Source organism: Callorhinchus milii, unplaced genomic scaffold (assembly GCF_018977255.1).
Source record: "Callorhinchus milii isolate IMCB2004 unplaced genomic scaffold, IMCB_Cmil_1.0 Scaffold4, whole genome shotgun sequence".
Taxonomy (NCBI): domain Eukaryota; kingdom Metazoa; phylum Chordata; class Chondrichthyes; order Chimaeriformes; family Callorhinchidae; genus Callorhinchus; species Callorhinchus milii.
In genome coordinates, this window is record NW_024704745.1 from 46204499 (window position 1) to 47357931 (window position 1153433).

General features: G+C 40.0%; 12 protein-coding genes and 5 non-coding genes across 25 annotated transcripts; 10 read left to right on the plus strand and 7 right to left on the minus strand.

Annotated features, from left to right (window-relative positions):
* The first annotated feature begins 66257 nt into the window (after window positions 1-66257).
* Window positions 66258-66329, plus strand: trnap-ugg. The gene has a single exon. It is a non-coding gene; the product is annotated as a tRNA-Pro (tRNA).
* Window positions 66330-123032: 56703 nt separating this feature from the next.
* On the plus strand, window positions 123033-129146 carry LOC103184827 (zinc finger and BTB domain-containing protein 20). The gene is made up of 3 exons (XM_007903036.2): window positions 123033-123086; window positions 123924-125540; window positions 128709-129146. The coding sequence occupies exons 1-3, from the start codon at window positions 123062-123064 to the stop codon at window positions 129065-129067; spliced, it is 2001 nt and encodes a 666-aa protein (XP_007901227.2). The 5' UTR covers window positions 123033-123061; the 3' UTR covers window positions 129068-129146.
* Window positions 129147-160903: 31757 nt separating this feature from the next.
* On the minus strand, window positions 160904-174615 carry LOC103184826. Its single transcript, XM_007903035.2, has 4 exons — window positions 174481-174615; window positions 165728-166066; window positions 163790-163899; window positions 160904-161365 (listed from the first exon to the last, which is right to left on the minus strand). The coding sequence occupies exons 1-4, from the start codon at window positions 174545-174547 to the stop codon at window positions 161204-161206; spliced, it is 678 nt and encodes a 225-aa protein (XP_007901226.1). The 5' UTR covers window positions 174548-174615; the 3' UTR covers window positions 160904-161203.
* Window positions 174616-188380: 13765 nt separating this feature from the next.
* Window positions 188381-201491, minus strand: LOC103184848. Its single transcript, XM_042334403.1, has 6 exons — window positions 201436-201491; window positions 198133-198471; window positions 193160-193216; window positions 191665-191742; window positions 191154-191218; window positions 188381-188739 (listed from the first exon to the last, which is right to left on the minus strand). Exons 1-6 carry the CDS (start codon window positions 201488-201490, stop codon window positions 188542-188544), a joined length of 792 nt encoding a protein of 263 aa, XP_042190337.1. The 5' UTR covers window position 201491; the 3' UTR covers window positions 188381-188541.
* Window positions 201492-260237: 58746 nt separating this feature from the next.
* On the plus strand, window positions 260238-271947 carry LOC103184825 (cell surface glycoprotein CD200 receptor 2). The gene is made up of 6 exons (XM_007903034.2): window positions 260238-260411; window positions 267146-267499; window positions 268090-268359; window positions 269296-269410; window positions 270465-270492; window positions 271792-271947. Exons 1-6 carry the CDS (start codon window positions 260339-260341, stop codon window positions 271888-271890), a joined length of 939 nt encoding a protein of 312 aa, XP_007901225.1. The 5' UTR covers window positions 260238-260338; the 3' UTR covers window positions 271891-271947.
* A 32526-nt stretch (window positions 271948-304473) lies between these two features.
* On the minus strand, window positions 304474-304545 carry trnam-cau. The gene has a single exon. It is a non-coding gene; the product is annotated as a tRNA-Met (tRNA).
* An 11411-nt stretch (window positions 304546-315956) lies between these two features.
* Window positions 315957-321964, plus strand: LOC103184824. Its single transcript, XM_042334628.1, has 5 exons — window positions 315957-316029; window positions 316142-316483; window positions 316839-316919; window positions 317239-317364; window positions 321825-321964. The coding sequence occupies exons 1-5, from the start codon at window positions 315984-315986 to the stop codon at window positions 321908-321910; spliced, it is 681 nt and encodes a 226-aa protein (XP_042190562.1). The 5' UTR covers window positions 315957-315983; the 3' UTR covers window positions 321911-321964.
* Window positions 321965-323372: 1408 nt separating this feature from the next.
* On the minus strand, window positions 323373-336369 carry cd200 (CD200 molecule). 2 transcript variants are annotated; one of them, NM_001292771.1, is given in 5 exon segments: window positions 323373-324199; window positions 325782-325887; window positions 327729-328034; window positions 328519-328857; window positions 331903-331987. In NM_001292771.1, coding segments are annotated over 5 exon segments (1242 nt in total). In that variant the 5' UTR covers window positions 331958-331987; the 3' UTR covers window positions 323373-323763.
* A 2675-nt stretch (window positions 336370-339044) lies between these two features.
* On the plus strand, window positions 339045-366236 carry arl13b (ADP-ribosylation factor-like 13b). Of its 7 annotated transcripts, none has more exons than XM_007887021.2 (12): window positions 339045-339104; window positions 340549-340627; window positions 341233-341355; window positions 342746-342816; window positions 343635-343884; window positions 359286-359391; window positions 360552-360754; window positions 361162-361273; window positions 362936-363101; window positions 363271-363387; window positions 364222-364290; window positions 366106-366236. In XM_007887021.2, exons 2-12 carry the CDS (start codon window positions 340617-340619, stop codon window positions 366135-366137), a joined length of 1260 nt encoding a protein of 419 aa, XP_007885212.2. In that variant the 5' UTR covers window positions 339045-339104; window positions 340549-340616; the 3' UTR covers window positions 366138-366236. The 7 variants fall into 7 exon arrangements, with proteins under 7 accessions (XP_007885212.2, XP_007885211.2, XP_007885214.2 ...); XM_007887020.2 differs by having other exon boundaries at window positions 339067-339139; XM_007887023.2 differs by having other exon boundaries at window positions 339067-339139; window positions 363274-363387.
* Window positions 349575-355030, minus strand: stx19 (syntaxin 19). The gene is made up of 2 exons (XM_007887019.2): window positions 354902-355030; window positions 349575-350968 (listed from the first exon to the last, which is right to left on the minus strand). The coding sequence occupies exon 2, from the start codon at window positions 350860-350862 to the stop codon at window positions 349975-349977; it is 888 nt and encodes a 295-aa protein (XP_007885210.2). The 5' UTR covers window positions 350863-350968; window positions 354902-355030; the 3' UTR covers window positions 349575-349974.
* An 8898-nt stretch (window positions 366237-375134) lies between the features above and the next one.
* On the plus strand, window positions 375135-381005 carry nsun3 (NOP2/Sun RNA methyltransferase 3). Its single transcript, XM_007887029.2, has 6 exons — window positions 375135-375269; window positions 376697-376800; window positions 377538-377881; window positions 378140-378297; window positions 379295-379416; window positions 380594-381005. The coding sequence occupies exons 1-6, from the start codon at window positions 375138-375140 to the stop codon at window positions 380853-380855; spliced, it is 1122 nt and encodes a 373-aa protein (XP_007885220.2). The 5' UTR covers window positions 375135-375137; the 3' UTR covers window positions 380856-381005.
* Window positions 381006-404694: 23689 nt separating this feature from the next.
* On the plus strand, window positions 404695-747353 carry fgf14 (fibroblast growth factor 14). Of its 2 annotated transcripts, none has more exons than XM_007887030.2 (5): window positions 404695-404938; window positions 652521-652631; window positions 665308-665411; window positions 743195-743393; window positions 746650-747353. In XM_007887030.2, the coding sequence occupies exons 1-5, from the start codon at window positions 404737-404739 to the stop codon at window positions 746784-746786; spliced, it is 753 nt and encodes a 250-aa protein (XP_007885221.1). In that variant the 5' UTR covers window positions 404695-404736; the 3' UTR covers window positions 746787-747353. The 2 variants fall into 2 exon arrangements, with proteins under 2 accessions (XP_007885221.1, XP_007885222.1); XM_007887031.2 differs by lacking the exon at window positions 404695-404938 and adding an exon at window positions 621367-621665.
* On the plus strand, window positions 425436-425507 carry trnag-ccc. Its single transcript has one exon. It is a non-coding gene; the product is annotated as a tRNA-Gly (tRNA).
* A 6405-nt stretch (window positions 747354-753758) lies between the features above and the next one.
* Window positions 753759-901948, minus strand: itgbl1 (integrin, beta-like 1). The gene is made up of 11 exons (XM_007887032.2): window positions 901788-901948; window positions 899247-899449; window positions 828710-828856; window positions 826551-826673; window positions 824786-824926; window positions 821034-821174; window positions 818876-819022; window positions 780819-780935; window positions 771189-771335; window positions 770541-770657; window positions 753759-754120 (listed from the first exon to the last, which is right to left on the minus strand). The coding sequence occupies exons 1-11, from the start codon at window positions 901877-901879 to the stop codon at window positions 754029-754031; spliced, it is 1467 nt and encodes a 488-aa protein (XP_007885223.1). The 5' UTR covers window positions 901880-901948; the 3' UTR covers window positions 753759-754028.
* A 15911-nt stretch (window positions 901949-917859) lies between these two features.
* Window positions 917860-1129118, plus strand: nalcn (sodium leak channel, non-selective). Its single transcript, XM_007887033.2, has 45 exons — window positions 917860-917943; window positions 929125-929262; window positions 938016-938198; window positions 956540-956623; window positions 957498-957637; window positions 957728-957856; window positions 970338-970489; window positions 998371-998513; window positions 999876-999980; window positions 1005332-1005418; window positions 1021724-1021855; window positions 1026809-1026976; window positions 1031793-1031984; window positions 1035888-1036025; window positions 1043012-1043086; window positions 1069936-1070072; window positions 1070479-1070617; window positions 1073455-1073528; window positions 1076592-1076693; window positions 1079933-1080002; window positions 1082477-1082568; window positions 1082663-1082785; window positions 1083727-1083783; window positions 1084316-1084436; window positions 1088201-1088332; window positions 1089871-1090038; window positions 1092252-1092356; window positions 1094949-1095055; window positions 1099511-1099631; window positions 1099715-1099813; window positions 1102239-1102338; window positions 1102702-1102808; window positions 1103715-1103789; window positions 1105901-1106020; window positions 1108728-1108796; window positions 1109562-1109710; window positions 1111375-1111468; window positions 1113510-1113642; window positions 1114338-1114453; window positions 1116412-1116569; window positions 1117424-1117574; window positions 1121886-1122035; window positions 1125380-1125497; window positions 1125747-1125942; window positions 1128536-1129118. Exons 2-44 carry the CDS (start codon window positions 929155-929157, stop codon window positions 1125938-1125940), a joined length of 5217 nt encoding a protein of 1738 aa, XP_007885224.1. The 5' UTR covers window positions 917860-917943; window positions 929125-929154; the 3' UTR covers window positions 1125941-1125942; window positions 1128536-1129118.
* On the minus strand, window positions 980236-980307 carry trnap-ugg. The gene has a single exon. It is a non-coding gene; the product is annotated as a tRNA-Pro (tRNA).
* On the plus strand, window positions 1102861-1102933 carry trnag-ccc. Its single transcript has one exon. It is a non-coding gene; the product is annotated as a tRNA-Gly (tRNA).
* Window positions 1129119-1153433: the final 24315 nt, after the last annotated feature.

Here is a 1153433-nt window from a genome sequence, read left to right on the forward strand (position 1 = left end):
GTAGATTTCCCAGCTTACATTATCAATTAAAAGTACTGATTTCCTTTTTCAAGAGTGTGTTTGACAATGGCTGTCTTTGACTTAGCAAGAAATTCAACAAAATGTCCATATTGCTGAAATTCAAATTGTGCCCCTGTGCAAATTTTATTTTAAAAATGCTCTTTGTATTTTTAAAGAAAATTAGCTGTAGTGATTGGTTCCTTCAGGAATTGCAGTGCATCTCATACATTAGATGTTTTATATTAAAAAAATGGATTTTCTCTATTGGAACAGAGCTCTTTGAAATTGCGGAGGTTTCATGAGAATGTATCAAATATAACATTTGATACATCTATAGCTTACAAGGTATTACTTTCACAGGACTTCTTTTTCTTTTGGACCATATATTTAATATGATTTATGGAAAGTATGAGTTATGTGTAACTTGCATAAGTTGTATCATGTATATATGGTTTGTGTGAAGTTATGCACAAGTTGCATTTTATATGATTTACACATTACAAATACTGATCTAGCTATTGGCATTAAGGCAAGGTTGCTGTACCAAGTTTAATCCATGCATATTAAAGCTATGGTAGCCCATTCTTTCCACATACAGTATCACACAATAGTGGCATGATACATTTTTTGCTTGTTCTTGAGGTACTCATTCAAAGTTTTCAAATCAAATTTGGAGGCAATGACCTTTCTAATTTCAGGATTTTTGCCTCACAAATTGTAGAATCTAATACTTCTCCTGATAGTTCCATGTCACTAATATGTGTTTAGTTGGGCTATGTGCAAATGTCTAATGCCATGATGGCTGGTCATAACCTCGTCTTCCGTACCTGTTCACTGTTCTGTACTGCGCGTGCGGTCCTTCAGCATTGCAGCCGGTAAGTCCACGTGACTCATTGAGACTTGGGTTCCCCCAATTGTCTCACATGAAGCATTATGTATGCTGCTTCAAAACCGGTATGCTGCATGCTGTGAAGGGTCCCCTTCGCTCTCCAAGTGATCAGGCATTCCTCGCCCCCTCACTCACCACTTGATTAGATAATGCTTTTTCCTCTCTCAGTCCACCCCTCTCCCCGCCTGCTGCGGTGGGCAATGACGTTGATATCATACCCCTGGGAGGGAGGGCATGTAGAGCGCTGTATATGTATGGTGTTCTGTGCAGTAGTAAAACAGGTTGCCAGAAAGGGTGTTTGAGGCCAAGATACTGGATTCTTTTAGCTGTTGCTGTGGTGGGAGATTAGGGTGGGTATCCCTGGAGGGATGAGATCACATGGACTGAGGGACCTTCTTCATCCAAACTAATCTTGATTTGTTAGGGATTGGGCTTAAAGTTGTGGTGGTCAACCTGTGGCAAGCAGGGCCATGAAGTACGAGGCTCCCTTAACATTAGCATGAGTCTAGGCAAGTCTGTGTTGGATCTTTAGTATGTTTTCTGTTTTTTCTTGATTGAACATTTCTTGATTTGTGCCATAAATCAAAAAAAATTAAATCATGAAAATTGATTTGTTTGGCTGACTGTAAAGGTTAACTACCATTGGCTTATAGGGTTAACAACAACAGAGTGGGAAGAATCCCAGCATGCAGTGACTTGTCTGCGTCTCCCTCCGACAGTGAGCTAGGCTTAGGCTGGCTGGTCCTTTAACAATGCCTTGGAATACTATGGACCTGTCTGACACTTGTAGTATATTACTGAGACCACCACAAAGAATTGACTTGGTTTCAACCTTACATTGCCTGGCACATCCCTAAGTTGGAGACGTATAAGCTCAAACAGGTCATGCTTACTTTTCCTACTCCCCCCATGCATTTCTTAGACATAGACATACAAAAAACTTTAAAGGTGAGAGAGCAAGTTGAAAAAGCTATTAATAAAGCTAATGGAATCCTAGGTTTTATAAATAGAGGCAGAAAATACAGAAGTAAGAGTTAATTTTGAACATGTGTAAAACATTGGTTAGGTTGCACTTGAAGTGTTGTTTAATTATATGCACCCTACTTAAAGAAAAATGTCAATTCCTTGGAGAGACATAAGGATGATACTGGAGGTGAGAGGTTTTAGTTATGAAGAGAGACTAAAGAACTTGGGGCTGTTTTCATTGTAGAAAAGATTGCGAGGAGACTTGGAAAAGGTATTTTCAGAGAAGCTACATTTTACAATTAATTTTTTAAAAAAATCTGAGAGGTACCATAATAGCTTTTAAAGAGAATGGATAAATCTTTTAAAAAGATAAATATTAAGCGACATTAGAAAGGGAAGTGGGACTAAAGAGGTAACTATTTCAAGCAGCTGATGTGGATATGTGGACTGAATGACCCCCTTCTTTGCTGTAAATTCTAGATAACACAAATGCTCAATTCCTCACTGGGTTCAGGAAAGGCTGTGGAACAAAGGTATTAATAAAACATTCCTAGAGTCTTGTATATTTGTTTTATCCGATTAGAAATATTGTAATAACTTATTTAGGCTTTATTTCTGAGAATAATGGGACCCTTCATAATTAATGTAATCTTTGATTTATGTTTAGACAAATCAACTTTATAAAACCATTCCTCACAGTGGTAATACTGTTGAACTAAAATCAAAGCTTAATTATTTCAACAAGAAATTGATATTCATTGAACTTTTTATTTATAACTAGTGTACTAGAATCAAATTCAGCACATCTTGCTGAAATTGGGTAGATGTTTAATGTACATTATTTAGCATAAATTGCAGTTCAGCAGAAGCTCAGGGTTCTAGTTCAGGAAACAATTGTAACAATTCCTGGATTGTTTGCTGAAACCAGAAAAATTTCAAAGGTACATAGGCAATAGAATGTAAAACAGTAAATTATACCCCAAATCTGCTATAATGGGTTCAATAAAGTTAGATATAGGATTTTGGGTGTGGAGTTCTCGAGGGTAAACTCTTCCCCATCAACTTTATCAGTAATTTGAATCAACAGTCTTGCTAATTACAATTACTTCTCTTAATCAGCAGTGCAAAAGATCATTATTTTCTTACGCTGCTGAAAAATTAATTAATTAAAAAAACAATAGTTTATTGTGAGATTTTGATGTATGTTTGTGTGTATATATAAGAGAAAGAGTGTGAAGGGGTCATAAAAATCCATGAATATCTCATCTAATGTGTGAGATTCAACAGTTTTGAAGGGTTGGCTAGGAATTATGAGAATTTGATAAAAAGTAAGCGATTTTTAACTGTTGTGTAGCAATCCCCATTACAGACAAGACTCTATGTTTGCATTTTTTTGAAAAGGAAATTTTTTGACTATCTCTCCATGCTGTTTCCGCCAGTTCTGTTCATTAACAACTTGTGTTCAAGAAGCTTCAAATGAATGGGAGAAGCAGTCTGTATTTGGACATAGAAGTAAAACACTGAAGTGCAAATGGAGTAGGATTTCTTTGTTTATAGAATATCAACATTTTTGTTCCTTCTGCCACACATGTATAGATATCAGTATTTTTCAGCCTTATAACTGGTCAATTTACTTGTCAGAATCTGTTATGGTGCTTCTCATAAGTTGTACATTTTAGATCAAAACAAATGCTCTGGATAAGACCTTTTGGCTGGCTTAAGTGACTTTTGCTGAGAAGTAGTCTTGCTTATTTCATGGTCGTGTATGCTAAGCCACCTGGCTGTACTTTGTGTTCTTGGCCACTTGTTCTTGTACAAATGTTGGCAATTGGATTACAAATTACTTCCCATAGTTTGGCTTCAGGATATGCATGCATTATAGCTTAGAAATAATTTTTTGTGTAATAAAAAAAGAAACCCCAGATCGATGCGTTGGCTTCAGTGCCTTTTTAAGAATCTGTGACTTCCCCTTCCCATGTCCTTTATAGGAGCTTGGGTGATTTTTTGCGTTACTTCCCCCACTCCAAAGCACATACTTTGGGTACACAAAAGTTTCATAGGCCTCACGTCAGTGTTTTAGATCAAGACCTGCAAAAAGTATGCACACAAAATACATTGTACCCATGGAATAAATCGCAATGCTGCAGTTTGTACTACATGATATATTAGGACGATTTGAAAAGCTCATTAACGACGTCTAATGATAATATTTTGCCTGACAATGTGAACATTTTGTTGCATGATTCCCAGTATCCTTTACACACTGCTATGTTGTTACCACCAGGAATTAAAAAGATTGGGACATTGGGATATCTACTATGCTCTACCCAGAACCAATGGAGATTGAAAGAAAAGTGTTTTTTTCTTGATGGAATATTTCTTGATTTATGCCATTACTCAAGTAATATTCAATCAAGAACATTTATTTTGTTGGCTGCCCATAAAGGTTGGTCACCACTGCTTTAGAGGTATATTGGTAAGGCTGCACTTAAAATTCTGGTTCCACTTGTGATCAAAAGGTGGTTGTCCAGATTCTAGAAACTATGCAGATGTGGGCAACAGAATTGATCCTCAATGTTAGTTAAGGTATGAGGAACAACTAGATAAAAGTATCTAGGAATATGGAAATAATAAGTAGGTTACTTAGCTTAAATAACTAATTAGTGGAATCCTGTAGCTTAGTACTAGAGCACTCGCCTTGCAAGCGAGAGACCTGGGTTTGATTCCCGGCAGGGCGAAACGTCAAGCAAATTTCCTTACTCCACAACCTCTATTTACCTTGCAATAAGTTGGTACCTGGTTGTTAGTCGATTGGTGGATCGCTTTGCCGAGGATAATAATGCCTTCAAAAAATAATAATTTGGTCACTCAATCCACAGCTGTTTATGGACACTGCTGTGCGCAATTGGTTGCCAGGTTTCGCCCACAAAATATATAGTCAATTCACTTCACAGTATATTCTGTGAAGCGCTTTGAGATGTCTTGAAGAAGGCACAGAATTGTGATTCCCCAAATACTTCTTGGACTCAGACACTTTACACTTGAGCTCAAGCTTCCCGCATTTGTGGGCATCCCTGGCACATCAACAACAACAACTTGCATTATTGGGGTTGCGTCCCGTGTTCAACAAAATATGGATACCACCTGTTCATCTACAGGAAATTAATTCCTTTTTAAAGTACATAGATGCAACAGCTAAGTGACTTACCAGATAGTTAGCCCCAAATCACACCCTGAATTGTACTTTAACCAAATCTCTTTACTTTTGCTTCAGGCCTCTTAAACACTCTGACCTCATATACTCTCATTATGCCTGGGGGTGGTCGGGGGGGAGAGAGTTTCTTCTTGATTTTAACGAGTCAATGCCCAGACCATAGGGACGAAAAGTGATCCACTTGGTAACAGTGTCCATAGCTCAGTTATATTGAATCTTGACTTGGGGAAATAAAGCTGGCATGCAACTAAATGCCTTAACATGTGGCACAGGATGTCATTCAGCTGTGTGAAGCAACTAATTACACTTTTAGATGGCTAAATTTTGAGACTGTGGCCTAAGCTTAGCAATTATTTTAGCTTCCCTATGTCAGACAGTGCTTCATTTTCTGCATTCCCTGGCATGAATGCAGAAAGATGAAACGCTGTCTGGTGTGATGAAGCTCAAATAATAAACTTCCAGGTTATCTGCTCACCGCTGACATCACATCCTGCACACCACACGTATGCAGTGTACAACAAAAACAAGACTTTAGAGGTCCTCCTGGCGTAAAAGGCGGTCTATCAAATGCAATGATTATTATTATTTTATCTTGTCTGTGCTGTCGCTTGCCTCTCCTTTGGAGCTATCGCCTCAAAACCCATTTGAAATACTTTAACTTGAATTCTCTTTCATTCTTGATATCCTGGCCAGTATTCTCCCAGATAAAATTGGATAATCACTCAATGGCAGTTTTGGGCCATTGTTGTGTGCAACTTGGCTGCCGTGTTTACCTACAAAATACACAGTTACAATACATTACCGTAAATTCTTTGAGAATTTTACATTACTGTAAAGTACTTTGAGATGTTTTCTCAATATGAAAGGTGCTATATCAAATGAAAGGGATTATTGTTAATATTATTACTGTTGTATTAGGGCTGCAGCAGTACTGAAGTGAGTAGTTGTCTCAGAGAATGTTTTATCCCTGCACGTTAAATCAGAAATCTGCTGGATATTGTCTGATATTGGGTTTCATAAAATTGAATTCAAAGTGGCAACATTTCCACAGGTTTTGCAGGCTGTATGCCCAAGAGAACGGCTGGCCATTGTAGCTTAATGAGTATATACTTCACATAGTTTATTCAACCATGCCATAGGAAGTAATTAAGGTAAATTCCAGCATGTAGTTGCAGGTTCAAAGTCTTGGTGTCTAAACTTTTGAGCGTTCACAAAATGCATAACCCTCACAGTAGTTTATATGTGACTTAACCATCTCTATCTATATTGTTTATTGCCACATTTCTGTTGAGCAAGTCCTCTACAAATTATTTCGCAAAATAGCTGTAGTGGAAATACAAATCAGAATGTAATGTGGGGTGGGAGCGATTGAAGCACAGGATGCCTGACATAATTTCGCTTGCTTATTTCGCTTATTCATTTTTATGAATGAGGAAGACCTCAGTAAAGTAGATAAAAATAATAATAAAATATTTTGATGAAGTATTTATTGTTTTAATGAAGAGGTCAGATTTTAGTAGTATCTGGCAAGAAGTGAAAATTTAGTGAAAACATGAATACCAGCATTGACTGTAATGTATCCTGTAATGTATTTTTTATGTATCATTCAGATTCTGATAATAATGCAACTTAGTTGGGTGTTAGTAGAAGCCTATATGTATATATTGCCTATTAGCTTAAAAATAGCTACTAATGCCAAATTAATTTTACACACTTGGCATAAGAGAAGGTCACAGTGTTCTTGGTTGATTTGTATCTACAGTACATAAAGTACATAAAAATAAGCTACAATGATGCTGAATGTTGGGGTCAATATACCCCTTAACAACTTAACCTGACAACAAATTTGTAAAGCTCTGGCCATTTGAATTGAAGGTCTAGATTTGCATATCCAATAAAATGATCAGAACAACACCCAGTTATCTGATTGAATTTGAAAAGGAGTTTTCTGCTGCCAAGTTAATGTTACAGGATACATTTTAAATTATGTACAATAACTGCACATTTTGTAATGAAATTATTATTCTACTGTAGTTTAAAATTTGCACGTAATTGAATCTTTATCCAGAATTATGAAAAATTGTTAGGAATCAAATCAAAGCTTTTTGAAGCCAAATGTTATGAACTATTGAGTTGATGATAATATTGGAATTACTGTAATTGTGGTTGGTTAGTATTTAATGCTGCAATCAAAAGCACATTTGGAGGATTAGTAACTAAATATCTGTTAACTTGTGCTTCAAAAATCTTAGATATCATTGTTTCTCCCCACAAGTGTTGAGGTGCAGCTCTATACCACTGCTTCTATTTTTTTCTCAAGTTTTTTTAGAGAATATTTTCTACCTTCTGCTATTTCTATATTTTCTACCTTCTATTATCTACCTTTTAGCATTCTTTTCTGTGGAAGCAGGTGAGCTGCTCCCAGGGCTTTATCAGTGATGATGTCATAAGCTTTCTTTTGAAAATATATTTATTTGGAAAATATAATATTTGGTGCCTTCAGCTCCCCTCTCGACTCTACTTCTTCCTCGCTCCCTCCCTTCCCTCCCCTTGACCATTTCCCCCCTGCTCGGGTCCCGACCCAACTGTCCAGCGCCTTGGGACATCCTCTCGACGTGAAAGGCGCTCTATAAATGCAATCTTGTTGTTGTTGTTGTTGGTCCAACACAACAAAGACAATGACGGTGTGCACATATTTGTGGGACGCTTCTTTTACACAGAGGGAGACGCCTCTTTGTTCACTACTTGACATGCACGTGCTTCACATACCACTGTCTGGGCTCTCTTGCTGGCCATTGCTCCACACGCACTCAGGGTGCTGCCTTTAACTAACATCTTAGGCTTTAAGTTTTACCACAGGATTTCCCCCTTTGTGCCGCACCCCAGTCGGGGCATCGGTGGGGTCAGGGATCTGGCTCGACGACTACCACAGGCTTGTTTCAGTGCCCTGTGGCCTTGAGCCTCTATTCCGTCTCTTGTTCTCCCCTCCTTTTGATGGCTTTCGCTCCTCGTTTCACTTCTGAATTCTGATGCCATTGTTTTTTTGGGACCCGCTGCCACTGTCCGTGCCTGCTAGTGCTCGCCTGCTGCTCACTGGGTTAGGGTGGGGTTCACGTTTTCGTTCCCAGATCCCTGGTTGCTGGAGTCCGGGTCGTCCTCTTCCGGGGAGGAGGAGTTGGATGTGTCGGGGGTGCTGTCTTCCCCCTCCTCGTCTGAGGTTACCGACAATCAGTTTCCATCTCTTGATGTTATCAGCAGCTGTATGATTCCAGCTAATCATTTTCTTACTTTCCCTTCTCTCTCTCTCTCTTACCCTCTTCTCATGAAGAAGGAACTAGTGTCTGATAACACCTGGTACCTTGGGACATCTTCCCGCTGTGAAAGTGCAGTATAAATGCAAATTGTTGTTGTCTAATGCCTCTCCAAGGTCACAACCCAGTTTGGAACTCACTGCTTAGTTTGGGAAATCAAAAGAAGAAAACTTTAATCTATTTTTCCAAAGCACAGGATGTTGGAACAGTAACAAGCTAATCAATACTAATGTAGTAACTACACCTTTCACAAAATTGACAATTACAGAGAAATATGACTGAAGTAAAATGCCAGTTATCTGTGTCAATTGTCCACGTCAGTTTATCCACATTGAGTTTCGATCCTGAAATGAACTCTGGTATGCGAGATCCCAGCACAAACAGCACTGTGCACAAGGTTGCTAGGGATATAATTCAATTGCTCTTATTGGCGAAATTGAAACTTTGCACATGTACACAACAGTTTTTTTTTACTGGCATTGAAGGTAATAAATTGTTATATTAACCTTGCAAGTCTTTACGCCGAAGGTGTAGGGTTAAGAGTTAGAAAGATGATAAATTAAGAGAGATAAAATGTTTTAAAAAAGACCCAGAGAAGAAGATAGAGTGAGAGTGAAGAACATAGTGGCAGAAAGAAGGGCTGTTATGTTGTACTATATAACAACAACAAAATTACATTTGTATAGCCCCTTTCACGTCGGGAGGACGTCATCCTGTGCCTCTTGCTGGTAGACATATAGTCAACTAGTCCCTCTCCTCAGGCTGCATCCCTCTCCCTCTCAAAACCACTCCTTGACGTCCTCCCTATATAATTCATGATGGAACAATTTTTAGGAAGCTTAGTAGACAATTAATATTTGTAAGTGATCCAATTATCTGCACTTTTGCTTATCTACAATGGGGCTGTTTCTATTCTGTAATATTTTATGATTCCAGGTGGATGTTAAAGATTTCATTTTGAGAAAGATTAATGAGATTTTTTTCCCTGGTGCTCTTTAGCCATTGTTCATCCTTCATCCAAGTTCACTAATATACAGATTAATTAGTACAGCATAGCCCCATCATACTGAAGTCACTAGTAACGCAAATTGAATCGCACTGTGAGTCCCGTTTTCATCCTGAATGGCTGACTTGTTAGTTTGCTGATGACATCATAGCCTCTTCCCTGTGCCTGTAAAAGCAGGAAGTGACGTTGGATGATCAAATGACCCAAATGTCAGCCACTTTAACTTCCTGCATATAAAAGGCTGACTTCTGGATGATCAAGTTGCTGCAATGCCTCGTGCTGCCTTGACCTCCTCGTAACCAAACTGCTGGTCACTCAAGTCCTCCTCCTGTGCCTCTTGCTGGTAGACATAGTCAACTAGTCCCGCTCTTCAGGCTGCATCCCGCTCCCTCTCAAAACCACTCCCTTCAAAAGAAAGATCCTCTATCAATCTAACCTTTCAAACTACCAGCCTGTTTCTAACTTTCCTTACCTTGCTAAAAAATAAAGTTTCCCCAGCAGTTAGGTCGGTAAACGGGGGATAAAGATTTAAGATAATTGGCAAAAGAACCAGAGAGGAGATGAGGAAATTTTTTTTTACAGAGATGTTACAGTCTGCAATGCACTGCCTGAAAGGGTGGTGGAAACCGATTCAATAACACCTTTCAAAACTGAATTGGATAGCTACTGGAAAACAAAACATTTGCAACAATGTGGGGAAAATGGGGGAGTGGGACTGATTGGGAAGCTCTCCCAAAGAGCCGGCACAGGCACGATGGGCCAAATGGCCTCCTTCAATGTTGTAATATTCTGTGATTCTATTCTATAAATCAACTTCGCTCACACCTCTCCTATTCACTGCTCGAACTCCTTCAATCCGGTTTTGCCCCTGCCCACAGTACATAGACGGCTGATCTCTCTCTTACCAGGCACCATCTGGCTCCTTGTCCACAGTTGGTTTTGTGTCTCTGCCTTCTCCCTCATCCACCTCATTGGCACCACACTCGCCTAGTTCGAGTCCTATTAACCGACTGCCATCACTTCATCTCCACAAAAGTTTTTTTCCACTGGTCACCTGAGGTGTGCCCAAAGTCTCCATCCTCGGCCCCCTTTTTCTTATTTACATGCTCCCTCGTGGAGATGTCATCTGCAGACACACAGTCAATTTCCATATATATATTTTCCATCTCCTTTGCCTAAGACTTGCCGAAGCTGTACGTAACCTTGGCATCAGGTTCGATCCCCAGCTGTCCTTCCTACCCCATATCCCATACCTGACCAGGACTGATTTCCTCCATCCCCCATCACATTGCCGCCCTCCTACTGTATCCCACACACCCAATGCAGCCAAAACCCTTATCCATGCTTTTATCACCCCGGCTCGACTATTCTCATGCCTTTCTCGCCGGTCTCCCCAGCTCCACTATCCACAAAATCCAAGTAATTCAACCACTACAACAACAACAACAAGATTCCATTTATAAAGCGCCTTTCACGTCAGGAGGACGTCCCAAGGCGCTGCACAGTTGGGTCATGACCCGAGCAGGGGGGAAATGGTCAAGGTGAGGGGAGGGAAGGGAGGAAGCGAGGAGGGGGGAAATGGTCAGGGTGAGGGGAGGGAAGGGAGGGAGCGAGGAGGGGGGAAATGGTCAGGGTGAGGGGAGGGAAGGGAGGGAGCGAGGAGGGGGAAGAGAGTCGAGAGGGGAGCTGAAGGCTCGGTCAAAGAGAAGTATTCCACAAGTCACACAAGTCCTCGCCAGGTTCCACTGGCTACCTATCCCAGAAGGATCAACTTCAAGATCTTCAGAATCGTCTACAATCTCTTTGTGCCCTGGCACCTCACTACCTCTCTGACCTGCTTACTCCCCACGCAATCACCCACTGCCTCCACTCGGCTTGTTCCTGCCTCCTGCTTGTTCCTCTTCTCCGCTTTACCATTGGCTGCTGTGCTTTCAGCCACTATGTCCCAAAACGCTGGAACTCTCTCCCTTAATCCCCTCCATCTTTCCCCTCTTTGCCCATTTTCAGATCACACCTGAAGACCTTACTCTTCGACCATGCTTATGGTCACCTTCCCCATGGTCAATGTTAAGCGCTCCGAGATGCTCCTCTTAGTGAAAAGCGCTGTGTAAATACAAGATGGTGTTGTTTACCGTGAATCAGTTGGCTGCGTGCACGTACAGTCAAAGCTGCTATTGTATCTTGCTATAGCTATGAGGATAGTTGGCATTTTATGGATCTCAAACATGGGGTTCCTTGGTAATTCATCTCATTCCTGTTTGTGGAATGTAGCTGTTTTTAGATTAACTGCCACACTTGAAGCATACAGCCGTCACTACAAACCAAAGTAACTTTGTTGAAAAATGCTTTCAGGCATCTCAATGCTAAGGTATTATGTTCTTAAATTATTTCTCTATTTAAAAAAACATGTTTACAAAGCCTAAATATGACGCTGGAGACTGAATGCAGAGACCATTGCAAGTGTTTAGAAACATGAGTAATCTTATATTACATCATGTTTAAAACAAAATACCTATTCTGATCATGCAAAATAATAGAAATGGATGGACCTCAAAAGGAGCTGATTTCAACAAGTTAAGTACTTGAAAGGGTAATTTGGTAGATGATTAAGCATTGTACTATTGTTACGGTACTTATTTTAACTTGCACTTTCAGTTATCTATACTAATAAAGACAAAATGTCTGTCTATCTGCCAAGAACGCAATAACTGATTGATGTAACGATATGATATATACCTCATCGGAAAGGTCTTGCAAGAGGGAGTGTCATGGCCTTTTTTTTGGGGGGGTGGATTTGTTTGAGGTAATCAGTGACAGCGTACTGCAGCAGGTGCTCTGTTAGATTTTCTATTTAAACAGTCCATCTAAACTGATCAGGAATTTAAAATAAGTAAATATTTAAATTCCTATACACAAATACTATATCAAAGCCTAATATTTATCCAGAATAAAACAAGTCAATAGACATATACATTTTGGAACTTTGAGAAGAGATTGATGGTATGTTTGTTTATATTTTTAAAGGTTGCAATAATCTTTCTGCTTGTACGCAGAAGATACTACTTATATTCTTTTAGCACCTTTCATGTAGGACAACGTTTCAAAGTGCACCACTGTGATGGAATACAATTCCAAACCAGGATGGGAGATTGGAGGGTGCAGGAAGGAGGAGGCTTAAGGCACCGTCAAAAAGAGAGATTTTAAATGGGTTTGGAAAGTAGAGAAGAAAAGTTTGAAGCAGAGAGATTTAGGAAAGGTGTTCCAGAGTGATGGCAAAGTGGCCGAGAGCCCTCTGCAAAGGGTGGGGCTAGAGACTGGGATGTCTGGTTAAATGAAAACAATGCAGAAATCAAGCCCATAAGTGAATAAAGTGAGAATGAGGGTTTTGGCTGGATTGGGAATGAGGTTGCGATAGATGAAGGTGCTCTTGAGGAGATGGAGGAAAGTGGACTTGGTCAAGGACCAGATGAAAGTTATAAAGGAGAATTCACATCAGTTTGTTTGTGCAGTTGGGGAGGTTCATGAAATCTGAGGGTGAGGAGGCATTGGTGGAAACTGAGCAGAATTGCTTTGGTTTAGTTGGGTTTCAGTTGGGGGAAGTTTGACAGCCAATTAGGCTTTAGCACATATTAGCTTGGAGTCGAGAGTAGATGCAGAAAGATAGTTGTGTGTCATCCGCTTACATGTGGAAGTGAACTTCATGCTTGCTGATGATGTTACCAAAGGCGAACATCTAAACAAGTTAAAGAACTGAGGATTATGACTTGTTAAGAAATAACTATGACATTAAATTAAATAACTTTTTTGCCCATCTTTTAACATTTTAAAACCATGGTCAGATTCTCTTTAACTTCCACAGCATAAACAAGATGAGATCTGAGCCTCTCCTTATAACCTTGCGATTTAAGTCCTTGTTTTCTTCTCCAAGCATTCAATGCATCAGTAGAATTATTGTTTTATGTTTGTTGTCTTACCTTATGTTGGTGTAAACAGTCACATTGATCCCTTCCTGAAAACTAAAAAGTTCCACTGCAGGTTACTGCCTTTTTTTATTCTTGAAGCAGAGATACCGTGACATTGTAAATTTTAGGCCCAAGAGTAGCTTTTAAATAATTTTGTTTGCTTGTTTGTTTAATATCTTTCAACATTGATTTGTCAGAGGGGTAAAATCCAGCAACTCTGCTCAATACATTTTAGCGTGTGGGCCGATAGTCCTCAGCCCTTAGCCTGTACAATTCAACTGGGAATTTTAAAAGGGAAATAGACAGATGCTTAAAAGCAAGGGTATTAAGGGGTATGGAGAAAAGGTGGGGAAATGAGATTAAGAGATTAGCCATGAGTTACGTTGTGAGCTATACATATGACATCAAGTCAAATAAATTTATTCTGAGATTCGATGGTCATCTCTTCTGGGTTGTGCTTTTCAATACTTGAGTATTTACATCCTTTTATACTGATTTAAAACCAAACTTCAATTGAATTCATCTTTTGTGGATATGAGTCTTCCATGACCCCTCACAGTTTGCAAATTGCAGGTCAGCACTATTTGGCATCTGGCTTTATGAAAACAATCTGGAAACTCAATCTGCATCAACTGGCATTTGAACTCAGTACCCAAAACACCTATGTACCTACGTTTCAATTTTTGGTTTAAAATTATTATAGTAAGTTTTAGTTTTGGTAGAGTAATTTATATTTTTGTTGCAGAGTACTAGTTAATAAGTATTATAGAATATATTGGTCTTCTATATTGTGCAGTGAAATAAAGGCCAGTATTACTACTTTTTAAATGTGTTGGTGCAATAAGACTAATTAAAATCACTTGGTTTTGTCACATGGCCTGCTGTCTCACTGTACTCACTTGCAAAAATAAAGTTTCTCCTTACCAGTTCGCATTGCAAGAGTGGCAAAAAGGGTGGTTCAGGGACATAATGTTTCTTGAGATAGAAATAATATTTATGATTTTGTCTAAAGCCCCCATTGTAAGCTTTTGTGTTATTTATGTTGTATGCTGAAATCATAACAACAAGAAGATTACATTTGTAAAGCACCTTTCACATCGGGAGGACGTCCCAATGCGCTGAAAAGTCGCGGATCAGGACCTGAGCATGGGTGGGGGACAAGGTTGGGATGAGGGAGGGCGGCTGAAAAGGAGGGTCTTGAAATTGAGGACGGGGATTTTGAATTCTATCCTGAGGGATGGGGAGCCAGTGGAGTCGGGTAGGGGTGATGGGGTCATGGAGCCTGGTGAGGGAGAGGACACGAGCTGCAGAGTTCTGGATGATCAGCAGCTTGTGGAGGGAATAGTTGGGGAGGCCGATAAGGAGGGAGTTTCCATAGTCGAGCTTTGAGGTGATGAATGCATGTATGAGGGTTTCGGTGGCCTGAGGGTGAGGCAGTAGCAGAGTCGGGCAATGTTACGGAGGTGGGGGAAGGCAGAGCAGGTCATGGCACAGATATGGGGGAGAAAGGACAGTTGTGGGTCGAACAAGGCTTGATGAGGTGGAGTGTGTATCCATAGTTGCTGATGCTGCCAGTGCCTGCGGTGCGGAGGCACTGGTGCAAGCCAATCAGGAGGGCATTGGGTTTACAAGAGCATTCAAAAATCCAAATAAAAATTAAGCAAAGTTCCAAAAGAAATCCATGATTTTAATGATAATTTACAATTTTAGTGATGTGGTATAATAATCCTGATACAACAACTTGCATTTGTATAGCACCCCTCATGCAGGGTAGCATCCCAGAGTGATTGACAGTGTTGCAGCACGATGCCTAGCCGGGGGGAGGTGGAGGTGACCGGAGGCACAGTCGAATAGGCAGGTCTTCAGGCACGACCTGAAAATGGGGAAGAAAAGGACAAAGCGTAGGGTTAGAGGAAGAGTGTTCCAGAGTTTTGGGGCATAGTGATTGAAAGCACGCCCACCAGTGGTGGAACGGAGGGCACGAGGGACATGAAGAAAGCCGGAGCCATTCCAGTGGAGGCAATTAGAACCCAATATACTGTAACCTGGAACAAATTGAATGAGTATTTAAATACTAAATTGGTATCAGTTCTCTTGATGCTCACCTAGAAGTTCCTCATGCTTGCTATCCACCTAATGAAGGCTCAAGCCTTGTCAAAGTTGAATGACCCAATAGTGTCTGTCCTCCTTTTTGGGTGGGAAGGTGGTCTATGGGGTATCATTGGAGTTGATCTGACTGCAAGGTGTTCACATCACTCTTGACAAAATTACATGTATTGACCTGGAGGTTTCTCAAGGGAAACGTATATATATATATATATATATATGGTTTATTTTCTGAGTTTGAAACAATTTTTTAATTGTAAGTGATAATCACACCTCCTTTTTCAAAGTCTAATTACCTTGGTCTGGCCTCCTCTTGCTGGTGTGCAATTCCAAGAGCACTGATAGTCCTGTACTTCACCCAGGTACCCTTTGTTCATGTGTGAACCTTGAGTGTTGGCAGGCTGCTTGACTATGGAGGGTGTTGCAGCAGAACCTGATCTCTCCTCACCTGGCTCCAGCTCATACATAATCAATAGAGAGACCACGAGCTGGAACCTGAGCTGGTTTTCCCCTCCCTATCTCTTGGAAGACTATGGCCAATTTAGCGTTCCTGTGCAGCTCTAGTTGAGACTTTCAAACTGAGAACTGACTAGGATTTGAATCATGAGCTCCTGGTCTGTAAACTGTAGCTCTATCCATTGCACTATTGAGGCTGCTCCAATAATCTCTCTTGTGAAAGATAGACATTGATTCATGAAGGCCAAATTGTGCTTGACAAATCTTAAAAAAAGTCAGAAATTTACAGAGCATAGATGAGGGAAATGGGGTGGATGTTCTATTTATGGACTTCCTTTCATAAGGTATCACATTAGACTTACTGTTAAAGATAACATAAGTATTGGATGGAGAGAGTGCAGTATGGGAATCAATAGAGGTTTCTCAAATGGGCAGGATGTAGCTAGCAGGGTCTGTCCCGGGACCGCTGCTTTTTAAATATACATTAATGACTTGAACATAAGCATCCTAGATTGTTGATGATACTAAATTTCCAATTTGTGAAAATAAATGTATAAGACTTCAAGAGTAAATTGATAGATGAGAGAAATCTTTGAACAAATGGCTGGATCAATAGAATCATTCAATAAAAAGCTGGATATATACCTGAGGAGCAGAAACATTAAAGCATATGTAGGATGAGTTAAACAAAAATACAATAAAAATAAAAGGCAACTTTAAAAAGAACAGTGGAACAGATTTGAATAAATAATAATAATAATAATCCTTGCATTTGATATAACGCTTTTCACGTCAGGAGGACGTCCCAAAGTGCTTCACAGAACACACTGTAAAGTGAATTGACTGTATATTTGTGGGCGAACGCGGCAGCCAATTGCGCACAGCAATGTCCCACAAACAGTCGTAGATTGAAAATGACCAATTTATTGTTGTTTTTGGTTTTGGAGGGATTATTATTAGGCGTATGGAGTAAGGAAACTTGCCCAAGGTTTCACCCTGCCTGGAATTGAACTCAGGTCTCTCACTTGCAAAGCGAGTGCTCTAACCACTGAGCTACAGGACTCCACAAATGGTCTTGTTCTGTGCTGAAAATATTTATGTGCATAGCATGTTGACCTGTTGTATGAAGCATACAAGACACCACTGGCTCAATATTTGCTCTTAATAGATTAATAATTAAAGGTAAACTATTATTAAACAACAATTTACTAACTGGTTAATAGAATGCATTCACTGCATCTCCTTTCTGGCAGGAAATTCCTTGGTAATGTCAAAGAATATTTCACCTGTTCCATGGTGTCATAAGCTTCCTTGCACTCAAGTTTCTGTAGATGAAATTTGTGAAGTCTTGATTTGGGCTAGCTCTTATTATCTTCAATTGTTGCTTGAATCGTACAGCTGTGGTGACAGATGAGATCCATCCTGTCTTCTGCAACATCAATTCCCCATAAGACTTCCTGTTCTAGCACTCGGTTAATCTCCAGTCTTTCAAAGGATAGAGAATGAAGAAAACAGATTACCTAATTTGTATGGTCTTCTTCATTCTTTGAGATAAGCTTCTTCCACTTGACAATTCCTTCTGGCATTGCATGGAGTAGTATATACAGCGTAATGTGATCTGCTCGATCAGAAACAAATTGCTGGTCTGATTTGTGTTCAAGATTTATGTTTAATGAGTGGAGAACAAATATATGCTATATAAATATATTGATATTTTTAGCATAGAAAATAATTCAAAATTAGTCGTGGACTTTCCCCAGAGTGTTAGAGAGACCCGGCTAATCTTAAAACGATGAAAAGGATAGAGAAGATGAGGTAAACTAGGTATTTTTTTAAATTAGTTTTTTTCATGCTGCTTAAATTTGTTTGATTAGTTGATAGAAAAGTTGCACATTTACACACAGGTTTATAAATAGAATTTTAAATATTTACATTGTTATAGTTATGAATGCTAAATTGTGACCGTCTTAAATTACATTCCTGAGATTAAATATTAATATATCAATTAAATTATAAGCATTGTATAATATTACTTTTTCCTTAGAGACTAAAAGCATGAATGATTTATTACTGTTTTTATTAATAACTTTTGGATTTTTTGTACATCATAGAGACAAATTTACAAACACATCAAAGATTTTAAATTAATTTTTTACAGCTTTTGATAAGCGTCAGTTCACATTCCTAAGAATACAGCAAACCCCCTGTCTTACCATACTGGACCAGAAATGGAATTTTAAAAAAATGAGGGCAGACTTTTCCTAAAAGGATGGATTGTAAGGTTGAGTCTGATGTTGGACTGAGGTTATTTGACTTTCTAAGTGTTTTTAGGGGAACCTCCCAACTTGAAAGATGCAATATAAATGCAAATTGTATTGTATTTAGGGTTTTTCTGTGAATGATGTGATTTAGAGTGTTGTTGGATTTGTTCTTTTGGTGAGCAGATGATGAAGTTTTTGATTTTTCTACATGACTTCTCACGTTCAGCATGAGTCCTGCCTTATCATTGTTCATCAGTTTCAGAAGCACATAAACCGAATATTGTCTAAGGGTGTGAATTGGACACATTATCCTTTGTTTCATTTCAGTGACAGATGTTTCTCGACTGGGTTGAGGACCCACTTAAATAAATGTTTATGAGGGTTCTGCAATAGAATAGTAACAAACTAGAATGAAGAACCCTATACTAGATGATTCCAGCATCTACAGTATTTTGTGTTTAGTGCTATATTAGTGTTCATTCACTTTCAAGGCTTGGTTTTTGACCAGAAAACTATGAAGGTCTGAGTCATAAACAAGCAGGAAGTGACTCATTCTTAGATTTTCTGCATAGATTTTCTTCTCAGAGATGAATTACAACTCCATATGTGGATTTACAGCCATATTCCCAACTTACACCAAGAAATAACGATTTACAAAGAATGTACAGCCTGGAAATGAGCCAGTTGGCCCAAATAGTCCATGCTGATATTTATACTCCACATGAGTCAAATAAGGTCAGTTTTCATTTAGTTAAACAAAGAAGACACAGTTGGGGAAGGGGTGGCAATCTGAGGACAGGAGCAATGCAATGAATCAAGATAAAGCTTTAATCAGCAACATTGGTGCTAATTAAGAAATTAGGAAGACATTTTCTGGTATTCCTTAACCTATTCTTTGTGCTAATTAATACAAGGAATGAACAGGTTAAGGAATACCAAAAATTATCCTTATTTTATTCGGTCTAATCAATATTTCAAATTAAGTTTCCCTATTATCTCCACAAAGTAGTAGTTCCCTCCTATCCACCAATGGAAATTTACTTCTATTATCTGGTTGAATGGAAATTATTGGACTTCTGTATTTACTTGAGTAATCCTCATTGACTATTTCAGCAGCTCTTTTGTATTGAGTTTAAACTTTGGGGAAAGCCATTCTCTAACAGCCATTCCCTAAGACAAGTGGATGATAAATTGTCATCTTGTGTTACTCTCTTGCATGTTATTTTTCTTAAACCAAATTAATAAACTGTGATCTACGTATTATCTGTTTGAAATCTTCAATGTCACTGTTGCACCATATAGACTTGAATGTTTTGTGCTTAGCAGGAATTTGTGGACTCAAAGGCTTTTTTTTCGTCTCCATACCATGCTTAATAGGTAGCAAAAGAGAAAGGGGTATTTTGTTTTTCATTACATGATATTTTCTTTGTAGTAAAATTTACAGCAACCACTGATCCTGGAGCTTGTTATTAGCAGAATGAGTCATTTGATTATACCGTGAGTCATTTGTGTCTGTTGAAAGAAATACTTTTTTCCTGAGGTTGAAAGTGCTTAAAGGTGAACCTCTTGACCGATATCATAACTACTCTTACAGCTTTGAACAATCTTCTATGAAAATATGGAGTATGTTCTCAATTCAAGCAGTTCATCAGCTTCTTGAGCACTGGATCTTTTCCTTTATGAAATAATCTTACTATATTTCTTCAGTTCCTTAGATCTTCAAAATTACCATATATTGTTGCACAACTGTTTGATTCCAACAGTTATCAGATTCACCCTATGTTCTTAGACTATTAATTACATCTTGAGGTTTTGAGGTGTCATTTTATTGTTCCACAATTAAATTCACAGATATATTTTGTGTTTTGAACTGAAAAATATAGTATAGCGCTCTAGATGTTTCTTGTTGGTGATGTGATTTCTTTGACCCTTGTTTTCTATCAAATTGTGCAGGACCTGATAACATAGATGCAGTAGTACTGGAGAATGTATCAGCCTATGAGAAATCGTTGACTTGCCTATTTGTATACAACCGTTATTCTGCTTCCAGCAAGTCCAACCATTGTGCAATGGTCTCGGATTACATCTGATCCTGTGAAACACGTTTTTTGATCAAGTGGTACAAAAAAATTATCTTTTTGAGTCTAAAATGCTTTCCAGTGATCTCATGTTATCAAAAGATTTGTCGTGGACAAACTGTTCATCTAAGGGAATGATATGAACCAAGTACAGAACATGCAAGAACTTTGGCAATAGGATTGTTTAGTCAACTGTCAGGTTTATATTTTCAATAACACATATGAATGAAAGGAAGTATGGTTCACTGATTCTTGTTCTTAATCTCTTAACACAATGCATGTTTCTAATGTGTCAGTTTGCCAGCATGGCTCAGTTGGTAGCACTCCTGACTCTGAAGGTCAGAAGATTGTAGGTTCAAGCCCCACACCAGTCTGGGCTCTGCACTGAGCGATTCATTTTTTGAGTTGCTGTTCCTCGAATGAAACTAAACCAAGGTCCTATCTGCATGGTCAGGTGGAAGTTAAAAGTTTGATGACACTGTTCAAAAAAAAAAGGGAGTTTCTTATGGGTGTCCTCGCCCAACAATACTCCAGATAAATTGGTTGTTCAAGGCTGATTGTGGGACATTTCGGTGCACAAATTGGCTTCTACATTCACTTTCAGATACGATGGAGGCCACTTAAGTCGGACACGTCGGTTGGACCACCCTGAACTACTGCATGTTTCCTTACAGGCTGCATTGAATTACGCTTGTGAAGTGTGGATTATTGATTACATCGGTTTTATACAACTTGTACACATTGCCTGCAACTCAGACTTCACGTTAATCAGGTTAAATGTTATGGCCCGACTGATGTGACATATGTGAACTTTACTCTATTTGTAATAAATATGGGCACTATGCAAGGAAATGAATTAGTCAAGAACTGAGAGAAGCTATGATAGAACACGAGAGTTCACAGGGGAGAAGAATGGCAGGCAGAAAGGAATATAAAAGGACAAACAAATCACAGGATACCACAAGTAAGATGAACGTAAGGAGTAATAAATGGGAGGACAACTCGGGTATGAATCCAGCAGTAGTGAAAAGGAAGATGATTACATTATTGATGCAATGGTGCTTAGAAAGAGAGGGAGTACAGAAGATGATGATGAAGAATCTGGGTCTGTGAAGAAACCTTCCAGAAGCAGGAAGCCAGTGACTGAGAAGAAGTCTCGAGGGTAGAGACCACAGCCTGAGATGTTACCTCCTATCTCTAGGAATATGGGCGGCGACAGCAACGGAGAAAACAAGATCAGTGACCAGGAATGGAAGAGAGAACTGAAGGAGTGGAAGAGGAAACAGCAGAAGGAAGAGCTGAGAGAAAAAACAGAGGATGATGAAAAGAAAAGGCGTATTGAAAAGCTGGAAATGGAAATAGGATTTGAACAAAATATCCAGGAAAGGGAGGGGGGTTGGATGAAGTCAACAAGTGCCCTAAAGTTGTGAATTCCGAGTATGAAAAGTTGATGAAGGAGCTGAGAATAGGAAAAGGAATTGAACCTTATTTTGTATAAAATCGCACTAACTCAAAAATTGCAACAACATACCCTGATCTTAATGAAAAGTTGCTTCATTCTACTACTACCATTCCTTACAGTGGTGAGCAGAAAAATATTATCATCAAGCTTGTCACGTCTTATATGTAATTTAAAATTGATAACACCATACAACTTATTTGTATGTTTGAGAAATTAAAATATGTTAATTTAATTGTCAATTGTGCCAGATATTGATTTTATATTGTCAATACTCCAAATCTGCTGCACATGTGCATTTAAGTTGTTCATTCACTAGCCTTGTTTACAGTGTGACAAATGTTGGCAGCTGCACCTGGAGGATTCAGTCATAGCCATACTCATGTTCTGTCAGTTTGATAGGACATTGTCATCTGCTGTGTTGTGAGTATTGAACCTGGTCTAGCTTTTGTATCCAACTTGGCTCAGTCAGCAATAAGTGTATAGGATTCGGAAAGTTCAGCTGATTTTTTTTTTGCAATTTTATGTGGCATTGAAAAAGAATTGATACCTTACAGCTTGATCATTTGAAAAGCTCTTGTTATAGATGAAAACTATTCAAAGGATCAGATTTTAAGGCATAAAATTGGAATAGTATAATGAAATATATTGAAATTGTAAACTTTTTTAAAGAAATTTATACAATACAAAATTACATTTGTAAAGCACCTTTCACATTGGGAGGACATTCCAAGGCGTTGAACAGTCAGGCATTAGTACCCGAGTTAGGAGTGGTGGCGTTGGGATCAGGGAGGGCATGATGGAAGATGAAGGTCTTGAGGCGTGCCTTGAAGGAGGCAAGGGAGGGAGCAAGGCGAATGTGGGATGGAGTTCCAGAGGGTGGGGGCAGAGAGGCTGAAGGCCCGATGCTGATGGTGGGGCCGGCTGTGCAGGCAACAAGGAGCAGGCTGGAGCCTGCTGAGCAGAGGGAGCAGACAGGTTGATAAGTAGTTAGCAGGTCAGAGAGATAGGAGGGGTTAAGGCCATGGAGCCTTGAAGGTGAGGACGAGAATTTTGAACTCGATCCTCTGAGGGATGGGGATCCAGTGGAGCCCGGTGAGGATGGGTATGATGGCGTCACAGAGCCTGGTGTGGGAGAGCACACAAGCTGGATGATCTGCAGCTTTCGAAGCGAAGAGTTGGGAAGGCCGACAAGCAAGGCAGTGGCATAGTCGAGCCTAGTTGTAATGAACGCATGTATGAGGGTTTCGGCGGCCTGAAGGGTGAGGCAGTGGCGGAGTCAGGCAATGTTGCGCAGGTGAGGGAAGGCAGAGCTGGTCATGGCATGGATGTGGGAGAGAAAGGACAGTTGAAGGTCGAACAAGATGCCTAGGTTCTTGACTGGCTTGGTGAGGTGGAGTGTGCATCCTTGGATGCTGATGCTGCCAGTGCCTGAAATGCGGAGGCGCTGGTGTGAGCCAATCAGGAGAACCTTCGTCTTGCTGACATTCAACTGTAGAAAGTTGGCTCCCATCCAGGACTTGATGTCTGACAGGCAGTTTGTCAGGATGTCATGATCCTGGGGTCGAGGGTGGAAGCAGAGAGATAGTTGGGTGTCATCCTCGTACATATGGAAATTGACCCCATATCTGCGGATAATGACACCAAGAGGGAGCATGTACAGGTTGAAGAGGAGAGGACTGAAGACAGAGCCCTGAGAAACACCGTGTGGGGGCTGGAGGAGAAGCCATTTATGGAGACAAAGTAGAGAGGTGTGAGAGAGAGGATCTGAACCATTCCACAAATTCTAATACAGTACTGAGTATCTGCACTACTTAGAGACTCATTACCTGAACTATTTTCATATCCATAATTGATGTTCCTAAGTGTGTGTGATAATATCAGGTGCATGCATGAAAATTGTTTTGCAAACATCACAGCCCAACTTATGAATCAGAGTCTCAATGTAGTTATGTGGGTGATAGTGTTTGAATATACTCTGATAGTTGTTTGTATTATTTAGTTCACTGAATAAAACATACAGCAAAAACTTTTCATAATAAACTAATCCTTACATTTGGTATAGTGCCTTTCACGTAAAGATGACATCCCAAAGCGCTTCACAGGATGTGCAATAACTATTTTATGGGGGAACACAGCAGCCAATTTGCACACAGCAAATGCAGTTAACAGTTTAAAAAAATTATGTAAGCAGTTATTACTACTACAACAACAAAATTACATTCGTATAGCGCTTTTCACATTGCAGGACATCCCAAGGCGCTGGAAGGTCACTGTTTCAGACCCAAGCTGGGATCGGGGAGGGTGGAGGGCAACAACAACAAGATTTCGTTTATAGAGCGCCTTTCACGTCAGGAGGACATCCCAAGGCGCTGGACAGTTGGGTCGGGACCCGAGCAGGGGCGAAATGGTCAGGGTGAGGGGAAGGAAGGGAGGAAGGGGTAGAGAGTCAAGGGGAGAGCTGAAGACACGGTCGAAGAGAACGGTCTTGAGACCGGCCTTGAAGGAGGAAAGGGAGTAAGCAAGGCGAAGGCACTGGGGAATGGAGTTCCAGAGCCTGGGGGAAGGAGGGTGTTTGAAGGTACTGTCAAAGGAGGGCCTTGCGATGGGTCTTGAAGGAGGCAAGGGAGTGGGCAAGGTGGAGGAACTGCAGGATGGAGTTCCAGAGGGTTGGGGCAGAGAGGCCGAAGGCTCGCCTGCCAATGGTGGGGCGGGGGACATGAAGCAGGCCGGAGCCTGCTGCGCAGAGGGAGCGAGGAGGTTGGTAGGGGGTTAGGAGGTCACGGAGGTAGGGGGGAGCAAGGTCATGGAGGGCTTTGAAGATGAGGACCAGGATCTTGAACTGTATCCTCTGTGTGAAGCCAGTGGAGTCGGGTGAGGATGGGTGAGATAGTCACAGAGCCTGTTGTGAGAGAGCATACGAGCTGCAGAATTTTGGATGATCTGCAGCCTATGGAGGGAGGAGATGGGGAGGTCGACAAGCAGGGTGTTTGTATAGTCAATTCTGGATGTTATGAATGCATGTATGAGGGTTTTGGCGGCCTGCTGTATGAGACAGTGGTAGAGCCGAGCGATGTTGTGGAGGTGGGGGAAGGAAGAGCGGATCTATGGCACGGATGTGGGGTACAAAGGATAGTTGAGGGTTAAACAAGACACCAAGTGTTACTGGCTTAGTAAGGTGGAGTGTGCAACCTTCTGTGGTGATGCTGTCAGTGCCAGAGAAGCCAATCAGGAAGGCCTCAGTCCTGTTGATGTCCAACTGAAGATAGGTAGCCCTCATCCAGGACTTGATGTCTGACAGACATTCTGACGGGATGGAAGTGGACGTAGAATCAAGGATGGAGGCAGAGAGATAGAGTTGGGTGTCATCTGCATATATATGGAAGTTGACCCCATGTCTGTGGATGATGTCGCCAATTGGGAGCACATAGATATTGAAGAGTAGGGGACCAAGGACAGAGCCCTGAGGTATGCCGCACGAGATGGTATGGAGAAACGATTTGTGGAGATGATGTGAGAGTTAGGATCTGAACCATTCAGGGACAGAACCATGAAGCTTGAGGTGAGAGGAGAGGTGGTGGAAGCAGATAAAGCAGTCTTTCAAATTTTCAAGATTTGGTTCATTAGGTATTAGGATTCCGTTTGGATTTATTCAGTTTTAATAGTTTTGATAGTTTTCATTATTTGAGGTTGTAACTTAAAGATGCACTTTCAGTTTAAAATCATTTTGGATTCTCAAATAATGAATCTTCAGAAGTCGTTAACTGAGAAGTGTAAGAACGCCAGACGTTCAATAAAATATAAATAGTGTAGGAACTAAAGCTCAGCAAACTTTCGTTGGAGCTATCTTTGGGAACCTTACAAAACCCATGTTATTGTATTTTATAGTAAACTAGCTGTACCCGTTGCAGCTATGCTTGCAACCAAATGATCCAATATGGAATTCAGTGATACCACTGACAAACCATTTAACGTGCTATAAACACTGTGTACACCTTAAGCAAAACTGCCATACATGTGTGGTGAGCTTGTTCGGGTCATAGCTCGTGAAATATAGAAGATCATATTTATTGCTCATGAACGACAGAAAATCTTATGAAAGCTATGCTAACCAAAGGGGTTTAGCATGATCCGGCAGGTCCTCGAGTTATTGGAATGCAGCTGTGCTGTTCTTTGTTCTTCAGTTTCACTTAATTGTCCTTTTGTCTGGCATTTTTATTTGTACTTGAAAGACTTGATGTTCACTTAGGCATCTTTATCGTGTTCCCGCCGCTTGGCTTTGTCTGAATGCATGCATGCTGCGTGCATGCGTACCCACGTGCATGCTCTGTGACGCACGATACAACATCACCACTCGGTGTCCGCGCACGTCACCAAGTGTAACTGCAGCGCAAAGCCAAAAATCAACGATAAAAAGTATATGCCCATGACACTCCCAAATGCAAGGCCTTTCCAATGAGGTATCAATCATGTATAAATTATTGAGATCTTGGCTGACACACAGGCAGATATTGTTTTATTAGTAGAAGACAGAAGATGTAAAATCTTGTCTCCCAGGCTCCTCCTTACACAAGCTGCAGACCCTCTAGTACCCTGCAGCCCATTTTCTCTTCCCCCACCAAGCTCTGCGAGCCTATCCACCCCCAATCGCTTGGCTCCACTGGCTCCTCATCATCCAGCAAATCAAATTGAAGATCCTTGTCCCGCATTCCATATCCTCCACAGTTTTGCACTACCCAACTTCTGTGATCTTGCAAACTACTGACTCCTCTGCTCAATGAACATTTGCCTGCTCCATGTCCCCTACTTGATGCGTTCCACATTTGGTGGGCAATATTTCAGCCATTGTGTCCCCACCCTTGGAATTCCATCCTGAAGATCCTCCGATTTGCCCTCTCCCTCCCTACTTTTAAAGCTTGCCTTAAGACCTGTCTTTTGATTGTGCTTTAGGTCCTTCCGCCAACTCAGCTCAGATGTTCAGCAAGCTCTGAAATATTTTGAGATGTCTTCCCAATATAAATGTAAATTGTATATTTTCTCATTTGTGTTGAGCTGCCTTCGGGTTTTTTTTGGGGGGGTCAGTCAGGTGTCTGACACATGCGGAAACCCATTCACCAAGCTTAAGATTATCCAAACCAAACTGAGAATTCCATGCATCCCACCTACACATGGAAATTCCAGAGATCGATTGTTGGAATGGAATATGCACTCTCTCCTTGGAGGGACATATCCTGCTTACCAGAAAACACTAGATGCAGTTTGGCAAGAGCCAAGACTTGAGGATCCCAGTGTGTGTTGGTGTGCTGCTGGAGGCGAATCAGCTAAAACTGCATAACTTGCCGTTGATAGCACTGTCTGTCAAGCATTCCCACTGCTTGTCCAACTAGAACCACCCTATCCAAAGGGCTTTGGATTTATGGGTTAACAGGAACTGAGTGGGAGGATTCCCTGCCCCCAGTGACTGGTCTGCCTGTCCAAGTTCTGCTGATGAGCCTGTGCTGTAATCAGCGTTGCCCTGCAGTACAGGGGACCTGCCTGGGTACCGAGACTGGGGGGTCTGCAGCTTCCAACATTCCGTTACCAAACATGTCACCTTGGAGTCAGTTCACTTCCAAGGAGACCCCGCTTACCACCCCCCAAGAAAGATGGATAGTCAATAGTTTGTTCAACATCCGACAAGTGCGAGTTTGAGCCCTCATTAGGTGGATGGTAGATACCAGGAATTCCCTGGTGAGCTTTCTGATGGGCAACATAGCTCAACATTAATTTATTGTATTTTACATAACAGATGAATTACAAAAAAGAAATTGCAAAATACTGCAGATGCAAATTTGTGAAGCGTTCCATATTTTGTAGTGGTTGTCCTACTGGTGGCACATGGTCCTCAACCCCTTCCCCGGTGAATCATCCACTCGTGGCCTGTTTTTATGCCGGCAAATAAGAAATGGTGTTCTTAAGGAAATTTTATCAAACGAACCACTAACTAGTTTGAAATAATTGATTCTTTTACAGACGATGCAAAGTCACCCTTAAATTTGATGTGAAACACTGCTGAGGAGAAAGTCAGGTTCTGAAAGACTCTTTGTACAGTAAGTATATATTTCAAAAGAAATTGCACAAATGTTAAATTGAGCAGCCAAACATTATTATATTGTTTAGCCTGAATATGTTGTTTACTGATTTTTGGCTTCAACCAGCTTTTAATGCAACCTGAACATTTTTATTATTAAGGAATGACAGATGTATGCATAATTGCTAGACTGCACAGTTAAGAAAAAGTTAAGCCGTGGAATTAATTAGTTGTGGAATTTCACGATGAAAATATCTTTGATAGGTGCACAAAATGTTGTTGTTCACCATATTGCATCCTACACATGCTCCATAGGGGGAGCCAAGGCCACTTGAATAATGTCATTACATGAACATTGTCACCTGTTGTGACCTGTTTTTATGCTGGCAAAAGCCAATAGTGGCTCACGCATTCTTTCAGTTCAGGTGTCGGAGAGGATTTTGACTTTCCTCTCAAAAAAATGTACTTCAGGTGTACTTAACACAGCAATCAAGCTTTCAAATTTCCTTAAATGTAGTATAAAGTTAGTACAAAGTATCAGAATTGTGGCGCTGTTGATTTTAAATTTAAAATGGCTACTTTTTTGTGTCAGTGAGCATCAAAATAGTCTCCTGTGTCTTGGTGTTCATATCAGTTAATGTCATATTGTTGATCAAGTTTTTTTAAAAAAAAGCTAAATTTAAAAGGTAGGATTTATGTGTTTGGAAGTGGAATTTAAATGTAAATATTATTTTTGTGTCCTTTGCCATTTAGTTATTGAAAGAGTTATATTTGAAGTTAGTTTAGGTGCAAATTTGCTTTTGTTAGGTTTCTTACATGAATCAACAAATCTCTGTTCTTAAAAAGAGATATAAACCTTTAAATTAAAAGTATTTGCTTGCTTCTGTATTGTGCTTTTGCACGAGTTGGTATTAATCACTCTATCCACAATATCAATTAATACTACTGAAGGCTTCACCACTGTAGAGAGTGTACCAGGGCTATTTCTATTTTAAATGTTTCTGACTGATTTTCATGCTCCCTATCCACCAAGTGCAAGGATCATTAAATGTGATAATTTAAGTTTTTTTTCCTTCACTTGTAATAAGGAGACACTAAAAAGTTGGGAAGGACGACAAACAAGGCATTGGCATAGTTGAGCCTGGTTGTAATGAAGGCATGTATAAGGGTTTCGGCGACACTAAAGCACACAAAACAAAAGTTAAGCCATATAATTAATTACTTGTGGAATTTCAGGATGAAAATATTTTGAGTAGGTGCACAAAATGTTGTTCTTCAGCATGTTGCATCCTCCACACATGCTCCACAGGGGGAAATGGAAAGAATGCTGTAACAAAAAGATTGAAAGTAAGCAAAAACATACTTCTAAAATCTGTTTGACACTAGTTGGCTGCTGGGAGGATTTTGGCCTTTGCTAGAGTTGACTGACCAGTCCTGTCCAAAGACGGGACTAAATGGATAGCTCTTTCAGAGATGCAACACAGACATACAAGGCTGAATGGTCTTCTTCAATGCTGTACATTTCAATGGTCTAAGTAGGTACTGGCCAACACTATCTTCTATATTTTTCTGTTTATGTTGAAATGGTTTAAATGAGGATAAATTGGCTGTATAACTGTTCTCAATCTGAGGTATTGAAATATTCTGACATTGAGCTTGCAGGAAGTGATATTGACAGTGACCAGATGATGCAGAAGTTTGCCTTTTTTTTTAACATGGGATATAACATTATGTTTGGCATGCGAGAAAGAAACCATTCAGTTGTATGCAAGCTTTGTGAATTCAGAAGTGCTGACTAGTGGATGCAACTTAGTATGCTGAAAATTCCTCTGTTAAGCAAACACAGTTAACAGCACAGTATACGTACTGATCCTTGTGGGCAATAACTTGGGCCAATAGAAAGTGTGGACATATTTGCCAAAAATTGAGGGACATTTGATAAATTTTGTAGAGGGTTGATTGGTGCTGTTGAGAGATGCATTTTGTGAAACAAACTGGATTAAAACTAGTGGCATATATTTTTCAAACATGTAGTTATATTTAAAATACTAAAAATTTTAATTTGAATATTACAGCACTTACCAAGAATTGGTCACAGGAGCTCACTTTAGGCTGCCAGTGCCTGGCAAAGACGATTTCATGATGTTGGGATCATGGAAGCACAGCTTCCATGATCCCAACACTCCCCACACACGCGTGACTGGAGCTGCTCGAGCAAATAGAGCGACAAGCTTGGGGCTTAGCACACTGTGTGTACAGGTTTGTAGTGGAGTGGATATTTATAACGGAGAAGGGCGTTTGTAGAGGATTCCAAGGAAAAACTGCGGCCACAATTTTATATTATAATAATAATAATAATCCTTGCATTTGATATAGCGCTTTTCACATCGGGAGGACGTCCCAAAGCGCTTCACAGAACACACTGTAAAGTGAATTGACTATATATTTGTGGGCGAACGTTGTAGCCAATTGCGCACAGCAATGTCCCACAAACAGTCGTAGATTGAAAATGACCAATTATTGTTTTTGGTTTTGGAGGGATTATTATTAGGCGTGTGGAGTAAGGAAACTTGCCCAAGGTTTCGCCCTGCCTGGAATTGAACTCAGGTCTCTCACTTGCAAAGCGAGTGCTCTAACCACTGAGCTACAGGATTCCAATCTTCTGTTATCATTACAATCATCACCCCAGGTACTCTTTAATCTTTAAATTAATCTTTAATACAGGGGTAATAAATTTATTCTAATGTTATGAATGCCATCAAGACAATACAAATTACATTTATATAGCGCCTTTCATGTTGGGAGAATGTCCCAAGGCGCTGGACAGTCAGGATTTTGGACCTAATTTGGAGTTTTCAGACGCGCCATCAAGGAGGCAAGGGAGGGAGCGAGGTGAAGGGAATGTTGGATGGAGTTCCATAGGGTGGGTGCAGAAAGGCTGAAGGTCTGACCGTCGGCTAGGCGGGGGACGTGGAGCAGGCCAGAGCCTGCTGAACAGAGGGAACGGACAGGTTGATATGGGGTCAGTAGGTTGCAGAGGTAGGGAGGGGCAAGGCTGTGGAGGGCCTCGAAGGCAAGAACGAGGATTTTGAACTCTATCCTCTGGGGGATGGGGAGCCAGTGGAGCCGGGTGAGAGTGGGGATGCGGGAGAGGACACGAGCTGAAGAGTTCTGGATGATCTTAAAAAAGCATATGGGATATTAGGTTTTATAAATAGGGGCATAGAATTCAAAAGTCAGGAGGTTATGTTGAACATTTATAAAATGCTGGTTTGGCCTCAGTTGTAGCCGTTTCCCGTATTTGTCACAAATCCACCTCACTGCTTGATCCTAAACGTAAGCCTCTGCTGTGCAGTATAAACACTGGCATGGACTAGTTGGGCTGAATGGCCTGTTTCTATGTTGTATCACTCTTTTTATTTCAAACTTTAATTTTACTTTCTCTGTTGTAATGAAGCCTATTTTGTTTTGGACAGACAGGTGTATGTTACATGTGAAAACCCATCGCCATGCTTAAGAGTATCCAAACCAACCAGAGTTCCATGTATCTCACCTATATATGGACATTCCAGTGATATTTATTGGAATGGAATACAGCTTTCTCCTTCCCAGTTGTGCTGATGAGCCAGGCTAGCTGTGCTGTCATCAGGGGTGCCTTGGATCACCTGGCTCAGGAACTGGACTACTGAGAACACCACAGAGGGTGGACTTGATTCTGACATTCCATTGCCAAACATGTCACCTTGGAGCCAGTTCAGCTCCAAGGAGACCCTGCTTGCCTCCTGCCTCCTGCCCCCCCCCCCCCACCCCCACCCCTCCACGCACACACACACACGCGCACGAACATACTCACCAGTTGTCAATAATAGCAGGCTCAACTTCACCCTTTTCACCAGACATAATTGGAAACCCAAAGTTGTGTCTGCCAAAACCCTCATACATGCTTTCATTACATCAAGGCTCGACTATACAAACTCATTGCTTGTCGGCCTCCCCAACCCCTCCCTCCATAGGCTGCAGATCATCCAGAACTCTGCAGCCCATGTCCTCTCCCGCACTAAGCTCGGCAAACCTCTCACCCCTATCCTCGCCCAACTCCACTGGCTTCCTGTCACACAGAGCATACAGTTCAAGATCCTGGTCCTCACCTTCAAAGCCCTCCATGGTCTTGCTCCCCCCTATCTCTGCAACCTCCTTAATCCCTACCATCCTACACACATTTTCCGGCCTGCTTCATGTTCACCGCCTCGTCACCCCACTATTGGTGGGTGAGCTTTCTGCCACTCTGCCCCCCACCCTCTGGAACTCCATCCCGCAGTCCCTTCGCCTCGGCCCACCCCCACCTTGCGACATTCAAGACCCATCTCAAGAACCTCCTCTTCGACCGTGCATTCGATCTTCCTGCTTCTCCCCCACCCACCCTCTTCCCTCCCCGACCCCAACCCCCAGCTTGGGTCCCTAAGTCTGACTGTCCAGCGCCTTGGGACGTCCTCCAGACGTGAAAGGGGCTGTACAATTGTAATTTTGTTCTTGTTTTGGTGTCTGGAGTCGAACTAGCCAAGCCAGCCATTTGATGCCTTGAAGCCAGTCTGACCAAGTGAAGCTGCAAAGCTGAGTGATTTCTCCTGTATCAAAGGGCCAAACGCAGGCCTGTTGAGCCCACGGGCACCCTTGAATAACTCCCATGTCAGATTATCAATGTCCTTATACTGAGAGTTCAAACACACACATTTTCTATCAGGCTGTTGATTTTCTTCAAAAGCTGTCATGTTTCCTTTTGAGAATGCATCCAACTTGTGTTCTGCCAATACTAACTGTCTATGACTTTTGCCCTCACTGTTTTTGATTAAGTTCCCTCTCTCTCATGTAAGGACAACTCCTTCTGTGGCGGCATGTTTACCGCGCTTACCAAAAATTGGCTGCAGGAGCTCAGGTTAGGCCGCGGGCAAAGTCGATTTTCTGCTTGCTCCGCTTTTGTGATCCCAATATTTCCCATGCCGTGGATTTGCGACTGGAACCCATTCTGCCCACAGTGGCAGCATCAAGCAAACAGTGCGAGAAGCCCAAGGTCGAGCACACTGTTTACAGGTTAGTAGTGGAGGGGATGTTTGTACCGCGTTTGTAGGGGAGGAGGGCGCTTGTAACGGCCGCACTTTCTATTGGCCCAGGCTCCAATCAATGACCATTATCCTCAATATTGAGGTGCCCGATTTACTGAAGCAGACAGCCTGTCTTTTAACATAGACTATGAAAATGTGCCCGCAATTGTGAGGTGGCGGGATTACCGAGGTAACCACAAAATGGATTTCTACTGTGTGTATATATAATATATAATACATAATATATGATATATTTTATAATATACAGTATATATTGTGTATTATATATTATATAATGTCATTTGTATTATATATGATATAATATAAATGAGGACTGTTTACACACAGGTCTTATATGCCGCAAGCTTGACTTACATTAGAATCTTGCTTCCTTGAAGAGAGATGAGCACATCCAGAGTACCTTTGGCCTTTTCTGTGCGGTCCTTCAGACAGTGTCCAGGCAAGCGTTGGGGTCCACCATCGGGATTGATGCTCCTTGTATATTCCAATCAGCACACTCTGTCTTTCGAGCTGTGCAGAACCATGATTCCATATCTGTGGAAAATCATGATTTTTTTCAAGTTTTAAATTATTGTATTGACTAGCTTCCTTTGACTTCACTGAGCATAGCATGATATTTGCAATAAAAGGATAGAAGGGCAGCTGCAGGATGCCTTGTCTCATCTTTGGCGCCAGTATTATGATCATACACAGACAAGATAACTCATTCACAGTAAAGTAGGGGTTAAGCAGTGTTTGACCAAATGTTCTTTTATAACTTACTGTACCCATTAGTTGGGTGTCTATTCACTGGCATAGATGTTTGCTCTCATAGATTAAATGCTGTTTCTCAAAAAAAATGTGCAGTGTACATAAAGAGTAGTTAATATAATCTTATATTAATGGATTTCAGTGTTCCTTGTTTACTGGCTCTCTGGAATGATACTATTTGCATTTTGTCTGAATTTGCATGCCAACCTGAAAGGCAGAAATAGGACTTTTTCGATAGGTGTGTGTATAGGGAGTTTCAGAACAAATAGGAGAAGGACTTTTTCGATAGGTGTGTATAGGGAGTTTCAGAACAAATAACTTTCTTTTTTGTACATGATAATTTTATGTTATTGCTGAATTAAATAATGCACTTCCACATCACTGCCATAATGATTATAGTAATGAATTGAAATCTCATTGCAAGACAAAGCATATTACTTCAATGTTATTTGTTTCATTGATGAGGTGTTTGATTTAACTGCTAAAATGTGCAGTATTTTAATGAGAAATTGCACTCTGGTTCTTCCTGTTACTGTATATTTCAGAAACCTGCTATATAAATGTTTTTTATTGAATACAGAGTGTAGTAAATACCAAATAGTTTTGAATTTGATTTTTGCATTCTTTGTTATGTTTTAATATAGCAGAAACATGAACTTTCCAATTTGAATAATATAATAATAATGGGAGCAGAACTGTTGTGACACAACAGACAATAACAATAATAACATTCTATCTGTGACCAACACAGCCTTTCATTTTCAGTTGTGCTGCCCTGCTTCCACTGGAAAATGTTCATGCTGTGTAAATTTGCACACTGTTGGCTTAATGCTAATGAAAATAGGTTATTTGCATCTTATTTAAAACACAGAACAATTGTTATACAGTAACAACAAATTGCATTTATATAGTGCCTTTCACGTCAGGAGAACTTTCCAAAACGAAATGTGAGGGTTTGCACTTGAGCTTGGGGTGGAGCCGCTGTCAAGGTCCGTCTTAAGAACTTCATCTTTGACCATACCCTCAGCCATCTTCCCAACCTTCAACCTCCCATTGTGTATACTTCACTATATTTACTGCTAAACTGTATGAAAAACACAGTTCATTGAGAGGCATACATCAGTGCTTAAGATAATCTCGTTTCCGGAGTCTTTTATAGATATCTTTTGAAATCTGCAACAAAATACGCATATATTAATAATAATAATCCTTGCATTTGATATAGCGCTTTTAAGGTCTTCTAGACGTCCCAAAGCGCTTCACAGAATATACTGTAAAGTGAATTGACTGTATATTTGTGGGGGAAACGCGGCAGCCAATTGCGCACAACAATGTCCCACAAACAGTCATGGATTGAAAATGACCAATTTATTATTTTTTTCTTTTTTTTTGGAGGGATTATTATTAGGCTCTGTGTGGAGTAAGGAAACTTGCCCAATGTTTCGCCCTGCCGGGAATTGAACTCAGCTCTCTCACTTGCAAAGCGAGTGCTCTAACCACTGAGCTACAGGATATTGACTTCGGTTTCAATTTTTATAATTATTTAGCTCTACTATTTCTCTTTCAAGTTAATTTAAGTTTATTCCAGCAATCTACGTAGTGTAGAGTGGAAGCCTATTAAACTGGATATTATCCATGTTGTCATTTCCCTTCATTATTTTAAACATCTAAATCAATCAGCCCTTAACCTCTTCAGTCCTAATCAATACAACCCAAGACAACCCAATCCCTCATTCATAGCAAAATCTTTTTATCCCAAATATGAATTTAGTCAATCGTCATTTGATCACTTCAAAATCTGGTATATCCTTCTTAAAGTTGGCTACCCAAAACTGAACACAGTACATTAAATGAGATCTGACCAATACACTATATAACTGGGGGCGTTTTCTTCTGTTGACTTCACAATTTATAACATTGCTCAGTTTAGTGTGTGTCCTCTGTAAATTCAGAAAGAATGTTCTTATTTCTCGACCTTAAACTATTGTAAATCACCAATGTTGCTAAAAGATAACTACCTCATTTGTTATATTACTGATAATGAATCATAAATAAACGCAAGGTAAACATGACATGTATCTGAGTTAATCCTTTGCTATCACTTAAAAAAAAGAGTAGTTGTTATTGAGGAAATAACATTGTGAAGAGCGACTTCTATCCATTTATCCTGCTTCTATTTGTCTATCGTTATGTTTTAAGTTTTAACCCTTCCCCATGTATATTATTGTTTCACTGTTGGTTTTCTTCTTTTCACTTTTTTGAAAGTTAGTGGAAGTTAAGGGATTATTTGATTTAGATGTATAAAATAATGAAGGGAAATGACAACACTGGATTTAGAAATTGCTGATATGGTTCAAGGGCAACTTCTCACATTTAGAAAATTATGAAACTTGCAATATCTGTGACAGTGGTGAAATTATTCTATGTACACTGTACAGATTTATCTCTGGAATTAAGAAATTGTCTCTGCCTGCATCTTTTACTATTCTAGATGTGATCAATACCATTTACAGTATACCAGCCTCATTCCAGCCTTAACAGAAATAAGTATTGACAGAAGAAATGGGAACATCAATAATTTCTGATGAGAAATTCATGATTATGACTCCAGGATTTATGGTTGAAATAATGGAGAAGAGTACATCTATTTAACCCATCAAGTTTTCTCCATAATTTTATTAGTTGATGGCTGTTTATCCTTCTATGCCATGTTCCACCTTTTTCCATTTTACCCTTAGAAATACCCTAAGTCCAAAAACACTTATTGTTTTGTATCTTGCACCCATTACACTGATTCTCTCCAGGTTCACGGTATCCCAGCAAATTGACTTTAAGATACATAACTGGAAAACCTTCAATCCCATTACAACAACAATTTGCATTTATATATAATATACAATATAATTTACATTTATGTTGCACCCTGGACTTGAAAAATTACGTCACCAACAGGGTTGGCTGAGCACCCGGGGATGGAAGCTGGAAGAGGGGGAAAGAGAAAGTTGACCGATTGCGTGTAATTTTTTCTGAGATTGAGTTTGAATAGAGGGAGGGAGTCAGGAGGTTGGGAGAGTAGGGCATAATGCCCGTCTGCAACTTTGTTCCCTGAGCAAATAGGGCCCTTCGTGCAGGATTGAGGTCTTGCTGCACACACCCATCAAAGGGATTATATGGGGGCCGATTTGTCATGTCAGACTCAAATCATTTGATATCTGAGCCAGAGAGATCTGTATTTGGAGGTAGAATTGATGATTGACCAGCCAGTCTGGCCATCAGTGGAACTTGGACTTGGAACATGTTATTGCAGGCTGTGAGTCTTCCCACTTGGCTTCTAATAAGCCTGCAGGTCAACACCCTAAAGGATAGCTTACGAGCACTTTATCTAACTGCAGGAGTGGGTTTGGGTAATTTGATTCTAAGAGTACTTCTGATGTGTACTTTGGGATCCCTGAAGCTTTGTAATTTGCCCACCTAAACCCTGTGTTTCTTGCCACAGGCGATCTGTACTGCCAAGGTCAGCAAATCTATTAATTACTCATCAGCAGAGAGAAACAAAGTATCAACTGAACCCTACAGTGTGATTTGTTATGAATTATACAAATGGCCTCTGGCACAGTTCTTGGTGACCATTTGGATCAGGATTTGGAGTCTTTCAGTGCCACTTCGAGGGGATCCCCACTGCCACTCAAGATACATACTACCACTGCCATTTGCTATTCATAACAAATAACTACATTTATCCTATTGAGTGGCACCTTGCACTCCACTTGCAGGGAAAACGCTCTGGAGTTCTGTAGCTCAGTGGTGAGAGTTCTTGCTCAGCAAGCAAGAGACCTGGGTTCTATTGCCTACAGGGCAAAATATTGGGCAAGTTTCCTTAATCCACATGCCTCTGTTTACGTAGCAGTAAGTAGGAACCTGGTTGTTAGTCGATTAGCGGATCACTTTTCCCGAGATACTAATTCTTAAAAAAAAAAAAAAAATTTGGTCATTCAATCCACGACTATTTGTGGGATACATCTGTGCGCAATTGGCTGCTGCGTTTCGCCCACAAATATACAGTCAATTCACTTCACAGTATATTTTGTGAAATGCTTTGAGGCATCCAGAAGACATGAAAAGCTCTATATCAAATGCAAGGATTATTATTAAACGTGGCAGGAATTTAGAATAATGGCTGAAGTATTATTCATTTGTTTTTGGGTGTTACTATTATTCAGAGTGGATTGGGATTATTGCCAACCATATTTTAACACATTTCTTTCATCAGGAACAAAATATATATTCAGCAATACCACAATTTTGACTTACATTTTTTGTGAACTGAAAGTCCAGGTTTAGATGCTCCAAGACGCTACCCAGCTTCGTGAAGGCCATTGTTGTTGAAAATGATTTTGAAGTCAGATTCTAGAGAATGAATTATTCTATGCTTAGTTATGTTCGTATTCTATCAGTACTCAATTAAAAAATTTTTTGTATTAAATCTACTTTAGGCATTGATACCCCTGATTTGCATTTAGCACTGCGTGTTAATGGTAGGCATTGAAAATTGCCACCCAAGCAGATAATCAGTAATTAAACAAATCATTACGGAGTGAAAATGAAGTGTAAAAAAAAGCTAAGTTGTTATCTTGCATCACTTTTTGGAGTGCTAAATATTTGTACAATTAATGCCCTTTGGAGTACAGTCTTAATACTTCCTCTGGTAAAACATCTTGACACAACAAAAACTTGCATTAATATAGCGCCCCTCACGCAGGGTAGCATCCCAGTGCGCTTGGGGGTTTGATACAACTTGTGATGGCTATTGCTGCATATGAAAGTACTGGAATTGTTATTATAGAACGTTTGGAATTCACTAAGGTTCTGGACTATTCTGAAGTCTAGAGGAATTTTGAGATTTGTATCCTTTTTTATTGTGTGAATTACATTCCATAATTCATATTCAATTAAAATATGTTTCTAAGGATACTCAAACAACAATAAGTTGCATTTATATAGCACCCTTAATGCAGATAGCGCCTTGGAGAGCTTAACGATGGGTGGTTTAATGCCAACCCGGAGAGGTCGGGAAGGTGAATGAAGGCACAGCTGAAGAGGAAGGTCTGCAGATATGATTTAAAGAGGAGGCAAGATGGAAGGATTGAGGCAAGGAGTTCTGGAGATTTGGGGCAAATGACTGAAACCAAGGCCACCTGTTGTGGAGCAGAGTGGATGAGGGACGTGCAAAAGACGTTTACCAGGTGATCGAAGGTGGTGATAGAGAAGTGGAGTGTGGTCAGATTGGAGAGGTAGGGATGTGCCAGGACATGAAGAGATTTAAAAGTGAGAGCGAGGATCCTGAAATTGATTGGTTTTGCATCAGGGAGTAAGTGGAGCCCGACAAGAACTGGGTGAAGGGGGTGCAGAACCTGGTATGGGTGAGGACACTGGCGGCAGAATTTAGACTTTAATATGGATCTGGGGGACTGGCGAGGACTGCTTTGGAAAAATTGAGGTGGTAGGTGATGAAAAGGGGAGTAGGGGCGAAAATGAGCAATGTGGATTCTGGTCCTCACCTTCAAAGCCCTCCATTGTCTTGCTCTCTCCGCCCTCCTAACCCCCTACCACCCTGTTCGCTCCCTCCATTCAACGGGCTTCAGCCTGCTTCACGTTCCATCCCGCAGTCCCTCCGTCTTGCCCCTTCGCCACCTTCAAGACCCACCTCAAGACCCTCTTCTTCAACCGTGCTTTCCATCTCCCTGCTTCCCCCCACCACGCGCCCCGACCTACCCTCTCCCCTACTTCGACCCTCAGCTCGGGTCCGTAACTCTGTCTGTCCAGTGTCTTGGGACATCCTCCTGACTTGAAAGGCGCTATGCAAATGTACTTTTGTTGTATGATCTCATGTTGATTTTCTTCAATTATTCACCAACATTTTAATTTCTGTTGTGTGAGCTCATGGGAATTTGAACCTATGATTGCTTATTTACATTTTAAAATTGTTTAATAAAAGAAGAAGGCGCTGAGAGAGAAAAGAGAGAGGAAAGAGAAAAACTTTGGGCTACCCGCTCCCTCTCCCCGTCGAACATTTCCTTTCAGAGGCAGTGGCAGGAGCCGACTGTTGGGAGGATCCTCTCTCTATTTCTCAATCCGGTGAGCATAGGGAGAGAAAGATTGAGGGGGAGGGGGAGATAGAGAAACAGAGAGAGTGAGACAGGGGGAGAGAGAGAAACCAAGAGAGAGGGGGATGAGAGAAAGAAACCGAGAGAGAAGGGGGAGAGAGAAAGAGAAACCCAGATGGGAAGTGAGGGCAGCATTTCATGGTTCTCGAATAGGCCTCCGGCCCTCAGCAGACAAAAGGTTGGACCACCCTGCTCCATTTGAAGCAATCTTTGCAAGAGTTTAGATTCTAATAAAATAATTCTGTTTTGAAACTGGTTTGGTTGTTCCATTCATTGTACAGTACATACTTTCTGCACATGAGGGGACAGTACTGTGCAGTACTGTATATGGTAACAATGGATCACGATAGCTTTAATTTGCACGGGTTAACTTTGCATGCTACAGAAACTTTGTCTTAATATTACCAGCCAGTACAGTATTTATGTACTGTATGTATTATGTATTTGTCACATAAAATCCGACTTGTACATAACTACATAAGTCATATATGATGCACGTTTCACATAACTCATACTTTGCATAAGTCATACTAAATATATGATGTCCCAACTGATATGACTTATGTGAGGTTTACTGTATGAATTAAAACTCATCCAATTGACAAAAAAATAGTGCAGCCCATTATAATATGCTTCTTTATAGTCTGAATTTAGTTGTAATATATTTGCAGTGTGGACCCCAAGCATGTGCAAACCAATGTCGGCAGCGACCTGAAGACCCGGAGGTCAGCCATTTTAGCTTTCTGTACTAAAAGAATGGCTGATTTATGGTTCATTGTCACCGATAACATCACTTCCTGCTTTTCTTATGCACAGCAAATATCAGTGGTGACCTGATGACCTGGAAATTGGTTAATTTTAGCATGGGAACCGCAGGGAGCGAGTTGACCAGCCTGTGCAGTGAAAATGGCTATTACATCTTATTTGAACCCAACCATTGTGTTATAATGAGACTCCACTGTTTTACAGTTAAATAATGTAGGATTTTTAAATAAACAAAATAATGGGTGTGCTGGAAGAAGCTTAGCTGGAGAAGGGTGATCCACTTTCTGGTAGTTAGTGAAAGTTACTTATTTCACACAAATAATGTTTTAAAACTGCATTAGAACATTATCCTCATCGCTACTATCCATGTACTTGTTTATTGGCATTGATAGTCATTTGGAAACAAAATTGGAGCTGCAAGATATTGGCAAATTGCAACACAATACAATTTACATTTATATAGTGCCTTTCAAGTCAGGAGGATGTCTCAAAGCACAAAATAATCCAGTTGTGCATGTGCATGAAATTGCGCACAAGATTTATAAGGCTGATATATTCCTAGTAGCCCACGGGACGAGTAACTTCACATACATGAGTGATTGGCAAAATTAGGCATTTACACTTTTGTACAGGCTGTGGTCGAAGTCTGAGACATAGATCGATATGGGTATAAAGAATAAGAGAATAATAGAAAATGAGAGATACTCAGAGAATGAGATAGGCTCAGTATGGAACCTCAGTGATAATCTCACTCCTGATGGTAATTTTTTTTGTTAGCATTGAAGTCGTTTTGTATTTTGCATGATGTCCATTTCGAACCATTTGCTTACTCACAATGTAGTCCTGTCTCACTTAGTATAGATAATTGATTCTCCACCACAAATTTAACCCTTTTTTTTCCTCAAAGGGTACTTAATGACTGGAACAGTTTGCCAGGAATGGTGGTTGAGGCTAGGACACTGGACTCATTTAAAAAGCAGCTTGATCCTGTGATAGGGGGATGGGGTGGTAGGTATTCTGGAGGGGTGAGATCAGATGGGTCTTCTTCAACCACAATGACTTTGTGACTTTTTGGACCAGGGTCTGAAGCTGCATCCCCCAAACCCCCCCCTCCCCCCCCCCCAAACTCCCAGCTGCTCTTCTTCAAACTCAAATTGAGTTCAAGCACAGTACGTAATACTTCCCACATGTGTAGTCATACGTGACACCACACAGAATGCAGGAATCTCCATATCAAGCAGGTTCTACACAATGTGGGCATCAGCAGTTCCTCCACTAATCGTTTACAAAATGATTTGAGAGGTCTGATGTGTGATGAAGGTATGGAGTATTATAGTCATTAGTATATAATTATAAACCTGGCGTTTGATATAATGCCTTTTACATAAGGGGAATGTCTCCGAGCCCATCCCAGGAGTTTACTGTAAAGATTTGACACTGTTTTGAAGGTGTTTAGTGTTTGGGGGGAAGGTGGGTCTCTACCCAACACATGCAAGGAGCAGCCAATAAGTATACTTAAACTGGTAGATTTTTAAAAACTTTTTTTTTTAGCACCATAGGTTTTATAGTTTTCATCCATGGTAACAAGTGAAAGCTCTTTGAAATTGTAGGGGAATCTACCTCCCCTTTACATTAACATAACATGTAGGAGCAGGAGTAGGCCATTCGTCCCTTCGAGCCTGCCCCGCCATTCAATCATGGCTGATCTTCTAATCTAACTCCAGCTAATAACCTGACCCTGCCTTATCCCCATATCCTTTAATCCATTTTGCAATAAGAAATCTATCTATCTCAGTCTTGAATATGTTCAAGGACTGAGCGTCAACAGCCCTTTGGGGTAGTGAGTTCCATATATTCACCGCCCTTTGAGTGAAGAAGTTCTTCCTCAACTCAGTGCAAAAGGGCTGGCCTCTGATTTTAAGGTTGTGACCCCTGGTTTTAGTTTCTCCAACCAGGGAAACAATCTCCCACTATCTACTCTATCATGCCCTTTGATGATCTTATAGGTTTCTATAAGATCCCCTCTAATTCTATATTCTAGAGAATATAGGCCCAAATTGGTCAGCCTATCCTCGTAACTCATCCCCTTCATCCCTGGTACTAACATAGTAAATCTATCCTACACCCCCTCCAAGGCAAGTACATCCTTCCTTAAATAAGGAGACCAAAACTGGACACAGTATTCCAGGTGTGGTCTCACCAGGGCCCTATACAGTTGCAGCAAGACTTCCCTACTCTTATACTCTAATCCTTTCATAATGAATGCTAACATACCGTTCACCTTCCTAATTGTTTGCTGCACCTGCAGACTAACTTTCTGTGATTGGTGTACAAGGACACCCGAGTCCCTCTGGACGCTAACACATTCCAATCTCTCCCTTCTTAAAAAAAACCCGCTCTACTGTTTTTGCTACCAAGGTGGATGACTTCGCACTTCCCTACATTATACTTCATCTGCCACCTATCTGCCCAATCACCTAACCTATCTATGTCGCGCTGCATGTTTTTAATGTCGTCCTCTGTGTTGACACTTCCTCCTAGTTTTGTGTCATCCGCGAATTTAGATATATTAACTTCGATGTCCTCATCTAGATCGTTGATGTAGATGGTAAATAGCTGAGGCCCAAGGACTGATCCTTGTGGCACTCCACTAGTCACATCCCACCAATCTGAAAAGGACCCATTTATCCCTACTCTTTGTTTCCTACCCATTAACCATTCCCCAATCCACGTTAATATGCTCCCCCAATTCCATGGGCCCTTATCTTTTGGACTAACCTTTTATGCGGCACCTTATCGAATGCCTTCTGGAAGTCCAAATAGACCACATCCACTGATTCACCCTTATCTAGTTTACTGGAAATATCCTCAAAAAACTCTATGAGATTTGTCAAACATGACTTCCCTTTTGTAAAGCCATGTTGACTTGGCCTAATTATATTGTGCTCCTCTAAATACCGCACTACCACATCCTTAATCAATGATTCTAAAATTTTTCCTATCACTGATGTGAGACTAACTGGCCTATAGTTCCCCATCTTTTCCTTTCCACCTTTTTTAAATAGTGGTGTAATATTTGCGATCTTCCAATTCATGGGGACTGTTCCAAAATCCAAGGAATTTTGGAAGATCAGACATAAGGCCTCCACTATCTCATTAAGGCAAGTAACATGATATTGATGCTTTAACAAATGCAGGAATGTAAAATATTAACTTCGGAAGTTATGAGCTACTCTGTATTGTTTGCAATAATTTATTGAGTAACTAATTTACAGTTTACAATGTAACAAAGTAGAACATAATTGATACATGGGGTACAAGGCAATAAACAAACAAATGGGAAACTTTTTTATAGTATTGTGCTGGATCCAATTTCCCAAGCCTTGTATTATCAGCAAGTTACTGCTGACATCACTATTTGCGCATTATACATGAGCACTCTGTGGAGGAGGCATCACTGCTGACAATTCCTTTGTCTGTACCATCAGGACATCTCAAACCACTTTATAGGTAATTGCTGTCCAGTGAAGTAACTACAGTTCAGTGCTTGTAGTAAAAACTTACCATTGAAAGCACTGTCTAGCAAGCTATTCCCTGCTAGCCTACTTCAGGAGCTGAGTGGGAAGCATGTCTGCTCCTCCAAATGTTGCCAATGATCCAGTCTGGTAGGTTGCTCATAAGGAATATTAAAAATTAGCAAACCTTGGAAGTGCATTATTTTTAAAACTAGAATGTTGTCTCTCCACTGTCTATGCATGAAATTCCTTCCTCGCCTTCAAAACCCTTTTTAAAATGTACATGTTTGACCATATGTTTTGTCAACATCTTGCAATTCTTCTCCTTTTGCATATATCTCAAATGTTTATATGAAAGCTGCTTCTAGACAGTCATCCTATATGAAAGCCTTAAAAAAGGGTTAAATTCTCCCATAGGAGGATATAATGTGCTTGAATTACATCTTATTGATATCTGTGATTAATGATTAAAAAAACTCCACAGAGTAGTGACTTTTAACTAAAACTAAAGGGAATGAAGATGACACAAAGCACATGTACTTGACCTTGGATTTTGTTCTTTTGTGTTCATAATGAAGAATCTAGTAAATCTAATGGTGTTTAGGTGTCTGTACAATACATCACCTCTGTCCAGGGGTTGCACAACAATAAAAATCCAAGTGTTATGTTAAAGCAGTTGCATAATTTGTTTTTTTCATAGCTAAGTAATGCACTTGGAAAATTAGAATTTGTACTCCCTGCCAACAAAATGGAAATGCATGGGGAAAAGAGTGTAATTGTGAATCTTAGTGCTTACTGAATGTCACAGCTTTGTTTATCGACACATTTATTCCTGTAAGTTTTTTTTTGCTGCTGTTTTTATTAAAATTGGCACAAAATGATTTGGTATAATCTAGAAGCAAACTCAGAGTTGCAGTATACAAGAGAAGTGCTGTTTGAAAATTACTACACGTATAGTGAAACTAATAAGTTAAGCAAAATGTAAGCTTTTCATGAAATCGAAGAATTATAAACTTTGAATAAGTGAAACTTTCAATAAGTACTAAATATTTGATTTTACTTGATTCAGTCAATTTTAGTTGATTGATTTTAGAATGAGGGAATGGAAGGATTGGATTATGAGGAGCAACTAAGTAAATTGGGCATGTTCACACTGGAAAAAGATTGAGAGGCAACATGATTGCTGTCTTTAAGATTCTAAAGGGGCAAGACAATATAGACCATGACAGGCTGTTTCAATTTGTCCAGAATAGTAAAACCAGAGGACATGGCCTGTGATTGAAGGGGGTAAATTCAGAATGAATCTACACAAACACTATTTCAGTGAGTGAATTGTGAACCTGTGGAACAGGCTCCCTAGGAAGACGATTGAAGAAGAAAGTGTTGATTCTTTCAAACACAGATTAGATAGTTTTCCTTTAGGAAATAATATTCTGGGATATAGTACATAGGATGTTTGGGACATATGTACATGTGACCACCAGGAAGGTGCAAGGGGAACTAGATGGACCTTGGTCTTTTTTCGTCTAGCATTTCTTATGTTGTCCGATTGTTAGTTCATAATTCATGTACAGCAAATGCTGCATATCTGCACAAAATGGTTCACATTTCTGCTTCGGGTTAAAATGTGGAGGTGCTATGATAGACAAAACTTACACACATAGATTCTCATGCAACTTTGCCAAGCAGAGTAAGGTGAGTCGTTAAGCAGTTTTGTACAGATAAAGTGTGGAATTATAGACAAGGAAGAGAGAGAAATGGAGTTAAAAACAGAGAGAAATTTAGAGTTAGAAACAGACTCAAAAAGGTCAAATAGTGTAACAGAAAGAAGGAGCAGAGAGTGTGAGGAAAGGGCAGTAGTATAGTGACAGTATAACTCCTGATGAAAATTTGATTGGTACTGCAGCCAATTTCTGTTTTGCGTGATTCTCTATTATCTGTGCTATTTTCATATCTCTGATGGGGCCAGTCCCAATTAGTGTGGATAATGGCTTGCTGTGTTTAATCTGTTGTTCATCCTGTATCACTAGATTTAATATACGGTGCTCTATCTTAAGTAGGCATATAGGCATAACCTAAATAAATACTTAATCTAGTTATTCTATTAAATTTGTCAAGCAAGACATGCCTTTTACAAATCCATGCTGGCTGTTGTTAATCATCTCATGCCTCCAAGTGATTATTAACATTATCCAGTATATTGTTTCTAAATGTTTACCTACTGTGAGGCTACTTGGTCTATATAGTTACTTGGCTCATCTCATTCTCCCTTCTTGAGCAGAGGTGTTGTTTTGACAACCTTCAATATTTTGGTACAACTATATTCAAGGATGTTTGAAATATTACACTCGGATATACTGCTATTTCCTCCCTCAACGTTCTCGGACACATGCTACAGATCCTGGAGACTTGTCCACTTTGAGTTTTGTCAACTTCTTCATACAGTTTTCTTTTTATGTTTAGTTTACACCCTATCCATCGTATATTTGAAAGTTTCCCATTGTTAGTCTATTGTTTTGCCTGTCAGTTTTTCTAAGTAAAATTGTCATTCACTTTATGGCTGTTTGTGGATATAGATGTGTGCAAATCGTCTGCTGTGTTCATCTATTGTACAAACTACTGTCACTTCACCTTACAGTAAATCCTGTGAAACTCTTTGAGTTGTCCTGACATGAAAGCTCTATATCAAATGCAAGAATTATTTATTACTTAGTGTGACTTTTGCAATCATCTGCATCTCGACATGAGAAGTAACATTAATAATAATAATCCTTGCATTTGATATAGCGCCTTATCATGCCTTTGAGATGTCTCAAAGCTCTTCCTCGGAAAAGCGATCCGCCAATCGACTAACAACCAGTTTCCTACTTACTGCTAGGTAAACAGGCGTGTGGAGTAAGGAAACATGCCCAACATTTTGCCCTGCCGGGAATAGAACCCAAGTCTCTCGTTTGCGAGCCGAATGCTCTAACCACTGAGCTACAGGACTCCACTATGGTGAGTTAGAGACACAAATTGCTATTGAGCGATATAACAGCATTGTCGGAGACCTGACTTTAGCTTCAAATAAGGTGATTTCAAGCAATCTTTATCTTAGGGAAATATGCCAAGAAAAATGACACTTTGGTTATCAGATCTATGTGAAATCAATATCATGATTTTGATTGATTTTTATTCAGTGTATTGTGAATCCCTCTGGCATGCAGTAATCACTCGAGAGTGTCTAGTTTAAAATCTTGATTCATGTTTTCCCCATATCTGTGCATAAATACTCGACCAACTGTTTGAGTTGTGTAGCCATGATGCTAAATGTGACCCCATTCCTCTTAGTCACAGACTCAGTGAATGGATTATGGAATCTAATTGCAATTTTTAAGTCATGCAGTTTTTTGTTTCTGCTTTTGTGAAGCATGGCATCAGTTTTAGCATTTAACTACAACAACAACTTGCACTTATATAGTGCCCTCCATGCAGGCTAGCGTTTCAGAGTGTTTAACTGTGGCGTAGCCTCTGAGCTGGGGGGGGTGGGGGGAGGTGGAGGTGACTGTAAGCACGTCAAAAAAGGTTTTCATATGGGACTTAAAAAAGGGTGGTTGAATGCGCGACTTTCAATGGTGGAGCAGAGGGTGCGAGGGACAAGCAGGAGGACTGTGCCAGTCCAGCGGAGGCCCCGGGTGGTGGATTACAACAACAACCAAAATTGTTGACAGAACCACGAAGGTTGAGGTGAGAGGAGAGGCAGTGGATGAGGATAGAGGGGTATCGAAGGAAACAGAGAGGTCAAGGAGGCAGAGGGAGCCCTGGTCGCAGATGGACAGAATGTCATTTGTCACTTTGACCAGAGGTGTTTCTGTGCTGTGGGCGGCACGGAAACCAGATTGGAGGGTTTCGTGAAGAGAGTGGGGGGCGAGGAAGGAGTGAAGCTGAGAAGCAATGACTCGTTCCAGGAAAGGAAAGGGAGCTTGCAGGTAGAGCGGTAATTTGAAAGCAGGAATGGGTTTTTTAAGGATAGGAATGTTGACGGCCGTGGGAAAGTGGTGAGAACGGTACCAGTGGACAGGGAGAGGTTTGTGATGTCTTTGAGTAGAGGGGCAAGGAGGTGGACTGGGAGGTAAAGAGAGGGGTAGGGATGGGATAGACGAAGCTGGTGGTCGGTTTCAACAGCTATCTGACTGTTTCTCTCGTAGTGGTGTTGAGAGCGGAATGAGATACAGGTTTGAAGGTGTGGAGGGAGTCGATTAGGGAGTACCGAGAGGTAGAGAGGTGCCAGGGAGTGAAGGGATTTGAAAACTAGTGTGAGGATATTGAAGTTGATCTGTTCTATGATGTGGAGCCTGGCTAGAACTGGTGAGATGGGGGTACGGAGTTTGGTCTGGGTCAGTATGGGTGCAGCATTTTTCTGAATGAGCTGGATTTTTTGAATAGTGGAGCTGGGGAGCCCGGCTAGGAGTGCATTTGAGTAATCCAGGCAGGAGGTGACAAACGCACGCATGAGAGTTTCGGCTGCATTTGGAGTGAGGTATGGTCGGAGCCAGGCGATGAGGTGGAGAAAGGCGGTCCTGGTCAAAGACCGTATGTGTGGAAGGAAGGATAGCTGGGGTTCGAACCTGTCGCCTAGATTGCGCACTGGTTCAGTGAGTCTGAGGGAGAGGCTGGGAGGTTTAGGAGGTCAGATCTGCAGGAATGAAGACATTGGCGGGAGCTGAAGAATATGGCTTCCGTTTTGTCCACATTCAGCTACAGGAAATTTGCACTCATCCAGGCCCTGATGTATGCCAGACAAGCTGAGAGAACATCTGGAGGAGGCAAAGTAGATTTGTGTGTCATCTTCGTACATGCCTGCGGATGACATCGCCAAGAGGAAGCGTATAGATGAGGAAAAGAAGGGGGCCAAGGATGGAGCCCTGAGTGACCAGGTGGGAGAGGGAGGAGAAACCATTTGCCAAGATGAAGTGGAGGTGGTTGGTTAAGTAGGACTCGAAAAAAAATCACTGGAATAGTTAAAACTTTAATTGGTCCATGCCTTCTTATTAATTTTTACTTTAATGGATTGTTTGATACAAGCTATAGAGGAGAAATCTATTGTAAAAATTGCGCTGTATGGAAACTTCAAAAGTTCTAGATGAAGGTGTACTAACTCTTGAAGTTTCCATTGAGATAGAACTTGACAAAATATGTAGTCCTCCCAGACCTCTGAACATTTTCTAACCAGAAGTTTTTCAACTCAGTAACTTGTAAAACTTTCACTGCATTTATGAAGAATATATAGGTGCATCATGAGTTTCTCTCATTGTTTTCTTTTAAAAATCAGACATAAAAAATTAAATAGTCTTATTCTGTACACTCGACAGAATTGTCTCCTCTTCATGGATTATGAATCAGAGTAAATTTGCTGATAATTTTAAAATATTATACAGATTGAAAGTTTACAAGGGGATAATGTGTCTTGCTATTGTGTGAATTTGATACAAATGTCATCTATCGGACCCGCACTTTGGGCACATGTTAGTGACAACTATTTTGCAGGAAATATATGGGTATGGTCAATTACCAGTGATCTTATTTACCTGAAAATATCAAGAGAATTAATGTGTTGCTTGATTGTAATATGATTAGTCATAGTAAGTGACTAGTCACAATGAATAAATATAATTACTTTAACCATGGTGGTGTAGATTCAGTAAGAGGTCTGTGATCAGTAGTTGTGCATTTCACTTAAGCATTGCTTGATATGTGGCATGTCCTTTGGAGTCCTGTAGCTCAGTGGTTAGAGCACTCGCTTTGCAAGCGAGAGACCTGAGTTCAATTCCAGACAGGGCGAAACCTTGGGCAAGTTTCCTTACTCCACACAGAGCCTAATAATAATCCCTCCAAAACAAAAACAATAATAAATTGGTCATTTTCAATCTACGACTGTTTGTGGGACATTGCTGTGCGCAATTGGCTGCCGCGTTCGCTCACAAATATACAGTCAATTCACTTTACAGTGTGTTCTGTGAAGCGCTGTGGGACGTCCTCCCGACGTGAAAAGCGCTATATCAAATGCAAGGATTATTATTATAACATCTTGACACGTTTGAGAGCAGCCAGTGAGAAAACAGTCAGCTCTTCAGGGTCGTTATAGAATTTCATAAACAAAAAAAAACATTCTCTTTCACAAGTCTTAAGCCAGGATAGACATTGAATGGTCTGTTAACACCAAATCTGTACAATTGATTCTTGCTTTTGAAATGCAAGCTCTAAGATTATCAGTGTCTTGCACACATTGAATGCTGTGAAATTCTGGAATTAGGTCTCATTCCAAGGTTAGACATTTTGTGATGAACAAAAGTTTGGAACATGTCATAGAAGAACATAAGAAATAGGAGCAGGAGTAGTCCATTCGGCCACTCAAGCGTACCCCGCCATTTAATAAGATCATGGCTGATCTTCTAACCTAATTCCATTTACTCGCCCTATCCCGATATCTCTTAATTCCTTTAGTTTTTTAAAATCTGTCGATCTCAGTCTTGAATATGGCTGTTTTTCTCGCCTTTTGTCAGTCTCTCTTGCGCGCGTGTACTTTTTCTTTCTAATTCCATATTTGTTTCTGATATCCACTCCACACTGTTCCAAAATGGGGAAAGGCATAGCTGATAATCTTGCACACATGTGCACAACTAAAACTTTTTGTGGCTTGACTTTACGTCCTCATTAGATCCCCAGTAATATTAACAATTCTTGCTTTTGATATAGCGCCTTATCACATCTTTGAGACGTCTCAAAGCGCTTCACAGAATATACTGTAAAGTGAATTGATTGTATATTTTGTGGACGAAACACGACAGCCAATGGCGCACAGATGTATCCCACAAACAGTCGTGGATTGAAGTGACCAATTTATTATTTTTTTGAAGGAATTGTTAACCCCGGAAAAGCGATCTGCTAATCGACTAACAACCCAGTTCCTACTTACTGCTGGATAAACAGAGGCATGTGGAGTGAGGAAACTTGCCTCAAATTTTGCCCTGCCGGGAATTGAACCCAGGACTCTCGCTTGCGAGGCGAGTGGAGAAATGCAAAGTGATGCATTTTGGGAGGAAGAATGAGGAGAGGAAATATAAGCTGATGGTACAATCTTAAAGGGGGTGAAGGAACAGAGAGACCTGGGGGTTCATATAAGTAAATCTTTGAAGGTGGCAGGACAGCTAGATAAAGCTGTTAAAAAAGCGTACGGAACAGACTTCAGAAATAGGGGATTGAATACAAAAGTCAAGAAGTTATGATGAACCTTTATAAGCCACTGGTGAGGCCTCAGCTGGAGTACTGTGTTCAGTTCTGGGCCCCACACTTTAGGAAGGATGTCAAGGCATTGTAGAAGGTGCAAAGGAGTTTTACCAGTATGGTACTGGGAATGAGGGACTTCAGTTATTAGGAGAGGCTAGAAAAGCTAGGATTATTTTCCTTGGAGCACAGAAGTTTAGAGGAGACTTAATAGAAGTTTTCAAAATTGTGAGCGGATTCGATAGTGTGAACAAGGAGAAAGTATTTCCACTGGTGGGTGAGTCGGAAACCCGAGGCCACTGATTTAAAATATTGTTAAACGAAACAGAGGGTAGGTGCGGAGAAATTTTTTCACACAGCGAGTTATTCGGATCTGGAATGCATTAACTAAAAGGGTGGTGGAAGCCGATTTGATAATAGCTTTTAAGAGAGAAGTAGATAATTATTTGGGGAGGACAAGTTTGCAGGGCTATGGGGAAAGAGCGGGGGAGTGGGATTGAATTGGATAGTTCTTTTCAAAGAGCTGGCAGAGACATGTTGGGCTGAATGGCCTCCTTCTGTGCTGTATAATTCTATGATTCTATGATTACCAGAATGAACAGCATGTGAAATATCCCATTATTAATACCTTAAACATATGTGATAGCATACTGGGATTGCAGTTTAATTCAGCCACAAAAATACTTGTTAGAAATATTTTTTCAATCTCTTCATGAACGTTATATGAATCTCGCCACTCCCTTTACGAACCCTTCCAATCAGGTTTCTGTGCTGTTCACAGCACAGAAACAGCCTTGGTCAAAGTGACAAATGGCTTGACATTCTGTCCATTTGTGACCAGGTCTCCCTCTGTCTTCTTATCCTCCTTGATCTCTCCGCTGCCTGTTGATCACTCTATCCTCGTCCACCACCTCTCCTCTCACCTAAACCTTATGGTCCTGCCCTTGATTGGTTCAGATCAGACCCCTCACACCGTCTCCACTTTGTCTCCTCTAGCCCCCGCTCCGTCACGTGTGGCATTCCTCAGGGCTTGGTCCTCTCCTCTTCAACATGTGCATTCTCCTTCTTGGTTACATCATCCACAGATATGGGGTCAACTTCCACATGTATGCGGATGACACCCAACTCTATCTCTGCGTCCACCCTCAACTCCAAGACTACTGCTGTCCTGACAGAATGTCTGTCAGACATCAAATCCTAGAAGAGAGCTAACTTTCTCTGGTTGAACCTCAACAAGACCGAGGCCCTCCTAAGTGCCTCCACACCTCAGGTCATCCATGGTTGCAGACTCCACTTCACTGATCCAGTCCGGAACCTTGGTGTCTTGTTTGACTCTCAGCTGTCCTTTCTACCTCACATCGGTGCCATGACCCGCTTTGCCTTCCCCCAGCTCCGCAATATTGCCTGACTCCGCCACTGCCTCACCTCTCAGGTTAAAACCCTCATCCTCGCATTTATTATACCTAGGCTCGACTTTGCCAACTCAGTGTTGACCTTGCTAACTCTTCCCTCCACAAGCTGCAGATCATCCAGAACTCTGCAGCTCATGACCTCTCCTGCACCAGGATCTGTGACCCTATCACCCCCACACTCGCCTAGCTCCACTGGAACCCCATCTCCAAAGGATAGAGTTCAAAGTCCTTGATTTCAAATCCCTCCACGGCCTTGCTCCTTCCTACCTCTGTGACCTGCTAATACCACATCAACATGTCCGCTCCCTCCGCTCAGCAGGCTCCAGCCTGCTCCATGTCCCTCGCCCCACCTCTCCGACTCCACAGTTTGGAACTCCCATCACACAGTCCCTTCGCCTTGTTCTCTCCCTTGACTTCTACAAGGTACATCTCAAGACACTCTTCTTTGACCGCTCCTTCGGCCACCCTCCTACTCCTATCCTCCCTGCCCTCCACCCCTACTGATCCAATCCCCTGCTTGGGTCCAAATCTCTGCCTATTCAGCGTCTTGGGACGTCCTCTCGATGTGAAAGGCACTATACAAATGTAATTTGTTGTGCTGTTATTAAATGTTTTAAATATCACAAGTATAATCACTTCCAACTATATTTTGTTTGCACTATATTTGCATTTGTTTAATTTGCACTTTTTGTGCACTCTTTGGATTTTTTTTTAAATTGGGCTCAGCCAAAAAAATGATGGGTGAATGGTAGAGTGGATTTTGTAGACGGATGGTCAACTGGGTATCTGACACAAATGCGGAAACACATTACCATGTTTAAGAGCATCCAAACCAAACTGAGAATTTCATGGATTCCACCTACACATGGAAATTCCAGATATAGGTTTTTGGAATGGAATGCGCTCTCTCTCCCTGGAGGAATTATGCTTACTTAATTCTGGAAAGTATTAGGTTCAGGTTGGCAAGACAACAACAACAACAACAAGATTCCATTTATAAAGCGCCTTTCACGTCAGGAGGACGTCCCAAGGCGCAGCACAGTTGGGTCATGACCCGAGCAGGGGGGAAATGGTCAGGGTGAGGGGAGGGAGGGAGGAGCGAGGAGGGGGAAATGGTCAGGGTGAGGGGAGGGAAGGGAGGGAGCGAGCGAGGAGGGGGGAAATGGTCAGGGTGAGGGGAGGGAAGGGAGGGAGCGAGGAGGGGGGAAATGGTCAGGGTGAGGGGAGGGAAGGGAGGGAGCGAGCGAGGAGGGGGAAATGGTCAGGGGAGGGAGGGAGGGAGCGAGGAGGAGGGAAATGGTCAGGGTGAGGGGAGGGAGGGAGGGAGCGAGGAGGGGGAAGAGAGTCGAGAGGGGAGCTGAAGGCACGGTCAAAGAGAAAGGTTTTGAGACCGGCCTTGAAGGAGGAAAGGGAGGAGGCGGCGAAGGCACTGGGGGATAGAGTTCCAGAGCCTGGGGCAGAGAGGCTGAAAGCCCGACCACCGATGGTAGGGCGATTGGGGCGGGGGACGTGGAGCAGACCGGAGCCGGAGGAACGGAGGGTACGGGCAGGTAGGTAGGGGGATAGTAGGTCGGAGAGGTAGGAGGGAGCGAGGCCGTGAATGGCCTTGTAGGTGAGGATGAGGATCTTGAAATCAATCCTCTGGGGGATGGGGAGCCAGTGGAGGCGAGCGAGGGTGGGAGTGATGTGGTCCCGAAGCCTGGTGCGGGACAGTACACGAGCTGCAGAGTTCTGAATGACCTGCAGCTTGTGGAGGGAGGTGGCGGGAAGGCCGGCGAGGAGAGAGTTCCCATAGTCCAGCCTTGAGGTGACAAAGGCGTGAACCAGGGTTTCAGCAGCGTGAGGGGTGAGGTAATGGCGTAGTCTGGCGATGTTCCGGAGGTGATGGAAGGCGGTGCCAGTTGTGGTGCGGATGTGAGGGAGAAAGGACAGCTCAGGGTCGAACAAAACGCCGAGGTTCCTGACTGGCTTTGAGAGGTGGAGAGTGCAGCCTTGGATGCTGATGGTGTCAGCGCCTGAGGTGCGGAGGCGCTGACGTGAGCCAATCAGGAGGGCCTCGGTTTTTCGCACGTTGAGCTGAAGAAAGTTGTCTCTCGTCCAGGACTCGATGTCGGACAGGCAGGCTGTCAGGACATCGGTGGTCGTGGAGTTGAGAGTAGAGGAGGAAAGGTAGAGTTGGGTGTCATCCGCATACATGTGGAAGTTAACTCCATGTCTGCGGATGATGTCACCAAGGGGGAGCATATAGAGGGTGAAGAGGAGGGGACCGAGGACAGAGCCCTGAGGGACACCACATGAGACAGTGCGGGGGGTGGAGGAGAAGCCATTCGTCGAGACAAAGTGAAGACGGTGAGAAAGGTACGACCTAAACCACTCAAGGACAGTGCCTTGAAGGTTGAGGTGGGAGGACAAGCGGTGGAGTAGGATAGCGTGGTCGACCGTATCGAATGCTGCCGATAGGTCGAGGAGGCAGAGGGAGCCCTGGTCACAGATGGTCAGGATATCATTGGTGACCTTGACCAGGGCAGTTTCTGTGCTATGGGCAGCACGGAAACCTGACTGAAGGGGTTCGAAAAGTGAATGGGTGGAAAGGAAAGAGCGCAGTTGGGAGGCGACAACTCTTTCCAGGACCTTGGAGAGAAAGGGGAGGTTGGAGATGGGCCGGTAGCTTGATAGCTGCGACGCATCAAGGGAGGGTTTTTTCAGGGTGGGCGTGATGGTGGCAGTTTTTAAGGGAATGGGGACAGAGCCAGAGGAGAGGGACAGGTTGATGATGTCGGTGATATGTGGGGCAAGAAAGTGGAGCTGGGAGATAAGGAGTGGAGTGGGGATGGGGTCAAGGGAGCAGGTGGTTGGTTTTAGGGATAGGATGAGTTTGGTGACAGAGGGTGGGGAAACGGGTACAAAAGTGAGTAGGGGAGGATGGGTAGCAGTCGGAGTGTGGGAGTGAGGGGGTGGGGGGTTGGTGGATGTTGGAGGGGAAGTGACCGCGGAGCGAATTCCCTTGATCTTGGATTCAAGGAAATCCAGCATCTCCTCGCAGTGAAGGTTGGAGGAGATGACCTGCACGGGGTGGCGGGGGGGACGGAGGAGTCGGGTTGTGGTGGAAAACAGTAGCCTGGGGTTGTTCTTCGCCTCCAGGATTATCCTGGAGTAGAAGGACGACTTGGCCGAGGCTAGAGCCAAGCCTTGGGTGTGAGTGGGGTATTGCTGGAGTCTAACCAACTGAAACTGCATAGCCTGCTATTGATAGCACTGTCTGGCAAGCTGTTCCATTGCTTGTTGGGCTAGGATCACCCTACCATTCGGGCTTTGGCTTGCAGGGTTTAAAAGGAGCTGAGTGGGAGCATTCTCTGCCCAAGTGACTGATCCGCCCAACCAAATCCTGCTGATGAGCCAGGCTGGCTGTGCTGTCATCAACAGAGCCCTGGAATACTGCGGACCCACCTGACTCAGGACCGGACTACTGAGACTGCCGCAGAGAACTGGCTCAATTCCGACATTAATAATAATAATCCTTGCATTTGATATAACGCCTTATCACGTCTTCGAGATGCCTCAAAGCGCTTCACAGAATATACTGTAAAGTAATTAACTGTATATTTGTGGGAAAAATGTGGCAGCGAATTGCGCACAGCCATGTCCCACAAACAATCGTGGATTGAGTAACCAATTTATTATTGTTATTTTGTTTATGAAGGAATTATTATCCCCGCAAAAGTAATCTGCCAATTGACTAACAACCGGTTACCTACCTACTGCTAGATAAATGGAGGTGTGTGCTGAAAGAAAAGTTGTCCAACGTTTTGCCCTTCCGGGAATCCAACCAAGGTCTCTCACTTGCGAGTGCTCTAACCACTGAGTTACAGGACTGCATTTCGTTGCCAGGCGTGTCACCTTGTAGCCAGTTCAGCTCCAAGGAGACGCTGCTCACCCCTTTTTAAAATAAGAAATTGTTTTTGCAAACATTTTTGGATTTTGCCTGGATCTTGATGATAATTTGTTACATTTTGAAAAATTGTGCTGAAAAAAAATAACTACTATATCCAGTACTTGAGTAGAATGTCTTGATATTACAGGAACTTAAATATTAAAGGTCACAAGATCACAAGATTTGTTCGGATGAAGAAGACCCTAAAGTGTATCTGATCTCATTCTTTTTTAAATGAGTCCTATCTCCTGGCCTCAATCATACTTCCTGGCAATCGGGTCCAGTTATTAATTACGCTCTGGATAAAGATGAACTTTCTGATAGTTGTCCTGAAATACCCATTTGTAACTCTAAACCCATATGCTCTTAGTCTGATGACTTGGTATTATTCTGAAATGAAGCTGCATTGGAATTAACTGCTTCCTTCAAGTATTAAAATTTGAAACCAAATGGTCCTATTGGTTAAAGCTAGAGGGAATTTCAGGTCTATGGAGCTTTATTACATTTAGGGTGATGGGCCAATTCAGTCAAATTAATTTCCGATTTAAGATTAGAATGATGCCTGTTGTAGCCAACTGTATTGATTTTGTGTCAGATTCATAGCATAGAGCAGAATATATTGTATTTGTACACTGATGAATTAGTAATTTTTAAAATAAATCATTTAATTAAGTTAATTCTGTAACTGCTCCCTTCCAACCAAATGATGAGAAGTGTTGCTCTAACTAAATTGAACTGAATTCAATCTCTGATTATTGATGAGGTTCCCAAAACATGAACAGTTTGCCTTAATTTGTATTTAAAAAGAATACATTTATAATTTGCATCATGATTTAAAATGCTGATCCGAAACTAACTAGAATGTGAGTAAGATTCTAGACAGTAATGCAGAATGTAATGGAAAATATAGTTCTTTAGATAGGAATAAAACGGGAATCCAAATGATTTAGTCAGTGAATTGAGAAATATTCTTTCAGTGTACATTAAATTGTATAATTCATGTTTTCGCATGATTTTTGTAAGCATTATTATAAATTTACACAATATATATTGTGTTGTAATTTTAACAATCATTGGTGGTAAAGAAATTGGGAGATTCTTTGTGGAAGATACTGTATGCAATTGCAGTGCTGTCTATAATTATTAAATGCGTGATGCATCTCTGCAAATCATGTTCAAAACCTAGAGCCATTTCAAATCATAATTCATATATCTTGTCGACAACAGCATGTGCACAGTATGATGTGCAATGAAATAAAGTATAATTGGCCTTTATACTGTGCAGTGTATGAACTAGAGCAATTCTCCATTTTTTGTATGACTTTCATTACCTACCAAGATCCTATTTGATTTACAATTTTGATTATACCCTCTTCTGTTGATGAGCAGTGCTTAGGATCTGCATTTTGTCCAGAGTTGGCCAAGTAGATATATTGTCTTTAACTCAGTTTGAATCCAGCAAACAGATTCTGCTTGCGGGATTCAAACAATTACAATGTCAGTAACGTCAAGAGGAAACTCGCACAATAGTAATGATAATCCTTGCATTTGATATAGCGCTTTTCACGTCGGGAGGATGTCCCAAAACGCTTCACAGAACACACTGTAAAGTGAATTGACTGTATATTTGTGGGCGAACGCGGCAGCCAATTGCGCACAGCAATGTCCCACAAACAGTCATAGATTGAAAATGACCAATTTATTATTGTTTTGTTTTTGCAATGCCAATACCGGCAAGAGGAACTAGACCGGCATGTTTCGGCACAAAAAAAGCCAGTAATTACACTTAACTGGACGTTTCGGCTTGCCCGACCAGATCTCCCCGCCCCCATCCCCAATTGGGGTTCTGGAATAAAGTATAAAAGAATAATTGGCCTCTATACCTTGCAGTGCATGAACCAGAGCAATTCTTTTGACAATTTGACAACTTCAGCCAGTTGGGTTTTAGTTTAAATGGTATCCGAATACACTACACAGGAGATGGCTCTGAGTATTGAGGTAATCACTTTGTTTTCCTTGACCCCCATCTCCCCCACTCACGCCCGACTCCATTGGCTCCCTATCCTTCAGAGGATCCAGTTCCAGATCCTGGTCCTCACATCCAAAGCCCTCCATGGCCTCGCCCCACCCTACCTCTGCGACTTCCTAACCTCCTACCAGCTCGCCCGTTCCCTCTGCTTAGCCGTCTCTGGCCTGCTCCACGTCCCCCGACCCACCATTGGCCTTCAGCCACTCTGCCCCCAACCTCTGGAATTCCATCCTCCAGTCACTCCGCCTCGCCCCCTCCTTAGCCTCCTTCAAGTCCCGCCTCAAGACCCTCCTCTTCGACCATGTCATCAGCCACCCCCCTTCCCCTCCTCTCTCTTACTCCCCCAACCCCAGCTCGGGTCTGAAATGCTGCAGTCTGTCCAGCGCCTTGGGATGTAAGCTTGTTGTTGTTGTTTGTATCAGACATTGGATCAGTTTGCTCCACCCTCAAAACACTCACTCCAGGTATTGGGCAATGTTATCGTATCACAAGCACTAGAAGTCATGCAGGAACCTTGTGCCCTTATCTAAGTATGCACATTAGCAAAACAAGTTTGACAAAGAACGTTTGGACGTAACCCAGTGTTTCGCTAGCAGTTCTTCGCTTAAAAGAACATGCACCAATTGTGTATTCTGTTAAAAGCAATATGTTCAATCCATCTTAGAAATACTTTTAGTAATTTAGTCCTTTATGGACCAGCTGTAAAAATACACTTTAGCGCAGACAAAAGGGAGTAAATTTCCAGAGTGAATTAATGTCAAGACAGAAATAATTCGTTAAATTATGTTTAAGATTTTGATGGCATTATGCATTTTTGCACCTGAGAAAATATTTCACTATATCAACAATAACAACAACAAAATTACATTTGTATGGCGCCTTTCACGTCGGGAGGACGTCCCAGGCTGCTGGACAGACATAGTTTTGCACCCAAGCTGGGGATCAGGGTTGGGGAGGGTGGAGGGCAGGGGGAAGCAGGGAGATAGAAAGCACTGTCGAAGAGGAGGGTCTTGAGATGGGTCTTGAAGATGGCAAGCGAGGGGGCGAAGCGGAGGGACTTTCAGGATGGAGGTCCAGAAGGTGTGGGCAGAGTGGCAGAAGGCCCGCCCGACAATAGTGGGGCAAGCGAGGTGGGGGATGGATGTGGGGTAGAAAGGATGGTTGAGGGTCAAGTAAGACCCCAAGGTTACGCCCACTGAGCAGAGGGAGCGAATAGGATGGTAGTGGGTTAGGAGGTCGTAGAGGTAGGGGGAGCAAGACCATGGAGGGGTTTGAAGTTGAGGACCAGGATCTTGAACTGTATCCTCTGTGTGACGGGAAGCCAGTGGAGTTGGGTGACGATGGGGGTGATAGATGGAGCCTAGTGCAGGAGAGGACATGGGCTGCAGAGTTCTGGATTATCTGCAGCCTATGGAGGGAGGAGTTGGGGAGGCCGACAAGCAATGAGTTTGCATAGTTGAGTTTCATTGTAATGAAAGCATGTATGAGTGTTTTGGCGGCCTGCGGTGTGAGACAGTGGTGGAGCCGGGCGGTGTTGCGGAGGTGGGGAAGGCAGAGCGGGTCCTGGCACGGATGTAGGGTAGAAAGGATAGTTGAGGGTCAAGTAAGACCCCAAGGTTACAGACTGGCTTAGCAAGGTGGAGTGTGCAACTATGGATGGTGATGCTCTCAGCGCCTGAGGTGAAGAGGCACTGACGGGAGCCAATCAGGAGCGCCTCGGTCTTGTTGATGTTCAACTGAAGAAAGTTAGCTCTCATCCAGGACTTGATGTTTGACAGACATTCTGTCAGGATAGCAGTGGTCCTGAAGTTAAGGGTGGAGGCAGAGAAGTAGACTTGGGTGTCATCCGCATACATGTGGAAGTTGACCCCATGTCTGCAGATGATGTCACCAAGAGGGAGCATATAGATAATGAGGAGGAGGGGACCAAGGACAGACACCTGAGAAATGCCACATGAGACGGTGCTAGAGGAGAAGCCGTTTATGGAGATGAAGTGGAGGCGGTGTGAAAGGTTCGATCTGAACCAGTCAAGGACAGAGCCGAGAAGTTTGAGGTGAGATAGAAGGTGGATGAAGATAGAATGGTCGACGGTGTCGAAGACAGCAGAGGGGTCAAGGAGATGAAGAGGCAGAGGTCGCAGATGGACAGACCAGTGGTCGCAGATGGACAGAATGTCATTTGTCACTTTGACCAGGACTGTTTCTGTGCTGTGGTTGGCACGGAAACCCGATCGGAGGGGGTCGAGAAGGGAGGGGCGGGAGAGGAAGGAGTGAAGATGAGAAGCAACAACTCATTCCAGGATCTTGGAGAGGAAAAGGAGGTTGGAGATGGGGCGGTAGTTTGTGAGTAGAAATGGGTCCAGGGAGGGTTTTTTAAGGATAGGAGTGATGACGGTGGTTTTTAATGGAGTTGGAACAGTACCAGAGGACAGGGAGAAGTTTATGTCAGTGAGTAGAGGGGCAAGGAGATGGAGCTGGGAGGTGTGGAGCAGGTGGTCGTTTTCATGCGGGTCATTGTGGTGATGAGAGATAAGGGGGAGACAGGTGCAAAGGTGTGGAGGGAGGGATCGGTAGGGGCCAGGTGAGATTGGGAGATGGGGAGGGTGTAGCAGATGCAATGCAGAGGCAGCTAAGCGAATTCCCTCAACTTTGGATTCAAGGAAGTGCAGCATTGCCTGGCAGTTGGCATTTGAGGTGAGGATGGGTGAGGTGTGAGAGGGTGGGCGGAGGAGTCGGTTCATTATGGATAAGAGGAGCCTGGGGTTGTCCTATGTATCAAATGTAATGTCAAAAAGTTACACACGTCATTTTCAAATTCTCTTCATTATACTTCTATTGTTCGAAAGGAATTTTGAGTCCAAAGACTCTACACATATAGGGTTCTTGATATTACATAAGAGACTGATGGTGAAAGTCAAGACACATTGGAATTGGTATAACCTAAGTGGTAACATTTTCAATAGGATGGAGGATTACAGGACCTAAGGACACAAATACATAGATTGTTAAAAGTGGGATTATAGGTAGATACTATTAAAAGGACAATCGATATTCTGGGTTTGAAATGCAAAACCATTGAATTTGAAAGTAAGGAAATAATAATGAATTGTTGGACAGTGTGATTAGGCTGCATCTGAAGTATTGTGTGTGTTTTTTGGATAGAAAGAATTCTCAAATGCAAGGATTATTATTACTAGAGCTATGAAGAGGGTGAAGTATAGATTCACAGTGATGACAAAGGAATGGAAATAATTTAGCTCCGAGAAGAAGCTACAGAAGATAGGTATATTTCTGTCTGAGCAGAGAAGGTTGATGGGTGATGAGTGTGTCAGCTTGGCTCAATGGTAGCACTCTCACCTCTGAGTCAGAAGGTTGTGGGCTTAAACTCCACATCGGGACTTGGAATCACACACTCTGACGACACTCCTATGAGGTGGTGGGGCTGCGCGGCATTATCAGAGGTACCGTCCTTCGGATGAAATGGTAAAACCAGGTTCCATCTGCCTGTTCTGGTGGACGTTAAAGATCAGATGGCACTATTCGAAGAGACAAGAGAGTTTCTCTTGGTGACCTGGCTAACAGTCCCCCCAAATAAAATTGGTTACTCATTCCATGGCTGCTTGTGAGATAGATATTGATGTGCACAACTGGCTGCCGCGTTTCGCCCACAAAATACACTTAATATCAGGCCATCCATGGGCTGGTGTTAAGTGAATGCTTAAGTCAAAATCATTGTCATTAGAACACTCAGCAGGTCAAGCAGCATCTATGGAGAAAGGAAAGTGAGTCAACATTTTGGATTGCAATAAAACAGGCAGACCAGAAAAAGAAAAGGTGTGTCTGGGTCCCAGATGATGTGGGAATGGTCACAGAAGAGGGGAAGGGGAAGGTGAGCTGTTATGGTCTGAAATTATTGAAATCAATATTGAGGCCAGAGGGTTGTAAGGTCCCTAGCAGATGAATGAGGTGCTGTTCCTCGAGTTTGTGCTGTGGTTCATTGGAACAAAGTAGGAGACCATGGATGGAGAGATCAGAGTGCGAGTTGGAGGGAGAGTTGAAGTGGCAAGAAACCGGAAGCTCAGGGTTGTACTTGCAGACAGGTTCATAGGACACCCACTTTTTGTGAACCGTGTTACACTGAAGTGGATTATAATCAGGGCCAATAGAAAATTGCAGAAATATTTGCCGATGACAAATTTTGCAGTGAATTGCGGGGAGTTTGATTGGTGCTCTTGAGATATAAATGTTACAGTAAAATTGGGAAACCAGGGATTTCATGAAGATTTCATTTTCAGTAAAATTGTGAAACCATGGAATCACTGAAATTAGGGGCCAGGAATTTCGTGGAAAAGTGATGGTTTCAGAATTTTACTGAAAATTACAGGGATTTCCCGCTCGTGCTGCAGAGCGCATACACATCCTGAGCCGTTCTGCCCACAGTATCGTCAGATAAATAGCCTGCAGGGGCCCATGGAGACCGAGCACACAGCATTTGAAGTAGATTCAGTTGAAACTGACAACCCAACAACTAATTTTTATTGAAATTGTAGATGGTAAAGAAAGAATACACTTGTATTTTCATATTGCCTGATAGTGGAGAGGCCAGAAGCGGAGGGAGGTGTTTAATAATAAATAAATAATAATAAATAAATAATAATAATAAATAAATAAAAATAAATAAAAATAAAAAAAAAAAAATAAATAAATAAATACATAAATAAATACATAAATAAATAAAAAAATAAATAAAAAATAAATAAAAATAAAATAATAATAAAATAAATAATAATCCTGCATGTTTGTAGCGGAGAGAGGTGTTTGTAGCAGAGGGAGGTGCTTGTTGCGGAGGGGTATCCTGTAGCTTAGTGGTTAGAACAATCGCCTTGCAAGCGAGAGGACTTGGTTTGATACCCCGGGCAGGACAAAACATTAGCAAATTTCCTAACTCCACCCTCCTCTGTTTATCTATCAGTAAGTAGGTATCCAGTTTTTAGTTGATTGGCGAATCGCTTTTCCGGGTGTGCTAATCCCTTCAAAAATAAATAAAATAAATAATAATAATAATTTGGTCACTCAATCCACAACTGTTTGTGGGACACTACTCTGCGCAATTGGCTGCCGTGTTTCGCCCATAAACTATAGAGTCAATTCACTTTACAATATATTCTGTGAAGCGCTTTGAGACATCTCGGAGACGTGATAAGGATCTGTAGCAAATGCAAGGATTATTATTATTATTATTACTTTAACATTTTTCTCTGCAGTTTCCTTAACTTTTTTTAAACTAGCATTTTGTTAAATAATATTGTCTTTGGCAATGGTGGTTACATCACAAGAGGAGATTATGTTGGAATGAGAGGCAGTAATGTTGAAATAAATTAGATATAGTTACAGTATTAGTTAACAAAGGCCTTTATTCGCTATTGTTTTATTTAGTAGCTGAAGTAGTAAGGATCAGAGTAAAGAAAGGAAAGAAGAAAAATAGAGGCAAAGGAGGAAAAAAGAGTGGTTGATATCAAAATGGGAGCCATGGAAAGCAGAAGGATTAAAAATAGCCCCAAAATAAGTGCAGATTTGAAAATGATAGGTATTGGTGTCAGCAGTAAATAATTGATAGATTTTCAGTCAATGATACAAAAGAGGCCTTAGTCATTATAAAAGCATTCCAGTTATATACATGCATAGTTAGAAACTGTATTTGAGGTGCTAATTGAAATTAATCTGCATTGCAATAAGAAAGATATTTCTAAATTCATAAATGCATGAACATTAAATTATTCTATGTATGATATGATAATCTGATATTTTGTATTGTGAATTGTTAAACCATAAGCAGATTGCAGTATAGTATTATAAATTCAGGCTACTGCATACGATTTGTAAGTTGAATATTCAATACCTTATCATCATCATCAGGTACAATATTCTTTTCCAACTACTATGTCTTTATAATAATGCTTCCCCCACCCCCACACAGTTTTTCATCAGTCAGTCTCTGGATTTTAATAAGAGAATGACTGTATTGCCTGGCATAATTGCAAGAACATGATATTATAGTGTGGATTTACTGTAATGTATTCATCTAGACACTGATTCTGAGGGAAGGAACCTGGACATATTGATATATATAATATATAACAAAGCCTTCGACGTCAATTACTTCACTGTTGATGGAACCATTGATATCCTGGTCCTCACAGAAACTTGGATGACCCCAGGTGACACCTTCTCCCTGACTGAGGCCACACCACATGGCTATACCTTCCACCATACCCCACAACCTAACCGCTGTGGTGGTGATGTGGCCCTCATCTCCTAAGTCCTCACTTGGCCTATCCCCTTACTCTTTCCGTTCCCATCAGCAGATCTCGCTAGACCACTCCAGTGTTGCTTCCGCTAAATTGTTCTTCTAGATAATCTTGGAGGCCAAAAATGACAACAACAAAATTACATTGTATAGCGCCTTTCACGTCGAGAGGATGTCACCAACCGGCTCCTCCGCCCACCTTCTCACGCCTCGCCCATCCTCTTCGCCAACTCCGACTGAGAGGAAATGCTGGACATCCTCGAGATCAAAGTCAAGCCTCTGCCCTTCCAACTGCTAGCCCCTCCCATCTCTCATTCACACTCCGGTCCCTACCCATCCCTCCCTTCACACCTTCAAACCTGTGTCCCCTTCTCTCACCACCATTATGACCCATATGAAACCCACCACCTGCTCCCTTGACCCCATCCTTAGCCCTCTCCTTACCTCCCAGCTCCACCTCATTTCTCCTCTACTCGCAGAAATCATCAAGCTCTCCCTGTCCACTGGCACTCCCTGTCCACTTACCGCCTCCTTAAAAACAGCCATCATCACCTCTACCCTCAAAAATCCTTCCCTGGACCCATCCCTGCCCTCAAATTTCTGCACCGTCGCCAACCTCCCTTTCCTTTTCATGGTCCTTGAATAAGTCGTTGCTTCCCAGCTTCGCTCCTTCCTCTCCCGCCACTCCCTCTACGCATCCTTTCAGTCAGGGTTCCATGCTGCCCACAGCACAGAAACAGCCTTGGTCAAAATGACATATGACATTCTGCCCATCAGTAACTAGGGCTCCCTCTGTCTCCTTGTCCTCATTGACTTCTCTGCTGCCTTTGATACAGTTGAGCATTCTATCCTCCTCTCACCTCAACCTTCATGGTTCTGTCTTTGACTGATTCAAATCCTACCTCTCCCACTGTCTCCTCCAGCCCCCGCACCTTCTCGAGCGCCATTGCTCAGGGCTCTGTCCTTGGTCCCCTCCTCTTCAAATTGTACATGGGCCCTCTTGGTGCCATCATCTGCAGACAAGGGGTCAACTTCCACATGTATGCAGATGACACCCAACTCTATCTCTCTGCCTCCAACCACTGTCAGACACCAAGTCCTGGATGAGAGCTAACTTTTTACAGTTGAACATCAACAAGACTGAGGCTCTCCTGATTGGCTCCCGTCAGCGCCTCCACACCTCAGGCACTGACAGTATCACCTCCACACTCCACCTTTTGAGGAGTCCTGTAGCTCAGTGGTTAGAGCACTCGCTTTGGAAGCGAGAGACCTGAGTTCAATTCCAGGCAGGGCGAAACCTTGGGCAAGTTTCCTTACTCCACACGCCTAATAATAATCCCTCCAAAAAAACAAATAATAAATTGGTCATTTTCAATCTACGGCTGTTTGTGGGACATTGCTGTGCGCAATTGGCTGCCACGTTCGCCCACAAATATGCAGTCAATTCACTTTACAGCATATTCTGTGAAGTGCTTTGGGACGTCTAGAAGACGTGAAAAGCGCTATATCAAATGCAAGGATTATTATTATTATTATTACTAAGCCAGTCCGGAACCTTGGCATCTTGTTTGACCCTAAACTATCCTTTCTTCCCCACATCCGTGCCATGACCCGCTCTGCCTTCCCCCACCTGCCCAACATCGGACGGCTATGCCACTGCCTCACTCCTCAGGCCGCCGAAAACCTCATTCACGCGTTCATCACATCTAGGCTTGACTAAGCCAACTCCCTACTTGTCAGCCTTCTCAATTCTTCCCTCCACAAGCTGCAGACACTCCGCTTTGACCGCACTTTTGGCCACCCTCCTACCCTTTCTACCCTCTGCCCTCCCTGATCCCAAGCCCAGTCTAGCGATTTAGGACATCCTCCCAAAGTGAAATGTGCTGTACAATAGTAAGTTTGTAATAGATACTAATGTCTTGATGTGAAGTATTTCACAAGATGCCAGCACGGTTACAATATTTCCCATTCTACATTTTAAACGGAAACTACTTACTGTATTAGAATTTTTCTGCTAATTTGTAAACAACAACAACAAAATTAAGATATGGCGGGGAGGTAATATCGCACGTGATGTCACCAGTGATGATTATCGGTCAAAAGCAGTCAATAGTTCTTACTGGCCTGAGGATGTGTGTGTGTGTGGTGGAGGGGGAGGGTTGAATTTGAACTTGGTAACTAACTTTTGACTGCTGTTGACTGTATATTTGGTTAGTGTGATATCACAGGCCAGATTAGTTGTATTTGAACCACATGTGGGGTTCACAGAAGTCCTAATTTGGAAGCAGGTTTTGAACTCTGAAAAAGTTTTCAGCTTCTAAATTATGACAGAATTTTAGGAATTTTCCAATGTTCTGCATAGTTTAAAAGATAGTGGGTTTAAGGGTCACACGACTAGTATTTTTTTCACCTTGCTTTCGGTCACCTTCCCCCTCTCCCGGCTCGACGTCAGGCTCCACCACTGTCAAGAGCTCTGGGACGCTACCCTTCGTGAGGGGCGTTATATGAATGAAAGCTGCTGCTGGTGTTATTCAGGTCTCAGATGAGTTGCTCATTTTCATTGTCCGGTAGGGTGAAATGTTGGGCACGTTTCCTTACTTCATATACCTCTGTTTACCTAGCAGTAAGTAGGAACCTGGTTGTTAGTCAATTGGCAGATCGTTTTTCCGGGGTAATAATTCTTTCAAAAAAATGAATAAATTGGTCACTCAATCCAACAACAACAAGATTTCATTTATAGAGCGCCTTTCGCGTCGGGAGGACGTCCCAAGGCGCTGGACAGTTGGGTCAGGACCCGAGCAGGGGGGAATTGGTCAGGGTGAGGGGAGGGAAGGGAGGGAGCGAGCGAGGAGGGGGGGAAATGCTCAGGGTGAGGGAAGGGAGGGAGCGAGGAGGGGGTAGAGAGTCGGGAGGGGAGCTGAAGGCTCGGTCAAAGAGAAAGGTCTTGAGACTGGCCTTGAAGGAGGAAAGGGAGGAGGCGGCGAAGGCACTGGGGGATGGAGTTCCAGAGCCTAGGGGCTGTTTTTATAGGAAAACACAATAGCTGTTTGTGGGACACTGCTGTACGCAATTGGCTGCTGTGTTTTGCCCAAAAAATATACAATCAGTTCACTTTACAGTTATTCTGAGAAGCGCTTTGAGACATCTCGAAGATGTGATAGGTGCTATATCAAATGCAAGGATTATTATTATTATTATTGTGCTCTTATTTTTCAGTATTTTCATGTCTTGAATTGCATCTGACTTTATTCAAGTCTGCCTCATTTTTCTATACTTACATTTTTAAATATCTTAACGTAACTTTTTGTCTTCCTTTTCCTGCTGCAGTAATTTAAACAGAACTCTCCAGTAGAAATTGTGGACCAGTATAGTAAATTCCCAGCTTACTAGACTCAGGGTATCTGGAATTCAGACCTTCGGATCAGGCCCGAAATGGAATTTGACTCCTGCCAGCTTAATCTCCCAGCAAACAGCCCTGCCTCATTGTCCTTGCTGACTTTCAGCGGCCAGGCGACTCAGTTTGAACCCTGTGAATAGAAGATAGCTTATTCTCAATCTTCTGCTAACAGGATTCAAACAATTATAACAAAGGTACTGGCATTTACTGACATGTTTTAAAAAGCTGGTAAATGCCGGTACCAGGATTGTAATTGAACTCAGCTGGAAATTCTGACTAGCTGGACCAGATCCCTCTCCCATTGATCCGGCTATCCAGGGTTTAAGTATAATTAGGGGAAATAAAAAGTAGCACTTTATATTGAAATATCTCAAAGTGTATAGCGACTGTTTTTGTAGGAAAACACAATAGCTGTTTGAGGTAGCAAGGTCCGGCATACAATCATCAGAAGCTCTTTGGTAATGCTTTTTTATTGTTTTGTGTATTTTTTGGGCTCCAGTGTGGAGCAGGAGGTATAAATATAAGCATGCTCTACATTACTATATTGTTGGAACAGTTACTTAATTCCTGGCAGTATAAACATAACTTAGATTTGCTGGAGAAAGTTATTTGTAGCTGTTTATTTCTTCTGTGAAAGAACATTATATGTAATAGGAGACTTGTGCCAATTGAAAAGTTTTGGAGAGTTTATAACATGGAGTGTGTTACAAGGCAGTTCACATCAAGAGGATGAGATGATGTAAGAAACACTCAAGTTAAACTTGAGAAGTTTATTAATGTCATGTTAACCTCAACTGTCTTGGAACACATTCTGGACTGAGTTAGTTATTCTTGATAATATAGAGAATTAGCTATTTTTACCTTTTTAGGGCTTTGAAGCTTAGTAATATTTAAGTGATGTTTGAAACAATCAGCAAGATCTTGTGTTTATGCAACAGCGATGGGATATCTTAGTTTCTATAAATTGTCACACAATGTTAGAAGTTTATGTGCTACACCTAAATATTTTTTGTTTGTAATTATTTAGAAACAGTCTTATTTTAGTAACATCAAATCAGTAGTTAAACAAGTAGATGGATAGTGGACAAAAAGAGGTGGGAAAAAAGCTGACCACAAAACAGAATTTTGGATGAAAAGAACTCATGTGATCTGAGCTCATCCACCCAGAATAGCAAATTCTACAATCTTTCTATTCTTACAGAATTCACAATTTCTTAAATGAGTCCAGTACCTGATGACAACCACAAATAATAGGTTGTATCTGTACAAATATACAGTCAATACACTTAACAGTATATTCTGTGAAGCGCTTTGAGATGTCTAGAAGACGCAAAAAGCGCAATATCAAATGCAAGGATTATAAGTGTTATCTATTTATCCACAATTACTATTAGGCAATAACTCGGAATTATTTGATCTGTCACTGAACTTCAAAGGGACGTTTCAACAGACTCTGGTTCCATGCACCTAGTACTTGGTTTCATAAATGGTATTTATGAATTTTGATGTTATAAGGAAAATTTTAAGATAGCATGTGTGGGCTTGAATTTATGTGCTAATGGGAATAATCTTAGGGTCTAATTTAAAACATAAAGATGCCTGGCAATGTGGACATCAACCATTTTTTAGTGCAGGAAGCTGTTTAATCAGCACTGGAAGCCAGGTGTACCACTCATCTAGTTAATATGGATCTATGATAGATCTGTGCTCCAAGCAAATGGTGGCGGGGGGTACATTATGATAAGGTTGCCATGTACAAATACTATAGCTGGTTCATGTATCCAACAATAACAACAACAACTTGGATTTATATAGCGTCCTCCACGCCAGATGGTGTCTCAGAGCGCTTTACAGTAACGGATCCCGGGACCGAGCCAGGGGGGAGGGGGAGGAAGGTGACCAAAGGCGCAGTCGAAAAGAAAGGTCTTCATCAGAGATCTGAAAATGGGAAGGGAGGGAGCGAGACGAAGGCAGTGAGGAAGGCAGTTCCAGAGCCTCGGGGCATAGTGACTGAAGGCACGGCCACCGAGGGTGGAGCGGAGGACTCGGGGGACGAGGAGCATGGCTGTTGGTGTGTCCATGGATGCAATCCTGCAATGTGAGTTTGAATTCATACCAAAGATCTGACAGGATGGGATGGCCTTGCTTTGATTGAAGTGCTTTTATCAGTAAGTAAGTCTTATGAATTATTGCATGTCTGCTTTAATATCTTGTACAAACAAAGCTGATTTGGGACGTCCTCCCGACGTGAAAGGCGCTCTATAATGTAATTTTGTTGTTGTTGTTGCTCTGCAAGCACACATCTTTCTGCACCTGCATTGTGGGAACAATAACTCCTTCAATTTTAATCTCAATTAAAACAGCCACAGCAATGACCAAGTGTCCTTTGGCTCTGTACAACTTACAGCAAGTCCCTGGCCTTTCGAGAAAATCTTTGAAGCTGGATATTTGCCAACTAACTTCCAGAGAACAACATGTATCAGATGTGTTTTGATCATGGACAAAAGCAGGAGGAACTGTTACAACTGCTAGAACCATTACTCCATATGCTTGCAAATATGGAATGTTGTCCATGCACCTTCCTGAATGTAATGGATTCCAGGAAACTGATAAATGCTTATCTTCTGAGTAACTCATGTTACCAAGTATGGGACTCGAGTTGACGGGGGACCTTAAAATGGCACCTCTGGATGTGACCCTTGAAGGGAACTTTAAGTTGGAGGCTGCTGGTGCCGGATGGTGGGCATGCAGAGTATCCACAAGTGACTTTGCATTTGACTGCATTAGCAAAGGAAAGAGGGGAAGCTGGCTGTCCATTGATGAAAGACCACCAATGAGTTTGAAGAGAAAATAGTACAACTTCTGAGAATCTGCAATATGCCACTGCATTGGCCAATACTTTGGTACGATAGAGCAAGTTGCTACAAGAAGGAGTTCTTTGCATTAAGAAGGAGGCAGACAAATGATTACTGCAACATCAGTAATACCAGCTGCAAGACAACTGGCAAACCTCTCTACTTATTTTAAGAATGCTGTTGGTTTAGAATTTGCTAGTCAATGAGGATGTTGAAGATAGGCATAGCAGCTGAAATGGAGTTTCTTGAAGACTGCTTTTTAATGAAAGCATGGAGTTTATGTTGCGTAATGTCAAAACAATGTAACATTTTCCCCAATACAGTAAATTAGATAGTCTCTGATGTATTGCTACAGAAAATAGGGTGTATTACATACAATTTAGAGCATGGCAGTTTACCTTTATGGTTGACAGGTAACCCTGCCTCCGTTGTTACTTGTAACCTGGGCCAATAGAAAAGTGTGGCTGAGTATTTTTCTGCAGGATCTGCTAGTTTCTGACGCCCGGGCCCTGGGCGTTTACCCGACGCAAGTGGTAAATGTGCTTCGCTCCACTCAGAGGCCTCGCTGTTGAGATTATCTGTGTGTGTGTGTGTGTCTCTCTCTCTCTCTCTATGTGTTTGTGAGTGTGTCTCTCTCCTCTGTATGTGTCTGTGAGTGTGCCTGTGTGTCTATTTCTGTGTGTGTGTCTATGTGAGTGTATCTCCTCTGTATGTGTGTCTGTTTATAATTATCAATAAATGTAATTTTGTTGTTGTCTTTGTAAGTGTGTCCTTCCTCTGTATGTATATGTTTGTGAGTGTGTCTGTGTATGTCTCTTCTGTGTGTGTGTGTGTTTATGAGTATATTCTCTGTAAATGTGTACGTGTGTCTCTCTCCTCTGTGTGTGTATGTGTGTGTGTATGTCTCGTTGTGTCCATGAGTGTCTCTTTGTGAGAATTTGTGTCTCTGTGTCTGTAAGTATGTGTCTCTAACTGTGTCTCTGAGTGTGTGTTTCTCTCTCTGTATCTCTGAGTGTGTGTGTGGTTGGCAGTAATATGTACCTCATTAGAACCAATCAACCCCTGGCAATGCTCGCAAATTTACCCGCATTTTGAGGCAAATATTTCCGCACTTTTCTATTGGGCCATTTTATAATCCTTGCATTTGATACCGCCAAGATGTCTCACAGCACTTCACAGGATAAAAAATAATATATTTATGTACTGCCCTGCACAAGCTCACCTGCCTACAAGGTTTGTAGCTTTACTCTGGCACTTTGTGGTTGATTCTGAACATCCAGTTTTGACTACAAGTGCAAAAGATGTGTACAAATAGATAAAAAATAATAATTCTTACTTGAGTGGACGCCTGAAAGTGCTTCATAGGATGCACTGTAAAATGAAATGATTGTGTATTTTGTAGGTGAATGCAGTAGTCAATTTGTGTACAGCAGGGTTCCGCAAGCAGCCATTGAGTGAATGACTAATTTTATTAGCGATTGTTAGCGAGGACACCGGGAGAAACTCCCTTGTTTTCGAATAGTGTCATGGAATCTTTAATGTCCAACTGAATAAGCAGACTGGACTTCGGTTGAACATCCTGTCCAAAGTACAGCTCTCCAACAATGCAGCACAACCCAAAACTGCCGACCATGAGCAGTCTTCAAATTGCAACCATATTATCAGTAAATTTATGATACGATAAAGCACATTATAATGGGGCTACATTATACCCAAGTCCAGATCATTTATCTAAATGGAGAAAAGTAATTGCCCTATCATCAGCCACTGGGCGCATCACTGTTTACCTCGCTCCCATCTGAAAAAATTCACTTCATAGAATCATAGAATTATACAGCACAGAAGGAGGCCATTCAGCCCATTATGTCTGTGCCGGCTCTTTCAAAAGAGCTATCCAATTCAATCCCACTCCCCTGCTCTCTCCCCATAGCCCTGCAAATTTGTCCTCCCCAAATAATTATCTACTTTATATACTTCTCTCTTAAAAGCTATTATTGAATTGGCTTCCACCACCCTTTCAGGAAATGCATTCCAGATCTGAACAACTCGCTATGTAAAAAAATGTCTTCACCTCCGCTCTGTTTCTTTTAACAACTATTTTAAATCGGTGTCCTTGGGTTACCAACTCACCCACCAGTGGAAATACTTTCTCCTTGTTCACCCTATCGAATCTCCTCATAATTTCTCCGGAACATCGCCAGACTACGGCATTACCTCACCCCTCACACTGCTGAAACCCTGGTCCACGCCTTTGTCACCTCAAGGCTGGACTATGGGAACTCTCTCCTCGCCGGCCTTCCTGGCACCTCCCTCCACAAGCTGCAGGTCATTCAGAACTCTGCAGCTCGTGTACTGTCCCGCACCAGGCTTCGGGACGACATCACTCCCACCCTCGCTCGCCTCCACTGGCTCCCCATCCCCCAGAGGATCGAATTCAAGATCCTCATCCTCACCTACAAGGCCATTCACGGCCTCGCTCCCTCCTACCTCTCCAACCTACTATCCCCCTACCTACCTGCCCGTACCCCCCGTTCCTCTGGCTCCGGTCTGCTCCACGTCCCCCGCCCCAACCGCCCTACCATCGGTGCCCGGGCCTTCAGCCTCTCAGCCCCCAGGCTCTGGAACTCCATCCCCCGGTGCCTTCGCCGCCTCCTCCCTTTCCTCCTTCAAGGCCGGTCTCAAAACCTTTCTCTTTGACCGAGCCTTCAGCTCCCCTCTCGACTCTCTTCCCCCTCCTCGCTCCCTCCCTTCCCTCCCTCACCCTGACCATTTCCCCCCTCCTCGCTCCCTCCCTTCCCTCCCCCTGACCATTTTCCCCCTGTTCGGGTCATGACCCAACTGTGCAGCGCCTTGGGACGTCCTCCTGATGTGAAAGGCGCTTTATAAATGGAATCTTGTTGTTGTTGTTGTTGTAATTTAGAAATTTTCTATTAAGTCCCCTCAAGGAGAATAATCCTAGCTTCTTTAGCCTCTCCTGATAACTGAAGTCCCTCATTCCTGGTGCCATCCTGGTAAATCTCCTTTGCACCCTCTCCAATGCCTTGACATCCTTCCTAAAGTATGGGGCCCAGAACTGAACACAGTATTCCAGCTGAGGCCTCACCAGTGGCTTATAAAGGTTCGTCATAACTTCCTGATGTTTGTATTCTATGCCCCTATTTATAAAGCCTAGTATTCCGTGTGCTTTTTTAACAGCTGTATCTACCTGTCCTGCCACCTTCAAAGATTTACTTATATGAACCCCAGGTCTCTCTGTTCCTTCACCCCCTTTAAGATTGTACCATCAGCTTATATTGTCTCGTCTCATTCTTCCTCTCAAAATGCATCACTTTGGATTTCTCCACATTAAACTTCATCTGCCATGTGTCTGCCCATTTTACCAGTCTGTCTATGTCCGCTTGCAGTTTGCTACTATCCTCCTCACTGTTTACTACTTTTCCTAGCTTAGTATCATCTGCAAACTTGGAAATTGTACTACCTATAGTCCAGGACATTTACATAGATCAAAAAGATGAGTGGGCCCAATACCGACCCCTGGGGGACACCACTGCACACTTCCCTCCAGTCAGAAAAACAATCGTTCACACTACTCTCTGCTTTCTGTCTCCCAGCCAGTTCTGTATCCACGCTGCCACTGTCCCTTTAATACCGTGGGCTTCTATTTTGCTTACAAGTCTCTTATATGGCACTTTATCAAAAGCCCTTTTGAAAATCCATTTTAACTACATCAACTGCACTACCTTCATCCACCCTCTCCGTTACTTCATCAAAAATCTCTAGCAGGTTTGTTAGACATGATTTGTCTTTAACAAATCCGTGTTAGCTGTCCTTTATTAACTATTTTTTCTAAGTGAGAAGTTATTTTGTCCCGGATTATAGTCTCTAGAAGTTTCCCCACTACTGACATTAGGCTGACTGGCCTGTAGTTTCCGGGTTTATCCTTCCTTCCCTTTTTGTACAGGGGAGTAACATTTGCAACCTTCCAGTCTCTGGCACCACCCCGATTTCTAAGGAGGATTCAAAGTTCGTGGCCAGAGCCTCAGTTATTTCCACCCTTACTTCCCTCAGTAACTTAGGATGCATCCCATCTGGACCAGGTGACTTATCTACCTTGAGCACCGACAATCTTTTTAGTGCTTTCTCTTGGTTTATTCTTATCTTATCCAATTTATCACTACTCTATTGGTTTTGCATCTTTCTGAAATCTGCTTCCACTTAACACTATCGTTTTCTGTCTCTCAGCCAACTTTCTATCCATGCTGCCAGATTTCCATTAATGTCATGGGCCTTAATTGTTTTCTACCTGGTTGCATGTAGGAATTGAATAGCAGCCAAATATACCAGGCTGTCAAATTCTTTGAATATCGGAAACCATAAATTATGCATACTATAGATTTCCTTCTTTTAGGATCTTTCTTATTTCTCTTTTTTGCGAAGGCAAAACAACACATTTTTCATAAGGAAGTCTTACCGTAGCAAAAAATAACTACTCTATTCATAAAGCTAAAGAAATAGCCCACATTTAGCTTATTGAACTATAATCTGAAGATGATACTACTAATAATAAATCTTGCATTCAATATGGTTTATCGAGACGTCTCAAAGTGCTTCACAGAATATATCAGTGTACCAATTACACACAAACAGTTGTGGATTGTGGATTGAGTGACCAATTTTTTTAAAGTAATTATTACCGCTGGAAAAGCGATCCGCCAGTCGACTAACAACTGGGTTCCTACTCCTACTTACTGCTAAGTAAACACAGACGTGGAGTAAGGAAACTTTCCCAATGTTTTGCCATGCTGGAATTCAAACCCAGGTCTCTCGCTTGCAAGACAAGTGCACTAATCACTGAGCTACAAGATGCCACATTGATAGAAAAATTATATCTGAATATTTTAAAGCGCTTGCCACAAATATATGACTTTACCTCACTTTAACAAAACCAAATCTGCTGGGTTCTGTTTGTGGGTATCTATGATGACACAGTTCTGAGATGCCAAATTCTATAGGCTATATCTTATTCCAGAAAATTCCCATTTAAAAAAAGTATGGTGACAGAATTACCAGTAGAGCCATAAAAAATTATGGCTGGCGCAGAAAGCCATTTGGCCCATTGTATCCGTGCTGACTCAGATAATTTTCCTTGTATTTGAAGAAAGTTCCCATATTGCAGTGACTGGCATTTTTTGGAAAGGTAATTCAGTGACACGTTTTTGTTTTCACTTTCTGTGTGCAATAATATGTTTGACATTTTATAACATTCTCTTGTCACAAAATCTATTACCCTGTTCTATAGTAGAAAAATGGAACTCATTAGACTGATCAATGGCACAGCAGTTCAGTTTGCAATTTAATGTGCATTCTAAAAATCAATGGAAATGTCACTCTTTGTACAATCTCAAATAGGACTATAGAAATGTACGACACAGTAAGGAGGCCATCCATCCTAGTTCCAATTCTGTGTCATTTCTCCATGCTTCTAATACCCTTCCTCTGCATGTACGATTCTTTGTTAAATGCATCAATCAACTCTGTAAAAACCACGCCTAGTAAACCATTCTTTACCAAACAACCCACTGGGAGAAGAAGTTCTTCTGATCCTCTCTTCTCTTGTCACAATCTTGAATTAATGTTCTTGTCTACGGATCCCCTAACTGCGGAAAGATTATATCTCTTAAACCCTTTCATTATCCTAAACACATCTATCATATCCTCTTTACTCCAACACAAAGTTCTAACCTTGTAACCCTCTACTCATAGTTGTCTTCTTTCATCTCCGGTATCTTCCTTGTTGTGAATCTTCATGGCACCTTCTCCATAGATTTAATATCCTTCCTATACTGTGGTGCCCAAAATTGAACATCTGTTGGCCTAACTGAAGTGTTATACAGATTTATCATCATCTCTTTACTTTTGTATTCATTGCCTCTCTGCAAAACAGATTCTGTTTGCCCTTTTGATTGCAGACTTTCTCTGTCTGCAATCAAACTTTTTTCAATTCAATTTACATTTAAATAGTGCTTTTCAGGTTGAGAAGACATCTTAAAGCAATTCACATTATTGGCTGGGCACCAAGCCAGAGGAAGGGGCTGGGAGCTGAAGAGGGTGGGGAGTAGTTGGGGGTGACCAATAGCAAAGTCAAATAGGTTTGAGAACCTGTGGTTCCAGCTCAACGTTACAGCATTAACTAGCTTACCTATGATTCATTGAGATTATTGGTTAAATTTTTAGGTAGCTTAACCTATTGGTTTCATAAATCTTGGGACATTTAAATTAATAAGCCAATAGAGAGCATGAGGTAAGCTGAGGTGTTAGTGGGGACCTAGCCTAACCGCAGCCACGATGGGTTGAATGATCTCTTGTACTTTAAATGTTCTGTTTTTAATAAGAATGCCTTTTTTTTAAACTTGATTCAATTTTTAGCGTGTAGCCAATGGTGATGCCCCACTTCAACATTAGCTGAAATGGTTATCAAAGCTAATGGAGGAACCTTTATTCTCTTCATAGCTCTCTAATTAGAAGTTCGAAACTAACAAACCACTGACAAACTATGCATTTCTAAGGAATGTTGCCCCAAATTTAATTTTTACATTGCAATATTACATTGATACCTGTTCTGTCTCTTAATGGTTAAAAGGTTGTTTAACAATTTTATATAGCACCTTTCACATGTGGTGGTGGGACATAATAATTATTACTTTTGGTACCAATTCAGGAGGACACTCAGAGCACTTCAAAGGATTTAAAGTGCAGTGACTTTTCTTTAACAGGCAAAGATGGCAGCTAATTTGTGCACAGCAGTATCTCAGAAATTGGCGTGAATTGAATGACTAATTTTATCTGGAGGATTGTTGGCCAGGATATTGGGATAAACTTCTTTCTCTTTTCAAATTGTACCATGGGATCTTTAATGTCCACCTGAACAAATGAGGGCGCCTCTAACAATTTACCACACTCAGTGGAGTGAAACTTAAACCATATGAGGGGTAGGTGGCTGAAGGTACAGTCAAAAAAAAAAATGGGTTTTGAAGGCTGAGAAAGGTACTCCGGGATGGACTTCCAGAGAATAGGAGCAGAATGGCTGAAAGCTCACACAAAGATGACGAGCTTTCAGATGAGGTGGATTGAGCAAGAGACATGGAAACAGGCCAGTATTGTTGACCGTAGGGTATGGCCCAGGCAACAACAACAACTTGTATTTATATATCTTCATGCAGGGTGGTATCCCAGTTCACAGGAGGTTGCAGAGGTAAGGTAAAGTGAGAATGAGGATCTTGAATTCAATTCACTGGGGCATGCTAGTGGAACCAAACAAGGATGAAGAGTGATTTGTGGGAGAGGACATTGGGGTTTTACTTCAATTATACAGATTAATCTAATAATGAAACAAGTAGCAAGATCAGAACAGATGTTCTGTTTGTGGTGCAAATATTGCGGTTGGTTGGTAAGAAATTTGATTGTTTTTTCAATCTTGTATGTTATGTGTTTTTCTGCATACAAATGTCAACCAAAGGCATTAGAGACAAACAATTCAATTGGAAGACTGGTGAGAAGAAAGAAATGTAAGTTTTTGGGATAGAAATTCTTGGAAAGTCAATAATGGTACACCTATATGTTAGGAATTATATGGTTTGCTTTGTTCTTGTGGAAGTACTATGGTGCAAGGTAGTTAAAATCGTAATGGTTAAATCTGGAGTGGTTTCCTACAGAAAGGCTGTGGGATTAGACACATCTTCTTTTGCAAAATTATGCTGAAATCAGTCATTGGAACCAGGTAATTGCAACATGATAATTACTACTCTATGAAAAGCATTTAGCATCTGATGTTTTGTTTGAATTAGATTGACCATTTATTTCTAATAAAAAGTAACTATTAAAAGAAAATGTCTGCAGCAAAACATGAAAGCATAATTGAGATATTTAGTTGCGACCACTTTGAAGGTTCTTGATTTGTCAACTTTCGTTTAAAAAGCAATTTAGCTCAAGGTAGGCTCGATTCATCTATCTTTGCACAAATTACACAAATGAAATAAAACCAAACTTGGTTGTCTTGGCACCCATCATTTTGGACAGTTATTATTTTTTTAAATTTATTTTACTTAACTGTAATATTAAAAATGATTATTTAATCCAATGACACAATTTGTACAGTTACATTTCCCATAGTTCTACAGCATGAAAACAGTATGGGGCCATTAACAACAGCTGAATGATCCTGTGGCAATTTATCATTTGGTATTAATAGTCAAAATTGTAGCTCCTAGACTTACTAACTACATATGGTATTTCAACTAGAATTATAAGTATAGATAGTAACTGAATTAGTTCAGGGACAAACTGAAGTACAATAATAACATCTGTGAATGCTATGATGAAACAAGGTAATAACTGCAGCACATCTTTATTTTAAAATGCTTATACGAGATAGTAAAAAAAAATTTTCTCGGCCTGCAACATTGTTAACTCAGCTGAGCACAAAGTGCAAATGTAGAGGCATCCTTTGGTGAGATGCATAAATGACTAAATATCTTTTCAAAATTGTAATAAAGATTTATTCCCACATAGTTATTTGAGTGTAAATTCTACCCCAAGTAGCCTCCATTTTATATGGATAACTAAGATTCTTTTAATTTTTTTGCAATTGAATTATTTATTTTTGGATTTGTTTCTCAATCATATGGGTGTAACGAAATCACAGTCTGTTGGCAACCGGTGGTTGAGTTCCTCCCATGCGGTTAGAGGCAGTTTTCAAGAAAAACAAATATGACTATGTTTACATTAAGGAGGAAGTTGTGCTGACTACTCTTTTTAAAAAAAAATCAAATATTTTGTCTTGCACACAGATGATAATAATAATCCTTGTACTTGATAAAGCTCATTTCTTATCAATAGGGGGTCTCAGAGTGCTTCACAGGATGTACTGCTTACTGAAATTATGGTTTGTACTGTTCTTAAAACTAGACAATTTGTGCACAACAGTGTCCCACAAACAGCCATGAAGTTAATAAATAATTTTATCTGGGGGATTATTGACCAGGACACTGAGAGAAACTCCCTTCTCTTTTCAAATAGTGCCATGGGAGCTTTGACGTCCACCTGAACAGACAGAAGGGACCTCAGTTTAGCATCTCATCCAAAGGTCAGTATCTTGACAATGCAGCTTTCCCCCCAGTACTGCACTGGAGTCAGTCTAGACTGGTGAGTTCAAATTTTGATGTGGAAGCTTGAACCGTGGACTGGAAGTGAGAGTGCTACCAACTAATCCGGGCTGACATCTCATATCGGATATTAATGCTAAACATTCAATATAATTAGTGCTAGCCAATGCAAACATACTTTTTCTGACATTAACAGTTGATTTTTAAATAAATTCATGCCAATCTTATTTGGATTATTTTAAGTACCGAAATCTGTATTACAGTTGATGTATAAACTAATGTAACACAATACAGGTCACATTGTTTGCAGAATTTCACTATCTAATTACCATGATTTCACTTGGCAGTAGTTGTTGCTTTGCCTCCACTAATGGCTTCTCCTCCAGCCCCGGCACCGTCACGTGTGGTGTTCCTCAGGGCTCTGTCCTTGGCTCTCTCCTTTTCAATATCTATATGCTCCCCCTCAGTGACATCATCAGCAGACACGGGGTCAACTTCCACATGTATGTGGATGACACCCAACTGTGTCCCTCTGCCTTCACCCTCAATTCCAGGACCACTGCTGTCCTCGCAGATGCCTGTTGGACATCAAGTCCTGGATGAGAGATAACTTCCTGCAGTTGAATGTCAACAAGACCGAGGCCTCCTGCTTGGCTCCCGTCAGTGTCTCCATACCTCGGGCGCTGACAGCATCTCCTTCCATGGATACACCCTACATCTCACGGAGTCAATATGGAACCTCGGTGTCCTGTTCAAATCTCAACTGTCCTTCATACCCCACATCGGTGTCATGACCCGCTCTGCCTATCCCCATCTATCATCCCCATCCTCACCTGACTCCACTGGCTTCCCATCACACAGAGGATACAGTTCAAGATTCTGGTCCTCACCTTCAAAGTCCTCCATGGCTTTGTTCCCCACTACCTTTGCAACCTCCTAACCCCCTACCAATCTCCCCGCTCCCTCCACTGAACAGGCTCCGGCCTGCTTCACCTCGCCCGTCTCGTCCACCAGACCATTGGTGGACGGGCTTTCAGCGACTCTGCACCCACCCTCTGGAACTCCATCCTGCAGTCCCTCCGCCTTGCCTACTCCCTTGCCACCTTCAAGTCCCATCTCAAGATCCACCTCTTCAACCGTGCCTTCAGTCACCATCCTCCCGGTCCTGCCACCCTCCCCAATTCCGACCCGCAACTCAAGTCCGAAACGCTGTTGTCCAGCGCCTTGGGACATCCTCCCGACATGAAAGGCGCTATACAACTGTAATTTTGTTGTTGTTGTTCCCTATTAAGGTTACAATTCGAGCTCCAAAAAATGAAACTCAAGTGTAAAAAGCATTGAGAACTGTACTCTTTCAATCTTATTACCATTTCTAAAGGCAGAAACATCGGAGTCAAAATTATATCGATTTGGGGTCTGGCAAAGTTTTACATTTTAGGATATGAATATGTGAGTAGTTTAAATTTACTCAGTAAACAAAAGTTAGGAAGTTATCTCTAACATCCACTAGTAATTGGTACCTCAACAAGCTTGTTGATTAATTCAGTGTAATTAAATATTTCAATTTGCATTTTGAAAGGGGCTGTTTGTTGCCACGCAAAATTATGCTTAGCGAAAGCATCATTACATAGTTTACCTCTTTCAGATCACTAGGACGCTGACCCCTGATAATACTTTGGAAAGCCTTCACTATTCGGTGTGCAATGGGAGAACTCCCTTCTTTATCGTGACATATTGGAAGTGATGCAGCTGTCTTTCTTTTGATTCTGGCTTTGTAATAGAGTAATAGAGAAACCAAAAAATATAATGAGAACTTCTTCACCTTATCTGTTTGCAAGAGCAAAGCTGCCTTCTTCAAATTCCAGATTCTGTAATTAGGTGCGATACACTGCCCTTGACAGTATTCAAAATACCTCCACAAGATAGATAGAAAAGCTACAGGCAAAATCAAATACTTAATTGACAGATTCAGGAGTTATTTACCACATCGTCAGACAAAATTAAAGATTTTTGGATCAAGAGCAATAATCCATTGTCCAGAGGCAGATATGAAACGGCCTTCACTGTCTCAAAAATTAACATTAGGGAGCCAATGTTACCTTTATATGCAGCATTTTGGAAGTATAGAAAACAGACAGCTACCAGTTATGGCTGAAGACAACTGCAAAAGCGAAGAAGATGCCATGCCATAAATTTAAAGGCCTGATTGGACATCTAATCCAAATATTCTATGAGCACTGATACACAACAATTTTGTTGTGCGTCTGGAAGTAGTGCATGGACCATGATAAATACATTTGGTAACATATAGCATCAGCTGCTTGAGGTGTCACAGGATAAACGTGCATTAGCTCATTTGGACTCCTGGGTGTTGTACAGGGTTAGGGTCAGTCCTTACTGAAATTATTTGTACCCTTTTTAAAACTGGACAAATTTTCTTTGGCTGATTCCAGAAATAGTAATTTAAGTAACAAATTCCCTCCTCCCCATAAAAAGTTAAATCTATAACTGCATTGCTATTTTAGGGTTTTTCCCCCTAGTTATCTGGGTTTATAAAGCTGTACCGGTTGCAGCTTCGCTTGCAACTAAAGATTCCAATATGAAATGTAGATTGACACACAGACAGACATTTCATCTTTATCTACACTCTTCTGGGTGGACTCCTGCAGCAGGACTCCTTTTAGTAGGATACAGTGGGAGGACTCGGCACTTTAAAAATGTAATTTTGTTGTTGTTGCCACGGCTTAGTTTCATCTGAGTTCTTTATTTTGTTCCCACCGGCACTTGGCTACCTGCATGCTCTGTGATGCAGGTCGCCATAGTCAGCCGGCACAGCCACCAGATGTAACTGCAGTGTGCGCATACATACATAGGTGCTGTATGATGCACGATGCCACTGCGCCACTTTGACTCGGCGGCCACCAGATGTAATTGCAGTGAAAAACGCAAAACTGAAAATAACTCATGAACGATAGGAGATACTCGAAAACAAATATGCCCATGTCACTCCTAGATGCAAGACCTTTCCAATGAGGTATAAATCATGTCTCTACATCAGTCAGTTATTGAGATCCTTCTTGAAGTGCAGACAGACAGACATTGTCGTTTTATTAGTATAATGTAAATATATATATAATATAAGATACAAAGTCCAGACAGCCACACTCTTTTTTCATCAGATGCACCCCGCCCCAACTTTTTGTACAGATTTGAACACAGCAAAACATTACTGGAAATCAGCTACATGATTTTCTTTGTTTTATTCAAGCTAGTTCACTCGAGAGGATTGCTGCAGACTCATTTCATTTTGTTAATTTAAATTTATGCTATCCGAATATTTTCCGATTCTTTTCACTTCTGTTGATAGCATGATGTTAAAAATTGAAGGGAAGAGTCCTCCACTAGACTCATAACCTTGATTCTGAAAAGAAGACAGTGTTCACTAGTTGATGCACATTGGTTTTCAAATTGAGAAGTTCAGGAAAAATGATGGCAATATTGTTGTATTTTGTTTGGCAATTAGTGGTATCACAAGCACAAAATAGTTTGATTATAGAATGATGAGAGCTGGCAAGATTGTCATTTTTAAATTACGCTGCATCATTCTGTCCTGGTTTCATGAAAAAAAATAATTAACCATTTTCTCAGGTACATTACTTTAAAAAAAATTCTTTATACTGGATAGACCTGCCTCAAACAGAAATATAATTCTTCAATTCAATCTTGATTTGGAAGCTGGGCTTGTTTTACAATCTGCGGTGAGCCCGGCTGAATGCAGCGATGCTGTGATAGAGACCCAGATAGAGGTATCCGTTCGTAAACAATTTGCACTCATATAGTGCCTTTCACAGAGTATACTGTGACAAAGTGCTTTACAAATTCTGAATAGAAGCTTAAGTTGAGGGTGGCCCAAGGTGCAGTTGAAAATGTAGGTTTCAAGAGAAAGGGGTGTTGTGGATGAATTTCGTAAGAGAGTTTCAGAGAGTGGGGCTTAGTGACTAAAAGCTAACGTTGAGTTAGGATTAGGGTTAGGGGGCTGAGAGGGCAGAGGACATGCATGAGGCCAGATTTGGCGAATAGGAGGGATGGGCAGAGGAATAGGATCATAAAAGAACCCAGAGTTGGGCGAGACAAGGCTGTGAAAGCATTTGAAAGTTAAGGTTCAGTATCTTAAATTCAATCTGCTGGGGACAGGGAGTCAGTGGAACTAGAGGAGAATGGGGCCTATGGACTCGAGGATCTTGGTGCTGGTGAGAAAGCACACGGATTTTAAATGATCCGAATCCTGTAGAGGGTAGAGCAGAGTAGGAAGGCAAGTCTGGAGGTGACAAAGGCCTGGATGAGTGTTTTTGCTGCATTTGTGGGAGGTATTCATGGAGGAGGGCAAAGTTGCGTAGATGAAGGAAGGCTGATCTAGTCAGCGACCTGATGAAATGAAGGAGAGTTGAGGATTGAACAAACAGGATCCATACTGGTTTTGTGAGCTAGAGCTTAACTGGTTCCAAAACGACATGTTTAGCAATGGAATGTCGGAATCGAGCAACCCTCTGTGGCGGTCCAGGTAGTCCATTTTCTGAGCACTGCTGATGACAGCACGGCCAGGCTGGCTCATTGGCAGGACTTGGAAAGGCATACCAGTCCAGTCACTGGGGGCAGGAAGTCTTTGCACTCAGTTAACTCTGTAACAACAACAATAACAACAACAACTTGGATTTATATAGCGCCCTCCACTCCGGACGGCGTCTCAGAGCGCTTTACAGTTTAGGATTCTGGGAACGAGCCAGGGGGAGGGGTGGGAAGATGACCAAAGGCACAGTCGAAAAGACCTGAAAATGGGAAGGGAGTGAGGAAAGCAGTTCCAGAGCCTCGGGGCACAGTGGCTGAAGGCACGGCCGCCGAGGATGGAGGGGAGGGCTCGGGGGACAAGGAGGAGGCCAGACCCGGAAGAACGAAGGCAACGGATACTGTGCTGAGGAGAGAGGAGGTCAGAAAGGTAGGGGGGTGCAGAGGAGTGCAGGGACTTGAATACGAGGGTGAGGATCTTGAAATCGACCCTTTGGGATAGGCAGCCAGTGCAATCTGGCAAGGACTGGGGTGATCGGGGAACGGAGTTTCGTGCGGGTAAAAAAGCGGGCAGCAGAGTTCTGAATGAGTTGGATTTTATGGATGGTAGTGGATGGGAGACCGGAGAGGAAGGCATTTGAATAATCCAGCTGAGAGGTGACAAAGGCGTGGACCAGAGTTTCAGTGGCTTTTGGGGAGAGGTATTTGTGGAGACGGGCGATGCGTCGGAGGTGGAAGAATGCGGTGTTGGTGAGGGACCGGATGTGGGGGAGGAAGGATAATTGGGGGTTGAACCTGACGCCTGCAAACCAAAGCCATAATGGATAGAGTGGTCCTAGCTGGACAGGCAGTGACAGAAAGCTTGCAAGGCAATGCCCACAATGGCAAGCTATGCGGTTTTAGCTGATTGGACTCTAGCAGTACCCCAAAGCCCACCCTAGTGTCCCCAAGCCTTGGCTCTTGCCAACCTACGCCTAATTGTGTAGGTGCTTTCCAGAATTAGATAAGGAGGATGCATCCTTACATGGAGAGAGTGTACATTCCATCAAATATCTGGAATTTCCATTTATAGGTGGGATGTGTGGAACTCTTATTTGGTTTGGATACTTTTTAAGTATGGCGATGGGTATCCGCACGTGTCAGGCACTCGGCTCACCAAAAAAAGCTTTTGTTTCATTAACTGCCATTGTGTCAAGAGATTTGCTTACAAATATGGGAATGCTGTGCCTTAATAGGCACCATATTTGAGGGGCAAATTCTGCTTGCTATATGTTTATTAGTTCCATTTTGAATTATTCCATTGATCTAGTCACTTGTGGCAATGAATTTCAAAACTGAACAACCCCCGTGAATGAAGAAATTCTTTCTAAACTCTCCCTTAATATTTCTGCTAACAATCATGAGATTATGCCACCTTATCATTGATTCCCCCAACTAAAAGAAATAGTTTTTCACTTGCTTCATCATGTCTTTCGAATGTTTAATGATCAATGAGTGATTCTCCTCCTTAGGGGAAATTAAGTGGGGTCTCTTTGGAAACAAATAGAATATAGGAATTGCAGAAGAGGTTTGAAAAAGGAAATAAGAGGGGCAAAAAGATTATACGAAAAAAGGTTAGCAGGTAACATTAAGGGGAATTCTAAAATATTTTACAAGCATATCAAGAAAAAGAGGCTAGTCAAAGGTAGGGTGGGGCCAATTAACCACTGCGCTGAAGGTAGATAAGTCGCCCGGTTCGGACATGATGCAACCAAGGTTACTATGGGAGGCACGGGTACAAATAGCAGAGGCTTTGGCTACAATTTTTCAATCTTTGTTGGACACAGGAGTGGTGCCAGAGGACTGGAGAGTGGCCAATGTGACTCCCCTGTACAAAAAGGGACAGAAGGATAAACCTGGGAACCACAGGCCAGTCAGCCTAACATCAGGAGCAGGGAAACTCCTATAATTCGGGACAGAATAAATCTTCACTTAGAAGAATATGGATTAATTAGGGACAGCCAACATGGATTTGTTAAAGGCAAATCTTGTCTAACAAATCTAATAGAATTTTTTGATGAGGTAACAGAGAGGGTGAATAAAAGTAGTGCAGTTGATGTAGTTTATATGGACTTTCAAAAGGCATTTGACAAAGTGCCACATGAAAGACTTGTAAGAAAGATAGAAGCCCATGGTATAAAAGGGACAGTGGCAGCATGGATCCAGAACTGGCTGGGAGACAGAAAGCAGAGAGTTGTGGTGAACGGCTGCTTTTCTGACTGGAGGGAATTGTACAGTGGCGTCCCACAGGGATTGGTATTAGGACCACTGCTCTTCTTAATGTACATAAATGATCTGGACTTGGGTATAGATTCATAGAATGTTACGGCACAGAAGGAGGCCATTCGGCCCATCAGGTCAGAGCCGACTCTTTGACAGAGCAAGTCACTTCCACTAACCCCAATCGCACGCTTTCTCCCCATAACTCTGCAAACCCGTCTTCCCCAGATACCTCTCCAGTTCTCTCTTAAAAGCTGTTATCGAATCGGACTTCACTACCCTATCAGGCAGATCATTCCAAATTCGAACAACTCGCTGAGTGAAAACATTTCTTCTAACCTCCCCTCTGCTTCTTTTGGTAGATTTCTTAAGACTGTGACCATGGGTTACAGACACACCTACCAGCGGAAACAGCTTTTCCTTATCTAGCCTGTCGAAACCTTTCATGATCTTGAAGACCTCTATCAGGTCCCCGCGTATCCTTCCATGCTCTAATGGGAAAAGTCCTAATTCTCCAGCCTCATAGCTAAGGTTCCCCATTTCCAAGTTTGCGGACGACACAAAGTTAGGTAGGGTAGTAAACAGTGAGAAGGACAGGAGCCAACTGCAGGAAGACATAGACAGAATGGTAAAATGGGCAGACACTTGGCAGATGAGTTTCAATGTGGAGAAATGCGAGGTAATGCATTTTGGTAGAAAGAATGAGGGGAGGCAATACAGGCTGGTAATACAATCTTAAGGGGGGTAAAAGAACAGAGAGACCTGGGAGTGCAGATAAATAAATCCTTGAGGGTGGCAGGACAGGTAGATAAAGCTGTTAAAAGGGCATATGGGATATTAGGTTTTATAAAAAGGGCATAGAATACAAGAGTCAGGAGGTTATGATTAACCTAAATAAATCACTGGTTAGGCCTCAGTTAGAATACTGTGCCAGGTTCTGGACACCACACTATAGGAAGGATGTTAAGGCATTGGAAAGGGTGCAGAGGAGATTTACAAGGATGGTACCAGGAATGAGGGACCTTGATTATGAGGAAAGGCTAGAGAGGCTTGGATTATTCTCATTGGAGCAGAGAAGGTTACGAGGAGACCTAATAGAGGTCTTCAAAATCATGAGGGGATTTGATAGGTTAGAAAGGGAAAAACTGTTTCCACTGGTGGGTGTGTCGGTGACTCGAGGTCACAGATTCAAAATAGTCTCTAAAAGAAGCAGAGGGGAGGTGAGAAGAAATGTTTTCACGCAGCGAGTTGTTTGAATCTGGAACACATTGCCTGAAAGGGTGGTCGAGGCCGATTCAATAACTACTTTTAAAAACGTGGTGGACCGGTATTTGAAGAGGACGGGTTTGCAGAGTTATGGGGAAAGGGCTAAGGAATGGGATTGACATTAATTGCTCTATTCAAAGAGCCGGCACAAACTCGATGGGCCGAATGGCCTCTTTTTGTGTTCTACGATTCTATGATTCTATTCTAAACTGGCTTCAAGGTAAGTCTTGAAGAGGTATAGCGATAAGGTGCGGTGGCGTCTTGAAGTGATATCCTTGCTCTTTGTCAGTATAGGCTTGATGGGCAAAATGGACTTCTTCTGCGATGTAGATTTCTATGTTTCTAAGGTGACATTCCTAGCAATGGAATATTGGAATTGAGCCCATCCTCTATAGTGGCTTTAGTATTCTGGTTCCTGAGCCAGACAACTCTGCAGTACTAGGGATTCTTACCATTTGACATGTGTTCACCTTGCAACACCTTCACCAAAGCCCAAATGGGTGGTCCTCAGTAAATAAGCAGGGGGAAGCTTGCCAGTTAATGTTATCAATGGCAAGCTGCACGATTTTAGCTGGTTAAACTCCAGCAGTATCCCCAATGCATACTCCGGCATCCGTAAACCTATTTGATGTGCCTCATGCTTTCTGGGATTAAATGAACGGGATGCATCCACTCTGGAGAGAGAGTTCTCCCTCCACAACAGAAGAATGGAAATTTCCGTGCAAGTGAGGAATTCTTGGTGGTATGATGTAGATATTCTTAAGTATCCTGATGGGTTTCCATGACTCCCAACTAACCCAAAAAAATTTTTTTGAGAAACTTAAAGCCTCTGTCTATACCCACATTTAATCTTGTCTGCTCCAGTGAAAAAGCCACATTTAGTCAGCCTCTATTCATGCTTATATTTTTTACACACACACTCAGTACCATCTCAGTGAATTTGCACTGTATCTTTCCATCCCTATGATGTCCTATCGAAAATGGAGCCCATTAAAATAATGTTTACTTCACGTTGTAAAAATATGGTGTTTGAGCCCAATGCATGTGGCTTCCTTGGCCCATCTCCTTACATTATGGCTGACCTGTTGTAATTGAAAGTTCCAAAAAAATGGAATTCAAAATACGAAACATAGACAATTTCTAATTTCTTATTTCTTAATAGAAGCAATTAGACTGTTATGTGGAGAAATTAGACTTCTTGTACTTCAGTAAAAACATTCTTAAATATTCTCTTCCATTTTGTGGTGTCTATAATTCTTTTGCATTGAATGTCCCCCTATACTTTAAAATTGGGCCATAATTGTGTGTCCACCTTAAAAAAGCTATAACATAATCAGTCCAAAAGGTAAACTTTGGCAAAAATAACTTGTGTTGCATTTTTTGTACTGTCAAGTCTCTTATCTGATGCTGTATTATTGACATTATATAAACTTAGCTTATTATTTTAATTCCTTTCTTAAGTCTCCGCAGATCTAAGTAAAAGATATAGAGATCTATTGCACAATCAGTATTTAAAATATATATTTTATTTGGAATTGCTGGGCAGATATTGCTGTTACTGCAGTCTTCCTTAACAGCTTAACACGAGCAGAGTTTAATTTTTTACTTGGAGGGTCACTGAAAAATCCTTCAAATTTGATTGTTTCTCAGCTACACAGCTAATTAAACTGGGGATGATTAACCTGACTTGCGGTGTCGCTCTTGATTCAGTATTACGTGGACTGTGTGTAGATTGCAGCATGGTACACTGATGTGCATTGTGTCTGGTTTTCAAACTGCAGACTGACCCAATACCTCTTGGGAGTATTGATAGAGTAGAGCAGCACATGGAAAAAANGAGAAGGGGGATGGGGATCAATACCAGTCCCAAGGAGCACTGAAGCCATTTTTCAGGAATACTGTATCAGAAGAAGCGAGAGGAAAATTTCAACAAAAGATCTACAACTGGATCTGATGAAACTGAGGGTAATGGTCCTTGTCTCGGAAATCAACACTTGGCTTATTAAAATGCACAGCAGGTAGACGCCAGCTAAACATGTGGTATGTCGCAACTAAAATTGAAATGGCTGTGGGAAGTGGTGTGTAATGTCTTTGTGATCAGACTTAGAGTTCACCTGAATGTGTCTAGCAGGTGGCTTTGCTAAGAATAAGATTACTTGCTTTAGTTAAAAAATACATACTATATATGAACAGATGTTTATTTTTTGTAGCCTAGTACCGGATAATCTGTGGATTTGTGCCAAGCTAGAAAGACACAGATATTTAACACTTGTTCCAGTGATCAGTGCAAAGCAGTGTATGGATCTGCTGCACAGCCATGATGTAAGCTGATAGCTGGCTGTATTGAATTCTTTCTGTGGTGACCTGCGTACAACGTACACACATAAAAAGCTCTTTGACCAAGAGTACACTGGGTCTTTCATCTTCAGCTAAACTAGTTGGCTCTTGGCTCAGCATTCTGCAGTATTGAATGTCAGATGACTTTTTAACTTGGACTTGTTTATACAAAGTATTACATTTTTTTGAAGGATTTTGTAAAAGGAAATTAATATGTTGTGCCTTCAGTTTATATATAAAAAAAACACAGCACAGAGCATGTCCAGAAAATATTTTGTAAGCAGATTATTTAAAATATATTTTTAAAAATCTTTAAATTAATAATTTTAGTGAGGACAGTGTTGTATTTCCCCTGATATCTTTGTGCGTATGTTTTTAAGTATCTCTGATGGACATTAATGATGGCCTTGATATCTCATTCACTCCTGTGGGTAAAATTAAAACTAATAAATGAATTTGACTTGGAAACAGGGTCTGTGTTTAAAATAAAGTCCATCCTTGTTTTAGCAACAAGGTTTAATTGTTAAAAAACATTACCTTTCTAGTCTTCTTGGTATTCCATAGACCGATAGTAGATCAACTTAATTTTTTTCAACATTTTTTAAAACTCTTTTCAAAGAATTTTACAGTGTATTTTTAACATTACGCAAAACAATCCACAAGCTTTATGTGAATGCACTGAATAATGCAATAACTTCTCTGCTTGTGTAAAGCTAAAACATACTTTTTTTCTTTGTTTTCTATTTTGTATATGGCTTTTTCCATTAAGTACAGTTTCAGTAACTCCAAATATTGCATTTTGTAATTAATGTAGCATTAGAAATTAATATGGAAAGTATGTGTTTTAGATAGCCCAGAGTTGTGCATGAGGAAATGGTTGCTTGTACTATTCTCTAGGATTTCTGAGCAGCAAATTCTCATTTCCGTTAAATGGAGTCAAAAATGTCAAAATTAATGTTTAAAGAAAGCATTATTAACAGGTCTCTGCATAATTTAAATATTTTGTTTTACTTCAACATGTTATAGTTGACATAACCTTACTAAACAAAATGTCAATGGTAGTATCTTTAGAATAAAACTTTTTGAAGTGATTATAGTCTGTTCTGTTTGTTTTATGTTGATCCATCTTTACTTTATTAGAAATAATAATATAATCTGGGTGACTAGTTCTCTATTTTAATAGCACAGAAACTGCCCTGGTCAAGGTCAGCAATGATATCCTGACCATCTGTGACCAGGGCTCCCTCTGTCTCCTCGTCCTCCTCGACCTATCGGCAGCATTCGATACGGTCGACCACGCTATCCTACTCCACCGCTTGTCCTCCCACCTCAACCTTCAAGGCACTGTCCTTGAATGGTTTAGGTCGTACCTTTCTCACCGTCTTCACTTTGTCTCGACGAATGGCTTCTCCTCCACCCCCCGTACTGTCTCATGTGGTGTCCCTCAGGGCTCTGTCCTCGGTCCCCTCCTCTTCACCCTCTATATGCTCCCCCTCGGTGACATCATCCGCAGACATGGAGTTAACTTCCACATGTATGCGGATGACACCCAACTCTACCTTTCCTCCTCTACTCTCAACTCCACGACCACCGATGTCCTGACAGCCTGCCTGTCCGACATCGAGTCCTGGACGAGAGACAACTTTCTTCAGCTCAACGTGCGAAAAACCGAGGCCCTCCTGATTGGCTCACGTCAGCGCCTCCGCACCTCAGGCGCCGACACCATCAGCATCCAAGGCTGCACTCTCCACCTCTCAAAGCCAGTCAGGAACCTCGGCGTTTTGTTCGACCCTGAGCTGTCCTTTCTCCCTCACATCCGCACCACAACTGGCACCGCCTTCCATCACCTCCGGAACATCGCCAGACTACGGCACTACCTCACCCCTCACGCTGCTGAAACCCTGGTCCACGCCTTTGTCACCTCAAGGCTGGACTATGGGAACTCTCTCCTCGCCGGCCTTCCCGCCACCTCCCTCCACAAGCTGCAGGTCATTCAGAACTCTGCAGCTCGTGTACTGTCCCGCACCAGGCTTCGGGACCACATCACTCCCACCCTCGCTCGCCTCCACTGGCTCCCCATCCCCCAGAGGATTGATTTCAAGATCCTCATCCTCACCTACAAGGCCATTCACGGCCTTGCTCCCTCCTACCTCTCCAACCTACTATCCCCCTACCTACCTGCCCGTACCCTCCGTTCCTCTGGCTCTGGTCTGCTCCACGTCCCCCGCCCCAACCGCCCTACCATCGGTGGTCGGGCCTTCAGCCTCTCAGCCCCGAGGCTCTGGAACTCCATCCCCCAGTGCCTTCGCCGCCTCCTCCCTTTCCTCCTTCAAGGCCGGTCTCAAAACCTTTCTCTTTGACCGTGCCTTCAGCTCCCCTCTCGACTCTCTTCCTCCTCCTCGCTCCCTCCCTTCCCTCCCCTCACCCTGACCATTTCCCCCCTCCTCGCTCCCTCCCTTCCTCCCCTCACCCTGACCATTTCCCCCCTCCTCGCTCCCTCCCTTCCCTCCCTCACCCTGACCATTTCCCCCCTCCTCGCCCCCTCCCCTCCCCTGACCATTTCCCCCCTGCTCGGGTCATGACCCAACTGTGCAGCGCTTTGGGACGTCCTCCTGACGTGAAAGGCGCTTTATAAATGGAATCTTGTTGTTGTTGTTATTGTTTAAAAATTAATGATTGATTTTAGAGAAAGTTATTCAGGAATCATTGGCCATATACACACATAAGTGTTATTTAATTCAGTGAAGTTGGATCTAAAATGAAAGTCTTATCTGATAGTCTAATGTGACCCAAATTAGATGTATACCTTAGATTATGAGTAGAATTTAGTCGGCATTAATAATGACAGAACATGTATTAATTTCAGACTATAATTTTATTTCAGAATTTGCAAACATTGATTACTACAGAGAAGCTGATACCCATGCTAATTGGGACTGGCCCTTTAGTGGCTATGGAAACAGTATGAATATAGGTCATCAAATGAAATAAGAATCCCATTGTAATATGCTGCTTCAGGTCCACAAATCCAAACAAAGACACAAAGCGAAAATGGCCAGCATGCAGGAAATGCAACCAAAGTCATTTCCTGAAAAATGACCATCGCTGACATCATTGTCTATGTGCTGTGCATGCGCACCAGCTTTTCACACTAAAAATCACTGAATTCTAGGTCATCTGATTGATATCGATGTTGCTTGCTGCTCGCAAGCGCTTCCTACAAATATCACACATGCGTAGCACATAGAAAGTGACATTTAGCAACAACCTGGAAGATGGCCACTTTTAGCACCGAGGAAGTTGGCCAGTTTGCAGAGCACAAACCCGCCTTATAAGGGGCATCTTATAATGGGTCCTATTATACAATGTACAATGCTAATTAAATATTTCTTGCACCAGGAGCTATGCTCCTAAATGCCATCCCTTCTTTCTCCCCAAAACGTGAGCCGTCTCTTCCAGCACTCAATGTCAGCTCTTTGCTGTCTCTCACAGAGCACTAGTCCTCTTTTCTTCACATATAGCCTGCTGTTCTATCTTGCCCCACAGTGATAACCTTTCTCTATCACCACCACACAGTATCAGCCCTTTTATTTCCATCACACACAGTGCTATCCGTTTTCTACTTCCCATACACAAGGGTTCCAGCCCTTTTCTATCCGTGTTAAACCTTATGCTGTATCTGTATCAAATAATATTTTCCACCTTGCCTGGGTTTCCAGTCCATCTCTGTAAGGTGTGTTGCCTTACATAAAAGGCACTGCGTAAGTTCAATTTATTATTCCAACAGAAGTAACAATAATCCTTGCATTTGATATAGAATTTTTCATGTTGGGAGGACATCCCAAAATGTTTCACTGGATATATACAGTAGAGTGAGTGTTTTGTGGGCAAATGCGGCAAGCCAAGTTGCACAGAGCAATGTCCCATGAACAGCCATGAAGGGAATGACCAATTTTGGGGGGAGATTGTTGGCCATTCTCTTTCCAAATAGTGCTATGGAATCTTTAACGTCCACATGAATAAATAGCCAGGGCCTTGGTTTAATATCTCATCCGAAGGACAATACTAGTAGCAATAATAATAATCCTTGCATTTATTGCAGTGTCTGCAATGCAAAATACCTCAAAGAGCTTCTCAGGGAAGACCTGTTGAGTGTAGTGACTTTTATTTGTAGGCAAACATGGCAGCCAATTTGCACAGAATAATATCGCAAAATCAGCCTTCTCTTTTCAAATAGTTAATCAAATCTTTAACATCTACCTGAACAGGTTGCAGGAACCATAGTTTAATATCTCATCCAAAGGAAGCACTTCCAATAATCCAGTTGTTCCTCCAGCACTATACTAAAATATCAGTCTAGACTGAGTTCAAAATTCCAACATGGGGTTTGAATTCACAATGTCGTCACCCAAAGACTAGAAAGCTTCTAACTGAGCTAAGCTGACAGGTAGCTGTGAATGTGTAACTGAAAAAATCTTGGTGCCACCTTAAATTCACATATGCAAAAACTCTTTCCGTTGGTTGAAGTGTGCATGCAAAGTAAAGATTCTTGGTGTACCAACTTTCTTTTGAAGTTTCAGCTGTATTGCAGTTGAGCAGACATGAGAATATCTGTTGAGGGGAAATGGAGTAGTCACTTGTATTTGCATGTCATTTCCCACTTAATTCAACTATCAATGTGATAGTGTAGACATTTAATAATTCAAATAATAATAATAATCCTTGCATTTGATATAGCGCTTTTCATGGCTTCTCGACGTCTCAAAGCGCTTCACAGAATATGCTGTTAATAATAATAATAATAATCCTTGCATTTGATATAGCGCTTTTCACGTCGGGAGGACGTCCCAAAGCGCTTCACAGAACACACTGTAAAGTGAATTGACTGTACATTTGTGGGCGAACGCAGCAGCCAATTGCGCTCAACAGTGTCCCACAAACAGTCGTAGATTGAAAATGACCAATTTATTATTGTTTTTTTTTTTTGGAGGGATTATTATTAGGCGTGTGGAGTAAGGAAACTTGCCCAAGGTTTCACCCTGCCTGGAATTGAACTCAGGTCTCTCACTTGCAAAGCGAGTGCTCTAATCACTGAGCTATAGGACTCCAAGAATGGTGCAAGAATGATGCAAGAATTCATAACTACCCATAAAGAAATGAAGAGTATATCTTTTCATACCTGAAACACTTTTGAAGATCTACTGAAATGAACCCGAGGGAATGTGGTCTAAAAAAGGACAGTTGTCTCAAGCTAAATGCACAAGTTACAAATTAAAATACTTTGGATCTATAAAATCAGATTTCATATTATAACACATAATGGTATAATAATGGCCGCAAAATAAACTGTCAATCCACTTTACAGTATATCCTGTGAAGTGCTTTGAGATGTCTCAACGACGTGATAAGGCGCTATATCAAATGCAAGGTTTATTATTATTATCAGATCGCCACTGAAGTCACAAAAATGCAAGAAACTGGCTGGTCAATGATGACTGGTTCATTCACGAGTGTTTGCAGAGGTTGCTAGGATCCTGCTGACACCAGGAGGTCTTCTATGACTGCCAGCCACTCATCGCCTGGGCCAAAACCCCTCCCTGCTACAAACCCGTAGAAACACAGTTTGCTAGGCCCCGGGCCTTGACGCAATGTTTGTTTGCCGCTGCTATTGTGGGCGGAGCAGCTCCGGTCGCGTGTGCGTAGCGTGGGAAGTGTTGGGATCACGAAAGCAGCGCAGCTTTGCACTCTAGAGAGTGAACCACAATAGAAATAGCAGCTGCGTGACACTACTGCTGTCTATATGCTCGAGTCCCGGCCTAAACTGAGCTTCTGCAACAAATTCTTGGTAAGTGCTGTACTATTCAAATTAACATTTCAAATTAACAAAATTAATATTTTAAACATAACTAAATTTTCAGGAAGTATATGCCTATAGTTTTAATCCGGGTTGTTTCTGAAATGCATCTCAATAGCACCAATCAACCCTCCGAAATTTTCCCCAAAGTTTGCCAAATGCCCCGCAATGCTTTGCAAATATTTCCGCAATTTTCTATTGGCCCAGCCCATTGCTAAAAGTTGGCCAGTCATCACTGGAAAATAGAAATTTTCCGTTTCAAGTATATTGCAGGTCTATAAAGCATTTTCATTGTGTATAGACCCACATATATTGATGCACAGTAAAATAGGATCTGACTGTAACAGGAACCATCTCTGTTGTTGAAATGGAAACAATGTAATAATAATAATCTTGCATTTGATATAGCGCTTTTCACGTCTTCTCGACGTCTCAAAGCGCTTCACAGAATATGCTGTAAAGTGAATTGACTGTATATTTGTGGGCGAAACGTGGCAGCCAATTGCGCACAGCAATGTCCCACAAACATTCGTGGATTGAAAATGATCAATTTATTATTGTTTTGTTTTGGAGGGATTATTATTAGGCGTGTGGAGTAAGGAAACTTGCCCAAGGTTTCGCCCTGCCTGGAATTGAACCCAGGTGTCTCGCTTAATATAATATATTATAATAGTGTAGATAATATATTATGTTATTATCTGACTGATTTTCACTAACAATAATTCTCACTCTGACTTTCTATCTTATCTTTCTCTCTAGGTTTCTCTGACTCTTACTTTCTCCCTGTTTCTAGCTTTACACAGTACCTAAAACAAGCTGCTAAATAAATAAACTAATCTTTCAAACACAGATTAGATGGTTTTCTTTTAGGAAATAACAATATAAGATATAGTACATAGATAGTTTGGGACATATGTGCATGCGACCGCCAGGAAGGTGGAATGAGAACTAGGTGGACCATGGTCTTTTTTCTTCTAGCATTTCTTATGTGCTTATCTCATGCTGGCAGTTCACCATCGTACTACTTAGTTAAAATTGTGTATCTGATAGTGTACACACACAACTAAAAATATTTTTCCAACACCTGCAGCTCAACTACTTTATATATTTGCTGAACTGATGCAAATACAGATAGTCAGCATACAAATATTTTAGATTCTGTTGTATTGGAAGTTACCCAGAGATTTCTACCTTTCAGGACCTGCTCATTTTAATGAAAATCTGCTTTTATGAGTTCTCAATCATTGGAAATGTGGACCATTGACCACAGCAAGAATTTCTGAATAAGACAGACGCCAAACTGATGTCTGCATTATGCAGAAACAAAAAATGATTAAACAACAAATTGTAAGGTGCTAATTATACTACCCGATACTCGGAGACTTTTGACGAGTTAGTGGCTAATGTTGTATCAAGCGATGCTACCCCATGTGAAGGATGCTATATAAATGCAAGTTGCTGTTGAAAAACTGTTTCCACTGGTGAGTGTGTCCGTGACTCAAGGTCACAGATTCAAAATAGTCTCTAAAAAAAGCAGAGGGGAGGTGAGAAGAAATGTTTTCACGCAACGAGTTGTTCGACTCTGGAACGCATTGCCTGAAAGGGTGGTCGAGGCCGATTCGATAACTACTTTTAAAAACGCGTTGGACGGGTATTTGAGGAGGACGGGTTTGCAGGGTTATGGGGAAAGGGCTGGGGAGTGGGATTGACATTAATTGCTCTATTCGAAGATCCGGCACAAACTCAAAGGGTCGAATGGCCTCTTTTTGTGCTGTACGATTCTATGATTCTATGATTGTTGTATCCTTTTGCTATATAAAATGTTGTGCTTAATTTGTTGATCAATAGAAATTCAGCAAAGATCAGTTGTGCTTAGGTTCCTTTTAGAAATAGAGCAAATGTAGTATTTTTAGACTGGTCAGCACTTTTTAGAAGTAACAACAACAACTTGATTTATTTAGTGCCCTCCATGCTGGATGGCATCTCAGAGCGTTCAGAGTACAATCTATTGTAAAATTAGTTAATCTTTAATATTGCTTAACAGCTTCAAAAATGGGTAATTATGCCTAGTAGCTATGTTGGTATTTATTGCTTTGTTTTCAAATTGACTATTGCAAATTCCAATACCAGATATAAACTATTGGATTTATAAGAGTAACTGTTACTTTCTAACAAATGCTAATTAATAACTTTTTTTAAAATCATTGTCCCATTCAGAAAATACATTTTTATCTTCCAATGAGCTAAATAGGTGCTTGCAACAAATTTTCAAACTCATTTGATGAGGTCAGAAAAGTTCTCCTGCACACTGATCTATGTAAAATTGCAGGACTACTAAATGGAATGCATCATAACTGCAGGAGCTGAATGGTGTAGTGATATAATTTTGTCTGAATTGATTTTAAGTAACATTAAGAACAAAAGAACATCAAGATTTTTGAACCAGATCTTTAATTGCTAACAGTGCTATTACAACACACCATATGCTGCTTTTACCATTTTCAGCTAATAATTTACAATGTAACTGAATATTTGAATTTTTCACTGCCTCATGTATTCCACTCTACCCTTCTCTTTTTTCTCATCATTTTTAATGATGGAGGTCCAGGATGGAGTTCCAGAGAGCATGGGCAGAAAGCCCGTCTACTTTATGTACTCTGTAAATGGGATCCTGTCAGGAGAGGTTAAGAAAGATAACTCATTGCTCATTAATGATCCCCTGGCACTATTCAAAAACAGAAGGGAGTTTCTCCTATTGTCATGGCCTGCAATCCCCCAGATAAAATTGATCATTCACCTCATGGCTCTTTGTGTGACATTTCTGTGCGTAAATTGATTGCTACCTTCACTTACAACAGGGAGGTCCAAAGTTTTGTATGCCCTATTGAGGTTATCAGAAGGCCACATAAGCAATATTTTTGTGTTTCCTTTCCAGAAACATAACAGTTACACAATGCCTTTTTCACGTAGGACATCTTTAAGCATTCGCAACTGCCACCTGAGAACCCGAGCTGGGGATGGGAGCTGAGAGCAGTGGGAAGGGACAAAGATAACCGAAAGTGTGGTCAAAGAGTTATGTCTTGATGTGCCTTGAAAGATGGGAGGGAGGGAGTGAGTCAAAGGAACTCGAGGAATGGAGCTCCAGAAAGCGGGGGCAAAATGGCAATGCTGGGGAAGATGGAGTGGGGGAACATGAAGCAATCGTGTGTGTTATCTTGAAGGTCACCTTCAAGGCCCTCCACGGCCTTGCCCCGTTTTACCTCTGTGACCTGCTAACCCCACATCAACCTGTCCGCTCCTTCCCTCCGCTCAGCAGGCACCAGCCTGCTCCACAACCTCAGCCTGGCCCACCCCACCATAAGCAGTCGAATCTTCAGCCCCTGCCCCCACCCTTTGGAACTCCATCACACATTCCCTTTGCCTCGCTTTCTAACTTGCCTCCTTCAAGGCATGTCTCAAGGGCCTCCTCTTCGACCGCGCCTGTGGCCACACTCCTACCCTCCCTGCACTCCATCCTCCCTGATCCCAACCCCCTCCCTGCTCGGGTCCATGTCCCTGACTGTACAGCACCTTGGGACGTCCTCCCGGGGTGAAAGGCGCTATACAAATGTAATTTTGTACTGTATTGATAGGTTTCCGCATGTGTCAGACACCCGGCTGATCAAAATAAAGTGTTGACAGGTCAGGACACCAATTCTGGTGATTTAATATAGCCGATAAGTGTGGCAGTAATGGAGGGTAGGGGAGCGTCGTTACGAGTTAGGAGATGATTAGTACATGTAGTTCAAATAAATGTAAGTGGTTTTGATAGGAAAGTTGTTGTTGTTGTAGTCTGCAAATTATCATAGACTCTGAATCATCTCTATTCCAATGGGCATAACCACATTTGATTTTTAAAATTATTCCTATAGAATATATTTTGTTCTTGGCAGAAAAAGGGTCAGGCATATTCCAAAGCTTTGTATGCTCTTAGATGTTGTTTAAATCGGATTTTGTTTTGATTTCTTCCTGTGGAAAGCAATCTGTTGGTTTTGATTGTGCCCGTCAAACAGAGATTTAATTTTCAACTCAGAACTTATGTTTTGGTAGATTGCGTCAGTTTACAGCACCAACATTTTGCATTAGAATCTGACCTTGTCAGCACCTCAGTAAATCAAGATAACTCTTTCTGTGGGCCACTTTTTTTACTGCTTTATTTTCTTTTAAAACAATTTATAACAGAAAATCCAAGCTCACTTATAAGGACAAAATATTGATAGGAATATATTACAAGGCAATTCACTATTTGAATTTTCTTCTATTAAGCCTAACTTTGACAATTTTACATTCAGTTTGTTTTACATATGCTTTTCAATTCTGAAACTCCAGTTCAATGTTAGTATTGTATGAGTGAAGAGTTAGAATACATTGTAAAGAAAGTACTGTAATGGACTCAGTTGACTTAACATTTCTGATAATGCAAAAAAGTTAACCAAGTACAAGGAGTACAAAGAATTTCAGTCTTAAATTTGCTAGATTTTAGATTAAATCCAGGTGTGTATTTTAAATTATCTGATTTGTTTTTCTTCTGTTCTTTATCACACTGTTCACTAAGGTTAGTACAACAGTGAGCAATATCAATCACAGCTAAAACTTTATAAGGAGAAAAAAAGACAACTATAGTGGAAGTAGAGCATGAATGGAAGGAGGAAATTACTAAAACAGAACAATAATGCTAGAATAAACAAGCCCAATCTTTGTAAAGGAATGTTGGATGATAAGAGATGTCCTTATCTAACCCACTATACAACATCCCTTTCAAAGCTGGATCAGCTGCCTTGAACTTAAAAATAGTTCAAATTATCTAATGTTAGTACTGTATGTGTGAATAGTTAGAATAAATTGTAAAGAAAGTACTGGAATGGACTCAATTGACTCAACATTTCTAATTCCATTTGCTATATGTTTAAAAGTAGCCACTTTTTTTTGAGTAATGTAATTCAACCCAGATGAAAAAGTCTAACCCCAAGATTTGCTTACACAATAGAAGTGTTTATAAAGCCTGTGTAAATGATAAATACATCATGGCCATGATCTGTAAGCTCATTCACTTAAAAACATTCTGCTGTTTGCATACTTAGCATAAAATGTTCATGGAAAAGTGCAAATTTACGATAATCACAAGAGGAATTAAAAGAAATGTTTATATCATTCACTGTTGAGGCAGAGTCCATAGATTATTTTAAAAGGGAATAAGGGCTGGAAAAATAGGGATCCTGGTCAGTTGTATGAAGTGCTTTGAGATATCCTCCCAACATGAAAAAGTTATATAAGTATAAGTTGCCATTGTTATAGCACAGAAATAGACCCTTTGGTCCATTCAGTCTGACTTTTTTTTCCCACATGAGCCAATTAATCTACACATTTCCAATACCCTTCAGTATTCCATTGGTAGGCTGATCAGAAACTAATGGGCAATATTTAGGATAATTGCAAAAGTAGTTAAAGGAGAGGTTAATAAAAAAATCAACCTAGAATGGTGAGAATATTATTATTATTATAATGTGGAATTAAAATTCCAGATTATTTATATTGCAGAAAATTGCGGGGAGTTGATTGGTGCTATTGAGGTACATTTTACTGCCAGCCTACATTTTTTCACTTAATATTAATGAAAACTAAACATAAGGAAAACACATATTAGATTGTTGCAAAAACAAATATTAGTTACTTCTTTGACATAAACTGGGTGGCCATTTTATTTTGATGTGGGGGGGCGGTCACCAGCGAGGCTACAGGAGCTCACCACCTCCTGGCACTCAGGGCGGGCACCGCACAAACCCAGAGAGAGAGAGACAGATAGACACAGAGATAGATACACCCACACGGACAGAGGAGAGACACGCGTACACATTCACACACAGACACTCAGAAACACACACACATATAGAAGAGACACCCAGACACACTCACAAACATACATACAGAGGAGAGAGATACACAGAGACACTCACAAACAGACACACATACAGAGGAGAGAGACACACATAGACACTCACAAAGAGAGTGAGACACACAGGTATTCATAAACACAAAGAGACTCACACGGACACTCACAAACACAGAGACACACAGAGAAACACAGATACGCACAAACACAGAGACACTCACGCCATGACACTCACAGACACTCACAAAGACTGAGACGCTCACACACACACAGCGACACGCATCAACACTCACAAACACACAGCGACACTCACAGACATGCAGCGACACAGACAATCACAACAGCGGAGCCTCCCGAGTGAAGCTCGTTTACCGATAGCGCCGCGCTGCGCGTCTGGAGCCGCTCCGCCCACAGTGACGTCAGTCAAACAGCGAGCAGCTCACAAGCCAGAAACTTCATTTCTAGCGGGTTTGTTGCGGAGGAGGGTGTTTATAGCGGATTCCGTGAGAAAATTACACCCGCGGTATTCTATTGGCCCAGGTTATAAGGCAAGTTAGTTTATAAGGAGGGTGCCTTCTGGACCAGCTAGCTTCTCAACAATTCCAGAGCATCAGTTTGTCTTTGACTTCTCTTCTTGTGCAACATGTGCAGCATTCAGGAAGTAGCAGCCTGATGACCCAGAGGTCAGAATTTTTTTTAAGCCCTGGAAGCCAAGCATCTTTCTGCAAGCACGTGCAGTGAGATTAGGTCACTGCTCATGTGATCAGTGATAACAACCAGTCACTCCTAATTGTACTCTGTTGTAATACAGGTTTGAGATTTTTGCATCTCCCAACTACTACCTTAGTTTAAAACCTCTACTATAGCTCGACTTAACTTTCCCCAACTTAAATAAGTTTGCTGTAAACATTTTTTCATCTAACATAAATGACGTTTTTTAGTACTTACTTGGTAAGTAATTACTGTTAAAAAAAGTTAATATTGAGTCCTGTCAAAGTTAATCTAATGCACCTGTTTAATCCAAATTAAAACCTCCACTTTCATACCCAAAAGGTCAGCTCAAATGCATTTCTGTATAGTTTCTGACAAATAAAAAGAACATTCTGAGACAGACTTGTTGAACGCTGTACAATGCTGTAGAATCTTGAGACATATGTGCATGTAACTGATTTACCAAGATTTGTTTATGTTTGGAACAGGATTATGCAAGCTTTTATTATGCAACTATTTGCATTTCTAAGGCTCAATGTAAGTTTTGCCATTCAGCTTAATCACTTGTATTGTAACTTAAGATACATCGAGAGAGTTTATTTTACACACTCAGCAGAGGTATGCCATTTCACCCATTTTTAGACTTTAAGACCATTTTGTTTTAAAATTTACAATCACATAGAATTTTGCGAAATTCTTAGATTCAGTATTCTGCATTTTTTAAGACGACTTGGCTTTTAAATTAAGACTGACTATTATGGCAGTATACAGAAAGTGATTGAGGAGGCAATGAGGGAACCATTGTTTTCACTTCTTCCATTGAGTCTCTAATATTCTGTCATGAATTTATGTTGTAGGTTCTTTTGATCCGTCTTGCGAGGAGTCAGGAAAGAATATGATGCTGAATATGTATGTGTTCATCTTTGCTTCATTTCCATGGTCACAAAAAGCTTCCTGCTTAAGAGATCAGTGTCACAATAATTTTTTCAAAATTGTACGAGGCCTGCTGATGATCTACCCAATAAAGAGGAAGCTTGATGGAAGAGATAACCAGTGGAACTGTATTTTCATGTGTGTTGGGGGAGGGGTGTACTACCTCCATTTGAAGAAGACTGTCCATGGTTAACTGCAATGTGCCATCAATTGTCCAAAGCTGTTATTGTCAACCATTAGGGGAACTGGACATTTCATTCCACCCTCAGGACACAAGAGGCAGAAAAAGTTTAGAGGAAAAGAAAACAAATAAAAACTTGCACTTTCATGTAGTATAATGTCTTGAAGTGCTTCACAGAGAATGAGTAGGAATCAAAGCGAGGGGGAGATAGAGGGTGTGGGGATGGGGGTGGTGGTGCGGGTAGGAGGTAGACGACACAATCAGAGGTCGTTTTTTATAGTGCAATGAAATGGCGAATTTCAAGGTCATCAGGTTGCCACCAGTGTCGTGTTCTGCTTTCTGAATACCTATGTTAACAAAATAGAATTGCATAATTATTTAGCTACTTTCAATTTAATACAACTCTTTTTACTAACTATGTGACTTAACCTATTATAGCATGAGACTTTAACAATTATGCAAACAATTATATTTGTTATTCTGAGGGAAGCCATAGAGGAAGGGCTTCTATATGCTTTTATAATCTTGGCTTATCTAGGTTCACCTTTTGAGTGATGCCTCAAAATCTTATTATGGCCTTCCTGTGCTCATTCAGGCTAAGTTTATTTATGGAGACTCTTCACTATCTTGCAGCACTGATGTTTGCAGTCTTGAGCTGATAAGTATATGGAAATCGATAAACTTCAGATATAAAATGAAGCAGCAATGTTTTGGAAATGTGCTGCATACATTAGTTCAACTAAGAAAAGCTACTATCTAGACATATTCTTGTTCGACTTTTAAGTTATCTTAAATTACTTGATTATTTAAGCTAACTTAAATAGGTTTTTGGATTTGATACTTTTCACAATGAGGATCTTGTCTGGGTTAAATCCATCATCTTGACAAGATCCTGCATCTCCTTCCCAATCCTTGATCGGAAAATTACTTTTTCCTGAAGAACATTGTTTACCATGCGAACTTCATGTTGATGTGTATCAGCCTGGCTCAGTTGGTAGTAATCTCTTCTCGAGTCACAAGGTCATGGGTTCAAGCTCCATGCCAGGACTTGGAAATCATATAGTCTAAGCTAACACTCCAGAGCAGTGCTGGGGGAGAGCTGCTTTGTGGGAGGTGCCAAAGTTCGGATGAGACAGTAAACTGAGGCCCTGTTCAGGTTAATGTTAAAATCAGATGGCACTTTATGAAAAGAGGGGATTTTCTCCTAGTGTTTTGGCCAACAATCCCCCCAAAACATTTTATAGTTGTTTGTGGGACATTTGATGTGCGCAAATTGGCTGCCATGTTCACCATAAAACACTGTCACTGCACTTTAGAGTATATCGTATGAAGCACTTTCGGATGTCCTCCCGATGTGATAAGTGCTACCCCAATTGTAAGGATTATTATTTTATTATTATGTGTGCTGTTGGAAGGTTATTCAATACATGTTCTTGGTTGCCACAATGGCTCAAACTACCCTGCTGGAGAGCTGTTTGCTTGTGATGGCTTGTTAGAAGTTCATGTAGTTGCATCCTATGTAAGACATTATTAATTATGCATCACTCAACTCTCCGCGACAGAGCGCATTTCTTCGTCTTTGAGGAAGCAATGTATTTTTTTCCACAAGATAATTTTAGATACTTTTACCTTTTATTATTAATTTTTGATCATCTGGCAGATAATACAATTTCATACAGAAGCTTGTGTCAGTGCAAAGGAAGTAATGAATGTATGTGGTGACATTGGGTGGTCTGCGGACTGCAGGGGTATGACAGCAACTCGTCTGTAGCTGTTCTTGTCATGGGGCAGAGCCTAAACCAATTTGCATGTATTCCCTGACATATTGATGATTATATTACTTTTAATGCCATTACTTCATAGTATACAAGTTTATGCATTACTATCCCATAGTAAAGAGCTTTATGTCGGCCTATTGAGGAGATTATTCATTTAATTTCTTGAATCCCTGAGAACTGGATATAGTGCTGTTGATGAAAATAATCAACTTTGAAGTTTTAAAAGTTTTTTTTTGGAATTAATGTTACCTTTTGAAATAGTGATTAAATGTACGTATACCAGGGAACAGCATTACAGTGGCCTTCAATATCGCACAGGGTAGCAAAGGAAACGCCATTAGTGACAATTTCTGTTCATAGTGCTCATGAGTGCAACACATACAAAGTGCTGACAGCAGCAACCTGACATTCCATAAGTCGGCCATTTTTCTGTGCCTCACTTATACTGTGGTTGGTGAGACATTGCACCCAGTCAGCTGTGTAATAACGAGGTTTCCTGTATTTTGGCTTGGTGTATTTAAAAAGGAATGTTGCAGATATGTTACGCGGCATTGAGCTGTGCGTGGAATTCCAGCTCCAGGTTGTCTTTTTAGGAAAGCAATGTCAGTTGGAATTAGTGTGACACTGTAATTTTGGTTGTAAATATGTCGTATGTTCAGTAAATGTACTAAATATGCTTCTTTTTCTTGTCAGAATCAGATTTAGTACTTATTTTTAGGTCCACTGCATTTTTTATTGACTAAGTATGCAAAACCCTTGTTTAATTCATCTTTTTAAGTACAACAGTCACAAATTGCATTTATATAACAAAGTTCACACAGGAAGACTCCCAAGTAGCTGGCCAGTTGAGGGTTTGCACCTGAGCTAGGGGTTAGAATCAGGAGGTGTGGGGGCCAAGGAGAATGGAGGTGTGAAGATGACTGAAACCAGTTTCAATGAGAAGTGTCTTAAGACAGACCTCAAAGAAGGCAAGGAAAGGCGCGAGGTGAAGGGATTGCGGAATGGAGTTCCAGAGAGTGGAGGCAGAAAGGCTGAAGGCCTGATTGACGATGGTAGAGCAAGCAGAGCCGGAGATATGAAGCAGGCCAAGCCGAGAGAGTGGGTGACTGGCAGCGTGAGTTTGAGCCTAGTGCAGGAGAGCACACAAACTGCAGAGCTCCGAATGGTCTACAGCTTGTGGAGGGAAGAGTTGGAAAGTTCAGCGAGCAGAGTTGGAATAGTGAAGCGTGCAAGTGATAAAAGTATGGATTCGGGTCTTGGCTGTCTGAGGAGAGAGATATTGGCAGATAAAGGAAGTGCAATGGAGGTGGGGAAAACTGAATGGGTCAAGGTATGGTGCGGGGTTTAAAGTACAGTTGAGAATCAGACAGGACACCAAGGTTCCCCACTGGCTTCATGAGTTAAGAGTATGCATCCATGTAGATCGATGCAGTCAGTGCCTGAGGTGAGAAGCCACTGGCTGGAATCAATCAGGGGAGCCTCTGTCCTGTCGACATTCAACTGGATAACTTTCCTTGTATCTATTTTACCTTCCCTAACTGATTGAGATGGGAAACTCGCTGTGAAAAATTAAAAAGGCAAAACATATTCTGGCATTCTATGGTGGATTACACAAGCACACAGCTATGCCATATAAATAGACTAAATTCACATCAAAGATTTTGTATAACAAATCTATTATCTATACCAAAGTGGTCCAACCTTTTTGCTGTTGAGGGCGGAAGACCTGATTTGAGAAATATCTCTGGCCCGCACAAGCAATATTTCCCTTCCAGAAACATCACCCGTAATAGTCATAGATATCCTATGTTTTAAGTTGTGTAACTATTACTTCATTTCACTATTTTATTTACAATTTTATTGGAATAAGCAATGTGAAAATCATACAAATTTAAAAACAATAATACACTTATCAATAGAGTACATATTCAAGAATAATCATTAAATCCAGAGTAAACAATAAAAGTGAAAAATAATAAAATGGATTAAAATGCACATAATTTAATAGCCCTAACAATGAACAAAAGAATGATAATCTCAAATGGAAATAATATATGCATCACGTTTTTATGTATTAAAATCACAACACAACTCAGATATCAACTGAGATATCAATATGGAGGCCCCAATGGAGAATGCTTAACAAAACCAAAACAGATTAATCCATAATTGCAAAACTAACAAAGGGACAAAGTAAAGATACATTGAATATATAATAAATCAAAACAATACCAAGAAAAAACAAAACAGATTTAGAGTTGCATGAGAACATTCCATATTTTCTCCCAAAATAATGAAGTCCAGCCCCCCCCCCCCCCCCGTGACCATCTCCATTGGCAGGCAGAGACTGAGCCTCCGGCAACATCTCCGGATTGGCTCAGGGCCTCGTGTCGCCTACATTTGTTTGTCAAGACAGTGAAGTTGGAAATGGTTCTCGGGCCGAATGTGGCGTGCAGGCCTCCAGCTGAACCCGATTATACAATGCATAGTTTGACCTAGTACATTTAAATAGATTATTGCCTATGTATTTAAGCATTTAGAATGAAAAATCAGGATCCTACATTATGGATTATGGGCTAATACCGTCTTGGTCTGTACTAAAATTAAATGTATCAACTTCCATTGGTTTATTTCAAGTTTTTTTTCTTTCAGTGTGCAGCAGTGGAAGTGCTCAGTATTCACAGTGCCAATGATGACTTTGATTAACATATATGAAGAGTAAAGTGCAACAACTGTATCATTCACTGTAAGTCATATTCACAATTTTCTTGAAATACATTAAGTAACCTGAGAAGGCAAATTGTTACAAATCCAGTTTGGGGTAAATATGAAACTATTTAACGTAAGAAAGCATGAAATAAGGAAATACCATTTGGCTTTCAAAGTCATCTCAGACCAGCTTGATTGTATCCTGTGGGGAATTTATTGCACACTCCTGTGAAAAAGTTTGCAGATCACTCCCACATATTCACTAATCTGTGTGTGTGTGTGGGGTGGGGGGGAGGTGTGGTGATCTTCTAAACTCTAGTTTCACTTAAAAATAATAATTTAAAACCTGTGCCTAGTTCTGCAAAATCAGTATTCTGGAAGTAAGTTAACACTTAGGCTCAAACAATCATTGTATTTGATATTATATTAAGAGCTCTAAGGCCAAAAATAACAATACATGACTTCAGAGGAAACTTTGGAGCTATGAAAAGATTTCTAGTGAGGATTAAGTGGAAACGGCGCCAAAACATAAAACAACAGAATTGATATTTTTTAATGACCATTTTAAGGAATGTGAAATGAAGTATATCATGAGAAAAATACCATAGTAGGGCTTAAACTACAATACTTGAAAATAAATTAAAACCAGCCTATAGGCTAAACAGAAAAAACAAGGAATCAACATGTAATGAGGACTGGATTTAAGATTCACTTGATGATAAATACAAGGAATGTTAGAGATGTTGAGAGGTCAGCTCCTGAGACCTGAATCTGGGCTCGGCCTCAAATTCCACCATTAGTAAGTGCTCCGAGACACTACCCAATGTGAAGAGCCCAATATCAATGCAAGTTGTTGTTGTTAGTACAAACTTTATTTAGAGTCCCATTCTAAACTGTTTCATTATAATGTGGTTCGATTTTAGCATGTTTGGTTTGAGACCTTTAGCTACCCCAAAAAATCTAAAATGGGTGTACCAGTTCATCTGGCATTTCAGAAAGCTGGTCAGCACAAGGAAACCAAATACTCTCTGCTTCCTTCCCTTTAGCCAGCTGCTAATCCAGATCCATGTCTTACCCTTGATATCCAGTGGCAAATTTGCAAAGAAACCTTTCATGTGATAATTCAGCAAAGACCTTGGAAATCTACGTACATCATGTTATATAGCTTCACAAATCAGATTGGATTATTACCTCCTCAAAAAAAGTCTACAACATAATTCGAGACGAGATCTACCCCTTCTGAAGTTGTGCGAGCTGTCATTTATTAGATTGTTTTCTTACAGCAAAATCTTCTATTTTCCTTTTTAAAAAATATTCCATTAATTTTCCAAGTATCCTGGAGTACATTTTCCTTTCATGTCCCTTTGTATCTCTCTCTCAGATATCATGAAGTAGTTACCCTTTTCTGTAGTCTTTTGTGCCTTGCCCACTGACCACCTGAGTGCCACCAAAAGATTTCTACATCTTCCTTTTCTTCTGATTCAAGGTCCCCTCTCAAACGAGGGGAGTTAAAGAAACAAAATGCAGACTGAAACAGAAGAATATGAGGCCATAATGACGTATGTGCAAATACCAAGGCCACTGAAGTTAACTGGCAACCTGAGGCATAATAATAATATAATAATAATCCTTGCATTTGATATAGCGCTTTTCACGTCGGGAGGACGTCCCAAAGTGCTTCACAGAACACACTAAAGTGAATTGACTGTATATTTGTGGGCGAACGCGGCAGCCAATTGCGCACAGCAATGTCCCACAAACAGTCGTAGATTGAAAATGACCAATTTAATTATTGTTTTTGGTTTTTGGAGGGATTATTATTAGGCTCTGTGTGGAGTAAGGAAACTTGCCCAAGGTTTCGCCCTGCCTGGAATTGAACTCAGGTCTCTCACTTGCAAAGCGAGTGCTCTAACCACTGAGCTACAGGACTCCATAATCAGATCCAGTTTGAACAGGAATATTTGCCTTAGTATTTGACTTAGCCACCAATGCTGCAGCTGTCAAGAAAACAGCAAGCTGCTATTTGTTCTAAATGTAGCAGGGGAAGATGCCAGAGAATACTTTGAGACCCTAGAAAGGGATATGGACATGGCTTTAGATAATATCGTAAATATTATGAGAGAAAGGTGTTATGGAAATAAGAATGTAACCGTTGACAGATATAAGTTTGGTACAAGAAAACATTAGCCTGCGAAACCATAAGCTTAATATTTTGCTGTGTTAAAGTCACTCAGCAAAACATGCAACTATGGAGCCCCAAGAAGAGAAATGATTAAAGATCAAATTGTGATAGGGATTAAAGACCACAGAATAAGGAGCAAGTTTCTAAAGCAGGAAGACCTGAATTTATAGAAAACAATACAAATAATAAATATAGAAGAAATGTCCGAAGCACATATGAAAGAGTTTGAGCAAAATGGAGAACTAGAGGTGGAAATTGATGAACTGTCTAGGAGAAGGAGTTGGAATAACACAGATGAAGGGCATGGAGTATAGCAAGTATACAGATCTAGATGAAAGATGTATAACAAGGAGACATGTGAGCAATGTGGACTAGAACATCCTTTCAGACGATTCCAGGAGATGGGAAAGTGTGTTATATTTGTAACAAAAATGGGCATTATGCCAGAAAGTGCAGAAATAAACAGCAAAGGCCGGTGAGGAACAAGGGACTGAGAACAACAGAGATCACATGGGAGTAGAATGACAGGAAGAAGAGAATACAGGAGGGTGATTGACTATCAGAGAACTAGGATTGCACAAGTGCAATCAAGACATGGTGCAATGTTGAGCAGCTCAGAGTTGGAATCCAATAGTAGTGAGGAGGAAGAAGAATCTAATATTGATACAATGAAAATTGCAGGAAAAAAAACAAATACAATGCAAATTGGACACAGGGCGATAAGCTGGGGAGATGCCATTAGAGGAGTATGTAAGCTGGGAGAACCACGGAGGGAAATGATGGAAATAGGAAAAGGAAGGTTAGTGGCATATGACAAATTGAAACAGTAGGAAGAGTAGAAATAGAAACAAGGTATAAAAATAAAGTATATAAGATACTATTTTACATAGTGAAAGTATAGGCAGACACATTGTTTGGTCTGCAGGACATAATTAAAATGAAACAAAAATAGAAGTTGCTGGGAACACTCAGCAGGTCAGGCAACATCTATGGAGGAAGAACACAAAGGGTTCTGATAAAGTTCTGACAAAGGGTCGTGGACCCAAAACATTAACTAATTTTCCTTTCCCCATAGATGCTGCATGATCTGCTGAGTTTTCCCAGCGACTTCTATTTTTATTTCAGATTTCCAGCATCTGCAGTATTTCGAGTTTTGTTTATAATTAAAATGAGACTGTTGAAAAGAATACAAAATGTGAAGAAAGAAGAAAATAAAAGACTAGAAACAGAGGAAATAATAGGAAAATAATAGGGGAAGAGCATGATGAACGTTTAGAAAAAATATTATGGAACTGCTTAGAGGAGAATGTAAAGTTAAATAGAGTAAAGTACAAAATAAGATGACAGAGGTCAAATATCTAGGACATATAATAACACAGAAAGAGTTAAAAATTGATTCAAAGAAGGTTGAAGCAATAACAAGGATACCAGCACCTCAGTATAAGAGAGTGGTTAAAAGACTAACAGGAATGGTAAACTGGGTAGCCCAGCCCAGTTTATCTCAAATGTAATGGAAATCATGGGACCAATAAGAGAATTGGTAAAGGCAGATGGGAATTTACATGGGGGGGAAAGAACAGCGGAAGGCATTTAGAAAAATAAAAGAAGCTATTACAAAAAACCCTGTTTTCAAATTTTCTGAAATAAACAATACAGTAAAGATGTCAGTAGATGCAAGCAAAACAGGATTAGGGGCGGTCGTAATACAAAAAGAGAATGTAGTTGTTTATGTATTGCGGGCATTGTCGAAAACAGAACAAAATCTGTGCACAAATAGAAAAAAAAGGTACTGTTTGGGTGTGAGAGATTCAAACAAATGTGTGGAAAACTAAAATAGTAGAGAATGATCACAAGCCATTAGAAGCAAATTTTTAGAAAAGGTTTAACAAAGCGATTCTGAGATTACACAGAATGCGTATACGGCTGCAGAAATATGAACTAGAATTGAAGTATAAACTAGGAAAAACCTTGTATGTAGCAAATATACAGAGCAGTGAGTCAAAAAGAGAAAGAAGAAGATAAAAGACTAGAAAAGGAAATGGAGTATAATGTCTGGGAAGCAAAAGCAACAAACACGAAAAAGACATAAAAGAAGCCACGAGTAGAGATGTAGTAAGTGCTGCCATCAAGAGCATGTTACAAACTGGATGGCCCGAATACAAGAAGGATGCTCCAGAGGAAGTTAGACCATATTGGGAATACAAACATGAATTATATCAACAAAAAGGAATAATATATTGAGGGGAAAGAATAGCATTACCAAAGAAATTAAGAGAGACATTTATGAAGAAGATACATGAGGGACACTGGGAATGGAAAGAGCCAAGTGAAGAGCTAGAGAAATAGTATTCTGGCCTGGGATAAATAAACAAATAGAAGATGACATTGGTAATTGAGACACGTGTGCCAGATATCAAAAACGGAGAGGCATGAGTCAATCATGTGGTATGAGAAACTGCAGCAAGCTTGGAAAAAAAGTAGGAACACACTTGTTTTACCACAAAGAAAAATAAATAAAACAGTAGAGAATGATCACAAGCCATTAGAAGCAATTTTTTAAAACTATTTCATAGTCGTGGATTATACGTCCTGTTATTTTGAGTATGCTGAAATACCGGACATGAAGGCAGAAATGGTAATACACAAAACAGGAGATTTTTGCAAGGTATGGAATACCAGAAATAGTGACAAGTGACAATCGACCACAATTTGTGAATGAAGAATATAGGCAATTTACAAAGGGTTGGGGAATCGAGCACAGAACAGCATCCCCGGGATACCACAGAGCAATGGGGTAGTGGAGAGAACAGCGCAATCAAGAAAATGTTGCAGAAAGCAGAAAACACAAAAGAAAATTAACATTTAGCAATTTTAATGTAGGGAAACACCAATAGAGACAAATAAAAGATAACCGGCACAAATGTTAATGTCAAGACAATTAAAGGACAGAATAATATGCGGAGAAAACAGAATAAAACTGTAACTGCAAAGAAAGAATAGAAATGCAAAAAAAGGGAGAAAGAAAAGAGAAAAGCTTTGAAATAAAAGATCTAATTTTCTGAGTGTATTTGCACTAACTTTTGCATATTTACAACCCAAATTAGAATCTTTACTTGTTAAATGACATTTTTACTCCATAATTCCTTCTACTGGATCTTTTGCAGGTTTTCATCTGTTTATTTTGTGTAGACATGGTTTGTGCAGTTTCCTCTAATTGTCCAGTCAAACTTTATCCAGTTTAGGTGGAGTTCACTCACATCAGATTTCTCCCTTTAAGCAGACATTATCTGATGTAAATTTCTATAATCAAACCTTGTAAGTATATCTACTGTAGTTTTATTTGCCTTAAACTGTAAAAGCAATATTTTTATCATCCATAACTCTTGTCTCTGAGATAGGATGTTGTGGGTTCAAGCTCATCCGTCGTGGCTCAGGCTAGACTGACACTCCAGTGCAGTGATGGGTGAGTGGAGCACTGCATTGTCAGAGATGCCTTCCTTCGGATGAGAAGTTAAACCGAGGTCTCGTCTGCCTGTTCAGGTGGATGTTAAAGATCCCATGGGCACTATTTAAAAAGAAAAGGGAGTTTATCCTGGTGTCCTAGCCAACAATCCCTCAAATAAAATTGGTCATTCACTTTGTGGCTGTTTGTGGGACATTGCTGCCGCGTTTACCTACAAAATGCAGGATCACTTCCCTTCACGGTAAATCCTGTGAAGTGCTTTGGAGAATCCTCCTGACATGAAATACCAAATGCAAGGATTATTATTATGATGATCTCCTTGGAGGCTGAGCTGCCTCCAAGATGATCTATGCAAATGGGGAACCCTCAGTCTGGTTTGAATTCTCTTTAGCATGAGGTGATTGGTTTTGCATGTGTGAGACACCCAGCTAGATCTTAATTAAAATTCAGTTTAAGATATTTGAACATACATATAAGCCAGTGGAGATTTATAAAGCTACATCTGGGTTTCCAAAAATAGATCTCCAGACAAACAGGCTTTTCAATAACACTTTTATGTTTACATAGCATCTTTCACACATCAGGAGGACATCCCAAAACTTTTGACTTTGCTTTGACTTAGAGAAATGACAATTTATGCCTAGTTTTTATTGCACCTTTGTCAAAGTTACATCAGATCATGGTGTGGGATCACGGTGGAAAAATATGTGCATATAGAGCATAGCTGACAATGCAGTATTAGCTTGAGAAGGTCGTAATTCCAGTCATTGCTTGTAATAAATACTTATGCTGAAAAGTTACAGACATTGTGTTTTAGAATGGTAAACCTTGGGTAATTCAGTTAAGTACAGCTGTTGGTGAAACCATCCACTTGTGAATCATTCCTCACATTATTACATTATACCAGTGGTTCTACATTTATGCAATGTTGATTCGTGGTGATATTCATATTGGTTATAAATTAGTATAGCACCATCTAGTGGACAATAGTTATAATATAATAATCCTTGCATTTGGTTTAGCTCTTTTCACATTTTCTAGACGTCTCAAAGTGCTTCTCAGAATATACTGTAAAGTGAATTGACTGTATATTTTGTGGCCGAAACCAGCAGCCAATTGCGCACAGCAGTGTCCCACAAACAGTCATTTGTTGAGTGCCCAAATTATTATTATTTTTCTTGAAGATTATTATCAGGCGTGTGGAGTAAGGAAATTTACCCAAGGTTTCACCCTGCCGAATAAACACTTTATTGTTTGTATTCCTTGCTGTCCCTTATGATGTCATTGAGATGGCTCAAAACATCTCAAGTGCAATTTGGCTGCTGCAATCAGCAACAAATTACATGGAGATCTACAGTCACAAGCACACACATTAGAATTCAAATAATAATCCTTACAATTGATGAACTACTTTTAAATCAGGAGACATCTCAAAGAGCTTCACGGGATTTGCTGTAAAGTGTCGTCACTTACACTGTAATGTTATTTTGGAACACATGGCAAGCCAGCCAATTTGCTCACAGCAGTGTCGCACAATAGATGTGAAGCAAATGACCAATTTTAACTGGGGAATTGTTGGTCAGGACAAATGAAGATTGGGACCCTTTAAGGAAAGCGGCAGAGTAAATTTGGGAAGCGGGCATTCTCCATCTTGAGTTGTATGGCCAGTGATCAATTTAGCACTGGATCTTATTCCTATAAAGCTGTATAGCACAATTTTATATTCATTCACATCCAGTGAAATTGATTCTTATTGACATTGTGTAATGTATTGTAAACCACAAGCTGTCTGTGCCCTATAATTAAACTACAAATCTCCATTAATTATACAAAAATATTGCAATCGTTAGGGAAATAAGTTTCAATCATTTCAGTACATGCTGTAGTACGCTAAAGAGCCAGCTTGATGAAAAATATGTTACTTATTTACAGAATATTGACTTATTAGAAAGCAGTAATGCAACAATTTAGAGTGCTACAATAGCAGCCATGAACATTATTGCAATAAAAAGACATTTATTGGTGGTTAATTGTTTGCATTTTGTAATGCAAGCAGCTTTTGCTGCTTCTGAAGAAATTGAATCTCCTGATTTGAAAGTATGGAATCTATTACTTAGTGTCCATTTGTTTTCTTGTTTTAGCAAACCGAAAGGACAGCTGAATAATGAAGGAATTGCAGTAACTGTGGTCCTTGAAGAATGAGACTCACGCAAACGGACACTGCTCCAAGCCTGGTCTTTCCTGACAGAAGCCTATAAGACAGTAGCCTTGCAGGTGAAAGTTCAGATACAGATACTTTACTCCACCTTCTCTTCTGACTGTACATATATTCAAATGTTGTTGTGAATTTCTAGACTACCTGTAAGACAAAGAGGGACAATGGCAGCCTGGAAGGTTTGGTGGATATAGCTGCAGCCTTGGGCCAAGAGCTTGTTGATTCAAATCCCAGTCCAACCAAGTTTGTTGGTATCAGCTGGGCTAGATTGGCCCTAGCCTATTCAGGGCTGGGGTAGATAAAACCATCCAGAATTACTGATTACTGACCTTTCTTCAGCACCTTCTAGTGCCAGTGGCAAACCCATGGCTCACTGGCCGGAAGTGGCCCTCCAAACATTTGCACTTCTAAGTAAGTCCTTGTTTGATCGGTAGTGTGTTTCCAGGTTTTTCTTGATTGAATATTACTTGATTTATGGCATAAATCAAGAAATAATCAATCAAGAAAATGTATTTTGTTGGCTGTCCAAAAAGGTTGGCCACCATTGCTCTGGTTAAATGCACATGTATGGCATCCAGGTGGAGAGGTAGACTCGGCTGTAATGCTCCTTACACTCAGGTGGCATGCGGACACTCATTGCCAAAACACGTGAACAATAGCCACTTGGGTGGGGTAGCGGAAAGTAACCAGAGTTTGTGGGACTGCACCCTGTACTGGGAACTAGGAGCAGCGACATTACCTGCAGGGAGGAAATTAGAAAAATAACTGGACATTGTTTCTGTAAAAAAAATAGTGTGGGAACAGAAATCAATGGTGTAGTGTACTTGGAATATTTTGTTAAATACATCTTGGCCTATTATAGTTTTTTTTTAATGTTAGCAATCAGACTTATAATAATAATCCTTGCATTTGATGTAGCGCTTTTCACGTCGGGAGGACGTCCCAAAGCGCTTCACAGAACACACTGTAAAGTGAATTGACTGTATATTTGTGGGCGAACGCGGCAGCCAATTGCGCACAGCAATGTCCCACAAACAGTCGTAGATTGAAAATGACCAATTTATTATTGTTTTTGGTTTTTTTGGAGGGATTATTATTAGGCGTTATATACAGTAGGCTGAGGTAATGATTCAAAAATACTTCAAAGCAATTCACAAATTCCAAGAACATCCTCTTATAACACACTGTATCAGGTTCATAATGCTAAAGATTGCATAAAAACAGGGCAGAAAGTCAAAATGTCCATGTCTAATGTCACTTCTTATGCGTTAATTCCTATGCACTGAGTGCACAAAAATGTTATCAACCACTTTCACAGGTCCAATGTACAACTAAACTCACACAATAATGAGGAATGTTATAATGGGATTATCCTTCATTACTCTATAGCCTGACAACATTTTCAGAAATACTTGTCAAAATATACATACAGAGGACCCATTTATAAAGAGCACAATTTAATTGTTTTTTGTACTCAGGCCCAAGGTTTCGTGTTTAAGATGCTAATCAAGACAACATAATTTCTGGGCTATGAAAGTGCAGATTTGGCCTCTCTTTGGCATATCAACCCTGCATAACAAATATTCAAAAATAAGTAAGCAATAATAAATAAACAATAATTAGCAGACGGAGCAGGGTAGCTTCTCTTGCAGCTCTAAGCAAAGCTTAGTGTCAGTACAACAAGGGATCTCAAATAAATTTAGAAACAAGGTCATCAAACCCCCAACAGTCCTCTAAAGGATTAGGATTTATGATAAAATTCACTTTGCCTCAATGGTGCAATCCAGGTCCACTTCCTGGGAAGGGAGTGCTTTATTGCCTAAGTTACATCCCAAGAAGAAATTCAATGTGCATTTTTTGTCGTGCACTCTGTTCACATAAGGTTTCTTTCTAGTCTTCATTTCTCTCTCCTTGGCTTCCTCAGGATGTACATTGGAACCTGCCCTTGTTCCTTGCCTTTTCATCTTTGTCTCAACCATCTTGAAAAATTGTACATGCTCATCCTATCCATAAGGAAGGTGATCTTTCCAAGCCCTTTAAACTGCCTTCCTGCTTTACATTTATATCCATACTTTGGATGAAGAAGACCCTTCACTCAATTTAATCTCATCCTTCTCACAAATATCTACTTTACTGTCTTCCGATTACAGGACCAAACTGATTGTTAAATGAGTTCAGTATTCTGACCTCAGCCATCCTTCCTGGTAACCTGAGCCAGTTGAAGATTACCATCTGATTTTGAATAATTTGATGATTCATTTCTCACTTAGACAATTTATCATGACCGGTGCACTTCTAAATAAAGCATCAACTAGATACATAACTATCTAGTTTCCTTTCAAAATGCTCTCCAGTTAATGTCAATGGATGAACCAGTTAATGGTTCATCCATTGACTCTTTCCAAGAATTGGGATAATTTTGTATCCCACTTTGCTCTCCACATCATTGACTTCTGCTCAACATACAACTCTCTCCGCTTTTTTTACTGATAATGTTACTCTAGATTCATCAACTTCTTTCAGATTGCTCACCATTGGTATGCATAACTGTTTTTCGATGTAATGGTTGAATCCTTGACCTTCATTCCATTCAATGAGGCAATACAAATCTTATTTCTTTAAACTCTTTGAAGGAAGTTGTTTTTTTCATTCAATCAACAGCTGCACTCTTGATTTTGGTGGCTAGCCTCTTAATCTTTCTTATTCTTTTGACACTCTTGACTTTACAGTGTCCTCAAATTGCAAATGGAATCCTCACCTTCATCCTAAAGGTGCCCCCGAGAAGTTTAATTAACTCTTCTATATTTTTATTATTACAGCAATTTTTGCCTAACCCTTTATGTACCTGAAGTCTGTTTTGACCATTATGTATATTTAAGTAAATGTTCTTCTGCTTTTCTTGCACCATTGGACAGAAAACAAGATGATCCTTATTTCATCTCCAGTCTACTCTCTTTTATATCATAATCTTTTTCATCTTCCTCTCTCTTGTCTACAGAACTATTTTCCCACCTCTTTTCCTCCAATCTCCAAAAATATGCCCTACACATTCTTTGTCCTCCCTGTATTTTCATTGTGTTGACATGTCGTGGAGTCCTGTAACTCAGTGGTTAGAGCACTCGCTTTGCAAGTGAAAGACCTGAGTTCAATTCCAGGCAGGGCGAAACCGTGGGCAAGTTTCCTTACTCCACACGCCTAATAATAATCCCTCCAAAAACCAAAAAACAATAATAAATTGGTCATTTTCAATCTACGACTGTTTGTGGGACATTGCTGTGCGCAATTGGCTGCCGCGTTCGCCCACAAATATATAGTCAATTCACTTTACAGTGTGTTCTGTGAAGCGCTTTGGGACGTCCTCCCGACGTGAAAAGCGCTATATCAAATGCAAGGATTATTATTATTATTATGTCATTAAAAATGGGTAATCTTTAACGTAATAACCCCCAAATCATTGATTGTAAACTAATGGAGGCAACATGCTGACAGCCCATCACTAAAGGATCCCATCAGTACCCTGAGACACAATTGGAAAAGCTATGCTGGAACTCTAATTAAAGTGTTAAGGTATTATCATAAAATCATAGAAATTATAGTATATGAGAAGGAAGTTAATCCTAACCTAATGCTGACTAGGATTAAGGCCAAAAATCCTTGTATTTTTATCTAAGTATCTAAGTACTCTAATCCCAATCCCATGTTCTTTCATTGTACCCTTTCATTTTATTTCTCTTTAAATGTTTATCCAATTTTCTTTTCAATGTTGTTTTGGCTCCAGCTTCAGTAACTGCTTATGTCAAAGCATTTCAAGTTCCAATAACCTTTTGTGTGAAGAAGTTCATTTGAACTTGTTCTTCAACTCTTCTAATCCTGATTTCATGCACTTTTGTTACCAATTTTCCAAGTAGCAGAAATTATCTTCATTTATCCTCGCAAAAGCTTTTAGAATTTTGAAAACTTCTATTGGATCCCCTTTTAACTGTCTCTATTCCAGTAAAAACAGACACAGTTTTTTAAGCCAGCTTCATACTATAATCCCTCAACCATGGTTTCATTTTTGTGAACCTACACTGGACTCTTTCAATAATTACCTTTCGGTAATAGGATTCCCATAACTGCCCTGTTAAAGGCCATTCGCCCACAAATATACAGTCAATTCACTTTACAGTGTGTTCTGTGAAGCGCTTTAGGACGTCCTCGCGACGTGAAAAGCGCTATATCAAATGTAAGGATTATTATTATTATTATGAGGGAGATTTGTCAAAAATTAGTCAAGGGAGATAGTAATACCACTGATATCCAGGAACAAGTTATCAAATATTTTGAAGACTATTTTACAGCTGGAACAATGCCAGACATTAAAATAATAATACAAAATCCTTGCATTTGATGTAGTGCCTTATCACATCATTGAGATCCGCCAATCAACTAACAATCAATAATCAACTAATAAACCAACTACTCACTGCTCGGTAAACAGATATGTGTGGAATAAGAAAACCTAAAGTTTCGCCCCACCCAGTAATCGAACCCGAGTCCTCTCACTTGCGACGTGAGTACACTAACCTCAATCCCACTCCAAATAAGATTACAGCTTTAACAAGGAAACTGCCCCCCACAGCACACATTACTAATGTTGCTTCACTCAGTGATATGAGGCAGTTTAAGGCAACAAGGCTCTTACTCACTTCCTCATACTCAGGTCATTCTAGGAATACACAAATCACTACACTTGATAACAGTGACCAGTTTTTGGAGATATCTAGATATTATAGGCATTATATCAAATGCAAGGATTATTATTCTTACATTTGCTTTCCAGGATATCAGATCTATATGGAAAGTCTTACCTTCATCAATTTCCCATTCCCTTTTTTCTATTAACCTTTTGAAACCTGTTGCTGGTGACTTCTTGGTTATATCATATTTCTTGCCTACACTTTTTGGCCTTAATCCACTACAGAGCCTAGACTTTCATCTAAATGGCTCAATTAAAGTTTTTGGAAAGGACACTATTGCCACAGAGATGTATTTGATAAGCCTTTTTATTATTTGGGACGAAGAGACAGAAAATAGTTTAATTACAACATTGCAGGAAATTATGTAATGATGAATTTGGAACAATTTACATCATTCTTTACGTGTGGAAATATGAAAAAAACTAACTTTTTCATGAAGACAGTGTCTTTCTAGTGTACTCTATCATTTAATTACAGTATTCAGTGCTTAATCTTTTAGATCTTATACTAACAAATTTAAACGTTAGTCATTTTCCCCCAATCATTTGTTTTAAATCTGACATAGTTCATCTCAATGGAATGAATCAAAAAATAAACTGATGCAGATTTTCTGGAGTGTTCTGTGATTGAGCTGCTTATAATTTTAAATGTTTTAGTGTTAATGTTCACTGTAATATTAAAAGAAAGGTTTAGTAAATGATTCAGAAATTATTTGTGTGTAGAAATTCAGTTTTTTAAGTTTAGGACATTCTTAATGAATGTTAATATTCTCTTATCATACTGAATGTTGTATCCCTAGTTTCACAAAAAAGTGCTATATATTCTGTTTATTAGATTTTGTGTAAAGTAGCAGCATAAAATGTTGTCCTACACACATTAAAATATATATATATTATTTGCCATGGTATTAACTTCTGTCAGGGCTCTCATACCTGTCCCCCATCCTAGCTTTTGGCCACCATCTTTACCATCTGCATAGTGATGTTGGTGAATGTAATTCATGGGCTGTTGCAGCCTAATATAGAATATATCCAGTCACCGAGCTATGGTGGTTTTCTCTCAAGCATGATATTGTTTTTTGATTGAAAGCAAAAGGGTGATTCTCTCAATTTTATATAAAAATATTAGAGATAATTCTCTGATCTTGGGTAAATGTATCAATATTGGCAGGCAACTTTGTCCACTGAATTGGACAAACCAATGCTGAGATGAGCTACCCTACCATAAATAGTAGATCTACACTTGAGGAATCATCTTATTGTTTCTAAATGTAGAATATTGACAAAACAGAGTTCTCGACTAATGTACAAAACTTGCTGGACAAATGTATTTTAAATTTGGAAATTGTCTGGAATTCCCATTGTTATAGCTTGTTTTCTTTTGTCTTTATATTCAGTCATGCTTCTTAGCTCTGTGACTCATTGCAGTAATATGTTCAGTTATATGAAACAAGATGGCCCATGAATTCCTTTCTTCACACAAGGAGATTTTCAAGATGGTGGCAACTTACATCTGCGGTGGTGAGAGACTTCTGCCATTGTAATAGTTTTTATTTAAATCTATACTGGAATGTTGTTTGCCACAATAAGTTGCAAATTAAATTCTGGTAATATTGAAGTGATTGTATAGTAATTTTAATTATTGACTTTTATGGTCCAAATCAGAAATAATTATTAACTGACTTCAGTCAAAGTTAGGCTGGTATCCTGTGAAGTGGCACTGAAATGCTACACTCCCAGGCAGCCCAGACAGCAACAACCAGTCGATAATCAATGACTGATTTAAACCACAAATTTTAAATCCTCTGTGGTAGGCTCAGTAGTCCAGTTCCTGAGCTAGGCAAGTCCTCAGTACTCAGTAAGGCGCATCTCAAAACCCTCCTCTTCAACCTAGCCTTTGGTCACCCTCCTACCCTCCCTGCCCTTCCACCCTCCCGATCCCGACCCCCAGCTCGAGTCCAAATCCCTGACTGTCCAGCGCCTTGGGACGCCCTCCCAACAGAAAGGCTTTATACACATGTAATTTTGTATTGTATTGTGCAGTCGGCATCTCACCAATGTTGTCCATTTCTTCCCACCTTCTCACTATGACGTTCAATCGTTTTTCAGTTATTTATCTAATTGCTTCTTAAACCTCTTAACATTTATAGTATCTGGTGTAATGGCCTTCTCTGGTAACTTATTCCATAACACTATAAGAAAATAAATCATTAGTATTTCAATATTTTGAGTGTGGTAGCGCCATTTTTGCTTTCAGTGAATGCAATTATGTGATGATTTGTAACTCAAAAATAATATATTATCTATTTGGTTAATCAGATAGCATTTATAAAAAATATTTTTTTATTTCAAAACTAGGTAACATCAGTGGGAAAGGAATGACAGAGCGCATTCACAGCATCAACCTTCACAACTTCAGTAACTCAGTGCTCGAGACACTAAATGAGCAACGAAACCGTGGACACTTCTGTGATGTGACTGTCAGAATTCACGGGAGCATGCTCAGGGCTCACCGCTGTGTGTTGGCTGCTGGCAGCCCCTTCTTCCAGGACAAACTGCTCTTGGGCTACAGTGACATTGAGATTCCATCTGTAGTTTCAGTGCAGTCTGTTCAGAAGTTGATTGACTTCATGTATAGTGGGGTACTAAGGGTGTCCCAAAGTGAAGCTTTACAGATCCTCACAGCAGCCAGCATATTGCAGATTAAAACAGTCATCGATGAATGCACCCGCATTGTTTCACAGACAGTAGTGAGCAGTGGTTATCCAACAACAAGGAACTCAAGTCAAGTGACACCACGTGGAACACCAGAATCTGGTTCATCAGGACAGAGCAGTGATACAGAATCTGGCTATGTACAAGCCCATTCCCAACGTAGTGTTGAAAGAATCTATTCATCCCTTTATGCCTGTTCTGGAATGTCGCTACAAAATGGCACTGGAGAGCGATCACTTTATAGTGGACCAGTGGTCAGCCATCATGGCGGTCCACTGGTTTTACAGAGAAGCGAGAATGTGGAGGATCCGGCCTGGATAACTAGAATTCATGAACGCACACAGCAGATGGAGAGATACCTATCTACGCCAGAAACCACACACTGCCGCAAGCAGCCACGACCGGTTCGCATTCAAACCATAGCAGGCAATGTTCACGTCAAGCAAGAAGCAGAAGATGATTATGATTACTACGGACAGCAAAAAGGACAAACATCAGAACAAAATGAGTCAGAAGAATGCAATGAAGACACTGACCAAGCTGAAGGTACTGAAAGTGAGCCAAAAGGAGAGAGCTTTGACTCTGGTGTCAGCTCTTCTAATGGGACTGAACCTGATCCTATAGACCAACAGTTCATTGCCGGTTTGAGCAGAGGGGGGCAATCAGATGTCAGACAAGCTGAGCAGAATGAGATTTCTGCTGAAGACAGTCAGCAGCTCAGCAAAATGAATCCTTCTCCAGAGAGGACTTATGAAACTGAAATGGGCACCACAGGGCCTCAAAGCAGTGAATTAAACATTGCAAATGAAAAAGAATTGCAGCAAGCTCCAGTGAACACTGTGATTTCCGTGGCACACAACACCCAGCCACTGGCAACTACTCAGCTTTACCTAAGGCAGTCAGATACACTCACCACCAACTTGAGAATGCCACTGACCTTGACCAGCACTACTCCAGTCATTGGTACGGCTGGAAACACTTACGTACCAACGCTTTTCACCACTCAGAGCACTACCAGTGGTAAACTGTTTCAGTTCACTTTGCCACAACCACTGACAGGCCAACAGACGCAATTTGTAACCGTTCCTCAATCGACCCTTGCAAACTTTGCTGCGCAGTTGCACCCTCAGCAACCTCAGCAATCTCAGATAGTACAGAATGCAAGTGGACAGACTGAAAAGAAACCCTATGAATGCACGCTTTGTAATAAAACCTTCACTGCAAAGCAAAACTATGTAAAACACATGTTTGTCCATACAGGTAAGTGACCTGAAAGTTATATGAATGAGATTTAGTGCAGTTTGAGCTGAACCTTTATCTTCTGATGGCCAAGTAACTAAATATACATTGTTAAAATAGAGGTATTTTCATTCATGGTCTTATTTTTTATATTCTAACAATTTTTTAAAAAACAATTTTGGGTTCATAATATATTTTATACTAAAACAATTTTAGAAATTATTCAAATTAAGCCACCCGTGCAATGTTTGTGGAGTCCTGTAGCTCAGTGGTTCGATCACTCGCCTTGCAAGCAAGAGATCTGGGTTTGATTCCTGGCAGGGTGAAACCTTGTACAAGTTTCCTTACTCCACACGCCTGATAATAATCCCTCAAGAAAAAAAAACAATAATAAATCGGTTACTTCAATCCACGACGTTTTGTGGGACACTGCAGTGTGCAATTGACTGCCAGGTTTCGTCCACAAAATATACAGTCAATTCACTTTACAATATATTCTGTGAAGTGCTTTGAAATGTCTAGAAGACTTGAAAAGCGCTATATCAAATGCAAGGATTATTATTATTATTTATTATTACTGCAGCAATTTTTGTTCATCAAAAGGGTTTATCTTTTAGAGTTTCCTGCAACTGAAAACTATACAACTTCAAAGTTCTTCCTCATTCTTTTACCCTCCAAATATCTTAAGAAAGATCCATTGAGCATTGGAGGAGAATTACTAGGACATTGTCCCTTTGAAATCTTTTGAAGATCATGTCAGTTTTTCTCCTATTATTGGCTGCAACTGCCACGTTTGCTCTCCTAATGGTATGTTTCCCCATGCTGAGGCCTAATGTGTGCTGATCTACCATGCTTGCAAACGTTCATTTCTTCACTTATGGAAATGGAAAATTCACTAGGATTTGAGGACGGCACATATTACACCTTGTTATGTTCATAATCGCATTTTAGAGTGGAATGGCACAATCCTACAGCGAATTGTGCTAGAATTCAGGTGCTGAGGTCACCATGTGAATGGTTTCAAGAGGACATCAATTCACACCACGAGAGATCTGCAAATCAATTCTGGCTGTACTCTGCAATGCTTCTTTAAAAGTTTCTAAGTAGTTTGTTGATGTAGTTCCATCAGTATAAATAGTACTTAAGAAATCATTTTGATTTCTGGTTTGGAATTGATCAGTTCCAATTCAGCAGCATCCTCAGTTCAAACTTAGTCAAAGAGCTTTACTAGACGTGTTTTACTATTTTTCCTTAAAACAATAGAGTTTTCCTTCCCTACTGAACTTCACAGTTATGAGATTTTATTTCTGACAGCAGTTAGCATTTATACTATATATGATGCATTCCGTTTGGCACAGAGCCTTGCAAAAAGGTAAAGCATGCACCCTTTTTTCAATACAGTTATTTGGGAGTAGCTGAAGTGATTTTAAGATGTTACCTTGAAACACGATAGTTTCTCCTGATAAGCTTGCAACCTTCAGAATTGGGTCTACAACCAGATCTAAAAAGCCCTCCAAATTAGATTCTTCCAGCAAAGGAGGACATTAGCAGATCATGAGACCGATTCATTTCAAGAGCAACAATCAAGACAGACTCCTTATCGTCTCATATGACCAAGGAGAAAACATCCAGTTATTCTTTCATGGCTTTTGTTCTAAAACTATTCTATTATCAGGTGCTGAAGTCATCGCATTTTTTATAGTGCTGCCACAATTATTTCAGAATGTTTTGGGGCAACAATGTATGTGTACACATCCCAAGTAACTGCTTGGTTGGAAGATTGCCAATCAAGAAGGAACCTCTGGCCTCAAAACTGTGGTTGCCCCAACAGTACTCATGATTCCAAAACGACTCTTAGGATTTCCCCTGCTCTTGTTGACACATATCCATGTAGCTCTGCTAGAGGCTGTTGATGTTGTTTTGAATCCTCTGGTGAATGGAGGAGATCCCAGCTGAAATCCCTGTCCAAAGTTGAAGTTTCAGAAGAGGCAGAACACAAGTTAGTGCTGGGAAATCCTCTGGTGAAGGCAGATCCCTGTTGAATCATTTGTCATATTATGGTACAGTGTGGTGAGAAAGAAGTTTGATTTCCCTTTCTCTGAAGTTTCCACTTTCAGCTTCATCACTGTACAAATATACCAAGTACTTCTTTACAAGAATGAAGAGAAAACAAAAGGGATAGTTGTCGTTTAGACCACGTTTGTGTGCCTTAGAAGATAGTTTAAGGGAGTATTTGTGGAGAATTCATTCTAAAAAAACAGTAAATATTTTCCCAAATACTACTTAAAAGTCCTTAAACTAATCTAAAAAATGTTTATTATTGGTACAAATGAAAATAAGTAGTAAAGTAGACTAAAACATTGTACAAATAACTTTTTCAGGGTAATAGTGTCGACATTACTGTGCAACAAATTGGCTATTTTCAAATTCCATTATTTTACTAATAACTAAGGAACCTGGAACGTTGACATGTTTGAGGAACTGGTTGTGCTAAACTAGCAAACCTGCTGTTGCAAGAAAGCTGAATTATATCTATTAACTCACCTTTTTACAATTAATGTTTTAAGCACTGTATGTTTGGATTTGATCAAGTCAAATAATGTAACTCTTTCAACTCAGTTCTGATGATGATGAGTTCAAACAAATGTAGTGCACTAAAAACAACCAAAAAGGTTGTTAAAAGGAATTGATTACTTTATTAGCATTTTTTTACACTCAAGTAGGTCTTTGAGAAATTATTGATGTAATTCCCTATGCAACATACTGAATGTGCCATTATATTGATCAGTCCTGGGAAGGAATGCCCTGTAAATGTGGTGATCATTCCTCACAATATTTTCTAGGTTTAGTTTTATATACACATAATATTTTGGATTACTGTTACAATTAGTCTATTTTTCATGGTGATCAGTATAATAGTGTATTGCAATTAATCAAACCATTGGAACCATCATAGAATCTTGCCACTGCAATGGGAGAGAGTATTTTAGAAGATCTCAGTTTTATTCACGATACAGCTAAAATAAATTTGAACAATTGTGCATGATTTAAATACAAGTAAACATCATAAAATACATAAAATAATTCTGGTGCAGTTCACACTGTCACAAATCAAAATGTTATTGCCATGCCAACTGAAACTTTTAAAAAGAATTAACTATTTTACTTTTGTTATTCACATTCCTACAGGGGAGAAGCCACATCAATGCAGTATTTGTTGGCGATCTTTTTCACTGAAGGATTATCTGATTAAACACATGGTGACACATACTGGCGTGAGAGCCTATCAGTGCAGTATCTGCAACAAGCGTTTCACCCAAAAGAGCTCCCTCAACGTCCATATGCGGCTTCACCGTGGTGAGAAGTCCTACGAGTGCTACATCTGCAAAAAGAAGTTCTCCCATAAGACCTTACTGGAGAGGCATGTGGCACTCCATGGCACTGGCTGCTCTGAAGTGACCACATATGTCTGCTCTGTCTGCCCAGCCAAGTTCGACCAAATCGAACAGTTCAACGACCACATGAGAATGCACGTCTCTGATGGTTAAGGAGCTACTTTTAAGAACAAATTTGGAATTAATTTAAAGTAACATTTTTAAAATTAAAAAGAACGCTGGCGTATTATTAACAGCAGCAAGATGCTTAAGAATTCTTCAGGATGGTGGCCTTAATGCCTGTTAGTGTATGTGGTCCACTGGCTGGATGACCACTACAGGCCTCAAGATTTTTTCCTCTCATTCAGCTCTCATTTATCGCTAGCGTGTTGAACACTACAAAGGCCTACTATCTCTACAGTTCTAATCCAGTGTTGCATTATCTAAGGTGGAAATTTTCTTTGAGAACATTACACAGGATGAAGTCCGGTAAACTGTGGTATGCAACATCTTTTGAAGTACAATGCTTGGTATGTACTAATGTTTCTGTGTTATGATGGTCACGAAATTTGCCTTTTACCGAAGATGACATTGTATGTATAGTGGTTGTAATGACACTGGCAGATATTTATTATTTACCTGCTGTAGACAGGTCACTTGCACAGAGGGGTTTAATTTTGAAAATTAAAAGGTTTAATATATAATGCAGCATCTGTGCAACTGCAGTTAGGTACAAGAATTTATTTCTCAAATGTGCAAACAACTCCATATTACTTAAATGTGAGGGAAAGCGCAGTGAGGTTTTTTTTCTAATTGCAGATGGTCCTGGTAAAGTTTACTACATGGATGTGCATTTTTTTTACAACAGTATTTGAGCAGAGCTGAGGCTACTTTGGAACTTTTGCGTACACTGCCACTAATATTCCGAAGACTGTTAAGGTTGTAAAATCTCTTCCAGACAGATGAGCTGAACTGAAGGAAGATATTTTTTTAATCCACAATGTGTGGTTGATAACATTCAAAACTAGCATGGTCTGACATACTGTCATTTTGATTGCTGCTCCTTTATTTTTGTCTTTTATTTTACTTTCAGATTGTTAATAACTATTATTCCAATCAATATTTCTATATTTTGATCAGCTTTCTAAATGCCACAAAAATATTCAGTAGTGTTTCATAATTCACCTATTGTAGTGCCCTCAGTCAGTCAGTCAGTCAGTCAATCAATTTAATGAATTTATAAGAATAACTTCAGTTTTGCACTAAAAAAAATTTGAAGGAGAAGATCTTGATCACAGTTGAATGACTTCTTTCTCAGATATTTTACCCTTACTTTAACAAAATATAAAACTGTTGCAGAAATGGCACAGCAAAACTTTTTTTTAATGTATCCTAACAGAAAAAAGTGTTTCAAATGCTTGAAACTCATTTTCATATGTTTATAATTATATCTGCAACTATACATTTATACTACATTTATTTACTTTAAATCATTGTACGGGTGACCTTTTATAAGTCCTGGCAACTACTGGCAAGTCAGTTGCAACATAAGAATGAATGCTAAGCTTTTCTCATTTGTTGTTATTTGATAGAAAACCTTATAAATGTGTCACTCATGAAATACTTACCTTTTTTTGTTTCAGTAACCCATTGAATGTTTTAGTCAGATACTTAGGAGAGTTAATAAATTCTTAACTCATCTAACTGCAAATTCATTACATTTTCTATATTATAGCATTTCTTTTTTAACAAATACACATGTACATCCTGCAATGTCTGTAAAACATATACAGTTTGATGCCAAAGTGTTTGCTTTGCTTTATATGTACACCTATAGAGTGAGATATACTTATATACTCAGTTTACTATAATCCTCGTACCCTTGATCTTGAAAATATCAAGCCATTTCCAATTTATTTCTGAATAATTTATCCAGTTGTTTTCTATATCATTTATCCAATTTGAAGTTCTGCAATACAGCTTCTTTAATGTTATAGCTTCTTGGTTTTTTCAGCCGTAAATAACTACATTTAATGTACACACACCTAATTTTTCATACATACACATCTTTAAATATTCTTCTGTTTATCCTTTAGGTAGATTAATGCATGTTTGTGTCTAATTCTAACTTTCTAGTTTTTAAATTTACAATGTATTCCTAGAGTAAATGATTTCTTGTAATATATTCCTTATTTTTCCACTTTATTTTATCATATTATCTGTCTAACTTTCTGATTGCATCTCTTTGTTGCTTAGCTTCCACTTGTAGCAAATATTTTCTTTTCATTCACTAAGAAGCGTTTTATCATTGCTACTGCTTTTAAAATTCAGTTGAAAATAGTTTAAAATGTTTATTATTCATGTTAGTTGATAGTTTTAAATATATTGAGAACTGAGAATCTTATTAGAAGAATTGGCTTGAGAAAGTAGTAAAGTTAATGAGCCTGACAATATAAGTAAACTGAATTAACACATACTTTTGTAATTATTACTGGTGATAGTTCAGCTTCCCTGAAATTAAAGTATTTTAATAAATCCATAGCCTGCCACAGCTAATGATAAAAAACAGCACTCAAGACAATATGCCATCTTTTGTGTTCCAGCTTAGCAGGCTGAAAATAAGACTGCTTTATTGCTTGTGTATATAGAAAAAGTGCCCAGTTCTTTTTGTTGCTTTTGTGTGAATGGCAATGTATTGTTTTCTTCACAAAACTAATTGCTATTTTAAGCATTTGAAATATTCTCTGCTACGTGATACAGTAAGCATTCAGTTAAATAATATAAATGTTTAATTTCAATCTGTGTAAATTGTGAACATATTTCTTATAATTATGCATATTCTATTGTTAGATGGTTACAATATTTCACTAAACTCTATATGGTGTTCTGTACTTTTTAAATAATGGAGTTTTGACATCTGACACAGGCAGTTAGAATCTGAGAAAAAGAAAAAAAAGACGTTTGTCAGCATCCAGTTTTTATTGAAAACCTTTTATGTAGAATTAATCTCTGTTTCTGTGTTCTGACTGACTGATTGATTGATTGTTGGGAGTTTCAAAAATGTGGTGAGAGTTTTAGTATTTTCTTGGCAGATTGATCTTATCAAAATCCCTGTTGGTTTTGCATTGTGGAGTGCAGGTTTAGATCTGGAAATTGTTTTTAAGTGTAGATGTAAATGAAGGGCTAAATGTGGCTTAAACATAGACCTTAGTCATAAAAAGGGGAAGTCTTTGATGTTTAAGACTGATTTTCTGGAATTGTGTCCTGGAAGGAAGAAGTATTTAACCAAGCTTAACTCTCAGTATTTGTTTATACAGTAGTACACATTTACATTTTATTAGTAAATAGAGCTGCCTTGCAATATTTAATGCAATCACTTTGAATCACTTGCGTATCACCTGCCTGTTGCGTTGGGTTCTTCAGTATTTGACTGTTTTATGAGACATAGGAGATTATATGAACAAGACAGTATTAGGTTACTGAAATTACACAATTTAGAAATTTTCAGAAATCATAGATATTAGGCTTCTGTGTACACCACCCACTGTGTATACACACTCCAAAATATCTGCGTGGCTATTTTATTTGACATTTTTGGAGACTTAAAATTCGTAATCTTAGAGGCAATGAATAGTGGTGAAAAAAATTGACATTTGTGTTAATTGTGACCAATCAGTTGTTGTCAACTAATCATTGATATTGTTTGTTTTATTGACACATTTTGTTTTAATGACACATTTTAAAATATAGAGATGATGCAGTTTTGCATTTCTCTATTGTATAGTTTTGGGTTTTACATGCAACTCTACACTGTCTGCTCTTGAAACTAAATTGAGAATAATTTGGCAAGGTTTGAATATTACCCATTGGTCCATCTTTTATCTTTGTGGCCCTGAGTAAGATTCTTCCACAAAGAACTACTGAGGGAATCTTTGATTGTTTGTCACACAATAAGCAATCTTTTGAATAATGTGGATTTAGCCCTGTAAATTGTTTATTTCAGGAGTACTGAAGCCAAACTGAATTGAATGTATAAAAGATCCTACATTTTGTAGAAAGCAGTAGACATGGGGGTGGAGTCCATTTCCTTCTAAAGGCTGACACATTGTTGAGTGAAGGCTAGTGAGACGATGTATCAGTGTAGTAACTTGGTGTGTGTGTTGGAGATCAAATTTCCACCTGCAGTTCCCACCTATTGATTTTACATAATGTGTTTTTTTTGGCGGGGGAGGGGCAAGAGAGAGACAAGTATTGAGAGCCACTTCAAATAGAAGCGCCTGAAAGCTTTTAGGCACTAATTTGCACGTCTGTAGTTGTTTTCCAAGTCTACAGATTTCATCTTTACTTTCTGGCTATGAAGACTCATGCATGAAAACAGCATCTTGTGGACTACCATTAAGCTGAGAGGTCAATCTGCGAATGGCCATAAAATATTGACAGCATGTCTATAGAAGCAGAATGTACTATTTATCTTGACGTATCCCCCTTTGATGCTTCCACAAGCAGAAAGGAAATTCCACTTCTGGACACTTTAACCAATGGCTCTGGATGCTGCACTATCATTATTTACATTGCAGGACTATCAAAGGCACGTTTGTTGTAAGTGATAGCACTGCAAGGTAACATAGCATTATTCTCCAATGGAGCCTCTCAGAAGTTATCAACTGGAAGTTAAAAACATTTACAAAGAAATACAAAGTGGATAGTTACTGTAACTGATATTATGCTGTTACATGTTACAGCTAGTTGCAGAATGACATTAGCAGGACATTGGGATCAACTTTCACATTCTTGGTTAGCTCTATGATTTTCATGGGAAAGAAAACACTTGTCATTTTTTTAAAAAAGCAAGATCTATTGGCATTTTAAAATGTACCCATTGCAGCAGGTAGAATTTATTTATATGATAGAGTAATGCTCCAAAGTTGCTAACAACATAATAGGTTACTACAGTCTCAGCTGAAAGAACAATCTTAAAAAAAGTATATATTTAATAACTCTAATTGCTTATCTGCCTTAAACAGTTTGATGGAAATCTAACCATTGCAAAAAAAAACACTATTTTGGTTCAACAAAGAAAACACCTACTTGAACTATAGTCAACAACATCTTTTAAGTATTACACAGATATTTCTTATCAAGTTTTCATTGCTTACTCAGCTTTAGTGCATTTCACTGGATACAAATGCCTCGATTTCCTCAAAACATGTTGGTAAGGTAATAGTACATAATAGCCTTCCAATATTTCTAGGTTTAGTTCCTTGGATAAGATGAATCCATAATTGTTAATACACCAATGTCAAACGCATTCTCTCTGCTGTGTTGGAAAACTACAAATTAAAAGTAATTATTTAAAGATGTTTTGATATTGCAATAAACAATAATTTAGCATAAATAATGTGACTTGGTCAAATAATATATTAAATTGTTAATTTGGCCCCATATATTGCTGCTCTGTTACAGTTAAATTTATAATTTTCATTATTTGCATTTTATTGTAACAGTTCTAATTTTTAGTAAATTGATGGCAATCTCAGATGACCATACCAAAATTAATTATTGACTAAAACTAATTTGTCACTATTTTTGTCACTATTTCCTTAAAATTATTAGCTTCAGTTCCTAAAAAATTGTTTTCAACTTCACATTACACTATCTTCAGGTTTTTCATTTCTGAATTTATTCAGTGCATAGTTTCAAGCTTTTTAAATGATCATCTGGGAATATTAAAATATAATTTTACTTTTTTTAAAGAAGTCACTGCGTTTGTTGGACTCTCTATGTAACTCCTTCCATTTTCCAAGTTGAAGATTAATATTGCAATATACATAGCGATGCACAATGCTTAGAAACCTTATCTTGTTTCAAATGGTACAGGGGAAGGAATTTTTTTACATTTGTTAGAAGCTCAAGTTAAATAGGGTTTTCAGAGAAATATACAGAATTTTTAAAATCTGTCTTATGATTTCTGGTGTATACAGCCATTGGTTGCCATTTACTATAATGAAGGTTTACTAAAGTTTCAGCTTTCACTTCATATTTTAAACTTCGTATTTTTTTAGGTATTGATCACAACTGGGGAAAGTATATATTCTTTGAAAGTTATCACAGTTGCATTAGAGAATCATGGATTAAATGTCACACACAACTCCACAAAAAAATTTCAGTACTGCTTATGAAATGTTATGCATACATAATATATTACCAGTGTTAAAATTGTAAATGTAATCATGCATACCTTATGCCACACTTATAGAACCAAAGACATGAAACCTTTAAAACCTTAGAATTTGCAGGATAAACTGCAAGCTCTCCAAATGAATTTAGAAATAATTTAGAAACAATATCAGTCAACTCTCAGATCTAAAAATAGCTTAATATCCTATAATTTATTACGTCACAGTTATGAGCTCATTGCTAGTTTTAGATATTGAATATTTACCAGAATTTAAACTTAAAATGTGTTATTTTATTTGGATACCTATATAAAAATATAAATTTGAGATTGAAATTTAAAATTTCCAGTTAAATACAAGTAAAAGTGCCCTGCACTAGTGATAGATAAGACCATACATTTGTAGTATACTATAGGCATATTTTTCATAGCTAGTGCATCATGCTGAGAAATGATAAACTCCTGCTGACACAAGAATACTATTATTACAGTCACGTGCGATGATTATGGAGAATAAAACTCCTGGCCAATTTTNCTAATTAAAAATGCCTTGTTCCTGCTTGTGACACTTGTTTTTTTTAATAATCCTGTTTGTAACAGAAGATCACTTTCTGATCATGGGCCTTATTATGCCTGTACCATAGTTGTACAATAGCTTATTTTCGTCCTGAAAACTAAATTACAAACTATTTTAGTACAGATTGAATTTGAAGAAGAAACATTTTATCTATAATTATGGCAGTGCATGATTTATTTTTATGATCTGTGGTAATACACCTTCAGCAGATGTTTTGAAGGGTTTTTGTCTCTTAAGATTCTCCCAACCATTTTCACATCACCAATTGAGACCAGTAAACATTGGTAGTTCACATTGTACACTGATTGTGAATGCAGGAGAAATTCTTTTAAGTAGGTGTGAGTGAGACACTACCAACTGTAAAATGCCACTTCATGGTATCGATTTAACATTGAATTTCTATGTCAAACATTAACAAAGTTGCACAAGTATTCTGCCATTGTGTTGCTCATTCACTAAATATAACAAGTGCTTATGTTCATGTTAGTTTAATCAAACTACATAGCACACACATTGCACCTTACAATAATGTTATTGTTGCGTATTGTTGTCATACAATCAAAAACAATGTTCATAAAAAAATGTAGCTTGATAAAGCTGTAAAGGCCTTTATTTACTCCTGTAAGGATTTTTTTTAGTATTTCAATAGTAATTTAGGGAACTATGTCATATAATTTGTTAAATAATTCAGTTTCAAAAACTATCATTAGTCAAAATTGGTAAATGCATGCGGCAAGTTTGAGAACAGCAACCTTTCAGAAAGTTATGATTATTCTTTGACCTAATATCAAACACAAAATCAGTGAACTGTGATCTAACAAACAACAACATTCAAAACGTAGAAAGATGTTTTGCTGATTGTGAATGTTTTTTTCATTGGAACAGACAAGATTGATAGAGGATATTATGGAGGGGCTAAAATTTTGAAGGGACACACCATGGTAAATAGAGGGCAGTCGCAGGATTATTAGCATAAGAACCAGGGTGAAATTCAAAGGAATTTCTTCACTATGGTTATTAGGTTGAGGAATTCTTTACCACAAATGAATGTTGAGGTTGGAACAATAGATTCATTCAAAGGGAAAAAAGTAAAAAAACATTCAGGAAATGTGCTGCAAAGCGGGAATAATATAAAAGGCAATTTTAAAAAACATAGCAATAGCACAGACATGATTGGCTGAATGGCCTCCTTCAATGCAAAAAATGTTATGTTTCATTGTAATGAGTTGTGCAGAGTAGGGATAGCACTCTGAAAGCTGTGTGCAGTTTAAGAGTGAAATAAATTACTGCTTATTTTACACAAACAATTGAAATGGAATGTCTAATGATGAACTTACAGTGAATGGAAATGGCATTACTACAAGTTGTCTGATGGCTTAAAGGGTTTGTAACAACCCTAAAGATAAATTTTGAATGAATTTACCATTAATTAACTCAACTGTGAAATCCCTTTAAAATTTTAATCTATCGTACACTCACTTGATCAATACCTTTTGAATAACAAAGTTTTTTTAAATAATTTTAAATATAGAACTCGTGAGTACTTTTTGATGAGCAACACAAGCAGTATTTAGTAAGTAAACTAACAGTAAAATGAAATCTGTTCTACATAAAGTCCTGAAAACGATAGGCAAGAATTATTTTCTCTCTGGAAACAAAAGATGACATTTAAACGCAGAATCTTTGCGATAGTTAAAGTTCATTTAACTAGCAACTTTCTAGGAGTGTACGTGGCAATAAACAACTTATGTAATAATTAAATGCAGACGGTAGTGGTCAAGGCATTTAAACATAGTGTGGTCATTTATTTTCCAAGGAAGCAAGTTATGATTATTTTAATTAATTTGGGAATTAGACTTACCTTTAAAATGCTTGAATATTAAGCAAATGTAAAATCTCTCAGCCTTGATGATGCCATAATGCTATGTGATATGTGACACTATTTGCACAATATGATTCTGTAATGCTTAACTGCTCTAAATCACTGCATAACTTATCAGTCGCTTCACTCAATGCCTTTATTTTGATTTGCCTGTGATTACATCTTATAGTACAATTAGGATTACATATAAAGCAATATCTTTAAAATTACAGGAAAAACAGCCTGTACAGTGTTAATTTTGTTTATGCTCAGCAACATAAGTGTGTACGGAAGAAGCAAGATAAAGGTGTGCAATATGGCTTCTGTCAGTGGAATAGTTCATTGATTACTGAATTTAGTCAGCTAGCTACCTGTTTATTTTAACCTGTAAATAGAAAGTATGAGTTAGTATAAATCAACTTTTATGTGACACAGATCCTGTATTTTATGGGGGGAGGCGTTTTAATCTATGCACAAATGTGGTTGTGCATACTTTCTCATCTTTTAAATCATGTTCCATTTTGATTATCTGCTTTTTGGAAATTTATAGTATAATTTTGTAGGGTACACTTCTGTTCCATGGAATAGAATCATTACTTTTTCAACTTCGTCATTATTTTATTTAAACATGTAAGTTGAAGAACTGAAATGTAGAAATTTTAGTTTCTTCATCAGACCTGATGCACATTGAATGAATTTCAGATTGGATTATAGAGACTCATGCCCAGTAAAGTCCTATGTTTGTATAATCTCAATATTAGTTCATAACATCAGTATGTCTTCAGAAAGTGTTATTATTGAGTACCACCCTGTTGTCAGTAGTTTTACAACTTTTGTGGGAAGGAGGTGCTGTAAATCTCTTCAACCTTTAAGATTTATACTGTACAGAAGGGTGAATAAAGCCCAGTTAGTACGCACAGTGGTACACTCCTGTTATATTTCATAATTTTTGTTGCAAAATTGATAATGACCCTACCTTATTGATGCCAATTTAAAATGTTATGTGTCCAAGTAATAATACTAAAATTTCAGTACTCAAATACTCTTTTTGCTGTCATGAAGTCGGCACACCCCTAGTGTGCAAGTTAATGGTGTTACGCACTGTGATGACTGTACTGCATGTAAGGTTAAAGTTTCCACTAGACTAGCATTCACACTCAAATTGTGCACACATAAGGGCTACAAATTAACCTTTAATTTTTCGGGGGAGGAATTTATTGTATGTGAACAGAACCAAACCACTGTTCAGTGTCACATTCAGCCATGGTTTGAAGTAGTCAATGAATTACAAGCTGATAACACATTAAACATGACACTAATGCAGCACTTTGCTTGCCCTGTAAATGAATACTCAAAAATTTAAGGTCAGTAAACATTTGTGACAAATCTACTGAATTTATTATGGCTTGACATTTGCATTCTTGGTTTTATTGATGCATACTGAAAATTAATTGGCTTAAAAAAACGACAATTAGTTGAATTGTTCTCTGACATGAAATCAATTATATTTTTGTAATTCAAACATTTCAAAGTAAGTTTCCAATCTTTTTCTCACTTTCACACTGTGAACTTTCAACCAAAAGAATGGACAGAACTATTTTATGAATGGGCCTTTAAAAACATATTGCTGTCCAATTATGCAGTTGCAGATTAATCAGATGTTTTAATTGGATTTCACTTTACTGTAAATACAATAGCCAGTGGTTTCCACCATCATTAAACTTGGGGCCTTATTTGACTGCCCTCTTTCAGTTTGGGCTTCCTGATCCAGACTCTCCAATCAGCTAAGTTTAATGGCTGTTCTCGTATTATTTGTTGTGTTAACGTTGTGGGACTCTTGTTTAATTATAGAGTAATAGTTTAATAGAGAGTTGATAGTTTTGGAAATAAAATCCTTACAAAATTTAGTCTGTGACTTCCAAAAGTAGAAGTTCGTTGAATTTGATATTTTTGATTTCTAACATTTCCCTAAATGTCAGCACTGCTTCATCTGAGCCTCCTTTAAACCACAGAATCATTTTATAAATAATCAGAGGAATGAACTTGTGCAACAACAAATATATTTTTTTTACCAATCAGTTGTTGAAAGAAATGTCACGTTCAATTTAAAAACAGAAAGTAAACAATTCTGGCAAAAGTAACTGAAAATGCAGATGTTGAATTCCAGCCTTTGCCAAATTTGATTAGTTTCAAAAACAGAATCTGATTGCCTTAAAGACACTTAAGTAACAACCAGCCATTGTGTTAGAAGAACAGGCATTTGTGCAGCTTTGCGTAATTACAGAGTATCTGCTTCATACATTTTATGGTCCTGCACCTTTTTTTTACTACTATATTCCCTATTAGCCCAACACTGTCTTGATGGTCATATTTTGTATTTGTTTTAATGTGACTACTGTAGACCAAAAACTTTTAATTTCGCAATATTTACCCATCCATATTCCAGTTGCATTTAATTTATTTTAAAACTTGATGAGAAAAGCATATAGTAACTTTAAGTGATGTCTTGAGAACATCGTAAATGAAGTAAAAATGTTGAGACTGCAGTTGCAAAAATATGAAGAAAGATTAGGCTTGGTTACTCGCAGATCATTGTAGATTTGTGGATAAAACCATCTCTTGACTTTAATCTGACATTCTCGCGTACTTTTTGTTGCAGCTACTGTTTCTTTTTTATAGTCTGCTTTTTTTTATTTTTGTAAGCATTTATCTTCATTTAAGGTGAAAATTTATCACACATTGTGTACAGATTTTTTTGTTATGGAAAGCACTGGACGAGTTTGCACATCTCCTATAATAACAGGTGATGTGCAATATTTTTGATTGCTTGCTGAATGTTTTTTTTTATTCCTAATTATAAAACACTAGGATGGTTTTGCATCTTCCATATTTTATGCAAAAACATGTATGTGCCCTATACTTAAAAAAAAGCTCTAGTTGGCATTTTTCTATGGTTTGTGGAGAATTATCCTTTTGAATGGTAGGAAAATATTTTTTGTTGTATACTATTTTATATTTTTAAAATGATACATTTATTGGTATAAGACTGTTTTGGTGAAGGAATTAAATGAAAACGATGTCTGCCCTTAAGAATGCTGCAGTAACCTGTTTTGAAACTAATTATTGATGTGTGTTTAATTGGTTTTGTCTGTTTATTGTTACAACAGTTTGTATTTACTGCTGTTCCTCTGATGACTAATTAGGGGTTTCTAAGGGCGTTTTTGATTGTCAAACACACTGGATTGTGAGTCTTTTGTAATGTGTAGGACTATTTTTGTGATACAAAAAGCAGCACTGCTATGAACTTTTTCACTGCCATTGCCTTGAATCTAAATTAATATGGTTGAAACCTCTGGCAGAACAGTGAAAAGGAAACACTGGAGATATTTAACACAGGTTGCATACCTTTATGGGAGACTGAAGCTTCTTCTTAGTAGCACAATTGTCAATTTTGCTCCTTCAAGTTTTATCTCAGTATTAATATTCTGAGAAGTTTGGTCATTTTCTTGTTTGGGCTAGATCAAATTTTCAGATACACAGAGAATTCATAAATGCAATTGTGCACCCAATCAATCATACTTAAATTTGAGTGTGTAGTCTGATGATAGAACAGAAATGTCACCTAAAATATGTACGTGTAATAAAATACTGACATTGAATAGAATACCCCTTTCTACTTGACCTTAATTATCTGTGATATAACACAGGTGCCTATTGTGTAGGAACTCTGGTACAAGATTATTGTTCTTCCCTGAGTAGTACATGTTGCACACATGCCTTTCCTATTAGATGTTGCACATTTGCCTTTCCACTTATATAACATACACATTAAGTCTATGTGCCTTCTGTTTTTAGTTCTATTGTTGATATTTGAATGGTGAAAATCTCCTTGGAAAGAATAAGAGTTTTTAAACCATTCCAAATAAAGGTTTGTCTTGTTCTAGAGCCCAGCCTTCTTCCAACAAACATCATTCAAGCCTGTGAGAATATTGTCACAGTATAGCACTAAATTATAGATTTTTGTTGCATTTGCAACATTACAAAAAGTCTATATAAATTTGATTCCACTGTGATTTTAATGTCCAAAGTTATAATAGTTCTTTATACTTTTTCACATATTAGGAAAACACTTTTTAATATATATTATCTTGTTTGATAGTGTGATAAACAGGCTGAACCTGTTTATGTTGACAAAAAATTATTGAATGAATTAAAGTGCATTTTACTTCTGAATTTATATGGTAGAACATCCATGTTGCCTTTGGTAAACACCTGCTGCTACTCCAGATTGCTGAACACTAACAAAAAAATACAATTGTACTAGTATAGTGGACAGATTGATATTTGGAACCATCTAGATGTACAGATTCCTAAACATATTGGCATCACACTAAAAATGTATTACTACATCTACTGTTTCTAACATTTGGTAATGGCTCACTCATTTTTATATTTCTCTTCCAAACAAACACAAGTGATAAATTATTTTTATTCAGTGTAGCAAGGAGGAGTTATAATGCCATCTTCTAATTCTAACCACATATTATTAAAGTTGCACAATTAATGACAAGAATATTTCTCATTTATCCTTTATTCTAATAATAAAATCATTATTATTATGTCTATGGGAGTTAATTAGCACATAATTCCATAGATATGTACATTATGCACTTGCAAATCAATTTGCATTTCCACATTTCAAAATCAATAGAAAATAATTAATTCACATTCTTGGCATACATTACTGGTTAATTTTTTAACTATTTGACCTAAACAGGTTGACCATAACTGGTTAATAACCTGCAATACATATTGTTTTGTTTTCTTGAATCATTGTGCTCACATTTAAAGGTGCACAGCTTTAGCTCAGCTTCCCAGCTATGTAAAGGTTCACAAGTATAATTTTTAAAATAAAAGGAAGAAAATTCAACTAAAAGTATATATCCTCTTAAAGTTAAATACTTTAACAATAAGAGAAGTTCAGAAGTTAATCAGTATATATATATATATATACATATATATACAAGGATGTAATTTGATACATCATGATAATCCAATATCATGCGTCAGAGCAATTCTCATCTGAGATTAAATAGAAACGATTCAATTTGGGCACCGTATATTGTAGGAATATTGATGCTTTTTTTTAATCCAAAAGTAAACTATTTTGAAGTAAGAAGCATAAACATTCCTATCATCTATTCAATACCTTAAACTTGGAATCTTATTTGGTAACTGCTCTAGTCAGTAGGGGAATGAACTTGGTGAAGGCATAAATGGGCCCATTCTGTGAGCACATAGTGCTGACGTCAATCAAAAATGGCCCATTTGCCTAGGACTGTCCAGACTGTACTTTTAATAAATCATAATAAATAGAATCAGAGATATGGTGTACATGCTATGTTCTGCAGAGTAGATATATTTACCTTTGCCAAAGTCTCCTAGGAGGGTGCACATTAAATATATCCAGTATCGGTGCTGCTACTATGTATTAGAAATGATTTCAGTACACATTTGCAGTGGTCTGTGCTGAAGGAGATTAGTTAACCATTGCAGTGTTCATATCAATGTTCACTTGCCATGGTTGAGCCATCTTGGTACAACAGGTGAAAACTAGCATTTTTTGGGTTTTTCAAACAGTTAAATAAACTTGTCTTGGTGTAAGGGATCACTTTAGAAGTGTTGGCTTGTTATATTTCCAAAAACTTAGATGCGAAGCACCTTATGCTTGCTGACCAATTTATGTAGAGGTCAGCAGGTCAGCAGTTTACTATTTCTGTTCTGCACCTTACCTGTGGTACGGAACCCGTACCCATTTTCCCTTTTATAGAATCCTGCCTTTTTTGCCTTGTGTATAAACCCTTTTTTAATATTAAGGGATTTGATAATATTAGGGGGTCAAACCAGAATTTCTCAGAACTATCCCAGATGTAGTGCTGATACAGATTTGATTGCTCATAATGCCCTTCAAATGTAAGTTTGTATGCCAAAACATGAAGGGACTTTATGTTGGAATTGGAAATGCATAAAGAAATCATATCTAGTTTAAACTGCAATAAAAAAGAACATAACTTTCTCAAAAAAATTACAATGTTTAAAAATTCTGACCAATTGTTTTAAAATTTCTGATGGTTTAAACTATCTTGACAGTGGAAAATCTTGTCTTGAAATTAAGCCACAATTTATGAAAAGGATTCAGAATACCTAACAATGAACTGAAGCACTATATACTGTATACGGGGTAGTTTGCTGGCCTTTTCAGATGACCCCCTTAAGCAACAGGCTAGCATTTTGTAGGTGATCTCCAATTTTTTTCTCCCATTTACTATAGTACAGTATGTTGGTTATAAATTCAAGTACAACTTTCAAGTGCTTTAAATCCTGCCAGATTTATTAAAGCAACAGTATCCTAACTTGCCATTTATTAGACTGTATTTCTCATGTATTACCTGTGACATGTGTATTGTTAACTAGTTGTATGCTTCATTATGTTATTGTGACATTTGAATACTGTGAAGTTTTATCTGCATACTTACTTTATACTGAAGTATTAAGCCTTAAATTTGTTTGTGTGAAAAAAATAATTGACATTCTGGGGATGAAGATTTCTTTTTTTAATGTTACCAGCACTTTTTTGTAAGTTTCACTTTCCAAGTTATTGTAAAGTTCACGCTGTAGTGAAGTTTGAACATGAAGGAATAAAAACTCTAGTACTTTCCTGTAATTACTGAAAAAACATATTTATTATTTTCTGAACTTTGGTCATCATACTATACTGTAAATAACAGTACAACAAAATGAGTTCTTTTTTCATTACATCTAGGACCTATTCCGTTTTGAGACTGCTCAATTTTGGGTTCATTTCCCTTTGTTTAGATGTCATCTTGGCTCTAAACATACTTTAGATGCAGTAGCTGAAAATCCAACAAGCACAGTTTTATATCTTCTACTGAAGAGTTGGAATTCACTCTTATTCTTTATATTTCCTCCCTAATGTTTAGAAGTTATTTCTATCTCATACTAATTTAGTTTTATTACATAACGATTTATAACAGTTGCATCACCCAAAGCATAATTACTTATAGTTGTCATACTAGCTTGTTTATTCTGAATACTAACTCCTTGCTTGTAAGAACAAGAAGTTGCTTCCATTCAAGAGTATTTTATGACAACAACATAAACAAATTACGCTTTCTCTGCCTCCTTGTCCTCCTCGACTTCTCTGCTGCTTTCAACACTTCGTCCATTTTATCCTCCTACACCGCCTCTCCTCTCAGCTCAATCTTCGCAGTCCTGCCCTTGCCTCATTCGAATCCTGCCTTTCCCACCATCTCCACTTTGTCTCCACTAATGACTTTTCTTCCAGCTCCGGCACCATCACATGTGGCGTCCCTCAGGCTCTGTCTTTGGCCCTCTCCTTTTCAATATCTATCAGACATCAAGTCCTGGATGAGAGATAACTTCCTGCAGTTGAAGGTCAACAAGACCGAGGCCTCCTACTTGGCTCCCGTCAGTATCTCCATACTTCGGGCACTGACAGCATCTCCCTCCATGGATACACCCTACTTCTCAATGGAGTCAATATGCAACCTCGGTGTCCTGTTCGAATCTCAACTGTCCTTCATACCTCACATCAGTGTCATGACCCGCTCTGCCTATCCCCACCTTCACAACGTCGCTCGGCTCTACCACTGTCTCACAGCCGCAGGTCACCGAAACCCTCATTCACGCATTCATAAACATCCAAGCTCGACTATGCAAACTTCCTGCTTGTCGGCTCCACGACACTTCCCTCCATAGGCTGCAGATCATCCAGAACTCTGCAGCCCGTGTCCTCTCTGGCACCAGGTTCTGCAACCCTATCACCCCCATCTTCGCCCGACTCCACTGGCTTCCCATCACACAGAGGATGCAATTCAAGATCCTGATCCTCACCTTCAAAGCCCTCCATGGCCTTGCTCCCCTCTACCTTTGTAACCTCCTATCCCCTTACCAAGCTGCCTGCTCCCTCCTCAGCAGGCTCTTCACGTCCCCCGCCTTGCTCGCCCCACCATTTGTAGGCGGGCCTTCAGCCACTCTGCCCCTACCCTCTGGAACTCTATCCCGCAGTCCCTCCGCCTCGCCCCCTCCCTCGCCACCTTCAAGACCCATCTCAAGACCCTCCACTTCCACCATTAAGTCACTCTTCTTCCCCCCCTGCTCCCCACCCTCTCCGATCCCGACCCCCAGCTCAGGTCCGAAACACTGATTGTCCAGCGCCTTGGGACATCCGACGTGAAAGCAGCTATACAAATGTAATTATCTTGTTGTATAGTGACATTCATGTTGGAAAGACGTCCCAGGGCACTGGGACAGCTGCCTTTGAGCTCTGCGTGTTTTTCTCCAAAGAGAACCATTTGGCAAACCTATTTTATTTGCATTGAGAGGGAGAAGTGTTCATGCACCAGGTTTTGATATATTTTGGACCTTTTTGGAGGTACTGTTTTTCTTCCAACAGTCTCCCCCAGATTATCCTCAAGCCGTCTTGCATCCCCTGTGATCTGGACTGCAGTTGCGTACCTGTGCCCTCTGATTACATGGACCCAAGCAAACAATAAAACCTTTTCATTATAGAAAGATTTACTATTCCAATAAAAACATACACTGAAAACATTGTTTTAATCATTGGCAGTTTGCTGAAAGCTACAAAAAATAAGTATTCTGGAAAAATAAATCTCTCCAGCTACTCGAGTCTTCAGATGATGTTATTGCAGGTAGTGAGTGTTTGTTTACATTGCTCAAAAGGATCTCGTATTCCAACTTGGACAAAACAGCAGCCTCCTTTGGCTCCTTCCAAAATGGACAATTATATCTATTATATAGTGAGAGAAACCTAGCATCTCCCTAGTGGCCCCTTTATCCACGTATTCGCCCACAAAACAATCACGGCATTTTACAGTGTGTCCTGTGAAGGGCTTTGAGACATCTTCCAAATGTAAAAGGTGTGATACCAAGTCTAAGGATCATTATTATACTATTTGTCCAAATACTGTTCTTTCTGTATTAACTCTGGCTTTAGCACTATGAACATACCCTATATTTTGCCAACCACATATTACGTATTCATTCACTATGATGTGATATGTATATTGCTCCACATCCATCTCACCTGGCTTGGGCACACCTATGACATACTTTGCTGACATCTCTGATATGGTATTGCCACCCTGAGTTGCATGTTATAGATGTTACCAGCAATACTGTAAAGTTGTAATTTCAGCATTTGAAATTTTTTGTCCTTTTCTCATTTCTCAACTTCATTTTGTAGCTTTAAATTTCATATCTTTAGTTGTACACTGACTGGCACATTGCTGCATTAGCTTTCGTTCATCCAAAGCCTCCTTGTTCTCCACCAACATAAACCCTGTTCAAAGTTTCTCAATGCTATTCTGATTCTGTTGGTTTCCTCCCTCCACAGGCTACAGACCATCCAGAACTCTGCAGCCCGTGTCCTCTTCCGCATCAGGTGCCATCCTCACCTGACTCCACTGGTTCCCCATCACTCATACAGTTCAAAATCTCACATTTTCGCCCACAAAATATACAGTCAATTCATTTTACAGTATATTCTGTGAAGCACTTTGAGACATCTAGAAGACATGAAAAGCACTATGTCAAATGCAAGGATTATACTATTGTAATCTTCGTCCTCACCTTCAAAACCCTCCATAGCCTTGTCCCTCCCTACCTCTGTCATCTCGTAACCCCCTATCAACCTGTCCATTATCGCCACTCTGTGGGCTCCAGCCTGCTTCACATCCACTGCCTTGTCCGCCCTACCATTGGTGGGTGGGCCTTCAGCCTCTGCCCCCACTCTCCGGAACTCCATCCCACAGTCCCTCCACTTCGCCTCCTCCATTGCCTTCTTCAAGACCTACCTCAAGACCCTCCTCTTTGACCATGATTTAAGTCACAACTACCCTCCCCGCCCTTCACTCCTGATTCCAACCACCAGCTCAGGTGCGGATCCCTGACTGTCCAGCGCCTTAGGACGTCCTCCTGACGTGAAAGGCGCTATACAAATGTAATTTGTTTTTGGGGGTTTAGTTGGTTACGCTTCACCTGTCTACGTGACCATTTGCTGACTGTTTGCTCTCTTCCAATTTTTTGTAACTTAGTTGTAATGTTAGAATTTCAATACTCTGACAATCCCAAGTTTATTCAATATAGACAATCAATTTCAATCAATAATTACAGAGTCAAACGAAACAGAATCACACTACTCGTTCTTAATAATAATCAAGACCATATTACCCAGTTTTCTGACCCTGGACAGTAGAGGACATAGCAAGGCAAGTCTCATCATCTTACTCTTAATCCCATGCTACTGCCCCATTTTCAGCATAAGCAATCCTAATTATAGATGTTCGTCTCCTAATCTTGCATTACAGATGTCTTGAGAACATCCTTAATCATTAACTATATCCTGCACTCCCTTTGTCTGCCCAAGGTTTTGCACAACTGGTTTATACCAGTTTAAGCAGACCTAATCCTTATTTGGAGTTGTTTTACACAAACTGCAAACCATTATGTTTTTCCGTCTTCACCCAACCAGACAGAGTCAGTACAGGATGGCCTGTCAGCATGTTACTTACAGCAAACCCTCCAAATAAGGTCATCCCTTATGGTCAACTTAAACAAAGGCTGCAAACAAACCTACCATTATTTTACCTAAATGATACAGTTAAAGTTCTTAAAAGTTCCTCTATATACTTAATTGATTACATGTAAAAACCTATAGTTTTTAACTAATACCGTTTGCTTTATGCCACCCTTTCAATGTACATTCTAGGAAGTCATCACTGCAGGCTCTTTTTACATTATCCATCAGCTCCTCCATGGAAACAGGACATCAAATAAAAATGGGTATTTTTATAAATTTTGAGAAATTGTCACAGACATAGTGAATATAAGGTTAAATCAAAACATTAAGAGACATTGGGAAGGAGCTAGAAAGTGAGATAATAAAAAAAGACACTTAAAAAAATAGCGGTAGCTCAGACACAATTGGCTGAATACTTCCTGTGCTGGAAATGCTTTTTTCTAGGTAAGTTGTGGAATCAGAGGAGGCAACCAAGATGGTATGAAGAGAGATTGACAGGGTATACGCCTGGGATCATGACTGACAAATGAAATTTAACACAAATAATAAAAATGCTGCATATAAGAAAGGAGGCACATGTATTCTATGGACATGGATATATTTGACCAGGAATGCTGAAAGAGACCTGGGGTTGTCAGTTGATTTGTTGTTCACCAGGTCAAAACAGTGCAAGACAGCAATAAACAAAGGAATCAGTTGAATTAGATTCCCAGATGTTATGCTCAAGCTGTAGAATCCTCTGGTCAGAATATACTTGGGCGTATTGTGAACAGGTCAATGTGACATGAGAGAATTGTCCAGGCTGCAGGGCAGGGCAGATCCAGAGAATAAGGATAATGCTTAAAAAGGTTGAGTTACAAGGAATAATTAGACATTCTAGAGGTTTTGAGCCTTGAAATAATACATCTCAGAGGTGATACTACAAAGGATTCAAAGTATAACATTCGAAAGTAAACCCTGGGAGACACTTCTGTTTACATCCAACCAATATATAAAAAAATCAATTTACCCTACTATCCATTTTCTGTCCTGTAGCCAACTTTCCAATAAGCTTTGGGATGATTTGTAGAGTACAAACAGTTGGGGTGGCAGTACATTGTGACAGAAATGTAGGACCGTAAGAAAGAACCTGCACTTTTTATAGCACATTATCCTGTCAAAATGTCTCATGGTGATTATACATGAATTCTGTCAATCTAAGTGATAACATTTGTAGGCAAACGTGGCAGCCATTTTAAATCAGCAAGGTACCTCAAACAGTTAACCAATCCAGAGCATTGTATTGTTAGCCAGGACAATGGGTGAATTTACAATTTTTGGGGGTATAGTATAATCCAATTTTTAATGTCTTTCTGAAGAACAGATAGATGGGACCTTATTTTAACATTCCATCCAAAAGACATCTCTGACAATGCAGGACTCACTAGCATCAGCCCTCTGGGTAGAGAAAGCAGATAAATGAGCAGCTAACATGAACATCAGGTAAGAGAAGGCACTGAGGTAAGAAAAACCTTGCATTTGACATAGCACCTTATCAAGTGAAAATGACTCAAAGCACTTCAGGATTTTTATGTTACTTTTCGCCACTATTATTTGAAGGCAAGCATCAGAGCCAATTTGCACACAGGCGTGTCACAACACCAAGAGGTGATGACCAATGTAACTGAAAGACAATTGACCAGAACACTGAGAGAAACCGTTCTCTTTTCACATTGTGTCATGAGTTTTTTAATGTCCATCTGAACAGGCAGACGGGCTCTGAATCAGTCTAACACTTTGTCTACACATAGTAGAGCTCCCCTAGTGTTACACTTCAGTGATCATGAGCTCAATGTCCTGTGTGCAGAACCTGGACATTTAGCCTTCTGACACAGAGACAAGAGTGTTACCAACTAAACCAGGTTGGCATCCAAATTCTCACTGTTACACAGATATTTATTGATAATAATAAACCTTGTACTTAAGGTATGCAACAGCAGTGTGTTAACAAATGTTCTTTTAATTTTCATTTTCACATTTTTCTTACTCCCCATTGTTGAACAATGGTTTGACATTCATGACTCCCAGTCTAAAGCCTCCTGTTTTTTGGACTCCTGAAAAGTTAGCACCCTCACTATATAGTCTGCACTATTTGATCAACCTCAATAATCTTGAGTTGAAATCCATTAAGCCTGCACAATTGTCCACTTTAAGTGCCATGATTTTTTCGATGATCTAAAAACCCATAGAATCGTTTTCATTTGTAGGAATGTGGTCCTATTTGAAGCCCTTTATAAGGAGTACAATTCAATTTAGTCCAGGTTAACTCTTATTAATGTAAAATTTTAGAACATTCAGAATTTGGCAAATTGTTGAATCCAGTTTTAAATTTGAAGTTGGTTTTCTGTAGTTCTTAAAGGAACTTACTGAAAATAGCTTGAAAATTAAGGTTGTAGTAAAATGCCAAATTCTGGATGCTCTGAAATACTCTGCTAATAAGGTAAATCTAGTCCTAGATGGAATTTTAACCCCCATAGTTCCTTTGATCTGCACTATTTGATAGTTTCATGGAATCATAGAATTGTACGGCACAAAAATAGGTCATTCGGCCCATCGAGTCTGTGCTGGCTCTTTGAAAAGAGCAATGTAATGTCAGTCCCTCTCCCCAATCCTTTCCCCATAACCCTGCAAACACGTCCTCAAATACCCATCCACCGCGTTTTTAAAAGTTGTCATCGAATCAGCCTCGACCACCCTTTCAGGCAATGTATTCCAGATTCGAACAACTTGCTGCATGAAAACATTTCTTCTCACCTCCCCTCTGCTTCTTTTGGAGACTATTTTAAATCTGTGACCTCGAGTCACCGATACACCCACCAGTGGAAACAGTTTTTCCCTTTCTAACCTATCAAATCCCCTCATGATTTTGAAGACCTCTATTAGGTCTCCTCGTAACCTTCTCTGCTCCAGTGAGAATAATCCAAGCCTCTCTAGCCTTTCCCATAATCAAGGTCCCTCATTCCTGGTACCATCCTCGTAAATTTCCTCTGCACCCTTTTCAATGCCTTAACATCCTTCCTATAGTGTGGTGCCCAGAACTGGGCACAGTATTCGAATCGAGGCCTAACCAGTGTTTTATATAGGTTAATCATAACCTCCTGACTCTTGTACTCTATGCCCCTATTTATAAAGCCTAGTCTCCCATATGCCCTTTTTACAGGTTTATCTACCTGTCCTGCCACCTTCAAGGATTCATTTACCTGAACCCCCACGTCTCTCTGTTCTTTCACCCCCCTTAAGATTGTATTACCAACCTATATTGCCTCCCCTCATTTTTTCCAAAATGCAATTCCTCGCATTTCTCCACATTGAAATTCATCTGCCATGTGTCTGCCCATTTTACCATTCTGTCTATGTCTTCCTGCAGTTGGCTACTATCCTTCTCACTGTTTACCACCCTACCTAACTTGGTGTCGTCCGCAAACCCAAGTCCAGATCATTTATGTATATTAAGAAGAGCAATGGTCCTAATACCGATCCACTGTACACTTCCCTCCAGTCAAAAAAGCAGCCGTTCACTACAACGTTCTGCTTTCTGTCTCCCAGCCAGTCCTGGATCCATGCTGCCACTATCCCTTTTATACCATGGGCTTCTATGGTATATGCAGGTTGAAGAGGAGAGGACCGAGGAAGGAACCATGCAGAACACCGCACAAGATGGTGTGGGGACTGGAGGAGAAGCTGTTTGTGGAGACAAAGAGGAGCCCATTTGAGAAATGGGATCTGAACCATTCAAGGACAGAAGCTTGAAGGTTGAGGTGAGAGGAGAGGCGAAGGATAGAGTGGTCCACAGTGTTGAGGGCAGCAAAGAGGTCGAGGAGGATGAGGAGACAGAGGGAGCCATGGTCACAGGTGGACAGAATGTCATTTGTCACCTTGACCAGAGCTGTTTCCGTGTTGTGGGAGGGGTTTGTAAAGGAAATGGCAGAAGAGGCAGGAGCGAAGCTGGGAAGTTATATTCGTGGTAAGAGAGGAGGGGGAGACAGGTTCGAGGTGCGGAGAGAGGGATGGGTAGGGGCCAGAGTGTAAGGGAGAGATGGGGAGGGAGTTGGTGGTTGGGAGTGTGGAATAGGCTGAATTTTGGTCCCTCGATTTTGGTCTCAAGAAAATCCAACATTGCCTCGGAGTTGGAGTTGGAGAAGAGGATGGACGAGGCATGAGAGGGTGGACGGTTGGTGGTGGAGAAGAGAGCCTGTGGTTGTACGGGAGGTGAGGGGGGCAATGGCAACGCAAATAGTGGAGAGGGAGTTGGGGAGGAGAGTGACTAAAATGGAAGTGGATTGGGTGGCGGTTGGGAGAGGGATTATCTCCCACCACCCCTCCCCCCCCGGGTTCCTCCTCTCCTCGCCATGTGTTTGACCTACACACTGCCTGTTCCTGCTCGTTCACCCATGGCTCCAGCCCTCGCTTCTCACATTCAAAATCCTTGTCCTTGCCAGAGGTGCCAACAGTACTTGAGCAGCCCCCTTATGACATGGTGGCCAGAACTGTACATGGTACCCCAGGTGTGGTCTGACCAGCACACTGCAATGTGAGCATAACTTCCGGGGTTCTGAACTCAATTGGTTTGGCAATGTAGCCCAGCTTTACTGTTGCCTTGTTCATGGCCACTGACACTGTTTGTGAGATGGTGAATGAAGAACAACCCACACCCCTTCGTCCCTTTCAACGTCTCCTTCGCAAGTTCTATCCTATCCACGTAGTATGCATGCCTTGTATTTTTAGTTTCTTTGTTCAATGTTTTTTATTCATCTGTACCGAACTTCATTTGCCAATCAAGCCGAGGCGCATACCTTTTCAAGCTCTCTTGATTGTAAGACCTTTCCTGTCTCTTCTGATCCAACAGTTATACCCATCCCCCAACTTGGTGTTGTGCATTCCTTTACTAACTTAGCCCCTGGAGGAGCCCAAATACAATATTTATTTTGATGTTTTGGGTCGGTATTCTGAATTTCCACAATTTGGATTTGGGTTCTCTGCTTCTCTGTATTTACATATAGTTTTGGTTTCAACTATGATGTGCAGTGTGTTCAGCTTGTATTGGTTCACTCAGTTTATCCAGCTAATGTCAGGGGAATTCTGCAGCTCTCTAGACCAGATGCAGTGTTTGCTTATGAGGAGTGTTAATTAGGGTTATGCTGTACACTTGAACTAACATCTAGTGAAAATAGATCTTGTTCTGTTTTTCAACAGATGTTGTTCAATGGGTCCCCTGGCTGTAGACATATAGGAAATAAATTAACTCACGCATATGGTGGTCTCATTTACTGACTGTTAAAATGCTCAAAACAAAAATTAGAATATAAATTTGATTTTAAAAGTTTTTCATTTAAGGCAGCCCAGAAGCACAGCTCGTGGAACAACTGCTTCCCAACCAGATGGTCAAGTCTTAAATGTGAGGATTGCTTATTCCTTAATTTCCACTCTTCCCCCACCCCTCCACAACACACATTTTTGGGTGTAAACAAAAGCAGATTTTGATCAGCTACGCTATGCCTTTTTGTAGCGCTCACAGAATTCCATCAGACAGAGAGGAGCTAATGGTGGGAAGATAAAATATCTGAGGTGCCCAATCTGCTGAATGTAGACTAACAAAGGAATGCACAGGACACTTTCATACTGCACCCAGATTGTCAGTGGAGTGAACAAATGCCCTTCCATCCTGCAGTTCGGCTTTTTAAACCTGTATAATCTGACATGGGTCTATAGTGATTACAGGAGTTTTAACTTTCCTCCTTGTATTGTTTTTTTCTCTCTTGTGACTTCTTTGAGTATGTAGTGAGTTCTTTGAATACTGAAGGTAGCATGATTTTTCATGATAAAGAAGTATGAACAAGGGTTTTTGCACTGCATTAGAAAGTAGCTATTGTTAGTGCACAGCTACATGATACTATCTTTCATTGCCATTGTCTTGACTGATCATATTTCATATGCTCTACTTCAAATGCTTTCCAAACAAGTGTTGACTTGAAATAATAGGTTAGCTGCCTTATCTGAAAATGGTAATTGTCTTGTGTGTTGGGGAACTACGTACGTAAGAAATCCTGTAATTACTCACAACAACAACAAGATTTCATTTATAGTGCCTTTCACGTTGGGAGGACAGTTGAGTCAGAACCCGAGCAGGGGGGAAATGGTCAGGGTGAGGGAAGGAAGGGAGCGAGGAGGGGGTAGAGAGTCGAGAGGGGAGCCGAAGGCACTGTTGAAGAGAAAGGTCTTGAGACCGGCCTTGAAGGAGGAAAGGGAGGAGGCGGCGAAGGCACTGGGGGATGGAGTTCCAGAGCCTCGGGGCTGAGAGGCTGAAGGCCCGGCCACCAATGGTAGGGCGGTTAGGGCGGGGGCTGTGGAGCAGACGGGAGCCAGAGGAACGGAGGGTACGGGCAGGTACGTGGGGGGATAGTAGGTCGGAGAGGTAGGAGGGAGCAAGGCTGTGAATGGCCTTGTAGGTGAGGATGAAGATCTTGAATTCAATCCTCTGGGAGATGGGGAGCCAGTGGAGGCGAGCGAGGGTGGGAGTGATGTGGTCCCGAAGCCTGGTGCGGGACAGTACACGAGCTGCAGAGTTCTGAATGACCTGCAGCTTGTGGAGGGAGGTGCCGGGAAGGCCGGCGAGGAGAGAGTTCCCATAGTCCAGCCTTGAGGTGATAAAGGTGTGGACTAGTGTTTCAGCAGCGTGAGGGGTGAGGTAGTGCCGTAGTCTGGCAATATTCCAGAGGTGGTGGAAGGCGGTGCCAGTTGTGGCGCGGATGTGGGAAGAAAGAACAGCTCAGGGTCAAACAGAACACCGAGGTTCCTGACCGGCTTTGAGAGGTGGAGAGTGCAGCCTTGGGTGCTGATGCTGTCAGCTCCTGAGAGCGCCATCTGGCTAAAGTTTTTTAAACTTTCCTTTTTGGGCACAGATAAACATGGGTGGGAGAGGTTTAATGGTGGAGGACAAAGACTAAGGAAGGAGGGTGAGAGCTGTAGGAGAATGCACATGCACATTCCCTAATAAAATCCAGAAAGGAGGAAGATTAATGTTCCTGTAATTAGTATAGACATATGTGAGATTTTAGAACTTTTAAAAGTCCAATGACTTGGGTAAGGCATAACTACAGGGATGAAGGGACATTTGTCTATCCCCTAATAAAATCCAGATTCCATTGACACATCCAGTTCCAGACTCAATCCCGGAGCATTGTGATTACACTGTGATACATCTTGAGTGATTAATTACAAGTTGAAACAAGTTATTCTAAATGTATTTTATCTTCAAAAGATGGATTATAGTGCATTTAGAGGAGAGCAATGAGGATCCCATGACATTGGCTCCAAATTGCAAGGGGAGGCTTGCAAACCCTAAGCTTAGTTTTCAGACGAGAAGATTGAGGTGGATCATGATTCACACATCTTTGAAGTCCTGCGAGTTAAAACTGCTTCTAAATGTAAAACATTATTCAACAATTAGTAAATACAAAGCTGGAGTACACAAATTTAAAAAGAACAAACCGCCAATGAAATGGGAAGAATTGCTTTCCTCCGCAACAACAACAACAAGATTCCATTTATAGAGCGCCTTTCACGTCAGGAGGACGTCCCAAGGCGCTGCACAGTTGGGTCATGACCCGAGCAGGGGGGAAATGGTCAGGGTGAGGGGAGGGAAGGGAGGGAGAGAGGAGGGGGGAAATGGTCAGGGTGAGGGGAGGGAAAGGAGGGAGCGAGGAGGAGGAAGAGAGTCGAGAGGGGAGCTGAAGGCACGGTCAAAGAGAAAGGTTTTGAGACCGGCCTTGAAGGAGGAAAGGGAGGAGGCGGCGAAGGCACTGGGGGATGGAGTTCCAGAGCCTCGGGGCTGAGAGGCTGAAGGCCCGACCACCGATAGTAGGGCGGTTGGGGCGGGGGACGTGGAGCAGACCGGAGCCAGAGGAACGGAGGGTACGGGCAGGTAGGTAGGGGGATAGTAGGTTGGAGAGGTAGGAGGGAGCAAGGCCGTGAATGGCCTTGTAGGTGAGGATGAGGATCTAGTACTCCGCAGAGTACTAGATATATGGAAAAGACTCCTAGAAAAAGAGATTAATACTGAGGTCTAAAATATTGTATTTTCTTAAGGAAGTCTGAACATTTTACTGTAGAGCTTGTTGTAAAGAATGACTGAAATAGAACTTGTTTTTTTTCTCAGTACAAATCCTTTTTATGGGGAATATTGCCAGAACTTTCTCATTCATTAAAATATGTCAGAGTGGTCAATGTCAGTTTCCAGGATACTGGTTTAACTGCAAATGAAGCAGAGTTAGGGTGGATTCCCAAGGCAGTTTTCGGCCCAACCATTGAGATAAAATCAAGGGGGTGGGGGAATTGGCTATAGAAGCGAGCACTCCCACCCTCTGTTCAATGGTGCAGTCAAATCCAGTCTTTAAATATTTTCGATTCAATCTTAGCAGTCAATCTAATCTTAACTGGCATGATTTTTGTCTTGACTTCTGAAGCTAGTGTTTTGTTGCCTTTCCACAGGACAAAGCATTCCAGCACTGAACAAAATTAAGTCTTTATCTTATTTTTAGTGACTAAAATGCCGCTTTCCATGATTGTGAGGAAGAACAGAGAGTGCAATCTTAGGCTTGACCATTGTGCCAAAACTGAGATTGCATCCCTTCCTCCAACTTCACCAATGTGCAGGCCAAAGATTTTATCACTCCATTCTGGCTGCGGGTTATTGCAAATAGTTGGGCTGTTGTATGCTGGTAATGAAGACTTGCAGGCTGTGGATGGTACATGTTAAAACATGGTAATTCACTCTGACTGTTACATTTTTTATAGGCTAAAAATTAAGAATTCATATTCAGTTATTTAAAGTACAGAATCAAAGAAAATGCATCTTGGCTGACTGATGTTACTTATGTGAATCTTTAATATTTTATAAGTGCTGCATAGACTTTGCCAGTTACATGCAAATGAGCATAACTAGAAATATAGTCCGAAATTATCTCCCCAAATAATATCATATAATACCTATTTTAGTTTTTTTGCAATTTGCTTTATAAAAGGGATGTATATTCAGAGTTTTATTTTAATCATACTTCAAAGCAAACTATACAGTAAAGCTTTCACTCAATTACACCTATTATTTGTTGCCTTCAAGACAATAATAGCCTTAATTACAATGATTGCATTTATTGGCTGAAGTAGAATATCACGTACAGTATTTTACCTTTGCTGTCTGTGGTCAGCTACCTAATCTAATCCAGGCACATAAACAACACAGGTTATTCCAATTACAGAAGAGCTACAAATATATCTGGAGAGGTTTCTGGTTGAGGGTTAGATGTTTTACATGTTTCCCCAATTAACTACTTCACTTTGGTTTGGCCAGCTCACAACATAAGTGTTAAAACTTCAATACTGTAAATATGGTCCCTATTTAAATTAAATATGATGCTAATTGTAGAATTCAAATATTAATAGCAGAGCATCAATAGGCATGGAAATGTACTATGTCTAAGAATAACGTGATATTTTAGACTACCTGAGCTTAAAGATTGTGTGCCTTTTTAAAACTTTAAACAGGATTAAAAAAAAAGATCAATACTTTAGGGTGCAACAAGACAGTAGTAGAAGAGGATATAGGGTTAGAGTTGTAAAGGGCAATTTCACAACATATATCAGCATGTTTTTCATTACTCAGAGAGGAATTAACAACTGGAACAGGTTGGCAGGAAAGGTGATTTATGCCATTTAAAAATGAATCCAGAACGGGAATGGTAGGGTGGGTGTTCTGGATGGAATCAGATGGGCCAAACAGATCTTGTGATCAGTAACCAAATTTCACATTCTATGTGGTGTTAACTGTTGTAATGTTGGAACAAGAACAAGATTTCTTGCAGATTGCAAAATTTTTATTTGTTGCTCTTTACATTCCTGAAACAATTTCAGCTTGAGTATTATTTTGGTTATGCAATTTTTCTTGGCTGGAGTACATTGAGATATGAATATTCTGGGTGTCTAAATAATAGAAAATGTAATGGTTTATTGGAATATTTCACTGTTGAAAACATTGCAACTCAGTTATTGTTTTCAAACCAAAAGTTACAGGCCCTCTTTAAGGGAGTGATACACAGGATTTTGAGGTTTGGCCTTGATGATCTAATAGGGTCAAAATTGAATTATTCCTGTTGAATTGAATTGAATTCTGTTCTGTATTTAAGGAATGATATTAATATTTGCTTTGAAATCCCCCCACCTGATTTCTGAATAGTAACAGCAGTGTTCCTCAGGGCTCTATCTTCGATCCCCTCCTCTTCAACCTCTACATGCTCCTCCTTGGTGACATCATCCGTAGACATGGGTCAACTTCCACATGTACTCATTAATTTACCCATTCATGCAATAGTGGATGTTGCTAAAGTTGTTGTATTCAAACGGATGAATACAAAGCAAATGACACCCAACGGTATCTCTCTGCCTCCACCCTCGATTCCAGGACAACTGCCGATCTGACTCTCTGTCTGACATCAAGTCCTGGATGAGAGCCAACTTTCTACAGCTGAATGGCAGCAAGACCGAGGCCCTCCTGATTGGCTCACACCAGCACCTTAGCACCTCAGGCACTGGCAGCATCAGCATCCACGATTGCATACTCCACTTCTCCAGACCAGTTAGGAACCTGGGCGTCTCGTTTGACCCTCAACTGTCTTTTCTCCCTCGTATCCGTGCCATGACCCGCTCTGCCTTCCCGCACCTTCGCAACATTGCCCATCTCCATCACTGCCCGAAACTCTAATACATGCATTCATCACCTCAAGGCTCGACTACGGAAACTCCCTCCTTGTTGGCCTGCCCAACTCTTCCCTCCACAAACTGCAGATCATCCAGATCTCCGCAGCTCGTGTCCTCTCTTGCACCAGGCTCTGGGACCCCATCACCCTCACCCGGCTCCACAGGCTCCCCATCCCTCAGAAGATAGAATTCAAAATCCTCGTCCTCACTTTCAAGGCCCTCCATGGTCTTGCCTCCTCCTACATCTCTGACCTGCTGACCCCCTATCAACCTGCCCGCTCCCGCCGTTCAGCAGGCTCCAGCCTGCTCCAGGTCTCCCGCCCAACCATTGGCGGCCGGGCTTTCAGGCCTCTCTGCCCCAGCCATTTGGAACTCCATCTCACAATCCCTTCACCTTGCTCCCTCCCTTGCCTCCTTCAACACAACTCAAGACTCTCCTTTTCGACTATACCTGAGCCGCCCTCCAACCTCTCTGCACTCCCTCATTCCAAACCTGCCCCCCATGCTCGGGTCCTGATCCCCGACAGTTCAGTGCCTTGGGACTTCTTCCCAATGTGAAAGGTGCTTTACAAATGTAATTTTGTGTTGTTGTTGTTTCCAGATTCTTTATACTGATGATAGTCATGAAATAGTTATAATTCAAATCCATTATAGGTATTATACAGAGAATCCAAGTGCGTTCAAAACAATCTAAAACATTATTGAAGGTTAACCTGGTTCATCAATCTGGTTCATCCGTGAGAATTGGAGAGAAAATGCAAATTGTCAGTCATACAAGTCAAACCTTTAATAGGTTTATTGCTGCACTAGCTGAACAAGTGCAATGAATCTTACTAATTCACCTTTTTTGATAGAATACTGCATGGAATGCCTATACACTTTCTAGGAATATCACGAATATACAATAGTTTGCCTCATCTTTATCAAACGCTCTCTCAGTAGCCCCTTTTTTACTGAGTATAAATTTCAGCTGCACTCAGCTATGCTTCTTCCGAGCTTACCATGACCCGCTCCGCCTTTCCCCACCTCCGCAACATTGCCCGAATCAGCTACTGTCTCTCATCCCAGGCCACCGAGACCCTTATGCTCGCATTCATCACAACCGAGCTCGACTACGCAAACTCCCTGCCTCCCCAACTCCTCCTGCCAGATCACCCAGAACGCTGCAGCCTGTGTCCTCTCCTGCACGAGCCTCCACGACTCTATCACCACCATTTCGCCTGACTCCACTGACTTTGCATCACACAGAGGATACAGTTCAAGATCTTGGTCCTCACCTTCAAATCCCTCCACTGCCTTGTTCCTCCCTACCTCTGTGATCTCCTAACCCCCTACCAACCTGTCCGGTATCCCCGCTAGGTGGGCTCCAGCCTGCTTCATATCCACCGCCTTGCTCGCCCTACCATTTTTGGCTGGTGGGCCTTCAGCCTTCCTACTCCCACTCTCCGGAACTCCATCCCACAATCCCTCCACTTCACCTCCTCCATTGCCTTCTTCAAGACCTGCATCAAGACCCTCCTCTTCGACCATGCCTTAGGTCACCCTCATCCCACTACCCTCCCCGCCCTCCACTCCTCCTGATCCCAACCACCAGCTCAGGTGTGGATCCCTGACTGTCCAGTGCCTTGGTATGTCCTCCTGACATGAAGGGCGCTATACAAATGTAATTTGTTGTTGTTATTCTGATTAGGTAGATGAAAACAATCAAGCTTAAAGTAACCCAGGCTGATAATAAATCGTTCATCAGCCACCACAAAATAAGGATAACAATATATGAAGAAACACACCAGCTTCTTTTCCAATTAAAGAATAAGCTTTTAATTCTGAATTCTAAACAAATAGAATATACATACAGCCTTTAAAGCTAGCAAGTAAAAGATTTAAACGAATTGAAATGTTTTGCTTAGCAAAACAATACGTTTCTTCACAGAACAGGAACAAACAATGAGGCAAACAATAAAGCAGTGAGGAAAATCCTCTCGCTCGCCCTTGATATTATTCTCCAGACCTGCTTCGGAACTGTTGAAAGGCCAATTTAGATGAAAGTTTTTGCCAGCTTCTCACACTAGGCAAAACTCTTTGGTATCTCTATCTTCTCTATCGGGAATGCTTGAAAGTACTGATTCAATCAAAGTGAACATGGTCCTTGTCTTTGGGACAATGACCATGGAACATTTTAAACTTTAGCAGATTTACAGGAGGGTGTGAGAAATTTGAAAAATATTGTAAATATTGTCACCAGGAACATAAACTGCCACTTTGTATGTTCATCCATGAGACATAATCAAATAGTCTTCATAGGTGTCTTCAGAATGTTCATTGCTGGTTGTTCTGTCGTTGTTTCCTGATGTCCACTTGTTTTCTGAGTATTGGCTGTTTTTCACGATTATATTGACCTGTTTTGGGATATATACTCTATCTTTCCTCTGCTGCAAAAACAAAAACAATTGCTATCAGAAAGCAAACAAAATGAGAATTAAGGCACCTTTTAAAAAAAGTCCTAGTGGACATTTATTGAATACAGTATTTTGAGATGTGAGAAGTCACCTTTCTAAATATGAACTATATCTAGATATAGCAAAAGGTCAAATATATTTGACAAATGTACCCTGCAAACATATTTACAATGCAGAGTACAATTTTATATTTATATGGCACCTTTTAGTTTGGGAGGACGAACCAAGGCGCTTAAATTCAGACCATTATTTAGACCAGATGTTCCCTAACTATGGGGTAACCTCCCAGGGGAAGCGTGGATATGTGCCAGAGGAGGCGCAGATGTGTGCCAGGGAAGGTACCAGTTGCATCAGCCCCGGGCTTCGTGGGACTGACCCCACATCCCAACAAAGCCGCTCCGCTGACAGTAAAATCCTGCAACAACGCTTTCTGTGCAACAATATCCATGACAACGGTGAACTGATACAATCTATAATTGTTTGCTGTAATGATTTCCTAAAATGTTTCTGCAGTTTTATTTTAGCTATTGCAATTTGTACATTTTTTAACAGAACCGTGAGATAACATGAAAGGTGTTTTATGAAATAAAATTAGTATTTTTGACTTATTATACTATATTGATCAAAGCCTTTCTAGTTTATTATTCACATTCTTGCAAAGTATAGGATTTTATTTCTTTGTGTTGTCTTAGTGGTAGGGAGACACAATTGTTCTTTTCCTCAGCTATGACAAAGCTTGAGAACCTCTGATTTAGACCATTAATCAAATATCCTTTCAATATTTACAGATTTGCTTGCCCACAATCAATTTCCAAAGTTGTTGCGAAGATTTTTTTTGCATCTACTTCTCTGTTTTGAGCCACAATATATTCCTGACAGTATAATAGAAGTAAAAGTCTAATGTCAATCACAATTCGCAGAAACTTTAAGGTCTTCTAATTTCCCAAATGACAACACATCTTTGCAACAAAACTTGCACTTATATATAGCCCCCTCCACGCAGAGTAGCATCTCAGAGTGGCAGAACAGTGGCAGAACCTGACTCCGAGCCGGGAGGGGGTGGACTGGGATGTTGAGTGACCGTAAGCACGGTTGAAAAAGAAGATTTTCAGGCGGGACTTGAAAAAGGGGAGAGTGTGGGCAAGGCAGAGGGATTGAAGGAGAGTATTCCAGAGTTTTGCGGCATAGTGGCTGATTGAGCGACCTCCAACGGTGGAGCGGGGGGTACGAGGGACAAAAAGGAGTCCGGTACCAGTCGAATGGAGGTGCCTGGTGGTGGATTGCGGACTGAGGAGGTTGGAGATGTAGGGAGATGCCATGGAGTGAATGGATTTGAATACGAGGATGAAGATCTTTAAGTTGATCCGTTCAGGGAGCCAGCGGAGCCAGGCCAGAACTGGTGAGATGTGGGTACAGAGTTTGGTTCAGGTATGCTTTACTCCTTGGATGCTTGCTAGAGAGGATCATGGGGGAGGGGGAGGAAGAAGGACTGTTATTTGTGGGGCAGTGGGCCAGGTTAAACAGTACAGATGTGGAAATAGATGAATATTCTGAAATTTGGTTTATTATATTTGAGCAGCAGTGGATACAGTAAAACTCACATAAGTCTTGTCTTTATCAATCATTTAATTGCCTAAGTCGCACTTCCACCCAAGTTCCATTCAGTTTCCTAACAAAACCTCTTAGATTTCTTTGCACAACTCATATTTTTCACCTCCTAAAGCATAACACCACTCCCCTATCCTCCGCTACTCCCGCACTTACCGGCTGCATTGAATCTTGGGAAATTATGTCCTGACCCGTCGACCCACGCTCATTTACAGGCGGCTGCATTGAATCACGGGAAACATAGTCTTAATCCAACGCCACATATGTAGAAGAACTTCATTTGGGTTCAATGCGATTCCTATACTTGCCGGTAAGTGTGTATGTGGCGACGGGTCAAGACTCATTGAATGGTGGGAAAGGTAGTCTTGACCCGTCACCGGATGCACACTTACCAGCTGGATTGAATTACACATGCGCTTTGTAGATTATTGATTAAATCGGATTTTATATGACTTCTACAGTTTTGCGTGCAACTCAAATTTTGCGTAAGTCATTTTAATTTTTATGGTCCCGACTGATAAGACTTATGTGAGTTTTACTGTATTTAAGCAAACTATTCCCTCAGAGAATTAAATTGGTGGGTTAGAGCTTCTGATGGGGCAAGGCACATTTGAACTTCGCAAGGTTCCAGCTACTTGCCCTCAACTGGGGCACAGTGAAAATCCAGGCAATGAGGTTGCCATTTTAAAAGCTGAAAGATAAATTGTTGCACCGCACTTAAAATGCAAATTTCATATATCCTTATTCTTGGTGAGAGCAGCATTTTAATATAATATTAATATCACTTACATGTGCACAGAATAGGAACATAAAAACTGCTCCAATGAGCACGAGTGCTGCAAACACACCAATGCCAATGATTACACCTCGGCGGGAGGATGGTGAATTGGGCAAATAATCTGGAAAGATACGAAGTATTAGATTATAAGAATGCATAAAATAAATGAGCATCATTATGTTTATGTATTGTAACACATTATGGCTCACTTGGAGAATAACACACATCAATTTCAGTTCAATGACCCTCTTGTTCTAAAATCACATCAAACATGGCATTGTTTTCACTTTTACAGCACCAAGTCTTGTGAGTCAGAATTTCTACAATGTAACAAAATGTAATGTTAATAACAAAACCAATGTAATAGATTACAATGCCTGTCCTATGTCAGTACTGTTTGGATACCATATGGTCTCAACCAAATACCAGCAAACAGCCAACTGACTGGGAGGGCAGAGACCAGAACAGTGAAAAGGTGAAACTAATTGGGGAAATAGGAAATATTTTCAGGTATTGTTAACACAAAGAACAGGCTAAGGAATATCTCAAATGTTATCCTTAATCTCTAATCACTAGAGATGACCACAATTTTGTTTAATATTTGTTTTCCAGGTTTGATGACTAAAAATGATGAAATTCAGCTCTTCCCCACCACCACCAAAACCTGAAATCCAGTTTAAGCAATTGTGAAGCTTTGTATGTAAATAATTTCTGAAATCTGTAAGGAGGTCAGCACAGCAGTTTTTGCATGCTGACCTGACCTTTCAGATTGTTTAAATGCACAGTTTGCTTTCTATACAGGTCCTTACAGAGGATGTGACTCGCAATTATAAAACTCAGCATTGGAACAAAGAAGCTTGTCAATGAGTAAATAAAGAATCAGTCATTAATTCAGAGATCATTTTTTCCACATGAACCTTTTCAGTTCTATTTTTGCTTTAGTATTATGAAAACCTCTCAGACAAACTGGGTTGAATTGCATCTGTTGATGGTGTATTCATAATAATAATAATAATCCTTGCATTTCATATAGCGTTTTTCACGTCTTCTAGACTTCTCAAAGCGCTTCACAGAATATACTGTAAAGTGAATTGATTGTATATGTGTGGGCAAAAGGCGGCAACCAATTGCACACAGGAGTGTCCCACAAACAGTTGTGGATTGAGTGATCAAATAATTATTTTATTCTTTTTTGAAGGATTATTATCCCTGGAAAAGCGATCCGTCAATTGACTAACAACCGGGTTCCTACTTATGCTAGGTAAACAGAGGTGTGTGGAGTAAGGAAACTTGCCCAACATTTCACCATGCCGGAAATCGAACCTAGGTTTTTCGTTTACGAGGCAAGTGCTTTAACCACTGAGCTACAGGACTATTGATAGCGGGAAGTGGTAACAGTACTGTGTGACATTGGGACAAGCTTGATAAGATCACTTTTTTAAGTCACAATTGCACTCTGTGCTGAAGAATGGAGGCAAACCTTAAATAGGTGTTTCTGTTTGGAGAGCAGACTTTTTGCATTTCCCCAAATTTCCCAAAATTTGAAATCCAAATATTATAAATTACCTACATAGACTTTTCGATTATATGTGTAATTTCATTTTTCCTACCATAGATTCTTGTATACTATCAATGTATAATTACTGTTTCATGAATTATTTTTTCTGTGTTCAAGATACATGACATGAGCATGTTCTGGAGGAAACTCAAATGTTCAGTGTATCTTGCCTATGTAACCTAAGAATATTCATTACACCTCACTTGATCTAGCAGGTTAGTATAACAATGGGGGATTGAGAAAGCCTTAAATGTTCTGCTTAAATATGCCTTTTATAATAATTGTATTTACTAAAAGAAATAACCTGAAATGCAAATGGATATATTTAAAGGCAATGCTGAATTTACAAGCACATGAATGAACATTCCAAAAATTCAATCTTTGTCTTTACCTTTTATATGCAAATAGATCTTCTGCACTACCTTTCCTCCTGGAAAAGTGTGAATTTGGCAGGAATACCAGCCTTTGTCAGATTCCTGAGCTTCTTTAATAATAATGGTGACACTTTTCTCAGTGACTTCCAATGTTGCTCTTGGTTTGTATGAAGAATTAAGTATTTTGTTCACTGGTGGATTGTAGATTGCAATCATTGTGTTGTTATCCTCCTTATTCACCTGAAATTGTACTGGTTTGTTGGAACCTTTACCAGGAGCTTCACATTGCAAGATAGCTTCATAGCCTTTCACTGCCGTTACATTAATAACACCTTCAATCTGCTGTGTTTGGACACCTAGAAAAAAGGGAATTAAAGTTGCATTCACTCTATTAAGGTTGATTACAATATATGCCAAACTTACAAAATACTGTACAAAAACAAGTCCTTGTATTATGAGGAAATATAGGCAGAGGACTGCATCGGAGATTGTTAAATACAATGTTTATTTTGACAACGAAGAACACACGTTGGCTCATTCTTGCCTCAGAAGGTTGTGGATTCAAGCCCCACGTCAGGACTTGGAATCACATAGTCTAAGGTCACATTCACAGTAGTGCCGGCAGTGCGTTGTATTGTCAGAGATGCAGTTCTTCGGATGAGACGTTAAACTGAGCTTCCGGTTGCCTATTCAGGTAAATGTTATAGATCCTATGGCACTATTCGAAAACAGGAGGGGTATCCTAACCAACAATCAACCAAATAAAATCAGTCATTCACTTCACTATGAGCAAACTGGCTGCCACATTTCATCCACAAAACACACCACACTCCACTTTACAGTAGTATATCCTGTGAAGCGCTTTGCGATTGTCAACAATTTTTGATGATAAGGCGCTTTACCAAATGCAAGGATTATTATTACATAAATTACCAACATGTTATACACTGCATCTTCGTTAACAAACAGTATTCAGCTGCTTTGAATGCTATAATTGATTTATATGGCACAATTTCATCTCAGTGAAAAATAAACATCTATTATCAACAAAATGATGGTCTGGAATGGGTCTTCTTGGTTTCTTGTGCAGAATGGATTACAAAGATTTATTTTCCTGACCTCTACAATGATGGGAAGGGTTGATGAGAAAAGACAAACCAGCGAGAGAGATCTTTACTATTCCATGAGCTGTGCTGCTCGACTAGGCTTTATTTCTGGCATTGAATGCCACATAAGACTCACTGGTGGTTATTCGATGGATGTTGTTATGGTTACTGCTGGCACTTGCTGTCGCTGAGCGCCAGTGCACTACTGTTGATATTTTTCCCCAGCTACCAGTTGCTCATAGCAAAGCTCTTTATGTTCAGGTCAGTATTTCAGATGTGTGGAATAAATTGTGCATCCACATATACTGAAATAGCAACTATTTACCTTAACAGTATTCCTAGTTGCATATATTTATTCAAAAATAATTAAACAATTGAAACAACTCAAAAAGTATTTTAATATGTATATCAAAACATTTACAAAATGTTCATATATTCAAAACTGTTTTTTGTTGTTGATCTTGTCTAATTTTGTCAACAAAGGCTATCCTTGCGGGGGGTGGGCGGGAGATAATCAACACCTTCTGCTTCCACCATCTCTCTAGGGAGATACATCTACTATTCGCTCACTGAAGTAGTGTTTCTGCACATTTGTTCCGAATTTACCTCATTTCAATCTCAAGCCATTCCTCTGGTTCACTGTTCAGTACAAGATAAAACAGTTTATCGTGCTTTATATTTTCTAGTCCCTTTCTAGTCTTAAAGACAGTAATCATATCACCCCTCAACTTTCTCTTCTCCAGCATGAACATGTCCAGTTTACCTAATCACTCCTCGTAGTCTAGTCCCTCCATCCCCTTAATTATTTTTATTTGGGACATCCTCCTGACATGAAAGGTGTTATACAAATGTAATTTGTTGTTGTAGGTCTCCTCTGTATCTTCCGAATTGCTGCATTACCCTTTTTCTATTGTATTGTGGTGACCAGAACTGCACAAAATATTCCAAGTGCAGTCACACCAATTATTTATAAAGTGGCAGATTTACCCCACTATTTCGACTCGATAATGACCTTTTAATGAAACCCAGGATCTGGTTTGCTTCACTCACTGACACCGAGCACTGTTGTGAAATAGATACATTCAACTATAAAATAGACACCCACCTTCCAGCAACAGACAGATACAGAAATACATAAAGTATAGATAGACATGCACATACCCAAGCTTCCATAACAAGCAAAAATAGATGCACAGATTCAAAGCAGGCTGATGCATTCATGACAAATTAGCATTTCATACAGCACTTATAACATCTAAAAGCACTTCACAAGGTTTGGAAATTGTAGCGACTGTGTATCTGTAGGCAGACGCATCAGCTTGTTTGCACACAGCAATATCCGACAAAGAGCCATGAAGTGAAATACCAATTCTATCTTGAAGGTGGCAGGACAGGTAGATAAAGCTGTAAAAAGGGCATATGGGATACTAGGCTTTATAAATAGGGGCATAGAGTACAAGAGTCAGGAGGTTATGATTAACCTAAATAAAACACTGGTTAGGCCGCAGTTGGAATACTGCGCCCAGTTCTGGGTATCACACTATAGGAAGGATGTTAAGGCATTGGAAAGGGTGCAGAGGAGATTTACAAGGATGGTACCAGGAATGAGGGACCTTGATTATGAGGAAAGGCTAGAGAGGCTTGGATTATTCTCATTGGAGCAGAGAAGGTTACGAGGAGACCTAACAGAGGTCTTCAAAATCATGAGGGGATTTAATAGGTTAGAAAGGAAAAAACTGTTTCCACTGATGGGTGTGTCGGTGACTCGAGGTCGCAGATTCAAAATAGTCCCCAAAAGAAGCAGAGGGGAGGTGAGAAGAAATGTTTTCACGTAGCGAGTTGTTCGAATCTGGAAAGCATTGCCTGAAAGGGTGGTCGATAACTACTTTTAAAAACGCGGTGGACGGGTATTTGAGGAGGACGAGTTTGCAGGGTTATGGGGAAAAGGCTGGGGAGTGGGATTGACGTTACATTACATCAAAGAGCCAGCATAAACTCGATGGGCCGAATGGCCTCTTTTTGTGCTGTACAATTCTATGATTCTATGATAGACACCAGGAGAAAGTCTTTTCTCTTTTCAAATAGTGCTACGTGATCTTCGATGCCTATCTAAGCAGGCAGACAGGACCTTGATTTAACATTTCATTCGAATAATGGCACCTCCAGCAATATAACACTCTTTATCCTGACCTTTTGATCTTAGCACATTGGATGGCTGTGAAACAGGCTTGTGACACCCAGTGGAACTTGCCAACTATGGTACATGGCATTAGGATACCAGTAAGGGGATATCTGCTTTTATCAGACAGTATCCTATATGCTTTTGCTGCATTTTATGATGCTGAGTCCTTCCTTATTCCTTTGATTTATTCTTCCAAGCTCTTAAGTTATTTGATACAGAATCACTTCTTCAGTCACTTCTAGAATGAGGATAAGAGGCTGTAAGATGGTATGTCAGTGTAGGATATCACAAAACAGGAAATACCTGCAATCATAAATTACTATAGCACAAAAGGACAACTTCAAAATAGAGATAAACTGGGGAACAACAGGCCAGTTAGTGTAATACTGATTGTGGTAAAATGTTGGAGGGAGTGCACTTCTATCCTGATTCTCGCCTCCTTTTCTTACATTTTGGTTCTTACAGATCTAATTAGTCTGGTTTAAATCTTCTTTCATTTATTTAATTCACTCACTGCTTATTTAGCAACATCAAATGTTGGCATTGCCTGCATTTTTACTCAACAATATTTTGATCACGCCATCCTCCTCCACTGCCTTTCCTCTGTCATCCACCTCAGTGGGACCGCACTTGCCTGGTACGAGTCCTATCTCAGGAACCGCCAGCAGTACATCTCCACAAACGGCTTTTCCTCCCGCTCTCACCCGGTTACCTGCGAGGTACCCCAAGGATCCATCCTTGGCCCCCTCCTCTTCCTAATCTACATGCTCCCTCTTGGGGATGTCATCCGCAGACATGGGGTACATTCTCACATGTACGCGAATGACACCCAACTCGATTTTTCCACCTCACTCTGCGACCCCCAGTCCCTTGATGTTTTGTCAGGCTGCCTGTCAGACCTCAGGGGCTGGATGAGCACAAATTTCCGTCAGCTAAATATTGACAAGACGGAAGCCATACTCTTTGGCTCTCGTCAATGTCTTAAATCGCATGGTTCTCACCTCCACCACCTATCCGACCTCCCCTTAAAACTCTCCGAACCTGTATGCAACCTCGGTGTCAGGTTCGACCCCCAAATATATTCCTCCCCCACATATGGTCCTTCACCAGCACCACTTACTTCCAACTCCGACGCATCGCCCATCTCTGTCAATATCTCACCCCAAAAGTCGCCGAAACCCTGGTCCATGCCTTTGTCACCTCTCGGCTGGATGATTCAAATGCCCTCCTCGCCGGTCTCCCCTCCACTACCATTCATAAAATCCAGATCTTCCAGAATTCTGCCGCCCGCATTCATTCATTCTGCCGCACCAAACTCCTCTCCCCGATTACCCCAGTCCTTGCCAGACTGCACTGGCTGCCTGTCCCAGAGAGGATCGACTTCAAGATCCTCACTCTTGTCTTCAAATCCCTCCACTCCACTGCACCCCCCTACCTCTCTGACCTCCTCTCTCCTTCGCTCCACCGGGTCTGGCCTCCTCCTTGTCCCACGAATCCTCCGCTCCACCATCGGCAGTCGTGCCTTCAGCCACTATGCCCCGAAGTTCTGGAACTCTCTTTGCTTTGCCCCTTCTCTTCCTATTTTCAGATCTCAGCTAAAGACCTTTCTTTTCGTCCGCGCCTTCTTCCCCCTCCCCCTGGCTCGACCCCGGGATCTGTTACTGTGAAGCGCTCTGAGACGCCGTCTGGCGTGGAGGGCGCCATATAAATCCAAGTTGTTGTTGTTGATGATTGACATGCAATCCCATTTCTGTTTGATTTTACTTGTTTGCTTTAAATACAATTCTTGTCTCTTTCTAGGGACGTCCTCCCAACTTGAAAGCCGCTATACAAATGTAATTTTGTGGTTGTTTCTCACCAAGAATAGAAAAGTAAAAAAGCGAACCCAGTAAATATGTTCATTTTTAGCTACTGTATATACAAAATATACTTTCATGTAATATAAATACACTGTCTCAAACTCAAACTACAAAGTTGACTGAATATTGACCTTCTCCAACCACGCTGTCCTAGGCACGCCTTTCACTCAGCCTGCTTCATGTCCTCTGCTCCTGCTCTCTGGAACACTGACCTGGAGTCCCTCCAACTCACTTGCTTCAAGGCACATCTCAAAACGTACCTATTCAAACACATTTTAGGTCTTCTTTCCCCTCTGCACCCCCTCGGCTCCCATCCCCATCTGGGGCACTGAAAAGGGCTTTGAGATGTGAAAGTTTCTATATATAAGTATATATTAATTATTTTGTATTGTATTTCATCAAACACAGCAGCTAATACATGCCAGTGACTTTCAAAATACAGCAATTACATGAGTAGTAAATTACTATGAATTTAAGGGTAAATTTTGATCAGAGCAGAATATGAACCTGGATAACTATGATTCTATAATTCTTTGAAATTGCAAAACAGTGAGTTGGCATACATTGACCCATACTTGATCAAATGTACAGAATATACAGCTATCAACTGCAAAAATAAATGTCAAATATTTGCCTTTCTTTTAAATATTCATTCTAAACTTTCTTCCTATAATATACAAAATATGAATAGGCATGGGAAATGGGTAGGTGAGGGAGCTGTGCACTAAAACATTACGTTGTCATCAACATTTTCATTCTCACTATAGACATTTGTCATAGATGCAAAGATGTTATAACGGCAGAATCCTCTTGTTCTAGCATTTATTCTTTTGGCACAATTCAAAGGAACTCAGTGCTTCAAAGCACTTAAATCTGATGGAACAATAGGTAATAGAAATGACACTGTGCTCCTTAAAGTAATCCTGGACTCATACATTTAAAAGTGAGGAAAAATAACATCAGAAACGTCATCATTTTAAAATAATGAATTAAAAGAGGAATAAGACAAAATTGCTATAGTTGTTTGTTTGATAAATCTACCTGAATTACAAAGTCATAAAATAAATGGAAATTGATTTTGGCCAACAACTGTCCTACTCCATGATTCAAACTTTATTAAAGCATGAATTAATATCATGGATTTAGGGAGTTTCTCTCAGTGTCTTGGCCAACGATCCCCCAAATAAAATTGGTCATTCACCTCATGGCTGCTTGTGAGCCAATGCTGTGCACAAATTGGCTGCTGAGTTAGCCTACAAATCACACAATCACTGCACTTTACAGTATATCCTCCTGTCATGTAAGGCACTACACTAAATGTAAGGATTATTATTACTAAGTTCGGCAATATCACAAAATTGCCCCAGTTAAGAGCAACTGTTCATTTTGTGAATTAATGGTACAATCCAATTTCAAACTCAACTTTTTAAAGTTGAAAATCAATGTCTAATATTACTGTATAAACCAACTGAATTAAGTTTCTCTACTGCAGCGACAATCTGCCTTTGGGAAGGCAGATTTGAGCAATTCCAATTCTGTTTTGTACAAAATTAGATCCCAATAGAGAATGCTGCTTAAATCTCTCATAATAACTGTCAAGTACTAACCAGAATGTAAACAAAATAAATAATTTACTGTAATAGTCCTTGCATTGTTATGGCACCTAATCATCTCAAAATGCTTTTCAAGTAATTGTTTTCAAGTGTAGTGACTATCAATCTGTAGGCAACCAATTTGCACACAAGATACCACAATCAGTCATGAAGAAAATGATTAATTTATCTAGAGGATTGTTGGCCAAGATACCAGGAAAATTCCTTTTTTTGAATAATGTTTTGAGAACTTTAACGTCCACCTGAAAAGGCAGACTGAACCTTGGTTTAATGTTTCATTTGAAGAATGGCACAATACAGGGCTCCCTCAGCACTTCATTGGAGTGTCAGCCTGGTCTGTGAGCTCAAAGTACCGATGACATCAGGCTATCACATCAGGCTATTGGGAAGCAGGAGTGCTACAAACTAAGCAAATCTAACGCTATCTGTGAGCTTGATCATGGAATTTCTTTCCACAAAAAATAATCTTTGTAAAGCTAACATAGATTTTTGACTTTCAAGAAATTCCAAGAACTCACATAATAATAATAATAATAATAATAATAATCCTTGCATTTGATATAGTGCTTTTCACGTCGGGAGGACGTCCCAAAGCGCTTCACAGAACACACTGTAAAGTGAATTGACTGTATATTTGTGGGCGAACGCGGCAGCCAATTGCGCACAGCAATGTCCCACAAACAGTCGTAGATTGAAAATGACCAATTTAATTATTGTTTTTAGTTTTGGAGGGATTATTATTAGGCGTGTGGAGTAAGGAAACTTGCCCAAGGTTTCGCCCTGCCGGGAATTGAACTCAGGTCTCTCACTTGCAAAGCGAGTGCTCTACAACAACAACAACAACAAGATTCCATTTATAGAGCGCCTTTCACGTCAGGAGGACGTCCCAAGGCGCTGCACAGTTGGGTCATGACCCGAGCAGGGGGGAAATGGTCAGGGTGAGGGGAGGGAAGGGAGGGAGAGAGGAGGGGGAAATGGTCAGGGTGAGGGAGGGAAGGGAGGGAGCGAGGAGGAGGAAGAGAGTCGAGAGGGGAGCTGAAGGCTCGGTCAAAGAGAAAGGTTTTGAGACCGGCCTTGAAGGAGGAAAGGGAGGAAGCAAGGCGAAGGCACTGGGGGATGGAGTTCCAGAGCCTCGGGGCTGAGAGGCTGAAGGCCCGACCACCGATAGTAGGGCGGTTGGGGCGGGGGACGTGGAGCAGACCGGAGCCAGAGGAACGGAGGGTACGGGCAGGTAGGTAGGGGGATAGTAGGTTGGAGAGGTAGGAGGGAGCAAGGCCGTGAATGGCCTTGTAGGTGAGGATGAGGATCTTGAAATCAATCCTCTGGGGGATGGGGAGCCAGTGGAGGCGAGCGAGGGTAGGAGTGATGTGGTCCCGAAGCCTGGTGCGGGACAGTACACGAGCTGCAGAGTTCTGAATGACCTGCAGCTTGTGGAGGGAGGTGGCGGGAAGGCCGGCGAGGAGAGAGTTCCCATAGTCCAGCCTTGAGGTGACAAAGGCGTGAACCAGGGTTTCAGCAGCGTGAGGGTGAGGTAGTGCCGTAATCTGGCGATATTCCGGAGGTGATGGAAGGCGGTGCCAGTTGTGGTGCGGATGTGAGGGAGAAAGGACAGCTCAGGGTCAAACAAAACGCCGAGGTTCCTGACTGGCTTTGAGAGGCTCTAACCACTGAGCTACAGGACATCTATTTAGAGATACCATATAAAGTGTAATTTGTACCTGACTTCAAAAGAACACATTTATGAATCAGTTAGGGGATAACCAAAAATTTATTCCACATTTAAAATTATATTTAGAGTTCAGTTACTTCATATTTTGGCTTAATAGGCATGAAATAATGAAATAAAGTCCTGATCCGTTCTACTGAACTATTCAGGTTGTATAATCCCCAAACAATCTATACAAATATGCTTCCTTTGATTCGCTCACATTTTTTGCATTTGGTTTTGGTTTGATTGATTCCACTGGCATTTTCAATGTTGTGTTCTATGAAACAAAATAGCAGACTTACCAGTCACAAACAGGAAGCAAATAGCAACTGTTTTCACCATGTTCATGAAAAGTCGCTTCCTAATCATCCAGATATCAAATCAGCTCGAAGTAACACAGGCTTGATTTGTCTCTTAAACAAAAACAATAGCACTTGTGGAAAGTCTCGTAAAAACGAAACTGCTAGTAGGAGCCACTTATTTACATATGTGAAAAAAACAGGTCTTCATCTTGGGGTGGAGTCTGGGGAGGTTAAAAGGCAAATACGATTACCATTTCTTGAAAAGAACGAAGTTGAGGATAAATGGCATTGTCCACCATTCATGATTTGATAATCTTGATATTTCTTATTGATCTGAAGCTGTGACCTCCTAGAGTTCACTTCTCTGATGTACATGCTAAACAAAGTTATTGCTCATTAACACTAATGTGACATTTTTACAGAGGCAGTGGTAGGTGGAAATTCGACAGCTACAATTGGCCTTAGGACCCATCCATACAGAATTGGGAAAGTGTTTCATCAGGCCATAGAAAGCTTTTTTTTTGACAGACACTGGTCTCAAAATAATTTTAGAAGTAAAAATTAAAGTAGAAAGCTGATCAAGCTGTTTTGAGTGAACAAATTGCCTCTCACTAAATTAAAAAACAGATGTTATTATCTCCATTCTGAAAGTCTGGAGGGAAAAAGCATTCTTGCAAAGTCAGGGGTGTTCCATTCCAATCTCTTCATTGAGGACAGGTTTTAAAACTAAAACTCTCTGAACCCATACACAACCTAGGCGTCAGGTTCAACCCACAATTATCCTTCCTCCCCCATATCCAGTCCCTCACCAGCATCGCCTTCTTCCACCTCCAACGCATCACCCGTCTCCGCCAATACCTCTTTCCAAAAGGCGCTGAAACCCTAGTCCATGCCTTTGTCACCTCTCGGCTGGACTATTCCAATGCGCTCCTCGCCAGTCTCCCATCCACTACCATCCATAAAACCCAGATCATTCAAAACTCTGCCGACCGCATTCTCACCCGCACCAAACTCCGCTCTCCGATCACCCCAGTCTTTGCCAGACTGCACTGGCTGCCTATCCCAGAGAGGATCGACTTCAAGATCCTCACCCTTGTATTCAAATCCCTCCACTCTTCTGCAACCCCCTACCTCTCTGACCTCTTCTCTTCTCAAAACAGTACCCATTGCCTTTGTTCCTCCGGGTCTGGCGTCCTCCTCGTCCCCCAAGTACTCCGCTCCACCCTCGGTGGCCGTGCCTTCAGCCACTACGCCCCGAGGCTCTGGAACTCTCTTCCTCCCTCCCTTCACCTCGTTCCCTCGCTTCCTATTTTCAGGTCCCTGCTGAAATTGATCCCAGGTCTCTCGCTTACGAGGCGAGTGCTCTAACCACTGAGCTACAGGACTCCATGATACAATTCTAAGAATGTAAAATTTTGATTGATCAGAATATAATGGATGTCACATTATCCTTCCTTAGTCTTCCGGAGATGTATAAAATTGCATTCAATTGCCTTTCATGTCAGGAGGACATATGACATGACTTCCCTCCTTCCCTAATAATGTGGTCACTCAATCCATGACTTTTTGTGGGATGCTGCTGTGCGTGATTGGCTGTGGGTTTCACCCACAAAATACACAGTCACTCCACTTTACAGTATATTCTATGAAGTGCTTTGAGACGTCTCGAAGACTTGAAAAGGGGCTATATCAATGTAAGGATGATTATTATAATTAGTATCTGAAAATGCTTCACAGGATATACTGTAAAGTGGGTGACTATATTGTATGTGAGAAAAAAATGCTACCTCCGCTCAGCTGGCTCCGGCCTCCTGTTTATCCCTCGTCCCCTCCGCTTCACCATTGGTGGCCGTGTCTTCAGCCACTACACCCCAAAATCCTGGAACTCTCTCTCTCAATCCCTCTGCCTTGCCCACTTCTTCCCCACTTTCAAATGCCACCCTTCCCACTCCCTCTCCCCCTGGCTCGGTGTCAACCGCTACTGTCAATGCTCCAGGACGCTACCCCATGTGAAGGGCGCTATATAAATACAAGTTGTTGCTGTTGTAAATAATTCACAGTTGTTTAGTTATTATACAGTTTACATGTAGAATGGAGGTCTGGATGCAAAAAAATATATAAAACTAATAGATTTTATTGGACACAATGATTTGTCACTTATGATTATGACCTAGATCTTCTCATTGTTTAATGTTCAGTCACACTGGGCCAATTTCAGTGTCCTTATTTCTCGTCTCAGATTGATTCACTATGTTAGAATTTTGATGTGTTTTCTCCTTGGAAGGATTGATAAAGTAGTTCTTAAAAGAGCTTACAGTCTGTTCCAACCATTTGTGAAGAAAGAGATTCTAAAGTACAGTCCTTTAATTTTTCTTACTGGAAATAATATTGCTGGAACTGATGATTATTTTCAGAAGAGTGATTTTCTAATCTGCAACCTGATTATTTTTACCACACTGCTGAATTTAATATCTTTCATGGTCATCGAATTACTGCCAATTGACAACTGCAAAATGAATCTGAGCTCTTATAAATAATTAATCTGTCAAAGCATCTAATTTTTACAGTTTGTTATTTGATTTTTTAAATGTGAAGTGGAAACATACAGCACAGATAAGGTAAGATAAACGTTTAGAAAATGTATCATTATATTGACATATTTTCCTTTTACTGCTTGGTGATTTCCTGTAGCCCAATAGTCTTTGTGTTATCAGTAGAGATCAAACTTGCATAGCTCAAGATACAGAGCACAGTTTCCTGCCTTGCTTAGTGAACCACATTTGTCTGTAAGCTTCACTCCAGTGACCACTTCTATTTGGGCCATTTAGATTGACCTTTACAGATAAACACATTTAAAGGAGCACTATCTTCATGGGAGACATAAAAGTGTTCAGCAGAACATTTTTTTCTTTGAACTGATGAACACTGCGTTATTTCAGTAACGGTAATACCACAGACAAATGGCACATATGCATTGGAACACAAATCATGAGTGTTTGTACATAGATGATTTTAAAAATTGCACTAAATACTTGTTCATGAAGTTTGTGGGCGTTTAAAATAATTGAATTCTCAAAAGCTCATACAAATGATTCAGCTTTGCTACTGTATAATATTTTTTCTTGGCAGCAACACGATTGACTAATTTGGTGTTATTGCCATTCTGAATTAATGTATTTAAAAATGTCAAGGTTAAAAGATGTATTGATCAAGAGTGATTTCTGAATGTGATCAAACCCATTCCCTGCAGAATAATGTGATGGATTGCGTAAAAAGGGAGGATACATGATGAAAATTAGACATGTGTGTAGCAAAAATGGGTCTTTTTTTCAAGTTCTTGATTAATTTTTATTGATTAATTTTAGTCTATTGAATCACCAAAACATTTTAATTTCTGTGCCTATTCCCGAAGTGATTCATGAAGGGAAATGCAGAAGAGTGGAGGAAGAAATAAACAGGCTAGTAGAATCAGCAGACAGACGGCAAATTAAGTTTAATATGGGAAAGTGAGGAGGTGCTGTTGAATTTATACAAAACCTTGGTTAGACCACATTTGTGTCCAATTCTGGTCTCCACACAATAAGAAGGATTTAGCAGCAATGGAAAGAACACAACATAAATTTACGAAGATGATACCAGGGCTGGCAGATCATTGCTAGCAGGATATGGGATAAGTTAAGCCTTTTTTGCAAGAGAAGAACCATTTGAAGGGGGACTTAATAAAAGTGTTTAAAATTACAAAAGGGTTCAGTGAGGTTAACGTAGATAGGCTGTTTCCACTGGTTGAGGAGTCTGTAACCAAGGGATACAAATATAAAAAGAATTTAGGGGGAACTAGAGAGTAGTAAGATTGTGGTACTCGCTGGCTGAAGTAATAGTTGAATTAGATAGTGTAGATGCGTTCAAGAGGAAGCTCAACCTTCACATGAGGGAGAGGGGAATTAAAGGTTATTGGAGAGAGTAAAGGAATGGGTGGAGTTTCATGTGGAATGTAAACACAGGCATGCTCTGGTTGAGCCAAATTTCCTGTTTTGTGCTGTACATACTTTGTAAACCTTATTTGCAAGTCTCAGCAGTCAGGTTCACAAGGTCACAAGCTTTATTTGGATGAAAAAGGCCCTTCCATTCTCATCTTCCAGAACGTCCACCTTAAACAGCATCAAGCTGCTTTTTTAAATGAGTTTGGTGTCCTGGTATCAACCACCATTCCTGGCAACCTGCTCTCGTCATTGATTACCCTCTGGGTAAAGAAAAAACATCTTCTTGGAATTTGCTGTTAATTGCATTGATCATTTTACGCTTATGTTTTTCTGCAGTAAATCCTGTGATAATAATTTGTGTAAAACACATTGTAACTAGATGCAGCAAGCTAATAGAGTTGTTTTAAATACCATTTTTATACTGAATACCACAAATCAAAATTATTGCGCAGTTCAAGTTTTGGATGTCAGTTTATTTTCTCACACCAGAATTACTCCTCCCAACTTTAGACTTGTCCTGCTGGGCTCCCTTTTGTTTTCCCTAGCAACGCTTTCAACTGTTTTTTAATAATAATAATCCTTGCATTTGATATAGCGCATTATCACATCGTCAAGATATCTCAAAGCACTTCACAAGATATACTGTGAAATGGATTGACTGTGTATTTTGTGGGCAAGACCTAAGGACTAAGAAAACTAAAGTTTCAATACTCCCGAAGCTGAATTTGCAATACAAACATTATCCATATTTGTCCAAATCACATATTTAGTTAAAATTTATCCAAATCCAATTTTAACCAAATCACACATTGCAATTTTATAGATATTTATTTAGATAAGACTTATACAACTGCACATGGTTTGAGTTGAGGAGAATTACAGGTTCCATGATACAAGGAACTGGGCCAATACTTCCTGATGTTTTTCCATCTCCACAATCAATTGCACATTGTTCCCTCAGATTGGGAAACAATAATAATAATCCTTGCATTTGATTTAGCGCCTTATCACATCTTCTAGAAGTCTCAAAACGCTTAACAGAATATAATGTAAAGTGAATTGACTGTATGTTTTGTGGGAGAAACGTGGCAGTCAATTGGAACAGCAGAAATGATCCACATCTGTTTTGGTCTGCATGGGTGTGTGTGGGGTGGGTGGTTGGGTGTCAGGTGGAGGCAGGGAGTTGTATCAAAGGGGATGTATTTTCATCAATGTATGTACCATCAAAGGGGATGTATTTTCACAGCTGGAAGCGAGAAATTGGGCCAGTTTCTGATTGAGAATTCGCTTGTCCTGTCTACCTCTCTTATGGGTAACGAATTTGACAGCATCTGGCTGAATGCATTCAATTTTGTTGTTGTTTTGAGTTCACTATTATTTACATTAAAGCTAATTAAAACTGTGCCAGAAGAGCATTTCTGTTGTACTGTTTTGCTGGATCACCGCACAGAAGAGCTGTGGTGCTGCTGCAAATTTCACAATCTGGAAGACATCTGCTAGTGTATATCTGTTTCCATAGCAATTGGAGAGGCACAGTGTTCCACTGAGCATATTAACTGTTTTCACTTTATGTTTTTCATTTTAATATATTTTCATGTTTGAGTTCTTCCCTGATAATTGTACCTAAGGCCTATCCCCATTCCAATGACAATTCACCATGAAACTTGATAGAGTAACATAATACTATTTCTCAGGCAAAATGTTCCACAGAGCATCTCAAAGCTCACGTCCAAAAAATCTATTCTAAAAGGCAGCCCAGCAGGGTAGAGCAAACATGTGTTGTCCCATTGACTGAGAGATTAAATCGAATAATTGACTTTTGCTGGCATTTCTTGATCTAACTGCTGAATTGCTGATCGTAGCTACAGTGTAAATACAAAAGGCCACTTTCTATCAATCTGGCTAAAGAAAAATCTGTTCTGTGGCAACAGCCATGATTTAACATTTGGATAAAATTAGTCTTTGGATTTGAATTCAGCAGCAGAGCTTTAGAAATTTAGCTCCACCAAAATCATATCCAAAAAATACTAAATAATATAATAATAATCATTATAATATGTGATAAGGCACTATATCAAATGCAATGATTATTATTACTAGTAGTATAACATGATAATTTTCCGGTGACTGTAAGTACATCACTCAGGTACAATCCACTTCTGGAACTCTTCACTCTTTCTATCCTGACAATGTATCCAGCATATTATGTGATTTTAACTATAGAGAGCAAAAGAGACTTCAAAGGTGAAACTACGCCCATGCTGCAGCAATAAATAAAACTCTGACAATTTATTATATTTATTATAATGAATAATCTGTACAGTTTGTCCAGAATAAAATTGCTATAGTCTTTTACTTTTCATTATTCGGAAAAACTCTTATTGAAAGAAAGTTTATCTCCTTGTCAATCGTGCACGAGGGACATGCAGAAGGCCAGAACCAGTCGAGCAGAGGCAGCGAATTTTGGGTTGGGGGGTAAGCAGGTCGAAGAAGGAGGTGCCAGGGGATGAAGGGATTTGAAAACAAGTGTGAGGATCTTGAAATCGATCTGTTTAGCGATAGGGAGCCAGTGGAGCCTGGCTAGAACTGGTATGAGTAAGGAGTTCAGTGCAGGTGAGTATACAGGCAGCAGAGTTTTGGATGAGCTGGATCCTGTACATGGTAGAAACCCACAAAGAGGGCAGTTGAGAAATCAAGTTGCGAGGTGATGAACTCATGGACGAGTCTTTCGGCTGAGTCCAGGGTAAGGTACGGTCAGAGGTGAGTAACATGGCGGTGGTGGAGGAAGGCGACCCAGGTCAGGGGAAGCAAGTACGGACGTGGGGAAGCAAGGACGGACAGCTGTGGGTCGAACCTGATACCTGGTTTGCGCACTGGTTCGGTGAGTCTGAGGGATATTCCGGGGAGGTAGAGCCACAGGACAGAAGATGTTGATGGGAGCCAAGGAGTATGGCTTCAGTCTTGTCAACAATTAGTTGTAAGAATGTTTCACTCATCCAGGCCCTGATGTCCGCCAGACAAGCTGACAGAACATCAGGGGGCCTGGAGTTGCAGCTGGAGGAGGAGTAGATCTGTGTGTCATCCATGTACATGTGGAAGTTTACCACGCATCTACGGATGACATCGGCAAGGATGGAGCCCTAGGCTACACCACAGATGACCGGGTGTGGGGTGGGGGGAAGGAAACTGTTTGAAGAGACAAAGTAAAGGTGATTTGTTAGGTAGGAACATCGCCAGACTACGGCATTACCTCACCCCTCACGCTGCTGAAACTCTGGTTCACGCCTTTGTCACCTCAAGGCTGGACTATGGGAACTCTCTCCTCGCCGGCCTTCCCGCCACCTCCCTCCACAAGCTGCAGGTCATTCAGAACTCTGCAGCTCGTGTACTGTCCCGCACCAGACTTCGCGACCACATCACTCCCACCCTCGCTCACCTCCACTGGCTTCCCATCCCCCAGAGGATTGATTTCAAGATCCTCATCCTCACCTACAAGGCCATTCACGGCCTCGCTCCCTCCTACCTCTCCGACCTACTATCTCCCTACCTACCTGCCCGTACCCTCCGTTCCTCCGGCTCCGGTCTGCTCCACGTCCCCCGCCCCAACCGCCCTACCATCGGTGGTCGGGCCTTCAGCCTCTCAGCCCCCAGGCTCTGGAACTCCATCCCCCAGTGCCTTCGCCGCCTCCTCCCTTTCCTCCTTCAAGGCCGGTCTCAAAACCTTTCTCTTTGACCGAGCCTTCAGCTCCCCTCTCGACTCTCTTCCCCCTCCTCGCTCCCTCCCTTCCCTCCCCTCACCCTGACCATTTCCCCCCTCCTCGCTCCCTCCCTTCCCTCCCCTCACCCTGACCATTTCCCCCCTGCTCGGGTCATGACCCAACTGTGCAGCGCCTTGGGACGTCCTCCTGACGTGAAAGGCGCTTTATAAATGGAATCTTGTTGTTGTTGTTGTAGGATTCAAACTAGTATAGTGCGCTCCCACTGAGGTGGATGAGGGAAGAGAAGCAGTGAAGGAGGATGGCGTGGTCGACTTTGTCAAACGCGGCAGGAAGGACGAGGAGGCAGAAGGATCCCTGTTCACAGAGAGAGGACATTATTTGTGATCTTGACAAGTCTCTGTGCTGTGGGTGTGGCAGAAACCAGACTGGAGGTGGTCGAGGAGGGAGTGGAGGGAGAGGTGTATGCAAAACTGGTTAGCAATAACACATTCCAGAGGTTTGGCAAGGAAGGGCAGATTGGAAATGAGATGATAATTTGTGAGGTTGTAGGGGTCAAAGGTGGGGTTTTGGGGAGTGGTGTGATGACAGCAGATTTAAGGGGGAGAGGAACAGAACCTGAAGAGAGCGACTGGTTGAATGTCAGCCAGCAACGGGGGGAAGAAGGGAAGTTGGGTGACCAGCAACTGAGTGGGGAGGAGGTCTATGTAACATGTGGTGGGCTTCATCTGGGAGATGGAGGTTGAGAGGGAGGGGGGAGCAATCAAGGCAAAGGAGTGCAGGGATTGGTAGGGGCCATGGTGAAAGGAGGGTGGGTGGGGGGAGGGGGTAGACAGTCTGGGGGCTCAGAATGGAACGTAGGGGAGGAGGATGCAGCCAAGCAGATATTTTAAATCTTTGACGCAAAGAAGTCTAGGACCTCTTCACAATTGCCGTTTGAAGTGAGGATGGAGGCAGCTTAGGGGGTGTGTGGAGGTGGTGCTGGGTGGTGGAAAACAGTGCGTTTGGGTTAGTTGTGGAGCAAAAGGCCTGCGAGAGGGAGAGGCAATAGTTGCAGAGCTCCTTGAACCACAACTGCTGATGGATTGTGAGGCTGGATTTCTGCCATCTGGGCTTAAGTGTCCAGGTGTTCATTTTGAGGGAGTGGAGGTGACTGTTATACTAGGGGGAGTGGGTAGATTTGGATACATACCTGGATTTCAGGGGGGCAAGGGAGTTGAGGGTTGTAGGGAGGTGATTGTTTAGCAGCTTGATGGCTGCATCAGGATCCCTGCAGGTGAAAGTCAGAGGGAGAAGAGATCTAAGGAAAGAGGATATTTGTGAGGGACTTAGGTGGAAGCTTTTTCCAAGGTTAGAAAAAGAAGATGGAGGGCTTGGAAGAGAGGAGGTGGATGTGAGAGGAAAGGAAGATGAGGAAATAGTTTGTGATGGATAGATCGGAGATGTCAAGGCCATGAGTGATAACGAGGTCGAGGGGTGGCTACAGCTGTGGATCGGGGAGTTTATATTGAGGATGAGGTTTAGTGTGGAGGGCAGTGTAGTCAGAGGAATTGGTACAAGAGGAGTTCAGGTGGGGGCTGAAATCGCCCATTATTTTCACAGGTTCAGGGCAGAGGCAGAGGGATGAGAGGAGGGAGGGGATGTTATGGATGAAGCAACCATACCAACTAAAACAGTTTGAGGTTTGAAAAGCTGGTTTGCTCTTACGTTCAAGCCATATGAAAAATGTTGAGATGTACAATGTCAGACACTCTTCAAAATAAATACTGATAAGTTTCAAGCCTCCACATTGTAAATAATTGAACTCTGAATCAAGAGAATAACTTTAATAAATGGTAACAATAATGTTTGGGCAGATATGCTGTTTTTTTTCCATAAGCTGCTTGTTGACTACAGTACTATATTTACAATCCAATTTACATTTTTATAGCATCTTTTGCATTAGGAGGACATTGTGCTTGGACTAGTATTAGTAATACAACTGTAGGATGACTCAGAAGACAGAGAGGGTGGTCATTGAGGGGACCCACAACCAACTTGCTTCCCTGCTGGATCTGCCGAAGGAGCTAGTAGGAACCCTTGAGCAATAACTTGCTGGTTGCAGCTTGGAGCAGAGGAAAGTGGTAGAGAATGGGTCAGACTGGGACTTTCACACAGTCACTCCCCAAGAATCCCAATGTGACCATAATTGGTCAAGTGTCACCTTATCTTACTGCTCTCCAAGGGTCAGGAGTCATTCCCTCTCTTTGTCATGACATTGTGAGGACTCCTGGGAGGGTAGCCAATGGGGGCCAAGAAAAATCTCCTGGCTGCAAGTTGGCAGCAGAAGCTCTATGGTATCAATACTGAAACTAGATCAAGTACCAATGTGCCAGAAGGTTGTGAGTTCAAGCATATGTTGGGACTTTGAATTCACAGTTTGGGCTGACATTCCAAATCTGTGCTGGGGTCTGCTGTCTTGTTATATTAAGAAAAGTTAATAGCAACAGCAATAAAATATTTCCCATCTTTACATTCCTCTTATTGGCTTGACACACAAGCCTACTATGGCTGAAGAATAAAGAACACTGGTGTTCCAAGAGGTAAAGAGCTCAATAAATAATGTGAAATGAGGATGGAAGGACAAAAAGAGTATACAAGTTTGATTATGGAGCAGAAATTCTGACAGTATAGAATGAATATTACACTAGTCTGAAAATACTGTCCATAATACTCTACAATACTAAATTTGCACCATATTATCAGGAATCTGATAGAAGACATCACCAACATCACCATTGATTAACAGGTATTTTTCTATGAAAACAAAGAGAAACAGTAAAACAATTTGCATTTACTATATAAATCATGAATTTACATTCAGTGTAAATGAACAATTGAATTACATTTGTTACTGTAATTACAATATATTGTAATATATTGCATAGATTATTATTAGATTAAATGTTCTCAGCAACTATGGAAATTCTTCCCTTTAATTTGGGACATCAATATAACCATAAGGCCTCAGTAGATTTACAGTATGGCATTGTGATGTGACTGCAATAATGAATTAACAACCATTGTTTTTCTTGTTCTAATATTTTTCAATGAGTTGTACCCAAAATTAGGGCAACAGCTACTATGATTCTGGAATAGGAATATAAGTACTAAAAAGTGATGTTAAGTTTTGTCAAACTCCAACTCTGAAAACTTCTGCTGGTGAATTAAGGACTCCTGCCCAGTTAGCATAGCCATACAGATCAAGCATTTGAAGATCTCAAACATAGAAGGGACTTGTTGTGTTGCTGTAATGATAGTGTTGACATAATGCAGTACAAATATAATGCTAAGCTTTTGAAGATACAATGGGGCAGAGTTCAAAATAACATAAGAGGTTCAGATGAAGTAAAGCCATTTCCCCGTATGATATCATCCTTCCAGAATACTGACCCTGTTGTTGCCCTTTTTTTAGCATCAAACTATTTCTCAAACAAGTCTAGCATTCTAGCATTGATCAGCTTCCCTGGGAACCCATTGAACAATTAATTCCCCTCTGTGTAAAGAAATATTTCCTGGTGTCTGGTCCTGAAATTACCTTTCGCACTTATGAATCTGTGCCCTTTTGACCTGTTGCTCTACTTACTCAATTCTGTCTTTTATATCTCTATTAAGGGATACAGTTTCTGAACTACATAGAGTCATAGAATTATACAGCACAGAAGGAGGCCATTTGGCCTATTTGGCCATTTGCCGGCTCTTTGAAAAAAGCTATCCAATTCAATCCCACTCCCCTGCTCTTTCCCCATAGCCCTGCAAACTTGTCCTCCCCAAATAATTGTCTACTTCTCTCTTAAAAGTTGTTATTGAATCGGCTTCCACCGCCCTTTCAGGCAATGTATTCCAGATCCGAACAACTCGCTGTGTGAAAAAATTTCTCCTCACCTCCCCTCTGTTTCTTTTAACAACTATTTTAAATTGGTGGCCTCAGGTTACCAACCCACCCGCCAGTGGTAATAGGTTGTCCTTGTTCATCCTATCAAATCCCCTCATAATTTTGAAAACTTCTATTAAGTCTCCTCTTAACCTTCTCTGCTCCAAGGAGAATAATCCTAGCTTCTCTAGCCTCTCCTGATAACTGTAGTCCCTCATTCCTGGTACCATCCTGGTAAATCTCCTTTGCACCCTCTCCAATGCCTTGACATCCTTCCTAAAGTGTGGTGCCCAGAACTGAACACAGTACTCTAGCTGAGGCCTAACCAGTGTTTTATAAAGGGATTATCATGACATCATAACTTCTAAGATAGCCAAACATTCCTTGCTCCCACCCATCGCTTTAAAAAGAAGAATTACTACAAGAGAACCTCAGGACTAATTTCTCTGACAGGGCAAAAGTGGAGAACTCCATGACGCTGGAAAACATGTACCTCACAGTTGGGATCAAAAAGAACATGTTGCTTTATCTGACAAAGTTTGCAAATGTTTCAGATCACAGTTCCCAAAATAAACTCTTTGATTCAGGGACTGCTAAATATTTTAATAGTAAGTGCCTAAGCATGGCATCAGTAACAATATACCAGTTCTATCCTGCACAATGTTCAATTTATTAAATTATAATGATGCATTTTTGCCTTTAAATAACTGATTTATTTTCTTTCACAGAAGCAGGGCATAAACTGTCTAATTATACTCATCTGTATTACTTAGCTGGCGTGTCCCTGAAATACATTGCCTGCCAGTCAGTTTCATGACCTGTATGCTGTGTAGACCAATCCATTGTAACTGTTTTCTTATTATGTTAAAACCTTTTTACCCTATGTCAATACTATGCCTGTGCTTCCGCTTCTTCAATTATAATTGGTATATTTTTCTTGAAATATAGCTAACCTCAATGCAATAGAGATTTTTACTCCACATAAAAGTGGATCTGTTATTTAGGAAGGCATAGTCACCCATGCATTTGATATTGGGTTTTATGATGCCAAAGCATCTTAAAGAGTTTTCCATAAAATGTAATGACTGTGCATTTCTAGGCAAAGCATGGCAGCAGATTTGCATAGAGCGATATTCCAAATATACCGATGAAGTGAATAATAAGGCTAATTTTTTTAATCTCAGGGATTGTTAGCCAAGTCTCTGGGAGAAACTCCCTTCTCTTTTTGATTAATGCCATGGAATCTTTATCATCCACTTAACAGGCAGAGGAGACTTCAATGTAATTCGAAGGGCAGCACCTCTGGTAATACAATACTCCACCAGCACTGCATTGAAGTGCCAGGCTAGACTATGAGCTCAAAGACCCAACATTGAGCTTTAATCCACAACCTTTTGACACTGAGGAGAGTGTGCTTCCAACTAAAAGTTAGGGGTGATGTAGGCCGTCAAATAATTAAATTAAATTTGCCCACAAAATACACAGTCAGTCCATTTTACAATATATTCTGTAAAGTGCTTTAAGACGTCTCAACAATGTGATAAGACGCTATATCAAATGCAAGGATTATTATTATTAAATATTAATTTTAATTTGAGGGATTTCAATAAATTATATAGTACATTTAAATGTCACTACCTATTATTAACTGCTCACAGAAGGATGGATTGGATTTATTGTAAATTACTTGATTATAATGGAACATAGGAATGGGAGAGGTCATTCAGCCCATCAAACTTGTTCCACTAGTTTGTTAGAGCGTGCCAGATCTCTTAATCCCATTTCCTATCTTTTCTCCATTCCCTTTATTATTTTTACTTTCCATATATCTTTCTGTCTCTTTTTAAAACATTCCCAATTGATTCTGCCTCTGTGACCTTCTGGTGCCCTTCTGTGTGAATAATTGTTTTCTGACCTCACTTCAAAACATTTTAGATCTTAATTTTATCAGAGGAATGAGTTGTCCACTGTTCAGGTGATCAATTCCCTTCATGAGTTCAAATAATTCAATCACAATTTCCCTTAACTTCCTCAAATCTAAGGAATATAGCCCAAGTCTACTCATCCAAATCCTAACCAATCCCATCATCCCTGGTAGCAATAGAATCAAATGTTACTGAATGATGTCCAAGGCTAATGTATCCTCTTTAAGATTGGATGCTCACAACTGGAGCAACATTCTCTTTTATATTTTATATTCCTTGTTTTAATGCCTTGTTTAATTTTAATAGTTTAAAGACTTGGACTCCTAGATCAAATGCTCCATCATTTAATGCATATTCCTACCTGTTATTCTTGCTAGTAATCTCATACAAGGCATTTTAAGGCCTTCTGAAAATTCATATAATGATATTCATCAATCCTCTTTTATTTCGTACATCTGTGGGTCTGGCAAAAAACTCTGTGGTTCGGTCAAATATATCTATTAGGTTTGCCAGGCGTGATCTACATTTTACAAACCATGCTGATTCTCCCTTCTTTGTGCAAATTTATCCAGATGCTCAGTTAGTATGTCCCTGATGATCGGTTCCAGTAATTTGCCACCTATTATACTCACAGGTCTGTAGATAGTAGATTTGTCCCTTCTTTCTTTCGTGGCATCACATTTGCTGTTTTCCAATTTTCTGGTATAATTCCCATATCTAGCAATCTTTGGGAATCATAAATAAAGTACAATTTATTCACTTACTTTAATATCCTGGGGTTCAAATCATCTGGGCCTGGAGATTTGCCTGACTTCATTCCCATTAGTTTACCCATTACAATTTTTCTGTTTCTATAAAGGCCTATAATATAACCTCTTCCTGGTACCTCTGGTATCAAATTCTACTTCTTCAATTTGAAGACTGAACCAAAATATTTATTTAACTGTACTGCACTTGTGCTACATATACAGTATTTATATTCATATATTATATATAAAGTATGTATCAAAGTCTATTTCACTTTAGAAGGACATTCAACTTGAAAGATTCTTACAAAGATATTGTCAGCTAATTAAAAGTAGACTGAATAATGCCATTAATATAATTGTACCTCAAATGTTTAAGTCTGTTACAAAGCAAAGTGGGCAGACACAAATGCACAGGGATATAAACATGCTTCCCAAAATGATCACAAACATTTCAAGAATGTTAACAATAGCAGTAACCTTACAACAATCTATTACCATAAGTTGTATACAATGTTCTGTAAATCTGCATCAGTTCTCATGATCAGAAAGGTGACATTTCATTTTCATGAATGACTGAGCGGTGATCTTTTAGGTGTAATCTTTGCAATCTTTACACCTTCAGAAAGCAATGTCTCTGAAGCTTTTGGACTGTGAAAGCAGTTGTAACTCAAATTGAAGAGACATTAGCCATGAAGAGGAGGGTCACTTGAGGTAGTATATATTCCTGGTAAACATCAAGTTGCAAAGGTGGAGAAGGGTCCCTCTACCAAGAAGGCAGTGATGTTTGCTAAAGCTATCTCCAAGCTGGTTGGATTTGCTTGCTGCCCCCTGCCTCTTTCTGTGGAAGTTTGCCCATTTAGAATGCCATTGTTGAAAGTGTCTGCTCTACCCCTGGTTGTAGGGAAAGTGCCATTGCTTTGAACACTAGGCATTGCCACAGGAATAGTTGAGGGGCAGGAAACAGTGTGAATCATCAGGGATGAACAACAACAACAAAATTACATTTGTAAACACCTTTCAGGTCAGGAGGAAGTCTCAAGGCGCTGAATGGTCGGGGATCAGGTCTCGAGTGTGGGGGGGGGCAGGGTTGGGATGAGGTGGGCAGAGAGCTAGGAGGGCGGCTGAAGGCATGTTTGAAAAGGAGGGTCTTGAGTCGTGCCTTGAAGGAGGGAGGAAGCAAGAGGAAGGGATTGTGGGATGGAGTTCCAAAGAACTGGGGCAGAGAGGCTGAGAGCTCAGATGCCGATGGTAGGGCGGATCGGGCGGGAGACCTGGATCAGGCTGGAGCTGCTGAACGGAGGGAGAGGATAGGTTAACAGGGGGTCAGCAGGTCAGAGATGTAGGAGGGGGTAAGGCCGTGGAGGGCCTTGAAAGTGAGGATGAGGATTTTGAATTCTATCCTGAGGGATGGGAAGCCAGTGGAGCCGGGCGAGGTTGAGGGTGATGGGGTCCCAGAACCCGATGCGGGAGAGGACACGAGCTGCAGAGTTCTGGATGATCTGCAACTTGCAGAGGGAAGTGTTGCGGAGGCTGACAAGGAGGGAGTTTCCATAGTCGAGCCTTGAAACAAACAAAAAAGCATTCTTTTGTAAATCTTTTAGAGGTTTTATGTTTAGGCAATTTGAAGAGCTGCTTTATGTTGAACAGTGTCTGCTGTTTTTTCCTGATGGTTTCTCAATGCAGCTATTTTTCATAATGGCTTCTTTCAGACGTTGAGTGTTTGAAGAGTCACCACATCCCCAGCCTGCCCTCTCCCCGAGTAGAATATCTAGTAAATGTGAACTGGTATGCTGTATATGTCCTAAATGTTAAAATTATTGTGTAGAGAAACTCTTTCTATAGCAGCATGGCGAAGGAAGTGGGACTTCTTCATGGCAAAGCATTCTGAAGATCAGCAAAGCAAATGGAGGAGCAGACCTCCCATGGTGCTAATGGATGAGGAACTATTTTGCCTAAGAGCCATTTATTTATGATTAAAGGCAACAATAGAACTATAAAACATGTGAGGATATCTAATAGCTAAAAATAAAGTTTCCCTTAAAGGACAAGTTACCCTACCTACCTGCTGTGCAATTCACCGTGATTGTCCCTTCTATAGTGAACTGCAGCATGTTTACAGACACATATAGCAGACGTAAATCAGCACAAGTCGTAAAGCAATCTTAAATTGTGGACTTTACAGAATAAACTAACAGTGGTATGAACCTCAACTCTTAACGAGGGTCAATAAAGTTTTTAGGTTGATAATATAGAAATGTTTATACCAGAAAATATGGTTCACAGAATTTCTCTTGGATCTTCAGACAAACTTGTGATATTTTACCCACCAAACTCTGTCATTAATGTTAATGTTTGGAAGGCAATTTGTGCTTGTTATCCATAATACTCACTTTATGTGGTGTGTAATCACAATTTGCATAGATTGGGTCATCATTGTATGGTATTTGCTTATTTTCTGTTAAGAAAAACAAAATACAGTACTCATAAATCAATTTGTGAAAACATCTTCCTTGCACTTGATATAATGTCTTGCAATAATCCTTCCATTTATTATAGCACCTTATCATATTGCCGAAACATCTCAATCTTCAAAGTCTATGTGCACATTCCCTTGACATCCAATTTTCCATTCATACAGAATTTTATGATGCAGGGTAACTCCTGGTTCTAATTCTCCATGGTACAGACATGACTTTGGATCCTGTTACTCCATTTTGTATTGCATTGTTACAGAATGCAAAATATCTTTGTGGCTATATTATAATAATAATCTTTGCATTTGCTAGAGTTATCATGTCGTTGAGACACCTCAAATCGCTTTTTCTTATTACATTTTAAGTGCTTAAAGAGACCTGGAAGCAAATTAATGTGAGGAGACAAAGCAATAATGAATGTACTTACTTGGCAATGTTTTTTTCTTGACTTTCCATATCACCATAGCAAGTATCACAGCTACAGCTACAGCTCCAGCAATTGATACTGTTTTGAATTGTATAGATTAATACATCTTACATGAAGACAGTATAGAGTAATAGATGATACAGTATATAGGAGCAGGATAGTGTAACACATAATGTATAGGGATAGAATAGAGTAATATGTAATGTACAGAGCCGCGATAGAGTAATAGATGATGCAAAGAGGCAATAGATAATGCATAGAGGCACTATACTGTAATAATTAATGATTGTAAATTGCAAGTACTGTTTTTATTATTTACTGAATATGGGTGAGGGGACTGGAGGCTGTATTAGCAGTGATAATTAACGAAATGCAGTTAAAACATACCTTTGCAACCTACTTTTAACATCAAGTTTGGACTGAACACCACATCCCCCACTTCTAGGGAATGTTTTCAGAATCTTAAAGTGCTTCTGTTATAATATTGTAATACACAGTTTTTCTTTCCATTTTGTTACCAACAAAAAGGAGGTATTTGTGTCAGGCATCAGAGTAATACATTTTAATTTTATTTTCAATCTCATTTCTAAGACAATTTTTTGAGTAATTTAACAGTGTTTCATAGCCTTTCAATGTATTACAGTAATTATCAAAACATGCCAATTATGGTCAATGAAAATTATCACAGATCGAGTCTGCAATCATTTGTGTTCAAGGATAAGTGACGACTTTGGGCAGAACAGCTCTCCTTCCAATTCCAGAAAATAGTTTTTCCCATCAGCTTTTCATCTGCTCATTTGCTTTTAAATTTCAAATGTAACAGCAAGATTTAAATTTTAAACTCTTTAATTGTTAAGGTTTTATAGTTTGAGAAATAAATGCCATGGAAAGGAGCTTAAGTTAACAGTTTAGTTGTTCAGTGTATATTTAATATCATTCCTTAACATTGGGGTAACATTTGCAGGGTTCCTTATTCAATGTTGATGTAAACTATCAGGGGGCAGGACTCAGTTCAAACTAAGCAGTTTCTTCCTTTTCAGAATCTAGTTTTAATTTTATTTTGTTAGATTATTTTCCAGATTATTTGATTTGCCGAGGATGTCTGAAATCCGATAAAATTAACCTTTAGTGTTCCAATGGGCTGGGCTCGAAACCTCTACGCCCTTTGTTAACAGTTTTTGGCTGAGGAGAGTGTGAATTTCAGCTTGTTGAAAAATAAATATCTCACAAAAACATTAACTTAGAACACAATGCTCTTTTCTTGTACCCTAGAAAAAGCATTCACCATGGATTAAAAAGAAATAAGGCTTGAAAAACAGGCATTCACTTGTCTGAAGGGTTGGGGTGTTACCTCGCAGGTGCCACAAATTTTACCCTTCTTATTCATAAGGTGTGGACATTAAGATGCATGGTATCAATACACCAGAGTTCGTATGAGTGACTTAGTGGACATTTAAATAAGTAAAAATTTAAATTGTATTTAAAATATTATCACCTGAGAGGTAGGTTATTAAAGATGTCATATGAAGATGATTCCATATATCTTTATCATCTAGTGATTAAAAGGAAAGTTAACAACAAACAATTTTTAAGGTAATTTTTAAAGCTCTCTGGGATACTATCCCGCTCAAAGGGCTCTATACAAATGCAAGATGTTGTTCTAGTTGTTTAGATTTCTTATTTTGGATGAATAATTTAGTGAACATTTAAATTAAATTCAAATTGCATTTAAAATATTACCACCTGAGAGGTAAGCTATTAAAGATGTCATATGAAGATCATTCAACTTATTTTTGTCATCATCTATTGACTAAAAAGAAAGTTAACCATAAAAATTTTCAAGGCTGAGTAGATTCTTATGCAATTAACAACAATAAACAACAACAACTTGCACTTATATAGCGCCCTCCACACAATGTAGAGTCTCAGAGCACTTAAAGCTGGGGGGAGGGGAGAGTTGGCAGCAGGCATAGTCGAAGAGGAAAGTTTCAGGTGGGATTTGAAAAAGGGGAGAAAGGACAAGGTGGAGGGATTGGGGGAGAGTGTTCCAGAGTTTCGGAGCATAGTGACTGAAAGCGCGACCTCCAATGGTGGGGCGGAGGGTGCGAGGGATGAGCAGGAGGCACTAGGTGGTGGATTGGGGTTTGAGGAGGTTGGAGATATAATAATAATAATAATAATCTTTGCATTTGATATAGCGCTTTTCACATCTTCTAGACGTCCCAAAGCGCTTCACAGAATATACTGTAAAGTGAATTGACTGTATATTTGTGGGCGAACGCGGCAGCCAATTGCGCTCAGCAATGTCCCACAAACAGTCATGGATTGAAAATGACCAATTTATTATTGTTTTTTTTGGAGGGATTATTATTAGGCGTGTGGAGTAAGGAAACTTGCCCAAGGTTTCGCCCTGCCTGGAATTGAACTCAGGTCTCTCACTTGCAAAGCGAGTGCTCTAACCACTGAGCTACAGGTAGGGAGTGAATGGATTTGAACACAAGAATGAGGATCTTGAAGTCAATCCATTTGGTGATGGAGAGCCAGTAGAGCCTGGCCAGAACTGGTGAAATGTGGGTATGGAGTTTGGTCCAAGTCAGCATGCAGGCAGCAGAGTTTTGAATTCACCTTGTGAATGTGGAGCTAGTGAGACCGGTGAGGAGTGTGTTGGATTATTCCAGGTGGGAGGTGACAAATGCATACACAACGATTTCGGCTGCAAGGTACAGTTGGAGGCGAGCAATGGGTGGAGGTGGAAGAAAGTGGTACTGGTCAGGACTGGATGTGGGGGAGGAAGGACAGTTGAGGGTCGAACCGGACGTCTAGGTTGCGCACTGGTTAGTGAGTCTGAGGGAGAGCTCAGGGAAGTTGAGGAGTTTAAATCCGTAGGAATGAAGACGTTGATGGCTTCCGTCTTGTCAATATTCAGCTGCAGGAAGTTTGTACTCATCCAAGCCTTGATGTCTACCAGACAAGCTGATAGAACATCGGCAGACCTGGAGTTGGTACTGGACGAGGCAAAGTAGATTTGTGTGTCGTCCGCATACATGGGGAAGTTTATCCCATGTCTGCGGATGACATCACCCAGTGGAAGCATATAAATAAGGAAAAGAAGAGGGGCAAGGATGGAGCCCTGGGGTAACCTGTAGCTCACTGGGCGGGGCAGAAGGAGAAACCATTTGCTGAGATGAAATGGAGGCAGTTGGTTAAGTAGGATTCAAACCATGTGAGTGTGGTCCCACTAAAGCAGATGAGGGAGGAGAAGCCGTGGAAGAGGATGACGTGGTCGACAGTGTCGAATGCGGCAGAGAGATCCAGGAGGACGAGGAGGCAGAGGGAGCCCTGGTCACAGATATAGACAATGTCATTTGTGACTTTGACAAGCGCTGTCTCTGTGCTGTGGAAAACCAGACTGCAGGGAATCGAGGAAGAGGTGGAGGGAGAGGTGCGATTGAAGTTGACCTGCAACAATGCGTTCCAGGACTTTGGCAAGGAAGGGTAGGTTGGAGATGGGACAGTAGTGTGAGAGATTGGAGGGGTTGAGGGTGTGTTCTTTGAAGAGGGGTGTGATGGCATTGGCTTTCAGGGGCAGTGGAACGGAGCCTGAGGAGAAAGACTGGTTGACTGTGCTGGCCAGCAGGGGGAGAGAAGGGGTAGTTGATGAACCTCATCCGGGTGATTGCGATTGAGAGGAAGAAGGAAGAAATGAGGGCAAAGGAGTGTAAGGAGAGGGGAGTGGCAGAAGCCGTGATAGAGGGAGAAGGCTGTGTGGATGGTCTGGGTGGGATGGAAGGGGACATGGTGGGGGTGGAGGACAATGCAGCCAAGCGGATATTTTCAATTTTTGAGGGAAAGAAGTCTAGGACCTCTTTGCACTTGGTGTTTGACGTGAGAATAGAGGGGGCTTGAGGGGGTGCACAGAGGAGGTGATGGATGGTGGAAAACAGTCTTTGGATTGTTGTTTGTCTCCAGGATGACTTTGGAGTAAAAGTCAGTTTTGGCCTGTGAAAGGGAGAGGGTGTAGAAGTGCTCGAACCACAACTGGCAGTGAATCGTGAGTCCAGAATTTCTGCCATGTGCGCTCAAGCATCCGGCTTTGTGTTTTGAGTGAGCGGAGATGAATGTTGTACCAGGCGGAGCAGGTAAGTTTGGAATAGACCCTAGATTTCAGGGGAGCCAGGGAATTTAAGGTTGTGGAGAGACGGTCATTCAGCAGCTTGACAGCTGCATTAGGATGGCTGCGGGTGGAGGGCCAGAGGGAGAGGAGGTCCGAGGACTCAGGCAGAAGCTTTTTCCAGAGGCGGAAAAAAATGGTGGTGGGCTTGGAAGAGGAGAGGAGGATGTGGGAGAGAGGGAGATGGTCCGCGATACCCTGTCCGTGACTGACAGGTCGGAAATGTCAAGGCCATGCGAGATGACAAGGTCGAGGGAATGGCCATGGTTGTGGGTCAGCAAGTTGATGTGGAGAGTGAGGTTTAAGGAGGAGAGGAGGGCAGTGAAATCCGAGGAGGTGGTGCAAGGGGAGTTTAGGTGGAGGTTGAAATCACCCATTATTAGCAGGTGTTCAGTGCAGAGGGACAGGGATGAGAGGAGAGAGGAAATATCAGTGAGGAAGGAGCCAGGAGCTTTGGGGGTGGGGGGGTGCTAAACTAAGAGGATTTTAAGGGAGAGAGTGGAGGGATAGTCGAAGGTGAGGTGTTCAAAGGAGGAGAAATAGCCAGAGGAATAAGGGGATAGAACAAGGGAAGTTCGGGAGATGAGGGCCACTTTGCTGCCATGTTGGTTGGGGCATGGGGTGTGGTGAAAAGTGTAACCAGGAGGGGAGGCTTTGACGAGGGGGACGGGGTCACCAGGGGAAAGCCAGGTTTCTGTAAGCCCAAGAATATCAATGTGCTCATCCAGGATGAGGTTGTGTATAGTAAGGGCTTTGTTGGAGAGCGGATATTTTGGAAGGAAATGCTGATAGGTTTGCTGGTTGTGAGGTGGTGATGAGGAAGGTGGTATAGAGAGGATTTGGGGTGGTGGGGAAGAAGTGACCATGGAATTTGAGGAGCAGGGAGAGTTGAGGAGGGTACAGATGAGGGAGGGGAAAGGGGTGTTTGCCTTTCAAAGGCGGTTGCTGCAGAGAGAGTGAATGATGGGACAGTTGAGGTGGCTGATCTGGGACAACCAACGCCGAGAGCATCAATGGGCCTGGTGGAGGATGCCCAGATTGGAACAGAGGGAGGTAATGGTGGGGTCCACGAGGGAGAGAAGGCAAGGAGGGCGGTGGGAGACAAGGACAGAGTACGAGTAGTGGAATGTGGGGGATGGGAGCAGGAACATTTTCAGGGAGAGTGGCTCGGATCAGAGCGCAGCCAAAATGGGCACGAGCGATCAGTGGGGCAGCATCGGCCTGCGGGCTATGGGAGACAGGTGCAATGGGAGTTGAGGGGACCTGGTGGAGCAATGGAGAGGGGATGGCAGTCATAGCTTAGATGCTAGAAACCAGGAGGGAAGGGAGGACCAGGTAGCAGAAGGGTAGTAGAATATACACTATACTTACCCTAGCCTGGCAGATTTGAAAAAAAAACTAACAAGTGTCAACCTGGCACAATCACTAGCACTGTTACATCTGGCTCAGAAGGTCGTGGGTAAATGTTAGTATTTGAGTTTATAGACCAGGCTGACAGTACAGTGCTGGGGAAAAGCTGCATTGTTGAAGTGCGCCCTTTACATTCGTCAAACTGAATTCCAGTCTACCTGCTGGAGATCCAATGACACTATTTTTCTTCTTGTATACAGGCTCACAATTCACCAAAATAAAAATCATTCATTCCTGGATTGTTAGTGGACCTTGCAGTTTGTAAAATTGGCTGCTTTAGTTGCCTGCTAAAACATAGTACTTAAACAGGAATTACTGTTCCATAGAACCACAGAAATCTACAACACAGTAGGAGGGATTCAACAGTGTATTAATATTAGTTCCTTCGATAAAGTCATCTGTCCTAGTCCCAATGTTCTGCTCTTGTACCCTCGAATAACGTTCCACTTCATCTGTTTATTTACTTACTGTAGAAATCCAAAGAATTCTGCTCCAACACATACCACTGATAAATCATTCCAGACTGATAGTGCTACACTTTATTAGGTGCAAAGTGATGACCTATAATATGGAATATGAAACTTACACATTTTGAAAAATATTTGTGGCCGATTAAAAAAATGTAGCTACATATGCATACACATCGGGACCCTATAGTCGAGTTTGAATACGCTTAAGCGTGGTTTAGGGTTTTGCATGTGTCAAACACTCGGGTGACCCCAAAAATACAAAAATTATCCCCAGAAAGTTTATAAAAAAGTGCAAATATTCATTTATTTTGTTAAAGGGACAACTCTGCCATGAACTTCAATATGTAAATTTACACTGCTCAAATTAGTTTAGAATACATTTGAAATATTTTTGCAAGTGATTATATATTTTTTTACCTTTTATATCCAAATAGATTTTCTGCACTACTTTTCCTCCTGGAAAACTGTGAACTTGGCAGGAATACCAGCCTTTGTCAGATTCCTGAGCTTCTTTAATAATAATGGTGACACTGTTTTCGGTGACTTCCAATGTTGCTCTCAGTTTGTATGAAGAATTAAGTATTTTGTTCACTGGTGGATTGTAGATTGCAATCATTGTGTTGTTATCCTCCTTATTCACCTGAAATTGTACTGGTTTGTTGGAACTTTTACCAGGAGCTTCACATTGCAGGATAGCTTCATAGCCTTTCACTGCCGTTACATTCATAACACCTTCAATCTGCTGTGTTTCAAAGCCTATTTTGAAAAGAGAGAAAATGCAATTACCACGACGAACCATATAAATTCTTCTCTAGTAACCCTGGCACAATTTGTAATGCACATCTATGGGACTATTTGAAAAGGGAAGGACGTTCCTCATTTTGTCTGGCCAATAATCTCCCAAATAAAGTTTATCACTCACTCCATCACTGTTTGTGGGACAAATAGGCTGTCGTGTTTGCCTACAAAATACACACAGTCACACCAATTTACATTTACTATGAAGTGCTTTGAGATGTCTTGATGACATGATAAGGTGTTATATCAAATGCAAGAATTATTATACTATTATTATAAGATTGATTTGAATGAAGGCTCTTCAGCCCATTTGATATCTGCTGTCCTTCCATCACAATATTAAGTTACTTTTAAAATGAGTCCTGACCTCAATCACCTGTCCTGGCAACCTATTCCAGTTATTAATTACCCATGCATAAAGAAAAACTTCCTGGTATCAATCCTGAAATTGTCTTTTGCAACTCTAAACCTATGTCCTATTTTTCTTCTGTCTTGGTACATCCCAAAGTATTGTCTTGGGTTCACTTTTTCAATCCCATTTAATATTTTATACATATCTATGAGTCATTTTCTTTCAAGGCTGAGGAACCCTAGTTGTCTAATATTGATCATACCTCATTCTTCTAACACTGGAAATTATCCTAGTAGCTCTTGTCTGCACTGCCTCTCAGGCCTGGCAGCCCCTTTATATCATGGTGACCAGAAGTTATGCAGTATTCAAAGTGAGGTCTGACCTGAGGCCTGAATATGATGTCTGGGGAGCTAAACTTACTTAGCAATATAGCCCAACATCATCTTTGCCTTGTTTAGATTAGATTTCAGGTTCGACCCATAGCTGTCTTTCCTACCCCACATCTGGTTCCTGACCAGGATTTCTTTTCTTCATATTGCCCGCCTGTTTGACCCAGCCACACCCAAAACATTCGGCCATGTGTTTGTCACCTCTCATATCGATTATTCAAATGCCCTCCTCGCCGGTCTCCCCAGCTCCACCATTCTCAATTCCAGCTGATCCAAAACTTTGCCACCTGCATACATGCCTGCACTAAACTCCATACCCCCATCACACCAGTTCTAGCAAGGCTTCCTATCACCAAACAGATTGACTTCAAGATCCTCACACACGTTTTCAAATCCCTTTATGCCCTGGCACCTCCCTACCCTTCGACTTGCTACCTTTCCAACCCACAACCCGTTGCCTCCACTCGACTGGCTCTGGCCTTCCACATATCCCTCGTGCCCTCCGTTCCATCAGTGGCCACGCTTTCAGCCACTACGACTGTAACACTCTTCCTTTATCCCTCCGCCTTGCCCCTCCTTCCCATTTTCAGGTAGCACCTGAAGACCTTCCTCTTCGACCTTGCCTATGGTCACCTTCCCTCTCCTACTAGCTTGTGTTTGTGCTCCGTCATCGTTAAACGGTCTGGGATGTGACCCTGAGTGATGGGCGCTATATAAATACAGGTTGTTGTTGTTCCTGTTTATTGCTGCCTCCCACAATTTTGACTTATTAAGTGACGATCTCTTGGTCCCTCTTGGTAAGTTCTATCCTATCCATAGAGTAGTTATGTTTCCTTAAAAAAGTCTATGATATAGGTCAGACAAGACCTTCCCTTTCCGAACCCATGTTATCTATCATAGGGTCTTCCTAAAATAAAGAACTTGTAATAGTGTTTCTAAACCAGCTCTGTTATGTACAAAGTCAAATATTCTATCTCTGTGCCACTGTTAAAGATGTTTGTGTTACACCCTTGTACTTGCAGCAAGCAAGTCAGCATCTAAGACATTGGAGTTATTGCTGGTCCAAAAGAGAGTTTCTTTGCATTTTACAAATGTACATAAACTTTTTTGTTACAGTAACCAATTTAGCAATGAATGTTATACAAGACTTAACCGTCCATTCAATCTACATACAGATTTGTTACATATTTTCCATCTGCACCTTTCAATAAACATCAGCTTTCAAAAGATATGTGAAATGATACTTTTCAGAAAAAAAACTTTAAAGACTTAGCTGCTGTAACTTTAGAGACTAGAAGCAAGGAGGGTCTGTGTTATAGATGTTAGCAAAACAATCCTTTGACTTGCGTTGAACCTTCAACAAATGTACGAATACCACAAGAAAGGGGCAGATGCATATCTAAATTGTTTCTGCACATCAGTTGGCATTATCAAGTGTCTTTTTGCAGTACTATAACATAGCAGTTAGAAATGCTGCTGTTACTCATTTCAAGAACTGTACTAATTAAATTATCAAAACTGCATTTATTTTGCTCATCCATGTATCTGACACATGGGGCAGTCCATCATGATGATTAATAGTCTCCAAACAAAACTACTGACAATTCCACATATGTACGGTTTCCATTTGACTGGCACATATTGCGTAATTTCTCGTTCTTGCTTCTTTTGAAAATAATCTGTCTACACGTAATCCACAATATCTTTCAATAGTTAAATAAATTAGCTTTGGGTCAATTGTTGAATTCAGTCCAAACTTTGAAGTGGTTTTCTCAAGAATTTATAGAAAACTGGACTCAGAGTAGACTGTATTTAAGTACTGTAGTTGACAAATTCTGAACTCTCTGAATGGTACATTAATCTACTTAAAAATCTAGACCCTAGGTGGAATTTTCCCCCTGAAATAGCAAATAAAAATCCATGGAATTTTAAAAAACAATAACATTAAGGGAAAACTTCTACACTCTTTACAAAATATACATGGTATAAGTCCAAAGTATGTTACAGCAGTTAAGTGAAGTTCAAGAGTTTGTAGATATGAAAAAAATGTGTACATCTGTATTTCAGAATAAAATGTTGAAAACAAAATAGTATTAATCTTACATCTTATTATTTTATTCTGCAAAATGCTATTTGGATTTAAATGGTTTTCTTGTAGAGTAATAGGAATCGCATACTTACTAAGTCCAAAAAGCACATAGATACCAATGATCTTTAACATCTTGAGCATAGACATCATCCAAAATCTTCTATTAAAGCTGTTTTAATGAAAATGTGGGCTCCAACGATCAGCTTAGTTGAGCAATATAAGTAACAGGAACTTGCTAGTCAAACCAAAACCATCATTTGACCAAATTAGGGAAGTGGATAATGTTGTGTACAATGCTGTCACTTCGCTCCTAGTTAGAAATGAATGTCTTTTGCCTGGGATAACCAGATTCTAGCCCAAGATTACTTTGTACTTTGAATGAGACATTAAACCAAGACCCTGTCTACCTGTTCAGATGGACATTAAAGATCACATGACACTATTCAACAACAACAACAACTTGCACTTATATAGCGCCCTCCAGAGCGCTTAACAGTGGCGGAGCCTGATTCTGAGCCGGGGGTGGGGATTGGCCGTAAGCCACCTATTCGCAAAGAAAAGAAAGTTTTTCCAGGTGTCCTGGACATTCTTGTCAGTGCTGTTCTTTCCACAGATTACCTAAACCCCACCCTGCCCCAAACTATGTACTTAATGATATTTACGGTACCTTCACTGTGAAATTGCATTCTTAGTTTAACTGAACCCTCCAACTAAAAAGTTATGTGCTATCACCTGAGCCAAGCTGATAACGAGATATATGACAATTTTAGTGACCCCAGATAGAATAAATGATGTGTCAATGTCACTATTAAAGATTAACAACTGTGATACAAAATTGACAAGTGATAATATGAAGATCATTATCAGGAAACAAGTGCCTGGATATTTTATTACTCTCAACTGCCTGTTAGTTCTCATCTGCCCAGCAGTGATCTATAGTGATCGCAGTATGCTAGGTAGAAGATACAATATTTTCTTAACCACAGTTTCCTGTTTTCTGAGGTAGTGTATTCAACTTTTATCTTGTAAACTTCATAATTCAGTGCTCAGAGAAGTTGCAGAGAAATAAAGGGCGCAACTTAAATGCCAGTTGTTTTATTGAAATTGTCACCCTGATTTTGGCTATTATTTCAGAAATATCAGTAAAAAAATCGAATAAGTCAATACAATCTGTCTTGATAAGGCAAGGTATGAGAATGACAAATTTATATGTAGAGGAGAAGTGTTGACAATGTTGCAAGCTAAAATATATTGTACAGCAAATTTTAAACTGGAGCAAGTCATGTCCAATGTTTTTAGAACACTTGGTTTAGTATTTTTAAAGAAAATGGAGAAAAAATAGGTTACGTGAAGTCATTATGGGCATAAAATGTGTTTAAAACATGTCTTTAAACCCATCCTTAATGGCAAGTTTGAGAGTGGACTATTCCTAACCACCAGAGAATAGTTCCGTCATTGGAAGATTAGCTCCATATTTTGTTTCTGTAAGCAAGCAACAAGTATAAATTAAGCCGATATCTGTTGTAACATGTTTGAGAATAATGGTAGCCCCACTTAGATCAAAGTAACAAACAGGCAAGTGCAAACAAGGAGAAAATAAATATAAAGTAAGATATCATCCATATTATTAATTGAATCAATATTGTATTTCATTCACAACGCTTGTTCATTATGAACATTTTAACATTTTAAAAATTGTTAATGTAAGCAATTAGAGCTTCATATCAAAATTATACTGAGCTGATTTAATGCTACTGTTTTTTGAAGTACTGTCTGAATAAAGACTTGGAAATAGAACAAAGGGCTGTTGAATCTCTGCTGAAACACAGAATGATTCCTGACTGACACTTAAGTGGCACTTGTGTGTTCAGCAAATAAATTCACTTTTTGGTTGCTAGTGGAGCTTTAGAAAATGGATGTAAATAGATTCTGACAAGCAACAGGAAGCAATTTGACATCATAACACTGAGGCTTGCAGTCACAGACACCGGACGTTCACTCAAACTGATTCTGACGGTCAGTCAGACTTTGCTGCCTTGAAATGTGGCATTTGCAGCAACAGATATCAGGATAAAATTTGCAATCCGATGTGCAAAAAACAGAAATCGCATTTAATGTAACAAATCCAGTTTACACATTTTGAATTTTCAACCTTTTGCAGGTGTACTGGATTAAAATACAGGAACCCTAATTTTTTTCTGTCCATATTCAGCCACTACACCCTGAAACTCTGGGACACTCTTCCTCTATCCCTCTCCCTTGCCCCCATCTTCCCCATCTTCAGGTCACGCCTGGATGGTATCCTGTCACTATATAAATGCAAGTTGTTGTTATTCTTGAAGACCTTCCTCTTCGCCTGTGCCTCCCACTGGGAGACATGGAGTATTGTTCTTGCCTTACTTCTGTTCGGTTACTTAATAAATCATTCTCACTCTCAAATCATCATGAGACTGAACGATATTACGTCTAAAAGATTTATCAAAGACTCGATAGGCTTACATACAGGAGAAACTTCATACAATCAGTTAAACTGCATTAGATAGTAATACAGAACAAAAAACACAATACATGCCTGTCCTGGAAGCTGGCGGAGACTGTCTCTCGATTGTCTGCAGCTCAACTCAAGAACAAACTCTTTATCCTTTATTACATTACGCGCTACACTTGCAAGCAGTTTCATTTAATCGGCCTTCTCTCTTTCGTCTGGCATTTTTATTTGTCCTTGAAAGGCTTGATCTTCACTTCTTAGGTATCTTTATCCCTTAAGATTAAGAAAATGTGCTATTGTTAGTATCCCTTGTTCACATATTTGTACACATATCCTTTTAGTAGGACTCCTGTGGTGAGGACTCAGTGGGAGGGCTCAGTGGGAGGATTCCTGTTGGGAGGACTCCTGGTTGGAGAACTCCTGCACGGAGGATTCCTTGTTAGTCCATACATGTGTGATGAACTTGTTTAGGTCACGATAGGAGATCCCCCCTAAAATATGTTCATGACATTCCCTATACAAGACCTTTCCGATCATGTCTCTACATCAATCGGCTTTTGCGTTCTTCGCGGACGGACGGACATATTGTCTTTATCAGTATAGATAGATGACTCTTAAGTATGTAGCCTTTATGCCACATATGCATTGAAGTATTTTGTCAAGATGTGTCAAATGTCTTGTGTCTCTTTTGTTTTGCCCAAATCTTAGAAAATAAGTCAATCTTATTGTTCCTTCATTGCTCTTTACGTCTAAAATCTCTCATTCTGATAGTTACTACTTAGTTCTGCATTTTTGGACTTTGTCCACTGAGTCAATCCCATCATGCATTAAAATGGCCAATGGCAATATCATGAAGGATTCTGGATCTTTTGCAGTCCAAACTGAGTACATTATGCATGTTATTAAGACACGTGGATGACAACGGACAGAACTATTACTACAATCCTGACAGAGGGAGATCCGAATGGGAACTTCCCCAAGTAACACCCACAGTGAATGACTGCCGTGACCACATACCATATACCTGTAGCTCAATGATTAGAGCACTCGTCTCGCAAGGAGAGGACCTCGGTTCAATTCCCGAGCAGGCAAAATCTTAGGCAAGTTTCCTTACTCCACACGCCTCTGTTTACCTAGCTGTAAGTAGGAACCCAGTTGTTAATCGATTGACGGGTCGCTTTTCCGTAGGTAATAATGCTTTCAAAAAAATATATAATAGTAATTTGGTCACTCAATCCATAACTGTTTGTGGGACACTGTTTGTGTGCAATTGGCTGCCGTGTTTCGCCCACAAAATATACAGCCAATTCACTTTGCAGTATATTTTGTGAAGCACTTTGAGATGTTTCGACGATGTGATAAGGCGCTATAATAAAAGCAAGAATTATTATTAGTATTCCTGTATGTTTCCTATATTCCAACAGTTAAATTCATCTTTAAAAGTAAACACTTATCATTCTCCCAACTCACAGTAATTTTACAAACAAGGAGAGAATCATACATACTCGCCTCGCAAGTGAGAGGACCTAGAGTGCTACTTAGAGTGCCTGGTGTCACCAAACTTAGGAAAGGTTTTAGAATTATGAAAAATGTATGATGTATTATTGGTAATGAAACTATGGTGATAGCACGTTCATTTATTAAATGAAACTTCCAAAATACTGGTTCCTATTTATCGAAAGTTCCCATTATTGCCAGAGATCCCATCGATATAATCTGACATTGTAGTTTTTACATCATTCCCAGTGTGGTGCGTGTGTCTTTGCCCAATATCCCTTTTGTCCTTTCATTACGAACATTTTAAAGTTTCCTACCATGCTGGAGATATATTATTCTGAAATCGCTATCTGTGAGGTTAATACAGAAAATAGTTAGTCAATATTTCATTTTGGCTTTGCTTTACGTCTGTATTATGCTTGTGTACACATTGGTTTGGGGATTATACATGTGATATATATTACTAACCGCACACACATTGAGATGAAATGTGCGACATTTCATAACTTTCATAATTGTCACATTGAATTATTTATTAAACATCATATATTTCATCCAACAACGATGGTATTTGAAAATGTGCTACTGAACTCATTAGCATCTACTTGTTCACATATTTCCACACATATCCATTTGGGAAGCTCCTGTGTGAGGACTCAGTGGGAAGTGGGAAAACATTTTGGTATATTTCACAACTTTTTTTATACTTAACCAACCAAAGAAACAGAGAGATTTCACCATAGAAGGAGACCATTCAATCCACCGTATCTGTGCCAAAACTGCTAATGAGCATTGATTAATGTTGCCTCATGTGCACTGATTGAACACAAATGGGGATTTAGATTATTTGACTGAGATTACAACAACAACAACAAATTACATTTGTAAAGCATCTTTCATGTTGGCAGGACATCCCAAGCGCTGGCCAGTCAGGAATTGGACCCGAACAGGGGATTGGAACCATGGAGGGTAGGGGTAGGAGGTTGGCCGAATACGCGATCAAAGAGGAGGGTCTTGAGATGTGCTTCAAGGAGCCAATGGAGGGAGCAAGACAAAGGGACTGGGGATGGAGTTTCAAAAGGTGGGGGTAGAGAGGCTGAATGCTGGACCGCCAATGGTGGGGCGGGCCGGGTGGGGAAATGGAGCAGGCCAGAGCCTACTGAGCACAGAGGTTGATATGGGGTTAGAAGGTCACATAGGTAGAAAGAAGCAAGGCCACGGATGGAGGGCCTTGAAGGATTTTGAACTCTATCCTCTGGGGGATGGGGAACCATGGAGCCGGGTGGGGGTGATAGGGTTACGGTGCCTGATATAGGAGAGGACATGAGCTGCAGAGTTCTGGATGATCACAGCTTGTGAAGGGAAGCGTTAGAAGGCTGACAAGCAGGGAAAATTGGTGTAGTCGAGCCTAGAAGTAATAATGCATGAATGAGGGTTTCAGTGGCCTGAGGGGTGAGGCAGTGGCATAGCTGGACAATGTTGCGCAGGTGGTGGAAGCACTGATATGGGGATAGAAAGGACAGTTGAGGGTCAAACAAGATGCCAAGGTTCCAGACTGCCTCAGTGAGGTGGAGTGTGCATCCTTGCAATGAGGTGTGAAGGTGCTGACAGGAGCCAATCACGAGGGCCTCGATTTTGTTGATATTCAACTGGAGAAAGATTGCTCTCATACAGGACTTGATGTCTGACAGACATTGTGTCGGGACAGCAATGTTCTTGGAGTCGGGGGTGGAGGCAGAGAGAAAGAGTTGGGTGTCATACAAATGCATGTGAAAGTTTACTCCATATCTGTGGATGAAGTCATCAAGAAGGAGCATATAGATATTGAAGAGGAGCGGACCAAGGACAGAGCCCCGAGGAAAGTTGCAAGAGATGGTGCGGAGGCTGGAAGAGAAGCCGTTTGTGGAGATAAAATGGAGACAGTGTGAAAGGTAGAATCTGAACCACTCAAGGACAGAACCATGAAGGCTGAGGTGAGAGAAGAGAACTGTGGAGGAGGATAGAGCTGTCAGTGGTGTCAAAAGCAGTAGAGAGGTCAAGGAGGATGAGAGGGAGCCCTGGTTACAGATGGACAAGATGTCATTTGTCACTTTGACCAAGGCTGTTTTTGTGCTTTGGATAGCACGGAACCCGATTGGAGGGGTTCTCAGAGGGAGATTACCGAGAGGATTACCTAGATTACTACATGTAAATGCAGAATTTATGTTTTGTTTAGTAATAGCAATAAAAGGAATGATATAATAAGAGGCACCCAGTAAATTCCTTTGTTTAATTCCAAAAATCTCTTTAGATATAGTGATGGCGTGAGTCAGGCTTATGTTAGATCACAGCTGTTGGCGAAGTAAATTCTTCTGAGAGCCTCTCTGCTGCATCTCAGGAGCTCAGATCCATAAATAAGGACTGTATGCCACAATAGTGACCTGCATTGGGACCTTGCTGTCCTTGAAGAGGGATGAGCATTACCAGAGTGCCCTTCACCCTTTTCAGTGACATACTTCAGGACAGTATCCTGGCTGAAGTTGGTAACCACCACAACTCCAAGGTCCCAATAAGAATCAACAATTAAGAGGAAGGAGCGATGGTTATGTAGTTATTTAGTCTAATTGAAAATGAAGCCAGAATCACAAATCTCAAAATGCATGGATCTCAAACTAAATATATTAACTTAATTGTTTAAACTGCGGTAAATATCATTCCTTCCACTTGTTTTTAACGAGCACATGCAAGAGACACATAGGGGCGATCGAGCAGTCAGTTGGAGACTCCTGCTGTAAACGGATCACATCCTTACAGACATTTTTATATCAGGTTTTTCCTTGATAGAAAAACAATGATCTCACTGTTATCTGTATCTCAGTAATGTCACAACTAACGATTTTATTGAAGGTCAGCAGTTAACCGCAAAAGCTTTAATGACAATCAATTACTAATCTGTTCTCAAGTTGCGTACTCGCACAGAGACTACAGATATGCTGGCAGTCTCCTAACTTTTTCAAAAATGTCCAAAATGCACAATCCAATAATTGGCTACAAATAAGTTGATTCTCCACATGGGCCATGTTATCAAATCTCACTCTCCTACTTGCTTCTCATAACCTCTGGTATTCCTCTATTTCAAGAATCAAATTATTTTTTAAAAGAATCTATGGACATTGCATCAACTATGGTTTGTGGCAGAGAATTCCACATTCTTTTTACTCAAAGTATAATAATTCTTTTTACTCAATCAAAGTATAATAAAGAAATAGTTCTGAATCTTCCCTTTGATTCTTTTTCTGAATATTTTAGATTGTGTCCTCTTATTACTGATGTGCCAACCAGTGAAAATGATCTATTGCTACCTACTTAATTATAACCCTTCACAAATTTGGAAGCCTCTTTCAGGGCACCCTTTAAATTTCTCAGCTCCAGTGAAAAACATCTATTTTTGTAAATCTCTACCCATAACTAAAACCCTATCAACCTGAAAAAGATGATCTGACACCATTTATTTTTGTGTCACCTGCAAAATTCAGTTGGGTTATTGAACTGGCTTTATGTTTCTAACTTTATGATGAGAATAAAGCTGACTATTCAATAATCCCCTATGAAATGCCATCTGTAGTTGGAAGTCACAAAGCATGTATGCATATGCTTAAATATGCATTTATGAAGCTTGGCTTGCCATGAATGATGCAAGTGGGCTGTATAACATCAGGCTAAACTAAAAATGGCAATAGTGGAGTGGATCTAAATTGTGAGATTCACAAAATATATTGGAAATAGCAAAGTCCGTGTATACATTGAAACCCCTCTTGAACCCCTCTCAATTTCAATACCTGGATTATGGCTTCAGTGCAGATTGATATTTGCATCAGCATAGATTCACTATTTGGAAATTGTTTTGTGAATCTTTGCAGTGTAGGCCCCATTATCAATAGTTCAACTGAGACATAAAGTATCCCTCATCTTTATACCAGAGTAAAGACTGGAGGGACTGGGCCAATTTTCACTGGACTAGTGAAGTTTGAGACAACTTGATAGACGTCTTTGAAATTAGGATAGGCACTCCTATCAACTGAAATTTCATTCAGTAGATAGGAAGGAATTATTTCCTTTGGTCGATGAATAGAGGACATTTGTTTTCAAGAGGGAACCAAATAGATACAGTGAGGTATCCCAGAAGGAGACTTGGCTGACAAGAAAAAGTTAGGTTTGCAATAAACCAAGACGTTGTTGATGGTTCATAACTTGGCTCGTCAATGCAATTCAGAAGTGTAGATATGGGCATGTTCTCAACCTTGTAAGCCAAGTAGTATGTAGAATCCAAACTCACCTTCAAGGCCCTCCACGGTCTTGCTCCCCCCTATTTCTCCAACCTCATAACCCCATGTCAGTCTGTCCGCTCCCTCCGCTCATAGGAACATAGGAACAGGAGTAGGCCATTCAGCCCATCGAGTCTGTTCCGCCATTTAATTAGATCATGGCTGATCTATATCTTTACTGGAATTTCAAATCCAATTTCCTGCTGTCTCCCTGTATCCCTTAACACCCCGACCTATCAAAAATCTGTCAATTTCTTTCTTGAAGGTGTGAATGGAACCAGCATCCACAACATTTTTGGGGAGAGAGTTCCAGATTCCTACCACCCTTTGAGTGAAAAAAATGCTTCCTAACTTCACTCTTAAATGGTCTGGTTCTAATTTTAAGACTATGCCCGCTTGTTTTTCATTCCCCCAACATAGGAAATAGCTTTTCTGCATTTACCCTATCAAATCCCTTTATCATCCTAAAAAACCTCTATCAAATCACCCCTCATTCTTCTAAACTCGAGGGAATACAATCCAAGTTTACGCAGCCTTTCTTCGTAACTTAACCCTTTTTGGCCTGGTAACATTCTGGTGAACCTGCGCTGCACCCCCTCCAGAGCCAATATATCATTCCTGTGGTGCCCAAAACTGAACGCAGTACTCCAGGTTGGTCTGACTGACGCTCTGTACAGCTGAAGCATCATTTCTTCCCCTTTGTATTCCAGACCTCTCGAGACAAAGGCCAACATACCATTTGCCTTTTTGATTATGTTTTGCACCTGGGAACTAGTTTTTAGTGATTTGTGGATACAGACACCCAAATCTTTTTGCTCTTCCATAACTCTTAATTTCTCTCCATTTAGAAAGTATTCTGCCCTATCTTTTTTTGGTCCATAGTGGATGACTTCGCACTTCCCGACATTGAACTCCATCTGCACAGCTTTGCCCAATCTGTTTAAGTGCCTCTGTAACTTCCTACTCCCATCTTCACTACTTGCTGAGCCTCCTATCTTAGTGTCATCCGCAAACTTGTATATAAAACTTTTTATTTTTTCATCCAAATCATTTATGTATATGGCAAAAAGCTAAAGTCCCAGTACAGACCCTTGGGGGACTATCATGTCCGCCCAATCAGAGAACATTCCCTTAATCCCTACCCTCTGTTTTCTGCCTCCCAAACAATTGCGAAGCCACGTCACAAGGTTACCTCCGATTCCGTGCGCTTCTATTTTTGCTAATAAACTTTTGTGTGGAACCTTACACCGGCCTGCTTCAGGTCCCCCGCACTTCCCACTCTACCATTGGTGATCGGGCATTCATCACCTCTGCCCTCACACTCTGGAAATCAATCCTGCAATCCCTCCGCCTCACCTCCTCTCTTGCCTCCTTCGAGTCCCGTCTAAAGACCTTCCTCTTCGATTGTACCTTGGGCCACCCTTCCAACCCCACCCTCCTCCCCTTCTGACCCCAACTCTCAGCTTGGGTCCAAACCCCACTGACTGTCCAGCACCCTGGGACATCTTTCCGATGTGAAGGGAGCTATACAAGTGTAATTTGTTGGTGTTGTTGTAGGTAATACTGTGCTGAATAGTCGCCATAATAATTTTTTATGGATCAGATGATTTTTAGACCCCAGCCCAGGGTGTTATGTCTAATCAAGTTTACCTGGGTTCTCCAGAGGGCTCTTTATTTATGAAGCAAACTATTTTGTAATTGATACCAGGTTGGTAGAAACATAGCTAAAATGAGGCTGTGTTTGGAAAATTTTTGAGACACAATCTTAATCTATAGACACTAGTTCCTTAAGACTGCAACAAATATTACAATATTTGTTATAAACCATTTTTTAAAAGGTAAAAGTGCCTCCATTTAGAGTGAGATTTTTGTAGTACAGTTCCAAATGTAATCTATTAAATATTTATTTACAGAGAGGATCCACTACAATGTGCATGCATTAAACTCTAAATCATTTATTACTGCATGACTCATTAATTATTTCTACAGTTGGATCCCTAAATAGAGGGCTCCAGCCAGGGTACGGTTAATCTCTTTAGTCCAAGGAAAACAACATTTTTTTTACAAATATGTTGCTTTCTGTACCATTAGTTGACAACATTTTATTTTCCTCTATTGTGTATAACCTGACAAGCATTACAGCATTGGTGAAGAATCAATTAATGGTTCCTGCTCCTGAGTCCTTACAATCCTCAGAAACATTTGCGATATTGATTCCGCACAGTCACAGTCCTCTCACTATTATTAACTATTGCACTGCTCATCAAGTAGATGAACAGCATAGGAATGCAGAAGCACAATTTGTGATAGTGAAAAAATTACTTCCAAGGCTCATGTAATCAAATAGTCTTTAGTAAAATTAATCTAATGCACCTGAAGGTCAGCATCATATCTCATACCTCACATCGAAAAGAGTTGAAAGAAACGAACAAACCTTTCTTTGCAGCTTGACCCCAGCTGACAAAGACAACAGACAACTTTTGAATAATAATAATAATCTTTATATTTTATATAGTGCCATTCACATCAGAGCGCTCAAAGCACTTCACATTATTTACTGTAAAGTGCAGTGATTGTGTATTTTGGAAGTAAATGCCAATTTGCATACAACAATATTCCACAAACATTCACTTCTGCAATTAAGTGAATGATTAATTTTATCTGAAGGATTATTGGCCAGGACACTGGGATAAACTCACTTCTCTAGCATCAAAAATCGTCAAGCAATTATACTTACCTACATGTATAAAATAAATCTCAGCCATGCTGCATGGGGAAGCACTGAGCAGAGGCTTGGCATTTCTCTACAGTACAGTAGTGACCAACCTGTGGTCCGCGGGGCCGTGAACAGTCCATGTTCAATCATTAATTTGTTTTCAGTTTTTTTCTTGATTGAATATTTCTTGAATTATGCCATAAATCAAGAAATATTCAATAATGAAGATGTATTCTGTTGGCCTACCATAAACAGGAATGGAAAATACTATGGGGTAGCTCGTCAGCTGTTCTCATACATCTCCTGACACGAGCCAACAGCATCATTATCAGAGGTCTGGGAACAGACTGTCCTCATTCTCTCAACTGTAGAAAGTATTTAGTGGAAGACGAAAGGGAAAACGGTCTGCTAAGATGAGAAATGGAGCTCCATAGCAATACATACTCTTCAAAAAAGATAGTGGTATTACTGTCACTATACCTTCACTATAATGATCCTATTAATGCAGTCAGGACATAACCTGTGCATCACCAGTTTTTATGTTGAATAGTGCTGTGCCCTTAAGGTACCACATAAATATCTATTGTTTGTAATAGAGAACATAAGATTGAGGCAAGAATGTGATCCAGGTCTTTAAAAACCTAAGAGGCATTAATAATATTGGTGTTACCTACCTACCCCCTACCTACCTGCCCGTACCCTCCGTTCCTCTGGCTCCGGTCTGCTCCACGTCCCCCGCCCCAACCGCCCTACCATCGGTGGTCGGGCCTTCAGCCTCTCAGCCCCCAGGCTCTGGAACTGCATACCCCAGTGCCTTCGCCGCTTCCTCCCTTTCCTCCTTCAAGGCCGGTCTCAAAACCTTTCTCTTTGACCGTGCCTTCAGCTCCCCTCTCGACTCTCTTCCCCCTCCTCGCTCCCTCCCTTCCCTCCCCTCACCCTGACCATTTCCCCCCTCCTTGCTCCCTCCCTTCCCTCACCCTGACCATTTCCCCCCTGCTCGGGTCATGACCCAACTGTGCAGCGCCTTGGGACGTCCTCCTGACGTGAAAGGCGCTTTATAAATGGAATCTTGTTGTTGTTGTTGTTGTTGTAAGCTATTGCAGTTAAACTGCAACACAGGAACTGAGCACTACGTGCTGAGCACTGGGAGTGTATCGCATTGTCAGAGGTGCTGTCCTTCGGATGAGCCATTAAACCCAGGTCCTTTCTGCTTGTTAAGGTGGATGTTAAAAACCCAATCACATTCTTCGAAAAGAGAAGGGAGTTTATCCAGTTGTCCAGGCCAACAATCCCCCAAATAAAAAAATGTCATTTACTTTGTGCTCTTCGTGGGACATTGTTCTGTGCAAATTGGCTGCTGCGTTCATCTTTAAATATACAGTCACAGGCTACAGTAAAATCCTGTGAAGTGGTTTGAGACGTCTTGACAATGTGGAAAAGAAAGAATGGATTTAAAGAAGCAAGAATGCCAAATAGTCTGAGATGTAAATGAGCTGTTGTGTATGAGGATGCACAAAGTGCACTGAGTAAAAGTGGGAGCTCGAGGCACTAATCTCTCAGATGGTTGCCACAAGCGCAATGGCCAAGTGGCCTTCTTCTGTGCTGTATAATTCTGTAATTTTACAATCATTGTAATTTCTGCAATTTCATCAAATTCATGACTAGCATTAGAGTGCCTCTGTTGGTAGTACTTCTGTCTCTGGGTTAGAAGGTTATGGGTTCTGACCCAATATGTGGCTTTGAGTTTACTGTCTAGGCTGAAAATCCAAAGCTGTGCCTGAGGATTCCTGTGTTGCTTGAGGTGCCGTCCTTTGGATGAAAAGTAAACTGAGATCCCATCTGCTTGTTCAGCTAAACCCTAAAGATCCCATCCACTATGAAAACAGTTTTTTCCCCCAGTGTCATGGTCAACAATCCTCCAGATAAATTGATTATTCTCTTAGTTGTTGTTCGTGGGTCCGTTGTGTGTATGAGGATGCACAAAGTGGACTGTCTCAAGATCCTTCTCTTCGATCGTGACTTTGTCACCCTCCCAACTCCCTGCCTTCCCTCATCCCTACATCCCTCCTCCCTCATGCTCGGGACCCAATGCCTGACTGTTCAGCACTTTGGGACGTCCTCCCAACTTGAAGGGCGCTCCTTAAATGAAATTTTGTTGTTGTTGTTGCAACTTAACTGCTGCCAGTACAGTCACTACATTTGCCAGAACTAACCTGTTAAAATATGTTAGTTACTTATGAAATAAATTATTGTTATTAATTATTGTATTCGTTATTCATCAAAATATAATTTCTTTACATCAGTAACTATTTTGGAAAATAAAATTTTAGCTGATGTTTGGATAGTGGCATCTCAGTGACTTATGCTTCATTATTACAAGTTATCAACAGAGCGGACAGTTCTTCATATATCAGGATATTGTCATCACATCTGGTCTCCCTGAGAGAATATACTCTGGGAGCAGTATTTGAGTGCTGCTTTGCAAGATACCAGGTGAATTAAGTCAATTTCCTGTTTCTAACTGTCTCAGTATTCAGGAAGAGTTTCAAAGTGGTACATACCGAGGCCACTGCACACGAGGGCTGAGGACTCATGGTGCAGGATAGCATGATCAAAATGAGTACCAGAGAAACAAGAGAAGTCATGAAGAAATTATGGTAATATCAAGTTTGGAGTTTAAAGTTTGTTTGCGGTAAAGGTTTGCAGTCTTAAGATCCTAGTAAAAAAACAAAGTGGATTAGAACAGTCTTGCAAGTGCTGATGGCAGCCCACACTAGTAGATTTACATTGTCCCTTTGGCACCTGGGCAATATATAGCATTATCACTGTTGCAATAATATAGCTGTCAAGTATAAACCAGACAAATCCTCACATTATGAGTAATGTACTTTCTTTTTTTAAACAGGCAGCCCATAACATTACAGATTAAAATGTGCCAACTGTATTTGTAGTCAGCAAATGGATTATATTAATTTTGTGAAAAGTTTAATCGTAACTTTACCTACTACTGACAAAGGCAAGTAGGCTTGGAATAATCCCTTTAGAGGTACAATTTCACATGTATAATTTCTTTCATCAGTCAACTCTGCAGTCTGTATCTCGAGTCATGCTCCAAAATTTTGAGAGAACAATTTGGAATTATCTTCTTATTCAAGACTCTTGTTACTGCGTTTACATGTAGGTCATCTGTTTTGTTTCTTAGAAAAGCAAACCAGATGTTAGACATGCAAAAGGTGATATAGCTGTAAATATCTGAATAAAGAAATTCATAGATTCAAGCTATTTGCTTAATACTGCAACAGAAGGATAAATAATTACCTTGGATAGTTGAGATGTTTACAATAAATTATTTTATCAATAACCAAAGTATAGTTGCTTTATTTTTTAACACCTATCCAGAAATATATGTAAAGAAATTAATATTCTATTTTTATAAATTACTCACAAAGTCAGCAACTCTTCATACGTCAGGATCGGGTCGGGATTGTGTAACTCTATCTTGTCTATTAGAACAGACTTAATGATCAAATGTTTTTAGTTTTGTTCCATAAGTTTTGTTTCACTTCATGGCTGTTTGGACATTGCTGTGCATAAATTGGCTACTGAGTTTGCCTACGAATACGCGTTTACAGAAAGCGTAAAGTGCTTTGAGACATCTCAATGAACTGATAAGTAATTATATACAATACAAATTTACATTCATATAGCGCTTTTCACAGGATATTGTACAGTCCAGGATTGGCAGCCTAGCAAATTCAAGGACTATTAATGCTATTATTTATATAATATGTTCTTTTAACTGAACAATAGAAGTGGAGTCCCATAGCTCAGTGGTTAAAGCACTCCCCTCGCAAGTGAGAGACCTGGGTTCAATTACCAGCAGGCCGACACATTGGGCAAGTTTCGTTACTCCACACCCCTGATGATAATCCCTCAAGAAATAAAAAAAATAAAGTTGGTCACGCAGTCCACGACTGTTTGTGGGACACTGCTGTGCGCAATTAACTGCTACGTTTTGCCCACAAATATACAGTCAATTCTCTTTACAGTATATTCTGTGAAGCCTTTTTGAGACGTCTCAAAGATATGAAAAGCACTATATCAAATGCAATGATTATTATTATTAATAATAAATGTTCAATACCTAAAGGGAAGCCACCTCAATCCTTGAAGGATAGTACTTGATTGAAGGATAGCTTCAAAAATTAAAATTCAAGTTAAAGTAAAAGGCATTCAGAAGCCAATGTAAGCTCAAGCTGTGATCTCATAGTTTACTTCATCACCTGATTCCTTTGATTACTGTAAATTATGCTTAAATATTAGTTAAAGCCATTACCATCCATTATCAAATGCACAGTCTTACAACTATCAGTGATTCATGGGTTTTATCTAACAAAATACAAACAAAAACATCTGCATTCACTGCCCATCTAGCAGATCATGTAACATACATCTAGCAGCTGAGTATGCAGTCATCATTGTAGATAACATTAGAGTGATATATCCCAACCTAATTAAGAATCTGTTTGTGAAAATAAAATTATAGCCCAAATGTAAAAGGAGATAAAGAAACACGATTGATATAATTTTTTTATAAAGCTGGAAATCCGTTGCAGAATCTGATAACAAATTATGGGTCACATAGAGTTACATGACTGACACAGAATAGAAACAGGCCATTCGGCTCAAACAGTCCATACCAGTAAGTGGTTTGCCTTGGGCCCTTCATCAGTAAGGGTAGTCTGGGGGATATCCATATATATCCTTATATTATCTAGAAGATGGAAGGTACAAGGAACGCCCTGGGAGCTTGCCCACCGGGAAACTTGCAGGGAATTCCTTGTATCTACCATCTACCTAGTGAGGCTCACACCCACACTTGTCAGATGTCGAACGACCAACTGGCTCATCATCAAGACCTGGAAAGGCAGACCAGTCACTGGGGGCAGGGAATCATCCTACCAAGCTTCTGTTAACTGTGCAAGCCAAAACCCTAACGGGTAGAGTGGTCCTAGCTGGACAACAGTGGGAAAGCTTGCCGGACAGCAATAGCATTGGCAAGCTATGGGGTTTTAGCTGGTGAGACTCCAACAGTACCCCAACGCACACTTTGGGGTCACGAAACCTTGGCTCTTGCCAACCTGTGCCTAATACTTTCTGGAATTAGATAAGCAGGATGCATCCCTCCAGGGAGAGAGTGTGCATTCCATTCCAACAATCTATCTCTGGGATTTCCATGTGCAGGTGGGATGCACAGAAATCTCAGTTTGGTTTGGATAGTCTTATGTATGGTGATGGGTTTCTGCATCTGGCTGACCAAAAAAAAGAAGGCCAGCCAAGAAGATGAAGACATTAGGAAGAAAAATGATTACATGACAAAACAGCTGAAAGCTGTTAACAGTTTGTGAAATGCTATTATTGGGAGGATTAGGAATAAAAAAAATCAAATAAATCAGCAGTAAGGAGATGTGAAATTCAGGTACAATATAGGAAACAAAAGGATATGCATGGAAATTTCTGTTTGTGTGGAAAGGAGGGACGCACCCTGTTTACCAAATCTTGGAAAATCTAGGCAACCCTGCAAGTCAAAGGCCTAATTTAGGCAACAGCCAAGGCTTGAGGATATCATATGAATAGAAAAAAATCATAGAATTTTACAGCATAGAAGCCATTCAATCCATCATCCAAAATACCTTTCAGAGACAGAACCACTTTAAATGAGATCAGGGCTGCTGTTAAATGAAGCCGGATGGAATCACAATAAACAAAGAACATCCAATAGATTGAGACTCTCCGAGACACTATCCCATGTGAAGGGCGCTATATAAATGTAAGTTGCTGTTGAATGAGTCTCTTGGAGATACATCTTCTGTGTCCTGTGCAGGCTCTCTTTATGTTTGAGCATTTCCATTCCAGCTCTGAACTTCAAAGTGCTTCATTTCCCGTTTTGAGTTTTTGTTTGCATATTTGTCTGAATGCCAAATTATGCAGTTTGCACAGTAACAATGATTTAAACACATAACCACACAGCTTCATTTCTCTCTGGCTTCTGTCGTGTTTTATAAACGGTGAAATATTTTAAATTAAGCTGAAAAATTGAAAGTATGGCAGTAAAAATGCAATAATATGCATCTTTTTTACTGGTCTATCAAAAGCAAATTTAATCCCCAGCACCTCTTTAAATTCAGTCTTGTGCATTCAGAATTAATATTGAAGTTTTATAGGGCCTTAGAGCTATTAATTTGAAAAGTAGTGTACTTTTTTTATTATATTTATTCAGGGTACATTCCACTTGAGATAAACAGTTGCGTTCTACAAGTCCTCAAAGGCTAATTTGTAGCAGGGCACTATGTCGTACACACAAAACTTCTTGAAATGATTTCTCCCCTTAATGTATGTTCCCTTCAGTTTGTTTTGCGTGGACATTGAACTATTCTTCCTATCTTTGCCTGATTTATCTTTTTAGGTTAATCCATTTTTATATTTCTGTGTATACATTCTGTATTTATATTCAGACTATGGAAACTCTTTTCCTTGGGCCAAGTGGTTCTGTACATTTTTAGCTCCTATCTATGATACTGAAAAGGTGCTACTTTTACAACAATTGCTCAAACATTAGAACAATGTTATTACTATAATATCCTATAATATCAATATTGACTTTACATCACTAGAATAAGTCTTCGTTTTACAATTTTGGGTGTCCGATTATTTTTCTATTTCTTCCCTTTGGCATATGTCTCTGTACCTAATTGTCAGTTAGCCTCCTCGTGCTGGGTGCAGTTCCATGGGCACTGGCTCGCCTCAGATACATAGGCACTGATTACCCTCAGATACCCCACTCCATGGCAGTGAGCGTTACAGCTGAGCCGGACTCTTCTCACTCAGCCGTCACATGCACACAAGTAGAGGATGCTGAAGATGGTCCAGGACCCTGGCCAGCTTTTCTCTGTCTAGCACTGAGAAGACTGACATGAATTTAACCTCTTAATGCAGCCCAAATTGAGACCCACATTGAATTCAGCACAATATTTGAACCAGTGAGATCCCAGACCATAAATCTGTCCACAACTCCATTGGGGCTACCCCAGAAGCATCACTTTGACTAAAATTAAACAAGTAAAGTAAAACGTGAGGACTTTGCTTCTATTTTTTTCTGAACGGTGATTATTTCTGTTTTCTGAGCAGTAATTATTTTAACTCTTTTACTATTTATGTTACCTCTTATATAGCTCATTTTCTAATTACTGTAGATTTTTTCTTTGTTTTTTAATTATTTCTAGTATCCACTTTGCATAAGGTGAGTGAAGAGTCTCTTTAGAATTGAGCTACCCCCAAGGTTACATGCCTGGCAATAGAAAAGCAAAATTAACTCAAACTTCAGTGGCGGTCTCAGTAATCCAGTTTCTGAGCCAGGTAGGTTTACAGTATTCAACAACAACAACTTGTATTTATATAGCACCCTCCACGCCGGGCGGCATCTCAGTGGAGTACAAGGCTGAGCCAGGGGAATGAGGAGGGGGAAGGTGACGGTAGGCACGGTCGAAGAGGAAGGTCTTCAGGCGCGACCTGAAGATGGGGAAGGAGGGGGCAAGGTGAAGGGGTTGAGGGAGAGAGTTCCAAAGTTCAGCGTGTAGTGGCTGAAGGCGCAGCTGCCGATGGTGGAGCAGAGGATTTGGGGGAAACGGAGGAGGCCGGACCCAGTAGAGCGGAGGCATCGGGCACTGCTGTGCGGAGAGAGGAGGTTAGAGAGACAGGGGGATGCCAAGGAGAGGAGGGATTCCATTCCAAGCACACTATTCCAAGCACTGTCGACCACAGACCATCCATACAACCTTCTTAGTGGCACTTGAAAGAGCAGAACAGTCACTGGAAACTAGGATTCTTCCCACTTGCTTGTTAACCCTGCAAGTCAAAGCCCTAACAGGTAGAGTGATCCTACTTGGACAAGCTAAGAAAGAAGCTTGCCAGTATTTGCAGTGGTAGGCTGTATGGTTTTAGCTAGTAAAACTCCAGCAGTATCATACTATATATTCTGAGGTCACCAAATCTTGGCTCTTGTCAACTTGCACCTTAATTCTCTGGTTTTAGGTACACAAGGTGCATTGTATCTATGGAGAGAGGGTGCACTCCATATCAAGCAAATCGTCATCAAACATTTGAAATTCTACAATCATACAAACTCTTAGTAATTTGGTCTGGAGATTTGTTTTGTTTGGATATTGCAATAGTTTCAAAGGAATACTAGGTTGTCTTTTTATTCGTAAAAGTAATGTATGATAATAAACTATAAGGATTTGCTGGAGATGTATGCTTCCTCTAACACACAAGCTTTTGTAATTATTTATATATATCATCCAAAATACCTTTAAGAGACAGAACCATTCTAAATGAGATCAGGGTTGCTGTTAGTCGAGCCGGATGGAATCACAACACACAAAGAAACATCCAATACCTCAAGATGCTCTGAGACACTACCCCATGTGAAGGGTGTTATATAAATGTAAATTGTTGTTGTTAAATGATCACAAGAAAAGCGAAAGGACAACGTATGAGAATTTATTTCAACAATGGCAAGGAATTGCATTTACATATCACCATTACCTCGGGAGGATCTCCGAAGGCGCTGGAGGGTCAAGGGCTTGCACAAGATCTGGGGTTGAATTCGGGAGGAGTAGGGGGTCAATGAGGTGGGGTGAGAAGGTGACGGAAGGCATGGTCAAAGAGGAAGGTCTCGAGGCAGACCTTGAAGGAAGCAAGAAAAGCGGTGAGACGAAGGGATTCCGGGGTGTAATTCCACTGAGTGGAATGTGGATGATAGGTAGGTATGTGAAGCAGGCCAATGCCCGCTGAGCAGGGGGAGCAAGCGGGTTGGTAGGGTTTTAGAAGGTTACAGGGGTAGGGTGAGGCAAGACCGTGGAGGGATTTAAAAGTGAGGATGAGGATCTGGAACTTGATTTTCTGGGTGATGGGGAGCCAGTGGAGTTGTGCAAAGATCGAAATGGAGGCAGAGACCATGGTGGGTTTCAGGTATATGAAAGATAAAGACTGAAAGGAGTATAAGGATAGGGCAGCGTAGTGGAATTGATCGCCTTGTTCTGAGAGCTAGTACAGACACAATGGACCAAATGGCCTCCTACTGGGCTTTAAATGTCTATAATTCTATGATTTGGAACATACTCATCTCTTGGCCAGGACTCAGAAAAGCTCTTTCTCCAACAAGCTATTTAGCTATCACATTGCAATAGAAAATAGAATTGTATTTGCCATTAAACATCCAACATTGAATCTGGCGGAGGGCGTGGGGAGTTACAGAACCTAAATGAAAATTCTAAAGCCATCATAGTTTGCTCACAAAAACTTGCACATGTAGCAGAATGGTTTTCCAATGTAAACTTGATGAAGTCAAAACATCTTTACATGACTTCTTGGGAGTTGAATTCTCTCCTGTTTACCTTAGAAGGAGAGTGGGAGCAGAATATACCCCATCCCCTATCTCCTGATAATATGGAAACTGTACTTGAGTTCAGTGGTTTCATATCTTTATTCAGCAGGTCCCTGAATTTTGGAACAGGACTTGGACCCAGCACATACTTAAGAGACTTTCTCGAGGGCCATGATTTCCCAAAGAACACTTGATAATGTGGCAAATGTTGAAGTACTATTCATATTTTAGTAGCACATGACAGCAGTGAACAACACAAATCCATATGTTCAGTTCAGGTGGGGGTTCTTAATTTATTCTTTGGGCATCACTAACAGGCAGGGCTCGCTGTGATGTTTAGCTTAGTGATTATGTATATTGATGAGAGATTCTTCAAAAAGAATGTGTGTTTTTGAGACAAGCCCAAAATACCCATAGGCATTTCCATCTCATTAGGTTCAATTATAAACATCATCAATATTGATTAAATATGTCATCTATCTATTGATGACATATTTATCACCTTGGGACTTCCTCCCAATGTGAAAGGCGCTATACAAATGTAATTTTGTTGTTGTTGTTGATGAGCAGGTAGATGTTCACATTCAAAAGTGAAGTTGAGATTCAGAAATGCACAGGCTTGTGGTGCCGTATGTATTCATATCACTTCTTCTAGCGTCTCAAACCTCTTCACAGAATATACTGTAATATGAATCTACTGTATTTGTTGTGGGTGAAATGCAGTAGCCAATTGCGCCCAGCAGTATTCCACAAACAGTCATGGATTAAGTGACCAAATTATTGTTAAAAAAATGTTTTTTTTTATGATAAATGATTATTAGTAATAAATGATTATTACTCCCGGAAAAGCGATCCACCAATCGACTAACAAACAGGTTCCTACTTACTGCTAGGTAAACAGAGGCATGTGGAGTAAGGAAACTTGTCTAACGTTTCACCCTGCCCAAGAATCAAACCCAGATCTTCTCACTTGCGAGAATTTTCTAACCACTAAGCTATAGGACTCCACAAATGTCTCAGAGCACTTCACATTATTTTACTTTAAAGTGTAGTTACTGTGTATTCATAGGGGAATAATAGGGGTATTGCACCATCATTAGAAGGACTGCACCCAGGATTTGACTCATGGACCAAAATATTTTATAGGCTTCCCTTAACTCTGTTTCAAAGCAAAGGTACTTCTTATTGTACAAATCAATGAACAAATGTAAGTGTAAATACGTTTGACTGTGAAATAGAGAAAGGCTCTCTACACTGAGGATTCTGTTAACATTTTATTATAATTTCTAAAAAGAAGTGTCTACAGCAATGCATAAGTAACATTATGAGGCAGTTTGCATTTCTAAAATCTTCCTGACATTGAAATATCTGTGAGGAACCTGAGAGATTCTTGCATCCTGTTCTCTCCAAAAGCCTGACACACAGGCTAGAGTAAAGTTAATTAATGATGAAGAATTTGATGCAGATACTTACACACAGCATTGGTTGATAATAGAAATTTAGTGAGTGAGAAGATAAACAAAGGTCCACCACAGATTTACTTAAAATTGAACAAGGAATGTACTTAATGCAGGAAGAGTTATTCTCTATATATTGTCATTGAGTCTACATCTTGTTCTAATGGAATTTCCTACACAATGAAGGAGGGAATGTGACCAGGATCATTTTGAGTGCAGCAAAGGTGAGCGCGCTCGAGTTAGCATCACAAGAACAACAAAATGGATGGAATCAGGAAGTGGTTATAGAAGATCTCTCAATGATATTAACATGGGTCTATGAAGTTTGTGAGAAGATATTAAATGGAACAGAATATTGGACTTTGCTTCCTTGGACCAATCTGTCCTCCTTTAACAATCACACCTATGGTAGGCCATCTTGGACAGTTGCATTTTTCAAATAAATAATAATAAGACATGCCTCTTTGACTGGACTTTAGTTCGTCTTCCTATCCCCACACAATTCAGCGTCCATCCCGAGCTCGGGTGCCCAGTGTTAAACACTTTCGTACGTCTTCCCGATATGAAAGTGTCATTTAAAAGTAAATTGTATTACATAATAATGATCCTTAGATTTAATGCAGTCCTTTCACAACAAGAGGACATTTGAAAGTGCTGCATAGGACATGCTGTAAAGTATAATGACTGTATATTTTGGTAGGCGAATGTGGCAACCAGTAAATGTGGCAACCAATTTGGGTACTGCAAATTTATTTATTTTGGGAGTTATTGGCTAGGACACTGGGAGAAACTACTTTCTCTCTTTGAGTAGTACCATGGGATATTTAACATCCAGCTGAACAGGCAGACAGAATCTCAGTTAACATCTCATAATAACAACATTAATAATAATCCTTGCATTTGATATAGCACCTTATCACATCTTCGAGACCTCTCAAAGCACTTCATAGAATATACTGTACAGTGACTGTACATTTTGTGGGAGAAACGTGGCAATGATGCAACTGTTCGGTCATAACCCTAATCATGAGTCAGATCGGTGTATGCACCTTTGTTCTCAAACCTAATAAAAATTATCTTGTAGAACATAATGATAATAATCCTTTATTATCTCAACAATATTCTGGAGAAATCTCCCTTGTGATCTCTTGTGTGGTTTAACCTTATTCTGTACAATGCTCTTGCAATGCATATTTATAGTTAGTAAAAGCTAGTGATACAGAAGGGTCTACAAACAGAATAGCATCCTTTTGATGTATAAATTATGAGCAAGAAGCAGTGAATCAACTTTAAATAGAATGCACTCTTACCAACTTACTCAATCTAACTTACTATACACATCCTATGATGCCGGTTACAGAGCCAACATGAATGTGAAAGACAATAAAAAATATTTTATTGGCAGCAGCAAGTGGGATCTAAAGATTTATTTTAGATGTATTGTATTGTTTTCGATGTATTGGCAGTTGATGGCATGATAAAGACCAACAATATTAAATGGAACATCAGGAAATGGAAGATGTTTTGAAGCAATTTTCCACATAATTTGTCACGAATGAAGGCGATAGTCGCGGTCAAACCTGTCCCCTTCCTCCCACCTTCAAAACCCACCTTAAGATACTGTATATCTTTTTGACCACACTTTTGGACACCTTTCCCCACCCCTGTGTGCTCCCTCCTCAGATATATAAATTGTTGCTATTGTTTGATATCCACTTGTTTTGACTCAGGTTATAGCAGTAGCTGGAGCATCAGTTATGAAGAAACTGAAAGACATTTCGGGTACAATTTCCTCAGATTTCTCATGTTAGCAACAAATGGTTTAATTTGTGCTTGTATAAAAATCCATTTGTACATGAGGCGTTACAAGCCTCTTTAATTATGTTAATTATATCATTATTATATCTGTATGGGAAAGTATGGAAGTTTGTGAGTTTAGATTTTTGGTAGTATGGGTGGATTGAATGACTAATTGACTATGTGACTGCCTGGGCAATTGTGTGTAATATCAAGAGTGAGACAAAGAGACGTCTATGGTTACATACAAGTATGGTTAGATGTACTTGTTAACTTATTAACTGCATCTTACACTTAGAACCATAAAGTCCCAAATTGACTATTTAGAATATATATAGTGTATAATCAGTATACAGTTGAATTAATTGTGTACATTTACTTTAATGTGCACTGATACATTTACCAAAAGGGTTAGCTACAAGACTAGTATAAGATTCATGGCTAAACATCAGATTAAATACATTATAAAAAATAATCCAAACAAATATGCACCTAGCATACTTAATAAAAAGCAGTATAGTTAAAAATGCTATGTACCTATGATTACATTTACTTTTGTCAACTTAATATCTTCTTTTTCTATTTTTTTTCAGAAATAGAAAACCACTTTTGCTCCAATTTTCTGAAGGCAATTGTCTTGGGGAATGGTTCCTTGCTGCTGGGAGCCCTCTTCCACTCAATTGAAGCGTTTCTTATTGGCTTCCCTGAACCAACCAGAGTCACCACTGTGAAATTATAGTACAGTAAAGAGCTGATTATCCACACTACTAAAGATATAAAGAGAAATCCAGAACAATCATATTAAAATAGTACACCCACCCCGGCCCCCACTCCGAAAAATTAATTAATTAATGATACGAGAGCAGACTAGGAGCATTGGTGAAAGCATTCATTTCACATCTGTGCTTCAGAATTTGAACCTAGAAATAGATTGTGTTACTCACAAGTGTCTATGACTTCGGTTAGATTCCAAAATATACTGCTTAGTTGAAACAAACTATTTTACTTTTAAAAAATCTTAGGTTTGTTTAGTGTAGCTGTAAATTCTAATACTGTAGATGAACATGCAATCTGTGACACTATTAGTAAGAGTTTCTCTCATTGTTTTGGCCCATAATCTTCCAGGTAAATTGGTCATTCACTTGCTAGTTGACCATTACTGCCTTGTTTGCTTACAAATACACAGTCACCACACTTGATGGTAATTACCTGTAAAGCACTCTGAGATGTTTCAACATCGTAGATGCTATATTAAATGCCAGGATGATTATTATTTATTATTTATCGATAGTCCATATTTACAACCCTCTAACTAACTAATGCCTTAACCTGTATCTTAAACCACTAAATACAATTTAAAAGCACAAACCGAACAACTTTATATGTAAATCAAACTGGCAGAGAAATGTGTTCCCTGCAACATTCAATTAGAGCAAAGGGATCATTTTTTATGAAATGCAAATAGAAAGAAGGTGAATAATTTTAAATATGAAATGAGTGCACAGCCACTGCTGTGGATCCACTTAGAATATCCATTGTTATGAAATTAGTTGCTTAGTAATAATTAATAAACAAATCAAATCCAATGGTGAGGTCATACAAATGGCATATCGGACCATCGGTGGAATATACATTTTATTTGTAGTGGGGAAAGTGAGGAAGAAAACTAGGTAAGGCTCTAAAATATGTATAAACTTTAGTTATTCATGAAGCTGAAACAAGGAAACAGATACTCCAGGATGACACACATCAAGGAACACAAAATATCACTACAAAATACATTTGCTGCAACACCATATGGACGCATATGCACTGGTAAATTTCTTTTTGAATCATTGACCAGAAGAAAATGTGAATGCATAACCACCTCTAGCATAGGTTTCTCTAATGTACCAGCCCAGGAACAGTGTCAGAATGCATCTGGAATTGAGCCACATTGACTTTATCTATGCTGCAGTGCGATGAAACAAAACACTGTCATTTAATTCCAAATTTGCTTCCAAATTGAGCTGCTAATCTTATATGTATACTATACTTTTCAATGTGACTTACTATGAAAACCACTGTAAAAACACACCATAAGAATTGAGCATCATGTTAAAACAGCTGATGTTTTCAGTGTGTTTCAATTCATTGCCTTATAAAATTAAAGCACAAGCAATAAGCTTCTTTAATGTGTCAGACAAGAAATACTTGCAAGTTTTATAACTAAGACGGACAAAATATTTCATTCAATAGTAATTTTAGGTTCAGCATTTTTCTGTCCACGTAGATCATTGTTAAGGTGCTATGATAGCTGGCAGGATGAGACACAAAAAAGTTATTTGTGGAGCCCTGTAGCTCAGTGGTTAGAGCACTCACTTTGCAAGCGAGAGACCTGAGTTCAATTCCAGGCAGGGCAAAACCTTGGGCAAGTTTCCTTACTCCACACGCCTAATAATAATCCCTCCAAAAAACAAAAACAATAATAAATTTGGGCGTTTTCAATCTACGACTGTTTGTGGGACATTGTTGTGCGTAATTGGCTGCCGAGTTCGCCCACAAATATACGGTCAATTCACTTTACAGTGTGTTCTGTGAAGCGCTTTGGGACATCCTCCCAACATGAAAAGCGCTATATCAAATGCAAGGATTATTATTATTGTATTTTTTGCTGAACTAATAGTACCCAATATTACTCAGTCAATTGTATGGATTCGTGAAGTCCATGCCAATTTTGAAAAGAATACGCTTATCTGATATACAAATTGATTCATATTTATTTTAACCTCAGGGCTGTGTTATTAATTAACAAAAGGGTGCTTAGCTACAATATCACAGGAGACAAAAATTGCTTTCCCCATGGAAACAACTTATTGCAGAATAATATATTGAAGTGTTTAACATTTCTGTTATTGAGATAAATTCTAATTAGTCAAACCTTTATTATTTGACCTAATATTCTTCCCATTCCTGGTGTTATTCTCTACGTTCTGACTTTTCATACTTAGGCAGAACAAAGATTTTAATAATAACAATAATGCATTTGATATGGCACCTTATCACGTCATCTAGAATGTCTTAAAATGTTTCACAGGGTATCATAGAATCATAGAATTACACAGAACAGAGGGAGGCCATTTGGCCCATCTTGTCTGTGCCATATTTAAATATTTAATTTAAAGTGGTATGACTATGTATTTTATTTTACTGTGTCAGACAGTTGAACACAGCAAAATCCCATTAACAGCCATGGAGGGAGTAACCTCCTCTTTTGGTATCATGGGATCTTTAACATCCACCTGAACAGCAGACAGGACCTCGATTTAACATCTGATCCGAAGGATGGCACCTTCCACAATGCAACATCCCGAAGCACTTGCTTTGGAGAGTCAGTTTATTCAGGGTGGTCCAACTTTTTTGCTGCTGAGGGCTGGATGCCGTATTTGAGAAACGTCTGTCGGACGCATATGCAATATTTTTGTGTTTCCCTTTCAGAAACATAACATAACATTTACGGGTTATGGAGGGAGAGGGTGGGCCAGAGGAAATGGAAGGTGAGGTGTGGGGGGGAATTAATTTGGTCTGCGCACTGCACCCATGATTCCAAGTCCCAACATGGAGCTTGAACCCACAACTTTCTGTCTCAGAGGTAAGAGTGCAACCGCTAAGCTAGGCTGACACACTTTAACATGTAACATTGATAATGTTGATTTTACAGTTAACTAATGAACTAAAGTCAGTAACTGAACTGTCTCAGTATTGGATTGGAATTGTACTGTACTGAAAACCTATTTTTACCCAAAGCTAAACGAGTATGTTTAGAGCCTTTCAATATTCTCATCGGTAATATTAGTTTGAGTTTGATACATGGTTCGAGTCCGACTTAACCAACTGCCAGCACTTCAGCTCGGCCAATGGTTTTTCCTCTCGCCCCCACCCGGTCACCTGTGTTATATAAATGCAAGTTGTTTTTGCAGTTAAATTCACACTTGAAATGCACGATTAGGCTGAGATAAATATAAGAAGACCTACAATGATTTATCGGTTAAAGTTGAATTTTGCTTTGCCTAAAAATGCTCTTTGCAAATGCTATCAACTTCTGGATGGAAATTCTAGGTATTCCTGGAAGATGCTCCTCAGACCTTGATTTGAGAGAAGTCAACATCAGAGAAATAGTAGGAATAACATTTGATGATTAACAGATACTCTCTATCTCAAATCCATTTATTCATTTATAATAAGCAAATTGTACTATTCCTAAAGGCATTTCTATTGCTAAATTGGACATAATAAAAAAGTGCGGAAAATGAATGGTTTTAAAAGTGAAATATAGTCTGAGTACAGATTCACTAGGATATTGGGTAATTAGACAAAATATGTTTAAGGACAGGTTAGTTAAACTGGGTTCTCAGCAACTTCTGTTTTTGTTTCAGATTTCCAGCATCTGCAGCATTTTGCATTTAGCTAAACTGTGGCTTTTTCCACTGGAGCAGAGATTTAGGGAGATGTGATACAGGCCTTTAACATTCTGACAAGTAATAACAAGATAAACAAGGAAATAAATATTTCCTTTATCTGGAGAATCGATGACAATTGGGACAGTCAGAATTGTTTGCAAAAGGAACAGGGAAGAAGTTAGAAGGAATTTCTCCACATAAAGGTTTGATAGAGTGTGGAATTCATTAGTACGGATGGCAATTGAAGCTGGATTAATGGAATCATTCAACAACAACAACAACTTGCATTTATATAGTGCCCCTCACACAGGGTAGCATCCCAGAGTGCTTGCAGTGGAATCATTCAGAAGGGAACTGGATTATCACCCAAGTAATAAAAACATTAAGTGATATGGGGTAAGAGCAGGAAAGCGGGATGAATATTAAGGAACAACTCAGAATAAAAAACAGCACAATAAGCTTCATGGCTTTCTTCTGTGCAAAGAAATATGTTTTGGTATCCTGAAATCTTGTCCCTACTCCATTCAATGGTCAAAATGCTACAGAGAAAAGTAGAATTCTTCTGTTTCAAAGTCAATGATCATTCCACAAAATATATATTTTTGCTTCTGTCTAAGTAACTAAGTAGTCACTCCAGTGTAGTGGAGGAAATGCTGCCTTTTTAGAAATTTATCTGTCAGAGACATTAAACCAAATTCCTGTGTGGCAGTTCAGTTGGACACTAAAGATCCCTTGTCACTTGGTTAAAGAAGAGCAGGGAGTTCTCCCTACATACAAGCCAATATTCCATCCTCATTCAAAGTAAAAAAAGATTCACTTGTCATTCATCTCATTGCTTTTGTTGAAAAGTTGCTGGTCCTGATTAACTGCTGTGTTTGGTGTAACAACAGTAACTACACTTCCAAAAATAACTCTTACATTTGATGTAACATCTTATCCCATCAAGACATTTCAGAATTATTTTGTTATAAGTGTGTTCAAAATCTTCATAGTTTAATTCTATTAGAGCCCATTTCTCTCTCTTGGGACAATATTATGATTAGGTATTCTCCAGTTGAAGGATGGCATTTTCGACAATCCAGCAGCTCCCTATCACTGCACTGGAGTGTCAGCCTAGACTGCATGAGTTCAAAGTCCCAAAGTGGAACTTGGACATGCAACCTCCTGCCTCAGTGGCAAGAGTGTTTCCAACTGAGCAACTCTGACAAATTCGAAAATTTGGCTAGACAACATTTTCTATTTTAGAAACGAATATCACAGTCAAATGCAATTATATGTTTCTTGGAATTCTCATGCAGCAGAAATGAGAAAGCCTCGATAAATGTTCTTATTAATTTTGTTGCTGGACAAATTTATAATGTCTTGGAAACGTATGTGTATGAAACTTAGTTCTGATGTAACAGGTGAAATAAATCCCTATGTTTGACAGAATACAAAATAAATGTGATATAACTGGAAATTTTCTAACATCCTTGTTGAGGTTGTGTTAGGAATTTTTAAACAATATGTAATGGCTACTTGCCTGCTCTTTTAGGTTTGTATACATGCCATTCCTATGGAAGCTCTTTTGCCTCTGAGACAGCAGGTTGTAGGTTCAAGACCTACTCAAATAGTCTCGGCTGATACTCCAGTGCATTGCTGGAGGTTTGCTGCATTGTTGAAGGTGCCATCCTTCAGATGAGACAATAAACCAAGGTTCTATTTTCCTGTTCAGGTGGACTTCAAAGATCCCATGGCGCTATTTGGAAAGAGAAGAGAGTTTCTCTTGGTGTCTTGGCCACAATCCTCCAGGTAAAACTGATCATGCACTTGATGGCTGTTTGTGGAACATTGTTGTTTGCATATTGGCTGCCGCATTCACCTACAGTCACTAACTACACTTTATAGTAAAAGTTATTGTGAAATGCTTTGAGGAGTTTCAACAACATGGAAAGGCACTATACAAATGCAAGGGTTATTTTTATACAGAGGAATAAGTTGAAGGTTTATGTGAGAAGTCCAGTAATTTCCTATCTTGCATGCTGAAGGCATATGAGTTGACATTAACATTTATATCTGGAATATATTATCCACTATAGTTAACTTTCAGAATGGTGACGGAAATTGATTCAGTCTCATTTAAGAATGGTCCACAAAAACAAAATGATGCCAGCACTAGTTAACATATTTCTACACACATCTTCTTGCACATCCACAGCCACAGAAATCATCTCAGCTCTGCTGGAGTAGTAAGTGGAAATAAAACTTCCCATTTCAAATCATTCTGTTGTTGGAAGCAATAACAAATTGCTACCAACAATATAAAGTGGGCATGGGTCACTAAGTTAAACTTGAACATAAGACCATTTTAAATAATGCTTTTTATGATCGTGTCCTCGTCATTGTTCCCTTCTTGAATTTCTTTGTTCAACCTATTCTTCATCACCATTCTGGGTCCCAATTTAATATCTGATTCAAAAACTTTTTATTTCATTCTATTAATGGAGCTTTAATCTTCTCTACTTAATAGCACCGTATTTCACTGATTGTTCTACTTGTGTTTTTTATTTGTTATACGGTCTTGTTGTTTCTTTTTCTATGTGTGGGTTCAGTTCAAGGTAACTTCTTTTTCTGTTTTAGAAAGATCAGAAATATAAAATAGTCTGGAAACAGCATTGTTAAAATGAGCAATTTTTGTTTTGACATTTATTTAACTTGATTTTTGAAGTTTCATTGAGAAGTTAATGTCTGTAATGCTTTATATTCTCATCACTTTTATGTCAGTTTAACTTACTTAGATGGACATTACCTTTAATACATTAATAAGATAATACAGTCTTAATATAGACTTTTCAGTTTCTATAATCTGCAGACCATCCAGAACTCTTCAGTCCTATCCCAATCAGCCCTGGAGCCTATCAATTCCACCCCCGGATGAATTCTTGTTCTCACTTTCAATTCCCTCCACAGATTTGCCGCAACTTATTTCTGTAATGTTTTGCAACCCTACTGACACTCAGTGAACAATGGCTTGCTTCACAGCCCCCCCCCCCCCCCCACTACAATCCACCCGCCATCAGTGGGCTGGCTTTAAGCCATTCAGCCCTCACTCTTTGGAAATCCCTCTGCTTCACCTCTTTCCTCCCAACCTTCAAATCACTCTTATTTTTATAAAGTATTTTCTTTTTAGAAAGTATTATTTTCTACTAAAATTTGGCTACCATAATAATAATAATCCTTGCATTTGATACAGCACCTTAGTATGTTGTCATGATGTCTCATAGTGCTTCACAGGATATACTGTAAATCGTGTTTTGTGGGCGAAACCTGTTTTCATCAAATTTATCTGGCACTGGATTTATGTTACAGTTATTCCTTCCTATTTTCACCCCTTTTTGACAAAAACATGGGCTTTTATTTTGTGGATAAGAATGGCTTTAATGGTCCTTAAACCCTGAGCACTAAGAGGTTATGACACCAACCCGCACTCATGACATTATCACAAGGATGTGTAGCTTTAATACCAAATAAAATGTTCAGTGAACAAGCCCATCTATAAGCCATTTCAAATGGGGTGTTAAGCATGCCTGACCAGAATCCTCTAAAATGCAGCCAAAGTTATAGAAGATGGCATCTGGATCTCGAATGTGTGTTCCAGGAACCATCCTCTTTGAGCTTGGCTGCCTTTTGGGGTTTTCTGGTCAGTTGGGTGCTTGACACATTCAGAACACTATTACTATACTATGTTTAAGAGAATCCAAACCAGACCCAGTGCTCCATGCATCCCACCTAAATATTTCTAAATATAGAAATTTCCATGTCTGGAATAAAATACTCACTCACTCCCAGAGGGACAGTGCTGCCTGTTGCAATCCTCAAGTGAATGATCGACTTTATATGAGTGGATATGATTTCAGGGCACAACCAGAGGAATTTCAGCCTCTCCTTATATGAAAAATAAATACCATTAGTTTTCATTTGTTCCCTAATCGTGTCGTCCCACTTCAATTATAATAATTATTGTATTTGATATACTGCCAATAATATTGGGAAAAAAGCATAGCTAATTATAGCCAATGCTAATTTAAGAGGCATTTTGTGGGCAAATACAGTAGACAAGTGTGCCAACAAGATCATACAGTCATGAAGTGAATGATCAATTTATTCGGAAGTTTGTTTACCACGTAAACATTTCACAAAACATGTGACTGTTCAACTGCTAACTAAAGTGCTCATTTATCTCACCGAGATCATGGAAGGGATTAGAGATAAGCGCAGGGAATTTTGTTTTGTCAACTGTGTAATAGTTTTCTTTATGCTACGTAACAAGTATGAGCTGTGGCCTGATCTTTCACTTTCAGTGTGTGTTGGGTGTTCATTTGGTATAAAAACTCTCAAGATAATTTGTTTTTTAATTAGGTGTTACGACTATAATCATTTACCTGTGGAGTGCTGAGTACAAGTGTAGTTCAGGGTTAAGTTCTAAACATTACCATTTACTAAAGGCTGCTGTAAAGGTCCCATGTGAAATAAATTCTGAATGTTTAGTTCTGAGTGGATAGGAACTGACAGCACAACACTGCTGTTAATTAAGAATGGTCCACTTCAGGAGAGCTTAGACTCAGCCTATGTAAGCATGAATCATAATTAAGTTTGAGTAGGAAAATGTTTTTCTATAGTTTAAACTTCCACAATAATATACGAGGAAAACAAAAGACTTCCTATAGCACATGATTTAGAAGGACTTAATGCAGCTTTTAATTCACAAAGTAAAATAGTAGTGGATGCTACTAGGTTAGTTAAAATTAATCACTGTTTGTTATCATAAAGCTAATCTGGTCCAATGTGAATACGTTTTGCATTCATTAATTTTATTTCTGAGAGAATATTGTCTATTTTCTCAAACACACAATGGGGTTGAAGGTTTGATTTTCTACAGCTTGGACTCAGAGTCAAAAACATTGACTCCTGACAGTAACCAGAAATGTGTCATGCTGAATGCAACCCACAGATTCTGGGCAGAATCTTTGGGTTTTGCTCAAACTCTCTTTTAAATCTTTTACTGAGGTATGACTAAGTTTGCTTCCCCTCATCACTTTAACATTGCCTGGTTCTGCAATCACCTCAACCTGCCCCCTGCCTCCTCCATGCAACTAAAGCGTCTTCCACATCTTTGCCACCTCCATTCTCAACTGTCTCAATGCTCTGTTCCCCACCTCAACTCGCCAGCACCAACAGACCATCTCAAACTCTACAGCCCACATCCTCTCTTGCACTAGGCTCATCTGTTTCCTCTGACTGCCTATGCTCCAGAGGAGTGTTAACCAAACTTTTTGGTCGGCCAACAAAAATAAATTTTCTTGACTGAATATTTCTTGATTTATGCCACAAATCAAGGAATATTCAATCAAGAAAAAATTGGGAACAAGACATTGATTTAAAACAGACTCACATTGACTAGTGCGAATGTTCAGGGGGAGCACATCTTGATGGCCCCACGGGCAATTTCCGGTCCACGGGCCATGGACTGGCCACCGTTGCCCCAGGGGATCCTTACCTTACCATGTTGATCCCATTATTTTGTCTTGGGGAACCATGGATTAATGCGACTCAATGCAAATTCTCTAGGAACAGAATGGATAACTGCACTACATTAACATTACACATTTCTCCATCACTTTTATTTTTACCTTCCTGCTTCCACCCTCAATTCCAGGACCACCATTGTTCTGACAGATTCCCCTAGATATTTAGCTTGTCTCTTAGAGAATTGCACAATCACAATGGATTTGTATAGAGTACGTCTCTTCTGATCGGTAAATTTATTGAACTGAGGCAGCAAATAAATCTTATTCTTCATTGATTGTAACCTGACATTGCTGTGTGCAAATTGGCTGGTGCACTCACCTACATATACAGTCACTACACTTTACAGCACTTTGTGATGTCCTCCTGACACAAAAGGCACTATACAATACAATTCAAAATTATATTAGTATAGTGCCTTTGACATCGGGAGGATGTCCCAAGGCTTTGGACAGTCAGGGATTTGGACCCAAACGGGGGATGGGGGGATTAAAAAAANGGGAGGGTGGGGAGGGTAAGAGTGTAGCCAAAGACACGGTCAGAGAGGAGGGTCTTGATGGTGGACAGGAGGGAGCAAGGCGAAGGGAATGTGGGATGGAGTTCCAAAGGGTGGGGCCAGTGAGGCTGAAGGCCCGACCGTCAATGAGTGGAGGGAGGGAACAAGTCGATAAGGGGTTAGCAGATCACAGAGGTAGGAAGGGCCAAAGCCGATGAGGGCCTTGAAGGTGAAGACTAGGATTTTGAACTCTATCCTCTGAGGGATGGGGAGCCAGTGGAGCTGGGCATATATTCATACCAAAATATGTAAGGATTAACCTTCTGCTTGGAACTCAAATGGGAAAATCCCCTTAGAAATACACTTACAAAGTTTTCTTGATTGGGCATTTATGTCGGAATCAACATAAACCTGCCTTTTGAAAATAAAATCATTATTATTTCTCGTAAGGCTATGAAATATTGTACAATAATTTGATTTGAATGTTTTTTTCTTTGCATTTAAAGTTGAAATAAAAGTCTGTAGAAAAGCACTAAGATAACCCTTGCACCACTACCACCCTCACCACATACATACATTCACACACAAAAAATAAGGGAAAGAAAACTGCAAGAAGCAAGGAAACAGATCAAATATCAGAAGCTAGAGCACAATTGGACTGAATAGGATTATTTTCCACTTTTGATATTTTCAGTCAAAAACAACTGAATACTTTGATTTATTATAAATTATTCTTATATATTGTAATGCAGACATTTCCAATGCAGGACCAAGATGTATCTACTCAACATACATAAGGAGACAAATGGTAATTGCATCCAATTGTTATCTGGCTGCTCTTTGTCTACACCTGATTTCATTATTTGTTATATTTTTNGTGCAAAACACCATACAAATAAATTGAGAATTTCCAGTTTCTATCTCTATCTCAATTATTTTGACTAAACAGTCACTTATGTTCTGCATTAGTAAAGTATACCAATTTGGAGCATTGTACACAGTAAAATACCAGGAAATATCATTTCCAGTAACTCGCACTCCAAGTATGCCCCAGTGGAATTACAGCTGTTTGTGTCTAGGATGTTTCTATGACAACATAAAGTGATTAATAGTCAGAAATGGAAAAATATCAGGAGATTTGAATAGCTAAAAGCTATTAGAATAGCAAATACGATGACAAATGTTCATATATTCTAGCCCACATCAAAAGATCAAAACCACAGGACTAAACATTACTTGTGTATTAAAACTAGTGAAGGGTTGTTATCTAATTGGTAAAATTTCTCTCACCTCTCGCTTTTCTCTCTATGTCAAAACAATTTCTCACTTTCCCTATTTTCATTTGATACCACTGCAGTCATTATTCCTCTGAATCTATCTCCCGGGGCCCTCCAAACTTCAAATACATCAGCTTACATGTTGCTTCCTCCATGAGTCCTAACCATGTTTAAACCAAGACATCACTCTATTTCTTATTAAAATTCATTGAGGTAAATTTGAGGTATTCCTTAAAGTATTCCTTAAATTATTTAATGAATGCTTTTAGGAACACAACCATATTTATATAGAATTTTACAGCACGGAATCAGGATATATGGACAATCCAGTTCATACTCGGGAAGCTCCAGGCAAGTGATTTGTTCCTCTTAAGGTCCTTCTGTCTCCATTTTGTGACTAACTTGAGAGTGATTTTATTTTTTGGATGTTAACCCCTACATTGGGCTCTAGCCTACTGATTACTCCCAACTATAAACTTTCAAATCGAGTTTTCCCTCAAACTCTACCATTGTACTGAGGCTATGGCCTTTTACAAAAGAAAATTAAATCCATGTTAATTCAGCAGTGCTGACTGATGCCTCTCAATGCAGAATGAAACTTTAGTGCATAAGCATCCTGGGTTGCGCTCAATTCAATGTTGCAATCCCACAGCAAATGGTGTACATTCTGACCACAAAGTTCACAGCATATTACCTCAATTGCAAATTTCTATTTCTGAAACAGCAAAGGCAGTGGAACTATTCAGTCATATTTCACAGTTACCGTCACCACTTGATACTGCGGTTACCTGAGCCAAGGAGGCATAAGATTTGTCTTTAGAATGGTAAGAATAATAATAAGAATAATACTACTACTAATAATAATAACAGTGAAGCGATTATCATCCTTTTGACAGTTGTTACTGATCAAATAAAGTGAGTTTGGACAACTCTATTAGAGACTACATTCAGCTACAGGGCTTGAGTTTGCTTTGACTTGGAATGATGTCTCACTCTCTCTGATGGTCATATGTGATGAGCACTCCGCTCAGCTCTTAGTACGCCCACATCACACCATCTCCGTCAACTTGGCACAAATTATCATTAAATTATTCATTTCACTCAGAAATATTAGTGCGAGAAATGGAACAAAGTCACATTAATCCAGAAAGGGGTGTTTTTCTGAAGTCATCTTCAAACACATTGTTGAGGCAGAGTGAAGGGAGCCCAACTCCATGTTATACACTGGAAGTGTTTAATACTAACATCCTGGACTGCGAAAAGTACAAAAATATGAAAGTAAGCATGTGCTTTGCCCAGGTACCATAATACCACAGCACCTTTAACAGGATACTTAATTGCACTATAAACCCTTAGATGATCACATCTACAAGGCTGCAGCTATAAATGAAGTGTTGCATATTTTATTCCTGAAGTTAAAATCTCAAATTAAATGTCATATCCTATTAGGCTTCAGGACAGGAACATGGGCTCAGCCACTACTGAGAGCTGAGTGTTCCATTTTGATGGTCCTTGATTTGTACTTGATGCTTTAGTGGAGAGTATAGCATCTGACTTCAGCAGTTTTTGCCGGGGGGGACAATCTGCCAATATTGCCTGGTGCCTGGTACCTCTAGTGGCAATATGTGCTGGGTGGGTGATGCTGGAGGAAAGGTCTCAGCCTCACTTTCACAAATGTTGGAATTTAGGTCAACAACAACAACAAGAAGCAACAAAATTATATTTGTGTAGCGCCTTTCAGGTCAGGAGGATGTCCCAGGCGCTATCTCGCAGAATTCTCAAAAAAAACAATGTTTATACACTGTAAAGTATGCAACACTGGTTTTATTTTTTTTCTGTGCATGCTCCTTTCATGTACTGATTTAATTTGTCTGCAGTGATGTAACAGACGTTGGTAGACAAAAGCACTTTGGCAAAATAGCATCCAAGAGATTGGTTTAGAAACTGGTGTAATTCAGTAATAAAGGTAAGAGATAGACAGATTAGTAACTAGCTAAAGGAAATAAAGCAAAGGGATTTGATGGGGGAGCTGGGTCAAAATTGGAGGAGTTATTAAATGTGTGGTGCCTCAAGGGTTAATGGCATTCCTTGTATACTTTAAAGACCTTGATTCACATACTCGGTATAGGGCAGTTAGTTAATTTTGTAGATGACAACAAGTTAGGTATAACAGTGGATTCTGAGGAAGCCAACAAGATCTTACAGAAATGGTTCGCATGTAGGCTGATCACAATAAATGAATTGCAATGCAGATAAATGCAAGGTACTACATTTGGGAAGTAAATATAGGAGATGTATGTGCTCATTTGACATAATAGAGCAAACAGAAGGAGAAACTGAAAGAGACCTAATGGTGTTCATTTGTGGTAGTGACACTATATTTGATCCCAAAACCTCTGCAGGGCAATGAACCTGCTGAGGTTCCAAGTGATTTACAACCAGCTCTACATCTCTCTTCCAACCTTGATTCAACAACTAATGTTATTCTGACTGACAGATGTTCAGTCAAGTAACCTCCTACAATTCTTTGTAAATATTTAATAGAGGGAGTAAGGAATGGATGGAGACTCATATGGAGTACAAACTCCACATGACTAGTTGGGGTGAGTGGCCTGTTTCCGTGCTGTATATTTCTTGTAAGTGCTGGATGTGTCTTAAGTCCTTTAGGTAACATCAACAAAACTGAAACCATCTTGTTCAGCTCTCATCAATGCTTTCTTGCCTCTTTCTCTGACTTCTTCAACTTCCCTTGCTGCTTACTCTGTCTAACAGAGCCAGTGCATAATCTTGGTATTGTATTTTGCTGGACCTCAAGCACTGGCTTAAATCCTACATCCATCCAATTCTTGAAATACAATCTTCTCCCATCTTCAAACATTGCCCACTTTTCTCTTATCTCACTCCCTTCACAGCTGACACCCTTACATATTAAGTCAGGTCTAGGACATCATCATCCAAAAGCTCCAATTCAACCTAAACTCAGCAGCACACACTCTTCTCCTGCACCAGGCTGTGCACATCCATTATTCCCAACCTTTCCACCTGCTCTCAGTATCCAAAGGGATCTACTTTAATATCATCATTGTTGCCTTTAAATCCCTTTGAGGGCTTGAACTTCACTACATGTTTCTGCCTGTGCCCTCTGCTCTTCTGACTCTGGTCCACTGCTCATTCTCACTCCTCTCAGCTCTCTGTCCTACCACTGATGATGGGACCTTCAGTCACAATGTCCTGTTCTCTGGAACATTGCTCCCTAAATTGCTCTCTCTTCCTGTCTCTTAAAACATACCTTTAAACATGCTTTTGTCAGCCCCTTAAAATTCTGCTTTCCTCCTAATCTGCTCAGTGTTCCTTTTGAACTCTGTGAAGCATTTTGAGATGTTTCAACTACAATGATAGATGCTATATAAGTACAAGCTACTTTTGATGGCTATGTTTTTGATAGCTTAAATGAACAATTATCATATTAATCCCTCAATGTATCAGTGCCACAACAAAGCAACAAAGAGAGCGCAAAATCAGCAGAAGTAGCATTACTCCAATAACATAAAAAAAAGAACAGGGACTATGTGACGAGGACACAACATAAACAGATAAACACATTTTCACTGAAGATGTTTTAAAAAGTAGAGGATGGAAAAATATTTTAAAGCTATTTTGCAAAGTACTTGGAAAAGGCATTACAATAGCTATATTGCCACCAAGAGGATTTTATAAAAATTAACACACCCATTAAATAGACAATATATACAAATTATGTATTAGTACATACAGAACAAATGTTTAGTTTTAACTTCAAAGTAATAAAAACAGCTATATTGCCCTCTAGAGGAAAATGGTGAGAATGACAGCAACTAAAACCTGAATAATAATCATAATAAATAAACCTTCTCACATTATTCTTCACATCTGTTTCTTTAAATTTAAAGTAGTTTGGTACAAAGGGTTGACTCTGAGGAACAGCGAGCATAAAAATATTGAAAAATATTCTTTACTTGCAGCTTTGGTGATCATTCAGTATTGCATTCATACAGTTCTTATCCCTTTACCCCTTTAAGTTTCTATCCTTCATGTACCTATCTCCTTCCCTCTTGGAACGCACAATGGAGTCTGCCTCCACCACCTTTTTTGGCAGAGTATTTCACATCCCTACAACTCTCTGAGTGAAAAAACTTCAAACACTTTCCTTTAAAAAGTTGGCACATTTTCTCAGAGATTAAGAGATTACCGAGTTTTCACAAATTAATAATGTGCTTTTCGGATATTGATTCTTGAGAATTTGTTGTGTTATGGGTGGTGGGGGGAGTGGTGTAAATTTCTCTATGCAAACATAGCTGCTATAAAGAGGTCAGCAGCTCCACTTGTTTGCATCCCTCTTTTGGAATGCAACAAGCCTGCTTCTGCATAATTTTATAAGTAATCATGCATTCAAGTAGCTGCAGAGTTATTGATTTTATACTTGCCCGGTCACAGTTTCAGGTTCTGCAGGGTTTCAGTAGCTAATTTTTCTTTATTCATTTCACGATGAGGGAGACACTGGCACAGCCAACATTTATTGCCTACCCCTTACCTTCCCAGTTTGGGAAATGTTCAGAACTGTTCACCTGTTCTTCGTAGAATTCTTACTGGGGCTTGAGATAAGTTGGCCTTCCATCCATCTCACTACAAGAAGAAAAGAATCATAGCAGCAGCAATGGAAACCACACAGGCAGTCCTAACTTGAGAATGATCAGATTCAAACAAGATAGTTTTTCTTGACATGTAGAGGCACCAATGTCATGATCAACTTCCTTCAGTGGTTGAGATACCTGATGACAGTAACATTTCGAAAATATTTCCAGAATCGATGCTTTAGAAATGTTATTGCTAAAAGACTAACTCATGTTCTTAAGACTGATAATAAAAGAGACGGTATTTTTATATCACCTTATACATCAAAACACCTCAAAGTGCTTTACAATAAACGCTGTTGAATCTTTGAATGTTTTTGCAGACACAACAGTTATTTTTAGCACAGTACCATCCCACAAATAACAATGTTTATCTGGACATTGTTGACTAGGACAATGAAAGAAGCTCTGTTCTTTTATTGAACAATGTCATGAGATGTTCACCTGAAGAACAGGCAGAAAAATGTTACCTTCATCAATGTATCACAAGAACAACAACAACAAAATTACATTTGTATAGTGCCTTTCACGTCGGGAGCATGTCCCAAGCCGCTGGACAGAGTTATGGAACCGAGCTGTCGGTTGGGGTGGGGGAGGGCAGGGGAGGAAGCAGGGAGATCGAAAGCATAGTCGAAGAGGAGGGTCTTGAGGTGGGTCTTGAAGGTGGCAAGGGAGGGGGCGAGACGGAGGGACTGTGGGGTGGAGTTCTAGAGGGTGGGTGCAGAGTGGTGGAAGGCCTGCCTGCCAATAGTGGGGCGAGCAAGATGGGGGATGTGAAGCAGGCCAGAGCCCGCTGAGTGGAAGGAGTGAACAGGGTGGTAGGGGATTAGGAGGTCGGAGAGGTAGGGAGGAGCAAGACCATGGAGGGCTTTGAAGGTGAGGATCAGGATCTTGAACTGTATCCTCTGTGTGATGGGAAGCCAGTGGAGTTGGGCGAGGATGGGGGTGATAGGGTCACGGAGCCTAGTGCGGGAGAGGACACGGGCTGCAGAGTTCTGGATAATCTGAAGCCTGTGGAGGGAGGAGTTGGGGAGGCAGACAAGCAGTCAGTTTGCATAGTCAAGCCTCGATGTAATGAAGGCATGTATGAGGATTTCGGCGACCTGCAATCATTCCTCCAATGCAGCACTTGGATGGTAAACACCGACCTGAACACACAACTTTCTGATCCAGAGGTAGGTGTTACCAACTGCACCAAGCTGACATCTGGTAAAAGCATGAAACATGCAGATTATATATTAGTACATAAAGAATAACTTCAGTGATGAGCATCACTTTTAATGTAAGGTGCAAATGTATTTTTATATTGCTACAGTGGCCATTAACGTCCCAAGGCACTGTGGCATGGTTGCAACGATTATATACATAGTTCTGGATGTTTTGGAGCAAATATATGTCGGTGGTTCAAATACCAACATCAGCCATGAGGGCATTGTTTCTGAATAGGTATTGTTAAACCCTAAAAGTTAAATCATAGCCTTATACTCATTGTCTTCCAATATTATTGTTAATGATGTTAAAAATAAAATTACATTATGGAGGACCGTGAGAGGGTAATGTGAAACAGAACAATAATGTTATGTGATTCACAGGAGGTACAATGGGATAAAGTTTTAAGTCTTGTGCTGTGCTCATTTAGGTAGGCTTAAATGACCGGTGACATAAATGGTTCTAATGTACCTTTCCTGGTCAGTGGAAAATTCCTCTTCAGACCAGATCACTGCTATCCTTAATACTCCTAAAGTGGATATTAGTACAATTATAAATTGTAGGCCTAGAGTGATGTGAAGTGCTTTGAGATGCTCTCCCAATGTGAAAAGCACTACATAAATTGTTGTACACACTATTGAAATGGTGTGAATTCAGACATTTCCAAAGCACTTACTATTAGGTCCATTCATTTGAATGCCAGATTTCCTATCTGTTGCTTGCTGTGAAGCTTTGGGTGTATTTTACTGTGTCATTAAACTGAATTCATGGAAGTATTGGTAAAGTTATTCCTTTCAATAATCATTCATTGTTTAAATAAACCAAGGTACATTCAAACTGACACTTTGGTTCTGACAAAAGAAGAAATGTGGTGGTGGTGGGTGGAATTTGAAGACAACATCCATTCAAATGAACATATCTCAGTCTGTATAATGTAGAACTGGGAGGATGTTTTCTCCAGCAATCAAATTGCTGATAGATTCATTGATGCATGAAAAAAGTAAACCTGTATTCAACATAACAGTAATAATTAAATGAGGTTCGTAGTGCACTGATAATGCATGATTTTCTAGTAAGCATTTGTCCACACAATAAATGTCCATCAATTAGAACAACTTTGAATTCAATTGGTACATAACTGAGGATGCAGAGAGGAAGAGTTATAATAATATATAATAATAATCCTTGGATTTGATATGGCGCCTTATCACGTCTTCAAGATGTCTCAAAGTGCTTCACAGAATATACTGTAAAGTGTATATTTTGTGGGCGAAAAGCAGCAGCCAATTATGCACGGCAGTGTCCCACAAACAGTTATGGATTGGTGAATTCTGGACCTCAATCAATCAATGTCACACAAGGAAGCATCCAGGAGGTAGAACTTGAAAAGCATAATGACAATGGACTTTGGAACATATTTGTGGTACCCTCATGAATTGAATTATGCAATAAAAAAAATGCAATGCTTCAAGAGTATCTTCTGAATGGCCTTTAACAGCACTATGATGAGACAAATTGATTTTCTTCATCCTTTTCACTAAAGCGTTTAACTCTAGTAGAAATGCTGAGGGGAGTGCTAATTAGGAATCTTTGGTGAGATCTCCTAACATTCTGTCCTTGTTTACTCACATTTACATTTTCACTAAAATTAGCTAGCACAGAAAACAAGTCAAGGTGACAACGCAGACATGAGAATGAAATTGAAGCGTGCAATATATTGTGGTTTAAGTAGGGTACAGGGTGTCAGACACACCTTGACCAAAATGAGGCATTTGTGTAAGAATTAACCGCTACTTCCCAGCTCTACTCTTTCCTCTCCCAGCACTCTCTGCTCTTCTCACAGCACAGAGACTGCCTGAGTCAAAGTCACAAATGACATTCTGTCCATCTGTGACCATGGCTCTCTCTGATTCCTCATCCTTCTTGATCTCTCTGCCGCCTGCGACATTGTTGACCAAGCTACTCTTCTTCATCATCTCTCCACTCAGCTTCGCTGTCATGGTTTGGTCCTTGACTGGCTTCACTATCATCTTTCCCATCGTCTTCACTTTGTATCTGCCAATAACTTCTTCTCCAGCCCCCACACCTCCACATGCCCGCTCCTCAGGCCTCTATTCTTGGTCCACCCCTCTAAGTGCTCCGGGATGCTATGCTGCATGAAGGCCACTATATAAATGCAAGTTGTTGCTGTTAATATTTATATGTTCCCACTCAGTAATGCCGTCCGCAGGCATTGGGTCAACTTCCACATGTATGCAGATGACACTAAACGCTTTCTCTCTGACTCCACCTTCGATTCCAGGTGCACTGCTCTCTTAACAGATTGCCTGTCAGACATCAAGTCCTGAATAAGAGCTATCTTTCTCCAGTTGAATATTGACAAGACGGAGGCTCTCCTGCTTGGCTCCTATCAGCAACTTCTGACTTCAGGCGCTCACAGCATCACTATAAATGGATGCACTCTCCACCTCACCGAGCCAGAATGGAACCTTGGTATCTTCTTCAACTCTCAAGTGTTCTTTAAACCCTACATTTATGCCTTGACCACTTTCCCCAATCTCAGCAACATTGCCTGTCTCCACCACTATTTCTTCGCTCAAGCACAGAGATCCTCAGCCATGTTTTTATCACGTCCAGGCTTGCCTATGCTAACTCTCTGCAATGCTCCCTTCCACAAGCTACAGACTATTCAGAACTCTGCAGCTCATGTCTTCTCCTACACCTGGCTCCGCCCGCCTATCACCCCCATCCTTGCCTGGCTCCACTGGCTTCCTATTCCCCAGAAGATTGAGTTTAAGATCCCCATTCTCACTTTTCACAGTGTTAGTCTGCCTCAGTGGTAAGTACTCTTGCCTCTGAGTCAGAAGATTGTGCATTAAGCCCCATATTGGGTCTTGGAATCACATAGGCCAATCTGACACTCAATGCAGTATGTTGCATTCCCGTGGATTTGTCCTTCAGATGAATATTAACCCGATATGCCGTCTGTCTTTTCAGGTGGTTAAACATTTTCTGGCATTATTCAAAAACAGAAGGGAGTTTCTCCTGGTGTCCTGGCCAACAAATCCCCTAATTAAAATTGGACACTCACTCCATGCATGTTTGTGGTATATGACTGTGCGCAAATGGGCTATCTCATTTTGCCCACAAGAAAAGTTATCAGTTCACTTTGCAGTATATCCTGTTAAGTGCTTTAAGACAGCTTGACAACGTGATAAGGCGAGGGTTATTATTATTATCTCTGTGACCTTCTTAAACCTTACCAACCCGCCCACTCCCTCCTCTGGGCAGGAACTGACCTGCTTCCCGTGCCCTCGCCTTCCGCCCCACCCCCAGCAGCCCCATCGGCAGTCTTTCTCCCTCCACTCTCTGGAATTGCATCCAAAATTCCCTTCACCTCACCTCCTTTGACTCTGCCTTTGATCATCTTCCCACCCGCACCACCTTGGCCCCCACCCCTCTTGAAACCATTCCGTCAACTGTCCAGTACTTTGGGACATCCTCCCGATGTGAAAGGTGCTATGTAAATGCAATTTGTAATTTGTTGTTATTGTATTCAATATTCAAACAGCAGGTTTTAATATTGAACTCATCACTTGTCAGAATTTGAAAATACCTGTTTAAAATGTGTAAACTTTATGCAGCACACATTCTTCAAAAGGGTACAAATTTTAGGATAGTTTTATTTTTTACACTAGCATAATTGGGGAATGAATGCACAAATCAAGCTAATCCTATCTCCCTGCATATCAATTATACTAGTCAGCATATTGCATTCATCCCTGTATAAACTGTTACCCAGGAAACCGGTCAGGCCACAGACCAGCAGGGATGCATTACTGCAGTCTGTCTAACCTGCTCACCTACAAGAACAATAGCCTAACAGTACATAATTGAAGTAGAAATAATGGGATGAAATTTTCAACATTACCACAAAAATGATAATTGCTCCGAGGAATACTTTATGAAACAATGCATTTTGAATAATTATGCCCTGCTCCACTCACACGCTATCTTTCCCATCAGATCCCCACTCCATATTGATTCCAGTTGCCATGAGTGCTATCTTGATTTTGGGTCCATCGAGGCTTAGTCCCATCTGCCATCCTGCAGGCAGATTTTGAGTCAAGGAGAAGAGGGAACTATCTTAATAGCAATTGGCCTCCTGTTCTGTTCTACTTAAAAATTGAAGGTTTGTTCAGCATGGATTCCCTCAAGCTTGAAATTTCACTTCAAAATTTTTAAAATTGCTTTAACACAATGTATTGATCACCTCTAAAAAGTAAAGAATTAATAATTTAATGTGGCTTTGAAGTTCTGTTTGATCTTAAGCACAGTTGGCTGCTTTACATTTTATAATGAAGTGGACGCCACACATATTTGTATAAGCATACGTGTGCTTGTGCATTCTTTCTATTTTCGCCCCATATTGCTTTGACATTCTTGTACTGAGATGAGTATACACCCCTGTTTACATAAGATAGTTTTACTTTAACATCTTATTCTATTTTTACTTACTTAATCATTTTAATATGTTCTCTTAATGGTGTCAATCATAATATTGTCAATTGTATATAAAACACACACTTACCACTCACGTTAAGTATGAAAAGAACAGATGTATGAAAAGAACAGATGTATGCTGAATTAATTGACAACACCTACAGAATGTATTTTAGTTTGTATGGGTGGGGGGTGTATGTGGTATATATATATATATATTCCAGTAACACAAAAGAATGATTCTGCAGACAAATGTATTACAAAATATTATATCCTCCTGTTCTCACTACATCTGCTGACGCCTACACACTCACCCACGCTCTCACCCTAATTTACACCTCTTAGGTGGAACTTTCTTCAAGTTTGAAGTACAACTGTTCAGAAATGTTAGCATTTTAGGTTTTCATTCTTTTCATATAATCTTAAATTGTTAATACATTGAAATTGTATTTCAAAAGTGGCTTATATTGAAGATACAATCTGAAGGCATATATTTGAAAAATTTTAAGGGGTTAATTCAATCTTCAAAATGGTTGAACTAGATATAACTTGACTGAGACGAGAAATAGATTTGATAGTAATCTTTAGTTATACCAAATGCAAGGATTATTATTATTATTATTAGTTGTTCAGTTTTTTTTTCCTCTTTCAAATTTTGCTGAATATGACTTAGAATATGACTATATTGTGAATAAACCTTTGCAGTGCTATCATGAGATCAATACATCTGTGCAGAAGAAGAAATTCTGCAGGATATCTTTGGATCAGGAGAATATTAATCTGAAAAATGATATAGAGCTAGAGTCACAAGCACAGTGGCGAAATTTGCAGATGAAGGTGGTAGACTGCAAAGATGAACAGGATAGGTTACAGGAGGACTTGAACATTCTTGGGAATTGGGCAGATCAATGGAGATGAAATTTAATGTAGAGAAATGCAAAGTGCTTCACATGGTGACACAAAATCCAGGAAGAGACTAATAATTAAATGGTAAGAAAATAATCTGTATGGAAAATGAAAAGGATCCAGAGATCCTGATTGATAATAAATTGAAGCTTTTGCAACAGTGCTCGGTAGCAGTGAATAAGGCAAACCAGATGCTGGGCAATATTGAGCCAAAATAGTGGGGTAGTTCTGCATAAATCACTGGTCCAACCACACTTGGAATATTGTGTGCAATTCTGGTCACTGCAATATAAATAGGATACAGTCCTGCAGCTTAATGGTGAGAGCACTCACCTCACAAACGAGACGACCTGATTCCGGGCAGGACAAAATGTTGGGCAAGTTTCCTTACTCCACACGCCTAGCAATAAGCAGGAACCCAGTTGTTAGGCGACTGGCAGATTGCTTTTTCGGGGGCAGTAATCCCTTCAATAAAAATATATCATTTTTTAAAAATAATAATAACAATTATTATAAAAAACACTCAATCTTTGACTGTTTGTGGGACACAGCTGTGCGCAATTGGCTGCCGCATTTCGGCCACAAAATACGCAGTCAATTCATTCCACAATTTATATTTATAACGCTTTATATTCTGTAAAGCGTTTTGAGATGTTTCAAAGATGTGATAAGGCGCAATTTCAAAATGCAAGGATTATTATTATTATACAGAGGTGAGCAACCAAAATAATTGAGGGGATGGAGCGTGTGGACAATGTGGAGCAGTTAGATAATGTTCACACAGGAGAAAAGAAGGTTGAGGGGTGTTATGATTATGGTCTTTAAGATTCTGAAGGGAATAGATAATGTAAATCCTAATAAGCTGTTTTATCTTGTACTGAACAGTAGAATCAGAGGACACGGCCTGCGATTGAATGGGGGTAAATTGAGAACAAATCTGCAGAAATACTACTTCAGTGAGCGAGTAGTAAACTTCTGAAATAGGCTCCTTAGGAAGACAGTGGAAGCAGAAAATCTTGTTTGTTTCAAGAACAAATTAGATAGATGTCTGCTAGAAAATAATATCTCAGGATACAGTATATAGTTTGGGCCACGGTGTGTCAAGCAACTGCAACAATGGTGGTAGGCGAACTAGATGGACCTTGGTATTCGTTCACCTGGCAAATTCTTATTTGCTTATGTTCTTATATGGCATTGCAAGAGTTTAGATTAAATTCCAGCCACAGAGCAAACCACTTTTTCCTACTTTACCTTTGCCAACTACCAAGCCAGTTACTTAGCAACTGCCAGCTATGTAATGAAAGGTCATACACTGTTGCATTGACAAGAAAGTGAGGAAGTCGCTAAGCCGTCATTATGTAATTATTTAACATCAACTGGAGGCCTTGCTGGAGCAACAATGTCTACACCACGAACAAACAAAACCCTCCTACATTTTACATTTGATTAAAAGCCAGCTCCTTTAAAGCCAATGAAATTAAACTTCCGATAACATTTATTTTTCAACAGTTCCACCACTTGCAGGCCAAGAGGCACCCAGCACTGCAAGCTGATCCATCTTTTTTGACATCCTTCACTCAAATTGCCCATGACTGCATGCAATTCAAAATGTTGGAATTGTCGCATTGCTTTGGAATGTTTGTAGGAATGTCCGCTTTGTGGAGGACAGTTAGTTGAACATTTTAATTTCAAGTTTAGCAGGCTCTCTCACTCAAAAAATAAGCTCTCAGAGCCACAACTTTTTTATGCTCCTTTTCATGAAGTACGGTTCACACGGAACTCAGCTCCACGTAGAACACACCACGCAAAGATAATCTGCAGGCTGCACTCAGTGCTAAATATAACTGTACCATAATTTTGAACCACTGATCAGAAAGCTTCTTAAGGTCCCCCCTCTCCCCCCCCCACACACATACCCCCATCATACCCCACATCAGGAACACTTTTTGCTTATTGTATGCATATGCTTATTTCTTTGCTTTTTTTAAGTGCTCAAGAAGCCTTTCTAATAAATATATAGCTTTTTGGGAGCTATGGGATGTGCTCTTACTCCAATGGACATTCTCACCACTTGGTAAGATTGCATACTATCAAACTGATGAAGATCACATATGATTAACATGGATATCTTGGTAGTTCTGAAGCAAAAGTTCCAAGCCTGGTTCACTTGGGAGGAGCATTCCAGTATTACACCTATAAACTCTAAGGTTTTTATTGTTTACCACATTTCACTCAACATGATAATATTTGTGGTATTCCTTTCTTAATCAACACAAGGAATGATCTGGTTAAGAAATTCTGCAACTTTCTGTTTCTTAATTAGTCCCACCCTTGCTATTGTGTATATATGAAAGAACATAATTTACATTACAATGCTGTGTATCCACATGCTTACTCTGCATGACAACTTATCCACATCGGAATGCAAAATTAGAGGGAGTGAAAGAAGGGCTGACACAATATGGTACAGTTCTATAGTGACAGCATAGCTGATGGAATGATGTTTTAGTGAGCTATGACAATTGTTTTTGTGCTATGACCAATAATCGGCACTGTTTCCACATCTTCAATGGGCCCAATTAGTCCATATAGCCAGATCTCCACTGCAAGTGACAAATTGTTTCTGACAAATTATTTCCTGAGGTGTAACTCCAAATACTCTCCTCTTTTGCTCATCACCGGTTACCAAAGTCATTTTCTGCAATGCACAACTGGAGCACCATTTTCATGTGCTGTTTTCAAATTAACAGCTTGCTTAAGCAATTTGAAGCACCACTATTTTTTTTATTACTATTACTCCCCCATTGGCTCAAATTTCAGTGTTAGGTTTAACACTTACAAAGTTCCAATTAACACTGAGTGAAATAACAGACATAACATGGTTGGCGCTATGAAAAGCACAAGTTATACATACAATACACTTAGTACAAGCATTTGATGTGCAGCAAAATCTCACCCTGAGATCTATCTATTACAACTCAAGCACACCCTTCAAAAAAACCTGCGTTGTCTTCAAATTTGTGAAATTGGTTTCAAGCGTTTGTCAGAAATCATACCAAGGATATTATTAAGACATTTTATTAGCAAATTAAAACAACACAAGCATAAGCATCACATTACACCCAACGCATTATCATTACTTGTCGTTCTTAAATGACTACTAAAGCACTATCTTAACAAGATACACTCAATGCTAAAATTCTAAACATATATTTAAAAAATGATGTGATATATGAAATGTGCCTAAATAATCTCTAACTGTTTTGTATGTATGTTGGGTGTGTGTTTTAGTAAGTAGGAGAGATACTACAAGCAGGCAGGAATCATGACGAAGTTCTAAGGCTGGCACAAAAGTTAAACACTGTCTCTGGCTTGCTGCTGACTGCAAACATCTCTGGCTTGCTTCTAGCTGCATACGTCTCTTGGTGGTCCACTCTGGCAAGGGCTGAACTTGTCCTCTTTGCGGTCCACTCCAGCGAGAGCTGGGCTTGTCCTCTTTCCCTCAAAGGTACTCTTCTTCCTCACTGTAGAGGTTCGTTCCCTTCCTCTCCTCAGAGGCTCCGCAGAGGCTCCTCAGAAGCTCTTCTGGGGCTCCTCCCAAAGCTCTTCTACAAACTAGTTTTGGCTATCGATTTTTATACCCCTTTTCACCAGCCATCTGTATTCTAACTCTTTTCCCCAAGACTTCTTTCTCACTCTCTGCACTTTCCCAGGCATTTTTTCCCTATCTTCAAGTTGTTTCTCCTTGTACCAGCTAGTAGTATCTTCTGCAAAAGAACAATACTCCTCTTATTTCATCTCATCTCGCCTGACCAAACCACCTGACTCTATGTCCCTGAAGTTTCAGTCCTTCTTTCTAACTCTGTCCATATGACCTGCTCACTTTAAGTTTTTTCTCAGTTTTAGTTACTAGTTTGTATCCCATCCATTCTCCTGGTCCAATTATCCCGGGTTCCTATCTCTCCTGCCCATAGGTCGCATGCGCAGATGGCCATCCTCTAGATCCAGCTGTCCTTATCTTCCCTGGCCATGGGTCACATTCCAGTGTACTCCTCCTAGCTCGGTGCCTCTTTACTAGGACTGTGTATGTGTGTGTCACATGGCAGTTTTTATTTCTTTAATTCATTCTGCTTAATTCATCTGTTCACTGCATGATCAATACTAATGATTCTTATACTATAATCCCAGCTGTTTGCATAATGGCATGTGACTGAAGCTGACAAATTTAACCCAAAGATGACTGGCTACTCAAAGCAATTCCAGCTCTGAGCAAGCCAGATGTTTTATAAAAGAAAGCTTATAGATTGCAAATCAGAAAACTGAAAGAAATCCTACTCTCAAGCTCCAAGTCAGGACACTGAGCTCAAAATCTAAGCTGACATTCTGATCAGTGCTGGGGGAGCATTGCATTGTTGGATGTGCTGTCCTTTGGAATGAGACATCAAACCGAGATGCAGTCTCCCTGTTCATTTGGATGTTCAAGATGCCATATTCAAAAAGAGAAAAGTTTCTCCTGGTGTCCTCGCCAACAATCATTCAGATATAAATAGCTATTAACTTTATGTTGTGGGGCACTGGTACGTGTAAATAGGCTACCATATTACCTTGAAAATACACAGCTACCATGCCATGCAATAAATCCTGTGAAAGTCACTGGAACATTCTGATGATGTGATAAAAGCTATGGCAAGAATTAAAGATACTCAGACTTCAAGAACATCATTATTATTGTTAATATTGGGAGTAAATTTGTACATTCATAAGTGTTTTTTGCAGTAATTATTGCCATATGCTAAGCATCAGTCCATCAGATGAGACCAAGGTCCCAGGGCACTCTTTGAAAAGAGAAAAGAGTTTCTCCTGGTGCCCTGGACACACTTCCCAATAAAATTGGTCATTCACTTCATGGCCGTTTGTGATGTTTGCCGAAAAATACATAATCACTGCTCTTCACAGTAAAATCCTGTGAAGGTCTTTGAGACATTTTGATGATCTGACAGGGACCTGTATCAAATGGAAATGGACACTTATTTGATGGTGGCTGCTGATTGTCCATAAGGACAGGATTTGCAATTGGTTTGATGTTTAACACTAAATAACCACTAGGTGGTAGCAAACCTATCTCAAAGAGTGGTTCAGCCCACCAGCTTCTTTCTCAGATGATCAGCCGACATTTTGAGAATATTTAGATTAAAGTCTATTGCAATATTTTGTTTGATATATATTTGATGAAGAAAGGCAAATTTTCTAGAAGTTAAATATTAGACAAAAGAATTAAACTGTACAGGACTGGAGTCCTGTAGCTCAGTGGTTAGAGCACTCACTTTGCAAGCGAGAGACCTGAGTTCAATTCCAGGCAGAGGGCGAAACCTTGGGCAAGTTTCCTTACTCCACACAGAGCCTAATAATAATCCCTCCAAAACAAAAAACAATAATAAATTGGTCATTTTCAATCTACGACTGTTTGTGGGACATTGCTGTGCGCAATTGGCTGCCGCGTTCGCACACAAATATACAGTCAATTCACTTTACAGTGTGTTCTGTGAAGCGCTTTGGGACGTCCTCCCGACGTGAAAAGCGCTATATCAAATGCAAGGATTATTATTATTATTATTATTAAACTAAACCATGCTCCAGTGGCTAAAATATAATCTAAAAAAATGACTACTTATTGTTAGATAAGCAGAGGCATGTGGAGTAAGGAAACTTGCTTAATGTTTTGCCTTGCCGGGAATAGAACCCAGGGCCTCTTATTTGTGAGGCGAGTGCTCTAACCAACATGCTACAGATCTCCACCATAATATATATAATGCTGTACACTTAAAATGTCAAAAATTTCATCCCATTATTCCTAGACTATACAAATAAACATATAAAAATTATAGGTAAATGATACAAAAGCAATACTACCTACTGATGGGAAAGGAACAACAGCCATTTGAGTTACAGAATAATAATAATAATAATCCTTGCATTTGATAATAGCGCCTTTCACGTCATTGAGGCATCTCAAGGCACTTCCAGAAGATCCTCTAAAGTGAATTGACTGTATAATTTGTGGCCAAAAGATTAAACAAAACTTGTAGCAAACAAAATTTAAACTGTTTCGCTCACCTCAGGATTGAGCAATGAGTCTATCATACATGCTATCACAAGATCACAAGATTGGTTTGGCTAGGAAAGACCTTTGGGCCGTTGATCTCATCCTTTCAGATTATTTCTCCTACAGTCCCGCCTTCACAGAATGAAGTTATTTTTAAAATGAGTCCAGTGTCCTGGCATCAACCATTCTGGCAACCTGTTTCAATCGTCAATTACCTTCCTAATCTTCCTGGTACAGTGTCTACAAGGATTATAGTATCTGTCCTGAAAACGTCCTTTGCAATTCTAAACCTATATCCTTTTGCGTTACACCCTTGGTGCATTTTAAGATATTCAATTCTATTAAGAATTTTATGCACTTTTATGAGATTCCTTCTGAAGCGACTTCTCTCAAGATTGGAGAGCCCTAGTTTGTCTAATCCAACACGAGGGATCATACTAATTGTTCTCCTCTGCACTTACTCTAGGGCCCGGGTGGTGGCCTCATGGCACCTTGACCAGAATTGTACACCTTCAACTGTCCTGACAATTTGCATATTACAAGGTTGAAAGTTAGAGCCATGTAAATATCGAAAATGTTGATTGTATTCAAAACAATCGACAAAAAACTGACATTAAATATAATCTACTCAATGGGAATCAACTCGGATATGGAGGGAGGGGAGAGGAGAGAGTAGAGCACAGATACTTTCAATCAACTATCGTAAGGTGTTGACTGAACTCTTTTGACTTAATTGTAAACAGTGTATAACAGTTTGTAACTAGACAGAAATTCTAATTGTTTCCTGACAGCTGAAGGTTTTGGTAACAAGCTCACTCTATCCAAAATGGTACCTGGTTTCACAAACAGTATCCGAAGCTTAGCCTATTAACAAAACATCAAAGGAGCAGTTTCAAGCAATGCAGACCAATCCGTCTAGTTACAAACAGTCTTCGTTTCACTAAAAATAAGAATTCAGTCTATATCTTAACATTCTTGAGTAAAGATATCCGAGGCAGTGGCTGGTTACTAATGAGAAGACTGCATTTGCATATGACTCTTTGTCAATTGCTTTAAATACAGTCAACATTTGTTTATATGTACAAGTTCTGGCTTACAATATCCAAATTGCCAGATCAATTGAAGCTAGATCTGATGGTCTAGTTTACATTTATTTTATATTCCAGAAACCGAAGGTTGAGTTTGTTATCAATTGGCAACATTGTGAGTTTCCATGCTGCCTGACGGTCTCTGACAGTTTGGGAATAAGCCCACTCTATTCCAAATTACCTCTGGTTTCACAAATACATTATCTGAAACCTCATTCCTACTTCAGCAACAACTTACATTTATATTTTGCCCTTCATACAGAATAGCACCTCAGAGCACTGCAGTTACTGTTGTGTAGTTAAAAGGAATGATATTTCAAACAATGCAATGAAAACATAAATAGAATTTCTGTCTATCTGAAAACAGTCACGTGCTGTTTACTCTTTACTTAAAACAGCTATGTAAAACATTTCTATTTACTTCAGCCTTCTTTGTCCCAAGTATTCCCTTTTAGCACAAGAGCAAAAGATGAATATTTGATGTGGTTAGAAGCTGAACAAATTAAAATCAAAGGAATTGATGATGAGAACAAATTGGTTATATTTCTGAAATCTACATCCTGTGGTATTATAGTGTCAGCCCTTCACTAAAAGGCAGTACATGTTTACACAAACTGTAGCCTAGCCCCGAATGTAATGGATAAACCTAAAATATCAATCCAATTGCATTTAAAGTTTGCTGAATAAGAAACTGTAGGCTGCTGGTTCAAACCCGGCCAATTTATAGTTGAATTCAGGTCTAACTTTGAAGCTTGTTTACTGCAATTCTTGAAAGAAATAGCCAACTTCAAAACCAGCTTCAAAATTTAAGACTGCATTTAAAATTCTGACAAATTCTGTATGCCCTGAAATACTTTGCTAATGGAGTAAATCTGGTCCCAGGATCTAGAATTTCTACCCACAGGTTTTCAACCAATTTTTATTGTTGGGAATACTGTATATAATTTACATTTTATTTTAACATCAGCAGCCTTCAGACGTACAACATTGGAGAACTCTGCATTGAATTCATTAAATGCTACAAACTTGTGTAGGTCGTGTTCTTGTAAATGTAAAGGTCACATATCTAGAACTTCCTCCCCACACTACCAATATGTAACTTAACCAAAGCCATTCTATTCTGAGTGCAGGACACTAGAAATAGTTTGCAACTATTATCTCATAAGAATTTTTCTTTTTCATGTGACCACTGCTTCACCATTACAGTTGATGATTTACAATCCTGATGACGTTTATGTCATTAGACTTTCTTATTGTAACATTCCTAGTGTGCAGGACATTGCAACACTACAAATGATTTCTGATTATTTGTTTAGCTTCTCAGGGAGATTCTCAAGCCAGTCTCAGATGGTAATACTCTTGCCTCTCAGTCTCTGGTTTTAGCTCAAGCCCATATTGTGACTCCAGTGCAGTTCTTTTGGAGGAGGTGCGGAGCTGCACTGTCGGAGGTGCCATTCTTTAGATGAGCCATCTTACTGAGATCCCATCTGCCTGTGCAGATGGACATTAAAGAATCCATGGCACTATTTGAAAAGAGAAGGAAGTCTTTTCCTCTGTCCTAGTCAACAACACCCGATAAACTTCTTCATTCACTTCACAACGGTGGGACATTCCTTCGCGCAAATTGGCTGTCATATTCACCTGCAAAATACACAGCCACCACACTTTTCAGTAAATCAAGTGGAGTGCTTTGTGATGTCCTCTCAAAAAAAAAGGTGCTATATCAAATTCTGGGAATAATAATCCCTCCAAAAAAATGTAATGCATGACTGTTTATGGGACACTGCTGTGCGCAATTGGCTGCCACGTTTTGTTCACAAAACATGCAGTCAATCCATTTACAGTACATCCTGTAAAGTGCTTTGAGATATATCAAATATATCAAATGCAACGATTATTATTATTATTGTTCAAAAAAAGTATATCGTTCACATTCATCACAAAAGTTATTAACAATTATTGACCACAGATTTAGTATAGATAACTGTATTTACTGTATTAAAACAGTTTTTAAAAAAATGTAATGCAACTGATGGAAAAAATATTCAGGCTAATTAAATCAACCGTATCATATCATGAAATTTATTGACTAGAAAGTGACTGTAACATGGCTCTTCATTTACACAACTGTCTTAGTGTTGCTTAATCAATTATAGTAACAGCTGGCCCTTTAAGACTGTACAAGTGAAGCTTTTTATTTCTCAGAGTGACCCTGATACATAATCTTCAATCAGTTTTGTGGCAATTAGAGCAAAGACAAGATGAAGGCATTATTGTTGGTGACTTGCTGCTGCTGCTATTGCTGTATATTTCACAAGTCATTTAGGCTAGTGAGGAAATCCAGGAAAACAAAAGCATATGAAGATATGAATCTAGACAAATAAAAACTGATACTAAAGTAAAAATGCACAAGGTCAGAATATTGTCAGATTACCGACCAGACAACCAAAGATTTTGGAAGAAAGTGAATCATTTCATCAAACTTTCACATCGGGAGGACATCCAAAGTGTTTCATAGAATATACTGTAAAGTGCAGTGACTGTGTGTTTTGTGTGTAAATACAGCAGCCAGTTTGTGCACAGCAACATCCCACAAACATGCTTGAAATGAATCATCAATGTTATTTGGAGAATTGTTGGCCAGGACACTGAGAGAAACTCCCCTCTGCCCTTGGCTCCCATCAGCACCTTCTGATCTCAGGCGCTGACAGCATCAGTATAAATGGATGATCTCTCCACCTCACCGAGCCAGTACATAGCCTTAGTGTTTTGTTCGACTTCCAACTGTCCTTTAAACCCCATGTCTGTTCCTCATTCCCCAGAGAATCGGGTTCAAGATCCTCATTCTCACTATTAAAGCCCTCCCTACATCTGCGACCTGACAAAATCTTACCAACCTTTCACTCCCTCCGCTCGGCCGGTGTTGGCCTGCTTCCAGTCCCCCGCCTTGCCCACCCAGTCAGGTTTTCAGCCTTTCTGCTCACCCTCTGGAACTCCATTCCTGCAGAGTCCCTTTGCCTCACCTCTTCCCTGGCCCCCTGCAAAGTCCATCTCAAGACCTTCCTCTTTGACATTGCCTTCGACCATCCCCTTCTCCTCCACCTCTCTTGAATCCAACCCCCAGCTCAGATGCAAACCTTCAACTGTCCAGTGCATAGGGTCGTCCATCCGATGTGAAAGGTGTAACATAATTGTGATTCGGTGTTGCATTCTATATGTAATACCTTGCTCTGATAACTGGCAAATGAAGTTTCATACAGATAAGGCGTTGACAACATAGGCGCTGACAGCATCAGCATCCAAGGCTGTACTCTCCACCTATCAAAGCCAATCAGGAACCTCAGTGTTCTGTTTGACCCTGAGCTGTCCTTTCTTCCCCACATCCGCGCCACAGCTGGCAATGCCTTCCACCACCTCCGGAACATTGCCAGACTACGGCACTACCTCACCCCTCACGCTGCTGAAACTCTGGTCCACGCCTTTATCACTTCAAGGCTGGACTATGGGAACTCTCTCCTCGTCGGCCTTCCCGGCACCTCCCTCCACAAGCTGCAGGTCATTCAGAACTCTGCAGCTCGTGTACTGTCCCGCACCAGGCTTCGCGACCACATCACTCCCACCCTCGCTCGCCTCCACTGGCTCCCCATCCCCCAGAGGATCGAATTCAAGATCCTCATCCTCACCTACAAGGCCATTCACGGCCTCGCTCCCTCCTACCTCTCCGAACTACTATCCCCCCACGTACCTGCCCGTACCCTCCATTTCTCTGGCTCCGGTCTGCTCCACATCCCCCGCCCTAACCACCCTACCATCGGTGGCCGGGCCTTCAGCCTCTCAGCCCCCAGGCTCTGGAACTCCATCCCCCAGTGCCTTCGCCGCTCCTCCCTTTCCTCCTTCAAGGTGGGTCTCAAGACCTTTTTCTTCAACCGTGCCTTCAGCTCCCCTCTCGACTCTCTACCCCCTCATCGCTCCCTCCTTTCACTCCCCTCACCCTAACCATTTCCCCCCTGCTCGGGTCCCGACCTAACTGTCCAGTGCCTTGGGACGTCCTTCCGACATGAAAGGCGCTCTATAAATGCAATCTTGTTGTTGTTGTTGTTGCATTTATCTATATGAAACTTCATTTGCCAGTTATCAGCCAATGATATATACCCTATCATAGACCACAGGCTTCCTTTGTCCTCCCCTTTGCTACCCAAAATAGCAGGACTTGCTCGCTTGTTGCAGTCCAGAGAAGACATAGGGGCCTGTGAGTTTTCTCACTATGTTTATGTGTGAAACCCTACAGTGTCCCACATTAGCAGCTTCCGCACTGCCAGTAACCAAAATTAGTTACAATATATAATAATAATAATAATAATAATCCTTGCATTTGATATAGCGCTTTTCACGTCAGGAGGATGTCCCAAAGCGCTTCACAGAACACACTGTAAAGTGAATTGACTGTATATTTGTGGGCGAAAGCGGCAGCCAATTGCGCACAGCAATGTCCCACAAACAGTCGTAGATTGAAAATGACCAATTTATTATTGTTTTTGCTTTGGAGGGATTATTATTAGGCGTGTGGAGTAAGGAAACTTGCCCAAGGTTTCGCCCTGCATGGAATTGAACTCAGGTCTCTCGCTTGCAAAGCGAGTGCTCTAAGTAGTTTAGTTTGGAGATTCAGCATGGTGATGGGTTTTCATGTGTGTCAGAAACTTGGCTTTCCCCCAAATAATGAATCCATTCTCTCATTCAATCTGAAGCATGATGCAACTTCCCCTAATGTGTTGAGAAGGTTTCTCTCATGTGGGACAGGAAATCTACATCAGATATGAGGATTGAGATACTTATATACTTCAGAAGGCACCTCTGATTGAGCACAGTTCTCCTCAGCTTGAGTGGTATCTATTAATGAGAATTTTAAAAGAGAGATACAACAACAACCTGCACTTACATAGCGCCCTCCATGCAGGGTAGGATCTCAGAGCGCTTAGAGATCCAACAAAATTCCTCAAAATAAGGTTTTCAGTCAAGTAAAGCAGTGAATGTTGAAATGGAGTCTTTGAAGGAAAGACTGTGGACAACTTTGCTCTTAACAACCATTCGCATTACTCTTCTACTCCCAGGTAAGTCATGCTTACTTTATTTTTAAGTGTCTCATATTTTAAGGAATCAGCAGGGAGTTTCTTTATTTTTTCTTCATTCCATTCCTGGTGTGCAAAATACCAAAGCTGCTTCTTTACGTATGTCCTTCAAATTCTTTACTTAAAAAACAGCTGGTAATTTGGTGCTAGATGGAGCCGAGTTCACGTTTATGTTTTTAGAAGCTTTGGATTACATAACTGTCCTATGTAGCAACAGTCAAATAATGCATTCAGTGTATGTGTGTGTTTTGGTGTGTGTGTAGTGCAGGATGATTAAGTTCAATGTTTGCAAAAACAAAGTGATGTGTTGTAAAGATATGTATTTACATAAAATTAGTCATGTTTATTTTCACAGTCAACTTTTTATTAAGTTGGTGACGCTGAATAGTTTGTAAATGTCGAATGAAAAAGTTGCGCTTGAGCTTTAAAAATAATTGTACTGAAGCCATTTACGCTTCTGGTTGACCTCAGGCTGTTTTTTCTAGCTCAGGTTGTTCTTCTCAATCTCTTAAAATGTGTGGGTTTGAGTTCCACATTGGGGCTTCAGTTTACAATCTCGGCTGTTACTCCAGTGCAGTGCAAGGGCATTGCTAGATAAGATGTTAAACCAAAGTCCCATCAGGTTGGCCAATAAAGATCCCAAGTGCAAGAAGATAAGGGTGCTTCTCCTGATGTCCTGGCTAACATTTGGCCAATAAAATTGGTCATTCACTTCATGGATGTCTATTGGACATTGAAGTATGCAAAATCAGCTGCTGCATTCATCTACAAAAAAATACAGTCACTAAACTTCACAGTAAAATCATGTGAAGTGGTCTGAGATGTCTTTCTGAATTCAAAACTCTAAATCAAATGCAGCAATTATTTTTATTATTAAAATGCCTATGTTTAGTTGAGGTCTCATTTATGATCTCATTTATTTCTTAATATATTCATCAGTAAGAAATATGTAATTCTCAAATTTCTCAGATATTGAATTTATTGGAAAATGCATTTAATCATATTTTACATATGATAATCCTTCATTTAGTATAATGACTTGGTGGGGAAATTAAAAAATACAATAAAGAGAGAAATTAATATGAAATTAATAATGTCAACATTTTGCTTAGGTATTAATTTAAAAATATATAAATAATTATTTTAGATCATATTTCAATTGATAACACCTTATCATTTGATACAATGCCTGAGGATAAAAAATGTCCAAAAAATCTTTATTTTATCTTTTTAAATAAATAAATTTGATCTTTTTAAATTAATTTACACTCAGAACCTCTTGTTATCTATATGCCAGATTCCTAGTTATTTTTATTGAGCTTTATTACTATTTATACACAATAAGCACATACAAATACAAAAGAGAAGCAAATACAGAAGGAAATGGAGTCTTGCTACATTTAAAAAAATATTGTAATACTGCTAAAAGTAGGTTTTTCTCAACAAAAGCTTGTATATATGATCCTGTATATTTAATTATTTCTTACCCGAAAAATTCCAATTTATAATGTTTCAATGGCTTTAGGTTTCTATGCATTTTATCTCAATAAAGTCATAAATGTATTGCTTGGAGATCTTATATTTGGCTCATTCCAGTAAGCGTTTTTGGAGCTGCACATCTTTCTGGTATCTTGAGTTGATACCAGAAAGAAATATGTAATTCATACATGTGAGTTTGGATGCAAACTGAGGCAGAATGGCAGAAAATAAGAAATCTATTTGGGAGCAAAACCTGGGAGAGAGGTCATAGGTTGCTGGTGTAACCCCTTGATGGATTAAGTAGGAGTATTAAGCGATGAAGACTAGGAAACCCTATCAAGGGCAGACAAGAGATGGGAACAAATGACATGATGTTAATTTCCTGCAGTTTCATTGTTTGCAGGAAATATTCCCAGATCTTATGGAATGTCTTCTGTTGAAGGTCTATCTCCTCTCATCTGTCATTTTGCTGATATTACTTATGATGGAATCCAAAAACACATATAATCTTGAGGCACAAACAAAGCACGGGCCCTCTACTTCACATTCTCTCCAATACCAGTCATCCCGTCATCCAGAATGTGGAAAATCTTTATTTTATCTTTTAAAATAAATTTGTTTTCAGCACCTTTGGTTATCTTTTTGGCCAAATTACTAGTTACTTTTACTGAGCTTTATTATTATTGTGTATAAACACATAGAAAATAAGTGCACACAAAAACAAGAAAGATCTAAATTCTAGGTGTTAAACCGGCACACTTAGTAGAGCTCTCTGAATTAGAAGGTTTTGGTGCAAGTCCCACATCACTACTTTGAACTCACGGTCTTGACTGACAGTCTAATGCAATATTGGAATAATCTCTCCAAAAAAACAATAATAAATTGGTCATTTTCAATCCAAGACTGTTTGTGGGACACTGCTGTGCGCAATTGGCTGCTGCATTTCGCCCACAAATATACAGTCAATTCACTTCACAGTCTATTCTGTGCAGAGCTTTGAGATGTCGAGAAGATGTGAAAAGCGCTAAATCAAATGCAAGGATTATTATTATTATAAGATTTATATTGAACTATTGTGAAGTACTATATTGTGAAGTTAACTAGACTATAAAATACTTTGAAGTGCTATGAGATATCTCAATGAGATGATGAGGAGCTTTGAAGCCTCCTCCTGACGTGAAAGGCATTTATAAATTTAAATTGTATTATTTTTACTATTTAACTCTGGATAGATTAATTTAAATCTATCAGGGGTTCACGTAAAACATTTTCCAGCTTTACAGTAATTGCAGCAATTGTTTGTGTCTATTTTTATTTGATGATCAAAGGGTAGTTTTCTAAAAAGGCTTTGAAAAAGATTAATGAACTTTACAGAGAGAATACCAAAAANTGAGACCACAAAAAGACAAAAANGTCAATGAAAAGCTATGTAACATTGCCATAGGGGTTGCTATGGGGAAGTGTGACTTTAGTAATACAGAAGCTCAGCAAAATAAAAGGTTAGTTATGTTTCGTGATCATTTTGCTTCTATGCAATTTCTTCCCGCTCTCCCTCCCCCAACTCAAGTTCACAGTCAACTGCTTTGTTGTTCTTCCAACGTGAAAGGCATTACAGTACATCAATATAAAAATTGAATTGTATTAATTGACTCGTTTTGCTGATAATAGGAGATTATTCTTCCTTGAATCATTGTATTTGTTTTAATATACAGTAAAAAGAAATACACTCATTATAAGAAGCAAAGAACAATACAATCCATGTTTTCACCACTCCTATAAAATTATGGGTTAGTTCCTCAATTTGTAGGATTCGATTTACTAGTTTTATTTCATCAGCAAAATTGATACAGGTAAAGTGCCTTTAGAAGAAATAACAAAACATTGAAATAAATAATTAGAAAGTGTAATTTTAACGATGGTCACTACTTTCGTTGGCAACTATTGACAAATAACATTTTTTAAAAATTATGTTTTTGTACAATTTAAAACATGTACACATTCAATACAAAGAAAGGGTCATTTATCAAAAAAAAACCTGCAGTTGGTAAAGTGTATGATGTGGTCAAAACATTTCAAAGCGATTCACAGGATTTACTCTGAAGTGTAAAAACTGTATACAGTATTTGGAGGTGACATCTCATTGAAGCAAATTTCACAGGCTTAACTATTTGATCTGAAAACCATTATGGCTAATACTCCGATCTAATGTGTAGATCAATTATAAAAATACTATTCCTAGCCTCAGCCACACCACACCACACCTTGCCACTGTGAAGTGCTCCAAAGGCATTATATAAATGCGAGTCGTTGTTGTAAATCCAAATGAAGGCCTGTATGAACCTTACCAAGTTTAAATATTTTATCTTTGCAACTCCAGATCACTGAAACGTTTGCTTGAAATTCTACATGCATTCCATGTTGCAAAGACACTCATTATATTGAAAGTGACCCCATTTAAAATGTTCTCAAATAGAGATGTAATTTTTTCTTCTGCTTAGAAGTTAAGTTCTTCTGCTTTGTGGAGTCCTGTAGCTCAGTGGTTAGAGCACTCGCTTTGCAAGCGAGAGACGTGAGTTCAATTCCAGGAAGAGCGAAACCTTGGGCAAGTTTCCTTACTCCACACGCCTTATAATAATCCCTCCAAAAAACAAAACAATAATAAATTGGTCATTTTCAATCCACGACTGTTTGTGGAACATTGCTGTGCGCTATTGGCTGCCGCGTTCTCCCACAAATATACAGTCAATTCACTTTACAGTGTGTTCTGTGAAGCGCTTTGGGACGTCCTCCGACGTAAAAAGCGCTATATCAAAATGCAAGGATTATTATTATTATTATTAAACTAAATTGTGAAGTTTTATTCTGATGGTTTGTGCTACTTTTTCATATAAAAAGGAGTGGTCTATAAGTGAGCCGAATATCAGTGCCAGCCTGGCATAAGTTGGTAAAACTCCTATATCTGAATCAGAAGGTTGTGAATTCAAGCCCCATATCTGGATCTTAAGCTTGTAGTCTATACTGACACGGAATGCTGTCTGTATCCATCGAACCATAGAATTTTGCAGCACTTAAGGAGCCATTCGGCCCATTATGCCTGTGTTGATTCTTTGAAAGAGTTACCAGCTGGTCCCACTCCCCCGATCTTATCACATAGCCCTGCAAATTTTTCTTTTTGTCCAGGATTAGCAGTGTGTATTCCTCTGGGAAGAAAGTGCCCACTCCATTCCATTCTGGGAAAATGTCCATGCTTACGTGAAACTCTCATGTTGGTTAGGATGCTCTTAAGTATGGTAATGCGGTTCCTGGTTGACCAAAAAAAAGAATTTAATGATAGCACAAGTAGCTCTGAACCATTTTACATATAAATTTGATTCAGGTTTAATCAGATTAATCCTCCAATTAGTTCACTTTCAAAAACATAGCTCACCGATTACATCTCCTGTAGCATCTAACATTTCTCTATAGACAACAGATTGAATGATTCCCTTATCTGATCAAAAGAAAACTGACAAAGAAATTGTCTATGCCATGATGTTTAACCCTTGACCTGTCAAAGAAGCATCAAGTACTAAACAAGACACATTGCAATGTACTAAGCTACATTATGTTATTCATTACAAGAACAACTTGCATTTATATAGTACCCCTCACGCCGGGTAGCGTTCCAGGGAGCTTAAAATTACATGTTTTATTAGAAATATATAATTAAGAGACAATTGTACAATCACAGATATTGTATGACAACATATAGCTGGGCTCAGTTGTAGGCCAGAAGATTCAAGGAATTTTAGTAGCAGAGTTGAATTCTCAAAATAAAGAAATAAAAGTTTTGTTCTCAGCCTTTTACAAATCCACCTTTGTGGGTCTGTGTATTAAGTCAGAGGGTAAGAGAGCAATGCAATGTAATCCTTGTTAATTAATCTGCAGCATTTAAATTCCAAGCTGTTCATTGATGCAGTTTTGTAATTCTTTTGCTCCCTACTTCTTCATTGAAGTCTTTTCTTTAGGTCCTCTGGGTTAGCCCTTTCTACAATGTTACTGTTCCTTAGCAGTTGATACGTAGCTCAAATTTGAGGCTTGCATAGAGGCTTGTCTTATTAAAGTCGGCTGATCAGAAAAGTCTATCACTTTAAGAGCCTTTCTTTCTTCTGTTCCTTCTTTCTCTAAAGCAGAACTATTGAGGTTCTGTTCTGTGACCGCATAATTTTCAGTATCTTTCTTGAACTTACTCTGACTTTTCTTCACCTCACTTGGTTCTCACTTCTCACTTTCTCTTCTCTGATTTCTCAATGTTCTTTGTTACTTGATTTCTCATTATACCTCATTATACCCCCTACCTCTCAGACCTCCTAACCCCCTACCACCCTGTTCGCTCCCTCGCTCAGGGGGCTCCGGCTTGCTCCACGTTCCCCGCTAGCTCGCCCCACTATCGGCAGGTGGGCCTTCCGCCACTCTGCACCCACCCTCTGGAACTCCATCCCCCAGTCCCTCCGTCTCACCCCCTACTTTGCCTCCTGCTTCTCCCCCTGCCCTCCCCTCTCCCCCACCCCAACCCTCAGCTCGGGTCCATAACTCTGTCTGTCCAGCACTTTGGGACTTCGTCCCGACGTGAAAGGTGCTATACAAATGTAATTTTGTTGTTGTTGTTGTTATTGTTGCTGTTGTTATACACCATTATAGAAGGGCTGGAGTTAGGAATAATAAAAAAAACTTAATATTCTCAATGTGGGAAGTATAGGGGAAGGAGTATCATTTTCCCCATTCCTGTTATGGAATGGGGGAGCGGTGGGGGGTGCTTAAAAAAGCAGTTTAATGTAGAATTATGACAAAGCTGGTGAGGGTTGAGAAGGGCTGGGAGTGAGGGTGATTTGATAGTTGACGTTGGAATGCTGAAGGTTTTTCACCAATGGCAGATTGAACAAGGGTGCTGTACTGTGCTAAGCTGAGCTGAGCTGCTGACCACAAGGGTGAGAATCCAGACACAGTCAACATCACTCCACAAAATTCAGTGATTGAAGAGTTTGTCTAATCATTCCTCACAGCTCATTCCTCTAACACTTTTGTTGCTTGTTGCTCCCCTCTGCACAATCTTTGGGGCCTGGAATGCCCCCTTATGTCATGGTGAGGAGAACTGTATTCTGTACTCTAAACTTGGTCTGACCAGAGCATTTGGCCTGAGTGTGAGTATGAATTTAAGTAATTTAAGATAATTAATACATTTTCTATTTTTTTTCTAGGTGTTCTAGCTACGGAAAATGGAAATTCTACTGAATATATACAAACACTGGGTGGCAAAGTCACCTTGAATTGTTCAGAATCTTACCTAAGTGCAACTTTTATTCATTGGGAGCAAACAGATACAATTGGAGTGAAAGAATACAAGTCTATAATAAGTCATGATTGCTTATCAAATAGAATCCAAACATATAATAATACCAGAGTAACAACTCCAAATACAACTTGTAATGCACCAAGTAAAGATTTTTATCTTCAGATTGAGTCTGTAGACGTGACTGATGAAGGGGAATACAAATGTGACATTGCAACTCGAAAGGGAAATTTTCAAAAAATCTTTTCATTAACAGTCATAGGTAAGACTACTTGTACTTGAATCTTCTCGTTACCCAGAGAGTTTGATCTGTTGTGGGGTAGACACACTGATATTGTAGTTTAAATAATTTATAGTAAGTATATGAAACCTGGGGTTGGGGGGATTTGAGATGTATAGACATGACATTGCTATATTTTGCAACGGACTGGTGTAAATGCATATCAGATTGTGGGATATTTATCAGGGCTGGATATTCACTAGGCTGGAGTGGACTGGATAGATGTGTCCAAGGTGAGGATTATCAATTATCGAACCTAAAATAAAATGGTGGAATGTTAGTTAATAATTATTGACTTGTTTCGGACATCGCTCTGGATGACACAATGGTTTGCTGTGTCTGGGGTATTGCATTTTCTGGGCTACATATTTATCGGATCAGAGGCAGCACCCGAATGCTGATTTACAGGATACAGGCTAAATGGATCGTGTTTTTAATGATAAATCAGCCATTCTCCACAATCAGAAGAAGTTAGATTTTTGGATAACCGGCTTCGGCTTTAATAATTATTAATTCTTAATAGTTTAAGAAAACTCATGTTTTGGTATGAATGTTTTTCTGTTATTTTTTAGTACCACCCAATATCTCAATAAGTTGTGAAAACAATTCAAATGGAACGAAAACAGCAGTGTGCACCGCGTCAAATGGGAAACCAAAGGGAAACATCACATGGCAGCCAACCAATGAGGAAAATATCATCAGTACTGTAGAGAACAGTAATAGTACTGTGACTGTACAAAGTAAGTACATCATAACGGATACCAGCAACTACAAGGGACACCTGACCTGCATCGTGACACATCCAGCACTGAAGGAGAGACTAAACTATGTATTTCCACTCTGTAAGTATATCTACAATAAATATTACATTACTGATGTATGTTGCTGATGCTTTTATTGAATCACGACACAACAAAATCAAAACTGGTGAGGTTTTCAGAAATTATTGAGTTTGTTGATCTTTTGTTTTTGATCTGCTTTTAGGAATAGGGCAGAGCTGAATGCAAATACAATTTGTAACATATTAGATAAAATAAACCCTGGAGACTCCACACACTGCAAAAACACCAGTGTTTATGGCTTGCAATCCAGTGAGGAAGATCGTAGCCTCTAAATTTATATTGCAGGCTCCAACAGCCAAGCACTGTGACCAATTCTAAGTGATTAGTGGTGCATGTTATAACAGCTATTTGTGGAAAATAATTGTACAATAATACAAAATTATAGTACATTGCTCACCCTGACTCAGCACCTCTGGCTCTCCATCACCAGTGGATAGACTTCAAGATCCTTGGCCTCACATTCACCTCCTACCACAGTCTTGCCCCACTCCATCTCTGTGGTCTCCTGCAAGAGAGGAGGATGTCATTACTAATATTAGCTAATTAAATCTACACTTTTCACCTTCTACTCAAAGTGAGTTTATGCCCCCATGTTTTAGCTTTTGTGACAATGCAGAAGATATCAATAGGGTTAAGTTTAGGGAACACTTGTGTAAATCCAATATTATCTGCTTTAGTTTACAATGGTATTTCTGTTTCATTAAAATTTCCTTTATTACTTTTGATAAAGAAATGAGTACATTTCACTTTTGTATTTTTATACACTTTATATTTCACTTTTACTGTTAAAAGTACAGATTATGGTGAGCATAAACAAAAGCAGCAGTGATGCATAGAAACATAGCTGTAGTTATTTCAATAATAAAAGCATGTCTATATCTTTATAAAGAAATCTCTCATGCAATAAAATATCTGATTGGTGCCCGTCTTTTATAGATTGCAGTCCATCTCCAGGCAGTTCATCACCAAATATTACTATTGCCCTGTGTAGCGTGTGTCTTCTCTGCTTTGCACTAACACTAGCCAAGTGCTTCTTCCACAAACAACTCAGGTGAGATTAACAAATTAGAAATAAAAATTGTGTTCTGTAATGCTGTAGCATTGCTATTACCAAACCATTTAAAATTCCACCCTGTTGATAATTAAAGACATCGAGTGGCCCATGGATGTGATCCCACTGACTTTGAAATTCAGATATTTCAGGGATATTAAGTTACAATGTGTGGTGTAATTTAACCAGCTAGCCCTGGCATGAAATCTCCTGATTTGCTTCACTAAAGAGTGTGTTGTTCCCACATAAAGGTTGCATACAAAGGTTGGGAGTAGAGCTGAAGTTATCTTGGGAGATTGCACTGATTAGGATGCTAGAGTGATGGACAGAAGTATTACTACAGACAGCAGAATTGCAGGAACATTGAACAGTAATGTAATAATATGATATAATAATAATCCTTGGATTTGGTGTAGCGTATTTTATGTCGGGAGGACATCCCAAGATCTTCACATGATATATTGTGATATTGTACCGTAATATACAAAATGTGTTTTGTGAGCAATGTTTTGCCCTGTCTAATGATTAGGAAGAATGAGCGATAAGTGGGAGTCACATGTGTTACCCCAGTTACACATGATAAGACCATCCCATTCATCTTATTTATGATGCCCAAACAGATCAGGGTACAAGGCTGACTTCAGTTTACAGGAAGGCATTTTGTAAAATGTAAATATGAGACAGTAATCAGAAGAGGGGAGAAAACAGATATGATTAGAGGTTAGGATTAGAGGTGAATAAAAAGTTTAGAAGATTCATTAAATTATAAAAATAAGGCTTTAGATCAATCAGTTTTTAAAAATGCTCATGTTTTTCCCTGATGCCTGATAAATACTGTAAATATATGGCTAATAGTATCAACTTTCATGTAAAGTTTACTGTTTGCATTTCAGATTTAAAATTTGTGGTTTGTGTAATGCTTTCACACATTATATAAATATCTACCACAAGGGATGTGAGTTTCTTGGTCTTTGGGGGAAAGGAAATAAAACATAGTTAGAGATCAAAAAACAAACATCTTCCTCTTTAATTTGCATTTTTATTTTGCTTACAGAAACAATAATTCCTCATGTTCCTGTCAGGTACGTCATCTATAAAATATTTGAGTTGTTGTAGTCTGCCTTTCTCAGCTGCTTGACCTTATGGTTTATACTCATATGGGGAGAAATTCTATCTTGGTCTAGGTTTTTATCGAACAATTCAAAACATCTATAATTTGGTGAATTGTTGACTTTAGTCTTAACTTTGAGCCTTTTTCTGTACTTCCCCAAGCCTGAAACCTCACCCATTCCGCAATTTGACTACCAAGACTACCAAGACTGAAAGTCAGGTCTGAAGATGAAATGGCTAAAATAATTTAATGAATTGTTTTTCAATTTTTTTTGATCTATCCTTAACGATTTTCCTTCAGTCACAATTTTTTTTGATCTATCCTTAACGATTTTCCTTCAGTCACAATTAACCATGATCACATGAAAAATTATGGAACCTGGAAAACTCACTAATATAATTAATCAGCAAAGAATGTGCGTATTTATGTTATAACATAGGCAGATGAAATCTCTGAGTTTTTGGTATTCAAATACAATTTGGACGATTTTAAGAAATAAGCCAAGAACAACAGCAACAAGATTACATTTGTATAGGGCCTTTCACATCGGGAGGAATAGAAAGAAGGAATAGAAAGAGGCCATTAGGCCACTGAAGTCTGTCCTACAACTTTATAAGATATGGCAGTTCTTTTAATGGTCTTTGGTTGCCTAACTTGATGTAATCTGAAAATTTAAAAATCTTCCAATGTGTCTGCAAATCCAGATCAATAATGTATACATGGAACAGAAGATCTCCCAGTACAGATCTCTGAGACACCACTCTTAATAACGTAACCACAATTTGACTGAACTGGTCTAATGACTTCCCTTCACTTCCTTCAGCCAATTTTGAATCCATGTCCATACCTCACCCTTGAAACCCAGTGACATTGGTTTGTATAAGATTCTCAGATACTTGTCAAACATCTTTTGTAAGTCTAGGTATACTATGTATATGGATTCCCACATCAAAACAAATCTATGTGGTTGATTAGACAAGATCTTATGAAGCCGCGCTGGCTCTTATTTATTAGGTTATCATTATAATTCATTCCATTAGCTTTACAATCATTGAGGTCAGGCTAATGGCTCTGTGGTTGTCAGGTATGGCTCTGTCACCGTTCTTAAGGGTAGCACATTTTCTCGATGGGGATAAAGCAATAGTTATAGCAAAAGCAATGCTCTGAGACATCCTCCCAACAGTGAAAGGTGCTATATATTGAAAATGTAAACTCTTTTTGCATTGCTTGGACTTCAAAATGAACCCCCTGATCTATGTTTATCTTACAGAAAGAGACCAAATCGGATGAATCCGTCACATATCTAGAGAACATCGTCTATGATTCACTGCAACTGTACAAGCCAAACTGTACAAGAAGAGAACTCTGAATGGTTACTGGAGAAGTAGTGTTCTGTTAAATTATGGCTAATGAAGTGTTAATTATCACCTGGAGTACTTATCATATTGGCAATAAATTTAGCCAATGTGATCAGTTGGTGTTTGGGGTCTGTCTGGACCACTCTCCCTCCTCCTCCTACCACCACCACCCCCCCACCCCCCCCCCCCCCCCCCCACCCCACTTACAATGAGCAGTGGACTGTCAGTTCACAAAATACTGCCGTAACTTTGATTTTTGTTGTTGGGATAAGGCAGTATCCTGCAGACCTGCACTCAGTCCAGTGGCCTCCAATTACACGTTTGGACAGAGTCGGAGTCACAGCCATAGGAAATCCTTCAACTCGGTATTGACTAATTGCCTTTATCAATGATACGATAATAATTAGCACCAAAGTTAATTAACACATCACTAGGCACAATTGTCTATTCTGCTGTAAAGTGTTTGACTGGCAAGTTGCTGTGTGCTTCAACAGGAATTTTTTACTAGACAATTCATCCATAGAAAAGCTGTTGGAGTGGAAGACAAGCAGACATTGCTTGTGAGAGCATGTGTGTGGGTTGGAGTGGGGTGGTGAGTGGTTGTTAGGAATAGGAATAACTCGGGGGCTTCAGGGAAATAGAAGATTATGGGTTGTCAGAGAGACAAGCTGACACAAGCTGACGTTAGCTCACCCTCCAGATTACTTTCACTCCATATAAGTTTATAACGTCATCACTAATATAGCGGAGATCAGATCACTGTGATCGCTGCTAAGTAAGGGGAACTGCAGAAGCAAACACATATTCTACTCTTCTTTGTCACTTTACATTTGATTACTAATACATTGCATCAATACACTGGCTCTTTTCAATTGATACCTGGTCAAGTATCAATCACTCAGCTTTTCATTCACTGTATAAGACAAGTCATACGTGCCTCAGAGGCAGTACTTCATTTTATATATACTGGAGAAGAGAAATAGAAGAGCTACACAGAATTGAATAAGAGGTTTTGTAAGATTGCAACAATGAAAAGTAGTTAAATTTAATTCAAAAGTACAACTCAAATTATAAAAGCATGTTAACTCTGACAAATTATTATATTTGATTGATGTAAATCGACCTGTTCATTATAAAATACGCATAATGCAATGCTTAATGATTGTTAGCGGGCTTGTGTAAGTTGAAGGAGGGCTGAAAATATAAACTGATTTGAAAGATTTATTTGCTTGCACCAAAAGAGAGAAAATGCATTTGAATGTATAGCAGCTAAATTAAGAAGAAACTTTATTTTGCTCTGCCTACAACTTATTAATGATAATAATTTTATAAAGATATACGTACAGGGATAGTTTAACAGCTGTTTTTTGTTTTTCTGTATCCATTCAGTACAAGAAGTGTTGATTTCCCTCTTATACAGGTTTATACAGAATAAAAAATTGTGTTTCATGGGATAATTATCACCAGTTATATGTATTTATCGTAAGAATGGACAATCAGTTGTTTTGTTTCCGCAACAATCTGTCCTTAAAGATGAGCTTGGGACTGCCTCCCCATCTCCCCCCACAACATCTCCAGAAATGATTTGCTGCCACCCTGGATTTTAATATAGTGATGGAATCCTCTCTTTGATTCCTAGTCTCTATGCCTGTTTTTAACTTAATTGTTTTACTTTTGAAATTACTTTAGATCATCATTACAAAGTGAGAACTTCACATTCTCTGGGACTCAATGCAAGATCTTCCAATCAGTGTTATATAAAGTATAAGTTGGCACCAAAGACAAAAGCATTCTCCCTCCAGACATTTAGAGAGGAGTGTGGGGGGCATTAATCAGACCCATGAAATAGCCAATTTTAATAACCAAACTGGAAAAAAATCTTTTTTCTCAGCATCAATATTTTTAGCACCTAAGATTGTTTGATGCAATGGTCACTGAAAATTTGGTGCTGATAGCACATGTTTTCTCACGTTATTTCCACTGAATGTCATGTACATTTGTTTCTGAGCCAGCCCTTTGCAGTGTGGGTTTATTATCGCACAGAGGCGATTCACACCCTAAAGTGCTTAAGTCAGTATAAATTATTTTCATGATCAGCTAGGATAATATATGGTTAAGTAGCAGAAACCAGACATCCACTACAGTACCGGAAACCACATTTGACATTTTGCCTTCACTGTGTGGCACAATACACTGGACAAAGGTGTCAGTTGTTAACCAGCTGCCCACTCTTTCCCCGAAGCAAAGATTATGCCAGTCAGCCTCAGACCTAGCCCACCTGATAGATAAAAAGGTTGGGGAGAATGTGAATGTAGTAACAAAGCTAAGGGTCACCCTTAGAAACAAAGGCCCCTTGTGTTAATATTGATCGTATAATATGGAGGCGATATGCTAAGGGAATAGTAAAGTTTGTGGTATTTGATAATTAACACTGATGTAAATTAATGGCAGAGTTAACGATCACCACACTTGTGATGACCGCACCACATGACACTCCGGGACGCTATCCTGCGTGAGGGGCGCTACATAAATGCAAGTTGTTGTTGTGATGTTTAGTGAGAAAGTAAATGCTGAACTGTATTCACATTCAGTATTTCATCAAGTGACCACCAGGTGACAGCACCTTCTTTTATTTTGATGTACATTTTTGCTTTTAAATTCTAGCCCTAGAATGTCTTCTTTTGTTTAATAGTTAAACACCTTGTTAAACAATTAAACATGTTAAGAAGTTGTTAAACAACCATCTGGATCCGCTAAAGAGGGTGAAACTGGACTCTCTCCAGCCCAGGGTTTTCTTCCTGATATGGACTGAAGCCTTGTGTCCCACCTGAAGCCTGAGATCATGATCAGGGAATTAAACACTGGGCAGGGAAGAGCACCCATTTCTCCCTTCTTCAACATATCCCACCCAGAAAACACCTAATAAACAAGATTAACAAGAACATACTATAATTTGAATATAAACCATTCAAACAAAGATGGCCCATGACAAAACTAGCCATCACTACCACCTGGTGGTGATGTGGTGTTTATACCATGTTCAATGTCAATATTGTGATGTTTGGTCTTAAACAAATATTACAAACTGCAGCAATATTTAAAGCTGGTGTTTATTCTCACTAATGTTAGATATTATCCTGAGATTTCCAAATTATCTGGTCTGCTCTGGTACAAGATGACTTGCCTGCCTGAAACAGTATTAAATAACAGAGAAAAATAAAATTACATTAATAAATAATGCTTATTTATTGTAGAATTGGATATATAAAACAAAGATGAAGACTGCTTTCATGTATCAAACAGTATCAATAGTGGCAGTAGTATAACAGTGTATAATCAATAACCAGTGTATCAATTTAACAAAGACACAAATGTATTGGATGCTTGGAAAATAAGCTTCACGGACAAGGAGTCTGATCTGAAGAGGGGATGTCCCTCATGCTTACACTAATAAGACTGTTCCTTAATCACTATCATAAAGAGAAAACATTCAAAACGATAGAAGGTGCCAGGAAACGTGTAGTATAAAATAAACTATAGCTTCAAGGAGAGGTTCTTATCTTATCTTATCAGAGGACAAGTTAATGAACAATGAGAGACATTGATTTAAATGTTATTAATTCACTGCAATTGAAATGGAGATTTGGAGTACACCTCATAATTTCAAGGAGAGAAATTATAGGTTTCATTTGAATTTGGCAATTTTTGACGTAAAAAGGAAGAATTGTAAGTTGGTTTGCTAAGTAAAGTTTAGGTTGTATGTGAGTAAAATAGAAAATATTTCCCAAATCATGATATTGCAAATGGTCCTGGTGTCAGAGAAGTAGCCTAGTTCCATGAAATAAAATTTCCAACTATGAATCTCCACTCAGATCTAAAGTCCATCTGAATGTACTTCTCATCTTGCTAGTCTCCCATTTAGTTTCATACAGTGATACCTACAATATAAACTATTAATAGGATTGTTTAATAAGGAAACAAGAAGTACATTATGCTGACTTGCAGAGACAAACTACTTTCAAAGTAGACTTCCTGGAATTCTGTGTGATATGTGTGACATGCCTAATCTTACCAGAAGAACTCCCTACTGTATTCCCTTATTAAGGAATCTTTGAAATTGCTGCATATTAGACCCCATTGTTCAGGAGCAGGTTCAAATACCGCAGATTTGATAGTGGATTATCCCAAAATTATATATTATTATATTATAATATATTTTTAAAGCAAAAGTCTTGAAGATAAAACTGTCTGCACATTTTTAATGCTGTTATAAAACAATTTATGACTTAATTTAAAAGCTTCACTTAAAATTACATTTGTAATTTATAAAAATAGACCATTTTCGCTAACAAACAAGATCACTATCAATCTTTGGATGTCCATCATAAAAGTTAAAAAAATAGGATTGGAAGTTGGCAAACATTGTGGCCTTAGCATAGCATATACCACATATTACATACAACAACAACTGGCATTTATAAAGTGTCCTTCACACAAGTAGACATACTGCATACTATAAGCTAAATATCTATTCAGCAAGGTACATAACTGTTTCTATTCAACTATCACAAACCACTGTAATATGTCCCTTCCATTCTTTATTGCAAGTAACAGGGATTTTTTTTATCAAAACATGGCGTCACTCCAGTTGTGTATGTGAATTAAGAAGCAGATGAATATGTTTCAAATCTAGACAAATTCAAATATATATTTTTATCTTGTATTTCATTTGATTAAATAATCCATTTGCTAATAAAAATTAAATAATACAGTACTGAATTATTTGCTCTGGATTATATTTGGATTTAATATCAGGTTGAGATGGATGTGATATGTTCTGCACAATACATGTTATGCTTTCTCGAAAAGTGTAGTTTTTCAATAGGTATTGTAATAGCATCATTGTAGGTAGTGGGTAGAAAACACAGTGATTAATATCACCTAACATACCACAATTTTCCGCTGGGGATTACGTGGGCTTGATTTGAGTGCACAGACTTTATTCAATTTAAATCACAGGAAATCACTGAGGTTGAAGCACACATTAAAAGGTATAAACTAGAAATATACATTGTGAAAAATTATCTGATTGAAATAGTACACATTTGATTTCTGTCAAAGGTTTTCTTGTTCGCTCTGTCCTGCTCTCTCTCCACCCTCCCCATCTCCTATCTCTGCTTGACCCCTCCACTTCCCTCCTCTGCTCCAACCTGGGAATCCTCCGCCTGGCTCATCGTGGCACTTGGCGCTGGCTGTCCAGCAGCAGACACACCGACTACCCTGACCCCGGGGGCTAACCTCATAACTTAACATGCATGAGTAGGTCATTCGGCCCTTCAAGCCTGCCCCGCCATTCAATCATGGCTGATCTTCTAATCTAATCTCTCCTCCCTCATCTGCAACACTACCCTCCCTCCCAACCAATCCACTACCTCCTCCCATTCCACACATACCCCTGCCAACTGTCCACTCCACATTGGACTTCAAAATGTCCGCTCCATCTCCAACAAGACCCTGGCCGTCAATGATCTCATCCTCGATGAGAAAATCGACATCATGGAAGAAGATCTCCCCACAATCCCTCTCCTGTGCCCTGGAGTCCTCTGAACTCCTCCCACTCTGGCCCACCTCTCACAACGATCCACTCACTGCACTCACTCTTCTCCACAGCAACCTCTCCACCGCACTCGATGTCCTTGCTCCCTCACCTTCCAAACTACCTCCTACTCCCGATCCTCAACCTGGTTCACCAGCCACCTCCACTTGCTTAAGGGTCAGGTGAACCCGCTTGGCTCAAATCCGGCCTAACTGTCCACCGCCACATCTGGCTGGACCTCATCAAGAACTATTGATCCGCTCTCGCCTCAGCCAAATCCTCCTTCTATTCCAGATTAATCCTGGAGGCGAAAGGCAATCCCAGACTCCTGTTCTCCAACACTAACCGGCTCCTCCGCCCTCCCCATCACACCTCGCAAATACTTTCCTCTGATTCTCACTGCGAGAAAATCCTGAATTTCCTCGAGTCCAAAATCAAGGGAATCCACTCAGCTGCCACTGCCCTCCCAACTTCCACCCCCTCCCTACCCCCACCCCAAACAAGTACCCATCTGACAGCTACTCATCCCTCCTTCCACACCTTTGAACTTGTCACCCCCTCCTCTGTCTTCAACACGGTAACCTCCATGAAGTCCACCAGCTGCTCCCTCGACCCCATCCCCACTTCTCTCCTTAAATCCTAGCTCCCCCTCCTTGCCCCACTACTCGCCGACATCATTAACCTCTCCATGTCATCTGGTACTGTTCCTTCCCTCCTCAAAACAGCCACTGTCAACCCCACCTTGACAAAACCTTCCCTCAACCCATCACAGCTATCCAGCTACTGGCCCATCTCAAATCTCTCCTTCCTATCCAAGGTCCTTGAGAGAGCCGTAGCCTCCCAGCTTCGCTCTTTCCTTTCCTCTTACTCCCTCCATGAACCCCTCCTATCGGGTTTCGGTGCTGCCCACAGCACGGAAACTGCTCTGGTCAAGGTCACAAATGACATCCTGACCATGTGTGACCAGGGCTCCCTCTGCCTCCTCATCCTCCTCGACCTCTCCGCCACCTTTAACACCATGGACCATTCAATTTTCCTCAACCTCCTCTCCTCCCACCTCAAACTCCAAGGTTCTGTCCTTGGTTGGTTTAGGTCCTACCTTTCACACCACCTCCACTTCGTCACGTCAAACAGTTTCTCCTCCAGCCCCCGCACAGTCTCATACGCTCCCCCTTGGTGATGTCATCCGCAGACATGGGGTAAATTTCCACATGTATGCGGATGACACTACCTCTCTGCCTCCACCCTGAACTCCAGGACTACTGGCGTCCTGACCGACTGCCTGTCCGATATCAAGTCCTGGACGAGGGCCAACTTTCTCCAACTCAACGTCAGCAAGACCGAGGCCCTCCTGATTGGCTCGCGCCAGCACCTCCGCACCTCAGGCACTGGCAGCATCAGCCTCCATGGCTGCACACTCAACCTCACTAAGCCAGTCAGGAACCTGGGTGTCTTGTTTAACCCTGAACTGTCCTTTCTCCCCCACATCCGCGCCATGACCGGCAGTGTCTACCACCACCTCCGCAACATTGCCAGACTTGGTCTGCTGACTCCCTACCAACCGGCCTGCTCCCTCCGCTCATCAGGCTCTGCTGCTCCATGTCTCCCGCCCAATCCGCCCTAACATCGGTGGCCGGGCTTTCAGCCTTGCCACCCCCACACTCTGGAATTCCATCCCACGGTCCCTTCACCTCGCTTCCTCTCTTGCATCCTTCAAGGCCGGTCTCAAGACCCTTCTCTTCGACCGTGCCTTTGGTCTCCCTCCCACCTCTCTGCCTTCCCTCACCCCTACACTACCCCTCCGCCATGCTCGGGCCCCGACATCTGACTGTTCAGCGCTTTGGGATGTCCTCCCGACGTGAAAGACGCTCTATAAATGTAATTTTGTTGTTGTTGTTCTGCTCTTTTTGTTCAAATCATTGGCAGGGACGATAATCTATGCATTTCAATGCCGCAGATCAGCAATCCAACTGAATAAGGTCAGTCTCCTATACTTTGTTTTTAACCAAAGAACATGAAGGCAATATCAAGACGGTGTGCACATCTGGTGGTACTGATGAGTTGCAGCAATTGCCAGTGAGTGTGCGAGGCGATAATTATCAAACAAAAAGAAATTAGAGAACCAGTGCCTTTGCCTTAAATCTTTCAATTCCCTGCTGGGATAACTCACTATGAAATAACACAAATTGCACCTCATGGTATCTTTCCTCCAACATATACTTTGAAGAGAAGTTGCATGAAAGCAAACTTCTGGACCAGATGCTGCTGTTCTTAAAAGTACTGTACGTTCTATGTCCACACTCTGGAACTCCATCCCACGGTCCCTTCACCTTGCTTCCTCCTTTACATCCTTCAAGGCCGGTCTCAAGACTCTTCTCTTCGACCGTGCCTTTGGTCTCCCTCCCACTTCTCTGCCTTCCCTCACCCCTATACCACCCCTCCCACATGCTCGGGCCCCGACATCTGACTGTTCAGTGCTTTAGGACGTCCTCCCGATGTGAAAGGCGCTCTATACATGTAATTTTGTTGTTGTTGTTCTGCTCTTTCTGTTCAATGTAATAAAATCATTGGCAGGCACGATAATCTATGTTTAAATTCACTATGCTTAATTTGCTTTGTACACAGAAATAATTATAACCAAAGTCACTAATGATATCAAGTTGTGCATGGCAACTTTAGGGTAGATACCAAGATGTGATTCTTAACATTCAGGGTAATCAGCTGATAAGATTACCAAGAAAGGTGGTTGAGGCCAAGATTCATTTAAAGAATAACTTGATCCTGAAATGGGGAAACAGTAGGATTGTGATCCTTGAAGGATGAGAACAAATAAGTGTCAGCTTGGCTTAATCGCACTCTTACCTCTGTGTCAGAAGGTTAGGGTTAGGGATAATTATCAAACAGAAAGCAAATAGAGAACCAGTGTCTTTGCCTTAAATCTTTCAATTCCCTGCTGGGATAGTTATTACAAGGAACTCACTATGAAATAACACAATTTGCATCTTTCCTCCAACATATACTTTGAAAGGAAGTTGCATGAAAGCAAACTTCCGGACCAGATGCTGCTGTTCTTAAAAGTACTGTACGTTCTATGTAAAGGTGCTTCCTTTTTTATATTGTTAGATTGCTGACCATGTTTGTCTCTCACTCACACATCAAGGTCATGAACTTTATGGTTTCAGCAGAATCTACTGGTTATTTCAAGGATTGAAAGCTTGACATAACTAGTAGATTAAGGATTGTAGCAATTGATGCTTGTACGATTCTGTCAAGTACGTCACGCTCTAAATTACACACATAATAAATGCTTTATCCACACTTCTACTAAACAATACAAATTAACTCATGGTTTAAATAATATTTATGCATCATGGGCTTTGTGTGCCGAACAGCAGGCAGAATTGGGAGTTACTAAAACTCTAAATACACTTCCTCAGAACCAGCATACGTTACTGGGGATATAAAAGAGGTGTTCAATGAAGATTTACAATCAAATTAGATTTACATCAAACACAGGTTTTAAAATATGAGCCTCGGGAAAGACACTCACGGCATTAGCACCCGATAGCACCTACATTCTCGTTCACCTATTCTCTATTATGCTTGACACCGTGCCCTTTGCTTGGAGCAGGGAGCAGTGTAGCCCCTACAATTGGAAATCAGCAAACTCTCAGCATCACTTTTCATTTCCACAACTCTTCAGTTTGTGAATAATCCAATTCCACAAATGAGTGGCAAGGACAGGATAAGGATCAGACATGATCCCCAACCCTCACCCCACCCACCCCAGGTTGAATAGCTTGCTAATACTCTCTGTCAAGCCTCACATATGATTAACATTCCCTTGGCAAGGTCCATTGACCTGACCACCCCACGTAACATTTCATATAATTCTTTAAAATTTACAGTGGAACAAATATTTGCAAATAAAATTTTCAATTACAATTCCCTGAGCCAGGGGTTCCCAAATTTTCTGGGCTCAAGGCCCCCCCCAACATATGAGGCATCCTGACTGAGATGCCCCGCACAATAAATCCATAGAAATTGAGTGAGAACCTTACTTTTATTGCAAACAATGAAGAAATAAATAAACAATAAAGAAAATAAATAAAAACTAATGCTTACAATGTTAGTGTAATCACACAAACTCTGAAGGCTGCATGCCGAATGAGTAAGGCCTTCCCTGCCATTGGCACCATCTGCACGAATTGGTCAGATTTCAGCGATTAACAGAGAGCTCCCAGAGCTGTGTGGGCTGTGAATGGATGAGCAAAAGCTCGAGCCTTTGGTGACGGTTTGTTCCAGTTGCCACCTCATGCACCTTGGATCCTGTGCCTCATGTACTGCAGATCCTTTGCCTTGTGCACCCAGCCCCAACTCACACCTGCCCCACACTTTGAAAAACAATGCCCCAAGTGCCGTATTAACATTTGCTTCATATAAACTATAAATAGGTTCAACATTCTTTGGGGGTTTTTGACCAGCGATAACAAGGAACAGCAAATATTTTCCGAAATCTTGTGTGTTTTATAGTGATGTATACTGTCTGATACTACCACATATAAAAGATAATAATAATAATCCTTGCATTTGATATAACACCTTATAACATCTTCGAGGCATCTCAAAGCACTTCACAGAATATACTGTAAAGTGAATTGACTGTATATTTTATATTTTACAAGCTCAGCTTGATAGACAATGATATTTATGTTCACTCCATATTTCATGGTAAACCACATCCTTGAAAGGCTTATTTCAATACTCAACTGAAGCATGCATTTTGGTAGATTTTAAGCAGGTTTTATTTCTATCAATTTACTTTCAGCCAAAGTTTTATTTACTACCATCTTTCTCTTCGTAGATCATGCATTTTCTTTAATACCATTTTTTTCAAAATAGCTCCAACTAATTCAACTTTCTTAATCCATTTTCATGCTATGTATAAGCCCCTTGCCCTCCAAACTGCCTGACAGCACTGTAAACCAGTAATTTAATCCTCAATTTAAAAAAAACTTATTAGGTTAATATTTCAGGATAAAATAAACAGGTATATTGGAGAAAAATCAACATAAACAGCTGTTCTCTTACGTTTCAATTGTTAAAACCACTGGCTAGTGTGAATCTAATCAATACGGACCCAATCCTAGATATGATCATGATCTGTGTAGTTCACTGCAGTAGCAATGATACAGTTGGCCTCACTAAGCCCAGGCTTGGGAGAAGGAATATGATCACTATCTAATATCCTGTATTGGAATGTGCACATGTTTGGATAATAATCCTTGCAGTTGATATAGCATTTGAGAAACATCTCATTGGCTTCACAGGCTTTTTACTATAATGTGTAATGAGTGTATATTTGTAGGTAAACACAACAGCCCAATTTGCACACAGTAATGTCCAACAAACAACCGTGAAGTGAATGACCAATTTTATCCTGGGGATTGTTGGTCATGATACCAGCAGAAACTCCTTTCTCTTTTCAAGTAGTATCATGGGATCTTTGGCATTGAACTGAACAGACAAGCAGCACCTCAGTTCAATGTCTCATTCAAAGGATAGCTCTTCTGACAGTGTAGTGCTCCCCCAGCTTTGCACTGGAATATCAGCCTAGACTATAAGCTGAAAATCCAAACTTGGAGCTTGAACCCACAACCATCTGACTCAAAAGTGAGAATGCTGCCAACTGAGACGGGCTGACAACTGGATGTCAGAGATAAAGGTGACATTGGATCCAGTCCTGATGACCCCATACAGTTGAATAGTCAACCATCACTCAAGATCTAGGCTCATGAAAAATGTTGATTAGGCCAGTGTACTAAAGTGGGTCACACCTACCGAAGACACTTTTTTTTTAGGCTTGCTGTAAAGATGCACAAAATAACAGGAAATTACTTATGCCTGATTTCTATACATTTGTTCAATCGGGCATTTTTTTTAAAAAAATGCTCACTCAGGAAAGTAACCTACAAAGAGAGGCAATATACATACTGCTACAGGGTGATTCTCCACATTTTTAGCAGTCGGAGTTGAGACTCTGGAGTGTGACCAGTCAATGGCACTTTATAGGAGAATGCCTTAACTCAATTATCCTGTTAAAACATCTGAAAGGTCAGTCTGGCTTCAAAAACAGCCGCCTCCCACATCCAAATTGGCAGTTCACTACATTCCTAGCTGTCTTGGCCTGCTATCATTATTTGCTAATTGGGAGAGGGTGGTTAACTTCTATTTTGACATATTTTCTTATTTAAGGAGCCTAGTTAATGAACCTTTCAGAACTTGTTTCTTTTTAATAAGCTACTTTCCTTAAACCAGGGTTTTTCACAATAAGCCTACGTGATATTCATGTTATTTTGTGAATTCTGGAGCAGGGAGATTATTTGCTAATAATAATAATTATAATAATCAGAGGTAATAACACGACAGACACAGAGAGAGACACTCACAGACAAAGACACTCACAGACACAGAGAGACACACACACCCAGAAGCACAGAGAGAGATGCACATTCTGAGAGAAATGCATACTCACATAGAGACACTCACAAACACATACAGACACAAGCACAAACACACAGAGGAGAGGGAGACACAGACATAATCACACAGACATTCACAGAGAGATCGAGACAGACACAGACAATCATACACACTCTCACACAGAGACACAGACAATCATACACACTCACAGAGTGACACAGACAATCATACTCACACACAGACAACAATACTCACACAGAGACACACTGTCATACAAACTCACGCACAAAGACATACAGACAATTTTACACACACACACACAGATACACAATCATAACACATGTGCACACACAGACTCACAAACAATCACACACAGAGACACAGACTCTGGGGTTTGTACCTGGGGGGTGAGTTCTGTAGCAGAGGGGTGGGTTCTGTAGCAGAGGGGTGGGGTTTGTAGGCAGAGGGGTGGGGTTTGTAGCGGGGGGGGGGGGGGGGGGGGGGGGGGGGGGGGGGGGGGGGGGGGGGGGGGGGGGGGGGGGGGGGGGGTTGTAGCTGAGGGGTGGGGTTTGTAGTGGAGGGGTGGTGTTTGTAGTGGGGGGTAGGGGTTTAGCAGGGGGTGGGGTTTGTAGCAGGTTCCGCAGAAAAGGTGTGTGTTTTTTTTCTATTGACCCATCTTATAACTAGTTTGGGTCTGGTTTGTTCATATGTTGGTAATGAGACCTGCTCTTTTACATAACTATATTTAACTATATAATATATAACTATACGGGATGACATCCAACTCTACCTCTCTGCCTCTACCCTGAACTCCAGGACTGCTGAGATCCTGACCAACTGCCTGTCCGACATCAACTCCTGGACGAGAGCCAACTTCCTCTAACTCAACGTCAGCAAGATTGGCTCGCGCCAGCGCCTCCGCACCTCAGTCACTGGCAGCATCAGCCTCCACGGCTGCACACTCAACCTCACTAAGCCAGTCAGGAACCTGGGTGTCTTGTTTGACCCTGAACTGTCCTTTCTCCCCCACATCCGTGCCATGACCGGCACTGTCTATCACCACCTCCGCAACATTGCCAGACTCCGCCACTGCCTCACCCCTCAGGCTGCCAAAACCCTCACCCACGCATTCGTCACATCAAGGCTCGATTACGGGAACTCCCTCCTCATCGGCCTTCCCAACTCTTCCCTTCACAAGCTGCAGATCATCCAAAACTCTGCAGCTCATGTACTCTCACACACCAGGCTCCGTGACCCCATCACTCCTACCCTCGCCCGACTCCACTGGCTCCCCATCCCCCAGAGGATCGAGTTCAAGATCCTTGTCCTCACCTTTAAGGCCATCCATGGCCTTGCCCCCTCCTACCTCTCTGACCTGCTGACTCTCTACCAACCTGCTCCCTCTGCTCATCGGGCTCCGGGCTGCTCCATGTCTCCCGTCCGACCCGCCCTACCATCGGTGGCCGGGCTTTCAGCCTCTCTGTCCCCACACTCTGGAACTCCATCCCACAGTCCCTTCGCCTCACTTCCTCCCTTGCCTCCTTCAAGGCCGGTCTCAAGACCCTTCTCTTTGACCGTGCCTTTGGTCGCCATCCCACCTCTCTGCCTTCCCTCACCCCTACACCACCCCTCCCCCATGCTCGAGCCCTGACATCTGATTGTTCAGCGCTTTGGGACGTCCTCCCAACATGAAAGGTGCTCTACAAATGTAATTTTGTTGTTGTTGTTGCCTGCATTCAAGACCTGCACTGATCTTTGTTTGCGTTACTATTCCTCTCCCAAGCTATTCAGCTAAGTTAAAATCCCCCATTACCACCAGTTTCATTTTCTAACAAGCTTCTTTGATCTGCCTGTATGTATATTTCCCCATACATCATTATGGCCAGGTCTATGTGGTTTCATTCTACCCACAATTATTTAATTTGCTAGTCACATTCTTATCTACACCTCTTTTAACTCTTATTTAATAATCAGCAATCAAACATTTCCCACATGTACATAGCAACTATTTCTGTGCACCTGTGGCCTACAAGTCATTTTGAAGTTATTCAAGGTTATCAATGATGAATTTCAGTTCTGCACATTGTGCACATCCAGAACGATTGACTCTGTGAAAACAAACCCAGAAGTAATGTCATTGCACAGCTTGAGGTGAACTTTCACAGCCATTGATTTTCTGAGGGATATTCTCTTTTCAGAGGTACATTTGCTTCCTCCTATAGCCCACAATTGAGGCAAGGTTTATAATGAGCAATTATGGGATTCTTTGGTTTGAATTCAGCTCTGGGGAAGTGTAATTTTCGGTCTCTTATAACCAGTTGGCACCCTCACCTATGGGTAAAAGCATTATAGATACAGCCCCAAGTTGGGGCTTCAGATCGGAGCCCTGTGTCTTAGTGGTTACGATCTCCAAAGCCAGAGGACCTGGGTTCGATTCTCGGGCAGGACAAAACGTTACGCAGATTTCCTTATTTCACACACCGCTGTTTACCTAGCAGTAAGTAGGAACCCAGTTGTTAGTCGATTGGTGGATCGCTTTTCCAGGGGTAATAAACCCTCAAAAAAAAATTGGGTCATTCAATCCACAACAGTTTGTGGGGCACTGCTGTGCGCAATTAGCTGCCACATTTCACCCATAAATTTGCATCAATTCACTTTACAGTATATCCTGTGAAGTGCTTTGAGACGTCTTGAAGATGTGATAAGGCATTGCATCAAATGCAAGGAATATTTTTATGATTTTGAACTCATAGTCTAGGCTGGCCAACAGTCTACCAGATAAAATTGGTCATTCATTTCTGGGCTGTTTGTGGGACATTGCTGTGCGCAAATTGGCTGCCGCACTTCCCCACAAAACACACAGTACATCATGTGAAACACTTTGAGACATTCCTAACATTAAAGGCACTATACCAAATGTAAGTATTATTATTAATTATTGTAGGCTGATACTCTAGCACAGTCCTAGTGAATTGTTGCACGGTCAGAGGTGCTGTACTTTGAATGAGACGGTAAACCGAGGGCTCTATGGTCCTGTTCGAACACCATTAAAGATGATATGACACTATTCACTGACTGTCCAGCGCCTTGGGATGTCCTCCCATATTGGTGTTTCCCAACAAATATTATTATTATTATTAAATATACAGTTACTGCTCTTGCTAGCAATGCCCTGTGAAGTACTTTGAGATGTTCTGATGTTACACAGTTGCTATATCAAATGCAGGATTATTATTATATCATTCGAGAGAAGATAAAACATTTCTATATAAGCTTAAAATGCAATTTTTATTTCAATTGTCAAAACAAATAAAACTGTGATACTTGGAAAAACGTACAAAATATATACATATCTGCATTTTATTGTTTAATCAATCTGTACAATAACATCTTTTCAAAGAAATGTTAAAATGTTTTTTAATTAACAACACAATTTCAAATTTCTACTTGCCCTCTTTTGAATGAGGGGCGATAACAGTACTTTATCTTTTAATTAAATAAAATTGGTTCATGATGAATTCATAATTTCTTTGCCATAGAATGTTATTCTTAAATCAGGAGTTTTATAATGTTCAAATAACATCATAGCCCATAAACAAACTCATAGGAAAATTTTCTTTTATACTAAATCTAATAGATTCTACACTTTGCTGGCTTCTCCAATGACCCCCTGAGAGTGCTGGCCAAAGAACTGCCAAAGTCCTGTTTCCTATGCATTCATAGGAAGGAATTGTCATTTCTGCCTTCAGAGAACTGCAACTGAGAAGCACTGTTTTTCTGAGAACTCTCCAGAGACCGCAGCAGCTACTGCTTCTTCTGACCATAGACAGGTTAAGTTGTTCAGCCAACTGAAACAAGAAATTGTACTTCTCACAATTGCTGAGCTGTACAGAATGTTCCCAGAGACTGAAGTGATTAGAAATTCAAGCTACAGTATTGAATATTCCAAACAAACTGTGTTGAATGGAATCTGAATGCACCAGAGGCAGCAGTGTCTTAAAGTGCAGTATAAAATAGAGGCAGCTGTGAAATATAGTATTAGATTCACTACAGTCAATGCACTGAACATAAAAAGCAGACAATTTAGAGAAGTACAGTGTTCTGGCCAGGCATGTTGTATACTGTTCTGGTAGCTGCAACATAAGCAGGCAGCCTTGGTTTGAGATGCAGTGTAGAGGAGAGTAATGAGGATAATCCCCACTGTTAAATGCGTGAGCTATAATACGTAATGGTTAGATAAATTAGGCTCTTCACTCGTAAAAAAATCTTATAGAAGAATAGAAGGTGGCTTAATGGAATTGAGGCAGTAAATCTTTCAGAAGACAAAAGGGTAGATTCAGGATTGTGAAGCAAAATTTCAGGACAGATATAAGGAAGCATTTTGTTACAAAAAGGATAATTAATATCTAGAAAGGGTTACCAAGAAGGGTAGTAGAGACGAGAATGCTAGACTGAATTAAGAAACAGTTGATGCTGTGATGGGAAGATGGATATTGCTGAAGAATGAGTCGAAGAACTTTCTTCATTCCAGTCATCTTGTAACATTTTGAGTTAGAAATTCTTCTCGATTCTAAACAATAATAATGATGTACTCTTAGAATGGTAAAATTCCCTGTAAGATCCTACCATCAAAGTCACTACATTAAGTAGTTAAAGGAATTTCACTCCCTTATGACTGAAAATGAAAGTTTGTAAAACATAAATGAATAAGAAGTGATGAACTAAATTTCTAATCCTTGCATAGGTACACATTTAATCAATTGTTGATGTTGATGTTGATTTATAGATAAATCTTATTTTGGTCTTCATTAGTTGGTTATCACTTCTTCATATTCCTGACGGTCTTCTTCTGGAATGGTGTCTTGCTTGTCATTGTATGAAATGACTGCATATTCACATGCCATATCATTGTTTGGCTTTACTTCTTCAGAACCACCCATATTGGTGTGGTCTATCGTGGCATAGAAAATTTCTTCATTATTCTGTAAGTAGAAATTAAGATAATGAGAAATGAATACTGAATTTAATAGAGTTTCACCATAGCATGACATCAGTAGATAAACTGAATGTGCATTTCAGGAATCAGTCATCACTGTTATTTGATTTCCACTGAACATGATTTTTCTACAATTAAGGCAATCTCATTGATACTGACTCTCACAATCCATTGCAAATACAACATTGTTTGCTAACATTTTCTACTACGTAGCCAACAGATAATACTGATCCCCACTAGACTTAGTGTTAAGCACACACATAACCTTGCCCAAGGTTTTATTCAAACACCTTATATGTCTTTATCTCTCAATACCTGAAATAGATTTTACTGTGAGGCAAATCATTTTAATTCTTTTTATTTACCTCTAGATCTTATTATTTCCCACAATACATCGCTTTTTGTGTCACTTTGCAAAATAGGTTGGGGTGAGTGGCTCAAGAAAGAACCCAAGTGCCATGAAAGTGATTCTATTTCTTTAAAGGTGGCAGCAGATGCTGCAGATTTCTTCACTCCTCTATGTACTGCTACACATTTAATAACAACAAGAAGAACAAAATTACATTTGTATAGCGCCTTTCATATCAGGTGGGTGTCCCAATGCGCTGGACATAAGAACATAATATTTAGGAGCAGGAGTAGGTCATTCAGCCCCTCGAGTCTGCATGCCAGTCGATAAGATCATGACTGATCTATTATAACTCCACCTACTCGCCTTATCCCCATATCCCTTAATCCCTTTATCCACAAGTCAGAGTTTCTGACCCAAGCTAGGTATCGGGATCGGGGAGGGTGGAGGGCAGGGCGGGGGAGCAGGGAGATCGAAAGCACGGTCAAAGTGGAAGGTCTTGGATGGGTCTTGAAGGAGTCAAGGGAGGGGGCGAGGTGGAGGGACTGCGGGATGGAGTTCCCTAGGGTGGGGGTAGAGTGGCAGAAGGCCCACCCACCAATGGTGGGGCGAGCGAGGCGGCAGATGTGAAGCAGGCTAGAGCCCACTGAATGGAGGGAGCGGGCAAGATGGTAGGGGTTTAGGAGATCGCAGAGGTAGGGGAGGAGCAAGACCATGGACGCCTTTGAAGGTGAGGACCGGATCTTGAATCCTCTGTGTGAAGGGAAGCCAGTGGAGTCGGGCAAGGATGGGGGTGATATAGTCAATAAAATATAGTTGAGAGCCTGTAATCCCCTCTATTGGGACTAATCCTATTTGGATATGAAAACACTGCAGATATGAAGTCCTCATTAGGTTACAGTGCAAAGTTCGAATGAAAACCTTCTTCCATGAGATGTTACATTGCCAATATAGAACATGTCACATCAGCTCTTTCCCATCTTTCTCTCTCTATTTATCTCTCACAGATCTCCTTGATTCTTTCTCTTTCACTCTCTCTCTCATTCTCTTTCTCTCTCTTTCTCTCACTGACTCAGTCTCTCACTTCTAAGTTTCTTACTTTGATTCTCTCTTTGACTATTACTGACTCTATTTCTCTCACACTCTCCCTCTCTCTGTCTGACTGATTATTTGTCTTGGACAGTCTCTGTGTGACTTTCTGGTCTCTCGATCTCTCTCTCTTTCTGAAATAACCGGATGAGGTAATTTTCTGCAGCTCTGCCCCTCTCCCCCACCCACAGATTTTTGCTAATTAAGGGGTACTCTCTTCAAAGGAAATCAATTCATAAAAAAATATTTTTTGGTGGAAAGGAAGAATGAATCTTTCACATGAACCATGAGATGAGATGTTACATGTTTCAAGGCATTCATTTCATTGCATCATGTGGTTGAGAGTGAGTGGATAAAGGTATGTCACGCAGTTTTTGATAAAGATAGTCCTCCTTTAATCATTTCATTACACCACCACAAAGATGCATGTGAAAGAATACACATTGCAAATACCATTGAAGTGAAAATTGTAGATTGTGACATGATAATTATCTGTATGACTACCACATTGTTGAATAATGCAGTCAACAAGGAGAATTAATAACAAGACTGAGCACAGGTCTGAATCCTCACCCCCATCTATGTTACAATGCCTCCCATTTGGAGTTGAGTTTGCAGAAGAACACTGAACTCTGATTTTTCTTTTGAAGATTATCGACCGTCCATTAACCACAGTGGCTGACTTGAGGCCAAACATTGTGACAGAGTCGAGGAAGAAATCATACCCATGATTTACGTTGCTATCAACTATTCTCATTCATAGCACATATCAACAACATGGATGCCATAAGCTGAATAGCCTCATACCATGTAGAGAATTTCTATGTGATAATTACCATAATTCCACTTCACAATTGTCACTTTCAAGCAATATAGAAAAGTTCTTATGAAAATATACGTTACCTCTGGCTTGTTTTCCTCTTGTTCACCTGAAATTGACAATAAGTCTAGTTAAACTGTTGAATATTTAATTGTTTTTAAAAAAAAACACGAGCAAGGAGAAAAAAGCCAACAAATATGAAAGTCAAAGGCAAAATAAAGTAATAGTACACAATGGAAATGCAGAGGCAGAAAGTGATTTTTGAAAACTACAGAGGTATAAGGATCAGATGTCACCAAACAAGGCAAATGTTCAATGTAAATGGGGCGTAAGCAGATTTGAAAGGTAAGCAAGTATCAGGGCTCAGTCAATGTGGCTGAGAGTGAACCACCTCCTCCCTCCAAAATTTTCACAATGGCTGGGATCAGAGCTGGCCAGGGCCATCAATGACCTTATTGTACTATAAATAGAAGCATTTCAGTGCCAGTTCCCAAGAGGATAACATGTTCAACTTTTAAAGCTGAAGTAAACTGGTAGCCCCAGAAACAGCATTGAAATGACAGCAAGTTCAATGATGGCAAAAGGCCATCTTCAGTCCTAACAATTGTGATAAAGTTGGTAGGGAGGGGGTGTGGGTAGGAGAGTAGCACTGAAAGGCAAATTTCCACAGAAATGTCAACAGTAAAGGAACATTTGAAAATATGATAATATCAATGGTCAGAAATATTGACCAACAATTGGTCGTACACTGCATAGTTGTTTATGGGACTTTGCCATGTACAAATTGACTGCCGAATTTGCCGTCAAATCCACAGTCAATGTGCAGTGTTTTGAGCCATTTCAATGTTGTGATAAGGCACTTTACCAAATGCAACAACAAAACAACACAATTACATTTATAGAGCACCTTTCACGTCGGGAGGTTGTCTCAAAGCGATGGACGTCCCAAAGCCCAAAATGCAAGGGTTATAGGACAACTATTATTGTATTCCTGCATTATGACCTACCCTGGCCCTTTGTATACATGGTCTGCCAGCCTCTACTACATCTATTCCTGCTGTCTGTACATTGCAAATAACAAATTCCTACCTGGCCAGTCAGCTTTGGGCAGCGCCTGATTGTATCTTTATTACAAAAGGAGTCCTGTAGCTCATTGAGTAGAGCACTCGCCTTGCAAGCGAGACACCTGGGTTCAATTCCAGGCAGGGCAAAATCTTGGGCAAGTTTCCTTACTCCACACGCCTAATAATAATCGCTCCAAAACAAAGCAATAATAAATTGGTCATTTTCAATCCACGACTGTTTGTGGGACACTGCTGTGCGCAATTGGCTGCCGCGTTTCGCCCACAAATATACGGTCAATTTACTTTACAGTCTATTCTGTGAAGCACTTTGAGACTTTGAGAAGATGTGGAAAGTGCTACATCAAATGCAAGGATTACTGTTATATTATTACAAGACACTTTATAAGTCCAATTAAGCTGCTATGCCCAAATGCCACTCACTCTCTACCATTTCCTCATCCCCACCATACTCTGCCATCAGCAGCAGCCTCCTCCTTCTTCCTCTTCCACCCACACATATAATTTGCCACCTTAACACTTAAAACTAAAAAGATTGGGGAGGGTGGAGGGCAGGATGGGAAGCAGGGTGGTCAACAATACGGTCGAAGGGAAGGGTCTTGAGATGTGATAAAGTTGTTCGGGATAGGGGGAAGGAGTATAGCACTGAAAGCCAAATTTCCACAGAAATGTCAACAGGAAAGGTACATTTGAAGGAAGCAAGGGAGGGGACAAGGCAGAGGGACTGCGGGATGGAGTTCCAGATGGTGGTGACAGAGTGGCAGAAAGCGCGTCCGCCAATGGTGGGGCAGGCGAGGGATGTGAAGCAGGCTGGAGCCCGCTGAGAGGAGGGAGCGGGCAGGATGGTAGGAAGTTAGGAGTTAGGTAGGGGTGTGCAAGACCATGGAGTGCTTTGAAGGTGAGGACCAGGATCTTGAACTGTATCCTCTGTGTGATGAGAAGCCAGTGGAGTTGGACGAGGATGGGGGTGATGGTTGTGGAGCCTGGTGTGGGAGAGGACACAGGCTGGAGAGTTCTGAATAATCTGCAGCCTGTGGAGGGAGGAGTTGGGGAGACCAACAACAATGAGTTTGCATAGTCGAGCCTCGATGTAATGAATGTGCTTGCGAGGATTTCAGTGGCCTGCAGTGTGAGACAGTGGTGGAGCTGGGTGATGCTGCAGAGGTGGGGAAGGCAGAGCGGGTCATGGCACAGATGTGGGGTAGAAAGGATAGTTGAGGGTCAACTATCAAGACGCCAAGGTTCCAGACTGGCTTAGTAAAGTGGAGTGTGTATCCATGGATGGTGATGCTGTCAGTGCCTGAGGTGTGGCGCCGCTGATGGGAGCCAATTAGGAGGGCCTCGGTTTTGTTGACGTTCAACTGAAGGAAGTTAGCTCTGATGCAGGACTTGTTTGACCGACATTCTGTCAGGACAGCAGTGGTCCTGGAGTCAAGGGTGGAGACAGAGAGGTACAGTTGGGTGTCATCTGCATACTTGTGGAAGTTGACCCCATGTCTGAAGATAATGTCACCAAGAGGGAGCATATAGATGTTGAAGAGGAGGGGACCAAGGACAGAGCCCTGAGGAACGCCACACAAGATGGTACGGGGGCTAGAGGAGAAACCGTTTGTGGAGATGAAGTGGAGGAGATGTGAGCAGTACGATCTGAACCAGTCAAGGACAGAGCCGTGAAGGTTGAGGTGAGATGAGGATAGAGTGGTCAATGGTGTCAAAGGCAGCAGAAAGGTCAAGGAGGATGAGGAGGCAGAGGGAATCCTGGTCGCAGATGGACAGGATGTCATTTGTCATTTTGACCAGGAGATGGGGCGGTAGTTTTAGAGCAGTGATGGATCCAGGGAGGGTTTTTTTAAGGATAGGAGTGATGATGGTCGTTTTAAAGGGATGAGAACAGTACCAGTGGACAGGGAGATGTTTATGATGTCTGTAAGTAAAGGGACAAGGAGGTGGAGCTGGGAGGTAAGGAGAGGGGTAGGGATGGGGTTGAGGGAGCAAGTGGTGGATTTCAGTGGTAGTGAGAGAGGAGGGGGCGACAGGTTCAAAGGTGTCCATAGAGGGATGGGTAGGGGCTGGGATGAAATGGGGGATTGGGAGGGGGAAGCATATGGATGGGCAGAGGCAGTTGGGTGGATCCCCTCAACTTTAGATTCGAGGAAGTCCAGCATTGCCTCACAGTTTGCATTGGAGATGAGGATGGGTGAGGTGTGAGAGGGTGGGTGGAGGAGCCCGTTGGTAATGGAGAAGAGGAGCCTGGGGTTGTCCTTGGCCTCCAAGATTGTCTTGGAGTAGAATGCCGATTTAGCAGTGGCGAGGGCAGAATGGTAGGATTTGATAAGGTCCAGTCAGATCTGCCGATGGACCATTAAGTTCGATTTAAGCCAGGTGCGTTCAGCAGCACACATCTGTACTTTAAGGGAGTGGAGGTGACTGGTGTACCATGGTGACTTACGTGAGTAGGAGACTGTTCTGGAAGTGAGGGGATTAAGGGAATTGAGAGTGGAGGAGAGAGAGGTGTGGAGAAGAGTGACCGAGAAGGATAGGTCATTGCAGGAGGAAGCCTAGAGAGGAAGGAGTTCAGATGATTCTAAAGCAGCCGAGAAGGAGCCGGGGGGGGAAATTGTTTTCCAGGGGCGGTTGGAGATGGAGGTGTGTGGGACTCTCACATACTGCCCTCGGTAAGTATAGAATTGGACTTAGCAGTGATGCCCTCATGGCCGAATAACCTATTGACATTCGCTCTCTTTGCTCATACATGCAAATTGGCGAATACTGAAGAGCAATTGGTACTGGGGCCCTGCACCCAACCTTCAGTAGATAAATACAAACATTTGCGAGCGGGGTGGGAGAGGGGGAATAAAATAAATTAGCAGCTGAATACTGATGTGATAGATCTCACACCAGAATTCTGTTGGTGTGAAATCTAACACAGAACTGAGAGATCTCACACCAGCACTGATGTGTTTTTAGCCTTGTCACTAGCTTAATGTGTTAAGTGGCAAAACTAAACACACACAATTTTAGTACAAGATACTTTACCCTATCTTTTTACAACAACAAAATTACATTTGTATAGCGCCTTTCATGTCGGGAGGATGTCCAAAGGCGCTGAATCTGGTTATTGTTATACAATTATTGAATCATATAGTATAAAAAGTCTGACAAGTACAAGAGAACATTCTGTGTTTGTTTTTTTGTTGTGCTTGTGTACTACTAATAACAATAAAAATAATAATATTTTTAATATAAAAACTACAGCAAATCCTTTATCCCAATTATTGAATCTTATATACCTTTTGTGTTTATTGGGCATGGCAGATCATCTGAGAGATACAATATGCACAATCATAGCAAGTCTTCGAAGGACATGTAAGTAAAAATAACCACTTTTGAAAATTGTTAATGCTGAAAGATTATTGTTCATTATGAAGTGTTATTGCATAGAAGAGCAATGTAAGAGGGAGCAGCAGAGAAGTGAAATTTCAGAACTTTAAATGGACATTCTAGCCTGGAAAGTTAAATCTAGCAGTGTTTTGATACAATATCTGGTGAAATAAATAAAATTATTTCAAGTCCATATCTAAGAGAAGCCATTTTAAAAGAAAATTGGCAACTACAAAAGAACATTCAGCGTTCAGTTTTTTTGTTGTGCTTGTGTAATAATAATAATAAATATAGCAATAATAATCCATGCTTTCGCATTCAGAGGAGATCTCAAAGCGTTTGACAGAATACATTGTAAAGTGTAGTGACTGCGTATTTGAAGGCTAATCTGGCAGCCCATTTGTGCACACCCAATGTCCCACAAATAGCCGTGACGTGAATACCCTTCTTATGTTTAACACAGTAGTGACTTAGTGGGTGCAGTCTTTCTACATTACTGTACAGAAACAAACTTACGCGATTTTTCCTTCACACTCTTTCTGAAAAACAGGGATAAAAAGAATGAATGTAGCTCAGATTATGTAAAACAAACTAAATACAATAAATGCTTTTCTTGTTCATATAATCATCAATGTTATCTAATTCAAAAGATAGCTCATGTCAGAGAAACAATAATCTAGAGTTTTTGATATGCTGAACAGCAAGTTCAAAAATTTAAACAAGTCAAACATAATAATAAGCCAACTGAAAGTTGAAACAAACACTCTGAACTCTATTCCCATACTTTTTTTCTTTTCAGGGCTAGATCTATTAATAATAATCATCCTTGAATTTGATATAGCACCATTCATGTTTGGAGGATGTCCCAAAATGATTCCCAGGATATAACTGTGAAGTGGATTGACTGTGTTTTGTGGGTGATAGCGGCAGCAATTTTTCACACAGAATTGTTTCATAAACCATGAAATAAATGATCAATTTTATTTGGAAGACTGTTGGTCAAGACACCGTGAGAAACTCTCTTCTCTTGTTGAATAGTGCCATGGGTTCTTTAATGTCCACCTGAACAAACAAACATGACCTCGGTTTAACATCTGACGACACCTCCAACAATGCAGTGCTCCCCAGCAGTGCTCCCCAGTGTTGGATGACACTCAGTGTCATCATAGACATTATAACAAAAATCCATGCTCTCCCAGCCCATAATGTGCTATTTCCTGATCCTGATCAGGATCAAGAATTCCAGCTATGGCCAAGGCTACAATTTCAAATCACAAATGTACTACATCAACAGTAAAAAAAAAGTGGTCAGAAAATGGTCAGAAAATGTAATTAAACAGGCATATGAAAGAGAGGGGCTTGAAAGGGTATGGGGTTAAGGCAGGGCAGTGGGATTGAAGCCATATCCTTGCTCTGTGAGCCAGCACAGCTTGATAGGCCAAATGACCTCCTTCTGCACTATAGAATTCTATGTTTCTAACTGTGTTTAGTTTTGTACGAAAAGTCTCAAAATGCTGTGATAATACACTTTACTATATGCCAGTGCTTCTAAAGGAATACCGCAAATTTCACCCCTATGAGTCCTATGGTTGAAAGGGCTGTATCATAAGTAGAGCTGGGGATCTGATACACAAATCGGCAAACCAAGATGTGGGAAACTCAAATCGCAAGATTGGTTTGGATGAAGACAGCCCATAAAATCTATAAACTCACCAATGTTCCCCCAAAAAGGAATTGTGTCTGGACAAGTCTACATGGTCTAAATGGTAAAAGTCAACCAGTAGCACTTTGGTTCAAAGAGATTTGTATCATTAGAGATTTGAGATGTCTCAAGATGAAAGGTGCTATATAAATGTAAATTTTCATTGTTGTTCATGGTTGTCAGCTTGAGTGCATCAGATAGATAGCAGATGAATGTATATAGTTAATATTCTGCATATTTAGAAATTAAAATTTACTTTTCCAAGTCAACGAGCCAAAAGGGTAAAGCTACTAAAAACGGAGCTGAGCAGTCAACTGCAATAAAGCAGCTGTGATGGCAGAAGTGAAAACAAGATTTCAGGAGGCCAAAATTACTTGGTGGTCATGCAAATCGGGGAAAGCAGTGTGTGTGATTTAATGAAAATATTTGATGAGTGGGTTTTCCAGGGTAATTTCAAAAATGTTAGTGTTTATTTTTGACAGGTATATTAATTAAAGTACAAAAATAATACCATTGCATCAAACACAACTGGCTGATAACTAGTTTCACTGCATGTCTGAAATGTATCTAAATGGAATTGGATGAGAGATAATTGTCATGGCTGCAAGAGGCCAATTCAAATAAAAGGCCAGAATCAGCGAACGGCACTGGAGTAAGGTGTCCTGGATCTACAAGTGTCTCTCTTCCATCGTTCTGGATGGGCTTTAAGGGAATCCAATGATAAAGAGTACATGATTATTTTCCCTGGTAAATAGTAGAATGTGAGCAGGATTTGACAATGATAACCAATAGTATTAGAGAAGCTGCCGTGGCAATTTTTGGTGTACTTGCTTCTTAGAACTAAAAGGAAAACATCCTATGTATCAAATATATTTCTTTGATTGGGATATCTCAAAACGTTTTGTTCATAGGGCTCCTTCTGCCTCCTTATCCTCCTGGACCTCTCCGCCGCGTTCGACAGTCAACCACGCAATCCTCCTCCACCGCCTCTCCTCCCTTATCCACCTTAATGGGACTGCTAGCCTGGTACAAGTCCTACCTTACAAACCGCCATCACTTTGTCTCTTCCAACGGTTTTTCTTCCCGCCCTCACCCAGTCACCTGTGGTGTACCCCAAGGCTCCATCCTTGGCCTCCTCCTTTTCCTCATCTGTATGCTCCCTCTTGGTATGTCATCCACAGACATGGGGTAAACTTCTACATGTATGTGAATGACACACAAATCTACTTCTCTTCCCCAAGTTGCGACTCCAGGTCCGCCAATATTCTCTCAGCTTGTCTGGCAGACATCAGGACTGGAGGAACAAAAACTTCCTATAACTCAATGCTGACAAAACAGAAGCCATACTCATTGGCTCCGGTCAACATCTTCTATCCTGCGGCTCTGACCTCCTCAACCTCCCCAGCCTATCCGTCAGACTTCCCGAACCAGTGCGCAACCTTGGTGTCAGGTTCGACCCTCAGCTGTCCTTCCTTTCCCACATCCGGTCCCTGACCAGGACCACCTTCCTCCATCTCCACCACATTGCCTGCCTCCGACCATACCTTACCCCAGACACAGATGAAACACTCGTTGATGTGTTTGCCACCTCCCTACTGGACTTCTCAAATGCCCTCTTTGCCGATCTCCCCAGCTCCACCATGGGAAGATCCAGCTTATCCAAAACTCTGCCGCTCGCATGCTTACCCGTACTGAACTCCGTACCCCCATCACACCAGTTCTCGTCAAGCTCCACTGCCTCCCCATCACCAAACAGGTTGATTTCAAGATCCTCACACTTGTTTTCAAATCCCTTCATGCCCTGGCACCTCCATACTGCATATCCCCCATGCCCTCTGTTCCTCCATTGGTGGCCGCACCTTCAGCCACTAGGCCCAAAAACTCTGGAACACTCTTCCTCTATCCCTCCACCTTGCCCCTTTCTTCTCCATTTTCAGGTTGCGCCTGAAGACCCTCCTATTCGACTATGCCTATGCTCACCGCCCCCTGGCTCAGAGTTGTGCTCCGCCAATGTCAACTCTTGGGCAGTGTGAGTGGAGCTATGTAAATGCAAGTTGTTGTTGATAGTGAAAGGCAAATGGTCTTTTTTTTAAAAAACGATGCCATCCTGCATTTACATAGCACACTTTATCTAGGCTTTGGTGCTAAACAGTAATGTTAAACACTTTGGGACATCCTCCCAATGAGAAAGGCGCTTTATGAATGTAAATGGTGTTCTGCAACATTTCGGAGCATTTCACAGTAGCGAGGTCAGAAGCGCAGCAAAAGAGAAGTGCAAAAGTAAATTGAAGTTTCATCCACATACATGGAAAGTTATTCACATGATTGTGAATGATGTACCACGTAGAAGCATGTGGACAAGGAAAAGGTGGGGGCTGAGGATAGAGCTTTCAGGCAGGCCACACATTATTTGTGAATAATTACAGTTATAATTATTTTTCTCTTTGTTGCTTCATTCTTTACAACTGAAACTATATGTAGGGGTTGGTTATTTATTCTGGAAAATCTAAGACTGATGATTGGAAAATTTAAAATTCTAAGATTGATGATTATGCTCTAAGAGATTATTGATATTCCAAACTTCTAAAGAAGACTGTGAGTTCAAACCCTGGTTTTCAACTAGGATTACATTTTCACTCGAACCCTGGTTTTCAACTGTCCAATCTGCGTCCTGAACTGCCATTTGAACCTTTGGGAACTCAATGCACACTGTACCAGCTCCAAAAATAGCCAACTTTGGATGCAGCTGGAGGGAGTTGCCTGCTCAAAATGCAATGTGGCTACTGTAGATTTCAGTAAACTGAATCGAGACAACTGGGGACAAGTATTGCAATCTACTCCAGAGTAATTCTGGAAAACATTTCAGCACCTTGGGATGTCCTCCGACGTAAAAGGGGCTAAACAAATATAATGTGTTGTTGTTGTCATTCATACTGTTTGTGGATATTGCTGTCTGCATCTTGGCTGCCACGTATACACACTTTATATAACTTTGTAGTAAATTCAAGGAAGTGCTTTTGAATGATTCCAAAGATGTGAGAAGGCACTGTATGAAGTGCAAGTATTATTATTCTCTTCACAGTTAACATTTGTATCAAACTGAGTACGATAGATGAGCCAGAGGAAAGTCTAAAGTAAAAATGAATAGTGTAACCAGAAATGGTACAATAATAATAATCTTTACATTTTGTATAGCGCCATTCACGTCCGGAGGATATACTGTAAAGTGTCGTGACTGTATTTGTAGAGGAACACAGCAGCCAATTTGAGCACACCAATCACCCACAAACAGCGATGAATGTAAATTTTATTGGCAACATTTCAGAGCACTTCATAGTGGCGAGGTTGGATGTGGAGCAAGGGAGAAGTGCAAAAGTAAATTTGCCATGAGGTGAATGACCAATTTTTATTAGGCAATAGTTAGACAGGACCCCGGGGGAATTTCCTTCACTTTTCAAATAGCCCTAACAATGAACAAAATAAAAATAATCTCAAATTGAAATAATATATGCATCCAGTTGATTTTTATGTATTAAAATAAAAACACAATATATCAACTCAGCATATGGAGGCCCCTATGGAGAATGCTCAACAAAACCAAAATAGATTAATTCATAATTGCAAAACTAACAATGGGACAAAGGGTTTTTCATCACTTTCAATAAACAAGTAATCTATTTCCCAAGTTCATTGAAATCTTTTTTCCACATCTACCTTGCGTTTTTTACTGAAACTCATAGTTCTATAGTTTTAGAATTGCAATATATGCAACATCTTTATAAAATACTCCTCTCTTCCCATCGCTTTCCCCGCTGTCATTCACGAGATTGTACGAGGCACAAGGCAGCACAGAGAATGACAAGAAGAGGGGCAGAGCGGGAGGTATGAGTCAAACCCACCACTCATCCCCTCTTCCCGTCACTTTGAAAGTGCAGAGACCATGCTGCCAGGAGGTAAAACAATGATGTTGGATCATGGGCAGGATAAAATCATTTCCAGGCCAGATGCAGCCCATGGACTGCCAGTTGGATCACCCTGGCCTAGAGTATATCAATTCCAGGTGCCGTCATGGGTTTGAATTCACAGCCTTGTGACTCAGAGGTGAGAGTGCTCACACCTGAGCCAGATTGACACACAAATAGCTGAAGAAAGCAGCTGTAACATCACACTGCCAAAGATGCTCACAAGTAAAGCATAACAAAGCAAGATGATGTTGAGGGAACAACAAACATCTGGACATTGAGTCAGTGTGAAACAATTTGGGCTTGTGTAAGTGAATGACTATATTTGGAAGAAGGCCCTTCAGCCCATTGTTCTGCAGTGGTCAGAAAGCAGCAATTCAGAACCCAAAGAGGTTCTGAACCAGCTCCCCTATCTTTAGCACAATGACAGGGCCTGGATTATGTACAAGACAAGAGTGCTAATATTACAGAGGGGCATTGTTTATGGAAAGCTGCTGTGCTCTGAAGAAATTGGATAAAACATGATGGTTATATATTTTGGGTGTGTTTTCTTCAAGAAACATTTCAAATTATCTGCACAGATAGCAGTGATAGCCCATACAGCACACAGTTACAGGATGTACGATACTTTATGCCTAAACAGTCAAAAACCACTTCAGCATGATGTGCTTGCTCTTGAAGTGTAGGAAGTTCCGTAGCTCTTAACCACACCAGCAACAGACAAAGAGACATTGCTATGTACCATGCAGAGGGACCGAAAAACGTTCAAAATGTTCCACCTCAAAACACAGTGCAAGGTGCAATCCAACCGTCCCAAAGCCCATCTGAAATAATCCACGATTTGACCGCCCACTCAATCCAGATTCAGAATTCATACATATGAACCCAGATGTTACAATGTTCCATCCGTCCCGGAGTCACACTGTCTCACCTCCCTCCTCACCTTTAAAGCCTGTGTTAAGACATATCTATCTTTCACAGCTTTAGGAATAGCTGGAATAATGTGATGTTTTATTCACCAATTATCAAATCCATTATGAAACATTGCATGTTTTACCCCATTGTCTCTTTCACACTCTTAATTAAAATCCTTATATAATAATCCTTGCATTTGATATAGCTCCTTAACGCTTCTTCAAGACATCTCAAAGCGCTTCACAGAATGTAATGTAAACTAGATTGGCTGTGTTTTTGTGGGTGATACGCGGCAGCCAATTCTGCACAGCAGTGTCCCACAAACAGTTGATTCCCAAACAGGGTTCGATTCCCGACAGGGTGAAACGTTAGGCAAGTTTCCTTACTCCACATGTCTCTGTTTACCTAGGAGTAAGTAGGAACCTGGTTGTTAGTCGATTAGCAGATCACATTTCCGGGGATAATAATCCTTTAAAAACATTACAATAATTTGGTCACTCAGTTCCACGACTGTTGACATTTCATGACATCTGAGATGTACAGCTGGCATCTGCGCAGTCGATAGAATGTAACAGAAGTAAAACAGATTATGCCAGTTAATGCTAAATGAAGACAATATAATTTGTACCCATAATAGTCTTTTCTTACTGCACAGTACTACTTTGACAATTTTTCCTTAGTTTATTATTTTACCTAGTTCCTGACATATATTCATTGTAAAATAGCATATTGAAAGTAAACGCCATGGAAATGCTTTATGCAAAAAGGTGCTCTGTGTAATCTGATACCCAGTGTCTCACAGAAGTGCAATAAATGAGTAACCTGAAGGTATGAGGCAGAGAAACATATGGCAAACAGCCAAATTTTCATGCAGAAGTTGACTATTGGCCCACTTATTCCACCTAAACAATTTCCCAACGCATTCCCTGAATCTATTTCTAAACTGAATAACCCAACAATAATAATAATCCAAACATTTGATATTGCACCTTTCATGTTCGGAGGACATTTTAAAACACTTCACAGGAAATATCGCAAAGTGACTGTATTTTTCAGACAAACACTGAATCATTTTCGTTTTCAGGAACTAATGTAGTTCGTTTCAGAAACATATTGTGGTTTCTTTTTCCACCATGTGTGCCAATAGTGTGTCTTCCTCTAAATAAATTCCTATTGCATTTCCTGATCTCTTGTCATCTCTTGTGGAGTCCTGTAGCTCAGTGGTTAGAGCACTCGCTTTGCAAGTGAGAGACCTGAGTTCAATTCCAGGCAGGGAAACCTTGGGCAAGTTTCCTTACTCCACACGCCTAATAATAATCCCTCCAAAACAAAACAATAATAAATTGTTCATTTTCAATCTACGACTGTTTGTGGGACATTGCTGTGCGCAATTGGCTGCCGCGTTCGCCCACAAATATACAGTCAATTCATTTTACAGTATATTCTGTGAAGCGCTTTGGGACGTCCTCCCGACGTGAAAAGCGCTATATCAAATGCAAGGATTATTATTATTATCCTTATTTTATATGATCTTTTACTCTTGAGTTTTGTACAAAAATAGCAGAAAAAAAGAAGCAAAGGCAGAATTAAATAGGTGAACAATGTGACAGTATAGCATGATAGATTACAGTAAAACTCACATAAGTCGTATCAGTTGGGACCATATCATTTAAAATGACTTACGCAAAGTCCGAGTTACAGGCAAATTTGCATAAATCAGATAAAATCCAATTTAATCAACAATCTACACTGCACATTTTAATTCAATGCAGCCTTTAAGTGGACATGCGATGATGGGTCAATACTACGTTTTGTGCAATTCAATGCATCTTGATCCATTGCCACATGCGTGCTTACTGGCAAGCATTGGAATCATATTGAATCGCAGGAAATTAAGTTCTTCTGCACACGTGGAGATAATAATAATAATAATCCTTGCATTTGATATAGTGCTTATCACGTCTTCTAGATGTCTCAAAGCGCTTCACAGAATATGCTATAAAGTGAATTGACTATATTTGTGGGAGAAACAGAGCAGCCAATTGCGCACAGCAGTGCCCCACAAATGTCATGGATTGAGTGACCAAGTTATTATTGTTTTTTTTATTTGAGGGGATTATTATCCCCGGAAAAGCAATCCATCAATCGACTAACAACTGGGTTCCTACTTATTACTAAGTAAACAGAGATGTGTGGAGTAAGGAAACTTGCCCAACATTTTACCCTGCTGGGAATCGAACCCAGGTCTCTCGCTTATGAGGCGAGTGCTCTAATCACTGAGCTACAGGACTCCAGATGGGACAAGACTACTTTTCCTGCGATTGGCATGTGCATCCGTCGACTGGTCAGCACGTCATTCAATTCAGCAGGTAAATGCAGGAGTAAAGCAGGATAGGGAAGTGGTGTTATGAGCTAGGAAATGATGAACATGACAAGTGTAAAGAAATCTAAATGGTTTTGATAGGAAACTCACTGGGATTCAGGTGCATGAATGACAGACGAATATATGATTTATAAAGATAAGATTTTGCAAGGTTTACCTTATGAATGAAATAATCCAACACTGGATTAAAATATTTTGAAACTGGAGTTCTGTACTTTTCACAGTATACACACAGTGTGTACAAATGAAGAATAATATAAATGAAAAAGTTGGCTTATTTTTAAGTACTGAAACCTAATACAGATGAACCTTGTTTGATTATACCCCCTTACCAATGGTTTAAAGGCCTAAATACCCTTTTCAAATTTTGGCAGCAGACAATTTTTTTTCAGTAATAATAACAGAAATATTTTTTGCTTTAATGATTTTGTATAATAATGAATATAATACACAGCAATGAATTGATGACGAATTTTATCTGGGGGATTGTTGGCCAATAAAATTGGATGGAACCATGAAATTGAAATTGATCAAAATTGTATTTTTTCTTGGTCTACAATGAGGGGGATTGAAAATAGTTTAAAGCCTCAGTATTTCTTTGAAAAGTTACACTTACAATTACATTTTCTCTCATCATGACTATCCTCGAGATTGCATGTCTGCACATGTAGGGAAGTGTCAAGTTAGTAAAAAAAAATGCTTAATAAAATTCACAGAATTTCCGTCTTCTGTGGAGTTGCTGACACAGGCTACATAAATTTAAACTGAAACTGTCTTAGAAACATTGCCAGAACCATCGCCAAAGAAAATGGGGATATCTGAGATACAACAACAAAACTGAGGAGGTTTGCAAGGATGGCATTTTCTTTACTTTTTTTAAAAAAAGGACTCACTTAAAAGTTATTTCTGTGTATAAATGCAAGCAACTTTTGGGGTGTTTTAATAATAATAATAAATAATCCTTGCATTTGATATAGCGCCTTATCTCACCTTCCAGACGTCTCAAATCACTAAAGTAAATTGACTATATATTTTGTGGGCGAAACGCGGGAGCCAAATGCGCACAGCAGTGTCCCATAAACAGTCAGGGATTAAGTGACCAAATTATTATTATTATTATTTCTTTGAAGGTATTATTATCCCTGGAACAGCAATCCGCCAATTGACTAACAACTATATTCCTACTTACTGCTTGGTAAACAGGCGTGTGGAGTAAGGAAACGTTTCGCCCTGGCCAGGTATCAAATCCAAGTCCTCTCACTTGCGAGGTGAGTGTTATAACCAATAAGCTACAGGACTCCACATTTTGTGCCACGTTTTGTACATATTTTAAGAATTATTTACCATCCAAAGAAACAGTGAAGATTTAAACTTAATAAATAATAAATAGGCTGATTCTTGCCTTGTAAAACAGTAACATTTTCCAAGTTAAGTAAAAATATAGCCTGAAGTGACTAAGAAATTAAGCATATAATCAAGCTTTTCATTTTAAATGACCACAATCCATTAATAATTCCGACACAACTTACTTGCTTATTTTCTTGAAAGAATTTCCCATAGTGCAAGTCAGTTAGTCAGCCGTGGCACCTGCAGAGTGAAACTCTGCCTCACACAATCCACAAGTGCTACAGTGGCTCATCAAGCGGAAGGAGAAAAAACCCACTATGTGTTTAATCAAGATAATATTGGCATTTCCTATTTACTGCTAATTTGGTTAGCTCCAACCAATGTTGCCAGATTGGGCGGGTTCATGCCCAATTGGATGAATTTTTATTGCACATAGTGTGAATAAAGGAGCTTTACGAAGGACAGGACATTGGATGCTGAGCAAAGGGGAAGAGACAGGAAGCTATTAGCACATTGGAAGAGATGGGTTTCAGAGGTTAGTGGCCTAGGATCTGAAAGCTCAGCCACGAATGATGGTGTCAAGAGGATGGAGGACATATAAGCCTGAAATTAGCCAAGCTGATGGGATGGGTGTAGGTGTAGGGTAGAAACAATATTTTCAGATGGACCAAGACGTCCCATCTTGTTAAACCAAAGTCCCAACTGTCTGTTCAAATGAATGTTAAAGATCCCATGGCGCTATTCAAAAAGAGAAAGGAGTTTCTCATGGTGTCCTGGCCAATAATCTGCCAAATAAAAAAAAATTGTCACTCATTCCATGGCTGTTTGTGGGATATTACTGTGTTGTATTTGCCTACAGAATACGCAGTCACTCCATTTCACAGTAAATCCTGTGAAGCCCTTTGAGACATCCTTCCAACGTGATAAGGCGCTATACCAAATGCAATGGAAAAAAGAGACAATAGACCAAGAGAACATAGGTTTAGATTTGCAAAGGGCAATTTCAGACAGACACCAGGAAGTATTTATTTACCTAGAGAGTAATTAATGACTGGAACAGATTACCAGAAAGGATGGGTGAAGCCAGAACACTGGACCCATTTAAAAAAAATAGCTTGTTGCTGTGATGGGATGATGGTAGAGAGGGTACTTTGAAGGGATGAGATCAAATGGGCTGAAGGGCCTTCTTTATCCGAATCAATCTTATGAACTAAACAGATCTTGCATGCTATATAAAATCAAAGAAACCTAACGTATCCTGTTCTCTCTGTACTGTAGATTTGTTGAAGTGGCATTCAAGTTCCCTGGAAAAGTTGACAGCCTCAGACATATTTAGTCCCTGGTCATAGTGTCTTTATTGTACTAATGTTTAAATGTGTTATAAACCCCGGAAAGTTATATTTCACATGCACCAATGTAAGATTCTGTAATAAATGTGTTAAATAATATCTCAAATTATATTTGTGATTTTGTATCGACATATGATCAATCTCAAACAGATAGAAAAACATGAATATGTGTGCCATCGTGTGGCTATGATGTGGTACTGCATGCACAGCCATTTTGTGCCCATTTTTTAATTAAAAAAATCCCAGCTTTTAAGTTTCAGTTTCTCTCATGAATAATTGAGCCATGCATACCCGGAAGTCCCTGGTATTGATCTACAATTATTTAGGATTCACCAAGATAGTAGGTTAAGAGGGCAAAGATTTAAAGTTGCAAAGGGCAATTTTAGGAGAGAAGTTTTTGTTTACCTAGAGGGTAATTAATGACTGGACAGGTTTCCAGGACGGATGGTTGTTGCCAGGACGCTTGAATCATTTAAAAAGAAACAGCTTAATGCTGTGATGATAGGGAGTGTATTCTCAAAGGATGAGATCAGATGAGCTGAAGAGCCTTCTTCATCCAAATTGATCTTGTGCAATGAATTTGCTTATATCAGCCATAGTGGTAGTTGGTGTAAAAATTGGGAAAAACATTTCACAAGACAAATAAGCATAATAGGGTAGATAGGATAAAACAATGTTGCTTAGTTGGGAGAGGTTCATTTGATCCCATGCAATCCTTCAATTACACCACAAAGCTATTTCTTAAATGAGTTTAGCCTCCTGGCCTCAACAACCTGAAATTGGCATTCACAACCTTGAACTGGTACTGTCTCATTCTGATGTCTTCTGGGTTTACTTTCTGATGGAATTTCAGGGGTAACTGACTCCCTCATAATGTCAGACAGTACTGCATAAATCTTGAACTATATAAATTTAAATGTGTCATCTCATTGCCAAGTAGCTTTTTGAGACACGGTCCCTTGATGTTCAGTGGTTAGTGTGCAATTTCACTGAATATCTAATGCAGTAATTAACTTCACACTTAACATGACATGGCCCTAATCAAAATCTTTTTTTAAAAAATCACACACATAGTTCATGATCTCCTTTTTTAATTTTAATGGTTCCTCAAAAAGAAGGTAGAGATGTTTTGACTGCTCTCAAATATGGACCCAAGTTAGAAAACATGAAAGAAAAGCGTGATTTTGATCACACATATTATTGTTTTTTTCCACCTACTCTTGCCACTGACAATACCACTACTTTATTTCTACGAAGTATATTTTACCCAAATATCTACATAAGAGTTTTTTTTTAAAAAATGTAAGAAAGTATTAAATGAGAAAAGGCAATTACATCCATCAAGGCTATTCCTTTCACAGTCACACAGAACCAACTTCATTCCACCCACTCTTTCACCTGGTGGAAAGTATTGTACAGATGAGCACTTAACATCTTTCCTAAGGATAAATTTTACAATATTCATCTATTCCCACATCTCAACTATGCATTCAGGGCCTCCCTTCTTGAAATACAACAAAAACAACAAAATTACATTTATAGAGCGCCTTTCACTTTGGGAGGACATCCCAAAGCGCTGAAATGATAGATAATCAAATGAAAACCAGACACATCAACATTGCACATCTTCATGTAGGTCAAGAGGATTTTTTACATAAGATATATATTAATAATAAGAGTTTTAAGGAGGTGGAGGGAGTGTTCACAATTTTCCTTTCCACAGAATTTTGGAAAATTATACGCTGTTGTATCTTTCACAGGTAGATCTTTCACCCTTCTGTCAACCGCTCCCTCCACATTGGACTACAAAACGTCCGCTCCCTCTGTAATAAGGCTTTGGTCATCAACGATCTCATCCTTGATGAGAGGTTGACATCATGGCCTTAACTAAAACCTGGCTCACCCCAAGCGACACCTTCCCTCTCACGGAGGCCACACCACCACCCGGCTACACCTCCCACCACCTCCCTCGCCCCAACCGCCGTGGCAGTCGTGTAGCCCTTATCTCAAGGACACCACTTGCCCTATCCCCCTACTCCTCTGGCTTTTTCCCCTCTTTTGAGAACCTCACCTTCTCCCACCCCTCCCATCTCTCACTCAAAATCCTCCTTCTCTACCAGTCCCCTTAAATCTCCCCCACCTTCATCTCCGACATCTCTACCCTCCTAACATCTCTCTGCCTCTGCTCTGATCATCTCATCATCCTGGGCAACTTCAACCTGCACTTCACCCCCTCCTGCTCCACCTCCTCGGACTTCTCCTCCCTCCTCTCCTCGCTCAATCTCTCCCTCCACATCAACTCCACCACTCACATTCACGGCCACCCACTCGATTTGGTGATCACCCGGGGCCTCAGTGTCTCGGATATCACTATTACCGACAAGGCCGTCTCCGATCACCACTTCATCTCCTTCACCACCTCCACCCCCCTCCCTACCTCCACCAGACCTACCACCATCTTCTACTGCCCCTGGAAGAAGTTACCCCCACAATCCCTAACCGCTGCCTTGGAGTCCTCTGAACTCCTTTCCCTCTGGCCTTCAACCCTCACGGACCCCTCTTCTGCTCTCACCCTCCTCCACAATACCCTCTCCTCCACACTCGACACTCTTGCCCCCATTACCTCCCATACTGTCTCTTACTCTCACTCCTCCCCCGATTCACCACCCACCTCCGCTCACTGAAGAGCCAGGTGCGGGCCGCTGAACACACCTGCCTCAAATCTGGCCTAACGGTCCACCGGCAAATCTGGCTGGACCTCCTCAAAATCTATCGCTCTACTCTAGCCTCGGCCAAGTCGTTCTTCTACTCCAGGATAATCCTGGAGGTGAAGAACAACCCCAGGCTACTGTTCTCTACCACATCCCGACTCCTCTGTCCCCCCCGCCACCCCGCGCAGGTCATCTCCTCCAACCTTCACTGCGAGGAGATGCTGGATTTCCTTGAATCCAAAATCAAGGGAATCCGCTCCGCGGTCACTGCCCCTCCAACTTCCACCCACCCCCCACCCCTTCCCTCCCACACTCCGACTTCTACCATCCTCCCCTACTCTCCTTTGAACCCGTTTCCCCACCCTCTGTCACCTACCTTATCCTGTCCTTGAAACCCACCACCTGCTCCCTGGACCCCATCCCCACTCCACTCCTTATCTCCCAGCTTCACCTCCTTGCCCCACTTCTCACATACACCATTAACCTGTCCCTCTCCTCTGGCTCTGTTTCCATTCCCCTCAAAACTGCCACCATCACTCCCACACTGAAAAAACCCTCCCTTGATGCGTCGCAGCTATCAAGCTACCGGCCCATCTCCAACCTCCCCTTCCTGTCCAAGGTCCTTGAAAGAGTTGTCGCCTCCCAGCTGCGCTCTTTCCTCTCCACCCATTCACTATTTGAACCTCTCCAGTCGGGTTTCCGTGCTGCCCATAGCACGGAAACCGCCCTGGTCAAGGTCACTAATGACATCTTGACCATCTGTGACCAGGGCTCCCTCTGCCTCCTCGTCCTCCTCAACCTATCGACCGCATTCGATACAGTCGACCACTTAATCGTCCTCCACCGCTTGTCCTCCCACCTCAACCTTCAAGGCCCTGTCCTTGAGTGGTTTAGGTCCTACCTCTCCCACTGTCTTCATTTTGTCTCCACTAATGGCTTTTCCACCACCCTCCGCACTGTCTCGTGCGGCGTCCCTCAGGGCTCTGTCCTCGGTCCCCTCCTCTTCACCCTCTATATGCTCCCCCTTGGTGACATCATCCGCAGACACGGGGTTAACTTCCACATGTATGCGAATGACACCCAACTCTACCTTTCCTCCTCTACCCTCAACTCGACGACCACCGATGTCCTGACAGCCTGCCTGTCCGACATCGAGTCCTGGACAAGAGACAACTTTCTTCAGCTCAACGTGCGTAAAACTGAGGCCCTCCTGATTGGCTCACGTCAGCGCCTCCGCACCTCAGGCGCTGACAGCATCAGCATCCAAGGCTGCACTCTCCACCTCTCAAAGCCAGTCAGGAACCTCGGGGTTCTGTTCGACCCTGAGCTGTCCTTTCTTCCCCACATCCGCGCCACAACTGGCACCGCCTTCCATCACCTCCAGAATATCGCCTGACTACGGCACTACCTCACCCCTCACGCTGCTGAAACACTGGTCCACGCCTTTATCACCTCAAGGCTGGACTATGGGAACTCTCTCCTCGCCGGCCTTCCCGGCACCTCCCTCCACAAGCTGCAGGTCATTCAGAACTCTGCAGCTCGTGTACTGTCCCGCACCAGGCTTCGGGACCACATCACTCCCACCCTCGCTCGCCTCCACTGGCTCCCCATCCCCCAGAGGATCGAATTCAAGATCCTCATCCTCACCTACAAGGCCATTCACGGCCTTGCTCCCTCCTACCTCTCCGACCTACTGTCCCGCTACTTACCTGCCCGTACCCTCCATTCCTCTGGCTCCAGTCTGCTCCACACCCCCCGCCCTACCATCGGTGGCCGGGCCTTCAGCCTCTCAGCCCCGAGGCTCTGGAACTCCATCCCCCAGTCCCTTTGCCTTGCCTCCTCCCTTTCCTCCTTCAAGGCCGGTCTCAAGACCTTTCTCTTCAACCGTGCCTTCAGCTCCCCTCTCGACTCTCTACCCCCTCCTCGCTCCCTCCCTTCCCTCACCCTGACCATTTCCCCCCTGCTCGGGACCCGACCCAACTGTCCAGTGCCTTGGGACGTCCTCCCGACGTGAAAGGCGCTCTATAAATGCAATCTTGTTGTTGTTGTTGTAGAGATCACAACTTCTGTTTCTTATCACCTTTGATAGAGTTCCAGTGCCTCAAAGCTGTGAAATATTTTCTTCCAATATCCTGGCCAACAATCTTCCAGATTAATTTTCTGGAATATTTGGTCATTCACTTCATGGCTGTTTGTGGGAACTTGCTGTGATTTATGTATCACAAAAATGTGAATAGAATGTGTTCAGAAATAAACCATGTGACCTATGGGTTAGCTCTTACAAACATCTGTAGAACTGTAACAGTGTTATACTAATGGGATGACATAAACTAATATAAGCATTTGAATGTAGCAAAAGAGGATATTGGCTAAATATTTCCATTCTTCATGTGAACGGTCCAGCCGTGTTCAATCCCAAATCCATCATTAAATCCAGTTTCAAACACATTTCGACTCTTTGGGGGGAAAAGGACAGGCGAAACTTTTAGACTGGAAGGAAAGAAAAAAGAAACAATTCTATGTATGTTTGTTTGTACACCCAAATATATATTGTGATGTTAAACAAGTAAGAATAAACATTTTTAAATCAATTTCTTCAAGATTCCCATCCTTTTTGATACTAACAGCTGTGTAATATTGTATAATTGATGGCTTTTTCCCTCTTAAAGCCTAATATTTTATCACAACCAGTCTGTGAAGTGGTTTCTTACCATACATTTCAACTGTATGGTATTTGTGTCATCAGCACATCAATTTTGAACTCTTAACACTCATAACATAAAACATCAACTCAGTTCTACCTTTTTTCATTTAATATTAAATATATGGTTAGTTCAGAAACTCCAGATATATTTTGATTAAGTTTTTTTTTAACTTTTTTTCATTTTCTAAATATCATACATAAAAAATTAAAAACACCACATATGGGTAGGAAAGACTCAGTTTTGATACTGGGGTTCTATGCACTCAGTGGTAAGTAGCTGCTAATCATACCAAAAGTGAATCAATATATAAAAGCAAGCAACAACAAAAATGTTTCCTGCTCTTTTATTTGTTTTCTCTTTTTTACAGTTTTACCCTTGTTTGTAATTAACTTTCCTTTTGAACTGCTTTTGTGTTTTTTCTCTTTATAGTACTCATCATACTTTTATGCTATATTAGAGTTATATATATACAATATATATATACACAATATATATAATATATAATATATATGTGTGTGTGTATCAGTTGGTATCCTGTGAAGCAACGCTCAAATGCTGCCTCTAGAATTTAAAAAATAAACTTGTTCAGGCTTTTTCCTATGACATTTATTTTCAATAAGATCAATCTATTCTGCAGAAGTCAGGGGTGTTTAGTTCTTGCAGCAATCCTAGGAATAGATAGAAATAAATGTTTCAGAACAGATTCCCTCTTTGGTATTTTTCGTGAATCCACACTGTAGATAGTCTCCATAATTCATATCCCTTCTATAGTTCAACACCCAAAAACACAAATAATTTTCAAGGTGTACCCTAGGCAATATCTTATAAAAATATCTTACTCAAAACTTCTTTACTTTTGAATTCAATAATTCAATATAAAAATCAGAATCCTGTTGCCCTTTAACTGCCTTTTCTACCTTTTAATGATCCTCTGTACTACACATCCATCTGTTCCTCCATTACATTCAGAATTGTACCACTTTGAGTTTATTTCCATTTTCTAATCTTCCTTCCCAAATGTACAGCTTCACATTTTTCTGTATTTACTATATACACAAGTTCTATGCAGTTAGAGAATGTGTTAACAACTATCAACATGTTCAGGCAGAGGATACTGTATGTATACCAAATTGGTCCTGGAATATCAAATATGTGAAGTATTAAATTTGACGTGAAAAGCAAATTATAATAATAAAAATAATAATCCTTGCATTTGATATAATTATGTATTCGAGACATCTCAATGTGCTTCACAGAATACACCGTAAAGTGAATTGACTGTGTATTTTGTGGGCAAATTGCGGCAGCAAATTGCGCACAGCAGTGATCCACAAAAAACATTTGTGGATTGAGTAACCAAATAATTATTATTTTTAAAGAATTGACTGTATATTTTGTGGGCAAATTGCAGCAGCCAATTGCACACAGCAATGACCCACAAAAAAAATCGTGGATTGAGTAACCAAATAATTATTAGTTTTGAAGAGATTATTACCCCCGGAAAAATGATCCGCCAATCGATTAACAACCGGGTTCCTACTTATTGCCAAGTAAACAGAGGCTGGTGAAGTAAAGAAACTTTCCCAGTGTTTCGCCCTGCCCGGGAATCAAACCCGGGTCCTCTAGCTTTCAAGTATGCTAACCACTAAGCTAAATTATTTACCAATATGTGGGCCCAGGTTTCTGATCAAATCCATTTAGAGTAGAAAACTACCTGAGGTAGGGAAGGTGCTGAAAATTCCAGCTCAGAACAAAGCCACTGTTTAACCACACAAGAAGGAATGAGTAAAGGTAGACTGACTATATTGCTATCGCTTTTGTTTTATGCTCTGATCATGATATCAACATCAATTTCTGCAAAATAAAGATGTGCTCTAAACCACAATTTGTCTGCTGATTTGTGCAAAGACAAGAGACTTCTTAATCATGCATGATAAATAGTCTAAAATAGTGTGCAAGTCGATCTAGATTAGTGACAAGAGATAATGACAATTGAAATTAAACATTTGAATTTATTTTGCACTTCACTTCTTTTAACAACACTATCAATCATTGCAACTTTGCAACTGTTTTCAGGATTTACCAGCAGAGTTGCATTTCGCTGGCAGAGATGTTAAATTTTACAGAAGAAAATAAGGGTCACCATTCTTTTATCCCTAAGCCCTAATAAACAAAACTAGAATCAGTTTTTTTTCAATTATGATTCCCCAGCTACTCAGCCCCTATGTTGGTTGCAATCAGGTCAGATACACTCAAACAGTCCCAAAATATACAATGTCACACTTCACACTTCTCTGCATTGATATGCACAATAGTTCTTAGTAGTTAGAGGATGTGTTAACTGTCAGAAGTATCAACATGTTAACACTTTAGTAGAGTCCTGTAGCATAGTGGTTAGAACACTCACCCTGCAAAAGAGATGACCTGGGTTCAACTTCCGAGCAGGACAAAACCTTGGGCAAGTTTTCTTTTTCCACACTCTTCTGTTTACTTAGCAGTAAGTAGGAATCCAGTTGTTAGACAATTGGCAGATTGTTTTCTGGAGGTAATAATCCCTTTAAAAATAATAATAATAATTTGGGTATCACACAATCCAAGACTATTTGTGGGACAATGTTGTGTGCAATTGGCTGCAGCGTTTTGCCCACAAAATATAGTCAATTCACTTTACAGTGTATACAGTATATTCTGTGAAGTGCTTTGGGATGTTTCGATGACTTGATAATGTGCTGTATCAAATATAAGAATTATTATTATTTAGTAAAGTGGTCCTGGAGATTAAAAACTTGAAGGTTCCAGGATGCTCACAAAAGTATTTTTTTTTAGTTATTTTAAATTTTAGCGACAAGTATGCCTTACTGGTTGACTTTGTGTATTTTATCAAGGTGCAGTTGAAATAAGTATATGGTAAAGACACACAGCACAGAATTTGAAAGGGTTATTATTGCTTGTTTGAAACAACCAACCATGGGTATTATTGCACCAGCAACACGAAATACAACTGCGGGAAGTTGCCAGTCACCCCGATTTGAACGAGGCTTCTCATTATCTCACACTAATTTATCATTTCCATTCTTATTTCCACAGCCCGGTTCGGCATTTCCTCTCTTTCCTTCCGCTCACCGTGTCATAGTTAAGCAGAGGTGAGACCCAGTTACGCCACAGATGTTTATGCAACGATCCGTGTTTCCTCCCAAAAGCAGCAGCGAGTGTGTGTGTGTGCATCGACTCCGAATGACCTGGTCCCTGTTGGCTGTGGTGTGCACCTATGGGTTGTCAGGTACAGAAATCCACAAGGCTCTGGAGGCACATGGATTCCCTTGTTGGTGACTTTTTCATTCAGCAAAGTAAGTTAAAAATAACCTCTGGCTGATCTCCCCCCCCCCCTCCAGGTGTGTTGGCGGCAGCTCAAGTCAACCCCAAACTGGTCATCAACGTTACTGTCGGTGAGAACCTCTTCCTCCCAATCCCATCCGCAGCCGAAGCTGAGACCACACAGACTGTGGAGTGGAACCACAGCCGCTCCTCTGGGCTGCGATCGATTGCAAAGGTATACCCCCGCGGGAATAATCCCACCAAACGCTTTGGCGATTACTTGAGCCGCGTTGACCTGCAACCCGATGGCTCTCTCCGGCTGCTCAGCGCCAGGCTGAGTGATGCGGGAGAGTATTCCTGTGTCACCACCGATCAGAGCGGCCAAGAGCTCACCCGGAGCTTCACAGTCTACGTGTCTGGTAAGTGCGAGTGCAGCCGCAATCCCCCCCCCCCCCCCCGTCACCGGAACATAACCCGCAGTGGAATAATAATAATAATAATAATAATAATAATAATAATAATAATAATCAGAACTATCTCCCTCAACGAGAAACGCAGCTTCGAAAACTTTTTTTTTTAACCCCCCCCCCTCCCTCCAAAAAAAAACACAAGAGCACAAAGTTATCCAATCTGCCAGTAATTTGCAAAACATTTGTGAAATGCTCTCACCTGCGATTATAACCGCACTGCGCTGCGCTGCGCTGCAGAGGTGTAACATTGTAGGGTTATTAATTATTATGAATTACACTTTTAAGTTGTTTTCCACACACACAGTGACGGGGTTTGCCGGGTGGCCGGTGACTGATGCTGGAGGCTCTGACCTTTCTGTCCTCGTCCCCCCAAGTGAGACAAATGGTAAGAATGACTGACCTCCTGCAACATGTTTCCAGTCTGACGTTTGCATTGCTAGTGTGTGGGAGAAGAGAAGAGCGGAGGGTTCAACTCTTTCCAAGCACACACCGGTTGAAGCAATGTATGTTTGAGGGCTCTGTCTTACATTGCAATGAATTGATGCGCCCTTTTCACATTCTAAAGGAACATTAACCCGGTCCGTTAATTTCAGGTGATGTTGCATTTTGACATGTTGCTGTACTGGTAACTTGCCAAACAGACTTTGCTTATTTGATAAACACGACGGGACATTTATTCTCAGCGGAAATCTTTCATTTTCCAGGTTGTCCCGTGGTAACTCGAGTTGATGTCGCTGCATTCAGTGCAGCCGCTGCAGCGCTGCTTGTGATGTTCGCCATCATCGTTTGGGTCGTTGTGAGATGCCGCAGGAGCAGATCAACCGGTGGAGGTGAGTGGAGACTGAGAAAACTTACTAAAATATAGAACAGAAGACATTTAGATTCCATAGGAAAGGGACCTGGAAAACTTGTCACTGGAAAGGGAGTCCTGTGGCTCAGTGGTTAGAGCACTCGCCTCGCAAGCGAGAGACCTGGGTTCAGTTCCTGGCAGGGGGTGAGCTGTTGAGCAAGTTTCCTTATCCCACACACCTATGTTTACCTGAGCAGTAAGTAGGAACCCAATTGTCAACACACCACTGTTTGTGGGACACTGATGTGTGCAATTGGCTGCCCCATTTCATCCACAAAATACAGTCAATTGACTTTACAGTATATTCAGTGAAGTGCTTTAAGACGTCTCAAATATGTGATAAGGCGCTATATCAAATGCAAGGATTATTATTAGTATAATTCCACCCAGTCAGACTAGAAAGATCTTGTTAAAAAAATTAAGACAATATATTTTATTTGTGTATTTTGTTTCAATTCAGTCTCAATTTTAAAGCTGTTTCTTTGCAAGAAGTGAGGAAAACCAGCTTGCAAATTGTTACTTAAGAAATTATTAAGAATTTTAAATTATTAAGAATTTTCTTAATATTTCATTACAAGTGTGTGGGAGAAGAGTGAAGGGTTCAACTCTTTTTAAGCACAAGACAGTTGAAGCAATGTATATTTGAGGGCTCTCTCTTACATTGCAATGAATTCATGTGCCTTTTTCACATTCTAAAAGAACATTAACCCGGTCAGTTAATTTCAGGTAATATTGCAAAATTCTTAATAAAATTCTTAATTAATTAATTTAATAAATTATTATTAATAATAATTAATAAATAATAATAATACATTATTATTAAATTATTAAGAATTTTCCACAAATCTGAGGCATCTTACATTTTATGACATGCTCTAACAGAATAAGACTAGATGAGATTTCACCTAACCTTATCCCATTTATTATTTTTGTTTTGTAGAACGTGTGAATTATGTATTGTTGAAAACATTTTACCAGCTGCGAATTCTAATTTTGCAGGATGAGTAGGATTTGTTTCTAGAGAAGATACTTCTGAAACATCTGTAAATGACTTGTAAAGTAACCTATTGAGCAAGGCAGGCAACATAACTCAAATATTACAAGCGCAAGAAACTAAGATGACTATAACTCAAATTATTTATTTCCTATAAAAGGTTGGTTCTCACCAGGGGCAGACTGACTACTGCCCAAAAGGGCTTGGGATTGTCAGGAAAATGGGGTTGCTTATTCGTTGGGCGGGGGGGGGGGGGGGGGGAATGCTGATTCAAGTGGGGTACCAAAAAGCATAAACCATTTGCACGTTTAAAAATTTTGTCAGGCTGAAATGGAACTTCCGAACTAGGCTGCACAGGATGGTTAGCATCGGGAGCCAATCACGGGGACACTCAGGAAATTTTCTGATTTTCCATATGCCCAGTCCGTCCCTTGTTCACAGTGGTAAAACCATAATAATAATACTTCCATTTGATATAGTGCCTTATCAAGTCGTTAAGACAGCTCAAAGTGCTTCACGGTGACTGTATTTTGTAGGCAAAATGCGGCACGCAATTGTGCACAGCAGTGTCCCACAAACAGTTGTGGATTGAGTAACTTTTTTAAACAATAACCTAAATAAAATAGCACATAGATTTGCCAGATATGGACAACTGAACACCTTTCTCAAATGCTGATGTGGACATTCAACTTCCAGTCAACAGAAACACAGCTTCTTGTTCAACAAATTACTTAGCAAAAAGTCTCGATTGTCAGCTGAATGTGCTATCTGGCTTATGGCTGTCGGCATTGAGAATGGTGTTAGGAGTCTGCCTCCGGCATATCAGGTTAATTCTTCTTGGGCACCTTATGAATTTCTAAATGGTAACCACACGTTAGACCTGCAATAACAAGGCAAACAAACCCTAGCTTACTGCTCCTTGATGTAATGCTTACCACAGATATAGTTGACTCATAGATGATGAATACAAAATCACTTTACATTACCTGCAATGCAGTGGGTTTGATTGCGTGCAAAACAATCCAACCAAGGAGCTAACTCATACTGAGAGCACAAAATAACAGCACCTCTTTACTTCCTTACAAAATTGACAGTAATCAGGTTAGTGTAACGGTATCGAGGAACAACTCGATAAAGCAGGCAAACGCAGATCCTTTAACGAGAAGCACAAACCAAACTACACAGGTCTGTACAATAGGACTGGCAAGGTGGGATAGTGATCTCGACATTGGCCATGACCCATGTTTTTATTTATTCAACCACACTCACATCAACAGTGGTGAGTTTTGCCTTTCGCTCTCTAATCTGCCTTAAACTGATTGCGGACTCAGCAAGTACTTCTTTTAAGTCAGGACGCATATTCTGTACTTATCTTCCCCCCACCCACCACCATCCCTACTTGGAGCAGGCTGTTGGACGCAATGAATTTTGTGTGGATCAGTAGCTTCTAGGGTCAGGAATCATCTCTGCTTATTGTAGTGAGTCACCAAATTCCCCTTGAAGGAAACCGGATTCTCATGATACTATAGCTGATATTGGATACTTGGAAGCGATCTACTCCAGTTGGCAGCAAAAAGTGAACAGTAAGAAATTGGAGGAAGGAATAGCTGAGGCTTTCATATTATGTGGAGTCCTGTAGTTCAGTGGTTAGAGCACTCGCCTCACAAGCGAGAGACCTGTTCAATTCCCAACAGGGGGAAAAGTTGGGCAAGTTTCCTTACTCCACACACCTCTGTTTACCCAGCAGTAAGTAGGAACCCAGTTGTTAGTGGATTGGCAGATCACTTTTCCAGGGTAATAATTCCTTAAAAAAACTTGGTCACTTCAATCCACGACCGTTTGTGGAACACTGCTGTGTGCAATTGGCTGCCATGTTTCGCTCACAAAAAATATACAGTCAATTCAATTTACAGTATATTCTGTGAAGCGCTTTGAGACTTCTTGAAGATGTGATAAGGCACTATATCAAATGCAATGATTATTATTACCCTAGGCCCCTTCACTTCACCTGGCTTCACCTTAAGCAGAGCTATGATACATTCCTGATTGGCGAGCATATCTCTTTGTCTGACCCAAAGTGCATGGCATGGGTAGGGCTTTTGGACCAGCAGCCTGTTTAGGTCAAGTGCAACTTCCTTTTTTGCATTCAATTTGTCTGTGGTGTTTTCAGGATCTGCACTTTTCACATCTTCGGGACATCCCAAAGTGCTTCACAGAATATACTGTAAAGTGAATTGACTGTATGTTTGTGGGTGAAACGTGGCAGCCAATTGCGCACAGCAGTATCCCACAAACAATCGTGGATTGAGTGACCAAATTATTATTATTCATTTTATATTTTTCTTGAGGGATTATTATCAGGTGTGTGGAGTAACAAAACTTGGCTAAGGTTTTGCCTTGCCGGGAATCAAACCCAGGTCTCTCGCTTGCGAGGCGAGTGCTCTAACCACTGAGCTACAGGACTCCACAGGTTCTGAGATACAGCTCTGCCTGTCTCAGATAGCCGGGGCAAACTCTAAAGTCAGACCATTGTTTATTCGATGGAAAAAGTAAGATGTTTATGTCCAGCTGCCTCCATTTGCTCAGAAAATGTCCATTTGCCTCCATTTGCTGTTGGAGTCAGGGGCCACAAAGTTATCAACCAATTCCTAATAGTGATGACCTCAACTTCATCACAGTGACTTTCTAGTCTCTGCTGGCCCAGTCAGTGCTTCTTGGCAACTTTGCGCTCCAATTGCCCATCACAGTCTGTCCCTTTGGGAATTCACCAATTGTGGTGAGGCCAAGGGATGCAATATAATCACAATGGTACAGTCTGAGGGAATCCCTTCATTAACCCCTTTCCCCCACCATTCTTACCCCCACCATCGTTCCCTATTTTGAATGTATTCCTGCCTACAATTCTTATAACTGTGGTTCCACCCACTCAATTAATTTGTTCTAAGTTGAAATATTTGAAAAGGCTTTGGTGTTGCATTGCTTTGATGTTCTAAAATGTTGTGTCACAGAAAGGAAGGACTCAGGTATTTGTCCACAAATCACCAGTTTGTAAGTTCCCAATTGCAGCCCTCAGTAGGAGAAATCACGTAGGGACCATTTGTTTCATTCTAGATGTGTATTTCATAAATGTTGGGACAAATGCAATAATCCCAAACATGGGCCGCGTGCTACTTGGTATATTAACTACACAACTTTTTGTGAAGATAATATCTTATAAACTATGTGTAAACTATGTTTGTCTTGCTCAAGGGCCACTCTCCAGAATGATCTGTCACACATCAGCACAATATCATAGAATAATAGAATTATACAGCACAGAAAGAGGCCAGTCAACCCATCGTATCAGTGCCGGCACTTTGAAGTTACAGATAAACAACAACAATAAAATGACCAATCATGTCGGGAGGATGTACAAAGACGAATTGTAATTTTTTTTGTCTTTACAGATATAAGAAAAAATAGTTACGAGTTGCATGAAAAGGAAACAATTCAGAATGATGACACCTATGAAAGTATGGGGAGAGTGCCATAACTCACAACCAATGCAAACAAAACCCTCTTCCATGCCATCATCACTTCCCAGCTGGACTATAGGAGTCCTGTAGCTCAGTGATTAGAGCACTCGCTTTGAAAGCGAGAGACCTGAGTTCAATTCCAGGCAGGGCGAAACCTTGGGCAAGTTTCCTTACTCCACACGCCTAATAATAATCCCTCCAAAACCAAAAACAATAATAAATTGGTCATTTTCAATCTACGCCTGTTTGTGGGACATTGCTGTGCGCAATTGGCTGCCGCATTCGCCCACAAATATATAGTCAATTCACTTTACAGTGTGTTCTGTGAAGCGCTTTGGGACGTCCTCCCGACGTGAAAAACCCTATATCAAATGCAAGGATTTCCAGCGCCTTGGAACGTCCTCCCGACGTGAAAGGCGCTCTATAAATGGAATCTTGTTGTTGTTGTTGTATTCCAATGCCATCCTTGCTGGTCTCCGCAGCTCCACATTGCATTAAATTCAATGTATGTAAAACTCAATGGCTATGCTTTCAGCTACTATGCCTCGAATCTCTGGAACTCTTCCTCAACTCCTCCGCCTTTCCTGCTCTATCCCAACCTCCTAATCACGCCTGAGGATTTTCCTTTTTGATCGTGCTTACAGTCACCTTCCCACTCGGCATCAGACTCCGCTACTGTAAAGCACTCCGGGATGCTACCCCGCGTGAAGAGCACTATATAAATGCAAGATGTCGTTATTGGATATATGAACATGTGGTTAAGGGCCTATGTAGTTCCAGCCACACTTGATGTTCTAGAGATCCAAGTCTAATGCCATGTATCTGGTTTATTTAATGCCAAATGCTCAACCCAAATGTTCATGTGAGGGTCTTGACAAAGAGATGATTGCCGTAAATTGGAGTTGAGGTACAGATCAGCCATGATCTAGTAGAACCGCAGAACAGGCTTGATGGATTGAATGACCTATGCCTGTTCCTATGTAAAACCAATTCTATCTCCAGTGGACTGAGTGATAAATCAAAGTCGTTTGGAACCCTGACTCCTTGTAAACGGTTACCATTTTAACCACAACTCCATCGCTTTTCATGTTCCTAGAGATTGTAATGGGTATTAAAGATCCCATGGCACTATTGAAACAAAAGGAAATTGATTCTAGTGTCCCGCAATCCCCCAGATAAATTAATCACTCCATTCATTGCTGTTTGTGGGACATTGCTGTGTGCAAATTGGCTGCCGTGTTCACCTAAAAATACAATAAATATTGTGTAGGGTCTTGAAACTTTTGATTAATGTGATAAAATGCTAAATCAAATGGGAGGATGCAAGGATTATTATTATGATTGCACACTGTGCTGAAAGCATTCCATACTTCAATTATACTGTACTGTGGGTGCACCTGCAGTGACTAGCAGCATTTGATTGTATTCATATTAATATACTGTATGGTGTGTGAATCAAAAGAATCACATTTGATATTTGAAGATTTGATCATTTTTATTTGTGAATTGACAGAACAAGTTAAAGAAAATAGAGTAACTATTCTAATGTTCGACAACTTATTTACAAAACAAAGCTTTTTATGACCACAAGTAAAGCTTTTCAGCATTGATACAGACAGACATTAAAAATTTTAAACACATCATCAATTGAAATTGAATAGTAAAATATGAAGGAAAGAGATTTAACAGGTTGGATCAGTTGTATTATATGAGTATTTGTTACAAGGGCGTGTGACATTTACCTAGCACTTTGTTTTAAAGAAAGTTATGAGCTTTTTTGTTGGATATTGGTGAATGAAAAGAAGAAAAATAATGAAGATTCAAACAACAAAAGTGAAAGATATTTTATATGAAAGAAAATTTAGTTTGACTACTCTATTTGAACCATAAGATTTTTCAGCAATGATCGTTTACAGTTCTTTTCGTTTGTGGCACATGGTACCTCATATTGTTCACATTGTGCACTTTCACCTAAGTACGAACTGGGCGTTGAAGGATAGTTTATATTCACATTTACGTGTTCGGATGATACACCCAATATTTTGTATGGTGAGCTATTTTGACTGTGACAAGTCAAATTTCTAAGACGTGCAGGAGATCGCCATTTCAATTTTTCCTTTTCAGGAGTATAATTTTGCCCTTTTGAAGGAGAGAATCTTTGTTTGATTTTCTGGTTAAGTATAGATATAATGTTTTCTTCAGGCGGATCATTTGGGTTATTTAATAGCTCCAAAATGCGACCCTCTGTTATTATTGTTGTTGTCCTGGTATTTGGCGGAATTCCTGGTTCCTGCTTCTGAATCAAACTAATCAACGAAAAAAGAGGAAAAGTCAACATATCAACCAAATGTATAATATAAACTGAATCCAAACTCTGACGAACTGCCTCATTCTCAGCGTATCTAGCAAATATATACCACAGAATTAGACCAACATCCAATGTGTAGCCTTCCCTTTAAGAGTCTTTTTTCTGAAGTCTAGCAACAGTCATTTGATCTCCCTGATATTTAATCTGCAATGATTTGTAATAGGAGTTGCTAATTTTGTCTGCTTCTTATCATCTCTCATCTTCTGTCACTTTTCACTTGTGTGGTGAGACTGCAAATATTTAACCTGTTGCAATGTATTCCTCAATTTAGATTTGTGCACATGTCTGACACGTGTGGAAACCCATCAACATGCTTAATAATACCCAAACCAAGCTGAAACTTCCAAGAATACCACCTACACCTGGAAATCCCAGAGATAGATTTTTGGTATGAAATGTGCACTCTCCCCCTGGAGGGACACATCCTGCTTGCTTAATTCTGGAAATTATTAGGTGCAGGTTGTCAGGAGTCAAGGCTTGGAGACTCCAGTGAGTACCAGCTGAAACCACATAGCTTGCCATTGATTGCAAGCTTTCCCACTGCTTGTTCAGCTAGGACCACTCTATCCAATAGAGCTTTGGTTTGCATGGTTAATAGGAGCTGAGTGGAATGACTCTGCCTCCAGTGACTTGTCTGCCCTTCCAGGTCTTCCTGCTGGTGGTTGGGATTAGGAGGCATGGAGGGCAGGGATAGGAGGGTGACTGAAGGCACATTCAATGAGGTGGGACTGTGGGATGGAGTTCCAGAGGGTGGGGGCAGAGAGGCTGAAAGCACACCTGCTAATGGTGGGGCGGGCAAGGTGAGGGATGTGAGTGACAATGGGCAGCCTTGCCTTACCCACCTATCCAGTGGGATGGGCTCAGTAAATCCACTGTCAACCTGTCAACCTGGATCTTGGAGCTGGAATAAAATATAAAATCCAAGGTTCGGCCACATACTCTCATGGCTTCCAGTTTCATAATGAGGGTCTCATGAGGCACGAGGTCGAAAGTCTTCTGAAAATCACTGAACGCAATGTAGATGGGTTTCCCCTCAACTTTACGACATTCTGTGATCTATACAGAGCCACAACCTGTTCCACACATTCCTCACGAGAACACAAGGCAACCTGCTCCTTGCTGATCGAACCGCGAGACACATCAATAATTGGTAAATTTGGGATCACATTAGAACTTAATTTGCTTCTAACAGCTAATCACATTGTGGCACAACAATTACGCAAGCTCCTTTTACTTATTTGCCAGAATATTAATCAGATGCTGATTATTCAATAATAGGACTTCCGTAAAATAGTCACAATACTTATTGACTTTTTTCTGCAAGGTCACAGGTTCAATCCTTATTCTCCACTAAATTAACTGACCTCAAATGGAGAGATACTAGGCTTGCTTCAGTTGGTCTCAATGATAAGGATTTGTTCTCAATTTGTCCACAGACATATTTAAAGAAAGCAAGACATTTTGTACAAAGCAACACAAGGAAATATAATCAGAAATTACCTGCCCTGAGGTAAACCTACCTTTTCAATTTATTTCTCCAATTCCAGATTGCCAGACATACCACCACTATAATAATTGCTGCACATGCAATCAAAATAGGTGATTTGTTTTTCACTTGATCCGAAGCTGCAAGTAAAATGCGGGAAAACATTATGAAATAAACCTGGAAATGTGACATTATTTACCTGCATCAATAACTGGTTGACAAAAGGTAACAACAACAACTTGGATTTATATAGCGCCCTCCACGCCGGACGGCGTCTTTCTTTAATCAACAATCAACAGGAAAAGCTCACTCAGTAGGAGGAGCAATGATGGTTGAATTTCCATGCAGTTTTGTAATATGTCACCAAGTTGTTTCCAGAACAATGACCAACCAAATTGATAGACCAAGAAATAGACTGATTTTAATGGAGCTAAAAATTGGGTATATTGAAACAAAATATTTACAGGATGAAATAATGTCCATTGGCAGATAGGAAGCTAAATTTCTGCAGATTAGGGAAACTGGTGAAAAGGATGTTCTTTGGGAGAATTAGTAATATCCATATGAATCTTTCCTCTCAGAGATTTGAGGCTGTAGAGTACAACAACAACTTGCATTTATATAGTCCCCCAAATGCCGGGCGGCGTCTCAGAGTGCTTAATAATGGTGGAGCCCAAGGCCGAGCCATGGGGAGGGGGAAGGTGACCATAAGCACGATCGAAAAGGAAGGTCTTCAGGTGTAATCTGAAGATGGGGAAGGAGGGAGCTAGACAGAGGGGTTGAGGGAGGGAGTTCCAAAGTTTCGGGGCGTAGAGACTGAAGGCACCGCCACCTATGGTGGAGCCGAGAATTTGGGAGACGTGGTGTAAGCCGGATCCAGCAGAGCGGAGGAAGCGGATACTTCTGTGGGGAGAGAGAAGGTTAGAGATATAGGGGCATGCCAGGGAATGAAGGGATTTAAACCCTAGAATGAGGATCTTGAAGTCGATCTGCTCTGTGACAGGGAGCCAGTGGAGTTTGGCAAGGACTGGAGTAATCGGGGTACGAAATTTGGTGCTGGTGAGAATGCTGGCGGGGAGACCAGCGAGAAAGTTGTTAGAGTATTCCAGCCGAGAGATGACAAAGGCATTGACAAGGGTTTCGGCAACTTTTCCACAGTACATGACAGAATAAGCTTTGGGTCGTCTGCACTTGGAACTGATTTGATGGAAAAATAGTGTTTAGTGTTCCATGTTTCATATTTTTAAAATGTTAACCATTGATATCATACAGAAGCGACATGTGTCCAACAGTAATCCTCAGGAGCACAGATGGAATATTATATATACCTTTACATAATTAAAGAAAGACATAAAATATCCCTAATATAAAAGCCATAGAAATTATATAATCATAGAATGATATAAGCACAGAAGGAGGCCATTTGGCCCATCGTGTGTGTGCCGGCTCTTTGAAAAGAGCTATCCAAATCGATCCCACTACCCTGCTCTCTCCCCATAGCCCTGCAAACTTATAGAAATCCTTTAGCATAGATTCAGTAGGATATTTTGTACTGTTCAATGTTAGAAGTAAAGGTGTTTTTCGCTAGAGCTGAGGCTCAGAAGGGACCAAATAGAGATCTTTGGTAGGGTGAGGTGATATGAAAGAGCACTCATCCTGTTGGGCCTCACTGTAGTTCAAGCAGGGTCCATAAATATTTTAAAAAGTAATTTGATACATGGTTAAAGTGGAGTAATAATAATCCTCGCATTTGATATAGCGCCTTATCACGTCTTCGAGACGTCTCAAATCGTTTCACAGATTATACTATAAAGTGAATTGACTGTATATTTTGTGGGTGAATATTAAGGGTTTTTCGGAGCAATCAAAGTTTGATAAGGTGGTTCAGGTAGAGAAATCACCAGGGTAGATTTGATGGCTGAAAGTTTTTCTGCTGTAATATTCTACAATTGTGTGATGAATTCTGAACAGGAATACATACATGTTGTTTGAAGAAAATCCTCTAAAGTGATTGCCCTTTTCAGTGCTGGATGATTCACCACACAGATCACTTTACAATCAGCAGCACCAGCTTTAGCCACTGTCAGATTGCTTGTGATCTTTACTCTTCCATCTAGGACCATTGTTGAGGATTGGGTGGACAGTACAGTCACACTGCTCGTTGTTTCCCATGTGATTACTGGAGCTGGTCGTCCTGTGGCTGAACAAGTTGCCACAAAATCAGAAGAGCCATTACTGTTTGTAGCAGCATCAGTGGCACTGGACTGTAGTGTTGCTTCAGGCATTACTTGAAAAGGAAGAAAAGGACAAATGGCATAAAATATAATAGAAAAGCTGGAAAGGAACAAATAACATTTTATACTTAACTGAGATATTTAAGCAATACAGGAAGTCCAAAGCCCTTTCACAATGTGAAGAACAAAATATTCAATAGCTGTAAAGCTCTGTGATATAACAGATATTCCTCTTTGATATAAACATTGTGGTAATAGTTAACATTTGACATGGCAAGACATAACCACAAGCTTAACTTCAACAATTTAGACATGTAATAGACACCCAACAACAAATACCAACTCTTAGCTATAACAGAGGTGGGTCACGTCAACCTCAGCCCCAAAATAATCCCCATTTGCTTATTGAAGTTCCTGTAGATTGGTTATGGCACTTCTGGTTACCATCAATCAATATTAGCAACTCTAATTTCAAAATAGATACTAACCACAATTATTCATATGTGTTCAAATATATAAAAAATAATTACCACCTACCATGCACCGAAAGGCAGGTCTTCCCAACTTTAGCTCCATCTAGGAATGTATTGAAGAGACATTGATAACATCCTTCATCTTCAAACCTCACTCCAGAAAGATTAATTATGGACACTGTTACTTCTGATGGGATGAAAGTTGCTCTACCTTCAAATGACCCAAATATATTTGATCCATATTTTTTACTAAATGTAGCCGTGTTTTTCTCAGAATGACCATTTAGCTTTTGCCAGGTGACTTGTAGAACATCGTCTGAACCCATTAATGCACATTTGAAGGTAACATTACCCCCTAACACCACTTCATGATTCATAGATGTTTTCACTTTCTGTGCTGAACCTGCAACACATAGAGAATATTAAACATACATTTTTCAGATTAAAACTATGTGAAATCTGCTAATTTTATACAGTATCGTGCACTTGAAGAGAATAACGTTTGCTAGACCCAGGTGTGGACTGGAAACAAAAGGGTAGGAAACAAATTTATTTTCTGTGGGTAGTGTAATCATAAAAATCCTTGCATTGTTATTGTACCTATAATGTCAAGAACATCTCAAATTGCTTCACAATACGCACAGTAACTGTCTCCAAAGTGAACGAATTATTCTAATCTAATCCTGGTCTTCTGTTCGATCCCCATATCTCTTAGTATTTATCCTCTTCAAATATCACATTACCCGCCTTCCCCCACATTGCCCGACTTCACTACTCTCTTCCTTCCCTTGCATATTTTCGAGGCTGAAGAGCTCTAACTTACAGTATTTTGTACTCCTTATTTAATTTTCTGAATACTGGAAATCAGCCTTGTCGCTGTTCTGTGCAAATGGTTGCCCTTTGGTTCAAATATTTTATTAAAAAAAACTTTTTTTACTATTATTAAGCAAATATACAGCATTGTATTAAATTCATGGATTTTTTAGTTATTTTCAAAAAGTGAATGATAGTTAACAAATCGCATTGATTTCATGGTTTGTATTTGCTGCCCCTTTATCAATGTTATCCTATATTTTGTGTTTTTTCTGCTTAACACCCTGCTACTCAGGGAAAGCTTAGGGAACCTAGAAGCCTGTTTGATGAAATTCTACTCCATGCACCTGAGGTACAATTATCCCTTGCATCTCTGTGGCATGCTTGCTTTGCATTGTATGTTAAAAAATCATTGTTAATGCCGCCACCTTCCTAGTGTGTGAAGTTTTTATGTTGATGTGTATCATTTATAATTCATTTTGAACTTTAATGGTGTAAATGCTAAGTTTTAGCTGCAGGACAGACTGAATTTAATCTAAGTCGATGTATGTATATTTAAGTGAATATCTCTAGAAGGTATTAACTCATTATTAAGCACCGTGCTCAAGCCAAAATTCACTTAATTCTCCTGAGGACCTGCGGTTACTGAAAGTGCAGTCCCCTTTGGTATTCAGTGCTTCCTATACCTCAGAAGTGGCGTCAGCGTTTTTTTTTGCAGATCCATTTACAATGTAGTGTCATTTTTTTACTCCATAGCACTGCATGATAATTAAGTCATCATGTATAACCTGTGTGTTCAGTTAAAGATCACCAATGTCTGAATTTAAATGGGTTTTGCATTTTAAAATAAATCAAATTATAAAGTTAAATTTTGTATGAAAATGGAAAGCTTTATAGTAAGTCTGATGGGCTTGATTGTATTGCAAACCAATCAAATGCATCATTGATGATTGATGCATTTACTGTATAGTAAAGCGAGAGACCTGGGTTCGATTTGCGGCAGGGTGAAACCTTGGGCAAGTTTCCTTACAACAACAACAACAACAAGATTCCATTTATTGAGCGCCTTTCACGTCGGGAGGACATCCCAAGGCACAATACAATTGGGTCAGGACCCGAGCAGGGGGGAAATGGTCAGGGGGAGGGAAGGGAGGGAGCGAGGAGGGAGTAGAGAGTTGAGAGGGGAGCTGAAGGCTCGGTCAAAGAGAAAGGTCTTGAGACCGGCCTTGAAGGAGGAAAGGGAGGAGGCGGCGAAGGCACTGGGGGATAGAGTTCCAGAGCCTAGGGGCTGAGAGGCTGAAGGCCCGACCACCGATAGTAGGGCGGTTGGGGCGGGGGATGTGGAGCAGACCGGAGCCAGAGGAACGGAGGGTACGGGCGGGTAGGTAGGGGGATAGTAGGTTGGAGATGTAGGAGGGAGCAAGGCCGTGAATGGCCTTGTAGGTGAGGATGAGGATCTTGAATTCGATCCTCTGGGGGATGGGGAGCCAGTGGAGGTGAGCGAGGGTGGGAGTGATGTGGTCGCGAAGCCTGGTGCGGGACAGTACACGAGCTGCAGAGTTCTGAATGACCTGCAGCTTGTGGAGGGAGGTGCCGGGTAGGCCGGCGAGGAGAGAGTTCCCATAGTCCAGCCTTGAGGTGGTAAAGGCGTGGACCAGAGTTACTCCACACTCCTGATAATAATCCCTCAAAAAATATAATAAATTGGTCATTTCAATCCACGACTGTCTGTGGGACACTGCTGTGCGCAATTGGCTGCCGCATTTCGCCCACAAATATACGGTCAATTCACATTACAGTGTGTTCTGTGAAGAGCTTTGGGACGTCCTCCCGACGTGAAAAGCGCTATATCAAATGCAAGGATTATTATTATTCTGTGAAGTACTTTGAGATGTCTAGAAAACGTGAAAAGCGCTATATCAAATGCAAGGATTATTATTATTATCTATATAATTCCTTTCAAAATAATTCATGAATTACATAATCCTGTTTCCACTTTCTGTGCTGAACCTGTAACACAGAAAGTATAATTAAACATGCATTTTTTCAGAATAAGACAGTGTATAAGATCTTTGCTAATTTTATACAGTATATATCTCTTAGTATTTATCCTCTTCAAATGCCCATATCGTTATTTTCTACATATGAATTATAATTCATGAACTACTTCATTCTATTTCCATTTGCTGTCACACATTCTCACCCCTTTCTCTCTCTCTCTCCTCTCTTTTCCCCCCACCCCCTACCCCCCTTTCTCTCTTCCCCCACTCTCCTCAGAGGGATGCACCCTGCTTATCTACTCCTGGAAAATGTTAGGGGCATTTTGCTAAGAGCTAAGGTTTGGGGGATCCAAGAGTATACACATTTAAAAACAGCCGAAAAAGGAAAATTGACGTTTCAAATTAAGAAAGATTTGCAAAACTTCAATTCCATCACTCTCTTATAACCATATAACCACAAAATCATTTGCATCTTTTACGAGCATTGCACTACCAGAGCAATCAATCGCAAAGTCATATTTCCGAATGAAACTTTACAAAGTCAATAAAATAATGCAGCCCCAATGCTGTCAAACATTTGAAATATCTCCTAATGTGTTCCCCTAAAATCTATACAAAACACAGTGAGGACTTACACAAGTGTCCAGTGAAGAGTTGCAAGAATATCAGTTTGATGCCCAGTATGTTCATCTTCCCTGGAATACCTGACAGTGAAACTGTGGAGAAGATCTTTAACTTCCTCACGTTTTATGTGGGTTTTAAATCAGAATTACGGGAACAGACCAATGAGAGTCATACTTTCAGTATATTAACTCATTTATTGCATTAACTGTATTTTTTAAATCCAAACATTACGTCCTACAGTGCAGTAACCAATAGCTACTGAAAGTCATACTTTCAGTATGACTTTCAGTATGACTTTCAGTAGCTATTGGTTACTGCACTGTAGGACGTAATGTTTGGATTTAAAAAATACAGTTAATGCAATAAATGAGTTAATATCTGATTGCTGGGGAGGAGGGGCAGGACCTGGACACAATAGAGCTTACTGCTCACTTAGGATAGTTACATTACTGCAGTAGATCAGATATTAACAGCTAAACTCTGGAGTTTACAGAAAAAAGTTCAGGAAGTGGAGTCAGTTGCCAATGTTGTTGACCTAACCCTATACGCCCCGACTTGGCAACGACATCTAAAGCGTTCATTGATTCACAACAAGGAAGTCGCTGGTTAGCAAATCAAATGATGCACTTTTTTGAAAGACGCTCCTGCAAACCACCGGTAATGCAGAGAGGTTTTTACTGGCCAAACCTTGTTACATTAACTGACAAATGTAAGCCAAGAAGATGAGACCAGCAGAAGATTTTGCTTCGCAGCACTTTAATCTTTACAGGTTTGGAGCATTCATTGAAAAGAATGGACGCTGCTGGGACAGTTGCCTTTTTACAATACATTTAACTGTGGACATGGTTTTCATAAAATACCATCCATGCAAAATATATTTTTTAAAAAGTTTGTCAAATTACACCAAAATCTAAACCTTGAAAGGTTCTTTCCAGGTGGTGTGAATTCCCAAACTCCAAAGCTTGGTTTGGAATGTCAGGACAGGTTTGGGATCTCATAGGAAAAATACTCCTCCCCTCCAGAAATTAAAACATGACACCAATGAACCTGGGAATTTATTAGATTTATTTTATTAAGGTCTAATTTGTGGTGTTTCAGCTCCTTGTGAATATTAGCCCAAGGAAATGCAGCAAATTCTCCCCCAAATCACTTGAAAGTGTACATGTATTATTACTATTACTAGGTGCCCTCTATACAAAGACCCACAACAAGTAACCACAGTCTTTATGGCTGGTAAAAATATAATATGGTATTTCTGAAGATTTGTTTTGCAATTTATTGTGACATATTACAGTTGAAAATGGAACGTTCTCAAGTCAGAAATCAGTCACAGTCGGAGTATTCCTTTTGTTAAAAAATAGTCCCAATTTTTTTAATTCTATAATAATAATCCTTATGTAAGTTATAATGTTTATAAAAATATTGTTTATTTTTCCTCCCCATTACTCCTTTGCTCCTGGTATGGCCTCTTCTTGCTGCAGTGTGGTTCCATGTGCTTTGATTGTCTTTTGTTTTTCTTTTCCCCTACCACCACCCAAATGGCCATTGCGTTTGCAGGTGACAAGAGTTGGAGGGTATCACAGCTGAGTCTGACCTCTCTCCACATGTCAGCCACACACATCCACAACCTGTAGACCTATCATGCAATCCATACATCATCCGCTCAGCGGACACTCGCTTGTTCCACGTCCCCTGCCCTGCTGCTTCAGCAGCAGCAGTCGAGCTTCAGCCTTTCTGCCCTTTCCCCATCCCTCATCCACCTTGCCCTCCACCTTTCCTGATTCCATCCTCTAGCTTGGGTACACATCCTTCACTATCTTCACAGTCCTCCCGACGTGAAAGGTGCTATATAAATGCAATTTGTTGTTGTTGTAGAGAGTGCTGTAGATAGATAAGGAGCAGGAACCCTGACTATGTTTGCGCTTCCTAATTGCCGAGGACCAATTTAGCATCCTGGCTGATTCCAGCAATCTCAGCATGGAATGGGAATTGAATCAATGAGCTCTTGATCCACAAGCTCATCTCTACCCAATACATCATTTGGAGCTGCTTCTTGGCTGGAGAAAAGGCAAGAAGAGCTTTGCTTCCTCCCTTTCCTCCTTCAAGGCCGGTCTCAAAACCTTTCTCTTTGACCGTGCCTTCAGCTCCCCTCTCGACTCTCTTCCCCCTCCTCGCTCCCTCCCTTGTTGTTGTAAAGGTTGGAAAGCAAACTACTTGCCTCAAATCAACCATTGTCTTGGGAAATGCAATTTTGAAAAAAATTGTAGAAAATTGCACAATTCCAGGCACAACCCAAAGGTTCAATTAGCACAGAAATACTCCACATCATGTTTTGGTTTCTCTGAGATTTCACACCTGGGTGGAGACTGAGTGGCTAACAACAGAAGTGCAGTAAGAATGTTGGGTGGGAAGTATCCCATAATGGTGGACGTGATGAGTTTCTGAGCCTTTTTCCATTCTTTCCTTTTGTATATCTGTGTATGGATCGCTTGTATTTTAAAGAGGTTGTGCTGATTTCTCAGATGAAGTTCAGAAATAAGCTACCTTCAGGAGTTACTGCTGATGCTGCAGAAATGACCTTCAGAAATACCCAATCACCTAGCATTACAAGTCATCAACAACTCAGTGACAAAAATGACACTTTAAATGTATTTTTGTAATGTCTGTACCAAATAATGCCAGGAGAAGCCAGAGCAGCAGAGCAACAGAGCAGAAAACTTTGCTCACTTTGCTCAGTGCTTTTCTTCATTCCATTAATCAATATAGGATACAACAACAACAAGATTCCATTTATAGAGCGCCTTTCACGTTGGGAGAACGTCCCAAGGCGCTGTACAGTTGGGTCAGGACCAGGGGGGAAATGGTCAGGGTGAGGGGAGGGAAGGGAAGGGAGGAAGCGAGGAGGGGGTAGAGAGTCGAGAGGGGAGCTGAAGGCACGGTCAAAGAGAAAGGTTTTGAGACCAGCCTTGAAGGAGGAAAGGGAGGAGGCAAGGCGAAGGCACTGGGGGATAGAGTTCCAGAGCCTAGGGGCTGAGAGGCTGAAGGCCCGACCACCGATGGTAGGGCGGTTGGGTAGGGGGATGTGGAGGAGACCGGAGCCAGAGGAACGGAGGGTACGGGCAGGTAGGTAGGGGGATAGTAGGTCGGAGAGGTAGGAGGGAGCAAGGCCGTGAATGGCCTTGTAGGTGAGGATGAGGATCTTGAATTTAATCCTCTGGGGGGTGGGGAGCCAGTGGAGGCGAGCGAGGGTGGGAGTCATGTGGTCCCGAAGCCTGGTGCGGGACAGTACACGAGCTGCAGAGTTCTGAATGACCTGCAGCTTGTGGAGGGAGGTGGCGGGAAGGCCGGCGAGGAGAGAGTTCCCATAGTCCAGCCTTGAGGTGATAAAGGCGTGGACCAGGGTTTCAGCCGCGTGAGGGGTGAGGTAGTGCCGTAGTCTGGTGACATTCCAGAGGTGATGGAAGGCGGTGCCAGTTGTGGTGCGGATGTGAGGGAGAAAGGACAGCTCAGGGTCGAACAAAACGCCGAGGTTCCTGACCGGCTTTGAGAGGTGGAGAGTGCAGCCTTGGATGCTGATGGTGTCAGCACCTGAGGTGCGGAGGCGCTGACGTGAGCCAATCAGGAGGGCCTCAGTTTTACGCACGTTGAGCTGAAGAAAGTTGTCTCTCGTCCAGGACTCAATGTCAGACAGGCAGGCTGTCAGGACATCGGTGGTCATGGAGTTGAGGGTAGAGGAGGAAAGGTAGAGTTGGGTGTCCACATACATGTGGAAGTTAACTCCATGTCTGCGGATGATGTCACCAAGGGGGAGCATATAGAGGGTGAAGAGGAGGGGACCGAGGACAGAGCCCTGAGGGACACCGCACGAGACAGTGCGGGAGCCGGAGGAAAAACCATAGTGGTAATAGCAAAAAAATGCTTATTGGTATATTATCTTCATAACATTTTGTTACTATTTTGGCAACCACTCTTACGAATGGGTTGATACCTTCATGAACCCTGACTCCAACAGCATTCTGAACAAATTGAGGCAGCTGGACATAAACATCTTAGTTTCCTTATATTGGCACCAGCCTCCTGCCCGTCCCTTGCACCCTCCCCCCACCATCAGAGGTCATGCTTTCAGCCACTACACCCCAAAACTCTCTAACAATCTGCCTCAGTCCAGTCCCTCCGCCTTGTCCCCTCTCTCTCCTCTTTCAAGTCCCGCCTGATGACTTTCCTTTTCGACCATGCTTACGACCATCTCCCCGGCACACCCGAGCTCGGAATCAAGCTCCGCCATTGTTAAGCGCTCTGAGATGCTACCCTGCGTGGAGGGTGCTATATATGTGCAAGTTGTTGTTGTTACTACCATTTTGTCCTAATATTACATTTTGCAAAATCAGTATTCAACTTACGCATTTTTGATGGGAGGGACAGGAGAGCTGTTTGGATCACTCTGGCATAATTGAGCCAATTATACTTTTCTGTTATCTCTAACATGGTACTCTCCCCATACTTTCATAGCTGTCATCATTCTGAGTCCTTCCCTTTTTATGTGACTTGTTACCATTTTTTCTTTTATCTGTAAAGACAAAAACATATTACAATTTGCCTTTGCACATCCTCCCAACATGGAAGGTGCAATTTAAATGCAATTTGTTGCTGTTGTTTTTTATCTGTAAGTTCATTTAGAATCACACATAAAGTTCTATCGAAGAATGAACCTAGACAAATTGTAAGGTCCAGTATGAGGTTTTCTTTGTCTACATTAGAGCATTTGTTATTGTGCTGATGTGTGACAAATCATTTTGGAGAGTAGCCCTTGAGCAAGGCACACATAGTTTACATGTGGCACACATGTGGCCCATGTTTGGGATTATTGCATTTAACCCAAAATTTATGAAAAATACTTCTGGAATGAAACGAATGGCCTCTACTTGATCTCTCCTACTGAAGACTGCAATTGTGAACTTACAAACTGGTGACTTGTGGCCAAAGCTGAGTCCTTCCTTTCTGTGATACATCATTTTAAAAAATCAAAACAATGCAACACCAAAGCTTTTTCAAATATTTCAACTTAGAACAAATTAATTGAGTGGCTGGAACCATAGTAATAAGTAATACTAGTAATAAGTAATACATAGTAATAGTAATAAGATACATTCAAAATAGGGAACAATGGAGATGGTAGTGGGGAGAGAGGAAGGGGTTAACAAAGAAATTCCCTCAGACTGTACCATTGCGATTATATTGCATCCCTTGGCTTCAACACAATTGGTGAATTCCCAAAGGGACAGATTGTGATGGGCAATTGGAGCGCAAAGGTGTGAAAGAAGCACTGTGAAAGTTCATTGGGGCAGCAGAGCGAAGAAAGACACTGCAGTGAAGTTGGGGTAATCACTATTATCAATGGTTAATACCTTCATGAGGCCATGGAAAGTTTTAAAAGTGAGCACAAAGATTTTTAACTATCTTCTGGGGGATGGGTAACCAGTGGAACCGGGCAAGGATGGAGCTGATACATTTACGGAGCTTGGTGTGGGCGGACGGCCACCTCACATTCACCGAACCAGTGCACAATCTAGGCGTCTGCTTCGACCCCCACGTGTCCTTCCTCCCCCACATCTGGTCCAAGACCAGGACCACCTTCTTCCACCTCCGCACATTGCCCATCTCTGACTGTACCTTACCCCAAATGCAGCCGAAACTCTTGTGCATGCGCATGTCACCTCCCGCCTAGATTACTCAAATACACTTCACGCCAATCTCCCCAGCTCCACTATTCAAAAGATCCAGCTCATTCAAAACTCTACCGCCCACATACTGACCTGGACCAAACTCCGTATCCACATCTCACCAGTTCTGATCAGGCTCCACTGGCTCCCCATCACCGAACAGATGGACTTCAAGATTGTGGGAAAGGACACAAGCTGCGGAGTTCTGAATAATCTGCAGACTGTGGAGGGAAGAATTGGGAGGACCGACAAGTAAGGAGTTAGCATAAACTCCACACGCCTAATAATAATCCCTCCAAAAACCAAAAACAATAATTAAATTGGTCATTTTCAATCTACGACTGTTTGTGGGACATTGCTGTGCGCAATTGGCTGCCGCGTTCGCCCACAAATATACAGTCAATTCACTTTACACTGTGTTCTGTGAAGCGCTTTGGGACGTCCTCCCGACGTGAAAAGCGCTATATCAAATGCAAGGATTATTTATTTTATTAATCGAACCTGGATGTGATGAATGCATGGATGAGGGATTCAGCGGCTTGAGGGGAGAGGCAGTGGTGGAGCCGGGCGATGTTGCAGACATGGGGGAATATAGAATGGGTAATAGCATGAATGTAGGGTTTAAAGGACAATTGAGGGTTAAATAAGATGCCAAGACTCAATGAGGTGTAGAGGGTTTCAAAGACTGGTAATGCTGTCAGCACCCAAAGTATGGAGGCTCTGACGGTGGCAAGAAGGAATATAGGAACATAGGAATTAGGAACAGGAGTAGGTCATTCGGCCCCTCGAGTCTGCCCCGCCATTCAATAAGATCATGGCTGATCTTCTAACCTAACTCCATCTGCCCGCCTTATCCCCATATCCCTTAATCCCTCTATCCTTTAGAAACCTATCAATCTCAATATTGAATATATGTTCAAGGACTGAGCATCCACATCCTTCTGGGAGAGAGAATTTCATAAATTCACTACCCTAAGGAAACTTCTGTTAACCCTGCAAGCCAAAGCCCTAACAGATAGGATGGTCCTCGCTTGCCAGACAGCGACATCAAGGGCAAGCTCTGCCGCTTTAGCTCCAGCAGTACCCCAACGCGCACTCTGCCAAACTGCGTCTAATACTTTCCGAAAGTAGGGAAGCCGGACGTGTCCCTCGGGAGTGTGCATTCCATTCCAACAGCCATCCCTGGGATTCCCATGTTTGGTGGGTGTACGGCGATCTCAGTTTGGTTTGGATACTCATAAGCAATGATGATGGGTTTCCTGATGTGTCAGACACCCACAGAGCTGCCCCCAAACAGCCACCAGATGAGCAGCTGCTCCTCCTCATCATCATCATCATCAACAGCAGCAGCTTCGCTCATTGTTACACGAACAAAGGGCTCCGACACCGTGACGTGTGACGTGACGTGCACGCCGTGACGTATGACGTGAGCACGCCATTCGTGGCGACGGCGTCGTCAGGGCGACCGGCGTCACCGGAGCGACCGGCACCGGGTAAGGAGGCGGCGGCGGCGGCGCGGACACCTCAGGTACCTGCAGACCGCGGGGTGGGGTGGGGCGGCGGCCCCTCCACAAGCCGCTTCTCTCGGCACTTGTGAAGCCAGTTGGCGGAGGCGGCGGTTCCCGGGAGCGGCCCCCCCCCCCCCCCCCCTCCCCCGGTGCCGGGCGCGGGGTCAGGTCGCGGCCTCGCTGTCGTGTCTCGGCCCCGGGATCGGGGGGTGTCGGCTCCGGCCAGCGGTCTGGCCTTTGCCTCTTGGCCTGGCGCCGGGCGGCCTGAGCCTCGGCTGCCGTGTGAGCTGAGCCCGGGCCCTGGTGAGAAGCCCAGGTCGACGGTGTGTGCGGCTGAACGACCTGTGTCCCACATACACAGACACCCACACGGGTTACCATCGCAGCAACTCGCCAGGGGAGGGAACCGTGACCAGTGCAGCTTTTCAGCGGAGTTGGAGAAGGAAGGAAGGGAAGAAAGTACCTCCGTGGCCACTCATGGCATTGCTGTACTTGATAAAAGTTATCTCTCGTGTCGGGGAGAGTTTACAGGGTGTTTGCTGCACATCGGTTTGCCACTGCAACTGCATCCTCTTTTGTAAATAAAGACGGTTTGGCCAACACGGTGCCTGTTCTGGTCTGAGATGCACGTGCTTGATTTTTTAACCCTAGTCTGTTACCTTGAGTGCACTTTAATTTGCTTCGCTGCATCTCTGTGAATGTCAGGGACCTGAGCTTGGGTTTGGCATCAAGAGGCGTGGAGGGCAGGGAGGGTCAGGGCAGGGGGGGGGGTGACCAAAATGAAACAATAATTCAAATAATAATAATAATCCTTGCATTTGATATAGCGCTTTTCACGTCGGGAGGTCGTCCCAAAGCGCTTCACAGAATATACTGTTAAGTGAATTGACTGTATATTTGTGGGCGAACGCGGCAGCCAATTGCGCACAGCAATGTCCCACAAACAGTCGTAGATTGAATATGACCAATTTATTATTGTTTTGTTTTGGAGGGATTATTATTAGGCTCTGTGTGGAGTAAGGAAACTTGCCCAAGGTTTCGCCCTGTCTGGAATTGAACTCAGGTCTCTCGCTTGCAAAGCGAGTGCTCTAACCACTGAGCTACAGGACTCCACAAATGTAAATAAATAATGTAAATAAAATGTAAAGCCAGTAACAGCTAATTGTCAAGTTCTGCTTTGTTTGGAGATTTAGTCCTTTTTTTGTTACATTTCGCTTTTATTCTAGTAGTGCTTGTGAGGCTTGGCATAAGTGCTTTGTTTTCTATAAAGCACATGTCTTTGACATGTATTCAGTCCGTGTGATATATGAATAGTATTAAGCATTAATATTAGCTCTGCCTACTATTTGAGCTGTGAAGTACAGAAATTACGATTGATTCTATGTACAAAGTTGTATATGTTTTTTACTCCCATTTTTCTTTACTCCAGAAGCTGCTTGACACGGATCTTGGCAAATGTAGCTGTGCGACAGAATATAGCAGAAAGATGGGATCTGCATGATAGTGGGGTTTGTGCACCATATTATTTTTTTACCCAAGAGTGTTTTCTAACATTGTCAACGTGCCGTTGCCTCATCATTTCTTATACAATATCCTATTTTCTCTTTCTAGTGATGTAGTTTAAAAACATAAAATAAATAACAACAATTTTTATTTATTTACTTTTGAGTAAGCGATTAGTTTGTTTACTTATGGAAGATTGTAATAACTTGCACTTATACTGTACCTTTCATGGGAAATAAATACATTTTATTTTTTACAAATAGAATTCAACTATTAATGGAGATCAAGTAAAAGTCCATGTGCCTTTGATATAACAAAAATAACTAATCTTAAAATTCATTTGTGGTTAGGATGTATGCATGGAAACAGGAGGTAAAGTATTTTTTTTCTGGAGAGCCTTGAATGATAATATGCTGGATATATTTTTGGAATGAAATATTGTGTGTGCTAAATAATAAAGTAGAGGATGCCTCTTTTTCCCCAAGTCTGCAGATTGGAATAAATTCATGGTATACTAATGTCCCATATATGAGGAGTTATTACTCTGTACAGAAGGAATTCAATATCTGAAGTTGTTTTAAATCTTATGTTGATTTTCCTCTCGTTCCAGATGTTTAATTCTCAATGGTTGTATGCTCATCCTAAATTCTCTACTCACAGAATTCGTAAAAGATATGTTTAGCCTCATGGCTAACTGCTGCACTTGGGTAAGACTATGGCGAGAACCTGTCAGGTATGATTTCAAATAATTCTGCTCCAATAGTGTCTCAGAAAGCTTAACACTGTAGCCTGACACCGAGCTGGGGAAGGTTACCTTTAGGCACAGTTGAAGAGGAGGTTAAAGAGGGGGCAAGGTGAAGGGATTGAGGCAGAGAGTTCCATAGTTTTGGGGCCAGAAGGCTGTGGGCTCAACTATATTGGGGCTCACATAGTCTGGAACTCTCCAATGCAGGGTCGACGGTATACCTTATTGTTGGAAATGTCAACTTTGGATGATATGTTAAACCGATGCCCCTGTCTGCCTGTTCAGGTGGATGTTAAATATCCCATGGCACTATTCAAAATGAGAAAGGACCTGGTCAATTATCCTCCCACTAAAATTGGTCATTCACATCTTGGCGTTGTGTGGGTTCCAGGCAGGGCAAAACCTTGGGCAAGTTTCCTTACTCCACACGCCTGATAATAATCCCTCCAAAACAAAAAACAATAATAAATTGGTCATTTTCAATCCACGATTATTTGTGGGACACTGCTGTGTGCAATTGGCTGCCGCGTTTTGCCCACAAATATACGGTCAATTCACTTTACAGCATATTCTGTGAAGCGCTTTGAGATGTCTAGAAGACATGAAAAGCGCTATATCAAATGCAATGATTATTAAATTGGCAGCCACATTTGCTTAAAAATACACAATTCACTTTATAGTAAATGTCATGAAGCCTTTTGAGATGTCTCAACGATGTGATAATATGTTCTTATCGGCAAGGAAAATATAATGACTAATGGGTATTGAGGCTGGATGTAAAGAATAAAAACATATAAATTTTCTGCACAGGAAGAGGCTATGTGACGCATCATGTCTAAAATACTACCTGATTTTCTAAATCACTTTTTATATAAATCCCATTTTCCTGGTCTCTTTCAATATCGTTTAATGTTTTACAGTTCAAGTGCTTATCCTGTTCTTTTGAATGATTCTGTTGATTACAGCCTCAGAAAGCCCTTGTAATGAATTCCCAGATGTGATGATACATTCTGTACAATTGGAATAGCAATTTGTACTTGTATAGTTCCTTTAATGTAAACAAACATCTTGAAGATCTGTGTGGAAACTCAAGCAAGATGGGGAAATATGGGAGTAAGAGGAATGTGCCAAAGAGGGAGTTTTGAAGTGTTTTGAAGGCATGGGGGGAGGACGTGAGATTGTAAGAATTCCGTAAAACAAATGTGTAGTACTGTAAGTACTAAACTTGCATCACTGAACCAACATTGCAGCTGAAGAACTTCAGAGAATTTATTGCAATCTGTAGGTTAATCTATTTCTTTTTTACAGTGTAGCACATACAAAAAGTATCTTTTGTAAATGAGTATAGTAAATTGGAAATTCCGTGCATTTTTTTTAGGAAGGTAACAATAGTATTGGTGGGATTGGATAATGCTGGGAAAACTGCTACTGTAAAAGGAATTCAAGGAGGTAAGAAATTAAGTGTTTTTGTAAATTGATTTTGATGGTTATGTTGACATATGGCTGAAACACAATAATAAACACTGATAGAAAGTAATAACCCTTGTAACCCCTAATTTGTAAAGCTCAGTTTGGGCTTCCATTCAAATTCAGACATACAGATACTCATTGTACTGGCCTACCTCTGAGAATCTTAGGCATTTAGAGTAGTTCATACTGAACATACTGCTTAATACTAGGCTTCTATGCTTGCATCTTAAGAAATTTTAGAGTGGGCCTTTTTTCATATGAATAAAGAGAAGTGTGTTAAGCATTGTGTAAAACAAATCCAATGATTCAGTTCTTTACCAGAAAAAAATGCATTCGTAATACAGCAACAACCCTAACAAATTGCATTCATATAGCGCTTTTCACGTTGGGAGGATGTCCCAAGGCTCTGGAAAAACAGGGTAACTGTAATAACACTGCTTTTTAATGTGAAAGCCCAGTACACCCAGCATCTGTACTGACTAGCTATTTCATTTCCTAAACGTTGCCTAAGTTCTCAAAGAAAGTGGCATCAGAGATTTTTCTGACTTGTGTGTAGAACACAGGATGTTATGTGAATAATGCACAGCAATGCACAGTGACCACATGGTGATCTGGAAGGTGGCTATTTATTTATTTGTGTCTCACGAATAACGTGCCGCTAAGACATTGGATCCAGCTATCTGCGCTTATAAAAATTACCTACAGGAAATCTTATTGGTAATGATCAAACCATCTATTAGTTCTTAGCCTCGTCTCTTCGAGTAAGTGCACAAATTTACTGCTATTTTGTTTCACAGACCCTCAAGAAGATATAGCTCCTACTGTGGGATTTTCCAAAATTGACATAAAACGGGACAGATTTGAAGTAACCATCTTTGACCTGGGAGGAGGGAAACGAATTCGAGGAATTTGGAAGAATTATTATGCTGAATGTTATGGAATTATTTTTGTTGTTGACTCAAGTGATGTTGACAGACTGGAAGAAACCAAAAATACTGTGACTGAAGTTCTAAGGCATCCCAGGATATCAGGGAAACCTGTACTAGTGTAAGTGTCCCTGCTGAACATATAATAAAGTATTTTGCAGGTTTTTCTATTAATTATCTTGTGCAAAGCTAATATGCATTTTTTTAAAAAGCTAAATATACTAATGATTTATCACACATGTTCAAATCCTATATCCTATTTCTTATGCCAATCACTTATAACTAGGTTTGACAGTTATGTGGATTATGTGGTTTGAATGAGTTTATAAAGAAAAATAAACTTCATGGAAAACAACAACTTGCACTTATAAAGCGCCCTCCTCTCAGGGTAGTGTCTCAGAGCGATTAACAGTGGCACAGCTTGACACTAAGCCCCGGGGGAGGTGGCTGCAAGCACAGTTTAACAGGAAAGTTTTCAAGCGGGATTTGAAAGAGGGGACAAGGTGGAGGGATTGATTGAGAGTGTTCCAGAGTTTTGGGGTGTAGTGGCTGAAAACACGACCTCCAATGGTAGGGCAGAGGGTCCCAAGGGACAAGTAAGAGGTCAGTGCCAGTCGAGCGGAGACATTGGAGTGGGGAGTGAGGAGGTTGGAAAGGTAGGGAGGTGCCAGTGAATCGATTTGAACACGAGAGTGAGGACCTTGAGGTCAATCTGTTTGGTCAAGTGAAGCCTGGCCAGAACTGATGAGATGTGTACGCAGAGTTTGGTCAGTACGCAGAGGGCAGAATTTTGAATGAGCTGGATCTTGTGAATGTGGGCCTGGGGAGACCGGAGAGAAGTGCGTTGGAGTAATCCAAGCAGGAGGTGACAAACGCACGCACGAGGGTTTCGGCTGCATTTGGGATAAGGTACAGTCGGAGGTGGCAATATGGTGAAGGTGGAAGAAAGTGTTCCTGGTCAGGGACTGGATGTGGGGGATGAAGGACAATTGGGGGTCGAACCGGATGTCTAGGTTGCGCACTAGTTCGGTGAGTCTGAGGGAAAGCCCAGGGAGGTTGAGGAGATTAGATCTGCAGGAATGAAGACATTGACGGGAGCCAAGGTATATGGCTTCCATCTTGCCATATTCAGCTGCAGAAAGTTTACATTCATCCAGGCCTTGATGTCTGCCAGACAAGCTGATAGAGCATCGGTAGAGTTACTACTGCAGGAGGCAAAGTAGATTTGTGTGTCATCCGCGTACATGTGGAAGTTTACCCCTGTCTGGATGACATCGCCCAGTGGGAGCATATAGATAAAGAAGAGGGCCAAGGATGGAGCCCTGGGGTACCCCGCAGATGACTGGGCAGTGGCGGGAGGAGAAACCATTTGCTTAGATGAAATGGAGGCGGTTGGTTAAGTAGGATTTGAACCATGCGAGTGCGGTCCCGCTAAGGTAGATGAGGGAGGAGAGCCGATGGAGGAGGATGGCGTGGTCGACTGTATCGAACGTGGCAGAGATCCAGGGAGCCCTGGTCACAGATAGAGACAATGTCATTTGTAACTTTGACAAGCGCTGTCTCTGTGCGTTCCAGGTCTTTAACAAGGAAGGGTAGGTTGGAGAGGGGACAGTAGTGTGTGAGATTAGAGTGATTGAGGGTGTGCACTTTGAGGAGGGATGTGATCACAGCGGTTTTCAGGGGGAATGGAACAGAGCCTGAGGAGAGAGACTGGTTGACCGTGACGGCCAGCAGGGGAAGAGAAGGGGGAGTTGAGTGACCAGCAGCTGGGTGGGGACGGGGGTCAAGGTAGCAGGTGGTGAACTTCATCTGGGTGATTATGATTGAGAGGGAGGAGGAAGAAATGGGGACAAAGTTGTATATGGAGGGGGAAGTGGCAGGAGCCGTGGCAGAGGGAGAAGGCGGTGTGGATGGTCTGGATGGGGTGGAAGGGGACATGTAGGGGACGATGCAGCCAAACGGATGTTTTCAATTTTTAAGGCAAAGAAGTCTAGGACCACTTCGCACTTGGCGTTTGACTTGTGGATAGAGGGGGCTTGAGGGGGTGCACGGAGGAGGTGATGACAGTGCAAAACAGCATCTTTGGATTGTTGTTTGCCTCCAGAATGACTGGAGAAAAAGTCAGTTTTGGCCTGTGAAAGGGAGAGAGGTTAGGTGCAGAGGTGCTCGAACCACAACTGGCGGTGAATCTTGGGGCTGGATTTCTGCCATCTGCGCTGGGGCATCCAGGTTTGTGCCTTGAGTGAGTGGAGGTGACTTTTGTACCAGGTGATAGAAAGCATATTTACTTATGGAATTGTATTGTTTATGATTTACATTGGTGTTTGTGTGTAGAGTGCTGGTAATTTGTGTAACGCTTCTTAATTGAATTTTGTCCCAATAAAATTAATGAAGATGATAAAATAAATGCTTTTTTTTGATGTAGATGAAACAGTCAGCGAGGTAGGCAAGAGATAATTCCACAAAATATTTACAAAATCATAAGAGGTACTGATAAAGACTATTTAGCCAAAGATAAGAATGAAGAATTTAGGAAAACACATCTTATGTTTGAGATTTCAGACATGCTGGATTACAGGCTGATCTGCTTTGTCCTATTTGAAACAAACAGAAGTCGCTGGGAATACTCAGCAGGTCAGGCGGCATCTATGGAGAAAGGAAAGTGAGTCAACATTTCGGGTCCACAACCCTTCGTCAGACCCTTCGTGCGTTCTGATGAAGGGTTGTGGACCCGAAACGTTGACTCACTTTCCTTTCTCCATAGATGCTGCCTGACCTGCTGAGTGTTCCCAGCGACTTCTGTTTTTGTTTCAGATTTCCAGCATCTGCAGTATTTTGTGTTTTGTCCAATTTGAAGCCTGGGATAGTTTAGTTATGATTTTGTAGCCAATATTTTGTACAAGGAAGTGGGATAATGAGCTTGCAAATTTATATGCATTTTATAATGCAGACTGAATGCTATATTTTTACTATACTTTCAAAACATAGTGTTACTACAGTATCATTCATGGGATGCTGTATATCGTGAGATCTGATGACACTTTCCATTGTTGCATTTTTACCTCGGCCCATCAGCTCCTAAATGATGTTTTAACTTTGTGTTCCTTTGTGGCTTCATAATATTTCTTGTATACTTTTCTTGCATGCTGCCAAGCTAAATGTAGTCAAAAAAATTATAACATTGCGTTCTTGTATTATTAAACAGTAAGTAAATACTGGTGGTTACATATTCCACAAAGTGATTTAATATTTAGTATTTAGCTTGGGTTACAAAATAACCATATGAAAACAAAGTGCAGGAAAACTACAAAAATCATAAAACTTTGAAATACATATTTCAAATTGTATTATAATATAAGATGAATAATAACTAAATATGAATGTTTACCAGACAGAAAATTATTCTATAGCATAGTAATGCAATTACTATATATTGTTTCTTTATAGACTATGATTCCAAAGCCTAGTTGTTAGTTCTCACCTTTTAACCTTCAGAGAGCAGTAGATGGGTAACACAAAAAATAAACTTTTTAAATGTTACCTCTGTGGTAGTGAATATAGAATATGTCTTAATTATTTTTATATGTAAAATAATAGAGCTGTCTCCTATTTTTTTNCCTATAGCAGCTTATGTGACTTGATGTTCTGTGACATACTCACTGTTTTGTCCAGGCCTCTCACTACAAATGATAATTGAAAATACCAATGGCCAACCAATGTGTGCATGTGTAAGGAATCAATTTCAAATGTAATGTTTCACAATTGATTTTATATGAAATGTCAAACATTACACTTTCCCTAAATATGTTTTTAAATATTAAAATCCTTTTGTAAAAAGAGTAAAGTTTTATAATTTAACATTAGAAATTGTTTCAAATTATTTTAACCTTAAAAAATAGCAATAGAACTGCAATGCGGAGGTTAGCAACTGCAATTTTTCTATGTAGAAAATCAGTATAGTTGTGCTATATCAAATGCAAGGATTATTATTATTCCTGCTGCATTCCATTCATTTTTTTAAGATAACATAATATTTTCCTGCTGCTAGACAAGTACTTCTGTTGGTTATATCAATGGATAGGGATGGTTTCCAAGTTGATGGCAATGTTGTTGTGCATTTTATGCCAGACAAGAGGGTCATAAGGAGATCCTAGTACTTACTATGCACTTAGTTAGGGCTGCCTCAAAACTGTTTAATAACCAACTATCCTCAGGGGGCAGAAGTGGTAAGCAGAGTGTTCCTGGGGCTGAACTGGCTTCATGATGATGTGCCTGGGAATCGAATATTGAAATGGAGTCAATCCTTTGTGGCAGTCTCAGTAGTTTAGTTGCTGAATCAGGCAGGTCCACAGTACTCATTGTTAACGACAGATCAGCCAACCTGACTTATTGGCAGGACTTAGAAGGGTAGATCAGTCATTGGGGCAGTGATTCTTCAGGTATAATTCCTGTTAAGCTTGCAAGTCAATGTGTAGGAGCTCCCCTCCTTTCTCTCTCGCCATTCCCTCTTTGAACCCCTCTAATCCGGCTTCCGCGCTACCCACAGCACGGAAACAGCCCCGGTCAAAGTCACTAATTACATTCTGAACATCTGTGATCAGGGCTCCCTCTGACTCCTTGTCCTCCTCGACCTCTGCCGCCTTCGACACTGTCGACTACTCCATCCTCATACACCGCCTCTCCGCTTTACTCAATCTTCACAGATCTGCCCTTGCCTGGTTTGATGCCAATCTCTCTCACTGTCTCCACTTCGTTGCCTCTAACGGTTTCTTCTCCAACCCCCGCACTGTCACATCTGGTGTCACCCAGGGTTCTGTCCTTGGCCCTCTCCTCTTTAATATCTATATGCTCCCCCTTGGTGACAGCATCCACAGACATGGGGTCAACTTCCACATGTATGCGGATGACACCCAACTCTATCTTCCTGCCTCCACCCTCAACTCCAGGACCACTGCTGTCCTGACAGACTGTCTGTCGGATATCAAGTCCTGGATTAGGGCAAATTTCCTACAGTTGAATGTGAACAAGACTGAGGCCCTCCTGATTGGCTCGCGCCAGCGCCTCAGCAACTCAGGCTCTGGCAGCATCAACCTCCATGGTTGCACACTACAGCTCACCAAGCCAGTCAGGAACCGAGGTGTCTTGTTTGACCCTCAACTGTCTTATCTCCCCCACGTTCAAGCCATGACCCGCTCTGCCTTCCCTCACCTCCGTAACATCGCCCGACTCCGCCACTACCTCACCCTTCAGGCCTCTGAAACTCTTGTTCATGCCTTCATCACCTCCAGGCTTGAGTATGCAAATGCCCTGCTTGTCGGCCTTCCCAACTCCTCCCTTCACAGGCTGCAGATAATATTGAACTCTGCAGCCCGTGTCCTCTCCCGCACCAAACTCTGTGACCCCATCTCCCCCACTCTCTCCCGACTCTATTGGCTCCCTATCCTTCAGAGGATCCAGTTCAAGATCCTGGTCCTCACATACAAAGCCCTCCATGGCCTCACCCTACCTCTGCGACCTCCTAATCTTGTTGTTAAATGCTGCTTTAGCCAGTTAAACTTCAGCAGTACTCCTATGTACACTATGGGGTCTCCAAACCTTGGCTCTTCGCAACCTGTGCTTTATATTCTCTGGAATAAGGCAAACATGGTGCACCTCTCTGGGGAGTGTGTACTCCATACCAGACAAATGAGAAACATCCATTTATAATTTATATATACACATGTGGAACTCTGTCTGATTTGGATACTACTCAGCTTCATAATGTGTGAGTCTGATACCCAACTCACCAAACAAGCAAATTGTTGTACCAAAGCAAGTTTCTCACCAAATCAAAGCACAATTGAGTTTGCATAATGTAAGTTATCTATTGTTATTAGCCGCATAATACTATTATTGGTGGCTGGTCCAGGATGTGCTTGGTATGTTTTGTAAGTGTTTGAGTCATTCTCAATCTTCTTTAACATTGGGGATCAGACTCTTTACTTTTAGCATTGGCTTTTGGGCCTGGATAGTGCGATTATGTTGCAGTGGCCACAATTATGTGTCAAACTTCAGGTGTGGGCCTAAGCCAGAGATGGAATTGACTTCTGAGGATTTGAACTTGACTGCTTTGGCAATATAGCTCCCAGCACTGAATCTTGTATTGTTCAATCACTAGTATCTAAGTAGCTGTGGTGGAGTATACTCTCAAATTGTGTATAATGTGCAGGTACTATCTAATATTAAAACAAGGAAAACACCAGCAGCACAAAGTTCGACATGGATTTTTCTTTCTATACTTTGCTGCTAATTTAATTTCCTCCGTGGCCCTTTCTGTATATTCCTTGGTGTTCATCACTGTCTTTTCAATATTATCAATGTAGTCTCCTTGTGTCTGCACCAAAATTGAGGTCTGCAGGAAGAGGTCTTGCAATTCCTTCAGCTGATTCTCAAGACATCTTAGTTCTTTGTGGCGCTGCTCAATTTCAGACAGTTGTGATTTAGTAATTTTGATGTCATGCAGAAAATTTTCATTGAAAACATACCATCTATTATATTCTACCATATTATTCAACTCTTCTTCAGATATATCTTTTCCAACAACTTCAAGCTGACGCTGTATAAATGCTTTACAGTTTTCTTTCTTTTTAATTAAAACATTGTTAAATTCCAATATGGTTACTTCATACTGTTTAAGCAGCAATGTGTGTTGGTTCTTCTTCATTCTTGTAATGACTGCGTCTGCTCCAAAATCTACTACCGACTGTTTCACATCTTTTGATAAAGCATCTAAGTGCTTGTGAATGGATTCAGCTTGGATTTTGAGGTCCTTAATGAGGCTGACATTGTCCTTTTTTATGACGCTGAAACGGCGCATAGAGGCCATGATAGTAGAGCTTTGGTATCTCAGTTTCTTTATGTTGTTGTTCAGCTCATTGATTTCTTCTTGCATTCGCTGTGCATCCATCAAGAAATGCTCCAGAACTGGCTCCTTTTCAAAAATAATGGCTTGTTGTTTCAAGACTACATCTTCTTCTATTTTTGTGTTTGCCTCATTGTCTTTCTTTGTGTGATCTATTTCCTTTATACTTTGTTTAAACTCTTGAAGTCGGTCCTTCATATTGAGTACTTGTGATCAATTCATTTGTTTTTTTTCTACCATTACCTAAACTTCCTTTGCAGATTGGTTGCTTTGTTTGGAGCTTTTTACAATTTTCTTTCAATTTCTGTGAAAATAAAATATTTTCAGTATGTTGAAGATACAGAAAATGTTAGCAGACTCTTCATGTTTATGGTATTTTCACTACTCAACTAGAAAACCTAGTTTTTGAAGGGAGTGATTACCTTTTATTATTTGGGAGATTGTTGGCCAGAACACCAAGAGAAACTATCTTCTGTTTTTAAATAGTGCCATTGGATCTTTGATGTCCACCTGAACAGGTAGATTGGAGCTTGGTTTAATATCTCATCCAAAGGATGACATCTCTAGCAATGCAGTGCACGCACCAGAATAGCATTGAGTGGTGGTTGTGATTATGAGTTCAAAGTCCCAAAGTGGGGCTTGAAACCACAATTTTCTGACTCATAGTTGAGAGTGCTGCTAACTGAGCCTTTCAGCAAGACCAAAATATGGTATTCTCATTGTTCAACTACAAAACCTAGGCTTGATATAATACCTTATGGTGTTGAGACATTTGAAAGACCTTTACAGGATTTTCCTGTGAAGTTTAATGTCAGTGTATTTGTATGTAAATGCAGCAGCCAATATGCACACAGGAATGTCTGACAAACAAAATTACATTTGTAAAGCTCCTTTCACGTCAGGAGGACATCCCAAGGCGCTGGTTTGAAGTGAATATCATTCACAATTATTGGAAGTTTTATATGTAGAATTAGTGCAGTAATAAACTAAGCTATCGATGTGTAACATTCCCATTTCCTCTCATATCAATTTTGATTGATCAGGCTGAAAGAAAATCTATACAAGTCCTTCATGAGTAAATACACGGTATGGTATAATATACCATGATTGTTGCCAGGTTTGATCCTGCTTTGAGTTAGATGATCTCAGCTGGAGTCCTTGGGTTACCTTCTTAGGGAAAGGAAAAAAATTGACCAGAGTTTGTGTTACTAATTGCTGTGCAAAGGACGTGTGTGGCTGTTGAGTAAGGATATATTGACTTCTTCTGTAATTTCCTATCTTTCTGCACCTCCCCATGGAAGAATAGACCACTATTTAGGCTTGTTGGGGGGGGAGTTTAAGTAGGTAGAATTTGAAGGCAAATATATGGCAGCCAGTTAGACCACAAATAGCCATGACATTAGGTTGCAGTGACATCACTTCCTGCATATGGCACATTAAACCAAGGAAGTTCTGCTGACATTACTTAACGAAGGAAGGATGATGGTGTACAATGTGCAAGAAGTGATCAGTGGCAATTTTACAATCTGGGAGAACTGTAGCCTTTTTTTAAAAGAAGGGACTCCACTTATAGTGGGACTTTTGAGCCCGAGGGACAGTTTAAAATGAGGTTCCCTGTACAAGGAGATCACAGTTGGTTTATTGTGTGCGCATTTCAGTAATCAAATTAGAAAAATGGAAAAGATCCAGGATCACAACATGAACTTTGAAATTAGAAATTAGTTGCAAAGCGATAAATTGTTATCCTACTACTGTATTACACATGTTGGATTTATATTTAAGACTTACATTTCTGAATTTTTGCTTGACAAAATCCAGTAGGCATGTAACTAACTATGTTTGTGAAGGTGGAGCCATGACTCACAGAAGAAAATTGCACAAAAAGTTCTGAGAACAAAACCAGAGTGGAGATGTAAAAGTGCACACAGTTGTATCACTCTGCTCTTTCTACCTTACTTTTGGTTGATTTTACCTTTTTCTTCCTATCACCTGTTTTTTTCTGAGCTGAGAAATGGCTCTGTGGGTGATATCTGTGTTCTAAAACCAGAGGCTGATCAGATACCTTCAGAATTAAATTAGCATTTCATTTATAAGGTGGGTATTTTTGCCCCTCAACAGAATACTGCTTGTTTCCATGTGTCACTTGCAGCATAGTAGCACACTGAAGAGTTAGACAGATATGGGAATGATTTTATTGATAACCACACAAAACTTCTTGTGTAATAAATGTTATCCCATCCACTCTGTCATATTATGAAAGACTACAGTTGGCTAGGGGAATGGGCACTTATTTTGTCCAGCTGTTATAAACAATCGTTTATACTCTATGGCATCCATACACACTACTGCCTCACAGGAAAGACGTTTTTGTTTGTGACTGAAAGCTGTAGCCTTCTTGGAAGAGAAGGGGTTTCAAAAGGCATTTGATAAGATTGTATGTCACATAATTGAGGACATAAGCTATAGAATTTTGAAATGTCAGTCAATAGTTTCTCCCTTTTGAGACTTTAACCTAAAACTATACAATTATGAAATGGTTTGCATCAAACAAGAACTGTAAAACGTCATAAAAAGGACATAAGTAATCTAAGTTTTAAGTATGTCATAGGGCATGACCAATCAAAATTGGAATATGAACTTATTACTTTACTATTAAAGAATTTCCTTGGGAGCAAGCCCCTTGGGAAGCAAAACTGCAATAAGTGGTGATTCAATGTGAAAGCAGTGAACGTGTAAAAGAGATAAAATAGTCTTGTTGGGAAAGACCTCAAGATTCTAGTCAACTTTGCATTGTTGAGGGCTAGAGAGAGAAAAATGTATGGGAATGAGAGAGAGTTAAGAGATTGTTGCTGGTGGAAATTTTATTATGCCAGAGTTCTAGTTTGTTTATTGCAGTAAGATGAGCAATGCCTGATTTAAAAAAACTGAAAATATGTGATGTGAAAATATGAAAGCAGCCATTTAAAAAAANCTGAACTCTCTTGAAGACACCTGAATGACAAAAATCTAATTCCAGGTGTTCCAACTCACTTATTAGCAAGCAACAAGCCCTGTTAATTTCTTAATTAGCATGGTAAATCTATTTAGTAATGGTTGCATTCGAAAACTATTAAATTACTGTAGAACTGACTCAGCTACTGTTGAAATTGCTATGGAGCTCAGGTTTGCTTTAAATTATTGCCAAATTCATGGTCAGCTGTGGAAATGTAAAACCATTAATAACATTTTGCTGAGTGCTTTCAAGTACTAACTTTGTTGCTCAAGATATGATAAGCCATCCAAACAATTTATTTAGTCAACTAGCTGGTTAAGGAATTTAATGTTATGTTAATACTTCAGTGGTGTCATTTTATACATTCAATGAATTCAGCACCAGAAATTCTCTATTGTAGGAACAGAAGGGGGCCATTCAGCCCTTTTGAGCCCACTCAGCAGTTTATAATATCATGGCAGATCTTTTAATCCCATTTCCCAGTTTTTCTCCACATCTCATAATACCTTTTTAAAAGAACCAAGTAATTCTGTTTCTATGGCATTCTGGACAGTGTGTTCCATATTTTCACGGCACCCTGTGTAAAGAAGTATTTTCTGAACTTGCTTCCAGCTAATTTACCTCTAATTTTAAGATTATGTTTCCTTGTTTTGGATCCCTCGACCAGAGTTTTCAGGTGCAGTTTTTTGACTGGAGAAGTCAAGGTAAACAAAATGAATGCATTTTTTTTTACAACGTAACTACAAACTGCTTTTTCACTCAAATAAGAGAAATATAGGGCCAAGAAACACACAGGGTGCCAACGCTGTCAATAAATATATATATATATATATATATATAATCCAAGATCATTTATGCACCAATGCATGGTTCAGAGGTCATCTGTAAGAACATGATTTGTTTGGCAGTTAGCAGACCTGTGGTTGCTGCAAAAAGGATTAAAAGGATTTCAGAAAAATATAATTTTTAATTATCAACTTTCATCAAAACAGGTATTTTTGATAAAAATCAGTTAAAGACTGATTTTAAAACTTCCTAACAATACTTACAAACAACTAACAATACTTATTTAAAAAAGACTCTTTGAAGAGAAAGCTATGCACACTAGTTGCAAGCATTGCCAATATTTAGCTTTTTATTTTACAAATGTTATAAAAAATAAAACTATTAAACTCTTCCTTCCGTTCTGGGACTCTTTAAGAACTATGAATAAAATTAAAAATATTGGTAACAACTGTACATTACCTTATGCAGTCTTCATAGTTTCAATAACATTCTCACATAGGAGTCCTAGATTCCTGGTTTCTCTAATGCTTTAGCTGTCTCCAAGAGCAGAATTTATTCCAGCGTTTTTCCTTTTTAATAGTTCTCAATCTTGTTAGTGAAAAAGCAGCTTCCTGCATGTAATGAGTTCTCAGATTACGTAATTGGGCACTTTGCCAAGAGAAATGTGATCAAACAGTTTGGATGTCCTAATGACGTCAAGAACATGTGTTTCTGGGAATCTGGTTCAGCTTGTTAAAATGTCTGCTGTCTTCCTCAGTGAAACACAATTCCTCATCAACTGTCCAGTAGTGACCAAATATCGCTGGTTTAAGTTGTCTAGAAAATAAAATCACCATGATAGTGGCTTTTTGATTTAAACTATTACTGTGAACCACCCATAACATTAAATTATTTAATGTAGAAAGCAGGAAACAAATATGTTGTGCTGGGTGGGTTAAATACGAGTAAGTACTAGAGCTAATTTGGGAGACATCCTAGTCAGTTTTCCCAAAGTTATTGAGTTGGTCCCACCCTTAAATATTTGGCAAAGAACCATTATGATTTGCAATGTGGCGATGATTTACTATTATGTGAGAACAAAAAACAACTAAACTCACAGTGTAGATTAAATATAAATGTTTAAAGTATTTTTCAGTAACTCCCATTATCATCAGTTTTGTTTGGATTGAAATGTTACATAAACAACATTCCATTGTATGTTACAACCACCAAACTTCAATATTATGCTGAAATCAACTACAGCAACAATATTTTTAATTAAGCATGTTATTGTGGAGTCCTGTAGCTCAGTGGTTAGAGCACTCGCTTTGCAAGTGAGAGACCTGAGTTCAATTCCAGGCAGGGCGAAACCTTGGGCAAGTTTCCTTACTCCACACGCCTAATAATAATCCCTCCAAAACTAAAAACAATAATTAAATTGGTCATCTTCAATCTACGACTGTTTGTGGGACATAATTAAGCGCTATATCAAATGCAAGGATTATTATTATTATTTTCCTCAAATTTAAACTGTTGGAATAATTTTATTATTTGAATGATTCAGAAGTTCTCATTGAGAGTTTTTAACACTTATTTTTGAAGGTATTAACCCACAAGTTCCAACTATCCTATACTCTTGAAGACAATTTAATATGAGCTACTCTTGTGCATGTCCGAACTACAATTAATCTATTTCGGATAAGTGCTTGTACCATTTCATCACAAAAGATCAGGATACAGAAATTTTCCAGAGAGATATTTACTGTGCTTTGAATATTTTTGAATAACAAACAATTGTTAATAACTTTTGTCTAATAGTTTAACTGTGCTTTAAATGTGCTTTGAATATCTCTCTGGACAATATCTGTGTCCTGACAATATCTGTATTCCTGACATTTAGATCATGTCAGTTCAACTCTGAACGTTTGTGCAGCAAAAAGAACAACAAGCACAAGCAAGAAGTTTTGGTTTTTCTCAAGTTAAGTATTGCTGTATTTCAGCCTCTTATTAAGTCTCACTATTATTTTTGTTTCAAATATCTTTGAGAGCAGGGCACTCTGCTCATTCACCACAGTTTCTTTTAAAGAGGACATGATAATGGTGCAGTACGCTTTTTACTTTGTATTTTATTTTTGTCTAAGTTCCAGATGTCAGGACAGAAGCTAAACTCTAAACCAATACAGTACTTCATTATTGTAGAACGAACCTAGACTCCATTGTTTGCTGCTTACATTATTGATCCTTCATTGTTGGTTTCCAGTTTCTGTACAACTATTGAAAACCGTAATATTACAATTGCATATTTTTGAATAACACAAACAATTGTCAATAACTTTCGTTTAATAGTTTAATTGTTAATAAACTAATATGATCCAGCATCAGCCATCAATAGCTCGGTCTCTTAGTGATGGAATGAAGAAAACAGTTGAACCAGAAATAAATCATTTTATTCTCTCTTTTAAATGAATCTAGCAAGCAAATAACATACAACACACAATTTCAACAGTTGATTAATACCAATTGACTTTGAAATAACCTTAAACAAATGTCCATATGACGTATTAGAGCTGGTATTGCATGCTCCCAGGAGTGATTTGCCTTCAACCGAGTTTGTAACCCACTGAGAAATGACTCTTTAAAATTTGAATGTACCTTTAGGAATTTTACTATGATTTGACCAGATGGAGAATCAGTAATTTTAGGAATTCCAATGTGACTTTTGGTCAGTTACGCGTAAAACCTTTGAAGTAGAATTTCCCAAACCTCTCAGATTCTGAGATCCATTGACACTCAATTCTTGACGTTGTGACAAGGAGATGCATTTATTTCATTATAATCATGGAGTTTACTGCAAGATAACAAGTTAATAAGTAACAGTAATAATCCTTGCATTTGATAACAATCTTTTTGATATATTGCCTTATATTGGCCTTGTATAGTGCCTTATGTTAGTGCTTCTCTATGCACTTCTCAGGATTTACTGTAAAGTGTAGTAACTGTGTATTTGTAATTGACATGAATTGGGGGTGTATTATCATCATAAGAAATTTGAACTGTTGCCAGTGGCATTTTATATAACATGTACAGTAAAGCTTGAAGGTGTTTTTGACATGAGTTTCGAGGTGATTATGGTGCCTGCAACAGGAATTATCACACAACATGACAGAAGGCTCTCATGGTTGAATCATGATTTGAAATTGAGTTATATTGGAACTATTTGAATTTATGCAACAGAAACCACTGCTCATTTTCTTCACCAGATTGTGCTTTGTAAAAACACGAGTCCTCCGCTCCACCCTCGGCGGCCGTGCCTTCAGCCACTATGTCCCGAGGCTCCGGAACTCCCTTCCTCACTCCCTTTGCCTCGCTCCCTCCCTCCCTATTTTCAGGTCTCTGCTGAAGACCTTTCTTTTCGATCGGGCCTTTGGTCACCTTCCTCCCCCTGGCTCGGCCCCGGGATCCGTTACTGTAAAGCGTTCTGAGATGCCGTCAGGCATGGAGGGCGCTATATAAAGCCAAGTTGTTGTTGTGATTCTGTGTTATACTTGTGTGTATAATTAAAGTTCAGACTCTCAAGAGAGAACTAATTAGATGTTTAAGAGAAATAATTTGGAGGGATATGGGGAAAATACAGGTAAATGGGTCTGAATGTTTTTACATAGAGGCTTTCATGTGGGGGAAATGTCTCAAAGCACTTTTGTCTTTCAAAAAACCAACACGGGCCCAAAGGACTGATTGATCTTGTTATGTGCTGAAAATGTCTATGGTTCTAAGAGATTGGGAGGTGCAATGAGTTTGTACAATAATAGTACTCATTACTTGCTTCTCTGTGACTTGGGCTTTAATCTAAACCAGATTTGATAATATGTGAATCACTTTTCTAAAGGCTGCAAAATTTCTGTAGTAAGCATTTCTCAGTGAGAAATCAGTACCACAAAAATGTTTAAAATTGGCATTTCACTCAATAAGGTGGTAATTCTAAGCTAATAGGGAAGTGTAAATGTCACATGATATGTAAACATCACCAAAGGTCTTAAAATTCATTTATATAATCGACTATTCTAGTTAACCATGTATAATATTTATTGAATACTGAATGATGCTTTCATAACATCTGACTTCATTCTTCTTGAACCTCACCCACTCTTGGTAATTTGCTGCTTAGCTCATGCAATTTGCTCCATTCTATATGGAGTTTCCAGTGCAACAACTCTTCAAAGACTTCTTTTTCTCCAAAGCAGCTCAAGCCAAAGCCCTGTAATAATAATAATAATAATAATAATCCTTGCATATGATATAGCGCTTTTCACGTCAGGAGGACGTCCCAAAGCGCTTTACAGAACACACTGTAAAGTGAATTGACTGTATATTTGTGGGCGAACGCGGCAGCCAATTGCGCACAGCAATGTCCCACAAACAGTCGTAGATTGAAAATGACCAATTTATTATTGTTTTTGGTTTTGGAGAGATTATTATTAGGCGTGTGGAGTAAGGGAACTTGCCCAAGGTTTCGCCCTGTGCCTGGAATTGAACTCAGGTCTCTCACTTGCAAAGCGAGTGCTCTAACCACTGAGCTACAGGACTCCACTGTACTATAGCTACAAGAAACGGGAATATGTATGAACATTGCTTGTCCTGACTGAAATATCTTAAATAACCAGTTGCCTAAATAAATTAAATACTTTTTTGGACTTTTCCAAATTAACTAAAGTGATTTGCTGCTTGTTTAACTTGCACACCCCACAATTATTACTTAAGTCCTTCCAGTGAGATGCAAGTCATCATGAATTTGCATCGCAAATTGTTACTTGTAAATTAATTGTACAATAACTAAAACCATTAATGCTCTATTTGTTTATTTTAGATTGGCAAACAAACAGGATTGCGATGGGGCATTAGGTGAAGCTGATATCATAGAATTTCTTTCGCTGGAGAAGCTGGTCAATGAGAATAAATGTGTATGCCAAATTGTAAGTAAGAAGCAAAATTTACTATTTAATGTTTAAGGTTTTTCTTAACAAAAATAATCCTTGCATTCACATCAAAACATCACAAAGAGTTTCTGAAATTGCTATTATATTTTGTAGGCAAATATGGCAGCCATTTTTTTACACAGCAGTATTCCACAAATAGCAATGAGGTGAATAACTAATTAATCTTGAAGATTGTTAGCTGGGAAAAACTACCTTCTCGTTTTGAATAATGTTATAGGATCTTTCATGTCCGCTTGAAAAGACAGCTGCTTTAACATTTTATCTGAAAGAGGGTATGACACAAAGATTGATTGTTAATCACTGACAGGTGTCAGCTCGGCTGGGTTGGTAATACTTAGCTTCTGTGCCAGAAGATTGCGGGTTCAAACCCCACGTCTGGACTTTGAACTCACATATTCGTCTGACACTGCAATACGTGCTGGGGGAGTACTGCATTGTCAGTTGGATGAGATGTTAATCTGAGGTACACAGCTGGACATTCAAGATCCCAAAGCACTATTTGAAAGAGAGGAAGTTTCTCCTAATGCCCTGGTTTAAAATAAAATCCTCCAAATAATAAAATTATTATTGGCCACTCACTTCATTGCTGTTTGTCAGACATTGCTGTGTGCAAACTGGCTGCCGCATTCACCTAAAATACACAGTCACTGCAGCTAAGGTGCTATATCAAAATGCAAGTATTATTATAACTATATACAAGTGGAATCTGCTTTAATTGGATTGTTGATTGTCTTAAACTGAAGAGTCACTATATCAATAGAAAAGTAATACAATGGATAGAGTCCATGGAAATCAATGGATATTTTTCAGACTGGCAGAATGTAACACACAGCATGCCTCAGAGCAGGGGCAACTGGGAATTGCCACGTTTTACAATGAACATTAATATCTTGGGCGTAGATACAAGAGGGAAGTACAAGTTTGCAGTAATATGTTCTTCTTTAACAACACCAATCAAGGTAAAAATATCAAATTTTTTACTCTCAAAATAATGGGAAATAATTCACTTTAACCAACCCATATGGTACAGCATTGCAATAATATACACTGGACAAAACCTTCATGTTGCACATTTTACAGTGTGTAAATATTTTACTGAATAGACTATCTAAAATAATTCATTTTAATACCAATAGGAGCCATGTTCTGCTACAAAAGGGTTTGGAAAAAGGCTGGACAAAGCCATTAGAAAAGGCCTTGGTTGGCTTTTGAGCACCATAGCAAAAGATTTTGATGTTTTAGAAGAACGAATACAGAAAGACACAGCAGAGCAGAAAGCACAAGAAGAACAAGAGAAACGTGAGAGAGCAGAAAGAGTACGGAAGATACGAGAGGCAAGGTAAAGGTGTAACATCTCAACCGAAGGACAGTACCTCCAACATTGCAGCACTTCCCTGCACTGCGTTGGAATGCCAGCTTAGACTATGTGATTTTGAAGTTCTGACGTGGGGCTTGAACCCATAACCTTTTGACTGAGGCGAGAGTGCTAACAACCGAGCCAGGCTGCCACACAACTCAAACATTCAAATCAAACTCACACTAAGTCTTAATTATTTTGATGTAAATGGAGTGAGTATAAGCAATCCCAATATAGTTCCTAATGGAATTGAGTTCACAGCACAAAGTTGTCCAAGAATGTATAGAATAAGTAATGCATGATAAACCTTGCTGGCCATACAATAACAAAAATGAAGGTACATTTGAATATTATAGTTCTTTTTTAAAAGATTCTATTTATTTTAACAGAGAACAGCAAGAAAGAGAAGAAACTGAGCGAGAGGGCTTACCACAAAATCAGGAAGAAGAACCTGAGCTACATTCAAATCCTTTTAAACCCATTTCTAAATTAATTGCAGAGGTAGGCATTGAAGTATGCAGTTACAAATACTTTCTCTATTGAAGACATTGCACATATATATTTATGCAGGTGAACTCTCATTATTAGTCTCATAATTGCCTAAGTCAGGCCGGATTTGAGAGACGTCCACGGGCTGCATAAGCATATTTTTGTGTTTCTCTTGCATGACAACATTTATACAGCGCCTTTTTCATGTCAGAAGAATGTTTCAAAGCGCTTAACACTGATGGCTGGGCACCTGACTGGGTGTGGAAGCCAAGGGACGTGGGGAAAGGGGTAAAGATGACCGAAAGTGGGCTCAAGGATTTAGATTTTCACATGCCTTGTTGCATGCAAGTGAATTGGAGGGACATGAAGCAAGTATTTCCTGAACAGCTGGGTCTGGAGATCGCAGAGATAAGGTGGGGAGGATGAAGGCCATAGAGAAGTTGGGGAAAAAGGAGCATGCTGTGAGGAAATGGCAATGGCACGTCGCTCGGTGTCAGTCTTCGGTCCCCCCCTGCAGCGGCTGAGACACGTTCCGATCTTCTATCCTGACAATGAACCACAAAACACTGTCGTCGCTTCCCTTCTCTGTCTCTTCCCCTCTCCATCACGCGCTCTCTCTCTCTCTCAATCACTCTTCCCCTCTGTCAATGAATCACTCTCTCCCTACCCGTGGAGTCCTGTAGCTCAGTGGTTAGAGCACTCGCTTTGCAAGTGAGAGACCCGAGTTCAATTCCAGGCAGGGTGAAACCTTGGGCAAGTTTCCTTACTCCACACGCCTAATAATAATCCCTCCAAAACAAAAAAACAATAATAAATTGGTCATTTTCAATCTACGACTGTTTGTGGGACATTGCTGTGCACAATTGGCTGCCACGTTCGCCCACAAATATACAGTCAATTCACTTTACAGTGTGTTCTGTGAAAGCGCTTTGGGACGTCCTCCCGATGTGAAAAGCGCTATATCAAATGCAAGGATTATTATTACCCCCCCTCGCTCTTTTTGTCTCTCCCTTCTCACACACTGTCCCTTACTCTCTCCACGCACAGTCTCTCAATTACTCTCTCTCCACCCCCCCTACCCATCTCTCTCTTAATCACTCTCGGTCTCCCCCTTTTTCTCTTAATCATCCCTGTGGCTCACTGTCTGGCAGCGGGAATGAAAGCTCTCCTGGGCCTGGCAGGGTTGGAGCCAGCGGTTGGGAGGACACGTTCGTTAAGGAACCCGGTTGCCTTCCCCTCAGCTCAAGCGGGATTTCCTGACAGACTGCAAGCAGCGAGTGACATTATTTCCAATTGCTTTGCATTGAGCTGCTGTGATGAGAGGACGGTTCACTAGTAATAAGAAATTGGTCTTTAAAAAGAAACTTTTTTAAAAACATACTCACATACCTTATTGATGATTCTCATATGCTGTTTAAAAGATTCCCTGCCCCGTCCCACTTAACACTATTTAATATAAGTGAGAAGGGAAGGTCTAATGGTTTTAAGGCCTAAGAAGGATGGCAATGGATCAACAAGGGATTACACTTATCCTAATTTCTAGTGTGAACATGAGAACCACAGTTCATAGGATTGTTTTTGTACCAGAAAGAAGATAAAACCCCAAAACAGAAAGAGAAAATCGGACCAAACATGCAATTGTCTGAAATGCCTAACAGAGAGATTCCATTCCAGAACTTAAAAAAGGAGGGTCTCTCTGAAATACAAGCAAAGTTCAACAAAGGAAGTCAAGAAAATGTTGTAAAAGTGAAGACAGAGACTTCTGCAGCAGCATCAACTGAAGAAATACCCCAAGAGGATATTGAAAATAAAAGACAAACACCAGATAGCACAGACTCCGGTAATTGCAGAAATAAAGTTGCTTAGATAGTATATGATTAACTGGTTTTCATAAAATTCTAAAGCAAAAATTATATTGATAGCTACTAGCATACTTGCATAATATTTGTTGTGAGACATGGTGAGAATGCTGTAGGTATTTTACAACTATTTTAAAAACATATTTTAAGCAGAACCTGGAAAAAAGAAAGCCAAAAAGATGATGCTAAAGAGAAAGAACAAAGTAGAGCCAAGCAGTACAGAAGATGATGTTCCTGGAAGTATAAATCTACCACCACCACCACCCAGTGAGTAGAAAGATCTTTTGTGTTTGGCACAAACCTAAAAAGAGAACTATGTGGTTTGGAGAAATTGATACTACGATAGAGGATCCAAATGCTTCTTAAGAGTCTTGGGTCACAAGTTAAGCCTCTTCAGGCTTATTTTAATAAGAATATTTCAGGTGTATTTAATCAGTTTTCTGGTATGTTAGACAATTTGTTTATTAGGTTATTATACATTTGTAAATTCCAACTCTTCACATAGTTATGTTCTCTAATAAAGATGTCATGTTCTTGACTTTCACAAATGTCCTGGATGTGGAATAGGTTAGTGAGCAGAGTTGATTGGGAACATTTAAAAGGGAATTAGCTAAACACAAACAGAAGATGGGTGTCAGGGGTATGAGGAAACGTTTTTAAAAAAAAAGGCAAGTTGGATTAGGAGAGATGGTTCATTAGTGGAGTAAACACTAATTGAATTAGATGGCTTCTGTGTTAGATTTATATGGTTCTAAATTATACACTGAAAATATTTATAACTTAAATATTTCCAATCAGAGAATAGTTGAGTAATTCTCCAAATACCAGTAAGTAATGAAATGATTAATGGTTGTACCATTTTTAGTCCCTTCTGACATCAAATTCATTCTAGACATTTTGTACACCTAAATATTTTAATAGCTTCATTTTTTATTTTCTACATTTTTTCTGAAGCATTACATAAGTTCTTTGTCGGAAAATGTTATTTTATCTTTATTTTTTCAAACATTCTATTGTCTTGTTCAGCGTCACTATCAAAATGGGATTACCTTCAAACCAGCCTTTTATGTTTAATGGCTATTTTTGTCTGTCTTCCTTTAGTCGGCTGGGGTACTCCCAAAGTTACCAGACTTCCAAAACTTGAACCTCTTGGTGAAACAGAACGTAATGGTAATTTTTCAAAAAACATTCAGTGTTGCTCAGCATGCTTATTTTGAGACCCATTTATTTTCTTAACTAACCATTTTACTGCTGCCTGCATTTAGACACAATTGCTAAAAGCTAAAGATTTTTTAAACTGAAAATCATCTCATGACCGACTGTCTTAATCAGGTTGTATCTTATCTTGCAGAAGAAATAATTTTAGATAACTGTTTCATTTAATGAAGCAAATATCTAGTATAATTTATTGGGACTGTTCCTGGCCTGTCTCCGTTACATGTATAGTGAAAGCTGCTGGAGGAAATTGCACTGCAGTCAGGAATCATACTGCGTATAAAGTAGCACACCAAATAAATAGATTTAAATACAATGTGTAGTTTTTCCAAGTGTTCTGGTGAGTAAAAGCCTAAGTGAGTAAAGGCAATGTAGGTCTGGATTATACAGATTTGAAACCTGGTCTGATCTAAGATGAAGCAGGAAGGGGAGTCCTGTAATTGGTCTTATGCCCCCAAGTTAGGGAGGGGAAAATCAGACTGGAATATTTCCCTTGATCATTATCCCAATGACTACTACTGTAATGGGTTGACAACTGCATGGTAACAAGAACAATCTTAAGGGATTCTAATTTAGGGTTATCAGGAGACTACAAACAACACCAAGTTTTATTGCACAGAAAAGATTGTGAGAAGATCTGCAAAGATGTGCAAAGTTATGAGGGGCTTTGATAAGATAAATGGGAGAAATAATTGACATTGGTTGGTGCATTAGCAGGTAAGGAGCATAAATTAAGATCATTAACGAGATAAGAAAGGGAGAGTTTAGGAGATGGAATTTCCTATCAAAGACATAGTTGAAACTGAATGTGTAATACTTTTTAAATGGGATTGGGCAAATATTTGAAAAAGAAAAATATAAAAATGGTATGGAGAAAGGGCAGGGGAGTCAGAACTAGCTGTATGGTGCCAATACAGGCATGGTGGGTAGAATGGCCTTCTTCTGTGTTAAATTCTTCATTTTATATGAAGATATTTCTTACCAGTAATTTATCCCCATATGCAGGATTCAACACAGAATGGCAACAGTGAAATGTGTCATAGGTACTTGTGTTGAGAATCTGAGACTTGCATACCTGCCACCATGTATGGTTTGGGAATATAATTTTTTTTCACTATCCTCTCCCTTTCTGCTGTGGTTGGGTCAAATTATGGTTTAAATTTACAAGATAATGCACAATTTCAAGACTCCGAGAAGACTAGGTCCACTTGGAGCTCTGAAATGACACACAATCTTTGATTCCTTTTTGGATGCGTTAGCCAATCCATGGCTATTGGCACATCAGTTTTGTTCATCCCGTGAGGTGTGCAAGGTTAATTTGCCCACAAAGAATCCCATTGCAGTCCCACTGACTCTGGGAAGAGGTAAGAAGTGTGAAATTCAATATAATTTTCAGAATTCCCCACATTTCTCTGGATCATGACTGGTGGATGGGTAGGAAATATGCTTTTCCGCCTTAATGTTGGCAGGCAAGTACTGATTGTAAATAAATCACAATTTTCATTCTTTGTTTACAGTTTCCATAGTTCTATTTAGGGAATACCAATATTTCTAGTATTAACATAATACTTTCATTCTTTTTAACCTGTTTCACACTTTTTCATAGTAAGCCATTGCCATCAGTAAGCCAAACTATGCAGATTCTTAATGGGAATGCCCATGATGTCATTCATCTGGATTATGGATGACTTGCTACTTATTTAAAAACACAAATATAATTCTTTAAAATTAATAATAAAACAAAACGTTTTTTTTTCCAAATTTATCAAGCTCAAATGGATCAGTCATCAAAGAAGAAATGACTCTACCCATAGTTGCTTCCTAGAACAATATGGGAATTTGCTTTCGGTTGCATTCAAGAACACTGCACTGAACCTGCACGGATATCATTAGTATTGCAGCAAAAAAAAGAGTATTGCGGACAAGAGAACCTATCACTTTGACCAGATTGTTGAACAGGTCCATTTTCTCCAGTTTTTCTAAACCTAGAAGAAACCTGCAGTGAGAAAAATGAAAACACTAAAGAACTGGTATTTCCTACTGCTGTTCCTAAGCAAATAGTACTTTGTATCAAGTGAAAAGCTTCCTGATAGCTGCTGAAACTCTGCAGGATGGAACAGATTTTATTTTGATTTCTTTTATATTTACATAAGATTTGATATTTTATAGATCATTTTAATGTCTTTGCTTAATGTATGTTAAGCATTAGCAATGTTTTTTTTTAGAAACTACAACATGTGTAAGAACTGAACTACAATGTGCGTAAGAAGAAGAACTATTTTAGGTTTTGTTAATCCTTTTCAGTTATGTAACTGGTGTTCAAATTGAACTGTTTTGGACAATTGCAAAAACTGATGCAGGGATGCTTAATTCAGTTGTATAATACTTCGAGCTTTTTTAAAAAAGAAATCCATTGCATCTAGTAATATTGCACTGGACAAATAAACATTTACCGCCCACGTGTGGCATGGTTAATCAAAGAGAAAATTCTGTAAATGCACTGGAGATTAATCTGTATTGGAAAAAAAAGGTTAGTGTCTTGAATATGAACCTTCACCACTAGTTCTGATAAAGGGTCACATCCAAAACATTAAACTTTCTTTCGTTCAGGTACTCATCGACATGTTATGCATTTCCAGCATTTTCTGTTTTAATTTTAGATTTTCAGTAATCCGAGATTACCTTTTTATTTCTGACATATTTTATAGTCTTGTCCCTCTTCAAGAAATGTCCTAGTTTTTAATTCTACATCTTCAAAAGCTCTTGTTCTTCTGGAGTTTTTGGAAAATAGATCATGGTTATATAGATTAGTTCATGTAGAAGTAATTTCCTAAGTATCTATTTTCTACTGTCTTGATATGTAGATAAATATGTTCTTTTAGGGAACAATTAACAGTGTGGAGCAATGTATCACAGGTCATTAAATAATAACATTGCTTAAGTCATATGCACATTTAGTTTGTCTTCATAATTAAACAAACTGTATTTTAGCAATGCTTATTCCTATTCTAAGATATTCCAGCTACAGTATACTGTTTACAAAGTTTATTTGGTTGTAATATTACGTAATTGTACCTGAAACTATTTTGTGATTTTTTTCAAGCTTTTGTACATCTTTCAGGAAAACATCTTGGAGTTTCAAAAAGTATTAAGAAACTGTGAGAAAGCTACAGTGAATCACTCTGGTGCTATTAATATACAATCACAAAAGTACAAGTAAAACTAAGCCTGATATTAGTAAATACATTTTAGTTAGAATAATATTACTTGCACTACATGAAGTTTCAATTAATTCTGTATAATATGTTTTGTTTATTTGAATGTGGGTATGATACTATCTTGCCTGATAGGCATGTAGGAGTACACTATTTTACTGCAAATTTATTCACAAATTGCCGTAAAACAAAAATAATAGAGCCAATATTGGTTGACTTTGTCATCCTATTGTGTACTTATTTGCCAGATATATTTTGACATGAATTCGGCTCAGTTTTTGTGGTATTTCATTTTCTATGTTTCCCATTTGAATTTACTATTTATAAAACAAGTGTACTTTTTTATAATGTACTATTTAAGCATCCCAAAATATTAAAAAGTGTATAGCATAATGTACAACAGATCTATATTTATTAAAATGCGGCCAAAGTTCTTATATCTGAGCCTTACACAGCAAAGGTATTATTTTGAAAAATATTTTCATATTTTAAATACTAGGACAATATGCAGCACATAAAATGAATGAAATAGTAAGGAATGTTTCTCTGGGCAAGCACAAATGAAAATATTTAGACCATGAATTTCATAATTGAATTGCAACCTGGAAAGTTAAGAAGCAGAAATACAACAAATCACGCTTAGTGTTCCTGTTGGCATATTTTAGTAAATTACTTTGGATTTCAGCTTGTTTTACATACATTTCAGGAAGATTCATCAAGATATCCAGATATTGATGGTCCTTCAGATGTATTAGGTCATTGCATGCTATAATTTTGTTCCTTCAGTCGTACTTGATGTTCCTATATAAGAATTCAGTCTTTGGTCAATGGCACTTTCTAGAAGTTTAAAAAAATTTCTACCTTCCATAATGTTCATCAATGTAACAATTCAGCACAGAGACACGACAGCAACATAAGAGCAACCTTGCACTTTTATGGTTCTGTACAGCTTTTACATTCACTCAACACCAGTTTTTTCGTAACAAAAGAGCCCAGTCATCAGTGATGGGAGCCACTTCTGGCTGTATAGTTGTGTCAGCCTGTTCACTCGGTAACACTCTTGCCTCTGAGTCAGACGATTGTGGGTTCGCGCCCCACATTGGGACTTGAACTCACATAGTCTAAAGTGACACTCCAATTCACTGCTGGGTGTGTGTGGCAAAAATATCAGAGATGCGGTCCAGGATTACAGCAGTATTACAAGTAATACTACAAGTTCTATAGTTACTGTAAGTTAACTACTGTACTTGCACTTTGGAGACAGTCCTTCTGATGGCATGGGAAACTGAGGTTCCATCTGCCTGTTCAAGTGAACATTAAAGATCCCATGGCTCTAATTGAAAAGAGATGAGTGTCTCCCAATGATCTGGCCACTTAAGCCCCCAGATAAAATTGGTCATTCCCTTCATAGGTTTGTGAGACATTGCTGTCCATAAATTGGCTGCATGTTTGCCTACAAATATACAATCCTTACACTTCACATTATAGTCTTGTGAAGCACTTTGAGGTGTTTTGATATCATAAGGTGCTATATTAAATCAAAGTTCATTATAAATTAATTGTTAAATTCTTGGCTGTTTGTAATGTAACTTTTTGTGTTCAGAGGTTCTTAAAAGGTCTTGAGTATATTGAGATGGTCTTGACTTTATAGGTGCTGTGCCAAATTCAAGCAATATATTTAATCTTCGTATCACACTCTGGATAGATTTAATTAAACTAGGTCTGTATAAAAATCATCATCAACACTGAACTGGTTGTAATGGAAGTATACATATAGATAGCTACTTTTTATTAGTTGCAGGGCAAAGTCCACCAATGGATTTAAGAAAATGAGTTAATTCTGTGAAGGTGGAAGAAATTTGGGAAACCTGCCAGTTGTTTGGGTTTACCTTTTAGAATAACCTTTGCCCAACAGATGGCAGTTGTGGAGAAAAACATTAGTTTAAATGGAACTACAGGCAATTGTATTCATGCTTCTATATCTTTCATTGGTAAACTGCTGACAGACTGACCAGCTGGCTTATCAGGAGGATGTGCAGATCTCAATTAGCTCCTGTTAACAACGACAACAACAACTTGCACTTATATAGCGCCCTCCACGCAGGGTAGCGTCGCAAAGAGCTTAACAGTTGCGGAGCCTGACTCTGAGTCGGGGGGATTTGGCCGTAAGCATGATTGAAGAGGAAAGTTTTCAGGTTGGATGTGACGGGATAGGGGGGGCAAGGCGGAGTAATTGAGGGAGAGTGTTACGGAGTTTCAGGGTGTAGTGGCTGAAAGCGCGAACTCCAATGGTGGGCCGGAGGGTGTGAGGGACGAGCAGAGATGCGGGGTGGTGGATTGGGGAATGAGGTTGGAGAGGTAGGGAAGTGCCAAGAAGCGATGGATTTGAACACGAGTGTGAAGATCTTGAAGTCGATCCATTCGGCGATGGGGAGCCAGTGGAGCCTGGCCAGAACTGGTGAGATGTCGGTACAGAGTTTGGTCTGGGGTAGTATGTGGGTGGCAGAGTTTTGAATGAGCTGGATCTTGAATGGTGGAGCTGGGAGACTGGTGAGGAGTGTGTTGGAGTAATCCAAGCGGGAGATGACAAACGCATGCACAAGGGTTTCAGCTGCAGTTGGGGTAAGGTACGGTCGGAGGCGGGCAATGTAGTGGAGGTGGAAGAAGGCGGTCCTGGTCAGGGACTGGCTGTGGGGGAGGAAGGACAGCTGGGGGATGAACCAGATGCCTAGTTTGCGCATTGGTTTGGTGAGTCTGGTGGAGATTCCACGGAGGTTGAGGAGTTTAGATCCGCAGGAGTGAGGATGTTGACGGGAACCAATGAGTATGGCTTCCTTCTTGTCCATATTCAGCTGCAGGAAGTTTAGACTCATCCAGGTTAACCCTGTAAATGCTAACCCTAATGGGTAGGTTGGTCCGAGCTGAACAAACAGTGTGAAGCTTTCAATGGCAACTTATTTAGCTGGTTAAACTCCAGAAGTTCCCCAATGCACACTCTAGGGTCCCCAAGCCTTGACACTGGCCAAGCTTTGCCTAATACTTTCCAGAATTAGGTGTCCCTTCTGGGAACGAGTGCACATTCCAAACATGGAAATTTTCATGTGTGGGTAGCATGCATGGATCTATGTTTGGTTTGGATACTCTTATGTATGGTGATGTGATTTTGACCAAAGCAGACATTCTCCGCCACCCCAAAGAATGGTTTTATGTGGTCTGCAATTTGCAGAGTACACTAATTAGAACCAAGAACCTCTCCCCAGTTTTGCATTTTGTTAAACAAGAGAATAAAAGCTCGATGACCACAAAAAGGTAAAATGAATGTATTCCTGACATCATTGAGAGGAGAGAAAGTAAAACTTTTGAATTGCCAAATCAAGCCTTGAAGCTTTACCCTGTCATGCCTCTTATTTGTCAGCTTAATGTGGTGGGACTGTTAAATGTAATCCTGCCACCTACAGGCAGCCAACAACATCTCATGTACTGTTTTGCCACAATCTGCAATCAAATAGGAGCAATCAGAAAATAAATGAGATGTAGGGTTTTAATGGGACGGATAATAACTCAAATGTTGACATAACATGTCCAAATTGATATTTCATTTTATTAAAATTGTCAAATAATATCACAACTTTAAAACAGTATCTACCGGATGAAGCACAACTAAGAAGAGAATTAGGTATTTGATCAGTTACCTTTTCTCTGGGGGAGTTTCAGCAGTCCTAATAAGACACTCTTGCTATCTAGTGTCAGCAGCTCATATCAATCAGTTCTTTCCCACAGAATTATGAATTCTGTGAGGCAAGTCAATTAATTTTTCCCACAGAATTATTTTAACACCTTACAGAGGCGAACAAATTTTATTCAACAGCTAAACAAACTAAACTTTGTTACACAGAAAACTAATTCTACTGTTTGGATTGGAGATTTCAAACCTACTTTGGGATGAATTGTTTCCACCTGGTTCACATTCTGCTCAATTCCAGTAGTTCCTTCTCCAACCTGTGGAACTATGCTTTCTTGATCTGTTATTGACATCATTGCTAATTTGCATTTGGAGGTATTGTTGTGGGTTTACTTTATCCTATTTACCATTTATATATATCTTACTGCTGGGAATGGGAACACTACATTGCAATGGTTCCATGACTATATCACCTTTCCTGTACATTGAACTCTCTAAAATGAGTTTGCTGGGTCTTGTACGTAATGAGGTGGCAGTATATATAAACTTCAGTATTGGGGCTCAAATTAATTTCTAGAGTTAAAGGAAGAGTGTTTTATGACTCCGTTTATAAAGGAGCAAACAAGAGGAAATAAATTTTGGACTTGGTTATGAGTAATAGGGATGATCAAATCTCCAACACAAAAGTGGGTGAGGGATTAAGCAACTGATCATAATGTTATCATATTTGATATTACAAGGATTGGTGAGGTTATAAAAACAAAAATAAAATTGCCAAAGGAGTTTGATAGGGGTAAGGCAGTGGATGTTGTATATCAGGAATCCAGTAAGGCCTTTGATACACTTCCTCATGAAAGGCTGAAACTGAAAATAAAGAAAGCAGGAATCAGAGGAAGTATCTTGCAAAGGATACGTAAATGGCTGACCGATAGAATCCAGAAGCTGGTGGTACAGGAAATGTCATCAGACTGGGTGAATATTACCAATGCAGTTCCACAGGGGTCTGTTATGGGACTTCTTTTATTTAACATCTTCATAAACAACCTGGAGCTAGGAGTCACAAGCACAGTGGCTAAATTTGCAGATGACACAAAGCTATTGAAGGTGGTACACTGCAAAGATGAACAGGGTAGGTTACAGGAGGACTTGAACATTCTGGGAATTGGGCAGATTGATGGCAGATGAAATTGAATGTAGCGAAATGCAAAGTGCTGCACATAGTGATAAAAAATCCAGGAAGGACTTTTTTTATATATATTATATATATATATATAGTCCTCGGTAACTGAGTAAGACAAACCAGATGCTGGGCTGAATTAAAAGGGCAATATTGAGCTGAAATAGTGGGGTAATCCTGCCACTTTATAAATCACTGGTTTGACCACACTTGGAATACTGTGTGCAGTTCTGGTCACCGAAATATAAAAAGGATATTGTAGCAATTGAGACGATACAGAGGAGGGCAACCAAAATGATTGAGGGGATGGAGGGACTAGACTACGAGGAGCGATTAGATAAACTGGGCATGTTCACACTGTAGAAGAGAAGGTTGAGGGGCGATATTGATTATGGTCTTTAAAATTCTGAAGGAACTGGATAAGGTAGACCCTGATAAGCTGTTTTATCTTGCACTGAACAGTATAACCAGAGCACATGGCTTGCAATTGAAGGGATAAACTCAGAACAAATCTGCAGAAACACTACTTCAGTGAGTGAGTAGTCAAATTATCGAACAGGCTCCCTAGGGAGACAGTGGAAGCAGAAAATGTTGTTTGTTTCAAGAACAAATTAGATAGATTTCTGCTGGAAAATAATATCACGGGATGTATACTTTATGACATGACATGTCAAGTGACTGGAAGGATAATGGAAGGCAAACAAGATGGACCTTGGTCTTTCGCCTAGCAAATTCTTATGTTCTTATGTTATAATTATCCTCACAATAAGGCCCACTACAGGATGGGTGTTTTATTTGGAGAAAAATGTACTGTTTTAAAGCTCTAGATTTGGGTCTGAAGAGGCCTCGGTTTTAAGGATTTGATGTGGTAGAGAATTGAGCTGTTTCAGTTAATCTTAAAATACTGACATGGACTTGAACCCAAGATCTTTTGACTCTGAGGTGAGTGTGCTCGCACCTGAGCCAGGCCAACACTTTTGGGTAGAAATGTAAATGACTTTGGTAAGCAATGGAGTTTTGGTACAATGGATGTTCATTCAGGTTACCTATTACTGTCTCACTTTGGGAGGTGCTCCTGATTAAATATCTGGTACTAAAATGGGAAGGTAGTTCAAATCATTTGGAGCAAGAAATGGTGCCAACTCAAAACACGAGCCCAGAGAAGGAAATGGATGTTCATCCCAGTGCCAACATAACAGGATGTAAAGTGGGTCAGGTCTGTTTAACTGCCACTTGCCTAGTTTTAAGACTTTCATGAAACTTTTTCCAATTACAGATGAACTATTTTGGAACAAAATGGTTGCTATGTGGACTTGTATGAAGCTGATAACTTTTGATGGTGCTTTTCCTCAAATGATAAATGTTTTGAGTTGACCAGGTAAATATTGTTTTAATCTATGGCCTCCAGTTCCATACAGTATTGTTCTGAAGGCCTTCCTCATGATCGAAATAATGTTATTGTTCTGGACAAACTTGTAAAATCTGTACAAATGAGATATGCTTAAAGCAGATCCTTATTTTGGTCACGGGTAACTTGTTGCTGTATTTACAACCTTGACCATAAATGTTTCACCCTCGTTGAATTAATCATTGTCCTAAATGGTTGAGATTCTTAAGGTTATAATATAAAGAATCCCAGTGGCAGCACTATCCTGAGTTCTCTATGTAATTTCAGTTTATTTTCCAGCCACCGAGAAATAACCTGAATTGGTCTAACTCCAGAGGTGATGACTTTTCAAAAAATTCAGCAGAGTGAAACACTCAACTCTCAGCTGTGGGGTGGAGGTAATCTGCAGCATTATAAATAAAATGGTATTAATTTAATGACTGTTTATGGAATATTGCTGTGTGCAGATTGGCTGCCATATTTGCCTTTAAATACAGACTCCACACTTCACAGTAAATTTTGTGAAGCACTTTAAGACATTCAACAATGTGGTCAGGTCAAAAGCATATCAAAATCAAGAATTATGACCGTGATTATTATGCCGATAAATAACCAGCTGCTGCTGAAGCTCTGAATTTCCAACTCGTGGAACCATTACTCAGTTGTGTCCGGACTGTGGGCGGGGGAAAGGCGGCAATGCTCTCACACATTTCAAGTTGTCCTGCTTAGCAAGGAGCCCTAGTATCTGCGACCTCAATAGTGGCTATTTTCCTTAGGTGTGTGTGCGCGGGGGAGGGCAGGGGAAGGGGTAAAGGAGGTAAGTTCTCCTCAGGCTGAGTTGACTTAAAGGTGAAATACCATGCAATAAATTATCAACATGTAAGTGGTCCTCTGTGGCGGTCTTGGTTGTCCAGTGTTTGAGCCAGGCAGGTCTGCGGTACTCCGGGCGAGGGCACCGCTGATCACAGCCGGACTCATCGGGAGGACTTGGAAGGGCAGACCAGGCAAAGGGGGGGCAGGGACTCTTCCCAGTCAGTTCCCATCAACCCTACAAAGCCAAAGCCCCAACAGGTCCTGGCAGGACCAGCAATGAAATGGTTTGCCAGACGGTGCTCTCTGGGTGGTTTTTGCTGGTTAGACTGCCCCGGAGTGACTCTATTCCCGACACAAATACACACCGAGTGTTGGTGGCAATATATGAAGCTCTGTACTTGTGAAATGCTTAACAGCTGATGGTTACAGAGCAAAGCTCTGGGGCTCTGCAGGAGCTCCCGGGACCTGCTGCCAGAACGGAACTGAGGTGCGGGGCCGGGCGGGCGGGGGAAGGTGGACAGTGGCACCATGGCCACGCTGCGGGTCCCCTGCGTTCTGTCCCGCCGCCTGGCAGTCGCTGCCGATGTGCAGCTCGGGCTGACGGGCCGAGGCCTGTGCGCGGAGCCGAGAATCCAGCCCGGCCCGAGGCCATCACAGCAGGTCAGGCTCCCGGGGACTGACCAGGGACTGGGGTCAGGGACTGGGGAGAGGGTCAGGGACTGGGGAGAGGGACTGGGGTGAGGGTCAGGGACTGGGGTGAGGGTCAGGGACTGGGGTGAGGGTCAGGGACTGGGGTGAGGGTCAGAGACTGGGGAGAGGGACTGGGGAGAGGGTCAGGGACTGGGGAGAGGGTCAGGGACTGGGGAGAGGGACTGGGGAGAGGGTCAGGGACTGGGGAGAGGGTCAGGGACTGGAGTGAGGGTCAGGGACTGGGGAGAGGGACTGGGGAGAGGGTCAGGGACTGGGGAGAGGGTCAGGGACTGGAGTGAGGGTCAGGGACTGGGGTGAGGGTCAGGGACTGGGGAGAGGGACTGGGGAGAGGGTCAGGGACTGGGGAGAGGGTCAGGGACTGGGGTGAGGGTCAGGGACTGGGGAGAGGGTCAGGGACTGGGGAGAGGGTCAGGGACTGGGGAGAGGGTCAGGGACTGGGGAGAGGGTCAGGGACTGGGGAGAGGGTCAGGGACTGGGGAGAGGGTCAGGGACTGGGGAGAGGGTCAGGGACTGGGGAGAGGGAGGAGGGTCAGGGACTGGGGGAGGGTCAGGGACTGGGGAGAGGGACTGGGGGAGGGTCAGGGACTGGGGGAGGGTCAGGGACTGGGGAGAGGGTCAGGGACTGGGGAGGGAGGGGAGGGTCAGGGACTGGGGAGAGGGTCAGGGACTGGGAGAGGGTCAGGGACTGGGGGAGGGACTGGGGGAGGGTCAGGGACTGGGGAGAGGGTCAGGGACTGGGGAGAGGGTCAGGGACTGGGGAGAGGGACTGGGGTGAGGGTCAGGGACTGGGGAGAGGGTCAGGGACTGGGGAGAGGGACTGGGGTGAGGGTCAGGGACTGGGGTGAGGGTCAGGGACTGGGAGAGGGTCAGGGACTGGGAGAGGGTCAGGGACTGGGGAGAGGGTCAGGGACTGGGGAGAGGGTCAGGGACTGGGGAGAGGGTCAGGGACTGGGATCAGGGACTGGGATCAGGGACTGGGGAGAGGGTCAGGGACTGGGATCAGGGACTGGGATCAGGGACTGGGGAGAGGGTCAGGGACTGGGATCAGGGACTGGGATCAGGGACTGGGGTGAGGGACTGGGATCAGGGACTGGGGTGAGGGACTGGGGTGAGGGTGAGGGACTGGGGTCAGGGACAGACTTAATTGTTTTAAAAACTATCCATTTGCCACACAAACTGTTTAAAGTTTAAAAGGAATGACATACTGAACATGCCTGGCAGTGATCGGATTGTTGGTTTGTGGAAGTGTAAACGAGTTTCTATATAATGCTGATTAATACCAAACCTTTAGAGAGAAGGATAAATATATTAAAGGGGAGATGCATAATAAGCAGTTGATGAAACCTTTTAACATTTGTTTCCATTGATCGATAAAGTCTCAAATAAAACAGAATCGACAGAAACAAATCTGCCTACCAGCTTTGAAACATTTTGATGAGAAGTATCATCAAGGACTTGGAGAATTATGGGACAAAGCCAGGTAAGGAAGGTTAGGTTCAAGTTACACTGGTTATTTCTGAAATTGGGGCAGAAATATTGTGATATTTAAATTTTCAAGCAAATTCACAGAATACATTTTGCAGACATGAATCCATTTAAGCTTCATTAGTTCTGTTTCTCTAGTTGGAAGTATTGCAGCAAAAAAATTACACGGTAACCTAAATCAAAAGTTACGGTCCATTAAAGTTTGCTCTTTGTGACAAATGATTGTAGGAATTGGAACAGGAGCACACTCATAATAAAGGGACCCAATATAACAACTTGCATTTGTATTGCAATAAGTGCAATGTACATGTAGGAAAATGTCTCGAAAAGCATTCACACGGATGGAGTAGAAACCTAAGCAAGAATACAACAGCAACTTGCGTTTGTATAGCGCCCTCTATGCGGGTAGCATCCCGGAGCGCTTAAGAATACAGCACTTAAGAATACAGGGTTATAGGAGCAGGAAATAGGGTGAACACTCTGTAGAGTCTAAACCCCAACATAGGCTTGTTGAGCCAAACGGCCTGTTTCCATGCAGTATCACTCATTCAGTGGAATTCTATGAAACCTGCTGCTGAAAAATATTGGAGCAAAATATTCTGTTGATTCTTTCTGGTTAGAGTAATCCATCAAAATTAAGGCAAACGTCTCCAATCTCCATTTCCCTCAAAATACTTGTTCAGTAGTTTTGATTTTGTTAACTGTTTTTCCTGTGTTTTGCTCGTCTTTCAGAGAAGTGCTCCTGAATCCTTCCAGCTGGCAGTACGCTGTTCTTCTAAATCGGTTCTGTCCCTCAGAATTACTGGAGAAGCATCTTCAATCACAGAAATATTACAACTTCCTGCAAATTGCTTTGCCCTTTCTCCAGCATTCTTTACGATGTTACATTAGTAGGACTCAATGCCGGTACCCCAAACAGCGACACCAGAATGAAAGGCTGAAGCAGTATTACCTCCTAAACGCAGCCTCCTTACTGCCAGTCCTTGCATTAGGAATACAAGATGGAGAATGTGTTCTCGATATGTGTGCCGCTCCTGGAGGGAAATCTGTGGCTATATTACAGTGTAGTACTCCAGGTAATTGTAGTCTGATATATTACACTGTATCGCTGGTGTTTTTACTTTTAAGACCAAACACTTAACATCCTTGATTGTCCTATACTATAATCTGCCTTTCTTGCTTACACAATTTCTCATCCTCCATTCTTTGCATCCATTTAACACACTGCTCACAATAGCACTGTTATATATCCATGCAGCTTAATGTAGATAACACTATTCTAAGATTAGAGGAAGTAAGCAAGTGAGCAAAACAGCTTTGATTTTATTTTTAAGGGCATCTTCTTTGCAACGAACCTGACAATTTGAGATACAAATGGCTGCAGCAAACTCTTGATTCTTTTGTACCTGAAGATGTAAAAAGAAGCATAATTTCTGTGACCCAGCGGGATGGGAGATACTTTGGCTCACATCTACCAGAAATGTATGACAAGGTGAGGTTGAATTTTGATCTGTTGCCACTCTTTTTTAATGAGCACAACGATGCTCAGTGTTATAAAGATCATGTCTAGAGTACACTAATCATATTAGTTGAATTGTTACAGAGGCCAGAGGGTTGAAATTCCTCCAGTCTCATGCAAACAAGTGGATTTTGTTTTTGCCTAAATGAACATCCATGTTGGCTTTCTATTCAGTTCGTGCAAATTTCGAGCAAAAACAACTAAAAAAACAAACAAACGGCTTCTTTAGCCATAGAAACTGTTGTGAGGACATCCTAAGTGCTGCCTTGGTATATATTGGTATATGGCCCAATATCTATCAGTAGCATTTCCGATTCTTTAATCTTGAACTAAGTTTCTAAAAAGAAAAAAATCTGTAGCAAAGGCTAACTATTCCTCCAATTATTGAACCCTCCACACTACTGCTTGCCTACACTTACCATCACTTTCTAGTCTTTGAAAATCTGGAGCTGCACGTTGTTGTTCAATATTCTCCTTTCCTGAGTAGTCATCAACATCATAAGTACCTAATACTGAACACGACTTATCAGCTCCACACTCACATGGCTCTGTACATGCCAAACTGTGGTGGACAGCCACCACTTTGCTATTTGTGCCTCACTCTTTGTTAAGTTACTACATTTGACCCGAAGGTTGCTCTACCTGTTTCTTCACGTGATAGTTTTGGTTTTCTCAGCTAAGTGCATTCTGTGTTGGTTATAATGTTCACTTTGACAGTTCTCCAGGCAATTGTTCTATCCATGTGACTATTTAAAGTAGACTACAGGATTGCAGATTAATGATCTCAGAAATAAGTACCTTGTTGATCTCACTGATGCTTTTCTTTTTAGTGTCTATACTTGTAACTATTTTTTCCTCTGGGTAGTTATTCTTTTTTATAAAACGTTTGAAATCCACAATAAAAAATGAAAGAAAAGTTCATTTTGCTTTAGTTCAGCTTTTTCCTAATAAGGTTGTGTTGCTCCCATAGGTGCTAGTTGATGCCCCATGTTCAAATGACCGAAGCTGGCTGTTCTCCTCTGACCTCTTTCAGACTTGCACGAGGATTGCACACAGGCCTAAGCTACCAACTCTGCAGAGACAATTACTCAGGTATAGCAGGAAAGGTTTGACATCTTTATTTTAGCTTTGGCAACTTTAAATAGAAATACTGTCAAACAATTAAACCAGGAGGCGATTAACGTAAACTTACCTATAACCTGTCACAACGGTATCATTCCTATAATCCTGGGGATGCACTATATTGTCATCCTTCTGATGACCAGCCAAGATCCCATCTGTCTGCTCAGATGGACATTAAAAATACTGTTGCAATGCTTGGATAGAGAAGGTCGTGGTCAACAATCCTCCAGATAAAATTGGTCATTCACATAATGGTTGTTTGGGGAGCATTGCTATGCACAAATTGGCTGCTGCAAAGTGGAGTCCTGTAGCTCAAAGGTTAGATCACTCACCTCACAAGCAAGAGACCTGGGTTTGATTCCCAGCAGGGTGAAATGTTGCGCAAGATTCCTTAATCCACATGTCTCTGGTCACCTAGCATTAAGCAGGAACCCAGTTGTTAGTCAATTGGTGGATTATTTTTCTGGCGGTAATAATTCCTTCAAAAATGATAATAATAATAAATTTGTCACTTCAATCCACGACTATTTGTGGGACACTGCTGTGTGCAATTGGCTGCCGCTTTTCACCCACAAAACATACAGTCAGTTCACTTTGCAGTGTATTCTCTGAAGCACTTTGAGACTTCTCGAAGACGTGATATGGTGCTATATCAATGCAAGGATTATTATTATTACATTTACCTACAAATGTAGCCACTATACTTGATAGTACACTGAAGTGCTTTGAGTGTGATGAGGCATATCAAAAGCAAGGATTTACCTCTGTGCCTGATAGAAGTGACATCTGTTTTCGCTATAATGTTAACTTTGACATTCTCCCACCAATTTTTCCATTCCTGTGACTACTTAAAGTAGACAGAAATAACAACTAAAACAAAAACAGAAGTTGCTGGGAACACTCAGCAGGTCAGGCAGTAGCTATGGAGAAAGGAAAGTGAGTCAATGTTTCGGGTTCACGACCCTGCGTTAGAACTCTTGACGTGGACCCGAAATGTTGACTCACTTTCCTTTCTCCATAGATGCTGCCTGACCCGCTGAGGGTTCCCAGCGACTTCTGTTTTTGTGTCAGATTTCCAGCATCTGCAGTATTTTGCGTTTTGAACAATGACAAACGTCTCCTTTGTCTCTTTACTGGTCACTTGCAGGTCAGGTGTTAATGCATTACGTCCTGGAGGATCACTAGTTTATTCCACGTGTACGTTATCTCACGCAGAAAATGATGACGTTGTGAGTTCTCTCCTGAATTCCTGTGACAACATTCAAGCTGTGGATTTAACAGAATTGTCATGTGCCCTCTCCCACGACTTCACATTTGCTAAGGGTATACAGCATGGATTGTTAATAGTGCCCGAAAGGAGTAAGACATGGGGCCCTCTGTATGTCAGCAAGTTGTGCAAGCTGCATTGATTTATCACACATCTAATTGTTTACAACGTCTAATCAGGTCAGCATACTCTGTAAATACAATAATTCATTTATTTAAATTTGGGTACATTTTACAGTTCAGAATTATTAAAGGTTTTCTAAAATTAAGTAAATGTTTTTAAGCTTACTTCCTGATCAGATGTCATCATTGTTTCGCCCACAAAATATACAGGCAACTCATTTAATAGTATATTCTGTGAAGCGTTTTGAGATGTCTTGAGATGTGATAAAGCGCTATATCAAATGCAAGGATTATTATTATCAGCCAGATATTACATTGTGAAGCAAAATTAGTCTGACAGACGGTAATGTTTTCCAATTATAATTTAAATCTACAAACTAAATTTCTAAAAATACTACATGCAGATCAGAATGTTAAAATGCAAATTAAAGATAGAAAATAAAAAATAAATTATACAAGACAGAGTTTAGCAGCTTAAAAATCACCATTCAGGCTTCTTTTAAACAGTCTGTGAAAAGTTAGTATACTCAGGGAATGGTTATCCTGTGCTTTGAAGCTCACAGGGTTGATGTTTTTAGGATGTGGCTGAGTTATTTATACTTGTTGGCCTGAATTGAGGGTTTGTACAGCACCACTGGAGGATTCACTGGGTAATTTGCAACAGAAGCAACAAGGGTGTGGTGTTCATTGTCTGCTGCAAGCAATGAAGACAAAAGACGCTGTGCAGCTTTGTAGAAACAACGACTTCCACTGCAGGGTTGAAATCTACGGTCTTGAAGAACAATATTACTTTTTCTACAAAAACATCACAGTGGTTAGAGCACTCGCCTCACAAGCGAGAGACCTCGGTTTGATTCCCGAGAGGGTGAAACTTTGGGCAAATTTCCTTACTCCACACGCCTTATCCCTCGAAAAAAAACAATTGGTCATCTCAATCCACGACTGTTTGTGGGACACTGCTGTGCGCAATAGGCTGCCGCATTTTGCCCACAATTTATACAGTCAATTCACTTTACAGTATGTTCTGTAAAGCGCATTGAGACGTCTAGAAGACGTGAAAAGCCCTATATCAAAGTGCAAGGTTTATTATTATTTATTATCAAATCGGATTGCCTAGGAAACTTTCTGCCAGAAATCAGGGTACCAGTTTCGAATAGACTAAATAAAACACTTTTCCAAAGTACCAGTCAATCGCATTCGGCAGTGAATATGTTTGTATGGGGCTTGGCTTAGAGATCAACTAGAGTCTGGTGAAACTAAGTGAGTGCTGTCCGACTCAAGTTTGTGACAGTTTATCTCTATTGCGATGTTTGCAAACTTCTCAATTGCACACTTGCTTTATTCATTGTAGCAATAGTTGGTTGAATCCCGGCTCTAGCTTATCTGTCTGCTTTCAAGCTCTTGCAGTAAAGCCATCTGCACCAGATGTTTTCACACCATGCAGTACATACAGTATTATTGGACTTCTCTGAAACATTTTGAAAACAGGAATTTTGTAAACCTCTGAGGGATTTGGTCTTTTATAATAATCAGCATAAACAAAATGCCTTAATTACCTTTTGCTCAAACAACATTTTCAGAAATCTCCAGTTGAAGATGTGTATCGGATCATCTTATCTTCCCCTTTTAGTTTTAAGAAATAAATGACAAAAAGAAAATGGTCAAACCCTGCAATCTAGACCTACCTCCTCACTGAAATACTGTACTCTGATATAACTTCAGTGTAAAATTCTGATACCTCCCACACCCCTGTCTCATATAGCTGAACAGACATTCCTGCAAACCCCTTCTCCCTCTTCCTCTAGTTATTGTTCATCCTATAGAGGCCTGATAAATATAGTGTCAGCTTGGCATTTAGTAGTACATCTTTTGGAAGCCTGGATTCAGCATTTTGAACCATAGGCTGACACACCACAAGATCACATCATTGGTTTGAATGAAGAAAGCTTCCAGAACACCCCCCGCCGATCACTGCATCAAGCCGCTTTTTTACACAAGTCTTGTGACCTGGCCTTCACCACACCTTGCAACCTGTTTCATTGTTAGGCTCCATTTGTTTGTTCATCTGCACATCATAATAATGAAAAATAGAACGGAGTTTCTCCTAGTTTCCTGTCCAACAATCTTTCAGGTAAATTGATCATTCACTCCATTTGGCTATTTGTGGGACCTTGCTGTATGCAAATTGGCTGCGGTGATTTTCTACAATTCTGTCATTAAAATTGACAGCAATTAATTGTGAAGTGTTTTGAGACAACTTTGAATTGATGGGCTCTGTATTAAATGCACAATTATAAATTTAGCAGGTTTGGATGGAGCATTGCTGCCATCAAATGGCTGAACAGCCATATTGCAGCACACTGCAAGTCCTTTGGTCCTGAGCCACACTAGAGGTTCCTGGCTACTGTTTCTCCGCAATTCAAATTCACCTCCAAATTTAAATTAATGTAACTCCTGACCTTATTGTGTGTGAGGCATTGCTTTATAAAAGCATTCAATATTAAATACAAGTTTATTTCCAGATCATAAGAACATAAGAATTAGGAGCAAGAGTAGGCCATTCGGCCCCTTTAGCCTGCCCCGCCATTCATTATCATGGCTGACCTATTCTAACTCCACCTTACCCGCCTTATCCCCATATCCCTTAATCCCTTTATCCACAAGAAATCTATCAATCTCAGTCTTGAATATGTTCAGGGACTGAGCATCTACAGCCCTTTGGGGTAGAGAACTCCATAAATTCACTACCCTCTGAGTGAAGAAGTCTTTCCTCAATTCAGTGCGAAAGGCTTACCCCTAATTTTAAGACTGTGATCCTTGGTTATAGTTTCTCCAACCAGGGAAAAAGTCTCCCACTGTCTATTCTGCCGTGCTCCTTTATAATCTTATAGGTTTCTATAAGATCACCTCTCATTCTTCTATATTCTAAAGAATATAGGCCTAAATTGCTCAACCTATCCTCATAAGTCATCCCCCTCATCCCAGGTACCAATCTAGTGAATCTACTTTGTACCCCCTCCAAGGCAAGTACGTCCTTTCTTAAATAAAGAGACCAAAACTGCACACAATACTCTAGGTGCGGTCTCACTGGGGCCCCTATACAGTTGCAGCAAGACTTCCCTACTCTTATATTCTAACCCTTTTGTAACAAATGCCAACATACCGTTAGCCTTCCTAATCACTTGCTGTACCAGCAAACTAACTTTTTGTGACTGGTGTACAAGGACACCCAAGTCCCTCTGAACGCTAACACTATCTAGTCTCTCCCCTTCTAAAAAATAATCTGCTCTACTGTTTTTGCCACCTAGATGGATAACTTCACACTTCCCTACATTATACTTCATCTGCCACCTATTTGCCCACTCACCTGGCCTATTTATATCTCATTGCAATTTTTTAATGTCATCCTCGGTGTTTACTCTCCCTCTTAGTTTAGTGTCATCCGTGAATTTGGATATATTAAGTTTGATGTACTCATCTAGATCATTGATATAGATTGTAAGTAGTTGAGGCCCAAGTATTGATCCTTGTAACACCACTAGTCACATCCCGCCAATCTGAAAAGGACCCGTTTATACCTACTCTTTGTTTTCTTCCCGTTAGCCATTCTTCAATCCATGCTAATATATTCCCCTTAATTCCATGGGCCCTAATCTTGTGGATCAACCTTTTATGCGGCACCTTATCGAATGCCTTTTGGAAATCTAAACACACTACATCGACTGATTCCCCCCTATTTAATCTACTTGATATGTCCTCAGAAAAATCTAAAAGATTTGTTAAGCATGACTTCCCTTTTGTAAAGCCATGTTGACTCTGTCTAATCATATTGTGATCCTCTGAGTATCCCACTACGACTTCCTTAATTAAGAATTCTAGAATTTTCCCTACCACCGATGTCAGACTAACTGGTCTATAGTTCCCCATCTTTTCTCTCCCACCCTTCTTAAATAGTGGTGTGACGTTTGCAATCTTCCAATCAATGGGAACCATTCCAGAATCCAAAGAATTTTGGAAGATCAGACACAAGGCCTCCACTATCTCATGAGCTACCTCTTTTAAAACCCTAGGATGCAAACCATCAGGTCCAGGGGACTTGTCACTGTTTAATGCCAACAATTTCCCTAGCATCAATTCTTTGCTAATGTAAATTAGCCCCTTGGTTCATCTCTATTTCTGGTAAACTTCTTGTGTCTTCTAACGTGAAGACAGAAGCAAAGTATTTATTTAGGGACTCTGCCATATCCTTATCCCCCATTATAATTCCTCCTGTCTCTGCCTGTAGTGGACCCACATTTACTTTTGCTAGCCTATTCCTCTTAATGTATTTATAAAAACTCTTACAATCTGTCTTAATGTTCCTAGCCAGCTTGCCCTCATCATCCATTTTCTCACTCTTAATGAGCTTTTTGGTTTTCCTTTGTTGGTCCCTAAAATATCCCAGTCCTCAGGTTTGCTACTCTTTGGCAGTTTTATAGGCCTTTTCTTTTAGTTTTATACTTTAACTGCTCTAGTTAGCCACAGATGAACTGCTTTCCCTGTGGTACTCTTATTCCTCAAGGGAATATGTGACTGCTGAGAATTATGCACTACATCTTTAAACGTTTGCCATTATTGGTCTATTGTCATATCCATTAATCTAATTCCCCAGTCGATTTTAGCTAATTCTTCCCTCATACCTGCAAATTTAGCTTTATTTAAATTTGACTACATCGCTCTCTAACTTAATACTAAATTCTATCATGTTATGATCATCTGTTTGCCTTCAAAATAGTCACTTCACTTTATAGTAAAAATCCTGTCAAGCACTTTGAGATGTCCTCCTGCTGTGTAACAACAACAAAAAGATTTCATTTATAGAGCGCCTTTCACGTCGGGAGGACGTCCCAAGGCGCTGAATAGGTTAAGGTTAGAAATCAGATGTAAGGATTATTTATGATTCTTTTGATTACTTACATCCTGTCTCTTATGATTCAGCTGGATATAAAGGGATCACCTTTTAAGGCCATTGTGTTTTACATTAAATGCACTGTAAAAATGCAAGTTCTGACATACTTTAAGATGTTTCTTTTATATGAAACACATTGTATTGAACATTGAACAAAACACATTTTGTTCATTTGTTTCTGTCTCGCTTTTAGTCTGTCTCATTTGTCTCATTTGCTATGGCACTTTCCCTAGCTAGTTATTTTCATATTTTTTGTTAATTATTTTATATTATACATTATAGCTGAGCTGCCCTGGGAGAATGAGCGCAGTACTCCAGCCCGAAAGGAGGAGCCAGCTAAATTGGCTCTTTAGTCTTTATTGTATGTATGCAAGTGAGGTGGATTGGTTGTTTTGAATCAAGTGTCCAGGTGGACCAAACCTGTGTTCGGTTTGAGAAGGTTTTGCCACCCGAGTGCAAAATTATTCATCTCGAAAACCAACTGACCATGCTCCACAACATTCACGAAAGGGACAGTTTTCTGGAACAAATGTTTCAGCCCACAGATATCAGCAGCAAGGTAGAGGCAGGGAAATGGGTGATTGTGAGGAAGAGACAGCCAGTTCAAGAGACCAATTATAATTTGCTTCTACATTATAAATTACTTAAAATTACTACAATCCAGAGTATATCAATGCAAAACCCAAGTTAAATGTGTATTCAGATGACTGTTTACTATTATCAAACCTTTAGTTTTATTGCAAAAAATGTGTATTGTCACAATGTAGTTATGTAATTACATTTATATTCCTATTTAGGTATAATTAAATTTCTATGATTATTTAGTTGTATAATTATAACTCCATGTAGAGAGGTGAATTGCTATGATGAATTGCATAATTATAGGTATACAATTTCTATGAGTATTCAGTTATATAATTATATGTGCAGAGGTGTTGAGATAGTTCACATTTCTAGCTTCTTGCCAGTATCTGCAAGCTCACTTCCACTTATTTCAGCCAGTTCTGAACTTAGTTGCCATTTATTTAATTTAACTTATTTATTTATATTTCTTAATAATGAGATAATGGTATTGGCACAGATTACGTTTATAAATTAATATCATCTGTTTGAGTTTCTGAGAATTTCTGTCAATAGCAAAGCCACTTCATGTAATTTAAATAACGTGTACCTTTTTATAACTATTTTACATATTTGGTTATTAATGTTCATTTTATATCTGTTTATAAGATGCAATCACTTCCAGCAGTTTCTACCTTAAATTTATATGATTAAACTTTCATTTATTTATTTTGTAATTTTTAATTTGCATAGATTGATGTTTCTAATTACATTCATTTTATTTGTGAATCTCTGAGGTCACTTTCATCAGTAACTGAAAGCACTTATATTTACAGAATACCTATTAAAGCAACCACCTGTTGTCAGCCACCACACTGCAACAATCCCAATGCATTTTCCACAATAAACAACCTATATTTAGCAACCACCTGTCGAATGCAGCCGGAGGCCACTCGTATTTAGCATAGTGACAAGTTCTAAGTGAATGTAAGTTTACTGGCAAAATACATTATCTTTCTCATTTGTACCATTTCAATATGTAATGCATTACCAATTTCCACAGGCCCCTCTAGACTCCTTACGCATTCACCTGCTTCACCAATGAGGTGGCGTTGGTAAATGCGTTAAGCCTAGCGGGAGTCTACACTCATGCTAAAATTTTGGCTTGCAGAATTTTAAAAAAATCGGGCAGTGTCAATGAACCAGAGACCATCCTTACCTAAAGACCACCTTGGTCCAGTCTCCTGAGTGGTTGCTGAAAACAGGTTTGACTATATATCAATATTTATTGATATAATGGAATGTTTTTAGAATTTATGTACTTTTTGTTTGATACAGGTTCTGAGATTCCATCAATTGTCAGGTAAGGGAGTTGATGTTGTGGGACATTGCTGTGCCCAAACTGGTTGATGCATTTTTCCCACAAATGACACAGTCAATCCATTTTACAGTATATTCTGTGAAGTGCTTTGAGATGTCTCGGCAGCATGATAAGGCACTCTATCAATGCATTGCCTTGTGGAGTCCTGTAGCTTAGTGGTTAGAGCACTCGCCCCACAAGCAAGAGACCTGGGTTAAATTCCTGGCAGGGCAAAACCTTGGACATGTTTCCTTACTCCACATGCCTGACGATAATCACTCAAGAAAAAAACCAATAATAATTTGGTCACTTCAATCCACGACTGTTTGTGGGACACTGCTGTGGGCAACTGGCTGCCACGTTTCACCCACAAAAAATGCAGTCAATTCGCTTTACGTCTAGAAGACTTGAAAAGCGCTATATCAAATTCAAGGATTATTATTAAATGCAAGAATTATTATTAGTAGTAAAAACGCAAGGATTGCAAATGTTGAAGGTCGCTAAAATCTTTGTTATTTCCCGGAAAACAACACCAGAATCATGGACAAATCTCTCCTTCCTCCATCTGCCAATCAGCATTGCTGGAAAGGCTATTCCATGTGACTGAGCATCATTCAGCGATAACATCTTCAATTTCCACATCTCCGTGGCTACTATCAAACTGGGAGCAGTTTTCTCAAATGGCCAGAAGCTCTTAAAACAGTTGAGGAAGCTAGTTCATTACCACCTGCAGTGACACTCATTGATTTTCCAATGGTGTTCTATTTGCTAGGTCTCAGGAGATGGCTTCCAAACACAGCATTACAGATTTGAACATTTTGAGGGCATTGTATTTCCATAGTAGTACATTTTAAATTCCTTTCTGTTCAGTTACATGAGCAAGAAGCGAGGGGCAGTTTGCAACAAAAGAACACTTTTGATTGCAGTAGCCCTATCCCAGCAAATGTTATTTGAACACACAGCTGGAGTGCTGTCTATTGAAGATAAGACTTTGGCTAGGTCAGAGAGGTGACAGGACATATTAAAAACAAAACTCAATTATATATTCACAAAAATTAGGCCAGCAATGGCAGGGTTGCTAGGAGTTCCATTGCTTCATCATGGATTGCAGTACAGTATTCTGCCAGATGGAAATATGTGTAATGTTGTAGCTTTTATCATCAAGTAGAAAGAAAGTTAATTTATAGAATCATAGAATTTTACAGAAAGGAAAGAGGCCATTCGGCCCATCGTGCCTGTTCCAGCTCTTTGAAAGAGTTACCAACATGTCCCACTTCTCCACGCTTACCCCATAGGCCTGCAATGTTTTCGTTTTGAAAATTATTATCGAATCTGGTTCCACCAACTTTTCAAGCAGTGCATTCCAGACCATAACAACTCTGTAAAATAAATAAATAATTTCCAAATACGTGCAACGAAGAGCCCTTAAATCTACGTATAACTCAATGGCAATCAACATCTGTTGGAAAAAAAACAGTTGTTAACTCCATTGGTGTCTTAGTAGGTTTATAACATGAATAGTTGAAACCTGTTTTCGGCTCAGTTGGTAGCACTCTTGCCTCTGGTTCAGCAAATTATAGCTTCAAACCCCCGGTCAGGAACTTTGAGCTCACAGTCTTAGCTGCCACTCCAATCCAGTGTTGGGAGAGTGTGGCATTATTGGAGGAGCTATTCTTTGGATGAGTCACTAAATTTCTTTGGCTGATAATCTTCGCTAATAAGACCATTTTGTCTTAAAAATGTGACTGCACAGAATTGTACAAAATTGTGTCAAATTCTTGTTTTTTTATAAAGTTAGTGTATCCAATTCATGTTCTGATTTTCTCCTCATTGGCATATACCTCTGTGCACCTTTTGCTGGTGTCCTGTTGCACAGCTCCTGGGTGACCTCTGGTACCCCACCAAACCCAGGTGGTCAAAGATCATGTGTCAGGTAGTGGGTGTCAGCAGGCCACATGACTAGAGAGGGCACCATAAACGAGCCTGATCTCTCCTCACCTACTGCCACACACATCCATAACCAGCAAATGATGCTGAAAGGGACCAAAAGCAGGAACCTTGGCTGGTTTTCTTCTTTTTAATCCTAGGAGGGCCAAGGCAAATTTAACCTCCCTATCCATCATGATCAGCATGAACCAAGCAGGCCCCCAGTTTGTAAGCTGTAACTACACACTTCACCTTTGGGGCTGCCCCTCCTTTAAATTCAGCCTTAATTTGGAAACCAATTATTTTTAATAACTGGCTTCCAAATTAAGAATTTCCCCTAGCCATGAAATATGTCACAGCCTTCTTGGTTTGAATGGAATAGAACCAACTTGACAAGTCTCAGCACAGGAACAAATAAAAGGTTAGAATTGTGGCTACACTTTTTACGATAGGTGTAGACAAATACATGTATGGTTATACATAGAACAGAAGACTTCAGTTGAAAAAATATATTTGCATTTGTATTTATTTTCCAAGACAACTTTAGAATCTTAAAGACAGCAAGCATGTCGCCTTTTCCAGCATGAACATGCCCAATTTACTCTCACTCTTCAGAGACAGTCCTTCTATTACCTCAATCATTTTGATTGCCCTCCTCTGTATCTTCTCGATTTCTCCAATATCCTTCTTTACGTTCAGAGCCAGCCTCTCAAGAGGAACTGTATTAAAGGCCTTACTGAAATCCAGATATACAACATCCACATCCTTACCCTTATCAAGCTCCCTTGTCACACCGTAAAAGAAAACCAGTAAATTAGATTAGCTAGATCTTCCCTTCGTGAACAACAACAACTTGGAGAGCGTCCTCCACGCTGGATAGCATCTCAGATCGCTTCACAATAATGGATCCTAGGGCTGAGCCAGGGGGAGGGGGAAGAAGGTGACCAAAGGCGCAGTTGAAAAGAAAGGTCTTTAGCCGGGACCTGAAAGTAGGGAGGGAGGGGCTGAGGCGAAGGGAGTGAGGAAGGGAGTTCCAGAGCCTCGGGGCATAGTGGCTGAAGGCACCGCCGCCGATGGTGGAGCAGAGGACTCGGGGGACAAGGAGGAGGCCAGACCCGGTGGAGCGAAGGCAATGGGCACTGTTGTGAGGAGAGAAGTCAGAGTGGTAGGGGCTGCAGAGGAGTGGAAGAATTTGAATACAAGAGTGAGTATCTTGAAATCGATCCTCTCAGGAACAGGCAGCCAGTGCAGTCTGGCAAGGACTGGGGTAATCGGGGAGCAGAGTTTGGTACGGGTAAGGATGCGGGCGACAGAATACTGGATGAACTGAATTTTACGAATGGTAGTGGAGGGGAGACCGGCAAGGAGGGTATTTGAATAGTCCAGCTGAGAGGTGACAAAGGCATGGACCCGGGTTTCGGCGGCTTTTGAGGTGGGATACTGGCGGAGACGGGCGATGCGTCGGAGGTGGAAGAAAGCAGTGCTGGTGAGGGACCGGATGTGGGGGAGGAAGGATAATTGGAGGTTGAACCTGATGCCTAGGTTGCGTATGGGTTCAGAGAGTTTTAGGGGCAGGTCGGGTAGGTGGAGGAGGTGAGAACCGTGCAATTCAAGACGTTGACGAGAGCCAAAGAGTATGGCTTCCGTCTTGTCAACATTTAGCTGAAGGAAATTTGTGCTCATCCAACTCCTGATATCTGACAGGCAGGCCGACAGAACATCAGGGGACTGGGGGTCGCAAAGAGAGATGGAAAAATAGAGTTGGGTGTCGTCCGCATACATGTGGAAGTGTACCCCATGTCTGCGGATGACATCCCCAAGAGGGAGCATATAGATTAGGAAGAGGAGGGGGCCAAGGATGGATCCTTGGGGTACCCCGCAGGTAACCGGGTGAGAGCAGGAGGAGAAGCCTTTTGTGGAGATGTACTGCTGGCGGTTTGTGAGGTAGGACTCGAACCAGGCGAGTGCGGTCCCACTGATGTGGGTGACGGAGGAAAGGCCATATGAACCATATTGGCTATCATTATGATTTTATTTCTGTTCAGATACATGATTTTATCCTTAATAAGTCTCCATAATTTTACCCACAATGGACATCAAACTTACTGGTCTGTAATTTCCTGGATCACTTTTGTTACCTTTCTTAAAATAGGAGTAACATCTGCCTTTCTCCAGTCCCCCAGCACTCTCCATTATTCAGTGATTTTTGAGAGTAAAGTGATGAGCTGTTATCGGTTTAATATGGTTCAATTAAAAGATTTACAAAGGCACAATTTCTCCCCTTAAAAATAAGGCTGAGGAATTTTTGCATGAATATTTCAGGCTGCTTTATTTAGTTTACTCACCAATTTATGCCACTCATCTATTTAACATCAGTAATATGCTGCATGGAAATTTGACCCCTGTATATGAGTCATAAGCAACCCACAGAATGTTCTCATGCTGTTATGATCTCTGAGCTAAGCTCCATACATGATTATTCAATGGCATATCCCTATTTATAACACGTTTAAGTGAGGTTGTCAGCTGAAAAAGACAATTATGGTTTACTCATTAATGATGTACTTTTTATAACTGGACGGAATCAGTAGAGAGTTTTATGATGTCACCTGTAATTGTGATATCAATACCAATACATAGATATTATTCATGCTACAAATTTCTAATGCAAAATCAACTTTTATTCACATAATAATAATCATTGCATTTGATATAGCACCTTGCCACGTCTTCGAGATGTCCCAAAGCGCCTCACAGAATAGACTGTAAAGTGAATTGACCGTATATTTTGCAGCTGAATAAGTTGAGTTTGCATTAGAAACACATTTGCACATATACAGTTTCTTTCACATAGCAACATGTGTCAAAGTGCTTCAAAAAGACAGACTGGGAGCCCAAAGAGGTGATAGATGCTGGAGGAAGGTGACAGAAGGTGCAGTCAATGACGTAAGTTTCAGAAGGATTTTGAAAGCAGAGAAGGGAGGGTGCGAGGTGGAGATATTTAAGGTACTACTTCAAAAAATCAAAAGAGGATCGGATGAGAAATGTCCTTTGACCCATTTGATCTCATCCTTCAAGAATACCCCCCTTACTAACTCTTCCTTCACACTGTTCTTAAATTATTCCAGCATCCTGGCCAAACATACCTTCCCGCTAACACATTCTAGTCATTAGTTACCATCTCAGTAAAGGAATACTTCCTAATGTCTATTCTGAAACTGCTTTTTGCTACCCTAAACCTATGTTCTCTAGTTCTGTTGCTTTTGCATGTCAGAAAGTATTGTTTTGGGTTTACTTTCTCAATCCCATTTAAAATCTTATATACACCTCTATAAGGTCAGGCATCTCTTTTAAAGGCAGAAGAGTTCTGGCCTGTCTAATTGGTACCTCTAACACTGAACATCATCCTCACTGCTTTGTTCTAGGGCCTGTGCAGCTCCTTTATACCATGGTGACCAAAACTGTATGCAGTACTCCAAGTGCAGCCAAATTGAAGTACTATGCAACTTGAGCATGACTTCTGGTGATTTGAACTTAACTGATTTGGCAAATCTAGCCCAGCAGATTGTTTGCTTATTTATTGCTGTCTCATACTGTTTGGCACCCTGAACAATGAATCAACTAACACCCCTAGATCTTATTCTATCTCCCCACAGAGTAGATCCTATTCTTACTTCATATATGTAGCACCTTGCATTTATCTGCATTGAATTTCATTCCCCAATCATGTTTATATCCTATCAAGCTCTCTTTGTAAGACCCTAAAGTGTAGTGACCATGTGTTTTGTAGATGAACGTGTCAACCAATTGACACAATATTCCACAACCAAGAAGTGAATGACCATTTTTTATCCATGGGATTTTTAGTTGGGACCCCGAATTAATCAGATGTATGAATCTTGAATATATTTATAGAAAAACTGAGGCAAGTAGCTTAGCCCAAAGCAATGACATCATTTTATAGCTTTTTTGTTTTTTTATGTGTGGGTTTGAATAATTGATTACATTATTGTGCCTTGTAACAACTTTTATGGTACCAACATAACGATTGATAACAGTGACATATTAGCTATGATCAACAGATAGGTATCCCTTATATATTACATTTATTTTCAATTGTTAACAATATTTGATCCTAACCTGAGATGGGAATGGCTCACTACTTTAATTCCCATTGCATTAGCCACTATTGTATGATTGTGGAGCATGATTGTTAGTCACAGAAATGTCCAACTGATAATGCACTCTCCATCTCACAAAGCCAGTCAGGAACCTCGGGGTTCTGTTCGACCCTGAGCTGTCCTTTCTCCCTCATATCCGCACCACAACTGGCACCGCCTTCCACCACCTCCGGAACATCGCCAGACTACGGCATTACCTCACCCCTCACGCTGCTGAAACTCTGGTCCACACCTTTATCACCTCAAGGCTGGACTATGGGAACTCTCTCCTCGCCGGCCTTCCCGGCACCTCCCTCCACAAGCTGCAGGTCATTCAGAACTCTGTAGCTCGTGTACTGTCCCGCACCAGGCTTCGGGACCACATCACTCCCACCCTCGCTCACCTCCACTGGCTCCCCATCCCCCAGAGGATCGAATTCAAGATCCTCATCCTCACCTACAAGGCCATTCACGGCCTCGCTCCCTCCTACCTCTCCAACCTACTATCCCCCTACTTACCTGCCCGTACCCTCCGTTCCTCTGGCTCTGGTCTGCTCCACATCCCCCGCCCCAACCGCCCTACCATCGGTGGTCAGGCCTTCAGCCCCCAGGCTCTGGAACTCTATCCCCCAGTGCCTTTGCCGCCTCCTCCCTTTCCTCCTTCAAGGCTGGTCTCAAGACCTTTCTCTTTGACCGAGCCTTCAGCTCCCCTCCCGACTCTCTACCCGCTCCTCGCTCCTTCCCTCCCCTCACCCTGACCATTTCCCCCCTGCTCGGGTCCTGACCTAACTGGACAGCGCCTTGGGACGTCCTCCCGACGTGAAAGGCGCTCAATAAATGGAATCTTGTTGTTGTTGTTGAATAAAATTCAATCAAGTGTTACATTAATAGACATAACAAATGATGTTGAATTTCAGATGACTATAATTTTTAGTAATGGTCAAAATTCAATAGCAAATTTATACATTTACATTGATTTTACTGCATAATAAATCAGTCAACAAACATGCTCAAAGATGATAATGAATATGATACCCTTTCCTCTGCGGCAGGACTTTGTATCCAGTTGTGATATAAAACAGTAATATTAAAAGTTAGTGATATCATTGATTATCTGTTTGTTCAAGTTAAAGATCCCACGATATTATTCAAAAAGTAAAAGAAGTTTCTCACAGGGTCCTGGCTAACAATCCCTGAGATGAAATTAGACATTCACTTCATGGCTGCTTGTCGGAACCTACAAATACACAATCACTTATACAGTAAATCCTTTGAAATGCTTTGAGGCATCTTCTAGTGAAATGCTCTACAACAACAACAAAATTACATTTGTACAGCACCGTTCACATTGGGAGGACGTCCCAAGGTGCTGGGACATACATCTTGTATACCAAATACATCTTCAATTACCTTTAGAATACAAAAACATCTTTTGATGAGGGTGTAGGGAATTAAAGTTAAGATGTTAGAGGTCAGAAATCCTTATCTTAAAATTTGAGATCATGAAAATTCTAAGAAAGAAGTGTAGAAACCCGGCTTCCAAATTAAGATTGAATTTAAGAATTTTCCAAAATATTCACTATCTGAAAATTTAAAACAATGAGAAATTTGAGAAATTTTCAGAACACTAAAAAGATTATTGTAAACTGATTTCTCCTAATACTGTTGTGTGTTTAGGCAGTTTTTAGCTTTTGTGCAAGTTACAATTTAGAAAAGATGCTTGACTTTACAAAAGGTAAAATTTGTCCACATTTCCAAGCAGAAGCTGTTGCATAAAAGGCAAGAGCCATCCACAATCATTACACGATATTGCACAAAAAGGTTAAAATGAGAACATATTAATTTTCTCAGCATGCTTTAAATTAATATTGTAATTCCTCTATTATCTTATGAAAAAAATATTAAACACACAAAAACCGTTTTTTTTCTCATAACAAATATTCTGGAGGAATTTATTATCCAAAGGTCATTCTGAAACTGGAACAATCCTAGATACTATCATTTTGAGCAGAAACATAATCTAAACTGTATTATGTAAATCCCATGGCCAACTATAGATCATCACATAAACCAAGTTGTAAATATAGCTGGCTACATAGTGAAGGAAATTAAGTAACAAAATGTTTCTGTTTTGACTTTACAGTTGTAGGTTGTGAAAATATAAATCTGCTACTAAGCTGCAAGTATTAATTTGGATCATCAAAACAGGAACTTTTTAAAATGACTGTTTGCAACATGTAAAATTGAGATTCAGAGCTAAAGAACTAAAGGAATATTCATGGCTGCACTTTCCCTCATGCTCTATATACTGTACTTCAACAAATTTAAATAATGTATAAATATTAGAAGTACAGTTTTTTGAAGATGTATGAAACTATATTACAATTACATATATTATAATTACATCACTGTACTTGTTAGATTTTGTTGGTTATCAGGATGGGACTTTGCTACTTATTGCAGGTATTATCTAACTATAATTAGCAAGAAACATGTCTGGTAGTAACTAAACTATAAAAATTGTTTACATACGCAAGCATTTTCACATGCTAAAGAGTGATTTTCAAAGACGACACGGAAATTGCTACAACAATAACTTGCATTTATATAGCGCCCTGCATGTGGGGTAACGTCCCAGAGCGTTTGACAGTGGTGGAGTCTGACACCGAATCAGGGGGAGTGGGAGGGGGGAGGTGACTGTAAACACAACCAAAACGAAAGTCTTTAAGCAGGATTTGAAAGTGCAGAGGGAGGGGGCAAGATAGAGGGCTTGAGGGAGAATTCCAGAGTTTCAGGGCTTAGTGGCTGAAGGCACGGCCACCGATAGTGGAGCAGAGCGGACAAGGGACAAACAGGAGGCCAGAGCCAGCCAAGCAGAGCAGGGGGTGGTGGAGTGGGAGTAAGCAAATTGGATGGGCAGGGAGGTGCGAGGGCATGAAGGGATTTGAAAATGAGTGAGTGGATCTCGAAATCGATCAGTTTGGTACTTGGGAGTCAGTGGAGCCTGACAAGGACTGGTGTGATGGGGGCACGGAATTTTGTGCAAGTGAGTATCCGGTGGTGTAATTGAATTTGTTGAATTTTGTGTATGGTGGATCTGGGGAGACCAGTGAGGAGGTCATTGGAATAGTCCAGCCGGGAAATGATGGAGACAAGGGTTTTGGCTGCTTTGGTTGTGAGTTCCGGAAGGAGGTGGGTGATGTGACGGTTGTGGGAAAAAAGCGATCAGGGAATGGATGTGAGGTAGAAAAGAAAGTTGGGGATTGAACCTGACGCCTAAATCGTGCATGGATTATAATAATAATTCTTGTATTAACGTAGAGCCTTACTATGTCTTCAACATGTCTCAAACAATATACTGTAAAGCGAATTGACTATATTTTCTGGGTGAAACACGGCAGGCAATTTCACCCAGCAGCGTCCTGGTTTTGTGTCATCTGCATTCGAGCAACTGGGTTTGGGATTTGAGGGAGTGGAGGTGATTGTTGTACTAAGGGAAACGGGTAAACTTGGAGACAGACCTGATTTTCAGGGGGACGAAGGAATTGAAAGTTGAGGAGAGGTGATCATTTAGCAGCTTAACTGCTGAGTCTGGATCACTGCGGGTGGAAGGCCAGAAGGAGAGAATGTCCGAGGATGAGAAGGCGTTTGTGAGAGAAGCTTTTTCCATGGGTGGAAAAAGATGGTGGTTTGGAGGAAAGAAGGGTGAAATGAGGAGAGGGAACTGAAGAAATGGTCTGAGATGGCTTTATCTGTGATGGGCAGATCAGTGATGTCTAGGCCATGGATGATGATGAGGTTGAGGGGGTAGCCACGGTTGAGGGTCTGGGAGATTACGTAGTGGGTTAGGTTTAGGGTGGAGATGAGGGCGGCTAAGTCAGAGTAGATGGGGCAGAGGGAATTGAGATGAAGGTTGAAATCGCCCATTATGACCAGACGCTTTGTGCAGAGGGACAGGGATGAGAGGAGAAAGCAGTTACTACTGACAGTACCACTATACTGACGAGAAACTACCACAACTACTTACCACGTCAAGCTTTAAATAATAATCTTTGCATTTGATATAGTGCCTTTTCACATCTTTGAGACACCTTAAAGCACTTCACAGAATATACTGTAAAGTGCTTTGATGCAGTGAATACTGCAAAAGCCCATCATTTTATTCCTCATATTGTCACCAGGGAAACTGATAATAATGTGCAGGATGATGACTCCATAACTTAAGACAATGTGTGAAAGAAACATAACAAAATAGGGTAAAAGGAAGTCAGCAGTTTTATAAGCTTTTTGAAAGCATCTTCAGAAGCTGCCTCAATGGCTTACTGTGTAAATGTACTAATGTGGTTTACTCCTGAGCCATACAACCTAAAAAATCTCAAAACACAAAATACTGCAGATGCTGGAAATCTGAAACAAAAACAGAAGTCTCTGGGAACACTCAGCAGGTCAGGCAGCATTCTGTGGAGAAAGCAAAGTGAGTCAACTTTTTGGGTCCACGAGCCTTCGTCAGAACTGGAGCATGTTGGAAGGGAGAGGCTTTTAAGGGCTAACAAAGAAGGGGGAGGCAGGGCAAGGAAGACAAAGGAGGTAGAGGACAGGGCGTGATGGGTCAAAGAGGTGTTAATAATGCAAAACAAGGGGATGGAAATTGGTCTGCCATTTTGCTGCAATCCTTCCCCCCCACTATGTTCTGCAGTATTAACACCTCTATTCCCCTGCTTTGTTGCAACACCCCCTCCACTTCTAGAAGATCTCAAGTGAGGTTGTGGGGTGATGAGGGCTGTGGGATGAAAGCAGAGTATGGAGGGATTTCCAGATATTAACTGGATGAGACTCTCAGTAATACTCAATGGCTGGTTCTTCTGGTAATCTAGATTTCTTGTTTTCCTTTTGTGCTTATTTGTCACAGGTTCAATTTATGATCTCTGATTGTTTTGCCCTGAGGCGGGTCTAAATAATAAAGGAACATAAACATATTTAGGAACACGATAAGGCCATTAATCTCCCTGAAAAGCATTCTGCTATCAAATAACAAGATATAGATCAACAGACAATAATACTTATTGTCAGGTTGAAAATAATACTGCAGTCAGCAGTGTTACATTTGCCCTATTTAGATATGAGTGAAGCCTTAAGGATCCAAGGTCAATATTTGAGTGAAAGCTAATATAGTTAAATTATAAAGTCTAACCCAAGAGGGTAATAATATATAAGGCATAAAACTAATCAATAAATGGTTCGAAACAAAATGGCCCAGTGAATTTGCATGATACTATTGATTAGTACCAACATCTTACACTGATGAATTTTGCTGTTATATTTTCTAGGTTTCCATTTGGTGAAACATTATTTAAAAGCACAATATCTGACCATAATTCTTAATTTATAATTAAATGTTTGCGGGATGAACTTGGATTATTGTGGACTGTGAGAAATAAAGTAATTCACTTTTGGCATGTTTAAAACTAATGTTCAACTAGTCTTTGGTTTCAAAAAAACAAAACGAGTGAATTCTTTAAACCAGGAAATTGGCCATTAAGTGCATTTGGACTGTTACCATTCTGCTGAGAGCACTGTTGCATTTCCGTACGTCATATAAATACAGTACATTCGTTATCTTGTTCTACTTTGTTGACATTTGATCTCTGGATTGCCGGATGCAGATATATATATATATATATATACCATGTTATGTATCCAAGTAAAAGTAGAATCAGAACAATTAGTACTGAATAATTGTTAACCCCTCAGGCATCCACTCAGCCAAGCGGATCAGTGTAAGTGCAGCTTTCTAGATTACAGAGCATATGGAGTTTGCTTGCAGTGAGTGTTGCTAGGCTATTACAAGAGATAACTACCCTCCTCCCCACCCCCACCCGCCATACACACACAAAATGCAATTTATCTGACACATGGTACATGACCTCTAAGAGAAATAGTAAATTCCCAAAGAAAGAGAAATGGGTGGTGATGTGATAGATATCTTTCTCATAGGAGCTGACTAGTTTGAACAGCACATAAATACTGACATTTTGAATGCTTTGGTCACAAGTTTTGTGTGAGTGTGTGTGTGTGTGTGTGAGAGAGAGACAGGAGTCTGCCATTTTAAAATACATTATGCCCATGCATACTCATTTTGTTGAAGTATCCAATGGAGTCCAATGGTCCATTGTTATGAATAATCAATCCCTGAGAGCCTAATCAACTGTATAGAGGACCACATTTATTGTATTATCAGCTTTTTATACTAGTTTAATGCTGACAGTGTGTGTTGGATTAAATAATATTAAAAAGACCTGGTAACATCAGAAACTGGTGTACTGTAACATCCTATTAAAAGTATGTTAAAATACAGCATAACCATGCAATACAAATACTATTCACCCACTTCCAGGGAATAACATTGCAGTTGAAACTACATTCCCCTTACCTTTTCTCCAGCCATATTAAATGTTTCCCTTATGGGTAATTAGGTTAACTAGTTATGTTATTCAAGACCAATTCTAACAGCTGCTTTCATTTATTCTGGATCTACTTTAGCCTTTCAGTTCCATGTTTGAAATGGATTCTCTGTATTGCAGAAATATTGTTTAAACTGAGTCCCTATGTAAATGTCAACATGTCCAATATTCAGTTCTGAATGATATTCCTTATAAAACCCACTATATTATTCTAATAATTCTGGATCTCACTGCAATTCAATCCAATGAGGACCCACTGCCTAACATAGAATGCACTACAAGGATACAATAGAACCCAATGTAGAATCCACTATAGCGCCCACTGTTATCCATCTGGGAGGGACTATAATGTATTCCAATGTAAAACTGATTATTCAATGATGTTATTAGAATATTTAAGAAGCTCCATGTCTGACTATAAAATGGTACATTTTAGGGGTATAAAAGACCATTCATTTTAACTTACATATCTGAGCAGTGGATGTCTATTGTGGTGGAACAATATCTTTCAAGGGAATGAACGTTGCTTCATGTTATTCTGATGACTTTTCAAGAACCTTTAATAGGCTATTAAAATTCAGTCACAAACAGCAAATGTACTTTTCATTAACTCAACATCATGTTTTCTGACACAAGAGAAAAAAAATTTCAAAATTCACTCCTGACTTAATCAATTGTGCTTATTTAGGTCAGCGGAAATCCATCACCATGCTTAAGAGTATTCAAACCAAACAGTTCCATGCATCCCACCGATACAGGGACATTCCAGAGGGGTAATTGGAAATGGAATGCACACTCTCTCCCTGACTCTCATTCACATTTTATGTTGCAGGATGACTAATAATAGTCCTTGTATTTGATATAGTACCACATCACATTGTCAAGTTGTCTCAAAGCACTTCACAGGATTTACTATAAAATGAAGTAACTTTGTATTTTATAGGCAAATGCAGTAGCCAATTTACACACAGAGTGCCCCACAAACAAACATGAAGTGAATGACCAATTTCATCTGAAAGATTGTTGGCTAGGATATTCAGAAAAACTCCCTTCTCTTTACAAGTAGTGCCATAGGATCTTTAATGAACAGGCAAGTGGGACTATGGTTAACCATTTCATCCCAAGGACCACAACTCCAACAATTCAGTACTCCCCCAAGCGCTGGATTCAAAGTCCTGACGTGGGTTTGAAACTATAACCTTCTTACTCAGAAGCTAGAGAGCTGCAAACTAATCCAGCTTAACACCTTATTGTGTTAAAAATATGGGGGCGAAATGTTGGGCAAGTTTCCTTACTCCACATGCCTGTGGTTTTCCTATCAGTAAGTCGGAACCTGAATATTAGTTGATTGGTGTATCGCTTTTGGCAGTAATAATCGCTTCAAATAATAATAATAATAATTTGGTCACTCAATCCATGACTGTTGATGGGACAATTGGCTGCTGCATTTCGCTCACAAAATACTATCTCAACGAAGTGATAAGGTGCTATATCAAATGCTATATTATGTATAAAAAAAATTCAACCTAAGAAATTACAAACTATTTTACTTGACAATATACAAGCCGTTGTCCATTATGATTAATATTCATCTGTCATACAATGTATTCATTATTGATATTCAGTAGTTACTGCAAAAATGCTTTGAGATGCTTCCACTCGATAAGGAGCTAAAAATAACGTTCTTTCTGGCCAGATTAAAGCTTTGCTGGTGCATTTGTCCAACAGTGCAACATTCACACTAAACTCCAGAGGTCACTCTTTGGTCTGGACCTCTCTGGAAATTTACAATCTCTATATACAGTAGTTTTGATTTGCATAGAATGCCTGTAAGTTATCAGACGGAAGCATAAACTCTCACTTTGCCTGGTGGGATGATTAATATTTAGCAATGACTTTAAATCCTGCAAAATTGCAAACCAGTTGGCCGGCGAGCAATATAAGACGTTGCCCATAAAATAATCCTCAATAAGGGCTGATTGACAATAATACGCATGATAATATGGTATCTACGGTAACAATGAGGTAACAAATTACAGTACAGTAGAGAATAATGAAATCAATTGACAAATCATAAATAAGGAAGGGATATGGTTTCAAATTTCAGTAGAAATCAGTTATATAGACATCCATACATGAATTCTCTCTCCACTAATCTGTAATGCTTTCGATGCTTTTTTCTCTGATGCAAAAATCTGTACTTGTAAATAATAATGTAATATAATCTTGATAAATATGGTATGCATTACTGAAACTGGGAAGAGGAACAGAAATGTTGGTACTTTGGGGATGGAGTGATGAGTGGGATGGCATCAGAATGGGAGTTGCGCTGGGATGAGGAAGAACTGTGAATGTGCTCATTTCAAAACTTTGCAAATCTAGTTTAGGAGAACGCTGGATACTGTCGTCTGGTAAATCTCTTACACAGAAAGCTATAGATATGAAGAGTTCAATTATTCACAGTTATCCACTTCCATTCCTTTTGGATTCCGCATGCGATTCAGCCATTCGTAATTTTAACGCACAGGTTTTGATGGTTCAGGTACAAATTAATAGTGATAGAAGTACATGAGGCCAAATGCCATTTCAATTCCAAAATCCAATTCAATTGAAGAAATGCTCACGTATTAAACTGGTTTACCAATGTCATACCCACCTTTTAAATGGAGGTGGGGAAGACCGGGTTAATGTGAACCTGTTGTAACCAGCAATCGGCATCCGACTGCAATCCTCGACTTATATAATTAATAGCAAATTTCCAAATAATTGACGTTGTGCGTTATAACCACCGGAAAGGTAAGCACCAAAACACAATGACGACTGTTACCCTGTAGCTTCCCGTGTGATTGCAATCTCTCTAAATCGTTTGCACCCGCTTGAAATACGTAAACATTGGACACGATCCCCGGAAATGGTCCAGTGATAGTCGGAATGATCCTTTTGTTGAGGATCGGGAGGGGAGAGTTGCATCTCTGGCTGAACACCCATTATGCGATATATATTTGCAGATGTAAAGAGCTTGCAATTGAGTCTGGGGTATTTATTAAATGGTAGAGTAGCAACACGTAGCAAGAGCGAATAGACGGCTAATTCATACAAGAGGCCAGAGTTCGCTGCTCCCTTATTCCGGCACACTCTCCACTATTCGTTCTCAGTATTAACAAGGCAATCACTTCAGGAAAAAAAGTCCTATTTAAATATGGGTCTGTTGTGTTCAGGTTAATTTTCGGATGTACTTTGGCCGCTTGACTTGCAAATGGTGTTTTGTTTTAGTTCGGGGAATGGCAAACAGCCAATCTGAGGTTTCACTTCATCGCGTACAATAGTGATGAACTTTGATCAGTGGCGATGGACTGTGAGCTGCACGGAATGGCTCACTTCACTCTGCACAAGACTGCTGTGTCCAGTTTGTGTATAATGTATCTAACATCTAAACATATATATGCACCCGCGTGCATTCCACACACATCATGGCAAAGCACAGTGGCTCTCTATGGATATCTATCTATCTATATAACCGCACTTCTGAGTATATCTCAACTCGTGGGGGGGGGGAGGGGGGATGCGCAATACTCGTTTGGTTTAAACGGAGACATTCTGCAGATGTTGAAAGTTCAGTGTGAATCAAACCTATGTACCAATGCACGATTTGCGAGAGGCAGTGCTCTCGTCAAATGGACGAAACGAAGCCACCAGTTTGCATCCTCTGCAGGACTGCAAACACCTGATGAGATGCGGCTCGGCGACAGGGGTGGGGGCCGGAGCCACGTGTGCCCCCCCCACCCCACCCCAATGCAAAAGGCAATCGTTCCCCGTAAAAGCTCCTTTCCCATCGTGTTTGAACCCCTCAGGCGGTGCACGCAAACGAGTACCGACCCTCATCAGTTTGGGAGCGAGGCCACTGGGACAGATTGGTGGGTGGAGCGGTCTGTCCGGGGCTGCTCAGGGCTGCCCCGTGCGGGCTGACCGAGAACTGCAGAGCGAGTGCACGGCGCGGCACGGACCGGGAAACACCGCTGCGGACCGTCAGAGAGCCCTCCGAACCGGGACAGAATAGCCATCGCGACCCGACCGCCTGGTGTGGGGGGAGGGGGGGGGGTGAGAGGGGCGGCAAAGCCGAAGCAGCTGTGGAGGATGAGCCCCCGCGGGGCTGCGGGTCCCGCAGACGCTGAGCACAGCGCCCGTCTCTGATGGACGATGCTCTTCTCTCGGCGGATCATTTGTCTTTTACTATTCTCACGTTAGTTCTGGTGATCCTTCGGGAGGGGTTTCTTTTTTTACACACACACCGCACACACACACACCCCCCACCCCACGGCTCCTTTTGCTTCCCAGGACACCTTGCGCTGCACACGGCCCCCCTCCCGCCGGCTTTGTGCTGTGGTCCAATATTGGCCGTTAACGACCGTCAATTGCCTTCATTGAGAGAAGTCCTGAGAAATCGTCACGTGAGACGCGGAGTGGGCGCTCGGGATATCATTTTCTATGCGAATTCCGGTGCCAGCGACCAGACCAACCGATCTCGGTGTATTATGCAACCGGAAGGATCTCTTTCTCAGGGTGTCTAAGCCTCTGGATTGTTTTCCGCCCAAATCAATGTGGTTTCTTTGGAACATTTTCAGCAAAGGAACGCATATGCTGCAGTGTCTTTGTGGCAAGAGTCTTAAGAAAAGCAAGAGCCAAAGTGGTAAGGTTATAGCTGTTTGGATCACCATTGGGGTGCCTTTCACTGATTGTATGTATCCATGGATCTATATGTTATGGTGGCAGTTGTTGTGTGTGATGTGTGTGTGACTCTCCCTCTTTTATTTCTGGTTTAGCAAAAAGCCATATCTAGAGAAAGAGAGGGCTGAAAAGCATAAGCTTTGCTTCTGACGTTGACACTGCAGTGTAGTAGATCATACCTTTCTTTGCATTCTGACACTCTGGGATCAACGAGGGGCAGAATTATTGTTGTCACTTCATAAAAAGAGGATTTTTGTTCAATCTGTGGACTCACTGGTAAGAAGTCCTGCAGTCCTGTGCTGCATTTGCAACAAAGTGTGTAATATACCGGCTCGAACCCCTTGGTATTTTTCGATGCATAGCGCATCAAAGTTACGTGATGCTTCTTAAATACGAAATCGTAAGGGGACTCCACATTACAGAAAAGCTTTGCAATCAAAATAACATCGTTTATCGTTCAAAGGTTATCGCCTGGTGCTGTTATGGTCATGAGTAGCGCGATTTCCACCCTTTGCATTTGATGGTTTTAGTCAAGCGGTCTGAGATGTTTGGGTAGAGGTAGTTTTAAAGACCATCAGTTTTGGGTACCATTACTTGGACAATTGCATTGTATTGCGGTTTTTTTTGCGCGATCAAAGGAGCACGTTCACCGTCACACTAAACTTCTGTAACTCTTTATAGGATGATGCTATTTTGGTGGTAACTGTGGTCATATTGTCCAGTCTCCGTTATTCGCATGATGAAGGTGTACGTGGTTTTGATATTGTTTAAACAATAACGGTGACTAAAATACATAGTACTGTACTATAAATGTATGATGTGAGTTATGCTATTTGGCTTTTATACAAAGTATACGAAACCTGTTTATGTTATTGGGGGAAAAAAAAGAGATCTCCCCACAGATTTTGACCAAGGAGACAGAGAAAAAAACATGTTGATATTTTAAGTGGAATTTGACAGTAATAAAAAAAAGTGTGCATTTCCATGGCAGTTCTTGGGTTAATATCACTCCATCAAAATTGAGGTCAGCAAAAGGTCTGTTGGTAGGCATCCCCCACCTGGCTGTGCACCTGAGTTGGCTGCAAAGTGGTAAGTAAAACTGTGCACATTTGAGCAACATTTCTTCCACTAACCTGTTACAACCTTCAGCAAAAGTTCTGGGTTCAGCAATCATCCCGAAAGAACTTATCATCGAACTGCAATGATCTGCAAAAAAAAAAAAAAACGGGACGAGTCTTAACATTGCCCACGCTTTCTTTGATCCCGTCGTATTAAAGACATTAAACTTCGCAGCAAACCTGAGGGAAGTTACCTTAAAGGTGTGTTGGTAAGGGAGCCCTGGACAGGCCTGGGATATGGATACTGCCTCTTATTTCTTGCTGGATATTGTTACCTCTGCGGTTTCTGCATTCGAGGAGGAGCCTCGTGTAGAGCTCCTTAAACTGCCTGTGAGACATTACATTATAAACACCGGTTTTCCTGCGCAGAAGTGCTTTCTCTGTCCCTTAATTAGTTTTTTTTTTGCCTTTTCTCATTGCTGCGAAAGGATAGATTCTATGTTATTCAATTAAAACGGATTGGCTTCAGGGGGCAGTGTTTATTACCGAGTGTATTTTAAATCCCTCGACAACTGCCACGAAAATCATCCCCCCCCCCCCAAAAAAAAAGGAGGATGGCCTTAAAACAGCATTTATTATTAAAACTTCATTAACTCCCGTAAATGAGAGACATGAGACTGAAGTCCGACACGGGGCAAATCTTACACAACAGCTCGGAGCTTTCTGCGGAATGACAGATCCCTCGAGTCATTTGCTGTAACTTAAGAAAAAATGAGCTCGTAGGTTATTCAGAGACCGATGAGTATCCACGTGTCAAACAAATTAACGTTTGAACTCATACTTTTCTTTTGTTATAAAAAACACACAGCTTTCTGGAGGAGGGGGTGAGTGAGGCTATTGACAGTCTTGAGATCCGAGTGTTTGATTCATTTATTTATTGCATTGAGTCATTTCAAAGGCTCGGTCATGGTGCCTATCAACATATAATGGACCAGTTCGGAGTTTATTATACAGACCTGTTTTTGTCCTGAGTTTCTTATTTACATCCTCGCCGTATCCACTTTCAGATTGGCTCTGCATTACGCACAACTTCAACGTGTTTGCTTACGCAGCGCTCTTTTGATTTATGCTAAACCCCGGTCTTTTATCACCAATGCACCTTTTAAGGTTTTGCACAGCGAATAAAGGTGACGGACGAGTCGTGGTAACGTTTCATGAAACACGATGCGTTTCTCTTGCGAGGACTGTGTGCTCGTCCGGGACACGGGTGGTCGATACCGTACACCGTACCGTGTTTGCTGGTCAATAATGCAGTGGAGTGTATACAGCAATGCACTCGCCCGATAGAGCTGTTCTCCTTAGTTTTCCGGCGAGAAAAAGTAAATGGATTCGCAAACCAGTCGAAAACGCCGGGCTTACTTTACCAGATAATGCACCAAAGCCCCGCGGGTTGGCATTTCGCTTCATACTGCATTACATTGATTTACCTGATCTCTGCAAACAGCTCACTGTACACAGAGGGACGCAGACCGTCATACAACATCAGGTCTGCACGTACATCCAGATACCCCTTCGTGTTCAGACACTGACTCGTACAAGTGTTTATTTCTAACTCTGGTTGTCTGTTACACAGTGATTAGACAGCGATATGCCCTGGATACTGGAGATAAAAATGTCGGCAGTGCACCTACATACATACATGGATGGTTGTGTGGCCAAGAACATATGTGAATGTAGATACACATCCTGAATATTTGAACTGAGTGGGACCAGGATCTTTAGTGAAGGCTAGACACTATTTAGGTTAATGTTCTTCGTGCGACTGCTTTTGCAATGCTTTTATCTGTTGCATTGTGTGTCTGTTTCTCACAGACTCTGCAGTTTTTGCAGGTGATTACAAGTGTTCTGTGCCTATAAGCGTATGTGCACATATTTGCTCTGGGTCTTGGCTATTTGCGTACAGTCTAATGCAGCACAGTAAACCAGTGAGTGCGGCATGCTGTACTGCTATCCTGTGCTGGTGTGTGGTGGCACGATGCTCAGTTTGCTGAGCTCCACTCCTGCAGCCCTGCTCCCTCTTCCAGCTCACACTGTCTGCGTCAAAACCTCCGTGTTATCTAACGCACTGGGCTTTAGAAACAGAGCTGGGATGAAATGGGAGAATTTGGATTTCAATGACTGTTGTTGCAATGCTGTGTACGTCTCAGCATAGACTTGCGTTGCATTAAAAGGCAAACATAGGTGGGAATGAAGTGTCGTAAAAAGATGTGCTAAAACACATCTGTGCTCAAATATAGCCCCACAGGCGGTCCACAATAGCCGATTCACACTGTAAATGACTGATCCTTGTCAATTCAGCCAGACTGACAGCACATTTCGATCCTCTGTTTTTCATTTCCAGGAATTTCATGTCTGATAGTACCGATGGCGTCCAACTCTGAAGTTTCCTCAAAGCAAATCTAATGATTGCAGAATAATATAAGAACACATCGTTCATAATTTAATCTTTATTTGTATGAAAACAACTTCTTGGACCTCAGAGGCTGGGTTGCATCTTTGTTATAGCTGGGATGTTCCCCAGGGAGATTGTGTTGAGCAACTCTCTTTGCTTTCATCAGTAAAACCCTACTGGCCACATTGTGTTCACTGCAGTATAAATCGGTGTACTATTTATTTATATTCGTTAATAGATACCACTTATGAACATCATATCCTTACACAATGGGGCGCAGAGGTCAATTGTACATAATTTCCATCATAAAGAAACGGGGCACAATGTAATAGGTTGTTTCTTACTACAAACATAACTTTGAAAAACCTGTCAAGTTGAGTCATTGCATTTACATACAATTTCAGGTCCTTACTTTTTAATACTAAGCACACTTTGGTTAGTGCAGGACAATCTAGGTTTAAATATCTCAGATTCAGAGCAACTTTCTAACAGAACAATGTAAAACTCAGTAAGAACCTTCCAAAGGTCCACAAACCTCTCCATCTCTTAAGGATTGATAGAAACAATAATTATTTTGCAATATTAATACTTTATTTGCAAGTGAAGAGAAGCGGGATAAACTCCAACCATTCTCAAGTATTCTACATCTGCACTAACAGCAGTGACTAGCTTTCTAAAATAATATCATAATCACTTCTTAGTGGAAGTTGGAAGGAGGATTGCAAGATGAGTGGGTACTCATGGGAAGACTAATTGGGCCAAATGAACTGTTTGCCTGCCTTACCATTCCATCTCAGAGTTTGTCCCCAAAAGTCAGCTCGAAATACTTGTCTAAATTAGCCTGGATATTAGGCTGTTAATAATAATAATAACCCTTGCATTTGATATAGTGCCTTATCACATCATTGAGATGTCTCAAAATGCCCCAAAGGATATGCTGTAAATGTGTATTTTGGGCAAAACATGGCAACCAGTTTGTTCCACAAGCAGTCATGGAGTGAATGACTGGACACCGGGAGAAACTCCCTTCTCTTTTTGAATAGTGCCATGGGATCTTTAACAACCACCTAAACAGGCAAATGGGACCTTGGTTTAATGTTTTATTCAAAGGACGTCACCTCCCCAGTGAAGTGCAACATATCCCCAGCACTGCATTAGAGTGTCAGTTTAGACTATGTAATTCCAAGTCCTAATGTCTGACTCGGAGGTGAGAGTCACTGAGCCAGACTGACACATATTATTAGGCCATATTAGGTTAAGTGAGCCAGGATGTTGGATACTTGACTAATTTAGTTCAGGATATTTGGCTGTTAGTTTAGGATACGTGGCTAAGAGCCCAGGATATTAAAATAAATTAACCCATAATACCCTATGTTAGTTTTCAATACTGGGCTAAATTAGTCCAGGATGTATGGCTAGGTTAACCTTGGGTAAAGTAGCTAATTACTGATTTTATTAATGATGTTCAATGACTATAATAATAATAATCCTTGCATTTGATAGAGCGCTTTTCACGTTTTCTAGACATCTCAAAGTGCTTCACAGTATATACTGTGAAATAAATTGACTGTATATTTGCAGGTGAGTCTTGGCAGCCAATTGTACACAGCAGTGTCCCACAAACAGTTGTGACCAAATTAAGTGACCAAATTATTTTTTTTGTTGAGGAATTATTATCCCCGAAAAGCGATCCGCCAATCGATTAACAGCTGGGTTCCTGCTTACTGCTAAGTAAACAGAGATGTGTGGAGTAAGGAAACTTGCCAAACATTTTGCCCTGCCTGGAATAGAACCCAGGTCTCTCGCTTACGAGGTGATTGCTCTAACTACTGAGCTACATCTGTAAGTACTAAATAACCCCACTGTATACAAAATATTGAATAATACAATTTCATGAGTGAACTGAATTAAATTCAAATTGGGGAGGAAGTGGCAAAAGAGATATCTTCAACTCACTAAGGTGATATCTGTCATATCCCAAATTTAGTAATCAATTATTGAGTTTATACCACATGTTTGAAAATATTAATTAAAAGATTATTTTTAGTGAGGTCCATGATGAGCATCTCATTCATGTGAACGCCTGTTATCTGCCTGCAGAGATAATTGGATGCCATCTTGAAAATCACCTGCACAAGAGATTAAGCACTGCATCTACAACTTGATCCAACAGTGAGCACAGGAGCCAGGGTGAATCAACTCACCCAAATAAAAAAAAGATTATAGTGACATTTGCCAAAAGTGACCACCCATGGCTCCCAAATAGCAACAATAACTCGCATTTATATAGTGTTTTTCATGCAGGATAGCATTTCTGAGCACTGCAAACAATACTTATTCACAGGCTACAGCTTTACATTAAAATTACATCTGAAAGAAGCCAATCCTTATTTATTTTATTTCCAACATAATACCAATAAAGCATAAATATTACATTTTCATTTTTTTTACTTTGATTACATTTTCCAACATTTGGAGAGTTATTGCCTGCAGCTCCATGAAACGTGCACCAGTGAGATGTTTAGAATGCAGCCGCTGCAACTGACAACTCACATGGGTAATCTCTGCAGACATGTTCTGAGCGATAGGTAAACAAATGGTGGCTGTAAGAAAGTGGGCACAGTTGCTTTTCACAGGTTTGTCATAGGGTTTGCTGCAGTGTGAATCAAACTTGTTGGTTCTGAGGCATTTTGTTGCTAGTGACTATTTATGATGTAACTTTACTATAGCTCTTTAAATCATTGAAAACAATTGCATTTCGGATTAAAATAGCCCTTCACCATCTGTTCTTCCACAGGAAGGTGTATGAGAAGGGGATAACTATTAGTTGGAGGTCCTGTTACTGAGTAACTACTGTGAATTTTGGTTTGTGAAAATATGACTTATTTTATAATAATTAATAATCCTTGCACCTTTTGTAACAGGAGGATGTTCCAAAGTTCTTCACATGGTTTACTGTGAAGTGGAGTGACTGTGTATGTTGTGGGCGAATGTTTTCAGAGTTCAAGAAGTGTTTAGCATAGCTGTGGTCCATCACTTAGGTGTCTCAAAAACAAACACATTATCCCCCATTTTAAAATAAGCATCCTTAAATTTTCTCCATATTTTTAACTCTAGGCCTTGCAGATCATGGGGCACAAGTAGAATTGGGTTGTGTTGTCTTTGACCAACTATTTAAGGAAAACCAAAGTGAGGGTACTCCCAGTCAATGTTCACTTGACTACAGGGAAATGTTGCAGTCTTTATCTGACTCTTCATTATACAGCTAAGTTCACGTTGAAAACTGAGCTATATGGTGGAGCATTTGAACTTAATTGCGTTTCTACCATGTTACTCCACTTTGTTGTTCCAGTGCATTATTCTACTGCACTGTCTGCACATAAAGAGTTAGTTGATGGTTAGTTGTTAGTTGATTGGCAGATTGCTTTTCCAGGAGTAATAATCCCTTAAAAAATAACAATTATAATTTGGTCCCTTAATCCATGACTGTTTGTGGGACACTGCTGCACACGATTGGCTGCCGCGTTTCTCCCACAAAATATACAGTCAATTCACTTTATAGTATATTCTGTGAAGCGCTTTGTGATAAGGTGCTATACCAAATGCATGTATTATTATTATTATATTCATCCATCACAATCAAAGTGGGCCAATTGGACCAGGTATGTATACATGGACAAGAGTGATCTAAGAATCCTAAACATATTGAGTGAGTATTACCTGTTCCAAACCTTGTTACGCTGCTACTCCCTGTGCACTGACTCTATAAACACAGATTAATAGACGTAGGAGTCGGGGAATTTCTTATCCAATGATCCTCAAGCCATTTCAACAGAAAACAAGACCTCAGATTAAAAGGATGTTGATAATGTCTTCAAGCTGTGTGCATGGATGCATTGGCTCCCAACTCAAGGTCATATGTCATTTTCTGCTTATTTCTTGGTTTATTGGCATTGCATTTCAGAGATCCAGCAAACTAAACATTAAACAACTATAAATACTAATAATATGTGTTCCTGTTTGGAAGGTTTATCTGCCTCTGTTGAGTTTTTCTAGCACTTTGACATTTGTTCTTTGTAGGAATCATTTGGTCCAGTTATTTAGAGAATTTGTTTCTTATTTATTCTTGAGGGGTGCTTCGCTTCACATTGCCTCCTCTAAATCAATCTTGTTCATTTTTGGGGTTATTGTTCTTAACAAATTATAGTTCACATCAATGTGCATCAGTTAATAGCATTTGGATCATAAGGATGATAGGGTTAAAGTCCCACATCAGAATTTGAGCTCCTAGTCTCGTGCTGACATTTTAATGCAATACTGAATGTTGGAGCTGTCATTCTTCAGAATGAGACATCAAACCAATGTCTGCTTATTATTTGAGTTAGATATAAAAAATTCTGTGACATAATTCAAAAAGAGGGAGTTTTGCCCAGTGCCCTAACCAATAATCATCCAGATAAATTGGTCATTCACCTCATGGTTGCGTTTGGACCAGCAACAAATGGTTATCTCCAAAAACAGTCATTACACTTGACAGGAATTACTTATAAAGCACTTTGAGAAAGTTTGAGTTGATAAGGCACTAAAAAATACTACTACTTTCTTTCTAGAGCAAGTGATTATTTTTGTTGATGTCAAACAGCTCTTGCAATGTCTTATATTTCAGTTGGGCATCTAAATAGTGGATAAGAAATTAACATAACTTTGGAGTATATATTACACATGCACTTGATCAATAATGTTACTGAGAAATGCCAAGTAAATTTATTTTTTGTTGCGACATTATGGGAGGGGAGGGACAAAATGTTCTTTAGGAAGGTACATAACTTGTTATCTATAATTTGTGTTGCTGCCAATTTCCTTTCCGGAAAGCAGTACCTCTCAAAAATCATAACTATTGTAAATAGTATTGATGTTAGTCTAATAGGCTTGAAAACTCTTTGGAGGAAGCGTGGAAATTAGGTCCATTTTGGCACTACTTATGCAGCTAAAGTTATTTTATTAATATTGTGCTATTATTAGGGCTTTTAGTGGTGTTGCCCAGAAATATTCAGCTGAATGAAACTTACATGCGCCAAGGATAGAATTATAGGTTTATTAAAGTAAACAAACGGTGCCAATTACCATTATAGCTTTTATATAGAAAAAATATATTTATAGGACTTTATAGTTATAATATATTATAATATTCCTTGCACCAGTTCCAGGATTTCACAGTCACTTACTTAATTGAAGAATTTTGATTTTTTTCATATAAAGATCCTAATGCACTTATTTTTAATGACTGCCATTTCATCTGCACAGTACTCAGAAAGTTCTTGTAGATTATAGATTATAAGGTTGTTCTTTTTCTATTTATTGATCTGATCATGGGTTATATTTTTGCTGTGGATGAATATAATTGGTGTTAAAAGTATATTCCAGCAATTGAAAGAAATTGTTAATGGGTTGTATCAGTTGTGTGATAATATCCATGCATCCTGAAGATGTTTTAAGGGCATCTTAAGCTGCAACAATTTCTAAAGTAATAAACCATATTATAAATGATCATTTAAATACATCTATTGCTTATTAAATAGGACATGAACATAATTAATGTTGGTCAAAGCATTTTGCAGAATTACTGTCTGATCCATTTAGTAAATCACTGTACTACAAGGTAAAATTATTTTGCACCCAAGCACCTGTGTTATAACACCAGCTATCCCTCCTTTATCATCCGACACCTGTGGTGAATCTGCTGTTCAGCTGAGACAGGTGTTTAATAATGTATTATTATATGGATTTCTTTATTTGTAGATTGTATAGTGACCAATGCCCAATCTGAAAATATTTTTGAGCAATTGCTGTAGCTAAATATCTAAAAATCAGAAAAGGTGCCAGTTGTAATAAAGCAGCTGTATAATATATTCATGGGCCTGTTGGGATGAGTCATTTAAACTTCTTATTTGTGATGTCTTTTCAATCTTGTCTGCTCAGATCACACTTAAAAATCGTCCTCTCCCGTCTTGGCGTCAGGCTCCTCCACTGTTAAGCACTCTGAGATGTTACCTCACATGTAGGGCAATATATAAATATAAAAAGTTGTTGCTCACCAGTGACATTATCGAGAGTATTATTTAAAAATATTTGTTGAAAATGAAGTGTCATAGCCAAACAAAACTGGGTAAGGAAACATTGTGTTTTGCAAGTAATATTCTCTCAGACATGCATGTTAGAATATTGATGTTTAATGATGGAATACTAACCAAATGTTAATGGGAATAATAATTGTTCCGACTCCCAATTGATTACTTTTCCTAAATGAATAGCTTTGAAAGTAAATACCTACAGCTCAATTTTCAGGGATGTTTATTTATTGCATCTGGAATGAATATTTTTGTCAAGCCGTTTAGTGACACTGAGTATTCAGAAAACTTAAATGTATTCTTTCTCACCAGCAGAAAGTCATCCTGGCCTCAGTGTACACAAATCAAAACACTCCTTGCTTCAGGGCTGTTTTTCTTATAATGTTGATGTCCTGTGCCCCTTTACTAACCAGAAATGCAGCACAGCCAATTTGTGGCATTGACCAATTAAAAAAAAGGCCAATGTCTGGGTCATCAAGTCATTTCTGATATCATTTCCTGTCCCTTGGGCACATGCAGAGGAATTCTCACTGATGTCACTTACTGCACACGCAGCTATACACAGGTGCACACTAAGTGCAGGATGTCCCATGAATGTCAATTCCTGCACACTATAAATGCAGTTATGCACAATACCTGTTGTTAGTGGAGCTATTTATGCATAAATACCAGCAGTGTAAAGAAAAGAAAGTGATACAACAACTTGCATATGTCCCTGATGCCATTAGTAATTTGACAACTTAGAAGTCGCCCTTTGTTTCACACTTTGTAACATTGCCTCTGAACTATTGGTCCAAGAGGCCCAAATTATAATGAAATTCCCCCTGTATATGTTCCCTTAATCTGAGTCTTGCGTATTACTTTTTTGAATTATTATCAAAACCACATTAACACTATAGATGGTCTATTGCTCAAGCCTGAAGGCTGAGTAATTCAATGGTTCTCTGGGGTTTATCACACTATAAAATTAAATACCACCTGTAACGTGGCAAAATGGAATGGACACAGACCTGTTTAGTATTCCATTTGTCAGGGTTTGCTTAAGCAATATATATATGTTTGTTTAGAGGGTAAGTGAAAGTTGACCATGAAACAGAATACTTGCACGTCAGGTTCATGGATCCTAGTGTTGACTACTAGCTAGGGACATAATTTGTTTGTTCACTGATCCCATTAACTGTCAGTCAAAGAACATCTGAGCTGAGATCTGAAAGAAGGAAATCCAACCTCTGTGCCCGGCCCCATGGACTTTGCCATTGAGAATGGCATGGGGCTTCCATCTATAATAATAATAGTAATTATCCTCGGATTTTTCATGTTGTTAAGACATCTCAAAGCGCTTCACAGAATATACTGTAAAGTGGAGTGTTTGTATATATTGTGGGCGAAACGCAGCAGTCAATTGCGCACAGCAGTGTCCCACAAACAGTTGAGGATTGATTGACTGGATTTTTTTAAGGGATTATTACCCCCTGAAAATGATCCGCCAATTGATGAACAACCATGTTCCTACTTACTACTAGGTAAACAGAGGCATGTGGAGTAAGGAAACTTGCTTAAGGCACATCTGATATTCCGTATGAAAAATATCACATATAGTGTCAATATCCCCCTATTATTTCATAATGTGACCATGATAGATGATGAAATGTGTTGATCTCTTTCAGAGAGCTGTAACAGTAACAGCTAGCACTAAATCTCTTGCTTTCATTCTCTCACATGATAAATAAAATAATTACCATTTCTACTTGGTTTAGATTACTAAAGGAAGCGGTAAAATCCAATAAATCATTATTTGCAATTCTATGTGTACTTCAGAGTCTTTGCTACACTTAGACACATTTCTTAAATCATTGCCTATTACCTGCACAACCTTCAGTTTATCAACTATGGATATATTCAGTGTAGTGTGTGGTATATGGTGATCGAGCAAGCCTATGATAATTCACGGCATTACCTTCATATTGAGATAGGCAAGGCCGAAAATACCAAGTGCCAAGTGTGAAACAGTTTATGATTTTTTTGTACATCAGTTCAGCAGTGCTCAGATATTGGGGGAGAAGTGTACATCTTTCCGAGAAACTTTTTTGAATGACAATTGCATGGAATTTAGACCCTGATATTTATCTCTTCCAGGATGACTAGAGATCAAGAAAATGAATAAGAAAGTTGTAAAAATGAACTAAACCCAAATGCAAAAATCCTCTCAGCTTATTTGATCTCAGCTTTCTGGAATACCCGCCTTAATGTTCTCTCATTGCAGAATCAAGATTTTTTAAGAAAAAAGAAACCAGTGTCCTGGCCTCAACCACTCTTCATAGTAAACTGTTCTTAATTATCCTCTGAGTGAAATATTTCTTGGTGCCTGCCCTAAAATTGTCATTTACAACCCTGAACCCTGTACTATCTAAGGGGCATATAAAAGCTGTTTGAGGTTTCCTTTGTTAATCCCAATTAAATTCTTGTATACCTCAACAAGTTCCCCTCTAAAACATCTCCTTTCAAGATTGAAGAACCCTAGCCTGTTCATCATTGATCCTGAGATCATTCCTTTAACCAGGTATGGTTCTGTCACCTTTCTTGAATATGGGAACCATATTTAGCCTGGCTCAATTGATAGCTCTCTCGCCTCTGAATTAGAAGGTTGTGGGTTCAAGCCCTATGTTGGGACTTGAGCTCACATGGTCTAAACTGACACTCCAGCACAGTGCTGGATGGATGGGGGGGTGTTGCATTGTCGAAGGTGCCATCATTCAGATGAAGCATTAAAACCAAAGTCCTCTCTGCCTATTCAGATGTATTTTAAAGATCCCATTTCATTGCCTGAAAAGTGAAGGCAGTGTCCCAGTGTCCTGGTCAATAATCCCCCAAATAAATTTAGTAATTTGTTTCATATCTGTTTGTGGTACATCACTGTGCACTATTGGGCTACCATATTCACCTGCAAGTACACCTTCACTTCACAGTAAATCATGTGAAGTGCTTTGGGATGCCCTCCTGACATGATAGGTGCTATCTCAAATGCAGAGATTATTATTTACTTAATTTCAGTCTGTCGGAATCTAAGCAAAGGTATTCGACTCCTTCATAATATTAGTCAGTGCTTCACAAATTTCCTGCCTTGTCTCTCTAAATACCCTGGGGTACAGTTTCACTATCCTGGGAGATTTGTTGGTTTTTAGCCTCAACCTCACTTCTGTCAAACTCCTGAAGCTTAACAATGTTTGATGTGAGTACAAGATTTTTAGCGTTGTGCCTGGCAAAAACCTGTAGGAAGTTCAGTAGTTTAATAAGTTTACTATTTCTTGATATTTTCTTTTTCAACCCCTTCTAGAACCCCTTCTTCACTTCTCTTGGCATCCCTAATCCCTTTTTTTAAACCTTCTTCTATATTTGTATTCATCCCAATGTTCTCCTTATACATTCACTGAACAAGCTTTATAAATCCAAATAGTTATCCAATTTGAAATATTTTTGTTTAATTGGGTATGTGCTGCTGCATGTTCTAGATAATGTTTCTGAAAGATGCTCATTTATCCTCCATTTATTTTCCATTGAATCTGCCCCCAGTCACTTACCCTTGATGTTTGCTGGTCCAAAGCTATACACTGGAATGTTTGGGTGCTTGTGCTATTTTCCAAGTTAACTTAATATTTGACTTTAGGCTTAATAAAGACTAGAGATGTTTTGTGGGATATTCCAGGAAGGGGAGAATCTCATCATGTTGTTGAAGTAAAGTAAAGGATTCTATACTTTGCCCCTTGGTGACTTATGGTTCACTTGAAGTGGTAAGTAATGATACTGAGTGCTATGAGAAGTCAACAATTTATAAAGTATTTATAAAGTAGAAAGAGCAGTGGTGGCAGTAACAGATGGTTGTTGCTCAAGAGTGTGTGTGCATCTACATTGGTGTGCACTGTAAATAGGGAAATTTTCACTGGCCATTTATGCTCAATGTTGCGTTGCAGGACGAGGTCACTTCAAATTTAAATTTTATTTGATAATTTACCGATTTACAATAAGACTATTTCTAGTCATTGTGCCAATCCCCCTTCTGGTTTCCTATGTGCTGTTATAATTCCCTACATGGTTCCTGTATTTTGAAGCTAAAATGAATGGTACAGTATTCAGGAAGGTTAAAACAGCAATTCCCATTCTGAGATATATATTTTAGCAACAATAACTTATATTTATATAGCGCCCTTCACGTGGGGTAGCATCTCGAAGCACTTAACAGTAATGGAGCTTGATGCTGAACTGGGGAGGTGATGGGAGGTGACCTTAGGCAAGGTCGAAGAGGAACTCTTTAGGTATGATCTGAAGATAGGGAAGGAGACAAGGCAGAGGGATTGAAGAAGAGAGTTCCAAAGTGTCTGGGAGTAGTGGCTGAAAGCATGGCCGCTGAAGGAGGAGGGAGGGATGTGCAGGACGTCAGAGCCCAGCTAAGCAGAGGAAGCAGGTGGTGGAGTGGGATGTAAGCAAGTCAGAGAGGTACGCAGGTGCTAGGGCATGAAGAGATTTATAATCGAGTGTGAGGATCTTGAAATTGATCCATTCTGTGATCGGGTGCCAGTGGAGTCTGGTAAGGACTGCAGTGATAATGGTATGGAGTTTAGTGTGGGTGAGGGTAAAGGTGTTTGAGTTTTGAATTAATTGGGTTTGTGAATGGTGGAGGAGACCTTCAAGGAGAGCATTGGAATAATTGAGGCAGGAGGTAAAGAATGCGTAAATGAGGGTTTCAGCAGTGTTGGGCGTGAGTTGAGGTTGGAGGTGGGCAATGTGCTGGAAGTGGAGGAAAGTGATCATGGTTAGGGAATAGATGTGGGGTAAGAAGGACACCTGGGGATCAAACCTGACTCCTAGGTTACGCACAGCTTTGGTAAGATAGAGGGATAGGCTGTGGAGGTTGAGGATGTCAGAGTGCAGGTGAAGATGTTGACATGAGCCAAGGGATATGGCTTCCATCTTGTCAACATTGAGGAACATCAGCAGACTTGGAGTCGCAGTTGGGAGAGAAGTAGATTTGGGTGTCATCCACATACATGTGGAAGTTGACCTTGTGTCTGCAGATGACATCACTGATAATAATAATAATAATAATTCTTGCATTTGATATAGCGCTTTTTACGTCTTCTAGACATCCCGAAGCACTTCACAGAATATACTGTAAAGTGAATTGACTGTATATTTGTGGGCGAAACGCAGCAGCCAATTGCACACAGCAATGTCCCACAAACAGTCGTGGATTGAAAATGACCAATTTTGTATTATTGTTTTGTTTTTCGAGGGATTATTATTAGGCGTGTGGAGTAAGGAAACTTGCCCAAGGTTTCGCCCTGCCTGGAATTGAACCCAGGTGTCTCGCTTGCAAGACGAGTGCTCTAACCACTGAGCTACAGGACTCCACAGCATGTAAATAGGGAAAAGAAGGGGACCAAGCATGGAATTTTTGGCTATGATGCAGGTGACTGAGCAGAGGTGGAAGAAAAAAACTTTAGCAGAGACAAAGTTAAGGTGGTTGGTGAAGTAGGATTTGAACCAGGAGTGTGCAGTACTAACTAAAGTCTATGAGGGAGGAGAGGCGGTGGAGGAGGCTGGCATGATCCGAAGGGTAATCAAGACCATTACCCTTGTGGAAGAGCTATGGAAGATATTAATCTCTATATGTTATCCCTAGTCATTTACATTTTTTTCTAAATTAATCCTATTGTTATGTTGTCTTAATTACTGTTAATTAACTTATTGACAAAAACTATTTTTATATTGGTCTCACCCTTCCTTGTGAAAATTAAACTGGCTTCATTGGCTCCCCATTCCCCAGTGATTAGAGTTCAAAATCCTTGTCCTCGCCTTCAAGGCCCTCCATGGCCTTGCTCCTCCTTATCTTTGTGACCTGTTAACCCCATTTCAACCTGTCCGCTCCTTCTGCTCAGCAGGCTCCAGCCTGCTCCATGTCCCCCACCCAGCCTGCTCCACCATCGGCGGTCGGGCCTTCAGCTTCTCTGCCCCCACCCTATGGAACTCCATCCCCCAGTCCCTTCATCTTGCTCCCTCCCTTGCCTCCTTCAAAGCACATCTCAAGACCCTCCTCTTCGACAACGTATTCGGCCACTCTCCTATCCCTACCCTCCCTGCCCTTCACCTTCCCTGATCCCAACCCTTTCCTCGGGTCCATATCCTTGACTGTCCAGCGTATTGGGACGTCCTCTCGAAGTGAAAGGCGTTTTACAAATGTAATTTGTTGTTGTTGTAGAAACAAGGCCTGAATGATAATCCATATTCCCTTCCCAGTTTGTCAAAGTGAGAGACAAGTTGTGATTTAATCTGGGCACTTTTATTAAAACCAAGCAACAGGCATACAGCTGCTCCACATGAAGTTAGACTTTATTATATTTAGATGCTGGAACAGTTAGAGGCTATGAAAGTGATAGCTCATACAATCCAAGTAATATTGGAAAGCAATAGTGGATACGATAAAATAAAAGTGATACAATACGGTCACCTGCAGAATAGCTCAGGGTTCTATCCTCAGTCCTTTCTTTTCCTCATCTATATGCTTCCTCTTGGTAACATCATCCAGAGACTGGGATTTAATGCAAATGCTCATGAGTAGTAATTTCAAAAGTGGCAGCTGAAGGCTTTGGGCCCTTCCTTTCTCCTAAAGATATGAGGTGAGTACTTGTTCCATACCTCAGCCAGTTGATTGATTTGGACTGCAACTTTCAACAGTGATCACATTACATGTTGCATTTTATCCCCATAGAATAGCCAACAAAACCAGAATCCTAGCATGAATTGCCCCAGTATATGTGGTAATCTGGGCTTAGTTGAGCTATGTAAATATTCTGTTCTATTGGAGGGTGCGCTGTGGCCTTCCAATCCCATCGTGTGATAAGATAGGGTGGGAGCCTATGGAATGGTCCCCCAATAGACCAGAGGCTTTTTTGTGATGGATCTGAGCTTCAACCTCCGTCAAGCCCCCACATCAGTCACAGTGGCCCTGGAGGACCTGTGCCTAACTCCACCACTCAAGATAACTTGTTGTTGAGCTCTTTTCTCTTGGAGTGATGTTATCAGGGATTTACTGTATATCATTTTCACTGATTCTTCTGAAGTACTATTCGGATTTATTTGTGTGTACTTACGTATGTTTATATAACAAAAAAAATTAGTTGTGGACCTAGAAATTAGAGATAAATAAAATAATGCTCTTCAGCAGCGGAGGCCACCACCATTATCTAAGGGATTGTTAATGTTTCACAATTATCGTCTCACCCTTGAATTGTAATAGTGCTTTGCATTCCTACTCTACTGTATGTGTACAAGTACTGACATTCATGAAGGGTTCTTACACACTACGTGAGGTTATTATACAATGGCTTTGTAAGTGGCAGACCTAATCTCTAGAAAGCTTCCAATAAGATGAGGCTGAAATGTCAAATTTGAAGCAATTTCTCAACTGAATAAGTGATTCTTTAATTGATAAATTCAAAGAACTAATGCTGATCCCTGTGTAGCAATATTATATACAACCAAACATGGTTTATACTTGAGTTGTTCCTGATGTGCTCCCTATACTGAGCATTCTAAGTGTCTGTGATGTAAGTAAATGGGGAACTCTCTTATGAGCAATGGCAATGGACAAGGCACATGGAACGATCAAGGTTGGAAGAGATTATCAGAAAAAAATTGATTATACGATTGCTTCAAGACTATCACGAGGTACAGTTTTGTTTCTGATGTCTTTTCAGATTTATTACCGTTTAATGTTGTGGTCTCAGATCAAGTGGTCTCTGATGAAGACTGGCATTTATCTGAGTTAAAAATTAGATTGTATTTACTAAATTCATGCAAGTTCAGAACCACAGTAGTCTATATCTTCATGCCATTTTCTAGGGTGCAAATTCTTCTATTAAATATTTATATAGTCCCGGAAAGATGCTTCCAATATTAAGCATTGTTGCACAGATCCTTTATATAGTCTAGAAAAAATGCTGCCCAATATTAAGCTTATAGTTACAGTTATCTCAAATACACAAACATCCCCTCAACAATTATATCCATGAGACTTAATTGGCCACCTGGAGTAACAGAAGTCAAGGCTATAATTAACTGGGACATTTTGTAGCTTACATTTTTGCTCACCACTTCTTAGCACCATGACTATTAATATTACTCACAACCCAGAATTTGTTACGATATTACACGTCTGACAGTTCGAAATGGCAGTTGTCTCACTGTGATTTACAATCCTTTAACAACATGTCATGACAGAAACATTCTTGCATTTTTGTTTTCTAATGGAAAATACAATCCCTCAGATGTACTAAGAATGAACTCCCCCAACATACGGTCTGGAATGTACATGAATACAAAATGTCACAATTGGATAATATGGAAACTTAAATGTTTCAACTTGCAGTAAATACAATAGGAACTGAGTTTTTGGCAGTATTTGTTTGGTTCTCTACCAGCAAGTCCTAGTGGAGTAATGAAGAAACATCTGTAAGATAATGTTTTCTTATTTTTGAGACACTGATGGTGCTACACAGACTCTGGTTTCCTTCATGTGTTTATTATGTGAATCCAGCCAAGCAAGATCCTGCCCAAACCCAACATACACACATACAACATCAACTTGCACTTATATAGCGCACTCCACACAGGGTAGTGCCTCAGAGCCCTTAACACTGGCAGAGCTTGACTCCGAGACAGGGAGTGGGGGGACGTGACTGTAAGCATGGTCGAAAAGGAAACTTTCAGGCAGGACTTGAAAAAGGGGAGAGGAGCAAGGCGGAGGGATCGAGGGAGAGAGTTTTGAAGCGTAGTGGCTGAATGCGCGACCTCCAATGGTGGAGCGGAGGGCGCGAGGGACAAGCAGGAAACCAGTGCCAGTCGAGCGAGGTGCCAGGTGGTGGACTGGGGAGTGAGGAGGTCGGAGAGGTAGGGAGGTTCGCACTTTCCAGCTCAGGAGATGGGTTAGATGAGCAATAAGCTAACAATTAGCATTCAAGAAGCTAATTAATTCCTGTGAATTATTTGAGACATTTCAATGACGTGATAAGATGCTATATAAATGCAAGGATTATAAATAACACAAACGCATCTCCCAAAGTTCTTTTCTTGCCAGAGGAATTTGTGGAAGGGGTAAGAGCAGCAAAAGCTGGTGTAATCCTCGCTACAGTGATCATGAATAGGACTGAAGGTTTACAGGGATAACTGTAGACATGAATGGTCACATACAGAAACCTATACTCTACAGATCTCTAAGGCTGTTTCGACCATGAAATATCAGCTTGGGATACATCCCACCTATTGGCAGATCGCATTTCTGGGGGTAATTCCTTAAAAACAATCCTAAATTGGTCATTCAATCCACAACTGTTTGTGGAACACTACTGTATGCAATTGGTTGCTGTGTTTCACCCACAGAATATACAGTGAATTCACTTCACAGTATATTCGGTGACGTCTCGAAGATGTGAAAAGGCGTGATGTCAAATGCAAGGATTATTATTTAGTTTTCCTCCAAGCTGAAGAATGGAAGTAGATTATTGCTCCATTACCTTTATGGATCAAGGAACATTTTATGGTGTCTTATCTTCTTGGAAGTTCACCTGCAGTTTTTAAGAGATGAAGAAAAGAGAGTCCATGATGGTGCATGTGCTTAAGGAACCAAGGAAGGAAGTCGCAGAAACGCTGGCACAAATCTTTCAAAAATCACTGAATACCTAGAAGTGCCGGAGGAATGGAGGAAGGCAGATGTTACTCCTATTTTTAAGAAACGTAACAAAAATGACCCAGGAAACTATAGACCAGTAAGTTTGATGTCCATTGTGGGTAAAATTATGGAGACTCTTATTAAGGATAGAATCATGGTGAATTTGGACAGAAATAAAATCATAATGATAGCCAATATGAGTTCATGAAAGAAAGATTTTGCCAATCTAATTTACTGGTTTTCTTTTATGGTGTGACAAGGGAGCTTGATAAGGATGAGGCTGTGGATGTTGTACATCTGGATTTCAGTAAGGCCTTTCAAACAGTTCCTTTTGAGAGGCTGGCTCTGAAAATTAAGAAAGCGGGAATCAATTGAGGTATATTACAATGGATATGCAATTGGTTGACCGGAAGAACCCAGAGTATGGTGGTACAAGAAATGTTATCAGACTGAGAAAATGTTACCAGTGGAGTTCCACAATGGTCTTTTTTGGGACCTCTTTTGTTTAATATTTTTATAAATGATCTGGAACTTGGAGTCGCAAGCACAGTGGCTAAGTTTGCAGATGACACCAAGCTAATGAAGGTGGTAGATTGCAAAGCTGAACAAGATAGATTACAAGAGGATTTGAACATATTTGGGAATTGGGCAGAAGAAATTCAATGTGGAGAAATGTAAAGTACTTCACATGGGGACAAAAAATCCTGAAAGGGACTATTATTTGAACGGAATCAAAATAATATGTGTGGAAAATGAAAAGGACCTAGGAGTCATGTTGACAATAAATTGAAGCTCTTCCAACAATGCTCTGTGGCAGAGAGTAACGCTAACCAGATGTTGGGTATATCAAAAGATCAATAACAAGCTAAAATAGTGGGCTAATCCTGCTGTATAAATCATTGGTGATACCATATTCAGAGTACTCTACAGTTCTGGTCACCGCAGTACAAAAAGGATAATGGAGAAATTGAGAAGATACAGAGGAGGGCAACCAAAATGATTGAGGTAATGGAAGGACTAGACTAGGCCTAACAAGGCCTGCGATTGAAGGGGGTCTTTTTTCACGTAGTATTTCTTATAATCTTATGTTCTATGTGTAGCGTCCTGTAGCTCAGTAGTTAGAGCACTCGCCTCCCAAGCAAGAGACCTGGGTTCGATTCCTGGCAGGGCGAAACCTGGGGCAAGTTTACTTATTCCACACACCTCATAATAATCCCTCAAGATAAAAAAATAAATTAAATTGGCCACTTCAATCCACAACTGTTTGTAGGACACTGCAGAAAGCAATTGGCTGCCGTGTTTCGCCCACAAATTTACAGTCATTTCACTTAAGAGTATATTGTGTGAAGCGCTTTGAGACGTCTGGAAGATGTGAAACATGCTAAATCAAATGCAGGGATTATTATTTTTATTACTATTTAGACACCCATTTATGTGATTAGAACTCGGTTGGGGAAAGATCTGTAAATGCATTCCACTTGGTTAGTAAGCTGAGAATTTTAAAATTCAATATAAAAATCAACAACATGGACTACCTTAATATATTAGTTTTTAGCTCCTTATAATTTGGAGTTTCCCTATGTGGGACGCTCCCTGATTTCACAGTTCTAAGGTAGTACAGGCTAGAAATTTACACAGATCAATTATAATGCTTACAAATAATAAAAAGCCAACTGTTCTAATTCCATAACATTTCATGGCAATAGACTTTAAACAAAGCCTTTGGCAGCTCTGAAACAATGAGAGATATAGTGAGACTGTTACAGTGTGAAGAGTCTAAAATTTTCCATTTGTATTCCATTCCAATTATAGTAGCCTTCTACCACACAAATCCATTCCCCCTGAATAAACACTGAATTAGCACTAATCAAAGATTGAATCTAATACCTTATGGATCAGTAAGGCAGAGTTTTGCACAAAACTTTACCAAGTAAGTCATTGTGACAGCTAGGTGGCATATTTAACCAATGGCTGACTGATAAAATAAAACATTGGGAAATTAGTAACTGACATCAAGAAGTAGATAGAAATTTGGCAAATTAATTCACATAAATGCTGACCAGTTTATATTGTGTACATCAGTGTACAACCAATACTCTACAAACACAAAACCAGAGGGCTAAGGTTTGTAGCTGTTTTTACATTGTGTGCCTCATTATTTTTTGAGTCACAATTGTATGTCTTTGGTAGAAACACTTTTGGGTTACTCCCAACACGATGTAACACAGAATGATGGATTAGATCTATTCCGATTGCTCACAATGAGCTTTCTGATTTCAATAAAAGTGGACAATTGGCAAGTTGAGGTCAAGGACTTCCCCACAATTAGACGGGAAAATCTACAATACCACCAGCTATATCAAATTATAGGTCCTGTCATTTTACTGCAGCACTTTTATTTTCTCTAAGGTGCTTGAATGAGACTACCTTTATTTTTCTCTCTGGACAGCAAGTGAACAGCATTGAATTCCAGTTGTGGCAACATGCTATAGACCATAAATAGGCTCAGAAACATAGAGTAAATCTACCAAGGGTACCAGAGCAAGGGAAGATGGGCCATTCATGATGTATTAATGTGCCTGTTCCAGGTTGATCCTGAGACTTTAATTAGGAAATGTGAAAAATCATACCCAGTTTATACCAAGTCTCCAGTGTAAATTGTGTTCATTTTGAAGAATATAATAAGGGTGGATTGTTGAATTATTGTAACATTTCTGGCAACTGAATGTTTTTTTAAATGAAATCTTTGTGAGTTGTTTTCTCAAAAGCTATCTTTGATGTACTCCAAAACACAAGTGTCATGTTTATTAACAATCCTATATATGCATATAATTGACAGAGTGTCTGGCAGCACCAGCAGGGAGCAGAGCTACTTTTGGAAACAATTACGTTTAACCAGTTTGAAACGTCTGCTGATAGGGAAAAGATTTGCCGTGGTTATTTCCTGTGCAGCTTGTGGCAATATTTATTTCTAACCCTGCTTAGAATTACATGCGTGGTTTTCAGGTGTCTCGTTATCCCATCACGTCATTATCACTCAACTTCACCTTGAAATGTGTTGTTCTGAAGCACCAATAAAATTAAGATATTTTCAGCTAAATTGTTGTCATGGAATAAATTCAGATGAATTTTTTTTGAAATAGTAAACAGATTTTTTTTAATGCTGAGTGCCTCACAAATAATTTTTCAAGTTTTAAAGATCAGTAAATGCACAAATCAAGACAATCAAATCCATTATTGTGCAGAAATATTATTATAATAAGAAAAATACACCCAACTCTATCTCTCTTGCTCTACCTTGACTCCAGGATCACTGCTGTCCTGACATCAAGTCCTGGATGAGAGCTAACTTTCTACAGTTGAATACCAACAAGTCCAAGGCTCTCCTGATTGGTTCCCATCAGCGCCTCCACACCTCAGACGCCGACAGCATCACCATCCATGGTTGCACACTCCACCTCACTAAGCCAGTCCGGAATCCTGGTGTCTTGTTTGACCCTCAACTATCCTTTCTATCCCACATCCCATGCCATGTCCTGCTCTGCCTTCCCCCACCTTTGCAACATCGCCCGGCTCTGTCACTGTCTCTCACCACAGGCCGCCAAGACCCACATACACGCATTCATAACATCCTAGCTCGACTACGCAAACTCCCTACTTATCAGCTCCCCAACTCCTTTCTCCATAGGCTGCAGATCATCCAGAACTCTGCAGCCCGTGTCCTCTCCTGCACCAGGCTCCGTGACCCTATCACCCCCATCCTTGCCCGACTCCACTGGCTTCCCATCACACAGAGTGTACAGCTCAAGATTCTGGTCCTCACCTTCAAAGCCCTCCATGGCCTTGCTTCCCCATATCCATCCTAACCTCCTAACAACATGCCAGGTCCCTCCACTGTGGGCCTGCTTCACTTCTCCTGCCTCGAGGACGGGATCTCAGTTCAATGTTTAATCCAAAGAACGCAGCATATCTCCCAGTATTGCCTCTTGAGTGTCAGCCTAGACCATATAAGTTCAAAGCCCGACTTGACCCTCGGACCACAACCTTTGACATAGAGGCGAGAGTGAGCTAGGCTGACATTCACTGAATGATCTTCCCTCTTCATTGTAGGCATCTACCAGTCACAGAGGGCACCGTTAAATATGAATTCAGAAAAATTCAGCTGATCTAGTTACAGAAGACAGGGAGGTGGGCCATTCATTCAGCTTGTTCTGGCACGCCATTAATCCATCTCCGAAACAGTTATTTTGAATTTTGATTTGTGGAAGTAACACCCTTTTAGTACACTATTCACTTATACTGTATTATCACATTTTTATACAGTGTTCAGTTTTGGTCACCACAGACCACAATTATATTCTTCCATTAGGAAAGGTAAAGAAAAAAATCACAAGACAAGTGTAAAAGGAGAAAATGTTAGAACAGCTTTCTGATCTAGAAAGAAGACATTGAAAGGATGTAAAATGTGTTTGAAGGCATGATCAAAGAGGAAGGTCTTGAGATGTGCCTTGAAGGAGGCGAGTGAGGGGGCGAGGCTTACAGATTCAGGGATGGAGTTCCAGAGGGTAGGGGCAGAAAAGCTGAAGGTCCGCCTGTCAATAGTGTGTCGGCAGGCCAGTGCCTGCTGAATGGAGAGAGCGGATCTAGGCAACAGAATATACCTAATGTGTCTCTGACTGTATTTTACTCAGTTCATGAAGCTTGGATAATTTCTTTGCTTTTTGGTTATTTACTCTGTGATTCATACGACTTCTTTCAGGTTTATTTGATCTCCTTGGTCTTGCCGGATGTCCCCTGCTGATCATTTTCCTTTGCTAATCATTTGCTGAAATTTAATGCTACTCATCTCATGCTCATTCCATAGTTTATTGCCAGCAGCCCCCATGCTCTCTCAAATGTATATGTCATCTGTAGGGGATTACATCTGAGAGCAGCCATGTTCTATGGTTTCTTTGCTTACATTTTCATATGAATCCTCTGCTCATTCAGTGTCTTATTATTCACATTAAACTCTTGGTATCTTACAGATAATTCCACACTGATCATCCTCCCCTTTGAGTTGATTTATCAGCAATTCTTGCTTCACACTTGCTCTACAATTTATTTCCACTGTGTTTCTGCAGAACCACTCCGATCTATCTGGCAAAATTGTGTTTGAGAGAGTGAAATTGTGATGTCTTAATGAGAACTGGGGTGAAATGTCTCTTGATGCTCAACCTATCAATATTGACAATGTGTGCTTTTAATTGGGAAAATCACATTCTAAGTGCATATACTCAATGGTACTACATTTGGTTACAAGAGGGATTTTGCATCCCAAGTATCTAGTTTCAGTGTTGACCACACGTTATGCCCACACATTCCTTATCTTTGATAAGCTTAGAGCTCAGGCAAGTAATCCAAATGCTGCTAGACAGCTAATGCCAGTACTGTTTCAGCAAATACACTAATGATTGTATGAGAATGCAATTCTAAGAGAATATAAAATAGTTCCAACTTAGACAGTGAAGGGAGGAGATTCTACCTGTGTCTAGATTTCAGAGAATCCATAATTTGGCAATTTCATAAACCAACTTAATTTTGAAGCTGGTTTCTGTATGTTCTTTTAAGAATTCCAAAATGACTTCAGAGCTAAAACTGAATTCAATAATTCTAAATTCTTGGCTCTCTGAAATTCTAAGAAAGTGAAGTAAATCTAGGCATAGGTGAAATTGTTCTCCCAAAGAGATGGAGATGATAAGAATATACAGTAAATACAATGCTTTACACCCAAGACAATTTTTCCTTGCTTCTATCAGCTCCCAAAGTTAATCCATGTGCATTGTGATCGCTGAAATCAGGTCTGGCAGTAAAACATGCAAGGGTGGCAGAATCACATTGATAACAGCCCACACACAGCCTAATAATAATCCCTCCAAAAACAATAATAAATTGGTCATTTTCAATCCACGACTGTGGGACATTGCTGTGCGCAATTGGCTGCCACGTTCGCCCACAAATATACAGTCAATTCACTTTACAGTGTGTTCTGTGAAGCGCTTTAGGACGTCCTCCCGACGTGAAAAGCGCTATATCAAATGCAAGGATTATTATTATTATAATGTTTTTATGCCTCATGCCGAGACAGCGTGACACAAAAATGGAAACTGCTTTTAAACATCTTAATACAGCATCCTTAAACTAAGTTGATACATGTAGTTTCAAGTATGTTGTTCTTTTGACATCTAATGAAATATAGAGATTTTGCAACTAAGAAATTATTATACACACACACCAGTTGCATATGTTCAATAATTATATATGTGCATGAACTGGTAGGATAATGCCATTGGTTTAAGTTTCAAAATATATTGTGTAAAGTAGATGCATTTAATTATATTTAACCAATTGAATTTAACTTGACCTTTTATATGGATCGCAGATCACCCAGCTGAACACTGAGCAATATCTTTCTGAATTTAAAATATAAATTCTTCCTTGTTTTGCTATTTACATACTCATTTCCACTGTTCCTAACAGTTGAAACATATTGTTATATTTTTAACTTCAATTTACTCTGTGACATAGTTATAGTCCTTGCCAACCCGTAAATATTTTGTAATAGGTTGCGGATAATAGATTAATTTGCACGTATACTGTTCCAAGATACAGATCCTGCCCTTTCATCTGTATTGGTAAATTAATCTTTGTTGTACACAACATTGTTTAAGGTTAGCTGTATGAAGAGACTTAAACTGTCATATTATCTGATTCATATTCAGGCTACTCTTTTACAGGACACAATTTATTAGTGATTGAAAAAATTGAGGTGGAGGCCAGACACATCTTCCTGTCCTTCATAAACTCAATGATATCCCCCCACCACACCCACAACACATAACCCACCACACACCACATTTTAAGTAAGGCTCTTTTTCATTTTAATGGGGAAGAGAAGGAAGAAGGAGAAATTAAGTAATCATGTACGAGTTAAAATTCCATTAGACATCATTCCTGTTTTTCAATTTTATTTAGCAGATTTCCGATTAACAGGAGTTTAGACTATAGAGTCAAGCTTCACTGCATGTAAGATATGCCCATGTCAGCTGTTGTACTTGTATCTTGAAAGATGTAAGTTAATGCATTATCTCATTCAACTGAAGAACGCAAAGTCAAGGCGGGCCTTAGTTGATGGTGTGACTGAAAAGAGAACAGAAAAACGCTGTTCATGTATCCCTAATCTCCTCTCTATAAAGCAGGCTTCAGAGACCAGAATTTGTAAATTACACCTTTTATTTAAATTTGTTTTTAGCAACATATAGGTGGCAACTCAATTGCAGTCTACTGGGCCTTTGGCCTATGCCAACTCATGTATCATGATTACCCCTTTTTTCCGTGAGTGCTACCCTTTGCTCACCAGTCTTCAATTCTGGTGTTTTTCAGAATATTAATATTTCCTTCCGACAGTGAACTTGTTTGTGATAATGAAATATCTCAGATGGTCAGTCATTGCTCAGGTTTGTCCTGCTTCTGCAGTGCCAGGCATTTGCCAATGTGTTCTCCTTGTTATGTGAAGAGAGTCAGTACATTGGAGGTATATATATCCTTTTAGGTACTGAATTGCATTGTTATACTGTCTGGACACAACCATAGCATTCTCATTATGTGTATTATGGTACACTTATTCACATCTGTGAGCAGGTACGTTCTTGAAACATATTTCGCCCACAAGTACAGTCAATCCACTTTACAATATATTTTGTGAAGCGCTTTGAGGCGTCTCAATGACTTGATAATCCAATGCAAGGATTATTATATTATTATCTGACAACTAATAATATGATACCTACTACTAATGTTTTTTCTCCTCCAAGGCTATTTCTTCCAAACTTTATACATTGATTGAACAAATCTACTATTGCTTTTTCATTTGATGTGAATTATTTCATGTGAGGTCAGTGCATTTCCACTGTGTGTTCAGTTTGCTTTTGAACATAGGAGCAGTGTTTGAGATGCTGTGAACTGGTCTGTGGAAATTCCTTGCTTACTCTCTTACACCAATTCTTCTGTCATGTTATGTTAATTTATGTTAACTGCTATTTTTACATTTGTTAATTAACTTTCTGCATTATTCCTATAACATTTCTGTCGTGGAAGACATAGCCTTAAAACCAGAATCAAGACATTAAGTGAAATTAGGAAACAAGCCATATTTCACTGTGTGGAATGCTGTGCTCCAAGAAAGCTGCAGAGGTGGAATCAGGGGGGATGCAAAATAAGATGGACAGATACTTGAATAGGAGAGGTGTTAAGAGGTATGGTAAAGGGATTGAGTATTGGGATCACAAAATTGTCCAAGATCTAGCAAACTGGTGGATAGGCTCAAATGGGCTGAACAGCCTCCTCTTGGTCATGTTTTCCTACGTTCCTAGAGCTTTTTTGAAGCTCTCTCTCATATATAACAACAATATTCCCTTCAAAATCTTTTTAAAAAACTGGTCACTCAATCCACAAGTGTTTGTGGGACACTGCGCGCAATTGGCTGCCATATTTCACTGTGTGCAATTGGCTGCCATATTTCACTGTGTGCAATTGGCTGCCATATTTCACTGTGCGCAATTGGCTGCCATATTTCACTGTGTGCAATTGGCTGCCATATTTCACTCACAAAATACTGTCAATTCACTTCACAGTATATTCTGTGAAGCGTTATGAGACGTCTCAAAGATGTGATAAGGTACTATATCAAATGCAAGGATTGTTATTATTAACAATGTTCCTCCCTTTGTTCTAGGTTTTGCAGTTTCTTCCACATTCCTGCCATATCCTCAAACTGGCACAAATAACACTGGCCTGGCCTATCATTTCCTGCCATTAACTATGTTAGGTGAGGCTGCTCTCTAAAAACCACAAATATCAATGCCCCATTACTGTGTCAACTAAGATTTCCAAGGCTTTATCTGAAAATCAGACTGCAAATTTACCACTTAGCCAATTCCCCTTTGAATCTTGCCCTCCATTTTGAACAACTCAGCTGGCTCATTAGCTGCTTCAGAAGCATGAATTACTTATTATTTCAGATGCGTCATCATTTGTTACTGCAATTTTGTTATCAGTAACAAAATGACATTTCTTGCTAACAGCATTTGGAATGCTTGGCATTCACTCAGATAATTTTATGATCATTTTGTTAAAAGCATCTGTTATACATACTTCACTTACACTTTCTATGATGAAAGGCAGTGTAAGGTCTTAAATATTCCCATTTACCAGTACTGAAATTCTTCTCTCAGCCCGTTTATATGAAAATAGTGAAAAACAGAAATGCCTTTCAAAAGAACTTGTCTCAGGGCAAGAAATTGCTGTGAATTTACCATTACATGTCCTTGTCACCCAAGCTTAGTGGGAAGAAGAATTTAAATGCTGTTTTTGTTTTGAACAATTATCCTCACACTCTCACTTAACCTCTCAAAATTTCTGTCTTTGTCTAAACAAATCCAGCTTGTTTACCAAAATGTTTCCATTAATTATCAGCTGTCCATTTATATTTCACAGTCTTTTTCTCGCCATACTTGATCATAAATATCAGATAATGAATGAGTAATACAGAGCATGATACATCAGCATGAATTCTACAGCTACAAGCTTTATAAATTCATTAATGGGAATTGGGTGTATTCTGCAGGGAGAAGACAATAGAAAATCAATTTGAGCAATTTTAGACTCAACTGGTACAATGTTAAGGTACAACGCTCAGGTCTCATTGTCTGACACTGATTTAATGATGCCACTGTCCTATGAAGTGTAATTGAGATTGCTCGGGGTCTAATTTGCTGCTATTTCTGAACCAACAATCTCAAGAAACATGTATTTGTTGAATTCCTTTCCTGAAATGTAGTATTCATTCTTAAACATTAATTCTCAAGCACATTCAAAATAAATAATCGCACAATTCCTGCTAAGAAAAAAATACTGCAAATTAGACCTCATTAAAAGTAGTCATTAGTCATACCTTTCAGTATAGTTGCACTTAATTTTATTCAGCACATCATCTACAAGTTAATTTACTATTGAAATGATATTAGATTTAATAGGGTCACAATTGCATTATCGTTAAACTCATTGCTGGCTATAATTAAGGAACAGTAAAGAAATTGTGGTTAAAAACATGTCCTTTTAAACAGAATTGGACTCTCCTGTTCACTGTCCAGGCTTACCAATGCAAAATGGCTGCATGTACTGGGGAGAAGCTGATTCCAATAAAAACATTAAAAGATATGGAGAAATTTGGCCACAAAAGGCAATTTAACAAAACAGGTAGCACTAGCACAGACATGATGGGCCAAATATTCTTCTTCTGCGCAGAACATTTCTGTCTCTAATGGCTCCTGACTTTGGGAGAATGATTTCTTCTATAGGCTTCTCAGAATGGAGGTAGATGCTAGAATTCTATTGGTGAAAGCCTGAGATTTTGATTCTCAGCTGCAAGAATAGCTTTTTAACTTTAACATTTTATATTTATAGAAGTTTATATTTAGGTCAGTATCTGGTAAAGAAGCACAACATGAGTGGTCTCGCTGGGACAATTAATCATTTTGTGATTGTGCGTTCATTCAATTTTCGATCTTACTGGGAGAAACCAGGCTAGTGTGAGATGGCAAGTGTAAGAAATGGAAAAATCACATTCGTTCTTGTGGACATCCATTATTTGTACAGTCTTCTAGAAACGTAGAACAGATGTTTGTAGGGAATTGGTTCCTCCGGACTTTCTTTACCCTTTACAATGTGGAGAGCGTTTTCAATTTAATGGCATAAAATCTGAGTGCAGTACTCAGGATAGTACAGGAGTACAGAATATAGAATTATTGAAATAATCAAATATAACGTGAATCCTGAGGTCATTTAATAACACTGACAAATGAAGGGAACTGCGGATTTTATTTTTCTCCAACTGATCATTTCCCACCACTTTTTTGAAAGTGTTTTTGTTTTACTCATTTCCTTCTACTGTTACATTTTTTCCACTCTTGGTAATCACTATCCACCAAAGTGGCCATTAATTATTTCTGAATCTTGACAATTAAGGTGGCAGGCTATTTGGGCAAAGAGGGGCATCACTTATGTTATTTTTTTTGCTGTCACACAAGTTGGTTACCGTACCGATACTGATTATTTTCCTTCTTTTTGAATTTGTTTGTGGGATATCTTTTCAGTGTATTGGCCTTTCAGTTATCTTGAAAACTTTCAGAAATATTCCATTAAGATCACAGTGTAATTTTCAGGCGAGGTGCAATTGTTGGTTTCAGCCTACATCAGATTTGAGAAGTAAACTCATCTGAAAATAGAAATTTGATGTTCACAGATGGTTAATACACCAGTCAATGTAGCAATTTCTGCAAGTTTATCCGTAAGTCATTGTCATTGACTGTGGAAAATTTGATGTGCAGTGTAGCTTGATGCTGTGTATTGTACTCATCTCTTACAATATCAGAGCTTATCCCATTTCAAATGCTAAGTCCTATAATTACAGGAAAGCTTTTTTTCCTGTAGTGAAGTTATTCATGTTCAGTGAGGAAAAGGGACTTGATTCAATTTACAGTATTAAGCAGCTGCTCCTGCTATTTGGACAAAAAGACAGTGAATTCTAGTTTAAAAATAGGTTAAATCTGGTGAATTAAAGTTATAACAGTGTGGGAAGTGATAGAGTATTGCAGGTTTACTCGAGGAATGATCTGAGCTTGTAATTTATAAGTAACAAAATCAGGATAATCAGTATGAATATTCCACTAGTGAGCAGTTCCACTTATACCACAGTAAACACAAACAACAAATGCACAAATTAATCATTTCTAATTGTGTGGAAAGATGCAGTTAAATCTTCCCAGTGATATAGAGTCAGAACCATTATAATGTCCATTGACTGCAGAATTTCTCGGCAATCAACTGAAATTTTTTTTGATAAAACATGCAGTATTCACATCACAGCATTAGGCTTTAGGGTTGACCACTGTCATGCATCAAATGGAATGCATTGGCAGTCGGCCTCTGAGCTGGGGGCTGGTGCCAGCTCAAAGCAGAAATTGAATAAATTCACCTCATAAAATGTTACAGTATATACCACAATAATTAAGTGGTACCTCACTGCAGCTTTTAAGACTGTAATCTAATATTGGGTTTCACATCAGGACAGTAAGAAAGCCCTCAAATTTCACTCTTGTGGCATGATGGTCATCCAAGCCCTTCAATAATTTATTGGCTTTGACCTCACATAAGATGTTCAGTGAGATTTTCTCCAGGGTTGATAGTAATAGATTTACCTTCAGTGAAGCCAGTCAAAAATGTACTGCTGGCCAAAATCTGTATCTTTTCCCCTTGCGGAAGGAAAGTCACAACTGAATCAGTTGAATGTTGGCTATTTTGTTTGGCAGCTGTTGCCAGTGAACAGGGGTAGTCACTTTACCTATGTGGTAACTGAATGAAAGGTTCAAATTCTACAATGCCAAAGAAAGGATCTTCTGTCAATTCATGGTTGGCTGTCACATCTTAGACCCAGAATTTCTTGTGGTCTTAGCCTTAGAAACATCGGCTTAAAATTTAACATCAGGCAAGATTTTTGAAAATTCTTAAATTCGTCTTAATTGGAAGTTATTTTTCTGCTGATCTGTTTAAGAACTGCAGAACACTAGCTTTGAAGTGGAAAGTGGAAAATAGGTTCAAGATATTGAGAGAGGAGAGAGAAGGAAATGAATGGGGGAATGTACTGAAGAAATGGGTAAATTATGTTAAAAATCCCCAAAATAATGGATTTATTGGCTTTTAACCATAATTTTTGAGATCTAAATGTCTTCATGCTCTAAATAATAATACAAATGACTAGGTAATAACAATAGACAATCCCTCGATAATCGAGTAAGATTGTTGCTCAACTTTTATATCAAAAAAAGGAGGAGATTCGAGTTTTAAAATTGGCCTTGTCTTTAGTGGGCATTTGGGTAGCTTTGTAGACCAATACTGGAGAGACAGATTCTACCACAAATGTGACAAATGAGAGCTGACCCAGTTGATGGTGTGGTCACAGCAGATGGAGCTCCTTCCTCTGTCTACGTTTCTTTTCTTCCTTGGCAATCATGGAGTGTTCAAAATTGTTAACTCCCTGCCTACAGCTTTGCACAGTTTGAGGTCTTTGGAGGATTCCTTCCATGTATTGGTGTCAATACCGCATTTCTGCAAATTGGATTTCAAAGAATCTTTATAGCTTCTTTTCTGGCCACCAAAACTTCTTCGGCCAGACCTCAGTTCAGAATACAGTAGTTGTTTTGGAAGTCTGGAGTCATCCATTTGGCATTGGTGACCAGTCCAGCAAGTTTCGGCTTTACCACAACAACAAATTTATAAAGCGCTTTTCATGTCGGGAGGACATCCCAAGGTGCTGCTGGGGTGCTTTAATAATCATAGCTTGAATACTGGTACAACCGGATTTTGAGAGAATAAACACATTGATTTCATGAAATAAAAACAGAAGTCGCTGGGAACACTCAGCAGATCAGACACAGTGGATGGGAATCCTCGGTTGAGGAAAAAGGAAGACATTTCAGCTGCTCTGGTGTGAAAGGTGGCATCGTCAGAGCAGATGCGGCGGAGGCGGAGGAACTGGAAAAAGGGAATGGAGTCTTTACAGGAGTTGGGGTGGGAGGAGGTGTATTCCAGGTAATTGTGGGAGTTGGTGGGCTTGTAAAAGATATCTGTTGATCATCTATGCCCCAAGATGGAAACGGTGAAGTCGAGGAAGGGAAGAGTTGGAGATGAACCATGTGAATGTTATGGAGGGGTGGAAGGTGGAAGCGAAATTGATGAATTCTTCCAGCTCACTGAGAGAGCTTGAAAAAGCCCCAACGCAGTCGTAGATGTATCTGAGGAACAGTCAGTGAGAGGACCTGAGTAGGCCCAGAACAAAAAGTGTTCCAGGTGGCCAACAAACAGGCAAGTTCCCATGCAGGTTCCCATAGCGACACCTTTTACTTGGAGGAAGTGGTTGGAGTTGAAGGTGAAGTTGTTCAATGTCTGAACAAGTTCAGCCAGGCAGGGGAAGGTGGTGGTGGATGGAGACTGGTTAGGCTACTGCTCAAGGTGGAAGTGGAGGGCCTGCAGGCCGTCCTTGTGGGGTATGGAGGTTTAGAGGGACTGATCGTCCATTGTGAATAGGAGACGGTCAGGGCCTGGGAACTGGAAATTGTTGAAGTGGCAGAGGGCATCAGAAGAGTCATGGATGTAGGTTGGTAGGGCATGGACATTGGTTTTATGATCATCCCAGTGAATTTGAAAGATTTTATATACGGAATGCTCATGGAAAATTGGTTCTAAAGAATCTCAAAATGCCTTCTGTAAATAACCCAGGACTCAGAGATTGAAAGAACAAGAGACTTTTAAATAAGAATATAAAATACACAAAATGACTATCTCCCACCTTTGACAAACCACTAGTTCATTGGGCTTTATCTGAAGCTGTAACAGCTCAAAAGAAAAGGAACTTGAACCTATTCCTTTGGAGACCGTTTTCTTCTTTCTCAGAAGTTGTACCACCTGTCCATTCTCCCTGATGGTATTTTACTGACACTGCGCAGTGCACAGGATGTACAGCATCAGCAGCGACCCCCATGACACTTAGAATGCAGTGGTGAGATATTGAGCTCAGCCAACTGCACTCTAGCAAGGTTTTGCTATATACATTTATATTAGATATTCATATGAACACAATGGTACATTTGCTACACTTAACACACAGAGCAAAATAGCGCTGAATTTTCAACTAATTCAGCGTAAAGCACTCCGACAATATCTATGTGAAGGATCTATGTGAATAAATGGAAGTTGTTATTGTTGAATGCAGCAGACGAACTTAATGTTATGCAATTTCATACAAATTTGGTACGTTAAGATGATAATAATAATAATCCTTGATTTGATATAGTGCCTTATCACATCATCAAGTTGATTCAAAACACTTCACAGGATATACTGTAAAGTGGTTTGACTATATTTTGTGAGTGAAATATGGCAGCCAATTTGCACAAAGCAGTGTCCCACAGATAACCATGGAGTAAGTAACCAATTTTATTTGGGAGATTGTTGGCCAGGGCACCAGAAGGAATAGTGTCATGGGATCTTTAATGTCCACCTGAGCAAATTCTTAAATTCAGTATTGATTTAGAAGCCTGTTTCTATTTATGAACTGTGGAAAAACAGCTTCCAAATTATGACCAAATTGAGGAATTTTCCAGAATTCTGCACAGTTGTAAATGTTAAGAAAAATATTATCCTATAATACAATTTACATTTATATAACACCCTTCATGGCTGGAGGATATCTGAAAGCACTTTTCCTCACAACCAAACTGGATGCTGAGTCACGCTGGGACTATTTAAGACTAGATACAATTTGCGGCCTTATATACATTTCAATTCTTATAAATGTTTTTGTTTTCTTAAGGGCGTTCTTTCGTCACCAAGATCCTTTTTACATTTCCATTCCCTCATTGTTCCAGAGTGTAATTTTAGATAAGGTGTGATTCCAATCATATTTATGGATAATTAAATTATGCAGAAAGTGTTCGGTCTTATGTGATGGGAGAGTTGATTTACCAGTAGCAGCCAAATCTCATGGTTGTTAAAATTTTATATTTTGTCAAGCAGTCTTTCATCTCAAATTGTCAACTTTTGAAATCAAGAGATTCACAGAAGTGGGACTCACAGAGCTGAAGAGGGAGATCAAGAAGTACAACTAGTTTGCATTTTTGCTGTGAATGTCAGACATTGACAATGGTTGTATAAATAACCATTCATAAAACCATTAAACACAAACTGAAGGACTGTGTTAGACATGAGCAAGATGAAAGAGGCAGAAGCTCATCAGCCAATCATGTGTATTGTCCGTTTTGTTAAATAGTAAATAATCTCTATGACTCGTGACAAGAGTGAATAGTCTTTAGCAAGTGACATCAGAATACAGCAGAAAGGATCTTTTGGAATCTGAAATAATTTACAACCAAATCACCCTTTGTTTCTTGAAACAGAATTTAATGCATAGAAAGAGCCATTTGTCCCCTCATATCTGTGCAAATGCTACCGTTCTTTCTAAATCGCTTTTATTTTTTTATTGGTAATAATCCTTGCAATGAATCCCACTTTCCAGCTCTCTTACCGATATCTATGAATATTTTTACTGCTTCTAATGTCACTTGAAACTATTACTGTAACTGGGAGACTGGTATGTGACATTATCCAAATGGGTGCGAAAAATTCATACTGGTAACCAATATGCCATGTGTTACAAAGCATTTGCTAACTTTAGATTTTAATATTGCTTTACATCTCTCAAGTACAATCAACATTTGTCTATTTTATCTTGTATGTTGTGAAAATAATAATTCTTGCATTCGATGGATACTAGATCGCAAGGTTACAAATATTTTTCTACAATTGAGACTGATCTCTGATAAGTTCTAAGTATGGAAATTCCAAATGACTAGACATTCACTAATATTGGACCTTTTACTCCTTTTCACACATAGATTGTAAAATGTATTCATCCTTTGCCACTCACTTTATTATGTACTGATACTTCTTTTAAAATGGTTCTGCTAATCAAATTCTTTATCAAAACATTATAATATATATCCACCCTGTCATTTTATTGTTATATATAAAAAACTAATAAATTAGTAAATAAAAATAATATTAAATAATCTTTACAATTGGTGTAGTGCCTTTCCTGTTGTGAAAATGCATTAAAACACTTTACAGGATTTGCTGCAAAGTGGACTGACTGTGTTCTGTCAGCAAACACAGCACTCAAAATCTATAATACAGTATATAATTTCAACATCCTCAAGTTTCAAATTTTGCCCTCTTGTGTTGAAGCATTTATCAAAAGTAGGTTCAAAATTTCTGAATAATAACAATAATATTCCTTGCATTTTATGTAGCGCCTCATCACATCTTCAAGATGTGTCAAAGCACTTCACAGAATATACTGTACAATAAATTGACTCTATATTTTGTGGGCGAAACACAGCAGCCAATTCCACACAGCAGTGTTCCACAAACCGTCGTGGATCGATTGACCAATTTAGCTTTTTTTTAAGGAATTATTACCCCTGGAAAAGTGATCTAGCAACTGATTAACAACTTGGTATATACTTACTGCTAGATAAACAGAGGCGTGCGGAGTAAGGAAACTTGCCCAATGTTAGTAATTTCTTACATATCTAGATGTTTTATACATAATTTCTAGATGTTGTATACATAATAGATGCCACATCCCCACGTTGATTTTTCCCTCTACCATTGACAATGTAGGATTAAAAAATATGGTGCGCAACCATAGCCTATTTTTTAATGTCCTAGACAATAGACAATTTTGTAAGGATTTAAATTCATTTGAAAAGTCGATCATGGAAATATCTTGAGAATTCCCAATATGTCAATGTGATAGCCTTCTGATCAATCTGATTGTCTAACATAATATTGTGAAGAGCAAACCTGAGTCCTAAAGACACCCATGATTCATTTCCACTGTGACCATTAAACACGAGAGGTAAGAGTCAGAGTGATTGAGACAAAGTGTGAGACATAATTACAAAGAGAGTAGATTGAATAATAGTCAGAGAGAGAATTAAAAACAATTCCTGCCACTACATTTTGCATTCATTCTGCCATCTTCTCAAAATTAATTTGATAAATTTAAATTAACCAATGCACATCCATAGTCATGAATTACTCCAGGCTTCTTACCTGAACTGATGACCATGAACTTTTGGAAGGAATCAATAATTTGAGACCTTGAACCTGTGATCCTCCCTGAGTCAGTCATTTCTCTCCTCTTCCCACCCCCCCCCACCAACCTGTTCACCCATTGGTCCTCAAAGACATGTTTCATTTCACACCAGTGGTTTCCTTGAGCATCCCTTCCATTCCTGAGGCACCTCCAATTTGATTGGTCATTACTATTCTGGCTCTATTTTAGCTATAAATCCTGTCTATCACCATCTCTTTTCTCCCCCTACCCACTACCGCAGTCAATAGGAGATGATCTCCCAATTCGTAAGGTGGGGTGAGAGAGTAATAGGTAGCATTGCTTCTTCACTGTATTCTTACACTGGTACGATGCTGTGCACTATTGTGCTGCCATGTTTACCCACAAATGCACAGTCAATCTATTTCACAATAAACCATCTGAAGCACTTTGAGATGTCCTCACAATGTGAAAGATGATATACCAAATGCAAGCATTATTACAATTATTTGACCAAAATACATTTGGTTTTATTTGGATAATTGACTAAACAAAGATTGGCTAAGGCTTTTAGATTACTAGTTTTAGGAACGTAGGGACATGATTGTGACAGCTATGAACAGGACAAAATGTTTTATGATGTGATCATTGTCACCAATGATAATTAACACATCACATGTTGCAATTTTCACTCCTATGTGAAGTACAGTATTTAATTTGATTCTTCTAAATAGAAATATACAAGGTGGCCTATATCTGTTTAATTTTTCCACAGATTTATGTATTCATCTGTAATTTATACTAATTATGTATGTTATTTGCAGACTGGCTTTATACCTAATACACTGCAGATATTTCAGAAAAACTACTTTTCATTAAAAAATGGCTTTGAATGCAGAGTCATGCTTATTAGTTATGTAAGGTGTTCAGTATTCAGGAGAACTAGTTCGTCATCACATTGCTTGAAGTGAGACATAGAAAAAAGGTCACTCTGCATCGAAAACATACTGAGGTATGTTTCATTTATCAGTATGTAAAATTCACTGCAAGGAAGCAGCATAATTGTGGGTTAAACCTGCAGCATCCCTCCACTGATCTGTTACATTAATGTAAATAAATAACAAGCTAAAGTGATAGAAACCATATGATCCTGCTTAAATATTTATTGTGAATGAAACTGAAACCTTGATCGTGCAGAGAATGCTTTTCTTGTGTCGGACACATGCAGAAACCTATCACCAGGTTAAGAATGTCCAAACCAAACAGTTATACATGCATCCCACCTGTACGGGGAATGGAATGCGAACTCTCTCCCTGGAGGGACGCATCCTGCTTAGCTATTTCCAGAAAGTATTAGGCACAGGTTGGCAGAGCCAAGGCTTGGTAACCCCTGAATTGGAGTAATGCTGAAGTCTGACCACCTAAAACCGCAAAGTTTGCCATGGAGGGCATTGCCTGGCAAGCTTCCCCGCTGCTTGCCCACCTTGGGCCACCCTCCCCATTAGGGCTTTGGCTTGCTGGTTAATGGAAGCTGAATAGGAAGATTCCCTGCCCCCAGTGACTGGTCTGTCCTTTCAAGTCCTGCTGATGAGCCAGCTTGGCTGTGTTGTCACCAAACGTGCCCTGAAGTGCAAGAATGTGTTTCATGCAATATGTGTTCTGATTAAAAGAAAAAAAACTGTCGACTCTGGAAATCTGCAGTTTAAAAAAATACAGAAATCCATATCGGGTCATTTTGTGTCTGAAAGAGTTAGATAAGTTATTGTTTCATGCAAGAACGTTCATCAGAGCTGAAAGTTATGGGCTGCAGAAGCCTTTATGCAGACTCAAAGGGATAAGGAAAGCAAAGTTAAAAGAACAATTGCATCTTCTAAATAAGACGTTAAATCAAGGTCCATCTGGCTGTTCAGGTGGACGTTAAAGATCCCATGACACTATATGAAAAGCGAAGAGAGTTTCTCTCAGTGTATTGCAGCAACAGCAACAAAATTACATTTGTATACTGCCTTTCACATCGGGAGGATGTCCCAAGGTGCTGGACAATCAGAGTTTTGGACCCACCTACTGGCCAATAATCCTCCAGATAAATTGATAATTCACTTCATGGTGGTGTGTTGAACATTGCTTCGTGCAACCTGGCTGCCACTTTCACCAGGTGTACGATCATGACCGAAGCATCTTGAAGTGGTTTTCCAAACTTTTTTGACATTATAGGTGCTACATACATTGTTATTTATTATGAGTCTTCCCCATCAATGGTTTACCCAGAGAAATGCCTCTTTCCCAATGAGTGTTCTTTGTGTCTCAAGTTTCTCTTTAAAGCTTGGAAGTTGAAAGAGACTAAATTGCTTACATGTGTGATTTTTGAAAAGTGTGCAATATATCTACATATCTATTTATTAAGAGAAGGATATTGAGATATTTTACAAACTGAAATATGAAACACGTTTATTTTTGATAAATTTTGTTGAACAGATTAGAAAATTCAAAAAGGTATGAAATGGAATATAGACAAATGAAATGACAATTTATGGAGAATTTAACCACTAAGTAAACAGTAAGTTTATTTCTGAGCATAGCACTCCTAGCCATTTCTTCCTTAGTGAAGCAGTAGCACTTTTACCAATTCAACTTCACACCAGCCAGACTTGTTTAACACTTTAAGGACTGTGGTGGGATTTGGCCTATAAAAATAAAAACAGCAAATATTTCAATTTTTTCCCAACTCATACTGTTGCTAAACCCTTGAATGATTCTACATTTTCTCTTTTTCTGTTTCTAGTGTACAATATTATCATTGAACAATTCAGCATAAATGTTTTGTAACTACAGGTTTATCTTGAAAGTTCCGAGGTATTTGATACTTGAATAATGAATAAAATGATTCAGCACTTGAAATTATGTATAATATTCCATTTGGTATTTTCCATTCTTCATACAGCACTCTGGTCTTGCAGAATACGTTCATCTTTGGAATATAATCAGGATTGTCAACAATAGTTAATGCACAACAATGTACAGCTTTATGTATTTATCAATTACATCTGTTATGAGACAAGAGTCATTTTTTTGAGTAATACCTGGGTTACCATTTATCAGTCTCCCACCAAACAATATATTTTGTGAAGCGCTTCGAGATGTCCTATGGGCAAGAAAGGCATTATATCAAATGAAAGAATGTTTATTTATTACAAAGTGTATCTGTTTCTGAGACAGGTTTCATAAACCTGTTACTTGTCCCTGAGGGATTTTGCCAGTTGTAGATTTAACTGAAAGGATTTTCAATGCATTGACACTCAGCAGATCAAACTCCTGTCTGCATTTCAATCCATAAGCAGGTCAACTCTGTACTACAATCATTCAAATTATTGTAGTATATTATCTTTAGTTGAATAATTGGGTCCACCATATGGCTGTGCCATTGCCAGAGTAATGCAATTAATGCCTGTTTTCAAGGTAAGGCGATTTAGTTGTTTTGTTCCTTCTAAGGATACACAGATGTTGCCTCTGTATCTGTGCAGCACTGCAAGCAAAATTACAGTGTTGAATGGAATTCTAGAGAGTTTTCCAAAAGACCTGCTACTCATTGTTGATTAATGGGATCAGCTTCCTGTAAGAAGTTGGCTGGTTTTCATACCACAAATGTAATGCATAGCTTTTATCTCTCTTTGATTGCAATTTGGCACTCTGAGATGTTCAATAATGGTAGTTATTGAAAGGAAATGCATGAACCACAGTGAATATGTGCCAAAAAACAGCACACTTGCTATCCATTGCAAGTGAGTTAAAACAGCATTTTGTTGCTGTTATACAGAAAATAAGACTTTATGGTTCTTGTTAGACTAAGTAGTTTAATTGCAAAACGTAAATTGAGTCAGTGCTCCAGGACGCTATTCTGCATGAAGGGTATAATATAAATGCAAGTTGTTGCTGTTTGTTACACCCTAAACTGTAGTGATCATCAGAATATGTATCTGCCAGTAAAAGATTTCATTAGCCCATGACAGACATGTATCCAATCGCATTGCTTGACAGTGGTGCAGCAATACACAGGAGTATCGATGAACCAGGTCAATGCGAGACCTTGTATTGGTTTTGTTGTACATGGATTATTAATCCCAAATGGCAGACATTGTTCTTAACAAATACATTTGTCAAATACAAATACATGTCATTTTTCTTTTTACAAATGCTAAAATATAAGGGGTACAGCTTTATTACCTGTCATCACTGAATTCCTATCTTTCATCAGAGTGTTTTATAAATTACCTAAATATGTTATTGATTGTCTTGAAACATTAAAAATCAAATATTCAACACTTTCTTACAAATTATCTACTCGTAATGAATTGGTTTCTGTCTACTATCGGGAGCCCTTATTGTAAGTAAGGTGCTTCTATCCCATTTGGCAAGATATTAATTTACAGTGGATATAGCTCAGATAACCTGAGTAACTGATGATGGGACTATATGCAATACTCTCCTGAAGGTATTTTAATTTCCCCTCTTTAACAGGGGTATGATTTCACAGGTGCTGGCAACTTCTGCTACCTCATCCAAGTGGCTGTCATTCATGTGTTAGCTTTGCTCGGGAGTGTTGGCAGACTATCAATTGTAGGAACATCACAGCCAAGCACAATCTTGTCCTCATTTGACATCCACTCACAAGCACCTTTCAGCAGAAGTCTTTGGATAGTGATCAAGGTCAAGAACCCTCAATACTCCAGGAATTTTGGGTCATTTGCAGCATTGCAAACGTTATCTGTTGACTGACCGAGGGGTGGTTGCTGACTGACTGATTGTCTGTTGACTGACTCCCACTTTGAAGGCAAGTTAAAGTCAGGCTATTAACTAATTGTTACACTGATACTATGGGTGACTGAAAGACTTTATTATAAATAACCAACTTCTTACTCCCTCATTCACACCTTGATGCTGATTCAATATCACAAACTCCATTCAAGGATAAAAGTAACTTTATTAAAATAATAATAATCCTTGCATTTGATATAGTGCTTTTCACATCTTCTAGATCTCAAAGCGCTTCACAGAATACACGGTAAAATGAATTGACTGTATATTTGTGGGTGAAATGCGGCAACCAATTGCACCAGAAACAGTCTTGGATTGAGTGACCAAATTATTATTGTTTTTTTCTGGAAAAATTAGCGATCCATCAATCGACTAGCAAACCGGGTTCCTACTCACTGCTAGGTAAACAAAAGCATGTGGAGTAAGGAAACTTGCCCAACATTTTGCCCAGATAGAATAGAACCCAGGTCTCTCGCTTGCGAGGTGACTGCTCTAACCTCTGAGCAACAGGACTCCCATAAGTTGTGGTTCTGAGATTGACCATATAATAATAATAATAATAAACCTTGCATTTGATATAGCGCTTTTTACGTCGGGAGGACATCCCAAAGCGCTTCACAGAACACACTGTAAAGTGAATTGACTGTATATTTGTGGGCGAACGCGGCAGCCAATTGCGCACAGCAATGTCCCACAAACAGTCGTAGATTGAAAATGGCCAATTTATTATTGTTCTTGGTTTTGGAGGGATTATTATTAGGCGTGTGGATTAAGGAAACTTGCCCAAGGTTTCGCCCTCTGCCTGGAATTGAACTCAGGTCTCTCGCTTGTAAAGCGAGTGCTCTAACCACTGAGCTACAGGACTCCACTACAGCTGAAGGGGAAATAGCACCGTCCACACAGAAAGCCGACCTAACGAGCACGAGTGCAGCCGAAGCCCCTTCAGATAAACCTCCTCTGCTGTCGTTCACAGCAAGAAATCTCCAGCTCCTACACATTGTACAAGCTGCTCAGCCTGATCAGAGGGAGGGGGGGGCACAAAGCACAACTTCCCCCTCCCCATCACTAAACAGAGGCCTGCCTCCACTTCCCAACAACCCAGGTAGGCTGCAAGGTCTCTTGTTTAGCGGGCGAGAGAGGTTGGGGGAAGGAAGGGGCAAGGAGACCATTCAAGGTTTTACACTCAATTTGGGATCAGTTTCCGGTTTGTAACAGAACCAGATCAAACTCCCAGAAATTCCCAGGCTTTGAGGCATCACTTCCGATCGCATTAACAATGGCGAGGGGTTTAATATAATAACGGACGCTTACACCCGGCCTGCAGTGTGGAGTTACCTTGGGAAAGTACTGAACGAGCTTGTAAAATTCGGCAGCTGAAATTGGCCTGGAGGGGGCAATTGGGATAAAAACGGTTGGAGGCGGGCAATGTGGCAGAGGTGGAAGAAGGTGATCCTGGTCAGGGACCAGATGTGGGGGAGGAAGGACAGCTGGAGGTTGAACCAGACGCCTAGATTGCGCATTGGTTCAGTGAGACTGAGGGAGAGCCCAGGGAGGTTGAGTTCAGATCCGCAGGAGTGAAGACGTTGACAGAAGCCAAAGAGTATGGCTTCTGTCTTGTCCACGTTCAACTCCAGGAAGTTTGCACTCATCCAGGCCCTGATGTTTGATAAACAAGCTGATAGAACATCGGCGGACCTGGAGTCAATGCTGGAAGAGGTTTGTGTGTCTGCGGATGTGTGTCTGCGGATGACATCACGAAGAGGGGACATTGCAATTTCTCACTGTAAATAAGATTGTCACTACCATCATTTCAAAGTCAATCCATTTCTCATCCATATACAGAATTTCAGTGTGCCAGCCACTATCTACCTAATGGAATTCTGTATTTGAGCCATATATTTAAATACAAAATCTTTAAACAAATATAAAGTGTCCCTTGCATCCACTGCCAACTTTCAAGTGGAGATTAGGGTCAGCATGTGATTTTACTGGAAAATATGTGGATGTGTAAATATTTCCTGTAGTTCCTTTTAATAGAATCGTGGAAGTTGAGGAGATGCTATTTTTTATTTCTTCAAGTTAGTGTCTGCCACATTAGCATTTTTTAAAAAAAAATCACATATCCCTATCCTCCATAATGCATTCTATTTTTATGGTCTTATGGTCTCATAATTAAATGGTTTTGGTATTTAAATATTGGTTAGTTAGCTTTAATGAAGGGTATTATAGGTGCATAGGACACCTTAATGTTTGAAATTAAATTATACAGGCTCACATCTCTCTACAAAATTAATCCAGCACCACTTTGAGAATTCTCCAAATGGCAACAAAGCATTAAATCCACAGAACATACCCATCTCAGCCTCTAATATTGTATCTTTTGCTGGTAGGTCATTGAGGCAGGATGGATTTGCCTTTCAATCCTTCAATGGAAACAGCTCAGATGAAACATCTGCTCTCAAATGTGTTATCAACTGCATTGATTCCGTACAACAAGGCTGTGCGTGATAGCAGCACCTTGGAGAGCGTGAAAGCAGACAGAGCAGCATCCTCAAGTTCAGTGACTGGTTACTAACCTTGTGATAAAATAATGCTGGAGATGTTTGCAGTGGAGTTGAGATTTTTTCATTCAGAGGTACCAAATCAGTATTATTGGATAGTAATGCATTATCACGAACAATATAAATGAGTTCTGGTATAAAGGATATTATTTATGGAAAACATGATCTATAACCTTTGACCTAATCTAGGAGGCCTCTATTTAATTCATTCTAGAGCATTTTGCCACCTGTAGAAAAAAGCCAGATGTTTATTTCAGCTGCAGTATATTATAGTCAAGCCACAAAGGCCCAGATTGAAATATTTTAATTTACTGCTTGAAAGAATATACTGTGTGGCACAATACAAATAGAAAGACATCAGTTCAGTGCTATGGTATTTGCATCTACAATAGTTATTTTTTTTAAAAAAAGGCTAAATTGCAAACTTTGACTGCTCAACACCACTTCACATACTCAGTTGCTGTTGTCTGACTGAAATGTTAACTGGTCTGTCTGTTGAAGTCAAGAATCCAGGCATTAACATATTGCTATTTACTCTTTACACAGAGGGTAATTAGTGACAAGAAAGGGTTACCAGGAAGGACGGCTCAGACTAGGACTCAGACAAGAAACAGTTAGAATATCTGATGGAAGGAGAGGAGGATTGATATTGTGGAAGTATGAGATCAAATGGGCCAAAGGGTCCTCTTCATCTGAACCTCTCTTGTGATCTTGTCTTTATAGAATCCTGATTTGAATGGATTCATCTCACACCTTACTAACCTGGTGAAAGTAAAGCAAGTTCCTGCTAATCTTCAGTCTTGCTTGAGGCTTTTGGAGGTAGTGCACATAGATTTCCATGGAAAGTTGCAATTGTAGCCTCAGCAATAATCTATACAAGGTTAGAATGACTTTGTTTGGTTTAGTAAGTGTTCTCGAGCTGTAGCCAAAGATTTGATAGCTTTCCTGATAGTTGCTGAAGCATTGACTGGAAGTTTTCAGTGAAAGATCAGTGATCAAACACAAATCCTTTTACTTCAGCCTTGAAAAGAGATTTGGCTATAATATGGTTTCCAAGTACTGTCAAACGCATAGCCAGTTCCTTTGGTTAATTAGGTCACCATCAATGTCATTTCCTGTGAATTGTACATAAACAACATACAGGAAATGTGGATAAAGATTTGACGAACCAGAAGTCAGCCATTTTCACTTCCGCTTTCTCACACTGGGAAGGTGCATAGGTCAGGCTGACACTCCAGTGCAGAGGGAGAGCTGCATTGATGGAGGTGCCATCCTTCAGATGAGATGTTATTGATCATTCATCACATCCAGGCTCGATTATGCTAACTCCCTGCTTGTCAGTCTTCCCAACTCTTCCCTCCACAAGCTGCAGATTATTCAGAAGTCTGAAGCTCTTGCCCTCTCACGCACCAGGCTCCATGACCCTATCACTCCCAACCTCGCTCAGCTTCACTGACTCCTCATCCTCCAGAGGATAGAGTTTGAAATCTTAGTCCTCGCTTTCAAAGCACTGCACAGCTTTGCTCCTTCCTACCTCTGTGACATGCTAATCCCATAGCGACATATCCACTCCCTCTGCTCAGCAGACTCTGGCCTGCTCCATGTTCTGGCCTGCCTGCCCCACCATTAGCGGTTGGATCTTCAACCCTTAATAATAATCCTTGCATTTGATAGAGCGCCTTGTCACATCTTAAAACACTTCATATGCCCCCACTCCTTGGAACTCCATCCCACAGTGCCTTTGCCTTGCCTCTTCCCTTGCCTCCTTCAAGGCCTGTTTCAAACTTTTCTCTTCGACAGTGCCTTTGGTCACCCTCGCTGCCCTCCACCCCTCCTGATCCTAACCCATAGCTCGGGTTCAAATCCTTGACTGTGCAGCGCCTTGAGACGTCCCTCCGAAGTGAAAGGCACTATACAAATGTAATTTATTATTGTTGTTACACCAAGGTCCTATCTGTCAGTTCAGGTGGATGTTAAAGATCCCATGGCACTTTTCAGAAGAAGGGAGTTTCTTCCGATGTCCTGACCAAACATGGCCTAGATAAAACTGGTTATTCATTTCAGTTTGTAGTGTGTTGCTGTGCCTGAATTGGCTGCTGTGTTTGCCTGCAAAATACACAGACACTACACTTTCTAGTAAATTGCATGAAGCCCTTTGAGACATTCTCAAAGTGAGATGCTATATCAAATGGCAGGATTATTATTAACTTCCTAAAGGTCGATTCCAACTCTAGTGCAAAGAAAAGCTACTAGTTCTGTAGACAATACTGTATTTATGTGCCTAAATATTTGTGTTTCCTTTTTCCCCAATTTATTTCCAAATCAAAACTATGTATGTAGAGTCCTGTAGCTTAGTGGTTAGAAAGCCTGCCTTGCAAGCGAGAGGACCTGGCTTTGATTCCTGGGCAATTGCAAAATGTTGGCAAGTTTCCTTACTCCACTCCTCTGTTTGCCTAGCAATAAGTAGGAACCCAATTGTCAGTTGATTGGCAGATCGCTTTTCCGGGGGCAATAATCCTTTAAAAAATATATAATAATTTAGTCACTCAATCTAAGACTGTTTGTTGGATACAGCAGTATGCAATTGGCTGCCATGTTTTGCCCACAAAATATACAATCAATTCACTTTACAGTATATTCTGTGCGCAATATCAAATGCAAGGATTATTATTGTATTCATATCAGAACATATCTCACCACTGCCTTCTGGTCATTGGTACAATGGCTTGTCTTCCCATCTGAAAAAGGAACGTTTTTAAAATATGTTTCAATGAAGACAAGTTCAATAAAATATCAACTCAGAGAAAGCATTGATTGTCTAGCAGGCATTAAACACTGATAATATAGGTTTTATTCCTGCCATCGTGACAGCAGATCAGAATATTTACATAATTGCAGCATGCTATTAAGGAATAAAATCCACTTCCAACTGCTATCCCTGGCCCAGTGTTTCCTGATTTTTCACTGATGCTGCTGAAGGTGCTGCTGGCTGTCGCAATAAATCACTGCGGTGTTTGGTGACTTCTATCTTCCTAATGATGGGGGTGCAGGCAATCTTTGTTCAGAAGAGGTGCAGGAATCAAAGTAAATCCTGATGGGATAGATGACTCAGATTATATGAATAGGTTCTAGCTGATACACGTCAACTCTCAGCAGTATTTCACTGTTGCTTGGGTACAGATCATGTGACTAATAGCATTGACAAACCACCTCCTGGCAGCAGTGCTTGGACTGAGACTGCAGGTTCTCTTCATCCTCCTTTTGTCCGTTCCTAAGTAGAAAGCAGATTGCAGTGTTTTTTTTTTACATACCATTACCCTTTTGGTTCCAGAAAAAAAGACAAAGGATGTGAACAGCGCACTATTGATATAATGCCATCCTACAAAATGATAAAATACCTACTGGCTGTATTGAAAAACATATCAGTTATCGTATGCACCTTGTCTTTGCAAACATTCTAATTTACTGCAATTAACCATCTGTCAAACCTTGTTTGAACCAAAATTGAAATCTTGACATTCTGTGTTTTTCTAGTTTCTACTGCTATTCAATGCCGTATGCAGATGTGAAGCTTTTCCTCAGAAAATGTCTAGTAGACCTAGGAATTGGGGTTCAGCGGAAATCTTACAGAAATGCTCAACATCTGATAAGATAAAGATAAAGTAGACCCCAATAATATTTTCTGTGGAATTATATAGAATGATATGGCATAAAACAGTTCAAATTTAATTACTTTCGACTGAATGTGGTGAACATGTGGAATAGGTTATCCAGGGTTGCAGCTAAGGCAGATTGTACATCAACAACTTGCACTTATATGGTGTCCTCCACGCAGGATAGCGTCTCAGAGCGCTTTGTATCAAAAAATTTAAGCTGGATTTACATAATTATTTGGCAGATACTTTGATTGAGGGATCTGGGTGGTACTGTAATAGTTATTGCATACAAAAGTGATGTGTGGCACCTTTTAACTTGATTTATGTCACCATGTCAAATGTTTAAAAACAATTGAAAAATGCTTTTTGGAGAACTTTTTTTATGAAGGCAATGCATCTTTAAATAATTGGTCCACTTTATTATTACAAATATAGACAAAACCTCTTGAAGAGAAAGAAACAAAGTGTTTCTATATTTACACCATTATTATGACCTACAATCAAATGGTAGATGTCACTAACAAGTCAAGATGCTCATCATTGATTGCAGGTAGACTTTTCCAGTCTGTGGTAATAAGACCAGGGGCACTTGCACTCTCTTTGAAGTGGAAAGGTTAATGCTGTCTGTGGCAAAGCAGCCCGCTACATTCAGTCATCAGCAGCACAGATGTCTCTTCATATAATTAAATGACCAAATAAATTCATCATAGGTTTCTTGAAGCTGAATCATAAAATATGAAAAGCTATCCTTATCTGGCAAGCATTCATTTTGTTGTGAGCCTCTGCAACCCAGATCCATTATTTAGTATATTTTTCACACACTCCTGAAACCATGCAGTGTTGCTAATCATACTTCCGTATTCTGTTATGTATCTTTTTGTCTCCCTTGCTGATTTTGGATGGAGGAGAGTGTGTGTGAAAGAGAGAGAATAAAGAGAAACTCGTACCTCTTTGGCATCACCTTTTTTAAAAGTTTATACAATCGGATTTACCTCCCACCCCAGCATGCACGCAGAGTTATTTGCCTAAAGCAAAATAATAAACCTAGCCTTGTAAATTATAATTGCGTTAAGCATACAGATTCAGATTCCAGCGTTTGGTGGAAATAAATTTAAAGAAGATATTTATCAATGACTGTGCATATCCCATGTCCTAGGCTTATTTGAACCGTAGATACAAGTTGAAAGTTATTCATCAACATCATTGCCAGGATCCCTTGTGGCTTTTGCATAGAACCTACTTTTATGCTTCCTTGTATCTTTAGTTCAGTGTCTTAAACCTCTAGTGAGATATGCGTTATCATTTAGTCTTGCATGTTTACTCACTCCTTTGATTGAATTGGCAGCAGTCTTCCTGCTTTGGCACTTTTTATTCCAGTTTGAATATGAATTTGGTTCAAGCACTGCAGTATATTTTGAGAATTGGTGCAGTGCAGCTAGCTCGGTTCCGACCAGTATAATCGCTGATTTTCTGTTTGATTCTTAGTCTTTGCATCATTTAGAGGCAAAGGTGGTGGAAGGCATCCAGTCACTTTTATTAAAATTACATTAGCCTCTAAATTTAAGATCCATTCATCATTGTTGGCAACCTCACTGCTTTCTAGAGTTCCAGTTTTGTTGGCATTGAAGGTGAATATGCTTTAACAATTTATTGTTGCCAATCAGAAACATCTACCATTTCTGCTACCTGGTACACTCCTTTTCGAGCCTTTAATATTTGAGTATATTTTTGTGTTCTCATTTGCAAACCAGGCTTTTCACCAATGCTATTGTTCTCACTGTACATTCGGCAGTCAGTTGTTCATTTGCCACTTTGAGGTTCATTAAATAATTTGTATTTAATTCATGGTTTCGCCATAAGTTTTTTTTAAAAAATCAAATACAAGCTTTATTCTTTTCCAGCATGAATCAACTACTGTGAGATGTCTTCTGTATTGGAAAGCATTGGCTTATTTCTGCAGCTTGTGCTGGCTTCCTGCCTGACTGTCTTTCTGTAAAATTGGGACACTTTTTTTACAGCTTGAAAATTGATTCAAAGTAGGTTACAAAATGAGATTTTAAAAAAAATGAATAGGAAAGAGAAACAGATATTCTTAACCCAACATTCAAAACATCTTGTATCAGTGTAAATACAAGCAATGCAAATGTGCTGAATCTTTACTGGCCAATGTTGGCTCCTGCTGCAGATCAATATGTCTGCTTCCTTTGGTCGAAGCTTTACCTCTGATGTCTGTGTTTCTAGTTTGCCAAGCACTGCACTTGATTCTGCCATTGCAGATCGCTGCAATCTACTCTTGTTTGTGTTACACATCCAGCTGGGTTTATCTTGAGTTTGCATTTCCTTCTTATTCTTATTAGAAAGACAGAGCTGGAATTTTTATTGTGCCTTACCCCTTTGAAACCTCAGTACAGCACTTCACAAGTAATTGTTCTTAAATATAATCTAAGTATTTGTAGGCAGACAATTTGCACACAGCAGGTACCACAAACAGCTATGAGGCCAATGACCAATTTATCTGGACGTTTGTTGGCTGGGATACTGGGAGAAGTTCCTCTTTATGAATAGTATCATAATAATAATAATCCTTGCATTTGATATTTCGTCTTATCATGTCATTGAAATACCTTAAACCATTTCACAGTACTAACTGAAGAGCATAATGAGTATATACGGGGATCATTAATGTCTTGAACAGGCAGACCAGGCACTCATGGGAGGGCACCTCCAACAGTGCTTCCCAGCATTGCACTTGAGTGTCAGCTTTCTCTATGAGCTCAAAGTCCCAACATGGTAATTGAACCACAGCTCGAGGCAAGAGTCTACCAAATGAGACAAACAAGCTACCAACTAAGTCAACAACAACTTGGATTTATATAGCGCCCTCCACGCCAGACAGCGTCTCAGAGCACTTCACAGTAACGGATCCCGGGGCCAAGCCAGGGGGAGGGGGAAGAAGGTGACCAAAGGCGCGGTCGAAAAGAAAGGTCTTAAGCCGGGACCTGAAAATAGGAAGAGAGGGGGCAAGGCGAAGGGAGTGAGGAAGGGAATTCCAGAGCCTTGGGGTGTAGTGGCTGAAGGTACGGCCACTGAGGGTGGAGCGGAGAACGGGGGATGAGAAGGAGGCCAGAACCGGTGGAACAAAGGCAATGGGCACTGTTTGGGGGATAGAGAAGGTCAGAGAGGTAGGGGGGTGCAGAGGAGTGGAGGGATTTGAAGACAAGGGTGAGGATCTTGAAGTCGATCCTCTCTGGGACAGGCAGCCAGTGCAGTCTGGCAAGGACTGGGGTAATCGGGGAGCGGAGTTTGGTACAGGTGAGAACGTGGGCGGCAGAGTTTTGTATAATCTGGATTTTATGGATGGTACTGAATGGGAGACCGGCGAGGAGGGTGTTTGAGTAGTCCAGCCCGAGAGGGACAAAGGGGCATGGACCAGGGCTTCAGTGGCTTTCGGCGAGAGGTATTGGCGGAGATGGGCGATACGTCGGAGGTGGAAGAAGCGGTGCTAGTGAGGGACCGGATGTGGGGAAGGAAGGATAATTGGGGGTCGAACCTGATGCCAAGTTTGCGTACTGGTTCGGAGAGTTTTAGGGGAAGGTCGGGTAGGTGGAGGAGGTGAGAACCGTGAGACTTTAGATGTTGATGAAAACCAAAGAGTATGGCTTCCGTCTTGTCAATGTTCAGCTGAAGGAAATTTGCGGTCATCCAGCCCCTGAGATCTGACAGGCAGGCTGACAGAACATCAGGGGACTGGGGGTCGTAAAGAGAGGTGGATAAATAGAGTTGGGTGTCGTCCGTGTACATGTGGAAGTGTACCCCATGTCTACGGATGACATCCCCAAGAGGGAGCATGTAGATCAGAAAGAGGAGGGGGCCAAGGATGGATCCTTGGGGTACCCCGCAAGTGACCGGGTGAGAGCGGGAGGAAAAGTCGTTTGTGCAGATGTACTGCTGGCGGTTTGTGAGGTAGGACTCGAACCAGGCAAGTGCGGTCCCACTGAGGTGGATGACGGAGGAAAGGCGATGGAGGAGGATGGTGTGATCGACTGTGTCGAACGCGGTGGAGAGGTCCAGGAGTACAAGGAGGCAGAGGGAGTCCTGGTCACAGATAGAGAGGATGTCGTTTGTGATTTTCACAAGTGCAGTCTCTGTACTGTGGGCAGGGCGGAAACCGGACTGGAGGGGTTCGAAGAGGGAGTGGGAGGAGAGGTGTGCGTGGAGTTGATTTGCAACAATGCGTTCCAGGATCTTTGTGAGGAAGGGCAGGTTAGTGATAGGGTGGTAGTGGCTGGGGTTGACGGATCTAGGGATGGTTTCTTGAGAAGGGGGTGATGACAGCAGTTTTGAGGGGGACAGGGACTGATCCGGAGGAGAGGGACTGGTTGATGGCATCAGCCAGTAGTGGGCAGAGGAGGGGGAGCTGGGTTACCAGCAATTTGGTGGGGAGGGGGTCGAGGCAGCAGTTGGTGGGTTTCATAGAGGTGATAGTGCGTGAGAGGGAGGCGGGAGAGATGGGGAAGAAGGAATGTAGGATGGGGATCGTGGTAGGAGCTGATAATGGGGAGGGTGAGGGGGATGGAGAGAGCGTGGTGGTGGGTGACAAGAGGCAGGTGGATGAGGCTGCCTGGCGGCTGTTGTGAATTTTAGATGAAAAGAAGTCCATGACCTCCTCGCACTTGGTATTGGATATGAAGATTGAGGAGGCCTGAGGGGGGGCACAGAGGAGGGTGGGTGATGGAAAAATGGATTTTAGGATTGTGTTTAGCCTCCAAGATGATGTTGGAGTAGAAGGCCGTTTTTGCGCGTGTCAAAGAATGGCGGTAGCTGTGGAGATGCTGAATCCATAGTGGACGATAAATTGTGTGGCCAGTTTTCTGCCATCTGCGCTCGAGCAGCCGGGTTTGGGTTTTTAGGCGGCGGAGATGGTTGTTGTACCAGTGGGATCGGGTGGGTTTGGAGATGGTCCTGGATTTTAGGGGGATGAGGGAGTTGAAGATGCACGAGAGGCGATCATGGAGCAGCTGGACGGCTGCTTCAGGATCTCTGCGGGTGGAAAGCCAGAGGGATAGGATATTTGATGAATGTGAGGGTCTTTGTGAGGGTCTCAGGGGTAGAGAATGGTTGAGGGCTTGGTGGAGGAGAGAAGGATGTGAGAGGAGAAGGAGATGAGGAAGAGGTCCGAGATGGCCTTGTCCACTATGCTAAGGTCGGAAATGTCAAGGCCGTGGGTGATAACGAGATCAAGGGCTTGACCACGGTTGTGGGTCGGTGAATTTATGTGAAGGGCGAGGTTTAGGGAGGAGTGAAATCGGCAGAAGTGGCGCAAGGGGAGTTTAGGTGGAGGTTGAAATCGCCCATTATGAGCAGGCTTTCAGAGCAGAGGGACAGGGAAGAGAGGAGTGTAGAGATGTCTGTGTGGAAGGAGCCGGGGGGCTTAGGGGGGCGGTAAACCAGGAGTATTTTCAGTGGGAGAGAGGGATGGAAGAGGGTGAGGTGCTCGAAGGAGGGGAAACAGCCAGAAGAGTAAGGGGTAAGACCAAGGGAGGCTTTGGAGATGAGGGCCACCCCGCCGCCACATTGGTTTGGACGGGTGTTGTGATGGAAGGTGTAGCCTGGAGGAAAGGCTTCAACTAGGGGGATGCGGTCATTGGGGGAGAGCCAGGTTTCGGTGAGCCCAAGAGTGTCAAGGTGCTCGTCCAGGATAAGGTCATGGATGGTGAGAGCTTTGTTTGAGAGGGAATGGACATTTTGGAGAGAAATGCGGGTGGGTTTGCTGGAGGGAGGAGAGAGAGAGGAGAGAGTTATGTGGAGAGGATTTTGGGTTGTACAGGAGAGATGGTTGTGGAGAGTGATGTGAGTGGAGAGCTGGGGAGGGTACATATGAGGGAGGGGGAAGTTGGGTTTGCCTTAAAGAGGCGGTTTGAGCGTAGGGAGTGAATGATTGGACACTTGGGGTTGCTGCTCTGGGACAGCCAGTGCCTGGAGCCACGATGGGCCCGGCGGAGGATGCCCAGACTGGAGCAGATGGAAGTGGTGATGGGGTTGAGGAGAGAGAGAAGGCGGGAGGGCAGTGGGAGAGAAGGACAGAGGGGGAGTAGCGGATAGAACATAAGAACATAAGAATTAGGAGCAGGAGTAGGCCATTCGGCTCCTCGAGCCTGCCCCGCCATTCGATAAGATCATGGCTGATCTTCAGACCTAACTCTAATTACCTGCGCTATCCCCATATCCCCTAATCCCTCTGTTTTTAAAAAATCTATCAGTCTCAGCCTTGAAGGCTCAGGTCGGGCTAACTACTTGATTGGGTAGCAGATCTGACTAACACTTGCATATTTGATCTCATGAAATAAAATGCTGTAATCTCTATATGTGTTAACCTTGATGAATTTCTTAAAAGCAGTGATATGCATCGGATTCATTAACAAGTTAGAATTGATAGTTAGGAATCCTGCTAGCCAACTCACACGTCTCTCCCTTCCCTTCTCCACAGTTACTTTGGGTTGACTGTAATGTCCTGACTAGCTATTGGCAAGATTTCTTGTTAGTGATTAGTAATTCTCATTGCAAACACCTGCTGTTGAATAATGCCTTATATGCAATGAAACGTATTTGCTTCAAATTATTAGTCTATTTACTCTAAATGGATACATTAGAAATAGATATGAATGCATCATTTAGATGTAGGAAATAATGTCTTTGTTGCATCTGGCAGAAGTCTAGCCACCCTGCACATGGATATTTGAGGATAGAGGAACCCACAGGATAAAAGAGGACCACATGTGGATGAATGGGTGAAGCTTCTAATTTACATGGGAAATGGTTTGAGGTTTGCACAGAGTTCAAAAAGATACTGGAAGCTGGAGCAAGGGAAATTATAATTTATTTAGTTTGAAACCAGAATACTTCAACTGAGTGATTATGTATTTCTGCATAATCATCTGAACCACAACCACAAGCAATTTTTTGTAACTACTTCCACTCCAGTCAATCTAAGGTGTACGTAGACTTCTGGCAAAACACAATTGTAATTGGGAAATCGCATTAGCGGCCATCATTGTCACAGGCACTGTGTATAATGCCAACTGAAATTTCAACCAAATACTGTTAAACAGCATTTGCACTTTTGGTGAAAGTGATTTTTGAAAAAAAACAGATAGTTAACCAAAGATTTGTGAAGTTCAAAATTTGTTTGTTTCTATTAAACGTTACTAATCAGACTTGCAAATAACACTTGCAGCTTTCATCTTCCTCAGTGAGGCCGTGTTAGGCTGTGGGCACTGCATCAGTTCAAGTTAACAAACAAACTCTGCAGCACTCAAAATATTGAATCCTGCTGGCCACTCTAATGTAACTTGTTGAAGGTCGGGTTGTAGCAGAGTTCCTGCGAGTCATCACAAAGCACGTCTCTTCATTGGCAGAATTCAATCATTTATAAATCCATTTACATCCCTGTTGTGAATACTCAATTTTCAATCAAAATAGGTCTGTATAATGGTGTATTAACTAATGTAGCTGTAATGGTGTATTTCCAATGGTACAGTATCTCTAAAATGATAACAGCTGCAATAGTCTGAAGCCAGGAATAATGTTCAATTTCACACCATTGAAAAATATTGATGGTTTTATTACTGGGACATTACTTGGGATTTCTCTGACCTCTCGAGGTAAAGACAAGCTTTGGTGGTGGTGCACTTTAAAATATGATGTATTTTAGTGTGTGTAATTAGTATTAGCACCTCTCCAGTAATAATGCATTATCCTCTTTGCTTCTCTATTTGTGCGCTGTGTGGTCAATTGGTCTGTAATGGCCAGGCACAACCTATATCTATTGCTTGTTTGCCATATCTTATTTGCATCCTGCTATATTGAGTAAATTAGAAACAATTTGCTTCAAATCAAAATGACCTTCATTATGTGGAATACTGTTTTGAAAAGCTTTTGCTGCATGGCTTGATTTTTATCTTACCAGTGAGATAAATTAGATACTGTACATCACTTCACAATGTTATCTCAAACACCTCATGCTCTTCTTTTAAGCACTGCTCACAAAGAGCATGTGTGGGGCGAGAGAGTTGGGGTGTCATAAATCAAGTCACAATTTTCTTCAGTAAAATAACAATAATAATCCTCACATTTGTTATAGTGCTTTTTACATCAGGAGCATGTCTCAAAGAGCATCATGGGATATACTATAAAGTTAACGTGCAGTGACTGTATATTTTGTAGGTGAAACTAATAAATGACAAAGATGAAGCTGTGTGCATTAGATGAAAACAACAATAATGACTGCTCAATAGTTACGGTCCAAAACAATCTAAGTAATCCAATACATTAGGCTATTCCCATTGGAGTTTAAAGGGGGAGCTGTGTATTTTGTGGGAGTTCCTACAATATATCCTGTGAAGCACTTTGAGACGTCTCGACGAAGTGATAAGTCAAAACAACAACTTGCATTTATATAGCACCCCTCATGCAAAGTAGCATCCCAAGCGCTATATCAAATACAAGGATTATTATTATTGTTAAAACTACTTTTCTGCTGATAAAGTGCTTGCTAAGAAATTAAAATATAACAACCAAAGTCTTCACCCCTACTATTCCCCAATCCACATGGGATGAAATTGTGTGTGTTAGGGGTGTAAATTTACAATGATAGTGCAATTTCAGAAGTAAAACCGCAAATGCAACATATAAACTCATATATACTCAATTCCTGGGATATAAGCAGTCAGAAGATTGTGGGTACAATCATCACATCAAGATTTGGACCTCATTTAGTTTATGCTGACACTGTAATACAGTATGGGGGGGAGAGGGATTGCTACATTGTCAGAGATGCCATCCTTCGGGTGAGACATTAAACTGCGATCACATCTGGCTGTTCAGGCGTACTTTAAGATCCTGTGACACTTTTTGAAAAGAGAAGGGAAGTTCTTTCATTGTCCTGGCCAACAATCCCCTGAATAAAATTGTTCACGTACTCCATGGCTGTTTGTGGGACATTGCTGTGTGCAAATTGGCTGCCGCATTTGCCTATTAAATGCACAGTCACTCAACTTTTCTGTGAAGAGCTTTGAGACATCCTCCTAATGTGAAACCAAATGCATTATTAATAATAAGTAGGGTTGGTGGAAATACAATTTTTATTTTTGCCAAATAATTGACAATTTTTTTGATTTTGACTTTTTTTCCATTTTAAAAATAGATTTACTTAGAAGTCATATTCTCACTTATAAGAGAGAATAAAAGAGGTATGCACATTAGTTTAACAGACTTGATTTTTATTGTACATTTTTTCATTTTATTTGCTTTCTACAATATTTGCAATCATTTCAGTGTGCTGTTTGTATGTGTTTCTACCACCCAATTGTGAGCTCCTTCTCAGTAATTATTCATTAATCTCTCTGCCTCCGTCTATGTCAACAACATTTAAATACACTGGATAGAAAACTACATTATCCAAGACCTTCTTGAATTTCTCCAAGAATGTCCTTTGGGTGATCCTGACTGCTTTTGCTGGCTGTTATTATCTGGAAGTCTTGGTACTTATCAGGTAAAACTGGCAGGAATGGGGCTTGTTTCCCTATAACAGAGAAGATTGAGAGACCTGAGGGAGATTTTTAAAATGTTGGTGATTTTGATAACACAAATGGGAGATTTGTTTTCAACTGGATGGTGAGTCACCAACTGAAGAACATTGATTTAACGCAATTACAAAAGAACAAAGGAGAGGCGAGGAGAATTTGTTTCATACAGAGGATTGATGTACTCCACACACACACACATACACACACTGAAAGCAATGAACACCTGGCTCTGCTTGTTGAAACATTAGTTGATAGTGATTGTGAAACTGCCTTTTGATAGGTTATGTTAGAAAGTCATAACTCTAAACCTGCCAGAAACAAAGTCACATTAAATATATTGCAAAAAGCTTTCCTTTCTACCTCACATCTGTTCACTTTTTTTCTACCTCCGCCACATTGGTCCCCTTCATCCATACCTCACAACCAACGCAGCTGAAACCCTTGCCAATGCCTTCGTCATTTTCAGCCTGCACTATTCCAATGCACTCCTTGCTGGTCTTCCCAGCTCCACCATACATAAAATCCAATTAATTAAAAACTCCGCTGCACGGATACTCACCCGCACAAAACTCTATACCCCATCACACCAGTCCTTGCCAGGCTCCACGGGCTCCCAATCACGGAACGGATTGATTTCAAGATCCTCTCACTCATTTTCAAATCACTTAATTCCCTTACATCTCCCTACCGATCCGACCTGCTTACCAGCGCTTTGGGACGTCCTCCCAACGTGAAAGGTGCTATATAAATATAATTTTGTTGTTGTTGTTACCTCTCACTTCACCATCTGCTCCCTCCGCTCGGCTGGCTCCGGCCTCCTGTATGTCTCTCATGCCCTTCATTCCACCATCCGTGGCCGTGCCTTCAGCCACTATGCCCTGAAACTCAGGAACTCTCTCCCTCAATCCCTCTGCCTTTACCCCTCCCTCCCCACTTTCAAATCCTGCCTAAAGACCTTCCTTTTTGATCGTGTTTACCGTCTCCTCCCCTCTCCCCTGGTTCATTGTCAGACTCAGCTACTGTGAAGCACTCCGGGACTCTCCTCTGTGTGAAGAGCACCATATAAATGCAAGTTGTATTTTTTGTGTGCGCTCATGAACATATTATAAAATAACAGCAGACAGACCTAAATGGAGTTTTGCCCATAGTGGAGTGTGTAAATCTTTGCTTCCTTGCAAGCAAGAAATCTCACCAATTTAAATTTTGCAACGCAAACCAATATAAACTAAAATCACTAACAAAGTACATTTTATTTAGATATTTTTTGTTTATTTAGACGAATCAATAATCATATTTACAGTGATCTTTTTCGAAACAAAGCACATGTCTGTGTTTCTGTTTTTTTTTGCCTCTGCAATGTTTGTGCCAAAGCTATTTCACATGCTAGCCTTAACAGCTGCTGGGATTGGGTATTTTTTTTGTAGTCACAAAGCATGTACGCAGCTTTTTACACCACAAAGTCCCGCCAACCCCCTCTCTCTTTCTCTCTCGTGCTTCAGTGGGAAATATAAAGATAACAATTAAATTATTGCACAGTGGTTTGTGTAGTCTGTGCTCGACAGATGAAACAATTACTGCATTGCAGTTGACAATTCTGTCACACAATATTGCAAAGTTCATCTTATTCAGATATGAGTCTGGCTGAGAAGATGATTGTCATGGCTTTCTGCATAAATCAGTTCCTATTACCCCTGGGGAATCCATTCCCAGAAGGGATAAGTGGAACCTGATGGCACACGTCAGTTAACCAAGCACAATTTTGTACAGCATTGGGAAATGGTTTCTCAGCAATGTAGAAATGGGTATTGTATAAGTGGGCTGGTGCAGAGAATAAGAGGTAAAACTAGCACTATTTCTCTTGTTTTTTTTTACTGTCTTGTTTGACAAAGCTCAGAATTCCTCAGCTGGCAACTGTTGTAGAGATTTCTATGGGCCTGTGCTGTTTGGCTGGTTGATGCAATTTAGAGGCGAACAACCAAATGAACAATAATAATCCTTACATTTAGTTTGGGCCTTTCATGTCAGGTGGATCCCAAATGCTTCAATAGATATGACTATAAACTGTAGTAACCGCGTATTTTGTGTGAAACTTTCAAAATACAAGAAGTAACTGATTTAAATTGATTTAGTAAAGCATTAAACATGTATTAAATGCTAAACTTCAATTTTTAGTTATATCTTGTAGTAATTTCTATCAGTGGTATATGTCAATATATTTTTTCTTAAAATAAAACACTGATTCTCAACACTGATTGCTGTATGCAATTAAACTTCACCTTCTGGACATCTTGGTAATAAAGGCAATCCAACAACAACTTGCATTTATATAGCGCCTTTCACATCAGAAGGCATTTTGGAGCACTTAACTTTGGCGGAGCACAATGCCGAGGGGGAAGGTGACCATAGGCACGGTCGAAGAAGAAGGTCTTCAAGCGTGACCTGAAAATGGGGAGCGAGGGGGCAAGGTGAAGGGATTGAGGGAGAGTTCCACACCTTTGGCTGGAAGCACGGCAGCCGATGATCAGGCGGAGAGTCCGGGGAACAAGGAGGAGCCTGGAGCCAGTCGAGCGGAGGCAGCGGGTAGTGGTATAGGGAGAGAGCAGTTTGGAGAGATAGATGGGGTGTCAGGGTATCAAGTGAGGATCTTGAAATTGATCTGCTTTTGAAATTGATCTGTCAATGGAGTTTGACAAGGACTGGGTAATTGAGGCATGGAGTTTACCGTGGGTGAGAATGTTAGTGGCGGAGTTTTGAATTTGTTGAATTTGTGAATAGTGGAGCTGAGGAGACCGGCGAGGAGGGTGTTTGAATAGTCGAGGCAGGAGTTTGACGAATGCATGGACGAGGGTTTTGGCAGCTTTTGGTGTGAGGCCACTATTCAGGCCACTTTTTATTTGCTTGTTTTTCTATTTAAAATGGATGGTTACCAAAATCCCAAACTCGCATGTGGACATCTCACGAAAAAAGGATTTGTACAGAGAATCACTAAAAAAGGACAAAATAATTCTAGGAAATGGCTTTAATAGCAAGTTTCACAGAAGCTAATGGAGATAAAGATATTATATTTGGAATGCTCCTGCCATAAAACATGTCCAGTGTTTAGCGTTCCGAAACACTAAATGCAAGTTGTTTTGTTGTACCTTACTTATAAATGCAGCAATTTATAAATTAAATTTGTTGTATTTCTTTAATTTGAATCCTTCAATTTCATTCCTACATTCTTTATTTGTGTGTTGATTAATGATATTGTTTTATGCTAAATGCTGTTTGTTCCTGAATAGGTTGCCAGAACAGGTAGTAGAAGCCAGGAAAGGTCGCAGTTTGGTTAGACCTCTAGTCACTCTAAAGCTATATTGTCTTGTTCTAGGCTCGTCACATCAAGGCTCGATTACGGGAACTCCCTCCTCATCGGCTTTTCCAACTCTTTCTTAACAAGCTGCAGATCATTCAAAACTCTGTAGCTCATGTACTCTCACGCACCAGGGTCCGTGACCTCTTCACCCCACCCTCGCCCAACTCCACGGGCTCCCCATCCCCCAGAGAATTGAGTTCAAGATCCTCGTCCTCACCTTTAAGGCTATCTATGGCCTTACATTATTTCATTAGGTATGTGGACCATGACTAATTTCCCTTTTGATCCTGACTTAAACCTCAATTAATCTCCAAAAACAATATACTGTATTAAATAATTGTTCAAAGTGCTGGTCTCACTTTCTATCTCCATGATTCATTGGCACTGTAAGTAGAAATATATTTGTAAAATGGGTTTGGGAAAAGATGGTTGTGTCCATTGTAGTTTCTGCATGTTAATATTGATACCAATGGATTTGTTGATTTGTTTCTGATTTTGAGAATTGGAAAGTCAGGAAGTTAAAGTCTTAAACTTTCTCAAGTATTAAATTACTGCATTCAATTAATCGCCTTTGCCCATAATCCCTGCAAATGAGTCTATGAGATAACTCCCTGATCATCTAGTATAAACTAGATGTAGAGTAAAACTTTCTTCACTCTGACCTGCTAAAGTGTATTTACCCCTATCATATAGGAGTTCCCCCTACTGCATAGATTAAATGTTTCCATATTTTATACTAAAAATTACTAATTTATGGCAAATCATGAGCAGTTTGGATGGACCTATGATCACTCAATATTGGGTTGAGATTGACTAAAATTTCCATAACACCCTTACAACCAGCCAAGAGAAGAATTGCTTTCCTTAAATATGGGCTGCATTCAAACTATGTCCTAGTGGTGAAAGTAATGAGCAATACACTCTCTTGTTAACTCCAAAGAAGCAAAACAAACATTCAAATAGCCTTATTTTATTTTGGTGTGTAGAGTATGTAAGAAAAACATCAAGGCAATTGGCAATGACAAATGGGGAAGCCAAACTTAACTGATAACATGAACAAACATGGTAGGGACAAGAGCACAAATTGTTGGCTTTCTGCTACATGAGAAAGGACTGGGAGAAGATTATGCAATTATGTTAATGCTGTGTTCATCACTTGTGATATATATAGGGTGCCATAGAGAGAAGTAGTACTTCCTTTTTTTCCCTCAACAGAGATTATCTTCGATCATCGGGAGGGAGGGAACTGCCAAGATCTATATCACACATCCAAATTTACCAAAGAGTACTGTTTCATTACAAATAATTCATAAGAATGTTCTACTCTGGGGATTAAACAATCATGGAACTGTGAGTGATGCCAGGATCAGATTTCAGAAGAATGTTATTGAAAGTAAAATGCAAATTAGCCTTCATATTCCTGGCATTAGCTTGAACAAGGGAACGCATAGGATTGGAAATAACTCTTGCAGTCCATCGGTTTTGCTCAAAGTTCAAAGACTACCATATAATAGCCTAGTTTTGTTATATCCTGAATCGATTCTCTAGATCTTCTTTGTTCATCTGTGTCATATGCAATAATGTAAGATGAACTTTTCTAACTGTATCCCTGCTGTTTATGATCCTGGATTCTTTGTCTGATTAATACATCAGTCTATTCCCATTGATGCTGCTCATTGATGGGGTGTGCCTCCTTGCACCTAATTTCCTTTGAAATCTGAATTTTTTTGATAAGGATCAGTAACCAATATTACAGTTCATATGCATTATCCCTCATGAGCCATCCTTAGAGTCTTTCATCTCTCTTGAGGGTGGTGGTAAAACGTGACTTGTTAGAATGAAAGAGTTGCATGTTGACCCAGTGTATTGAACATTGAGCTGCATGATCCTTTGCCATACATCCCAAACCAATGACACTCAGATGGAGTGAAACATTCCATCATGTAATTTACTTTTGCAGCCCTCAGTCTCATATGTGCACAATTCCCAGCACCCATGGAAAGCCCATAAAGACATCAAGCTGGTTGTGGGACAACATTATTGGTGTTCCCGAGCATCCTGTCCATCTGTGATTAGGTCTCTCTCTGCCTCCTCGTCCTCCTTAACTTCTTTGCTGCCTTTGATACAGTGGACCATTCCATCCTCCTCCACAGGCTCTCCTCTCACCTCAACCTTCAAGGTTCTGTCCTTGAATAGTTCAGGTCTTATCTCTCACACCATCTCCAATTTGCCTCTGCCAATGGTTTCTCTTCCAGCCCCCACACAGTCTTGTGTGGTGTTCCTCAGGACTCTGTCCGCGGTCCCTCCTCTTCAACCTCTACATGCCCCCCCTTGGTGACATCATCCACAGACATGGGGTCAACTTCCACATGAACACGGATAACACCCAACACCATCTCTCTGCCTCCACCCTAAATTACAGGACAACTGATGTCCTGACAGACGGCCTGTCAGACATCAAGTCCTGAATAAGAGCCCTCTTGATTGGCTCATGCCAGGACCTCTGGACTTCAGGCACTGGCAGCATCAGCATCCAAGGATGCACACTCCACTTCATCAAGCCAGTCAGGAACTGGGCGTCTTATTCAACCATCAACTGTCCTTTCTCCCCCATATCCATGCCATGATCCGCTCTGACTTCCCCCACCTCTGCAACATTGCTCGACTCCGACCACTGCCTCACCCCTCAGGCTGCCGAAATTTTCATGCATTTGTCACCTCTGCAGCTTGTGTCCTCTCCTGCACCAGGCTCCATGACCCCATCACCCCACCCTTGCCCGGCTCCACTGGCTCCCCATCCCTCAGAGAAAAGAAATCAAAATCCTCGCCTTCACTTTCAAGGCCGTCCAAGGTCTTGCCCCCTCCGACTGTTCAGCGCCTTGGAACATCCTCCCGACGTGAAAGGCGCTTTGCAAATGTAATTTTGTTGTTGTTGTCATCTCTCATGTTGATGTTGGCATTAATTATTTGGTATGAATAAGATGAACAGGAATCATTACAAAGAAGTTCAGTGACTTCACTTCACAGGGACAGTAGTCTGGGTCATTAAGTATGTGGCATGGTTATACCACTGTCTCACATGACAATCATAATCTCGCACCAAGACTGCATATCCTGTTCACTGATACAGTGTTGTGCAGTCTTCCACTTGCTGCCCTTGGCTACCTTTATTCCTTCTCCTCCTCAGATAATACAATGGCAGCTACAATTAGAACATAAGTCACTGCCTCACACAAACCTCTCTGTCCACACGACTGAAGCTGCAGCACTCCACATGTGGCTAGCAGACTTTACCCTTTCTCATGATTTAATACTCCCATGCTCTCTGAGCCTCAGAGGCAGAGGGGACGAGCTGATTCCTGTATTAATTGGCTTCTTCTATCAATTAAATGCCTTAACTAATAATTTCCATGATGCTTTTCTTAGGTGCTTTCCCCACTTGCAGTGCTATATTGAAACTTGCAACTCCTATTTTTGGTGGACATTTTTCATTCAGCCAAATTATCTGTTGCTAATTATGTATTGATTTTAACGACAGAAGGAAAATAGCCCCCAGTGCTCTAACCCAGATCTCCACCCAGTCATCTACATGATTAACTCCTTCTGTTTATTCAGTCACCTTCATTCATTGCATAAACACTGTATTTAACACCCGGGATTGTAGTCTTCATATTAGTGTTACAGTCCTGGGAGTGGGAACCGTATGAACAAACAAATAAACAGACAAAGATTTTTCAGTGTGGTTGAGAGTGCCAAAATTTAGAAGGATAAACTCAAAGAATTCAAGAATCTTTTGGGATGAAATGTTAAATCAAGGTCCTGTCTGTGGATTCTAAAAGCTCTTCAACACCATTTGGAAAAATAAACCAGCTTCTCCCAGTGTAGTGCTGTAAATGCCTACAAAAAGTTATTACACTTGACAGTATTTATAGTACTAATGAAGTACTTTGAAACATTTCAACATGACCAGGTGTTAAAAATGTAATTGAAGTTCTCTTTATTACTTTATACATTCTTTAAGTTTTTTGAAAAAAAAGCTATACATGTAAAATAGAATCATAGAATTATACAGCACAGAAAAGGGCCATTCGGCCAGTCTGTGCCAGCTCTTTTAAAAGAGCTATCCAAATCAATCCCACTCCCCTGCTCTCTCCCCATAGCCCTGCAAACTTGTTCTCTCCAAATATTATCTACTTCTTTCTTAAAAGTTGTTATTGAATCGGCTTCCTCTATACTTTCAGGCAATGCATTCCAGATCCAAACAACTCGCTGTGTGTAAACAATTCTTCTCACCTCCTTGTTTCTTTTAACAACTATTTTAAATCAATGTCCTCGGGTTACCATCCCACCTGTCAGTGGAAATACTCAATCTAGAATTTAAAAAATGGTTCTGACAACAAAAACCATAATATATTTAGGCAAAAAATCTGAGCTAATGCTACCAAATATAGCTGAATGGAATAGGAGGATAACTATAAAAAATACTGAATACTGTGTGCTAAGCTGTTGATTGAGTTCCTAACAGATTTTGCTTAATTTGTTAACAGAACATCCCCAGAACAAAGATTTGATTTCTCATTAAAAAAGAGTGTTTTTCATTCCTTTTGAGATATGTAGGACAAATAATGCTTTTGGATTTTTGTTAGTAATTGTAGTCAATGGGGAATCACTATGAAAGGAAATTTGGTACACTAGAGAAATGGATTGATTTTAGACTCAAAAGTGTGCAATAGATAGTCTACCAGTGATGACTATTGCAATAGCATACAATCTTACTTCTTTTAGTTTTAGGCAACTGAAGATCCCATGGACAACAGCCATAAATGATATTTCGGAATCTTTCTGTTATTAGAAGATGCCACCAACAATTATATGTGAAGTTATTTTGTGGGGTCTGTGACAATTCTGACTAATATTCAAAATTTCTACTTTTATATTGAGGTATTAGTTCCATTTTCAGGTCCGCTGACTTTAAAACATTTACCCCAGGACTCTCAGCATACGTTAACTAATAGCAAAGTTACCTCTCAAAGACCTGTGCTTTTGTTAAAATGTAGGTACATTAGGCACTGTATCACAAATTCGGAGTTCACTACATGTAGCTATAGAATCAATCCTAGAATCATAGAATTATACAGCACAGGAGGCCATTCAGCCCATCATGTCTGAGCCAGCTCTTTGGAAAGAGCTGTCCAAATCAATCCCACTCCCCCGCGCTAAACATAGCCCTGTAAACTTGTCTTCCCCAAATAATTATCTACTTCTCTCTTAAAACCTGTTATCGAATTGGCGTCCACCACCCTTTCAGGTAATGCATTCCAGACTCGAACAACTCGCTGTGTGAAAAAAATTCTCTCACCTCCCCTCTGTTTCTTTTAAAACCTATTTTAAATAGGTGTCCTCGGGTTACCGACCCACCTGCCAGTGGAAATAGTTTCTTCTTGTTCACCTATCGAATCCCCTCATAATTTTAAAACTGCTATTAAGCTTCCTCTTAACCTTCTCTGCTCCGAGGAGAATAATCCTAGCTTCTCTAGCCTCTCCTGATAACTGAAGTCCCTCATTCCTGGTACCATTCTGGTAATTCTCCTTTGCACCCTCTCCAATGCCTTGACATCCTTCCTAAAGTCTGGTGCCCAGAACTGAACGCAGTACTCTAGCTGAGATCTAACCAGATTTGTGTAGCTAACAAACATTATTAACCCCAATGTGGCAACACTGCTTTTCTTAATCAAAATAATTTGTTCCATTTTCTACAGATGTATCAATTCTTTGTTTTATTTTGAAAAACAACATTGCAATAATTATTTTGGGTTGAATTTCTTCAGTGAGCTTCATTTCAGTTAGACTGAGAAGAGAAGCACTCTCCCACACTTTGTATCCATGTCAAATTTCACCTCCCTCCCCACCCTCCCCTAAATTGAGTCAGATTCCAGCTCAAGTAGTTAATGAGTACTAGAAGAACTCACAAATGGAATTGGAACCTCTTAAAGTAAAAAAAAATAGTTATAATAAATGTGGTGTCTTGAATGCAAAGTTGCTGAGATTGTGAGTGATGGCTAGAAATGGGGTTGTGATAACATTCAGGAAAATATTTAAGAGCTGGATTTCATAGCAATGCAGCAGAATAATGTTGTCAGCTCATTCACAGGAGGGTGCACTGAGGCTGTGTTATGATTGTGACTTATGAAATAATTAAACCACCCACCACCTAAATGCTAACGTCAGGACTTTTATCATGTGAGATAATTTGTACTTTTTTAGTTGATAGGCCTGCCAGCTCCTTCTTTGAGTGCTCCTTATACTCTCTTTGACCTCGCACTTGGTTATCTTTCCCCTCCCTAACATCTTCAGCTGCTAGCCTAAACTCAGTTGCCCAGTCAGCAATGTTAAATGCTTTGAGACATCCTCCCGATGAGAAAGACTCTCTCTCTCTCTCTCTCTATATATATATATATTGCATTATTTTCAAGGATTCCACATGGGATTCAACTGCCCTTTTTCACTAATGCATAAAGTTAATGTGAAAGGGCAGATGTATACTGTGTTTACATTACCTCCAAAGGTAGCAAGTGTGGTGCTGAAGTAGAGCGACTCACAACTGCCTTGTTTACACTACTATAGCATTATATCACTAAGACCACAGGATGCACAAACAGTAGCTGAAACAGAGCAGAGTTCCATGGTACTGGATTTGAAGGAATTGATTTTTACCATGTGTACACTGTATATAGTTGGAATTTCTTATATATAGACATTGATACAAACCAAAAATTAATACATTTGACATTATCATGCTTTATAATGTTCAATGTTTCAAATCGATAATACAATGAGTTAATTTTGAAGTGTTGTGACTATCAGAGCTGACCATAGCAGCTAAAACCCAAAAGCGCTGTCACACAGTAATGAGATTGAATGACCGACTAATGTGAATTTTATTTTGGTAAAATTGGATGAGGAAGGAATATTGGGCAGAATACTGGAAGATCTCCCTGTTATTTTTTGAATATACTTTCATTGGACCATTAATGTGATGTACTCTATAGAACAAGTATATGGGAGCTTGGTTTAACATTTCATCTGGGAGGATGGCATTCCCAATAATGAAGTTCAACTCTGGAGAATCAGTTTACAACACTGCGTAGACAATTTGCGCCTGTTTGCAGAATACTGTGTTTCCGCACCATCCCAAAGCACTATGAAGATGTAACAAAAGAGATGAGCTGCAACCATGTAAGATTGTAAGACCAGTTGGTAAATGAAACTGAGGTGATTTTAATTTGGGGATGAAGTATTAGTTACTCCCAATAAGTTCTCATCAAAATAATTTACAATTCCCTTTAGGTGTTTTTTGCTTCTCCAATTTATGTAATGTTGACTATTGTTGTGAATGGATGGATAGCTGCTTATGTTTTACTGACTCAAAACAAAAGTTATTCAGTGTTATATGTGGAGTATAAATGATTGCTAGACTTACCTTATTGGAGATTTCAAACATCTTTCACCTTGAATTGCAGCAGTGATCCTAAACTGATAATTCACAAGTCATTCATCCCATCAAGCCAGCTCCTTTCTATTAGGGAATTGTAGAACATTTATTTATTCTCCTGAGAGAGATTCCCGCAACATTTCTCCATAATTTACAAAGCAAAATGTTACAGTACTTATGCATGCTATAAAATTTACATGTGCTTTCAATTGAAAACATTCTTCTGTTCCATAGAAATGTTAATTAGTTTGGTATATATTTGTCCCTATTGCCTTCAATGTCATCTCCTCCAAGATATATATCTTACTGAGGGAAAGCAGATAATATGAATATGCCAACATCAGACTAATTTAGATGGACAGTCATGTGATCAGTGACAGCTTGAGGCGGAAGCATGGAGCGGCAATCGCGCCTCATTATAAAGTGGCTTATACCAGTTTATGAAGCAGTTCTACTGGAGTGAAGTTTTTAAGAGATCTTTTAGAAAATATTTTCCATGTGGAGTGTTCTGTTTATATCTGTAGACTTATAAAGTGAAGAACAAACTACTTCAGAAACATCAATTGCTTTCAGTATCCAAATGGATAATTTCTCCCCAAAATATATAGAATAGCTATTGCACTATTATTTTATGATGCTTTATAGATTATAAATAGCTCTACAGATACAAGAGGTACAGCTTGTTAATGCACTCTGAAGCAGCTGCTTTTTTTTAATCCTTTGAGGATATCTGAAAAGTTTTGCTGAATTTCCTCGTATGGACTAAGCTTTGGGAATTCATTGGCATTCTATGTGTACTGATGAGGAAACACACAGTTCATTGTTTTGTTATCGTATTGCCACATTGTGATCAAGGCAAATACCAAATAGGAAGGAATAATATGAACAACTACAATGTGACAATTACCAGGTTGTACAAAAGCATTATTATTTCAGTGTACTTCTTGATTTGTCATTCCTTTTTTACAGCTTGTTTTTATAATTATGTCTGACAGCTGTAGTAAAAGCATCTTCTAAATTGGTATCTAATAGTGGACGGGTGGATGACATCTAATAGTTACAATATTGAAGGAGTAACACTGGGGCAAATTCCGACACACTCCTTGTCTTATTCGCTCACCGAATACTTTGAGAAATATATACAAATTTGACCCAATATGTGCTCCAACAATTGGTAATACTATTTTATAGTGATAATGAGTATCCACACTGAAGGCAATGCTATATATATGTATAATATATATATATATATATCTATCTTACCCTAAATAAAAAGCTGCAATCATGGTATCATTTTGAGTAAACCATACTTGTCCTGCAGACCATGGTATCAATGACAGTACTGGGGACCAGGATATCAATTTATGGTAATATTCAATGACTACACTGTAGACTATGGTATCATTTACAGTAATACTGTAATAAATAATTGTACTGGAGTATATAATTATTTTAGGGTACATTTATTTAGAAATACCTCATTTAGAAATGCTGACAATAACATTGTCTGCTGTGAGTCAGGTTTCTATTATAATAATAATACTTGCATTTGATATCATGCCGTTGAGCCATCTCAAAGTGCTTCACAGAATATATTGTAAAGTGGATTGACTGTGTATTTTGTGGACGTAATGCAGCAGCCAATTGTGCACAGCAGTTTCACAAACAGGCGTGGATTGAATGACCACATTTTTATTTTTTGAGGGATTATTATCCCCAAAAAGCAATCTGCCAATTGACCAACGACCGAATTTCTACTTACTGCAGATAAACAGAAGGGTGTGGAGTAAGGAAACTTGCATAAGGTTTCACTCTGCCCACCAATCGAACTTGTGTCTTCTCACTTGAGAAGCGAGCTCGCTAACCACTACGCTACAGGACTCCACAATTATGATAATTTTGAATCAACATTCTTGCTACAAAATACAGTATATCTTAAGGGTTATTCAAAAATTCATTTAAAAATACACATGTGCTAGGCAGAATTTTTCAGGATAAAAAAGGAAAAAATAAGTGTTTATTCATTCAATTTAATATATTTAATCATTCCTAGGAAGTTTTTTTTAAATATATTTTTGTAAGACAGTGCATTACAAAGCTCTAATGAGAATTTTTTGCCATCTTTAATATGGCTGTTAAAGCTCATTTGTGAAATGCACTACTTTTAAACACCGTTTGGATGGATTGAGTTGATTACCCCATCCTCGCCCACCTGCATTGGTTCCCCATCTCTCAGAAGATTAAGTTTAAAAGCCCTTTCCTCACTTTTAAAGGCCTCTATGGTTGTGCTTCTACCTAACTCGGACCTATAAACACCATACCAACCTGTCCTTAGCGGTCACTGAGCTGCTCCATGTCCCCTGCTTTGCCTGCCTACCATTTGCAGTTGGACCTTCATCTTTTTTGCCCCATTCTCTGGAACTCCTTCCCTGAAGCTCAAGTGCAAACTCTTGACTGCCCAGCGCCTTGGGACGTCCTTGTAATTTGTTGTTGTTGTTGCTGGAAATGTCCTGCAGGTCTCTTTGCAGCAACCAGCTACTGTGAACAACTTGTTAGAGAGTGCAGCAGTATAATTCTGAGGATGCATTTTGATACTGCTAGTTCAGGATCCTTGCAAATAATGTCACAGTGATTTCAACCAAAAGTATTCGATAGAGGTAACATGTCTTCCCCCCCCCCCCCCCCCCTCTTCACCTTTTCCTTCTTGGGACATGTGTGTCAGCCTGGCTCACTCTTGATTCCAGCCTGGTACCATTCTCGCCTCTGACACTCCACAGTAGTGCTGGGGGTAAAAAAAATACATCCTCAGCATTGCTCTGCAGCATAACCAGTTGATCACAGTAGTTGGTTGCAACAAAGAGGTCTGTAGGGTTTTTTTTATTCGTCAAAACAGTGTTTACAATTTATGAGCTGCATTGTTGGAGGTGTCGTCCTTCAGATGAGGTGTTAAACTGAGCTCCTGTCTGTCTGTTCAAGTGGACATGAAGGATCCCAAGGCACTATTTGAAAAGAGAAGGGAGTCTCTCCTGGTGTTCTGGTGAACAATCCCCCACTTCATGGCTGTTTGTGGAAATCACTGTGTGCAAATTGGCTGCTGTGTTCACCCACAAATACACAGTTATGGAATGTTGGTATAGTATATCCTGTGAAGTGCTTTGGGACTTCCTCCCAATGTGAAAGATATTATAAGAAGTTTAAGGATTATTGTTATGATTCCACACGTGGCAAATGCCCTTCAGTATCTCGCCAAGTGGACATTTTTTTATGTGTGAGTTTTGACAGAGAGTTTTAGTGGACGAGTTGATTGCACGACGAAGCAACACTGAGCTACCCCATTACATGTCACACACGCACACTGTACAACAGGCGAATGCTAGGCAGTTTTCCCTCTCCTAACCCTGAACATTGAAGCCCTATTTCTGTTCTGGCTGAGATCAGCTAACCCAGCACAGACCTGCAACTTCCAATCTGTGTGGCTCTACACAATACCCACTTGACAAACTTGCTGAGCCATCAGAATACATTAACTTTGCTTTTTTTATATAAATGGTGGCTGTGTTGCAGACGCTGCATTGAAGAGGGCATGCCAGCTACAAACCCACAACTGGCCAATGCAGTGAAAGTTGTGCTGCTGTTCTCAACCATTACAGGAAAACATTTTCCACAAATTACAATTGCCACAAAACATGTTTCCTGTTGAAAAATTAGTGACTTCACAAATGTCAAGATGTCTTATAAAGGAAGCCTATTGCATTATACCATTGTATACCATTTTACAGTAGTCTAGGACCTGACAGGTTGCAGAAGGCCTCACTGCACTCTGTCCTAAATGCCATATGGTGATTTCCCTAACCTACTGCTAGACAATAATGACAATTTATTTTAGGTTGGATTATCGGCCACTTATTTATTTTTTCAAATTTATCCACACTCGGATAAGAATAATCCTTGCATTTGATATAGTGCCTTATCACGTCTTCAAGACATCTCAAAGTGCTTCACAGAATATACTGTAAAGTGAATTGACTGTATATTTGTGAGCGAAATGCGACAGCCAATTGCGCACAGCAGTGTCCCACAACCAGTCGTGGATTGAAGTGACCAATTTATTATTATTTTTTTGAAGGAATTATTACCCCTGGAAAAGCGATCCCCCAATCAACTAGCAACCGGGTTCCTACTTACTGCTAGGTAAACAGAGGCATGTGGAGCAAGGAAATTTGCCCAGTGTTTTGTCCTGCCGGGACTCGAACCATGGTCTCTCGCTTGCGAGGCGAGTGCTCTAACCACTGAACTACATGACTCCCGATGGGAAAATGTTCCTAAAATATTCCAACATTAAAATCCAATGTCTTTTTAGGAATGGACTGAAATTATTTTGACTGGTAGCGATGTTTTCCGATAAATCCATTTGGGTTACTTCTATTAATAATTACGGAGATCACTCAGTGGATTCGGTGTTCTCTGGTTTAAAAAACAAAGTTACAGTTCAATGCCTAAATTAATAAATTAGTTCAGCTGCAAAATAAACATGCATTCAATTGGAACAAATATCATAGATATGCCATCCAACTGATTCTTTCACAAAATCTAAGCTAAAGTTCAGATACTAATACTGGAGTTAAAATCTTTCCAGAAAATGAAAAGTATAAAGGAATAAAAGCAGCAGAGTATAGGCAACATTGATGTGACTGGACTTCCATGGTTATTTGCTCCAATCGTCTCCATTCATAGCTTCTACATTTTTGTTGTTGTATTAATCATTTGACCTTTTTTTAAAAAAAGTGATTCAATCTGGCTTGTTATTTTCCAATGCTCTCAGAAGCGACTTTGCATTCAAAGAATAATGGTGAGTTTAAAGTGGAGGTAAAGAGTACACCACTGACCACCCAGAGCCAAATACATGAGGATTCAAGGGAAGGTTCACAATGAATGTAATTATTTTCAGAAGTCTCTCCTTGGTCATCTCTGACCAAGAGGATAGTTTACATTTTAGTCCCCATGTGGCCATCATGAATATCAAGGTGTTGATAACAATTCACTTATAATCCAAACACAATGATGCTCACAAGCAGGATAACTAAATAATTCTGTGCTCTCCTTTCATTTTACATCTGCTTGGGGGATGGTATACAATAAAATTATAGTTTCAATTAACATTTGGGTTGTCATTAATGATCGGAAAGTGGCAGTATTACAAGTTAATTCAAAATAGAGTGCTAGAATTGAATATAGGATGAGTATAATGAGCAACATAATCTTTATAAAATGTAATTAGGAAAAAATACCATAGTAAAATGTACCACACCATTTTAGTAGTTCATATCCTTTGTTCTTTGGAATATTTGTTCAGATGACTAAATATATGGTAGCAAAATTGTACTGTAACAATTGGTAAAGACCACTTTCCAAAGAATGCTATTTCATTTATTTTTAAAAACACTTTTTAAGAATAACAAATGCAGAGGTTACAACAGTTCAGACTGCACTGGGCTGGGAAAAACAGCATCTTCTCTCATCTCTCAAAGGAGAGCAGCTTTTGCTGCTGAGATCTCATTGTATGCTGTTTCACTGCACAGTGATTTCCTTCCTCAAGTTAATTGAATAATCTCAAGGGTCCCATTAACTATTTGTTAACTGCTTTTTGCAAATAAAATTGCAAAGTGACATTTTCTGAAGTTTTTCAGGATGGGCTTAAAATAAACAGTGCATAAGGGAAATCCCTGCGATCTGTTCTCTGAGTTTCATTGCTCTATTCTCCAATTGAAAAAACATTTCAGGTTTGACCTGATTCGACCTTCCTATTCTGTGGAATAATGTTAATATCTGGGAGGAGTGTCAAAATAGGAAAAATGGCAACTCTTAATATTCCTTTTTAAACATGCAGATTTAATTAAACGATAGATAAAAGTGGAGTCCTGTAGCTCAGTGGTTAGAGCACTCGCTTTGCAAGCGAGAGACCTGAGTTCATTTCCAGGCAGGTCAGGGCGAAACCTTGGGCAAGTTTCCTTACTCCACACGCCTAATAATAATCCCTCCAAAAACCCAAAACAATAATAAATTGGTCATTTTCAATCTACGACTGTTTGTGGGACATTGCTGTGCGCAATTGGCTGCCGCGTTCGCCCACAAATATACAGTCAATTCACTTTGCAGTATGTTCTGTGAAGCGCTTTGGGACGTCCTCCCGACGTGAAAAGCGCTATATCAAATGCAAGGATTATTATTATTATTATTATTATTGCAATATATATAATCCTTCTCTTGAGAATTCTATATGGTTTAAACTCTAATAGTAAATCACATAAGATTTTCAGATGGGTAGATGGGAACAATAGTTCAGCTAACCCTTTTCTTTTGTTCTTGACTTGAAAGCATTCAAAATCCATGTCTCCAAGCATATCTACCATTTATTCAAGACTGCTGCTAATATTTATGTTTCACCTATTTCTATGCATGTTGTATACACAACAACAAATTACATTTGTATGGCGCCTTTCATGTCGCAAGGACGTCCCAAGGCGTTATAGTGTTATATAACGCCACTATAAACTGAATGTCAGCATTTCTACATCTAAGGAGAATTCTTCTGAATAGATAGATTTAAATGCCCTGTGACTTTGTGATGTTCTGTGATTGTCTCTTATAAGTTGCAACCACTGGCTGAGGTACTACAGGAACATTTTGCAATTGTAAATGTTGTCAATATTATACACAAGCATCAGATGAGCCTGCTGAAATTGTTAAATGTGGTTTGTATCATTAATGAGCCCCTGCCTTATTTTTGCTTGAGTTGCTTTTAATTAATTTGGTCCAATGGTTCACACGTGAACTTTCCATTTCATGTAAAAAAAACTCTTTAACGAGCACCCAGGGACCTTCAATTAGTCTTAGAGAAATAGAATACCTCCATTGACGTCAATTGCTCACATGTTATTTAGGAAAATTGTTTTTTTAAAATCATTGTTCCTTTTATAAATGATATGTAGATCTTGGAAGACAAGGTTAAGCCTAAACAACAACCTGTTTGATCCTTACTTCCAAGAACGATCAGCCATTGTTTTACTCTGTGTTATTTCACAGTCACCCTCTGATGCAATTCAAAAGTGGCATTTTACAACATGAGTGTTCATAAGACCGTTTGTGCTGCATACATGGGTAGAAAGCCCACCTGCGGCTAGATTTATTCTATTGTAATATTTCAGTGAGTTCAGAATTAAATGTTGCCTTTAATTTTGCAGTAGGTTTTCTAAAAAAATCTTTAAGACCTAAAGAAAACGGGATTCCAAGTTAGAAATTAATTCACCAATTTGCCAAGTTGTGAACACCTTAAAATGTTATATGAATAGAATATTTTTACTGCAAAAATTCACTGTCACTTTCCAAACTTCTTTTTTGGTTAAACAGATGGAGAGGTTGGCATTGTTAAAGCAGGGGTTGTCTTGTTGGCTTCCACTGCTGATCCAGTCACCCAGACATTCCATCAAGGGAATTATTTTGTCAGCAACTCACCTTTGCTCAGCTTCTTTGAAGGTTGAGTGAAAGGTTTCATTTCAGCTCTTTTTATAGATCATCTCAAAACATCTAGATAAACTACAATTTTATGGCCATATTGGGAAGGTCCAAATCCAAGGCAATATTTGAATAAATAAGGGAGTTTCTCCTGGTGTCCAGGCTAACAATCCCCCAAATAAAACTGATCATTCACTTTATGGCTGTTTGTGGGACATTGCTGCGATTGGCTTGCAGATGGGTAAGCAGATGTTGCTTAAGCTTTCACCTCAACTGCCACAACTGGCACTCAATGGGAAGGGATATGTGTCCGAGCTGCAAATAGGAAGATGGTGGCAATACTCTCACACATTTCATCCTGAGCTGTGTTGCCCACCAGGAAGCTCGCAGGGAGTTCTTGGTATCCACCATCCACCCAGTGAGACTCACATTTGTCGGATGTCAAATTACCATATAGTGTCTATCCTCCTGGGAGGAGGGGGAGAGGTAAGTGGGCTCCCCTTGGAGCTGAACTAGGTGACATGTTTGGAAACGGAATATTGGAATCGAGCCAGCCTTCTGTGGTGGTCTCTGAAGTCCTTTGAGTTTTCCTCCCAATGTGAAAAGCACGATATTAAAAGCAAGGATTATTATCATTATTGACTTCTCTGCATGGCTCGACATTGGGGTAGAACTGTGCACTCAACATTGTTAAGCACCAGAAGTGAAGCTATACAGTACAGCTTGGTTAAGGATATTCCCTTTGGGCATATTACATTAATGTTGGTCTAAGTAGTTTTGGCCAAGATAACGCTAAAGACCTGTTTGTGGATATTGAGGGAAATTGTTGATGGTATCCTGTTACTCCATTATATACAGAAGATATGTCTTTGATATGTAGTGTTAGTATCTTCCTGTGAAATAAGTCAATTGACACTGATCAATTGAAACATGATGTACTTTAGTTTGTGAACCTATTGCAGTCACATGCATAAAGGAAAAATATACAAACATTTATTTCCTTGAATCAATATTTAGAGGTGCATTTAGTGAAATCATAGGATGAAAATGTCATGTTTTACAATTAATTCAATATAATATGTGAAATATTGCATTTTTCATTTCCTATAATTGATACAACTCATTAAGTGCCTTTTCAAACTTTTTTAGCAAAGAGAGTATATTTGTTGAAAGATATTGAGATTTCAGAGCTCAAAACTAACAATGGCCAATATTGGCACCTTGGCAAGGCATTTGATTATTTTGTTAAAATAAACACTGCAATAAGAGTATATTAAATTCCAAAGACATATTCTGCAATATCTTTAAAAATGGTAGAGAGGAAGTGCCAATTGCGACTTGCGTCTGTGCTGTTTAATTTGCAGTATTTCCCAATCAGCAAATTGTGATGTCCCCAAACTGCCACAGTACGAATAAAGGCTATGAAGCAAAACGCCATGTCCCCATGATGCTTTCATTTGCTCTCTTTGGCTTTGTTTGCACCACTTGCTGGTTCTCGCATTTTTTTCTGCACATTTTTCTAACAGCACTTCTCAGCCCTTCTGAGAATATTGAAAATTAGGCCCCAATGTTCATGTCCGTTACTACTAGTGACACTATTTTGTACAGTATTATGTTACACACATTGTAATTAGTTTCTACATTCTCTACATGACTTCATTATACTGTATATGTTCCAAGCCACATGTGGTGTGCCAATTACGATGGAGAACATTTGTCTGTACTAAGAGATTAAACATCACATTTGTAAATCAGTGGATGAGTCTACATGGCATATTAAGAGTGTCCATGCAGCACAGTGGATACAAGCCTTTAGCCTGGTAAGAGCAAGTTATGGTTTATGAAAATGGTACAGGTGAATCCCATTAAAATGCTCCCTACATTCACTTAGGTTATTGGAAGTTCCTTTAACTATGCTACAGTTAGATCTGCTGTGGACCCTCACTAACTGGAGGTACAGTACACCCAGTTTCCAGCAGTGACTAACCAGCTTCCTGTATTAAATAAAGTAACCAACATCTAGATTGTCAGGTTGACACTGATGTGATTTCTTGCATGTGCAGGAAGCATTGCTGATGCAAAGCAAGTGTCATCTGTAGTGACTTAGGACAATAGGAAGGAATTCAGCCATTTGCTCACATTCCACATCCAGACGTGTCCCGTAATTGACTAAGTATCATGAGAATATCATAAATTTGCAGAATAGATGGAATTTTAACCCAATATTATTTAACTAGTCACATTCCATTTCTTATTCATTGCCCATCATGATTGCAATGATACTATTATTAATAATACAATAATTGTATTATAATTAATACTATATAAAAAAAGTTAATAATAATCACCCTGATTGATAATAATTGTATTTGATATAGTGCAGTGTACATTCAGATGACATCTCAAAGAACTTCACCGGTTTTATCATATTGTATGGTGACTGCTTAACTTGTTTGTGAGGATAATTAAGGAATGGGACCAAGTTCTGGTTTAAAAATGTGTCCTTTTAAACCTGTTTTAATGACTAGTTTAGAATTGAACACATCGCTTGTCTGTCCCTCAGGCTTCTCACAGCCAATTTGGTTGCATTTGTTTTAAATAAATAATAACAACAATAATAATCCTAGCATTTCTATATTGTGTATTATCAAGTCGTTGAGACGGCTCAAGACGCTTTACTGAATATACTGTAAAGTGGATTGACTCTATTTACACTTCAGCATGACCTGATTCTTCTTTAATCCTAGATGCAGCTGGTCTCTTTAGCTTTAAATTTTTGTTTCCAAAATTGTATTTAGGCTAGAACCTAGGAAAGAAGTGTAAATTTCCTGCTCATTTCCTGTGGCCCAATTTCTCTTGAGATTGAGAAGATGTTTAACAATGTGCTACTGCTATCGCCAGGCTTACAAACAAAAGATAGAAGGTTTGATTTCTGTCTTGTGCTGAATTAGCTGACCTCAGCCAGAATAGTGAATGAGAGCAGAGGCTGTAATTGAGCAGAACCTTCATATTAAGGAGGAAAAAGTTTCACTAGATCAGTTTGGATGTTGAAGGCTCTTCAGCCTTTCTATTTCCTCCCTCTACAACAACCACCCTACTGTCCTCCTACAATAAACATCAAGCTGGGTTTTAAATGGTTTCAGAATCCATCCTGGCAACCTGTTCCAGTCACTAATAACCCTCTGCCTAAAGAAAACTTCCTGTTTCTCTCCTGAAATTGCCTTTTGCGACTCTAAGAACTAATGCCTTTTTGTGCTATTGTCTGGGTGCATCCTAAAGTATTAATTTGGATTTACTGTTTCAATCCCATTTAAAATTTTGTCCACCCATTAAGTCCCCTTCAAGATATTTTCTCTAAAGACTAAAAAGCCCTAGCTTAATAATAATATAATAATAAGCTTGTCTAAACATTGCTCATAGCTCATTCCTCTAGGATAGGGTATCATCCTCATTGCTCTCCTCTGCACTGCTTCAAGGGCCTGGGCAGCCTCCATGTGACATGGTGACCAGAACTGTATGCAGTACTCTAGATCTGGCATGATCAACAACAACAAAATCACATTTATGGAGCACCTTAATAATAATAATAATAATAATAATAATCCTTGCATTTGATATAGCGCTTTTCACGTCGGGAGGACGTCCCAAAGCGCTTCACAGAACACACTGTAAAGTGAATTGACTGTATATTTGTGGGCGAACACGGCAGCCAATTGCGCAGAGCAATGTCCCACAAACAGTCGTAGATTGAAAATGACCAATTTATTATTGTTTTTTGTTTTGGAGGGATTATTATTAGGCGTGTGGAGTAAGGAAACTTGCCCAAGGTTTCGCCCTGCCTGGAATTGAACTCAGGTCTCTCGCTTGCAAAGCAAGTGCTCTAACCACTGAGCTACAGGACTCCAACAAAACACCTTTCACGTGGGGACGATGTCCCAAGGTGCTGGACAGTCAGGGGTCAGAACCCAAGCCTGGGGGAGGGGTGGGGTAGGGGTGAGGGAAGGCAGAGAGGTGGGAGGGCAACTGAAGGCACGATCGAAGAGGAGGGTCTTGAGACCGGCCTTGAAAGAGGCAAGGAAGGAAGTGAGTCGAAGGGACTGTGGATTGGAGTTCCAGAGTGTGGGGGGCAGAGAGGCTGAAAGCCCGGCCACTGGTAGGGCAGGTCGGGCGGGAGACATGGAGCAGGCCAGAGCCCGCTGAACGGAGGGAGCGGGCAGGTTGGTACAAACTCAGCAGGTTAGAGAGGTAGGAGGGGGCAAGACCATGAATGGCCTTGAAAGTGAGGATGAAGATCTTGAATTCGATCCTCTGAGGGATGGCGAGCCAGTGGAGTCAGGCGAGGGTGGGAGTGATGGGGTCATGGAGCCTGGTCCACGAGCTGCAGAGTTTTGGATGATCTGCAGCTTGTGAAGGGAAGATTTGGGAAGGCTGATGAGGAGGGAGTTCAGTAAGCTCCCTGCTCCTGAGTGCTAATCAGTGGCCTTCATATGTACTTAAATGCTGGGTGGGCGCAGGCTCAGATTGAGCTCTGATGCCACCCACAGTTAATTAACCTTCCAACATTCAATTGGCTCATGCATGAAAAGTAGCCTATTGAGAGACGTAGTGAAGCATATGGAACCTTACCTCACCATGAGTCAGTACGTTCAGATGGAAGAAAAATTGAAAAATAGTGATTTTCTTGGAGAAGAAAGATTGCTCAAGTTGCGTTGGCAGTTGTTATAACTATTTAAAGGTCAGACTAACTCATGAATATATTAGGCAAAAGATGTGGAGGATTCCGGTTTGGGTTTTTTATGTTGAAGGAGAGAAAAGCAAAATGATTTTGCAATCTCTTGATGCATCACCATCGGCAGTCGGGCCTTCAGCCTCTCTGCCCCACCCTTTGGAACTCCATCCCATATTCCCTTTGCCTCGCTCCCTCCCTTGCTTCCTTCAAGGCACATCTCTTCGACCACCCTCCTATCCTCCCTGCCCTCCACCCTCGAAGATCCCCAAACTTGCCCCCCACCCCCACCACTTGGGTCCAAATCTGACTGTCCAGCACCTTGTGATGTCCTCCCAACATGAAAGGTGCTGTACAAATGTAATTTTGTATTGTATCAAACAAAGGCACCTAGGACTAAATAGAGTACATGCATAAGAGTGACTGAATATAGGCCACAAAAGTAAAAATATGTAATTTGATGAATTGGAAAAAAGCTTGATTCAAAATGTTGCTCATTTTTCAGTCAGGACAGTAAATATGAATGATGGTGTCTTGGGTAAGGCTAAGAATGTGGAAGGTCTTAAATCAGATCATTTATTTTTATACCGACAGAAGGGAAACTTCACGTCCATGCACAGGGAACTCAATGGATCAGATTATCAGATTAAGGTGTCGCCATGGCTCAGTTGGCAGTATTCTTGCCTCTGAGGCAGAATGTTGTCAGTTCAAACTCACGCAAGTCTTTGAACTTATACAGTTTAGGCTGACACTCCAATGCAGAACTGGGGGTTTGCTGCATTGTTGGAGGTGCTGTCCTTGAGATGAGACAATAAACTGAAGGCTTGTGGCTATTTTTGTGACAAGTTGGCAAATGCATTTACTATGTAATACTGTGAAGCACTTAGAGACATATTCCTGATGACAGGTGCTGAATCAAATGCAAGCTTTATTATTATTATTGTGCTAAGACATCACCGTGGACCTGCAATTTTCAGGTCAAGAATACAACAAAAATGCAAAATTACATTTGTATAGCACCTTTCACATCGGGAAGGTATCCCAAGGCTCTGTTACCAACAGCATGTTACCAAGAGCCAAACTGATATTATATAGTACTTACCATTATCAGATAAGTATAACTGGTAACAAAATATCAGTTGGGAAAGAGAAAGACAAATAGAGAGGGAGCTTTATTTATAAATGGAGAAACTCACTGAACTATTTTGCACCTTATTATTGGGGTATTCTCATTAATGAGTTTGGGATTTTAGTCAACAGAACAACTAGTAAGTTGCCCTGATTATTGAGGCCCTCACAAGTTTAACTCTGATGCTTGTTTTGTCTCTGAAATTACGCACTGAATTACTTGGATTAAAAAGATAGGATGGCATAAAGGTCACATAATCACTGAGTTTTCTGCACAAAAGCTTTCTGTCACACTGACTCATGAGAATTCTGCTCCAACTTGAATTCCCCTTTGAACTGATGTCTCAGTCATGAGTCAGCATGATCAGAGGGCTCATGTACAGAGCGCTCCCTGGATAAAATGCGGTTTACATTTGTAAACATGAGTAATAATAATAATAATCCTTGCGTTTGATATAGCACCTTATCACATCTTCGAAGTGTCTCAAAGTGCTTCACAGAACATATTGTAGAGTGTAAACTTTATATTTTGTGGGCAAAACGCAGCAACCAATTTCGCACAGCCGCGTCCCACAAACAGCCATGAATTGAAATGCAATGTTTGCACATAACAATGCCATCATTATTTCATGAAAATATGATAAAATCACTTGCTTGTAAGTAAAATTTGTCTCGGTTCAAGCAAATATTTCTACAACGGCAATTGGCAGATGCCTGTGGGATGGGTTGAATAGTCTATTCAACAGTAGTAGTTATCATATACAATGACTAATATCCCTAATGATTGAGATAATTTTCATTACAATAGAGAAAGGATTTAGGCTAAAACTTACTTGGATTGAGCAAGCAATCACATGGGGTCATCGATCCCATTTATGGACACATTTCATGCCTCGGTCGTCACTAGTTGGCAAATGAATTTCTCCTGGCTTGATGCTAATGATTACTAGCAGAGAGCATCTGACGACTTTACTTAGACACAAGTTTAGGGTCTGATGGAGATGGAATAATAACTCAGTGTCTGTGCTCTAACTACTCTGAGGAATAAAAGTACCTCCAGGCTCTGAGCTAAGAGTTGCCAGCGTAGCCAATAAAGGATTAAATAAGGGCTCAGAGTAATTGGATCAATTTCAGGTCACTAGCCAGTGCTGCTGACTATTGCAAATACAAAAATGCTTCCGTCAGACACAAATTCAAATCAGCATTTGAGGTAACTCTTTAAATAAAAACAACTGCAGTAAACTCTATTGTAAGGCAACGGTTAGGATCAATAAAATCCCAAGCAGTCTGATAACAGGGTGTGATTGCCAGTCAGTGCTACTATATCATGATGTCACCATTCACATGACTGGTGACATCATTCTCAGTGACGTCGGCATTGATCTAATAATCTGGAAGTTGACTATTCTTTTAGCTGGGACGTCCTCCCAATCTGAAAGGCAATTTACAAATGTTATTTGTTGTTGTTGTAGCTCGTGGGAAGCCAGCTGGCCCATGCATTCAAGCAAACCAATTCTCGGTCTGAAGCAGTACTGTCAAACCCATATTGACAAGTGGTTATAGGTGTGCTCACAGAAATGTCCACTCTATAATAAAAAAAGGACTTGGGATAGATACAATACATACAGGACCTCGAACATAGGAACAAATGCTGTTTTGGACATTCTGTGCATTACATATGCTCTTTTAGCACATGCAAATTAGCAGCAATAAGTGTTTCTATGTAACAATACATTTTCAGCAACAAAATTTTACTTCCATCAACCAATTGAAAGGCTAATACCGGTAATACGTCTGTATACAAAATGGCACACAGTATAAACCGAAACTCAAATTATACCGCAGCAAAGGGCGCAGGATGTTACTTCCTAACATAGTTAGCAGGGTGAAACGTGCCACTCGTTGTCTTTGAGCAGCAATCTGACTGGACTACGAAAACAGCTACTGCCTGACAGATCTTTGATACCAGCAACTGACAGCCAACACATAAGGGAAAGAAACCGTTATGTCTCAGATGTTGATCCAGCCAATCAGGATCAATCATAGACAAGCAGAGTATGTGCTGCTAATATGACGTAAGCACGATATGACAATAAAGCTAGACTGTAACATATACAGAAAACATATGAGTCAGATCACATGAAGCGAGTTATTTTGTAGTCTATATTCTATTTCTTATGTGAAATGCAAGTTGATCCATCAATTTGGAAGTGGCCACATCTGAAAAGCACTGGTCAAATGGCTACCCACATTACAAGCATGTTGATCTATGGATCTTGCCTTGGCATTTGTCCTCAGCTACTCAAATGCCTTTCTCACTTGAGCGATAATAATAATAATCCTTGCATTTGATATAGTGCTTTTCACGTCTTCACGACATCTCAAAGCGCTTCACATAATAGACTATATTGTGAATTGATGTATATTTGTGGGCGATTTCGGTTGGCATTGGCACACTGACCTGGTGAGTGACCACCATCCAGCTTTAATGACAGGTCCCTGAATAGGCTCACTTGAAACTCCAGAATTGCCACAATCAGATACCCCAGGACAAATACTTCTGTGCATTCTCCTCTGTCCGCCTTGTGCTGTTTGGTGCAATGTCTTTGCAGTGCCTTCATGTGAGGTGAGGGAAGGGCGAGGCGAACTGTGGGACGGAATTCCAGACAGTGGGGGCAGATGGACTGAAACCCGACTGCCGATTGTGGTGTAGAAAGGGTGGGGAACGTGAAGCAAGGCAGTGCCTGCTGAGTGGAAAAAATGAGTGAGGTTGATAGGGTTTAAGGAGGTTGCAGAAGTAGAGTGGGACAAGACCGTGGAGGGATTTAAAAGTGCGGATAAGGATCTTGGAACTTGGTCCTCTGGGTGATGGAGAATTAGCAGATCTAGGTGAAGGTGGGGGTGATAGGCTCATGGAACCTAGAGTAGGAGAGGACATGAACTATGGAGTTCTGGATGGTCTGCAGCTTGTGGAGGGAAGAGTTAGGAAGTTTGGCAAGCAAAGAGTTGGTGAAGTCCAGCCTATAAATGGTGAAAGCATAGATAGGGAACTTGGTGGCCCATGGGGATAGAATAGCAGTGGTGGTAGGGAATGTTGTGAAGGTGGGGAAAAGCTGAATGGACTTGGTGCCTCATGAATCATACCATTCAAGTGCTGTTTGTGGAATATCACCTTATCTATTAAAAAAAAAGTTAAGCCAGGTTCTTCCTATATTATTGCGTATAGCAATTTTTATCCCCACACCCAGATTTAAAAGAATGTTGTTCTTAATTCTTTCATAGTTAATTCACACTGTCCGTATCTCAGCAAGTTCTCCATCCCCTTGGGTAAGTTGGAGGGACAGTTGCAATCATGTTCCTGTTTTATCAAAATGACCACAAATCAAATACATATGTCAGCAAACTCCAAGCTTATCAATTGACTTTTCTGCCTCTTGCCTCAATTTCCTCTGTTTCATTGAGAAATGTCTTAGGCAGGTATGAGCAGGATCAGCTTGTGGGATGCCGGGAATTTGTTCTTCACAGAAGCAGCTATACAAGAACTGATTAGGTAATCAAAAATACCATTCTGAATATCCTCTTAAATTCCACTTAAATTCTTTAATTAAAGAGATAATGATTTGTCTGGCAGTGTTCTTGACCTATTTCTGTGGGCATTATTTCAGATAAGTTTAGATTGGCAAAGTTGTTATAACCAGTTGAACATTTTTTGTCACTGGCATTCAAAAAAACTTTCCTGTTTGAAAATGTTCCCTAGACCAGAATTCTCTAAAGGCTTGATTCAACTGATGGAGAAAAACATATTTTTTATTGCATCTCATTAATATTGGCAAAGTATGTACTGCAATATCTATAATTATCCCATTCATAGAATATTTTCAAATTGCTCGCAATAGTAAAGTGATAAGAAGCAGGAAATAATAATAATAATCCTTGTATTTGATATAGAATTGCTGGTGGGGGCTTCAAAGAGAGAACTCTGCTAGCTCAATTCAGCACATACTCATAGCTTCCTACCTGCACCAATGCTACTTACTTTGTAATGTTGGAAAGGATCCAGGAGTGTTTGACTACATTAAGACAGTCAAGAGAGGTGGAACACATTGCCCAGAAACTTTGAAAAAGGCACTTTTGACTAGAGACCAAATGAATTCTCACTGCATTTTTATTACAATCCTGCTAAAAATGAAGTGCTGCTGATTTTTACGATGATGCCTTCTATTTTAAAAACATTTGGTGATGTTTGTGATAGCTAAGTTAACTTTCAATTAACAGACTGGAATTTAGGGGCAAACCTGACCTCCTCCTCACACCACCATGAGTTCTCGTTTAAGTAGCAGTATAAGTGTTGCATAGATGCTATGTTGTATTTCAAATCATTGTTTTGGTATAATAATAATAGTAACTAATAATAATCCTGACATTTGATATGGTGGCTATAGCGCCAGCAATTCCCCAAAAACCTCACAGGGAATTGCTGTCAAACATAGTGATTGCTTATTTGTAGGGACATGTGACAACTATGAAATTAATGACCAATGTATATTTCACCTGGGAGATTGTTGGCTTAGGACCCTGGGAAAAGCCCACTTCTCTTTTTGAAGAAAGGCATAGGAACTTTAACATCTACTTGAACATGTAGCTGGGACCTTGGTTTAATCCAGAGGTGGACACCTCTGACAATACAGCACTACTCCAGAATTAGAATGTCAGCCTGGTCCTCAAGTGCAAATTCCAAGATACTGGGTGTGTGGGGAATGTTTGGCCATCTGATTGCCAGTAAATTTACCAACCTGTCAGGTCATTTTGTCTTTTTTATTGTCCATTAATAAATGGGAGAATCACCTGCAAAGTCCATTATGTGTTTGTTTCACAACTGCCAGATTTTTACTTGTAGAGCAATATATTGCTCCTCCTGCATGATACTTAATTGTTTTTGTACTGTTATAAACTGACAGCACACCAATCCTCCAATGGCTTAGCGAGTAAATGCCCTGCTGCTTTGATACTGAGCGCACAGAGCAGGAGAATCCCAAGTTCAGTCCCTGATTTGTACTGATTTGGTGGTTCCCAGCCGGTGTAGTAAATAACGTTTAATTAGTTAGGGGCCTTGGTGCTTCAGCTTAATCTGTCAGTTCTCTGGCTTCTGTTTCTGAAGCAATAATTTCTGTACGACAATGCGTGGAATTTAGGTGGGAACAGGATTAGTTTTGGTCGTTACACTTTCTCTTGGTGAAACAAGGTGTTATAAGGCTGGTTCATATCCTGCTCACACTACAATTGTTCCAGAGTGCTGTCTTGTCAGTGGTGCTACCCTTCAGATGAGACATTAAACCAAGATCCTGTCTGCCTGGTCAGGTGGATGTTAATGGCACTGATTGAAAAGAGAAGAGAGTTTCTCCCAGGATCTTCCATTTTTTGATTCTCACCAGGACTTAACAATTAACAAAGAGAAACGGGAGCTGGTTATATATCTAATGATCCCTCCCTCACACCTTTTATCTGCTTACAGTTTTACAGGTAATTCCATTTAGAGGGATTATACAGGGATTTCCATTTCCATCAAATGCAAGCATTATTATCATTGCCTATGTCCATGTAGACTTGTTTACCAAAGTCCACATGGATGATTGTGCCTGGGTGCATTTGTGCTTGTACTTAAGACCGCTTTCAGCCAATGTCTCTAGATAAACACAGAAAAAAAATGTAGTTCAAATTTCAGAGAATTCTGACATTGGGAATTGCAAAATGAAACATTTAACAAGTTAACATTCACCTAAGGCTACTTTTCCACTTAAGGTAAGGTTGCTGAAGCATAAGGTCATACAAAGTGCAATCAGGCAGCCGTTTATGAACTGCAGCATCTTAGCAACAGGGAGCACATATTATGACATCAACCTCACAGAAGATTGGCACTTGAGATTATTTTGATACAGCCACTTAATTTGTGTCTGCAATTATGATAATTATTCGTTTTTTCCATTTCAAAATTGCCCTGGTAGGCGTTACTGAACTGATTCATCATGAACAGTCCTTTTGGACCTTTCAAATCATTCTCTCCACACTCCTTTTCAAGTGCCCTGGTACTTCACAATTGAAAACAGTTCTCTTCGGTGATGAGGAGAATATGCAACAGCGTCTGCTTTATATCACTTATTTATAATGAAGCTCTCACAAGGTTCCTAGTTTTGTTTATCATTCCTGACGTTCAAGGTATATAAATGCTGACTGACCTCTGTTGTCAAGTAGGTATCAGCATCACCATTTATCATTAGCTGGGCTTTTCATTGTGTTATGTTACTGAATAAGCAGTGACTCAGGCTTCAGTCTTCTGCTGATTCATGTTTGATGTGCTCGGGTCTCTCTGCACACAGACAAGGGGAAGTGAAGTGCTCTGTGACAGCATGGCCACATCGGCAAATATACATTAAAGAATTAACAATTCAGAGTGGAGCATGTTGCTGATATCGCCCTGGAGAACAAAACTCAAACAGAGGATCAATACAGCTTCAAAAGGTTTTGTTTAAAGCACAAATAACAAAACGTTAACTTAAATACACGAATATGTAATCCTAAAGAAAATATAAATTGATTTTACTCTTCTGAAGCTACAAATACAATGTTGCAAAGATTAAAGGGATGTGACATTGCCATTAGAACTGTCAGCATCAAGTCTGTCAATTCTTTTAAAATGTGTCATTTGTACCATGGACACAAGTCATTTTACAGGCCTGAGATAAATCATTGGCTATGCTTTTGATACATTAGTTCACATTTTTACTCAGTTAAAGCATTACATTGCTTTTACCCCAAAATTAACAAGGAAAATGAGATTTATCCACAAAAGTGGATATGTGGAGAGAATTTGACCTACGATAGATTTACTTTATCTATGTAGAATTTTAGAGTGTTGAGTATTTGGCAAATTCTTAAATACAACCTTAATCTTCTGCTTTCTATAAATTCTTTTAAGAACTGCAAAAATCCATCTTTAAAGTTAATACTGAATTCAATCATTTACCAAATGGATGTTTAATTTAGGGTCATTGTTAGCACCTTTAAAAAATATTAAATGGACAAAGATTAAAGGGATTAGCAGTGAATTTAACTTGTAATCCCATGCCTATTTTGCAGGGATTTGAGAATCAAAGTTTTTATTTACCAGTAGACACAGTAGACATCATCAATAGAACTTGCTGAAATGACACTGAAATGGGTTCTAGTAGAAGAGAATATAATAATAATCCTTGCATTTGATATAGCGCTTTTCACGTCGGGAGGACATCCCAAAGCGCTTCACAGAACACACTGTAAAGTGAATTGACTATATTTGTGGGCGAACGCGGCAGCCAATTGCGCACAGCAATGTAGATGTTTAATATATGTTTAATATACTCATTGGAAATGTCTCAAAGGAGAAGCAACTCAGAAAAAAAGGAAATCAGAGCTGCCAACGTTTTGCGGGAAGTTTAGAAGAAACTTTTCCACACATCGGATTATTAGTGGCTATTCAAACTGAGAAAAGGAAATTGGATGAACATTTGAAGAGCAACAATATTAGCTTATACAGGAACAAAGCACAGAATCACAATTAAAATAGTGGATGAGATGGATTTGATGTGTCGAGTGGCCACTTCCTAAACTGTAATTGCTATGATTCCATGATATATAGTTTTACTCAATGCAGTTTGAAAACATGAACTACTTCATTGCTTCCTGAAAAAGAATCCCAGCTCTACACTTCTAAATGGTATTGTAATGCATCTGTTTTTGATCATAAAACTTGCCCTGAAAATTCCATTGATGTTGATAGCTCTGAGCATGTTGGCTCCTCTTGCAATGTCACATGTAGTAGCCACTCCAAAGAATTTCTAATGGGATTGACAAAAGTAGTTTCAGACATCAATGGAAACTGATGGGAGGAAAAAATACATTGGAGTTAATGAGAACACTTTCTTAATTGTACCAGTGGTGAAACGTTCACTTTAAAAAATGCGCTCAGGGGTTATTTTAATGGGATTCCTCTTGTCTTACACAGGGAAAGCCAGGACTTTATATTGGTTACAAAATAAGCTAATTTAGAAGATGAAGTGCAAATGCACCGAAAGATCAGAAATGATCCTTCAGCACAAACACTGCTTTGTCAGATATCCAATATAGTGTTAGGAATGAGGCACTTTTCCATGTGGCCTAACAGACATGAGCAGTCAACCCCTGAGTACGTAAGTTTATATTTTAAATTTTGTTTTCAATGTTGTAATTTTAATATTTAGTGAGATAAATGCATTAACTATACTTGTCATTTAACTTTAAGCATTGGAATTATTGAGGTTTCATAGAATGACCTTTTCATTAGAGTGAAGACCAATAAAAGGGCACATTATAAATAGACTAAATCTTAGTTTGAAATATGTTGGCACATCTAAGAGGTGGCAGCACATGCCTCAGTTATGGTAATTAGTAGAAGATATTCAAGAAAAAAGATCAACGAAGCATTGGATAAATAATTATGAGATTGTCTTGAATACTAGAGTACAAATCTTTGTTTTAATATATGGAACTTGTTTGTTGTCCTTTCTCCTCTGCAGATGGATGCTGCTCTGTAAGGAGAGGGCTATTTATTAACAAGGCTCCAGCTTTATTTTGCTCGAAATTCTTTCAATAGCCATCAAATTTAAACTGGGAATACAGTAGAAAACCTGATATCTGCACAGATTGGAACTGGTTCTGTCCTGGATATAAAAACAGTGCAAATACCAGACCATCATGGGAAATGCAATGCACTGGGCTATGCACTAGGTTGGACTGCTCCATCAAGTTCTGGGTGCCCCATTTATAGAAATACCACTAAAGCATGAAAAAGATTTTATCATGAAGATAAAACCTAGGATGAGATTTCATGGTTAACAGGATTAGCTCAAAAAATTGCTTCTGTTTTCCCAGGAATAACAATAATTTTAATAGAAGATCTAGTGAAAGTCTTCAACATTCTGAAAGATTCGTTGGTAAAGCAGTAACTAAAAGGCATAAAATCAGGATTGGTACCGGAACAGTAGAAGTGTAAGGTTAGGAGAAACATGCTTATGCAAGAGTTGTTAGAACATGGAACGTTTTATCAGAAATGATTGCGGAGACTAATTCCGAAATCACAATTAAAGGGGAATTGGATCAAAATTTGAAAAAGAATAACATAAAAGGGTATGGCCATTGAGTACAGAATTAGGATTAGAGTCGTTAGCATCAGTGGAAAACCTCGTACCAGGTGAGGTTTTGAGAGCTAAAAAGACCTGGGGAGGATTTTCTCTGATCCCATTGAGCTGGTGAAAGATGTGTTAGCTCAGACATGATTACAGCATTACATTTGCTGGTTACTTTACTGTCTTTTCCAATGTCGGTTTCTGGAGGATTTCAGTTTTATTTCCACCCATTAGTTCGATATAAATCACACTCAGTAAATGTGCTGTTTGCCTTCAACAAAGTCTGACAGATTGAATGAGAAATTGATGTCCAAATCACAAGCTGGCCAAATCCCAAAAAAGGCCAGATAGAAAATCTTGTTACAAAATCTTTTGAGAGACTCTTTATATGGATGAAATTTTCGGGAGAAGCTTCTGTGCTGTGTGCCTGGAAGCCTGCTTCTTTTGATACAACATTGATGTTGCTGATCACTCAAGAGTCAAAAGTCATGTAGAGCAAGGAGTGAGTTCAGGACCTGAGTAAGGAACAAGCAGATCCAGCAGCCCTTTCATTAAACATTTATAAACACCAAAATGTTGCAGGAAAGGTTTGAAAGCTGAATGTGCATTAGTTTGACACAACACCTGGGAATAGATGAATAATTCCTCCACAACTGAGGAAATATAATGAATATTTTTACCTAATATTGTGTATTGAATATTTGAGCCCGAACAATCGAAGACTGCACTAGCACTGAAGTGTGTGTGATAATGTGGTGATACTGACTACCACTAACATACATATTGCATGGGGTGGGGTGAGGGGAAGATCAGCTAGGATTCTTTTTCTGATCACTGTCCAGAAAGATAATTAGAATAGTGAAAGTAAACCAATAAACAATACTTTAGTTATAACAAGACAGAAGGACAAGAGGGTAGCAGGAGCTTATTGTTGTGAAGAGCAATATTTGTGAAAAATATGTCTTTAAACAAAACAAGATAATCAACAGGTGGAATGGGTCAACTGAAATGGTGATAGGAGTGAGGGTGTTGGACTCATTTATATAACAGCTTACTAATATAATGGGAAGCTTGTAGGTATTCTAGGAGAATAAAATCAGATTGACTGAAGGATATCCTACATGTAACACTCCTTGTAATCTTGTGAACATTTGCCAGGAAGCGGAAGGGTATGCAGACCTTGGCTGAGAATGGAATCATGTTCAGCTGTGAAGCTGGTGCCTTCAAATATTCACTGTCTAAGCTCAAACTTAAATTAAGAATGACCATTTGAGTGAGGTAGTGGAGGTTAGCCTGCTACCCTGGAACGGTACCTAGCATGAACCAGTATCACGGGGAAATGAGAGCGAAATGTATTGAACAGTAAAAATATTTATGGTGTGCTTCGAAGGAAATCTCAAACATTGCCAAGAGCATTTCATTGTAAATGTGTTTTCACGTTGAGTCTGACAAGGTCTGTGAGTTCTTTTGTAGACCTTATTAACCGAAACTGACATGTACATTTTACAGACCTTACCACTGAGAGGGTAATGGGAGTGGAGAGTGGATTCCTAGTAATTACTTTTATAATTGGATTCTACACAAACTTTGTTAAACTAATGTGATCAGGGGAAAAGACGATACCACAGTGAAACTGCCCTGATTTCCCTTGCTTTAGTTGCCACCTGTTGTGTAGCCACCTTTTTTATATATTAAAAAATCAGAAATTCTCTCTATTAAAGGGGACACTGTTTTTATTAATAAATAACTTTATTAATTTATTATTGTTAATTTAGCCCACAAAATATAGTCAACTCACTTTACAGTATATTCTGTGAAGCTCATTGAGATGTCTCGAATACGTGATAAGACGTTATATCAAATGCAAAGATTATTATTAAAACAAACTTTGGAAAACTTTGTTTGGAAAGTAAAGTTGGGCGATAAAGGCATCCTAATGAATGTCACAGAATGTGGAATAATTTGTCACAAGTGCTTATTGAAGCTAAGATCGTAACACAAAGTTAAAGGGATGTGCAGTTGAAGAGAAATAGTATAAAACATTATGAAGAAAGAGCAGGAAATTGTATTGTGGAGTGGATATAACCAACCAGCACCAGAGTAAGCTCAGCAGGATAACAAGCTGAGACCTATTTTGTAATTTCAATACAAATGATTTGGATATGGTTTACATGACTGTGGTACATTAATAAACAGAAAAGATTTGTCAAACAGTTTTTTACTGAGAACACTGTATCTTTAATAACAATTCCAGTTAATAATTCTGTCAAGTTGTAACTTAAATTGGAAGGTGGCAATGTTTTTTCCTGATTAACTTTTTAGAAGAATCACAAATCATTTTTAATATTTGTTTAATCCTAGTTTAGGAGATGTACTGGCTGTTGGATCTCTCTGTTTCGGAGAACTGTGAAAATCTGGTAAATGATGTGTATTATAGAAAAATCCTTCATTCTTGGATCACCTTTTACATTGGTAACTTTGTGCTCTGTGCAATTGATACTCAACTCCAGGTACTGTATATACTGTAATTGGTTCAACTCACATTCTTTGGTATTTTGTTAGGCGAGTATTGTCTCTTTAATTCAAGTAAGGGAATCAGGATTAAGTGCCTTTGTTTCCTAATTTCTTACAACAAAGGGAGGAGATGAGAATTAATTTAAAAAATAATGATAATAATAATCCTTGCATTTGGTATAGCGCTTTTCACGTCTTATCGACATCTCAAAGCGCTTCACAGAATAGACAGTAAAGTGAATTGACTGTATATTTGTGGGTGCAACACAGCAGACAATTGTGCACAGCAATGTCCCACAAACAGTCGTAGATTGAAAATGACCAATTTATTATTGTTTTTGTTTTTTGGAGGGATTATTATCAGGCGTGTGGAGTAAGGAAACTTGCCCAAGGTTTCGCCCTGCCTGGAATTGAACTCAGGTGTCTCGCTTGCCAAGCAATTGCTCTAACCACTGAGCTACAGGACTCCACACAAATACACTACTGATTACACTAATGTAGGCTAATAGAACAACAACAACAAATTGCATTTGTATAGCGCCCTTCACATCAGAAAGACATCCCAGGTGCTGGACAGTCAGGGGTTTTGGGGAAGTGGGAAAGCAAAGAGGAAACAAATGCGACCAACAAGTGTGCTAAGTACAAACCAAGAGCTTTGCTCAAATGTAAATCTCTAGGTACAACAGAGAATGGAGAGGAGTTTAACACATGGGCTGGAATTCTGGTCAGTAGTGCATTTGGTAATGTCAGCCACTAATATGATTTGCCTTATTGAAACTGCACTTTCCAAAGGTACTAAGAGTAACGATGACCAGAATCTCAGCCCAAATTCAGCTGATTGAACCTGAGAGACTAGGCAAGAGCTGAAATATAAACTATGATTTAAGTTGCAAGGAGTATAAAACATAATGGGATCTAAATTGCAGGAATTGCAAAAGGAATTATGATCAACGAATCCAGGATGTGTCATGGCTGAACCTCTGCAATTCCATGTGGAGCCATATTCATAGCAACCAGACAGTTAAGGAATTAGTAGGAGTCCAGGAATTATTCCAAAGGGGTATGATAATGAAACATCAAGGTATGGCAGTCTTCGTAAATTATTTGTGTCCCTTTCCTTGGAGGAAAACACAATTGTCTTTGCAAAATAGAGTGAACACAGATATTACGAACAAGGAAGTGACTGACAAGGTAAAGGACCCACATCGAGTGCCCACAAGTAAAGTGATAATAAAATTAATCACACAGGGTAGCATCTCAGAGCCTGACACCAAGTTTGGGTTAGGGGGTGGTGACGGTCAAAGAGGAAGGATTTCATGTGTGACCTGAAGATTGGGAAGGAGGGAGCAAGACAGAGGGCTTGAGGAAGAGTGTTCCAGAGTTTCAGGACATAGTGGCTGAAAGTGCGGTCTTCGATGATAAAGGGCATGAGGAACAAGAAGGAGGTTGGAACCAGTCGAGCGGAGGCAACAGGTAGTGGTTTGGGGGTTAAGTAGGTCAGAGAGGTAGAGAGGTGCCAGGGAATGAAGGGATTTGAAGACGAGTATGAAGATCTTGAAAACGATCCATTCCTTGATGAGGAGTCAGTGGAGCCTGGCAAGAACTGGTGTGATTGAGGTACGAAGTTTAGTGCAGGTGATGATGTGGGAAACGGAGCAGATACTAAGCAGTTCCTTTTATTCTTGCTTTCTCACCCATACCCCTCAGAAGTTATGGTAACATACATTTTTCAGTAGCTTTGTATTCGAGTCATAATGGTAATCCTTACCCTTGATAAATAGTATCATATTATATCTCACTGTACTTCAGAATTTTACTGTGAAGTGTAGTAACTATGTATTTATAGGTACTTTACATCTTAAGCACAGATTGAGAATTGTGGATTAAGTACAATGCAGGTCACATCTGAACGATTGATAGAATACAACTTGACATTTTGATTTTGCTTCATTCTTAAATATAAGTTTTCTTTCTCTCCTTTTCCTGAAGGTTTTGATTTCATTATCTATTGACTGGTGTGCAGCACCATGGTTGCTAATATTCCTTTAGTACCTTGCCTAGGTGGCTGTTATTTGGAGGCTATTATAGCTCCTGTAGCTTAGTGGTTAGAGCACTCGCCTTGCAAGCGAGACACCTGGGTTCAATTCCAGGCAGGGCGAAACCTTGGGCAAGTTTCCTTACTCCACACGCCTAATAATAATCCCTCCAAAACCAAAAACAATAATAAATTGGTCATTTTCAATCCACGACTGTTTGTGGGACACTGCTGTGCGCAATTGGCTGCCGAGTTTCGCCCACAAATATACGGTCAATTCACTTTACAGTCTATTCTGTGAAGCGCTTTGAGACGTCGAGAAGATGTGAAAAGTGCTATATCAAATGCAAGGATTATTATTATTATTTATCTCAATCTTACAAGCTGTGCAACTATAATATGACAGCTGAGCCTAATCCGGCTTCGACCAAATGTTCACCCACGTGCACTTTCAGCAGGGAGTTTCTGAATAGTGATCAGAAGCAGCAACCCTGTCTTATTTTCTTGATGCAGGGAACATAGAAACATAGGAGATTCAAGCAATTGTATGGAACCTGAACTGCTGAGCTTTGCAAACTCACAACAGACTGTGATTTGAACCTGGAACTTGCCCATCTGTGCAGCAGTGGCTTTGACACTAGGCTATCCACAGGGGTGGTGGAGGTGGAGTATAAATGTGTGTGCCTCAATTTTGTTTGTGCTGCTGGTCCTATTCAATTGCACAACAGCTGAGTGACCTACAGACATTCTTTCCCGCTATTTATCATTCAGCACTTCATCAGCTGTGGCTGACCTTTTTCCGTATAAAGAACATACATCTTTGGAAGCGCAAGGTCTGCTTGCTGTGAAGTATCTGCATTCTGTGAAGTTAATTCCTCCTTGAATGTTTACACTGCTGAATTTATTTGGGGAAATCATTTTTTTCATGGATGGGAGAGGGAAGTATTTCTTATACATTACATATATTGTATATATTCTTATGTCCTTATGAGTGGTTTATGTAGCAAAATCATTTCCACCAGCGGACTAATCATGTTTTGTTTGTTTCAATATTATTTGATATTTCTGCACATTTGGAAGACATTGGATCATGAGAAGTGCTGTTTAAGGAATTATTCCAGCATAAAAGACTTTCAATGTTCTGTTCATGCTGTATATTATTATCACCTTTAAACTTCAGTTTTATTGAAGCTCCCGCTCCCTTAAAGCATAGGTGTGTGCTGCTGAGCGCACCTGGCTTATATCAAACTTAACGGTCCATCGGCAGATCTGGCTGGACCTTATCAAATCCTACCGCTCTGCCCTCACCTCCACTAAATCGTCATTCTACTCCAAGACAATCTTGGAGGCTAAAGACAACCACAGGCATCTCTTCTTGATCATGAACCGGTTTCTTCACCCACCCTCTCACACCTCACCCATCTTCACCTCAAATGCCAACCTCGCTCTCCCCTTCATTGGCGGACGGGCCTTCTGCCACTCTGCCCCCACCTTCTGGAACTCCATCCCGCAGTCCCTCCACCTTGCCCCCTCCCTTGCCTCCTTCAAGACCCATCTCAAGATCCTCCTCTTCGACTGTGCTTTCGATCTTCCCGCTTCCCCCTCTGCTCTCCACACTCCCTGACCCCGACCCCCAGTTCGGATCCGAAACTCTGTCTGTCCAGTGCCTTGGGACATCCTCCCGACGTGAAAGGCGTTATACAAATGTAATTTTGTTGTTGGCGGTGTTGTTGTTATTGCCTATAGGCCTGAAACTCAAACAGTCAGTTCAGTTGCTCTAAAACCTTTTTATGATTATATCCCATTCTTATCCTGGCTAATGGTAGCTCAACTATGAACGTTTTTTAGTGTGGATTGTCTTCATTTCATTCTGTCACTAGTGGAAGAACGTGGCCCCTAACACAAAAGATAATAATCCTTGATGTAGAACCTATAACATCGAAGTAGTTCAAAGTGCTTAATAAGCAAGTCTGTCACGTGTTGTAAGTACTGCACATTTGCAGACAAATGCAGCAGCCAATTTGCACAAGACAAATTGCCATGAAATTAATACCGAATTTATTTGGAGGATTTTTGCTATTTCATGGGACCAGGATAAGCTCCCTTCTATTTTCAAATGGATCAAGGTGACCTTTAACATCCACTTAAACAAGCATATGGGATTTAATTTAATATCTCTCTCCAAAGGTAGCACTACATATGTAGTTACAGCCACTCCCTCTTTAAGATAAAGCTAGATTGTGATGTGTTTAAAGAACATGACACAATAATCAAAGAGTGACTCCAGTTGTAAACCATACGCTTACTGCAGTGTGTCCTACATAAGTGGACAAATATGTCGAAACCACTTTGGTTATGTTATGTCATTGTGTCCCACTGAAGAAACGTCACTAAGAAGTTAAAACATACACTTGAGTACATTGTTCATGTACAACAACAACTTGCACTTATAGAGCAGCCTCCACGCAGGGTAATGTCTCCGGGTGCTTACATTGTTCATATCAGCTACCAATGAGCAATGTCATCCCCGAATACCAGTGTTCAGTGTAAATCATGCATTAAATTTATCTATGACTTTGTAAATGATTTCAATGTTGCTGTATATTATAAAGCATTTGAGTATGCAGTTCTGTCAGCTGTTTGGTACTCCCTAGTTCTATCCATCTAAGGTACTGTTGCATGATTCACTAACAATTACTTTTCACACCATACCGCACAACACTTATCCATAACCATACATACTGTGGTAAACCTTAGACAGCCTTGGGACATCCACCCAATATGAAGAGTGCTATAGTATATAATGTAAATTTGCATTGTTTTGATTCAGGAACTTCTCAAAGAGACAATCAGGAGTCAATGGGCGGGTAGGTTTTAATAATAATACTTGCATTTGATGTAGCACATATAATGATGGGAATGTCAACAAGAACCACAATAAATTGCATTTATATGGCACTTTTCACATTGGGAGGATGTCCCAAGGCACTGGACAGTCAAGGACTTGCAACCAAGCTGGTGGTTGGAAAGTGTTTCACAAAGATTCTATGAATTGTAGTGGTTGAATATGTTTTGTAGGCAAATGCAGCATTGAATTTGCACACAGCAATGACCATGAAGTGAATGACCAATTTTATCTTGGGAATTGTTGGCTAGGATACCCGGAGAAATTCCTTTCCCTTTATAACAGTATTAACATCCAGCTGAACAGCAGACAGGATCTAAGTATAACATCTCATTTGAAGAACAGGATCTCTGACACTACTGTGCTTTTTCTATCTCTGTATTGGAGTATGAGCTACAAGTCTTAACATGAGGCTTCAACCCACAACTGACTACTCAGAGGTGAGAATGCTAGTTACTGAATCTGATTGGTACCTGCCTTTATAATTAGGGTGTTTATCTTATAAAACTGCCATCTTAAATCTATAGACTCCCCACAACACTCTGGTATTCTATGCCCTACATGTCACACTAGGTAGGATTATTGACTAATCAATATTTAGTTGCACTTTTAATCACTAAGATATTACTTACAATCATGCCATTTTACAATAAATCCACTGAAGTGCTTTGAGGCACCACAACAACTTGATAAGGTGCTATATCACATGCAAGGATTATTATTTTCATAATTCAGACTTGAAATTATCAAACCTATGGGATTAAATGAACTGGAATATTTTTAAATATGCCTAATAATAATCCCTCCAAAACAAAACAATAATAAATTGGTCATTTTCAATCCACGACTGTTTGTGGGACACTGCTGTGCGCCATTCCCTGCCATGTTTCGCCCACAAATTATACGGTCAATTTACTTTACAGCATATTCTGTGAAGCGCTTTGAGACATCTAGAAGACATGAAAAGCGCTATATCAAATGCAAGGATTATTATTATTAGAAGTATGAAGTTTTGATTGAGCCAATTAAACTCCTCCTCCTTCCACAAATTATAGTCAGTAAAGAGAGGAAAGTTTCATCCTAAACTCTGTGTTGGTGTTAAACTGAGATTTTCCCAAGCCAGTACCTCTCTTACTCCAGTCAAGATTTTGTTCCTTCCTGGAAGAAAATCCCATCCAGGGAATCCTCAGTATCAGTGGCTGATTAAAGCTCAGGTCTCCCAGTGAAGACATCTAGTTTACCTGTCATTTGGAGTTTACTGAAGTGTGACTGGAGGCAAAATGAGTACAGTAACTGCAGAGTGATAATTACATAATAAGCAGTGAGAGCACATTTCCTGCATCCAAGCCAGTTACAGGATACTGAACAGTGCCCAAAAGGGAAAACAACATTGAAATTTTGGTAGATTACTTCCTAGTTTAAAAGATGTTGAAATGCAGTTATCTGTTTAATTTATATTAAATCTATCAAAATGTTTTAAAAAAAACTTTGCACTTTGTAGTTTACCAATTGTCCTCTCCTGCATCGGGCTCCGCGACCTTATCACTCCCATGCTCACCTGACTTCACTGGCTTCGCATCACACAGAGGATATAGTTCAATATCCTGGGCCTCATCTTCAAAGCCCTCCGTGGCTTTGCTCCCCCCTACCTCTGCAACCTTTCAACCCCCTACCAACCTTCCCGGCCCCACCGTTCAGCGGGTTGTGGCCTGCTTCACATCCCCCACCTCACTCGCACCCTCTGAAGCTTCATTCCACAGTGCCTCTGCCTCACCTCCTCCCTTGCCTCCTTCAAGACCCATCTCAAGACTCTCCTCTTTCACCGTGCCTTCGATCACCCTCCTTTCCCCCCTGCTCTCCAACCTCCCCGATCCCAACCTCCAGCTCAGGTCTGAAACACTGAGTGTCCAGCACCTTGGGACATGAAAGGCACTGTACAAATGTAATTTTGTTGTTGTTGCTACAGTGGAAGAACTCGGTTCTATTCCAAAGGTGCCGTCAGTTGTAATTAAACTAAAGGAATCAATGGTGACTTTTTCTCACATGGTTGTACTCCTGTGGTTCACTGCGATGGTCAGCTCTTTCCCTTAGCGTAATGTCATTTGTTCACTTTAAGCTGGTGCAATATGTTTCAATAAGCCTATTTATTAATTTATTGAACAGAAAAACAATACTGCCTCATTGGGGTTTAAAAGCCAATAGCTGCTACAGGATGCCTCAGATAACAACTTGTGTTATTTACAAAACATCCTCAAACCAGGTGTCTGTCACGCTGGGCTGTGGGAACTCCAGTCCGACAGAATCTACTTATGGGTGCGTCAGCGAGCAGCCCTTAAGAATTGGCGTATCCACATGTGGTTACTGGCAGGTATCGCTGTTTGTGAATTGTTCTTTCGAATTCCTTTTAACCCTCATTGATGCAATTGTGGAATGCAAATCACATTCTACAAACATTTCTTTTTCACGTGGGAATTTGTAACTTGCTTAATTGTTAAATTTGGGCAGTGTTAGCTTACTTAAAATCTTTGTTGAAATGCCAACAATGTTGTTACTTAGCTTTCCCTCTCTTCTTTACCCCGTAACTGTACTTGAATCTTTTTACAAAAGGAAAATGCTGGCAGGAGATTTAAAGTTGCTGGAGATGCCATTTAAAAGTAGTTTCCAAATACAATTCAGTCAGGTTTTTACATAAGAATGTAGAAATGTAAATACCTTTACAGTACTCAGACATTTTCCTGTGTGAAGGGTGCTATATAAATGCAAGTTGTTGTTTTTGACTTGGAATGGACTATTAGCCCACATGGCTGGTGTCATTACCAAGTATTATTTCTCCCCACCCATCAGCCCCCTAACTTTGGCTCTGTCTAATCTTGTTTCTCTTAGCTGGTAACACATCAGACTGTACTGGATGTAAGTGGGAGGGGGATTTGCAGTAAAACGAGGAGTGAAAAGGCTGCAGAGAGGGTAAGCCAGCCCATAAATGTCATTCTGTACTCCAGAGTGGGAGTCTATTTCACAGCGTAATATCTATTTACCAAAGTCAAAGGAAGAGCCAGAAAGCAAAATTGTTTTGTTTGGTTGTCTTTGCTGGTTTGCAATTTGATGGTTACCAATTTTGTAATCCAATATCCACAGAGGAATCAATGGAACCAATCCACAAACTGGAAGCTGCAGTTAACAGAATCGATCTGCTTTGTGAATATCGCATTTTAAGATCCCCAAATTCTCACAATTTTACCAGGATTATTTTGGAATTTAATTGGCATTGAAGATACACAGTTTAGGAATGCCATTTTGTGCTCTTGTTACAACTCTGAGATATTCCCAGTGGCCCTGCTTCTACCTAAGGTAATATAGCATTGGAATAATTGCCCATGGTATGTGGAGGATTAATAAAGAATAAGGATACTTCCCAATGGTGTAGTAGTCCTCATTCTTTTAATAAACTTCTCCACAGACCAACTTCCCCATTCACCTTTCCCTGTGGAGCATGAGCTAGATTAACGAAAGCATCTTTGTGCGTAGGAGTTTTCTGGTTATGCAAATGCTGTGTTAAAAATAGGACAATACTGAGATGGAATCTCAAGCAACGTGAAAAAAAAGGAAGTTGACCTGTACATCAGACACAATTCTGTCATACTTATCTTGCATCAAGGATGTAATTAATGGCTGTGAGGAAATATACATTGCCTGGATCTTTCCGCCAGAATTATAATAAATAAGTATGTTGTGTTTGAGCGGGAAGAAAAACTCCTTTCTTGTTTTTATAAGTTATTAATATTCTTTCCTTCGATGCACAAACGGATATCAGTTTGGTTGAGTTGGTTGCACTCTCATTTCTAAGACAGCAAATTGTTGATTCAACCCCAACAATAGAACTTGAGCTCATTATCAGGAATGCTGATAATGTCCCATCTAAGAACCTAATTCTTTGACTGCGCTTTTGTACACCTCCCTCTTACTCTCATTTCCCACTCTACTTAGCTTCTCACTTCATCTCTGTGAAACACTTTGAGATGTTTTCCTACATAATAAGTGCCATAGTCAAAGTTGTTGCTACCTGTTGCAATGAATCATATTCTTCAAAATTAAATAAATAAATGTAAACAAGTGCAGAGACATTTTCTTCAAAAATGTACTCTTTGAAAACTTGGAATACTCTATATAATTTTGGTCACCACCATATAGGGAGTTTCCCCAGCCTAGAGGCAATGAGGAGGAGAGCAATGTGGATGATATACCTTAGAAGAATGAGGTTACAAAGAATGGGCCACTCAACTGGAAATATTTTTATTTTCTTGCATAAGTAATAATTTCAAAGTGATGATGTGTGCTTTGACATTAATGATTAACTGATCTGGGAGAATTCCCTGCTCTTAGGTTTTTTTTCCTGCAAATTTTCTTCCACCTAATCTCCCAATGCGATTTTTAATCCTTTTTAGCACCTTGCTCAATTGACTATTGTTCATATGTAAATACAAAATTACAACACAAAATTACAGTTGTAAAGCTTTCATGTCAGGAGGACATCCTGACTGTTTTGACGTAAACCTTGACTGTTTGTCTGAGAATTCACCGTTTAGCTGCAGTGGTATAGAATATGAACATGAATATGAATATCCTGTGGCCATACCACATCCGCACATGTTAAAACTTTCATCAGTGTAATGCAGCGATTAATTTATGCCAGCAATATTTCTCAACAGCAATGAGATGAATGAGGGAATTAGGAAAGGGAATCTTGGCTGATTCTCCACTCTCTAACCCAACACTAGTAACCCTCCCCTATTATAAATCCTGATGTGTGAGGGAAGCATTCAGGAGCTGGTTTTTTTAACATCCATGGATTAAAAGAAGTAACACACATATGAAGCTGTGGTGCCATCTCTTTGTTTGATATGATTGAAAATCCCCTTTAGAGAATCAGGTTTTCTCAGCCTCTGGGTCAGATGTTTGTGCCATTGAGGCTAACTGATGCCCTGGCTGAGTGTAGATAGTGCAACACATTTGAACCAGTGACTTTCTGGTCTGTATTGTCTAGTGGTGCAGTTACCCTCTAGGCCATTTGTGTATGCACAATTGCCTTCTCAAATAATTACTGAGGATAGCTTTTGTTTCTCCTATTGTATCTCAAGGTAAAAAAACATCTCCCTTTTCATATTTTGTGGACGAAGGATGTATAACCACATTACAGGCTGCTCACCCTGCCAAATCTCTCCCAAGAGTACAGCTGGTTTTTAAAAAAATCAGTGGAACTGTTAATCTAGTAGGAAGATATAAATTACATCAATATGGGTCACCCTGTGTGGATTCATTGTGTCAAAAATGTCACATGGTTCTTCTCTCTCCAAGAAAACCACAATGGTTTACCAAGTACTTTCATGAAGGCAGTGCCTCCTTAACAACAACAAACTTGCAATTATATAGAGCCTTTCACGTAGGATAAACATCTCAAAGTGGTTCGCGGAAAAAATAAGTGTGCTGAGCAGGTAGGAAGTTAAGAGAGTCGGGAGAAGTTTAGTATGCTGACCAAAGGTGCAGTCACTTGCCCGTATTATCTATTGCTGACATACGCTGCAATTTGCAATTGTTTTCGGAGATTGTGTTGTTAAAGTACCCGCATGGGAGATAGGAAAATAAAGATTTCGAGAAGTTAAAATTGAGTAACAGACAACAGAGAAAACAAACCAGCACCTTTTGTTGGAGACACAAAACAAGTTCAGGTCGTATTCTGCAATGAAATATAATTACCATACGTCATCTTCATTTTCTCTCTTTAAATGTTCTCCTGCAGACATTAGGGAACGCATATAAAATCTATGTGATAAAGTGTTGCTTGACTGTAGACATGATGGATGGGTGCACTAATAAAATATGTGTATGATGGCTATGTGCATGGGTTATTGATTTACAAAGTAAAGGGCTAGCTGTTGAGACAAAATGAATAATGTTCGACAGATATGGAAAGTAGAATGAAATACAAGAAGCAACATTTAACAATGAGGGGGCAGGTGTGTTGGCCCAGCTCCAAGTACTGTTAAGGCACCCAGTAACATAATTCAAAGTATGAAAGTGAAAATGCAGAAAGGGGGATTAGTCTCGTCTGTGGCATTAGCACTGATTGCCATTATAACATTGACCTGAATCTCTTTCACACATTGTTACCTGCAAATACATTGTTCTGGACTTCTGTAGAGAGTTAAGAAAAACTTGTAACCTGACAGATGATCTGTGATTACCCTTTGTCTCCTGTCAGACCATTCTTATCTTTCTTTATTTGATTAATAGTATTACAGTCACTTCTCTCAGAACTGTACTTTCATATTCCTCCAAGATGTGTCAACCTACACACTTGCCCTCCGTGCTCTGTTGAAACCAAAAACTGTCACAATCCTACTCTTAACTCATTTTTTTTAAACGAAGTGTGGAACGCCTTAACACCTTGGGTCTTCCTTTCTGTTCTCTATTTGCAGATGACATGCTCATTCAGAAATAATTCAGTAAAAGAGTTTATTTTGCAATGTTCATCTGATGGTAATTAAGTTTTTAATTTTTTTATTGGTGAGTGAGGTTAGACCTGCTCACCCCGATTAACCGGTTTAGACCAAAATGTTCCACTTAGGGAAAGAGGGTTGTCCCCGCAGACAAGCCCTTATTCTCCCCAAACTTTTCTAGGCCCAAGATTGTCAAAAGACAATGCAGACCTGAACCATGTCTTCATGATCACCCAAATACGTCAGGTGACCGGATCACCTCTCCGGCAGGGCAAGCCCGCATGAGCCTGGTAACCAAGTGCTCAAGGTAGCTCCAAGTTCAAGTACGCTCTGCTTCCTCTTTGTGAGAGGAGATCAAACTCCTTAGATTGGAAGTACTGCAATACCAATTCCAATTAACAGAGAGCTGAGTTTCAGATGAAGAAGGCTTTTCTACTCATCACATCCTTCTGGCTATGTGCATGTGCATACCAATCCAGACTGTCTAATCTTTACAGCATCAAGCTTATGCTTAAATGAGCACAGTGTCTGGGCTTCTACCAATTCCTCCTCCCACCACCACCTGTTCCTGCTGTTGATTATTCCCTGTGGAAATACCTTCCATTATCTGACTTAACATTACTCTTCGAAACCCTGAACCTCTTGTTCTGCTGTCTTTGTGTATCAGAGTGTTTTTTTTAAGTGTCCTTCCTGTTTTTTTAGATGATCAATAAAAGAATAATATTTTGATTGTTTTGGCTAGAAAAAAGTCAGTTCTAGAGCAAAGGTTATGGAGTGGACTCAATACTTCCTCTTTACACTATGCACAGCTAGCACTATTTCCTATTACTGTACTCTGCTGCCACACAAAAAATCATGGGCATCAGTTATGTAAATGCAAACTGAAGTACTGTGCCATATTCGAAAATGGTAGCACAATAGACATTTGCTGTGTGATATAACAACACATTACATTTGTGAGAGCCTTTCACATTGGGAGGATGTTCCAAGGCACTGGAAAGTCAGGGATTTAGACCTGAGTGGGGATTGGGATCAGAATGCGTGCAGGATAGGGAGGGTAGAGATAGGACGGTGACCAAAGGCACAGTCGAAGAGTAGGGTCTTGAGATGTGCCTTGAAGAAGGCAAGGAACGGATCCAGGTCGTATGGACTGTGCGATAGAGTTCAAAGTGGTGAGGGCAGAGAGGTTGAAGGCCCAACCACCAATGGTGGGGCATTTCTGTGCGCAGAACATGAATCAGCCCGGAGCCTGCTGAGCGGAGGGATCAGACAGGTTGATATAAGCTACAGATCCTAATTGTTTGTCCTTTGTTCCTTCAGTTTGTTAAATCCATTTTGTTCAATGGTAACAATAGTGACTGAGGGCACTGCACCTCAGGAAGGATATAGTGGCTCTGGAGGGCTGCAGTGCAGATTCAGCAAAATTATACCATGGCTTAAAGGGTTAAATTATGAGCTAGGTTGCATAAACTTGGTCTGTGTTCCCTTGAGTTTAGAAGGTTGAGGCTGATCTAATTGAGGTTTCCAAAATAATAAAGGGATTTGGTTGGGTAGCTACAGTGAAACTATTTCCTCTGGAACAAGGGGCCATAATCTTAAAATTGTTAGGCCATTTAGGACTGAAATCAGGAGGCAGTTTTTCACCTGAAGGGTAGTGGAAATCTGAAACCCTCTCCCCCAAAAGGCTGTTCATGCTGGATCCATTCCAATTTTCAGACTGATGTGGATAGATATCTGTTAGGTCAGGGTATCAAGGGATATGGGGTAAGGGCAGGCAATTGGAGTTGAGGTACAGATCAGCTATGCTTGTATAGAATGGTGGAACAGGCTCAAGGGGCTGAATGGTGTACTCCTGTTCCCATGTTCGCATGTTCCTATGTTCGTATAACCACCAGGCGAACATTGCAAAAAACCACAGGAGCCAACCTATATTTTGGAAGGTCTATACTGAAGTAGATTTTAATTTGCAAAATTTGCCTTTTTATTTTTAAAATAAACAATTATACATTTCTGGTAAACTTGGGAGCCTCACTTAGTGACTGAAGTCAGCTACATTTTACAGGATTAGGTTTAAAACTGTGCACAGCATAAAGTATTTAAAACAATTCCACATCAGCCTCACAGAGACCCCTGGTGTCCTTGTTTTAAAATAAATCGAAACCAGAATTACCAGAGCAGCACAATTTATTTCAAGTACTTTAATTTGTTTTTCAAACATCCAGACCTGCAGTGTTTATTTTTATACAATTTAGAGCTGTCTCTGATGAAGTCATGAAACATGTTATATTTGCAAGTAAATATTTTCGGAAATTATTATGAGCATTTTATCTCTATCCTCTGCATCAATTTACCTCTTTATTAATGCTAGACCTGATTTATGTGTTAAAATCCCTCTAGGAGCCATTTTGAGAACTGAATGAACTTTCCAATGTAAACATATCCACCAGTGAGTACATATCATATCATGGATATATCATATCACAGTCTCCCTCGGACCTGACTGAGAATTGGATTCATCATCACAATGGTGAACAATCCCTCTCTTCATAGTATGATTGGCCCAACTACCAAGTGAAATTTGTTTGAGAAACCCTCCAAATGATGGTATGTTTCCTTAAGTGAGGCATGCCAAGAGTTGACTATCCAATAGACCAGCTTGAGAAAACCGCATTATAACATAAGTTTCCTCCAATATGCTATGCTGTGTTGCTAAGTTGTGCTTTACCTTCGGCCCTTCTCAGAGCTGAAGGAATGTTCCCAATGAAAGAAGGTCTGTCGATGTGGTCCTAACATTGACAGGCAATGCTCTATCTGGATGAGCACTGGACTCATCACAACAACAACAACAACAACAAGATTCCATTTATAAATCACAATGATTCACCCCCACCCCCCGCTCCCCATCATGCTATGCTGCAGTGGCAAATGTATGGTTACAAACGTTTCCACCAATATAACTTGTTTTGCTACTAAGTCATGCTTTACCTATGTCATTTAGAGACCTGGAGGAACACTCTCAATACGATAGGCAAGCCTGAGGTGTCATACTCAAACTATGAAGGCTCTGGGCAAGAAATACCTAGAGTTCTGATCACGACGACATAAGGAGGCTGCCCAAACCCGAGAGGCAGTGCAGAGGAGAGCAAAAAGGATGATCTCCAGTTAGAGGAGTGAGCTATGAGCAACAATTATTCAAGCCAGGACTCTTCAGAATTGAGGGAAGTTGATCCAGAGGGGACATTATAGAGCATATAACATTTTAAATGGGATTGTGAAAAAAATAAAATGGAACAATACACTAGAATGCACCAAGAGATGCAAAGGGCAAATTCAGGACAGATACCAGGAAGTATTTCTTTACCTACAGGATAATTAATGAGTGGAACAGGTTGCCAGGATGGGTTGCATTCAAAAAAGAACTTGATGCTGTGATGGGAGGATATTCTCAGTGTGCTGTAGCTCAGTGGTAAGAGCACTCAACTCGCAAGTGAGAGACCTGGGTTTGATTCCTGGCAGGGCAAAATGTTGGGCAAGTTTCCTTACTCCACACGCCTCTGTCCACCTAGCAGTAAGTAGGAACCCGGTTGTTAGTTGATTGGCGGAATGTTTTTCCGGGGGTAATAATTTCTTCAAAAAAAATAATAATAAATTGATCACTTCAATTCACAACTGTTCGTGGGACATTGCTGTGCACAATTGGCTGCTGCATTTCGCCCAACAAGATATAGTCAATTTACTTTACAGTATATTCTGTGAAGCGTTTTGAGACGTCTCGAAAATGTGATAAGGCGCCATATCAAATGCAATGATTATTATATATATTATTCTGAAATGGTGAGATCAGATGGTGCAAAGGGCTTCTTAATGAAGACTAATCTTGTGATCTTGTATATATGAAACATGGATTTGAAAGCCTAAGATGCCTTCCTGGAGCTACTTTTTCAAACTTGTAGGAAGTCTTTCTACTGGTCCATCAGCAAAATAATCACTTGCGATACTTTTGTTTAAATCGGCTGCATCATTAAACACATTTGAGACAAACAAAAGATAAAGAATTAATTTCATATGAGTTATAAAGCAATACTTTTGTAAGTACTAAGATCCACCAAAAAACTGAACTGTACTTTGTTGATGAGTCAAATGGATACAAAGCTGATTTGGAGTTATTTCTATAATATCAGATTAATAACAAATAACAAACTGTTGGAAATTCCTGGCCTATTTTCATTCTTTACACTTTTTATAGCTTGAAAGATGAAAATGCATTATTATGGTTCAACAGGCTGCATTTCTGTTTGGAGTCCTGTGGTTAGAGCACTCACCTCAAAAGCGAGAGACCTGGATTTGATTCCGGCAGGGTGAAACTTTGGGCAAGTTTCCTTACTCCACATGCCTGATGATAATTCCTCAAGAATAAAAAACATGATAATTTGGTCACTTCAATCCACGACTGTTTGTGGGACACTGCTGTGCGCAATTGGCTGCCGCGTTTCGCCCACAAAATATACAGTCAATTCACTTTACAGTGTGTTCTGTGAAGCGCTTTGGGACGTCCTCCCGACGTGAAAAGCGCTATATCGAATGCAAGGATTATTATCATTATTATCCCCATTGCTCATTAGCTATTTTACCTACCAATCTTTCTTTCCAGTCCACTTTGACAAGGTCCCTTTTTAACTCACCGAAATTAGCCCTCTTCCAGTTAAGTATCAAATGCAAGGATTATTATTATTATTATTCTGTGAAGCGCTTTGAGATGTCTAAAAGATGTGAAAAGCTCTATATCAAATGCAAGGATCACTCTTGTACTCTCACACACCTGGCTCCATGACCCTATCACTCCCACCCTCGCCCGATTCCACGGGGTCCCCATCCCCAGAGGATTGAGTTCAAGATCCTCATCCTCACCTTTAAGGCCATCCATGGCCTTGCCCCCTCTTACCTCTCTGACCTGCTGACGCCCTCCAGGCCTGCCCACTCCCTCCGTTCAGCGGCTCCGGCCTGCTCCATGTTCCCGCCTGACCCGCCCTACCATCGGTGTCCGGGCTTTCAGCCTCTCTGCCCCCACACTCTGGAACTCCATCCCACAGTCCCTTCGCCTCACTTCCTCCATTGCCTCCTTCAAGGCCGGTCTCAAAACCCTTCTCTTCGATCATGCCTTTGGTCTCCCTCCCACCTCTCTGCCTTCCCTCACCCCTACACCACTCCCCTTTGCCCGAGCCCCGATATCTGACTGTTCAGCGCTTTGGGTCGTCCTCCCGACGTGAAAGGCGCTCTACAAATGTAATTTTGTTGTTATTATTTCAAATACAGTGGCTATAGCACATCTAAGTATGCTAGATGCTGTCACTTGGCCAAGTGGAGGTTAGAAATGTACTTACTTTTGATTTGAGATTTGCTGCACTGTATTATAACATATACAGTACACTGAATTCCATGGTAAAATCCAGTACAATTCTTTTGAAAGTGCTTTTCAGTTATGCAGGATGATTGCACTTTCCAGTAAGACCATCTGTTCCTACATCACATTGTGGAAGCACAAAGTCGCTGTAATACAATCAGTAGAAAAAATACAAGCAACTGCTAAGAATTGCAGTGTGCAATTCTTCAACAACAAATCTTGAACAGGAGCAATGATTATAAAATTGAAGATAGCTTGAAGAATTAGCACACAATTGAAAATGAATGATTGGACTCTCCCTGTGGCCTATTAGGCCTATTATTAAAGCACTATGTTATGCAGAAGAGAAGGCCCAATGCTTGACTCATAAAATACCAAAACATTACAGTATAGAAATGGTTCATTTGGCCCATCAAGTCTGCGTTTGTGCAACTATCCTCTATAATCTATTCTTCTACTCGCTCCCCATACTTTTCAATATTTAACATGGACAAACATTTATCTAATTCACTATTAAAGAAAACTATGAACTCTTCCTCAATGTTTGTGGCTGAGATTCCGCATTCCAAACAGCGTCCCATAACCAGATCCCTCTTGAACACTCTATACAGGAGTCCTGTAGCTCAGTGGTTAGAGCACTCGCTTTGCAAGTGAGAGACCTGAGTTCAATTCCAGGCAGGGCGAAACCTTGGGCAAGTTTCCTTACTCCACACGCCTAATAATAATCCCTCCAAAACCAAAAACAATAATAAAATTGGTCATTTTCAATCTACGACTGTTTGTGGGACATTGCTGTGCGCAATTGGCTGGCGCGTTCGCCCACAAATATACAGTCCATTCACTTTACAGTCTATTCTGTGAAGCGCTTTGGGACGTCCTCCCGACGTGAAAAGCGCTATATCAAATGCAAGGATTATTATTATTATTATTATTATACTGGTTGTGCGCTTGTGTGTCAATGAGGTAGAGAGCAGTCAGCCTCAGATGTGCTGCCCTCCATAGTTCAGTGACCTGTCAACACTCTGTTGGTCATCCACACTGGCTCTCAAAATTGCTTGATCTTTCCGATTTCTCTTACAACTCTATCTTACCTTTCTCATATGTTGTATATTTCTGTCTATTCCTTGTGTGCAACACACTCTCTCTTCTATTTTAGTTGTCTCTTACCTCCTACTCTCAAACTCTCTAACAGTTGTTTTCCCTACCATATCCTCTACTTTCTTTCTCTCACTCAAACTTGCCCTCTCTATTCTCTAACTCACTCAATAATTGTACCTCCTCTGCTCCTCGCTCTCGTCTTGTTAAAAAAAAATAATGTTTTTAGACAGGCAAGGTTGTTTTTTCAATAAATATAATGTCACTCTTGGTCTGTAAGGATTAGAATGGTTTAAAAGCTTGGGGGATGGAGACTGTACAATTCTTCATTTTTTGCAAGTGGATGTTTCCCTCTGATATTCAGACTTCTATGAATGGTCACAGTGGACATGTATAAATGGATATATTTTGACACTCAGTGAAAGTATGGAATTGGATAGAAAGGTTTCCCATGACATTTTCGATTGACAGCAGTTATTTAGGGATTTTTCTCAATTTCTGGGATAATTTTTTTAATAAATCAGGTCTAGTCTAAGACATTACATAATAGGCTATGGTTGCGCAATATATACGTTTTAATTCTACATTTGTCAATGGTAGAGGGAAAAATCAACGTGGGGATGTGACATCTACAGAAATTATATATGTAATATATAGATATATGAGAAATTACTAACGTTGGTCAAGTTTCCTTACTCCACATGCCTCTGTTTACCTGGCAGTAAGTAGGAACCCGGTTGTTAATTGATTGGCGTATCTCTTTTCCAGGGGTAATAATTTCTTCAAAAAAATAAATAAATTGGTCAATCGATCCAAGACGGTTTGTGGAACACTGCTGTGTGCAATTGGCTGCCGCATTTCGCCCACAAAATATACAGTCAATTCGCTCTAGAACAACAACAAAAATTACATTTATAGAGCGCCTTTCACGTCATGTCCCAAAGCGCTGAACAGTCAGGTATCAGGATCTGAGCATGGGGGAGGGGTGGGTGGTGTAGGGGTGAGGGAAGGCAGAGAAGTGGGAGGGCAACCAAAGGCACGATCGAAGAGATGGGTCTTCAGACCAGCCTTGTAGGAGGCAAGGGAGGAAGTGAGGCGAAGGGACCGTGGGATGGAGTTCCAGAGTGTGCGGTCAGAGAGGCTGAAAGGCTGGCCACCGATGGTAGGGCGGATTGGGCGGGAGATATGGAGCAGGCCAAAGCCCGCAGAACAGAGTGAGCGGGTAGGTTGGTAGGGAGTCAGCAGGTCAGAGAGGTAGGAGGGGGCAAGGCCATGGATGGCCTTAAAAGTGAGAACAGTGAGAACAGAAGAGTATATTCTGTAAAGCGCTTTGAGACGTCTCGGAGACATGATAAGGCGCTATATGAAATGCAAGGAGTATTATTATTATTATGCATTGCACCAGGCTTCGTGAACCTATAACCCCCACCCACGTCCAGTTCCACTGGCTCCCCATCCCACAGAGGATAGATTTCAAAATCCTCATCCTCACCTTTGACTTTCTGCTTCCTACCTGTATGAACTGCTAACCCCATATCAACCTGTCTGCTCCCTCCACTCAGCATGCTCCGGACTGATCCATGTCCCCCGCCAGGCCTACCCCACCATCGGCGGTCGGGCCTTCAGCTTCTCTGCCCCCACCTTTTGGAACTCCATCCCCCAATCCCTTTGTCTTGCTCCCTCTCTTGCCTCCTTCAAAGTATGTCTCAAGACCCTCCTCTTCAACTGCGCATTCGGCCAACCTCCTACCACTACCCTCACTGCCCTCTACCCCCCAATCTCCAGCTCGGGTCCAAATCTCTGACTATCCAGCGCCTTGGGACGTCCTCCCAATGTGAAAGGTGCTTTACAAATGTAATGTGTTGTTGTTCTTGGCTCACTTTTCAAAGGATGTCATTAAAATGCTCTTTCATTAAATTATTAATTCATTTATGACTAATAAACCTCCCTCTATGGACCTAAGGTTTGGATGTTATTACAGGGAGGATAATGAAGTCATTTCGTTTTACTCAAGGTGGGTAATGAATAGTAACTGAGGGAAATATCCCTTGTTCGGCATTTATCCAGATTTTGTTGCAATTAATCTCATTATATCGCAATATTCTCTCTTATATAGAAGATACCCTGGAACACTGCAGCAGATGATTAATTTGTGGCAATTTATTCTCTCACAAAATCCTATCATAGTTTATTGATTGTGCCACATGGTGAAGCATTGAATTTAATATTAAAAGGCAGGTGATGTATTATCTGAGAAGCTTCATGACAGAAATATATATTCAGATTTATATTGAAAAATTACTACTTTGTATGCTACACTTCGTTAAGATGTAACACACCATGCCTAAGCAGTGCAATGTGGAGAGTGTTCACAAAGTCTTGTTACCCCCATGTCTTTTTTTTCTACAGTACACTGACCAACAACTGAAACATGTGGAAGAATGATAATAATTCTATTCAGAAGTACTTAATTGTATTCAGTGCAAGTACTTGTATATAGACATCCAGAGGTTTGTTGTGAGCGCCATCATTTTCATGGCAGATAATGATCTGTTGCATGTTCGGTGCGACAACTTCCATAACATGGATGGAGTGAGGAGGAAGTTACTGGTATCAGACATTGTTGCGCTTGACTCATCTGCAACAGAAAATAAAAATTCATTGTAAGAGAAAAAAGAAATGGGGATAACAGGACTTTGTGAACACTCTCTCCATTACTGTGTGTAAGCAGTGCAGCATTACCTTAAAGCGGTTGCTCTTGAGGGACTTGCTCTTGTTAGGTGTTAGTGCAGTACTTCCTGCCAGAGAGCGATCCAGTCACCTGACTTGGTCGGATGGTCGTGGAGTGGCTGTGGAGATAGATGTTCGCAATGTCCCTTAACAATTTGGGGCCTAGAAGAGTTTGGGGGAGTTGGGGCTTGTCAGCAGAGACAACCCTCATTCTCTAAGTTGAATGCATTCGACTAATGGGATTGAGGAAAATGGAAAAAAAAAGTTTAACTTCGCTCACCAACATATATATATAATTTAAAAAAGATGCTGCTGAAACCCACCTTAAAGTAGGGCAGATGCTGACATGTAGTTCTCTGTAGCATTAAGTTAAATCTCTTGTAATATCCGTAGTCTTGTATCACAGACTACATCTTCATCACTCCACTCACCCATCTGAGAATGTTAATAAATGAATAGGGACAGCTAAAATTATATGGGAGTGAGTGAATTAAAGACTGCAATTTAATCTCTAGGTTCAGAAGGTAATCCAGCAATAAATAATATTCTTTATCACATCAAAACAACTCAAAGCACTTCACAGTTTTGTTTAAAGTTTAGTGACTATGCTTTTGTAGATAGATATTGCATCCAATTTGCATGCAGCAATATTCCACAAACAACTATATAGTGAAAGACCAATCATTTTATCTGAGGTATTGTCGACCAGGATATCTCTTTTCAAATAATGACATGAGGTTTCTAATATTCACCTGAACAGGCAGTTGGCACCTCGGTTTATCATATCATTTGGAGGACAGCATCTCTGAAAACCCAACACTATTCAAGTACTGCATTAGGAGTGTCAGCCTAGATTTATGAGTTCAAGATCAATAATGTGTGGCTTGAACTCACAGTCATTTCACTTAGAGGTGAAAATGCTACCAGCTGAGACAGGGCCATGAAACGTTGTTGGTTATATAAGAAAGGAAGAGTGAGGGAAGCAAAGATTTTCAGTCCAGGAAAGAAATGGGGTAGAGTGGGAAGCAATGCCTTCATTACATCAAGGCTTGGCTACGCCAATTCCCTGCTTGTCGGCCTTCCCAACTCTTTCCTCCACAAGCTGCAAATCATCCAGAACTCTGCAGCTCATGTCCTCTCCTGCACCAGGCTCCGTGATCCCATCTCACCCATCCTCGCCCAGCTCCACTGACTCTCCATCCCTCAGAGGACCAAGTTAAAAATCCTCATCCTCACTTCAAGACCCTTCACGGCCTTGTCCCCTCCTATATCTCTGACCTGCTGACCCCTTGTTAACCTGTCCGCTCCCTCCGGCCTGTTCCATGTCCCCCGCCAGGCCCACCCCAACATCGGCAGTCGAGCCATCAGCCTCTCTCACCCCTCCCTCTGGATTGCCAATCCCACATTCCCTTCTCCTCGTTCCCTCCCTTGCCTTCTTCAAGGCACGCCTCAAGACCCTCCTCTTTGACTGTACCTTCAGCCATCCTCCTACCCTCTCTGCCCTCCACCCTCCCTGATAAATTATAAAGTGAGCCATCAGCATGGTGCACACAAATACAATGACTTATTCCCATACCATAGCCTTACCTCAATAATTTGTTATCATAAATTCTGCTGAAGTCCTCAAGGTGTGACTTGATTTATGAGTCATGCAGACCTAAGGAAAAGATTGAGAACATTCGAATCTGCAGGCATTATTTCACCCTTTTGAAATCAAAAACAATGTGCATTTTACTTAGCTTGGTCTTGTGCTTCTTATGTCATTTAAGAAAAATATATGTTAAATGTCTGTTAAAAATGCACATGTGAAATAATGTTTCCACTTCCTCTCAGAAAACTGGGTTAGAACTAAACCGTAATATATAATTTTGCAGTTGACTTTTATTTGTAACTAGAATTTTTTGGTATAGCATATCAAACTGGAACTTGCAAGTATTTCTTATATCATTTACATTATATCAGAATTCAAACTATTATTTAACTTTCCACCATTTCATTGTGTAAACCTAAAGTACTGGAGGAAATTCAGGAGAACAGGAAACGTAGCCAAATGATACATTAAACAGCACACATTGCTCAAAAATGGAAGGAGGAAGTGTCAACACAGAGGATGACATTAAAAAAATGCAGCGAGGTATAGATAGGTTAGGTGATTGGGCAGGTAGGTGGCAGATGAAGTATAATATAGGAAAGTGCAAAGTCATCCACCTTGGTAGTAAAAACAGTAGAACAGGTTATTTTTTAGAAGGGGAGAGATTGGAATGTGTTGGCGACCAGAGGGACTTGGGTGTCCTTGTACACCAATCACAGAAAGTTAGTCTGCAGGTGCAGCAAACAATTAGGAAGGCGAACGGTATGTTAGCATTCATTATGAAAGGATTAGAGTATAAGAGGGAAGTCTTGCTGCAACTGTATAGGGCCCTGGTGAGACCACACCTGGAATACTGTGTGCAGTTTTGGTCTCCTCATTTAAGGAAGGCTGTACTTGCCTTGGAGGGGGTGCAGCGTAGATTTACTAGGTTAGTACCAGGGATGAAGGGGTTGAGTTACGAGGATAGGCTGACCAATTTGGGCCTATATTCTCTAGAATATAGAAGAATTACAGGGGATCTTATAGAAAGCTATAAGATCATCAAAGGGCATGATAGAGTAGATAGTGGGAGATTGTTTCCCCTGGTTGGAGAAACTAAAACCAGGGGTCACAACCTTAAAATCAGAGGCCAGCCCTTTTGCACTGAGTTGAGGAAGAACTTCTTCACTCAAAGGGTGGTGAATATATGGAGCTCATTACCCCAAAGGGCTGTTGATGCTCAGTCCTTGAACATATTTAAGACTGAGATAGATAGATTTCTTATTGCAAAGGGGATTAAGGGATATGGGGATAAGGCAGGGTTAGGTTAGATTAGGTTAGGGCTGGAGTTAGATTAGAAGATCAGCCATGATTGAATGGTGTGGCAGGCTCGAAGGGCCGAATATTATGTTATATTATGTTAAAAAAACTCTAAGATTTGCATCCTACATAGAAGATATAGTACAAGTTGTTTACATACACAACCTGACTGCTTGTTGGCTACATATGAACCTCGAAAGTTAGTCGAAATATTGCTCCAAACTTGATACAGCTCTTCCTTTCTGAGATAAGAACTGTGGATCATGGATTTTCTGCGCAGAATTTTACCTCAGTGGATGGAATATGCTGGGTGAAATCCAAGATGGTTAGCTTGCTTTTGTGTCTTCTATGGAAGGAACAGGCTTGATACATCGAATAACCTACAAAATACATATGCACTGACACAGAACAGGAAATCCTGTGAAGTACTTTGAGATGCCTCAATGATGTGATAAGGTGCAATAACAAATGCAAGGATTATTATAATTTTTTTGCTACGGTTCCATCAGTCTTATTTGCCATAATTTGGGCTACAAGTCTCCACTGACTATTGAAAATTGGTATAACCTCTCAGTTCCGGGATCATCCTGGAATTTATAATAATAATAATTCTTGCATTTGATATAGCGCTTTTCACGTCTTTTAGACGTCTCAAAGCGCTTCACAGAATATACTGTAAAGTGAATTGACTGTATATTTGTGGGCGAACGCGGCAGCCAATTGCGCACCGCAGTCTCCCACAAACAGTCGTGGATTGAAAATGACCAATTCATTATTGTTTTTTTGTTTTTGGAGGGATTATTATCAGGCGTGTGGAGTAAGGAAACTTGCCCAAGGTTTCGCCCTGCCTGGAATTGAACTCAGGTCTCTCGCTTGCAAAGCGAGTGCTCTAACCACTGAGCCACAGGACTCCACTGGGAGATTGAAACATCAGGACCCGAAGGGAGTGTTGTGCTTATATAATTCATGCAATGTTAGTAACTAATGAAGTGGAGGAAAATTAGTAGTTTGTTATACTGTTCGGTAATGTTAGATTGCACCAAAAGCACTATACTACAGTATAGCAGTGCAATATTAGAACTATCGTTTTTTAAAACCGCATGAAACCTGCTAAATCCCTATATTTTATTTGAGGTTTAGGAACAACTGCAACGTTGAAGGAGAAAATTGTCTTCAATTAAAAAAAATGAAAGGAGAGAGAGGGTAAAATTACACCTCTTGTTATGGGCACAACAGTTTCCGTAAGTGAATATTTTCTAGGTAAACATTACAAAATGTTTGCAAAACATCTATTTATGAAGGTTATTCTGATAAATGGAATATTTTTGTAAGTAGATTTAATAATAATAATAATCCTTGCATTTACAAAGTGCCTTATTAGGGTGTTGAGACATCTCAAAGCGCTTCACGGGATATACTGTAAGATGGAGTGACACTGGGAAAAACTCCCTTCTCTATTTTAATAATCGGCACCCTGACAATGCAACCCCCCCGCCCCTCCCCCCATTGCAAAAGAGTGTCAGCTTAGACTATGTAATTCCAAGACTTGAAGTGGCATTTGAATTCACAACCTTCTGACTCAGAGGGGAGAGTGCTACCACTGAGCCAGGTTGATAAACTGAAACGTGACTTCAACGTACTGTACTAATGAATCTGGAATTCCCAATACTCCACCACTCCACCCTTGGTTGTCAGCTCAGCAATAAGCAGTGTAAGTGACTTAGTCCACCTGTTTGAACAGCATGCTGCCTAACAATCTATTCATTGATCAGGACGTATGAGCATGCATCAAAATGCATCCTTTGGGTTGTCAGTATGAACACATGTGAGGTCAAAATTGCATCACCTTGAAGATTAAGGTTAAGATTTACAATGTAGTAGTGTTGATAACTTCACATGGGTCAATCTTGTAATTGCTAATTATACATTGATTGGAAGATGAGGAAAGGTCTAATGTGCAGCAATTTCTAACAGTATTCATTAATAAGGAAACCAAGCTCCTTCTGGTATCTGAAAGTATGTCATATAGATTTGCTGGAGCTCCACTCTGAAAGTGGATTATGCCAGAGTGGACTTTCTGCGAGTTGGCATGACATACTTTTAGTTGCCTTATTAAGGAATCTCATTAGAAATTGCTTTAAAGTTGAATATCAGAAATGCATAGAGCCTAACAGAAACAGCATCAAAGTGATGCTCAGCAAGATGCAGCTTTGTCGGGCAAGCCAGGTTGTTTGGAAGCAGTGAGCTGATTTAGGCACAAACAGTAACACAGACAGTTTGACAAACAACCACAAGGCATGTAATGTACCCATTGATGACTTAAAGGACATAATCGGATGGGCTATGATGGCATGTTGCCATTTGGCTGATGTCTTTTACTTGGAGAAGAAATGCCTGTGTGAGTTGGACTGCGCAGAAAGAAAGATAAACAAAGCCACCCAGAAGCAGCAGCATTTTGCCTGAAATTCTGCACGCCACAGCAGAATTATTGTCCGTTTCCCATTTAGAGGTTTAAATTGGTCATTAATATATTTTAAAGGTGTGTAATTACTGATAAGATGCAGTGTTTTCCTTAATGCTATCAACACCACAATATAAAATTCTTATATTCAGCAATCAGTAATCCTGTGTTTCTTTTCGAAACTTCTAAAAAGAGGTGTATTTTTCTCCTTCTGGTTTGTTTTGACAAATGTGTCAGATTTATTTTCTCCTTATGCAAGTGACATAATAAACATTGTGCAGTGATATGTATAGCACAGCATTAAAAACAATGTTTAGTCATGAAATGTGTACGGTTCATTAAATGATATTGAAGAAGGAAATGCTACTGCAGTATAATTAGTATCTAAATGAATGGATCAGCATACTAATGGCACATCTCTTTTCTAACATATTTGAGAAGATTCTACTGTTTCACTGATACAGTAAACCTCATGTAAGTTGTATCAGTCAGGACCATGAATTTAATGACTTATGCAAAGTGTGAGTTTTAAGCGCTCTGAGAGGCTACCCTGGGTGGAGGGCGCTATATAGGTGCAAGTTGTTGTAGTATGTGAAACTTGCATAAGTCGTACCATAAGACTTATGTAAAGTTATAAATAAGTTGGATTTTATACAACTTACACATAACAAATGCACAGGTACTGAACTGGTTGGTGACATTAAGGCAACGTTTGTGTACCATATTTAATCCATGGACATTAAAGCTATGGTACTCTTTCCTATACAGTACTGCATATTAGTGACATGATAAATTTTCTTCTTGTTCTTGAGGTAATCATTCAAAATCTGTAACTTCAAATCAAATTTGATGGCAGTGTCCTTTTTCATTTCAGGATTTGCCTCGCAAAATTGGAGAATCTGGTACTTCTGATAGTTCCTTGTCATAAATTTGTGTTTCGTTGAGCTATCTGCATTGCATGATGCCATGATGGCTGGTCAGAACCTTGTCTTCCGTACCTGTTCACTGTGCTGTACTACATGCGGTCCTTCAGCATTGCAGCCAGTAAGGGCACATGACGGGTTAGGACTCAGGTCCCTGTGATTGTCTCACATGGATCACTGCATATACTGCTTCAAGGCAGGTACATGCGCATACAGTGAAGAGTCCTCTTTGCTTTCAACATGATCACAAATTTCTTGCCCCCATGCTCACCACGATTCGGTGATGCTATTTCCTCTCAGCCCCCCTCGCCCTGCTGCCGTGCGTGATGACGTTGATGTTTTGCCCCTGGGAGGGAGGGTTTGGAGAGTGTCCGGGTGCATATGTGTGGTGTTCTCTTTGAAGTAGATGCAGGAAACAAAGTTTTGACCTGGCATCCGATAAGTTCAGTAGCAACAAGTGCTAGTGGTAAGTCCGGTAGCGGCGTTATGAGTTGCACGATTGTTAATACAACTCGTGCCGATAACTTTAAGTGGATTGAATAAGAATTTCAATGAACTTGGGCAGATGAATGACTTAGACATAACACAAAATACACAGATCAGGCTTATGCAAGTTTTTATGTAGTGACAGAGAGCATAGTACTATAAATACAGAAGTTTTTAAAGCTTTCTATGAAGGTAAAAGATCAGATAGGAACATTTCAGTCCTGCTGGCCAGTTCAAAAACTAAACTCTCTTGCATACCTCGCAATCAATTTCTTTGCTAAATAGTGATTGGATTAGCCCTTGAATTTTCTTCACTCAATCTGCCTTCAACAACTCCCTGGGCAATCCTTTCCACATATTCGTCATTCTTTGGGAGAGAAATTCCACTTGGGTTTTAGAGCACCCAAATTTTGGCAAGTTGTTGAATTCAGTTTTCTGTAGTCCTTAACAGAACTTTCACAAACCTGACTTTTCAAAATTAAGACGCTAAGAATTTGCCAAATTCTAAATCCTCTGAAACGGTACAAAACTTGAATAAATCTAGACCTTGGTAGAAATTTAATCTCGAGATAAGGAAATAAAATTAAAAGTTGGAGTCCTTGACCTCTTGAAGAGTTTGAGACTTTGCTTAACATATAAGGGTTCAAAAACATTAAGTTTGTATTCCCACTGTTTCTATTTTTTTTTGCTAATCTCATCACTTTATCCTTTATCCACATTAAATGTTTAAAATATCTTACTGACATAGTGATGTTGTGCAAAATTACACTCCTGGTTGGAATTGATGAAGAGTTACATCTTATTCATGTTGTGGTTTTACAGCATTTCCTGTCTTCATTTCAGATCTCCACTCTTTGAGTTTTCTTTTTATCACATAACTCTGAATTAGCTAAACGTGATGTGATTCATAAGGTGTACAACAATACATGGCAGGTAGTTAATAACCCAATGTCATGTAATACAAAATAACCTTGTAATATCCTTGTACTAATCATGCTTATGTCACAAAGGCTTGTAAATGTGCACTCCATGATGTCAATCTTCTTCAGGGAAAATCATAAAGCTATGAGGAATCCAGATTCCACAAAATAAAGATCTTAGTTGCATACATGCTAACTGGGAACTGTAGGAAATCAACACAGTCAAGTTCAAAAGTTTATATTTGTAATATGAGTGAAGTGTTAAATTTGGAAGCTGACTCTAAGGGCCACTTTTAAAAATCAATTACTTTGATATCCCTTTTTAATTTTTAAAATTTTTATAAATAGTGATCAATGATGACATAATGGGGGAAACGGGTTAAAGGAGACTGTGAAGCCAGTAGTATGAGGAAATAAGTTAATGAGGGAATTAATGCTGATTTATCTCCCTGTCACCATTAAAATTTAAATATTTTAAACAAGAAGTCTGGTTATGTAAATCGGGACTCATTAATTTAAGTCAGTAGCAGTTCGAAGACATGGGCAAAGGGATGTCCAAGCTCATAACTTTGTATTGGATTGATTTATTTAAAAAAATTCTAGGGTTTGATGAGTGGTAAATATTCTGAGGTATTTGTTCACAATGACTGTTGGGGATATTAAACCATGCTCTTGTGCATGCGAGTAGTGGCTTGGCTCTCTCCTGGAACTTACTTGATTGCTTTTCGGTTTTGGCAAGGAATTTTTCAACCTTTTTCCTCACATCTACCAACACTAGAAAATGACCAAATGATGTGATGCCTTGTATGGAGGTTGAAAGGGTTGGGGGTGGGAGGGGGGCATTATCCTTGGAGCAGACTGGATAGGCCACTGGATCTTTTTTTGCCCTCCCCACTCCCCTCTCCATTTTAAAACTCAACCTCAGAAACCTCCTGACATTGTACTGGTGTGACATTTATGAGTGTAGCCATGTTGACCAAGACCTCTTCTCATGGGATTAATCAGTAATTATTGAATGGTGTTGTTCTTCAGACCCACCCACTTAGAATTGCATTGATACAGCACTACTACTAAAATCATTTCATTGAAGACCTCAGTCCTCTTAAGAAAATATAAAATCATATTTCTAACACATCAAAAGTTTTGAAGAATACGTACAAGAATATTTAGAAATTCAAGGGTGATTCTTCAGCACATTCAATATTTTCACTATGTTTTCTAGAAATATGATCTTACTTGAAATATAACCAGCCTGGTGATCTACTGATGCTATCTTTGATTTTCATGCTCCGGCCAAGCTCATGATAAGGTGTCAATGAATGGGAGAATGATCAAGTTCTGTAATTCCAGGGTATATAGTTGAAAAAGTTCAAAATTAGAAGCTTAATATTGACATATCTGCAAGAGATCATTTTGCTAAGCTCTTACTTTGATTCTAGAGAATTTTAAGGTAACGTAGCAGTGAATTTGAGTTAAACTACAATAAATGATTAGGCAATGGTGCGGGTGGAATGTCAAATGCTGGATTGCATTTAAAGTTGACCAAAACAATGAGTCAGTGATTTTTAATGAGAATTGTGTAAATGACATGCACGCCAGTGGTCTGAAGCAACTCAGGTATTAATCAACTGACTTGTGGTGATTAAGTGCTTTCCTAACCTACTATTTATAAACTATTTTATTTTCCACTGTTGCAGCTTTCATTTCTCGCAAGACTTTTGGTTTGACTTATTAAGGGCAAAATTATTCCCTAAATGTGAGATTGTCTGCTTTTGCATGATTTAGCTTCTTAGTAGAGCAGTTTTTACAACTGGTTCTCTTACATGGACTGACTGGGTCTCTTGAACCTTTTAGCTATTCTAGTTTATTGATGATCTGGTTCTTGGCAGCAGGAGATTTGTTGAAGCATGGAATGCTTTGCCAAATGTGATCATTGAAACAAAGACCATAGCAACACTCGACATGTTTTTAAAGAAAACCTAAAAGGGAACTAAGAAAGAGCAGGGAATTGGGATTATGTACCTTAGTGGAGGAACAATCACCTGCATAAAGCTCAATGGACTAAGTGGCCTCCTTGTGTAATTCTATGATTTTACGATCCTGCAGTGCACAAGGACGTCCAATGATTGTGCAGGTCATGAAACAACAAATTCAAAAAGAAGAAAAGTGAACATTTTCACAACATGCGTAGAATGTGTACTTGATCGACTGTATGTTGAAGAATTATTGAAGTATAATAATTCTGGGAACATGAATAATTCACTGATATGCCTATATATATATATAGAAGTGAATGGTAGCTAGGGTTATGCAAGGCATTGGGGAGCATATGGGAAAACTAAGCTTTTAGTTTTAATTGCAACACATTTAATTAATTGTTTGAAACCAATTCTTCAGTATACTATAGTCTGAATGACTCACTATTTTCATATGTCCTTCATGTTAAAACATTTGTAAGAAAATCCTAAAAATGATTCCTATGTGAAGAATAAAAGTTGGTGTATGGGACAGTGGGGGAAGAATGCGCCTGAAATGTCAAAGCACCAGTGAATTGACATTGGTTGACTCTGGTTGATATATATATTTTTAAAAATGCCTGTGCTCAGTGTCCCATCTGTCATTCCAACAAAATTCAGCCAACTGAGGAAATGAGTTCAGGCAAGTGGCAGGTTTTGGACTTGAACTCATAACTTTCTAACTGGAACAAGTTTACTACTTCATAGATCAGATTGCTGCATAATTCTTAAAGCATTTCCCAATGTTGTTTGTTTGAATTATATTTTGCAGAAAGAGCAATGCGATGTAAATGTTCTGATGTTCTTCCTCATTAAAAATTAAAAAATTACATTTAAAAATATTCGACAAATTTGTGTTTCCAAAGCTGCCTTCATAGTGAACACAGAGTGATTGTACGACCTTAATGGTTGTAATACAAACAAACTTACTGGGTTTATCAGAATATAAAACTAGTTTCTATACCAACAAGCTTATTCTAAAAATTTTTGGTCAGTCTGGTATCTGACACATGCAGAAATGCATCAATGCATTTCAGAGTATCCAAACTAGACTAAGAGTTTCATGTCTGCCATCTACCACATAGAAATTCCTGTTTCTAGAATGAAATGCATGCTCTCACCCTGGAAATTAGCACCCTGCTTACCTAATCCAGGAAAGTATTAGGCATAGGTTGGCCAAAGCCAAGGTTTAGGAACCTAGAGCATACGTTTGGGTACTGCTGGAGTTTAATCAGCTGAAACCCCATTGCCATCGAGGGCACTGCCTGGCAAACATCCTGCTGTTTGTCCAGCTAAGACCATTCTACCTGTTAGGGCTTTGGCTTCCCGAGTTGACAGGAGCTGAGTTGGTAAAATCTGTACCCCCAGGGATCAATCTGACTGGTTTTGAAGCAGGCTGGCTGGTTTGCTGTCAGCAATGCCCTGAAGTACTGTCCTGCTCCGGAACTAGACTACTGAGACCAGCTGAGAGCGTTGACTCGTTTCAAACATTCCTTTGCCAAAAATCTGTTTTTCCTAATGGCTGTTTTTTATCATTGTTTTTAACAGTTACATTCGATATCTCTAATCCATTGGATATCTCTGGTTCTACGAGAGAGATGAAACATAGTCTATGTAGCTCGTAACCCCCTTTGAAATCCTAGAACTGATCAAATAGCTGGGAGAGGTGAAATGTTTATGGTAGTTCAGTGGATAAATGCACCTGAATGTGCAGGACATACAGGACGACATAGACTACATATATGTGTATCAGGCTCAGTCGGAGCACACTTGTCTCTGAGTCAGAAGATTGTGGGTTCAATCTCCATGTTGGGACTTGAAGTCGCATAGTCCAATGCAATGCTGGGGTGCATTACATTGTCGGAGGTGCCATCCTTCAAATGAGACATTAAACTGAGGTCCTATCTGGGTGATCAGATGATGTTAATGATGTCACTATTCAAAAAGAGAAGCAAGTTTCTCTTAGTGTCCTGGCCAACAATCCCCCCGAATAAAATTGGTTATTCGTTTCAGTTCTGTTTCTGGGACATTGCTATATGCAACTACACTGTCCGTTTGCCTAAAATACGAATTCATTCTACTTTACAGTATATCCTTTCAAGCATTTTGAGATGTCTCAACAACATGATAAGGTTCTATACCAAAAGCAAGGATTATTAATCATTGCTGTGTGTTGAATTAGACCAGTCTCACTCAATCTACAGTTAGAATAAACTCCTTAGGGAAGAAAAACAGCTAATATTTCCATTGGCCAGTAATTGCTGCTGGATGTGTGAGTATATGGACTTGGGATTTCGCCCAAGTTTTGTCTGTGCTGGGCTACATGATCAAATGTCTTACCAAAAGTCACAGTATCGGCTCACATATGAAAAACGTGTGCCTGAGTGAGATACTGCCAATGAAACTGTATCGCAGTATGAGTAGCTGTGCTCAGGAAACCAAGACAGATAATTGGAAAAGAGAAAAATAATTGCTTGGAGAATGTTGGCTCAGTGAGTGATTACATGGAAATGATCTGGTTGAGAAGTGCAGGAGGCATCATTATCCACAAAAGCAAAGTTCAAGCACCACAGGGTAACTCCTACTCACAAATGGGGAGTGGGCTTCCAATAACGAGAAGTAAAACAGTGAAAGGCAGCAATAAACAAGTCAAGCAGAATGCTGGGCTATATTGCCAAATCGGTAGAGTGCAGATCCCAGATGTCATACTCAAAGCTTTACAGAGCTCCGGTCATTCTGTATCAAGAGTACTACATACATAAGGTGTCTGCCGATGCCCAAGAGGCTGTGCAGGCAATGAGCTGGATCTCCAGTGTTAGAGGAATGAGCTAAAAGCAATGATAGACTACGGCGCTTCAGTCTTGACAGAAGTATATCTTAAAGAGAAATTGAAAAAGTAAACCCAGACAGTACACCATGATGCACTGAAACTGTAGAACAAAAGGGCATAGGTTCAGAGGACAATTTCAGGATAGATACCAGGAAGTATTTCTTTACCCAGAGGGTCTAATGTATGAGACAGGTTACAAAGAAGGATGATTGAGGCCAGGACACTGGACTTGTTTGGAAACACAGCTTGATACTGTGATGCAAAACAGTAGAATGGATATTTGGGAAAGACAAGCTCAAATGGGCTGAAGGGCCTTCTTCATCCAAACCAATCTTGTGATGTCAAGCTGGACAGCAGGAACTTGTTTCCAACATAAACTATTGAGTGTGAAGTTCACATGGGCTTTCATAAGATATATTTCTGGTTAAGCAGTTCTCATTTATAGGACTTGGAGTCTTTCTTAAGGCATGTGATTAAGTAAATCCATAGTTTAGACACCAATGGCAATTTAAAATTATGCTGATTATCACCGGTTCTTTACTTTCATATCCTGGGGCTTCGTTTAAATTTGAAAAAAGCGGAAATTGCAATGTAAGCTGGCAGGCCTAACTAACTGTGGATCTGTTCAGTTTATTTCACCCACTTTGCTTTATATGTGGCCTCAATTAATTGAGGCTAAACATAATGGGAAGATGCCAGAACCTTGGGGCTTTTATGTATTCAGCCAGAGTCGGATATAACCGGAACAGAGTGGCTGAAATAATCATATTATTCACCCCAAGTGATTCCAATTTCTGGAGTGGGACTTGAACCCACAACCTTCTGACTCAGAGGCGAGAATGCTACCACTAATGGCCAAATGGATAAAGGTAGCACCAGGCATAGTCCATAGAAAAGTAACGTTTATATCGCTTTCATTACTCATCCCTGTGTTAATTTACACTAGAAACACACTATGATACACCATAAACCTTTCTTAGTCATGCTGCCTAGAAGTTTACAAGTTCAAATCCGAGTTTGTACTGAATTAGCTCATCACAAGCATGCTAGCCGTTGGGGAGCAGTACTTGGCCGCAGAGCTCTTGGGCTATGAGGAAGCGGGATGGAAACACAGTCTTGGGTGACTCTACTGATCATTAACTAGAAACAGGCTGGCAGTGCAGTACCACTCCATGTTTCAAGAGGGTGCTGACTCTCATTGTCTCTGCTTCTTCAATCGTGAAGCCAGTTTGATGAGCCATCACTGCTGTCCATTAAATTGAACTTCAGCAAGAATCAGCACATTCAGGAAGCGAGGCAGAGAGAAAGACTAAATCTCCCACAACTTTCATTATGCAATATTTTTTGTCCGATGTAGGGAGTGAGTACTATATTATGAATGGCAGCAAGGTTCCTCATGCATGTATGTTCTAGGTGGTTATTTGACTTATTTTTAAAGAATTAATTTTCACAATATTCACATTTTTAATCTCTTATGTGACATCCTCCATTTTTTAACATAAGGAGGGAGTAGTATTAATATCTGTGCCATCATTCTGTTTTTCCCACCTCAATCTCCGCTTTGGTTTAATGATAGTTTTGATATCATAATTTGTACTTGGGCTTTTATATTTGCTCTCCAGGGTAAGATAAACGGGAATATACGCACTCCAGACATAGGGAAATTAACAGGAAGGAACCTATTCTGGTCTGGATACTTTTAAGCACGGTGAGAGTATCCACATTTGCTGACAAAAAAAAGCAGTAAAAAAAGCTAGAACATTGACTAAAAGGCCACAACCTTTAAAAGTGCTGACCAGATCACAAACTGCAAATTCAGCAGTTTATCTATTTGTCTATTTGCCTGAGTGCTCAGATTATGCTACAGTGTGGAACTCATCTGTTGCTTATACACTATAACTTTGGTGAAGTTTTTACCATTTGACTTTTTAATACTGCTTTTGATGTCCAAGAAATTCAAATTCTCACCACTGAGATGCATGCCAGATCCTAGCATTTTAGTCACAAGTGCTTGATTTGATGCAAATTAAGTTAAATATGGATAGAAGTGGAAAATAGGAGACTTTCCATGAATTGGATAGAACTTCTCAAGGGAAGTTGAAAGAGACCCAGGGGTATTAGTTGACTTGTTACTATATCCAAAGGTGTGAAGCAGCAGTAAACAAGGCAAACAGGATTCTGGGCTACATTGCCGAATTAGTGAGTTCAAATCACCAGAAGTGTTGCCATAGCTTTACAGTGCTCTGGTCAGGCTGCATGTGGAGCATTCATTGAAGTTCTAGACACTATGAAATCAGGAGTTTTTCAGGCAGTGCAGAGATGAGCAATGAAGTGGATCCCCATTGTTAAGAGAGATGAGCTGTTAGGAATGAATGGCTAAATTGGGCCTTTTCAGCTATGAAAAAGATTTCTCACAGGGGCTAAATAAAATAGCATATTATTCCAGAGATGTATATCAGAAACGTGTTGTCATGTGAGGAGTATATAATTCTCGAGGACAACTATGATTAAAACTACTATTTTAGTAAGATTCAACAGAAGCATCCTGGAGTCCTGTAGCTCAGTGGTTAGAGCACTCGCCTTGCAAGCAAAACACCTGGGTTCAATTCCAGGCAGGGTGAAACCTTGGGCAAGTTTCCTTACTCCACACGCCTGATAATAATCCCTCCAAAACAATTATAAATTGGTCATTTTCAATCCATGACTGTTTGTAGGACACTGCTGTGCGCAATTGGCTGCCGGGTATCTCCCACAAATATACAACAACAACAACAAGTTTTCATTTATAGAGCGCTTTTCACATTGAGAGGACGTCCCAAGGCTCTGGACAGTTGGGTCAGGACCCGAATTCACTTTACAGTCAATTCTCTTTACAGCACATTCTGTGAAGTGCTTTGAGATGTCTAGAAGACGTGAAAAGCGCCATATCAAAATGCAAGGATTATTAATATTATTATGTCAAAATGTCAAAATGAATTTAACCTCAGGTCTAAGATCTTGGATGAAAGACAAGAACTCCTATATTGCCATTGATTTTAATGAATGAAGTATGCAAGATCTGAAAGATGAGAGAATGGTAACTCCCCGAGGTTTGCCTCAGGGTTTGTGTATCAGTCACTCTTTAGAACTAAAAAGCGGTCAATCTGAATTTTTAAGCAGTCAGTGTCTTCTTTTATAAATAGATGCATTGACCTGATTTGTTGTACAACTTGTAAATGTGCAGTAAAAAAACTAATTTATTGAAGATTTGTGAGTTGGATGAATTTGCAATACAATATTCCTTAATAAGCAATCTGAATTGCAGAAATGGGGACACCTTCAGGTAACTGGAAGGACTTCACAGGTACTCAATGTGATCTACTTCTGGAGTTAAGACATGCAAATTCTAAAGGAATTAAGGATTTAGACACATTTAAAAAATGGATCTTTAAAAGCTCTTCCAAAAAATTCAGTCTTGATGTTTTTCAGTATTTCTCTGTTTATTCATTACTAGCTGGACATGTTGCAGCTCTGCTTGCAACCAAAGGATCCAATATGGAATGTAGATTTCAGTGATACCACTCACAAACCACTTAACATGCCATAAACACTGTATGTACACCTTGCATGCCTTTCTGTTGAAGTCCAGCCCTGCAGTTGTTTGAGCGAGCAATTAATTTTGCCGTGTTTTTGCATGCCTTTCTGCATTCAAGTCCTGCTGGACTGTTCTTGGAGCGGGCAATTCATTTTGCCATGTTCTTGTAGTACTTTCAGCTTTGAAGTCCAGCCATGATGTTCTTTATTATTTTGTTTCATTTAATCAGCCTTCTTTTGCCTGGAATTTTTATTTGTCCATGAAAGTCTTCATTTTTGCTTAGAAAATATCATATTGGGAAGACTACTGTGGGAGGACTGAGTGGAAAGACTCAGTGGGAGGACTCCTGTTGGTAGGATTTCTATGGGAGGACTGCTGTTAGCTCCCATGACAACCTGAAAAAAACTTCCATACATTTGTTGCAGAATATATTCCTATAATTGTATCTCTTTAGCAGGGTGTGTGCTTTCCTCTGTGGCTACTTTGTTGCAGAATACCATGCATACCTCATATTTTGGAGCTTAATTAAAGCATTTTTTAAATATAGCTCATCAATGATAGGAGAAAAAAATGCTCATGAAACTCCTACATGCAAGACCTTTCTGATGACATATAAATGATGTCTCTACGTCAATTGGTTATTGCTTTATTGGTGAAGACACAAAACACACAGAAACTTTGTCTTTATTCATATAGATAAAACTGCAAAGCTCTGTTTTGAGTCATAATGGCATAAACCACACTCTGAACAGTTATGTACTACGACCATTCTATTGCCTTTGAGATGAAAAACTGCTATTTTCTGATCCTTTTATCTGAGTTTACCACTTGCATCGAGGAAGTACATTAATAGCACATTGATTGAAATCATTCAGATTTACACTTTTGCAACTAAAAACAAGCCATTTGTGAAGTCTACAAAAAGCTTGTACTATAGTAATTTTGCAGTAATAGGGAAAACAATAAAGGATTAATTGATTTGCTGGTTGTCCATTAATATTTCAGATATATAAGCAAAGAATACCTCTCCGACCTGCTTCATGTACCCCGCCTTGCTCGCCCCACTATTGGCGGGCAGGCCTACCGCCACTCTGCACCCACTCTCTGGAACTCCATCCCGTAGTCCTTCCATCTCGCCCCCTCCCTCGCCACCTTCAAGACCACTTCAAGATCCTCCTATTCGACTGGGCTTATGATCTCCCTGCTTCCCCCTCCTGCCCTCCACCCTCCCCCACTCCGACCCCCAGCTTGGGTCCGTAGCTCTGTCCAGAACCTTGGGACATCCTCCTGATGTGAAAGGCGCTTTACACATGTAATTTTGTTGTTGTGTTGTTGTTGTTGTAAGGAAACAATCTAGTGGATTGTCATCAATTTACCTTCCAGAGTACAGCTCTTAGAATTTGTACAATAATTTGTCACATTGGGAAAGTATAAAGTCTCTTGGCACATACAAGTTAAAATCATAAAGTTTCTCCATTTAATTTTAGTAATCGGAATTTTTTCGTTTGTGTCCTTTCAAAAATGTGCAATTCATTAATGTAATATGAATATGTTTGATGCAACCTTTGACCTATACAGCTTCAGTGCTTCATGATAAATCATAAAGTCATAAATTTCCAACTATCCACTTTATAGTAGTCCTTGTCTTTAGTTGTTAAAAATGAAAACAATAAAGACACCTATGAAAATAATAAAGACACCCTGTTTACAATGTGTTGGCATATAGTTAACACAATCCATAAATTAGACCCCAAATTCATTTACTCTTTTTTTCTTTGCAGAGTGGGTCTTTTTTTCCATGTATATTTATCTTTAGATATCATCAGCAAATCGCATTTTTGGAAAATACCTCTCTGAATAACAAGTGCAACTGAAATGAATTTGCATTCAAATTTCTCACTTTGTGCTGCACTATTTCTGATGGTGGGTGCATTGGGAGGAATTTTATGGGGTAGATTGAAAGTAAATTATTTGTATTAAATTTGCAGACAAACTTTCTTCAAATTTGTTTTTAGTAGTTTATTTCTATTGTGATAGGGAATTCCATTTGATGTGCTTATGAAGTAGAAATCTGTTAATCCACCAGCATGATATTTATATCACACAGTAAAGAGTATTTTACAGATATTATAATAAGTTCCATTTTACAGCCTGTTCATATGACAGAAGACAATATTACAAAAGGAATATTCTCAAGGGTTATCAAAACAATATGGGACCTAGTTTTGGCTGTATCTCTGATGTAAATAAAGCATATTGAAGGGAGTAGCCACTTCTTGCTCATCTTTGTAAATGAAGAATGTAGCTGTTTTTTGCACAAAATTCTTAAGATCATTGTTGCTTTCTGGGGGTAATAATCCATTAAAAAATAATTGGTCACTCAATCCATGACTGTTTGTGGGGCCTTGCTGTGCGCAATTGGCTGTTGTTTCGTCTCCAAAATACAGTCAAACCACTTTACAATATATCTTGTGAAGCGCTTTGAGACGTCTGAATGATGTGATAAACAACAACAAGAAGATTCCATTTATAGAGCGCCTTTCACGTCGGGAGGACGTCCCAAGGTGCTGTACAGTTGGGTCAGGACCTGAGCAGGGGGGAAATGGTCAGGGTGAGGGGAGGGAGCGAGGAGGGGGTAGAGAGTCGAGAGGGCAGCTGAAGGCACTGTCAAAGAGAAAGGTCTTGAGACCGGCCTTGAAGGAGGAAAGGGAGGAAGCAAGGCAAAGGCACTGGGGGAAAGAGTTCCAGAGCCTCGGGGCTGAGAGGCTGAAGGCCCGGCCACCAATGGTAGGGCGGTTGGGGCGGGGGATGTGGAGCAGACCGGAGCCAGAGGAACGGAGGGTACGGGCAGGTAGGTAGGAGATAGTAGGTCGGAGAGGTAGGAGGGAGCAAGGCCGTGAATGGGCTTGTAGGTGAGGATGAGGATCTTGAATTCGAAAGTGCTATATCAAATGCAAGGATTATTATTATTTGTGCCATTGGCTTTAACTCGTCTTTGCTGATCTGGGCAAGAAACGCAGGTAGCTCTGCTGGGGTTTATAAACATGCTATTTTGCCTTCTTTATAAGGAGCTCTGCGCAAGAGGTTTCTTGGTTGCCTTTGAGGCTTCCTAGTGCCAGGGTAATCAAATGCAGTTCTTGATCATTAAGCTGGTGCTATTATTTTTAAAAAAGCAGAAACAAATTGACATTGGTTATCCTCTCACTGATACATCCTGCTTTTGAGACCCTCAAAACATTCCCTATCCCAATTCTACATACCAAGATCCTCAAGTGACGCATCCATTTTCTACACAACTGCATAAGACAAAAACAAGACATTAGCTAAAGGAAAAACAGACATCATTTGTTTCTAGCAAGGTTAAAAAAGTATTCAGCAGAATTTCACTTGAACGCAGAGTAGTAGAAATGTTAAGTAACTTCCATTATAGGCAAAATTGCAAAGTAATACAATAGCATAATAGTCAACTTAAGAGTTTCATGGTCTACAATGTTAGTTTACAAATATATGTTTCATGCTGGCAAAGCTTAGCAATAATAAATATATTCTCATGATGCCTTATCCTTATGCCAAGAAGAACTCACCCATGATGTTTCAATAATTTATGAATTAAAATAAGGGGAACAAAAACAAGTATTTTTAACAGTTATTCTGTTCCCACATCTGGTAATCATTGCAATGCGATTTCATAGAAGGCAGGACATGACCAATATGATAGTGATACCCTTAAATAATGAAGCCCTTCCCCAGCATCACTCTTGGAAACTCCATGTGTGTGATAGACTTTGATATTTTGGTGTTTTCCAAACAACACATTAGTATAATGCTCTCTGCAGTTGCAGTGGGAGCATTAGATGACTGTCTAAAATATTGGTCAAAGAGTTATCATGGACTCGCTGGCAGCTGTCCCAGGCTTTTCTGCGTGCACTTATAATGGGGCTTCCCAAAATAACAAGACCATTCGTACAAAAAAAAATTTTCTGTGAGACTTGTGTTATGTTATTACTTGATTTCCAAGAGGCAACATTTACATTTGCACAATAAAAAAATCAGTTTGGTATGATGTGTAATTTCTATTAATCTGTAAGCAATTTAAATTTTATGATTGAAATAGAAATGAAAATGTAGTTATTACAAATCGTTATTGCAAATTGTGCCTCAAAAATTGAAATATTTGTACAACCATTCCTATTATTAGTTTTCTTGCATCTTCTCACAGTGTTGCTGCTGCTGTTGTTGTATATTAGCTGTGTTTGTTTGATCAGCCTTTGAGCCAAATCCCAGATGACTCTAAATAAACCACATTGTGCATTTGCGGCACAGTGTAAAACGTGTTCAATATTGCAACAGGATTCTAATGCCATGGTTGTGAGGCAGAGCAGGATCAGAGTAGATTAAAGAAAAGTGAGAACAATTAAAATGGGAATTCTTTGTTTATTGTCAACAGTCCCATTTCAATAGCAAGAGCAAAGAGGTCCTAGACTTCTTCCTCTCAAAGATAGAGAACATCTGGTCGGCTACCTCCTCTTTCCACCCTAGTAACACCCACCCCCCTACACCACCCCACCAGCCATGCCTTCTACAGTTCTACAATACTGACTTCTTCCGCCACAGCTTCTAACACTGCCCCCACTCTACACACCTTTGCCCTATTTCTCCTTTCTCTCAACCATCATCACCCATATGAAGCCCACCTGCTGCTTCGACCCCCCTCCCTACCCAGCTGCTAATCACTTAACAACCAACCTCTGCCCCCTGCTGGGGGTACAACATTTTGTGCAGGTGAGAATCCAGGGGTTGGAGTTTCTCATTAATTGGATTTTGTGTATGGTGGAGCTGGGGAGACCAGCGAGGAGGGCATTAGAATAGTCCAGCCCGGAAGTGACAAAGACATGGGTGAGGGTGTCGGCTGCCTTGGGTGGTGAGGAACTGTTGGAGTCGGGCAATGTGGTGGAGGTGGAGGAAATCAATCCTGGTCAGGGATGGGATGTGGGGTAGAAAGGAAAGCAAGGGATCGAAATTTTGAAAGATGTACTGAAGCATACGTAACTGAGGTGTCGAGTTTGATCCCCAGCTATCCTTCCTACTCCATATGCCATCCCTGACCAGGACTGATTTCCTCCACCTCCATCACATTGCTCAACTCCAACCATACCCTCATACCAAGGCATGCTTTTGTCACCTCCTGCCTCAATTATTCCAATGCCTCCTCGCTAGTCTCCCCAGCTCCACAATCCATAAAATCCCAATTAATTAAAAACTCCAATTGCCCATATACTCATGCTCTCTAAACTCCATATCCCTATCATGCCAGTCCTCGCCAGACTTCACTGGCTCCTATCACAGAATTAATCGACTTCAAGACTGTCACACTCGTATAAAATTCCTTAATCTCTTTTGATGATGTGCCATTTCATTTTGTAGAGGGAAGTAATATGATGTGTGTGTAAACTTCGAAAGGGCCTTTGAAAACATACCACTCCAGAGATTACCTTACAAACTAATTCTAATTTAAAACTCCACTGCCTGTACACTCACCTGCTCTAAACTCAGTACTCTCAATACACCAGGCCTAACCAGGCTCCGCTGGCTTCCTATCACAGAACGGATGGACTTCATGACCCTCATACTCCTCTACAAATCTCTTCATGGTATCTCCCTACCTCTCTGACTTGCTTACTGCCCACTCCACTACCCGCCACCTCAGTTCTGCTGGCTCTGGCCTCCTGCTTGTGCCTCATTTCCTCTGATCTACCATCGGTGGCTGTGCTTTCAGCCATTATGCCCCAAAACTTTGGAACTCTTTCCCTTAATCCCTCCACTTTGCCTCCTTGGATAACACAGTGCTTAAGAGTACAGAGGAAAATGATGAGGAAAACCTCCAGTGTCCAGAGGAATAAGCAATAAGGAACAACGAGGACTTAGAGGGACCTCGCAGAGGTACAATACAATTTACATTTATATAGCACCTTTCATGGGAGGAGGATATCTCAAAGTATTTGACAAAGCTGGGTGGAAACTTATGGTAAAGGTGGGAGCTGAAAGGGTTAAGATGACCGAAAACGTAACCAAAGAGGTTCATTTTGAGATGTGCCTTTAATGACTGAAGGGAGGATACCAGCAAGTTGGACGAATTGGGGCAGATATTGTGGGAGACATGACACAGGCCAGTGAATGCTGAACGGAAGTCGCAAAAGTAGGGTGGGGCGAAACCGTGGAGGATCTGTGAGATGTGAGAATGAAGATCTTGAACTTGGGGCATAGAGGGCCAATGGAATCAAACAAATAAAATGTTGAATAGGATCGAGAAAGTAAACCTAAAACAATGCTTTCAGATACATAAAGGAAGCAGGACCAGGTTCAAGACTCTGAAGGACAATTTCAGGAGAGACACCAGGAAGCATTTCTTTACAGAGACAATAATCAGCAGCTGAAACCAGGACCCGGGAAAGGTGGTTGAAGCCAGGACCATTAAACTGGATCCATTTAAGAAACAGTTTGATCTTGTAATGTGACTGTGGAAAAATTTGTATCCTAGAAGTAACTCACCTGTAATCTTGTGAATTATACCTAAAACAGTAATTGCACTTGACAATAATTACCTTTGAAGTACTTAACAATGCTTTGACACAATATGAAGCTATAACCAGTTCATTCTTATGCTTCCTTATCTAGGATGCTCTCTCAGATTCCTTTGTTCCCTGGTCCAGAAACTCTCTGTCTCTCAAAGCCCTCTGTTCCCTGGTTCATCTCCCCCACAAAATCATGTGTGTGATTTTGATTGTCTTGTTTTTCCCACACCAAATTATCTCCATTTTCCTTTCAGGTTTGCTATTATATATCCAACTTGAACGTTTCTTCCAATATTTTATAGCCTCACATTTTAAAATTGTTATAAATATTAATTGTATCCCATATCAGTGCTTCTCAATGTTTTTGTTACCGGGTTATCCGTTTCTTCTTAAAATATGGTACACAATTGGTAAATGAACCTGTCATATCATTCAGTCTAAAGAGATTTCCAGAAAAGACTGGCCTTGAGATTAAGGTAATGCACCAGGTGTTGAGAAACACAGAGCTTGATAGACAGAACTGGTCATCACAAAATTAGTTCAGATGAAGAGACTCGTAGGCTCATCCTTCCAGAAAGCTCACTCTACCATTCTCCGATCACAGTATCAAGCTTTTTTCTAATGTCTAGGTTGCTGGCCTCATCACAGTTATATTATACAGAGCTGGGAGAAAGGGGGCAGTATTCCATTTAGCTTATAATATCTTTGTGATGATTTCAGTATTAGGGAACTCTTAAAATGTATTTTGTATGTAAATATCAACCTATGAACCAGAGTTACATATTATATTTAAAAGGTTCTTTATTCCACCTTTATTCCATTTACATATTTGTGATTACGTCTTGCTACTTATTTCTCATGCATTCACCCTTGACCTCATGTTATATCCATTAATTTAACGGTGGTCTCAGACCTAGTTCAGAAAAGAAAGTGGTCTTTGAGGCATGAAATCAGCTATCAGGCTTACTAACCATCAATGATTTGTGTTACCAGTTTTCAAGGTGACATTTTGTTTTTGCTTCTTTAATATTCCTTCCTTCCTTCCTTCCTTGCATTTGATATAGCGCTTTTCACGTCAGGAGGACGTCCCAAAGCGCTTCACAGAACACACAGTAAAGTGAATTGACTGTATATTTGTGGGCGAACGCGGCAGCCAATTGCGCACAGCAATGTCCCACAAACAGTCGTAGATTGAAAATGACCAATTTATTATTGTTTTGGAGGGATTATTATTAGGCGTGTGGAGTAAGGAAACTTGCCCAAGGTTTCGCCCTGCCTGGAATTGAACTCAGGTCTCTCGCTTGCAAAGCGAGTGCTCTAACCACTGAGCTACAGGACTCCAAATGTAGACTCCATATTGTAGAATGGGTCTAATTGCTGCTTTTTGCACAAGGCACTTCTGAACAGTTTTGTACATTATTGTTTCTGCATGGTTCCCTCTGCTGATCACACTCTTTACACTGAGATGGTGTTGCAATATTTAACAGGTGTTTCATGCTACACTGCAAATGCACAGTATTGTTATTGTAATGAGATGACTCAAAAGCTGGTCAAACAAACTCAGCTAATATACAATAACAATACTATTAGTAAATATAAGAACCAATAATAACAGGAAGGTTTGTACAAACACTTCTATACTTTTTTGCAGAATTTGTAAAAAGCTTATGGGTTTTCATGTGTCTTAATTAGAATATACAATGACAATTGTGTGTAGAAGAATGAATGAAAACTACTTTTGAAACCTAGGCATTCACATAGTTTGGTAACAAGAGATAATAAGAGACCCAGTCTTCTTAAGTTTCAGACCAGATTTCCCCCCCCCAGAAACAGCAGTTTGTCTTTCTGTTTACCAAGTGCAGAACCTCTGAGGGTGGGTATCACAGGTACTGTATACAAGTGCAAGGAAGAGCTCCCTCAGTGGTTCAATGGCTAAATTTACCATGTGGTTTGGTACTAAGCAATTCAGATCAGCAATGACCCAGATTTGTTCCCGGTTCACCAGATGAGTTCACCGTTCTCAGCTGGGGTGGTAGGAGGGTACTACCAGGACCCCAGGTGAGGAAAGGTGAAAACTCACTGTCCTGGTTAATACAATAAAAAGTGGGCACCAGGGCCAGGTACTGGAATGCAGCAAGTGTCAGTGGAACCATAGCGTCTCTTGAAGAGAGTAAGGGAGGGAATTAAAGAACAATTAGGTAATTTCTCTCTTAACAACAAAAAAGGAAATATTGCAGATCTGCATTAAAATAACTATAAATAGAAATAAAACAAATAACAAAAAATAAAAATGACCAGAAAGAATGCTTTATATATCTCTCTTTCAGGCAGCCTGTCATAAAGGGCTATGTAGGCTAAGCTACCGTCCATTATGTTTCTATAGGTGAATTTAATGGAATCACACCTCATTTTAAGCTTGCCTCAAAAGCAATTGTGAGAATAGACAGCGTTTTGGCAACACTTGAACGGTACCCCAAAGCACTTCTGGTAGATCAGCCAGCCTGGCTCACCAGCAGACTTGGAGGGGCAGTCGAGTATTCTTCCCGCTCAGCTCTAGTTACCACTACATGCCAACAAAATAACAAGATTACATTTGTATAGTGCCTTTCATGTTGGGAGGACATCCCAAGGCGCTGGACAGAGTACAGCATTTCAGACCCGAGCTGCGGTTGGGGGGCTAAGGGAGAGGAGGGGAAGGGGGGTGGTCGATGGCATGGTCGAAGAGGAGGGTCTTGAGGCGGGACTTGAAGGAGGCTAAGGAGGGGGTGAGGCAGAGTGACTGGGGGATGGAATTCCAGAGGTTGGGGGCAGAGTGGCTGAAGGCTCTCCCATCAATGGTGGGGTGGGTGGGTTGGGGGACGTAGAGCAGGCCAGAGCCGGCTGAGCGGAGGGAACTGGTGGGTTGGTAGGGGGTTAGGAGATCGGAGAGGTAGGGTGGGGCGAGGCCATGGAGGGCTTTGTATGTGAGGACCAAGATCTTGAGCTGGATCCTCTGAAGGATAGGGAGCCAATGGAGTCGGGCAAGTGGGGGAGATGGGGTCACGGAGTTTGGTGCGGGAGAGGACACGGTCTGCAGAGTTCTGGATTATCTGAGGCCTGTGGAGGGAGGAGTTGGGAAGGCCAACAAGCAGGGCATTTGCATAGTTGAGCCCGGAGGTGATGAAGGATGAACAAGCGTTTCAGCGGCCCGAGGGTTGAGGTAGTGGGGGAGTCGGGCAATGTTACGGAGGTGAGGGAAGGCAGAGCGGGTCATGGCTTGAATATGGGGGAGAAAAGACAGTTGAGGGTCGAACAAGACACCTTGGTCACTGACTGGCTTGGTGAGCTGTAGTGTGCAACCATGGAGGTTGATGCTGCCAGAGCCTGAGGTGCTGAGGCACTGGCGTGAGCCAATCAGGAGGCCCTCAGTCTTGTTCACATTCAACTGTAGGAAATTTGCCCTCATCCAGGACTTGATGTCCGACAGGCAGTCTGTCAGGACAGCAGTCGTCCTGGAGTCGAGGGTGGAGGCAGGAAGATAGAGTTGAGTGTCATCCACATACATGTGGAAGTTGACCCCATGTCTGTGGATGATGTCACCAAGGGGTATATTAAAGAGGAGAGGGCCAAGGACAGTGCCCTGGGGGACCCAGATGTGACAGTGTGGGGGCTGGAGGAGAAACCCTTAGAGGCAAAAAGACCTAATGTGCATGGATGATGGATTTCCACATGTATCAGATACCTAGCTAACCAAAATAAAGATGAATCATCTGTTGCAAAACCAGATATTGTTATTTCCTACACTGAAAAAGCCACCTAGGTCATAGCTGCAGAATGAAGTTATTAAAGCATGTAAGAAGTGAAGGGGAAATCATTTTAGTAAAAGGGTCAGCAACACACTACGAGCACAGGTGATGGAACAAAGAACTATAAAGGATTTGAAAGAGAATCTACATCTTAAAAGGTTTCAGGGTTATTAGATGGATGAGCCAGATGTATCAAATAAATCTTTTGAGGAGTTAGATGGTTGCATGATATATTCATGTATTATATTAGTTACTAGAAGCGTGTTTGTGCAAATCACCTCAAAACTATCACAACGTTCTGTGAGATGTGAGCAAAAAGTGCTGTGAATGCATTACATCTGGGAAATCCATTTTCAGGCAGAGTTGTTCTGTTTAGCTATTGAGGTTAATTTCCTCATTGATGTCCTCTTCTGACAGTATTGTTGTGCGCTTTTAGTTTTTGCAGTTCAGTTACTACCGCTTCAATACTATCATACTATTTTCTTCAATTTCACCATTCCAAATTGCAAAAACTAGATGTTGAATAATGATATACAGTGTATCATAACACATAGGCCACTATATGGTTATTTTATGGGGGTGTTTACTTTGGCAGTATGTTGTATTGCACGTTTGTAAGGAGTGGCCTCTACAATTTGGAGTCCTGTAGCTCAGTGGTTAGAGCACTCGCCTTGAAAGCGAGACACCTGGGTTCAATTCCAGGCAGAGCGAAACCTTGGGCAAGTTTCCTTACTCCACATGCCTAATAATAATCCCTTCAAAAAACAAAACAATAATAAATTGGTCATTTTCAATCCACGACTGTTTGTGGGACACTGCTGTGCGCTGCCGCGTTTCGCCCACAAATATACAGTCAATTCACTTTACAGCATATTCTGTGAAGCGCTTTGAAACGTCTAGAAGACGTGAAAAGCACTGTATCAAATGTAAGGATTATTATTATTATTAACTTAGCCCAAATAATATATTTTTAGTTCAAACTGAAGTTTTTTTTTGCAAAAGCATCCTCCTTTTGAATGGTAAAAAAAAGTGATGTTACAGAAATGTATAAAGTACCATTTGAATGGTAAAAGACCAAATGTTGGCCAAATTGTTGAATGATCATTATAACTGTTGCTAATGTATTTGTTGCTATGAATGCTGCATCCTTCTAGGCAAATGGAATAATGCATGGAAGGGATTGTATAGTTACTATTTTGTGTACTGTACTGGCATAATGTCAAGAGCATCTTGGTGCAACAAAAGCAGTGCTTCAATTTATTACTAATTGAACACTTGATTTGCATGTTTGCAGCAGCATTTGTACTGATAGATTGCTGAAGTGTAATGGTTAAATGAGTCATGGCACATTTATTAATCTGATCTGAAAGTGATCTGCTCTAAGGTCACTCGATTATATTCTCTGAGTCTGGAGTGCAAACCCATGCAGACTGATGGAGGTCGGGTTTTGTCTGAATGAATTCTGTTCAGGTCATAAGTGATTCCAGATTGGCAATTGCGGCCCTAATTTCAAGGGAAGCAAACTCATAACAACCCTGACTACTCAGTCCTGAATGCTTAATTTCTGTCTTCTTATCAAAAATAAATAGAACTTAAAGGAAGAAAGCCCTCACAGTCAATTGAGAGCTGTATCAGGATTTGCAATGGTGGTGTGTACATAATACCAAGTATCATCATTCAACATTTTGTTATTCATAAAATGGAAATATTTCTGTTCACTACATCTGAGCATAACCATATTTTACTTAAAAAGTCAGCTTCTGCACTGCGACTAGTGTTAAAGACATAAACTGAGTGCAACAAGAATAGGAAAACAAGCTCTAAGTATTCATATTTCATTGAGCCTCTGTAGGAGGATTGCAGTGCTGTTACAACACGGATCAAAGAAAATCCTAGAAACACTTCACTGACAGCAGTTTGATGCTGATTGTCCAAAGGCAATGTGTTCTGCAAAACAATCTTATGGAACAACCTTCTGCCTCACAGCATACTTACTTAGCATCAGAATGGCTGTATGGAGACCTCAGGGGTGCTGTAATGAAAACACAGCAGCCTCAGCAAACCAAATTGTACAATGGAACTTCAGTCTATGCTTTAAGTGAATTGAAGAACATAAGAGTCAGTGAAGACACAAAAGTTGGCCAAAAGGGAATTGCTCAAAAACAATAGGGGAAAAATTATGGTATTCTCTGGTGCCAATTATCACATGCCATACTTCGAATTTTATAATAAGTTAAGAGAACAGTCATTTTACATGAAAGGTCTATTCATTTGGTTTAAAGACTCCTACAGAAATGCAGAGGAAAAGGGCCTAAAGAAGGAAAGAAGTATCATAAATTCTCCAACTTCTGAGCCTATCATAGTTAAACATGATTTCTTAGGGAGCCAAGTAAGCTGTATAGTGATTAAGTACTGGTCTTGGTGAAATCTAGCCAGAGGCCACTTAAGCTCATCTACAATGTTCTTTACCATTCATGGAGACTGCACGATATGAGAATAAGATCCTAAGCCTCTGGAGACTTCAAGGAGGAGATAGTTCGGGGACAGAACAAATACATTCCCATAAAGGGGAAATGTAGAGCATCCAAACCTCCCTGGATAAGTAAGGAAATTGGGATTAAAATAAAACAGAAAAAGGCTTATGATAAATGTCAGGTCCAAAATACAGAAGATAATCAAATAGAATATAGAAAGTACAGAGGAGAACTGAAAAAGGAAATAAGAGAGGCAAAGAGATTTTATGAGAAATGATTAGCAGGTAATATAAAAGGGAACCCTAATGTATTTTATAAGCATATAAAGAATAAAAGGTTAGTCAAAGGTAGGGTGGGTCCAGTTGCACTACTACCACCACCAACAAAATTACATTTGTAGAGAGAGGACGTCCCAAAACACTGGACCAAAGAAGAAATCTTATTGTGGAGCAGATGTACTTCTTGTGTCTGACGTACTGAATGAATACTTTCCATCTGCCTTCACAAAGAGGATGCAGCCAATGCCACAGTATCAGAGGAGAGGGTAGAGAAATTGGATAAGAATAAACCGAGAGGAGGTTCTAAAAAGATTGTCGGTGCTCAAGGTAGATAAGTCAACCAGTCCGGATGGGATGCATCCTAGGTTACTGAGGGAAGTAAGGGTGGAAATAACTGAGGCTCTGGCCATAATCTTTCAATCCTCCTTGGACACCGGGGTGGCACCAGAGGACTGGAGGGTTGCAAATGTTACTCCCCTGTACAAAAAGGGGCAGAAGGATAAACCCGGGAACTACAGGCCAGTCAGCCTAACGTCAGTAGTGGGAAACGTCTACAGACTATAATCCGCAACCAAATAAATTTTCACTTTCAAAAATATTGGTTAATAAAGGATAGCCAACACGGATTTGTTAAAGATAAATCGTGTCTAACAACAACAACAACAAGATTCCATTTATAAAGCGCCTTTCACGTCAGGAGGACGTCCCAAGGCGCTGCACAGTTGGGTCATGACCCGAGCAGGGGGGAAATGGTCAAGGGTGAGGGGAGGGGAGGGAGCGAGGAGGGGGGAAATGGTGAGGGGAGGGATGGGAGGGAGCGAGAAGGGGGAAGAGAGTCGAGAGGGGAGCTGAAGGCACGGTCAAAGAGAAAGGTTTTGAGACCGGCCTTGAAGGAGGAAAGGGAGGAGGCGGCGAAGGCACTGGGGGATAGAGTTCCAGAGCCTCGGGGCTGAGAGGTTGAAGGCCCGACCACCGATGGTAGGGCGATTGGGGCGGGGGACGTGGAGCAGACCGGAGCCGGAGGACCGGAGGGTACGGGCAGGTAGGTAGGGGGATAGTAGGTTGGAGAGGTAGGAGGGAGCAAGGCCGTGAATGGCCTTGTAGGTGAGGATGAGGATCTTGAAATCAATCCTCTGGGGGATGGGGAGCCAGTGGAGGCGAGCGAGGGTGGGAGTGATGTGGTCCCAAAGCCTGGTGCGGGACAAACAAACCTGATAGAGTTTTTTGATGAAGTAATGGAGAGGGTGGATGAAGGTAGTGTAGTTCATGTAGTTTATATGGATTTTCAAAAGGTGTTTGATAAAGTGCCATATAAGAGACTTGTAAGCAAAATGGAAGCCCACTGTATTAAAGGGACAAAAGCAGAGAGTGGTGGTGAACAATTGTTTTTCTGACTGGAGGGAAGTGTGCAGTGGTGTCCCCCAGGGGTCGGTATTGGGACCACTGCTCTTTTTGATCTATATAAATGTCCTGGACTAGAATATAGGGAATACAGTTTCCAAGTTTGGAGATATACTAAGCTAGGAAAAGTAGTAAACAGTGAGGAGGACAATAGCAAACTGCAAACGGACATAGACAGACTGGTAAAATGGGCAGACACGTGACAGATGAAGTTTAATGTGGAAAAATGTAAAGTGATGCATTTTGGGAGAAAGAATGAGGAGAGGCAATATAAGCTGATGGTGCAATCTTAGAGGGGGTGTAGAACAGAGAGACCTGGGGTTCATATAAGTAAATCTTTGAAGGTGGCAGGACAGCTAGATAAAGCTGTTGAAAAAGCATATGGGTTACTAGATTTTATAAATAGGAGCATTGAATACAAAAGTCAGGAAGTTATGATGAACCTTTATAAACCACTGGTGAGGCCTCAGCTGGAGTACTGTGTTCGGCTCTGGGCCCCACACTTTAGGAAGAATGGCAAGGCATTGGAGAGTGCAAAGGAGATTTACCAGTATGGCACCAGGAATGAGGGACTTCAGTTATCAGGAGAGGCTAGAGAAGCTAGGATTATTCTCCTTGGAGCAGAGAAGGTTAAAAAGAGACTTAATAGAAATTTTCAAAATTATGAGGGGATTCGATAAGGTGAACAAGGAGAAACTATTTCCACTGGCTGGTGTGTTGGTAACCCAAGGCCACTGATTTAAAATAGTTGTTAAAAGAAACAGGGGGTAGGTGAGGAGAAATTTTTTTACACCGCAAGTTGTTCGGATCTAGAATGCATTGCCTGAAAGGGTGGTGGAAGCCGATTCAATAACAACTTTTAAGAGAGGAATAGATAATTATTTGTGGAAGACAAGTTTGCAGGGCTATGGGGAGAGAGCGAGGGAGTGGGAATGATTTGGATAGCTCTTTCCAAAGAGCCGGCACAGACATGATGGGCCAAATGGCCTGCTTCTGTGCTGTAAAATTCTGTGATTTTATGATTCCCCTCCCAACCCCCCATACACACAAATACACACAATCATCATCCAATTAATTTAGTACAAATTGATACATAAATAATAATCTAATAATCCTTGCAATTGATATAGCACCTCATCACATTGTTGAGACATCTCTAAGAGCTTCATAGAATATATGTGAGTTCTGTCAAAAGGTCATTGACCTTAAACGTTAACTAATTTTCCTCTTTCCATGGATGCTGCCTGATCTGCTGCATGTTCCCAGCGACTTCTGTATTTATCATACAATATATTGTAATGTGGAGTGATCTATTCATTTTGAGAGAAGAGGCTGTTCTGTATCAGATATAAATTGCATGAAACCGTGTAGATTAAAATGGACCTGAAAGATACAAGCTATTCCAATTGAACACAATCCTGATTAAGGCTGGATTCACTTAGGAGCATGTTTGCTGATGTAGACATCTCCTGCTTGTTTTAAAAATATTGGATCATGTTTAATTCCGTCACAGTAACCATTTTGATAGCAAGCCATTTTTGCTGATTTTCTGAGTGAGATGTTTGCAAACTACCACGTGGATTGTAGCTGTTTCAAATTGTTATGCAGAGCTTTGTAGGTTTCTCTACTTAAATCCAATTTGCCCTTGGGATCAGTTCTGTGAATGGAATTGCTTAGCAACAGCTAGAGGGGAGAATTCCCTCTTGACGGAAAGTATTCCCAGTACAATTTAGCATGTTATTCTTGACGATGCGTTCAGGTCTAAGAAAGAATGACTGAGTGTTGAGAAAAATCTGAAAATAGTATCCCCATATCTCCGATATAAATCTTTCAATGAGCCCACCAACATTCAGAGTCACAGAAAGTTTATGTGCAGGCCTTTGTAAATATGGTTTTGGAATTTATTGGCAAATTGTGTGCTTATGTGGATTTAATAGAACAGGTAGATAGCTACTTAAGATTGGATTTGATTCAAAAACATATTCAAAAAGTATGGGGATTTGAATGTACAAATCCATATTTTGTCCAGAGAGAAAATTAACTAACAAGATATCTGCTGGTATAATTTTCATTACTTCTCTGCTAAAAGATAAATTAAGTGATGCTTTATCTAATATAGGAGCTGAAGTTATCTGGCATCACATGATTTACTTTCAACTCCTCATCATCTTTATTACCCTTTCATTTATATCACCACTAATGCTTAGACAGCCTGCATGTCATGGTGAAGCATCTAAAAGATGAACTTTTACTTTTAAAAGAAAATTAAACCATAGATGATATAATTTGAAGAATAGTAAATGTCTGGCTGTGAACCCAAGAAGCAATTCAATCTGCAGACATTCATGAACTGCTTGAACTTTGTTCTTATGGTTTATGAGATGCTTGAAGCTGCTCAGTTGGATTACTGCTGATCTTGTATACTGTACTCCTATATACACAGCACTGTTCCACAGTGTTCATTCTTCTGTCCATGTATGTGTGCCAAGGGATAACCTATTCATGGCATTTGCCATCACTACAGAAGTTGAAGTACAATCTGTCAAAAAGGCTAATTTAGACATCATTTGAGTGTGATTTGTCTCTGCCTCTAAGTGGTACTAAAGTTTGTTCGTACATCTATGAAGCAAATCTCTCCTGCGTTTCACAATAGATTTCTCAGTGGTAATGACCAGAATTACATTTGCAATAAAGCTGTCACCGGACATCCAAATCCTTGACTACTTAAGGAGGTTAGTGTAAGTCAATTGATATTGCAGAATTCATTGTTCATTCATATACTCACAGAATCAGTTTGGAATTTGTGAAAAGTGATCAGAACATGCTTCAGTCTATATTTTTTATAATGGATCCAATAATTTATTGTGTTTCCAAAGGAGGAATCAAAACATTAACTTTAGTTGCTATTTGGAAAGGTTTTAATATTATTTGTATTATGTGTAGAATTAATTTGACCATTATAGCAATTATAGTTCCTGCTAAGTCGATTAAAAATCAATTCAGTTTCTGTCCTTAGAAGACATAATGGAACTCAGTTATTTTTAGCATCTTTCTCACTGATATATCACACGGATCAATTCTAATCAATCGGTGTTTTTGTGGTTAACCTGTCCATTAGCAAGAAGAGCAATATTCAATGCCCTGATCTACAAGGGCTTAAGGCACATCAGATAAGCTGCAAACAGCATTCTTTTAGGACATTCAGCAATGTCTGAAGACAGTGAGGCCGAAAAATGCTCACTCAAGGGAAGCGGTGGCAATCCTGGAATTTTGTCAGCAGAAAAAGCACCTTACAACATAAACTAGTGCATTTTGTCATTAATTTTCCTAGCTCTCGTTTGCAGAGTCCACAACACTTTAGGACTGAGATTCCATCAAGTCATAACCTGTAAGATCATTTTTGACTTAAAATCTAAGATTGCAATTGCGGAAACTCGTTAAAGAAAAAGGTCTTCATTTGGAAGTGTTGTAAGAAATGTAAAAATAAAGTTCCAAATTAAGACTGAATTTGAGGTTTTGGGAGTTTAAATCACAAATCATTTATTCTGGCAGTGAGGCACCATCAAAGTGTGTGCTTTCCTGAGGAGTGCTGATTCAACATACATTTGCATTGACTCCAATGAAACTCCTTAAGGAAAACTAAATTCTATCAAATCTTAACCTGGAAGACTAATTTGTCTTAAAATTTAAATCTGTGCAGAACTGTGAAAAATTCATACATTCAGTCTTAATTTGGAACTAGGTTTCCTACATTTCTTGAATTAAAATAGTTTTTTTTACAAAAAAAGTCCACAAATCTGCATAGTCTTAAATTTTAAGAGAAAAGGGAATTGAAGGATAAAACTGGGTGAAATTTAGCCCTAAAGAATAGTGGGCTCTGTAATAAATGACAAAACTGTTTGGGTGATAGAAAGCAGAGAGTGATGGTGAATGGTTGTTTTTCTGACTGGAGGGAAGCGTGCAGTGGTGTCCCCCAGGGGTCGGTATTGGGACCTTTCTCTTTTTGATGTATTTAAATGACCTGGACTTGGGTATAGGGAATACAATTTCCAAGTTTGCAGATGATACTAAGCTAGGAAGACTAGTAAACTGTGAGGAGGATAGTCGCAAACTGCAAACGGACATAGACAGACTGGTAAAATGGGCAGACACGTGGCAGATGAAGTTTAATGTGGAGAAATGCAAAGTGATGCATTTTGGGAGGAAGAATGAGGAGAGGCAATATAAGCTGATGGTACAATCTTAAAGGGGGTGAAGGAACAGAGAGACCTGGGGGTTCATATAAGTAAATCTTTGAAGGTGACAGGACAGGTAGATACAGCTGTTAAAAAAGCATACGGGATACTAGGCTTTATAAATAGGGGCATAGAATACAAAAGTCAGGAAGTTATGATGAATGTTTGAAAAACACTGGTGAGGCCTCAGCTAGAGTACTGTATTCAGTTCTGGGCCCCACACTTTAGGAAGGATGGCAAGGCATTGGAGAGTGCAAAGGAGATTTACCAGTATGGCACCAGGAATGAGGGACTTCAGTTATCAGGAGAGGCTAGAGAAGCTAGGATTATTCTCCTTGGAGCAGAGAAGGTTAAAAAGAGACTTAATAGAAGTTTTCAAAATTATGAATGGATTTGATATGGTGAACAAGGGAAACTATTTCCACTGTCAGGTGGGTCGGTAACCCGATGTGAGGAGAAATCTTTTCACACTGCGAGTGTTCGGATCTGGAATGCATTACCTGAAAGGGTGGTGGAAGCTGATTTAACAACTTTTAAGAGAGAAATAGATGATTATTTGGGGGGGAAAAGTTTGCAGGGATATGGGGAGAGAGCGGGGAGTGGGATTGATTTGGATAGCTCTTTTCAAAGAGCCAGCACAGACACGATGGGTCAAATCGCCTCCATCTGTGCTGTATAACTCTATGATTCTATGAAAAGAAAATGTGCTGTTACATTCAATGTTAATGAATTACAGTAACAAGGAAGCACTGTACTGACAGCTACTGGATGAGAACCTCAATGACAACTGACTGTGTTACTGATAGCGAGAAATCTTAAAATGCAGAATGTCGCGCTTGGGGCGGGTCCTCAGCACAATTAGTTGAGTTTGGTTGAGTCAAAAGATTTCAGCACAACTTTACTGTTTCAGTATCTCTTCACTTAATTTAATTCAGGCAGAGGTAGGCTGGCTTACTACGAAGCAGCACTTAACTGCTGTTCTCTGCATTTGAGAACAAACAACAGTGGCAACCAACAGCTTTGACCACCTTGGGGGGAGGGTGGGGAGGTTGATAATATTAACTGACATTACAATCGCAGGGCTATGGAGAAATAAAGAGCAGGTATATGGGATTGAAAGGATTGCTCTTTAAAATAGCCAGCACAGATACAATAGGCCAAATGACCTTCTTCTGTACTGTGAATTTCTATGGTTCTATTATACCTTCAACTAGTACATCTTCAAATGTATTAAAAGGTACATAGTTAATGAAGATCCAAACTAATTGATGAGTTCCCACCATACACAGAAAATGTGGGCCTCGCAACACTACAGATCCTTTATTCTGAGAAAGGATAGTTCCAATAACACTGAAAACGCAGGAGAGGTGAGCCTATAAATCAGTGGTGGCCAACCTTTATGGTCTGCCAAAAAAAAAAATTTTCTTGATTGAATATTTCTTGATTGATGCCATAAAGAAAAGATTTATGTTGCAAGAAAAAAACTTAAAAACAAACTACTGATGATGCGACTAAAAACAGACTACCGATCAAACACGGACTTACGTAAACTTGTGCGACTGTATCAGGGGAACTGCTTCTTGACAGCCTCACAGGCCACAAGTTGGCCATCACTGCATCATCTGCCACTGATTGTCCACAAGCTGATAAAATGTAAGCAGAGTTCAGAGGAATGGAGCATCTTTCACACAAGTCAAGCTCACATAAAACTTAAAACTGTGATCTTTGATTTGGGATGTTAATTAATGCTGGTGTAAAATGAACAAAACCACAAATGTTACACCGTAAAGTGCACCTGATCAATGCCTCATTTTGCTGTGGATTTATTGAAACCAGTTGATTCTGAGTGAAGTTATTATTCCACACCTCTTTGCATGGAAATAGTGGAGTCTATCATATTCTGATCACTTTGAGACTGTAATTTTACATCTTTCTGTTTTGGATATCTCATTTTAAAGATATAAAGAAATTATACCTATTTTTGGGGAACAATGTGTGATAGACCCTAATGTATTTTATCATTTCTAATATAAATCGCTGGTAAATATAACTGAAGAAAATTTAGTTCAATTCCCATACTGAGCAAGGGAGCCTCTCCTGCTGGCCAGCATATGCAATCACAGCTGCTGCAGTTGTAGAAGAGAGATCCTTCCATCGAGCTTGCTTCTATTGCTGCCTGCCGGACTAAAACGGCAAAAGTAAGAGGATTATAGAATATAAGTCATGGGATGTAACTGGTGAAATAAAGCACAAAGGTTATTGACTTGCAGCATGATAAAGCCATATCACACATGCCAGCGCATGTATCTACCACTGCTTCGCTGGTTTATGTCACATATGAAAGTTCCCCATGGCAAAGATTGTAATAATATAATCCATGGGGACTTGTCTTTCTTGTAAAAAAAATCTTTTGAAATGAAAGAGACCCTGAGTTTAAAAAAAGAAAGTACAGGTGAGTAATTGGAATAATTTACCAGTCTTGGGCTTCAGCCTTCTGTATATAATCTTTGGTTGATTGTATCCACTGGAAGGTTATTTAGAAGAGTGTGTAAACACACAGGACAGTTTCCTCTCTGTGCTTAAGTCATGGTTCAGCTGGAGTACAGTGCACCAAGCATGGTCAGGGAGTTGAAACACGCAGCAGCTGTTACTATCTGTTCACTGCTGCTTCATTATGACTTACCAGGCTCTGTCTGCTCCTCAGAGACCTCTTTTGACAGAAGGACGTTTTCCTTTGAGTAAACTGGCATGGTTTAATTTGGGCAGAGTGATTTACACCTATGATTCATTTTAGTACCAGTGAGCAATTGTACATTTAAAAACTAATAGAAAGAACCTAATATTCTTCTGACTTGCAGTTTATTCAGGCCAAGAGCATGAGATTGTCAACTGTACAGAAATTGGAATGTTTCTAAAATGTTCGCATCTGCTAGTGCTTGAAAATGAATGAGGCTGTATACTTTCTGTCACCTTATAAACTAAACTGCATCTCATTAAACATTAAATAATTGTGAGATTACAAAATCATACATCGAATGCCAGCTGTGCACGCTCGGGTATAGCCAACTCCCAGCTTGAATCACAGATAGATCAGCAGCCACTGAAATTTCTTACTCAACCCAAGAACAAGCGATGGCTTTCTTAAATGACTAATTTGATTTTTTTCCTTCATCCTTCTCTCCTGAAGGAATTTGACTGTTTTCTCTCTCCCTACCCTTTTACTGATATACAATTCCACAGAAGCCAGACACTGTCTTGTACCTCACCCACGTGCTCGAGCGCAAGAGCCCAGACACAATGTCAGCAAGTCATTAAACTCTGGGAACATTGCAGCCGAACCAATAACTGTAAAAGTCACACTTGTCTTTTTCCAAGTGCTGCAAGTAGTGATGAATTGTGAGGTGCTCTGCAGATGTGTGAGACCCAATGGCATCTGCATTCAGACCCTCAAAATGAATCATTGCATTTGATATAGGGCCTTATCACAACATCTCAAAGTGCTACGCTGGAGTTACTGGGAAACATAGGGACGTAGGTGAACGCAGTAGTCTATTTATCACAGCAATGCCCCACAAAGCCATGAAGTGAATCAATTTCATTTGGGGGATTATTGGCCATAACATCAGAAGAAATTCCCTTCTGTTTTGGAATATTGCCATGAGATCTTTAATGTCCACCTGAACAGACAGACAGGGTGGGGGCATGGTTTAACATCTCATCTGAATGACAGGACCCATAGCACTGCACTGGAGAGTCAGCGAATCCACATGACTGCACTGGGTGTGGGAGAGGATACAAGCTGCAGAGTTCTGGATGGTCTGTAGCTTATGTAGGGAGGAGCTGAGGACTTTGGCGAAATGTCCTTCTGATCTGAAAGTGACTATTCCAAATGCAAGAATATACAGTAATTTGCATAATTGAGTCATTGCATTTCAATATAGCTGGGTGTAATATCTAACAAATGATTGATCCCTACACACAACAGAATATTTTTTTCAGACTCTTGGCATCCTACAATGCCAGTGCTTCTCGGGGATTCCCTGGAGTGCAAACCACTGTGTGCTTAGCCCAGTTCTGGTAGCTCATACCACTGTTTATAATATTGGGATGAATGTGCATGTGGGAGCAAGATTCAATTCATTAGAATTAACTCACCAGGGAATTTCTTTAATAGCCACTTTATTACTCCTGGAAAACTAGTAAAAATCATAACAAAGGAGCACTGGGATGTTCCTTTGTAACAGTGAACAGAAGTACTCAGGCAGAAGCCATTTAAAAACTAGATGCTGTGCATTGATCTGGTCATTTACTGAAAAATCTAAGGACAGTGATTCAACCTAATCTTAGTCAATTTGTCATATAATTTAATAATGCATGGTATTGTGGAATTCTGTTTAAAAATCAGTTTTAATTTGGATGTTGGATCTGTTGAGAACTGAGGACTCTGTGTTAACCTATGAGAATCTTTTGTATTCAAATTTAAGAAACTGGGCTATCTTAAACTTTAAAACAAAACTGTACAGGCTAAAGCTAGGTGGAATTTCGAGTCACTGGTACATGTCACTGTAATACACTGTAATTGTTTTATCCTTTAGCTATAGAGGAATGAATTACATTCTCGTAAGTTTTTCATTCCCCTTCAGAGTGCAGAATAGGCCAGTTACTTACGCACCGGAAGTTACAATAATGTCAAAAATGTAACATTTATGCACTGCATCAAGTGGTGGTGTGTTGGGAGTCTTTGTAAGAGAGCTGTGAGTGGGCAGGTGCAATTATATTGCATGCTTGCACTGTTCTTGAGTGGGAGAAAGCAGAACTGTGGTGTGCGTACTTAAAATGTGTGCACGAAGCTGCACTCATCAGCCTCCGCCTGCAAAGTGACAGTTCTAACAATAGAAAAGAGATGACAGGAGTCAATTGTTTTCTACCATTAGAAATATAAAGGCGGTAAAGTGGGCTTTAAGTTTAAAACTTCTGCTTCACAATTGTATTCCAACCCTGTGTAAGACCACCCTACTGAAGTCAGTCTGCAATCCGACTGCAGTGATACAGCAGCCAGTGCTGGTCAGCTCTTTGCAAATTGCCAATTTCTGTAAAGTCACCAGCAATATACTGTATGTATTAAAGTACTGTGCAGTGCCAATGTCAATCTGATGGCTATATCAGTTTCAACAATCCCCATGGTTTGATTTATACTCAGCTTCACTACTCGTGTGGTAAACCTCCCAACATCCATACTTACTGATTCAATATTAGCTAATGTTTCATCCCATTAGACAAGGATGGATTCAGACCACTGTTTCATTGTTGTAACCCACTGAACCGCACAATCCCTCAAACACTACAGTTATTTAATCAGAAGACCACAGATAAATAGAAGGCTCTACACAAGGCATTGAGATATGACTTTTATTCCCACTTGTGCTGCACATTATGCTTCACTTTGGGAAATAAAATTGCTGTTTCCACTATCCCTAAACATCATATTAATTACTAATGAAACATTTTCAGACATTTTGACCTAATGAGCTTTTTTTCTTTCTCCTTTGTTTATTTTATGTCAGGCTCGGAGTCAGGCTCCGCCACTGTTAAGCGCTCTGAGATGCTGCACTATGTGAAGGGCGCTATATAAGTGCAAGTTGTTGTTTATGTCAGCCTGGTGCAGTGATAGACTCTCGCCTCTGAGTCAGAAAGTTGTGGGTTCAAGCCCCACATCAGGACCTGGAATCATATAGTTGTAAATCTTCGGATTCGGTCAGCAAATCAGAAACACTGACCTCAGGGGTATTAATAATTTCTTTATTTAACAAGAACTACAAAAGGTAAACATAAAGAAACCTACTCCAGTTAGCAGAATTAATATGCATATGATTACATTGATCTCATTGCAAGTTAGAACATGGAAATCACATTAGCAGCTGAAGCATCTATGTTACATTAAAACAGCTAAACTAAGATATATAAACTTGTATGTATATATATATATAGGTCAGGAGCAGAATAAGATCTACATAATCTCACAAATACAAAGCTAAATAATCATCAATATTATTGGAACACAAAACTAAATAATTATCAATATTATTGGAATACAAAACTAATCATCAATATTATTGGAATACAAAACTAATCATCAATATTATTGGAATACAGAACTAAATAATCATCAATATTATTGCATCATATAATTAAAATAATGTGTGGTGAATGTGGTGTAACTGTAACTCCACCACCCGGCCCCATCAATGGTGTCATGCTAGGTGAGGTGTTATATTACCCGGTCTGATATAATGTGGTGTGAAAAGAAGTTCAGTCTCTCGGCCTCCTTGCTCTCTCTCTCTCTCTCTCTCTCTCTCTGTCCGGTCTACAGCCTGTACTGCCCCAAGGTCAACTCTCGGCTCTTTTCCTCACAACTGGTCCCGACTTCAGCTCCTTGTCTCTGGGTAGTGTTAGTGGGTGCTGGACGTTAAACTGGAATTGCTGAATTCAAATTGCCGGGTGATCTATGCTGTTTCCTTTTCTATGGCTCTTGATTCCATTCCTCTGCCCTTTGTCCGCTTTCTCCTCTTTTCTCTGGCTCTCGATTCTGTTCCTCTGCCCTCTGTCCCATTTCTCCTGCTCCAGTATCGTAAGATATTGTCTCTTGAACTGATCAGCGGATCGGCTCATGACGCAAGCAGGATGGTTCCTCTCGAAGCCTCTGCAGCTCAACCTGCTAAGGAGTGTCGTCTTGTTCCAGAGAGACTGCAGAGCTCTTCCCCTGCCTACCTCCACTGAGTCTCCTGCTCCTGAGTATTTTACTCCTATACTTATGCCTCTCTAGCAACATCTGGACAATAACCAGATCTTTCCTAGTCAGTGTCCTGCACCTCCTAACTCTTGACCTGTGCCCCTTTAACATGATTGGGAATATTTTTAGCTCATTATTCCTGTGTAGTGTTGTTTTACCTTAGCTCGTTTCTCTGATTTAATTAAACAAAAACAGTGTTGTCCGTCGTAACTACCCCAACCCTTGTCTTCCCTCATCTCTCTCCTGTAGCTGCCATTAATTGGCCTGTACCCATTGGAGACGGTATCCCTCGCATTCTAGCATTCTTCCCTGTTCTCGTAACCATCTTCCCCCGGTCTCCCTAATCTCTATACATCAACCTCCCTTTCTTTCCCAGACCTTGAGACTACTTGCTTCTCACAATGATGGACTGTTCCTAGCAGGGTTATCTGAGACCGGACTGTGTTATCTGAGGCCAGCAGCTCTTTGAGCCTTCTAACTTGCTCTAGGCAAACAACAACAACAACTTGGATTTATATAGCACTCTCCACACTGGATGGCGTCTCAGAGCACTTTACAGTTTAAGACTACTTGGTTCAGTACACCATTATGTGTCATGCTTCAGTGTTTGATTTCATCTATACCTAAATTCATTAAAGTCTAACATCACGATATTTGCTCCTGATATTACCATATTTTGACATAGTCTAAACTGACACTCCAATTCAGCGCTAGGGGCGTGCTGCATTGTTGGAAGTGCCGTCCTTCGGATGATACATTAAAAACTGAGGTCTTATCTGCCTGTTCAGGTAGATGTTAAAGATCCCATGGCGCTATTCAAGAAGAGAATGGAATTTCTCCCGGTGTCCTGGCCAACAATGCCCCAAAATAAAACAAAATGGTGACTCACTTCATGGCTGTTTGTGGGACGTTGCTGTGCGCAACTGGTTGCCACATTTCTAATTTTCTATTAGATCCCCCCTTTTTCTATAGTGAAAAAAGGCCTAACCTATCCAGTGTACCTGAGAGCAGTAACCTGCCAGACCTAGTATCATCCTGATGAGCCTTTTTCCATCACTGCTATATCCTTCTTAGAGTATGGAGAGCAGAGATGGACACATAATTGGTTTTAATAGTCTTATTGATTGTCACAGGAAGAGAAGACAGAGGAAAATGAAGAGTTCCACAGTCTTTGAGGTTCTGTTAAAAATGAGTTGTTATAATAATAATGCTTGCATTTGATAGAGTACCTCATCATATCTAAACATCTCAAAGTGCTTCATTGGGTTTTACTATGTATTTGTAGGTGAATGTGGCAGCCAGTTTGCACACAGCAGTGTCTCAAGTCATGAAGTGACTTTTAATAAATCTTTTTTATTTGGGGAATTGTTGGCTAAGACATCAGGAGAAACTCCTTTTTTCTTTTTGAATAGTGCAATGGGAACTTTCAAGTTTATCTAAACAGGGAGATAGGACATTGGAGCAAGGGGTGTAAATTGCATGATAAGTCTGATTAAGAGTAAGGATTCTAATTTGGGTTGTTAATATGAGTCAGAGTGGTGCAAATATACTCGGGAAATATACTTTGAATGAAAAGGAAGGGTGGTGGAGGCCACAAAGCTATATTGAATTTAAAAAACTCTATGCTATAATGGGAGAGTAAGCTGGATAATGAAATCAAATGGACTGAAGAGCCTTCTTCATCTGAACCTTCGTCCAACCTTTCTTGTGAAAATAAGAAAATGTTGCTAGTGTCCACTACCTTGAAGAGTATCTCAACACGTTTATTAATTGTTTCTGCATAGGTGAACCTCTGCATTGTATATTGAATGGGGTTATTTATCACTCCTCAAAAGTAAAAGAAAAGCACAGTATATTTACTGAAACAATAGATTATCCTCTTCGTGTGCCAGAATTTAAATGATACTGTGCAAAGTCTACACATTTCATCATCAAGAGGGAACTACCTCCTTTACATTGACAGATCTGAAATAATACATCTGCGTTTCATTTGGTTCACTGACTACAACGTAAATTAGAAACATGGAAAATAGTAAGTAATTCTTCACGTTACTTTTATATGAAAAAGACAAGCAGCTCCCTTGTTAACATTCCAACAGCTGCACAAAGGTACCCCATATTTGCCTTTGCGGTAGCTTTACTATACCTCCCCAGGATAGACAAACAAATGTGAAGACAAAACAGATTCAGCAGTTGGCTACCTCCTTTCTAGAATGAATTAAGAAAGTAGATTGAACTGATAGCAATAATTGGTTTATTGCAAATTGTAAGTTAAGCAATTATCTTCACCATCTCAAAGAATTAGGTAGGAAAGTTTATCTATATATGTAACATTTTGTAATTGTTTAAAACAGCTACTGTGAAATTTAAGATGAAAGGGGAAAGACAATGTTGTACCATGAATGCAGCGGAGACCAGATAAGGCACTTAGTCAAGCCTCTGTGAATTTGTGAGGCATGAGAATCTCAAGGTTTGTCTGGACTAACTGATCGCTAATCTAGGGAATATGTTAAACACCTGGTAGCTTGCCAGTACTTCTTTCCTTCTTAATGCCTGAGGAGGCAGAGAATAGTATGCTTATCCTCAATAAGTGGTAGCTCCCTGGCATCATCATGCTTTGGATTCTGGCAGTTATGATATAGGAACGCCAAACCACCTGGCTTTTGAGTCGCTCAGAAATTCTGATTCTGATTCTGTGGAAGGACCTCCAAGAACATCCCAGCAACAGTGGGGGGAATACCAGCCAGTGAGATAACTCTGAAACTGAAAGCATCTATGTCATCTCGGTTGAAATGAATAGTTTCTCTCCCTATTCTATAGCAGCAGCAGATGTGCAGCTTCAAGGCACCAACCCTTTGCTCAGGCTCAAAAGCTGGTTGAGTGGTTCAATTAACAGACCATCTGCACTCCTACATTGGTTGGCTCTCAGAGTCACCATTTTCTGTGCACTCTGTTCCATAAATTAAGGTTAGCTCACATAGAAGTTGATCCTGCATAGCATCCAGTGTTCAAAAAATGTCTACACTGATGTTCTCATAATGGCACTGTAATTTCAACTCCAATGGATATGAATACTTAGATTTGTGCAAGTTCAAAAATATTTTTGTGACAACATTTCACAACATTAATGATCCATTTATAAATTTCTTATGGCCTTTTACGCTACACTTTTTGCATTGAATCATTGCACTTACACTTTTGTATTGAAATACCACTACAAGTGTTATATGAATCTAGTTCTGGGATTTGATTTGATCCAGAACCCTATTCCTGACGCTGTCCCCTGGAGCTGTTTTTGGAATTAAATTGATGTTATCACCTGCAGAATAAATCTATTTTTACTGCAACTGATTACAACAAACTTTCAGACGATAAAAAATTAAAGTTTAGTTCTTGATGGACCACACTTAGGATTGTTAATGTTACCAGAGTTACCTGGTTATTACATGATGTTAATATTTGGGTCCTGATCCCTGGCTGTTCAGTGCCTTGGTATGCCCTCCCTCCGTGAAAGGTGCTTTACAAATGTAATTTTGTTGTTGTTAAAATATTAAGACTCTACATGTTGTTAGTTGTGCTTTGACAACATTAATTGCCAGTGGGAATGAGTTGGAGAGGGAAATATAAAGTTGGTTTCCTGCTGTACATCATTCTACCATTTGAAGCAACATCACAATGTAGAAAAGTGGGACTAAATGAATAATTTTTTCAAAGAGCTGGCATAGGCCCGATGATGAGTTTTTAGTGTATTCAGAGCACAGGATGCAAATCAAAAGCAAGAACTTTAAAAGATACAAATTCACTTATCTTTGGGACGGTAATATCCCAGAACAAAACTGCATTGTTTAATCTAGTACCCCAAAGTATTTGAATTTGTTTTATTCCTACCTGTTTTCCTAACAGTATTAAATGATGTCACCCTTGGGAAGGTGATGAGAAATGTCCATATCTGAAGTACTCGAATATTTATTTATTTAAATAATTATACACTTTACCATGTTCTGTAGAAAACTATAAGGAAGCTTTAAAGTGTGTCAAAATAGCATTATTATTACTTTGTCAAACCTTATTTTAGATGTGTCACCATAGCTAGAATCCAGTCAGTTCATTTCAACATATTGTGTCATCATTGTATTTTCGAATGCTGTGTTATTGAAATAACACAGGGCTTCCTTGACCATCAGAGTCAAAAAAGGGTAAAGAAAGAACTACCTAAACAATTTAAGGACTGCATTATGGTATACTTTATGGAGGATGTCACATTCACCCAATGTATCTCTTCAATTGAAAAGTACTTTTCTGAGATTTTGCTTAGATAGAATAATGAATGTCAAAGTTCTGATTCAGTTTAAAAAGAATTGTAAATCCTCATTGTTTTAACCAACCAGGTAATTTCTAAGGTACTGACTGCATTTCTATTGAGCAAAAAAGCAGTGCTTTGAAGGTATCATTATCTGGCTATAATTATTGCAGATAGATATTGCAGACAAGTCATTCATGAAACAGTGGTAAGGACATTTACTATCATATTACATGTGTTATCAACAACAACAAATTACAATTGTATGGGGCCTTTCATGTCAGGAAGAAGTTTTATAAATGTTACAAAGACTGGACAAGTATGGTACAGAAGTTTGAAGCCTCTGTGGTTTCTTCAAATTTGTATATCAAATGCAAGGATTATTATTAGTATTATTATTATATAGCACTACTGTATAGAAAAACCGGGAGAAGGGAAAGTCATCCGCTGTCCTGTCCAACAATCCTCCAGGTAAAATTGGTCATTTACTTCTCGGCTGTTTGTGGGACATTGTTGTGCACAAATTCGCCACAGTGTTTGCCTACAGTGTAAAACAAAGGCCTGCAAAGGTGACTGGTGGAGCCTTTTTATTAAAGAAAGGATAGCCCTTTTAAGGAACTGTTGGCTGCTGAACAGACACAGGTGTAAGAAATGCATCAGGCTTGGGGACAAAAGCCAGCAGGAAACTTTAGAGTCAGAAGAGAAACAGGAGATTACCACAAGGACTGGGCCAAAATGAGTGAGTTGTTGAGGCTGTGGATTTTGTGATTGTTTTGCTCATTTAATTTATGCACAATTAGGGAGTGGTTGAACTTTAAATCTGTCAACAGGTAGCAGATGAATTTGTTTTTTCAGTCTATGAATAACCTGAATGTGGTTTTCATTGTTAAAAATGTATTTTGATGCCTCTGGCGAATTTTCTCTATCCCTGAGATATATTCATTACACCTTGCAGAAAACTCTGAAGTGCTTTTGAGATGTTTTGGTGTGATCAGATGTCCACCTTGTAAATTAAGAATGAATTTAAGAATTTCCACATTTCTGTGTAAACTTGAATTCTAAGACAAAATGAGTTTCGAGTTGAGTATATAGTTGAATATATTAATATATTGTATACACATTTACAGTATTTATAACCTTTAGTACTCTATGGTGAGGTTAGTCTTATTTTGTCCATGAGCACTGGTTAGTTTTCTGCTGCTTGTTGCACTAGAGTCATCCTATCTATTGGGGTTTTGGCTTGCAGGGTTAATGGGTGCTTCGTGGGAAGAATCTTAGCCCCAACTTCTCCAACCAACCTCCAATTTCCACTAACAAGCTAGGCTGGCTGATCCTCCTGCCAGACACAAACACTAACATTGAGTAATTTGGCAGCATATGTGCTCTCGCAGAACTAAATGTACGATTCTCGTGGACAGACTACTGGGTGCTTTGATCACACAGATAGTTTCACCTCTGATCTGCCTCAGAAGAGGATGGATTACAAGACAAGGCAATCACTCACTTTTTGGACTAAAAGAATGATGGATTGCAGACCAGACTGTTACTCACCTTTTGGATTATTAAAAGCTCTGGATTGCTGCCAAAGAATGGAATCTTTAGATTGCTGATAATTTTAAATATGTTTAATAACACATTGCAGATATATGACTTTGAGCCTGAGAGCTAATATTAATAGTTTATCCGATCTGCATTAAAAGTAAATCATGTACTGCCATAACCTTCTATTAATACCTGTTTAACCTAAACTCTGGTTTGTTCTTTGCAAATGGAAAAAAAAATATTGCATGTATGGATTGGGTTAGGTACTGACTTCTGTAATCTGTAACTGGTTTGTAGCTTAATTATGCTAAAGCCCTGCTCACTCAACTCCCCAGCTCTTCCCTCGACCATCCAGAACTCTGCAGCCCATGTTCTTTCCCACACTAGGCTTCGCAAGCCGGTCACACCACATCCTTACTCAGCTCCACTGGCTTCCTATTCCCCAGTGGATCGAAATCAACATCCTCATTCTCACCTTTAAATCCCTCGACAACTTCACCCCTACCTCTGCCAACCTCCTACACTGTACCTATCTGCCTCTATCATCTTCAGGTGAGCTTTTATCCATTCTTCCCCTACTCTCTGGTATTTCATCCTGGAGCCCCTCCAACATGCTCCTTTTCACCTTGTGTTCAATGTCCACCTCAAGGCATAATTCTTTGATCTTGCCTTTGGTCATCTTTCCCTTCCCCAGCTCCCAGCCCCAACTTGAGTGCCCAGCATAACTCGCGGTGTCAAGCACCTTGAGACATCTTCCTGTTATGAAAGGTACTATAAAAATGTTAATTGTATTGTATTAAAATTAAAATAGAGCTTCATACAAACAGAGTTAAATACATTTTCCCAAGGGAGGCTGCTACTTAATATACAAGTTGTTCTGTTAGTAGGAGGATTAGCATCTGTTCAATATGAAGCACATTTTCTTTCCAGCAAAATTAAAAGTATCACTGGGAAAACTTTACACACATGTGGACTGTGTTTGTCCTAGAAGATGGTAAGCGTGGGGTAGCAGGGCTGGCTCATGCAGTACTGCAGCAACAATGACAATAACGTGATTTTTTAAAAAGTGTCTATCAATACGAAGTGAAAATTGAAGAGACTTCTAAGTTAAGTAGAATTCTGTAGAGCTTTTTTNCTATTTCATTTCTAATTGTTGTGCTGAGAATTATTATCTACCATCTTTCCTCAGCCAAAAACGTAAGGCCATATCCTAGGCCTCTGCTACACACTACTATATAACCGACTGGACTGTCAGATAGTACAGGAGGGTGGCTTTTGGGTGCAAGGCCTTTGATCTTTCCTTCATTACTTCCTAATTGTTACTTATAAGAAGATAGATAAAAGGGGTAATTTAGCCCATGTGAAACTTGGGGGCAAAAATGTGATGTAATAATGATTCTGGGAAAAATAGTCAATAATTATCAACTGGCCATTCGTAATGACATATCCCAGTGATAATTATTACATTAATTACAGAACCTAGGAACATAATAATAGGAGTGGGCCATTCAGCACCTGGAGCCTGTTCCGCCATTCTATTAGAACATGGCTGATCTGTACCTCAACTCCAATTACCCCCTTGATATCCTTACCTAACAAAAATTTATCAACCTCAGTCTTGAAAATTTAAATTGATCCAACATCCACATCCCTTTAGGGGAAAGAGTTTCAGATTTCTACTATCCATTGTGTGAAAAAGTGGTTCCTGATTTTACTCCTAAATGGCCTAGCTCTAATTTTAAGATTATACCCCCTTGTTCTGGATCCCCTTACCAAAGGGAAATAGTTTCTCTGTATCTACCCTGTCAAATCCCTTTATCATTTCTAACATCTCAATTAGATCACCCCTCGACCTTCTAAACTTGAGAGAATACAAGCCAAGTTTATGCAACTTGGCTTCATAATTGAACCCTTTAAGCCCTGGTATTATTCTGGTGAATCTGCGCTGCAACCCCTCCAGGAGCCATATTTATATTTCCTGAGGTGCAGTGCCCAGAACTGAACACAGTACTCCAAATGGGGTCTGACAAGGCTCTGTACAGCTGAAGCTTTATTTCCTCATCTTTTGTATTCCAAACCCCTGAGATAAAGGCTAACTTTTCATTGGCCTTTTTGACTACTTTTTGTACCTGTGAACCAATATGTGGTTCATCCAGTATTCAAATCCCTTGCTCCCCAGACTATTCTAGCCTCATGTCATTTTTGGTTCAGTTGAAAAATACACTAAAAGCCCAGCCAGCCAGACTAATGAGGGGCAGACCAGGTCAAGCGAGCCGGAATTTCTGGTGAAGTGTAATTACTATGCTAATAGCGGCATTGTAATTGTTTGAATAGTGGGAGCAGAAGATAGTGAATTAGCTACCTTCTGCTTGCAGGATTCAATAATCCTTGCATTTGCATTTGATATAATAATATAATAATCCTTGCATTTGATATAGTGCCTTAACACATCATTGAGACAGCTCAAAATGCTTCACAAGGTATACTATAAAGTGGAGCAACTGTATTTTGTGGATGAAATGCAGCAGCCAGTTGAGCACAGCAATGTCCCACAAACCGCCATGGAGTGAGTGACTAATTTTATTTGGGGAATTGTTTGCCAGGACACTGGGAGAAACTCCCTTTTTTCAAATCGTGCCATGGGATCTTTAACGTCCACCTGAACAGGCAAATGGGACCTTGCAGTCAAAGTTAATATCCCAGCCACTCTGAAAGCCAGCACGAACAGTGAGGCTGCTCAGTGTGGTGTTGAGGGTTGGGAATCGGGATTTGGTTTAAAATGTTTTTAGTTTCAGGTCCAGTCCAGTTTGGTTGGAATTCCAGATACCCAGAGTCTGGTAAGTTGGGGTTGACTGTATGACTGTACCCACAAAATAATACATGGGCTTCAGTTTGAAGTAATAATATGTATAATAATAATCCTTGCATTTGATATAGCGATTTTCATGTTTTCTAGACGTCTCAAAGCGCTTCACAGAATATACTGTAAAGAGAATTGACTGTATATTTGAGGGTGAAACACAGCAGCCAATTGCGCACAGCAGTGTCCCACAAAGAATCGTGGATTGAGTGACCAAATTATTATTTTATTTATATTTTTTCTTAGGGATTATTATCAGGCGTGTGGAGTAAGGAAACTTGCCCAAGGTTTGGCCCTGCTGGTAATCAAACCCAGATCTCTCGCTTGCGAGGCGAGTGCTCTAATCACAAAGCTGCAGGGCTCCACAGTAACCTGCCATGTGCATTTCTGAGTTGGCATTGCAGCTGGTGGGGGAGAAATAAAATGGCAGCAGCAAAAATAAATGCCTTTTTTCTGACATTCCAGCCAGGATTGCTGAACATAGGCTGATTTAATGCTGACTGGAGAAGGGCATCAAACATCTGCGACTTGTGTCTGTGCACAGACGTTTTCGATGCTCTTTTGATCAGTTTTGTTTTGTGAAAAGTAACAGCTTTCAGGAAGCGTTTTGTCACTGAAATTTTTTATTTACCAAGCAGTGAAACCCTTTCAGATTCACTGGAAAACTTCAGCAAGTCCAATTTACTATAATTGATGATATTTCAGCAAAAGGAAGTCTTGCTTACTGTGATGGAACAAATTATCCAGAATGCGATCGTCTCTAGAAGAGACAAAGTTTCTTGAATTAAATCAATAAATTCTAGCTTAATATGAATATTTTAGGGAAAAGGCTGAATAAGGTGCAAGTATGCAGACACAAAGGCATGTTTACTATTATCACAGTTAAAGACTGTATTTCTGTTGTTTACGCAGAAAGGAAATTGGCAGTAAAACTAAAGAATGCTATATTCATAAAAAAGGCTTGCTTTTTGCAAACCTATTAAATCCAACCAGAGGTTATGTGATGTTTGTAATTGAATTTCTGTTATAAACTGGAAAATTGACAGGAAATAATTTGAATAATCTTTCTTTGTGGTGGGCTGAAGTAGCAATGTTCCATCATTTGTTGAGGTAAGAAATAAAAGTGAATCACTTGCTTGCAAGTCACATCACTGGGTAAATGTACACTTTGCAGTAAGAATATTATCTCCATGTAATCTCAAAGGACGAGTTGTTCCCTAAGATGACTTGTAGATTTTGTTTTTACCAAAATGATCATTTTAAAAGTACCGTATAGACCAGTGAAACTTGCATATTAGGATTTTATGTTAATTTCTTTTGTCTGAAAAAAGAACTTGCATTTCTATACCACTTTATCATATCAAAGTGTTTTACGGCTAATTTCTAGAAAATGTTGAGATTTTTTTGTTGTAGGCAAATGTGGCAGACATGTGTGGCAGCAAAGTCCCCCCAAAGTCCCTTCTGTTTTGAATAGTGTTATGGAATCTTTAATGTCTACTTGTGGTCAGTCTTTTGGTATCTCAATTTAACTTCTTATCTAAATATGGAATCTCTGACAATGAAATAATAATTAGATGGCTATCTTTCTTTGTGGTGGGCTGAAGTGAGCAATGTTCCATCATTTGTTGAGGTAAGAAATAAAAGTGAATTGCTTGTTTGCAAGTCACATCACTAGTTTCTCCCAGTCCAGCACTAGTCAGTCAGTGTACCCTTTTAGCTCAATTAAACATGGGGCTTGACAAAACAAACATCTGGATTGCTCTCTATTGAAGACTGTCAACAAACAGTGGAAGATAATAAATCCATGGCATACTCTGTGGCATAATAGTCTTTGTACAGTACAAAAACAACACCATTGCATATGCAATTTGTACCAGGTATGAATCTACCTACCCAACTTTTAGCCTAGCCTATGAAAGTGGGGATTTCAACCCTCTTGGCAAACAAAGGGGAAAAACAGGCTTATGTTGGGTATAACATTTACAAAACAAAATGGCTCTCTTCAGGTTCCAAGAAAATGGCATTGCTTGAATTTGAGTGGATCAAATTACTTACCTCCATCTTCTGGTGTTCTTAAATGCACTCATTAAAAGTTGAGGAATATGTTTGCAAATGAATTTGTAATTTATTTTAAAAACTGCAGAAAAACAGCTTCAAAATTAAGTCTGAGTTCAACAATTTGCTAAATTCTGCATGCTTTGAAATGTTAAAGTAAATAATAATAATCTTTGCATTTGATATAGCACCTTTTCACGACTTCTAGATGTCTCAAAGTGCTTCACAGAATGTACTGTAAAGTGAATTGACTATATGATTTGTGGGCAAAATGCGCAGTCAATTGTGCACAGCAGTGTCCCACAAACAGTAGTGGATTGAGTACCCAATTTATTATTATTATAAATCTAGGCCCAGGTGGAATTTCTCCTCCTGAGGAGTAAAAAGTTCATTGAACATTATGTTGCTGCACATTATAATGGCAAACCCCATTAGTGGTCAACATCTCAAGTGTGTGCAAGACTTGAATTTTTACCCATATTAATCAAATTCTTACCCATATTTTCCGATTTGTAGTTTTATTCCTACATGAGTCTGACTGCTGGCTGGATGCTTCTTCACTTTTTTTTAAAATCTGATCTACAGAGTACTATTGGAAAGGTAATATGGATATGTATTGATTTAATCTTTAAATATGCCAAGTAATTGTCTTTGGCTATTGTAACCAGATGTGTGGTTCTATATTTTGCATGGGGCAACAGTACAAGCTATCACTTCTAGATGTCAGATATGATATGTATGATTTCTAAAGCATTTGTTTTGTCTGTCCTTCCAGCTTGCATTATTAAAGTAATTGTACATAGTATTTTGCATGTCAAGTCTAATTAAAATTGTTGTCTGGCCTTGAGCCGTCTCACTTAATCAAAATGAATGGCCAATATATTCTGCTTTATATTGTACGGATATTAAAATGCATTTATGCATATCATGCCTGTGGAAAGATGAACAAACAGATCACAGCCTAAACTCTATCACACAAAATGTCATTCTGCACTCGTCACTAAATGTAGAGAATGCTGACATTAAGTGCAATGTTGGCAACCCAATGTTAAGTGACAACTAATGTCAGAGCAATAGTTTTAACCTAATGTGACACCAGCCAATTTTTCATAAAGGCAGCATGTACAATTGGTTTCTGGTGCAAATGCATATTGCCATGTGCCAATTTACTGTAGCTGATTCTGCACTGACAGCCCTTCCTGGTACTATCCAATTGAAGAGAATTTAGCAAAATGTTATTTTGGTTGGAATTGATACATTATAGTTTAGTACTACTTTTTATAGCCACAGTGTCTTAAATGATTGATGATGCATTTCAATGAGACCAGTCTTTGTGAAGTTACCCTGCTGTACAACTTAACATTTGTGATGAGTGCTTTTATTAAAATTATGTAGGATTTTATTGATTTAATAAGTTTTACTTAAACGCTCAAGTAGCTATATATTAAATGGGTGCTGTAAATATTGTGTCATCATCAAGCTTTTACCTCTGAAAATTTAGACTTTAAACATTTTAGTATTAGACCAACATTAATTAAATTTCAACCTTTGTTTTTCACCTTTATGAGATTTTCATGCAGCCAGCGCTCCCACTAGTTAAAGGAGATGGACTGAGGTTACTGCTCAAAACCCTACCCCCAGCCCTACTCCCAATCTCAATCATAAATGCTGAAGCGTAATGTTACAGTGAGATTTGTGAAATACCATGAAGTAAGGGAACTATTTAACCATGGATGATGGCAAGGCTGAGTCCAAACAATGAATGGGCAGTTTCTAAAAGGATTGCAATCCTATCTATGATTTGTCAAGTCCCCAACCAGTCTTCACCAGTATTTATATTCTACAGAGGTCCCTATCTATCAGTCAGACTCCACCACTGTCAAACGCTTTGGGACACTACCCTGCGTGAAGGGTGCTATATATATGCAAGTTGTTGTTCCCCTCTCCTATATCCATGCATTCTCATTCCCCCTCATGTATGCATAGTTTCCACTTGCTTACATTGATGTTTTTTTGGTTCTATCTGTGTCTGGGCTTGGTAAATTTTGTCAGTACCGTATTCAAAAATAATGCAGAATTTCTAATTTTTTAAATCGGTCTTAATTTTGAAGCCAGCTTACTCTAGGTTCTTTTAACATGTTAAAATTGATTTTAAGAATGAACAAAATTCTGCATGCTTTGTGTTGATAAGAGGATAATGTGCATGTAGATCCTGGTGGAATTTCCCCCTTCAACCTTCCACACAATGCCATTTAACCAACAATGAGGCCTGCTGTACTCTGTGCTTCATGTAGTGATTTTGTTGCTGTTTGTATTGAGTGCTATTCTGCTCCATGTGAGTAATGTTGATCTTCAAGAGGGAACTAGACTAAAAAGAGTCAGCTATAGGGATATGGGGAACATAAGAATTACTAGATGAAAGAAGACCAAGGTTCATCCGATTCACCTTCCACCATCCTGGAAGTCGCATGCACATCATGTATCGCAAACTATATCCTGTATCTCAAGATATTAATAAGAAAACAGTAGGTAAGTAGGCCAGAAGCGACTGCTCTTGAGGGGGCCGGCACAGACATGATGGGCTGAATGGTCTTTTCCTCGGTCGTAAATTTTTATGGTTCTAAGTTAGCAGATGTATCCCCCTGAGCATATAAATAACTATTTTTATTGAAAGTAGTAAGGCTTTTGTACTTTCTCAAATCTTGTTATTTTACAGAATGCAAGTCAAGTGACCTGTTACATATTTATGCCCATTGGCAGGGCTGTAGATATTTAGCAAGTGATCCAGGTTGGCCCTGTGAGTTGGTTCTATGGGATGGGTGGGGGTGGGTGGGGGAGAAGGGCCCACTTAACCTGGTACATTACTTGTTCTGAATAAAATGTCAAAAGGTGCTTCTTCCTGCAGCTCAGTGGTTAGAGCACTCGCTTTGCAAGTGAGAGACCTGAGTTCAATTCCAGTCAGGGCGAAACCTTGGGCAAGTTTCATACTCCACACAGAGCCTAATAATAATCCCTCCAAAACAAAAAACAATAATAAATTGGTCATTTTCAATCTACGACTGTTTATGGGATATTGCTGTGCGCAATTGGCTGCCGCGTTCACCCACAAATATACAGTCAATTCACTTTACAGTATATTCTGTGAAGCGCTTTGGGACGTCTAGAAGATGTGAAAAGCGATATATCAAATGCAAGGATTATTATTATCATTATTATTATTATTGGGCAAGTTTCCTTACTCTACACGCCTCTGTTTACCTAACGGTATGTAGGAACCCAGTTGTTAGACAATTGACGGAATGCTTTTCCGGGGGTAATAATTCCTTCAAACAAAATAATAAATCGGTCACTCAACCCATGACTGTTTGCGGGACACTGCTGTGTGCAATTGGCTGCCGAATTTTGCCCACAAAATATACAGTCAATTCACTTTACAGTGCTCTTGTCACACAAGCCCAGCACTTGTTGATCTAATACAGCATGAATAATTTCTGAACTGGACCTTATTGTACTTCAGGTGAAGTTCATAGTGGCTAAACACAGTCTTCTGTACTGGGTGGCCCAGGTCTCAATCTCGAGTATAGTAGAGGCCTTCTAAAGAGAATGGTATTGAGTACAGGGAGGGCATTTGCGCATTCTGTGTTTCAATCATAAGGTTTGTTTAATTGAAACCTTTAGAGAAGTGCTGAACCTATACTGTAAGAGTAGCGGTGAAACAAGGCAAGTCAAAAAGTGTTTGTTTGACTGAAATAAAAAAGCTTTTCTAAAAATGTAAAAGATAGAGGAAGGTAAAACTGAGGGAAGTAAGGAGGTTTGTAAAAGTAACATAGTAGCAGGGCGAAGCCATTTGACCTACTGAGCCTTCTCGGACATATTATAACTTTCTGGCAGCTATTTATATTTTCCATTCCACTTCTTGAGGTCCTTGGAAATAATGAGTTTGAATAGGAATGCAGAAGTTGGATCAGTTTCGATTACACACTGAGGGATCAGGGAGGAGGAAGAATGTATGAATGCATGTGGACTGCTGTGGATTTGTGGTCAATTTGGAGGACTGAGGCCTGAAGTTAAAATTGATACCTGAGATAGCAGCAGTCTCATTGGGCAATGTAAAATCAGTTGCATCTTATGGAGCAGCATGCCTGCTTCAGAGATAGGATGTCTTGTGTCTTTAAATTTTAAATAATAATTTTGCATAAATTGCATTGAATTCTAAGTGCATGAAAACAAATTTGCTATGTATTTGTAATTTTTCGTTGTTCACCAATGCCTGGTTCTCGGTGACCTGCACCTATTACCTGCAGTGCACAATTGGCTGCCACGTTTCGCCCACAAAATATGGTCAATTCACTTTACAGTATATTCTGTGAAGCACTTTGTGATGTCGCAAAGACGTGATAAGGTGCTATATCAAAGGCAAGAATTATTATTATTCTTACTTTATGGAATTGGGTATGCAGGGTGCTTCCCTCTGGGGAGAGAGTGACATTTCTTTCCAAACACAAGAAAATTTACATGTATAGGTAGCATGCATCTGTCAAATTTTGTTCGGTTTAGATACTTAAGCACAGTGATAGATTTCTGCATGTATCATATACTCAGCTGACCAAAATAAAATATTGAATGAAACAGAACAGAATTAAACTCACATCAATGAATTTGAAGTACACATAGCAGAATAACCTCCCAATAGCCATGATTTTCAGATTGTAACTTTACTAATGTTGGCAGCAATTATATCTAATTCTCCATTCATTGGTACCCTGTAGAAAATCTGTCACACTCAACTACCAAGGTTGGTAAATTTACCACAATTGCAGAATTACCCCAATGGGTTTTTATAGAATCATAGAATCGTACAACACAAAAAGAGGCCATTCAGCCCATCAAGTTTGTGCCCGCTCTTTGAAAAGAGCAATGTAATGTCAATCCCACTCCCCAGCCCTTTCCCCATAACCCTGCAAATCCGTCCTCCTCAAATACCCGTCCACCGTGTTTTTAAAAGTTGTTATCAAATCGGCCTCCACCATCCTTTCAGGCAATGCGTTCCAGATTCGAACAACTCGCTGCGTGAAGAAATTTCTTCTCACCTCCTCTCTGCTTCTTTTAGAGACTATTTTAAATCTGTGACTTTGAGTCACCGACACAACCACCAGTGAAAACAGTTTTTCCCTTTCTAACCTATCAAATCCCCTCATGATTTTGAAGACCTCTATTAGGTCTCCTCGTAACCTTCTCTGCTCCAATGAGAATAATCCAAGCCTCTCTACCCTTTCCCATAATCAAGGTCCCTCATTCCTGGTACCATCCTTGTAAATCTCCTCTGCACCCTTTCCAATGCCTTAACATCCTATAGTGTGGTGTCCAGAACTGGGCGCAGTGTTCTAACTGAGGCCTAACCAGTGTTTTATATAGGTTAATCATAACCTCCTGACTCTTGTACTCTCATATGCCCTTTTAACAGCTTTATCTACCCATCCTGTCACCTTCAAGGATTCATTTACCTGCACCACTATGTCTCTCTGTTCCTTCACCCCCCTTAAGATTGTATTACCAGCCTATATTGCCTCCCCTCATTTTCTTTACCAAAATGCATTACCTTGCATTTCTCCACATTGAAATTCATCTGCCATGTATCTGCCCATTTTATCATTCTGTCTATGTCTTCCTGCAGTTGGCTACTATCCTTCTCAGTGTTTACTACCCTACCTAACTTTGTGTCATCCGCAAACTTGGAAATGGTACTTGCTATACCCAAGTCCAGATCATTTATGTATAATGTACACTGGCTATAAAATCTTCTCATAATATACTGTAATTTATTTCTAAATGAACTTATGGGGATTAAAATGTAGTCATTAATCCTCCAATGGACATTATAACACAAGAAATTTACATAGGGCACCAACAGTGACTGGCTGCATTGAAAGTTACAAAAGGACCTCAAACTACATTCATTCACACTATTGCTTATATGATATTAGCTACCTGTAATGTTTTCACAGCTGCAAACTCATCTTGAGGTTCACATGAGAATAATAAGTGAATGGATAACTGTTAATAATCACCCTTAGGTATCGTTATTCTGTAAGTAAATTTGTGTTAAAACAATTGAACTATGAAACCTCTTTAATCTGTGGTGGAAGGCCAGTTCATTTTCCAATCTCTTTAATTCAGAGCTTTGCTTAATGTTATTGGAAATAAATGACCATGGCTGAGAAATACTGTATTCCAAAGCAGTTGCTCCATTTCTAATAAAAACAGGGGGGAAAAACACTTAAGTAGCACTCTTACTTCTGAGTCAGAAAGCTGTGGATTCATGTACCAGATCTGGACTTTGAATTCATATAGTCCAGGCTGACACTCCATTGCAGGTGAACATTAAGGATTCCATAGCACAATTTGAAAGGAGAAGGGAGTTTCTCCTGGTGTCCTGGCCAAGAATCCCCGAAATAAAATTAATCATTTCATGGCTGATTGTGGGCCAGTGCTGTATGCGAATTAGCTGCAACATTTGCCTGCAAAATAGTCATACACTTTACAGTGTATCCTGTAAAGTACTTTGACGTGTCCTCCCAACCTAAAGGATGCTATTTCAAATGCAAGGATTATTTATTATTTACTGACATCTGGCATTATTTGTGACCTTGTATACTCAGCAGCATTATACTGATAGCTGCATTCAAAAAAAACATAGTTTGAAAAGGGTCTGTGATAGGGGATTTCATATTTTCATTTCTTCTGTTTTTGAATATAGCAGCTACATAAAAACATGTTGACTGTGCAAATAAGGTATGGATCCATATAAATCCAGCATGTATCCTGTACATGGTTTGTTTCTGTATGTGTGTTTACACTCACCCCCTCCACACACACACACACACACCTCCACCAGCTATTCCTGCTGATCGATTTTTGACAATATTTGTTTTGACATTGACTGCTGATATCAGTAGGAAGACTGGCTTGAAGGATTGCTGAGCTGGACAGTTCCGTTCCCCAGATTAACAATCGCAGTTCAAAAGGTAACATTGTCAAAGGGCTGTTGGCTTAATGCCTTCATCTTCAGCAGATGTTTGCTTTTTGGTTGCACTATGCTGTCTTGTGCTGCTGACACTACTTCAAGAAACCTGCCTCATTGAGCTCAGATATTCAAATGATTGACAAAAAGAAACTGAAGGTATTGCAATTCATGATTCTTTGTCATTGATGTTGCGACAAATTCATTTCAGTAAAAATAAACCAGTGAACCAATAAATCACTGAGTGAAAATAGTGGGGTCTAACTTGCTGGATTTCTTACCCCGATTCCTCCATAAGAAATCCCATTAGATTCCTGTAGACATGAAAGAATTCAGCTCTGGAAATAGATTGTGTTGCAGTTGTGTTCCTACAAAACGGTATGGCATGGTAAATTCTGCAAGAGAAACCATAATGCAGTGTTTCCCAATGGAATTCCTTAATAAGGAATCAGAGTTGAGAAAATGAGCACTACCTCCAGATGAAAATACTTAGGTCCTTATGAAGAAAAATAAGTAGCACAGTAAAATGTTTCAGTACAGGCTCCCTCAATGATTCAATGGATAAAGGCACCTGCTAGGAAACATTGAATTGTACAAACTAGATTTTGGTTTGATTGCTGGCTTGCTCTGAGGTAGCTGGTGCTGTGGCAGCACTTGGGATGCGATAATTGTCCTCAGTCCTTCTGAGCTGGGGGGGCGGTGGGAGGAGATAACCAGGGCATTCACTCGTGATTGCTTTTCAGCATACCCACTGCTGGAAAGCATCAGGATGTCTACTGGGAACAGAATAGGATTCTGTCACACCCTTCACAGCCTGCTGTTGCTTTTTGCCTGGGCTAACACACCTGCAGCAGCCAGCACTTGTAGACTAATATCCTTATGAGAGTTGGTTCCTTCAGAAGAGAAAAGGAGAAAAGGAGCAAAATATATATCAAGAATAAGTCCCAGGAGGTAATAAACCTCAGAAATTTAGATAACAAAAATTGGATTGACTTTAATTGGCAATCCTGATCAAATATGTAGCTACTGCATTGAGCTGATACTGGCATTCTGAACATCCCAAGTGTTTATTTTGAGCCGAAACTGAATTAAGAATGTGTCCAGAGTGAATTCAGTTTGTTCAAACTAATGCAGTTCCAGTCTGTTGGTTTCAAGCGGTGTTTCCTGTCTATTCTTAATTATAACTTCATTGAGACAAATCCTTCATTCTTTCCTCCACATGACAAATGACTGATGAATCAGCTGAAATGATCTGTCAAGTACAATGCTTATGTTTTTCTGGCAGTTGAATAATTGTTGCAATATAATGTTGGGCAGTAAAAGCAGAAAGCACTGCATGAGCTTGCAGTCATTTAAAGGTGTCTGTTTAATGTGGTGAGGGAATTGCCACCATGGCTACTCAAATGTCCTGAGGCATAAGATCTTAGGATTAAGACCATTGACTCAAGATTTAATACTGTGTAGAATTTTGGAAAATTCTTAATATAGAAGCAGATTTTGTGCAGTTCTTCTTAGAACTATGATGATCCATTTTGCAAGTTAAGACTGAATTTAAGACCCTTTTTCCAAACTGCTGCAAAGCCTTAAACTTAAAAAGCAAAGTAACATGAGGTGTTTTTATAATAATAAATAATAATAATCCTTGCATTTCATACAGCACTTTTCATGTCTTCTAGATGTCTCAAAGCGCTTCACAAAATATACAGTAAAGTGAGTTGACTGTATATTTGTGGGTGAAACACAGTAGCCAATTACGCACAGCAGTGTCTCACAAACAGTTGAGGATTGAAGTGACCAATTTTATTATTGTTATTTTTCTTGAAGGATTATTATCAGATGTGTGGAGTAAGGAAACTTGCCCAAGGTTTAGCGCTGCTGGGAATCAAACCCAGGTCTCTTGCTTGTGAGGCGATTGCTCTAACCACTGAGCTACAGGACTCCTTCTGGTTTTTAGACGTCTTGGGAGGAGAGAATGAAGCTTTAACTTCTCTACCCCAATCCCTACTCCCCCCAACCATGATGAATAGTCACTTGGGAGACCCTTGGCACCTGTGGAAATCATATACAGGCAGCATTTGTTCCATTCAAGAGAGGAAAGAGCTTGAGAAAATTGGAAGGAAAAGCATTTTGTTTTCTTTGCTTCAGTCTCTGTCTGTCCCATGATTTTACAGTTTTACAGGTATTAGCTTCCCTCTGGTATCTCAGCCAAGTGTTCATTCTTCTTGGCTGAATATGGACAATAAGTATATTTGAGTATTCTGACTGTGAGCCATAACTGCTGAGCTTGGTCCTACTTTGCCCATCTTCCACATATAGATTATTGCTTGTATTTGATATAGTGTCAGGAGGATATCGCAAAATGCTTTACAGGTTCATTGGAAAGTGTAGTGACTTATTTTTGTTAGTGAATGTGGCACGCATAAACTGGCAATCAGTTTTATTTGGGGGATTTTTGGCCAAGCCATTGGGAGAAACTCAATTTTCGTTTACACGGGCTCTTTAATATTCACCTGAACAGAGAGAAAATATTCATTGAAGGCACTTGAGAGTTTCTCTGCTATTGTCCCAATTTTCCTCGCCCCTCCCCCCCCCACACACACACACACATACCTGAGGGGAATTATTAGAGCTGTGAGGAAGTTTTAATATTTACTTAAGCAGAACAGTAATTTAGAGGTGAATTTAAAGCCTTTATAGTAGGTGCACATTTTAAGGTTTTCTCTCAGGCTATTGCGAGATTTATAAACTGCTCAATTGGGTTATTTCAGTTGCTGGACTGAGTTATGAGCTGTTCATAATCTTGGAGGCTGACAACTTGAATAAAGAGTTCAAGCTATATTCTTGTAGTTTACAACCCCTTTTGAACCTCTCAATTTGTTGTTGCCTTGTACAATCCCCAAATTCTCTGTTCTATTCTGTGTAAAACACAGTAGGTTTTCAGATGGGAATAAAACCCATCTTTAATTAGTATTTTACTTTCTCGGCCAAGAAAATGCCAGAAAACCACTGGGCAATATTAATTTATCAAGGGGTTGTCACTAGCAGTCAAAATATGATTTCCACTGATAATTCTTCGCAACAGTATGATTTTTTTTGGAAGCTGAGTGACACATGCAAAGAAACCTATCACCATCCTTAAGTGTATCCAAACCAAGCTGAGATTTCCATGCATCCCACCTAAACAACAACAACAGATTACATCGGGAGGACGTCCCAATGCGCTGGACAGTCAGGGATTTGGACCCGATTAGGGTGGGGGTTGGGTTCAGGGAGGATGGAGGGCAGGGAGGTAGGTTGGCCAATGGCACGGTTGAAGAGGAGGGTCTTGAAACGTGCCTTGAAGAAGGTGAAGGAGGGAGCGAGCCGAAGGGAATGTGGGATGGAGTTTGTAAACGTCATGACATGGATGTGAGGTAGAGCTGCCAAGGTTCCAGACTGGCTTAGTAAGGTGGAGTGTGCAACCATGGATGGTGATGCTGTCAGTGCCTGAGGTGAGGAGGCGCTGACGGGAGCCGATCAGGAGAGCCTCGGTCTTGTTGACATTCAACTGTCGAAAGTTAGCTCTCATCCAGGACTTGATGTCTGACAGACATTCTGTCAGCACAGCAGTGGTCCTGGAGTCAAGGATGGAGGCAGAGAGGTAGAGTTGCGAGCCATCTGCATACATGTGGAAGTTGACCTGGTGTCTCCAGATAATGTCACCAGGAGAGAGCATGTACATGTTGAAGAGGAGTGGACCAAGGACAGGGCCCTGGGGAATGCCGCACAACGGTGTGGAGGCTGGAGGAGAAGCCGTTGTGGAGACAAAGTAGACACTGTGAGAGAGGTAGGATCTGAACCAGTCAAGGACAGAACCATCAAGGTTTAAGTGAGAGTAGAGGCAGTAGAGGAGGATAGAGCGGTCAGTCGTGTCAAAGGCAGAAGAGAGGTCAAGGAGGACGTGGAGACAGAGGGAGCCCTGATCATAGATTAACAAAAGTCATTTGTCACTTTGACCTAGGCTGTTTCTGTGCAGTGGGTTTCAGTGATGTAATATTTTTCTCCCCCCTGCATCCCTTTCCTATCCCAGAAGAATTCTATTGAAGTTCTTTGAAGAAATAACAGAAATGCAAACAAGCGGAATTTGGTAGATATTTAGATCTTAGCAAACACTTTGTTACACTGACATACAGTAGAAAGGTCCACAGGTGAATGCTGGCAGGAGAACTGCAGGGGATCAGAAATTGGCAGGTCATAAGATGTAGTGAAAAGTTCTGGTCGCTGCAACATAAAGGGGCTGCCCAGGCCTTAGAAGCAGTGTGCAGGAGAGGAATGAAGATGATCATTGGGGAAGAAGCTAAGAGCAAATGATTAGCCAAGCTTGTGTTGAAAAGGCCTCTTTTCGACGTATATAAGATTTTAAGTTAGAATTTAATGAAATTTATATTAAAAATGAAATGTAAATTACTCTTGAATATATTTTGAGCCAGGAAGTATTTCTTACTGAGAAGTTAATTAATGCTTACATATTTCATGCTGAGCTGTACTGCTCACCAGGACATTTGCAGGGAGTTCCTGGAGATGATCCTCACATTTGTAATTGATATCACATCATTGAAATTTCTGTATTTCACTGCAGAATTTACTGTTTGCCTATTTTTAGGCGAATGCAGCTCTGAGAAGCTACCCTGCGTGTAGGGCACTATATAAATGAAAGTTGTTGTTGTTGCTGTTGCCAACTCGCACAGAGCAATATCCAACAAACTCCTATGAAATGAGTGACCCATTTTATCAAGGGAACCCTGGGAGAAACTCCACCTCAGAGACTTCTCTTATTGAATAGTGCCATGGGATAACATCCACCTGAACAAGCAGATAGGACCTTGTTGTACCATCTCATCTGAAGAATTGCACCTTTGATAGTGCCTTTTATGTCTGGAAGATGTCAAAGAAACTTCATAGGATTTAAACTGTCAAGTGTAGTTACTATGTATCTTGTACTCAGTAAAATCCTACAAACAGCCAACATTATATCCTTGGTAACATCAATCCCCAACCATGAAAAAAGCTACATTATTTCAACTCTAAACAGCTCTGCACCTCATACATTTACTGTCAAATAGGCAATATATCAGCATTTGTAATGATTCCACCCTTTCAAAACATTTTGTTACTGCATTAATGAAGTTTAAAATATTTGAGACCAAGACCCAGTCAGCCGCCAAGATAAGTGGTTTCTGTCTATCTAATGCAGCCAGGCTCACAGGATATTCACTCTTATTTATGACTGCTGTTTGATGCATAGATTGAATTTCAAGTTCTATCAGAAGTCACAGGCACTTGGGTGAACCATGCGCTAACACACAACTTACTGGAAAATTATGATCATAGAATTGACTGGGGTTAGTGCTTTCAGGAAGATTACTCGGAAGACATTTATTGAGATGGAGTATTTAGAGTTGATAATGAGGTTTTTAAACTCCTGTAAGATTGAAATCCAGTTCAGTAGTTTATTTTTAGTAGTTCAGCAATTTTGCCAAGTTATTAAAAAAACCTTTCTATATGTGTGTGTAGAGAGATAGAGCATATGGTATTCTATTTTACACCTCACTTCTGCTGACTGTGTTGCTTTGTTTCTGGGGAGTACAGTGAAGATGTAAGTGCCTTGTATTCATCCATGACGAGCAGTACTCACTTGAATAAACACCACATCAGAAATGATACATTTATGTCTTTTGCTGAAGACAACCTATTGTAATTGCAAGAAGCAATGGGTAATTGTGAGTTGTGTTTGATCAGCCAAATGACCATGCTACATTTTGCAGATTATTTTCAAAAATAGTTTTTTAAATTAAAAAAAAATCTTTATACTCTTCAGCTGTTTTGTTAAATCAATATATCCTAGGTTGATGGTACTCAAAGTTTGAGCCTTGATTCTAATATTGCCTTTTTCTCTGTTCACCAAACCTATTCTTTTAGTTGTGAATTTGTTCCGTTTGATGTACCATTCAAAGCAGAGATTCTTAAATAGAACAAGAATTTTTTTCTCCAGGAGAGGAATTAATTTTTTTCATAAAATAATCTTGCATTTGATGGAAATCTTCATGTTGTTGAGACATCTCATGGCACTTCACTGGATCTGCTGTAAAGTTTACTGATTCTGTATTTAGCCAAATGTCAATTTGTGTACAGCAATATCCCACTAACAGCCATGAAGTGAATGATAAATTTTATTCAGGAAATTTTTGACGAGGACAACAGGAGAAGCTCACTTCACCTTTGGCTGTAGGATCTTTAAAGTCCACCTGAACAGGCAGACGGGGCTTCAGTTTAACATCCCATCTGAAAGACAGCACCTCCAATAATGCAGCACACCCCCACCCACTAGTGTCAGCCGAGAGAATGGTCCAATCTTTTGTCTGCTGAGAGCCGGATGCTGTATTTGAGAAACATCTGTGGGCAGCATAAGCAATATTTTTGCATTTCCCTTCCAGACCACGTATTCTCAGCATGATGCTCTGGAATCCTGCTCTCAGGTTGATCTTGTGATCCTGGCTTTGAGAAATGGTGGGAATGAATTTATAATTCCATAAAATTTATTTTTGCTGGAAACCTTTTGGTGCGAGGAGGGGGAAACCAAATAAATTTAGGATTAAACTATATGGGTTTATAGTATTAAATCATGGGCTTGCAATTCTACCTAGTTGTAGCCTTTGAAACTATTTCCATTAAATCTTTAATATGCCACAGAATTTTGGAAAATTCTGAAATTCATTCATAGTTTTGAAGTCAGTTTTGGAGGTCGGAAGATTGAAATGTCAGAAACCGATTTCCAAATAACACTGTGTCTGAGCTGTGGACAAAAAGATGGTGTCAATGCTCTGATGCATTTCTTGCTGAGCTGTTCTGCTCATTACCAAGAAGCTTGCTGGGAGTTCTTTGTATCTGCCATCCACCAAGTGTGGGCTCAAACCCGCGCTTGTCGGATATCAAATGACCAACTAGTCACTATCCTCCAGGGGGCGCGGTGGGGAGGTAAGCAGGCTCTTCTTGGAGCTGAACTGGTTCCATGGTGACGTGTTTGGCAACGGAATGTCAGAATCAAGGCAGCCCTCTGTGGTTGTTTCAGTTGTCCAATTCCTGAGCCCGGCAAGTCCACAGGACACTGCTGATGACCACACAGCCAGGCTGGCTCATCAGCAGGCCTTAGAAGGCCTCCTCCCACTCAGCTTCTAATATCAATGGCAAGCTATGCGGTTATAGCTGGTTAGACTCCAGCAGTTACCCCAACACATACTCTGGGGCCCCCAAGCCTTGGCTCTTGCTAACCTACACCTAATACATTTTGCAATTATGTAAGCAGGATGCTCTAGAGAGAGAGAGTGTGCATACCATTACAATGAACTTCTCTGGAATTTCCATGTATAGGTGGGATGCATGAAACTCTTCAGCATGGGTCAGACACCCGGCTGACCAGGAAAAAGACTGGAATCGAGAACTATCCACAATTCTGCTTAATCTTAAATTTTAAGGCCAAACTTAACCCAAATAGGTTAAGACTAGGTGACAATCTGCACCTTGATTTGCTTGCCTTTGTGTATGTTTTAGTCCCCTTTCTTTCCCCCTGCCATCAGTCATGGTGTTTTGGTACAAGTGTATGTATCTGGAGGATACATTTGGCTAGACCTCAATAAAGCAGCTGTTGAGTAACGTGTTTCTTAATCTATTTTCGTAGCAATCTATTGAAGTCATGTGAATGTTGCTTGCGTTCAGTTTGCAGTACTCAAGGAGCCATTGTGAAAATTGTTCAAGTTAGCAATAAAGACAGGAAAATAATGCTCCCTTGAAAGCATTATGATTCCTGATGCAGGGTCAGCTTTAATCCACAGAACTCCCCTGTGTAATGCTTGGTTGGTTCGCTCCATTGAGCTGTAGTATGTTATACACTATTCAGCCCATTCCAGCATGTAACAGATATTTGATAGCACATCCAAGGAAACATCTATGAAGCAGACGTTTGAGAGTAGTTATAAGAAAAATATGTGAAATCTTCCATAGGCAACATTGTCTCCCCTGAGGTAAACAGTAGAACCAGTCAATTCAACCTGCAGTAACTTGATAGCATTGGACCTGTTTTAGGCACTTGCATGCACTTCTATCTAATGCACTGATACAGATTTTTATTTGTTGCAATTGGTTATGTGCCATGGCACCTCTCGTTTTTTAAAAAAGAGTTATAATACACATTTTAAATGTGTTTGTGCTTTCAGCCCTAAACTGCATATTATTGCAAAGAAAGGATAAATATATGTAATCTACCAGAGTAAAGATCACCATCGAAAATTGTTTCTGTAACTGAATTTATGACTCTAATATAACCTGCCTGGTAATCTATTCTATAGTGGAGTCCTGTAGCGTATTAGTTAGAGCACTCGCTTTGTAAGTGAGAGAACCTGGGTTTGATTCTTGAGCAGAGCGAAACGTTATGCAAGTTTCCTTACTCCACACTTCTCTTGTTTACCTAGCAGTAAGTAGAAATATGGTTGTTAGTCTTTTGGCAGATCGCTTTTACAATAATAATCCTTGCATTTGATACAGCGCTTTTCACATCTTCTAGACGTCTCAAAGCGCTCCACAGAATATGCAGAAGTGAATTGACTGTGTATTTGTGGGCGAAATGCAGCAGCCAATTGCGCACAGCAGTGTCCCACAAACAGTAGTGGATTGAAAATGACCAATTTATTATTGTTTTGCTTTTTGGAGGGATTATTATTAAGCGTGTGGAGTAAGGAAACTTGCCCAAGGTTTCGCCCTGCCTGGAATTGAACCCAGGTGTCTCGTCTTGCTAACCACTGAGCTACAGGACCTGTTATAATTACAAGTAATAAACCCCCACCCCCCCAGAAAATTAAATAATTTGGTCACTCATCCACGACTTTTTACAGGACACTGCAATGCACAATTTGCTGCCCCATTTCTTCCACAAAATATACAGTCAACTCACCTAACATTATATTCTGTGAAGCACTTTGCGATGTCTCGAAGATGTGATAAGGTGCTATATCAAGGATTATAATTCTACCTAGGTTTCTCTATATGTTCTCCAGATTGTTTAAAATACTCTTCCTGGAAGGAGATCATATCCCTCCTGCCTGTAAGAGTTCGGTTTTACCTGTCACAAGGATATCAAAAGGACAGTAAATGTGCTTCAAACATTTCAAAGTGCTTCACAGGATTTACTGTGAAGTGTAGTAACTGTGCATATGGAGGCAAATATTAGCTGCTGCCTTAAACCCCCTCCTCACAGCAAAACACAAAAACAAAATCTTTTTCTCCATGACCACTCCCTCCTCTACACCCCCTCTCAAGTACCCCCGATCCTCACTTCAGACGCCAAGTGCAAATAGGACGTGGACTTTTTTTATATAAAATCACCAAAATTAACAACATCTACCTGTCTGCCTCCTCCTTCATGTCACCTACCAACCCACCCATGCCTCCCTCACCACCCTCTCCTGCCACAGCACACACTCTACTCTCATTTTCCCCCATTTCTCCAGCTTCCCTTTCGCACACCATCACCAAAATAATGCCCACCACATGCTGCTTGAACCCCTCCTCACCCAGCTTCTGGTCACACAACTCCGCCTTCTCTGCCCACTACTGGCTAATAAAATCAACCAGTCCCTCTCCTCAGGCTCTGGCCCACTCCCCCTCAAAACCGCTATCATCAGCCCTCTCCTTAAAAACCCATACTTGATCCTTCCAACATCAAACTTGAGACCAATCTCAAACCTGCCTTTCCTGGTCAAAGTTTCGGAATGTGCGGTTGTCAATCAACTTTGCTCACATCCTTCCCTACTCAAACCCCTCTAGTCTGGTTCACGCCTTTGTCACCTCAAGGCTGGACTATGGGAACTCTCTCCTCGCCGGCTTTCCCGCCACCTCCCTCCACAAGCTGCAGGTCATTCAGAACTCTGCAGCTCGTGTACTGTCCCGCACCAGGCTTCGCGACCACATCACTCCCACCCTCGCTCACCTCCACTGGCTCCCCATCCCCCAGAGGATTGATTTCAAGATCCTCATCCTCACCTACAAGGCCATTCACGGCCTCGCTCCCTCCTACCTCTCGACCTACTATCCCCCTACCTACCTGCCCGTACCCTCCGTTCCTCTGGCTCCGGTCTGCTCCACGTCCCCCGCCCCAACCGCCTACCATCGGTGGTCGGGCCTTCAGCCTCTCAGCCCCCAGGCTCTGGAACTCCATCCCCTGTTCTGCAGGTTTTCTTTGACGTGCCTTCAGCCCCTCCGACATCTGTTACCACCAGCATGATGGCGCTTGGTCCAAAGGCGCTAACAAATGATGGCCCTCATCCTCCTTGTGACCAAGGGCTTCTCCTGCCACTCTCCTCCTCGACCTTTCCGCCGCATTCGACACAGTCGTTCACGCCTCCTCCACCTCCTCTCCTCCCTCATCCACCTTAGTGGGACCACACTCGTATGGTTCGAGTCCAACTTGATTAAGCGCCAACAATTTATCTTGGGAAATGGACTCCCCACCCGATCACCTCGCCCCGCATCCCCCCCCCTCTCCCCCCTCCCCCCCCCCCCCCCCCCCCCTCCTTCCACTGTCTCCTCCCCCCCTCCCGTCACTCCCTGCCACTTACCTCCAGGATGACCCGCATGGCCTATGCTTGATTTTCATTTTATTTATATTATTTTTTGTATTATTTTTTTTTTTTATTTAGTTATTAAGTGTTATTACCTATGCCGTTACACACGATAGCCTAATGTACAGCTGATACCTTGAATTACTCAATAATACATTGTACAAATTTTTTATTTTTTATTTATTTCATCATATAAATTACAAGAATGAGTAAATAAAGTTCTTGAAATCTGTGTGCAGATTTTGAATGTGTTTTTCTAATTCTGCAAAAAATAATCTAGAAAATGAACTGATTGTGAATCCCAAGATTATTATGATAGTTTAAGAATACCCATCACAACACCAATCATTATCCTTATACCTCTGTTTTCATGCATGATATATATATATTACAAAAGTAAGGATATAATTTGTCTTGTGAAAACAAATGTACCGCATCAGTCATCAAGACAATTAAATTAATATTAAATGATAGAATGACAAATTTCACAGCTATTCATCATTACTTGCATTATTAGTGTCTGGCGGAGTGTTTTCTTATTTCATAAACCAAACATTCCTGCCCCCAGTTCAATTGTTAAGCTCAGTGGTGGTATAATATCCCTCCTGTACCATTTCTTCTATTTTGTAGATTCCTCTGTGACCATATCTGCGTTTTGTTGATAAATTGCCTGATCTGTCCCTCTCTCATCCCTCTTCTCTCCTGCCAACAACGTAACACAGAACAGCATCAAATAGATTGCCTCTCTCCAGGAGTGATCATTTCTGTTCACAATGTGCGGAGGTTTCCTCACCCCTGGGCCTGCAAATTATGCATGGCTTGGTATCTCCTGTTTCTCCCATTATTAAATTGGTTATTTAACTCCAATGACCCGGCACTACATGTGAATGAATCTGCTCTATTTACTGCCATCAATGTAATCTTTATCAGTATTTCTCTGCTGCTGAGGGAAGCAATGAGCTTCTCCAGTGTTCGCTTGCTGTGTCAGATATTTTGCACAATCTCTTGATTTTAATAAAACTCTAAGTTTAGGAGCCACTGAATTGAATCAGACTGGCTAGCTCAATGTGATGGTTCAGCGAAATCTCATTGGACAAGGATTTTCTGTAAAGTAGACGCATTAAATCCAATAAGTGTCTGAATTCGGATTAAGGGTTATATCTTAGTCCGTACTTATAGTTATGGGATATATTGAATGTTATCAGTTTCAAGACAAAAAAAGGGTGAAAAGGACCTTCTGAGTTCTACCAACTGAGCTAGGTAGATGGAACTTTGAGGAGCAAAATCCCCTTTTCTTACTTCATGTTTTCTTGTGCTCTTAAAGAATTGCGGTTCATTTCATGTACTTTTGTTTGACCTGTTTTAAATCGTTTTGTCTAAACATTGAGCCTGATGACATAATTGGCAGGGAACTTACTTGAAGGAATTAATGAGATTAATAATATAAATAATAATCCTTGCATTTGATATATCGCCTTATCATGTCTTCGAGACATCTCAGAGCGCTTCACAGAATATACTGTAAAGTGAATTGACGTATATTTTGTGGGCAAAACGCACAAGTGTGAGGGAATTGAACAAATTTCAGCAGAGCTCTGGTAATTAGTCCAGTTAGCTTCAGCCAACAACAACAAATTGCATTGATATAGTGCCCCTCACACAAGGTAGCGTCCCAAAGCGCAGTCAGATCCAGCTGTGCAAGTTCATTTAGTTCCCTCAATTGAGCTATGAGCAGCTGAAATTGAGACACCATGAGTTAATGACTGTAGCTCTACTGATGTTAATTAAGCTCTTCATACTCTCTCATGTAATAATAATTCTTCCAGCCAGACCCTAATAGAATCCATCTAAAAGCTAATTTCTTTCCTCTAACTCATTCTTTGCCAATACCCCAAAATATTTATGAATTAGAGTGGCTAGCTCAATGTGATGGTTCAGTGAAATCTCATTGGACAAGGATTTTTGTAAAGTAGATGCATTAAATAAGTGTCTCAATTTGGATTCTGAATTTGGATACCTTATTTGGGGATCTGGGATTTGATCCCAGATATTCTGGGATTTGCAAAGTGTACTAACCAGCCTAACTTTGACTGCAAATCTAGGCCAGACAATTTTACCTGTGCAGGTAAAATTGTTCCCTTTCCTGTGACCTCATTTTTATGTCTGGTAATTTTTGCTCATGTTACTAGTTTGCTTGCAGTTTATGTATCCCTGTAGTTAATCTATACCACTCAGTTACTTATGTTTGTGTATGGGCTGCTGTAAATGCCTTAAAGACTTGTGAGCATTTTGAATAAAAAAAAGAAAATTTAGGAACGTCTTGCCCATAGCAATTTGAGTACTTTTGAGATACTGTATTTCGGATAACTATTCAACTCTGATAAGTAGTCATTTGAGCTATTTCCCTTGGGATGATGAGTTATCAGTTTCAGTGTATTTTCAGATGAACATGGAATAAGAGGAGGCCATTCAACCCATCGAGCCTGTTACACCAGTTTAGTAGATTTATACTGCCACATATGTCCATATTCAATTTGTATAAATCAATATATTTCCTGATCTTTTCTAGTTCCTCATTTCTTGCTTTGTAATCATTTGGGATAACCACATCAATAATAATAATAATAATAATAATAACTACTAAATCATCATCATCCTTACATTTAGTATAGTGCTTTTCATGTCATCAAGATGTCTCAAAGCACTTCACGGGTTATCTGTGAAATGTAAGGATTGTATTTGTCGGCTAACGTCACAGCCAATTTGGACAGATCAATGTCCCACAAAAAGACATTAAGTGAGTCAACAATTTTATTTGAGGGATTTTTGGCCCGGACCTAACCATTGTGGCAAAATCATGGTGGTGGGGGAGGAGGAAGGCCTGTCCATTATTATTTAACCACAATTTTAGCTTATATAATAATTTGCACCATTTCAGATTATATCATGTTGCATTTTTCACCTTTGACTTGAAGTCAGATTTGCGAATGAAATCTTAATGATTATTTGAAATACTATATGTCGAGTTTCCCCATTCATCGTACAATATACATATGTATCTACATTTATATTTTAAAAAAAGCTACACTGAAGTTCTGATATGCTATGTCTTGAACAAACCTTACAGTGAGTTTTTTTAAAATGTAAATCTTAACTGGACAGACTTTGTTGGAATATTGAAGAAAATAATATAGTTTCTGTAACTTCAGCTGTGGACAGCTTTAATCAGTGACTTCTTCCTATCATCAACACCACAAGAAAGGTTCTGATGAAGATCCTTCAAATTATTTGAATTCATCCTTCTGGAAGAATTGTAGGAAACGCAGAGTTGTGGAGATGTGGAATTCACTGCCTCCAAAAGATTGTAGAGGTTAGGTCAATTGAAACATTTAAGAGGTGGTAGATACATATTCAGTAAGCAGAAGTATAAAGGAATGCGATGAAAGGGAAAGGAAATGTTATTAAGTTGCATATCAGTCATGATCTCATAAAATGGTGCCACAGGCACAACATTAGATATTAGATAAACAAGCTGATTCTTAAATTGATTAATAACAACAACAAGATTACATTTGTATAGTGCCTTTCACATCGGGAGGACGTCCCAAGGCGCTGGACAGTGTACAGCATTTCAGACCCGAGCTGGGGTCAGGAGGGGGAGAAGGGAGGGGAGGGGAAGGGGGGTGGCCGATGGCATGGTCGAAGAGGAGGGTCTTGAGGCGGGATTGAAGGAGGCTAAGGAGGGGGCGAGGCGGAGTGACTGGGTGATGGAATTCCAGTGGTTGGGGGCAGAGTAGCTGAAGGCTCTCCGCCCAGTGGTGGGACAGGTGGGTCGGGGGACGTGGAGCAGGCCAGAGCCAGCTGAGCGGAGGGAACGAGCAGGTTGGTAGGGGGTTAGGAGGTCACAGAGGTAGGATGGGGTGAGGCTGTGGAGGGCTTTGTATGTGAGGACTAGGATCTTGAACTGGATCCTCTGAAGGATAGGGAGCCAATGGAGTCGGTCAAGAGTGGGGGAGATGGGGTCAGGAGTTTGGTGCTGGAGAGAACATGGGCTGCAGAGTTCTGGATTATCTGCAGCCTGTGGAGGGAGGAGTTGGGAAGGCCGACATTCAATGTGCTGACCTGAACCACCTCCTTTGGAACCCGTTCCAGCTGTTGATTATACTCTGTGTGGAAAAGATACTTCCTGGTGTCTGACCTAATTCTTAATCTGCACCTTTTGTTGTCCATCTTGCATGTGATAGCATTGTTCCAAGTTGACTTTATCTCACTAAACATTCAAAACGAGTGTCAGGTGCAGTCTTATTTATTAAAATGCAGTTAATTAAGACACACAAAAAACAATATTACATTTGTATAGTGCCTTTCACTTTCAGTTGGAGGAATGCAGCTGAACCAGTTTTGGCACTGGACAAAACCATTGCCTTCAAAGAGTAAAAGGGCACATCTATTGGGAAATTCTGAAGAAGTTACATGCATGTTATCACTGTTCATTAAGCAGTACCTTCCAAGAGCACTTCCTCTCTATTCTGAGGTCACTTTGTTACCCCCGGCGGTCAATGTGGAGTCCTGTAGCTCAGTGGTTAGAGCACTCGCTTTGCAAGCGAGAGACCTGAGTTCAATTCCAGGCAGAGGGCGAAACCTTGGGCAAGTTTCCTTACTCCACACGCCTAATAATAATCCCTCCAAAACCAAAACAATAATAAATTGGTCATTTTCAATCTATGACTGCTTGTGGGACATTGCGGTGTGCAATTGGCTGCCACGTTTGCCCACAAATATACAGTCAATTCACTTTACAGTGTGTTCTGTGAAGCGCTTTGGGACGTCCTCCCGACATGAAAAACGCTATATCAAATGCAAGGATTATTATTATTATTATAATGAATCTCTCTCAGCCAGTCAGATTCGTACCTCAGGAGCTCTCATTGATAAATATAACTCTCACAGACTTCATCAATTAAGAATTCATTAATGGTTATCAGACAATAGTCAAGATATCAAGGCTTGAATATTACTCTTCAGGTTTAAACATATTTCATCAATAAGTAAACTCTATATAAGAATCCTATTATGTTCACATGATTCTGTAAGCCTCATTTATTAGACTCACTGTCAGTGCAAGACAGGAGTGTTTGCTTCACGTAACAAGCTCAGGCAATCTCTTCCCTTAAGGCAGACTCTTGATCAGCAGGTGTTCAGCACTCAGCATGTAGCGAGCAGAGCTACCGTGACGTGTTGAACCTCAATTGCTTTAGGCAGGTAGTTTCAATAGCGCGCCAGATCACGGATTGGCTTAATTCACTTCTGCAACATTTCCCGCGGGTAAGTGAGTAGCTATAATTGCTCCAGCTGTGCAGGATGCTTTATCAAGTGCTCTGGTTTTCTCTGCACTTGGGGCAGCAAAGTACGTCTAGCCTGCTTTAGGAAACCCCTGAACTGTCCTAACATTTCATTCTGCTCCGGGTCAGACTCACTGCTGGTACCATATTCCCAATCAGGACTATCCTCATTAGGATTTCCTGGCTCAAGGAGTAAGGTAAGTTCCACAGACCAGTTGAATGCTTACTAGGCATTTATATACACATGACAGTATCGGATAGCTCCTAATCAACTCTGCACATCAAGGCAAGCTCTTCATCGGTAATACCATAGGGCAGACCCTGATGATGTTGATCTCACACAAATGTATAGAAACCTGGCAGTTACATTACCTGCTCAGCCCTCTATTTAAGTAATGGTAGCCAGAAAAATGACGAGTGAAAACTTTGATATTCAGGTGCAGCTGTCACAACCTCCACTAAAACACAGGTGAATCTGGTAAACGTGTGTACCACAATGACACGATTGGTTCTGTGCATGTAAGAAACTAATCCTGGGATTTGTAAATTCAAAGTGTACAGCGAGCAACACTAACTTGACAGTCACAGGCTCGACCTGAGCATTGGGAAGCAGGAAGCACAGCCTTAGTTTTACAGCAGTCTTGTTGCCATGGGGATGCAGATAGTCATTCCCAAGAGCAGAGCAATAAACCAATCTGAGATGGCCCAGTGCCCAGATTTGCTGGCTTGCTCCATTTCCTGCTTTTAACTCTGAAGCTTGTTTTGCCCCTGTTTTCTCACCATGTGCTAATGGGGCCATTAACAGTCTCTTCAGGAAAGCCATTATTTTCCTTCTCACAGAGGGTGAAGAAGTGTGAACACTTTCCAGTTTCAAAATTGCTGAAATATTCCCTTTCTTGTGTTCCTAACATTTGCAGTCTCCCCTACCCCGCCATGAGGGTAACTAAGCAATGTTGTAGTAGGGTAGTGTGTAGCTAAACTGTTGTGCCTGGGTAGTTATATTGACAATCCACTGTGAATGATTGACCACAGGGAGAGCCCTCGGCCATTTTGTTTGGAACCTTTTTTTAAAAAAAGTCATGCATTTAATGTTATACCTATTCTTACAATCATAAGCATTTTGATCTTTGCAGGGGTGTTTTTAAATATTTATAAATTATCCCCATCCCTTTTACAGTGATGTGTGATAATGGTTTATGGGTTATAATCTTCCAGATTTCACCTTCCTGGTTTTAGACATATCACCATTGTCTGTCCTAACCTAGGGATAAATAGACCTACTGCAGTATCTTTATTGCTGGCCTGGTTAAGATCACCAAATTCAACAAAGATTGGAGATAGAGCTTTGTGTCTTCCTGGCTTAGTTTCACACTAGATTAGAAACCAGCAAAATAAAACTAAAAAACTCATTAAGAGCAAGAAAAAGGAGTATGAGGGTAAGCTAGCTAGGAACATTAAATCTGACTGTAAAAGTTTTTACAAATATATTAAGAGGAATAGGCAAGTGAGGGTAAATGTAGGTCCACTTCAGTCAGAGACGGGAGAAGTTGTAATGGGGGATAAGGACATGGCAGAGTCCCTAAATGGGTACTTTGCATCTGTCTTCACCCTAGGAGACACAACAAGTCTGCTGACAATAGAGATGCATCAAGGGGATAAGGACAGGGAGCAACTTAGGGAAATTTTCATTAGTAGAGAATTGGTGCTAGGGAAACCGTTTGACAAATCTTATAGAGTTTTTTGAGGATATCTCCAGTAAACTAGATAAGGGTGAATCAGTGGATGTGGTCTATTTGGACTTCCAGAAGGCATTTGATAAGGTGCCGCATAAAAGGTTAGACCAAAAGATAAGGGCCCATGGAATTGGGGGGAGCATATTAACGTGGATTGGGGAATGGTTAATGGGTAGGAAACAAAGAGTAGGGATAAACGGGTCCTTTTCAGATTGGCGGGATGTGACTAGTGGAGTGCCACAAGGATCAGTCCTTGGGCCTCAGCTATTTACAATCTACATCAACGATCTAGATGAGGACATCGAAATTAATATATCTAAATTCGTGGATGACACAAAACTAGGAGGAAGTGTCAACACAGACGACGACATTAAAAAAAATGCAGCGAGGCATAGATAGGTTAGGTGATTGGGCAGGTAGGTGGCAGATGAAGTATAATGCAGGGAAGTGCGAAGTCATCCACCTTGGTAGCAAAAACAGTAGAGCGGATTATTTTTTAGAAGGGGAGAGATTGGAATGTGTTAGCGTCCAGAGGGACTTGGGTGTCCTTGTACACCAATCACAGAAAGTTAGTCTGCAGGTGCAGCAAACAATTAGGAAGGCGAACGGTATGTTAGCATTCATTATGAAAGGATTAGAGTATAAGAGTAGGGAAGTCTTGCTGCAACTGTATAGGACCCTGGAATACTGTGCAGTTTTGGTTTCCTTATTTAAGGAAGGATGTACTTGCCTTGGAGGGGTTGCAGCGTAGATTTACTAGGTTAGTACCAGGGATGAAGGGGATGAGTTACGAGGATAGGCTGACCAATTTGAGCCTATGTTCTCTAGAATATAGAAGAATTAGAGGGGATCGTATAGAAAGCTATAAGATCATCAAAGGGCATGATAGAGTAGATAGTGGGAGATTGTTTCCCCTGGTTGGAGAAACTAAAATCAATGGTCACAACCTTAAAATCAGAGGCCAGCCCTTCTGCACTGAGTTGAGGAAGAACTTCTTCACTCAAAGGGTGGTGAATATATGGAACTCACTACCCCAAAGGGCTGTTGACGCTCAGTCCTTGAACATATTCAAGACTGGGATAGATAGATTTCTTATTGCAAAAGGATTAAGGGATATGGGGATTAGACAGGGTTATGTTATTAACTGGAGTTAGATTGGAAGATCAACCATGATTGAATGGCGGGGCAGGCTCGAAGGGCCGAATGGCCTACTCCTGCTCCTATATGTTATGATGGCTGTACCAGCTGAGCCATCAGAGAAGCTTATACCCTGGAAATATAACTCGGGTAACTTAACTGTTACTAATCAGCCCACAAATACAGTCACTGCACTGTACATAAAATCCTGAGAAGTGCTTTGAGACATTGCAAGGCCATAAAGCACTATACCAAGTGCAGACATCTTTATGATTGTGATTAATTAAAAGGAAATTGATCTTGAAATATTTTTGTTCCTCAGGTATGTGGGGGGTGGGTGCAGGGTGTAATTCACTTTCTTTTTCAAAAGAAAGGATAAAGGTCTGTTTCTGAGAAGACTGAGCTGTATTGGCACAACCACAATATTGTAAAAATAAATTAGTTTCCAAAACAATACATTGTTTGCTTTTGTGAGAATTTACAATTTAAAGCCATGTAAATAGCATGCAGGATTTGTTTGTACGTTTGTGTTGAATTCAGTGGAATTAATTATTTTGGCAGGTTTTCAGTTCTCATTACGACCTGCAAATCCAGAGTTTAATATAATTTATGATAGTCATTTTGGTTTAGCATAATTTATAATGGACACTTTCATGGTTTGAAAACTTTGTGTTGCATCTATTATCTCTTGCAACCTAAAGTTAACATTAAAGATCTCTTGGTAGCCAAATGAGGTAGTGGCAATAGTTATATAATATGTCTATGATTGGAGGGGAGGGGGCGATTTGATGAGTCAGTGGGTAAATGCATTGCCTGCTGTGCTGACCTACACGTGAAGGTCGCAGGTTTGATTGACGGCCTGTTCTAAATTAGATGATTTTAACTGGGGCAGCAACCGTTGACCCAAGCTGGAGAGGGAAATAAACAACCAGGAATCTGCTCAAGTTTGGTATTCAGTAATATCTGGTAAGTGCAACCATTGATGTCAGATGATAGAATTAGATTCAACTGCCATGTGCCCCTACTGCAAAGATTCACACATAAGAACATAATAAAATTAGATGCATTTTCTGGAGAGCAGGGGAGAAAGGCAGAAAGTATTATTTTCAATGGTTCAAACATGTCATAAGCTGTGCATCTTGTGTCAAACCTATAAATCGCTTTTTTTTATATGAAAAGATTACTTTTTACTTAAAAGAGGGCAAAAGTTTAGGTGAGAGCAGAGATGCGTCTGATGTTCTTGAAATCAAATAACCTCTTATTGTTAAGCCGAGCAATAAGAAGTAATTGGATTGTGTGTACTGAAGCAGTCCATCTTATTCCTCAGTCCTACTTTCACTGAAAACAGTTTGACTCTTGCCTTGAATTTCTGCTAATGCCAATGCTAATTGAACCAAAGTTGCTCTGCAAAGAACGCCAACTGAATTGTGGAATGATTTATTTAGGATCTGAAAAATATGCCAGTTTATGCCCATGAGCTCAGACCAGGCTGGATGTTTCTGCCTAAATTGCACTGAATGTTACTGATGCTCCTTGAGGGAGAGCAGTTTTGTTGGATAATTCTTGTCCTTGCATTTTATTTCAACACTTTACATTCTGTGCTATAAATCACCTTTCTTAAGTTATCAGGAACAAATTTCCCTGAAGTGCCTCATTTGTGGATTAATGAGAAAAATAATGTAGTTTGATCAATATTCTTTATGCACTTCACATTATTGAGATGTTCCGTCATTAGCACTGATGCATTGAGAAGTTCATGAATAGGACACCAGGGGTTATATTGAGGATCATCTCTCAAAAACCGATTCATGCAGCTTTATAAATTTTGAAATGTTGAAAAAGATCAGATTTTTTCATTATTAGTTGTTCAAATTGATTCTGAAATAAAACACATTTCATGAATCGTTTTAAATTATAATGTCTGCACTACTCATATATTTTCTCACTTTCACTATATTGAGAATTCATTTTCCTTTACTTATTTTGATATTCCATTTTATTATAGTCACTGCACTTTATAGTACGGTATATCCAGTGAAACATTTTAAGATGCCCTTCTGACATGAACGATGCTATACAAATATAAGGATTCTTCTTTATACTATTTATCCCTCCATTCCTTTTGCCCCAGTTTCTGATTTTTCATCTGTTACCCCCATTTCCAAGTTATTTTTTTCAATACTGCATGCTTTAAGATGCCAACTGTGGTTTATATTTAGTGGCCTAAATTTCCTGCTAAAATGATTGAGACCTAGTTTAACAAGCTAGTGATGTGCTTTTACAGTACATTTTGCCTGACAAAAGATGAGTTACAGTTCATCACGGGGAATGATCCAATCTAAAATGCATGGATGGTGTACTGGACTGTGAGAGTGAATCTCCAGTGATTTATCAGTCATCCAAACTCTGAGATTGGATTTCTGCTGTAATCCTCTACAAGGGGTTAGCCTTTTTTTACATTATATGGGTTTTGCATCCATGATAGCTGCTCTTCTGGGATTGTAGCTGTCATTAAAGTATATTTGAATAACTAGATCTTTAAATGATTTGGAGCTGTGATCTGAAATCTTGCAGGATCCCATGCGACTTTGTGATTGTGGAGAGTCTTTTGCTTTTGGGTCATTTGCTGACTGTAAAGGGTCAAATGTCTGACAAAAGGTCAGAAATCTTAAAAATTGGCCATAAAATGCATACCTTTGGGACTCGATTGTTTCACAAATATTTAGCTAATCTGCTGGTGATTCTTGTAGTTTCAGCACCTATCAAAAGTGCCAGTCAGCACAGTGACTGCTAGTTTGCAAGGGGTTTCAAGGGTTGAGGAAATTTAATTGTGGGGAAAGATTGGAGAAACTGGATCTGTCTTCCATCAATCAGAGAAGACTGGTGTTTTTTTAAATTAAATTATGAGGATTTTTAATAAATAAAACCTGAAGAAACAATGTCACTAGTTGTCAGGCTGTAACTGAAGGACATAGATTTAGGGTACTTACCAAAAGAACAAATGGTCAAATTTTACAAGATGTTTTCGACAGAGGGTAGTTAGAACGTGAAATGATTTTCCTGAAAGAATAGAGAATTCATATTAGCTTTTAGAATGGAATTAAATACATATATGAAATATAAAATTGTGCCAGAAAATTGGACTAAATGGAGAGTACCTTCAGGGAGACAACACAGTTCCGATGGGTTGAAGAGTTTCCTTCTGTGCTGTAAATTTCTAGGATTCTAAAATAGTACATAATTTTGGATAAAGGTACATTGAGTGTGGAAGAAGAGTGCTCAAATGACTGTACATGGGAGGGTTGGTGTGGTTGGTAGGAAATGTGCAGTTTTCTGGACTGAGTCAATCTCTGTTGTGTGACTTGGGAAGCCAGTGACCTGCTCTCCATTCAACAAACTCCCACCTAATTCTGAACAGTGAGTCTGTGCTGACACTTGAACATGTTGACGCACTGAAACTGCTTTCACCACTGACCAATTTCTGGCAATTTAATCAGACCACTCAGAGGAAAGGCAGAGGCTAAATGAAACTACAAAGACCTGTACGGAAATGTGCAGTCACTTGTCAAAATAAATGCTATAGCCACATTGACTTAAAACACGATCAGGTTTGTTTGTTTTTTTCAGAGGGAGGAGGTGTCCTCTCAATGTGAAAAGCGCTACATAAATATCAATTGTAATTCACTAAGTGAGTTCAATTGCAGTGTTATCAAGTTGAATGATATTTCCACCTACATTTTTACCTTACCCCGAATCCAACCAAACCCCTTATCCACCACTTTGACACTCCCCAGACATGATTTCTCTAATCCCCACTGGCTTTCCTAGCTCAACGCTCCACAAGCTCCAGTGGGATTTCCCATTATAAACCAGAAAACAAAAAGACAGCGCATGATAGACACTCCAGGCTAATACAGCTGTTGTATTTGGATATCAACTTTGTTCCTAAAAGAGCTTCATCTTTTCTCTTTAATCTTCTGAATAATGTCCGTCGCATCTCAGCGACTCCACGTAATGAAAAGATGATTTGTGCTGACATCTCCACGTTGTGTAGATTATAGCAGGGTAACGGACTTTACTCGCCAGTGTTAGTGTGATTAAACCTGCACTCTGTTGCTGTTAAATGCACTTGACATTCCCATTGCTGCCAAGGGCTCTGGGTACACAGCTGTTCTGCTTTTCAGGATCGGTTCCATTTCCATGCTTGAGTGGATATGTTACATTTTGTAATTTCAGTGAGCTCATCTTGATGACAAGGGATAGGCTTCATTCAGCAGAGAGCACTGACATTATTCCAAATCTTAGAATAAGTACAAAATATGCAGTGGGCTTGTAACCTTGGCAATACCCACTTAAAATGGGCAACGGTGCTATTGCAGAGTGTCTATGTTTCTCAGTGATTGTGCATACGCAACATGGATAACTCTGTCCACTTCATGATGTCACCATTCCCATCTACACCAAAAATAAATGCCTTTTGTTTAAAACTTAACACTGTCCTGCACAGAGCTTGTTGAAGACATTCACTCTGCAGCACCTGTTTTCTCTGAAGCTGAATTTAGTTCTGACTTATCATTTGGCCATACTAGTCTTGTCCTGTATTCATACACTACACGAGCCTCTATCCATTCCAATTCCCTGTTCCGCTCCCCCCAACCCACCTCTACCCCCTCTTCACTCCTCAGTGATCTGCCAAATAAAAAAATGTATTCTTTTAAATAATGCAGAACTCCTGCGTTTTAACAGGACTGCACCATTAAACGTGAGTTTACTAAGTGTGGAAAGTACAGCAACATGCTCTGCCCACCCACAGGCTGCCTTACTGCTGGGACACGTGTGGTAGAGACCTCTCCTGGGGACCTGAGCATATTTCTTGCTGGAGTAGCAAAAGCAAAGGCATCAACTGGTGATGAGGACATGGGATGAACTGTTTGTCTCACAACTTTGGGAGGGAGGGGAATAGTAAGAGAGACTGAATGGATTTGCTATCTTGGAGAGAGAATGGCTGAATTGCTGTATACTTGAAATATTATTAATAATAATCTTGCATAAAATTGCACTTTATCGGGAGGATTAAACTACCTGCCTAAAGCATGAAGTGAATGACCAATTGTATGATCATATATGATTGAAGAACCTGTGTTAATGGCTATATACAGTGTGTGTATGTGTGTTTTTTTATATATAAAATGTATAGATTTTTAAATGAAAATCACAAAGGGTTTGGATGAGAATACTTTTATCGTACGTTTGCATTTTTCATGACAAAACACAGTGTAAACTGATGTTGCTGCAATATAATCCCAAAGCAAATTGTGCTGGAGTATGGCTGCCGACATCTCCGTGCGGAACTGGTTGCAGCAGCTCAATGACCCGCACTGTTCCAAATGCAGGGGTTGTGAATTAATTTGTGATACACTCACTAATGATCCCTTTATAGTTTGCGACTGTCAAATGAAGAGTTTGTATTGTGAAAATAAAATAAAACACACATGGAAGATTTTGCTTGGATGAGTCTTTTATATTTGTTTTAGCTTGTATCATAATTTTGGAATGGTGGAATGGAATCAATAATGATTTAGGAGCTATTGTAATTGTTTGCTTTGATCTGGTAAATGCCTATCTTTAAGCACTATACATTGACTGTTACTACGATTATGCGAAGGAAGGTACCTTTTTGTGTCCGCCATTATTTGGCTATTGCTATCAGTTTTTGACTTCGTTCTAGGATGGCTATGCTACCTATGATGTAAATAGAATCAGGCATTTTAGCATTAAACCCTCTGGGATTACAGGTATCCTCAGGGAATCACTTTGAGCAGTAGTAAGTGGCTGACACAATGGCCCTATGGCCTCAGACAATGGTTCCTGCTAGTGAAACTTGCCTTCAGTACAGCAATTGTCCAAATAATCGAATATCAGTAAATTAATTCCAAATATTTATTTGGCCTTGCTCATACCAGCAGCAAGAATAATTACAAGAGGCACAAGAATGATAAGTGCACAATTTAATGCACAGATGCTGCTTTAAGGTAGGGAAAAGCTTCCAATATTAATCATGCTGCACATCAATCTCCATTGCAAGTAACCCACAGAGGAATTAGAGTTAGGTGTCTGACATATGAGAGGATTAGTCCATAATAATCCTCCCAGAGTTGCAGTATCTAGAATACTCTCCTTCAATCCATCCGCCTTGCCCCCTTTCTCCCCTCTTTCAAGTCTCGCCTGAAGACCATGCTTATGGCTGCCTGCCTCCTCCCTGGCTCCAAGTCAGGCTCCGCCACTGTTAAGCGCTCTGAGACTCTACTCTGTGTGGAGGACTCTATATAAGTGCAAGTTGTGGAGTCCTGTAGCTCAGTGGTTAGAGCACTCGCTTTGCAAGTGAGAGACCTGACCTGAGTTCAATTCCAGGCAGGGCGAAACCTTGGGCAAGTTTCCTTACTCCACACGCCTAATAATAATCCCTCCAAAACCAAAACCAATAATAAAAAATTGGTCATTTTCAATCTACGACTGTTTGTGGGACATTGCTGTGCGCAATTGGCTGCCACGTTCGCCCACAAATATACAGTCAATTCACTTTACAGTGTGTTCTGTGAAGCGCTTTGGGACGTCCTCCCGACGTGAAAAGCGCTATATCAAATGCAAGGATTATTATTATTATTAAGTTGTTATTGTTGTAATAAGAAGTATACATTGGCTCCCTTAGGTAAGATCTAATTCATTTGAACAGATCAGTCATTGTGCGGAACTTCAGCCTAAACACTCCCATCGACATATATCATATGGTTTTCCAGTTCTTAGTTTGAGATGAATTGAAACTTTTCTGTTAACAGTTTAAACATTCAAACTGATACTTGATGATTTTCTTTTAAATGTATATTTAACATATATGTGCATATGCTAAATTATGTGTGTAAGGGTGTGTGCACATATATCATATATATATATAGAGAGAGAGAGTTTTGAGAAAGCATCAATAATCCAGCCCCACACACAGTGCAAAATCATCTATGTGAATCAATATTATTCTTTGAAAAATATCACACAGAAACAAATATTAAATAAACCTTGTTTGGGTGGCTGTTTTGCCTTTCAAATGCCAAACACATGACTGATGATGCAATTCATCAATTATTGGTAATTAAGGACAGTATTATAATAACTTTATAATAGGAAATTCAATTATAAATGGTAATAAATTACTACTTTTATGATGGAGCCAATTTTTAACAAAAGCACAAACACGTACAAGGCACGCACAAAGAATCTCTCAAATAAAACATTCACACCCAGACGTATACAATACACCAGCATGCACGTACGCATAGACTGAGATAAATACACCCGCACACAAATCAGACACGCACAGTCAGACACACATGTAGTTTCTCTCTCTGTCTTTCTCACTTGTGTGCACGCGCACACAAAACATCTGCTTTACTCATGAGGATCTATGGATCATTTCACTCATTTCAACATTAGTCAATCAAATTTTAGGATAGAACAGAAGCTCATTTTGACATTGCAAACATCAAAGACCAAGTGACCTCTTTAGACCACAGATCTATTTAATCGGAAAAGCTAATCGGCCTGTCTAATATATATATATATAAAGGAATGTTTTTTAGACAAACAGTTTGGTCCTCAGAAATAAATTGCATTTACATTTTTACTCATGTCATGTTCACCAAGATGTGTTGTAGGTCTCATTTACTAACCCACTGTATTGTACATTATTTCATAAATGGGTAACTAACAATACAGAGTATTTCTCAATACATTATTATTTTCCTCTCAGTTGATTCCATCATACTCGTAGTTTGGCATCATACTGTTGTATCCCTCCCCTTTCGGATTATAAAAGGTGCAAACTTCCAAAAAGTTATAAAAATGTAGCCAATATGAAAGTGTCTGTAAGAGCAGAAAAAATTCAGTAAGGTCGTTTGTAAGATGGCTGCAGGATGGAGATAAGATGAAAGGTACTTGAGCTTTGTACTTCCAACGTATCATGTTAGTCCTGTGTATTGTGTCTGCAGTCCTTCAATGAGTTGAAGCTTTGCAACATGCTCCAGTTTACTTAATAATTAGTGAGCATTGTGCAGGAAATACAAGCCTAGAATGCAATGACTACCAGAGGTTTGAGACATTTTATTTTATGTGAGAGATGCTATAAAAATGGAAGTTGTTGAATCGCACAGGTAGTGGTGTAGGAGTAAAAAAATTGTGCAAAAAATGTTTTCTCAAATGTAATAAGTAGTTTATTGCATAGGTATTGTTGTATGTCTGTCATGCAATAAGTAGAACATATCACGTAGTTACATTTGGAATGTAATAAGTGAAATGTATTACACAGGTTTAAAAATCCTTGCATTTGATATAGCACTTTTCACGTTGGGATGATGACTCAAAGTTCTTCACTGGATTTTACTGTAAAGTGTAGTGGCTGTATAATTTGCACACTGGAATGATCCACAAACAGCCATGCAGCCACACGCATAATTTTGCAGTCACAAGTTCGTTTGCATCATCACTCTTAACTGCTATGCTGATTACAACAGTGAATGACCAATTTTATCTGGGGGATTGCTGATCAGAACACCGGCAGAAACTCTCTTCTCTTTTCAAGTAGTGCCATGGGATCTTTAATGTACACAACAGATCAAGAGACCTTGATTTAATGTCTTCTCTGGAGGACTGCACTTCTGACAATGCAGGGCTCCCTCAGCGCTGTATTGGAATTTCAGCCTAAATCAGCGTTTCTCAAATGCAGCGATATGCATAATTTTGTAGTCGCAAGTTTGTTCACGTAATCACTTTTACCCACTAACCTGATTACAACTGTACCGACAATTCTGGTCTCTTATTCACACAAACTGCAACAATCCTCTCAAATGCTGCAAGTTTGATTGAAAGCTTAAGGTTGTGGCAAAACAATGCTATTGGTGTCTATGTGTGTGCAGCGCTGATGGTAAGGAACGGTTTAGCAAAGGGTTGAAGCCTATATTGGTGGTTTCACTAGTCTTCGTTACGCAGATTTTGTCAGCCAGCTTCTTAGATCTCTTTGTATGTTGAAAAAGGGTATATAGATGTTGTACACTATAGACAAGGCATCTGTTCAAAGACGGGCAGTTCAAGATGCAGTTGTTAATTTTGGAACTATCCCTGTATTTACCAGCATACTCACTGTTTCTTACCCCAATTCTTAAATTGTTTTTCATTTATTATGCTGTTTAATTTTGCTACTGTCCAAGCAAGATTTTGTGCAAAATTTGTTTTCTCAAATGTGGTTTGTCAAATGTACAGAAATAAATGAAAACTATTTGAGATATGCATAAGTTTATATTTACTGTATTTTTCATATGATTGAGAATTTTTCAGAAAAACTAGTACTGTGACCACACAAACTCACGCCACCCAAAAATATGTTTGAGAGCCACTGGCCTAAGCTGAATTCAAAGTCCTGATAAATTGTAGCTTCATTGATATCCTTCTGGCTCAGAGATCAGAGTTCTACCAACTGAACCAGGTTGACACAGGATAGGGTAAATGTTTAGTATGTAATAATAAAGCATGTTATGCAGGTGGCATGTAACTGGAATGCCAATGAGTAGCCCAGATTGTATAAGTAGCAATTTATTGCTGGAATACAATAAGAAGGTATCAAATGGGTAATGGTATACTGTTGTTACATTACACACCGTTATGTTTGCATGTCTGTGTCGGCGGAATCCAAAGATGCCGACAGTTAGAAAAATATGAAAATGTAAAAATCTATTGTGCAATAGAATGGGTTAGATCAATATGGCCTCCTGCAGTAGGCCCTTAGAAAGTAGCAAGAAAATAACAAGTACACTGATTATTTGCACACTTCAAAGTAAATGAAAGGGCTTGTTTACAGTGTTTGCAAAATAATAAGCCTGTAAGTTAAAGCAAAGCTATTCTTTAACAAAATGAAGCTGTAATTTAAGCATATCAAAACAGATGCCTGACATTGGTTAAGCGTTTTCATTTTATCTCCTGCTGTATCACAGCATTGTAAGATTCATTAAGTATCTTCCTCGACAAGAGAATAACAAATCTAAGTAAATTATTTCATTTGCAGAATTGTTAACTTAAAGTGCAGACCTATGTCTTTGGCTGAAGTGACTCCAAATTATTCTTTACAATTTGGAATGACAAATACATTTGGGGATCTGGTGTGACTTTCTTTTTCCTTTATGTCAAGCCTAACTGGTGATTAAGGTCATGACTGAATTTTATGATAATATATAATGGATATGGGGTCCGTGGTGATCAACTGCAGATTATAGGTAACAGCAATGCAAGTCACTGTCAGTGAAGATGTCCCTCTCTTTAATTCCCGGTCATTACTGGAATGAAATCTCACCTGAAACTAAATATCTGTATTCAGAACATAGGAAAAGGCGAAGGCCATTCAGCCTATTGAAAGTGCTCCGGAACACTATCCAGGGTAAAGGGCGCTATATAAATGCAAGTTGTTGTTGTTGTTGTCAAGTCCGCTCTGCAAATTCAATAGATCATGGCAAATCTTTTAATTCTATTCCCATCCTTTTTCTCCACACTGCTTACTACAGGTAAACTCACACAAATCATATCAGTTGGGAACATAAGATGTAATATGATTTATGCAAAGTATACGTTATGCCAGATTGCATAAGCCGTACCATATATGATTTATGTGAAGATATGTACAGGTAAACTCACATAAGTCTGATCTGTATAAACCATATAATCATCTAAGTCACCCATCCGCCCATGTCCCATTCAATTTTCTATTAAATCCACTTAAATTGATATGCACAGTACCACTGCATAACTTGTAACTCCGCTAACTCACTTGCTGCTATCGAATTTACTAGCTGCCAGATCAAACCTTTGTTTCCTGCGGGATCAGCTCCCAGACAGTGAGCCGTGCGGTGGATTGAGAAAGAGAGAGAGGGTCCCCCCAACTGCCGGCTCCTGCCACTGATAGGGCAGTTTGCCGGGGAGAGAGGGAGTAGGCGGCCCAAAGTTTTTCTCTTTTCTTTCCTCTCTCAGCCCCCACCCCACTGCAAGATGATGTTGATGTTACATCCCTGGGAGGAGCGGAGAGCGTTGGGGTGCACATGTGCGGTGTTCCATTTGCTGGGAAGAAATTGGCCGCCTTGTTCATCTGCAAATATAGTCACTGCACTGCAAAGTAATTACCAAGAAATGCTTTGGGATGTTTTGACATGTAAGGTGCTATTCCAAATATAATAATGATTATTATTACTTTCCAAGTATCCATTTAGCTCCCTTGTAAAGATCCAAGTGATTTTGCACTTTTTTTGTTGGTCTACTGAAAGAGAATTCTCTTATCCTTTATCATCCAAATGCAGAATATGCTCATATGCAGAGTAAGTTTTCCTTTAACACTCTGATCAATTCTCTTAGTTTTGAGTGGAACTTCCTGGTAATGAGTAGCTTTTCTCAGCTAATTGCTGATGATCTAAATTGGTTAAAATTCCAATTGTGTGAATCACTTCAACTTTAAGTACATTTAATCATTCGAATCATTAGGAAAGAAGTTGTGAAATGATACCAATTGAAGAACAATCTTGCTATTGAAGATCGAAGAAGTAATAACCTATTCAGAGCTTCAATAGCGGGTACCATTTCACAGCAATTCTCTTTAACATTTGCAAGTCCGAACCATGCTTTTGTCTTTATGTGCACATCTGTACATCAATGCAGGTGTCCACGACATGCCATCAATATTCACTTGTCATATTGCAGCCCTAGTTATGCGAGCTTCGTAAGTGCTACTGTATAGCATGAACACTCTCGAATATCAGTGTCTCCTAGCAGCATAATGAACCCAGGACACTAATGTTAATTGAAATGTGAGAGGTTAGGGAGACCAGAGTGCATGCTATAATTTGGGACAGTCTTGGAAATTCTCACTTAGTACTAAATAAGATGGAGCATAACAATATGATGCTCAGCCTTATAATGATAGTTCTTGTAATTTGATACATTGCCTTATCATGTTGTCAAAACATCTCACAATGCATGTGTTTACTGTAAAGTGTGGTGATTATATTCTTAGGTGAATGCAATAGCCACTTTAAGCACAGCAATGACTCACAAACACCCATGAAGCAAATGACCAGATTTATCTGGAGGATTGTTGGCTAGGACATCAGGATAAACTCCCTTGTCTTTTCAAATAGTGCCAGGGGATCTTTAACCTGAACAGCCAGACATGATCTTGGTTTAACTTTGTTGTCTCAATGGGAAGACAAGAAAGTATCAGAACCAGACACATCTCCTGTTGAACCACCATTGATGATGGTAATGGAGATGGAATCAGCCCCCTCTCACCTTCCCTGGGATCCTTTCAGAAATAGAAACTATGATGGTGGAGAAAGCAGTGAAGAAATTGATGGGAGGAAAAAATATTGGAAGGCAATAAAAATGAAACAAAGTTAAGTAGTTGTTTGTGCAGACATGAGCTATGGATAAATTTATAAATGGGCACATCACTGCAAAGGTCAACTGTATGGGAACACGGCATTGAATTGAGGCTGGTTGTGAGTAGCTTTTTATTGTTAAGCAACTGTGCGCAATAAATACTGATAAATCTCTGGGAACAATCACCTCTGAAAGGGAGCAGTGAGCGATTAAGAGCCAATACAAGTCATTACATCCATGCAGGAACTTATTCATACTTTGTGGAATAAAATATTCGTTGGCTTTGAAAAGGCTCCATTCCTCCTTGCCCTCCATTCAAAGTTTTCAGAGGCATTCTAAGGGCAGCTGGACATACTTCTATTTTGTTTCATAGTCTCTCAGATCTCTCCTGAGAACTATGTTGAGCCTTTCAGTTGTGTAGTATGAGAAAATACACTAAGGTAAATGTCCTTAGAGAGTGAATGATATTGAGAACATTGACTGGGTCAATCTAATGTTTAAGCAGTGTGTTTGTTCAGAAAAAAATATTTAATGTAAATTAAGTTAGCTTCTGGAGTAAAGAGTTGCCAGATAATATGATAAGAGGTCAGTTGGCAGCACTCCAGTTTAAACTGACCCATAAACCCATTGTAATCACTCCAGAGTACCTCACTTATCATTCCAATTGAATGTTGCCTTTTTATACTATAACCACCCAATGTGAGGTCTAATATTTTCATGGTCTTATCCTTAAGACCAATTGTCTTAAAATTTAAGATTATCTAGAATTTTGGGAAGTCTGGGACATGTGTGCAATTTCTCCATAGTGCTCTCCATCAGTGCTGGCAGCTTGTATGTGGAACTACACTGGGAATTTGATTAAATAAATACATTGTGCTATTAGTTCATCTATGCTAACTCTACTTTGTACCACCATAACCAAATTGATTTTCCGTAGCGCAGTGCTGCAGATTTCCCCTGACATTGGCATCAGCATTGATGAAAAAAATCCCCAAGTATTTCCAGTTTATTTTCTCGTGTTGACAAGATCTCTTTTACTTATGTGGCACAGTTATTTAGAAAATATCAGGATGTAGTGAGTTATGGGGAAATAGCTGGTCAAATGGCACATTATGTGGAACTTGTGGGAACACATTTGGTTCCCAAATTTGCTGTAGCCCTCAAAATATGCAAACCATCATTATATTGGTTTTGACAGAATAGTAGTATGAGTGGGAACAGTATGCTGGCTATTCATGCTGTGGAGGGGGGAGGAAGCTTTATACACATGGGATCAAATGCACAGACACATGTAGTTTTCTCTCTGGCCTCTCCTGATTCAAATGAACTGATAGGCAAATGAGCAGGAAAAGGAAGGGTTGTTCCGATTGAGGAAACAAATGGAATGGATTACAGGGAAGGATGATGGAAAATTTAAGCAACTGTCTCATGCTGCATTAGGAAGACAGTCGAGTTGGAACATATTCAGGAAGGGATAAGATCAAATAATCTAAAGGGCATCTTCATCTAAATCTCTTTTGAAATTTTATACCCTTTGATTTGTATTCACTTTTGTCCAGTTCACAAAGTGCATTTCCCTGGGTGAAAGGCCTGTCAACATTGCTCTGTAGCTAGAAATCGTCCCTGTGGCAACTGACTGACTCTGTATCCTTCCTTTGGGGAAGCATTTGGCCTCCAGTAAATCAATGGGTAATCCCAGGTTTGCCAAGTGAAAAATGACAGCGTGGAGCTAACACAATACTACTCAATGGAACTGTGAATCTCTGGCCTGGCTGTTCTCCACTTTCTTATTTTTTCTCTGCATATTTACTCAGCTGAGAGTAGGATCTCAGTTTGAGGAGGGCCATAGCCTTGAAGTTGTGTCAGTGTGCAGTACCCAAGATGTACTTTGAGAAAAACATTGCAAGTCTTTTTTAAAATAAAGTTAACTTAGTTAAAATAAATATTGATTGTACTATGAGCAATATAGTCAAGACGTGTGTTTGTGTATTTTACTGCACTAGAAGTGTGCTGTAGAAATTAAAGCTGGTTAGATTTTTACAGATTTATTACCAGGCTTACAGTGTCCACTGGTGGATGAATGTTGTATTGCAGGTCACTTGCAGTATGATTTAATCATATGTGCGTAAGACTCTAGTTCTGTAAATAAAAGTGTTTCCAATTAACATACAATACTACAAGTGTGCTGACTTGTCTCCAAATCTGTAGTGCTACCCCTTTATAAATTCCCCTGTGCTCTTCCCTTCAGGTTCAGTTTACGATTACTAATTAATTCAACCTAAAAGTATACTCCAGGAGTACTCCAAAGTACAGATTAGGGTCCCAAGCCTCCGCTTTTGCCAATCTGCACCTAATACGCAATGTGAATCCCTCAAGGGAGAGAGTGTGCATTCTATTCCAGGAAGTTTCCATGTGTAAATGGTAAATATTTGTGGAACTCTACTGGCTTGGATACTCTTCAGCATTATGAAGGGTTTCCACAAGCTTCAGACACCTGGCTGACCAAACAAACATTTCTCAAATATATATGCATTCTAATTTACTACATAATATTACTAGGCAATACATTTTCTTGCTATCTAATGTAACAGCGATATCCAACAAGCCTAAGGATTCTGCTCAAGATTCCTGTGTACCTTTAATACCTGTTCTGCTGTACCACATCATGCCCATTAACTATGATCACCTTTTTCCATCCAGGGTATTGTCCCTTCACCCCTAAAATAAACCACATTCATTCCTTTAACACTTCAAGGATTGACTTGTCCAATTGTCCAAATGATTTGCATCAAGATTTTTTTTAATGAGTCCAGTGTCTGGCCTCAACAACTATTCTGGAAATTTGTTCCAGTCATTAATTACCTTTTGGATAAAGAGAAACATCCTGGTAATCTGTCCGGAATTTGCCCTTTGCTACTCTAACCCTTTGCCCAATCGTTCTACTGTTTTGGTGGATCCTAAAGTATTTTTCTGGGTTTACATTTTCAATCCCTTTTAAATGTTGTACAACTTTATTTGGTCCCCTCTGAACATCTTCTTTCAAGAATGAAGAGACCTGGCTTGTCTAATTATTCTTACTTCATATATGTTCTATTTATTTGTATTTCAATTTATTTTATTAAGTTTCATTTGCCAGCACAAATCTTATCAAGCTCTCTTTGTAAGACCTTTACTGTCTCCTCTGACTCCACAGTTTCTCCCCACCCCCACAAAACTTGGTCTCATCTGCAAACATACATCTTACACTATGTTTGAAAATCCAGGTCATTAATATACACAAGAAACAGGAGGGGTCCCATTATAGACCCCTGAGGAACCTCACGTAATACCTCTCCCATTTTGACCTGGCCCCCAAACAAAGTCCCTTTCTGAATCCATGTCTTGCCTTTGATGCCCAGTGACCACAGTTTCTGAAGGAGTCTTTCATGTGGTCCTCTGTCAAATGCCTTTTGAAAATTTACAGGGTGAAACAACTACAACAACAAGATTACATTTGTATAGCGCCTTTCACGTCGGGAGGACGTCCCAAAGCGCTGGACAGTGTACAGCATTTCAGCCCAAGCTGGGGTCAGGGAGCGAGAAGGGAGAGGAGGGGAAGGGGGGTGACCGATGGCATGGTCGAAGAGGAGAGTTTTGAGGAGTTGAAGGAGGCTAAGGAGAAGACGAGGCGGAGTGATTGGAGGATGGAATTCCAGAGGTTGGGGGCAGAGTGGCTGAAGGCTCTCCCGCCAATGGTGGGCGGGTGAGTCGAGGGACGTGGAGCAGGCCGAAGCCGGCTGAGCAGAGGGAGTGGGCAGGTTGGTAAGGGGTTAGGAGGTCGCAGAGGTAGGGTGGGGTGAGGCTGTGGAGGGCTTTGTAGGTGGGACTAGGATCTTGAACTGGATCCTCTGAAGGATAGGGAACCAATGGAGTCGGGCGAGAATGGGGGAGATGGGGTCGCAGAGTTTGGTGCGGGAGAGGACAAGGGCTGCAGAGTTCTGGATTATCTGCAGCCTCTGGAGGGAGGAGGTAGGAAGGCCGACAAGCAGGGCATTTGCACAGTCGAGCCTGGAGGTGATGAAGGCATGAACAAGAGATTCAGCGGCCTTGAAGGGTGAGGTAGTGGCAGAGTCGGGCGATGTTACGGAGGTCAGTGAAGGCAGTGCGGGTCATGGCTTGGATGTGGGGAAGAAAAGACAGTTGGGGGTCGAACAAGATACCTCGGTTCCTGACTGGCTTGGTGAGTTGTAGTGTGCAACCATGGAGGTTGATGCTGCTGGAGCCTGAGGTGCCGAGGCGCTGGCGTGAGCCAATCAGGAGGGCCTCAGTCTTGTACACATTCAACTGTAGGAAGTTTACCTTCATCCAGGACTTGATGTCCGACAGACAGTCTGTCAGGACAGCAGTGGTCCTGGAGTTGAGGGTGGAGGCAGAAAGATAGAGTTGGGTGTCATACGCATACAATGTCCCTAATCGGAATTGTTCTTGTTGCACAGAAATGCATTGCTAGTCCCGCATTACATATTCAGCACCATATTTTCCGAATTACATTCAGCGCCTGGAAAGTCACACATCATTCACATATTCAGGTGAATCTTGGTACACATAAGATCACAAAGTAATCACAAATAGAAAGGTATCTTGATGAGCTGTAGACTGTTGGGTGGATTTTCACATAGGAAGGATTAAGGCAGCTGCTTTGTGTGTGGCTGTAAAGTGAGGAGGTGCGGCTCTTGGTGTCAGTGACAGAAAGGCAGTTTGCTGCGGTGTTTCAATAGGTAGTGAGGGCTGGAGATTCTGAGTAAGGAAATCCATGCATATCAAACCGGCATTTTTAAAAAGTATTCAAATACTTCCATGGTTCTCAAAAGAATTGCAGAGGTAATAATCAACTTTCATGTGGAATTTGAATGGTCAGGGATGATGAACTGTAATTTACTGCAGTGGGTTTACTATGAATTTACTATGAGTTAAAATCAAATCATTTTACATTAAAACCTGCTTCAGATCCAAACGTGTAGACCATTAGTTCACTCTGTGGCTATTTAAGATCAGCATTCTCTTTCTAATCTGCCTTCCTATAATAACTAGTCAGTTAAATTACTCAATTCATCAGACTTTCATAACTGCACATTAAATCAATTCCAATCAATATCACAAAAAATGCAGGATCCTGTTTCAGCCACCAGAATGCGCTACTTTACTACACTGCACAGCATTTTCAAAACATGCCAAATAAACCAAATGGCACATAACAGGAACTGCATCAATTTGAAACAAAATATTACCCCTGCAGTTCTCTTGATAACCACTGGATTACTTGAATGTTTTTTTTGAAAATGCAAGTTTGACATGCATGGATTTGCTTACTCTGAACTTCTGATCTCAGACGTGTTACCTTCACCAATTTCAGAACCACAAATCCCCACAGTGTTTGTGTTAGATTGGAAGAAAAATAAGTTAGTCCTGACATGTCTTAACAGCTTAATCAAGAAGAGCATTGGAAGAAGGCTGGGATTGAATGAGAAAACTAATAAAAAGAGTTACTGAATTATTTATACAAACTCTTTTTTACTTTTAACTCCTGGTCCATTCTGTCGGCAACAGTTTGAAGGGAAGAATGAGAACATGCATACAATATGCTCTGTACTATGTGCCATATTGCAGTCTGAATTATTAATGTAAGATCCGCAAAGGATTCTCCTTCGGAGGCTACTGGTTGCTAGTCTTCCTTTGGCTTATCCTATGCTTTCTGGATATTCTGGGTTTTCAAAACTGTCTATACAAATGCAGAAGGTCAAGCAAATTGCGAATACATCAGTGACTACTTTATGAACCCACTGAGATTTCGAACAAGAACTCAACAACAACAACTTGCATTTATATAGGGCTCCTCTCACCAAACAGTATCTTGGAGCGCTTAACTATGGTGGAGCCCGATGCTGAGCCAGGGGGAAGGTGATCATAGGCACCGTAGAAGAAGAAGGTCTTCAAGTGCGACCTGAAAATGGGGAGAGAGGGGGCAAGGTGAAGGGATTGAGGGAGAGAGATCTATGTGAGTGCAGTCCCACTAAGGTGGATGAGAGGAGAGGCTGTGGAGGAGGATGGTGTAGTCAACAGGAAAGCAGAAGAGAGGTCCAGGAAAATGAGGGGGCAGAGGGAGCCCTGGTCACAGATAGACAGGACATCATTGGTTATTCTGACGAGCGCTGTCTCTGTGCTGTGGGCTGGGTGGAAACTGGACTGGAGGGACATTGTGCACAGCGGTGCCCCACAAACAGCTTTGAAATGAATGACCAACTTTATTTGTTGGTCAGGACACCAGGAGAAACTCTTCTCTTTTCAAATTATGACATGTTATCTTTAATGTCCACATGAACCTCAATTTAATGTCTCATCCAAAGGACAGCACCTCCAACATTGCAACCCCCCCCCCACCCAGCACTGCATTGGAGTTTCATCCAGGATGTTTATGTGAAAATAAAATGTATATTGAAAATCTTATGTGTATATTTTCACTTTTGGTTAAAGCAGAGGGAGTGAAGTCCTTGGAAAATTAAGTGAAGCAGATGGCTTGAATCCTTTCTGTCCAACTCAAACTAAAAAAATGAAAGTATTCTCTCTGACATACTATATATTAAGGGCTGGGTACTCAATGGTGTTGCTACTAGGCATGAGTTCACAGCACAAAACTTCCTTACCATAAAGGATGAAACATAGACCCAACAAAAGATGTAAAGAAGAAATTAGAAAATTAAATAGCTAATCATTAAAAGATTGGGAAAGGTTGGAAAGGATGTTAAAGGATATAAAAGTGAAACAAATAGTTTCTCCCAAAAGAAGTGCTGGTAAAAAGCATGAACTACTTGGTCAGAGAGAGAAATAAGTGGGGAGATGTGCACATCAAGGTGGAAAATGGTCAGTGACCATTGTAAAAGTAACACAATGCTGAAGGATCTTAAAAGTCAATGTTTGGCCTTGAGTTGAGTAAATTGCATGACACAGTGTTACAAGATGCTATACAAATGCTAATTGCTGTTGAGGCTCATGAGAAAAATATAGCTATTGAGGGTTGTACTGGACTTGGTTTGAGCACTGTAAAAGTGCAGTGTTAGAAAGCTCGGATTGTGAATTAAACGAGAAGTTGAAGTGGAACCTCATAGAGAAGGGATCACGTTGATGGGACAGAATGGAGAACTTTGTAAAATGGCCTCCCATCCCCGGTAGCAGACACTTGGGATGAGGCAAAGCCTTTGATAAACTCTCACCAAATTGGAAGAGGTGGCCTTGAATATCTGTCTCACGGAGGAATGTTTAGAACTATGAGGAATGATGTGGGAAAAAAATAATCGGACAAGTGTTGCATCTGCTGCTGTTTCCTGGAAAAAGTGCCTTTGAAGAAGATCCAGGTGGGGATGATAGAAGAGGAAATGAGTGAATCACATTAAGACTCGTCTCTACCAAAAGGAAGGACAGGAGAGGGATAGATGTACCTGTTTTGGGGATCATGTTGTAGTTGACAGAAACGGCAGATGATGGATCTGGTTGGGGCAGAGGGATGGATTGTAAAATGATAGGGACTATCATTATTGTGACAAGCAGCCCTAAAAATAAATGGAATGTAAAATGGAGTGCAGATAATACCGGTAAAAGATGACTGAAACTGCATAATATATCATTATATTATCAAAGCTTATATTATCAAAGCTATATAATAATATAATATAATATGGTTATAAGCTAGGCCAATAGAAAAGTGCAGCCAAACTTTTTCCACTGAATGCTCTACAGATGTCCTCATTGGCTACAAAACACATTCCTCTGCTACAAACCTGTTTGCTCGTTGCTGGTACTGTAGGCGGAGCAGCTCTGATCGTATTTTTTAAAAATGCTCCACTATTTAAATTAACATTTTTAGTGTTTTGAACATAACTACATTTTCGGGAAGTGTATGCCTGAAGCTTTGATCTGGTTGTTTCACAAAATGCGTCTCTCAATAGCGCAATCAACCTATTTGCCACAAAGTTTGTCAAATACCCCACAATTTTTGGCAAATATTTCTGCATTTTACCATTGTAAAGTAATATGGCTCTGCAGATATGTTGATACTGTAATTCATGTTGCAATCATTTTATTTTCATGTTGGTGGCATACTGCAATCATGCCCAAGTATTGACTTTTTGTTTCTCGTTACAAAAAANTATTTCTCTCGCTTTTGGTTTAAGGACAGTCAACATAGGAGAAATTGATTTTTTAAAAAAAATAAAAACGTACCTTCAAAACGGATGTTTTTCTCTTAATTTGACTAAAATGTTCATTGTTCTTGCACCAAAATATTTTAACCTAAAAAGAAATTATGATTGTGTTTAGATGGTTAAGCTAGTTTTGCTGATTAAAATTACAGTCAGATACGCATGCAGTATTCAATCGGCCAGGACAGCTATCACACATAAAACTGATTTACATAAGAGGACAGGCTATGAATGAAGCAAAATCGGGATATCTCCGCATTTCCATCTATCGTTACACTGCAGTACAGCAATACACTGGACTGTCAGAATTATATGTCGAATTTAATCTCTCTAGATTTAGCAAAAGCCTGCTGAAGTCACAGTGAAGATAGGATTATATTGGACATAAAACAGTAGATGGGTTTCACTGGTATACTCCCTATTGCACCAAGCTGGGTGAGGACAATATGTGACTGAAACAATTTAGGATGAAATAACCCTCGATACAACCCGATATATTTCTCCCATCATTTCGCAATACTGATTATTTTGATTTTTGTTTTTCCGAGTATTGCTGCTTCAATAAACAACAGTGATGCAGCCAACGGGAAGCTTTTTTTTTCAAAAAACGGTTTGTATTTTGGAACAAAAAAATACAACTCCAAAATAAGTCCCCACAACATCGGAATTGCCATATTAACCCCCAGTAGTGTGTACGGGTGTAAAGAGAGCTTCTTAGTTCACAACGATAACGATGCAATTCATTCAGAATTTAAAAAATACGATTTTTAAAGCAATTTAATGTTTAAAAACGCCTGCGGTTGACCACAGCTATGAGTTTTAAATCTGTTCGTTAGAAAGAACATGCACGTTTGGTTTTAGGAAGAGAGTGGTGCCCTTTTAAATGCAATTTTATGTACAGCTCGATCTGTTGCCAAGAGGATTCCCCTGTTTACAAATCCCTGTCCAGTGATCTCGGATGCTAAATGTAAGTGCCATGTATGGGCTGAGAGTGAAGTACCAGTGCAGGTGCAACAGCAGATGGCTGCCTTGAGTTTCCACCCCGGGTTTGCACAAGAGAAGCTGAGAGCTGTTTTGGCATTTAAAGCTGGAGACGGGGTTTGTGTGTCCGGGGGGTGGGTGTGGGGGTGGGGGGTGTATTGGTAAGAAGAGGTGGAGGAGGAGGAAAGAGGGAGAAAGTTGTCCCTAGGAAGCTGTCTTTTTAATGAAATGCTACATATGCGGTGTCAAAACGTTTGATTCTAACCTCGGACACCCCTCGTCTCTGAGCGGCTGCAGCCCCAGTCATCGTCAGTGGGAAGTGTGTGGGAGAGAAACGCCGAAGTGAATCCTTCCTGACCTCGTGTGTTCTGTTGGGTTAACTTGAGATCACTCCGACAGAGTGGCTGCAGGAGACGGGCATTTAGCCAAGTGCACACAGAGCACAGGGAGAGGGGGAGGGGGGGATAGCCGAGGGAGATTCCTGAATCACGTAGCATTGCAAGCCTCTGAAGGCAATTACTGATGGACTCCGTTTCCTTTACATCGGGGTCTCCCTCCTCTTTCTCTCGCTTTGCATTGATTGCCTTCAGCCCCACTGGGCTGTCCCGGGCTGCAAATTGCTGCCAAGACATGGAAACTTATCCAGAGTCCCGGGGACGGTCAGGGCTGGGCCGCCGATCGGGTGACAGCTGCAGTGGGAGCTGAGCCGCTGTCCACGGTCCTGAATGTCTGCCACGCCGGGAAGTCTGTCTGTCTGTCTGTCTGTGTGTGTGTCTATCCCCCCCGGAGACCCGGCAGCTTTAATCACTCACATGTGAAGGCAGATGTGCGATGGCATTTAGCACAGACAGTATTTAGCTCCTCCCGGTGTTAAAAATGTATAGGCATAATGGCGAGAGTGATGAGCATCCTCTTCATGTGAAAGACACGTGGGGGAGTGTGTGTGTGTGGGGGGGGCAGAGGGTGTACTCGGTGACTGGGGCACCTTTGAGTGATCAGACCACTGAAGCATGTCACCATGTAGCCAGTGCCTCCCCGTCAGCAGGTCTGCAGTGTGGGCTTTTCCGGGCTTTGGGGAGCGGATTGAGTGACAGATCGGAGTTGTGAGGGGGGGGGGAGGGAGGGAGGGAGACGGCGGCGGGTGCACGTCGCGGTGCGGGGAGAGGGAGGGGAGAGGAAGGGAGATCCTGAGTGAGTGCCGGGGGAGGGTGGAGTCCAGCGGGAGTGGCTGCCATGTCTGGGAGAGGCAGCGCACGGCTGTGGCCGCCTGTGTGTGCCCGGGTCCTGGCAAACCCACTGCCGGACACAGCGAGCATGAGAGCGCCTCCCGACCCACTGGCCATCCCCCATCCCGTTGGACACGGAAGACCATGACAGTCTGTGGAAGAGCCGGAAAAAACTTTGGATCTGACGCGAGACAGCGGACCCCTCCCCCCGACCCCATCCCCATCCCCAGAGAGTCTGAGAAACTTTATCTACTTGTGCGCAGCTGTCACTCGGATCAGACGTCAGTCACCTCCAGAGAAAAGAGCACAAAAAGGATTTTTTTTTTTTGGTGATGATTCGTGAAACCTGATGCTGCACGTCCAGGTTTTTTTTTGAACAGCATCACCGGCTCCGGTTAAAGGGATCCGTTCCGACTGCTACAATGTGAACCGAACGACGAACCACAGAGGGAGTCATTTCAGCATTTTTCTACCCCGTCCGCCACAGACAGACACGAGCAGCGGAGGGTTCGGGTTTGCATCTCCTCCACATTCAGATAAACAACGCACAGGGAACCACGGCCGTCAGATAACCCACCGCGGGTCAACGGTCCCAGAGGTGGGCTTCAGTCAGACCCCCACCCACCCCCCACCACCCACACACACCCCACACACCCCACACACCCAGCGATCCGGACTAGAGATGGCTCTGATGGAGAGCGGTCGGGATGGCTTTGGACCGGGGGTCAGGATGGCGAACGTGTGGTGCTCAGCAGTGAGGGAGTCCGACTGCCTCTCACCCTCACGCCGGCGGGAGAACATTTAACCAGAGACGTTGCGATCAAGAAAATACAAACTCATCATGAAGGACTTGAAGCGTTGAAAGCCACCATTGATTTTGGGTGGGGAGGGAGGGGGGGAGGGGGGAGGGGAGGAGGAGGGGGAGAAAGGTGCGCTGGATCGAGTCCATCCTCTGCCCTCTGCCTTCTTTCTACTCACCATCCAGTGTTGAGCAGTGGCGATGGCAGCGGCTATTGCCAGTTCTCTGATCCGCCAGAAAAGACAGGCTCGAGAGCATCACTTAGATCGACCCGTCGCCACCAAACGTATCAACAGTCCCCACAAGAAGAAGGGGGGGGCCTGCAATGGAAACCTGGTGGACATCTTTTCCAAAGTCAGGATCTTTGGGATGAAAAAGAGGAGGTTAAGGAGACCAGGTTGGATTTTGTTTCGTGTGTGTGTGTGTGTGTTGTTTTTTTGGGGGGGGCTTTAAGCAAAGTGAAACCCGATGACAATTTAAGGAACGGCAATGCTTTTCGTGTTGCAGCCCCCGGAGTGCGAGGGATCCGGTGGGGGGTTTTACTGGGGGTTGAATGTAACGGACGGGGCAGTGTGTTTGGTGTTTTATTGGTGCGGTGCAAAGTGTTTTTGAAGGATGCCGGAGAATCATCAAGTGGGGCAGTGAGAGGAGGTGATGCATATATGTTCTGATGATGTCCATCACACACACACATTGGAGAGAGAGAGAGAGAGAGAGAGGGTGGGGGGGGGGGTCGGGGGGAGAAAAACCGTGTGAAATATCCGCAGTTTGCTTTTTTTTTACTAAAAGGTGCACATTTCTCCCATGTTCAGAGAGTTCGGGGGAGGTGTGGACCCGACTCTGGGAATCATCAGGTGGAACATGGGGTTTTAGGGAATATTTATATTCGGTGTTGGCGCTTAATTCCGACTAAATCGTCGCACTCCATACCCAGTCTCTGCCTTCTAAGGGTTTCGTGGCTGTTGAAGTATCGTGACACCAACTAAAGCAATGCCAGACAACTTTTTTTTTCGCATGTCCAGTGAATATATTTTCAGTGGTGTACAGCCCCTCGCTTTTGTCTGATTCCACTTGATCCCTGATCACCCCCCCCCCCCACACCCCCCCCACACACACACACCCCACACACACACCCCCCACACACACACACCCACACACACCCCCCCACACACACCCCCACACACACACCCACACCCACACACCACACACACACACCCCCCCACACCCCCCCCCACACACCCCCCCCCCACACACCCCCACCCACTCACACACCCCCCCCACACACACCCCCCCCCCCACACACACACCCCCCCACCCACACACACACCCCACCTCCCCACACACACACACACCCCACCCACACCCCCACACACACAGGGCCCAGCGATGCTCTGACCATCTATGTTAAAACGTTAGATATTGTTTTTGCCAAACATTTTCGTGCTGTTTATTATCTAGCCTAACTTCGATCTACCACACTAACAAGCCACTGCCACAATCTGTGTGTATTGTATGACATGTGATTGAGGAATAATACTAAAGGGCATCAAGGAAAGCTGGAAAATGGGATTAGAGTAGATGGCTCAAGTGGGAGACTGTGCACCAGTGGATAAGACAAATGGCCTTCTATTTTGTGCTATACAATTCTGTTTCTAAGTTGAACATGGTTTGAATACCGTCAGGACTTGGAAGGTGTTGCTCAGGTAATTGGACCTTTCCTTAGAATTGGTATTGCTCTTAGTGGTCAGCAAAAGGGTAAGACATTTAACAAATTATGCACTAAAAATGAGCATTAAATCCCATACGATGAACAGTGCTACAATTTTCCTTTACGCAACTAAAGGTCGCTATCAGTCAGAGCAAGATCTGAAAAGGCCCCGTAATAACAACGTCCTTTAAAATAATAATATTCAACTAAGAACAAAAACATCTTATTGAGTAAGTGCGCGCGAAAGTTGCTTCAGTGATGGTTTCACCGTAATATGAGAAAATCCAAGGGGAATGCAGGCTCCACAACAATAATATATTAGATGTCGCCTGTGCTGTATCTACGATACTGCTGTACCCATAGTCAGGGTTTATCTTTGGTAGTTTCATTTTAGACCTGGCATTTATTATTCACTGCATAATCGCATTCCATTGGTCACTTTTATTACATCATCATCATCCATCTACAAAACCAAGCTACATGTTGAAGGAGAATTACTTTTATTTCCAATAACCTTTGCTGCAACCATATTGGGAGGTAGTGAACATTGTAGGTGAAATCATCATAGTGAGACTTTGCACCTTCGACTATTTAGCATGATAGCTAGTTTTAAGGCATTGACATTTATTTTAAAGAATCTTCTTATATATGTACCTCAATTCCAATAAGTTAAACTGAAACAAATGGAAGTACGAATGCGCTCCACCCAATGTAACCGATGCTAAGTTGTTACGTAGCTGTCAATTCGAGAGACTTTGAGAGGATTGAAAATGTGACATTGTACAGCACCTTAAATTTATAAATGTTACAAATGAGTGGCTGTTTAATTCAATATTTCTCCATCATTTAATATAGCCGGGCTGTGTATGTAAAACTTATAGGGGTATAAGTTGAGATTACCTGAGTGAAAATGAACAGGTAGAGTTTTAGTAAATTCAGCTACTAACAATAATACTAATCCTTGTAGTTGATATATCATCTTTTACGTTAGGAGGATGTCTCAAGCCACTTCAGAGGATTTAATGTAAAGTACAGACACTGTAGATGAATGAGGCAGTCAATTTTGTGCATAGCAATGTCTCACAAACATGAAATGAATGACCATCAAGTGATGTAGATGAAATGTTGTGTAGTACAGCAGAAAAAAGATTCATTTGCATTAGATTTTTATATCTTTTTACATTAAATGTAATATTATTGGATACATTATTTTCAAAATCCAGTTATTTACTTAATTGAGTTATTAAAACTATAAAAATTCAGTCTTTCATTATCTCTTGCACCGATTTAAATCTAGTTGTGGTTATTACCCACCTCATCTTAGAGAAATGTGTAAGCCTGTGAGAGGTTTAAATGTGTTTTGTGCTATAAACAATGTCTTGATCTCAGTCAGCTTCCAATAAATGAGTATCACTGCTTGAATGTCAGTGACAATCCTTGAGACTGATCTCAGTTTCAAATGGTTTCAGTGCTAATACTTTTAACACAAAATTGTACTGGTAATCTATCTTTGCAATATTTCATATTTGTGATGATAAATAGAATGTAACTGATTGCTAATAGCATCAGAGGTCGTGCACAGAAGTAAATAGATTAAATGCAGCTCAGTGGAAGTGCCGTTGATTAAGAAAAAAAATGTTGATTTATCTCAGTAAATGTAAACATTAGATGCTTTTTTTAAAAAAACATGAAGAGCAAGATGGTTGTCAGATGATAAATAATAATAATCATTGCATTTGGCATAGTGCCTTTCACATCAGGAGGACTTCATGGGATTTACTATGAAGTTGAGTGACTGTGTATTTCTGAGCAAAAGCAGCAGCTAATTTATACACAGCAACGTCCCACAAATAGCCATGAAGTGGTTGACCAATTTTATTTGGGGGACAGTTGGGCAGGAAACCACAAGAAACTCTCTTCACTTTTCGAATAGTGCCAAGGGATCTTTGATATCCAACTGAACAGGCACACTGGTGGACCTCAGTTAAATGTCTCATTCCAAGGACCACACCTCCAACAATGAAACGCACCCCAGCACTGCATTGGAGTGTCATCTTAGACTCTGTGAGTTAAGTCCTGATGTGGGGCTTGAACCCACAACCTTCTGACTCAGAGGGGTGAGTGCCACCAGTGACCCAGGCTGACATACCATGATAATAGATAATGTCTCTATTCTTAGGAACCAAAGGACATTTGCTGTAATTTCCCAATATGTGATTAGTGTCTTCTGTCACTATTAATCCAGCAAAACTATCAGATCTTAAAAAGGAATTACAGAACTTGAGTGAAAATTCTTCATTTTACATATAAAATATTTGGGTGAAAGAAATTAAGTAGTATCAGTGAGGTACAGGAAACCATAAAACAGTGACAACATTTTCAGAATAAATGAAGTATATGCAACCTTGACTTTCCAACCCTCTAAAAAATACAAATATAGAAATGTTATTGGAATTTAATGGGTATGAATACACTGAAATGTCTAACTACATACAATAGATTCCAGTGAACATTAAGAGTCGACATAAAATAATTTCATTCTTTTTAATCTGTTGCCTGTAATGTTTTAGAGATTTGTACAATGTAAATCTACCCATTGCATTGAATCGCTGAGGTATCCCTGTAAAATTTCAACACTTAAGTACAGCATGACCAGAATTCAACAATCTTGAATACTTCTCTTCAGAACAATCTGTGGATTAATTGCAGAAATAATGTAATGTTTTAATGTCCTTACAACATGGTTTGAACTCTACATAGATTATATACAGCATTGATAGCCCATTTGACCTTGTTCATTGTAGGGAAATCCATTTTATGCCACCGTGTTGTTGGACGAAGGATTTATTTCCAACAGTAAACCATTATTTTCCAGATTGGTGCTTATTATGAACATAGGTTCAAATTTAAACGTTAACTTATCTTCATTTTATATGAATATAATATATATATATTTTTGTCTCAATCATTAGTTGGAAATAAAGAATAGACAACAACATTTCATATTATCTGCTTCCACGTTTTGATCCATTACCTTTTTGCCTGAACTGTGTAATGCCGAGAACATTTTAAAATGAAGGTTATTTTAAAAGAATCACATAGCTGGCATAGACACTAGAGCAATCTCAGAAGTTCAAATTATTCTCATGCTTTCCTCTTGCGGTTTATGATGCCGTGGAAATCCTTGACAGATGTGCTGGTTTATAAATTGCTGCTCACCATCTATTATCCAGCATGTCACTAAAAAGACTAGAAAAGCAATGCTACTTCTCTTTAACAAATATTGCCCTGCTTCTTGGTATCATTTCTGTTTGAATCGCACGTTTTAATACCATTTTTGTTTAAATTGTGGCAACCTTGTTTGGCACGATATTCCATAGCATAGTGGTTAGCACGCGCGACTTACTAGTGGGAGGACATGGGTTTGATTCCCAGGTAAAGCAAAACCTTAAACAAGTTTGCTTACTTCACATGCCTTCTTCTGTTTACCTTCTAATAGAAGCCCAGTTGTTAGTCTGTTGGCGGATCGCTTTCCAGGGGAAATAATCCCTTAAAAAAAATGCAGTTACTCAATCACGATTGTTTGTGTGACACTGCAGTATGCATTTGGCTGCTGTGTTATGCCCATAAAATGCTAAGTAAATCCACTTCACAATATATTCTGTGAAGTGTTTTGAGACTTCTCAACAACGAGATAAGACTCCATATCAAATGCAAGGATTATTATTTTCTAAACTGGTTTAAAGTGGAAATGGAAAATTGTTGAAAGAAGGTTGAAATTGTTTGTATGTGTTATATAGAATATCATGGTCTAGAGAGTCCTCCAAAAGTATATTGTATCACAAAGTTGAAGAGATATTGATAAATTGCTAGATCCTTGCTAGTTAATTGTGGTAAGCAACTGAGCTTAGTTTTAGTGGGAAATTCTGTAGAGCATTATGCAGGATTCAACGAATCATTGAAGAACTAAAGACCATAGGCACTTTAAGGAATAGATATGCATTTTCCAAACAGAATGTTATGTCTTACAAATCTACCGGAATTGCTTGAGATTGAACTTGGTGGGAGAGGGCTATCCAGCATATATCATTTATTTTGATTTTCAGAATGCATTTGGGAAAGTTCCACATGTGAATCTTTCATTTCGTGTTTCTATTTTACATTTGCCAGTGAATTGCTATGATTTTGGCAGTGAATTACCAAACATCCAGTATAAATATGTGCTCAAACTGTGCAAATGGCTTTGGAGCCTGTTTTTGACACCACCTGCAATTTGTATCCTCTCAGTATAAATAGGTGTGAATCACATGGTCACCTCCTTAATATTGTTTAAAAAAAAACAAATTGGGAATTTTCATATCCTGCCAAAACTCGTGTTTTCTTTTCTATCTTTTGACTGAAAGTGATATAGAGCAATATGGTGGTGTAAACATGACTTCCCATTTCACAGTGCTATACCGCCAGGTGTAAAGTGGCTTTGCTCTGTAGCCGTATAAGGACAGACTTGCTACGCAGTTCAGTATTTGGACGAAGATTGTGGCTCTCTATTTTCCACACAGTGATTACATCCGAGCTGTCAGAGAGAGGCACTGAGCAGAGATTTTCTCACCCCAGGGCGTGAGGGAACATCAGAAGGTTTTATGCAACTCCTGCCATTTAGTTGAGCGTGGCTTTGACAGAGACGTGCAAGCAAGTTGCCTGCTCACCCTCTTGAACACAGAAAATACTCAAGGGAGAGCTTCAAGAACATAATTGGGTTCTCTATATAGTTACTTTGTGAATGTTTTCTTCTCTTTTTCTCATTTTGCATGAAATCAAAAACCTAAAATTACCTTTTAGAATAGGAGGATGCTGTCTTTCCTTCTTGCTGTGATGTGATGACTTTAATATCTATCATCAATATTGCCATCATTAATCCATCAGAATTAATGGATTAACAAGGAATGCCAGAATTGGTGATATTCGTGTGAGAGAATCCAGGCCTATTTCTTGTGGACAGTTTTCACTAGTAATCCGTAACTATCCTCTAATCTTCCCCTCCCTTCATTGAAATAATATAATTGCAGCTATATTTGGAGCGCAAAGCATTGCCTTTAAAAAAATAGTTCTGTTCGTGCTACCAAAACTGTAGCACTATTCACACAGTTTGTAGAATTTAATATCTATTTACTTATAGCATAACAAAATACCTCCTTGTTTGGGAAGCCTTAGAAAAGGTGGAAAATCATAAATTTCTTGGTTTAATTTGCCTCCGGTATCCATTAAGAACTATAATTTTGTAATTGGTCCTTCAAAAACGATTTCAGAAACTGCTATTTAGCCAGTCCTAAGGTTGGGTGGAAAGCTTTAAAATAAAATGGCCATTCTGTTTAAACTGTTCAAACTCTGATTTTCTCTTGTTGCTATTCGTACATACATTTTTCTGCTTTCAGAAAAAAATGTCCAATTGAATTTCACATATATGAACATGTTACATTTCATAATAATAATGAATCCTTGCATTTGATATAATAATAATCCTTACAATTGATATAGTGCCTTATCATATCTTCAAGACATCTCAAAGCACTTCACAGATTATACTGTAAAGTGAATTGACTGTATATTTATGGGCGAACCTAGGTCCTCTCACTTGCGAGATGAGTGTAGTAACCACTACACTGCAGGGCTCCATGTGAAACCAAAGCTGCTATTTCATACATGTGATAACAAATAAGGAAATTTCGCACTTGCTGAAATTTTTTCACGGAAGCGTTTTTCTCTGAATTTGTTTTGAGACCGGCTTTCTTGCTTTTCTACTGAAGAAACTTCCTCATGCTGGGTTCCAGTTCTATAAGCACTGGCTTCCCTCTGGTGCCCATGTGGCCATAAATGCACTAGACAGGCTATTCAACTGAGTGAAAGCAACCGAGGCCTGATCCTGTCCTCAGCTGACATGCAGCTGATGCATTTTTCATTAGAGGGCATTATTTAGTGGGTATCCAGATTGATATTTTTCCCTCCCTAGTCCAAGGGCACAATCCCTGCTACTGCATTCATCCTGTTTTAAGAACTATTTCAAGATGAACAATAGAATATGAAGAATACACTGAACCCGAGTACACTTCAATGCACTGCAATTCTTCTTTTACTTGTAAGAAGGATCTTGATAACACACACTCACATTTGAAAGTCTCATAAATCATGACCCTTCATATTTATATGTTTGTATTTGTTTCAGGATCTTCAAAGAATGTGGAACTAGAGTAGTTTGCCTTTTGTTTTGGGGTGCTGTGTTTAAGAAAAAAGGCACCTTCTGGCATTTATTAAACTTCAAAAGGTGTAACCTCTTGAAGTATTAATTCTATTAAGATCAGGTTTATCCGCATTATTAAGTTGTACATGTCCTTAATATTTTAAGGTGCTGTGAAATGGTATGAAGAGTTTGTATACTCCCAGGAAACAGTGAATGGAGTTCTGTAGCTTAGTGGTTAGAGCACTCGCCTCACAAGCGGACCTGGGTTTGATTCCCAGGCAGGATGAAATGTTGGGCAAGTTTCCTTACTCCACACCCCTCTGGTTACCTAGCAGTAAGTAGGAATCTGGGGGTTAGTCAATTGGTGGATTGCTCTTCCAGGGGTAATGATCCTTGGCCCCCTTCTTTTCCTCATCTACATACTCCCTCTTTGCGATGTCATCCGCAGACACAGCTTAAATTTCCACATGTATGCAGATGACACACAAATCTTCTTTGCCTCCTCCAGCATCGACTCCAGGTCCGCCGATGTTTTATCAGCTTGTCTGGCAGACATCAGAGCTTGAATGTGTGTAAACTTCCTGCAGCTGAATGTGGACAAGATGGAAGGCATACTCTTTGGCTTCCATCAAGGTCTTCACTCTTGCGGATCTAAACACCTCAACTTCCCTGGGCTCTCCCTCAGACTCACCGAACCAGTGCACAATCTTAGCATCTGGTTAGACCCCCAGCTGTCCTTCCTCCCCCATATCCGGTCGCTGATTAGGACTGCCTTCCTCCACCTCCGACGCATTGCCCGCCTCCGACCGTCCCTTACCCCAAATGCAGCCAAAACCCTTGTCCATGTGTTCGTCACCTCCCGCCTGGATTACTGAAACACACTCCTCGCCGGTCTCCCCAGGCCCACTATTCAAATAATTCAGCTCATTCAGAACTCTGCCACCCACATACTGACCCAGACCAAACTTTGTACCCACATCTCACCAGTTCTGGCCAGGCTCCACTGGCTCCCCATCACCGAATGGATCGACTTCAAGATCTTCACACTTGTGTTCAAATCCATTCACTCCCTGGTGCCTCCCTACCTCTCCGACCTCCTCACACCCCAATCAACCACTCGGCATTTCCTCTTGACTGGCACCTACTTGTCCCTTGCACCCTCTGCCCCACCATTGGATGTTGCGCTTTCAACCACTACACCCTGATACTGCAACACTCTCCCTCAACCCTTCGCCTTGCCCCCTCTCTCCCCTTTATCAAGTCCGACCTGAAAATCTTCCTTTTCGACCGTGCTTACCGTCACCTCCCTGCCCCCCCACCCTGGCTCAGAGTCAGGCTCCGCCACTATTAGGCACTCTGAGACGCTACTCTGTGTGGAGGGCGCTATATAAATGCAAGTTATTGTAATCCCTTAAAAAATAATAATGATAATTTGGTCACTCAATCCACGACTGTTTGTGGGACACTGATGAGCACAATTGGCTGCCGTGTTTCGCTCACAAAAATATACAGTCAATTCACTTTACAGTATATTTTGTGAAGTGCTTTGAGACGTCTCTAAGACATGAAAAAGCACTATATCAAGTGCAAGGATTATTATTATTATTTATGAAAGAACATGACATCACTGGTCTGATATCCCGGTGATGATCCTGATGGGAAATTATCTTATTGCAAAACACTTCTATCAAACAATTGTCTGATAAACAACAACAAATTAATTTGTATAGTGTCTTTCACGTCAGGAAGATATCTGAAGGCGCTGGACAGTCAGGGATTTGCACCCCGAGCAAGGGAAACAAACTCCTGTTTACATCATCCTACTTGTAATCCACACTCTATCAACACCACAAGAAGAGCTAAAAGCCACCAATTATTTGTAAATTGTCAGTTCAGTGGGCTGAATGACCTCTTCTGTGTTGATTCGTTACCATGTTTGTTGGTAGACCAGTTGATCATTTCCAAGTAACAATCACTGTTTTCAGTTGTGTGCTGTTGCTCTGGAATGGGCTGCCATCATTCATTCAAAAGTATCATAGAATCATAGAATTGTACAGCACAAAAAGAGGCCATTCGGCCCATCGAGTTTGTGCCCGCTCTTTGAATAGAGCAATTAATGTCAATCCCACTCCCCAGCCCTTTCCCTATAACCCTGCAAACCCGTCCTCCTCAAATACCCGTCCACCGCATTTTTAAAGGTTGTTATCGAATCGGCCTCGACCACTCTTTCAGGCAATGCGTTCCAGATTCGAACAACTCGCTGCGTGAAAAAAATTCTTCTCACCTCCCCTCTGCGTCTTTTAGTAAGCTTTTTATTGGGAATCAAAAATTATATAAAAATAGTAATCTTATGAATATAAATACAGTAATACAGTATGACAATGTTCAGCTGTTTATTAAGAAATGGCTTATCTTTGAATATGAAGTTGTACCTGGCACTAAAGATAAAGGAGTTATGAAGGAGTGCTATAGAAATGCTTCATCAAGTATAGGTACCTAGTAGTGGAGTGCCATTTCAAACTAATATAATATGTAGTGAAATTTGAAAACGTTATTCAGTGCTGTTTGTTTTCTTGGCAGAGGAGTTCATCTCACGTATTATTAACAGCACGTATGAAGACAAGTAGCTTACTCATCTCTGGTAGAAATCAGCCACTTGCTGTACTCCAAGCAAATTCTGTTGTAGCTACCCGGAGTGAATGAGACCTGTAATCTTGCATACAGATTAAACTGCTGAATGCACATAATCATTGCATAGCTTGCCTCGTGCATGTTTTTGATATAGAACTTTTTATTATTGATACAAATAAATATGGTGAAACCACCTATCAAAGTTAATTTGGCAGAAAATTCCAGCATTCAGAAAACTCAGCAACAAACTTATAAAGATTTTGCAATAAGAAATATTTCATAATTATTACATTGAATCTTTTATGAAATATGATAAATTTTTATCCTGTTGTTGTGAACTTCACCAGCAATGGTATGTTTTAAAAATCAAGATTAATATCTTTACTTTTTTAAATTAATTTCTTTCTGAGTGCTTTTGTTTAAATGGTACTGCTAGATGGCGGATTAAATTAACCCAACAGTGCGAAGAAAATAAATAGGTTCAGTTATAAATACGGGGTGCTTCAGTGACTGCATCATTTGAACTATGCATGTTAATTCAGATCCCTCTCACTGGTGCATTCAATAATCCCTCCCGCCCCTTCTTCCTTAGTCCTGCATGATATAATCAGTGCTTATTGTTTAAAGAAAATTAGCTTCATAAAAATTCTGTAGAGATAGTGAAAAGAAACTAAATCATGTCAAAGTTGATTATAATTTGGATCTTTATGATTTTTTTCATCAAGAAAAGCGATTGGGAAATCTATAACAAATAAAGGTGGAGTCTGTAGCTCAGGGTTAGAGCACTCACTTTGCAAGTGAGAGTCCTGGGTTCAATTCCCAGCAGAGTGAAACCTTGGGCAAGTTTCCTTACTCCACACTCCTGATAATAATTCCTCAAGAAAAAAAAACAATAATAAATTGGTCATTTCAATCCACGACTGTTTGTGGGACACTGCTGTGCGCAATTGACTGCCGCATTTCGCCCACAAATATACAGTCAATTCACATTACAGTCTATTCTGTGAAGCGCTTTGAGACGACTAGAAGATGTGAAAAGCACTATATCATATGCAAGGATTATTATTATTGTTATTATTCATCTGTTTGGCAATACACGCAAAAATATATTAGCCAGATTATTTCTCTGATGAAAATGAGCTACAATTTCCAGACAGAACAGGTTTGCCAAGTGTTCTTATGAACATGATACTCCTTTAAAAATGATACTAAGAAGAAAGGCCTTTAATTTCAATAGTTAAACTCCAGCATCAAATTTTTGATTTTGAGCCAAACATAACAAATCAAGAAGCACTAATACACACTTTATACTGCCCTGTTTGTACCAAATTAATGAGAAAAATACATTCTAAATTGAAGTTGAGGCATGTGCTTGCAGGCTGGTATTTGCCTGCTGAAACCACATTGAGCAGATGGTTCAGCCAGGAAAGCAATTTGCACCTTTGCAATACAAATGCTTAGAAATGGTCCCAAAATTACACACAAATGCAAGAACATTTAAATTACAGTCTCTATGGTTTAATAATATTAAATATTAATTCATCACAAGTTAGTGGAAAACACTTATGTGCAGTTAGTTGTGCAGATTTCTGCCCGGTTACCAGCCATTCAGGTTTTGAAGCATAAAATATAAAGCAGGGTTCCCACTCCTAATCACTTTACGAGGATTTTGACTCACTTCCAGCAGAATAAATGGGCCTAGATTGAATGGAAGTGGGGTGTATAGGTTACATAAAGGATTAAAGGATTGTCTGGCAGTCATAAAAAATGGATTCTATGGTCTGTTGCAGAGATGGCTAATGCTGCTCACATGTTCAGTCTTGATTTAAAAAATAGTTTTAAGAATTTTAAGGAATTTCCATATTCGTGCACAATTTTAAATTTGAAAACAATAGTTTTAAGATTAACCCTATGAGCAGTAAAGGAAAACAATTTGTGACACCACTTCCTTGGTGCCTCTATTTTAAAAAAATATTGCTATGTCTAATGTCCTTTCTTAAATTATTTGATTTTGAAATAAGTTTAGCCATTACAGTTAGCTTTCAATCAGATGCCTGTTGGGCTGATGTCCAGTTCAGGCAGCTCAGCAATCCACCTGATGTTCATTGAAATTTTTTGTAGTAATGACAGTGGAATGTGCATTATCTGAGATACGAACAGGAAATCCAACAGATGGACCATATATTTGTGAAGGACGAATAGAAAAGAGATATTTAGTCAATGAAATGCGTAGAAATTAGGCAATTTAGCCCACAGAGTCTAATTACTCTTCACTTTTCATCTTCCCTCCTCTCTCCTCTCCTCCCCCCACCCCCAAACAAGGTTCTATTTACTGTAATCCCATTCCTGATCGTTTCCAATAACCTTTATTATCTTAATTCTTCATGTATTTATCCAATCTCTTGTATATTATAGCTGACCCAGCATCAGGTATTTTGTGTAAAATCATTCTTTTATTCTCTTTTTTATGCTTCTAGTATTTCCAGTGGAAATAATATTTCTTATATTTCATAAACATCATCAAAACGTATTGCTAAATTTTATAGATGAGACATTAAATCTAATAGTGAGGAGGTGGTGTTGAACCTGTACAAAACACCAGTGAGGCTGCAGCTGGAGTATATGTGTGGCGTTCTCTCGATTAGAGTGAGAGCGGCAAACAATATCAGTCATTGATGTATTTATGTATTGGAGGAAGAGATGAGGTATTAGATCTGAATAAGATTGGAACAAGAAATTGTTTCCCATATCGTATGAAAAACTAGCCATAACTGGGACCTGTATTAAATTACCATGGCAACAATTTCAATCTATAACAAGTGTGTCTTATTAAATAAAAAGTTACTGAGTGTGTAGACAAGAGGAGGATAGTGGTCAACGGAAATTAGTTTGGGGACTAAAGCGAGTGCTTAGAAATGAATTTCGTGAAGGAACAAAGCACAGAGGAAATTGTAATTTGTGCTAAAGAGTCCTGTGGTGTCCTGTAACTCAGTAGTTAGAGCACTCGCCTCGCAAGCGAGACACCTGGGTTCGATTCCCGGCAGGGAAAAACCTTGGGCAAGTTTCCTTACTCCGCACGCCTGATAATAATCCCTCAAGAAAACTTTTTTATCTTTTGGGCACTCAATCAACAACTGTTTATGGGACACTGCTGTACGCAATTGGCTGCTGCGTTTCACCCACAAAATGTACAGTAATTCACTTTACAGTATATTCTATGAAGCGCTTTGAGACGTCTAGAAGACATGAAAAGCGCTATATCGAATGCAAGGATTATTATTATTATAAAGAGGGGCCTATAGAAGTAAGGGTTTCTGAAATTGTCAAAACAGTGAAGGGCATCAGAGCAACCACAGATATAAAGTGCAAAATTGTAGGTGAGCAGGAGTCAACTGAGATGATGGGTTTGTCAGAGCAGACTCCTTTGTAAATTTCAGGGAGAAGGTTGACTTGAGAAATGAAAGGAAGAATGATAACATTGGGAATTATGAGGGGAAATTTTGCAAATGAGGGGAAATTTTGAGCCTGGAAGAAGATAATTTGGTGTTTAATTGTGAAGTTGTGAAAAAAAGGGAATGTAAGAGAAAGGGTAAGACAAATGGTGTTTACCTCCGGTTGTATAACGGTTCTTGCGTCTTGCGCCAATGACAAAAATGTTGATGGGTTTGGTATCAGTAGGGTCCAAGTGATGGGATTCACAAGAAAAATTAGTAAATAACAAATCTCAGACGTGTCACAATCAACCCTGTCTTGGAAACCAATCTCAATTTTGTTGTGCATGAAGTTGACATCCAAGCAGAGTTTCAAATCTCTGTTTGAGATATGATCATGATCTAATTTTTAGTAAGCCCTTTGTAAGTGTCACAATTTAGATCCCAGTGTTTGTTAGTTTTGGACTGAATGAAATAGGTGTCTAGAGATTCAGAGGGGATAAGAACATAAACTGTTAAGAGTCAAATAAAAGCTGACCAGATGGGATGGTGGTAACCCAGCAAACAAATATCTTGATAGGAGTAATGTTGAAGGGGAAATGAGTTCAAAAGGGAAGAGGAATCAGGAGATTGGCTTCCATATAGAATTTTTTGTTATTCTTGACTGACTGAAAATAAGGACGAAAACGAAAATGGCAGATATGAATAAGACTAGGGTCAAAGATATGTTTAATGTAAACTGAGAGTGTTCTACAGATACATATGACATTGCACAACAGAGAGGTTTGATTTCGTCAAACAGACAGAATAGTGGTCAGAGGACCATTGAATATCACAGAAATATTGGTGTTCAAATGACCATAAGATATAGGAGCAGGAGTAGGCCATTCGGCCCCTCGAGCCTGCCCCGCCATTCAATAAGCTCATGGCTGATCTTCTAACCTAATTCCATTTACCTGCCCTTTCCCCATATCCCTTAATCCCTCTATCCTTTAGAAATCTATCAACCTCAGTCTTGAATATATTCAAGGACTGAGCACCACAGCCTTCCGGGATAGAGAATTCCACAAATTCACTACCCTCTGAGTGAAGAAATGTTTCTTCAACTCAGTTCGAAAAGGCTTGATCTTAATCTTAATCTTGAGACTATGACCCCTAGTTTTAGATTCTCCAACCAGGGGAAACAGTCTCACAGCATCTACCCCTGTAAAGACCCTTAAGAATCTTATAACTTTCTATAAGATCACTGCAAATTCTTCTATAATTCTAGAAAATATAGGACTAGTTTACTCAATCTATCCTCATAGGTCAACCCCTCATCCCAGAAACCAACCTAGTGAATCTACGTTGCACCCACTCTTAGTCCTTAGTTGTGGAGTCCTGTAGCTCAGTGGTTAGAGCACTCGCTTTGCAAGCGAGAGACCTGAGTTCAATTCCAGGCAGAGCGAAACCTTGGGCAAGTTTCCTTACTCCACACGCCTAATAATAATCCCTCCAAAACCAAAACCAATAATAAATTGGTCATTTTCAATCTACGACTGTTTGTGGGACATTGCTGTGCGCAATTGGCTGCCGCGTTTGCCCACAAATATGTAGTCAACTCACTTTACAGTGTGTTCTGTGAAGAGCTTTGGGACGTCCTCCCGACGTGAAAAGCGCTATATCAAATGCAAGGATTATTATTATTATTATTAGGCGAGTATGTCCTTTCTTAAATAAAGAGAACAAAACCACATAATATTCTAGGTGCAGTCTCACCAAGGCCTTATACAACTGCAGCAAGACTTCCCTACTCTTGTACTCTAACCCTTTTACAACGAATGCCAACATGGCATTAGCCTTCCTAGTTGCTTGCTGTACCTGCATACTAACTTTTAGTGACTAGTGTACAAGGACACCCAAATCGTTCTGAACACTAATACTACCTAGTCTCTCCCCCTCTAGAAAATAATCCGCTTTTCTATTTTTACTACCTAGGTGAATAACGTCACACTTCCCCACGTTATATTCCATCTGCCACCTTCTTGCCCACTCACCTACCCGGTCTATTTCCCTTTGCATTCTTCTTGTGTCATCCTCACAGCTTACTCTCCCACCTAGCTTTGTATTGTCCACAAATTTAGATATGTTAAGTTCTATTTCCTCATCTAAATCATTGATATAGACTGTAAATAATTGAGGCCCAAGCACTGATCCTTGTGGCACTCCACTAGTCACATCCTTCAAATCTGAGAAAGACCCTTTTATCCCTACTCTCTGTTTTCTTCCTGTTAGCTACTCTCCAATCCATGCTAATATATTACCTTTAATTCCATTTTATGCAACAGTCTTTTATGTGGCACCTTGTTTGAATGCCTTCTGGAAATCCAAATACACCACATCTACTGGTTCCTCCCTATCTAACCTGCTAGTTACATCTTCAAAAAACTTTATAAAAGATTTGTTAAACATGATTTCCCTTTCGTTAAGCCATGTTGACTCTGCCTAATCATGTTATGATTTTCTAAGTACCCCACGACCACGTCCCTAATTAAGGATTCTAGAATTTTCCCTACCACCGATGTCAGACTTCCATTTACCCGCCAAATGGATGGCAGTGAACCACTTGCTGCTTATCCTCTTTCTCTTGATAGTGTGACAAATGCAATGTTATTTTATTTGTGTGGTAGTAACTGAATGGGTCAGATTATTTGTGTTAAATTACTTAATGTAAAAAGAAATTCAGCAACTGCTTATTTGTAAAGAAAGGATTGCATTTCACAGGTTAAATACTGTCAAGATTGTATTTTGAAGGCAAGTGTGACAACCATTTGTCCCACAAACAGCCATGAGGTGAACAACCAATTTTTCTGGTGGATTGATGGCCGGGGCACCAGATGCATTTCTTTTTGAATATCATAGAATCATACAGCACAAAAGGAGGCCATTCGGCCCATCATGTCTGTGCCGGCTCTTTGAAAAGAGCTATCAAAATCAATCCCACTCCCCCGCTCTCTCCCCATAGCCCTTCAAACCTATCCTCCCCAAATAATTATCTACTTCTCTTTTAAAAGTTGTTATTGAATCGGCTTCCACCATCCTTTCAGGTAATGCATTCCAGATCCCAACAGCTCGTTGTGTGAAAGTTTCTCCTCACCTCCCCTCTGTTTCTTTTAACAACTAATTTGAATTAGTGGCCTCGGGTTACCTACCCACCCGCCAGTGGAAATAGTTTCCCTTGTTCACCCTATCGAATCCCCTCATAATTTCAAAATTTCTATTAACCTATCTGCTCCAAGGAGAATAATCCTAGCTTCTCTATCCTCTCTTGATAACTGAAGTCCCTAATTCCTGGTATCATCCTGGTAAATCTCCTTTGCACCCTCATGCCTTGATATCCTTACTAAAGTGTGGTGCCCAGAACTGAACACAGTACCTGACTTTTGTATCCAATGCCCCTATTTATAAAGCCTAGTATCCCATAAGCTTTTTTTAACAGCTTTATCTAGCTGTCCTGCCACCTTCAAAGATTTACTTATATGAACCCCCAGGTCTCTCTGTTCCTTCAACCCCTCTAAGATTGTACCATCAGCTTATATTGCCTCTCCTCATTCTTCCTCCCAAAATGCACCACTTCACATTTATCCACCTTAAACTTCATCTGCCATGTGTCTGCCCATTTTACCAGTCTGTCTATGTCCTCTTGAGCCAACTTGCTATGAAATTAGAAATCTATGTCCAGGATAGGATTGTGTCTGATATTGACTTCACTGCATATCAGGTAGTTGAAAGCCTTTCAGACTTCACATATTTAGACAGGCATACAATTGAGGGTCTAATGAGTAAGAACAAGTGCCGTACTGTATTGAAGTACAGGCAAACATGTTACTGGCAGATGAAGTATCCTTGAGGGAATTTTCCTTCTGTTGGTCTATGTGGCCTTTGGCCTTAGTGAAAATTGGCCTCAGTGAAAATTGGCCTCAGGGAAAATAAGCCCACCTGATATATGCGCATGAGTCAATTTACATTTTACCATTGACCAGCCTCTATGCTGGCCAAGGTTCTGAAACATTTAGCAAACATTTAGTTTACAGTGCACTAAACGGCCTCCTACTGAGCGATTAGCAAAGTCAGGCTACAGTGTAGAAGATGGGGAAAGACCACTGCAGTACCATCAAGCCTGTAAATATAAGCAAATAACTTAGTCTACACATCTCTGTGTCTCATACCCTCAATCATTTCCTTCCCAAATCGCTCTCTAATTCCAATGCCCTCCTGCTTGGAATTCAAAATCCTTGTCCTCATTTCAAAGCCTTCCATGGCCTTATTACTCCCTACCTCTTTGACCTGCTACCATCATACCAACCTGTCTGTTTGCTCCACGCAGCGAACCCTGGCCTGCTCCATGTCCCCCGCCCTCCATGCCCCACCATCGGCGTTACAGCCTTCAGACTTTCTACTCCCACCCTTTGGAACTCCATCCCACAGTCCCTTTGCCTCACCCCCTCCCTTGTCTCCTTCAAGGCCATCTCAAGACCTTTCTTTTCGACTGTGGCTTCAATCACCCTACTAACCCTACCCTCCCAGCCCTCCACCCCTCCTGATCCCAACTCCCAGCTGGGATGCAAATCCTTGACTGTCCATCGCTTTGGGACTTCGTTCTGACGTGAAAGGAGTTATACAAATGTTATTTTTTGTAATTTTTGAATGTGCTGCCACAATCTGCCTTCAACCCCTCTCTGAGTTAAGTATATTCATTATTCTTTGTTTCAGACTTAATTCCTTTTTGCTTTACAGTTAGTGCATACATAAACCAAATAAGCTTGAACGACAAGAAAATAATGGAGACTTGGATCTGCTTCAATGAGGCTGAAAGTTCTGTTGCTTTTCTTTAAAATTGTGATTTATGTTTATTTTGAATTACTTCTGTAAATAATCTATAATGCTAACTGTTAAAGTTTTTATGCATAAGTGGAAAAGCTGTATAGTCAGAATTCCTGCAGGATTCGCGGAACATGAACTCAAAACTTATTTTATCATTTGAAAGAGATTTATTTGGTCAGCAGGATATCTGACACATGCAGAAACTCATCACCATGTTTAACAGTATCAAACCAGTTTGAGAGTTCCATGCATGCCACCTACTGAGGAGTTTGACCAACTAAAACCATGTAGCTTACCATTGAAAGCACAATCTTGCAAGCCTCCCACTGCTTGTCCAACTAGGACAACAACAATAACAAGATTCCATTTATAAAGCGCCTTTCACGTCAGGAGGACGTCCCAAGGCGCTGCATAGCCTTGCAAGGCACTGGACCACCCTACCCATTAGAGCTTTGGCTTACAAGGTTACATTTAAATGTAGAAGAATTTTCTCAAATATAGTCTAGTAGTTGAATACGTGGTTGTAGTTGTGGCTCATGATTGCTTGGATGGTGAGTTCCTGATCACAATGGAGTTGTCAGAGAGAAGCATTGATTAGAACCTGTCCTCTTGATTAAATGCATTGAAGGAACGTCAAAGGATTTCATACACCCCATTAATCCATCAGTCCACTGCCAGGGTAATGCATGCCAAGATTGGTGACTCTTCCATAAATACAGTCTTGAACAAAGAGTTCTCTGTGACCCAAGACTTCCTCCACAGCCCCCGCCCACCGTCCCTCACACTCCCCTCCCCACCACCACTGTATCCTTGGATAATAATAATGGCAGCTATTCAGATACCATAGCCTAGAACAAATGTGTTATATACTCTGCCACAGCTCTAGACTTTATAGCTTCTCAGACCATGTTTAAATACCCCCAAGTAGTCAGTTTCAGAGGGAGTGGAAAAATCCAAATAACAATTTGAAAACTGCTGTCTGACATTAGTGCTAAAAGACTGAGATAGGCAGAGATGTGTAGCAGTTCCTTTCAATGCACAAAATGCCCATTCCACTAGAACTCCAATTTCCATTCCTATTGCAAATCAACGGTTAATTTGTCCTCAGGGAAAATTGCCCTTCCTCTTCTTATTTGAGAAAGGATTGAAATCAGATCTCCCCCAAGCTCTTAATACTTTTAATTTGTTTTACTAACATGCCATGCAGTTCAACCTGCACGAGGGAAGACACTGTTACTAGCTATACATTCAAGGTCAGAACGTTAGTGTGACAAAACCAGACATTTTGAAGTATTTTCTTTGCCCAATACCCTGGTTACTCTCCACACTATTATTTTCCATGAGGACCTGTCAACGCATTTTATGACAGTTACAGTCCTTTTAAAATTGAAAGAAGGCTTTGATTAGAACTTGCATGAGATTTTTTTTAATGCTATGAAATGCAAGAGAGTAGGAATTTATTATAAAAATATTTGTGACTTGAGATATACATCTTGTGTTATATTCATTACAAGCATTCCAAATGTCCACAGTTTTGAGTATTCACTGTTCAGACAATCATCCAAGGTAAATAATTTTTCTAACCTGATATTTATTTCATGTTCCTTGTTTTGGACTGAATCTCAAAGCACTTGGATGGGGGTTTGCATATGTATTGGTGAATGGACTTTGCCTTTATGAGCACTCCATTCTCCCTGTTATATATCCAATCACTTGCTTGTACAGAGTTAAAGAAAGATAGCTCTAGGCTAAAGAAAATGAATTCTAGACTCTTTCATCTGTGACTTTCATGCTTCTACTGAAAAAAATAATTTTGCCATCATTTTAGTGGTGTTTGAGGTTTAAGAGTCAGCTGGTATTGGTACAGTAATTCTGGCAGGGTACATCCAGTGGCACATCCAATCCTCACAAATCATTGCCCAAATATTAGCACATAAACTATGCAAGTCTGCAAACTAGAGAGATGCCAAATGTACATGCCATAAGGTAAAATGTGCATATGTACAATACTGATATTTGGAAAAAGTTCAATTTTTATTTACAGTCAAAAATAAATTCCTGTCTTTAACACTTCAAATCTTATGTAACTGCTTACAGCATGGAGACTGTCCTTGCTAAAGTCATAAATGACAACCTATCTGTCTGCAACAAGAGATTACTGTCACTCCTTCTTCTCGTCCTCTCTAGTCCTTTGACACATTCTATTCTCCTTCATTAGTTCTCCTCTTTAGCCCACCTTAATGGTATTTCATTTTGTTGGTCCCACTTTCACCTGTTCCACCAGTGATATGATCCATAGACATTGAATTAGTTTCATTCCATATGTGGATTACACCAAATTCTTCTGTCTATCCACTTCCACCCTGGATTCTGCACTGTCTTTGTTCTGACTAACTCAATGTCATACGTCAAACCAAATAAATCCCTACCTTCTGTAACTGTCTTACAAATCTTCACCTCAGTTCTTTGTCTCCCAGCAGTTAGATCCCTAAATTTCCTTTCTTCATGCTCATTGCTCTGAATCGTAGTTGCTAAACTTTGAGGTATTCATTCTATTCAAAAGATGGTATAAGTGCTAGATGTCATATTTTAACAGCTTTACTGCTGCCAGTTAATTGCTTTTTGTTTTGGTCAGTCCGGTGTCACATGCGGAAACATGCGGAAACCCATCACCATCTTTAAGAGTATCCAAACTAAACTTAGAATTCCATGCATCCCACCTGCAAATGGAAATTACAGAGATGGATTGTTGGAATGGATTGTGCACTCTCTCGCTGGAGGGAATTACATCTTGCTTACCTAATTCTGGAAAGTATTAGGTACAGGTTGGCAAGAGCAAGACTTGGGGTCCCCAGAGTGTGCGTTGGAATACTGCTGGAGTCTAACCAGCTAAAACCGCAAAGCTTGCCATTGATATTGCTGTCGGGCAAGCGGATCCAGTCAATATCCAATCAATCACCTTTTACATACTTGCAAAATTTAAGAGCATAGCAGCTATGGAAACGAGTAGTAACATTCTATATTTTATTTATGTGTATCTGGAAGGATGGCAAGTGGAAGGGGAGAAACCCTTTGTGATGCAGAAATGTGGACTGTGGTTAAGGGCAGATGATGCTCAAAACAGGAATTCTCTCTGTTCTCGTCCTCTGACCTATTGTTTTATTTTGGGTGGGGGGCACTGAAATGTATGCAATAATCAAATAAAGCTCCAGCCGCAAAACTGTCTAAATATTGTGAGAAAATAGTAATTAGTTTACGTCGTTCCCCATGTTCAGTTTACTGTGCAGCATTCCCTTTTCCACAACAGGGACAAGGGTGAAGGATTCATAGAAAGACAATGTGTGGGTGGAAGTAGGACAAACTCTTCACTCAAGGCTTACCTAACCTGGCTTGTTAGATGTCAAGTTGTAAGGCGAATAAAGGAGTCATAATTGCATAAAAAGGATTACTTTCACGAAGGCCTTTGCTGCAAACTCATAAAATCCATTTCACATAACAAACTATTAACTTTGAATAACTGTTTATAAAAAGCTGACCAGTTACCAAACCTGAGATAGGCTAAAAACAATTGGCCCTATTTTCACTGGAGCAGAAAAATTTAAGAGGGGATCTAATAGAGGTTTTCAACATTTTGGAAGCATTTTAAGGGTAGATAATAAATAGATTATTCTTGTTGCTTTTAAAATAGGTAATAAGGGGGCACAAGATCTGGATTTGCCACAGGAAGAGTAAACATTTTCACACAGTTATCAAAATATGAACTGATTTTCCAAAGTAGTTATTGAGACAGGACCATAAGAAGACTTAAGCGATTTGGATAAGCATTTGAAGAGGAGAAATATGAAATAATTATTGTTAAGAGCAGGAAATTGGGAATAGAATAGTTAGATTCAGTGGCACTACTGATCTCCTTTACTATCATTTTTATTATTCTTGGTGGAGTGTGATGGCATGGGGATGACTCTCAGCAGCTTCCCTCCTTCCCTCCCTCCAGGTGCTCTGTTCTTGGTGACCTGGTCAGTGTATTGAAATGTAGCTTGTATTCTGTGTCCTATAATGTGTTGGTGCTCCAGCACAGCATTCCACTTATGATAAATGCCCTAAAAATTGTCAACTCAAAGACTGAAAAGTGAACGTTGAACTCATTATTAACCTGGGAGAGAAAACACAGTATTTGAAATAGGAAGTTACAAATAAGCAAATGTCCATCAGGTTGATCCATGTGGACTGGACTCTGACATGCCAGGAAGTAGATTGAATCAAAGCAGAGTTTCCATGCTTCGACATGATGCACGTCTAATTGCTAATGGGAAGCCTCTTTTACCTGTATATTATCTTTGAAACCCTTTGAAACCCTGTTTCAGACCCCCTTTCTTTGAAAGCTGAAAGAACTGCCATTACACAATCTAATTTACATTTACATTATCAAAGAGATTTACACAGCTAGCTGGGCACCTTGCCTGGAGGCCTGGGGGGAAGTTGACTAAAAGCAGGGTTAAAGAGGTAAGTTTTGAGGCAGCCTTTGAGGTGCGGAGGGAGACTCCAGGATGGAGTTTTGTTCCAGAGAATGGCAGCAGAATGGCCAAAACCATTCAGATTGAGCAGCAGTTGAGAAGCAGACCAGTGTTTGTTGAGCAGTCTAAGAGGTAGGTAGGAGTCTGTGGGGGGGGTTTGAATGCGAGGATGAGAACCCTGAATTTGATCCTTCTCTTTCATAGCATCATGATCCACCTGAGAAGCAGACTCAATGGGCCTCAATTTAGTGTCTTATTGCAACAATGCAGAAGCTCCCCCAGTACAGCACTGAAATTTCACCCTGGATTATGAGCTCAAGTCTGGTTTCTACCGACTGAGTCAGGCTGACATCTACTAAAATTGTACAACTTAATCAGAGAATCATGGCACCTAAGAATTCTTGAGAGTAGCTAAACAATTTAGTACCTTAAATGAATTCCAGATAAGAGACTAAACTCCTGATCACGATAAAAGATGAAGACTGTCTCAATCACTGCTGTGGGCTCAATGGGGAATTGTAAAACTCACTTGGCTCAATGTTAATAATTTTTGCAATACTTTTCGAGAACATCTAACTTTATAAAAACCAGCTAGGTGTCTAAACCAATGGTTAAAGGTGGAGTGATTACAGCTGGAGCTCCAATGTCTGCCTCAGCAATAAATATTACTTTGGCTCTGAGCAATCACTGGAGATGTGGCACTAAAACACTAATTATTGGGAGTTTAAGAACTCACCAGTAACTGATTTACAATTACAAGTTCAAAGCTACTTATGTACTATAACTATTGCAATTAAACAAAGCTTTCAATTGATTGCTTGTATTACAGTCAGTACACAACCAGACAAATGTTAATGGTGAATGAGTGAAATATCTAAGATAATATACACTAAGTAATGAATAAGGGCAAACAAATGGGAGCATTGAATCAAAGGGGAAAGCAGCTATAAGTTTCTCCATCATCCCACCTTTCCTCAGAGGGTGCTGCAGAACATATTTCACAAAGCAGAGGGTCAGACAGTGAGCAGCCAAAGAATACCACAAAATGGTTCAATATAGCATTTAAATGAGAAGCAAATGGAAGAGACAATCCGATTATTGAAGATTAAGCACAGTCAATTAATTTGATCAATTAATTATTTTTAACATGTATTTAGCATGTTAAATATTAATAAGAACATTGTTCACATCTCTTGAATGTCTAACGAGAAGAGAACATCTTTTAAATTGCTTGTATTTCAACTTCTTCACCGAAAGATATGATCGAAAGTTATTTTTGGCAATAGCAATTTCTTGAAGACTAGAGAAGAATGCTATGAGTTATGACTGTTGTGACAGAATACAGGATTGGATATTTTTCTTACCTTGGCACTTTTCCCTTCTGGAAATGCATTTAACATTTATCAAAAAGAAAGAAAAATGTTGTAGCACAGTGATGGCCAACCTTTTTCGTCGGCCCACAAAATAAAATTTTCCTTATGAACTTTTTCTTTATTTATGGTGGTGCAATGCTTATCTCAGCTCAGTAGCTACTGGAAACAAGGTATTGATTTGGCATGGACGTACCTGGACTAGTACGTCGGGCCACATCTTCATGCCCCAAAGATAGCCCATGGGCCATTGCACCAGTGTAATGGGGTGTCAAATAGGTTCAATGTTGCCAATCATTTTTGTACAAGAATTTTCTTCACCTTTTCTGGATTTGTCTAATTTAAGTGACCTTTATGTATTTTTTTCATAAGGTGTATTCATAGACATTCATTGGGGGAAAAAAATAATGTATAATACAATAATTTTCACCAGTGATAATTATCACACCATATTCTGTATTTATCCCCCTGCATAGATTTCATTTGTTATTGGTGGTTTTGTTTCTTTTTTTATATATTTGATATGATCAATGATAAGCATTTGGTGAGCTGAATTTTGTCAACCTGATATCCGCAGATGTGAATCTCTAAACATAATTTGTGAATTTTGTTTTCTCCTCAAATTATCTTCCATCCTCATCTTCTGCAGGCATTTGGCACTTTCTCCCCTTTTTTACTGTTGGACAATTTTGTGGTTGTCCTCTGGTACCTACAATGTAATTCTGCCTTCTTCAACATACAGGTACTGAAGCCAAGTGTATCAATATCTCTACTACTACCCTTGCTAAATGAACTAATTCAATACTGACCTGTTCAAGCCTACAATTTTCTGATCTAAATCACTTAATCATGCCTTTCAATCATTTTAAATCTCTTGTTTTTATTCTCATTGTCGCTGATACATTTTTTTTCACATAGTTCTTGAGGTGATTTATCTTACCCCTATGTGTCTTACGCTTTTTGGACAGGAAAATTGTTTTTTCTTATTCCTTCAAGAATTTGTTACCTGTTTATCTAAAAATACCTTTTTAATATTTAGAACTTCTGTCTCAGAAGCTTTGCTTTTGTCACATCAATTGCTCTTCATCTTGCCCTAGAACATCTTTAATTTCTTAAAGTGCAAACGAATGCAAGACGTGGTGTTCTTGATCTACTGCAATGAGAATGGTTGTCAAATATCAAGACATGGACAAGGCAGAAGTTACAGATTGAACCTTCCACTTAGCCTACATAATTTATTTGTAAAAATGTTCTGTATCTCATGGCTACTTTTTTCAGCTGTGGATTTTATGTTGTAAACTCAGAAAACTTAGGGCAAGTTGTCCCTAGAGGCCAACACATTAGCAAAAAGGTAATGTTTAATAAAAAGTATAGCCTCCTAAATTATCCATCATTTCATAAATGGTAAAAAGAGGTGATAAAAAAACCTGTATAATTAATGATACCTGCCAGTTCCCTCCAGTTAATGTGGTTTATGTTACAGTGTAGCTGGATGGCAAGAGCCCTGTAAACAGATGTTGTGCACAGAATTCTCTCTGATGTGACATCATGGACTTCTGTTCCAGTCGTTACAAGACTGGTGATTGGTTCCCACAGTCCATCATTCCCGCACAGTTTCCCTTTGGGGAGTTCTTCGCATAACCTCAATTTCAAGGCTGCCTCTTACCACCAATTCTAGAACATAAACCATGATAACTAGGTGTGACTGAGAGACACCAGTAACTACAAATACTTCCATTAAGTGTTCATTAGGGAATTCAGTTAAGTAGGCTCCCCTTGCAATGAATAAAAGAGCCCAGATCAGTATTTACTTCCATGTGCAGCTTCCTATCAGACTGACTCACCAGTTTGCTGTATGTAAAGCTAACTGGACAGCAGTGCAACAGACCATGCGTCCACAGTAGAAATTAATATGAATCAAAGACTGATGTCCAATATTAAGAGTCTCCAATGATCTTCTTCCAAACATATCTTTTAAAATACAGCCTTTTTTTTTAATTTTTGAAGCCTTCCTCTGGATGTAGTTGCCATTCATTCTGGAAAAAAGATGTTAGTATTTAAGGAAATATTTCAAAGGGAAATCTTTGCTGTTTTAAGAAGGGAAAGAGTCAGAATACCTCAGTGCCACCTGTGTCACAGTAACGCTAACCATTGGCAACTAGGTAACATGCTGTGACATATGATTTCATGTGACTCGACGCAACGATGCATGTAGTACTGACCCAGTGTTAACCATACAAGAGATATAACGATGACGTGCCAGGGACACGATCACATTGCACAATGTTCTGATGATGCATGTGATATCATCACAATGTGCACTGATAGACACAGTTAGATAGCTTTCCAACGGCGATCATCTACTATTAAGTGCAATCTTGAAGAAATGTATTCATCATATGACAAGTGAGCTATTATTTTTCTTTGCTTCATAAAGTGGCACATACAGTATAATGGGAAAGACTATCTTACTTCAAATTGCCGTTAGATAATATAATTTTGAATAAATATAGATATGCTTTCATTTCATATAAATTATTACCAATTCTAGCAATATGCCAACAAAGCTGTGTTTCTTCTCTTATTCTTGATTCCTTTTGCCCAGAATCAAGATTATTCTTCTCTTAACCTCACTCTATGATATCTCAAGTGGTGGTTGCGATTGGAGCAATTCTGTTCATACGAACTGCAGAGTTAATTCTTGGGTGACAGTATTGACTTATTCCCATATGACTGACTGCCCAGAGGTACCTGGATCTGGACAACTCAATTATTTCTTTATTCAGAAGGTTATTTCTATACAGAGAAGGTAATCGACAGATGGAATTGGTTACCAGAAAGGGTAGTCAAGGCCAAAACATAGGAATAATTTAAGAAACAGCTTGATGCTTTAAAGATAGAGTTGAATTACTGGAAGGATGATATGAAAGTCTCTTGTTCATTCAAACCTATCTTGTGATAAACATGTAGATATTTCAGAGGGATCCTATCACTTAGCAATAGTCTAATTTGGGGAAAGGTCAGTAGTTAGCAGACTCAGACAAAAACATAATAAGTGTGTTTTGTGCTTTATTGAGTAATAGGTATACTATTAATTTACACAACAATGTAGGAATGAAGCTGTTGCCTGTTAAAATGATTCAAATGCACAATAATCTGAAAGGGTCTTCCTAGCTTACATTCCTCTCCTGCTTTAATACTAAGTACATTACACATGGTATGGGGCGAGTTTGCAGTTTGTAAAAGTTAGCTGCTGTTTATAAGCTCTTTATAAGCTTCTATGGTATGTTTCTGTGTGAAAATAAAGTCAAAATGTGGGATTACTCGCCCTCAAAATCCAGTTACAATATTTTAGAGTGGATCCTGTGAAGAATTTGGAGACATCCTCCAGATGTGAAAGGCATTATATCATATTTATGATTATTTGTATTATTATTAACACTTCAAGAGCTGTCTTGTTAATGCAACACCTTTATCATTAGATATTTTTGACTTGGATTTACAATCTTATATTAAGTACCAAATTGTATAAATAAATTCATAAAATTCTTCAATTGTGACTGACAAGCAGGCATGAGATAACGGCTGAAGGTTCATCTCATATATGTGCACAATTGGCTGCTGCGTTTCACGCACAAAATATACAGTCAATTCACTTTATAGTATATTCTGTGAAGCGCTTTGAGATGTCTCAAAGACATGATAAGGCTCTATATCAAATGCAATAATTATTATTATATATTATATATGGAATATTTTCTCCTTAAGAAAGTCCTTAAGTTTTTGAGACTGTATTTCTGTTTTAGTTGAAATATTTTTTTTTACAAAATAACCCATTAAATGTGAAATCTTATCGTCCGTCCAATAGGGCTTATAAAAATGTCACAGGTATGCATGTGTCATTATTAAAGGGAAATCAAAGCTTGCTACATTGATCAAAATTGATGTTTACAATGATTATATTATTGTAGTGTGAGAATGATAACTAGGGTAAGGAAGATGATCAGCTCAAGAAAAATATTTTTCACTTGGTTGGATACTGAACCATTTATATAAATGCCATTTACATTGTTTTGATAAATTTTATGCTTAGAGGCAGACATTTATAAATGCACATTTGTAAGCAAGCACAACTATGAGGAGGCAAAATTTAAGTAACCCATCTTGATTTGCTTGTTGAAATTTTCTCTCTTTCTCGAGCTCAAATTGCTGTAATAATAAGGAATCCTGTTGGTATTTCCATCAAACAAGGTATTGCATATAGAAAGTAAGAATAGGGGACTTGCCAAGGATTTAAGTTTAAGATCTAGGGGTGTTAGTTGGCTCATCGCTCACCATGTCAAAAGATTGTGAGGTAGCAATAACATAGGCAAATAGGATTGCTGAGCTATATTGCAAATTTAGTTGAGTTCATACTTGAGCTGGTCTGCCCGTACCTAGAGAATTGTGTGCATGTTGGTTGCTGCAAGATAAGGGCTTCACAGACCCACCAGTAGAGAAGAGAGAGAGAATAGTGTTAGAGGAATGAGTTATGAGCAATGATTAGATAAGTTAAGGCTCTTCTGTCTTGAAAGGAGATGTCTCAAAGAAAACTATCGAAGTGCATAAGATGTTAAATGGGATTAAGAAAGTAACAGAACAATACTTTTGGATATACTGGGATACCAGAACAAGAGGACATGGGTTTAGGGTTACAAAGGGAATTTCAGGACAGACAACCCAAAATATTTCTTTACCCAGGGATATTTAACAACTGGAAGGATGGCAATGTGACATACTTTCAGTTATTGTAAGAGTCCCCATTCGTACAACTCAAATTCCTCATTGAAGAATTTTGTTAAGAAATATCCCAAATTATACCACTTTGTGTTTTTAATATTATTAGAAAGTATGAAGCTGAAGTTTAAACTGTAAAATGATTTGTAAGTTGTTTCTTTTTTAAAATAAGAAGCAATTTGCCGATTATTTTCAATTTGTCAATATGAGACATTGTGTCATTTGGACATGAAAGAATGTTGCACCTTGAAATGATAGTATCAGCTACAGGATTGATAATATTGCATTTTTGATTGTCAAATTGAAATTATTTCTTAAGCTATTTTGAGCATTTTAAACTAAGAGTAGTCAGGCCTACATTTCCGGAGTGTGTGGGTGGGCTGAGAAAACTGTGGCTCGTCCAATGCAGTCTCCCCTGTTTCTCGAGCAGTTTGTGGTAGAGGAAGAGTTGCGAATAATAAGGAACTTATTTTTGCCTCCTTTACAGCACACGAGGCAGCAGAAAACATCCATGCCTGGTATGTTAATGCAACATTTTGAAATGTAACAAAAATATAATTATTAAAAAAATTAGCTGCAGGCATGATAAAGTGAACTGGATGTGAGAAAAAATCATAGTATTACATTTTAAAGCATTAAAAACCAAATTCCATGATGGGAATACGATTTGACAAACTGTGGTGTGCATTGCTGATTGGATTTTCAGCTTCAAAATCCTTTCATTTTGATCTCTTTCTTCTTCTTCCCTTTGGACATAAAATGTGCAGCATTACCATCCAGAGATTTGATTGGAGCCTCTTGTGAGTTTGAGATTGCTTTAATTAAAACTCTACCTTTTGGTCCGAGGAGCTTTAGGCATTTAGGTTTGTATGCTATTTGCATTCTTGTGAGATCTCTTGAATGTCATCACAGGATACGGGGAAACAAACTGTGTTATCACAATAGCCTGCATGTCAAAGTCAAGCCCTAATTCTAAAAGACAGTTTGAAAGCAGAAACACTTTATCAATAATGAAAGAGTTTCTCATCTTAAATTTTAATTAAAAAACGTCTTTATTTACTCTGACCGGTTTACACAATGTTTTAGAAATGATACCATCAAATGATTCAAAAGATGATCTAAAAGAATTCCATTTATTTGATGCTTCTGTTGCAAGTAAAATGTAAATATAGTTTGTCAATTGTCTTCTGCTTGGAATTGCAGTTGGATACCATCCAGCAGAACACGATTGCATTTAGATACCTCAGATTTTAGCAATTATTACTCTTCTAGCCTGGTAATTACTATCTTTACTTCACTGACAATTGACAGTGAATTACCCAAAGTTACAAATTGCTTAGATGCGTGACTAACAGACAGGAACACATTATATGGCGATCTCTTTCACGGAACAATAAGCGAGAAATTTAGGAGAAGAATGGGTTTAGATTGGGTGGATTTGGAGGAAAACGTCAGTGATTGACTGAATGAACTGTTTTTATGCTATAAAATTCTATGATTTGTTGAGATCCAACAGACTCAACATTTTGTTGTTCAGGCAAAGTTTCTGAATTTCATTCTAGCATATGCCCTGATCTTATTTCCTTTGGTCCTTCACCTCCCCCCTTCTGGATGTCTGTGGAGAAAGGATTGATGCATTGACTGATCCTATTTAAATAGAACTTAAAACAGAATTCATTTGTTTAACTTATGAAAACTAAAGGGAATTTTCAATTGTTTTTCAGATCCCCAGCTGAAGGGTATAGTGACCAGGTTATATTGCAGGCAAGGGTTCTACTTGCAAATGCACCCCGATGGAGCTGTTGATGGAACCAAGGATGACAGCACCAATTCCAGTAAGTGCTGATCTTACAAGTTTCTTTTGCAGTTTACGCTGATCATTAAGCCCACCTCTCTATGGAACCTCCTTTGTTGGAAAGATAGGAAAGGGAGTGGTGGTTGAGAAAACTAGAATTATTTTTTTAAAAAACGTGATGCTGTGGTTGGAAGATGATGGGTAGGATATTCTGAAAGGATGAGGAGATTCGATTGGCCGAAAGGAGATCAGATGGCCCGAAAGGAGCTTCTTCATCCAAACTGGTCTTATGATCTTGTGTGTGTGTTTAATGGCTGTTGCTGGGACCGTTTCAAATTAGTTGTTGTGATTATCAAGAGTATTTGTGTTTGCCTACAAATACACTGTCATTACCTTTGACAGTTATTACCTGTAAAGTCCTTTGATGTCTTCAATGTTAGAGTCAGAAGGTTATGGGTGCAAGCCCAACACCAGAACATTGAACTCATATAGTCTAGGTTGACATTCTGATGCAATGTTGGGGGGTAGGGTTGTGTTGTCTTTCAGATGAGACATTATACTGGGGTTCTCTCTCTGCCTGTTAAGGTGGACATTAAAGCACTACTTGAAAAGAGAAGGGAGTTCCTCATGGTTTACTGAGCAAGAATCCCCCAGATAACATTGGTCGTTCACTTCATGGCTGTTGCTGCGACAATGCTGAGCACAACGTAGCTGCCATGTTCAGCAGCAGAATACACAGTCACTACACTTTAGGGTAAATTACAGTAAATTCTGTGAAGCGCTTTGAGACGTCCTCCTCATATGAAAGGTGCTGTACCAAATGCAATAATTATTATTTTAGCCCCTCCCTGACTATCATAACTGTACTGTTTTCTGCTCAGCCAATAACATTACATTATGCAGCTGAAATATCCATCAATGGTAGTGTTCAGGTTATTACAGTTGGTAGATTCTGAAATATCCCAATTACTGCATTATCCTGTGGTTAATCATAATCAGTCTTTACGTATATAACTCTTGGGTGAATTCTATATATAAGATATGAAAGGATTATCAAGAGTATTTCAGAATGTTCCACTGGATTGCGAGGTCTTTTTGATCCTCCATAAAGTAAAGTGCTGACATGATCCTTTTATGATGTAACTTATGACTTCAAAATTTAAGATATATAATTTAGTAAAACAGTGAACAGCCAATAATAAAGCTCTTTATTTGCTTTTCACACTTCATGACTAACCTCTGGTATGCACTGAATTGTGAATCTTCCTGCACTGTCTGATAAGAGTACACAGAAGAGAAAAACAGTGAACTCGACATTTTATCCTGATATATTTCCTACAGAGTGGTGTCTACAGGATTCTGACACAGAGCCTGCTGTGCTAAGCAGGCAATTTGACACCAAATAGCCATCACAAAATATGGCTGCTGACGTCTCCAGGGAGTTGCCTGAAAAATATTTTCTTAACTTCAATATTTTCTTCATCATTAAACCCGAATACCCATTAGCTCGAATCATATGTGACATGATTCTTCAGAAAGCAGACAATCTAGAAGGAGGGTAGTCTGTTTTTTTGACCTCTTCCCTGTCAGTGATTGACTTTTTCCTTTTCCCAACTCCGGGGGCACATTCCTATTATTTGTACTGTAATTGGGGACTGAGTGAAACACATGACAGATTAATGCTAGGCTATTTTCCCAATGGGAAATTCCACTCCTGTCTTCCACAAATTTTCCATTCCATTGCATTTTCCAACAGGCAGAGAATAAATTTCATACACAATCTGATCACATCTCTTGAGTTCAATTGCAGGTTCACAGCAAACTGTAATGTGACAGTTGATAGATCACATGGTAATACTCTTGACCTAAAGTCCAGAAGATGGCAAGATCAAATGCAATCTGGTTTACTTGCAGGCTTTGTCAGGTCTGCTTGACTAATAATCATAATTATTACATTTGGTATAGTGCTTTTCATGTCAAAAAGATGTCCCAAAACACTTCACAGGATATACTGTGAAGTACAGTGACTGTGTGCTTTGTGGGCAAACGTTGCAGGCAATTTGTGCACAGCAGTGTCCCACAAACAGCCACAAAATGAATTTTATTTGGGGTTTGGTGGCCAAGACACTGGGAGAAACTCCCTTCTCCTTTCAAATATTGCCATCTTTAACATCCACCTGAACAAGCAGAATGGGCTTTGGTTTAGCATTTCATCTGCATATCGGCACCTTCGACATTGCAGAGCATATCCCCAGACTGCATTGGAGTGTCATCTTGGACAACATAAATTCCAGCTCCTGACCTGGGGCTTAAACCCACAACCTTCTGACTCAGAGCTGAGATTGCTAGCAACTGAGACAGGCTGACACAATAGCTGTTCAAACAAATAAGCTATGAACAATGTACATGTTTTTTAGACATTTCAACAATCCCCAAATTCTTTTTCTATTCTCTTCCTCAAAAAAAATGTTCAGTTCTACTAAATAGTAAAAGAATGGGGAAGAAGTGAAGGACTAAAGTTAAATTGTGTGATTCATGCAAAGAAGAATACCAGTGCAGACTTAATGGACTTAATGTGCTGTAATATTCTATGATTTTATGATTCTATGAACCTTACGTGCCTTAAAATCTCATTTTCCATTGTGGTAAGTTATTTTATGCCTTATGAGACTAATTACGTATAAGTGTGTGTAACGACTCAGGATTCTGACAATAGAATACCATTTGTTGCTCTTCTTATCTGTGTCAGGGTTTTGGCCCTGAACAAGGTAAGGGATATCTGAATCAGGAAATGGGCACTTACACACTTTTAGCTGTCAGTGCCTATTTTGACTAATAGGTTTGAGAAGATGCATTAGATTCAGCCATTCAGCTAAATATCTAGGGAATAGTTTGCGTCATAATCTGACACTAGAGAAAAGGTCAGTATTGTCCAAATTGGCCGGCCAGCCAATATACAGTAATATAAATGAAGACTGATGCAGTGCCTAAGGTCTGCCACTAGATGTCACTATCCATTTGATAAATATTACAACTGATTTACAGGATGTTTCAAAGGCAGATCATTCCGGCATGAACCACATGAATCCCCACATTAACTTGATGAAAACTAACACAGAGGCTTAATGGACTCAATGCATCAGTGCAAAATGGCTGCTTGATTTACCAGAGAGAAGCGGTGTTCAATACTTTTCGCCCACAAAACAGTGAATTCACTTTACAGTATATTCTGTGAAGCACTTTGAGACATCTCAACAACATGATGCAAGGATTATTATTATTATTTTACGTGGTTTTTCCAGAAACCTACTGTCTGAGCCAGCTTTGTCAGCCCTTTCACAGCTTCTAGACTTGCACCTCCAGTTTTGTCTGTGTTTTTCCTCAACTTCCTGCTTCCATGCCAGCTGGCAATCAAGTAGATTTATCAACACTTAACAGTGCAAATATTGTCATGTGGATTTATTTCCTTTATTTTTTCCTTCCTCACATTTTAGAGCAAGAGCAGCTATCATAAATAATGTTTTAGGAGCTATCATAATGAGATGCTTTTGATATAGCACCTTATGTTGAGAAGCTTTAAATGAGTTACTTTAAAGTATATGAATGTAATGCTACAATCAGTAACAAAGAAAATGAAGGTCAGAAAGATCTTATTATGAGCTAAAATAGAATGCTCAAATCCACAACTATATAACTAGAGGTGAAACGGGCTCTCAATCTAGTCATAATGGTAAACATGCTTTTCTCCATCCTTCTGGTAAATAGGGTAACTTTATATAATAATAATCCTTGCATTTGATATAGCGCCTTTTCGTGACATCTCAAATTTTACTTATAAAAGGGAAATTCAAAGTGCTTAGAAATGCTTCAATTGCATAAATGGTGCAACAGAGGTGCAGTTATCAGGATTATTAATCAAAGTTTAAATAAAATACTTGAATACAATAGTGTGCTGCTACAGAGAGAAACTTGGACCAGAAACAGAAGATTCAATTTAATTGTAATTACCATGACAATGGAAACCATTTTCTTAATTTACCAAGGGTAGGAATTCCCTTTAATTGACTGGGGAAACCTGTGCCAGTTACTGTCAATCAGTAAAGTCTCTACTTATGCACGTTTTACTGCTTTGAGGCTTCCAAACTGGATCTTATGTTATTAAAAAAACAGTGAAATTCAGATCCTATCTCATGGAACATTAAAAGATTCATGTTTCGTATTAATAATACTTAGTATTGACAAGTATTATTAAGCCTATTTGTGCAGTACATTGATTTACTGATACAATGATACACAAAGGAGTGGCAGGAAGCTGATGTTATCTTTATGATTCCTACATTGTGACTTTCTCACAGAGGCTGTTGGAAGAGGCATTAAAAGGAGGGTAGCTGTTTCTCTATTGGGAAAATCACTGTGGTTTTCTCTTACAGTTTATTGGCTAAAGAGGACCATTGATGAGGCATGGGAACAGATCTCCTGCTAATTCTCAGAAGATATATATTGGGGAGGGAATATAATTTTTTAAAATATGAAGGAAAACAATAAGCCCAGGTGTGTTGGAGGGACCTCACGGTCTAACTTCTCACTATGTCTTAAATCCTATTTCTCACCAGAAATATATCAAATTGGTAACTTATCCTCCAAGTTAATTATGTTTCATGTAAAATAATTCCATCTGATTTCTCTTCACCTTGAAGCTGACAGCCTGCGGGCTGCTTTCATCCGGCCTCCTCCCTCCATTTCATCTGGCTCACACGCTTTCTCCATAACCTGTAAATGTAAATGTCCGAAACACTGATTGTCTAGCGCCTTGGGACGATCTCCCAACTTGAAAAGCGCTATACAGATGTAATTTTGTTGTTAAACTCCGCTCCCCGATCACCCCAGTCCTTGCCAGACTGCACAGGCTGCCTATTCCAGAGAGGATCGACTTCAAGATTCTCACCCTCGTATTCAAGTCCCTGCACTCCTCTGCACCCCCCTACCTCTCTGACCTCCTCTCTCCTCAAAACAGCACGCGTTGCCTTCGTTCCTCCGGGTCTGGCCTCCTCCTTGTCACCGAGTCCTCCGCTCCACCCTCGGCGGCCGTGCCTTCAGCCACTATGCCCCGAGGCTCTGGAACTGTCTTCCTCACTCCCTTCGTCTTGCTCCCTCCCTTCCCATTTTCAGGTCTCTGCTGAAGACCTTTCTTTTCGACCGTGCCTTTGGTCACCTTCCCACCCCTCCCCGTGGCTCGGTCCCGGGTTCCGAAACTATAAAGCACTCTGAGATGCCGTCCGGCGTGGAGGTCACTATATAAATCCAAGTTGTTGTTGTTGTTATTGGATACAATACCTCTTTATTCTTTGCAATAATTCCTTATTTTGTGATGTCACTATATCAGTATAGAGACCTATATTCTAGATTAAAAAGTGTTATTTCCTTCAACCATTACCTAATATTATATTGATTTTAACAAAATCTAAAAAAAAACTCAATCATTTCTGTACTCTCCCTTATTGCTAGAAATAATCCAGAGGCAAAGCATTATTGTGGTTGGACAGCCGTGGACTTCTCATTACCATCACGTTACATTACTATGAAAAAGTACAAATAAAATATATCGAACCCTATAAAATATTTTAAAAACTATTTAAATATGAATTTTCCAATATGGACAATTGAATTGCACATAAAGTTATCATTGTTAGATATGCCAATGATGTTTGTCAACTTTTCAGGGATGGCTTCTGATTCAGGGTAATGCAATACAAAGGAACTCTAGATATAGAATGGAAGCATAACCGTGCCAAAAAGTCACATTTCATCTTTGTCCTATTGTCACTATGTTATTCCTAATGAGCTACGATGTCAGCAGAACACTGAGAACTCCTTCCACTTTTGTGCTGATAATATTAATATTAATCATTGGAAGGATGTCTCAAATTGCTTCATATTTACTGTGAAAGGAGTGACAGTGTATTTGTAGATAACACAAGAGCACAATTGTGCACATCAATGTCCCACAAACAGCCATGAAATGAATGACCAATTTTATTTGGGGGGATTGTTTTCCAGGGTATCGGAAGTGAGAAATTCCCTTCTCTTTTCGAATAGTGCCATGGGATCTTTAAATTCCACCTACCAGGTAGATGGGACCTCTGTTTAATGTCTGATCCGAAAGACGGCACCTCTGACAATAAAAAGCATCCCCCCACAGCACTGAATTGGACTGTCATCTTAGACTACAAGTTTAAGTCCTGTTGTGGAATTTGAACCCAGAACCTTCCAACTCAGAGGCAAGAGTGCTACCAGTGAGCCAAGCTGACACAACTATTATGTGCAGTTATTATCTCAAGGCTCTTTCTGTTAATCCATTAGAACCATTAAACAGGCAAAAAATTAATTGAATATTTAACATATATTTACATTTTAGTTTTAGCACAGTAACATTGAATATGGAACTTTTATTAAGCATTGCTCTAATACAAATAATGTTCTCACTGGATAAACTTTTCATCCAGAGGAACCATAGCAGAGATCTTCTGTTTGATAATTTAATTATCATCAGCTAAGTGTATGTGAGCTTCTTTAAATAGTTATATCCAAATATAATCGACTCGTATTCAAGAACTGAAATAAAAAAGCCCACATACAATTATTGAAAAGCTACCATTTCAGCAGGGGTAGAAGCTGCATGAAGTTTCTCACCGATGTGGAAACCTATTTTAATTTAGGAACATCTTTTTATTTGTAAATGAAATGTGGCGACTAAACGATGAATACCTGTGGTGCACAGTCCACCCTGATATCTGATATCATCTCAATGTGCACAATTGGCTGCTGTGTTTCACCCACAAAACACACAGTCAATTCACTTTGAGATGCCTCAAAGGAGTGATAAGGTGCTATATCAAATATAAGGATTATTATACAATTATAATGTAAACTGACCTGAGATCTTCCGTGAACTGCATAATTTATGTCTATGCAGTGCATTTCACATTGATGTTCCCCAGTTTCAATTTTTGAATTGAAGAATAAATAATTCTAAGTATAATCCACTGCAGTTATTAGGCAGCCAGTGGTGGGGTTCATCTTTATAAAAAAATGCTCTCTGTTATGGGATTTTCATAAAAGTTGGCACCTACAGTTCTCAATTTCACCTAACTTCTACTGCAGGTTGGTACTTTAGATCTAACCCTCTTTATGCTGCTAAAAATTAATGAAGAATAAAACTCAGTGAATCAAATAAGTGCTTCTTTATCATGCTCCGTACCTCCTGCATAACTGGCAGACGCAGTTCTTAGCTGCAGAAGCTGTACATGCTGAGCATGGTTAATACATATCCTCCAGTCCCAAAATGAGGCTTACATCTCACCATGTCACATATTCTCAACACCTAGTACTGTATTATAATGAAACTTTCCTATCATAAACTCATATTAATTTCTTATCATAAACTCAAGGTCAATACATTTACCAGCCTCTGGATCTGTGGATCTCTATTGTTTCTTGAGTTGAACAACAAGGTACTTCTAAACTTAAATCCAAGAATATTGATCAAGTTCATTTTAAAAAACAATCTTTTTTTATCCAAAGTGCGTTTTCTTTGAATTTATGAATTAAACGTTATCATGGCAGTAGGGCTGAAGCAAAGCATCAAAATTAGTGCCTCAGGCATATTGATTCCAAGGAGAGAGAAATTCCACTTGAGTTTGGACAGACTTGTTTTCTTAGCACTTCAACATTTTTTGACAAGTCTTAAATTCAGTCTTAATTTTGAAGCTGGTTCAAAAGAACCTACAGAAAATAGCTTCAAAATTACGACTGTATTTAAGAATTTTCCAACAATTGGATGTTCTAAAATGCTAAGAAAAAGACATACTGTACTTGAGAAAAATGTCTCTAGTTGCATTATTACACCCATTTTTATATGCTGCAAAACATCTTCTTAGTCTGATATATGCATATTTTAATAGTCCCTTTGGTAAATCAATTTGTCCTTTTGAACACTTTAGACTTTACCATTTTGAAGTATTGCATTTCTCAAAATATTGCATTTTTGCCTTAAGACATTTATACAACCCAACGACTTTCATTCTTTGCAATATGGCTCCCTAATTTGTAGATGTCCGGCCCTGGTTTGAAAAGAAGTTGTTGATTGGCTAATTGATTGATATGAGAGTAAGGTGTTGCGAGATGGCCAGCCATCTTATCTGAAGGCATCTTGCCAGAAGGTTTTGGGACAATCATACCCTATGTTTTAAGATGTAGCTATGGATTCTAAGAATGGACTGTGCCAACCCTGATGTGAGTAGATCAGAGACCTTCATTCAGAGAAGAAGGATTACTCTTAGCTTGGTTAGTAATCTTTTTGCTGCAGTGAAATGACATGTAATAGAATCATACATCACCTATCAAGCATGCCTGACTACACCAGCAGTCAATCAGAGGTCATCAATCACACACCAATGTTCCAATTTTTATTTCTCCATCTTGTTGACAGGAAGAGAATGCTTTTGCTTAAAATAAAGGCTGACGCATCAATATATATCTTTTCAAATTGCATTGAACACTTTAGACTTTACTGCCCAGTGTGAAGGGCACTATATAAATGCAAGTTGGTATTGTTGTTGAAGCCCGTCAAATGAGTGGGTAACAGTATCACTTGAAATCCTTTACTAAGATGAAGCCAGGGATGGTGGAAATTCATAGAAAGTCAATCAGCATCTGAAAGAGAAAAAAAAGGATAACATTTGGAGATGTCAACCTTCCTTTGAATTGTTCTGCTGAAGAATCGTACCTGAAACGTTAACCTATTATTCTTTTTCAGATGCTGATTGATCTGATTGCTGATTGATTCTCCAGTATTTCTGTACTTACTTCAGATTATCAGTATTCATAGGTGTTACTTTTACTTCCAGGAATCCATTACTAGTTTATTTCAGCCATATTACGATCAACAATTTAGCTTCACTGTAAATAAGGTAAGCGGTTTATGGAATAACGTCATGGAGGACCGTTACCCAATGCCATAGCCATCTTGTCCCTTTTCTGAGACAGAAATGTCAAGCAAATGCCTGAAAAATTTTATTTTCACTTTAAGTTAATAATGCTTTTGATTTCAGATAATGATAAACTCCATAATACAAAATTATATTTATGATTTGAAATCATTGTGTGAAATCATTGAACCAGTCATATATTTATACAGTTGGATCTGATGTTGGGGTGAAAATTTCAAATCTTAAAAGAAGCTTTTGTCATGTTGATGATTGTCCCACTTCCCCTCCCAACTTAATCACAGAGATTGCGAGAAGCATTGAGTTACCAATTTACAGAGTGACGATTCCCAGGTTACCTGCTTAACTCAACAAAAATACGTAGTTTAGTTAGCATGCCAGGAACTTCTGTGGATAGACAAATCAAATAGCAGTCACATGCAACCATTATGTTAAATTCAGTGGGTGGGGGACACACCATACAATTTTCTATAACATGATCATTTTCATGTCACCATTTGTGCCCCTTGTATCCAAGGTGAAGAACGCCAGACAAATTTAAGATATTTCAGAATTGTGGAATATTCTTAAATTCAGTCTTGATTCAGAAGTTGGATTTCCATTTGTTTTAAAAAGAACCAGCTTTCAAATTAAGACGAACTACAGAATTTTCACAATTCTTTGTGATCTTAAACCTTTAAGACAAAATAATCTTAAAGGCTAAGATGAGATGGAATTTCGGACCGCACGTTCATTAAATTTACTGGAGAATTTATTGGAGAATCACTACTGATGCTATACGGGAAGAAAATGTATTCCTCTCAGGAAAATAAGAACCATGGCAAGAAGAGGAACACCAAAATAGCTTGATAAGGAGGTCAAAACTAACCTAAATGCCAAAACAATATAAGAAAATAAAAAGCAGTGAGTACTCCTGGTTGAAGTTAAATAAAAGGTTTATTGGAGGGAGTAAGAGGGCAATAGAAAGGCAGATTGCAAACAGCAGCAAGTTAGATTCAAAGAGATTTTTATCTATGTTATATATGTTATCAGTGGAAAACTTGTTAAAGACCTAAGATCCTCTGTTGGATAAGTTAGGAAGAAATATTATAGATCAGAAGATGGTAGATGTCTTAACTAATTTATGCATGCTTTTTTAGAATTGAAGATTGTGGTCAAATTCCAGATCCATTTGTTTTGTTCAGGAATCTCAGTAGATCTCAGTGAAGCATGTGTTGGAAGCTGATGCCATCATTTCTATGGGGAAGAGAATTAGGTGATAATTATCACATCACAAGTCACATACCCCCTGATGACAACTGGGCCAGACTGAGTACACCATAATATCCATAAGGCAATTTGAGTGGAAATAGATTAGACTAAGCTAATATTTTTAGGGGCTTAATTGCTCTCTCATTTCCTCCAATTTTCTGCCCATTCTACTCTGGTCGATAAATCTACTGATCATAACAATGTGGCCCGCTGCAATTTTTCTCATTATAAGTTCACACTATCATAGTCCAACTTGCCATTGTTTCAGTATCAGTACAACCTATGATATGAAGAAATTCTGTGAATTAAATGCCTTTAAGAAAACCTGTCAGGTGAGATATGTTTAATGTTCAGAGAGAGAAAATGTATGTAGCTCTATAATATTTTAATATTTCAATATTTTTAAAGCCTCTATAAACTCCAGATCCATATCCGTAAACTGAAGGATAGCTAACCAGTGATTCATAAAAGGAATAAGACATGATCCTGGATTTAGAAAGGAAAAGCCAAACATCTGCAGTGGGGAAATGTTTAGAATCTTTATGAAGATTATTCTAAATGCTCATTTAAAGAGCACCAATGTTATAAGACGAGTATCAAGGAATCTACTGGAATTCTTTAAGGAAATAACTGAAAAAAGAATACACAGTACCGGGATAAAATTATTTCTAGAGAATATTAAAGCCAATGGGATTAATGACAAATGTGATAGTTGGATTGGAACTGGTTTGCAATAAGAAGCTGAAGGTGATGACAATGGAAAAAAAAACGCATCTAGGGCAAGCAACCAGTAGAGTTCCACAAGGTTATGGAGTCTCTGCAATTTATACTGTTTAAAATTGCTTGGAGCTTAGCATCTTTCTCTATGGGCAGGAATATAGTACAACAATCCTTGTATTCAATATAATGCCTTATTACATTGCTGAAACATCTCAGAGTGTGACAGAATTTACTACAAAGTGCGGTGATTAGTATCTTGTGGTAATACCTGTGAGCCAATTTGTGCACAACAATGTCCCACAAACAGCTATGAAGTAAATACTTATTTCATCTTGCCAGTTATTGGCTAGGACACTGGTAGAAAGGCCCCTCTCTTTTCGAATATTGTCATGAGATTTTTAACATCCACCTATGAATGGCATCTTTAACAATGCAATAATAATAATCCTTGCATTTGATACAGCGCTTTTCAGGTCGGGAGGACGTCCCAAAGCGCTTCACAGAACACACTGTAAAGTGAATTGACTGTATATTTGTGGGCGAACGCGGCAGCCAATTGCGCACAGCAATGTCCCACAAACAGTGGTAGATTGAAAATGACCAATTTTTTATTATTGTTTTTGGTTTTGGAGAGATTATTATTAGGTGTGTGGAGTAAGGAAACTTGCCCAAGGTTTCGCCCTGACCTGCCTGGAATTGAACTCAGGTCTCTCGCTTGCAAAGCGAATGCTCTCACCACTGAGCTACAGGACTCCAGTAGATCACACATCTACTGATTTACTGAGCCGCAGACAAAAATATTATTCATAATGTCATGTTTATCATTAACTTCAGTTCTGTTTACCAGACTTGAGGTATTCAGAGGCTGCAGAATTAAGGCACGTTTTGAGGTTAGGAGAAGTGTCCCTGTTGGAGATTTCAGATTACTTTATCACCCCACCATGGCAAAGCGAGCGCTCTAACCACTGAGCTACAGGACTCCACAATGTAGCAATGCCTCCCCAACACTTACATTGGAGTGTTAGTCTAAACTATGAGCTCAACACCCAGACATGGGGCAAGACCTTCTGACTCAGAGATGGTTCCCCCAAAATAATAATAATCCTTGCATTTGGTACAGCATCTTTCATGTCAGGAGGATGTCCCAAAGCACTTCACAGGATATATTGCAAAGTGGAGTGTTTTGTGGGCGAACAACTGCACCAGTCTGACACTCTATAATAGTATTCAAAAAGATCTGAACCAATTAAGCAGAGTGGCGGGTGGATTTTAATGTAAATAAATGTAACATAATGGATAATGAAACAAAGAAATATTTAGACTCAAAAAATCCAATTTCTATTACCATTTAAGACATTTTAATTTTAAACCTACGCCCTTTGTTCTGCTCTGGTCGTCTTTAAGCCAAATTAACTGCTGGCTTAATTATCCATACTTCTCATATATTAAAGACATGGCCTTCCTATTCTTATTTCAAATGAAAGCAAAGGTAAATTTTGTGTGATCTGTAATAAGTGGGCTTGATGACCTGATTGTTCTTTTTGTGTTCTGAGCTTTCTTATGTAAATGAACAATGCTATTTAAGGTCTGTAAATTAAAGAATAACAGGCCTGGAGGGATAATAATATTAAGATGGATTAGAACCCCATTTATTCCGTATGTCTTCCACTGATCCCTGTGCATATTTGCAGTTATAGTATTTGTTACATACCTTATTAATGTGCCAATTTGTACTTGCAGCATTGTTCAACCTTGTGCCAGTGGGACTCAGAGTCGTTGCCATTCAGGGCGTGAAGTCAGGGTTGTACGTGGCCATGAATGGTGAAGGATACCTTTACACATCAGTAAGTACTCTCAACTATTCAGACTCAAGTAGCATTTTTAAGGCAGTAGGAAACTGGAGGCAAAAATAATCCAGTCTGCAGGGTTCATCTTCTGTTGATTGCTTAAAATAAGAGTCTTTATAATGGATACACCCATGTGACATCCAAACAGATGTATGAATGTATGTATCAAATTCCACCCCAGTGTAGATTTACTCCATTAATATAGCATTAAAAGGTCCAGATTTTGTCAAATTCACAAATAGTCTTTAATTTTGATGCTGGTTTTCTGTACATTATTTTAAGAATTTCAGAAAACAAGCTTCAAATCAACAATTTGCCAAATTCTTGACTCTTAAAATGCTACATTAATAGACTAAATCTAGACTGAGATGGAATTTCTACAAGTAGTCTGCTACATTTTAAATGTGGTTTCTTCAATTACCCTTAATCTAAAAACCTTCCCAAAATCTTGTTTTGAATGATATTGATTGTGTTGACAGTGCGTTTGATGTAATTATAATCTTAGGATAATAATTGCAATATAGATAGCTTGGCAAGATTTGCTTATGTGCAATTTTGAAGCATTTTGAATGTGTTGGCGAAAACCTGAAATGAAAGAAAAAGTTGTCAATGGCTAATTTGCATTTAAAAATGCATAATGATTGCATATTTAAAACATTGAATTGTGTTGAATAATGCATTGTTCATCATATTGAATGTTTTAGAAATGTAACAATTACAATTTTGTGTTAAACAACTCTGTTATGAAATACCACAATTTAGTCTACATTATCCTGATTTGAGCTGTTTTTGTTCAGTGTGCTTTTTATTAATGTGGAAGTTCGAACTCCATTATGGTTACACTTTAGAAACTTTCATCATTTCTGTTTAGAGTTAAAAAAGATTAGTTAATCCTGATTCATGTTGAATCCGTCTGCGACACGCTGGCGACAGCTGTATGTCATTGATTGTCCCATGTCATTTAACCGAGAGATGCTGCCACTACAGTGGCGCTTGATGTATATTCTCTGACAGACTCACTGATATGCAGACATCAGTCTTAACTTCCATTTCTCGCAAATGCAAGAAGCAGCAAAGTTTAGAAAAACAAACTGTTATCTTTGCAAGGTCACAGATAGAATTCAAGGTTTGGCAGAAATTAAGTACTGGAGTGCCACCTGCTAGGTGTTAGACTGCATCTACTTAGTGTTTACAGCCTCTGAATCAATGTACCATTTTTTAAAACTTCTCTCACAAAATATCTCTGCTCACCTAACGGCACTGACTCTTGCAGAGGTAAGGTTTCACAGTTATCATTTGTCCTTCGAGCCTTGCTCGTGTCTATTCTTCATGTATGAGCCGAGATAGTGAGTGTCAGTAAGCTGCTTGACTGTGAGAGGCATCACAGCTGATCCCGAACCTTCCATCAGCCAATATCACACATTTGAACAGTGGAAAGCCATCAGGAATGGAAACTTGGCCACCTCTCCCCAGCCCAAAGATGCTACAGTCAATTGCCCTCATGTTGGGTAAAATCAGGTAATGCAGCACATGCCAAATGTTGAACCAATCACCTTCTTATTCTGTATGGCTCAGTACCCTGCAGTACATTTACCAAAATAGCTCATTTATCAAATGCTTTCTGTATGAACTTACCATCTCAGCTTGTAGAGCGTGAGTTGAAAAGTTAAAATAGAGTATGATACATGGGTAGGGGAGAAATGAATAAAGGAAAGTAACAAATAAAACAAAGGATAACATTATTATTCAATTTTTCAGCTTCTTTTAATGTAATACTTGTAAACTCACCCTTCCGCTCTCTATTTTGACCAAAACTACTGTGTATATTTCACTAACAGAAGAACCGGAAGAAAATTAGCCACAGTAAACTTCCTGGGATGCAGTTTGACGCAAATAAACGGAAATGCTGAAGTGATTCATTAATGATTAAATGAGTTGATAACAACAACCATTGCTTTCCTGATTGTAACTGGAAGGCACTTATTATTAAAAGTTAAAAGGACATCAGATGCTCTGACAATTGTCTGACAGTCAGTTTGCATTAGCACATCAATAAAAGACTAGATTGTCCTTAGCCACTGAAGATCCACAGAAGGAGTCAATGATATTTAAGGTGCCATTGAAAGCAGCTGATCTGATTGGACAGCTTTGATGCTGAACACACTGAACTTCACTGTTCTGGAAGGAGGAACATAAATTCAGCCCTCAAAATGGCTTAGTCAGATGATTTGATGACTTGATGATTTGGTATGTTTGAGAACGAGTGAAGATATAGCAGTCATGAAGGATCCAGGTTGGATGTCCCCTTTCTGCCTTTCCTTCCTTCCCCACCTTGCCACAGATGACAATAGAGGTGTGGAAGAGTACAAAGGGGATACTAAGCAATGCTCTCATGTTGTTGCTGGCTTAACTCTCTCCTGGAATGTTCTTTGGTTGATTTTAGGAGTTGGGGAGCAACTTTTGAAGTAAATTGTTCTTTTTCGAATCGGCCTTTTTTTTTGAGGGTGTGGGGGTCTCTGTTTTGTGTATGCTTTAGAAGGGGACTGAATGGTCAGTAAATATATATTGTGAGGGAAGTGGAGTACGGGAATTCATCTGAGTTTTAATGGGCTCCTGGGTCTTTTTTTCTTGTCCTTTCCTATGGGTATATATGCAAGAACAGACTGGGAAGGGTGTGTTGCCACCCAATGGTAATTTTCACCACTGTAACTTAATACAGTGAACGCTTATAGTATAAACTACCAAGCTCTTTAAGTACAATAAATAGCTTCCAAATGTGTAGTTTGTAGCTAATCTGTATTGTTACTACAAACTTCATTTAGTTCAGTTAAAGAAGCATAATAATTATAGTAATCCTTGCATTTGATATAGCACCTTTCACATTGGGAGGATGTCTCAAAGTGTGTAGTGACTGCGTATTTTATAGGTGAGTAACGCAGTCAATTTGCACACAGCAATGCCCCACAAACAACCATGTAATGAATGCCATTTTTTATTTGGCCAGAGCACCAAAAGAAACACCCTTTTCTTTTTGAAGATTGCCATGAGATCTTTAATGTCCACCTGAACAGCCAGATGAGGTTTCAATTTTAAAATCTCATCTGAAGGACAGGTCCTCCAACAATGCGTTACCCTGCGAGCTCTGTAGAGTGCAGATTAACAAAGATTTAGGAACAGACTGCCCACTGCCTTCCAGATCAGTGAATGTTGTTTACCACAGAAAAAATGGTTGATGAGAGAAGGATGGGCTAGTTTATGGAATAGGTGGAAAAATGGGACTGTGATGAATCTTCTTTTCAGCATTTCATCATCTCTGAACCTTTCTCTGGTCAAATTTCTCTGTGTCTGATGTTAGCAAGGCTTTTATATAGAACTGATTTTTTTTATATTGTGCTTCTCTGCATATGTCTACAATGCAAAATATCACTTATGTGTCACTCACACGTATGAAAATGGATCACATAAATCAAGCTAGAATGATAAACATATAGCTTCAGATTTTCCATGAAGATAAAAGAACAGTGTTCTCCATTACCACTATCAGCAATACTATTCTACGAAACCTGATTAAGGGGGCAAGCTCCGCAGAGCACTGCCAAGGTCAAAAGATAAGGAGAGAAGATGATACAAATCAAGAAGTAGTACAAACCTTGTGCTTTGAAAGGCTGTGGATTGTAGGAGGAAGGATGCACTTAGTAGTGTTATTTACAAAAATGATTGAGCTAGGTGTTTCTACCCAGATGCATCTCATTTCACAGGCAGCACGTGGTGTAGGGAGAGACGCCATAGACTCAGCATTGGATAAGGCTGTAAATGAAATGAATACATCATGTACATTATGCACATTATCTCAGAGACCATTTAGTCAGTGATATAGATGACCATCACGTCAATAGATCCATTGATAAAATAGGCTTCTGTTGTATAGAAATTCTTCTATAATATATATTTATATATATTTAAACTTTCTTCAGCTCAACGTGCGTAAAACACTTTCTTCAGCTCAACATGCGTAAAACTGAGGCCCTCCTGATTGGCTCGCGTCAGCACCTCCGCACCTCAGGAACTGACAGCATCAGCATCCAAGGCTGCACTCTCCCCCTCTCAAAGCCAATCGGGAACCTTGGTGTTCTGTTCGACCCTGAGCTGTTCTTTCTCCCTCATATCCGCGCCACAACTGGCACCGCCTTCCATCACCTCCGGAATATCACCAGACTACGGCATTACCTCACCCCTCACGCTGCTGAAACTCTGGTCCACACCTTTATCACCTCAAGGCTGGACTATGGGAACTCTCTCCTCGCCGGCCTTCCCGCCACCTCCCTCCACAAGCTGCAGGTCATTCAGAACTCTGCAGCTCGTGTACTGTCCCGCACCAGGCTTCGTGACCACATCACTCCCACCCTCGCTCGCCTCCACTGGCTCCCCATCCCCCAGAGGATTGAATTCAAGATCCTCATCCTCACCTACAAGGCCATTCACGGCCTCGCTCCCTCCTACCTCTCCGACCTACTATCCCCCTACCTACCTGCCCGTACCCTCCGTTCCTCTGGCTCTGGTCTGCTCCACATCCCCCGCCCCAACCGCCCTACCATCGGTGGCCGGGCCTTCAGCCTCTCAGCCCCGAGGCTCTGGAACTCTATCCCCCAGTGCCTTCGCCGCCTCCTCCCTTTCCTCCTTCAATGCTGGTCTCAAGACCTTTCTCTTTGACTGTGCCTTCAGCTCCCCTCTCGACTCTCTACCCCCTCCTCGCTCCCTCCTTTCCCTCCCCTCACCCTGACCATTTCCCCCCTGCTCGGGTCCTGACCCAACTGTACAGCGCCTTGGGATGTCCTCCCGACGTGAAAGGCGCTCTTTAAATGGAGTCTTGTTGTTGTTGTAAACTCTTAGTTCTGCATTAAAGCATAGTAGTTAATGTACAAGATGTCCAGATATATGTTCACTACTCAGGACCCATTCACATGTTCATACAAAAGGAAGGATGTTTTTAGGTATGATTTCACATTCATTAATATAAGATCCATAATGCATTGGATTAAAATAACAGACATGGCTCAGCCTGTGATTTATGAGGAGTAGAATAAACCTGCATGAGTCAGACGTACCAGAAGAGAGCTGTTTAAAGGAAAAATCCACAGCAAGGCTTCCTTCATCTGTAAACTGATATTTGCAAACAGACACATCTCACTCATTGCATTAAGGATGTTTATCCAGTTCAGTTTGTTAGGTCTAAATAACGTTTTGTAAGGAGGCTTTGGCAGCAGAACATAGTCAATATACAATCAAAGCATCAGCATGTTATAATTGTCTCTGTAAACAAAAGATATATGTTGGGAAGTCACGGATCGCCCATCAAGTACCATGAATCGCATAACTCATAAGCAGTATCAGTCTGAAAAAGTTATTCTGGTCACAAATAGTAACTTGTTTTCTATTTGCAATCTACCATTTCCTGATATGTATGACAATGCATCATGTTTTTCTTTCATAGTTTACAAATATTTTTTCAGATTGCTATTCTTTTAAAAATGAAAACACTGAACTCAAGTTGCAGTACATTCCACAGGCATCATTTGCCTTCTATTCGTCATCTTTTATGTAAGTCCAGATGTAATTGCAGGCTTTTCAAGCCTGACCCACTCCTGACATCTACAGACATATTTTGTAGGGAAGAGCTTGCTTGATGTGGAGTCTTGTAGCTCAGTGGTTAGAGCACTCGGCTTGCAAGCGAGACACCTGGGTTCAATTCCAGGCAGGGTAAAACCTTGGGCAAGTTTCCTTACTCCACACGCCTGATAATAATCCCTCAAAACAAAACAATAATAAATTGGTCACTTCCAATCCACAACTGTTTGTGGGACACTGCTGTGCGCAATTGGCTGCCATGTTTCGCCCATAAATATACAGTCAATTGACTTTACAGTATATTCTGTGAAGCGCTTTGAGATGTCAAGAAGACGTGAAAAGCACTATATCAAATGCAAGGATTATTATTATTATTGATAATGAAACGAAAATGACTCAGGTTGTTTGTACTCTTCCAGGGAACATTGAAAACAATTATAGTATCAATTGACTTGGTGCAGACATGGAATTGAAACTGAGGCGCCTTCTTCCTTCGTATTGTTCTATATTAGATAATAATAATAATAATAATCCTTGCATTTGATATAACGCTTTTCATGTCGGGAGGACGTCCCAAAGCGCTTCACAGAACACACACTGTAAAGTGAATTGACTGTATATTTGTGGGCGAACGCAGCAGCCAATTGCGCACAGCAATGTCCCACAAACAGTTGTAGATTGAAAATGACCAATTTATTATTGTTTGGGGTTTTTGGAGGGATTATTATTAGGTGTGTGGAGTAAGGAAACTTGCCCAAGGTTTCGCCCTGCCTGGAATTGAACTTAGGTCTCTCGCTTGCAAAGCGAGTCGTCTCACCACTGAGCTACAGGACTCCAGAAGATCACACATCTACTGATTTACTGAGCCGCAGACAAAAATATTATTCATAATGTCATGTTTATCATTAACTTCAGTTCTGTTTACTAGACTTGAGGTATTCAGAGGCTGCAGAATTAAGGCACGTTTTGAGGTTAGGAGAAGTGTCCCTGTTGGAGATTTCAGATTATTTTATCACCCCACCATAAAAAACAAATCCATGTGTAAAGGTTTTCATTGGGAAGAAGAGCTGCCAAGGGGTGAATTAGGCCAGGAGAGATTGCAGACCATTGGATTGACTTTGGAAGAAGGGGACAATAAGAGGAAGTGAAACCTGAGTCAGATAAATCAAGAGAGTAAACTACTATGGAAGAGAAAAAAACAATGACTGACAGAGGGAAAAATAACTTATATATTCTTCAGCCTGGCTCAGATGGTAGCACTCTTGCTCTAGGTTAGAAGATTGTCGGTTCAAGCTTCACATTGGAAATTTGACTTCACAGTCTTGGCTCTCTCTCCAGAGGAGCACTGACCAGAGGGCTGAACTTCCAGTCAGGTGTTCTGTGTATGGATCGTGATGATGTTGGATTTGAATAGGATTTCCACAATACAATCTGCATTGTCAAAGTTGTTCTACATAATATAAACCAAGATTTGAGTCCCCAGGTGTGGGAAACCTGTCTGATTTACCTCTCCCTACCCCAAGAGAGAGGTAAATCAGAGGTGCATTGCATTCAAAATTGGAGGTGTCATCTGTAATAAGACATTAAACTAAGATTCTGTCAGCCTGTTTAGATCTTCCATTGCCACTGTTTGAATAGTGAAGGGTGTTTTGCCCAATATCATCCAATAATCTCAAAATAGATAGTTTATTCAATTCACGGTGGCTGTATGCAAATTGGCTGAAGCTTTTGCCTGCATATATTCAGTCACCAGAGTGATAGCAATTTACTTTAAGATGTCTGAATGCTATAGACATAGTACATAGATTATTACTTATCTATTCAAAGGATTTATAGTACTAGTAGCTAAAATAATTCTCTTTTGTTATGCAGTAATTTAAGTGCACAAAGGCTGTCCAGGTAATCCAATAAAGATCCTGTCGACTGGGTAGTGCCATAAATTGTGACTAATTGGTCTTGGGTCTAATAATGTATTATTGATGTTATATGAGAGGCAGAGAAACTGAAACTCATTAGAGGAGTTGTTGCAGAGTGATAAATAGTAATATTTAATTTGAAGATTTTATGTTGTTGATATTAGTACAATATTATAGTTAGGGGGCCTATCCTTTTATTTCAGAGATTGAAAATGTGTAAACTTCATTTTGCAGGTGTGGTAAAAACTGCTTTTGACTCCTGGATGGTCTGGTGGATATATTAACTGCGCTATATGGACTGGAAAGGCAGGTTCAAATCCCAGACTGCGCTGAATTAGCAAGTCTCAGCATGGCAGCAAACGGGGCACTACAATTAGTTTAAGAACCCTTAGGAGAGGTAAATCAGACAGGGTTCCCACTCCTGACAGCTAAAATTCTGGTTCGTCTTCTATGGAACAACTTTGACAATGCAAATTATATTTTGGAAATCCTAATCAAATCCAACATCACCATTGTCTATAAATAGCACACCACCTTTCTGGTCACAATCCAGAGACATCTGTTAGAAGTATGTAGTATGTAGACATTAGGGAGGATATGTTCGGCCTTACCTATTCTGACCCTATATTCTAAAAGCTTTCTTGCACGCATTGCAAAACTCACATGAGAATATTTATCACTTGGTACTGCTGAACAACTGGTGCTCAAGGACTATGCCTGTTTAGAAAGAACATTAGCCTTCAGAATGGGGATGGGAAATTGACTAAAACACATATTTGTGCGGGAATTGAATGGATTACTGGATTAGGAAACAAGTCTTCCATTTCCTGTTCCAGGCTTTGATTCAGACCAGACCCCAGAATAATGAGATGATCTTCCTTGTCTGTTAGCTTAAGGGGCATGTGTGAAATGTCGTTTGTTGGAGAAATGTATTTGCTATGGGGCCCAGAAAGAAAGAAAGATATATTAAAAACGTGAGTAAACAACTGCCTCTATTTAGTTAGTGACACAAATAATTTATGGCTGCCAAATGGGACAACATTTCACAATAAAATACAAAAGACTTCAAATTCAAACCACTCCCCCCACCCACTCCCTGATTATTTTTGTATAATAGATTTTTAACCCTATATTAAGCCATTTTCTAACATGTACTTGAAGTCCTATATTGAATCTAATCTCTTGGCCATCAGCAATGAGAGTGGCTCCATAAAGAATCTCCTTCAATCAGCTCAGTATTGGATGTCAACAGGAAACTCCAGTATTGACAAAACTGAGTACGAACTATGTGACTGAAGACACTTCCCCAGCCTCTGCCTTGCTTTAATCTCAATCTACATATTTGGGTGGTAGATCATTGATTATTAGCAGGGTGCTGGTCTGCATAATAATGGGATATTTAACAATCATTGTACTGGGAGGCCTGCTTACACAAATCCCAGCCTGTGTTCGGTGTGCTAATTACAACTTCTGATTTGTGAACGTTGTGAGTTGTTTAATTTGCAAGATATGCAAAATAGCAAATTGTGAATCCTAAAAGCTGGAAAAATCTGAAAAAAAGTCAAAAAGTAAAACTGTGCTGGCATTTTCTCAGACCAACAGGTTTTGGGATTCACAATAAATTAGCATTTGAAGGGTTAATTGATTTGAATTGGTTGTGGCAGTCCAAGCCTATGCTCTGCTTGCTGGAGGTTTGAGGTACCTTTCTTGGCTAAATATTAAGTTTCTATCCAGTTTTTAACTACATTTGTATTTTTTCGAGATAACTGCAATGAATTTGACATTGGGGAGCTGCGCTGAAAACTTGGTGCAAGGTTTGCAAAAAAATAAATGGGACCAGTGATAAGATGAACCTGGTAATGAGAGCATTGGGAAGGTACAGGGGTTAGCTCCTGAGAAGACTTTTGTGTGGGCAGAGGCAATTTACTGGTATGGTCATTAGAACAGTTTACCAAGTGATTAATTATGAGAATGAAGATTGGAGGCCCATGCAACAGGAACTAAGGCTCGATAAAAGATTCATGGAGATTACAAAGTGAACAGTTTGGTTTTGGAAACCTGTGTAATACCGTTTTACCCTTTTGTGTCGACATCCCAGGGACTGAACAGATTTTGTCGACATGAGCAGGTTGCCGATCTAAGCAGTCAAAACAAAATGTATATAGTGCTGTTGAAAACTTTTGTCAATATAACCAGGATGTCCATCCAAATGGGTTTGATAAGTGAGTAGCACTATAGTATGTCAAACAGATGAGTAGGAGGTCAATGCTCCCATCCTGTTATACAGACTTTGAGTCAGTGTTTCCTCTGTGTCACAGAGGCCAGCTCAGGAAGTGGAATCTCTCCACTGATGATAATGAGCCACTTCTCATCTTTAAATGCTCTTCTCATCATCATTGAGGTTGATTCACTGATGGTGATGATACCTCCACAATTAAGCTGTAATATTGGATGTAATCAGCCTGTTTATTCTGCAGTGTACAAACACAAAATAATCAGCAGCAGGCATTTCAGCACAATGAATACAACTGTCACCAAGAATAGCTCTGTATTATATGAGCATAGTCTTTATGTTTATTGGCTATTTCTGTGGTGGCCAGCTCACGATGCCAACAGCAAAATATTACCACAGCAATAAGTTACATTGGAAGATTCCATCAAAAATGATATATGCATTTTCTCTTGTTTTCTTCTTCACCTCTCCCAAATGTTGCTAAATCTTTAAAAGGAGGAATGTAGAATCCTGTCAACTTAGTTTCCAGAGTAGAATGGTGTTCTACATGATATCTAGCAGGAGAGTGAGGAAGAGTGGAACGTGGCTGATTTTTTCCACTTCCTCATTGCAGAAAGTAAAGATACCATCCCAAATGTTGTTCTGGCTGAGCTAACTACATGGATAAGGGAATATATTGAAAACAACAACATTCATAACTAATAATTATCACATGGAATCAGTTATGAACATTACATGTTTTACTGCATTATTTTCTTTAAAAAATATGAATGCAATCCCTACACCCTGCATTGTCCTTTTCCATCTGGTCTCTTTTTACTGCTTTGCATCCTTCAAATAGAAAGAGGAGACTGCTTGGTTTAAGACCAAATATTTTTCTGAAAAAAGTTTTGATTTTAAAATCATAATAATTACCCATAACATAATTCTGTTCATGTAGCACTTTATCAGTAGTATTTTGTGCATATCTAAGCATGAGTATGTTCTGCTTGGGTAAGATTGTGCATAGGAAGGTCAGTGCCGGTTACCAACTACGTCTCTGTGAAAAGATTGGATTGATTAGGTAGGTGAGCAGATCTTTTGATCTAGTTATTTAAAGGTCACTTGGCAGACCAGTGATATAGTTCAGGCAAATTAAAGAGGCAGCATTCATCTTTTCACCCTGAGGATACCCCATGCTTCCAAAAGCTGCTGCACTCATCTGTCCAGCCAATAGGCAATGAAAGCACACTGAAGTGTGACAGGCAAGCCTGAGCTTAATGTGCCTTGGGACATGTGCCTTGGGACAAGTCCAGATCTATGATTCTTGAGCTATGGGACCAACATAGGTTTGAAAGTTTAATGCCAAGTTTTAGAGTGGCATGATCTAATATTTTGACATCTTTCCAAATGGTAGCAGCAGAATTATAACTCATACAATCATTGCCCGATTTGTACATTGCCTTGAATACATGGTGAGAACATTATTTTTCTACTTGGAATTTTAAGTAGTGAAGTCTTTGAGATTAAATTGATTAAAAATGTATCACTAATAGGAACCTAGAATGCACTATAGATTTGCAGATCTGAATAATGCTGCAATTTAAAATGAAATGCATTTGTATAAATACTTCTCATCTTATTTTTTACCGAGATAATCAAGCTAGATTTAAAACACTTTATGTACTAGATTTTATTAATGCTATTTATCCATTTGGTGCATTTATTGTCAAGCATACAATTAAAACAATATTATATATAATACACTTCAATGTAGGAATACCGTAATATTATTTATTGTCAAGTGTAGACACTTTTTGAGCAAAATGTGACTTATTTTGTGTATAGCAAGATCACACAAACAGCCATGAGGTGAATAATCAATTTATCTGGAGAATTGTTGGCCAGAACTCCAGGAGAAACTGCCTTCAGTTTTCAAGCAATGCAAAGGGATGCCTCATCCAAAGAACGGCACCTCCAACAATGCAATGCTTACTGCACTGGAGTTTCAGCCTAGACTCACTAAAAGTCTTGTCATGGAGCATGAACCTACTACCTTCTGACCCAAAGGCAAAAGTGCTGACAACTGAGCTGAGCTGAATCATAGAATTGTACAGCACAGAAGGAAGCCATTTGGCCCATTGTGTCTGCAAGCTGATACAAATTAGTTTTCAAAGAGACAAAAATCTGAAAGATTACACTCACTGTTTGAGTTTTCCGCATTCAGGCACCTGACCATTTCTAAATGCCTCTAATAACTGCTATCGTTGTTATGTAGGAACTGATGACTTTTAGCAGTGAAATGAGCAACTTCCCTCATTATTTGAGTGCAACTAAACTTGTATTTAAATCTTAACTTGAAGCTTGGTGTGATTCATTTTTGTTGATAAGTAAATATTTCTTTCTCAAATGCTAATAAATGCATAACACAGTCATTGCACCTTTCGTTAAATAACTGTTTATATTTTACCTGACATTTGCCTGCTGAGTCATTTTCTTATTGCCTCCAGTCTCCATGACTTGAGACTGTCAGCAGACAAGAACTGGGAATTACTATCGATTTTCTATTGAAAGTATCTAGAAGGAGAGGCTCCTTCCCATATACACAAGAACATGCATATGTTTCCTAGGAAACAAGAGGGGAAAACAAAAGCCACTTTGTTTAATCCTACAGACGGATTATTTTCAATGTCAATGTCAATTTTGTGGCACATAATAAAAATATAATAATCTTTGCCTTTATTATAGCACCTTTTCACATAGTTGGATGTCTCAAAGTGCTTCACTGGATTTCACTTTTAAGTGTAGAAACTTGAGTATTTGTAGGCAAATGTGGCTTCAAATTTGCACAACATTGTCTCACAAATATCTATGAATTGGAAGGCCTTTTTTAAATTATCTGGGTAGTTGTTGGCCTGGACGCCAGGAGGAACTCCCTTCTCTTTTCGAATAGTGCTATGAGATCTTTAACGTCCGCCTGAACAGGTAGCCAGAACTTTGGTTTAATCCAAAGGATGGCAACTCTGAAAATGCAAGCACTGAAGCCTCGTGCTTAGCCTAGACTGTGAGCTGAAAGTCCTGATGTGGAGCTTCAATCCACAACCTTCTAAGTCAGAGGTGAAAGTGCTTCGAACTGAGCCAGTATGACCCATAGATAATTAAACCCAAATTGCGAGTGACAGTCTTTAAAGGTGAAGTAATGTTGGTATCCTATAAAGTAACACTTTGACTCCACACTCTACCACCCCAGAAAAACTTAGGCTGGCCTCAGGCCCAACCATTTAGTCATGTTTGGAGGGAGAGTGGTACAAATCTTCAGTTATTGACTGGTGTAACTACAATTTTCGACTATGTGATGGCTTTACTGTTATGCTGTTTTGAAATGGCTATCTGAGGAACCTTCTTACATAATCTTAAGAAATAAGAATGAAAAAATCAGTTTTGCTTGTTTTTCATTGAATTCAGATTTCGTCGATATTTTATTTTATCTATTGTCAATGGAAAAAGGGAGCGTAATAGAAGTATTCTTTTATGTCAACATTTACCTTTCTACCTCCCTGCATTCCGTATTTATTCTTTACTTTGCTCGAGTCTTATTTTGCTCCTTTTCTGTGCTTTTGGTTCTCCTGGTGTTGTGTCACATTCCTTCACTAGGACAATAAGTGGGTGCACCCTCTACACTTCTACAGGAAGGTTTATGACAGTGAGCCATGATGATAGCCAGTATCCCCTCCGCTGTTGTAGAAATGCATGTAGCATCTGCTTGGCATCCTCACCATACCACTCCATTGGTGGCACAGCTGTGGCTGTGAACTTAGCAGAGCTTGCATTGTACCACTTTTTGCTGCAGTGTGTTAGTACGCATCATGTTAGTCCTGCACCAACACATTACACTCTCACACACACTTCGCTCTTGCAAATATTCCAAGCAGATATGTTCACAGAAAATGAAGCTATGCTAGGAAAATATCATCTGAAACAAATCCTCAGCACATTCCCTTGTTGGCATGGGTTAATGCTTGGATTCTCAGTAAAGTTAATGATCAGCAGAGAATCAGACACGTTTGCCCACCCGCCTGGGAAGCAGGGTGGCTAACAGTGATTGAAGAATCATCACTCAATGTTGATAACAAGGTTATTAAAGCTAGGGCACTTCATATTTTAAGAGGTATATTTATATATCGGGATATATATTTGATATTTTGGAATTGTTTTTGGTTAGTCAGTGTCTGACACATGCAGAAACCTGTCACCAAGCTTAAAAGTATCCAAACCAACAATGACAAATTACTTTTAAATAACTCCTTTCACATCAGGAGGATATCCTAAGGTGCTGGAGAGTCAATACATGTATTATAATAATAAACTAGTAAAGTACTGGGAGTTCCACATGTGAATATTATGTGCCCACGTGAATAAATATATTCCCTTGTTAAAATATATAGTGTCCCCCAAGTAAAATATTACATTTTTATTAAGCTTTGAGGTTGATTCTCCAAAACAATTAAGTGAAATTGCAATTCAAAAGTAGCAATACTACCTTCCATATTTTCTCTCAACATTTTTTCATACAAAGCATAGCCCATAAGACATTAACAGTTGAATTACTTGTCCCAGAGCTAGTTTAAGCTTCTAGCTCCATGACTGAAGAAGCATCATAACAAGCCCCTATTGTACACTTTACTTGTGCCATTAGCTTGATTAGATTGAAGTGAGATGACATAAAGCTATTTTATATTTCTCACCAAAACTCAGTCCCAATTAAAAAAACATTAAATAAAGGAAAGGAAATAATTGTTGGCCTTATCTGAAACAAAAACAGAAGTTGCTGGGAACACTCAGCAGGTCAGGCAGCATCTATGAAGAAAGGAAAGTGAGTCAAGGTTTTGTGTCCACAACCCTTCATCAGAACTGAAAGGGTTATAATGAACCTTTTCATTGTTGATAATTGTTGATTACCTAGGGGCTGATGTTTTGCATAATAATGATTAGTTTTCAGATCAGGTTGGTAAAATTTCTGTGAGGTACAGAGTGGAGAATTAAAATTACCATGTGGTAAACTATTAAATTTAATGTTTTGGGGGCAGTACGCACTCGGTGTTTAATTTCTGTCATTGATCAAACCATTTAGGAACATAAGAAAAGAGGAGACCATTGAGCTTGTCCATTATTTTATAAGATCATTGCATATCTTTTAATTTTATTATCCCTCCCAATTTTATTATCTATATCCCTTGACACACATATTTCCCAAATATCTTCCTATTTACCTTTTAACATCCATATCAATTCTGAATCTACTGCTCCAGAGCAGTGCATTCCACATTCTCACAGTCTTTATGTGAATAATGGCTTAATAGTTTATTTTCAGTATGGTACTGAGCATTGGAACACTGGTGCTCACTGACATCAAGTGCAAAAATGTAGCTTTGCCCCCACCCCCACCAAGTCATTTCTTGCATATGAGCTGGACTGAGCAGGATCTTTGGAGCATAAGTTGAAGCATTTTTCTGTAGTGCACATTGGGGTAGTTGATGGAAGAGGAGTCGGTCAATTATGTCATTGATGGAAGAGGAATCAGTCATAATTGGTGGAGAAGGAGGAGGAGTTGATCAGTGATGTCATTGTTGAGGAGGAAACTGTCAATAAATATAGAAATGAATAAAAAGATGGTGGACAAGAGAGGCAGGACCCATGTCTGAATCAGAAGTTTAAAATATCCTTTACCCCCTCCCCCATTCAAGTAAATTTAAAAGTTAAAACACAAATACAAAATACAATGGATAAACATTGAAAGCAAATCTGTGCACAACCATTCACATGGATTTTGAGTAAGCACAGTAACCTTCAAGACAAAATAGTTTTACAATGGGAAAGAAGCATTTGCAGAACATTATGAATTCACCTCAGATCCCAAGCAAACAGAATCTTGTGGTGGATGTTATAAGTCAGAATTGGATCAGCCACATGAGTGAGTTTTCCACTTTATGCCTTCAATGACTTCAGGATAGGTGGGATCCAAAGGCTGGTCTTTTCATGACAGAGGAAGCTCCAGTTCGTTCTGCTTCAGGAGCCAGCACCTGAGAGCAGTGGTGCAGGATAGGCTGGCATTCAGGTGGAAAGGAGGTTTGGTATGAATATCTCACAGTTCAGTTGGTTTCCAAAAGATCAGGAGCACCAAATAAGAAGCATTCTCATTGCTGCTAAAAGGTTTTGACAGATTGCTATCTTGCACTTAATTTACACACAGCAAAAAAGTAGTCAGTTCTACTTCCCATCAAGAATGACTTCTCCCAGCCCTAGGAAATAATGGAGCTATATCCTGCCAAGTAACAATCAGATAACACAATTGACTGGAGCAAGTTAGAATTTCAGGACCTACAACAAGAAATGAAGACTTGAGCTTTGGCTCCATCTTGCAAAACAAGATGAATTTGTTCATTTTATTTGTCCTTTGCTGTACTTCTTCCAATGCCAAGATGTCTCAAATGTAATATATTACTTCAGGTGAGGGCGGTAAAACCCTCTTATGAATCAATTAATTTACTGCTGATGAATTGGATATTTAAAATTCATGTTATGGGAATCTGAGTATTAGGGCCGCTTTGAGTTACTCTTTACACCATTCCAGTACTAGAATCAGGGGCCATTTTACCTACAAATATAAATCCACTGCATTGCACAGTAAATTCATATGAAGCACTTTAAGAGCTTAGATTTATAGATGCTATAACAAGTACAAGGATTATTATTGTTAAAATTATTACATGATGATTAATGCTGCCTCATCCTCAATTTACATAAAGAGCAACCACAAAAGTGATTACAGAGTCCAGAAAACATTTTCCTTACATAAAGGATGGACTGAATGTGTAATCCCTGTCACAAATCATTGCTGAAGCAAGGACCATAAATTAGTTTAAAAGGGAGTTACTTGAAAAAGAGGAACATTTAAGGGTGCAGAGTATTTTGGAGAGGGAGGGAAAACAGTTAGAAGTTCTGTTTCATTTTGGAATCAATTACTTGGTAAAGTATTAGTTTACATCCTGAAAAGGGATTTGAATAATAACAATAATAATAAACCTTACATTTGATATAGTATCTTTCATGTGAGGACGAAGTCTCAAAGCACTTCATAGCATATTTACAGGATATACTATAAAGCGTTTCGTGGGCACATTTTAAGTTAGGAAGGTTAGATTAAGACCAGGACCTCAAGGGTACAACTGTTTGAAATAGCCAGTTTAAAATCTCCCGCCAAGACCAATGGCCAAAATCGCCCATGTGACGTCACTTCCACACGCTGTTTTCCAAACTTTCCAAGCACTCTGGGATGCTACCCTGTGTAAGGGTTGCTATATAAATGTAACTTGTTGTTGTTGTATAGGAATAGTAAGATTATCGAGATTATACTTATGGCTGGAGAGATGTTTCAGGAAAGAAATTGATCGGTCATTGAGTCTTGGGGAAGGAATAAAGGCACAGCGGAGATCCACTACGATGGTACAGGATTGAGAGCTTTTATTTATGAGGAGAGGACTGAAGTTGAAGTTTTCCAAGAAAAAAAGGAGTTTGATAACATAAACAAGGGAAATATTTATGTTTTTTGGTGAGTTAGTTTACCAAATGAGCAAGTGGAAAAGGTGAGGAGAATAGAGTTGTTGGAGCATGGAATGCTCTTCAGTGAATGATGGTTGAGGCAGAATCCACGTTTAGTTTTAAAGAGGGTATGGGATAAATATCTCAAAGGATCAATATAAAAGGGTGTGGGGGCAAAGCTGAAGAATGGAACAAACATGGGATGGCACTTTCAGAGAGGCAGCCAAGCTAGAATGTACCGAATAGCCTCCTTCGGTGCAAGTGCAAGTCCATGTTATTCAGGAGTTAGCAGGAGAGTAGGAATAGGTTAGATGGTTCATGTGGAGAAGAACACCAGTGCAGACTTGATGGGTTGGTTGGTCTGTTGCTGTGCTGTGATATTTTATGATTGTATGTGAAAGTGTGGAGTACATCTTTGATTAGAACCAAATACAATCATCTAGAAATGGGACAGTATTCATGCTCTCAACCTGAACGTTTCCCCCCACAATATGTCAAGACAACATTTTCTTTTGGCTGGGCAGTCAGATGTACAGCCGGAAGGAAGTTCACTTTAATTTATGCCATTGGCAGTATATGCAAGCTGTGGTGTGTTATAAAGGTTAGCAATAAAAAGAGAAACTGCAATTGGTGGAAATCTGAAATTAAAAAAACACAAGTGCTTGAAACCCATAGCAGGTCATTTAGCATCTAAAAGACAAAGTTAAAGATCAGGCATGACCCTTCATCAGAATCTGCTGCATTTACAGTTCAGGGAGCTGTAGACCCTTAGTCTGAGGAATGGACACAAGAGTGGCTCTCAAGTAGCCACCAAAGAATTGTTGAAAAATTAGTGAGCAACATCGGTTATGAAGTGTTGATTAGCTGCCTGCTGGTTTTGGGTGAAGCATTTATATTCAGGAATATTTTCAGTTACAAATTCAGTACAACTCAGATATTCTGTCTCTTGTTGACATGGTATCAGAAGCTCTGTCACTGAGTTTGGAGAGGAAAATAAGTCAAATCAGTATGTAGTGCCGGTGATCAATTGAAGATGATTGTTAGGCAGCCCAACCATTCGTGAGTTGGCCAAAATATTCCTGTTGATAAATGTTGAAGGTTTTCACTGGTGGTGAGCCATTCCATTTATGCTAAAGGGATGTGGCAGAAAGATATAAAATAAGTTTTTGACATTTTATAAGGAATGTATCATATTTATTTTGGTTGAACCCTTGCTCTACAACTTTAGTTTTATTTTTGACCCTGAGCTGAGTTTCAAACTCCATATTCATTGATCACTCATATAATCAGGCGTTTGCTGAACAGTTATTTGATAGGCTATTTTTTGCTGCTGTGTTGTATCATGCATTAGGTCCCAATATCTATCTGGCTGCATAACAATGAAACATTTGAGCACACAACATATCATTTAATTTAGCAAGAAATGAACCTTGTCAGATCTGACTGTCTTATCCTGTGTAGGTCAGGAACTGAATTGTTCATCCTCTTATGCTCAGTTAAGAAAGCCATTTCTTGAAACCCACACCAGAATAGATAATCTGCACAAGGTTTATTTATAACCTGGGCCAATAGAAAAGTGGGGTCACAATGTTTCCAAGGAATCTGCAACAAACAGTGTTATCTGCTATAAACCCCCTGAAAAAAATATTACATTTTGGGCCCTGGGCCCCAGGTGTTTACCTGACAACACTGTGGGTAGGGTGGCTCCAGACACGTATTCACTGTGCAAGCGGCAAATGGGCTTCACTCCACTTGGAGGCCCAGCTGTTGTGCTCGTCTGTGTGTCTCTCTTCTCTGTATGTGTTTGTGAGTGACTATGTGAGTGTGTCTGTTTGTCTCTCTCCGTGTATTTGTAAGGGTCTATGTAAGTGTGTCTCTCTCCTCTGTATGTGTGTCTGTTTGTCAGTGTGTGTCTCTTCTATATGTGTGTGTCTCTTCTATGTGTGTGTGTATGTGTTTATGAGTATCTGTGTGAATGTTTGTGCGTCTCTCTTCTCTGCCTGTGTTTATGTCTTTTTGTGTCCGTGAATGTGTGTCTGTCTCTCAGCATCTCTGAATGTGTGTGTCACTTTCTTTGTCTGTGTGTGTCTCTCTCTCTCTCTGGGTCTCTGTCTCTGTGTGAGTGCCTGTGTGTAAGTGTGTCTGTGTCTCTGCATGTGTGGGTCTGTGTGTGTGTGTGTGTGTGTGTGTTTGCGTGCATGGTGCCAAGCCCTGGGAGGTGGTGAGCTCCTGTAGTCCCGCAGTCAGGAAGGACACTGGTCCTAAGTGTCTGTTTTATTGGTGGATCTCCAAGCCCTTTGGGCCTGCGCTAGTGTCCCCCAAATGAGCCACACAGTTTTTGTTGAAGATAAAATAATTTTTTTTTGCAACAATCTAGTATGTGTTATTTCCTCATATTTAGTATTTATCAATAAAGTGAAAAAAATGTAGGCTGGCAGTAAAATGTACCTCAATAGCACCAACTAACCTCCCGCAATTTCCCGCAAAGCTTGTCGTTTCCCCCTGCATTTAGGGCAAATATTTCCACACTTTTCTATTAACCCAGTTTATAACCAAAATAGACATACCAAATAGCATCGATTACATAGAATGATATAGACTGTACAGCACCAAAACTGGCCATTCAGCCCAACTAGTCTTTACCAGTGTTTATTCTCCCATGACCTCCACAATATTAATCCCCTTTCCCCTTCCTGTACCTATATTCTGTTCATATAGGCTATTTTTAATCTACCACTAACTGCCAGTACCTTAGTGACTGCGTACCTCATGGACAACACAATGAATAAAAAAGTGTCTGCATAGTTTCTCAGTATTAACAGAGAATGAATGCACTTTCAAATGTATCACGGTTTTACCCTGCCATTGTTCTTACACAGATGAGCACACAGTATTGCACCATGGAGGTGTTGCTTTGTCGTGATGTGTTTTGTGCACTTTAATGAAGTGTGTTTATAATGGGATCTTCCATTTATTAAAGTGCACTAAACTTACTGCCTTGAAGAGCATCATCACACATCACTAAACCACCTAAAGGTGAAGAATTTCCTTCTGCCTTTAAGCATGCTGACTAAATGGAAAACCAGCTGAATTTAGAGATCACAAGACTGAATGATATGATATGGTAGTAATCTTATTTCTGAGTCAAAAAGTTTGCTAAATTCAAGCCCTACATCAGGCCTTCAAACTCATCTAATCTAGTCTGACACTCCAATGCAGTGCTGGGTGTGGGGGCCTGGGGGGAGGTGTTGCATTATTGGAGGTGCAATGTTTACGATGAGACATTAAACTGAGGTCCCATCTATCCGTGGCGGTGAATATTTAAAGATCCTATGGCACTATTCAAAAGAAAAGGGAATTGCTGTCATGGCTAACAATTCCCCAGATAATGTTGATAATTCACTTCAGGACCATTTGTTGGATATTGCTGTGTGGAAATTGGCTGCTGTGTTTGCCCACAAACTAAACAGTCACTTTACAGAATTAGATTGAAGCGCTTCTTTGAGATGTCCTGCAAACCTGAAGGAGCTAAACTGAATGCAAGGATTAATTATTTATTACGTATGATGGTAATTACCCACTAGTGCAGTGAAGGTGCCTTTCTGAGATTGACATTAAGCCATCCTGCTGAGATGTAGAGAGAACTTTACACTAGCTGTCCTGTAACTTAATTGGTGATTGATAATGTTGATAATGATATGGGGTCTGAAAAACTTCTCACTTGTGCACGCAGTAGGTTTTTTGGCTGATAGATAAAATATATTCCATTCCCAGGCACTTACACTGATCTAAGTTCATGAAAAAATTAAGAAGCAGACTCAATCTTTGGGCCTGTTACACCAACACAGCCTGAAAGTATTCCAATTCTAGACACCCAAACAATTTCAGCTTAATATAATCATTTTCATTTAGGTTCAACCAGGTGTCTGACACAATTAGAATACCATTACCATGCTTAAAAGTATCCAAACCAGACTGAGAGTTCTATGCATACCACCTACACATGGGAATGCTTGTGCTTGGAATGGAATGTGCTCTCTCTTCTGAAGGACACATTACTACTTACCTAACTCTGGAGGGTATTAGTCACAGTTTGGCAAGAGCTAAGGCTTGGGGATTTCAGAGTGTTTGAACTGATGAAACGTGTAGCATGCTAATGAAAGAACTTTCTGGCAAGCTTCTCACTGCTTGCCCAGCTAGGAGCGCCAACCATCTTACCAGTCAGGGCTTTGGTTTGCAAGGTTAACAAGAACTGAGTGGGAAGAATCCCTGTCCCTGGTGACTGGTCTGCTCTTCCAAGTCTTGCTGATGTGCCAGGCTGGCCAGTCTTTACCTCGGACTCGCCAGGTTCAGAAATTAGACTACTGAGTACCTAACAAAGAACTGACGCAATTCCGACATTGTGTGTGATACCTTGGAGTCAGTTCAGCCTCTTTTTTCTTCCCCTACCATCACCATTCAACACCCCCCTTCCCCGGAGGATTTTCATTATCCACATAATTATTTATACCCTCAGACTGTACTGAACTGCATAATTTTTTTAAATAGTGAACCTAATGAGCTGTAGATATACAGTATTATTCATTAAATTGTCACTATTCATCTACATGTAATTATAACACCAGAATAATTAATACTTCACAGGGCAGAAAAGCCATCTTTAAAAAATTTTCTTTAAATTTGAAATAATAATAATAATCCTTGCATTTCATGTAGCGCCTTATCATGTTGTCAACATCTCAATGTGCTTCACAAGATTTACTGTAAAATGAATCGACTTTTTTGTGTGCGAGAAAATCATTGTAAATTGTGGAAAATTCTTAAGTTGTTTCTGAATTCAGAATTCGGTTCTTTATAAGAACTGCAAGAAAATAAGCTTGAAAAAATTCAAGGACTAAATTTACTGGGTTTTCACAGTTCTGAGCGATCTCAAGTTAGGCAACATGGTGTGACAGGCTGAGACTATCTGGAATTTGGGATCTCACATTGTTCCAGAAATCTAAAGATTTACAGCTTCACAGTTGCTTAGTCAAGTGCCAAGCCTTGTTCACACCCAGCTAGAGGAGCCTCATCTACGGGGAAAGGAGCCTTATGCAAAAGGTTTTGCAGAAGTTAATGGGAAAGATTAATTCCAAAGATCACTTACTCTTTCTTAGTTATGCAAACAGATTTACTTACCTGTAACAGACCTGTACCTCTCCGATGCTACATCTTGATTCCCTTACCCCTCAAAATTAGTTTAAATCCTTCCCCACAGCACTTGTTAACCTCCCTGTGAGGACATTGGTCCCAGCCCTGTTCACGTGTAACCCATCCACCTTGTACAGGTCCCAACTGCCCCAGAACTGGTCCTTATGGTCCAGGAATCTGAAGCCCCTCCTTTCTGCACCTTTTCTCCATCCATGCGCTCATGTGTTTGATCTTGCTGTTTTGATACTCACTTGCACGAGGTACTGGGAGTAATCCAGAGATTACCACCTTTAAGGTCCTGCTCTTTAGCTTTTCCCTAGCTTCTGATACTCTCCCTGTAGGATCTCAGCCCTTTTTTTCCCCCTATTTCATTGATCCCAACATGGACTACGACTTCTGGATGTTCCCCTTCCCCTTGTAGAATGTTTGCACCCATTCCGTGATGTCTTCAACCCTGGTGCCTGGGAGGCAACATACCATGCCAAAGTCATATCTTTGGTTGCAGAAATGTCTGTCTACTCCTTTCACCGTTGACAATCTTCCCTCTGTCCCCCTGTGCATCCATTTGCTTTTGACTCCTCTCCTCAGAGGTGTCATCACTCTTACCAGTATTCAGTACAGGGAACCAGTTAGTAAGTGCCACACTCTCAGGGGATTTATGCACTACCCATCCCCTCTTCCTATCATGCCAGGTGGTCACCCACTCACACTGCTTCTGAACCCTCTGTGGCTGTGAGGTGAACATTCAATCCATGAACTCTTCAGCCTCCCGTATGCTACATAGCTTTTCCTCAAGCTCAGAAACCAAGCAGCCAGAGGCACTTTGTATACTGTGTTTGTCCAGGGCATATAAAGTATCCTGGAGTTCCCACACGGCATATGTTGTGCATGCGACCGGTCTTAGCTGTCCTGCCATATTCCCAGACATTTTTATATTATTTTAATATAAATATTATATATTTTATAATTATGCACCTTTCCCACTTGCACCAAATTCCTTAATAAAATTCTCACTCTGTTCCCTCCTCACACTTCTGTGCTCTCTTTCTCCCCCTTTGTATCGGCCTCTGACACAACCAGTTTCAACTGGTCAGCAAATAATTAACTAATTAGCTAATCCCTAATACCTGGACTATGACTAGCTGCCAATTTGGCTTGTTTACCTGTTTTGCTTGAAAAGTTCTCTCTTGCCAAGAAACAAATCCCACTCTTTTGCTAAAAGAAAGAGTTCTTTCTTGGTCTCTAGTTCTCGCTTGCTCAAGAATTCCCACTCTCACCAAATTCCTTAATAGAATTCTCACTCAGTGGGCTCTCCGCTCCTACCATCTTGTGCAACATGCAGTGGCTGGAGTGATTTGATATGTCTTCTTGCAGATAATGATTGGTTAATAACGACTAGCTATTAGAAATATTATTGAAACATTACCAACCTGTCCACTTGGACTTCACAACTCTTCTTCCACAACCTGCAGATTAATCAGAATTCTGCAGCTTGTGTCCTCTCAAGTAACAATTCCATTCTCCCGGTCTGCCCTTCCAGATCCTGCCGATTAGGCAGCCTGGCTGTGCTGTCATCAGCAGTGCCCTGGAGTACTGCAGTCCCGCCTGGCTCAGGAACAGGCTACCAAGACCGCTGCAGAGGGCTGGCTCGATTCCAACACACTTGAACTTCATTTACAAGTGGATCACTGGTTACCCTGATGTCAAATAACTAGAGGCCTGCTTAGCAAGTAGAAGTTGGACATGGGGTGTGATGCTCATTCTAGGACAAATTTAATACCTGTTGTTCATAGTTGTTCAAAGTTGAGCATATGCTCATGGTTGCTAAAGACATGGCGTAATCATTCTGAGTGGTTCTTAGCAATTGTGTGCATGTGCACATCTTTTTACAAGGGTTTTTTCCCAGTCAGTCTTGCAAAGTTAAGTCTTAACAGGATGTTAATAGGAATAGACTGAGAAGCAGTGACAAAAAGATTCAGAGAAACAGTGAGAGGCAAAGAGAGAGAAGAGCTGGCAACAACAACAAATTACATTTGTAGACTGCCTTTCACTTCTGGAGGACGTCCCACCTCACATACTACAGTGACAGTAAAACCCCTGATGGAACAATTGTTTAGTTGTCACTGAAACCAATTAATATTTTGTGTGCCATCAAATTATCCACAGTGTTTTCTTATCCACAAAGGGGTCAGTCCCAATTAATGCAGCTAATTATCTCTACTGTTTGGGTCGATTTGATGCATCAAATCTGTATTAGAAATCGAATTAGATAACTATTTGAAGAGATCAATATCAAAAGAGTATGGGGAAAGAGTAGAGAATTGGAATTAGAAAATTTAGCTCCAGTGAGGAGCTTGCAGTAGCATCGGTAAGATGGGCCAAATGGCAGCCTACAATATTGTAATTTCTATGAATCTACAATATCAATGTTAAAATGTACAATTAATTCAAAGCTGTATCAGCAACATCAATTTGCATGTATATAGCACCCTTCACGCAGGATAGCATTTCACAGCACCTTCAGAAGTGGAGCATGACTCCAAGTCGAGGGGGCGGGGGGTTATCGTAGGCTCAGTCAATGAATCATTAAAAACTCAAAGCCTTGTTTATTCCTTAAGATTTCCAAGCTAAAGTATCCATTTTGAAGACTGCTACCACCTATCATTATAATAATAGTATACATTTTTATTATAGTAAATGGATCCATTGCCCTAATATGTGACTGTTTTTCTTTTGCTCTGTTCCCATTTCCACCTGGGTCTTGGAGTAATCTTGTTTTTCTGTGTCCCTGATCTCCAAAGTTCTCAAGTCTCATTGGGCTGGATAGTGAAGCCTCAAAGCCAAATTGTTCATTGTATTCACACTTGAGTCTATAATCTTTGAGTTTTTAATGATTCATTGACCGTACCTATGACTACCTCGGCTCGGCATCAAGTTGGGATCACGGAAGATGCTTATTTCCAGAGCTTTATAGGGTTGAGTTTATGAACCAGTTGATGAGACCACTTGTAGGGAATTAAAACAACAATAAATAAAGATGCTCCAGGCCTCCAAGGAGAGCTTGCCTTGACCATCAGGAATTTAATGCTACACATCACTATTTTCTATACACAACTGACAGGGAGTATATTGAAAATAGTGAAACATAGACCCTCTCAACTAAACTGGATATAGTAAATGGATGCCAGGACGCAGTGCTGCATAGATATTTCAATATGAATAAAGCAGGCCCACAGTGTTCCACAGCTGTCAATTTTAACAGACTGTTAAATCTTGATGCATGAGGCAAGAAGGTGGTCAATATTGCAATATTTCTTTATACTTTCCCTTTCTAAGTAAGAAGCATTAAGATATGTTTTACAAATTGGGTTCTGTATAATGATGGTGTTCAAACCTGGCTGAGCACCATGTGTGCTGCTATCTCGGAAATCCAAAGAATGAGGATCATTTTTGAGTGCCAAACGTGTTTCAGAGTTTTGACTTGTCTGACCTGATGCAATCCAAGTTAGGAGTAATCCCTCAATAATCTTGGAAAAGGTCATTGTGGGCTCCTGAAAATGTTTCAGCTAAATTTGAATCCAAGATGGCGGTGTTTGGCCTCTACGATTATTGCAAAAGTCAAGGGAAAGGAGTATTTCAAAACATATTACAACTGTCCCTTAAATAAGAAATTTAATGAGTTAAAGACACCATAAGTGTGACCACATATATGTAAAAGAAACCTATCCCACTCTAGATAATTGGGCCTGCTGTGCACATAAATCTAAATAATTTCAATTAGCCCAAAATAAATACCCCTAACTCTAATAATCCTGGATTGAAAGACTTTTCTTTGCAAATTTGTACTCAAACTGTTGCCGCACTTGACTGCTTTTGAACCTCTGGTTCAGGAAGTTTGGGCTTCCAAAAGCATTTCCCTCAGTAACTTCACTCTGCACACAGTACATTAAAAAAAGGAACAAATATTTGGGCCATCAAACTCACAACTTCCACAGAGCACAAAAAAACTATGGGCAATTTCACCTCACTTATTCTATGCCCTGAGCCTGGGAGAAAGTTCTCCATTCTCAAACATAGTGATGCAAGAACTGTAGAATATATTTCACGTTGACCAGTACGACCTCCGCTCACAAGTCTGTGCACAAATCGACTGACACATTTACTTACAAATCCATAGTCACTACATCTGAAAGCAACTGCCACTGAAGGCAGTTAGGCATTATAGACATTATTATCAAATGCAGGGATTATTATTTTATTGCTAATACAACTTTAAAGGCAGTGATTTTTCGATTCCTAGTAAATGTATCTACTTTGCCAGTCAAACATGTCTGATTTTCACCCACTCACTTTACCATTGATTGGAGAATCGTCCCCAAAGAGATTAGAGTGTGCATATGAGTGGGTTTACTCAGTGATTGAACAATTAAAAAGAAAAATTGCAAATGCTGGAAATCTGAAATAAAAGGAGAAAATGTTAGTATCGCACAGCAGGTCAGTCAAAGTTTGAGCTCTGATGAAGGGTGATTATAGCATGTCTTTCTTGTTCAGATACTTTTAGCCTACTTTTCAGCTTCTTTTGTTTGTAATTAAAAATTGCAGTTTGTGAGGTTGATAATCGAGACTGAAGAAGCTATTCACTTAAAAGAACATTACTCTGATTATACTGCACTCTTCATACAACAATCTTACAAACAAAATTATGGGAGACAATTGTGGGAGGAGGAATTGTGGCTTTTGAAATCTTAGGCTTAAAGGGCCTTTGAAAACACAGTAATTGGGGGACACTTAAGAAAAGCGAGTATGTTATAAATGACATGAAAATCATTCTATGATTATTAATAATAATTTCATAGCATGGGAAGTAATTTGAAAATACAACTAGCAACTCTACTTACTTATCACGAATGGTATGAACCTCTATAAAACACTGGTTAGACCTCAGCTAGAGTACTGTGTTCAGTTCTGGGCCCCACATTTCAGGAAGGATGTCAATGTCATTGGAGAGGGTGCAAAGGCGATTTACCAGGATGGTACCAAGAATTGAGGGACTTCACTTATGGGGAGAAGCTAGAGAAGCTAGGATTATTCTCCTTTGAGCAGAGAAGGTTAAGAGGAGACTTAATAGAAATTTTCAAAATTATGAGGGGATTCGATAGGGTGAACAAGGAGAAACTATTTCCACTGTCGGGTGGGTCGGTAACCCGAGGACACCGATTTAAAATAGTTGTGAAAAGAAACAGGAGAATTTTTTCAGACAACGAGTTGTTCGGATCTGGAATGCATTGCCTGAAAGGGTGGTGGAAGCTGATTCGATAACAACTTTTAAGAGAGACGTAGATAATTATTTGGGGAGGACACGTTTGCAGGGTTATGGGGAGAGAGCGGGGGAGTGGGATTGATTTGGATCGCTCTTTTAAAAGAGCTGGCACAAACACGATGAGCCGAATGGTGCTGTGCTGTATAATTCTATGATTCTATAAAACATGCAAAGGCTTCAGATCATATTTAAAAGCAACTGAACATATTGCACGATTGATTGTGCATTTAATCTCTCTGTTGGGCAATTGTACATTGAATTGCATCTTAAATGCTGTATCCTAACTGTGCTGTAAAATGGTTTGATGGGCTTTCAATGTGAAGGCTAAGTTTTATTGTACTGCAAAGACTTGTTTGACAGAAATAATTGTAGTTGGTCAGAATCTCCTGTTTGGTCTCGTAAATCCCCTTTGTAGTGCACTGTGAAGCAGTAGATCGGAAGAATGCACCACTTGCAAATGGAAAACTGGTTTGCTTTAAAGAGGAAAGGTGCTGGCTCTAGCCATAGAAAAGACTTCATGCTTTGAATTTCTATTTTTATAATACATATAGCAATGGGTAGGAGCAGGATACCTTCAGCCATTGCTTGGGTCCCCTTACTGCTCAGATTATATTTATCTGCCTTTTTGCATTGGTGTCAATCGTGGATTCCTCTTCTTCCCCCAATGAATCAGATTAATAGTAATCCTTTCATTTGCCTTTCTCCTTGAAGTCTCAATGTGCTTCACAGGATTTACTGTAAAGCCTAGTCACAGTATTTGTAGGCGAACATGGCAACCAATTTGAATTAAGTAATGGGCCAGAAACTGCCAGTCTGTTTTATCAGTGAACAAGTCTGATGTATAGTGGAACCTCACTTATCTGCCACCGAGAGCAGGGTTTCTTCCCGCTTGGTTCTTGCTAACCCTGCAAGCCAGAGCTCTAGTGGGTAGGGTGGTCCCAACTGAACAAGCAGGGGGATGCTTGCCAGATGATGCTTTCAACTGTAGCCTTGTTAAATGCCAGCAGTATCCCATCAACACTCTTGAGACCTAAGCCTTGAATTTTGTCAACCTAAAAGTTGTTGTGACATGATAAGGTGCTACATCAAATGCACGGATTTTTATTCATGTAGAGATTGAACCCACAATCCTCTGATGGTGAGAGTTCTACTAACTGAGTCAAACTGGTACTTCCTGGTGTCTATCCTGAAATTGCCCATTATAACTATGAACCTGTTCCCTCTTACTCTGCTGCCTTTGTGTATCTGAAAATATTGTTCTGGGTTTATTTTCTCAATCCCGTTTAAAATGGATCGTTAGAAAAGGATACTGGAGTTTGGCTGGTGGTCTCAGAATCAGCACGTTAAGAAGAGGAGGGGGAAAAATATTTTTTTCTTAAAAATCACTAAATATGAAATTTCATCAATTCCTTGTTTGTATCTTCTGGGTTAGGATTGCCTATTCACAATTTAAAATGTTGCAAAGTTCAGTTGAAAATATGTTTTCTAATACATATTTATACAATCAGGAAATTGATACTGCAGTAGTTAACATATACCAATTGCTCAATACGAAGAAGCTGTCTGCTCCGTGCAGCTTAACTATTTGACTCCTGCTATGCCTCCTTACTCCTTTAACACACAGGAAATAAATTTATATTTAATCCTTTAAAGACTTAATGGGTACTACAAAAGAGCTCCAGACACTGTAGCCATCCTACTGCTTGTTTGTTTGAATTCAATATTGACTGTTTCCTTGACTTTTGTTGCACACCTGCAAACTATGGAGGTTGTGTTATGTGTGCTGCCATGATTTTAGTGTCTCCTTTCAGTTTATTGAATGACCAATAGCCCAATGCTTTAGTAACCAGATTAACTACTTTGGCTGTACCCAAAATAAATTCTCTCCAGCCCACATAATGTGCACTGACTTCCCACAGATACAAACAATAAACTCAGACTCGTGAATACCAAATATTAATGATTATATTAATGAGCCTTGCATTTGAAATAGCACTTTATCACTTTGGTGAATACCCCAGGGAGTAACTTTTCCAATTATATTATTTATATTATATTAAAATAAATTTCGAAAAATATGTAGTCCAGAGTGAAAGGAACTAAATAAAAGCGAGAAAGGTAGTACAGAGAATTTAGTTGTTTGGAATGCAGTTTCCAACTTTGTTTGGCCATATGGATGTATGAACAATTGCCCAGCCTGATATATATATATATATATAATGTTTTGAGCACAATAGATGTTGCTTTGCATCAATTTGGGTTTTCTTCAGAAAGCTGCCAATTGCTTGAATCTTCTAGGTCTGAATGGCTCAGTTCCTCACTTGGCAGTGATTTTATCAGCAAAGGTAATCACTTTGCTTTAATTATAGTTGGTGAATATAGTTCTGAACAGCTGTTAAGGCATCTCCAATAACTAGTATTCTTTGTTCCAAATGGAAATCATTTCACTGTCCAATGTTATAATATTAATGAGCCTTGCATTTGAAATAGCACTTTATCACTTTGGTGAAACATCTCGAAGCGTTTCACAGGATGTAAAATGTAATGACTGTTTATTTGAAGCCAATTTGTGCATAGCAATGTCCCACAAACTGCCATGAAGTGAATGACTAAGTGAATGAGGTTTTAGTCTAACAGAAATTAAATGGCATTTAAACAACACAAAAAACAAATGTATGCAGCTTCATGTGAATGATGACCATTCCTTTCATTATGGCTCCTGACATTTTGAGATATTGAATGAGTCTCTCACCTCAGATCAAATATTCATGCTTAACAGGCTTAAAATCCTTTCGCTCAGCTTTCTGTTGGTTGGGTGAGATTATTAAATTCCAAGGTTATGTGTTAGTTATGAAGCTTTACACATGGCCCATTAAGGCTTACACAGAGCACATTGTGTTCCATGTCTGTCCAGAATTAAGAACAACCAATTAGATTTTTTTAGCCATCTGCTATGAAGTGATTATAACAAGCTACAATGGAGATAAAGCCACAGTTCATACCTTTATAATATGCGAGAAAATAGGTCTGATTTTGTTTATATTTTTATTATGATGAAGCGGTACCACATCAGGCCTCACAAGATCAGCTGATCCTTGGCCACCAAGTAGGACATATGCTGATCAGCAGCAGGCCTGAGTCACTATTTACTGCTTAGCTCTCCCCACTCTGCATATGTTTTCTATTTTCCAGTAGTGTTTGGGAAGTGGTCGCTGTGGCTTACGCTATGTCTGAATAAGTATGAGTTCCTCGGTTTGGACGTGTTTTCTTTGCAGCTGGCACACTGACAATATACTGTGCAAAATTCTTGAATATATTGATTTGATGCTGAATGTTTACTGATTTGCTTTTGACATGTCCTCCTACAAGATAACTAAACAGCTGACATATGGAATTCCATGTGTTCTGTTGGTCCCCTTTGCTGTAGATAGTTTAGAGTTATGGAACCTATCTGATACCTGTCAAAATAGTGATTTGTGTATGTTGGTTATGCTGAAAGACAATTTGGCAAAGGGATAACTCCATGGGGGAAAGGTTAAATCTCTGTCATGTCAAAGTGCTGTATCTTTCATCCTTACACTACGAAGCGAAGCTGGCTACTAATGGCAGAGTAGCCCCTATGTGACAGGGAAATGCTCTGCTCTGTCAGAAAAGTTCAGAAAGAACAGCGGTGCAATGCGTCTGTATATGACAGAAAGCTTGTTGCTGTACTTTTTCTGGAAGGTTGCGTCTGTGAAAAAAATTAATGATGCCTATTAGGATAAGACTAAATTTCCTAGAGCTCTGGCATGTCTTTTCTCATTGTAATGAGATAGTTACTATCAGCTTTTCATAACCATGTTGAAAGCCAAATGTTAAATCTGCATTAGAATTTGACTTTCTCCTTTAGCTTTTGTGCATTTGTCATGTTCTGTGCTGTGAGTCTGCTATATTCTGCCTTCCTGCAAGCTTGATCCTTGGTCTGTGCTGAGTTAACTGGCCTCATCTTAGCAGCCAAATCTCCCCTTCCAGAAGAGATGAAATTATAATAATAATAATCCTTGCATTTGATATAGTGCTTTTCACGTCTTCCAGACGTCTCAAAGAGCTTCACAGAATATACTGTAAAGTTAATTGACTGTATATGGGTGGGCAAAACATGGCAGCCAATTGCGCTCAGCAGTAAATTGCACCTAGACATAGAGGTTTGTCTCAGCATTTCAGAGAATGTAATTTTTGAATAATTCTTAAATTTAGTCTTAAATTTGAAGCCAGTTGTCCACAAATATTAAAAGGACCTGCTGAAAAATATCTTTAAAATTAAGTCTAAATTTAAGATTTGCCCAGAATTTACCTGCTTTAAGTGCTAAAAACTAATTTCTAGACCAAGGTGGAATTTCTCTGCATTAGAAATTTTCAATCTTATGACATCTTTGGCACATAAAAAGCTTTACACTTTGTTAAAGATAAATCAGGCCTCAAATTAAATAGTGGAATATTTTTACTGTGCCCTTTTAGACTGCATGAATTATTTAGCTTATAAAATTGACATGAAAATATAACATAAATAAGAAGGTTTGCCTCTGTTGGAGTAACCTCTTTTCTATCTGAGAGAAAGATTTGAAGCAGTTTTACTGGACTGAATTGAAGATACAAATGATGCCAAGCTACAAGTTCCTGGGTAACAGTGTAAGACAGGGACGTGAGCGATTGTATGTGTGTGAGCATGTGTGTATGAGTGACCGTGTATGTATCTGTGAGCGAGCATGTGTGTGTATGCGCGAGAGTGTTTGTGTAATGAGCGAGCATGTGTATGTACGAGGGAACTTGTGTGTGTATGGGCGAGCGTGTGTGTGAGCGAGCTTATGTGTGTATAAGCTAGCGTGTGTGTGTATGAGCGAGCGTGAATGCTTGTGTGTGAGCGAGTGTGTGTATGAGCGACCTTGTGTTGTGTGTGAGCAAACTTGTGAACGGCATCAGTAAGCATGTGTGTTTGTGGAAGCACTGTGCACCTGATGGTGTGTGTGTGTGAGTGAGCGAGCTTGTGATCAGGTGTGAGAGAGAAAGGGAGAGAGAGTGTGTGTGTGCTGTCAGCACCTGATGATGATGTGTGTGTATGTGTGGGGAGGAGAGTGTGTGCAGTGGGTTCTTTCACGGTCCTGGCTAAATGTTACGTCTGCTTCCTTCTCGGAGGAGAGACTTCAACTAATGTCTGTCTGCTTCCACGGTGCTCGATTCTCCATCCCCCGATATAAAGGGGTTTACTGTGTGATCTGGAGTTATTGCAATGCAGCCATGCTCTTTTTTGTTCTTCAGTTTCATCATCCTTCTTTTGTCTGGCATTTTTATTTATACTTGAAAACCTTGATGTTCGCTTAGGCATCTTTATCTTGTTCCCGCCACTTGGCTTCGTCTGAGTGCATGCTGCATGCGTGCATGCATACGTACGTACATACGTGCTCTGTGACACACGATGCCACAGCACCACTGGGTGTCAGTGCAGGCCACCAAGTGTAACTGCAGTGCAAAACGCAAAACTGCCACATCTGTGATGAGCTTGTTTAGGTCATAACTCATCAACGATAGGGGATCCCTGAAAAAAATATGCTCATGACACTCCCAACTGCAAGGTCTTTCCAATGATATATAAATGTCTCTATGTCAATCTGTTATTGAGATCTTGGCTGACACACAGACACACATCGTCGTTTTATTAGTATAGATTAGTCATAATCCTTGCATTTGATATGGCACCTTATCATGTCTTTGAGGAGTCTCAAAGCGCTTCACAGAATATATTGTAAAATGATTGATTGAATTTATGTGGTGAAACGTGGGAGCCGATTGTGCACAGTAAATTAATTTAGTAAATTCCTATGGGTAGGAAGCAGAGGGCAGAGGATATTAATTTCGGGAGCTACAAAATGGGAATTTTCTCTCAGTTGTTCTTTCTCATTTAATTCACAGGCATTTGAAACCCAAAGTTAGTATCAACAACTCACTGTGCCATTTATTTTATTCATTGCCCTATTTTACAACCATGGTTATGTTCTGAGTATGAGTTTTTATTGTAGGTTTCTTGATAAAACAGGAAACCAACAAGATGCCTGTGTGATAAACAGAGGGAATTGAATGTAGAGTTTGGCGAAATAGATTCTGCAAAGTTTGGAATTGGAAGAACCTAATCCAATGCGAAGCGTTTCTTTGACACTCTTGTACAGAGCTGGACCAAAACTCTCTCTTATAGATACACCTTTTCTCATAAGCCCTCAATCAAAAGGATACAAACCATCACTCAAAGGGTCTTAAAGCCTCACTGAAAGGCACGACACGAAGGTGTCTTAAAAAGAATATGTGGAATTTAAATGGAAACCAGGATCAAAGTAATCAGAGTTAGAATACAACGAGTAGCAGTACATCACGTTATTACCACAACAACAAATTGCATTTGTATAGCACCTTTCACAATGGGAAGATGCTTCAAAGCACTGGGATTAAGAAAATTATAAAGGGATTATTACCTATGACATTTGAATGCCTGCCAACTGACATTTTAATATGCTTTACTGATAACAAAAATCAGACTATACAGAGATAGTTGCCAAAGATGCAGAAGAAAATTTCAATAACTAGCAAGGGATTGGGATTTATAGCATCTGCTGCTAGCTGGGGCAGTTCCTATGGTATTCATAAAAGGAGACAATAATAATGACATAAGTAGCACATTGTGATAACTTTGCTATTTTTCCAACATTTCTGCAATTTGTGCCGTGCTTAATTGGTCCAGACTGTACTCCATCTCCCCTATTGCTCATTATCTCACAAGGAAATATCAAGGAAGTAAAATATGTACTGATAAAGCCATTGGGCTGAAAATTAATGAACTCTGCATTGTAAAATAAGGTCTGCTCCTGCATGTATGAGTTGCTTCCACAAATATGATTCAAATTGAGAAAAATGTTTTCTTCTGTCTCACTTGAGTAAATAGATGAAAGGCGACTGATTAAAAGGATTATTTTCATTTTCAACTGAAACCAATGGATCAGTGTGGATATTTTGCTGTCATGTCAGATTCAAATCGAAGCAATTGAGCTTGTGGTAACTAATAAGAATAATCCTTGCATTTGATATAGTGCTTTTCACGTCTTCTTGATGTCTCAAAGCGCTTCACAGAATATTCTGTAAAGTGAATTGACCGTATATTTGTGGGCGAAACGCGGCAGCCAATTGCAGACAGTAATGTCCCACAAACAGTCGTGATTGAAAATGACTAATTTATTATTGTTTTGTTTTGAGGGATTATTATCAGGTGGTGTGGAGTAAGGAAACTTGCCCAAGGTTTCACCCTGCCTGGAATTGAAGCCAGGTGTCTCGCTTGCAAGGCGAGTGCTCTAACCACTGAGCTACAGGACTCCACGTTGGTGGGATGCAATATAAAAAACATTGAACAATAAAGTACATACGTTTATGTGGGTGGGAGTAAGTTAATAAGTTTATAAAGTACAACCACCTGCCATTACTGTATTCCTGTGAGTCTCGGCACATTTAATATTGCCTGATATAATGATTGACTGACAGCCTCTGGTTTATCTTTCAGTCCCTTAGCCTGCCTCAGATTTTCCAGCACAGTACACACATGTGCCTATTAGAGCTTGAATGTTTCAGGGATAGTGCAAAACTATGTTATTTCTTATACTTTGTAGCTACATAAGCAAGCACATCATACAAGTGCAGTGTGCTGTCTCATAAATGGGGAAAAAAACAAAAGCAGAAAAATGCAAAAAATAATTTTGCAATATCATCCTCACATTTTGTGGCCCAATCTATCGACCACTAAATTGTCGACTAGTTTTTTTACTTTAACCTTTAATTTTGCAAAAGCACTAGGACATATGTTCAATAATTAGTCATCATAATTGTAGTGTGGTGGTAGTTCTACAACAACTTTCACTTATATATTGTCCTTCACATGGAGAAGCTTTCAGGAGATAGAGGAATTTACCAATTGGACCTATTATGAAGAAATAGCAAAAAGATTCACACTATTAGCAATTGTTCTCTGATAAAAACACAACATTATAAAAACGTTTTGGTTTGTTTGGCATATTAAAATGTTCACAGGAAACAGTAGCAGACATTATTGATGCTTTAATGCCAATGTATTTTCTATGGAATCAGTGCCTGGTCTATTTATACTTTTCTTCCTCCAGCTGTGACTCCAGCCCACTGATGTTCTATCAGCTTGTCTGACAGACATCAAGGCCTGGATGGGCACAAACTTCCTGCAGCTGAATGTTGACAAGACCGAAGCCATACTCTTTGGCTCACGCCAACATCTTCTCCTGCGGTTCAGACCTCCTCACCCTATTCGATCTCTCCTAAGATCCAACAAACCCATGCGCAACTTAGCCGTCAGGTTCAATCCCCAGCTATCCTTCGTATCCCACATCCGGTCCCTGGCCAGGGCTACTTTTCTTCACCTCCACCACATTGCCCGCCTCTATCCATACCTCATTATAAAAGCTGCCGAAACCCTTATCCATGCCTTCGTCACCTCCCACCTCGACTACTCAAATGCCCTCCTCACTGGTATCCCCTGCTCCACTATTATCAAAATTCAACTAAGTCAAAACTCCGCCACCCGCATTCTCACCAGCAGTAAACTCCGTAACCCAGTCCTTGTCAAACTCATTGGTTCCCTGTCGCAGAGTGGATCGATTTCAAGATCCTCACTCTTGAATTCAAATCCCTTGATGCCCTGGCATCCCCCCATCTCGCCAAGCTGTTTCCTCCCTATACTACTGCCCGCTGCCTCCGTTCATCTAGCTCCAGCTTCCTCCTTGTCCCCTGGACCCTCCGCCCTACCATCGGCGGCCATGCTTTCAGCCACTACACCCCAAAGCTGTGGAACTCTCTTCCTCAATCCCTTTGCCTTGCCCCCTCTCTCCCTATTTTCAGGTTGTGTTTGAAGACCTTTCTCTTCGACCATGCCTACGGTCACCTTCTTCCTCCCCCTGGCTCAGCATCAGGTTCCACCACTGTTAAGCGCTCCAAGACGCCGTCTGGCGAAAACAGCACTATATAAATGCACGCTGTTGTTGTTGTTGGTAATTCTCTGCTTTAAGTATAGATACTAATTCAGATATTAGTCAATGTCTAATGAGGGAGACAAGCACACATTTAACTTCTGTCAACTGGAATGGTGGCTGGTAAATTAGGTTAGCTTCTTTAATGCCTTCATTGTAAATTTGTATTGTCCAGAGTTAATGTGGGATGCATTTGATGTCAGCTGATAGGCACACCGTATGTTCAACTGTTAGGTAGTGTGTGACAGTTAAAATGTCACATGTTCATTAATGAACATCTTGGGTTAGCATTATCCAGTGCCAAACAGTTTTTTTTAATGTCTCTACATTGCCTCATAATAAACATTATTGATATTTAATTAACTGATTTCCTTACTATTAACTCGGTTGAATCATATGTTTAATTCATATTGGATATTCCAGTAAGATTTGTTTTCTAAAATGTATTATGCTCTCGGTTGCTTATTGACAGTTGGCCATTAATGGACATTTTCTTTCCAGTTGAATTCGTTTCAATGAATTCTGTGTTTGTCTGTGCGCTCCAGTCTATCAAGTGTCTAGAATTGTCATTGATATAGGTATGTTACCATGTATTTGGGTGTACACTGGTAAAGTGTAATAAGACTCAAAGGTCTGATTATATTGCCTTCACTAACTGTCCAAGTAAATTGGGTTATCATAGACTTTGAGGTAAAATTGGTGGTAAATGTTCAATCTGTTTATTATTGGAGAGAAAAACATAAGAACATAAGAATTTGCTAGGTGAAAGAAGACCAAGGTCCACCAACTTCGCTTTCCACCCCCCCTGACAGTCGCTTGACATGTCTTGGCCTAAACTATATACCGTATACCGAGATATTAATTTCTAGCAGAAATTTATCTAATTTGTTCTTGAAACAAACAACATTTTCTGCCTCTACCGTCTCCCTAGGGAGTCTCTTTCACAAGTTTACTGCATGCTCATTGAAGTAGTGTTTCTGCAGATTTGTTCTCAATTTACCCCCCTTCAATCACAGGCCATGTGCTCTGGTTCTACTGTTCAGTACCAGATAAAACAACTTATCATGGTCTACATTACCTATTCCCTTCAGAATCTTAAAGATTGTAATCATATCACCCCTCAACCTTCTCTTCTCCAGTGTGAACATGCCCAATTTATCTAATTGCTCCTCATAGTCCAGTCCCTCCATCCCCTCAATCATTTTGGTTGCTCTCCTCTGTATCCCCTCAATCACTGCAATATCCTCTTGATATAAAATAATAATAATCCTTATCACATCGTTGAGATGTCTCAAAGCGCTTCACAGAATATATTGTAAAGTGGATTGACTGTGTATTTTGTGAGTGAAACATGGCATGGATTGAGGGACCAACTTTTTTTGGGTGGTGGGGGGGGTTTTACCCCCGGAAAGCTAACCAACAACTGGGTTCCTAGATACTGTCCATTCACCACTACACAACAGGAGTCCACAATTGTCCCTGTTAAGCATTCTGAGATATTACCCTATGTGAATGGCGAGTTGTTTTTATGGTTTAAAGCATATATAAATTTAAGTTGTTATGGCATACAGCAAATCTCGTTACAAGTATACAATGCAAAGGTCAGTAATTTTAATAACAATAGAAATGTGCACCCCGAGATCTTAAGAAGTGAGCTTCAAGAATATTTCCATTTTACCAAGCAGACAATTAGTATGACTTCATCGCTTTGGCAGCTGTACATGGTTCAGGATTATTGTAGTGAGTGGCATTCGGCCAATTTATTATTGGCTTGTTTCTGCCATGTTTTACGTAACTTCTGTCTTTATTGACATCATTGTTGTTACTAATGACCTCATTTCTGTAGTTCAGAGAATTTTTCAAAGACAAATTTTTCTAATGACTCCCCAGTGAGCAGGTTAGACAGACTTCATGACAGTATCAAATAGTTTCTTCAGATAGAAAGCAGGGTCCAGCCAAGAAGAGAAGGCTAGAAGGAGGTAATGGTGATATATTTATTAAGCATGAGGACCATTCTGGCACAGCGCACGTTCCTCTTAGTTTGTCATAATAAAGACAAAACTTATTGTACAGTATTTTAAGAGTTGAGGTGAAAAATGCAGTATGTTATCGAACGTGTTATTAAACCTGTTCCAAAACAGCATGCTTTTCCAATCCAATCCACAGCCAGTTCCTCCCTCCACCCTCAGCTCAACAACAAAAACAACTTGCATTTATAAAGCATCGGGCAGTGTCCCAGAGTGCTTAACAATAGCAGAACTCGATGCCAAGCCAGGGGGAGGGGGAAGGTGACCAAAGGCATGGTTGATGAGAAGGTCTTCAGGCGCAACCTGAAAATGGGGAAAGAGGGGGCAAGGTGAAGGGATTGAGGGAGGGAATTCCATAGCTTCGGGGTATAGTGGCTGAAGGCACGGCCACTGATGGTGGAGAGGAGGATTCAAGGGACAAGGAGGAGGTCGGAGCCAGTAGAGCGGAGCCAGCGGGTTGTGCTGTGAGAAGAGAGGCAGTTGGAAAGAAAGGGGCTGCCAAGCCGTGGAGGGATTTAACTCTGCCATTCTGATACGGTTCAAAGGCCATTTCAAAAATTGTTAACATCTTATCCGAAAGGCAGCACCACAACAACAACAACAAAATTGCATTTGTATAGCACCTTTCACGTCAGGAGGATGTCCCAAGGCGCTGAACAATCAAAGTTTCAGACCCAAGCTAGGGGTCGGGATTGGGGAGGGTGCGGCAGAGGGGGAAGCAGGGAGATCGAAAGCACAGTCAAAGAGGAGGGTCTTGAGATGGGTCTTGAAGGTGGTGAGAGAGGGTGCGAGACGGAGGGACTGCGGGATGGAGTTCCAAAGGGTGGGGGCAGAGTGACAGAAGGCCCACCCGCCAATGGTAGGGCGAGCGACTCGGGGGACGTAAAGCAGGCCAGAGCACACTGAGCGGAGGAAGCGGGCAGGATGATAGGGTGTTAGGAGGCCGCAGAGGTAGGGGGGTGTAAGACCATAGAGGGCTTTGAAGGTGACGCACCATCAACAGTGTAGAATTCCCAAAGCAATGCTCTGGATCTTTAGCCCAGCAAGCACCGATGTGAGGTTAAAACCCACGTTTGTATCTAGAGGCAGGAATGCTACCAACTGAGATAATCCATTCAGCATATTGTTGAATAAGTTCTTTAATAATGGTGATAATTTAATTTTCTGCTCCTGGAGACTCAATTTTCACTCTGTTTCAGTTGTAACTGTACAGACATGTTCTCTGCCTCTGCATTATAATAGATTTTTCAGAAGCAGCAGACTGTGTTGAAGGAATTCCTTCCCTCCCTCCTGCATCCCCTCTCCTCAAATCAAATCCATCTGGTCTGAGTGAATTGACTCAGTGTTCAAAATGTTCAGCAACAACAACAACAAGATTCCATTTATAGAGAGCCTTTCACGTCGGGAGGACGTTCAAGCTCCCAGCTGGTACATTCAGCAAGATTATAGGGTGCATTTAAATAAGGAGATGGATTGGATGTTGGAAATATATGGAGAAAGAACCCTATCCTTTTTGAAGTTTCAAATCTTCAAAAAGCACCTTCACCTCACAAGTCAAGTGTAAACTCCTGGATTGAAATTTGCTGCAGCCACAGATGAATTCAGGAGGCAATTCTGGACTAAACCTTTTGTTTAAACCAAAGGTATTACAGTACAATAATCTTTTACCCTGTTTAAGGGAAAAATGCCAGATGGATCGTGGACCATTTCAACACCCAATTTTTCTTTGTGTGGTATATTCTGGAAACAAATGCAAACATATTTGTCAGACAGTTTTAACAGATAAACAGTACCACTCTAAGATATTTCAAATAAACCTCAAATGAGATGCTTTTAAATCATTAGTAAAGAATATTTTATTGACGGTTTAGACTTCATCATAAAAATCAGATAAATTATTTAGTTTTGTACAGCTTGGAATTATTTTTTCACCAGTATTTTTGCTGTAGGTGGAGATAGATAATAGGATATTTGCAAAGCAAATGTTTAGCATCCTAAGCATTCATCGGGGCACAACCTGATCAAAGACAAGCAGGGAATAGCTGAACAAGAGCTGGCACTAATCAGCTACATATTGTAAAAATTAATACTCAAAGCAGCACAATGTCAAATTGTATTCGTAAAACTCAGAGAAATTATTTTTTGTACTCTGAGAGTTCAATGGAATGAGAGCAACCCTTTTTTTACAACCTTTTTAAAAATGCGTTTAACTTGTCCTTTCGATTATTGGCCTGTTTAGTCAAGTGTAAATTTAAAAGATGGAAAGGCTTAAGGCACTGCGTGTATCAGACAATACAGGGACAGAAAAAGATGTGCGTCTGATTAAATTCATTCTAGTTAATATTGCAGATTTTTAAGTATTTGCCTTAATGGCAATGGTAATTCACATTGTTTTCTCTTGTTTCTGCTCTGCTGACCTGAATCAGCTTTGCTCATTTTTTTTGTGTACATTGTTCTGTGCCATGGATCTCAAACCCTCTGTGTGAGAGTCGATCTTGTGGCTGGCATGAAAAAAAACAGCCTGATCTCAAGACGCCCTGGGAATAGGATGAGCCTGACAATACGTGAGCAGATCCGAGTTTAAAGTAATCTGGGGGAGACTTTCAATCGATAGTGGAATTTCAGCTTCAAGGTGATTAATTAAATTTTGAGTGATGCGTTCATGAGAGGTCGGCTTTAAACTCACTGTTGCGTGAGTAAGCCATTCGGCTCTTGAAGCCACTTTGAAACTACAAAAGGGATTTATGATATTGTCCTGAGGACTTTCTGGGGCTGCACATAGTTACCAGGGAATCCATGAATTGTGCAGTGCTGTTCAGAATGTAGTCAACAGTTGATTTCACAATAATAATATCACCAAAAAATATCAAGTTGCTGTTACAGTAGTAGAATATGTTATGTGGTATACATAAGAAGTCATCTCAAGATTGGTTTCCTTCTGTTCTGAAAAAGACAATATCTGCACTAGTGCAAACCCCAGGCCATATACTCTAATAACTGTCTAACTGAATACTTATATTTCATTATAAATGATTCACACTTCTAGATTTGCAACTAATATGATTACCAGTAGTCAGGTAGTGCAGATGTCTCTGGACCAGCTGATAATCTTTGTGGCAGAGGACATTGGATCCTAATGATAACACTCATTCAGTCTGACTGGATCTGGATGAGGATGACATCTACCATTATATGAAACTGTGTATTTTAGCTGTAAGAATTGATGAGCTGGGACATAGGCAGTGCTTTCAATAAAGCAGGGGATCGGAAGAACCACCTCAGTGGAAATGGAGCGTCATTTTCCTGCAGGCAATACACAAGCTGATTCATTATGCTTGAGTGCTCATTTTTTTATTATGATTTATTACATGTTGATAGTATTTTTGGATGAAGTGGAGGCTATCCGGAAAAATAATTTGAAAGCAGGGGACAATCTGTATTCATTAACAGCCATTTCACTTGTTTTTGTGGACAGAGTGTATATTAGGAACTCTGAGAACTGATCTTTCAGCAGTTTGGTTCTCTCCTGTTCCCAATTCTATTCCACGTAGTGGCAGCCATTGGGGAACTGTACAGGACTTTATTTTACAAAACGATGCTTCTTGGCCTAAGATTTCAATGCAACGTCAAGGCATCTTGTCACTAGGATTGTACCAATGGTTGTGCTGATGGAGATGGCCACACTTCAGTCTATTAACTTAATATAAATTATCTTATGCAATTTGAAGCAAAATGTAACAGTGGTGTTTTTTAAAATAAAATCAGATATTGGGTTTCATTCTTCCCATACTGTGACATACACCATTCCTCAGCTAACTGATTGCTCTCTGTTAAATACATACTTCCTGCTGTCTGCCTGTCATCAATTTGTGCCTTCATCACAACCCTTTGGACTCATTGGTCTCATCCTTCCAAAGTACTAACTCTACTTCCTAACATTTGAGCATCATTTTTTTCTTAAGTGAATTGACTGTGTCAACCTGGCTCAGTTAGTAACACTCTTGCCCCTGAATCATAAAGTTGTGGGTTCAAGCCCCATGTTGGGACTTGTACTCGTACAGTCTAAGCTGAGACTCCAATGCAATCCTGGGACTATCCTGCACTGTTGGAGGTGCCAATCTTCGGAACAAATGTTAGATCGAGGCCCCGTCTGGCTGTTCCGGTGGATATTAAAGATCCAATGGCACGGATTGGATCATGATGTGCATGGTTATACATATCATGGCTGTTTGTGGGATGTTGTGGTTACAAAATGACTGCCAGGTTCACCCTCAAAACATTGCACTTTACAGTATATTCTTTTAATATATCTTTCAGTATATTCTTTTAGTATATTGGTTTGGAAGGTACTGCTGACATGACAGGTCCTATACCAAAGATGATAATTATTATTAGTTATATCCTCACCTCAAACACATTTTCTGTTAACCTGCTCCAGTTCATTACCTTCTGTGTAAAGTATTACTTTGTAGTGTCCTAAATTGCCCTTCACAACCCGGAACATGTGCCCTATTGTTTTACTGCGTTAGCATATCTGAATCTCTTCTTCTGGGTTAACTTCATTACTCACCTTCAGCATCCTACACATTTAAATAATATTCCTCTGAAATCCTGAAGAATCCTCGCATCTCATTCCCCTGACACGAGGGATTAATTTTTTTGCTCTCCTCTGCACTGCCACTGGAGACTGGTGACCTTTTATATCAAGGTGACCAGAATATGCAATACTGTAGTTCTTGTCTGACTGGAGCACTGTACATTTTTGCATGACTTTAGGGAGTTGACGAAACTGATTTGGTAAAGTAGTGCAACATCCTGCTTTCCCGTCTTGTCAGAGTGACAAGTCAACTAAAATCTCAGACATCTTCATGAGGTCCATTACAGACATAACTGTCAACATTTCTTTTTCAATATGTGCACAGTTTAATAATAATAATAATCCTCACAATTGATATTGGATGTTGTCACTTTGATGAAACATATCAATGTACCTCACAATATTTACTGTAAAGTGTCGTGATTGCGTTTCCAAGCGAACTTGTCAGTCAATTTGCACACAGCAATATCCCACAAATATCCATTAAGTGAATGGCCAATTTTATCTTTGGCATTATTGGCCAGAATACCGGGAGAAACTCACTTCACATTTTGAATAGTGCCATGGGATCTTTAACTTCTATCTGAACAGGCAGACAGGAACTTCAGTTCAATGACTCTTCTGAAGGATGGCACTTCTGACATTACAGCATTCCTCCAAGCATTGCACTGGAATGTCAGCCAAGAGTATAAACTCAAAGTTTGAATTCATATAAATAAAGGCAAAACAACAAATTTACATTTATAGAGCGTCTTTCACGTTGGGAGGACTTCCCAAGGCGCTGTATGCAAGTATACAAGAAGATCTGAATGAAGTTTGCAATGGGTTGAAGTAGCTGATGAATTTCAGTGTAGACAAAGGCAAAATACAAGAACAAGAAACCATAAATATGTGTACACCATGTAAGTGTATCATTTATTAAAGGTTTCCAACCAATGTGAAACTGGTGTCAACATTGTTAATTAAATACTAGGTTGCATCTTTAGAGGATTTGACTAAGATAAAAGAAGTTATTCAAACCTTGTTTAAACATTGTTAAAGCTATGGTTGGAATATTGACGGGAGGGGTCGAATTTGCAATATTCCTACTCTGCGTACTTTCCTTAGGAACTTTGCTCTGGAAGTAAATTGTGTCAGAGTGGAGTTTCCACAGTATAGTGTGATGTACTTCCGGTAATGGGAAGGAGTCCCCATTAATGTCATTGTTTCAAATATACTGCAAATCAACCCCTATTAATACATACAGTTTTACCTTCAAAAAGACCCTGAGCTTTCAGACAGGGTTCAGAGAAGAGTAATGAGGGTGATTCAGAGATTTGGAGCTCTAAGGAATGTAAAGAGCTAACAGAACTGAACTTCTTCTCATTATTAAAAAGGGGGGAGAGAGGAAGGGCATAACAATTTAAATTAAACTACCTTTGAAGAGAGTACCAGAAGGAATATTTTTTTCTTCAGCCCTCATTGGTAAGTCCTTTCTAAGAAAGATATAATTCATCCCTCCAGTTGTTTTGGTTATCAGTTCAATGCCAGTCTCTTTTAAACAGTAAAATGCTCTTGAGCATTCAATTTCAACAGTCGATTTCAAGCTCATTACGTTCAACTGTAGCTATATCAACTTATCATTTCCAATACTCATGAGTAGAGGACACACTCTCAGATTTGCAGCTGTCTAACATTTGTGTATAATTTTAAATATTGACAAACCACATTTATTGTGTTAATTGTGGCTTCCGGTATGAAATGCAGAGAATCCCTTTACATTGTCCCGTTTCCTATGATAGACCATTGCCTTGTTTGTAGCATGGGTCTACTCAGTCTACTCTAACCACATGCATGCTACACGCAGGACATGCCACTAATTTCAGATCCTGTCTGCTGTACATGCAAGCTATAAACAGGAAGCACGACTGGTGAAATCAGCTCCACTATATAACTTGCTGTGCGGTATACCAGAAATGATGTCATGGGTGCAACACACAAGAAGTGTGTGGCACCCATGACATGGACCCAAGTGATATCTTAAGTGACCTGATGACACATAATTTGTCCACTTTATAACGCTTTACTTTTAATGTGGCCTATGGCAATTGGACCCAGAAGACCACGTTATAATGAGAGCTATAAAGAGTGTTATTGAAAATCATGAATTATAAATCAACAAAGGTCTAAAAAGGAGAAATGCAGGATAACGCCTGGAGTCTTTTTCGGAAATTTGTTGACTTCGGCTTTGCGATTCACCAGCGACGTATTTCACAATCTGCTATTCACAAGCTAGAAGGCACCAATAGTGTAATAAATCTATTTTGTGTATATTATAAATTAGACCCTTTTCTACTGCAAAGTACTATGCTGAAACCCGTCAAAGAAATTCAGCACCTTAGAATGCATAAATACAGTATATGAAGTGAACAGTGGTAAATTGTTTTAATATTGCATATGTGGTGCCAGTCTAACACATTCATTCCACCACCATGTCTGTCTTCATGTCTTATTTCCCCCACCCTCGCCCGACTCCACTGGCTCCCTATCCTTCAGAGGATCCAGTTCCAGATCCTGGTCCTCACATTCAAAGCCTTCCATGGCCTCGCCCCACCCTACCTCTGCGACCTCCTAACCCCCTACCAACCCGCCCATTCCCTCCGCTCAGCCGGCTCTGGCCTGCTCCACGTCCCCCGACCCACCTGCCCCATCATTGGCGGGAGACCCTTCAGCCACTCTGCCCCCAACCTCTGGAATTCCATCCCCCAATCACTCCGCCTCGCCCCCTCCTTAGCCTCCTTCAAGTCCCGTCTCAAGAGCCTCCTCTTCGACCATGCCATTGATCACCTCCCTTCCCCTCCCCTCCCTTCCCCCCCCCCGACCCCAGCTCGGGTCTGAAATGCTGTGCACTGTCCAGCGCCTTGGGATGGCCTCCTGACGTGACAGCTTTTCCTCCAGCCCCCGCACTGTCTCATGCGGTGTCCCTCAGGGCTCTGTCCTCGGTCCCCTCCTCTTCACCCTCTATATGCTCCCCCTTGGTGACATCATTCGCAGACATGGGGTTAACTTCCACATGTATGCGGATGACACCCAACTCTACCTTTCCTCCTCTACCCTCAACTCCACGACCACCGATGTCCTGACAGCCTGCCTGTCCGACATCGAGTCCTGGACGAGAGACAACTTTCTTCAGCTCAATGTGCGCAAAACTGAGGCCCTCCTGATTGGCTCACGTCAGCGCCTCCGCACCTCAGGCGCTGACAGCATCAGCATCCAAGGCTGCACTCTCCACCTCTCAAAGCCAGTCAGGAACCTCGGTGTTCTGTTCGACCCTGAGCTGTCCTTTCTTCCTCATATCCGCGCCACAACTTGCACCGCCTTCCATCACCTCCGGAATATCACCAGACTACGGCATTACCTCACCCCTCACGCTGCTGAAACCCTGGTCCACGCCTTTATCACCTCAGGGCTGGACTATGGGAACTCTCTCCTCGCCGGCCTTCCCGGCACCTCCCTCCACAAGCTGCAGGTCATTCAGAACTCTGCAGCTCGTGTACTGTCCCGCACCAGGCTTCGCGACCACATCACTCCCACCCTCGCTCGCCTCCACTGGCTCCCCATCCCCCAGAGGATCGAATTCAAGATCCTCATCCTCACCTACAAGGCCATTCACGGCCTCGCTCCCTCCTACCTCTCCAACCTACTATCCCCCTACTTACCTGCCCGTACCCTCCGTTCCTCTGGCTCCGGTCTGCTCCACATCCCCCGCCCCAACTGCCCTACTATCGGTGGTTGGGCTTTCAGCCTCTCAGCCCCGAGGCTCTGGAACTCCATCCCCCAGTGCCTTCGCCGCCTCCTCCCTTTCCTCCTTCAAGGCCGGTCTCAAGACCATTCTCTTTGACCGAGCCTTCAGCTCCCCTCTCGACACTCTACCCCCTCCTCACTCCCTCCCTTCCCTCCCCTCACCCTGACCATTTCCCCCTCCTCACTCCCTCCCTTCCCTCCCCTCACCCTGACCATTTCCCCCCTGCTCGGGTCCTGACCCAACTGTCCAGTACCTTGGGACGTTCTCCCGACGTGACAGGCGCTCTATAAATGAAATCTTGTTGTTGTTGTTGAAAGGCGCAATATAAATGTAATCTTGCTGTTGTTGTTATTTTCCCCCTTGAATGTTCACCTTATTAATCGTTGAGCTGTTATGATGCTTAGGTTTTATCGAATCATTGTCTGATGCTTTTTTTTGATCTTGCACCATCACATCTCCGAGCTGTAGACAGTAATACACAGAACCAGACGTCAGTGACATTCACATGAACCAACCACAATGGAGCCCTCTAGTGGCCGTTTATGTGCATTCTTGGAGCTGACCACAGCTTCTTGTGGGGAGGGAGGAGGGGAAGAGATATTGTGATAAGGATTAAATTCCCAAATTAAGATAAATGAATAAATGCTTCATTAATATTATTATTACTGGGGGTTGAAATAATTTGTAACATGCTTGGGTCTAGTTTTAAATTGCTTTGCTTCTAATGCTGTTTGAGACAAATCATTCACTGACATGTGCTTCACAGATTTCTGAAGATTAGTTGTGTTTACAAGTTTACATGCGTCATCGGGTCTTGTAAATGCGGACTTTTTTTTAGTAACCAAAAGTATACTTTTAACTACTACTTAAGATGGTATCTTGTAGGTTGACAGGAATTCTAATGAGATCCCATCAAGGAATAGAATAAAACTAGATCCTAATGAGTAACATACATGCAAGGATTATTATTACAACAATAACAACAACAACAACTTGGATTTATATAGCGCTTCCACGCCGGACGGCGTCTCAGAGCGCTTCACAATAACGGATCCCGGGACTATACTATTACAGTATATCATTTGTGTATTGAAGGAGTTGGAGTTCCCTTCTGGACAGAAGGCGTAGGTTGAGCAAAGAATATTGGACAGGAGTTTGTTGATACTGAGGGTGAGGTTTGGCTGAGATCTGGATCATCTGTTTGATGTACAACAATAACCTAGATTTATATAGCGCCCTCCATAGGGAAATGTAGGGAAGAAATATAGAATGTGTTACCTCCCTATTACATAGCATTCAATGTTGACCTAACAATGTTCAGAACAGACTACGTTAGAGATATGAGAGAGCTGGAAGGAGATATGTTCTCTCCTCCCTCAGCCCCACCCATACATAGGAAAGGATGTTTCCTCTGGATCAAGAAATTAATGAAGGGAACAATTAAACCACTTATGTCCACTGTAGGAATTAGTAGGTTAATGGAAAATTAAATGGAATACAGTAAATGATTTTAAAGAACATCTACAAATTCTTAGATAACCTGCAAAAGTCCTGTATCGTAGTGGTAGACCACTCAATTCAAAAGCAAGAAAGCCTGGGTTTGATTCCTGGGCAGGGTGAAATTTTGGGCAAGTTTCCTAACTCCACACACCTCTTATATAACAATTACTAAAATGTGAATGTATTACAGTTTACCGAGAAGTAAATAGGAACCTGGTTGTTAGTTAATTGGCAGATCGCTTTTTTGGGGGTCACTTCCCTTAAAACATTTTTTTAAAAATTAAAAATAATAATTTGGCCACTCAATCCATGACTGTGCAATTGGCTGTCACATTTCGTCCACAAAGTATACAATCAATTCACTTGACAGTATAAGCTGTGAAGCACTGTCTTGAAGACATGATAAGGCGCTATATCAAATGCAAGGATCATTATTGTTTCACTGTCTGAAGTATTACAGTCAGTCAGTGCCAGAGTCCTTTATTGTAGTTCACAAGATCTTTGCTGGTCATGAGAACCTTTGATACATACAGAGATGGATAGGAACTATGGTTAAAGTTTCAAATGACCCATTTCTTTAACTGTTAATCTAGAATTCATGAAAATGTTGCAGATATTCTATCCGTTTTTAATAGTAATAATAAATAATAATCCTTGCATTTGATATAGCGCCTTATCATGTCTTCAAGACAGTGCTTCACAGAATATACGGTAAAGTGTATTGGCTGTATACTTTGTGGGCGAAATGCAGCAGCCAATTGCGCAGTCATGGATTGAGTGGCCAAATTATTATTTTTAATTTCTTAAATTTTTTTTGAAGGGAAGTGACCCCCAAAAAAGCGATCCACCAATCGAGCAAGTTCCTATTTACTTCTTGGTAAACTGTAATACATTCACATTTTAGTAATTTTAATTGTTATATAAGAGGTGTGTGGAGTAAGGAAACTTGCCTAAAATTTCACCCTGCCCAGGAATTGAACTCAGGCTCTCTTACTTTTGAATTGAGTGTTCTAACCACTATGCTACAGGACTTTTGCAGGTTATCTAAGAATTTGTAGATGCTTTTTAAAATCACTTACTGTCATCCTACCTGTGGCAGACATGCCATATGTATATTACATTACAAGTGCACATTTCGTGCAGTCTAGGCCAGAGATGTTACTTCACAAAATATAATGGATTAGAAATTAAAGTGAAATATAGCCACAGATGGCAGCTTATCATTGCCAGTAATGTCCCATAAACAATGAGATGATTTGTCAATTTATTTGAATTCAGGGTAAATTTCGATTACGGAGTATAAAATGCAATCAGTATAGATTTTTAAAAAATATATTTCCTAATTTCACCTCCTGTCTTCTCCTGAAGATGCTGGTTCTTGCCCGACAATTTGCTATTTCACGGTTGCCTGTGGCAAGTTATCATTCTTCAAAGCGAACCCTATGCATTTCAGCCAAGCTATTGATCTTTCAAGACACCATAGTTGATCCCAATTTGGTCCAATCCTACATCCAGACACATTTTTTTCAGTACAGATCACTGGATAATTATCGGTCATGGAAACGTTTCACAAGCTCAAGGACATTGAGTTCAACACAGTGAGTTGTTGAGCTCTGGAATGCATTGCCTGAAAGAGTGGTGGAAGCCGATTTGATAACAGCTTTTACACAACAACAACAACAAAATTACATTTATAGAGCGCCTTTCACATAGGGAGGATGTCCCAAGGCGCTGGACAGTCAGAGGTCAGGACCCGAGCATGGGGGAGGGGTGGGGTAGGGGTGAGGGAAGCAGAGAGGTGGGAGGGCGACCGAAGGCACGAACGAAGAGGAGGGAAGTGAGGCAAAGGGACTGTGGGATGGAGTTCCAGAGTGGGGGCAGAGAGGCTGAAAGCTCGGCCACCGATGGTAGGGTGGGTCGGGCGGGAGACATGGAGCACACCGGAGCCCGCTGAATGGAGGGAGCGGGCAGGTTGGTAGGAAGTCAGCAGGTCAGAGAGGTAGGAGGGGGCAAGGCCATGGATGGCCTTGAAAGTGAGGACGAGGATCTTTTAAGAGAGAAGTAGATAATTATTTGGGGAGGACAAGTTTGTACGGCTATGTTTAGAGCAGGGAACTGGGATTGGTTTGGATAGCTCTTTTCAAAGAGCCTGCACAGACACGAGGGGCCGAATGGCCTCCTTCTGCGCTGTATAATTCTATGAATCTATGATTCAATTGCAGTGATTCTGATGTACTCCAGCTAAGATTAGTTAACTCAACAGAGATAAATGATCAAACTTGATTCCTTCCTTGTCTATATGGCTCAGTCCCACATTGGGCAGTAAATTGTAAGCTGATGCAAAATAGGGAGTTTACCATTTACCATTACTTTTTAAGTTAAAAATCTTTAATTTATCGTAGATTATGTCACTCCTTAATTTACAGATTAAAACATTTGTTACAGTAGCAACCCAGGAGCCACTACTCACCAAAAGAGTTTATCTCCGACTTCAGCTCAACATGTTCAATAATAGAGCATTTTCAAAAAGGAAAGCATTCGCAGTTTGTAACTATTGAATAAATTAAAATAAATTCCATTTGAGGAAAATTACTTCACACACACACACAGGCAGCCTATTGGGATTACTTCCAAGGGCTCATGTATTCATCAATTGTCAACAGGTATGCTAATTTGGCGAATAGTGCCTTAATGTTTTGATACTGTGACCAAAATAAATTGCGATTGACCTTATTGTTTAATTTTCCTTTTTTTCATTAACTGTGTTTCATATGTAACCTGAGACGGCCTACATGCAGTTCTAACAATTCTTGTGTTTTCATGAATAAACTAAAAGTCACTGAAGATATGGAGCAAAACAAATGTTGCTTTTCTTTAAAAGTCAGTTTCTTCTTCCAGCATTTTCCACCATCACGTGTTAAACCAGAACAGGTAGCTAACATTGGGTTGAGATAAAGTTATAATGCTTTTTATCTTGATTCCTACTGTGTTATTCATCTTACCGGTTTATCTTTTGCGAACCAGCCCAATGAGTAAAGAATATGTCCAGCTTAAAGTCATTAACCTCGGAATCAGTGTCATGAAATTGGAAATATAATCCTCAAATATAGCTGAGGTTGTTTTTCTCTGAGCAACTAGTTTTCTCTGCAGTCTCAAATAGCCCTGTATTCATCCATGGCGTTACTGGTAAAGCCTCTTTTCTCTTCATCTCTGAATCTGTAATCCTTCTATCATGTTTGAGCACATATTTCTTTGCCAGATCAAATGGAAAAACACTTGGCATCCAAAAAAACTTAACATCAAAGCATCCTTTGCTAACCTATCATAAGAATGAATTATTCTGCATAGAGTTACCTTTTCCCTTCATAGGATAGTACTGCTGATTCTGTCAGGAATCTTTCAAATTTCTCCCAACAACAACCACAACAAACAACAAATTTACATTCACGTCGGAAGGACATCCCAATGCACTGGACAGTTTCCAGCCGAGCTGAGGTGGGAGCCAAGGGGGAGGGGGCCAAGCCTGCATCTTGGACGTACGAGAAATAAAGCACTGTTGGTTGGTTTATAGCAGTCACTATGTGACGACAAGTCCAACCTTGACCAGTGAGGGGTCGAGGGCAGGAATGTCAGTGTCACAATCACATAAGACTAAGATTAATTTGATACAACAACAACAACAACAGAATTAAAGCAGCAGTCAAAATCATTATATCCAGATAAACCATTTTTGAGGTCTGTCAACACCTGGCAAAAGACCTTTAAATTTAACACAACATTGATTCGAGTTTCTCACTTCTCATCCTCGTCCTCACTTTCAAGGCCATCCATGGCCTTGCCCCTCCTACCTCTCTGACCTGCTGACCCTCTACCAACCTGCCTGCTCCCTCCGTTCAGTGGGCTCCGGTCTGCTCCACGTCTCCAGCTCAACCCACCATCGGTGGCCGGGCTTTCAGCCTCTCTGACCCCATACTCTGGAACTCCATCCCACGGTCCCTTTGCCTTGCTTCCTCCCTTAGCTCCTTCAAGGCTGGTCTCAAGACCCCTCTCTTCGATCGTGTCTTTGGTCGCCCTCCCACCTCTCTGCCTTCGGGTCCCGACCCCTTACTCTTCAGCTCTTTGGGACGTCCTCCCGACGTGAAAGGCGCTCTATAAATGTAATTTTGTTGTTGTTGTTTTGTGTTGGACCCTCAAAACACTCATTTAATTTGAGGAATGAACAAATTTGCCATCGTCTTTGAAACAATATCCACAGACTCTCAGCAGATTCGCACTTGAGTGTGTTTACATTGGAAGACAATGCTCTCTGAACTTCTCTCAGATGTATTGGAACCAACACTGTTGAATGCGAAAAGCACATACACACACACCACACACACACACACACATACACGGTGGCTTGACAGCTTTTTGATTTGAAGATTTGTCACACAGGGATTCCCTACCCTAGAGTCCTTTTCAACCTCAATATTCCTTCATTTGAACTTGATGTTACATAATTGATTTTAACCCAGATATTGGGCTGGTGCGAATCAATATGGTTTGATAATGAAATTCATTCAGTTCCATTTTAGTTACAATTAAAGTGGTACAGATACAATATGCCCATAACCTTACTGGGTTATTTTTCCTTGTGCCTTTATCCTGTTCAGTCAGCAAGCCACCATATTTGACCCAAGGCTCTCTCTTTTAAAATAAGACTGTCAATACTCATATGTTACTCAGTAGGCAGACGGACGTAAAGTGCTTACTTTCGGGCACTTGTTGTTCATCGTTATTAATTTCAGTCCCTACACTGTCTCTGATCCATCTGCTCTGCAGAGGCTGGGTTTGGTGTGAGGTGAGAAACTGCAGCTGATGAAACTGATTTTTTAATTTTTTTTAAATTTATTTATTTATTTATTTGTTTGTTTGTTTGTTTGTTTGTTTGTTTGTTTGTTTGGTTGGTTGGTTGGTTGGTTGTTTGTTTATTTTTATTTATTTATTATTTATTTATTATTTATTATTTATTATTTATTTATTATTTATTATTTATTATTTATTATTTATTATTTATTATTTATTTATTTATTTTGATCAGCCGAATATCTGTCACATGAAACCCATCACCGAGGGCTGGCTCGATTCCAACATTCTATTGTCAGGCATGTCACTTGGAGCCAGTTCACCTCCAAGGAGACCCTGCTTACTGGTCTTACAAGTATCTTCCCGCAAGGAACTTGCATTTTATAACAACTTATATCAATACAACACAAAGCGCTTTACAGTAAATAATGCCAAATAATATTTACCTTTGCACGAATATTGTGTTCAGAACAACACTAGAAGTTGTGGGAGAAACTCCTTTGTCTGTTGTAAGTCGTGTCATAGGATCTTTAACATCCATCTTTGAGCACCGGGTAAACATGAGCTTGGGGTAATGTCTCATCCAAAGGTTGGCATCTCCGACAGTGGAATACTCCATAGATGCTGCCTGACCTGCTGAGTGTTCCCAGCTGTCTTTCTTTTCAAACATTTAACCATGTTGTGTCCATCTTTGTGGAGTCCTGTAGCTCAGTGGTTAGAGCACTCGCTTTGCAAGTGAGAGACCTGAGTTCAATTCCAGGCAGGGCGAAACCTTGGGCAAGTTTCCTTACTCCACACGCCTAATAATAATCCCTCCAAAACCCAATACAATAATAAATTAATAATTTTCAATCTACGGTTGTTTGTGGGACATTGCTGTGCGCAATTGGCTGCCGCGTTCGCCCACAAATATACAGTCAATTCACTTTACAGTATGTTCTGTGAAGCGCTTTGGGACGTCCTCCTGACGTGAAAAGCGCTATATCAAATGCAAGGATTATTATTATTATTATTATTATTATCTTATTTATGGTAGACTTTTGCAGTACATTAAGCATTTCTCAGTTCTTAATTTCTCACCATTTAGACAATATTCTGTTTTGCTATTTTTGGATCCATAGTGGATGACCTCACGCTTCCCCACATTGAATTCCATCTGCCACAGTTTTGCCCACTCACTTAATCTGTCTAAATTCCTTTGTAACTTCCTACTCCCAATTACACAATTTACTGTGCCTCCTAACTTTGTGTCATCTGCAAATTTGGATATACAACTCTCTTTTCCTTCATCCAAGTCACATATATATTGCCATACTAATTCAATAGAACTATTTGAAAAAATAACTAAAATAACTAAAGTAGTAGATGAGAGCTGTATAGTGCATATAATGTCCACTGATATTCAGGATAATTTGATAACATTTCACATGGGAGACTTCTAAAAAAGGTCTTAACTAGGATTGAAATCTGCCCGTATCCTCCGTTCCTCTGGTTCCGGTCTGCTCCACATCCCCCGCCCCAACCGCCCTACCATCGGTGGTCGGGCCTTCAGCCTCTCAGCCCCAAGGCTCTGGAACTCCATCCCCCAGTGCCTTCGCCGCCTCCTCCCTTTCCTCCTTCAAGGCCGGTCTCAAGACCTTTCTCTTTGACCGTGCCTTCAGCTCCCCTCTCGACTCTCTACCCCCTCCTCGCTCCCTCCCTTCCCTCCCCTCACCCTGACCATTTTCCCCCCTGCTCAGGTCCTGACCCAACTGTACAGCGCCTTGGGACGTCCTCCCGACGTGAAAGGCGCTCAATAAATGGAATCTTGTTGTTGTTGTTGTTGTTGGTTCAGCATCAGGAAGCAAATATGATGATAAATGGAAAAAAGTTCTCTCTGGAAAGTGTTAGTGGAGTTCTCAAAGATCTGTTCAGAGTCTCATGCGGTTCCCAAGATTAAAAAAAATCACAGGTGAGAACTTCTTGTGACACTGTAAAATGTGCTGATGATATCAAGCTATGTGAGCATATGAATAACATGAGGATAAATAGCAGAAATAATATCTGGATGAAAAAATAGCAGGTAGATTTTAATGTAGATAAATGTAAGGTAATGAATAGGGGAGCCTGAAGTTGATGTGCATGGAATGAAGGAGGGAACATTAGCAAAAATGCATAAGGAAAAAAGTATGCGATTATTGATCATTGACTAACAATTTTCCACAAAATGTGGAGCTGCTGTCAATGAAGCTGATAAAGCAGCGGGTTACAATTTGAGAAGATTTGATCATAAGCTGTAAACTGTTCTTCCAACCTTCTATATACGATGAAAGTCATAATTATTGCATCAAATTTGTGTAAAAACATCTGAACTTTGAGCTGATAATTAATAAGTGGAAGTACTTTTTCGCAGACTTCGGCCTGTAGTTAGGACAAAAGCCAAGGACCAAAGCCATTGTGTTTAATGCTGCAGCAGCCACCATTGTTTTTTCCGATAGAAAAGAACGATCTGGCTCAGTTGGTTGTATCACCTCTGAATCGGAAGGTTATGGGTTAAAGCCCAATATTGGGATTTTGATGTGACAGTCTTGGCTGACACTCCAATACAGTTCTGGGGGAACATTGCATTGCAAGCGAGAGACCTGAGTTCAATTCCAGGCAGGGCGAAACCTTGGGCAAGTTTCCTTACTCCACACGCCTAATAATAATCCCTCCGAAACCAAAAAACAATAATAAATTGGTCATTTTCAATCTACGACTGTTTGTGGGACATTGCTGTGTGCAATTGGCTGCCGCATTCGCCCACAAATATATACAGTCAATTCACTTTACAGTGTATTTTGTGAAGCGCTTTGGGACGTCCTCCCGACGTGAAAAGCGCTATATCAAATGCAAGGATTATTATTAATATTATTGTCAGAGATGTCATCCTTCAGATGGAATGTAAAACCGAGGTCCCATTTTCAAGTTCAGGTGAATCTCCTGGTATCCTGGTATCGTCACTTCATAGCTGTTTGCAGAGTGTTAATGTGTGCTGTTTGAAATTGCTGTTTGGTGGAGGTTTTGGAGCCGTTGCCATCAGCTTTCTTCAAGTAAAATCATTGTAACAGAGTCACATTCACAGACTAGTCCATGTCTTTAGTTAACAACAGGTTGGAATTCTCAACAATGTAATAATTAAAATGTCAAATGTACCACCGCCCCCCACCCCTGATCTTATAACAAGACATGTGAAGTATTACATAATTTTTTCCCCAAAATGTTCTCTCCTCAAGTCAATGGCTCATTTGGCATTTAGTTCTACAAATGGAATACCCTCTTATCTTGTTCAAGTAACAATTCTTTATCTGTGAGCCCAGATAATGAGTCTTAATGTTTTCCTTCAGTGGACAAGAACAACAAAACTAATTGTAGCATAACCACTACTACTTTTTGAGGATTTAAGCAGGTTGAGTAGGATTTGATAGAGTACTCAACGTGACACAGATAAAATGACTGAACTATTTTAGTGGATTTCTGCATAATTTGAAGATGTTTCAGAAATACAATTAGATCTTTTGTTCAGGATAACCAGGAACCAATATCTAAATATATGAAGTAATGATTACAATAATGAAAATTGTTTTTGGCCTTTTATTAATTAAATGGGATTGCAATAATAAACCTAGAAAACTTGATATTGTGGAGTCCTGTAGCTCAGTGGTTAGAGCACTCGCTTTGCAAGTGAGAGACCTGAGTTCAATTCCAGGCAGAGGGCGAAACCTTGGGCAAGTTTCCTTACTCCACACGCCTAATAATAATCCCTCCAAAAAAAACCAAAACACTAATAGATTGGTCATTTTCAATCTACGACTGTTTGTGGGACATTGCTGTGCGCAATTGCTGCCGCGTTCGCCCACAAATATACAGTCAATTCACTTTACAGTATATTCTGTGAAGCGCTTTGGGACATCCTCCCGATGTGAAAAGCGCTATATCAAATGCAAGGATTATTATTATTATTATTATTATTACTGATCTGCCTGAGAACAATTACCTCAACACATGGGAAGGGACTTTCCAGGACCATATGGCTCTTTTTTACATAAGTAAGGAAATTTTCTGTCGCATCAGAGAGGATTTTTATCTCTTAACGTTTTGTTAGGGCTCTTCAATAAGTTCTCTGCTTCAAATTTTTAATATAATAATTAAAGTTCGCAACATAACAAGGACTGAAAACCATTTCACATCCAATGCATTTGAGCTTGTATTCTGGTTCTCAACATTAATTTAGGATTTGGATTCTTAAATAATTCTGCAAAAAAAAATATTTTTTAAGCATTCCCTCTTCATTTTTAACATTGATAACCATTTGCTCAGTTCCATCAATTTGTTTTCGGTTACGAGGTCAAGCTACTCAGCCATGGACTCCAACATTATTTTTAATGCAAGTATCAACCTTTGCTCAAATGCTATTAAAGGTGCTGTAACGGTTAGCTGATCAACGGTATACCAGCATATGAGATGAGGCAGGAAAGAAATGAGAGCTTATGTCAGAGGTGGATCACTTTGCAATGCTTCCTCTCCTCTACCACCCCTCCTGCCTGAGCTTCTGAACCAAATCTAAAAACACAACTAAGAAAACTTAGCACAAGGGTCACAGAGGTTTTAAATGTCACCATGACTCACTTCAAACCAATGACGACTGAGGTCTCTTGTCTGACATGCTAGCAGGCTTGTTCTTAAATTAGGTTTTATGGCAGAGATTTATAAGAGAGATACTGTTCACAATGAAGGGAAACGGCGTGGCCAAGATTAATGATTGGAAATGATTGAGGCTTTGGGTATTGTGTGAGGCCACAAGACTAAAGAATTAGGATGTAGATTGTTGCAAACCCTGCAAGATACTGATTTGCCTGAATATTACCCATCTTTAGTTTGTTTTCATAAAAAGAGCATAAATAAATGCTACAAAGAAGTAAGCAAAGTGCTGTGATTCTAGAAATAACAAAGTAAGTAGAGCTTAACTGAACTGGTATTCCAGTTGAATATAACTTAGAAATTCCAATTCTAATTTTCATGTTGGTCATTTCTACTGTTGTATGAGCCATACCGAGGGTGTTACTGACTATATTTTGAATTATACTGTAGAATTATACTGACTATATATTTTGCTTTGTATCATTTGCGAAACTAACTAAGCAATGATTTCATTGATTGGTATTTAGAGTGGAAATTTTGTATCCTCTCCCCCCAGAAGTTATTATTAGACGTTCTTGGTGGATTTATAAGTCATGATGAAGGGGATAAAGAGATCTTATCCTTGGATATGGGAGTAGTGCCTGAGGAATGGAGGGTTGCAAATGTTACACCTCTGTTCAAAAAAGGGGAGCGAGATAAACCTGGTAACTACAGGCCAGTCAGCCTAACGTCGGAGGTGGGGAAACTTCTAGATACCATAATCCGGGCAAAATTAATTTTCACCGAGGACAACATACGTTAATTAATGACAGTCAACACAGATTTTTTAAGGCAAATCATGCCTGACAAACTTAACTGAGCTCTTTGATGATATAACAGAGAAGATTAATGAAGGTAGTGCAGTTGATGTAGTGTATATGGACTTTCAGAAGGCATTTGATAAGGTGCCACATAATAGTCTAGTTAGCAAAATTGAAGCCTACGGGATAAAAGGGACAGTGGCAGCATGGATACGAAATTGGCCTGGGAGCCAGAAAGCAGAGGGTAGTGGTGAATGGTTGTTTTTCAGATTGGAGGGAAGTATACCGTGGTATCCACTGCTCTTTGTGATATACATAAGTGACTTGGACTTAGGCATAGAGAGCAAAAGTTTAAAGTTTGCAGATGATACAAAACTCGGGAACGTAGTAAGCAGTGAGGAGCAAGGTAGCAGACTGCAAGGCAACATAGACGTACTGGTGAAATGGGCAGACTCTTGGTAGATGAAGTTTAATGCAGAGAAATATGAGATGATGCATTTTGAGTGGAAGAATGAGGAGAGGCAATATACAATAAATGGTACAGTTTTAAAGGAGTAAAGAGACCCGGCGGTTCACATACACAGGTATTTGAAGGTGGCAGGACAGGTTGATAGAGCTGTTAAAAAAAAGGATATGGGATCCTTGGCTTTATAAATAGAGGCATAGTGTACAAAAGCAAGGAAGTTCTGCTAAACCTTTATAAGTCACTGGCTAGGCCTAAGCTGGAGTATTGTGTACAATTCTGGGCATCACATTCTGAGTATATAACTTGAAGGATATCAAGGCCTTGGAGATGGGGCAGAGGACATTTACCAGAATGGTACCAGGGATGAGGAACTTCAGTTATGTGGAGAAAATAGAGAAGCTGGGTTTGTTTTGAGGGATTTTGACAGAGTAGGTAGGGAGAAACTGTTTCCACCGGCAGGGGACATAGATTCAAGATAATTAGCAAAAGAACTAGAGAGGAGATGATGAGAATTTTTTATACACAGAGAGTCTAGAATGCACTGCCTGAAAGGGTGGTGGAAACAGATTCAATAACAACTTTCAAAGGGGAATTGGATAGATATTCGAAGAGGAAAAATTTGCAAGGATATGGGGAAAGAGTGGGGCAGCAGGACAGATTGGGTAGCTTTTCCAAAGAAAAGCTTTTCCACAGTCACGATGGACCAAATAGCCTCCTTCTGTGCTATAATATTCTATGATTATCCTCATCATTGCTAGATATAAAGGGATTTGTACCTATCCTGATGACTAGTAGAGGCATTGCCTGGTATTGCACTAAGTCATACAGACGAGGATTTGCAGGTTCAATGTCAGGTCTACATTGAGTTAGCTTACCTCAGCCCATGTTTAGATAGCTCCAATTTGCATCAGTGCCTCAAAAGGAATATCATTTCTGTTATGAAATATCCCATCTTTCAACTCACTCAGGTCTAAAATATTCTTTCCGCCTTTTGCACTTAGTAGCACGTTGAATGCTATCAGGTAAGTTTAGTACAGCCGCACAGTAAAGCTCCTTCTGACTAGCTTCAAGATTAGGAAAATGCCTATGTTTGCAGCTCACTAGATTTTAATTTCCCAAGACAACTTTCGGATCAAGATTGAAAAGTTAATGTTAAATTTGTGGTGAATTATTTACAATTCATGGGATTGGACTTGTGATCGCTAGGAATTAGGTTAAGATTTCTGAAATTAATTTCACATGGGACCCTTATTGCTAACAAATGGTAGATGGATGGAGATCACACCAATCTAGGTTGCCTTCAGATTGAGGTGTAAGAGGTAAAGAAGGAAGTCTGAATTCACTGCACAACTGCACACTTACTCCTCCCTAGTTCTGTCTTTATTAGAGTCCTAACCTTTTTTCAACTTTGAATATAATTTAAAAATCATTGTATTTGGTATTTAACACTCCTAGATATTACCCCACTTGAGGGGCGCTATATAAATGCAAGTTGTTATTTCAATATTTCATGTCAGGAGGAATTCACAAAGTGTGTCACAGGATAATCATATATTTGTAGGTACTGTGGGAGCCAATTTGCGCACAGCAATGTCCCATAAACAGCCACAAAGTGAATGACCAATTTTATCTGGAAGATTGTTGGCACATAATGGGACTAGATTGGGCATAAATATCAAAAACAATTTTTCATAGAAAATGTTATCAAAATCAATCAATACTCTGTTAACTCTCCCCCATCTCCTGACTGAACAAAATGTGCAAGATGTTAGTTGTGGATGTGGCACGTTCGTATGCACATTTTAAGCAGCAGTAGCATTTTCAAAACATGAGTTCACCAAGTTTACTAGAGAGGTTTCATTGAAGAAGGGCCTTTGCTCCATATGATTTCATCCATAATACCAGGCGTTGTGTTCCTGTTACACGAAGCTGATTTTTTAAATAAGTCAATTGTGCTAGCGCTACAAGGCTTCCTAGTAGCCTGTTGTTGATTGCCCTCTGTCTCAAGAAACATTTCTTTAACTAATGGTGTACTGGATAGAGCTACAGATTTAAAGACCAGTTGTGTGTTTGTATGTGGCAGCCAGGTGGGGAAAGTTCAGGCTCGGCTATGATGCCCTCTTCAGTCAAATGGCTGGCCAACACTCAAAGCCGAGGCTTACATATGAACTAGTGGTTGCCACATTTGACTTGCAAGTGAGAGAACCTCGGTTCAATTCCCGGGTGTTAGTCAATTGGTGGATCGCTTCTCGGAGGTAATAATCCCTCAAAATAAATTGGGTCACTCAATCCATTACTGTTTGTGGGACATTGCTGTGCACAATTAGCTGTTTCACCCACAAAATACACAGTCAAATCATTTACAATATATTCTGTGAAGTGTTTTGAGAAGTCTCAATGACATGTTAAGGCACTATATCAAATGCAAGTATTATTATTATTGTTAAGGCAGGGTACCAGAGGGTACCCAGCAACTGTGGAACTGTACCTCAGCAAAAGAGGAGGGTAGACCAGAAGCAGGGAAACATTGGGAAGGAAATTGGCCCACAAAATATACAGGCAATTCATTTTACAGTATATTCTGTGAAGTGCTTTGAGACCTCCTGAAGACGTGATAAGGTGTATATCAAATGCAAGAATTATTATTATAATAAGTGGATAAATAACTAAATAAGTATTTCCTTGCATCTGTTCCTCTAAATGTGTTTCTAACAACCCTGAACTTCTACTTTCTTGTCCTGCAGCTTTAGCAAGTCATTTATCATTCTATGGAATAAATAAGTGTTGTATCATTACTTAAGCAGGTTCCAATATGGAGGACCGCTGATAGTCACACACATAAATCAGAATCATCATTAGTTAGTCCTCTGTGTCACGAAAAAGATCTGTATTTGTCGATCAAAAAATAAATCAATTTCAAGCCTGAGAGTCTTTATTCTAATTCTGTAAACACACTCAGAAAATAATCTCTAACATATAACCCATCAATCTTTAGAGCAAAAAAGGGAGCTCTCTGCTGATCGAAGAATTCATTACAAGATGAATTAGTTAACAACATTGTAGGTTTGCAAAAGTGTTTAGTTTTATGATTCTAACAGTGCATATATTGTGGGTTATTAAATAAAAAAGGAAGATTTACATTATTGGCTGGTTTACTTTAACAAAATGAATTTGACTACTTTTATTTTTTCTAAGTTGGTTTGCATTCCATATTTTTCTAGTGGCAAACTTGGCAGGAATTTCATTTCCAGCCATTTGCAAGGGATAACAGTCACAGGGACTGCTTAACTGTTGAAAACACTTTCAGTGATCTTTCTCCTTTCTCCAACCAAGCTTTAAAAGGCTGACCTAGTTATGTCAAGGCAAATTATGGCAAGCTATTGAGATGTAGGTCTTAATGTGATCAAGGCTTTGATGTGCAATTTTAACACTTTTTAAAAAAAAACACTCACTTTTGGAGCCTTTCATTTAAAACAAAACCAGCTGAATAAATTAAATCTGAAAAAGTCTCTCTCCTGGGACTCTTTAACTTCATGGAATTTCAATGCTTAGGGCAGTTACAACTTTTTAAGAACCTGTATTGAATTTCCCTTGCAGTTTGCAGGCAAAGAACATGAACCTAAGAAGGGTTATACTGCAAGAAATATATAACGGTGCATATCACTGCAAAACATAACCTTGTAATAATATCCTTTCATCAAACATATAACTGAGATTCATCACTGTTACATTGCAAGGATCTAAGACTTCGGCCCTAAATCTTGTGAATATACAGCTCCCCCATTGTAAAATTTACAGCTCCGCATTATAAAATGGTTTAAGGTAACAGGCAATACCAGATGCTGATGTATTCTTGGGATCAAGTAAAATACACTGCACAGTCCAGCTACATTCTGGCGTTTTCCTTCTTCTGATTGCTCATACTGTCGGTTACTCTCTCTTTCCATTATTGTATATGTACATATTTTACTTTACTTTTACTACAAAGTAGAGAAGCTATGCAAATATTGATTTATGATTTTGTTTTCCACCACCCAGATAGACAGTGTGAAACATACAGTGTTCTCTCTGTACATTCAATATAACACCATATATATTTTATTACGCCAATATTGTCATATAATAGGAGCAAAAATTCAACATTCACAAAATGGAAATCGCTGAATTAATTCCAGCTTCTGGTTTGTGCCTCAAATCGCTTTCCTGAAAAATTTGTTAAGAAAAAATGGACTTCATATTTTTGATTTTGGCCGGCCGTTCTCCTATCAGACCATTTATCAGCCAAGTGGAGGCAAGAAAAGTCATACAAAAGGTCAGAAAGCAAAATGATAGTTACAAAAGAGTAATGTGCCAGCTTTCCGGATCGCCATATTTGTTACAGGAAGCTAACTGGCTTTGAAATGGTACAGTTTTTATCCCCAATGAAGCAGCTCCAGCAATGATGATTATTTTGAGTTTTAATAAGAATTGTTACAAGAATTGTGGGTATTTTACTATTTTCCGGTATCTTTTAAGATACCGTCATCTACTTCCACAGGGAATCACTACTAACTATATATATATATATATATTCCACATGTACAGGGAATCACATTATAATGTTGTCCCCTGGATCCGATAGCTCAGAGGCCATGTTATAACTGAATCACAAACAAAGTCATGTTCCACATCGGTCGGTTGCTGCTGATGTCACTTCCTGTACAGGAAGTGCCAGAGAAGTCACTTCCTGCATGGTGTTCACCTATGCTAAGCTTTTCCAGCGAGGAACACACTACCCATTGCAACTTAATAGGAGCCAAGTGGGAAGAATCCCCATCCAGAGTGAAATTTCTGCCCCTCCTCGCTAACTGGTCTGTATTAACAGAAGTGTTTTGGTGAGATTGTGGAGTCCTGTAGCTCAGTGGTTAGAGCACTCGCCTTGCAAGCGAGAGACCTGGGTTCTATTTCCAGCAGGACAAAATGTTTGGTAAGTTTCCTTACTCCACACGCCTCTGTTTACCTAGCAGTAAGTAGGAACCCAGTTGTTAGGCGATTGGTGGATCGCTTTCCGGGGATAATAAACCCTCAAGAAAAAAACGATAATAATTTGGTCACTCAATCCATGACAGTGGGACACTGCTATGCACAATTGGCTGCCACATTTTGCCCACAAATATACAGTCAATTCACTTTACAGTATACTCTGTGAAATGCCTTGAGACGTTTAGAAGACGTGATAAGCGCTATACCAATGGCAAGGATTATTATTATTATTGCTGGTGAGCGTCTAAAAATGTGGTAACTGCAAAAATATTTTTTTTCTTCCATGATTGTCAGAGCACACATGTCTTACAATTAGATAAGGAATGGCAGTCATATATTTTGATTGAAATGTGAACTTAGCAGCTGCCTCAGAGTTAATGGGTTCACCAATAACATGCCAGTAAGGCACAAAGTGCCAGATTTCTGAAAGTTTTTGACACCAGAAACTGTGGTTAACATGTGATTTACAGCTTATTTGGGAAGGTTATTGCAAGAAATTCTGCTGCTTAGTAAGAAGTCTCGTTAATGTGAAAGACTGCAGTTAAAGAAAAGGATCAATTTTCCAGGCTCTGTGCCTTCAGGCTGATTCATTGCTCTTATTGTTCTCCAGGGGGTTGGGTGTAGATTTTCTCATTCAGATTCCCAGACTGCCTACGAACTGCCAATGTTTTAATATAAAATATGGGATGCATACTGAAAAGAAAATTCATTTATAAGGAGCTATTAACAACGTAATTTTATGAGCTCCATTTTGTTTTGTGCAATAATTTGAATTACTTTTGTCAAGAGCTGGGCAGAGCCTTTTTTGTGCATTCTTGGAGTCAGAAGCATCAGGGGAATGGTGGCTTCATCCCTTAGCTAAGTTCTTTCGAGTGAGAGAGGTTTGATAGAAATGGTTGTGCTTTGCAGAACATTCTTAGTCAGACAGTGATACAGCCAAAATGTCTTATCGGAGCATCATCAATTTGATTAAACTTACTTTTTATAAAAATAACCTAAGTAAATAAAGCGCTGGAGGCACCACAGTAGAAGAGTAATAAGCACTTATGGATATGAGCAATTCATACTGTGGTTTGCAGATTCCAGAACACACCCAGTGTTGTGCCTGCAGTACCATTTTGTCAGTGCACTGTTAGGAAGCAGAGGAGCATGATTTGTAGCAAATGACAAAAGTAATCAAATCTATGGGGATGGAAACCACAACATACGAGATGTGATAATTGTCATTAGTTCTCATTATCAATCCACAGAAAATTCCACCTGTCAATAACCTGAGTGTGTCCACTTCCCCTTTCCACTCATCTCCAACTTCATCACGTTTGTTGGGCCTGGAGCTGTCATTGAACTTACTGGTTTAAATTGAGTTAACACTTTATCCTCATACTCAAATACCACAATCCACTGCCAGCAGCTCCAATGGTTGTCCCTGAAAGCTTAACGCCTCCTTCAGATCCAACCATTTTGGGAAAGACGGTGAAAATCACAACTGATTTTACATACTGACTTTCTCTTCTGCACATTTCATGCTGTGATAATTATTGCCAGTGTTAATTGTTAACACATGGCCTGTTGCACTTCCACCTCTAAACCATTTTGGCTCTAGTTCCTTATTCTTCCCAAAATGTACCACTTAACATTTCTTCAAATTAAACAATATTTGCCACCCACATCCCTGAGAAATGACGTGAATAGTTCAACAAAATGTCAGAAAGCAAAATGTTAGCTGCTAAACAGCCTTTGCGAGCAGTTGGGCAAACCACCTTTTTGGAGAATTTCCAAATTTGGTAACAAATGGTAATTTCTCCGTAAAATTTCAGAAATCACAATCATTGCAGTAACCTCCGGATTTAGAATATCACATTTTCAACCACAATGTGAACTATTATGAATCTTAGTTTTATGTGTTTTACTTTGGACTAGATGGGCCTTTCCAGTCTGACACATTCCTGTGTAACAATGTTTTCCAATTTCTCCAATACAGGAAGAAAAAAAGACTATGAGGACAAAGGAGTGTGTGTGTAGTATCCATAAACTATCCATGTAGGTGTTCACCTGCAAATACACAGTCTCTAACCTTTACTCTGAATCCTGCGAAGTGCTTTGAGATGTTTCAATGACGTAAAAAGTGCTATATCATGTGCAAGGATTATTATATATTGGTTGCGACTGTGTAGATAGAAATGCACTGTGCATGGGGCTAGACAGAAAGTAAAAATTGTCAGCTTAAGTACAGTCATGCACAGAGAAAAATATTTCATGCTGAGTTGTAAATTCTGTTGAAGTCAAAAGGTTACAGAAAGCTTTCTGCTTCTGTTAAGATATGTCCTGGAAATTTATGATGGTCCTTGGAGACACAACAATGAGAGCCCCTTCAGGATTTAATCCAAAACACAAGCTACAGAATACAGCAATGCTTTTGAATTGAGTGCTTCTCCGCAGGAAGGAAGGAAGGACATGTAGGGCATGACACCCTGGACTGTGCTCATACAGTTCTCACAGCTCAGGTGTGGGCCATCGACACTTCTCTCATTCTCTAACCCAAAGCTTGTGACATTGGAATAAAGGCAAAAGAACAGAGGGGAAAAAAGTGGTGAGGAATATTATCAACATCATCAAAAAACATGATGCTTTGCACCAAATGAATGTACATTGTAGTATTTGCCATTTATTAGTTCTTTTTAAATTTTAGGCTGATGTGCCCTGAGAGTGGCCTGCTCAGCTGGTAAAAAGTCATAAAAATTTGTGAAGAGCACTGAGTTCATCCCTCCTCAGCAGATGAAAATAAATGTTCAACAAAAAAAAACTTGTAGGGAATTTGTAAATCTAAAATTTAAAAAACCAAAAAACACTCATCTCAAAATAAAAAACATAAATAATGGGAAAATGGAAAAAAAAATCTACTTGCATGTAGAGGGTGTGCTACCACCTGTTGGATAACGTTAATGCTAGCAATACATCACAAACACCACAACATTATCCCATAAATCTAGATATGATGTATTATTCTATTGCTCGTCTACTGCTGTCAATTTGCTTTGAAATAACTGCTGTGAAAGGAACCTGCGGCAAAAAGTATCACAAGAGGTTTGGATTATTTGTGGTCAGCTGGGTGTCTGACACCTATGGAAACTCATCACCATGCTTAAGAGTATCCAAACCAAACCGAGAATTCCATGCATTCCACCACACTCCAGGAAATTCCAGAGGTATTTGTTGGAATAGAATGCGCATTCTCTGCCCGGGGGGACGCATCCTGCTTACCTAATTCTGGGAAATATTAGGCAAGTTTGGCAAGAGCAAAGGCTTGGGAACCCCAGAGTGTGCGTTGGGGTACTGTTGGAGTCTAACCAGCTAAAAAAACATAGTTTGCCATTGAGTGCACTGCCTGGCAAGTTTTTCCATTGTTTGTTCAGCTAGGACTACCCAACTCATTTGGGCTTTGACTTACAAGGTAAACAACAATAATAACAACAACAAAATGTATATAGCGCCTTTCATGCGGGGATAGCATCCCAGGAACTGATTAGGAGTATTCCCTGCCCCCAGTGACTGGTCTGCTCTTCCAAGTCCTGCCGATGAGCCAACCTAGCTGTGCTGTCTATAGTAGTGCCCTGGAGTACTGCGGACCCACCTGGCTCAGGAACCGGATTACTGAGACCGCCACAGAGGGTTCGCTTGATTCTGACATTTGGATGAAGAAGGCCCTTCACCCCTATTTGATCTTACACTTCCAGAATAACCAGCCTCCCATCTTCCTATTCCAGCATCAAGCTGCTCCTTAAATATGCAGCACTCACCTCCCTTTCTGGTAACTTGTTCAAATTGATAATTACCATCTGGCTATTGCAAAGAAGCACTTGCTGCTGTCTATCCTAAAATTGCCATGGCAGGGTATTTAAGATTCATACAAAATCACAGAATCATTACATGCCTTACTTAGAGATTTCTGGAATGGGTTTGAAAATGTGATGTTTGCAGTAGGATTCATTAATAGATGTTAATGGGGAATCTTACTGGTAACCAGCAGGACATCATGGTTGACTCCACACCCTCTGGCATGGAGGGTGCTATATAAATCCAAGTTGTTGTTGTTGTAGATACCTAGCCTTAAGTACCAGCAGTGGATCACATGTTTTTGCAAATTGGGCATAATGAACTCCTTTTTACGAGCAGGATTCCCCATGAAGTCACTTAGTCTTTTAGTGAAACCTGTTGCAAACTGCTGCATTTTCAATCCCATATTAAAAATCTCTAAGTAAAGCATAAAATTCTAAAAATACAGTCAGTCAATATAGTAATAAAGTAATAATCCTTGCATTTGATAAAGCACCTTATCACATTGATGAGACATCGCAAAACGCTTCACATAATATATTGTAAAGTGGATTCACTGTGTATTTTGTGGGCAAAACATGGTAGCCAATTGCGCACAGCAGTGTCCCATAGTCTCAAAATTGAAGCTAAATTTAAGAATTGTCACAATTAAAAATTTTAAGACACTATTATAGATCTGAAATTCTATCTAATCTTACCTTACAAGACCACTAAATGTGACAATCACTTAAATTCAATAATAATAATAATAATCCTTGCAATTGATAGTGCCTTATCACATCATTCAGATATCTCAAAGCGCTTCACAGAATATACTGTAAAGTGGATTGACTGTATTTTGAAGGCGAAACATATCAAACCAGTTGCGCGCAGCAATATCCCACAAACAGCCATGCAGTGAGTGGCCAATTTTTATTTTGGGGTATTGTTGGCCAGGACTCTAGGAGAAACTCCCTTCTCTTTTCGAATAGTGCCATGAGATCTTTAACATCCACGTGAACAGGCAGATGGGACCTCATCTCATTCGAAGAACGTCACCTCCGACAATGCTACACGTTCCCAGCAGTGCATTGGAGTGTCAGCTAAGACAATGTGATTGTGCCCCAAGTCCTGATGTGGGGCTTGAACCCACAACCTTCTGACAGCTGGTTTTCTGTGGTTCCTTAAGGCAAAATGATGTTAAGGCTGAGGCTGAAATATTTGTGGATTTGGAGGAGTCCTGCATTAAAAGAAAGAGCCAACTAATTTTGGAATTTATGCTCAAAGTCTTCACTGAGCTGATACTTTGGTATATTCCTGCTATTGTTGAAAAACATGTGTTTTTGCAATTGTAAAACTGCTTTTGGAAAGCAGATTTATAATTGGGAAGTCCTCAGTGGGCAAATGAGATCAGATAACATTTCTTCACATAGAGGAATATGAAAATGAGGAACATACAGGCCCCGGAGGCCTACAGAAGCAAAATCAATTGGGATGTTTGAAAGGGAGATGGAAAGATCCTTGAGAAGTAAGGTTATTATTATTAAGGCTATGGAGGAATTGGGATTTATAAATTAATAAACTGGATATATAATAAATGCCCTCCTCCTGTTCCTAAATTCCTAAGGAGAATTGGAATAATATCCCTTTAACGGCAGTTATGAGAAAAGCAGAGGCATCATTATTGGAATAATTTATTTGAGAACTCAGAATAAGGATTTAAAATCCTTTTCTGGATTCTCAGAAAACAAATTTAGCTGCACATTGTGTAACTTCAGTGTTTTATAGCTTCACTCTGAGACAATGTATATAGTAGTTCTTATCAAACCATAATTTTTAACAGTTAAAGCCCTGTGTTTGTGGGCGAGGGAAGGAATGAAGAAACATAAATTAATATTGCTTAATACCAGAGATAACCCCAATATTCAGCAGCCTATCTGCATTCACATTGACAGCACCTAGCAAATTCTTCACATAATTTAAATGTGACTAAAATATGCATGGGAGCAATAAAATGATTTGCAACAGAGTGAAAGGGAAGCCTTTCACACCACTAATATGGTGTTTAAAATAATAGAACAAAATGTTTCACTGTAAAAGTAGTTTCAAAATTAAAAACAAATCGTCTTCATACAGTGACCAATTTGAAAACAAATCACATACTTACATGGAATTAGCTCGCTGACAATCCATTTAAAATCTTATATAGCAATTATAGAGGTTAACATTAGAGCTTGGTGGGAATAAAAACTTACATTTTATGTTGCAATTTCATGAAAAAAATAAACTCAAAGCATTGTACAAAATACAATTGGTAAGAAATGATATGAATATTGTTATATAGGCAGCTAATCTGCACCAGCAACGTCCCATAAATTTGGATTCGGAGGTCAATGTAAAACAGGTTAACAGGGAGAAAGACTCCATATATCTCTGAAATAACAATGGCAGGGCAGACCCTTTACTCCCACTTGAATCACAAGTCAGGTGGAAAATAAAATTAATGATATAAAGAATGGGATAATGATTCAGAATGGTGTTTCATAGACATCATCTCACAAATAACAAGTGAAATTAAAATTGAAGTGGAAAACATAATCAGAACATTGTTTTCTAGGAAACTTGCAAAGAAAGGATCTTTTCTTTTGGTCAATTTATACATTTGTACAAGAGCAAGCTTATCTCATAACATAATAGAAATTATAGCACAGAAAGAGATCAAATTTGTCTCCGTTTCTTCACTTCTAACTAATCTAATTCCAATTCCATGCTCTTTCCCTCTACCTTTTTATTTTGTTTCTCTCCAAATTCCCTTTAAACTTTAACTTCTCAGCTTCCACAGCCACTCGTGGCAAAGCATTGCATGTTTTACTAGCCGTTGGTAGTAGTGGGTGTTGCCTCATCCCAGCACCGGTAAGAGGGGAGAGAATTCGTTCACTCCCTTCACTTTTCCCTTTTTGTCACATCTTTCATACTCACACTCCTTTCTTTCACATGCTCACTTTCCCTCACATTTCATACTCACTGTCTCTCTCCTCTTTCTCTCCCATATACCCACACTCCCTCATACTAATTCTCCCTTCTCTCTCACGCATTCATTCCTTTGTCTGAAAATTCAGTGATGTCCTCAAAGCTAGATGTGAGCCTGGCCCAGTTGGGGACCATTTTGCCTCTAAGTCAGACGGTTGTGGGTTCAAGTCCTTTAACAATAATCCTTGCATTTGATACAGTGCTTTATCACGTCAGACGGTTGTGGGTTCAAGTTTTTTAACAATAATCCTTGCATTTGATACAGTGCTTTATCACGTCATTGAGATATCTCAAGGTGCTTCACAGAATATATTGTAAAGTGGATTGACTGTGTACACTGCATTTTGTGGGTGAAATGTGGCAGCCAATTGCATACAGAGGTGTTTGACAAATAATCGTGGATTGAGTGACCAAATTTTTGCATTTATTTTTTGGAGGGATTTTTACCCCTGGAAGCAAATTGCTCAATTGACTGGGTTCCTACATGCTGCTAGGTAAATAAAGGGTTGTGGAGCAAGGAAACTTGCCCAAGGTTTCATACCACCTGGGAATTGATTCAGGTCCTCTTGTTTGTGAGGCGAGAGCTCTAACAACTGTGCCGCGGGACACCTGTATCAGGACTTAAAGAGTACTACATTGTCAGAGGTGCCATCCTTTGGATGAGATTTTGGACTGGGATCCTTTCCTTTTGTTCAGATGGACGTTGAAATCCCACAGCAGTATTCAAAAAGAGAAAAGAGTTTCTCCAGTACTCTGGCCAATAATCCTCCAGATAAAATCACTCACTTCACGGTGGTTTGTGAGACATTGATGTCTGCAGATTGACTTACATATTCACTTATGATACAATCACGACACTTTACAGTAAATCTTGTGAAGTGCTGGATGATTGATCATTTTGATAGTGTGATAAGGCACTATATGCAAGGATTATTGGATTATAAAACTTTAGATTAAATTAGTCAATCGTGATCAATTATCTAAAACTCCAAGACTCTCCTTAGTCAGTACCTGCCTTTGTTTCCAGTGCTCCGAGATACTACTCTGCCTGAAAAGTGCTACATAAATGCAAGTTGTTGTTGGTTTTAACTTTTCAAAGAGCAATATGACTGGTTCTGTGATTGAAGAACTTCAAATTAAGAGGAGAGACTGAACATGTTTTTTGTTGGAAAAAGATGGAGGAGAGAGGAAGAGGGAAACAAGACACAGCTCTTTAACATGGTGAGAGATATAGATGATGTAAAAGTAAACAGGCTGTGAGACTGAGAACTAAAGTGCTTACATATTAAATTAAAATGTCTTCAAACTGTGTTGGTGTTCTTCAAGACACGCAATCATATGATATCTGTTTTGAAGCTTGATACCTCAGTTTGAAGTGTGATCAAGTTGGCCAGCGTTGAACAGGTGAGCAAAATGACAGCATTGGTCATATAATCGGTAGGACATCACAAAGCAGAAGCACTCTCTAATGGCCACTTTTGATCGCTCTCTTTATATTAGAATTTCATGGACCCTAACATCATCAAATTGTATCAAAGCACTTCACAAGATTTACTGTAAAGTGTAGTGACTCTGTATTTGTAGGTGAAAATGGAGGGCAGTTTGCACTTATCAATGCCTTGGAACAGGTATACATTTTATAATTTATATCATTATTCACTGAACAAAAAATTCCAACACCACCAACATTTCCTATATATTTAGTTCCATTTAATACCACAATTACATCCAGGGCCAATTATTTTAGTTCGTCACAACTAAGCTTGATTTATTATATGAGAATATCCAAACCTCTTCACACCCTGGTGCTGTTTCATTATTTTCTCATTACTCCAATGAATTCAAAACCACATGACCGGCTGATTAATCTTTCAATCCTTATTCTGCCACATTTCTTTACAAACCTGTTCTACTCCTGCAGTGTTTTGGATTACAATATCATATAGTTCCACTTTTTTCTTAATCTCTTTCATGCTTTTCTGCTTGTATTGGAGAAATCACCTTAACATCATCGGCTATTTAATATGTTAAACTCAGCTCAAAGGGACCTCCAGCACAAACTTGTAACGTTTTATTCAAAGCAAAGGTGTGGTGGACTTACTAAAACAGAACTCAAACAGTCCTGAGAAAAATAAGACGAAATTGCATTGTTCCATTGTGAATAACCCAGTTAAACATATTTTATTTTTAAACTAAACTAAGCATGGAACACATTAGAATTAAATATTTAAACCCAGTGCTGGTTTGTTACAAGGTGGAATTGTTTGTGTTGTTCTGTGTCCCGACTGTTTTAAGTTGGGACACAGAAAAACACAAACAATTCCACCTTGTAACAAAACCTAGAATATGACTCAACGTAATGCTATTTGCTCAATGAGTAGTGTTTTTTTACTGTAAGATACTTCTACTCACACTGCAAACAATTTAATCCAGTTGCAATAAGAAGATAAATGGGATTTAGACTAATTAAAAGAAAACACTGTACATTGCATAATGAAGCAAGTCATTATGATTTTAGTATGAGCACTAGAAAAAACAGAAGGACATCTTAGTTTGTACAGTCGATGGATTAATAGGTTTATTTCCCCAACCTGTTTTTGTTAATAGAGTTTCATTAACATTTCAAATTAGAAGCACACAACAATAATTACATTTAGCAAAAGTGCACATTTGTTGACTAAGGATAAAGACTGGACTTTAATCTAGACAACATTCTGATTTTTCTCAATGTCAAATATGATGCCATTCAGCTAGTGACAGATTCTGGTCCCTTGCAAAAGGTACTGCAGTCAATATAACAAAGGTTCAGTGTGTCACAATAGACTGGTTTCAGCTAGATGTTAATAAATGTCTTTTCATTTTGGAATTTTCTTCACATAGTTGAGATACAGAGGCAGTGTTTTGTCAACCTTTAGATAGACAATACTTGAAGAGCTATAATACTAACGGTGAGTGGAAATGTGATGAGCCATATTTGCAATAAGTATGCAAAAAGTGTGCTGTGCACAAACTGCAATTACAAGATAAGGCTATTATCTTTTAATGCAAATTGGTGCAAAAGCTACCACTGTCAGATGGTGCTGGGGACAGATAAATCAATTCGCATTAGGAGAAAATGTGGAAGGTAAAAAATGAAAAGTATTTCCAATGTCAGCTATTGTAGACCCAGACAACATTACGTCTGTGTACTTAGGACATTGAAGTAGAGTACAGGCAAACCTTAGTTTATTTTAAATTAACTCCCCAGTGTGATCAAGAGCAAATCAGTTATCAAACATAGTGAGAGGATTCAGTGCATGTATCAAACCAGAATTAGGGCTCCTCTCCATCAGTGGTATCCAGGTTCCTGATGGACAATTTTTTTAAATTACAAGGAAATAACTTGAGACTTTAGTGCTCAGGGAAATGGAGTCCAGGTTTAATATTGTGTAAATCATTTTCTTTGGTTCAGTTGATGATGGATTCTAACTGTAAAATCATTTGGATATTGTGAGTTAGAGCACTGAAAAAGAATTATAGATAAATGACTTCCAAATTAAGATTCAATTTAACATGTTTCCAAAATTCTGCACAGTCTTATATTTCAGACAATAATCTTAGCCATTTGAATAATTTTAGTTTTCTGGTTACCCATTTGTGCCTCCTTCCACTGCCTCTCCTGAATCTACAGCTGCTGCTCCTGCCTTTACTAAGTGCCACTTCCTCTGACTCAAATAAATGATATCCTCACCAGATGCTTTTCACCAGAAAGACCCTTTCCACAACCTGCTGTGACATCCACTTCTACCAGCGCCATCTGTCATGGTTCTCTGCCTCCTACAGTGTCTCTAAATGCACAACTCAAACTAGCATTGAATCTGAAACTGAATCATTGTTAGTTTCTATCAGAATTAATAGGCAGATGGAGTTTAATTCTTAACACTTTTCTTATTAAGAATTTATTTCCTTGAAATATCAAAGTTTTAAATGTGTGAATTCTGCAGCATATTCAATGTTTTACAAATGTGCTAATTACAAATTTCTTACTTAAGAAATCTGCTAAGATATACCACAGATTAGAGACCAACAATTGGACCAGCGTTTCTAGAATTACTGAACATTTCTTTCTCTCTGAAAAACGAGTGCAGTGCAGCCAAGTGGAACTTTACCCAGCGGAGCGAAAAATAAACCTCATACATTTCATAGCAATGGAATGTGAGTTAACATGGTCTAGCCTCGGGAAGTCTGGCTGAAGAACGTGTTAGTCTACTAAAGCCATTTAAGAAGTATTTTTGACTGAAGCTTGAGTTCGGTCATCTTGACTGCATTCTCACTCACATAATACCCTTATAATGTGGCTAAGGGATGCACTAATGTAAATAAGGTGTGAAAAAGAACTGTAAGAAGGGCATCAAATAAGAAATGTCAATAAGAATCACAATATCATGTATAAAAAGGAAATCCCTAACTGATAGGTGGTCTCATCAAGTAATTCAGCTGATGGTTTTAATGCCTATTTTTTTCAGAACAGAAATCATTTTTTTTCAAAAAGTTAAACGTTTTCTTAAAGGAGATTTGTTTTACAAGGTGAAACATGCAACAAGATTAAGAATAACGTGGTTAAGGTACCATGACTGTTAGTGCTCTCTGCTCCTTACAGATAGAACAAGCTGGAATAGTTTTTGAAACTAAAAAATAGTGGTAATTTCTTCACTCAATACACCTAAAGGTAACTGTGAAGAAATCAATGTTACTATGGCAATAGGATAATAACTCAAATAAAATTATTTTAATTTCTGTCGACTAGCTTGTAAACATAACTGAGCTTGAAATTAATTTCTCTCTAGTTTATGCTGTCAATGCTACCACACTCTGTCACTTACTGTCACTCTTGGCAGTGAAGATCACACTTGTGCTATTCTTGTTGATCTTAGTAAGGAAGCAACTAATGCAAACATAAAACACCTGGGTTCAATAAGGCCTTACAGTAGGTCTTACCACAGATCGTTTTTAATCCACTCCATCGTGGAATCTACTCAACCATTTGCACTGGCAAATCTCCACTTATCAGTAAATTTGGCAGGTGAACATGTCTTACTCACCATTATTTGGCTTCCATCAAAGTTAGTGAAGAATCAGGCACCAACGTCAGTATATTTAGAGCTGATTAGAGTAACAGCTTCAAGCATGTTAGATTTTGTAAGACCCTTGAATAATGCATAAACATTGAATTGTGAAATAACCTGATCTGCTCTACAAATAGGAATTGTTTTTTTTAATTGAGAAAGACGATTAGCCATAATGCAGCCCAAGGTTGAGGAGAAGCCATGATAAATCAAAAACTGACTTTCGATGGCTGACACCAAGCTTAGGTTTTAAAAGCCAGTAGATTACAAGATGAAGGGAAGAATGAGAGAGATAAGGTTCCTTGAGCCTTGTGTTCTGGGAGGAACAAGATTTTTTTCAATATTTTGATGATGCTGTGCAAGTGAACACATGAACCCAACTCCATCTTGTCAGAAAAAGACAAATTAACCTTAAAATAATGGTTTAAATTGCATTAAAATAGTATTATTCATTACAGGTTTGACATATGCTTTTCATTTTCCAATTCCTACCAAAGTGCGTAGTTAGAATTCTGTTGCTGTCGATGACAAATTATGCAGTTTTTATAGTTGAACTCCAGCAGGATCCCAATACACACTCTGGGATCTCCCAAGTTTTGGCTCTCGCCAACCTGCACTTAATACTTTGTGAAATTTGATAGCAGGGTGCGACCCTTCAGGGTGAAAGTGTGCATTCCATTCCAAACACAGGGAAATCTCCATATGTTTGGGGCATTCATGTGGAACTCTGGTTTGAATACTCTTAAGCATGGTGATGAGTTTTCCAGTTAGATACCTGGCTGCCTGAAAAAAAATCCTGTTCACATGGTTAGAATCAGCCTAATTATGTTTCAAGTCTAAGATGCAAAAGTGCCAGAAAATACAAGTAAAATACTGTGGGAGTCTTAAAGACAGTCTCTGTCTAACCTTATCCCCATCGCTGCCTGTACTGCCTAATAATGAGGACAACCACTTGCGCAGTATATTTTGCTGCTCTATTCCTTTTCCAAAATCCTGGCATGTAGGTAAGATGAAACTGCTCAAATGGGAGCAGCCCTATTTTATCACTACCTCCAGATCGCAAATATGAGCAATACTGCTACCAATTCCAACAGCAGTGAAAACCAGATCGAGTGCATGAGTTTCATTTATCAGAATACAATAAATACAAGTTTTCCATGTTTTCAGTCATTTGAGTAAAACTATTTGATTTTGTTGCTCCACAGGAACTTTTTACACCTGAATGCAAGTTTAAGGAATCCGTATATGAAAACTACTATGTGATCTATTCATCAATGCTATACAGACAGCAAGAATCTGGTAGGGCTTGGTACCTGGGTTTCAACAAAGAAGGACAGATCATGAAGGGAAACCGTGTGAAGAAAACCAAACCAGCTGCTCATTTTCTGCCTAAACCATTGGAAGGTAATACTTACTTGTAAATTTACTCTTTAGTTTTTATTACTGGATTTTTGTTGCAGAAAGACACTCTTTTGCATTTACCATACTCTATAGACTGAAGGATTATTGCATGTAGATTTATTTGGAGCATACATAGTGGGGAACATTAGGTTTATCAAATAAGTGATACAGAGTCTTAATTAAATGGGTCATATCTTATATCCCAGATTTTGTGTATTTCATTTGTACCATGCATAAAAAGTTTTAACTGTATTAAAAAGCAACTTAAAGAGGAAGGAAAATCTGTTCGGAGCGTGCAGTTGTATCCAGATGGTAGTGTTTATCCAGTGTCCAGTAACTCCGGGTCAGCTCCCAAGCTGATGCGAAGTGCTGGCTTGCACTAAGGTGAATTCATCAGGAGAGGATGGTCCTCCCCTTACCATTCATCAGTGGAGAGTTGTTGAAGAGGTAAGGAGATCCCAAATGGCAAGTTTCCATGATGCTGTTATTTCCTATTTATGGTTCTTTTTGTAAGAGATGAAACCTTAAAATCCAGATTATTTCTTTTGTTGCCTTTAAAGTTTGTCAAATAAGATTTGCTTAATATGATCAAAGTCCTTTGTGATGTCAGAAAGAAGCCAGTGAAGTACTGTATTAAAGCGTGTAGTATGCAATGATAAGGTGCTGTGAAGTTTAACATCTTACAATTTCAAACACAGTAATTGGTACCCATGTCTTCAGAATATTTAAGCCATATTATCCCAATAGTAAGTGAGTTAAGTAGATAAGATTATGCCTCATAATGTAAGTTAGTCAAGAAAGATATTGAGAAACCAGGGCACAGCTATGTACTATACTGTATGTCACACATACATGTGATAACATAGTGAACAAATGCACTCTGGGATTTTAGAACAGAACTGAAATGTATTCGGATGTGAGAGTGACATGAAAAGGTTTACAGGGGCTTAAAAGTGACAAGTCAATATGTGTTAAAACAATTTATTAACCCTCTTAAGAGCTTGGCAACTCAGACTGACAAATTCACAACATATTGTGCTATTTTTCACTCCCAATAAAAATTGGGCCATTTTCCCACAGCTTACTTGTAGGCTATGAGCCACCCATGAGAGTGCAGCTGGGATTTCATTGCAGCCATATGTAATATCAGAATATTATATTGACACAACTTCTGTAAGATTCAAAGTTTTAGGTCAATTTCCTTTTGTTTTGCATTATAATAGTGATATTATCAACACAAAACTCTTAATATTTTGCACTAATTGAAAAGTCCAGGTACCTTGTAATGAATTGAATAATTATACGGTCATGTTTTTACTGGTTGGTAGTCAATGGCTGATAATGAGGAACTACCCAGGTGGGAAGCCTATATAAAGCTACCATTGTAACATCTCTGCAAAGCAACTTTAGTTGCAGTGGCAAAATGCTGCAGTTATTCTTTTTCAGAAACTGTTTTATAGTATGTTTATCACTAAACTCTTTTCCCGTTTAGTAGCAGATATATAGTAACTGAATATTTCTGTGGAAGTTAAGGATTAAAATGCCAAACATTTACAGTTTCTTTTGCATTAGCAACACCACTGAAAAGCTGAGTGTATTATGTCAGTGAACAAAGCTTTTCAAGAAGCACTAAAAATCACGTTTTACACGTGTTTATACATGGTGCATAATAGACCATTATGCAAAAATGGGACAAAACATGGCCCAGTACCTCAGCAATGACAGGAATTCAACGTGTTCTTTCAATTGTGTGATGGATTGGCATAATTCACTCATCCGTTCTGATTCCTTCAAAGAACCGCTATAATTCACTGTCACTGACAAGGTATTTTCTGACCTTTGTTTTAATTTGTTTGATTTGATCTGAGAAAAAAGGCTGTATCATTGCTCTGGATTTATATGAAAACCGTTTTCACCTTTGGAGCCTGATGATGCAAACTTTAAGGCAGCTTATAAATTAAGAACTAATTTTCTAAATTCTGCCCAATCTGACATATTTAAAACAAAATCCAAAAAGGCTAATGTTAGGAGTTTAAAAGAGTCCTGACTTCTTGGAGTGTTCCATACATGACACTGGATAGCAAAAAGAAAATCAGACATGATCATTTCTCCCAGTCATTTTTTAAAATTGAGTTTAAAACGGGTTTATTTTTCTCTGCTGCCTCTCATCCAAATGCATTGAATTCTTTCAAGTGCGGGGGAGGTGAGTGCATAGGCACTAGCTGATCTCTGATATTTCATCCAAGAGATAATTCTTCAAGTGAACCCAGACACTAACTGTTGGCAAACCACAGAGGTTGTTAGTGGTGTGTACGTATGATGGAAATAATTGCACACCTGCAAAAGGCCGTCATTTTACCTACAAGTGAAGAATAATAAGCATTAACTCCCAAACATTGGTGAAATTATTGATGGAGAGATCACAATCCTAATCCTAAATTCTTCCTTTAATAATAAAGCATGGTTATAACTGATTCACATTCCACATCAGGCATCTTGCAATCTAGAGGTATTTCCACAATGTATACAGTACATTCAGCACCAATGACCTATATTACTAGACAGGTTTAGCTAGTCACCCTTTGCTACACTTTGTATTTACTGCTTGCAACTTTATTTAATTCATAATATGAAAGCTGAAGAGATTTGAACATAATTTTTTCTTTAAATGCTTGCATATTATTATTCCTCTATGCTTAATGCTTTGATTTACACTTCTAATATTCCTAATATTTTCAGAAAAGTATTTTGAGGTATTTGCATGATTTATTGTTTTCATTGAACAAATCTCCCCATGTAGATCCTGTACAGCTGAGGCAGGATTCAAATTGACCCTCTTGACTCAGAGCTACTTTACAGTAATTGTAAAATTGGCTAGCAGAGTTCATTGACATTATTTGGTGTGTGAGTGTAATGCAGGGGAGAATTGACAGTTTTAGCTGAGATTTATTGGTGAAAACATATGAGTGCCTTTTTAAAGGGGTATTGTATCTCTCAAAATGGTTTGGCCATCATGAAAAAAATATCCTCTGTGACTTCAAAATGTACAAAGCAATAATGTAATGTGCACAGAAAATTATTCTTGCACTAGCTGATCATAACATTGTATTGAAAGTTCCTATTCCAGCTCATCTCCATTCCGCTTCCCTCAAAAAACTGATTTGTCTTCTTCACAAAGATAGTGCCCAATTGCAGTGATTTACAGTCACTCATAAACTTATAAAAGTTATAAAATTATTTCCCCAATTATTCTTTTCAGTTACCATGTACCGAGAACCATCACTGCACGAAATTGGAGAAACAGTACCGAAACCTGGAACCACCCCAAGTAAAAGCACAAGCGCTTCTGCAATAATGAACGGAGGTAAACAAGTAAAAAAGAACAAATCAACATAGCCAGATCTTGGTGAGGACGTGAATTCCTAAACCATTACACTGTTGAGTGATTTATCCCTGGCAGACTCTCACCTTCTAATGTCTGTGGATCAGGTAAAGCAAGTGAACCCTTGTTCATTGCAGTCTTTGGACTATTTAATTGCAAGTGGATAAATCCCAACAAGTAGCTACTTCTACAACAAGAAGAATCCTGGATAACCAGCTAAACTCTGACCATGGAATGCCCTACCAAGATAATGGAATGCCTTTTATCTTTTTCTTGTTAACTGTGACACTCCGTGAGAATGATGTATTCCACAACTACATTTGGTACATTGCCTGCTAAACACATACCCAAGAGTCTCTTTTTTGAATCTGATCCCAGAGAAGTTCATGTGTTTCAGACCTGTCAATTTGTAACACAGCAAACAGCAGTGGATTCCCGGATCATCTCTGTCAGGATGCTGTAAATCTCTGCTCCTTCAGACTCAGTCTCTTCCTCCTTTTTACATGGCTGCTCTATGCACTGTCCTAACCTTTTGCAGGGACTGTGTGTGTGGGTGTGTTGCGTGTGTGTATGTGTGAGCGTGTGTGGGTGTTTTTGCTATCAAAAAAGAATTTAAAAAAATGACACAGCTGGCTCGACTCCAGTGAGGATTGCAAACACAAATCAGTTATCAGGGATACAGGAAGCCTTGGTGAAAACTATCATGACAAACGCATCTATCAGGAATAGAATCAGTGTCTCAGGCTTAGGCTATTGATTAGACTTGTAAATGAAAACACTGCAGAGACTGATAAATTGCTCTTTAGATTGGTGGTAATATAGAGGGAATTGTGTCGACCACAATCAATAGAAAGTGCTCTGATTAGTGTCTGGCACCTCCACAGTTCCCTTGTGCTATATACATATCACAAGCTGACTCGGTAGTGGTGACATTTGCCTTGCCCATTGAGCAGGACACACTAATCTAAATTGTGTGTGGGCTCCAGGAAACCTGGGTAGACTTTGTAACCCATGCACAAACAAAAAGCCAACCCCTCCCCCTATTCAGCTTTTTGAAATGTTGAGCTATGCTAAAAGCAAACTGGGTTGTGCTTCATGTGGTCATTGGAAAAAGTCTACTTTTGTTACTATTCTCATTGTGTTCTTCCTATACTCAAATAAAAGTGATGCTGACATGGCAGACATCAGGCTGAGTGCCACTCCTATGGGATTCGAGTGAAGCATGGGCAAGGCTGCTGTTTTGTTGCAGCAGCAATACAAGCTCAAACTGATACCTTCTTTTCAATGTAGAAGATAAAGGTTTTTAATGACTATGATAGAGATGTGAGGGAGATTTTTTAAAGCTCAGCATGCCGAGTCCAGTACTGCTCATTGTGGTCAATGTACCAGCATACCTCTAACCCAGCATGCACTTAGACAGTCACTGGAAGTTGCTGGGTTGTTGACAAGTTATCTTGTCCTAAGTGCAAACCCAAACTGAGGCCTAAAGGAAGTCTTTTGTGACTATTGCCATTAGTCTAATCAATTCTCAATTATCCTTCAGCATTTGAACCATTTTTTGAGTATTCAAAAGAGCATTTTTAAAAAATCATTTATTTTTTAAACTTAGTTTCATATCTTTCACTACTCTGCTCATTAATTATAATCAGGTGGTGACATTGCAACACATAAGATAATAAAAAGAAAACAAATTGGCTTAAAATGGAAATAAACTGAGAGCATCACATTCTGTGATATTCTAAGTCAAAGTGGGCAGTAAAAATTTACCTTCAAAAGCTGTATATTTGATAATGCAAAGTATGGAACACATTCTCTTTCTTGTAACTCTTCCCTGCCAGCAGTTTTGACACATTGATGCCAAATCACGGATCACTTTGTTCAGCTTTTCATTTCTTTTGTGACTCTTTCCACTGTGAAGTGCATTATTCTGATGTATATCAAATGTACTGAACAAAAACTGTGATGTCCCGAATTTAATTTGCCATCTAAATGGCAGCCTGCTAAGGAATTAACGGTTTTTAAAGGTTTTGAATGGGAAGTGACTCAACTGCATTGCTAAAACATCATTAAGTTGAGTCGGTTCCTAGCTTTACATAAAGTCAGTTTCAAATTGGTTATAAATGTCTTTCTCATTAGGCAGGCCACATCAAAATAAAAAAGGGGGCAGAATTCAAATGAAAGACCATTGTCTACCATGTCATATGCAAATCAAGTTTAAACTTTGCAGGGGATGGAGTCATAATATGAAGTTGACTGAGAAACATGGAAAAGCAGATGTTCTGGATCTAGGAAAGATGAGCCGAGATGATGAGTAGGACTTAAACACAAGTCTTGGACGTCAAGTGATCAAAGCCATTTTGTAGTCCTGTACCATTCAGTATGTCTGGCCATAAAGTACTTGATTTTTTTTAAGCAAGACATTAGCAAACATTTTCAATTTCTTGTTAGCTTTATTAGTAATATAGAGGTCAGAATGTTCATGTTACAAAGAACAATTTGCCAGGCTGCAGGTGTCTTATAGTTCTTACAACCTTTAAATCTATTTAGCTATTAAAAGTACTTCTTTGTAATATTCCTGATTATTTTACAAATTACAACTTCTGCAGATTGTTATAAAGTAGAACATGCTGCTATGCTGCTAAACTGTAATTGTACACATCTGAAGATTTTAGCAATTTATAATCTTTGTCTGTCTGACCGACCAAACCAGATTTATGTTGATTTCTTTATAACAGAGAGAACAATAATCGAAGCACATCAGCCAGCATCAGAATCTCTGTGTAATCAGCTAATTAAATGCTGTGATAAAAATGAAATGATTTGCACAAGTAATTTTGATTTTAGCTTTATGGGGCTGGTGTCCCAGAGACCACATACAACACACAATTTTCGACAGTGCTGGCCCTACATGCTGTGCTACTGTTCACCCTCCAGACCAGTTGACTGGTTCAAACGTTGGCTGAATTTATTTTTGTAAATGACAATGGGTATGTAAATGTTAACTCCTCTGTTTTATTCTTTCTTTTTATTTTCTTTATACAAGTTGTCCGTGAGGGGGTTTAATTCCAAATGAATGGTTGTCCTCGACAAATTAATTCTTATCATGTTTTTTTCAGAAATATAGCAGAGGGATCTTTGTTCTTTGTGCTTTGGTTACAATTTTGTCTGTAGTCTCATCTGTTGCATGGGAAGAGGATGGCAATGACGAAACAGAACTGCATGTAGTAGGCTATGTGTTTTCAAGAACTGTTAGTATGTATTACTTACTTTACATACATATATGCAAAAAGAGTTTGTCTGCAATGTACAGTTTAAGTGTTTATTATCATTTGTTGTACACACAGATACAGCATATTGAATAAAATATTTATATGAAGGCATAGTGAAACCATCGACCATAAACTATACCTAGGAAGAGGACCACTGCTTTCTTGAATGTTAAGGAAAGGAATGGGATAAACGGGATAAACATAACCATTTGATAGATATGCCAAAGGAACCTTTAGTTCTGTTGTTCTGTTCATTTATTTTCAATTCCCCACTCCCCTGAATTATAGGGGTGCATATGTTATATCTACGAATACAGTTGGAACACAACCACATAAGTGAAATGATTTGCTGCCAGATACATTTTCTGACAGTGCAGAACTTGACGTGATTTCTACTGTGTAGGATATATGTAAGGAATAGCAAATACTGGATTATTTGGGCATATAGTACATATTTGCACATTCTAGGCCTAAGAATTTGTTGTTGATTTATTTACAGTTAAGACAATGGATAATCAAAGTAATGTGACTATTACACCAAACTAGGTATGTGATTTAATGTGGACAGAAATAATAAAAACAAACTGCACCGGGAAACTCATGTTGGGTACTTCTCTGGGGTACTCTATTGGTCAGCCTAATGGTAATGAATATCAAAGAAATTATAATATATCATTAATATGAAAAAACTGTAATGTTGCAATGGTCTTATCTGCTTAGAGTGGGCAGTGCAAGTGCAAGTTACAATCTCAAATCAAAGTGGAATACTCTATAAATGATCTAAAGACTTGTCACAGGGTGGATCAATTCTGAGTTCAATTCATTATGTAGAACATTTTATATCATCTGCAAAGCTCGGTCACTTTTCAACTTTGCAGACCAACCTCAAAGTGTATTTCTTGTGCAAACTGTGTTAAAATATTTCCATGGCTGTTTTTTCACCTCTGGATGAAATCAGAATAAGAATGTATTATGCACGTGGTGAGCCCCCACCATGTAATTCCCATTGTTTGATCTAAAGTATGTGATTGGTTTACCAGTGAAACTAAACATATCAACATTACCAAGATACTGGTTTGTTTTCTGGTGTTTTGTTCAAAAAGGTGGCATGCAAATTTCACATAAGCCCCCACATTTTTCAGACGTGCATTCTCTTGAAAACATTTGCTTTTGACACAGAAAGGTTCTTCAAATTGACATTAAACATAGAGATTATTCTATTGAGGAACAGCCTCATGTTAAAACTTCTTAAGAGTTTGATCCAAAGGGGATTTTCCCCATATATTTCTGATCAGACCAATGTCTTGTGGAATCAGAGGAGATAGCAAAGGTCGTACATAGAAAGCTTCATAAAGTATCACATGGGCTGATGAAGTTGGCAAATGAATGCTGATAAATGCAAGGTACAAGAACAACAAAAACAACTTGCATTTTTATAGCATTTTTATTGCATTTTATAGCACTACTTGATAGTGGCGGTGCACAACTCTGAGCTGGAGGAAGAGGGGCGGTGACCAGAGGTAGGGTCGAAGAGGAAGGTCTTCAGCACGATCTGAAGATGGTGAAGGAAGGGGTAAGGCAGAGAGATAGAGGAAAGGTGTTCCCGCGTTAGGGGCATAGTGGTTGAAAGCCCAGCCACGAATGGTGGAATGGAGGGCACGGTGTACATGCAGAAGGCCGGAGCCAGTCAATTGGAGGCAGGGGTAGTGGATTGGGGAGTAAACAGGTTGGAGAAGGAGGTGCCAGGGTACAAAGGGATTTGAAAATGAGTGTGAGGATTTTGAAATTGCAGGGGTATGGGGAAAGAGTGGGGAAGTGGGACTGATTGGGTAGCTATTCCAAAGAACCGACACCGGCACGAGGGGCTGAATGGCTTCCTTCTGTGCCATAATATTTTATGATTCTATAAGGAAATTGGTCCTTTCGGCGCCAGGAAGCCAGGGGAGCTGGCTAGAACTGGTGCGATAGGGTATGGAATTTAGTGCTGGTGATTATGCTGGCAGCAGAGTTTTGGATCAGCTGGATGTTGTGGATTGTGGAGCTGGGGAGACTGTCGAGGGCTTTTGAAAAGTCGAGTCAGGAGGTGATGAACGCATGGAAGAGTGCTTCAACCGCATCTGGGGTAAGGTAAGGTTGGACGCAGGCAATGTGGCGAAGGTGGAGGAAGGGAGTCCTGGTCAGGGACCGGAGGTGGGTCGAACCTGATGCCTAGATTGCACACCAGTTTGGTGAGTCTGAGGAATAGGCTGAAGAGGTTGAGGAGGTCAGAGCCGCAGGACAAAAGACGTTGACGGGAGTCAAGGGTATGGTTTCCATTCTGTCGACATGAAGTTGCAAGACGTTTGCGCTCATCGTTTGCGCCCAGACAAGCCAACAGAACATCGGCGGACCTGCAGTCGTAGCTGGAGGAGGAGAAGTAGATGTGTGTGTCATATGTGTGGAAGTTTACCCCGTGTCTGTGGATGACATCACCAAGAGGGAGCATGTAAGTAAAGAAGAGAAGGGGGGCAAGAATAGAGCCCTGGGATGCGCTACAGGTGCAACTGGACATGGGCATGAAGTACTTGTGTTTCATATCAAGAATAGGAAATTCAAGTACTCCATGGGTGGAATTGAACTTCAGTCATGAGAGATGACTCAAAGATGTACAAAATTTTAAATGGAATTGATAAAGTAAACTCAGATCAATACTTTAGGATGTATCAAGACAGTAGAACAAAGGTTTAGAGTTGTAAAGGGCAATTTTAGGACAGATACCGGGAAGATTTTTCTTTATGCAGAGGGTAACCAACGACTTGAACACATTGCCAGGAAAGATGGTAGAGGCCAGGGCACTAGACTAATTAAAAAAAATGCAGTAATGGGAGATGGTTGGGTGGGTGTTCAAGAGGGATGAGATCTTAGGATCTTGAGCTTTATTGGCCAACCCAGCTCATCTTGAGTATGTTCTGATTCAATAGATTTTAATGACACTTTTAGAAAGACACTATGGTGCCTCTTATAGGTTTTCTGCCATATAAAAGCACATAGTTCTAACGTTTAGGCTCTCTGATCAATTACTGTAGTCGCATTGGAAAGATGAATTCTAAAAGCAGAATTTCCTGACCAGGGCATACTTTTTTTGCATTAAATTGGACTTGTTGTCTACCGGAATGACTGTCTTGATTTTTCAGACCACTGAGTAAATATAGTTTGTCACATTGTTTATTGACAGCACCGGTGACAAGGCCATCTACACCACATTTATTTCAGGCTATTTTCAAAGCAGTTCAAATTAGCATTCTTTCTGGCACAGTCCAAGTGGTATTTAAAAATAATCATTATAATCAACAGAATGGGATACAAACTTAAAGGCACTTATTATTGTCAAATTCTTTTTTTATTCAAACTGCAAGGTACATCTTTTCAGCATGAATAGGAATCTTGCACACCATTTTAAATCATTTATACTGTCAACTCAACCAATACCCATCGATCACAACACTAATTTGTAAGCTTGTCTCATATCCATTTATGCATTTACTGCCCATAATATTTCTGAATCATTAAAAGTTTGAATGTTTGCAAATTTATTAACAATCAATCTACTAGAGTAGTGTTTTAGCTTTATTCAGTCATGTTATGAAATAATTCCTAAACACTTTCTTTGGAGTATAAAAGAAATAATTTGCAGAAATATTTGCAGGTTATATGCTATTACTATGGCTAGAGATGTGTTAAATAAGAGCAAAACAACAAGGGCTTTCGTCAAACTCCCATGCTAATAACATAGTCAATTTTGAATAAAGGTCATTTTGCCATTTATTGTATATGTGGTGTGCTGAAGATGAAACGTCCAGCGTTCTGCGGGGCAAGACAAGCAGCAAACATGAAGAGGAGAGAAGACCTGGGTTTATTACTGTTCTTCAGAATGTTGCTTTTCATTAGACTATCAATCAATGCAGAAAAAAATGCCATGTTCAGAGTTTTCCGATTATCGTTGGCCCTTCAGAAGCCTTCCAATCCAATCCAGATTTCACAGGCACTTCCAGTCCATCCGTCCCAACAGTCACAGTTTCCACAGTTGCACACCCCATTCTCTGAATCAAAAGAGCAAAGGCTAATGTATCACAATTAAAACATAGAGAAGTGCTGCATTTCGCCTAAATAAATTACACATTATAAAACATTCAGTTGGCTCAAGACACCATTTCATTCAAACAGCTATTTTAGTTTTCTTTTACTATTGCAATGAGTTATAGATTTTATTATAACATTTTAAGATTGTATAGCCTGCTTGAATTGTAAATACACTATTGTATACTGATCTAATCTGCAGTTTCAGTTGTCTTAGATGCATCAATATCATTTCAAATATCTTAAAACAATGAGAAGATATAGCCAATATTTGCTGTGTTGAAACCACCACATTTTTTTTGACACTTGTAAAACTAATCCAAAAAGGATCCTTAATGGTTCAGATGGAAAAATCACTGTACAATGTGGAACTGAGGCTCATAGATTGTAAAGGTGCCAAATTCAATTTTGATATGTGTTCTGAGGTTAGCCATGGTGGCAATAGATTGCTGGCTCCACATTGTTTTTACCCAGCATTGAATGCAAGAAAGTAAAGCAATTTTGCAGAGACCAACTAACCAACAGTTTACAGATTACGCTATTGTTTTTCAAACATTATTAAACAACAACAACAACAAGATTACACTTATAGAGCACCTTTCACATCAGGAGGACATCCCAAGGCGCTGGACAGAGTACAGCATTTCAGACCCGAGCTGGGGTCAGGAGGGGGAAGGGAGGGGTGGGGAAGGTGGGTGGCCGATGGCATGGTCGAAGAGGAGGGTCTTGAGGCGGGACTTGAAGGAGGCTAAGGAGGGGGCGAGGCAGAGTGACTGGGGGATGGAGTTCCAGAGGTTGGGAGCAGAGTGGCTAAAGGCTCTCCCGCCAATGGTGGGGCGGGTGGGTCGGGGGATGTGGAGCAGGCCAGAGTCGGCTGAGCGGAGGGAACGGGTAGGTTGGTAGGGGGTTAGGAGGTTGCAGAGGTAGGGTGGGGTGAGGCCATGGAGGGCTTTGTATTTGAGGACCAGAATCTTGAACTGGATCCTTTGAAGGATAGGGAGCCAATGGGGTCACGGAGTTTGGTGCAGGAGAGGACACGGGCTACAGAGTTCTGGATTATCTGCAGCCTGTGGAGGGAGGAGTTGGGAAGGCCGACAAGCAGGGCATTTCCATAGTCGAGCCTGGAGGTGATGAAGGCATGAACAAGAGTTTCAGCGGCCTGAGGGGTGGATAGTGGTGGAGTCGGGCGATGTTACGGGGGTGAGGGAAGGCAGAGCGGGTCATGGCTTGAATGTGGGGGAGAAAAGACGGTTGAGGGTTGAACAAGACGCCTCGGTTCCTGACTGGCTGGTGAGTTGTAGTGTGCAACCGTGGAGGTTAATGCTGCCAGAGCCTGAGGAGCTGAGGCGCTGGTGCGAACCAATCAGGAGGGCCTCAGTCTTGTTCACATTCAACTGTAGGAAAATTGCCCTTATCCGGGACTTGATGTCCGACAGGCAGCCTGTCAGGGAACGGGTGGTCCTGGAGTTGAGGGTGGAGGCAGAAAGATAGAGTTGGGTGTCATCCGCATACATGTGGAAGTTGACCCCATGTCCCCATGTCTGCGGATTATGTCACCAAGGGGGAGCATGTAGATATTAAAGAGGAGAGGGCCAAGGACAGAGCATGGGGGGATCCCAGACGTGACAGTGCGGGGGCTGGAGGAGAAACCATTGGAGGCAACGAAGTGGAGATGGTGAGAGAGATAGGAATCGAACCAGGCAAGGGCAGATCTGTGAAGATTGAGTAAAGCGGAGAGGCGGTGTATGAGGATGGAGTGGTCGACAGTGTCGAAGGCGGCAGAGAGGTCGAGGAGGACAAGGAGGCAGAGGGAGCCCTGATCACAGATGTTCAGAATGTCATTAAAGAACTAATACTGCAGCTATCTCAGTTGGTGCAAAGCACACGTGGCGTGATGCCACCTAATGAGAGTGGTCTCACACCATTTCTTTCATTTACTGCCATGTAAGTGCTGCAAGAGTTTGTGTCAGTTTGACATGAAGATAGAATCAAACCAGAATGTACAGTGTAACTGCCTATTCGATACCTCAAATCACGTTCAGCTGAAAGAAAGTTGTAATATTAGAAAAAGCCTAAGAAAACCTAAATACACAGTCACCTACGAATACACAGTCACTACACTTGACAGTAAAACAATATCCTAGGAAGTGCTTTGGATGACTTGACAATGGTAAAAGGGGTTATATCAAATGCGAGGATTATTATAAATACTTTGTTGTACTTATAAGGAACTCACTAAGGAGGCACAATGTGTCGTATGTAGTGTGCTAGTTAACAATAGGACTCCCCCCCCCCCCCCACACACACACACACACACAATGGTTTTACACGTGGTGGATTTCCAGTCTCATTTATGTAGTTAGGAAAACTGCCAAGTGGAGACTTGCACTTCCCCATAGGGAGGGAAACTGAGGATGAATAATCCAGGTTGTTCTCAGTCTCCTTAAGCAATTGACCAAGGCATGGCATTAACGATTCTTTATGAAGCTGGTACTAGCCACTGCATCAGTTTTTTGGGAACCTGTTCCACTATTGTGTAGAAAAACAATTTAGTTTTATCTGATGCTTGTTAATTTTAAACGTATAATTCTGAGTTCTGCATTCACTGCCTGATTCATATAGTGTGCTATTTCTAGCGCGTTAATGTTTCTCAGCATTTCAGAAATTTGGATCATGGCTTCTATTGTTCCAGTGAAACCAAATTCAGCTCTGCAAGCTTCTTCTCATAAATTAGAGGATTAAACTCTAGATTTGGACTTGTTTCACTACAATGCATATACATTATCCAAATGTAACTTCACTCGTAATCAATATAAGATTAAAGATTCTACTGAGTGTTTGATAACAGCTTCTGATTGTCTGGAACCGTCAATAAGTTATAATAATCAAACTCAAATTGTCTTCTTTCTCCATGTCAAATCGCTCACTTCATATTTTTTCCAGTTGTGATAAGCATTATCTTACTTTTATCTACATTAATATTCATCTGTCACTGCCCTACCCACATGATTAATTGATCCAGGCCTTCCTAAAGAGTATTTGCCACTTGCTCACATAGCTTAATACCATTTGCAAATTTTATATTACAAGAACTGCTCTCTAATTCTTCAATTAGAAACAGCAGGGGATCCAGATCAACAACAAGATGCATGTATTTACATGGGATAATGTATTTGAGCAATTCACAAAGGTGATGTCTTACAAGAGGGAATGGTGAGGTTTTCGGACAGAATTTAAAGATATGGAGGAGGTGAGGCAAAGGAAACAAACCCTTGTTTTATTTTCCCCATCATCACCTGTTCCCTGATGCTCAGAAAATTTTCAATTCAACTATCTAATTTTCCTTTAATCAAGTGGTTAATTTTTAAAAGCTTCATATGTGGAACATTTTCAAACATCTCTGAATATCTATGCAGAATATATTGAATAGAAAATCTACCATCTTAAATACAAGTTCAAAGGCTTTACCAACATCAACCAATTTTTCCTTTATAGATTCACAACAAAGTTTTTTCCACAACACAAAGTCTGCCAACAGATGTTTGTGTTATGGATTCTTAATGAATCATGGTAATTTGACCACAGTTTTCATTTAATTGTACAATTAAATTCATGTCTAAAACTGTGTGACACTGGCAACTTGTGAACAGTAGATGATCATTTTCGTCATATTCATATGAAGGCTTTTCATTATTTCTAATACATGTTCCCACATTTGGCATGATGAAAGCACTGGCATTGAGACATGACCTAGAATGATGGCTGCAGTTCTTATTCACTTGTTGTTCTATCACAAACATTCTTATTTCAACTCATAACAAAATAACACTTGGCTTCTATTGAATTAATATTACTGTATTAAGATTGCTGCTGAAATCTGAGAGTGTTTCTACATTGGTCCTGTCACTCAAAGATAAATATAATAAACTGAAAACACCTGAAAAGATCCTGCAGGAACAAATCCTGGCAGCAAAAAAAAATCTGTATGGAGGGTTTCATCTTACTGGTGAACTGAACTGGATTCATATGGGATAAGCAAACACAGATACTCAAGATCAAAAGATGCAGATTAGACAAAGAATTCATGTTACAATCTTGGGAAACATTTGTTACAGTTGTAGAAGTGGCAAAAGTCAATGAAAGAAAAAAATGTGGAGTACACAGGAAGGAATTGGTGTGTAAATCACTACCACATAAACAAGGGTCCTGGAGGATGGTGGTTTGTGATTTCTAGAAACTGCCAGAGTGCAAGAGATAGACCAGAAATGGGACCAGATGGTGTTGGGGGAGATGATGTTTCACTCTGATCTTTTTGTGGTATCAGGGTTTTGGAGATTACAATTACTGTTCCGACTTCTTTTCCAAATAAGCCCGAAGAGTATTGTTTACCTATCAACCACTTACTGAAAGCATCTGGTCTATCTGACACTGTTACAAATAATGCTAATCAAGCACTATAACACATTTTATAGGCTTTTGATTAAAAATCAAAGGAGTTACTATTAAACACCTACAACATATTGGTAAGACCTCATTTGGAAATAATGTGTGCAATTTTGACTGCCCTAATTTCAAGAAGACAATAATACATAAGAGAAGGTTCAGAGAAAAGAGTGATCCTGGAACTTGGGCAGTGTGCTATGAGAACAGGCTTACAGTATGGGCATGATTTTCACTGGAGAACTAATTCTTACTAAAGCTTACATTGGGATATGATCCAAAACTTTCAAATGCTGAATGGCATGGATAATGTGGATGTAAACCAATTAGTAATTTAAATTCTGATTCAAGAACTGGAAGGCATGAGTACATCATTGATAAGTCTCAAGAGAGACTTGACATGAAAAGAAATAACTCCCCCCCCCACCTCTCGGGCAGGCCACATGTGTAAAATAGTCATGCAGCAGTGGGCTGCTGTTAGCCATCCCTGCCCCAGAGAGCAGTAGATATGCATTCCCTCCAAAACCACTTAATGCACCACTTAAAACAATGTCAATTAACAATTAAAACAAGCCCTGGATCAATAACTGGTCGTATTTTGATTGATGCCTTTAAAAAGCAGATAAACAGATGGTTAACAGTAGGACAGGATATAGATACTCAAATACTGTATGGTTTGCTGAGATTAAGGAAGTATTAGCGGTGTCACTCCCCCTGGAGTGGGTCCATACAATATGAATACAGGCAGAAAGCATTGTATCTTGAATGGATCAGATAAGGGACCTAAATGAAATTGGTTAAGGCAATCTCATTCTAATTTTCTGTTAAACTTGATTCTAATGCAACAAAACTACTTCCAGCAATGTTGTTAGTGGAAGCCCTGAAGATGAAGCATTGGAAATGTCATACCAATGTAGCAAGGCTTTCCACCTATTTCAAATGATACAAGATCAGTACTTGAGATACATGAAGATGCACGTATAAAATGCTTACATGCTCCACAGAGGAGAATCTGATACGACAACAGAAGGTGAAAACTAGGTCATAAATAAGATCACCAGAGAGGGCTGGATGAAGATGTCCCTTTGGCCCATTTCATCTCATCTTTCACAATACCAATCGTATTGTCTTTCCAAGTAAACCTGAAGCTATTTCGTGAATGTGTCCAGTCTCTTGTTTTCAAACCTTTCCTGGCAATCTGATCCAGTTGGTAATTACTCTCTGTGTGGAGAACGCCCACCCGGTGTCTTTTCTACAATTGCCATTCACAAGACTGAACCATTAACCTTTTGTCTTGTTGCCTTGATACACTTGGAGTGCATCTAACCCTAAGGCTATAAACCATCACAATTTTAGGGCAGTTAGGTGCTAAGAGTTTATAATCTACAGGTAACTATAAATCAGTGGAGACTGGCTGAGACTAGTTGAGATCAATGGAATGGCTGGAGAGAGAAGCACCTGACTAATGATTGTTCTTGGAGGTAACTCTGAATAACTTGGAGTGTATTCCAAACCTAAAACCAAACCATAAATAAATGTAGAGTTTGTTACAAAGAGTCAATAGGGGATGGAAACAAGCCATTCGGCCCACTTATCTGGGCTGGCATTAAAAGTTCACTCAAGCTCCGATTCCTACTATTTCCCCTCATCTATTCCCCTCTCTTCCATTCTCCCTTAGGAGTCCTGTAGCTCAGTGATTAGAGTACCTGGGTTCGATTCCCTGCATGGCGAAATGTTGGACAAGTTTTCTTACTCCACATTACTCTTTTTACCTAGCAGTAAGTAGGAACCCGGTTCTTAGTCAATTGGCAGATCACTTTTCCTGGGGTAATAATTCCTTTAAAAAAAATAATAAATTGGTCACTTCAATCCACAATTCCTTGTGGGAAACTGCTGTGTGCAATTGGCTGGTATATGGCCCACAAAATATACAATCAATTTACTTTACAGTATATTCTGTAAAGAGCTTTGAGTCGTCTATGAGACGTGATAAAGCACAATATCAAATGCAAGGGTTATTATTATAAGCATTGAGTTTTCTCTTAAATACAATGATGCATTTTGCTTCAACCCACAGTATCTGACAGCTGGTTGATTGAGTAAGCTGTATTGGAGCAAGTCACAGGCTTCATGGTGCCTGGCTGAATTAAGAATCAGAAAGAAGTAGCTTCACTCAATCAAACAGTGCGAGTTAGACTGCTGAGTTTAGAGGAAGTAGCTGAATCTCAGTACAAAGTCCTCAACAACACTTTGTACCACTGGTTATTAGAGTGGCTCATTAACATCTCATTAAGCTCATAAACAGATGCTCCGTGAAGAAGTATAAAGGTCCGTTCTGTGCTAAACCAGATTACAGTGAAAATTTAGTGCCAAAAATATCTCTAGTTAGTTGGAATAGAATTGAACATTTGAAAGAGCATTTGAACATCTTTAACATTGAAAACATTGAAAACAGCGAGTCAATCAAGCAGTGCAGGCAGAACACAGTTATCGAATTTCTGCCCTAAACAAATACAAGACCTTGTCATTGTTTCTAATATAACTTTGTTTTCTATTTCTAGTAGCACTTTGTAGCTGGTGCACTAAAACTGCAGTGGAGAGGTGAAAGGGTAATAATGAAATCTGATAGTGACCTAGAATCAGAAGCAGGTGCCACATGGCTATCTTACTGTTTTAGTTGTCTAACAGGTTATTGTGAAATAAACCATGTACAAATCGATTATCTCAGCAATCCAACATAACAAGTATTTCAGAATTTCCACCCATCTAATCTTGAAAAATTGACTTTGTTTCGCCCATCTTGCTTAAAGGTTCTTTGCTGTAGTGACAGTTAAGAGAGAGTGAGTGAGCTCTCATATGAGTCACCATATTTGCTCATGCTTTGCTGAAGGCCATGAATTTCTTTCACCTATTATAAAATTGTCAAGGTTTATTGGATTCGTCCATGAGTACTTATAATTGGACATGAATTTGAAACACTTTACTTGCTGGCTGAGATTTGGGGGTTGGACCGATCCAGTCCTGGGGTAAAAATAAAGTCACTTAATGCACGACTATTTGTGGGACACTGTTGTGCACAATTAGCTGCCTCCTTTTGCCTAGAAAATATGCAGTAAATTCACTTTACAGTATATTCTGTGAAGCACTTTGAGGCGTCTCGAATATATAAGGCGCTATAGCAAATGCAAGGATTATTATTATAAAGGGCTACCGGCATGCAATGACGTTCCTTTGTATTCATAATTAAAAAATAGTTTAAAATGAGTTTGCTGCTTTGGCAATTTGAGGGAAATTTGGCTGGAGCACTGGTAAATAGTCAGAGAATGGAATGTGGAATTCTTTTCCAAAACCATTGCTGAGTCATAGTCCATCATTTTTAAAAATGTATTTAGATATTTGCTTGAAAAAGGAGGAATTTTAAAGGGTGACAGGAGCAAGCAGAAGAATGGGATTAAATTAGATGTGGAGAAAAGCACTAGTGCAGGCTTTTTAGGCCTGTTTACTGAGCTGCAATAATTTATGATTCTAGCCTTTGGATGATGGAACACTCTCTTGTACAGCTATTTTTCGTGACACTGTACATCTGCAAAGGGATCAGTAAGGTTGCCAGAATGTCTGACATCCTGTCAGCTGAAAACTTCCATTTTGATAGGCTCAAATTGTATCGTTTTTCATGTGCTCAGAAATGGGAATACAACCTGCAAGTTGGGTTACTATGGAATCGGTATCTGACAATGGCGAGGTTGTCTGTCAGCTTTTTGGACACACCATATCCATTTCAGAGGCTGGTTGTGATCAAGCATTGCATGTAAGTGTTCTTTGCTTTACTAATTTTACTACAGACAACAGGCTGTACCCACCTGGTTAGTTTTAGTTACTGTGCAATGTAAAAACATTCTACATAATACAGTGAAACTCTGATAATTCTCCTCTGGGAAAAATCATCAACTCTACATAACTCATCACTCACTTAATATCCCAGCTATTTCGCTTGAGAAATATTAATTATGATCCTCTGACAACTAGTTACCCTGGATACCTTATACATCATCAGGCTTTTGCAATTTTAAGATGGTATTGTGTGTTACATACCTCTGACAACTTGTTATTTTATTCAGTCTTTCAGTCACTATGCGAATTTGCCTACTGTTCTTCCTTATTCAGACCAGTAAGTCCAGATCGCAGATCCTGTTTATTTTTTGAGAACCCCACACCACATGGTGGGAGTTACACTATTTATACTGTTCTTACAACATATCAAATCCTAAAATATCTCAGTTACTATTGCAAATACATGAATGCAATATCTTTATTTTTAAGATCAATGTTTAAATGATAGAGCCCTTTGTCTCTAGTCACGAATATTAGATGTGGAATGTACCAATACAAGTTGAAAATGTCAGTTGTCTTTTATTGTCTTTCAGTGATGAAGGAGAAACATCACCCAGTGTTCTCTTCTAAGAAGCTTCATTGTGGTCGTGTTTAATGCATTTGGCAGGGAGGGTTTCAAGGCATCAGTATACCTTCAAGATATTAAATAAATGAAAATACCTTGACAGTACAAATTGTATATGGCCCATTAGAAGGAGCAGGCTCAACAGACCAAATGGTCTTTTCTTGCGCTTAAAGCCCAATACAGAAAATTAATAAAATGAAGAATGATAACTTTACAATACTGTAAAATTTACATGTGCTTACACAGTTAGCTGGGCACACAGGGTGTGCGTGTGGAAGACCATCAAAAGTGCAGTCAAAGAGATATTTAAAGCAAGCTTTCGAAAGGGGCCTGGGGGGGTGAGGGAGGGGGTGAGGGAGAGGGCTTTGAACACAATCATTCTCATCTGAACACGTGCTCTCATTTGAGATTCCTAACTGTTCACTTAGCTCATGTACTGCTATTTGTCTTGAAGGAATGATTACTGTCTTTTATGAATGCCTTTTTAAAAAATATATTCTTGATAGGATTTGTTTAATGGGTTATGAGTTGCTAGTATTGCTGCTCACACTATATTTGATTCGAACTTCAGAACAATGACTGATTGATACATCTTTCATAGTATAAGAGGACAAAATTGATTATACTGTATTACAAACTGATGTCAAATTACCCAGCATTTATTATTCATTCCCTTACTGTCGATCCATTTTTCATAATCAATTTATGAGGTGTTTTCCAGGTTCCATTCATATAATTGTATGAATGTGAATACATGTTTTAATACTTAGCCACTGTAACATACTTAATTTTTTGTTGGACATGGTGTACATCTATAGGAATATTAAGCAATTTACCTTGTTCTGATATTTACACTGTAGAACAGTAAACACTTCATACATTGAGCGCTTTGTTTTCATTTTCTCTTGCTCTCTCTAACAACCACGCATTTATACTCTATCTCTGCCACATTCTTTCTGTCATTCTTATACTAAATTACTGAATGATTTGAATAATTTATTTAGATTGTGCCAACACACAAAGGGCAGCATCAGTGCCAACATACACAGGACAGAAGCAGTGCCAACACACAAAGGACAGAAGTAGTGCTAACACATGCGTCAGTACCAACATACAAAAGACAGTGGCAGTGCCATCCTACAGAAGGACAACCTGGTGCAATTTTCATCACGCTATGATAAAATGAGGAGAAACCCTGCAATACCCATCAAACACCAAGGGATATTTCATTGAATTGAATGCTCCTATTTTAAATTCAAAGTTGATACAGCCATAAATGGATCACAGCTCCAGTTTTCCATATTGTCAGAAATACATATATTCAGTACTGAAAAGGTTGACTGCGCTGAAGGTAGATAAGTCGCCCGGTCCGGACAGGATGCAACCAAGATTACTATGGGAGGCACGGGTACAAATAGCAGAGGCTTTGGCTACAATTTTTCAATCTTCGTTGGACACACGAGTGGTGCCAGAGGACTGGAGAGTGGCCAATGTGACTCCTGTACAAAAAGGAACAGAAGGATAAACCTGGAAACTACAGGCTGGTCAGCCTAACATCAGGAGCGGGGAAACTCCTGGAGACTATAATCCGGGACAGAATAAATCTTCACTTAGAAGAATATGGATTAATTAGGGACAGCCAACATGGATTTGTTAAAGGCAAATCTTGTCTAACAAATCTAATAGAATTTTTCGATGAGGTAACAGAGAGGGTGGATAAAGGTAGTGCAGTTGATGTAGTTTATATGGACTTTCAAAAGACATTTGACAAAGTGCCACATGAAAGACTTGTAAGAAAGATAGAAGCCCATGGTATAAAAGGGACAGTGGCAGCATGGATCCAGAACTGGCTGGGAGACAGAAAGCAGAGAGTTGTGGTGAACGGCTGCTTTTCTGAGTGGAGGGAAGTGTACAGTGGCGTCCCCCAGGGGTCGGTATTAGGACCACTGCTCTTCTTAATATACATAAATGATCTGGACTTGGGTATAGCAAGCACCATTTCCAAGTTTGCGGACGACAAAAAGTTAGGTAGGGTAGTAAACAGTGAGAAGGATAGTAGCCAACTGCAGGAAGACACAGACAGAATGGTAAAATGGGCAGACACATGGCAGATGAGTTTCAATGTGGAGAAATGCGAGGTAATGCATTTTGGTAGAAAGAATGAGGGGAGGCAATATAGGCTGGTAATACAATCTTAAGGGGGGTAAAAGAACAGAGAGACCTGGGGTGCAGGTAAATGAATCCTTGAAGGTGACAGGACAGGTAGATAAAGCTGTAAAAAGGGCATATGGGATACTAGGGTTTATAGATAGGGGCATAGAGTACAAGAGTCAGGAGGTTATGATTAACCTATATAAAACACTGGTTAGGCCTCAGTTAGAATACTGTGCCCAGTTCTGAGCACCACACTATAGGAAGGATGTTAAGGCATTGGAAAGGGTGCAGAGGAGATTTACGAGGATGGTACCAGGAATGAGGGACCTTGATTATGAGGAAAGGCTAGAGAGGCTTGGATTATTCTCATTGGAGCAGAGAAGGTTTCGAGGAGACCTAATAGAGGTCTTCAAAATCATGAGGGGATTTGATAGGTTAGAAAGGGAAAAACTGTTTCCACTGGTGGGTGTGTCGGTGACACGAGGTCACAGATTCAAAATAGTCTCTAAAAGAAGCAGAGGGGAGGTGAGAAGAAATTTTTTCACACAGCGAGTTGTTCGAATCTGGAACGCATTGCCTGAAAGGGTGGTGGAGGCCAATTCGACAACAACTTTTAAAAACGCGGTGGACGGGTATTTGAGGAGGACGGGTTTGCAGGGTTATGGGGAAAGGGCTGGGGAATGGGATTGACATTAATTGCTCTATTCAAAGAGCCGGCACAAACTCGATGGGCCGAATGGCTTCTTTTTGGTCTGCATGATTCTATGATTCTATGATAGGTGATCATTGTGACTTGTGACATGTCAATTAACATTGGTATGAATTATTACATCTTTCAAAATTTCATCCTCTTATTCACTAAAGACAAAACAGAATACGCAGCTAGAAGGGCACTATATAAATGCAAGTTATTGTTGTAGATTGCAAAGCTGAATAAGATATACTTAGGAATTGGGCAGACTGGTGGCAGATGAAATTCAATGTGGAAAAATGTAAAGTACTTCACATGGCGGCAAAAAATCCAGGAAAGGACTATTATTTGAATGGAAGGAAAATAACATATATGGAAAATGAAAATGATTGACAATAAATTGAAGCTCTTGCAACAATGCTCTGTGGCAGTGAGCAAAGGAAACCAGATGTTGGGATGTATCGAAAGATCAATCGCAAGCTGAAATAGTGGGGTAATCCTGCCATTGTATAAATCATTAGTGAGACCGTACTTAGAGTACTGTGTACAGTTCTGGTTGCCGCTGTACAAAAAGGATATGGGAGAAATCAAGAGGATACAGAGAAGGGCAACCAGAATAATTGAAGGAATGGAGGGACTGTATTATGAGGAGAAACTAAATAACTTGGGCATGTCACGCTGGAAAAGAGAAGATTGAGAGGCGACATGATTGCTGTCTTTAAGATTGAAGAGGGGTAAATTCAGAACGAATCTACAGAAATATTATTTCAGTGAGCAAATAGTAAACCTGTGGAACAGGCTCCCAAGGGAGACGGTTGAAGCAGGAAGTATTGATTCCTTCAAACACAGATTAGATAGTCTTTGTTTAGGAAATAACATTATGGGATATAGTACTGTACATGGGTAGTTCAGGACATATGTGCATGGGACCGCCATGAAGGAGAAGTTCTTGGTCTTTTTTCCATCTAGAATTTCTTATGTTCTTATGTAATAAGGGTTTTCGTACCGTGGCGGTGGTGACGTCATGACCAGGGAATCTGCAAACCTGATTGAATTTCGTTTGAATGGAGACTCAATGTCTGTTAGGATTTTGCCTTCGTGTTTGCATGCTATTGTTTCGGTCATTTACACCCCACAGGTAGCAGGATCTGTCTCACTGTCTCAGTTAAAGGGTGTTGTTGTCTGAAGGGGGCCTGATTTGCATGAATACTCATCATCAGTAAGAATGTGTATTTTGTGAGTGTGAGATGACAAGAGGACAGAGGGATAAAAGTACTAGAGTTGCACCTTGGATGGACTTGTAACAATAATTAAGTCAGTTCACTCATCCTACCCAAACTGTAAGTATTTTATGAATTATGACTCCAACTTAGTTGAAGGCTCTGGGGTGTCATCAAATTATATGCTTGTGTCCATTAATTATTTAAAATTTATTTCAAGATGTGCGTATTTTAAATGTGTTAATATAAACGGGATACTGGTTTTGTTTTCCTGACTCGAAAAGTCCCAACTCTAATCACTGAAGCATTAGGTATAAAAGACCAAACTCCATGACAGTTTTCAATGCATTGGCTATGTTCAGCTTGTCAACTTTTGCGGCTTATTCTATCAGTCATCCCTAGGCAACGCCCCTTCTGAGAATCACATGACCAGAACATTAAATTAAAGCTAACAATACTACAACAACAACAACAAGATTTCATTTATAGAGCGCCTTTCACGTCGGGAGGATGTCCCAAGGCGCTGGACAGTTGGGTCAGGACCCGAGCAGGGGGGAAATGGTCAGGGTGAGGGGAGGGAAGGGAGGGAGCGAGGAGGGGGTAGAGGGTCGAGAGGGGAGCTGAAGGCACGGTCAAAGAGAATGGTCTTGAGACCGGCCTTGAAGGAGGAAAGGGAGGAAGCAAGGCGAAGGCTCTGGGGGATGGAATTCCAGAGCCTAGGGGCTGAGAGGCTGAAGGCCCGGCCACCGATGGTAGGGCGGTTGGGGCGGGAGATGTGGAGCAGACCAGAGCCAGAGGAACGGAGGGTACGGGCAGGTAAGTAGGGGATAGTAGGTCGGAGAGGTAGGAGGGAGCGAGGCCGTGAATGGCCTTGTAGGTGAGGATGAGGATCTTGAATTCGATCCTCTGAGGGATGGGAAGCCAGTGGAGGCGAGCGAGGGTGGGAGTGATGTGTATGTGTATACTAGTGGGTATGTGAACAACAAATCTAGTTTCTGAATATTACACTTTGAACTGCGAATGTCTTTTAGCCTGCACATGTTAAAAACAAGTAATGATAAAGTAAATCATTAATTTTAAGCAGGCGAATCATTAATGAGTAATGGAAGTAACTGAAGCAAATATACAGGAGTAGCTGCAGGTGAAGGCAGCAATATTAGAGAGAAAAACTATAAGCAGCAGCAACATGGCAAGAGAAAAATGCCTCTGCATAAATAGAGAAAGTGTGAGAGCAAAAATGAGTTCTTAAAATAACAACTTGCACTTTTATAGCGCCCTCCACACAGGATAGTGTCTCAGAGCGCTTGAAGTGGCGGAGCCTGACTCCGAGCCGGGCGGGGAGGGTGAGGTGGCCGTAAGATGAAGGTTTTCAGGTGGGACTTGAAAAAGGGGAGAGTGGGGACAAGGCGGAGGGATTGAGGGATAGTGTTCCAGAGTTTTGGATCGTAGCGGTTGAAAGCATGACCCCTGATGGTGGGGTGGAGGGTGCGAGGGACAAACAGGAGACTGGTGCTAGTTGAGCGGAGGCACCGGGTGGTGGATTGGGGAGTGAGGAGGTCGGAGAGGTAGGGAGCTGCCAGAGAGTGAAGGGATTCAAGCATGAGTGTCAGGATCTTGAAGTCAATCCGTTCGGTGATGGGGAGCCAGTGGAGCCTAGCCAGAACTGGTGAGTTTGGTCCAGGTCGGTATGCAGGCGACCGAGTTCTGAGTGAGCTGGATCTTTTGAATAGTGGAACTGGGGAGACCAGCGAGGAGTGCGTTGGAGTAATCCAATCGGAAGGTGACAAATGCATGCATGAGGGTTTCGGCTGCATTTGGGGTAAGGTACGGTCGGAGGCAGGCAATGTGGCGGAGGTGGAAGAAGGTGGTCCTGGTCAGGGACCAAATGTGGGGGAAGAAGGACAGCTGGGGGTCAAACTGGATGCCTAGATTGCGCACTGGTTCAGTGAGTGAGAGAGAAAGCCCAAAATAACACGTTTATACATTGCCTTTCACATGTAAAATAAAACTCCCAATCCCTTTACACAGTGTGTTAAACCATACATAAAGAACCTTTAATCAATCATGAAAAAGTGCACCACAGCTGGAAATATAATTCAGAATACTGTATTTCAATATTTTTGGCAAGAGCAGGCAAATCAGTGGAAACCCCCCACCAATTTTCCTATTATTGTAATATGGTATTTTTTAAAAAAAAAATAGTTATTTTTAAAGCTGTGTGCTGGCTGCTTGACTGAGCTGCCCGATGAATGTGACAAGAGTCCATTGGAAGTTATGTGCTTATAACCTGATCAGTTTGCAGAAGCTCATTGCTACACAAGGGCAAAACCATACTTCACTTCATCCCTGCTGTGGTGGGTTAGTGTCAGCCAGCTGGTGAGAAAGTGATTTCTCAGAATTTATAATACTTTGAGATACATGCACAGTTGTGTCATTGCAAGTTATTCTTTTAAGTACAATTCTGTTCTGACTTTATCAATGAAATCAACTTTAGCCTAGAAAGCTCCCCCTTCTTTGCATGGCTATCAGTAAATGTCAGTGGAGTCCTGTAGCTCGATGGTTAGAGCACTCGCCTTGCAAGCGAGACACCTGAGTTCAATTCCAGGCAGGGCGAAACCTTGGGCAAGTTTCCTTACTCCACACGCATAATAATCCCTCCAAAACCAAAAACAATAATAAATTGGTAATTTTCAATCCACGACTGTTTGTGGGACACTGATGTGCGCAATTGGCTGCCGTGTTTCGCCCACAAATATACGGTCAATTCACTTTACAGTCTATTCTGTGAAGTGCTTTGAGATGTTGAGAAGACGTTGAAAGTGCTATATCAACATGCAAGGATTATTATTATTATATAAATGTCACGTCTGACCTTGGATTGCTAAGAACTCTTGTACAATTGAATTCTGGTAAATGCAGCACTACTTCGAAAGAATACTTATGCCTAGATCAAGATTAACTTTGGATCAGAAGGGCAGCAGGTGAAAAAATGGGAATAATTTGCCTCGATTACATCTGTCTTTGTCCAGACTCAAATGTGATTTGCATGGGCTTTGTTCCAGCGCAGTTGTTGCCTACTTTAAGCAAATCTATAATTGTTTTTTTCTCACTTTCCCTGAATTCTTAGTCATGACCGAAGAATAATAATGTCCAAGCAGAAAATAAATAGTTAGAAATCAGATGCTCGGCTAGTGGAAAATCACAGAGGAGCTTGCCTTGATTTATCCCATTTTGTAAACAGGCATCACATTGTGTCTCACTGAATATGTACCATGTTAAAAATTAAGTGAAGAGGAATGACAAGATGGTAATGTCCAAATCTGTGCTACGCAGTAGGTGTTTCAGATAGTAATTACACATGTGAAATAAATCCATTCCCTCAGCCTCACCCTAAGGAGTAGTGCAAAGGGAATGGTAATTACCTGTGCAGATGAGGCCTTCATGCTTGTCACATTCCCTATCATCACATTCGCAGAATTCACCCGAAATGTACCACTGCTGAGGAGAACCACAGATACACTTGCCACAGTGACAAGAGCCTGCAAAGAACAGCAACATCAATTGCAAACACTGACTAATTCATGCCTTACTGAATGAACAGACAAAGATAAAACTGGTGATGTTTCTTTTTAAAAGAATAAGGGAGGCTTGTACTCTCACCAGAAAGAACACTGTCAATATGTTACTTAAATCCAATGAAAACAAAAAGTATGTGAAACACTACATTGTATGAAGAAGATGTCATTTCTTGGGGGCATTAGTTTGTAGGCAGTATACTGACCAAAAGAAGTTATTGCTCCTTCAAATTTTTAATTTTCGTATTTAATGATGAGAAAAATAATGCAGTTGAGCAAACTCCAGTCTTGCTGAAGAAGAATGTTATTTTAAGCACATGCAAGCCTTTCCATTGAGGTCTGACGAAAGACCAGTGAACAAAACTGTGAATTTCACTAACCAGAGATCACAAACTGGAAGTTGTATTTACCTTTGTAAGGTAACTTACTTTGTAAATAACCAACATTGCAAATTAGATTCTGATTCTTTGAAAAAATGAAATGAAAATTTGTCACCTTTCTCTGAGCAGGTTGTTCCTTCAAACGATTCACATAAACTCCTGCTCATCTCTGTTGTCATGTTGCAGACCCGCACATGTTGGCAATGTTTTCCAAACCAACCATCCTCACAGATGCATCTATCACATGAGCAGATGCCATGACCTGTTGGATTAATAAATAGGCAAGCAAAAAAATGTGATTTTTTTAATCTTGGTGAAAATTGTATCACATCTTATTTTCATCAACAACTCCAGCTTGTAAATGCCTAAATTAAATTGATTAAATCAATCCCATTCCCCCACTCTCTCACCATAACCCTGCAAACTTGTCCTCCCCAAATAATTATCCACTTCTCTCTTAAAAGTTGTTACCGAGTTGGCTTCCGCTACCATTTCCAGTAATGCAATCCAGATCCAAACAACATGCTATGTGAAAAAATTTCTCCTCACTTCGTTTCTGTTTCTTTTAATAATAATAATAATTCTTGCCACTTCAAGACTAACTTAGTCTGCTCTGCATTTCTCCCCTCTCTAATCCTTCATTTTTCTGGACTACTCCTTATTGCATTGCTATTCATCTCTTCCAGGCCTCTTTGTAACTTGTTTCTCCTCTCTGATAGTACATACTGATTCCTTTCCTGGCTCGAAATTTGTTTAAACCTTTCCCCACAGCACTAGTTAACCTCCCTGAGAGGAAATTGGTCCCATCCTGTTCAGATGTAACCCATCCAACTTGTGCAGGTCCCACCTGCCACAGAACTGGTCCCAATGTTCCAGGAACCCGAAGCCTCCTTTCTGCACCATTTCTCCAGCCATGCATTCATGTATTTGATCCTGCTGTTTTGATGCTCACTTGCACGAGGCACTGGAAGTAATCCAGAGATCACCACCTTTGAGGACCTACTACTTAGCTTTTTCCCTAGCTTCCAATACTCTCCTTGTAGGGTCTCAGTCCTTTTTTTCCCTACGTCAAGAATCCCAACATGAACTTCTGAATGTTCCCCTTTCCCTTGTAGAATATTTTGGACCCATTCCGTGATGCCTTCAACACTGGCACCAAGGAGACAAGAGTCATGTCTTTGGTTGCAAAAAAATCTGTCTACTCCTTTCACTGTTGTGTCCCCAATGACAACTGCATTGACACTCTTTGCTGTGTCCCCCTGTGCATCCATTTGCTGTTGATTCCATTGGTATTCAGACAGAGAACCGGTTTGTGAGTGCCACACTCTCAGGGGATTTATGCACTGCCCGTCCCTTCTTCTTACCATGCCGAGTGGTGACACACTCACTCTCTTCCTGAATCCTCTGTGGCTGTGGGGTGACCACCTCCTGAAACGTTCGATCCATGAACTCTTCAGCCTCCCATTTGCTATAAAGAAAGCTAACCTTCCTCAGTCGAACGTCAATAAGACAGAGGCCCTCCTGGTTGGTTCCCGTCAATGCCTCCACACCTCAGGCACTGACAGTATCACCATCCAAGGATGCACACTCCATCTTACTAAGCCAGTCCGGAACCTTGGCATCTTGTTTGACCCTCAACTATCCTTTCTACACCACATCCATGCCATAACCCGCTCTGCTTTCTCCCACCTTCGCCACATCGCTCAGCTCCACCATTGTCTCACACCACAGGTTACTGAAACCCTCATACACATATTCATAACATCCAGACTTGACTATGCAAACTCCCTGCTAGTCGAGGCATAAGGGTTCTGGAAGGTACAGTAACTCAAAGAACAAGCCATCTTTTAAGTATAAACCTAGCAGCAGAAATATGTAAGACATTCCCTAATAGAAAACTGTTTTAATTGGCTTTTTATTGTCTAGTGAGTCCCTTAGCACAACTGTAATCAGTGTTTTTTGTGTATCCTCCTTTTGCATTATCAAAGAAAGTAAACAGGTTCCCAAAATCCAGTAACGTTACTCTTACTGGCCCTGATTATTACTCACAGATCATTACAGTTCAAAACGCTAGGACTTGTCCAATTATTCCTGAATGACGTGCATAGCAACCCCAACTATTACTCAAGGAAATAGAGGTGAATTACAGTGTGTGTCACTCGCTGTGTACGTCTCAGAATGTACAGCCATGCGCAGAATCATCAGACTGGAATGTAATTAAATCTAATGTGCAATCAGTGAAACGTTCAACATGAAACAGTAATCCTTTTTCTCACACAAAGGTTGGATTTAAAGGCCAACAATCAATCAAAACATTACAACATTTTCTTCCAGTTAGCTAAGCTGCTTCCTGCCTACTTTTAAAAAGTTAATTAACATGTAGAGAAAATGACAAAATGTTGTAACCTACCAACGCATAGTATTACATTGTTGTTCCTTATTCTATTTAAAGGGAGCTTTCTTTCCCAATATCATTTCCTTGTATTCCTTTATGGAGCTGAGCTGCAACAATATCTAAAATACTGGGGCAGATCAGGGCACTTCTGGTAATTGAAAGGAGAGGTTCTCAGAGCCTTAGGCCACAATCTTCTGACTCAGAGGCGAAGGATCTACCACCTGAATCTGACTGATGCACTTTGTCTCGTGTGGTGTTCCTCAGGGCTCTGTCCTCAGTCCCTTCCTCTTCACCCTCTACATGCTCCCCCTTGGTGACATCATCCGTAGACATGGGGTAAATTTCCACATATATGCGGATGACACCCAACTCTATCACTCGGCCTCCACCCTCAACTCCAGGACTACTGATGTCCTGAATGACTGCCTGTCCGACATCAAGTCCTGGATGAGGGACAACTTTCTCCAACTCAACGTCAGCAAGATCGAGGCCCTCCTGATTGGCTCACATCACCACCTCCGCAACATTGCCAGACTCCGCAACTGCCTCACCCCTCAGGTTGTCGAAATCCTCACCCACATATTCGTCACATCAAGGCTCGATTACAGAAACTCCCTCCTCATCGGCCTTCCCAACTCTTCCCTCCACAAGCTGCAGATCATCCAAAACTCTGCAGCTTGCGTACTCTCGTGCACCAAGCTCTGCTGGCCTGGTGATCCCATCACTTCCACCCTCGCCTGACTCCACTGGCTCCCTATCCCCCAGAGGATCGAGCTCAAGATCCTTGTCCTCACTTTCAAGGTCATCCATGACCTTGCCCCCTCCTACCTCTCTGACCTGCTGATTTCCTACCAACCTGCCCGCTCCCTCGTCTTGGAGCAATGGCCCAGTGGGGAAAATGAGGGTTATTGTGGTTCCTAGATATCATCATAAATGTCATTCTTGTCGATTTCCAGTTCCCAGCTAAGTAGTCTGTCCTCTAGTAGCGATGGTAAGAGCTTGAGATGTTACAATTTTAATGTTAAAATTAAATTTGACACTTAGATGTGTTGTTCTCTGTCAGCCATTATGTTTCCCAGAATCTTCCCTCAATGTTCTTTCTTGCTCAATGTCTAACCCCACCACTGTGCAGCGCTCCCAGGCATTAACCCATATCCTGTGAAAGGTGCTATATAAATGCAAGTTGTTGTTGACCCTAAATGAAAGGCGCAATGTAAGTCCAAGTTCTTCTTCTTGTCATCAGTATACTGGATAGCTCCACCATGTAATTCTCTGTGTGCCACACCATAGCCACTAGTAACAGATAAAGATGTGCTCGAATACAAGTTGTCCAATACGTCAGCTACTAGCCCTTTGTGGTAAATTGGGAATCCAGAAGTGGCAAAATTGCATTTCTCATTAGTTAATAAAAATGAGTAATAGACACCATTGTTGGATATGGGATCTCAATACTCATATTCACACGGGTATGCATGCCTATATTTTACTTTTTCGTATGTTTGTTGGTGAAATGGTAAAGACGTAAAGCAGCATGTGCAAGTGTTTTTGATTATTGTGTTGTTTTATTTCCTTGGTTACCGTTTATTGGTTATTTACTAAAATGGCGGATTTCAGCACCATGGAAACACCAGCTATATGGTGAGGAGAACTGTCAATCAAAGTCAGCGCGACCAAAATCACCAGGCCAGCAGAAGAAAGCAAACCCAGCCAATAACCAACAGGTTCAACAGAGCACAAAGCAAAGTAATGGGCAAACAGCATCCAACTGACTTGTGGATGGGGAGCAGGGACGGGTCATGCGAAAGAGAAATAAAGAGAAGATTGCACTGAATGGTGGAAGATGTTTGACAACAACAACAACAAGATTACATTTGTATAGCGCCTTTCACGTTAGGAGGACGTCCCAAGGTGCTGGACAGAGTACTGAATTTCAGACCCGAGCTGGGGTTGGGTGGGGAAGGGAGGGGAGGGAAGAGGAAGAGGGGTGGCCGATGGTATGGTCGAAGAGGAGGGTCTTGAGGCGGGACTTGAAGGATAAGTAGATGTTTGTTAAGTAAATTTACCTGTATTGTGTGAGTGTACCTTTGAACCTTTGAACACCTTTCAACCTGTCACCCCCTCCTCTCTTGTCACCATCATAACCTGCATGAAATCGATCACCTGTTCCCTCAACCCCATCCCTACCCCTCTCCTTACATCCCAGCTCCACCTCCTTGCCCCTTTACTTACTGACATCATAAACCTCTCTACTCACAGACATCATAAACCTCTCCCTGTCTTCTGGTACTGATTCCACCCCATTAAAAAACGCCGTCATCACTTCTATCCATAAAAAACCCTCCCTGGACCCTTCTCTATTCCCAAACTACCGCTCTATCTCCACCTCCCACAAAGGTACTGGAACGAGTTGTTGCTTCTCAGCTTCACATCTTTTTCTCCCGCCACTCCCTTCTCGAACCCCTCCAATCGGGTTTCCGTGCCGCCCACAGCACAGAAACAGCCCTGGTCAAAGTGACAAATAACATTCTGTCCATCTGCGACCAGGGCTCCCTCTGCCTCCCGTCCTCCTTGACCTCTATGCTGCTTTCGATACCTTCGACTACTTTATCCTTATCCACTGCCTCTCCTCTCACCTCAACCTTCACGGCTCTGTCCTTGACTGGTTTGGATCGTACCTCTCACACCGCCTCCACTTCATCTCCACAAACGACTTCTCCTCTAAACCCCCGCACCATCTCATGTGGCGTTCCTCAAGACTCTGTCCTTGGTCCCTTTTCATATCTATATGCTCCTCTTGGTGACAACCATCTGCAGACATGGGTCAACTTCCACATGTATGAGATGACACCCAACTCTACCTCTCTGCCTCCACCCTTGACTCCAGGACCACTGCTGTCCTGACAGTATGTCTGTCGGACATCAAGTCCTAGATGAGGCTAACTTTCTTCAGTTGAATGTCAACAAGACCAAAACTCTCCTGATTGGCTCCCATCAGTGCCTCCTCACCTCAGGCGCTGACAGCATCACCATCCATAGTTGCACACTCCACCTTACTAAGTCAGTCCAGAACCTTGGGGTCTTGTTTGACCCTTAACTATCCTTTCTACCCCACATCTGCGATATGACCAGCCCTGCCTTCCCCAGCCTCCCCAACATCGCCCGGCTCTGTCATTGTCTCACACCACAGCTCGCTGAAACTCTCAAACATGCTCTCATTACATCGAAGCTCGACTATGCAAACTCATTGCTTGTCTGCTTCCCCAACTCCTCCCTCCACAGGCTGCAGATCATCCCGAGCTCTGCAGCCCATGTCTTCTCCCGCACTAGGCTCCGCGACCCTATCAACGCTATCCTCGCCCAACTCCACTGGCTTCCCATCACACAGAGATACAGTTCAAGATCCTGGTCCTCACCTTCAAAGCCCTCCATGGTCTTACTCCTCCCTACCTCTGTGCCTCCTAACCCTTTTGCTCCCTCCGCTCAGCGGGCTCCAGCCTCTGCTTCAAGTCCCCCGCCTTGCTCGCCCCACTATTGGCAGCCATGCCTTCTGCCACTCTGCCCTCACCCTCTGGAACTCCATGCTGCAGTCCCTCTGTCTCATCCCCTCCCTTGCCACCTTAAAGACCCATCTCAAGACCCTCCTCTTCGACTGTGCTTTCGATCTCCCTGCTTCCCCGCCTGCCCTCCACCCTCCCCGACCCTAACCCCCAGCTCGGGTCTGTAACTTTGTCTGTCCAGTGTCTTGGGACTTCCTCCCAACGTGAAAGGTGCTATACAAATGTAATTTTGTTGTTGTGCATATAAGGCGTTTTCTACTATTCTTTTAGATTTTAAAGTTTCAGAAATGACAATCTGGTTAATAATGGGCACACATGAATTAAATTACAGTCTTGTAATACTCTTAATTGTGAATTTTGTATGTAAATAGTCTACAGTTGCATAATAATAATAATCCTTGCATTTGATATACCGCCTTATCACATCTTCGAGATGTATCAAAATGCTTTACTGAACCTACTGTAAAGTAAATTGATTGTATATTTTGGGGAGAAACGCGGCAGCCAATTGCACACCACAGTTTCCCATAAACAGTCATGGATTGAGTGACTAAATTATATATTTTATCATTAGTAACTTTGAAGGTATTATTATCCCTGAAAAAGCGATCCACCAATTGACTAACAACTGGGTTTCTACTTATTGCTAGGAAAACAACAAGAACAACTTGCATTATATAGCACTCTTTACATGGGGTAGAGTCTCGGAGTGCTTCAGAGGCAGAGGCAGTAAGGAAACTTGCCCAAGGTTTCACCCTGCCTGGGCATCGTACCCAGGTCCTCTCGCTTGCAGGGTGACTGCTCTAACCACTGACTCTAGCTCGCCTCTCCATACAATATTTCTGGTTTCCATGGTGTTGAAATCCAGCATTTTCATAAGTGACTTGCATAACTGATATTGCATATCAAAAAGCTTCTAGTGTAATATAATCCGCTTAATATCTCTCCACAAGAACGAGAGACTGCTCAAAACACACAAGAAATTCATGCAGAACCATGACCATGGGACATCAAATTAAGCAGTAGACAGAATAAACTTGGAGCAATGAGGTTCTCAGATATATGTATGTCATCACACATCAATGATCAGTATTGGCTTCCTTACATTTTAATTATAAATTATTGTGGAGTCTTTAGGCTGGCCTTGTTTTCAGTTCAGCGTTCCACATTAATCATGCAAAGTGTCTCACTGGCCTTGTCATTGTCTCTATTATAAATCATCACAAAGGGTTTTGATTAATCAGATTGTTCTGCTTGTAAAAGGACTCCCCAATTCTCAACAGAGAATTGCATTATTACATTATTTGAATCCTGAACTTTTAGTAATGGTTTGTTGGGATCTTCCACCATTCCTAAAATAGAAAGAAGGAAGCTCTTCACATGGTTACTTATTAAACAATCCTTACTAATTCTAATCATTTGTTAATTCTTCTTGTTTTCAGCGATGAACATATCAGCTCTCTTTGTGCTGGATAAATTAATGATGGAAGAGACAACTGTAATATCCTCAGATGGATCATTCTTGCTTGTTCCAATCAAGTTTAGTGTGTGTTTACATGGTGATCTGAACAGTATACTGGGAAACAAAACATTCTCTGAAGCCACTAGATAGGCAACAATGTGCTCTGCCAAAAATATCTAAATATTAAAATTGTTATGTTTAAATGGAAAAATACTTACATGTTCTGGAAATAAGGAGAATCATTATATTTCAAATTATTTTGGAGTTATTCTGTATTTTAAACTGCATTTTGCTCTGTTCAATGAGTTTATGTGATGAATAGTTAAACCATATTGAGACGGAAGATCCCAGGTTCAGTAACTTGTCTGTGATGAGTTAACGTATCTCATCTGGGGGAAGGGGCATCATTAATGGTTACATCATAGAAATTTCAGTCAATTGCCCATCAATTCATGGTACTGTATGGTGTGAAGCAGTTTGCATAGGAAGTAAAAATAAAAGCCATGCATACTCCATGGATTGGATAGAACTTGTCAACGGGGAAGCTAAAAGAGTCCTATGGGTGTTATTAGACTCTGCTCACCATGTGGAGCAGTGTGACTCGGGAATGCACAAGACAAACAGATGCTGGGGAATATTATTGAATCAGTTTTGCAGTATCCTGATCAGGCTGCAGTAATGTGTACAGCTCTGATCACCACAGTATAAGGGAGCTGCCGAAGTGCTAGCAACTGTGCAGAGGAGAGCAACAATTAAACTCCCAATATGGTGTCAGCCTGGCTCAGTTGGCAGCATTCTCATCTCTGAGTCAAAAATCCAAGTCTCACATCAGGACTTTAAACTCGCAGTCTAGGCTGATACTCCAATGCAGCATTAGGGGTGCGTGCATTACCATCCTTTGGACAAAACCAAGGATTAAACCAAGGCTCCATCTGCCTGTTCAGGTAGATTTGAAAGATTTCATGGTACCATTTGAAAAGAGAAAGGAGTTTCTCCTGGTGTTCTGCCCACCAATACTTCACATAAATTGGCCATTGACTTCATTTCTGTTTGTAGGATATTGCTGTATGCAATTTGACTGTTATGTTCACCAAAAAATACACAGTCACTGCACTTTACAATAAAAATCTTCTGAAATATATTGAAACATTTTGATGTGATAAAGTATTATATCAAATGAAAGGATTATTAATAATCCTAATCCTAACCTCAAAGCGCTACACAGGATTTACTGTAAGATTTACACCATTATTATTATAGGAATAAGCTATAACTATGAGCAACGATTAGACGATTTAAGGCTTTTCAGCCTAAAAAGAGATGGATCAGAGAGGACTTTATAGAGGTATTTTAAAATTTTAAATGGGATTGATAAAGTAAACCTAATACAACACAGTAAACTCTGGATAACTCGACCCTGGTTTAACTTTTTACTATCGCTTAAGTAGTTATGTCATCAATATCCTGGCCACTTCCCACGCAAAATATTAATACGTGACTTTGCTTTACTTGTCACTTTGCATAACATATAACTCAATGCATTGTAAAAATTTTTGTAAGTACTTACAATATAAAATTGATCGGATAACTCGTACTTTCAGAACCTGTCTTGCATCTCAGAGGCCTTTTGTCTATTGAAGCTGTGTAGTGGTCTCCCGCCCTGCCTCCTGCTCTATCCTGTGACAGGATAGGGTGGGAAGGCATGGCATGGCCTTCCAATACACCAGAAGCTTCAGTGACTGTGACTGATGCATGCACTCGGCGGAGATTGGGCGCATGCTCAAATGCAGTGTCTAGCCGAACAGGTGCTGGCTGAGCAAGTGAGAGAGTGTGGCCTCGGAACATGTGAGGACCTAAGGCTAATTCGTCACATGGGATAATTCGTCACTGGGTCCTTTTCTCTTGGATCTCCTTCAATCCTACTACCCACCCATTCCCTTCATTCTGCCAACGCTTTCCTGCTTCATATCTCCCATCCGCTTTGTGTTTCCCACCTGCTCCACCCTACCATCTTGCCACCTTAAGCTATCAACCTCTTTAACCCATCCCCACCCCCAATTGCCCAGAACTCTTTTCTGAAATCTCTTTGCCTTCCTACCCCTCAGCTTTCAAAACCTGTATAAAAAACTATCTCTTTGAAACTATCTTTGGTCATCTCTCATCTACACCCTATCTCCCTCCAACTCTCCATTTGCAAAGCATTTTGAGATGTTCCCCCTACATGAAAGACAGCATATAAGTTCAAATGATTGGCACAAGTGGTGGTCAGGTACTGTATACTGGAACACGAGAGATGCAAATATCGAATGAGAAAATGAAGGGGACACTTACCACCACAGAAGTTTCCTTCGCTGTCTTCACACTGCCGGTTGTCACATTCACAGGTTTTCCCATAAACTCTGGTGTCTCCTGGTGGGAAGCAGGTGCACTGACCACACTGGCATTTTCCTAAATGAACACCAGATCATTAGATTTAGAGTGTAATGAGAGTCCACATGGGCATGTGAGAAATGAAACTGGGAAAAAAAGTGCTTAAGAATGCATGATTTCATTCTCAGCTTCCCTGATGATTCAGGGAGTGTAAGCACTGTGTCCTGAGGGACTGAGCCACTTCAAAATACAGGAAAAGGTGGGAGGCCGTATGTGTTCCACTAGCTTATTAGATCATGATAGTTTCTATTTATCCCATTATCCCATATTTTATATTTTATCCACACTCATTAATATCGTTCCCAGTTACTTACACAGTACTAGGGAGTCCCATGATTGATTGTCAATCAGGGTGGAAGAAGCTGATCTTAGCCGGGCTAACAGTTGCGGCACTTTATTTGACTTTAGCATCTCTAGGTTAGACAAGCAATGTGTATTGGGTGTGGACAGACCCTGGCTCAGTTGCGATATCCCATCCTCCCACAGTCAAGTTGGCTGCCAATACTCAACTCCTTGGAACCACACCCCAACATCCATCATCACTTAAATATCCACACTCTGTACTAAGTTAGATGATCTGTGCCAGCAAGGCATTGGGTGCAACAATTGGCGTCAACATTGCAGGTTATGATGCGAAAAACAGCTAGGATTCTCACCACTCATAATTAACTGATGACTCATGATACTGATGCTTATACATGGACATTGGAGAAAGGATTTGGCTCTAGTCTAATTATCCATGTGGTTGAATAACATGCCAACATTCACTGACACAGTTCAAGAATAAATAATGAATATTTGGAGGAGGTAACTGGAGGATAACTGGAGGAGATTCAACTGTAAGACGGAAAGTAGAATCAAAAAAACCTTCAGAGGAGGAGGAAAAAAATAAAGAAAATGCAAAATAGAAATTTGGTTCCGTTCATAGCACGCAGATGTCATCAGGTATGAATCTTCCTTAAGAAAATTAATCCCAAAAGCAACTTTTTTAAATATTGTTTTTACAGTATGTAGATCTAAGTAATTTGTTGCTATTGATTTTCAAGCAATTTATATCTTCTAGGTTACTATTGACTGGAAACTTCTTATGATATTTCTAAATTCACTCAAATACAAAAGTGTCAGAATTGACCACATACTATAGCTGGTTTGTTTTTGGTACATAAACACTGAAAATGTGATTATAAAGACATATCAGCTTCAGGAAAGCCAAATATATCAAACTAATAATAATAATAATCCTTGTATTTGATATAAACTGTATTATATATCATAATTTCTAATTAGATTTATATATAAACTGTATTAGTCTATAAATTTCTTTAACAAAGTACTATTTGCAGAACAGTCCTGATAGTTCTGAAAGCATCAAAGTGCAAGAACAGTAGCATTGAAGACTAATTATTTATCATCATTAAATTAAAACTTTTATGAGAGGGATTCCACAGTTGTCATGGGGAAAAACAAGTACGCAACAAGCGGTGGTAGTTTGGATCTACCTGTGTCCATGTGCAGCAATGTGAGACAACAGAGAGAAATTAAGAATAAATAAAGATTTATTAGACTTATAACCAATCCCCAATTTGGGCTAAAATTCAGTTTTCACCTTTGTTTTTAGGGGGGAAATTCAATTTGTTTCTGATATTAACATGTCAGAACTGTACATAGGGCCAACTGGAATATCAGCTTATAGCTAGTAAAAACTAAGACATCTAGATTTCAATTGTTCAAACAAAGCTGAAAAACCTCGTTTGCCCATTCCAAAAGCTCAAATAATTCAATTTCTCAGAGATGCTTTCATGTCTTGACACCTGAACAATTCGATAGATTATGTGACCTTTAGTCTGAGTCAAAACATTGTTCATGTCACAAAGAAAGCTCAACTGACCTTTGTTGATTTTGTGGATAAAAATTTCCAAAACTCAACAAGTGAATCATGAGTAACAAAACAAAATAGCTATCAAGTAGAGATGTACTGCAGCTTTGCAGTCTAAAAAGCACTCTTGTGATTCTTAAAACAAACTTCAGAAAAGCCACAATCAAATTAATACTGAATTTAAGAATTTTCTAAAATTGACATAAATCTTAATCTTACATATTAATGCTTGTGGCTAGATAGGTAAAATTACACTGCACAAAATAACTCTTGCACATTAATTTATGTAAACTATGGATTACTTGGGCAATTGTTTTGAGATTTGAAATCAATGTAAGTATTATGTATTGTTTCATAACACATTCAATGAGGGTTATTTGGATCTGGATTTCTGAGACTCCCGATAATCCTACTCTGGGAGATGGGATTTTGGGATCCCCAATCCTGGGGAATGTTATCATTAAATATGATTTTCGCATGAATGTTTTGATTCCTTACAATGCATGTCACATTATTTGTTAGCTTACCTCAAATGGATTGAACACAACCATTCCTTGTACGCTCGGAATATGTAATTCTGTACAAAGTATTTCATATTTCAAATTGGACATATCCACTGAAAACATGCTGCTGTGCCTTCTCCTTAAATTTATTTTTCTGACCAAACAATGCAAAACAATTGGGTCTTTTTTGTTCACTATCTTATTTTGAATGGAGGGTAGAGGCTAAAAAGGTGCACATTATAAAGAGATGTGGCAACAAATGTGTTAATGGTAGCACAGTATTGTCCTCTAGTGGAGTTTTATAATGGCACTTCATTAATTGAGCTCTGCCAGCATCTCTGGAATATGGATGATTAAAGAGCCGACAGGTTCAATGTATTTTCTCTTAAACTGCAAGTCAATGCAATCTTTACATAGATGCTGATTCCTGCCCTGAAATTAACTGAGGGCTAAAGGTTGTCAAGGGATCAATTCAAATGCAGCGTTAGGGTGATTTAGCTGATAACATTCATATCACTTGTATGGTAATAAGATAAGCTAGGCAGTAGAAGAGTGAAGATTGTGACTAGAATTTCTTAAAGATATGAACACCTATGCATGATAATTCTTACATTTGCTCTAATGCCTTTCATGTTGGGAGGACTTTTCAAAGCATTTCATAAGATAAATTGTAAAGCAAAGTGATTGCGGTTTTGTGGACAAATACCTAAAAGCACCAAAGGATGGGTATCCTCTGTTTTGAAAGCCCAGGCATATGAAGGCAAATTCTATACAGCAGCTGCGCAGACACCAGTAATGTCTTTTTGTAAACTTCTTGCAGCATGATATTGCAGCAATGATCATATAATTGAAAATTCTCTGTTTATGCTCGTCATCATTTTTTTCTATAATGCGATACAATGGCAGGTAAAGCCGCATGATTTTAATGGCATATTCCTTCGAGTCAAGGATAATGTTCTCTTTCCTTGCCATTACATTTTCATAACCCCAATGCAACCTTCACTTTTCTGCAGAATGGTATTCATTTATTGTGATTAGTTTTCTCTAGAATGCCTAGCATTGATTGGGAAGCATACATAATAACTTTTGCATTTTATTATATCTTGTCATTCAGATACATACAACCACATTGCAATAAAAATGGAATCTCATACCTGCATATTTTTAGTTAGGTTAATACATTGGGTGCATAATACACACTGCAGAGCAAATGGCATGTATTATTATTCAGCTTAATGCTGCAGGGAGAGTTATATATTTAAAAATCCATTTCTCAATTAGTATATATTTGCAACACTAACTTTGATACTGTGGGCATTTCACTTTTCTTTGCTTGTTAAAGAGATTTCAACATGTAATTTGGTGCTTAAATAATAGCACAGTCTGCTACTTTCCAAACTGGCTGTAGAAGAACAAAGCATTTTGATTTATACCTTGGCATTTGCATTAGCTCACTCAATCCTAATGAAATCGTCTTAAACGTTTGATCTGTTAATGGACATCATTGATGTATTCCTTTTAGATTGTAGCCATTTTGCCCCCACTCTCTGGAACTGTCTCCTAAAATCCACTGCTTACTGCCTCACTCTCTCCACTCCTGAACTGGTACTGAGACCATCATTGACTTGACTTGATTCTGACATTCTTCTGCCACCGTGTCAACTTGGAGCCAGCTCAGCTCCAAGGAGATCACTGCTTACCACCCCCCAAGAACAGTAATTCTGATGCAATCTTCTTCTGGCGCAGAAGGCCACTGAATTGAAGGGATTCCACATTAACGAATACAGTTAAGAAATACTGAAACTGAGACTTAAATTGGCAAACCCAGAAAGACAGGAACTGATGGAAAGGTTTTGAATACAGGCTCTATTGACAGTTGACACTTTGACAGTCATATAGTCATTGTGTACAATTCTAAGAATAGTCCAATAGCATTTGACGGCTCTTCATCCACTTTCATCATAATTAAGGTCCACTGAAACAGAACTTATTTCCATATGATTCTGAGGTTCTTAATGCCATTCAAGCAAGAAACATGGTCTGCTTATATTTTATTCAGCTCACATTTATGACCCCACATGCATGAATTAATTGAATTTCTTTATGAGTTCTTTAAGTGCCAGTCTTTGATGGATGAGACAGTTGACATATCCTGTTTTTTCTATTATTGCCTGTCCTCTTTCCAGGGTAGTACATGGAAGTAGTGAATTTCTTCAGGTATTTTGGAGAGTTTAGTATTAGATTGTTTTACTGACCAAATGTGACATCTGGACATTGACTGGCTGCTGTTCAGCAGAAACATCATCAAAACATGGCTTTGAGCTCCACCAATGTTTCACTGAGTTTATCATGTGCGTAGCTGAGCTATACACATTAGGAAAATCCCATGATTGATCACCAATTAATGCAACATTGGCATCAAGGTGGGTGTCAGTAAGCCTGTTAGAATTTGTTTCAGCACACTGGATAAGAAGCGGAAAAAATCAGACAGACTCCTTGTTTCTATCCTTGGGGCCCAACATTTCTCATCACCTTAGGCCTAAGTACAAGTACAAGATAGTGCATATACATTATGGTGCATAAAGTATAATCAACAACAACAAAATTACATTTGTATAGTGCTTTTCACGTTGCAAGGACGTCCAAGGCGCTGGACAATACTTTAACACAAATTCTTAAATTCAATCTTAATTTAAGCTAGTTTTTAAAAATCAGTCACTCAATCCACTACTGTTTGTGGGACAATGCTGTGCACTATTGGCTGCCACGTTTCACCCACAACATATACAGTCACTACACTTTATAGTTTATTCCGTGAAGCACTTTGAGATGTGTTGAACACGTGATAAGCTCCTATATCAAATGCAAGGATTATTATTATTTACAAGTCAATGTTCAGCACATTTAAAGTACTATTCTGATGCTTTCATTTTTTTCAGTGTATTGCACATATTTAGGTATCATATTTGCTTTCTACCAAAAAGTAACACTTCTGAACAAAGTGCTGGCAGAATACCTCTGGGTACCTCAGGCTCTTGACTCAAATGGAACTGTTCAAAACTATAATTTCATGGAGTCTTAACAAAAGCCTATTTTTAAGGCTAGAACAAAGACATGCCTTTTAAAAACACCTCAGAATGTAAATTGCTTAACTCTTATGTTAATGGTATTATATTCGCCTCTGTATAATTTGACTAAACTGTTTGCACAAAGACTGGCACAAAGGTACATTAAATTCCTTATTTATTCAGCCTGCTTGAATTTGCATAATACATCAAACTGTATTGTTTCAGATTAAATATATTGGATCCACACTTCCAGTTGGTTTATATATCTTATTCCTCCACCAGTTCACCTAGATACTTATGCATTTGACATAGTATCTATAAATGTTAAAATGTCTCAAAGTGCTTCACAGGTAATTATTGTCAAATTTGAATTGCATTCCAACACAATCTACTGCAGGTGTATTTCACTTATGACAAAATGGTATCATTAAATGACTAATAAATTACTAATGTTTCTCAGACATTGTTGTGCAATACAATGGGATTTATGTATTGTTGGATTTATCGTCCTTCACATGAGATATTAATCCTGTCTACCTAATCTTCAAATGGATATTACAGATCTCATGACATGATTCAAAATGAGAAACGTGTTTCTCCTGGTTGACAACAATCCTCCAGATAAATAGACCATCTATCTCATAACTGTGGGAACTTGTGTGCAAAAAGGCTGCCACATTTGCATCCAAAATAGTTGTTGCACTTGTAAAGTGAATGTTTCAATGTGATAAGGCACTGACAATACACAAGCCCTTCCTTCCTTCCTTCCCTCCGTCCATCCTTCCTTCCTTCCTTCCTTCCTACTGCCTTGTTTCTGTGAATTATGCTTTCAACCTATTGGTCAGGGAAAGCCAACATTTTAGAGGGTTGATTCTCCCATCACTGGTAAATTTACTAGTTTTGCTGGGTGACATTTCCCACTTCTCAGTAAATTTACCAATCTGGTATGATCTTATAATGGAGACATTTCATTATAAATTCACATCAAGGTTACTTATATCACTCACTCACCAAGGATAATTAAATTTAGCGATGGATGGAGTATAATCACCTTTTCAGTAATATCATGAAGCTCCTACCCAGTTACAGCTCTCTTTTCCAGGATTTAGAAAAACAGGAATAAAATGAGGGTATTCAAACCATCAAGCGGTTCCACCAGTTTAATAGATCTTGACAGATCTTTTAATCACAATGCTTTGCTGTTTCATCAGACCCTTTAATGTCTTTCTCAAGTACCTGTCTATCTGTCTACTGACACCTTCGATAATAATAATCCTTGCATTTGGTATAGCTCCCTATCACATCTTTGAGATGTTTCAAATCACTTCACAGAATATACTATAATGTGAATTTACTATATATTTTGTGGGTGAAACTCTGCAGCCAATTATGCACACCTAGGGTTTATTTTTGAATGCATTAGACTCTGGTGTAACTCAATCTGAGCTATGCCAGGATCTTGCAAGAAAACCTGGATATGACATGTTCTGTGCTCAAAATAGCAATGGAGATCTGGAGCAATGGAAGCCAGGGCACTGGTCTCATTTACAAAGCAGCTTGGTGTTGCAGTGGTGGGACAGTAGGGTGGGTATTCTAAAGCAGGAGGTCCAACCTTTTGGCTGCTGAGGGCGGGATTTAGAATTTGAGAAACGTCCGCGGGCCACATTGCAATATTTTATCCTGATTGGCCAATCCCGTTGCCGGACAGAGCCTGAGCCCCAGGTGACCATCTCCTGCTTGGTTGGACAATAAAGTTGGAAATGGTTTGTACGTTGTGTGCAATCATCCCCAGGCTGCATGTGGCCACCTGCTCTAAAGCTGGGAGATCAGATGGGCTGAATGGCCTTCTTCATCCAAAGCAATCTTGTGATCTCATGAAGTCTGAAACCTAAATTGACATTTGCGAGAGTGGGAAACAGCAAGTCTAGGGTTTTACATGGAATACTAGCTTTGAGTTAGATTGTGTTAGGCTAGTTTCCCCTGAATAAGACTGTAAAGGCCAAAAATAATCACTGCTGAGCAGCAATCCATAATGTCAGCATTTGGGATTTATCAGTCAGGCACAATCTTTATTCAGAAGTTGGGTGAAGGTTATTTCAAAACAGATTTCAATGACCTTCCTTGAATCAGAAACAGAATGTGTTTTGAAATACTATAATTTGGAGCCCTTTGTTTTCAACTTGGTTACCTAATTGAATCTCACAGAAAGTTGTAGTCAGTAACACTTTATAGATCTGCTTGGCTTTGGTAAACTTCTAGTTGTTACACAGTATTAATTCAAAGTACAAATGTTTCTTTCTGTTCTCGGGTATGAGACTGGCTCAAGTGGTAACATTCTCCGAGATAGAAGCGTGTGGGTTTAAGCCCCACGTCACTACATTGAACTTATTTTGTACAGGGCTGGGGGCACACTGCATTGGTGGAAGTGCCATCCTTTGGAGGAGATGTTAAACCAGGATCCTGGGTGCCTGTTCAGGTGGAAGTTAAAGGTCCAAAGGTACTATTCACAATGAGAAGGGAGTTTATCCTGATGTCTTGCCAACAATACCTCGAATAAAATTGGTCACTTGCTTCATTACTGTTTGTGGCACATTACTGTGGGCAAATCGGTTGACATATTCAACTACAAAATACAGTCACTCACACTACAGTAAATCCTATATAGTGCTTAGACATATCCTCTCAACTTGAAAGGTGCTATAACAAATGTAAGGAGTTTTACTTTACTATATTTAACAGAGTACTGTTATCTCTTCAGTTAAATTTTAGAATTTCAACAGTATGTGCTTCCTCTTTAAATAAACCAGAAGAGTGTTACTAAAATTCACAGATCCTCACACTTCTATAACCTGCATTAACTGCACATGTGCGGAAATAGCAGTCAGTAGAAAGTAATTTAAAATATGATTACCCACCATACAATCCATTCAGCACAAGTATCCTGTACAGATATTAAAAAACAATCACAGCTACCTCTGTGCCGAAAAACACATAAACTTTAAGCAAAAATGTTTATACATTCATTCTATGCACAATATTTTCCCAAATTCAAGAACAAAATCAGCAAGATGTGCTCAAATTAAAACGGCCCATACTTTCCTTCACAATGCACCATAATAATAATAATAATAATGAATGTTAATGAATACATTTTACTTTAGAAACTATTAAGGACACAAATTAAATTCATGACAATAAGCAAAAAAGACTTGTATAAATTGAATTAAATTTTCATGAGGAAGAAGTCAATGATCTCACAAATGGCAGCTGCCATTTATCACTTGGGGTCCATTTATAAATTACTTTTAAGTTGAAGGTAAGTTTTGACTCAACAATATGTTTTTGATTCGGATTTGGTTAAGGAGAAAACATACTTAAACTCCTTCAAATGTTGCGTTCAAAAACATTATCCTAATCCTCAGCCCAGTGAGGTTGGTGACCATATTTTATAAACCAAATCCATATATAAAAAGTGGACTCCCCACATTCCTGATGCTGGCCATACTGGAGAAGCTTGTTGAATTAATGGCTGTGTTTCTCTGATGAGTGTATCTGTTTTAGAATTGTATTGTTCTTGCTCAGTTTCTGCTGAACTCAAGTCAGGGTAAATTTGACCAGGGACACAAAATCTCATCTGGGGACTGTTCCTGGAAATCAGGGATGTATAGTCACCATACAGTGAGGTGCTACTGAGTTTAATAGATGTTGGTGCTTGGCACTGAGAACTGATCTAGAGCCACTCAATCTCAGAAAAGCACAGTCCCAGCTACAATATCTCTGCATATTCACTGATGGAGTAATGAACAGAGGGATCTGGATAAGATTCCAGGGTGTTGCATAGCTCCCACTTCCACTCTACTCAATGTGGTGAGTTCTACTCAACTGAGTTCTTCTAGTCGATAACATTACTGGAAGAGATAAGAGAGGAGAGAGGCAAGTCCATGCAGGAATACTTTGATCAGTAAATACTCCCTCTAGATTTTTTAAAAATCTCAAACACATGAATTAATCTAATTTGATATATAAAAATATATAGTATTTTCTGTCATCCCTGAATATTATTCGCAATAAACTAGTTGTAACATGGCTAGGAATAGGAGGAATTTGGGGTCATAACAATGGGGTGGGTGGGTGGGGTGGGGGGAGATGATTGTATCATTGGGACGATCTTCTGACAGTCCATATGACTCAATTGGCCTCCCCCAATGCAGTTCTTTAAAATTTGTGTATCAGAGTAAATGGAAACATGCACCAGAACCAGCTTTACATCTAAAGCAATGGTAAGACTTAATGCTATAATATATCCCTATTACCGCATGCCTTCTCTCCTCACCTGACTAACTTCTAACTCCCAGAGGCCACAGCCAAGAAACTGTCTGATGTGGAGCAACTAAGCACAAATGTCAACAAATTCAAGGTATAATGTATGACCTAACAACCTAACAAAGCATATAACTGAAGCAAATACTGAATGCAAATCTGAGTAAAATTCCCTCACAAAGAATATAACAAAATTATATTTTGTTTATATAAATCTGATTTATCTTTGGTAACATTTAATTTATTATAAAACTAAATTAGGAGTTGAGATGTAAAATAATGCTATATATAGCATATATACCTATGGATGAAATTGCATTGGAGAGAAGATTTGAATGTTAAACAAATGACAGTGATTGCAGCAGACTGGAAAGAGACTAAGAGGAGAATTAGAACAAAAGCTGGCCGAGATCAAATGTAAATGAATTGGACAGACTACCTGATTCAAAGAGATTCATTCTGAAGTTATGTGGTAGGTTTTTGCCCTAACTGAAAATTAGTTGGATTCGTTAGAGTCAGTCAAGGACTTAATGCTGAGGACCCCAACAATGCTGTGACCTTCCAACTATTCTTGGCCCTTTATATCTATAAAACATTAGAAGACAAAATACTTGATGTACTATCATTATTGTTGAAAGTGCAGTTTGGCTTCTGCTTCATAATCAAAGGGGAGAATAATCTCTAGCTCCAGCATACTTGCAAGCTATAACTTTCTCTCATCCATTGATTCTCTGCGTAGATGGCCATATTGCTCAAGCCTGCACACTTTTCAAGTTTATAAATTTTTTAAGATAGCTTTGAATGATTCAGTTAATTTGTTTTCTGATTACACAGTGCTAAATACAAGAGATTTGATCAATATCAAAGATGTTTATTCAGTCTGTTATTAAATATTGGATTTTGTATCGGTTTTGTTTTGCCTGAAACCAGTTCGAAGATGTTCAGTGCCAGTATCTTAGATTCCTGCTTATCAGCTGTGATTGTCGTTCCCAACCTCTGAGTGAGCATTTGACTGTCACTTCGTGGGTTACCGATTAAGTTAAGCCAGTATGCCTTGAACAACCCATTCAATGATTCAAAACAGCAACAGCATACATGAGAGGGATTGAATAGAGGTGATAGAGAAGAAGGGAATGGAAGGGTGGGGGCTCGTGCAGAGAATTAACACTGGTGTGGACTAGTTTGGCTGAATAGCCTATTTCCTTGCATATCAGGCTCTGTAACTCTATGTAGCACTCAGGCGCTGACAGCATCAGCATCCAAGGCTGCACTCTCCACCTCTCAAAGCTGGTCAGGAACCTCGGGGTTCTGTTCGACCCTGAGCTGTCCTTTCTCCCTCATATCCGCGCCACAACTGGCACCGCCTTCCATCACCTCCGGAATATCACCAGACTACGGCATTACCTCACCCCTCACGCTGCTGAACCTCTGGTCCACGCCTTTATCACCTCAAGGCTGGACTATGGGAACTCTCTCCTCGCCGGCCTTCCCGGCACCTCCCTCCACAAGCTGCAGGTCATTCAGAACTCTGCAGCTCGTGTACTGTCCCGCACCAGGCTTCGGGACCACATCACTCCCACCCTCGCTCGCCTCCACTGGCTCCCCATCCCCCAGAGGATCGAATTCAAGATCCTCACCCTCACCTACAAGGCTATTCACGGCCTCGCTCCCTCCTACCTCTCCGACCTACTATCCCCCTACCTACCTGCCCGTACCCTCCGTTCCTCTGGCTCCGGTCTGCTCCACATCCCCCGCCCCAACCGCCCTACCATCCCCTTCAGCCTCTCAGCCCCTAGGCTCTGGAACTCTATCCCCCAGTGCCTTCGCCGCCTCCTCCCTTTCCTCCTTCAAGGCCAGTCTCAAGACCTTTCTCTTTGACCGTGCCTTCAGCTCCCCTCTCGACTCTCTACCCTCTCCTCGCTCCCTCCCTTCCCTCCCCTCACCCTGACCATTTCCCCCCTGCTCGGGTCCTGACCCAACTGTACAGCGCCTTGGGACATCCTCCCGACGTGAAAGGCGCTCAATAAATGGAATCTTGTTGTTGTTGCTGAAATCCTCAAGCCCAACCATTGTTCCGAAGTTGATAGTGGGATGACACCATAGCCAATCTTTAGGGATAAATGGAAAAACTAGATGTTAATTTGATAACTGATTCAATAAGTATTGAATGCTGTGTTACATGTTTCACTCCATAGGAATAATTTCAAGCAGGAGTATCATATCAGTCCATCCATCTTAATTTTCCTCAATATTTTCCCAATGTATCTGTTCCAAAGCTAAAAACCCTGAACAATTTTGTTTGACAACAACGTTCTAGTTCATTTTGAAATCCTTTAGGGGATATTAATTAACAACATCAACTGAGCATCAACTATTTGAGAAGGGAGTTGGTAAGTATCCTGTACTGTACGACTGAACATACTGACTCATGGTTGGGAGCCCTTTACAGGATACTTACCAACTCCCTTCTTAGTTCATTTAAGTTTTAACTTATGCATCGCCTAGTTATCACTTGTTAAATAAGAAATTAAATACTGTGAAATCCTGTGGACCCATGGCCTGTTTCCCATGTGCTGACCATGTGACCCGGGCTCTAAGCAATGATTGACTTCAGGTGATCAAGATGCCGCTGACATAAAATTTCAGCAAACTGACCATGCTCCAAACAAAGGAAGTGACATCCACAGTGACCTGATAACATGGAAGTCGAGCAATCTTTTAGTGCCAGAAACTGCAATGCATGCGTAATGTCGGCCATTGGTGACATCACGATGCGGAAACACTAATTGCCAATCACACCTTTGTATAAACTTGGATGGGATTTATACATTCCCAACTACCAACCCAATTATATAATGCATCCTGTTACTGCACAGCATTTACTGAACAGTGAAACTCTGATAACCCGTCTCTGTGATAAATTGTCAATCCCACAAAACTAGTCACTCACTCAATATTCTGGTTATTCAAGTGCTTTTTACTTTCGGGATACTGTACTTTGGATAACTGGTCAACCCTGATAAGCAGTAATTTGAGCTATTTCCCTTGGGGTGGTGAGTATATTAGAATACATTAGTTTCACTGTATTTATTTACATGAGGGTAATTAACAACTTAAGGTGGTTCCTAATAAGGATAGCTGAGGCCAGAATGCTGGATTCATTCAAGAAACAACTTGATGTGGAATGGAGATAGCTTTAGACTGTAACATTGCCTGCAAATACCCACACCACAATAGAACCTTGTGAAGCTCTTTGAGATATTTCAAGCACAAGGATTATTTATTTAAATAGTCATTGAGCAAGTTACATTTGGGGTGCTTTTAATCTTCCATTAAAAGATCACACTGGCAAGATTGATAAATTTACCAGCCATCAGAGAATCAGCACCCAAGATGTCTAATTCTGTAGAATAGTGAGATTGTTTTATCCAACTGTTATCTGTCAAATTGATTTTACAGTCACTGTCAGAAAGTTACCATGCTATGCTTTATACATTTATCCACTTTGAAGCATATGGTTAGAAACAATGGGGAATCATATATTGACAAGTTCTTTTTTCTTAGTGATAACAATACAATATTTCATCATATAAAGTGCTTTGAGACCTCCTACGTGCAAGACACTATAAACATGCAAGATGTGATTATAAGTGAAAGATTCTGTACAAGTGAAAGACTCTATATAAGGGTAAGTTATTTTTATGGATGGCGTCCAATCCTTAAGATTCTTTTCCTGTAATTCTGGACTTTTACATTCACATATCTATTGTTCCCTTCTGCTTATGAAAACACCCTCTCATTTGTTTTTTATTACTTACAGACGACAAGGGTAGTCAGCTCACCCTGACACACCATTGGCAATTTTCACAATAGAAACTGACAAAAATAATACTTTGCGTATGTTAAACAGCATTGCAAATTCTTAAGGAATGCATTCCAGGGATGTACGAGTCCCTTGTTGGTTGTATGTGCTTATATGGCTCACTAAACTATCCAAGGACCACATGAATATCTGTAATTTGCAATAAAGTACTCTTTATGTACACAAATAATGAAACATGGCAAGCCTAGAGCTGGGCTCATCTGGTTTGCGATTAAATGTCTCTGGAAGAAGTGTCATTCTCATTCTTAGTCAGTGAAATGAACGCTGCCCTTTGCCATCCCTCTAGTACAAGGCATTTGTAGTGAAAGTATAACCCATTATCAATTGATATTACAATCATCATTTTAAAACCACCTTCAAGTGACCGGTTTGATATCTTGCATTGGCAGAGGACTTCTATGTTAGAAATAACATCATTAATTAATCCTTACCTTTGATATTACTTGTTGGTCAAAGACAGATAGCAAATCTTGTAAAATTAAAGCAGCTATGAAACTGTTCAAAGAAAATGTAGCCCTGTCCAATCTACTATGCCAAATGTATTGGGCGTGTGAGTAACATGCATGATTCCCTCAGGGTGATTTCACAATTTTAGCCATGCCATTGGGTGGAAGTACCAGAGGGATTGGGGTACACTGTTGGGTCAAAACAAAGGCAGCTTTACTCTCCACCAAACCCACACATCCTCAAGAAATATCAGTACTAAAATGTGTGATAAAGGGATAAAGAGGGTAAAGAATCTTCCACTCCCCAACCTCCCCAGATTGCCTGAAATATTTCAAATTATCCCATGGTAGATTTATACACTGTCTGACAGTATTTGTACACTGAACTGGATATTGTCTTTCAAGCCGCAAAAAATCAAACCGCAGTCTATTTTATTAGGTGTTTCCAGTGTGGTATTGAATGATAATCCTTCTAAGCCAGAAAACAGGTCTATGCATGTTCCGATATATTTTGAAATGGATCGAGACAATCTTCCAAATTGAGCTGAACTTTGAGCACTGACGAAACATATTCATGTAGGTACCTCTTTCATCTGAGCCTCTAGTATATTTTGGAAGCTGCTGTTTAATTTCATTCAGGATTACTGGGATGTGGTAAAACCTAGAAGTTATCTTAACTTCCATTTCTTTCATCTGAATAGAAATAGAAATTGAGTGGGTGGCTCTCCATACCTCCATTCATTGCTGATCAGAGATAGTTTGATTTACATCTCTCCTACATACATCTCGAGGCCGTGGGATTTTCTTTCCACATAGCTATTTCAATGCCTTTTTTCCACAATGCCTAAAGAAAGTTTGGATGCTGATAATAAAGACCAGATTACATTATTTGGAATGACGCAATGATTACCATTCAAATATTTAAAAAATAAGTTTTCGTAACTTTTGCTCACTATTGGGTTATAGACACACAAATGTGTATCTCCATTCAGCTGTTTATATTGATCAAACTGAGATTATCTCTATTGAATGTTTTGTTTTTCAGATATTTAGGTTAGAAGGATTATTCCCTTTCAAACAATGTGTTGATTGTCCTTTCAGTAAATGTTTAAAGAGACACAGTTTTTTCTGGTAAAATGTCTTCCATGAATTGCACAATACCAGGGTTCTATTGTGCTGTGATTTGTAACAGGAGTTGTTACATAGCAACTCCTACTTGTAACCAGAAGTATGCCGAACCCACTCACGGAAACACTGTTCTGATACAATCTAAGTCAAGTTACCTGAGTACCGAGGGTTAGCATAATGCACTTCTGGTTATGCAATAGTTAGGCATTGCTACTTGCAACCTAGAGTTGTTATTTGCAAACTCTATTATAAATATTCTGTTTCAGACTGCTATGTATTTGGTGTATGCAATGAAATCTTCAAATTAGGGTTTATATCTGTCCAGACATATCCTTCATCTCTCATGTGGCAATGTTGCTGAAACAAATATAGTTATAACAAGTTCATCTGGTACAGTGCTCTTTGATAGCTAACATTTCAGACTTCAGAGTGTGTTTTCATTGCAGGCTATTCCCAGCTGTTAGAAGAAACACATCTGCCCCAATGCAGGAGTGATTCTTAGAAGAAACAAATCTGCCCCAATGCAGAAGTGATGCTTCCCACATTCCCTCTCCAAATGCTCCTTTTTAAAGATATCTTTTGGATTTCAAAAAAAGTTTCACTTTCTGGGAAGAGGAGCTAGGTCTGATAATTGTCATTTGAATTTCATGAATTGACTGAAAGCAAACACTCTTAAAGGAATTAAAGGATTATTTTTAACCCTAGTGAAGTTTTTTTTCATCTTTAATGCAAGATTAACACACCAAAGTAAACGGGACTAAATCTCAGCCCAAGTCCTTTTGAGGTTGATTCTAAGACATAATATATTGCCACCTAGAAATATTTCTAATGTGCAGAGTTAAGTTATTCTTTGTGGTTCATTAAACTGCAACTATATTAATACAATTTATTTTCCCTAAACAAACAATTGATAAACTTAATGAACTCTTTAATATAATAGAAACTATGTTACATAATATCAAAGGTACAAATCATAACCTGAATTACAGAGTTAGCGGGATGAAAATCATGAACTTTTCTTGTTCATACTTTAATATAATTGTAATCTTTGCATTTGACATAATGCATTATCACGTCACTGAGACATCTCAAAGCACTTCACATACTATAAATTGGGTAGCCTGTCCTTTTGTAGGTGGAAATTCTGTTACAAATAAAATTGATATGTGGACTTAGAAAAAGAATAAAAAAGAAAGAAAATGGTTTTAAATTATTAAAGTCTGAGTGATTAAGAGTCAGCAAATAAGTTTGAAATAAGGAAAGCATGATGATTTGAAAAGAGGGATCAGGAAACGTGCCTCTGTTTACCTAGCAGTAAACAGGAACCCGGTTGTTAGTCAATTGGCGGATCGCTTTTCTGGGGATAATAATTCCTTAGAAATAATAATAATAAATTGGTCACTCAATCCACGATTGTTTGTGGAACACTGCTATGTGCAATTTGCTGCCAAGTTTTGCCCACAAAATATACAGTCAATTAATTTTATAGTATATTCTGTGAGGTGCAGTTGAGACGTCTTGAAGGCATGATAAAGCGCTATATCAAATGCAAGGATTATTATTATTATTGTTGCAAATAAAAGCTGACACGAACACAAAGAAACATTAATTGAGAACAAACAACCTGTATTTTCACTTACTGTTGAAATGGAAATTGCAGACCTTCAGGGATTCAGAAGTGTCAACTATTCTTTCAGGCTGATACTTATTTTGTGTTGTTTGTTATGTTTCACTATTATCTTCTTTTATCTTGTTCCATGAATATTAGGCTGATGTTCTGTGAAGTGAAACTCAAATCGGCAACAAAAATGGGACCATTGAAATCTGAAGGCTTTGGGCTCAAACATTAGGCCCAGGGTGCTGAGCTAATTTGCACACAGCAATGTTTCCCAAACAGCTATGAAGCAAGTAATCATTTTTTTCTAAGGGATTGTTGGCAAGGTCACCCTAAACTAGGATTCCTTATAAGGGAATTCCATTAGAAATCATTACATATTGGACCTCATGAGAGTAAGCAAATAAATACCTGAAGAAAAATAGAACACACAATTCATTGACATTATTTAATTCACAAATCATGATAATTAATCAGAAAATCTGAAGTGGATAATAATGAATGATTTCCCTTCAGTACACTAACAAAAAATCGCATATAACCCAGTTTTCAAAGACCCCTAAGCATCTGCAGCCACTATTTATTCTAGTCACTCACTCACAGTAGGTGCTAATTTGCTGCCTCATTAGTGCTGCACTAATCCTCAACAGGATTCTCATACTTAGAGGTTCTGCAATTCACTGCACCTAGAGTTCCTTTACTGCATCTTTGAGAGATCTGGTGCCCTGAACTGTGGAGTGCAAATGCTAAGCAGCCCACAGTCTACTGTTAGCATTGTTGTATAAAAGTAAAATCTTAACTCTTGACAGATTTGCTAAATTTGTTACAGTTCCTATAAAACATACAGTTAGCGGTAGCAGCATTTTCCAATTTCTCCAATAAATAAAAATGTCTTCTTCAACAAATATCCTAATTAATATTAATCATATTTTAAAAAGTATGTTTCTTTGTAGGATTAGTTATTCATGCAGTTGCTGAAAGTGAAAAATGAGCATCAAGTCTAATGGTGTGACCAAGCTATCCCTTCGATTTATGTCAATGACTTGACGCTAACTGCCTGGGAATTGGAAAGAATTTGTAAATACTGAATATTGTCAGTAAATGAATGTGAACTGTATACTTATGCAGAAGATTGTACTGGAGCAAAGCAATATACATCTGGTCGCTGACAACAATCAGTATTTACAAATACTTTCCAAATCCTGGTCATATAGTCACATATAGTATTGGAATGCAGGGAATTCGATGCACTTCTCTCTTCTGAAGTTTAACCCAAAATCTCTTAACTGTAAAAAAATCTTCTATTACACACTGTCATGCTGAGTTTGAAAATGCAAGAGTTGCAAAAGGCTTCCCAAAAGATTCATAAATATGATTCTTTGCAGGTAGCTGGATGTGCATCGCATGGACCCTCAGGAATTTTGTTCCAGAGTTAAAGAATGGAAATCCCACAAGTTAACTTAATCCCCATCTCGTTACTGACAAGATTCAATATTTTATAAATCCTGAATCATACAGAATGGAAAGGCCCCCAATGGATCTGTGCTGGGTTAGTTGACCTCTTAGGGCAAGGGGATTCCATATACGTGGACATCAGAGATAAGCACATGATCAGGCTCAGAATCCTGAGTTAAACATCCTACAATAAGTTACAAACAAGGTTGCATCAGCCTACATCGGGAAATCAACTATATAAAGTTAGCGACCAGTTCACAGTAGCAGCAGACTGAGCAGATTGGAGGCTCAACCCGAGAACTGAATAAATGTGTGTCCTCTGCTAGCTGGTGCTAAACAAGGACAAATATATTCCTTAACCCTTCCTTAATAAAATCCTACTACAAATATTACCCCAATGTTTCTATCTTTGTGATTTTTTTNCTGAAATTGCATTTGTTCTGCTTGCATCTCACTCAGTTTCTAAATTTTCTTATCCAGAAATGTCTGCAATGTGCATCCTCAAGGCTGGCATTAGATGTGTTGCCTGTCAGCAGAAAGTGTCATTCAAGCATGGAAAGGGAAATTGTCTTTGTTTTCGTTCCTCTCCCCATGTCCAAAGATGCCAAACGATGTCTGAGAAGCTAGAAATACTCAGCATAATCTTCCAGCAGCACCTTTAGTTCTCCAATACAGATAGCACAACAAGGGTGATACAGGGTAAACAGGAAGAAAGATGCAAGCTATTCATTTATAAGTAAGGCACTTGTCTTCTACTTAAAATTTCTATGTCCATGTTGAACAAATTGTAGTCAGCCAATATTTAATACAGCTAGGAAAAGTGAAGCGAATGGATGCAGGCTTTATGAAGTTCACTGATTAGCTTTTTGTAACTTAATCTGACATTTGATCTTTGAGCTGCTCTTGACTGATTGCCTGATTCTTTGCTCTGCAGACATTTCTCTCTCTCCCTCTCTCTCTCTGTCTGCCTACCAACTGTGCACTTTAATTAGTGTGACAACTCAGCATCTGTACACCTAAACCCTAATCTGGTGCACTTGGTTGAAAGTGCAAGGAATATAATTTGGTTGCTCTTTTCAAGAGGCAGTCAGCAAAAATGAGGGGGAGGGGAAATGACAACAACAAAAAAACACCCACTTGAGTGAATAAATGCTGTGCTGCTCAAAGCTTTCTGGCTCCAATAATTGTGCTGAAACCATTAATCTCAAAAGAATCGGTGGGGTCAGGAATCAACAAATGACTCACCTCACTTATTATTTCATTTTGTGACATCAGTGACATTCTCTCCCTTCAAGACCCCAGGCGTGAACAAAGCATTAATCACAAAAGAACTACAGAAGAACATTTGCACTCGAAATACAATTTGAACAAACAACCGATCTCCAATAGCTTTCTGCCTGGTGTGTAGTGTTATGCTGGGGACAATCGCACAGCATGAAAAAAAGATGGTGGCTGCGGATTTCTGATTGTCATCTTCAAATACATACTCAAGTGTGGAGAAAATGGGTGGATTTGCAGCGGAAGAGCATTTTCTTCTGTAGTTTGTGATGATGAAAAAGAACAGTGAGATAAATGGAAGTGCTGTAGATTACATAGCTCTTGGAGCGAGTCATTTCGGAAGAAAAAATCTCAGTAGTGTTTGAGAATCAATAATAATATTTTTGATTTTCTTTAAAAATAAATTAACAATTGCCTGCCCTCGCGAACACACTTGCTCAAGCTAGGTTATTCCTCCCAGTGAATCAGTTGCCCTCTTGTATTCATTCAAATGGCTATTCTTCATGTGCAAGGGTAGACATTGAGACATTGCATTGCGCAGGTTGGTAGTTACTGACCTTGCTGGCAATTATCTATTTGGGGAAATCCCTCATATTGCTAAGGTTGGTAAGTTCACCAACTGGCAAAATGCAGCATCCCTACTGTCTGAAAGCAACTAACTTAGCATAGACCAGGGATTGAACACGAGATAGTCACTATCTGTATAGATGAATTCCAATGGCACTGAAATTACCAACTAACCTGCCTAATAAGCCTTGCATTTGATGTCACAGTCAATTTGCACACAGCAATGTTCCACAAACCGCCATGAGGTACAAAATCTATGTATCTGGAGGATTGTGGTTTGACCTTACAATCTTCTGATTCAGTGGCGAGTGTGTTACCAACTGAGCCACCAATGAAGCCAAGCTGACACTTACTAACTAATTGTATTTGCAATTAATATGCAACTGACTGGAACACAACCTTCTGACCCAGAGACAAGAGGGCTACCAACTGACTCAGACTGAAACCTCTAGTTATCAGTATACTGTGTATTTTAGGGTCTAAATAATGATAATATCAAATGAAGAGGTTAAAAAGCATTAGGATGAGCCAGTGTAAGAAGTCATCTTTAGCTGTGGGCTGAATGCGATTCAGACTGACAGATTTTTGTGGAGGTTGAGGGAGGGAGAAGGTTGGGTCAGGCTTCAAAATTATGGGTTTGTGAATTGTGCAGTCAAGACTGACCAGGACCATATCTTTCTTTCTAGTTCACATGCAGCATCTAAATATGAATCCAGCTAATGAATGTAACTCACTAAATAAAGGATTTGTCGAATATTTCCTGCAGCAGAAGTTCCAGATATCAATCAATAGCAAATTGTTTCTATCCTCACAGGAGCTTTACTTCCGTCCAAAATGCACCCACAGATACAATTGTTTGACTTGATTACTTTAGCTACCTGATTATACACCTTTCACCCAGGAAATACTATTAACTTTTGTTACTGACTATTGCCAACTGAGAAATTAGTGAAATGATCCATTGTGTTCATGAATTATTAATAATCTCATCAATTTGTGCACTTGCTTAAATAAAAAAAATCTAAGTGAAAGCTGGCTAAATCAGCTGTGATGTTCATTTGTTACACTTTATTACAATGCAGCTTGGAAAGTAAAAGGAGGTTGGTAGCTGAGTAACTAATTGCATATTTTCTTGATTTTCAGTAGGTAGGATTGAACACATTTACTTTGTTTTTGAAACTCTTTTCTACAGGCATATTGAAACCCATAATATCTGCAATTATTATCGCAGATTCTACAATATGCAATTATTATTGCAGATTGTTTTTAATAAAAAGATATATTGCAGAATATGTAAGAAATGAACATTACATACTCAATACAGTAAACTCCTGATCTATTGTCACTCCAAGGGAGAAGAGCTCTATATAATAATAATAATATTTGCATTTGATACAGCACTTTTGTCTCCAGTGTGACTATGTAGGTATGTGTCCTCCATGGTTTTCAGGAGCTCTGGGGCTGGGAAAACGTATACCAAGACACACTGCGCCTGCACGGGACAAGCAGCTATCAGTGTGACAGAGCAGTCCGAGCCCCCACAACTGTCAGTTTATGTGTTAAAACTTGTTTAACTACAATAATAATGTATAGTCATATGTGCCTGTAAAATACTTTGTTCATTTTATCCCTTATTCACAAATTGCACGGCCAGGATATTGACAGCATGATAATAATAATAATCCTTGTATTTGATATAGCGCTTTTTATGTCTTCTAGACATCTCAAAGCGCTTCACAGAATATACTGTAGAATAAACCGACAGTATATTTGTGGGCGAAACGCGGCAGCCAATTGCGCACAGCATTGTCCCACAAACAGTTATGGATTGAGTGACCAAATTGTTATTGTTTTTTCCAATTTTTTTTATTATTATGATGATAATAATAATGATGATAATGATAATGATAATAATGATAATGATGATAAAAATGGTGATAATAATGATAATAATAACAATGATAATAATGACAATAATAATTATGATAATAATAATAATGACAATAATAAAAATAATAATCCTTGCATTCGATGCAGCCCCTCATCATGTCGTTGAAACGTCTCAAAGCGCTTCACAGGACACACTGTCAAGTGCAGTGACTGTGTGTGTTATGCGGGCCAAACGCTGCAGCCAATTGCGCCCAGCGCCATCCCCACAAACATATATGGTATAAGACGTGTGATCATATAAGACACCAATAACAGGGTTTAATTACCAGGAGTTCACTGTATTTAGTGATCGATTTCATTTGGATTGTTCTGGGGAGGAAACAGCTCTTGAATTGACCAAAAGGACCAACTTTGGCTCAATGTGAAAACTGTATTTTGTCTGTTTGAAGACATGCAATCGCAACAGTGTGTGCTTGGCGGCATGAGTCTAAAGTGTAAAATCAAGGTATATTAATCCATCATCATAACACTGTTTGATATCCTTCACATTCTTTATGGCTAATTGACAGTAAAACACCGAACAATACTTAAAGTCTCTTTATGAGCCGCAGAATATAAGAACCAATGAATATAGGAATTAGATAAGGCTAGGCATTTTATCCTATTATCCAGGTTTTAATCTGATACTTCATCTTGTGCTTGTTATATCTACTTTCCACAATTTAATTCTGCATACTGCTCCCATGGATTGATGGGAATAATGGGAATCCTTGGATTCCTTCCTTGATTCCACCATAAATCAAATATCCTTAGATTCTTACAGTTGCACTGATCACCAACTGGATAGAACTCTAAATATGTCTACAGGCTTTAGTGCTCAGGCTTAGACATATACATTGTACTCATGCACCCTTGTTAACTTCATAAACTGCCTCTATTCAATTTGATGACAATTTTAATGTGAATTCAATTATTTGATATTTTTGTTGATTCATTTTATTTAATCTTTGGAAAACAATGGATAAATCCATCATCTGGATTCACTGAGCTTCAAGGACCCTGCAATTATTTCCCTAACACATCTATGATGCAACCTTCACCCTTCATTGATCATTAACTTGTCATTGATGGGTCCATTCCTTTTAAAACTAAGCTCTAGTAATACTCCTTGAATTTGATATAGACCCTTATCCCCCAGATCGGGTCCAAATCCCTGACTGTCCAGTGCCTTGGGACGTCCACCTGGCATGAAAGGCGCTAAGCAATGTAATTTTGATCTGTATTGTATCATGCCCAAAACATTTCAAACGTACCCCAACTAAACTTCAAAAAATCATGGTGAGAGCTGGAAGAAATAAGTGCCATGATAAAGTAAAGGTTTTAGAATAAAAACTAGAATCATCATTGCATTTGATAATAATCCTATATTATCAAATGCATATGTTATTGAGGTAGCACCTTATCACATCATTGAGATGTCCCACAGCTCTTCACAGAGTATACTATGAGTCCTGTAGCTTAGTGTGTGGAGTCCTGTAGCTTAATGGTTAGACCACTTGCCTCACAAGTGAGAGGACCTGGCTTCTACAACAACAACAACAGGATTCCATTTATACAGCGCCTTTCAAGTCGGGAGGACGTCCCAAGGCGCTGGACCGTTGGGTCAGGACCCGAGCAGGGGGGAAATGGTCAGGGTGAGGGGAGGGAAGGGAGGGAGCGAGGAGGGGGTAGAGAGTTGAGAGGGGAGCTGAAGGCACGGTCAAAGAGAAAGGTCTTGAGACCGGCCTTGAAGGAGGAAAGGGAGGAAGCAAGGCGAAGGCACTGGAGGATGGAATTCCAGAGCCTACGGGCTGAGAGGCTGAAGGCCCGGCCACCGATAGTAGGGCAGTTGGGGCGGGGTAGGGTACGGGCAGGTAGGTAGGAGATAGTAGGTCGGAGAGGTAGGAGGGAGCAAGGCCGTGAATGGCCTTGTAGGTGAGGATGAGGATCTTGCTTTGGGACGTCCTCCCGATGTGAAAAGGACGATGTGTGGAGTCCTGTAGCTCAGTGGTTAGAGCACTCGCTTTGCAAGTGAGAGACCTGAGTTCAATTCCAGACAGGGCGAAACCTTGGGCAAGTTTCCTTACTCCACACGCCTAATAATAATCCCTCCAAAAATCCAAAAACAATAATAAATTGGTCATTTTCAATCTACGACTGTTTGTGGGACATTGCTGTGCGCAATTGGCTGCCGCGTTCGCCCACAAATATACAGTCAATTCACTTTACAGTCTATTCTGTGAAGCGCTTTGGGACGTCCTCCCGACGTGAAAAGCGCTATATCAAATGCAAGGATTATTATTATTATTATTATTATTAAAAGCGCTATATCAAATGCAAGGATTATTATTGAATTCGATCCTCTGGGGGATGGGGAGCCAGTGGAGGCGAGCGAGGGTGGGAGTGATGTGGTCCCGAAGCCTGGTGCGGGACAGTACACGAGCTGCAGAGTTCTGAATGACCTGCAGCTTGTGGAGGGAGGTGCCGGGAAGGCCGGCGAGGAGAGAGTTCCATAGTCCAGCCTTGAGGTGATAAAGGCGTGAACCAGAGTTTCAGCAGCGTGAGGGGTGCGGTAGTGGCGTAGTCTGGCGATGTTTCGAAGGTGATGGAAGGCGGTGCCAGTTGTGGCGCAGATATGAGGAAGAAAAGACAGCTCAGGGTCGAACAGAACCCCAAGGTTCCTGAGTGGCTTTGAGAGATGGAGAGTGCAGCCTTGGATGCTGATGCTGTCAGCTCCTGAGGATTCCCGGACAAAGCAAAATATTGGGCAAGTTTTCTTACTCCACATGCCTCTGTTCACCTAGCAGTAAATAAGAACCCGTTTTTTAGTCGATTGGTGGATCGTTTTTCCAGGGGTAATAATCCCTTCAAAAAAGAAATATGTATAAAAAATAATTTGGTCACTTAATTCATGACTGTGTGTGGGACACTGCTGTGTGCAATTGGCTGCCCCGTTTCGCCCACAAAATATACAGTCAATACACTTTTCAGTATATTTTGTGAAGCGCTTTGAGACATCTTGAAGAAGTAATGAGGTGCTGTATCAAATATAAGGATTATTATTATATGGTGAATTGACTGTATATTTTGTGGGTGAATAGGCAGAAAATATCAACAAAAATTAAAATTAAAAATGAGACATAGAACAAGGAAGAGAAAAAAAGAAGGAAAAAGAGTGATGATAGAATATGCATCGGTAAAGATTTTAAAATGTTTTATTTTAAAATAAAATTAAAAGGAATCCTGGAAATAACTCCCGAGGATTCTCTGTTGACTACAGTTGTCCAATTAGAACTATAAAACCAAACTCTAAATCTTATTATTTAGCCAATTTACTACTTCCTTCTTTATACCAAGAGCTTTCACTTTAATACATGAGGGACTTTTTCATAATCCTTCCAAAAGTGAAAATATGTAACATTCACTGCATTAAATTCCAGTACGTCCAACCTGCTTGAAAGTATTACCTTTACTCTCATTAAATGCTCTCGAACTGCTTCTTTTATAAAAGTATCCAACACTTTTCCTAATAAGGGATGTCAAGTAAACACATTTAAAATCCCTTTCATAATGCTATTTCCTTTTATGTAGCAGATTGGAAGGTTAGCTTCTCCCCAGTTCTCTCATACTTCGTTATAGTTAGATATTACCCAATATTCTGGTACAAGTTAGCTGTGAAAAATAGCAACTACTTCCTGTGCCTCTAATATTCTAACTGAACATCAACTTTCAGTTCAGTCAAGACTGGAAATTGGCCTGGATTCATCTCATCTTTTGGTTTGAGACCTGGATTAGGTTGGATACCTGCTGGTTAGTAAACATGCCTATAGTTCCACACAACCAATGTTGGTAAATTTATTGATCAGTGGAAGATCATCCCCCTGGAGCTCAGTTATGTTCAATGATATTTTCTTATGCTTAAAAAGCAAATCCTCTGATATGTTCTCAATAATGAAATTCTTGAAGTCGAGCCTGTGAAATCAAACTTCCATCTCACAGATCTTAGCTTTCGACTGTGGTTGGCATTTGATGTTTGTCTCAAAATTGCCTTTTACACTGCAGAATCTGTGCCTTCTTATTCTTCTGCCTTGGTGATGTTTGTCTCGAAATTGCCTTTTACACTGCAGAACCTGTGCCTTCTTATTCTTCTGCCTTGGTGTATAATTCTGAGTTCACTTTTACAATCTTATTTAGAAAGTTGTATACCTCTCTAAAGTCCCCTCTGAGACATTTCTTTTCAAGGCTGAAGAGCCCTATCATATTTAATTGTTCCTTATAGCTCAGCATTGAGATCATCCTCATTTCTCTCCTCCACCTGCTTCTAGTTCCTGAGACATAAACAGCTACAACTGAATCTCCACACTTCAAGCTGGTGGAACCACTACACAACGGAAGGTATAAGAACATAAGAACATAAGAATTAGGAGCAGGAGTAGGCTATTCGGCCCCTCGAGCCTGCCCCGTCATTCGATAAGATCATGGCTGATCTTCAGACCTAACTCTAATTACCTGCCCTATCCCCATATCCCCTAATCTCTCTATTTTTAAACATCTATCAGTCTCAGCCTTGAAGATATTCAAGGACTGAGTATCTACAGCCTTCTGGGGTAGTGAATTCCATGAACTGTGACCCTTGGTTATAGATTCTCCTACCAGGGGAAACAGACCCTCAGTGTCTACTTTATCCAGCCCTTTAAGAATCTTATATGCTTCAATAAGATCTCCCCTGATTCTTCTGCACTCTAGAGAATATAGCCCTAGTTTATTCAGCTTATCCTCATAGGTCAGTGTCCTCATCCCAGGAACTAACCTAGTGAATCTATGCTGCACCCCCTCTAGGGCAAGTATGTCCTTTTTTAAATAAGGAGACCAAAACTGCACACAATACTCTCACCAAGGCCCTGTACAGTTGCAGCAAGACTTCCCTACTCTTGTACTCTAAATCTTTTGCAATGAACGCTAACTTGCCGTTCGCCCTCTCTTAGTTGCTTGCTGCACCTGCAAACTAACTTTTGAGACTGGTATACAAGGACACCCAAATCCCTCTGAACACTAACACTATCTAATCTCTCCCCCTCTGGAAAATAATTTGTTTTTCTATTTTTGCTACCTAGGTGAATAACTTCACACTTCCCCACATTAAATTCCATCTGCCACCTACTCGCCCACTCCCTCAGCCTATCTATATCCCGTTGCAATCTTTTTGCATCATCCTCAGAGCTTACTCTCCCACCTTGTTTAGTGTCATCCGCGAATTTAGATACGTTACATTCAATGTCCTCGTCTAGATCATTGATGTAAATTGTAAATAGCTGAGGCCCAAGCACTGATCCTTGTGGCACTCCACTAGTCACATCCTGCCGATTCGAGAATGACCCGTTTATCCCTACTCTCTGTTTTCTACCCGTTAGCCACTCTTCAATCCATGCTAATATGTTCCCATTTTGGAAGATCAAAGACAAGCCATCCACTATCTCAGTAGCCACCTCTTTTAAAACCCTAGGATCTAGGCCATCAGGTCCAGGAGATTTATCAGTTTTAAGACCTGATAATTTACCTAAAACCATTTCTTTACTATTTCTTTACCATTTCTTATGTGTGGCTGGACTTTGTTCAGGAGGATAGTGGCAATGCTCCAATTGTGTTGCACTGCTCACCATATCTCTTGAAAGGAGTTCCTACTATCTACTATCCTGGTATTAAACATTGACATTGCCAGTATATTGATCCCATTGTCTTCTATTCCATCCAAAAGAATTCTGGGCAACAAACAAGGGCGTGTCAACTTGTGAGAGGACTTTACATTTAGGGATGTACAGGTTGAGCACCTTTAACTGTCCCCACAGAATTACAGCAGATTACCAGTTTTATATCTAATTTATTTCTATCAAAGTGCACAGCAAGCTACACAAGAATCATTACACACTTATAGTCATTCCAGCTACTTTATCAAAAAGTAGAATATTGTCATTCAGACTTTGTTTGCATAACCTTGGACTGTTTTAAGCAACAGCTTGCTGCTGTAATGGGAAGGCAATATGGTGCTGTAAAAGTACATTTTATAATATATATATATTAAATATATTACTCTGTAAAAAATCAATTGAGCAGAAATACAAGTTTTTACAGGTACATTGTGATTGCCTTACCACATGTTATACAAATGTCTTCAATCAAAATAATTTATATTATTCAGCTATGCTGAAACTAACAGTGCTGAGCTCTGTTCCTCATGCCATGTTGATTCGTACTCAGCAAAATGAAGCTCTGCATATCACTGGATCAGATTAAAAACTTGGGGAGCATATTCTCAAATGTAAAATTAGAAAGGCTCTTCTCACCACAGTCCAAATACTGGTGAAGTGTTAATGTTGACAAAAGATTCTCTCTCTGCATGCACACATCCTCCTTACTCAATTCCAGAGAGTATAAGGTGCAAGTTGGCAAGAGTCAAAACTTGATTAGTAAGAATTTTTTTTTGGTCAGTTGGGCATTGTCACATTTGGATACTATGCTTAAGCGTATCCAAAACAAAAAATAATAATAATCCTTGCATTTGATATAGCGTCTTATCATGTCTTCAAGACGTCTCAAAGCACTTCACATATGTATGCCCTCTATGCATGGAAATTTCCCCTGTGTTTGGAATGGACTGTGCACCCTCTCCCCAGAGGGATCCACCCTGTGTACCTAATACTGGAGACTATTTGGTATGGGTTAGTAAGGGGCAAGGCTTGGGGACCGTAAAGTGTGCATTCTGGTACTGCTGGAGTTTAACTGGCTAACTCGCACAGCCAACCACTGAGAACACCAGCTACCAAGCTTCCTGTTGCTTGTTCAGCTAAAACCACCCTATTCGTTAGGGCTTTAGTTTGCAGGATTACTAGGGAAAATTCCTGTCCCCAGTGCCCAGTCTACCCATCCAAGTCTTGCCAATGAGCCAGGTTGTCTGGTCTGTCATCAGCAGTTTCTTGGATTACTGCAGATCTGCCTGGCTCAGGAACCACACTACTGAAACAGCTACGGGGGTTTGACTTGATTATAACAAAAAATAAGATTTAAAATGTTCACTTCATACTGGTTGCAGTTATACTTGCAGTTATACTGCTGCAAATCTGAAGTCCAATTGGTATAAAACTTGTTTTTTGAGGCAGCCTTACATCACCTCCCATTATTCAAATCACACCCAGATCTCGACCTCAGAGCAGTTTGTGTTTCTTGAAAACGGTGTTGTATTTTCACAATTGGTCTTTAAAGAAAGCCCAAATTGGGACTGTTTCATTCTTAAGGTCAAAACATTCTACCTCAGCAAAACCAGGAAAGTTTCTAGCATTTGTGGCAAAGATGATTATGATGTTTGAAAATAAAATGAGAAGAAGTGAAATTCTAAGCTTTTGGATTGATGACAGGTTCCTTGAATAGGCTTAGCATCTTTCACCAGGAGATTAAACGGATTGGATAGTGCACCTGATTGATTGCACATAGTTTGAAGAAAAAATGGAGTGATGGCCTTCTGATATCCCTTGTATTCTTGTTTTTAATGCTACAGGTAAAATATGTCTTCTGAATGTAAATAAATATAAGAATAATGACGTTAATATGGAAAAATGCAATGTTGTCAAGTTTTGAAAAAAATAATCTGAAAAGCACCATAATGTGTATAAGACAACTGTGTAGAACATCAATATGGAAAGAGAGGGAATGCTGCCAAGATCGGATGTTACAAACTGTGCCAAGTATTTCCAGCAGGAAATATCTGTGATTAAATGAGTGTTGCAAACAAAAAAAGAGACATTCTTCAACCAGTCACAGCAGTAAATAAAGGCTGGTATTTCCAACATGAAGACAGCTGGATGAACAAAATTTTAAAAATAGGATATGGTACATAGGAACATAGGAACAGGAGGAGGCCATTCAGCCCTTCGAGCCTGCTGCACCATTTAATTAGATCATGGCTGATCTGTACTTGTAGTCAAATTTAAAACTAGGTCACTGACATTAAAGCATCATATTAATAAACTGAAAATAACTGGTAATCTTGTATTTTATGTATGTTTCTAAGTGGAAATAACGCATTGTTGTTTTTAAAGTAGACGGGGGCTCAATGCTTTTGACATAGGTCACTTTGGTAAGACCTTGATTATAACTTGCATTTGGTTTTCTAAGATTATGGTTAACATCATTGTTTGATACCCAGGGTGTATGTAAGGACTGGGAGCAATATCTTGATTGATCTTGAGGAACGTGTTTTAAAACTTGGACCAGAAAAGGGAGTTGAAATCTGTGTGTTTGGGTTCTGTGACACATTTGATATGGATGGATGTTGTTCCTTTCCTTATTTGGAAGCTTGAAGGTCTACCAATAGTGTGTGATATCCCGTGGATAGAACATTGTCCTGATTAATTGAACCCTTGGTACCTTGCAGTCTGGTTGGGAAAAGATTTTACGACTTTAAGGTGTCAATTGAAATAATTAACTGGTGAAGTGAACTTTTCACACTTGTTATCAGAGGTTTGGAGAACAATTTCCAAATTCCTGAGATTAAACATTGATAATCTATGGAGTACCCTGAATAAGGAAATGTGATTGGATGAACCAGTCTGGGGATATGATTGGCTATTTTGAATTTTGGATTTGATTGGACAAAACAACCTTTGAATTCCATTTTTGGTTGTAAGGGTCACATGGGCTAAATTGGGGTATAAATGGAAGAAGTAACTTTCAAATAGTTAGAATTATGTAGAGGGTCAACGAACTTCCCAGTGATTCTCAATATTGATTCTACTGTATCTGTGGTCTGTTTTAAGAATAAGTTAAGCTATTTGTATTACTTAATAAACCTTGGACTATTACACCACCGTAATGGCTGTCTCCATCCAAATCTCTTCTAGCTGTTTCAGCAACATAACATGATTAAAGATTAATGGTGGCTTACCAAGAACAGTCCAGGAGGATTCTGCTGTCTGTGGCATAAAATGAAACAAGCCTAGGACTCATTGCAAGATCCAATCTCAGAGCGCGTGGCAGATAAAGTACTTCATGCTCAAATGCACTTAATCTTGTCTGGACCTAAAACGTACTTGTCTAAGCTGTTATTTTTCAGGGGATTTTCATGCTGCACATGTTTTCTTGCACATGTACTCTTCTTATGTGTGGCAAGAAAGAGCTTTCAGACACCAGGCAGTCTTTTTGCATCAGGTATCTTGCCCCAAAATACTATTAGGTAATTTGCATTAGGTAATTTGCTCTAAACATAAGCAGAAAAGTGATTTTTTTAGTTTCTGTGGCTGATGTTAGTGGTTATAGAAATGCTGATAAGATGGTTGTTGTTCATAACTGAAGGTTCCGTGGATCTGAGTTGAAAGCAGATTTTCCATGGTTATTAATAGCCAGCTTCCAATTTAAGACAGTTTTGAAGAATGGTCTTAAATTTTAGAACAAAATAGACTTGCAGACTTGATTAATCAGAATTCTAGGCCTCTCTAAGGTTTTCTAAGGTTGAACCCATTTTTAAAATACTGCACATTAACTGCAGGCAATTATTCCTAAAGTCTTTCTATTCAATCAATAACCTTATGGCCAAGGCCTTTCTTCTTCAGGTGTCCTTTCTTCATCAGGTTACTCATTTGACCATCGCAGGAGTGTTTTCAACTGTTGATATTACTAGTAGTGCTTCAATACTGCTCCATTATGCTCTGCTGTCTGCCCTTGTGCAACTGACTGACTGAATTGACTGACTGATGACGATGATACATTTGGCATCTCATTTTACTACTAGTCATGTTACTCTCCCGTGTCTTTGAATCTATATCATGTTAATGCAAATTATTCTAAATTTGAGTAGAAAATCTTGTAATTGGCACAAAGATGCAACAAATTATAGGTTTTTAACTCAAACTATGCAAATAAAAAAATTCTAATTTTAAGCAGTTTAAACATTATCACTGTACATAATTGGCAGCTACCATACAAATTCATTCCTTACAATTACCATGGTCAGATTATGTTGACGTGAGTCTCAAGCAGCCATACCTCAGTACAAAGTTAATAGAAAGTCAAATTACTCTCTTTATGTAATATCTTTCTGACTCTTAAGAACAGGCTCCAAATAGTGTATCTATTATGTACTAAACCGTTACCAGTGACACTATCCATTCCCTTTTCAATTAAAGCACCATTATTCACTGAATAAACTGTACTGCTGATTGTGTTCAATTGAATTTATGTTGCTTCCAACAAAGACCTTTACAAAAGAGTCCATTAAAGACAATTGCGTATGTGAAACAGAGCATGATTTTGTTAATTATGACCATTATGCTTCAACATTATTATTTCCACTGTATTTTTCTTTTCAAATCCCATTGTCTGAACTCTAGCACTCAGGTTGGTACAGAAAAATAATTATGACTCTTTTTCTGCTTACACTAGTGGGTGTAGTCTTTCAAAATCTTCACATATTTACAAATGACAGCAATAACAATACCTAGACTGCTATTAACTATAATTAAATTAAATATAATGAGCATTAACTGCAGGCAATTATTCTTAAAGCCTTTCTATTCAATCAATAGCCTTATGTACAAGGCGTTTCTTCTTCAAGTATCCCTTCTTCATCAGGTTACCCTTTTGACCATCACAGGAGTGTTTTCATCTGTTGACACCACTAGCAGTATTCAGTGCACTATAAAGACATAAAGACTCAGATTTCGGCTACAATATGAGGTAAATGGAAATGAGAATACAGCATTGGCTTATAGGTCATTGTACCTCATTGGGTTAGCATTTTACCCTGGAATTGAAATAATTCTAAAAAAGCAGTACAACATTATCCTGCATGGGACAAAGTGAGGAATAGTATGGGGCTGGGAGCTTTATACTGGGATTTTCACACCATATTACAACTTTAGTAGCATGAACAAGATGTGAAAATTCTACTCTAATTAATTCACATTGTTTGGGATTATATTGAACAAACTTAATGTTACATTTATGAGGCCAAGTGAAACATATCCAGTTTCTCATGCAATGGGAATTTCAGCTTTATAACAGGGAATAAAGGATGCATTCCGTCTGGAGTGACAGATTGGCCCTAACTGACATATTCACCTATGGTTGGTGTTCAATTTGCACTCAATTTTTATGTTTCTTCACCCATTGTTAATGTGTATCGAGCCATTGCTCCCCACCGCTGTATTCTCTTTGTTGTCTTTCATGAAGATCCAAACAGTTATCTTGAAACCAACTCAATTTATTTTTATATGTTTAAGCCAATTTGCACACAGCAGCCATAAAGCGAATTACAAATTTATCTGGGAGATTGTTGGCAAGGACACAGGAAGAAACCACCTACTCTTTTTGAATAATGTAATAAATCTATGACATTCCCCTTAACAGGCAGAAGGGACCTCAGTATAATAAATCATTCGAAGATCGGTACCTCCGACAATACCGAACTTCCCTGTACTGTAGTGGAATGTCAGCCTTAGAAGTCAACTAAAATGCAATTCGATATCCAACGATATGAGTGAGGAATGAAGATTGGTAAGCAATGCTTCCCGCTTCTTAAATTCGCTGATTGTGTTTACTTTGTCTGCATGTCTACTAGGCATCCGATATGCTACCTCACATGAAGGAACTATATAATGCAAGTTATTGTTAAATTTAAAGTTTAATTTTCATGCCTATTAAGAAAAAAATCAGACAGCTTCCCCAATGGTTCAATTGATAAAATCACTGGCTACACTGGTCAAGGTAGCAAAAAATGTCTTGCACTGCAATAATATATCTCAGTATAAATCAATGCTTTTAAAATTAGATTATTAGAGGAGGATAACTGTATATAGTAAAATCATCAAATTTTAAATAATATTCTCCACAATTTCTATTTGTTTTAAATCTTCTCTTCTATCATTTGGATTACTCTAAATCATGAATATCCCCAGAGCATAAACTAATCTCCAATAACAGGGTGACAGACAATCTGCTTCAAGGCAGTATTACAATGAGATGAGGAAGATCGCCCCAGGTTGTTTCATTCTGCTGTTTCTCCTATTTGTCACAGAGGGTAAATTCACTGCCCCAGTGACATTGCTAAAATTACATCTGTGGCCCTGTAACAGTGGGCATATCAGTCTGTCACCATGACATCCAAGCTATGTATTCAAGCAGCTTTCGTTATGAATTCATATTATTTCAGTATCCTGGTTTCCAGTGATACTGTGGCTTTGGTAGTTGCTCCTGTGGCTGAGTAATAATGAGTAACACTGTCTTAACATTGGTAGCTTGATCATCAGTTATTGTCCTCAAGATAAGGTTCCCACTTATGAGAGATCAGTAATTAGTAATACACAAGTGTTCCCATAGAGATGCACACTGTGGCCTGAATAATCTACTGGAAATAATTCACTGCTAGAACACCAGAACACCCAGACAATAATAGCAGATAAAAGAAGCCACTCTGATAAATTTATGACGTTTCTTAGTGAATGACTGCAGAATACCTTACAAAATAATTTTAAAATACTTGAGCACATTGCTCAAAAATATCAAGGCTGAACAGTTGTCTTCCTGGCTTTGTGATTACAATAGCTAAGCCATACAGGTTTGGAGATAAGACAGAAATGGAAAGCATTTTAAGCTTAAATGAAACAGCTGGAGGTATCACCAGTTTACATGCATCTCCCAACCTGCAAACTGAATCTTCAAGCTTTAATTTCTAGCACTTTGTTAAGTTATTGAAAAGCTTCAATTTCAGTTTCTATCATTCCTATCAATATGCTCGGGGAGGAGGGAAATTTTGAATTTTAAGATGTTTGCAACATTTTGATTCTTTTTATCTTCAGGTGTAAGACATTTTCATCCACCCACAGCTTTCCAATACACAAACTGGTGCATCACATCTAACAGTTAAATCTGATCTTGCATTAGTTCACTGTGAACATGTATTAGCATAAGGTACATACTAATTGCCAGCAATAAAATCCCCCCATTCCACCCTGCTGTAGTTCTCTGAGTTTAAAAAGGTTACAACACTCATGCCACAACATTCAGAAAACAAACGCAATTCTCTTGATAAACAAGTAACATTATGCTTAACCTCAGGGTAATGCCTATTTCTAAATCTATCTGCTAGCGGCTAATCTCCTCAGTGATTCACAGTTATGCCCGTAGCAGAGGTGTACGGTGGTAATGATTGCTGCAAGGTACCTGCTATTTTCTGGCACAAATTTGCACATGTGGCAAGAAAGATAGCACTGACAGAGGTCCTCCTCTGTCCTTCATGCTTTCTCCAGCAATGTCACATTTTAACACATAATAATAGGCCACCGAAAATGTCAGCATTTCATGCCTACTCAAATGACAAATCTTCAGTCGATAAGGCTTGAGAAACTGGTGATAGGTTTTTACATTGTTCCACCTTAACATAGCAGTCACACGTATAAGAAAGTGCTACAATTTGATCTAACTCATGTATCACCAGGTTTTACTTGAAGAATTCAAACGGACACAAAACTAGTTTTGCCTATGTAAACAATAGGGGTTACTCAGCTCCATTCAGTAAGAGCTATATAGCAAATCTTTCAATGAGCACTTAAAATCGAATTTCCCATCGAAATTATTTTGGAATAACTCCCAATATGTCCACAAGCTTTTTTGACCCATAAGTCTGCTGAGACCATTGAACAGATGACATGATGTAGAAACATGCAATTCATTTTAAAAGACTTTAAACTACATTAGGTTCTGTGAGGGGTTAGTGCAGTGAATTTAAAGTAGCAAAATGCATAGCCATTAACATCAGGAAATAATAGGGTCATCTGAGTCTCTTTTTCAAAATGACTGAGACATATTCTTGCCTCTTTAATAACTTTGAGTTGTGTTTATTTTTAGAGTAAGAAAGAAATATCAAATTTAAGTTACATTTTCAAATCAATTGGAATCAATCTCATTTCAAATGAGTGAGAGTTGACAAGTCTCGCTAAGAGGAATGGAATGGAAATGTCCAGCAGTGAGGAACGTGAAGCACAACAATGAGCAGTTATACTAGGCCCAGGGCTAACTGCAGAATAGCTGTCATAGAAATGCATCAATTAGAGGTTTGTTCTGTAACCTCTACACAAACTTTGAAGCAAAACTTTCAGAATTTCATTGCTGATGTGTATAATAGCTCTTATTCTGACTTGGCAAGGAATGATACCTACCTCGAAAAGTTTGAGGTATTAAGATAGAGATATAATACAAAATTACATTTGTAAAGCACCTTTCACGTCGGGAGGATGTCCCAAGGTGCTGAACAATCAGGGATTTGGACCCGAATAGGGGGTCAGGATCAGGGAGGGCGGAGGGCAGGAAGCGTAGGAGGGTGGCTGAAGGCACAGTGAAGAGGAGGGTCTTGAGTCGTGCCCTGAAGGAGGAAAGGGAGGGAGAGAGGTGAAGGGAATGTGGGATGGAGTTCCCTCTGCTTAGTGCACCCTCTTCCAAAATGTACTAGAGCAGGTGCTCTTAGGTATTAATTGCAACCTTTGAAATGCTGTCATGTCGAAGGAAATTCATGTCTTCCTAAGCTAAATAGTTTTGTCAGTTTTCAGCACACAGACGCCTTAACAAATATAAATACTACACAAATAAAACTACTCAAATGTTAGATGCAGATTAATCAAATGAATGCTGTAATATTAAATATTTAAATGTTCTTGTCTATTTTCTTTGTTATTGTCTTCCTACTTACATAGAGTAGGTCTGATTATGTGTAGATTGTTTTGTAGGTTTATCAAAATGAGGTGTTGTTCTTGACACAATGCTCCAAGCTCCAATTAGAGAATATAACTTTCTTTTACTGCCTCAACAAGTGTAAAAGTACACAATCAACATACAAGTAGAGATAAGATTGAATATTCAATACTAATTCAATTGTACAAGTCAGTTTTCCAGTTGATTTTTTGGCGTGTGTTCTCACAGTTCTCCCTTTTATCAGTTGTGTTGAATTCCGATTTGTCCAGAGTTTTACACCTGGTACCTTGAATTGATGTTTTCAACAATTACACAGATAACAATAATAATAATAATAATCCTTACATTTGGAATAGAGCTTCATCATGTCTTCGAGATGTTTCAAAGTGCTTCATAGAATGTACTGTAAAGTGATTTGACTGTATATTTTGTGGGTGAAAGGTAAGAGCTAAAGATAAGAGCTAATGATAAAAGGTAAGAGCTAAAATCAAGAGAAATCTCAATAGATAAGGACGCTTCCTTTATACTTTTATATAGAAGCAACCAGCTTGTTTCTGCACTGGATGCAGTAATTTACTTCCTATTTGGTTTGTATGTTACAAAATCAACACTGATAGGAAAAATAACTATAAAGGGTTTTGAAAAATAACTAGACAAGTTTCTGGAAATTAAAAGAATTCAGGGTGTTAGAATGATGGGACAGATGTGTAGAATGATTTAGATGTTGGATTGGTAAAATAAATTAGACCAGTGTCTATGCCTCTGATAACATTACTACATAACCAGTCTGAGCTACACAACACAATCTTATCCCTTACCTGAAAAGTTCTCTAGCTCCATTACATGAGTTCAGTGTTAGGGAATGTTCTGGTCTCAAGCCAAAAGGAAAGAACATGTTATTCCATACTGAGCTGCAATGCTCAGTCTACTTTTGGAGGAGGAGAGGAAATAAATTCCCTTAAATTAAAGATTCTGTGTTACGTCATGACAGCAGTGCAGAAAGGAACACAGTGTTCTCTACGAGCAGATGTGTTGGATGATCGGCTCGGAGCTTAGAAGGATCAACAAGATTTCTGATCTCCTTTTGGCTGATTAATTTTAAAAGTAAATCACATTAAATATACTTATGACCGCTAACTGCAAGAAGTGTTGGCACTTACCTCTTCCTGAACAGGGTAGGTCAGAATTTCCTTTACATTTTTTAAAACTGCCTTTGAGTGACAAGGGGCAGGATACAGGGTGCTCACACATCTTGCCGGTCCATCCTACTTTGCAGGTACATTTTCCGCAGTTGCACTGCCCATGACCTTCGGTTTAAATCCAACAGTCAGCTATTACAATTCAGTTTTTCATCATCATAATACATATTCATCAATTGCTATCCTTTGCCTCTGCCCCCATGAAATGAATGGGGTAAAACTTTCAGATGGGACAATTATGGGACAATATTGCCCGCCACCACCACCCATTCATTTGAGCACAGCTAAATGCAGGATACCGACATAACTTGGTATCATGTGAAGCAGTGCTCAAGTGATGTCGCCGGAATTGAAAACAAAGTCACGTGTGTGGCAAACTGGCAGGCAAGATAATGGCAAGCAATTTTCAAATCATGAATAGGAGCCAAACAATATACCTTAAAACTCGCATAAGTCTTATCTATAATAAATCGTATAATTGTCAAAGTCATACATTCACCTGAGTCCCATTCAATTTCCTATCAAAACCACTTAGATTTCTTTGCACTTCTCATATTAATCACCTCCTAACTCGTAATGCTGCCTCCCTCCCCTCCATTACTCATTACTGCAATGAATCGCTGGAAATGACATCCTGACCCATCAACGTATGCACATTTACCGGCTGTAGTGACGAACTGCAACATGTGCACTTACCAGCTGCATACAATTACGCATAGGCAATATAGCTTATTGATTAAATTGGATTTTTTATGATTTATACAATTTGCCTGCAACTCAGACTTCATGTACGTTATATTAAATGTCCTGACTGTTTCGACTTATATGAGTTTTACTGTATAAACACACGAGGTTAGGAGGTTGAGAGAGCAGGAGCTAGTTCCATGGCCAATGTTTAGGAATGGATTAAAATGTTATGTGGTAAATCATAGCAGATTCTATGTCCAAATTATCATTGATAATTATCACAATAAAAACTTTCTGCCATAATATTCTTGCAAGCAGAGGAATCAGTAGGAAGATGTTTTGTTTTCTCACTTCTCTGAATCCCAGTGTGATTTCTGTCTGTCCCATTATTTGATTGTGTTTTGGCCTCAGCAGAGCATAAAAATGTGTCATCTGTTTCGCAGGCTACCAATAAAAACAAGTAGAATCTGTGGGACATGTAGTACTCTTTCAATCAATAAATTATAAATAATGCAGATTGTGAATAATTATTTGCCTTTTCTCTGGCTAGATGGTTACAAATTAAAACAGGAAAAAAAATCACAGAGAAAACAATTTCACGTGTTAGATCTTAAATGTCAAACTTTGCTCAGAGTAGAGTCCTGGAAACATTTGATGGATAACAGAATCCCCAGAGTAAAGTAGGTCATGTGCAGGACTATTTCACTAACCAGAGGCTTATAATATCTCATGGGCTTAGCCTTCAGACCATTGCTCAAGACGTATTTTAGAAAATTATTAAATTATTAATTTGATGAGATGGTTTCTAAATTAAGACACAATTTCTGTTTTAAAACTGCAAAAATACCACTTCCAAATTGAGAATGGATTTAAGAATTTTCCAAAAATCTACATGCTATACAAATGTAATTTTGTTGTTGCTCTTGTTGATTTGAAATGTTAAACTCCTGGTTGTAGGGCTAAGAATGTGAGAAATTCAGACTTTGGGTTACTGACATTCTGGTAAAGACGTGGACAGCTCCAAATAGTGACTTCTTCTCCAAGCCCATTAGTGCAGATGAAACCGTTCCGAACGTTACGAAATATATTAAATATATATAACACTTATTAAAACACTTTCATGCACTTTTAACAACTAAGGACTATTGGAACATGATGAACCTTCATGTAACATAATCTAAGAACCTGATATCGGTGTCTGTATCTGGCTGACCTAGACTAAAGTACAGGGTGACCAAACAGTTATGATATCTACCCTATTATCTGAAACAAAACAAAAATATCATCATTCCTTTAAGACTTATTAGACATTGTAATTGTATCACAACATTTTTGTCACCCTGTATAACATTGAGTGCTATGGAAGTAAGTCACAGAGATTCAAGAGAAGATGAGATAGTGTGATTCATTGACTGCTTCATAAGTTGTTTACCTGAACAGAATTCATCAGCGTATCTGTCGTATAGTGAAAGGCAGTTTCGCTCATCACATTCACAGAATAGTCCGTGAATATCACCATAATCCCCACTAGGATCCAGATCGTAGCAAATGCACTCGCCACAAATGCAATTCCCTGAAGAAAAATAGTGTGATCAATAAATGCACTTGTGCTGGAAATCTATGATTGTATTTCATGTACAGCAGTAACTACTGTCATATCAAGAACATTTAATGTGATAGGTAGGTTTTACTACAATTTTAAGTACATTTAAAATTAAATGTTATCAAAATTATGATATAAAATGGTAACGTTACAGAAATATGATAAGAGGTGTAATGGAAGTTAATTGTTGCAATGTGAAAGAAATAGTCTAGACCTATAGGCTGGGGTATTTTATACTATTTTATTACAGCATAAAATACAGATCTAAGGTTAATGATGCTTAGTGGAGGGATTTAGCTACTCACCAGATGTGCAAACATATTACAATGACCTAGTCTGTGGCTAGTGGATAAGAAAAGATGGGAATTACTGCACTAAGCTAAGGGGTGTTAGGAATACATAGAAAATGTTTTTCAAAGGGAGAAAAAGCCTGTGTTAATTTTTTAGTTGACATTAGTGAAGTGAATAATGTACAATAGTGGTTGCATCAATCCAACAATTAACAAACCCAATGGCTGTGATCAATGTTGTGCTTTAATCTACACATGATGTAGGATGAATGCCATGAATGCCAACAGCCTGAGGTTGAAAGCAAATTTAGCAAAACTCAAAGACATAACGTAATTTCCCATTCGATCTTCACTTTTTGCAGTCTATCATGGTAAAATCATTCAATGAGCTACAATAAGATAACAAACAATGGCCATACCATGTAACTGCATGTATGTAACTGACTACTGCAGGATTTCATTTAGTTAATTTATATTTACTTTGCCCAATGCCATCATTAAAGTTAGGCATTATACTGTCTTTTTTTTATATCATTTTAACACTTTCATTAATCTTCAAATAAACAGGCATCCAATAACAGTGCTAGATTTTTCCAGTGCAAACATCCATGATGTACTACTTCCCAGATTACATTAAACTGTTTAGCTTCTGACTACATAGAGTTTTCAAAAAAATATTGAAACTGAAGCAGAATACAGGTTTAAAGAATCACAAACTTAGTTGTGTAGCTCTGGGAAATAATATGGTCTAGGAAGTGAGTTGGAACCCATCAGAAAACACACAATATTAGTACACTTAGTTGCAAGATAATCCCCTGTTTGACAACTACTCTTGGGATTCCTGTGACTCAGTGTACTACGCACTGGTGGCACAAGAGTTTATAATGTGATCCTGAATACAGTGAGCTCCTCATCTCAATTATGCCACTGTGGGCAGATGTCAGGTGGAATCCAGACATACCACCACATGAAGAAATAAAAATATAGAACTAATAGACTTACTGAATCAACAAACAACAACAATAAATTACATTTGTATAATGCCTTTCACATTGGGAATAATTTTATCTTTAATGCAGCTCTTTCACTGGATTATGAAAGCTGGAATAACCATGCCTACTATTAGCATTCCTTCCTATTATTTTGCTAGATAGCAAATAAAGGAGAGAAAAAAGTACTGATCCTTAGCAAAATCGATATCTCATAGCCAGGCTAGCGATCAATGAAATCTCATAGTTGCATGCAAAAACGATGTGGCAGATAAGGAGCTTGAGAAAACATTTATACAACCTGCTTTCAAATTGCAAAAATATCCCTCCCAATGTAGACTTAATGTAAGGAGATTCTTGGCAAATGGACATAGAATGAGTATCACTGTGGTAAATTATTTGCAGCTGTTTTACTCCAATCATACCATTAATAATAATAATAATAATCCTTGCATTTGATATAGTGCTTTCACATCTTCTAGACATCTCAAAGTGCTTCAAAGAATATACTGTAAAGTGAATTGACTCTATTCGTGGGTGAAATGCGGCAGCCAATTGCGCACAGCAGTGTCCCATCAACAGTAGTGGATTGGAGTGACCAATTTTTTTTTCTTGAGGGTTTATTATCAGGCGTGTAGAGTAAGGAAACTTGCCCAAGGTTTCACCCTGCCAGGAATCGAACCCAGATCTCTCACTTGCGAGGTGAGTGGTCTAACCACTTCTACGACTTCCATGGAGATCGAAATAGCCTTTGATGTGTGTAATGCATTTTCAGTTCAAGTAAATACAGTATGATACGGCATGTAAGTACAGTGTGATATGGAATGGCCCTTTCATTTAGCTGAAGAGTAGTAGATTCTGGTGTAACTAAGAATCGCCTTGCAATGAGATTACTCCAAGAGGAGTATTTTTGCAGTTTGAAAGCAGATTCTATAAGTGTTTCTTCAAGCTTTCTATCCACCACATCAGTTGCACAAGTGTAGCATGCATGTGGGCAGTTGTGTGTGTCTGCATTTCCATGTCTTTTCACTCTAGTGCATTTGCCTCGATAAAATCATGCACTTCATTTTTAATGAATCTTATTCTACGAACCGCTCCAAGACTTTATGTTTACATGAAAGACTCTATATAAATGTAAATTGTTGTTGATGGTGCCTACCCTAAAGCATCTAACATTGGAGTAAACATTCAGGCAGATAAGAGTATTAAATTTGCTAAAGAGCTAACTTTGCTTCAAGTACAGACATTTTTTCTCCCCATTCATCTTTGTGTCACCAAATTCCTTTTATTAATGCAGTTTTCCTTCACTGCAGTATATCCCAATAATGTTCCCCCCTACAGCCATAGGGAAAATTCACTATTCAAAGAATTAATAATAATTGTTAAAAAAAACACTGTCTGTATATCTGATTATTTTCATATATTTGCTACAGGGCTCTACAAAATGAACAACAGACTACAGAATAAAAACATCTCTGGGCAATGCTGCTGCTGCACCAAGTTTGATCGCTTCTCTGCTGTGAGTCCAGTCTTCTTAGCAAGTATAATGTTCATGTCTGCTTTTTTCCAAAATAAATCACAGAGCTTTGTCAGTTAGAATCACATTCTCACTGGCAGCACTCTGAATCTTCCTCACATTCCCAGTGAGAAAATCACTTGGTGCCCTTGAATTGTTTTCATCAAAGCCAAATTGGCTATCAGGGGTGTACATACTTGATTCCAGTGCACAATGCAGCCAAATGCCAGCTCAATGAATTTCATTTGATTCAGGGTTTAAATGTGCCTATAATTAACATAAGTGTTCTCTAACCAATCTCAGGCAATTTTTCCTGTGGTTATGGTACGTGATTACCCTGATGATACACTTTTAGGTCGGGAACTACAGCCGTGCAATTTTGCTACACTGTAATAGTTTTTGGACAGCAGCCAGCACAGGAGCCTTCTCAATTTGACTGTCATTTTGGAGAACCCATGCAGAACGGCTGCTGTAATGGTGTTCCTTTGACTGCTTTTTTTTTGGATCCAGCACATCCATTAGCCTCTTTTTTGTTTCAAATGCAAATCTGGAGAAAATAGTTTTCAGACAATAGGCTTCAAAATACGCTTGTCTTAAAAGTGTTAAAATGATAAATATTGCAGATGATAAAGTGGATTCCCTCAAGTATCCCGAAGGGCACAAGGTCATACCTGAACCCTGCTGTATCAGATAGTTTCAGACCAAACTAATCACAGAAAGTGGGTGACATAATTCATTCCAGCAGATGACTAGCAACATCTGCATTTGAAGTGTTTAAAGACAGACCTCTGTTACTGCAGATCTTGCCATCTGGAGACGAGCATCTTCTCTTGCTCTCCCGAGGGGTAATGTCACACTGGAATTCGCATTTATCTCCATGCCAACCAGGCGCACAGTAACAGTTACCACAGTAACACTTTCCATGGCCTTAAACCATAACAAATATTAGAAAAAGCAATGAATTCACAATTCAAGAATATCTCAGCAACATTTAACAGGCTTTTTTCCTATGGAACATAATTACTCTGTTGAAATACTGAACAATTTGATACATTTCCAGACAGATAATACCTCCATCTTGCATTCACATCTCAAATTATTTTTGTTTCCTGCACAAAGCACAAGTGTCTCATGCTTGGAAAGGTTCAGAAAATAAACTGATTATGCTGCAAATCCAATTAAAAAGATATTGAATTAAAAATAAACTCAGATAAAGTTCCACATCCGCCCCCAACCCTGCACAACCACCCAGCCAGCTTAAACAGATAACAGTATGAAGTCAACCTGTACATGTGAAATAGGTCAATAATCTTAATTTTGATAGAAGTACCCAGCTTGTTTCAAGGACTACAACATGATGCAAAGAGGACATAATGTATACATACAATACAACTGACATTTATATAGCATCTTTCACGTCAGGAGGACATCTCAAAGCGCTTGACATTGCTGGCTGAGCACCCAAGCTGAGAGTGAGAGCTGAAAGGAATGGGCGGCTGGGGAGGGAAAAGATGACCAAAAGCATATGTCTCGAGATGGGCCTTGACCGAGGGGAGAGAGGGAGCCAGTTAGAAAGACTCTAGCTTGGAGATCCAGAGATCGGGGGTACAATGGCTGATAGGGCAGGAGACATGAACCTGGCCAGTGTTCATTGAGGCCATGAAGAAGAAAGGAATAGAGGAGTATAGGAGAGTAAAAGGAGAGGGAAATAGTATGGGTGGAGGATTCATGTAAATATATACAATCTCAAGAATATTTTCTAAAGTTCCTACCAAGACAAGTAAGATATGAAAAAGATATTCAAAGAAAACAAAGACATAATAGTATTCCCTGAATGGATCAATGGGTGAATGACCTTAATGTTTGGTACTGATCCTATATAGCAAATTCCAGATTGTAACATTGCTACATTAGTGAACTAGCCAACCTCTGCTACGATTATTTGTAATATTTCACCATAGATATCTTCCCCTGTTGGCTCAGTTAGTGAAAGCACTGCCCAGTGAACTGACCCACACAAACAAGAAGGATCACGAGATTGATCCCTCATCTGTCCTGAGCTAGTAATTCATAGCCAAATGAAGCACTATAGTTACCCTCAGTGTCTCAAGGCAAGGGAAGTCAGAAAACAAACAGCCAAGCTTTGTCCTCCTTTCATGCTAGAAAGTGCAAGCAGTTGAGTAACAAGATCAGACTTAAGTCTGATTCCTTGCATAGTCTGCAGCGCTCACCATCTAAGCTGATACATACAGAACAACGATTTGAATGTTGGGCTGGAAGGAATTTGATGCCCATAGAATCCAGTGAATCAGGAGAGAAAGGGAGAACATTTGAGGGGAGAAAATGTTTTGGGGTATCTCTATATTGAAATCTTAAGCTTTAACCTTCTAATGTTGCCAAAGTTTTAAACAGAAAGTTTTTGAAGCAAAGGTCACAGGAAAGCTCAGCACCCAAGGAACACAATAGAACATGAATATTTTAACATTGATAAATATTTTGTGGAGTATAATGCAGAGCAGCAATGGTTAAAATTCAGTAGGTCTACACATACCTCCACAGATCTCGCCAGTTTCATCATCAATGCATTCGCGGTCATCACACTCACAAAACTTTCCATAAATCAGTTTGGCATCTTCAGAGTTGTCACAAATGCACCTGCCACAGTGACATGTGCCTGAGAAATGTGAAAAACAACATTCTTCAGTTCCTGCTGAATGTGCTCTGAGGCCGCAGTTCACATTACTTACAGCTGTTGCATTACATTGTCTACCCGGACATATGCCATAAAAATAGATAGAAAAAACAGTCTTGGCATATTTGTTGGATTATAAAATAACAGGGTGGAATTTGAAGCCTGTGATTGCTAAAACTTCTGTCCTGTCAATAACTAGACATTAACTGGTCCCACCCTGGATGAAACTCCCTCCCATCCTGCCTCCATCACAGTATTCAGGCCTGAAGTTGGCCATCTCCTGAATTAGACTTGCTGGCTGTGGATTGCAGCATTGAACTGCCAGTTAACTCTAATTTTTGTTCAGTTTAGTCTGTTGCTATCTTGCTAGCCAGCAAGTCCAATGAGTGCTACAGCCAGCTCTGTTTCAGTCTGTTTCACTAACGGTTTCTCCTCCAGCCCCCGCGCGGTCACGTCTAGCATCCCCTGGGTTCTGTCCTTGGCCCTCTCCTCTTTAATATCTACATGCTCCCCCTTGGTGACATCATCAACAGACATGGGATCCACATGGATGACACCCAACTCTATCTTTCTGTCTCCACCCTCAACTCCAGGACCACTGCTGTCCTGACAGACTGCCATCGGACATCAAGTCCTGGATGAGGGCAAACTTCCTACAGTTGAATGTGAACAAGACTGAGGCCCTCCTGATTGGCTCACTCCAACGCATCAGCACCTCAGGCTCTGGCAGCATCAACCTCCATGGTTGCACACTACAACTCACCACACCAGTCAGAAACCGAGGTGTCTTGTTCGACCCTCAACTGTCTTTTCTTCCCTACATCCAAACCATGACCCGCACTGCCTTCCCTCACCTCCGTAACATTGCCCGACTCCGCCACTACCTCACCCCTCAGGCCATTGAAACTCTTGTTCATGCCTTCATCACCTCCAGGCTCAACTATGCAAATGCCCTGCTTGCCGGCCTTCCCAACTTCTCCCTCCATAGGCTGCAGTTAATCCAGAACTCTGCAGCCCATGTCCTCTTCCACACCAAACTCTGTGACCCCATCTCCCTGACTCTCGCCCAACTCCATTGGCTCCCTATCCTTTGGAGGATCCAGTTCAAGATCCTGATCCTCACATACAAAGCCCTCCATGGCCTCGCCTCACCCTACATCTGCGACCTCCAATTGGTTGCTGCGTTTTGCGCACAAAATATATGAAGAAAATATATTCACTTTACAGTATATTCTGTGCAGCGCTTTGAGACTTCTCAACAATGTGATAAGGCGCTATATCAAAATGAAAGGATTATTATTATTAATATATTACTAGAATAACTTTTTAATTTAAGATGTTTAAGCTATATAATTATTTTGAGCCTACTAACTGGTGAATAAGCATAAAATCTCCTTGGGCCCAATGTTGAATTTTTGGAATCAGTCAACCTCATCAAAACTAGTGATAATTATTACTGCAAGTTTCCTTCTATATAACTTTTACATTAGCTTACATAAACTATAGCTTTGGGCAATGATCTCTTATTTTTTTGCTTCAGACACTCACAATAGTTGATTCAAGCCAAAGGTGAAATCATTCACACAAATGTTTGCTCATTGATATCAGTCAGTAGCAGAGTAAGCTAATGCCAGCAAATTATGACAAAAGCAAGATTTCTGAACATGAACAAACATAGCAAATGTGCAATGATTGCTTCCTACCATCAGTTTGCAGCTTCCACCAAGAACTGACATTAATGTTACTCTGATACTTATGTATTAACACAATTTTTGTGTTTATTTTCTGTGCTAATCATCTTGGAACATTACCAATCTTTCTGAGTGACTGTAAGACCCAATCTATGTATGGAGACAGAAACTATTATATTGTTAAGGGTGAGTGGAAGGACTTCTCTTTCTAAATTTATTTTAGTTAATCAGTAATTTTTATATATTCCACATTTCTAAAGAGGGAATATGTAGCGTGATTGGAATATATACTATCAAATAGCTAGATGAAAAAAAAATTGTTCTTACCTGCGTTGGAACATATTACACCCTGTAAATCTTGACACATCTCATTGCTTTTTTTCTTTGGGATGGCACAAGTCTTTGGGTATTGACAGGCATCCCCAAACCAGCCTTTGTCGCACTTACACTTTCCACAGTTGCAGTTTCCGTGCCCTGGGTGCAGCACAAGGAAATCAGACAATAAACTACCCTCAAGACAAGAGAAAACAATCTGAAATGAAGAACCTACTACATTTATTACACCCTGAGCAACTGTTAACAATTCCAAATCACAATAACATCAGCTAAGATTTAAATATTCATCTTTAAAGTACACTGACAGCATTCCAACATATCTAAATTGAAATAAACCAACTGAAATAAATGCTGAATTTTGGATCCTATGAAAGAAATACAGTAATTCAGAAAGATTGAATGAGTTTACAGGATTTCTACATTTCTTTAGTTAAAGAGAAAAATGTGATATCATTATGTCAGTTAATAATAATCAGCAAGACATCAATTGTGACTCAGAATTCTTAAACGGGGTCATCATCAGCAAATTGAATTGAATAACACATTACTCAGCTGGATTAAAAACAGGTATATTTCATTCTCAATGTATTTTACTAAAAGTTAAAGCAGGGGCATGTTTTGTGGAAATATATCAAATGAGCATGGCTGAGCTTAGTCACATTAGCTATGTGACCCTATGAGCTGACCGGGTATTCAATAAATAAACAGGAAAGAATAGGCCTTTTATGTGGAGAATTCTTCAAGGCCACAGGTTTGCAATTTTCTGGACAGACACCAGGAATGTCAGAATCAAACTACTGGGGTTTGGTGGGTGGGGGTGTGGGTGTGGGTGTAGCGGGGAGAAATTCCACCTGGGCTAGATTTACTCTATTTATGTAACAGTTCAGAGAATCCAGAATTTGGCAAATTCTTTAATTTAGTCTTAACTTTGACACCAGCCTCTTATAATTCTTCAAAGAACTAACAGAAAAAATGCCTTCAAAATTAAGACATAATATAAGATTTTGGCAAAATCTGCATGCTCTCTTATCTACTACAAAAATTGAGTAACAGTTCTATCTCCGGATGCTATGCAATTAAAATATTTTAGAAGTTAACCAATACTATATTCCCATGAAAACAAAGGCAATGTCTGAGCATTCTTTTTCCGTCAGGCTCTAAGTTAGAAAGTTTTGTTTACCAATTTCAGAGCATCGTGATGCTACTGCTTGTACAGCAGTCTGTCTATGGATAGACAGAAAATGGAGCAGGTTTGCTGTTATCTTTCTCATTGAACATTGTTTCTGACAGTCTTACAGAGAGATTCTGTAAAGCCATGTTAATGCAAAAATCTCATTTCAGAAACTGTCAAAAAAAACTTTTAATTTAAAAGTCATCATGATCTTGGAGCAGCAGATCTCGTGTGTTAGGTTCTGGTCTCTGTGAAGTAGCAGTGTTTTGAAATTTTTTAGAAAATTTGCATTTTCACAGCACGTCTCCCACTGTTACACAGATAATTACTGTCAAGTGTAGTGACTGCTTTTATAGGCAAACGCTTCATATGTAAAAGCTTCCAATTCATGATGCCGCTAATGAAGATACAGTTGTCAAAGCAAGTCATTATTTCTTACTGTTCAGTTCTTCCAGTGTGGCGCTCTGCTGAGGTAGTAAGAGCATGTCAACAGTGAAATAAATGTATGCAGGAAGCCAAAAGATGTGGTGTAACCTTGATAAATAAAAGTTTCAAAGCGATGTGACACAAGGTTGTCTCCACTAGAATATCACAGGAGGCATTTTCTTCTGTAAATCAGAATGTTTAAAAGACATTTTAAGACACTGGCTTTTATTATCTGAGTACAGAGGATGCATACGCCTCACTAGCAAAATTGACAGCCAACAGTGTTTGGAATCATTAAAGCAGACGGTAACCATCAGTTTATTTTACCAAGAAAACTGTACAGAATCTAAACATAAATATCGTATAATTGGACCTGATCTGCTATGAATATATCTGAATACACCCCCAATGCTCTGTGCAGGTCAGGGGACCCAATTCATGGGAACGCCTGTCCATCCCCACACACCCAAATTCATCAGAAGAGATGTGCATTGAAACTGCTGATAATTAGCCCAGCTCATTGTCTCTACATGATGTCTCTGAATGAAGAAGAACTATAAAATGGTAGACTTGATTTTGAGACCCACGTGGCACATATACAATAACAACAACAACAACAACAAGAGGACATCCCAAGGCGCTGGACAGCGTACAGCATTTCAGACCCGAGCTGGGGTCAGGGGGGGAGAAGGGAGGGGAGGGGAAAGGGGGTGACCAATGGCATGGTCGAAGAGGAGGGTTTTGAGGTGGACTTGAAGGAGGTTAAGGAGGGGGAGAGGCGGAGTGATTGGGAGGATGGAGTTCCAGAGGTTGGGGGCTGAGTGGGTGAAGGCTCTCCCGCCAATGGTGGGTCGGGTGGGTCAGGGGACGAGGAGCAGGCCAGAGCCGGCTGAGCGGAGGGAGCGGGTAGGTTGGTAGGGGGTTAGGAAGTCACAGAGATAGGGTGGGGCAAGACCATTGAGTGTTTTGTAGGTGAGGACCAGGATTTTGAACTGGATCCTCTAAAGGTCAGGGAACCAATGGAGTCGGGCGAGAGTGGGAGATGGGGTCATGGAGTTTGGTGCGGGAGAGGACACAGGCTGCAGAGTTCTGGATTATCGAAGCAGCCTGTGGAGGGAGGAGTTGGGAAGGCTGACAAGCAGGGCATTTGTATAGTCGAGCCTGGAAGTGATAAAGGCATGAACAAGAGTTTCAGCGGCCTGAGGGGTGAGGTAGTGGCGGAGTCAGGCAATGTTACGGAGGTGAGAGAAGGCGGAGCGGGTCATGGCTTGGATGTGGGGAAGAAAAGACAGTTGAGGGTCGAATATGACACCTCGGTTCCTGACTGGCTTGGTGAGTTGTAGTGTGCAACCATGGAGGTTGATGCTGCCGGTGCCGAGGCGCTGGGACAAGCCAATCAGGAGGGCCTCAGTCTTGTTCACATTCAACTGTAGAAAATTTGCCCTCTTTCAGAACTCGATGTCCGACACGCAGTCTGTCAGGACAGCAGTGGTCATGGAGTTGAGGGTGAGGCAGAAAGAGAGAGTTGGGTGTCATCCACAAACATATGGAAGTTGACCCCATGTCTGAGGATGATGTCACCAAGGGGGAGCATGTAGATATTAAAGAGGAGAGGGCCAAGGACAGAGTCCTGGGGGATGCCAGACGTGACAGTGCGGGGGCTGGAGGAGAAACCGTTAGAGGCAACAAAGTGGAGACAGTGATAGAGATAGGAATCGAAGCAGGCAAGGGCTGGTCCATGAAGGTTAATTAAGGAGGAGAGGCGGTGTATGAGGATGGAGTGGTCGACAGTGTCGAAGGCGGCAGAGAGGTCGAGGAGGACAAGGAGGCAGAGGGAGCCCTGATCACAGATGTTTAGAATGTCATTCGTGACTTTGACCGGGGCTGTATCTGTGGTGTGGGCAGTGCGGAAGCCGGAATCGAGGGGTTCAAAGAGGGAATGGCGAGAGAGAAAGGAGCGGAGCTGAGAAGCGACGACTTATTCCAGGACCTTGGAGAGGAATGGGAGGTTAGATACGGGGCAGTAGCTGGAGAGCAGGGGTGGGTCCAGGGAACGTTTTTTCAGGATGGGGTTGATGACAGCTGTTTTTAGGGAGGTAAATATATTGAGGGAGGTAAATAATTTGCACATAAATATTTAATTTATCCCTGTACAAATCAGCAATATGGCATACCGAGACAGCGTTAACTAAGTGGCTAAGTGAGAACATTTGAAATTTCAAGTAATTGTGATAATACAGCTGAACATATTGCACAGTTAGTGAAGCCATGCGTTAGTGTAACGTTACCTACAGAAGCATAACTATCAAGTTCAATTGCTTGACATCAGTCATCATTTATAAAGATGGACAAAGTATTACCATTTTCAAAGATATCCCCATTTGTGACTCAGGCTCCTTTTTCATCACGTATAGACAATGAAAGAAATTTCAGATAATTAAGAATACATCTTACAAAACATTCGCCTCGTTTTTTTTATTTTGGGGCGGGTGACATTTGCTATTCCTCTAAATGGTGTCAACATTTTCCTGTCAAAATTCTGATTTTAGCAAATAGAAGGGGAGTGGTGGATGATTACACTAACAAATTATTCAGTATGGCTCTCGGCATTCCAACCTTTCAAGTACAGCTTACACATCGCTGTGCAAACGGAGAAAAAAAGACCAATTTACAGTTTGTTACAGACCTTTTTAAAGGCCATTTGGAAGGAACTTAGGCAAAATTCCACACATGAAAAGGCAAATCGCTAGGGGAGTAATTAACACTAGGTTAGAGCTGGTGATAGTCAATGTTTTCATGGGAAAAAGTCATAAACTATTCATTAAAGGCTGATAGGAAACTTGTACAGAAGCTTTACATTCGGAGAACATTCAGAAAGAACATACTGTTTATTAATATTAAAGTGACTAGCTTTCAGGCCCTGATTCCATGTTTCAGATTGTAAGGGTTTCAAATCTGAAATGTTTAGAAACAAAGAAATATGTTTCTTTCATTGTACAGCTGATATAGTACTATTTATTGCACCACTAATGTTAATTTTGGCAAGATTCTATCATTGTGAAAGAGCTTGGTGTATTTAACTGCGTAATGTGTGATGGCATGTAAACAAATAGCAAGCCTTGAACACCAGTTCATTATGCTATTGTCTAGGATAGAAAAGAACCACAGAAGGAAACTTTTGAAGCAATCAAAGTTTCACTGTTGCAAATGTATCCACTGGAGATAATGACTCTAATTCCAGTTCCCTGATTTTTCCACGTACCCTTTAATATTGTTGCTTTTCAAATGTTTATCCAATTTTCCATACATGTTATCATGCCACAAGCCCAATTAGCCACTTGTAGCAAAGCGCGTGATGTTTGAAAAACGTACTTCTTGAAAACATCTAGTCTAGCCTTAGCTCTTCTAGTAACAATCATGACCGTATGCCTTCTGGTTTTACATATTTATCCACCAGCAATAAAATGTTTTCATTGTTTATTCTTTCAGATCGTTTCAAAATTTTAAAGTCCTTTTCTGTCCCAGTGAAAACTCACTGTACAAAGTAAATTAATATATGTCTTCAGTTCTGTTGTAGCAGTGTACAAAAATTTGGTCACTGAATTCACTACTATTTGTGGGACACTGCTGTGCCCACAAAGTATACAGTCAATCCACTTTCCAATATATCCTGTGAAAATCATTGAGACATCTCAACAACATGATAAGGCGCTGTATCAAATGCAAGGATTATTATTTCTTTCTTTCTTTCTTTCTTTCTTGCTTTCTTTCTCGTCTTTCACGTCGGGAGGACTTCTCAAAGCGCTGAACAGTCAGGTGTTGGGGCCCGAGCATGGGGGATGGCGGGTATAGGGGTGAGGGAAGGCAGAGAGGTGGGAGGGAGACCAAAGGCATGGTCAAAGAGAAGGGTCCTGAGACCGGCCTTGAAGGAGGCAAGGGAGGAAGTGAGGCGAAGGGACCGTGGGATAGCATTCCAGAGTCTTGGGGGCAGAGAGGCTGAAAGCCTGACCACCGATGGTAGGGCGGGTCAGTTGGGAGACATGGAGCAGGCTGGAGCCCGATGAACGGAGGGAGCGGGCAGGTTGGTAGGGAGTCAGCAGGTCAGAGAGGTAGGAGGGGGCAAGGCCATGGGTGGCCTTAAAGGTGAGGACGAGGATCTTGAACTCAATTCTCTGGGGGATGGGGAGCCAGTGGAGTCGGGCGAGGGTGGGAGTGATGGGGTCACGGAGCCTGGTGCGTGAGAGTACACGAGTTGCAGAGTTTTGGATGATCTGCAGCTTGTGAAGGGAAGAGTTGGGAAGGCCAATGAGGAGGGAGTTCCGTAATCGAGCCTTGAGGTGACGAATGCGTGGGTGAGGGTTAAACTTCAGGGCTAATAACGAGTGTTGCAAACAAAACTGGGAATCAGACCAATCTGGTCTGTATGATGTTACTGCAATTTTAATATTCACTATGCAATAGGTCGAGTTCATACACTCAGACTATGTGCTAAATCCACATGTACAATCTACGTAATTATATCTATGATGCCCTATAAACACATTCCTGTAATTTTAAAAGATAAGTAGTAAAACACATCACTGTTTGAAAATGTAATTGGTTACATGATCCATTTGAGATTTTTAAATGTTTCTATGTAATATTGAGATTTCAATGCCCACAATATTTACAAATTGAGTTGGCATCGATCCAACAATCCTAAATCCTAAATTCCATCATTTGAAAGAATTAGCATTGCAGGATTAGCGCCAGCACTATTAGATCTTAATCTTGCATACAGTAATTAAAATTCCTAAATATAGTCCATAGCAAATGTGATTTGTTTTGAAATTAATCCTCCAGATTCGTCACTCTTTTCAAAACTAAATTAATTCAAGTTTAGGAGCCTGCAGCTTTAAGGTCTTCTCAAAGCATGACAATTATTGTAACATTATAGTGTAAGGAAAAAAATCCCAAATTGAGAGTATTGTAAAACGAAATAGAAACTTTTCAAACAGGTCCATTTGGCACAAAGTTTCACGCCAGCATACTTATTTAAGCTGCCATCTGTATCAAATGTAGCTGAATAGTTCAAAGCAAGAGACATTTTGCTAACAAGTCTTTAGTTACTACACTAAAAGGGAGAAAAATAGCCAATGTCACTGTGGACATGTGTAGCAATACAAGAAGAGTAATTTGACATCTCTCTGATGTCACAATCAATAGCCGTATTGCCCTCTGGAGGACACTTGAGCAAATGATGCCAACAACTATGTTTCAGTCAGGATGTTTTCATAACATATGTAAATTTGCCATCGGTGATACTACCAAAAACTGAGAAAGATGTTAAAATTCATGAACATTGGCTTCCTATTAATAAGAAGTGATGTCTTTAAACAGGGTCCAGTTTTAAACAGGAAGTCCTGGACCAAAGCCAACTTCCTCCAGCTCAATGTTGGCAAGTCAGAAGCCCTTCTGCTTGGCTCCCGGCAGCGCTTACTCACCTCAGCCACTGACACTATCACCATTCATTGCTGCACTCTTCACCTCACCAAGCCAATCCAAAACCTCGGTGTCCTTTTCAACCCTCAGCTATCCTTCAAACCCCACGTTCGCACCGTAACCCGTTTGGGCTTTCCACATTCCCACCTCCGCCACTGCCTCTCCCTGCAGGCTGCCGAGACCCTGATCCACGCTTTCATAACATCCTGGCTTAACTACGCCAACTGCCTACTCACTTGACTTCTCAACGTTTGCCTCCACAAGCTGCAGATTATTCATAACTCTGCAGCTCGTGTCCTTTCCTGCACCAGGCTCCGGGTACTTATCACTCCCATTCTTCACTGGGTCCCCATTCCTCAGAGCATAGAGTACAAAACCCTCGTTTTTACCTTCAAGGCCCTCCACTGTTTTGCTCCTCCCTACCTCTCCACTGTATTGGTTGAACAACTCTTTGCAGTGAACTTAATAACCTGTCGTAAGCATCAATTTGATTTGATGAAAGATATAATTTTGATATACATTTGTTTACTAATCTTTTATTAAATTTTACTGCTTAAAAAAAATTGTGTCAGTTCATACTTCACCGCAGGGTCACAAGTTTATTAAAACCTTACACTATGTCCCAGTTTGTGGGAAAAACTTATTTTCACATTGTAGATAAAACCTCAAGAAATGCTAAAAAATCAAATATTCACCTCAATAATTTAAGTATTGAACATTAGGGATCATTAGAACCATAAAACAATGTAAATTTATGGCACTGAAGGAGGCAACTCAGCCCATCATACTTTAACTCAAAGAGCAATCCAATTAATCTCATTCTGTCTTTTTCCCATTCCCCATTTTATTTCTCCCTTTCGGATATATATAACCATTAAAATTGAAAGATCAAAAGGTAATGGTTCAGCCATCCATTTTAGCCATTAGAAGATTTGCTTTCTAGTCTGAAATGGCAGTAGCAATAACACCTACATCTTAGGTCATTCTAAAGATAAAACACAGATGAGATTTGTAACCATATCCAAAAATAATACATTATGTGTGAAGACACTCTACACGTCAGGGTTCAGAAATTTAGAAAGAACACCTTCAAAATTTGTTTCATCAGATTCATCGTCTCTAGAATATTATAAACCTGGTTAATGTTGGCAGGTTACTTTTTATCATTCAAAATGATGAGAGAGAGTAAGAAGCTGACACACTAAAATTAGATGTTTTGTTCCTTTGCAGAATAATATGATTTGCTTTTTTTGCCAAAGGGAAAATTGGTTCGGCAGGAAAGACTCTTCATTTGATGCATTCTGAAGGCAATTCGATGGCGTGGGTGGGATCATAGAATTAATCAGTGCTTAATATGCTTTTGTTCACTTTAAACATTCAATGTGATGATTCATAGGTACTGTGCAATGAAAATTTCTTCGGGGGGAATTTCTGAGCGAGAATCCAGATTTCGAATGACAAAGAAATGATGCTTAAGTCATCATGAAGAAACAACAAGTTATTTTGGGAGCTGCTGAGAACAGCTTTAAACTCAGAGTATATTCTTACAGTTCCTGAAGAAAGCCTGTGCTCTGAATGAAGCCCATTTCTCTTTTGTAACATCATTTCTTATTATGGACAATTTGCACTTAGAAACTGACTTTCACATAAAATAAACACATTAATAATAATAATAATCCTTGCATTTGATATAGCGCTTTTCACGTCGGGAGGACGTCCCAAAGAGCTTCACAGAACACACTGTAAAGTGAATTGACTGTATATTTGTGGGCGAACGCGGCAGCCAATTACGCACAGCAATGTCCCACAAACAGTCGTGGATTGAAAATGACCAATTTATTATTGTTTTTTGTTTTGGAGGGATTATTATTGAAGTCTTTCACAGAAATGATAGGGAACCCTGACTCTGGAGGAGAGAGAAATATTTAACAGTGTTCACCAAACAATCAATAGAATTTTCCATTATAATTACACATATTCCAAAACATGTACCAAATGTTCTAGCACACAGAATAACACTCCCATGAAAATGCATCAGAACAAGAATTCATGGAAATTTAGCCCAGAAGGGGATAATTTGCCTTGCATTGTATATTCTGTGCCAGCTCTCGCAGTGGAACTATCGACTCTAATCAGTTCCTTACTCTTTCTCCTTGTTGATCTTAATTCTTTAAATGTTTATCTAAATAGAAAAAAATCAAATTTTCTTTTAAAATTTGTAATTGAAACCTTTAAAAGATGCTTATGGCAATATGTTTCACATCATCATACCTTTTTGAGTAAAGTCTTCTAACTTCTCCCATTATACTTCCAATAATAATCTTGATGTTGATGATAATAATAATGATAATAATAATAATAATAATAATCCTTGCATTTGATATAGCGCTTTTCACGTCGGGAGGACGTCCCAAAGCGCTTCACAGAACACACTGTAAAGTGAATTGACTGTATATTTGTGGGCGAACGCGGCAGCCAATTGCGCACAGCAATGTCCCACAAACAGCCGTAGATTGAAAATGACCAATTTATTATTGTTTTGGGTTTTGGAGGGATTATTATTAGGCGTGTGGAGTAAGGAAACTTACCCAAGGTTTCGCCCTGCCTGGAATTGAACTCAGGTCTCTCACTTGCAAAGCGAGTGCTCTAATCACTGAGCTACAGGACTCCACGATCCTTTCCTGTCAGGAAGGTGTATGAATGTATGTCACAGGATATACTGTTAAGTGTTGTGACTGTATTTTGCAGGTGAACTTAGTTGCTAATTTATGTTCAACAATGTTCCACAAACACCCATGAAGTAGTTTTATTTGAAGAATTGTTAGCCAGGACGCCAGGAAAAACTCCTTTCTCTTTTTGAATAGTGCCAAGAGATCATTGATGTGCCACTGTTGCTATCTGTGAAAAAAAATCTGTCACTATTCTCTTGAAACCCTTTCATATTTTGAACCCTTCCATTTGCTATCCTCCTTAGGGGGGACATAAGCAGAGACTCCTTGAAGCTGAACTGGCTCCAAGGTAACATGCCTGGCAATGGAATGTCGGAATGCGGGTCCACAGTATTTTAGGGCTCTACAGCACAGCCAACCTGGCTTATCAGCAGCACCTGGAAGGGCAGACCAGTCACTGGGGGCAGGGAGTCATCCCACTCAGCTCCTGTTAACCTTGTGAGCCAAAGCCCTAATGGATCAGGTGGTCCTAGCTGGACAAGCTGGAAAGTTTGTCAGACAGCGATACCAATGGCAAGCTATGTGGTTTTTAGCTGGTTAGATTCCAGCAGTACCCCAGGGCACCTTTGCGGACCCCAAATCTTGGCTCCTGCCAACCTGCACCCAATACTTTCTGGAATTAGGTAAGCAGGATCCTGGTCATCACCTTCAAAGCCCTCTTGCTACCCCCTACCTCTGCGACCTCCTAACCCCCTATAATCCTGCTCGCTTCCTCCGCTCAGCGGGCTCCGGTCTGCTTCACGTCCCTCGCCTCCCACACCCCACTAATGGCGGGCGGGCCTTCTGTCACTCTGCCCCCACCCTTTGGAACTCCATCCCGCAGTCACTCCACCTCATCCCCTCCCTTGACACCTTCAAGACCCATCTCAAGACCCCCCTCTTCGACTGTGCTTTCGATTTCCCTGCTTTCCCCCTGCCCTCCACGCTCCCTGACCCCGAACCCCAGCTCGGTTCCGAAACTTTGTCTGTCCAGCACCTTGGGACGTCCTCCCGACGTGAAAGGCGCTTTACAAATGTAATTTTATTGTTGTTGTTGCCTATAGAGTAATATTCACTTTCCTTTCTAATTAATTTTATTTTGTGAGGCACTTCAAGACATTTACTCTATGTGAGGCCATTATGTAAGTGCAAGTTATATTATAATAGGCAAAGCTTCACTATTCATTTTTCCATGAACATGTTTAAAGAGTATTTTGTGAGGATAATGGGGCCTTGTTCCCCCAGTGCCTTCGCCTTGCCTCCTCCCTTTCCTCCTTCAAGGCCAGTCTCAAGACCTTTCTCTTTGACCGTGCCTTCAGCTCCTCTCTCAACTCTCTACCCCCTCCTCGCTCCCTCTCTTCCCTCCCCTCACCATTTCCCCCTTGCTCGGGTCCTGATCCAACTGTACAGCGCCTTGGGACGTCCTCCCGACGTGAAAGGCGCTCAATAAATGGAATCTTGTTGTTGTTGTTGTTGTACTGAAATTAGGTGGCTGAGCTATTTTATTTTAACGTTGTCAAAGATTGATCGAGATTTAATACTGCCACGTGACCCATCAGTTTGCATTCATTTAGAAAATGTCTTCTCTGCTGTTAAGAGTATTGTTCTTTCACAAGATTATAAGAGCAGATCAGCCCATTTGATCTCATCCTTCCAGCATATCCATTCTACTGTCTTTCCATCAAGCTGTGCTTTTAGTGTCTTGGCATTAATCAACTAAACTTCCTTTGCTTTCTTAAGTGCTTCGAGACATTATCCTACATGAAGGGTGCTATTTCAATGCAAATTATTGTTGGTAACCTGTTCCAGTCATTCATGATTCTTTGGATAAAGAAATACTTCCTGGTTTTAAGGAGGAACAGAAAAATTGGAATAGGCAAGTATGGAGAAGGGATCAAGATGAGCGCCAGATCCATGTGAAAATCTGCGACTATTAATGAAATGTGTGCCTATGTCTGAGGAACAAGATGTCAAGAGTTAATCAAGGATCATACTTATTGTGAAATGCCAATGCTTGGCTCCAGTTGGAGGGTGTGTCAGTGGCTCCAATTGTTCTACCATTTGAGTTGTTGAAGCAGTAATGACTATGATTGAGACAGAATTCAGGAACTCCCAACAGCTTGGTGCAAAGCCCTAGCATTAACAAGAGAAGTTTGTGATAACAACAGTGAATGTCCCTTCAGTCGAAGAAATCTCTGTTGCCAAAGAACTGAGTTCACCATATGTTCTCATTAATTCTATTTCAGGAAGCTCATTTTACACACTGAAGAATGCTGCTGACAACTTCACATTTAGCATATGTACTCACACAAAAAAAACACATAGAATTGTAATCAGATCAGGCTAATCGTAATCTAATTAGGTGTCAGCATGGCTCAATTGGTAGCTTTTCCCTCTGGGTTCTAGTTAAGGGTTCAGTACCATGTTAAGACTTGGAGGCCATGGTCTAGGCTAAAACTTAAAAGCAGTGCTAGGGGCCCTAGTGACACTATAGTTATATTAATTGTTAATTAATAACATGGTGCTGTATTTATCAGCATACATATATAGTAGAATATATTGTAAAGTAAACTGATCGTATTTTGGGGCATTTCGCCCACAAAATACACAATACACAAAATAAATTGTGAAATGTTACACAAAATAATTCTAGAACATTTTTTGCTGACTTATAAATGCCAGTGATGGAAAAGTTCTATTTTCTTCAGGGGTTTTTGGATCCTTTCTTGCTCTCTATTGATATGAGAACACTTGAACCTTGAACTGGATTTTCCAATTTCAGAAAATCCAATCTAAGAATGGGGAAAATCCAAATGTTAAATTGACTTCAGTGCATATTTGATGTAATAATATTAATCCTTATATTTTGTATAACACCTTGCACATCAGGAGGATTCCTCAAAGTGCTTCACAAGATATACAGGAGATAAAGTGGCATGACCATGTGATTTATAGGCTAATGTACCAAGAATATTACTCTTACAAACCTGCTTTTGTACATTATGTTAAACTGACTTAAACAAATCTTGTTACCCAACAAAAGTGTTGAAAGATCATGAATTGAATATCTCCGCTTGACAGTTGATTTCACAACAGAACAGGTGACAGAACAGGCACAAAATTATTCAAAAACATTATGTTTGTTACTGTAGATCCATTGACAAATTTGAATCGCTTTCTCAAAAGTTGTCTTTATGGTGGAAAATGTTTCAGAAATTTACAAATGGAGCAACATTTATTTTCTTTCCACTACATTTTGTTTTAGAGACAATCCAAAATACATTTGAATGAAATGAGTTGAGCAAATGTGTCCCCCGTGATTTTATTGTGAGACCAACCAAAGTGGCTTAATTTGGTTCTGGTGATGCATCTCTGCTTCCTCAGCACTGATAAAGGAAACACTTTCAAATTTTGCAAAATGTTAATAAGTACTATTTCAGTATGAGAGACATCTTAGAGCAAATAAAGGTTCTCAACCACTGAATCATGTACTGCAACTGTCAGATCTAGTGGGTTTTTGAACATGCCAAGCACTTTCCCACAAAGCCAAAGAGAAAACTGGAGAGTGAGTCCCCACACCTCCTCACCAAACATAATAATAATAATCCTTTCATTTGATATAGCTTCTTATCATGTCTTCGAGACATCTCAAAGTGCTTCACAGAATACACTGTATAGTGATTTAATGAAATACGACAGCCAATTACGCACAGCAGTGTCCCACAAACAATCCTGGGCATTGAATGACCAAAGTTTTTTTAAAAATTTAGGGCTTAATAACCATGAGCACTCTAACCAATATGCTACAGGACTCCAACCATGTAGGCAGGAGTTTGTGAGAATCTTCTTTGAGGGTTAGCTATTTTTTCCACCAATATTTTTCTGCCACATTTTTCCATCCAAAAAGCTCCACTTCTTTTCATTATTATTATTCACAGTGCACGATAATCCTCTGATACTTCACCAAAATGGGCATTATTGTGTGTCACGATGGGTTGGTAACATTCTTGCCTCTGAGTCAAAAGGCTGTGGGTTCTAGCCCCACTGTGAGACTTGGAAATCACATAGTCTAGGTTGACACTCAAATGCAGTCCAAGGGATGGGCTTCTTTGTTGAAGGTGCCATCCTTTGGATGAGATATTAAACCCAAGGACCTGTCTGCCTGTTCAGATGGACATTAAAGATCCCATGGCACTAAAGGAGTTTCTTCCAATATCTTGGTAAACAATCCCCAAATAAAATTTGATCATTCACTTCATCCCTATGGCGGTCTCAGTAGTCTGGTTCCTGAGCCAGGCGGGTTGGCAGTATTCCAGGGCACTGCTGATAACAGCACAGTCAGCCTGGTTCATCAGCAGGACCTGGAGGGCAGACCAATCACTGGTGGCAGGGTGCCATCCCACTCAGCTACTGTTAACCCTGCAAGCCAAAGCCCTAATGGGTAGGGTGGTTCTAGCTGGACAAGCAGTGGGAAAGCTTGCCAGACAGCAATATCAATGGCAAGCTATGCGGTTTTAGCTGGTTAGACTCCAGCAGTACCCCAACGCACACTCTGGGATCCCCAAGCCTTGGCTCTTGCCAACCTGCGCCCAACACTTTCCAGAATTAGATAAGCCGGATGCATCCCTCCAGGGAGAGAATGCTCATACCATTCCAGCAATCTATGTCTGGGATTTCCATGTGTAGGTGGGATGCATGGAAATTTCAGCTTGGTTTGGATACTGTTAAGCACGTTGATGGGTTTCCACATTGTTTTGTGCAAATCAGCTGTTGCATTGTGCCACAAAACACACAGACAATGCATTTTGCATTGTATCCTGGGAATGTAATAATAATAATCATTGCATTTGATATAAAGCTTTTCATGTCTTCCAGACATCTCAAAGCGCCTCACAGAATATACTGTAAAGTGAATTGATTGTATATTTGTGGATGAAACGCAGCAGCCAATTGCGCACAGCAGTTTCGCACAAACAACCGTGGATTGAAGTGCCCAATTTATTTATTTTTTTCTTGAGGGATTATTATCAGGCATGTGAAGTAAGGAAACCTGCCCAAGGTTTTGCCCTGCCGGGAATTGAACCCAGTTCTCTCGCTTGCGAGGTAAGTGCTCTAACCACTGAGATACAGGACTCCAAGAATGTAAAAAGTCTTATACCAGATGCAAAGATTTTTATTATTCAAGTGCGATTCTTCACAGGCTATTCATCAAATCTTGCTATCACCTTTCATCCACATAAATGCACCTTCCAGACGGAGTTTCTAAATAACAGCATAAAATAAAAACTCTGGCTCCCTTCGATAAACGCATGATGCTATTCAAAAAGAATGTTGTCCATCCAGTGATAGCTGCTTTGTTTCCCTACAGAAACAGTCACTAAGTGCTCTGAGACACCGTCCGGCGTGGAGGGCGCTATATAAATGCAAGTTGTTGTTGTTCTTGTTGTTGTTTTGTACATTTTAAGTGTTTTGAGATGTTTTAACATGATAAGGTGATATAAAATGAAAGTTATTTTGTTGCACACAGGACAGCTTATTTTCAATGGAAAAATCTAAATAATAGCAACAACAGTTTGCAACATTACACAAGAGAAATGTCTTGTTCAGTGATGGGTGCTTTATAAATAAATTAGTCAGAGAAACAACCGTTCACCACTACTCTCTGCTTTCTGTCCTCCAGCCAGTTTTGTATCCATGCTGCCACTGTCCCTGCGAAACCGAGGGCTACAATTTTTCTAACAAGTCTATTGTGTGGCACTTTATCAAAAGCCTTTTGAAATCCCATATATACTACTTCAACTGCATTAATTCATCCACCTTCTCTGTTACTTCATCAAAAAACTCTATCAGGTTTGTTAGACATGATTTGTCTTTAACAAATCCATGTCGACTGTCCTTTATTAACCCATATTTTTCTAAGTGAAAGCTATAGAAATGTAATTTTGCTGTTGTTGTTATTTTGTCCCAGATTATCTTCTCTAGAAATTTCCCCACTACTGACGTTAGGCTGACTGGCCTTTAATTCCCGGGTTTATCCTTCTGTCCTTTTTGTACAGGGTAGTAACATTTGCAACCCTCCAGTCCTCTGGCACCACCCCGGTGTCCAAGGAGAATTGAAAGATTGTGGACCGAGTCTAGGCTATTTCAACCCTTACTTCCCTCAGTAACCTAGGATGCAACTTATCCAGACTTATCTACCTTGAGCACCATCAACCTTTTTAGTACCTCCTCTCTGTTTATTTTTATCCTATCCAATTTTTCTACCCTTTCCTCCGACATTGTGGAATTGGCTACATCCTCTTCTTTTGTGAAGATTGATGCAAAGTACTCATTCAGTACGTCAGCCATGCCCTCTGCCTCCACAAGAAGATTTCCTCTTTGGTCCCTAATCAGCTCCACCCTACCTTGGACTAACCTTTTATTCTTTATATGCTTATCAAATACTTTAGGGTTCCCTTTTATGTTACTTAGTATCTGACCTTTGTTTACCACGGGGCAAATATAGGGATACATTTAATATCTATCACATCAATGAGAAGTATTAAAAAAATTAACATGAGATCAGTGGGTACTTGGCACAGAGCCATTAAAACTAATGTTCTGTCAAAGGCCTTATATTTTGGACTTGGTTATATCGATGTGATGTTGGAGAAGACAGGTCTCTGTGCCTGTGCACTCAAATCCTTCTCTTCAGCCCTGACAGGTCAGAGAGACATTTGATGACTGATTTGAGCTGAGGGCATACTCAGCTGTTTTCAATCATTAAATTGTGTACAGCAATATGTCTTGTGTGAGCCCTATTTATTTTGCAATTCGGCACCAATATGACATGTAAATGGCATTGAATCAATAATAAAAATGCAGTACAAATCAGGTTTGCAAAACCTTGACACAAATTGTGCTGCAATATTTTATTATTCAAGAAAATCGAAAACTAAGCAGCATTATGCTCTAGTTAGAAAAGCTGCACATTTACTCAGGTTCACGTATACCAAGCTCTCCTCAATCCTTGCTCAGAATTACTTCACTGTGGGAAACAGTTCCAAATATAAATGAAGCATTGATTTATCTCATCTTAGGAATAATTTAATGGTAGGTCTTAAAGGAATTTCTTAATTAAGAAATCGGGATGGGACTTTCTGGTAATGGGAAGTACATCACATGTATTACACCAACTCCAGGGAATCCAACTCCGAAAATAGATTGAGTTGGATCTGCGTTCCAGAGCTCACTGTCATTGGAACACTGATTAATTACTTCATGAAGCAATCCCATTAAGAAATCCTGCAAAATTGATCCATTGCCCCATACACTCACCTGGGCAATACTATACAATAGGCTTTGCCTCCACTTAGGTTTTGCAATAAAAATCATGTCCACCAATATTGGAAATATTAAAATATTAGCTTTTTGTTCATCTCTTCCAGATAAGTTTAGCCATGCATAACCCCATTCAAAAAAATACTAGCATCCAAATAAAAGAATATATATCTGGAAATCTTTATAATGTATACTGAAGGTCAATCCATAAAACCAATACTTTGCTGCTCACACTTCATAACAGGGAGCAACCCACATATTACATTGAAAGAAAGAAGTTGTGCCATTACCAATATAGTACATTGGCCTCCCAAGTTGACTTCCAAGTGTTAGCTTGTTTTTCTGATTGATAATTGTTCAAGTACTGTATTACTTTGTAATCAGCTTTTTTTTGAGACAAGTAGAACTTGGCTTTTAGAAAATTCTGCAAAGTGAAGTGTGTTTATATGAGAGCCAACAGCATTGTTACCATGGCAACAGTGTAGGAGTGTTAGGCTTTGGAGTTTCTTCAGAGTGTGAAATCGCTCTTCTTCAAAGCCTAAGTTTTTATATCTATGTGAGACAGCCTTGTGTCTGGAACTTAATTTGCCACGCAGGGGTCAATAATGAACTCTATGCTGGTTCTAACAAAGTTTATATTCCTTGCTTATAATGGGACCAGCACTTGTGGTATGCACACTCTTTACTGAACTTGACTGTGTTGGTATGGAAAGGTGCTGAGGGGAGGCAATTGCTTCCCTGAATGACTTAATTTAATGTTGGCCAGATTAAGGATTAACATGTACAACAGTTGCAATTAAGAATTCTAGAAAATAAAGTCAGAGGGGTTTAATCTATCCTTGTATATTTACTAATCTTGACGTCAAATGAGTATTATTCACCAGTCATCCAGAACTCTGCAGCTCGTGTACTGTCCCGCACCAGGCTTCGGGACCACATCACTCCCACCCTCGTTCGCCTCCACTGGCTCCCCATCCCCCAGAGGATTGATTTCAAGATCCTCATCCTCACCTATAAGGCCATTCACGGCCTTTGCTCCCTCCTACCTCTCCAACCTACTATCCCCCTACCTACCTGCCCGTACGCTCCGTTCCTCTGGCTCCGGTCTGCTCCACGTCCCACACCCCAACCGCCCTACCATCGGTGGTCGGGCCTTCAGCCTCTCAGCCCCCAGGCTCTGGAACTCCATCCCCCAGTGCCTTCGCCGCTTCCTCCCTTTCCTCCTTCAAGGCCGGTCTCAAAACCTTTCTCTTTGACCGTGCCTTCAGCTCCCCTCTCGACTCTCTTCCCCCTCCTCGCTCCCTCCCTTCCCTCCCCTCACCCTGACCATTTCCCCCCTCCTTGCTCCCTCCCTTCCCTCCCCTCACCCTGACCATTTCCCCCTCCTCGCTCCTTCCCTCCCCTCACCCTGACCATTTCCCCCCTGCTCGGGTCATGACCCAACTGTGCAGCGCCTTGGGACGTCCTCCTGACGTGAAAGGCGCTTTATAAATGGAATCTTGTTGTTGTTGTTGTCTATAATTTATCGACTTTGTTCCATACTTTTCTTTATCTTGCTTGCTTGCCTTATTGTGCTCCATGTGCATCTCTAAGTATTTTTTCTTGCACTAATATCAGCCACTATACGCCACTCTCTGGAATTCCTTTCCTGAATCCCTCTGCCTCACACTCACCTTCGCTGTATAAAAAACCTTCTAAAAAAACAACCTTTTGGGATATGCTTTTGGTCACCTCCCTCATTCTCCTATATTTCACATCGTGTTCACGTTTTCACACTGCCGTGTAAAACACTTTGAGGTGTTGTCTTAAGTGAAAAGAGCTACATAAATGCAAGTTGTTATTGTATCGGTAAGGTTGTTGATAAGAAAGAGAATAGCCCTCATTTAAGCGGCTTTACATGAATAACCCAATCATTTTATTTTGTAGATTGTGAGTCTGATGGATACCCACCACAGAAAACTTCCTTTTTTCTCTAGACCACCACAAATTAGACAGCTGGGTTAATATGTGACCATGGCCTCACCTTCCTCCAATAGGTTATCACATATTATAATTAATTTAAAACATAGAAAAAGAATGGATATTAACAAATATTTAGTCAGTGCCACAAAAAAGTAATTCCCTCCCACCCATCCACACTCCCCAGTAGTCAGCATTGTTTTAGTCAGCAGTTATTTTTTATACCTGTAAATCAAGTCCCACATCAAGACTTGGAATCATATAGCTTAAGGTGAAGCTCCAGTGCAGCGCTGGGGATGCTGCATCGTTCTTCATGCAGTTCTTCAGATGAGATGTTAAGCCAAGGTGGTCCTGTCTGCCTGTTCAGGTTAAAGCTCCCATGGCACTACTCGAAAAGAAAAGGGAGTTTCTACTGGTGTCCTAGCCATCAATCCTTCAAATAAAATTGGTTACCCGTTCCATGACTGTTCGTGGGACACTGCTGTGCACAAATTGGCTGGCGCATTCGCCCACAAATACACCGTCACGCCACTCACTTCACAGTAAATCCTGTGAAGCACTTTGGAATGTCTTCCTGACATGAAAGGCACTATACCAAATGCAAGAATTATTTATTTATTATTTATATCTAACATGTAGCAGCCACTCATCTCTGTTCAGAACCAGAAGCCCCCCGCCTTCCAACTCCACCTTCCCCGTTTAAGAAATACAAAGGTATACAACAGGCAGAGTAAGATATTTCATCACTTTCCCCATTAACTCCTCAGTATTCTTTGAAAGTTACAGGTCAACTGCCTCCTAAGATTTTGATTTAGTATAGGTTCAGAATTCAGTGCAGCTGCCTTCCCTAACATAATGCAAAATCTTATTATTAGTGCATCAAGGAAATATATAAACTTTTCTGCCACAACACAACTCATTTGTGCTATTCTTTCTTGCAGTTCTTTTTTTAGTGCTCAGTGAAAGAGGTGTATGGGGAGCTGAGACTGATTTAATGCAATGCCTCCAGGATCAAAATGTTTATTTTAAGGCTACAGCAACCAGCAGACTTCACATTACTCCACAAAACTGCCATTAATTTTTTTTACATGAAAATTCCCATTACATTTTCAAAACCAAACAAGGACAACTAGCAGGTTGGGTTTGCACCTGGGATTCTTCACAAGGTGAATTCTGATCTCAAGTGTGTCATCCACAGACGCACAGAGGAACTCTGTGGCTTACCACAGGGGCAAGGAAAAGTTGTGTGCATGAGTCATCGTGCCAGTCAAGCATTGTCATGCAGCCACGTAGATATTTTACATGTGGTTTATACATATAGCAGTTTACATTTTGTGTAGTGTTCTGCGAGGAAAACCCCAGCCCATCCTCTTACCTATGGTGAAAATGTAAAATAAACATGAGGCAAAATTGTCGAGGAATCAGAAGTTCAGAAGGTTGCGGAATCAGAAAGCTCAGGCTGAAGGTAACCCTGATAGTGGCTTGCTGAAATTGCGAGATTAAAAGGACTTGCTTCTGGGATTTGGTTTATCTTCTTAAAACCACACGAATTAGGGACATGTGTACAGTGTAGAGCCTAGAGCTGGCAGTGACATCTATTCTGTTATAATCCTTCATCTGATGGTGGTCTGCATTTCTTCCCTGTATGATAGAAGTTGATCACAGCTCTATAAATGCATGTAACTTTCTACTAATACAACATTATATTTAGTAGCATCAAAGCAATAGAAACTGCTCTTCTCTCACTCACTGTCCAGATGTCAAACACATATTTATTCCATGGTTTTTATAAGTTTTAATTTTTATTTGCCCCTGAAGCTTGGTAATTTCTCCCTGATTGTTCATGAAGTATATGAATGGTTTGTTATGTGAGTTTATTTTGCTGGAATACAATTAGCTTCAGCATTCAGAGCCATTCCCACAGGTTACAATGTTATTTATGAGGTACAATATTTTGTGACAAGGTCAAATCCTATTTAGACTATGACGTTAGTACAAAATATTTAACATTACTTTTCTGTTGTGGAAGTGCTGCATTATTGGAGGCGACGTCCTCCATTTGAAACATTAAACCAAGGTCTCATCTGTCTGATGAGGTGGATGTTAAAGAACCGTGACATTATTAAACAAAGCCAAGGAGGTTTCACTTCGGGTCTTGGCCAAGAATCCTCTCGATAAAATTGGTCATTCAACTTTGTGGGATGTTGCTATATGGAAATTAGCTGTCTACAAATACACAGTCACTACACATAACAGTAGTTGATTTAGATGTTTTGATGTAGTCATTTGCTGTATTAATGAAAGGATTATTATTATTGTTATTACTATTATGTTATTACAGTTTAGATCTCTCCATACAGGTACATTTCTAAGTGATTATCAGTGATGGGTCAGCCAGATCAATAACTCTGTAAAATTACACTTGAATGGATGTCACTTTTCTTAGTATATTTGAACTTCCCAAAATAACTACTTTTCAAAATAATAATAATCCTTACATTTGATATAGCACCTTACCATATCGTTGAGATGTCTCAGGGTGCTTCACAGAATATCCTGTAGAGTGGATTTACTGTGTGCATAAATTAGTAAGAATTTGCTAGACGACAGAAGACCAAGGTCCATCCAAATCGTCTTCCACCATCCTGACAGTCACTTGACATGTCGTGTCCCAAACTTTATATTGCATCCTGAGATATTATTTTCTAACAGAAATATATCTAAGTGTATTTTGTGGGTGAAACGCAGCAACCAATTGCGCCCAGTAGTGTCCCATAAACAGTAATGGATTGAGTGAGTAAAATTTTTTTTGAGGGATTATTACCTCTGGAAAGTGATCTGCCAATTGACCTTACTGCTAGGTAAACAGAGCTGTGTAGAGTAAGATCCTACTTTCTGTAGGGGGTGGACATTTTGTGCACCAGGCATCTTGCAAAGCCATTTCTGAATTGTCTTATTAACAGTCCAAGTTGCACAAATGATTATCAGAACTATGCTTACCTTCTGCTGACACATGCGTCCACATTCAATTTGTAGGTTAACATATTTCCTGATTTTCTCTAGTTCCTTATTTCGTATATTGTGGCTGGCTATCCTGTTGTTACTATTATTATGTTATTACAATTTAAATCACTCAACAGAGGTAGTTTCTGAGTGGTTTTCAGTGATGGGTCAGCCAAATCAATAGCGTTGCCTACTATTATTATTATTATCATTATTATTTACTGAGATGTCAGAATAGCGGTAGAGGTAGAAAACGGACGCAGAGAATAGAAGGAGGAAGCCTGACAAGGGAGAATGCAAAGGGAATTCTCACACCAATGATAGGAGGGGAAATCTCGTCAAGTGAAAATATGAAAGAATCCCACACGAGAGAATGAAAGGGAATCTCTTTACTTAGATATGATTGTTTATATTCTGCTCCCTCTGGAATCTTTCTAGAACACTGCCTGTTAGGCAAACTGCTGGTATCCACATTTAGATTTTTTTTAAATGTTGTTTAACATTTTCAGTTTATACAACTGAAAAATAACATTGCTGTAACAGTGAAGTGGATCAAGAGTGCTACAATAGGGGCAAAGGGGACAACGGAATCAGTTTTGAGTTGTTTCAATGTGATAAGTTAAGTGCTATATCAAATTCAAGGATTGTTATCTGTGAATTATTATTATTGTGATTTTATACTGGCAGATGTTCCCATGTTCCAAGTAGCATGAAGTTTCTTACAAGATCCAAATCACTTGCAGGCAGCAGGTTTATGCCTGCAATCTCCATTTTATGAGCTGCTAGGAGCAAAAGAAATCTCATTAGCAGCTCTCAGTTTCATGACTGTGTTTGGATGACGTGGGCTGCATGTTAAAGGCATGGACTTCCCTTTGCAAATGGAGGTATAATTAAAATTCATTGAAGCAGCACTTGCTGGGCATTTATAAATATACAAATATTTATATAAATATACAGTCAATTTACTTTACAGTGTGTTCTGTGAAGCGTTTTGGGACGTCCTCCCGACGTGAAAAGCGCTATATCAAATGCAAGGATTATTATTATTATTATGATTATTATTATTATTTGGGCTGAAATTCTCAAAACATCAGCAAATAAAATGTCATCCACTACAGTAATCGTGTATGGAAGCATCTCAATGTTTAAGTAACCATGAATAGTAAAATCTATCTTTTAGATCACATTTAAAACCTCAACAACAACTATCCAGAAACGTTTCAACTATTCAATTGAAAGGATGTTCGAGGTTTGTTTAAAAAAATTGGGAAGTTAGTTGAGGACCTATGGTGCAACACATCACCAAAGCTCAAAAGAGTAAATTAGATAAGTTGGTTTGTTGATACTAAGCTTAGGTTTTATAGTTCTGTACATTGTAGGAAAGATGGAAGACAAAGAGAAGTAAAACGTTCTACATGCAGTTCTTCCTGGGAAATAAATGATTCAGAGTAGGAAACAGCGCAATGTGTTTGCTTTTCAATACAGAAGATGCAGTGAGGAGAAACTGCAGGTAGAACAATGTATTGGAGTTTGGGAGGAACGCATTATATTATTCATTTTATTGCTGACCGGAAGAAGTCCCAACTCAGGAATCACATTAGAAATTGGCACTTGTGAAATTGTTTTAGACTTCAGTCAAATGTCCTATCATGTAATCTAGTAGTTGGATTATCTTTATTGACAGCAGCTTCATTTTGTCTGGAATCTCTGGTGAATAATCAATAATCACACACTTTTCTTCTCCACCTCTATTAATGCATTTCCCTTTGCTATTTCTTGTTAAAGCTCATCTGCTGCTCTGTGACTCATCTGATTAATGGTCCAGATCTTCCCGAATGTTTTTCTATCCTACTCGTATTATTTACTTGCCCAATAAGCTTGACATCCACCGACTCCTGACTAAGCTTGACATCAAGCTTCATGGTGTCAGCTTGGTTCCGCTGGTAACACTCTCGCCTCTGGTCACGAGTTACGGGTTAAAGCCCCACATGGGACTTTCAGCTCATAGTTTAGGCTGACACTAGTGCGGCGGTCGTTGGGGGGTGGGGGGGTGTGCCATCCTTCAGCTGAGAGGGCTTGAGGTTTCGTCTGTCTGTCCAGATGTTCCATGGCACTATTGAAAAAAAGAGTTTCTCCCAGAATCCTGGCCAACAATCCTCCAGAAGAAAAATATAGCCATTCACTTCATTGCTGTGTGCAAACTGGCTGCAGTGTTTCCATGCAAATACAGTCACTACACTTTACAGGAAAAAAACTCTATGAAGTACTAAAAGGTAGTTGATAAGGTGCTAAATCAAATGCAAGTCTTCTTTTATAACGGAGTCCTGTAGCTCAGCTGTTAGCGCACTCACCTCGCAAGCGAGAGACATGGGTTCGATTCCCGGCAGGGCGAAATGTTGGGCAAGTTTCCTTACTCCACACGCCTCTGTTTACCTAGCAGTAAGTAGGAACTTGGTTACGTGTCGATTGGCAGATCGCTTTTCCAGGGGTAATAATTCCTTCAAAAAAAATAATAATACTAAATTGGTCACTCATTGCATGACTCTTTGTAGGACATTGCTGTGCGCAATTGGCTGCTGCGTTTTAAAAATACAGTCAATTCACTTTACAGTATATTCTGTGAAGTGCTTTCAGATGTCTCGAAGACATGATTAAGGTGCTTTATCAAATGTAAGGATTATTATTATTATTCCTTAAATTCCACTGCAAGGTTGGATGCAGCATCTATTGGTTTGAATACAAAGGTTAAAAGGCAAGGGCAGGTGTATAGATAGCACCTCTGTTTCATTGTTCTTTAAAGATATAAGGTGGACACCGTTTGGCTATCATCACTGTCACTTACATTGTGACTGTCATTAGTACTACACTTGTCTAAAGAATTTATCCTGTCAGAAGCCTTTTCTGCATACAGGCAGTTGGCAGTAGGAAATATAACCAATGCAGTAATCAAATCTGGTAGCTGTCCAACACTACAACAACAACAACTTGGATTTATATAGCACCCTCCACACCGGACGGCGTCTCAAAGCGCTTCACAGTAACGGATCCCGGCGCCGAGCCAGGGGGATGGGGAGGAAGGTGACCAAAGGCGTGGTCAAAGAGAAAGGTCTTCAGTATGGACCTGAAAATAGGAAGCAAGGGAGCGAGGCGAAGGGAGTGAGGAAGGGAATTCCAGAGCCTTGGGGTGTAGTGGCTGAAGGCACGGCTGCTGAGGATGGAGTGGAGGACTCGGGGGATGAGGAGTAGGCCAGACCCGGAGGAACGAAAGCAACTGGTACCTTTTTGAGGAGAGAGGAGGTCAGAGAGGTAGGGGATTGCACAGGAGTGGAGGGATTTGAATACAAGGGTGAGGAACACTATTCATAAAAAATCAGTTTTCCACAAAACCTACTTGATCCAAGTATATAGGCTGGCACAGCTTCATAATGTTTTTCAACTGGAGATTTCAGACAAGGGACAGAGAGTTTAAGAAAAAGCTCTTACCACTATATTGGAGGTATGCTTGAAATCATTATAAATATAATTTAAAGCAACAATTTCTACAGGCTCAATTGTGAAAGGCCAACTAAATTAATACTAGTATTAGGCTGAGGTCTGTTGCTTAAGAGTATTCAGATATTATATCTGCAGAGTTTATTTTCAAGGTGTCAAGATGTCGCAAGGCCATTTTCAGCTTGTATTTGGCTACAAGTTCGCCGTGTGATTATTTAGCATTATTATCTATCTATTATCTGAACCCCCTTTTGAATTTTCTCAGTTGTGGGTTTGCAACATTAATAATAATCCCTCCAAAACCAAAAAAAAAAAATAATAAATTGGTCATTTTCAATCTACGACTGTTTGTGGGACATTGCTGTGGGCAATTGGCTGCCGCGTTCGCCCACAAATATACAGTCAATTCACTTTACAGTATATTCTGTGAAGCGCTTTGGGACGTCCTCCTGACGTGAAAAGCGCTATATCAAATGCAAGGATTATTATTAGTCAACATTGAAGATGCAATGTTTTTTAAAACCTTTGCAGCCTTGCAAATTGTTAGGTTGTGATAGATCCCGTGAAACAAATGCAATGTCACATTGCTTGACGTTTGTTGGTGTTCTTTAGTTGCTTACTTGTTATTCCCTTGTGTTAGAATGAACTGCTCTGGGTGTCTGGGCTACTAACATTGTCAAAATTATCCTAACTACTCATATGTCAACTTGCAATTTCCACAACACGCTGACCTGGTTCACCCTTAGAGAACTGTAAGTATCACAGAGTCACAAAGTTTGCAGAATTAATTTCTGATCACATATGTATGATTATGTTTCCAAACAATTTTCATCTGTACATTGCAAATATATACTACTCAAATCCCTCCAGTCCGTTTTTCACCCTGGCCACAGTACAGAGGCAGCGCTTGTCAAAGTATTTCACACCATCCTCCTCCACCGCCTCTCCTCCCTCATTCACCTTAGAGGGATGCACTTGCACGGTTCGAGTCCTACTTGACTAACCACCAACAATACATCTCGGTAAACAGTTTCTCCTCCCGCCCTCCCCAGTCACCTGCAGGGTATCCCAAGGCTCCATCCTTGGCCCCCTTCTTTTCCTCATTTATATGCTCCCTCTCAGTAATGTTGTCTGCAAACATGGGATCAATTTCCACATGTATGCTGATGAACCCCAAATCTACTTTTCCTCCTCCTCCGGCTGCGACTCCCAGTCCACTAGTGTCCTGCCAGCTTGTCTGACAGATATCAAGGCCTGGATGAGTGCAAATTTCCTGCAGATGAATGACGGCAAGACAGAAGCCATACTCATTGGCTCTTGTCAACATCTTTCCTGTGGATCTGAACTCCTCAACTCCCCGGACTCTCCCTCAGATTAACTGAACCCATGCGCAACTTAGGCGTCAGGTTTGATCCCCAGCTTTCTTTCCTACCCCACATCCATTCCCTGACCAGGACCACTTTTCTCCACCTCTGCCACATTGTCCGCCTCTGCTTGTGCCTCACACCCACAGCAGCAAAAACCCTTGTCGACGCCTTTGTCACTTCCCAGCTGGACTTTTCAAATGCCCTCCTCGTTGGACTCCCCAGTTCGACCATAAACAATATTCAATTAATTCAGAATACCGCTGCCTGGATACTACCCCACACAAAACTCTGTATCTCCATCACACCAATCCTTGCCAGGATGCACTGGTTCCCAATTACCGAATGGATCGAATTCGAGATCCTCTCTTGATTTTCAAATCCTTTCATGCCTTCGCACCTCCCTACCTATTCAATTTGCTCAACTGCCACTCCACCATGCACTGCCTCCACTCCACTGGCTCTGGCTTCCTGTTTGTCCCTCATCTCCTCTGCTCCACCATCGAAGGCCGTGCTTTCAGCCACTACCCCACAAAACTCTGGAACTCTCCCCCTCAATCTGTCCACCTTGCCCCCTCCCTCACCACATTTGAATCCCAGCTAAAGACCTTCCTTTTTAACCGTGCTTATGGTGACCTCCCCTTCCCTCTCATCCTGGCTCAGGGTCAGACTCCGCCACTGTCAAACTCTCCGGGATGCTACTCTGCATGAAGGGTGCTATATAAATGCAAATTGTTGTTGTTGTATATACTTCAGAGGTAAGGATATAAAGGAATATGGAGAAAAGGTGGGGAATGTGAGCAAAAGATCTGCCATGATCTTATGAAATGGTGGAACAAACTCGAAAAACTAGATCACCTTCTCCTATTAATACATTTAAAGTTACAAGTAGTTGAATTCCAATGAATTTTCTATAATAATTCCTGGGTTGGGGGAAAAGGAATCATTAAAAATTGAGGTTGCCTATTTGTGAAAGTTTGTTTTAATATAAATATCTAAAATGGAGTGGTATCAGAAGTTATTATAGACTCAGCTGTATGATGGCTAATACGTGACTCATAATTAAGGACTTGAAAGAAGTGGAGAAACCTGCAGAGGTGCTGTGTCTATGTTGCTGATTTTCAGCATTACTGCTATGTCTGTACATCATGGGCTTTGCTCCATAGAATAAATGCTGCGTTTTTCTTTTCACCAAATCATGAACAGATTTTTGAAAGGAAAGATATGTAGAGTTTAAAAACAAATTGTATTTCAGTAACCAGAATGCAGTGGTCCAATCATGAGAATGACATGACAAGATTTTGATCTATTTCTAACAACTAATATGTGCTATAGCCCTTGGTATCTGGAACATATGTGGAATAGCAGGAAAAAATAGAAATACCTTAAATATCTAAACATCACCACAGATTGTCAAGTAAGTCATCTGGATTCTCTTCCTTTTCAGGAAGTATTTCCTCAACAGTTGGGGTTCTCAATCTGAGATCTACGGACCCCTCGGTGAGCCACAAAATAGTTTCAGGGGGCTAAGTAGAGTTGCTGTTGTTAGGCAATTAGGGTTAATTTGAATACAACAACAAACAAGAAATTATATTTATATAACACCTTACACATCTGGAAGACATCCTCCCGTCCCTCAAGAACACGAGCTGCAGATTATCCAGAACTCTACAGCTCATGTCCTCACCCACACCAAGTACCGTGAGCCTATCACTTCAGCTCTCGCCCGGATTTAAAATACAAAGTTTCTATACATGTTTTTGCATTTATTCTCAGTAAGCATCATTAAGCATTTTCCACATTAAGTTTGTTATTTGTAGGACTTAACGCGATTATTATATTGTGTTAATCTTTTATGTTAGAGCGCATTAGTGATTCTAACCTTGATATGTGCAAAGGGGCTTGGTTTGATGTTAGCTTTTTAAACATTAAGCATTTTACTCCCTGCTTGTCAGTCTTCCCAACTCTCCCCTCCACAAGCTGCAGATTATCCAGATCTCTGCAGCTCGTGTCCTTGCCCATACCCTCTGGAACTCCATCCCACGGTCCCTTCACCTTGCCCCTCCCTTGCCTCCTTCAAGTCCTGTTCTCAAGACCCTCCTCTTTGAATGCACCAGGATGGAGTTTCAGAGGCTGAGGGCAGAAAGGCTGAAGGCATGAGTGCCGACCTTGGAGCAGACAGGGCAGGGGATGTGGGCAGGGGATGTGGAGCAGGCCAGTGCCTGCAAAGCAGAGGATCGGACATGTTGGTGAAGTTTTAATAGGTCGCAGAGGTAGGGTAGAGCATGACCATGGAGGGCATTAAAGGTAAGGACAAGGATTTTGAACTTGATCCTCTGGGGGATGGAGAGCCAGTGTAGCTGAGCAAGGTTGGGAGTGACCGGCTCAATAAACTTAGCGCTGGAGAGGGCACAAGCTGCAGAGTTCTGAATAATCTGCATGTTATGGAGGGAGGAGTTGGGAAGTCTGGTGAGCAGGGAGTTTTGTGGTTAAGCCAGGATGTAATTAAAGTGTGGATAAGGGTTTCAGCAGCCTGAAGGGAGAGAGAGTGCCAGGGTCAGGCAATGTTGTGGAGGTGGGGGAAAGCAAAATGGGTAGTGGCACAAACATAGGGTTTAAAAGACAGTTGAGGGTCAAACAAGTCACCAAAGTTCTGTCCTGGCTCAGGTGGAGAGTACGTCCATGAACAGTGATGCTGTCAGCGCCTGAGGGATGGAGGGGTTGATGGGAGCCAAGCAGGAGAACCCCGGAGAGCCTCTGTCTTGTCAACATTCAACTGTAGGAAATTGGCTTTCATCCAGGACTTGATGTCTGACAGGCAATTCATCAGGATAGCAGTGGTCCCGGAATCAAAGTTGGAGGCAGAGATAGAGAGCTACTGACATTAGTATAACCACCTCACGGATTGATTTAGGATTTCCCCTAGTTAGTTCTTCAGTGCTGACTCTAGCATTCACTGCTGCAGCAAAAATAAATATTCACCAGATGCACAGAGATAGAGGGAAAAAAACAAAATGATGATGGTAAACTTAAACTCATATTATCTGTTAAGAAAGCATTGCTGAAGGACTGGTTTCCTCGCCAAATACAGACAGTATTATGAATAAAAATGCACTAATTTATGTATTGTGTTAGTCATTTCTTACTACATATTTTGGAAGTAAAATGCCGATAGTAAACATTAATAAGGTATCTGTATCATTTGTTACAGCATAAGTCATTTTTATAATAATAAGATAAGATGATGTTTGATACTTTTTTAGGTTATTGAATTGAATGTTTTGCAGCACACAGTACAGTATAATGAAAAGAGGAGATCAAAAGAGTTGTGGTGTTATTTCAGCTGCCAGAAAGCTAATAAATAGCAGGGAATGGAAATAATCGGCAGTGAAAAATATACTTGTCTGATATATATGACCATTTTAGTGGAATATGATTGCTGAACTGCGTTTTCCATGTTATGTTGAATTTACATTCCAAAGCATAATATTGAATTGTAGATATTTTTCCACCACAGAATCTGACAGGAAACAGTGGGAAGATTCTTCTGGCACAATGGAAACCAAAATCTAGGTTGTGCACATAGCAAAACATTTCTGCTACTTTAATCAGTGAGCCACAGCTTCTGCAAAATCAGGTTCTAGCATTTAAAAGAAACCTTCAGAATGAAATTTCTGAAATGTATAGAGAGCTAAACTGAATATCATTAATCATTCACTGTAAAGTACATTTTCGTATAATGTTGGGATGTGGATGCAAAAAATACTTGCCTCTAAGTTGCAAGATTTGCAAACGGATCAGCTGGTACACATCTGCGATTCACTATTTTCCAGTTCTTTGGTTAATCTCACATGTTTGAAATTTGCGTCTGTAATTTTTCTTCAAAATTCCACTGCAAAAACATGCTTACTGCGCAGAGGCCAAAACAAAATGGATTTGACTATTTCTCTACTACAGCAACAACAACAACAAGATTCCATTTATAGAGCGCCTTTCACGTCAGGAGGACGTCCCAAGCTGCTGTACAGTTGGATCAGGACCCGAGCAGGGGGGAAATGGTCAGGGTGAGGGGAGGGAGCGATGAGGGGGTAGAGAGTCGAGAGGGGAGCCGAAGGCTCGATCAAAGAGAAAGGTCTTGAGACTGGCCTTGAAGGAGGAAAGGGAGGAGGCGGCGAAGGCACTGGGGGCTGAGAGGCTGAAGGCCCGGCCACCAATGGTAGGGCGGTTGGGGCGGGGGATGTGGAGCAGACCGGAGCCAGAGGAACGGAGGGTACGGGCAGGTAGGTAGGGGGATAGTAGGTCAGAGAGGTAGGAGGGAGCACGGCCGTAGATGGCCTTGTAGGTGAGGATGAGGATCTTGAATTCGATCCTCTGGGGGATGGGGAGCCAGTGGAGGCGAGCGAGGGTGGGAGTGATGTGGTCCCGAAGCCTGGTGCGGGACAGTACACGAGCTGCAGAGTTCTGAATGACCTGCAGCTTGTGGAGGGAGGTGGCGGGAAGGTCGGCGAGGAGAGAGTTCCCATAGTCCAGCCTTGAGGTGATAAAGGTGTGGACCAGGGTTTCAGCAGCGTGAGGGGTGAGGTAGTGCTGTAGTCTGGCGATGTTCCGGAGGTGATGGAAGGCGGTGCCAGTTGTGGCGCAGATATGAGGAAGAAAGGACAGCTCAGGGTCGAACAGAACCCCGAGGTTCCTGACCGGCTTTGAGAGGTGGAGAGTGCAGCCTTGGATGCTGATGGTGTCAGCGCCTGAGGTGCGGAGGCGCTGACGTGAACCAATCAGGAGGGCCTCAGTTTTGCGCAGGATTCTGACAAAGGGACAAACCCAAAATATTATTCTATTTTTGTTCTTTTAAAAGATTAACCTGTTGTCGTTTGCCAGTATTTTTCGTTTTTACTTTGCAGGCTATGTATCCGATATTCACAAATATGATACTTTAATCTATCTGCCCCATGTCGCTCATCCTCTCCGCTCCATATATGGTGGCTGCGCTTTCAGTCGCATTACCCTGAATCTCTGGAACTCCTTGCCTCAATCCTTCCTTCCTGACCCCTCTTTGCTTGTCTTGAAATCACACATGAATACTTTCCTCCTCAACTGTGCTTCCAGTACCCTACCCCCACCACTCTAGCTTGCTGTCAAGCCATGCTGCTGTTAAGCACTCTGAGACGCGACTCTGAATGGAACTATGTAAATGCAAGTTGTTGTTGTTGAATCGTGAGCAGAGGTAGGAGAGTGCGGGGCGAAGCTGAGGTCTAGCTGGGTATAAAAGCACAGCCAGGTGAGGAGCCACTCAATCGGGAGCGGAGGTAGGAGAGCATGGGTGGGGGGGGGGGTTAAGTGATGCGATGGAGCGATTCACAAAGTGACGTTGGCGTGACGTCATAGTTAAAAAATGAAAAAGCTATTTTTAAAAAAAATTTTAAAACCCAGCAACAACAACAACAACAATGGCCTGGCCCCTGGCACTGCCATCCCGGCCATGACCTGGGGGGCTAAGCCTGAGCGCTGATGCCGGCCCGATGATGGCTCTCTCCCGGTCTCTGCGAGCGCATTTTGGCTGCCACCCCGACCTGAGCCTCCCCCTCTACGCCAAATGTCTCTCCTCCCACCCCCCTCTATGTCTCTCCTAACACCACCCTCTATCCGCTACTCCCCCTCTATCCTTCTCTCCCACCGCCCTCCCCGCCTTCTCTCTCTCCTCGACCCCATCACCACTTCCCTCTGCTCCAGTCTGGGCATCCTCCGCCGGGCCCATCGTGGCTCCAGGCACTGGCTGTCCCAGAGCAGCAACCCCACGTGTCCAATCATTCACGCCCTCCACTCAAACCACCTCCTTAAGGCAAACCCAACTTCCCCTTCCCTCATACATATCCTCCCCAACTCTCCACTCACATCACTCTCCACAACCATCTCTTCTGTACAACCCAAAATCCTCTCAGCACCACTCTCTCCTCCCTCCCCGCACTCCAGCAAACCCACCCGCATTTCCCTCCAAAATGTCCGTTCCCTCTCAAATAAAGCTCTCACCATCCACAACCCCATTCTGGACGAGTACCTTTACATTCTTTGGCTCACCGAAACCTGTCTCTCCCCCAATGACCCCAGACCCCTAGTGAAAGCCTCCCCTCCAGGCTACACCTTCCACCACAACCCCCATCCAAACAAACATGCTGGTGGGGTGGCCTTCATTTCCAAAGCCTCCCTTGGTTTCATCCCCTACTCCTCTAGCTGCTTCCCCTCCTTCAAGCACCTCACCCTTTTCCACCCCTCTCTCCCTTTGAAAATCCTCCTTGTCTACCCCCCCCCAAGCCCCCCAGCTCCTTCCACACAGACATCTCTACTCTTCTCTCTTCCCTATCCCTCTGCTCCGAGCGCCTACTCATAATGGGCGATCTCAACCTCCACCTAAACTCCCCTTGCACCACTTCTGCCGATTTCACTTCCCTCCTCTCCTCCCTAAACCTTACCCTTCATATAAATTCACCAACCCACAACCGTGGTCATGCACTTGACCTTGTCATCACCCATGGCCTTGACATTTCCGACCTCAGCATAGTGGACAAGGCCATCTCGGACCACTTTTTCATCTCCTTCTCCTCACATCCTTCTCTCCTCCACCAAGCCCTCAACCATCATCTACGGCCCTTGGAAAAGGCTACCCCCTGAGACCCTCAAAAAGGCCCTCTCATCATCAAACATCCTATCCCTCTGACCTTCCACCTGCGGAGATCCTTGAAGCAGCCATCCAGCTGCTCCATGATTGCCTCTCCTCCACCTTCAACTCTCTCGTCCCCCTAAAATTCAGGACCATCTCCAAACCCACCCATCCCCCTGGTACAACAACCATCTCCCCTGCCAAAAAACCCAAACCCGTCTGCTCGAGCGCAGATGGCGGAAAACTGGCCTGACATCCTTTCTATCTGTGACCAGGGCTTCCTCTGCCTCCTTGTCCTCCTGGACCTCTCCGCCGTGTTCGACAGAGTCGATCAGGCCATCCTCCTCCACTGCCTTTCTTCCGTCATCTACCTCAGTGGGACCGCACTCACCTGGTTCGAGACCTACCTCGCAAACCGCCAGCAGTACATCTGCACAAACGGCTTCTCCTCCCGCTCTCACCCGGTCACCTGCGGGGTACCCCAAGGATCCATCCTTGGCCCCCTCCTCTTTCTGATCTTCATGCTCCCTCTTTGGGATGTCATCCGCAGACATGGGGTACATTTCCAAATATGCAGATGACACCCAACTCTATTTTTCCACCTCTCCTTGCGACCCCCAGTCCCCTGATGTTCTGTCAGCCTGCCTGTCAGATCTCAGAGGCTGGATGAGCACAAACTTCCTTCAGCTGAACGTTGACAAGATGGAACCCATACTCTTTGGCTCTAGTCAACGTCTAAATTCTCACGGCTCTCACCTCCTCCACCTAACCCCTAAAACTCTCTGAACCCGTACGCAACCTAGGCGTTGGGTTCAACCCCCAATTATACTTCCTCCCCCACATCCGGTTCCTCACCAGCACCGCTTTCTTCCACCTCCAAAGCATCGCCCGTCTCCGCCAATACCTCTCCCCAAAAGCCGCTGAAACCCTAGTCCATGCCTTTGTCACCTCTCGGCTGGACTACTCTAATGCCCTCCTCGCCGGTCTCCCATCCACTACCATCCATAAAATCCAAATCATTCAAAACTTTGCCACCCGCATTCTCACCCGCACGAAACTCCACTCCCCGATCACCCCAGTCCTTGCCAGACTGCACTGGCTGCCTGTCCCAGAGAGGATTGATTTCAAGATCCTCACCCTTGTATTCAAGTCCCTGCCCTCCTCTGCACCCCGCTACCTCTCTGACCTCCTCTCTCCTCACAACAGTGCCCATTGCCTTCGTTCCTCGGGGTCTGGCCTCCTCCTCGTCCCCCGAGTCCTCCGCTCCACCCTCGGCGGCCGTGGCTTCAGCCACTATGCCTCGAGGCTCTAGAACTGCCTTCCTCACTCCCTTCGTCTCGCTCCCTCGCTTCCCATTTTCAGATCTTTGCTGAAGACCTTTCTTTTTAACCGCGCCTTTGGTCACCTTCATCCCCCTCCCCATGGCTCGGTCCCAGGATCTGTTACTGTAAAGCGCTCTGAGACGCCATCCGGCGTGGAGGACGCTATATAAATCCAAGTTGTTGTTGTTGTTATAATGGGTGAAAAAGTTGTAAAATCCATCCAAGAAAAACTCAGTTCATAACAGCAAATATGTGCGTAAATTCTGTGAAGCGCTTTGAGACATCCTCACAGCATAAAAGGTACGATATCAAATGCAAAGAATATTTTTATTATTTATAAAAGAGATCCGTTACAGATACCAGAATAGGATCATTCATTTTGACCATATGAAAAGAATAGGAAAATCTTAAGTCATTGTTATCTGTATCAAATTCATGCCGCCTGAATTACAAATACTTACCTTCTGTATATTGCTTTATGTGATATATTTTAGTTCTACAATAAGAAAGTATGGAAAAAAAATTGAAACTTAACTTTTCAACAAATTCAGGAGAAGAAAAAAGTGCTTATAATGTTATTTGAAGTTTTATGTTCCATCATTTCTAAAATCAAAATAAAATCTGTTCTAAGTGTCTCCTCATTTTTAAAATTCTACAATTACAAGTGAAAGTATATAATAAATTTAGAACCTGGAATGGCAACTTCAACAAGTATGAAGGTATGAAACCCATTTTATGTTTCTAAGTGGGAAATTATTGGATTAATAATAATAATAATCCTTGCATTTGATATAGCGCTTTTCACGTCGGGAGGACGTCCCAAAGCACTTCACAGAACACACTGTAAAGTGAATTGACTGTATATTTGTGGGCGAACGCGGCAGCCAATTCGGCAGCTCACAGCAATGTCCCACAAACAGTCGTGGATTGAAAATGACCAATTTATTATTGTTTTGTTTTTTTGGAGGGATTATTATTAGGCGTGTGGAGTAAGGAAACTTACCCAAGGTTTCGCCCTGCCTGGAATTGAACTCAGGTCTCTCGCTTGCAAAGCACCACTGAGCTACATAACAGTCTATGGTCAAGGAACTTAAAATGGAAACTACAAACAACAACAACAACAACAAGATTCCATTTATAAAGCGCCTTTCACGTCAGGAGGACGTCCCAAGGCGCTGCACAGTTGGGTCATGACCTGAGCAGGGGGGAAATGGTCAGTGGAGGGGAGGGAGCGAGGAGGGGGGAAATGGTCAGGGTGAGGGGAGGGAAGGGAGGGAGCGAGGAGGGGGAAGAGAGTCGAGAGAGGAGCTGAAGGCTCGGTCAAAGAGAAAGGTTTTGAGACCGGCCTTGAAGGAGGAAAGGGAGGAGGCGGCGAAGGCACTGGGGGATAGAGTTCCAGAGCCTCGGGGCTGAGAGGCTGAAGGCCCGACCACCAATGGTAGGGCGATTGGGGCGGGGGACGTGGAGCAGACCGGAGCCGGAGGAACGGAGGGTACGGGCAGGTAGGTAGGGGGATAGTAGGTTGGAGAGGTAGGAGGGAGCAAGGCCGTGAATGGCCTTGTAGGTGAGGATGAGGATCTTGAAATCAATCCTCTGGGGGATGGGGAGCCAGTGGAGGCGAGCGAGGGTGGGAGTGATGTGGTCCCGAAGCCTGGTGCGGGACAGTACACGAGCTGCAGAGTTCTGGATGACCTGCAGCTTTTGGAGGGAGGTGGCGGGAAGGCCGACGAGGAGAGAGTTCCCATAGTCCAGCCTTGAGGTGACAAAGGCGTGAACCAGGGTTTCAGCAGCGTGAGGGGTGAGGTAATGGCGTAGTCTGGCGATGTTCCGGAGGTGATGGAAGGCGGTGCCAGTTGTGGTGCGGATGTGAGGGAGAAAGGACAGCTCAGGGTCGAACAAAACGCCGAGGTTCCTGACCGGCTTTGAGAGGTGGAGAGTGCAGCCTTGGATGCTGATGGTGTCGGCGCCTGAGGTGCGGAGGCGCTGACGTGAGCCAATCAGGAGGGCCTCGGTTTTTCGCACGTTGAGCTGAAGAAAGTTGTCTCTCGTCCAGGACCCGATGTCGGACAGGCAGGCTGTCAGGACATCGGTGGTCGTGGAGTTGAGAGTAGAGGAGGAAAGGTAGAGTTGGGTGTCATCCGCATACATGTGGAAGTTAACTCCATGTCTGCGGATGATGTCACCAAGGGGGAGCATATAGAGGGTGAAGAGGAGGGGACCGAGGACAGAGCCCTGAGGGACTCCACATGAGACAGTACGGGGGGTGGAGGAGAAGCCATTCGTCGAGACAAAGTGAAGACGGTGAGAAAGGTACGACCTAAACCACTCAAGGACAGGGCCTTGAAGGTTGAGGTGGGAGGACAAGCGGTGGAGTAGGATAGCGTGGTCGACCGTATCGAATGCTGCCGATAGGTCGAGGAGGACGAGGAGGCAGAGGGAGCCCTGGTCACAGATGGTCAGGATATCATTGGTGACCTTGACCAGGGCAGTTTCTGTGCTATGGGCAGCACGGAAACCTGACTGAAGGGGTTAGAAAAGAGAATGGGTGGAAAGGAAAGAGCGCAGTTGGGAGGCGACAACTCTTTCCAGGACCTTGGAGAGAAAGGGGAGGTTGGAGATGGGCCGGTAGCTTGATAGCTGCGACGCATCAAGGGAGGGTTTTTTCAGGGTGGGCGTGATGATGGCAGTTTTTAAGGGAATGGGGACAGAGCCAGAGGAGAGGGACAGGTTGATGATGTCGGTGATACAAAGTCACATCCATATTACTTAGTGTTTATTACTAACAGCATAGCAGCATTCTAGAAATATACTCCAAAATAGTGAGTATTTCTCATTCTTCTGACAAACAAACATGATGCTGAGGACAGTGTCATTTGAGATTTATCTCTGTCTAAAAAATAATCTTTCACAAACTCTTCATACTGTTCTCTCTACTCTTTCCCCACTGACTAATTTTAAAATAACATCCTGTTTCCTGAGTTGATTGTTGACAATCTGTTACATCTTCTCTGTTCTCAGTCCACTAAAACTTGTCAGAAGTTCCTTCCCTCTGCAAATCCCCTTTGCATAGAGTCCTTTCTAACACTGGAAATTCCCAAACCGCTTGTCACAGCCAACTGAAAGTACATGTACCATGTCAAATCCTGTCATTTTTTGTCCAATTCAAACTTGGAATTCAAGTTATGTAACTGTACCTAATCTCATGCACTGTCAATCAAATCAGCACCATTCAGGTCATTGTGTGCCTTGTTGCCCCCATACATCCCAATATAAAATGGAACAGTTTGAAATGACAGCATGAAGCACTTTCAAAACAATCAGAACATGAATTGGGTTAAGCTCACATTGTTCAAACTTTGTGATCTATCACATGCTTATTGATAACACTAGCAACCCAAGTCTACAATAGAATCTTTGATTCAATTTTGTTTCATGTTTACAATGAAAAATCCCATTGTAAACGCACAATGAAAATAATTCTGATCTTGGAGAGAAGCATTTTGTGGAGTCCTGTAGCTCAGTGGTTACAGCACTCGCCTCTCAAGCGAGAAACCTGTGTTCGATTCCTGGCAAGGCAAAACCTTGGGCAAGTTTCCTTACTCGACATGCCTGATAATAATCCCTTAAGAAGAAAAAAATAATAACTTGGTCACTTCAATCCACGACTGGTTGTGGGACACTGCTGTGCGCAATTGGTTGCCGCGTTTCGCCCACAAATATACAGTCAATCCATTTTATAGTATATTGTGTGAAGCACTTTGAGACGTCTCAAAGACATGAAAAGTGCTATATCAAATGCAAGGATTATTATTTTTTATTTGGTAATCCCAAACTGTGCTTTACATTCACTAGTGTACATCAAATACATGAAATACATAACTCCCTCTCCTCCACCTACATATAAATCAACAACAACTTGCATTTATATAGAGGCCTTCATAAATATGAACTTTATAGACAATGAATTTGACAATAGGATTTCATTAATTCCTATGGATAGATTGACTACTAATGCGATGTGCACACAAGATGAAAGGTCCTCTCAAAAAGGTGATGACCCATTCTCTCCTAGATCAACGTTTAGTAAACACATTTTTTATCAGTGGGTCAACATAGACAAGTGACTAATTTATGTCATGGATATCGTGGCTGAAACTGCCAGGAAAGATGCTTCTTGTGTAAAAAGTGTTTCTCCTTTGGAAAAGTTTTTAATAATAACAATACAGCATAGAGTCACAGGTTCTCAGCTCAATGAGATACTGAATAATAGCTAAAATCTTGTGATTCTCTGTGTTACACATTGGCTTCTATGGAAAAAATGCTGTGCATGTCGGATGGTGTTTTGTTAGTCATGCACTTTTTAAGGTATCATCACTCCTGAAGTTATAAAGACTATTATTTATGCTTTGACCATGCCTTCGGTCATATTCTCCCACCACCCCAATCCCCCGTGGTTCTCCCCAAACCAACTCCCAGGTGCAAACCCTCAACTATCCAGTCCCTTTGGACATTCTCCTGAGGTGAAAGTTGCTTCATGAATGCAATTGTTGATGTTGTTGCAAGATATTCTAAAATGTGGATTCAAAGTCCAGGCATAGGGCTATTGGTGAAACAATGTCCCAGAATTCTTGTTTTCAACTTTGAAACTTGGGTTAGATTTGACCAGTTATAAGATGAAATTCGTCTTTCTCTCCATTTGCTATATGTGCCCTACTTAAATGTATTTTAAATGTTTCTCATCAACAACTAGCATCCATAGAATCATAGAAATTTATGGTAGAATTATAGAAATTTATGGCACAGAAGAAGACTATTTGGCCCATCGTGTATGTGCCAGCTCCTTTAAGAGCAATCCTTTCAACTTGAGATCCATAACACAAAACTACCTATTATTTGGTATTGTGGGCACAGATAAAAAGATCATATTGGTGTAATAGAGAGTACGTTGCACACTTTTATGGATTAAAAATCATGAGGGCTTCTGTTAGGGTAAATTGTGATAAATTAGTTCCGTTGATATTGGAACCTGTAACTAGGGGTCATAGCTCTAAAGAATAGCAGAAGGAGAACTTAACAACACAGCAACAACAAGATTACATTTGTATAGTGCCTTTCACATCGGGAGGACGTCCCAAGGCACTGGACAGAGTACAGCGTTTCAGACCCGAGCTGGGGTCAGGGGGAGGGAAAAGGAGGGTGGAGGGAAGGAGGGTGGACGATGGTATGGTCGAAGAGGAGGGTCTTGAGGCAGGACTTGAAGGAGGCTAAGGAGGGGGCAAGGCAGAGTGACTGGGGGATGGAGTTCCAGAGGTTGGGGGCAGAGTGGCTGAAGGCTCTCCCGCCAATGGTGGGGCGGGTGGGTCAGGGTAATGGAACAGGCCAGAGCTGGCTGAGGGGGGGAACGGGCGGGTTGGTAGGGGGTTAGGAGGTCGCAGAGGTAGGGTGGGGCGAGGCCATGGAGAGCTTCGTATGTGAGGACCAGGATCTTGAACTGGATCCTCTGAAGGATAGCGAGCCAATGGAGTCGGGCGAGAGTGGGGGAGATGGGGTCACGCAGTTTGATGTGGGAGAGGACATGGGCTGCAGAGTTCTGGATTATCTGCAGCCTGTGAAGGGAAGAGTGAGGAAGTCCGACAAGCATGGCGTTTGTATAGTCGAGCCTGGAGGTGATGAAGGCATGAATAAGAGTTTCAGCGACCTGAGGGGTGAGGTAGTGGCAGAGTCGGGCAGGTCATGGCTTGGATGTGGGGAAGAAAAGACAGTTGAGGGTCGAACAAGACACCTCGGTTCCTGACTGGCTTGGTGAGTTGAAGTGTGCAACCATGGAGGTTGATGCTGCCAGAGCCTGAGGTACAGAGGCGCTGGTGCGAGCCAATTGGGAGGGCCTCAGTCTTGTTCACATTCAACTGTAGGAAGTTTGCCCTCATCCAGGACTTGATGTCCGATATGCAGTCTGTCAGGAAAGCAGTGGTCTACTCAAACTCCCTGCTTGTTGGCCTCCACAACTCCTCCTTCCATGGGCTACAGATCATCCAGAACTCTGCAGCCCATGTCCTCTCCTGTACCAGGCTCCGCGACCCTATCACCCCCATGGCTCCTTGGCTTCCCATCACTCAGAGGACACAGTTCAAGATCCTGGTCCTCACCTTCAAAGCCCTCCATGGCCTTGCGCCCCCCTACCTAACACCCTACCAATCTGCCCACTCAGTCTGCTCAGTGTGCTTTGGCCTGCTTCATGTTCCCGCCTCACTTGCCCCACCATTCGACGGCGGGCCATCAGTCACTCTGCCCCCACTTTCTGGAACTCCATCCCTCAGTCGCTCTGCCATACCCCCTCCCTTGCCTCCTTCAAGGCCCTTCTCAAGACCCTCCTCTTCGACTGTGCCTTGTCACCCTCCTTCCCCGTCTGCCCTCCACCCTCCCCAATCCCAACCTCCAGCAACGGTCCAAAACATTGACTGCCTTGGGACATCCTCCTGACGTGAAAGGCGCTGTAAATATGCAATTTTGTTGTTGTTGGAACAGAACTCTGATCCATTTATAGTTCTATGTGAGAGCTATTATGCAGAGTGAGCTCTGTAACTAAACAGCCACAATGACTACCTGTCACTGCAGCGACATAGCTCTGTGACTACACAGCACCATAATTATATAGAGCTCTGTGACTAAGTAGCAGAATGAGTACCTGTCATTACAATCATGTAGCTTTATAACTAACTAGACAGCATTTGCATTAAATGCTACAATGAGAATATAAGACATCAGCTATTTGTGAGTGAAAAAATCTCTGGTAATGCAGCACTCTGGTAGTGCACTGTTCTAAAAAGCAGTAAGTGGCTGTTTTAGAATATAAAAATGACCAGTTTTTAAAAACAAATTTTACCCTAAACAGCACCACTACCCAAAAAGTCCAACATCAAATTCAAGACTGAGAGATTTGATTAAAATATAATTAATTTATTAATCAGTAATTATTAGAATTTCTCCCAACCAGAATTCATCAACATTTTTGAATTTTGTCTTCATTTGGAAGCCAGATCCTTTCAAGAACTTCAGAAAACTGACTTTCAAATTAAAACAGAATTTTAAGATTTTTTCATAATTCATAGCAATTTTAACTTTTAAGTCAGAACACACTTAAAATTTGAGACTAGATACAATTTGGGTGCCACTGGTGAATTAACTTGTGACTGGTGTCACTCGGTCCAGTTGACAACACTCATCTTTGAGTCAAAATTTGTGAGTCCAAGCCCCAAGTCAAAACTTTAGTCCATAAACACTAAAGTTCAGTGTAGTAAATTGGGTACAATAATTAAGCAAGAAACTATCAATCAGTGGAATTTGATCGGCTAGAAGTAAACAATTCAAATCTACTGGTTACATTTACACAAAGGCAACTAATTTATCATTAATAGAAAGTGAAATGCTACAGAAATCTAATAAACACTGCAAATATGACACAAAGATAAACCAGCTCAACAAAATTAAGTGTTGTGGTTAAATGCAACACTAATTTGTCTTGGAATATTCTTTCTCTGGCTTTGTTTATATTTAGAGAAATACTTCTGGTGCATCACAACCAGTCAGTTCTTTGCTTTCAATATAATGGGTGTATTAGTGTGGTGACTACAACCAATTTAATATGATAATATGTTGATAAATTACCCTGGGATTTATTTTCCTATTTTTCTCTTTTCCTCGTTGTTCTTTGTTATACAGAGCTTTTATTTTCCACTGAGCTCCAATGAACCTGAAAACGAAACTATTAAGTTGTTCATGTTCCTGCCAAAATGGTTACTACAATTCACATTTAACAAAACAAGACAAATCAAAGCTCAGCATGTAGTAAGCATGAACTGCAGCATGATAATTACGAATTCCTGAACTTAAACCAATCATGAAATACCCTAGCATAAATCTATGAGTGATCATGAGCTGTGCAATATGATGTACAATTGTATGATCTGCAATGTCCCAATGTGTGTATGAATACAATGATACTGTGTTGCAAGACACAATGCAGAATAGATCAGAGCAAAGAAAAAAATGAAGTAATGCAGATCTCCACGATTGAATCTACCAATGCTACCTGAGAAACATTTATCAAATGCCAACATCAGTTGGCTTTGAATAGGATTTTTACTTATAGCTCTCACGTTCTTTGGCACCCGTGAAAAACTAAAACATATGCAAACAGTTGTCATATCATATCAGCCATCAGACCTTAACTTCAGAAAATTAAATGTTTGAGCCAATCTTTCTGTTGTATTTGGGTACTTCACAGAAGATGTACTTCACTCACGATCTCCTGTGTGAAATCAGGGTTGCCACCCATTGAGCTTGTCACTGTTTTTTGAGCAGGTTATTCAGAAATATCACAAGTCTTTATTTAAAAGTGAATCAATAATTCCACTAAGTTCTTTGTATTCATTTGAAGAGAATTTCTCCTGGTACCCAAGTCAACAATCCTAAAATGAAATTGGTCTTTCACATCATGCCAGTTTTTGAGGGACATTCTGTGTGTAAATTGGCTGTCGTGTTCACACACAAAACATAGTCACTCCACTTAAGAGTATATTTTGTGAAATGCTTTGAGACTTCCACCAAATGTAATGAGTTTTATTATCAAGAGATTCAATAAGGAACTCAAAAGTCAGAATGGAAATCATGATACTACTGTTTGAGACTTGGCAGAAGATAGCAAACTTTTATCATGCAGTAGAAAACAAATTTTATATTCTGTTATTATTTTCAGCTGCAGATACATAAGTAATATTTCAAACTTATCCTGCCCTACTTCAGTAATCATGGAGAGATGTAAGGGGCAATATATGTGGCATAATGGGAAAGAGGTGTAAAAAACACTTTCCATGCTTACATAACGGTCCTGAGTAAATTTCAATCAAAAATAAAATAATTTCTATGGAAGATCAGGCAAGAGTTATAAATAGCACAGAATAGAAGACAGTGAAATATGACTTTGATTCCCACTTATGTGACACACCATAACTCACTAGCAATGTCAATGCTCTGGAGCGATCAAGTCTACTTTACTAATGGAAATAAAAATCCTATCTCACTGTCCTGCTTACTGCGCTCCCTGAATAAGTGAAATCCATTGCTCATACTGATGTCATATAAAATTGGCATAAAATCACAATTTAAATGTAAATAAAAATCAAAAAACCTAAAACTATGAGCCGGAATGGAAATGGGTACTGTCTGAGCTACTGGAGGAATAACAGTAAAACTAAACACAGTTGAAAGCAGAATGAGAATAAAATATGAGCAGAAATCTGAATGTATGAAATTTAGATGTGAGTGGAGCTATAAATCAAATACAAGTGCAATAAAAATCAAAGAAGGAGCCATGTACCATTAGAGAGGAGTCATCTCCAAATATGTATTTTTTTCCATTATTTTGTAGCTATTCATCAGGGTAGCTCGAGCTGCCAGATCTAATTTATTCTAGACTGTGGGGAAACTACACAAGCACATGTTTTGTGAATGTCGGCCAGGGCACCAGGCAGGATTACCCGCCTGTTCACTTCAATTAGTAAACTGAGATCATTCAATGCGACTGGCAGAAGGAGTTTCAGCTTAAAATTTACAGCCACAAGCTGAAAGATTTTCAAGTTTAAATAAAACAAGTGGTGATTATATAATTTTTTTTGAGTTATCTGACAATAATAATGTGGGGCCTTGGAGAATAAAAACAATTTGGGGGCTTATTAAATAATTTGGGGGTTTATTCCCCTCCAACTCAGAACTTGCACTATTTTTATGGATGTTACATCCAAGGACAGAATATGTTTTTCACTTCTGGAATTCAAGTTTAATTCCAGAGAATACTTTTGCTGCACATAAATTGGCCATTCACCTTCAAAATACATAATCACTACACTTAACAGTAAAATCCTGTGAAGCACTTGTAGAGTCCTCCCAACATAAAATGTGGTACATGAAATCAAGGATTATTATTATTATTTTATATTTAATTCTCTTCTATTATCACTTTTGAGGGTAAATTAACAGATTCACTCAGGAATAAGAAAAAAAATTGTAATGCTGGTGAAGTAGATATTGTTTTCAAGTTGGCAAGTTGGGCTGAATTTCACATTATCAGTTATCATATTGCTTCAAATCACTTATTTTTGCATTGCAATCCACATTTTAAAACATGACTTTAAAACATAATATAAACATGAACTATCAATTGACAAAGCAAGATAACAATGTCCATTGTCTTGCTTTGTCAATTGCTGAAACATATACTCATTATGACCATTGAGAAGCTGATCCATCTGCTGTGCATTTCCAGGAATTTCTGTTTATCACAACAAATGAACCTACTAAAACCTCTTTCCTTTAATGTTCCTCATGATTCCTTTTGACACTTTGAATTATTGCCATAAAGTTAGCAAAAGGTTCAGAATCACCTGTGAATAAATGTAGATTATAGTCTGTATATATATCTGTGATATAATCTTCCTTAAAACTTACAGCCACAAGCTAATTACATTTTGTACAACCCCTTTCACGTTGGGAAGATGTCCCAAGGCACTGGACAGTCAGAGATTTGGACTCGAGCTGGGGGTCGGGATCGGAGAGGATGGAAGGCAGGGAGGGTAGGATGGTGGTCGAAGGCTTGGTCGAAGAGGAGGGTTTTGAGATTCGCCTTAAAGGAGGCAAGGGAGGGAGCGAGGCAAAGGGACTATACGATGAGAGTTCCATAATGTGGAGGCAGAAAGGCTGAAGGCCCGGCCACCGATGGTGGAGTGGGCTGGGCGGGGGACATGGAGCAGGCAAGAGCCTGCTGAGCAGAGGGTGGGGACAGGTTTATATAGGGTCCACAGGTCACAGAGGTTGAGAGGGGAAAAGCCATGGAGGGCCTTGAAGGTGAGGGCAAGGATTTTGAATTCTATCCTCTGGGTGATGGGGAGCCAGTGGATCCGTGCAAGAGTGGGGGTGATGGGGTCATGAAGCCTGGTGCAGGAGAGGACATGAGCTGCAAATTTCTGGATGATCTGCAGTTTATGGAGGAAAGATTTGGGAAGGCCGACAAGGAGGGAGTTAGTGTAGTCGAACCTAGATGTAATGAATGCGTAGATGAGGGTTTCGCCATCCTGAGGGATGAGGCAGTGGCAGAGCTGGGTGATATTGTGAAGGTGGGGGAAGGCAGAGTGGTCATGACACAGATGTGTGGTAGAAAGGACAGTTGAGAGTCAAACAAGATGCCAAGTTTCTGGATTGGCTCAGTGAGGTGGAGTGTGCATCCTTGGATAGTGATGCTGTCAGTGCTTGAGGTGTGGAAGCGCTGACAGGAGTCAATCAGGAGGGCTTCAGTCTTGCTGATGTTCAACTGTAAAAAGTTAGCTCTCAACCAGGAGTTAATGTCTGACAGACAGTCTGTCAGGACAGCAGTGGTCCTGGAGTCGAGGGTGGAGGCAGAGAGCTAGAGTTGAGTGTCATCCTCATACATGTGGAAGTTGACCCCATGTCTGATGTCACCAAGAGGGAGCATATAGATGTTGAAGAGGATGGGACCAAGGACAGAGCCCTGGGGAACGCTGCACAAGATGCTGCGGGGGCTAGAGGAGAAGTCATTTGTGGAGATGAAGTGGAGATGGTGTGAGAGGTAGGATCTGAACTATTCAAGGACAGAACCATGAAGGTTGAGGTGAGAGGAGAGGCGGTGGAGGAGGATAGAGTGATCAATGGTATCGAAGGCAGCAGAGAGGTCAAGGAGGATGAGGGAGGGAGCCCTGATTAGAGATGAACAAAATGTCATTTGTCACTTTGTCCAAAGCTGTGTCTGTGCTGTGGGCGGCACGGAAATCTGATTGGAGGGTTTCATGAAGGGAGTGGCGGGAGAGGAAGGAGTGAAGTTGGGAAGCAATAACTCGTTGCTTTAACCGTGATAAATGGTTGAAGGTTAATTCAATCCCACACTAGATTCCAGACTGAAAATGAAAAAAGAAATGATCAAGAAACAAATTAGTAAAGCCATAATGCAAAATACTGCAGATGCTGGAAATCTGAAATAAAAACAGAAATCACTGGGAACCCTGAGCAGGTCACGCAGCATCTATGGAGGAAGGAAACTGAGTCAATGTTTCGGAGCCATGAACCTTTATCAGAACTGGGGCATGTTGGGAGGGAGAGGCTTTTAAGTACTAACAGAAAAGGGGGAGGCAGGGCATGGAAGACAAAGGAGAAAATGCAGTAGAGGAAGGGGATGATGGGTTAAAGTGTTAATAATGCAAAACAAAGGGGGGGAAACAAAACAGTCTTATTTAAGAAGGAAGGGGGAGAAACCAGAAAACTACAGACTGTCAGCTTAATGTCAGTTGCAGGGAAAATACTGGAATCCATCATCAGTGACAGAGTGACTGAACACTCAGACAGGTATCAGCTAGTTAAAGAGAGTCAGCATGGGTTTGTGAAGGGTGAATCGTGTCTGACTAACCTAGTTGAATTTTTTGAGGGGGGTCACTAAAATGGTGGATAAGAGAGTGTATATGGATGTCGTTTATATGGATTTTCAGAATGCAGTTGATAAGGTTCCACACAAAAGATTATTAGCGAAAATGGAAGCGCATGGAGTCGGAGGTAACCTTGTGAAGTGGCTTGGTAAATGGTTGGGAGGCAGAAAACGGAGAGTAGGGATAAAGGTAACATTCTCTGATTGGTTGGACATGAGAAATGTTGTCTCCCAGGGGTCTGTACTGGGATCCCAGCTGTTCGCCATATATGTAAATGACTTGGATGAAGGAATAGAAAGTTTTATATCCAAGTTTGTAGATGACACTAAGCTAGGAGGCTCAGTAAATTGTGTAGATGGGAATACGAAGTTACAAAGGGATTTAGACAGATTAAATGAGTGGGCAAACCTGTAGCAGATGAAATTCAATATAGGGAGGTATGACGTCATCCACTATGGATCGAAAAAAGATAAAACAGAATACTTTCTTAATGGGGAGAAATTAAGAATTGTGGAGGAGCAGAGATTTGGGTGTCCATATCCACAAATCACTAAAAACTAGTTCCCGGGTGCAAAAAGTAATCAAAAAGGTGAATGGAATGTTGGCCTTTATCTCAAGGGCCTGGAATACAAAGGAGAAGATATGATGTTTCAGCTGTATAGAGCGTTAGTCAGACCCCATCTGGAGTACCGCGTTCAGTTTTTGCATCACACCTCGGGAAAGATATATTGGCCTTGGAGGGGATGCAGCGCAGGTCCACCATAATGTTACCAGACCTAAAAGGGTTAAGTTACAAGGCAAGGCTGCGTAAACGTGGATTGTATTCCCTTGAGTTTAGAAGGTTGAGGGGCGATTTGATTGAGATAATTAAGATGATAAAGGGATTTGATAGTGTATATACAGAGAAAGTATTTCCTCTGGTGAGGGAAATCCAAAACAAGGGGGCATAGTCTTAAAATTAGAACCAGGCCATTTAAGAGTGAAATCAAGAAACATTTTTTCACTCAAAGGGTGGTAGAAATCTGAAATTCTCTCCCCCAAAAGCCCGTGAATGATGGATCCATCCACACCTTCAAGAGTAAGGTTGATAGATTTTTGGTAGGTCAGGGTATCAAGGGATATGGGGAACATGCGGGAAATTGAAAGAATTAGTTGAGGTACAGATTAGCCATGATCTAATTAAATGGTGGAACAGACTTAAAGGGCTGAATGGCCTCCTCCTGTTCCTATGTTCCTATGACTCTGAAATATATATCATACCTTTCCAAACTTGTAATCTTACAATATCATTAATTATACTATCTAGACCAAATTATATCTCTAAATGCAAATCTGGTGAAATAGTGCACTGTACATTGACTTGAATTTCTACGTTAAGAACATAGCATGTAGAATGAGAGAAGGGTTCATCAGGGATAAATTACATAGATAAATTGATAAATTGCATAGAATTTGCCTGGATATAATTTATTTAATTCACTCAATCACCAAAGACAAACAATTACAGTGAAACCTCTAAAAATATATTGCTCTGATATTTTTCTTCAGGTCATAGATAATCAAGCAAAAGTAAATAATATTTTCTGGACATTTTCCCCTTTCCTCTTCTCTCCTCTTCTCTTTTCTACTCTTGCAACTAAGGTTTTGGTTCAATGGGAGTTGGTGTTCCTTGTATCTCATCACAAGTGCCATTATTCTAGTGTGATCCTTAAAGTCAGTGTCAACAGGCTAACTCCAGGGATCATTGTTTATTACTTCTATTTGAAGTCCACCCATGTGTACCTACATTAAAGGTCATTGGGTAGTGATCAAAAGTGATGGGAACCCTGACTGATTTCCCCCAATTAAAGTATTTACAATTGGACTGCAAGACCAGTTGTAGCACTCCAGCTATTGTCTTACTTGAGATCAGCTCAATATAGATCAAGGATAAAACCATGGATCATTTAATCTTTCTAGTTTGTCCATGGTTTCTGCAGTACATGAATTATAATTGTATGGAGAATTAGAGCGTAGATATTTATTCTTATAACCATTAATTCGGTTCTTTACCATATCTTTATTCTGCTCTTAGTTAAAAGCATTTAATCAATACAGATTGTTTTTGCTGAATGGAGTTGGTTCCATATATCCACTCTTCTGATCTCTGGTCTCCACCTGAGGCTTGCTAAATTTCTACTTCTATTCTCCTGTTCTGTGATCATAGACTAAATTAAATAACCTGCTTAACTCATTATTATCCGTTCCTTTTAATATTTGAAATATGTGAACCAATCAAGACTAATGCAGTTTGGCCAGTGGAGAGATGCTCAATTTGATGGAAAACTACAGAGGAAACTGATGAAGATTGATGATGCAAAATAGCACATCTACACATACCAATACATTCAAAGACAGATAAAAATGTGGAGGAGTATAATATCCACACTTTTTCTTAAAGAAATGCAAAACAAACTTCCACTACTTCTTTCTCTTTTGTTATTGGTTAGTACTGAATTAGGAACTCTGAAATATTACCGCCAGATTTTACCCAAGTCTGTTCTCTGTTTTACACATATTTATTTGAAGAAGATGCCAAATCACATGCACGTCTGTAAATCAATAGCAAATAACTTTAAGAATGTGCAACCAGAATTATTTTTATGTGAAGAGTGGTGCTTTGATGAAAACTTATGCACTATATTTTTGGCTTCTATATATTTTGAGTTACAGCCTATGTAAACCATTAACAGGAAAAGTTGGTCTTGGGATAAAACACTGTTTTACATTCTTCCCTTGAAAATTTCATTGTAGTTTTGCAATCCAAAATTAACATGCACACGTGTACACTTTCAGACATTATTTCAACAACTGAACATCTGGTTGTACGCGAGCTTGTTATTTTTGGCACTATGGAATAAAGCAATGGAAACTGAAGGAGACACATATGTACAGCAAAATCCTTTCTCTGAATCACTCCTTCCCTCTTTTAGTTATAAAAACTAAAACTGTAACAATTCCAACCCAATATATAATATAGGCCCCATTTCTTTTAAAAACATTATCAGACATGGTACTTTGAAACATCTTATTCTCCTTGTAACTTACGATAATTTGCTAACCAGTTTATCTATCTTCATAAGGAATGGTAAAACACTTTTAACAGTAAATATGTGTGCATATTTATTTTCTGAACTAAGGATTTATTTTCAGCAGCCATATTCCTACAAGGTCACACAAATAACAGAGAGGTTTTTGAACAATTACTTGAAGTTGTGGGCTTGATGGGCATTATTTCTTCCAAGTTTTTCATTGTTTTCATTCTAAGACAAGAGCATTCTGAACAGCTGAATATAAATAAGAATACTGTGTATGAACGTCAGAGGACATTTTAATCACATAAATAGACAGAGAAAGGCAATTGCATTATACAGTATTAGAAAGAGGGCCACATGGCAATGTGATGGATAGAGCTGAATTTTATGAACCAGGAACTTACTCGTTAAGCGCTCTGAGATGCCGTTCGGCGTGGAACCCGCGCTATATAACTGTTGTTGTTGGTGGTGGTTTGAAGTCCAATCTGATCTTAGCTGGGGATACATGGGAGGTTAAATTAGCTTGTGAAGGATGGCCATTTGGGTGGGATACTGCAGGGAAACCAATGCTTGTGGAACCATACCCAGCACCAGAAGACTGGGGAGCAGAGAGACAATGTGCCAATGGAGAGAAAGTTAGACGCAGTTAAAAAAGCAGAGGAAGTTCAATAAATGCCAAAGAACTGACACTTACAGAAGATGTGAGAGCTGTACAAGTTTTAGCTTTGTGCTTGGAGGGAATCATTAACAAGATATTGTTACGTTATGACAAGAAATATCCTCTAAATCCGTCTCTTTGCATTGGCTTGAATTTAATAATTTATCAAGCACGCTACTCAATTAAATTCATAGTGAATATATTTCTGAATCGTATACGTATGTAGGGTCATATTTGATGAACCATGTGTGACAGACACATTAGAATTATTTACAAATAGTTTATGTTACTTCTTCATTAATATTCAGACTATTTTCATTTTCTTTTTCTGCGAAATCATCCCAAAACTCCAAGGTCACCTTTTCTTTCAGAATCAATGCAAGGAGATTCTCAGCCCAGCACCCAGCACAGCTGAATAGCAGCAGCCCACATAACATCATCAAATGCACAAGGAATGGCAAAGACATCTCCCCTAAAAACTAATACAGGGAATGTGCACAATCTCAAACACAGTTCACAGAATCATAACCTAAATCATCACCAGATTACACAAAATGTCACTTTTTCTTGGTCAGCCAGGTGTCTAATACTTGTGGAAACTCATCATCATGCTTAAGTGTATCAAGTCAGAGTTCCATACATCCCTCCAATACATGAAAATTTTCAAGCCATTAATTCAAATGGAATGCACACGGTCTCCCTGGAGGTACGCTTCCAACTTACCTAATTCTAGAGGTGCAAATTGGCAAGAGCCAAGGCCTTGGAGGCAAAGGATGAGTTGGAGTACTGTTGTAATATTAGCTAAATATTACAACTAGCTAAAACCACATAGCTTGCCATTGGAAGCACTATCTGGCAAGTTTCCCGCTGCTTGACCAACTAGAACCACACTACCTGTTAGGGCTTTGGCTTGCAGGGTTAATGGGAACTGAGTGGGAAGAGTCCTTGACTTCAGTGACTGGTTTGCCATTCAAGTTCTGCTGATGAGCAAGGCTGGATGGGCAATCAGCAATGCCCTGGAGTACTGCAGACCCTGGCTCAAGAAATGGGCTACCAGAACTACCACAGGAGGTTGGCTCGATTCAGGAATTTCTTTGCCAAACATATCACCTTGGAGCCTGTTCAGCTGCAACCAGATCCCACTTACCTCCCCCACCCAGGAAGATAACCCAACTAACAGAAAATGTCACTACTAGAGGAGAATATGGGCTAATAGGACCACTTTCTACATTCAATAAAGACAACAACATAACAAGGAAGAACTTTGAACTGGCTTACTTTAATAGGAGTTAGATATAAGCATCAGAGACCTGGGCTTTGATACCAATTAAGCAAGAAGAAATTTGCTCCACCTTTCACAATGATATTGTGCAAAGGTGAAGGTATGTATGCAAGATCTGCAAAGCTAATGGCTTGCAATGAAGTACAGTACTGGATTATTACCAGACAGAGTCACAGTCTACTATATGGAATAGTTGAATTAAGACAAATTAACAAACTGCTCTCATTAATGTTGACCTACAATCTATCTTGCAGCTGAGCTTTACTTATACACAGGCCAGAATGCATTCAACTCTTTGTTGATTTACAGGATTCTGAATGATTTGCCATCTTTGGGTAAAAGGTGTGGGTGATGCACAATAATCATTAATAGAGTTAAAACTTTTGAACAGCAAAGCATCCATTATTTAGAGGAAAAATAAGAAGTGTAACAACAATGGCAAAATAGATAAGATCAAGGCAAAAAGCAGTAACAAAAGCTCACTTGCATGTGTTCAAAAGATTCGATTCCTGCATAGTGCACCAGGGACACATAGGGGCTCATCAAATCAACTGACACATGGACTCAGTCATCTTCAAAATCAGAGATTATCTATATGTCTTGTAGCTACAAAATAACAATGGGTCTGTAACTTTTTTTTAACATGAACAAAATTAGTTCTGTGAGTTTAATCCAGGGAGACACAACCTTATTCGACCTACACATTTTACCCATTGCAGCCTCAGATTCCCACTAATGTTTAGTTTCCAAGGCAACCCTTATAATAACTATGGAATATTATTACTTGATTGCACATTGTTCTTTTTCACATTTCCATTGTATACCAACAATACAATCCACCTCCTCAAACAATAACACTTACAACATGAAACTTGTGTCCATTCAGAATCAATTTTGGCCTTTCCTGACAGTGTGAACAAAACACTCTGCAATGGGTCAGGATTATGTTGACTAGCTTTCCTGAAGCAAAACCAGAAATCTAAGTACAACAACAACAAGATTGCATTTATAGAGCGCCTTTCACATCCCAAGGCGCTGGACAGTTGGGTCGGGAGCAGGGGGGAAATAGTCAGGGTGAGGGGAGGGAAGGGAGGGACCGAGGAGGGGGTAGAGAGTCGAGAGGGGAGCTGAAGGCACGGTTGAAGAGAAAGGTCTTGAGACTGGCCTTGAAGGAGGAAAGGGAGGAAACAAGGTGAAGGCACTGGGGGATGAAGTTCCAGAGCCAGTGGAGGAGAGCGAGGATGGGAGTGATGTGGTTGCGAAGCCTGGTGCGGGACAGTACACGAGCTGCAGAGTTCTGAATGACCTGCAGCTTGTGGAGGGAGGTACTGGGAAGGCCGACCAGGAGAGAGTTCCCGTAGTCCAGCCTTGAGGTGATAAAGGCGTGGACCAGTGTTTCAGCAACGTGAGTGTTGAGGTAGTGCCGTAGTCTGGCGATGTTCCGGAGGTGGTGGAAGGCAGTGCCAGTTGTGGCGCGGACGTGCGGAAGAAAGGACAGCTCAGGGTCGAACAGAACATCGAGGTTCCTGACTGGCTTTGAGAGGTGGAGAGTGCAGCCTTGGATGCTGATGCTGTCAGCACCTGAAGTGCGGAGGCGCTGACGCGAGCCAATCAGGAGGGCCTCAGTTTTGCGCACATTGAGCTGAAGAAAGTTGTCTCTCGTCCAGGACTCGATGTCGGACAGGCAGGCTGTCAGGACATCGGTGGTCGTGGAGTTGAGGGTAGAAGAGGAAAGGTAGAGTTGGGTGTCATCCGCATACATGTGGAAGTTAACCCCATGTCTGCGGATGATGTCACCAAGGGGGAGCATATAGAGGGTGAAGAGGAGGGGACTGAGGACAGAGCCCTGAGGGACGCTGCACAAGACAGTGTGGGGGCTGGTGGAAAAGCCGTTAGCGGAGACAAAATGAAGACGGTGGGAGAGGTAGAACCTAAACCACTCAAGGACAGGGCCTTGAAGGTTGAGGTGGGAGGACAAGCGGTGGAGGAGGATAGAGTGGTCGACTGTATCGAATGCGGCCAATAGGTCGAGGAGCACGAGGAGGCAGAGGAAGCCCTGGTCGCAGATGGTCAAGATGTCATTGGTGACCTTGATCAGGGCGGTTTCCGTGCTATCGGCAACACGGAAACCCAACTGGAGGGCTTCGAAAGGTGAGTGGGTGGAGAGGAAAGAGCGCAGCTGGGGGGGCGATGACTCTTTCGAGAACCTTGGACAGGAAGGGGAGGTTGGAGATGGGCCGGTAGCTTGATAGCTGCGACGCATCAAGGGAGGGTTTTTTCAGTGTGTGAGTGCTGGTGGCAGTTTTGAGGGGAATGGGAACAGAGCCAGAGGAGAGGGACAGGTTAATGGTGTCTGTGAGAAGTGGGGCAAGGAGGTGGAGCTGGGAGATAAGGAGTGGAGTGGGGATGGGGTCCAGGGAGCAGGTGGTGGGTTTCAAGGACAGGATGAGGTTGGTGACAGAGGGTGGGGAAACGGGTTCGAAGGTGTGTAGGGGAGGATGGGTAGGAGTCGGAGTGTGGGAGGGAAGGGGTGGGGGGTGGGTGGAAGTTGGAGGGGCAGTGACCGCGGAGTGGATTCCCTTGATTTTGGATTCAAGGAAATCCAGCATCTCCTCGCAGTGAAGGTTGGAGAAGATGACCTGCGCGGGGTGGCGGGGGGAACGGAGGAGTCGGGATGTGGTAGAGAACAGAAGCCTGGGGTTGTTCTTTGCCTCCAGGATTATCCTGGAATAGAAGGACGACTTGGCCGAGGCTAGAGTGGAGCGGTAGATTTTGAGGAGGTCCAGACAGATTTGCCGGTGGACTTTAGGCCAGATTTGAGGCAGGTGCGTTCAATGGCCCGCACCTGGCTCTTCAGTGAGCGGAGGTGGGTGGTGAACCGGGGGGATGAGTGAGAATAAGAGATAGTACGGGAGGTGATGGGGGCAAGAGCGTCGAGTGTGGAGGAGAGGGTGTTGTGGAGGAGGGTGAGAGCAGAAAAGGGGTCAGTGAGGGATGAAGGCCAGAGGGAGAGGAGTTCAGAGGACTCCAAGGCAGTGGTTAGGGATTGTGGGGGTAACTTCTTCCAGGGGCAGTAGAAGATGGTGGTGGATCTGGTGGAGGTAGGGAGGGGGGTGGACGTGGTGAAGGAGATGAAGTGGTGATCGGAGACGGCCTTGTCGGTAATGGTGACATCCGAGACACTGAGGCCCCGGGTGATCACCAAATCAAGTGGGTGACCATGAATGTGAGTGGCAGAGTTGATGTGGAGGGAGAGGTTGAGCGAGGAGAGGAGGGAGGAGAAGTCCAAGGAGCTGGAGAGGAGGGGGTGAAGTGCAGGTTGCAGTCACCCAGGATGATAAGATGATCAGAGCAGAGGCAGAGAGATGTTAGGAGAGTAGAGATGTCGGAGATGAAGGTGGGGGAGGTTTTAGGGGGCCGGTAGAGGAGGAGGATTTTTAGTGAGAGATGGGAGGGGTGGGAGAGGGTGCGATGCTCAAAAGAGGGGAAAGACCCAGAGGAGTAGGGGGATAGGGCAAGTGGTGTCCTTGAGATAAGGGCAACTCCACCGCCACGGCGGTTGGGGCGAGGGATGTGGTGGGAGGTGTAGCCAGGTGGTGTGGCCTCCGTGAGGGGGAAGGTGTCGCTTGGGGTGAGCCAGGTTTCCGTTAAGGCCATGATGACGCTCTCATCAAGGATGAGATCGTTGATGACCAGGGCCTTATTACAGAGGGAGCGGATGTTTTGTAGTCCGATGTGGAGGGAGCAATTGACAGAAGGGTGTGTGGGGAGGGAGGGGGGTCCAGCTTGTGAGGCAGGGGTGGGGGGGATGGGGATGAGGGAGGAGAGGTTGGCTCCCCGGGTCTGTGTCCGGGGTGGCTGGAGAATGTGGTGGGGAATGGGGCAGTCGGTGGCTGCTGCTGGACAGCCAACGCCGAGTTCCACGGTGAGCCCGGCGGAGGATTCCCAGGCAGGAACAGAGGGAGGTTGTGGGAGGGTCAAGTGGGGATAGAAGGCGAGGGGGGCGCAGAGAGAGGAGGACAGAGCGGGAGAAATGCAGAGGGTGAGGGTTTGGGGGGAGGGAGGGTGGGGGTGAGGGTCAGAACGGCAGTCATAATGCGCACGCGGGGACTGGGAGCGAGTGGTCAGGTGGGCAACATTAGCCCATAGGCTGGAGCAGCCAACCCAACAGGAACATAGTGTTCCCTGGTGCGAACCCCAGGGTGGGCGCAGAGGATTTATTTTTTTGTTTGTTTTTTTTGTTTTTGCGCGCGCACACTCCTAAACCTGAACTATGATGTCAGCGGTTCCCGCGCTCCACCACCCCCACCACCACCCCCGAGCTGAACTCCCTGCCACCTCGAGCTTTATACTACCTGAAAGGCAGGCCCAGGCTCCTCCCCGCACTGTCCTGCCGCAAGTACGTCATAATTGGTGTCACCCTGGCTCACTCTTGCCTATGAGTCAGCAAATTGTGGGTTCAAGCTCTGCATCTCGAGACTTTGAGCTCATAGTCTAGGCCAGAGATGGGCAATTATTTTGGCTGGCGGGCCATTTCATGAGCTTTGGTAAGCTTCGCGGGCAACACACTTAATATAGATGCAAAAGCTTAATAATAGCTCAAAATCAAGTATTTCACTTGTATATGTATAAAATAAAGTCTATATAATTGACAGTCATTAAAATTAGGTTAAATAAAAACAACTCATTGAGCAGACATTTATTCGAAATTTATTCATTTATTCACATATTGATGAGAATGTGAAAAGCTTACTCAATGGGAAGAATGAAAGCGCTGAGGTGCGTTAACCAGACAATTGAAGTCAGGCATTGTCTCCGTTGTTGCAATGCAGAGTACTGCTGGAAGGTGGTCATCAGTCATCACAGATCTATGTTTTGATTTATTGAATTTCATCACAGAAAATGTCTCCTCGCATATGTACGTTGATCCAAACAGCACAAGCATCCTCTGAGCATGAGCCTTATTCTTGGAAAGGTATATTCATTAAGACAGGTGTAAAAACTGGGAAGTGTCACTGATTTGAATTGCTTCGCAAGCAATGAATTACATTGCAGGTCAATAAGCTTGAGTTAGAGGTCAAATGGGGCTTTGTCAACATCAAATGAGAAAGGTGAAGAGACCAAAGACAGGTCATTTTCGATCAAATTGAAATCCTGGAATTGGTGAGAAAATTCGGCTTGTAGGTCAAGTAATGACAAAGTATACTTTTTAAGGCTTTGATCACAAACAGTAATCTGCTGCAAAGTTGGAAAGTGGGCGAACAGCCTGTTTCCTATCTGATGCGATAAAATAAATAATTTTGTCATAAATGACTTGACACTGCAATACAAGTCGTGCACAAAGGTCCCCTTCCGTTGCAGTTTTGAATTCAGTTCATTCATGTGGCCCATGATATCAACAGCAAATGCGAAATCAGAGAGCCAATTCGCATCATTCAGGTGTGGAAAATACTAATCTTTTTGTTTCATGTCCAAAAATAATTCAGTCTCTCTTCTCAGTTCCCACACTCTTTTCAAGTCCTTTCCTAAACTAACATTCGTGTGATACAGAACATCCATGTGTTCGGATTCCAATTCCTCAAGCAGAGTTACAAATTGCCTGTGGTTTAATCCTCTTGCTCGAATGCAGTTGACCACTTTTGTAACTGTGTCCACGACATTGCTTAGTTTTAGAACACTCTTACAGAGGACCTCTTGGTGGATAATTCAGTGTACAAAAACAATATTCTGTTCTGGATTTGTTTCTTTGACTTGATCTTGAATTCTTTTCAGTAACCCAACATTTTTGCCTATCAGATTTGGGCTTCCATCAGTAGTCACATTCACCAATTTTTTTCCACTCCACTCCTAATTTTAAGATACACTTATTTACTGCCTCCAAAAAGTCTTCTCCAATTGTCGTATCTTTCATTGACTGCATTGATGCCAATTCTTCTGTGAGCTCAAAATGTTTGGTGATACCTCGAATAAAAATTATCAACTGGGCTGTGTCTTTGACATCATAACTCTCATCGAGTGCCAGTGAAAAACATGCAAAATTGCTTACTTTATTTTGTAACTGCACACTGTTTTTATTTTCTTTATTTTTTAAAATTTATTTTTATTTTATTTATTTTATTTGTTTTATTTTCCACCCACACTGGTAAAAAAAAATTCGAAGTCCATTCTTTGTTGAATATTTGGCGTTCACCATCCACTTCTTTGATAAACTCATTTCGAATTAATGTCCTCTTCGGTGAAAAGTATTGTCGCGGTTGCCGCTGAAAAGTATTGCCGCGGTTGCCGCGCTTGTTTGAAAATTTGCCGATCTGTACATTTCTGACGTCAGCCTGATTCAACACTTAAGGGAGCGTGGGCACAACTAAGCAGTGTGATTGGCTGATGTTCCCGGTCAGATTCAAATGCGAAAGTTGTACGATTTTCTGGGACTGAACAAACTATAATTTTTTCTATTGCTAGACACAATGACGGGCCGGATAGAATCATTTGGCGGGCCGGATATGGCCCGCGGGCTGTCTTTTGTCCACCCCAGTTTAGGCCGACACTCCAGAGCAATCTGGGGAGATGCTCTATGGTCAGAGGTGCTGTTCTTTGAATGAAATATTAAACCAGGGTCACATCTGCCTGTTCAGGTAGACATTAAAGTTTTCATGGCCCTATTGAAGAAGAAGAAAAAGGAGTTTCCACTGGGTATTCTAGCCTTCAATCCTACAGATAAAATTGGTTATTCATTTAGTTGCTGTTTGTTGTGCTTATATTAGCTGTCACTCTATCAGATAAATAGACTTTTCAGTAAAATCCTATGATGCCCTTTGAGAAGTTTATATAATGAACAGAATGTGGTTAGGAAGAGCATAGTTTTGACCCTCAATGTTTTCAAATCCAACATCAGACCAGTTTTTAAAAAAGAAATACAACTAATTATCATTACTGTAACTTTAAACTTTAATTTCTATCCAGTTTCATTTAAAAGTATTTCTGTTTAAATATGTTTAACCACGAATATTGATGATATCAAATGAACTGACTTGGAGGTGCTCTACAACATGACAGAGATGAATTAACATCAAAGCAGATATAGAATGGGATCATCCTCACCACAGTAATGTACCTGCCTAATTACCAATTACCATGGAAATATTATTTTGGGATTAACTCCTATTTCAGTTAAATAATCAGCTCAAACTCTACAGTAAATTAAAATTGTCACTGTTTTCATCCATTCCAAGACTAAAATTAGTCAACTTTTGATTCTGAATGCTATAATAATTGGAATCAGTCCTTGGAAGCTCATTATTCTCTGAGGGTGTAGAAATGCAACTGCAATTGTCAAACCCTGAACACTTTGATAGAATGAAAAACAAAGAAGAGACAGCACCGTGTAATTTACCAAAAATACAATTATCATTGACATTTACTTTTATTTTGAAGTGGTGATTACCATTATTATTTTTGTGGCCAGCTAGCATCAAAGCCATAATTTCAGTGTTCCTGGATTCGTAGCTATCACATGATATTGCAAACAGCTGGCAAAATACTACTAGGGTATAATTTGAAAATATGTGATCTTTCAATTTTAGTTTTTGCGCTATGACTCAGTGCAGCTATTAATAATTGCTTTGATAAAACTTTAAGTATGTTAATAAAACTGACTGGTAGACATACATCTACAGCCATATTACACAAAAATTGCTGACAAGACAGTCTGATGAATCTTAAATGTAAATACAATTACTTTGCGAGTGTCAGCATTGCTGCATTGATGACTCAGCTTAAAAGCTCACTTGCCATTGAATCAGAGGATTGTAAGTTCAAGACCCACACCGGGACTTTGAGCTCATGCTCTAGGCTGGCACTCCAATACAATGGGAGAGAACTATATTGTTAGAGATACCACCCTTTTGATGAGATGTTAAACAATGATCCTGTATACCTGTTTGAATGGAAGTTAAAAATTCCATGACACCGAAAAAAGAGTTTCTCCTGATAAATCCTCCAGTCATTCACTTCATGGCTGTTTTTAACAAATTTTCTGTGTACATTTTTTCCATGTTTGCCTAAAATACACAACAACAACAACAAGATTCCATTTATAGAGCGCCTTTCACGTCGGGAGGACGTCCCAAGGCGCTGGACAGTTGGGTCAGGACCCGAGCAGGGGGGAAATGGTCAGGGTGAGGGGAGGGAAGGGAGGGAGCGAGGAGGGGGTAGAGAGTCGAGAGGGGAGCTGAAGGCTCGGTCAAAGAGAAAGGTCTTGAGACCGGCCTTGAAGGAGGAAAGGGAGGAGGCGGCGAAGGCACTGGGGGATGGAGTTCCAGAGCCTGGGGGCTGAGAGTTTGAAGGCCCGGCCACCGATGGTAGGGCGGTTGGGGCGGGGGATGTGGAGCAGACCGGAGCCAGAGGAAGGGAGGGTACGGGCAGGTAAGTAGCGGGATAGTAGGTCGGAGAGGTAGGAGGGAGCAAGGCCGTGAATGGCCTTGTAGGTGAAGATGAGGATCTTATTCGACCCTCTGGGGGATGGGGAGCCAGTGGAGGAGAGCGAGGGTGGGAGTGATGTGGTCCCGAAGCCTGGTGCAGGACAGTACACGAGCTGCAGAGTTCTGAATGACCTGCAGCTTGTGGAGGGAGGTGGCGGAAAGGCCGGCGAGGAGAGAGTTCCCATAGTCCAGCCTTGAGGTGACAAAGGCGTGAACCAGGGTTTCAGCAGCGTGAGGGGTGAGGTAATGCCGTAGTCTGGCGATGTTACGGAGGTGGTGGAAGGCAGTGCCAGTTGTGGCGCGGACGTGCGGAAGAAAATACAGCTCAGGGTCGAACAGAACACCGAGGTTCCTGACCGGCTTTGAGAGGTGGAGAGTGCAGCCTTGGATGCTGATGCTGTCAGCGCCTGAGGTTAGACAACAATTACCTGTGAAATGCTTTGCAGTTTTAATGTTATAAACACTGTATCAAAAGTGCAAGGGTTATTATTATTTCAACTGCTTCAATACAGACTTTATCTTCTAAGTTTGTATTGATTTGATGAACATAAAACATAAGCCTATATCCCACCTTCTCGATTCGCATTCAGTCTTTGCCTCAATCATTTAAAGCTCTGGATTTATATTTTGGCATTTGGGTACAATATAACATCAAGAGGCAGGTGATAGCTGCAGCGAATAAGCAATTGGTGAAAGGAAAATGAGCACTGACAAAGTTATTACTAAGGGAAAGAGATGACCATGGTGGGGCAGGTCAGACAGGGGACATGAAACAGGCCTGTGTTTGCTGAACAGAGGGAGTGGCTGGGGTGGTAGGGTTGCAAGAGGTTACAAGGTAAGGTGTGCCAGGCTCTGAGGGATTTGATTGCAAGGACAAGGATAAAAAAATTCAGCTAATGCTCTTCTCATGTGCGTCCACCCTCCCCTCTCACCAACCTTCACATTTGATCAGTTACAGTGCTACTACCAAGGTAGATGAACCACAAAGTCATAGACCTGAAACGTTAACTCATTTTCCTCTCTCCATCAATACTGTCTGACCTGCTGCGTGTTCCCAGCAACTTCTGTGTTTATATGGATGAATAATTTAACTAGTTCTGAACCTGATGTACACATCATCGTTCCAATCAAAATATTGTAGCACATCTCACAGGGTAGCAGCGAAATACAACATGAAAAGCTTCGGAACAATCATATTTCCTTGTTTCATTGCAATAGTCACTGGGAAAACTCCTTAACAGTCTCCAGATGAGCACATCATCCTGGCCCATTTCCAATATGGCAGCATTGATAGGCCTTCAGCATTTGAAAGATGCCTAATGAAAAGAGAATATGGGAGCTACTGCTTTTACAAATCTGTTTTTTTAACGAACAATGGTGTCAGCCTGGTGGCACCCTCACCTCAGACTCATAGGTTGTGGTTTGAAGCCCTTCCCCTCCTGCCCCCCCGGAACGTTGAGCTCATAGCCTAGTCTGGAGGAGCACTTCATTGTCTGAAATGCCATTCTCTGAATGAAATATTAAGCTGAGACCCTGTGTGCATGTTCAGGAGGACTTTAAAGATCTCATGATACTTTGAAAAGAAAAAGGAGTTTTCCTCAATGTCCTGGCTAACAATTAGACATTTACTTCATAGCTGTTCGTGGGACATTGTTGCGTGCAAATTAGCTGCCATGTTTACTGAAAAAAGTATAGTCACTACACTTCAGAGCAAATCCTGTGAACGCTTTTAAATGTTTCAGCAAAGTAAAGTGCTATATTAAATGCAAGGATTATTATAATCCCTGGCTCTCAAAGAGACTTTCCAGTACATTCCCATCAATCTTCCAGCAAATGGAATTTCCTTCTCCTCTGAAATCATTATTCCAGCTCATTCCTGATAACCAAGGCAAATGAACATAAGATACAGTTATCCCATTCAAAATTACTTCATGCATTTCTCAGCCTCTTGCTTTGATGTCTGTATTCAATAAATGTAATTTTAACTGGAGGGGAGATGTGATTTTGGAGACAGCAAATTTTCTAATTGATACATGAATTACAAAGTGTAAATTGCATATTAGACCTCATTGAACTAATTATCACCAATTCATGTGAAAATGGCAATATTAAATACTGTTTCTTATAATTGTTATTCGTATGGTTCATATGGTTCTGTACTCTAAGTGGCACACATTTGAGCAAGTACAACATATCAATTTTTACAGGCATATTTGTGGTCCATGTTGTGGGTTCTTGTTCAAAATGAAGTTTTGTTTCACTATTTTATGCTTGTTACAAGCTAACAGTCAGACAGATATCAAAGTGCAGCATATGTTTATGGAGGAGCAGAGGCAGGAGGATAGGAAAGTGCATAGCATCTGTATTGTGGTAGGAGCTTTCATCCTGGAGAGCAAATATATAGGATGAGGCTAACCTAGTTTGACATATCAGTGGAAACAGTGCAGCAGTAAGCTGCAGTTACCATGAGAAGCTGTCAGAGAAATTTGGCATCTCATTGCGGAAGATCCGTGCAGTGAATCTACTGTAAACACAGCTCTGCCAGTGGGTTTAACTGTTATCACTGCTTAAAATTTTCAGACACCTGGGCCATTCTAGACACCTGCTGGTAGCAGTCAATATTTTGTGGCTTGTAGTATTTAACAGGTTGAACAAATCCTTTCTACGCAGAGGTGTACAAATATATAATTTCTTACAGAAATAACAGAAGCAGTTGGAGACACAGATTTTTTCAACATAACCTGAATTGTTAAAAACAAGGATGCCAAACTGTACGTAAGGCAGCTATCACAAGTATTAATTGTAGGAGCTTTCAGTTTTCCACTATCCTATCATGTTCAATGCAAAATATCCTGGTGGTAACATATGCTTTATATTTTATCTGCTTTCATTGCATGAGATTTATTTAAAAGTTGTTGTCACATTGGATGGATGACTGATTGAAGACTTGGGTTATTAGCATCATAGTTAGTACTGCCTCATAGTTAATATAACTTGCAGTAGCAGAGATTCCCCCAACAGTAGAGAACCCCCAGCTGCAGACAACCTCAGGAGCAGATAGCCCCAGATGGCAGGTAGACCCCAATGGCTGTAAAAAGTTGAAAGAAATTAAGAATTCTTGTAAAAAATGAATATCAATTGAAACTAGTTATCATTTGTATGTTTTATTTTTCCTCATTCCTGAAACACCATGGTTCCCCAAAGCACTAAACTATTTGTTTTGTATTAATAAAGACAACCAATAGAACATGTTTCCAGCTCTCGTTTGATGGAACTTGAGACTTTGAAGTATAGTCTCTCTGAGCCTGTGACCAAAACAAGAATTTTCCAGAAGGGGGAAACTTAAGTTTTTGTTTTGTTTTCCTCCAGAAAAAAAAAACAGATTAATCCTCTGCGCAAACACAGTCAAAATGTGAAGCTCATTGACAGTTGACGTCAAGCTCTGCCAGCCATCGGCAGCACAAAACAAATCCTGAAACCTCAAACATAAGATTCAAACAGTGCCGAAAATAAACAAGAACTGTGCCACAGGGTGAGTCTGTGCCTATAATCCAATCTCGTGCTTATAAATCACTTGAGCTTTGACTTTGAGAGTTTACCTTTTCATTTGAGTCTGTCAAACAATGTCTTTTCCAGAGATCTATTCTGGGGAAAGATATTTCCTGGTAATCAATTACAGATTTGTTTGCTGATTTCCAACTAGATTTTCCAGGTAACTGGAATATAAAAAGGTAATTCTAGATAATTTCCAGTAATGTCATTTTAGTCATTATTCTTCATGCACAGATATTATTTACATAAATAAGTTTCCTTCTAGATGGACTCCCATCGCTAGGACAAATGATGTCTGTTCTATTCCACATGACACAAATAATAATTTTTTCAATTTCAACTCATCTCACTTTTCACATAATAAAAATAATCCTTGCATTTGACTTAGCGCCTTATCATATCATTGAAATATGCGATCACTATTTTGTCCTTATGTCTATAAATGCAATGGCCTGTGATAGTTGTACCTCTCAGTTACATTATTTCCTTGCCTTCATCGCCAAGTATGAAACCCTCAATATTATATCCATTATAGAAAAGACATCAGAGCCATGGAAAGGTTAAAGCAGCATGTTCACAAGGAGCAAACCAAGGAGGCTTAAAAAATTGTGGCTGTTTCGTAGGAACAGACAAGGTTAAGAGGGGGTCAAAGTGAAGGTGAGGTTCAGACTTTAACATTTAAAATCGAACTAGATAAACATCTGAAAGTGGTACAATATAAAAGGGCATATGCAAAAAAAAATTAGTTTAGAGTTCTTAAGCTAATGAAAGAGTAGGTGTCAGCATAGGTAAATTGGTTGAACGTGATTCCTGTGCTACAATTTCTATGATTCAATATCAGCATTCCCAGATGCATTTATAAATCAGAAACCTATTTGCACAGCTCAGAATAGCTACAGTAAAAGACTTCTTTTAAAATATTTTCTTAAGAATAATTAATTTCTCTAATAGTTTCTGGGAGTAGGAAAGTCAATCATTCCAGCTGCATATGTCTGTAAATTTTCCATATTTGTTGCGCATTGAGAACACTGAATAAGATAACCATATGCGACTAATCATTACAGTCTGCTGCAGTTACCTACTGAGTACAGACTGCAGTCATTACAGTTTTTTGCTGTTACATACTGAGTACAGACTGCAGTCATTACACTCTCCTGCAGTTACCTACTGAGTGCAGACTACAGTCATTGCAGTCTTTTGCTGTTACCAATTGAGTACAAATTGTAAACCTGGTGACTGCAGAAGACTGTAATGACTACTGCAGCGTGTAGACATTTTGATAACCTTCTTTATCTATTTACAAGGCAGTATAACCCATGCTTGGGCCCCCAGCTTTTCAGTGAAGTTGCTCAGAGTTGTGCTGAACTTCCCAGCAACTTGCAATGATCCTGATGGATTTTTTTCTGCCATTGTTAACGTGTAAACTGATAACGAAGAATGAAAGCAGCTGGCTATTTCAAAACCAAACTAGTTTGAAAACTATATTAACTTAATTCGTCTTCTGATCACCATCCAACAACTGCTGAATAACCATATGTGGAGCTGTGTGAGGGCAGGATTGGATTTGGCTGTGATACCCACAGCAGTTGATGGCGTTCATTGTGGAAGCACACACATGAAAAATGCCTGCTTTCACCCACAAAACATAGTCGCTCTATAGTATATCCTGTGAAGCACTTTGCGGTTTCCTCTTGACATGAAAGCCGCTAAACCAAATGTAAGAATTATGATTATTATTTTTATTATTATTATTATGTACCAGAGGATGCCCATGGACTTCAGTAAAATGTAAAAAANGCAAATGTTTTCAGGAGTGAAAATTGATCAGAGCAAACCTAAATAAACAAAATCACTTCTTTCTGTGAATGAATCTCTTCCTAAAATGTATTCCTTTCACTTCCTTATCTATACATCTCTCCATGCCCTAGCACCTCCTTATCTCTCTCATCTTCTCCTAACCTGCTCCTCTGCTCAATTCTTCCACTCAGCAAACTAGGGCTTGAAAACTTCTATTAAATCTCCTCTTAACCTTCTCTGTTCCAAGGAGAATAATCCTAGCTTCTCTACAACAACAACAACTTGGATTTACATAGCGCCCTCCACGCCCGACGGCATCTCAGAGCACTTCACAGTAACGCATCCTGGGGCCGAGCAAAGGGCATTGTTTTGAGGAGAGAGGAGGTCAGAGAGGTAGGGGGATTCAGAGGAGTGGAGGGATTTGAAAACAAGGGTGAGGATCTTGAAGTCGATCCTCTCTGGGACAGGCAGCCAATGCAGTCTGGCAAGGACTGGGGTACTTGGGGAGCGGAGTTTGGTGCGGGTGAGAACGCGGGCGGCAGAGTTTTGTATAATCTGGATTTTATGGATGGTAGTGGATGGGAGATCGGCGAGGAGGGCATTTGAGTAGTCCAGCCGAGAGGTGACAAAGGCATGGACTAGGGTTTCAGCGGCTTTCGGAGAGAGATATTAGCGGAGACAGGTGATGCATCGGAGGTGGAAGAAAGCGGTGCTGGTGAGGAACCGGATGTGGGGGAGGAAGGATAATTGGGGGTCGAACCTGACGCCTAGGTTGCATACGGGTTCGGAGAGTTTTAGAGGGAGGTCAGGAAGGTGGAGGAGGTGAGAACCGTGAGATTTTAGACTTTGACGAGAGCCAAAGAGTATGGCTTCCGTCTTGTCAACGTTCAGCTGAAGGAAATTTGAGCTCATCCAGCCCTTGAGGTCTGACAGGCAGCCTGTCAACCTCTCCTGAAAACTGAAGTCCCTCATTCCTGGTACCATCCTGGTAAATCTCCTTTGCAACCTCTCCAATGCCTTGACATTCTTCCTAAAGTGTGGTGCCTAGAACTGAACACAGTACTCTAGCTGAGGACTAACCAGTGTTTTATAAAGGTTCATCATAACTTCCTGACGTTTGTATTCTATGCCCCTATTTATATGCTTTTTAACAGCTTTATCTAACTGTCCTGCCACCTTCAAAGATTTACTTATATGAACCCCCAGGTCTCTCTATTCCTTCACCCCCTTTAAGATTGTACCATCATCTTATATTGCCTCTCTTCATTCTTCCTACCAAAATGCATCACTTTGCATTTCTCTACATTAAACTTCATCTGCCACGTGTCTGCCTATTTTACCATTCTGTCTACTTCCATTTGCAGTTTGCGACTATCCTCCTCACTGTTTACTACTTTTCCTAGCTCAGTATCATCTGCAAACTTGGAAATTGTACTCCCTATACCCAAGTCCAGGTCATTTATATAGATCAAAAACAGCAGGGGTCCCAATACTGATCCCTGGGAGACATCAGTGAACACTTCCCTCCAGTCAGAAAAACAACCATTCTCCACTACTCGCTGCTTTCTGTCTCCCAGCCAGTTCTGTATCCATGCTGCCACTGTTCATTTAATACCATGGGCTTCTATTTTGCTTAGAAGTCTTTTATGTGGCACTTTATCAAACACATTTTGAAAATCCATATAAACTACATCAACTGCACTATCTTCATCCATTCTCTCCGTTACTTCATCAAAAAACTCTATCAGGTTTGTTAGACACTATTTGCCTTTAACAAATTTGTGTTGGCTGTTCCTTATTAAGTCATATTTTTCTCAGTGAAAATTTATTTTGTTCCAGATTATAGTTTCTAGAAGTTTCCCGCTACTGATGTTAGGCTGACTGTAGTTTCAGGTTTATCCTTCTGCTCCTTTTTGTACAGGGGAGTAATGTTTGCAACCCTCCAGTCTTCTGACATCATCCAAGAATGATTGAAAGATTGTGGCCAGAGCCTCCGTTATTTCCACCCTTACTTCCCTCAGTAACCTGGGATGCATCCTATCCAGACCGGGTGACTTATCTACCTTGAGCTCTGACAACCTTTTTAGTACCTCCTCTCTGTTTATTCTTATCTTATCCAATTTCTCTACACTCTTCTCCAATATTGTGCCATTGGCTGCATCCTATGCAAAGTACTCATTCAGTACATCAGCCATGGCCTCTGCCTCCACAAGAAGATTTCTTCCTTGGTCCCTAATTGGACCTACCCTACCTTAGACTGACCTTTAATTCTTTATATGCTTTTAAAATACCTTAGGGTTCCCTTTTATGTTACCCGCTAATCTTTTCTCATTCAATCTCTTTGCCCCTCTTATTTCCTTTTTCAGTTCTCCTCTGTTCTTTCTATATTGTATTTGATTATCTTCTGTATTTTGGACCCGACATTTATCATAAGCCTTTTTCTGTTTTATTTTAATCCCTATTTCCTTATTCATCCAGGGAGATTTGGATGCCCTACCTTTTGTGGAAATGTATTTGTTCAGTCCCCGAACTTTCTTCTCCTTGAAAGCTTCCCATTGTTCATTAGCTGTTTTACCTACCAATCTTTCTTTCCAGTCCACCTTGGCTAGGTCCCTTTTTAACTCACTGAAATTAGCCCTCTTTCAATTAATTGGTGCAAGATTGATTTGAATCTGTCACAAAACAAGGATTGCAGCATATCATAAAATATGAAATATACTAAGAACACAATAGAAAGCAAACAAATAAATAATGGGACATCGATCTATTTGACTCTGTGTCCTGTCACGGTCACCTTATTTAAACTGACACTTTACCTTTTTATTGAGGCTATTATTGTCGATATTCTGTATATATTGAGATTTGGGGCAAAGTAAGATGCTTTTACTTTAAGTGCATTTATGGTCTAGGAACCGAAATATAGTTTAGAGTGGTAACGACAGCCTTGTCGACAAGAAGTCTATGACTTGGGTGAGTTATTGAAAGAAAAAAGCAGGAAAGGATCATGTGGGTCGTGGAAGGCTACATTGAAACAGGAGGAGATATAAAATGGAAGGGAAAAGTATCAATGCCATACACTGGAAAGGAGAGTAGTTAGGACAATATAAAAGGAGGGGTTTTGCTGAACTCAGGGTCACTTTTTGCCTTGAGTGTCGTCTAGGAGATAGGTGCCTGACCTGAGATCCTTGCCTCCAGGTCAAGATTGTTTTTGCTTTGTTAGCTAACTTTCGGTAAAGCTGCTAGTGTCATAGTTTAGTGTCAGGGTATATTCTATTCGTTAATGTGCAACAGTTATCATGTTCCGGGTAGTGTAAGTTAGGCATAGGGTTAAGGACTAATAAAACACCATTGAGTTTTCTATACACTACGTCTCGAGTCTCTGTAAAAAAAATCAAGGAGGAAGCAAACACAAGCATGTTTTTGCTGAAGTCAGCTGGCTGGTAGTGTGAAGGACGTTGATGAATGCATCTCTTTGTTTTGCAAAAAGGCATTGGGATCACCTGCCGGCTTGTATATTATCATTAGTGGAGTTTCACTCAGAGAGGGAACTTGCACGATACAGGATTCCCTCGATTTTGGACTCGAGGAAGTCCAGCATTTCCTTGCAGTGGGAGTCGGAGGAAAGAATCTGTGAGGCATGGCGGGAGGGCAGAGGAGCCGGTTAGTGGTGGAGAACAGGAGTCTGGGGTTGCCCTTTGCCTCCAGGATTAACCTGGAATAGAAGGACGATTTAGCCGAGGCGAGAGCGGAGCTGTAGATTTTGATGAGGTCCAGCTAGATGTGCCGGTGGACAATTAGGCCAGATTTGAGCCAAGTGTGTTCGGCAGCCTGCACCTGGTCCTTGAGTGAGCGGAGGTGGCTGGTGAACCAGGGTGAGGATCGGGAATAGGAGGCAGTTTGGGAGGTGAGGGAGGCAAGGGCATTGAGTGTGGTGGAGAGGGTGCTGTGGAGGAGAGTAAACACAGAGGATGGGTTGGTGCGGGAGGTGGGCCAAAAGGGGAGGAGTTCAGCTGACTTCAGGGCAGCGGAGAGGGCTGCGGGAGATCTTCTTCCACAGGTGGTAAAAGATGGTGGTAGGTTTGGAGGCAATGGGGAGAGGGATATAGGAGTTGAGGGAGTTGAAATGGCAGTCAGAGATGGCCTTGTCGGTGATGATGACATCTGAGATGCTGAGGCCGGGTGATCACCAGGTCAAGCGGGTGGCCATGAATATGGGTAGTGGAGTGGATGTGGAGGGAGAGGTGCGGGTATATATTTATGGGTGAGAATTGTCGCAGTACTGAAGAATTAGAAACTGTTTACCTCCACAGATGATGCCATCGTAGCTATCACAAACCCAGTTTTGACATTCACACCGAGGTCCATAGAATTTGTCTGGTTCATGAACAGAGCAGATGCATACTCCACAAACGCACCGTCCTCTACCGCTGCAGATCAAACCATTTTGAGACTGGCAATGTTTTTCAGATGTTTCCCGTGAAAGCTTGCAAGAACCTGATGTAAGCCTTTATATCATATGACAAAAACAGAATGCCACATTTTAGGAAACTGAAAACCCTTAAATATTGAATTTAATCAGAAATACCTCAAATAATAGTCACTGCAAATGCAAGACATTTTCTTCACTATGAATATATGCACATCAAATCTACAAATTGAAGATTGAGTTACTTTCGCAGATATAATATTATATACTAAAGATCGTGATGTGGTTATGGATCAGCTGGTTGTGACTGCCTATCTAAATGCAGGAAAGATGAGATTAGGAAGAACTGACTTTTACATTTTTCTTTACAATTAACTTTTAATTCCCTGGAATTATTTCTCACTCTCTCTCAATTATTACAGCTGCTTCAGCTGAGCAGAGGGACAGTCCATGACTGCCATCAATATTGCTTCATGACTGGCCAGTAGGAGTCCCAATCAATCAGTGAACTAGTTTGCAACCAGCTCTTCTCCCTCTTAGTTGGACTCTTTCACTTCAGTATGACATTTTGTTCAGAAGCCCAGCAAAGAAATCGCAAATCTTACTTCACTAACATTTTTAAATCAGTAGGAATCAAATATTATTGTCCAACATCTTGAACTAATACTTAAATTTCAATTAATTGAGTCTAGTATTTCTGATATATAGGATATATATATCAGAAATACTAGACTCAATTAATTGAAATTTAAGATATATATATATATATAACAGTAAATGCTGATAACTCATCACTCCAAGGGAAAATGGCTCAGGAACCAGAGTAGTTAATTAGGCATAGGTTCTTTTGGGCTACAAAGTGGCATTGTGACTGGTGAGGGCACTCAGTGGAAGTTGGGCATGCAACTGGCTGCTGTGTTTCACTCAAAAAATACAGTCAAAACTATTCTACAGTATATCCTGTGAAACGCTTTGAGATGTCTTTACAATATAAGGCGCTATATCAAATGGAAGGATTATTATATTATTAAAATCTCAGTTTGGTTTAGTGGTAGCACCCTTGCTTCTGAATCTGAAGGTTGTAGGTTCAAGCCTCACATTGAGACTTTGAACTCATAGTCTAAGATGACACTCCAGTGCAATGCTAGAGATGTGCTGCATTATTGGAGGTACCATCCTTCAGATGAGATGTTAAAACAAGGTCCCATATGCCTGTTCAGGTGGACGTTTGAAATCCCTGGCCCTATTCGAAAAGAGAAAGGAATTTTTCCCACTTTGCTGGCCAACAATACCCGAAATTGGCAATTCACTTCATGGTTATTTGTGAAACTTTTCTGTGTGTAAATTGACTGCCGCATTTGCCTACGAATACAGTCACTACACTTTGCAATAAATTCTGTGAAGTGTTTTAAGACATTTTGACAATGTATTAAGGCACTATATCCAACACAAGAATTATTAATTATTGTATTTTAATTGAATACGAAGGCTAACTGGATTTATCAGAGTATTTATAGTGCTGCACTGGGCTAAAAAAATCGCAGTCAGAAAATATTAGTAATATAGCCTCGATGCCAGATAAATTAACTGGAGTATGACAAAATATGACTGCTGTAGAGAATCTCCATGCACAACCATGGTAACTTGGCTTTGACTGTTTTTCCAACAGCTGATTTTGCAATCGGACAGTCATTTTGTTAAATCTTTTTATAAGATATTTAGCCCTCTTTACTTAAAACATGAGTTTCTGGTCAGTTGATATTGGCATTCCCATTCTGAAAATTTACTGCTTAATACTTAATTTCAATAGTGTTCAAAATTTTAATTCACATCCATTGTAATACAACCTCTACAAAACAGAGCTTAGATCACTAATCACTTCTTATTTGAGTATAGTATCTGAATGTCTTGAAGAAATTGAACAGACTGCACAATCTGACATTTGATCACCTGAATATTGTAGCAATTTAAACAGTTATATTTATAAATATTCCTTGAATCATAAGGATTTGTGGCATTCTTGTCTCTGTCAGCTAACTGTAATAATGCATAAAGATTAATTTCACTGCATTAATTTGATAGGAGACAAATATATTATTTTGTTTGAGACAGTTTCTTCCTTCATAGATGAAGATGAAAGTTGACAAAAGTGAACACTTTGGTAGATATTCAAGGACCTTAAAAATAACAGATCAAAATCTCAAAACTTTGGGAAAACATTATGAAATTGCTGTGGATTTTATTTCATATTCGCTTTTTACAATTAGATAATAAAGAAGCATTTCCATGTTTTTCACAGCAAGATACGTGTTACCATTTAGAATCTTCTTACTGGTATTGCTGGCAACATGCAATCAGAATTTCACTGTTTGCTGTGGTGCTGATGAATAACAAAAATACAAGAAAGCCAGACTCACCTTGAAGCATGTGAGAAGCTTTGAGGAAGAAATACCAGGATTACCAAAACCAGGGAAATGACCACTGACTTCACCAAAACGTCCACATGCATGTTGAGGCTGAGCAACAAGATTCTTATGCCTGGAGGAGTCTCAGATACTTTGTAACAGGCAGGCAGTTCGGCTGCAGAAGACTAGCTTCAGGCAAGCCAAAATCAGTTCGTCTTTGGAAGCCTGTTGCTTTTCCCTTACAAGTGTATTTGATTAATTTTGACTGTACTAAATGTCTGTGCCAAAGAACCAAATTCCAGAAACACAGGGAAGGTAATTAGAAACATTTGTAGACCCAGATGGTCCACCATTTACAGTCCAACAAATATTCACTTCCAAAAGAAGTTGTGGAAAAATCTGGTTTCTTTTTCTGCACATCTGGGTTATGGAAAATAAATGTATTCCTAATTTTATGTAAAGCTTTTGAAATGTGAATGATTGCCATCATTATGTTACAAACAATAACTAATAACATATTCGCCAGTAAATCACAACTTAGGAGTTCTTGTTAAAATATTAATATAACAAGCTAACTCTTTAATATGGTTTTAACTGCTAGCAATGATAAAGTAGCAATAGTGAAATTCTCCTCTATGTAATAGATTAATCCAGATTAAATAGATTATATTAGACTCGACAATAACAGGCATAGTTTGTTGCACCAACACTAATTGAATCAAAAAAAAAAAAAAAATCAAAAAAAAAAAATTTAGAATTACTTGTATTGGTTTTTATTTACAGGTAATTCTATTATCATGCTTAATAATAAAATACTAATCCTTACATTTGGTACAGCACACTTAACAACAGGAAGTGCATTAACTGTGTTTTGTGGATGAACATAGCAGCCAATTTTGTGCACAGCAATATTCCACAAACAGCCATGAAGTCAATGACCAATTTTTTGGTGGGGATGGTTGGCCAGGACACTGGGAGAAACTCCTGTTTCTTTTTGACGTGTTTATAAATAGGAACCAGTAACGAGTATTTAGAGGTTGACAAAAGCAAAACAAAACATGGTAAAATGTACCATATCAATCACTTTGTTTCAAAATTGTACTTGTAATTTTTTTTCTAAACACAAACTATTAATTGGCACCAATACACCCAGTATTGCAAGTCATAAGACATGATTGAAACCATGACTGTACAGTGGATTTCATAAAAGTGAGATATTTTAACACATAACATAAATGATCCATTTCCCAATAATGTAAATTGGCAAATTTCAAATTTGACTTATTCACGTTATTTGCTGATGTCACCGAACTGTTTGCAATGATCTTTATTATAAATTGTAGCTTGAAGCCTGAAAAGAGGAAATATGATAACAGAATATTCAATATCTATCTCTAACTGAATGGTACCATTTGAAAATAATTGGAAATCATGTATGACTTTGTATCTGATAAATCCAGTCACCTTCATTCACTGAAATCAATTTTTAAAAATTATTGGAAGGAATGAAGAGCACTGAATTGTCTCTCCGGAAGATAATTACCAGTTTTTTATGTATTTCTTATTATGTTACATTAATGCACCTATTGAATTATTAATCTATTGAACATTTGTAGAAAAAACATAGGGTAGTGAAGTAGAACAGCACATTGGAAGTCTGTTTATGTGAGCCATCATTAAGAGATCTTAAGTGGATTATTAGGAAAGAGAGAAAATCCCACCCGTCATGTTCTATGTAATGCTCATTGGAATTTTGTGAATAGTCCAAACTATCTGAATGATGCAAACAGTTATATCAGTTCCAATGATCTAAGTAAGATGTTAAAGTATGATGTAATTGGTGAGCTACTGAACTGGATACATGATTTCTTCGCAACAGCAAACTATGATGTTTGTCTCTCCACCTCTTATCAGAAATCAATGGACTGGTCCCTATTCTACTTCTATTTGCTAATCGCTTCGAGAAAATCACAAACGTACTTTTGCAATTCTGGTTGATGACAAACCTACAGAATTGAAGAATGGATAGACAAATGTAGCCTTCGGGGCTGAGAAGACTAATAGCTATCAAGAAAAATTGATGTTGTCTATTCACGTTTACACTATAAGGGATTGTATGCTGTCTTCAGTTCTGAACACTCAGCTCCATGGCTTATTAATCACATTTGATCTATACCAAACAAAGTGATAAAGATGATTAGAAAAAACTGCTGTTTGAGAATACTCAAATAATTATTTGTTACTGTCTGCAACTTCAGTGATCTACAAAGCTTATGACTGCCCATTGATGGTACAATATATACTTCTGATTGACAGGCGGCAGCAAAAAAAAACACTGTTTCTTCCAGAATGTAATATAGTTCAAAGCCATGCTGAGCAGTAACATTGATGAGACTGTCACAGTTTACTCTTTGCAACACTACAGAGAGATGTGCAGGTTATAATTCTCTAAAAAAGGAACACTAGGATCTCTAATGCTTAATCCATCTCAATATGTAGGCATTTGCCTACAAATGCACAGTCACTACAATTTGGAATAAATTGCAAAATTGGTCTGGATAAAGAGGGCCCATCCACTCTCCTCCATCACAACTGCTCTACCATCTCCCATCACAGTATCAAGCTGCTTTTTAAATAGTTCAGAGACATGATGGCGCATGACTGCATGATAAGATACTAAACCAATGAAAGGATTATTATTATATACATTGCTAGAAATAAGGAATTTTGCAGCTTCATTTTAGTGTTCTATGTTAATCTAAAGTGCCTGCACAGATTCAAAAACTTCCATACTATCTCTTCAGTTTGTGTAACACTTTCCCAGATAGTTGCCACCTATAATTCTATTTCTTGCATTACAGGACCATACATTAAAGTATCAGAAATGTATAACTTTCCTTTTGGTATCCCAGCACAATTTCTCTAACTCTCTTTCTGCTTCAATAAACTGGTAGAGTCAAATTTGAACAGACATCTTGTATGTAGTTAGCAGATTCAGCTTTTGTTCTTTTTATGATGTAGCAATAAAGAAAAAATGTGCATTGGTACAGGCCTGATGTCAGGTGAGTGGGTTGTATAAAGCTATATAAATCTAAGATATGATTGATTTTGACTGTGGAGGATAGAAAGTAGCAGAAATACAATGAGTGCTGAAAGCCGACATTAAAGATTTAGAATAAAATTTGCTGGTAGGAACACAAAGGATATTGTTAGAGTAAGTGAATTAATGTTAGGATGGACAACTGGATGAGTAAAATGGAAAGAGAAAGGTGATGAAAGATAGAAATATGCCAACCAAGTAAAAAGCAGCACAAAATGGAAAACAATAGGATGGGGAGCAACAAGATAAAAAGTGACAGGCCAGGAAGGACTATAATAACATGGAAAATTGAAGAGGGACAGATCAGGATGAAGAGCAATGAGATGGTAAGAGACAGGCTAGGAGGGTGAATAATGGAATAACAACAACAACTTGCACTTATGTAGCGCCCTCCAAGCCGGGTGGTGGCTCGAGTGTTTAACAATGGTAGAACCCAAGGCCGAGCCAGGGGGAGGGGGAAGGTGACTGTAGGAGCGGTCGAAAAGAAAGGTCTTCAGGCCAGACCTGGAGATGGGGAAGGAGGGGACAAGGCATAGGGGTTGAGGGAGGGAATTACTAAAATATTATACTAATCCACAAGATATTTACTATTGAGCAAAATAGATTCCAGAACGAGACATTGGCAGCCACTTTCTTCATTTAGTTACTTTTGTAAACATCAAGATTTGTTTTCTTGGAACATACAATGAAGTCAAGAGCAAAGGAGGGTCAAATAAATGTATCATAATAACTAAAAGAATTAAGAAATTCACTAAACTTCATTGCATACCATAGTTGTATCAAAAGCAAATTAATGACCTGAAAAGTTTTTTTTTTAAAAAGCTGGATTTCAATGCCAGAGGCCAAAAAACATTGCCAAGATGGCTTGCCATAAAAGAATAGTTTGGCTTGGCTGAAGGAAAATGTTGGAAAAATCTTCAAAACCATTTCTGTGTGGAAAACATTTATCCCAGATGTCTGGTCATTTTAAATTATTTTCATTTCATATGATAAAAGTAGTTGGAGAAGCACTTGCAAATGCAACACAAGTAGGAAGCAATAGAAGTCTAATTTAAATACAAAAAATCCTTCATGTGATTCATGTGATAATTTGATTGAAAGTTTTTTCCTTCTGCAGCTTTTCAACCTACATTTGAATGTCTTTAGAAAAATAACATCATCAACTGTCTGCCTAAATATGCATAGCAGACATGGTTATAAGTAAAAATCTGCCCTTTGTCCAATTTTGGGAGTTCCATTTCCTGCAGGGTCTGAACCATTGAGAAGTGTCATTGTCTACATTGTATTATTTGTCAATCCACAACACAGTTTAGATTCAATAGTTCCTTTATTTCAACCTTAGACATTCTGTTCAGTTCCTTTCCCAGAATCCTTGTATGCTCCCTGCTTGCTCCTCATTGTCAATCTCCAATTGTCAATTTAGCCTTAAAGCAATATGCAACACCTTCCTTCTTTTAGTTTCTTCTCTTCTTTTCAATCTTGTTCTATCATTCTTTCTGGTCTTTTTATTTCTCTTAGGCATCTGGTTGTTCTTATCGTTTCTGCAATTCCTCGATCTTCCTTCTGCTTTTCCTCCTGTATTTTCTTTATTTTTCTTTGACCTCTAATGATGTTTGTTTATATATCTTTCTTTTTTCATCTTTTACCCAATATGATCTGGGGTTCTTATCTTACCGCCAAATTTTCCTTTTATCCATCCTTCCATTTTTAGGTTTTTCCTCCGAAACCATATGACTTCTCCTTTTTTGAAAGTTTTTTCTTTCTGCAGTTCTTGCCCTTGTTTCTTCCAATTTCTTTTTCTCTCTACCTATGGCCTCAATTTTGTTTCTTTCCTCCCATGTTAACCCATCTCTTAATCTTCTGGACATCAGCATCTGTGCCGGTGGCTGTCCCTGGTCATCTATCGGTGTATTTCGGTAGTCTAGTGATGCCAAATGTTTACTTTTCCTTTGATTCCTCAGCTTTCTTCCACATTTTCTTTATTGTCTGTACTGTTCTTTCCACCATCCAATTGCTTTGTGGATATCCTGGTGACTATGTGCTGCGGTCTATGTCCCACTGTTTCGTGAATTTTTTATATTCATCACTCGCAAATCACTTATTAATTCCCTTGGTATTCCATGCCTGGCTAATATTTCTTTAGTCTTGTCTGTTACTGTTTCTACAGTTGTATGATTTAATTCTGCATATTTACTATACCTTGACCTATCGTCTACTGTCAATAAATAATCTTTCCCATTTTAACAGAACAAATCTGTTCATATTTTTGTTCATGCTCTATTTGGTCTCTGATTCTCCATTAAAGCTTCATGCCTTTCTTTGTTTTGATGTCTCGCACATGTCTCATACTTTCCTATGTAGTTCTCGATTTGTTTACTTATGCCTGGTCAAAATACTACTTCTCTTGCTCTTCTCTTCACTTTTTCTATTCACCAATGTTCTTCATGTAAGTTTCTCAACATTTTTTTTCTTAACTCTCTTGGAATTATTGTCCTATGCCCTCTATATACATTCCTTTTTTCTGATATATTTAATTTCTATACTCCCAATATGGTCGTACCTCCTCTGGTACATCTTTTCTATTATCTGGCCAACTTTTGTTTGAAATCATTTGAATTTCCTTACTCACTTTATCTTTTTTGTTTGCTTGTATTATTTAATTCTCAAGTCTTGTTGTTTTTGTGATTTTCCATACCTGGAACTCCATTTCCTTTTCTAATTGTTTATCCTCCTAGTTCCTATTTTGACATGTGACCCTAATTAATGTATCTGCCATGTATAAGGTAATTCCTGGCTTATATCTAAACTCTAAATTGTACCTTTATAGCCGTATTCTCATTCTCTGTAACCTAGGCAGTGTTTAATTCCTTCCAAAAAATTGTTTCTAATGGTTTGTGATCATTTTCTATTATTACCTTGTTTCCAAATTCATATTGTTTACATCTCCTGCATCCAAATACAACTGCGAAACACTTCTTCTCTAACTGTGCATTTTTTTGCTGTTTCTGATAGACCTCTCGATGCATATGCTACAGTCTTTTTTTATTGAGTTAGTATCACTCCTAACCCTCTATAACTTGCATCTACGGATATTTTATCTGGCGTATGTACATCATAACATTTGAACAACTGAGCTTTTGTTATAGCCTTTTTTATTTGCTGAAATGCTTTTTTCTGTTCTTTTTCCCACATGAACTTTTATTTTATAAGCTCCCTTATTGGCTCGATTATTTCAGTTACTTTTGGAATAAATCTTGCCACCCAATTCACCATTCTCATAAGCCTTTTTTTATTCCTTTTTTAAAATCATCGGTGCAGGCATTTTTGTTATTGCTATTGCCTTTTTCTGATTAATTTTTAACCTTTCTTGGGTAATTATATGTCCTAAGTATTTTACTTCCGTTACTCCTATCCTGCACTTTTCTTTGTTTAGTTTTATATTTTCTTCCAAACATTTTTTTTAATACCTTCTCCAACTTTCATCCTGTTCTTTCCGTGTTTTACCATATATCAAAATGTCATCAATATAATTGATTAACCCTGGTATTTTTTTCCAATATTTGTGACAATTTTTTCCAAAACACCTCTTGTGTTTACTTTATGCCAAAGGGCATTCTTTGGAAGCAATACCTCCCATACGGTATCATAAAAATTGTCAAATACACACTCTCATTTGACAATCTGACTTGCCAACACCCTGAGGAGCAATCTAATATTGAGAAGTAGCCAGCTCCATGTAGTAGAGCATGCGCATCTTCTAAAGTGGGAATTACATAATGTTCCCTTTTTATAGCCCTGTTTAACTGTTGGTTACTCTATGATTACCACTGCACTCACCTACTCAGTGGGTTTGTCCACCTTTTTTATTATTTGGTCCCTTTCCATTTGGTCTAATTTTTCTTTCAGTCTTTTTTTCATTGCCTCTGGTACTCTCCTTAATGGCTGAATTACTGGTGGTACTGTCTTCTAATCTTATTGTGTAATCTCCTTTCATTAATCCTCTGTTTCCAAACATCTGTTTATATTTTCCTACTATTTCTTTCGTCTTCCTTGGTTCACAGTTTTACATTCCCAATTCTTTTTAACATTCCCATTTTTATTATATCTTCCAGTCCTAATGAAGTGTCAGCTTTTATTATTACAATGTAGAATTTTATTCTATATTGTCTCCCTTTGTAGATCACCTCTATCCCCACTCTGCCCACTGTTTCAATTTTGGCTTTGTTATATACCATTAGTTTCTCCATTTTTTCCCTATTTTGTTCTCCCAATTTTACACTGGCCTGTGCTCTTGTATTTAATTTGCACTGAATGACTTTCCTTATATTTTGACACCATAGATATATTATCCACTCATTTTTTTCTTTTGTGTGTACTCTCTTTATGAGTTCAAATGCTTCAATATTGTATTCCTCTTCTTGTTCACTTTCTCTGGATTCTATATCTGAGCTGTCCCTGCATATTCCCTTGATTTAATTTTCCCAATTTTGGTTCTCGTCAAGTTATTTGGCTTCTTGTACTCGCTTATTTCTGTTTGATTTTTCTCCTGTGCTTTATATCTGTCATATCTCTCTACACTTTCTTGTTGTCTATTCCTGCATAATCTTGCATAATGACCATACCTTTTGCATTTATAGAATTCTTTTCTTTCTGTGGGACAGCTCCACGTAGGATGTTCTAATCCGCATTTGCCACATTTATCCATTCTGTTTGGCCTTCCTCTTGATCTGTATATTCTCTGCACTCCATACTAATACGGACTTCATCTGTATCATTCCAACTTTGTCTGTTGGCTACTTCATCTATTTTCATTCCTATTTCTCTCCCTGTGTCTCTCATATTTATTTTTGTCATCTCTTCAATCCTTATCATCTCCGTTGCTCATTCTAACTTCAGATCCCCTTTTCTCAAAAGCTTTCCTCGTAGTCTACTATCTCTTGTGCTAACTACAACCTGGTCCTGTATCATTTCCTCTCTTAATGTTCCAAAATTGCAATTTTTACTTAGGGATCTCAGTACCACACAGTTCTGATTGAATGATTCTGTGGGTCCCTGCTTTCTGTTTCCAAACTTAAATCGGTCAATTATTACATTATGTTTCCTACAGCATCTTTCACAGGTATGTTCACCTCTCTTTCCAGAGTTACAAAGTATTATCTGGCTTCCTCACCTCCCACATCCAAACAAATCATAGATTGCCTTGCAGCAGTTTCATTATATTTGCTGCTAATCCAAAAAAATTAAAGTCTCTTTCAAACCATTGCCAATTGTGCCGTAAACTTCCAACCAACTTCAATGGTCTTGGTATCTGCACATACCTTGGTACGGCATTTAATTCTCCTTCTCTCAGCATTTTGCTTTTCAATCCGTATTCAATCTCATAGTACATTTCACTCCAGGTTCCATTTTTACTTCTGACACCATGTATTATTTGTCAATCCACAACACAGTGTAGATTCAATAGTTCTTTTATTTCAACCTTTCTCTTCAACACTCTGCCCAGTCACTTTCCCAGAATCCTTTTATGTTTCCTGCTTGCTTCTCATTGGTCAATGTCAAATTGCCAATAAAGCAATATGCAACATTTTCCTCTATGCATTATCATCTGCTGAACCTTGGGAAAAACATTGCTGGAACATTTTTTGACCAGAGGTACTTCAAACTTTCAGAGTGCACTGGTATAGGAAAGGCATGTCAGCCACTGAAGGAAATTATCAATCTTGTCACATACTCTAATCACAAGGCTTTAAGGATGAGGATGTGTGTTGTTACATTTCTAGCTTTCTTCCAACATTCCGTAACTTTGCAGAAGTGGATATACACTGCTGATTCATACTATGGATACTGTCCATACAACAACAACAAAATTACATTTGCGCCTTTCTGATTGGGAGGACGTCCCAAGGTGCTGGACAATCAGTGTTTCGGACCCGAGCTGGGGATCGGAATTGGGGAGGGTAGAGGGCAGTCAGGGGAAGTGGATGATCGAAGGCATGGTCGAAGAGGAGGGTCTTGAGATGGCTCTTGAAGGAGGCAAAGGAGGGGACAAGTCAGAGGCACTGTGGGATGGAGTTCCAGAGGGTGGGGGCAGAGTGGCTGAAGGCCCACCCACCAATGGTGGGGCAGGCGAGGCAGGGGACATGAAGCAGGCCGAAGCCCAGTGAGCGGAGGGAGCGGGAAGATTAGTAGGGCGTTAAGAGTTTGCAGAGGTAGGGGGAGCAAGGCCATGGAGGGCTTTGAAGGTGAGGACCAGGATCTTGAACTGTATCCTCTGTGTGATGGGAAACCAATGGAGTCAGGCGAGGATGGGGGTGATAGGGTCACGGAGCCTGGTGCGTGAGAGGACACGGGCTGCATCATGCTGAATGATCTGTAGCCTATGGAAGGAGGAGTTGGGGAGGCCAAAACACAGGGAGTTCGCATAATTAGCCTGGATGTTATAAATGCGTGCATGAAAGTTTCTGTGTCCTGTTATGTGAGATAATGGCGGAGCTGGGCAATATTGCAGAGGTGGGGGAAAGCAGAGTGGGTCATGGCACGGATGTGAGGTAGAAAGGATAGTTGAGGGTCAAACAAGACGCCATGGTTCCAGACTGGCTCAGTGAAATGGAGTGTGCATCCTTGGATGGTGATACTGTCAGTGCCTGAGCTGTGGATGCATTGGCGGGAGCCAATCAGGAGGGCCTCGGTCTTGTCGAATTTCAACTGAAGAAAGTTAGCTTTAGTTAGATAGGAAGGTGGAGATGTCGGGGAGGAAGGTGGGGGAGGGCTTTGGGGACATGATAGATAAGGAGAATTTTGAAGCAAAGTTTGGAAGGGTGATAAAGATTTAGGTGCTCAAAGGAGGGGAAGGTTCCGGAGGAGCAAGGACATAGACTGAGTGGGGACTAGGTGATGAGAGCCACACCGCCACCACAACAGTTAGGTCGTGGGAAATGATGAAAGGTGTAGCCAGGTGATGTGGTTTCTGTCTGGGGAAAGGTGTTGCCTGGAGTGACCCAGGTTTTCAGCGGATCCAGGTTAATTCATACTAGTCAATCCGGTATGAATTAAGGTAGCTGTGCTGCACAGTGCTTAGAGTATAGCTATTCAGACTGTGCAGATTAGATACCGCTCCGAGATATACTTTGTTGCTATGGGAGAGGGAAGGCATGAGATCAGTATTCACATCAAGTATTGTTGATGTAGTCCAGACACTTCAACAATGTGCCTCTCCAGTGAAACGTCTATTTCAGTTTAACTAACACTTCATCAGAATGACCCTGGGACTGAAAAGGTTAAATTATGAAGATATGTTGCATAAACTTGGCTTGTATTCGTCAGAGTTCAGAATCCTTAGGGATGATCTAATTGAGGTGTTTAAAATGATAAAGGAATTCAATAGGGTAAATACAGAGAAACTATTTCCTCTGAAGGAAGAATCCAGAACAAAGAGACAAAATTAGAGCTCAACCAGTTAGGAGTGAAACCAGGAAGCATTTTTCACAGAATGGGGTAGTGGAAATCAGGAATTCGCTCCCACAAAAGGGTGTGGATGCTGGGTCATTTGGGATTTTCAATGCTGAGGTCTATAGATATTTGTTAGTTATTAAGGGATATGGATAAAAGGCAGGTAAATGTAATTGAGGTACAGATCAGCTGTGGTCTAATTAAATGGTGGAACAGACTTAAAGTATTGAATGTCCTACTCCTTGTTCCTATGTTCCTAATTTTGCATTCTGCATAGATTATAAATATTAAAACCCAATAAACTATCCCAAATTATTATGGTACTCATTTTTTACTGAATAATTTTCTACTTATCTGGAATATTATACTAGATTTTGCCGTATTTAATAAAAATCCTTGCTTTTGATATAGTGTCTTTCACATTGTCTCAAACCGTAACCAAATAGCCATGAAGTGAGATTTGGACTTCCCTTTTCCTGTTTTCAATCCAGCCTTTTTTTAAAACAACCGGGAAGGGGTAGTACATGGGTGTCCTTCAGTATGTTGGCTACTTAATAATAATAATAAAAAATAATAATGATAATCCTTGCCTTTGGAATAGAGTCTTATCACATCTTCTAGCCATCTCAAAGCGCTTTACAGAATTTATTGTATATTTGTGGGCGAAACACGGCAATCAATTGTACACAACAATGTCACACAGACAGTAATGGATTGTGTGACCTAATTGTTATTATTTTTTTGAGGGATTATTATCCCTGGAAAAACAATCCCCCGATCGACTAACAAACAGGTTCCTACTTACTGCTATAATAATAATAATAATAATAATCCTTGCATTTGATATAGCGCTTTTCACGTCGGGAGGACGTCCCAAAGCGCTTCACAGAACACACTGTAAAGTGAATTGACTGTATATTTGTGGGCGAACGCGGCAGCCAATTGCGCACAGCAATGTCCCACAAACAGTCGTAGATTGAAAATGACCAATTTATTATTGTTTTTTGTTTTGGAGGGATTATTATTAGGCTCTGTGTGGAGTAAGGAAACTTGCCCAAGGTTTCGCCCTGCCTGGAATTGAACTCAGGTCTCTCGCTTGTGAGGCAAGTGCTCTAACTAGTAAGCTACAGGACTCCACTTACCATCTCAATCAAATTGTGACAGTTTCCTAAATTTTCAGGATGATTCAGTGAGTGTAAATGTTGTAATATAACTCGATCCAAATCAAGAGTGTCAGTAGCTTCTTTTTTTGTCAATCCAAACACTTATAAATCCACCACTCTAAACGATACACTTTATTTTACTTACAGTGTCCTGGATTAAATTAAAATCTTGTCCACCTAAGATTTGAAACTCTTGAGTTATAATAATAATAATAATAATCCTTGCATTTGATATAGTGCTTTTCAAATCTTCTAGACGTCCTAAAGCGCTTCACAGAATATACTGTAAAGTGAATTGGCTGTATATTTGTGGACGAACGTGGCAGCCAATTGCACACAGCAGTGTCCTACAAACAGTCATGGATTGAAAATGACCAATTTTATTATTGTTTTTTGTTTTTTGGAGGGCTTATTATTAGGCGTGTGGAGTAAGGAAACTTGCCTAAGGTTTCGCCCTGCCTGGAATTGAACTCAGGTCTCTCGCTTGCAAAGCGAGTGCTCTAACCACTGAGCTACAGGACTCCACAGAAGTTGAGTACTTTGTCCAATAGTTTGGGAGATGCTCCTTGGTTAAAAATAATTGGATTACTCTCTCCAATTGAATTTGTTTAATGGTTATTTTTAATCAACCAATGGCAACACTTTACCCACCACATTAAATTCATGTTGTGAAATGCAAACTAGCATTGTTGTTGACAAATTCTACTTTTACCCTTGATGCCCAAATGGAAATTGCATGGCATTAGGGGAACATTTCTGTTATTATGTCCTTAGCTTCCATCTTATCTCTTCATGTTCTTCTTCATGTTATTGGATTTTTGATTTATTTGAAAATTTTCTCTAAGATTTATTTTGTACAAGTAAAACTAGTCACCTTAATAATCCTTGTATTGTATATCATACCTTGATTGTTAAAATGTCTCTAGCCTTTACACAGGTTTTACTGTCAAGTATAGTGACGGTATTCTTGTATAGTGACTGTATTCTTGTATTCTTCTTCAATTCTTGATCAATTTATCTGAACGATTGTTGGCCAAGACATTAAGAGAAACTCCAGGTGTGCAAATGAATTTAGTAAAATAAGTTTTAAAAAAATTAAATTCTCATTGTAAGCATATGCAGCAGTTCAACTGTGAGCACCCAATTAAATGTCTTTTTTTAAACAAAAATGTTTTTTTATTCTAAAAGAGGACTGTTTTGAAACCTACTATTGGAACTTGAGATGACATTGAAATATATCATGGTTTGATTTTATGCCATGCCAAAAGGAATTTTCTCTTAAAAATGCTGCTCTACACGAAAAGATGTAATGCACAATAAATATGGTCAGGCACTTTTTTTTGTATATAGGCACTGTATAAGCCTCATGAACCAGTTAGCATCAGGCAATTACAGGTATGCTATCATTACATTTTAAAACCAAAAATAAGAACTCAAACTTAGTAATGATAATTCTTTAAAAATTAACAGAAGTTAACAAACTGAGGTCAGGTGATTTCTTTTTAATTAAGTAGAAGCTCAGTCACAATGTTGATAAGTGATTTATTTTTAATTACTATATTAAACTGTATGAAATATTACTTTTTTAAAATTGATAAAGATTTTAATCGTAGCAAACTTAATTAAGGAAGCAAAATTAGAGAGATTAAAATAATACTTAAATAATACACAGAACATTTTATCAAGTAAAAGGGTATAGAATAATTGCAATGTGAATGTCAAGAATGTTCTTTCTTCAACACAAAGACTACCTTTCAAAACAATTTGAAATTAATTATTGTGAGCAGTTATTTCAAAACAGTAAAATTTCCTCACACTGGAGCAGTGCAATATTGTTTTGTAGACATTTAACTATTGTGATACCACATTTTGTGAGACCACTGTAGACCATGATGTACATTAAAGGCAATCACTGCACACTATCACTAACCTCATTATTTATATTACAGAATAATTATACAGCACCCAGGCAAAGCCTTTACATGCCATATTTTTTGCCGTTAGCACCAGTGTCACCTTTTACTATTCATCTCCATAACCTAGTCCGAATGTTATTTGCACAAATTGCATTCATTGAAATGTAATAATAATATAGTCATCCTTGCATTTGATATAGCGCTTTATCACATTGTCGAGGTGTCTTAAAGAAATTCAGGGGATATACTATAAAGTGGTTTTGAACGTGTATTTTGTGGGCAGTTTGTTCACAACAATGTCACACAAACAGCAATGGAGTGAGTGACCAATTTTATTTTAGAGATTATAGAGTGGAGTCCTGTAGCTCAGTGGTTAGAGCTCTCGCCTTGCAGCCGAGAGACTTGGGTTCGGTTCCCAGCAGGGCGAAACCTTGGGCAGCTTTCCTTACTCCACATGCCTGATAATAATCCCTCAATAAAAAATAAACAAAATAGTAATTTGGTCACTCAATCTGCAACTGTTTGTGTGCTGCTGCTGTGCGCAATTGGCTGCCGTGTTTCACCCACAAATATATGGTCAATTCACTTTACAGTATATTCTGTGAAGCACTTTGAGACATCTAGAAGACATGAAAAGAGCTATATCAAATGTAAAGATTATTATTATTATAAACTCAAGGGAATACAGACCTACGAGTGTCACTCAAGCAAGTGATTGGTTGTCAATTGGGTCCTTGAATGAAGTTTAGTGAGTGTGTGTGCTCTAGAAAATTACCAAACTACTTTGACAGATCTTTGGCAATGAAAGATCTAAATCAAGTCAATTTTCTGTGGAGGTCTTGGTAGTCTGATAGTTGAGCCAGGCAGGTCTACAATATTACAAAGCACTGTTATTGACCAATTAGTTTGTCTGGCTCATTAGCAGGTTTAGTCACTGCAAGCTGGGATTCCCAGTGAGCTCCTCTTAATCCTGCCAGCCAAAGCTCTAATGCATAAGGTGGGGAATTTTTCAATGTTTGCATTTGTACCTCAATCCATAAACCTCCCCAAACCTCATCTCTTGCCATCAGCACTTAAGTTCACTGAAATTTTATGAGCAGGATGCATTCCTCAGACGGGTTTCCGTGTTTAGTATGAGACAGTGTGAGACAGCAGAGGTTGTTCTTTCAGGACCACATTGAGGACAGTGTGAGAGAGGAGAGGTTGTTGTTTCAGGACCACATTGAGGACAGTGTGAGAGAGGAGAGGTTGTTGTTTCAGGACCACATTGAGGACAGTGTGAGAGAGGAGAGGTTGTTGTTTCACGACCACATTGAGGACAGTGTGAGAGAGGAGAGGTTGTTGTTTCACGACCACATTGAGGACAGTGTGAGAGAGGAGAGGTTGTTGTTTCACGACCACATTGAGGACAGTGTGAGAGAGGAGAGGTTGTTGTTTCACGACCACATTGAGGACAGTGTGAGAGAGGAGAGGTTGTTGTTTCACGACCACATTGAGGACAGTGTGAGAGAGGAGAGGTTGTTGTTTCACGACCACATTGAGGACAGTGTGAGAGAGGAGAGGTTGTTGTTTCACGACCACATTGAGGACAGTGTGAGAGAGGAGAGGTTGTTGTTTCACGACCACATTGAGGACAGTGTGAGAGAGGAGAGGTTGTTGTTTCACGACCACATTGAGGACAGTGTGAGAGAGGAGAGGTTGTTGTTTCACGACCACATTGAGGACAGTGTGAGAGAGGAGAGGTTGTTGTTTCACGACCACGCTAAGAACAGTGGTCCTCTGCAGTATAAGTGAGCAGAGGATGACCGACTGTTTCAGGACCTCACTGAGGACAGAGTGAGAGAGCAGCAGAGGATATGGCTGTTTCAGGACCTCACTGAGGACAGTGTGAGAGAGCAGCAGAGGATATGGCCATTTCAGGACCACATTGAGGACAGTGTGAGAGAGCAGCAGAGGATATGGCGGTTTCAGGACCTCACTGAGGACAGTGTGAGAGAGCAGCAGAGGATATGGCCATTTCAGGACCTCACTGAGGACAGTGTGAGAGAGCAGCAGAGGATATGGCGGTTTCAGGACCTCACTGAGGACAGTGTGAGAGAGCAGCAGAGGATATGGCCATTTCAGGACCACATTGAGGACAGTGTGAGAGAGCAGCAGAGGATATGGCGGTTTCAGGACCTCACTGAGGACAGTGTGAGAGAGCAGCAGAGGATATGGCCATTTCAGGACCTCACTGAGGACAGTGTGAGAGAGCAGCAGAGGATATGGCCATTTCAGGACCTCACTGAGGACAGTGTGAGAGAGCGGCAGAGGATATGGCCATTTCAGGACCTCACTGAGGACAGCTCCAGGTGCGGCTCCCGCGACACGTCACGCTGCACCTGCTCTTACGTCACCGGAAGTCACGCCTCCGCTCTGAGTGACGCGCTGCACTTCCGGCGCCGCCATCCGCTGACACAGCCGCTTGGAAACGGCGAAGATTTTTTTCCCCTCCGCAGCCTCCGGTCCACAGCCCCCAGACACCTGCCGGGAGCCGGCGGGTGAGTAGTGCTGCCGCCGTGTTGTGTCGTGTTGTGTTTAGAGCCCGTCTCACGGCTGTCGCTGTCTGCTGGAGCCGCAGCAGCAACTCGAGTTGTAACCCCAGACCCTTATACAACAACAACAACAACAACAACTTGCACTTATGTATCGCCCTCCACGCAGGGTAGCGTCTCAGAGCGCTTTGCAGTGGCGGAGCCTGAACTCCGAGCCGGGTGTGTGGGGGTGGGGTGGGGGGGGTGCGAGGGACGGGCAGGAGGCCGGTGCCAGTTGAGCGGAGGCGCCGGGTGGTGGATTGGGGAGTGAGGAGGTCGGAGAGGTAGGGAGCTGCCAGAGAGTGAAGGGATTCAAACACGAGTGTGAGCGCCTTGAAGTCAATCTGTTCGGTGATGGGGAGCCAGTGGAGCCTGGCCAGAACTGGTGAGTTTGGTCCGGGTCAGTATGCAGGCGGCAGAATTCTGAATGAGCTGGATTTTTCGAATAGTGGACCTGGGGAGACCGAAGAGGAGTGTGTTGGAGTAATCTGGGTGGGAGGCATGCACGAGGGTTTGGGCTGCATTTGGGGTAAGGGATGGTTGGAGGCGGGCAATGTGTTGGAGGCGGAAGAAGATGGTCCTGGTCAGGGACCTGATGTGGAGGAGGAAGGGCAGCTGGGGGTCGAACCGGACGCCTAGATTGCACATTGGTTCGGTGAGTGTGAGGGAGAGCCCTGGGAGGTTGAGGAGTTCAGATCTGCCGGAGTGAAGACATTGATGGGAGCCAAGGAGTATGGTATCCAATCGGGTTTCCGTGCCGCACACAGCCCAGAAATAGCCCTGGTCAAAGTGACAAATGACATTCTGTCCATCTGCGACCAGTGCTCCCTCTGCCTCCTCATCCTCCTTGACCTCTCTGCTGCTTTCAACACTGTCGACCACTCTATCCTCATCCACCGCCTCTCCTCTCACCTCAACCTCCATGGCGCTGTTCTTGACTTGTTCAGATCGAACCTCTCATAACGTCTGTACTTCATCTCCACAAACGGTTTCGCCTCTAGCCCCCGGACTGTCTCGTGGGCATTCCTCAGGGCTCTGTCCTTGGTCCCCTCCTCTTCAACATCTATATGCTCCCTCTGACATCATCCGCAGACATGGGGTCAACTTCCACACGTATGTGGATGACACCCAACTCTAACCCTCTGCCTCCACCCTTGACTGCAGGACCACTGCTATGCTGACAGAATGTCTGGCAGACATCAAATCCTGGATGAGAGCTAACTTTCTTCAGTTGAACGTCAACAAGACCGACGTTGACTGCCAAGACCGCCAATCTCCTGATTGTCTCCCGTCAGCGCCTCCTCACCTCAGGCACTGACAGCATCACCATCCATGGTTGCACACTCCACCTTGCTAAGCCAGTCCGGAACCTTGGGGTCTTGTTTGACCCTCAACTATCCTTTCTACCCCATATCTGTGCCAGAACCCGCTCTGCCTTTCCCACCTACGCAACGTCACCCGGCTGTCACTGTCTCACACCGCAGGCCGCCGAAACCCTCATTATGTCGAGGCTCGACTGTGCAAACTCATTGCTTGTCGAACTCCCCAACTCCTCCCTTCACAGGCTGCAGATCATCCAGAACTCTGCAGCCCATGTCCTCTTCCGCATTAGGCTCCGCGACCCTATAATCTCCATCCTTGCCCAACTCCGCTGGTTTCCCATCACACAGAGGATACAGTTAAAGATTCTGGTCCTCACCTTCAAAGCCCTCCATGGTCTTACTCCCCCCTACCTCTCGGACCTCCTAACCCCCTACCATCCTGTTCGCTCCCTCCGCTCAGTGAGCTCCGACCTGCTTCACGACCCCCGCTTGCTTGCCCCACTATTGGCAGGTGGGCCCTCACCCTCTGGAACTCCATCTCGCAGTCCCTCCGTCTCTCCCCCTCCCTTGCCACCTTCAAGACCCATCTCAAGACCCTCCTCTTCGACCGTGCTTTCAATCTCCCTGCTTAACCCCTGCCCTCCACCCTCCCCCACCCCGACCCCCAGCTCGGGTCCAAAACTCTATCTGTCCAGCGCCTTGGGACGTCCTCCCGACGTGAAAGGCACTATACAAATGGAATTTTGTTGATGTTGCTGTTAAAGAGGCCCAAGGATGTAGCCCTGGGGTACCCCGCAGGTGACCCGGCAGGAGCAGAAGGAGAAACCGTTTGCCGAGATAAAGTAGAGACAGTTGGTTATAGCAGAGATCTATAGCCTGTTACACTGGTGCCCCAGCCCCCCGCCTGCCACCAGCCCCTGCGTGCCACCTCCCCTAAGCGCCCCGTCTGGTATTCCATGCTGCGTCTAATAGCAATTGCAAGTATTACACATAATAATAATAATCCTTGCATTTGATATAGCGCCTAATCACATCTTCTAGACATCTCAAAGCACTTCACAGAATATACTGTAAAGTGAATTGACTTTTGTGGGCAAAATGCAGCAGCAATTGCGCACAGCCGTGTCCCAAAGACAGTCGTGGATTGAGTGACCATATTACTTTTTAAACAAATTTTTAAGGGATTATTATCCCGGAAAAGCGATCCGCCAATCGACTAACAACATTGATTACATTTGTCTACAAAAGACAGTCTCTACACTTTATAGTAAAATACCATGAAACCCTTTTACACCTCTTCTCGACACAAAGCTTGCCTAATCAAATATTATTAAATGCACTTAATGCTATATGTACACTCAATATTATATGTGCTTTTAATATGTTGAACGTCAAATCACAGTGAATGCTGATTTAAAAAAATGTATCTTAAAAACTCAGATTTGAGGGTTTGTTGCCACGGATAAAACTTTGAATTATCGCAGAAAGGGCAGGTGGTGAATGAGAGGGAAAGGTTTTATTCTTCAAAATAAATTGCACCACTTTCTTAAATCTGATACCATTTTCTGATAATTTTTCTAAATGATTTTCTTCCCCTATTATGTAACTATTTCTGTACTCCATTTGCAGGTTCAATAAATGTAAGGTTTGTTTTTGATCTAAATACAGTCATTTTTTCCTTGAAATAAAATCCATAGCGGTGGATCATATCAGTTGTACCCATATGACAATGTATTGCTGGTTAATTTACAAGTGTAAAACGGAAATAGATTCCCAGCACCATATGTTCAAGTGAGCTGTTTCCATTTCACACTTGTAAATTCAAACTACAAATGCATAATTTGAATGTGATGTTCTTCTCACTACATGTTTATGTATCCCTACCCCAACTTAAATACAAACATAACTGAAATGAACAGAATTAAATTGACAACCAATTACTATATTTATTGGATGTTTGTCAACACGTATCCTATAAGTACATTGCTCATTGTTTCTAAAGCAATTCTACAAAAAAAGAACTGATTGATTCTCAAGGTTTCTGGAACTGTTCTAGCATGACTTCTTGATTCTGCCTAGCTTTATTTTAGTTGTCCATCTTGTCTGAGTTTGAAAGCAAATATTTCCAGATGAAAGATCATTTGTTTTAATAAAGTTACTCGCCACCAGAAATTCTCAAATGAAGGAAATGTTTCCTACTAGTTTCTCCAGCATTTATTGCCTAATTAAATACAATAGAACTCCATAGAGACAAGGTTTTCAAATGCAATCTCTTTACCTTCCTCACATCTATTTTTCTGTTTCCTGTGGTTTGATGCATTTACAACAATATTTTCAAAGAGTCAAAATTTAATGTCTGGTAGAGATGGTAGACATGTCTTCATTACCCACAATGACATTGCAGTTCTGAAATCTGAAATGTATTTTGTTTTGTCAATGACATTGTTCCCAAACCAACTATTTTGGTTTGGTGGAGTCCTGTAGCTCAGTGGTTAGAGCACTCGCTTTGCAAGCGAGAGACCTGAGTTCAATTCCAGGCAGGGCGAAACCTTGGGCAAGTTTCCTTACTCCACACGCCTAATAATAATCCCTCCAAAAAAACAAAACAATAATAAATTGGTCATTTTCAATCCATGACTGTTCGTGGGACATTGCTGTGCGCAATTGGCTGCCGCGTTCGCCCGCAAATATACAGTCAATTCACTTTACAGTATATTCTGTGAAGCGCTTTGGGATGTCTAGAAGACGTGAAAAGCGCTATATCAAATGCAAGGATTATTATTATTATATTATTATTATTATTTTCTGGAAAAATATTATTTTTGTATTTAGATATTTAAAAACCTGAGATGAATGTAAGATAAAATCTAAGACATCAAAAAAGATGCTTCACCCTTTGAAGTATCAGTACCCCAATATACATGTTGAAACAAGAGCTCTCTAGGAAGTCAATTACATAAAAATGAAGAGTAGGTTATGCTGACCATTCGAAATTCCCACGTTGCTCTTTTATTTTGCCCCATTATTGTCTTCCTAAATAATCCATCTTGCATAATTTTGTTCAATCTTGAATTTCTAACCTGTTATCTTTAGCAGTGTTCCCACTTTGCCAGAAAATGTGTTTCAAAGAAGGAGGATAAATACAAACAGCCTCACAAAGCTCAACCAGTGGAATCTCTTGTTCAGAAATTAATACTTCAAGTCGTTGATGTCTCAAAGTGCTTCACAGTGGATTGACTGTGCATTTTGTGGCTGATTATTAAATGTTTTTTTTGTGTTTTGCATAGTCAATAGAAAAGAAATTGCATGTGGTTCTCAGGTTTACTTCACGTTACAGAGCTTCCAGAATTTGGAAAAAAAGCAAGTAGGTTCTTCTGAATATCTTTTTTTAACGAATCTACGGAAACCTTTGCTTCAACGTTGAGGCGTGGAGTCATGTAGCATATTGTTTGGCACGCTTGCCTCACAAACCAGAGGAGCCGGGTTTGATTCCCAGTCAGGGGGAAACTTAGGCAAGATTCCTTACTCTATATGTCTCTGTTTACCTAGCAGTAAGTTGCAACCTGGTTGTTAGTCGATGAACGGATTGCTTTCCGGGGGTAATACTCCCTTCAAATAAATATATAGAATAATTTGGTCACTCAATCAACAACTGTTTGTGGGACACTACTGTGCATAATTGGCTGCCACGTTTCACCCACAAAATATACAGTCAATTCACTTTACAGTATATTCTGTGAAGTGCTTTGCGACTTCTCAATGATGTGATAAGGCGCTATATCAAATGCAAGGATTATTATGATTCCTACAGTTCTATATCTTAAAATTATTTTTAACATTCAGGAATTCACTGTTGGAATAAACACCAAATAGTTATTATTTTTGATTGTATTACAGATTGCTTTACAGAAGTGAAGATTTTTTTAATTTAAAGGGAGGATCTGTGCAATTTTATCAAATCATTTTATCAAAAGTACTACCACAGCAACTTGCATTATATAGTGTCCTTCACTCTGGGTAGCGTCACAGAGCACTTAACTAGTCGATGAATGATGTGCCATAGTTTGCAAAAGTGCTGGAAGCTGTTTGCCATTTTCAATGTCATTAGTGTATACAGTACAAGGTGAAGAATTGGAATTGTTCACTAAGCAATAACCTTACAATCATATTAAATCCGCATTGTCAGATCAGCATTGTAAATGGTATAAAATCTATTAACTATTGCTCAATTATTGACTAAGATACTAAATTTGTTTTGATTGAAACTTTGGATTGAAACCATCCCTAAAGAGGAAGTTCAGTCAGTCTTGTACAGGTGACAACTGTATGGAGGGAGATATTTGTGGTTCTTAAGGTGTTTGTAGGTGTATTGAATTGCTTTACTGATCAAAGAAGATAATATAATCGTAATTCTAGTATTTTTACTTTCTTCCTGTCCCACATTTTGTCTCCTCTAGAAATAAACAAAAATATATTGAGCATTGCACCACTATAATAAACTATAATTCTCTATTTTCCTTCACCTGTTTTCCTATAGCTCTTCATCTGAGATTAGAAGTTTTTGTAATTTAAAGATGCATCACTTAGCTGAAAGGGAAATACAACCAAATGGAAATATCAAATAAAAATAGAACCTTTATTGTGTGCATTTAGAATATTGGTAAATATGGTTTATTTTGTTTAAAAATCCATTCTGTGACTAATACTGTTTATCTGCTCAGTATTTTTTTAATACATTCAGATCAGACTATTTACTGATAGATTCTGACATTTCCAAGCTTGTGCTGGAGGAACTCATCTTAAACTCCATTGTTTACCGCATGGCGGCTGCCTCGTCATATTGTACATTGGTGTTAATCCCTTATATCCAATTGGGATCAATACTGATCATTTCTGCATTATCTATTATTGATAACTGATAACTTAAATAGTCATTTGCTCAAGTAGCTTGAACTTGGCATAATTTTAAAATCTGATGTTTTTCCACATTGTTCACTCAAATCAGCTTAACATTCATTGCCCTCCTTTTTTAACATCATTCATCGTTTAATGAATCATGTTCTAAGATTTTTTTGTTTGCTGTCATTTTAGAAAAAGTAGACCATTGTACTATGGATCATCAATAAATTGCTGTTGTTCCCCGATTGCCTTTTTGTACTGTACTTTATTTAAGTACCCCATTATTATTTAAGTGCCCCTCGACTCTGCAAAAAGAGCACTGTATAAATGCAAGTTGTTCTTAATGTCAGTTGAATTTGAATAAGGTTTGTTCTTGTTGTCACTATATGTTACGATTTTGTTTTTTATCTCCATGATTATTTGGTTGAAACCAGCTTAATTATTGCACTTTGCTGTTGACCTTCTTAACCAAAAAAATGACCCTAGGGTAGGATGAATTAATGAGTGGTTTAAGTAAACAGTACATGGAGGAAGGAATTGAATCAATTAGTAAGTTGTACAGGAACGTATAGAGGAATGAAGATCTGCATATAATGGTAAACAAAGTTGTTGCACAAAGTAAAATACAGGAATTGTATTGGGGGGCGGATGGTGGGAGGGAGGTAAGTGGGGTCTCCTTAGAGCTGAACTGACTCCAAATTCACATGTTTGCCAATGGAATGCCGGAATCGAACCTTCCCCCTGTGGCTAATCGGTAGCCCGGTTTCTGAGCCAGGTAGGTGGGCAGTACTTCAGGGGAGTACTGATGATAACAGAGCAAACCTGGTTCATCGGCAGACTTGGAAAGGCAAACAAGTCATTGAGGGCAAGGAATCATCCCATTCAGCTCCTGTTAACCCTGCAAGCCAAAGCCTTAATGGGTATCCTAGCTGGACAAGCGACAGGAAAGCTTACCAGAGAGTGCTCGCAATGGCAAGCTATCTGGTTTTAGCTGGATAGACTCCAGTAGTACTCCCAAAACACATTCTGTAGTCCACAAGCTTGGTCTCTTGTCAATCTGCGCCTAATACTTTCTGGTATTAGTGGTCCTGGAGTCGAGGGTGGAGGCAGAGAGATAGAGTTGGGTGTCATCTGCATACATGTGGAAGTTGACCCAATGTAGGACTGGAGGAGAAGCCAACAAAGTGGAGCCGGTGTGAGAGGTAGGATCTGAACCAATCAAGGACAGAAACATGAAGGTTGAGGTGGGAGGAGAGGCGGTGGAGGAGGATGTAGTGGTCAATCGTATCAAAAGCAGCAGAGACGTCAAGGCGGATGAGGAGACAGAGGTAGCCTTGGTCACAGATGAACAAAATGTAATTTGTCACTTTGACCAAGACTGTTTTTCTGTGCTGTGGGCAACACGGAAACCCGATTGGAGGGTTCGTGTAGGGAGTGGTGTGAGAAGGAGAGGGGTAGGGATGTGGTTCAGGGAGCAGGTTGTGGGTTTCATGTGGGTTATTAATGGTGGTGAGAGAGGATGAGGAGACAGGTTTAAAGTGTGAAGAGAGGGATGTTTAGGGGCTGGAATGTGGAATGTGATGGGGAGGGATTAGCAGTTAGCAGGAAGGGCAGAGGAGGCTGAGCAGATCCCCTCGATTTTAGTTTTGAGGAAGTCCAGCATCTCCTCGTAGTTGGAGTTGAAGGAGAGGATGGGTGAAGTGTGAGAGAGTGGGTGGAGGAGCCGGTTGGTGGTTGAGAAGGAGACTGGGGTTGTCCTTGGCTTCCAAGATTAACTTGGAGTAGAAGGACGATTTAGCAGAGGTGAGGGCAGAGCAGTAAGTTTTGATGTGGTCCAGCCAGATTTCCTGATGGACTGTTAGATTTGAGCCAGGTGTGTTTTGGGCACGCACCTGTGCCTTGAGGGAGCAGAGGTAGCTGGTGACTTGCGGCAAGGGCATCAAGAGTGGTGGAGAGTGAGTTGTGGAAGAGAGTGACCAAGGAGGATATGTTGGTGTGGGAGGAAGCCCAGAGGGGGAGTAGTTCAGATGACTCCAGTGCAGCGGAGAGGGAGTAGGAGAGTTTTTTTCCCCAGGGACAGTAGGAGATGGGTTGGGTTACAGTGGGGAGAGGGATTGAGGAGTTGAGACAGATGAAGTAGTGGTCTGAGATGGCTTTGTCGGTGATGGTGATGTCCGAGATGCTGAGGCCCCGGTTCAAGTGGGTGGCCATGGACGTGGGTGGCAAAGTGGATGTGGAGGGAGAGGTTGTGAATGAAAGGAGAGAGGACAAGTCAGTGGAGATAGAGCAAGAGGGGGTGAAGTGCAGGTTAAAGTCGCCTGGGATGTGGAGGCATTCAGAACAGAGGCAGAGAGGAAGGTGGGGGAGGGTTTGGGGGTTGGTAAATGAGAATTTTTGAGGGAAAGATTGGAGGGATGGTAGAGAGTAAGGTGCTTGAAGGAGGGGAATGAGCAGAAAGAGTATGGATATAGGCCAAGTGAGGACTTGGAGCTGAGTAGATACATTTATGCAGTTGAGTGGAGAATTGGAATTACTGGTAAGGGAGAAAATAAGAAGAACTGAAGGAAAGATAACAGAAGATAACTTTATCTAGTTAAAACATTTTTTAACGATAAGAACAACAAAATAATAATTAACAACCACTTTTGTTTTCCAGCTCAAGCTTAACAATTAGAGAGTGAGCAGCTAAGATAATTAAGATAGGCCATTTGAAATTATAAATTGATTGTGGGAATTTCAATTTTGTAGAATTAGTTATCATTATGGTGATAACTAGATGGAGACTTTCTGAGAATTTTATAACTGTTTGCTTCTTAACAGGACTGATAATATTTAAAACAGGGCATCAGAGCATATGCAAAATAGGTTTTATTACTTAACAGCAGACTATAAATTTTGCCTTTAAGTGGGTGATCATTTATTTAGACTGCAATGATTATTTTACAGTTTAATATATTGTAGTATTGGATATAGTTTGGAGTTCAACGCATATAATTATTTTGGCACTGGGTTTTAGTGATGATAAGCTTATACCAAATTGCTAAATTTTGATGGAAATAGTCTTTAATTAGGAAAAATAAATTTCAAGTGTTCTAAATAAGTATTGTCATATACTGTAAAGTGATGTGTGTCGCTTTAGAGTTATCTGGTTATAACAACAACAAATTACATCTATATATCACTTTTCATGTCTTGAGGTCAGTGAAGGGTTTGCACCCAAGGTGGAGTTGGAGTCATGAGGGGTGGAGGGCAAGGTTGAGGTGGGAGGGTGACCAAAGGCAAAGAAAAAGTTCTTGAGATAGGTGTTGAAGGAGGTGGGGAAGTTCTCATTACGTATGTTGGTTATATCATTTATCATGGCTGGCCCAGACTTGTCTTCAAGTGCGCAAATCATTTTAGCATTAAATCTGCACCAGAGGTAAGTTGATGTAGTGACACTAAGTAGCTGTAGATAATTGATAATAAATGGTAATACAACTTTTCCTATTTTCCCCCATGTATTGTTTTTGTCTGATCTTGTGTGGGTTCAATTAGGATCTGACTGCTGAGATAATTAATTAAAAGTTGTGGGGTGAGAGGGTCCAAAACCAAGGAATTGACTTGAATTAAATAAATCTGTCTCCAAAAGCCCACTGAGCTCTTCTTATCACTGCCCACTTTAGATATGGGGATTTAAAATCACTGTTCTATTAGATCAAATCACACCATTGATTATAAAGGTTTACCTGATTATTTACTTTTAAGTATTTTAAAAAAACAACAATGCTTCGATCTTAGTAAACTCTTCAAAGGGTTTCAGAATAGTCCAATTTAATCGATTTCCATAGGGAATGGCATAGACAAGTGGTGAAACAAAAGCTTCACCATGGTTACTCGAAGAGACTGTGGTACAAAACACCTGACTGCTAAAACAGATGATAGTCATTATAAGGTGCACTAAATTGGAATTACGAGTTGGTCAGAACCTATTTGGAGAAGTACATTTTATTTGAAAAGATCAGATTCTTATAGTCCTAAAATAGTCCTACCTAGTACTTGTGTTATGGGCATTGTTGCCCTTGTCATCTGAATTCAATGCATGATATTAAAATTAATTGTTTGCTTTAATTGTGTCAATTTTTGATTTCCATTATGAATTGTGTTATGTTTTCCCCATGCAATTATTGCTGTATCAAAATTGTAAAACTACTTGAAATTGACATGAAAAAAGTAGTTCCATTATATTTTCTTTGCAATTTGTCAGGAAAGATTAACCATTTTCAATATTAACATAAACATGTCTTCATTAGTTTCTTTAAAACTATTTGCTGTTTTTGTAAACATGAACATTTGTCTTCAATCCATATAGTTATCTGCAAGTACAATTATAAAAACATTTAAATGTATAAGTACCTAAATGTATGTGCACTTCAAATTACAAAAAAAGTTCCCTGATGGTTAATCATTGCAGTAGGTTTTTTTCTGCCATTTTCTCCCTTTCTACCATTTTCCATTGTGAATCTTGACACTATAACCAAGTGTTTCACTTTGTAAAAGTGTCTGAGTATAATTGGTAAGAAGTTGTAGCATAGTGTTTGAAAGAAATCTAATTAATGTTTGATTGACAGAAATTCCACTTAGATCCAGGCTTACTCTTTTTTATGTATCATTTCAGAGCTTCCAGATTTTGCCATATACATTTAAATACAGTCCCAATTTTAACAGAAATTTGGTTACAGAAAACCGAAAACTAAATACATCAATTTGCCAAACAATGGATGCTTTGAAATGTAATGTAAATGGAACAAATCTAAATCCATCTAGAATTTTTCCCCTTGAGTGTCCACTTGAGTGTTGGCCTAAGTAATCTTGAGGCAGATAACAAGTTACTGTAAAGCAGACAAACATTGTTGTGTGTCTTATTCATAATGCTGTTTTCTATCAACAGAATACATTTTTGCCAGAAGTTTCTGTAAATATGCTGAAACGAAAACAAAGTTCAAGAGTGGAAAGCCAGCCTATTACAGACTTTGGTCCAGATGAGACACTTGCAGACAATGCAGACATTCTATGGATTAATAAACCAGTAAGTCACAGGCATGGTTAAGATCTCTGAAATCCTCTTACAAATAATATAAGATGCAGGGATACAGAAAAGGAGTTCCTCGGGTTTGAGACCTGAGGCCCCTAGAATCTCGGCCACCGATGGTGATGTAGAAAGAGCAGGCAACATGTTGCAAGGCCGATTTAGTCATGTAGCAGACTATGAAATGGATAAGGGGGTACTAGGATTTGAAGAGATTTACAGGCAAAGGTGGAGAGATTTCCAGACAGTCAGAGGACTGGGGGTGATGGACATGCAGAGTTTGGCGCTAGTGAGAATGCTATATTTATGCAGCCTAGTCTTATAAGCTTATAAGCAGCACAGAAGCATAACAGAATAGAAGATGAAGAAGTAAATCTAGACAGCTGAATGATAAGGGAACATTTCATGGTTGCTGAGAGAGGCATTGCAACAAAACAAGAGGGAAGAAATTAGTAACAAGGGCAACCAAATGGAACTTGGCAATTGACCTTCAACTCAAGCTGAACAGCAAGACAGAAAGCAGCTTATGGAAGCTGCAGAGCATAACAATATGATAATCATAGGAATTTTAATTTCCCAGAAGAGTTGTGATAAAACAAAGGAAAATACGAAGGAAAGAGTGAGTGTGCAGAGTTTTGTTCAATATGCAGAAGAATACAGCAATCCATGATGCTAAGAGTGCAAATGTTAGTATCTTATGTTCTTATAGAGACGGTTGAAGCAGGAAGTGTTGATTCTTTCAAACACAGATAGATAGTTTTATTTTAGGAAGTAACATTATGGGATATAGTACATAGTTTGGGACATATGTGCATGCGACTGCCAGGAAGGTAGAAGGCGAGTTACATGGACCTTGGTCTTTTCTCGTCTAGCATTTCTTATGAGGTCTCTAAAAAGGATTAAGTTTGATACATTTGTGGAAACTAGAAGAAAAGTAGAATTCTTTTAAAATCAGCTTAAGAGCACTATGTGACTCGAAGAAACCTTGTTAGACAAAAATAAATGTCTGAACAAGGAACTGAAAACTAACATAAAACCAAATAGAAATATTGAGCATCTGACCAAACAAAATATTGAAGTTGTTGTATCAAGGTTAAGTGTAAGAGGTTGTTATAAAAGTGAATTGCTGAGAGTTTATGTCAGCAATGATATCGTAGTTTATTCTGCATCTGCTACCCCCTCCCCATCTCCTCTGCCCACCCCAGATCCTACCTATTCTTCCCTACACACCTTTAAACCTGTCTCCCCCTACTCTCTCATCACCACGATAACCTGTATGAAACCGACCACCTACTCACTCGCCCCCATTTCTACCCCTCTCCTTACCTCCCAGCTCCACCTCCTTGTCCCTCTGCTCACTGACATCGTAAACCTCTCCCTGTCTTCTGGCACTGTTCCCACCCCATTAAAAAAACGCTGTGTCCTTAAAAAACCCTCCCTGGACCCTTCTCTACTCCCTAACTCCCACCCCATCTCCAACCTCCCTTTCCTCTCCAAGGTCTTCGAACAAGTTGTTGCTTCGCACCTTCCTCTCTCGCCCCTCCCTTCTCGAACCCCTCCAAACGGGTTTCCATGCCGCCCACAACACAGAAACAGCCTTGGTCAAAGTGACAAATGACGTTCTGTCCATCTGCGACCAGGCTCCCTCTGCCTCCTCGTCCTCCTTGACCTCTCTGCTGCTTTCGATACCGTTGATCACTCTATTCTCATCCACCGCCTCTCCGCTCACCTCAACCTCCACGGTTCTGTCCTTGACTGGTTCAGATCGTACCTCTCACTTAGCCTGCACTTCATCTCCGTAAGTGGTTTCTCCCCTCGACCCAGCGTTCCTCAGGGCTCTGTCCTTACTCCCCTCCTCTACAATATCTATATGCTCCCTCTTGGTGACATCATCCGCAGACATGGGGTCAACTTCCATCGGAATGTATGTGGATGACACCCAACTTTACCTCTCTGCCTCCACCCTTGACTCCAGGACCACTGCTATTGGACATCAAGTCTTGGATGAGAGCAAACTTTCTTCAGTTGAACATCAACAAGACCGAGGCTCTCCTGATTGGCTCCTGTCAGTGCCTCCTCACCTCAGGCGCTGACAGCATCACCATCCATGGTTGCACACTCACCTTGCTAACCCAGTCCGGAACCTTGGGGTCTCGTTTGACCCTCAACTATCCTTTTTACCCCACATCTGTGCCACGACCCGCTCTGCCTTCCCCATCTTTGCAATGTCGCCTGGCTCCGCCACTGTTTCACACCGCGGGCTGCCGAAACCCTCATACATGCGTTCATTACACTGAGGATAGACTACGCAAACTCATTGCTTGTCGGCCTTCCCAGCTCCTCCCTCCAAAGGCTGCGGATCATCCAGAACTCTGCAGCCAGTGTTCTCTCTCACTCTAGGCTCCGCGATCTTATCACCCCCATCCTTGCCCAGCTCCACTGGCTTCCCATCACGCAGAGGATACAGTTCAAGATCCTAGACCTCACCGTCAAAGCCCTCCATGGTCTTGCTCCCCTCTACCTCTGTGACCTCCTGTACCATCCTGCTCGCTTCCTACGCTCAGCGGGCTCTGGCCTGCTTCACGTCCCCCGCCTCTCTCGCCCCACTATTGGCGGGTGGGCCTTCCGCCACTCTGCCCCCACCCTCTGGAACTCCATCTCGTAGTCCCTCTGCCTCGCCCCCTTCTTTACCACCTTCAAGACCCATCTCAAGAGCCTCCCCTTTGACCGTGCTTTCGATCTCCCTGCTTCCCCCCCTGACCTCCACCCTCCCTGACCCCGACCCCCAGCTCGGGTCTGAAACTCTGTCCAGTGCCTTGGGACGTCCTCCCGAAGTGAAAGGCATTATACAAATGTAATTTGGTTGTTGTTGTTCCATATCATTCTTGCACATCAGCATAAAATAGATTATCTGCATTCCCTATTCTATTTTCCTTATTTTGAAGCTAAGCATGTTTGTGAAATGTTAGGTCAGACAACATATTCCTTCTGTCTGACTCACTAGGTGTCTTTCAAGCCTCTGGGACAAAGTTGTGGGTTCAAGTCCTGCTTCAAGAATCGAGCTCATAGGCTGACATTCAAATACACCTTACAGTAAATCCCATAAAGTGCTTTATGACTGCTCAACGATATGATAGGCACTGTATCAAATGATAACAAGGATTATTATTAATATACTATAAGCACTGTGAAAGCATTTGTTGTCAATGTGTTAGCCTTCCAATGAGACATTCAAAGAACGGTCTGCCTGCCTGCTCTTCAGGTGGTTTTTAAAGATTCCAAAAAAGGAAAGGAGTAGCCAACAATCCCCCTGATCAGTTGATCATTCACCTCCTGTTTTTTTGTTGGACCTTGCTGTCTGCAAAATGGCTGCATGTTTGCCTCGGTAAACAGACACCACAGTTGACACAAATTGTTAATAAAGCTCACTGTGATGTTTTGATGTGATAAGGTGATATAAAAGTGCAGTTTCTTATTAATTCCAATAGAAGGGTATTATAGAAAATAAATGATAGTTAAGAATGTGTCACAAGGATTTTATGCTCTTGAGGGAGTTCATTCAATGTACAGACATTAAACTTTATAGTATATCCTGTAAAGGGCTTCCGACATGAAAAGAGTGAGATAAAATATAAATTTTTTTTAATTTATGATGATGCTTGAATGGTTGGCAGCCACTAAATCTCAAGTGTTTTACAGTCTTAAATACACTTAAGCATATATATATATTTCATGTGCAGTCTTCTTAAGTGTTTCAATTTTGGAGTTTTTTTCCATTGGACTTCATTTTCTGGTCTGTTCAAAGGTTTCACTGGCACTTAACAACAGCAACAACGAAATTACACCTATAGAGCGCCTTTCACATCGGGAGGACGTCCCAAGGCGCTGGACGGTCAGGGGTCACGACCCAAGCATGGGGAAGGGGTGGGGTAGGGGTGAGGGAAGGCAGAGAGGTGGGAGGGCGACTGAAGGCATGATCGAAGAGGAGGGTCTTGAGACCAGCCTTGATGGAGGCAAGGGAGGAAGTGAGGCGAAGGGACTGTGGGATGGAGTTCCAGAGTATAGGGGCAGAGAGGCTGAAAGCTCGGCCACTGATGGTAGCGTGGGTCGGACGGGAGACATGGAGCAGCCCGGAACTCGCTGACCGGAGGGAGCGGGCAGTTGGTAGGGGAGTCAGCAGGTCAGAGAGGTAAGAGGGGGCAAGGCCATGGATGGCCTTGAAAGTGAGGTGAGGATCTTCAATTTGATCCTCTGAGGGATGGGGAGCCAGAGGAGTTGGGTGAGGGTGGGAGTGATGGGGTCATAGAGCCTGGTGCGCGAGCTGCAGAGTTTTGGATGATCTGCAGCTTGTGAAGGGAAGAGTTGGGAAGGTCACTGAGCAGGGAATTTCCATAATTGAGCCTTGATGTGATGAATGTGTGGGTAAGGGTTTTGGCAGCCTGAGGGGTGAGGCAGTGGCGGAGTCTGGCAATGTTGCGGAGGTGGTGGTAGGCAGTGCCAGTCATGGCGCGGATGTGGGGGAGAAAGGACAGTTCAAGGTCGAACAAGACACCCAGGTTCCTGACTGGCTTAGTGAGGTTGAGTGGGCAGCCGTGGATGCTGATGCTGCCAGCGCCCAAGGTGAGGATATCCTGGTGCGAGCCAATCAGGAGGGCCTCGGTCTTGCTGATGTTCAGCTAGAGAAAGTTGTCCCTCGTCTAGGACTTGATGTTGGACAGGTAGTCAGTCAGGACGCCAGTAGTCCTGGAGTTGAGGGTGGAGGCAGAGAGATAGAGTTGGGTGTCATCTGCATACATGTGGAAATTTACCCCATGTCTGCGGATGATGTCACTAAGGGGGAGCATGTAGAAGGTAAAGAGGAGGGGATCGAGGACAGAGCCCTGAGAAATGCTGCACGAGACGGTGCAGGGGCTGGAGGAGAAGCCGTTTGCTGAGACGAAGTGGAGGCAGTGTGAGAGGTAGGAACTGAACCAGTTAAGGACAGAACCTTAGAGGTTGAGGTGGGAGGACAGGTGATGGAGGAGGAGGAGGCAGAGGGAGCCCTGGTCACACATAGTCAGGATGTCATTTGTGACCTTGACCAGAGCAGTTTCTGTGCTGTGGTCAGCACCGAAACCTGATTGGAGGGGCTCATGGAGTGAATGGGATGAGAGGAAAGAGCGAAGCTGGGTGGCAATGGCTCTTTCAAGGACCTTGGACAGAAAAGGGAGGTTGGAGATGGGTTGTTAGCTGGATAGCTGTGATGGGTCAAGGGAAGGTTTCTTCAAGGTGGGAGTGATAGTGGCTGTTTTGAGGGGTAGGAACAGTGCCAGATGACAGGGAGAGGTTGATGATGTCGGCGAGTAGTGGGGCAAGGAGGTGGAGCTGTGATTTAAGGAGAGGGGTGGGGTTGGGGTCCAGGGAGCAGGTGGTGGACTTCATGGAGGACATGGTGGTGATGATAGAAGAGGGGGTGACAGGTTCAAAGTTGTGGAAGAACGGATAGTTAGTGGTCGGAGTGTGGGGGAGGGGGAAGGAGGGGGTGGAAGTTGGGAGGGCAGTAGAAGCTGAGCGGATTCCCTCAATTTTGGACTAGAGGAAGTCCAGCATTTCCTCGCAGTGAGAGTCGGAGGAAAGAATCTGCGAGGCATGGCGGGGAGGGTGGAGGAGCCGGTTGGTGGTGGAGATCAGGAGCCTGGGGTTGCCCTTCGCCTCCAGAATTAATCTGCAGTAGAATGACGATTTGCCCGAGGCGAAAGCAGAGCGGTAGGTTTTGATGAGGTCCAGCCAGATGTGCCGGTGGACAGTTAGGCCGGATTTGAGCCAAGTGCGTTCGGCAGACATCCAAGACACTGAGGCCGCGGGTGATCACCAAGTCAAGCGGGTGGCCATGAACGTGTAGCAGAGTGAATGTGGAGGGAGAGGTTGAGGGAGGAGAGGAGAAGTCTAAGAAGGTGAAGCAAAAGGGGGTGAAGTGGAGGTTGAAGTTGCCTAGGATGATGAAGCGGTCGGAGCAGAGGCAGAGGGAAGCTAGAAGGGTGGAAATGTCAGAGATGAAAATGGGGGAGGATTTGAGGCGGGCGGTAAATTAGGAGAATTTTGAGTGAGAGATGAGAGGGGTGGCAGAGGTGTTCAAAAGGGGGAAATGAGCCAGTGGAGTAGGGGATAGGACAAGTGACACCCTGGAGATGAGGGCCACACCACTGTGGGGGCATGGTGGTAGGTATAGCCGGGTAGTGTGACCTCAGTGAGGTTGAAGGTGTCACCTGGGGTGATCCAGGTTTCCCTGAGGAATATCAATATGCTCATTGAGGATGAGATCATTGACGGCCAGGGTTTTATTGCAGATGGAGCGGACGTTTTGAAGGCTAATGCGGAGTGGGCAGTTGGCAGGGGGATGTGTGGGATGGGAGAGGGTAGTGGATTGGTTGGCAGGGAGAATGGGGATGCGGATGAAGGAGGAGAGGTTAGCCCCTGGGTTCTGGGTCCGGGGTGGCTTGCGGCGGTAGTGGGGAATGGGGCAGTTGGTGTGGACATCCAATGCTGAGTACCACGATGAGCCCGGCAGAGGATTCCCAGGGTGGAACAGAGGGAGGCAGTAGGGGGCTCAAGCAGAGATAGGAGGCAGAGAGGGCGTATAAAGAGCTGGACAGAGCAGGAGAGTTGCAGGGAGGGGGGGAATTTTGAGGGAGGGCCAGCTCGGGTCGGGGGCAGAAGCCAAGATACGCACGCTGAGACGAGAGGCGTGGATTTAGTGGGACATTGTCATCCCGCAGGAGACTGTGGGGGCTAGAGGTGGCGCAGATGGGGGAGCGCGCTCATTGTGATGCAGGGAAAGGACAGGGGAGGGAGGGAGACACACTGGTGGCCTCCCAACTGAATATTTTTTTCTGTTGCAATCTGGATATTTAATAAAATACATGCTATTTATTTATTTATATGGAATTCTATTCCTATTGATACAGAATTTATATAGAAATGTATAGAATTTAATATCTGTGAGTATGTCACTTCCATCCTTGCTTGACTCCACTGGCCATAACAGATCGAGTTCAAGATAATAATAATAATAATCCTTGCATTTGATATAGCGCTTTTCACGTCGGGAGGACGTCCCAAAGCGCTTCACAGAATATACTGTAAAGTGAATTGACTGTATATTTGTGGGCGAACGCGGCAGCTAATTGCGCACAGCAATGTCCCACAAACAGTCGTGGATTGAAAATGACCAATTTATTATTGTTTTTTTTGGTTTTGGAGGGATTATTATTAGGCTCTGTGTGGAGTAAGGAAACTTGCCCAAGGTTTCGCCCTGACCTGCCTGGAATTGAACTCAGGTCTCTCACTTGCAAAGCGAGTGCTCTAACCACTGAGCTACAGGACTCCGCATACTCACATTTAATTCCCTCCATGGTCTCACCCATACTCACATTTAATTCCCTCCATGGTCTCACCCCACTCTACCTCTGCAGGCTCCAGCAGTCTTACTAATCCAGCAATTCCCTTCGCTTTATCGGTGATGGTCTACTCCACATTTCTCCACTCTGTTCAGCCCCACCTTTGATGGACAGACTTTCACCCACTTAGCTCCCAGTCTCTCAAACTCCATTCCAAGTCCGTTTTCTCTTTCAAGGTACGATTCAAAACATACCCCTTTCTTTGACTATGCTTTCAGTCATCATTTCCCTCCTCACCCTCAGTTCCCTCCTTCAGCTTTAATGCCCAGCCAGAACTATCGAGAGCTTTGGGGCATTCATTACAAGTGAAATGCTCTATATAAGTGTAAATTGTATTGTATTTACAAAGCTTTTAGGAAATGATTGTGTGCAAGAGTTTTTTCCCCCAGTGAATATAGTGAGCAGAAGCTACTGCTGGAGGCATTGGACTTGGCACTGTTGTGACCTGATTCAATGTTTCCAATTTTCCCAGAACTTTCAAACAGTATAAAATGTCTCCAATTGAGATTTGAGTATGTAATGGAAAACAAATCTTGTGGCTATGTGTTTATATGAAGTGCTCTGGGTAAAGTCATATTATTATTTATATTACTATATTATGTAATCTAATTATGGGATTTTTTTGTTCACTTTCATCTTAATGTTCACTTTATAATAATCCTGAACTTTCATAGAGTGCCTAAAACTTCAAAATTTCTCAAAATGTTTCACAGGTGAATGCTGTCAACTGTAATGACCATGTACTTGTACCCAAACAGAAAAGCACATATCAATTGCAATATGAATCAACAATTTATCCCAATGAATGTTGGCCAGGAGAGTAAGAAAAATTCCCTTCTCTTTTGGAATCATCCTACAGGATCTTTAATGTCCACTTGAACAGGCAGGCAGAACCTCAGTTTAGTGTCTGATTTGAAGGAAGACACCTCCAACAACACACCAATTCTGCACTGGAGAGTTAACATGGATCATGAGCTCAGGTTGCTATGTGGGACTTGATATCACATCTTTCTGTCCCAGAGATTGAAATGATATCAACTATACTCTGCTGGTGCTTGTCAGGCTACTTATTTATTCAATTGGATTTGGTAGGCAGTAAACCCAATAGAAAGTTATTACATTAGTATTACACAGGATGTTAATTTTGAATTCTTAATTATTAACATTGTAGTACCTTGCTTTGGTGATTGAAGAATACAATGAGATTGGTACTGTTCTCCTCCAACCACTGATAGACCTCTTGAGGACTATATGATACTGTTAATTGATATCTGAGAGGAAACCTGCATCACTAATAACTTTTTTTTGTTTGTGTAGTGGGTACACTCCTTGCTGCGGGTATGTGCCATCATCAGTGTTATTTCAGTCTGCATGAACACCCCGAAGACCTTCCATTACTATCCACCTCTTCAGTATGTAACCTTTGCCCTGGATACTCTGCTGATGTTTTTATATACTTCTGAGATGATTGCAAAAATGCACATCCGTGGTATAGTCAAGGTAAGGGTCTTAGTGCAAACATTTACCCCAGAATTGGATGATCACAAAAAAAGCATTGCATCATTAGTAAGACTGGTGTGGTGAGTGTGATGTGTGTGTATGTATGTGTGTGTGTGGTGTGTGTTGTATACACAGATGCACACACTCTTGTGAGCTGAAGAGAATGACCTACTAAGAGACATATTAACTTGAAACAGGATTCACAATTCCCATATGGTCATGCTACAGAAATATAACCAAAACTGCATTCTTTAAAGATTACTAAAATTAACTCACCAAAAATATGAAGCGTATGTTCTTTCTAATGGAAAAAGCAAATGATCTCATATAGATAAAAACTCTCTTTATCCAGGAAAAAATAAAATTGAAAAGCAGGGTAAAGATATTGAACTATTTGATTTAAAAAAAAGAGATTGTGCTTTCCACTGACTAATCCCTTTTTAGGTGAATTAATGTTTTTTTAGTGAATTTTATTTTCAGGCACCACGACCACCAACAGCAAATGACATTTGTAAAGTGCTGTTCACGTTGGGAGGATGTCCCAAGGAGCTGGACAGTCGGGGATTTGGACCCGGTTGGAGTCAGAGGGGGGGGAGGGCAGGGAGGATAGGGGTAGGAGGATGACTGAATATGCGGTCAAAGAGGGGGTTCTTGAGACGTGCTTTAAAGGAGGCAAAGGAGTGAGAAAGACGAAGAGACTGTGGGATGGCGTTCCTATGAGTGGGGGTAGAGAAGCTTAAGGCCCGACCCCCCGATGGTGGGCAGGCCAGGCAGGGCACGTAGAACATTGTAAAAGTTTGAAAGGGTTAGAAACGTTATGCTACTATAATAAAAGAGTAGATTAAATTATTTTCCTCAGTTTTTCACTGAATGAACCAAGATAAATGCAATTTATAAAACATAATGCTGTAGGGTTCTTAATACAGCAACAATAAATTATGTTTGTATTGCGCCTTTCACATCAGGAAGGCGCAATACAAACTCAAGTCAGGCAGCAAAGTATGGGGAAGGAGAGTGACTGAAGAGGAGCATCTTGAGACGTACCTTGAAGGAAGCAAGAAAGGGAGCAAGGTGAAGGGACTGGGTTCCAAAGGATGGGGACAGAGATGCTGAAGGCCTGACTACCGATGGGAGTGGAGCAGGCCAGAGCCTGCTGAATGGAGGGAGTAGACAGGTTGATATTGCGTTTTCAGGTCACAGAGATAGGAAGGAGCAAGGCAAGGAGGGCTTTGAAAGCAAGGATGAGGATTTTGAACTCTTATCCTCTGGGGGATGGGGATACAGTGGAGCCGGGCAAGGGGAGGGTGGGGGTGATTGGGTTACGGAGGCTGGTGCGGGAGAGGACATGAGTTGTGAATGATCTGCAGCTTGTGAAGGAAAGAGATGGGAAGGCCGACAAGCAGGGGTTTGACATAGTCGGGCCCAGATGTAACAAATGAATGGATGAGGGTTTCCGCAACCTGAGGAGAGAGGCTGTGGCAGAGAAGGGCGATGTTGCTGAGGTGGGGAAGGCAGAGCGGGTCATGGCATGGATGTGGTGCAGAAAGAACAGTTCAGGGTCAAACAAGATGCCAAGGTTCCAGACTGGCTCAGCGAGGTGGAGTGGGCATCCATGGATGGTAATGCTGTCAGTGCCTGAGGTGTGCAAGCGCTGACTGGAGCCAATCAGGAGAACCTCGGTCTTGCTGATATTCAGCTCATCCAGGACTTAATATCCTGCACTGTTTGTGGGACGCTACTGTGCGCAATTGGCTGCTGCGTTTCACCCATAAAATAAACAGTCAGTTGACTTTACAGTGTATTTTGTGAAGTGCTTTAAGACTCGAAGACGTAACAAGGCGATATATCAAATACAAGGATTATTATTATTATTATTGATGTCTGACAGATATTCTGTCAGGATAGCAGTGGTCCTGGAGTCGAGGTGGAGGCAGAGAGAGAGCTTGGTGTCATCTACATACACGTGGAAATTAACCCCATGTCTGTGGATGATGTCGCCAAGTGGGGTCATGTACATGTTGAGGGGTGGACCAAGGATAGAGCCCTGAGGAACGCCGCAAAAGCGTGCGAGAGAGGCTGTTTGTAGGGTCAAAGCGGAGCTGGTGTGAAATGTAGGATCTGAACCAGTCAAGGACTGAACCATGAAAACTGAGGTGAGAGGAGAGGCATGGTGGACGATAGAGTGGTCAACGGTGTCAAAGGCAGCAGAGAGGTTAAGGAGGACGACGAGACAGAGGGAGCCCTGGTCACAGCTTGATAAAATGTGCTACACATGTTCTAGCGAAGAATGCCTCGGATTGGAGGGGTTCGTACAGATAGTGGCGGGAGACGAAGGAGCGAAGCTGGAAGGCTACAACTCATTTCAGGACCTAGGAAAGGGAGTTTGGAGATGGGGCGGTAATTTGAGAGCAGGGATGGGTCCAGAAAGGGTTTTGGAGGAGAAGGGTTATGAAGGCTGTTTTTAAGGGGGTAGGAATGCTGCCAATAGACAAGGAGAGGTTGATGATGTCTGTGAATAGAGGGGCAAGGAAGTGGATCTGGGAGGTAAGGAGAGAGGTAACAGATGGGGTTGATAGAGCAGTTAGTGGGTTTCATATGGGTTGTAATGGTGATCAGAGAAGAGAGGGAGACAGGTTGGAAGGTGTGCAGGGAGGGATGGATAGGGGCCGGAGTGTGAGGTGGAGATGGGGAGGGGGTAACAGTTGGATGGGCAGAGGTAGCTGAGCAGATCCCCCTTGATTTTGTCTCGAGGAAATCTAGCATCTCCTCGCATTGGGAGTTAGAGGAGGGGATGGGTAAGGCATGATAGGATGGATGGAGGAGCCGGTTGCCGGTGGAGAAGAGGAGCCTGGGGTTGTCCTTGAATTCCAAGATTATCTTGGAGTAGAAAGATGATTCACCAGTACTGAAACATCATTTTTGAGCCTTATTCTTTGAAGTACTAGTTTAAACAAGTATAATCCTGCGAATCACTTTGAGACATTCTAACAATGTGATAAGGCGCTATCTTAAATGCAAGGTTTATTATAGTTAAACAAACATCTTTTGTAATTTTAGGAAAGTGGACTAGAGGAACATCGAGGTGAATGGGAGATTGAATTGGTTAGAGGCTAAGGGGCTGATTTTGATTGAAGAATCTTAATTGTTTAGAAACGTCTCAACAGTAATTTTCCTTATTTTTTGTAAATATTGTCCTTGCTTTAATTTTCATCTGTAGAAAGTAGAACTCTTGCATCTGAGTCAGAAGGTTGTGGATTCAAGCCCCACGTCAGGACTTGGAATCACATAGTCTAAGTTGACATTCCAATGCAGTATTGCATTGTCGAAGATGCAGTCCTTCGGCTGAGATATTCAACCAAGGTCCCATATGCTTGTTCAGGTGGATGTTAAAGATCCCATGGCACAATTTGAAAAGAGAATTTTTCCTGGTATCCTGGCCAACAATCCCCCGCAAAAATAAAAAAAAATGGTCACTCGTCCTATAACTGTTTGTGACACATTATTGTGCGCAACTGGTTGCCGTGTTTCGCCCACAAAATACACAGTCGATCCACTTTATATCCTATGAAGAGCTTTGAGACGTCTCAATGATGTGATAAGGCGTTATACCAAATGCAAGGATTATTAGGAATATTTATTAATTTTTCTACTGTTACTTATTTCAGTTACATCTCTTATTATTTAGTGTAGCGAATTACATATAAATATGACAGGAAATATAAAGATTCTTGGCAAAGACCTCATTGGAAAATTCTTCACATATCTAACTTGGTTATTGAAAACGTTTATTCTCTTATGAGTAAGCTAATTAAACATTTTCAGTGGTCTTTACTGTACAATTGTATCATTAAATGTCCCTAATGCTGCACACTTATATGATTATATATACAGGATTTTAGTTTGGAACCCAGGTGCTGAGCATCATTATGATCAGAAGATATCAAATGTTGGTCTGTTTCACAAATTATTTTTGAGTTTGTTGTAAAACTATTTTGAAAAGGAGAAATATCATTAGGAATATTCTAACTTGCTAGCCAGTTAAATGGATTTTGACTTTACTAAAATAAAATGACTAATATTGAAGCTGCATATTAAAATACACAGTATTGAAGTTTTATTGTTTCTACTTTGATAAACTGTAATGCACTGTTTTTAGGGAAAGATGATTTGTTCTACTATCTTGTTTTAATGTTTTGAAGACTCCAGTTCTACTATTAAAAATGAACCTTTCTACTCCTGCATGTGTATTCAAAAGCATAAATTGGGTTGCCTCCTATGACACAAAATAAGTTTCAAGCAACTTAACCTCATGTTTCGCTGGATGATGTCTTGTGAAACGAATGTCATGATCCAATACTTTGTTTTTCTTCCCTTTGTTTTCTTTATTTTCATTTTTGCAAAGTTTAATTAAAAGTGGAGATTTCCTGCCTTCTATCTTTTATATTGCTTTATCAATCTAATTTATCACATGTAATTAATTGGCTATTCATCTTATAGTTGTTTGTAGGGTAACACTATCATAAATTAGTTGTCACATTTGCTTCCATAACCTTCTCATCATTCTAATTTATCTAATTCATAAAGCGGTTTGAGACATTTCTTTATGTGAATAAATGCAAATTGATAATTTCTCACCCTCAAACACGGGAACTCCTCATTCTTACAGAGGTATCAAATTATACCTAATCTCATGCCTGGGAAGATCAAATACACAGGCGCATTGAGACATTTTGACATGATAAAGTACTGCATTATATGCAAGGATTATTTTATTATTTTGCCCAGATCTTGCCCCGAGGTACGTTATGGTATGTTATTAATGAAATGAAGAACAATGAGGAAAACAAAATTATTTGCAACACTTGCTGGAAGATCAGAAAAAAGTTCAAATGTTTTTTTTTCTGAGTTCAGGGAAGAGCTTTAAGAAGCTTTCACTTTCTGACTTTCTGTTTGATAATAAAAGTATTATAAAAGGAATGTACTTTTGCAAGAGAGGGAAGAAGTTAGTGACCAAATTGAGGCATGTTGATTTGAATGAATACTCCAATGGGAGCATGTAACGAACTACTGAAGCAAGGATGCCAGGTTAGCATGTCAGTAAGTGGCTGGCTTCTGATCATTTCATGTTATGCCCGAAGTATTGTCCACATATCTTGTTGCATTCAAAGCCAGACTTGAAAGTGATAGTAAGCATTACAGTACTCCTGAAAACTCACAATTGATTATCTAATTGATAACTATAGCATTCGTAAATTGTATGCATGGTGTAATAATAATCCTTTCATTTGATATAGCACCTTATAATGTCGTTGAGACGCCTCAAAGCATTTCACAGGATATACTGTAAAGTCTTCTTACAGTCAGGACCTGAAACTCACATAGTCTAAGCTGACATTCCAATGCATTGCTGGGGATGAGGTAGGTGTTGCATTATCGGATATGCTATCCTTTGGATGAGACTGAAGATCGTGTATTTTGAAGGAGGAGCATGACAGCCAGTTTACACACAGTAGTATCCCACAAAAAAAGCCATGGAATGAGTGACCAATTTTATTTGGAGGATTTGTTAGCCAGGGTGCCAAGAGAAACTCCTCTTTTCAAATAGTACCATGGGATCTTTAACCTGAACAGGCAGATGGGACCTCGGTTTAATGTCTCATCTGAAGGACAGCACCTCCGATAGTGCAACACCCACCCCCAGCACTGCATTGGAGTGTCATTTTAGACTACGTGAGCTCCAGGTCCCGACTGTAAGAAGATGCACTCCAAAGCACAGGTGTGTTAGATAGTTTGTTTATTATCAACTCAAAGCAGTCCTGTCCTCTAACCATAATCCAGACATACTCTCTCCTCAGTGTCCCTTTTATATTTCCTGTTTTCAGTGGAATGTCCTCACGACACGAAAGGTGCTATATAAATGCAATTTGTTGTCATTTACAGTTCCTTGCCTCTTTGTCAAATTGGTTATCACTCTTAAAGGGATATCCCACACTGACGTGGGTCTTGAACCCACAACCTTCCGACTCAGAGATGAAAGTGCTACCACTGAGCTAGGCTGACATGGTACGTGAACAATGGCAACTAAATCATAACTATTTTCTTTCCTTGCCATTGATCACATTGTTGTCTTAAACGTATACTGCAAGCTTGTAGAAATTGTTGACTGAACATTCACAGTCTGTCCCTGGAGAATCTTAGTTGTGTCAGCCCTTCAAGTCGGTAGGGTTTCAAGGAACTACACAACTGCAAAGAGATAAGTCACGAGTTACCTTGACATACAGTGGCTTGGAGGAATGTGATGCAACATCAAATTAATGGGTTCCATGATCCAAATCATTTTTCCTCACATGAAGCTTTGTTTTGTGTCTGAGTCAGGCAACTCAGTAGATAGGTTGATTTGCTAACCAGGAAAATCATTAAGAAATGTGTGGCATTTTTATAACACAATTAGATCTTGTTTAAAAGTAAATTACAGTATAATGCAAAATTACATTTGTAAAGCGCCTTTTATGTCAGGAGGATGTCCCAAGGTGCTGTATGGTCAGGGATTTGAACTCGAGCTGGGGAGAGTTGTGATCAGAGAGGAGGGAAGGTAGGAAGGTGGCCCAAGGTGCGGTCGAAATATGCCTTGAAGGAGGCAAGATAGGGAGCGAGGGGAAGGGAATGTGGGATGGAGTTCCAAACGGTTGGGGCAGAGAGGCTGAAGGAGGGCCGGGCAGGGGACGTGGAGCAGGTTGAGCGGAGGGAGCAGACAAGTTGATATGGAGTTAGCAGGTCACAGAGGTAGGAAGGGGAAAGGCCGTGAAGGGCTTGAAAACCTCCCAAAAGAAAATATCAGAGCAGTACAGGGTGCACAAGTAGCGTACAATTCTGTGGACACATATTAGTTGGAATGAATGTAAATAACTTACTCTTATCGGTGAAGTTTCCTACTGGCATATTATCAGATATCCTGTGTATTTTCTCACTTAAGTACATGACAAAATATTTTTATGATTTCTTCTGTGAACTGGCAGTCAGATATGTAATGGACTCAATTACAAGAATGAGATTCTGAAAAAGTTAAGGTAGAAAAATGAATGCATGGGATTTGTTTAGAAGTAAAACAATAGGTTAATGTAGGTGCTTTTGCAGCTTGTGTAGACAGCTGGTATTTGCAGTTTCAAAGTTGATTGAGGTCCATCTGAGATGCTTTTTTTTACCAACAATAAAATACAGTACAATCTCAGTAATGCGTTTGATGCTGCAGTTTGCATTTTGAATGCTTTCCACAGATAGAGTTATAGAGAAGGTTGCTGTAATATAAATTTATTGTGGATAATTTCAAATTATCTTGATATTAAAGAGTAAAAAGAGAGATCTTATGCTAAAACATTAATGGAACTACAGTATGTTGAATTGGTTTAAAATCTTTTAACATTGGCTATACTTGTTTATTTGTATTGCTAAACTGGAGAGGTTTGTGAACTGCAGATTTTTACAGCAAATTTGTATGAGACAGATGTGTTGGTTGTACTTTATAGCAGGAGCCTGACCACATCCAGAATAACAACTAAAAAGGAGCACTTCACTCAATTGGTTAAGGATATCCTGTCCTGCAACCCACTTGTTTTATCTTTACTTCCAGTACATTGGACCAAAACTGTTGAGCAAGAACTTGAGTTATTCAGCTGTGAAAAATGTTATTTTACCAAAATATTCTATAATTTTGATTTCAGGCTTCAGTTTACTCCATCTGTGATCTTTTTCCTGTTGTCCTCTGTATACTGGGCCAAATTTATGTGCAGAGAATTATGGACATGTGTTTATGTTCTGCTGACTAGCTGCACTACAGGTTGCTGCAGAACGTTTATCCTATCCTTGGAAAGTATTCCAACACTTCCGGATATACTGATGACAGAAGTCATCATCACTAGTGAATAAAGTGTCATTGCTTTAAATAATCTAATTTACAATGTAAATGACAGGAATTTTTTTGATTAGCAACATATGTGCTTTAAGTAAAGCAGACATCTGCCCATTATGGCCACCAATGTCCAATAGCATTAAAGGGACCATCTGTCTACAATGACGTAGGGTACCCAAAGGTTATTCCTTCAAGGAATTTTGTTTGTTTTCTCAGTGATTGTAGTATGAATATGATTATTTTAACCCTTAATTCAAAATGCAGATTTTATAATGGAGTAATACTTTCTGGAATTAGGTAGGCAGAATGCATCCCTAAGTGCACCTTCCATTCCAACAATGTATCTCTGGAATTTCCATGTGTAGGTGGGATGCGTGGAACTCTCAGTTTGGTCCTGATACTCTTAAGCATGGTGATGGGTATCCGCATGTGTTAGACACAGCTGACCAAAAAAAATAAAGATACTGTGGTAGTTTTTTCTATTGTATGTTATCTTTTCCTTTGCCCACATGTATGGCTAAGAATTATATTCACACACGTGTTTCCTTTGCACAAGCAAAGTAGCCACATGTCAACAAAGGATGTGATCAACTCCCCACGCATCCAATCCGAAGTTCTTGCCTAATCATCCACTGTTTCTGTTCTGAATGCAAGGGAATTTTTGTTATTTGAAAAACAGTATAAAAGTAGCACTATTGCCTCTGAGTCACAAGGTTGTGGATTCAAGCTCCATGTCAGGGCTTTGGACTCATATAGTCTAGGCTGATACTGCAATGCAGTACTAGATGTTGATGGAAGTTAAAGATGCCATGGTACTATTCAAAAAGAAAAAGGTGTGGGGGTGTGTTCTTCCATGTTTGCCAACAGTCCTCCAGATAAAACTGGAGCATGAGCATGTCCCTTGTGCTCTCTGTTCCACGGTCGGTGGCCGGCTTTAGCTACTATGCCCCCAAGCTCTGGAACACTCTTCCTCTATCCCTCCGTCTTGCCCGTTCCTTCCCCATTTTCAGGTCGGGCCTGAAGACCTTCCTCTTCGACTGTGCCTATGGTCACTTCCTCCTGGCTCAGCGTCAGACTCCACCACTGTCAAGCACTTTAGGATGCTACCCTGCATGAGGGGCACTGTAGATTTATAATATAAATAATATATTTTTTGGCTTCCATATTTGCCTAAAAATGCACAGTCACTACACTTCACAGTAAAAGCGTGTGAGAACAACATTATAAGATGCTATATCAAATGCAATGATTATTATTGGTACTGTTTACAGAGGTGGTTTATAGATTTACTGTCTTAATTATGTGTATTACTCTGATTAATTCACAGCAATGTTACTAAGTTCATTTGTTTGTCAAATGGTTACAATTTTAAAAAAATAATAATCTAATAATGTGACAGTGAGTTTTAAGACAGTAGTTGAATCTCAAGATTCTGTTGATCAAAACTACACATGTTTTACTCTCATGGTTCACAACCACAACAGCAAGCTGAATTATAGACTTGCCATTCAATGCAAACTATTCATACTCATCAGTGGCAATTGTGGCCAACCTCTGGCCTGCAGACTGGAAGTGGCCCATGGGGCCATCAAAAAGTGGCTCCCCAAACATTCGCACAATTATAGGTAAGTCCATGTTTGATCGGTAGTGTGTTTTCAGTTTTCTCTTGATTGAATATTTCTTGATTTATGGCATTAATCAAGAAATATTCAATCCAAAAAAATGATTTTGTTGGCTGACCATAAAGATCAGCCACCACTGATCTATTATGTGGAATGAAATGATCAGTTGACAAATTGTTGCAGGATGTAATTGAGCACGCTGTCAGAGCACAAGGATAGGGACACGTGATTATTATCCTGAGGTTGATAATTGCCAAGTTCATCATTACCTAATCACAAAACCAGAATTTGTCAGCACAATCACCATCAGGTGTTTTTCATTTTCAATTGTTTGTTTTAAGACAACATAATAGTTCTGGAATGAAGGATGGCAATAATTAGGTCTATTTGGCCCAAGTGTATCCTTGGTGATTCTGCATGGAAATATATTTGATTATAATTCAGCAACTTTGAAAATAATATGCTAATGTGGTTTCACTTCAGTCTGAAAGCTGGTTGTTGATCTTCTCATTAATACAATACAATCTGATCTGTTTTCTCCTTGGAGCAAAAAAAATTTGACTAAGCAAAAGAAGTCAAAATTGTAAAATGGTTGTAGGAGTTAAGGCATGTAGACATTCAGAATAGACTTTTTTGTGGCTGTTCAGATGGAATATAAATCAATGATTTTTTCTACAGTGCACCACATATTTGTCAAAATGTATGAATATTTTTCTATCCATTCTCTTTCCAGTTTCACTAAAATTCTTATCTTTTCTTGCAGAAAATTGATCTAGTTTCCACAACTTTTAATTACAGTTAGTTGTATTTCAGCTCGCTGCTTTGACAAAATAAACAGCTCTTTTGTTATCCTTTTAATACCTTGGAACATTTTATCAATTCTGTAGGTATTATTGAACATAAATAAAAGGTATTAGATTGATTTGACCTGAAAGCTACACTAAACATGAAAAGGGCTTCTATTTCAGATTTTGCTCTTGGTCATATTAGTCAACCAATAAGTAATAGAAATATGTAATGGCTTTTAAAAATAAGTTTGCTATTCTAGTGGAACATAAGAATTCAGTAAGACTGATCTGAAATTATGTACTTATGCATAGTATGAGGTAACCTTGTTACAATGCCCCACCCCTTTTCCTGCTATAGTATGGTCTTGCTTTTCCAGTGCTGGTGTTCTTTGTACCTGTATTAACTGGAAGGGTGGTACACCCAGTACCACTGACTGACTAGCTGACTTTTCTCGCTATTAGAATTGTGGCTTCCAGGTTGTTAGATCATCTCTGATGTCACTTCTTCTGAGCTATGCACAGGAAGCATTGTGAAGCAATCTTCATTTTTCAAAGGAAATGGGTCAGGGGGACTTGGTGTACATAGTGATCATGTGCATTGCACAGGAAAGGACATTAGCTTCACCAGAAGTGACATTGAGGTGACCTGACTACCTGGAGATTAGTTAGGAACCGAGAACCATATTATAACTGATCACAGGATTTTATAAATCTAGCTATGATATGACTGCACCTAAACTGGTAGATCAGAACATGTGTTCTTACAGTATTTGTAAATGTAAAATGTTCACATTTATGAATATTGTATGAAATAAATTGATAGTTGGGAAATTGTGGTTATGCTTTAATTGGAGCAAGATCTACCGCAGTTCATAGTTCATTCTTTTATTTTGATATGGTGTTTGATGTAATCCAAATGATGAAGGGTAGAAATGAATAAAGCTGTCACCAATGTTACCCAGTAATAGTTGTGAATCCCCAATGAAGGAAATTGGTGAAGAATACTAAACATTTATTGTTTCGCTGAGTTATATCTTAAATGTATTCTTTAAAAAGTGAAAGTCTTTAAATTGTTCAGATGGTTACTGATTTAAAAAATGGAACTAAATGTTTTATTCTTTTATAAGCTCAATGGTTTTCATAGCATCTGTTCTTTTAGCTTTTCCATTAGTCGTTTTGAATTACAAAAATACATTGCATATAATCCCGTGAGCTGACCTACTTTTTCCAGAATATCCTTGCTGTGATTTTACATTAGTTCATTTAATAAGTGGCTTTATTATAGAACTGGCTTTTGTAGACACAGAAGGAGGTCATTTCATACAAGGGCATTGCTGAAAAAGATGGATTAACTCTACTTTTCCAAATGCTGCTCTCTTGGAATTGAAGCTATAATTTTACTAAACCTTTTTGTTGCTAAAGACCACAGATGAGAAATATATATTAAGAGTTCAAAATTGTCAAGCTACGAAGCTACCAAAACGGGTCAAATTTCAGTGAATATTTTATCCATTTTTAGTTCTGCATCACAAAATCATTTAAGATAAAAGAAGTAATAATAATAATAATAATCCTTGCATTTGATATAGTGCTTTTCACGTCAGGAGGACGTCCCAAAGCGCATCACAGAACACACTGTAAAGTGAATTGACCGTATATTTGTGGGCGAACTCGGCAGCCAATTGCGCACAACAATGTCCCACAAACAGTCGTAGATTGAAAACGCCAAAATTTATTATTGTTTTTGTTTTTTGGAGGGATTATTATTAGGCGTGTGGAGTAAGGAAACTTGCCCAAGGTTTCGCCCTGCCTGGAATTGAACTCAGGTCTCTCACTTGCAAAGCGAATGCTCTAACCACTGAGCTACACTTTGTTTGCCAGTGATCAATCCAAGTGAATGTGTGTGGGTCCCTTTGTAAGATCGCTTGCAAATGAATTTCAGTATAGATAAATGCAAGATTCTGCATAGTGGAAGTAAAAATAGGAGGCAGAAGTACTCTATGCAAGGGACAGAACTTGCCAAGGGAGGATTGAAAGAGACCCTGGGATGTTAATTGATTCTCCAATCATATTTAAATTTCATGAGGCAACAATAACCAAAGCAAAAAGGTTGCTGGGCTATATAGAGAAATCAGAGTACTGCTTCCAGTTCTGGTTGTTGTGGCAATAAGCCTTTGCTTGGTACTGGTCTCAATACTGGATAGCCTATCTAGTGAAATGAATATGGTATGAGCTTAGTGTAACTGTATGTTGTATTGTATGACCATTGCATGATATTGATACATATTATATATATAAGCATATTGATATATGCTTATATTTTATACTTAATTCATCTCCTTTTGTAGGAAAAGCAATAAACAATGAGGAGGATAGTAGCAAACTGCAAGAGGACATAGACAAACTGGTAAAATGGGCAGACACATGGCAGATGAAGTTTAAAGTGGATAAATGTGAAGTGATACATTTTGGGAGGAAGAATGAGGAGAGGCAATATAAGCTGATGGTACAATCTTAAAGGAGGTGAAGTAACAGAGAGACCTGGGGGTTCATATAAGTAATTCTTTGAAGAGGACAGGTAGATAAAGCTGTTAAAAAAGCATACGGGATACTAGGCTTTATAACAACAACAACAAGATTCCATTTATAAAGCGCCTTTCACGTCAGGAGGACGTCCCAAGGCGCTGCACAGTTGGGTCATGACCCGAGCAGGGGGGAAATGGTCAGGGTGAGGGGAGGGAAGGGAGGGAGCGAGGAGGGGGGAAATGGTCAGGGTGAGGGGAGGGAAGGGAGGGAGCGAGGAGGGGGGAAATGGTCAGGGTGAGGGGAGGGAAGGGAGGGAGCGAGGAGGGGGAAGAGAGTCGAGAGGGAAGCTGAAGGCTCGGTCAAAGAGAAAGGTTTTGAGACCGGCCTTGAAGGAGGAAAGGGAGGAGGCGGCGAAGGCACTGGGGGATGGAGTTCCAGAGCCTCGGGGCTGAGAGACTGAAGGCCCGGCCACCGATGGTAGGGCGATTGGGGCGGGGGATGTGGAGCAGACCGGAGCCGGAGGAACGGAGGGTACGGGCAGGTAGGTAGGGGGATAGTAGGTCGGAGAGGTAGGAGGGTGCAAGGCCGTGGATGGCCTTATAGGTGAAGATGAGGATCTTGAATTCGATCCTCTGGGGGATGGGGAGCCAGTGGAGGCGAGCGAGGGTGGGAGTGATGTGGGCCCGAAGCCTGGTGCGGGACAGTACACGAGCTGCAGAGTTCTGAATGACCTGCAGCTTGTGGAGGGAGGTGGCGGGAAGGCCGGCGAGGAGAGAGTTCCCATAGTCCAGCCTTGAGGTGATAAAGGCGTGGACCAGAGTTTCAGCAGCGTGAGGAGTGAGGTAGTGCCGTAGTCTGGCGATGTTCCGGAGGTGATGGAAGGCGGTGCCAGTTGTGGTGCGGATGTGAGGGAGAAAGGACAGCTCAGGGTCGAACAGAACCCCGAGGTTCCTGACCGGCTTTGAGAGGTGGAGAGTGCAGCCTTGAATGCTGATGCTGTCAGCGCCTGAGGTGCGGAGGCGCTGACGTGAGCCAATCAGGAGGGCCTCGGTTTTGCGCACATTGAGCTGAAAAAAGTTGTCTCTCGTCCAGGACTCGATGTCGGACAGGCAGGCTGTCAGGACATCGGTGGTCGTGGAGTTGAGGGTAGAGGAGGAAAGGTAGAGTTGGGTGTCATCCGCATACATGTGGATAGGGGCATATAAATAGGAGCATTGAATACAAAAGTCAGGAAGTTATGATGAACCTTTATAAACCACTAGTGAGGCCTCAGCTGGAGTACTGTGTTCAGTTCTGGGCCCCACACTTTAGGAAGGATGTCAAGGCATTGGAGAGGGTGCAAAGAAGATTTACCAGTATGGTACCAGGAATGAGGGACTTCAGTTATCAGGAGAGGCTAGAGAAGCTAGGATTATTCTCCTCGGAGCAGAGAAGGTTAAAAGGAGATTTAATAGAAGTTTTCAAAATTATGAGGGGATTCGATAGGGTGAAACAGGAGAAACTATTTCCACTAGTGGGTGGGTTGGTAACCCAAGGACACCGATTTAAAATAGTTGTTAAAAGAAACGGGAGATGAGGAGAAATTTTTTCACACTGTGAGTTGTTTGGATCTGGAATGCATTGCCTGAAAAGGTGATGGAAACCGATTCGATAACAACATATACTTTCATATACATGTTATATTATTGACTTATGATAAATGGGTTAGAAATTTTTTTCAGTGTAATTGTTTGGGCTCAAAGATTTTTTTATTACAAGTTCAGATCACATATTTCATCCACTGGTTTCCCAAAAGTTTTGTAGTTACTATCATAGTGACAGATACAACATATACTCTACTGCATCTTTACATTTCTTTTAAGGCTTCAACAGTCTTGTGTCAGCTGCCTCAAGTGCCATGTTTTGAGATGCTGTGTAGGCAGTTGGAATAAATAAAAAATAGGAGAAGTTATGAATGTAACTTTTTATTGCTAACTTGGAGCACGCAGTCAGCTAATATTTGGTTTTGAATACTTGTTCTATTAAGATTGAAGTCCATTTTAGTGAACATGATCCTAGAGCATGATACCTCATGTAATTCATATGAATCATTCACATGCATCCTGTTTAACATCATGATGTTTAACATCACTTAATTACACAGAATAGATGCAGAGGGAAGGTACCATACCAAAGCCAGATATTTTCTTGCAAAATAGAAGTGAAGATCAGAAAGAGTTCATTCTACCTTCTCATGGACTTCCATTAATAATGATCTTTACATTTAGTATAGCCCTTTCACGTCGGGAGGACATCTCACTGCGCTTCACAGGATATACTGCAAAGTGTAATGACTGTATTTCTAGGCGAACACGGTGACCAATTTACAGCAAGGTCGACAAACAGCCATGAAGTGAATGACCAATTGTATTGGGGGTGGGGGGCTGGAATTATTGGGCAGGATACTAGGCATTCTCTTTTTGAATAGAAATGTGGGATCTTTAACGTCCACCTGAATAGGCAGACGGAGTTTTACATCATATCCGAAAAGGATGGCATCTCCAACATTACAGCCTCTAATCTCTCATGCTACCGTCCCTTTTCCAACCTACCCTTCCTTGCCAAAGTCCCAGAATGTATTGTTGCAGGTCAATTTCGGTCACCCCTCTCTCTCCATTACCCCTCCTTGAGCCCCTGCAGTCTGGTATTCGCTCTGCCCACAGCACAGAGACAGCACTTGTCAAAGTCACAAACAATATCCTCTTTAACTGTGACCAGAGGTCCCTTTGCCTCTTCATCCTCCTGGATCTCTCTGCCTTGTTTGACACAGTCGACCATGCCATCCTCCCCTACCACCTCTCCTCCCTCATCCACCTTAGTGGGACCGGACTGATAACATAACATATAGGAGCAGGAGTAGGCTATTCGGCTCTTCGGGCCTGCCCTGCCATTCAATCATGGCTGATCTTCTATTCTAACTCCAACTAATAACCTAACCCTGCCTTATCCCCATATCCCTTAATCCCCTTTGCAATAAGAAACATACCCATCTCAGTCTTGAATATGTTCAAGGACTGAGCGTCAACAGTTCCATACATTCACCACCCTTTGAGTGAAGAAGTTCTTCCTCAACTCAGTGCAAAAGGGTGGCCTCTGATTTTAAGGTTGTGGACCCCTGGTTTTAGTTTCTCCAACCAGGAGAAACAATCTCCCACTATCTACTCTTTCATGCCCTTTGATGATCTTATAAGTTTCTATAAGATCCCCTCTAATTCTTCTATATTCTAGAGAATATAGGCCCAAATTGGTCAGCCTATCCTCGTAACTCATCCCCTTCATCCCTGGTACTAACCTAGTACATCTACGCTGCACCCCCTCCAAAGCAAGTACATCCTTCCTTAAACGAGGAGACCAAAACTGGGCACAGTATTCCGGTGAGGTCTCACCAGGGCCCTGTACAGTTGCAGAAAGACTTCCCTACTCTTATCCTCTAATCCTTTCATAATGTGGTTTCTTAATCCTTTCAACATGGTTCGAGTCGTACTTAACCAACTGCCTCCATTTCATCTCGGCAAATGATTTCACCTCCCGACCCTGCCCAGTTACCAGTGGGGTACTCCAGGGATCCATTCTTGACCCCATTCTTTTCCTTATCTATATGCTCCCTCTGGGCGGTGTCATCTGCGGACATGGGGTAAACTTCCACATGTATGTGGATGACACACAAATCTACTTTGCCTCCTCCAGTACCAACTCCAGGTCTGCCAATGTTCTATCAGATTGTCTGGCAGACATCAGGGCCTGGTTGAGTACAAACTTCCTGTGGCTGAATGTGGACAAGATGGAAGTCATACTCCTTGGCTCCCGTCAAAGTCTTCACTCCTGCGGATCTGAACTCCTCAACCTCCCTGAGCTCTTCCTCACACTCACAGAACCAGTGAGCAATCTAGGCATCCAGTTTGACCCCCAGCTCCCCTTCCTCCCCCACATCCAGTCCCTGACTAGGACCACCTTCTTTCACCTCCACCACATTGCCCGCCTCAGACCGTACCTTACCCCAATTGCAGCCGAAACTCTTGTGCATGCATGCGTCACCTCCCACCTGGATTACTGAAACGCACCCCTCACCGGTCTCCCCAGCTCCACTGTTCAAAAGATCCAGTTCATTCAGAACTCTGCTGCCCGTGTACTGACCCGGACCAAACTCCGTAACCACATCTCACCAGTTCTGGCCAGGCTCCACTGGCTCCCCATCACCGAACATATCAAACTCATAGTCCTCACACTCATGTTCAAACCCCTTCACTGTCTGGCACCTCCATACCTCTCCGACCTGCTCACTCCCCAATCCATCACTGGGCGTCTCCGGTCGACTAGCATCGGCCTCCTGCTCGTCCCTCGCACCTTCAAGTTCAAATCCCTTCACTGTCTGGCACCTCCCTACTTCTCCGACCTGCTCACTCCCAATCCATCACCGGGCGTCTCCGGTCGACTAGCATCGGCCTCCTGCTCGTCCCTCGCACCCTCCGACCCATCCACTACGACCCAAAACTCTGGAACACTCACTCAATCCCTCTACCTTACCCCCTCTCCCCTTCTTCAAATCCCACCTGAAAACCTTTCTTTTCGACTGTGCTTACGGTCACCACCGCCACCCAGCTTGGAGTCAGGCTCCGTCACTGCCATGCGCCCTGAGACACTACCCTGCGTGGAGGGCGCTATATAAGTGTAAATTGTTGTTGCAGCACGCACAAGCACTGCATTGGACTGCGAGATTAGACTATGAGTTCCAAGTCCTGCTTTGGGGCTTGAACCCACAACCTTCTGACTCACAACCTTCTGAAGGCAAGAATGGTACCCAACTCATACAATAATCATTCCACTTTACAGTATACACTGTGAAGCACTTTCTCCCAACATGAAAGGTGCTATCAAATGTAAGGATTGTTGTTGCATCCAAACATTTTTTGTATGAAATAATGAATTAGGCTGTCTTATGTTTTTTGGATGAGCTTTAAGGTCTTCACCTTCCCATATAAATCCCTTCGCACCCTAGGAGGTTCCTATTTCTGATCTCCTCATAGCCTACACCTTTGCCCTTCCCCTCCACTCAGCTAACACAGGTCTGTGGCATGTCTCCTGCCCCTTTCACACCACCATTGGTAGTTGAGCCTCAGTAATTACCACTCCCCCGGCCCCCACACTCACCCCACCTGACCCTAGAGCTCTCTGCCTTTATTCTTCTGCCGGACCCTTCTCTATCTTCAAATCCTAGCTCACAAATATCTCCCCCCCCCCCCCCCTTCCTCATAGCTAAGGTTTCAAATCCGCTACTGTGAAGGGCTCTGAGACGTTATTATTCTACTTAAAGGGTGCTATATTCATGCAAATGGTTGTTGTCATGTTGAATGTAAATGTCCCTATGAATGAAAGACTTATGGTGGGTCAGTTTGGAACATTACCTGTGCTCAGTAATTTCTCTCAATGTTGTTTTTTCTTTTGTTTGCTTTTGTTCCTCAGGGTGACAATTCTTATGTGAAAGACCGATGGTGTGTGTTTGATGGATTCATGGTATTTTGTCTCTGGGTGTCTCTGGTATTGCAGGTACAGTTCAATGCTTAGTCATAGAAAACATCTGCTTGGCAGCCTCATCCTCCTGCACCGTGTCCCCTACCACACCCCCATTTTGTCTCCTTCCCCCAAACGCCCCTCAACTCCGACATCGGCCTCCCATCCTACATTCCATTGCCCCCATCTCTCCTTCCTCCCTCTCATCCTCCAATACCCCGATGAAACCCACCACCTGTTGCCTCGACCCCCTCACCACCCAGCTGCTGATCACCCACCTCCGCCACATTACCTCACTCCACAAGCTGCCGAGACCCTTGTCCACGCCTTTGTCACCTCTCGACTGGACTACTCAAACGCCCCCTCGCCGGTCTCTCTATTCACAAAATTCAACTCATCCAAAATTGTGCCGCCCGCATTCTCATCCGCACTAAACCCCACACCCTGATTACCCCACTCCTTGCCAAACTCCATTGGTGAATCGACTTCAAGATCCTCACTCTAGTATTTAAATCCCTCCACTCCTTGGCACCCCCATCTCTCGCCAACCTCCTCTCCCCTCGCAGCACTACCAGCTGCCTTCGCTCTACTGGCTCCGGCCTCCTCCTTGTCCCTCGAATCCTCCGCTCCACCATCAGTGGCTGTGCCTTCAGCCACTACGCTCCAAAGCTATGGAACTACCTCCCTTTCTCTTCACATTGCCCCTTCTTTCCCTATTTCCAGGTTGCGCCTGACGACCTGCCTCTTCAACCATGCTCATGGTCACCTTTACCCTTTCCCTCGCTTGGTCTGGGACGCCGCCCGGCGTGGAGGGCGCAATATAAACGCTTGTCATTCATGATGTTGATACCTTTTTATTACCTCATTCTATACACAATGATATTTGATGCATTTGCTTTGTATTTTTCAGGTATTTGAAATTGCTCAGATAGTTGATCAGATGTCACCTTTGAGCATGCTTCGAATCCCGAGGCCACTCATTATGATTCGAGCATTTCGAATTTACTTTCGCTTTGATCTTCCGCGCTCAAGGATTACAAACATTTTGAAGTAAGATGAAATGCCTTTTCATTGCGTATAATAGGATGCAACTAATTGAAATTACACTATTTATACCTTGTCCCCCTTTTTGTGCTACAGGCGTTCAGGAGAACAAATCTGGAGTGTGTCCATTTTCCTCCTCTTCTTTCTACTATTGTATGGAATTTTGGGAGTACAGATGTTTGGAACATTCACATATCATTGCGTAACTAATGACACTCAACCAGGGTAAGCAAAGCTTACAGGAATTATATTCTTATGACAATAAGTTCACGTCTAATTTGTAAAGGATGGTTTACACTTAATAGGGAGATAAACTGCTGGCACAAAACAAAAAAACAGCGATTGAGTTTCATTCAAACTACATTGGAAAGGGAGGCTGTGGTAGATCAATTTTAATATATCCAGTTTTAACAATTAAACAAAATGGTCTTCTAGTCAAATAACTGGTTTTAATTAAATAGCCAGTACAGATTGTTTTAAAACATCCCTATGCTTTCCATTTCTACATGTAGCCCATACTCAGATTGAAAGATAATCCGCAGATCCTTTGCCCACTTTCGTCATGGGGTTGACAAACTGCACTGTGCCTAGGGAATAAATATCTTTACTATCATAAATGATCTCTGGATAAACATCCAGCAGCAACAAAGATTACATTTACTAGACAGCTGTTTTTGTTGCAGTTTTGTCTGCTGCACCCTACTTTAAATAGGTGGCATAACAACAACAAAATCCATTCATAAGCAAGTTTGCATTTTGCTTGTCAACTGTTCACCATTCTGATCCAAATATTTTAATTTGCTCCAGATGAGTAATGTAAAATTTTCCACACTTGCAGTGCCAGTAACTTCATAGATTCCAGATTGCTTTTGTTGTTTTTGGGGATTACCTTGAATGCTGTTTTGTACTGAACATTTTCCTGGTAAAGCAATGTCCTGCTACAGTTGATTCCCTCTGATCCATTTTTAATGACAGATTTAATTGACGAGGCTTTTTAAAAAAAAAAATAATAATAATAGATACTTGAATAATTACTTAATTTTACAAGTTAAATCAACGTGGAGTCCTGTAGCTCAGTGGTTAGAGCATTCACCTCTCAAGCGAGAGGACCTGGGTTTGATTCCCAGGCAGGGCGAAACGTTAGGCAAGATTCCTTACTCCACATGCTTCTGTTTACCTAGCATTGAAGTAGGAAACCGGTTGTTAGTCGATTGGCGGATCGCTTTTCCGGGCGTAATAATCCCTTCAACATTTTTTTAAAAATTGAAATAAATAATAATTTGATCACTCGATCTACAACTGTTTGTGGGACACTGCTGTGCACGATTGCCTGCTTCATTTCGTCAACAAACTATGCAGTCAGTTCACTCTACGGTATATTCTGTGAAGTGCTTTGAGAAGTCTCGAAGAGGTGATAAGGCGCAATACCAAATGTGAGGATTTCTACTATTATTATGAAAACCTGAATCGTATCTCAAAATTTTGAGGAATATAAAAGTAACGACAGATGAGATAATGGGGAGGAGGGTGGAATAGAGTAAATCCAGGTTGTTGTTTTACATCTGGGGACAAATGAAAATGATATTGCCAGAAAATCTGAGTAGGTAAAGAAATGCATGGTGTTGGTGACCAGTTTTAAAGAAAAAAGTGGTGGTATCTGGGTTGCTCCCTGTAACATCTGGGAGTGTGGAAGAATGAACCAGCTAATTAACATGATAGATAGGTTAGGAAAAGAGCGGGGAAATTATGTGGTAGATAAGAAATTCGGGCCTGTTGACCATCAGGAAGAGATGAGAAATAAAATAAAATGGAGTTAAGAAATAAAAATGTTCAAAAAAGAGAGGAAACAACAAATTACATTTGTATAGCGTCTTTCACGTCAGGAGGACGTCCCAAGGCACTGGACAACTAAATGAAGAGCAGTTAAATCTCAGAAAGCTCTAGATAGCAGGACCACCTTGTATGATGCTCTGATGGGAGGACAGTAGATAGAATATTCTGAAAGGATGAGGTCAAATTGCTGGGAAGGCCTTCTCCTTTGAGCTGATCTTTTGATATTTAGTTTAGAAAATATACTCAATTTAACAACTGGAATTTAAAACTTCATATTCCAGGATACTCAGGAGCTAAGTATTTTTCAGGTTGTATTGTTTATGCTGTAGTGGATTAGCTAACAAAATGTAATTTGGATAAAAAACTTTTGTAATGTACAGCGTGTTATGATGGGAAGTCTTACAATAAATTTGTCATTAGCCAAATTTGGACAGCTTTGGTGGTTAGATACAATGTATATTTTAATTAAATCAGCTGTGACAAAGTGAAAAGTCTGCTCCATGGGTGTTCAAAGTTATGAAATAATTCTTCCTGGATATTAAGACAAAATCGATCCGAGGTTGTTATTAAAAGAGAACAACAGTGCAGAGTAACTGTAATAAGTGGCATGTGCCTATCTCTACATAAGGCCTGTGATAACTATTATGTCTCTTTTTCTAAATTGACATTCTTTTGTTAAGATGTGCATAGTTCCACTCTGATGGAGTTAGTATGGCTTTAGAATTGCACTAGAATTGGGCTGAAGTGCTTTGATACTTATACTCAGACAGCATTTCTTTGGACGGAATAATGTGAATAGCTCAGAGCAACCCATTACCAAAAGAACGTACTCCAACACAAGTTACATTGCTTGAAATGGGTAGCGGAGCCAAGTGCCAAAGAACATTAGAGACCAGAACAACTTGCATTCATATAGTGTCCTTTGTATAGAATAATCTCTCGCACCATAGTTGGACACACAAATCCTATTTAATCTTGTTTCTAAGCAATTGGGCTTCTTATAATAATAATAATAATAATAATAATAATAATATTCTTACCCTGAATTCTGTTCAGTAGAGAGGTTATGTTCAGGATCCAGGAAGAGATCCAAGAAAGATGTATTGGCCTTTTTATTATTATACTTGAGGTAAGCGATATGAAATTTCAACAGTGCATATTTAAGCCTGGCTCAGTTGTTAGTGCATCTCACTTTGAACTCGCAGTCTAGGCTGATATTCCAATACAGAGTGCTGTATTGTCAGAGGTGCTGTCCTTCAAAAGAAACGTTAAACCAAGATCTTGTTTGCCTGATCAGCTGGATGTCAAAGATCCCATGGCACTATTTGAAAAGAGAGGGAATTTCCTTTGGTGTCCTGCCCAACAATCCTCCAAATAAAATTGGTCATTCACTTCATGGTGGTTTGCAGGGCACTGCTTTATGCACAGTAACTACATGTTACAGTAAATATTGTGAATTGCTTTGAGACGGCATCGCATCATGAAAAATGCTATATCAAATGCAAGAGGTATTGTTTTAATTTAAGCCTGGAGTTTTCTCATGGGAGTGCGTAAACTTTACAGGTTTCAACGCTTGTATTTGATGCAAGCAAGAGTTAATCAATTTATTCAACAGCGATCAATAGATTCTAATATACCCACTTAACAACACAAAACTCTACATCTGGAGTGGATTTCCCACAGTTGATAAGGATTCTAGGGAAATTCCTTTTTAAGTAATGTTGCAAATTAGACCCCATATGTTAAAGATGTCAGCATGAGATCAAGCATGTCTTCTTACTAAGAACAGTATGTAATGAGCTATAGTGCTGCTGCTGAAAGGTTGTGATGTAATTCTTGAATGTAGCCAATTGCACCATACTGCTATCTTGGCCTGCCTGCTTAAATTATTACTAAAAGGTTTTTGACTTGTAATCATAGAAATTTCAGCACAGAAGGAGACCATTTGGCCTTTTGTCTCCGTCATGCTAAATGCCCCCTGGAACTATTTTGTTACTAGAATTTCTCTTTTTCAACAACATGTTCAGAGATCAAATCACTAAGCTGTAAACAGACTATATGTTTTGATTGAGGATTTCAATGTCCGTCCTTCCAATACTGTAACAGCCTTCTCAATAGTTTAATCTTTGCCACCCTAAAACAAAGTTAGATACTGTTTGTCCCTCCACCTCACCTCTCTTTACCTATCTTTAAATCCCACCTTAAGACCTACCTCTTCGATCGCGCCTATGGTCATCTCCCCCTTCTCCCTCGCTTGTGTCAAACCCCGCCACTGTTCAATGCTCCATACTCTATTATGCGTGAAGGGCACTATATAAATATAAGTTGGTGTTTGGATGCTAGCCATATGCCATCATTCTGGAGCAGGGATGGAGAAGTGCTAATTTATATAAATCCATAGGCAGAAGTCATTTCTGATCACATTGGGGAAGCAAAATCATTAAAAAGTGATGTTCCTTCATTTTAATCATGTTTTTAAAGCTTTTGTTAATTGTTTTTTCAGTTGTGTTTTAAAGTCTTATTCTTCCAGATTCTTCTGGATAGAAAGTAAATGCTGTAGTGCCAAGATGAATACAAATAGCTTGTGTATGATATATAATATAGCAAACCTCAAGCGAACTGAAAGCTTTCCCAAATCCACGAGGTGGAAAGAACACACTGCCAGGAAGAACTTGGGAGAAACAGTCTGCAGATGGTCTCTATGTTCAGACAATTAAACATTTTACCTAGCCTTGATGGCAGCTTCCCAGGATTTATCTTTCTATGGGCAAAAAACTCTAACTCTTCAGTAATTAACCTATGTATCCAAGAAATGCATTGGGGACATCTGGAAGGAATCAGATTATTTCTTGCTAGATTAAAGAATTGTATCCAAAATTGACCTCCGAACCCTTGGATAGCGCTTCCTCATTACCTTGCATGCAATTTTCCACCTCTGAAGCATCGCCCGCCTCCGCCAACAGCTCTCTCCGAAAGCCACTGAAACCCTAGTCCATGCCTTTCTCACCTCTCGGCTGGACTATTCTAACGTCCTCCTCGCCGGCCTCCCCTTCACTACCATCCATAAAATCCAGATTATACAAAACTCTGCCGCCCGCGTTCTCACCCGCACCAAACACCGCTCCCCGATCACCCCAGTCCTTGCCAGACTGCACTGGCTGCCTATCCCAGAGAGGATCAATTTCAAGATCTTCACCCTTGTATTCAAATCCCTCCATTCGTCTGCACCCCCCTACCTCTCTGACCTCCTCTCTCCTCAAAAAAGTACCCATTGCCTTCGTTCCTCCGGGTCTGGCCTCCTCCTCGTCCCCCCTCCGCTCCACCCTCGGCGGCCGGGGCTTCAGCCACTATGACCCGAGGCTCTGGAATTCCTTTCCTCACTCCCTTTGCCTCGCTGCCTCTCTTTCTATTTTCAGGTTTCTGCTGAAGACCTTTCTCTTCAACCATGCCTTTGGTCACCTTTCTCCCCATCCCCCTGGCTCTTGGCGCCAGGATCCATTACTGTAAAGCGCTCTGAGACGCCGTCCGGCGTGGAGAGCGCTATGTAAATCCAAGTTGTTGTTTTTGCAATTTTCTAAATACTGTATTTTGCCAATAATTCTCTTACATTTCAGCTGTAGGTATCTGGTAGTGAAAATATTGAGCCAATGTTCTGGTAAATCTTGGAGTTTAACTGTCCCATAAACATGGTCGAAGAGCATGATCTGTTCAAGATGCCCAGCAATCTATAAATTGCTTGGAATTGAGAATAATGTAGTATTTGTCTACAAAAACAAGTCTGTTTTTGTTTCAGATTTCAGCATCTGCAGTATTTTGCGTTTTGGTCCAGCCTTCAGCAGATCACCCCTGTTTTGTGATTAAAACAATGTCACCAATATATAAAACTATACCAAAGCCAACAGCCTCAATATGTGTGCTCTGCTGTACTGAACCATAACTATACCAGCTGTCTTCATTTAAAAAAAAGTATTTAATGTTAATTCTGTCTATTAATGCAGCTGCTTTGTCCAAGTGTTTTTTTTAAACTTGTATACAAGAAACTCCTGTTTACACAGCAAATATCCTCATCAACATCCTGTTGTCTTTTCTACTCTGATGTAGTCAGAACAGTAATACAGAGTACTCCCCAGTTGAACGTAGGTTCATCTACTATAGATCTTCACTATTCCAGAAGCACAATACAATCTGGCTTCAAGTGCAAAAAATAGTTGGCTTTTAGGTTGTCAGGTCACCGATGACATTAATTCTTACACAGGAAACTTAATACTGATGTCACGTTCATCATATTATGTATGCGATGTACGTGCAGGAATTGATGTCACTGGTGATCTGATGACCTGAAAGTCTGAGGTTATCTGTGTTTTGTTGTAAAGTCTGTTATATCGGATTCACACCACCATGTTACAATGGGTTGTACTGTATTCAAAGAGGATAGAAAATGCAGCATTGCCATTAAAACCTACAATAAAGTTTTTGGGGGATTGTTTTAAAAGTAGCATCTTTAAATTATTGTTATGATGCATTATATTTTCAATGCAATTTCCCCTCCCACCCAGTTTTGACTATTAATAGACACCAACTTACGATACCTTTTTGGGCCTCTATATCTGCTGTACTTGCTCTTTTGGCTGGTATTGAATCAATAAAAGAACCGCTCTCCACCCTCCCTGATCCCAACTTCCTGCTCAGGTCCAAATCCTTGACTATTTAGCAGCTTGGGACTTCCTTCTGACGTGAAAGGCGCTATACAACAACAACAAGATTCCATTTATAGGGCGCCTTTCACGTCGGGAGGACGTCCCAAAGCGCTGTACAGTTGGGTCAGGACCCGAGCAGGGGGGAAATGGTCAGGGTGAGGGGAGGGAAGGGAGCGAGGAAGGGGTAGAGAGTCGAGAGGGGAGCTGAAGGCACGGTTAAAGAGAAAGGTCTTGAGACCGGCCTTGGAGGAGGAAAGGGAGGAAGCAAGGCGAAGGCACTGGGGGATAGAGTTCCAGAGCCTAGGGGCTGAGAGGCTGAAGGCCCGGCCATCGATGGTAGGGCAGTTGGGGCGGGGGATGTGGAGCAGACCAGAGCCAGAGGAACGGAGGGTACGGGCAGGCAGGTAGGGGGATAGTAGGTCGGAGAGGTAGGAGGGAGCAAGGCCGTGAATGGCCTTGTAGATGGGGATGAGGATCTTTAAATCAATCCTCTGGGGGATGGGGAGCCAGTGGAGGCGAGCTATACAAATGTAGTTTGTTGTTGTTGTGTTAAGAATCCTATAGTATTGTGATAATTTATAAACTGCATTTATCTTGGTTCATTCAGTCTAAAACTGAGATAAAAATAATTTCACCTACTTTTTTAATATTCAATATTTAATAAACGCAGTCGATCACACCATTCTCCTCCACCGCCTTTCCTCCGTCATCCACCTCAATCGGACTGCACTCGCCTGGTTCGAGTCCTACCTCACAAACCGCCAGCAGTACATTTGCACAAACGGCTTTTTCTCCAGCTCTCACCCGGTTACCTGCGGAGTACCCCAAGGATCCATTCTTGGCCCCCTCCTCTTTCTGATCTACATGCTCCCTCTTGGGGATATCATCTGCAGACATGGGGTGCATTTCCACATGTAAGCGGACGACACCCAACTCTATTTTTCCACCTCTCTTTGCGACCCCCAGTCCCCTGATGTTCTGTCAGCCTGCCTGTCAGATCTCAGGGGCTGGATGAGCGCAAATTTCCTTCAGCTGAACGTTGACAAGATGGAAGACATACTCTTTGGCTCTCGTCAACGTCTAAAATCTCACGGTTCTCACTTCCTCCACCTTCCCGACCTCCCCCTAAAACTCTCCAAACCCGTATGCAACCTAGGCGTCAGGTTCGACCCCAAATTATCCTTCCTCCCTCACATCCGGTCCCTCACCAGCACCGCTTTCTTCCACCTCTGACACATCACCCGTCTTCGCCAATACCTTTCTCTGAAAACAGCTGAAACCCTGGTCCATGCCTTTGTTACCTCTCAGCTGGACTATTCTAATGCCCTCCTCGCTGGTTTCCCCTCCACTACCATCCATAAAATCCAAATTATTCAGAACTCTGCCGCCCGCATTCTCACCTGCACCAAACTCCGCTCCCCGATTACCCCAGTCCTTGCCAGACTGCACTGGCTGCCTATCTCAGAGAGAATCAACTTCAAGATCCTCACACTTGTCTTCAAATCCCTCCACTCCTCTGCACCCCCCTACCTCGCTGATCTCTCTCCTTAAAACAGTGCTCATTGCCTTCGTTCCTCTGGGTCTGGCCTCCTCCTTGTCTCCCGAGTCCTCCGCTCCACTCTCGGCGGCCGTGCCTTCAGCCACTATGCTCCGAGGCTCTGGAACTCACTTTCTTCGTCTCGCTCCCTCTCTTCTTATGTTCAGGTCTCTGCTGAAGACCTTTATTTTGACCGCACCTTTGGTCACCTTCCTCCCCCTCCCCCGGCTCAGCCCCGGGATCCGTTACTGTGAAGCGCTCTGAGACGCCGTCCAGCTTGGAGGGCACTATGTAAATCCAAGTTGTTGTTGTTAATATTACAGCAGCATAAGATTTCTCACCCTTTCAAACTTTACAATGTTTACATTCTTCCTCCTCTTGACTTCCAACCTCCATTCTGGCCAACTAAAATAAAACCAAGATTGATTGACATTTTCACTCACTAGGTGCAACCAAGCTAATGTTCAACCTGTATTCCTCACCAACCCAGGAAGGGCTGATTCATGCTCAGATGAGTGGCTCGCAGGGAGTTCGTTGTACCTACCATCCACCTAGTGAGGGCTCAAACACGCGCTTGTTGGAAGTCGAAAGACAACTAGTGACTATTCTGCTTGGGGGGAGGTAAGTGGAGTCTCCTTGGAGCTGAACTGGCTCCGAGGTGACGTGCATGGCAATAGAATGTCAGAATCAAGCAGCCCTCTCTGCTGGTCTCGGTAGTCCGGTTCCTGAGCCAGGTGGGTGCACAGTATTCCAGGGCACTGCTGATGACAGCACAGCCAGCCTGGTTTAGCAGCTCAGCAGGACTTGGAAGGGCAGACCAGTCACTGGGGACAGGGAATCACCCCACTCAGCTCCTGTTAGCCCTGCAAGCCAAAGCCCCAACGGGAAGGGTTGTCCTAGCTGAACAAGCAGCGAGAAAGCTTGCTGGACAGCAATACCAATGGCAAGCTATGCGGTTTTAGCTGGTTAGACTCCAGCAGTACCCCATCACACTATGGGGTTCCCAAGCCTTGACTTTTGCCAACCTGTGTCTAATGCTTTCTGGAATTAGTTAAGCAGGATATGTCCCTCCAGGGAGAGAGTGTGCATTCCATTTCAACAATCTATCTCTGGGATTTCCATGTTTTGGTGAGATTCATGGAAATCTCAGCTTGGTTTGGATACTCTTAAGCATGGTGATGGGTTTCCACATGTGTCAGACACACGGCTGACCAAAACAGGGCTGTTGAGCCCACCAGAACCTGTGCAAGCCTTGGCTGAATAAACCTAACTGTAGTGCTCAAAGTGTTGTAAATTATAACTGAATACTGATGAACTCTTATTAAAATGCAAGACTGAGCTTTCTGTTAGCTGATCAAGCAGGAGAAGCCTTATTAATTTTAACAAGCAAATTTGTCACATGTTTGAGAAACTCAAAGGATGTGAAAAAAATTGGATTATTTTCAAGCTTATTTAATTGGGTTTCAACCGGACAGTTGCACTTGTTACTAGCCAATTAGTCATCGTAATTATCATGTTTATAAAATTGCTACTGATGTATAGCAGTAAGAATATTGAAGATTTTGACTTTTTGAAAGTTTCTTCACTGAGCTGATCCTCATTTCCCTGTACATCTCAAGTGAAGATGAATATGTGTGTATGAGCATGTCAGCCTGGAGTAGTGGGTGCACTCTCGCCTCTTGAGTCAGAAGGCTGTGTATTCAAGTCCCACTCGGGACTTGGAATTGCTTAGGTTAAGCTGACACATCAGTGCAGTGCTGGGGGACTGGGTTGCATTGTTGGTGGTACCATCCTTCAGATGAAATGTTAAACCAAAGTCCCATCTGCCTGTTCAGGTGGATATTTAAGATCACATGGCAATATTCAAAAACAAAAGGAAGTTTCTCTTGGTGTCCTGGCCAACAATCCCTTGAATAAAATTGGTCACTCTCTCCATGGCTGTTTGTGGGACATTGCTGTACACAACTGGCTGCTGAGGTTCACTCACAAAATACAATCACTCCACTTTACAGAATATCCTGTTAAGCACTTTGAGACGTATCCAAGATGTGCTAAGGTGCTACATCAAATGCCAGGATTATTATACAGCAACTGAATCAAATTATTTTTTAAACTTTCAGCAAAACCGCCATCCACCTCTCTTTTCAAGTTCCCAGAACAGACAAAATAGATGCAGTGAGATGAAAACATACTCTTGGGAAAACAAGAAGACTTGTTAGCTGTAGCAGGGTCTGTTGGATAATGTAGATTGATTTGGATTGCCAGATGGCAACAATAACAACTTGCATTCATAAAGCACCATTCACAGACTTTTGAATAATACTATTGATTCAAATCGTCTGTAATTTAATTTAAATCAAATTGTTGACTCGGAAATTTGTGAGTCTTTGTGTAGTCGGGACCACGAGATAATCAACTCACAGACAGTAAAAAGTAACTTTTACAACTTTATATAGCAGTATGCAGGATATAGAAAGGTAGAATTACCCATCTGAAGATCAGAATATTCAGTTGTAGAAGCTTTCTTCTTTGTATCTTCTTCGTAGTAGTTTCAGCGACTACATTTATATCCTCTTGTTTGTTTAACTCTTCCTTTAACTCTAACCATTTAGTTTATATAACAGATGCCACTTCCTTGATTTTATCTTTTCATCTCACAAAAAGCCTCTCAGTAAAACATTCCTTCTCACCTTGAATGCAATTTGATTCCATTAGTAAAAACATGGACTTTGATGAGGAAAGACAATTTTGCGCTAATAAAAAGAGTGAAATGAGAAAAGGAGTCTCAAATTTCTCCCATTAGGATCCCAAGGCCATCCCATTATCACATACCAACACTGTTTCATAGTTTTACCTCTCAAGACAAGTACCATCTGATGGTGCACCCCATCTCCTCATTAACATGTCCATCTAAGCAAGGAAAGGATACCAAGCAAGGAAAGGATACAAACATCCATCAGGTCCATACTGAGTAATATCACAACATTATCAATACAACCTTGTTTGAAAGCATAGCTTTCAAAACATGGAAGATGATGTCAATGCTCTCATACATTTCATGCTGAGTTGTGTTACCCACCAGGAAGCTCACAGGGAGTTCCTGGGACCTACCATCCACTTTGTGAGGGCTCAAACCTACTTATCAGATGTCAAATGACCAACTGGTGACTATCCAGGATGGCTCTGCATCCCCCAGAGGATCGAGTTTAAGATCCTCGTCCTTACTTTCAAAGCCCTCCACAGTCTTGCTCCTCCCTAACTGTGGGACCTACTAACTTCATACCAACCTTTCTGCTCCCTCTGCTCAGTGGGCCCTGGCCTTCTCCATGTCCTATGCTCTGCCCACTCCACCATTAGCAGTCAGGTCTCCAGCCTTTCTGCCCACCTTCTGGAACCCCTTTCTTGAATCCCTTCACCTTGCCCCCTCACTTGCCTCCTTCATGGCTCGTCTCAAGAACTTCCTTTTTAATTGTGCCTTTAGTCATCCTCCCACCCCCATCGGCCCCATTTTATTCCAACCCCCAGCTCAGGTGCAAACCCTTGACTGTCCAGCACCTTGGGACATCATCCCGATGTGAAAGGCTCACACACTATAAAAGCACTTTTTGTGGTTGTTATAGATCACGCTGTGTTAACAGCCAATTTAGTGGTTAGTAAGTTTAGATATGTGACTAATAATTCTGTAAAGTCGTTTTTATTGCTATGTTTATGATGACAGAGTTAATAAAAGTATGTTTGCAATTTGGTATTTCATAAAAAGATATATTGTGGTTTGTTAGAATAAAGTGTCAACTCCACAATGACTATAAGGTGAGATAAGGGTTGAATTTTAGTTTTTATTTATCCCTGTGGTCATTTTTAAGAGGCCTGACTGTGACATTCCGAACATTTAAACATGAAGCTGGTATATTTTTACCTTTTTTGGGAGACGTTTGTTTCATTTAGTCAGATCTGTAATATACATCAGAACAGTTAAATATTGCAATCAAAGTTTGCTGTCCTTTGCCCATTTACCGTATTTTGTGTCATTTGGATTGTTTTATCTGAACTTTAATTGGAAAATATTCCTCTTTTGATAGATATTCTGATTTAACCTAATTTTATGATTTGAAAAAGCTGGATTGAATTTGCCAATTATACAAAACAGATGTTCTGCTGTCTTTGCCCAAGACAACCTTTGGAAATCTGCAATCTTAGCCTTTCTGCCTTCATAAGCCTTGCTTGACATTTTGCACATAAGGAAATTACAAATACCAGTAAATGTCAATAGTTTTGAAGCAAGGTTGTTCTTTCATTTGAACCTTTCTATTTCTATGTGATCGGAGCACAGGAATATTACCTATGTTGAATGAATATGCCATAACTTAAAATAGCCTTTTTTCCTATTTAGTGACTTGGCTTAAGAAGAAAATGTCATGGCAAAATGTAATCATATTGCCTTTGATCTATTTCTGTATGGTAAATGTGAGTGCCAAGTTTAACTGCATTTTTTATAAATTAGACTTTTAAAAAAACATTTTGAGTACATAGTTATGATATGACTTAAGGTAAAATTATTGAAACGCTTGGCTGGATGCTAAGACCCTCATTATTATGCTATGATTATATAGTGCTGATGTTGTTATTTTCTCTTTCACAGAAATGTGACCTGGAATAATTTGGCCATCCCAGACACCCACTGCTCACCAGATGGAGAAGGGTATCAATGCCCACGGGGATTTAAATGCATGGATCTTGAAGATCTAGGGCTTACAAGGCAAGAGTTGGGCTACAGTGGATTTAATGAGATAGGTTTGTTATGGTGTTAATTAAATTTTTTTGTAAAGTTTTTTTCATTCAATTTTTCTCAATTTCTCTCTAGAAACGTCACACTATAGTATTGTTCCATTGGTGTTTTTTCCATTTTGCTCTTTCCAGTGGCCATACTGTCATGTATAGTGAGCATTGACAGGCTAGTCAGTCATTGGAGGGCATCAGAACCAAGGCTGATCAGTTTTCCATTCAACATTCTCACTGTTGCTGGAATGACTGAAGCTGGGACATTTGAAATTCAATGCCCCAACATGACAGTGGATTTACCTCTGTAATAAAGGAGAGAGGCAAGCATATAAGGTGTGGTTTCCAGTTGAAATAGAACCACAGTTGGCATAATTTTCCATAACAAATTATGTGGCCTGCATACTAAAATGGTAAGGAATGATTATACTGCTGTAACTATTATCATCCATGGCAACCGATATGAGGATACAATCTGTTTGTTTCAAATTATGATCATCAACTGTTTTTGGACAGCCCTTTCATTGGGACAGAACATTAGCTTTTACAAAACAGACTATGATCACAGTTTAATTGGTGAACTGAGTTTCCATTAAAATGAAAATTATATAGCTCACAGAAAACAGAGTTAAATGAGCTAGTATTCTTTTTTAGTTTCATTGTTTCTTCTCGGTTCATGTTGGATTTCATGAGATGTTCATTGTAGTAGAGATAAAAAAAAATTCCTGTTGCATTAGGAATTCCAAAAGGAAAGTGAATAGTGTGAATTAATGGCATTGTGAACTGAAAATTAAGCACTTATGCTGGCATACTAATACTCATTTTATTTGCGGTTGTGTGGATGCTTACTTAATAACAATCAACATATGCTTAAAAAGAAACAATATTTAATTTTTTTATTGCATCAACATTGTAAAGTAATACAAACAGCATTCAGCAAGAACCATAGAGGTGTGAAGAGGACATAACAAAAAATTGCAAAATGATTTAAATGCGTTACGCAAACGGGGAAAATACATGCCGAAGGAACAGAAGATAGAAATGCTTTCTAAATGGGTAAATACTAATAAGGGGTGCATAAAACTTCAGGGTGCTCTTTCTCTCATTACAATTCTTTTGATCTCTCTAAAATTATGAAGCAACTCTCATGGGATTCTTTGAAGTTTCTATTAGTGTAGTTTACATGAAAGTCATATCTTTAAACACAGATTAAAGTTTTCTTTTAGAAAATAACATTATGGGATATACTACATAGGTAGTTTGGGACATAAGTGCAAGGAAGGTGGAAGGTGAACTAGATGGACCTTGGTTATTTTTGTCCAGAATTTCTTATGTTCTTATCTGTAAAATCACCTGAACCAGAATTCCCTATAACAGCCAAGTAATGCATAGCTCAGACTCCTGCACCATCACTGCAGCCCCAGTAGCATACAAATGGAGATTATGGCAACCAGGTGCAGTGATATTGGCTTATATGTATGATCACTGCCTGGAAGTGCAGCAAATAATGCTCGGGTTCAGTATAAAATAGTTTAGTTACGCACTAATCTGGTAACTCTCCATCCTCAAATTTGCTCTATTTAACTTACAAGATGAATTTACAACAACAACAACTTGGATTTATCTAGGTCCTCCACACCGGACGGCGTCTCAGAGCGCTTCACAATAACAGATCCCAGCGCCGGGGGAGGGGGAAGAAGGTGACCCAAGACGCGATCGAAAAGAAAGGTCTTTAGCCGAGATCTGAACATAGGAAAAGAGGGAGCGAGACAAAGGGAGTGAGGAAGGGAGTTCCAGAGCCTCGGGGCATAGTGGCTGAAAGCACGGCCGCCGATGGTGGAGTGGAGGACGAGGAGGAAGCCAGACAACGGAGGAACAAAGGCAATGGGCACTGTTGTGAGGAGAGAGGAGGTCAGAGAGGTAGGGAGGTGCAGAGGAGTGGAGGGATTTGAAAGCAAGAGTAAGGATCTTGAAATCGATCCTCTCTGGGACAGGCAGCCAGTGCAGTCCGGCAAGCACTGGGGTAATCGAGGAGTGGAGTTTGGTGCGAGTAAGAATACGGGTGGCAGAATTCTGGATGACCTGGATTTTATGAATGATAGTGGAGGGGAGACCGGCGAGGAGAGCATTTGAATAGTCCAGCCGAGAGGTGACAAAGGCATGGACCAGGGTTTCGGCGGCTTTTAGGGTGAGATATTGGCGGAGAAGGGTGATGCGTCGGAGGTGGAAGAAAGCGGTGCTGGTGAGGGACCAGATGTGGGGGAGGAAGGATAATTGGGGGTCAAACCTGACGCCTAGGTTGCATACAGGTTCGGAGAGTTTTAGGGGCAGGTCGGGTAGGTGGAGGAGGTGAGAATTTAACTATACCAACAGCAATAGAGATTCAGTGCATTCACAAACTCATGCATGTCTAGTTGCTTCAAAGTTGCTTCAAAGTTCAGTTCATTAATTTATTTTTCTGGCCCCTTTCTTGCACCCTTTCTGTCATGACAGGTGGGTGAGAGGTGGTGATACAGAGACTGCATGTTACTTCTGTAGCTGATCAAAATCGGCTAAATTTATACTCATTTGCACACAGCTTTTACTATTAATATCAAGCATTCCAGGTGTTCCTGATTTTCCACTACAGCACATTAAATTATCTTTGGGATTATTCATATCTTTAAAAATATCTAATAGAGTAGACGGTTAAAGATAGAACAAGATCAATCATTTCATGTCAACGGGGTTCTCTTCCAATTCTATTCCAAATTTTAATTGGCTGCCATGGTATTTCTTAGGATAATTCTCTTTCACATTGACAAACAATCAGGTGAAATTAATTTGAATAAGTTAGTACAGGTGCGCTCCCAACATGGAAAAACTTTACTGCAGTTCAAAGCGTTTAATCTAAAGCAAACCTTTGACTATTTAATGTATTTATGGCAGCACAGCAAGAAAAGCAAGATTCTACCTTATAACAAAGCTACTTTTTATGTAAATCCTATATCCTACATCCTACATGCAGCGCCTTGGGACGTCCTCCTGACGTGAAAGGCGCTTTATAAATGGAATCTTGTTGTTATGTTGTTGTTGTTTTAGTTTAAATTTCTTTGGGTATATTTTGTGACTTTCACACTCTGATTCTGACTTTTATAGTCCTATTTCCCATGTTTATTTACTGTAACTTACTTTAAGACTCAATATTATGATTAATTTGAAAACATCTAGAGCTTCTCAATATTGGACCATTTGGTAGTGTCTTTTTCCCTTTAATCTTTTGAATTATTAATTTTAGGAGGTGATATTAAAACCACCCTCATGCAATTTGGCACTTGTGTGGATTCCTAGAAAAAGTCTTCTCACAAAAACTGGAAATTGAAAATCTCATTATAAAGATGTAGCAAAAAAGTTTCTATTTTTAGGCATCATTGTGAAATTGAGACTGGTGCAAAAAGAAGTGCAGATAACATTGTAGCTGCTTGGTTCTATGTGTGTACCTATTTTTAAAGATTTTGGGGCCATGCAAAAATGCAAATTGCTAAAGAATAGTATTTTTGAGTATTTGCAGAAGCATGAAATATGGGGGCATTGTATCACAACTCTCTCATAATGAACGTCAACACACATTTTTTCCTCATGTAGAAAATAATTTTGCATATAAAAGTTAGCCATACCGTGTTTGCAATGTGTGATGTTTGCATACAGTATGTACTATTTTATATGATCGGGCTCAAAACACAGACGTGAGCTGTGTATTAGGTATTTTGGATGTAATGAAAATAGATCTTGGAAAAAATATATATATAATGCAACAATTTGTGTTGATATCTACTGCGGTCAGTTACTGGAAATATGACATTGAGTTTGCCATGAGGTAAATTGATAGAAAGAATCCACAACTGTTGAAACCTTTAAAGTGAATGACATATTTCAATGGTAGTTGTGCGTAACCCAGAAGCTACTTTGTAAATGCTGTTCACTAATTCAGCCATTTAGACAAGCTAGGGCTCTTCAGTCTTGAGAGAAGACAACCTCATAGTTGCATAAAATTTTAAATGGGCTTGAAAAAGCAAGCCTAGATCAATACTTTAGAAAGCATCAAGATAGTAGAAAAATAGGTCATAGATTTAGAGTTGTAAAGGGCAATTTCAGGACAGAAAGTTTCTCTTTATGCAGAGTACAATCAACAACTGCAACAGATTGCTGGGAAAGGTGGAAGATTCATCTTAAACATTTTATTAATCAGCAGCTTCATAGTGGGAGCCTAATCTGCCACATGACATTAAATAGCAGTGTTACACAGTGGAAGAGGATATTAAGCAATGGACTTGTGATCGTTTTGGATTCGGAGGGCGAAGCGAGGACAGCATGGGGAGGAGCCGAGACCTAGTGAAGGGTATAAAGCATAGCCGAGGTAAGCAGTCGTTGATTCGGAGGGCAGATCAGAGGATCTGGAAAAAAAGACAAGTGACATCAACGTAACGTCACACTCAAACAACAGAACCAGAGAAAAACTAAAAATGAAAACTAAAAATTACTAAAAAAAACACTTAAATAAAAACCATAATACAGAGTGAGAGAGAGAGGAGAGAATGGCATTGCAGGTGTTGTGCGATGACTGCAGTATGTGGGAGTTGATGGAGGGCAGCTTGAGCCCGGGTGACTACATCTGCAGCAAGTGTCTGCAACTGAGGAAGCTCCAGCTTAGAGTAGCTAAACTGGAATCCGAAGTGCAGACATTGCGCAGCATTAGGGAAGGTGAGAGCTTCCTGGATAGTTTCATCCAGAAAACAATCACTCCCCTGAGGCTCAGTAAATGTATAGATCCTGCTACTAGTCAGGGATAGGACAGTGTGACTGACAATCAGGCAGGTAAGGGGACCCCAGAGAGAGTGGTGGAGAAGTCTCAGGCTTTAACCTTGTCCAACAGGTACGAGATACTTGCAACCTGTGTGGACAAGGAAGTCTGTAAGGAGGAGGATGGGCAAACTGACCCCAGCACCTCTATACAGGAGGCCACACAAGTGGGGGGAGCAATACGGAATGTGGTTGTGATAAGGGATCAGACACTTCTCTGCAGCCACAACCAGGAGTCACAAAGGCTCTTGCTTTCCTGGTGCCAGGGTTAAGGACGTCTGTTCAGGGCTGGAGAAGAATTTGAAGCAGGAAGGAGATGATCCAATTGTGGTGATCCACATAGGAACCAACAATATAGGTAGGACTAGTAGTGATGACCTGAAGAGTGAGTTCAATGAACTGGGAATGAAATTATAAGGAAGAACTTCCAAGGTGATAATCTCCGGATTACTACCTGAGCCATTCGCAAATTGGTACAGGGACAAACAAATTAAAGAGTTAAACGAGTGGCTGAAAGAGTGGTGCGGGAGGCAAGAGTTTTGTTTTATGGGCCACTGGCACCAGTATTGGGGGAAAAGGGAGCTGTTCCATCGAGATGGGCTTCACCTTAACCAGGCATTCCAGGGCCAATGTCCTGGAAAAACAATTAAATAGGGAGATAGGCAGAGCTTTAAACTATTAAGGGGTTGGGTAGGGAAGATTACAGTTATACTTAAACGTAAACTGACAATGCAAGGAACAGTCAAGGCTGTAGAGCAGAGTAGCGACTTGGGAGATAAAGAACAGAATGTGTTAAGTAGGGACAAAAAGATCAACAAAGGAAATAGGGCATTAACGAGTAGGGGAAATAGTAAGAAGTCAAAATTAAAGGGGCTATATCTGAATGCACGGAGCATTCGTAACTATTCGTATTCTATTCTGGAATGGTTCCCACTATTTAAGAAGGATGGGAGACAAAAAATAGGGAACTATATTCCAGTTAGTCTGACATTGGTGGTAGGGAAAATTCTAGAGTCCTTAATTAGGGACGTGGTCGTGGGGTACTTAGAAAATCATAACATGATTAGGCAGAGTCAACATGACTTTACAAAAGGGAAATCATGTTTAGCAAATCTTTTAGAGTTTTTTGAGGATGTAACTAGATGGGGGGAACCAGTAGATGTGGTGTATTTGGATTTCCAGAAGGCATTCGTCAAGGTGTCACATAAAATAATCGTTATTATTATTACATAAAAGGATGTTGAATAGAGCCCATGGAATATATTAGCATGGATTGGAGAGTGGCTAGCAGGAAGAAAACAGAGAGTAGGGGTAAACAGATCCTTCTCAGATTGGCAGGATGTGTCTAGTGGAGTGCCACAAGGGTCAGTGCTTGGGCCTCAATTATTTACAATCTATATCAATGATTTAGATGAGGAAATAGAACTTAATATATCTAAATTCGTGGACGATACGAAGCTAGGTGGGAGAGTAAGCTGTGAGGATGACACAAGAAGAATGCAAAGGGAAATAGACCGGGCAGGTGAGTGGGCAAGAAGGTGGCAGATGGAGTATAATGTGGGGAAGTATGAAGTTATTGACCTAGGTAGTAAAAATAGAAAGACTGATTATTTTCTAGAGACGTAGTGTTAGTGTTCTGAGGGATTTGGGTGTCCTTGTATACCAGTCATAAAAAGTTAATACGCAGGTACAGCAAGCAACTAGGAAGGCTAATGCCATGTTGGCATTCGTTGCAAAAGGATTAGAGTACAAGAGTAGGGAAGTCTTGTTGCAGTTGTATAAGGCCTTGGTGAGACTGCACCTGGAATATTGTGTGTAGTTTTGGTCTCTTTATTTAAGAAAGGACATACTCGCCTTAGAGGGGGTGCAACGTAGATTCACTAGATTGGTTCATGGGATGAGGGGGTTGACCAATGAGGATAGGTTGAGTAAACTAGGCCTATATTCTCTAGAATATAGAAGAATTAGAGGTGATCTTATAGAACCTATAAGATTCTTGCTGTTCTATGAATAAAGTATCTGTTCTGTACATTTTTCTTCCCTGCTTTTTAATATTTGTTCAGTATTTAATGGGAATAGCTTTTTGCAAAGGACCTGAAGGCAACTCATATTTATTGTAATTATTCCAAAGAATATTCTGTGGAAATAAAATATGGGTAGTGGTACAGTGGCTTGGGATATCCTTCCCTTACGTTGTTGAGTGTCAAGCCACTTTTTTTCTTATCTGCAATTACTGAGTCTGTGTGAGGTATTGAATGGATGTGCTTCTCCTGAGGCCAAAACATTTGGATAGCAGGTCAACCCATACCTTACTTCTGCAGCTCCCAATAGTCAATTAGAGAAGGATTGCCAGAGGCTAAGAATAGGTTTTGTGCACTCTTTGTCAGGGAATGTACATGGTATTGGGACGTAATGATAGGGAACAGAAAAACATAGAAACATATGGGGTGAATGTGAAAAAAATCCCTGTCAGGCATTTCGACTCCAAGTTTCACAATGAAACCAACATCTTTTCACAAACTGTGACAAATAAGACTAGTAGAGTGTATACCATGTTGTGTGCTTGTGTTTGGTTGATTTTATGCTATGTTGTGTACAGGCTAAAACAATAATAATAATCCTTGTATTTGGTATAGCGCCTTATCATGTTGTCGAGATGTTTCAAAGTGCTTCACAGGATATGCTGTAAAGTAGATTTACTGTGTATTTTGTGAGTGAATGTGGCAGACAGTTTGCGCACAGCAATGCCCCACAAATAGCCATGGAGTGATTGACCAATTTTATTTGAAGGATTGTTGGCTAGGACAATCCTTCTCTTTTCGAATAGTTCCAAGGGATCTTTAATGTCCACTTGAACAGGCAGACAGGACCTGTTTAACATCTCATCCAAAGATCGACACCTCTGACTTTGCAACACCTCCAAGCACTGCATTGGAGTGTCAGCTCAGATCATATGATTCCAAGTCCCGATCTTCTGAATCAGAGGTGAGAATGCTACCACTTCGCCAGGCTGACGTATCTAGTGCAAGCCAAATGCTATTATCAGGTCTGAATTACCCAAGTAATAATAGTGATTAATAATGCTTATGTTTGATATAGTGCTTATCACGTAGACAAAATGTTTCAAAGTACTTCATAGGATTTACTGTAAAGTGTCGTGACCCGATATGTAGGTGAACGCAACAGACAATTTGTGTACAACAATCTCCCACAAACAGTCAATGAGTGAATGACAAATTTTATCTGGACGATTGTGGCTAGGGTGCCGAGGAAAAAATGTTCTCTCTTCAACTATACATAATATTTATATTGTGGGAATAAAACTAGTTTTATATTATGTTAATAATAATTATTGCCTATCACGTCAGGACGTCTTGAAGTGCTTCATAGGATTTACTGTAAAAGTACACTGGGTAGGTGTGTTTTTTTGTAGGCGAATGTTCTGGAAAGAACAGATTTATTCTTTACAAGTTTGCATTGCATCATTCATTGTTGTACAACCCCTTCTGAGGATATAATAATGAGATAGACAATGTGATGGTTTCTTACAAAACTACCTCAATAGTTATAACAGTGTAATCATTCCTTACCATTTTAGCATGAAAATGAAATGGGTTAACAGGCAGAATTCATCATGCTTATTAATTGCAGAGTTTGATATTTAAAGCACATACGTAAAATATATGATGGTAATTTAATATCCAAGGACAGCTTACATCCTTTTTATTAATTTTCCATGACAGAAATTCCACTTTTGGAAAAATAAGAAATGTAACTCTTTTAGATTGTTAAAGAGCACTGCCTTGATAACAGTCAAAATATATTGTTTCGGGGCAGAAAGAAAAAGAGGTGCCAAATGATGCAGTAATACTTACCGATACAATTTCATTATTGCTTTCTGTGTTGATGAGCAACTGTGAAAAGGCTTGCTGAACACTTTTTGTGAAGGCAGTATTCCTGTAAATATATTAATGAAAGTCACTGGAACCGTGAAAGACAAATAGTTTCTGTAACCACTCACCCAGGATGTTGGCAGTGGACTCTGCTTTCTCTGTGTACGTCTTGTCTTATTCTGCTGGTAACAAATTGTAGCTTTTCTAACCTTCAAACTTCATTATGCTTCATAGGTCTCTGCTTTTGCTTCCCTTTTATATAGAATGTTACATCATGGAAACGGGCCATTTGGTCCAAATAGTCTGGGTGGTGTTGTTACTCCATATGAGCATTCACCCCCACCTAATCCACTCTCCCAAACCCTCTGTCCCTTCACCTTCATGTATGAGTCAAATTTCCTTATATACGTTGATACTGTACACTTCAAACACAGATTACAACAGTGAGTTCCACATTCTCACCACCCTCTCTCTGCGCAAACCATCAAGTTCTACCAGAAGGTCTTTGTATGATATTTCTAGTTATATAATATGTGAAATCTATAACTGAATTTATTTCAGGAAAGCTTAATTTTCCTTTTTGATATAGAAAATTCCCATCATTTTTTGCATTGGATGAGGTGAAGTATAGTTTCATTGGGTTGAGGTTATTGGCTGGATCTTTTAGGTAATGTCTTCTAAACAGTATTCCTATGAAATTTCCATTCATTTCAGAACTTTTAACATTCTAACATGTGCCTTAGTATCAAAGATTGATATTATTTCAGGAAAGTTTCATTTTCACTTTAATAATAATAATAATCCTTGCATTTGATATAGCGCTTTTCACGTCGGGAGGACGTCCCAAAGCGCTTCACAGAACACACTGTAAAGTGAATTGACTGTATATTTATGGGCGAACGCAACAGCCAATTGGGCACAGCAATGTCCCACAAACAGACGTAGATTGAAAATGACCAATTTATTATTGTTTTTGGTTTTGGAGGGATTATTATTAGGCGTGTGGAGTAAGGAAACTTGCCCAATGTTTCGCCCTGCCTGGAATTGAACTCAGGTCTCTCGCTTCCAAAGCGAGTGCTCTAACCACTGAGCTACAGGACTCCACTTTATAATATGTTCTGTGAAGCGTTTTGAGACGTCTCAAAGACGTGATAAGGCGCCAAACCAAATGCAAGGATTACAACAACAACAAGATTCCATTTATTGAGCGCCTTTCACGTCGGGAGGACGTCCCAAGGTGCTGTACAGTTGGGTCAGGACCCGAGCGGGGGGAAATGGTCAGGGTGAGGGGAGGGAAGGAAGGGAGCGAGGAGGGGGTAGTGAGTCGAGAGGGGAGCTGAAGGCACGGTCAAAGAGAAAGGTCTTGAGACCGGCCTTGAAGGAGGAAAGGGAGGAGGCGGCGAAGGCACTGGGGGATAGAGTCCAGAGCCTAGGGGCTGAGAGGCTGAAGGCCCGACCACCGATGGTAGGGGGATGTGGAGCAGACCGGAGCCAGAGGAACGGAGGGTACGGGCAGGTAGGTAGGGGGATAGTAGGTCGGAGAGGTAGGAGGGAGCAAGGCCGTGAATGGCCTTGTAGGTGAGGATGAGGATCTTGAATTCGATTATTATTATTATGCAAGTTTAAATGCTGTATGTTTCAAACACGGTATTGGTTCCAATTTATCCCGAGTGTAAACTTCAAATTAGAAAAAATGTACTGGACTGGTAATTGTTATTTAATTAAAAGCAAAGTATCTATCCTAAGTGATTTAAAAATGTTCAAGAATACCTGCTTTCTCATTCCATTGTTCATTCAATACCACCCTCATAGATCCATTTTGGTGTGTATGGAAGGCAGTAATGCTTACACAATCTGGAGCTAATATCCACCAGATATTTGTAACTTATATTGACAATAATAGCTATGATTTTTTTTGTGTATTGGGAACTGGGGCACTTACGTTGAGAAGAACTGAAGGCGTACGTATTGCTGCAAGATCTTGGTGATTTATATCACTTGTGATGGTAATGCAATAGCCCCCTTTCCCTTTAAAGTCACACAGGACCTTGTATAAGTGGGTAGTTGTTACAATTCTATCAGCATTTGATAGATGGTGAAGTCCATAAAGGCTGATGTGGCATAGACCACATGGGCCTTTTTCAGGATTTATTTGGATCCACAACAAATTCACTTGTTCATGTCAGTACTTACAAAATAATTTTTAAAAACGGGAAGAAAAACTGCTCATTCCAGTTAAATCAAATCATAGTATTGATCGACCTGCCCGATCTAACAATACCTTGCATTGAATTTAGATGGGTGACTGTTAGCATTGCTCGATACAATTATTAACCCCCCCCACCCTTGCAATCCATATAAGAACCTCATAACCTCATTAAAATCTTTGCATTGATACTCATAACTATTCTAAACTGGAAAAGATGGAAACTAGAAAATGTTGGAAACTGCAGCTGGTTCAACAGTTTTATTAAATGTAATAATAGTTCTGTACATGACAAAGGTTAAAGAAAATAACGAAGAAAACAAGATAGGGCAAATGGAAATCCTTAGATTATACCAAGCTTAGTCTGAAGATAATATGAAGAAATAAAAACTGAGGAAATAAGGAATTATATAAGTTCTGAAATCTTGTAGCCTTTGGGTAGAATTCATTGAGTGCTGCAAGTCAGGAATAATTGAGGTCTCTGGTTCATTGATTTATTTGAAGCCTTTCCAATATCAATCCCTCTGAAAGAGAGAAGTGGGGTCCATCATGAGGACATTCAGGTCATATTTCCTCCAGCATTTTAAGCGATAGAGGCTTATTGGTACTTAGGAGCTTATAGGTTCATGTCACATTTACAACCAGCACCAATGAAGAATTGTTGTTTCAGCCTCACTTCCTCCCATAACAATCATTGCTTATAATAATAATAATAATACCTTTACAATATATTGCTTAGGTCTGAAAGTAGACTATTATTGTAAAAAAAATCTTTTTTATGCTAAAATGAACTTTTTATAAGGGAGAATAAATGAACCTTATTATTTGCTATTACAATATTCTGATGCTCCTTATTGTCTCAGGTGCTTTAGAAAATGATGGTGATAATATCCAGTTTGCTTAAAAATGTGAATGTTTAAATTAAACAATGGAGAAATAAAAACGAAAATAATAATCCTTGCATTTGATAAAAAAAATGTCTTCGAGACGTCTTAGGCCCTTCACAGATTATACAGTAAAGTTAATTGACAGTATATTTTGTGAGCGAAACACGGCAGCCAATTGTGCACAGCAGTGTCTCAGAAATAATCGTGGATTGAGTGACCGATTTATTAGGTTTTTTTTGAGTGATTATTATCCCCGGAAAAGTGATCTGCCAATTGACTAACAACTAGATTCCTACTTACTGCTAGGTAAACAGGCGTGTGGAGTAAGGAAACCTGCCTAACGTTTTGCCCTGCTGGGAATTGAACCCAGGTCTCTCACTTCCGAGGCGAGTGCTCTAAATCCTGAGCTACAGGACTCCACAAACTGTACATTTTGGTTGCATAGTGGTAAACTCATTGCTGATTCATCATGTGTTTAATACAAGTTGAACACTATCATAATTTTCCATATGCCCTACATTAAATGCTTATTTTTTCCCCTTCCTTAGGTTATTGATAAATTGTTTGCTTTCTTTAGTCCAGCCATAACTTGGCAATCTAGTATTTAAAAGCAGCCCATTGAAACTGAGCAACAGATCTTCCTTCCCTACAATGTGGAATCTACTTGCATGATCGTATGGAGTTCCCTATGTAATAAATCACAAGCACAGGTCAGGGCTTTTTTGTGTAGTGCAAATATAATACAGTATATACATATGTAATATATAAATTTAATGTGCTATCAAGCACATTAGAACACTCGCTTCGCAAGCAAGAGACCTGAGTTCGATCCCCAGCAGGGCAAAACATTGGGTAAGTTTCCTTACTTCACACGCCTCTGTTTATCTAGTAGTAAATAGGAACCCAGTTGTTAGTCAATTGGGGGATTGCTTTTCCGGGGGTAATAATTCCTTAAAAATGTTTTTAAAATTGGTCACTTCAATCCACGACTGTTTGTGGGACACTGTCATGTGCAATTGGCTGCTGCGTTTTGCCCACAAAAATAGTCAATTCACTTTACAATATATTCTGTGAAGCACTTTGAGACATCTATTATTGATACACTGTTTTGTGGTTTGCATTTCCTCCCTCTTAATTTTATCCACTATTCTAAAGGTATAGACTTATCCATCAGGCATTGGGTACCTCGCCTAAGTGACACTTTTTCATGTGTAAACCAATTTAAGTGTCTGTCTAGTCCAATTGGTAGCCATCTTATTTCTGAGTTAGAAAACTATGAGTTCAATTCCTATGTAGTGACTTGCATATACTCTAAGTATAATTAATTACAGACTCTTAGTCCAGTTCATTACTGGTGGAACACACTGCATTTCTGAAGGTTCCATCTTTTAGATGAGACTTTAAACTGAGGTCCCATCTGCCTGTACTCAGATGGATATTAAAGATCTATGGCACTATTTGAATAGAGAAGGACGTTTCTCCCGGTACCTGGCCAGTGAAGTCCTGATGAATTTTGGGGGTTTATCTGTATGAAGAATGCCACCTTCAGAAACAATCACTACATGTTAAGTACTATCAGATTAGTGTTAAGTACTATCAGATTTTCAAAGTCATAAGGGCTATAAAAGTTCTTGAATGCTGGCAGGTTATTTGACCATGGTGGGGCTTCCACAGGACAACATATCTGCCTGAGAAAGGATATCAAAAAATCCTTATGAATGCTCTCCCAGACAATTGCATAGATATCATATTTGATGTATTATTAGTTAAAGTGCTTCTTCAGCAGTTTTGATGTTGAAATTGTTTGGAAATTCTTCCATAAGCACAATACAATTCACATTTATGTAATACCTTTCATGTCAGGATGACTTTTTAAAACACTTGACAAAACTGGATAGAAACCTGAGCTGGAATGGGAGATGAGTGGAGTGGGAAGGGTTAAAGATGACCAAAAGCTCAGTCAAGGAAGTATATTTTAAGATGTGCCTTAAACAAGGGAAGGAGCAAATGAGGGGAGATTTTTGTGACATAAGAAACGGGAAGCGTGATTCACTGGCTGTTTAAAGTGATCTTTTGCTACTTGGTCATCCAGTGTTGTCGCCCAATTTAAATGTCAGACTGCAGCTCTGCACTGAAGATAGATGGTATTCAAGAGTACAATCGGAGTAATTACAATAGGAGTGATTTCTCTAACCACAACTAAATATTACTTATGATATGGAATAATGAAATGCTGATAACTTTAATTGGAACAATTAAAACCTATTGAGATCTGGTGAAACCAGCATTTTATCAATATGAATCTTTGTAAATGTGTATTGCAATGCATTGTTATCATAATGCCTCATTCGTACTGTATTTTTACTGTGAGAATTGAATTAAATATTGGTGTAATATTACTCAGCAATTGTTTTTTGAAAATTAAGTTCACAAAATTTGTATGTTTTGGTGAAGCTTCAAGGAGAGGTGCTGTGAAATAGTTCAGTTTCCATAACTCTCAAAACAATAATTCAAACCCAGCTGTGTGACCTCCACCAAACTCCCACACACTCAGCAACCTGCTGTTTCCAGGCGGATCGTATCAGAATAGACTGGTGCACTTTCTACACTAGCATCTATTATAGATTAAGCAACCTCTGCCTTACACAGTAATGCCTCATTTCTGCTGTTGAAAGCGATTTGCAATCGCTTCCAGCAATAAAGCGAATAGGAAATAGCATTTAGATATCTCACTCCAAAATCTTATTCACCAGGGCTGAAAGATCGGCTCGTGACCAATTAAATATATGTGGAGAACTACACTAACTAGTGCTGAATGACAGTTAACTATTATTTTAATGCCATTAAGGAACTATTCATCTGATTGGCTCATTTGTAGTGTTACAAATGGTCCCTTAAAAGTTCTTGGGCGGTCTAAGAGATTAGGCCTTGGTTGAGACTGTATGATTTATGATGCCTGCATTTGTACTGAAGTGGTTCAGATTCATTTACTAATGAAATTGTCTCCTGAAGGTGCTATCTGCTAGCAGCAGAACTTCAACACAAATCACTTGTGCTTAAAACGTGATATATTCTCTATTTTTCATGTCAATTGTGGAGCAAAAAAGCACATTACAGACAGAACATAAATCTAATTACTACAAGTAAAAACTATAAATAAATGTTTTTGATAGATAATCACTTTATAAAATGCTCCCTTTTCTCAGACAAAGTGGACCCTGTTACATCCTTCATAGAGTACTAATTCATGTAAAGAGTTGAGGATTATTTTTTTGACTGCTAGTCAGGAATCTGTTCTTGGAAAACCAGATAACAATAATAATAATCCTTGTATTTGATATAGGGCCTTATCATGTCTTCGAGACATATCAAAACGCTTCACAGAATACACTGAAGTGAATTGACTGTATGTTTCATATATTTTATTGTATATATATATATATTGTATATATCGAAGAGTGGAAGAAGTACTGAGAGCTTCACAATGGGTGAAGTTGTTCAGGAATTGTATCTCAAATTCTTTCTCATGTAATATCTTCTGTGAAGTCTGCCTGTTAGCAAGCAAAACTGTAAATGATAAGCTAGGTGATTGGTAGTGTTACATAATAATTTCTTAGGATAACCTTTGAGTTTGTTATTAAGCATAGCCTGGACCAAAGCCAATTTCCACAGCACCGGGCAAAGCCAATTTCCTGCTCATGCCTCTTCCGCGATCCCAACACTCCCCGCGCTGTGCATGGGCGACCGGAGCCGCTCCGCCCACGATAGCAGCAGCGAGGAAACAGCACGAGAGGCCCGGGGTCTAGCTCACTGTGTGTACAGGCTTATAGCAGAGGAGTATTTGGAGCGCATTTGGAGTGGATTCCGTGGAAAATGTGTGGCCACATTTTTCTTTTGGCCCAGATCATAGCTTTCAGTACAGTAGGTTTTAAACATACCTATGATGAATGGAATCACTTATTCTTCATTTGTTTGATACTGAATTCATAATCGCAATATCAGAAAACATATTCTCGTATATCATTTGTTGGTGCATTTATATTGTTGATTTTCCACAGATGATTAATCTATGTTTGGCAGTAAACATGCAATGTTAAGGTGTGAGAACCTGTTCGGCAGACACATGGCACACAGCTCTCCCCTAGCTCTCCCCCATTTTTATCTATCAGTGACCTAAAAACAGCTATTCCCTCATGTGCTGGTAACCACATAAATTTAAACCACATTGCTGAAAGTGTAGGCTATCGCATTTTTGGTCACTGATGGTGAGAGGAGTTGGAAGTCCATGCAGGCCTGTGAAAATGGTTGTTGCTGGTCTGCACAGATCTTTTCCTGCAATTTGAAGATTGACAGATAATAGCTTTTTCAAGCAGTGGTTCAAGAGTGGATCTGGCTGCTGAAGAAACTGCTCTACAATACAAACTGACTGGTTTCCACAGCAATAGAAACAGCAAATGATATTGCAAACAAATGTAACATAACTCAAATACTCAATTCAGTATCTAAGATTCTCCAATAATTGGTTCTTTGACATTACCTAATATTGCTTTGTGCTGCTTCTCTGGGAGGTTATTGCTTTTATAAATATGATTACACATTATTAGGTGAAAATTCAGTGTAATAATGAACCAATTTTTGTAAACCCAGAAAATGATGTCTAATGTCATCTGCGAAATTACAAGATTTCCCTTTATTGTAATTTAAGCAATATTTGTTGAGAATGCTTCAATTTAACTCCTCTCCCAACCATTTTACTAATCTGTACCTTAAAATGTATTTGAAAAATCACAGATCTGTGAGTTAATTTTATACAGGCAATAATGTTATGTATCATAGTAACATGGATGAAAGGGTTAAATTATGAGGACAGATCTGTATTCCCTTGAGTATAGAGTTTTGAGGGGTGATCTCTTAAAAATAATCAAGGGATTTGATAGGTAGCTACAGATAAACAATTTCCTCTGGTGGCGGAATTCAGGACAAGGGGGAATAATCTTGAAATGTAACTCTTTAAGACTTGTTCCTACATTCAGCTCCTCGAGCTTGTTCCCATTCTAAAAGATTATGGGTGATCTGTACCTCAACTCCAAAGACCCATCTTTGCCCCATATCCCTTGATATGTTTACGTAACAAAAATCTATCCACTTTTTAAGGAAGAGAGTTCTAGATTTCCACAACACTTTGCGTGAAAAAATGATTCTTAATTTCACTCTTAAATATCATAGCTCTAATTTTAAGATTATGCCCCCTTGTTCTGGAATCCCCCATCAGAGAAAATAATTTCTCTGTAGATACCCTATCGAATCCCTTGATTATTTTAAACACCTCAATCAGATCACCCCTCAACCTTCTAAACTCAAGGAAATAATAATAATAATAATCCTTGCATTTGATATAGCGCTTTTCACGTCTTCTCGATGTCTCAAAGCGTTTCACAGAATAGACTGTAAAGTGAATTGACCGTATATACAGCTGTGTCCTCATAATTTAACCCTTTAAGCTCTGGTATAATTTTGGTGAATCTACACTGCACTCTCCAGAGCCAATATATATTTCCTGAGGCGTGGTGCCCACAATTGAACACAGTACTCTATATGGGGTCTGACCAAGGCTCTATACATATTAAAGTGGACATATTAAAAGGGATATTTTATAAAAAAATATATTTTGAATTTTATTTTTTTTAAATCAGAATTTTTTTAAACATATATGAAGATGTTAATATCAACTTAAATGTGCAGGAAAATACCAGCATGTAGGAAATCAGTGCCAATTGTGGAGTCCTTTAGCTCAGTGGTTAGAGCACTCGCTTTGCAAGCGAGAGACCTGAGTTCAATTCCAGGCAGAGGGCGAAACCTTGGGCAAGTTTCCTTACTCCACACAGAGCCTAATAATAATCCCTCCAAAAAACATTTAAAGTTCATATCAGGAAAGAAGCTGCGAATCCTTAAGTGGACATGATTGTTTTGTCAAAGTAAGGATACAACTGGTACCATATAAGAATTCATCAGTTACAATGTTAGATTACAAAATTTGCTAATTGACATACAGAAATCATAGTAAATCTGTCAAAGCAAAAAACTGAAACGGTGACACTACTAATGCATGAGAACACTGATGTGGACTGCTGGTAATTAGAAAATTGTTTTCCATGTAAATGTATTTCAGTGTACCAGGTTTTAAGATGGGACATCAACAATGTATCCACAACAACTACCAATTATTGTATTTACAATTATTTGAGGTTAACCATCCTATAGCACTGTCCCAAAGTCCTGGACAAAAATCCCACCAGATAAAATCAGTCATTTACATCATATCATGGCTGTTTATGGGATATTAATATGCACAAATTAGCTGCCACGTTTGCAGTGGTTTACTTTACAGTAAATCCTGTGAAACGCTTTGTGATATCCCCCCAAAGTGAAAGGCGCTGTATCAAATGGAAAGATTATTATTATATACAATGACCCTTTCACGCAAAAAAATTTCAAAGTGCTTCACAAATGTATTGGTGCACACCAAGCAAGGAAATAAGAAGAGACTTAAAGACGGTTATTGTGAACTGGTTTTAGAAGAGAATTCTAAAAAACAAGGGCCAAGAAGCCATTGGCAATGTGATGGGCTTAGGAGAAATAGGAATGTAATCATGATAGGATGGTTCCTGTGAAGTCGGGCCATGAAGGAAAGAAGGAGGTGAAAAATTAAGTGGTTAATATTGTTGAAAGAAGTAGACACGTTGAGTAGGATGAGGATGGACAATGAGAAATGGTTGTAATTGTATAGAATATCATTGGTGACTTTCACGCGAGCAGACTCACTGTTGGGGCAATTTGACTGTAGAGTCTCAATAATAACAATAATAATAATCCTTGCATTTGATACAGCACCTTATCACATCTTCAAGATGCCTCAAAGCGCTTCATAGAATATACTGTGCAGTAAATTGATTTGTATATTTTGTGGGCAAAATGCGTAAGGCAATTGTGCACAGCAACAACAACAAAATTACATTTGTATAGTGCCTTTCACATTGGGAGGACGTCCCAAGGCATCCTGCAAACAGTATCCTGCAAACAGTCTTGGATCGAGTGACAAAATTATTGTTTTTCTTGTTTTTTTAAGGGATAATTACCCCTGGAAAAGCGATCCTCCAATCGACTAACAACCGTGTTCCTAGTTATTGCTAGTTAAACAGGCGTTTGGAGTAAGGAAACTTGCCTAATGTTTCGCCCTGCCTGGGAATCAAACCAATTCAATGTAAAAAAAAATCAAAGGGTATTGCAATACTTTCAAGTGCCTTGAAAGGGCAAGGTACAGATATCAGAATATTTACATGCTGGATTCAAGCCAAATAATGTTTGGGGATTGTCACAAGAATTGTAAATTATGTGAAAGGAAAAGCCAGCCAAACAAAATCTCCGCTAGCATTTGTAAATTTAGTTAATGGTACTTATGCCCTAAATAATAATGTTAGACTTGTCTTATCAATGTCTGACATTACTTTGTTCACTGAATCAGTTCATGTTCTACCCATGCAACTGGAAGTGGTAATTTTGTGCGATTATAAATATAGGCTTTTTAATTACTAGCACGCAAAAACAACAGTGAAATCCTGACTGGTTCTAGGACCAGTTATGTAACTAATAGAAGATGTTCCTAGAAGCTAAGTGCATTATTTAATAATTTACCTTAGTTCCTACAAAAACTAAGAATAAAATAAATTGGCATTGGAATAGCGTGTTACCAATCACAGCAACATAGCCTACAGTTTAAAAACGAGTGTAAAATCTTGTGTACTGATTATAAAGAAAAAGTATGGTGACTAGGAAATACTCCAATCCTTAGTAACTGGAAGAGAGAAGTCAATTTTTCGGGTGTGACCTACATCAGAACTGAATTGGTGGGTTTAGGAGATCCTTACAAAAAAATTCTGTTCTGAGGAATCAAACTTGAGAGTGGTTGCTTCAGATTTGCTGTGAAGTTTATTTTGGTAAAGTATTGTGTATTAAATGGTAGCACAATGGGAATTGGAAATATTATGATATTGGTAACTGAAACAATGCATTTCTTGTGTATTGAAGTTATATATGGAATGTCTTGATAGATTCTGTTGCAACTAAACAAGGTGTTGCATTTAAACTAGCTAGGTGGACCTTGGTTACCTTTGTTATTCTTCATAAATTGGATAATCCATTTAGCTTCTGTCTCCCACTTCACCACCTGCTGCCATGAATAAGCTTCCAATTAACACTCGCAAACACTACATTCACTACATTCAATGTTTGTGGAACATTGAAGTACGCCATGTACTTATACAATATATTCACTACACTAAATTTTGTAAAGCACTTGGGTGTCTTCTTGACATGAAAGAACGCAAAATCAATGTAAGGATTATTATTATAGCCTTGATTATCAAAAAAAATGGCTGAGAACTTCCTTTTATCACACAAAAAAAACAAGGTTTTATTTGAGATCATATTTAGCATTGCTTTTTGAAGAATCTGGAAGTGAAGATAGCATGCAACCATGTTTACCTGTGAGTTTTCTATTATAAAATAGCATTCTTATTTATCATATTTTGGTAGGTTTATTTAAGATAATCAAAGAATTCTACTGGATTGAAATTTAGACAGATTGGCTTTTACTTGACGTCCTGAAAAAGAGATTTATAACTCCATTACTTTCAGGACCCACATCCAGAATGTTTCTAATCATCTCAGGTTTTTCTTCTCTTTTTGAAAACTGATCTGTCAAAATAATTTTACAAATAGTGGAGACAGAATTCACTATCATGTAAGAGGGTTGTCATAGCTACGATCTTTACCAATGGATATCATCTTTGCTCTAGTCATTGGGTTAATGACACTTGCTGTTAATCCCAGGGGATGCCTCTATGAGACAGATGGCTGTGTACATCTGGTGTACTCAGTCTGGAAGACAACCCTCTGCTTCTGTGATATTTTCTAACAATATCACCAACAAGCTTTTTTTTAAAAAAATACTTAATTGCCTTCCAGAAGTGCAATTGCAATGCTCAGGAATATTTGTTTTATAAGACATAAATAAGCAAGTGTTAAAGCTTGGTTGTGCTGTGCAAAGATAATATGGGACAAAAAACACTTTGCTCGTCTTGGAGGTGAGTGTCAACAATTAATCTGAAAACCATGAATTTGTTTTGTCAACTCTTGTTTTCATGATTTGATTTTCAGTGTTTGATAAGAAGCAAAAGGAAAATACAAGATGCACATAAAATTGAACTACTGTATATGTCAGACTAAATCACAACAGTGATTGCACTATATGCTTACAATAAACAGCAAAATTCAATTTGCTTCCAGTACAACCAGATGGTAATTCTTAAAACATATTGCCAGGTGTCAGGAACAACAGCAACAACAAGATTAGATGTGTATAGCGCCTTTCACGTCAGGGGGATGTCCCAAGGCGCTGGAGAGTGTGCAGCATTTCAGACATTAGCATTTCAATGTACAATTAATCTGTAATCAAATCCAATGATTATTACTATCTTAGTGTTCTTGTGGTTATCTTTACCTGCTTCATATACTGTTGTATTATGGTTCCATGCCTGTACCATCACCAAGGAATATAAAACTATTGTAGCCTGTTCTTCCATTTTATTAGATTATGCGAGATCTTTAAATCCCATCCCAGGACTACTTTCCTCCACCTCTATCACATTACCTACCTCCGACCATACCTAACACCCAATGCAGCCAAGGCACTCATCTATGCTTTCGTCACCTCCAGCCTCGATTATTCTATTTCCTTTCTTGACGGTATCCCCAGCTTCACTATCCACAAAATCCAACTAATCCAGAACTCAGTCACCCATATACTCATCCTCTCTAAACTCTGTACGACTATCACACCAGTCCTCGCCATGCTCCACTGGTTCCCTATCACAGAACAGATCGACTTCAAGATCCTCATACTAGTCTACAAATCTCTTCACACTCTGGCACCTCCTTAACTGCTTACTCCCCATTCGAACACCCGACACCCTTGGTTGGCTGGCTGTGGCCTCCTGCTTGTCACCATTGGCGCCTGTGCTTTCGGCCACTACGCCCTGAAATTTGGAACATCTGCTGCATTACTGGGATGCCTTGATCCACTGCAAAACATTGCTCACTTACCCTTGAATCTTTTGACCACCACTGCAAAAATCTTTATTCATGCCTCAATTGCCTCAAATGATTTCCTCTAACTGGCCTCCATAATTCTACCCTTCAAAAACGTCAACTCATCCAGATCTCTGACATTGGAGTCTCATGCACTTCCATTAGCCTTGTCTTTGCTAAGCTATACTAGATCTCCATCACTTAGTGGATCGATTTCAAGATTCTCATTCTCAAAAGCCATGGCTTTGCTCTGTTATTTGTCTAATTTTCTCCAACCTGTATACTCTGCTCCACTGACACTGCTTTACTGTTTGTGCCTCATTTCCTCTGCTCTATGATACTGAAAGTCAGATTCAAAATGGCAATGAAGAATTTGTTGGTATTCCTTACAAGCATGATCATAAACTTAAATGATTCAAATTTCTCATACAGTTGCCTAAAATATTCTGGATGGCCCTTCATGGGATAGTCATTAAAAGCAATCAGCAATAAAAATGTAAGGTCTAATTCAAAGCAGCGCAATAATAAATCAGTGAGCCCATTAATGCCTTTCACATTTCAAGAGGCAAATTGAATCCACCTGCTTATTGCTAAGGAAGAGGGGGAAGAAATTCTACCTGGATCTCAATTTACCCTCAATTTTTATTTCTGTGGCAATTCTCAGCATTCCGAATTTGGCAAATTCTTAACTACACCCTTAATTTTGAAGCGAGTTTTCTATAAGTTCCTTTTAAGAACCAGCAGAAACCAGCTTCAAAATTAAAACTGAATTAAACAATGTGCCAAATTCTGCACCCTCTGAAATGCTAAGAATATCAGAGTAAATCTAGATCCAAGATTCGATGGAGTGTTCATCCACCAGAATCATAAATCTTTTTATTGTTTCAATAGGACCTTTTAATCAGGAAGGGTCCAATCTTCACAAGTATCCCAAACCTGTGAATGGAGGTGATGGTAGTTAAATGACATTCAGCTCTCCCCATCCTGTATTCTATATTTTAACATCAAAAACATAGTTAATATCTGAAAGGGGGTAATGTACTCAAAAAGTTCATGCGCACCAAGATTTGGGCCAGTAATTAGTTTGTTTTCCTCTAAACCTAGACTGCTTTTTTAAACTAGTGACAGTAGTAAGAATATACAAAATTATTTGCTTATGTTTATCAGGTTAAAAAAACATTGTAGATACTTTAAGTTTTAACCATTTTATTCACAATAACTAGGGCATTCTTGAAATACAATTGACATATTAGACTTCTGATACCAAATTAGCTTGTTTCAGGCATACTCTCATGACAATGTTAGTATTGTTTGGAGTTGATTCCTTTTAATGTTAAACTTTGATGTTATCACTCTTGAGATTAAGGTTGATATATAATTTGGGTTTGTGTTACAATTTGACTATTCCATTGGATTTTGAAAAGAAAAACTTTAAATGAAAAAAAATCCATTGTGTCTAAATTGCTGCAATTTCTATTGGAGTTCCTTAAGAAGGAAATATATATTTCTAACCTGGGATCACTCTGCTTATTCCTCTTAAAAGAGAGAGAACTGAACATACTACCCTTTTTATTATCAGCCAATACAACAACAACAACAACAACAAGATTCCATTTATAGAGCGCCTTTCACGTCAGGAGGACGTCCCAAGGCGCTGCACAGTTGGGTCATGACCCGAGCAGGGGGGAAATGGTCAGGGTGAGGGGAGGGAAGGGAGGGAGAGAGGAGGGGGAAATGGTCAGGGTGAGGGGAGGGAAGGGAGGGAGCGAGGAGGAGGAAGAGAGTCGAGAGGGGAGCTGAAGGCACGGTCAAAGAGAAAGGTTTTGAGACCGGCCTTGAAGGAGGAAAGGGAGGAAGCAAGGCGAAGGCACTGGGGGATGGAGTTCCAGAGCCTGGGGGCTGAGAGGCTGAAGGCCCGACCACCGATAGTAGGGCGGTTGGGGCGGGGGACGTGGAGCAGACCGGAGCCAGAGGAACGGAGGGTACGGGCAGGTAGGTAGGGGAAGTATACATTGAACGTATAGAAAGTTAAGATTGCCCACTTCTGTAATAGGAAAAATATTATCCTCAAATTCAAAGGTGTATCTACCCCCACCCTAGTTCAAAATTTCCCACTTTTTTCATTTGGCTGTGAAAAAGATCCATTGCCTATCGCAGCTTTGCATTTTTACTTAATTTCAACTTGACAGATGTAAAATCATAGAGTTTACTCATCTAGAGTCTAATGTGTGCTAAATACGCTCATTACACATGTCAAACAATATATATTGTATTTATTACCAATATTTCTCTTCCAATTTTATCCCCTTACTTTCTTTGCTGAAGGTGCCTCACTTTTTTTTCTCTCTCTTCTACTGGGCTATGGTTCTACAAGTGCCAATCACCTTTTGTTACCCTATCCAAGTGGTTATTATTCCTGAACCAGACCTGCACATTTGGTCTCGGTCCATCTGTAAACAATAACAGCACTTTGGAAATCACACTTATCTGCTTAAATTGCACAAATTACTACTGTTTAGTTATTACAACAAACTTACTGGACAAAAATGCTTTAAAATATGAACTGAGTTGGAAAAACAAACCTAGCTTTACCCTTTTACTCCATACTGAACTCAGGGCATCCCTCAAGATTGAATCATAAGGCTGCAGTGTATAATTCACCCTACATTTTCAATCTTCTTCAGGCCTACATTCTAACCACCTCCTCCACTCTTCCAACTTTGGTTTCTTCATCACTCCACACTCCATTCTCTTCACAAACAGTGGCTGACCTTTCAGCCACAATGCCTACCTGTCTCTCTGCTTCAAATACCTCCTAAAACATATCTATTATTTTGGTGTCTTTCACTGTTTTTGCCTAGCACTTCGAGGCATTCCTTAATATGAAAACGCTATATAACGGCAAGTTGTTGCAAAATACAGTTCTCAATATATAATGACAGTGTCAGCTGTTAGAGAAGCAACAGCTGCTCAACACCACAGGTGAATGAGTTATGTTCCACCATGGATCTCTGAAGGATCCCCAGGATTGTTGAAAAGCACGTGGAGTGAGATTGATATACCTTGTCTTGAAGGTTAATTCTGCATTTGGAATTGTGCCCTGGGCAATGGTGCCATCTGGCTTCTTTAGCAGACATGGGGCTAACTTTTGCTGCCTACCTTTCTACCCTTTTCCTGGCCTTTTATATGCCCTATGGATCTGAACAGAATCTTTTCATGTTAGGTTTAGGAAACAGCTCAGAGCGATGAGGCGGAAAAAGTTCCACTTCTCTGATAACTGTTAAGGAACTTAAGTGAAATTGATTTCAACAATATCATTTCCTGGTTTTACAGCAAAAAAAAATGTCCTTTGTTTTGTGTTGTTTTAGGAACATTACTTGGTGAGACCAGGATGGCATTAGAAATGTTAGAAGTAGATTGGTCATTGATTACAACAACCACAAAAATAACAAATTACATTTGTAAAGCACACGTTGGGAGGACATCCCAAGGTATTGGACAGCCAGGGATTTGGACCTGAGGTGGGGTTTGGATTCAGGAGGGGTGGAGGGTGGGGAGTATAGGACTAGGAGGGTAGGGCTAGAAGGCACAGTTGAAGAGGAAGGTCTTAAAGGAGGCAAGTGAGGGAGGGAAGCAAAGGGCTGTGGGATGGAGTTCCAAAAAATGGGAGCAGAGAGACTGCAGGTCCAACCGGCAATTGTGGGTTGGGCCGGGCAGGGGACATGGTTGAAATGGAGTTAGCCGGTCACAGAGGTAGGGGGACCAATGCCATGGAAGGCTTTGAAAATGAGGATGAGGACTTGAACTCTATCCTCTAGGGTATGGGGAGCCAGTTGAGCCAGGCGAGGATGGGGGTGATAGGATCACGGGGCCTGGTGCGTGCCTGATTAGCTTCTGAGGTTGAAGTAGACGGTAAGAGCATAGAGAGTTTACTTAGCATCTGAACCAGGCAACAAATGGCCAGGAAATGCTTGGAACCTCCATGGTCCTCCAGCTGTGCACAAATTAGGGTCATCATACTTCTGTTCAAAATGTGTCTGCCTTCAGTCTGCCAGGAAGGAACCTTTTTTCCAATGTTGCTTTTCCTTTGCCAGAGTAAATTTGTTTCCTTGATGTTTTCTTCAATTATCTAAAACCTAACTCCACTTTCGGGCTACTGATATTATCCTTAAAGAACTGCTGTACAAGTAATCCAATTGTCAGCCCAAGTGCTCTGAGCTTTTATCTAGTGGAGTGAAGAGCAGTTAATGATTTGCTCTTGTATCATTGACCTGGTCAGTCAGAATCCCTTAAATCAATAATCTAGTAGATTTATGCGAGCCAATTCGAGACCAGGCTCCTGTGAAAATGTGCAACCTCTGAGCCAGTAAGAGGAGAGAATTCTAGGAAGTCACAGCAACTTTGGACTATGTGAGTGCAATGGACATGAGGAGCAGTATCTGCCATATCATTCAAGTCCTTTGTCAAGAAACTGTTTACTTTAAATCAGAGCCGACAATGTCAGGAATGATATAATGAGGAAGATGGTAAAAAAAAAAGTTTCTTCAATTTAGGTTTTTGTTTGTGACCACAACACACGAATTGGGTCGAGAGCAGTGAAATGAAACAGATCAGGCTATAGAGCCATCTTTCCAGCTGGGTCACATGTAGGTGACTCTGCTATACCCATCTAAAATTGACAGATGTGGGAATATTAAGAACTTTCTTGTTACAAAGTTTTTTTTCATTTCTGCCAGAGTGGCTTGTAAAACGCCATGAATGTGAAATAGCTGGACTGTATCCATGCAACTTTTGGACTAATAGCCCCCGGCCTCTGCAGCTCCATATACCATAACTGACAAACTCAGTTTCATACTGACTTCTTGTAAACTTTTAGGCAATTGTTATCCAATCTAATTTGAGAAACCTAGAAAGGCACTGAGTATTTCAGCATTCATAGTATTCTCTCAATTGAAATAAAAAGTGCTCAAATGCACAACAGTTGGATGAAAGTTCAAATCTATCTTCCTGTGCTGGTTGGCCTTCTTTCTGTTCCTTTTCATTATATTTTGTTTATTGTAAGATTCTAGCAATTGTTTCTTTTTTCTTTCATCTCTTTTCTTAGTACAGTTTAGTTCCAGTGGCGCTGAGAATCTTGGTTATTGATCACGCGTGCAACTCCGAGAGTAGGTGACAGTGAGATAAATGAGACAGTGAGATACCAGTGACTGGAGATAGTGATCGTGAAAGAGAAGTTTGGTAGTGAATTGGGGCTAAAATTGAGGAGGGAAATGGGTATCTAATAAGGTCGTGACTAGACTATAAGAGTAATAGATATCAATGTCACTTTTATAGGGTCTGCCTGATTATAGTTAGGATCATAGAAATTGCAGCGCAGAAAGATCCTATTGCTGATTGTGATTCCACCACTAGATCTATTTGCTCCACTTTGCTGTAAATTACAGAGCATCAGTTGAATTACTGATGCAGTTTGGAAGTAGTTGCATTTGTGTGGTCAGGCCATTGACAATGTGTGGTGACCCGCAAATGATGCTCAGGTGGAATACAGGATAATGTCAGGAATTATATCAATGGTTCTTGAGAAGGAATGGACAGGTGATGTGTAGTAAATCATTTAAGTACCTTTTGCTGATTTAATTGCAATCAGTTGTTACAGTAACTTGTCAGTATTAGTTTATGAATATGGTTCGGTCACTTACTTTCTAGAATTGTTCTTTTATATTTTTCTCAAAATTATGAATTGGTCAGGAATTACTGCTCTCAGAGTCAGGGAAATCTAAATGTGTACAATCACCACAAGTGACACATAATGAAGCTGGCATTGTACTATACTGTGGGTAAAAGAAAGGCTTGAATTTTTTTAAAGTGATTGTTTTTTTCAAAGCTCTTAATACATTAATGTATGTTTTGTGTTATTTCCAACAGGCACCAGTATTTTCACAGTGTATGAAGCTGCTTCACAAGAAGGCTGGGTGTTCCTCATGTACCGAGCAATTGACAGTTTCCCCCGTTGGCGCTCCTACTTCTATTTTATAACTTTAATTTTCTTCCTTGCCTGGCTTGTTAAGGTATTTTACATTCTATTCATTCAGATATTTTTATTTACTGTATCTTTTTATTTTGGATAAAAGGCTTACTCCTCAGTCATTCACATCATCACAGTTTGTGGGACATCATCACGTATGCCTGAAATATACACTCATTTCATTTCATAATAAATCCTGTGAATGTAATAATAATCCTTCCGTTTGATATAGCACCTTTCATGTCAAGAGGATGTCTCAAAGTGCTTCACAAAATTTTACAGGAGTGAAGCACTTTGAAATGTCCTCACGGCATGAAAAGCACAGGACCAAATGCAAGGATTTTTTTTATTATTCTGAGGAGGAATGGGGAGCAGAAGTACTTTCAATTAAAGATTCAATCGAAGTACCCAGAAATTGGGGAGGGGTGAATTGTTGAGAGTGTGCCCTTGTTGAGAAGAAATATTTCTTAGTTAATATTAAATTAGGCTCATATAAAGAAGGGGAATGCAGACCAGGATAGTGGAATCGTGAATAGTGGAAATATGGAGATTGATAATATTCTGAACTTTTCTTCTATTACCTTTGGGAATGAAGATGTATTTTTGCGGAACTTTTGCTCAGGTCATTGAAGAAATAAGGCAGGGTCTATGATAAGCTAATTGGATGTACATGAAATGTAGAAGGACTTAATGGCTGAATGGTCCTATTTGTATACATTCATTTGTCCTAGGTGGAGCTACTATATCAAATCTCCCAGCTGGAAAAGACGCTGAGGAGACTTATTAGCAGGTTCATCTTTAGTCTTTAGTTTACAGATATTGGATTGAGCACAGATTGGGATTCCTGCCATTCCTGACACTATAACACAAATCAACATTAGGACTGGAATTGAAATCCAGCTATTTGAACCCCAGGGTTTCTTGATGAAGAGCTTGAATTCCCTAAACTTGTTCTCATTCTTAAAGGATTGTCCTAATGAAAAGATATGTAGCAGGCCTGTTTCTTGTAGCAGAAAGGCGATGAGACAAAAAAAAACTGCATGTTATTCTTACCATGATTTATAGTGCGATTTGCATGTGGTCACCGACATATAAAATATGTCAAAAAAATATAAAATGCCATGTGCCAGCTGGCCAGCCTGTGGGAAGCTAAATTTTTCTGGAATATCGGGTCACCGCCTGTGTGTTGGCAGGCTGTCTCTCTGTGTGCATGAATGCATGGCTAATACCACATTATAACAGGGTTCTATTGTGTTAGGCAACTCTGATGCCCAGTCACTGTGTTAAGCATTTTAAGATGTCCTCCCAAAGTGAAAATTGCTTATATGAATGTAAATTGTATTGATTTAAGCAATTTCACTTTTGTCAGAAGACTTATGTATGATCTGACTTTCCTTATTTCTAGAATGTATTCATTGCAGTTATCATCGAGACTTTTGCAGAAATACGAGTTCAGTTTCAACAGATGTGGGGGTCAAGAAGCAGCACTACCTCAACTGCCACCACACAGGTAAATGTATATTGATTTCTTAGTCAGTTCAGAGTTGGAAAAATAAAGTAAGGATTCAGAGTTGTGACGCATTTTTTGTTACTGTTATCCTACCTGCAAGTTTTTGCTCTTCTATCTAAACTATTCTTACATAGGAAAATGGATTAATGTAACTGGTATGTCATTGCCTAGCGTGTATTTTGGAGGTTGCTCCTGGTGGGAGAGGTCAGAGGCTAAAGGAGGCCAACCCAAAGCAGATCTGGTTTGAGACATTAGTGATCAGACTGACTAAGGAGATCCCAATTGTATTGGCATAGCTAGGTGACCGGTAACAGAGTTCTGAAAAGGGAGCGGGGGCTCACAGGGAGCAACTAGGAAGGTGACGTCTGGCCACCATGCAAATTAGTGGCCCAGAAGAATACCCTCCCACAATGGTTTGCTTCAGCTCATGGGAAAGCACTAATGCAATTATCTGTCAAAACTTGAATTTATTTCAATGCTAATCTATTAACTGTGTAACCAATCAGACTAGCTTATATAGATTCTCAATCTCGAACTTCAAAGCACCTTAAAATTACATTTAATATTAAAGTACAGGACTGAAATATTATTGTGGTCCTTATCCCAAAGTTAAAGAAAAAGAAACATTCACTATCTATTTCATATATCTGAATGATTTATTTGCCAGATAGTTATCCAATTCCCTCTTGAATTTGCTGCCACAATCTACCACTGGCATCCTCGCGAGGTAGTTTATTTCCATATACTCTCTATTCTGTGTATAATTAAAAGTACAAGTTCACTTTAAACTTTGAGTTGCTCACATCTCAAAGGGTGATACAGAAAATATCTCAAATGAATTATGCAATCAGCTGTAAAAAGCCATTCAAACAAATTTATTGGCAGTAGTTAACACCTGCTTGATTGTTGAAAATATTAGGATCTACCGTGCAGCAATTTCTAATAAGATTCCTTAATTAAAAAAAAGGATGAACGTCACATTGACTTGGAGGAATTCTATTCCAATAAGGTCTACTTTGGCGTTCCTGGAAGGCATCTCAGTTGGATTCCCTTTTGGGGAATTACTCTCTACCAATGCTGTTAAACCAACCACAAAAATTATCTTGTGCCAACTTTTCCTTCAGCTTTCCATTTATTGCTATGGGGAGATCTATGGCTTCCACATGATCGCCACACTGTTGCAACTGAGATCACGACTGCTCAAACTAAAATCTGTGATCCTTTTCTCCAGGGGAACACTCATTGGTGATTCAGTACCCTGAAGTAGCGCATTAATTTTTTTAAAAAAGTCATTTTACAGCAATAATTAGCTTGAAGCTATCTAGATATTGGGCTTTTATCACTCCGGTGATTTGTTTCAGCACTCTGCAAAATCCCTCATACGTGCACATTACCTTTCATTATTGTCATCCTGTGTTTCTGCTTCATTATAATGGATTTTCAGTCCATTGACAATTTTATATTCAGGGTACATTTTTTTCTTCAAGATGGAAAAATGTGTGCATCAGAAGTAACTTAAATAGCATTCAATTTAGCTTGCTGGTGTTTTGGTGATATGCAAAATTGACTTGATAATAACTATAATTTTTAATATACATAAAGAATTTCATTATTGTGCAAAATTAGTAGTTATAGAAAAATTACCTCAGTTTTTATGGATCCGATTTTTGAAAAATGGCTATGATGTTGTGACCTTGGAAAATGTATTCCTAATTATTTTAATTTAAGCTGCTGCACTAACGGTCACACTATAGGTGGTTGAAGCTTTCAATAAAAAGGGATTACTTTGTGAAGTAAAGCATCTGCTACTCGTTATTAAAACATACATCACAAAAGAGCTTAAACTTCACTCTTTGATCTCCCTTAAAAATAAATGCAGGTAAGCTGAAATCCAAAGGGAATTGTTTCCACATTGGCGGCAATTTTAAACCTTTTTGGTGTAGACTGCTACAAGGTTTTGGAATTAAATGCATAAAAATTAGGATGTAAGGTTTTCCATTTAATTATTATTAAATGAAAAGCATTTGGGGTGAATCTATAAAGGTAATTTAGGCTAGCTACCCTTATTTTTTAACTTAATGCTTTCAACTAATGTAATGGGCCTTACATGTTTAAATTAAAATATGCTTTAAATGTAGCTTTAGTCCTAATGTGTGTTCACGATTCAGAGTTAGTAGCTGACTTTTATTTCAATTAGTGCTCTGAGATGCTAGCCTACATGAGTGATGCTATATTAATGCAAGTTGTTTTGGGCCATTTCCCATGAGAGAAAAAGCCCAAAGGTCCAATAAAAGGGTGCAAAATAATGCACTGGCCAGCCTTTGAGATCTTTTTAGTTAATTTGGTAGCGAATTGCACATTTTTGGTTGCAAATCAAAAGTTGTTGTAACTACAGTGATTTCCAGAGTTCCAAATTTTTAACATCAGTGTTGATGTATAAGCAAACTAAAAAATTATAGAGGAGCTCCGATGAAAAGGGCTACATTTATTTAGAAGTGATTGATGGTTACTCTTAAAAGCTTTTACTGAACAGTACTGTAAAATCAGTCCTACCACCACCCGCAGATCTAATCCATTATTACTGTTAATAAAATTCTCTAAAATCTCACAAGGATTATTATTTTTGCACCATTGGTAATTGATGTGCTGATTTAAAACATCTGATAAATGGCAATCTAGGCATTAAGGCTACTTTGGACAGTTCTGATCTTAGGTCAAATTTTCTGATATCAGTTTACAGCAGCAGAGTATTTTGCACCACTGCATTGGATACACCAATTGAACCCAGTACTGGGAGGACCCATACACCAACACTGCTGTCACTCAAGCAAACTATAGGTAGAGGTATAATAATAATAATCCTTGCATTTGATATAGCGCCTTATCACATCTTTGAAACGTCTCAATGTGTTTCACAGAATATACTGTAAAATGAATTGACTTTATATTTTTTGGGCAAAACACGGCAGTCAATTGCGCACAACAATGTCCCACAAAGAGTCGTGGATTGAGTAACCTAAATCATTTTTTTATTTTGAAGGATTTATTACCCCCAGAAAAGCGATCCGCTAATTGACTAACAACCAGGTTCCTACTTACTGCTGGGTAAACAGAGGTGTGTGGGGTAAGGAAATTTGCCAAATGTTTCGCCCTCCCAGGAATCAAACCGAGGACCTCTTGCTTGAGAGGCGAGTGCTCTAACCATTAAGGACTCCACATCCTGTAGCTTAGTGACATAGGTATTTGATACAGGTATTTGAACAAACTGCAAGGCATCATCTTCAAAGGGAAAATGCAGAAGCAGAGCAGGAGGAAAAATGTTGTGTCCCAAAAGAGAGATTATGTAGGCATTACTAGACTGTCATGACTAAACTGGCAAAACACCCAAGAACACAAAAATAATGTCTGAAAGGATGCTTGATGACCAATCCTTCTTGGAACCTAACATGGCTTAGTTTACTTTATTTTTTTCTAATGTGATAAGGGCAGCAATAGATATCAATTCAGTGGATTTCTTTCTATTTTATGATCCACACATTTACATTGGTGCATCCAATAACATAGTGAGGACATGTTTATTTTGTACTTCTGTGATCACATGCTTGAGTCTTAACAGATGTTTGCCCTGCAGTGTTCTAACAGTATGGGTGATATGTTCTGTAAGTATTCATCAAGGAACTTGCAGGGGTTTCCTTTACCCCAGGGAAATTTTGATGTAAATTCTGCACACCTGTACGGTTCCATCTGGATGCACAGCTACAATAAGCTCATTTCTCAAGCAGTGTTGGCATGAGTGCTCTATATAGGTGTTGATGTTGGGTCAGCAATCTTGTGCAAGTGCTATTTTTCACAAATTGAATGTGGAATATACCAACAAACTAAGAATTAATGTTAGATGATGTTACACTGAATTAAAGTGTTATTTTAAGAACATGTTGAAACATTATATTGTGTTCTATTTCATTTGGAGGATTAGGTAATTAGTAAAAAATAGTATTTTTAATTCTGATATTAAATCTTTGTTGTTTCCCTATTGTATCCAAATTAGTACCAAATTGTTTGTTATGGCTTGTTACATACTTCTTACTATATAATCAGATCCTGATGTATGCAAATCTGTTAAGTTTAACTTTTTTATCTTTCATTACCAATGAATCAAACAGTTTAATGTAACCCTTTGTCATTTTCTTGGAATGGAACATTAATTATTGTCTTGTTTTGTTATTCTTTAAAAAATTAAGTATTCAACATGTTAAGCATTTTTTAAGCACATCCCCATTAAGCGTCTTGGCTGAGCTGAAATTTGACCTCTGCACTTTAACTTGCTATGTACATTCCTTTTCACGCAAGTAAGTTCCCAAAGAATGCTGTGAAGATATTAATAATGCCAATGATGAGGTATAATAATGCTTGCAATCAGAAGTACCTATCTGTAGGTAATTTTTTTTAGCAAAATTCTCTGTCATGAGAGACAGTCAGCTGCACCTGACATTTAATAGGTCATCTGCAAGTGTTTCAGAGTACTTTGGGAATTTGAAAAACAGGTATAAGACCATCTTTATTAGAACCAGCCTTTCAACTGATCCTCAACTGGAATTGGCAATTATTCAGGAAACTAATTGATGAGTGGAGTTCATGCATCTCCCTTTGGGAGAAGTGTATTCTGGAAGGTTAATAATAATAATCCTTGCATTTGATATTGCGCCTTATCACGTCTTCGAGGCATTTACAAAGAGCTTCACAGAATATATTGTAAAGTGAATTGAATGTATATTTTGTAGGTTAAAGAATGAGATCAAATGGGTCAAAGGGTCTTTTTCATCCATACCTCATTTGTGATTTTTGCCATCATTGTGCAAATTTTACTTTTCTTCACCAAGTTCAATTCCAGGCAGGGCGAAACCTTGGGCAAGTTTCCTTACTCCACACGCCTAATAATAATCCCTCCAAAACCAAAAACAATAATAAATTGGTCATTTTCAATCTAAGACTGTTTGTGGGACATTGCTGTGCACAATTGGCTGCCGTGTTCGACCACAAATGTACAGTCAATTCACTTTACAGTGTGTTCTGTGAAGTGCTTTGGGACGTCCTCCCGACGTGAAAAGCGCTATATCAAATGCAAGGATTATTATTAAAAGATGGACTGTATCTATTGTGACATTTTGCTTTTCACACTTATATGCCTGTTAGGACACAATATAATTTTGTTCTCTAATAATTGTAGCCACTCATTATTTCACCCATCCTGGGAAGTTCACAGCAACGTTGAAAATATCTTTGAATTTCTGCACTATTTCTGGTTAGCTAGTGTTGGTATTTTACTAACATGTGTTACATTTTCTCTATAGATGTTCCATGAGGATGCCAGTGGTGGATGGCAGTTAGTTGCTGTAGATGTGAACAAGCCTCAAGGCAGAGCACCTACATGTTTGCAGGTATGTTAGTTACGTCTATTTCATAAACTTGGTTATACATTATTTCTTCCCAAATTTAGATACATAGTAAAATCTATAAGTAATATCATGTACAGTAAGGCTAATGAATATTGTTTGCTTCATTATTTTAGGATAATGAGTTAAGGAAGCTGCAGTTCTAAGAACCCTATATTGATATTAATAACATGTTTTAAATTAGTCTAATGGGAATTGGGGAGACCTGTGTTGAATATTTCTCTTGCTGTCAGCACTGATCACCACCAACAACACCTTGCATTGATAGCATATCAGAGCATGGTCTCTCCACAATAATAATGCATTTGATATAGTGCTTTTCACATCTTCTTGACGTCTCAAAGTGTCTCAAAGCGTCCTCCCGACGTGAAAGGCGCTCTATAAATGAAATCTTGTTCTTGTTGTTGTGTTCACAGAATAGACTGTAAAGTGAATTGACCGTATATTCTGTGGGTGAAACGCAGCAGCCAATTGCGCACATCAGTGGCCCACAAACAGTCGTGGATTGAAAATGACCAATTTATTATGGTTTTGTTTTGGAGGGATTATTATTAGGCGTGTGGAGTAAGGAAACTTGCCCAAGGTTTCTCCCTGCCTGGAATTGAACCCAGGTGTCTCACTTTCAAGGCGAGTGCTCCAACCACTGAGCTACAGGACTCCATATAATACAATAAGCGACCAGGAGGCACACATCTTGCAGGGAGAGTCATACAGTATTTATTTTCTCTTCTCATTTGGAAATGAAACATCTCATTGTAGCGAGGTGTTTCGTGGCATGAAACATCATTCCAGTTCAGAAATGGTGTACTCGATGCTTCTCAAGGTCATAAATAACAGTGTTGGGAATGCATTGTCATTAAACCTTTTACACATAGACTGACTAATTCTAAAAATTGATTCAATGAATGTTATGTAGCTTAACATACAGTTTGGGCTCATTTGCAAAACAAATATTAGATTCAGGAGTGCATTTGATTGTATTTGCCTAATTTTTTTTAAACTTTCGTATTTTTCTACAGTTAATGCATAACCCATCCTCATTATTACAATAATTATTATTATTATCCTCATTATTAGGACACGTTTCAGTTGACATGAAAGATAAAATCTCTGTCACAGCTATTATGTGATTTATTTTCGTAATGCACTTATTCATTTATGCAGTTACTTTTTTTTAAATTAAATGGACTTCGTAACTTTGGATAGTAGATTCTCAAAAGCTAGTGATAAAAAGCAATTTACCCCCCAAAATAGCATTGTCTGTATGTCTAGAATCTGTAAAGAGGAACTGCACCTGTAATTACTCACTTCATTAGCTCTGTATTTGGAAATAAGCAAGAGTTAATTATATTAGTAAGTAATTTTTTTGTAGCTTATTCAAAAATTCAATTATAATTTATTTGGATTTTTAGGTTTATATTTTGGTTTTTTTTGTGGTTTGTTTTCATCAGGCAGTCTTCAGAATAGGTCAACACAGTGCATTTGAATGCAGAAAAAGGCAACTTCTTTTCCAAAACATTGTTTTAATTTCAATTTATAAGAGCACTACCTACTGGAGCAATTTGATTTTTTCATTTCAAAAGACCTTGTTTTTCTGAGTGATGCTGGGTTACATTCAGCATATTAGGATTAATGTAATGCACTAAACAATAACATAACAAAGGTGGTCCCAGTTGAATGCGAGTTTGCTTGGAGGGTAAGCCTATGTGGACCCGAACTCTTATCATTTTTGGGTGCTGATGAGCTGGCTTCACATGCTATTAAATGTTCAACTCCCACAAGACACCACGTCCTGCGCTGATGTGTGCTATGCACTGGAAGTACAGCTGAGTTTGCAACGGAAGTGACGGCATCAGCACTTCTGCCATATAGCACTCAGTTTCATTACATAGGAAGTGATTTCAGCGATAGTTTGATGACCTGCAAGTCAGACTTTACTTATTTGCGACTTCTGACCTATTGGATCCAGCGGACTGTGTCATTATGAGGTTCTCCTGTTTTCTGCTGTGCGCAATTGGCTGCCGCGTTTCGCCCACAAAATACGCAGCCAATCCATTTTACAGTATATTCCGTGAAGCACTTTGAGATGTATCAAAGCCATGATAAAGCACTATATCTAATGCAAGGATTATTATTATTTAGATTGGAGGCAGTTTAGGTATTCCAAACCTGGATTTGGAGTTGAATTATATGTTTAATGCAGGCATTTACTAACTGGTGACAGCTTTGTAGGGGGAAACAGCATGATGTTGCCAATTCATGTTGAATTATAAACAAGTTTACTGCTGTGGAACTATTATCTACTGGTTCATACTAGACTAGTTGATACTCCAGGTCTATTTCACATCAGACCTTTACTGTTAAGAGACTTTCATCCAATTAGTTTGTACTCGATTAAAACCTTAGTTTGCAGAGGTGGGTGAACAGTCTTCTGTTCATGTTTTCCTATGATAATATGACAATCACCTGGCACTCTTATTTTATTCAGTTGCAAAAATATAAATTCAGAGAATACTTTGAAAAAAAAGATTTTTTTCTCTATATCTGTTATGATAAACACAAAAGTGAGTATTTCACATCTGTCACTTTCCTGTGAGAAGCTTATTATATGGTCTTGGACTGCATGTGAGTGGAAATACACAGCTGCAGTGGACTCAGTTCATCTCTGTTTAAAATACATCTTGGCAGGGAAACAAGAGTCTATTGTGTTTGAAAATGTGTTTGTTCATTTGTTATGTTTGTGTCCATTTATGTGAAGGATATCAGTGCTGGAGGAATTTTCTAATTTTGGAACTTGTCAACATCAAGCAGTCTCCAGATAAACAGTATATGTTCCTCTTTGATTCTGCCTGAGTCATACGAGCTAATCACAATAGAGTATAGTTTTCATCTCCCACACCAGATGTCGCATTCATAAAAGAGGTTTGAATGAAGAAGGCCATTCAGCCCATTTTATTTTTCCAGAAAATAATAATAATAATCCTTGCATTTAATATAGTCTTATCAATTCTAATTCCATTCACTCATTGAAAGACTCTATTGTTCTCTTTCTCTGCTGAAGGCATTGACTCTTTCTGGGGTAAACTTCCACAGTCATTGGAAGCCCTCTAGGACCTCACTTTAGATAGTGAGTGTCCGGCATGCTAGTATTCCTGAGCCCTCTCTTATTCACACCCATGCTGCCCACTCACCTGCACATGCACTCTATTTGATCCATCGTTATTGTAGTGGGTAAAAGCACTGCCTTGTGTAATCTCAAATAGAAGGACATCAGTTCATTTCCTGGACTATGCTGAATTACCTGATCTTAGCTTGTTTTTACAATTAAGAAGATAAAAAGGAAACAGGATGCTTCTCCATTCCTCATTGCTACCAAGTGTGTGTGTGTGCGCGTGCATGTGCAGGTGAGTGGGCAGCATGGGTGTGAATAAGAGAGGGCTCAGGAATACTAGCATGCCGGACACTCACTATCTAAAGTGAGGTCCTAGAGGGCTTCCAATGACTGTGGAAGTTTACCCCAGAAAGAGTCAATGCCTTCAGCAGAGAAAGAGAACAATTTGGCAAAAATGTCACAATGTTTGAATAATGCCAACCGGAGCTCTGTTTTAAAGACCTTTTTTTAAAATGTCCTTTGGAGCCAGTTTCAGATCTTTTGTCTGAATTGCTTGTTTATATTGGACTGTAATACTGAATGAAATTCTGAGAGCTGCAGATGGAAGAAATGCTATGGACATTTCTCACTCATGCCACATTGAGCAGTTTCAGGTTCAAGATCTAACATATGAAAGCATTGGAGCGTGGAATTTTCCTTTGACAAAGTTGTTGTAAATTTTTAATTAGATATGGTTGACAGGAATGCAGAGACGGCTTAAACTTCTCTTCATCAGAAAGGTTAAAATTGGAATAAAATGTATATTACTATTATCTGAGAAAACATTTTCTAGACACTTGCCTTATTCTATTAAATTGGATGGCTTTGGAATGTGAAAAATAGCCTAAGGTTGCATTTGTACACAATATCATGAATTGTTTTAATTTATTCTTGTGAAGATGATGGAAATAAAGTAGACATGTCAGTTCACATTGTTTTTTTGCGAGTTAATTCAACTTAGCAAAATATCTTTCAAAAAATTAAAAATTCCTGAATTGCTTTCAATTTTGCATTTTCCCTAACATCTGTTCATTGTATTTTGGCAAGCAACAACTCTCATGTATCCTTAAGGCAGTATTCTCACCTGTTCTATCAAGGGTACACTAACAATTCACAAGCTAATTAATTTACACAACTCGATAAAGCATAGAATAAGATAATTTTGGACAAAGCCTCTTTTAAATGTATAAAAACGGCATTACAGGTTAGAGCATTGAAGTCTTTGTACATCGGTAGTAATCAGCCTAAATCCAAACTCTGAGATTTAATTAGTTTGAATGGAGCAAAAATATGAACAGTTGAAACCATTATTAGGGGTGATCAGTTTTGAAAATGCTAAAATCCAATGAATAACTCAGCATCTTTTGAGTATAACAGAGGTTAATAAACGATGTTCGATAGGAAGTGACTACTCTTTCTGTCATAACTCAATTAGATATTATAGTTTACACTGTATCAACTTAATAAATCTGAATCAGCTTTTTGATTGACTGAATCAATTAGTGATTTTACTGGGGATTAATTCGTGAAATGCATCTCTTGTTTTCCAAGTGATTTAGTCACAAAAATAGTGTGTCTCAGATATCACCACCACCAATAAAGCCATCTCGGACTATTACTTCATCTCCCTTAACTCCTCCATCCCACTCCCTCTTATCCAACCCACTTCTATCTCCTATCACCCCTGGGAAAAAAAAACATCCTCTCTGCAGCCCTAGATATCCTCTCTACTGCACTAGAGTCATCTGAACTCTCATCTCCATCATTTCCAAACAAAGCCCACCAACTGCTCCCTTGATCCCATCCCTACTTTCTCCTGACCTCTCAGCTCCACCTCCTTACCCCCAATTCACAGACATCATCAACCTCTCTCTGTCCACTGGCATAGTTCTCACCCCCTTAAAAACTGTCATCACCCCATCCCTCAATTGACCCATCTCTGTTCCCCAACTGTTGTCCCATTTCCAATTTACCTTTTTTTTCCCAAGGTTCTTGAATGAGTAGTTGCTCCCCAACTTTGCTCTTTCCTCTTCTGTTACTGCCTGCCTGAACTGTTCCGATCTGGTTTTCTGCTGCTCATAGTACAAAGACAAAGTCAAAGTCACAAATGACATTCTGTCCATCTGTGACCATGCTCTATCTGCCTCCTCACCCTACTTGATCTCTCCGTTGCCTTCGACACTGTCGACCCTTCTATTCTTCTCCACTGTCCTTTTCCCAGCTCCACCTTCACGGTTCTGTCCTTGCCTGATTTCACTATTACCTTTCCCATTGTGTCCACTTTGTATCTGCCAACGGTTTCTTCTCCAGCCCCCGCACCAGCACGTGCGGAGTTCCTCAGGGCTCTGTCCTCTTTAATTTACATGCTCCTGCTCAGTGATGGCATCCACAGGCATGGGGTTAACATCCACATGAATGTAGATGACACCCAACTCTATCTCTCTGCCTTCATTTTTGATTCCAGGATCACTGCTATCCTGATGGATTGCCTGTCAGACATCAATTCTTGGATGAGAGCTAACTTTCTCCAGTTGAACGGTGACAAGACCAAGGCCCACCTGCCGATCCCCCCCACGCTTGCCTGGCTCCACTGGCACCACATCCTTCAGAGGATCGAGTTCAAGATCCTTGTTCTCACATTTAAAGCCCTTCACGGTCGTGTCCCTCCCTACCTCTGAGACATGCTAAAACCTTACCAAATCACCCCTTCAGCACTCGGCAGCCACTGACCTGCTGCATGTCCCCCAGTCAGCTCCACCATTGGTGGTCGGGCCTTCAACCTTTCTGTCCCAACCATCTGGAACTCCATCCCAGAGTCCCTTCACCTTACCCTTCCCTTGCCTCCTTCAAGGTCTGTCTCGAGACCTTCTTCCTTGACTGTGCCTTCGGTCATCTTCCCATCCCCAACCCCCTTGGCCCCCATCCCTCTTGAATCCAACCCTTCAGATGCAAACCTACCTTTGGCTGTCCAGTGTGTAGGGACGTCCTCTCAACATAAAAGGTGCTAGAAATGCAGTTTATTGTTGTCCAATACTCGAATATCCTTTTGAAGGAAAAGGGTCCAAAACTGGGAACTGCCATTCAAATATGTACTCAACAGTAATCTATACAAACATACAAATGTAATTTAACTTGTATTCAAATGTATTTGACTAGCTTAAATACAGCACCTTTATGTTGTCCTGAACTCTTCAGTGAATCACCCATGATATATTATTGATGTTTACATTGTGCATATATTGTGAGCAATCCAAAGCTACTGACAAAAGCAAAAATGAGTTCTGTTGCCTATCCTAACCCAGCAAGCCTTTAGCACAGCTTTTACAACATTGGCACCTGTGCTGTTGAGTGCCAGTGTAAACTTCCTTTCTGTTCATGGTTCATTTGTATGAAGAGCAAGGCAGAGAATTTTAAACCTTCTGCTGTTTCCCATTCTCGGAATCTCCCGATAGGATTTTCTCTCTCCCAAGACTCTTATCTCCATCATTTCAAAACCAAGATCTGACAAACATCATTCCTCACTGAAGTCCCTCAGCAGGGGGTTAATTGAATTCAAATTGTTTTCTATTTTTAGAAATATTGGTGCCACAAAATGACAGTGAAGTTCCCAGGTTTAATTTAAACATCAACCAGATTACTGATTTAAAAATAATGATTAATATGAGAAAATTGATTTATTTGCATGTGACATTTGTTGTAGATGCCCTACAATTAGAGCCCAGAATGGACCAAGTATCCTCAATTTCAATGTAAGCGGGGCAACGATATGTAACGATAGCGCCATATCCCAGCTCCACAGTGCATTTTTGCACATGCACACAGTGGGAAATATTTCCCTGTATTAAACCTGCAAAAACACCTCTTAATAATCCAGAGGCTGAAAATGCACTGTGTAAGCCTACTTAAAAAGAAAACAGAATTGTTTTAAAAACAGATTACAACTCTTACGTGCTCCAAAGCAATGGATGTTTTACAATTTGTATAGACAACCAAGTAATAGTTAAGTCACATAAGTAGCTCAATAAACAAGTAGTATTCTCCTGCCATTCATTAGCCTATCTGTTTAACTACTTTCTAATAAAACTAAGTGTAACAAATCTTTAATCTTTTCAATAAATCTTCGTTAGATTTATGTAGTTTGCTGATAAAATGGTATTAACTTTCATCACTGAGATCTCCGAAATACAAACCCATTCCCCATATTGTAATAATAATGGTAATAATCATTGCATTTAATATATTGCCTAATCAGGTCTTCAAGATATCTCAAAGCACTTCACAGAATATACAGTAAAGTAAGTTGACTGTATATTTTACAAAAAGCGAATATATTCACCATACTATTATTCATTTTGATTTGATATTTCAACTTCACTCCACAAACCCGCTACTACGTAACAGATGGTTATGAATTTGAATTTGTTTCATTTTGAGTTAGAATTTCTTCAGTAGTTATTCAACAGGTGTCAGCCTGGCTCAATAGGTAGCATTCTCACCTCTGCGTCAAAGCCACTGTCGTGAGCTCATAGTGTAGACTGACACACCGGGGCAGTGCTGAAACACTACGCAAAAACAAGTGAGTTTCTTCCAGTGTGCTGATCAACAATCCCTAGATGAAATTGATCATTCATTTATTGAACGGAGTCCTGTAACTTAGTGGTTAGAGCCTTGCAAACAAGAGACCTGGGTTAGTTTCCTGGGCAGCACAAACCGTTGGGCAAGTTTCCTTATTACACACGCCTCTGTTTACCTAGCAGTAAGTAGGAACCCGGTTGTGAATCAATTGGTGAATTGCTTTTCCGGGGTAATATTCCCTTCCAAATAAAAAAGAATTTAGTCACTCAATCAATGACTGTTTGTGGGACAATTGGCTGCTGCGTTTCACTCACAAAATATACAGTCAATTCACTTTACAGTATATTCTGTGAAGTGCTTTGAGACATCTCAAAGACATGACAAGGCTCTATATCAAATGCAAGTATTAATATTATTGGCTATTTGTGGGACATTACTATGTGTAAATTGGCTGTTCGCCTGTAAAGACACAATCACTACACTTTGCAGTAAATTTTGTGAAGTGCTTTGAAATGTTTTCATGATGTGATAAGACAATCGAACGCAAGAATTGTCATTTATTATTATTGAACATTAAATGTTGATATGACAAAAGATGACTTGAAAAGATAAACCTGGAAAAAAGCATACAACTCCAGATGCTATTCACTTTTCTCTGCTGCTGTTCGCACACTAAGCTGAAAGTGAAGAGTAGCTGATACAAATGCTGGCAGAATAACTTTCAACCATAACAAAATCAAGGACAGAATTGAATAACTGTTGAATAAGTGGAGCAAAGCAACACAGCCAAATAACTTGATAACTTGTCACTTTTAACAGACAAATGTACAAAAGAACATGAGAAGTTAGTTTCAAATGAGTTTATTTTCTTTATACAGGTGATGAAAAGGAGCCATCAAATACATTTTAAGATGAAGCCTATTGAAAGGCATTGAAATGTCAAACTAGCAATTCAGAATTGCAACATGACAATATCACAAAACCAAGCAGAAATGATTACATATAGAGTGAGAGCAAGAAAAAACATAATATACAAAGCTTTAGATATAATAATAAAGGATATTTTCTAACCTGGACACGCATTACAATCCAGAAAAAAAATTACAAGACAACGTTGGTATGATTGGCATAACTGAAAAAAAAGCAATCTGATACTGTATGTGCCCCATTTAGAAGTGAAACAGACAACATAAATTAGAAATTGAACCACCTCTAGTAACTGTAAATCACACACAGTACAGGATAACCGTAACAATAGCCCGATCTGCATTTACAAACTGGAACTATGAAACAATCGTACTTCACCAGATTGTATTGCCATTAGTGTACACAAATGTATGCTAGTCTCAAAGTTTTTTTTTCCAAAAGTGTTAGCATCAACAGTTTTGCATTAGTAGTAACAATAATTATTATTGATACTGATAATAATAATCCTTGCATTTGCAGCTTTTCACATCTCCTAGAGTGTCAAAGCGCTTCAGAGAATATGCTGTAAAGTGAATTGACCGTATATTTGTGGGCTAAACACGGCAGCCAATTGCGCACAGCAGTGTCCCACAAACAGTCGTGGATTGAAAATGACCAATTTATTATTGTTTTGTTTTGGAGGGATTATTATTAGGGGTGTGGAGTAAGGAAACCTGCCCAGGGTTTCGCCCTGCCTGGAATTAAACCCAGGTGTCTCGCTTGCAAGGCGAGTGCTCTAACCACTGAGCTGCAGGACTCCACGGATATACAAAGTGAACCTATAACTCTAATCAAGATTCCTGTATAGAAATGAATGGAAAACAGATGGATTAATTGTGACTTATGATTTGTGAATATCAGACTGCAACATTTAACAGCTGACGAAAACTAAGCAAACTCTGGAAAGGCGCCAATTGGTAACATGCTACTGGGAAATTAAAATAGCAAAAAGGTAACTAAAACATGGTCCTGTCAGAATATTGTGAATAAAAGCCAATAAGTTAATAAAACCAAGTAAGAGCAGCTGTTCTACTAAATATTGGACCAAAGTACAGTGTATCACTGAGATGTGGATTTCATTTTTTAAAAATACCAATACTTTAAGCAAAAGAAACAGCTTCAATTCTCTCTGCCTAACCAAAATCCTACTTACCTCACCAACTTTGCTTCTAGTCATCTTACCTCCCCACTTCTCTTCAATTCATCAATTCAGTTCCCTGTCCTCAGTTCAATTAATTCCCATTTGCCTCTCCAACATCACTGCCCTTTTCAGAATTCAGATCACACAACCTTTCCTATGTTTCCCAGTCACTGTTGGTAATGTCAAATACAGTTCAAATCTAATCTAGTTTTTTTTTGTAAAAAACTGTTCATGTAATTTAGGGACTTGTCATTTATTGAACATCAGTTTTCAGGTAAAATTTAGCTGTAGACATTTAGAGGCAAATACATTGGAACATTGATTTTCTGTCAATTTCAGTTATCCACCGGGAAAACTCCTTCATTGTGGCAGATAATTAACTTTTCACCATATAAACACACCTGATGGCTCAGCTTATTTTGCAGCTGAATAATTTGTCAAAGTTCTCTACAGTTTGCAAACAAATTGAATTCTCTGGTCCATACTAAGCAAATTTGGACTTTACAGGGAAATAATTTGAGTTTGATAACTACATGCTAGAAAATGAATAGTCCAGAATTTCACCTAGTTTTAGCCTTACGAATATTATCTCTAAGTATGAATGTGCAAAAATTTGGGAGATTGATTTTTTCCCCCAAAATTCTATCTGATTTTAAATTTGAAGGCAGTGGTCTTAAGACTAAGACCTGAAGTATTTTGAGACTCTTCTTTTCAGTTGTCCCAAACTGCATACCTCCAATACCATTATTTGTACATTTCTCTGGTAGAAAGGCTTCAATTACAAGGGCAAAGAATGGCAGAGCGAGTCACGCTTTGTTCTTTTACCTATGGAAAGGAAAGCAAGAAAATTCTACTCAAGAAAGGTTCAAGCCAGGACCTCCAAAGACTGTTGTGAACAACTAACTCTGATCCTTCATGATATTGTCCACAATCCTTCAATATTATTGCTTTTTCATATGTGCCAATCATATTACAAATAAGTATAAACTAATCCTATGTGTAAAAAAAATCAAGTTGCCAAACAATGTTGTGCAGGGATTACCATAGAAGTCCAACTAATTGTGCTTTTCTAATACTAGTGCAACAGTTCGTACCCTGGTTTTTCTGTCCTAACTCATTCACCATGTAATTTTAATGAAACTTTTTTTTCTATGACTCAACACTGAAGATACAATAAGGATTAATACAAAAGTGTCAAATCTAATTCTCAGTTCTTATAGGCTGAACACAGTTAATACTTCCCTGCAGACCTGTTTAGCTTGAGCATAAAATTATGATAAATTAACAAGTTAGAGATGGCAAGATACTTCAGCTAATTAAGATGTGAAATAAATAGATTGTCTTAATTTTCATATCAAGCCTTATCCTGCTGTTGGTAAAAGATGAATACATTTTTATTACTAAATTTTAAGTAGCCATTAGGAAATACAAACCTATGAATTTGTTTCGCTGGAAGCTATCACTGTAAAGGCCAGGCATGATTGAACCAATTGACATAATGGTATGATTTCGGTGGAAAAGATGCTGAGTCAATAGATATTGAATTCGCCATGTGATGTGTTAGAAAGGTACGTATTTCATTGCTTTTGATTTTATGCTTGGAAAATCTCGGAGATAAATGATTGCTGCTTACACCATTGCCTGGCTGGGAACATGTGATCTTTCATGAATACACAACTACTCTTTCTGCTAAGCGTGGGTAGTCATGTGTATTTGTCTCTGTGGGTCATGTCATATGTAATTCTTAACATTTACTTTGTTTTCAAGACTTTTTTTAACTAAAAAAATCAGCAAACAGTAAAGTAGTTTAAAGTCCTTTGACATCATATGGAACATGTTAATGATTATACATTTAAAATGAAGATCTAATTTCAGGATTATTTTAGCCATTTTGAAATAGGAACAGTAGACTATCAAGCCTACTCTGCCATTTTTTTGGATCAGGGCTGATCTGTTTTTTTGTTTTTGTTTTCTTGGAGGGACTATTATTAGGCATGTGGAATAAGGAAACTTGCCCAAGGTTTCACCCTGCCTGGAATTGAACCCAGGTGTCTCGCTTGCAAGGCGAGTGCTCTAACCACTGAGCAACAGGAGTGTATTTTCTAACAAGGTGAACCCACATCTGATTTGAGAGAGCACTGTGCAAGTAATTGGATTTGTTTAGCAGTATTATTTTATTGAACTTAACAAAATCAGATAGAGTTTGCCAAAATGTTTACACAAAATGTCAGCCCTGATCCAGAATGATACATGATCCACAAAAATGTTTTAAAAGATTTTGTGAAGAGCATCAACTGAATAGAGTATTTATGTGCTTCCCTCTTGAACGTTCGCACTGACTCTGTATTAAATCCTCTGAGGGAGCGAATTCCGCAATCTAACAACTCTGAGAAAAGAAATGAAATGGCTTGTGATTTCACTACTATTTAGCTCTAATTTTCAGATTATGATCTTTTGTTCTGGATTCTGTAACCATAGAAAAATAGTATCTCCTTATCCACTCTATTAATTCCCTTTACCATCTTTAATTTAACACCTCGACTAGATCACCTCTGAACATCTTCTGTTAAAGAGAGTGTATTCCTAGTTTTCCCATAACTTAAATGTTTGATGTTTTAGTTAGAATTCTAACAAATCTAGTCCCATTGAATGCACTTTAATATGCATCTGTTCTCTTTGGCATCTAAAGTACTGTATTATCTAATGAGGTGAAGCCACAGTACGTCTGATTTGAGAGAGCACTATGCAAATAATTGGATTTGTTTAGCAGTATTATTTTATTGGGCTTAACAAAATCAGATGGAGTTTACCAAAATAGCAGAATGATACATGATCCATAAAAATCTTTTAAAAGATTTTGTGAGGAGCATCAATTGAATAGGACTGGGAGAATGTGTTCTAGCCAAAGAGATTGCACTGACTATCTCCACAAGTATGGTCTGTCGCCTCAATGGAACTATTTCTCAAATCATATTGCTGTCCATCAGTCTCTTTTCTTTAATACAATACGTTTCCAAGTTCATTATTAAACAAATGTATCTGTTGTGACAAATAGTGGTGATAAGAAACATATCTCAACAGTTCTCCGACTGCATTTGCGGTGTTAATAGAATCAAGTTAAATTATCATGTAGAAGTAACAGTACTTCATATATGGGTAATGTTGATGAAAGCCTGATAATAAATGAATATTTTGGTACAATTGGATGTTTTAGTTCAATGAACCAAGGAAATTAAATGAGGAAACCACACTGAGCAAATTAAAATTAACATGGTCACCATTGAGAATGTCACAATGTTTTACTTACATTTTTAAACTTGAGCTTTAAATTAATATTACATCCATAGACTTCTGTTGTCCAAACTTGAAGAGGTAAACTATCATGTAAATGAAAGAAATTATGCAGAAGTGTAAAAACAAGTTGGGTCAACAAAATCCATAGAAGAGGAATCCAGAAATGAACATTGTACAAAGTTTGACCTGTGAAAAGATGTATATAAAACTGTCATTGGCCCTGATGGCTTATTGCATGAAGGCACCTTCATATAGACTAATCTCTGGGTCAAATCCCAGTTTCTGCTGCATTAACTGACAATTTCAGTTGAGGCATTACAGCCCCCTGAGTTAGGTAGAGGAAAAAGTCAGCCAGGGTTCACACACCTAATCACAAAACAATCACTACCTGCTGTAGGAGACTTTTATAGAAAGAGAAGGGGAGGATTTAGGGAGGGAATTCCAGAATATAGAGGCATAGTTGCTGAAGAAGTTGGCTTCTGCCGAGCACATGGAGGAGAGAGTGAAAAGTGAAGCTGGCTAGAAAAGTTTACAGAGATGGGGAAGGGCAAGAGAGTTAACAGACTTATAGATGAGGTCCTTGAAATCATTCCTCAGAAACAAGGATCTAGTGGTGGATGATAAACATTTGAAATTTAGTGTGGATAAGGGTGCAAGTGGCCAAATTTTGGATGAGCTGAGACGTGAGGGTGGTTGAGCTGGGGAGCCCAGTGAGGAGGGCATTGGCAAAATGAAATCTGGAGGTAACAAAGCTATGGATAAAGTTTTTGGCCACATTGGGCATGAGGTGGGGACAGAGATGGGTTGAAGATGAAGAAAAACAGTCTTGATCAAAACCAGAATTGTGGAAAGAAAGAGCTGAGAGTTGACAGAACGCTAAGGGTGTGTACTGTTTACATTTTTTAATATTTAAGGCCAGGTCAACCTGCAGTTCGTAAACTTAACAAAGGGAAAGATTTCAAAGGATCATCACATCGAACTGAGTGTCAATTAACTAACTTTAGAGGAGCTAATTATATGCAGGTTTTCTCTGATGCTTTTGCCTTGTGTATTGTGAGTTTGCCTATCCTTCAGAGGATCCAGTTCAAGATCCTGGTCCTCACCTACCACAGCCTACCTCTGCGACCTCCTAGCCCCCTATCAACCCGCCCGTTCCCTCCGCTCAGCCGACTCCGGCCTGCTCCACATCCCCCGACCCACCCGCCCCACCATTGGCGGGAGAGCCTTCAACCACTCTGCCCCAACTGGAATTCCATCCCCCAGTCACTCTGCCTCTCCCTCTCCTTAGCCTCCTTCAAATCCCGCCTCAAAACCCTCCTCTTTGACCATGCCATCGGCCACCCCCATTCCCCTCCCCTCCCTTCTCCCCCCCTGACCCCTGCTCGGGTTTGAAATGATGCACACTGGGACTCCCCTTGGGATGTCCTCCTGACGTGAAAGGCACTATACAAATGTAATCTTGTTGTTGTTGTTCACCAAGCTGGTTCTGTAAGTGTCCTGCTAGGACTGACTGTATATGCATTTTGAGGGATTGACTGAAACAGTATCAAGCACTTGGGAAGAGAACTTGTTTGCATTGAATATAATGGCAAACTTAGAGTGAGGGTTGTGCATGCTACAATTTAAAAGTCCTCCCAGCTGCTAGTCTGTTTAGCAGTATTGAATGCAGAATTGCTTTAAATGAACAATTGAAATAAAAATTCTGGAGCAACTGAATATTTAAGAACTAGAACATATGAATCATGATAATTATACCAAATTTGCATGTGGAAATTGAGTTAATTATAACCTTCACTTTGTAACTCAAATGGAAAGTTCTATCTTATGAACTTTGGAGGTGTATTCATTATGCCATTGGCGATATAAATGTTCATTATGCTAATGATATCCAAAGAGCATATGTAAATTAATTTAATTAGACCATACCCTATCAATCAGAAATTGTGTTGTGTCCTTATGAAATGTGGAGACTTCATCTGATGTGAAGTTTAACAAAATATTATTAATGTCAGAAGCCATATATATAAATCTTGGGGGTTCATTTCTTATGCTTTCAAAAATGCCTGTCCACATTTTAAAACATTTGTATTAAATGTGGTGGAGCAATGGAGCTAAATGATGCAGCAAATGATTTGCAAAAGGATTTAGATCAATTATTTAATTGGGCAGATACATGCCAAATGAAATGTAATACTGATAAGTATAAAGAATTATACATAAGTAGAATAAACATGGGGCAGAAGTATAAACTGAATGGAACTGAATTAAACCAAGTTGTGGAGAAAGGCCCATGGGATTTTTTTTGGTAAGCCTGTGGTTTATCTCTCTGCATTCCAGTCAAGGTGGATATCAAACACTGGATATATTTGCATGTAATCCAAGCTTCAGAGTTTTCTCATCAACTATTCAACACACATCTTCCTTCAGCATGGTAGGAAGACCTATACGTCTACCACCATAACGTTTTGGAAGTCCATTCATATTAGGTTTCCGCAACACCATAGAACCAATGTTATAAATGTTTGAAAAATCTGAGGTAATAGAAACAATACATTGGCATTCAAAATACAATAAAATGCCTTGATGTGGGAACTAATGACTAGAAGAATGAGATTTGATAAGATCAATAACCTTTTCCTTGGGTTTTCTTGTTTGTCATATGAGAAATGTTGACTGAACTATGAAAACGTTTTAATATTGTAATTCTTGGGGCTATAATCCAGGCTCAGTTAGAACCCACAGATGAACAGCCTACTTTCACTTTCTAAGAAAAGTCATTGTGGTCAAAGAGGTCAGCAGGAAACTAGATTTTAATCTTGCCTACATATACTGAATATGAAATGCCAATCTACATGTGAATATGGTACACAAGAAACTTGTAGTGAGAAATTCCACTTGGATCTAGACTTACTCTCATTTGAGGATTTCAGGGCATCCAGATTTGGAAAATTCTTAAAATTTGTGCCTTAATTTTGAAACTAGTTTTCTGTGAATTCTGTTAAAGACATACAGAAAATTAACTTCAAAGTTAAGACTGAATTCAACAATTTGCTAAATTCTGGACATTGTAAATACATAAATAGAGAAAATCTGGACCCATGTGGATTAGTAGATTTGCACCTTCTATAATGTTAAAAAATAAATTATTTTCTCTCCTTTTTAGAAAATGATGCAGTCTTCTATATTCCACATGTTCATCTTGAGCATGGTAGCTGTTGATGTGATTGTTGCTGCCAGTAATTACTACAAGGGAGATCATTCCAAGAGCCAGTACGACGAGTTTTATCTGGCAGAGGTGGGTATTATAAGCTGCTTAGATATTTCCATGGAGAGGAATGAGGAATTTATTCCAGCCCAAGCCAGTTTTATAAAATGCCATTCTTTATTCCCTTAAGTATTCTGATAAAGCTCTAACTGATTTGCTTGAGCTGTTTCAGCCTGACAGGGTGTAGAAGACTGTCAGGCTGCCATCCCGGAGGTGTTTTCTCATACAAAATGTCAGTGGTAATGAGCAGGTGGTAGAGTGGATCCTCCAGAGGCAGTACATGGTTGCTAGTTCACTTATTCCCATCAACCAAGTAACAGACAGCAGTAGTTACATAACCATTCCCAACAGTAAAATTAGTTTTGGGTTGATTTTTTGCAAATGTTTAATGAAACTTCCTTTTAAAACTTCTATGTATGAACATGCTTAGTAATTCCTTAGGTATAATTCTGGCATTTGTACAATTTTTTTAAAAAATGCAAGCATAAGGCATTATTGTGTAAAGTTTGGTATGTGATTTTGCAGACATAAAGAGCTCTCTTTAATAACATTGCATTATATAGCAATTACATTGCATTGCTGTGCACAATTGGCTGTTGCTTTTGTCTACACAAAAAATACACAGTCATTAGACTTCACAGTAAAATCCTGTAAAGTGCTTTGAGATGTCTCGACGATATGATAAGGCACTATATCAAATGCATGGATTATTATTATATACTGTTTCTTTCTATATTAATGTATACTGGGGGAAAATCCACTCCAGTAAATCTTATTTTATCACTACAACTATTGAAGACTCTTGGTTGAAACATCGTATGTTTATTATTTGTGCTTTCTGTGGTATTTTTTCTGCTGATTTAGTTTAAAGTCAACATCAGTTTATTGACTGAACTCAATATCACATTTGCACCACATTGTTAAATTATAACCCAAAACTCCAATTGATATTGACCAAAAAGCCACAATTGGTTTACAGTTATAATGATTTGATGATAGTATATAAATTTGAGATAAATTTATATTACTATCATCAAATCAATTTTTAAATTGTAAAACCACCATTTATTTTTATTTTTACCAATTGATAACTTAAATGATGTATTATTCCTTTGGGGTTTCCCTTATCTAATATATATAAATATAAAATATATAACCTATTAATGCAGTTAGGTATATATCTGCATTAATAAGTTATGCAATATGTGTGTATGTATGTTGAATGCATTAATTGGTGTACATGGTAATTTGCTGTTCCATTCATGGATCTATTTTCAATGCATTGTAAAAATGTGTTCAGGTTGTTTCAATTTAGTAGCTCAAGTTGTTTCATTGAGTTTGAGAATATACTGTAAAGTTAATTGACTTATGTTTTTTGGGCGAAACGTGGCAGTTAATTGCACACAGCAGTGTCCCAGAATATACTGTTTCAGTTTTAAGCGAATCTGAAATGTTGATCGTGTGATGATTATAGAGATCAATTGTCAAAACACCATTTCATATTTCAGAAAAACAAATCCCAGTTTTTCCTCGGGATAGGAAAGAGAGGTGCTAATCTTTAACCTTCAAAGTTAAACAGATTTTCTTTTTGAAACAGATGTCAAGCTGAATTTTAACCAGAATGGTTTGAAGAAGCTTCATTTTCACCCTGTACACATGCACTGTAAATATTTTTGTAACCTTTAGCTGACATTAAGTCACAGAATTTTATTGCTTTGACACAAACAGCTCAAATCTCTATGGCTGCTGAGAATACAAAATATGTTTACCTCCAATTAAAAAAAAGCTAATTTGGTCGCAGCAAAATAAGACAACAACAAATTGCATTTGTTTAGCGCCTTTCATGTCGGGAGGATGTCCCAAAGTGTTGGACAGTCAAGTGTTACCTATGTTACAAAGTTTTGTAAGTTGATTCCAGTTAGTTATATAAGTGATACAAATGATTTTGACTTAAAAATTACACATGCATGTTAGTGATCGATACCACATTATCCCTTAAACTGTTGTAGGTAATCAACACCACTGAGCCCAAACACAGGAATTGCAACCTGGATTCAGAAAGTATTCAGATAAAACAAACCATAGAGTAGTCTCTATATTCTGATGTTTTAGTTAGATGTTAAAAATCCCATTGTATCTATTTCGAAAAAATGCAAATGTTCTGGTCAATACAATTGCTCCCTCATCCAAATTTACCAAAACAGAATGTTTCTTCATCTCTGCTGCTCCAGTGTTTTCCTTCAGGTCACTATATTACAGAATGATTCAGTAGTATGAAGTACATTGAGACATTTTCATGTAGTAAGGCAATAGATCAAATAGAAGTATTTTATTGTTATTTATTATTGCTGATTAAACGGAGACCATTGCATCTTTTGTTTTAATGGACATGTCATTACCACTGAACATCTGATTTTGCAGTAGGTTGCCAACAGGGAAGACAATTCCCTATCAATGCTTTTTTTTAGGAGAAAGTATTTATGTGAATGATTATCAGTCAAGTTGTTTTAAACGCAATTGGGATTGTGCATTTCCTCACCCCCCCCCCCACCCCCCCCCCCACCCAAAAAAAAAAGCTTGGCTTTAATTAAATGCACTGGGAGTAGGTGTGTAGCCTAGCGCATTGGTAGCACTCTCACCTCTGAATCAAAAGGTTGTGGGTTCAAGCCCCCCGTCGAGACTTGGAATCACATAGTCAAAATTCCAATACAGTGCTGGAGGTATGTTGCATTGTCGAGGTGCCGTCCTTCAGATGAGACGCAAAGCCGAGGTCCCATTTGCCTATTTGGCTGGATGTTAAAGATCCCATAGCACTATTCGAAAAGAGAACAATCCCCCAAATAAAATTAGTCACTCATTCCATGGCTGTTTGTAGGGCATTGCTATGTGCAACCAGTTGCTGCGTTTCACCCACAAAATACCGAAACAGTCCACTTTACAGTATATCCTGTGACGTTCTTTGACACATCTCAACAATGTGCTGTCAAGTGCAAGGATCAATTACTGGTGAGTTGTTTGCTTTCAAATCATCTCTATTATTCAGTGTAGTGAATTACATATAAAAATCCTGGCAAAAACCTCATTGAAAATTCCTTCATTTAGCTAGTTTGTTTATTGAACATGGTATGCATGTTTCTTCACTTATGAATAAACTTAACACATTTTCTGTGGTTTTATTGTACAATTGTATCATTAAATGTTGCATAACGTTGCAGACTAAGGACAAAGAAATGTCTTGTCTCATTATGGTGTGCTGCAATTAAAACAACTTTTATCTTTCTGAATTGATCTTACTCTCATTAGAAATTGAGATAAACTTGAATGTATCAAGTAAGGTTTAAACTTTGTTTAAGAACCTTCTTCTAATGTGACTTTGTCTTGTGTTTGTAGTTTACGTATAATCGTACCGATGAAACATGAAGTGTTTAAAGAAATTACGATCAGGAAGATTAAGAGTACCAGTCTGTTGATGCCAATAGGGAAAATGATTTTATCACTTGTAAGTGTACAATTATAATTACAAGTGATTGTTCGGTGGATTTATTTGGAGGATTATTAAAGAGCTAATAATAGAAATATTTTATATATTATCAGTATATAAATGGCACTCTACAAAAAGCGAAGGGAGTTTCTCCCAATGCACTGGCCAACAATCCTCCAAATAAAATTGGTAACTCTCTTCATGGCTGTTTGTGGGCCCAATGGCTGCCAGTTTGTCCCATAAATTTACAGTAAAGTCCTGTGAAGCATCTTGAAACATTGTGATGATTTGATAACATCTCATCCAAGGATCATAACAAGCTTAGCAATGTTCTTTAAAAAATCTGTTGCCTTGAATCTTAAAATAAGTGGGATTGGGTAAACAAAAACTGTTTCTTCTTAAGCCATATTTCATCCTTACTTAATTATTGTATCCACTAAGAGATAGGCCATTTTCCCTGTCAACATTAACAGACTGCTACTCTTGATCTTCCTAATAACACTATATCCTGTATTTATCTCAATATTACTTCTGAGTACAGATAACATAGTCTTTAATCTTAAATATTTGGAGGAGTTTACCTTTAAGATAGATCCAAAGAAATTGAGTGCTGCCTGTGAGACTTCCTCGCTCCCTCTTTCTCTCACTCGTGCCGTTTTGAAAGCTTATGACAGTTCAACTGAAATTGAAGTGAAATTGCTGTGTTTCGCCCACAAATATACAGTCAATTCACTTGACAGTATAGTCTGTGAAGCGCTTTGAGGCGTCTCAAAGATGTGAAAATCACTATATCAAATGCAAGGATTACTATTATTATTTATGATAATTTGATTCAGTTCCCAGTGGGGATTTGATTGAGATTGGACTACTGATCTAATTGTGTAAATAATATTCGCGTTTTTTTGTCTGAATTTTAATTTATGTTGAACTGCAGCATTAAACATTCAGTTTAACTGGATATTTCTGAACAAGAAATACTTCATGCAATAAAAAATGTATACCTTAAGTATTAATCATGATTAATTCCCATCACACAGAGGATACAGTTCAAGATCCTGGTCCTCACCTTCAAAGCCCTCCACGGTCTTGTTCCCCCCTACCTCTCCGACCTCCTAACCCCCTACCACCCTGTTCGCTCCCTCCGCTCAGCGGGCTCCAGACTGCTTCATATTTCCCGTCTTGCTAACCCCACTATCAACAGGCGGGCCTTCTGCCACTCTACCTCCACCCTCTGGAACTCCATCCCGCAGCCCCTCCGTCTTGCCCCTCCCTCACCATGTTCAAGAATCACCTCAAGACCCTCCTCTTTGACCGTGCTTTCGATCTCCCTGCTTCCCCCCCCTGCCCTCCTTCCTCCCCGACCCTCAGCTCAGGTCTGTAACTCTGTCTGTCCAGCACCTTGGGTCATCCTCCCAACGTGAAAGGTGCCATACAAATGTAATTTTGTTGTTGTTAAAGCTTCCTACCTAAAACATCTTGTTATTTAATGCATACTTTCCTAGGTTGCTTTCACAGTTCTGTTCGATCTGGAAGCCCTTGTGAAAATCTGGTGTTTAGGATTCACTGGATACATCAGTTCATCTCTTCACAAATTTGAATCGCTCCTTGTAGTGGGGACTACTCTACACATTTATCCAGATCTCTATCATTCCCAATTTACCTATTTTCAGGTATGTGGTAAATAGATTATTGTAAAACTGAATTAAAAATATGATGTGAATGTTTAAAAGCAAAATGTTTATGCATTAAATTCCTTATAAAGTGATATGAGTGAAAAATGGAACATTATATAACAGATTCAGTGTGACTTGGTAAAGTTTGAAAACCCTATTGCCATCCAATATTCTGATATAAAAAAATTGATATGCAAGTTTCTGTCCAGTTGAAATTGTGTGTTGTGGCGTCAGCTGTAACCCCAGGGAACATTATTCATAAAAGTTGAACCTTACAGCCTCTGTTATGTATATTCTTGATGAGGATATTGTACATGCAATTTATACCCAGTGGTATCATCCTTTACTTTTTCTTACTAATTAATTTAATTTCTCAGATTGTTACAGTTTATTTTGGAGCTGCCTCACAGGTTTTATTGTCATCAGAGTTTTGAATTTTTCTATTCCCCAGTCTACATAATTCCTTCCATTCTCCCAGGAAGGTTACCCAGCCTTATAGGTTTGCATCTCTGGAATATTAAAAATTGGGATCAGCAAAATAAGTCCCAATAAATTGGTAGATGCAGGAAATTATAGTTCTTTTTAAAATATATTTTTGGTTATTTCCTGAAGCTGTTTTTCGTTTCAGATTAGCTTTATCAGTTATTGTTTGATTCAACAACAACCACAACAAAATTACATTGTAGAGTGTCTTTCACGTCGGGAGGATGTCCCAAGGCGCTGATTCATTGTTGGCGCTTGAGAAATTCTCTGATGTTTTTACCCAATTCCATGTTAACTATCCGATACACCAGTAATTTCTCATAGGAAAAGAAATAGAATCACTGGTTAGGACCTCTGATCTCCAGTAGCAGCTTCATGCCCCACATAAAACTTGAGATCATAGTCCAGGTTAATAATCCAGTGCAGTACTGGGAAAGTGCTACATTGTCAGAGGTGTTAACCTTTAGATTAGGTGTTAAACCAAGGTTCCATCTACCTGTTCAGGTGGGCATTAAAATCCCATTCTACTATTCGAAAAGAGAAGAGAGTTTCTGCCAGTGTCATGGCCAACATTCCTCTAGATAAATTGGTCATTCACTTCAAGGCTGTGTGGAGCCTCACAAGATGAAGAATTTGATAATATTCTTTCAGAATACCCACCCTATCACCCTCCCATTACAGCATCTATCTGTTTCTTAAATGAGTCCAGCATCCTGTCCTCACTACACTTGTTGGTAATTCATTCGAGTTTTTAACTACCCTCTATACAAAAAAATACTTCCTGGTGTATGTTCTGAAACTGCCGTTTATAACCCTGAACCTGTGCCCTTTTGTTTTGTTGCCTTGGGTATCTGAAACTATTGTTCTGGATTTACAGCCTCAATCCCACTTTTTTTCTTTTCAAGACTGAAGCATCCTAATTTATCTAATAATTTCTTAATAGCATATTCATCTAATAGCAGCAATCATCCTCATTGGGGGCCTCTTTACACATACTGCTTATTGGGATACCCACTTAACCCCACAAGATAAATCAAAGTTAACAGAGTATCTTCCTAACCCACTCCGATATCATTACCCTCTTGATGTAAAGTGCAGTGGGTGCAACAGAGTGACATTGGGCATCGGTGAACCAGTTAATAAATTGATATCAACAGGGCAAAAATTCCACTTACAGCTGCTCACAGTAGGGTCAGCTGACAGCAGAAATGCAAAATGACATGAAGGGATACAGAAGGACAAGAAAATTTAAATAATTGAACCTTTAACCCTTTCGCTGATGCAAATCTACGTTATAGGTGTGAACAAATAAACAGCATACAATTCTAAGCTATATTTCTGTGTCCTTGTTATTTTCATTTTATTTAAACAACATTTTAACCAGGTGGCATTTTGTAAAATAAATTAGTGCAATTCAATAAGAATTTTATTGAAGTGAAAATGTGCAATCCCTGGAACTACCAGTAAAATTACCAATACTTAGAGAACCTTTACCGTAACTAGAATGTCACACCAGGGTTAATCTGTACAATAGAATGTCGAAATGTAATAGCTTTTCTGTTTTTTATTGCCTTGTCCTGGAGGGTTTTTTTTGTTTAAATTTTTCTCCTTATCTTCTGAAGACTGACTCCTTCTAAGGTTTAATTCTATGTGTGCTCTATTCCGCTGATACCTTGCCCAAGTGGTTATTTGGTTGTATGTCAAAAAAATAGTATTGTTTTTAAATCAGTTATTGGTTCTGTTTTTAATAACATTTTTACAGGAAATAGCTTCTGTGCTTAAATATGATTAAGAATAGTTGTTGGATTGAACAGCTCCTGCACCAATCTTCCAAAGAGTGTGAGCTTAAGTGTTATTCGACCATGAATTCAATTCTGTCCTCCCTGCTGTGCACACATTGATACTCTTTTCAGCAGAATTTACTGCATAATGGATAGGATGGTCCGAGTTGGGTAAGCAGCGGGAAGCTTACCAGTCAGTGTTCAAAAAGGCAAGTTGCACAATATTAGCTGGTCAAATTTCAACAGTACCCAAACTTGCACACTCTGGAGTCAGAAAACCTTGGCTCTTGACAACCTGTAGTAATGTATCAACTTATCACAATAAAATTATATGTTTTTAGTTTGATCATAAGAAAATCAATTCAAGCCTACCATTTTCTCAATAAGCATCAAGCTGTATCTTAAATGAGTCCAGTGTCCTGGTCTAAAGCTTCCTTTCTAGTTACCCCCTGATCTAGCTGGCCATTGTCCTTTGTGCAAAGCAGTCATTTCTGATGTCTGCCCTAAATTGCTTTTTGCAACCCTAAACCTGTCACCTTTTGTCCTGCTTTGACATTCCTGAAGGTTTGAGTTTCTCATCATATTCTGATTTGCTAAAAGCACTGCTGGAAGATGAACAGACCACAAAAAACATATAACTCCAGTTGACTTGTACAGAACACCGTAACATTTCAAAGAAAATTATTCTATTTTTCGTATAATTGTATTGATTAGGAAAGGTGGGAAAGGATTAGGAAAAATTCAAAGGAAAGGTGAGATGTTACTTCACAGGTGGTTGTTGTGTAAATTAACATTGCCTAATTTCAAAGCTGTGCCATCCACCTTTATAATGAACCTAGTCAGTGACTGTAGTCCTCTGCTACAATAATACCTCAAAAGCCAGCAAGAGGAAAATATGTCCCATCACTACAAGCACAGCTTTTACCAACTGAACTCGAATGATAATAGTTTCAAAGCCCATGGGATTTGGGAGTCATGTTACATTTAAATTTATACATATATTTATTTTTATAGTTAGACAAGTGGGAATGGTATGAAAACTGATATCAGCGCCTTGGGTAGTCCTCCCGATGTGAAAGGCACTTTACAAATGTAATTTTGTTGTTGTTGTTGATGTAGAATCCTTGAAAAACACAGGGTCAGTGGGTTCATTATAAAGGTGGATGGCACAGCTTTGAAATTAGGCAATGTTTATTTACACAACAACCACCTGTGAAGTAACATCTCACCTTTACTGGGAGTTGAGGCTCCTCTTGAAACTATAGAAGCCACCTTTAGATGACCTCACCAGAGAATCAGGTGACAAACTGATCCTTGGCAATTGAGAATATTTGGTTTGTGGTAATAAATGTGAAAATAATGATATTATTTTTCTAATATAGGCATGAAAGTACAATGAACAGGAAATAGTCTCCCAGAATAGAAGATTCAGCCTCTCTGCCCCCACCCTATGGAACTCCATTCCACATTCCCTTTGCCTCGCTCCCTCCCTTGCTTCCTTTAAGGCGCATCTCAAAAGCCTCCTGTTCGACCGAGCCTTTGGCCACCATCCCTGCCCTCCACCCTTCCCGATCCCGACCCCAGCTCGGGTCCAAATCCCTAATGTCCAGCGCCTTGGGATGTCTTCCTGACGTGAAAGGCACTATACAAATGTAATTTGTATTGTTTAAAGAGTTGCTTATCTCTCTCTAACAATAGGTTTGGGGTTTACTCAGGAGTACAAATTTAGAGAAGAATAAATAAACATAAATAAAAAATATCTGCCTTCCACTTATAGAACAAGATGATTGAAAATCTTTGAAAGTTAAATAAAGAAAAATAAAAAATGCATGGGTTATTATAAATTATTCCAAAATGAGGACAGCAATAATATAATAGTAATAATGCTTGCATTTGTTTTAGCACCTTAATACATCTTTGAGACGTCACAAAGGGCTTCACAGAATATACTGTAGTGGAGTCCTGTGGCTCAGTGGTTAGAGCACTCGCTTTGCAAGCGAGAGACCTGAGTTCAATTCCAGGCAGGGCGAAACCTTGGGCAAGTTTCCTTACTCCACATGCCTAATAATAATCCCTCCAAAAACCAAAAACAATAATAAATTGGTCATTTTCAATCTACGACTGTTTGTGGGACATTGCTGTGCGCAATTGGCTGCCGCGTTTGCCCACAAATATACAGTCAATTCACTTTACAGTGTGTTCTGTGAAGCGCTTTGGGACGTCCTCCTGACGTGAAAAGCGCTATATCAAATGCAAGGATTATTATTATTATTATTAAAGTGAATTGACTATTTTGTGGGTGAAACGCAGCAGTCAATTGATAATTACTAAATTAAGAATAAGTAAGACATTGAAACGTTTGTAGGGAGAGATCTTTTAGAATATATTTTTCAACCGTATTGGATAACTGTGTGTTCAAGCACAATTCAAATTGTTTTCAAGGATAAATTAAATTGACAGTTGTTTGATTAAGTTATTGAAATAAATAATATATAATTTGGTAGGAATGGATCAAAATTAATTGGTGTCCTCGTCTTTCTTCCTATTAGGTGCTAAGGGTTGTTCGTCTGATCAAAATTTCTCCAGCTTTAGAAGACTTTGTATACAAGATATTTGGACCAGGAAAGAAGCTTGGCAGTTTGGTGATCTTCACAGCTAGCCTTTTGATCGTAATGTCCTCCATTAGTTTACAGATGTTCTGTTTTGTGGAAGAACTTGATCGGTTTACAACCTTTCCAAGGGTCAGTACTTTTAAATAGTTAAATTCCTAGATTTGATGTTGCACCTTTCATGTCAAAGTCTCAAAGTGCTTCACAGGATATATTATAAAGTGTAGTGATTTTATGTATTTTGTAGGTGAATGCAGCAGCTAATTTGTGTACAGCAATTTCTCACAAATGTTACATTAATGGTCAATGATGCTTTATGATTCTGATAGTCAGTCTGGGTCGCAGACTTCTCTGTGATGTTTGATGCTGTTACTTCATTGTTGATAACAGATGCACTTTACAGAAACAGATTTCATAGTTAGCAAAGTATAAACATTCCATCTGTCCACGATGTGACTTGCCATTCTCTGTCCTTGCCATCATGTATCAAGTGCTAAGCAAATGACTAATACCTGCAGCTGAAGCTACAGTGATAAAGTTGTGCACATTTCTTTATATTGTTTGGTAACTGATTCAGTGGGAGGGAGACTGCTACTTTCTGGTCTAATGGTGAATCACGCTTTCATGCTTTCTAGTGGTGTTAATATTGGGAATTAAATCCCTTCTATGGTAAAGTTCTGTATACATTAGATTTTCTTAACAATCCAGTGTAACAATGGGATTTTGTCCCTTGAATATCTTATAGAGCCTTGTGCATTGGCCACTGTGCATATACTTTCAAGTTCAGCTTCATAATATAACTGGTTTGGGATCCTGAAATCAAAGCTAAAATCAAGAAAAAAATGAGTGTCTATCTTTATTAGTACTATCCTGGCATTATTTACAAGCAGTTAACACAAGTCAGTAATTCTTGATCACAATGTCTCTTTAATCCAGAATTTCTTTTAATTGCATAAATTAATTGCAAGCTTATTCTGTTCATTGATTCTTGAAAGTAGGTGAGATTCCAGCAGATAGTGAAAAAGACAGATTGCATCTTTAAAATCCATCTCAGCTCTAATAAGTATCAATGAGTAGGACAAACAGATTTGAAAGGGAAAAATATGTTCACTTACTGTAATTAAACTGCTGTTTCAATTGTGCTCAACAAGCATAATGTCACAGGAATCACATGCCACATTAAATGCTTCCTATTGTTCTAAAGAAATAATGGTTACATTTCGTAGGATAATTTGTCCCATTAGAATTGTGTATCGCCAAAGGCACAACAAGTAGCACCAACCAGAATTTAAACCACTGATTTTGATCATTTAAAAGTGGGCTGACAAAAGGAGATCCAACAACAACAACAAGATTACATTTATATAGCGCCTTTCACGTCGGGAGGACGTCCCTAGGCACTGGACAGCGTACAGCATTTCAGACCTGAGCTGGGGTCAGGGGGGAGAAAGGAGGGGAGGGGAAGGGGGGTGACCAAGGGCATGGTCGAAGAGGATGGTTTTGAGGCGAGACTTGAAGGAGGCTAAGGAGGGGGTGAGGCAGAGTGATTGGGGGATGGAGTTCCAGAGGTTGGGGGCTGAGTGGCTGAAGGCTCTCCCGCCAATGGTGGGGCGGGTGGGTCGGGGGACGCAGAGCAGGCCAGAGCCGGCTGAGCGGAGGGAGCATGTGGGTTGATAGGGGGTTAGGAAGTCGCAGAGGTAGGGTGGGGTGAGGCTGTGGAGAGCTTTGTAGGTGAGAACCAGGATTTTGAACTGAATCCTCTGAATGATAGGGAGCTAATGGAGTCGGGCAAGAATGGAGGAGATGGGTTCACGGAGTTTGGTGCGGTAGAGGACACGGGCTGCAGAGTTCTGGATTATCTGCAGCCTGTGGAGGGAGGAATTGGGAAGGCCGACAAGCAGGGTGTTTGCATATTCGCGCCTGGAGGTGATGAAGGGATGAACAAGAGTTTCAGCGGCCTGAGGGGTGAGGTAGTAGTGGAGTCGGGTGATGTTACGGAGGTGAGGGAAGGCAGAGCGGGTCATGGCTTGGATGTGGGGAAGAAAAGACATTTGAGGGTCGAACAAGACACCTCGGTTCCTGACTGGTGTGGTGAGTTGTGGTGTGAAACCATGGAGGTTGATGCTGCCAGAGCCTGAGGTGCTGAGACGCTGGCGTGAGCCAATCAGGAGGGCCTCAGTCTTGTTCACATTCAACTGTAGGAAATTCGCCCTCATCCAGGACTTGATGTCCGACAGACAGTCTGTCAGGACAGCAGTGGTCCTGGAGTTGAGGGTGGAGACAGAAAGATAGAGTTGGGTGTCATCCGCATACATATGGAAGTTGACCCCATGTCTGCGGATGATGTCACCAAGGGGGAGCATGTAGATATTAAAGAGGAGAGGGCCAAGGACGGAGCCCTGGGGGATGCCACACGTGACAGTGCGGGGGCTGGAGGAGAAACTGTTAGAGGCAACAAAGTGGAGATGGTGAGAGGGATAGGAATCGAGCCAGGCAAGGGCAGAGCCGTGAAGACTGAGTAAAGCGGAGAGGCGGTGTTTGAGGATGGAGTGGTCGACAGTGTTGAAGGCGGCAGAGAGCTCAAGGAGGCAGAGGGAGCCCTGATCACAGATGTTCAGAATATCATTAGTGACTTTGACCAAGGCTGTTTCCGTGCTATGGGCAGTGCGGAAGCCAGATTGGAGGGGTTCAAAGAGGGAACAGCGAGAGAGAAAGGAGCGGAGCTGGGAAACGATGACTCATTCCATAACCTTGGAGAGGAATGGAAGGTTAGAGATGGGGTGGTAGCTGGAGAGTAGGGATGGTCCAGGGAAGGTTCTTTCAGGATGGGGGTGATGACAGCTGTTTTTTAGGTGGGTTGGAACTGAACCGGTTGACAAGGAGAGGTTGATGACGTCGGACAGGAGAGGAGCCAGCTGGTGGAGCTGGGAGATGAGGAGAGAAGTGGGGATGGGATCGAGGGAGCAGGTGGTGGGTTTGAGTTTGTGAACAATCGCGGAGAGGGAGGAGGGAGAGATAGGGTCGATGGAGTATAGGCGGGGATGGGTGGAGGGTGGGTCATGAGGGAGAGGTAATGTAGGGGTGGCTGTGGACGGGGCAGAGGTGGCTGAACGTATCCCCTCGATTTTGGTTTTGAGGAAGTCCAGCATTTCCTCACAGTTGGAGTTTGAGGAGAGGATGGGCGAGGCATGGGAAGGTGGACGGAGGAGACGGTTTGTGGTGGAAAAGAGAAGCCGGGGGTTGTCCTTTGCCTCCAAGATAACCTTGGAGTAGAAGGAGGATTTGGCGGAGGCAAGAGCGCAGCGGAAGTCTTGGTGTGGTGAAGCCAGATCTGCCAATGGACCGTTAGTTTGGAATTGGTCCAGACGCGTTCGGCAGCTCACACTTGTGTCTTGAGGGAACGGAGATCGCTGGTGTACCAGAGGGATTTATAGGAGTATGAGGCGGTGAGGGGGGCAAGGGAACAACAGTGTATTTTATTCGATTATAAGAGAAAAATACGGTACGTTTTCAAAATCAATTATACTAGTGAAGACATTCAGATTAAGAGTCTAGTTTTTTTTTAACTGACCCTTTTAGTTTTAGCCTTTTAGTGCAGCCTTTTATTTGGATCTTTTGACATGTTAAGTACGTAATGAAGAGCAAATGTTCTGTACCTTTCAACTAAAAATACTCTGCCCTAGTAAGCAAATTGTTGGGTACAATGCAGAGATTTACTTAGTCTTTCCACATCATTTTTCTTTGTGAAGGAGTCCTTTTGAAACAGGAAGCTTTCAACTGATGACTAAGAAGCAGCAGCATTTTAAGAGTGATTAAAATAAATTGCTAGGCATCACTACAACCTGCTGTGAAAAGAGCTGAATTACCTGAACATATTTCCAATTTAAAACTGACAGAAGGTTACCAGGTGTTGTAGGTAATTGCAGCATTCCTTTCCTTTTTCCCCCATACAATTCTTCATGGACATTTTGAAATTAGAGGGCAAGGATTTTAGCATGTGTGGAAAATAATAACCTCCCATTTATTTTTCTCTAGGCTTTTATGTCCATGTTCCAGATTATTACGCAGGAAGGATGGGTTGATGTCATGGATCAAACATTGATTGCAGTAGGGCACGTGTGGGCGCCGGTAGTTGCCATTTACTTTATCCTGTACCATCTGTTTGCAACTTTGGTATGTTTGGAATACTGCAAATGTTTTTTGTAGGCTTAATATTAAGTTTCTGTTTTTCCATACTATTACTGAGTATTCCATAGTGTTTTCAGCAGACTTGTTCAGTGGATCTATCTTGCATTCTGCTTCGATTAAATATATGCTACCAGGAAGCTCCAAAAAGGAGTAGTTCAACACCAAAAATATAACCACAAAAGGACATAAAAAGCAATTAGACTAGATATTAGCCCCTAAAAGATTGACTTTTAAATGCAGATTTCTTTTTTTTTAAAAATGCTGGAAATCTGGTCAAAACAGAAAATGCCTAAAATGCACATCAAGTAATTCAGCATCTGCAAGAGAACATTCAGTTTGCCAATCTGTCTTATTAAAATGTAGAATTACCTGCAGTGTTGCCAGTTTCTATGAATGACACTTTAATGTAGTTATTTTATTGTAGGTAAATTATACAATTTTTAAATGTTTTAACTGGAGTAGACCTTTATAACTCTGGCATTAAAAGCTTCTGCTGAAAGTATGTCTAACCGAAGTTGTATTAAATCTGGCTGCTAATGAACAACTTAAGCAATGGATTTGTTTCAAGTGATGGATTCAAAAGTATTTGGAGCAAACATTGGAACCAATTCCAGAGATTCAGTGCGAATATTACTATAGCAAAATCACAAGTTATTATTTTAGTATAAGAAAATCATTTAATAAGCAAATAATATTACAGATAAACTGTTAATTAATTGCTTACTGCATATAAAAACAAATATGAAATAAAATGAGAACCAGTAGTAGAATAGTGTAAGAAGTCAGTACTAACAGATTCAGATTGAATTAAGATTACCACTAAAGGTCACTCATGAAAATAAATGGCTGAATATTGGATTAGGAGTCTGCAATCATGAAAGATTCCAAGTGGAATCAAGAAGCCTAAATTCCATAAATAAGATGATGTTGTGTTAACATTTAAAAGCAGAAAGTATTGCAGAAAATTCTAAACTTCGGTCTTAATTTGAAAAACAGTTCTCTGCAGTTCTTAAAACAAATCAGAATTCAAACTAATACTGAATCTAACAATTTTTATCAACTCTATCATTCTTAAGATTTAAATTAAACTGATGCTGCATGTTAAAGTCCAGGTATTATAAAAGGAACCATACAGGAGGATTCTTGCATTTTGAAGATGTGAAATCAATATTTCTATGAGTCTTCAAATGCTTAGGTGTGCTCTGCAAAAATCATAACCGTTAAATTCAACTTTCCAATCTTGCCATTTGGAAAGTATTTGTAAATCGTTCACTTTTTAATATTTTGCTGTATATATGTTCTCAAATGTACTTTGATGTCAAAGAATTTAAATGTTCTAAAATACTTTTGTATTTTAAATGCACATTTGCAGAATTGGTATTGAGTCCAAAATATGGCCAAATTGATATGATTTATTTTTAATTTAAAATGAACCAAGTGTCCTTTATAAAATGGATGCAATTCTCCTTGCCAACAACAGACTTTCAAAATGATCCTGATATTCTTAGAAGAAGCTTTTGATAGTCATTGAGGAAGGACGTGGCTATAATGTGAAAGGCATTTTATTTGGCTAGACTTGTTGAGCAACAACATTGCTGATGGGAATCTTGGGAATAGCATCATACAAATCTTGGAAATTAACAGGTCCTCAAGCAGATTGCCAGCCAGAACACAGCAACACTGTTCAAAAGTGAAGGACCAAAATAACTATTACAATACAGGGAGTTCCAGGCTCCTTCTGCCGGCTATATTTTACTTATTGTTATTGAAAATAATAATCAATTTATTTAATCCTTAAAATAGCAGCAGTTCTAGTTAAATCCAAGCCTGTATAAGACAACCAATAGCCTGGGATTGTTCATGTTCTCTGCCTTAAAACTATTATCTTAAAATTTAAAATTGTGCAGAAATTTAGAAAATTCTTAAATTCAGTCTCAGTTTAATGTCCAGCTTTCCATACTTTTTTTGAAGATGGTTATTTTAAAGATTTCTTTATGATCTTAAGGCTAAGACGATGAGTAAATTCAGATCGCATACGATTATTGTTTCCCTTTCCACACTGACACTGAAACATATGTGAATACAGTAATAAGGACATTGGAAGACATTTTATTTTTGTAATATTATAAAAGGCACATAAAATATGAATTATTGTATTATACAAGGTGACCATGAAGTCATGAATTTATCCCATTATCTAAAGAAAGTCATGTTATTTTAAGTGTTATCATGGCTTGTTGGTCACCCTGTATATAGTTTCAAAATACAGTCCCAATATATAATTGCAGTTGGTAATCAAATAGCTTTTAAGCTTTATTTAAAATGATATTTGAAGTACTTCAATTTAAGAATCAAATGACCATGTGAAACCTTGCACTTCTGTAGTATTTGTTAATTATATTGTTCCTGAGTATTGTAGGAATCCCTTTAAACAGTCAAGATTTTTAACCACAGTGAAATATCAGGGTTGTTAATATCTTTTATTTATTCTGATAATCTGTTTTAATCACGACTGAGACTAAATACTTGCACCCTATAGGAATCCCAAAGTGAAATGTATTCTTGTTCAATTAGAGAAGTATTACGTACAAATCACAACAGGCAGAGCCCATTAAAATAATAGGCCACCAATGACCAATAAAATCCAAATTCTTCACCATGTCATCAAAATGGTATTGAACTACTAAAAGACTGTTTAAATGCACAGCTTAACAGATTTATTTAACTTAGTTTTATAGCCCCTGAAGTATGTGTTTAGGTTCTTTCGTGGGTTTGAAAAAGTGAAAGCAAATAACATTGCTGGTATTGGTGTCTGTTGAATCTAGCTATGTTTATACTGCTGCTTTACTTTCTGCTGTCATTCTAGGTAATGAAAGCAAAAATAGTAACATTTCCATTTGAGCATGATAATATATCTCTTAAGGCTTTGTGCAATGCATTAGTAATTGTGAAAAGTTTAGTTATTAAGAAAAGTGATGGTTAAACATGCAAATACAGCAGCTGATCTGCACACAAACCACAATAAGATACATCACCAAATGTAATCTTTTTCGGGGTTGAATGAGAAACATTAGCCATGAAATCCGGAAAACTGTGCTCTTTTTGAAATATTGTCGATTGATCTTTAACATTCCTTTCAACAACAACAACAACAAACTTACATTTGTATAGCGCCTTTCACGTCGAGAGGATGTCCCAAGGTGCTGGACAATCAGTGTTTCAGACCCGAGCTGGGGGTTGGGATCGGGGAGGATGGAGGGCAGGGTGTGAAGGAGGGAAGTGGAAAGCACGGTCGAAAAGGAGAGTCTTGAGACAGGTCTTGTAGGAGGCAAAGGAGGGGTGAAGTGGAAGGACTGCTTGATGGAGTTCCAGAGGGTGGGGGCAGAGTGGCTGAAGGCTCGCCCACCAATGGTGGGGCGGGCTAGGCGGGGGACATGGAGCAGGCCGGAGCCCAATGAGCAAAGGGAGCGGGCAGGTTGATTAGGAGATTGTAGAGGTAGGGGGGAGCAAGACCATGGAGGTCTTTGAAAGTGAAGACCAGGATGTTGAACTGTGTCCTCTGTGATAGGAAGCCAGCGGAGTCAGGCGAGAATGGGTGTAATGGGTCGCGGAGCCCGGTGCAGGAGAGGACACAGGCTGCGGAGTTCTGAACCAGAAAAAGAAGATAGTGCCTTATTTTAACATCACAATCCATAGGAAAGCACCCACCAATAATACATTATTGGATTATGCTACACTAGAGTGTCAATTTAGAGTTTGAGCTCAAGTACTGCTGCAGGGCTCAAATTCACAACTGATCTTGTGTATCAACAGGTGTTTCTGAATTAAGAGCAAAATATGCCCTTCGTCATGAATTTTCACAGCATTAACTCTTGTTAGGTAGCTAATTCATATAGATTGCTCTAAATTGACATGCATATTTATGACTTCTGAACAATGAGAAATTTGCCAGGTAAAGGCAAAAAGAAAATCATTTATGCTAAATCTCAGTGATGAATTATGTAGGACATTACACAATTGGACGTTACACTTTTTTATTGTTTCTAAACTGGCTTTAAACTACATCATGGTGGGCAGAATACTGTGAAAAATGCAATTTAAATCCAAAATGAAGGGGACAATTACAGCACTGTACCATTCTATGTGTATGTGGAAACACCCACTGTAGTGCATGTGTAAAGTCATTAGAATTTTATTTTCACAACCACATTCTGACCCAAATTGGACCTCATAATTCATTGGAAGCCTGTGTCATGCACCTAAATACAAAGCAACTTTGCTCCCAATCTTTTTTCCTGTTCTACTACAGTTATTTTGGTTGCAACAGTCATGATTCCCCACATGGGCAAACAGCATTGTCTATTTTCACTGCAGCAGCCTTTCCTTCTGCAGGCAAAGGGGTGCAGGAGAGGAATATTTGTTTCTGCTCCACTGCTGGAAACAAAGTAATGGAATGAGAGTTCTCTCGTTCCTATAGTTAAGAATATAAGTCTGGCCTCCTCTGGGTGGTGTAAAGGAACCACCCAATAGAAGTCAGCCTATATTTATACTGATAAAACGACAATGTCTGTCTGCCTGCCTGTCTGTCTGTGTGCACTTCAAGTAGGATCTCAATAAGCAATTGATGTAGAGACATGATTTATATCTCATCTGAAAGATCTTACATCTGGAAGTGACATGGGCCTGTTTTTTGTCGGGTATCTCCTAGCATTCATGCGTTTTGACCTAAAATGTATTTCAGTTTTGCATTTGTTTGCTGCAATTGCACCTGGTGGCCGCCCATTCAAAGTGGCACTGTGGCATCGTACAGTCACACCTGGTGGCCGCGCTAGCTGACCGTGGCGCTGTGGCATCTTGCTTTGCAGAGCGTGCACGTAGCCAAGCGGTGGCAGGAAAAAAATAAAGAACACAGACGAAGCTAAGCCACAGCAACAACAACAAAATTACATTTTTAAAGCGCCTTTCACATCGAGAGGACGTGCCAGTGAATATAAATTATACATTTATATTTATCATTATGAAGATGCCTAAGCAAAAATCAAACCTTTCAAGGATAAGCAAGTGTGTCTGTCTGTGTGGTAATCTGCATTCCATATCGGATCCTTCGAGCGTAGCTGCAATGGATACAGCTAGTAGGCAATGTGGCTTGAGATTTTATTTCTGGTCTGCGTAAATTGCTAACCTCAGCTGCGCCTCCCCATTACCGAACAAGGAGTCAGAAAAGTCTGCTAGGGGTCCTAATTGTTATCCAATACAACCACCTGCAAAATCTATGTGTGTCAATATTGAATGAGGACAGGGTCAGGTTGAATTGCTGCATAGGCTCACATAAAAATAGGGCGTTTGGCCAAAGACTGCCATAGCTCATGAAACTGGATGCAGTTCTGTATGAGTCAGTGTCTTCAGGTGGAGGGAACACTGGCAAAACAACTGCCATTTTATAAATAAGTAAAATTGTGGTTACATGACCTGATTTCTAGGTGCCAACTTTTAAGTTTCTGAATATAGTCAAACATGCAAAGTCATTAAAATTTAATTATGCAAAGCCAGTTCATACTATGAGGACAAAGTACAGTAAACCCTTGCTTGACTCGTCACTACCACTTAACTCATTATGCTGTCAATATCCTGGATGCTTCACATTGCAAAATATTAGTAAGGGATTCTGCTTTACTTGTCACCCAAGTTTACACATAACTAGTCGCGTTTTAGAAATTGTTGTAAATAGTTGCGATGTAAAATTGATTAGATAACTCATCCTAAAACATAGTGTTTTGCATCGCAGAGGTTTACTGCCCTATCCTGTATCAAGTGCATGTGGTTGGTTTAGGTTATTACATTTAGGCTTGACTTCGACAACTCCCTGTCCTAATCCCAATCCCCTGCACGGGTCCAAATCCCTGATTGTCCAGCTGCCTTGGGAAGTCCTCCCGATGTGAAAGGCGCGATACAAATGTAATGTTGTTGTTGTTGGGCGGAAGACCTCTGCGATGCAAGACACTATGTTTTAGGATGTTGTTGTTGAGCGTGCAAGCATCACAGAGGTCTCCGGTCTATTGGAGGGCTGTGCCGTGGTCGCTCACTGTGCCTCCCACCCTATCCTGTGACACGATATGGCAGGAGGCCATTTGGCACAGCTCTCAAATAGAACAAAGACCTCTGGGTAACTGGTCGCTGAGCTGTTTATTTGCCTTGGAGTGCTGAGTTATCAGGAATTTACTGATTAACAACTCTTGCTAAGTGTGGAAACAGTTATAAGTGTTGTCAGGCAGCTTTTCTACACAAACAAGTACTATATTTTTCCAAAAATATTTTTAATGAAAGATCTGAAGCTGGCCTGTGTTGGACATGACTAGGAGTGCTTTCTGATCTACAAAGGACAAGCAAAATACACAACCAAAAACATAGAATGAAATAAAGAAAATTATTTTTTCAAATTCCCATTTGATTTATTATTGGTGAATATTATGAAAAAATTTATTAGAGGATTTCATCATACTAAATAACTGGAAAAATGTAAATTAAGGATTATTATTCTGACTGAAGTGCATGATGTGCTGGTATTGGGGTAAGGTTGTTGGTACAATAACCACAAATCTATTGAGCCTTTGAAGAACAGAACAATAAGATTTTTAGAATATGTTCTACTTTTACACAACACTTGAATTTGGGATAAATGTGATGAACACGAAATGACATTTTTTTTCACAAGTTGAAGAAATGACTTGAGGATCACATCAGATAAACAAGTGAGAGTTATAGGCTACCTGATGCAGATTGCTTCTTCTTTGCATTCCCATTGTTTGTCAATGTAGAATGTGCTTACATTGACAAACAATATAGGATGTGTAAGAGCTCAGATTTCTGAGTGTGTTTATGTACTCGTATTTTTATCAGTAATTGAATAACAAATGATTATTGTGTTAATAATCATGAAAACATTGTCTAATAAGATTTAAAATTGCTAACAGATCCTTTTGAGCCTGTTCGTTGCTGTCATTTTGGACAATCTTGAGCTGGATGAAGATCTAAAGAAATTGAAACAGGTGAGCTTTTTGCTTATTTATCTGACTTCTTATTCCATTCAGCCTTATATACTGTGCATGAATGTACATTGTGTTCACATTTATTTCTGTTAGTATTACATTATATGTTGATATAATACATTTGTAGATATCTTAACAGACACAAATTACTTTTTCCATAAAATCTTCCATAAGCTTATTCTCTTCCATCTTTTCTATAATCTATTTATACTGGATTGAAAGTTTAGTTTTCTTGAGAAGAATGCAGGAGATGACTATTATGCTTCTACTTTGTCCAATTCTAAATCCCATTCTGTTTACATTATTCATGCAAAATACATTTATGAACTTTTTATTTAATATTGACTCTTGATGTTGAAACTTGAAAGCAGAGTTTAAGTATTCTATAAACTAAGTGAGTAATAATGATATCAACGTTATAGATTGGGGGAGTTATCAGATCCAGTAGTATGAGGGAGTGAAATTAATCTGCGCGATTCAGCAACAATACATGTGCAATTTCATTTTTTTAAAGAAAAATAATTTAAGTCAATTTTATGTGCAGTAAAGCAAGAGTTGATAATTACTTTTAATAATTTTTACATATACAAGTGGCATAGATTTATGTGGCAGTACTTTCTCATTTCAAATCTGCGAGCATATTGTCATCTCTCTAGATCCACTACATTCTGCCAATGTGTTTACTGAAGCTGACCACTAATAGTTCAAGGATGCTGTCAGCGTTTAAAAGGATAGCAAGAGCTTCTTGCGACAATTTTCACATTCATAAAGAATGCACAACCTTCATTGAAGATAGAACGAGTAAACATTAACCACAAGATTCAAAGTAAAATGCCACAGCTGCAAAATTACTTAGTAATTACAGTCGTTTGCATCTGTAAAACAAAGAAAAATCATCTTTGCATACAAAGTTTCTGGAAAAGTTTCAGGAAATGATGTGTCATGGATCCAAGCTTTGTGGTTAAGAGCTTTTGTGTGGTGTTCAACAACAACTTGCAATAATATAGCGCCCTACACGCGGGGTAGGGTCCCGGTGCACTTACCCAGTTTTGACAATTGCAATATAATCTTGCTGGCACCAAAAATGTTTGGAACTGCTGAGTACACTCCACAACCCTTTCTGAAGGCAGAGCTACTCTCTTTCCCCCTACAACCTCACTAATTATCCAGTGACAGAGTCATCCATACCCTGCAAAATGTAAAAAACAATAAAGAAATTGGTCACTTCAAGCCACGACTGTTTGTGGGACACTGTTATGTGCAATTGGCTGCTGCATTTCGCCCACAAAATAAACAGTCACTTCACTTTACAGTATATTCTGTGAAGTGCTTTGAGATGTCTAGAAAACGTGAAATGTATGTATCAAATGCAAGGATTATTATTATTATTACTTTGCATATATGGATTGAGTTAATTTCCCAGTGAACAATCTACATGTTGAGTTCTCTTTGTAAGAATTTTGCTGCGTCCCTTTAATTACTCATTTCCCCCAAACTTGCTGTCATTTGTAAAATTATAATGATTGATTCCCTCAGTGACAGTGCTTCACAAATCTACCCCTGTGTTTCTTTATGTACTATGAGCATACAGTTCACCCATCCCGGTGGCCCTCGCTAAATGTCAAAGTACTGGAACTCACATGAAGCACATAGCTGGCATATTATTAGTGTCTGCCCTGTTTTGGTATCCTGCTAAAACCTCCAAGAATTTCTTCTCTTTATAAATTGCATTACATGAAGATTTAAAATAGATCGGTCAGCCCATAATGAATAAAAACAGCCTATTAATTGTTGGTTATTGAATGCCATAAGCTCAGTTACTAAAGGAATTGAAGTACATTGAGTCTCATGACCGCAGTTTAATTGAAACTTTTGTGTTAATTGCTGCTATTGTGGAATCTCTAGATCAGTCATATTTAGCCTACAGTTCTTTGAATAATGGCTTCTGGATAATAAGAATGATAGGATGGAATCTGTTCCTCAATCAGGGATACCTTTATCTAACTTGAACTGTAGTATAATAAGCAATAGTCCATAAGAGCTGCATACCATCCAGAGTTAAGTGAATTGTGAGTGGCTAACGTATAGCATTGATAAAGCTAAACTTTACGAAGAATATATAAATAAACAAATCTATTTGTCAAACTATATCATTTTTCTCCTTGATTATTGCTAGCGAAGATAAATGATCTCCACCCTTTGTAGAAATTATCCAAAGTAATTTGTTTATTAAACTACTTTCTAATACTGTGCTTCTATATCATAGATTTCTTTCCAACACTCTGAGTGGCAAGTGCATTGCATTTCTTCGTAATTAGGAAGTGCTAAACAAGAGTATTATCTCTACAAAAAATATTTATTGAACTTCACTATGTAATAAATAAAAAGCAAATTTCACTATGGAAACCTTATTTGAAAATGTAAATACTTACAAAGATTTATGGTTAATGTCTGTATCTGTTAACTTATTTCTACTCTGTTTGGGGAAATGAAATAAAATTTAACAGTGGGTCCTGTTGCCATCATGAAAAGTATTTTCTTGGAGGTGCTGGTGTTATCTGAACTAGGTGTGCCATTAACCCAGAGTACGTCAGTTCTTTTTTTGATGATCTTAGTCCCACCATTTAAACAACTGTACCACAGGAAAGAGAGATTAATGCAAAAATAAAAAGCATACTTAGTTTTATCAAAATCATCAATTATTTCATATTAAAACAAATTTCCATTTCTAAAGATGGCTTTAAGACTTAACCTCATCAAAAATAATATAGAATATAGATATTAAAATTAACCTTATTTAGTTCATTATTTTATAAATGCATTCTTGTGACATTTGAGGAATATAGGGGAGCACATTTTGCATTTGAATGCAAATATAATGATTTGCTTTAATTTTAATGCCTGCAATGAAGGCAAACATTTTATAGGTACCCTCTACAGATCCTTATACTGCTCTTTAGTACAATATATGTTACTGAGTGTAATTGATGGCAACATATTTGATGTTTATAAAGCATCAGTGCAATTCATGAATCCGGTACTATACTTAAAAACATTGAATGGGAGGCCGCCATTTTGATTGAGGAAAATTCCGATTCTATTATACATTCTATTATGCATTCAGGAATGGTGCTTAGGTAGATCAGTGGACATACAGTTAGGTTTATCATTGCTATTGGTAATGGAACTCCCTTCCTCATTCCCTTCGCCTCGCCCCCTCTCTTCTTATTTTCAGGTCTCGTCTGGAGACCTTTCTTTTCGACTGCTCCTTTGGTCACCTCCCTCCCCCTCAGCTTGGCTCGACCCCGGGATCCGTTACTGTGAAGTGCTCTGAGATCCCGTCCGGCGTGGCGGGCGCTACATAAATCCAAGTTGTTGTTGTAACTAATGTTCAAGAATTTTTTTCATAGGTAGATACATTTTTTAAATTCTAACTGTAGATCTACAGGCACCCATTTGTTAAGCTATCGTTTTACTCTGCAATCTGAGATACTACCATAACCATTGACAGAGGACAGGGTTGCAAGAAAAATGTAACGTTTAATACAAAATACTAAATAGAAAAGGAGTAAAAGTATAATTGAATAGTAATGAGTGTGTGGGAGTACAAATTGAGGACAGGCAGCTTGACTGAAGCAGGGCACCTAGGACCTTGTTCTCAAATCAGCCTACCTTTTTTCTGTTCCAACCTACATAAATCTCACATGTATTTTGTTTACCAAATCTTACATTGACTAATAAATATATGAAATATATCGTTAGAAAATGACCATTGTGCATTGCTCTAAATATAAATTTATTCTTGACCAAACACGAGTTTTTAATATATATACATAACATGGTTGATACTCTACTATGATGACCATGTTGTGTAAATACTGTGAACCTAGCAAAAAAAATTCACTTATACTTCTGTATTAATTAATGAGTAATATATTACAGCATGAATGAATATAGTGAGTGTAATAGAAAGGTATCAGCAATCTTATTTCTGGACAGGAACAGAAAAGAGCAAATATTTACGATATTCATTAATCTGACATTCCAAGCTACCAGTATTCAATGCAAATGAGACTTCAAGATAAGAAAATCTTATAGAGCCAATCCGGCTGTCACTAGACACCAGATTATACAACACTTTTCACTGCGAATTCAGGGCTGCTTAGATAGAGATATGCAAGATTTCCAAATCCCAAATCTTTGGATAATCTAGGACTGTTATCGGTGTAACACAGAGTTGAAGAAGGGACAGAAGCAGGTGAAACTTTCTACCTGCTGTCAATTGATCTGCGTGTCACAGTCAGATATCTTGTACAAAAAGGGAAGTTCTTGACTGACTGCACATGTGGAGTCCTGTAGCTCCTGGTTAGAGCACTTGCCTCGCAAGCAAGAGGACCAGGGTTCGATTCTCGGCAGGGCGAAACATTGGGCAAGTTTCCTTACTCCATAATCCTCTGTTCACCTAACAATAAGTAGGAACCCAGTTGTTAGTCGATTGGTGGATTGCTTTTCCGAGGGTAATAATCCCTTCAAATAAATAAATAAATAATAATAATTTGGTCACTCAAGCCAAGATTGTTTGTGGATCACTGCTGTGCGGAATTGGCTGCCATGTTTCGCCCACAAAATATACAGGTCAGATCACTTTACAGAGCATTCTCTGAAGCACTTTGAGACATCTCAAAGACATGTTAAGCCGCTATATCAAATGCAAGGATTATTATTATTATTACTGTTACACCATCCAACAACAGGGTGAGTGATATTGATACTGCCAGTTGTTTTTTTCCCACCAGCGCTGTAGGAGTTATTTCAACACTTGAAACTACATTCTCTGGAAGAATTATTTACTTAATTGCACAGACTCAACTGCTCAACATAGTTTCTGTTCTCTGCATAAACAGAAATGTTCCAATGAATGATTTAAGAGTAACAAAGTAAACATTTAAAGATTATTTCTAAATGCATTCTTGTAGTGTACTGCCAGACCATACAGCATTTGCTGATTGTAGTTTTGTTATAATAGTTTAGCTTTACCTGTAAACCAATAAGGTAATGCAAACTAAAATGTTTTAGAATTCCTAAATTCTTGACATTAAAAAATAGTCTCAGGACTAGTAAATAATAAATTGGTCATTTTCAAACCACGACTGTTTGTGGGACGCTGCTGTGCGCAATTGGCTGCTGCGTTTCACCCACAAATATACAGTCAATCCACTTTACAGCATATTCTGTGAAGCGCTTTGAGACATCTGGAAGACGTGAAAAGCACTATATCAAATGCAAGGATTTTTATTATTATATAGTAGTTTTACAATATAGAACTTTGTAAAATCAATAGTTGATTCTAAAATACAATATTTGTAGCAAGATTTGCAAATAGTGATTTCTATAAGCAAAAATAACAACAAATTGCCTTTATTCAGCATCTTTCACTTTGGAAGGAAGTCCCAAGGTTATGGACAGTCAGAAGTTCGTCACCTGTGGAGTCCTGTAGCTCAGTGGTTAGAGCACTCGCTTTGCAAGCGAGAGACCTGAGTTCAATTCCAGACAGGGCGAAACCTTGGGCAAGTTTCCTTACTCCACACGCCTAATAATAATCCCTCCAAAAAAAAAACAATAATTAAATTGGTCATTTTCAATCTACGACTGTTTGTGGGACATTGCTGTGCGCAATTGGCTGCCGCGTTCGCCCACAAATATAGTCAATTCACTTTACAGTGTGTTCTGTGAAGCGCTTTGGGACGTCCTCCCGATGTGAAAAGCGCTATATCAAATGCAAGGATTATTATTATTATTATTATTACCTGCCCACAGGAACTCTGCTCTGGAAGTAGACTGTGCCAGAGCGGAATTCCCACAGGTTGACAGGATGCATTTCTGGTCATCAGCATCAGTTACTATTAATGACTCTTGTTATGAATATCACCTTTCACACCGCAGTGATTGTTGACTGTTAAAATGGATTTATAGTTTAATCCTTATGTCACAATTGTGTGTATTGTATTTGTTTGATTTCTGTTTATCGATTGCCCTGTGTAACCTGCTTATTTTCAAATTGGGCTGCCACTTTCAGCTGCACCTCAGGTCACTTCTCTTGAGCCCATGTGGTGTACACTTGTTATTCACTCATGAAAAATGACAAGCTCAGACTGGCCTGGATCTTCCCATCACAAACCGCTTTTTTGTTTCAGTCTCATTTTTAGAATTTGAAAGTATCAATTATCTCACGAGTTAAACATATTCTAATTCTAATAATTTAATAAATTACTAAATACTATATTTAGAATACTATATACTATATACATACAGGACAAGCCACTGCTAGTCTCAGAGGTCCAAATACTGTGCCAGACAGGTCCATAGTAGTCTAAGGCACCAGTCACAGCAATTGGTTGAGATTTCCTGACTGTTGCATTAATTTTTTTAAAAAACAACTTGGAGAACTGTGGCACAAAGTTTGTACAAATAGACACATTAGGATTGGAAATTTTGATCAAAAATCTATGAAAATGCTACGATCTGTGAAAGGTTTCCATTTGAATTAGACCTTTGGTTCCAAGTTTATTTACTTCGAACAAGAGAAGGAAAAAAAGGCAGTGCAATTAAAATCGATAATAAGAATGTACTCTTATGTAGCATCTTTCACATCAGTAGTGAGTCACGAAGTGTTTCACACAGCTAACTGAGCAAGAAGGGAGCTGAGGAACTGAAAACTATGGCCGGAAGCTCATTCGAAAAGATTGGACTTGAGACATGTTTTGGAGACAAAGTGAACCAGGCTGAGTAACCCCTTAATGGAATTTGCAGGCAAAGTGGCTGAAGGTCCGCACCCTCTTGGGGAAGAGCAAACAGGATGTGAAACAGGCTGGTGTTGAGCAGAGAGCACAGACAGAGCAATAAGATAACAGCTGAAAGTGAGGACAAGCATTTTGAATTTGATCCATGAGGGTTGGAAAGCCAGTGCAGCCAAGCTAGGATGAGGGTTATGGGATCATGGAGCGTGGTTTGGGAGAGGACGTGGGCTGCAAAGTTCTGGGTGGTCTACAACTTGTCTAGGGAGAAGCTAGGGAAACAGTGAGCTAGCTTTTCGAATAATCAAATGAATGATTAAAATGAAGGAGATAATGAAGATATGGATAAGTCTTAGCAATGTGGGGGGTGGGGGGAAGAGGCAGTGGCAGAGGAGGGTGATATTGTGGAGGTAAGGTAGCAAGAGCCTAGGCGTAAGATTTGAAGGATAATTGAGGGTCGAATAAGATTTAGAGATGCGGTACTAACGCTGTGAGGTGGAATGAATATTGGAGGGCAGAGACAGTATCACTTTGCTCTCACTGTGATTAGACAGCAGCACAGAGAATCAAAGTGCTTCTGAAGCCAACACCTCCAGGTGCTGACAGAAGAGGAACTCCAGCACAATTTGCACCAGATCAACTGAAATTTATACTGTATGTTCTTTAATTAATTTAAAATTACGGCAATTCCCCAGGAAGCATGATGTTCAAAAGCAGAGAATCTTCCCAATGGATCCTTTGAATGTTTCTAGTAGCTTTAGCTTTGATACCCTTGATTCCTTTTTCTTTAATGAATCTACTTTTTTCTGTTTTTTTCTTTATAATTTCCCAATCATCAAATAAATGTAGCGTAAACCTATTGAAATATCTCTATCTAGTATTCATATTCGGGGACAAAAAATAAAATCTGTTTTATGTTACATTACCATTGGACCAAGAAATTATCTGTGAATTCCAAGTTTATAGTACTAAGGAGAGCTTATATTTTTAAGGATCATTTGTTTCAATAAAAATGGTCTGCCTTTGATGTGAAAACCCTTCTCTTCTGCTTCAGATGCATAAAAGATACCAAGTTTCCTTGCTGTAATAATCCCTGATCCAGTACTTTAGACCTGAGATAACGCCGATGTGTTTCATTATAATCTGTGTTTGTCTTATTGAGTTTTTCAACACCAGTAGTCAGTTGATTCTATTTTAAAGATCTCTTGACTGCAATTAATAATAATAACAATAATAATAAATGGACTCCCTATTGTGCAAAGCTCTACATCTGCAAGGAAACCAGCCCAGAGTCAATTTTGGCTTACAGCAAAACAAATTATTCATTTAAATGGAATATAGCAATAACCTGCTTACAAGGTTTGCAATACATGCTTTTTAAAGTAAATGTAAACAATACCAGTTTATTTCGACCTTCCTTAACTTGGTATTGCACATCGATGCTAAAGGAGTATGTGAGGAGATGGTTTGAATATTTCCCTCAAGTGAGATAAGCATTCATTTTCTAAAAACTATTTGCATTTAGTAAGTTTCTCAGGTACAATATCTTTTAATGCAGTATATTTTTTCATGTCGCTAATGCAGCATATATTTTAAATACTTTTTACTTCACTTCATTGGGATTCATATGTGATAATTTCTAATGGATTCCTTAATAAGGACACTGGAAATAAATTAGACCAAAGCAAATCCCCACTCGGTTTCCTTATTAAGGAATCTCATTGGATATTACTGCATATAAACCCTATAGTCAATTTTAAAAATAATTATGTTTAATCCAGTTATTAAATTTGTTTGATTCTGCTAAGGGATTTATTATTCTTGATTTTAATTGACTTTGCTTTGAATGAAAAAATGAATCTGTTATGAATCTGTTAACACAGTAGGTAGTCTATATATTAGCAACCACAGCAAAGTTCCAACAGAATAAAGAAACCAATGGTAACAATCACACATATTTAAGACTTATTATTAATAGACATTGACAAATAGGTGTGTACACACATGGAAACTGTCAGATGCCATCAACACACCAGATTCTTCTTGATTTTTCAACAAGGAAGAGAGTTACAAAGTAGCCCAGAAACGTTACAATATACACCAGCCATCAATGTAATGTAGCAAAGGCACAGAGTTGCGTAAAGAGAAAGTATTCTGTTGAATTATCACAAAATGTAAAATATTTACAGAACTACAGAGAATCCCTGTTATAACATGATCATCAGGGTCCAATACTTCAGAGGCATGTGCAATAAAATAGTCTTCATGTAACAAGACACTGTCCATTTTGTTTTTGAATTTGCAACTTGCCTGCTTTGCAATTGGAGTTTTGCAATTCTAGCAAAATGACTTCTGATATTCATAAACCGGACATCATGATTAATTCAACAAATCCAGTTTATGATGGATAGTTTGCTCCTTTTTTAAACAAATTATAGTCATAGATTCCAGAAAGAATAAAATGGAATGATTCTACTTCCATTCTTGAAGCCTAAGACAGGTGCATGTTGTGATTCATCCATTGGCAGCCTCACTCATCAATGAGCACGTGAAGGTTGTTACATTTAATAATCAGGACACTGATTTCTAAATAATCCATGTGTAACAGATATGAGTTACATTTTGTACATCATATTTTAACATAATGAACATTTAGCCCTTTAATGAAGTATTCTCTGAATATTCATAAAACATTTATTTGATTAATGAAGTGTTCTGATACCAGATGACGGGTTAATGTTCACTTCTGACTGCTCCTTTTTCGTGGTGACAACTGGTGTACAGCTGGAGCCAAATTAATTAAAACCCTTACTCATCAGTCCTTCAAGGAAAAAAATGTTTCACAGCATTGCCTAGAGATCAGAACACTATAATTTGTAAATCTAAATCACTGAATAATAAGTCATTAAAAACTGATTAACACATTATTGACTTTTTGCAGAAAAGGGCATAAACATCCTGTAACATTTAACTACTGTACTCCAAAATGTAATTATTCATACTTCATAAGATCAAAATTTACAGTTTTAAATGCTTGGCTTTGTTTAAAAATGGCAAAACAGTCTTCAAATAGGTTCAGCATTCATTGCAGGAGGTGCAAGACAACCCAAGAAGTCATAATGGACCATTTTATGGCATTAACAGTTAAGACTGCATGTGCATAGAACCCTTTCCACAAATATGATTACAAGTTAGAAATAGAAATCAGACTGTTCTGCTCCCAAGCACTTGGAAGTGAAATAGCAGTGTAAACAAAGCATATGTTGTGTTTTATGACTGCTTACCGTGGTATGTTTCACATTTTTCTCATTATGTTTTTCACCTTGATTTCTCATGACAAAGTCTTCATAAAATTTACTTCAGTATGTATTCAACAATATCGCTATTTCTTGTTCAAAGGCTTTTCTGTTTTTTAAACCAAATACCATTGTTTCATTGTTACAAACCTGCAAATCCTTTTACTTATGGTTGCCTTGATTCACTCCGTTTTCGAGAGCTTCTGCCAAGCAATCTGTACTCACAATGTAGCGAATAGGCAATGGAGTACAGTGTTCACAGTTTTTTTTATATTGCCCTTTATTTGCCAATCAAACAACTACATGGATGGTCTTATTTTTTGTAATCAGCATAATAAATAGCGCTTTCTGATCCTGCTTCACTAAGCATTGAAACATACATGCCTAAGTAAATCTGTCAGTTAAATATCACATTGGTCCAAATATAGAGATTCAATGTGTGAACTTTATTTCCCAGCAATAAATCTAAACGGAAAACAACAAAGCCCATTTTTTATAGATGTACAGACTTTTAGTATACATTAAAAATACTAATCTTTATATAAATACAGTATTGCATAAAAGCTTATAAAAATACAAAATAGAATGTGACTAAGCAATGATATGGTGTTTTGTGACCACATTGGCGTTTTAGATAATCTACAATTAGTCAATATTTAACTCTTTCTTTGCTCCATCTGCTAAAATTGAGGAGATGGTGGGTGGAAGGTTAGGGAGGGGGAAGGAGAAAGTTACCATTGAAATTGGTTGAAAATTTCAGGACTTCTCTGATTTGTGTTAGCCTGGCTCTTGCTTCTGAGTCAGAAGGTTATGGATTCAAGTTCCATGTCTGGATTTGGAACTAATATAGTCTAAGATAAGGACAAAAGAACGTAATAAATGCTAGACGAAAAAATACCAAGGTCCATCTAGGTCGCCTTCCACCTTCCTGGTAGTCGCATGCACGTATGTCCCGAACTACCTATGTACTACATACCATAATGTTATGTCCTAAATCTAATCTGTATTTGAAGGAATCAATATTTCCTGCTTCAACCATCTCCCAAGGGAGCCTGTTACGCAAGTTCACTATTTGCTCACTGAAATAATGTTTCTGTAGATTTGTTCTGAATTTACCCCCTTCAATCGCAGGCTGTGTCCTCTGGTTTTACTATTCTGGACTAATTGAAACAGCCTGTCTTAATCTATATTGTCTAACCCCTTTAGAATCTTAAAGATAGCAATCATGTCGCCTTTCAATCTTCTTTTTTCCAACATGAACAAGTCCAATGATGCTCCCAGTGCAGTGCTGGTGGGGGAAGGCGGGTTGCATTGTTGAAAGTGCCATCCTTTGGATGAGACGTTAAACCGAGTCCCCGTCTGCCTGTTTGGGTGGATCCCATGGCACTGTTTGAAAATAGAAGGTAGTTTCTCCCGTTGCCCTGGTCAACAATCCCCCAAATAGAGTTGGTCATTCACTTCATAGCTGTTTGTAGGACGTTGCTGTGTACAAATTGGCTGCCACATTGGCCCTTCTATTATATAATAATAAAAATAACAATCCTTGCATTTGATATAGAGCATGATCACGTCTTCGGGACATCTCAAAGTACTTCACAGAATATACTGTAAAGCGAATTGACTGTATATTTTGTGGGCGAAATGCGGCAGCCAATTGCGCACAGTAGTGTCCCACAAACAGTCGTGGATTGAATGACCAATTTATCATTCATTTTAAGGAATTAATATCCCCAAAAAAGAAATCCACCAATCATCTAACAACGGGGTTCCTACTTAATGCTATGTAAATAGGTGTGTGGAGTAAGGAAACTTGCCCAACATTTTGCCCTGCCGAGAATCAAACCCAGGTCTCTTGCTTGCAAGGCGATTGCTCTAACCACTAGGCTACAGTACTCCATATTCTGTGAAGTGCTTTGCAATGTCCTCCTGACATGAAAGATGCTATACCAAATGCAAAGATTATTGTTCAATATTATCCTGTAGCTCAGTGGTTAAAACACTCACCTCGCAAGCGAGAGACTGGGTCTGATTCCTGGCAGAGCAAAATATTGGGCAAGTTTCCTTACTTCACAAGCCTCTGTTTACTTGCAGTAAATAGGAACTCTGTTGTTATTCAATTGGCAGATCGCTTTTCCAGGGGTAATAATTCCTTCAAAAAAAATAATAATAATTTGGTTACTGAATCCACGATTCTTTGCGGGACACTGCTGTGCACAATTGGTGCCGTGTTTTGCCCAAAAAATATGCAGTCACTTTACACTTTACTTCACTTTACAGAATATTCCTTGCATATCAAATGCAAGGATTATTATTATTATGGAGCTATCCATAATCCATAAAGGAATTGTGCAGTCGTTGTGCAGTCATATCATCTAACTTAATGATGTCTATTTTATTTCCACTTGACTGAAATCTCTAAATGAAGGTTAGTATTTTCTTACTGAAAATACATACTCCTTTCCCCTTCAACAAAGCAGAACAACCTTTTTAGCAAAATGAGATCATAACAGAAATAAATGTATCTGCAATATGAATCAAATTCAGTAAAATGCTTAGGGGATTAGTTTTCAGATAGCTTCCAGTAAAATAGTTGATTTTCCAATTCTTTACCTTTCGCATTACCTTAAAATTAATTATCTAAATGTCTTTATTTGAGATTGTGTAAGTTTGTTGCTGACTGATTATAAATATGTTATTTCAAATTCATGGAAATAGTTATGCAGGAAGTCTGCAGTTGACTTATTTTCCAAATAAGCAAACAAATAATTTCATAAACTTCTGCAGTGTAGTAATTATGATTCAATAATTGAAACAATTATTCAAGGGCACCTTTTGCTCAATAAGCATCTTTGCTGAAATATGACTGCAATCTGCAGCTGTGACCCCATAATTCAGCCTCAATTGTTTTATTCATATATTGATCTTGTTGCTTTTGTGATTGAACATCTTCTTGATGACCACTAAATTACAAACATTACAAACATTCTATCCATATTTATAGTACAGTATTAAGGTTTTCTCTCCCTCGTTGATTCAGGTTATCTGAAATTGACTTCCAGATAATATAATGTGCCAATGACTGAAGTCTTTCAAAAAGCAAATGTGTAAATATTTAATTAGGAGTTCATTTCAGAGTTATAAATATCGATATAAATAACTGAATGTTGTGTGGGACAATTCATTGGCACACAAAAACCTCCTAAAAAAACCTTCCCTGGATCCATCCCTCCTCTCCAGCTACCGCCCCATCTCTAACCTCCCATTCCTCTCCAAGGTCCTGGAACGAGTCGTCGCGTCCCAGCTCCGCTCCTTTCTCTCTCGCCATTCCCTCTTTGAACCCCTCCAATCCGGCTTCCGCGCTGCCCACAGCACGGAAACAGCCCCGGTCAAAGTCACGAATGACATTCTGAACATCTGTGATCAGGGATCCCTCTGCCTCCTTGTCCTCCTCGACCTCTCTGCTGCCTTCGACACTGTCAACCACTCCATCCTCATACACCGCCTCTCCGCTTTATTCAATCTTCACGGCTCTGTCCTTGCCTGGTTTGATTCCTATCTCTCTCACCGTCTCCACTTTGTTGCCTCTAACGGTTTCTCCTCCAGTCCCCGCACTGTCACACCTGGCATCTCCCAGGGCTCTGTCCTTGGCCCTCTCCTCTTTAATATCTACATGATCCCCCTTGGTGAGATCATCCACAGACATGGGGTCAACGTCCTCATGTATGCGGATGACACTCAACTCTATCTTTCTGCCTCCACCCTCAACTCCAGGACCACCGCTGTCCTGACAGGCTGCCTATCAGACATCAAGTCCTGGATGAGGGAAAATTTCCTGCAGTTGAATGTGAACAAGACTGAGGCCCTCCTGATTCGCTCGCGCCAGCGCCTCAGCACCTCAGGCTCTGGCAGCATCAACTCCATGGTTGCACACTACAACTCACCAAGCCAGTCAGGAACCGAGGTGTCTTGTTCGACCCTCAACTATCTTTTCTCCCTCACATTCAAGCCTTCCCTCACCTCCGTAACATCGCCCGACTCCACTACTACCTCACCCCTCAGGCCGCTGAAACTCTTGTTCATCCCTTCATCACCTCCAGGCTCGACTATGCAAATGCCCTGCTTATCGGCCTTCCCAACTCCTCCCTCCACAGGCTGCAGATAATCCAGAATTCTGCAGCCCATGTCCTCTCCCGCACCAAACTCCATGACCCCATCTCCCCCTCTCTCGCCCGACTCCACTGGCTCCCTATCCTTCAGAGGATCCAGTCCAAGATCCTGGTCCTCACATACAAAGCCCTTCATGGCCTCACCACACCCTACCTCTGCAACCTCCTAACCCCCTACCAACCCACCCGTTCCACCTACTCAGCCGGCTCTGGCCTGCTCCACGTCCCCCGACCCACCCGCCCCACCATTGGCGAGAGAGCCTTCAGCCACTCTGCCCCCAACCTCTGGAATTCCATCCCCCAGTCACTCCGCCTCGCCCCCTCCTTAGCCTCCTACAAGTCCCGCCTCAAGACCCTCCTCTTCGACCATCCCATCGGCCACCCACCTTCCCCTCCTCTCCCTTACCTCCCCAACCCCAGCTTGGGTCTGAAATGCTGTACTCTGTCCAGCACCTTGGGACGTCCTCCCGACGTGAAAGACGCTATACAAATGTAATCTTCTTGTTGTTCTGGTTCTGTACGTGGCAGTTAATATCATGAACATGTTATGCCAATATAAGGCAACTGATCTAGGATGTGTAATTCAGAATTTATGGTTTTATATTGCAGTTTGCATATTGACTTAATGCGTAATTGATGTTGCTTTTACTGCACTTGTTTGATTCTGAATTACACTGAACATAGCACGTTTACAGTTTATCTTATTGTGTTATACACTGTGCTTGTTTGTTGTCTGTTTTTCACCATGTACATCATATGATGTGAGAAGGGGTTTATCAACTAGAAAATATCCAAATGGGTATTCGCTCAGGGTCAACCCCACCTCAGGTGCCCATCCAGAACTGTGAAGTGTTTTTACATGAACTCTTGATGTGAAAGATGCTATATAAATGTAAACTGTATAGGTATTTTATTTACCAGTTACATTGCTATTGTCAGGTTACTACAAAGCAGAAGCTTGCTGGTCATTGATTCATTTGTTGTGTTACAGTTGAAATCTCTATTGTTTATCTGCTTTTCTAATTGGGAATGCAGCCTTCAGTATTTGTTATAACCAAGATCTTGGTATTATGGTGGTGGGATCATTATTATAATTGTAACTATAAATTCTCCACAGATTGGACGCATTTGTGGACTGATAGAATGTACAAGGTACAATGCATTGTAGAATTGAGTTCGATGCATAAAATGTAGACATAGAAAAGACCATTTCTCCAACCCAGGAAATAGTCCAATTTAAGAAAATATGCATCTAGGCACAATTAAGCTCATAGTTAACAGTTATTTTTAGATGGAAATTTCTGCTCAATCAATGGTACACAAACTAACTATTTAATAGTACAATTTCTTTCCTGGTCAGGCTGCATTTTACTAAAGAACCAATCACATAACTTTGGGTAGAGATTTACTATTCATGAAATTAGGAAAACAAGATTGCTCGACGAGGGAAATTTACCATTGTCAAAAACTGCTATTTTAAATGATAATTTCACACAACTGCATGGATCATAATTAGTATTAGCCAGACTTCAGGTTGCCATAGCTTAGACTAGGTGACAATAAAGTCACAAGATTCATCTATTTGTCAAACACATCCAAAAGCAGAGAGGGAGACAATTTTTCTTCGACAACTAAAGGAGTGCAAGGTACATACAGGCACTGACTCAAAACCTGATTCTGCATATAAACTGCAATTCCTAAATGTTCAGAGATCTATACTGGATTGCTAAATATTCCAGCAACACTCAAATCTGTGTGTTGCAATGTGATAGGGAAATTTGAAGTCCATCTATTTAGATGGACAACTTCTGGGGTGCCTAATGCTGTGGCTTTGAACTCCCCTGCAGCATCCAAATGGAGAATGTCCTCACATTTAACTTGGGACTTGCTGCAACAAGAATAATGATAAATGACATATTTACCTTTTTGAAATCATTCTTTAGATGTCCCAAGAGATTGGGAGGAACTACAGTTAGTTCCTACCAAAGTAACTAAAATAATAAATGCATGCTGCCTAACACTGGAATGGGTAGGTTGTCTGTATGATAATTGAAGAGCTGGTAGAGAAGATGTGGCTGTGGTAGAATATGCATTTGTAGATTTCTCTAAAAATTAGGGAAAGAGTCTCCGGTCACATTTATGAATCAACACCTATGATAGTAATGCTACTCTGTGTTTGATAGTCCAGCCAAAAGTTGGCATCCCTGTGGAACCTATAGTATACTGGAAGTGCAGAACACTCCTAGCTTCCAGTACAGCATGCAGGAGGTGACGCCAGAACCACTTCCTGTGTATATCACATATGCAGAGTGCACAGAAAGTGACATCAGCTGCGCTTCCTTTGCATAGCCCACCTTTGTGCAATGTACAGCAAGCGATATCAGTAGCAACCTGATGACTGGAAGTGCTAAATGGCGCTTTTTTTTTGCGTGCCCCATTATAATGCAGGGTCTTAAGTTTATGGGACCAAACCATAGCATTATAATGATACCAAAGGAAAAAATGAAAGTGAAACTGTGCTAAAGGAAAATGGTGCTATTTCTTCAAATATGGTTCAAGTAAGTGTTGTCCATTTGCTATGACCAAACCTGGTTTATTGTCAGCCAGGCTGCTAAGCAACTGACTTTACTGACATTTGCCTTAGCACTGATAAGACATAAATAAGTAGTTGTTCCTAATGTAAAGCAGTGGCTTCAAGTATTTTAGCAACAATGTAGGCCAGTAGTATTAGAGTGTTTGTTTAGATGTTGTTGACATTCATCATGACTTTGCAGTGCTAAGTGTAATCCATGAATAATCATGAGTCCATTAATACTGCCATTCCCTACAGTATGGTATTCTTCCTGGCTTTTATTATTTGCTTGTTGGAGGGATCATGTCAAAAACTGATTTCTTTGCTATTGCATTAAGCCAGTGTAAACCGTGAAGTAGCTGAAGCTCAGTTAAATATCTTCAGATTTGAGCAGAAAGGTTCCAGCAGCTGGTCTCTCACAGCTAAGACTATTCTCAGACATCACACCCACCTTACTAGCATGACAATTGGATTTTCTTCAGGATTGAGTTTCCATTTTTTCATTATATGTAAAAATTTTGAGTGCCCGTGAAGCTAAAGCTAAAAAAGTAGCTCTCATCCAAATGACCAAGCTGGTGTTCAACACACCATCTTCCATTTGAAACTGAATTGGTTGTACTCAGACTTGTTTCACAACAACAACAACAATTTGGATTTATATAGCGCCCTTCATGCCGGACGGCGGCTCAGAGCACTTTACAGTTTCAGATCCCAGGACCGAGCCAGGGGGAGGGGGTGGAAGGTGACCAAAGGCGCGGTCGAAAAGAAAGGTCTTCAGCAGAGACCTGAAAATGGGAAGGGAGGGAGCGAGACGAAGGGAGTGAGGAAGGCAGTTCCAGAGCCTCGGGGCATAGTGGCTGAAGGCACGGCCGCCAAGGGTGGAGCGGAGGACTTGGGGGACAAGGTGGAGGCCAGACCCTGAGGAACGAAGGCAACGGGTCTGTTTTGAGGAGAGAGGAGGTCAGAGAGGTAGGGGGGTGCAAGGAAGTGCAGGGACTTGAATACGAGGGTGAGGATCTTGAAGTCGATCCTCTCTGGGATAGGCAGCCAGTGCAGTCTGGCAAGGACTGGGGTGATCGGGGAGCGGAGTTTGGTGCGGGTGAGAATGCGGGCATCAGAGTGTTGAATGATTTGGATTTTATGGATGGTAGTGGATAGGAGACCGGCGAGGAGGGCGTTAGAATAGTCCAGCCGAGAGGTGAGAAAGGCATGGACCAGAGTTTCAGCGGCTTTTGGGGAGAGGTATTGGCAGAGACGGCGATGCGACGGAGGTGGAAAAAGGCGGTGCTGGTGAGGGACCGGATGTGGGGGAGGAAGGATAATTGGAGGTCAAACCTGACGCTTAGGTTGCGTACGGGTTCGGAGAGTTTTAGGGGGAGGTCGGGTAGGTGGAGGAGATGAGAACCATAAGATTTTAGACGTTGACGAGAGCCGAAGCGTATGGTTTCCATCTTGTCAACGTTCAGCTGAAGGAAGTTTGTGTTCATCCAGCCCCTGAGGTCTTTATTTATCTGTTGGCTACCTTTGCAGTGGTATGCACAGTATACTTTTATTTAACTATGAAATGCATCAGCTTTACAAACTCCTGCTGTTAATGAGTCATGACTGGTATCTTCCATCAAATTCGGACTTACTCCTATTAACTTATATCAAAAACATCCATGAAAGTTTTTTAAAAAAAAGTTTTGGTAGGAAACTTCATTCCCCTTAGCCTGTCATTAAACTATGTCTTACTTACTCTTTGACTGCGCTTTTAGTCATCTTTTCCCTCCCCACCCCTTCTGCCACCACCCTCTCTGCACCCACCCCCAGCTCGGGAGCAAGCCCACAGTGTAAACACTTTGAAACATTGCCCTGATGTGAAAGGCACTATATAAATGTAAATTGTATTGCAATTATACTGTAAACAGTACCTAGTATCATCCAGTGACATTAGTTTTTAAAGTAGTTTATTTTGCTTTGTCAGGGGCCTTGTGGGAGCTTTGGTACATTACCTCAAAAGCTCCCTAGTCTCAAATTAGGCTGTCACTTCATTGCAAATATTTATGATAAATACCTATCCACCACCTTTGGATGTCCTTCCCATGTGAAAAGCGCTATACAAATGTAATTTTTATTTTGTATTGTATGAGTTTAGGTAGATACCATCTACCTAGCTTAAAACCATGTCAGTTGTCAATTACAAGATTATCTTCATCCAAGTAATCTTCCATTTTGCTTCTAGTGATTGATTTCTTAATAAGCCTAAGTGAGCATTATTTGGAGGCTTGACAAAAAAAGTGTGTAGCTGTTGAATGAAATCAGTGTGCTGGAGATACAGCTGTTCATCTGAGATATTTAATCAAAAATATCACACACTGTGATGAGAAATATCAAAAGAGGATAATGGACTAGAAAAAGCTCCCACTGGAAAACAACTGTAGGAATGGCCACATGAGATTGGAAAAAACACCTCAAGGCATAAAATGTGATTTCTCCACGGAACGTCGTCTATGTCATAGTGTCAACCCTCAGAAACTTGGCTCTAAAACAGTTTGAGGGTTGGTGTCCTGGTACATGGGATAACCTGTAAGAGATGCACTTTATTATTCCAGAAGCATTTTCTATTATCAAAGCACTGTTCCCACTGCTGTTTTTCTGACAAGTGCTTTTTCAACTTCAGTGATCACATTGAACGTCAAGGTATATTTTAGATTTGTTCAGCAGATGTACGAAGAGACAGTTAAACTAATGCAATCATCAATTCTATTATCAAGTGGTATCTTTGACACACCTGCTTTTTTTCCCATCCGTATAAACGCTTTGATTATGTTCCTTTATCTGACATGGTCATTTCCTTATAATATTAATTGAAATTTATTAAATCCATATAAAATTGTTTTGTGATACAAATTAAATGATTAAAATATTTATGTGGGTGCACATTTATCTACCTTAAGATTGGAAAGGCAAGAATCTTGAGCAGTTCTGGTACATTGGAGTCTTGCAAAGGCACTCTTAAGATGGAAGTATTTCTTAATCTCACTGTAAAATGTCTTAAAATGGGCCCGGAGAATTGAAAGAGAGTTGCCATAGAAACAGATCATGCTCTTGCTACGGATGCACATTCCAAAGACTTCTCCACTCATTGAGTGTGTCGTAGGAGGGCAGAAAATGGAGCTCCTGATTGGGCAGGGATGCTGCAGTGATTTATAATACTGTGCAAAGTGTTTCAGTTCTACATTGTGTCTGGCTGCCTGATTTCCACAAGGTTTAATTATCATATTCACTGCTTTCCTAGAAATGTCACAGATCAACTTCAAAGATACTAAATTATTTTAATTAACCGGTGAGATTATGCACGCTTTTGAGAGAGGTACCCACCGATGCATGTCTCTTCATATTTCCAAATCATAAGGCACTTAGTACCCCAATTAATAGTAATTCACAAAGAGAAGCACCTGCAATAGCTTAATATATGTTAATGGCACAACTAGTTATTTTTATAGAATGCTAGTGATGTACGTTTCTTAATGCTTTGTATTTGAATTCAAGACGTAATATTTCCCACTGGATTCTTTCTTCAAGTGTATATTGCTATTTTAAGGTGATTAACGTTTAGCTTAGTAAACACTGGGAAATCAATTTGAATAGAGAACATAAATCTGTGATTTGTAGGCTAACCGTTGATGAGCATGATTTAATTTAAAGAGAAATAAATTATGATGATCATTCAGTGTGCATTCACTAAAATTCGTGTCAGAGCCTAGAGACTGAAATCTGGCTCTCTGTTCTGTTTACCGTTAATCAATGCTTTGTTAGGGATGAGTGGTGCCTACAAAATGAACAAATTAGAATTTAATCATGGTGTTATGTCCATTCTTAATCTTCATTCCATTTTTAATCTTTATTCTACCACCATTCTTGGCTCACTATTTTCTCTGTTCTCGAATGTTCTTATTTCCTTCACTGATAAAACTATCTCCAAAATGCAGTTTTTAATTCGTACCAAATATGAATTTGGTAGGGTTTCGTCCGCAAAGTATACAATCAATTCACTTTACAGTATTTTCTGTGAAGCGCTTTGAGACGTCTCAAAAACGTGATAAGGCGCTATATCAAATGCAAGGATTATTATTATAAATACTTTCCCCTTGTACAAAATTGTTGACTCTGAAATTATCAGACACTTAAATGGAAAGCCTACAGGAAGTCTCTGTTAGCAACTCCCTTGTGTCCTTGGACAGAATACACAAAACAATTTGCCATATGAAAAATGATCCTTTTCTAAACTCTTTCCATCCCAATCTTTCCTGTTTATCTTATCAATATTACTTCATTGCTTCTCTAAACTTTCTTTTTTGTTCCTTGCATGCTTCCAATGTGTCTTCTGATATTTTCCTCTCTTGTCCACCTCACCATCGCAAAAAATCCGTCTATTGTTCCATTTCCTTCTCTTTCCTATAAATACCCAAGATTCCAGAAATTCTTAACTCCCTCAATCTTCCTTTTCACTACAATCTGAACCTTAGTGCAGTATTAAAAGTGGTTTGGTTCTTCTGGATTTCTGAATAATTACTTTGGTTTTGATTCATACAACATTTCAATCTTGTGAATCAGCTCCAAAAGTGCATTATTAGAAATGGTCTATGAATTTTTTTTGTCAATTACTAATACTTTCTGAATTCCAGTAAACACAGCAGCCAAGTTGCCCATAGCAATGTCCCACAAACAGCCAAGATTGAAGGGGGACACATTGGCCAGGGAGAAATTACCTTTTTTTTGAATAGTGCAATTTTTGGGATGTTTAATGTCCACCTGAACAAGCAGATAGACTGAGTTCCAAGTCCCAATCTGTAGCTTGAACCTTCTGACTCCAACTGAGCCACAGTTGAATGAAAATGTGGCATCACACTTTCTATTGTGCTATATTTTAATTTGAAAACAAAACATTTTTATTAATCAACTATTAATGTTAAAACAAGGGTTCTTCAAAATATTTTTAGCTGACTCTTAGCTCTCAAAAAACTTGCATGTGGATGTATCATTCACAGAGGTAGTTGCTGCCAGACCTAGTGTTGATGAAATGAAAATATTAATGATTTGTGATATTTCAAAACCATATATCTGGATCTCTGTTAGGGCAGTAATTTTCAAAGAGGGTGTGCGCATTGTGGAAATCTGTTTTAAGAAGGCGCTCCAGCAAAAAGTATTACAGTGGTCAGAATCAATAAAATATAAATCTTTGTTCTGCAAGACTGTGTCATCGTGACGGGCTCTATATCTGGTTTCTGAAATGCAGTAAAGTTGCTGATTGTAAAATATATTGAATATATTTTAAATATTTATGTAACCAAGAAATTGAAGAGGGGGATCAGTATGTATACACAGTCAGAATGGTACATGTCAGGTCCAGTATAATGACCCATACTTTATAAATGATACATTTTATTTGCTTTTTGTCTTACAAATTCTATAATTTTATGGTCTGAGATAATGTATATTTCTAAAGAAAAANCACCAATTGCAAAACTGTGACAATTTGCAATCTGTGGGGGGATTTAATGTATTGCAGCACAATCCTTATCTTAATTAGTTTGAAAGCCCCAATCCAAAAATAGTGTTAGAAGGTTTCATCTAATACCAGAGCAAGACATTTGTAAGAGTAAATCTGTATTTTAGAATATTTTTAATATTTGCATTGTAATATGGAGAAATGCAGAAAAGGAATGTAAACCATTTTTAATCTTCTATATCTCTGAATAACTAGCTTTCAACTAACTATCAAGGTATTTCTCAAGAACAATATTAGATCTTACCACATGTTTAGCTATCTATTTGGAGAGCTTTGAAAATGGATTGTATTGAAAAGGATCACTATGATGTCCAAATTAGACAGCCTGCCAACATAATAAAGATAAAGATAGAAAATGATGGAAATCAATGAACATATGAAATATAACATTTTGGGTAAGACATTTCATTCAAACTAAAAGAGTTGAGCAGAGGAAGACTCTTTAGTCAATGAAGGAATGCTGTTTACCTGCTTAAGTACATATGCACAACTTGCATTGTATGCAGGGATTTTTTTAGGTTAACCGGGTGGCTGACACACAAGGAACCAATCACTATTCAAACCAAACTGACGGTTCCATCCATGCCACCTACACATGGAAATTCTCGTGTTTGGAATAGAATGTGCACTTCGTTCCTGGAGAGATATATTCTGCTCACCTCATGCAAGGTTCACAAGAGCCAACGTTTGGGGACCCTAGTGCGGAGGTTGGGGTACTGCTGGAAATTAATAAGCTAAAACCACATAGCTTTCATTGAAAGTACTGTCCGGCAAACTTCCCACTGCTTAAACAGCTAGTACCGCTCGTTAAACTTTTGCTTGGGCAGTTAACAGGAGCTGAGGGGAAGAATCCCTGCCCGTTGTGACCAGTTGGCCCCTCCAAGTCATGCCGATGAGCCAGGCTGGCTGGTCTGTCATCGGCAGGGTACTGGAGCATTGCTGACCCACTTGGCTCAGGAATTGGATTACCAAGATCGCCGTAGAGGGTTGGCTTGATTCTGACATTATGTTACCCAGCATGCTACCTTGGAGCCAGTTCAGCTTCAAGGAGACCCGACTTACCTCCGCCCACCCCCGCCTCCAGGAGGATAGTCACTCGTTGTGCATCTGAAATCTCACAAAGGTCATTTGACATCTGACGAAGGTTTGAGCCCTCACTCGGTGCTAGGATCCTGACAAGATTGCCATCTTCCTGCCCACAGCTTGGACGTACATCCCTATCCATTGAGTGATGGTTTCACCATTTGGAAGTGTGTATCTTGAGCAACTGCTTACCTCACATAACAATTAAGATGGATTCCAAATACTGGATATATATGATTTCACAAACCCGATCTCTGGATAAATACTTACAACAACTGTCGTCTCAAGCCTCAAAGTTTCTTCTCAGTTATCTGATGTAAATCCACCTTCATCATGGTAGGAGGATCTTTACAGGACAACTTGTGAGGTGCTGGACATCTTGATGTCCTCAATGCACAAGTCCAAAGCCACATACCAGGCAACATCAGTTGCTTGAGGCAAAATACTGCAGATGCTGGAAATCTGAAATAATAACAGAAGTCGCTGGGAACACATAACAGGTCAGGCAGCATCTATGGATAGAGGAAAATTAGTTAACCTTTCAGGTCGATGACCTTTCATCAGAACTTGATTGCTTGATTTAATAAAAAAATAGTCACTTCAATCCACGACTGTTTGTGGGACACTGCTGTGCGCAATTCGCTACCGTGTTTCGCCCACAAAATATGTAGTCAATTCACTTTACAGTATATTCTGTGCAGGGCTTTGAGATGTCTCGAAGACATGATAAAAGGCTGTATCAAATGCAAGGATTATTATTAATTCAGGTCCTCATGCAAATAGACAGCTTGGCAAATAGACGTGCCTTCTGTGAAGCCGACTCTGCCTCCAAGGTGCTCAGTGACAAGTCAGTGTAGTCTGGAGCCCTCCTTTCTTGCAGCCACTTCCCCTGTTTTACCACCTCATTGCTTTGGACTTTATAAATGGGCCAGAGGAAGCCTCTCTGTTGTATTCTCAGGAGCTCAGAATAATGAATGGGAACTGTTTGGGCCGAGGTCTTATAAACTACAAGCTTAAGCTGTGTTGGGGCCTTGATGCCCTTGAAGTGAGACAAGAATGTCCAGAGTACCCTTTGCCCCTTCTCAGTGGGGCGGGTGGTTGGACGTGGAGGGTGGGAAGGGGCTGTATATACATGTATAATCAAGTGTTTTTATTCTTTGTTAGTTTTAAACCAGCCTTTGGTCTTTTTAGATACTAGCTTCTCATATTTTTATGAGAATACAATTTTTTTACATACAGTATAAATCAGGCTTCCTGTTTAACATTGTTGGAAGTAAAATGGCTTTGTTTCCAGCAGTATAAACGCAGTACTGTATAATGTATTAGTTTCCTTTGACAAATAAATGGTTGGATGATTTGGGGGCACATCTTTATTGTGCCTTGTGTACCCAATCCACCCAGATCCACTGCAATAAAATCAATGACAATGCACCTGACTACAAGGGCACAAACACTTTTTAACCTCGAGTAAATTGATGTGAGGCAGGGGGTAAGGGTAAAATATGATTTTTACAACTTTTCCAGCAGAGATTGGAAGTTGTACAATCATGGCAAGATCAGTATTAGCAACTGAAGATGGTAAATCTCTCACAGGTTATTAACTTTGCGGTCAAGGGAACTTCAAATTTATTCACCATTAAGTTAGATTATTGATATATTCAGATAAGTAACAAAAGAGGATGTAAATGGTGTGTGTTCTACCAAACACTGGTCATAAAAAATGATAATCAATGTTTTTGTTCTCAAAGGCCTCTATCTTATCAAATGTAAGTCATTGTCATTGGAATGGGATTTCCCATCAAATCATCACCAATATATTATCTTGTATCCATCCCTCCTGTTTTTTCCTAAAAATTCTCCTAATTTATCACACCCCCAAACCCTCTCCCATCTTCATCTCTGACATCTCCACCCTCCTGGCTTCCCTGTGCCTCTGTTCTGAACGCCTCCTCAACCTCGGCGCTGTCAACCTTCACTTCATCCTCTCCTGCTCTATCTCCTCGGACTTTTCCTCTCTCCTCTCCTCTCACAACCTCTCCCTCCACATCCACTCTGGCACCCACATTCATGGCCAACCACTCGACCTGGTGATTACCCGAGGCCTCTGTGTCTCGGACATCACCGACAAAGCCATCTCCAATCACCATTTCATCTCTTTTAACTCTTCAATCCCTCTCCCCACCGCCACCCATCTCCTACTGCCCCTGGAAAAAAATCTCCCCGCAATCCTTCTCCGCTACCCTGGAGTCATCTGAAATCCTCCCCCTCTGGCCGATCTCCCGCACTGATTTATCCTCCTCACTCACTGTACTCCACACTCCCTCTCGACCACTCTTGATGTCCTTGCTCCCCTCACCTACCGAACCACCTCGTACTCACAAACCTCACGCTGGTACATCAGTCACCTCCACTTCCTCAAGGGTCAGGTGTGGGCCGCCAAACACACCTGGCTCAAATCTGATTTAAAGGACCACCGGCAGATCTGGCTGGACCACATCAAAAAGTACCGCTCCGCCCTCGCCTCCGCTAAATCGTCCTTCTCCAAGAAAATCTCCTGCTCCACATCCCTCGGAAGATAGAATTCAAAATCCTCATCCTCACTGTCAAGGCCCTCCATGGCCTTGCCCCCTTCGACATCTCTGACCTGCTGACCCACTATCAACCTGTCCGCTCCCTCCATTCAGCAGGCTCCAGCTTGCTCCATGTCTTCCGCCTGACCCGCCCTACCATCAGGTGCCAGGCTTTTAGCCTCTCTGCCTTCACTCTTTGGAACTCCATCCCACAATCCCTTCGCCTTGCTCCCTCCTTTGATTCCTTCAAGCCACGACTCAAGACCCTCCTTTACGACCGTGCCTTCAGCCACCCGCCTATCTCTCTGCCTTACCTCAAACGAACCATTCCCCACCACATTTGGGCTTTGATCCCCGACTGGCAGCACCTTGGGACATGCTCCCAATGTGAAAGGCGCTTTACAAATGTAATTTTGTTGTTTTGTTGTATGCTCTTGGGTAAACTTTTGATTCTTCAGTTTGCATGTCTGTTTTTGCAGTTAGTATTTATTTATATTTATTTTATTTTTAAGTACTTCTTTTACATGTTTGGGAAATAACCAGGATCCTTACTGATTCTGATAACTATTACAAACATACTTTGTTTGGTGTTATCTGCTGTGATGTGTAATTCTCTGCTGCCATCTTCTGAATATTTCACAATTTACAGCCTGGCTATTCAGCGTAATCTTAATCCTTTAGGTTCATATTGCCTTTTATATATTATGCAGATAAACAAACATTTTTTGTTAACTCTGCACAAAAATGTTATTGTAATATTTTAAGAAATAAAAACATTCTGTAATTTATAATGTATTCATTTCATTTTCGTAAGCTTAAGCAAAGCGAAGCAAATGCTGATACCAAAGAAAAACTTCCACTTCGGTTGCGCATCTTTGAAAAATTCCCAAACAGACCACAAATGGTGAAAATATCCAAACTGCCATCAGATTTTTCAGTTCCCAGAATAAGGTAGGTGGCTTCAATCAGAATACAAAGTTTCTGAAATTATGTGTGGTAATAGGTGAGAAGTAAGCTGTGCTTGTGATGGTTGCAATTAAAGATACAGGCACCAACATGTTTAGTTTAGCAGAACATAGTTTGCAAGAAACTCTAAATTTCCATATTTCATGCTGTGCTCCTAATGCAATTTGAAACTTATTTGAATATTAGTTTATTTTTATATTAAGTTTGAAACTAGCATTTGAAATGCAATTTTGGATTTTGAATTAGTCCTTCACTTGTAATGCATACTATACAAAGAGAAAATTGCCTTAATAAAATATAATTTCTTGTCCTAAATTAAATTCAGTACTCCGCATAATTTAGCTTTCTCAATGTCTTTCAGTCTGACTAAATTGGATTTTTTTTATTTAAGGGAAAGCTTTATGAAGCAGTTTATTGACCGTCAGCAGCAGGACACAAGTTGTTTGCTCCGCAGACTGCCATCAGCCTCCTCCTCGTCATGTGACCATTCAAAAAGGTCCTGTATTGAAGATAAATATATTGATCAAAAGGTACTAATTCAAATATTATTAATAACATTGTTAGAGAGATGTGAATGATTTCAACATACGTCAGTCAGAAAGTGCAGTCAACGTCATTGCAAAATAGTTGATCCTTAATTTATAACCATTAATAATGGACTGATTCTTTGATTGATCCCTTTGAACATTTCATACATTTGAAATTGATGAATATTTCATGTGCCTTATTGAATTAGAAAGGGAATCATCAATAAAAAAGATACTAATGTGACTGAAGATATGTTTCAAAGAATCAAACTAGGATGAGCCCAGTATACTTTTGTTCATAGATGACAGAAGTGTTGGTACAGTAGAGATGTTCTGAACAAAACATATATTTTCACTCAACTGCTGTGTATCCCAAGATGCTTTACACAAAAGGATTCTACAGTCCCAAATTGGACCTATTGATTGCCACTAACGCCCCCTGAACCTTGATGATGTAATAAGGTGCAGTAACAAATGCAAGGATTATTATTATTATTCCCAATAAAATCAAGCTACCTTGATGTGGGAGCAGTATTTTAAGAGAAAGGAGTGATTTTCCAGATAGCAGTATGTTAAAAATTGTGGAGAATTGGCTGTTTGTATTCATCACCACTATTGATGAACTCCCAACTTTCTCAATTAAAATGTTGGTTATTCTAGGAATCTATTCAGTGCATGCACTGGAAATATTTGGAGTCATAGTTTTCCGATTCTTCACAGTTGCTTTCAACAACTGCAACAATTTACACTTAATGAGCACCTTTCACATTGGGAGAAAGTCTAAGTTCTTTACAAAACTGAGATGAAGGACCTGTAAAGCATAGTTATTTGATGATATTTCAATGTTATTTTACAGAAGAATTGGTGGAGTTCTGAAGCTCAGTGGTTATAATAATAATAATAATCCTTGCATTTGATATAGCGCTTTTCACGTTGGGAGGACGTCCCAAAGCACTTCACAGAACACACTGTAAAGTGAATTAACTGTATATTTGGGGGCGAACGTGGCAGCCAATTGCACACAGCAAAGTCCCACAAACAGTCGTAGATTGAAAATGACCAATTTATTATTGTTGTTTTTTGGTTTTGGAGGGATTATTATTAGGCGTGTGGAGTAAGGAAACTTGCCCAAGGTTTCGCCCTGCCTGGAATTGAACTCAGGTCTGTCACTTGTAAAGCAAGTGCTCTTACCACTGAGCTACAGGACTCCGCAGGTTAGCGCACTCGCCTCACAAGCGAGAGACCTGGACTTGATTCCTGGCAGGGCAAAAAGTTGGGCAAGTTCCTTACTCCACACACCTCTGTTGGCCAACAGTAAATAGGAATCCAGTTGTTAAGTCGATTAGCGGATCGCTTTTCTGGGTAATAATCCCTTAAAAAATAATAATTATGAATTGATCACTTCAATCCACGACTTTGTGGGACACTTCTGGGCGCAATTGGCGTTGCACCTACAAAATATACAGTCAATTCACTTTACAGTATATTCTGTGAAGCACTTTGAGACATTTCAATGACGTGATAAGGCACGGATTAATAAGGCACAAATGCAAGGATTATTAGTATTCATACCTTGTAATAATGGCTCTCTTATTTTGTGCTCTCCTGAAGTTTTCAGTATGGTAAAATTTGTTCCTTTGGTGTTCAATGCCTGCAGACGAGCAACGGAGCCAGTAGCACTGAAGGGATATGTGTGGTAATTCAGCCAATAAGCAAAGCAGGAGGGATCTTATTTGGCATCTGTCAACAGGGCACAATGTAGCCTGTCCATCAACGTGCCCCGAGCTCCCATTGGGCCATCTGCTGTCCATCAACCCATCCTGCTTTCTCAGTGGAGCATTCACCTGTCTCTTCATTCCAGATTTCAAGTGCCGGAGCGCTGCTTAATCTTTTGTTAAGCAGGGCTGCAAATTTGATTAACATCAGACAAATTATTACATTATACGGCTCTAATGGTGTCAGCCTGACTCAGTTGGTAACACTCTTGCCTCTGAGTCAGAAGATTGCAGGTTCAAGCATCATATTGGGACTTGGACTCCCATAGTCTAAGATGAAACTCCAGTGCAGTGCTTGGGATGTGTTTCATTGTTAGAGGTGCCGTCCTTCAGATTAGACATTAAATTGAGGTCCCATCTGCTTGTTTATGTGGACATTAAAAATCCCATAGCACTATTTGACATAATACTAATAGTTTATATATTATCAGTATATAAATGGCACTCTTCAAAAAGAGAAGGGAGTTTCTCTCAGTGTCCTGGCCAACAAATCCTCTAAATAAAATTGGTCACTCACTCCATGGCTGTTTGTGGGACACTGCTGTGCGCAAACTGGCTGCCGCATTTCACCCACAAAATGCACAGTCAATCCACTTTACAGGTTATCCTGTGAAGTGCTTCAAGACATTCTTGGCAATGTGATGAGGTGCAGTAACAAATGCAAGGATTATTATTATTCCCAGTAAAATCAAGCTACTTTGATGTGGGAGCAGTATGCGTGTGCACTGATTTATACAGCTTCCAAATGCAATAACAGAAATACATTATTTAACTGCTCCAGGTCTGGCAAGGAAGCAATTTTGTCAGCTGGCCCTCCGGTGATATTATGGGTTACAACCACTGTGAACTTTTTATTTCACTTCTGGTGATATCTGCAGATTGAGCCAAGCTTCAGTGTGAAGAAGTATAGGTCAAGGTCCCAGTTACCAGAGGGGGTCCTCTTTCAAATTCCTTATTAAGGAATTCCATTAGAAATTGCTATATCATTGCTACCAGCAAGGCAGAGCAACGTGTAGCTGACCATCCATGTTTTACTGACTCGTTAATCCTTCTGGTTATTTTCAGTTGCGAAGATCAGTTTCCAGCATTCGTGCCCGAAATCTTCTTGAAAAGGAAAATGCTCTTAATAAAATTCTTAGGTATGACTTAAGTATGCTAAGGAATATTTATTTTAATGGGTTTGCCATGTGTACATACATAGCAAATTTACCCTACCTAGCTATTTCAGAAATCTTTAAAACTAATGCTGTGTTTATACTGACGGGAGCAAAGAGATGTGGAGAGAGAAGCGTGGTTTATACTTTATATTTCTTCAAATTGGGATTGAAAAAAAATTGATTTATGAGTGAGAGCTTGTTTCCGTCTACAATTCAATCTACTTAAAAATAGAGCACCTGACTCAACACTGAGACTTTGGAGCCTCAGAAGTTTCTAATAGCAAAGTAGTTGGTTGCCATACTTACTGGTCTGCCCCTCTGGCTCTACATCTAGTAAAATGGTCTTTAGACATTTTCTAAAATCAAAGCCATTGGAAAATATCCAAATTCTGGGTTATTCAAAAGTTTGAAAGACTCACATTATAACAAATCTAAACAATTATCCTTCATAATGGTCAGATTATTGTATAGAAAGTATTTGGAGTGCAACACATCGAAGACAATGTCAAAAGGGAAAAATGTCTTTAGGGCAAGACTTCAGAACTGTCAAAAGAAGAGCTTTTTAGTTTCATTTGGTGAATAGTTTGGTCTACATTTTAAAATTATCATTCTAAAGTAATACTTTTTAAAGCATTTTAACTTTTGAATGAGCTCAGCTATCAAAGTTCAGTGAAAATCAACAAATTAAGTGTTTTTTTACACAAACAATTACAGTGCTATCACTTTTTAAGCTGTATTGGAACACCAGCCTTCTGTGATTGCCAACAGTTTGCTGGAACACGTTTGGCTTTTTGGTTGGCTATTCGTTTTTTAATTGATGTTTTATTGACTTTTTAAGTGAATCAATCATTCTAAAGCAGTCTCTTTACATAAGGTGTTTTGTGCAATTGGTAAAAGTTAAGCAGACACTCATATCTGATACACTTTGGTTTGTATACCTAATAAGTATATATCATCTACTGGATAAACTGTATACTTATCGCAGCACAGGAAGGTTGTATGAGTGATATATTATCTTGAATGGGTACAACAGCTGTACATACATTTCAGGGGTGCTATTGATCACATGATGTGTGTTTCTTGTGTTCAGTGTACACACCTTGAATACTGCATAAACAGCAACCACTTGGGAGGCATTGAAAATTAGGACAAAAAGGGAGAAAAGTAGAGTCCATGCTCCAAAACTGAGATTAATGATGCCATTTTCTTTCCAGTTGTGAGTCACCACTCATTTCAATACAATTAAAAAAAGCACTAAGATAATTAGGAAAATTGAGCCGTCAGGGCTGTGAGTGCAATCATTTATGTAAGACATGGACATGGACAACATTGGCTGAAGGGAAGGAAGCAAAGCGTAGGCAATAGGAGAGAGAGGTCACAATGGCAGAGATATTAAGTTAGGCATTTCAAGATCTGTACTGAGAGCCTTACTGAGAGGGTTGCACATCTGATAAAGGTCACTGGAGAAAAATGCAAGGTACTACATACATAAAATGAAAATAGGAGGTACATGTACTCCACAGATGGGATGGATCTTGTCGAGAGGAAAACTGAAAGAGATCTAGAGGTGTTAATTTCCTCCTTGATCACAATGTCAAAACAATAAACAAGGCAAACAATGCTGGGCTCTGTTGCCAAATCAGTTGAGTTCACTTCCCGCAGAAATCATGCTCAAGATGTATAGTGCAACTTTGAAATGTTTTACTTTTATTATTATTTTTAGGCAATATTTAGCAAAGAAGGGTTCTCCAAGGCCCGTGTGTAGAATGTTTCAGACCAACCTGGGAAATTTCTCCAATGTGTGCAATGAAAGAAGTGGCAAGCATACACAATTTACACCATCAATTTTAATGACAGGATAATGGTACTTAGTTGGATGAAGTTTGAGAATGTAAGGGTATCTAAAGATTTGCAGTGATAGCACTTAAAAGGTGTAGAAAGTGTTTCACAGCTTCTAATAAGATGTGCACCACAGCAAAAGCAACAAGAGATTAAAGAAAGAACACAAATTAAAGACGAAAAAGGATTTCAGAGCCCATCTGTTTTATACGGATAAATGCTATCGACAATAATGTAAGTTGCTTTGAGTGTACTCCTTGTTAAGTTTCAGGGACGGACCAGGAATCTGGGAAAGAGGCCCAAAGAGAATAGGATAAGCAGCCTGGCAGAGAGTAAGATTATAAAGCCAGGCTTTAGCAACCAGTTTTCCGTAGTTTGTAAAATTCCCAAAAGGCTTCAAAATAAAGAAAAGGCAAAATACTGCTGGAAATCTGAACTAAAAACAGAAATCATTGAGAACACGCAGCAAGTCAGGCAGCATCTATTAAGAGAGGAAAATGAGTTAACATTTCAGGTCAATAACCTTTTGTCAGAACCGAAACGTTAACTCATTTTCCTCTCTCCATAGATGCTGCATGTTCCCAGCGACTTCTGTTTTTATTTCAGAATAATGACTGATTTGAAGAACTTTCTACAATTCAATACTATCTTCAAACTTTAAGCACAGTGATCTTACAGGCTAAGACAACGTGGGATTTCAGGTCTCATATTACTTGATCTCCACTTTTCACTGAAGCAACCATGGGAGTAGACAAAGTTTTCAGAAAATTTCCATAATTTTATTTATTCTCAGAGACAAAGTCTGTGGTTTTGGCAGCTCACAGATGAACCATTCAGTCACTCATCTGTGAGCAGCCGGTCTGGAAATGTTTGCCAAAACATTTTGTTTCCTCTCTTTGTTGCAGATAAAGTTGAAGCATAAAATCTAGAAGTACTGTTGGTAATCAATAAATATTTAATGAAATCATGAAAGTATAGCACAATCAACATGCAAGGGAAATAATGTCAGGAACACTCTTCGTCTATTCAGAATTCTTTCTGATACCAATACATTTATAAAAAGCACACACAACAAATTAGTATTTCTCTTCCCAGGATGGGAAATACAAAGCTGTCTGCTGGTTTGAGTGCCATAAAAGAAAAAAAATGTTTAATGTATGATGAAATATAAAATTTATTTGCATAAATTACGTTGTTTTTCTGCAGGGCTTGCACTCGCCAGCGCATGCTGAGTGGATCCTTTGAGGGACAACCTGCAAAAGAACGCTCCATTTTAAGTGTACAGCACCACATCCGTCAAGAGCGCAGGTAATAGCACCGATACTTTAAGGGCTATTATCAAGGTTATGTATAGCACTGCACCTCAGGAAGGATATACTTGCCCTGGAGGGGCTGCAGCACAGATTCACCAGAATGATACCAGTGCTCAAAGGGTTAAACTAGAAGGACATAAACTTGGTCTCTAAACTTGGTCTAGACCAAGCGGTGATTTGATTGAGGTTAAACTTGCAGAATTTATTGCAAGTTTCCCTCAGTCAAGCCACATAGAATAGTTGTGGAAAGTGAAAATTTCACATAATTGTAATGGAGGATGTGCTTAATAATAATAAAATAATAATCATTGCATTTGATGTAGTACCTTATCACATCAATATCACAAAATGCTGCACTGATTTTTCTGTAAAGCATAGTGACCTTGTAGGCGAACACGGAGGTCAATCTGCACACAGAAATGTTCTGCAATTATGAGCTAAAGTTAGGGTTCTAAATTTCTTCAAAAGTTAGGGTTCAGATACATCACTGTAAAGAGTTGAAGGGGCTTTACTTGGAAGAACTTTACATGGCACTGCGTGCCAGAAATTGTAAAACAAAAACTCCCATTCGTCAACATTGACATCTCATCTCAAAAAGCACAGAGATTCTCAGAAAAGCAATTTCACGACAGAAAAAATATGAAAGCCATGATTTCTTTTTGACTTGTATACTTGTAAATAGATCAAAGAATAATGGCAAACAACAACAACAAAAAATTACACTTGTACAGTGACCTTCACGTCAGAAAGACAGTTCCTTTCCTAACTAATTGTACATTTTTGTTTTATGTTATTTTGTTAACTAATGGACATTATTACCAGATCAGACAAAGGTGTTTGATGTCAAGGGAAAGATAAACAGGAGCTAGTATATTCTGGCTAATATTCTATCTCCATTGAATAACAATAGGGACTGTGTTGTAGTATTTTGTACAGATAATCTTTGCATTTGATATAGCACTTTTCACGTCTTCTAGACGTCTCAAAGCGCTTCACAGAATATGCTGTAAAGTGAATTGACCGTATATTTGTGGGCGAAAGTTGTCAGGCCACCCCAAAGACATATGATGAGGAGGAGACCTATATGTCCCTGGAATTGTTCTGTTTGTATTTGTGAGGATGCATGATTTAGATTGGTCAGACAGTTGATCCAGAATTTCTGTAACCAAAGAAAAAGAAAATGATTTTGCATTTTATAAAGGCTTATCACGTTGAAACATTTCAAATTATTTCACATGTAATTGTTGTCAAGTGTAGTGACTGTTATTGTAAGAAAGCACAGCAGCATTTATGCCAGAAAAGGGCACCGAGGATTTTTATTGGTCCTGGATTGGCTTCCAGTACATTCCAAAGCAACTACTTCTATTACATCAAAAGAAATAATCCAGGTTCATAAAGGAGATATGTGCATCAGAAGAGTGGCCTGGCAGCCTAGGAGACAGCTCCATGGTGTGCCACAACTGCAAATATAATGCAATTTTATACAGACATTGTTTGTTACTGTTGGTCGAGGGAGTATTTTAATAGAAAGGACTTTCCTTGTGCTTTGTAACCTTAAATAGGATTTTTTGGGGGTCAGCTGGGTGTCAGGCACATCCAGAAAATCATCTCCATGCTCAAGAGTATCCAAACAAACTGAGACTTCCATTGTAAAGTTCATCTACACATGGAAACTGCAGAAATAGATTGTTGGAATGGAATATACACTCTCCCTGGAGGGACACATCCTGCTTAACTCATTCCAGAAAGTTTTAGGTTTAGGTTGGCAAGAGCCAAGGCTTGGGGGCCCCAGACTGTGCGTTGAGGTACTACTGACCAGCTAAAACGGCACCGCTTGCCACTGATATCACTTCACGGCAAGCTTTCCCATTGGGTGTCCAGCAAGATCACCCTACTGGTTAGGCCCTTTGGCTTGCAAGGTTAACAGGAGCTCGGTGGGATGACTCCCTGCCCCTAGTGATTGTTCTGCCCTTCTAGGACCTGCCAATGAGCCAGGCTGGCTGTGCCCTGGAATACTATGGACCCACCTGGCTCAGGAACCAAACCACCGAGACTGCCAGAGAGGACTGGCTCGATTCCGACATTCCATTGCCATGCAAGTCACCTTGGAGCCAATTCAGCTCCTAGGAGACCCTCCTTGGATAGGATGAAAAGACACTAAGTAGCACAATTTATCTTTGTAATAGACTAGAGAAGTGGTGACCAACCTTTTTTGATCGGCCAACAAAATGCGTTTTTGTGATTGAATATTTCTTGACTTATTTTATGCCATAAATCAAGAAATATTCAATCAAGAAAAAAACTGGAAACACACTATTGATTGAACATGGGCTTATCTAGACAAATGCAAGTGTTCAGGGGGCCATTTCAGACCCATGGGGCAAGGGTTGGCCATCACTGAACTAATCTGCATGGAGAACAGTCAGTTTATGTGACAATTGGTAATGTAGAGGATGCCAGAATTCTCCTTTTGTATCGACTTTATGTTTGCATGATAGATATTGAGAACAAGGTGCCTGAATTTTAAAGCAAGATTGATACTATGACTTCCATGTTATATTTCTCCAATGTGGTATTTTATTATATATCATCTAGTTTCTACAGTTACGAACAGAGGAAAAAAGAAAGATATTCAAAGATGTTTTTGTTGATAGTTTTTAAAGAGGGGCACGCAAATCCAATGAAAATGTGGATGTCACAAAGCACCACTGCACTGCACCACAAACAGAGCACGTTTGTACCCACTCGAACACCAAGCTCTCATACCAAACTGCAACATCAAGTTGGAGAAATACCCAGAGGAGGCAAGGGAATATCTGAGGGATTAACAGCTGTAGAAAACCTTTGATGAAGTCATAAGAGAATAGTTCCAGAAGCCCTGCTTTATCTTTAAGAGTCAAAAGAAATGAAAAGAACAGAACTAAAAGCTAGAAATAATAAATAGAAAATACTACTGGTGACATTCTTTCAGAACATATCCTTAATGTAGTGCTTCATGCATAATAATCATTTTGAGGATGATCATTTGTGGTTGAATAATGTTTGATTTTCAGGGAAACATGCCCACTTTAAAATGCAACACTGCCATGTAGCACATTTCTATATAACCTCAAAATCCTTGCATTAAATATAAATCCAATTGTCGTAGTACTTTTCCATTTCTATATTTTTATTGTTCAACATTAAAGTCCTCATTTGAATATATTACTTTGTGTGCTGTTGCCTTTGTTCCAGGTCCCTCCGGCATGGTTCAAGTAGCCAGAGAATCAGCAGAGGAAAATCATTGGAAACATTGACACAAGATGTAAGTGAAATCACTAAACAACCACGTAGAAGGTGTATTCACTGTGCTAATGCTTGTCTGGTTTCATGAATTTGAGTTATTGAAATGTTTTGTTTATGTACTCTATGGTATAACCATTGAAGCATTGATTTCTATACTAATTCAAATTCTTTGAAGTTTAAAGCTAATGTTCTGAAGTTTTTTTTATAACCTTTGTTCCTTTCTTTGTAAGTTTCTTCTGGATTGTGGAGTTGCCCACATTTATTTTTTAAAGGACCCTTGTGTTCTTTCTGCAATCTGTGGCAATAGATGAGTAATGATACAAGTGTCAACACCTCCTGGCCTTTGAGACCGTTTTTATTAAATGTAAGATTGCACAGAATTTTGGAAAGTTCTTAATTTCAATATTATTTTGGAAGCCATTTCTTTGATTAAAAAAATGCACAAAATTGACTGAATTCAAGATTTTTTTGATAATTCAGTGCAACCTTAAATTTTAAGACAAAAGAGTATTAGTGGCTAAAACATGATGGAACCTCAGGTCCTAAAACTATAGAGTTTGTGAATGTTCACACTAACAAGAGGATCAAGGAAGATTTTAAGTATTAAATACTCAGATCCAAAATCATTTCAAAACTATCACAAATTATCAAAACTTTTAGGGTATACTGTAAAACTTTCATAAATCTTATCTTTATAAATTATATAATCACCTAAGTCGTATAATCGCCCAAGTCGTACATTCAGTCGAGGCCCATTCAATTTCCTATCAAAACCACTTGGATTTCTTTGCACTACTCATATTAATCACCTCCTAATTCATAACACCTATGCCCTATTACTCCCGCATTTACCGAAGATTATTGATTAAATTTGATTTCATACGACTTGTACAGTTTGCCTGCAACTTGGACATCAAATCATATTAAATGTTATGGTCCCAACTGATATGACCTATGTGATTTTTTTCTGTAATAATAACAATCCGTACATTTGGTATAACCACTTTTCAAGTCAGGAGGACGTCTCAAAAGGTTTAACAGCATATACTGTAAAGTGGAGTGACTGTGTGTTTTGATCAGCCGGTTTTGCACACAGCAATTTCGTACAAACAGTCATGAAGTGAATGACCAGTTTTATGATTGTGATTGGGAGCCAGGACATTGGAAGAAACTCCTTTTTCTTTTTGAATAGTGTCATGGGATCTTTAACATCCACCTGCACAGGCAGATTGGGTCTCAATTTAATGTTTCATCCAAAAGATGACACCTCCAACAATGCAGCAACCCCCAGCACTGCATTGGACTGTCAACCTAGACTAAATAAGGTCCAAGTCCTGCTGTGGGGCCTGAACCCACAACCTTCTGACTCGGAGGCAGAAGTGCTATCAACTGAGCCAGACTGACACACCATGATGTTATGATGTTTAGTGGGAAAAGCTAAATGTTTAGTGTCAAAGCACCAACCAGAAAGTGGATTCTCCCAACTTTAATGAAGCATGCCTGCTCTTATTCCTCCAACAATTTGACTCTGATAAACTTTGCAGAAGATGCCTAAGAAGAATCCAGAAACCAATCAAATGTTTGCCTCGTCGCTGTGGGGAAGTGACTCACCTCAGCTCAACACCTTCCCACAACAATAACACTTGAGAAAGGAGACATCAGTCTGTCTCCCAACACATTTTATCACTGTACGTTCTGTACCACAACACTCCACTGTCAATGGTGTCAGATGTATCTGTGAATGTAAGTTAGACTTCAACAGGTGGAGTCCTGTAGCTCAGTGGTTAGAGCACTTGCTTTGCAAGCGAGAGACCTGAGTTCAATTCCAGGGAATTGAACAAGTTTCAATGGGCAAGTGGGCAAGTTTCCTTACTCCACAAGTTTCCTTAGGCAAGTTTCCTTACTCCACACGCCTAATAATCATCCCTCCAAAAACCAAAAACAATAATAAATTGTTCATTTTCAATCTACGACTGTTTGTGGGACATTGCTGTGCACAATTGGCTGCAGCGTTCGCCCACAAATATACAGTCAATTCACTTTACAATGTGTTCTGTGAAGCGCTTTGGGACGTCCTCCCAACGTGAAAAGCGCTATATCAAATGCAAGGATTATTATTATTATTATTATAGTTCCCCCACTTTAAAATAACTAAAAGAAAAGGTTGATTTTAGTTAAGAAAGATTAAGAAAACTAACCAGAAGCAAGCACTACGATGGGAGTCAGGCAGAAAATCTATTTTTTTCCCTCTGTTGTTCAACTGAGCAGTGATATATATACTGTAGTGGAGTTTTGTGAAAAAAAATGTTAAATGTCTTCAGTAGCTTACACTCATATCCGTGGCACTAAAATAAAATTGGATCCATAACTTCTATGGTGACTGTTCACTGTTGGGTACAATTGAAACAGTAGCACGTAATTTGTCAGGCCTTTTATAATTGAATGCTCACATTTATGTGAACCCTTGAAAGTATTTTGTTTTTCCACTTTAAGCACTCCAGCACGGTACGATACAGAAATGCACAGAGGGAGGACAGTGAAATCAAGATGATCCAGGAAAAGAAGGAACAAGCTGAAATGAAACGGCGAGTTTCTGTTCTTGTGAAACCTTTCTGTGCTCTCTTTTGAAATTTTTCTGAACGTTGAATATTAAAATGTATAATTTGCTTTTCTCCTCAGGAAAGTTCAAGAAGAAGAATTACGTGAAAATCATCCTTACTTTGACAAACCTCTCTTTATAGTTGGTCGGGAGCACAGATTTAGAACCTTCTGCCGTGTGATAGTAAGAGCCCGGTTTAATGCGTGAGTATCCTTTTACAAAATAAATGTTTTCTTATGTACTTAACATTTAATCTTGTTTTCCATTTTATAAGTTTCATTGTTATGGATAAAATACTTTTATGAAAATGAATTACAAAACAAATCCAACAGTGAAGTATTCATTCACAAAGAAAAGTTAAACATCTTATAATAATCTATACTAATAAAGACAAAATGTCTGTCTCTGCCACGAACACAATAAATAATTGACTCAGATTACATGATTTATACGTCAGAAAGGTCTTGCATGGGGGAGTTCATGGGCATATTTTTGGGGGTTATATTCTATCGTTGATGAGCTATGACCTAAACAAGCTCATCACAGATGTATGGCAGTTTTGCTGAAGGTGTACACGCAGTGCTTATGGCATGTTAAATGGTTTGTGAGTGGTATCACTAAAATCTACATAAAATAAATTTACATAAAATAAAATCAAAATAAAATTTTGCATGCACCGAGACAAGAGGACACAGGTTAAGGTGGAGTCCTGTAGCTCAGTAGTTAGAGCAATGGCCTGGCAAGTGAGAGACCTGGGTTCAATTCCGGGCAGAGCAAAACCTTGGGCAAGTTTCCTTACTCCACATGCCTGACAATAATCCCTCAACAAAAATAAATAAATAAATAAATAAATAATAATTTTTCACTTCAATCCATGACTGTTTGTGGGACACTGCTGTGCGCAATTAGCTGCGCGTTTCGTCCACAAAATATACAGTCAATTCACTTTACAGTATATTCTGTGAAGCAGTTTGAGACGTCTAGAAGACATGAAAAGCGCTATATCAAATTAATAATCAAAGGATTATTATTATTATATTCCATATTGGATCCTTTGGTTGCAAGCATAACTGCAACTACAGCTATTAATACTTATAGTTAAGTTATGGACCCCATTCTTGATAATGTGTTTTTTTTCACACAGCTCAAAGACTGATCCAATCACAGGAGCAGTTAAGAATATCAAGTACCATCAACTTTAGTAAGTTCACTCTTGCACTGTTTTATTCTGGGGGTCAAATGTTTTATTACATGTTTATGTATTTATTAAGCGAAAGAAAGTGTAAAATCTGTGATTTATGCGTGCATTGCACATTTAAATGCTCTGAAACTCTAGTGCAGAGCAACATCTGTGAATAAAATGTGTCTTTGTTCATGTCCTGGTTAATATTCCTCCTTCATTAAAAGTCACAAAAAATAGATTACATTTGTTCATTCATCTTATTGCTGTTTTTGCTGATATATATTTTAGCTGCTGGTTTTGCTTACATTACAACAGCTTTCCAAGGAAGTAAATGCGTGATTTTCTTGGTGTGATACGGCACTGTATCAAATTATTATATAAAATAATGTTACTGTCTGCAGCATTAGCAATTGTGTTCAAGTTTAAAATGTAAATGTAAAATGCAGATATTATTTTATTTTGATAGCCATTGGAATTACAAAATGGAAATGATCGTGATGGTTGTTATTATATTCTTCACCATGTAACTCGTTTTTCTACCATCCTTTAGTGACTTACTTGGAATGGTCACCTACCTGGACTGGGTGATGATTGTAGTTACCATTTGCACATGTATTTCAATGATGTTTGAGACCCCTTTCACAACGGTTATGCACACACCTACTTTGCAGGTAAAGTCATATTTTGGTCTAAAATTAGATTAGTGAATTTGCTTACATGATTGAAGGAGAGGAATATCTGCTTTCTTTTCTCTTCCAATATATTCCTCTCCTTCAATGTTCACGCATTCACTCCTGAAGGTGTCTGACTCTGGCTGAATCTAAGGTCACAAGCTGCAACCTCTACATCTGTATGGCCTCGACCTGTGCCAGTCAGTGTCTTTAACCACTAGGCCATCAGAGATTTTTCTGTTTTTCTGAGAGGTGAAGTTCCCCATCTACTGATTATTACCATGTCAGGTTAAGATATAAAATGAACTGTGTGTCAGCCTAGTACTGGCACTCTTGGCTCTGAGTCAGAAGGTTGTGGGTTCAAGCCCCATGTCACATTGTCTAAGTTCACACTCCAATACAGTGCTGCATTGTAGGAGGTGGTGTCCTTCGGATGAAACGTTAAACCAAGGTCCTGTCTCCCTGTTCAGGTGGATTTTAAAAATCCCGTGGCAGTATTGAAAAAGAGAAGGGAGTTTCTCCCCGTGTCCCAGCCAACAATCCCCCAAATAAAATTTGGCTGGTTGTAGGACACTGCTGCGCATATATTTGATTATATTTGTTCGATTATTGCCCCTGAAAAAACGATCTGACAATCGACTAACAACCGGGTTCCTACTTACTGCAAGGTAAACAGAGGCATGTGAAGTAAGGAAACTTGCCCCACCTTTCGCCCTGCCAGGAATCAAACCTAGGTCCTCTCTCTTGTGAGGCGAGTGCTCTAACCACTAAGTCACAGGACTCCATAGGACTATATCAGAGAATTAATTAAAATTAATATTACCATGGTTGTGACCGAATAAGTTGTTTAATAATGGGCCATCAAATATCCAAATTCAATTCTTGCCAATTCCCATCCAATCTGATTAAGGTCATATCTTGTACTACTGCAGTGGAAATTGATACATTAGAATACATTAGAATATAAGCACAGAAACAGGCCATTTGGCCCAACTGGTCTATGCCGGTGTTTATGCTCCCCATGAGCCTCCTCCTGCCCTTCCTCAACTAAGCCTTCAAGCATAACCTTCTATTCCTTTTTCCCTCATGTACCTGTCTAGCTTCCCCTTAAATACATCTATGCTATTTACCTCCTTGTGGTAGCATGTTCCACATTCCCACTACTCTTGTGTGAAGAAATTTCTTCTAACTTCCCTATTTGATCTATTTGTGACCCCGGGTTTTGGTCTCTCCCACAAGTGGAAACATCTTCCCTATGTCTACCCTATCAAAACCTTTCATAATTTTAAAGAACTCTATCAGTCACCCCTTACTCTCCTCTTTTCAAGAGAAAAGAGTCCAAGTATATTCAGCGTTTCCTGATAGGTATAACCTCTCAGTTCTGGGATCATCCTTGTGAAATCTCCTTTGCACCCTCTCCAGTGCCTCTACATCACTTCTATAATGTGGGGACCAGAACTGCACACAGTATTCTAAGTATGGTCTAACCAAGGTTCTATAGAGGTTTGCCATAACTTCCCTGCTTTTCATTTCTATCCCTCTAGAAATGAACCCCAGTGCCTGTTTTGCTTTTTTNATGGCCTTGTTAACCTGGGTTGCTACTTTTAGTGAATTGTGTATGTGTATACCCCTAGCTCCTCTACCCCACTTAGTTTTTTATTTTCTAGGATGTATGTGACTTCCTTATTCCTTCTACCGAAATGAACCACCTCACACTTTTCTGCATTGAAGTGCATATGCCATTTAAATGCCCACTCAGCAAATTTATTAATATCTTGCTGTAATTTATTGCAGTCCTCTTCTGTATTAACTGCTCCCCCAATTTGGTGTCGTCCGCAAATTTTGAAATTGTACTGCTGATTCCTAAATCCAAATCATTAATGTATATTGTGAACAACAGTGGTCCCAATACCAATCCTTGTGGAACACTACTGCCCACCCTCTGCCAGTCTGAGTAGCTACCCTTTACCCCTACTCTCTGTTTTCTGTTTTGCAGCCAGCTTGCTATCCATTCTGCTATTTTCCCCCTGACTCCAGATGCTCTGATCTTATTCATAATTCTGTTATGTGGTACCTTATCGAACGCCTTTTGGAAATCTAAATATATTACATCTACCGCAATACCCTTGTCTACTCTTTCTGTTACCCCTTCAAAGAGTTCAGTGAGGCTGATCAAGCATGACCTTCCTTTTTGAAATCCGTGCTGACTATCCTTTATTATGTTTTCAGTTTTTCTATTACCTCCTTCAATAAGGATTCCATTATCTTTCCTACCACCGATGTTAAGCTGACAGGTCTATAGTTCCCTTTTTAAATATAGGTTGATCATTAGCTATCCTCCAGTCCTCTGGCACTACTCCCTTTTCTAATGAGCTATTATATATGGGTAATACTGCTTCTGCTACCTCTTCCCTCGATTCTTTTAATATACGCAGATGCAATCCATCTGGACCAGCTGGATGATTAGCAACAAGATTGGCAGCGCTGAAATCTTTAGACTAGCTTCCAGCCTAACTATTGTTTCAAAGTCAGTGTTTGCAGGACAGGATTCACTCTCATAGACAGTCTTTATTGACTTGAAATTAGGAATTGATTGTTAATACATCAAAGCTGTTAAGGACCATCACAATTTCCACCCCATGGAGTAAAGTTCCTTCCATATTACTCCAGCAATGTCCCCAGTTATATTTCAAAAAATCTAGCTATACCTTTGCAAACATTCTATTTTGGCACCAATCATTACAGATGTTTTCGGAGTGAGATTCCTGGTTTGTGCTAAATTACACAGAGTTGGTGCTGTGGACTCGTACCCACTAGCAATTAGATGACAGCTGGTAAAGCATACTTGGGAATCTTACAGCTAGGAACAAGAAAGGAGACCTTGAGTTCATTAACCTTGACTCAATACTATACTCATCTTCTTCTATCTTCTATACTAATAAAGTCGGTATGTCTGTGTGTGTGTCCACCAAGAATACAATAACCGATTGATGTAGAGACATGATTTATACCTCATCAGAAAGGTTTTGCATGGAGGAGCATCATGGGCGTATTTTTTTTCAGAGATCTCCTATTGTTGATTTTAAAAATGTTTTAATTAATTATTAAGTATGCATGGTACTCTGTAACAAAGTAGCGACAGAGGTCACACACTCTTCTGGAGAGATACATCTATACTAATAAAGACAAAATGTCTGTCTGTGTGCCTGTCTAACTGATCGACGTAGAAACATGATTTATACCTCATCGAAAAGGTCTTGCATTGGGGAGTGTCATGGGCATATTTTTTTCAGGGATCTCCTATTGTGACCCAAACAGGCTCATCACACATATATGGACTTCAACAAGGAGTCCTCCCACAGGAGTCCTTCCAAAAGAATATGTGTGCAAATATGTGAACAATGGATGCTAATGAGTTCAATAGCACATTTTCTTAATCTTAAGGGATAACGATGCCTAAGAAGCGAAGATCAAGCTTTTCAAGGACAAATAAAAATGACAGACAAAAGAGAGAAGGATGATTAAATGAAACTTGTTGCAGGCGTAGCTGCAATGGGTACAGCTAGTTTACAATAAATTCATATATAATCCTTATCTCTAGTAGCTACTATGCATTTTAAAACCTATTTGATTTCACGTTTAATTAAAGTCAAAATTGCTTTGAATTCTAAACCAAATAATGGCTTAGTGTGGCTTTAAACTAACAGTCTCTAGTGATCTATTATGATTGGTGATTTTTTTTGTAATTTTTGTGTTTGTTTCAGATTGCCGAGTACGTATTTGTGATTTTTATGAGCTTTGAGCTTAATCTAAAAATTTTAGCAGATGGACTATTCTTCACACCTACAGCTGTCATCAGGGATTTTGGAGGAGTGATGGATATATTCATTTACCTTGTAAGTCTTCAGTTTGCTTACTGTTTACCCTAAGCATTAGAAGGTTTCAGGATCAGCTAATGAGAATTGTAAAGTGGAGAACTACTTTTTAAAAAATTAATATACCTAGTGTAATTCCTACAGATATTCACACAATTGTCCAAATATTCTACTGGGTAATAGTATTGAATATTGTAGTCCATCAAGCCAATCACCAAGTAAATGAGAATATTCAACATCATCATTGATGAAAACATCGATATCCTAGCCCTCACTGAAACCTGGATCACTCCAGGTGACAACTTTCCTCTGACTGAGGTCATATCAGCACCTTCCACCATACCCCATATCCTAACCATGGCAATGGTGTGGCCCTCATCTCTAAGTACTCACTTGCTCTATCCCCCTACTCCTCTGGCTCATACCTCTCCTTCGAGCACTTTACCTTCTACCATCCCTCCAGTTGTTCCCTCTAAATTCTCCTGATTTATCGTCTCCCTCAAACCCTCCCCCACCTTCATCTAGACATCTCCGCCCTCCTAGCTTCCCTCTGCCTCTGTTCTGAATGCCTTCTCATCCTAGACGACTTCAACCTGCACTTCACACCCTCTTGCTCTTATTTCCACCGACGTCTCCTCTCGCCTCTCCTCTCACAACCTCATCCACTATGCCACCCAGATTCATGGCCACCCACTCGACCTGATGATTACTCGTGGCCTAAGTGGCTCAGACCTCACAATCACCAATAAATCCATCTCAGATCTCCATTTCATCTCCCTTAACTCCTCAATCCCTCTCCCTACTGCCATGCAACCCACCTCCATCTCCTACCATTCCTGGAAAAGAATCTCCCGCACTCCCTCTCTGCTGCCCTGAAGTTGTTTGAATTCCTCCCCCTCTGAACTACCTCCTGCACTGACTTATCCTCCTTGGTCACTCTCCTCCACAACTGGCTCCTCCCTCCACTCTCTCACGCCTCACCCATCCTCTCCTCCAACTACACCTACAAGGAGATGCTGGATCTCCTCGAGACCAAAATCGAGGGGATCCGATCAGCCGCCACCACCCTCCCAACCGCCACCCCCTCACCATCTCGCTCTCACACTCCAGCCCCTACCCATCCCTCCCTTCATACCTTTGAACCCGTCACTTCCTTCTCTCTCACCACCACCACTATAACCCGCATGAAGCCCACCACCTCCTCCCTCACCCCATCCCTACCCCCCTCCTTACCTCCCAGTTCCACCTCTTCGCCTGTTTAATTTCGGACCTTGTCAACCTCTCACTGTCACCTAGTATCATTTCCACCCCCCTAAAAAACAGCTGTCATCACCCATATCCTAAAACCTTCCCTGGACCTATCCCTGCTCACTAACTACCGCCCATCTCCAACCTCCCTTTCCTTTCCAAGATCCTTGAAAGAGTTGTTGCTTCCAAGCTTCACTCATAGAGTTAAAGCCCATAACTACTGGACAGTTTTTTTTTACTTGTTCATTGGTTGTATCTCGAGGAGCATCCTTGTCCTAATTCTCTTCATTCCTTGTACTCCCTGTGTTTAGGTAAGTTTGATCTTTCTGTGCTGGATGCCACACAATGTTCCTGCGAAATCTGGGGCTCAACTTCTGATGATGCTTCGGAGTCTCCGACCACTCCGCATATTCAAACTGGTTCCCCAGATGAGAAAAGTTGTACGGGAACTATTTAGTGGTTTCAAAGAAATATTTCTAGTACGTAATTAGTTCTGACAACTATATGTGTTGATTATTTTTGCATTTGTGATATGAAGCCTTTGAAAGGCAATGGCTATCTACACAAAACCTTTGCTAGTCTGTAGAAATTACTTTTTCTGTAAATCCAGTTACATAACATAACATATTGTTCACAAAACTGTCACCTGAGAGTCAAACTGTTCTAAACTAGTTTGAATTTTAATTTGGAAGTATGCCAATACAGATCAGTATGTACTTGCTGTTCATCAAACTTTGATGATCAGCAAATTGTCAACTATGGAGAAATGAATTAAGATTCCCCAGGTACTCTTAATTCCTGTAAATTATATGAAGTCCTTCGATCTTCTTTACTTAATGAAAATAAATTCAAGAGTGCAAACTTTTATTGATATCTTGGAGCTTTAGCTCCAGATTTTGGAATCAATCTTGTTGCTCTCCCCTATGTGTTCTTATTCTCCTCTCCAATGCACCAAAATCCATTTGAAAAATGGATGACCAAAAGTCAATTTTCCTGTGGGATATTTTAAGTACGTTAAAAGCAAAGAGGAGTCTGCTAGCACTAACCAGAAGTGTGTCACAGAGCACAATGGAAGCCCAATCTCAAAATAGTTTGAGTTGCAGTGTTCTTAAAAGTTCCATCATAAAGATCTTGGAGAGTCCTGCAGCTCAGTGGTTAGAGCACGCGCTTTCCAAGCAAGAGACCTGGGTTCGATTCCCAGCAGGGTGAAACCTTGGGCAAGTTTCCTTACTCCACATGCCTGATAATAATCCCTCAAGAAAATAAAACAATAATAAATTGGTCACTTCAAACCACAACTGTTTGTGGGACACTGCTGTGCGCAATTGACTGCCATGTCTTGCCCACAAATATACAGTCAACTCACTTTACAGTCTATTCTGTGAAGTGCTTTGAGACGTCTAGAAGACGTGAAAAGCGCAATAGCAAATGCAAGGATTATTTTATTATTATCTTCATTTCCTAATTAAGAAATCCCTTTTAACACAAAGTAGCTATCTAATTTATTTTTGAATTGCCCAATTAAGAAGCGCTATTTAGAAATATTATAAAGTACAGGAAATTTGATCCCGAAATTCCTAATATGTTTTTATCAATATAAAGCAACCCCATTATAGAATCATGGTCTGAGCCCAATATTTCAGATATCAATATTAAAAAGAAGTGTAAAAAAATGGCTGAATTCCAGGTTTCCAAGTTGCCACTGAGGTCACGTCCTATGCATTGCATGCATGGACAAAAAGTGCCATTCATGTTACTTCCTACGCAAGTACTCCCAAGATGTTACCCCGCATGAAGAGCGCTATATAAATGCAAGTTGTTGTTGTTGCACACCTTGGTCAGGAAGTGCCACTTATAACATTTCCTGCAAATGTGCAGCAAGTTACAGTAAAAATGACCTGATAACCTGGAAGCCAGCCACGTTTAGTGTGGGAAGCCACCCAGCACATGCCTGAAGCCTGAATTATAACCTCTGGTCCACAGGACACAAAGTTAAAAGTGAGCCATAATTCTAGCAAGGTACTTAAAAACAGGTATAACCACTCTTTTGTAAAAGTTAAAATTATTTCAGACAAATGCTCTCAAGGTGCAACCTAATATTGGATAAATGTTATTGATACTAACTGGAATAGAACCCAGGTCTCTCACTTGCAAAGCGAGTGCTCTAACCACTGAGCTACAGAACTCACCTTTAATCTAATTTATAGATTTATGTGCCCTATATATTAATATAGATCCAGAGGATTTAATTGTGGAAAGTTATTTCATGTTTTATTTGTGTTTCCATAATCTAGTTACTAAAATCTATAGTCTTGACACAATATATGCAGTTATTCTGTTTGGTATTTAAAGTTTTGTAATGCCATTTTCTAATGTGCATTATACTAGTTGACAAGTTCAAAGATTGCTCTCTTCTATGTTATGTTTATTAAGTAAAGGTTGTGCATAATTTTATGGTTAAAAGTGTTTTTTTATATAAAACTAGTTCCATTAAAATATTAAAATAGGAATATCTGAAATGGTGTGGATTTTCAAGAGCATTACTTTTCAGTAAATTGTCTATTTTGAAATGTATTTTTAAACAACTCTCTTGAACATATTTTCTAACTCCTTCTCCTGCATATTTAAAGGTGTCAATACAAGCTGCATCATGCATTTTGTAGAGTCTAAAGATCATATTATTTCCCTTTAGGTTTCAATCCTTTTGCTGACACTCATGCTTGTTTTTGCAAGCTTTGGAGTTCAGCTTTTTGCTGGAAAACTTGCAAAGTGCAATGATCCACATATCACCAGAAGGGTAAGAGATTTATCATCATTAATCTGCTCATGAAAATCCATCTTTATAATTTATATTTAACTTATCAGTTTATTTCCCACAAGTTTATTTCCCACAAGTGTGCCCTGTTTCAGTAACTATACCTCCAAGCACAGAGTCTTTCAAGCATCATAAACCGTTTGACAAGAAGCCGTTTGTCAATTTAACAAAATCAGAAGCAACTAAGTATTGAATGCTTAGTATTCAAGATAACTTTAATCCCAATTGTCACTGAATAGATCAGTCATCCTGATCATTTCATTCTAAATTGATCAGGATGAAACAGATGAATTCAAACAAAGACTTTGAGGTAGTGTCATGTTTGTATTCCAAGGTATTTATTCACAAAATGGATTTCCAAGGAAATAATTGCAAAATGCATTGTTAAACGTGACTGTGCCATTTACCATCTTTGTTATTGGTGACCCAAAGGGCCAATTACACAGGATCCAATTCTAACCTGTTAAATTATATAGACCTAGTCTGCCTGAAATATCATTTTGCTTTAAAATTTAAGATTGTGCAGAATTGTGAAAAAAATCTTTATATCATTCTAAATTTGGAATCTGGTTCTCTTTAAGAGCTGCTTTAGACCAGTATCCAAATTATGACTGAATTTACAAGTTTTTTCACAATACTACATGATCTTAAAGATTAAAATAAAATGGTTTTATTGGCTAAGACTAGGCAGAAAACCCTGGAACAATCTCCTTCAATCCTTCCACCTTGCCCCCTCTCTCCCCTTTTTCAAGTACCGCCGAAAACCTTCCTTTTCAACCGTGCCTACAGTCACCCCCCCATTCCCTCACTCCAGCTCGGAGTCAGGCTCCGCCACTATTAAGCGTTCTGAGACGCTACCCTGCATAGAGGGCTCTATATAAGTGCAAGTTGTTGTTGTTGTGGAATTGCTCATAACCTCATTGTAAATCTTTTTAGATTTCTTGAGTATTGTTTTCACTTCAGTGTTCAATTATTATCTGTTTCTTGACAAATTGGTATATGAATGTGTTACAATTCAAAAGGCCTTTCAGAACTTGATTCCTATAAGCAGAAACTACCAGAAATTGTGCAATTTCTATAAGCAGAAGCTAGAAATGTGACTAACACATGCTCAGCTTTGATTATGATTGCTTTTCATAAACTATCAACTATCATTTAAATATTAATGAATTCTATGTATACTCCTGCTAAGTTTGCAACCTGTTTTGGAAGATGAACGTCTACATATTACGTTAATATTGTTAAAGTAGAAAAATCTGCCTCAGATAAGTCTTTTAAACAAAGTGCGAAAGCTGATATGAAGTGAAAAATTCTTGAAGGCAGCAGATCTAATCACAATTCTCTCCCTAAGCTGTGGTGCTGAAATCCTGAACTGTATGCCTGAGCTATTCAATGAATATTCAATTACTTCTGTGATACCCAGTTAATGATTGAAATAAAGTCAGCATGCCTCACTGATGTCAATAAGGGAATTTATCTTGTTAGCTGCACTTCCGTGAGTGTTAAGAGATCTATTGGTCTCTCCCAAATATTTCCCTCTTTGTGTCCACTTGTGAGATAAAACGACCCGCACATACATTGTGTGTGCTATTTCAAAGCATTTTACAGACGAATGAAACAAAACACAAAATACTGCAGATGCTGGAAATCTGAAAATAAAAGCAGAAGTCCCTGGGAACACTCATTAGATCAGGCAGCATCTATGGAGAAAGGAAAGTGAGTCAACATTTTGGGTCCATGACCTGACGAAGGGTCGTGGACTCGAAACATTGACTCACTTTCCTTTCTCCATAGATGCTGCCTGACCTGCTGAGTGTTACCAGCGACTTCTGTTTTTGTTTACAGAGGAATGAAAACCTGATTAAGGTGGGAAATAGAGAAATAGGTAGGTTTTTAGATGGGTTTTAAAAGCAGAGAGGGAAGGTGCACAGCGGTGGGATTTGGGGAAAGAGTTCCAGCAATCAGAGACAATAGTGACTTATGTTTTGCATAACTTTCATGGAAGAATTGTTTGGAGTTGGGCTCATATTTACTTCTCAAACAAGAAGAAATTTAGCGTTTTATTATGTTCAAGAGAAGTTTGGACTTTCTTGAGGCCTATTACATTTACAAAATTATTTTTTATTCACTAGTTGAAGCTAGTTTAAAAAATAGCTAATTCTGGTGTCTCAAGCACATTTTTTTGTATAAACATGCTATTGAACTACTTATTTCTACAAACTTGATACGGAAGCTATAAAATTCTACATAGAACTTTAGTGTGCCCAGCAAACAAGATTCTCCAATAATAATTAACAACAATGGAAATACTTGGTTCAATATGTTTTGTATAAAACCACTATTATTAGTAGTTTTCTTTAGTTTTAACATAAGCATATAATTATAGTCAGTCGTAGAGTTCATTTCTCAGTCAGAATAGTTTATTTGATTTGAAATCTGAGATGTTTTGAGATATAATGAGATATTTTGCCAGATTTTCATGCACATGTTTCATTTTTTTGTGTTCTTTTTTTAATCATTTTTAAAGTAAGTGATTGAACATCCTGCAAATGATTTCTGTGCCATGTATTTTAGGAAGACTGCTTTGGAATATTCAGGATTAATGTCAGTGTGTCAAAGAATCTCAATCTGAAGCTAAAACCAGGGGAAAAAAAGCCGGGCTTTTGGGTACCTCGTGTTTGGTAAGTGAAAGAAATGGTGAGGCCCAACAATATTAAGAAATGAGATGAATGAAAGGCTAGAGACGAGAATCTAACTAAATTAAATGTTGCCCTCGTTGTAGATTACCTCCAAATGAGTTTACCTGTGATGTAGTTGAATAAATTGTTTCTTGATAAAAAGATTGGTCACACATAATTGGTAACCAGCATTATAGACATGTGCATGTTGATATATCCTGTGGTTGCTTCTAGGGATGAGCTTTATCTTTTCTCAAGACTTAAAGGCATAGTTATCTACAAACCCAAATTTTGCCCTTCTTAGTAGTTAAGAAGACAGACACAGTAAAAGGTAATGGAAACACTTATTTCTCCTCAGCAGTGCCCCAAAAAACACTGCTTTACAGTAATATAATAATAATCCTTGCATTTGATACAGCTTCGAGACATCTCAAAGTGCTTCACAGAATATACTGTAAAGTGAATTGACTGTATATTTTTTGTGACCGAAATGTGGCAGCACAGCTGTGCATACCAGTGTCCCACAAACAGTCGTGGATTGATTGAACATTTTTTNAAGGGATTATTACCCCTGGAAAAGCGATCCACCTATCAACTAACAACTGGGTTCCTACTTACTGCTAGGTAAACAGAGGCGTGTGGAGTAAAGAAACTTGCCCAACGTTTCGCCCTGCCAGGAATCAAACCCAGGTCTTCTCACTTGCGAGGTGAATGCTCTAATCCCTAAACTACAGGATTGTCCTGTATTGGGCTCAACACTGAATCATAGTTGCATTGTCTCCTATCTCTCAGGCATGAAGAGTGTCCTCTTGTGCAAGTAATGAAGGGTGACTGGCACCGTGGAACCATATCTAGGCTGAATAAGAACCTTCTGGAAAGAAGGACAGAAATTTGGAGTGGGTGAAAGTCCTTATTAGGATAAAGTGCATAAAATGCAAGACAATTGAAATAAAAATAGCCATAGATTTATTTTGCTTCATAGAAAGATGCTGCGCTCCAGACACCAAGCAAGGAAAACAGACGTATAAAAATAAGCCTTACTTTGGTCTTACTAGTCCAGCATTCTTAAATTAAAATAATAAATGAGGTAATACATTTAAAGTAATTCTTATCAGAATTAAATTATGATTGATTACTTCATAAAGAAGTTATACTTGTAAATAATATCAGCCTGAATCATTCATTTAGATAATTACTTTTGTGGTGAATTCTCTGCGCGCTCTGTGTAAGGAACTGATGGGGTTAAAATCTGCTCTTCTCCATTCATTACAATTGGCATATTTGGCTCTTTGCACTTATAATAACTGCAGTACAATTATAAATAAATAGGAAATTTAAAATGTAAATTTAGATAGCTTTGAAATTACATTACGTTTTCTCCAGCTAAACTTAACAAATTCTGCAAAATATCATTTAATCCATAACAACAAATGTGATACAGTCAGTGAATGTACAGAGCAGAATAACCACTTTGAATAGCCATAAAGCAGAGTTTCACTGCCACTTCTACGTTCATGTACCTGCAACAGATGTTGAAATAATAAATAATTGGATTTACAAAGCTGTAGTTGAAAATATAAAATATACATACTCAAAGAAAGGCTTTATGACTCAATTACTGAGCCGAAATAGTGGGGTAATCTTGCCATTTAATAAATCCCTTGCGCCACTGCATTTGGAATACTGTGTGCAATTCTGTCAATACAAAAGGGATATTGCAGCAATTGAGGGGATACAGAGGAGAGCAACCAAAATGATTGAGGGGATAGAGGGACTGGACTATGAGGAGGATTAGATACACTGGACATGTTCACACTGGAGAAGAGGTTAAGGGGTAATATGATTATGACCTTTAAGATTCTGAAGGGAATAGATAATGTAGACCAAGATAAGCTGTTTTATCTGGTACCAAACAGTAGAACCAGAGGATATGGCTTGCGATTGAAGGTGGGTAAATTCAGAATAAATCTGTGGAAACACTACTTCGGTGAGCGAGCAGTAAACTATGGAACGGACTCCCTAGGAAGACTGTGGAAGCAGAAAGTTTTGATTCTTTATAGAACAAATTAGATAGATTTCTGTTAGGAAATAATATCTCGGGATACAGTATATAGTTTGCGACACTACATGTCATGTGACTGTCAGGATGGTGGAGGGCAAACTGGATGAACCTTGGTCTTCTTTCGCCAAGCAAGTTTTACATCTTATATACTGGTGACAGTTACATTGACTGGCAACATAAAAGACATAAAAGCATAGTTAAACTGTCAAATTTAGAACCGTATGGGCCTTGTTACCAATTATGCTGACTGGTAATCCACTGTAAATTATCACCGTGATCATATCAAAATCATGTCAACAAACCATTCTGCCCAGCAAACTATATATTATTATTGTTACACCACATATCAAAAAGGTTTATGCAAGAAACTATTTTGAAAGTTTCATAAAGTTGGAATTTATGTAGAGGAGACAAAAAGGAAAACTGCACAGTGTGATTTCACAGTGATCAGAAAGCAGAAAAGTGTTACTTTTGAGATCTGACCCTTCATGAGAACTCATGATGTGGCTTGAGAACCAGGCTCCCAATCTACGGAGATGCCCATTGATAATCCCTTCAAAAAAATGTTTTAAAAAATGTGGTCACTCAATCTATGACTGTTTGTGAGACACTGCTGTGCACAATTGGCTGCTGCGATTCACCCACAAAGCATAGTGATATCACTTTACAGACATTCTTTGAAGCGCTTTGAGACATTGAGAAGGCGCTATATCAAATACAAGGATTATTATTATTAACTATTATATAGTGCTTTAATTAATTGAAATAATTATTTATATTATTGAGAATTAGCATGCTTAATTAACTCCATTTGTGATAGATTGGTGTTTAATTTTTNCCACATTAAGTTTTGTCATCTTTCAAGGGTTAATTAGCATGACAACAAGGACTATTTGGCCACACATCCTCAACCATTGTTCTACATTAATGAGGAGAATAACCCCATTAAGCAGGTCTCCAATAAACTGAAGAATGTGGTTGTATACCAATATTTTAATAGTAAACTTACAGTTACAACAATAAGGGTTGAGTGCGGTTGGCAGTGAGTGAAAATAAATTAACAGTGAGTTCTGGAAAAGTTAAGACATAGAAAGATGAGGAGGTAGCCTGCAATATTTCAGCAGTCAGAGGGTTTGCTAACTATAGAGGTTAATGAGATTAAGGGAACAGTGATGCCAATCATGAGTTGAAATGATGCACCTTGGAACTAAATGATTGATCCAGAAAGCAATTGGCATAGAGCAGTGATTTCCGGTGAGAGAAGGGGTTGCTTGCTGCAGAGAAAGGGCAGAGTAAGGTTGCCATCAATGGAATCTCTTGAGGAATGAACTAAAGAAGCGCTGTCCTCCTATTTGCTTTCGTAGCTAGGAGTGCTGGAGGTTATTAAAGCTTGTCCTGAAGATTGCAATTTAGAGAAACCTGCATAAACAGGGATTAAAATTAATCTGATTATTTTCCTATAGGAATTATATTACCTAGACTCATCTACTTCTGATTCTGAAGCAAGAGAAGCGTATTACCTGTCCATGGTGAATTGTGTCTGTATGTCAATAAATGTATGTCACTCATTACCTTGCTGTACACATGCCTCTTTCTTCATCTCTTCGCACATCAACAATATACTGCAGTAGAATCTTGTGGAGAAAAGAATCAACATAAGGCACTAAAGAAGCCACATTTGGATTTGTACTTTTATGTATTACATTGACTGCCGTTCCGATTATTTACTGCATTAACAACAAATGCCATCTTTTTTGCCCTCAAATTCTCCCATCTTCACTTGCCACTGCTTGATGCTGGTGTATGATTCCATAGGCATCAGCTGCTCTCCAGGGTCTCCTCCTTGTGATTCTTAATGTGTTAACCGGGTAGGCAATTCAGTCGCGAAGGGGCATCACAGCCATGCCTCATGCAAGCTTTGATCTCCACATACCTTCTAGGGATCACACTGGATAGTAATCAGGAACAAGGAAACCTGGCTCAATTTATTTTTCCTAGACCAGGGGTGCTGAGGTCAATTGTGTCCAGGGGTGCCGAGGTTCATGTGTGCCCATCCTGGCACAGGTCAGTGAACTCAGCACAGTCCAGTTTCACAATAGTATGTGGCGTTATGGGGAAATTTATTATAATATCAATTGTGCCCAAGCCTATGCCAGGTTGCAGTTATTTAGGTTTGTGGGTACTTGGCCATACATCTAACCTTAGTTTGGTTAGAGTATACTAAGTATTCCTATACAACATTTCAACTGCATGCCAAGTTCATCTTGGATTAGTTTTAAAAATGACCGGGGACAGTATTGAAGAATGCTTCGGGTAATTGCATTGGCCATTATTTGAAGAATCGTTTCTTATTTTGTTGTGTGTTTTACAAAAATAGGTTGTCTACTGTTTTCTAGGGCAAACCCTCGAAATTTCAATTTTGACAATGTTGGAAGTGCATTGCTGGCATTGTTTGAAGTTCTGTCACTAAAAGGCTGGGTTGAAGTCAGAGATGTCATTATTCATCGAGTGGGGCCGGTATGAAAACAATGAATAATATAGTAATAATATTTGGAATATTTTACTAATACTGTATCTAACTTGGAATTCTATTTATGCAGATTCATGGGATCTATATCCATGTCTTTGTATTTCTTGGCTGCATGATTGGACTGACTCTCTTTGTTGGAGTTGTTATTGCCAATTTCAATGAAAATAAGGTAAGTTCAGTGGTAATTATTGAGACAGTTGATGTGGAACTAAATGCATTTTTTTAAGTGTACAAAACAAAGACAACAAATGTAATTCAATTTGTGTACTTGAATAACAATTTGTGATCCTAACCCCACGTGTATATTATGCATGAATAGTTGAATACTATATACAGTAGTGTCATTTAATCTTCTGATGAATGTCTGTACAGCAGGTTTCAATATTTACTAAGATTTACATTCTGCAGCCTTTATACAGTGAATACTTTTAAGGGCTTTGGGATGCTACCCTGCGTGAAGGGCACTATATAAATACAAGTTGTTGTTGTTACATGTTGCTACGTGCTCCCCCTTGGTGACATCATCCGTAGACATGGGGTCAACTTCCATATGTGTGCGGATGACACCCAACTCTATCTTTCTGCCTCCACCCTCAACTCCAGGACCACTGCTGTCCTGACAGACTGCCTGTCGGACATCAAGTCCTGGATGAGGGCAAATTTCCTACAGTTGAATGTGAACAAGACTGAGGCCCTCCTGATTGGCTCATGCCAGAGCCTCAGCACCTCAGGCTCTGGCAGCTCCATGGTTGCACACTACAACTCACCAAGCCAGTGTCTTGTTCGACCCTCAACTGTCTTTTCTTCCCCACGTCCAAGCCATGACCAGCTCTGCCTTCCCTCACCTCCGTAACATCGCCCGACTCCACCACTACCTCACCCCTCAGGCCGCTGAAACTCTTGTTCATGCCTTCATCACCTCCCGGCTCGACTCTGCACCGCCCAGCTTGTCGGCCTTCCCAACTCCTCCATCCACAGGCTGCAGATAATCCAGAACTCTGCAGTCCGTGTCCTCTCCCATACCAAACTCCGTGACCCCATCTCCCCCATTCTCGCCCGACTCCATTGGCTCCCTATCCTCCAGAGGATCCAGTTCAAGATCCTGATCCTCACATACAAAGCCCTCCATGGCCTCACCCCACCCTACCTCTGTGACCTCCTAACCCCCTACCAACCTGCCTGCTCCCTCCGCTCAGCCGGCTCTGGCCTGCTCCACGTCCCCCGACCCACCCGCCCCACCATTGGCGGGAGAGCCTTCAGCCACTCTGCCCCAAACCTCTGGAAATCCATCTCCCAATCACTCCGCCTCGCCCCCCAACTTAGCCTCCTTCAAGTCCCACCTCAAAACCCTCCTCTTCGATCATGCCATTGGTCACCCGCCTTCCCCTCCTCTCCCTTCTCCCCCCCCACTGACCCCAGCTCGGGTCTGAAATGCTATACACTGTCCAGCATCTTGGGTCATCCTCCCGACGTGAGGCGCTATACAAATGTAATCCTGCTGTTGTTGTTACCACATGAGTACAATGGAAAGAGGTCATTTGTTTTCTGATGAGCTCAGTGAGAAAGAGGCAAGCAAACACAATGCCGATGTCAGCTTGGCCCAGTTGGAGCACTCTTGCCCCTGAGTCAGAAAGTTGTGGATTCAAGCCCTATGATCTCATAGATAGGACCTCAGTTTACCGTCTCATCCAAAGGATGACACTTGATAATGCAGCATTTTATTGGAAGACACCTAGTGCTGGGGGTATTGCTTTGGAGTGTCAACTTGTTGACGAAGAGCTCAAATTCAGAAGGTTTACAACTGAGCTAGGCTGACACAATGCATGTTGTTGTTGGACGTTAAAGATCCCATGGCACTATTCTAAAGAGTAGGGAGTTTCTCATAGTGTCCTGGCCAAAAAAATTACAGTTAAAAAATTATTCATTGACTTTGCTACTGTTTGTGGGACAAACGTGCAAATTGGCTATGTTCACCTACAAATAGTTTACAAAATTTCTGAAGCACTTTAAAATATTTAGAAGGGGTACGTTACTATATCAAATGTTAATAAAAGGATTATTAATTTAATGTTCTCCTCATAATGAAACTGAATAAATTCATAACCCATCCCCACTAAAATATCTTATTAATCATTTCTTACATTCATTTTTTAAATTTGGATTTCTCCTTCCAATTTTCTCCCCCTCTTCTTTTGAAGGTGCTGACTCTTTGCTGAAATGTAGCTTCCCATATGTCTTTTGCTATATTTACGCATAGATTGTGTCAGAATCTTTCCATATATCTCTACATAGGAACTCTAGATACCATCTTGTCTGGAAATTGCAATACCTTTTCAGCCACAATATTAGCCTCAATATCTGCCTCTGGGCCTCTTAATGTTAGCCAAATTTTTTTTATTTTTTAAGAAATACAGCTTAAACAAGATACTGCATCACTTCACAATAAACATTACATCATAAAAGATTGAAATGTTGCTCCACAACAAAGTATTTGCAATAATTAACCTGAAAACTTTAAATCAGTATGAATAAGTTATTTCAAACTGCAGTGATTTTAAATTAAAAAATAGCTTGTTTGTTTTCCTGATGTATAGGGTACAGCCTTACTGACTGTAGACCAAAGAAGATGGGAAGACCTGAAGAGCAGATTAAAGATTGCTCAACCACTTCATCTTCCTCCCCGACCAGGCAGAGGTGTGTCACACTATTACTTAAAGCTTTCCAACTCTCAGCCCAAAACTTTCCAGCTTTTGAAGATACTGGATGGTTTTCTGGTTGTCAGTAAATTTACCAAACAGTGGAGATTAAGATGTGCTTGGAAAGGACTGTAAATTTACCAGTGTTCAAAAAAACAAGCCCCAATAAACTTGCAGTGTACCATAGTCTAAAACATATAAACTTTGTTGAATTCAGTAAGACATTTTTTTTAAATGAAATATGAAGTTAAAGCCTTGAACTGCTTTTTGAATTAATTTTTTTTTAAAAATTCAAACGTATTTTATAACTTTATAAGTGTAACATCTCTGTTGAAACCACAAGTATTTATTTTGTTTCCAGACAATGATGGCTTCAGAGCTAAAATGTATGATATTACCCAGCATCCGTTCTTCAAGAGATCCATAGCTGTACTGGTTCTGGCCCAGTCTGTGCTGCTTTCAGTAAAGGTAAGTACCATTCTAGACATGTATTGATTAACATTGGTGAGATAATTGGTGGTGTCCTGTAGCTCAGTGGTTAGAGCACTCACCTCCCAAGCGAGAGAACCTGGTTTTGATTCCCAGCAGGACAAAACCTGGCCAAGTTTCCTTACTCCACACGCCTCTTACCTAGCAGTAAGAACCCAGTTGTTAGTCGATTGGCGGATCACTTTTCCAGGGTTAATAATCCCTTCCAAAAATAAAAATTAAAAAAATAATAATTTGGTCACTCAATCCACTCCTGTTTGTGGGAAACAGCTCTGAGCAATTGGCTGCAGTGTTTCGCCCACAAAATGTACAGTCAATTCACTTTACAGTATATTCTGTGAAGCACTTTGAGACATGATAAAGCTCTATATCAAATGCAAGGATTATTATTATTATAATACCAGAATTGGAAATTTCATAAATGGAAAGAGAAAATACTGTGCATTTCAAACCTTTTGTTGAATTGAAAGCCTGAAAAAATGCAAGAGACTAATCTACAAGACTTGCCGGAACCAATCCATAAAGAGCAGACTCATTTGGTTTAGCTGACAATCCATGTTGTTGTATAAATCATTGAAACCAGAAAAACGGAAGGATGACAATGAAGCATTTAGGTCTTACAAAAATCAAAACAAATGTGTAAAACTTTGAAAAATATTAAACTTAGGTCAGTTTTAGATTTGAGAAAAAAAGATTGTTCCTTGATAACATGAATGCAGTTAACTTGTCTCCAGCACAGCTAATTTATGAACTATTGATTGTTAAACCTCAAATTGTCAATCAGGTTAAAATACTCTTTCTGTTCAATTACTAGTCTTGAAAATATATTAGTGTTTGTAGACTGTCTTGAAACATTGTGGCACTAATATTTTGTTTATTTTACAGTGGGATGTTGATGATCCAGTCACAGTTCCTTTAGCGACCATGTCAGTTGTTTTCACATTTATTTTTGTTCTTGAGGTAACATAACTTTTAGCACTTTAACTATTCTCTGCAAAATGAGTTGAGTTGTTTCCTACAGATATTAAATATCGACTGGGATAATCCTCATTTCCATTGTTATGTAACCAGAGCTGCCAAAGCTCCTTTAGTGGCAGATCAATTTAGTTGACTGACATGACAGAAAGGTTTGTTTTAGCTGACAAACCATGTTGTTGTATAAATCATTGAAAAGGAATTGAAACCAGGAAAACAGAAGGATGACGATGAAGCATATGCAAAACTCAAAGTAAATGTGTAAAAGTTTGAAAAATATTAAACTTAGGTCAGCTTTAGATATGAGAAAAAGAAGATTGTTCCTTGGTAACACGAATGCAGTTAACTTGTCTCCAGCACAGCTAATTTATGATTATTATAATTGTTAAATCTCAAATTCTCAATCAGGTTAAAATACTCTTCCTGTTCAGTAGTTATATTACTTGTCTTGGAAATGTATTGGTGAGAGAACATGCCTTGAAGATTTTCTTCCACATATAGTTAACAGTGAGCCTGTTTATTTCAAATGAAAAATTAATCGTCAATATGTTTTGAAGTAACACTTCTATGTGCTGAGAAGATTATATTGGTTTATAATGAGAACAAAAGGATAATGCAATGTGAAATTACTTTTCAATAGGTCTCCTTTAAAGAAGTAGTAGAGCTAAGCTGAATGACTTCCCCTAGATATTTTCCTCAAGTTCACTTTTTAAAATTAGTTCATCTCCATTTACTCATTAGTTCTGCAGGAGCAGATAGCCAGGAATGATGGAAGAATGGAAAGGAAAATGTTTCTTTCTGCTAGTTTTCTTCTGTGATCTTTACTTTCCACACATTAGTGTGGTAGAATTTTATTGGCAACACATCTAGGTGTGATAGTAGGTGGCAGCTGCTTCATGGCATTACTGTCAGCCTAGCCCAGTTGATTGTACTCTCTTCTCTAAGTCAGGGCTTTCAAATCCCGCATCAGGAATTTGAATAGTCCAGCCTGGCAGTCCAGTGCAGTGCTGATGGAGGAGTGCATTGTTGGACATGCTGTCTTTCAGATGAGCCGCTAAAGCAAGGTTCTGTCTTGTCTATTCAGGTAGACATTAAAGATCCCATGGCACTATTTGAAAAGGGAAGAGGGTTTCTCCCACTGTACTAACCAACAATCCTCTGGATCAAAATTGGACATTCACTTTATGCATCTGGGACATTACTGTGTGCAAATTGGTTATGTTCATCTGCAAAATATACAATCTGTGCTGTATATCCCGTGAAGCACTTTGAGGCCTCCTCCTGACACGAAAGGTGCTAAATCAAATGTGAGGATTATTAGTATATCTATTGAGGGGGTAGGGTTCTAGTTTTGTCCACTGGTTAGTGGGTCTTTCTCTGTCTATCTACCTGAGTTTGATGGCAGTTCAGCCAGAGCAGCTTCTCTGTATTATCTCAATCCCATGACAGTGTTTGTGGACCATTACAGGTTTTTGAGCTTCCTGCCGTGAAAGACATTGTGACAGGTGGCAGTCTCCTGTGTCAGGATTAGATACTCTTAACTTATTTTTTTTTGGCCTGGCTGAAAACAAGCTCAAAGGCAATGACGACCAACCTTTTTTGGCCACTATTAATAATATTTTCTTGATTGATAAGTATCAATCAAGAAAAACTGGAAACACACTATTGTTTTAAAGCAGACTCACCTGGACTAGTGCGCATGTCTGGGCGGGGTGGACGGTGATTCTTGATGGCCTCGCGGGCTACTGGTTGGCCACCACTGCTCTAGGGGTTACTTTTTCAATCAACTGAATACCAAAATGTAATCCTAAAATGGTCATGCAGTTCTATCTATTAAAATTGCAAGAATGGTTTCAGAGACTACTAGAAACAGTAATTTGATTATGAGTGAATATTATAATGAAATGTAATATAGGGATCATAGGATTCTCATGTTAGACATATCACTTGGTGAATGTGAAAGTCACTATTGCCATCATCACATTCACAAAACTGTGCAATAAGCTTTGTAAGTAAACTCCTGACCTTCATATTCAGCTTCAGTTTTTATCTGTACCAGCACAAGTCAATCTTTTTACATTATCTGTTTGTTTCAGGTAACCATGAAGATCACTGCTATGTCACCAGCTGGTTTTTGGCAAAGCCGACGAAATCGTTATGATCTATTGGTCACATCACTTGCTGTTATATGGGTGATACTACACTTTGCTTTACTAGTAAGTAATCTGCTCCGTCTCATTTAATAATAATAAATAATAATTCTTACATTTGATATAGCGCCTTATCACATCATGAGACATCTCAAAGAGCTTTGCAGGAAACACCATAATGTGGAATGGCGGTGTATTTTTGTGGGTGAAGCACGGCAGCTAGTTGTGCACAGCAATATACCACAAACAACCGTGGAGTGAGTGACCAATTTTATTTGGAGGATTATTGGCCAGAAACTCCCTTCTCTTTTTGAATAGTGCGATGGGATCTTTAACATCCACCTTAACAGGCAAATGGAACCTCGATTTAACATCTCATCTGAATGACGGCACCTCCAACAATGCAACACCCCCAACACTGCATTGAAGTGTCAGCTTAAATATGTGATTCCAAGTCCCAACATGGGACTTGAACCCCCAATCTTCTGACTCAGAAGTGTGAGTGCTATCACTGCACCAGGCTAACACATTTATGTATTGTAAACTTTGGAACAGTGCCAACTAGTCAGAGTGGCATTTTAGTTCCTGGAACAAGAACAGGTTGCTCTGAAAACTACTGCCTACTGCCACAGTAGGTTTATTTTGCAATTTTTCTCAGGACTATTCAAATTTTTAGATGTATCTTTAGATGATAGATTAAACCAATGTTTCACCTGCCTTTCCAAGTAGATTTTAAAGAACCCTGATACTGTTTGAAAAACATAGTTTATTCTCTTGTCCTCACCAACAAATACTGCATTTAATTTGGTCATTCACTTCCTGGCTGTTTCTGGAATATTGGAATAATAATCCTTGCATTTGATATTGTGCCTTATCACATTGTTGAAATGTCTCAAAGTACTTCATAGAATACAGTGGATTGACTGTGTATTTTATGGGCACAACTCCAACTAGAGTTAAGGTTTGCGCTTTAAATGTTGTGCTGTATTTATTGGTGAACACAGCAGCCATTTGTCCTATGTACAAATTGGCAACGGTGTTAACCAACCAATACAGTCACTGCACTTTACTGTAATTGCTATAAAGCGTTTTAAGATGACTCAATGTTATAGGTATTATATTGAATGCAAAGAACATTATTGATCTTTTTTATAGGCTTACATATATATATATACTTGTTTTACAAAGTACAAAACATAGCAGTGAGTCATCATTGAAAGCATTTATTTACAAGCATTTGCTTATTCACACAATTTATCGAAAAGCAATGTCCCTTAAATTATTCAAGTTTTCTATTCAGAGCATTCTCCTTGGCAATTTTAAAGAATTAATTTACATCCAACAATAAAAATAATGCTCTTTACCAAAGAAAGAATTAGTGTATCTAGTGATCAATACACTGTTGAGGTTTTCTATTGTCCAGCAAATTAATTCCTACTCTCTTTGTTAAAAAAGAGTATTAGGCTTTTATTAGGCCAAACGCTGAGTTTCGCCCAAAAATACACAGTCAATCCACTTTACAATATACTCTGTGAAGCGCTTTGAGACGTCTCAATGACGTGAAAAAGCGATATATCAAATGCAAGGGTTATTATTATTTGTAGTAGAATTAGGCAACAAATACATGTGCAAGAATAAAAACACTTCCTTGTTACTTTTTCAAGCAATGCAATGTTTAATATGGGGTGGAGCAAAATGTAGTAAATATCTATTGAGGTTTATGGGAGAGAAGGAACTGGGAGGGAGATAGGCAAATATTTTTCCCCTTGTTACCTGCTTCAGACATCACCTCTATTCTGGCAGGATGTGTAATGCACAAGGCACAGAAACTTCTTATTTTGGTACGAAATTGGTGATTATGTTCTCGAAAGGCCTTAGAATGATCATGCCATGAGAAGTGAAAAATGTCATCTTGGTGCACTAGGTAGTGCATTTCTGAGTTTAGAACTGAAGATCTTTGTTGATGTTAAGTATTCCAATTTTTACATTGAATCATGCTGTGCTTGATCTTCAAAGTGCACAATTTTGAAAGACAAGTTAAAGCTGTATTCTGCAAACCAATACTGAAATAAATTTTGCGATGGCTTGATGACTGTCACAAGTGGCATTCAGGCCCAAATATTGGTGGGGGAGAGTTGTTTACCCAAATGGTCAAGTTGTCAACTGTGACATTCCCAGGAGTGTAAAATCTGAGGAAGTGATAATTATCACTGGCAATAATTCTGATATCCAGTGTTTCACTTTGCACCCCAATGTGAACATTCTGTTTAGTGGATGAATATGGAAATTAACTCTGGAAGGGGAACATAAGATAAGAATTTAAATTGCTTCATATTCTCTGCCCCACTCAAACTCCACATCTACATCCACAGAGAGAGAAGCAGAATGGCATGGTTTTATTAGCCAATTTGTAAACGTTTTAGTTCTAGCGATATTTGGGGAAGTTGGACTCTGTTAAAAATCTACAGTACTTGTTGGAAAGGACTGACAAGTGGATCATTACATGATATGCCTGCAGATCTTTGGGTTGCTGTAACCATAATGAATCATGCAGCATCATAGGTCTTTGTCAGAGGATACCAATGAAGAGAGTGACCTAAAGCAGTTTGGTGTCACTTCATTTTCAACATAGCGAAAATGAGTTTGTACCCGATGCTCAAATTACTCCAGGTGAAAGATTTCAGAAAGACATTGCTTGTCATATGGTCTCCAAATCTTATTAATAAAACTGAAAGATCCCTTCCTTCCTAATCAGTCTCTTGATAAATTACAGAATGAATACACATACATGATGGGAGCCTGTGTAATTGTGTTCCGATTCTTTTCCATTTGTGGAAAGCATGTGAGTACTTGGGAAGAATTTAGATCTCTGCATTTCAGTGCAGCATGCCATGATTGGAAATCAGTAAACATGTGGCTGCCTGCCTTCCATTTATCTGTGGTGCTAAAACATGCTGTGCATTTTTTTCATGTTCATTGTGTCCAGTGCTGAATGAATTGACTGTACTGAACATGCTTCATGCCCATTCATTGCATTCATTTGTGTTTTTGCTTTGATTTGTTTGTTTCTCTCGGACAACCACAACAAGAAGTCATGGTACGGATTGACATGTCCATCATCTTTGGTGACCTGAAGAGGCAGGGGTTTGATCTCTGGTTTCTTCAAGGAATTCAACCATCCCTATTTCAGGTTCATGTCTAAAGCAGCAGTCGGCTAGGTGATCACAGAGGGAAACAAACCACCTTTCTTTCCCATTGACAAAAATGTAACATTAAACCTTAATTAACATTAAAGGTAATCTGCCTCACTCAGGCATTTTCAATTTATTGAAGTTAATCCTTATTACAGGTAACATATTAACTGATTTACATAAAAAGCATGAGCATTGCAAAAAAGAACATTCTTCTTGAAATTACATCTGAAAAGTGTTTAAATTCAAATCTCAAACATTTGTTTCATTAAGTAGAAACACTCCCAAAATAATTTCATGATGATGATATTTTATGTCTGGTCCTTTGGCTTTTCTGTACTTTGTAATTTTATTGTGCTCTAAGAGTACAAAGACTTGTAATCTGGGGAGAGGGAAATCTATCTTTTTGCTTCTAGGTAACCCTGAAGATGTTATTGCTGACAGTGGTTGTCAGCATGTACAAGAGTATTTTCATTATTGTGGGAATGTCCCTGCTGCTTCTCTGTTACGCCTTTGCGGGAGTTGTTCTTTTTGGAACCGTAAAATACGGAGAGAATATTAACAGGTTTGCATATTTTTAATAAAATTTAGATTTTTACATTTATATTTATTCTAATGAGATCCATACTACATCTGGGACATTTATACAGTAACCTTTGAGAGAAAGGATTGTCATGAATACCAGAAACAAAGTCATACAACAACTCCACTGCCCCACCATTTTTTAAATAACAGCTTGTTTCCAATGTTTGCCTTATTGTATTTTCTCCTTTGTGTAATATAAGATTGTTTGGGTTGGAGAGCAGGTAGGTATACCAACCTTATCCGGCATTTAGGAAACAAATATGCCTTCTTCCCGTAGGGAAGTGCCTATCGTCTCCTTGGGTTTTCGTCAATGATACATTATGGGATGTTTTTCTTGTAAGCTCAGTGGACCAGCAATGAATTCATCCATCTAGTGTCACAAAAGTCAATTAAGGTTTTTTCTATATAGGTTTTGTTGCTGATAATGCAATAGGATGAATTTGCTGTTGTACAGTCTGAACTTTGTTTTCAGAGATTTAGTATTTCTCCAGATGTAATTTGGTAAGGGTACCAACTCGGATCACTTGCGAGACAATAACAACACCAGTAATGGTTTTAATCAAATTGTTTCTTTGCTGAGAATGAATGCAATCAAACATACAAAATAAAATCTCAATTAAAATATAAAGTATAGTCAAGTATAGTAACAACAATTCTATATTAAAACAGTATAATAGTGGCGACCAACTCAGAGATTATGATTATGATCAGTTACCGTCTCTGGGAGAGGATAGCATACCAGCTCCTTTCTTAAAGTGTCTCTCTCTGAACCTAACTAAACTTCTTTCTTTTATCCCCAAGAGTCTGTGTACGTGATGTTTGGTATCAGTCACCGCATCCATTGGCCCCTCTTAGAGGCCCAGAAAACATTCTGCGCAAGGCACCGGGCCTCAAGGCCATTTTCACAGTCAGACAATAAGAGCTTCTTCAGTAAACAGCCTGTGTATCAGTCTCTGCCTCATAATAACAACAAAACCAGGGTCACTAGATGGCTTCTTGCAGCAATTTAACTCAAAGTCACATTTTGTTTTATCCTTTCCTTACATAACTGTCTTGTCAACTTTAGCTGAAAGCTTTCCTCTATGCATTAACCTCAAGACCAATGGATCATGGCTTCAAAATAAGGACAACAAAAGTAAATTAAAGAGCGATTAGTTTAGAAAGAACTATAGAAATTTACAGCACAGAAGAAGGTTATTCAGACTATTGTATTTATACTGGTTCTTTGAAAGAGCAATCCATTTAGTCCCATTCATCTGCCTTATCCCCATATTCCTGTAAGTTATCTTTTTTTTAGATATGTGTGTGCAGCAAACTAGATATGTTCCTAGGTATTAGAAGTATTCAGGATTAATAGGTGATAAGAGAAACTTTTGGAAAGTTGGATGGAGCAATGTTGTAGATTTGTCTGAAACTTCCTACATAATATTAATATTGCTGCATATTACTTCCATGAAGAATTTAGAATAACACCATTTTAATGAGCTGAGTAAAATAAATTAGTTATAATTTTTGCACAGAATAGACTCCAGCAAATAATTAACGTTTACAATAGAGATGGTGCAATTAAAGTTTGTAAAGCTAAGCAATTCAATGGTACTTAACATGCATCTACTAAAGTATTCTGCAATTCTTGCTGTGCAGACATGCAAACTTCTCCTCTGCTGGAAAAGCCATCACAGTCCTGTTTAGAATTGTTACGGGGGAAGACTGGAATAAAATTATGCATGACTGCATGGTGAGTCACTTTTTCCTTATAAGAAATATTAGACTGCCTTGTAATCTATCATTTGTTGTGGAGGTTTTTTTTAAATCAGCTAGAAAAATACTGACTCCTCTGTTTAACTATTTTCTTCATGTGCAGAAGCCAAACGTAGCTCTAAGTAAGGAGCTTTGTACATAAATTGGAGGTGCAAGAACACTCAAATGGCAAATCCACCGAGTTATTGGCGCCTCACACGGAGACAATGGGTAGTAGTTTAGGGAGAGAGCAGGTTGGAGAGATAGGGGGGTGCCAGGGAGTGAAGTGATTTAAATACAGGAAGCCATGAAGTTTGACAAGGACTGGGGTAACGGAGGTACGAAGTTTAGTGCGGGTGAGAACACGGGCAGCAGAGTTTTGAATTAGTTGAATTTTGTGAATAGTGGAGCAGGGGAGACCAGCGAGGAGGGTGTTTGATCAGTCGTATAATATAGCTCAAACTACTGCCCCATCTCCAACCTCCCTTTCCACTCCAAGGTCCTGGAACAAGTTGTTGCTTCCCAGCTTTGCTCTTTCCTCTCCCACCACTCCCTTCATGAACCCTTCCAATCGGGTTTCCGTGCCACCCATAGCACAGAAACAGTCCTGGTCAAAGTGACAAATGACATTCTTTCCATCTGTGACCAGGGCTCCCTCTGCCTCCTCATCCTCCTTGACTTCTCTGCTGCCTTCGACACCATCGACCACTCTATCCTCATCCACCGTCTCTTTTCTCACCTCAACCTTCATGGCTCTGTCCTTGGTTGGTTCAGATCGTACCTCTCACACCACTTCCACTTCATCTCCACAAATGGTTTCGCCTCTACCCCCGCACCATCTTGTGCAGCGTTCCTCAGGGCTCTGTCCTTGGTCTCCCTCCTCTTCAATATCTATATGCTCCCTCTTGGTGACATCATCCGCAGACATGGAGTCAACTTCCACATATACGCGGATGACACCCAACTGTACCTCTTTGCCTCCACCCTTGACTCCAGGACCACTGCTGTCCTGACAGAATGTCTGTCAGACATCAAGTCCTGGCTGAAAGCAAATTTTCTTCAGTTGAACGTCAACAAGACCGAGGCACTCCTGATTGGCTCCCGTCAACGCCTCCACACCTCAGGTGCTCACCACATCACTATCCATGGATGCACATTCCACCTCACTAAGCTAGTCCGGAACCTTGACATCTTGTTTGACCCTCAACTATCCTTTCTACCCCACATCTAACCCCCTACCATCCTGCCTGCTCTGCCTTCCCCTACCTCACAACATTGTCAGTCTCCATCACTGTCTCACACCGTAGACCGCCAAAACCCTCATACACGCTTTCGTTACATTGAAGCTTGACTGTGCAAACTCCTTGCTTGTCAGCCTCCCCAACTCCTCCCTCTACAGGCTGCAGATCATCCAGAAGCCAATGTCCTCTCCCACACCATGACCCTATCACCCCCACTGGCTTCCCATCCCACAGGATACAGTTCAAGATCCTGGTCCTCACCTAAAAAGCCCTTCATGGTCTTGCTCCCCCCTGTTATACTCAATTATACGCTATTACAACAACAACAAAATTACATTTGTATAGCGCCTTTCCCATCGGGAGGACCTCCTAACCCCCTACCATCCTGCCTGCTCCCTCTGCTCAGTGGGCTCCGGCCTGCTTCACATCCCCCACCTCGCTCACTCCACTATTGGCAAGTGGGCATTCTGTCACTCTGCCCCTACCCTCTGGAACTCCATCCTGCAGTCCCTCAAACTCGCCCCCTCCCTTACCTCCTTCAAGACCCATCTCAAAACCCTCCTCTTTGATCACCCTGCTTCCCCATCGCCCTCCACTCTTCCTGATCCCAACCCACAGCTCGTGTCTGAAATTCTGACTGTCCAGCGCCTTGGACGTCCTCCCGAAGGGAAAGGCGCTATACAAATGTAATTTTGTTGTTGTTGTAATAACGTATAATTGAATATAATAGCGTAATTGTGTATTATCTATAGGTGTATGGCGGCAAAATGTTGACAGTTCTTTCCATGTCTCTGGCAGGTTCAGCCACCTTTCTGCTCTCATGATGATGAGAATTACTGGGAAACAGACTGTGGACACTATGCTGGAGCTCTTATGTACTTCTGTTCATTTTATGTCATCATTGCATATATAATGTTAAATTTGCTTGTTGGTAAGTAGGCCTGTTTTTATGTTTCAAACCAGAGTGCAATTTGCTTGATGATAATTAACTTTCAATCTCAAAATAAAAGCATGAGTTGGATATTGCAGAACTCTGATTTTTAAATGGAGAAAGATCCCTTTTTAACTTCTATGAGCAGAAAACATTGACCATAGATATGGTACATTGTCTTATACAAATATATGAGTTGTATTGTAGAAGTAATTGCTTATCATTCATAATAATTTCAGCTTCATTTTCCTTTACGTAAACTTATTTTCTGTCTGGATTCACCTTATGTGACAGGAGTGGAATGTTATCGGAAAATATGTTCTTCTTACCTGACAGAAACAAATGTTTTGCTAAAANCAAAATGGGTTATATTATCATTGTATTATCCAGCATTTTGATTGTGTTGTATATTCCAATTCATTCACAGAGTAATCCTTAGTTGTATACATATATCAGATTTCAGTTTACAACATTCTTGACGCAAATGTTTTGTGGTGATAGTTTATAAACCACTATTCAATTCTAAAATTCTAAAACAGAAGTTGCCTTGGCGCAGGGGCTAACAGCATTTAGAAGGAAAATCAATTGTGGTTTAAGTACAGTTCAATTTTTATAATAGAATATTAAGAATGATAATACCATTTATGTTCCTGGTTTTTCTGCGTAAAGTTTTATTTCTGTGTACTTTCCACCAGCTATCATAGTGGAAAACTTCTCATTGTTTTACTCCACTGAAGAGGACCAGTTGCTGAGTTACAATGACCTTCGGCATTTTCAAATTATTTGGAATATGGTTGATGACAAAAGAGAGGCACGTAATTTGTAAACTAAAACAATTTAGAATGTGTGTTACAGTCTGGCTGTAGTATGGCGTTTGGGATCAATAAACTCTGAGGCACAGTATAACTAGGCTTGGTAGCCAGTCTCACTGTCCATGTGCAGAGACTAACGGCTTCTGCGCTAAAAGGAAAATGACCAACTTCTAAGTCTTCAGATCTTTACCAATGTCACTTCCCATTGAAGTGACATGTCAGCCCCTCAAGCCTGTTCCACCATTCTATAAGATCATGGCTGATCTGTATCTCAACTCCAATTACCTGCCCTTGACCTGTATCTCTTGATACCCTGACCTAACAAATATCTATCAACCTCAGTCTTGAAAATGTGAATGGATCCAGTGTCCACAGCCTTTTGAGGGAGAGAGTTCCAGATTTCTTCTACCGTTTGGATGAAAAACTGCCTCCTGATTTCACTCCTAAATGGCCAAGCTCCAGTTTTAAGATTCTGGATTCCACCACCAGACGAAATAGTTTCTCTGTATCTACCCTATCAAATCCCTTTATTATTTTAAAAACCTCAATCACATCACCCCTTAACCTTCTAAACTCAAGAGAATAGAGACCAAGTTTATGCAACCTGTCCTCGTATTTTAACCCTTTAAGCCCTAGCATCATTCTGGTGAATCTGTGCTGCACCCCTTCCAGAGCCAATGTATCCTTCCTGAGGTGCAGTGCCCAAAACTGAATGCAGTACTCCAAGAGGGGGCTGACCAAGGCTCTATACAATTGAAGCATCATTTCCTCTCCTTTATATTCCAGCCCCCTTGAGATAAAGGCTAACATCCCATTAGCCTTTTTGATAACTTTTTTGTACCTGTGAGCTTCTTTTTAATGATTTGTATACATGGACACCCAAATCTTTTTGCTCTTCCACAGTTCTTAATTTCTCATTATGTAAAAAATATTCTGCTTTGCTATTTTTGGATCCATAGTGGATGATTTCACATTTCCCCACATTGAGTTCCATCTGCCACTGTTTTGCCCACTCATTTAATCTGTCTAAGTCCCTTTGTAACTTCCTGCTCCCATCTACACAATTTACTGAGCCTCATAACTTTGTGTCATGTGCAAATTTGGATATAAAACTCTATTCCTTCATCCAAGTCCGTTATATATATGGTGACAAGCTGAGGTCCCAGTACAGACCCCTGGGGAACACCATTTGTCACGTCCCACCAATCAGAGAAAATTCCTTTTATCCCTACTCTGTTTTTTGTCTCCCAACCAATTGCCTAGCCACGTCGCAAGGTTACGTCCGATTCCATGCACTTTGATTTTTGTTAATAACCTCTTGTGCATAACCCTATCAAATGCCTTCTGGAAATCCACGTAGACGACATCCATAGACACTCTCTTATCCACCATGTTAGTGATTTCCTCAAAAAATTCAATGAGATTTGTCAGACATGACCTACAAATCCATGATTGATTAGCTCATACTTATCCAAGTGCACAGTCACTCTCAATCTCCCTGATGACAGATTCTAGTAACTTCCCCACAAATGAAGTTAAGCTGACAGTTCTGTAGTTACCTGTTTTTTTTACTGCCTTCCCTTCTTAACGAATGGAGTAACATTTGCAATTTTTCAATCCAAGGGCACAATTCCCGAATATAGAGAGCTTTGGAACATTATGGTAAACCTCAAGCCATCCCTCCCATCTCAGATTCTCCCTATGTGACAGGCACCATATAAATGCAAGTTATTTTCCCTATGTGAAAGGCACCATGTAAGTGCAAGTTATGACCGTTGAAGTAGTTAGCAGTTATATGGGTATTCGCAGGTAATCGTTGGACTTTGTTTCTTTACTTGATTGTACCAATCCTGTGTTCAATACAGTGCTAAATTTAGTTTCAATGCTGAACTGCTGTTATTTTTTGTGTTTGTATTCCACATCTGCATCATATTTACGTCTCTGCTTTGATCCTCAGGGAGTCATTCCAACATCCCGTGTGAAGTTCTTACTGCGATTGCTCCGTGGAAGGCTGGAAGTTGACTTAGAGAAGGATAAGCTACTTTTCAAACACATGTGCTATGAAATGGAGAGGCTGCATAATGGTGGCGATGTCACATTTCATGATGTGCTCAGGTATTGCAGAGCATATTCCTCCCCCCACTCCCCACCTCCCGGTACTATTTATAAAGATTTTAAATTGTCAAATTATTGTGTATCCCAAGTTAATAGTACATCCAATTCTTAATCAGGTTTATCCTGGATAAGTTTGCTATTTTTACCAAAACTGCCAAAACTCTGGAAACAATTAAATCGCACTAACGATTTACGAAACAGTAAAGAAATGCAGCCTGTTATATAATATATATACATTCCTTGCACTTGATATAGCGCCTTATCACATCTTCAAGACGTCTCAAAGCGCTGTTGTTACTATGTTATTCTAAGCACATCAACCAATGACGCTATACAGGCTGGCTCAATTGGCACTGCGCTTGCCTCGATGGTAGTGCTCTTGCCAGAATTTGCGTTCTTGAAACACAATGGAGGTTCAGTCACTTTGAATATTCAAACTTTCTTATTTCCAGCATTTCACAGTGACACATTAACGTGTGATTTATCAGCTGACGCTTTGTGTATTCGGTTAATCGTTCTAAATGTTAAAACTTCTTTATAATATCTGGTCTGGTCCAATTTGCCTTCCTCAATCCTACAAAGTACAAAGTCGATTGAGGAAGTTCTGATTAAGGGCCACATTCAAAAATGTTAACCCACCTTTCGGTTTCAGACGCTAGTTGACCTGCTGTGCATTTCCACTAATTTCAGATTTTATTTTAGAAATCTGTATTCATAGGTTTTGTTTTCATCTGTTCTAATCTATTTGTTATAGACTTAACATAAGTTATAATTCAGGATAATTAATTTTCTGATAGGCTTAGTGATATTTGCTTTACATGTGCAGTAATCAATATTCTGTATGCCTTGCTCAGCATGCTTTCATACAGATCTGTTGATATAAGAAAAAGCCTACAGCTGGAAGAACTACTAGCTAGAGAGCAGCTTGAATACACTATAGAAGAAGAGGTGGCTAAACAGACCATACGAATGTGGCTGAAAAAATGTTTGAAACGCATAAGAGCAGTAAGTCATTTTGAAGGAAACTGATTAATAACTGCTGACAGAAAAAGTAAGTGGGTTATATAAAAGCTAAAATGTTTGTGTATGCAGTACAGTGAAGCTGCTACTTTCTTTAAAGGATTGTCTCAATTGGGAGCCGTCAAGTTGTCTTACTTACAGGGTAAAACAATGGTTCAACCTAGAGCCATTATTCAATGCTGATAAAATTGTACTCGGTTCAACAAAATATTATGCTTCCAATTCTTTTGATTTTATTGCAATGTACATGATTTTCACAGAAAAATAGTCCATTTTTTCTTTTTTACTTTGAAATTCCACAACACTATCCAATATTTCTATCCTGGTGTGGCTCCGGACTGAAATCCCTCTAAATAAAATATTGTTTCCTCCGGCTCTACTGAAAATGAAAAAGTAGCACAAACAGAGACTAAAATGGCACAAATTGAGCAAGTGGAAACATGGGGAGATATGGAAGCTGTAAAGAAAGGAGACACAGAGGCGTGTGTGACTTCAGAGAATGGGCTGAAAGATATAAAGGTATAAGAAGTATGGAGTGAATGGGGATTGGAGACAGAAGCTTCAAGAGGAACCAGAGAGTACACAGAACTGAAAATAATGAATCAGCATCACAGTTGGTTATTTTGTGCAAAGAAATGAATCTCAGAGATCATGCATTGCTCCTCTTTGAAGTACGGCCACAACAGCATCTAGATAATATTAATAGATGAGCATTTAAATTACGAAGAAAACATTTTAAAATACTCAAAAATGGAGTTGAAATGCATTATTTGCTTTGTGCATTTCCTAAATAGTCACTAAGTCACAGCTAGTAACTCCTGCCAGGCAAGATTGAATTTGGGCCTGACCATGCTATAGATTTTCACATTGGTAATTTCAGAGGTCTGCTTTAGCACCTTGCCTGCTCTGAGAAGGGTGTTGGCAAGATGCAGAACTGAGCAGTTCAAAATTATAACAATTGAAAAAGGAAAGGTTATGCTCTGCCCAGAAAGCTAAAGACATATACAGTGGAATCCGCTTTTGCCCAATGCCGGTTAATCCTGGACATCGGGTAAATCTAACAAAACGTCCGGTCCCGATGCATTTGCATTCTTACCTGTTTAAATATGCCAGTTGATTTGGATGAAAATCTGGTTAATCCGGACAAAATGCAGTACTGGTTGCCGCTGAATGTACTCACTCAGAGCTTCTGTGTGTTTTAAAACAATAATAATAATATTCCTTGCATTTGATATAGCACCTTATCACGTCTTCGAGACGTCTCAAAGCACTTCACAGAATAATAATAATAATAATAATCCTTGCATTTGATATAGCGCTTTTCACGTCGGGAGGACGTCCCAAAGCGCTTCACAGAACACACTGTAAAGTGAATTGACTGTATATTTGTGGGTGAACGCGGCAGCCAATTGCGCACAGCAATGTCCCACAAACAGTCGTAGATTGAAAATGACCAATTTAATTATTGTTTTTTTTTTTTTGGAGGGATTATTATTAGGCGTGTGGAGTAAGGAAACTTGCCCAAGGTTTCGCCCTGCCTGGAAATGAACTCAGGTCTCTCACTTGCAAAGCGAGTGCTCTAACCACTGAGCTACAGGACTTTACAGAACAATAATAATAATCCTTGCATTTGATATAGTGCTTTTCACGTCGGGAGGACGTCCCAAAGCGCTTCACAGAACACACTGTAAAGTGAATTGACTGAATATTTTGTTGCAAAACGCAGCAGCCAATTGCGCACAGCAGTGTCCCACAAACAGTCATGGGCTGAGTAACCAAATTTATTTAGTTTTGTATTTTTGAAGGGATTATTAACCCCGGAAAGCAATCCATCAATCAACTAACAACCGGGTTCCTACTTACTGCTAGGTAAACAGAAGGGTGTGGAGTAAGGAAACTTGCCCAACATTTCGCCTGCCTGGGAATCAAACCCAGGTCTCTCGCTTGTGAGACAAGTGCTCTAACCATTGAGCTACAGGAAGCCACAGTTGCAGTCTTCCATTCAGCCATGAGGAACTCCCGGATGTAGATGGGAGGAGTCAAATTGTGATTGGCATCAGACTCCAGCCATTCACAAGTGGCTGGAGTTGTGCTATCAATCAGTAATGGGGCGGAGAAATGGGGAAGAACAGGGGAGGGAATATCATGATTGATTGACAGCTGAGCATCTTGTGACTGGGTGAAGCCCAAACATTCACCAGCTGCTGCAGCCTGTCAATCACCTCAGGCCATCTCTAATTTGTCGCCTTCCCATTCATTGGGAATGGCAATGGGAGGCAGACCCCCTCCGCTCCTCTGCTGGATAGGAAAGTACTGCACTGTATTCTGCAGCCAAACAAAAGTAAATATATTTTACTGAATTCTGGGAGAGTATTTTAACTTCAACTCCTAGGTTAAAATACTTGGTGTCCTATTTGGTTAGTTAACATTGCTTTAAGTGAGACACATTATTACGTATTATAGAGGGCCACTGCAGCTCCTCTGATGGGCGGGAATGATATTAACCATTAACCTCGGACACCTCTTAAATCAGACCAAATGCCCATCCCGATGTATCAGGCTTAACCGGCATCCACCCTACTTGGAGATATTAAAGGCTAAAAGGATAGGACATTGTGATTAAAATGTCTGCCAAATTCTAATAAACTGGTGGAACAGACTCGATGGATTGAAACGTCTCCTCCTGTTCCTCTATTGTTGTGTTTCTCAACTGGACTATTATTAATCACTGTAACTCTTTGCCCAGCATTTGTTTCCTCTTCATTTAGTATGGAGAGATTTTTTTTAAGTTTAAAGAAAAATAAAGGCAACAAAACAGGACTGAAAAACTATATTTCAATGTACCCGTGAAAGAGATGCAGGGGAGAAACAGCAATTTCTTAAAATGAGCTGGTGATGAAAAATAGCTTTCAAATACTGTTTCAGATTTTCTTTCATATTCCCTTGAAAGATAAGCAGCATCTGCCAAAGAATGGAGAATTAAGGCTGGCTCTGGGTGACTTGAACAGTGGGAGTGCTCTTTTACTGCATGAATGCTTTGACTAATAGCTTTGTGCTGCCAGACTGCCACAGCAATCAGATTTTTTTTNACCAGCTCATTGAAAGATGTTAGATTGAACCTCAGTGGACCTCGAAAAATAGAAGAATGAAGCTGAACAATCAGTGACAACAGTTCTTGATTGAATGCTTCATTTTTTGAACCCATTTAATATCCTACATTTGGATAACAATGGCACAATGGAATGCAAAGGACATTTCTCTCTTTCAATTAGGGACTTAGCTTGTACTGGCAGAATTACACACATTCATAAGCAATATAAAATTGATTTTCCACACATTGATTTTAATTTCAGAATGCCTGTTAAATGTATCTAAGGTTGCCCTTAAAACGCTTAAGAAATAAAGCAAGAAAGTGCCTTTCCCTGTCTGAATCTAGCCAATCACATAATTTCAAAATGTACAGAGTTGTTTCCAAAGTGCATATACAGTATACCAGTATCCATTGCATTTCCAGAATCCATTACAACAGTTAATAAAGTCCCACTCCTGTAGAACAGAAAACTTATTACTTTAACTGTGTCTATAGTGAGGAATCTTGGCTTTTATGCAATACATGTTACTCCTGTACTACTTCAGGGAGCTATCCTACACGAGGAAATTGCTGCACTTAGATTAACTGTGGTGGTAATTGGCAATTCGAATTTGTTTGAATGTTTATCAGAAGCACTTGACATGGGGGCGTTCAGTACTTCCATTGTGTTCATTGGTACTGAACTTACCTGGGGCTGGTACCTTGGCCTCATCTCTCAGGCTTCTCTCCGATTTCTCCCTAGTGTCATAGAATCATAGAGTATGAAGGAGGCCATTTGGGCCATCATGCCTGTGCCAGCTCTTTGGAAGAGCTGCTCTTTGGAAGAGCTGCCTAATCAGTCCCACTCCCTCAATCTGTCCCCATACCCCTGCAATTGTTTTCCTTTTTAAGTACCTATGTAATTCCCTTTTGAAAGTTGTTATTGAATGTTTCCACCACAGCTTTAGGCAGTGCATTCCAGACCGTAACAACTCTGTGTAAAAATATTTCTCCTCATCTCCCCTCTGTCCTTGACAACAAACCTCCAGATTTTCTGATCATTCGCCTTGGGATTTGTACAAACGTGCTGACTGAAAGGCTGCTTACAAAGAACACTTGACGGTATTTCCTTGTGAATAGATTTGATATACTGTATTCTGAAGTGATAGAGCGCTGCATGATACGGCTTGTTTCTTTCTTAATAAGTGTTACGGTGTCTCCTCCAGAAACAGCAACAGTCATGCAGCATCATCCACAGTTTACGAGAGAGTCAGCAACAAGAGCTGAGCAGATTCCTTATCCCTCCCAGCATTGAGACAACCCAGGCCAGTGAGGAAATGCTTGCCAGCAACCAAGATAACGAAACTCAGCCAGAGGTGTGTCTTTCCCCTTTCCTGTGCTGTCCGCCTCCTCAGCTCCTCACTCCATAGGCTGCAGATCATCCAGACTCTGCAGCCTGTGTCCTCTCCAGCACCAGACTCCGTGACCCTATCACCCATCCGCGTCTGGCTCCACTGGCGCCCCATCACTCAGAGTATACAGTTCAAGATCTTGGTCCTCACCTTCAAAACCCTCCATGGCCATGCTCCTCCCTACCTCTGTGACCTCCTAACCCCCTACCAATCTATCCACTCCCTCCGCTCAGTGGGCTTCAGCCTGCTTTACGTCCCCCACCTTGCCCACCCCACCATTGGCGGGCGGGCCTTCAGCCACTCTGCCCCCACCCTCTGGAATTCCATCCCATAGTTTCTCCGCCTCACCTCCTCCCTTGCCTCCTTCAAGACCTCTTCGACCATGCGTTTGGTCACCCTCCTACCACTACCCTCCCCGCCCTCCACCCCTCCTGATCCCAACAACCAGACAGGGTGCGGATCCCTGACTGTCCAGTGATTGGGACATCCTCCTGATGTGAAAGGTGCTATACACATGGAATTTGTTGTTGTGTGAAATAGTATTCTCTTTTCGTTTATGAGGTGCCGTGAATGACAGTAAAGTTAGTCAGTATCAATATCTAATATATCCAGATACATATAATTATAATTTTAAATGTAAATTCAAGATTTGTCAAGTTGTTCATGTATAATAATAATAACCTTTGCATTTGATATAGCGCCTTATCACGTCTTCAAGACATCTCAGAGCACTTCACAGAATATACTGTAAAGTGAATTGACAATATAATTTGTGGGCGAAACCCAGCAGCCAATTGCATACAGTGATGTCCCACAAACAATCGTGGATTCAGTCACCAAATTCTTACATTTAAAAAATGGATTTTGAAAGAATCATTACCCCCAGAAAAGCGATCCACCAATCAACTAACAACCGGGTTCCTACTTACTGCTAGGTAAACAGAGGCATGTGGAGAAAGGAAACTTGCCCAGCGTAAGGAAACCTGCCGGGAATCAAACCTAGGTCCTGTCGCTTGCAAGGCGGGTTCTCTAACCACTGAGCTACAGGACTCCACAATGTGCAGTAAGGGCACATTTATCTGAATGGGAAATGTTTTGACATTTTCAATTGGAACCAATAGCTCAACACGAGGTGAAATTGTAAATGTGGGCTTACCAAGTGAATTAGTTATTAAAGCTGAAGTCTGGTGTGAAGCTGAGCTATACAAACCTGGAGGACCCAGATTCAATCCCCATTGTATGTTGAATTTGATGATTTTAACTGGGACAGTAGTGGGGAAGCCACAATTTGCCTCAGTGTCTTGGACTACTGAGAAACCATCAGAGAGTTCCTGCGCCCTACTGTTGTCTTGTAATCCTGCTGCTTAGTGCTCATATATAGAGATCGAGTGAGAAAATGAGAGAGGGAAAATATTATTACAATTGTGTGCAAGATCAGTGAAAGTCAGTTTTGCATTAACATTGTTGCATGGTGCTAATAGCTGAAACAAGTGAACAAATGCTTGCTGGAAGCAGAAGCAGTGTGAATGTGTAATCATTTGAGATGAGCTCCAAATGGAAGCTGATCTTATCTCCACCATCTACTAAAAATTGTTCCCTTGGTCTCTTGAGCAATTAGTATGACCTAGAGTTCTGGCCTTGGCAGAATATAATTTCAGTCATCCATGAAAGACCCTTTTAAAAATCTTGCAAACAATGTTGGTGCAGTTACCACTGCACAACTTTGAAAGAAGAACAGACACAAATTCCATTCACTGAGCTGTGTTAATCTTTTCGAACTAATTTGGCAAAGAGAAAATTTGGGCAGAAGTGAATTTCCACCAGCAAAACCAAGAGTAGCTTATTGTAAAGTTCCCCTTGAGGGATAATTGCACCCATTCTTATATCATCTTCTAGTAATTCAATGCGAAAAATGCCATTATTATATAGACTGAATTTTCTGAAATTTATTATTGCACTGTTAAACATGTGATAGCGGCAGGTAACATTATTTATTCTACCTAGTTATATAGGTAGTAGCTGTACCCATTGCAGCTACGCTTGCAACCAAAGGATCCAATATGGAATGTAGATTGACACACAGACAGACATTTCATCTTTATACTTATCTGGGAAGACTCCTGTGGGATGACTCATTTTGGCTGTGCTGTTCTTTGAGTGGACAACTCATTTTGGCACACTGTTGCAGTCCTTTCAACATTGAAGTGCAGCTGCACTTCAGTTTCATTTAATGGGCCTTCTCTTTTTGTCTAGCATTTTTACTTTTCCTTGAAAGGTTTGATTTTTGCTTAGGCATCTTTACAATGATAAATATGAATGTATAATTTATAATCACTGCGACGTCCTCCCAACGTGAAAAGCGCTTTAAAAATGTAATTTTGTTGTTGCTGAGGCTTAGCTTCGTCTGTGTTCTTCATTTTGTTCCCGCCTCCGCTTGGTGACATGAGTGCTCTGTGACCCAGGATGCCACAGTACCACTTTGATTTGGCGGCCACCAGGCGTAACTGCGACAAAAAACACAAAACTGAAATACATTTTAGGTCATAACTCATGAACGATAGGAGATACCCAAAAAGAAATATGCCCATGGCACTCACAGATGCAAGACCTTTCCGGTGAGGTATAATTCATGTCTCTACATCAATCATTGTCATTTTATTAGTATAGATATAAATACAGTAGTCAGTACTGACCAAAACAAACAGCAGACCAGAATGAGTCCTCTACACTCCTTGAAAAAATGTATAACATTCTAAAATTCTGACCTAATGTGGAAGTTGGTTCTTCTTAAAATTGTGGGAAATTAAGACTGAATTTCAGAATATTCCACAATTCTGCACAATCTTATTTTTTTTAACAAAATATAGCTAGCACTAAGTGGAATGTCAGGCCTAATGGTATCTAACAAGCAATTTAGATTCAGGAATGTGCAATTGATTAAGAACTACTCAGAAATATTTGAGGCAGGAAGTTTTTCTCCCCACTAATACTGACATCCATGAAGCCAGGTGGTACAGTTGATTGTTGGTTAGCAGGTTTCAAGCGTTTTACTAAATAAAACAAACTCAGAGTAACCAACTATCCCATTAACTGGGAGTTGAAAGATGAGATGTGCAAGCCGCAAACTAAACCATGACCTGGTCTCACAATGTTAGAATTGAGCAGGGTATTGGGGCGGAGTATGCCTCCAGTACATCCAGGTAATTCTTAATCGATAGATTCAAAATTTTTGAATGTAAATCACTTGTTAACACCCTGCGTGCAATATTTAGATTAGCAATAATTGTTCCGTTCTATCTTCTATACAGGCAAGTAGTCAGCAACAGCTGCTTAGTCCAACCTTTTCTGACAGAGGTGGATATCGCCAAGACTCAACAGATATTGGAAAACCTCAAAGAAAATTTGGTCAGTGGCGTCTCCCATCAGGTGTGTGGAATCATCTGTGATAACTGTTTAGAATTACCGCTGTAAAGTTACATATCTGTAGCACGATTCACATAATAGAATTACCACTGAAAATTTTAAATTGGATTGGAAAAGTAAACCCAGACAATATAATACTGTTCACGTAACAGAAACTTTTAAAGGTTTTATAATAACTTAACTTAATCAAAGTGTAATGCGGTCTTCATTCAAAATAAAGTTGCTTATGTGGATCTTTCTTTCGCCTTTCAGCGCCTAAACCTATTAGTCACTCTGTGTCAACTGTCAATCTACGTTTTGGAGGACGTACAACCATTAAATCAGTTATGTGTAAAATGAACCCAATGTTAGATGCTGCCTATTCTGGATCAGAGGTGAAGAAATGGTGGACTCGTCAACTAACTGTGGAAAGTGACGAAAGTGGAGACGATCTCCTGGATATTTAAAGGTTAGAAAGATGGAGGAAACTGAGAAATGGCACATTGTGTTACTGTTCTAGTTAATGATGCCATGCATTTTATTATCATTTATACAAAGATAATATTGCAGGTGGATGAATGTTTCATGTTATGTTTACTACAGCAACATGCACCTACAGAATATAGTACCTTTCATGTGGGATAAAGATCTCAAAGCATGGCAAAGAAAAATAGTAATGAAACATAATATTTTATATAATGGACAACATTCCATAGTAATGGATCACTCTAACCCACTTCACTTGTGTTACCGTGAGCCACTCTGCCATACTAAAAACAAATTCCTGTAATGAATCTGTTTATTCACCCACACATTCGTCACCTCAAGGCTCGATTACGGGAACTTCCTCCTCATCGACCTTCCCAACTCTTCCCTTCACAAGCTGCAGATCATCCAAAACTCTGCAGCTCGTGTACTCTCCCTCACCAGGCTCCGCGACCTCATTACTCCCAACTTCGCCCTACTCCAGGGTCTCCCCATCCCCCAGAGGATCGAGTACAAGATCCTCTTCCTCACCTTTAAGGCCATTCTGTAGGCCATCGTGGAGTCCTGTAGCTCAGTGGTTAGAGCACTCGCTTTGCAAGCGAGAGACCTGAGTTCAATTCCAGGCAGGGCGAAACCTTGGGCAAGTTTCCTTACTCCACACGCCTAATAATAATCCCTCCAAAACCAAAAACAATAATAAATTGGTCATTTTCAATCTACGACTGTTTGTGGGACATTGCTGTGTGCAATTGGCTGCCGCGTTCGCCCACAAATATACAGTCAATTCACTTTACAGTGTGTTCTGTGAAGCGCTTTGGGACGTCCTCCCGACGTGAAAAGCGCTATATCAAATGCAAGGATTATTATTATTATTATCCATGGCCTTGCCCCCTCCTACCTCTCTGACCTGCTGCATCTCTACCAACCTGCCCGCTCCCTCCGCTAATCAGGCTCTAGCCTGCTCCGACCCGCCCTACCATCGGTGGCCGGGCTTTCAGCCTCTCTGCCCCCACACTCTGGAACTCCATCCCACGGTCCCTTCGCCTCACTTCCTCCCTTGCCTTCTTCAAGGCCGGTCTCAAGACCCTTCTCTTCGACCGTGCCTTTGGTCTGCCTCCCACCTCTCTGCTGTCCCTCACCCCTACACCAACCCTCTCCCCCATGCTCGGGCCCCAACACCTGACTGTTCAGCGCTTTGGGATGTCCTCTCGACTTGAAGGGCGCTCTACAAATGTCATTTTGTTGTTGTTGTTATCCGTGATCAGAAGTGTAGATATGTAATAACTTCATTGCATGAAATAATATAGGACAGGGAACTATTCATGTCCTGTTCATTCTGCCGGAAACAAAGCAATATGTTCATTTGGAGCAGGTGAGTCTCCTTTATGCTCCTTACTCTTAAATCACATCGGTAGGGTCTGAGTGAGTGAGTCATCACAAGAGGTTTAGATGAAGAAAGGCTCTCGTCCTTCCAGAATACCCACTCTTATCATCCTTCCATTACAGCATCAAGAATCATACCCTCAACCATTTTACCTGGTCACCCATTCCTGTTGTGAATTAACTCCTGGGTAAAGAAATACACTCTGGTCTCCTCTTAGACATCTCCTTTTAAGACTGAAGAGCTCTAACTTGTCTGATTGTTCTTCATAGCACATTGCACATATAAGAACACTTTTAAATGTTAAATGGTAGAGGTGGTTACATGACCAGCTCATCAGGAGCAATACAAAATGGTGCCTTAATGTTCTTGGTTTATTGAACCACCCATAAACATTGTTTCTAAACAGAGCTTGAATTGTTTCCCACCCATTACATTTACATTGTAATCTTAACAATTAATATGCTACTGAAACTATCTTTTTCAAGGTGGTCACAGTAGCTGGGTTATGAGAGATTCTAAAAGAGATTCTGAAAAGGAAAAATAAAACAGATGGAAATACCCCAAATATTCAATTAGTTACTCAACAATCAAATGCCATCACCAACAGGCCATTACAATTTGACATGCAATGGTTTCTTGTATATCACTTACACGTGCATGCATTTTACTGCTGCAATTTACAATTCATATGAGTATTAAAGTCTTGATACATCAGTCTTTAATATAGTATAATATATTATATAGTGGTTTAGTTTTTAAATTTTGGAATATACATCCTTACAGGTTTGTAATATTTGTTTTAGTTTTGTGTAATTAAATAACTCTTATCTCTGTTAAAATGATCCTGATCAGTTAATAATCTTTCATATGCTGTCGTAAAATTAAAATTTATATCTGTATAAGTTTATATATGAATACAACAACTTGCCTTTCACATTGGAAGGATGTCTCAAGGTGCTGAGGTGCTACATTTTTTCAAGCTTGCTGATTTCATGAAAGTTTCAACCAATATGTTTCCTGTTTCAGTAATAACAAGACAGCATTTAAACTTCAGGAAATCACTGAAGTAATTTGTTCATTGGATTCTCTACATCCAATCTTCATTGTTTATTTAAAATGTTCAGATAGATCAAGAGATCTCTTGGAAAATGTGCAAACCACTTTTTTAAACAAATTACGTCTACTTCTACAGGTGAGGAGCAAAATTCTAGGGAGAGCAAGAATTTACCCTATGCTTCCAAGTATCTTTCGATTTCAAAATCTCTATCTGCAGTTTCCAAACACTATGCCTGGACTCCAAACTTAGGAAAGCACTATCTGTTGCAGCAGCAGCAGCAAAAAAAAATGTATTTTGCTTAGATCTCTCAAAATGTGAGCTTCTGGTAACTCTGAATTTGTAAATGATGTTATCCCTAATCTGAATTGCACTAAGAATAGCTAAACCCATTACACTTAGAACCCTTAACAGAAACCAGAGAGAAAAATTTCTATCCAGTTTCAAATATGTTTGTTAAAAGTGCTCATCCATAGCTTCCAACAAAGGTTTGATGTGTTTTACTGCCCTCTGGTGTGTGGTACAGAGAACTTCAATACCTGCAAAACCATGACTGAATGCAAACAATAATATTAATAATACAACTACTTCCATTTATATAGCACCCTTCTCATAAGATAACATCTCAGAGCACTTCACAAAGATGGGATTGGACAACGTAATAATTGGGAATTTCCCATTGGGAAGACGTCTGAAAGTGTTTCACAGGATATTACAAATACAATATAAAATTACATTTGTATAGCGCCTTTCACATCGAGAGGACGTCCCAAGGCGCTGTAAATATTATAATAAAGTGTAGTGACTGTGCATTTTATAGGAGAACACAGCAGCCGATTTGCACACAGCAATGCCCCACAAGCAACCATGAAATCAATGATTCAATTTATTTAGGGAATTTTGACCAAGATACTGGGAGAAACTCCTTTCTCTTTTAAAATAACTCCATGAGATATTTAATATCCACCAGAACAGGGAGACGGGACCCCAATTGAACAATTTAACACTGTTGGCACTTTCAACAATACAGTACACCCCCAGTATTGCATTGGAATATTAGCCTAAACTATAAGTTCAAAGTCCAACATTGGGCTTTGACCCACAACCTTCGACTCAGCGATTCAGAGTGCTATCAACTGACCCCAGGCCAACACCATTAATATCCTTTATTCTCTTCCTCTGCTTAGGATCCTACTCCATTTCAAGAAGTAATCCAATATTGCCAAGGTACTCTACACCCAGTTTTGCTGGGTTACATTTGTCCAGTTTGATCCTTTCTCTATGCACGGGATATGTGGTTCATCTTCCTGCTCTCATTAGCTCTATGAGTTTGTCTATATCCTAACATTTCTTCCTCCTCTTGGTGCCAGTTGGTATCCCAGGACCACACTGTTTCCCCTGTCTGTGATCTCGCATCGTTCGTATGGTCCCAATTGGACCTAGTATCATTCGCATAATCCAAACTTGCTGCCACAATAGGAGTTGGCCATTCTTCAACTATTCTGAATGACCCTTCTCCCATTATTCTCCCTCCTTGTTTTTCCTTTATTTCTCGCCCTAGTCTAGCCAGCTGTTCTATTGAGGTTGTGGCATGTGAAGCCGAGAATTACTTTCAGTTCTGGGTTCAATTTTACTGGTTCAAAATTAATTTGTTTCTCTGCTTCAGTCTGTCTCATTGCCTTTTGTATTTGTTCTAGCACCTGTTCCTGAAATTTATCTTTCTCTGTCACAGCTTTCATAATAGTCAATTTCCTCTCTTGACTCCCCACCTTGTATTCCTCCTATCACACAAATCTTCGTTTTCTTTCCCATAAGTAACATTCTGATTGTTACTAACCAGCCTCTTTTAGTGGTTTGTTCTTCCCACTGGGTTTTCTCGGACTTCAGTGTGTTTTTTGGAATCTTAGGTACCGTTAACACTTTCCCTTTTTTCTCATTTCCCATTATTTCTGTCACTGTCTTGCTGCAGCATTTCTCCTTATTTATTCTCTTTAGTATTTCTATTCACTCCATTGCATTCAAGGGAAGGCGTCCCCTCCTTATCTATCTTTTTCTTCTATGGTACCTTTACTCTTAATTTTTAGTTCAAGCTTCTCTTATCTGACCTCATAGTATTCTCGAGCCTCACATTGGACCCCAAATGTGACAGTTCTCACCCTTTCGGATGAGAAACCAGGGAGTGTGTTAACACTCCCTGGTTTCTTTGTAAGAGAAGCCTTGTGTATTTTAGAGCCTAAAAATAGGACTTAATCCCTTTCTCTTTATTTACAATAATAAGCTCCAGTTATGGAGTGATCCATTCAATAATAACTGGCTCATATTAACAGTTCTGTTGCTTAACCCTAATCCCTTATTAACAGAAACTTGAGTAGCACTTAATTGAGGTCAGACTTTTTTTTGTATATTAAGCACTTAGTTGCACTAATAAATCATACTATTTTAATAAGAATCACCTTTATTTAATAATCTGTAGAATTTGAATTTTCTTGTGCTGCAGAGCTGAATTTATTGTTTTCTAAAACATATTGCAGAAATGTCACGTATAATAGTCAGTTTCCTCTCCTGACTCCCCACCTTGTTTAACTCCTATCACACAAGTCAAAGAAATTAGAGCACAGAAAATCAGGCCCTTAGAGTCTGAACCGTGGACTATTTAGTCTAATCCCATATCCCTGCTTTCAGCGTGAGTTTAACAATAGGTGTATGAGGTGGTTAAAGCCATTTTTCAAATAGAGTACATTGGTGTCAGTCAAATGGAATTACAAAATATTGTGCCTTCATTAGATGTTTATGTCTACTTTAAAATCATATCTGGTTTGCAGAAGATCATTTGAGGTGAAAATGAAATTATGATAAGTTGCCAACTATTTGCTTACTGTAGGCTAATTCAGACTGCAGAATGTTTCCTGTTGTGTTTTCATTGTTTTTCCTACTAATGTATGTTGCCACTGCTAATTAGCACATTATGCAAGGAAACAATATAAGTATATGCCAATGTGTTTCATTCGGTTGGTAAACAGATTACCTTGCTATAAAATACAAGCTATTATCCACTAGAAATAGTTGTATTTTTATGTACCATTTTATTTTGTTAAATGTAAACTCTCAATAAAAAAATCATAGTTTCAATTGTGTGTTGCAAGGCTTATTTTTTTTAAAACTGTATTTTGAATCAGTTTGCAATGAAGTGAATCTAATCTTTACCAATGCATTAAAAATGTAAAAATTTAGACTCTTAATAATCATTCAATTTAATATAGCGCCTTTCATGTCACAAGGCGGTTTCACGCAGTTAATTTGCATACAGCAGTGTCCCACAAACAACCAAATAGAGCCACCTGAAAATGCAGGCGTGATCTTGGTTTAACATCTCATACGAAGTACAGCACCTCCAACAATGCAGCCACCTCAGCTGGCACTGCATTGAAGTGTCAGCTTACACTATCAGAACCATGACCTGGGCCTTACACCCACATCCTACTGAATCAGAGGTGCGAAATCTGTGTTTTCAGATGGCACTATTTGAGACTAACTTGTATTAAACTAAAACTGTCCACTCTTATAGTCTTGAAGTGTTTGCTGTCTAAATTCCAAATTTCAACACAGAATAAACACAGAATAAACCACAAAGAGCTGACTTGAAGTCAGCTTTTTTAATATTTAAACATTAGCTAACTGCTCATTGCTGTCCACATTGAATGCTGACCTCCTGGGTGCAGTGTGAACCTGTATAAACATTGCATCAATTGTTGGCACTCTTTGGAAGGTGATTTGAAAGCCTAGATATTCCTGTAATATTATTTACCTGCCAGCAAATGGCACTATTGCACTTTCTAAATCACTTTAAAGCTTACTCTCAATGCTCCATGTAATGAATCATTTCTGTGGGCTATTCTGCTTTATTCATTAAGTTTCACAAATTTATAAATGAGCATTTACTAAACAAATTCAATTTTAAATGTATAATTTAAAGTTATGTTTATAATGCAATATTGGTTGTGAGTTAAAATTACATAAATTAATATAAGAGTACAAGAATCAACTTTGCAGATAAAAATGCAAGTTCATAGGTTCACCAAGCAGAAAATGTATTTATTAATAATAATACTTTTTATATCATACCTTTCACATCCGGATTACATCTCAAAGAGCTTCAGGATATATTGGAAAGTTAGGTCTATTGTAGGCAAACACTACAGCTTATTTGCACACAGTAATTTGTAGAGATCTTCACTGACCGTCCCTGCCCGGTTACATGTGGTGTATCTCAGGGCTCCATCCTTGGCTTCTTCTCTTCCTCACCTATGTGCTCCCTCTTGGCGATGTCACAGACACAGAGTAAACTTCCACATGTATGCAGATGACACACAAATCTACTTCTCTAGGTTTACCAATGCTCTGTTGGCTTGTCTGGCAGACCTCAGGGACAAGCTTTACAACTAAATGTTGACAAGATGGAAGCCATACTCCTTGGCTCCTGTCAACGTCTTCTTTCCTGTGGCTCTGACCTCCTCAAACTCCCCGGCCTATCCCTCAGATTCACCAAACCAGTGTGCAATCTAGGCACGGGTTCGATCCACAGCTATCCTTCCTTCCCCATATCTGATCCCTGACCAGGGCCGCCTTCCTCCGCTAGGTCGCCCACCTCCGACGATATCTTACCGCAGACACAGCTAAAACACTCGGCCATGTATTAGTTACTTCCAGACTCGAGTTATCAAATGCCCTCCTCGCCGGCCTTCCCAGCTCTAACATGCACAAGATTCAGCTGATCCAAAACTCTGCCACCCGTATACTCATCCGCACCAAACTCCGTACCCCCATCACAGCAGTTCTATGTAGGCTCCACTGGCTCCCAATCGCTGAACGGATTGACGTCATGATCTTCACACTCATTTTCAAATCCCTTCATGCCCTGGCACTTCCCTACTTCTCTGACATGCTTTCCCCCCAACCTACTACCTGCTGCCTCCGCTCAACTGGCTCCAGCCTTCTGCATGCTCTTTGTGTCCTCAGTTCCACCATTGGTGGCCGCGCTTTCTGCCCCGAAACACTGGAACACCTTTCCTCTATCCCTCCGCCTTGCCATTCCCTTCCCCATCTTCAGGTTGTGCCTGAAGACCTTCCTATTCAGCACTGTCTATGGTCACCTCCCCCTCCCCCCCACCCGGCTCAGCGTTGTGCTCCGCTACTGTCAAGCTCTCTGGGACATTATCCTGCGTGAGGGGCGCTATATGAATGCAAGTTGTTGTTGTTATGCATAGTATAACAACACACTTGTGTGTTATTCAGCTTGATAAAGCTTCATTAAAAACAATTTTGCATCATTTTATGCATCATTGCGCAATTATGTGGCGCAGAAAGAATAAGTATGTATTTAACTCCAGGTCACACCTAGTCACCTAAACAATGCGGACAATTCTAAATCGCCAGAACAATGAGAGAAGTTGCTAATATAGGAGGTACTTCTCTCAAAGCAAGTTCATTATAATTGGCACAACATTGGTATTTCATAGATTTCATAGAATGTTTCGGCACAGAAGGAGGCCATTCGGCCATCGAGTCTGTGCCGGCTCTTTGACAGAGCAAGTCACTTTCACTAACCCCAATTACCAGCTTTCCCCCATAACCCTGCAAACCCGTCTTCCCCGGATACCTATCCAGTTCTCTCTTAAAAGCTGTTATCGAATCAGACTTCACTACCCTTTCAGGCAGATCATTCCAAATTCAAACAACTCGCTGAGTGAAAAAATTTCTTCTAACCTCCCCTCTGCTTATTTTGATAGATATCTTAAGACTGTGACCACGGATCACAGAAACACCTACCAGCGGAAACAGCTTTTCCTTATCTCGCCTGTCGAAACCTTTCATGATCTTGAAGACCTCTATCAGGTCCCCACGTAACCTTCTCTGCTCTAATGGGAAAAGTCCTCACTTCTCCAGCCTGTCCTCATAGCTAAGGTTCCCCATTCCTGGTATCATTCTCGTGAATCTCCTCTGCACTCTTTCCAGTGCCTTAATGTCCTTCCTGAAGTAAGGTGCCCAGAACTGGACGCAGTACTCCAGCTGAGGCCTAACCAGTGTTTTGTATAGATTAACCATAACCTCCCTACTCTTATACTCTATGCCCCTATTAATAAAGCTCAGTACACCAAATGCCTTTTTTACTGCTTTATCTACCTGCCCTGCTACCTTTAATGATTCGCTTACTTGAACACCCAGATCTCTGTACGTTCACCCCCCCTTACGATTGAGCTACCAAGTCCATATTGCCTCCTATCATTTTTCCTACTTAAGTGTATCACCTCACACTTATCCACATTGAAATCCATCTGCCACATGTCAGCCCATTCCACCATTCTGTGTATGTCTGCTTGCAGTTGGTTACAGTCCTCCTCACTATTTACTACCCTACCCAACTTTGTATTTATTACTTTGTTTTCTTCACTTCTCCTAACGTGTCTATCAGTGCAGTACTTTACTGTTTCCTAATAATTGTGTCATCTACAACACAACAATACTCATTTGCCATAGTGCTATTTAAATTCATTTCTTTTCTAACTCCAGCCAGATCCCCTGAGTGCCATAGACAATGTTAAAACTGTGCAGTTTCATATTTGGTGCTTGCTTTGCATGGGAGGAGGGAGAACATCTCTCCAATCCAAAATATCATGCCACTCCTGTATTACTTGGCTTGGAGGGCCTTTGCTCAAAATCGCCTTTCATGATTTTTCTATTCAGTCACTTTTACTTGAGATCACACATTCCACAGGAGGATTCTCAGCCGTTTTGAATGTTTCAGGGCTCCACTGACCTGTTCCTGCTTCAGAGGGTGAATAAAATATCCATTGTTTCTGGTGCATCATCTTTCGCTTTCACTTCTCTGCTAGCAAAACTGCATTCCTCACAAGCAGTATTCAACAACAGCAAGTTGGGTTTATATAGTGCCCTCCACACAGGACGGCGTCTCAGATCGTTTCACAGTAACAGATCCCGGGGCCGAGCCAGGGGGAGGGGGAAGAAGGTGACCAAAGGCACGGTCGAAAGGAAAGGTCTTTAACCGAGACCTGAAAATAGGAAGAGAGGGGGTAAGGTGAAGGGAGTGAGGAAGGGAGTTCCAGAGCCTCGGGGCATAGTGGCTGAAGGCACGGCCCACGATGGTGGAGCAGAGGATTCGGGGGACAAGGAGGAGGCCAAACCCGGTGGAGCGAAGGCAAAGGGCACTGTTGTGAGGAGAGAGGAGGTCAGAGAGGTAGGCGGGTGCAGAGGAGACGAGGGATTTGAAAACAAGTGTGAGAATCTTGAAGTCGATCCTCTCTGGGACAGGCAGCCAGTGCAGTCTGGCAAGGACTGGGGTAATCAGGGAGCGTAGTTTGGTGCGGGTGAGAATGCGGACGGCAGAATTCTGGATGACCTGGATTTTATGAATGGTAGTGGAGGGGAGACCAGCGAGGAGGGCATTTGAATAGTCCAGCCGAGAGGTGACAAAGGCATGGACCAGGGTTTCGGCAGCTTTTGGGGTGAGATATTGGCAGAGACAGGCGATGCTTTGGAGTGGAAGAAAGCGGTGCTGGTGAGGGACCAGATGTGGGTGAGGAAGGATAATTGACGCCTAGGTTGCGTATGGGTTTTGAAGAGTTTTAGGGGGAGGTCAGGTAGGTGGAGGAGGTAAGAATTTAAGAAACCGTGCGTTTTAAGACGTTGACGAGAGCCAAAGAGTATGGCTTCCGTCTTGTCAACTTTCAGCTGAAGGAAATTTGCGCTCATCCAGCTCCTGATATCTGACAGGCAGGCTGACAGAACATCAGGGGACTGGGGGTCGCAAAAAGAGGTGGAAAAATAGAGTTGGGTGTTGTCCAATTATATGTGGAAGTGTACCACATGTCTGCGGATGACATCCCCAATAGGGAACATATAGATTAGGAAGAGGAGGGGGCCAAGGATGGATCCTTGGGGTACCCCACGGGTAACCGGGTGAGAGCGGAAGGAAAAGCCATTTGTGGAGATGTACTGCTGGTGGTTTGTAAAGTAGGACTATTCAGGATTGCCGGCCTGACATAGTTTATGCTTTTTTAAGAAAGAGGGGAATATTACACCCGAGTTGCTTGACCACAATGATACTTTATACTAACATAGGAATTTGTAGACCTGGTGTCCAGGTGGACATGACTGACGTGTAATTCAAGGCTCTCGTAACTCAGGTTAAGAAAAGACTGTTTGCCACATATGCTTCAAAGGCTAAGGCATTGTGAAATTTAGTGTTCAATCAGACATCATTGAATTATTATTATTTTGAATGTATTCCGCATACAGAAAATACATTGACATGGAGATTTGTTCCCCTAATAGAGCACAGTTTTAAAGAAGACACACTTCAATGTAAAGGAACCTAATGAAATGTTTTGTACAATGTTCTATTTTGGACGGACAGAAGACAAACTGGTTTCTACAGCTCAGGTCCACGGTTACACTGACATTGTGCCTTCCTTTGAGTTGATGGAAGAATATAGGTTCTCCTCTGCCAAAATGTAAAATGGGAATTGTACAAGGAACCCACAGATTTTTCTCAGTTCCTCATGTGTCTGTACTGGATCTTCTGATGGTATTGAAGGTTTGCACACATACTCTCTCAAAAAATTGTTGTTAGGAACTGCATCTGTAGGCAAACATCTAAAAACCTAAGGGCACAAAGAAATACATTTTGGCCTCAAAACAGTTAGATTTTTACTAACAAATAAAAATGATGTTTTACTAACAATTACCTTTCTTACCGCAATGAATAGAAAAAAAATCAAGCATGACAAATGTCAAGAGGGTGAGCACATCAGCGCTTGCAATGAACCTTGCTGACAGTACCTATGAAATACAGCTGAAATAATTGTTGCTGCCTCAATGAGCTTGTGGGTAAAAGGCACGCACAACTCCATAGAAGGCTGCAAGCTCAATTGCTGGACTGATCAGTTGGCTGGTCTTAGTTGGGGAAGCTGTAGTTCATGTAGAGCTATTTGCATGAGGTAAAAATTGTGAGAAACTATTGATCGGTTGTACAGCATTTACTGCTATTTCCTTCTATAGTTGTTTTAATTATAATAAAATTAAATCTTGGGGTGGAAAAAAGAATAAAATAAGTTCTTTACAAACAAATTTATACCAAGAATGAACTTGATTTATGACCCCCGGCCCACCCACCTCACCATCAGCGGTCAGATTTTCAGTCTTTCTGCCCCTGTTCTCTGCAGCTCCATCCCTTCAGCTCAGTCTTTCCCTCGTCTCTTTTGGGGTCCAGTTCAAGACCTTTCTCTTTGACCACACTTTTGGTCATCCTTTTTCCCCTCACCCCTCCCACTCAGCCCTAGTTCCCAGTTTGGGTGCAAATCATGGACTCTATAGCATCTTGGGACGTCTGGATGTGAAAGGCACTATATGAATGCAAATTTGTATTGTAATTTGTATTGTAGATTGTCACATTTTATCCATTCATCCCAATACAGCCAATAAACCATGCATATCACTGGACAAAAGATTACTTTGGAATACAGTTTAGAAGTTGTTTGTGGTCTTTACTTGCCTTGTCATATACATTTGCATTTCTGGCAGTTCTAACCATCTAGATATCTTTGTAAAACCTGTCACTGACACGATCGCTGATATCAACGTGGGAGTTCTCAAGTAGGCCAAGAATCAGCCTGAATTTAAACCAGAAGAAACGCCACTTGTCACTTTTTGATGTGAGTGGCTATGTTTAACCCTGGCACAGCAACAATGCCAGTTTTGTTCGAGGACAATGAATTTGGGGCTTTTGCTGCCCTCACAAGCTTTGGTTGTGGTATTTGTGCCACCTAAATAATGTGGGACGTCTGAGTCTTATGAATAAGCAAACTCGTGAATAAATGATATAATCATTTCTCTCTTAGTCTGCAAAGCAATATGCTGGATATGCAAAATATATTTACTTTCTTTAAATTAAACTAACATCCTTGGAGAGAGAAGTTGCAGGCATTAGTTTTCCAAATGTCTATGCTCCATATGTACTTTTAATTAAACTTCATGCTGTATTGCATATCTTCCTAACATTGACTGTTTTATATTTACACCTTCCCTTACTTGGGCTTATCATCCCTTATTGTAAACCAAGGGAAAAAATATGTGATTTCACTGGTGTTTAGGTAAGACCCATATAAGTCTTATCAGTCAGGACCATAATATTTAATATGATTTAGTTGAAGTCCAAGTTGCAGGGAAACTTATACAGATCATATAAAATCTGATATAATCAATAATGTACATGGGCATGTGTAATTCAATGCAACTGGTAAGTCTGCATGTGGTGATGGGTCAAGATTACATTTCCCGTGTTTCAATGCAGCCGGCTGGTAAGTGCACATGACTTGACTGGTCAGGACGTCATTTCCTGTGATTCAATACATCCAGTAAGTGCAGGAGTAATGGAGGTTAAGAGAACAGCATTATTAGGATGTATGACTTAGATTATACGATTTATAAAGATAAGACTTACATGAGTTGTACTGTAATAGCAATACAATAAGGACTGGAGAGAAGGGGAGGTGTGACCTCAGGACTGAGAAAGAGAGAGAAAGAGACCAGCAATTCTTTTAGTGTGATCTCTTTGATTTTTATACCTAGAAGTAGAACTATTCTCCACTCCAGCAGAGCTAAGTACTTTGTATATATTCCCACATCAACAGATTTGTTTCTAGTGCCTTGTTCTCACCATTTTTGAATTTATTATTCCTTCATTAAATATTTAGAGATGATTAAGACATTTGCTATGCACTTCTGATGCAATTTTCCACTAGCTAAAAAGTTTACTAATCTTGGTGAGGTTGAGGTTGAAAATGAGAAAAGCCTATTCTAAATATACCAGGCTTCATGGTATCAAGCCTGGTATGTTCATCAGACAGAGTAAAATAAGTCAATTTGTCTCTCCCTTTAATTGATTGACATCAGAAACTAGAAATGAACTTTGTTACTCACCAATTATAACTGTAGTGGCATCCACTATCATCAGCTTACTGTGGACGTACATGAGTTCTGTAACCAATTTACCATCCAGGCCTGCGTGTGTTCTCAGGCCACAGAAGGGGATGTAGTTAATCCAGCAGTCACCCACTGTGCAGGAAAAGAACAAATTGATCTTAACAAAGAGAATCTGATGATTAGAAGCACCAAGGAAGTAGGAAACTGACCTTTAGCTCCTAATCTTGACTGACATTCACACTTGGGCATCTGAATGGCACAGGTGTGGAGGGTGGGTGCCAGACTGAGTCAGATCAGCTGGAGAGGGAGAGTATAACTATGAAGAACATTCTCTGTCCATCATTTCATACTTCTTCGGCAGCTCACAAAGCACTTGATCTCTATAGCATTAGAAATGTCGAATACAGCTGTGGGAGGGCAGAATGGTCAGTGTAAATATTATCACAAAGCAAAGTTCTGTAAGTCTTTGTAGTCACTGTTATGAAGCAACATTTGCACATTGTTGTTGGGGAAAACAGTTTTGTAATATGGAAAGATGGTGGGAAATGTGGGATTATATCCCAGGCAATGTTAACACTCTTTCCAAAATTCAGACCACCAGTCAGGAGCTCCAGAAGAAAGTGCATGGCTTAAATTCCTACATAAAGCATTAATATTGGTACACAGTATGACCGCACAACACAGAGTAACATGGGGAAAGTTGAAATTGTAAATGACATTTGCAAAAATACCTGCAGTGATGGAAAAATGCAAGACACAGGTAATAAAGCTTGAAATAGCATGATATTGGAAATTACAATGAACATGCCATTGTAGGTGTTTCGTTGTATCACAGAAAGGATTTTTCACAAGCCTACTGTGGCCCAATCACCAATACTTCTTTATTTATAGGCAAATAAGCACACAACAACAGGATGCAGGGAACAGCAGGTGTGGACACTTGGAATCAAACTCAGGTCACAGAGGTGAATAGCTGGACCTTAGGGACATGCCAGCACACTGGGTTTACTGAATTAAACCTCTCAGCCCTACATTTAAATCAGTGAAATAGCAGTTTATGTTATCTTAGTAGCTGCTTTTCTGAGGTCAGGACATGAAGGCAATTGTCAGGCAGTGTAATAAGAACATTAGAGCATACGAAATGCTAGACAAAAAAAGACCAAGGTCCATCTTGTTCGCCTTCCACCTTCCTGGGAGTCGCATGCACATTTTTGGTCAGATGAGTGGATGATATATGAGGAAACCCTGTATAAAGCTATATAAAATGCTATGTATTGTGGAGTCCTGTAGCTCAGTGGTTAGAGCACTCGCTTTGCAAGCGAGAGACCTGAGTTCAATTCCAGGCAGGGCGAAACCTTGGGCAAGTTTCCTTACTCCACACGCCTAATAATAATCCCTCCAAAACAAAAAACAATAATAAATTGGTCATTTTCAATTCACGACTGTTTGTGGGACATTGCTGTGCGCAATTGGCTGCCGCGTTCGCCCACAAATATATAGTCAATTCACTTTACAGTGTGTTCTGTGAAGCGCTTTGGGACGTCCTCTCGACGTGAAAAGTGCTATATCAAAATGCAAGGATTATTATTATTATATCAAGGATTATTATTGTTAGGTTATATTATAAACCCATCAAGCATTTAAAAAGCACATTTTAAGTGCTTTTTAAATGCTTGTCACTGGGTTTAAAGGTGGAAAATATTCCATTCGTCAGCACAGATACTCCTTATCTTGATAAAAACACATTTTCAACAGTAAAATAAGAACAGTTAGAAATGATGACAAAGTCCTTTCAAAGACTTTAATGCAGCCGTTTTAGAAATAATATAATTGTTTTCCAATAATTTGTGAACCCATCTAACCACAGATTGAGTGGCACAACTCAAACATTCAGCAATGTGAGATCATCTATCAGTTACTTGTGCCTATAAGACATTTATATGTCTTATAAATTTCACATACTTGTAAAAGACATTCTCCGGAATATCGCCAGATTACGGCACTACCTCACCCCTCACGCCGCTGAAACCCTGGTTCACGCCTTTGTCACCTCAAGGCTGGACTATGGGAACTCTCTCCTCGCCGGCCTTCCCGCCACCTCCCTCCACAAGCTGCAGGTCATTCAGAACTCTGCAGCTCGTGAACTGTCCCGCACCAGACTTCGCGACCACATCACTCCCACCCTCGCTCGCCTCCACTGGCTTCCCATCCCCCAGAGGATTGATTTCAAGATCCTCATCCTCACCTACAAGGCCATTCACGGCCTTGCTCCCTCCTACCTCTCCAACCTACTATCCCCCTACCTACCTGCCCGTACCCTCCGTTCCTCTGGCTCCGGTCTGCTCCACGTCCCCCGCCCCAACCGCCCTACTATCGGTGGTCGGGCCTTCAGCCTCTCAGCCCCCAGGCTCTGGAACTCCATCCCCCAGTGCCTTCGCCGCTTCCTCCCTTTCCTCCTTCAAGGCCGGTCTCAAAACCTTTCTCTTTGACCGTGCCTTCAGCTCCCCTCTCGACTCTCTTCCTCCTCCTCGCTCCCTCCCTTCCCTCCCCCTCACCCTGACCATTTCCCCCCTGCTCGGGTCATGACCCAACTGTGCAGCGCCTTGGGACGTCCTCCTGACGTGAAAGGCGCTCTATAAATGGAATCTTGTTGTTGTTGTTGTTGTTGTTGAAAGCTTAATATCTTCTATAGGATGGTAAACCACTAGTGAAAGTGGAAGTAAATAATTTAATTGTCAGCAGTTTGTTTTATATAAAAAAAAGCAATTGCAATAGAACATGACTACACCACTGAGAGTTCCTGAGTGAAGACAAGACAAGACACCCTTTACTACCTCATTCGTTCAAAGCAGTAAAGGCCAAACCAGCAGGGGATCTGAAGTCAATGAAGGCCTAACTACTGTCCTGCAAGGACTTGACTATAAAAAATAATGATACTCTAGGCCCATGGGTCCTGGTCATGTATGAGTTTCATTGCCAGTCAGACTGAGACCCAGAACAGTCACAGCACGACAGAGATAAATACAACAGCTACTGAGAATCCAAGTTTCCGATGCAGAACAATCTGCCTTTATCTGACAACTGCAAGATTTTATTCTGCATTTAGTGAAATACATTGAAGTAGCTTTACACTGAGTGCATGGTTCACACTCCCTGTAGGAATCTCAAACCTGCAAAAATAATTTTCCCTAAATGTCTTACACTGTCACATAAAATTTTGGTTCACAACCACAAGGTAAAAACTTATTTATAATTATAAGGTTGAATTTCAACATCTAAAGTTCTCAGAGTAAAGAGAAATTGGAAGTGAAAGATTTGCTGCACATCTAGAAACTAGGGTAAATAAAGGGGAAGCTATAAAAGAGGAAAGTGCTTTTAGCTATAAAAATCATGTTAGCATTGCTAAGGCATTCACTGTATGACATTATTTTAAGTACAGGGAATAGTGGTGAATTATTTATATGAGTACAACAACAATGAGTAAATTGCACAAGTGTTATTTGCTGCTGATCCATTTTACTGTAAGTCAATTTGCTCCACACCAAAATTCGGAGCCATCAGATAAGATTATCCAAATGTACAGTACTGTTTTGTTGAACAGAAATTAGACATTTGACCATTATTAATGAGTCTGGCTCAGATTTTTCTGTTAGGGCACAAAGGAAATGGTTAAACAAGGCAGTTGACAAAAAACTGAAAATAAGAATACCTCACCTATCATATAGGATCTTTTTCACTCTTCAAATCAAGGATATCTTTCACACTGTAGTATTAAGATCCTTTCTGGTATCAATGGGCAATGCAGAGGAATCAATTACATTGTCAATGATACTATCCTTCAGAAGAGCTATTAAATTGCTGTTCCATCTGCCTGTACAGGTGACATTAAAGATCCAATGACACTATTTAAAAGGAGAAGGGAATTTCTTCAACTTTACTGGCCTACAATTCCCCAGATTAAAAATGATTGTTTATTTCATTGCTGTTTATAGGACTGTGCTGTGTGCAATTTGGCTGCCATAGTTAGCTTCAAATACAATCACTACAGTTGATAAAGTGTCTACGACAAGGTCAAATGGGGATGTGGAAGTATGTGTCCTTCAGGTGAATTTCAGCCAGCCAGTTTCCTGGACGCAATGCTGGAACAACTTGAAACACTTACAATTTATAAGTTCAAGGTCAATACATTTTACAGATGATCCGAGAATCACCCCCATAGTTTTCCAATTTTTTTTCTCTCCTTCACCGAGAGAGGTAACTTCTGCAGTTGCTTAAGGCTTGTCAGTCAAACCAGCGGTATAGAGGACAGTAAGATATCCTTGTTAGTAGCAATTCAAGTTAGCCTTAATTTGCATGGAGTGTGTTTGTTATTTTGATTGATTGTTAAGTTCAGGTCCCGAGCTGCCTGTCATTCAGACTGGCTGGTTTCAGCTCGGTGAGTTTCCTCAGCTCTCCACCAACCTGAGATATTTGGTAAGTGGTGAATTGTAGGAGTTAGTTGCACGTAGAGTAAATGGAATGTCTCCTACTGTTTGTCTTGCTGAGGCAGGCTGGATTGTTCCATGACTTTGAGTTGTTAGAGCAATATGCAAATGATTTTAATAAGTCTGTAACTTTAAAGCCAATTAATAATAAAACACAACTTTTATGCAGAATAAGGTGAACCAGAATTATTCCTGACAAGAGCATCTTGTTATCCATCTTGTTAGCTCTATACTTTGGACGTTTAGGCTGTGATGGTTCAGGGGGATATGTGTCCTTATATCTGGTGTGCTACCAGACAATAATGCTGCAGTGATGCAGTGATTTTCTATGCCATGATCTTTTGTGCTACATTCATACTACAATGCAATGTTTATACAATGTTTATAGCAGTGTGTGTGTGTGTTGTGGGGGTGTGGGAATCACATAAGAGATTAGCAGGCCCAACTAAAACAAGTAGTACACATTACTGGAATGACATTTTCAATTTCAAAGTTATTTTTTAAAAGCCTCAAATAGCCACTATTATACATAATTTCAAGTGATAGTGAAGATCTGGTTATTTCTTTCACTATTTTCTATCATATTGGTAAAAGGGTTTTCTGTGTGTGTTATATATATGCAGACAACTGCTCTTCTCCTGCTCAAGAATAGTGTGAGTGGACAGTCTCACCACAGGAACCTGCTCACACCACATGTGCTCAGCAACATAAAAGCAAAACTGTTATGATTTTATCAATCTACTGGTGAATGGTTACGACAGAATTAGCCTTTTTCAATAAACCTCGCGTTTAATTTGAGCTGGATTGCAACAGGATCATCTCAGGATTGAGGGGTTAGTTATTTCATATTTCATCACAGTGTCCTATATATACAAAACAGCTCTCATGTTTTTGTTTTGTAACTCAGCAGCAAAATGTACATTTCTCAAACAGACAAAGAGCAACATTGCACAAATCTCTGGTTACTTACTCACACATTTGAGGCTCTCAGTAATCGAGTTGGACTTGAACCTCAAGAACATCAAGGTGGTTGGCACGTCATAAGCTGTCCTTTAAAGGTCCTCCCATCACACTGAAGCCAAACGCCTGCCAGATAGATGATGAGGAAACTGAGGCTTGGGGCGACAATTGTTGTAAGGTGTTACCTGGAGTCCGAGTTTGTGAACACTCGTTCATACGTCCAGCACCTGGAATCCACCTTGATTGGCCTGCAGAGAAGCAAGCAGCTACTGCTTAAACTCCGCACCTCCAAATGGTGGAACCGTTGCTCAATGGGAAGGGATATGTGCCTGAGCTGCAGACAGAAAAATGCTTGCAATGCTCTCACGCATTTCATGCTGAGCTGTGTTGCCCACCGGGAAGCTCGCACGGAGTTACTTGTACATACCATCCTCCTACTGAGGGCTCAAACCTGCACTTATCAGATGTTGAACGACCAACTAGTGACTATCCTCCTTGGAGGGAAGTAAGTGGGGTCTCCTTGGAGCTGGACTGGCTCCAAGCTGACATACCTGGCAACCGAATGTCCGAATCAAACCAGCCCTCTGTGGCGGTCTCGGTAGTCCAGTTGCTGGGTTAGGTGGGCACACTGCTGATGACAGCTCAGCCAGTTTGGCTCAAGGGTAGGACCTGAAAGGGCAGACCACACCTGGGGGCACTGTTATCCCTGCAAGCCAAAGCCCTAACGGATAGAGTGATCCTAGCTGGACAAGCTTTGGGAAAGCTCGCTGGACAGCAATGTCAATGGCAAGCTATGCGGTTTTAGCTGGTTAGACTCCAGGAGTAGCCCAATGCACATCTTGGGGTCCCCAAGCCTTGGCTCTTGCCAACCTGTGCCAAGTACTTTCCGGATACATCCCTTCAGGGAGAGAGTGCACATTCCATTCCAACAATCTATCTCTGGGATTTCTAAATAGGTGGGATGCATGGAAATCTCAGCTTGGTTTGGATACTCTTAATCATGGGGATGGGTTTCCATATGTGTCTGACACCCGGCTGACCAAAAAAAAATCAATAATCGAGTGCTTCCATCTGCACATTGCTCTGAAAGATAACCTTGCAGTTAATAATGTAATTTCCACTTACAATTTCTAAGCACACATTGTAAAATTTTACAACAACAACAACAAGATTCCATTTATAGAGCGCCTTTCACATCAGGAGGATGTCCCAAGGCGCTGGACAGTTGGAGAATTTACTTTAAATTTTCCAACTTTACAAAAGGTATATTTTACACTTTATTATTCCTGCAATATTGCTTGTGGTGTATGCTCGGTGGATGTCACATCAAAACATTACAAAACTAAAGAAAGGTTCAGATGTAGAAGGCTCTTCAACCCTGAATACCACCTCCATCATCTCCCCATTACAAACATCAACTGTTTCTTAAATGATTCAACTGTTGTGGCCTATACGACCCTTGCTGTGAATCATTTTTTTCTGTGGAAAGAAATATTTTCTGTTGTGTGCACTAAATTCATCCTTCACAAAAGTAAATTTGTGCCCTTTTTTCCTGTGCATTCAAAATGTGGTAAACATATTCCTGGCAGAGTATCAGAATACCAGATTGATTTAATCACATATGTTCAGTTAATCGAGCAGAACAGTCTTTGTAAATCAGGTAGTCTATTGGCCATAAAACACCTGAGAAAGGAAACCTTGTTTCCGCAATGCACCACAATTATTTGGACGTGTTTAAAGGAGGTGAGAAATGCATGTATTGATAAACAATACAACGGCTCAAATTCCGTATTCAATAAAAGTTGATTTATGTTGATAAATCCAAAAAACAGAGTTTCCATAGGAACATTTGTTGTTGAGTTTACTAAAACAGCTGATGAAAAATTGATTTTACAGGATGAAAGAAATGACACTGAATGGATATCATGGTACAAAAATGACTGCTGTGTTTGCCTATTAAAAACTTGCTACATTTCAAAACAATTGTGAAGTACTTTGAGACTGCTGATCTTCTGTGATTTGTTAACAACAACAGTACAAGTTTCACCTCAATGTAGATGTAGTCCTGACTTTTTGTATGTAATAGCAGAGAGATATACTAGGTGGATGAACACCCCGTGGTGTTTGCTCTTGCTAACCAGTGACATATAAACCTGAGGATCTAGAGTTAAGCAAATATATAGAATGGTATAAAATAAAAACTTGATGTGTAACCAATGTGAATTTTGTTTTTCCTTCATTTTAAAAAAAATCTTTAATGCAACTCCCAAGATTGTTGAGTGTGTAAATACACCATGTGGAGTAGTGCAGAGCAACATTCAATGAAAAGGTCCCAGGTTTGATCTTTGGTCTGAACTGAGTGAGCTCATCACCGATGTATGATAGTGGGCACAACAATTGGTTTCAATATCTCTGGGACAGGGAGGAGAATGAATATGGGGAAGAGGCCGGTAAATGGATGGACGAGTATGAATCTTGGTTGTTAGTCGATTGGCAGATCGTTTTCCAGGGGTAATAAGCCCTTCAAAAATAAATCAATTAAATAATGATAATTTGGTCACTTAATCCACAAGTTTGTTTGTGGGACATTGCTGTGCACAATTAGCTGCCATGTTTCGCCCACAAAATACACAGTCAATCTACTTTACAATGTATTCTGTGAAGTGTCTCAAGTCACTATATCAAATACAAGGATTATTATTATTTTATATTCCAATAATTCATCTATTCTATATTCTATAGAATATATTCTATACATATATTATATGTTATATACTATATAGCGCCAAATGGCTGTACATGCTGAATCCATTCAAATTTTCAAGACTGAGGTGGATTGATTTTTGTTAGTTAAGGGTATCGAGGGCCACTGTGGGCTGAGGTACAGATCAGCCATGATCTAATAGAATGGCAGAACAGGCTTGAGGGGCTGAATGGCCTACTCCTGTTCATATGTTCCTATATATATTCAGGAAAATACTCCTTATAATCTTAATTTTAAATCCATGCCATGTAATTCCGCAATCATAACCTAAATCAAGCAGCTTGCTTCCATCAGCATGATCGATGATGCTCAGAATTTCATATCTCTTAGTCTTTTGTTTGAATTAAAATGTGATCAACTCTGCTCACAACAACAACAACGAGATTACATTTGTATTGCGCCTTTCACGTCAGGAAGACGTCCCAAGGCGCTGGACAGTGTACAGCATTTCAGACCCGAGCTGGGGTCGGGGGGGAGAAGGGAGAGAAGGGGAAGGGGGGTGGCCGATGGCATGGTTGAAGATGAGGGTTTTGAGGCAGGACTTGAAGAAGGCTAAGGAGGGGGTGAGGCAGAGTGATTGAGGGATGCAATTCCAGAGGTTGGGGGCAGAGTGGTTGAAGGCTCTCCCGCCAATGGTGGGGTGGGTGGGTCAGGGGACGTGGACATAGTTTAGCATCCTACATAATAATAATAATCCTTCCATTTGATATAGCGCTTCTCACATCTTCTAGACGTCTCAAAGCGCTTCACAGAATAGACTGTAAAGTGAATTGGCTGTATATTTGTGGACAAAATGCGGCAGCCAATTGCGCACAACAATGTTCCACAAACAGTCGTGGATTGAAATTACCAATTTATTATTGTTTTTTTTAGGGATTACTATCAGGTGTGTGGAGTAAGGAAATTTGCCCAAGGTTTCACCTTGTCAGGAATCGAACCTCGGTCTCTCGCTTGCAAAGTGAGTGCTCTAACCATTGAGCTACAGGACTCCCCAATACATATCACATACATATCTGTATCATCTGTATTGCTCTTCTCTCTGGGCAATGAAAGTCTTTTTATGATAGGGAACCAAAACTGAGTGTAATATTCATTTCACTTATAATAAAATATTCTCAAAACCCAATGTCACAATTTTAAAAAAAAATTGGACATGCTGGTTAGGCACCAAAAATCATCAGTGTTGGCGAATGAAAGAGAGAGATCATTAGCACTTTTTCACTTCCATTGTTTGAGATCAGGTAACTGAGCACAGGCTAGGAAACAAAACCTGAAATTTTCATGGTAAGTATTGCTCAATACTACACTGTAGGGTGTATTTGCCCACTGAATGATCTGAGTGGACAAATGCATTGTATTTATTCACTCTGAATGTTGGAGCACTTGATCATTCCAGTCCCAAATCCGCCTTGTCTATGTTCATGGGAGCGTGACCTGCTGTAATCATTTCACTTATTTCCCAATTTGATGGTTTCACTCAGCAAGTCCCTGATAAGTTCAAATCCTTCCTTTCATTGATAACCTGTCATAGCAAAAATAAATGAGTGTCATCCATCAGAAGAGTTAGATGTGTAAAAAACGTACATTATTACCAGACTGGAGTTCTCCTTTAATGTTTAAAATTATGTAGTAGAATTGGAGCAGTGGGCTGCAGTACAAATCAACTCTAACTTCACAGTGGGGGAGGGGGAAGCCAAGCTTGAATGACAGCCATGACCAGGAATCAAGCTTGCAACCTCTGGTGAGGAGTCCAGAGGTTGTGAAGGTTGCCAATAGCTGTCATCAAAGCTGCTCCAAGAATGCCCATTAGCATTTCTTACACTGAGATCAGACAGATTTCACTTCTACTCAACAACTTCATCAGCAACCAACTGCTACCTTTAACCTTTAGAGCAGGACATTGTCCTTTACAGTTTTCCGCATGTGTACAAGTTTTCTGCCAATAAAGAGATTGGAGTGCACATGACATTATTATTTAAAAAAGTGTTTCATTTTGTGATCCGACTGAAGCACTTAAATATAAACTGAACTATCAGGAAGTCTGGGTCAGCGAATGTGTCATTTCTTAATTATTTCATGTAAGTTTACATTATCTTCTATAACACTGCAAAGTCCATTTTTACAATTATTTTTTCTGCCTTTGTAAATGCTTTTCAATCATTTGTCATTAAAAAAAAGTGCTACTGTACTTCGGCTCCAATTTCCTTCATCCGAAAAAATGTTAATTTTACTGCTAATTGTTGACCCTTTTCCTGTAAATTACAGGATGTGTTTCTTTCTACCTGTGCATAAAAATACTCTGAGACAAACAGGAACTGCAGATATTTTGATTATTGGTGGAGTTGGTTATTCATGGACTTCTGTAGTGTTTAGTGGTCAGACGCTCACCTCTCAAGCGAGAGGACCTGGATTCAATTCCCAGGTGGGGCAAAACCTTAGGCAAGTTCCTTACTCCACACACCTCTGTTTACCTAGCAGTAATAGGAACCCAGTTATTAGTCAATTGGTGAATCGCTTTCAGGGGGTAATAATTCCTCTCCTTTAGTATGGCTATTGGCAAACCTGCTGCCTATTTCCTGATTGCAAAAGTGAAAAACTTCCTCTCCAGGCTTATTCACAAAATATTCAGATCCAGTTAGGTCAGTATCTCCTAAATAAACCTGAGAAAGTCATTTTCAAGGCTTCAAAACAATTGGAATTCATAATGCAATTGCACAGGACATTTCAGTCAGCTTTGAGCTCTACCATTATTCAGTATATCAGGTGGGGGTGCAAGTATTTCAACTTGCATTTAAACAGAATATATTTAGAGATAGAGTACAGTTTTGACTTTTAGGTGGTGTAAGTATATAAAAGTGATCTTGACTGGAGGTTGACTTGCTTATTCTTAGGACAGAATATCCATCAGTGTTTAATTCTCCCAGATACGTAGGAATTGACAAAACACATTAATTACATCTTAACCAGTAAATATTTTTATCCGAGTTTGTTGAAGAAAATGTTGGACTCCTCCTGTGAGACAGATTGAAAGTTTTAAGCATATTTTTACTTATCAAAAATTATTTGGGTTATATTTTGAATGTAATAATTTGATATTCTAGGTTTCTATTGAGTATGTAGCTAAAGTCATCATTTCCCATCACTATGTTTCACATTTAAAATTTCAGATTAAAACATCCATATGTCACTTACATTTTAAAGGGTTTAGAATATTTGTTTTATCTAATTCACAAAAGTCATTGATCTCCATTCTTCATTCCTAGATCCTACTTCTGTGACTGGCAAGAACTGACAGCAAAAGAACTTGTGTCCGGGCTGTTTGCAAACAAGTCACATAATTGCAGATTTGAACAATCATATGTGAGTCTGTAAGCCTCCACTTCACACTGGGCAGTGGCTTTACCATCTGTGCCATTAGGGCAGCTTTTTCTAGACAGTTATGAAATAATCCAATACTCCTGAGAACTGTGCCACTTTATTTTGATTCTTTCTTCTTCGCTTGATAGAACAAGTAACCATGTTATACCTGAATAACTGTGCTAATGGAATACATTCAATTAGAATTACTTAGTCGATTGAAATCTTATTTTTTGTTTCCGGATTTAAGATTTAATAAACTTTAAAGACAGCAAGTTTTATGACAAATATGGATATTTGATTACACCCCATTAAAAAAAAACGCTGTTACTTATCATGAGGTAAAGTCAAAGTATATTGTGACTTGAATGATCCTGAATCATTTGAGTGCAATGAATGACCTTTATTTCTGTGCCAAACCTTTCTGAATTCAAACTTCCCTAATTGCTATGTTGCCCTAGGAAATAAGTTTCAAACTTGTTGACACATTGGCCATAAGTATAGTATGTAGGTTCAAGCCTCACTTGGGAGGACCTAAGCTCAGTACCTAAGTGCTAAGTGCAGTATTACAAAATCAATGCCGCATTGGAGATGTCGTGCTTGGATTAAATATTATACCATTGTTCAGTAGGCAATAATGATAACATGGTAGCAGTTTCAAACTGAGTAGGATAACCTGTACATTCTGCTCCACATTCCTGCAAGAGAACCTTCCACAACCCATTGATGTAATCTAACAGATAATTGATAACTGTATTGCGATGTGGCTGGAATCATTAGTTTGCCACATTAAGAAGACAACTGAAGCAACAACAAAACAACAACTTGCATTTATGCATCGCCCTTCATGCGAGCGATGTAACACACCTGACAACTGAGAATATTGATTGAACCCAATTACTGTTATGACAAGGCAATACAGTGCACAGAAATTGAGCAGATTCTATATAATTTTAGGCAATAGACAATACTCTCAATACTTGGTGCTGGAAAGGAACCAGCAATATTATAATATTCTCAAATAAATTAAAGAGTTGTAGTCTTAGGGTAAAAATTGTCGTTTTCGTAAACATTCCAGTCCTTATTTGTCGCTGACAAAAAAGAAAGAATATAGAAATTGCAGTTAAAAAGTGTCCTTTTAAATATTTTTTCATGAGGGAAAAAGGAGTAGAGCGGAATAGGTGAGGGGAATAAGAGGCATGGGGCTCGTGTGAAGTATAAACACCAGCGTGGACTAGTTGGATTGAATGGACTGTTTCTATTCCGTATCACTCTATGTATTTCTATGAGCGGAGAGAGAATATTCTCAGCAAAGGATTTATGAATGTGGTGTGGTGGGAAAGTTTTTGTGCCATTCCAACACCTGAGACATTTGCGTTAATTTATTTATAGGACCAAGTTGATACAAAGTATGAGGAGTTTAACTTACCACCAATGTGTAATGAATATTTCCTCTTTTCCTGATTCCAGAGCATCTGCAACAGTATCAAAGTATCCTGCAGCATTCACATACCTGTAGGAAAAAGAACAGAAAGATTATTTTACTATTGTAAGAGGCTCATACAGATCCATGAGCAATAGGAGCGGGAGATTTTGATTTTTCAGTAGTTATTACTATCATTACTACCACTAAGGTTGTGAGCCAGGTTCCTGAGCCAGGTGGGTCTGCAGTATTCCAGGGCACTGCCAGCCTGGCTCATCAGTAGGACCCGGAAGGGCGGACCAGTCACTGGGGGCAGGGAATCATCCCACTGAGCTCCTGTTAATCCTGCAAGCCAAAGCCATAACAGGTAGGGTGGTCCTAGCTGGACAAGCAGCGGGAAAAATTTCAATATCAATGGCAAGCTATTGGTTTTAGCTGGTTAGACTCCAGCAGTACCACAGTCTGGGGTCCCCAAGTCTTGGCTCTTGCCAACCTGCGCCTAATATTTTCCGGAATTAGGTAAGCAGGATGCGTCCCTCCGGGGAGAAAGTGTGCATTCCATTTCAACAGTCTATCTTTGAGATTTCCACGTGTAGGTGGGACGTGACAGAGGTTTGTCCACATATCTCTGTTTACCTAGCAGCACGTAGGAATCCAAATGTTAGTCGATTGGCAGATCGCTCTCCGGGGGTAATAATCAATTCAAAACAAGAAGAATTTGGTCACTCAATCCATGACTGTTTGTGGAACACTGCTGTGCACAATTGGCTGCCACATTTCACCCACAAAACACACAATCGATCCTCTTTATAGTATATTCTGTGAAGTGCTTTGAGAAGTCTTGACAACGTGATGAGGCATTATATCAAATGCAAGGATTATCACTTATTTTTATGTATGGAAATCTCATCTTGGTTTGGATACTCTTAAGCATGGTGATGGGTTTCCACATTTGTCAGACACACAGCTGACCCCCCCAAAAAACTCAGTAAATCAGTATATGAGAAATCTGGTGTAAAATGCGTGTAACAGCAAGAATTTGATTGACGA

What these genes read in the sequence shown, in the direction of transcription:
- nsun3 (XM_007887029.2), top strand. Translation starts at nt 375,138, where the DNA reads ATGGCCACGCTGCGGGTCCCCTGCGTTCTGTCCCGCCGCCTGGCAGTC. An exon ending in GCCCGAGGCCATCACAGCAG is followed by an intron (nt 375,270 to 376,696) that starts GTCAGGCTCCCG and finishes TGATCGATAAAG; the next exon opens with TCTCAAATAAAACAGAATCG. An exon ending in ATTACAGTGTAGTACTCCAG is followed by an intron (nt 377,882 to 378,139) that starts GTAATTGTAGTC and finishes TTTATTTTTAAG; the next exon opens with GGCATCTTCTTTGCAACGAA.
- LOC103184825 (XM_007903034.2), top strand. Translation starts at nt 260,339, where the DNA reads ATGGAGTCTTTGAAGGAAAGACTGTGGACAACTTTGCTCTTAACAACC. An exon ending in AAACTATGTATTTCCACTCT is followed by an intron (nt 268,360 to 269,295) that starts GTAAGTATATCT and finishes CGTCTTTTATAG; the next exon opens with ATTGCAGTCCATCTCCAGGC. An exon ending in TTCTTCCACAAACAACTCAG is followed by an intron (nt 269,411 to 270,464) that starts GTGAGATTAACA and finishes TTTTGCTTACAG; the next exon opens with AAACAATAATTCCTCATGTT.
- arl13b (XM_007887021.2), top strand. An exon ending in TGTAAAAGGAATTCAAGGAG is followed by an intron (nt 342,817 to 343,634) that starts GTAAGAAATTAA and finishes TTTGTTTCACAG; the next exon opens with ACCCTCAAGAAGATATAGCT. An exon ending in ACCAGATAGCACAGACTCCG is followed by an intron (nt 363,102 to 363,270) that starts GTAATTGCAGAA and finishes ACATATTTTAAG; the next exon opens with CAGAACCTGGAAAAAAGAAA.
- stx19 (XM_007887019.2), bottom strand. Translation starts at nt 350,862, where the DNA reads ATGAAGGACCGACTTCAAGAGTTTAAACAAAGTATAAAGGAAATAGAT.
- LOC103184826 (XM_007903035.2), bottom strand. Translation starts at nt 174,547, where the DNA reads ATGATTAGGAAGCGACTTTTCATGAACATGGTGAAAACAGTTGCTATT. An exon ending in TTGCTTCCTGTTTGTGACTG is followed by an intron (nt 166,067 to 174,480) that starts GTAAGTCTGCTA and finishes CCTTTTTTCTAG; the next exon opens with GTGTCCAAACACAGCAGATT. An exon ending in GATCTATTTGCATATAAAAG is followed by an intron (nt 163,900 to 165,727) that starts GTAAAGACAAAG and finishes GTATCTTTCCAG; the next exon opens with ATTATTTGCCCAATTCACCA.
- cd200 (XM_042333823.1), bottom strand. An exon ending in GACCTGCCTTTCGGTGCATG is followed by an intron (nt 328,035 to 328,518) that starts GTAGGTGGTAAT and finishes TTCCTTTTCAAG; the next exon opens with TAATGCCTGAAGCAACACTA. An exon ending in GGATTTTCTTCAAACAACAT is followed by an intron (nt 325,888 to 327,728) that starts GTATGTATTCCT and finishes TTTTACTTGCAG; the next exon opens with CTTCGGATCAAGTGAAAAAC.
- LOC103184824 (XM_042334628.1), top strand. Translation starts at nt 315,984, where the DNA reads ATGACCTGGTCCCTGTTGGCTGTGGTGTGCACCTATGGGTTGTCAG. An exon ending in CCCCCCAAGTGAGACAAATG is followed by an intron (nt 316,920 to 317,238) that starts GTAAGAATGACT and finishes TTCATTTTCCAG; the next exon opens with GTTGTCCCGTGGTAACTCGA. An exon ending in GAGCAGATCAACCGGTGGAG is followed by an intron (nt 317,365 to 321,824) that starts GTGAGTGGAGAC and finishes TTGTCTTTACAG; the next exon opens with ATATAAGAAAAAATAGTTAC.
- nalcn (XM_007887033.2), top strand. Translation starts at nt 929,155, where the DNA reads ATGCTGAAACGAAAACAAAGTTCAAGAGTGGAAAGCCAGCCTATTACA. An exon ending in ATCTAAAGAAATTGAAACAG is followed by an intron (nt 1,043,087 to 1,069,935) that starts GTGAGCTTTTTG and finishes CATTTTCGTAAG; the next exon opens with CTTAAGCAAAGCGAAGCAAA. An exon ending in GAACAAGCTGAAATGAAACG is followed by an intron (nt 1,082,569 to 1,082,662) that starts GCGAGTTTCTGT and finishes TTTTCTCCTCAG; the next exon opens with GAAAGTTCAAGAAGAAGAAT.
- itgbl1 (XM_007887032.2), bottom strand. Translation starts at nt 901,879, where the DNA reads ATGCATGTGGACGTTTTGGTGAAGTCAGTGGTCATTTCCCTGGTTTTG. An exon ending in TGTAATATGTTCCAACGCAG is followed by an intron (nt 826,674 to 828,709) that starts GTAAGAACAATT and finishes CACATTTCTCAG; the next exon opens with GCACATGTCACTGTGGCAGG. An exon ending in CCTACCCTGTTCAGGAAGAG is followed by an intron (nt 780,936 to 818,875) that starts GTAAGTGCCAAC and finishes GTGTTCATTTAG; the next exon opens with GAAAATGCCAGTGTGGTCAG.
- fgf14 (XM_007887030.2), top strand. Translation starts at nt 404,737, where the DNA reads ATGCGAATTCCGGTGCCAGCGACCAGACCAACCGATCTCGGTGTATTA. An exon ending in GAAAAGCAAGAGCCAAAGTG is followed by an intron (nt 404,939 to 652,520) that starts GTAAGGTTATAG and finishes ATTGTTTTTCAG; the next exon opens with ATCCCCAGCTGAAGGGTATA. An exon ending in AAGGATACCTTTACACATCA is followed by an intron (nt 665,412 to 743,194) that starts GTAAGTACTCTC and finishes GTTGCTCCACAG; the next exon opens with GAACTTTTTACACCTGAATG.
- LOC103184848 (XM_042334403.1), bottom strand. Translation starts at nt 201,490, where the DNA reads ATGTCTATGCTCAAGATGTTAAAGATCATTGGTATCTATGTGCTTTTT. An exon ending in AATCTATTTGGATATAAAAG is followed by an intron (nt 193,217 to 198,132) that starts GTAAAAAAATAT and finishes TTTAATCACTAG; the next exon opens with ATGATAAAGATATATGGAAT. An exon ending in GTGATTACACACCACATAAA is followed by an intron (nt 188,740 to 191,153) that starts GTGAGTATTATG and finishes TGATTCCCAAAG; the next exon opens with ATTGCTAGATATGGGAATTA.
- LOC103184827 (XM_007903036.2), top strand. Translation starts at nt 123,062, where the DNA reads ATGGTGGCAACTTACATCTGCGGTG. An exon ending in GGCAACTTACATCTGCGGTG is followed by an intron (nt 123,087 to 123,923) that starts GTGAGAGACTTC and finishes TTTCAAAACTAG; the next exon opens with GTAACATCAGTGGGAAAGGA. An exon ending in ACACATGTTTGTCCATACAG is followed by an intron (nt 125,541 to 128,708) that starts GTAAGTGACCTG and finishes ACATTCCTACAG; the next exon opens with GGGAGAAGCCACATCAATGC.